The sequence below is a fragment of the Aedes aegypti genome, chromosome 2, assembly GCF_002204515.2.
Source record: "Aedes aegypti strain LVP_AGWG chromosome 2, AaegL5.0 Primary Assembly, whole genome shotgun sequence".
NCBI classification, from domain to species: domain Eukaryota; kingdom Metazoa; phylum Arthropoda; class Insecta; order Diptera; family Culicidae; genus Aedes; species Aedes aegypti.
In genome coordinates, this window is record NC_035108.1 from 380,077,929 (window position 1) to 381,231,361 (window position 1,153,433).

Consider the following 1,153,433-nt stretch of genomic DNA (forward strand, 5'->3'; position numbering starts at 1 on the left):
GAACATGAATGAAAGGGTTGACAATTACTAAATATTCAATAGATCGCTACTGATAATCAATAGTTTTCTTTAATATGAAGGTAAATTTCTGATCCATGGTGCCAAAATTATGAAAATTGTTCAATGGGAATTTCTTTTCAAAAGCATTCTAAACATGTCGCAATTTTGTTACATGTGATCATTTTCGTAATCGAAGTGTTCTCATAAAATATGGCAAATCAAAGACACTGTCGGAAATTCCACTCTAGTTTACAATCGTTATGAAATTTTGAGCACTCACCCCGACGGCACTGCAGCAGCGTCCACGAATAGTCTCAAATTGACGTGCCATCAATTATTCATAACAAATTAAATTTTGTACGAAGCTGCGAGATTGATTGAGGAATATAAGATGTAATAAGGTTGGAAATATTATTCCTTCAACTCTTTTCCACAAATGTTATGGCCCTGACAAGGGCCGATGGCTTTCTTAGCCTCGATTCGGTTACAGATAAATAGCACTACGGGATGTTATCAGTTGATTGCCATGGTCAAACGGGGAATTTGCTTATACGACGAACCAGCTGAATGGTTCGTGACGTGGATGGCGCACAATAGCAACGGGTATTGGATCCCCGGGCACAAGTCGAAATCAGGAAAGGATGCTCACTCTTGAAAGCTTGAGCGATTTCACCAGTCCGACGCTCGATTAGCAGCATCTCCTCGGATCAGCAACTCTGGGGGCTTCTGGTTTCTGGTTCCTAACGGGCTTGCTTCTGGACCACCGATCACGAGTCGAAATCTGGGAGCGCGGATAAATTTGCAGCGGCGATGACGATGGCTTGGACGCTTCTCTGAGCAGCAGTAGTTTGCCGCTCGGAGAAGCGCCCAAGCCATCGTCATCGCCGCCGCAAATCAATCTTGCGTCTTCCTCTTCTGACGACACAAATTGGACTGTGACGCGGGTGCAAAAGCAAAGCGAGAATGACTCGCCCGACCGTGTTCACAGTCCGACCGCAAGAAGAAGACTGAGGGAAGAAGAAGGGACCCATTTGCTTTTATAGTGGGAAGCGACACCGTCGAAAAGTGCTCGAACGTGATTGGTTGGATAAGAAAGAGGTCAACATTTATCAAATTTTCAATAGTTAAACAACAAAATTCACTTATCGGATATATTACTTACGATGCGTACATATATTTCTGATCGAATGATACTAAAATCGTAATAATTGGTTCATAAACAACGTTCAAAATCTCCCCTAATTTCGTTACATGTCTCATTCTCCGTACTTTTAAAGTGAAATTTTGAGCACTCACCCCGACGGCACTGCAGCAGCGTCCACGACTAGTCAATTATTCATAACAAATTAAATTTTGTATGAAGCTGCGAGATTGATTGAGAAATATAAGATCTAATAAGGTCGGAAATATTATTCCTTCAACTCTTTACCACAAATTTGATGGTCCTGACAAGGTCCGATTGCAGATGAATAGCACTGCGGGAAGTTATCACTTGATCGCCATGGTCAAACGGGAAATCCTCAACGCAAACAGCAACGGGTAGTGGATCCACGGGCACGTGTCGAAATCTGGAAACTCGAGCGCTTCCGACGCTCGATTAGCAGCAGCTCCTCGGATCAGCAATTCTGGGGGCTTCTGATATCTGGTTCCTATCGGGCTTGCTTCTTGACCGCCGATGCTGAATTAATCACGGGTCGAAATCTGGGAGCGCGGATAAATTTGCGGCGGCGACGACGATGGCTTGGACGCTTCTCCGAGCAGCAGTAGTTTGCCGCTCGGAGAAGCGCCCAAGCCATCGTCATCGCCGCCGCAAATCAATCTTGCGTCTTCCTCTTCCGACGACACAAATTGGACTGTGACGCGGGTGCAAAAGCAAAGCGAGAATGACTCGCTCGACCGTGTTCACAGTCCGACCGCAAAAAGAAGACTGAGGGAAGAAGCAGGGATCCATTTGCTTTTATAGTGGGAAGCGACACCGTCGAAAATTGCTCGAACGTGATTGGTTGGATAAGAAAGGGGTCAACATTTATCAAATTTTCAATAGTTAAACAACAAAATTCACTTATCGGATATAATACTAACGATGCGTAGATACATTTCTGATCGAATGATACTAAAATCGTAATAATTGGTTCATAAACAACTGAGTTATTAACGTTCAAAATCTCCCCTAATTTCGTTACATGTCTCATTTTCCGTACTTTTAAAGTGCACCCCAATATAGAAAACAAAGACGTAGTCCTACGTCAAAACTTCCTACCATTTGCAGATAGATCCAATGTGTACTTGTTCTTGAACGATATCATTAGCAACCGAGAAAAACTGAAAGCGTACAATATAGGGAACCTCGCAACATCGGATTGTGTTAAATGTGGAGAAATAGATTCTAATTTACATCGCATAAAATCATGCAAAGAAGCCAAACAAGTATGGGACTGGTGTAGCAATGTAATCCATAACAGATTAAAGTTAAATGTAAATGATTTAGAGGATATTCTGCAATTTAAAGTTCAAAATGCAAAGAAAGAACATAAAGCGGCATTATGGTTGACTATTCGAGCAATTTCATTCAATGTGGTAGGTCAAGGACAGTCTCTATTCGTTTTTAAGAAGGGAATACGGGATCTGAGATGGAACAACCGCCGTTTGTATGAAAAAGAATTTGTTGACCGTAAACGATAGAGTAGGACACTGATTTGAAGTAATTTGGTTGTTGTTGAAATAGTTATTAAGGAAGAACGAACTATGTATCCTTTATTTAATTTTCAATAAAAAAAAAAAAAAAAAAAAAAAAAAAAAAAAAAAAAAAAAAAAAAAAAAAAAAAAAAAAAAAAAAAAATTAAGTTAAAAGCATAATGAAGAAGCGGTCAAAACACCCTAGTGTCTTCGGCAAAGTGATAGACTATTGTGTTAGCAAAAGGCTAACGGTATTTTCGAATCATTTTCATTGATATTTCTGGGTTTCAGGAACGCATTTAGGAGAAAAAGTCCAAAAAACCACAAAATCGATTTGATACACCTCTAAAACTTTACCAAATCGGCTCATTTTTTGACAGATAACTTGTTTTGATAAATAAGTTCAGAATTTGATGTGGCAAGGGTACCTTAGAAAAAGTGAACAGGTCTAATGATCAGTCCCTTGAAAATAAATCATTATTATATTTATAAATTCTAGTGATTAAATTATGCTTTCTGTATTGCCTATTGCCTTACATATATATATTTCTTGAGGTATCTTGATAAAATTCACATTGAGATTACACTTGGATTCCTTTAGAATTTACCCTAGCAACACACATGTTATAATTGTGTATTTTCGACTGATATATGACCAAAACTAGTCATATTTAAGTTGATAATACACAATTATAACATGTGTGTTGCTCGGGTACTTCAGTATTTGTCTTTTCGCGCTACGGTTGATTATTGGGATCATTTACTTGTAGGTATTCCACTAATAGCTCGAATAGTTATTATTAGAATAACAATGTTATTTGAATGATCAATATCTAACAAAAAAATTTGAATACAGTAGATCATAAATAACGTCATGGGAGAGGAGATAAACAATTTTGAGTATTCATACAGTTTTTTCAGAGGTTTTATACAAAAAACTGTGTCAAAAGGGGGGTTGGGTGGTTGCTTAAGATGTTGAGCGCTATTGTCAACCGCACTATTTCTTAGCTCATGATTCGTTCAAATAAAACGTTATTAAATGTTGTACCGTCGTCGTGGAATTAGGCCGAGATGATGACATTAGTCTAAAGCATAATCAAAAATTGCTCAGCAAGTAGTTGGAATATAAATAAAACTGTTTAAGTAGTATTCTTTGTAGTAATCTACATAAAACGACTCGAAGTCGAGTCTAGTACACGACACTGAAGACGGCCTTACAGTTGAGGTCGAAATACGCGTATCTGTCAAAGGATAGAAACTCTAGTGGAATTAAGTGGTATAGTACTAAATTCAGTTTTTTCATCTACTTATAGGTATTCTACTGAACAGCTCGAAGATTTATTACTTACAAATAAGGCATTTTTAAATTGTTATTTCTAAGATTTCACAGAAAATGTCATCAATGTAAAAAAATACTATTTTGAAATTCCACAATTATGTCTATCATATCGATTATTTTTGGAAAACCCATTCTTTATATTTGTTCTTATTGCGTATCAATTTATGTATGTTTGTCTCAATATTACCCCCTCAAATGGATGAGATTGGGCAAATTTTCACACTTTTTCTATGCAAAGAGAAATAAACGAATTTCAATTATTGGCAATTCAAATATTCAGAATTGGCCTATACAATACCTATGAATGTATTCTCATATTTAGCAGAGAATTTCAAATCAAATTGCAAAAATTGTCCAAAAATATTTACGGATTTTTGTCATGTTTGGTCCAACTCTACCTTACGGTACTTGAGGATAAATTTTAAAATATAGTCATCACATTAAGACCAAAAGAATCTTTGGAATGACTTTATTTGAAAGATTCATCAGAAAAATTCGAGCACTTGTTCATTCACCCTATTCTTGAATCGTTACCACCTCACGTCTCTCCATTCGCCAACTCACTTATCACCGCACGGTCATGCGCCCTAGCAAAAGCGTCCTTTTCTCCGATGCAATCCTAACTGTCAACCAGTTTTCCTCGTTTTCCCGACGTTCGCTTCTCTCCTCTCAGGTTTTCTATGCTCTGATATTCAAAACAGAGAAAATTCCTGTGTAATCTTCACTACCGTGCTCAAAGCTCTCGCTCTTGTCGGTTGTCACACGAAAGCCGTGAGCACGTGAGCGCTTCTGGGATGCTGCAAATCTTCCCGTTCGGCTCCGGAACAACTCCTGCACGAAACAGTTAGTCTGTGGAGAAACGCCTCTTCGTGTGGTTCGGATTTGGTTACGCCGTTCCAGTAAGAAGGACGACAGAAGCCCTAGTTGTTCGCAGTGTGACCAGTCGAAGTTCGCGCGCGCCTTATTCTTGGTGTTGATTCAGTGTCTTGTTTTTCTTACCCCACTCTTCTGGTTTTTGGGGTTGGTCGGGTCGAGGCTAAGCAAAAGGTTTGTGGAGGGGTCGTACGTGTGTTTTGTTTCTTTGAAATTGAAAAAAAGTGGCGGAAGCTGTGTGTTCGCCTTCGAAGATTTCCGCAACAAGGTTGAGGTGTTTTCGTCGCACAGTGGGAGGTTTGCTTTCCCACGGTCTCCGGTCATCATCACCTGTGTGAATTGTGTGAAGTGAAAGTTCCTGTAGTGTAGTGGCCGTGTAGCGTGAGGCACTTGGATGAAGGCGCTGACGATTGCTTTTCGGCTGGATTTGACAGTGACAAAATCAACAAACATTTGCCTTGGAATATCGATGCTGTGTGGGAAATTGAGAAAAAAGAATCAACCGAAAGAATGTGGATGAAATGAAATTGGATGGAAGGCGTTTGGGATTGGATTGATGTGGGAGAAAAACGGAAGCACGTTTAGGCGTGGTTTGGCTCTCGATGTTCGCACTATAATACACACCAGGAGTGTGAAGTGCTTACGGGAGGTGATGAATTAAATATAATCCTTGTTGCCGATGTGCTTGACCGATTACGGTTGGGAAAGCAGCATAGTGAATTGAAAAACCGTTTCGTAACGTACATGACCTCATGGTCGTAGCAGGATTTCGAGGGAGAGCAATATCTTGTTTTCACAACAAAAAAATGATTATACATAGCCCACGCAGACTTTTTGTATGAAACTTTGAACAATAAACGGATATCCACTCTACTTTTTTAATGGTGAGCAAAGTGGATTCCGAAACGCTTTTTCATTAAACTTCTTGGAAAATTCCAGATGGGAAGTATTTTGGAGGTTGTTGTACCGGCATATCAGTCACATTCGTCATTTTTGACAATTTCGATTTAATACCGTGGAGAGTCTTAAAATGATATATACTTTCGATCAACTTAATAAAATCTGTGATTTTGTTTTAGAAAATTCTAAACAAATACCAAGTTGTTTTGTCACATTGGTAATTGTAACCGCATAACAGTCACATTGAGATTATACATGAGCCTCGTAATGTAGTAGCAAACAAATTTGTATCAGAATTATTTTCTGACAATTCACCCAAGATACGATATAAGCTGTACAAAATTTCAGCCTCAAATAAGCACTTTTGAGTTCCTGGTAATTTTTAGAAATTTTAGTTTCTTCCCATACTTGCACACTTGGAGTTTTATTTACTCAATGCCTACTTTTGTCGAATGTTACAAATACGCAGTTATGGGCAGTAAACATATTAACTGATATTTTACGATGAGCTTTTTAAGTGGCGCGAGAAGTGGGTAAGACATGTCTTACACACAAAATCACCTAGGTAGGACAGTCAAAATAATGTCCTACTCATTCCTATAGAGCTTTAACGGCCAGAAATAGATGTTTTTGGATTAATTTCTATGACATTCCTGGAAGTATTTCTTGGTAAGTATTTGGAATATGCATGGAGAACTATAGAGAGACTCCCAAGAAATCGTTAGAGCAATTCACGGATTAACCCGAGACCGGTAGCATAGTGTACTAATATACGCAACTTCTTCAAAGCTCTCTTGTTATTCACTGCACAACCCAGTCAACATTTTGGTTGGTATAACTTTTGTTATACATCATTCTATATGAACCAATTCAATCGTATAGAATGCATGAAAAGGCTATATACCTACCAAAGTGGAAGCTATATACGTACTTGGCACGACTTTTTCAGGCTTTCTGCGATCAGATATACGATGCCACAAAATTTGGATGAAAATAAAAAAAACTTCCAGCGAGTCTCTAACGCGTGACCTTTGATCAGGAATCGGGCACCTTACCACTGTCCCACTAAGGGTTACACATCAGATGGTGATTATTTGCCAATTTTTATACTTGTTTCACGTACAGCGACACATACTTTGTTGTTCTTTGAGACCCATCGTCAGCAGATAGACAAAGTTTGGGTGGCAATTTTTGCTAAGTTATTGCGACTTCATACAATGCTTTCTGGATTGATATATGATCTGTCAGTTTATATAACATGACGCGAATCTATGTTGCACTATTTACGACATGTTTTGTTGCCAGCACAGATTGTCGTTTATGAATCGTATTGGGGATTTATATACAACTTATAACTGATAACTGATAACGCTTTGTCTGGCATCTAGCGCGATTCTGATTTTAGATGCACATTCTTATACGATACGTGGTTCACTGGGAAGCGTAGTGCTGCTGGCGATTTCCGATGATGCTATTGATTTCACAAGGCATCCCTGAAAGAATCTGTTGACAATCTGTTAAGCAACTCCTACAGAACTCTTGAAGCACAGCCTGTAAGAGTTTTTGGCTGAATTTTAGTACATATTACGGCAAGGCTTTCCTTGATTAACTCGTGAAATATAATAAGGTCATGAAAGTAAAATATATTTTAGAGAATTACTACAAGAATTCTTGTCAAAAACAATAAAATTCCTTGCAGAATTGTTTAAGAAATTCCGGCTAAATATTTGAAGGAGTTCTTGCACGTTGAACCATCTACCAAGAATCTTCAGCTTCTTGAATGTAAACTTACATTAAGCCCGGAAGTTTATAGCCTTGGTGATATCCAGTTGGTGCCACTGCTATGAATCGTAAGTGAAATTGAAGTGATATCAGTTTTCATCATATCTTCCAACGATCTTTCAATTACACTAATAATATAGCACGACTTTTTCTGCGATATACGACAGTCCATAAATTATCAGTTCCTACAAGCAAACTGTGTTAAGCTACCTCGGGAATCTTTATTTCACAATTCTGCGAAAAATTCACAGTAAAAAATAATATACAGATTCTCAGCATTATAGTGCATTATGAATTCCAACATTGTCAAAAAATCGGTGGCAGTAGAAAAAGGGTCATTTGGAAAAATGGAATAATACATAAATTATTATAAACATGATGCTATCTTGTCCGTACAGGATCTGTAAGAATTGTGCTAGGATTCAATCAAAATCTTGCCCAAAATCCTTTTCTGATATCTTTGATAAAGCTACCGAAGAATATTTTGCGGATTTTTTGGTCATCATAAGATTCTGTACATTACGAATAACGATTCTGTCTTGATTTCAATGAAAGTATTAAGGATTCTGTGAAAACAAAAAAAAAACAATTTATTTAACAAAAAATAAAAATCCACCACAGGATTGTGCAAATTCAATGACAAAATTTGTTATATTATGATACAGTGAATTTCAGTTTGATCAATTTAGCCCTTCGGCAAAAACTTTTCTTCAAGTTTAAAAGAAACTCAGATTTGTCTATTATTTGTTGAAGTTATTCTTATAAATTCAAAGTTATTTTTGAAATATGTGTATAACAATACGAGTGATTTATTGAACTCTAAAAAAGTTTGCTAAAAATCAAGAAATTCTATAACACTGTTCGACAAAAAAAGTCGATCTGAATGCACAGAGACCGGACAACCCGGGCTTGACAGTTTAAAAATAAACAAAAATAATGGCGTTTTCAGAATGTTCGTGTCTGCCCCAGGTCATTTTTAAAATATTCTTGAACTTTTTGCATTTTTTATTTAAAAATCTAATCTGATCAATAAACCGACACAGTGTTTTATATTCAGGACAGCGGAATTCATGTGCCATATAATGTTTAAAACGTTAAGTCCAATATGAAGAGTTGTAATAAGATTTGCAGGAAGCCCTCCCCCTTTTTTTGCACCCTCCCCATTTTTAAAGTATCGCAAATGGTGGAATATGTGATATACAGGGGGTTGTCAAAATAACTGGAACAGGCAAAAATTGGGCCAACTTTGGAATGCTGTAACTTTGACAAAAATTGACCGATTTCAATTCTTTAAGAATTAATGGACGGGTCAACTAATCTAGTTTTGAGGTGAATCCACGGAGATGAACTATGACCACCGGATACCGGTGATAATCCGGATTTCCGGAAGCATGTCTTATGCAGTAAAATTATGACATGTTTTTAGCAAAGGTCTCGGCTACAAATTCAAAATTTTACTACACATGAAGATAGAAGACCAAATTCTGAAGCGATTGGTGCGCCAAGTATTAAGATCGATCCAGAAACAACCAAGATATGGCCATTTCCCCAGAATCGGTGCCGGTAGTGGATCCGAATTGGAATCAAACAATTTATTCACTCAAAATATGTCGCGCAATATTGTTTTCTCCCTAGCTTATCATAAAATACCCTATTATAAGTTGAAAATGAGTCTTGTACAGATTTGGCCACTCATGGCGCCGCCCAGTGCCCCGGGGGAACCTTGCATAGGGGACATTTCGATTTTGACACCAAAGCATATTATGCGATGGCTCATTCTTCATGTCTTGTCGTAAATAGGGCAACTGTAGACTCAAAACGGATAGTTGACTACAGTGACTACTTCCGGGACCACCGGATGTTCCAGAGGGAACCTGTAATTAGGGACAATTGAAATTGAACTCCAATACATATCGTGCGATGGTTCATTTTTCATGTCTTGTGCTAAATAGGGCTATTGTAGACCTTAAGTGGATATTTGACTACAGTGGCCACTTTTGTGACCACCGGATATCCCTGATGGAGGCTGTGATGTCCCCAATGACAGATTCCTCCGGGAAATTCCGGTGGTCTTAAATGTGGCCACTGTAGTCAAATATCCACTTAAGGTCTACAATAGCCCTATTTAGCACGAGACATAAAAAATGAACCGTCGCACGATATGTATTGGAGTTCAATTTCAATTTTCCCTAATTACAGGTTTCCTCTGGAACATCCGGTGGTCTCAAAAGTGGCCACAATATTTAAATATACACATTGAGTCTACAGTTGCCCTATTTACGACAAGACATGAAGAACGAACTGTCGCATGATATGTTTTGGTGTAAAAATCGAAATGTCCCCAATGATAGGTTCCTTAGGGAACTATAGGAGGTCCCCAAAGTGGCCATTCTAGTTAAATATCCATTTTGGTCTAAAGTTGATCTATTCATGACTAGACATGAAGAATGAGCCGTTGCACGATGAGTATTGGAGCTCAATTCCAATTGTCCCCGATCATAGGTTCCCTAGGAGACACCCGGTGGTTCCAAAAGTGGCCAATTCAAATAAATTCCCATTTTGAGTCTACAGTTACTTTATTTACGACAAGGCATGAAGAAAGAGCCGTCGCATGATATGTTTTGGTGTAAGAACAGAAGTGTCCCCAATGACAGGTTCCTCCGGGAAATTCCGGTGGTCCCAAAAGTGGCCACTGTAGTCAATTATCCATTTTAGGTCTACATTAGCCCTATTTAGCACGAGACATAAAAAATGAACCGTCGCACGATATGTATTGGAGTTCAATTTCAATTGTCCCTAATTACAGGTTCCCTCGGGGACATCCGGTGGTCCCGAAAGTAGTCACTGTAGTCAACTATCCGTTTTGAGTCTACAGTTGCCCTATTTACGACAAGACATGAAGAATGAGCCGTCGCATAATATGCTTTGGTGTCGAAATCGAAATGTCCCCTATGCAAGGTTCCCCCGGGGCACTTGGCGGCGCCATGAGTGGCCAAATCTGTACAAGACTCTTTCTCAATTTATAATAGGGTATTTTATGATAAGCTAGGGAGAAAACAATATTGCGCGACATATTTTGAGTGAATAAATTGTTTGATCCCAATTCGGATCCACTACCGGCACCGATTCCGGGGAAATAGCCATATCTTGGTTGTTTCTGGATCGATCTTAATACTTGGCGCACCAATCGCTTCAGAATTTGATCTTCTATCTTCATGTGTAGTAAAATTTTGAATTTTTAGCCGAGACCTTTGCTAAAAACATGTCATAATTTTACTGCATAAGACATGCTTCCGGAAATCCGGATTATCACCGGTATCCGGTGGTCATTGTTCATCTCCGTGGATTCACCTCAAAACTAGATTAGTTGACCCGTCTATTACTTCTTAAAGAATTGAAATCGGTCAATTTTTGTCAAAGTTACAGCATTCCAAAGTTGGCCCAATTTTTGCCTGTCCCAGTTATTTTGACAACCCCCTGTATATCAAATATTCCATCATTTGCGATACTTTAAAAATGGGGAGGGTGCAAAAAAAGGGGGGAGGGCTTCCTGCAAATCTTATTACAACTCTTCATATTGGACTTAACGTTTAAAACATTATATGGTACATGAATTCCGCTGTCCTGAATATAAAACACTGTGTCGGTTTATTGATCAGATTAGATTTTTAAATAAAAAATGCAAAAAGTTCAAGAATATTTTAAAAATGACCTGGGGCAGACACGAACATTCTGAAAACTCCATTATTTTTGTTTATTTTTATACTGTCAAGCCCGGGTTGTCCGGTCTCTGTGCATTCAGATCGACTTTTTTTGTCGAACAGTGTAATTTTGAGTTTGGGTCGGTGTTCCCTTAGTAGACAGTCCCCTATAGTCGCACTAGTGACTTTTCACGGTCGTTAGGCTATAAATCGTCGCAAAATATTTTTTGACATGAAGATCAGCAGTTGTTTATTTAAGTTACATTAATACACAGCTCGATTTTGTTCAAAAAACGATTGAAATAGAATTTAGAACTTTTATACATCAAACGAAAGCTTTTGATCTACACTTTAAAGGAAAAATATAAAAAATGTGTAAAAATACGGTTTAAATTTGAATTCTGTCCACGCCGTGAAGCTGGTGCTACTATAGGAACAGAAATTAGAAATAGTGCTACTATAGGCACATGTGTTCCTATAGTGGCACAAGCGATAATACATTCAGATGATGTTAAAGTTATGTTACTTGCTTTATTTTTCGATTTTATACGAATATTTATTCTTAGCTATGCGGCTATTGGAACATCGACCCTATTTATGCAGTAAACTTCGAAAAATCAAATATATCAGGTATCAGAAGGCCGGATCCAAAGGCACGTTCCTCACCAATTGGGAGATTTGTGCCGTACGTTGGACAGCCCTGATCTTAACAATGGTCTTGAAGCTTTCTCAGTCTTGTGTTAACGAACAAACAGTCACTCTCAATTGGCTGTCTAGAATTCCGTTAATTGAACTTTTTTTCTGGACTTCCGTTAATATAAAGATCCTTCCAACGTTTGTCCTACCCATTGTTTTGTATTTGTCTATAAACGCGCCTCTACTCCAAACATTTGGAATAAAACTGTTTTAGATTCCTTGATAATAGGAGATAACCAAGTATACTTAGTTCATATTCTTTCAAATTATTTGGTTCAAAACACACAAGCCATGAGCCTAAAAGTTTATTTTTATTAAAATTAATTTTACAAAACTTTCTCCTTGAACTACTCTAAAATCCCAAACACGATTTTCAAAGATTTCACTTTGTATTTCTCCAAGAGTTCCACTAATGAAACATTGGAACATAAATTTGCCAACAGATTCAAATATTATCATTGAAATTCTTTCAGTAAAACACTTTGGATTCTCTTGAGAATTTTTCAGGGACACACAAGTTTGTAACAACCAATTACCAAAAAACAATTACACATCGAAACAAAAATGACATTTTTGCGTGTCTCAAGAATCGAATTATGTGTCTCTAGTGGATTTGGGGTTGCTGAACTTGATGCCATTCTCAGAAATGTTCCAACACGTCACAATTTTTAGCTACAGGTCGCCAAAGTTGTATAAAACACTGGTTTCATTGATGTTTACATTAAATTAAACAATGATTTATCAAAAAATATTATGGTCTAATCTACCAAGCATGCATAAAAGGACTTTAACTTTTATTTCAGATATAGCTTGATTGAAATTGCACGATTAAATTGAGGTTAAATCGATTTTTTCAACATGCTTGCAGTCTCTATACGAAATTCTTCATTTCTCTTATATGGCAAAATACAATACTTTTCTAAACTAACAAAAAATAACTTTTGAGCATCGGAAATATCATGAACATCGATGATAAGTATTGTTATACACATGAAATTTGAGTTCTGAGGCAAACTAAGCAAATAAAATGCCATACAAGCTGGAAAACTTGCATGCAAGTTGATTGAAATAGTCTAATTTAACATTTTCAACAGCCAATATCTCAAAAACTAGACGTGCTATGATATTTCTGTAAATGGCAATGGATTCAGCAACCCTTATTTAAATAAATAGCGGTATTTTGGTGCTTGAGACAAAATCGTGTTCCGCAGTGTTATCAAATAAAGCCTGCTTTAAAAAAATGTGTGTTCCAAACTTCATCTCCATTTTATACTGAATATATTGCTTCAGTAATTATTCTTAATGATTTTTCTAGGACTTTCATAATAATCCTCAGTTCCATCGAAGATTGCTCCATTTGCTTCTAGTCAGTGGAAATGTTCTGGAAATTTAAAAAAAACGAATACAGTTTTTTTGGAAATTTCCACTAGAGATGTTTCTGGGAAAGTTTTCAACAATTCATTCAGAGAATTTTCTCTAAAATTCTTCTTCTTTTTCTTTCTGGCGTTACGTCACAACTGGGACAAAGCCTGAATCTCACATAAGTGTTCTTATGAGCACTTCCACTGAGAGCTTTCTTTGCCGATTGACCATTTTTTTGCATGTGTATATCGTGTGGCAGGTACGAAGATACTCTATGCCCTGGGAATCGAGAAAATTTCTTTTAAGAAAAGATCCTCGACCAGTGGGATTTGAATCCACGACCCTCAGCATGGTCATGCTGAATAGCTGCGCGTCTACCGCTACTGCTATCTGGGCCCCTTTCTCAAGAAGTCCTCCCGGGAATAACTTTTGACTTTCTTCCAGAATTACCAGTAAATATTTCTCAGCGAATCTGAGAATTTCTTTCAGATCAACAACATTTTGACAGAATACAGTAAAACCTCCATGAGTCAATGTCCCATTACTCGATATCGACTCATGAAACCAAACTGCATGATTGCTTTGATGATCTCTTCAAACAACTTGTCAAGGCTTACTCGTTCCATAAATGAATGTTTCCATGGTTCCTTCAATATCGACGGGTTTTTTCCCCAGGAATCTCTTTCATAAATCCTCCAAAATGACAACAGTGATTTCTTCGGGAGTTATTGAAATAACCTTAAACATAACCCAACGAATTTCTTGAGAAACTCATCCAGTGTCTCCAAAAATTTTCCTAAAAACTGATTGGAAATTTATTCTGAAGTTTCTGAAAATTTCTTCTGAAATTTATCTGGAACTTCACAAATGATTTGAACAAGAATTAGGTATTGTCAGGAGCGCGATCAGAAGAGGATTTATGGGTCAAACCAACCTCGCCTCTCCTCGAGAGCCAAAAAATGTAAGGATTACCAAATATATTTTTGAAACTCATGACATCACATTTCATGCAACAAAGCAGCAAAAACTTAGTTTGGCTCATATGAACGCTTGGAGTGCCACAGTTAAATCTTCAAAGTTGTGTTTTTTTTTTCAATTCTTAGACTCCTTAAGAGTTTAATAAAAAAGCTAATGAAGAACTAAATAGCCTTGTCTCTTTCTTATAATAAATTGCAGGCTTTGTGTGGGAAGTTTTTCAATATTTAGATAAATTGGGAGCTTTTCAACACTTCAGTAGTGGTTCTTTTGTATTTTGTTCAACACAGGTGGAAAAACCTCATGTTCTCACTCTGCATCAGCGCGGTGCTTGTGGCGGTGATCAACGAACAGAGTTGCTCGCTGTCACTATCAACGCTTAAAATTTGCTGATTTGTACAGGCCGACTGCGATACAATTCAGATCAATTTACATCATATCAATATCATGCTGTCTACTCCATCACAAGTGCATTGATGGCGATAGACTATGGATATCACTGATGGGTTAAGTTTAGCCTTAAATTAACCAGTTGAAATGGCAATTTATCAGTACAATATTTTAGACAGTGTTGCAGATAGGTTGAAACTATTTGTTGGTCACTGAAAAACAGCAATAGCATGGATAATTACCACGTGATCACTTATTCCGCAGTGATTATGATCTAGAGTGCGATGTCGCATCACTGCTGTTAGTTGTCAAATCAAAGTGATATTGATAGCTCGCAAGTGATAGCGATAGTTTTAGACCATCAGCCATGATTGATATTAAGCAACTCTGTCAACGAAGCATTAAGAATGTTTCAGTTAGCTCAGTATTTAATCAAAATTTTCAACTAATTTTTAGAGCATATTTATTTCCGCTTATAGGTTTTAAACATTACTGGAGAATTTGAGTGCTATCGAAGCTGCACTGTGAAAACAAATCTGTTCCATTGGGAATTAAGAGGTTTTAAGAATTTAAGAATTAAAGATATTTCGAAGACGTTGATCATGAGTTACAGTAGTTAATCAATTGGATTACAAAATCATCCAAAAACAAAATTTGTTGGTGTTTTAATTAAAAAAAAAATAGAATGCTCACATATATCATGAAATCATCACAGTGAAACAACAGTCGTTTTTGACTTTTGGACTCCATTTTATAACATGAGACAATTACCCAGTCAACATAACGGAATAACTTTTGTTATACATCATTCTATCCGAATCAATTCACTCGAATATACGCACTTGGCCACAAAATTTGGATGAAACTAAAAAAAATACACCGAATTTCGAACATGAGACCTGAATCCAGAGGTCTCCGACACCTTACCTCTACACCACCAAGTGATATATGAAAGAGGTATGATTATTTACCAATATGGATGCATGTTTTTTGTACAGCGATACTTGCTTTGTTATTCTTTGAGACCCAACGACAGCAGATACCAAGCTTGAGTGGAAGTTTTGGCCAAGTTTCTTTTGATGCTGTTCTGGATTGATATACGATCTGTCATTGTATACAACATGCGATTCCATGTTGTACGATTTACGACATGTTTCGTTGTCAACACAGGGTGTCGTAAAGGAATCGTAGTGGAGAATGATATACAAGTTGTGTTGTCATTCATTTCGTTTAATTTTTTAATATGATTTTGTATGCACATTCTTATACGTTACGTGGTTCACTGGGTATGTTCCCATTGAAAGTTAAATTTTGCAATGCTGGTTTGCTTTCGGCTGTCATATGAGTTGCAATGATTTCTACTGCAAAGTTTTGAGCTCAAATATCATTCTCGTCGTTGAAAACTTTAAAACATATTAGGGTAGATGTACCAATAGTGGAGGTACTAAGCACAATTGAACTTCATTTAACCGCCTAAATTCATGAAGCGCAATAAGTGTACATGTTAATGTTGTAACGGAAAGTAACGACCATTGACCTAATGAGAAAAATGATTTCATCGTAGTAAACCACGACATGTCAGTGAAAAATAATACCTCCACTATTGGTACACTGTTCCTTTAGTTGCGGTATATTTCTAATTTGTGTTCCTATAATTGCGGTATCCGTTGTTTTCTTATGGGATCCTCCACTATAGGAACACTTTACCGCAACTATTGGTACAAGCAAGAAAAGTTTCAGCAATTTGAGTGATATTTCGTCAGTTTTAAAGCAATTTGAAAGCTTTTTTCAGCTATTCCGTGTACAGCAAGCCAGTACGTCGATTGGCAGTGTCGGTTCTGTGGCTAATGTGATAAAATCAGTGAAAACGGCACTACCGCAACTATAGGAACACCCACAACTAAGGGAATTTTCGGATGGTTAATTAAAAAGATGTATGCATTAATTCATGGCAACATCGTTCCCAAGCAACTATCTGGAGCAGATTCAAGATGATTGTTTCGGGAGATTATTGAAAACAAAAATCAAGAGAAAAGAGCAGTCATAAAAAGACGATTATTGAAGTAAGGCTGATAATTTTATTATAACTTCCAAATTTTTAAGCCAAATTTGGCATTTTAAGGGCAAAGTTTTACATATACGTTTAGAAGATATGATGGTTTTAAGAAAACTTTTTGACAAATCCGAAGAGTTTTCATATTTTTCCCAATCGAATTTCTTATCTGTTATTATCCGCCCTTCGTCTGACTAAATGCCGTTGTGACAAAACATCAAAACAAGTTTAATCTTGTATTTATATTTCATTGAAATAATTTAAACTTCTCAGTACGTTCTTTGCTTTCTGGAACAATTCATGAAGCAATTACTTGTGGATTTAAAAAAAATGTTCCATCAAGATCCAACAAATTTATTGTTGGAGCACCCAGACAACGAAAAGCAATCATCCTTAGCGTTATGCGATGCTTATACGTGTGCTTATAATGTCCGAATAGTCCTTATACGTACAAAAGTAGAAGTGATTAATGAGCGTATGTTATTTAATGAAAAATAGTATGCATTGCGAGTGTGTAGATTTTATTGCAAACTAATGTGTACTCTAATACGACTCAATGTATGATATCGAAGTTGATTTGACAGCTTCTGCGGATTGAGCTAACCTACTTTGTACAAGTATAAGAGATGAAACGAAACGTACATATAAACCCATAAAACAGCGTTTCTATTCTTTTATCGGAAGAATTCTTGAGTTAACCTTTGGAAGAGTTCTAAGAGTCATTTAGCAAAAATATCTAAAAGTGTTGTTGAGGATACGCTGAAGCAACTCGAAGCACTCCCATATACGATTTATGAGATAATCCCCAAAAATCAGAGTAGTATTGAGATTCATTGAAGCGAAATTGCGATTAGTTTCCCCGTTTTTAATTTGTACAAAATGAGAGCTCAAAACTTAATAGTCAATAACGGCGCTGGCCACGTCCTAACAGTCATCGGGGAAGGGAAACATTGTAAATTAGACAACCACATTAGACACCTCTGCTTCTCCTCAGTTGTCATGGAAAGTATATTGGGTTAGTGGGATAAGTCTGGGATGTTGAAGTCACCTATTGTTAGTGATGCGATCCATGATATATTCACGCCTAATTGGATTCTCCATATTACTCTATGAACGCATTGTACGCCCAACACTCTTCATCTTTCGAATCGCAATCAAAGGATCAAGCAATACTCTGGAAACATTTCGATTGAACAATTATTGAAGCTCAATAATTGCCGTTCGTTTCAAACTTATAAAATGTATTTTCTTGCATTACATAATTGTGTACAGACATACAGTAATCAGCGATTTAGTATGAGTTCATTTGTGAACCCATCTTTATCTTGCATTGGACAAGAACTTGTTTTCAAACTATCTAACGGCTCGATTGAGGCAAACTCATTTGTTATCGAAAGGCTTTTAAAATCCACATTGTATGTAAAAGCGTTAATCTCTTTCTCGAAAACCATACAATCCGATTCACAATTCACCTCCTCTTGAAGCATCAAGCCCTTCACAACCAACAAAGGATACTGACGAGAGGGACGACGCCGTCGTAAATTTTCCTACTTGGAACCCAAGCGAATTTAAACCGATTTAGTCAACGAGGCACCAGTAGCGGCGGAGCTTTTGGAGCGTGTGATAAGGAGAAAGTTTCTGATTAAAACAACCGGATTAAAGTGATTGCCCCCTGGCAGCAGAAAAAAAAAACAAGTGGCGGATAACCATAGTGCTCTGTGCTTGTGACGGTGGTGGATCGTGTTTGCTCGTTCGTGTTCGTTTTTGGGGGTAAACGTTTGTGTAAGGATATTTGGAATTTCGTCGGAAAATCGTCGATTTCAGTCGGTTGATTGGGCAGTCAAAGGAAATTCAAACAAAAAACCATTGGAAACAGATCCGGTTCCGGTGCCTGTGCCTGTTTGCGACGAACAGAATTGTGTTTGGCTTGTTGAATGGTTAATGGGTATCAGCACAAGGACGAGGCATTGAAGCGGAACGAGAAATCAGGAATTATCGGCTAAGCCATTCGAAAGAACTGCCGAATGTATTATTGATGGTATTTAGATTGTGCTGTGTATTTAAAATTCTGGCGTTCGAACATAGTCGCAAAGCATCGTTCTTATTTATTCAATAAGGTAAGTGAAAACATAAAATTGGTTTCTATCCATTATCATACTCGTTTTATTTATACCTAAGTAATTTTGATTCTAACGAAAGGTCTTTGAGACATCAATAAAAAATACAGTTGTTTTATTTCACCGCTTTGTTTAGAAAGTAATTTCACGAGTTTGTTAAACTTAAAAAAAGCATAGTGCAGAATGCTTTTCGTCAATTAAAAAAATGGAATAATCTAGGAAAATCTAGGAATTTATGTTAAATATGTGTTTAGACAGAGCTTTACGTGCATTCACATCTAGCTTAAGCACGTTTGCTAGCCAATGACACTTTTACCGGTTGTAGTCATAACCGTCATATTGAATCCAAAATTGATAAAGTGCAATGATTTCCTATGAGAGTGACCGAATTAGGATCACTCTGGCCAAATGAGTCGCGAGGAAGTTGAAGTTTTAATAATGAAAACTTATCTTTTTTATTTTTTATCTATCGAGATCTCAACTTGTTAACGTTCAAAGATCCGACATCGTAATCATCGACATCATAGAAACTTTAACAGCAGTTTATCTGTTCAAAACCGAAAATTGTTCGATTCAGAAGGAAAATAGAATGCTGTGAACATATTATGCTGTAAATTTTCTTGATTTTGATTGAAAAAACTGCTTTTGAAAATTTCCAAAATCAATTACGGACCCTTCCTTAGAATGATAACAATACGAAGCCGAACATTGAATTTTCAAAAGCACTAGTTAAGAGAACCTAACAGCGCACTGAACTGAAAATTTGATTGATCGTCTCTAGTATGCAACAAATTGATCAAATTTTCAACGCGAACGAATGTCAGGTTTTCTAGCTCTGTGAACTAGAAAATTCGAAACATGGCTTCATTTCATAGTATCTAAACATGACAAATTGACCATTAAACGGCTTGTACTGGTACTTATTCTGTTCAAATATTGTAGTTTTTGTGAGAAGGTTCTTTTTTGCGCTAACGTCCCCACCTTTCTCTGTAATTTGCATCGGTACTACTCGATGTGTTGATGTGAAATTTGCGAAAAAGTTACACGTCTTCTCGGTGAGAATCGAACTCTCTACTCCCTGTTCACTAGATAGTGCGCGTTAGCCCTACACCACGAGAGGACTCATGGACGCAGGAGTTAACTTGAATTCGTGATTATATTCACGAGGCCCTGTTTCACAAAATGCACCTTTTCCGGAAGAATTAGGTGCTCATCCAAAATCAAAGCTTTCTCTTGTATATGCAAGGCCTGACCGAGAGCGCATTATTTATTAGAGTTCAATTTAAATCAATTGCAATGTATATGAAATGCTTAGTTTTACGGTAGTTGTTCATACTTACACACGGCTGGTTAGCCGTAAAACCGATATATGACAATTAAAAAGTATTTATCGAGAACGGACTCATGTTTCGTAATCGGTCGTTTGAGAACGTCGCGATTCATCTCGTCCAGCACGTTTTAAGCGAGGAGTGTGTGGTCTTTCAATACCTTCAATCCAATTCATATTCTCTAAACTAAACTAGGAAACTACCACTCTGTGACTTTTCGAACATCGGAATAATTACTGAAGGAACCCGTTAAGCAAAACAATATGTTGTTATTTTTTATCTCTATCAACGAGATTTTTTACCTTAGGCTAGTGACCAGTTCCACCCAGAATGAGTCGAAAAAATTGAAAATCGAACACGATGATCATCGATTTGGATTAAATTTCACACATGTTTTATATTAAATAAGGGTTGCCTAATCCATTGCCATTTTCAGAAATATCATAGCACGTCTAGTTTTTGAGATACTGGCTGTCGAAAATGTTAAATTTGACTATTTCAGCCAACTTGCATGCAAGTTTGTCAGCTTGTATGGCAATTTATTTGATTAATTTGGCTCAGATTTCAAACTTCATGTGTATAAAAATACTTATCAACAAAATTCATAATACTTCCGATACTCAAAATTTATTTTTTGTTAGTTTAGAAAAGCATTGCATTTTGCAAACATTGCAAAAACATTGCAAGAGAAACGAAGAATTTCATATGGAGACTGCAAGAATGTTGAAAAAATCGATTAAACCTCAATTTAATCGTACAATTTTAGCCAAATAATATCCGAAATGAAAATTAAAGTCCTATTGGCATGTTTGGTAGATTAGATCATACTATTTTTTATAAATCATTGTTCAAATTTGGTGTAAACATCAATGAAACCAGTGTTTTATACAACTTCCTGTGGCTAAAAGTTGCTACAACGACCAGTAACTAAAACTTGTGACGTGCTGGAAGAACTCGGAGAATGACATCAGATTCAGCAGACCCAAATCTACTAGAGGCACATAATTTGAATCTTGAGACACACAAAAATGTCATTTTTGTTACGCTGTGTATCAATGCTCTAAAATTAGATATTTTCAAATTATTTCAAGTAAATAATATATACATATATATAAAATATGCCATTTCCATAAGTTGCTCAAGGTTCTTCATGAAAAAAGCCATTCAAAAAATATGGTCTGTACTCGCAAACACGTTTTTTTTCTTGATATGGAATCGCGAATAACTAATAACAGTGGCTTATTGTATTATATTATGAAAATATATTATAAGTTTTGTATTGAGTTATTTCAAAACACGAAAATGAGAAGTGATCGTGATAATAATTAGGGTTCAAATGCTTGTGGTATCATCAAAAATACGAAATTTTGAAATCCGATCACAAGATGTTCTAAGAAATTTTGCCACCAGACGGCGCTAGTGAGCATGAAACTTTTGTTTTGCGGTTATCTCAGGATCCTGACCACTAAGAAAGATGGTATCTTTAGTAAACTTGTCGAGTAGCTCAATTTTGCCCAAGATGCCATGTGTTGTCAGGATCCTGAGCTATCCGTAAAACAAAAGTTGCATGCTCACTAGCGCCGTCTGGTGGCAAAATTTTGAATCTTAAAGCTTTTACAATGATAACGCTTGAGCTACTGAACAACTTTTCCGAAGGCGGCATCTTTCTAAGTGGTCAAGATCCTGAGATATCCGCAAAACAAAAGTTATATGCTCACTAGCGCCGCCTGGTGGCAAAATCTTGAATCTCATAGCTTTTATAACAATAGTCCTTGAGCTACTGAACAACTTTGCCGAAGACGCCACCTTTCTAAGTGGTCAGGTTCCTGAGCTATCCGCAAAACAAAATTTCGATGCTCACTAGCGCCACCTAGTGGCAGAATTCCGCAATTCAATGACCACCATATGTTAGCCCTTGAACTACTGAACAATTTGATGACCCTCTATTTTAAATACTTTTCAATAGCGCTGCCTGGTGGAAAAACCTTGTATCTCTTGGCTCCTTCAATATTCCCCATTAAGGGAGTTGGTCGGTTACCTGTCCACTGTATCAACTTTGTCATTTCCCTCGCCATTTTCCTTGGCACTATTCAGATGTTTGGTGTAGTGCTACCTTCATCTTTGGGTCACTTCACGTTTACCCGACAAAAATAGTTCCTTATCTATAACTCACCGAACTGAACCTATGCAAAATGCGTTGAGATTTAGCAGCTAAGAATTCCATTCCATTTAGTTAACAATTATGTAATCCTTGAACCGAAGACTTACTACTCTTTCGACACAATTTCTCGGATCAGACAGGCTTACAACAAAATCTATCATTTGTGATAAAATACTATTCATATAAAATGTGATAGTCATGGTTGTAGAACATTTTTTATAAAGTAATTATGGGAACACCAACCTTTTTCTTCTGTATAATCTTATTTCACTACTCCCACTGAGTCTTACTTTGGAATATGTTTTACATTTCATTGTACGAATTTTTGTTTTGAGTATCAAAAAAGGCGATAAAACTATCCACTTGAAAAGTTCCGACTCCAAATTGACAACCCAAATCCTTGAAGGCTCGATGACCCAACCCTTTCCTCCTGGCTAAACGTAAATTGATTAGCCACCATAATCAAGTGTCAATCCGGCAATGAACCCTCGGCAATAAATCTCCCGTCAGCCAACTCCGGAGAGACGACGACCTGCGATACAACCCACTCTTCCGAAGAAAGCATCATCATCGTTCGACAAGTCACTTTCCCGTCATTATTCCGCCCTTCATCAAACCACTTCCGCCACTGCCGCCGCCGTCGCTAACGAAGAATGAAATCCCTCGCCAAACCAAGTGTGAGTGACAAATAATTGAAAGTTTATGATAAATTAAACCGTAAACTCATAAAATTATCTACCGTCCTACCGGGACAAAACACGCTGTATCATCATTAGCATCATCATCATCGTCGTCTACTTGCCAGGGTGTGAAACATATCTCTGCTCATCGTCAGCAAGCTCACTTGGGAGGACGGGGACAGGGCTCCAGGTTCGTCATCTTCCGTTCGACTAAGAAGTCCGAAGAACGAAACGACAAAAAGTTGAAGATTATATGTGACATTGTTGAGACCGCTACGGTGCGGGGGAGGGAAACACTGAGGACCTGGGCTGGGTTGACGTGTCTGGAAGGTACTCGCTCTGTATGACAAGCAAAATTTTCCTTTCATAAATCAAACCCCTTTCGGCTGTGTGCAGGATATACAACATAGAGGTACGGTGTCGAGTGACAACGAACGTTTCTTCGAGATACGCTTTGGAGTGAACAATTACCTTCCTGTTGTCCCCATCATGGCTGGCACCATGGGAATGCTGGAATGTTGTCGGTGGTTGGAGGAGATGGTAGACTTTGATTGAGGGAGTTGAGGGGGGATTGTGGTTTAGGGAATGGCATTCTTCCTAACGTCGAACGCTCGGATCGGGGGTGTACACTGAAACTTTCATTTACGTAAAATAGAGTTGCATTTGTGGCTACGCAACATTCGTTTATTATATGATTTAAGATGTGTCCTCTTAAATTCACGAATTTCTCGGAGCATAGATATTTAGATTTGTAAAGGTAACCCAGTACTGATTAGAATTTACTACCTCATGTTTACACGCGTAGGGAAACTTCCTTGGCCGTGTGGTAGAGTTCGCGGCTACAAAGCAAAGCCTGTCTGGGTTCGGTTCCCGGTCGGTCCAGGATCTCTTCGTAATGGAAATTTCCTTGACTTCACTGGACCTAGAGTATCACACGATATACGAATGCGAAAATAGCAACTTGGACATAGAAAGCTCTCAGTTAATAACTGTGGAAGAGCTCATTTAATACTAAGCTATGAAGTAGGCTCTGTTCCAGTGAGGACGTAATGAATGTAAAGTAACACACTTTGTCAAATAAGTCTTATTTGTAGTATGTATTTGATATCCGTCTACGAAATTTCACACAAAATAAATTCAGAGAGTCAGATTTCCAATTACGTAAACGGAGGTTCCAGTGTAGTTTCCCATGGAAGAACACCGATTGCGGAGTGTATTAAGAAGAGGAGCCACTCGTTCCCCATTCTTCATCGTCAACCGTTTTTGGGACTTGGTAGGGTGACATACCGAGCTTAAACCCACAAGCGGAGGGAAAATCGGTTATTATTCAAATCCGTTCTAATCTGTGCACGCTTAGGCACCGTTGGTTCAACTAACACATGTGCCACAATGGGCTCGGACGATTGAATCTGTGCGGTTGTTTAGACCGGATTCAGTGTATGCGATATTTAACCAAGTGCGAAACTATGTAGTTGTGTGTCAGTGCACTGCACAGGATCCTGTGAAAATCTGCTCGAATTCAATAAATCATCCGAAGGCGTGTATGCTTGGCCGCAGAATTTACTCCATCCCCGGAAAGGTTCACCAGGCACACCGGATGGGAACCTATGCAAATACAAGCCCGACCGAGCTTGTTTGGAAGAATTTCCGATTGAGTAGATCGTGTTGCTTTAGGATTATGACGAAAGTGGTGACGACGGGTGGACGGACAGTGATGTATCACGGTGAGAGAATGTTTACCCAGGAGAATGAAATATTTATGCCTGCCAGGCTGACATCAAAAAGCGGGTTCTCCGAATAAACCAACATTAGATTACTGAGAAGTGAGAAAGCTGCGAAGCCTTTGGGCATAATGAATTTGTGTGAGATATTTAGTATGAGCTTCACACCGTAGGTGTAATATTGGAAGAGTGGGATAGTGAAGAGTAAGGTAAAGTTTGATCTAAGATGAATAATAAGCATTCCAATAAATAATGTTATAGTTTAAAAGAAATCAATATCATACAATTGACTTGCCATAAATAGAGGGTGCCTTGATGTATTTTCGGTAACTTTGTTCTCTTAGCGGTGGTTTTCAAAAACCTATTGAGACTCATAATTGCATCAATACTTTTAGCATAAAAGCAGATAATTTGAGGACATTTTCCAGACAAAACACCACATGACAAGGTTTTAGTTAAAACTTTTGTAGGATGAGTTTGAACATGCGACCAAATATTATTCAGGTAAATGGCATTCATCGAAACGATCCTTCAGATGCTTTTCGCTTATTGTAGGTAATGATACCAATGGTCATCGCATCATATGGAGCATCTGAGATATGAGTATTAAAAGATCCATTCTGATGAAAATCTTAAGCACTACAGATCCTAATCCAACTCGAATGTAGTACACGACACTGAAGACGACCTTACAGTTGAGGTCGAAATGCGCGTATCTGTCAAAGGATACAAACTCTAGTGAAACTAAATGGTATAGTACTAAATTCGGCTTTTTAGTTACGTGAATTTGATGATTCAGCATGATGTGGTTATAGAAGTAAAAATCCTGATTTTATCACTAGAGCAACTACAAACGAACATTTCTGCAAGGAAAAGTGTCTTGAGAATAGAATACACCCAATCATTGAACCGCAAAATGTCCAATGATTTAAAAAATATTCTAGGAAAAAATGTCAGATAAAGTATACAATGGTACTTACAAAATGTTGGAAAACTAAAGCAAAAAAAAAAAACAATAAATATTTGTTCGTATACATTTACCCTAATAATTAATAAAAATACTTCAAAATGATCTGCTTAGCATGGATGCACGTTTTCTCCGCTTGAAAAAATAACTCTTTTTATGCGACCAAATTATAAGTGGATCGGTCTTTGTATCAGCACCCTGGAAAAATATGACGTTATCTTAAAAAAGACACCGACACGTCTTATGTAGATCTTTGCGAAATCAAGTGGATAAGGTTTAATCACTCTAGGGCGTTGATTCAGCATCATATTTACAATTGATATCTTACAGGGCGTTAAGATGCACCTGGTCTATGAATAATATAATAAGATTATTTAGGAGAGTTTCTACGGCTTATGATTTTCAATTGATGGCCTAAGAGCGTCAAAATATAGTGTCAAATTACTGCAATGCGTTCTCACAGCACGGAAATTTCTGCTGATAACATACAGGGAGTTTAGATGCATCTGTCCTATATGGGATGACGTCAAATAACTACAGGGCGTTGATACAAATTATAACATTGACCTAATGTCCTACAAAACATCAAGATGCATCTGATCTACGGATGATAAAGTCAAATTACTCCAGGGTGCTGACACAGCTTGATTTTTTTTCCAATTTATGTCTTACAAGACGTTACTCCAAGGCATTGAAATAGTTAGGAATTTTCAACGGATGTCCTACAGGGCGTCAAGATGTAGAATGCCGTCAAAATACAGAGAGGCATTTATGCACTTCGAAAATTGTGATTGGTATCATAAGGTGTGTTAAGATGCATCTGGTTCACGTTGGATAAGATCAAGTAACTTTAGGGCATTGATACAGTTTAGAATTATCAATTATTATTTATTTATTTATTTATTTATTCGATTTTATTTCAACTGACATGTGATTGTCTTATTGAAAATTTGAATTAGAAACCAAAAAATACATTCATCAATACACTTAAAGAACATCTATACATCGAAACGATAACAATTGTTAAAAGCTGACAAAAACATGAACATTAATTATTGCTCGCATAAAAAATAATTGAATAATCTATCAACTAGCAGGTCTCCATGTAATGTTTGGAATGTCTATGAACTCCCGACATTTGATTTCCTTTGGTCATCTCGAAGAATCCAGTGCGTCCAATCAATGGCAGTCCGAAATTACAACTTTGAATGAGATGAAATTAATAGTAGTTACATCCTTCCATGCTGGCTTCAAGCATTTTATACTAATGATCTCTCTTACTCCGATGGCATCGACAATCATCTGTTTAACTTCATTCTCAGTTAGATCATTGGCGATGTTCGATAAATGCAATTTGAGTGTAGTGGCACTCGAACAAGCGGACGATGAAGATGCTATTCTTGTAGACGTTAACGGTGGTGAAGAGCCAGAGGATAATTGTCGAGGAACACTCGTAGGACCTTTAAAATTGGTAGCAGAACGATCTACACTTGGCATTACCGGAACTTTTGCAACCAAACAATCGAGGGTTTCGCTCATTTTCTTCACTTCAGTTTTCAGGTTGTCGACTTCCTCCCTAACTGGGCAACTAATCGAACGAAAAATATTTTTTTCTAAGGGCAACTTTTGGTGTATTTCTCAAAATTCAATTTCTGGTTATGGAAAAGGCGTTTTGATGCTGCAATATGATTTTTTATCCAAAAACAATTCAAAATTCTAATATCAATGATCTTCCTATAAGTTACCGCTTCAAGATATTCGGGATTGAATTATATTAATATCATAAAACTTAAGAAAAAACGCCCGTTTCTTACATTATTCCAGATGCTCCATCAACAATGTTACGTTAATCTCTTCCCACATTAATATCCCATTTACTTTTTATTTGACATTTAGACGGTTGGATGAACTGTTCGAAAGATACAGGATGATTGTTGGAATATTGTTGAGAATTAATATAAGTATTACCACAGACAAACAGACGTAACACTGGATAAATTTCCATCGCCCACGAATTTAACGATCAGTTTAAAATACAACAGTTGTCAAGTTCATAACCAGAGGCGCGCGCGTCGCTTTCCTTCGTGTTTGACATTTCACACTACCGCCACCTGTTGGACATGTGGCACAAAAAGTTATTTCGTTCAATAAGCTCACTAGATGGTGGTAGTATTTGTGGTCGAGAGAATTTTGTGAAAAATGTTCTAGGTGTTACTTCTGTTTGTCTGTGGTATTACGATGGAAGATGCTAATATGAATAATGTTAAGGAGGGGAAGAAGGAAAAACGCCTTTAAACTTCTTAACCTTATTTATTTATTCTCACGATTATTGTATATAATTTTAATATTTTTATTTGTTTCAATATATATTGGTATAGAACAGATATTAAATGTCAACTTGTTTGATTATGTTTTTACTTTTCTATAAACATTATAATAGCTTACTGCCTCATCACTTGAATACAGTTTTGCTGCGATTTTGTTTTCGGAAATGGGTGCAAAGCAATGGAATTTCTGTGTTCCTGGAATTATCTTTGCTTGTTGATGTATGTTACTTAGTTCTTCTGATCCTTGTTCGTAATCTTCCTGTGACACAAAACAAAATGACAATTTTGTCAGGTATTCTTCTCTCCGCTTACTAGCCCACTCATACAAAGCTTTTGCATTAGTGATTAGATGCTCATGCTGTCTTGCCAGACTAGCTCTAGTAGCCATCCTTTTCAATGTACCACCAATGGGTAATGATCGGCTGACATCATCGTCGTTAAAGTATTGAAGAACTTTATGTTTGACTTCATTATTAAAACTTTGTCCACATTTACTATCTGGTTTAGACAATACTCCTTTTTGTTCAGCCAATTTTTTGGCTTCCATCGCCATGTACTTGTTGATGCCAAACTCTGTAACCATTTTTTGGATAGACCACGACTTCGGCAAAACTGTCAAAATACGGAACTTCTCGGGCCTTGTTGTCTCAGCGTCGGAAAATTTTTCCTTCAGTTGGTTGATCATCTCGTCATAATCCTTGGATTTTTGTTCGCGGACTGCTGCCTCATCCAGGAAAGTTGAAAATGCTTCTTCGCATACCGTTTGTGATTTCCTTGAATTTTTGTTGGGGGTAACTGATCTGTTCGAGTTTTCTCAACGAATCCGGTGACACGCTGATACCAGAAATTCCCATGTTGAAGAGCTTGATGTTATGTATTCTGGAGTAGTCTGGTACATCACTGTTTTTCAATGATGCTGACACTATCGAGCTTGCTGATGGTATCTCCTCTAAACCTTTTTCATTATAAATCGTAGAATAAGTACGCTGAAGACACCAACAAGATTTGCTGCAGGATCGCACTTTTATTTACATTCTAGCACTTATGAAAACTGACTGCGCAGTCCAGTGGTGAACGAAATATACAATAATGTGGGAAGACTTTTCTACGGCCAGAAATTGAATTTTGAGAAATGCACCAAAAGTTGCTCTTAGAATTTTTTTTTATTTTAGATTGTACCATGTTGAAACTGTGCTTAAAACATCTAGTTTTACATTGAAATTTTACAGAAAAAAATTTGAAAAAAATCGAAGATACCTATTTTTTGCAATTTGTGTTTTTAGGTTTAATTTCGATTTTTTCATGAAAATAAGAGTATTTTTTTTTCAGTGTATATTTTTTTACAAAGCCTATTTGATTGTCTACCATCCCTCCTCAGACATTTTTTTCTCTATACCATACGGTTTCCGAGGTACATTTTTTTTAAATGGTGATGCTAAAAATACTTACGCCTTTATCAGAAGTTACTCTTGATTTTAAATGGTCTCTCCACCAGTGAAAAAACTTATTCCATTATATCGAAACTATGTGCAAAATTCCATTTGAATCCAAGGTAGTCGAGTTTCATCGTTTACCGATTTGGCGTGGAACCGCTCATTTGCAACAATTTCGTTCCATATTTTAAATCTTCCTATTTTTCCTTGCAGTTTTTAGTTGAGTCCGTCAGATAGAGATGTCGTGTGGATCTAGGTGTGGATAAATTTCAATGACACTGACAGCGTGCAAATTTAGTTGAATGGTAACCAGACGTTCTTCGGTGTTTTTTTTTTGGCGTTTGATCAATTAATTCCGTGATACATGCATGCTAGTGAGTTCAAATCATATGAATGGATCAACTGAGCACAATTATAATTAAGGGCGTCCGAATGCTTGTGATATACGTAGAATAAGGTCAATTAACTCCAGGGCGTTATTTAACTGGACTTATCATTTGCACCTTTCAAGATGATCCACGTGGAATAGGTTAAAGTACTACATGAAATTGATACAGCCCGTTAATTTCTATTGATGTCATACGGGTTCTACGTACAATTACTAAAAATTACTCCAGGGCGTTGATACTGCGAACAATTTTCTAAACGTATTCTTTAGGGCGTCGAGATACACCTGATCTATAAAGGATGTAGGATATAGTCAAATTACTCCAGTTGATACAGCTCGAAAATTTCAAATAATGCCATACAGGGCATAAAGATGCATCTATAACATTTTCTAAAGTTATCAGAAATGATCCAATCATTAAACTTATCGGAACCTAACGCAACCTAATATTATTTTTACATCAGAAAAATTGGATATAATCTTATTGAACAAAAGAAAAAAAATATTGGTCCGAGAAAACTTTTAAAATAGCAGACTAAACTTGTGAAAAGAATGACAAAAGATGAGGTTTCCAATCAATGATGTGTTAACTGTATACTAACATAAGTGCCAACTCTCATATGGGAAATCTCATGAGAATAGGAATTAGAAAATTTTAATGAGATATGAAAATTTCATGTAGTTTGAAATTGGGAACCTGTGACACTTTCACTGCAAGCCTGTGACCTGTGACCTGTGACACTGCAAGCCCATATAATCCTACGAGGAAAAGTTGAGAACCCTTGAAAATAAAAACAATCTCTAATGATCTAAAAATTTCAAAAACATAAATTCAAACCAAAAAGAATCACAAGAAAGAGAACCTTCCAAGTTTGAGCCAAAAATTGAGATAAAGAAGTGAGGAAAGTGACTTGAAGTTGAAAGTTTTGCTCTTTTTGGTTCAAGAAATTCAATCGAAATATTTGATGATTTTTTCTGCTCAATGAAGCATTTTTTAAGCATCAGTTTCTCCTAAAAACTTTTCCGAATAACCCGGTCTCTTCTGTGCAAAGAAAAAAAAACTACTGAAATTCACAGAATTTTTGCTTTTATTAATTTTTAGTCTAGAAATAAATGAGAAAGTAAGAACAACCACACTGGTAGTAAAGGCAAGAAGTCTCTACTTTTAACGGAAGGTCTTTAGTGTATACATGTCAACCACAATGGTCTCTAAAGTATCTCTTTTTTCTTATTCTGCTGACATTGCAGAATTGTACAGACATAAAAAATAAGAGACTATAATGGATTCAACAATTTCCAAGGGAAATTTGAATTATCATAGTGATTTTAGTTAAAATTCCTTCAGGGTCTTCCTCAGGGTTTTCATCAGAAGTTTTTCTAGAGATTTCTCTAACCTTTCTTCCGAAAATTCTTTCAGCTATTTTTCAAAGGATGCATTAAGAATCATTCAGAACTCCAAAGCTACAACCAGTAATTTCCTCAGGTATTACTTTGATTTTTTTTTCCAAAACTATCCTGGGGTATCCTCCAAAAAAATCCTTGAGGGGTTCTTCGAATAAATCATTTTTTTTTCTAGGATTTTTTCCGGTATTTCATCCAAGTATTACACCTATAGTTCAACCAAACATTTCTTTAAAAACTTCCTCAAAAAATTCCCATTCAATCTGCAAAAGTTTATTTAAGTCTCCACACCAGTTTATACAACAGCAATTTCCACAATAATTGCTCTGATTTTTCCACAATTTCTTTTGAATTTCTGTCCAATGTTTTCAGAATACCATCCCGAGGTTTGTTTGATTTTTATATTATCTAACTAAATTATCTGAGAAATCTTTCAAAATTTGTTTAGGAGTCCAGGAGCTATTTCAGAGATCCTTGTTTATTAAAGGTGACTTCAAAACTTACCAAAGTTTTGGCACAGATTACTATATAAGTTTTTTTTTTCTAGAAATACCTCACCGATTTATTTTTCAGGATATATTTTTGCGTTTCCCTGGAGACATTCCTGGAAGAATTCCTGAAAAAAAAAAAACTTTCGGGAATCCTGGAGGATGCCCCAGGAAAATCGATGGATGAATCAATAAATCTTGGAGAAATGATGACTTTCTTGAAAATTTTTTGAAGATTTTTGGGAAATTCTGATGATTTCTGAAATGTTTTTTAGACAAATCCTGGTAACGCGAAATATATTTGTGCATCTAACGTATTATTTCTCAAAATACTATCCCGCCTACCAAATATGTTTTCGATTAATGCTTCCATTTACGACCCAGACAACCAGAAGTCGCAAGAAAGTTTACGTTAAAACTCGTTAATTCTTACAAAATACATCAAACCCGCAAAACACAGTGGATAAAATCGTCAGATTAATTAATTTTCTCGCATGAAACGCTTTTATTCTGACTTCATTTGTACATTTTGTTTCGTCCCGTAAATTCGTAAAAAGTAAGTCGGATCAATCCATAGCTGCTGTCAAATCAACATTTGTTATCATAAGTTAAGTCGCATAAGATCACAAGTTAGTCCGGTAGACAATTTATACACTCGCAAGTCGTAGTGTATGCTATTGTTCATCACATAGTATACGCACGTATATCGCCTCCACTTTTATACGTAGAAGGACTTTTCGCGACATCTTAGAAGTGAAATTTTGCACAAACAATGCGTCCAGATGATTTCGTTATACGTACATTTTGGTTGTCTGGGGAGAAATTTAAGTTAGATGCCTTTTTCCATACAAAACAAAACGAGAAAACTTTTGCTGATCAACTGTGAACAAGAGCAAAGAAGGTAATCCATTATTGTATCATGTCAATTTGGAGTCTAAAATAATTCTATTCTATAATAATTAGTCACAACCCCACAAACATTTAGAAGTGCTGAACAAATTTGCTGAAGTCATTCCTTATGTAAGTCTCTTATGTTCCGGAATAAATCGATTATTCATGGTGTGTATGAGAGATTAAATAAAAGCTGGGACGCACCCCAGTGAACCACGTATCGTATAAGAATGTGCTTCCAAAATCACATATTCGTACGTCAAAAATCGAAATTGCACAAGATGCCAAATTAAGCGTTATCAATGTTCTTCTTCTTCTGTCGGGTGTGGGATCACTGCGTCCATTTTTTAGGACTATTGTGATATACCCTATTACTCTATGTACACAATGTTTTCCAGTAGCAAATGTGCCTCCGGAATACTTTGCGCATTTGACTGAACTTTGAACCATCTGCCATTGATGGGCAGAAGTCCTAGGTTGCAGTGTTGTAGTTCCCCCAATCTGGCGTGATCAGCCTAATAAAGCTAACCACCTCCCTGGGGGATGCGTTCCAAATATCAGCTGGCTGTAAGTAGTGCTTGCCAAATATTTTGAACCTACGATGGATGTGTGCACTGCAAGAGCAGAGAAGGTGTTGTGAGGTTTCGTCCGTCTCGTCACAGAAACGGCAATTTGTGTTTTGGACGACACCGATCTTGTATAAGTGGTATCTGCTTGGGCAGTGACCAGTTATTAGACCGATGTATGTTCTGAGATCCCTTTTGTTGAGACCTATAAGTTTTTGTGTTTGTGTCGTGTTTATTGTTACGAACCTTTTGGACTGATTCGCATTGGAAACTGTATTCCAATTTGATTGAATTTGATCGAACAACCAGTTGTTCAATTCCGTGTTTAGTGCAGAGTTTGAAATGCCAAGGAATGGCTCTGGACCAATGAACATATTGGTTGATCCATTCCTTGCTAGCTGATCGGCAATTTCGTTACCCTCTAGACCCGTATGTCCTGGGATCCAATATAGTTTAACTCGATTGCGTTCAGCTAGGGATTTCAGTGCAAGAATGCATTCCCACACAAGTTTTGAGTTGCAAGTGAAAGCCTTCAAAGATTGAAGCGCTGCTTGACTATCAGAGAAAATACATATGGTGGCATGTCTGTAATTTCTTTTCAGACACAGCTGCGCACATTCCTTGATTGCATAGACTTCTGCTTGAAATACTGTAGGCCACTGTCCAAGAGAGACAGAGATTTTGGTTTTCGGTCCGTATACTCCAGACCCTGTCAAATTATTCATTTTTGAACCATCTGTGTAGAATTTAATAGATCCCGGTGAAATGGTGGGTCCACCTCCTTCCCATTCCTCACGAGAAGGAAAGACCACCGTGAATGGCGAGTCATAGTTTACCACTTTTTCCATCCAGTCACTACATTTTTCAACAATAGGATTTATCGAAAATTCGTTTAATATACTGAGGTGACCTGTTAAGTCCCCTGACAGTAGGACTGTTGATCGTTTTAGCCGAAGAGCACTTTTCTCAGCATCCAGCTTTATGAATTGATCCAGCCGGGGCAGATTGAGTATAGCATCTAGGGCAAACGAGGGGGTACTACGAACTGCACCGGTTATGGCAATACAGGCAGTACGTTGAATTTTGTTCAGCTTAGCTCTAGCCGTAGCTTCCTTTGTCTTAGGCCACCAAACAAGGGACGCATAGGTTATTCTAGGCCGAACGATTGTTTTATAGATCCACATGATCATACTGGGTTTTAGACCCCATGTTTTACCACAGGTCTTTGAGCAAACCCAGAGTGAATTGAGACCTTTATTTATGATTGTTTGAAGATGGGTGTTCCAATTTAGTTTTGCGTCAAGTGTGATGCCAAGATACTTGACCTCATTTGAGTAAACTAATTGTATTTGGTTCAAGAAAAGAGGGTGGAGTTGTACCTTTCGTCTTTTTGTGAACGGTACAATTGTTGTTTTTGAAGGGTTTATTCCTAGTTTCTCTTTTTGACACCAGGAGAGTGTGTGATTGAGAGCAATTTGCATCCTTGATGAAATAACGCTGTCAAATTTGCCTCGTACAATAATGACTACGTCATCTGCGTATCCAACAACTTCAAAACCCCTTCTTTCTAAGCAATCTAGCAGTTCGTCCACCACTAATGACCACAATAAGGGAGATAGTACTCCCCCTTGAGGGCATCCCCTTGTAGCCATTACAGTAATGCGCGAATCACTCAGCTCAGATGAGATCTGTCGATTTGCTAGCATAGCATGTACCCAGGTTGCAATGCATGGGTCGAAGTTTCTCCTCAACATTGCCGAACCTATAGACGAATAAGAAGCGTTATCGAACGCGCCCTCAATATCAAGAAATGCTATAAGAGCGATTTCTTTTGCATTAAAGGTTTTCTCGATCTTGTTCACTAGCGTGTGCAGTGCTGAGACCGTTGATTTTCCGCTTTGATAAGCAAATTGGGATTTAGAAAGAGGCATAGTTTTCATAAATTTAGAATCTATATACTCGCATAATACCTTCTCCATGATTTTAAGCATTACCGAGGATAGGCTTATCGGTCGGAATGCTTTAGGGTTGGTTTTGTCCTTTTTTCCTGCTTTTGGAATAAAGACAACTCGAACTTGACGCCAATCATTTGGAATGTGTCCCAGAACTAAACTTGCCTTAAAAATCTCTACCATGTGTGGAATCAGTGTCTCTTCCTCTTTTTGGATAAGCGCTGGGAAGATTCCATCCATGCCAGCAGATTTGAATGGCTCGAAAGATCTCACTGCCCTAACAACCCTATCGCGAGTAAAAGCTTCTTTGGCAACCTTTATTGCGTCCCTTTTTGCTCCTGAGTCCCCTGATAGGAACCCGTGTGGAACTGAGACGTCAAGTCTGGCACCTTCAACATTTAGACTCGTTTGTGGGATTGAATCAGGAAAGTGAACTCTTAGCATTTCACTCAGTGTTTCACGAGGTTCCACAGTGAGTGAACCGTCAGTCCTTTGAAGACTTCCCAAACCATTGGAGTGATCCTTCGAAAGAGTTTTATGAAGTCGAGCAGCTACGGGAGTTTTCTCAATGCTTTCACACATGAGAACCCATGATTTCCGTTTTGCTCGTCTCATTTCTTTGTTATACTCTGTCAGAGCCTTTCGGTATAGACTCCAATCAGAAGTGCGTTTGGCTCGGTTGAATTCCTTCCGAGCAGTTTTCCTGAGTTTATCAAGGTTGAAGTTCCACCATGGAACATCTCTGTTCGAACTAACTGTTTTGATCGGACAGCTCTCTTGATAAGCATTTAGAATTTTGTTTTTAATAGAATCCGAAGCTGCTTCTAACTGTATAATTGTCTGAATATTCGGCTCTATTATATAGTCTTCAGAACGGAGAATAGCTGAGTAGGTTTCCCAATCAGTTTTCTTGGGATCTTTAAACGACTTTTGAATCATTAGACCCCCTTCCCACTCGAAGACTATATGTTTATGGTCTGACATAGATATTTCATTAGAAACATGCCAGTTTTTTATTTTATCCGAGATGGATTGACTGCATAAAGTCAGATCAAGGACTTCTTGTCGTAAGATGTTTTCAAATGTAGGCTTATCACCGACATTGCATATGTCAATATTTTTGGAGGAAAGAAACTGCAAAAGATGCTCACCTCTGATATTTGTGTTTGTGCTTCCCCATACAAGGTGATGAGCATTGGCGTCACAACCGATGACGAAGGGGATGTTGTGTTTTTGACTGTAAGAGACAAGAGCAGCCATCTCTGGAGGAGGAATGTCTTCTGCGTCGCCAGGGAAATACGCCGAAACCATAATGATCTCAGTACTGCCCCTAGCAGTAGAAACCTCCATCCTGACCGCTACGATGTCCCTTTTGATGAATTCTGTAATTGGAAAACATTTAGTATCATTGCGTATTAGAATAGCTGCTCTGGGAGAGAGCTGGCTGTCATCATATACCAACCTACACGAGTTTAGTTGAATACCTTGTATTCGAGTTTTGTTGACCCATGGCTCTTGAATCAGTGCCACGGAAAGGTGTTCTTTTGTGAATCTCCTGCAAAGCACATCTGTTGCGCACTGAGCATGATGGAGATTCACTTGGAGGATTTTAATCATTGCTGAGGCGTTCCGCATTTTCCGGACGTTTGCCGTCCTTCTTTGGATGTTGCGGATCATCAACTTTTGATTTTGGGGGATGTCTTAGAATTTGGTTTTTGTCCTTTCCCTTACCTAGGCCTGCTGGCTTATCCCCTGTGGTCAATTTTACACTTTTGACATTTCCACTGCCCTTATTGGGAGCCATTGAGGTGACACCGCTTGGGCCAGGAAGTGAGGTCAAATATGCATCTTTTCCATCAGAGGAAGACAAGCTAGCCTGTATGGTGGGAGTTGGTTGTGGGATGCTTCTAGAGGCCTCCTCAGATTTCTCTTGGGTCGGCTGTCCAGTTGGATTGTCATTGGAGTTTGGGGTTGTGCTCTTTACTTTCCTCAACTGTATTTCTCCAAAGCGGAAGTTGAGGATGAACTTGGATTGAATGAGTTTTTCCATGGACGGTCCATCTACATTAAAGACCCACACCACATGCTTGTTGTTAGGAGTGAGCCGTTGCATGACACGCCAGTTGTTGGTTATCAGATCGTTCTGACTCTCGATGAGAGCTTTGATACGATCATCGGTGTATTGTGCGCTTTGAGGGAAGAAGGCTCGAATCAGTTCTGGACGTTGAATCTTATCCTCATCCATTGCAACCACCTCAACGCCTTCCAGGGGATTTAATGCAGGTGTTATCTCCTTTACCCATTCCGCAGTCTCCTGATCCTTACAAATAAGAACCATATGGCCAGACTTGTAGATAAGGTTAGAGAACTTGGGCTTCATTGTCGCGTTCCGTTGTTGTTCAACCCGAAGCAGCAGTGCCTCCTGGAGAACGTCCAGCTGAGTCGTTGAAAGTTGGGTCGTGGGGAAGTCTTTTGGGATTATTCCGACTCTCCTGCGACTGGTAATTTCACCGTAGCTTAGACTAGTCTGTTTTTTATCTTCTGGTGGGGGTTTGTTGATCGTCGAGGCTGTTGAGCTGTTGGTTTCCTGTTGCCCAACGCGCTTTCTCGGATTCAGGTGTTGTTTCATCCGTTTCTGCTTATGTTCTTCTTCAGCATTTGTAGACTTGTCAAGGTCCTGCCGAGTGCGTTTCGAAGGAGTTGACACCATAGTCTCACCCCCCGTGATTCTGGATAGGGCCTCAGGGCGGCTTAAGCCACTTTGTCGGAGTGCTTTTAGCTGCTTCCTTTGGCTCCGAGTGATCTTTTTGGTGCCAGTAGGTTTTTGTTTGTTCGCGTCATCTGTTGGATGTTGATCGGTCTTCCCATCAATAGGACCCGAGGTGACGTTCGATCCTGTGATTGATGGCTGCGATCCTGACAAGTTTATTGTGACTGTAATTCCATCCTCTTCGTCGTCCATTGGTTCAACCGAAGGATGGAGTCCTGGGTCGTTCGGGAGTGTCAGAGGGAGGTCGGTTTCCATGTTTTCATGCGAACTACTGAGAAGCTCATCTTCGGTCAGTCCAAGCTTACCAAAAGCATTCTCTGTTTCCGTTTCGTCCGACTGGGAGAGGCAGTCGTCACCTTTTTCGAACTGAGGGAGGCAGTCGACACCTTTTATTTTGGTTTGATTATTTGCACTCATTTTTTGGTCCCACGAGTCGCTGGGGAAAGACGGTCCGCTGCATCATTGCCCCGCCCTAATGCAGTAAGAGCTACATACTGGAGAGTTCGCCCTGGTGCTCTCCAGGCTCCGTTAGCGATTGAGCATATTTTAAACCCCCTCAACCATTCATCCATCAGCACGGGTCGCATCACACCTTGGGATTGGGGTTACCTGATTAGTAGATTTTTACTACAGGATCAGGCAATCCGTAGTGTTATTCTTAGCCAGTTGAGACAACCACTACCGACACTACACGGCTATCTAGGCTGCTTGGAAAAGAAGATAACATTGAATATTAACTTCTATGAACGACCAAGCAGCCATCAGGAAATCAATGTTAACACAAGTTTTATATAAATTTCGCGTTCAGTATCATAAGGGCGTAACTGCAATGATCGATTTTCTCTTTAGCTAATAACTTGACCTGGCGACTATTTTTAACTGATATTTTGGATTCAGTATAAACTACTCATCGTCCTTTCTCATGCTGCATCGTAAAATGTTATGATAAACGATTGGATTTTGTGTACTAATCCAAAGAGAAAATCGACGAAGAGAAATCGATCACTGCAGATACGCCTGTATGATACTAAACGTGAGAAATCTCCAATACGATTCATAAACGACAATATGTGTTGACAGAGAAACATGTCGTAAATATTGCCCTTGGTGGTACTGTGGTAGGGTGCCCGATACCTAATCCAGAAGTACCGCGTTCGAGGCATAATGGAAATCCTTTTTTTTTTCATCCAAATTTTGCGGCATCATATATCTGATCACAGAGAGTCTGAAAAAGTCGTGCCAAGCAGGGACGAAAAAAAAACATGCTCACTATACTCAATTCACTGACTTTTATGCCACCATCAAAGAAACCACACCACCACCAATATGATTGTTCCACTGAAGATGGCACAATAGTAGATGAAAAAAAAACAACGATACCCGTATGTCGTTGGTGTTTTTGAGTATCAGAAGCAGAAGAGTGCCAGTTTTAGTAAATTGATTATCAATGAGGTTCATAGTAATTAAAAAAATATGCTGCTTCACGGAATCGATGGTATTCACACGTCTCTAGTGTGCTTTGTGCGAAAATTACATTTTCCCGAAACGGAATGTGAAAAATTCAAACTGGTTAGAACGAATATCATTTTTTGTTTCCGATTATCACAAAGCGATTGACTATCAGCAGGTTAAAAGGAAACTGACAATGTTGCCAATGTGTTGTCAAGGCGAGGATAAAAACAAATACAAATCAACGAAGACCCTACCCGGCAAGTATCAATATAGGCAAGGGTAGATTGAGATTTTCGCCCCTGGTGCCAAGTACGTATATAGCCTCCACATTGGTAGATTCAAACTTTCATATTGTGGGTTTCTTGGAGATACTTTTTTTTCTTAGATAATGTTCTTCTGACATATACACTGCGTTTAATTTTAAAATTCAATTCAGTCATATTGCTTTAATTGTCGTTGCCGTAGATGATAAAATTACTCAAAAATATATGTTGAAATTCAAATTATTGTATTTTGTATAAATATCAGTATCTATGGCTTTGAGAAAATGTCAGTCAAAGTTTGAAGTTTGTTTTTTTCTTACACAAATGTTCGCAATTTTGTAGTAGATCGTTCAGTAGCACTGCAGAGACATCTCATTCTAGCTGTGCTGTTGAACAGAAAATAGAAACATAATCATATTCACGTTCTGTAATTATTATAGGGGTTGTAAGACTGATATGCCTTTTTTTTATATCTGCACGAACTTCATACAATTCCGCAAACTTTTCAAATAATATGTGAAAATTTGTGAATGCATAGTATAGCAAGCATAGAAACAAGAGTTTTGCGTTGAAAAAATGTGTTGCCTCGGAAATCCATATGGGCAGCCCTGTCGTCGTAAAATATGAGCTTCTTAGTCATCCCCTTTTGATAAGGGCGTTACTATAGCGTTACTATAGGCGGTTGTACTCCCAGGCGTTAATTAGGGAGTCTCACAAGAAAATTGTATCAAATTAATATATATTCCAAATTCATGAGAACTAATATGCATTTGCACGTATTAAGTTTATGTTCAATGTTCATTCAAATTAAAATGTGAAACGGAGAAACACCTATAAATTTGAAAAAATATATGGATAATGTCGAGCCCTCTTGATACATCGGAATATCTTCAGAACCAGGAACAAACGATCAAAATTCACACAGATTCTCAAAATGGAAAGTATTTGCTTAAACTCAATGTTTATTTCATTTCAACATGATAAGTATCATTATACTAAATAACTAATACTTTTGCTTAAAATCAGGATGGCGACATAATACAATATAGACACCCAATTTTTTACCCAAAATTTAATCCCACTTTACAGTTTACTCAAGGACAGAACCTGCAATTGAACACTTATTACTTTGTTGTACGAAATATGTTGTTTTCATAAATTTAGAAAATCGTTCATTTCAAACGGCTAATACTATTGCTCACCTAGTTTTTGCAGCTGTTCTAACTCAGTTTTTTCTTAGGGAAGTTTCAAATATGACGTCCATCATATATCCGGATTTCTAGACCTCCAACCCCCCCCCCCGTCTGTCATGCTTACCACAAAATTTATAACGAATGGTGCACTAATGGTGAAATTCATGATTTTTCTGATAAAATTCAAGATGGCCAAATTAAAAAAGGGCCAAATTAATTGCATATGAAAGCTACATACTTTCTCAGTTCGATCTGTGTTTCAGGATAAGAAAGATACGTGAAGAAATACCTGATATGTATCAAAATATGAGCTTCTCTTTAAACTGCTAACTAGCGTTAGAGGGATCCACTAATATGCTTACTTCCCCCTGACGAGATTTCCGAACAAACAATTTCGCCAGAGATGTCATTGATTGAAACAAACATGCCTCAAAATGCGGCTTATGTGGAATTGCCGAACAGATTCACGAACAAATGCTCAAGGTTTCTTAAAGCAGGAAGTCTAGAAAGTTTGAATTTTGTGTTTGGCTTAAACAAGAGGTTCGAACTTCAGCCAAATACATCACTTAATTTAAAAAAAATGTCGCTATAAAGTGATATCAAAGTGCAAAAAAATTGACAATTGCTCTGGATTTCAAAATATTGTTTATTATAGTAGTGGATCTGTTAGTAGATTTGAGAATTGTTGATTATTCATTACAGCAGGTTTTCAAACTCATTTCAGCAAATACCGTTTTTGATGCGTACTTGCAGGGCCGCATTTACGGGGGGGCCGAGGGGGCCATGGCCCCCGAGCCCCCACAAATCTCGACTTCATGAGAAACAAGTAGATTAAAAAACTATTTCGATAAACAAGTAGAGTGCAATTTTTTTTGTTTAAATTCCAAACGATTTTCTAACGTGACTTTTACAACTGTTAAGGAAGCTTTCTCAAAGAAGTTTGAGAAAGGGTTCGAATGTAATTTAAAGAACTGCAGATCAAGTAACAAAACTTAATTATTTAAATATAAATTTTGACTGCAGGGCTGATATTGTTTAAGTGCCTTGAATATAGGAACTTTAGAGACATCTAGCTTGCAGAAAGAGACCTAGAAGAGACCAGACAGGAGACAAAAAGAGACCTGAAATTCACCAAACAGGAAACAGGAAAACTAAACGTAACCCGATAGGAATCAAAAGATACGAGTTTGTTCATAGAATCAGGTCAGACATATCTCTTTTTTTTTTGTAATTTCTCGTGACATTACAATAGTATTACTGCTCGTATTGCTGTTTGTATATTTTCATGATTTTCTCCAGAAATTTTGTTAGAATTTAGGTGTTTTGTCAAAGATTCAGAGATTATTCCGAAAATTTCTCCAGAAGTTCATTAAGTGATTATTACCTATGTATTACGGTTGTTAAGAAAATTTTCCAGTTTGCGGAAGCCGCAGAGTTCTACCGCAGCTGTCAAAGTTCTACCGCAGCTGTCAAAGTTCTACCGCAGGCTTTGAAATCATTCCATCATTGAAGCAAACAATTTAATCATAGTATGCTTGAAAGAGAAAACGCTATGAAAAATAGCAACAAACAACGATCATCAAGACGGTATCCAAGGTATCATTGAAGCCTACTGATGATTTACCAGTGCAAATCAGTGATGTGACAGCTGCGGTAGCTTTTCGTTGAACCGTAAAACGGAAAGTTTTCCCTAAAATTGCAATAATTCCACCAATAATGTTGTTTCGGATATCTCAAGAATATAACCTTTTTTCCAAGGATAATCATAGAAATTACATAGAAATTCTATCTGGAATTTGTACAAACATTCTGTTTGATATTTTTCAAGAAAGTCTAAGTCAAGAAAGTCAAGAATTTTCCAGCGATTGTTCCATCGATTTCTTCAGTATGTCCTCCAAGACTTACGTTTAGAACATCTGCAAATTATCTCTGTGAGATCTGGAGTAACAACTGAAGAATGGATTGATGAAAAAAATATCTATAGGAACTCCTTGTATAGCTTTGGAAAAAAAAATCAGGGTGTCTCTGAGGAAATTACTGAAGGTAATATCGTTAGAGTGCTCAAGGATTTCCTAGAGAAAATTCTAGAGAAAATCTAAGCATCCTTTGAAAAATCGCTGGAAGATTTTCTGGGAGAATCGGTAAAGGAATCTCTAGAAAGATCCCTGAATTAGTCCCTAAAAATAATCCAGATAAAATCTTTGGACAAACCACTAGAAGATTTCTTGAAATTTTTCTTCGAGTAAGCCGCAATTTTTCTCTTGAGCCTGCAGAATTTTGCATCACTTTAACCAGAACAAGTAAAAAAGAAATTTTAGATACCATTTTGATTAAATTAGAGATCTTAGGTGTCGTCCATTACTCACGTGATCATTTATGGGGGGAAGGGGGGTCTGGCCAAAGACGATGGTCCAAACAATTTTTTGTATGAACAATAAACCACAAGGGGGGTAGGGGGTGTCGCGTGATTAATGGACAACCACTTGGAATTCCATTAAGAATAGAGATTTTTAGAGACTTGCATTTAAAGAAGAATCATAATTTTCTAGAAAACGATCTGCTACCAGCCCTATATCAATTTCTTCAACTCAAAACTGTTAAAAAACTTTATGTTCAACAACATGAACATTAAAACAGGAATAGAATGAGCAAAATTTGAATTAAAATACCAATAAGAAAAGATTTTTATTGTTGACGAGTAAGCCCTTAAAATATTGAATTTAGCCTATAAACATATAAACTTGTCTTATAATGAAATCCTTACAAATAATATTAAAATTAACTAATCTATTCTAATCGAACAAAATGTATTTCTTAGTAAAGGGCCCCCGCATTTGTAAATCTGGCCCTGCGTACTTGATAATGAATTTTCGTCACTATCACTTGAATACTATTGGCCCAAAATGAACAAGAATACGAACTGATTGTTTTTAGATATGAAATGATTTTTTTCTGCTTCAAAATTTCATGTAATCTCATAAAACTTCAAGAGCAACTTGAGATGATTCGATCGATATTATTTCATGCTGAAGTTATGTCGCAATTTCAACATAATTTTTCTTTTCACACGAAAAAGTGATTTATATACCAAAGAAATATCAGAATTTCAGAAATCAGTGGTGACAAAGGGGTCGCATAGCTCGGAAATTTCAATTGATTCTCTACAGGGCGTTAATTTGCTCCTGATTACTCCAGGGTGTTTATACAGCTTGACAATTTCGATTGGTGTCCTACAGAGCGTAGATATGTACCTGAACTATGTGAATTAAGGTCTAATTTCTCCAGGGCGTTGATAAAGTTTTGAATTTTAAATAATTTTTCTACAGAGAATTAAGATGAGCTATCTGAGACAATATCAAATTAATCAAATTACAGCTAAACAATTTTCATTAATACCATACAGGGCGTTGATATGCATATGATCTACGTGGAATTAGTTCAATATACTTCAGAGCGTTGATAAAGTTTGAAATTTTTTATTGATGCCCTACAGGACTATGAGATGCAGCCGATTTACATATAATAAAGTCAAAACACTCCAGAACGTTGATACTGGTTGGAATTTTCAGCTTATGTCCTACAGGTCTGACCTAAATGAAACATGGTCAAACTCCATGACGTGAATGAAGCTTAATCATTTTGATTGATGCCACAAAGGGCGTTAATATGCAGCTGAACTATGTACGATAAGGTTACATTACTCCAGGGCCTTGATACAGCTTGAAATTTTCAAATGATACAGAGTGTTAAGATGCAAATGATCTACATAAGACAATGTCAGATCATTCAAAAATGCATGAGCGTATAAGAAGCTTGTATTTTACAATTGATATCCTTCAGGGCGTTAAGATGCACTTTATCTTCTTGAAATAAGGTCAAATTACTCCAGGGCGTCGATACAACTTGGAATTTTTAATTCATTTAGGGCATTAAGGCGCACTTTATCTTCATAGAATAAGCTCATTTTTTTCGCAAGTAACGCTTAGAATTTGCAATTGATATTAATCAGGGAATTAAGATGCAGCTGATCCACATAACACAAGGTCAAATAATTTCAGTGCGTTGAAGCAGCTTGGAAATTTCGATTTATTTTCCAAAGGGGTTTTAAGATCCTCCAGATCTTGCAAAGATACAGGTGAAATAAAGTCAAATTACTCCAGAGCGTTGATATAGCTAACTAATTATAATTGATATAGGACCAATTTTAATCTGATACAGGACGTTCGAAGACACCTGATCTATTTGGAATACTGTCAAATTCCTCCTGGATGTTGATACATCCTGTAATTTACAATAGACGTTCTACAGGGCGTTAAGATGCACCTAATCGGCAAAGGATAAGAACAAATTACTCCAGGGCGTTGAAACAGCAATGAATTTATTAAATGATTTCCTACAGGGCGTTAAGATACAGCTCATCTATTTGAGGAAAAATCAAATTACTCCAGAGCGTTGTTGCAGCTTGGCAATCTCGATTGATAGGGGCTATGAAGTGCGCATGATCTACATAGGATAACGTCAAATGACCGTAGGGGTTTGATACAGCAAGAAAAAATCGATTGATTTGCTATAGGGCTTAAAGATGCTTCAGATCTCGCCAAGATCTTTGTGGACTCTTACTCCAGGGCGTTGATACAGCTTGGAATTATCAAATTAAGTCCTAAAGGGCGGTCACATGCACCTGATCTACATGGAAAAAGGACAACTTATTCCAGGGCGTTGATCCAGCTCAGAGTATACAATTAATGTCCTACAAGGCGTTAAGTTGTATCTGATATCCATGGAATATGCTCAAATTACTCCAAGGTGTATCAACGCCCTGGAACACGTTGGTTTTGATTGATTTTCTACAGAGCGTTCAGATGCTCTAGATCTCGCAAAGGTCTGTGTGGAATAAAGCCATTTTTCCAGGGCGTTGACAGAGCTAGGAAGTTTTAATTGATGTCCTACAGAGCGTCAAAATGCACCTGATCTACATGGAATAAAGTCTTATTACTCTAGTTAATAGAGCATGAAAATTTCTATTGACTTTCTTCAGGGCGTTGAGATGTTCCAGATCTCACAAAGATCTATGTGGAATAAAGTCAAGCCATTCCAGACCGTCGACACAGATGGATCGATTTATGTCATACAGGGAGTTAAGATGCATCTGATCTACGTGAAGCAATATCAAATTACTGCATAGCGTTGATAAAACTTAGAATTTTCAATTGATGTCCTACAGAGCATTGAGATGAACCTGATCTACATTGGGCAAAGTCAAAACACTCCAGGGCGTTTATACAGCTCGGGAATGTTGATGGGTTTTCTACAAGGCGTAAAGATGCTCCAGATCTCGCAAAGATATGTGTGGAATGTAGTCAAATTTGTCTAGGGTGTTGAAACAATTTGAAAATTTCGATTGATGTCTTACAGAGCGTCAAGATGCGCCGAATACACATAATAAAGTCAAATAACTACAGGGCGTTGATACAGATAAGACAATTTGATTGATTTTCTACAGGGCATAGAGATGCTCCCGATCTCGCAAAGATCTGTGGGGAATAACGTCAAACGATTCTAGGGCGTTGATACAGCTTGATCTATTGATGTCATACAGGGCGTTGAGTTGCACCTGATCTACATAGAGCAAAGTCACAATACTCCAGGGCGTTGATACAACTAGGAATTGATGTCTTTAGACCATTAATACACACTCGATCTACATAGAATAAAGTCAAACTACTCCAGGGCGTTAATATAGCTTGTTATTATTAACTGATATCCTACAGGGCGTTAAATGCAACTGATCCAATTAATACAAGGTCAAATTACCCCAGGGCGTTGATACAGCTTGACAATTTCGATTGATGTTACACAGGGCGTTTAGTTGCACCTGATCTACATGCAACAAAGTTAAATTTATTCAGGTCGATGATACAGCTTGAATTTCCCAAAGGGCGTTAAAATATCTGAGAAAAGCTTCTTAGTCGTCGACTAAGCGCGACTAAGCAGGACGACAGGGCTGCATATGGGATGTTATGCTTTTATGGACAGTACTGTACACATGGTCATTTACTTCGAAGCACCGGGAATTGATTCCAAATCATGTGTCTGTAATGTGATTCGAGTCCAAAAATTTGTTCAGACGCGATTTGATTTGACGCATGATAGGATTTGGCCACTTTCTGAATCGGCTGTGGATCACAGTGATAGAATTTTTTTGTGGCCACGGTCCTCTTAGACTTTTTTTTACTAATTCGTTTATATGAGGCACAAACGCGTTTAGCGCTTTTCGAAACCAAATGCATTTTTCGTATTATCTACAACTTATTCACTTTTGAAATGCCAAAATTAGTACGGGAGCGAGGATACTCGTTATATATAAATTGGAGAAACATTTTTTGGAAGGTGAGGATTGGGTTTAGGGTTCTCTGCAGCTCATCCGGGAGGTATATCGTGGTATCTCGAATATCGTGGCTTCGCGTCGGTTTTTTTTTATTCGTCTGTTGGATGGCCAGGATTTGCAACTTAGCCCAAAGGGGCAAAATACAAAAAAAAAACTGGAGAAGAAAACACAAGAAAATTAAGCTTTACACAAGGTCAGCCAGCCAAGTTTTTGCAATCTGTTGACTATAAAATTGAATATTTGCTGAGAAAACAATTCAATATGCTCAAATTGTAATACCAGACGCATTTTCGGATGTTAGGGTCATTTTTTTTCTAAGTAGTTCTAAGATGACCCCTAAAATAGAATAGTATCATGATTGTTCTTGAAAATCGGATTTCTATTGCACATATTTGGTTACCGTTTTGATTCATATTCCGAACACTTAAGGCAAACAGTGACTTCAAATGCATTTCATGGGCATACATTACATGATATTTATGAAAATTTCGATTTCTTTGCAAAGTCTGGCTGTTAGCTGTTGGATGTGCCGATAAAAATGCTTATTTAAACTTATTTAGTAATATTCGAAACAACATTTTGGATCAAATGCCGAATACTCTGTTCATTCTGTTCCATTTTCCGAACACCTTGATTCAAATTCCGAGCAGCACGAGTTAATCGTATTCAAATGAATGTTTTCGCAAACACATTTATCTAAACTAGTTTTGTTGCCCTTGCACTGGAGAATCATCACTATTTCCGAGGTCTAAAATAAATTCGAATACCGTTTCGACTCATATTCCGAACACTTAAGGACAACAGTGATTTCAAATGATTCTAATAACCATAAATTAGCTTATTTATGATTTTTTTAATTTCTTCACAAAGTCTTATTGTTAGCTGTGTGATGTGCCGATAAAATTGTTAATTTGAACATGATTACTATTGTTTTTAAGTCAAAGTATGGAACACCATTTTGATTCAAATGCCGAACACTGGGTTCATTCTGTCTCATATTCCGAACACCTTGATTCAAATTCTAAACAGCTCAAATTAACTATATTCAAATGAACAATTTTGTAAATAAATTTATCTGAGCTTGTTTTACTGGTCTTAAACAAGAGAATCATCACTACTCCCAAGGTATAAAAAAGGTTGGAAAACGTTAAAATTGAATTGCAATTGACTGCCATTTACTGTTAATTTGGTGACATATTTCAGCGAAACATTTCAACCAAATCGCCATACAAAAACCGAGTGTCCGGAATATGAGTCGGTTCGGAACTTGAGACAAAACGGTATAATTATAAAATATCCGTAAAAAGTCCTTATCGTAAAATAATGGGACAAAAACTTCTCCGAAAGAGCTAACGTTATAAAAATAACAAAATTTGCATAATTATGCATTCTAGAACTTGATGCTAGTAGTGCTTGTTTAAACAGCGTGACCTACAAGCACATCTCCCGTATCCCTCTGACCTTGTCGCCAAGCCTGCTGGCAGTGGCTGATTAAATGGGAAAAGAATTGATTTCACAGCAACAGCACCAGCCAGCACAAGTGCGGAACATTCCGGGTTTATGCGGAATAATTTATTCCCCACACGTAGCGATACGACGGATTATTGTCATTTTTTTATTGCCATTGCTGACTTTGCCGAAGTGCAGCGGCACTCTCCTCCTCATTCTCCCAAACGAACACCACACAATGGCCCGACTATGGGTTTCCTGGAATCTCGTTTCATCATAACTGTGAACGTGTAGTCGTCCATCAAGCCAGAAGCAACTGACGACGACCGAGTCACAGAGGATTTGTATGAAGCAATTCGTGGTCAAAGTTTCAAATTTGACAAACTCCATTGTTGAAGCCAGGAGCATTGCAATTCCAAAATTTGAATCCGTGATTATAGACGTTGATCTTGAACTCTTGATCCGTCTTAAAAACGTGAGAAGGCAATTTCAACGCACTCGCGATCCTGCTATGAAAATTATATGGCAGGATTTGCAGAAAGAAATCAAGGAACGTTTTTCACAATTAAGAAACAAAAATTTAGATAATAAAATTCCTTAATTGAACTCTGGCTCGAAGCCCTTTTGGAAATTATCTTAAATAAAAAAAACTCAGAATCAAATACCTGCATCGAAAGAGAAAAACAAATTATTACTAACTAATTGCGAAAAAGCTCAAAAACTTGCTATGCAGTTTGAAAGCGCGCACAATTTTAATTTAGGTCTAATCAATTGAAAATCAAGTTACTCAGGACTTCAAAAATATTCTCAATCAAGAGAACGTTTTCGAAAATTACTGGGAGACTGATTTGGAAGAAGTAAGAACTATTATTAAAAAATTCAAAAATATGAAAGTTCCTGGTGATGATTTATTTTTTTACATCCTCATCAAGAAACTTCCATAGGGTAACTTATCACTCGTGGATGATATTTTTAACAAATGGTTTCAGTGGAGATATTTTCCTGACAAATGGAAAAATGCCAAGGTTCGACCACTCACCAACTTTTAAGTCTAACAAATTTGTTCCGTTCCAACAATTCTAACGTTTCATAAGAAGATCATAGCGGGCAGACAATAATGTTGGCCATGATTAACCTAAATTACTCCAGTGTGCAACGGTGTCGCTCTCTTTCCCATAAACAGAGGAATAAAAGTTGGCGCAAAGTTCTGTAAACCTACGCTGAAGCAGGGAATATTTATTCTGCTCGGATTTCGTGCCAGCCATCATTCCTTTGCCAGTACGCGACCATTCTTCATCGACGCAAATACCTACCGATCGCCCACAACGAGAACGACGACCATTGGCTGACGACGTCGACCAAGACGAGATGGAACGTTGTTGTTTGGAGCGAGAAAAAACGTCGTTATTATTAGCCTGTCAAGGGGTGGGCGCCATCAGTGAATGGCGTCCAACGAGAACCGGGGATGGGTTGTAGTTACTGTTAGGATTTGGACGGTAATTTTGCTGGGTTTTTGCTTGATCGACGAACTAATAAAGGCTACGTGATTGTCACTGATGATGAATCAGAGAATTTTGGCATGTATGTATGAATTGGCCTTGAGAAGTGACGGATATATTTTCGTACAAACCCGGGCAATAGGAAAATTTCTGAAAAAAAGGTTCAACGAAGATTTCCATGACTGTGCAATGGAGACGCATGGTAATCTGTTGTTTCTGTCAAACACGATGCTCTTTTCTTGATTCATTTACTAGTATCATTTCAAACATTTCATTCATTTCTTATATCAATGTGTCCTGTGCTAGGCAACACTATCATCCTAATTTGGTTAAACAAAATTAAGCTTCTATAGACATTTTACTTACAACATATTACATTTAATTTCCCCAATGTTTCACCATTGGATATTCAATGTAACTCGTTTGTACTATACCAGAGAGGAAGCTTCAGAATAATTTTCAAAATTGTATTTTGAATCCTCTGCAGAACTTTCTTACTGGTATTTCAACAGTATAGCATACAACGATTGTACCCCGTTTGGCATAAAGTCGTTTGACATAATGGTCGTTTGGCATAATGATTGACTTAACACAAATATCGGAATTTTTAAAGCTTTTACCGAGATCAACACCACCGAGCCCAAAGCAAAAAAAAATTGGTAGGTTCTAAACAAGCGTGGTGTTTGTTCAGAGATTTTCCAAGCTAAGAATTTCAAAAAATGTTGTGACATTAGAGAGCATTACTAAATAAAACTTTTGACGGGTCTCTAGATCTCAGAACATAGAGTATCTTTGAGCTTGTTGCGACATACATATTTGAAAACAGTAAATTAGCAAAGAAAGTTCGCAGTTATTCATCAAGGGAACGCTCATAGAATATTTCGCTGCAGATCAAGCTCTGTCCCAGTTTAGACGTAACACTTGATGAAAATTACTTGATCAAAGAAAGTTTGTTTTTTTTTGCAAACTATCAAAAGCTCTAATCCAAAGATCTATCAATGCTAAATGCAAAAATAGCCTTTATACGCGAGCAGATTATGTTTCGTTTAAAATGTTTAATGCTCTAACGTAAAAAAAAACTTTTCACAGCATAGCTTAAATGCACAACACATCTTTGAAAGAAAATACTTGTGGCAAAACTTTTTAAATGATCAATATAAATTCTAATCATCAAAAACAATATAAATCACATCAAAAACACCGTCCAATATCGAGAGAAGGGAAAATTCATGATTGAAATAATATTTTTTTTCCAGCATGTCTCGGAAGGAGATCACTCGTTTGCCCCAAAAAAAGTATATGTGGATTGGCATTGGCAGGTTCTAAAGTAATTTTCATTCTAACAATACATCTGGCAAGAATTGATAAAACAGCAAAATATAAAAATGGTTAACATTTAGCTTTACTAAATAATAAATAAAGTTTAAAATAGTATAAATATAAAGAATGGCCTATTTTTAAAAGAAGGCAAAATTTATAATTAAACCAATAGAAGAATGGCCGCAAAAATTATTGCGGCATAATAAATCGAAAAGACATAAAAAAGTGCGTTCAGTATCATCGAAGTGATTGTGCTACTTTTCCCCGAATGCCATTTCCTCGAAAAGTGGTGACGAGAAAGAACGATAAACAGTCAAAAGAAAGAAGTATTCTGCCATTATCGGCTATACACATGTTGGCAAAAATGCTGAGGACGGTAAAACTCGAAAGAACTACCAATTAAATAAAGAAGGGTGCATATTAGATTGTCAGTTCGTTCACCACCCTGAAATGAATAAAGTTACGACAATTATGAGTGCTAAAAACTTTTCGGGGAAGTGGGCTAGTCGGGGAAACGGGATATTCGGGGAACTGGCGTTTGGGGAAATGACATTCGGGGAAAAGTAGCCCAACCCATCGAAGTAACAGCAGTAATCGATTTCTCTTTTCGCTGATAATTTGAGCAGATCAATGTTATCGATTGCTGCCCTTTTGTCAGTTGGACACAAAAAATACTTTAAAAACATAGCTCCAAAAAACAGCCTATGCATAAAAGAAGGCGAAATTTATTGAAATTTTAAATCATCAGTTTTCATACCTATAATTATGGTAACATCATGTTTAAACAAAAGAGTAATTAATATTTGAAGGAAGGGTAACTAATTATTATAAATTGGATTAATTATTGGATAAATAATAAAATAATATTGGCAATAATGGCTGATAACCTTCCTTATATGCTTAAAGTTATTCAAGAGCGAATGATTGTTGATTGAAGTGTCATTTTGTATCAATTGACTCCAAACCAAGCCTAATGTCATCATAAAGATTCGAAAGAAACGTAAAAAGGAAAAATTGAGAAATTATTGGTTTCAGACTTATTATGCCAAACGACTATTATGTCAAACGACCATTATGTCAAATGACCATTATGCCAAATGACTTTATGCCAAATGACCATTATGCCAGACGATTTTATGCCAAATTACCTACCACCGCATTCAACATGGCTGGCCTGAAAACTTTTTTGAATGTCAAAAGCTAAGATAAAATTTCGATTTTCCGTTAAAAAGTGTATACAGACATTTTATACACTTGTCACATTTGTCTCAAATGCCCTTAATGTGATTTTTAAAAGTTAAATTTATATCTAACATAAGCCCTAGATACTTAACTTTATCTGACCAATTTATTGGAACCCCTCTCATCGTAACAATATGTCTACTTGAAGGTTTCAAATAAAGAGCATTTGGTTTATGTGGGAATTTTATATGTTTCGCTTTGGAAACATTAGGAGAAATTTTCCGTTTTTGCAAGTGCGCAGAAAGAATATCCAAATATTTTGCAATCTACTACAATAATTGCACCTCACATACGATATTATTGGTTTATGGACAAAAGGTCGAAAGACAAAAGGTCGAAAGGACAAAAAGTCGAAAGTGATTTGCTTGGTGAGAAATTTTTCCTTCCTTGAAAAAAGATTTTCGATTTTTTGTCCCTTCTTTTTTGTTCTTCGACCTTTTTGTCTTTCGACCTTCTGTCCTTTCAACCTTTTTTCTTTCGACCTTTTGTCATAGATGCGATATTATTACATTAGTTCTGTTCAAAAACACTCACAGGTGAATTAATCAGAAACAGCACTGATCGAATCCTCATACATGTAGATATAGAAATCGAGCAACTGCTGGCGGAACCTGCCGCAAGCATTCTTTAGTCAGAGATGGTTTCTGACGTATCAATGTCATCGCGAGTCATAAAACCATCATGGCAAGATTGAACATGGTCATTATCGTCATCCTCTTCATCGAAGCCGATGTCATAGCCGTTGGCAGTGCTCGTTCCACATTCAGTCAATCACCAACCAGTGCTAATGCTTTTCAACTAGGAGGTCTAGTCTGGGATGAGCTGGAGAAAACTATTCAATACTTGCATCTGTATTTCTAGGTACAATTCGGAAGACAAGGTTCCTTAAATGAAGTTACTTAAATGATTTTCTCAAAATCCATTTTCTGAGATCAATTCAAAGATATTGAAAAAAATATAAAACACGTTATATTATGAACTTGATAATAAAGAAGATTGAATGAGGAAATTTTACAATGCAGACGAATGGAAACTCCTAGTTGAAGTTGCCTAACTTCTGTAATTTCCATCAATGCAAATCGACAAATTCATACTTTCATTAACTACATCGCTGTTCTAGTAAATTAAAAGTACAATTACTCAAAAAAATACGCAAATAAATCTACTAGAAACCGCAGCCAACTTGAGCACTTTGAACCTCATTCCCTAGTATTCTGCAACGAGCTCGTCAAAGCAGCAACGCAATATGCGTGTGTGATCCAACGTGCTGTGTAGGTACTGAGACGGCACCGACAGCTTGACATTATCTTAGCGGCACTGCACTGGAAGGACTTCATCAGCACTCTCTCGCTCAATAAATGATGTATGATTGTGGAAGTTGAAGCTATCCCTGAGTGCATCCGCCACACATTTATGATTATTCCGGGGGTATCCGGATTTGTGCTCCTCTTCGAAGCATTCGGATTGGAAATGCTGAAATCTTGGGTCAGGCGAGGGTTCGACGAGTTCATCCCTCTATACCGAAAAATAGGAAGCGAAAGCTATTATATAAATACTGCGCAGGATATGTCTCAGTTGGAATGTAATACTATTGAAAAGAAAAAAATGACAGAGTGTGTTTTTTCCACTCCAATCAAAAGCGCAGCCTACGACAAGTTGTTTTGACACACATGGCGAGGCATATTTATACAACTGAGGTTTGAAGAAGTAGTTGGAGAAGTGTGTTTATCCTTCATGAGTATTTAGAACTAAACAACGCATCGCCTTGTCAAACAACGTTTTCAGTACTGTAGCATGCCATCGTGCTTGAATTATTTCATAGATGACAGTTTGCGACGCAAATTTTGCGTTTTTTGTTTTGGAATGTTTTTTGATTATCCTGGATATAACATACTGTGCCATATTTTGATCAATAATACTGTGGAACAAACTTTTGTCTTAAGCACCAAAATACTAATACTTACTTAATTAAGGATTGCTAAATCCGTAGCCTTTAATATATCATAACACGTCTAGTTTTTGAAATACTGACTGTTGAAAATGCAAAATTTGACTATTTTAGTTGCATGAAAGTTTCCGAGCTTGTATGGCAATTTATTTGCTTAATTTGTCACATAATTCGAACTTCATGTGTACAACAATACTTGATTATGATTATTCGTTGCTTGATTTTTTTTACGGCTGGCTTGCAGGGCCTAACACCCCTAGATTTCCGGAGGACCATTCCCCCTAAATGTTCGGAGGACCATACTGCACAGTTTAGCTTAGAGTCCTTCTCTGGCACTTGGACGATGATCAGCCGCCTCTGACATGGGGAACAGACGCTGTTGGGAGCTGCTCTAACATGGAGTAAAGACGCTCCAGGTTTGCTGAAGCAAAAGCAAAAGTAAACCCCCGCTTCCCTGTCAGCATATCTTCCCTAAAGTTACTCGTACTCCGGCCAGTACCGCGAGGAGATAGGGATAGGATTTGCTGAGCAAGAGGCTAAGGACCGCACAGAGGGGTCTATTTTATTCCTTCAGGTACGCGATGTACCAATGGTACGCCATGCCCAGCCATTTACCATTGTTGATTCAGTGTTATCTGTTTATATGTTAACTTAATAAATGAAATGAATATAACAATACTTATTAACAAAGTTTATTATACTTCCGATGCTCAAAAGTTATTTTTTGGTAGTTCAGAAATGTATTGTGTTTTGCTTTTTAAGAGAAACGAATAATTTGAATCGCGCAATTTCAACCAAATTATATCTGAAATGAAAGTTGACGTCCTCTTTACTATGTTTGGTGGGTCAGATCAATAAATGAAATTTCATGTAAATATCAATGGAACCAGTGTTTCATACAAATTTGGCGATCAATGGCTAAAAATAGTGAAATGCTGGAACATTTCTGAGAACGGCATCACATTCAGCGACCCCATATCTCTTAGAAAAACATAATTTGATCCTTGAGACACGCAAACATTTCATTTTTGTTGCGCTGTGCAATTTATCAGTTATTAGAATTGGAAGTTCTTTAAAAGCTCTATTATGAATAGAAGGTTATTCATCAGTGGGGATGAAAAAAAAAACACCGTTACAATTAATTTTCACAATTTAATTTTACAGAACCAATCATCCATAACCAAAAGAAGACTGCAACGTAAATCATTGAATGATTGATTAACTTTTCGTTTTACTTCTCACTTGGTGAAATTAATGAGCGCTGCCACTTATCTGGAATCGAGCAATTCGGTGGTTGCAAATTCCAGCGAATCTCATTTGGAGAAGCTATAGCTGCAAAAAATGAATGTTTACCTTGATCTGTTGACGTGGTCTTTTTCAATATTGTTTGTTTTATTCTTAATTGTGGAGAATTTTTCATCACAACCATATGCAAAAGTCAATTCAGACCAATACAAGCAACAAGGGTGAAGGTACAGAGCAAACGAGTTATATGGGGTAAATAGACAGAAAATATCAACTCAATTGAAAGTCTCTGAGCTCTGGTTTGTAAGGAAGATTAGACCTTAACATACAACCTTCAGAACGTATTTCTATTTTTTTATAAAGATTCGTTCGTACTTTAAGAAATTTAATATTTACTACATGTTAAAAACCAAATGCTTAATTTTTCTCCATAGTGGTTAACATATATTATTCACAGTTCTGATACTCTAATTTCAGTAGGTTGGTAAAGGAAACTAACATGACATTTGTTCATAATTATGAGGATTTTTGTTTTACGGAAAGTAATGTACAACTTATGCGCCAACGAACGAGTCAAGTATGGGAAAATTCACTCAGTGACCCGAACGCCACCGATAAATAATAGCAAAACATAATTGCAACCGAATGAAGTCAATCTTGAACGCTACGGAAAACAATTACCAACATTTCAATCACATTTCACAGATAGCTCCAGATGGCTTAAACGTGAATCGCTGAATGGTTGATTTATTTTTCATTTATTTCTCGCTTGGCGAAATTAACAAGTGCAATCAATTTTCTGAAACCGAACAATTCGGTGGCCAAAAATTCCAACGAAATACATACGGGAAAGCTGTGGCTGTAATAAATGAAAACTTTTCTTTGATCCCCTGACAAGTTCATTTCAATGATGGATGTTTTTCTATCTATCAAGGAGTTTGTTCTCATTTACAAATTTCCAATCAAGTTTGTCTGAATCTGTTTGGCCTTTCAACGTTTTGTTCTTCGTTCTTTTGCCAGTAAGCCATTAATTACCGATGTCAACATAATGTCCCTGGGCCTTCCTTAGCCGAGTAGTTAGAGTTTGCGGCTACAAAGCAAAGCTGAAGATGTCTGGGTTCGATTCCCGGTCGGTCCAGGATCCTTTCGTGATGGAAATTTCCTTGTCTTTCCTGGCCATAGAGTATCATCTTACCTGCCACACGGTTTAAGAATGCGAAAATGACAACTTATGCAAAGAAAGCTCTCTGTTAATAACTGTGGAAGTGCTCTTAGAACACTACGTTGAGTAGCCGGCTCTGTCAGAGTGGGGACCTTAATTCCAAGAAGAAGAACATAATGTCCAAAACCTTTTTTGAAAGTAAGAGCGTGATAATAAAAAGGAGCCAAAAGACACGAGTTTCAGTAATTGCAAATTGAGGAAAATAAATCAAATAAAACGACAATTTCGTAAATAAAAGTGTTTAGCCATTGAAAATCAAGACATTACTATGAAAATCCACATTTGCTGTCGAAAAAATATTTGCAGACAAACATCCAATGGCGTCAAAAAAACGCTAAAGAAAACAGGCTGAAATTAAGGATGTTCGAAAAATTTGACGAAAAGGTATTATGACATATATACTGCCGTGAATCGCAAGTCAGTCCTATCTGTAAAAAGTTGGCATTGGCGAAATAAGCTGTGAAGTTTTCAAACTCATTTTCCATACGAATAGTCAAAAAATTCCAGAAGATTGTATCATGTTCCAACAGAGGCGCGTCCATGTTTGAAACCATGGGTAGGACAAACGTTGGCAAATATTTTGTGCATAGTGAATCTAAGAAATTTATTAAACCTAGGATGGAAATTTAAAGTTATTATATTTGAGAGACTCAAACTCAGTGACATATTGATTGCTTTCGAGTGTAGTTGAGTTGAGCAATTTCAATTGTTTCCAAGTGTTCTAACCATATTATCAGTTGATTTTTCCGCTCAACAGAAAAATAAAATAATTGTTGGAAGACTGACTTTTTTGTTATATGAGTTTGTTTCTTCATAGCATCAGAGCAGGCATTTCTCTGAGATCTAAGATTTTTTTTGATAATTTCTTGTATCATTGTGACAATAAGAAATTTCATACAAATTTATTCAGGTATTTGCCCAAATGTTCGGAAATTTATAAAATAGTTCTTTTATTGATTATTTCCCAAGGAATTGCGCCACGAATTTTGCATAGGGTACTTCAAGAATTCAGCCAGGATTTTTTCCAAGGAGAACCACAGAAAAGAATTTCCTCATAGATTATTTAAGAAGTCATCTGAATTCCACCAAAAATTCTGTGAAATTTTTTCAAGAATGCCCTATTTCTCCAAGATTTTTTTCAGTAATTCATTCATCGATTTCCCTGGAACATACTACAAGATTCCTGGTGAAAACACCTTCCAAAATTCAATCAATAACTTCTCCAGAAATTTCTAGGAATTGCCTTTGAAATTGTCTTTAAGGATTTTTATAAGATTTCAACCAGGGATTTCTCTAAAAATGCATTCAGCAAATGCTCCAGAGATTCTTTCTGTAATTTCTACAGACATTCATCCAGAAATTCTTTGAAATTTTCTCAAGTAAGTCATGAAAGTTTTTTTAGGATTTCTTCCAAGACTGTCTCCAGGGAAATGTCAAGGATTTTTTTGAAAAATAATTCAGGGTGATATTTCTAAAGCAAATTCTAAACAAACATCTGATAAAACTTGTATAAGTTTCTAAGCCACCCTTAATGAACAAGGATCTCTGAAATAACTCGTGGAATCTTGAAGAAGTTTTAGGAAGATTTCCTAGATTATTGAAAATAATTTGTAAATAATAATTAGTATCCCGCAAGATTTTCTGAAGAAATTTTTCAAAAAACTTCGGGCTAAATCTCTATAGAAATTTAAGTAGGAATGTGTTCAGAATTAGATCAAACAGCAATACTGGCAACCCAAACATGTTCCACACGATCGGAACTATATCACTCTCGCTCATCCTTATCATTATTATCATTACCATCTCGCATTTCCTATCAGCATAGGTAGCTTATATACCGGTGAGACCGAATCGACCGCGATCGGTTATATTCGCGCGTATACTCACCACACTGACCCTAGAGTATCGTTCTATATACTCAGGGCAGTAAGTTAGCTATCGATCGTGCGCGCATGAGCATCCAATAAATTTGAAGTCGTTACAAACCTATCGAGCTCAGAATAAAAGTTGTAGTTTTCTCTCATATTCAATAAAGTGTTTCGTTCAATCAGTACATCGCGTGTGCAGTTTAGAGTGGACAGAAACGAATTCCAACAAGTCAGAACTAGGGTTTTCTCCGACGGTACCGGTAGGAACAGAATGATCGGAAGATTACTGGAAAAATTGCTGTAGTATGAACTGGTGTGAAAACTTAAATAAACTTTTGATGATTGCATAATAGTTTTTTTGAGAAACCTTTTCAGAAATGTATGGTTAAACTGCAGGAGTAAAACTCAAAGGAAATGCTGGAAAAAATCATGAGCATGAGCATGAGCATGAGCATAAATGACCGTACAATTCGTAGTTGCTACTCCATGATTGACCGGAGCAATCGAAGTTGCACAGGGATTTAGTGAATGGGGCTTACCATTCTTCAATGTGCACAAATCGAGAGCTCAAACTTTAGAAGTCAATAATGGCGCCGGCCACGTCCTTACGGTCATCGGGGAAGGGATGGAATGTTAGTTAGACAACCATTGGTTTTAGAGACCGAAGAATCTTCTGCATCTCCATAGTTGTCATGGTAAGGATATTGGGTTAGTGGGATAAGGTAAGGATCTGGGAGTCATCTTTAGTTGATGATGCGATCCTTGATATATTCACGCCTGACCGGATTCGCGATATTATTCGATAAATGAATTGTATGCCGAACAAGTGTTCATCGTTCGCCTTCGCAAGAGCAAGCAACATGACCAAAGGATCAAACACTACTAACACTAATCACGCGATCCACGACTCATACATACTGTCGTGCCGCGCGAGCGACGCGCAACACGATTGATCCTGCCCGCATCAACCGCCCCCGCAGGAGCAAGCAACGCGACCAAAGGATCAAACACTACTCTCAAAGGAAATGCTGTAAAAAATCCTAGAAAAACAAATAGATTTGTTCGAAGAACTCCTAAAGAAACTTTGAATTTCTGGAAAAAAGGGGATAATTTATTAAAGAAATACACATGAACAGGCGGAGAATTTTTTCAATGTTTCTTGAAAAACCCCTTAAGATTTTTTTTTCGAACAAGTTGGAATAAACCTTTGTGGATTTCCTCGGAAGAAATTCTGTACAAATCTTTGGAAGAACTCCTAGAGTAGCAACTACCGAATTCGGTTAAAGGATAAGTGAAAAAATATCTAGTGGAAATTGTAGGATAATTAAAAAATAATCAAAATAATACCTGAGGTTGTAGCTTCAGAATTCTCAAGAATTTCCTGAAAAAAAAAACCTGGGGAAATTTGTTTAGGCATCTTTTGAAAAATTGCTGGTTGATAAATGTTTAGAAGAATTCCTGGAGAATCCCTGTAGGAGACCCTGAAAGTATTCTAAATAAAATAACTATGATAAATCCTGAAGCTTTTCCTCTGAGAATCTCAGACGAAATTCTTGGAGAGCCTGTTGAACCCGTTACAGTCTGTACAATTTTGCATCAGGATTCATAGCAAGCCATTTTGGTTAAAAAGATATTTTTTTAAAACTTGCATTAAAATAAAGATCAAGTCTCTAAAACAACCGACTACCAGTCCTGTCTTTAGGATCATTCATCGGATCAACTTTTGTAATCGTTCATAATGAATATTATATTTAAATCATTTTTTAAACAAGTTTGATAAAAATAGACCAAACTGCCTGCTTTTACTACCATATAGGATGTTCTCAATTTCTCATCTTTTCCTAGATAACAAATGGATAAATCGTGGGTAGGACAATCCTTTGACTGTCCTACCCAGATGTTTTTGTGCGTAGTACATGTCCTATCTGTCCTACCCACTTCCCGCGCCACTGTGTTCCAATCTTAATGAAACTTTCACAATTTGCTTTTCACTACGATATCTTTCCGAGAAAAATATAAATATGATCAAAACAAATTACATTTTTGTGTTTCACGGTGCGAAAGTCTGAAGTGGGACTGATATGCGGCTACTTTTCATTATGGGACAATTTGACTCTCTGTTTTTTTCCTAATTTTTCCGAACAAACCATATTATTTTATTTTTGCAGCTGAAATAGCATTGGAAGAGATGTTGAAAACTGAACTCAACTCAATTGTGACGAAAATGCAGATTGACTTGCGATTCACGGCAGTGAAGACGTCTGAAGAATTCCAGAAATCCATCAAACAAATCTGGCAAATTTCATATGATTCTAATTGAATTCATAGCTTTGCACTACCCCCTTCTCGATAATCTAAACCACTGTGTGTAAATAAACCTAAAAGTATTTATTGATACATAAAATGCTTTTTGTTCTCTTTGCAGGTAAAAATCTTTTTGGATGAAGTTTGGAATATAAAAGCTATAAAAACACGTGAGAATAATAATATGCCATTATAATCATGATATCCTTACTATTGTAGTTAGAACTAAATAGGAATCTAATATTTGAGGAACGTTCATCGGCAGGTATTTATTTTTAATTCTTTTATTAGTATATTTTCAAACAGAACATTAATGTCTTATACTTAGGCGTTCTGTGTTAGGTAACACTATCATCATTTTTAGTCAAACTAAATCAAGCTGCTATTACCGTTTTGTTAACAACATTTTACATTTAGTCTGCCGTTGCAGTTAAGAATTTTTACAGGTGGGTTGAGCTCACTTGCTTATAAGAGCAATTACACTGCGGAACACGTTTTTGTCTCAAGCACCAAAATACCGCTATGCACTCAATTAAGGGTTGTTGAATCCATTGTCGTTTCCAGAAATATCATAGCACGTCTAGTTTTTGAGATATTGGCTGTTCAAAATGCAAAAAAATACTATTTTAGCCAACTTGCATGCAAGTTTGCCAGCTTGTATGGCAATTTATTTGCTTAATTTTCCATAGAATTTAAACTTTATCTTTATAACAATACTTATCGGCAAACTTTATAATACTTTCGATGCGGAAACATTATTTTTTGATGGTTTTAAAAAGTATTGTATTTTCCCATATAAGAAAAACGAAGAATTTTATATAGAGACAGAAAGCATGTCGAAAAAATCGGTTTAATTTAAATTTAATCGCGCAATTTAAACCAAATTTATTCCAAAATGAAAGTTTAAGTGCAAAATAGCATGCTCAGTGGATTTGATCACAAAAATTTACGATAAATTATAATTCAAATTTCATATAAACATCAATAAAATCAATGTTTTATACAACTTTGGCGACCTGTAGTTAAAAATTGTGACGTGCTGGAACATTTCTGAAAATGGCATCAGATTCAGCAACCTCAAATTTACTCGAGACACATATTTTGATCCTTGAGACACGCAAAAATGTCATTTTTGTTACGCAGTGTTATCGCTGAAACAAGGCTGCCATCGGCACAAATCGTTAGAATTCCAATTTTATGTCACTGATCAGTATATGGTAAAACTGAAGGGTGGTCTTTTCGGTTCTCTCAAATCGGAGGACCCTTCGTACGCCAGCAAACTAAACAGTTTGCAAAAAAAAACATTTTTTGTTAAATCTTAGGTATTTCTTCGCATGATATGTCTCATATTTCCCTGAAACACATAGTAAACTTAGTGCCATCCTAAGGAACGATATAGCTTTCGTTTGTCCAACAAATTTTGGCGACCATTTTGAATTTTTCCGCCATCTTGAATTTTATCAGAAAACCCGTTTTTTCACCATCAGCGCACCGTTCGTTTTGGATGCTGAGATCGTAATCAGAAAGTTGAGAAGAAACTGAGTTAGATAGGCTACCAAAACTAAGTAAGCAATAGTATTTACCCTACGATATGAATGATTTTACATTTAATCAAACTTTATGAAACAACTTTTCGCGTACACAATTAAATTTCAATCAACTTGAAAGGAAAACAATACTACCATATCATAAAACTTTTCTATTCTTTCGAAATCCATCACAAACTTCTAAATCCCTTCAAAGCATCAGCTCAAAGAAAGTTGATGAATGTGTAGCACTCCACTCAGTGAACATATCATCGTTCTTTGTCTGACGGTTGAAAGTCAAATCGAACCAAGTCCCAGGCTGAAAATCTATCTGTTCAAGTTTGCTTGAAAATCGGTGTCTTCATTTTGGGAATGAACCAATTTTCAATTTTAATTGTTCCTAAAAAAATAACACGAAATAATACATGGTTTTAACATTTTGTTCGTCACACGATTGAGCTTCCACCATCGCGTTTATTCTAAGCACGAATAGCGAGATTTTTTGTGTAAAATAATTGGAAAAGGGATTGATTCAGTTTGGTTTGGCACTGGTACGTTCTTCTCAAGCCTCAACACTAGTAGAGTGCTGCATCGATGCGACAAGGCGGATTTCCCGTCGAAGACAAGTGTGAAAATACTATCTCCGGTATCGAGCAATCTACGTACCTGTGTGCCTCACACTGTTCCTCCGACAAGCCGGAAGGTGCGGTTCGAAGAGTGGTAATATCATCACCAGGCCCTCGTTGGGGAATAACGGAAGCGAAGCGATAAAAAGTCACTCCGCGTGAAACTCAACTCTTCCGTCGGCGGCTTTGGCGGCGGCGATGGTCGCTGGAAGCGATAGAATAGAATGTGCCTTTCCTCAAGGCAAGGAAATAGATAAGCCACGGGGAGTTTTGTCGCTTCGCACCCATTGATGGACTTATGGGAGCAGCACTAGGATCAGCTCTCCACGTTGAGGTTTATCTGGTATATATTTTTTTGCTCTCTACAGTTTAGATTCGATTCATATCCCTTGCTTTCACAGGCGTTCCGGTGTAGCACTAAGGGTTATTTGGCGGATCTTGCTGCCCAAAATTCGTTTTAAAATTTGGTTTAGATTTTTAAACATATTCTCCCACATATGATACATAAGCAGTTGTGGACAAATGCTTTACATTAAGATCTTCTTCATTCAAGTCCATAGTTTAGCGCTGCATTAAATCAAAATCATAATTAAAAAATAAATTTCAGGATTTTTTTTAGGTTTTACAGGTTTAGGTTGCATATCATGTGGCAGATACGATAATTCTCTATGCCCCGGTAAGGCAAGAAAATTTCCATTACGAGAAGATCTGGGACCGACCGAGAATCGTACCCAGACACCTTCAGTATGGCATCTATTTTTCTAGCTGCTGACCTTGAGAGGACTCCTAAGAATACTCGAGAACTGTTTTTTAGAATTACGTTGAAGCTTTTAGAGTGTTAAAAAGTTTTTACTTTTGGCCAGCTAGATACGTCAAACATCCCCTAGTGCATCTTCGGGGGAGATTTTTCTCGCCAGCTCAAAGCTAAGCCCCAACCAAATTGAACTGATACGCCAACGCTCAACTGCAAGCTAGTTCACTGGGTGCTCTTCGGTATCTGCGAGCTTCACTCGCGTGACAGATGGTGAATGAAAGCGGATTTCTTCTCCTTTGGCAGAGGACGTTCTCCATATGGATGATGGTGTAGTAAGATGGAGCAGACTGACGACGACGACGACTGCCCAACACAAAGCACCAAAGCAACGCACGGCGGTGAGGTCGACCGACAGATGAAAGCCTTCCCTGACAGACGGACAGACAGAGGGCTGATAGTGAGAAAGCCAGGGGATCAGCCGTTTGGGAATATTTTTTCTTCCCGAACACAATCGACCGCGCCAAACAACGAGCAGGGCGTGGATCAAGTTCAAGCTTACGCAAGGTTTTGTGTCGGACAGGGCATGCGATACGATGATAGCGGGGCGGCAAGTATTTGTGCTGTTGCGTGTGGGGGCGTAAATGTTTGCACGAGGATGTGGATGTTGATTTCGCTTTCAGCAGGGGATTTAAAAAGGAGCATTATTGGGAGATACTTTGCTGAAAAAGCAGATTTACAGCTGGAACGAGATAACACGGGAGGGAATTTGAGTTTAATGGAATGGGATGGATTTAGTGGAAGTGTGTAAGTCCAAGCGTTCACTCCATTGTATGCTGCGTGCTGCTTGAACTATAGAGATGATAGCATTTTGAAGTATTTTATAGTACGAAAACGTAAATGAAATCGCTAGAACCGACTTAATAGAGGTTTGAAGACACGGACTCCGCCTTCAGTTATTAAACTGCATAGACTGTAACCTAGCATTCGACTACGGAAAAGCGTGCTTTTGTGGCACTGCCGAGAATCATTTCTGATGATAAGTTTCAATGACTGAGCAGGAATCGAACCCACATCCTCTATGGCAAGATGTGCTTGATTGCCTGATGACACAAACCAAACGGCTACACAATTTATAGAAGGAAGGTGGATCCTTGCGGGATGATTTTTCTTTCTAGTATTGAGATACTATTGGGGTGTATATTTTCAGTTGCATTCTATGGGCCCTTCAATGTTTATCTATTTATTTTATCTGCGAATTTGCCTTGCCTTGAATATGTTCTAAACCTATGCCCAAGGAAGCCATTACAGCTTCCATGTGTTGAAGCATGGTGTGCTTGATATCGTTATTAGTAAAAAATCACACGTTTGGCACCCTTGCATTTGCTTCGAGAAATTTAAAATATTTTAGGAAGAGAAAACGGAAGTTTTTGTGATTTGAAAATTGAGGGGTAACAATAATTTGACCATTTATCTGCTTAGCTGTAAAGTTGTACAATACATACTGCTGTTCAAAATCGGTTGGTTACTTATCAGCACTTAAACTGTACGAAGTGTTTAGAGTAACAAGCGAATAAATGCTACTTTGTTGCTTTTCTTCAATTTAATAAGGTATTCCTTCGCTCTCAAACACCTACTACACCGCTTGGCTGGCATCGACAATAAATTATTAAATTTAGATGAAATTGTTTCTTCCTTTTTCCATCCTCTTGCCAGTATTGGAAAGTGATGTTCATGTCTGCTTCAACAAAAACAAGGCAAAATGCTCACGAACATCAGAATGCTGGTTTACTCACATCTGTTGTGCTCGCGAGTAAACGAAGCTAAAGTGATTCGTGAACGTGTTCGGAGTCGTTCAGAGTCAATTGCTCTTTTGGAAAAACAAATCTATTTGCTATCCAACGTTTCTGGTTTTCAAGGGCTTTGATTACAAACTGGTAGTTTACTGTTGATTTTTTGAGGGTAGTCATAAGTTACATTGGTTTGTACATTCAATATAATGGATCATTGATGATAACAAATTCGGCACTCACAGCTTCAAAACAAAGGCGCCACCATATATGAGATTTACAAGATTACGGGGTGGTGCTATCTAAGCTTTTGAAAGCGGTCGTTTTGATTATTTTCATGATCCATTTCCATTAGATTCATTTTAGCACTCATTAAAAAACAGCATCAGGAACAAGTTGGAATCATATTTAAGAGCTAGTTCACGAGAATCGAATTCCTCTTTCAAAGGGAAGTTTTATCGATGTTTTCATATCGCACTGAAATTTTCAGAATTTGTTCTCCAATATACAAAAATTGTTTCGCATAATTTCAGTTTTTTATATTATGGGGGAAGTGGGGCTAAAGAACCCCTAATGATTTCATGTTCCGAAACACGCAAAATCGCAAAACCTGCTCTAACTATGGAACAAATTGATGAATTTAGTGGAAATTTAGCATGCTTACTCTACGTTATTTGAACTTAATAATGAACATGACATTTGAATTTCAAAAATGCCTGACATTTAGAAAAACTTGTTTTGTAAAAAAAATGTTTCTCAAAAATACTTTTCTCTTGCCTACTGAACTAGGTCATAAATCTATATATAACATTTTGTAATCCAACTCAAGAGCTTTCATTTGAGGAGTAATCCAGAAACGCCATTTCAAATAAAAATAAAGTTCTGGAAAAACCATACAAATTTGTTGAGTTGTTCCCAATAAATCTTAAAATAACAATATGATGGTTTATGAAGTTTTCTGGATCCTCCTATGACCAGAGTTGTACCACAAACATAAAAACTTATATCTCAAAAACTGTTTCATTTTTTCACAACTGACCCTTATCAAATCATTGTTTCTGTGGCCTAAGGGATCAAAGTGGGTTATGGAATTTTGAAATATCTTGGATTCCAGATGACCAACGATTAAAATTGACACAGATTCAAAAGAGATTTTGCAAAAAAAAATGATGCAAAAATATATAAAAAAAGCAAAAACAAAAAAGCTATTATGAGGTGAACTTTTTTGTTGTTGTTAAAAAAAATGCTGCTAGGCTGTCCTTTCAGCAAATTAAGACTTTGGTAGTTGTAATGAAGATAATCAAGTCAATATATTGTTTCATACTCTAACGCAGGGCTGTCCAAGGTACGGCCATCGCCTTCTTTTTGTGCGGCCCGCAGAGGGTTTGAATATTCTGCTAATGTTTTGCCCGTTGACTATTCTAAAAAATGTTTTCTTGACTTGACAAAAAACGTAAACTTACAAGTTATAGCTAAGCATAAATGAACGAATTATAAAATTACCAAGTTGAAGCTGGAATCTACAAAGGCAAACTGTTTAAGTTAGCTAATATTATTAACTGTTTTTCGAATATTCATAAATACTTAATTTTATGATTTTTATATTATTCACAGTCTGGATTCCAAATTTAAAAGTTTTTTAAGTGTTAAACAGGAAGATTTGAGCACTATCGATTAGAGTTTAAATAACGGGTAAAATTGTTCTACACCTAAATCTGACTTAAAAAGGTCAAAAAGGTCCCCCCTAAGGAAAAACTGCTCTATCGCAGTGCCACGTGCATCACTTCTATAGTTTTTGCTGTCAAAGTGTTATTTACATTGTTGGTTATGCTCTGCATGCAACTTTCTCTTGCCATGTAGCTTCTACAAAGAGTACAAGACGTTTTCTGCAAACGGTCCAAATCTTGACGTTTAAAAACAAACCGAGCATGTCGCTCCCGTAGAAAAAAAAATGCAGCGTTGTAGTAATGGTTCCAAGGAGAATTCTACCACTTGCTTAGCTTAAAAGGGTTCATTAGCAGTCGTCTTCCGGTAAAAGTTTTAATGTTTGTAATAAGAACAATAGTAAAGAAAGGGCTTCATTTACAACGAGGATTGCCTATCGCACCCAGAATTTTACGCTTGAATGCTGATTTTTGATATTTTTTTTTTCTATTAATTGTTTATACTTCTCAATTTACCCTAATTTTAGATTTACCTAATTATACTTATACAGATTTACCCTAATAAGGTTTATCTTTATGAATTTGAAACACAATTTTTCCACAAGGACTTCATCTAACATTCGATAAATCAAGCCGCAACAAAATTTATTGTCAAATGAGACCACGGGGCCCCACAAAACTTTTTTGATAAACGTTAATGTGAAGAAATAGAAAATGGGTCACAAAATTTCCCACAGAGAGCCCTATTTGAAATGTGATTTTTCTCAATTTTGTAGTTCGATAAAAGAAACGTGATTTTCTTAACTATTTCTGGGCACAAATTTTCCATGCATCTAGATAGGCGGTTACTTTCCGTGTCGACAGCAAACCAGCAATAAGATTCTAAATACCTAAAGTTAGTATTCAACTGATTTACAGCCCTCACACACAACTCAGGAATCAGAATACTTCTAGTTAAGGGAAGCTATTGAATAATAGAAAAAAATGAAACTTCGACACCAAACCATAATTCGACGCAACATTTTTATTTTTAACTAGTGGTCCCGGCAAACTTCGTCTTGCCATCAAGTAGGCTGTTGAAAATCGCTTTTGATCGTCCCATATAAAATGACAGTTTCGTTCGCGATCGTTTTTTCAACTTTCCCGGTGAATATCCTGGGATTTTTATACACACGAACACGTCGGAACCCCTGACGAACAAAACTGAGAAAGAATCTTTCAAATCCGTTGACCCGTTCGTAAGCCATATCGTGACATACAAACACCATTCCATTTTTATTTATATAGATTTTGAAATACACTGGTCCCACAGTTATGAATCATTTAAGGCTCTGCTTAAATTTTAAAAATTATAGAGAGCAAAATAAACAATATTTTTTGATGAAATCAATGCCCAATGGTAAAGTGAGGTATAAACTTATAGTTCATGCACAATGTTGTCATTAAAATTGTTGAAAACATTTGAAATTTTCAATTATTTTAAGATCGTCTAAAACCACAATTTATGAATCGGCAAAAAAGTTGTCCACAAATATGAATCAATGTGAACACGATTTATGAATCAGTTGTTTACTTTCAATTATTTTGCAGTTAAATGCTGTATAGTTCATATGTTTATTAAAACACTGCCTCGGACAACGTTAATTATATCCGGGGGTGAACCGGAACCAAGTATTTCAAGAATCTGCATGACATTCCTTGATTTTTAATTTTGCTACTGAGTGGGCCTAGTGAGCATTGAATTTGTGGATTAATATGCTTCTGGAGCATGTTTATTTGGAGGATGATGGCAGGAACAGGCCAAGATGTAGGGGGGGGGGGGGGGTGCCAAGGGGGCAAACGCCCTAGATCTACATGAACTAGTAAATGCTTGACTCATCGACTGCCTTTACTGCACTGATAAAAATCCACACGTTTGATCTGTGTATTTAAAATTATGGATCGATTCATGAAAGTCTAAATCGATTTGCTGTGATTTTCTTGCAAATTTCTTGTGTGTTACACAATAAATTCTTTTGTTTTGTTCCATGTATTGATGCATCATCCGATAACAGGGATTCCATATTTTTTCCACATAAGTTCCCGAAGATTTTCCTTCAGATTCGTATGCGTCAACCTATGGACACATAGATCATCACCCAACACGGATTCTGTATGGTTTGCTTATGATTAGCTTGTGTCATGATTATCATGTTCAAGTTGGTCAATTCATCGATTTGCGCAATTAGTATGTGATGATGAAATCTATGAGCTTTGCTATCGATTTCCATGTTCAAAACTTCTAAATTGTTTGTGATCAACCCATAGTGAACTAAATTGCGGTTAGACCTTGTGTACAACGACAGTCATCATCATGCTTCCAAAGAGAAGAAGCAAATTTTGAAGCTGGAAGTGTTAGATGGAAATTTGTGTATTTGATTTTTCTTTTATTGGTAAAGTTGCCCGATATATGAGGATTCTACCTTTCTATAATAACATGGAACATAATGTATGATTAAAAAAAATCGGATTCCACCAACAGATTTTCCTGGTTTTCTATTTCTAATCAAATGGAATATGCTAATCCCGGGCTTCCTAAATCATGGTTTGGCGCCGCCTGCTTGTTGCTGGCTCACTCGTTTGAAAAAATAAATTCAAGTGAGCTTGCAACACGCAGTGGAGCCTTAGATCCATATTTTGGGGAACAAGAGTTCTTCTTCCAAATTTCTTCTTTCCTCATTCCGCAAATTCATAAGTAAAACACACGACCTTGTCTTGCATTTTTTCTCAGTGTGAGGAAACCAATATTATATGGTGATTATATGGTGACACATAACGCACGTGAAAAAATCGTACGATACCTCGTGACCTCTGATTTTCAATTTTTTTAAATGTGAATACCTTTTACTTCGTAAAAAAAATCGTAGTTTATGATCGGTGCCAAACCACTTTAGCTCTCCCGTAACAAAATTTTACATTGGAAATTATATGAAATGTAAAATCATTTTTTATAATACTAAGTACTACTAATTTGAACGCTGATTCATAAATTGTGACAAATGTGTATATTTCCCGCAATTTATTAATCAAGTATTTTACTCAAAAATCTTATCCAAATCCGTATAAATACGCATTTACCTCCCATAGCTATGTTTATTGAATCTGTAAATATTGTCTGGGGCTCGATCTCTCACAAAAAATCTTTGAAACAAACTTTAAAACGTCGTTTCCAGCTAAGCGTCAATAGGCACACGGCTTCCAAATTGGCCAAAAATACAGCCCAAATAGCTACAAAAAGAATTTAGTAGTATTGTTGGTTCATACCGTGATCAAGAGCTATTTTATTTAGATAAAAAGCCTTGAAATGGCTGAACACTATGTGTTGCTTGTCAGTAAAAATGTTTCTGTGATGTTTTGTGATAAGTATGATAAAAATTTTGTCTTTTGAAATCAGCTGATTCATAAATTGTGGGTGATTCACCTGCGTGGGGTAACTGTATATCATGTTAATGTATGGGCATCATGGCCGGTTAGCGGCGTCAGTCGTTTGAGCGTTTTGCGAATACCACGAAGCTTAGGTTCGATTCCCTCTCCAGTCGGTGCAAACTTTTCGTGAAACGAAAATCATCATAAAACTACTGGGTGTTTTGTGTTGCCCTTTGCCTAATGTTTGTGATTTTTCAGTATGCCACGGTATTAGTTTCTATTAAAGGCACAAAAATAATGGTACAAATACACTTGACAGACATATTTGGAAATCATTCAGATTCCAAGCAGCACTCTAATTTTTGAGACATTTTGAATCTACTTATTTGTTTTCCATTCATCACAATTTTAGTATTTAGTTTTGACATTCTGCTTTGAGTTTGTTTTGTGTAGATATCGACTATTGTGTAGAATCACTTTCAATAATTGAACTTCTGAAATTACCTTGAATTTTACAAATTATTCTATGAGATTTGATAAAATTTCCATCGATTTCTAATATTTCTTCAATAAAAAATAAATTTGGTCGAAATTTGTGAGGTCCACTAAATTGTGGGGCACCGGGGGTCATTGACCTCCCCCCCCTCCCCTCAACCCATTAATGAGGCCCGCAAAAGGCTAACATTATTTCACGGAATCAGAATCAATCATTCTGACAGAGTCATGCAAATAAGTTTATCACCTCATTTGCGCAGATTCCTTGACATAATTATTAAAAAAATACAGAATTTCTATGAAATTGTTGACTCGACAGCAATTTTTCAGCCGTTGTTCAATACATTGACGTAAAATTTAGTAGGCAATGGTTCCGGGTCATTTGACCGAATGCCATTTGGCCAAAAACCATCTGGCCGAAAGGGTAATTTGGCCGAATGCCGTTTGGCCGAAATTGAAGACAATAGTGAACTACAGGGGGGCAGATAGCAGTAGCGGTAAACGCGCAGCTATTCAGCAAGACCAAGCTGAGGGTCGTGGGTTCGAATCCCACCGGTCGGGGATCTTTTCGGGTTGGAAATTTTGCCGCAACCACTGTGCAGTAAGGCCGATATTAATGTGTTAAGCAACTTATCAATTTCCTCGCTAGCAGACTACCCATGAGATTATCTACACACATGCAAACATCTAAAAACCAACGTAGCTTATCATATGGATAAGTGTGTGATTTGAACTATTGTTTTATCGCTCATACCTATCAGTTCACGGTTTGCAGTAGAAACCCATAAAACTATTGGATTTGGAGACACGTTGAATTAAGAAATTATACAGAAATGTAAGCATACAAATATGTATTGAATTAGATTTAAGCTAACAACAAATATATTTCAGCTTAGAAGTTGTTCAGTCAAACAGCTCCTGGACTCTGTCACTTCAACATCCAAAATTACTCCAACACCAGGGCATAGAGTATCCTCGTACCTGCCACACGATATACGCATGCAAAAATGGTCATTGGCACAGCAAGCTCTCAGTTAATAACTGTGGAAGTGCTCATAAGAACACTAAGCTGAGAAGCAGGCTCTGTCCCAGTGGGGACGTAATGCCAGAAAGAAGAAGAAGTCAACTACAGCTAGCATTAATTTGTAATGAATTTCAAAGCTGAATCTCAAAGAACACTTTATTCTAAAAGAAAGACCATTGATATACATCTCTCAAGTGTTAGTTGAAGGAACAGTCAATGCTGAAAGAAGAACATCCTATTTGTAAGCAATCATTTACTTTTCTGCTAGCGGTAATAGCTACCAGATTTTCGCATCTAGTTTGTAGTCACCTTTTGCTAGTTACTAAAAAGGGGTTTACGACTTATTCGTTTTTCTGTAGCATAGATTTGCTTCAATCGTTCTCATAGTACTTAGTAAATAATTAATTTCTAGCAACCACAAGTTTTGCTTCTTCGTTTAACAACGGAAGAACAGTGAACTACTTTAACGTAAGTGTTGACCGCGTCGTTCGTTTTAATTTTTACTAGTACTCTCTATAAGACTTAATTCCAATAACTATGAAAAGTATTCAAATATTGAAGAACAGCCTATGATCAAACAAGGGAAAAATCTTTCATAAAAATTTAAGCAAGCGTTATTCAAATAATTGTTATATCAGTATGAATACAAAAAACTGCCGATGATTTAAAGAAGGTGCAATCCCCAATTAAATTATAAGCTAAATTATAGCCAATAGTAATGAAACCAGTAAAAGTTGAGACAATAGCCTGTGTTTAAAAGAAGGAAACATATCTGATGAAACTATTAAAAACATTTCAAACCCTATCACACCGTTGGTAGCACAGAGACGAAACGATCATGAGCTCAGAGTCTTGACGCGAGTTCATAACTTCGTCTTGAATGAACGGATAGTTTTAATTATTCTTTTGGAACTCTTATATAGCCACAAACATGACTTACCGCCACATCATATATATCAACAAATCAATTAGTAGATCAGTTATTGATAATTTTTTGTTTGAAACTCCACCAAACGACATTCGGCCAAGCGATCCATTCGGCCAAATGGCGTTCGGCCATATGGCCAGGCACCTTTTAAATTATGCCCATCAACAAAAAAATTCAAGTTCAACCCATTTGAAACGGCGTAGAAATTGACGTGGGTGGCAGCATCTAGTAGGAGACCTGGCTGTAGTTTATTTTGAAAACCTGGATAGCATTCTCAGAAATTTCAAGGTAGGATTTATAACTGAAAATTGAGCAAGTTTCGGAAGAAATCCTATGCTCGATTATTATGAAATCCTGGACAATATTCTAGCTTATTTCATACAACATTTCCGCAAAAACTGTATCAGGATGTTCACACAACCCGAGTCGTGATCTTAAAATCATATGCTGGATTTCAAATAATGCAAGGTTAGATTTTGAGTATGATTCTTATAACATTCTGGGCATTATTCTCACAGAATCCAAAAATTCTGGGGTAGGTTTATCAACATGACAAGAGCAATTTTAGTGTATGATTTCGAAAGAAACTGAAACAATATCCAGCAGGATGGTTAGCAGCGGCTTTTTATTTGTCTTTAAAAGACACTCTGATATTTATCAGATTTCATGGCAATATATGTGCATTAAAATAAATGGCCCAACATGCATTTTTTTGTTTTTGCAATTTGGCCCGCGGTTCAAAAAGGTTGAGCAGGCATGCTCTAACGCGATAACGAAATTAACCAATTGGAATCTATATTATATAGCGCACTACACAGCTTATAGGTGAGTTTTGCGGAGAAATTAAAATTTTCACATAAATCAGTTGTCACTGTCGGCTGGAGGTGTTTGGAATATGAGGCAAAATGGTATCTATTTTTTTTAAATAGTTCGCTTAACATTTGTAAATCACTATATGATACATGAAAAACATTTTTTTTTCTTTGAATTGAAGAATTTTTAAAAACAAACTTTCATGCTCAGTTACAAGTCTTTATCACAAGCAAGCATGGGAAAATTCACTCACTCACCCGAACGCTACCGATAAAATATCTGCAAAGTATCTGCTGCCACCGATTGTTCAATGACTGCCGAACGCTACTAGAGTGAGCGCAATCCCGACGAATCGTAAACGATTGAGATAAACCGAAAATGAAAAGATATACGGAGCGGAGAGAACACCTATCCTCTCTTAATTTGGAGACACGAAAGAACGCGTTCGCCATTCGATCACTGAAAGCTTCCTGCGAAATGTACAGATTTTGCGTTCACTGAAACATTTCGCCTTGTGTATTACCAGTCAGTGAACGCTCTTCAGCTCTCAAATACGAATGCCACTCGTGCGGAATCGGAATGTAAAGAATCATTCGCTACAGCAATCGAATGCCTTCGGCACAAGGAGTCGGTAGTGAATCATTCTGTTGCCGTTTTTGTCTAACTTGTCGCTCGGCAAACAAGAAGAAAGCGCATTGGAAATTGAAACACTCAGCTTGGTCGGAGAAACGGCAATCTCGCTCTTGACCGCTTGTGGATGTGAGCGAGAGAAATGCAATATTCGAGTGAATGTTTCCCATGCTTGATCACAAGAAGTAATCATGCCAAATTTCAACTGATTCCGTGCATTTTTATTGTAGTTATAGCAGTTTTTTGCGACTTTGCATATTTTGTGACATGATTTCATTAGAATGTATTTCACCCAATATGAAAATATGAAATTTTGCAATATATCTTCTTTTATGTATGGATGAATCACTGATTCTCTAAATCTAATTAGCAACTGTCTTAATCACAAAATATTAAAAAACAATAAATGGAAAGATCTCTGCAGTGACTTTTCAGAAATGGATGTTATATTATTGATGATTTTAATTCTCTACCTTCAGTAGAATAGTTAAGGATACCAACATACAATTTGTTCATAATAATGCGTATTTTCGTTTTGCGAAAATTTAAGCAAAATATTTTTATCGATGGTTCTACTTCTTTCTGGCGTAACATCCCAGCTTACTTCTCAGCTTAGTGTTCTTAAGCACACTTAGCAATAGTATCCGCTCTAACGAAGGTACGAAGCTGCCATCTGGAAAAAGTTTACTCTATGCGTGAAGCGTCGAAAATTTAACCCGGCAAGGTATAGGAAGTGAAATTTCAAATGCTTATATAAAATTAATTACAATAGCTATTTAAATTCTTTTCAGTACATGTTGATAGACTATTGATGGGCTACATTATAGACACATTATTATGATTTTTATATTTTTTCCTCAATATTCTGCGGAATCTATAGCTAATCATATATCTAACCCCGTACACTTAACAGTATTTAATTAAATTTAGTTTTGATTTTTTTAGGAGCATTTGAAAATTGACTTCCTATGCTTTGCGATGTAAAGAAATCGGAGCTTCACGCATAGGGTCAACTGTGGTTATTGCCTCCGTCATCGCGAATTAAGCATTCCGCACAAATTCGCATGTGGTACAGTCTAAGACCATTGTATATGAGGGTTGCCTCCTTCCCGTCCGTTACCAAAGTCAGAAATTAGGGACTAACCTCTAACTATTAGATAAGATTGACTCATCCTCCAGCAATCGAGAGCTGTCCTGGCCACGTCAATGTGAAAGCAGGGGAATGGGAGAGGATGATTGATTGAACACCTGCTTAAGAAAGATGCAGAGCACTCTACGACCTCTCATTGGTGTTACGGGATGTTGTGGAATGTTGATGGAAAGGGTAGTGCCATAGGATACGTTCAGTAGACGTTCTGACCGAAACTTCTCTGAAATCCGTCGCTCCTCTAATAATGAACAATAGCGTTAGCCGTGACTTAGCACTGCCCATTGAAATGCACGCACCGCATGAAAAATCGACAAAACAACTGCAGTTCATAATGCATCCCGAACCGAGCATCTACGAATCACATTCAATTTTTAAATCAACACGCTTGACAGGGAGAAAAAAAAATAGTCGCGTGAAACAAATTTAATTGCTGGAGCTATCACAAAACACTCTCAAGAAAAACGCAATTAATTCAAATAGAAGTAAAAAAAAAACTCCACAAATCATCTTTAGATACAATCTCCTAAAAAAATAACAATATTATCATTTTGAAAAACCTGTTTCCTCAGAAAATTTGCACGTCGCATAGCACCATCCGCCGAATCTAATTTCCACCAGCTGAATTAAAAAAAAAGCGGAATTTGTTCTTAAGCACACTCCCACAGTTATTAACTGAGAGCTTCCTTTGCCAATTGACCATTCTGGCATTTGTAAATCGTGTTGCAAGCACGTTGATGCTGTATGCCCTAGGAAGTCAAGAAATGTCGCTTCACAAAAAGATCTTCGACCAGGTTTTGAACCCACGGCCCTCATAATGGTTATGCTGAATGGCTGCGCGTTTACCGCTACGGCTATCTGGACCCCTTCGTGATAGTTGTAATACTTCATTAGATATGAGACATATTTTGCTAGAATGGTAGTACGATGACATAAGAAAACGAATAGGAATCAATACAAATAATGCTAACAGGAAGTACTAACAAATACTGGACTTAATATACAAATTAGTAGTTTAAATAAACCTCTTGGTATATTTCGCTCCATTCTAATGGTGTTTGATACGTTTGAAGACAAGAAATGAAACGTTCTTCTCAGTATCCTTCAAAGACTCATCGCCCGTACTCGAGTATCGAGTGCTTATCCACGTACCCACTTAAGGCAAATCAATTTGCAGTCATTAGAAATTCATTATTCAACTGGCGTCGCGGTTTTTGCTACAAAATTACCACTCTCCTGTTCCGCAGAAAGCCATCCATCGCTTCCCTGTATGTGTTCAGTTTCTTTTTCAAACCACGTACCACAACGCATCAAGCTTTCAAGAGAGCACCAGCACAAGACAGGGGACACTCCCTCGGAAGTCAGTGTTGGTAAATTTGTTTCTCGATCTTTGAGCATAGCCGTGTAGGTTACTTATTTGTGATGTTAGCTAGAAATATCCAACAAAATATTTGTATGTTAATGAACATGATCCATGTAAGAAATTCTGTTCAAATTGAATAAGGTTTCAAGAATGTATCATGCAATCATTAGCAGCCACCAAAAATTTAAAAACTAGTTTTTCTTTCAAATTCAAAGAAACCAATACGAAAATCATATTACTGCATTTTGGAAAGTAGGTACAACGCAATTATGGAATTTCATGAAAATTGCTTCAATTTCAAGCAAAAATAAACTGATTTTGCAAATTTTATAACGATGGTTGTCATTTTCCTCTAAATTTGCCTACTCTGAAATATTTTTCCAACACTGCCAGAATCCGCGGTTCTGCGAAGTGTGGAATCTGCGTGAGGAAAGTTTCGCATTTTTTTACCGCTTCCATGAAGCAATTTGGCGAAATATGTTGGGCTCGTTCCTCTAATTCTCGAGCTCCGGGAAGCCGGCTATATATGGCAACAATCGAATCCTTTACGACCGGGAAACTCATCGTTGTGGTAGAAATGCGTCGACCGCCATCGTCATCATTATCTTCTAACGTCGCTATCATCGTGTGCTTCTGGCGGCATGCTATTTGGTATTCGAGACCTTCCATGTTGGGAACACGTTACTGTCGGGATCGTGTGTGGGATTGGCTTCCAGGCTGTTTCGCTTGGGGGAAACTGTATAAAACCCGGAGAAAGACCCGAGCCGGAGATAGGTCCCTCATGTGACATTAGCACAAATATTCAATTAAAATTGTTTTGTGACAACAGTTTGCTCTGTGCTCATGTGCTGGTTTTTCCTGCAGTGGATGATGACATTACGTATAGAGTGGTGTTCATTAGTTAGGTTCGTAGATGGAAAATTCATACATAGTTATATCTCTGCTTATCGTAAAAAAAGTAATTCCAGAAATGACACTGAGTAGAAATTGTTCAAAAAAAAAAACAATATGTTGCTACAATTTATAATTCAAATTGAAACAATATTTTCTCAAAGTTTGTCAGATGCACAACCAATTTACAATTTCTCTAATACTTAGTCTTTGTTGATGCATTACATTAAATTCGTACACGGAGACGGAATTCAACTCAATTTTGGGTTGTTTCAACGCAATTCCGTAGTTGAGCCCAATAACTCAATTTTGGCTAAATTTCCAAGGTCCGCACTAGGTAGTTTGGCTTTAATTCCATTAAAAAAATGTACTCAATTTTGGGTTGATTTAACGCAAAATTGAGTTCTTTCGACCCAAACATAAGAAAAGTTGCATTTACCCAAATTTGGCTTATTGGACCAAAGTACCCCCATTGGGTAGATGCAGCTCTCTCTATTTTTGAGAACATTTGTGTGAGAGAAAGAGAAAACCGAGAGATTTTGGATTGAAACTATAATCGATATACTTAATTTTGGGTAAAGTAAACTCAAAATTAGGTAAAAATATTTCTCCGTGTACATCTATCTGTTCTTTGTTTGGCAACACTGTTATCCTAATTTGGTAATTATTCGTTATTTGTTAACTATGCGCTGATGGCGGGGCAACCATAAGTCTAGCTTTAGGGATTGCCCTTCGCGCAAACGAATCGTTGAGGCTCGTACCACGCAGATGAACGACAACGTTTTTCGTAGCCGCAGTAACCCAGACAGAAGCTCTTCAAAAATTCTCTGTTTCCATATCACCAGGTATAATTGTAATAACTGTTCCAAAAGTTTTTATTTTAATACAAATACCCATAATTATGACTTCACAGGTATTTTAAATTATGTATCTTCACCAAAGAAAAATCCCAATAGAAAATTATTAGAAAATTTATCTACTTAAATTATTAGAAAATGTATCTACTTCTTATATCTTAATGATTGACGCAATGTACAAAACCACCAATACCTGATCTTACTCGAACACCATCTTTGCAGGGTTGTTGTCCGGCATTTTTGCAACATGCCCTGCCCATCGTTTTTTCCAGCTTTGACCACCTTCTGGATATTGGGACCGCCGTAGAGTTGGGCGAGCTCGTGGTTAATTCTTTGCCGCAACACACCGTTCTCCTGCACACCGCCAAAGATCGCCCTGAGCACCCGACGTTCGAAGACTCCAAATGGTTACAAGTCCTCCTCGAGCATCGTCCACGTTTCATGCCCGTAGAGGACTACCGGACTTATAAGCGTTTTGTACATGGTACATTTGGTGTAATTGTGAATCTTTTTTGACCGCAGCTTGTTGTGGAGGCCATAGCAGGCTCGACTTGCACTGATAATTCGCCTCCGTATTTCACGGCTAACGTTATTGTCAGCCGTCAGCAAGGATCCTTCGACCACCTCGAACGTTTCCCCGTCTATCGTAACACTGCCACCTAGGCGAGCCCTGTCACGCTTGGCTTCACCAGCTAGCATGTACTTCGTCTTCGAGGCATTCACCACCAGTACAACTTTTGCTGCCTCGCGTTTCAGGCGGGTGTACAGGTGCCATCTTTTCAAATGTTCGGCCGACAATGTCCATATCATCCGCGAAGCAAACAAATTGATTGGATGTAGTAAAAATCGTACCCCGGCTGTTAAGCCCGGCTCTCCGAATAACACCTTCTAGCGCAATATTAATCAACAGGCACGAGAGTCGTAGTCCCCGGCGGGATCCAAACGAACTGGAGTGTTTGCATGAAACCTTAACACAATTTTGCACATCTTCCATCGTCGCTTGTATCAGTCTCGTGAGCTTCCCATGAAAACTTTTCTCGTTCATGATTTTTCATAGCTCTACGCGGTTGACACTATCGTATGCCGCCTTGAAATCGATAAAAAGGGGATGCGTTGGGACTTGGTATTCACGACATTTTTGTAAGATTTGCCGTACAGTAAAGATCTGGTCCGTTGTCGATCGGCCGTCAACGAAACTGGCTTGATAATTTCTCAAGAACTCGTTTACTACAAGTGACAGACGACGGAAGATTATCTGGGATAATATTTTGAAGGCCGCATTTAGAATGGTGATCGCTCGTAAGTTTTCACAATCTAACTTGTCACTTTTGTGTCCACTCCTCCTAGATGTTTAGTTTCCCGGATTGTGCCTATCAGCCGATGCAGACAAATGGTCAGCCTCTCCGGGTCCATCTTTATAAGTTCAGCTCCAATACCATCCTTACCAGCAGCTTTATTGTTCTTGAGCTGGTGAATGGCATTCTTAACCTGCCTCAAAGTGGGGGCTGGTTGGTTTCCATCGTTCGCAGTACTGACGTAGGCATTTCCTCCATTGTCCCGTCCTTCATCGCCTGTGCTTTCAGCGCCAATCAGGTGTTCGTCGAAGTGCTGCTTCCACCTTTCGATCACCTCTCGCTCGTCCGGCAAGATGCTCCCATCCTTATTCCTGCACATCTCGGCTCGCGGCACAAAGCCGTTGCGGGATGCGTTGAGCTTCTGATAGATCTTACGTGTTTCTTGAGACCGGAACAGCTGTTCCATCTCCTCGCACTCCGTCTCATCCGAGTAGCGTTTTTTGTCCCGAAAGAGGCGGGTCTGCTGCTGAGGGATTCCACGGAGGCATGCAAGTCGATTCTGATCGACCATTTCAAAAATATCTGAAACTTTGCAGAGTTTTTCAGTTCCATCTAAATCGTCATTTTCCGATATCAAATCTTCAAGTTGAGTCACGACTAACTTTTCAAAAGGGTGTATGTGAAAATGGTTCAAAAATATTCAAAAAGCTGCACAGCAAAAACGGTTCGTTCGATTGTTAGACAACTAAAGAAACAAAGTTAGACAACTAAATAAATATTCCAAAAAAAATACACACAGTAAAAAAAAAATTTTTTTTGCATTAAAAAACATCATTTTTGTCACAAAAACTCAAATATCTCAAAACCCTATTGAAATACCAACGTAATTTTTTGAGGGAGAACGGTCCATTATATTAGCTATCTACCATAAAAATTTGGTGATGGTAAGCCAATAAACAAAAAAGTTATGACATTTCAAATATTTCACAAATTTGACACAGTGAAATTTTTTTTTTTTCATTGTTAATTTTTTTAGGACCGCAGTATGTTGCTGAATTTTTTGTTAAGGGTACCACATGAGGTTAACAAGTTGTTTTCATGATATTTTATTTAAATATTCATAACTATTATAGCATCTATTAGAAAGTTAGACGCGATCCAGTGTTGTGATCTAAAGTCTTGATAGTGTCATATTTTGTATTGTACGTAACTGAAGAAAAATTCTCTCAATAGTGTTAAAACCTTTTGATAAAAGAAACCTATAAGAAATCTAATATTGAAGACAAAAGCTACAAAAAAAGTTTTCTATACAGGTATACGACTAGTTTACCTGCAAAAAGTTTACCTCGTAGAGAACAAGGCGGGTCTATACCCAGGTGATCTAGTATACGTAAAGCAGGTCGGTTTTCTCGGCGCTGGTTTTCTCCACAAAGTTAAAATCTGATTACACCTGGGTATAGACCCGCCTTGATAGAGAATAGACTTTGTTAATCATATTTGGGAGAAAGCGAGTAACTTCAACAACATCAAAAACATGATAGGTACATACCATGAACATACTCACGAAAAAGCTAAAAATATACAACAACTATGGTTATAAAAGATTTAATTGTAAAATTTTTCTTCAGTCAAGCAAACGACACCAAACTAGTCAGTAAAAACTTAAAAGTGATTTTGTTTATTAAAATCTAACGATCAATATGAGTAGTCGCTTTCTCAACTGTTGCAGGCCGTTTGCAGAAAAAAAGTGTTCGAAAGAGCTACGAAATCTCACCGAAAGCACCATAGATAAACTGAAAGCGGCTGGTTATGCTCCAATGTCTACATTGAATACAAATTTACGCATTTGTACGTCCTGCCGTTTAAACGTTGACAAACGGGCAATCTGTACATCATCGGTGGATCAGGTTGCAGGAAGTTCGAAAACAACAACAACTGAGGAATTACTAGATGCACCGACAACAACTGAGGAGTTACCAGAAGTACCAAGTGCAGATAGTCTTGCCACGGTACCATCAGCGACATCTGTTTCAACAAATCAATCATCAGATGAGTGCATCCAGAAGGTCAACATCGAACGCTTCAACGAAGGGATAGCTGGAATAAAAGTGACTCCGATTAACTGGACGAAGATGGGTTACGTCAATTATCCCGAGAAAAAATACCGTGAAATCAACGAAGCTGTACGAAGAAACCTCTTCAAATTAGGACCTGAGGATGTGGAAAATACAGACTACGATGAGGTAATTATGAATATGAAGGAAAGGTTCTCGAATCTAGCCACGACAGAAAAGAAAAATTATTGATTTTGTCGATGCTGCCAAGCTCGTGGTCTATTGAAGACGCCATTGATGAGTTCAAAACCAATAGAAATACAGCAAAAGAGGCAAAACAATTCAAAAATAACTGTCTTGCAACCAAAAATGCTAGGTCGAGTACTTCATTAACAGATGAGACAAAAGAAAAAATAATTCAATATTTTGAAGACGATGAAGTAAGTAGAGCTATGCCTGGCCAAAAAGATTATGTATCTGTAAAAAAAGATGGAAAGCGTCAAGCAATCCAAAAACGATTAATGATGACTACTTTGAAAGAAGCGTATACACGCTTCAAGGAAATTAACGAAAATATTAAGGTAGGTTTTTCCTCATTTGCAAGCCTTCGTCCAAGGCAATGCAAGCTTCTATCCAATTCAGGAACACATAATGTTTGTGTGTGCACAACACACGAAAATATTAACCTAATCTTACATAGTTTGAAAAGAATCAATTTATCAAAGGATATTAAAATGTTAACTGGTAGTCTTTTGTGTGAAAATACAACATCAAATTGCTATCTACGATCTTGTTCGGATTGTCCAGATTCTTCATCATTGGAAAATACTTTATTCGCTGAGTTTGAAGAAAATTATATTGATCAGTTATCATTTGAGCAATGGGTGACCACGGATAGGTGTGACCTAGAAACTATTGTAAAACCTGTAGATGAGTTTGTGTCATTTTTTTGCTTGAAATTAGAAAGTTTAATTCCTCACGACTTTATTAAAACAGAGCAATCCCGCTTTTAAAAAATACGAAAAATACATTACAAGATGGTGAATTTTTAGTCATTTGTGATTTTTCTGAAAACTATAGCTTTGTATTGCAAGATGAAGTGCAGTCCCATCACTGGAACGTACAACAAGCTACAATTCATCCATTCGTTATTTATTTCAATGGAAGTACGCAAATTGAACATTTTAGTTTTATTGTAATTTTCGAAGATTTAAGACACGACTCAGTATCAGTAATTTGTTCATTGCCAAAATGATTAACTTTTTACGCGTTGATAAGGATAAAGAAATCAGAAAGATTTATTTCATGTCTGATGGAGCAGCATCGCAGTACAAAAACCGTAAGAATTTTTCGAGCCTATGTCAATTTAAATCAAAGTACGGAATTGATGCAGAATGGCATTTCTTTGCTACGTCACATGGCAAAGGTCCTTGTGATGCTATTGGAGGAACCATAAAGCGCATGGCCACAAGAGCAAGTTTAGCCAAAGAACGTGAGCATCCAATTAAAACTGCAAAAGAACTATTTGATTGGGCGAATCGCAGAAAAGAAGAAGATTTAACAAAATTATCATTTTGTTTTACTACTACTGAAGAGTACGAATTAACGGCATCAGAGCTCAGCGAGCAATATAATAACGCGAAAACGATCCAAGGAACCCAAAAATTTCACTGTTTCATTCCATTGTCAGAAAATAAAATTAAAGCAAAACTATACTCGAACTGTACTGATAATGATGCAAAAGTGTTCGATATTGTAAAAAAATTGAATAACAATAAATAAATAACTAAGTATTAATAAAAATTTTTCATGATCTCATAACGCATACCCAAATCCAAAACTTTTAAAGTTTATATATAACATTTAGAAACTCATCGATCATACTCTAAAAAAAATATCCTGGTTAAAAAATTTTTTATTTTCGTGTAATCTGTTAATTCATTTTAATTTATACATATATACATATACATATAATATTTATACATATACATAATATTTATACATATAATATACATAATACTAATGAATACATGAAAACGACTTGTTTAATTCACGCAAGGCCCTTAACAATAAAATCAGCAACAAACTGCGGTTCCCGTAATAATTTACACCGAAAAAAAAAAATTTTTTTTCTACTAAATGTGAAAATTGTGACATGTTTGAAATGTCATAACTTTTTTGTTTATTGATTTACTATCACCAAATTTTTATGGTAGATAGCTAATATAATAGACCGTTTTTCCTCAAAAAATTACGTTGGTGTTCTGATAGGGTTTTGAGATATTTGAATTTTTGTGTCAAAAATTATGTTTTTTAATGCAAAAAAAAAATGTTTTTTACTGTGTGTATTTTTTTTGGAATCTTTATTTAGTTGTCTAACTTTGTTTCCTTAGTTGTCTAACAATCGAACGAACCGTTTTTGCTGTGCAGCTTTTTGAATATTTTTGAACCATTTTCACATACACCCTTTTGAAAAGTTAGTCGTGACTCAACTTGAAGATTTGATATCGGAAAATGACGATTTAGATGGAACTGGAAAACTGTGCAAAGTTTCAGCTCAATAGAAAAAAATGAATTAAAAAATTTACCAAATTTTGGTGCTGTTGCTTGGAATCACTCTGCTGCAGCATGACCGCCTGTGCTGCATTCTTCTTCTCCTCCAGACTCTATCGACTCCATCCCACGTCATACCGAAGTGGCCGTCCGTACCGTACGTTGTTGACGACGGAGAGTTTTGGGCGCAGCTTAACCATCACCAGATAGTGGTCAGAGTCGATGTTAGCGCCAGGATAGGTCCTGACGTCGATAATGTCGGAGAAGTGCCGTCTATCAATCAGAATGTGGTCGATTTGTGATTCCGGGTGCTGTGGTGATCTCCAGGTGTATCGGTATGGAAGGCTGTGCTGGAAGTAGGTGCTACGAATGGCCATATTCGTGGAATGGTCATCACATGGGATCTTCCTTGATAGTGGTGGGCTGTTACGACCGATGTCAGCGGGTGTGTCAGCTCGCTCATTGCCGAGGATGCTGCAGTGACCGGGGACCTACATGAATTTGGCTCTAGTGGATGGGATATCCAAGGCTGCCTGGATTCCCCGTATGTAAAGGTGTCGATTGCTCGGGTTTGCAATTGCAGACATGATACTGTTCGAGTCACTGGCGACCAGGACCAAGTAGTCGCGTCGTGATGGCTACAAATATGGCCGCTGCTTCAGCTGAGACTGACCTCTCTGAAAGTGGTCTATACTTCCGTGGGGTTGCACTGTCTCTGGAAATGGGTCTCAATGCTTTGAGCTTCTGGGTCCGATTCGGTGAAGCCCGGCCATCGCAGGAAGCCGGATGTTGGCCACAGCGGTAGGGGCAGAGTTTGCATTCTCTTCGTGGATGCAAGTCTGCCCATCTTCCTTGGTCCTTTCAAGATTGCTGACGGTGCGGTTTCCAGGTCAGAGCAGCTTTATACCGGAAAGCCGCAAGATGAGTCAGCAGGAATGGAAGGTAGCAGTCCAGAGATCGCCCGGATGGTGTTCTTGTATGTCGGCTGTTTTTACTAAATTATCCTGTGTGCGGCTGGTAATCCAGATTCCATAAAAGAGGCGGCTACAAATTACGGCGTTGGCAACCCGGTGTCACATGGCATGGTCGCTGCACGCCCGTTTGGAGAATATGCTACGGAACAAGTTGACACGGTTTATACAACTCTCCTTGACCGTGAGAAAGTGACTGTGGAAATAATGTTGATGTCGATCAACCATCACTACCAGCACCTAAATAGTCTTCTTCAAGGCAACCGTCTTTCCATTGGCCGTATTCGATGTTTTTGGTGGGCGGTGATTTGAGTTGCAGATGTGAAGTTTTGAGCACTTTTCGAGGGCGATGTCGAAGCCCGTGTTTCCAGCCCATTTTGTGACGGCATTCACTGCAACTTACATGTTCCGGCGGATTGAACGGAGTGACCGGAATCACAGAGCCTTGAGGCACTTCGGTCTCCTCCTTCGTGACCTTTGATTTTCCAATCAGGATCTTGCAGGTTCGGTTTGTGAGGAAATTCGTAATAAAATTCAACAGGTCACTGGATACTCCTCATTCTACTAGCTGCTTGAGAATACTGGGGGCCCAGGCCCGGTTTTATGCCTTGGCAAGGTCGAGGGATACGATTTCTACGTGTTCCTGCGCCTTCATTGCATCGTCGAGGATGCTTTCGAGGTTTGTTAGGTAAGTCCCGGTACCATACCCTGGCCGGAATGCATGTTGGCAATAACCTAGTAAGCCAAGGTGCTCCATCAACCGAAGATTTACCATCCGTTCTGTAGTTTTGCATGCACAGCTGGTGAGTGCTATCGGGCAGTAGCTGGATATACTGTCAGCCGGTCCGGAACTCTTGGGTATGGGGATCACAAGGCTGTGCTTCCACTCTTCTTGTAGCGTGCTAGCAGTCCATTCTTGATTTATTAACTCTAGCGGCTTGATTTTTCCGATGTAACTAAGGTGTTTTAGCATTAAGTACCCTAGTTCGTCTGACTTTTTCTTGACCCTGTCCTGGGCGTAATTGAGCTCTGTCATGGAGAAGGGTTGGTTGAGAAGTTGACCTTGGTCAGAAGGAATCGGGAAATTAACTACAATAACTGTGGGTTGGGATAATGATTTAAAAAGGTCGGCGGGTATTTATCGATGGCGAATATCCCATGAAAGTATTTTGCAAGGGCACCGCGTTCGTCTGTGGGTCCCGGGTCTCCATCCGCAGTCAGTGTCATATTGGAACTGGGCCCAGTCGGCCCGGTCATGATCCAGCGAGGTCGCCGAGAGTTTTGCGGGCTAATTGATTTGTCGAGTCTAAGCGTTATCGGGTAGTGATCACTTTCCCGGGTTTCAGTTTCCACGGACCAAAGGAGCTGCCTAGTGATGGAGGTAGATGCATTCAGATTCGCCAAGTTGTTGTTGCATGCGACGTCGACGACACATTTTCCTCTGGTATTATCGGTTCGACTGCCCCATGCACGGTGGTGGAGCTGTGGATCTTGAGTAGGATTGCTCCCAGTTGATTTCTTAGATCCGGAAGCTCTCCATTCGGGAGGTAGATAGAAATAACCGAAACGGGAAACGGGACCGCGACAATTGGGAGGTTGGGGATATCGAGATCAATCTCTTCAGCCGTAATGTCCGTAGACACGCCGACTGCTATGGACTGGTATATAAGCGCCGGTTTTAGTGAACCACCTATATCTCATGCTTTGATATATTTCCTGGATGGCCAGGGCAACCCGTTGAAAATCATGAAGATCAGAACTTCCAAATCGAGGTTTTGGTGGAAACCGTTTGTGTTTCACTGGACAGCGAGGGTGGTAGGGCCTTGATGAATAGGATTTATTTATTTATTTATTCATTTATTTATTTATTTATTTATTTGGTGGTGTATTCATCTGACAATATTGTGTGTCTTAATGAATCTATAGTTAGAGTATAAACGTCATTATTAAATAAAATCTATGTTATGATACATTTGATTGAAAATGTTCATCATTGATCGAATTGGCTCGTTCGAATCGTAGGCGTGGAGTCGTCGTGGTAAGCGAAAGAAATCATTGGAGCGGAGCGTATATGCTGGCACGTTTATATCTAACGATCCCAGTAAGTTAGGAGCATCAAGTTCCCCAGTCAGGACCTTCGAGATGAGCACAGCCTTGGCATTTTCTCTGCGTAGTTGTAATGGTTCGATTTGCAGAAGCTGGCATCTAGCTTCGTACGGGGGCAGGTTCACAGCATCATTCCAAGGGAGCAACCGTAAAGCAAATCTTAAGAATTTGCGCTGCACAGCTTCAATTCGGTCAATCATTGTTGCATGATAGGGATCCCAAAGAATAGAGGATGATTCCAGTATAGGACGCACCAGACCTACATACAATGATTAAAGAGTGTATGGGTCGCGAAATTCCTTCGTTATTTAGGACATAAATCCTAGTTGACGACGAGCTTTTTTCACGATTTCCTCGTAATGATACTTAAAGGTGAATTCGGTGTCAAGAATAACGCCCAGGTCACGTATAAAGTCAACTCGTGAAAGAAATTCTTCACCGAACGCATACCTGAACATGATCGGTTGTTTCTTACGATGGAAACTAATGATAGAGCATTTAGGAACACTGAGTGTCATTTTGTTTGCCCCACACCACTCAATAAGCCGGTCAAGAAGCGATTGTAACTCGTAACAGTCAGAAATGTGCTCAATAATCTTGTAAATCTTCATATCATCGGCGTAAAGTATGCAGAAGCCTTCACCGAGAACTAAGACGACATCATTGATGAAAAGGGAAAACAAAAATGGGCTAAGGTTACTCCCTTGAGGTACACCTGAACCGTTCGAGAACCAGCTGGAGACAGATGAGCCAATTTTGACCGCGAGTTTCCTGTCACACAGGTATGATTTGAACCAAGCTACGAGCTGAACAGAAACACCAAGCTTCTCTAGCTTTTCCAGTAAAATCGAATGGCTAACACGATCGAAAGCTGCTTTCAAATCAGTGTAAACAGTGTCTATCAGTTTGCCACGTCCGATATTTTTCACACAAAGTGACGAAAATTCTACTAAGTTAGTAGTAACACTTCGTCCCGGGAAAAAGCCATGCTGTTGTACTGCTTTACACGAGAAAACATGTAGCTGGACACTACTATTTCCAACAGTTTTGAGCAAGCACATAAAGAAGTGATTCCTCGGTAGTTTCGGACATTATTTTTGTCATTATTTTTGTGCACCGGAAACATGAACGATGACTTCCACAGTGTTGGAAAACGACATTGCTGCATTGACATGTTGTAGATGTGCAGAAGAGGTACAATTAGTCCCGTGAAACATTTCTTCAGGATGCAGGCAGGAACTCCATCAGGACCAGGCTGATAGGAAAGCTTGAGCTTGCATAACGCTCTGGTGAGATCCTCCGCAGTAATGTGGAAAGTGTTAGCGTCTATGGCATCTCTCGGTACGTGCGTTAGGGCACGTTCATTACTCACATTAGTGTCCGAGTTTTCAAAAACTGATTCGAAGAACTCAGCAAACAAGAAGCATTTTTCGTCAGAAGTGTTAGCCATGCGGTCATCCATATGCATAACTGAGGGCAAACCATTATCCTTCCGTTTGGAATTCACAAAGTTCCAAAACTGCTTAGGGTTACGTTTCATGTTGCGTTCGACTTTTTTAGCATAACGTCGATAAAGACGGTTGTTCAGAACCTTGTATCTCTGGCTGCAAGCTTTAAAAGTGGCGGTGATCGATCAGTGCGGTATTTTCGATGAGCAGCATTCCGTTCCTTTTAACGTATCCGAAGTTCACGACAAGACCATGGTGGCTTCGAAGGGGGGCGTAGCAAAGGCACACACTCCGTGAAAGTGTTATGAAGAATCTGCGTGAATTTGTCAACACAACCATCGATGTCAGGACAACGGTATACAGTGGACCAATCGATTCCTATCAGCCGATGTGTCAATGTCTCATCCGCTGTACTAATAAGAGCCCCGGTTGCGCCGTGAATGGTGAGAACACCAGGATGCTTGTAGGTGGAGCTTGTTGAACGCAGATGGGGCTTATCGCTCGGACGAGGTTATCTGGGGTGCCCAAGAAGACCCTGATCGGGGTCTTGGCCGTGTTTTGGGTGGGACTTACCACCTGGACTAGACGATCCAGGGTACCCAGGCCGACCCGTTTGGTCTGATACCGACGACCGATAGCATGGGCCGTCAGTTGGCATTGATTGTAGGTCGCGTTTGCTGGTCTTTCGGTCGTAGTGACCCGCGTTCGTGACTTCTTGCTCCGTGAGACAGGGAGGGAAGGGATTATTAGTTTTCAATGAAGTTATACTGGCCTTGTATCTTACCGGTTTGTTCCTACATGTTCTACATGTTGGGGCCTAAATGACAGATCCGGTGGAAGTGAATCAGCCACACTGCCACGGCCCCGGCTGATCGTATTGGTTTCTTTTTCACCGCCTGTTATCTTGCTCTTGATGGAGTAGTTGAATCCGAAGAGGTTGTACTAGGGGAAGTTGGACACGAAGAAGTTAAACTCGTAGACAGCATGGAAGTTGTACTCGAAGTCAGCTTACCGATTTCAAATCCTTCAATATCCATAGGGGGACGGGTTTTTAAACCTTTGTTCGTCCCTCTTCCAGACTGGAGGGTATGACGAGGGTAGTCCATCGGTTCCGGTACAGAAATGGCTTCCGGTTTGTCAGGGCCTTGTCTGTCTCGACCGTCCTCTGGGTATTGCGAGGTACTGGTTTTTACACCCTTGTGCATCTCGTCAGCTACAGAGACACTCGGGTGTTGAAGATTATCCGTCAGTACCGGTTAGGGTGTAGCTTTCCGCACTGACGGGGCCCAGACTACCCAACCACCCGAGGCTAGTTGAGTGGTTGTTCGTGGATGGATTGTGCTCAGTTGACTAATTTGAGCAAGTGTCGGGTTTGCTGTTTTCAGTGAATGTCTACTGATACTGGGGGTCGTGGGTGGGAGGACAAAGCGGGCGACTTGTCTAGATTGTGGGGAAGGAGATATCCCGTGGCTATTACGGTGTTTCCGTTTAGAGCTGCTGGGTCCCTTCGTAAAGGAGTCACTGCCATCGGGGCTGTTTTGGCCCCGTTTGGATGGGTCCAAGGTGGATGCGGTGTTAGCGCCGAAAGTGATACTAGCCTCGCCGTCGCTTCTGCTGCTGTCTAGCTCGCTACTGTAGTCCATGATTTCGACGTTCTTCTGTGTTTGTTGTTCCTTCGGGGTGGATTGGTCGTTTGCAATGTGGGTACTGTTTCTGATCCATTCCTGGACCTGGAAGAACGGTTGCAGGGTTACGTTGCCTACTACTATTTCCTCGGTTGAGGAATGGGAGTGTGTTATGTTGGAGCTGGTGAAGTTATGAAGTAGAATTTATCATAGTTGACAAAAATGTGTAGTTTTACCTTGCCTTGACCTATTTAATCCAACATTTGGTTTATATGGAAGATAACCAATAGTTGCTTATGCTATAACCTCTCTTAACCTACGAATGCGGATCAATTATAGTTGAGTACCGATACAGATGTAGTATCCTTACCCAAATCTCTGCTATTCAGTGTGTTATGTTTGAGATGGTGGAGTTATTTGGCGATGCTACAGGGTGGCTTCTCTTGATAAGGAGTGTTTTGATGAAGACGTTTTTCTTCGTCGGATTGTCCTGCAGTTGTCTGACTGTGGCGGTTAGCTCAGCCACCTGCCATACTATTCCCGCCGTTAAACCGTGATCTTATGCGCTTTCTAGCTGGGCGTTGACGCTGCGTGTTTCTAGCGCACTTTCAAGTTCGGCGATGCGCTCGTCCTTGCTTTTGGAGTCTTCCAACAGATTCTTCACCATCGACCTCAATTCGTCCATCTATGTTTCGTTTGATAATCTCATCCAGACAGCTTTCAGGAACATGGCTGGGGAAAAACCTTGACCCAATCTTGAACAATATTACGAAGCGCATGAATATTGCTATTCCTGGCCACGCCCATCTTTACCGTAACTTGGGATAGGGGTAGGATTTGTTGATGTAGCACTTACTTAATGAGAGGCCACCGACTCAGCGACGCCCTCATAAGTGCTACGGAGGAGAAAGCTGGGAGAGGTATTTATTAGGTCATGATTCGCCTTGAAAGCTGGAAATCCTTGCTAGCGTTGACAATGCCTGCAAAGGATTTGTCTGTTTGGGGATTTTCTTTTTCGGCCATGACCGCTTCTCTGGCCTTGTACTCCTGGCGGGCTGCGGGGTATGAAATGCCGAGGTCGACCCGTAGATGTTGAATTGCATAAGTCAGATTAAGTGAAAAAACAGCGTTTTTTCGCTTATGCGCGTGAAATCAACTCACCTGTAATAATATTGAACTGCTAAGGCAAATGAAATGTAATGTGTTGTTAACGAAATGTTAATAAGAGCTTTATTAAATTTGACCAAATAAGGATAACAGTGTTGCCAAACACAGATCATCTAGATAAAAGAAATGGTTGTAATGTTTGTAATGGTACTAGTAAAGCAATCAAAAAAAAACATTTAAAATGCATGACAATTTATTTGGACCTATCGGATAAACGTATTTCAATTTTGAAACATTCACATCAACTAGTGTTTTCCTAAAGTTTGTTTGCATAAGCAACTCGAAGTCAGTTAGCTCCACCGACATTTCACTTAACTGCCACACAACCAGTCACCACCAAGTCACGAACTACATCAAAGGCAGCTTTAGGTGCCCTAAGTAACGTCCCGAAGGGATGTCTCTCCCGTCGTTGTCACCACCAAGCGATAAGAATTTCACAGATTGTCATAAGCATAAAAATCTGTGCTCTTTCGCATTTTTAATGCCAACATTAGCTTGCCTCGTCGTCGTCGTCGTCAACGTCGTAATCGCTGTCATCTGGTCTTGTTGCTTTTCCGCAGCCTCGCTTCACTGGCGGTGACAACAACGCCGGCGGTATGATGCTTCTTAACTAAGCACTAATCTATATGCCCGTGGAATGCCAAGTGTATATCGTTTTCCGTGAAGCCCGGACCAGTTCGGGTCTCATTCATTTTCTAAACACACGGCGCTCATCCGGAATATTTTTGGCTGATGTCTCCGTTTGTCGTTCTCATCTTGTACTTTTCGTCACCAACAGGCTGACGCGGTTTTATTGAGCATTAGGGTGGGTCATTATGGTCGTTTTCAAGATGAAGCCTTATTACTATAGTGCTTATTCCAATTTTTCATCAAACATTGTCAGTGGTGAGGACTCGATATTATTCTTAATGAGTAAATTAAAGTCAGCCATTGATTTGAAGTGAATTAACACTGATCGATTAATTACATCAATTGAATAAAATAATCCAGCAAATCGATGTGATGATTTTTAAAGAAAACATTCATCATGTTATAATCTACCATAGAGCTTTTAGAATTCTTAAAACAAGTGTCCTACACTAGTAAAGCTCACACTCAGGCTCTCATCTCCGTACGCACATGTATGTTTTCACCATCTGAAAGCTACGTTCGAAGAAACAGATACGACCAACCTTCTTTCATGAGTATTTTTCGGAAATGAGACCATTAGAATATATTCCATGTCGTTAGTGGAACGGGAGCTGACAACGACGTCGTAAGAAACATGCGATGATTAATAAAGGCCGGTGATGGTGCTGGAAGAGAGGAAGGGAGATATACGAGATGTGTATGATACCAGATGAGTTTTAAAGATGAAACGAAACATGACAGAATGGATACATGTATGTTTCCATAAGTGGAAATTTGTCGGGTCCTTAAATTACATCTACTTCATATTGCTGGTGGATGGGCTGAATATCGGAAAATTTATGTATGTTACCAGCAGGCGATCAGTAGACGAAGTTGGGAATGACGTAATGCTGTTCTCCTTTCGAATTAGAAACATCTCTATTTTGACTATTCATCAAAATGCGTATAATAATTTATTCAAATTAGCTTTATATCCAAGTCAAAAACTGACAGTAACATATATCATTACATTTCCATCACCAAAAAATTAAATTTGACTTGACATAATAATTTAGGAGTGTATACATGGTACGATTTAACTCTAGGTACGCATCGAGTAGACCCATCATGTCGATCGCCTATATTAAATGATCCAAGATCTGTACTACCTAAGCATTCCAAACTAGGCAGGATTAAGCTTTTTATAACATTATGTATCAGTACGGAAAAAACAGCGACGAGAGAATTAGACCGTTATCTATCAAAAGTCGCCAAAGGCAAACAAGCATGAAGTACACTTTATAAAACGTATAAAGCGAATTCATATAGGTGATAGTTTAAACTAAATAACACCATATTCATTAGCCAATACATATACAGCTTCAGGCTTGAAACTGAAGAAGAGCAGCCGGTTATCTCGGAGAAACACAAGGTCACCTGCACCATTGCTCCAGGATGTGTATTGAAAGACTTTCAAACTTCTACTAATATAACAAAAGAGAATACTTTGCACAGGAGAAATTTAATGTTGTAAATTTTGTCTAGTTTCAACGAACAAGTTTGTTGATATATTAAACAAAAACTACTATTTCTTAAAATGTATATTGTGATTAACTATGAATTATAAATTTTAGTAATATCAGCGTTATAAGCTGAAATATTTCATAAATCATATTTTTCCGTTTTGATCCAATCTCACCCCCCAGACCCATTGTCACCCCCATCGACGGTATATTAGGCCGATTTAAACCGTGTCAAGCCATTTTAAGTCTATTTAAACTATTTTGAACCATGTAAGTCATTTAAGCCATCAAAAGTTATTTAAAGTCATTTTGAACCATTTAAGCCATTTAGGCCATTTTTAGCCGTTTAAAGCCATTTTAAGTAATTTTAAGCTATTGTTAGCTATTTTAAGCCGTTTTGTAAAAAGACACCGACACGTTAATGCTTCAAGTGGACGATTATGTCCTTTGAAGGAAGCACCACACTAGTCAACGGACTAGCATGCAACGCCCAGTCGCACAGTCGAAATACATTCCTGACGAAAAGTTTTCCGGACTGAAGCCGGAATCGAACCCACACTCCTTGACTCGATGCGGCTAAATGCTTGGTAACACTAACCGCACGGCCACGAAACCCACTAGCCATGTTAAGCCATTTAACGCTATTTAAGTGATTTTAAGCCATTATAAAACGCAGGTTTGGGTCATTATAAGCCATTTTAAGCCACTTCAGGTCGGATTGAAGATTTTAGGTCATTTTGAAACTTTTTCAAGCTTCTTTAACTGCCATGAATCACAGCTTAGTCCTATCTATATACTAGACTGAGAAGTTTATAAACTCGTTTTCCATACGCATATTAAAAAATCCAAAAGATAGAAACAGGTTTGAATCTGAAGGAAACTTCTATATTTGCTTCTCACACCGATATCCTTCCATGAAAATTATAAAGGTGACAAAAAAAATGGTTCATTTTTGTCTTACACACCGCAGAAATTTATAATGGAACTTGCGGTTACTTTTCATTATGGGACAATCTGACTAAGTGTTTTATTTCTTAATTTTTAGGACGTTTTGAGCCGCAAAATTAAAAACTAGCCCGATTATTCACTTTTTGTTGCCTTATATAGCTATTACACGGCTAATATAAAAAAGGGCCTTCCTTACCTGAGTGGTTAGCGTCCGCGGCTACAAAACAAAGCCATGCTGAAGGTGTCTGGGTTCGATTCCCGATCGGTCCAGGATCTTTTCGTAATTTACTTGACTTCTCTGGGCATAGAGTCTCTTCATACCTGTCAAACGTTATACGAATGCAAAAATGGCAGGCTCTGTCCCAGTGGGAACGTTATGCCAAGAAGAAAAACGGCTAATATAGGGTAGCATGTTAGTTTTAAACCATTATATGAAGTTTCGATCCATTTCAAGCCATTTTAAGCCAATTTAGCCATTTTTAATTTCTTTTAAAACATTTTTTAGTCATTTTAACCATTGTTTGCCAGTTTTAGCCATTTTAAGTAGTGTAAAACCATATTATGTCCTTTTAAGCTGTTTTAAGCCATGTCAAGCCCTGTTTAGCAATTTTATGCTATTTTAAGCCATTTTAAGCTACTTTGAGCTATTTCCAGCTATCATAAGCCATTTTAAGCTATTTGAATACAATTTAAGACAATATGTTAAATAATATCTTAATATGTTAAGCCTTGAGGGGCCCAGATAGCCGTAGCGGTAAAGGCGCAGCTATTCAGCAAGACCAAGCTGAGGGTCGTGGGTTCGAATCCCACCGGTCGAGGATCTTTTGGGGTTGGAAAGCTTTCTCAACTTCCCAGGGCATAGAGTATCTTCGTACCTGCCACACGATATACACATGTAAAAATGGTCATTGGCACAGTCAGCTCTCAGTTAATAATTGTGGAAGTGCTCATAAGAACACTAAGCTGAGAAGCAGGCTCTGTCCCAGTGGGGACGTAACGCCAGAAAGAAGAAGAAGATATTAAGCCTTGCTTAAAATCCATTCAAATCAATGTAAAGCCATTTTTGGCCGTTTTAAGACACCTAAAGCAATCACAAGCCATTTTAGACCATTTTAAACCGTTTAAAGCCATCTTGATCCTTATTAGACCATTTGAAGTCATTTTACACCATTTTACATCACATCGTATAAGGTCGATTGCCACGCTTTTAAAGCCATTTAAAGCCGTTTTACACCGTTTAAAGACATTTTAGGCCATTTGAAGCTAATTTCTGAAGTCATTTCAGGCCGTTTTAAGCCATTTTAGGACATTTTAAGCCGCCCAATCAATCACTAGCCCACTTATTCGTTGGATAATTGGATTTTGCTTGAAAGGGCTATTTTACGGCTAAAATAGGGGGTGCACGACGTTGGGCATAAATACGATAGGCATAATGGACGTTTGTCATTTATTTATTTATTTAGGGTAGGTGTACCAGTTTTGGCCACCCTAAGGAAAAATATTGTTTATACATAAATCAAACGACCTTTGGTTACTGTCAATACATCAAACGAAAGCTTTCAATCCATGCTCAGCAGGGAAAATATAAAAACTAATCAGAAACTTTGTTTTTGTATTAAAAATAGTGGTGGCGAATACTGGACCACTTGCACCAGTATTCGCCCCAATTTTAATTTTCGGTTCCTGAATTCGCCACTTACGTTGATTTCTTATGGAGGGTGGCGAATCAGGAACAGGTGGTGAAAAATAGGTGCAAAGGAGCAAAAATTTTAGGAAAAATAATTTTTCCAAATATTTTCTGAGAAAATTTTGCGGTTTCCAAGAATGTTTCCGTATCATTTTAAATCAATTTAGCGAATACTAAACAATTTGCAACCATATATGTCGTAAAACGGTATATAATCTGGGGTGACAAATAACTGGTACATGGCGAATACCGGTACACCTTCCCTGTTTATTCATTTATTTGATTAATTCATCGGACAGTTGTCTATAAGAACATATTTGATGGTTATTGTAGCATCCATGAACTAGTCACCCTCCTTTTAAAGCAAAGTCTTAAAGTCTCTCCAAAGTCAAATCGCTCTTCAACTAATGAAATGGTTCGCAAACATTTGGTCAGTGGTTCGTAACAGCCATAAGAAGTGTGGTGAAATCTGGTTGTCAACATAGTTGAAGATCTCAATTGCCTGCCCATTGTACGGAAGTTGACACGAGTTAGAAGCGCAGGTGCATCGATCTCTCCATTCAGCAGTTTAGCAACGAAAATAGATTGCTGGATACTTCACCGTCACTGCAGTGAATCAAGTCCTAGAAGCCGGCATCGCTCATTATACGGTGGTAGGTTTTGTGGATCTCGCCAAGGCAGACTTCGTAGCGGTCCATATAATCGATGCCATTTTTTTGTCATTTTAAGTCATTTTAAGCCGTTTAAAGGCCCCTTTTAAGCCATAGTTATCCATTTAAATTTGAAGCATTTAGGACATTTTTATGTGGTTTAAGCCGTTATAATTCATCAAAAGCCGTTGGAAGCCATTAAAAGTCATTTAAAGCCTTTGAAAGCCTTTTAAAGCCTTTTCAAGCAATTTTAAGCCAATTCGAACTGTTTTAATAATTTGTTTACCAGCCACGGGCTGAAAATCACCCTAATAAAGCTAATAATAATAATAATAATAAGTTCAAATCCGCTCTTTTTTGTTTTAAGCCATTTTAAGCAAGAACCAATTAAGCCCGATTTGAGTGGTGTTAAACAATTTTAAGTCGTTTTAAGCCATTTTGAGCCATTTGACACCGTTTTTAGTCATGGGTGAAGCCTCCCTGGCCAACGAAAAAGAAATAAATTCTCTGATACAAAGTTTAGTATATAGCTTAAATTTCTCTTAAGATTGTTTTCAGCTTTCATATTTATATATAACAGCTTCATGATAAACTTTTTGGATTAATCTTTAAGTTCAAAAGTTCAAGATTTTTCCAGGAATCAATTAAAGAATTTGCCGTCGCCATGTTGATTCCTGGCCTTTGAGTTTCACGAAGGATTTTAGGAACCCATCAATGCGCAGTGGCCGCACTCCATACAAAAGTTGGCCAAAAGTACAAATTTTGCTGAAATCGCTTAAAAACCCTAGTTCATTAACAAAACATGCTTTGCTCAAAATTATAGCTGAAATAAAAATTCGACATTTCCGGTACATTTGGCAGATTGGACTACATACAGAAGTATGTTTCGTTCATGTGTCAATAGCAATTACACATTTTACTAAAATTTAATTATTAGCACACTAATTTGAAAGTAAACATCAAGCGCAATCTTTTGATGATTTCTGAGTTCATTCGAAAGGTTTGAATGACGAAAAACGAGTTGATGTAATCAAGTTAGGCAGTTTGGAAGCCTGATAAGCTCTGTAACAGAACATTTAATTATCATATCTTGGCGCAAACATGCGCAAGCAACGACATAGCACATCGAATATCATACAAAATTTGTGACACAATAAGGTGTGAATGATCATTTTAGAGTGTTTCCTAGATAACTTACAACAGTTTTGAAGAAATGCAAAATTTTGGATGAAGTTCCATGCTATACACTTATTGACATTATCAAATGTTAAATATTTCAAAAACAATTCAAAACACCTTCAAAACATGGAATAAAGTCTGAGCTGGATTTGATTGAGATTGAGCAGTTTTAAAGGAACAACACCGCAAAATTTGAGAAACCAGAGAAGGTAATTATAATTACATGATTTGAAAATTTGCAATGTACACCAATCGATCTGAAACTTTGAAAAGTTACTATTCAATTCTTGAGTAATCAAGAAAAAATATCAACGGGAGGATTTGTAAACATATTTTTTTTTACTTTTGGCTAGCCTTGGGCCGCTGTGCAATGGTATAACGAGAAATCATTCAATGATTTTGTCAACATTCCGCTGTACATCTGCCAAAAATCTATAATGAAACTCGAAACAAATTGATGTAGTGGAGTCGTCAGACATCCAATTGCATCGTTTCATGGGGTGTGGGTTCGATTCCCGCTTCAGCCACTGAGACTTTTCGTCAGAAAAGTTTCTTGGCTATGCCTTTGTCTAGTGTTAAGTTGCAGTCTGTGCAGCTAAATGGCAAAAGATTATGTCCGTGTCTTTATTTTAAATTTAATTCGGAATTGCACTAGAAACATCTCGTAGTATTTTACCTTAGGAAGGGTTTATTCACACATAAATATCTTTCGAGCTTCAAAAAAAAAGCTCACAGAATATCTCGGATAATTTTAATTTAAGATATTTCCCTTGTCGTTTTTTGAGAATTTGTTCCTGGATTGATCTAAACTAGAAATTACTCTATAATATTAGTATTGCATTAAAATAACATATGGCAATTCATGCACAAATTTCTCCAAGCAATTCTTTGGGATTCTTTCAGAGATTAAGTATTTAATCTACAAAATCACTTCAAGATTTCTCCTTCCACATCTTAAGAAATTCTGAAAAAGTTGCCCGAAAAATGTTATATAAAATTCAGGAACATCCTAGGGTTCTTCCGCAATAAATAGTTTTAGAATTCAATCTGAAGTAGTGATAGAAATTCTTGAAAAATATTAGACAATTTGTGAAAATACATTGGCAGTATTCTGGAATCGATTCTTAGAAAAATTCCGGGTTTAATTCCTGCACGAATTCAAAAATATTCAAAGCATCTGTTGATGCAGAGCAAATTGAGGGGCTCAAATGCAAACGTGTTTATGTGAGATTTTGGTCAGTATTGAGTAAGGAATACAAAAATATTCTACAGAAAAAATAACATAATTTGCAAAACATTGGCTTGCTTTTTCGGCTCCCATACAATTTGCATGAAATAGAAAGTTGCTGAAAAAACTTCAAATTAGATTTTCTCAAAACAAGGTTTTTGTCACTTATACCTTTTTTTTACTAATTAACAAGTGGGTAAACTGCTAGTGAAATCAATCGTAGGCTTGGATAAACTGTATGAAATCATTGTATTCCGTTTAAATACCTGACATGACTGAAATTTAAGGTCAATAAGAATTAACCAATCCAATTTTCTAATTTTTTTTTCTATCTGGAATTTTCCGAGGCGTTGATTGCTCAACAATTTGAACCAGGACATGTTTTGAACTCCACTTGGCTGACTTTGAAAGCAAAAAGAGGGTAGATGTCTTCCATAATTTAACGTTTCGTAAAGAAAAGAAGGCAGAGATTGTGTTTTATGAAAAAAAAAAAAAAAAAAAAAACAGAATGTCGTTTGCCCTCTATTGATTTAAATCTTGGCCACGTCCATGTTTCTAGCCGTTCAAAGCCGTTTTTAATAATTTATAACTGTTATATTGCGTTTCAAGCCGTTTTTCTGCTATGTTTGATAATTTTATCCGTTTTGAGCCATTTTCGGCAGTTTTAGGCCATTAAAATCAATTTGAAGCCATTTTAAGCAATTTCAGGCCATGCAACTCATGGTTATTAACTATGGAACTTCCATTATGAAAGCGCTCGTGAAGCTTATATAATATACTCAAAAATTTGAACATAGCATACATAATTCATCTGTGAAGTTGGATGGTCTTATTGAAATGGCTTTTTGCAAAATATTGATTATATGTATCACTATTTTTTTGGCTTTATATGTTTATTGTGCTTCATTACTCAGTTTTGCATTACTCACACTGTGTTAGCGGATTCAGCTTCAAAATCCGTCTATATTTTTGTATTTTTTTAATCCACCGTCCATTATCAACAAACGAAACTGATAACATGAAGCTTGAGTTTGTACATTCGAACCGTACACCGCAAACAACTGCTCAGTGGCGAGCATCACCTCCGTGGAATTTCTCTCTGTAAAAATGATCGCAATAATAGCATTTACCGCAATTTTCGTGCTATTCGTTTATGTCTGGCAATGGCGTCGTCGGCTAAATCGTCCATTTCTCTCCATTCCGGGTCCTCCCGGACTACCCGTAATTGGAAACTGTCACCAGTTTATCGGAAAATCCTCCACCAACATCTTCCATATGCTGATAGAACTTGAGCGTCTATACGGGAGTGTATTCAAGGTGGACGTGGCGACTGGCATCTGGTTGTTCTACATGTCCCCAGGGGACATTGAGCGTATCATGACCGGGCCGGAGTTCGACTGCAAGAGCGACGACTACGATATGCTACTTGAGTGGCTTGGAACAGGGCTGCTGATAAGCAACGGGAATAAGTGGTTCACGCATCGGAAGGCACTGACACCGGCCTTCCATTTCAAAATCTTGGACAACTTCGTGCAGGTGTTCGATGTGAAGAGTACGATACTGGCTCGGAAGTTTTTGAGTTATTCGGGGAAGGAGGTATGGATCTTTCCGCTGGTGAAGTTATGCACTCTGGATGTAATCGTTGAAACGGCTATGGGGACAGAGTCCAATGCACAGTCAGATGAGTCCGGTTATACGATGGCTGTGGAAGACATTTCCGAGATCGTGTTTTGGAGGATGTTCAACAATGTGTACAATACGGAGTTCATGTTCAAGTTGAGCAGCAAATACGGGACGTATAAAAAGTGTTTGGAGACAATTCGTGAGTTCACATTGTCCATTATTGAGAAACGTAGAAGCACTTTGAATGTTTTCGATAAGAATGAAGGGAAATCGGAGGATTGCAATGATTCTACTGGATTGAAGAAAAAGATGGCTCTTTTGGATATTCTACTGCAAACAGAAATTGATGGACGACCATTGACTAATGAAGAAGTACGAGAAGAAGTGGACACTTTTATGTTTGCGGTGAGATATAGGAAAAGAGTAGAATCTAGTACTTAGAACTCATTTAAATGTATTCATTCATTAGGGACACGATACAACAGCGTCTGCCATCACTTTCCTACTTTATGCAATGGCAAAGTACCCAGACGTCCAACAGAAGGTCTATGAAGAAGCTGTAAGCATACTCGGAGATTCAATCGATACACCAATAACCCTTAGGTTCGTTTTAAAGAGATTTTGATGCAGAATCCTTCCAATAACTCAATAACTTTTATTTCAGCGCATTGAACGACCTCAAATACCTCGATTTGGTCATCAAAGAGTCACTTCGCATGTTCCCTCCGGTACCGTACATTTCGCGCAGCACAATAAAAGAAGTTGAACTTTCTGGATGTACCATTCCGACTGGCACCAACATCACTGTTGGAATCTTCAATATGCATCATAATCCAAAGTATTTCCCGGATCCGGAAGAGTTCATTCCCGAACGATTCGAAGTTGAACGTGGAGTTGAAAAGCAGCATCCCTACGCATACGTTCCCTTCAGTGCCGGAGGTCGCAATTGCATTGGCCAAAAGTTCGCTCAATATGAAATCAAATCGACAATTTCGAAAGTCATTCGACTTTGCCGCATCGAGCTCATTCGTCCAAACTACGAACCACCTCTTAAGGCCGAAATGATCCTCAAGCCGCAGGACGAAATGCCACTAAGATTCTTCCCACGGTGATTAAGACTGATTATTCCGGTGAAATATAAACGCGTTTATTCCAACGGTTATGAGTTTCAAATTGCCTCATTTCTCGGGTGCACCTAATTTCGTTCTACCGCACAATCAACCGCCCGAAACTAAAACTTCTTGATTATCGCTTGGCGTCTTGCGCGTTAACTGCCGCTGTTGCCTAACGAGCTTCAAAAATGACACACTCGCGGCAATAAAGTTCTGATTATTTCTGCCCCAAAAGCCCCCTGTAAACATATACATATCGCCGAAACTTGGGAATCAGCGCTAAATTGCCCCTGTCAAAGTCCCGCCAGATGTGTCATAAAATTTGTACGCGGAACTTTCGCCTCCCACCTTGGGATCCGTCAGGGCTCGTGCAAAAGTTTATCACAATTAAAGACATTCCACTCTGCCGCCGCCCTACGCTTTTCCAGCTGTGATCACGTTAAGCCCCAATCTTACTGGCCGTGGAAGTAGCCAGGATTTTCGTCAAGAGGGACATGTAAAGTTTATTCGCAAATTTAACGGAAAGACGATCGTTATACACCATATTAATTCATATTATTATTCTTATGGGAAGCATTTCACATGAAATGTTTCAATATTAACCGTTCAAAAGTTATCACTCTCGAGGCTTGTCTAAACAATTGAAGATTGAAACGTTTCATGTGAAAGGTTTCCCATAAAACTTGGAGTGTCCGGAATTTAATGCTGCCCGGATTTTTTTATCAGAACGACACATAACCTCTGCAAGTTTGGAGACAAAAGGCCGTAAAACAAAATGTCGAAAAGACAAAGGTGGAATATTAGGGCAGTTCAAAATTTAGAAATGATTGAAAATCCAATCTCCCATATCTATCCTTACCATAAAAATAGTGTTCTGTGAAACTAGTGAAACTTTTAGCTTTCTAGGTGGTGGTTTAAAGGTGGCCCAAAGACAATGTAGGTTTATATGGAAATAACTATGGAGAAATTTTGAGAAATGTTCCGAACACGTTATTACTTGAATGTAAGTACAAACAGATCATCCCATAGTGAAAACTAATTCTTCAAATCATAATAAAGAAACTTGCTGAAGAGAGCAAATGAGTCCGACGGACAGAAGAAGACCCGACCAGAAGGAAGAAACAAGATTATAACAGAATGTGTTCCCGTGATATGATTTTTTTATATCACCAGTTGTTATAAAACATGTACCGTTAGTAGTTAAAATAACAAAAATTCTAACAAAATTTGCACCATACTAAACTAAAATATAACAAACCCTGTTATAATAATAACAAAATTATTACAGAATGTGTTGCAAGGATGTTACAAAATAACAAAATATTGCAAACTATGTTACTGTTTATGACATCGGATGTCATTTGCAACAAACTTATAAATGCGATGTCAAAAATATAACAAATGTTGTTATAAATGTGTTACAAAAAATGTAACAAGATGAGAACAAAGTCATCTTGATAACAAAATTATACCAATTTCTGTTATTTTTAACTGCTGCTGATAGGAATGTGTTATAATCTTGTTACGTGGTTCTGATCGGGGAGGTATTCATGAGTTTGTTTGTTATTATTCCGCTTCATAAGGGATTACAGCCCTGAAACCATCTACAAAAATCCCAAATAAAATAAGCTCAAAAGGGATTTGTTTCTTTAGCAACATTCTTCATTAAGGTTTGAAGAATGAGTTCTCACTATGGGATGATAAGTTTTCTATTACATTTCAATACTAATGTGTTTGGAACATTTTTCAAAATTTCTCCATAGTAATTTCCATGTAAACCTACATTGTCTTTGGGCCACCTTTAAATCACCACCAAGAAAGCTGAAAATTTCACAGAACGCTATTTTTATGGTAAAGACAGTTGAGAGCATATGAGAGATTGGATTTTCAATTATTTTTTAAATTTTGAACTACCCTAGAGGAATGGTCGTTAATGGTTTGCTTGATCGGAAATTATCTTTGTTAAAAAAATCGACCCTTGTGTGGTGCAGCTAAATTTAGTGCAAATGGTAATCAATTTTGTGTGACTCCGTTTAAGCGTGTATTATTATAACAAACAATAACGGTGCCGGCTGCGTTTGAATGCAGGTCTATTTGGGGATGGGAAGGAAATGTGTCGTGTTACTTGCGTTGAGAAAGTCATTCCCTTCCGTCGCTCACCCCACAGGAGCATGCAACAGAATTCTTCCTGAATTTATTCAAATACTTTTCTATAAGAATTTTTTATTAAAAAAAAGTTTTATTGTTGCGTTGCTTTACGTAATAACGGAGTATTTCGTAGATTGCATACTGAAAATTGTCATGTTAGTTACTTTTTGCAATTTCTCATCGTAATAGGCTGTTTTGCATCATGCCAATCTGTCATGATACAGCCTACTTTCCTGCACTGAATTAGGCAGTACAGTAATGGTCGTTACGCAACTGAAATCAGTTGCGTTATGAATATCACGCAACGCTTTTTCAAAACGTAACTATTTTGAGTTAAATCACACAATTTTTCTCAGAAATTTAAAAATTATGGGGAAAGCATCTCGATTTTTACTTTACTTCAAGAATTTTACTACTATTTTATGAAATAGCTATCCAATCGGATGTCAGAGATGTAATGACATAGCAATTTCCATTACTGGTCACGTACTTGAAGAGAGGCCAGTGACTCACCGACGTCCTCATAGATGTCAAGGAGTTGGATGATGGGCGGGGTAATGGTCTAGGGTTCACTATAAGCGACTGATGCGACCGGATTGTATATTTCTAAAAGTTTTAATTTTAGATTTAATTTTAATTTTCTTAATAGATTCCTTCGAAAATTTCCCCTTAATTTCCTACAAGAATGACAAACAGAATTCATCTACGGATTGTTTCCGGGATACTGCCAACGTTAATTTCAAGATCAGTTAAAAATTATTTCAAAGATTTATTCTTAATTTTTCTTGTTTCTTGGGAAATTGTCATGACATTTTTTTCTTTATATTTTCTTCTGGGACACCGCAAAACAAGTTCCATAATTTTAACAACGATCTTTTTATGTGGAATTTCTTCACAGATTCTTCATGAAATACTTCTAAGGATTTCTTAAAAACTTCTTTTATAGAATATTAATATAAGATATATTTTTTTGAAAAAAAAACTGTAAAAAATAACTTAGTACTTTCTTTTAGAATTTATTGTGGCATATTTTCAAATGTTTTAGAAATAACACCACTTACAAAATGATAAAAAAAAATCACCACAAATCCTACAGAGATTCGTTCTTGTGGGAATTTCAAACTTTTTTTCAAAGCGGCTTTTTTTAGACTAAATTGAGTCTTATTTTGATTTTTTTTTAATTTTCATTTTATTTTAGTTTCTTGAGATATCGTCAAGTATTTCTTCATATTATCCTTGTATTTTTTTTTTCTGGGACTCCACACAAACAGAACAGGAGAACAGAATTCAAACAAGGATTCCTCATTCGATATCTCTGGAATTTCTTTACAGATTCTTAATGAAATACATCTAAGGACTTCTCCAAAATTTCTTTAAGAGAATCTTCCAATAAGATCTGATATCTTAGAGAAAAACTCTGAAAGATAAATTCATACTACTTAGCTTAGCTTAGACTGACTACACATATCAATGGTTGCAATTCCGTGATTGACCGAAGTCAGTGAAAATGCACAAAGAATCAACTAGAAGTTCGGCTGGGATTGGCCATAATCTTCTTCAGTGTGCATAATTCAGTGCCTCTATTTATACAGGGTCAATAACGGCGCCGGCCACGTCCTTGCAGTCAGGTGGGATTGGGGGAAGGAATGTTAGTGTGTAACCTTTGCTATTTGGAGACCGTGTTTGCCTCTGCATCTCCACAAAGGTTACTGGAAAGGATGTTTGTTAATGGGGAGGATCGTTGGGTCAAAGGATTCACTTTGATAAGTGATTAGACCATGATAAATAGTTTTTTGTCAAATGTAAATATGCTTTTATGAAAATATAATATTTTCATTTAATATGAACAATTTCTATGTAGAGGAAAATTATGCCGACATTTGAGGTGACGAACCATTCAAAGTTTGTTGAACAAATATCTAAATGTAACATTCCTACAGCTGTCAGGACGAAAGCATGTGTTTTACTTATTTGAAAAGAAACAAAAACTCGATTGGCTGGAACAACATAGAACACTCTTATTCTTATGCCGATACTTACAGAGCCATCCAAAGTTTGTTGAATAAAGTGAACCTTTCGCAAGTCTACACTTGTAGTGTCGAACCATTCAAAGTTTTTTTTATAATTACACAAATAAAGATAAAAAGAAAGGGGTGTTTTGAAAACAAAAAAAATGTTAAACATAAATAATTCATGAATTAGAGTTTATGTCGACACTCACAGTGACGAACCATTCATAGTTTGTTGTAAAATCATATTTACGTCCTACCGTTGTATCGATTAAATGTGCAGTCATACATATTTTATAGATTAGAAATAGTAGCATGAAACGAGCTCACCAATTGATCCGTCATCCTTGACTGAGCAGCAACAATCACATTCAGCTTAACTCGTTTGCTCGGCTATATAAAAGCACTCAGAGAAAATAGGCGCACGACCCGAGAGGGAAAACAACTGACGACTGCTCGGGCTTTCTAGACGCACTGCCAAGGAGCAATCGTCAAGGTCGAAAGATTAAACAGAACTCTCTGAAAGATAAATTCATACTACTTTTTAAAAACTACTTGTGAAATACATTTTAGGATTTTTTTTTAAATCACACCATCCAGAACACTAGGAATCAAAAAATCACCAAGGATCCTGCAGAGGTACATATGAAAGCATTTCTGTGGATGTTTTTAAAAATCCCAACAGTTTTTTTAGTGGTTCTTCTAAGCAGTATATTGCGCGTTAATAAAAATATTCCTACAAATTTTATACAATGGGTCCTACAAACATTTTTCTAACAAATCGCAAAATACCTCTCTAGAGGTTCTTTAACATTTTTAAACATTCTTAATAAATGCTTTAAAGAAATTCGCCAAGGGTTCATCCAGGAATTTTTTGTAACAATATCCCTAGCAAAAATTTATAAAATCTGAGCACATTATCTTTGGAAATTTGTTTGGAAATTTGATAATTATAAAGATAAAGCTCTAAGCATAAGGATGCAGCTTATTTTACGAAAAGTCTCAAATCCAAAAATCCGTGTGCTCTTCTGAATTTAAATTAAAACTAGTCTTAGTTGAAAGTAGTTTTCTCCAAAACTTTCCTCTTTTTACTAAAAAAAACATTTTTGTTTGACCATAACTTTATGAAAACTTAACCGATTCTTTGTATTTTTACATGATTTTAAAGCAAATTTAGTAGGTTCTTTATTGTGGGTACAACAAATTGACTTAAAAATTGTTTTGATATACTTATTCCACTCAAACTGCCCGAAAACATGATTTTTAACGTAAAATATGTTATTTCAATTGTTTGTCATGCTTAAGCTGAAACTGGTTTTTCTCGTTTGTTAAACCTTTAAAAAGGTTTAGGAAGCAATTTTTCATATATTTTTTTCAACAAATACATATTGAAATTTTTAAAAATATATGCCTTTTTAACTTAAAACTATAACAAGATGCTTTATTAACTTCAGTAAAACAGTAAAAATATAATTTGCGGCTAAAATAGTCAATAATTCAAAGAAATTTGATATTTTTTTTATTTAAAATCATGTTTTTGGGTAGTTTTTGTTAAATAGCATAGTCAAACGTTTTTTTTTTAGTTAATTCCATGATATACACAATATAAGAACAACTAAATAAGCTTCAAAGGCATGTGAAAAGATCTGGAATTGAATAAGTATTCATAAAGTTATGGTCAAACAAAAACGCTTTTTTTTTTTGTTAAATGAGACTACTTTTGTTTTGTTAAATCAAACTACATCTAACTAAGACTAGTATTGAATTTATGAGATATTTGATAATCCACAAACTTTTCACAAATTTAATTTTAAAGAGAATGATGCTAAGAGCTTTAAAATGGGTTGGAAAATTCACTGAAGGTCATATTTCATAACTTTAAAATTCACCTTCAAGCAGCTTGTGCCACCTCTAAATCTTAATATTTTTGGCTCAAAATTTGAGGTTTTCCTTTTAATGTGATTTGAATTCAGAAGAGCACCCTACTTAGCATGCATTGTACTGAAAAATATCAGAACTATTCTCTCATGCGTCTTTGATAGAATTTATGTTTTAATATATGCAGGAATTCTAAGAAAGAAATATTTTTAAAGCAGTTACATGAATAATTCTTTGAATAAAATTATGTTGGAAGAAAATAAATACATAACACTTCAGATACTTCTGGTAAAATACATCTAGTTCTTGAAATTTCCCATGTTTCCGAAGTTTCTTTACGAACTGCTTCAGAAAACCCTTAAAATAACTCTAGGAAAAATTTGTAGATGAAATTCTTAGAGAAATCTCTTATTGAACCACAGATTTATATTAAGAGAAAATATTGGAGGATTTGTTATGAGAACATTTTTCATGTGGCAGAGGAAGGACACAGAAGGAATACATGGGAAAAAACAAAAGAAAATTTCCTAAACAAATTCCAATTGTCTGAAGAATTCTGCAGACATCCTTGAAGAAGCCCAATAATCATTCCTGAAGAAATAGGCCGTCCAATAATTACGTAAGGTTTTATTGGGGGAGGGAGATTTCTTACGGAAGGTTGAGAACCGGCAAAATTATCTTACGCAATTAATGAACAGCCCAAAGCTACTATGATAAAACCTTAAAGCAACTAAAGCTATTAGAAAATCCTTAAAGTAATTTCCAGAGGAATCCTTGCCGAAAGCACTGGTTGCAGATGTTGTTAGCGAAATGTCTGGTTTGGTGTACATTCTGTTTTGATTCCAGTAAGAAAATTTAATTTCTGGAAAAGGTGTTTAAAAAGGTTCAAGTCGTATCAATTCAGCATTTGAACTTTGATTCGAATAAGCCGATCGAACCATATTCAGAGAGTGTAATAAGGCGATATTCAAAACTGAAAATAAACAGGCAATAGTTGGCTCTTTTTCAATGGTAGTTGTAGTAAAGTTTTCAAATACATTCAGCGTTTGGCAACACTACAGAGATGGAGAGCAAAAGAGAGTTTGAAAGAGCGAGCTTTTGCACGTGCACTTGAATGACTGGCAGAGTGCAATTGATACGCTATTCCGCAAGGGCGAGAAACAGCAAGAAAGAAAGCTTTGCGCAATGAGATGAATGCGGCTATTGGTGGCTGATTGAAATCAGTTTAGAAAAGAGTTTTGTGTAGCACGGATGTGGGCGAAAAGCGTTAAAAAAATGGAGTTGGAACCGTTTTGTAGCTAAATCCTACAATGGCGTAACAATTTATGCTATGCAACACTTATTCGTTGGAAAAAACTTTTTTTTATTTCATTTTTTAACACTTCTCATGCACATCCGTGTTACACAAAACTTTCATTTAGTCACCAATAGCCGCAATCATCTCTTTGCGCAAAGCTTTCTCTCTTGCTGTTTCTCGCCATTGCGGGATAGCGTGAACAATCGCACTCTGATCAGTGCCAGTCATTCAAGTGCACGTGTGAAAGCTCGCTCTTTCAAACTCTCTTCTGCTCTCCATCTCTGTAGTGTTTCCGAACGCTAACATGAAAACTTTACTTTCGCCTAACTAAGCGTCCAAATCAGGAGAGGAACAACATGCTCAGCACAATGCAAGCAAATATGGTTTCTTCGACTCAATTTTTCCCTGTGAACAGGATGGAGGTGAGTCGATTTTATCGATGGGTGCTTTTAAATTGGTGTACATGTGATATTTTTGTTCCGATAGAAAAAAAATGTTTTTCAAAGAGGAAAAATTTTATAGAACATTATTTTTACGTTCCATCTTTCCTTATTACAGCGAAGCGAGTCGTTACGTGGCGCAAAGAAAGCTCCTTGGAAGATGAACTAAACACATATAGCAATATATTCACATTGTGCTTGATATCTAAACACTACATTTTCTATCCAGTTTCCTAATTGCTAATTGCAAGTAATTTACGTTTTTAATTACTTTCCATACGTTTTGACAGTTCTCGACTGCCATTCTTCCACACTCTTGTGTTAGGTGCAGGACTGGAGGAAAGCGTCAGTGTAAATAGAGAGTGTCGTGCGACTTTTACATAGATGCTTCCCTCACTGTCATCGGACGGCAAGACAATTGTAGGTTTTTTTTTCCTTTTTTCTTTGCTACGGCTTGTGACGGAATCGTAAACTTGATAATTTTTAGTTCATTATCTAGTATGATTGTTTTTCATATCGCTGGAATCATGAAAGGATATCCATTTAACATATCAAACACATTTAATTCCAGAAATTCTCCAAAATTAGATAGGAATTTTAATAGCAAAACTACATTTAAATTGCTCTCGTGAGAGCTCCGTCATTGCGACGTGACGAAGTGAGCACAAGAAATATAGCTTCGACTTGTGACAGTAAGAAGACACGTTTCGTCAGTGTCGCAAGTTGGTCATGGTACTTAATAGCCCTGGTTGGATGTTTGAGAACTTTGAGAACCGAACGTAGCGCGATCAGTGAGTGGTTTATATTTTTCATTTGCTTCTAACTTCTACTCTTTATCTATCAAATATCAACTATTCGTTCATAGCAATTGCTAGAACCTGGGAGGGAGGCACCGATACTACACACGAAATATAAGACAACGTTAATTTGAGCTGCAAGATAACTCCAGCTTGCCAACAACAGGCAGGCTTCGAGAAAATCGGTAGTTTCCTTTTGTTGTGCACCTTCGATCTTTACTGACAAACACGAAAAAAGGGCCACAGTTTTCTATGCATTAAATATTCATTTTCATTGGAAAAAGTAGAACGATGCGGTTTTCAATGCTTTATGTTCAATCAGATTGAATGGTGCTCACGTGACATTACTTGCATTATGTGCATGAATTGATTTTCATTCGATTTTTATCACTTTTGAAGAAAATGTGTTTTAATCAGTTACGCGCTTTTTTCATGTTAGTCCAATGTTTGAGATCTGGGCTCACAGTGACAGTTCGTGACAGCGGAATCTCGGCTCACTATTTGTATTGGTTTCTCCCTCCCAGGCTAGAACCAGAGAGGGCCAAAAAAATATTTCCCTACACTTCCAATACTCCATCAGTATAGCACGGTTTTTCTTAAGTCTGATACATAAGCAGTCTGTTAAACAAAAAGCAATCCTCTTTGTCATCAAATAACCTTTCCTTTATACTTCTCCGCACGAAACTGGCATAGATTCTGAGGTATATCCGATATACTGTGGACCAGGTTGAAATGCATCATCAGTTCCTCCCCATTCTCCTCATTGGTCAGCATTCTGACGTGGCAGGTGCCATTGTAGCCTAAAAATAGGAGATCACCAGCACTTTAACATTACGGGTGTCTGTTAGTCACACGCAATCATCTGGTTGATTCCTTGTGTAAGCGCAGCTGATCTGGCGATACTGGAGTAGCAACCAAGGGTGGTCAATATCAAGCATGAGCTCAAACTCATGAATAACTGAAACAAGTCATGATGCAATACAAGAAACAAGACCTTGTACAAATTTTTAAGAAAAAAAAAAGAATTGCCAGCATTCTATAGAAGAATTATTAAGGACGGTTTAATTGAAATTCTTTTTGAAATTTGTGTAAAAATTGCATAGGAATTGTTGAATGGAGCAAGTATAAACATCTGTAGAAATTTGTAGAGCCAGGAAAATATCTTGCGATATTATTTGATCTCTCTGGAGAAATAAGAGCTGCTCCCAGGAACGATTTATGGAATAAAATATTATTATAGTTATTGAAAAAATCCATAGATGATTTCAAGAAAAATATATGATGGAAAATACTGAGTAATCCTAGAAGAAATACCTAACGATTACCTATATGAATTAATCCTTTATCGGATATCTGGAAAAATGCTTAGAATAATTCCTAGATTGTTTTGATTTTAAGATAACTTAACATATTATGGTAAAAATCAGTTTCATAATATTAATTTTCATAACAGTGTTTTGGCAGTTTCCTCACAATTTCCACCCGCTGTATTACCCGTAACGAGTTGCGTTACGGGGTAAGATCTACCATATTATTCTCTTGTTATATCTGTTCCTTTTAATACTCAAAAGTTACGGTCGGAAGAGTATAAAAAAGTAACAAGCCACTAAGACCCAACTATTTGTCCTAGATGATGAGGAGGTCGAAGTAAAAAAATGACTCAATCAGCATCTGAGGCTGGTTTCAAGTCATGATACAAGTTCTTTCCGAGTTCAAGTGCTTATTTTTTGATATCTAGGATGTAATGATTCCAAATCAGTTGAGTAGCAGACCTCAATAATCTTCCTGCTTCAGGGAATCTAAATGTCAAATGCGATGAAACCTGTTCACAGTTGCAAAACACCACTTTGAACCTTATAAGTAGAACCAATAATTTGATACGCTAGAGCATGGTCAAAATCAGTATCATTCAACGAGATCAGTGGCCGAACCGCTTTTGAGAGTTTAATGGTGACAAACTGTTTTCTCCAAAATGTATAAATAGCGGTATATTTTTCTGAGAAGGCTCTATGCAAAATGGTAAAGAATGATAATTGTGTAAAAAAACGACTACTTCATTATTTCTCAATAGTAATGAAGTAGAATGACAAGCACCTATACCCCAAAATATCAAAGAAAACTAATCACAGTGGTTTATCCCAAACAGCAACAAAAAAATCCATTGCGGACTGTTGAAAAGAACCTTCGAATGATGTCATGGTAAGATCTTCAGCAGAAGACTGATTTTAAGTTGAACTCTAAGAATTATTCAAAATGAGCTTCCCCTGGCTACACCCATACAACCGCCCTCACATGAAGTAAACTTTCCGGCAGAAGTTACTGACTGCCTGCCTGCCTGGCTGCTTGTCTGACGGACTGATTGCACAAGAAGCTATCCAAAGTGCCCTAATAAACGTATATATGTATGTAATCATAAGGCATCGCTCCCTCCTACAAAGGGCCTACACACCGTTGCGCGCTCGTCTTTGAGAATCTGTACTTGCGTGGCCTGAGAAGGTGCTTTCCGATGTCGGAGAAGAAAATGGTTTGAATATTGCCAAGGTACCTAGGCGTGAAATTTGTTATTAATGTATGCGCACATAGTCATAAACGTGTTTGCAAACTTGGTTCGTACGTGAAGCGCGCTCTTCATGATTGTGTCTATGTTTGCTTTTCACGTGAGGTTATGGTGGATTACAAGGTTCGGATGTTTTTTCGATATCTACGAAGATTATGAAAAGTTGTGAAGCCCCCAAAAATGTAACAATCATGTGGATATTTACTTAAACAAGAAACTTAACGATTATGGAAAAAGTTTAACACTCCAAACTAAATGGCCTTTTACAATTTAGATCATCATTTTTATTAAGTCTACTGATTAAGATCAAAAAAAAAAAAAATCCCGGGGATTCCAATTTTAAAACAAATTTATTTTAACAATCCTTGTTTAGAACCGTGACTTCGATTTTTCGTTGGGCCCGTTAGTGCTAGCGATGGTAATCCTTCTTGGACACCGTCTTGGAAAAGAAACCCTCTTAGAGGGCCGCTTCTTCTATCATTTATTAACCCTCTAATACCCAACCCCGCCTTTAGACGGGGTACACTTTGGAATTTTGTGTATTTTTTCGTAGCTCGGAAATCAAAATGATTTTATTTTTGGCTAAAACCTTGACTCATAACACGCATATAAGAAAAGTTTTTTATGACTTTTGAAACTTTTTTGTATTTTTGAAAATTGTTTGAAAAATTGTATTCTTATATAACCTACAAATACCCGGGGTTCATTTAACGTGTGATATAAAAAATCGTACCTTTTATATTTTTCTACGAGCAACCTATCACAAAAGAAGAGCTTGGTGGTATTCAAATAATTTTAAACCTGTTTTTCCGTTAAGTACACGGAAAATAAAAATATTTCCAGAAAAATATTAAAAATTTAATAATTTTAAATTAGCTTAAAAATTTGATTTTTTTTTTATTGCCAAAAATCAGTAACTAGAAGAGGCTTCAAGAAAAAATGACAAAGGGTAGGGATGTTCAAAAATAAAAATTATAAAAATCAAAAACTGAAATCCATAGATTTGCGAATAAAAATAAATCATTGCCCAAAACGTGTTTAGAACGATTTTAAATAACTAAAAATGATATTTAGATCGAAAATAAAAATTTGGGTATTAGAGGGTTAACTAAACATGGTTGCAACCTCAAAAGGAAGGGTGAATCTCCAAATTCACAACTTTTTCCAAAAAAGTGGGTTTTAAAACTTTTACTAAACGTGGCAATAAATGAAAGGGAGGACGTTTCTCCGGAATGCGCCGGAATTGCTAATGATGATAATTGCATCGAAATGAGTAATCGATACTTTAGACAAATTTTGTGAATATCAAATCGAAGCACCTTCAGTCCAGGCTCTTTGATTCAAGTGAGGAAGCAAAGAGTGCTGCCTATCCACTCTATGCTCCGAATTTGAAGGATTTGAGCAGGAGATCTTGAACTCAATTTGGGGAATCAAAGTTTCCTTCCAAATAGCAAAGAAAGTAGTTCAGCATTCAATGAATATTTCTGCTCAATAGGATCCGATTTAGCTTCTAGAATTGATACCGACAGAGATATCACTAAATTCAATTCTATCAAAGTTAATAATGCATCATTTTTTTTTGAGACCAGCCAGTTCGCAAGAGGTTACAATCCTAATAAACAATCTCAATTCAAAAAAAAGCACGAGGCCCAGATGACTTTCCAGCTGATTTAGTAAAATGCCACCATCTATTCTTTGCCCAACTACTACGTGATGTGTTTAATTACTCTGTTGAGACAGGCGTTTATCCTGATTCCTTGAAGATCGCCAGAGTGGTTCCAGTGTTTAAAAAAGGAGACAGAAAAAATATCGAGAACTATCGTCCGATTGCAGTATTGTCAGTTTTCAACAAAATAATAGAGCAGCTATTGGCTTCCCGCTTAAATGATTTTTTTGATCGGCACGATATTTTGTATCATATGCAATATGGATTTAGGTCTGGGTCCAGTACGTCAAATGTGCTATGTGAGTTAGTCGATTCTCTGTACGCATCGTTTGAAAAACGGAATATGGTTGGTGCTGTTTTCATCGATCTTAAAAAGGCTTTCGACACTCTGGACCACGAAGTTTTACTAGCCAAGCTAGCTGCTTACGGTGTACGTGGTCAAGCAAATAATCTTCTTCGAAGCTATTTATCGGAAAGGAAGCAGTTCGTAGTTGTTAATCAAATATCCAGCAGTTCAAAATGCATTCCAGTCGGTGTACCACAGGGCAGCAACTTGGGGCCACTGTTGTTTTTAATATACATGAACGACCTTCCCCACATCAACCTTAGAGGAGTTGTCAGACTATTTGCGGATGATACATCTATCTTTTATGAAGGTAAAACTCAAGCAGAGATTAAATCAGATGCTGAAGAAGACTTGCGTACCCTCAAAAGCTATTTTCAGACAAACATGCTTTCATTAAACATTTCAAAAACCAAATTCATGTTATGTATTTAGATCAACTCACAAAATGATATCAAACCCTACAGGACTGACTATAGACGATGAAACAGTGCCATATGTTGATAGTTTCAAGTACCTTGGACTTATAATGGATTCTTCCTTAACGTAGCAACACCATATTGATCAGCTATCAATTACACTTTCAAGAATGTGTGGATTGATACGAAAACTAACTGATTTCTTGCCTTTCAAAGCACTAGAAAAACTATATTTTGCATTCTTCCACTCTCACCTTCAGCATCTCGCAATAATTTGGGGCTCTGCTAGTAACGAACGGCTAAAGCGGATCCAAGTCCTACAGAATCGCTGTCTAAAATTGATACATAAGCTTCCTCAGTTGTATTCGTCTGCTCTTCTTTTTACAGATAGTAAAATAAAAACTTTACCGATTCGTGCTCTATACCACCAACAGTTGATGATCCATACGTACAGTGTAGTAAATCGACAAGATTTACTCACGAACATGCGTTTTTCAAGAAGAACACACAGCCATTCAACCCGGCGAGCCAATCACCTACCGATTCCAAGAGTGCGGACTAACTACGGAAAACGAAGTTTTGGTTACCTAGGACCTGTTTTGTTCAACAGACTACCTCAGACGCTAAAAAATTATATACCGTCATCAAAATTTAAAAAAGAATTAAAAATGTACTTAAAATCTAATGTAACTCTATACTTAAGATAAAGCCATCAATGTTTCACATCAGTGTAAAATAATCCCCCTTCAAAGAGCTTAAAGCTCACTGGGGGTTACAAATCACTGTAATTAACCAGTTGAATGCTTGTTATTTCAATTATGTGTAAAATTTATATGTTAATAAATGTTAATAAACTTTTGAAAAAAAGAAAAAAAAAAGAAAAAAAAGTAGACTGTCGCATTTTACCGAAAACTCTCAGACATCTTGAAGAGAAGATGCACAATTTTTTTGCTTATGACGACAAAACTGGACGTTTGTTCAAAGTCATCTTGAAAGGTCTTTCAAGTAACTATAAGTCACCTGAAGAGATCAAAAATGGAATAAATGATTTACTTGGATTTTCCTCAGTCCAAGTAATCATTATTAAAAAGAGAACCCAATCTGGCATTCTTCGGAAAGGGCTTTCTCAAGAATATTATTTAGTTCATATCAACAGAAGTGATCTAAATAATACTAAAGTTTAAGCAAGCAAAATTTATGTTCGATGTTTGTTTAACATGGGAACATTTTCAGAAACCATAAGGAAAATTTCAGAATCAAAAGTGCGGTCATGGTACCAAGCATTACCGCAAGGATGCTAAATGCATGATTTGCGGAGGTTCTCTCCATGATAAGGATGTTTGTCCTGTGAAGGAAGATTCCAATAAGTTTGTATGCACAAATTGCGGGGGCAACCATAAGTCGAATTTTTGCGATTGCCTTTCTCGCAAACGAATCGTTGAGGCATGTACCAGGCAGATGAACGGTAGTGTTTTTCGTTCCCGGAATACTCCATGCAGGATTTCCAACAATGCTCATTTTTCAGATAACGTTTTTTTTATGGAATCCAATTTTTTTTGTTTAATATTCTAACAGTCAGTAACATACATATATCAGTTTTTACAGCAACTTCTTCGAAACCTGAATCCAAGCTCAAAAGAGATCCAAACTTTTGTGTTTATCGTAATGATCGACATGTGAAGCATGGAGCATGTGAAGGAGTTGCAATCATCATTCAGAGTTTTATAAAACATCAACTTTTTTCGTCATTTGAAACCTTGATATTTATACTTTCTGAGTTGCCTATTTGCTTTTAAATGCACTGGGCAGCAAGTTAATTTGCTTCAAACTGAGTTGAGTAAATTGTCTTGGTGACTTTGATGCCAAATATCACTCATGGAATAATTCGCAAAATAATTCTAATGGGAGAATTTTATATGATGAGTGCTCTTCAGGACATTTATCAATTCAATTCCCTGATAGCCCTACTTGGTTTTTTCCGTTTTGAACATTAACACGGTAGAAACAAACTGACATTTATCATCTGCTTTTAAAATTGAAATATTTTAAAACCACTAACATTGAATTCGCCATTGCACTGCGAAAGCAAACACGGCCTTAAAGTTGTCTGCAGTTCAGGAACAGAACCATTACTCATCGCTTTGCCCCGAGAACTTGGCAACGTTTTCCGGGCTTCCGAGAAACGCTTGGAAGAGCATGACATACTGCATGTCGTCGCACCCAAAAGCCGGTCGAATATTGGACCATTCGAATCGAGAAGAGAAGCATACTTTAATTTTTTGTTTCATCGCTTCTGCCTAGAAACGGGAAAATGCTTCATAACTTTTGCAACCCTCGTGAAAAAACAACGAAAGAATTTAGGTCCCGAATCCGAACCAAGGCCCGGGTAGGGAAAACACATTAATTTTATTTAAAAGCATTTCCAGCTCATTATTAAAATATCATCGACAGATAGAGACGGACGCCGGGATGGGGAGTGTTTTCCACGAGGAAAAGCTTCACAAATTGAATATTGCCTCAGTTGGCTTTTGCCTTCCAGAGCCAAGCGGAAAGGAAACAAAAATCAGCTTTATCATGTTTTTATTTTCCCCCGTCGTCAGTGCTGACACCTTCCACGAAAATAGCGAAACGGGTGGCCCTTCAGTTTCCCGTACCCGTTTGAATCTAGGCTGAGGCCTGTAATATTGTGCTTTCGGATTCTGATAGCCCAAAGCTATATGAATAAAAAAAAATGGTCAGAAAAGTCGAAAAACACAACAGACTCCAGAAAGCAACTGCTCATCGGACGTGCAGCGACTCAGAAGGGTGCAGTAATCAACGAAGATTAGGGTTGTATAAATAATTAATTCCAGTTTGCTTTTGCTTCTGCTGGCTGTAAGGATGAGCGATATTTCGAATGATTCTGTCAAATACTGAGATAATGGTGCAATCATCTGTAAAAATGCTGGTTTTTAGGAATAATTCTTTTCAGTTTTTACCATGTACTTTTTATACAAAATTTGACTGGAATCTATTGAAATTTAAGTAGATGAAAAACGAATTTAGTACTACACCATTTAATTCCACTAGAGTTTGTATCCTTTGACAGATTTCGACCTCAACTGTAAGTCCGTCTTCCTTATCGTGTACAAGACTTAACTCGACTCTACAAAACTAAACAATGCTACAAAATTCGTGTTTTGTTTCCTTTCACATCGAGATGAGAAAAATACCTATCGCATACCCTTAGCTGACCGGCATGTCGAATTCGGTGGGTAGCTTTTCTTCGACGCCGAGGGATACCACCAAGAACGGCTATCCGGAATATGAACGTTAAATATCTGATGAAGGTTATTTTTAATTTAGAAATAACTGTTCCATCCCGTTTGTTGCGTAAAAAGGCGAATCTCAGTTGAAATTATGTTCAAGATATTCAACAGTTTGAGCACCACTGACTTACAAAGATCCCTAAGATTGGCGAAGACGCAACGATCGCTTGTCTGGCCTCGAAAAGATTTTGGTTTGTTGTTGTTTTTCATCCGCTGACCCACAAGACGAGATTAATGAAGTGAACAGTTTGGTATTAATGCGCGACAAGTGCCCTCAGTACTCAACCCATATCAGGGCGGGTATCTGGCGGCTGGTGTTGGCGTTTGCAAGACCCAGAAAAGAGTGCGAAGGCAAAGCGCTGATAAGAGCAATAATTTACCTCCCTAATTCTTCGCTCGAGCAGGCAGAGAGCGACTTTGTTGGAAAGAACGACAACGACGACGACGACCGCCAGGATCAGAACGAGAGCTCAAGCCGGGTGAGAAAAATTAGTTCCATCTAATTGGGGTTGAATTTTCTGGCCTCAGGACGCCGTTGAATTGCAGACAAATGATAACACCGGCTGTGAATTATTGCCCGCTGTGAAGCAAAGCGGAGTTGAAAACATACCTTTAAACTCATTTCCATCTAAATACAATTTAATCCGTACGGGATTTTTCTTCCAAAGACATTTAATGTACGAACTTTTTTTGGTTCTAATGTAACATTAACATCATGAAAGAGGAAAATGATCTAGCATGACGATGTTTGGTACAGCTTAGCTTAGCTTAGCTTAGACTGACTACACATATCAATGGTTGCTATTCCGTGATTGACCGAAGTCAGTGAAAATGCACAAAGAATCAACTAGAAGTTCGGCTGGGATTGGCCATAATCTTCTTCAGTGTGCATAATTCAGTGCCTCTATTTATTCAAGGTCAATAACGGCGCCGGCCACGTCCTTGCAGTCAGGTGGGATTGAGGGAAGGAATGTTAGTGAGTAACCTTTGCTATTTGGAGACCGTGTTTGCCTCTGCATCTCCACAAAGGTTACTGGGAGGGATGTTTGTTAATGGGGAGGATCGTTGGGTCAAAGGATTCACTTTGATAAGCGATTAGACCATGATAAACAATGATTTGTGAGATATATACATGCTTATACGTAAATATAATTGTTCATATAATTTCTATGTAGAGGACACTTGAGGTGACGAACCATTCAAAGTTTGTTGAACAAATACCTAAATGTAACATTCCTACAGCTGTCAGTACGAAAGCATGTGTTATTATATTTTACTCATTTGAAAAGAAACAAAAGACTCAATTGGTTGGGACATCATAGAACACTCTTATTCTTATGCCGACACTTACAGTGGCGAACCATCCAAAGTTTGTTGAATAAAGTGAACCTTTCGCAAGTCTACACTTGTAGTGTCGAACCATTCAAAGTTTTTTAATTACAAAAATAAAGGTATATAAGGGGTGTCCTGAAAAAAAAATGTTAAACATAAATAAATCATGAATCACAGTTTGTGTCGACACTCACAGTGACGAACCATCCATAGTTTGTTGAAACATCATATTTACATCCCACCATTGTAACGATTAAATGTGCAGTCATACATATTTTATAGATTAGAAATAGTAGCATGAAACGAGCTCACCAATTGATCCATTATCCTTGACTGAGCAGCCACAATCCACTTTCGGCTTCACTCGTTTGCTCGGCTAGCACACAGAAAAAAAAAAATAGGCGCGCGACCCGAAAAAAAACACGGACGACAGCTCGGGCTTTCTTGACGCACTGCCCAGGAGCAAAGGTCAAGGTCGTCGAAAGATCAAAAAGAACGAACCGATCGCGGCACTTTTTAACTTACTCCAACCGAACTCCCCGATCACGCCACTTTTTCACTTACGAGATCGACGCGCGACATGTTTGATCCTGCCCTCGTCGCTCGCTCCGGCAAAAGCAAGCGTCAAGGTCGAAAGATCAAACAGAACTCTGAAGAAACCCGATTCACATTTTCAACATAAACCCGATTCCCTAGCATGACGATGTTTGGTACAATAAATAAAGTATAGGTAACTTCCTTTCTGGTTGGTAAATGCTGGACATGGCGTACCATTGGTACCTCGCGTACCTGAAGAATGAAATAGACCTTTGTTTGGTCCTTCGCCTCCTGCCCAGCAGCTTCTATCCCTACCTCCTCGTAGTACTGGCCGGGGTGCGAGCAATGTCAGGGAAGATCAGGTAATCAACTCCGGTGGTAACTTTGGTTGACGACTGCTACACACCGGCAGACAGACATGCGGTCTCGTCGAATGCAGGATCCGTAACATGTTAGCACTCTGCTCCACGGGGTCTTCGGGCTGCGATCTAGCTCTGTGGAACCTTGTGGGGTGAGGTTGGTGGAAACCCCTCGTGCTCGCGGACGGGATAGTACCACATTGGATGTTGGGCACAAGAAAGCGGGGACTAACCCATCAGTCGTCCCTAGGCCCTCACCTCCATAGCGGTCGGTACTATTCGCTCTCTCTCTCTCTCTCTCTCTCTCTCTCTCTCTCTCTCTCTCTCTCTCTCTCTCTCTCTCTCTCTCTCTCTCTCTCTCTCTCTCTCTCTCTCTCTCTCTCTCTCTCTCTCTCTCTCTCTCTCTCTCTCTCTCTCTCTCTCTCTCTCTCTCTCTCTCTCTCTCTCTCTCTCTCTCTCTCTCTCTCTCTCTCTCTCTCTCTCTCTCTCTCTCTCTCTCTCTCTCTCTCTCTCTCTCTCTCTCTCTCTCTCTCTCTCTCTCTCTCTCTCTCTCTCTCTCTCTCTCTCTCTCTCTCTCTCTCTCTCTCTCTCTCTCTCTCTCTCTCTCTCTCTCTCTCTCTCTCTCTCTCTCTCTCTCTCTCTCTCTCTCTCTCTCTCTCTCTCTCTCTCTCTCTCTCTCTCTCTCTCTCTCTCTCTCTCTCTCTCTCTCTCTCTCTCTCTCTCTCTCTCTCTCTCTCTCTCTCTCTCTCTCTCTCTCTCTCTCTCTCTCTCTCTCTCTCTCTCTCTCTCTCTCTCTCTCTCTCTCTCTCTCTCTCTCTCTCTCTCTCTCTCTCTCTCTCTCTCTCTCTCTCTCTCTCTCTCTCTCTCTCTCTCTCTCTCTCTCTCTCTCTCTCTCTCTCTCTCTCTCTCTCTCTCTCTCTCTCTCTTCTCTCTCTCTCTCTCTCTCTCTTCTCTCTCTCTCTCTCTCTCTTCTCTCTCTCTCTCTCTCTCTCTCTCTCTCTCTCTCTCTCTCTCTCTCTCTCTCTCTCTCTCTCTCTCTCTCTCTCTCTCTCTCTCTCTCTCTCTCTCTCTCTCTCTCTCTCTCTCTCTCTCTCTCTCTCTCTCTCTCTCTCTCTCTCTCTCTCTCTCTCTCTCTCTCTCTCTCTCTTCTCTCTCTCTCTCTCTCTCTCTCTCTCTCTCTCTCTCTCTTCTCTCTCTCTCTCTCTCTCTCTCTCTCTCTCTCTCTCTCTCTCTCTCTCTCTCTCTCTCTCTCTCTCTCTCTCTCTCTCCAACCTCTTCCGGAATTAGTAATACCACCTGCTTCGAATAGCAGATGCGCTACTCCGACAATCCTCCAGACGAGGGGTATTGAAGACTAAGGGTATAGTTTTTTTTTTTTAATAATCTTATTTAAAGAGATTTACCAAGGCATCTAATTAATCAAAACTCAAAAAACAACTCATAGTCCTGGCAGATTATTCTACTTCCCAGGGATGGTTACTACTATTGTTTCTACTAAGTTGGTAACGAGCTTCTAATTGGTACATAATACACAAAACAGGGATGATGTTTATGCTAATTATACAGTACAAAAATATATTACAGTGAAACCTCCATGAGTCGATATTGAAGGGACCATCGACTCATGGAAATATCGAGTCATGGAACAGCAATCATTTGGAAAGCTGCTTCTAGGAACCATCATAGTAACCATGAAATTTTGTTTTTAGTATGCTTCCATGAGTCGATATCGAGTCATGGAACATCGACTCATGGAGGTATCACTGTACAACTAAAAATAATGTTCGTTGTTGGTTCATATTTGACTTAAGTTATTTTATTTGAAATATCGAATAACAAGACAGACTAGACAGTTCAGTAAATTAACCTGAATAAAGATTTAAAGATTTGATGTCATACTTATGCCACGAGTTGCCTCTACAATTTACTAGTAGGCTTCTTCTAGATATTCCTATGTGATCCTTCTGAACATATCTTTGGGTGTATCTTCTCGGGATTTCTTTGAAAATCCTGGGAATTGAAATCTTAGATCTTTTTTCGGAAATATTACGGAACTTTCTGACAAAAATCCAGATATTTTTTCTACTGGATATTTTTAAAGGAGTCTTTCAAAGATTCCCTAGGTCTCTAATAGAAATTATTTTGGAATTCCTCCGAACTCTGAGGTTTTTTTGAACAATTTTCTAATATTATTCCGGTAATATTCCTGGGATTCTTACGAGAATGCCTCTAGATTCTAACGAAAAGCATCTTAGACGTTTTCGGAAATCCTTTTGGAATACTTTCGGATATCTTTCGAGGAAAATCCTTCTGGAGCTCTTCTAAAATGCCTCTGTATTTTTTTCGTCAATATCCTTATAATACTTCTGGAACTCTTCCGAAAATGTTGTTAGAACTCTGCCGGATATCTTTGGATGAAACTTTATGAAAACCTTATTGTTATGTTTTTGAGGATCCATTGAACACTCAATAGCAGTGAATCAATTGTCACCCAACACGCGGCAACAAAGACATTGTCATCTCCTATTCCTGTTGCAACTATTTTATTCCACAACATCAGTTTATCATCACTTGAACAGAATATGACAAAGATCGATCACCACGTGCACAGCGATTTTGTGGGCTTCGCATTGCAATTTTCGAGAACTTTCTTCATGTTGGTAAACATTGACACACTATCGAACAGCATCCATAAAAGAAATTTGGTTTTGTGTTTAAAATAACTGATTAATCGCGAGTTGGAAAGGTTGCAACAATGTTGCGCCCTGTGATTGTCATGACAATTTTGCTTTGGATTGTGTCCTTATCCGCAACAGTTGCAACAAACGGTTGTGAGTGAACTTGCTTTGTTGTTTACTTTTCGTCTATTTTGATGACAATTTGATTCACTGCTCAATACTAGTGATCCTATATAGAGAGATACGCGGAAGTAAAATGGAAATATTTGGCAACAGATCAGCAGTGCTGATTTTGCTCGGCGTCGAGAACAATATTGTAACACGGACATGACTTCATCATCGCTAAAAATATTATTTTGTTTCGTTATAGATCTTTGAGCTACACATTCAAACTAATAAACAGCCCAAAAAATCAACAACTAAAAATCGCATTGAAAAATATTAAAAAAAGAAAAATATTTCATTTATTTTGCTTCATGCAAAATTACTTTTACCGAAATAATTTCAAGTGGATAACATTACTCCTCAAGAAAAGTTCAAAACAAACATAACGCATGTTCGTTTGGCTCACACTTTGACAGCTCTCGCTGCTCGATTGGCTCACACTTTGACAGAAATGTCAGCTTCCGCGAATCTCTCTTATAAAGGATTTCTACTCAATACTAGTTTTGTTTTTTCGAAAATTCTTTCATTAGTTCTTCCGGAATTACTTCTAGAATGCATTCCTCTTGGATTTTTCAAGACATCTTCGTGGGATTATTATATAGAGTATGTCCATATAATTCTTTCGGAAATAGTTCTGGAATACTTCTGTCTTCCATTCAGAAATTTTGCTGGAAGACTTCATCATATATTTCAAAGATTTTTCGTTTTTATTCGAGAATTATTCCTGCTCTACCGTAAAGCTTCTGAGATTCATCCAGAAATACCATTCAAGGATGCTAACAGTCGTTTTCCTGTGATTCTACCGTGAATCGTTCTGGTATTCTTCCGGGATACCATTGGGATTTCTCAGACAATAATTCTAGGACTTTTCCGAACATCTCTCTGGGATTCTTCTGAAAATCCTTCTGGGAATTTTTCTGGACTTGTAGAAGAATTTTCAAGAGAATCCTGGGATAATTTGCAAAAGAATCTCTCTGTGATTGGATCTGAATGAATTTTGGAAGTATTTCTAGAAAAACTGCTTAAAAATTTCCTTAAAAATCTTAAAAAAGTGCTATGAGGATTTATGGAATACTTCCAAATAGATTTTTGGATGTATTTCAAAGTATTATCCAAAAGAATCCCAGAAGTTATTTCGGAAGAATCTCGGTAAGATTTTCAGAAAATTCTCAGGGTTTTGGAAGAATTCACTAAGACATCCGGAAGAATTCCTGAAAATTTTCCGGAATAATTCCAGAGCGTTGTCCGGAACAAATCCAGACAGATTTACGGAAGAATTTCAAACGGAATTTCCGGAACTATTTCAGAGTAACTTTTATTAGAGTATAGGAGGGGGATGGACCTGGTGTAGTGGTTAGAACACACGCCTCTCACGCCGAGGACCTGGGATCGAATCCCATCCCCGAGAGAGTCACTAAAAATTTTAGTGACGTCTTCCTTCGGAAGGGAAGTAATGCCGTTGGTCCCGAGATGAACTAGCCCAGGGCTAAAAATCTCGTTAATAAAGATAGAAAAAAAAGAGTATAGGAAAGATTTACGTAAAAATCTCAGTGGTATTTTTTAAGTGTCCCAGAGGGCTGTCCGAAACTTTTCTTAAGGACGGATTCCATGTCAAATCGGTCAGTCACAGAACCCGACCATCTTCGATTTGGATTAAATTTTGCACATGTTTTTGGTATGGTGTGTTTTCCATAGAAAAATTGATCATTTTGACTCAAGTATAACTTTTGAAAATGGCCTATAAATTTTTGCATGCAACTTTTTTGAAAAAATCTAAATTCAAAACTGTTGATTTGAGAGAAAAAATTCTATGAAGAAGTTGTAATGAACCGTTTGGACTATAAGAAAAAAATATGCACTGAAAAAATATTTTATTTATTTTCATAGAAAAATCAATAATAAAACTTGAATTTTAAATTACACAAAAACCTCATTTTTATTATTTTTTAAATTTCCACCATAAAATCTTGATAGTAAAGAAACACAAATAACTTATAAATCCTCAGGAGGATTTTCAGAAGAATCCCAGAGAGCTGTGGAATTTCTTGAAGAATCCTTAAGTGTTTCAATTTAAAATCTTATATGAACTTCTGAATGAATACCAGAATTTATTGAAGAAGAATAGATCATTAATGCACAAACTTTGGTTATTCTGTAACTTTTTCCTCAGTGTTCAATCACAATTGTTTTTTTTTTTTTTGTGCATGCGTGCACGCAATGTATGGAAGTGGTAGAACGAAGCTCACAAGACTAATAAGAACAACGAAGAAGGGGGTGTGCAAAATTGTATGAAAGTTTAAGGCGAACATTCCAGTTTGCTTGGATTCCGCCGGGGACTACGACAAGGTGATGGGCTTTCGTGTCTGTTGTTGAATGATGCGCTAGAAAGTGTTATGCGGAGAGTCGGGCTCAACAGCCGGGGTACGATTTTCACGAGATCCAGTCAATTAGTTTGCTTCGCGAATGATATGAACAATGTTGGCCGAACATTTGACAAGGTGCCAGACTTGTGCACCCGCCTGAAACGAGAGACAGCAAATGGTGGACTGGTGGAGAGCGCGTCCAAGCTAAAGTACATGCTAGAAGGCGGAGCCGAGCGTGACAGTGCTCGCCTAGGAAGCAATATTACAATAGACGGAAATGCGTTGGAGGTGGTCGACGAGTTCGTCAACCTAGGATCCTTGCTGACGGCTGAAGATAACGTTATCCGTGAAATACGAAGACATATCATAAGTGCAAGAAGCTGCGGTCAAAATAGATTAACCCTCGCACCAAATGTACCATGTACAAAACTTTCATAAGTCCGGTAGTCATGTACGGGCGTGAAACGTGGACGATGCTCGAGAAGGACCTGCAAGCGCTTGGAATTTTCGAACGTCGGATGCTTAGGACGATTTTTGGCGGTGTGCAGGAAAACGGTGTGTGGCGGTTAGAGTTTTCAATCCCGGGAACATTTCCCGGGAAATGAGATTTCCCGGGATTCCCGTTTCCCGGGAAATGATTTCCTGTTTCCCGGGATTCCCGTATTTCCCGGGATTTCTGTATTTCCCGGGTAGTTCTATTGAAAAAGGATTGACCATCCATTTTCAAACCTTAACTATCGTATAATTTACTTTTCATATCAGTCTTACCAATGCAATTATCTTGCTAGATAGCTAGTGATCTATTGATTTGTTGTTTTTTTTTAATCAAATAGTTGTTGATAAAATTGATAGCTCTTTGACGATATGGTTTTTTTTTTTTAATAGATTATATGCTATACAAAATACAGGATTTTTCGAGGGATCATCCATTAATTGAGTACGCTCAAATAGTTTTCATGGATTTAACCGTCACATTTTCCATCTTTAGACTCTAGTTGGTCTTTATTCTAGTGTTTGGAAGGTTCAATTTAATGTTGGTACAGGTCGGACTCAGATAGCCGTAGCGGTAAACGCGCAGCTATTCAGCAAGACCAAGCTGAGGGTCGTGGGTTCGAATCCCACCGGTCGAGGATCTTTTCGGGTTGGAAAGTTTCTCGACTTCCCAGGGCATAGAGTATGTTCGTACCTGCCACACGATATACACATGCAAAAATGGTCATTGGCAAAGTATAAGCTCTCAGTTAATAACTGTGGAAGTGCTCATAAGAACACTAAGCTGAGTAGCAGGCTCTGTCCCAGTAGGGACGTTACGCCAGAAAGAAGAAGAACAGGTCGGACTCGATTATCCGTTGTATCATTTTTTTTCACTCCGGATAATCGAATCTTCCTAATAATCGAATCACTAAAAGAAAAAATTAAATCTGCATTTAAAGAACTTAAATATTATATTTTTTCGTTGTTTTGATTTTATAATGCAGTGGCGTAGCCAGAAGTTATTTTAAGAAACAGTAGGGGTCTTGGGAAGAAATTATTTTGACCGGCATACAAAAAACCTCTTTTTCAAACCCCCTCTTTTACCTACATCCAAAGCTGCAAAACCATTCATATTGTATATTGCAATACCAAATTAAATATATGCAAAAAATCTCAAAATCAAGAATATCAAAGAACAAACTCCGGATAATCGAGTCCATCCTGTACATATTATTTGAACTTCATACGATGTGTCAAGAATAATCTCCACATGGACTCAATAGTAAAATTTGTGTTGTTCTGAAACCTAACGTACACAACGAAATCGATAGATTTTTTTGAGAAACATCAATAAATTATTTAAAAATAGGATGTAGGTACCATACAAGTTTACTGGTATAAACAAATATAACATAAATACGAATAATTAAAAAAATAATCAAATTTGCTTAATTTTCACATTTTTGAAAATTTCCCGGGATCCCGGGATTTCCCGGGAAATGGCAAATTTATTTCCCGTTTCCCGGGAAATCAAATCCCGGGAAATTTGAAAACCCTAGTGGCGGTGAAGGATGAACCACGAGCGCGCCCAACTCTACGGCGATTCCAGTATCCAGGAGGTGGCCAAATCTAGAAGGATACGATGGGCATAGTATGAAGTGCGTATCGATTTGGAGAGCGTGGGGCAAAACCGAGGATGGAGAGATGCGGCCACGAACCGAGTATAGTAGCGTGATTTCTGATTCAGTGTTATCTGTTTAGATGTTAACCAAGCAAATGAAATTAATGTTTTGTGGGTGTAATCCCAACGTTCGTATCACATTTCTCACGCATTTCACCGGCTTCCACTTGTATCTACTGGGTCAAACCAATTGATTACCCATTACTCATAATTTTAGCGCTTCACCTCATTCCAGTGCTACTGTAACAAACTGCCGCAGCGATAAAATCATCGCCATTGGAGCCCATCTCCGACCCCTTACCTGGCCCATTACCGTTGATGGACGACCTGGCGAACGCATCCGCCTCGATGGATGGCACCCCGACCGGATGGAAGAAAAATAATTGTTACAAAATACCACTATTATTTCAAATAACGTTACCATTCAAAATTATTATTTAAGCGAACGTACTGATGCAATGCCAAAAGTGTAACAAATTTTTTATAATATTTGTAACAAAATTTAACATAAAAAAATAAAAACAAAGTTACCATAAATTATATCAACTTCTGTTATTTTTAACTACTGTTGTAGAAATGTGATATAATCTTGTTATATTATTCTGATCGGCATCCCCATAGCCTACAAGAAGGATGTGGAAAAATTACCCTGAATCGTGTGTAACTATGTGTGTTCATGTGTGTTCCGCTAGTAGCGCAAGAACACATCTGGCCGTGAGCATCACCAAAGACAGGTGATTTCTTAAGCACAGCAGATTCGTACGTTACCAGCCTCCTAGCAGAAAGGAGAAAAACGTCTTGCAGGAGACCGACAACCGACTGCGCTGGATTCATAAATATAGATGATATCCCATTTGCTGTATTTACAGAACCCGTGCAGAGGCGAAATGGTTTGCACGTCAATTTGGAAGGAAAACATGCACAGGGTTACCAATTTTGTTGAACCATCTTTTATCCAAATTTTTGTTGTTAGATCGACATCGCTTTTCGATATCTAAAATTGTTATTAGCACGTTTTGGTTAATGACTTATTTTTATTCCTTAATTTATGAATTTTGGTTTTTGATATTTTCAATATTTTAGTTTTTTAGAGGGTTTATTTTTCTGGTAATCAATTTTTGGTACAATTATTTCGGGTTGTTACGGGTTTTATATTCCTAAAACATGAAACCCCAACACTGGCAACTCTAAATCGTAACCGAACCACCTACTGGTCTTGATAGAAAACACATTCATCTCATCGTGCCATGTAGCATGTCGTAACTTATTTTTCTTCTCTCATTTCGTTCTTTGTTCCAGGACTCCGACGACTCGAACGAGACGTACACGATCCCCATCTGGTTCTGCCACCGGTGCTGCCAAGTGCCGTTACTGTTGCTTCGACTGGAAAGATCTCCTCGGACTTCTTGGGCCCTAGTAAAAAAATAAGATGAAACACGTGATATCCCTAGCACCAACTCTGCCACCTTCTCCAACATTGAACGAGAAGAAATAGAACCGTGTCGACGTAAGGCGGTCCCTAAGGCACTACAAAAAAGGTTTGAGCGAGAGGCACAAAAAAGTCTTTCCCCAAGCAGAAGGCAAAAGCGCTTCAAAGTTAAATGTTAGATACCGAGGGCAACAGCAGTCGTCGAGCCGCCTAAAGTAACACCCAGCAGCCCCTCAAGACTTCGGCGAAGGCGACGACGACGACGCCGGGCACAAAAACCGACCTCCTGTTATAAAGCGAAAATATACGCTGTAAGATGCGTTGGGGTCGCGGCGCCATCGTTCGGAATGAGACAGTGAATAAAACATAAAATTAAAATAATCCACAAGGAACGGCACGAGGCAATACATTTATTTGCGCTCGTTCAACGTTGTTGGGTGTCCTTTTGCCTACCCGCCCCCGGGAAGGGATGACTGTTTCAAATTGCACCATTTATTGGGGTATTTTCCCCGATTTATTCCAAATTATTGATAGCAAACTAATTGAAATTGAAAATGAAGTTATTAAACTTCCACTCGGTTGGTTAGCCGTAAACTACGAATCATAATTAATTAAAACAAGTGATTAGAATGATTTAGAAAAACTGCTCAATATAAAAAAAAACAAGTTAGCCCTAAAACACTTAGTGATCAATGAGCACTTCCACAGTTATTAACTAAGAGCTTTCTTTGCCAAAGTTGCCATTTTTTGCATTCGTATATCATGTGACAGGTACGATGATACTCTATGTACAGGAAAGCCAAGGAAATTTCCTTCACGAAAAGATCCTGGACCGACCGGGAATCGAACCCAGACTTTCAGCATGGCTTTGTTTTGTAACCGTGGACTTTAACCACTTGGCTAAGGGAGGAACTACATAGAATAAGTAGTGTTTTTAAAAGAGGCATTTCATTTTCATTATGTCAAACATGCCAAACTTAATATTCAAACCTTGAAGCCTCTTACCCTCTGGTTCTCTTTGTACTGTCCTCCCCTATACCGTTGGCTCTGGTGTCGGCAGCAACGAGAACGTTCTTTGTTTTCATCTCAGAAAAAGCATTTTCCCTCACTCATTCAACGTGGAAAGCGGACCGACTGGCTTTTACCTACGCACACACACAGACAAACATAGCAAATGAGGAAGACATTGTTCGAGTTTTACAATGGGCATGGGACGCTTCGGGGTCGACGCGACGGCTGACGGCAGTGAGGGTCTTTTTCGGTTTTTTATTGAGATAATTGTGTTTACAATCGGGAAATGGGGTCATTTTAAAGAATGGTTCGATTGGGGAGAGGAAGGTTTCCGACTGAACGGGGGGACCCGATGGTCTTAAGTGATTTTTAAAGAGACTTTAGTTTGACAAATTGTTTGTGAATGCTGAAGCTTTTGCGTTTCTCGTTGCTCACAATGAAGGGGTGTTATGTCATATAACCGTTCAAAATGGGTCCATTGACTGATAAGTTTTCTAATAAAATAAGTGAATTAGTTTAGTCTCTCAGACAACCTGTCTGAATTGGCTATTGGATAACTCAAGGCTTTCCTTATCCGAATGGTAAGAGTCCGCGGTAAAGCCAATGCAAAGCCATGCTGAAGATAATGTAAATTTCTTTGACTTCCTATATAAGAAAACAACGCTTTCAATTAATTCAACCTTGATATATAACTCAGTTATCGTGGCAATAGAAGATTGCAACGATTTTTGTCTAAGAATATGAATAATTTTATTCGACATTTGTTCCAAAGTTTCAACATTGGATATTCTATGTAACTCATTGGTACTCTACCAGGGAGGGAGTTAACATGCGGTGGAGATACTGCTATTAGACGCATTAAATATGCATTTCTTTTGGCGATCTGGGGCTACTTATTGTGGCTTTTTGAGCTAAATATCTGGCACATAACTCGACCTTACCTTGACTGCTCATATACATTGAGTATCGCATCACCATTTATGGTCAACGCCTTCATTATACTCTTACCATCATTGCGTAGCTGGAAATTGAATATTATACTCTACTGTACGCCCCAAAAATGCCAAGTGTACCAAGTGTACTTGCAAATTTAGCAAAATTTACATCTCAACCTCATCCCATTTGGGTTCACACCTCACAACACGTAGTTCCCAAGCCTTGCACCAAATCCTACCACCTGTGATCTTTTTTTCTATGTGTTACTAACGTCGCCTTCAGTGCCCCGATAAAAGTGCAAAGTAGAAATAAGCTTACAAAAAGCATTGCCACTACCCTCACTTTACCAGCATCAAAGAGTACCGTCAAACGGGGTGACTAACAACACAATGTGATTTTTAAAAGTTCAATTTTTAGCAAGCCTGTGCCCTACATACTTAACCTTATCAAACCAATTTGTTGAAACCTCTATCATCGTGACAACATGTCTACTTGAAGGTTTCAAATAAAGAGCTTTTGGATTATGTGGGAATATTATTAGTTAAGTTTTGGAAACATTAGGAGAAACCTTCCTTTTTTGCAAGTATGAAGAAAAAAATATCCATACTTTTTTACAATCTACTACAGATGACACGCAGTCGTCGTCCTTTGGTGGAAAGACCTGTGTCGTTCGAGAACAGTTTTTTTTTTTGACATCCCTGAGGTAACTCATGTAAGTCAGATGTGAATATCTATCTTCTATATATATTAATAAAAATTGAATGGTGCTTGTATGTCACGAAACCGCTTGCCAATGGGTGAACGGATCTGAATGATTCTTTCTCCGTTTTTTTCGTTAAGAGTTTCGACGTGTTTGTGTGTATAAAAATCCCAGAACAAAATGCTTTTCTGAGGAACACCAGCTCTTACAGGAAGTTTTTCAGACTTGAAGTTCTGATAACTAACCTGAAGTGTACGATTTGACAGATTACTTTAGATCAGTGATTCCCAAAGTGGGCGAATTCGCACCCCTGGGGGCGATTTTCAAGCTCAAGGGGGCGAAAATTTGTAAAACAGAATTTGGGGGGCGAAAAATCCGGAAAGGGGGCGAAAAAGCTAACATGGGAGCATTTGAAAATAATTATTCATAACCTTAGGAGGACACACATCTGAAGGCTAATCAATTCCAAACTTAAATATTCCCAGGACTATTTTACCTTAGATCTCTAATCATTGTAATTTTAAAATTATTATAGACAACATTACATGATTGTCAAACACAAAATATTTGTGTTATTCATTGAGTTTTTTTAAATATCATGTGAGCTTTAAGAATGGTCAGCATTTGAGATTTCCACGAGATTTTGCAGATGCCCAATATATATAAGGACCTTTTTTTGTATGAGAACTTAAAGGTTTGGAAGTTAATATTTCTGGTTTCCAGTTTTTACAAAAAAATCTACAATACCATTTGTGATGTTTTTAATCATTTTATAAAAAAAATTTGGAAAATTGAGCCTACAAAAATCGCGTTCCAGCGATGCTAAGGACAAAAAAAAACTCTGTTTATAAATAGATTTTAAGAAATTTCAGAGATGCGTTGGTATTATACCTCCAGAACGTACGAAAAATTCGAGTTTTTCTTGGTGTTAGAAAAATACCCTTTTGATAAATTGAATTGATAAATGAGTTAAAAAACTTTTTAGATTTTCATATAATTTTCAGGATTTTTGGATTGGATAAAGAAAAGCGTAAGAAACGTCAGGCATTTATCACTCACAATTTTTGAAAATTATACTAGTAATTTTAGAAATAGCAGATAAATCATAATTCTCGGGGTAAGATCTTTCAAAAACGAACAATTGCGAACAGAATAATTGCAGTTCACCCAAATATGACATATTCATGTATAAATAAATGCGTTTGCTTGGAAAACATTGCAATTGGTTCAGTTTTGGAGAACTTTGCCCCCAACTACGTCACAAGGTGCCTATGAATACATTACATTTGTTAAGTTTAAACTAGACCAAACTTTTACCGACTAAATCAGTAGCTTGTAATGCACGCAAGATATTTTTAAAATTGATATTATAATTTACAGCCCAGGTTACCGATATTTAAGAAAATATTTTTAAATGTACATAATTATTAGTTCATTAGTTATTGTATTATGATTCTTTGGATATGCGAGTCGAAGACATTTTTTGTCCTAATTAAAATATTTGAATCACGTATCAGGGGGGCGATTCCAGATTAATATTGGCCTCAAGGGGGCGAAAGTTGAAAAAGTTTGGGAAGCACTGCTTTAGATTATTCTATAAATGTATGTTGGAAAATTAGAGTTTTTTTTTTAAGTTTACGATCAAGCCTTCATGCCAAACACTGTCAAATGCTTTTTCTATGTCTAAAAGAACAAGACCAGTAGAATAGCCTTCAGCCATGGAACGAATCAAATTTGTTACACGTAAAAATTGATGAGTGGTCGAATGTCCATGGCGGAATCCGAAATGTTCATTGGCTAAATTAGAGTTTTCGTTGATGTGGACCATCATTCTGTTCAAAATGACCTTTTCAGTTTTGATGGAGGAAAGCAAACTGATTGGACGATAGCTGGAAGCTTCTGCAGGATTTTTGTCTAGTTCTAAAATTGGTACAACCTTAGCATTTTTCCATTTGTCAGGAATTAAATATATCAACTTAGAATAATAAGTTACTTTCTGGAATTTTTTCGATGAGGATTTTGAAAATTCCATCATCGCCAGGAGCTTTCATACTATTGAATTTTTAAATTATAGTTCTCACTTCTTCCAAATCAGTCTCCCAGGCATGTTCGAAAACGTTCTCTTGATTGAGAATATTTTCGAAGTCTTGAGTAACTTGATTTTAAATTGGACTAGTAAGTCCTAAATTAAAATTGTGCGCGCTTTCAAACTGCATAGCAAGTTTTCGAGCTTTTTCGCAATTAGTAAGTAATAATTTGTTTTCCTCTTTCAATGCCGGTTTTGGCTCCTGAGGTTTTTTCAAAATTTTAGATAATTTTCAAAAGGGCTTAGAGTACGATTGAGAAATTCTATTTTCAAAATTTTTGTTTCTTAATTGTGAAAAAAGTTTCTCGATCTTCCTGCAAATCCTGTCATATAATTTTCATAGCAGGATCGCGAGTGCTTTGAAATTGCCTTCTCCTAACGTCTTTAAGACGGATCAAGTGTTTAAGATCATTATCTATAATCACGGATTCAAATTTTACTTCACATTTTGGAATTGCAATGCTCCTGGCTTCAATAATGGAATTTGTTAAAGTTTCAAGAGCATTGTCAATATCAAGTTTTGTGTGTAAAGAGATGTTAACATCAAGTTAAGAGTCAATATATGTTTCATATATATCCCAGTCGGCTCGAAATTAATGAAAGTGGAGCTGATAGGATTGAGAATTGCTTCATGTGATATTTGAAATATAACAGAGACATGATCAGAATAGAAATCAGCATGAGTAACTAATTGGCTACAAAGACGACTAGAAGAGGAAAAACATGTAGAGCTATCAGGGTATTGAATTGAGAAATATCCTGAAGAGCACTTATCAAATAAAATACTGCCGTTGGAATTACTTTGAGAATTATTCCATGACCGATGTTTGGCATTAAAGTCACCAATGACAACGAAATGTGACTTATTGTGAGTAAATTATCGCAAGGCAGTTTGGAGCATATTAACTTGCTGTCCAAAGAATTGAAAAGGCAAATAGGCAGCTATGAAAGTATATTTACCAAGCTGTTTTTTTTTTCAGAAATACCTCAAGTATCAAAAATATTAGTTTCAAGTGACGAAAACAGTTGATGTTTTATAGTCCTGATAATGATTGCAACTCCCCCACATGCCCCATCAAGTCGATCATTACGATAAACTAAAAAGTTAGGATCTTTTTTTAGTTTTGATCCAGGTTTCAAATATGTTTCAACTGCTACATGCACGTTATTAGCTGTAAGAAAATTAAACATTTCGTCCTCTTTACCATTCACAGATCGAGCATTCCAGTTTAAAATATTTAAATTGTTATTTATTGGATCCATTAGAAAAACGTAATCCAATAAAAATTTTGTTAGTAAATTTTACACCTACTTGGACTGCTTTAGTCATAGTGGTGGCTTTGAACATTGCAATTGTTCGGTTAGAAAACTAAAATCAGATGCAGACATATCGCTTGAAAGGGGTACATTATCTGATGATTTTTCGTTAGAATTTTCGGTAGACGAAGAGGTGGAGTAGAAGTTTCCTATGGCGGCAGGATTTTTTTTTAACAATTTCAAACAATTAGAATGGGTACTCACAGTATTAATAGGGAGGAGTTCAAATTACCTGCTACGATCGGCAAAGGATTTTCCTTGGGTAGATACATTCGAAATTGAAAGATTCGAACGGCTACCCGACGGTTTAAAATTAGTTTGTGAATGAGCATGATCTTCCTGATGGGTATGATTCCTAATCAAGCGATCGTTAACTGAAAAATGAGCACCGTTCGAAACTCTACCAGGGCAATCCCGGAAACGTCCATTATCGTAACGGATATTATTTTTCATCTGCCTGGCATGAGCCTGGCACGAGCCTTCGCGAAGGGCAAGCCCAAAAATTAAACGTATAATTGCCCCCGCAATTTGCGCATACGAACTTATTGGTATCTTGCTTCACTGGACAAATGTCTTTGGCGTGAGAAAAACCTCCGCAAATCATGCATTTAGCATCCATGCGGCAATTTTTTGTACCATGATCCCACTTTTGGCACCGACGGCACTGAGTGGGGTTTTGGTAATTTCCTCCAGGTTCCTGGAAATGTTCCCATGTCACACGGACATCGAACATAAGTCTAGCTTTTTCTAAAGCTTTAATATTATTTAGATATTTTTGATTGAAGCGAATTAAATGATATTCTTGAGAAAGCCCTTCCCGAACAATGCCAGATTGGGTCCTTTTTTTCATAATGATTTCTTGAACTGGGGAAAATCCAAGTAAATCATTTATTCCATTTTTGATCTCTTCAGTTGACTTATAGTCACTTGAGAGACTTTTCAAGATGACTTTGAATAAACGTTCAGTTTTGTCGTCATAAGCTAAAAAATTGTGCATCTTCTCTTCAAGATGTTTGAGAAAATGTTCGCAATCTTCATGAGTTTCTGGCAAAGCGCGACAGTCTCCTTTCTTTGCGATTTGGAAGGAGACCTTCATTCCCCTAATGGAGTTCAAGATATTCTGCCTAAATCCTTCAAATGCGGAACAACTGACCACAATAGGCGGCTCTCTTTGTTTCCTCACTTGAATCGAAGAGCCTGGGCTAGAAGCTGCTTCGATTTAATGCTCGGAAAATTTGTCAAAAGCATCGTACATGTAGGGTAGATGTACCAATAGTGGAGGTACTAAGCACTATTGAACTTCATTTAACCGCCTAAATTCAAGAAGCGCAATTAATGTACATGTTAATGTTGTAACGGGTAGTAACGACCATTGACTTAATGAGAAAAAAATATTCCATCGCAGTAATCCACGGCATGTCAGTAAAAAATAATACCTCCATTATTGGTACACTGTTCCTTTAGTTGCGGTATATTTTTAATTTGTGTTCCTATAGTTGCGGTATCCGTTGTTTCCTTATGGGATCCTCCACTATAGGAACACTTTACCGCAACTATTGGAACAGGTATTGAAAGTTTTAGTAATTTTAGTGATATTTCATCAGTTTTAAAGCAATTTGAACGCTCTTTTCAACTATTCCGTGTATCAACAGGCCAATACGTCGATTGGCAGTGTCGGTTCTGCGGCTAATGTAATAAAATCAGTGCAAACGGCACTATCGCAACTATAGGAACACCCACAACTAAGGTAACGCTTACCCTAGCATGAAAATGTACGTCTCTCCTAATCCAAGGAAGTCAAACTTCGGTAAAATAAATACCCGATGGTATTTATTACGTAGCGATTAGGGCATCAAATTGCTCTGGGCTAATCTAAATCCTTCCATTTTCATCCTTATAGTGTTAGGGTTAAAAAGTTTTTGAAGTCACCCCATTTGACGGTACAAGCACCAACGAACAAGCATTCCAGCGAGAAAATTGAAGCAGCGCAGCGGAAGAAATAAAAAAAGTTAGCTAACCCCCGAAAAAAATACAGACACGAGGAAAAATAAAATAAAGTGAGTGTGTTTCGGTGGGAAAGAAGCGCGCTTAACCGAAAGTGGGAAATAACAATAATAATAGCACGAAAAAACGGCGGCTCCGTGACCCGTAAGCGTTCTTGTGTGTGAGTGTGGGAAGCAGATTATCCCTTTGTGCGGCCTCTACCGAAAGGGAGAAGGAGAATCCGGGCGTGGTTTTCCAGAGAGAGTGAATGAGGTGCCAGCGGCAGCACCTTTTGTGAACTTAACAGCGCCACAGCAGTGCGTGGGTGCCGTGCTATTCCAGCTCTACCCGTAGTGCAACGTTTTCCCGACTACGGGAGGGTGGAAGAAACACCGTCAAGTGGGCAGCAGATATAACAGCAAGCAACCGCAAAGTGTACCGTTTTCGTATGCATACGCCAGGGAACGGCACCACAACAGCCATCATCGTATGATAAAGGAGTGAAACCAGGGAAGCACCACTTCCTACTCCCCGTGCTCGGTTTTGGAACCGGAACCGAATATGTGGCTCCCAGCGGTTATGGATTTACGGCTCCCGATACTCTGTTTGCTGATAGTAGCAGGTACGTACCCAACCATTGCAGTTTTCTGCTTCTTTTTTCACCCATTCTTGTGCACCGAATTTACAGCCAAGCACTTCGAATGTGCGAAACCGTGCAAACTGACACACTTTGAATGTATCTACTTGGAAAATATGCGGCTGCTGGGAAGAGGGCTCTATCCGAATCATTCTCACTTTGGCTAGTGATTTTTTCGTCGTCTTACTGTTCGGTGTGCTGAATTGTGGTAAAGTCAAGTTGAGAATGGGTCCTTCAGCTATGAGGTTCGATTTATTCCATAAACATACAATCGTTTTTTTTATAAATTTGGAGTAGGTAAAAAGAATTTTACGTTGAATGAATCATAACGTAGGGTTTCAATGCTAGTAATGGACCCATTAGTAGCTGAAATTCATTCTAGACGCTTTTCCGCAACGATATCTCAGACGCATATATGTTTTGTGGAGTCTGACGACAAATTCAATGTCTTTACTTCATAGTACGTCTATGAAACATACAAAATCATTCGATTATTCCAGCGAAATATGCTTTTGAAAAACTGTTGTCCGAATGCCTATTATGGACCCTCCCGGGGTCCATAATAGGATTGTTTACAAATTTGACGTTGCGTATTATGGACCCTCCATTTGATTCCCATGTAATCCGGCTCGCTGCCGACGAGCCTATTATGGACCCACCTGGAAATGCGTATTATGGACCCTATTGTGTGGTTTCATTTACAAAACTGTTCAAATATCTGTATTTATGTGTCTCAAACCAAATATTTTGCCTGAAACTGCTGACTAACAATGTAATCGAAGTTCCCCCGGTGGATTTTCATAGGAATAAAGTTGCTTTGAGTGTTAATTTTATGTTTTTTTTTATAGGGGGTCCATAATACGCAAAGGGTCCATAACCGGCATCGACTCCCTAAATTGACTTTTGCTATGTAAATGAAATTCAAGAACGGGGCCAGCCCCGTGCAGTCAGAATGATACAAAGCTTTCTTTGCTACAAATCTCTTAGAATTTAGTCAAATTATATTTAAAGATTCGTGCATACTTTCATCGTGAATCCCTCCTGGAGGATAATATTTTATCCACAAATTGATTCTGGAATGTGTTCCCGGATAGAGCTGAAAATAAATACCTTATATTTTAAAAAATTCAAAGATTTTCCTCGTATATCCCCCAAAACCATTAATTATGTCTAACCTTATAATATATTTCGTTGAAAGTTCTACTAGAAATTCCTTTGTAAATTTGTTCAAATAGTTTTCCCAAAACTTTCATCAAAAATTTTTCTGCGCAGTTCATCAAATGTGTCCTTCGAAAACAATTCCAAAATATATCACTAATTGCTTCAGAAATTCTTCACTGAAATCTCTGGATTATTAATTTTTAATATAAATATTAACTAAAGAGGATCTTCCTTGAATCATTTCTTTGTACAAAGTTTTATCAATTATTGTCAGATTTCATATTCTGTAATTGAATTCTAGTACAACGCAAGACTGGAGTCTCTTAAAACTTTCTGAAAGAATTCGGGAGAAAAGTTTTTGACTACTTAGGAAATTATTTTGTCCGTAATTTATTAGAGAGGTGTTAATAATCCTGTAATCATTCAACTCTAGAGAAAATATTATAAATAGTCACTAATCTTTCGATCTTCCGTTCTCCACCTATTGTTTCCATCTGCTGCAAACTTCTACAGTTCTACTGGTTACAAATAGTTAATAATAGTCCCTCCAAAAAAAATTGTTCGGAATTTCTGCAAGTAGGAAAAACTTCATTCGCCACAGTATCTTCGGAGTTCATGCAAAATATTACTTAATATGTTAGATACAATTACCCATATTTAAAGTAATGTCCGTTTTAAAGCCTAATGATGTCAATTACTAAAAAAAAAAAAAAGAACAATGATTTTTTCAGTTGTTAGTATACCAAATCAACTTAAGCTTTTCTGTAAGGAATTTAGCAAACTTTTCCAAATTTAGTTCAAGCTGAAATTATCCAACAAGTTTCTCTAGGAAAGTTTATTCAAAAATTTGTTGTGTGTATTACTCTTACAATCGGATGTAAATTGGATATGGATATGGCTTGATTCGTGAAGTACTTTGAAAAGAAATCCTTAAAAAAATTATGGTGCTTCTGAAATGATTTTTGAATGAAACATGGAAAGTGGAATTATCTCTTAATGTTATTTTTGGATGAATCACGAATATTCGGAAATTATGGAGTAATATCTAGACCCTATTGGTAAAATCGTTGGAGAAGTTCTAGAATCAATTGCAATTTTTCTAGTAAATCTGCCTTTTTTCCTAAGTTCTAACATTAATCTTTTCTAAATTCTAGTGCAGTTTAAAAATCCCTGGAAAATACTTGGATGAATCTCTGGTTTATTTTTCGGGAGAATCCTTGGACGACATCTCAGAGGACACCAAAATCTAGTTCTCTAAAGAAATCTTTAAACAAATTGCCAGGAAGATTTTTGAAAGAACAGTTGAACGTATTCCACTAGAAACTTTATAGAAATATTTGGATGTTAAACAATTTTCTTACGTAGGCATTTTTGAAAAAGTTTTCATTAATTTCGATTAAAACAAATTTTAGGTAAACTTAAGAAACACTTTCCTGAGACATTGCTAAGAATATTTTCCCACTTGAATTCTGTCTAATTGCTTTTAAAACTCATGTGCAATTTTATTCCAATCTCTTAGAATCCTTCAAACAATTATTGTATTATAGGAAGTCCTGGATAATTTATGCTGCAAATTTTTCAAGCAATTCTTGTAGAATTTTCGAGAGATTTTCTGGAAGATTTATTGAATCCAGATTCAATCAATAAATCTTTCACTAAATCTTTAAGATACATCTCAAAGGCAAGGATTTTTCTAGGCTCTTCGATAGGCATACTCTGAACTTTTTTTTTTTGGTAAGATCAGAAAGCCTGAATAATCCACACTAGATTCCCAATTTCCAAACAGGAATTCCAGGAATCTAGTATCCACACTGAAATCCCAATATCTAAACTGGAATCTCAGGATCCGCAGTGCAATACCGGAATCCACACTGGAATCTCGGAAACTACACTAGAATCCCAATATCCACTCAGGAAACCAAGGATCGACAGTTAAATCTCAAAATGTACAAGGGAATCTCAGGATACACATTGCAATTCCAGGATCCACACTGGAGTCCCAGGATCCAACCTGGAATCCCATTATCCACACTGGAATCCCAAGATCCACGCTGGAGTACCAAAATCTTCACTAGAGTCCCAGTGTCCAACCTGGAATCTCATCATCCACACTGGAATCCCACACTAGTTACCCAGGATCAATAATGGAATCCTAGAATACTCACTAAAATTCCAGGATCGATACTGGAATCCAAAGATTACACACATTGCCATCCAATGATCTATGCTTGAATTCTATGATTTACTCTGTAATCTTAGTATACACACGTTATCCCTACTTCCACACTGATAACCTAGGGTTCCGATTGAAATATTAGAATCTACACTGGAATCTCAGGTTCTACAGCATCCATACTGGAATCCCAGGTTCCACACTAGAATAACAGGATTCACCCTGGAACACGAAGATCCGAACCTAAATCGCAGATCCCACTCTGGAATCCACACTAAAATACAAGGATTCATAATGGAATCTTTGGACCCATTCTGAAATCTTCGTGGGATGCCACCGACCAATTTATCTGGAAGGTAGACGATGATTTACACGGTAGTGACCACTTGGGGCCCAGATAGCCGTAGCGGTAAACGCGCAGCTATTCAGCATTACCATGCCGAGGGTCGTGGGTTCGAATCCCGTTGGTCGAGGATTTTTTCGTTAAGGAAATTTTCTTGATTCCCAGGGCATAGAGTATCTTCGTACCTGCCACACGATATACACATGCAAAAATTAAGCGTTTTCTTGAATAAGGGCGTAAGTCGCAAGATCGATTTCTCTTCATCTATCCTCTCTTATGTGAATAAAGGTGACAAGATGCAAGTTTGTCAGCATTTTTACACTTTAGGTCACAAGATTGCATCGTCGTGCTCAACAGGAGATGCCTACCGTGTCATACTGTGACGCTACCCGCACGATGAAGCAAATGTCTCGAAGCGTATGGAACGCCGAGTGGTTAAACAACCGAGAGGTGTTCCTACGCAGAAACAAGAACACACCAGATGAGTGGCGAGACAATCCTAATATAGATATTGATCATCTCTAGATGGAGTGCCCGGAGTGTTGGACTGTTTGGATCAGTACGGGAAGTGCTATTCAGTGATCGAAGCACAGAAGCGTCGGTGTTGAAGCTCATCAGAGCTCTGGGTTACTACGACACTATTGGCTCTCCAAGCTAGCGGTACTATTAGAAGTTAGGTATCAAGTCGGCATGCTCGATAAAGTGTTGTGAGCTTCAATATAACTTGATTTTGGAGGTGCTGCTCCAAGAACGAGGTCGATGCTCCAAGTTAGCGGTACGTAGAGGGTGTAGATAGCAATGCTTAGCTTGGAGGCTCTCCTAGCATTTGAAGTTGGACTTGAAAGGAAATGACAATTGGGTTATGTCATAAGTCCAAAGCTTGACGGGCCATTTCACTAGTAGAAGTTCACTGAATTGGTTGTCTCGTCGGTCCTTCGGAAGTGAAAACCCAGTTTGCCAGTCCAGGAGATTATCGAAATCATAATGCATCAGGTATAGGAACAGTTAGAATTTAAAAGATATAAGAGGCCGGTGTATAACCCAAAATGTTTTGTCATGAATGAACTTCCCTTGCTACGGCAATCAGGTTAAAGCGACATTAGTGGAATGAAGCATTCTGAAATCTGAGGCTCCACACTGGAATCCCACAATAAACACTACACTTTATTCCTAAGATTCATTTCTTTACCAAAAGATCTACGCTAAAATACCAAAATCCAGGCAGAAAACTTAGGATCCACACTGGTAATCCCAAGATGCACAATAAAACCCCAGGATCTACACAGGGATCTCAAAATCCAGATTGAAAGACTAGAATCTCTAAACCCACACTGGAATTCAAGGATACACACTGTAATACGAAAATCCACACTGTCACCACGATCCACAGCACAGACCCACGATCCACCATGAAATCCTTTGATCTACACTACAATCCCAGGTTTCACACTGGAATAAAGGCACCCACACTGAAATAACAAAATTCACATAATAGTTCTGGGATCCACACTAGGATTCTAAGATCACCATTTAAATCCCGCGATCCACACTGCAATTCCAGGTTCTTCACTGTAATTCTACGCTACAATTCCGGGATCCCCATTGTAATCAAAGGATCCACACTGCAATACTACACAGCAAAAAATCTTAAATTTACGTGACACGTAAACTTTTATGATAATCATGTAAAAAACGAGTTATAACTGAATATTCAACGATAAATAATGTAAACTGTCTCATTGCATTCGAAAATGCTTGCAATCTTGAGTGAAACTGAAACATTTCATGATTTTCTATCAACATTCGCCAATATTGCATGCTCTCTTGCATCTAGAAAATGAAGTTGCAAACAAGAATGCTCGGTTTAAATGATTCTACGCTGAATATTCTGTCATGTATAATGCACATGGATGAATCGACGGCTTGTCATTTGATGTGCATTATTAATGATTGAATTTCTACGTGAAAATAAACCGAGCCGTTTCGCATGCAACATTCTTCAAGAGAAGACATTTCGTGTTCAACATTAAGAATTTTGCTAGCAATGTTAGACATAATAAATGTGTTTGTAGGTTTAATCATTGAATAATACATGAGAAATGGCTTTGCATGATTAAAGCTAAAATTACGTTACGTGTAAATCTAAGATTTTTTTGGTGTGCAAGCATCCACATTGAAATCTCAGGATCCACATTAGAATCTCATGATCTGCACGGAAAAACATGATACATCCTGAAATCTCAGAATTCACATTGGAATCTCCATCTTTCTCCATTTGATTTGGAAACCACGCTTAATGCAACATAAGACGAGCGTGGTGATGTCGACAAGAGCTGCTGACAAAAGTTTATGAACAAAAGGTCGACATTTGCATGATGTGAAATTTGACATTTGCTTGATGTGAAATTTTTCCTTCTTTGAAAATGCTTTTTCGACCTTTTGTCCCTTCTCTTTTGTTATTCGACCATTTATCCTTTCGACCTTTTGTCTTTCAACCTTCTGTCCCTTCGACCTTTTGACCTTTTGTCATAGATTCGCTGACAAAACAGCTAAAAAATTCGAATATTTCATGCTTACAGCTTAGCTTAGCTTAGCTTAGCTTAGCTTAGACTGACTACACATATCAATGGTTGCTATTCCGTGATTGACCGAAGTCAGTGAAAATGCACAAAGAATCAACTAGAAGTTCGGCAGGGATTGGCCATAATCTTCTTCAATGTGCATAATTCAGTGCCTCTATTTATACAAGGTCAATAACGACGCCAGCCACGTCCTTGCAGTCAGGTGGGATTGGAGGAAGGAATGTTAGTGTGTAACCTTTGCTATTTGGAGACCGTGTTTGCCTCTGCATCTCCACAAAGGTTACTGGGAGGGATGTTTGTTAATGGGAAGGATCGTTGGGTCACAGGATTCACTTTGATAAGCGATTAGACCATGATAAATAATGATTTGTGAGATATATACATGCTTATTTGTAAATATAATATTTTCATTTGATATGAACAATTTCTATGTAGTGGAAAATTATGCCGACACTTGATGTGACGAACCATTCAAAGTTTGTTGAACAAATACCTAAATGTAACATTCCTACAGCTGTCAGGACGAAAGCATGTGTTATTATATTTTACTTATTTGAAAAGAAACATAAAACTCGATTGGTTGGAACATCATAGAACACTCTTATTCTTATGCCGACACTTACAGTGGCGAACCATCCAAAGTTTGTTAAATAAAGTGAACCTTTCGCAAGTCTACACTTAAAGTGTCGAACCATTCAAAGTTTTTTTTTTAATTACAAAAATAAAGGTAAAAAGGGGTGTTCTGTTCTGAAACGAGCTCACCAATTGATCCTTTATCCTTCACTGTGCAGCCACAATCCACTCTCAGCCTCACTCGTTTGCTCGGCTATATAAAAGCACTCGGAAAAAAATAGGCGCGCGACCCGAAAAGGAAAAAAAAAACTTGGCTTTCTTGACGCACTGCCCAGCAGCAAGCGTCAAGGTCAAAGGATCAAAAAGAACTAACCGATCACGCCACTTTTTCACTTACTAGACCGACGCGCGACATGTTTGACCCTGCCTTCGTCGCTCGCCCCGTAGGAGCAAGCGTCAAGTTCGAAAGATCGAACAGAACTCTTAATCCGTAAAATCGTCGCACAACAATCGGATAACAGAAATCAATTATCGAAGCGATGACAACGCGTTTTTTTCGAATATTTCATGCTTACAGCACAGACAAACAGACGTAACAGCTAGAACAATTATCTGTTTAGGATCATTGTTGCTTGAACATTTACGCCCAATGCTAAAAATACTTCATTAGGCCAACTGCGAACAAGGTGGCGGTAGTGAGCAAACGTCAGACTCGAACAAAAGTTATGCAAGCGCCACGAGTGGCCCGTCGGCCAACTACCAAATACTAGAATTGGACGTTATTCTGCTGTGCGATGAAAATAATTAGAGTGTTACGTCTGTTTGTCTGTGCTTACAGCGCAATCTAGTGGAAGAAATCTGAATAAAAAATCCTCTGAGTCGAAGATACCATCTATCCTTTTTCTCTAAAAACATAACTGTATTCATAAGAGTTATGATCTCGAAATAGATTACTGATCGTTAATGATAAAATTTGGTTCTTCATAATTGTATAAGCCCACATTAGTGTAAACCTTGTTGATTTATCTTCAAGAGAATATTGTCTACGTTTGTTGAAGTGAAGACCTAATCTCAACGGAGTGGTTGGATAACCTTAAAAAGCCGTAGAACTCAAAACTTTATAAAATACGTTTAATTGAACCTCATTAAATAACTATCGAAAGATGCCTGGTTACGTTCGTACATACGAAAGCCTCACTTACAAAAGTTTTTGGATAACCGTGAACAATTGTCGATTTCGAAACTTGGTGTTTATAATATTCAGCTTGTTTTGCTGTAAACTTAATTCATTAACGTTTAAAAAGTTAAAAATTACGGTCTTTAGATCTAAAGGGCTTTGCTAAAAGAGGAGAAGACAATGTTGTTGCGTGATGGTTGACAATTGATTCACTATTCTAGATTAATATTTTGAACCATTTTTTTTTGAGTTTTTTTTTTGTTATTTGCTTTAATTTTACTTGATTTTTAATAATATATACTTGATTTAATATTGAAAAATTATGAACTAACGCAAATACCTAATTGTATTTATTCAACACTTAAAGAATACTTCCTTGCAACGCTTCACTTGACCCAGAAGTGGATCAATCAGAACATTTCCGCGTCTGTATGAATCGCACAGTTGGATGGGTCCTTCAATTTGCTTACTCGGTGCGATACGATTACCGGCAAGCGAAAGGTGGTAGCCAGCAGCCACCTGCCAGTCTTCCTGTGCGAATTGCAAACAATGCCAGAAGCACTAGACTAGTGGCGCGGAGAATGCCTTTTCTGCGAAACGACTAACAAGTGAGCAGTTTTCCACTCATCGTTGCGGTGTCAGAAAGAGGAAAATGCGTTTTTGTTTTTTTCTGGTTCTGGGATTTTTTTCCTAAACGAGATGCACTTTATGAGTTTGGTAGTTTACCGTGCTTTCGTGGAAAAAATCTGCAAACTAGGTGTGGTTCTAGTCGCTTAACAAAGTGAAAGCACGACGATGATCGTTGGGGTTGGCAAAATTGTCGCCTCAAATTTGGGACTATTTAATGAAGACTTCTTTCGTGCGGATAAAAGAGTGATGCTCTGATGTGGCTGTAAAGTTATATTTGAGATTTCATCATGGTTCTATAGCAGCTTTAAAGAATATAATCAGTCTATAAAAGCATGAGCATGGATGACCGCTTCGTTACTGCACTCCTTGATTGACCAGAACAATCAAACCTACTACTTTTAATGTGTACAAATCGAGAGTCTAAAGTTTTAAAGTCAATAACGGTGCCGGCGTTTCTTAAAAAGTTAATTGTCACTCCATCGGTGCTGAGCTCTATGAGATGCGACAAAGATATTGTCCGGGCTCATTAACCTAGACTTAAGCGCCATTGCATACTCAAAACCAAAAAGCTCCATGGTCTTGTATGAAACGTCTCAATGCAATTTGAAACATGACTTGCTTCAATTGAAAATATTTCAATGTCAACAGTTTGATAGAATTTCTCCGAAAGACACGACGATACCGAGCGGTTTCATTTACCCACTCAGAAAGCGTATACCCAAACAAAGCATATTTTTATATTGCATCCAGATGTGCCGCTCTTCCGGGGATTCATGTTTCCAACTCAGGTCATTTTCCACAGCATCATTGCCGTTGTCATCTCGGTCCGGCATCGTCGTCATCATCTTTTGGTCGTTCCGGTAGTGATGCGTTCATTCTTTACGACGGAAAAGTTTACCTTACGACAGCAGCAACGGCAACTTTCCAGCGCCACACTGCAATGTCGGTCGTCAATCTCCACTCCAGCGGAGGTCCAGTTTTTCGGAATGGTGACAAAACCCAAAGTATAAACACAGTTTTAGGTTGAAAAATAATGTCAAAGTTGTCAAGACTAAATATAAGTTTATAGAAGGTTAAAAAAAATTTCTATTGTCTATGGATGCACCTCAAAAAAGAAGGATGAATAACGTAAACTAGTATCGAAGTTTCAATACGTTAGTGTCTGATTCTGAAAATGCCGACCACAGTGCCATCGTTTTCATGTGCTTCAACTTGTAAAGTTGATTTTTTTGTTCAATACATCAATACAAACACGTTTTTGTGTCATTCCATCACTTACATCATGTGTCATTCAATCATAACGTCAATTACGTCGAAATTAATTATCATTATTTTTATGAGTGTATGTCCAAAATAAAACCTTCGGCCCTGAATCATTTTCCAAGATACTTCATGGAGAATGCGAAAGTTTCGTCAAGATTTTTCAAATCTACGCCACCGTGCGGATGCCGGGACCGAGGTCGACTGGACCAGCAGCTTGCAGGATACTTTATTGTCATTTGATAGCTTTTGTTTTCGAAGTGAGATGTGACTAAAATAAACAACTTTGGTGCTCTGGTGCAGGTCCTGTCCCACCACAGAGTGCAATGTTTTCCTGTTGTCCTGAAGAGGGCATCCAAACGAATGGCTTAAGTTGAGATTTTTGCTCTTGTTACTGCGATAAAGTCAAATTTAATTTTTCCTGTTGCTGCTCTGCAACGATCAATCTTCATCTCGGCCGCATCGTTTCGGAACCATTTCTTGTGCAATTGTAATAGGACCATAAAGTTAAGATCAAGCAGTCGAATTATTATTATTATTATGCTTTATTAGAGACACTTTACCACATATCTGAGTGGAAGCAATCGAATGTGCAGAATAATCAACACTTGTTCCATCAACATGCCCAATGTATGGGTACTTCATATTGTGGTATAGGCAGAAGAAGTAGTCTAAGTGTCATAAAATTGAAGTGTGCCCTCCGAAGCTTGACGGCAATAAAAAGCTTATTGTTCTTGGTGGCAGTTCATAATTTTCATACATCTACGGCTTCAAGTTTATCGGTTTGAAATAGGAAATATTGGAACAGCTATATAGCTGGTGCAATCAAGTCTGTTTGAATCAGAAGTTTAAGAAATTTGATTCAACTTAAACAAATTATAATCCCAATACAGAAAATATTGCTCAGAAAGTTCAATTTCATCTAGACAAATGTCAAATGAATATTGTTTTTATAACGGCATGCCAATTCGCATACCAAGCTTGATTATTTACGTCGAATTTGAGTTGGCAATAATAATAGATTTATTGATTTTTTTTTTGTTTCTACGAAATCCTTGAAAAATTCTTGGCTTATTTTAGAGTTGATCCTTATTATAAATCGCCCAAGATCGTTGACGGTTATGTTGATGATAAAATCGTTACTGTTTAACAAAACGGTATGATAATTATTCAATCACTAGTGGTCCCGGCAAACTTCGTCTTGCTATCAAGTAGGCTGTTGAAAAAGGACATGGATCATCCCATACAAAATGACAGTTCCGTTCACGCTCGTTTTTTCGACTTTCCCAGTAAATATCCTGGGATTTTTATACACACAAACACGTCGGAACCCTTGACGAACAAAACGAAGGAAGAATCATTTAAATCCGTTGACCCGTTCTGAAGCCTTTTCGTGACATACAAACACCATTCCATTTTTATTTATATAGATAACAGGCGAAAACACATTTTATTAACAAAATATCATGCGTGCTCTCAGTCCTTTCAGACAAGAAAAATTAAAAGACTTGACTTGAGAAAAAAAAACATATGAAAAAAGTCTTCTCATTTTTTTTCTAGATTTTTTTTTTTAATTTCTTTATTAATATCAAAAAAAAAAAAAAAAGAAAAAAGTATCATTCCAAACATTACATTCATTTCTTATATCTAAGTGTTCTGTGTTATAAGACAACACTATCATCTTAATTTGGTAAAACAAATTTAAGATTCTAGATTTATTATTGTATTTGAACGTGTAGCCATATATGAAGCAAACTTGAAAAAGTATAAAAAAGTATTAAAAGAGAATCAAAAAATTTAGTTTACGTTATTTGTATGATTCTGAAAGCAGGACATCTTAACCGTTTGAAGGTTTTTGGGTTTAAAAAAGTGAAAAGAAGATTGGTGAAAGAAGTGAGTTCAAGAGAAGATTGACGACTGCTTTAGCTTTCAATATATTTCGCTATGGTTCTCTATTGTAGTTTTGCGTTAGATGTGATTGTAGGTCTAGGTATTACCAAATATTCGTTACTAAAGGTTTTCAAACCAATCGTATTAAGTTTACAAATAACTAAAATGCTGCTCAGACACAAACATGGTAATGAATTTGTCACTATCGCAGTAAAACAATAGTGGGTTCCTGAAAAAATGTTGATGACAAAATAAATAGAATAAGAAATTTTCGGTTTTCATAAATTCTTTTTTTGTCAAATCCTCAAACTCAATTGGAAAAAAAACATAAAACGAGGTTATTATAGATTCCGCCAAAATCTAATATAACGTAAACTCGTATTTCCGCACACCTGCTTACGTTCTTACAACTGCCTTTATATCGTTATTGTTCTCCATTTACAAAGGAAACTCTCAGAACTGAAACTACTTCCAAAAGTCAAGGAAATGTAAGAAATGGCGAAATAATTATCTCAATTTCATGTCACTAATCGCTAGTACACGACTGTTTTTTTACCAACGGTTCTTTTAATGACCACATTTTTACGACCGAAATTCAGATCGACTGTTTTTATAAATGATCAATATCTTAAAAAGTATTCAAAATAGAGGGTCTTGATGTTCAGCAAAATTGTTCAGTAGTTCAAAGGCTAACATATGGTGATCTTTGAAATGTGGAATTCTGCCACTAGGTGGCGCTAGTGAGCATCGAAATTTTGTTTTGCGGATAGCTCAGGATCCTGACCACTTAGAAAGATGACGTCTTCAGCAAAGTTGTTCAGCTCAAGCGCTATCATTATAAAAGCTATGAGATTCAAAATTTTGTCACCAGGTGACGCTAATGAGCGTAGAACATTTATTTTGCGGATATCTCAGGATCCTGGCCACTTAAAAAAATTGCGTCTTCGGCAAATTTGTTCAGCAGCTCAAGGACAATCATTATAAAAGCTATGAGATTCAAAATTTTGCCACCACGCGGCGCTAGTGAGCATGAAACATTTGTTTTGTGGATAGCTCAGGATCCTGACCACTTAGAAAGTTGGTGCCTTCGGCAAAGTTGTTCAGTAGCTCATGCGCTATTATCACAAAAGTTATGAGATTCAAAATTTTTTCACCAGGCGGCGCTAGTCAGCATGAAACTTTTGTTTTGCGGATAGCTCAGGATCGTGGCCACTAAGAAAGATGACGTCTTCGGCAAAGTTTTTCAAATTTTGCACTCGGTTCATGGACAAAAGGTTGAAAGACTAAACGTCGGAAAAGTTTTGCTTGGTCGGACATTTTCCTTTTTTGGAAAACAAAAATTTGTCGACCTTGTCCCTTCTTTTTTTGTTCTTCTACGCTTTGTCTTTTCGACCTTCGATCGTATGTCCTTTCGACCTTTTGTCTTAGATTGAAACAACACATAGATATTAGAAAATAAATATAAAGCACACTCTATGGCGAACTCGCCAAGGGTGAAAGCCACTCAAATAAAGACAAATAATTATAGAGCACACTTCAAGCAAAATGAACTCACCATCATGATACATCGGTAAACCACAATACGCTTATCATAATTGATGGTTGTATCGCTCGACCCCACGAGGTAATGCGACGTAATCAAAGTAAAAAAAAAAAAATTGGTTTTCTACAGGGCGTAAAAATACAACTTAATCTACATAGGCAAAGGTCAAATTACTCCGAGGTGTTGATACAGCTTGGGATTTTCGATTGATGTAAAGCGGTAAGGCTAGGTAGCCCGTCATTCGTTTTGGCAGCCATGTTGATTTTGTACCTCGTAAGTTCAAAGTGATAAAACTCAGTCATTATAAGCAATATTAACTCAGAAAAGTATCACTACTTGCGCTTACATGCAGAAAGTATGCTGATACTTTTTCAGCAATGTCAGTGTTTCCTTTAATTTGCAATCGAAACACGAATTAGCCACAATCATCAATTTACAGTATAAATTTATAACTTGATCTACGTTAGATAACGTCAAATAACTCGATGGCGTTGAAACGTTTTGACAATTACTGTTGATACTATACAGGGCGTTTATATGCATCTTTTATACATAGGATAACGTTAAATTATTCCATGCAATTTATGCAGCTTGGAATTTTCAGTTGTTGTCAGATGTCGTTAAGATGCAGTTAATCTAAAAGTAAGACTAGGTCAAATTACTCCAATGCGTCGATACAACTTGATAATTTCAATTGATGTCATATAGGGCGTTTAACGCCCTGCATCTAGTTTTCATAGGATAAGGATAAGGGAAAATTGATGATGTAATGATATGATATATCATGATGTATGATGTAATTTGATCAGGGCGTTATAATATACAGCTCGACAATTCTGATTTTAGTCATAAAGGGCGTTAAGATATACTAAATCTACGTAAGGCAAAGTCAAGTTACTTCAGGGCGTTGATACGGCTTGTCAATTTCGATTAATGTCACACCGTTTTGATGTATGTATAGGACAGCTTCAGATTCCAGAAGCTTTACTTTGTATGGGAAACATTTCACACGAAATGTTTCAAGTTTTGACGTTTAAGAGCTCTCGCTTTTGAGTTACGTTTTAGTAAGCATTTTACAAAGATATCTATGAATATTCATACTGTCCTAACTGCCTTAGATGTCTCTTTACTTGTTTGACGATTTCAATCAATGATTTCCTTTTCTTATTTATGATTTACTTGAGCTGTCCGGAATTTAAATCAAAGTGTATGCAACGATCTAAAAATGAGAAAACGTAATAAAAAACGGAATAAAAATCCTGAAATATCCACACATTTTTGTTCATTTAACATCGAGTTCGGGATACTATACCTAGCTTCACTTGTGTCGCGATCGCTCGTATTATTTTGCAAAAACTCGTCGGTTTTTCGACTAATTTAATATAATAAATTAGTTCAACTAGAGACTCCAAAATACGGAACAATTATCGGTAACCAGCACTTGTGATAAGGGCAATATAGTGCGTAAAAACCACAAAATACTACTGCCAAATAGCGTCGCCAATAAGCAAACGAATGTGACTTCGCGTTATTGCTTTGCGTTCTATTGTGTTGTGAACTGAACAATCGTAGTCTGCTTCAACCCGAGTGCAAGTTGATAATAAAACGGTGCCTATCGGGGTTGTGAAATAAAAGAAGTGGGACGTATAAAAGTGTGAAAAAAAAAAAACGTCATCGTGGCCTCATGGCCGGGGTCCAATCGGGCCCCCATGGGGGGCCACAAAATGACCCGGGGGGGTCAGTTTTAGTGAGAAGGCAACCAGACTGGATGTTAAGCGAAGATGAGCTAGGACAAACTATGGTACTTCTGATGCGTCGTAAGCCAGAAGATGCTGTCTCGCAAACTCAAGCCTCAAGCAGTGATCACCATAAAGCACTACCAAATCCGTTCATTGTTAGTGCATCGATTGATGTAGCGGTAGGTTTAAGAGAATCATCGAAAGTCACGATTACCAAGGAGGGTAGAGGAACCCGTTATCTGCTCCGTACCAGCTCGAAGGCAGCAATGAAAAAATTGTGCCAAATTTCACAACTCACTGACGGTACTTTGGTTGAAGTAATTTCCCATCCCACGCTGAATGCTGTGCAAGGAGTGGTTTATGAAGCGGATTCCACAGATGTTGATGATGATACTCTTTTGAAATATCTCGAACCCCAAGGTGTGAAATCGGTTCGCCGTATCATTAAGCGGGTTAATGGAGTTATTCGTAACACACCGCTGATAGTGATGACATTTCACGGAACCATCCTTCCTGAAATCGTACTATTTGGCAAACTTCGTGTTCAAGTGAGACCCTACTATCCAACACCGATGATTTGTTTTAATTGCGGCTCCTACGGACACTCTAAAAAATTCTGTGGCCAGGCAGGTGTGTGTTTTCAATGCTCTCAAGTTCACAGCCTAGAGGATGGAGAAAAGTGCAGCAATGCTCCTTATTGCAAGAATTGTGAGGGCTCTCATCCGGTTACCTCACGCACATGCCAAAAGTACAAGGACGAGCAAAACATCATTCGCATTAAAATCGACCGCAATATTTCATCTGCTGAGGCCCGGAAAATCTATTTTGCAGAGACCACGAAGGAAACATTAGCAAGTGAGGTTCAAAAGAGATTAAACCAATCTGAATCTGCCAAGGATAAAATCATTGCTGAACTGCGTGCTGAAATTGAATCATTGAAAACAAAACTCACTACTATTTTGAATAAAGAAAAAGCCAAAAATAATACCGAATCACGGAAGGAACCGGGAATGGCCCAAACTTCAACGAAACCATCATCTTCAGAATCTTGCCAAAGCCTACAACGATTGTCACGAAAGGATCAAAGCTTCAAATCCCCACTCTCCATGGCCCGCGACAGCGCAAGGAGAAACGAAAGTAAAAATTGGCAAATTGATAACGAAAGACGAACGCGAAGCAAAAGCAGGAAACATGCCATGGAAATCTCCCCTACTGATATGAACTTTAAAAACATCAAACGCCCATCCCTTCCGCCAGATGCTAATGGAAGCACCGTTGAAGTAGATGAGTAACCAGTAGCACAAGTTTCGCAAAATCAACCCTCATATAACGGACCTCGCAATACATATGGACAAGACAACGGATACCCAACGGAATATCTTCCATATTGAAATAAACGAAAATCGCTTTTCAATGGATAATAAATCGGATTACGCTTTCGAACTTCATCAACACACAAGAAAACCCCTACCGGAAGCTGCCTTATCAAATTCCTGTATCTATGACCAGCTGCACAATTTCCAAGTAGAACCCAGTACCTCGTCGAAATTATTAGTCATCGAAACTTCTGATTCGCCAAGCGCGAGGCCTTCCACGCCGACCCTGACCAGGGATGTTCCGAGTTTACTCGATGAGCCTCTGGCGGCAGTCGGCGTGGACTGGCCCTCATCAAGGGCAAGTATCCTTCATTCGATTGCTAGTTATTACCCAACGCACCATACTTCAAAACGTTACGTTTCAGCAACCCAAACTATTGCCGATGTAGGCTGCAACTCCTCCATGCATAACAAACTGCAAAATCTACACAACCCCCAGAAGATGTCTTCAGAAGCAGATACCGCCGTAACCTCTGATTCGCCAAGCGCGAGGCCTTCCACGCCGACCCTGACCAGGGATGTTCCGAGCTCGCTCGATGAGCCTCTGGCGGCAGTCGGCGTGGACTGCCCTCCATCAAGGGCAAGTATTTCTCAATTACCCACTAAGACTCTCCCAACGCATCGTGCTTCTAAAAACGTTTCAGAAAACACCCTACAACAACGAGAGAACCCTCTAGAGTACACCCTCTGGATCCCTAACAGGCAGCATGTGCAAGAAGCGCCACCATCTCCAACAAGTACACACAGTAGCCTAACCGAAACACCAAGTAACCGCCGCCGTTTAGCTATCCAGTGGAATATTAACGGCTTATACCGAAACCTAAGCGACCTGGATGTCTTGATCAAAGGAGAAAACCTACCAACAGTCTTGGCTATACAAGAACATCATCTGCGCTCCAACGCTACACGTGATCTGGCTTCCTTGCTCCGGGGCCGATATACGTGGCGTACACTGACCGGTAGCAACATTTTCCAAGGATCCGCCCTTGCTGTACGTATAGACGAACCTCACTCGAATATACCTGTGGACACACCAATGCTCGCTCTGGCAACAAAGCTTGAGGGTCGCTTTCACTGTACCGTGGTAAGCATCTATATTCCAGTTCAACCGTACCCTACATTTGAACACGACTTCGACCATCTACTGTCTAATTTGGAGCCCCCTTTTTTGATTCTGGGAGACTTTAATGCACATCATAGGGCATGGGGTTCTTCACGGGATGACCCCAGAGGTAGAGCGATAATGCGGATTTGCGAAAAATACGATTTAATCGTTTTGAACGATGGTAGCGATACCTACATCAGCGGACAAAGGAGAACCGCTATTGATTTATCGTTGTGTTCCAGCAGTATTATTGGTCATCTCCGCTGGCATGTTCACCGTGACCCAGCAGGCAGCGATCACTGCCCTATAGAAATCCTTGGGAATGACAGCCCCCCATGCACTGGAAGAAGACGACGTTGGATATTTGATCGAGCGAACTGGGAAGCCTTTGAGTCAAACATCGACAGTCAAATCGAAATGAATCGGGAATATTCAGCAGTAGAATTAGGCAAAATAATCGTTGGCGCAGCCAAGCAACACATCCCACGGACTTCGAAAACGCCAGGAAGACAAGCCGTCCCATGGTGGAGTGACGAGGTCAAAAACGCGATCAAATTGCGTAGGAAGGCCCTACGTGTCTGGAAGCGCACAAAATCAGATGATCCATTTCACGACGCGAAGAAGGAACGTTGGCTGGAGGCAAGAAGAGTATGTAGATCAATAATTAAGCAAGCTAAAGAATCTTCGTGGCAACATTTTATCGATGGTATCAGCCCAAAATCATCCACTCAGGAAATATGGCAGCGACTGAATGCCTTAAGAGGAAAAAGACGCTTTTCTGGTTTTCAACTAAAAGTTGATGGACATTATACTGATAATCCAAAGGATATCGCGGATGAGTTAGGCAAATATTTTAGCTCTATCTCTTCATCTGCTTTGTACTCCGAATCATTTTTGGCCAAGAAAACAAAAATCGAAGTCAACCCAACAAGCTTCTCCCTCGACACACTCACCTCTGACGAATCATACAACAAAGCGTTCACTATGGCAGAACTACTTTGGGCGCTAGATCATGCCAAGGGAAAATCATGCGGGCCTGACTTAATAGCATATCCACTTCTCAAAAGGCTCCCTATCCACGTAAAGCAAAAACTTCTCGATAGCTATAATCTGTTATGGGTCAATGGATGCTTTCCAGATGAGTGGAAAAATAGTACCGTCGTTCCAATTCCCAAAGTAGGAGCAAGGTCGAAAGATGTGCAAGATTTTCGTCCCATCAGCTTAACTAGTTGCAACGGGAAAATTATGGAGCGCATGGTGAATCATCGCTTGATGACATGTCTCAGAGAAAGGAAGCTACTCGACCCTCGTCAACATGCCTTCTGTCAAGGTCGTGGCACTTCAACATATATGACGGACTTAGGTAGTACACTGAACCAAGCGATAAACGAAAATCTGCACATCGACATAGCTACCCTAGACCTTTCGAAAGCTTACAATCGAGTGTGGCGTGAAGGTGTTCTTCGTCAGCTTCAGGAATGGGGATTGAACGGCAATTTACCCCTGTTTATTCAATCCTTCTTATCAAAACGTTGCTTCCAAGTAGCAATAGGACATCAGTTATCACGCACCTGTATAGAAGAAAACGGAGTTCCTCAAGGCTCGGTCTTGGCAGTATCTTTGTTTTTGATCGCTATGGAGTCTCTCTTCAAAGTTCTCCCGAAAGATGTGCTAATATTCGTATATGCAGATGACATAGTCTTAGTCGTTGTGGGAAACAACGCAACTCGAGTTCGCATCAAGCTTCAAGCAGCTATTAGAGCAGTTGCAAGGTGGGCAAACTCAACTGGATTTCAAATGGCGGCAGAGAAATGTTCTATCTCTCACATATGTAACCACCGGCATAATCCATGGTCTAGGGAAGTAACAGTGGACAATATTCGCATTCCATATAGAAAGGTGACAAAAATACTAGGAGTGTACTTCGACAGACATCTTTCGTTTAACCATCACTTCGAACAACTAAAAACCAATCTGAAACAGAGAAGCTGTTTAGTTCGGACAATTAGTCGGTGTCAATCCACCAGTAACCGGAAAACAATCATGAACATTGGCAATAGTCTGATTTTGTCAAAAATCTTCTACGGTGTAGAAGCAACATGCCGCAATACTGAACAATTAAAAAAATCGCTTTCACCATTTTATAACAAAATAGTACGAGAAGCCTCAGGATTACTCCCGTCGTCACCAACGAAATCATCGTGCGTAGAAGCTGGACTTCTCCCATTTGATTCTTTGTTAGCAAAAGTTGTTGCCACACGTGCAACATCATATGCCGAAAAAGCGAAGCATAAATCTCCCCAATGTCTTTTATCAACGGTTGCTAATAATTTGTTCAAAAATCTAACAAGAAGTCGACTACCAAAGTTCTACAGCTGATCCGAATAACCGATCGCATATGGAATATGCCCAGCCCTAGAATCGACTGGGGACTGAAACATAAACTCTCAACAAAAGATTCTCCACTGAAAGTACAAGCCGAGTTCCGCTCAACAGTAGAAACAAATTACAAATCCCACATTAAACTTTATACAGATGGTTCGAAGCTCGGAAACAATGTAGGTTTTGGGGTATATGGTCCGGGTATCAACAAATCGCTTCGGTTACCCAATTATTGCTCCGTTTTCTCCCCTGAGGCAGCCGCCTTGAAGCTAGCCGTTGAAGAAATGTATCCATCAGATGCTCCTGTAGTGATTTTTACTGACTCTGCCAGTGTCCTAAAGTCAATCGAGAGTGGGAAATCACGACATCCATGGGTACAGCTCATTGAAAATAAGTATAAAAGCAACATATCATTCTGCTGGATTCCTGGACACAAGGGAATTGCTGGCAATGAATTGGCTGATAGACTCGCAGCTGTCGGTAGAACCAGCCAGCGTCAAAGCACCAAGGTACCAGGTGACGACATTCGAAAATATATTGCGTCATCTATAGAAATTGCCTGGAAAGTTACGTGGTCGAAGGAAACTGACCTGTTTTTGAGGAAGGTGAAAGGAACTACAGAAAAGTGGAACGACAGAGAGAAGCGCAAGGAGCAAAGGATTTTATCCCGTCTGAGAGTTGGACATACAAAAATAACACACGCCCACTATTTAGGAAGCGCTCGTGATGCTCCTGAATGTGAAGTATGCCTGTGTCGCCTGACAGTGGAGCACTTGCTTGTATCCTGCCCAATCTACGACAACTATCGGAACGATGTTAACCTACCTGCATCAGTACGAGATATTCTAAGTAACGATTCTAACACTGAAGAACAACTGTTGCTGTTTCTTAAAAATAGTCAACTTATTGATAAGATTTGATTGTATAGGCTAATGCAAAACCAATTTGTTTCCTTTTTCTTCTCATTAGAGGTGAATGAATTTATAAAATTTAAAACCTCTTAAATATAATAATAATAATAATAATTGTTCATTTAAAGTTATTCATGATGCAGTATCAAAATCTTCACCCAGTATTTTGAAGGATCGATGGAGGATTCATACACAATGATTTAGTTTATATGTTTTTTTTTATAAAATACACTATACTGAGTCCTTAAATGTCCGCAGTATGAATCAAAATAGTACAGGACGTTAAGCTTTACCTGACCTAGAAGGAATGTGGTCAATTACTCAAGGGCGTTGATACAGCTTGGAATGATTTATTGATAACAGACCTTAAGATGCACCTTATCTACGATATATAACGTCGATTTACTCCAGAGCGTTGATACATTTTGGCAATTTCTATTGAAAGCATACAAGGTGTTAAGATGCATCTCATCTATATAGGATAAGGTCAAATTACTCCAGGGCGTTATTGCAGCTTGGAATTTTCAATTGATGTCATATAGGACGTAAAGATGTACTTCATCTACATAGAATGGGGTCAAATTCTTCCAGGGTGTTGATAGAACTTGAATTTTCTATTGATTAAGATGATATGTTAGGATGAGTCAAAATACTCCAGGGCGTTGATACAGCTTGGAATTTTAAATTGATGTGCTACAGTGCTTTAGTATACACTGATATATGTAAAACAAGGGCAAATAACTTCAGGGCTATAATACAGTTCGACAATGTTGAATAATGTTATATAGGGCATTAACATTCACCTAACCTCCATTGGATAAGGTCAAATAACTTCAGAGCGTTGATGCAGCCCGGAATTTTTGACAAATTTTTTTCAGGGCTATAAATAACCCCTGATCTGGCAAAGATCTAAGTGAAATATATTAAAATTAGTGAAGGGCATTTATACAGCTTTACAGTTTAAATTTTAGTCATGAAGGGCAATACTAGATCTACGTGAGACAAGGTCAAATGACTCCAGGACGTTGATTCAGCTTGTCAATAAGGGCGTTTAATTGAAGCTGATTACGCAAAGCTGTATCACATATTTTTTTTTTAATTCGGGTTATTGAAAAAAAATATCTGAAAACTTTCTCAGTCGTCGGCTATGCAGGACTACAGGTATGTTCTATTTTTGTCACGCTCTGATTGCTTCAACCAAATTGCTCCGTTCTCATCAACATAAAAATAAGAGAAAAAAAAAACATTTTAAAAAGTTAAGAAATTAATTAGATTTAAACGTTAGGCACAATGCCAATTTGGCATAATATATTTTTTTTCCTTGACATTTCAAAACGTATAGGCATTGAATTTTTAGTGATTAGAATAACATTAATGTTTGTCTAAGAAAAATAATGTTCACTGAAAGAAGAAGCAAATAGTATAACAGATTTTAAGTACAACAAATTTGAAACTTGTGCTTCAAGGGAAAAATTTCTGAGAGACACATCGCTTCTTTTAAGTATATTACGGGTCATATTGGTGCGCAGTGTTTAAATAATTAATTCCACATTCTTTCTAACATTAGCTGTTCTTTAGAGCTTCGATAATTTGCATCGAATCAAAACTTTTATACCAAGGCAATCTAATGTGAATGTGATCTATGGCTCGATGCGCTGCAAACTCCAAAACAGCTTATATTCAAACGGCAAAATATCTAAAATTGAATAATTAATCGTGTTTCCGTTGATTTTGGTAGCCTATATGGCAGAGCATCTCTCAAGAGATGTTTCTACCTACGTACGGGCGTATTGTAGAGCTCCATCTTGGATCTGGGGCGAAACTTCTCCACTTGCCCCGAATGTTTAGGGTCGCCAGGTCCTCTTCAACTGCGTACAGCCAGCGTATTTGTGGTCTTCCCTGCTGAATATTATTTTCGCAATTCGTTCTTCCAACATTCGCACTAAGTGACCAGCCCACTAAAGTCTGCCGTATTTTACACGCTTGATAATATTCGCATCTTTGTACACTTGATAATACTCGTGATTCATGCGTCTGCGCCACTCACCATTTTCGAGCTTCCCACCGAGTATTGTCCGCAGCACTTTACGCACTTTACACCAAGAGCTTTCCAGTCTGCCTTTTTCAACGTCCACGCTTCGTGCCCGTAGAGAGCCATCGAAAGAATCAATGTTTTATACAGGACGAATTTGGTTTCCGTTTACAAGCTGCGGGACCTAAGCTGGTTGTGTAGTCCGTGGAAGACTCTATTCGCAGCCGAAACACGTCTTTTCACTTCGCGGGAAACGTCATTGTCACATGTCACAAGTGTTCCAAGGTAAACAAATTCTTCAACAACTTCAAACACATCCCCATCAAACGTCAGCACCTACACCACCATGCCTGACTTTATCTTTACCTGCAATCATGTACTTCGTTTTGGTAGAATTTATGGTCATGCCTATCCTCTCTCCCTCTTTGGAGGCACGAAGGCCTCTTCCACTGACCTGCGATTGATTCCAATTAGGTCTATATCGTCCGCAAAGCCAAGGTGCATGTGCGATCTTGTGATAAAAGTGACATTTCTCTGCACGCCAGATCTCCTAATAGTACCCTCGAGTGCAATGTTGAACAGTAAATTCGAAAGTGCGCCTCCCAGCTTCAATCCGTCTAACGTCACGAAAGAGGTTGACACCTCGTCTGCGATCCGAACATTTGATTTCGAACCATCCAGCGTAGCACGTATCAGCCTAATTAGTTTCGCCGGAAAACCATGCAAGTTATACTCCCGGAATTTGTCTAGGATCATTCGCAAGCTAAACATCTGGTCCGTTGTCGAACGGCGCTCACGAAAACCAGCTTGGTATTCGCGAAGGACTCCTCGAGCGGTCTCAGTCTGTTAAACAAGATGCGCGACAGAATTTTGTACGCCGAATCCAGCACAGTAATTCCTCTGTAATTGGCACACTCCAGTCTGTGCCCTTTCTTGTAGATAGACACCGCTAGCGCATGACGGCTCACCATAGTAGCATGTCCGAAAGAACTTGAAACTATTGAGAACCAGAGCTACAGGTCTAAAGCCCTGATAAAGGTGGATGGTTATGATGGCTATTTCCGTAATCATCATGTAAAGAACAAACGGATAATGCTGTATCGTATCAGCAGCGAGGAGGCAGTCCCTCTAGCACGATGTAGGTAGCGCAACCCTGGTTAGGTGGCCTATCGAAGACTCTTCACCAACCAAGAAAGGCAAAAGTAGAGCAAACAGATTGATTTTACGGCAACAGACCCCCTACACGAAATTTTTCTACTTCTTTTAAATAAAGATTGTTCCTGCATTTTTGCTTATAGGTGACGCAAAGTTTGAACTTGTTTCCTCCCGTTTCTCCCGAATTGATTGGACGACAGCTGAGAAATTGCGGTGGGCGTAAAGTGGGTGGCAGCATCTATTGGGAGACCTGCCTGTATATGGAAATGTGTTCTTCATATTATGCCACACAGCCGTTATGACAAATGGCCATTATTCCAAATGGGAATCATGCCAAATAACGCTACACCAAACGTAATTATGCCTAATAGCATTATGCTAGATGGGGTAAAGCCGTTTTCGACACTCGCTCACCCCTTTATAAAGCTTTATGTACATTTCACGAATTTTGTATGAACTGTAACAAGTTGAGGACACCCACCCACCCCCTCCAGCGTTATGAAATTTGTGAATGGGTCCCGTGTGTGCCAAGTCCTATATATATATGTGAAGGTTGCGTTCTTCCCGTTCATCCGCTATTCAATCAATCAATTCAATCGCTTTTTCGTCAACTTTCATGACGCATGCTTAGGCAATCGAAACTTGCTCTGGCCACGTCCTAGCGTTCACTGGAATGTGATTAGTTGAATAGGTTCTGAATAGTTCAGAGACCTCTGTATATTTTTATGTAACATGGCATCATGGAATGTTTGATATTCAATTTGATCAATTATCTATCACCTACACATACTTATTTAGTCATTATTTAGTTCATTGTTATGATAGGTGGGCGTGGAACTGAACTCAAGATGTTCTGCCGCGAAAGTAGGATTGGTAATTTAAGACGAAATAAAGACCCTATAGCCAATACTCCCACACTCGTGTTGCATATCTCGATATCGAGTTAAAGAGCAAAAGTAAAAGTTGGTTTTCATGGCTGATTCGATGGTCCCTTGGATCGCATATGCACTGGTTTTGTGCTCCATTACTCGATACTTCCCTAACTCGATGGTCCCTTCAATATCGAGTAATGGAGACTTGACTGTAGGCTACAGTCTGTAGCACTAAATTGCATCCCCCTTTGAGCAAGTTTGACGTAATACAGTAAGCAGCGTCATGCGATGAATTAGGCCTCACGCATCAACTTGCGATCTTACTTTTCCTCTCGCATAGACTTTTTGACTCGCCACCCTAGGCGCCGGCTTTGCCACAGCGAGAAGTTGATTTTAATTTATCCACTCGTCAATCCATCGATCGCAATGGAATCACTGCAGCAGCAATCGCAGACCATTCCATTGGTCGTTCCATTTGGGTTGTCAAGACCCTGAGGCGCCTTCAATCGTCCACCGTGCACGAGACGATAACGCTTCGGTCGGTCGGTGGGAGCTTTTTCATCCAATGGCCGGAAGCTTTCATCATCTCTCATCCATCCTCGACCAACTACATCGCGATGCGATGGTCGGAGGAGACGAATTCCATCCGGAATGAGTCGAACTTATTGGTAATCTTTGATTTGGATTGAATTCTACGCACACTTTTGGTATGATTCAAATTGAGTCAAAATCTTCGGAAAATACTTAATCCAAAGATTTTGACTCAATTTGAATTGAGTTTTTAAAATTTTTCTTACAGTTAAGATCGAAATACGCGTCAAATCTAGTGAAATCAAATGGTAAAGTCCTAAATTCGGGATTTCATTTATTTCATTTTCAAGTTTTTTTTTGGGTCAACATTATTGATTTATCTATGGAAAATACTCATTCTCCATATTGTTAACATGTGTTATAGTTACTGCAGGTCCAATTCTGTGACTGACCGATTTGACATGGAATTCTTAGGGAGCCTCCTCGTGGAAATGGACACGCTCGATATACAACCCATCTCCAATGGTCTCCCAGAGCTTCGGTGAATGATGATAAAACATCGTTGTCGTGGGCAAAAGCCAACACAAACAGAGAGATACAGCGCCCTCTGGAAGGAAGAAAGAAAAAAAGACCAATGAATCAGAAAACAATTTAATGATTGATTGATTTTGTGATCACCGACGGCAGGAAATGTCCTCAAATGTTAGGAGGAACATCTCGCCGGAACGTGAGTCCAGCGGTTGGCACGTACTCATATTCAATGATGGCGTTCGGTTTCGGTACGTTAGCATGGATGGTGTCTATCCCTAGGGGAGCATAAACGATTTTCACGGTGCGCGCAACTTGGGAGCTCCTGGCACGGTGCTCTCCAGACCGGTGTTATTAGAAAAAAATATCCTTCCAGTATGTACTCAATAGTCGATTTCTACAGCTCTACTGCAAACCTGGAACAAAAAGCAGATTCGATCCCTCTAGGGTCATCGCTCCGAAAAACCAAACGCCGCCAGGACAAAAATAAAACATCGTGTTGCATCACTGAAAATTCAAAACAGAACGCGTACAATGATCAAAAGTTGTTCTCATACCATAGAATGCGTGCAAAATTGAATTTTCGATTTTTTTTACACGGAGGATGATAGCGAGAAAAAAAACATGAGTCTATCAACCGTGGATTAGAAAAAGAGAAGCGAGAACACAAGGTGCGGAAATCTAAACAAAACTTTGAAACTCAACACTTCCTCAGTGTAACAAACCTAAGAATGTTAATATCTGAAAAATGGTTGTTTTCCAGCAGATTCTTGATGGTCATTGGATCACAATAAAAAAATACAATTGACTATTAAGCTTTCCAACTGGAACACACTCACAAGTTTCAGCATTTTACATTGGAATTGACTTCAGCTGTTCAGATACCATTTTCTGATTCCGTTCTTAATGAACTTTAGTTTGTCCTCTTGAAGTGTTTCACTAATCCATACACTTTCACGGTTGCACTAAGCTACCAGATCAAATAAATGGTCGCAGTGGTAATATGTCCCCAACACTGAAAAAAAAGCTACCAACAGTTATAGTTAAACAATTTCTTCCTAAATATTTATACACTATACTGCCGTGAATCGCAAGTCAGTCCCATCTGTAAAAAGTAGGCATTGAGAAAATGGGGTGTAAAGTTTCCAAACTCGTTTTCCATACGAATATTCAAAAAATTCCAGAGGATTCAAACAAGTTCAAATCTCAATGAAACTTTCACAGTTCACTTTTCACCACGATATCTTTCTGAGAAAAATATAAAAAATGTGAGAACACGGTTCATTTTTGTGTTGCAAGGTGTCGAAATCTGTAGTGGGACTGATATGCGGTTACTTTTCATTGTGGGACAATTTGACTTGCTGTTTTTCCTACTTTTTTCCGAACAAATCCTATTATCTCATTAGATCAGCTGAAAGAGTGTTGGAAGATATGTTGAAAACTGAACTCAACTCAATTTTGACGAAAATTCAGATGGGACTGACTTGCGATTCACGGCAGTATACCGGACGCGTGGTAAACTTTTACCGTCGGAGGACACAGTACCAATAAAACACAATTTGGTAAACCAGCTGAAATCCTTGGCCGCCATCAGCCGTAATTTATGAAAACGCTGTTTGGTTAATTCTTCAAGAAAAAAACATTCAGTTATCAACAATAAAACTACTTTATGTTTATATTCAGTGAATCAATTGTCAACAAATACGCACCAACAAAGCCATTGACATCTCCTATTTTTGTTGCAACTAGCGATGGGCGATTTTAAATCGATGTTCCGAAAATCGATTTTTTCGTTCCGATTAATCGATTTTTTGAATCGATGTCAGGAGCACTCAAAATCGAGTGAATCGGTTTTCTTCATTCAATTTTTTGTTTCGTTTCAAAAGAATGAAATTTATTAGATTTTTTTATTGAGTTGAAGAACTATAAATCTAATTTTGAATCAGACTTGAAGTGTTGAATATATAATTTTTAATCCCCAACGTAATTCAATTGAAGGAATTTAAAAAATACATGCAATTGCTTTTGGTCTTATTTTGAGATCAGGTTTTTGTAAATTTTCATAGCAGCTAGCAAATCGAATCGATTCAAATGATTCGATTAAATCGGTGAATCGATTCAACATATCCATTTTGAATCGATTCAGTAACATCGATGTTCAGGTCAAATTTGCCCAACGCTAGTTGCAACAAATCTATCCTGCTACAACAGTTTATCACCACTTGAACAGAATATGACAATGATCGCTCACGGGGTGCGCAGCGATTTTATAGGTAATTTTTGAGAACTCTCTCCGTGTTTGTAAACATTGTAACATTATTGAACGGCATCCTTAAAACAAATTCTGATTTTTATTTATGTTTGCGCGCGTGGGAAACGGATCGTTTCGGACACCATAGAAACAAGTCTTTCTCACTCCGTATAACCACGATAAAAAGAAACAAGCTATTGGATTCAGAAAAATGACATTTGATAGTGACGTCATTACTATCGCAATCTCGAACGAGTACAAGAGAAAGCAAAGCCTGCTCTCTTTTACTATCCTTCTAGCCCCATGCTTGGTGAAAGGAATGACGACACATGTTTTTATTGAAAATCGTTGTTTACACGTGGGAATAGCCTACATTGTTGTGTATACCGTGTGTACAACCAAACTTTATTCCGGCAATAAATTAACACTACGCGAATTGCGGTAATTGAAACAACTGTATTGAGCGGACTAAAAACGAAAGAGGACTATATTTCCCGGCGGTCTGAATGTAACTGAATTTATTTGCCTATTTACATGATCAGCTGGCTACTGAGTGATCAACTGCTCCCAAAAGGTCTCCTCACGCATCTCATATTATGCGCTGTCTTGTAACAAAAGAGATAGCTTAAAAGCATACGATACACAGGGATAAACAGTATTATTACATGTGGAACATGTTTGCTACTTCTCATAGCTCTCAATAAACCCCTTTAAAATAACTAATAAATCACGGAATGAAAAGATTGGAACAATGTTGCCTCCGGTGATTATCATGACAATTTTGCTTTAGAATATACCCCAATCTGCAAAACTTGAGACAAACGGTTGTGAGCGCGCTTGCTTTGTTGCTTGTTTTTCGTCTGTTTTGATGACAATTAGATTCAATGGTATAAATCATTATATTTAAGCAACTTAAATTAACTGTATATAAACTTAAGTTTGGATAATTACCTAAAAAGTGAGCTGCTCAAGCCAAAACATACCCTTTTATCGGAACTGTATTCTTCTGCAAAATATATCAATTGACTAATAAAGCTTTCATTTAATAACACTGCGGAACACATTTTTGTCTCAAGCACCGAAATATCGCTATTTACTAAATTAAAAGTTGATGAATCCATTGCCGTTTTCAAAAATATCATAGCACGTTTATTTTTTTTGAGATATTGACTGTTGAAAATGCGAAATTTGATTATTTCAGCCAAATTGTATGCAAGTTTGCCATCTTGTATGGTAATTTATTTGCTAAATTTGCCACAGAATTCAAACTTCATGTTCATAACAATACTTATGAACTAAGTCAAATCTATTTTTGATGCTCAAAAATACGTTTTAATGGTGCCAACAGTATTGTATTTTGCCATATAAAAGAAACAACAAATATTGTAATGAGACTGCAAGTATATTGAAAAAATCGATTTAATCGTATAATTCAAACCAAATTATATCTGAAACTAAAGTAAACTCCATGTTTCGTCCAGGATGCGATGGCCCTACGTTGTGATTTTTGATTAATCGACGGGACTCCGAACAACGAAGAAACAACACGTTCAAATACTGGTTGACTTCACTGTTTATTGCCCATTACCGAGTGGCAGTGATCCTGCTCGGTGAAGGATACTAAAGATTTGTACTTCCCTTTTATATGGAAGCAAAACGGATGGATATAAAAGAGCAAAGTGCATGGGTAGGGTAACTCGGTATAATATGCCCCCCCTTAAGCAAAAATGGATATATCTCGGTCAAAAGCACTATCTCTAATGAAAAAAGCACTTCAATAGGACCATTATCTTACTAGTTGTTAAAAAAATGTAAGCTTTTCCGCAACATCTATTTAATTATCTGAAAATAAAATCTTTTTTACAATCATCTGAATCACGCACTTCAAAAAGAGCCTGGGCAATATGCCCCAGTATCAGTATAATATGCCCCACAACAAACGGATAGTACGCCCCATGACAAATGGACAGTATGCCCCACAACACAGGGGTTATATGCCCCAGGACTGTCAGCTGCTTATGCACGCTGAAAAACTGCTAAAGAGCTTGCTCGGGAAAATATGGCATCAAGAGTAGGGCATATCATCCGGCCCGTGATGGGGCATATAGCCCAGGGATGAGAAGTTGTTGGAAAACGAATATTTCAGTGAATTTCCACTCGTTTTGGTCATTCTAACTAATGATATTCGTTCATTAGTTCAAGAGTAATCGTTTTACAATTGGTTGCTTTAATGTTGTGGTATTTGACTCAAAAAATGCTTAAAAACACTGCGTGAAAAATTACATCGATATTAGACTTTTGATACTTTTTACATTATTTCTGTTTTGCTGCGCGTTATAACTGTCAAATTTTCATAGTGAGACAGTCTCATGAATTGTAAGGATTCTCAGTTATTTTCAATTTCATATTGAATCTGGTTCGTTAAATATCGAGGAGGGGCGTATTGCCCGGGTGGGGCGTATAACACCGAGTTACCCTACTGGCTTCACCATGCCTATCGCTGCTCTGGGCCTTTTGCTACATGAGTAACAATCAGTTGAATGGCAGTAGGCTGATGCTGTGATGTACGCTATTGCGCTGCCATTCGAGAAGCCTACTGCGTTCGAGAAGCCTACTGCGAGATCGAACACTCATATTTTGTATGCTTGGTGGACTAGATTACAAAAATGTTTTATAAATCATTGTTTAAATTCCATGTAAACATCAACGAAAACAATGTTTTATATAACTTTGGCGACTTGTAGCTAATAATTGTAACGTGCTGGAACATTTATGAGAACGGCGTCAGATTCAGCAATTCCAAATCTACTAGAGCTACATAGTTTGATTTTTGAGACACGATGTTACGCTGTGTAATTGAGTTAATGCTCGTAAGAGCACTACGCTGAGAAAAAAAAACTCTATCCCAGTTGGGATGTATCGCCAGAAAGAAGAACTAATAAAAAACTAAATACCATGAGCAGGAGTTTTATTTTTAACAATAATCAATAACTAAAGCTTGGATAAACATTGAAAAAGTAAAAAAAAAATAACTTGCGTCTTAAATACTCATACGATGTCTACATGGACATTTCAGTAACCCCCATACCATGGACTAGAGCAAACATCTTCATACCCCTTCCTTTAGTCAGAGCTGCCCAACGTGGGCCGTGTCTCATATCGGGCCCATTAGTTGTTCTACAAAGTTAGAGCACAGCAAGTCTAATTATTTTATTTTCAAGCTTATAACTTAGACTTTGAAATAAGTCAATATTCAGCTGGGAGTTTCCTGTTCAGCTGGGAGTTTCCTCTTTTAATTCAGATTTTGAATAACTGTTGGAACTGTTCAACATTGGTTCAACATAAAAAATAGTTTTACATTAAACTTCACAGCGTGAAATATTATTTTTCACTAGGTACCTAATGAAAAATAAGCTGAATTTCCATCAAACTTTAACAAAGGGTATGGGATTACTTGATCAAGAAAACAACCCACTGGATTTTTATCAAATCCTGGGCGTTAATTTCACACAATTCGCAAATTCCTGGGTAGTATCATCTTATTCACGAGACAAGACATAACACTTATCGTTCTTACAAATCGTCAAAAAGTTTTAAAAATTAACAACTACCGAAAAGCTAAACATTACATATAATTTGCAATTGGATTAGATGGACAAATTGATGTGAAGATTTGCGAAAAAGTTACACGTCTTCTCAGTGAGAATCGAACTCACGACTCCCCGATCTCTAGTTGGGGCGCGTTAACCACTACGCCATGAGAGGACTCATGAACGCAGAAGTTAACCTGAATTCGATTTCAGCTCAATAATCACGTGGTCCTCTTTCGCAAAGTGCACCTCTTTCGGAAGAATTAGATGCCCATCCAAACACAACGCTTTCTATATATATCCAATGCCTAGCCCGAGAGCGCATTGTTTTTTAGATATAGGAATAGCACACTACACTAGCCAGCAACTGCGCTGGCTGAGGTTTCTATTGTGTGGGCTTCCAATGGGTCGCGACGTTCTCAAACGACCGGTTACGGAACATGAGTCCGTTGCTCGATAAATACTTGTTTTAATTATGAATCGTGGTTTTACGGCCAACCAGCCGAGTGGAAGTTTAACAACTACCGAAAAGCTAAACATTACATATAATTTGCAATTGGATTAGATGGACAAATTGATGTGAAGATTTGCGAAAAAGTTACACGTCTTCTCAGTGAGAATCGAACTCACGACTCCCCGATCTCTAGTTGGGGCGCGTTAACCACTACGCCATGAGAGGACTCATGAACGCAGAAGTTAACCTGAATTCGATTTCAGCTCAATAATCACGTGGTCCTCTTTCGCAAAGTGCACCTCTTTCGGAAGAATTAGATGCCCATCCAAACACAACGCTTTCTATATATATCCAATGCCTAGCCCGAGAGCGCATTGTTTTTTAGATATAGGAATAGCACACTACACTAGCCAGCAACTGCGCTGGCTGAGGTTTCTATTGTGTGGGCTTCCAATGGGTCGCGACGTTCTCAAACGACCGGTTACGGAACATGAGTCCGTTGCTCGATAAATACTTGTTTTAATTATGAATCGTGGTTTTACGGCCAACCAGCCGAGTGGAAGTTTAACAACTACCGAAAAGCTAAACATTACATATAATTTGCAATTGGATTAGATGGACAAATTGATGTGAAGATTTGCGAAAAAGTTACACGTCTTCTCAGTGAGAATCGAACTCACGACTTCACATCAATTTGTCCATCTAATCCAATTGCAAATTATATGTAATGTTTAGCTTTTCGGTAGTTGTTAAACTTCCACTCGGCTGGTTGGCCGTAAAACCACGATTCATAATTAAAACAAGTATTTATCGAGCAACGGACTCATGTTCCGTAACCGGTCGTTTGAGAACGTCGCGACCCATTGGAAGCCCACACAATAGAAACCTCAGCCAGCGCAGTTGCTGGCTAGTGTAGTGTGCTATTCCTATATCTAAAAAACAATGCGCTCTCGGGCTAGGCATTGGATATATATAGAAAGCGTTGTGTTTGGATGGGCATCTAATTCTTCCGAAAGAGGTGCACTTTGCGAAAGAGGACCACGTGATTATTGAGCTGAAATCGAATTCAGGTTAACTTCTGCGTTCATGAGTCCTCTCATGGCGTAGTGGTTAACGCGCCCCAACTAGAGATCGGGGAGTCGTGAGTTCGATTCTCACTGAGAAGACGTGTAACTTTTTCGCAAATCTTCACATCAATTTGTCCATCTAATCCAATTGCAAATTATATGTAATGTTTAGCTTTTCGGTAGTTGTTAAACTTCCACTCGGCTGGTTGGCCGTAAAACCACGATTCATAATTAAAACAAGTATTTATCGAGCAACGGACTCATGTTCCGTAACCGGTCGTTTGAGAACGTCGCGACCCATTGGAAGCCCACACAATAGAAACCTCAGCCAGCGCAGTTGCTGGCTAGTGTAGTGTGCTATTCCTATATCTAAAAAACAATGCGCTCTCGGGCTAGGCATTGGATATATATAGAAAGCGTTGTGTTTGGATGGGCATCTAATTCTTCCGAAAGAGGTGCACTTTGCGAAAGAGGACCACGTGATTATTGAGCTGAAATCGAATTCAGGTTAACTTCTGCGTTCATGAGTCCTCTCATGGCGTAGTGGTTAACGCGCCCCAACTAGAGATCGGGGAGTCGTGAGTTCGATTCTCACTGAGAAGACGTGTAACTTTTTCGCAAATCTTCACATCAATTTGTCCATCTAATCCAATTGCAAATTATATGTAATGTTTAGCTTTTCGGTAGTTGTTAAACTTCCACTCGGCTGGTTGGCCGTAAAACCACGATTCATAATTAAAACAAGTATTTATCGAGCAACGGACTCATGTTCCGTAACCGGTCGTTTGAGAACGTCGCGACCCATTGGAAGCCCACACAATAGAAACCTCAGCCAGCGCAGTTGCTGGCTAGTGTAGTGTGCTATTCCTATATCTAAAAAACAATGCGCTCTCGGGCTAGGCATTGGATATATATAGAAAGCGTTGTGTTTGGATGGGCATCTAATTCTTCCGAAAGAGGTGCACTTTGCGAAAGAGGACCACGTGATTATTGAGCTGAAATCGAATTCAGGTTAACTTCTGCGTTCATGAGTCCTCTCATGGCGTAGTGGTTAACGCGCCCCAACTAGAGATCGGGGAGTCGTGAGTTCGATTCTCACTGAGAAGACGTGTAACTTTTTCGCAAATCTTCACATCAATTTGTCCATCTAATCCAATTGCAAATTATATGTAATGTTTAGCTTTTCGGTAGTTGTTAAACTTCCACTCGGCTGGTTGGCCGTAAAACCACGATTCATAATTAAAACAAGTATTTATCGAGCAACGGACTCATGTTCCGTAACCGGTCGTTTGAGAACGTCGCGACCCATTGGAAGCCCACACAATAGAAACCTCAGCCAGCGCAGTTGCTGGCTAGTGTAGTGTGCTATTCCTATATCTAAAAAACAATGCGCTCTCGGGCTAGGCATTGGATATATATAGAAAGCGTTGTGTTTGGATGGGCATCTAATTCTTCCGAAAGAGGTGCACTTTGCGAAAGAGGACCACGTGATTATTGAGCTGAAATCGAATTCAGGTTAACTTCTGCGTTCATGAGTCCTCTCATGGCGTAGTGGTTAACGCGCCCCAACTAGAGATCGGGGAGTCGTGAGTTCGATTCTCACTGAGAAGACGTGTAACTTTTTCGCAAATCTTCACATCAATTTGTCCATCTAATCCAATTGCAAATTATATGTAATGTTTAGCTTTTCGGTAGTTGTTAAACTTCCACTCGGCTGGTTGGCCGTAAAACCACGATTCATAATTAAAACAAGTATTTAAAAATTACCTTTTCGTCGCGATATAGCCCATCTTCGGGACAATGTCCGACTGGTTACGCTGTATTTTCGTACGGTGTTTGTACTCGTCCAGGTCGAAGAGATTTTACGTAATACTACGATGAAACAATTTTTCTCATTAAGTCAATGGTCGTTACTTCCCGATACAACATTAACATGTACATTAATTGCGCTTCTTGAATGAAGTTCAATCGTGCTTAGTACCTCCACTATTGGTACATCTATCCTATATACTGGAGAGCACAGAGCAGATGGAGTATATTTATGATAATAACGGTCTTGGACGCACCGTGTCATCATAAAGGAAGCACCCTGGCGATGATGTGGTGGCGAAAGCAATGATTTGACTTTTATAGTGTTTGCTTCAGGTTTTTGCACGGGGTAAGACTGGAGCGATTGCTGGCGTAAGATTTATTGAACCGAGTGTCAGTCATTTGACCTGGGAGAGTTATATCGAAGATGGGATGGATGGTGCGAAACGAACAGCGTTGGGTGAAGAATCATCGAGAGCTACATTATTCTGTGAAAGGTTGAATCATTTGTAGTTGGTATTAAATAGCCATAAAGTTGCTCGGAAGGAATCGTATGTCACATGAATGCAGTTGACGTTCGATTTTTATGGGATTGGGAAGTACTGACTAACATCGAACAATTTCCATATTTATGTACAGGAAGATTCTTTAACCTTGTGGAAACGTGCACTGCTTTGAAGAACATCCATGAAAAAATGTTTGGGGTCGATTCAGGCTCAAGATTACAGTTTAATTTGCAGCACATATTGGGCACCAAGCTGAAAAGAAGTCTCTGTTCACTGGGGATATAATGCCGCAAAGAAGGTTTATGTACGTTTGTAGCGGAAGCTATATAAGTTGATGTATATTTGAGGCAAAAACATGAAACAGAAACCCTGCATTCCTTGGGGCAGCAATGTCCGCGCATTATCCGCAGAATAGTGCTCCTGACAAACTCAAAGCCCACACTACTGATGATCATAGCTTCGTGGTAGTTGGTCCAGTAAGTTTTGACTGGATGAGCTTCTCTGAATATGAATTTCCGGACGACAATCAAATGTACCCCTGAAGCAAATCTAGAGACGAAACATGGGACTGTTTTGCTGCTTCTGCTTACTCAGAACCCACGACAATAAAGGCAACGGGCAACCGTAGTCAACAACCCACTGGCTGCTTTTAACAAGGCACCAGTAATGGAAAGATTATGATGCTACATACATAAATCTGCTAAAAGCTAATTGCTACCCATTTGCACGTTGAGGGCTGTGGAAAACATATACTAGTGCATTTTAAGCTCAACTCGATAATTAGGATGGCATTTCCAGTCTGACATTTTTCAATTTAATTGTATATAATTGCTGCTCACCGATGCATTACAAACTTTGCAAGTTTTCCAAAAAAAATGGCCCATGAAATCTCTTTTTACTACGGTCCTTTTCATAACTACTTTTTTACCACCGAAATTCAGATTATCGGCCGATTTTATAAATGATCAATAGGCCGTGTGAAAGAAAACTAAACTCTCACCGTTTAGCGAATACTTAACGAATTAAAATTATTTTTTGTCTGTTTACTTGTAAACATATCTAGTTTCTAAAAGTGGCCTTGGGGATGTTCATGTGGCCAATTTGTATCTAAAAATCTATGTTAAGCTTAGGGGAACGGAGTTTTGTGAACTTTTTTGTTTGAATTTAACTTTTAAGTCTAATATCCTATAAATCTAGAGTCAGTTCTTCAGTACATTTTGTCTGAGTGGTCACATCCAATACATTCTACACGGTGCAAAACTATTCATTAATGATGTTGAGTATTAGATCATAATGATTTATGCAAATTAAAATGATTGCCATTGGAAAAAAATTTATGATAACTTGTCATGTCCCAAAAAAATTCACTTTTTTACCCGACATGACCCAGTGACCCACCGGAATAACTCCGGCTACAAAAAGATTCCCGCTTTTCCCTGGCCACTTCTAGAAACTAGATATGTGTATCAGTAGAACTAAAAAAAAATGAATCCTTCAAGTAATAGCTGAGCGGTGAGGGTTTCAGTATTTTTGCTTTCACTCAGGTCTATACGGGTTAAAAAGTAATCAAAATAAAGTGTCGCGATGTTCAGCAAAATTGTTCAATGTATTAGGGGCTAACATGCGGTGGTCATTGAAAAGCGGAATTCTGTCACCAGGCGGCGCTAGTGAGCATCAAAATTTTGATTTTCTGATATCTCGGGATCCTGACCATTAAGAAACTTGGCGTCTTCGGCAAAGTTGTTCAGTAGCTCAACGGCTATCAAGGGTGGCACTAGTGCCAAGATTCATACTCACCATTCCACCTGGTGGAAAAAGCTCGAATCTCTTGACTAAGGACTGTTCATTTTTTTTTATGAAGTGGACACCTTGTTTATGCTACATCTTTGTTTTATTGATAAAGTCGTAATCGGTTTTCTGTGCATCGTTCAACTATTATTCTTCAATGCTATGAAAATATAAAATCTTACAAAATGCTTTTGGTTGAAGAACTAAGTAGTATTACCGAAAACTCCTAAGAAAAACTTCATCAGAGTTGAAAACTGTTCTTCACATAACAAAAATCCTTATTTTTATGAACAAAATGTGTGTTGGTACCCTTTTCTATTCTAATATAGGTAGAGCTTTATAAAAATCAACAATATTCCACCATTCTCTAACACTAGATCACTCAAAGGATTTATCCTTTATGGCAATATTTGCTGATATACCATTCTTTTACTCCAAGAAAACAAGTAAAGTAGAAAACGTGTTGAAAATTGGTTAAGATTACTGAGGAAAAATTTGTATAAATGAGAGCTAACTGAACGATTATAAACTTTTTTTGGAATTTCGACTTCAAGATGAATGAACCATTTTCATATGTTAACCCGTTAACGCCCGAGGTATCTCACAATTGGAATTCAGCTCCGTTTTTGTTATTCATAGTCATATTCCCATATATTAAACCTTATTTCACCAAAAAAATTCAAGTCTATGGTGGGGATCCAAAAAAATTCTTGAAAGTGTGTCGTCCATATCTAGTTGTTCTAAAAGATTATTTTCAAAAATAATCAAAAATATTTTCATGCTCTTCGACCCATTACAATGTAAACAAGTTGAAAAAACTGCGTGTGAGGGGTAATTCATAAATTACGTCCCGTACAGAAGAGGAAGGAGGGGGTTACAAAAAAACGTGACTACCCATATAAAAATTGAAATCCATACAAAAAGTGTGATATATAAGAAAATTGAGGAGGATGAATATGTCAAAACTTTGCGTGACGTAATTTATGGACGTACCCTGATAAAGAAACAACATAAAGAATAACAATTTCAGAGGCGAAAGATGCATGCCAGAACTAAATCATTTAGTGACTTCAATTCAATTTTCTGCTCTACCACGTAAGTAAGATACAGCCATACATACATTTCCATACATGTACATGTACAATTATGCATACATACACCCTTTATACCAAAAACAAAATAAAATCTTACGTCAAATATATTGATTATAAAAAAAACAACAGATTTATCACAATAGTCTTCAAAAAAATTCTATAAAACTTGCCAGCTGATAATGAAAACATAACTATCAACATATTTTTGCTGGGTCAAGTTATTAGTATACAATGTGGCTCGGATCTGACAGCTATCGAAATTTATTTTTGGCAATAACAGAATTTCGTTAGTGCTAATCAAAAGTTAGTCCTTCAGTCCATTGACAGTCAAATATTGCACTCCAACTATTACATGCTTTACAGACGTGAATATTTGAAGTCAACATTATTCGTCTATAACGTTGAAGTTACTGCATCACTGATGAATATGGTCTTATCCACCGATAGAACCGAATGCACGTGGTCCAAGATTTTTGACACTAGAACGGGCCAGAATACCTGGGGAGCATACGGAAGCGTGCCCGCTCGAATGTCAAAATTCTTGGACCGAGTGAGTTCAGCAAGGGAGACTCTGTACTGCTACCTCAACATGCCGCTGGTTCTAAAAAGCGAACAACCAAACAAAAATACGACCAAACAAAGGTGAAGGCGTAATCAATTTTCTCGAACATTCATTTTAGGAATTTAGTAGAATTTTCTGATTAAATTGGCAACAACGCATTGCAGTAGCGCGTAGTAAAAAACTGCTTGCAAACGATATCTGTCAAGCGCATTTATTACCTGTAATTTTGCGAATAATCATTTTTACTTTTCCACGTTAAGCCATAAAACTGGTTCTGGACTAAGGTTGGCGGCAATTCCATTTAACTCTCATTTGACAGCCGCCCTTCACCCTTGGAGTTCAGTTCATGGATGGATAAGTCAATTTGTCGGTTTTTTCGTTCTTCAAAAGATCATCTTTTTCATTCGACGGCAAGAAAACATGTGTTTTCTTCTTTTAGTCATCAACAAATGGTGTCAAGGTTCATCTAAAAACGTAAGGAGCATTGCATCCGAAATAAGCGATTGTTGCTCGACTCGATAGTAAGTATCGATTGTTTTGATCTAGGCAGGCCAATTATTGATTGTTTCCTTGATATTTCGCAAGAAAAGCAAATCCCAGCTAATAAGTTTTTTTTTGCGAAAATATCTTCTTTAGTTGATCATTGTTTTCGAAGATACCAAATTTTTCATCACTGGACTTCAATGTAGGCGAATAAAATATTTGCCGACTAGCGCCATCATGAGAATGACTTCCGAAATAAGAAGGATTTAGGCGCATAGCTTTCTTTGGATTAAATCAGTGGATTGATAAATTTGTACCAAGTAGTGCCATTTAGGTGATTTCCGAAGTAATAAGTCTCCAGGCGAATAGGTCTCATTTAGTTCTTCAACTTTGTCAAAGACACTAACTTTGTATCCAATCACTGGGATTGAAATATAAGCAAATAAAATGTTTGTCTCTTAGCGCCACCTTGGAAGAGTTTTTCAAACTACTATGTTTCTGGGCGAATAGATCCAATTTAGTTGAACACTTTTGTCGAAGACACCAATTTCGAATCTCATCGCTGGACTGAGATATAAAAAAATTGACCACTAGAGCCTTGTGAGTGTTTTCCGAATTAATAAGATTCTAGGCGAATAGGATTCATTTAGTTGTTCAACATTGCCCAAGATACAAACTTTGTATCTAATAACTTGACTGAGATATTAGCAACACAAAATCTTTGCCCACTAGCGCCATCTAGTGAATGTTTTCCAAACTATTAAGCTTTCGGGTGAATAGATCTCATTCAGTTGAACACATTTTGTATTTTGTATCTCATCACTGAACTGAGATATGAACAATCAAAATGTTCGACCACTAGCGCCATCTTTTGAGTGTTTTCCGAGCTAATAAGGTTTTAGACGAAGAGGTCTCATTTAGTTGATCAACTTTGTCGAAGACACCAATTTTGTATCTCATAACTGGACTAAGATATAAGCAAATAAAGTTTTGGCTCACTAGCGCCATCTTGGGAGCGTTTTCCGAGTTTATAAGGTTCTATGCGAATAGATATTATTGAGTTTTTCAACTTTGTCGAAGACACCATTTTTGTATCTCATAACTGGACTAAGATATAAGCAAATAATTTTTTGGCTCACTAGCGGCATCTTGGGAGTATTTTCAGAATTTATAAGGTTCTATGCAAATAGGTATCATTTAGTTGTTCAACTTTGTCGAAGACACCAGTTTTGTATCTCATAACCAGCGTTGCCAACCTTCCAGATTTGTCTGGAATATTCCAGATTTTTAAGGGCTTATTTTACAAAAATCTGGAAGATCCAGATAAAATTTTTAAAGAATTTGCAAGGTTTTGTAAATAATTTGTAAGGTTCTCCATGTGTGACATAAGCGATCCAGACTTTTCCAGACAAATTTTCAAAATCTGCCAGATTTTTGAAAAATTGACTTGGCATCCCTGCTCATAACTGGACTAAGATATAAGCAAATAAAGTTTTGGCTCACTAGCGCCATCTTGGGAGTGTTTTCCGAATTTATAAGGTTCTATGCGAATAGGTATTATCTAGTCGTTCAACTTTGCCGAAGACACCAATTTTGTATCTCATAACTGGACTAAGATATAAGCAAATATAGTTTTGGCTCACTAGCGCCATCTTGGGAGTGTTTTCCGAATTTATAATGTTCTATGCAAATAGGTATTATTTAGTTGTTCAACTTTGTCGAAGACACCAATTTTGTATCTCATCGCTGGACTGAGATATAAACGAAGCAAATATTTGTACGTCGGAAAGTTGTTTCATATGTTGCTTATGTATGCAACATTTGTTGGCGTCTGTGCGCCACCTGGTGAGTTAATTCTGAATTAAAATAGTTACCAAGTGGAAGTCAGCAGTCCTGTGATCAACTTTGCAGAAGACAGTTTTCTCGTAAACCTTTTTATTTTCAAGATATTTGCACTACAAGTACTGTCCTATTTATAGGACGCTGGGCGTTCGGGGCTTCTGTCCTATTTTTAGGACGCTGGGCGGATATGGGTTAAAGTTGAAATTTTCTGTGATTTCCATATAAATTTTCCAATTTCAATTTATTTTGCGAAATTTCGCAGGATTTCCGAAATTTCGTGGCGGAGGCCAAATTTCACGGATTTCGCGGCTTTCGCGAAATCGCGAATTTCCATTGGAAACAAATTCGATTTCATGACAGCAGTGTTTCCAATTTCGATGATTGCCATTGCTCTGAAAATAAAACATTTGTTCTTCTATTATACTTTAAATGTGACGTAAGAACGAAATATCCATCTATATGAAGGCGTAGGTTATTTTCCATAGTTTTTCTATATTTGTACTTCCGTCTTGACGAACTTTAAACCTAAAAATTATACTCCTTTCAGTTACTTTACAATTTGAAATGTTTTTCTTCGAAAATATCTGATGATTTTATGATATCTGGTAAATTGTTGCTCGAAAAATAATTTGATATTTTGCAACAGGCTTTTGATTGACGATGCTTTTGAAGAACAAGCCTTTTTTTAATGTAAAAATAAAGATCGTTCAATTTTCCAGGAAATTTCTAATAATCATATATTTTGATAACCTCCAAAAATCGACTTTTCTAAACTTTGTGCGTTATTCATGAAAAATTGATTATTTTAGTGGCTTTTTTATTATCACAATATTGTAAACCGCTTACGATTTCATTAATAAATTAAAAAGATATTGCATGTACAAGGTGTTCACTTTATAAAATGAACAGTGCTTAAAATAATGGTAGCCCTTGAATACTGAACAACTTTCCGAAGATGCCATCTTTCGTGAACCTTATTGTTATATAAAATAATGCGACCTTCTCTTAAAAATGACTGAAATTAGGAAATTTTAATGTTTTATAACCTATGTTTACATCATCATAAGAAATTATCAGCAGTATCATAAATTCATATATTTCAATCAACTTTGTTGATGGTGTCATACGAATTGTTAAGTTTGTTTTCAAGCATGGCCGCGGTGAGCCGTTCATGTGTTTTATTTTCGAAACAGTTGTTTTTCAAGAACACTTAACAAAAAAAAAAATTTTTTTTTCCTACCAGTGCACGGAAACGCAGGTGATGGCCAAGAATATCAGGAATGGGAATGAAACTTTTTTTTCTCTTTGATTTCGATTTGTGTGGCACTTAAGGCTGCTTCCCATGATGCTGTAGTCAATGTCTTGTAATGATAATATTTGAGGAAATATTGAAACGAAATATTTTACAGAGAAATAGTGCAGTTAATCCCGAAGCTAGTTTTCAAAGATCTGTTCTATTATTGGAAATATTTGTACGGTTTTGCAAGTGCAATGAATTTGTTTGTGTCGGATAAATGATACATTTATGAAAAGGATACGTTTAGTGACAATTATTAGATGGTATTTTTTTCTTTTATTTATGTATGCATTATGCTTTACTCATGCCGCATTATACACTATACATAAATGTGACAACAGAACATCTAGAGAGACTACACGTCATGATGTAAAAGTAAATCTTTCGTCGTAGTTTTATGTCATGGCGTGTATGTATGTAAAAAAGCGTCAATTGTTCCCCCTTTTTTTAATTAACCTAATTTTACATGAAATTTTTTAAGAGTGTAGTGGAAGTTCTCAACTAAATGGATAATATTTAGCTCCTTAATGTAGATTGTACTGATTACTGAAACTTCGCCGAAGACAGTTCTGTGATATTTATCTATATGCAAACGAAATATTCAACCCCAAAATAATGAAATCCCACACTCTTAAAAATAATGAAAATCACTGCGGATGTAATTCACATTATGACTGAATGACACATGATGTAAGTGATGAAATGACGCAAAAATGTGTTCTGAAAGATGTATTGAACGAAAAATGTAATTTTACATGATGAAAATGTGTCACAAATTCACGTAATTTGGCTCGCTTCTTGTATGTGCATCCAAAAGACGTAAAATTACATGATTTTTCGGAGTGTGCAAAACCCTGGTAGCGTATAACGCCCCTCAAAATAAAGAAAATGTTCGGCAGAATAACGTGTCAAACATCGTTCTTGGTAGTCGATACAACTACAAAAATAACTTGGTTCAATCCGCTATTCAATTCAATTGCAGAAAAAAAACTGTCAAAAATCCTCGCAGTATTTTGTATCAAATAACATTTAATGATTTTGATTTTCGAGAGAAACCCCATCGAAAGCAAATGCAATGACACCATCTCATTTGAAAAAAAAAAAAAAAAAAAAAAAACATTCAAAGTTCGATACCCGAACGGAGCCACTTGAGACAATTTTCAGTTGTATCGTTCCAATTCACTTGCAGGAATTCTAAATCAGTGTTGCTCCCCCAGCATTCGCAATCACTTGATACCGCGCTGCTGCAGCAGCAGCCATCCTCCCATTCTTTGTTTATGTCATGTAACGGAGATTTTTACGGAGAGGTCTTAATTTCATTCCAAATGTGAAATGAAGAAGACTAATCAAATCAAATTTGTATGTTGGTTTGTATTTCTCCTAATGCTTCCAAAACTCAACTAATAATGGGCCGACATAAACCAAAAGCTCTTTATTGGAAACCTTTTAGTAGATATGTTGTCCTGAACTAGCTGTTGTAATACCAGTAAGGAGCTTTGCAGAGGATTCAATTAAAATTTTGGAAATCATGCCAGACTCGACAAAAAATTCAAGCCATATAGCGTGCATTTATTTGAATTATTTTTGCCATGCATTATTCCGACTGTTATATATCAGAAATCTTGGTGTGCTGTAAGAAAACATCACTAGGTGAATTGTCCACATTATACCATCCTCCACCCGCATGCTTTACGCTCTAATAGAATTTCGTATTCGCATCGACAATCAATGAGCGCTCGGATTTGGAGTGGTGGCATTCAAGAACCCACGGCTCTGGTTGACTGACGCGCGACGGGGGACAGCGATGCCGACGTTCGATAACTTCTGGGAACACTAGTGTTTCCTTTGTCGTCGTCGTCGCTGTCGTCTTTCCGGGGCCGGCATCCTGTGATTTGGAGGGAGTATTTGTATGTCTAGGTGGCAATGCTCGTTCGCTAATAGAATTAACGCTATCGAGAAGAAATTCAATTTTCCATTTCCATGTTAATCCCCACCGCACTTTCGCTTCGAACCGCACCGACGTCGATTGGAGATACAATGGATTCTCAGCTTACGAACTACGCGGAGTCTATTTGTAAGTGTAGACACATAGCAAACATACATTTATATTGTCCGTATTTTTATGGCAATGTATCAATAATCGGACTCTGGGTTCGATTCCCGGTCGGTCCAGGATCTTTTCGTGAGGAAAACTTTCTTGACTTTCTTGGGCAAAGAGTATCATTGTATTTTTCACACGATATACGAATGCGAAAATGGTAAAGAAAGCTCTCCGTTAATAATTGTGTTGAACACTAAGCTAAGAAGCAGGCTCTCTATCCCAGTGAGGACGTAATGCCAAGAAGAGAAGAAGAAGCAGGATGAGAAGTAAAAGAAGAAGAATTGTGGAATTAAGGGTTGGTATGACCAACAATATGCATCACTATTTTAAATATTGAACTTTTCTGAAATAAATTATAAAACAGTCAAAACAAATAAACCACATTATCTCCCAACAAATATCATTCTAATACACATCTCTCCATTTAATCACCTCAACTCAATTTACGAACGAAGCGATTAAAGTGATCATACGTAAAAAAAAACTTCCTAAAACAAGGTTCAAGTGTCCCGCCCGTGGCAGAAGTTCCCATCATTTGCCATTATGCTGAACCAAAGTGCAGTGGGGAGCGCGTTTTCCGCAACAGCAAATGCTTACAAATGATAGTGTGTCTGTTTAGTCAACGTTGCGGCGGCGGAGGTTTGCAAATCGAGGCAGGAGGTGTAAGTATCGGAACCGAGACGGAATCGAAAATCAGCAGTGGCACGATTTCCCGAGAAGCGTAGATTTAATCTTTGATTAAAATTTAGCCCGCTTGAAAATGAGATGGCTCTTTGTCATCGTCATCGTCGTCGTCGTTGTCGTCGTCAAACAGTTTGCATTCGTTGATGGGCCTTTGTTTAAGAAGTGGCTGTTTTTATAAGTAGTCGCTTCGCATTATCTGCGAAGTTGGGGAGATATACGACTTTAAATAGAATTAATGGTGTTCCATTTGCACAATTGTAAAACTGTTAATGATCATTGAATAACTTTTTCAACGTTTAGATTGGTATTATAGGTGTGGACGATTATCTCAATCGGATGCAGAAATAGCGTCTTCTTTTGAAATTTACAAGTTCACTTTGCTAAAACGACGATTTAGTGTAAACTTGTTCAATGATTACTGTATTCAATTGGAGATTTTAAGTCTTGAATAATATTTTGAAATATTTTTATTTTAGTGTCATAATATATTTAAAGCGAAGAAATCATGCGGACGCTTGATAGGGGAACTGGGGGTAATATGCCCATAGGGGGCAAAACGCGCCACCATCGATTTGGGCGAACGATGAGTTTTACAATGCTTTTTTTCACCCTAGATCATAGAAAATGGATGAAAATGCTTTTCCTAATATGTTTTTATGTGTTTTTCTCAACCAAATCGATAAAATCGTATAAAAACGTTTTTCGCTGTTTTCGTTGCAATTTTGTGCGATTTTCAATGTCATTTTTTAGGTCGATAAATAACCAAATTACTGAAACTATTGCCAAGAGCCAACTTGTGCGCTGTCATAGTTTGTATTACGTGCAAAATATATGTTAAATTTTCCCTCAAAAAGCTTATTGAAGGACCTAAACTTTAATCAACTTTGGGGGCAAAACGCCCACCCCTATATCATAACACCAAAACAGCCGTTTGAATTCAAATTCTACCAAACGTAATGCCACGTTGAAGTTACACAAAAATTGGAACCTTACAAATGTACATTTTTCGCATCAGCATGTATACTATTACTGAACAATAACATCTGAACAAACGCCCAGATGTATGCAACAGATATACATGCATGATTGTGTGCGTTCGTTTACAGCATGGCTAACGCCGAACTCAAGCGGGGCGTTTTACCCCGCAAAACAATACATATGCACTTAAGCAAGCATTTTTCTAAAATTAATTTATAAACCCCAGAAAAGTTAGAATGGATAGCTGTTTCCACTATTTGGTAGAAAACATGTTTGTCTATCCGACCATAATAAAAAAAGAGCATAAAATAATGTTTTTCACATCTAAAATTGCTGTTCTCCTTAACGTGGGCAAACTACCCCCAGTACCCCTACTCCGATGAAAATCCACATGTTAGATCTGTGAGTTTAAAACTGTTGATCGATTCATGAACGTCAATACCGCTTTATTGTGGTTTGTGGCTCTGTCGATGTGTGTGTGTGTGATATATGTGCAATTGATGTGTTATGATGAAATCGATGAGCTTTGTTGTCGATTTCCATTTAGGGGGACTGGGGGTAGTTTGCCCACGTTAAGGAGAACAGCGATTTTAGATGTGAAAAACATTATTTTATGCACTTTTTTAACTATGGTCGGATAGATAAATATGTTTTCTACCAAATAGTAGAAACGGCTATCCATTTTAACTTTTCTGGGGTTTATAAATTAATTTTTAAAAATTGCTTGCTTAACTGCATATGTATTGTTTTGCGGGGTAAAACGCCCCGCTTGACTTCGGCGTTAGCCATGCTGTAAACGAACGCACACAATCATGCTTGTTTATGTGCTGCATACATCCGGGCGTTTGTTCAGATGTTATTGTTCAATAATAGTATACATGCTGAAGCGAAAAATGTACATTTGTAAGGCTCCAATTTTTGCGTAACTTCAACGTGGCATTACGTTGAGTAGTGTGTGATCCTTTGACCGTGACGCTTGCTCCTGCCGGGGCAGGTGATGCGGTCAGAATCGGTCATGTTGCGTGTGTAGTGTAGTGAAAGTGTGTAGTATTTTGCGGTAAGCACAGTGCTGCGACGGGAGAAACAGCGTTACATCCTGGTAAATTCATTCTTTATTATTATTTACTCACCTATTATCCTATGAAACTAAATACGTGCCAGGGTCGAAAATTTAATTTTCGATTTGGGAAGTGTAAAAACATTTCAGATATCCATTTGATATCTGGGTGTTTTTATGCGGGGCTTACTGTATATGAAAATGACCTCAGAATGTGTGTGTATTTACTGCCATTCTTGAAATGGGTCGTTGGAATTTCAGTAGAGCTATCACCTTTCATCTCCTGGGCTAAAATTGTCTGCAGATATAAAGATATCGAAGGGTATCAATAAATACATGCATACAATTTTCTTCCATAAAAGCACTGCCGGTCAGTGGGAGGTGGATTGTATACACACACACACACACACACACACACACACACTTCAACGTGGCATTACGTTTGGTAGAATTTGAATTCCAACGGCTGTTTTGGTGTTATGAAATAGGGGTGGGCGTTTTGCCCCCAGAGTTGATTAAAGTTTAGGTCCTTCAATAAGCTTTTTGAGGGCAAATTTAACATATGTTTTGGGCGTAATACAAACTACGACAGTGCACAAGTTGGCTCTCAGCAATAGTTTCAGAAATTTGGTTATTTATCGACCTAAAAAATGAAATTGAAAATCGCACAAAATTGCAACGAAAACAGCGAAAAACGTTTTTATACGATTTTATCGATTTGGTTGCGAAAAACACATAAACACATATTAGAAGAAGCATTTTTATCCATTTTCTATGATCTAGGGTGAAAAAAAGCATTCTAAAATACATCGTTCGTCCAAATCGATGGTGGCGCGTTTTGCCCCCTATGGGCATATTACCCCCAGTTCCCCTACAACAATTCTAAATCAAATCACATATGCGCTGAAAATGTTTGATGAACATATGCATGATGTCTGTAATAAGAGGAGTGCATTGTACCTTTCTATTACAACAATGCATTACTTCCGGCATTGAATAATTGAATAATGTTTGGTTTAAGAGAATAATCGCATATGACTAACAGAACTTTATAGTTTCAGCTTCGAATAAAAATAAATATATGTACTAATTTCGAGCATCCCAAGCTTTTGCACGATGACTTGAAAGACAAGTATAATGATTTTGGATTGTTTTCAATTTTTTCCAAATTTTTCAAAGCGGTTAACGAAAATCGATGTCCAACGCCATTTTGAAATCCAAGAACCATCCAAGAACATCGGCACAACTCGAAACAATACTTTGTTTACTAATATGGATAATTAGGGGCCTTCGCAATATTAATGAACTATGTATTGATAACTGAAGGGCCCAAACGTGTAAGTGACATTTTGGTCGGTTTTGAGCTAAGTATTCCGACAAATTTAACTGTTTCAAGCTTCCCTACGATATTTTTAGGTGATTTTTCCGTCCAACAGATAAAATCACATAATTCGTACATAATTGTCTTATTTTTTGGCTCCCATACAATTTGTACGGAATGGAAAATTGCTGCAAAAACTTCAAAGTCGATTTTCTCAAAACTAGATTTTTGTCACCCCCCTTTGCTTATAACTCCCTCAATAGGGCGATATTCAAAACTGAAAAGGCAATAGATGGTTCTTTTTCAGTGGTAGTAAAAACGAAATCCTGAAGCAAAGAAAGCTCTACGGAAGATGAATCAAATACAAAAAGTTATGTATTCACTTTACACTTGATTTTTAATCACTACTTTTTTGATCCAGTTTCCAAATTGCAAGTAATTAACGTTTTTCATTATTTTCCATACGTTTTGACAGTTCTCCGACTACCATTCTTCCATGCGCTTGTGTTGAAAGTTTGAGAAATTTGAGAATCCAGCGTAGCGCGATCAGTGAGGGGAATACAAACATCAGTGTCGCCGCTCGGCGGCCGGTAAGAGAAACTGAATGTTCGAAAGGTTGTTGTCTGTAATTTTTGCCGCTGGCGCCAACTGTTAGCGTTTGAGAACAAAATAAACAGTCGTTACCCTATTGATTACGTTTGTAGATTAGGGTGCGGCTTATTTATCAAAAGTTCTCAAAACCGAAAATTCGTATGCTCTTCTGAATTCAAATCACATAAAATTGGAAACATCAAATTTTGAGCCAAACATATTAAGATTTAGAGGTGTCGCAAGCGATATGAAGACGAATTTTCAAGTTATGAAATATCACCTTCAATGAAGTCTTCATAACTTTGTTGTTTTGCAACCAGTTTTGAAGCTCTTAACTTCAAAATTAAATTAAATTTAAACAAATGAAAAGATTGAGGAATAACAAATTTGGCTTATAAGTTATAAGAAGTTTTCTTATAAGAAGTTTTCTTCAAATTTTTTCTCTTTTTACTAAAAAAAATCACCTACACACTTTGATTTTTTTCACGAGCTCGGCTGTGCGAATCTCGGTTTCCCGATTTTAACCAAGAATCAGCTAACAAATTTTCCGGTTGCTTAGCAACGAAGAACGATTTACTGACAGTCGGTTTTATTTGCTGAGATTCCAGGAAATTTGTTGCCGACTTCTCGTCTGTGCGGATCTCGGTTAATATTAACCGAGACTCAGCGTTCTGAATTAAGTGTGTATGTTTGACCATAACTTCATAAATAATGAATCAATTATTTTTTCTCAATTTTAGTTGTTTTTAAGCTAAAATAAGCCGCATCATATTTAGATCCAAAGGCCTATATTCAATAGAGATCATGGAGGACCAAGAACATCCGTACAAATCAATACAATGACGCGTTTATTCACATGAATGGTTAGGGACCTTTGGAGTATTTAATATTAATCTCTTATCACTTATTACGGTCGTAAATCCCAAGGCCTATATTCAATGGAGTCCTTGGAGGAACAAAAGCATCCGTACAAACCAACAATATATTCCGATGACTTAAATGAATAATTAAGAGACTGTGCCATATTAAAAAACTATCGATAGACCATTAATCACGCGTGTAGATTCTAAGGCCTATATTTGATAAAGTCCTTAGAAAACCTAGGGTCTGTGCCATATAAAAAAACATCGAGATAGTGAATTCAAAATTTCGTCAGCAACCGGCAAAAGTGAGCAAGAAACTTTGCATGAAAATGCTCACTTGCGCCATCTTTCTAAGCGATTTTGCGATATCTACAAAACAATGGTTTCACGCTCATTAGCACCACCTGGCGGCAAAATATTATATTTCAAGGCTCAAATATTCAAAAATGCGTTCGAGGCCTCCAAAAAATCAACGGGGATTCCTCCTAGAATTCCTCTAGAAATTCTCATAGAGATTCGCCCATTAATTCCTGCAGGGATATCATAAAACAAATAGGAATTTCTCCAGGGTTCCCTCCATTTTTTTTTAGAGATTTCTCCACAAAGTGTGAGAAATACCTGGATAAGTTTCTGGAGATATCTCTAGAAATAAATCTAGAGTACTCCCTAGAGGAGTCTCCGGTCAAATTCCTGGTTAAATTCTCCAGTTAAATTCAACGGCTTTTTCATAATAAAGACTACATAGACAAGAAGCAATTTTATTACAATATACAGTCGATTCGCTACCTCATCCCTGGAACAATTTGTAGAGGAAACCATGTAGAAATTTTTGTTGAGCAATCCTTGGAGAAATTCCTGAAGTAAAACTAAAGAAGTCTTTGCAGGAATCTCTGGAGAAATTTTATAGAGAAATCCCTGGAGGAGTCTCTGGAGAAACTCCTGTACGAATCTATGAAGCACTGTCTAAGTTAATGGTGTCCGGCCATTTGGCCGAATGCCGTTTAGTCGAATACCGTATGGCCGAACGAAATTTGGCTGTACGGGTCGTTTGGCCGAATTACGAACAAAAACATTATCAAATTTCTGCAACGCTGATGTGTAAGATTCTGAGATTGTCACTATAAAAGTGCTCCAAGAGAATAATAAAACTGACCCGGTAATTAAGGATGAAGTTGTGAACTCCATGCATCGCGTCAAGATTCAAAGCTCATGGTTGTTTCATCTGGGGTTAACAAAGACGTGTTGGAGTTCCAGTTTTTTTAATGATTTCATAAGACGTTTTTCCTTCTTTGAAACATAGGCTATTCTTCCGAGTTACACTGGTTTCGTTACTGTTGGCAATAATTCAGCTTACATTTTCATTGGGAATTATACCTTCTTTAAATCATCGGCAGTTCTGTGCAGTTCTACGAATATAACTATTATTTGCATTGCATTTGCTTAAATTTTCATAAGAGATTCTTCATGGGGCAGGACACAAGATCCAGTACTAAAATATTAATATTTATTAATGATATTAATATTGATATTGAGAAGATTATCAAGTATGCATGGAGTTTTGCTGTTTGCCTGTTGCCGGAGTTGCCAAGGCAAATGGATTATTTATATGAAAAAACAAGTTGTGTTTATCGTCAGATCGTCTGAGCAAAATATATGAGAAATTCGTCCGATGCAATATAGACCACACTGTTTGCTGCCAACATCCATCTGGTAGTCTGGCTTGAAGGAGACTGGCACCTGTACGATGCATCACATTCAGTGAAGCTCCATTGTCATCAATGCCCCACATCTTTCTACGATTTTCGGGCCATTCCGCAACTCGATTCCGATGCAATTTGTCTCCTATGGTATGTCAGATCGGCAAGCCTCTTGTTTATAAACCCCCACCATTGACTTAAATTCAAGATACTTCTGTCAGATTTCTTTAGGAAAATCGTAGGTAACTCGATGATATCATAAAAATAAAATATATTAATCCGTATTAACGGATATGAATACCAATATTAATGAGTGTCTTACCCCATGAAATTCTTCCTTCTTTTGATCATAGGCTGTTCTTTTTATTCCTCCTCCAATATTAAAACTGCAACGTGTAAACTGAGTTCTGCACCGTTGCTTGCGTATAGCAGCAAACCGATTGAACAATTACGAAAGAAGAAGCCAAAATTTGTGATTACTAGAACTATGAAATAATTTACTAACGATTCGAGGGATCGAAGCAATCCGGATCTGCAGTAGGACTAGTGAGTCGTGAATCATTTTAGTTGCTGTCAAAAGCTGACCACAAACACAATGCGAAAACCTCTGTTGGCAGCTATTATCGCTAGCAGAGAAGTGAATAATTAGAATTTAGGATATTCTTCTTTCAGCACTGACTGATTGTTTAACTAACATCAAAGAGCCAATTATGTGTATGTCAATGATGATTAACTTTCTTTAAGAATAAGCTGAATAAGTTCTTTGAAATTCAGCTTTGAAACTCATAACAATAACATGTAAACTGTAGTTCACTATCGTTTTCTATTTCGGTCAAACGGTATTCGGCCAAATTACCCTTTCGGCCAAACGGCATTCGGCCAAATGACCCGAAACCAAGTTAATTACTTCTGGAGGCATCTCTGGAATCTAGAGAATCTTTTTTGGAGGTATCTCAGAAAGAATCACTGTAGATCCCTGAAAAAGAGCATATGTAGAGATTTTTATAGAGGAATAATCTTTGGAGGAATCTATGGAGAAATTTATGGTGTAATCCCAGAAGAAATCTCTGGAGGCATCCATGAAGATATTTGCCAAAAGTAATTCATGTAGAGATTTCCCTCATCCCTGGAGAAATTCTTAGGATAGTTTCTGGTGAAATTAATGCAGGAATTCATGGAAAAATCTCTGGAGGAATTTTTAGAAGAATTCTTGGAGGAATCCCTAGACGAGATTTGGAGGCCAAGAACGAACCCATGGAGAAATTCCTTGAAAATCCCTGGAGAATAATGTGGAGAAAACTCTGGAGTAAGTCATGTAGCGATTTTCCTTGGGAGGATTTCTGAATTCCTGGGAGGATTTCTAAAAATCACTTGCGAAATTGCTGGTAGAATTTCTGGAGCGATCCGTGGAGGAACCCTAGAAGAAATCTCCGGAATAATTCCTGGATAAATCTAGGGAGGACTACTTTGGGGATATTTTTGTATGTTTCCGTGGAGGTATCCTCGGAGGAAATTCTGTAGAAATCACTAGAGAAATATCATGAGTAATCTTTGAAGAGATTGTCCAAGTGTAACTTTCGGAGGAATTCCTGGAGATAGCCTTCAAGAATCTTTGTAGAGATTTTCCAAGAGAAATCCTCGGAGAAGTAGGTATCTGGAAGATTTTCCAGTTGAATCTCTGAAGGAATACCATAAAAAATCGTTTGGAAAATCCCTGAAGAAATGTTCGGAGAAATTCCAGAGCATTTCTGGAAGAATTTATGGAACAGATCCTGGAAAAATGTTTGAAATAATTCCTGAAAGAATTCCAGTAAAGATTTTACTGGAGAATTTACGAAGGAATCACTAGAGACATGCCTACTAGAACTCCTTGGGACACCATAACAGGAATCCCTGTAGATATGTTCTTGAAGGAATTCTTGGAATCTTTGGAGAAACTCTTGGGGGAATTTTTGAAAGTATTTCTGGAGCCCTATTGGAATGGCGAACAAAAACTCTAGTAGAGAAATCGTTGTAGAGAAAACGATGGAGATAATCATGGAGGGTTTTTGGTAAAATCTCCGGAGGAATCTTCGAAAATATTTCCGGGAGAAATCTCTGGAAGAGTCTCTGGAGATATTTCGAGAGCCATCAATTTCCTGAAGTTTTTCCTGAAGGAACTCCTGGAGTCCAATCTGAACAGGTCTCAAAATTGAGATTGCTGTCAAAAATTATAATTCATCAGCGATAAAATGTAATATAGGGTAATTAACTTCTTCGGCACCGTTCGACTGTTATCGCCAATCAAAATTAAAACGCCAAATTCATAGTATCTTTCTATCAAAACGCACCTATGAAAACATTCAGATAATTCCTTTATTGTCGGCTTCCCCCTGACGAGGTTATCAAGAGGATTGACCAGCGCATAAATGTAAACAGACAGACACATAATTTGTGTGCGTATGACAAAAGAGGAGCGGAGTTTGCTTCTACGGTTCCATATCTTTCATATAAAGCTAAAACAACGTCATGGGTCGGTTTTGACCCTTAAGGTCTGAGGTCACGCTTCTCGCGCGAGAGAGGATTTTGAAATTTTCAGTGATTAGAATGAATTTCTCGAATCCTACTCAGAATATCGTAATTTCCGACCGAGGAGCTCTTCGAAATCTTCCTTAGAATATTTTGTGAAGATTTCATAATTCAGGCTTCAACCAAATTTGAATACTAACCTAAAGAGCATAACTTTTTACTGTCAATTTTTGGGGACTAACCACCGTTGTTTGGTTTTTTAAAATATTTAAAGTCAATTTATCGAAAAACCGGCTCGAGTAAGCCTGCGTTTTGTATTTATGTTCATTTTGGTTTAATAAAAAGTGGTGTACATGCTTTTAATTTTGAGTAGTCTCGATTTAAAACCAGGGAAATTTTCAAAATTTTCAGGATATTCTCCGAACTTGAGAGACAACATTCTCTCATTTTCTCCGAGCCTGAAAAAATGCGAGAGCACCAATGATCGCATTTGGGCGTAGGGTAACCAGCACAAGATCACTTATTATTCAGCAGCATTTCTGTTGGTATGATCTTGTTATGAACAATGATATAAAAGCACAGCTTACACACTGAATATGTTCAAATAAATTATAAAATATTACCATATTCATATTTTGCATTGTGTCAATCTGTTTTATTTTAATTTGATTATGGTAAACATGAATTGAACCAATAGTATTTTGGAAACCCAATGCGGTTAGGAATCACTCTGTCCCTTTGGCTCTCTGTTTACTGTTGCGGTGCGTTTAGCAGTAGGTACACGTTATGAAGTGCTCGAATCAAAACTTATCAAAAAGTTATCATGTTATAATGCGATGATTACCACATTGGTTATTATTTGGCAACATGTGCTTGAACTATGAATGTCAAAATGTTGAATAACAAAAAAAACAATCAGAAACAATAGTGATGGATCAGGCGAATATTTCTATTTGTTGAGAACATTGTTGTGAATAGGCAGATCATCTGGAAGAATATTCAAACTAATAAGGCTGATACAAATATTAATTTTCTTTTATGTCACCCCCCCCCCTTCAAAAATCCGAAAATTTTGAGGGGGAGAAAAAAAAAGATTCATCATTTTTAAGACATCAGTTAGGTTTTTTTTAATTTTTAAAACGAAAAACAGGTAAAATAATGATGCAGATGACAATTGAAAAAAGTTTAACAACTACCGTTAAAAATAAAAATTTGAAAAAATAACTTTTTTTTCATTTTTATTTTTTTGTTCCTTATACGGGGGGGATCCCCCTCGTACCTTCCAAGTGATCTCGGACATAAAAGAAAATTAATATTTGTATCAGCCTAAAGCTCTTTTTGAAAATCTTCAATTTTGTATGAAATGTTATGACGTTTCGGGGTAGTTTTCAGTTTATTGGTGCTTTTCGGTGAATCACCGAAATCACCGAAAAGCACCAATAAACTGAAAACCATTAAGTAAACGGTGATCAAAGCTAAAGCAAGGTTATGACGTTTCCTACTGAAAAACTACCGTCAATGAGAGTGACAATGGATCAGACGGTGTAGTTATAATCTTCATAGTGTATTCTTTCCAGATTCTGAGATTTTTCTTCTTCTTCTTATATCTGAGGTAATTTCATAGTTATTTGCAAATATATTAAATTTTTACTGGAATATTTGTGCTCATTTATTTATTAATACGCAATTGGTTTGGAAGAATATATGGGTGCATTGGGCCGATTTGAAATGATTTGCCAATAAAAAATATTTTTGGAACAATAATTGTGTGAAATAAAATTGTTTAAAAATGCGATAAATTTAGAGATTGTCGGTAAGGATTAAAAAATTGTTTGAATTATGAGATTATTTTTCAATACTCAGAAAAAAAATATCGGTAAATTCTGATATTGATTATGTATACAATTTTCTGATACTTGGCAGATCAAATGCATATATTTGAAAAATGTTGCAAACTTTGGTTTTTTTTTAATATATATTTTTTTATACGTAGGAAAGTTGGAGGAATAATTTTTTTATCTATAAATGTTTGAAAAATATGAGATAATATTTGAGTTAGTAATAAGCGGTTTTTTGGTGCTTGAGACAAAAACGTTTTCCGCAATGTTATATTTTTATGCGAGGGACCTTTGGAAGAATTCTGAAATTATTGGTGAAAGCAATTTTTTTTTGAGAATTTATTTGTTATAAAGGAATGTTTACAACATTTTCAGAAATTCTTAGAATTATTTCTGATATATTTTCTGTTTACATGAGAGTCTTGGAATAATATTTGTATTGTATCGAAGTGCTTGTAAATAAGGTAACATTTTCTCAACATTTTTAAATTTCAAAATTGTTTTTCACTACGTTATACTATTCGTGATAATCTGATTTGTTTTGTAACTAATATGAGTAGATTATTTTAGAGATTTCGATATTTTTTCCATAAATGCCTCTAAAATTTGGATTTGGTCCCTTTGAGAATTTCCCCCAAGAATTCCTGCGACGATGTCGGCTAGGAATTCCTCTGGGGATATTGTCCACATAATCTTTCGGGGATTTCCTCTGGGAATTTCATTAAAAAATCCTCCAAGGATTTCGTCCAGGAATTCTCCTGGGGATTTTTTCAAAGAATTCATCCAGGAATATATCTGGAAATTTCACGTGGAATTTCTCAGGGAATTTCCTCCAGGAACTCTTTAGGAAATTTCCTCAAGAAATTGGTTCGAGAATTTCCTCCAGGAACTCCTCCGGGAACTTCAAGGAAGTCTCCGGGGATATCAAGAACTACTTTTTTCCAAGAATTCCTTCGGGGATTTCAATGATTGTTCCGGAGATTTTCCTTCAAAAACTTCTCCGGGGATTTTCTGTAGAAATGGTTCCTGGGCTTTCCTCCAGGAATTCCTCCATAAATTCCTCCGTAAATTACCTCCAAAAAAACTTCCAGGGATTTGTTCCTTTTAAAAATTTCCCGCGAGAATTCCTGCGCGGATTTCATCCAGGAATTCCTCTGGGGATTTTGTCCAGATATTCTCTCGAGGATTTCCTTTTGGGATTTCATAAAAAAAATCCTCCGAGGATTTCGTCCAGGAATTCTCTTGGGGATTTTTTTCAGAGAATTCATCCAGGAATTTATTTGGAAATTGCACGTGGAATTCCTCCGGGAATTTCCTGCAAGAATTCCTTAGGAGATTTCCTCAAGGAATTGCTCCTAAAATTTCCTTCAGGAATTCCTCCGGGAACTTCAAGGATTCCTCCGGGGATATCAAGAACTACTTTTTTACACGAACTCCTTCGGGGATTTCGATGATTCTTCCGGAGATATCCCCCAAAAACTTCTCCGGGGATTTTCTGAAGAAATTATTCCGGGGCTTTCCTCCAGGAATTTCTTCAAAAAATGCTCCGTAAATTACCTACAAAAAATCTTCCGGGGATTTGTTCCTTTTGAGAATTTCCCTCGACAATTCCTGTGAGGATTTCATCCAGGAATTCCTCTGGGGATTTTGTCCAGATATTCTTACGGGGATTTCCTCTTGGGATTTCATAAGAAAAAACTCCTTTGAGGATTTTATCAGAGAATTCATCCAGGAATGTATCTGGAAATTGCACGTGGAATTTCTCCGGAAATTTCCTGCAAGAATTCCTTAGAAGATTTCCTCAAGGAATTGCTCCAAAACTTTCTTTCCAGGGATATCAAGAACTACTTTTTACATGAATTCCTTCGGGGATTTCGATGATTCTCCCGGAGATATCCCCCAAAAACTTCTCCGGGGATTTTCTGTAGAAATTGTTCCTGGGTTATCCTCCAGGAATTCCTCCAAAAATTGCTCCGTAGAATACCTCCAAAAAATCTTCCGGGGATTTGTTCCCTTTGAGAATTTCCCTCGACAATTCCTGCGAGGATTTCATCCAGGAATTCCTCTGGGGATTTTGTCCAGACATTTTCTCGAGGATTCCTTCTTGGGATTCTTAAAAAAAATCCTCCGAGGATTTCGTCCAGGAATTCTCATGGGGATTTTTTCAGAGACTTAATCCAGGAATTTATTTGGAAATTGCACGCGGAATTTCTCCGGGAATTTCCTCCAGGATTTCCTCAGGAGATTTCCTCAAGGAATTGGTCCGAGAATTTTCTCCAGGAATTCCTCCGGGTACTTCAAGGATTCCTCCGGAGATATCAAGAACTACTTTTTTACACAAATTCCTTCGGGGATTTCGATGATTCTTCCGGAGATATCCCCCAAAAACTTCTCCGGGTATTTTCTGCAAAAATTATTCCGGGGCTATCCTCCAGGAATTCCTTCAAAAATTGCTCCGTAAATTACCTCCAAAAAATCTTCCAGGGATTTGTTCCCTTTGAAAATTTCCCTCGACAATTCCTGCGAAGATTGTATGCAAGAATTCCTCTGGGGATTTTGTCCAGATATTCTTACGGGGATTTCCTCTTGGGATTTCATAAGAAAAACTCCTATGAGGATTTTTTTCAGAGAATTCATCCAGGAATTTATCTGGGAATTGCACGTGGAATTTCTCCGGGAATTTTCTCCAGAAATTTCTTAGAAAAAATTTACTCAAGGAATTCGTCCGAGAATTTTCTCCATGAATTCCTCCGGGAACTTCAAGGATTCCTCCGAAAACTTCAAGGATTCCTTCGAGTATATCAAGAACTACTTTTATACACGAATTCCTTCGGGGATTTCGATGATTCTTCCGGAGATATCCCCCAAAAACTTCTCCGGGGATTTTCTGCAGAAATTGTTCCTGGGCTATCCTCGAGGAATTCCTTCAAAAATTGCTCCGTATAATACCTCCAAAAAATCTTCCGGGGATTTGTTCATTTTGAGAATTCCCCTCGAGAATTCCTGCGAGGATTTCATCCAGGAATTCCTCTGGGGATTTTGTCCAGACATTCTCTCAGGGATTCCCTCTTGGGATTCTTAAAAAAAAATCCTCCGAGGATTTCGTCCAGGAATTCTCATGGGAATTTTTTCAGAGACTTCATCCAAGAATTTATCTGGAAATTGCACGTGGAATTTCTCCGGAAATTTCCTGCAAGAATTGCTTAGGAGATTTCTTCAAAGAATTGCTCCTAAAATTTCCTTCAGGAATTCTTCCGGGAACTTCAAGGATTCCTCCGAGGATATCAAGAACTACTTTTTACATGAATTCATTCGGGGATTTCGATGATTCTTCCGGAGATATCCCCCAAAAACTTCTCCGGGGATTTTCTGAAGAAATTATTCCGGGGCTTTCCTCCAGGAATTCTTTCAAAAATTGCTCCGTAAATTACATCAAAAAAAAACTTCCGGGGATTTGTTCCCTTTGAGAATATCCCTCGACAATTCCTGCGAGGATTTTATCCAGGAATTCCTCTGGGGATTTTGTCCAGATATTCTTTCGGGGATTTCCTCTTGGGATTTCATAAAAAAACTCCTTTGAGGATTTTTTCAGAGAATTCATCCAGGAATTTATCTGGAAATTGCACGTGGAATTTCTCCGGGAATATCCTCCAGGAATTCCTTAGGAGATTTCCTCAAGAAATTGCTCCTAAAATTTCCTCCAGCAATTCCTCCGCGAACTTCAAGGATTCCTCCGAGGAGATCAAGAACTACTTTTATACACGAATTCCTTCGGAGATTTCTATGATTCTTCCGGAGATATCCCCCAAAAACTTCTCCGGGGATTTTCTGCAGAAATTGTTCCTGGGCTATCCTCCAAAAATTTCTTCAAAAAATGCTGCCTAGAATAACTCCAAAAAATCTTCCGGGGATTTTCCTCGAGAATTCCTGCGAGGATTTAAACCAGAAATTCCTCTGGAGATTTTGTCCAGATATTCTTTCGGAGATTTCCTCTTGGGGTTTCATAATAAAAAAATTCCTCCGAGGATTTTTTCAGAGACTTCATCCAGGAGTTTATCTGGAAATTGCACGTGGATTTTCTCCGAGAATTTCCTCCAGTAATTCCTTAGAAGTTTTCCTCGTGGAATTGTTTCGAGAATTTCCTCCAGCAATTCCTCCGGAAACTTCAATGATTCTTCCGGGGATATCAAGAATTATTTTTTTACACGAATTCCTTCGGGAATTTCAATGATTCTTCCGGAGGTTTTCCCTCAAAAACTTCTCCGGGGATTTTCTGCAGAAATGGTACCTGGCCTTTCCTTAAGAAATTTCTCCAAACATTCCTCCGTAAGAAAGCTCCAAAATATTTTCCGGAGATTTGTTCCCTTTGAGAATTTCCCTCGACAATTCCTGCAAGGATTTTATCCAGGAATTTCTCTGGGGCGTTTGTCCAGATATTCTTTCGGGGATTTCCTCTTTTGATTTCATAAAAAAAACTCCTTTGAAGATTTTTTCAGAGAATTCATCCAGGAATTTATCTGGGAATTGCACGTGGAATTTCTCCGGGAATTTCCTCCAGAAATTCCTCAGAAAAAATTTCCTCAAGGAATTCGTTTGAGAAATTCCTCCATGAATTCCACCGGGAACTTCAAAGATTCCTCCGAGAACTTCAAGGATTCCTCCGAGGATATCAAGAACTACTTTTATACACGAATTCCTTCGGGGATTTCGATTATTCTTCCGGAGATATCCCACAAAACCTTCTCCGGGGATTTTCTGCAGAAATTATTTCTGGCTTTTCCATCAGGAATTCCTTCAAAAATTGCTCCGTAAATTACCTCCAAAAAATCTTCCGAGGATTTGTTCCTTTTGAGAATTTCCCTCGAGAATTCCTGCGAGGATTTCATCCAGGAATTCCTCTGGAGATTTTGTCAGATATTCTTTCGAGGATTTCCTCTTGGGATTTCATAAAAAAAAACTCCTCCGAGGATTTTTTCAACGAATTCACCCAGGAATTTATCTGGAAGTTGCACGCGGAATTTCTCCAGGAATTTTCTCCAGGAATTCCTTAGGAGATTTCCTCAAGGAATTGGTCCGAGAATTTCCTCCAGGAATGCCTCCGGGAACTTCAAGGATTCCTTCGGAGATATCAAGAACTACTTTTTACACGAATACCTTCGGGGATTTCGATGATTCTTCCGGAGATATCCCCCAAAACCTTCTCCGGGGATTTTCTGCAGAAATTATTTCTGGGTTTTCCTCCAGGAATTCCTTCAAAACTTGCTCCGTAAATTACCTCCAAAAAATCTTCCGGGGATTTGTTCATTTTGAGAATTTCCCTCGAGAATTCCTGCGAGGATTTCATCCAGGAATTCCTCTGGAGATTTTGTCAGATATTCTTTCGAGGATTTCCTCTTGGGATTTCATAAAAGAAACTCCTCCGAGGATTTTTTCACCGAATTCATCCAGGAATTTATCTGGAAATTGCACGCGGAATTTCTCCAGGAATTCCTTAGGAGATTTCCTCAAGGAATTGGTCCGAGAATTTCCTCCATGAATGCCTCCGGGAACATCAAGGATTCCTTCGGGGATATCAAGAACTACTTCTTAGCACGAACTTCTTCGGGGATTTCTATGATTCTTCCGGAGATACCCCTTAAAACCTTCTCCGGGGATTTTCTGCAGAAATTGTTCCTGGGTTTTCCTCCAGGAATTCCTTCAAAAATTGCTCCGTAAATTACCTCCAAGAAATCCTTAGGGGATTTGTTCCTTTTGAGAATTTCCCTCGAGAATTCTTGCGAGGATTTCATCCAGGAATTCCTCTGGAGATTTTGTCCAGATATTCTTTCGAGGATTTCCTCTTGGGATTTCATAAAAGAAACTCCTCCGAGGATTTTTTCACCGAATTCATCCAGGAATTTATCTGGAAATTGCACGCGGAATTTCTCCAGGAATTCCTTAGGAGATTTCCTCAAGGAATTGGTCCGAGAATTTTCTCCAGGAATTCCTCCGGGAACTTCAAGGATTCCTCCGAGGATATCAAGAACTACTTTTATACACGTACTCCTTCGGGGATTTCTATGATTCTTCCGGAGATATCCCCCAAAACCTTCTCCGGGGATTTTCTGCAGAAATTGTTCCTGGGTTTTCCTCCAGGAATTCCTTCAAAAATTGCTCCGTAAATTACCTCCAAAAAACCTTCCGGGGATTTGATCCCTTTGAGAATTTTCCTCGACAATTCCTGCGATGATTTCATCCAGGAATTCCTCTGGAGATTTTGTCCAGATATTCTTTCGAGGATTCCCTCTTGGGATTCCTTAAAAAATCCTCCGTGGATTTCGTCCAGGAATTCTCATGGGGATTTTTTCAGAGACTTAATCCAGGAATTCCTTAGGAGATTTCTTCAAGGAATTGGTCATATAATGTCCTCCAAAACTTCCTCCGGGAACTTCAAGGATTCCTCCGGGGATATCAAGAACTACTTTTTTACACGAATTCCTTTGGGGATTTCAATGATTCTTCCGGAAATTTTCCCTCAAAAACTTCTCCGGGGATTTTCTGCAGAAATTATTCCTGGGTTTTCATCCAGGAATTCTTTCAAAAATTGCTCCGTAGAATACCTCCAACAAATCTTCTGGGGATTTGTTCCTTTTGAGAATTTTCCTTGAGAATTCTTGCGAGGATTTCATCCAGGAATTCCTCTGGGGATTTTTTTAGATAATTCATCCAGGAATTTATCTGGAAATTGCTCGTGAAATTTCTCCGGAAATTTGATCCAGGAATTGGTCCGAGAATTTCCTCCAAGTTTTTCAAGTATTTCTCCGGGGATATCAAGAACTTTTTCTTCCAAGAATTCCTTCGGGGATTTCAATGATTTTTCCGGAGATATCCCCCAAGAACTCTTTCAGGGATTTTCTGAAGGAATTATTCCGAGGCTATCCTTCAGGAATTCCTCTGAAAATTCATCCGAGCATTTACTTCCTTTGAGAATTTCTCCCAAGAATTCCTGCGGGGATTTCCTCCAGGAAATCATCTGAGGATTTTGTCCAGAAATTCTTTCGGGTATTTCTATAAACAAATTCCTCAGGGGATTTCGTCCATGAATTCTCCCGAGGGTTTTTTTAGATAATTCATTCAGGAATTTTTCTGGAAATTACACCTGGAATTTCTTCGGGATTTTCCTCCAGGAATTCCTCCGGGAACTTCAAGGATTCCTTCGGGGATATCAATGATTCTTCTGTTGATATCCCCCAAGAACTTCTCCTGGGGATTTTGTCGTGAAATTATTCGTGAAATTCCTCCAGGAATTCCTCCAAAAATTGCTCCATAGATTACCTCCAAAAAATCTTCCGGTGAATTGATCCATTTGAGAATTTATCCAATAATTCCTGCGGGGATGTCGCCTAGGAATTCCTCTTGGGATTTTGTACATAAATTCTTTCGGGGATTTTTTCTATGGAGAGAATTCATTCAAGAAATTCTTTGAAAATTGAACCTAAAATTTCTCCTGGTATTTTTTCCAGAAATTCCTTCTTAAAATTCTCCATAGATTACCTATAAAAATTCTTTTGAGGATTTGATCCCTTTGCTTCGAATATTCTTCTTAGTTTCTCCAGAAATTTCTTTGGTGTTTGTCAAGCAATTACCCCGAAGTTCCTCCAGAAACACATCCGGAGTTTCTCCAGCAACTTCTTCTGAGTTCCTCCAGGAATTGCTTTGTTGTTCCTCCCTGATTTCCTTTGGATATTCTCTAGGATTTTGTCCAGAGTTCCTACAAGAATTCCTTAAGAGTTTCTTCGGAGATCCGGAGTTCTTTTATCAATTCTTTTGGATTCTATCCATCATATCCTTCGAAGTTCCTCCCAATCTTCAGGAGGAACTTCGAAGAAATTGCTGAAGGAACTCCGGAAGAATTGCTGAAGGACCTACATAGGAATTCTGGACAATATCCTAGTTAATCTCCAATAGGTAATCCTAGAGGAATAACGGAATAATTCATGGAGGAACTCCGGGGTAATTGCTTGACGATATCTAGAGAAATTTATGGAGAAATTTAAAGGGAAATTTAAAGAAATTTCTGGTAGAGCTCCAGAAGAATTCCCGAATGAATTCTTGGAGAAAATCTTCGGAAATCGTTGAAGAAAATCTTTGGCCCATGAGGAAATCCTTGTGAAAACATGAAGAGGAACTCAGGGGAGAAATCCCCGGATTAATTCCTGGAGAAATCCCTGGATTAATTCCTGGAGAAATCCAATAAACAAATTTCTAGGCGAAATTCCCAAAGAAAATCCTGGAAGAAATCCCCTGAGTAATTCGGAAGAAAATTCCCGGAGAAATTCGTGGAGCAAAGCGCCTGAGCGGTTTCTAGAGGAAATCCAGGGATGAATTCCGGGACCAATCTCCGGAGGTGCTTCTGGAGGAAATTCCTGGAACAATTTCTAGAGTAAAGTCCGGAAGAATTTCTGTTCGAATCATCGGATGAATTACTATTAGAAATCCCCTGGGGAATTCCTGGAGAAATTTCCCTTCCTTGGGGACTATCCCGAGAAATCCTTGAATTTCCCGGATAAATTGCTATTTGAAATTCTCGGAGAAATGTCAGGAGTAAATCCCCGGAAGAATTCTTGGGGGAAATCCCCAGAGGAATTTTATGAAAAAATCTCCGGAGGAATTTCTTGATAACATCATCGGAGGAATCTCTTGAGGAAATCCCTGGAGGAATTTCTGGAGCAAATCTTCGGAGGAATTGCTATTGGAGAACTCCTGCGGGATTTCTAAAAAAATCCCTGGAAGAGTTCTCGGGGAAAATCCCTGGAGGAATACTTTGAAAAAAAAAAATCGTGGAGTTCTTGGGGGAAATCCCCAGGAAAATTCATGGAAAAAATCTCCGGAGAAATTTCTGGAGAAAATGCCTGGAGGAATACGTGAAGTAGATCGAAAGAGAAGTTTATGGACGAAATCCCCAGAAAAATTCCTGGAGGAAATCCTCGGAGGAGTTGCGGGAGAAAATCCTCAGTGGTGCTTCTTGAGAAAATCACCGAAACAATTCCTGGATGAAATTCACGGAAGAATTTCTCGACAAAATTCGCCGAGGAATTTTTGGACGAAACCTCCGGAGTGATTGCTATTGAAAAATGCCCTGAGAAATTTCTGGAAAGAATTCCTGGAGGAGTTTCTAAGGGCATTGCTGGAGGAATCCTTGAAATCCCTAGAGGAATTCCTGCATAAATTCTAGGAGAAATTCGTGTAAAAATCCCCGAAAGAATTCCTAGTTCAAATCCCTAGAAAAATTCCTGAAGGATGTCTCCGGAAAAATTCTCTGAAAAAATCCGCGAATGAATTAATGAAAAAAATCCTCAGACGAATTTCTTAATGAATTTCTGGACGGAATCCCTAGAGAAAATCTTGAACCAAATCCCCGGAGGAATTACTATTGGAAATCCTCTAAAGAATTCCTGGACGAAATCTCCGGAAAAAATTCTGGTACAAATCCCCAGAGATATTCGTGGTAAAAATATTCGGATAAATTCTCTGAAAAAGTCTCCAATGGAATTTCTGGAGAAAATCCTCGAAGGAATTTCTTTATGAATTTCTATAAGAAATCCTCAGAGGATATCCCCGAGTGATATCTTGGAAAAATCTCCGGAGGAGTTTCTGGACGAAATCCACGGAGAAATTCATAAAGGAAATACATACCGAAAGAATTCCTGGGGTGAATCCCCGGAGGTATTCCTGCAGTAAATCCCGGGATGAATTCTTGAAAGAAGTTCCTGGAGAAAATCCTAGGAATAAATGTTGGGAGATATCCCTGGAGGAATCCTTGAAGTTTACTTACTTACTTACTTATTTGGCTTTACATCAATTATCTTGATAAAGCCTCGCCAACAATATTTCGCCAATTCCCTCGGTTCATGGCCGCTTCTCTCCATCCTCGACTGTGACCCACGCTCTCCAGGTCCTGGTGTACCTGATCAATCCACCTAGCTCGCTGCGCCCCACGCCTTCTTGTTCCGACCGGATTCGTGGCGAACACCATCTTTACAGGGTTGTTGTCCGGCATTCTTGCAACATGCCCTGCCCAGCGTATCCTTCCAGCTTTAGCTACCTTCACGATACTGGGTTCGCCGTAGAGTTGAGCGAGCTCGTGGTTCATCCTTCGCCGCCACACGCCGTTCTCCTGCACGCCGCCGAAGATCGTCCTTAGCACTCGGCGTTCGAAAACCCCAAGAGCTTGCAAGTCCTCCTCGAGCATAGTCCACGCCTCATGCCCATAGAGGACTACCGGTCTTATGAGCGTTTTGTACATCGTGCATTTGGTGCGGGGGTGAATCTTTCGTGACCGCAGTTTCTTCTGGAGCCCATAGTAGGCACGACTTCCGCTGATGATGCGCCTTCGTATTTCCCGACTAACATTGATGTCAGCCGTCAACAAGGATCCGAGGTAGACGAACTCGTCCACCACCTCGAAGGTATCCCCGTCTATCGTAACACTGCTTCCTAGGCGGGTCCTGTCGCGCTCAGTTCCGCCAACCAGCATGTACTTTGTTTTCGACGCATTCACCATTAGCCCGACTCTTGTTGATTCGCGTTTCAGGCGGGTGAACAAATCTGCCACCGTTTCAAATTTTCTCCCAATAATATCCATGTCGTCCGCGAAGCAAACAAATTGTCCGGATCTCGTGAAAATCGTACCTCGACTGTTAAGTCCGGCTCTCCGCATGACACCTTCAAGCGCAATATTGAACAACAGGCACGAAAGTCCATCGCCCTGTCGTAGTCCCCGCCGAGACTCGAACGAACTGGAGTGTTCGCCCGAGATCTTCACGCAGTTTTGCACACCGTCCATCGTTGCTCTGATCAATCTTGTGAGCTTCCCGGGAAAGCTGTTCTCGTCCATGATTTTCCATAGCTCTATGCGGTCGATACTATCGTATGCCGCCTTGAAATCGATGAACAAATGGTGCGTAGGGACCTGGTACTCACGGCATTTCTGGAGGATTTGCCGCACGGAAAAGATCTGGTCCGTTGTCGAGCGGCCGTCGATGAAACCTGCCTGATAACTTCCCACGAACTCGTTTGCTATAGGTGATAGACGACGGAAGAGAATCTGGGATAGCACTTTATAGGCGGCGTTTAGGATGGTGATTGCACGATAATTTTCACACTCCAGTTTGTCGCCCTTTTTGTAGATAGGGCATATAACGCCTTGCTTCCACTCCTCCGGTAGCTGTTCCGTTTCCCAGATTCTGACTATCAGCCGATGCAGACAAGCGGCCAACCTGTCCGGGCCCATCTTGATGAGTTCGGCTCCGATACCATCCTTGCCAGCGGCTTTGTTGTTCTTGAGCTGTTGAATGGCATCCTTAACTTCCCCCATCGTGGGAGCTGGTTGATTTCCGCTATCCGCTGTGCTGACGTAGCCATCGCCTTCGCTGTCCTGACCATCTGTGCCTGTGTTCTCTGCGCCATTCAGGTGTTCATCGTAGTGCTGCTTCCACCTTTCGATCACCTCGCGTCCGTCCGTCAAGATGCTCCCATCCTTATCCCGGCACATCTCAGCTCGCGGCACGAAGCCTTTGCGGGATGTGTTGAGCTTCTGATAGAACTTCCGCGTTTCTTGAGAACGGTACAGCAACTCCATCTCTTGGCACTCCACCTCTTCCAGGCGGCGCTTTTTGTCCCGGAATAGGCGGGTTTGCTGTTTCCGCTTCAGTCTGTATCGTTCCACGTTTTGCCGCGTACCATGCTGCAGCATTGCAGCCCGCGCTGCATTCTTCTCCTCTAAAACCTCTTGGCACTCCTCGTCGAACTAATCGTTTCTTGAGCTCCGTTCCACATATCCGACAACGCTTTCGGCAGCGTCGTTAATGGCTGCTTTGACTGTCCTCCAGCAGTCCTCAAGAGGGGCCCTATCGAGCTCGCCCTCATCCGGCAACGCTGCCTCAAGATGCTGTGCGTACGCATTGGCGACATCCGGTTGTTTCAGCCGCTCGAGATTGTACCGGGGCGGGCGTCGGTACCGTACATTGTTGATGACGGATAGTTTTGGGCGCAGTTTCACCATCACCAGGTAGTGGTCGGAGTCAATGTTGGCGCCACGATAGGTTCTGACGTCGGTTATGTCGGAGAAGTGCCGTCCATCGATCAAAACGTGGTCGATTTGCGATTCTGTCTGCTGAGGTGATCTCCAGGTGTACCGATACGGGAGGCTGTGCTGGAAATAGGTGCTACGAATGGCCATGTTCTTGGAGGCGGCAAAATCTATCAGTCGTAGGCCGTTCTCGTTCGTCAGCCGGTGGGCGCTGAACTTTCCAATCGTCGGTCTGAACTCCTCCTCCTGGCCAACCTGAGCATTCAAATCTCCTATGATGATCTTGACGTCGTGGCTTGGGCAGCGGTCGTACTCGCGTTCGAGCTGCGCGTAAAATGCGTCCTTGTCATCATCAGTGCTTCCGGAGTGTGGGCTATGCACGTTGATTATGCTGAAGTTAAAGAATCGGCCTTTGATTCTTAACTTGCACATTCGTTCATTGATCGGCCACCACCCGATCACGCGCCTTTGCATATCACCCATCACTATAAAAGCTGTTCCCAGCTCGCGTGTGTTGCCGCAGCTCTGGTAGATGGTATGATTACCTCTAAACGTTCGCACCAATGCTCCTGTCCAGCATACCTCCTGCAGCGCTACGATGTCGAAACCGCGGGTCTTCAGTACATCGGAGAGTATGCGAGTACTTCCAATGAAGTTGAGAGATTTGCAGTTCCACGTACCGAGTTTCCAATCGCTAGTCCATTTTCGTCGCTGTGGTCTTTGCCGATTGTTCCGGTCCGTATTCTCTCGTTGACGTTCCTGTGCTGATGTGTTTTTACGGCTGGCTCGCAGGGCCTGACACCAACCCCCTAGATTTCCGGAGGACCATTCCCCCTAAATGTTCGGAGGGCCATAGTGCGCAGTTTAGCTTAGAGTCCTTCTCTGGCACTCGGACGATGATCAGCCGCCCCTGACATGGGGAACAGACGCTGTTGTGAGCCGCTCCTAACGTGGAGTACAGACGCTCAAGGTTTGCAAAAGCAAACCCCCCCTTCCCTGTCAGCATACGACCAAAGTTCCCACCGGGGGTTGGTTACCCGATCTTCCCCAAGGTTACTCGTACCCCGGCCAGTACCACGAGGAGGTAGGGATAGGAGTTGCTGGGCAAGAGGCTAAGGACCGCACAAAGGGGTCTATTTTATTCCTGCAGGTACGCGAGGTACCAATGGTACGCCATGCCCAGCCATTTACCGCGCCATCCTTGAAGTTTCTGGAGGAAATTTCTGGTTTCTGGAGGATATTCTCGGAGGAATTCCTGGATGATACTCCCGGAGAAATTGCTGGACGAAATTCCCTATAAGTGTTTCTGATGTAAATCCTCGGAAGAACTGCTGTTGGAAATTCCTTTGAAATCCTGGAAATCTTGAAGAACATCAAGGAGGACTTTTTTGGGGAAATCTCCGAAAGAATTCTTGGAAAAAAATCTCCGGAAAAATGTCTGGAGAAAATCTACGGAGAAATATCTGGAGCAGCTCGCCAGAGGAGTTTCTGGACGAAATCCCCAGATGAATTCCCAATAGAAGTTGAGGGCGAAAAACCTCATAAGTGCTTCTTGAGGAAATCCCCGGGACAATTCGTGAAGAAAATCGTGAAGAAATTCCTAGAGAAGATCCCCTGAGAATTTCTGGACAAAATTCCCCGAGGAATTTATAGAAAAAATAGCTATTGACAATCCCCTGAGTAATTTCTGGAGAAAATGCCCGGAGGAGTTTCTGGGGTTATCGTTGAAGGAATCCTTGAAATTCCTGGGGATTCCTGCAGAAATTTCTGAAACAAATTCATGGAGAATAAATGTTGGAGGAATCCTAGAAATCTCCAGAGGACTTCCTGGAAAAAATCTTCGGAGAAATTCCTGGTACAATCTCAAAAGAGCTTCTCGGAGAAATTCCTGTTTTTAATTTTCTAAGAAATCCCCTAAAAATTGCTGGAGAAGATCCACGGTTGAATTTGTTAATTGAATCCTTGGAGGTATTTATTGATGAGATCTTTAAAGATGTGTCTAGAGTAAATCTCCGGACGAATTTCTAGACGAAATATCCGAAGGAATTGCTTTTGGAAATTCCCTTTAAAATTCCTGGAGAAAAGCTCCACACGGAATACCTTCGGAGTTCTGTCGGATTTTTTTCCAAGCTCCTTAGCTCCTACCAAAACTCCTTAGTGTTCACTATTTCACAATTATTCAGAAACAATGATCAGAATTTAATGTTAACTTCAAACATTCAGGCACAACTCATCATTCACCGAAAATTTCAATACCGATGGGGAGCACAACACCTAGAGTGAGATTGGGTCAAAACGATAAAATTTATTTTTTGATATATCCAAGCCAATAACACTGATATTACTAGCATTAGTAATGCATATGCTAGGAATATGTTCCCTGCACACCATTAACCAAAATAAATAATTGTTTTCGTTTAATATATCAATTAACTTGTATGTTGAAAGTAGTGAAAAATTACAGCATTAATATTATCCTGTGCACTTTGCACAGCATGCGCTATAACCTCTATTGTAATAATAGTAGTTGCTTAAAAGTATTTTAAATTCACTTCACTCCTAATTTCTGAAATCCATTATATTTTTCAAAATAAAATATGTAAAATATTCAGTGTCTTAATTATTAAAAATTGGGGCATGATTGGGTCATGCAAGAATGATAGTGAATGTAATCCCTTTTTTTACGTTTTACAGTGCCGTATGTAAACTTTCCTCATTTAGATGTGTTTATTATTTCTTAACATTTATCACTAAAACATCAAACAACTACTTTTGGATTCCGTGCATTGAAGGGACGAATGACCCTCTGATTAAAAAATTGCATCTGGAGTTCCTCCAGGAATTCCTCCGGGAACTTAAAGGATTCCTCCGGGGATATCAAGAACTACTTTTTTTCTAGAATTCCTTCAGGGATTTCAATGTATCTTCCGGAGATATCCCCCAAGAACTCCTCCGGGGATTTTTTCTAGAAATTATTCCGTGACTTTCCTCCATGAGCTCCTTCATAATATACTTCGTGAGAGGCCCAGATAGCCGTAGCGGTAAACGCGCAGCTATTCAGCATGACCATGCTGAGGGTCGTGGGTTCGAATCCCACTGGATCTTTTCGTAATGGAAATTTTCTCGATTCCCAGGGCATAGAATATCTTCGTACCTGCCACACGATATACACATGCAAAAATGGTCAATCGGCAAAGAAAGCTCTCAGTTAATAACTTTGGAAGTGCTCATAAGAACACTAATCAGAGAAGCAGGCTTTGCCCCAGTTGGGACGTACCACCAGAAAGAAGAAGATACTCCGTAGATTACCTCCAAAAATTCTTTCGGGGATTTGCTTCTTTTGAGAATTTCTCCCAAGAATTCCTGCGGGGATTTTCTCAAGGAAATCCTCTGGAGATTTTGTCCAGAAATTCTTTCGGGGTTTTCATTAAAAAAAATCCTCGGGGGATTTCGTCCATGAATTATCCCGAGGACTTTTTAAAGTATTCATCTAGACATTTGTCTGGAAATTGCATCTGGAATTTCTCCGGGAACTTCAAGTATTCTCCTGTGGTTATCAAGAACTTTTTTTTCAAGAATTCATTCGGAAATTTCAATGATTCTTTGTTCCCTATGAGAATTTCTCCCAAGAATTCCTGCGGGGATGTCGTCCAGGAATTCTTCTGGGGATTTCGTCCAGGAAGTGGTCCGAGAATTTCCTCCGGGAACTTCAATGATTCCCCCGGGGATATCAAGAACTTTTTTTTGTTTTCCAAGAATTCCTTCGGGGATTTCAATGATTCTTTCGGAGATATCCCCCAAGAACTCCTCCAAGGATTTTGTCTAGAAATTATTCCGGGACTTTCCTCCAGAAATTAAGGAGGGAATGTCTGGCAGATCTCCAAAAGAAATCCCGGATGAATTCTTGGAGAATATCTCCACAAGAAATCTTTGAAGAAAACCCTCGGCCCCAGAGAAAATCCTTGCGAAAACCTGAAGTGGAACTCTGGGAAGAAATTCCCGGATTAATTGCTGGAGAAATCCAATGAATGAATCCCCAGAGAAAATCCTGAACGAAATCCCCGGAAGAATTTCTGAATGTAAATCTCGTATAAATTTCTGAATGAAATTCTCGGAAGAATTTTTGAATGAAATTCCCGGAGGAATTTCTGAACGAAATCCCCTTAGGAATTTGTGTAGAAAATCCCTGGAGAAATTCGTGGAATCCCACGGAAGAATCTCTGGACCAATCTTCGGAGTTGCTTCTGGAGGAAACTCCCGGAACAATTCCTAGAGGAAAGCCCGGTAGAATTTCTTTATGAAATCCTCGGATGAAATGCTATTAAAAATCCCCTGGAGAATTCCTGGAGAAAATTCCCGAGGGAGTCTTGGGAGAGAAATTGTTGTTTGAAATTCTCGGAGAAATTTCAGAAGTTAATCCCCGGAAGAATTCATGGGGGAAATCCCCTGAGGAATTCTACAAACAAATCCCCGGAGGAATTTCTGGATCAAATCTCCGGAGGAATAGCTATTGGAGAACTCCTGAGGGATTTCTGAAGAAAATCCCAAGAAGAGATCTTGGAGAAATCCTCGGAGGAATTTTTTGAAAACAAAAAACCTTAGGATATTTTGGAGAAAATCGCCAGAGGAGTTTCTGAAGGATATATTCGGAGAAATTCCTGGTGCAATCTCCAAAAAGCTTCTCGGAGAAATTCCTGTTTTAAATTCTCTGAGAAACCCCCTAAAGAATTTCTGGAGAATATCCACAAATTAATTTGTTAATTGGATCCTTGGAGGTATTTATTGATGAAATCTTTGGAAATGCGTTCTGAAGAAAATCCCCGAAAGAGTTCTTGGGGAAAATCCCAGAAAGAATACTTTGAAAAAAAAAAACCTCAGAGGATTTTTTGAAGCAAATCGCCAGAGGAGTTTCTGGAGGATATACTCAGAGGAATTTCTGGATGATATTGCCGGAGAAATTGCTGGACGAAATTCCCAGGAGTATTTCTAATGATAATTCTCGGAAGAATTGCTGTTGAAAATCCCCTTAAAAATTCATGAAAAACATCCCGGAGGAGTTCTTGAGGGAAATCCCGGTAGAAATCTGGAAAAAAAAAACCTCCGGAGAAATTACTGGAGAAAATCTACGGAGGAATACGTGGAGCAGATCGCCAGTGGAGTTTCTAGACGAAATCCCTGGGGGAATTTCTGGACAAATTTCCCAGAAGAATTCCTGGAGGAAATCCCAGGGAGAGTTGCGGGAGAAAATCCTCAGTGATGCTCCTTGAGAAAATCCCCGAAACAATTCCTGGAGTAAATCCCTGTAAGAATTTCTGGACAAAATTCCCCGTGGAATTTATGGACAAAATCTTCGGAGTGATAGCTCCCAAGTAGCACACATGTTATAATAGATGCAGAATAACTATTATATGACCAGATCTGGTCATATATCAGTTGATATGCATAAATTATAACATGTGGGTTACTCGGGCTATTGATAATCCCTTGAGAATTTTTTGGAAAGAATTCCCGGAGGAATTTCTAAAGATATCGCCGGAGGAACCCTTGAAATCGCTAGAGGAATTCCTGCTGAAATTCTAGGAGAAATTCCTGCAAAAAATCCCCCGAGGAATTCCTGGTTCAAATCCCTCGAGAAATTCCTGAAAGATGTCTCCGGAAAAATACTCTGGAAAAATCCCCGAAAGAGTTTCTGGAAAAAATTCTCAGAGGAATTTCTTAATGAATTTCTGTACGGAATCCCTAGAGAAAATCCTGGACCAAATCTCCGGAGGAAATCCTCAGAGGAATTCTTGAAGAAAATCTCCGGAAAAATTTCTGGTGCAAATCCCTAGAGATATTCCTGGAAGAAATAATCGGATAAATACTCTGAAAAAGTCTTCGAAGGAGTTTCTGGAGAAAATCCTCGAAGGAATTTCTTAATTAATTTTTTTTACGAAATCCTCCGAGGAAATCCCCGGAGAAGCTCTTGGAAAAATCCCAGAGGAATTTCTGGACGAAATCCAGGGAGAAATTTCTAAAGAAAATACATATCGAAGGAATTCTTGGGGAAAATCGCCGGATAAATTCCTGCAACAAATCCCCGGAGGTATTCCTGCAGTAAATCCCCGGATGAATGCCTGAAAGAAGTTCCTGGAGAAAATACTCGGAATAAATGTTGAAGGATATCCCTGGAGGAATCCTTGAAATTCCCAGAGGACTTTCTGGAGGAAATCTCCGAAGAAATTTCTGGTGCAATCTTCACAGAGTTCCAAAGAGAGATCTCCTGGGGAATTCCTGGAGAAAATTACCATGGGGGCCTAGGGGAATATCCCGAAAAATCCTTGAAATTCCCGGAGGAATTTCTATTTGAAATTATTGGAGAAATTTCAGGAGTTAATCCCCGAAAGAATTCTTGGGGGAGGAATTCTATGAGAAAATATCCGGAGAAATTTCTAGATAATATCCTCGGAGGAATTCCTTGAGGAAATCCCCGGAGTAATTTCTGGAGCAAATCACCGGAGGAATTACTATTGGAGAACTCCTGAGGGATTTGTGAAGAAAATCCCTGGAAGAGTTCTGGTAGAAAATCCCCGGAGGATTTTTATAGCAAATCGCCAGAGGAATTTCCGGAGGATATACTCAAAATACTATACTACAAAAAGCTTCTCGGAGAAATTCCTGTTTTAAATTCTCTGAGAAACCCCCTAAAGAATTTTTGGAGAAAACCCACAAATTAATTCGATAATTGAATCCTTGGAGGTATTTATTGATCAAATCTTTGGAGATGCGTCTAGAGTTAATTTCCGATAAAATTTCTAGATGAAATACCCAAGGGAATTGCTGTTAGAAATTCACTTTGAAATTCTTGGAGAAAAGCTTCGGAGCTCTACCGGTTGTTTTTTCAAGCTCCGCCGTGAATTCTGTCGAGATTCATACAGGAATTCCTTTGCAGTTCATCCGTGTACTCCTTCAGAGTTCCTTAGGAATTTTCAGGTTTAATAAATTCTGCTGCAGGGTTGCCAGTAGATTTTGGGAAATGTCTGGCGAGTTCAAAATAAAAAGTCTTGCAAAATCTGGCAGACACCTTTGTGCAGGCATGCTACTAGATCCAAATTTCGACAGGAACCAAAAATATATACATCATACAAAAATTGGCCATTTTTAAATGGGCTGTATTGAAAAACATTCTAATATTTCAGTTCCGGTATTTATTACTTCGCACTTTATGCACTTCGATTCTTACGATTGTAGAAAATTTAAGCCAAAACGATGAATCCGTGAGAAAGTTTCGTCATGCCATAGTCTGTTTATAAAATTATATTTCAACTCTATAAATAAGAATAAGCTGGACACAGTTTAAACTACTTCCGACAATTTGTCAATGAACAGAAGTGTTTAGGAAAATGAAATTTAAATGCTAAAATACCATTGCATAGCAATCAAAGTCACAAGGATACCCCTTTAATGGCAGCATCAGTTTTTTTGTCAAAAAAAAAATTGAATCGCATGATTTCTTTGCTTATCGATAGTTTTGAACCATTTTTTTTCACCAGTTCTAAAACAAACTCTTATATTTTTGAAATCTGTATCGATTTTGATCATTGGTTACATGGTTTTGAAAATATTCCGACATTCCCTATATAAAACTTTTTTGGACACCATGTTTTGTTTACTCAATTTATCAAAAAAATAAAATATGTGCTAGACAATGGCAGGTTTATGGAGTTTCTTTTAAAAAATCATGAATTCGGCTGAGTTATTTTCAAGAAAACTGAACATTACAAAATGATGATTTCAGAAATTTTCAAGAACTTTAAACGTCCAAAGCAGAACTAAATACAATGGTGATTCGATCATTGGGGCTCCGCTACATAAAATGACTCAATGGTTGGGTGTTCACTGGTTAGAAAAAAAAATCCAAATCAAAAGCAATAGAATGTCAAAAGTGGAAGTCAAATCAACTTTGACGTCTGAGAGCTATCGCATTGAAGTCTCCATATATGCGTGAGTGTGGAGTATATTCACCAACTGATAGTTGTTGCAACTAACTGATAGGATTCGCCAGTTGTGATCCCACAAGCGAATGCCCGCTGTACACAACTCATTACTCAACAACGGTTTCTCCAAAAGCTTCATTTCTTTCAAAACAGGCTTGATTCAAACTATTGTTTTGAACAGCGTAAACAAAAATGGCTGCGCGACGGTCTGTAAAGTCTGGCTGAATTTGGAAAAGTCTTGCAAAATGAGTAGTTTGTCTTTTAGTCTTTTCCTTGATAAAAAGTCTTGCAGTGCCAGATTAATCTGGCATAATGGCAACCCTGTTCTGCTGGATAAAAAAAAAAATACAACAACCGGTGCATGCGCGTGAAGTTTGGTCTATTTTTACTGGTGTATGAATTTTTGACTGGTCCATTTTTGGTATAAATTTAGACCTAAAATAAGGACCACCGCTGAATTTGCCCTAAGAAATCGTTATCTTCAAACATACTGATTATTCACAGTATTCTCCCAAAACTTCAAAGTATTTTAACAAAATTTAGAAAAAATCTAAGATTTTATTTTCGTTATCAGATTTGACAAAAATAATTTCCAAAAACTTGTTTAAATTCGCAAACTGAAAATTAATCAGAATTTCACGTTATCTTAAAACACTCAGATTCAACTCAACATTCTTTCAAAACTCCAATGTGTTCAAAAATCATTCAGAAATAATCTCAGAGTGTTCCGTGAACTTAAAGCATTTTTATTTGACACACATATACTTTCAAAACTAATATGTATTCAAATGTAATTTATAAAAAATCTAAGAAAATCCTTCAAGCGATTAGATTTAATACAACTATTCTCTCAAAGCTTCTTTTTTTCGCAAATTATTCATCAGAGTATATCAGAATATTTCGTTATCTTTAAACATTTCCTGTTGAGATGTGAATATTCACTATTTTTTTTGTATTCACGATTAGTGAAAATTAGACTTTAAACAAAAGTTAAAAAAAACTTAGGTGTTTACAAATTATATACAGATTCAGAAATAGTTATGAGTATTTCTCGTTATCTCTAAACATTCATATTCGACAGATTAGTCTTCCAAAACCTTAATGTATTCACAAATTATTCTGAAATATTCTCAGAATTTTACAAGTGTTTGTAATAAGTTAAACCGATGTATCGCCTTTAATTTGAAAATAATTATGAATGCATCTGGATATAATGGGGCCTTCCTTAGCCGAGTAGTTAGACTCCGCGGCTACAAAGCAAAGCCATGCTGAAGGTGTCTGGGTTCGATTCCCGGCCGATCCAGGATCTTTTCGTAATGGAAATTTCCTTAACTTCCCTGGACATTGAGTATCATCGTATCTGTCACACGATATATGAATGCGAAAAATGGCACTTTGGCAATGAAAGCTCTCAGTTAATAACTGTGGAAGTGCTGAGGCAAGCTTTGTCCCAGTGGGGACGTAGTGCCAAGAAGAAGAAGAAGATCTGGATATGATTTATTAATATAGAACACACGAGAATGATCAAAACCAATCATTATTTCAAAGTATGAAATCATTTTGAATCATATTGAATAAAAAATATAATCTTGGTCTAGCATCTCTAGTCGCTCGGTTACGAACAAATAAAATTTCAAAATGTTTACTTTTTATGTTTACTGTTTTTGATGATCACGGTAGAGTAACAATTTTTGACTTGCCTTGTATGAAATCCGAAATTTGGCACATATTTCTTGTAGATCGAAAAGAAGTGCCTTTCGGCTATAAAATTTCAATAAGGTGTAGAGAATATTGATGTTCAAAACAACATCGTAACTCCAAAAAAAAAAACAAAATATCCATTACAATGTTGATGTAAAAAGACCCTCTCATCTACGAATAGCTGCCTCAACTAATCATTTCGCTGTTATTTTGCGAAAACTTGTCCCCAATCATTACAAAAAAAGTAATCAGACTTTCTCATCATCTTCAAACATTAATATTCGACAAAATGCTCATCCAAACCTTCAATATAATATTCAAAAATGTTCTTTAAATTTCCCGTTATCTTAACATATTCCTAATCAACAAGACAGCACGAATCTTCAATGTATTGATAAATAATTAAGAATCAAACTCCGTTATCTTCGAATATTCAGAATCAGGCATTGCGGAATTCGTTCTCAATTGATTTCAAAGCACGATCAAAGCAAGCTTAGCTTAATTGAGACTGACTACACATATCTATGGTTCCGTGACTAACCGAAGTCAGTGAAGACGCATAAAGATTCAACTTAGGGGGTTAGAAGCAAAGAGGTGTAAGTAACAATAACCAAGTTTTGAGAAAATTGACTTTGAAGTTTTTTTCCAGCAATTTTGCATGCCATACATATTGTATGGAAACCACAAAACCAAGCTAATCTTCTGCGAATCATGACATTTTTTCTATTGGACGGAAAAATCATCGAACAGTACCGTTGGAAAGCTTGAAAAGTGTAGATTTTTTTGTTGTTATACTTAACTCAAAACCGCGTTTGGGCACCGCAACCAGAAGGTCGGCTGGGATTGGCCAGAATTTTCTTCAGTGAGTATAATTCAGTGCCTCTATTTATACAGAATCAATAACGGCGCCAGCCACGTCCTTGCATTCAGATGATAAGTATTGGGGGAAGAAATATTAGTGTTTAATCTTTGCTATTTGGAGACCGTGTTCACCTCTGCATCTCCACAAAGGTTACTGGAAGGAATGTTTAAATTAGGAGGATCGTTGGGTCACTTTGATAAGCGATAGTACCATAATAAACAATTATTTGAGAGATATAAACTACTAATAAATATCATATTTGAACTTTGTATAAAAAAAACAAGTGAAAAAAAACAACTCAATTGATTTGACTATCACAAATAACTTTTATGCCGACACCCACAAATCATTAATAGTTTGTTGAAAATGCGATCGTTTAGCAGATCTACGTAGCAGATTATAGTGTCGAACCATTGAAAGTTTTTCTTATTGCAAAAATAAAATTATGGTAATCATATTATTTACGAATAAGAGTACATGCCGACACTCACACTGACGAATCATTCATAGTTTGTTCTTCCAAAACATCAATAATTTACAAAAATAAATTATCTCAGAATTTTTGGTAATCAGATTTAAATTTATCCGAATTTGAATTTTATTCCGATTTGACACAACAGTCTCCCAAACCCCTTTGTATGAAGAAATTTACAATTAATCAGACATAATGTTCAGAATTTCACGCTATCTACAAATATTCAGATTCAACACTATTTTTTCAATTTTAGACGAATGAATTTCAATATTTTCACGACGTTCTTATGGTTATCCTTATATTTCATAAATACCCTCAACATTTTTTGTAATCTTCAAACATTCCCAATCGACATATATATTTTTCCAAAATTTCACCGTATTAACAAATAATTTAGATATATTGTAATAATTTTCCGTTATCTTCAAACATACAAGTAAAGATGAATCAAAGTCGAACTTCAATTTTCAGTTGAATGTGTTTATGTAGAGTTGTGCTTTTAAAAAGTATAAATTTGGCTTCGATTAATTTTCACTTTCAGATTTATCACAAACATCTTCTCAAAATACCTTTCACACTCAAACAGACACTCTGAGTTCGGTAATTTTTTTTACCGTTTTCAATCGGTGATCTAATAAAATACAAATTTTTCGGTAATCAGCTGCCTGTTTGCCGAAAACTGTAAAGAATATTGCTGATTTTCGGTGATTTTATCCAGATTTACCGAGTACGGTGATTAATTTCACCGATGAATCAGCAAATAAGCCTAATCACTGATTTCGGTAAAACAGAAAGCTGAAATTTCGGTAAACAATGCCGTCGATTACCGAATTTCGGTAATGTAGCAGCAAGAGACGTCAAATTCGCCATGATAGTTTTCTTCCGACCGGCTTTGTTGATTGAAGTGAGGTTTTCGATTTCGGGTGTTTAGTATTATTAGAGTATGGAACAAGTGCAAGAATTACACGAGGTAAGGTTGTGGAGATTTTCCGTAAGAAACACAAATTTCTTGTATTGCAATTCATACATCTACAGTGCTGCTTTCGTTATGTTTTCGTCGCAGGTTATGTTACTGGACTTGTTCATAGCGATGATCACGCCGAAATCAGAACACCAGAAACATGAAACAAATACACTGCATGATCCAGATCTGCTCTTGGAAGTTGCTGTTGAGAACCATCCCTTTGGAAGCTTCAAACCAACCGGCAATGCAACGACTGCGATGAGCCACCGTGCAGTGTTTTTTGCGTCGATCGGGAAATGAAGCATGAACAGAATCTGAATTTGTATCTGATTAATATCATGGCGTTCCAAGTGAAAAATAAATATTCCACTTTCAAAATTTCTATTATGTGTTTAGTTCATAATATCAAAACAGTGCATGATACTGTAAATATAAACATCACATATTTTTCAGTGGCCAGGCGTCGAGTTTCAATTTACAGATCTCCGGTAAACTGAATTACAATGCAGGCTTATTTTCTTCGGTAAACTTTACCGATCGATTGGTAATTTTGACAGTTATTTTTGCTCATCCAAAATACCGATTGGTTGGTAAAATTCTAGTTTACCGAACGCATTACCGACCGTTCAGCTGTTGAGATTTCGGTAAATAAATTACCGAAGTCGGTAATTTCTTTTAAGTGTGTTGTAATCACAAGTTATCCTGAAAAAAAAAACGGAATGTTATCCTCAAAAATTTAGATCCGGTACAATATTCTACTTTAGATCTAATCACAATTATAGTATATAAATCTTAAAATTTTCCATTATCATCAATCATTTAGATTCTCCACAAATATTTTCCCAAAACTACTTTTATTGAAATAATTTCAGAATATTCAGATCCAACCTCATAAGTTTCTATACGCCTTAAACATTCTTATTTGCTGTATATTTGCTGCTTTACAATATTTAAATCATAATGTAAGAGATTTCCATAATTCAAAAATATTCCTATTTTCCGAATTGGTTTTCCAAGATTCACGAATTGTTTAATAATATTTTTTCCATCAATCACACTTCTCAAACGTTCTTATGTGATGCAAATTATGTTATAGAAGTCCTACTTTTTTCTGTTGTAACTTCTAAATTTTTCATTATTTTAGAATCTGTAAATTTTAGAAAATTTTGAAAATCCCACCATTTTTCATACTTTTAAAATTCCATAGCTAGGAATAGGTATGACTTTCAAATTTTTGTTATTCTGACACTTTCATTTATTCTCTCAGAAGTTCTTAGCATGTTTAAATAACTCATGAATAATCTCAATTTATTCATTATTCCCAAATATTGCCAACTGTGCCAATATTACCCCAGATGTTCTAAGCATTCACGTACAATTTTGAAATAAGCTTAGAAATTTACACAAAACAAATTCATTTGAAATTATGACAATTTAAAAAAATAATTTTCACCTTATTGTTGAACGCACAAAATTAATGTAAACATTAATTTAAATGTCATAATTAGAAAAAAATTTCTTCTGGTCGAAATATTCTGTTTGAAGTCATATTTTTCAAAAATAATTCAACAATTTGCAAAATTATCATACCATCTAATATGTTGCAGATATTTTCCCAAAATGTATTTGTATATAAACCTTGAATTTTCAAGACACTCGCAGTTTGTTGAAATTTCTTCTAAACGTCTCAAGTCCAAAATCATAAAAATATTCTTCGAAGACCTCACGTTTCCTATTCTCTCAATCCTACATAATGTCGCATTATTGCCATCGAGCAGATAGCTGATCGACAAAATCAATTTCTGAACATTCGAGCTATCCAACTCGAAATGACTGATCGAAATTATTTTCTCTGCGTTATTAGCAACTACTAAACGCAGCCCGCATGGACAGGATGATCGTTTGTTTATCTGCCTTGTACTCTTTCTCTCGCTACATGCAGCTGCTTGTGGGATTTTTTTTACCTTCTCCCGCTGCTGCGCGCTGTGCTGGCATGCAAAGAGAATAGAGAGTGAGATTGTTGACTGTTTTGTGGGTGCCAGAAGGTGTTATTTCACTGTATGGCGTTGTCCAAATATGATATGTATGCCTAACATTTATTGAATATAAAATCCGCATCAATGTTTACACTTCTTTTAACTTTATAAGCTTTATTTTTTATGTTCGATCACTGCGGTGTTTGAAAACTGTATTTCTTGGTTTCGGGGCAAGTGTACCGAATAGCACAATGATGGTGACCATGCAAGTTTATCAAGTATTTCAGAAGTGTTCTTATGCGTGAGTGTCTTATTTGATGCGAAAATATTAATAGTATGATATTATTTCCATGTCACATATGTTTTGCAGAAATTGTGCATGATTGACATCATCATAATTGTATTGATAATTTGGTTCAAATATAATTGAATACAACACAGATGATGAAACTCTAGCTAGAACTATAAAGCATAACCGTTTTATTTCTGACTATTGTTTCATAATTTATGCAGTATACTGAATATAATTTTGTTTATGGATTATACAGCTGATTGATGTATTGCTTACAGCGCTTTTTACATTAAATATCCCACAAATCTTTCATAAAATATGATGTACTACAATTATTGATTGATATGAAATCAAACTAGTTGAGTGTAGTACCGAAAAAATGACCTGGACAATTACACCGTCAACAATACAACCATTAGCGGTCGATGTATCTAGTTATTTTAGTAAATATGTATTTATTTTCCAGTTTACCAACGGATATTATAGTTCTCAAAATTTCAAGCTAAATATTTACGACTGAATTATATTTCCTGTAAACTGGACTTTATTCCTAATAATGATGATGACCGGAGAAACAATATACAAGGATATCATTTGAAATATTTTATGGCAACACTGTCATCCTCAATCTTCCGAGAAAATACTCTCTCTGAGAGAGCCAACACGTGCGTTTTTAACGGTAAAACGTGGTGATTTCAAATTTTTAACGGTCGAGCGTGACCTCAGACCTTAATGTATAATGTGAAACTTGTTCATGCATTCGGGATGTAACACAATGATAGCCTTGACTTACTGAACAACTATGCCGAAGACGCCATCTTAAAAGGCGGCATATATCACTATATTTCTATAATTTACAGCTTTATCGGTCTAATTAAACTCAAGATTCACTGTGGACGATAAAGATAAAAGTGAGACAAAAGATAGAGCAAATAGCTAAACCGCCCATACAACCTTAATCATACACGCTTAGATTTTTTTTCACGAGCTCGGCTATGCGAATCTCGGTTTCCCGATTTTAACCGACCCCATTTTACAAAATTCTGGAGGATACATACAAAATTTTTCACGAATTTGTAAGGTTTTAAAATGAATTTGTAAGGTTTTCCATGCACGACATAGGAGATTCAGAGCACTATAACAGTTTATTTAAATTATAGAAGGAGAGACGGCATCAGTTTTCGTTAGCATAATATTTCCTAATTCAAAGACTGTTTAGGAACTCACTAGATTTAATAGCAGAAGAAACACTACAACAGCATTTAAAGCTGAAATTTTTCGAGAAAAATCATTACAATAGCAATTAGATAGCTTGCACGCGCCATGCAAATTATTTTTAATTTTCATGCAAAAAATCTTACAATGGGGGGACGGGCGAGTTGAAAAATCGCCCCTAGTATGGTTTTAGATTATAAAATTTTCAGTCTTTAATACACGGGTTTAGGTGTCGATGAATATTAACAAAATTATAACCTGTCTTCAAATTCTTGACATAACATTTCCACTGCAACAGAATCGCACGGTGCACCGACAGACCGTTATTATGTAAAAAAAATTATCCATCAAATCTGAGCACCAGTAAGTGAATTCCGGCGAACAATTTCTTCGAAGAGAAGAAATTTTCATCCATTACGCACCAAAACTTTTTCTTCGAAGAAAATACGCGCCGGAATTCGCCTACAGGTATTGACTCCTGAGGTCATTCTGCACCTCTGGACCAATTTAAAAAAAAAATCTTAGGAGGAATCTCGAGAAATCTTGATTTGAAGTTTTTGACTTAAAATTTCAGTATAGGGGAAAAGCACTAATTTTCGACCTACAAGATATCTGTGCCAATTTTCGGATTTCCATACAAAGTAGGCCAAAATCGTATGAATGGGTCGAAAATTAGCACTAGGTCGAAAATTTGTGCTTTTCTCCTAATCCATATTAAAATTGTGCAATGGCACAGGAAAAAAAACTACAAAAACGCTCAAGAAGTTGGCCAAACAGATCTCAACTAGTATCAGTTATTATTATTATTACTAGTAAGCCATTACAAGCTTATCCTAGTTGTCCATCTCTAAAAAAGTAAAACCCTGCTTTACATTGCGATCGATTACAACAAAGTCATCGTCTGCAAAATCAAGGAGTACATGCGACAAAACGCAATATTGAATATTAAATTCGGGAACTCATCTCTTTTCATTCCATATAATTTAACAAAAAAATAGGCTTCTATTAGACTAAGCTTACTGGGTAAGTGTGATCATTTTTTTTCTTAAATTTTGAATCAAATAAACTATGTTACATTATTTCAGTTAACTCCCATTCGAACCGCTGAATTCAACTCAGCGGAAGAAAATTGAGCAGACGAGTCTAACCCCGTCGCTCTCGACGCAGAACAAATTCATTCGCTAATTAGACGCAGGTACATATAACAAATTTTAATCTGTATTATAGTGAATTATAAGACATGAAAGTGTGAATAAATTGAACTTTTTGAAAGCTACAGTCGTTTTTGTTCATTTCACAATAAAGGAAAATAAAGAGAGAGGGACTAGGAACAACAAAAAGGTTTTAAATAGATGAAAAAACCGAATTTAGTACCATACCATTTAATTCCACTAGAGTTTGTATCCTTTGACAGCTACGCTTATTTCGACCTCAACTGTAAGGCCGTCTTCAGTGTCGTGTACTAGACTCGACTTCTTCTACCTACTTATAGGTATTCTACTAAACAGCTCGAAGATTTATTATCATTATTCACTTGTTTGCCAGAACGTCTACTGAACGTATCCTATGGCCTTACCGTTCCCATTAACACTCCACAATATCCCGTAACACCTATGAAAGGTCGTAGAGTTCTCTGCATCTTTCTTAAGTAGGTGTTCATTTAACCATCCCTCCTCAATCCCCAGCATTCGCAAGGACGTGACCAGGACAGCTCTCGACTGTTGGAGGATATGTCTTTCTTGTCTAAGAAGCAGGGATTAGTCCCAAATCTCTGCCTTTGGTTACGGACGGGAAGGAGGCAACCCTCATACAACAACGGTCTAGGACTGTACCACCTACGAATTTGTGCGAATTGCTTAATGTTAATGCTAATTAAAACACGGGTCACCGTGACGGGTGACGGTGTCGCGGAATATTAACAAAATTAGAACCGTTATCTTCAATTTCTTAACATAACATCTCCACTGCAACAGAGTGTGATTCTCAGTTTAGTGTCCTAAGAGCACTTTCACTGTTGTCGGCAGAGAAATTTTTTACCAACGTTACCATTTTGCATTTGAACATAGACTTTATCAATCTTTGAAAGGTCTTAGTTACATATTATTTTCGTTGGAACGTGATAGTCACGTTGGGTAAGCTAGTATTTAAATAAACCATGAAAGAACTTCACGAAAACCATCAACAAACTAAAGGCAAAACTTTAAAGCTTCACGGGTTTCCACATTTTTTCACGCGGAAGAAAATATTATCGAAACTACATCTTTCTGCTCCGGTGAATAATTCATCCCAAGGATCCGGTCGTAAAACTAGTTTTACATCATTGCCGAGCACGAATGCTGAACGGAAACGAAATGCGAAGATCTCTATCTGGTTTATTGCAACTTTCCTTTTCCCGGAGTTTTATCCTTTTCTCCGCGGCATCGTCGCGTCTCTGACTGTTACTGCTGCAGCATTTCCCTCTGCAAGCTTGGAATGGAGCCCAAAACCCATTAAAGTTTATCTTAATCAGCAATCGCTTCTCACCTTTACATTTCGTATTCACACAGAGCAGAGTGTAATGCACCTTCAAGCACAATGTTTCCAACATCACCGAACCGAAGCAGTTATGCAGGTGGAGCATTCCTTTCCCTACAGCGTAACTTTTCATGGCTGTCTCGCTTTACAACTCGCAATTCGCCGCAATGCCAGCACTCGTAAAGTAGGACAAGAAAGCGTTTGAAAAGGTGGCCCCGATCCAGAGAATGTGTCAAGATTATCACCGATATGTTTAAAAAGTTAACGTGAGCAGAAGGGTTTTCCGTATCCGTTTAGTTCTGGTCGTAATACTGCAATGTAACACAATTTATAGGGCCGGGAAAGTTCGAACTGAACGGTATCATAACGGCGGCGCACAAGTTAGGAGAAAATAATCCCCCAAAGCCATTTGACGACAATTATCTGCCTTGTCTGTCGGCGGCAGATGGGCGAATTTGTCATCGAACCGCAACACCACAGGTGTCCAACTTCCAGCCCAACAACAGCGGGCAACTCAACAGAAGAAATTGGACCAACTTTCTTCGATAAACAATTCGCAACAAATTGCCGAATACCTTTCCTTTTTTGTTGGCCGTAGGCGGACAAAATGCGCTTCTTTTGGAGTCTTGTTTTGTCTTACCCGGGCACACGCACCGAGAGTGATAAACGGAAAAAAGTTTATTTTTTCCTTTGAAAGAAGAAATTGTAGCTTTGCTTTCTACGGAAAACCGTTGTTTCACATAGCTCAGATTATCACGACCGTCGTTCCGTTTTCATTCCGTCTTGAACGACGTATTTGCTGACTTCGTATCCTGTTCGGAAATCAATAACAAATACCCGAAAACCTTTTACCCGAACACCATTTATCAAATGGTAAATAATTACTCAGTCACTTCCATAGAACACTTTGGTACTCACATGGGGTTTACATGGTATTTGTCTAAAAATTTACGAGTATGGTCCAAGCAATCAAGTACGTTATTCGTGCGCATCGAAGAGTTTTGAATATAAGCTTGCGTATTTTTTGTTGAAGTTGAAAAGAGTTTGTGACTGCTCAGTCGAGAGTGGATAGGTAACTGGTGAGCTCGTTTCGTGTTTTTTTATTTGTTTTAAATGTGTAAAATATAATAACACACGCCACTGTCCTGATAACGGTTGAAAAGTTGCGTTTTTATATTTGTTCAATACACTTTGAATGGTTCGTCAATTCGAGGGTCGACTCTAATTTTCTTGCATTTGGAAATAAAATATCATTTATTACCTGGTTTAAATCTCACAAATACTTGTTTATCACGGTCTTATCGCTCGTCAAAGTGAATCCAGAGATACAAAGATTTTCCCCATTCACAAACATTCCAAATAAGCATTGTCTAGATGGAGAGGTAAACACGGTCTCCAAATAGCAAAGGTAACTCACTAACATTCCTTTCCTCAATCCCATCTGACTGCAAGGGCGAGACCGGCGCCGTTGTTGACCCCTGTATAAATAATGTCACTGAAATGTGCACACTGAAGTAGATTATGTCCAATCCCAGCCGAACTATCAACCATTGATATCCCGCGTTGAGTATCATACAGGCGTATCTGCAGTGATCGATTTCTCTTCGTCGATTTTCTCTTTGCCTTTGTATACGAAACTTAAACGATTTTCAGAACATTTTACGATGCTGCATGTCGGAGGACAATTAATATTATCTACTAAAACATAAATAGCAGTCGAAAACATTGACCCGGCTGAAATTACTCAGCAGAAGAGAAAATCGACGAAGAGAAATCGATCACTGCAAATACGCCCTTATGATACTAAAAGCGAGATATGTGTAGTCAGTCTTAGCTAAGCTTAGCTCTGCTAAGCGGATAAATGTATTTCGGATAAATGATTTTCGGATATTTGTTCTAGAATCCTGTTCCACTATTTCCTTCACCTCATCACATCCCAATCGCACGCAGTTAGGTTTGATTGCATATTGCTAATCTTTGGTCAGTTTCTTCCTACGCGTTTCCACCGCAATACGACGCACCATCTTCGGATGGATGCTGCTTGATGCTTGCTTACAGCAGCGTTTCGTTCAATATTGATTTTGTAATTTGAGCATGTACACATAAAAGATAAAACGTTCCTATGTGACTTCAATCCAGCTGCTGATGGTTGAATGGATGTTGTTGATTCGGTGACGACGATGACGACGACAATGACGTCGTCACCAACATCGAAGATTTCGTTTTGTGCCACTTTCCCATGGTATAGGAAGATGGAGTAATACGCGTTATTCTAATTGCAAACCAAAAGTCGCATAAATCAGCTCACAGCTACTTAAAACAATTATTGGATTGATTGATTGATTGGATTCTTCGAAAAAACTATCAAAGTTACCCCGTTCTACGGTACTCCAAATTGTTATTTATGCATCAGATACCATGCAATTCTATGTCTCGTTTGAGTTTAGGTGATATGTGGCATGAGTTGAATTTCACATATGGTTTCTGAGCATCCGTTGAGTATTTACGATTTGTTTTCAATCTCTTGATGTGGAAATTAGGAAATGTTTTTTTGATAGATGCGTTAAAATAGATTGAGTATTCGTATAAAATGATCAAGTTTGACTGAAATACCTTCCATCTTGGAGATATTGGAGTGACGCAATTTACTTCGATGACGCATTTCACACCCAGTTCCCCTACCTTCGTAGGTATGGGTAGCCCATCATCGGCTACTCAGCGACTGCCGTTTGGTAGGGACCATTACAAGGCTCTTCCCCCCGATCGATTCTGCCTTCATGTGTGCTTTCACTCGTTGCTAGATTGAATTATCTCTAATGATTGCTTCCCACGAAAACAGTTTGCCGACAGCGGCGACAGGGACGACAAACATGGTAGTCAGTCAGTAGTAGCAGTTGAGCGTTAGCAACAGTCGGGTCTCATATTAAACGTATTTCTATAACGCGCACTCCTATAAGGCACAGCTAAGCATTATATATCTTTCTAAGTGTTTAGCATCCTGAGAAATCCACAAAACAAAAGGCTACACACCCGTGCAGCCTGATGCCACAATTTTGAGTGAACTAGTCGCACAATGATAGCTTTTGGTTTATTGATAAAGTTTACTGAAGACATCATCTTTCTTTGTAGTAAGGATCCTGAGATATCTACAAAATATTTTTTTTGCTCACTAGTCAACTCTTCTGTTTCTGTTCGGGATGAACCACTTCGACCAGTTTTCTATGATCTTTTGTGGTATACCCGTGTCCTTTGTTCAGTGCATGTCGTTCTACTCCATTGCTATTGAGAAATAAAGAAGTACCGTAAAACGGGGTAACTTTGATAGTTTTTTCGAAGAAAACTTCAAAATCTATGCATTCTGACATCCTAGCTATTGCTATTGCGATTGCACTTGATAGATTGCCAAAATATTTATTCTGAATTAATATATTAGTTTTAATATAATCGAAAGTCGGTTTTCTGTTTTGGGGTAACTTTGATAATGGAGTATAATGCGAACAAAATTGAATCAATTCCGGAACATTTATAGGGCGTTGCATACCTTTAGGCGTTTAACGCTATATGGAAATTTCTGACTTAGATGACAAAAATGGTTCCAGTTTGTAAAAATGGTTTTCGCTAAGAGATTTAAGACCAAATTCATATTCTACTATAACTGGGCTGTCAAGGATAAGTGACGAACTCATTATGACTTCATCAAATAGTGATCGTAGAACAGATTGTTTGTAAGCGTTGCAAAAATGCTAAAATCTTATAAATTTTTAATATTTGTATATAAATCCTCAAATGCACTTGATTCCAACGAAAATAGCTTTGACATGAAGTGTCATAATAATAATCTTTACTTTTGCATCCGTTTTGCTAAACTGATTAACAGAAACTTCGTTATTTCGTTTATAATGTTGTGGGTCTCGCACCATCAAAGTTACCCGCATTATCAAAGTTACCCCGTTTTACGGTACACGACAAACACGTGTCAAATGTACAAAATGAAATTGAAACTGCTAAAAGAAACCACGAGCTCCGGTGGGGATCGAACCCCCGACCGACTCCCTATTCGGTAGATAGGCGCTTCAACCTACAAGAAGGCGAACTGAACTCGATTACCCCAAAGCACATGGGATCATCATTGCGCAGTCTAAGGTCGTTTTCACCGGTGCTCCATTTTTTGGTCCAATTGTATAACAGTTCCAAAAAAATAGACCACCAAAAATAGAACAAATTTCACCCGCTTCCACCGCAGTTTGGTCTAAATTCAATTAAAAAAAAAAATTCTCATGAAGGATTTGTAGGAAAATTCCACCACGAAATAGTTCAAAGATTTTTTTAACTCCTCCAATGATTTCAGTAGTTCCTTCAAAGTTTTCACCTAGACATAATTCTGACATTTACCAGATTTTTTTCTTCAAATTCCTCCAGGGATCTCTTCTAGAGCTCCACATGGATTTCATTCAGAGTTTCACTAGGGATTACTTATTAAAAGGATTCCACTATATTTTTTGTTTACCGATTCCCTCAGGAATTTCTCCAGAAGCTTCTTCGGGAATTTTTCAAGGATTTTCTTTATCGGCATATTGTCAGGAAATAATGCAGAAATATTTTTGAAAACTTCTTTGGGTACTCCAGTGTTTTCTTGATGGATTTATTTAGAGATTTCACCAAGAAATAATTCAGATACTTTCCACAAATTCTTCCAAGGATATATGCAAAGACATCTCCAGAAATTTCTCCACAGATTCCATCTGGAATTCTTCCGAGGATTCCCACAGAGATTCCTCTAGGGTTCTAAAAAGGATTCCTCCAGGAATTCCTCTAGAAAATCCTCAAAGGATTTTTTTTCAATGAGCTCGTGAAAAAAATTCTCTAGGAAAATTTCGCCGCCAAATAATTTAAAGATTCTTTCAAAAACCCCGCCAAGGATTTCAGCATTTTTTAAAAAGATTTCCAGAAATTTATCCAAGAATTCCTGCAGACTTCTTCCGGAATACTTCCACAGGTTTCTCTAGAATTTTTTCCAGGAAATTCTCCAGAATTCCATCAGGGAGTTCAGCAATTTCGCTTCACAAAATTGCTTCAGAAATTCGTCTAGAAATGCCTTCAGTGATTTCTCAAGGAATTTCTCTAGGGAAATTCCATCGCTTAATATATTGGAGATTTATTCGAAAACTCCTCTAAGGATTTCAATGATAACTTCATAGTTTTCACCTTGACAAAATTCAGATGTTTTTCCTAAATTGCACCGAGAATCTTCCCTGGAATTATTCCAAAGTTTCACCAGGGATTTTTACTCGATTTACTCGTTCAATTTATTCAGAGGATCTTCTTCTTCTTTCTGGCGTTACGTCCCCACTGGAACAGAGCCTGCTTCTTAGCTCAGTTTTCTTATGAGCACTTCCACAGTTATTAATTGAAAGCTTACTATGCCAATGACCATTTTTGCATGCGTATATCGTGTGGCAGGTACGAAGATACTCTATGCCCTGGGATGTCCAAATGAAAAAAATTCCAACCCGAAATGGATGAAAATTTCCAACCCGAAAAGATCCTCGACTGAAGGGACTCACGACCCTCAGCTTGGTCTTGCTGAATAGCTGCGCGTTTACCGCTACGGCTATCTGGGCCCCAATTATTCAGAGGATCTTCCAAGGATTTCTCCTGGAATTTTCCCAGGGTAGACAAAAGATATGTTTTCTGGGTATTCCAGTAATTCAAGGATTTTTTGAATGATTGAAGAAATAATTCCGATATTTTCCAGGAAAACCACGCGGAATTCCTCCAGAAATTCTGGCACAGATTGATCCCAGGATTCTTCGGAAAATTCCCACGAAGATTTATCTAGGGATTCACTAAGGCATCCTACAAGAATTCCTCATGCAACTGCCTTCATGAATTCCTCCACAGTATTCCCTAAGAAAATACTTCAGGGATTTCTCAAGAAACTTCCTTAGAGAAATTTTTCAGAGATTGTTTCAAAAACTCGTTCAAGGATTTCAGTAATTCTTTCAAAGATTTCACCTGGACATAATTCAGATATTTATCAGCAATTTCTCCAATGATTCTTCCAGACTTCATGGATTTCTTTAAAAAATCCTCAAGAGTTCCTGCAAAGGTTCCTTCAAGAATTCCATCTACAATTTCTTCAGAGATTGCTTAAAAGAATTTCTCAAAAGGACTTCTCCAGGAGTTTGTCCAAGGATTCCTCCAAGAGCTCGCTCTGGGATTTCTAAACGAATTTCTCTTATATCATTACCACAGGTAATAATTCAGAGATATTCTAGAAAACTTTTCCAGGGATTACACTTATTTTTCCAAGGATTTCCTTACAAGTTTCTTCCAAGAAATATTTCAGATGTTTCCCAGAAACTCCTCTAAAGAAACCTCCAGTAATTCTTTAAAAGATTTCTTCATAGAATTCTCAAAAATATTCCTCCGCAGATTTACTTCAGAAACTCGTACAGATTTCTCAAAATAATGGCAGGTATTGCAGTAATTCCTACGAAAATTTCACCTGGACAGATTCCTCCAAAAATTCTTCGAGAATTCTCCATGAGATGCCTCAATAATTCTTTCCTTAATTTTTCTTGGAACCCCTCCAGAAATTCTTTCAGCAATTTGTTCCGGGAATTGCTCAAGAATTACTCCAGAAGCTTCTTCAGAGAGTTCTCAGCGAATTTCTTTAGGAGCATTTCAACAGGAATTATTTCGATGATTTTTTCGAAACTCGTCTAGAGAATGCAAAAATCCTTCACAGAATTTCTTCAAAAAATTCACCATGGAATAGTTCAGATATTTTAAAATAAGGACACCCCCAGAGACTTTTCTAGAAATTTTTCCACATATTTATTCAGGGATTTTTCCAAGAAATCTCAAAGGTGTACCCCAAGGGTTCGATAAGGGATTGTTTAGCATTTTTTTCAAGATTCCTTCACGGAATTCTTGTAAAAACTCCTTCAGGATTTTTCAACGGATTGCTCTAGCAAAATTTCATCGCTGAATGACTTGGAGTTTTTTTTTTTTCAAAATATTCTGCAGGGATTTCAGTTCAGTTCAGTTCAGTCGCTCCATAGGTTTCACATTGACATTTCTCGGAAATTTCCTCATTGATTTCACCAGAAATTCTTCCTGGGATTCTCTGAAAATTTTCTGGAATTCTTAATGTAGGTTCTTATGGAATTCCTTTAAGATTTTTTCGACAAGAAATAAAAAAAAATTGTAGAACTTTTAAGTTTTTTTTAGAAGATTTCAGAATTTTTCTTTAAGGATTTGTTCAAAGATTTCACCAAGTAATAAATTCAGATATTTTCAAGAAATTCATCCAAGAATACCTGCGGAAAATCCTCCAAGAATTTTCCCAGGGATTTCTCCAAGAGTTTCACCAATAATTCAATGATTCCTTATGAGAACGGTATTTTTTTTTCAGAATTTCTTTTAGAACTCCATTCAAAAATTTCTTGAAGGATTGCATTAGATATTATTCCCGGACCTCCACTTGAATCTTGTCTAAGAATTCCTCTTGGAATTTAAGTTTTTGGTTTCTGATATATTATAATAATACCTTAAAAACTACTGGGCGAGAAAATTGCTGAAGATTTTTTTGAAGGAATTCTTGAGGGCGTCGCTGTAGGTATATTTTGAGGAATTACTGTAGAAATTCGAAAATATTCCAGGTAAATTTTCTAAACAATTCCTTAAAGAAATGTTTTAAGATCAAGCACCTAAGAAATTTGTGGAGAAATCTCTTGTGAAATTTCTTGATAAAACTGGAGGGATCCATAGTGAAAATCTTCTTGTAGGAAACCAATGATAAATTCATGAATGTATCCCTGTATGAGTGCCTGGAGAAATCCCATGAGGAATTTCTGAGAAAAATCACTGAATAAATATTTGGAGGAGTCCTTGAAGATGCCTTGAGGAATAGTAAGAGGAATCCCTTGAGAAATTTTGGGAGGAATCTTTTGACAAGTTTCTGGAGGAATCTCTGCAGGAATTCCCGATGAAAGTTCTGGAGGAATTACTAGTGGAATTCCGGGAGAAATCTCCGGAGGAATCCTTGAAAGAATTTCTGGAGGAAATTCATGGAAGAATGTAGAAGTTGAATAATTACATGAGCTCTCGAAGAAAGTTCTGGAAAAATAACTGTTTGAAACCCTGAAGAAATCTCTGAAGGAATACATAGGGGAATTTCTGAAAAATTTCCTGGAGAAATTTAAAGAGGAATACTTGGGAATTTTCTGGAGAAATCTCTGAACAAATTCTTATAGAAATACCTGGAGAAATCACTGAAAGGATTCCTATGGGAATTTTTGGAAGAATTCATGGAGTAATCTTTGTAGAAATTCTCGAAGAAATCCTTGAAGGAAGATCAGGAGCAATATCAAGAGAAACATTTGGAGGAAGGACTGGGAAATCTGTGAAATGGTTTAAAACTTTGAAGTTATTTTTTAATTTTTCCAGCAATCCCTGGATAAAGTTGAAATTCCAGGTGGATTTCCTATGAAAAATCCCCTAAAAATATCCTGGAGCGAACCTTCAAGGAATTTCTTGAGAAATTCTCGAAAGAAGTTATGCAATAATTTCTGGAGAAATCCCTTAAAGAATTTCTGAGGAAATCTTTGTGGTAATCACTGCAGGAGTTCCTGGAGGACGCATGGAAGACTACCTGGGGAATTGTAAGAGGAATCTCTTTTTGAAAGAATCTTTCACGACGTTCTTGGAGGAATATCTACAGGAATTTCTAATGAATTCAATTACTTGTTGGAATCCTTGGAGAAATCCTAGGAGGAATTCTTCGAAGAATATAAAAATTATTTCTGGAGGAATTTTTCGAGAAACTCCTGCAAAAAAAAAACCCTGGATAAATTCTTGGAGCAACCCTGAGAAACGCTCTTTTCAAATCCCTTTTTTAGCAGGATACATAGACGAGTCTCTGAAGGAATTTTAGGGGTCCCTTAGGAAATATTTGAAGGAGAAGTTTTTGGATGAATCCCTGCAGGTGTTACTGAAGCAAGTTCTAGAGAATGAAGAATTCCTGGAGGAATTGTAAGAGGAATCCCTTGGGAAATTTTTGAAGGAATACCTTGAGACGTCCATGGAGGATTCTTTGTCAAAATCCCTGATCAAAGTTCTGGAGACAATACTGTTGTGATAGTGATAGCTGTGATAGTGAAAAGTGATATAATGGAAAGTATATTTGAAGAGTATTACGAAGGTTGTTGAGTGATATACGATTATCGGTGATATACGTGATAGTGATGTATAAAAGTGTCGATAGTGAGTGATGAAATGAAATGGGGAATGAGGAACTTTCAATAAAACTATTTTGTTCTTCACTTTAACCACTCTAGTAGCATTTCAGGCCAAATCATAGTTTGAAAGTAGTCTGAACTACTAGACTGCAAAACTACGGTAAGGGCTGATTGCTGCTAGGGTACACAGTGACCATTTGAGCAACATTGCTTAGGAACTTCTGTGTGATGAACGCAATAGAGGCTTATAAAAGCAAATGCTGGGAAGGAGCTTAGGGAAGATTAAAAGTGCCAGTACTACCCCTATCGCTACTGACAAAAACAAATAGGAAAATATTTCTGAAAGACTACCTAGAGGAATTCCTGAACCTTGGGAGGAATCCCTAGACGAGCATGTGGAGGAATTTTTGGAAAAATTGTAAATCGTCTTTAAATTTTGAAGTTATTTCTGGAAGAATTTTTCTAGGAATTCCTGAGTAAAAGCTTTTGAAAAACACGAGTTTTTGAAGAAATCCTTTTAAGAATTCCTGAGAAAATCCATGTTTTGATTTCTGGAAAAGTTTCTGCAGGATACCTACATAGAAGAATTCCTGCAGGAATTGTAAACGGGATCCCTTGAAAAAAAAAATAACGAAAAATTCTTGGAAGTGTTTCTGCAGAAATTCCTTAAGAAATTGCTGGTGAAATAACTGTTGGAATCTTTGAAGGTATTAATGAAAGTAAACTTCAATGAATCCTTTGAGAATTATCTGTATAAGTTCCACTAGTTACACCTGAAAAAACTCTGAACAGATTTCTGGCGAAATTCCTGGACGAACTCATGGTGCGTGAAGGAGTTCCTGCAGGATACATTAAAGAATACCTGGAGGAATTTCAAGAGGAACCTATTGCGAAATTTATGAAGTAATCATTCAACAAGTTCCTGGATAAACCACTACAAGAATTCCTTAAGAAAACCCTGAATGAATTTCTGTTAGAACGCCTGGAAAAACGTCTAGAGAAATCCTTGGAGTAATTTATGGAGAAATCTTCGTAGAAGTTCTTGAAGAGAAATTTGTTGTGAAATTTATGAAAGAAACCGCTTGAGAAATTCTTGGAGAAACCCTGAATACATTGTTAAATCTTGGAAAAATCCCTGGAGAAATCCCCTAAGGGATTCTTGAAGAAACTCTTGGAAGAATTTTTTGGGTAAATTACTTTAGGACATCTGCCGAAATTTCATTAAGAGATAATTTTAAAGGTTAGTGGGAAAGAGAGAATTATGTCTGCTATATGTTAAGTGCAATATGCACTGGCCCCTCCCCGAAGAAATGCCGTAAGGTGGTTCCGGGGAGAAATAATCTGAGGCCAAGGGTAATGTAACTGATAATAGCAGTACCTACCTTCAGGAGGCATTTTTCACTAGCCAATGATGGCCACAATCAAAAATCAAGTCACCAGAAATTTGTTACCGTTTCGGTTCCCGAACTAGCTGCAACTTGAAGTCAGTGGTTCAGTGGGTAATTGGATGGCATCGACATTGTAACCCAATCTCTCATCACTTCGCGAATCTCCTTTTGCTATTGAATAGCAGCTTGGTATGATGCACCACCGTTGTTCTGATGTAATCCGATACATGAGAAGCTACTTCCATTCCGATGTTTGCGATCTTTTTTCGGTTGAAATTATTACCAGCTCACGCGAACCGTCACAATACCCGTGACACTATCGATACGGAATTGAAGGAAGCTTTCCTGATCACTCTGTAGGTATTCCGGTGGACAATATAATCCGATCAAACAAAAACCACATCCAGGAGAACTTTTTTTTTGCAAGAATTAATGCAAAATGAAAAAAAAAACACTGCTGTCAAGCAATTTGGAACAGACGGGCTCCCGTTCCAAACTTTGCATGAAATGAAACAAAGCGTATGACAGTTTTATATTATTTGGAACGGAACTGTTCTAAAATGAAATTTAGAACGCTCCGGTGGAAATGTAAAATTTGGGTTTGGTCTATTTAACTGTCAGAATTTGGAATAGACCGCGACCGGTGAAACCGACCTAAGGGTTCATTCAGATATTACTTAACGCAAAATTTGCCAATTTTAGACCCCCTCCCTCCCCACGTAACAGCTTTTGTATGGAAAATTTTAAATTTTTGTATGGACCGTAACACTATGTAAGACCCCCTCCCCCTCCCTGTTGTGTTACGTAATATTTGAACGGTCCCTAAACTTCGTCCGGATATATTAAAAAATTAAATTCTCTCAATCACATTTGTTCTTATTTTCCAAACCATTCTAAACCCCACGGCCAAGTATGCACTTTAGCCAATGAGTTTCTTGATCAAACACGTCAAGATCTAGCTTTAAACACAAGTTCATCCTTAACCCTTTAGTCGTCGCGCGGTTTGCTAATGATAGAACCACCACGCTGAAGCTGTGTACGATAAGCGAGGTTTTTTTCACCACTGTTGTACAAAATACAACAGCGTGGCGACTGAAGTGTTAAATCAAAACAACTTTACCTATCTCTACCCCGACATGACTCACAATCAGCTGAATCGCCAGACGAAAAACAAAATTCTACAAAATCAATAAATAGAACATGTGGTTCTTCAGTAGCCACCCACTGCCCAAATACACAACATAAAATTTGCACAATCCAGTCGTCCGCCAAAGGAAGTCAAAAATTACCCACTGCCCGGAGCAATGTCAGCTAGCCGGCGCATCGGCTGAGGTCATACTAGTCAGATGCCTGCTCTGCTAACTTTTCTCGCTTGCCACTAGTCCACATCAAAGTTTTCGCTTCCTGGCTATTTCAGCTGGACTTTACGCCATCAAAATTTTAACCGCACCACGGTTTCTCCGTCGTCCATCCGGATGACCATCGCTGGTGCAAACCCTGGAAAAGTTGAATATTGTCCCGTACAAAACCAACGTGGTGAAGGCGGCCAGAAGCAACGGCAAAGGAGAAACTCATAAAAGTTTACCTCGGTTGCTGCCTTTTTTCGGGTACGAACCGGTGGTGCATTCATTCGGACTGTCGGCATTAAACTCTGAACCATTTAATATGGTGGGCGCTGTGTGTAGAGAGACTCCAGTTGGCCTAGAGGGTGAGGAGTATGTTTTTGTTTCAATGGTTTGGTTTAGAATATATGATAAAATGTAGAAAAACAAAACGTCAATTGGTCAAAAGAGAAAAGGTTTAAAGAACAATATTTTGGTTGGAAAACTCCGTCGGAATGCCATGAGGGGGTAGAAGTTTACATAGGGAGCGGTCCATTTGCAGTTGACAAAAATAATGGAAACGAAAAATACGGTAGCTTCTCTCGAGCAAATAGAAGGACACAAAAAGTTAATCCACAATTTAAATATTTGCAAATAACACCTAGTGCGGGCAGGTGCATGGCGAGGGTTGTGAGCGGTGAAATGTAAGGATTGTGAAACTAAATCTAGAGTTAGCGGCCGGGATACAGGTAGGTGGAATATTAAAGGTTACATTTTTACAGAGTGTACTCAACAGTCAAGTTGGTAAATGGCTGGGCATGGTGTACCACTGGTACCTCGCGAACCTGAAGGAATAAAAAATACCCCTCTGTGCGGTCCTTAGCCTCATGCCCAGCAACTCCTATCCCTACCTCCTCGCGGTACTGGCCGGGGTACGAGTAACTTTAAAGAAGATCGGGTAGCCAACCCCGGTGGGAACTCTGGTCGTATGCTGACAGGGAAGGGGGAGTTTGCTTTTGCTTTTGCTTCTGCAAACCTTGAGCGTCTGTACTCTATGTTAGGAGTGGCTCACAACAGCGTCTGTTCCCCATGACAGGGGCGGCTGATCATCGTCCGAGTACCAGAGAAGGACTCTAAACTAAACTGCGCACTATGGTCCTCCGAACATTTAGGGGGAATGGTCCTCCGGAAATCTAGGGGGTTGGTGTCAGGCCCTGCATCCAGCCGTAAAAAATCAAGCAACGAATAATCAACGAGAGAATATGAAACGGGACAATCGGCGAAGACCACAGCAACGTAAAGGGACTAGCGATTGGTAGCTCGGTACGTGGAACTGTAAATCTCTAAACTTCATCGGGAGCACACGCATACTCGCCGACGTGCTGAAGGACCGCGGATTCAGCCTCGAAGCGTTGCAGGACGTGTGTTGGAAGGGATCAATGGTGGCATCCATACCATCTACCAGAGCTGCGGCAACACACACGAGCTGGGAACAGCTTTTATAGTGATGGGCGGTATGCAGAGGCGCGTGATCGGGTGGTGGCCGATCAATGAGAGAATGTGCAAGTTGACGCTCATAGGCCGTTTCTTCAACTTCAACATAATAAACGTGCACAGCCCTCACTCCGGAAGCACTGATGATGATAAAGACGCTTTCTATGCGCAGCTCGAACGCGAGTAAGGCAGCTGCCCAAGCCATGACGTCAAAATCATCATAGGAGATCTAAACGCTCAGGTTAGCCAGGAGGAGGAATTCAGACCGACGATTGGAAAGTTCAGCGCCCACCGGCTGATGAACGAAAACGGCTTACGACTAATTGATTTCGCCGCCTCCAAGAATATGGCCATTCGTAGCACCTACTTCCTACCTTCTATACCGATACACCTGGAGATCACCGCAGCAGACTGAATCATAAATCGACCACGTTCTGATTTATGGAAGGCACTTCTCCGACATTATCGACGTCAGGACCTATCGTGGCGCCAACATCGACTCTGACTACCTGGTGATGGTCAAACAACGTTCGGTACCGACGGCCGCCCCGGTATGACCTAGAGCGGCTCAAGCAACCGGATGTCGCAGCTGCATATGCGCAGCACCTCGAGGCTGCATTACCGAAAGAGGGTGAGCTGGATGAAGCCCTTCTTGAGGACTGCTGAAGAACAGTGAAAGCAGTCATCAACGATGCAGCTGAGAGCAACTTCGGGGATGTGGGGCGGTGTCGACCGAACGATTGGTTCGACATTGACTGTAGGTAGTTTCTGGAGGAGCAGAAGAATGCAGCGCGGGTGGCCATGCTGCAGCAAGGAACCGGACAGAACGGGGAACGTTGTAGACGGAAATGACAACACCAGACTCGCCTCTGTCGAGAGAAAAAACGCCGACTGGAGAAGATGGAGTGCGAGGAGATGGAGCAGCTGTGCCAGTCTCAAGAAACACGGAAGTTCTATCAGAAGCTCAACGCATCCCGCAATGGCTTCGTGCCGTGAGCCGAGATGTGCAGTGATAAGGATGGAAGCATCTTCGACGATTATCTGAATGGGTCTGAGAGCACAGACAATAAAATTCGAGACAACGAAGGAAATGCCTTCGCCAGTACTACGGACGAAGGAAACCAACCAGTCCCCAATTTGAGGGAGGTTAAGGATGCCATTCACCAGCTCAAGAACAATAAAGCTGCTAGTAAGGATGGTATCGGAGCTTAACTTATAAGGATGGACCCGGAGAGGCTGGTCAATTGAACGCACCGGCTACCAGAGTAGTGGATGAAAGAGGCATTATGCCCCATCTACAGGAAGGGCGACAAGTTACATTGTGAAAACTTTCGAGCGATTACCATTCTAAATTCGGCCTACAAAGTATTAACCCAAATCATCTTCCGTCGTCTGTCACCTGTAGTGAACGAGCTCGTGGGAAGTTATCTAGCTGGCTTCGTTGACGGCCGTTCTACAACGGACCAGATCTTCGCTGTTCGATAAATCCTCCAACAATGTCGTGAATACCAGGTCCCAACGTATCACCTTTTCATCGATTTCAAGACGACATACGATAGTATCGACCGCGTAGAACTATGGAAAATCATGGACGAGAACAGTTCTCCCGGGAAGCTCACGAGACTGATAAGAGCGACGTTGGAAGGTGTGCAAAATTGTGCGAAGGTTTCAGGCGAGTATTCCAATTCGGTTGGTCTGTGATGGACTTTCTTGTCTGTTGTTCAATATTGCGTTAGAAGGTGTTATGCGGAGAGTCGGGCTTAACTGCCGGGGTACGATTTTTACGAGATCCAGCCAATTTGTTTGCTTCGCGGATGATATGGACATTGTCGGCCGAACATTTCAAAAGGTGGTAGACCTGTACACTCGCCTAAAACGCGAGGCAACAAAAGTTGGACTGGCGGTGAATGCGACCAAGACGAAGTACATGCTAGCTGATGGGGCCAAACGCGATAGGCTAGCCTAGGTAGCAGTGTTATGATAGCGGAACTTCATTTGAGGTGGTCGACGAGTTCGTCTACCATGGATCCTTGCTGACGGCTGATAATAACGTTAGCCGTGAAATACGGAGGCGCATCATCAGTGGAAGTCGAGCGTACTATGGCATCCACAAAAAGCTGAGGTCAAAAAAGATTCACACCCGCTCCAAATGTAACATGTACAAAACACTTATAAGGCCGGTAGTCTGCTACGAGCATGAAACGTGGACGATGATCGAGGCAAGCACTTGGGCTCTTCGAACGTCGGGTGTTGTGGCGAAGGATGAACAACGAGCTCACCCAACTCTACGTCGAACCAAGTATCCAGAAGGTGGCCAAAGCTGGAAGGATACGATGGGCAGGGCATGTTGTAAGAATGCCGGAAGCAACCCTTCAAAGATGGTGTTTGCTTCGGATCCGGTTGGTACAAGAAGGCGTGGAGCGCAACGAGCTAGGTGGGCGGATCAAGTGCGTATCGATTTGGCGACCGTGAGGCAGAACCGAGGATGGAGAGATGCGGCCACGAACCGAGTATTGTGGCGTGAAATTGTTGATTCAATGTTTTTTGTTTAGATGTTAACTAAATAAGTTAAAATGTTAATCAAATTGTTATCTTTGCCTTTTATAGTTTTGCTGAGAATATAGATTATTCCACTAAGATCAAACGGTCGATCCTTCTTTACTCCGAATCGAGATAAAATGTCCAAACCAGTGATTACGGTTATCATAAAATATTATTATAAAATGAGTCCGTGTGGTTCTATTAAATTCGCATTAAAAAAATAATAACGCCTTCATGGTACTAACATTCCATAATGCCGAATGTACCTACCGATAAAAAAAGAGTACACCATCAGCATGAAAATGCAATTTTTGCCGTCCACCAGCATTCCACCTAGTATCTAATAACTCGCGGATAAAAACTCACGTAAAATATTTTACCACTGGCCTCGTAACTACTGTATGATATTGAATATTTGAATAAAATTACCGTACCAGCGTCGTCACCATCACCGTCATCATGCCCCATATCGCTAGCCACAGTCAAATTCCATTTTAGCCATTCACAATCATCGCTCCCTCGGGAGCAAACGGGCGGGCGCCCATCAAACTGTAAGCGCGCGCTCGTTCGGAACGACTTTCAATACCTTGGACGCGGTGACGACGCGACAACCACGCCGCGGCGCTGGCTGTCCAGGGCTCTAAAACCGGACATTTTGTCGGATAAAAACCGAAGAATCATGAAATTGTATAATAACGTACGGTCGTATTTTCAACCAGAGGAAAAAAATCTGCACTATAAAAGCACCCTCAAGGGAGCGCTGAGTGCGACCGTCATCCGCGTATTGCGCTTCGTCATGGCCCGGGAACCGGATGGATGGGGGGCGGTTATAGCCGGCTTCTGAGAAAAAGCTCGCTGCCTTTCGAGAACGATTAGGTTTTCTTTCTGATGTAAGTACTATAATTTCAACGATGATTTTCGCCACGTTTTTTTTCAATATAATTTATAATTAGGATTTCAAATAAAAAAGAAAAATAATAAATTCTTAACTCCACCGTACAACCATGATTCTAAAATGTTTAAAAAAATAATTACAAGTTCAAACTTTTTGTTTTGATTTCTTTAATCTCTTTATTAGTATCATTCCAACCATTACATTAATTTCTTATATCTACAGTACTGGACAGAATAAAGTACGCATTGGCCGTTTTTCCATACAAAATGGTCATGTTTGGAGATCTGAATCTCAGCTTTTAGTGGTCCGATTGATCCGAAATTTTCACCACAGCCTAGATATAACATTGATTTTACTCAATTAAAATATCACTGCATTTGAAACACAATCTTTTAAATTATTGAAAAACTCTCAATTTGCAAAAAATTGCAAAATTTTATTTTGAAAATATTTTGAAAACAATCAGTTTTACCGAAAAATTATCTTCTGCAAATTTGTGTGCCTTATCAAATTGTACATTTTTGCAGAAGGACATATTGCTCTAAGTATTTTCATTTAAAAATTATTTTTACTTTAAAATTTTGTCATTTTTATCAAAATTTGAGATTTGCGATAACTTAAAAGTTCGTTAAAGAAAAACTATAAATTTCTAGCCTAGCAAATTTGAGGTAACTTTCAAACTGCGATGAAAATTTCAGGCCAATCGGACAACTAGAAACCGAGATATAAGACTCCAAACTTGATCATTTTGTATGAAAAAACGGCCAATGCGTACTTTTTTCTGTCCAGTACTGTAGGTGTTCTGTGTTATTAGACAACACTATCATCCTAATTTAAGATTTTATTAACATTTTGTTATCAACATACTACATTTCATTTGCCGTAGCAGTTCAGCATTTTTACGGGTAGGTTGATTTCATCTGCTTATGAAAGAAAAACGACGCTTTCAATTAATTTGACCTAACTTAACCTAGTTTTATGTTGCATTAATCGTGGCAATAGAAGAATGGAACAATTTTGTCTAAAATTATTATTGTTCAACATTTGTTCCAATGATTCAACATTGGATATTCTATGAAACTCTTTAGTACTATACAAGGGTGGGAGCTTTTTTTTTTCTCTCTTGATTTGTGGCTCAGACCTCTTTGGTCCATAAAGCCAAAAAGGTGGGAGCTTTCTATGTAAAAATATCCTTCTTGACTGTCACTGTAAATCAGTTTGACAGAGAGGAACCTACATTCACTAATAAGCACTGAAAAGTTTGACTTGGATCTATTTGTCAATAGATACACTATTCAATATCAAGAGCCGTGAAATTGTTGTTTGGGATATTCCTCTTCAACTGTCTCTTACAAAACTGAACAAAATCATAAGTAGCATTCTATCGGTGTAGAGATGTGTCAAACAGAAACTGTTCAAACCTTATTCCCAAAAAGACTACATTATATGTGACGTTAAACAACCATGTCCAACAATCCGTTTAATGTCTTGATGGTGATAGTTCAGCAATTACAGAAAAAGGCACCATAGCTGTTAAGTGGATTTAATACAGTTTTTTTTCTTCAATTGGACATTTCACCTTCCACTCCCAACACTTCCGGTAGGTGGGTTGAGATATACGAAACAGGTTGAAATTATTATGGCCTTGAGAGAAGTTTTTTGGCGACATGCTTTCATTTCGGGCCATTCGGACTGTTGGGTTGAGCCGCCGGCGGATAAAGTTGACATGAGCAATTGCACTGGATTTAATTTCGCTAATGAATTGGCGTTCGGGGTAACAGCTTAAGACAAAATTGATTGATTATTGGAATTAAAATGCGGCAACAGTATTTCGCACCAAATTGGAACAAATTCGAATGATAAATTCGTTGAAAATGAAGTAATATAATTTCTGGTGAATATACAAATACGATAGAAAATAACGGCAGCGTTGCGCTTGTGTTTACCGATATATCTTTTCATTTGATGATAGATAACGAGATGATCTAATTGTACACATGACGAAATCGATCATCCGAAATCCTCGTGTTTTATATCATTTAACTTTATGTGTAAAATGAAACTTTCGACATGGCTGATCTGATTGTCATTATATAGGCAGAAAAAAAACTGAACACTCGTCGCGTAACAATGGATACTTCGTAACGCGATGTCGATCTGGGTAGGATGTATATTATTCACTTTAAATGAAAGTTGAAGTAAAAAAATACTTCTGTTTGTCGTTTAATCCATGATTTTTTAAAACTTCACTATTTTACTGAGGTCGGTCCGCTCTTCAAGATCAAGACGACGAACTTAAAGCGAACATAGTCCAACTGCACTACGGCACAGATCAAACTGGCAAATTATGATTCGAGTTAACGAAGGTACGGTGCTGACATCTGGAAAAAGATTACTTGATGCGTGAAGCGTCGAAAAATATACCCTGCAAGGTATAGGAAGTGAAATTTCAAATGCGTATATAAAATTAATTTCAATAGCTATTTAAATCTTTCCAGTACATGTTGATAGGCTTTTAATTGGCTACAATATACACAGATTATTTTGATTTTTATATTTTTTCCTCAATACATATTCCGTGGATTCTATGCTTATCATATACCTAATCCCGTACACTTAGCAGAATTTCATTAAATTGAGTTTTGAATTTCTTTAGAAGCATTTGACTTCCTATGCTTTGTTATGTAAAGAGCTTCACGCATGGAGCCAAATGTGGTAATTGGCTTCGTGATTGCAAATTGTTACAGCGATAAGTGAGAAATTTATTCAATTTTCTCAGGATTCATACCCTGACGCTAGTAAAAAGGGAGAGAAGAGAACGAGGTGTCAAGACAGGTGCCATCCATTCGTTTAAATATACAAATTGGATATCGGAAGTAAATAAAACTCGTAGTGTAAAAATGAACTTGGGTACTTGAATAATTTAACTTTGCATTGGGGGTTTTCTCGGATGGATATTCTTAGAACCGTAATCCGGGGGAAAATTGATAACTATTTTACAACTTTATGTTGTGTTATCCTTCAGAACTCAATTATTGTCAAATAAATTTCGGCAAAACCAGTACTACATTGATCTTTATCAGTTCATGGAATTGATTTTTCACGAAATAATATTTAACATATCATAACAATAGTTTTAATTTCAAAAAAATACCCGACCAGACGGAAGAAACAAGATTATAATAGAATGTGTTCCCCTGATATGTTTTTTTTTATATCACCAGTTGTTATAAAACATGTACCGTTAGTAGTTAAAAAAACAAAAATTCTAACAAAATTAGCACCAAATTAAACTAAAACATAACAAACACTGTTATAAGTATATCAAAATTATTAGAGAATGTGTTACAAGGATGTTACAAAATAACAAAATTATTGCAAACTATGTTACTGTTTATGACATCGGATGTTATGGGCAACAAACTTATAAATGCGATGTCAAAAATATAACAAATGTTGTTATAAATGTGTTATTTTAAATATAACAAGTTTAGAACAAAGCCCTCTTGATAACATAATTCTATCAACTTCTGTTAATTATAACTGCTGCTGATATGAATGTGTTATAATCTTGTTATGTGGTTCTGGTCGGGTAAAATGACACATTGGGGCGAAATTGATCACCATATCACAAAGCATATTTTAGAAATCAAAATTTCCCTGTCTACTAAATTTGGGTCTCCTGAAGGGCTGAAAATGATGTCAAACTTCTTATAACTCGAGTATTTGATCAGTTTATTGCAAAATTGAACTTTGAAAATCTGCCTAATACGCCGAAATGTAGGCAATTTTGCTTGAAATTAGCACATTATTCGAGATTAAACGGTTTTATTAGCAAAATACTACATTTTCTAAGCTGTATGATATCATATTGCTCATATTGCTGTATTGCTTACATCTTCAAAATCTGCGAATATTTCTATGCAAAACTGGTCCTAATAAAAATGCCCTGTCCACGATCACAGGGTTTGACGGTGCCAAAGTAGAAGGTGCACCATAATAATACCCGTCTGTGAAACATATCACCTTCCCAATACTTTGGCACACCTCTAACGGTTCATGATTTATTATGAAACGGCTGCATTCAGGCGGAGGATCTGTTAATATGTTTCGGCATAGGGTTTTGTTTTACTTCGTCGTAAGCGCTACTATTCGTCGTATCAAACTTTAAATTTTCCACTACGGCGGATATTCAAACTTACCTGCAACATAGATTCATTATCCAAGTGTAATTTTGTGAAAGCTGTTATGGTTTGTACACTTGTACACCAAAAATGCAATAAAACTACTGTATTTTAGTAAATAACTTCAGTTCAATTATCCACTTTGCACTTTTTCACCGAAATCGCATGGACGAACACGATTTGAGTGAAATGCTTAGCGATCGACTGAGCCACACCACTTTCCAACCCAAACTTCTTCCCGCCCCCGTGGGTGACTTACTTCGCCGGGCACTTATTTTCACTATGGAAAACCTTCGTACTTCTTCACTGAAGGATTTCATTCCAATCACACGCCGTAAAACTTCGATAAATCACCAAATTTTACGAAATTTCCTCAACCGCCGCGTATAATTGAGAATGTAAACAAAGTTCAATCCGTCGTACTGAGAAAAAAAAGCTTGTGCGCATCTATGTGTGCGCGACGCTTGACGTAAAAATACGGCTCCTTTGATTGTGTTGTTTTCGCTGTACTGTGAGCAAATGCCATAATTGTACGGTCAAAAGGAATTGTATTCATATGTTCGGGCGGAATTTTGATGACGAACAATTAATTTTAAAGAAAATTAGTATATTCCATCATGCTGAAGGAATGGAGGGAGATGCCCGTAGATCTACATATTCTAGTAAAACATTTTATTATAGCGTTGATATGTTGTGTTTTAACCACTCAATACACACAGTGAGCCGTAAGTTGTGAGACGAATCTGGAAACTGATTGCGACGGAGTTGAAAACGATACGACGGAGGGAGAATACGGTAAGATGCTTTTATTTTGTATTATTTCCAAAAAGAGATCAAGATTTATCAATATGTTATTGTACAATGGTAAAGCCGTTTTGAGAAAGAATTGTTTGGCATCGGTTTGTATCAGCATCATTCACTGCAATACTGGGAAAATTGCAGTTCTTACTGACCAATGCTTAATACGATGGATACTAACACATCACCCTATTATCAGGTCCTCTTCAAACGGAGGGACCGCCAGGGCTCATTAGTTACTTATAAACCAGTGCTGGTTGTTGATGGTTCAGTTCGTTTACCACGAGCTGAAGCATCCTTTGTACTAATCAGTAATGGTTGTTAAGTTTCGAAGCTAACGTGTGATCAATCGTTTTATAATGCAACATAAGAATGGGTGTTTGGTGGAACTGCGCGTAACACTTGTTGTTATTAAATTTAGTGATTGTGTTGGTGCTAATAGTGTGTTTATAATAAAATCTATGGTGATGAAAATTTGAAAATGACATTGGAAGTGATTCTGATAGTTTTGTTAGAAATATGATAATGATGATGTATAATGATGTGAACTCTACCAATTTAATAAAAGCCATAATACATTTTGCAATCATTTCTCTGAATATAAACATTATTGCCTAGTTTTACAAACATGCATGATAAAAGTGTTAATAATGACAGCGAGTGCAGAAAAATGGATCGAAGTGATTTTGTTTTACTGTAATTTTGTTGATAGTGCTAAATTGTAGTTTGAATAGTAATGACTCTACAGCAACAAAAATAATGAAACATTCAAATTGAATATCTTTTAATTACTTAGTAATGCTAACAGATGGTAAATGCTAATAACAATGAATTTATATGAAAATGGTGTGATGTGAAAAGTGATACAATGGAAAGTATATCTGAAGTGTATTACGAAAGTTGATGAGTGATAATCGGTGATAAACGTGATACTATCATGAAAATAAAAGTGACGATAGTGAGTGATGAAATGAAATGGGGAATGAGGACCTTTTAATAAAACTATTTCGTTCTTCACTTAAACCACTCTAGTAGCATTTCAGGCCTTATCATAGTTTGATAGTAGTCTAAAGTACTAGACTGCAAAACTACGGTAAGGGCTGATTGCTGCTAGGGTACACAGTGACCATTTGAGCAACATTGCTTAGGAACGTCTGTGTGATGAACGCAATAGAGGCTTATAAAAGCAAATGCTGGGAAGGAGCTTAGGGCAGATTAAGAGTGCCAGTACTACCCCTAACGCTACCAAAAAAAAAAAAACTGGTCCTAATAAAAATTGAAAAGTTCAAAATCATCATAAGACATCTATAAACTAGAAAACATGGAATGTCTATTGTTTCAATGGAACCTCCAGAATCCTTGGAAGGAAATGTTGTTTGGTACCGACCTGATCAAATTCGCCCCAGTGATCAATTTGCCCCTGGATTACGGAACTTGCAATTCAATGACTTTGATAAGACGCAAATTTGGCCAAATATGAGTTTAATAGCTTTTAAAACTACTCCTGCCCAAGTGAATCTGAAGTGTCAAGAAATTAATTCAGCTAGCCAATATGTTGTTCTCAGTTCTGATACTTCTGAATAAAAAAATCATCTATGTAATTCCCATGTACTAGCTCGTAAATCATAAGCCACTTGCGTCTTTTCGCTTTCTCATAAATTTGAGATTTACAATCCTTAATAACCGTGCAAAATTTGAGCGTGATCGGTTAAGTCTAGAGTGTGCGCATAGCGATTGAAATTTGTATGGGCGAGAACAAGTATTTTTGCATATGAGCAATTCTCACTAAAATCAAGCCGCCATCGGCACAAATCGTTCGACCACCAATTTCTACACACTTAGATTAAATTACTGGGGTCGGTAAAATTTTACTGGGTTTTGGAACTACCGAAAAAGTCAGTAAAATGAAAACTGTCGCCACGCGTAATCGAAAAGCAAATTTCACCATTTTTTTATCAATACCGTGGTGAATCAAAATCCGGAAGGTATCAATATCCGGACACTCTAGTTATACAGTGCCCGAAATTCCTATAAGCGCATGACCATTTTTCACCGGCACATGTAGTATGAAAGTCCAATACTTCAATATGCTTCAAATGCTTTTAGGTATTCGGATAATATGATATTTCTACCAACTACTAAGACTTTTCTTTCAAACAGTTTGGAATGAAGAGGAAAAAACGGGATTTGAGTATGGAAATTCTTATAAGCGCACCTTTATTTTCAGATCATAAAAAATCATATCACAAGAACACAACAACTTTAGTACTTGGTTTGCTTACCATTTTTCAGAATTGTTTCATAAATTCGTTTCGGCATTGAATCGATGAGGTTCTGCAGCATTGTCAAAGGAATTTTACGCCACTCCTCTCTAACAGCTGCTTCCAGCTCTCGAACTGATCCGAACTGCCGTCCTCCACTGTAAACCCGTCTTGCGAGGATTCCCCAAAGATTTCCGATTGGGTTTAGGTCCGGACTCCGCGCTGGCCAATCCATAACTGGGATGTCCCGCTCCAAAAACCATTGTTTGGAGGCCTTGCTGACATGGATCGCAGCGTTATCTTGTTGAAAAACAAATTCATTTTCCATCACATCCTCCGTAAATGGGATCAAAACACTGTCCAGAAGCTCAACATAGTTTTCGGACTTCATTCTGGTAGTAATTGTTGCAATCGGGGTTTTACTTCTACGTGAAAATGCAGCCCAGACCATCAAACTTCCTCCACCGAAATTTCTGCTCAGCTTCACTTGCGGATCCTTCCGAAGATCGTGCCAATAATACGCGCAGCAGTCAGGACCATCAAGATTAAACTTCTTCTCGTCGGAAAAAAATCACGTTGTTCCATTCCCGGTTCCAAGACATATGGTTTCTGGCAAAATCCAGTCTTGCCTGAACATGCCTCGGAGTAAGGTTGGATTTTTTGGCCTTTTTCGTGTACACCATGTGTCCAGATCCACGTAGTATTTGAGATACTCGCCTTGTTGTGATGGAAAGACCCAATTCCTTTTTAATACCGGATGAATCCAGCTCCCCGGCTTCACCAAGCTGGATAATTCGGTTCCTCTCACGATTGGTGATCTTGGAGTTGCCCTTGTTTTTCTTCCGGATGCCGTAATTCTCACCTTTCTTCAGGAAATTTCGCACGACCGTCTCTCCTCTACCGATCCTCTTGGCGATTGCACGGTTACTTTGGCCAACATCCTTCAATTCAAGGATTAATCTTCGCTCCGTTTCGTCCAAGAACTTTCCTTTCGGCATCTTGAAAACTGTCAACAAACAACACTGTGCACGAATCGCAAAACTTTCCGCACGCATCCGTTTACATCGGCAGCAAAAGAAAATGACAAGTTTTTGTAGTGTGAGTGAAGCAAACACAAATGGCGTTAGCTTGGACACTGTGCGCTTATAGGAATTTCCTGGCCAAAAAATGATATTTTTATTTCACAAAATCGAAAAATTATTAATTTTGACTGTCTTTCATACAACCAAGTGGAAATATAGTAAATATCATTTTAGTAACAGATCGTCAATGTTTTATGTAATAACTAGTCGCAAATGTTGAAAAATGCGTGTGCGCTTATAGGAATTTCGGCCACTGTATTAGTCAATTAGAGTTAAATTAAATGACAATATGTTTGGTTTTTATTCACTCCGTTAATTATTAACAATGCTTATAACTTTACATTTATTTTTAATCTAGTAACCAACGTCTAATAATTGATAAAAATAAAAACAAATAATTTGTTCGTGTTGAACGTCATTTCGCCGCGGTCTGACACCAACTCAAGTTTTTACGATCGATGACCGCGTGAACATCGTTTGATTGAAAGAAAAGTTTGTGATCTATATTTTATAGCAAGTTTTAACCAGAAGTGTTTAAGAAAAGATATTTTTAAAGTTTGCTGACTCCTTTGTGTGTGAATAAGTTAGAAATACATATTTATCGGTGCTTCTAGAGACTGTCCGGTATTACGAGCCAGTGTTTTAAGATCCGGACATCTTCTAAAAGACCCTGGTTTAATTAGTGTAAGTGAGTTTTGTGCAAGAAAAAATAAGAGAAAATTCAAAAAAATAGCTCTTTGTAGCTTTGTGAGTATTCAAAATTTAACTCGATGTGAAATAAATAGTGTTAACTTTCATAATAACAGTTCGAGCCGCAACGATTGCAGTTCAAGCTACACGCTCCTCGGTACAGGTAATCAAAGCACTTATATTACAAACGTGCTATTCTTTTTGACATTATAGGGCAAACGCAGACATCAAGCTTTTTAAATATCTATATTTTATTGTGTATTGATGTTCATTAAAATTAAAAGAATATTATGTGCTATTACACAGATGTCCGGATTTTGATTCATAAGTGTCCGGATTTTGATTCATAAGTGTCCGGATTTAAAGACATCGTTTGCATCAGTTGTCCGGATTTATGGACAAGACATGCTCAAGTATTTGAATGGTTTTCATGTTAAAATCATGGTTTTTACGAAAAAGCTCATCAGTAGCGTGAAGATCTTGAGTGAAACATGGTTTGAAACAATATTACTTTAAAGGTATACTAAAACAACACCTTGATATTAGCATTTGAACATTTGTGTCGACTTAAGCGTTCGCACCACGGTATATGATATAAAAAGAAAGCTCTCTGCAAAATTTCAGTGAAAAATCTCTGTTTTTCGATTTTTGACATTTATTTTTAGTTTACTGACTTTTTCGGTAGTCCAAAAACCCAGTTATTTTTACCGAACAGATTGAGTGTGTATCACTTGAAATTCAACATGTTAAGGGCTAACAAGATGGTAACCTCGTTCTACTACTTTAAAACCAAGATGACATCAAAATCCAAAATTGCCACCAGATTTTTTACTCAAAATAATACTCTTATTCTTTACTTGACTCTAAGAAACAAACAACGATTGAAAACTTGTTCCTTTGTTGTACAAAAAATGATGTTTGCATTTAGGTTTGTATTGATTGCACTCGCCATATACGTCAAAATCGTAGAACATGATTTAGAAAATCGTTCATTTCATAAAGTAAACACCATTATTCACCTAGTTTTTGGAGCCTACCTTATTCAGTTTTTTTCTCATGACGGGGTTAGTGGTCTAATGGCTATGGCTTCCGCTTCATAAGCAGAAGGTCATGGGTTGCAATCCCATGCCCGTCCCTTACTCGTACTTTGTAGTTGTATCTTTCACTTGCTTATATCTATCAAAGTTGATCTAACACAGTTCATAGCATTTGCTAGAACCTGAGACGGACAAAACAAAAACCGTTTCCATTCTAGTTGGGTTGTAATATCACAAACATGTTGCAAATCATTTTCATAGTTTCAAGAATGATTGTTCTACCCCGCATGTTGTGAAACAGAATCTATAAGATGAATTCAATAATTAGTGCAAAAGGTTCCACCAAACTCACCGTGACTGGTCAAAACATTAAATTCCAAAACATTGACTATTCACGCCTCACGCCTCGTTATCAGATTTCTTACACCAGCCTGCGATAAGCTGCATTGGGGCTACATCGATATGCGCCATAGATAAGATAGCCAATTACGGAATAAAATCCAACCGGCTTGCATCACACTCGATTCACTCACGGTTCGTCAGTTAAACGATAAACATCACCGGCTATATTCAAGCACTCGATTGCATTCACAATGAGTAATTTTTTCGATACCATTGATCCGACCATTTTCCGGTCGTACATCTTCTGGTGCTCGGTGCTGGGCCTGAAGATGTTGGTCATGTCCGTTCTGACGGGTATGAAGCGACACGCCAAAAAGGTAAGTATCTGAAGATGCCTCACACTACTGCGTCATGACGCGTCAAGCTAATCATCTTCCCCACCCATTCGTAGGCCTTCGCCAATCCGGAAGACGCGCCCAAGGGCGTTAAGGTAGTCACAAACGATCCGGACGTGGAGCGTGTCCGCCGTGCACATTTGAACGATCTGGAGAACATCCTGCCCTTCTTCATCATCGCTTTCCTGTACATGTTCACCAATCCGAGCGTATTCGTGGCCACCAATCTGTTCCGGGCGGTTGCCCTAGCGCGAATTGTACACACCCTGGTCTACGCGGTGTTCGTCATTCCTCAACCAGCCCGCGGACTTTCTTGGATGGTGGGCTTCTTCAGCACGGGCTACATGGCCGTCAAAACGATTCTGGCGTTCCTCTAGATTAGTGGTGCTCAACCTGTGGGCCGTGGCTAAAGTATGCGGTCCGCGGACATTTTTAGATATATGAAAATGGATAATCAATTTTTAAAAATGAATACGTGGTTTTCTTCTCATCTTGACGTAACGTCCCTGCTGGAACAGAGTCTGCTTCTCAGCTTAGTCTTCTTTCTAAGCACTTGCACAGTTATTGAGGGAGAGCTTTCTTTGCCGATTGACCATTTTTGCATGTGTATATTATGTGGCAGATACGATGGAACTCTATGATAAATTTGAACAATTTTCAGATATAAATTCTGACTCTTCTTCCATTCTATATGTTCAACCATGTTGTCTCCAATTCTGATCAAGACTCACATTAAATTGATATTCTCACAACTCGAATTCTTGAAAATCACTATAAAAAGTCGATTGTTCGGAAGTTCATGAATTAGGGACAAAACATCTTATTTCTTATTTATTTGGAAAGTATGGAAAAGTATTGTAAAATATTGAAAATTCAGTGAAATTAAAACCAGTGAACACAGGATATTTTACCATAATGTTTTTCTCTAGTGAGTAGCTAAAACCATAAACTTGGTGGATAGGTGAGTCGTGCTTCTGCAATGTTTGGGAACCTATACTTTAGACAGAGAGTGAACCTTCGTATAGAAAATAAAAATTAAACGATTTCAAGCGCGAAACGGACCTGAGTAAAATCGTAAACATTTTCATACCGTGACGACAGCCATGAATAACTAATAACATCGAATGACGAAGCTCCAGCAGGACCCACTGCTGGATGTGTGCGTTGTCCATTCTGAGCACGTTTTGCAAATCACTTTGAAATGTATAATGGTTTTCTTTTGGATTTGGAGCGACACATCGTTGAAAATTGTTTAAAGATGGAGGCTTTTGTCCTGCATGTTTTGAAAGTTACAGTTGGCGTGACGCTAATTGGTTGGAAGCGTGGCTGGTGAACGAAATTGGGGAGGTGTGGTTAGCTGTAAAAATAGAGAGGCAGATAACAGCTATCTCTCCATGCAGGGGGCTGATAGGTACCACTCACACGAAGAGCCACGTTATATCGGATGTATATGCTGATTCGTTTCAACTCGGTAGCATATAGTAATTGGGCGGTTATAATTTCTAAAAAAAATTAAAATCCAATCGCCCGTATCACACTCTATTTAGCTTTATATACATGCATTTGTATACCAAGAGTTGGAGGACTTATGAGTTTTGCAGAAAACGTGTGTAAGCTGGTGGGATTTGAATTCAAAACTAGTAAGTTTCTGAGCTATTTGATTATCAAAATACTCAGTAGCTTAGTTGGTCTTAGTACTCGTCTAGCATCCAAGAATCGGGGGTTCAAGTCCCGCCAGGTAGTGGCCAGGTTTAAGTTAAATTTTAGTGGATTTTTGTTATCCAAACTTTTTTCAAGACTGCCTATAAATAATGCATTCTTTTATATCTCTCATTCTTCCAGGTACGAACTCATTTCCATGGAAACTAGATCTCGGTTAACCTAGGTTGGTATATATTTCGAAATCTGAGATAATATGATAATTTGCTGCTTACAACAGCAGCTCAATCCCATCGAACCTCAAACCTTCTTGGAAATATTCACAAAACAAACCTCTTTTTCTTCAACAGCTTAGGTTGCTTAGAAAGCTAATTTTCCTAATCCCGAAAATTCTTCTTTCACGCTCCATTGTGGAGCAGTATCAGTTCGTCCCGAAACTTTGGTGATGCGATGCCAGTAAATAAACCCAATAACTTCATTCCACTAAGTAGATAATCTCCGCTTCAATCCACCGGAATCTCTCCCTGGGTGCCGTTTTTCATCCGTTACTACGGAGACGAAAGCATTCTTCTTACGAGGACGACGACGACGGTGTTACCGATCTAGGGCAGCTTGCAGCAGCAGCAGCATCAGCAGCCATAACCCTAATAAATCTCTTTCATCGCACCCCACGGCTGAAATCGGATCCGAAGGTCACACGAGCGCCGAACGACAGCAACGGAGCCCGGAGCCTCGTCGGTCACATCCATTTCGATTTCGTGCCCCAACCGGTTGCTGGCTCAAAATGTAGCTAACGATCAACACGGAAAAACTCGGCGAAAATTTCTAATAGCTCCGCGTCGTCGTTCGTCCGACAAGTGAGTGCGGAGAAGATAAATTTTTATCTCAGCGCGTCGAATGTATGGCACTTTGAGTGTGAGTTGTGTGGTTGGTTGGCGCTAAGGGTATGTGGTATTTCGAATGGTTCCGACAAAACGAAATATTGTCAAAATCCTCGAAATTTTTCGTTTCGCGGCCTTGCGGTTAGTGTTGCACTATTGATTATTGGCAACAAACTTTGAAAAAATCATAAAATGTTGACCCTTTTCTTATCTAACCAATCACGTTCAAGCACATTTTTGGGTTCCGCTTTCCAATATAAAAGCACACCGGTCCCTGCTTCTTCCCTCAGATCATCTTCAGTATCGATCATTCTGCGTCCGACAGTCAATCTGATCGAAAGTGTTAGTTGCGCGATTTAAATCGTTTTTGGCTTCTGCGTTTTGCGCAGTAGTGCCAAGCCATCCCGCGTCCCTGCGGTCTGTCCCCCGCAGTTTGTCAACCTCATCGGTTTGGCAAATCATCGGGCGTTGTTGCACCAACCGACAGCCAGCTACCAGCGGCCCATGACAGTTGCTGCGATGGGTCTCAACCACCAACAGAAGTAGGCTGACCATACGTACCGTATTTAACGGTACAGTACCGTTTTTCCTACCCGAACTAACTGCTCCGTCGTATTATCAAAAATGCTTAAATTGTCCCGTATTTTAGGAAGTGGATGATAGGGCAACATATTGAATAACAATTGAATAAAAAATATCAGCAATCTAGCAAATTGCTCTTAATTAATTTTGAAAATATTATACCTTAATCATCTGTCTTCTACTAGTTATCAGTTTCTCATTCACAATTAAACTTGATGCGTAGAGAGCATATGCTCGTGATCATTTTTTTGAGTTTGTGCTCAAAATTATGAAAATTTTTGACTGATTTTCCAAAATTTGGGCCTTATTAAATATTTGTTTTAGAGAGATGGTGATTGAAACAATACCTCTCACGACAAGGACCTAGGATCGAATACCAAAACCGTTTATTCCGAGATAAATTAGCCCAGGGTTATGAAGGATTATGATTTTTTAAATATTAACCCTATCTTTTCCATAATTCCGCCTATTTCCAACGAACACTAGCTGAATCGAACTAGTACGATTTCCTCAATAGAGATTGGAATGAATATATACACTCATTTGTCTCACTAGACATAAAAAAGTGACCCAACGAAAAAAACTATTGATAAAAAATCAACTAACTATTTGTTTTCAATGAAAATAAAAAAAAGATTTTGAATAATGTTGATTTGATAGATTTAATTCGTTTTTCCAATCTATCTTCTAAAACCTATAGATCTTGTCAGATACATTATCTAACAATCATTTTGAATTACATAAAAGGACGATTTAACTATTGCTTTTGACAGTGTTGTTCAGACTCATTTCCCCGAAAATAACATTTTCCGAACTACGAAGCCACGAACTACTACAACCATGCTCTATCCTCCTAAGATAGAAAAGCAGATGGTTAAGCTTGAGTACTGCACACAAAATTGATCAATTTTGATCCCAGAGAGCTACAATTCAAGTTTCGGTGAAATGAGATGAGTGAGTGAGTGAGTGCGAATCATTTCACCGAAACTTGAATTGCGGCCCACCGAGATCGAAACTGACGGATCCCATGTGCAACACTCAAGCCCAACCACCTCCCCCTCCATCTCAGGAATACAACGCACAGTTATAACTGTTCATGGCTTCACAATTCGAATTTCGGGGAAATGAGTCTGGTCAACACTGGCTTTTGATTATTTAGACTGACTTTTGAAAAGAGTGGATTGTTTCAAAGAATAAGAACAATCTACGTATGGTATGGTCGTTATAATGAAAACAGGTCCATCTTATTTGCCCAAGGGGTAAATTTCTTTAACCTAGAATGAGAAAAAATCGCATTAAAAGTTATAAATAATTTTCTTGGAAATGGAATTTCTTCAGAACGCTATTTTTCAGAAATCATCATGTGAATTTCTAGTTTCTGAACTATTTTTAAATGAAACATAAAAAGATGTAGTCTTAATGTTTTTTCTTTTTCGTGGGCATTACGTCCCCAATGGCACAGAGCCTTTACAGCTATTAACTGAGAGCTTGTCATTTTTGCATTCGTATGTCCTGTGGCAAGTATGAAGATACTATGCCCTCGGAAAACTCCATTACGATAAGATTTTGGATTGACTGAGAATCGAATCCGGATAATCTCAACATGGCTTTACTTTGCAGCCGTGAACTTTACCGCTGGGCTAAGGAAGGGCTATGTAGGTATTCTTTGAGAGCATTATTTACATTTTTAAGAATGTCCCGTATTTGTTCCTCATTTGTCCCGTTTTTATTTGGTAAGCTTATGGTCAGCCTAGACAGAAGGCGCCGTCCGTCTCCAACCAACATTGCCAACCAGCAGCCCAGTAGCTCCCAACGGCCGCGTAAGGACAAATCGGATTTAACCGATTCGAATGCCAGATTATTGGAGCGAAACAGGATTGCTGCGAAGCTAGTAGACCCGAACCCTCCTTGAGCACACGCTTTGAAGGCTCCGCCAATTTTGGCAGTGGGGAAGGATGTTGCAGTGCTTCGAAACGAGCTTGCAGCCAAGCATATCTTCCCGCTGTTCAAGCTATGTAGCACCGGCATGAAGATTATCTGCACCACCAGCGCTGCTATCAGGAGGTAAGCCAGCACCTATCGGAAAGGCGTCGGGAGTAGCACACCCACGAGGTGCTCCTCCGCGGCTTGCCGGAACACCCCCCAAATCATCAGCGAGCTGAGGCTGGTCAAGCTAAAGGCCCCAGAAGGTGTTCCCTATCATCTCGGCGAGATCAGTTGTACCTGGTGCTTTTTGCAAAAGGCTCCGTTTCAATGGCGGGCGTTGCGAAGGTCCGGCACCTCTTCCAGATGGTGGTAGCGTGGGAGAAATACCGGTCAAAGAAGAAGGATGTCACGCAATGTGGCAAGTGCCTTGTGTTCGGCCAGGGGGCAAAGAACTGCCACATGGTCCTACGATGCGGCAAGTGCGCTGGCGCGCACCTGACAGGTGATGGTCCGCAAACCATCCTCGCGAAATATGGACCGGAAAGCTTGCTCGTTAAAGAGCAAAAACCGGGAATCACCCGTCTTCCTAGCCCCTAGCCCAAGAAGGTATCGATGTAGCTATAATTGCGGAGGCGCAAGTCAAGGATGTTAACGTCTTTCTTCCCGACTTCCGGCTCGTAAGGTTTGACCAGTGTGGGTCTGAACGAGGAGGCGTTGGTTTTCTGGTGCCGTTGGTTTTCTGGTGGAAATCTCCATCACCCCAATCAAATTCATTGCGGCCTGCCCGAAGCAAACTGCCATCATCGACGGGACATCGGTGGCCCTAAAACAAGACCGCATCAAGCTGACTCGGCGGCAGGGGCAGTTCATCCTGGCTGGCGACCTGAATGCAAGGCACGAGGCATAGGAAAACACCAGGTGAAAGGAAATGGCCTCACCCTACAATAGGACCTGGAGGAAGGCCGCCACACCATCCTGAGCCCAGATTCGTCCACCCGCCTGAGCCGGACCTTGGACCTCTTTGACCAACATGGACGGCAACATCTCCCAGCCGGTCGCTCATCAGGATCTCAGCTCGGACCACTACCCGGTGGCGGTCGAAGATGGTTCCCTGGTCAACCGGCATCGAGACACCCGGCGCAACTATCATCGTCGACGCCAATATCAGATACGAGTATTCCCTGGCGTCCATTGAAGACGTCGATCGGCAGCTGCAGAGCATTGAAGTGGCCATCTCCGTGGCCCGAGAGCAGCACGTACCAAAATCTGGTTAGGTGAGCAACACCCTTTCTATTGATTGAGTTACGGAAGATCTTTAAAAACCAAACCCAGGCTAATTCCACCATTGATCCCACTAGACAACGCCGACTCTAAGGATCGCCTGATAACCCCTGCTGAGATAGGTCGGCATTTCGTCAGCTCACACAGCATCCATCGAAAAACTCTCACATGCCCCAGGCGTGTGGTCGGCCCCAAAATGAGAGTGACGTTGAAGAGACTAATTGCAGCCAGATCGAATAGATCAAAAGGTGACGCGAAGGCGTAGAGGCATCAACAAGCCATCTGCCTCCTGAAGTAATACCATGAGGTAGTTCCAGGAGGACATCGGACTTGTAGGCCAAGCCAAAGAAAAGTGGCGTGGTACAGAGTTGTTTTCCGCTTTTTTTTCTCTGTTACCGCACTCGAGACGTGCATCCGCAGTAGACCGTTGAGTAATAGACCGTTAAGTGAGAAACACAGAGCCTAAACCTCATGTGCTCCCCAGATAGCCGGGTTAGGTGAAAGTTTCTAGCTTTGCTAGAAGTGCGAAAATTCTATACAAAAAAAAATCGAGGGCTAAACATTTCTAGCCCACATGAAGCTGCTGTCTCTGAACATGCAGCTAGCTTACATTACGATCTACCAACGACTTCTCGGAGGAGTTGGAAATCACTGCTGAAGAATGGCTGGCCTATGTCAAAACATCTAAAAACATGCAGGCCCCAGGTTTCGACACTCTGAACTTGGAGTCTCCAGTTCTATCGACATCTGGTTCCGACTTAGCTACTTCCCTTCGCCATGAGAGTCAGCAAAAGTCATCCCAATCAGGAAACCAGGAAAGGATCCGTCTTCCTCCAAAAACTATCGCCCCATCAGCCTTTTTTCAGGGTTATCAAGGCTTTTTGGAAAAGCGATCAACAAACGGCTGCTTAAACGGGCTTAAACGGCTAAGAACGGATTAAAATGGCTTAAAACGGCTTGAAACGTCTTAAAATGGTCTCAAATTGTTGCAAATGGCCCAAAATCTAATTGCTCAATACGGCTTAACATGGTTTTAAACTGCTTGAAATGGCTCAAAACGGCTTAAAATGGCTTAAAACGGCGTTAAACGGTAAACGGCCTAAACGGCGTTGAACGGTAAACGGCCTGAAACGGCTTAAAGGGCCCAAAATCACTTGAAATGGCTTAAAACGGCTTAAATCGATTTAATATGTTTGAACGGCTTAAAATTGCTATAAACGGCTTAAAATGGCTTTAAATGGCAAAACGTCTTTAAACGTCTAAAACGGTATAAAATGGCTTAAAATGGCCCCAAATTACTTAAAATGGCCCAAAATCACTTGAAATGGCTAAAAACAGCTTGAAACGGCTTAAAACGGCTAAAAATGGCTAAAAACGGCTTAAAATGGTTTTAAATGGCTTAAAACGCCTATATACGTCTAATACGGCATAAAATGGCTTAAAATGGCCCCAAATTACTTAAAATGGCTAAAAACAGCTTGAAACGGTTTAAAATGGCTCGAAACGTCATAAAATATCTCGAATCGGCTTAAACGGCTTAAAATGGCTTAACACGACTTGAAACGGCTTTAAAAGGTTAAAAACGGCTTAAGATAGCTTAAATCGGCTTATAACGGCTAGAAACGACTAAAAACGACTTAAAACAACTAATAACGGCTTTTTCATCTTGGCATCGACGTCCTCACGAAGACAGAGCTTGCTTCTCAGCGTAGTGTTCTTATGAACATTTCCACAGTTATTAACCTAGAGCTTTCTTCGCCAAAGTTGCCATTTTCGCATTCATATATCGTGGTGTCGGATTCATAGTGATCGGGAAGCAGATGAAGCGTGTTATGAGGTGGAAACCGATTAATGAACGAATCTGCGTATTGAGAATACGGGGCAAATTCTTTAACTACAGTCTGATCAACATCTATGCGCCGACAAACGATAAACCCGACGACACGAAGGATGCGTTTTACGATTGTCTCGACAAGACCTACGGAGAGTGCCAAAAACATGACGTGAAAGTTGTTATCGGGGATGCCAACGCTCAGGTCGGAAGAGAGGATTTTTCCGCCCAATAATTAGTACGGAGAGCCTTCACTCCGCCACCAATGACAACGGCCTAAGGCTAATAACTTTTGCTGCAGCTAGAGGGATGGCCATCAGCAGCACCTACTTTGCACGCAAAGACATCCGAAAGCACACCTGGATGCATCCAAATGGTGAGCTCTGCAACCAAATAGATTACGTTTTGGTGGAAGGTCGGCATTTCTCGGATGTCATCGATGTGAGGACCTTTAGAGGCCCAAACATCGACTCTGATCACTATCTCGTTGTTAGTAAAATTCGTGCACGGTTGTCTACCGTGGCGAACACAAGAACACAGCGACCGTTGCGTTTCAATATCCAGCGCTTATCAACAGAAGGTGTAGCAGACGAGTACCGCAGGAAGCTTGATGAGCGGATAAGGCGACAACCTCAACATCCACGGTGCGATGAGCACAGCAGCGCGAGAGGTGATAGGTACTGCTCAGAGACGACCCAGAAATGGTTGGTTTGATGAGGAGTGCCAGAATGTGACGGATGAGAAGAATGTTGCCAGAAGCCAGATGTTAGTGTCTGGTACCCGGCAGAATAGAGAGCGGTACAAGGAAACTAGAGCAGCCGAGAAACGAATTCACCGCAGGAAGAAAAGGCAGAATGAAGAAGACATCATTACTGAGGCGCAAAACAGCATCGAACAAAACGATATGCGGAGATTTTACGAAACTGTCAATAGCGTACGGAGAAAAACTGCGCCGTCTCCCGTCATGTGCAATGACCGCGAAGGTAACTTGCTGACAGAAAAAATCTTGGTGGCTGCCAGGTGGAAAGAACACTTCGAGCAATTGTTGAATGGAGAGAACACGAGCGAGTCTGAGAACAGAATAATCATCAGCAACGATGGACAAGCTGTGGAGCCCCCGACGCTAGATGAGGTTAGAAGAGCGATTAAGGAGTTGAAGATCTGTAAGGCTGCTGGAAAAGACGAGCTCCCGGCCGAACTTTTCAAGCACGGTAGTGAGCAGCTGTACGAAATACTGCACCGTACTCTGTTAAGGATATGGGAGGAAAAAGAATTGCCTGCTAGCTGGCTGGAGGGCCTCATCAGCCCTCTGTATAAGAAGGGCCACAGATTGGAGTGCGCCAATTACCGAGGAATAACGCTCCTCAATTCGGCGTACAAAATAATGTTGCGTGTTCTGTTCAACAGATTGAGACCGCTGGAGGAGTCCTTCGTCGGCGAATACCAAGCTGGTTTTCGTGAGGGCCGAGCAACGACGGATCAAATGTTTACCTTGCGACAAATCCTTGATAAGTTCCGGGAATACAACTTGAAGACTCACCATCTGTTCATTGATTTCAAGGCGGCGTACAATTCAGCAAATAGAAATGAGTTATGGCAGATAATGGTAGAAAACGGTTTTCCGGCGAAACTGATTAGACTGATTCGTGCAACGTTGGATGGATCGAAATCAAGTGTGCGGGTTGCGGATGAGACTTCAACCTCCTTCGTAACCTTAAATGGATTGAAGCAAGGAGATGCGCTTTCGAACCTTTTGTTCAACATTGCTCTCGAAGGAGCTATAAGGAGAGCGGGCGTGCAAAGAAGCGGTACCATCGTCACCCGGTCGCATATGCTTCTGGTTTTGCGGACGATATCGATATAATCGGAATTGATCGTCGAGCAGTAGAAGAGGCATTCGTGCCTTTTCAAAGGGAGACAGCGAGGATTGGACTTACCGTCAACACCAGCAAAACGATGTACATGATCGCTGGTAGACAGCGTGGTTCCAATCGTGACGTTGGAAGTGAAGTGGTGCTGGGTGGTGAAAAATTTCAAGTAGTGGAAGAATTTGTGTATCTTGGTACTTTAGTGACTTGCGATAATGATGTTACCCGCGAGGTGAAAAGACATCTTGCAGCTGCGAATAGGGCTTTTTACGGGCTCCGTAACCAGCTTAAGTCCCGTAGCCTGCAGACGAAAACAAAATTCGCGCTATATAGGACACTTATCCTTCCGGTTGCTCTATACGGCCATGAATCCTGGACGTTAAAAGAGGTCGACCGGAAAGCGTTTGGAGTGTTTGAGCGTAAAGTTCTGCGAACAATACACGGTGGTAAACAAGAAAATGGCATCTGGCGGCTTCGCATGAATCATGAGTTGTACCAAGTATATAAAGAAGTGGATATTATCAAGCTCATAAAACACGGCAGGCTGCGTTGGGCTGGTCACGTGGTACGAATACCGGAAGAACGACAGGCAAAAATATTATTCAGTAGAGAACCCGGACGAGGCCGTCGGCTTCGTGGTAGGCCGCGCACACGTTGGCTTTTTGTTGTTGAAGAGGACTTAAGGGCACTTAACGTTCAGGGCGACTGGAAGCGATTGGCTCAGGACCGAGCCCAGTGGAGAAGAATTATCCATTCGGCGTAGATTCAACGTAGCGAATTGTAGCCCATCAAGTAAGTAAGTATATCGTGTGGCAGGTACGATGATACTCTATGCCCAGGGAAGTCAAGGAAATTTCCTTTACGAAAAGATCCTGGACCGACCAGGATTCTAACCCAGACACCTTCAGCATGGCTTTACTTTGTAGCCGCGGCCTCTAATCACTTGGCTAAGGAAAGCTCTTAATAACGGCTTAAAACTGCTAAAAACGGCATAAAACTGCTTAAAACAGCTTAAATTGGCTTAAAACGGCTAAAAACTGCTTAAAACAGCCAATTAGGTTGGTTTATAACGGCATAAAACGGCCTTAAACGGCTTAAAATGGCTTAAAAAGCTTGAATTGGCTTAAAACGGCATTCATTCGGCGGTTATTCAATCGTGCACCAATTGACTCGAGTAACCGATATTCTCAAGCGAAACAAGCCCCTCGCCAAATCCTCTGCCATGGCGTTGCTGGATGTTGAAAAAACATTCGACAACGTTAGATGGCCTAACTGCACCGATACAATCTTCCCACTTATTTGGTGAAATCATCAAAAACTATCTATTTGAGAGGTCGTTAAGGTTTTCCATCAATGGAGTCACCAAGTCAACAAATGTAGGGGTATATCTGGTCAATTGTGGGCCAGTTTTAAATGCAACATCAATACATATCCTTTCACCTCATTGGTCGGCAATCTGAAGTGGCAGGCGCTATTGTTGTGAGCTGTGGAGCAAGATCGGTACCAGTGAGGACGTAATGTCAATAAGAAGAAGAAGAAGAAGAAGAAGAAGAAGAAGAAGACGAAAGAGTAGCAACCACGGCGGCCAACCAAGCTCAAGTATTGTATGAAATACCTACTACAGTGCGACTACAACAATGTTAAAATTTTCATATACCGGTTTGTTTCAAATCGACTTTGAAAATGCACATCGCATACCCTTATTTGGAGCCACGCGCGGCAAGGCATGCCCGAAAGGCAATTTAGTGGTTCCATTTGGTTCGGTGCGTTTGTCGGTGTCGAACAAGAAGGCAAAGTTTTTTTTTTGTCTGGGAGCCTTTTTCCCCTCAGTACATAGCTAGATGGTCCTCGTATCCTTTCGACCTCAGTTGAAAGCCATACCAGTGGTAACAGGGAGCAGAGTAGCAACAACATGAGGGCAACTTTGCTTAATGCTTTCAGCGGGTATAGACAGTAAACATTTATTATCTATTCATCTTCATCTTTGGCAGTCAGACGAGCGTGGCAGAGAGCAACCCTTTTTATGGGAAAAGCTGTAAAAATAAATTTTCCATTAGTCGGAATCTGGGGTTGGGATGTGTTTGGCGATTTCGGAGATATGGGAGCAGTCGAGGAGGAAAAACAGTGCTGTGTGTGTTGAGTTTGTGTTCCTGGAGTGGAATATTTGGGACAGGTCAGAGGTCATGTGATGCTTTCAGATATGGAGTGGTATAGTGGCCGGTGAAATAAAAGTCTCTTTGGTGGTATATATATATATATATATATATATATATATATATATATATATATATATATATATATATATATATATATATATATATATATATATATATATATATATATATATATATATATATATATATATATATATATATATATATATATATATATATATATATATATATATATATATATATATATATATATATATATATATATATATATATATATATATATATATATATATATATATATATATATATATATATATATATATATATATATATATATATATATATATATATATATATATATATATATATATATATATATATATATATATATATATATATATATATATATAGAATTGATTTATATTACTCTGGTCATACGCAACTATAAAAATTGTTTTAGCTAAAATGTGCTTTGAATTGGGAGAAATTAAAGTAAAGAAGTGTGCAGTGCATAGAACTGCATAGAAACAGCCTCAGTACCGTAAATTCGGGTGAAATTGATCAGTTTTCACCGTTTTTCTGATCTGTTTTCTATAATGTTGTCAATTTCAATCAACTGAATGCAGGAAAACAAGTACGGCGGTGAGCCTTATTGGCTCATATAACGAAATTGTCTATTAAATGTGATTTTGGTGCTAAAAATTATCTCTAAAATAAAAAATCAGGGGATCCCATTTCGGGGTGAAATTGATCACTTATCAAAGTGATTGTTGTTAGTGTTGAAAACAACTCTACTTATCAAATTTGGGCTCCCTGAATCCGAATATGCTTACCAAATTCTTAACAATGCAATATTAACGGAGATAATTCATAATTAAATTTCAAAAGTACCGCGTAAAACGCCTAAATGTAGGCAATTTCTAAACGAATTTAGAACTAACTAACAGAAATCCTATTATTTTAACCAAATGAGCGAATTGGTACGAATTTCGATTATAAAATCTGTTTTGGGGAAATATTTTAAATATCCTCAAAAACTTTCACGCTGACACCATGTTCATATCCTTGTTTAGAACTAGAAGTTTATGGAAGTCTGCCAATGCCTCATCTTACATCGTCCCCTTGATGCTACAACTAGATAACTTGATATTTGAAATTTTTGACTTCAATATGTCAAAACATTAGTATCAATTAGATCTGCAAAATATCCACAGCTCATAAGTGTGTGATTGAAAATACATAAGTTGATATTTACTTTCCAATCAAATTCTCTGCGATAAGCCATCACCTTGTACAACGAGCATATTTTCAAAGTTGCACATCTCAAAATTTTGATTTTCGAGTTATCTAGTTGTAGCATTAAGGGGACGACATGATTCTGCATTTTCACAATATTTTCATAGAAATAAGCATTCTTCAACTCCTAAAACTTCATAACACACTATTTGACCATTGCTAAGACTAACAACGTTCGTTTACTACAGTTAACATTGATATCGGTGCTCTATTAGTAAGAAATAAAATCGTATGACACGGTGATCAATTTCACCCTACCGATCAATTTCACCCGAATTTACGGTACGTCATCGTACATCGCATTTCGTAAATTCGGATCTAGGATTGAACCTTGAGGTACACCCGTGGATATTAGAACGCTTTTCTGTCCCTTGTCTGTGCCATTTAGTAGAATCTTATCATCAAAATACTGTGCATTTATTGCATTTATTTTTCGCGACGGCGATCTTGAAAACTTCATAAAATGCTTGTAGATCACCGCAGGTACTTCAAATCGTTTTGGTGTCTTCTGCGCGATTATTCCTGACTGTCCAAGGCATGATCGCGTAGAAGACACCAAAACATTTTGAAGTACCTGCAGCAATCTAGAAGCGTTTTTTAAGATAGTCGGCACGATAATTTTTCGCGCCACGCATAATTGCTTTCTAGAAGCTTACACACCGGTACCTTGAGGAGGTGAAGTGCGTGGGCTATCGATTTGAACGTATTCTTCACATCCAGAGTGACAACCCCGTAGTAACGGATGCCGCTCCTTTTATGCTCGGATGCCACCTCAGCTGTCTGAACGACTAACTGGATAGTGACCAAAGTAGATTTACCTTTCCTGAATCCAAATAGGCTGTTGGACAGGCCGTCCACACCTTCCGTATACAGTACTAGTCCGTTGAGGATCAACCTCTCCTCAACTTGCTCGTTGTATCTAGTAGACAGATAGGTCTATACGCCAACCTGCGGTTCGATTCCTAGTTGGTCCAGGATCTTTTAGTAATGGAAATTTCCTTGACTTCCCGGAGCATAGAGTACCATCGTACCTGCCACACGATATACGAATGCGAAAATGGCAAGTTTGGCAGTTAATTGCTGTGGAAGTGCTCATAGAACACTATGATGAGAAGCAGGCTCTGTCCCAGTGAGGACGTAATGCCAAGAAGAGTGATTTTCCCAAACCGCTCTTGCTTCCATAAAATGTGATAACTAAATAAATTAGTACCGTAAAACGGGGTAACTTTGATAATACGGGTAACTTTGATAATGCGAGACTCTCAACATACTAAACGAAATAACAAAGTTCCTGTTAATCTGTTAAGTAAAACGAATGCAAAAGTAAAGAGTATTAGTATGATACTTCATGTTAAAGCTATTTTCGTTGGAATCAAGTGCATTTGAGGATTTATATGCATATATGGAAAATTTATAAGATTTTAATAATTTTGAAATGCTCTCAAACAATCTGTTCTACGATCACTATTTGATGAAGTCATAATGAATTCGTCACTTATTCTTGATAGCCTAGTTATATTAGAACTCAAATTCAGTCTAAAAACTCTTAGCGAATACTATTTTTACAAACTGGGACCATTTTTGTAATCTAAGTCAGAAATTTCCATATAGCGTTAAACGCCTAAATATATGCAACGCCCTACAAATGTTCTGTAATTCATTCAATTTTGTTCGAGTGATGCTCCATTATCAAAGTTACCCCAAAACAGAAAACCGACTTTCGATTATGTGAAAAATTATATATTCATTATAAATAAATCTTTTGGAAATCTATCAACTGGAATCGATAGTTAGGATACCAGTACTTGTTTTAAAAATATGAATTAAAATTCTTTGAAACAGCATGCATAAATATTCAAGTTTTCTTCGAAAAAACTATCAAAGTTACCCCGTTTTACGGTATACGAATTTGTAATATTATCAAAAATAGTCAAAATAAACTATACCCTTGCTCAAACACGCCTATGCTCGGAACCGTGCCATCGCCGTCACAAAGTCGAAATTTTCAGCAGGAAGTAAATCCTGAGCGTTCAGAGAAGCGGTCCTTCCACTTCATTCTTCCTGGCTTCATAAAGCTTACGTACGAACCAGTTGGGATGTCCGCGTTGAACCGGGTACTTTTCCCGGTCCCACCGTCGTCATCGTCCTTAAAAACAACACTGTACTGCCAATTTTCAAATTCGTACCAGGAGAGAAAGATGGCAGCGAATTCTGCAGATGAGGAAGAGCATCATCAATTGCCAAACGCAATTTAGGCAGATAGGTAGGTGCTGGATGATGATGGTACAAGCGTTTGAGCTGAATATTTCACGTGGGTTACGAGGAAGACGTGGATTTGAACGCAAATTGCTTACCGGTTTCGTGAGGAATATTAAGTTATTTTCGGGGCGATAATTGGTATTTGATGGAAAGTTTAGCGTGAATATGAAGGTGAATTTTATGGTGACGGATATGCAGTAAATTACGTCTTTGCGCGATTATTGAGGAAAGGACATCTATGGAAACCCACAGTATTTTAAGGCACATGCCTATTGCTTAGTACACGTCAAGAGTAAAGTTTTCCTGGTTCCCTATTTCAATATATAGGGTTCCGATACCAGAAGTGGATAATCTTAAAAACAAAAATGCTTTACGAAATTGCTACAAGTCATATAAAAGCATTCTCTATGTCAATTACCAGATTACAACGAGAAAAGGTTAGAGATTGTTTCCGAGATATGACCGCCAAGTTGACGTTGGATAACGTTAGCTTCTTTTATTTCCTGGTGTGAGACCGTCACGAACTTATGAAAGATTTGTACTGCTAAAAATCTAATCAATTTTCACACTATTTGTTGCATGTCAATTTCGACGTATGTATTATGAACAGGTTTGATAATACTCCTCAACATCATCAGAGTTCGGTGACATACTCTAGTGCAGCGTGCTGCGTTTGCCTCTTTGTGAGGGAGCGAGAAAATGCTAAGCAGAGAGGCATCACGCTTAGCCTGCTCAACGCAACGCATGTGTAAAAACTACACAGAATGAGGCAACCAATGCAGGACTCTCTGGCTGAGTGAAAATTCTGTGTAAGTCGCACTCATGCTGTGTGTAGCCGATGTGTTATCCTTCGGCTGTGCGGGGATCGATAGAAATGGAACTGTCAATCTCTCCCGCGCGGCAGCAAACAGTTGGGCGTTGGTAAGATGGGGAGTTTTCTGTGTTTTTTTCAGGCGAAAAGCCGGAAGATGGTCGCAAATGTGGAAGTTTTTTCCCCATTTGCTTCCACTTCGGCTATTCGAATGAAAAAATATCTGAAAACTTGAAAATTTGAATGTTTTTTTTATGTTTTCAGAAGCAAAACAAAAATGGAAGCGAATTCCGCATTCCAAGCGTTCCTCCTCTGTGCGCATTTCACTCATTCGGTTTGTTTAACACCGTTTGCTCAAAACTGTGTACAGCTCCTTTTGCACAGAATCTGTGCTGCATGAAGAGAGGCTGATTTTGTGTACTCGGCACTCATTTCTGAGCGTGACGGTGGTAAACAAACCGAATGAGTGAAATGCGCACAGAGGAGGAACGCTTGGAATGCGGAATTCGCTTCCATTTTTGGTTTGCTTCTAAAAACATAAAAAAAAACATTCAAATTTTCAAATTTTCAGATATTTTTTCATTCGAATAGCCGAAGCGGAAGCAAATGGGGAAAAAAACTTCCACATTTGCGACCATCTTCCGGCTTTTCGCCTGAAAAAAACACAGAAAACTCCCCATCTTACCAACGGCCAACTGTTTGCTGCCGCGCGGGAGAGATTGACAGTTCCATTTCTATCGATCCCCGCACAGCCGAAGGATAACACATCGGCTACACACAGCATGAGTGCGACTTACACAGAATTTTCACTCAGCCAGAGAGTCCTGCATTGGTTGCCTCATTCTGTGTAGTTTTTACACATGCGTTGCGTTGAGCAGGCTAAGCGTGTCGCATTTTTTTGCACTCTCATTCGAATCCTTCGAAGATCTGTGTTGAAAATTTCGAGTTCATTTTTTTCTCTGCAGAATAGTCTGCTCTGTGTATCGGAAAGGAGTTTCTTTAAAGCCTGATTATGGAAATTGTGTGTTATTATTTGCTTGGTTCAGTTAACACTTCAACACCGATAGAATTAGTCGGTGCAAGAAGAAGCATGAGCGGAAACTCTTGTTCTCCAAACAAACATTCCAGTTGAACGTTAGGTCCACGAATGATTCACTAAGATTGGATGCTTTAGTGGGTTCCGATGTCAGTTTGAGGTTGAGGTACTTCTCCATGAAGTCCGCGAACTCCATGTTCTTTTGTTTGCTCATATCGATGTTGAAGTTGCCTGTCACGATGATAGGCATGGTCTCCTTTTGATACTCGAAGAAGTTCCACGCCATAAAAAACTTCTTCTGCTTCGTCGTGGTATCCGGGAAAATGTGCCTCTCCATTTAGCAGTAGTGCCCGACATTTCATTATAGTGATCTCAGCAGCGCAGATAACACCATAATCATCTGACAATCCCAGCTATACATTATTATAGGTGCAGAGTTTGCGACTCGTGCGCGCCACAGCCATCGTTGTTGCGTAGCCGCAAGTTGTCATTCCAGCGCCTGGCCGTGAAATCGCTCAGTATTTTTTGATTAAGACCGATCTGCGATTCCAGAGCTCGGCCGCCATGGCCCTGCCGGAAGCACAAATATTAATGCAACCTACAGTGAATCAACGGTGTTTGTCGTAACTATTGTCAAATTGTGTGTTATGAAGTTTTTTTTGTGTTAAATAATGTTTATTGCTATGATAATAATGGAACTACAGGAATCTCGTAGGGGCCCAGATAGCCGTAGCGGTAAACGCGCAGCTATTCAGCAAGACCAAGCTGAGGGTCGTGGGTTCGAATCCCACCGGTCGAGGATCTTTTCGGGTTGGAAATTTTCTCGACTTCCCAGGGCATAGAGTATCTTCGTACCTGCCACACGATATACGCATGCAAAAATGGTCATTGGCATAGTAAGCTCTCAGTTAATAACTGTGGAAGTGCTCATAAGAACACTAAGCTGAGAAGCAGGCTCTGTCCCAGTAGGGACGTAACGCCAGAAAGAAGAAGAAGAAGAAGGAATCTCGTACTTTCAAGCCTCGATTTTTTTCGATTGAAGAAAGTATCAGAACTAGAAGATGGAACTTAACACCGGAGCCGATTATGCACGTGTGCGGCCTATGTTGGAGCTGGCCCGTAGCTTTGTTGAACCTATGAGTAATCAGATCAAATATTTAGTCACAGGAGGGTTGACCGAGGCTCAGTCGATCGACGCAGATGGAGAAAACAATGAAGATGTGGTTGTGCGAGGGATCGGATCGAACCCAATCCAGGAGATGCGCCTCGAAAAGGGAATCCCTCCGACGTATCCCCTACAGTGGTTCTCCGCTAACAAATGGAATAAGCCACCGATAACTCTCCCCGGACCCATAGCAGGAGCAAACTTGAACGACTATTACCATATCATTGCTAGCACATACCGCAGGGAATCCGTGTCTATTACATCATCTTTAACTTTCCTTCAGATGCTCTGTCGTCAAATGACCGGTATATTGAGATTTGACTGGGTGTCTTTAGGGGTTCTAATTGGGTACAAGGATTCTACTATCACTCCCTTGGATGTCTTTACGGTGCGCTTAACGGAGATAAATACTAATATTGGATCGAGTCAAGACGACGTTTCGGATGATATGTTATATGACCTCGCCCTTCTCATTCTTGGGGGATTCCGGATCCACATGGCGTCGAATCAGACTTATATCGATCGCCTCCAAACAGCGCTGAAGACCCAGTTAATGAACTCTGATTTCTCAGATGGCGTTGAAGTTGCGATCACTAATTTCGCGCAACTCTATTCGGATCCAGAATTCGTCAAATTGACATGCGGAATAGACATGTTTTTTGCAGTCTTTCCTCAGCATAACCGGGCAAAACTACGATTCGGGACACTAATCATGGCGCACAAAGACTGCACTGGTCTTTCTGCGATCACCGCCGGGTGTGAGCTAATGCACCATACAACACGTGTGTTCTCTCGGTGGTTAATGACACTGTGAGCGCTCTTTGTAAATATGTTGTAGAGTATATAGATGTGTTTATTTATTTATTTATAAAAAAAAAAAAAAAAAAAAAAAAAAAATATGTAGCGGTATTCCGAAATTAATTAAATTAATTAGTATTATTGCATAATATAATAACGAATAGTAATATGATTCAGTCACTGTTGAAAAAGAACAATCCAATAAGTTGATAATCTTGCATACAAAAATGAATCCATATAGCTTGTAAGTAAATCCTGCATAAAAGTTCACTCATTTTAAGGTCGGTTCACTCACTTGGTGCGCAAATTACTCATCTCACGAAACATGCGTTCGGATCCGTTGGTTTGAGATTTATCTCCCAACTGGAGCACTTGTCGTTGTAAGAATAAGAAATTACATAATCGAAAAATGATTTGAACGGGCTAGCTAGATGCGAAAAGTTTGGAAGGGAAAAGGACAAAACAACTGATCGGCTCATAAGGTAATCGGGACTCGTCTTTGATAAGATCGGTCCATGATTTCCGGAACGAAGACCAAAACCCATCTTGCGACCTATCTGAGGATCTACCAAAGTCTATCTCGTCCACTTTAATCTGACCCGTGGAAGAGGCAGCAGCGTGAAGTTTTTCTTTTAGTTTCGCGGTGTGTGTTCTAAGGTTTGTAAAACGTGAGAAGTGTCCCAAGTCAGTGTAATGAGTGTTAGTTTCTTCCTTTCCGATAGGTATAGTGCTAATTTAGCTAATTAGTAATTAGCCAGTGCGGTACTGTGCGTGATCTGAAGAATTCGATAAAAGGTAAAATTCAGTGCTATCGATTTATAATATGTAGCTAACCGATCCGAACAGCCGTTCGACGGCTTTTATTGTCAGCTTTTGTTCGTCCGCTTTACCTCACGCTCCACACCCCGCGCCTATCGACCAGCCTTCCACGTCATTCTACCACACTGCTGACCCCACGCGCCAGCATTAAAGGTCCCAACTACCGGCCGGAGTTGGAAGGGAGTTGCTCCGTCAACCAAGCACTCCGGAAAGAGCTAATTTCCCGCCAAAGCTTATTACGCACCGACGGCGGATTTGCCAATTCAGCAGCAAAGCGAGTGAGATATTCATCGTGTTCACTTGGGTGAATCAGCACCGGCGACGCGACGCAGCAGACAGGGGGACGTCGGTAAAGCAGAAGACAAAGTGAGTAGAAGCCTGATAATTGTTTGCATGCATGCAGAGCTTTAGAAAGTGGAAAGTTTGATAGCATGAAGGAAAAGTAGGTAGAATAGAAATCCGCACAGTTGAGTTCAGGAGAGAAGAGAAGAAAGCTTGATGAAACAGGAAAGGAAGTAGGGTACCCGAGTAAAATGTGATGGCAATATATGTATGTGTAAAATTGAAGAATTTGTTGTTAGTTTTCATGTAGTTGAATGTGGTCTCCATAAGTTCTCCCGTTGGTTGTTACACTGGTCTGAAGAGTCTTCTCACGTTTCGGTCGTTTTGTTGTAAGGTCTAGTAGTGTTGTACTCCAAGTGTGGACTGCTTGGGAATCTCAGTCCCTCGTTGTTGCTTGTGAAACGTGTAGATTGATGTTTTCGAGATAGTTTGGCCTGTGATGAGAACTAGTCGCCCTTGTGTCATCGTTCGGTAGGAAGTCGGGTTCTTGATTACCTCTGCGTTGGTTACGAGTAGCGTTCTGATTACTTGAAGAGCTTTGAGCATCTACTAGAACGTTCGGGTAGTTGAGGAAAATTGAACTCGCCCTGGGGTTTGAGTTTTGCCGGGCAATTAAACGACAAGTGGTCCTCTTAGGAGGTGGCGCGTAAGCCATTTGTTAATCAATATTTCGAACGCCCTAGTAGATCGGCTGCTCGGCCTCTTTGGCCGGCTACATTTGGCGCCCAACTGCAGGTTTCAAATTCGTTTTTTTTGTTATTTGTTCCAATTTTATGCAAGTATTTATTCGTTGTTATTTCATGCAAGTATTTATTCGTTAGATTAAAGTTCAGTAAGGAGTAAAGCCGCTTTTTGCATTTAAACATATATAATTGTGGTTGTTAAGTTTGTTGTGGTTTTGTGGAGTATTAGTTCAAGATAATAGTTATATTAAAATGGCTGCCAAATTTCCTCGTGCAGACCACCTTACCAATGAAGAAGTAGACTATGAACTAATCATTCGGGGTAGAAGAGATGAGACTAAAGATGATTTGAATGTGAAACATCGACTACTCAGAAACTTATTTTTCGAGGATGTGAGAGAAAATAGAACTTACAACTCACGGTATACGATGGACCAAGAGTACGATTATATCGCAAGTAAACTGGACATTCTAAACAAAAGGTTACAGAAAGGCCATGATGATAAAAGCATCTCAAGGCTTAAGCATTACTTGATGAGAGTTGAACGTTGTGTAGCAGATGATCCTCGGTCATTACAGTTGAGAGATGAACTATGTCAGGAGATTCACTCGATTTTGAGTCGATTTTCGGCTAAGGATCTACCTACCAAAGAAACAGTAGAGTTGGAGCAAGAATCAGGAGCAATAGGAGGTCAGGGTATAGATAGTCCGATCAGAGAACACGATAATAGCGATAAGATGCAAGGTAAAACAAACGAGCAGGATGAAGAAAATGCTGTTCAGCACAGAACTTCAAAAGGTTCTTTGGGAGCATTGCCCAAGGCCAATTCTGTTGCAAATAATGAACCATCACAGACGCTTTTAGAACAGGAAAATGAAGAACTTCGAAACAAAATTTATTTGCTTGAAAAACAGTTAACGGAAATGGCTTCCAGGGTACAGAACTCCACGGATAATATGCATATTCAGACTGTGCATGTTCAAAGAGAATATCCTTTGCGTCAAACAGAAGCGTTTCGTCGAGACCAAGACGTAATAAGGCACTCAGATAGACGAAGCACTCTAGGGAAAGAATTTTCAACGGGAGAAAACTATAGAAACTTAGAAACAGTTAGGAGAGATTTTCAAAATTGTGAACCAAATGATGGACCAGCTCAAGGGAATAGGCATAGTTTTTCGGCGTCAAATTTAGCAGTATTCAATGAACAACAGGAGGGTCAATTCAGCAATAGACGAAATCTGGATTATTCTATGGACGATAATAGGAATCGATGGAGAAATGAACCATCGGAGCACAGCGATAGGGGATATCCAGGAATAAGTCTAGACCATACACGGGGAAACAATGTGAGAATGGTAGGAGGTAGCCCTAGTCAACCACAACGGAACAGTCGAATTTTCAATAGAAGAAATGACGCTAGAACTAATTGGGATTATCTCGATGAAGAAGGACATAGCGAATACCCAAGAATGCTTGCAAGACGTCCAATTAATGAATTTGAAATTATCAACGCCGACAGGCGAATGGAGAAATGGCACTTAACATTTAGTGGTGATTCTCGTCAAAGATCTTTAGAAGATTTTCTCCATAAAGTGCGAAGACTAGCTCGAATGGATCGAATTGAAGAGCATGTATTACTCCAACGAATTCACACCATTTTGAGAGGAGAAGCATACGACTGGTATTTATGTTATTCGGATGAATTTCTAAATTGGGGAGATTTTGAGGAAAGAATTAGGTACATGTACGGAAACCCAAATAAGGACCAAGGCAATCGACAAAAAATTTATGAACGGAAGCAGCAACGCAATGAGACGTTTTTGGCTTTCAAAATGGAACTTGAACGATTGAATAAACTTCTCTCCACTCCTCTGGATCAGGGTAGGCTTTTTGAGATTATTTGGGATAACATGCGCCCCCATTACAGATCAAAATTAGCCTGCATAACCGTTAGGGACCTGAATATGTTAGAATATTACGCCTATCGTATAGATGCTAATGATTCGTCTCTGCGTCAACGAGAAGGCCCATTAAAAGCAAATAATGCGGTGCATAACATTCAAGTCGCTACTGAATCAGAAGATTCCTATTCGGCTGAATCAGAAACGGAGGAAGTCTATGAAATCGGAAAAAAATTTGACAAAACCAAACGAGTTACGAACAGAACCCCAATCAGCTCACAATCTAGAGCTAATCGGGAGAATGTAGAGGATACAAGCATACCAGTATGCTGGAATTGCAACAAGAGTGGACATCTTTGGAGATATTGCAAGGATCCAAAGAGAATCTTTTGCTATGCATGCGGAAATCCAGGTAAAACTACGGTTTCATGCCCAAACCATTCTCGAGAAACGCAGCAACCGGTTCAGCATTCGGGAAACTAGATTTGGGGTGTATTACGGGGAACCAGATCACTCCAAATGAAGAAAGTGTTCCCATGCTCAAACCCTTTGAAGACCCTTTCGCGCAAATTTGCGAAGTCAAAGTACATACTGGCAGTTGTCCCCACGTGACTGTTAAAATCTTCGACAAAGAATACGAGGCATTACTGGATTCGGGTGCAAGTGTCAGCGTAACAAACATTGCTGATATTGCACATAAACATGGTTTAAAGTTACACCAAAGTCCGTTCCGTATTGTTACAGCTGACAAAACAGCTCATGAATGTCTTGGGTATGTACATCTTCCAATAGTTTTCCGTGGTGTAACCAAAATCATACCTACTTTAATAGTTCCCCAAATCGCTAGGAACTTAATTTTAGGATGTAATTTCTGGGACGTTTTTGGGATTAAACCAATGATGAAAGGAGAAAATGGTTTTGAACAGGTGGCAACTATTACGGTTGAACCTCATTCGACTGAAACAATTGAGTTTTCTTTGTTACCCATTGAAACTTTACCAATTCTCGAAAAAGTTGAACCAGACACGACGCTAGACATTCCAGCTTTAGAGCTTCCAGAAGCCTCCAAAACAACGCCTGAAACAATCGAGACGGAACATGCCCTGTCCGATGAACAAAGAATGGAACTTGCCAAGGCTATCAAAACATTTCCTTGCACTACAGAAAATCGTCTAGGTAGAACGTCGTTATTAGAACATGAAATTATTTTAAAGGAGGGGGCAAAACCTAGGCGGCAACCTTTGTACAGGTGCTCGCCGACGGTACAAGCCGAAATGGAAGCGGAACTGGACAGATACCGGAGAATGGATGCCATCGAAGAGTGTTCAAGCGAGTGGGCCAGCGCTCTAGTGCCAGTTCGCAAGTCGAATGGTAAGCTACGAGTTTGCTTGGACTCCCGAGGTGTCAATGCTTGGACAAAAAAAGATTCGTACCCTATGCGTAACATGGGAGAGATTTTCCATAGATTAGGTAGTGCGAAGTTCTTTTCGGTGGTGGATCTTAAGGACGCATATTTTCAGATTCCTCTAAAAGAGGAGTCTCGAGACTATACAGCCTTCAGAACACCACAAGGATTATTCCGTTTTAAGGTTTGTCCATTCGGCCTTACCAACGCCCCTTTTACAATGTGCCGATTAATGGACCGGGTTATCGGCTTCGATTTAGAACCCAACGTTTTTGTATATCTAGATGATATAGTAATAGCCACGAATACATTCGAAGACCACATCAGGCTGTTGAAAATAGTTGCTGAACGTTTGAAAGCTGCAAATTTAACTATTTCGCTCGATAAAAGCCGATTTTGCCGAAAACAGGTATCTTACCTTGGGTACCTGTTGACGGAAGACGGTGTTTCAATCGACAATTCTAGGATCTCGCCTATTCTCGACTATGCTCGTCCTAGGAGCGTAAAAGACATCCGAAGATTACTCGGTCTCGCAGGGTTTTACCAGCGGTTTATACGCAATTATAGTTCGATAGTGGCACCAATTTCAGATCTGCTCAAAAAAACGAAAAGTAAGTTCATATGGACAGAAGCGGCAGAGAAAGCCTTTGGTGATCTAAAAGCGGCTTTGGTGTCAGCACCCATTCTCAGTAATCCCGACTTCAACTGTCCATTTGTGATTGAATCAGATGCCTCAGATAACGCGGTAGGGGCAGCCTTAATTCAACTCCAAGACGGTCAACCAAAAGTCGTAGCATATTTTAGCAAAAAGCTCAGCAATACACAGAAAAAGTATGCAAGTGTTGAGAAGGAATGTCTCGGTGTTCTCCTAGCAATTGAGCATTTTCGGCATTACGTTGAGGGAACACGTTTCAAGGTTGTCACCGACGCAAGAAGTCTGTTATGGTTATTTACCATAGGGGTTGAATCTGGAAACTCTAAATTGCTTCGATGGGCATTGAAGATTCAATCATACGATATTGAACTAGAGTACAGAAAGGGAAAGAACAATATTCTGGCAGATTGCCTCTCGAGATCGCTAGAAACGATTGGAACGTTAGCGATAGACCCAGAATATCAGGAACTGCAAAACAAGATTAAGCAAGATCCTATGAAGTTCCCTGACTTTAGAATCGTTGATAATCAAATATATAAATTTGTTAAAATGGCCAACAAACTAGAGGACGGCAGATTTCAGTGGAAAATGTACCCACCGAAATCAAGACGATCAGAAATTATCAAGAATGTTCACGACCAGGCTCATCTGGGCGCTGACAAAACGATTTCGGCAATTAAAGAACGTTATTTCTGGCCCTCAATGGGGGTAGAAATCAAGAAGTTCTGTAGAAGTTGCCTGTTGTGTCAAACCAGTAAGGCCACAAACAAAAATACAACACCACCGATGTCAGAGCAGAAGAAAATGGTACAATACCCCTGGCAGTTTTTGGCCATGGATTATGTAGGCCCACTCCCAGCATCTGGCCGAAACAGAAACACATGTCTGTTGGTAGTCACCGATTTATTTTCAAAATTTGTCGTTGTTCAACCTTTTCGGCAGGCCACAGCCGAATCCTTGACACAATTCGTCGAAAATTCGCTGTTCCTTTTGTTCGGTGTGCCAGAAGTAATCCTTTCGGATAATGGTACCCAGTTCACCTCTAAACAGTTCCAATCTCTATTGGCTAAATACCATGTCAATCATTGGCGAACACCCAATTATCATCCCCAGATAAATGACACGGAGCGAGTGAACCGGGTTATCACTACCGCAATCCGAGCATCTATTAAAAAAGAACACGCAGAATGGTCCAACAACATACAATATATAGCGAATGCTGTTCGTAATTCGGTGCATGAAGCAACAAACTATACGCCATACTTCGTGCTGTTCGGACGTAACATAGTGTCAGATGGAAGGGAATATAGAAAACTGCGAGATGTTGACTCAACTAATAATCATCAACTAAATACAGAAGAAAAGGAAAAACTACTAGAAGAAGTCAGGGAAAATCTTAAAAAGGCATACGAAAAGCACGCTTCATACTACAATTTACGCTCCAATAAGAATTGCCCAACATACGTGGTAGGAGAAAAAGTCCTCAAAAAGAGCATGGAGCAATCAGACAAAGGGCAAAAGTTCTGCTCAAAACTGGCACCGAAATACGTCCAGGCAGTGGTTAGGAAAGTAGTGGGCAGCCACTGTTATGATCTGGAAGACCTAAATGGAAAAAGGCTAGGAATTTTCAATTGCAAATTCTTGAAGAAATTGGTTCAGTAGAGCTGATTTCTTACTTGGTCAAGCTATGTAGCTCTCAACTAGTTGAGTAGTGACAATTGCACCATGATGCATTAGCTCTGGTTGCAGCGAACACGCTATGCCACCAATTGTGAAGTTTAGCATCAGACGTAGTCTGATGCAGCCCCCACAACAACTCTATTTACTGGGGGAATCCTTGGTGCGAGGACACCGTTCAAGCCCAAGAAGAAACTTCACAAGTGAGTTGGTCAATGTTATCTATCGACCGCCTTAGGATAGTAAATTCTATTTACAATCAGGCTTGTTCTGGAATTGCCTATCCCCTCGACAAGAAGATAGAGCGAGTCCTCGATGAGTGCATCAGGACGATGACCTAATTAAACAAAAACTCTGAGCTTAGAAAGCGCTGACGAGGAGTACCTTAAAGGGAAGATCAAGCGGGAGTCTGAGATCGGGGATGCTCAGACGTTGATCGCATTAAAGACTCGGATGTCGTCCAAAGAGAACCGACCGTGAAGAGCAATCTAAGTCAATCGAGCTTACAGAACAGTCAAAGTTGCAAAAAGAATTTAGATACTAAGGAACTGTGTTTTAAAATCTATTCAGAGTCTTCTAGATCGTGAAACCAATCAAACATGACGTTTTTCAAATTTAATTCATATACGTGACCAATCAAGGGTATTTCTTTCATTTGATGAATGTTAGCAAGTAGTGCACATCGAGTCTTATGACTAATTTAGTACTTAAGGCTAAATGATTTATTACTCTCATTGTAAATATTTGTGAAAGTCTATAAATATAATTTTATTTATTATTTATTGGATTGTTTATTTATTAATAATATATATAGATTATTTATTTGATGCTATATTTACATTAATAGATGGAATATTTATAGCTTTAAGAGATGTACTTTTTATTTTTGTTTTTCTTTTTTTTTGCTTATTTATTTATTTATTTTCTTTATTTATTTGTTAGATGATTTATATATTTATTAGATGTTTGTGTATTTATTTATTGCCCATGTATATCGAGGTGAAAATACGCTTGGAAGCTTCATTCCGTTTCGTCATCAAAGTGCCCATGAGCTTTTCCACATATGCATCGCTAGAACCGTTTTGTAGTAACGCCACTGTCTGATTGCACCTAAAAGAAAGCAAAATAATTAATGCATGCTCAATTATCAATCTGCAACTGGAATCCAACTTATCTGTCCAATGTAAAGCTCTCATCCAGAAACTACAATTCCCGTCCAGTCGTAGATCCAAAAAACAGGCTATTTGTCCAGCGTTTCTTCAGCAATAGGCCGTTTCTCCACCAAAATAAAACCAAAATCGATGTCTGGTTCTGTACCGCATCCATCTCATCCATTCCATCGTCTACCTGAAGACAAACCAATCAATATACATTAATTCTTACCGTTCAAAATCCAAATGGTAACGTTATTACTTTTCTAAATTCACAATTAAAAATATAGTCTACTTCACTAATAACTAAAACTGAATCCACTGTTAAAACCACAACAACTTCGTAGCAGCTCATAATGTTTTGACGTTTCGGCGGTTCATTGCGAGTGATCGATGAACATGTTCATAGTTCATTAGCTGGGGTTATGTCGTTCATTTCTCACAAGTTTCATTTAGTCGAGTTAGTGTCTCGACGTGAGAAACATGAGAGAAGTGGTATGTAGAAAGAATGAATTCAGCATATGTCGTATGTTGGGTTAAGTTATAATATGAAAGTGCTCTCTTCCTAGCCAATGCATTTGGTATAGAAGTTGATGCACGATCATATGTATGATAAATTGTAGGTATTTAAGTTTGTACCTTAGAAAGATGGTGTACCGAGGTTCAGCCTCGATGTTCGATCTGAGGGCAAACAGTGAGGTGAATTTAGTTTGAAGTATGTTACTCATCATCAGGTATGGGGTAGCTTCATTCATAGATGAGCCGGTTACGTTGCGTATTGCAGCCTATGTGGGAGATTGGATAAGATTCGATCTCTAATCGATGTTGAGTTCGTTGTCGTCATTTTAGAGCATGGCTGAGCAAGTTTATTGATTACTTCAATGAACCAAAGAACCGTACTATATTGAAGATTTTGAGACAACCATTGTAAACATAAATTATATAGCTCATTTTCATATTTATTTATTTACATGGTTATTATTTAATTACATATTTATTTATCTTGTATGTAGTTAATTAATTTATTTATTCATGTATTCATTATTTATGTATTTATTTATTTATCTATTTTGTTATTTATTTATTCAGTCATTTTTTTTATTTATTTATTTATTAATTTATTTATTTATTTATTTATCTATTTATTTATTTATTTATTTATTTATCTATTTATTTATTTATTTATTTATTTATTTATTTATTTATTTATTTATTTTTTATTTATTTATTTATTTATTTATTTATGAACGTATTTGTTTATTCGTTCATACAATTGCTTGTTTATTTATTTATTTGTTATCCGTTAAATTCATACATTAATCGGATGTTGCGTTTTGATTGAAACTGTGTTTATATTGATGGAAATTTATGTATGAGAATAATTTATTTACAATGTGTTTTTTGTTTCTAGTTAAGTAATCTGTTAAGTTGAAGTTACGAAAATTTGGTTGTACTCCTACAACCAAATTTTCGTAAAAGAAGTCCGGTGTTATGTAGCGGTATTCCGAAATTAATTAAATTAATTAGTATTATTGCATAATATAATAACGAATAGTAATATGATTCAGTCACTGTTGAAAAAGAACAATCCAATAAGTTGATAATCTTGCATACAAAAATGAATCCATATAGCTTGTAAGTAAATCCTGCATAAAAGTTCACTCATTTTAAGGTCGGTTCACTCACTTGGTGCGCAAATTACTCATCTCACGAAACATGCGTTCGGATCCGTTGGTTTGAGATTTATCTCCCAACTGGAGCACTTGTCGTTGTAAGAATAAGAAATTACATAATCGAAAAATGATTTGAACGGGCTAGCTAGATGCGAAAAGTTTGGAAGGGAAAAGGACAAAACAACTGATCGGCTCATAAGGTAATCGGGACTCGTCTTTGATAAGATCGGTCCATGATTTCCGGAACGAAGACCAAAACCCATCTTGCGACCTATCTGAGGATCTACCAAAGTCTATCTCGTCCACTTTAATCTGACCCGTGGAAGAGGCAGCAGCGTGAAGTTTTTCTTTTAGTTTCGCGGTGTGTGTTCTAAGGTTTGTAAAACGTGAGAAGTGTCCCAAGTCAGTGTAATGAGTGTTAGTTTCTTCCTTTCCGATAGGTATAGTGCTAATTTAGCTAATTAGTAATTAGCCAGTGCGGTACTGTGCGTGATCTGAAGAATTCGATAAAAGGTAAAATTCAGTGCTATCGATTTATAATATGTAGCTAACCGATCCGAACAGCCGTTCGACGGCTTTTATTGTCAGCTTTTGTTCGTCCGCTTTACCTCACGCTCCACACCCCGCGCCTATCGACCAGCCTTCCACGTCATTCTACCACACTGCTGACCCCACGCGCCAGCATTAAAGGTCCCAACTACCGGCCGGAGTTGGAAGGGAGTTGCTCCGTCAACCAAGCACTCCGGAAAGAGCTAATTTCCCGCCAAAGCTTATTACGCACCGACGGCGGATTTGCCAATTCAGCAGCAAAGCGAGTGAGATATTCATCGTGTTCACTTGGGTGAATCAGCACCGGCGACGCGACGCAGCAGACAGGGGGACGTCGGTAAAGCAGAAGACAAAGTGAGTAGAAGCCTGATAATTGTTTGCATGCATGCAGAGCTTTAGAAAGTGGAAAGTTTGATAGCATGAAGGAAAAGTAGGTAGAATAGAAATCCGCACAGTTGAGTTCAGGAGAGAAGAGAAGAAAGCTTGATGAAACAGGAAAGGAAGTAGGGTACCCGAGTAAAATGTGATGGCAATATATGTATGTGTAAAATTGAAGAATTTGTTGTTAGTTTTCATGTAGTTGAATGTGGTCTCCATAAGTTCTCCCGTTGGTTGTTACACTGGTCTGAAGAGTCTTCTCACGTTTCGCAAACCTTAGAACACACACCGCGAAACTAAAAGAAAAACTTCACGCTGCTGCCTCTTCCACGGGTCAGATTAAAGTGGACGAGATAGACTTTGGTAGATCCTCAGATAGGTCGCAAGATGGGTTTTGGTCTTCGTTCCGGAAATCATGGACCGATCTTATCAAAGACGAGTCCCGATTACCTTATGAGCCGATCAGTTGTTTTGTCCTTTTCCCTTCCAAACTTTTCGCATCTAGCTAGCCCGTTCAAATCATTTTTCGATTATGTAATTTCTTATTCTTACAACGACAAGTGCTCCAGTTGGGAGATAAATCTCAAACCAACGGATCCGAACGCATGTTTCGTGAGATGAGTAATTTGCGCACCAAGTGAGTGAACCGACCTTAAAATGAGTGAACTTTTATGCAGGATTTACTTACAAGCTATATGGATTCATTTTTGTATGCAAGATTATCAACTTATTGGATTGTTCTTTTTCAACAGTGACTGAATCATATTACTATTCGTTATTATATTATGCAATAATACTAATTAATTTAATTAATTTCGGAATACCGCTACAACACCGGTCCTGAGATCCGACATGAATCGGATGACGATCCCAGGACAAGAGATCTGCATTCCCTATTCGTACAGTCCCTACTTGTCAGGACTGGGCATAGTGGACAAGAGCCCATATTCAGCGGCTCTCAATTGCGGGCTCCACATGTTCACCCATATGATAGGGTGCGCCGTGCCGATGGCTCGATCCGTAAATTCCATTTACTTCCAGCCATCAGGGCTCCAGGCAATAATTGACAATGCTATACTTTTTATTTATGCACACTCCTGCACTGGTTCTCTCCAGATGCAGTTCTTCCGGGCATCGGAGGTGGGGACTGTAAAGAAAGTGGAGGAAGAGTCGAGACAGTATATGGAAGAAATGCGGAAAAGGCTACAAGACTTCAAAGAGGACGAAGAACAAAATACAGAGTCCGTCGACGAGGAAGAAGCACCATCCAGACCAGGTACAGTCACCCCACAGTTATGGATAGCACACAGATATGGATCAAAGTTGGATTAAAACGGGAATATCTCATCAACTATAGTTGCAATTACGCAGAACACATTTTACTAACGTGAAACATAAATCGGTACAGCATCGCAATCAATTATAATATGCTTAAGCATATTTTTTCCGTTCGTAGGAAATAAAATGTCATCCGTATTCCTAGAAGCGTTGATTCATAACTGTGGGGCATTGAAACCCATACCACAGTTATGAATCAAAGATAAGACTATTCCGAAACAAACGCCAAAACTTATGCTTTCACTAGCACACCATTCGTTTACCTCACAGATAAATTGCTGTTATAGTGTTTTGATCCATAATATGAGTCGATTTGATTCATAATACGGATCCTCCTCTCCCACTGATCCACATCTGTGGGGTGGACATCGTTTGCAATTTCCATCGAAATCGACAATTTTCCATAAATAACCGGGTATTTTGAGGTGTATTCTCAATAACAAGTATATTTTGCAGTGCCAGGGAAGTAATTTTGTTTTGTACAGCGTCACCATATTTTTAAATCATATTTTGTTCTGAAAAATTACCCATAACTGTGGGGTAACTGTACTCCAAATTCTTCTCTCAGCGAAGGAGGCGGAGGTGATCTGGAAGATTTAGAAAATGTATCGGAGTTGGGAGGGGTTGTTGAAGGTGAGCCAACCAGTAGAGATGCTCTCGACTGGTACATGTATATATCACGCTATTATCATGGATCCCTCCCCTCTAGGATGCGAGCTGTTGCCTATGACCGTTGGTCCAAGTTAACAGATGTCCGACCTAATACCGTCGGGGAGTTTGTGAAGCGGATGAGCAAGAATGTTCAGCCGTGAGGGGGGAGCAGAAGCAGAGGAGTTGTCTTTAATTTTACACCATATTTACCCACACCACTTATTTCTATACAATTATGACATGAAAAAAAAAATTAAAAATCATGTACGGTGTAGTATTGACAAACATTCATAAACTTCTAGTTCTCAGCAAAGATTTGATCATGGTATCAACCTGAAAGTTTGTAAGGATGCTTAAAATATATCCCGAGCCCGATGTTCTAAAAAAAAAACTCGTACCAATTAGATCATACGGTTGAAATAATTAAATTTCTGTTAGATATCAGGGATTGCCCTAGGAAATTGCCTACATTTAGGCGTTTTCATTGCCATTCTTGAAATTAACTATTCATTATTTCTTGAAATACAGTAATATCTCGATTATATCACGGATCCAAAAGTTTTTGGCGTGATATACCGAAGCGTGATATAATGAAAATGCATTTTCTGCCACATAATTTCCATCAAAATTTGAACTTTATGATGCGGAAATAGATCGAATGAAACGAAAAGCAGGTAAGAAATGGGTCAAATAGATATATGTTGGTTGTTTGAGATGTAATATGTATGAACTTCAAAAAATTATTATATATTGAAGCGATATTAAAACGAGCAGTGATAAAATCGAGAAACTACTGTACTGCATTATTAAGAATTTAGCTAGCATACTCGGATTCAGGAAGCTCATATTCATAACGTAGAGTCGTTTCAAAAAATAACAAAAATCGAATTGACAAGTGATCAATTTCACCCGAAATGGCATTCCCCGATTTTTTATTTAAGGGTGATTTTTAGCACTAAAAACACATTTGTTAGAAAATTTTGGCACATGAGCCAAATAGGCTAACCGTCGTACTTGTTTTTCTGCAATCAGTTGTTTGTCATTTTCAACATTGTTGAAAACAGACAAGAAAAACCATGAAAAATGATCAATTTTAACCGAAATTACGGTGCCGTAAAACGGGGTAACTTTGATAATGCGGGTAACTTTGATAGTGCGAGACCCACAACATATTGAACGAAATAACGAAGTTTCTGTCAATCAGTTAAGAAAAACGAATGCAAAAGTAAAGAGTAGACACTTCATGTCAAAGCTGTTTTCGTTGGAATTAAGTGCATTTGAGTATTTATATGCAAATATTAAAAATTTACAAGATTTTTTAATTTTTGGAATGCTTACAAACAATCTGTTCTACGATCACTATTTGATTAAGTCATAATTAGTTCGTCACATATTCATGACAGCCTAGTTATATTAGAACATGAATACAGTCTCAAATCTCTAAGCGAAACCCATTTTTACAAACTGGGACAATTTTTGTAATTCAAGTCAGAAATTTCCATATAGCGTTAAACGCCTAGAGGTATGCAACGCCCTATAAATGTCCGTAATTCATTCAATTTTGTTCGATTTCAAATCCATTATCAATCCATTATCAAAACTACCCCAAAACAGAAAACCGACTTTCGATTACATGAAAAATAATATATCCATTTAGAATAAATCATTTGGCAGTCTATCAAGTGCAATCGATGCCTAGGATGCCAGTACTTGTTTCAAAAATATAGTAGTAGTTCTTGAAACAGCACGCATAAATATTGAAGTTTTCTTCGAAAAAACTATCAAAGCTACCCCGTTTTACGGTACATGTAAACTTTAAAACGTCAAAACCTTATAACAGCAAGGAAAATGTGCTTTTCTATGGAAATTAAGACATGCCTCGATATTTACCCATTCATCAATAGTTTTGTCATGAAAATCAATAGTTTTCATTATTGGAGTCGATTCGTAGAGAGATTTCCAATCGATTGGTGCAATAATCTCGAAAATCTATCCGGGCGTTAGTATGTCAAAATCAGTCAAAATCTAATCACTTTTCGTGACGCTAGCGATTTTCGTTTTTCGAAATTGTACCCCAGTATGTTGGCGTAAAACGTTATCCAACGTCAAAAACAAGAAAACAAGTTCCAAGTGGTAGTTAAAATACACGTATCGATCAAGGGATAGTTTAGGGCGGAACTAAGCTTGAGCTTGAGCTTGGCCGCCCGTGGATGCACTCCAGTATCGCCAGATCAGCTGCACTTACACAAGGAACCAACCGAATGACTGCTTGGGACTAACAGGCATCCTCAGTGTATAAGTGCTGGTGATCTTCTCTATTTTTAGGCAACAATGGCACCTGCCACGTCAGAATGCAGACCAATGAGGGGAAGGGGGAGGAATTGATGATGCATTGAACTGGCTCCCACGTAGACCGTATATTCCACAGCATAGGTTCCCAAACTTTTCGAGTGCACGACCCACCTAGCCGTCAGGCATATTCCTCGCGACCCACCAGGTGCAAACTGTTGTGAAAAAAGTTTTCCGCTAAAACTTTCGAAGTCTATGGTTGATTTGTCGGATACGGTATGCATCAAGAACATTTAAATTACAGAGTTTACTATGTTGCTCACTTTCCCATGTCACTAATTCTAATGTAATTCACCGTAATGGAAAATATCAATGAACTTTATAAAGAAATTCAAAAAAATAGGTTTTTAGACTTCTTAACTGGAAAGTTATTAATTCTGTGATATGTCTTCCAGTAATAGTGATAACATTTTTTTAAACAAATATTTCCAATTCCACTTTTGGCTAAATTAAGTGTATGTTTCATAAGTTTGACACAGAAATGTAGTATGTAAATCTCGATTTCAATCAAAACTGCTTGTGCAGTAGCGTTGATGTGAAATACTTCACAGTATACGCACAAAACTTTTCTTCATGAAAAATAAGGTTTGTATTTAACAAAATATTTTGACAGCTGGGTGTTATATCGAGAGAATTTCTATTTTTTAACATCTTTCAAAAAAAAATTAAATGCCACATCAAGTGTTTTGATCATCAGTACTTAACGATAGTCAGGCACTCTAACAGAAATGCTGAAATGAATAAATGAGAATAATTTCAAACTGTTTAAATCAGTTCCAAGAGACATTTTAAAATGTAGTAAAAATTTCTAACAAAATTAATACACATTGAGATTTTTTCGCGACCCACCAGAAAGCAGCTCACGACCCCCCTGGGGGTCGCGACCCACAGTTTGGGAAACTATGTTCCACAGCATCCACGCCAGTTCATGCGGGAGTGTATGGATTGGGGGAAAGGCATGGCAGAGAGGTTTGCTATTGTGGTTAGCAGACTGCCTATGTATCAGGCGTAAGAAAGGCGTCCGCGTGGAAGTAGGAAGCGTTAGGGAAACGGTTTCTTGTCCGTCTCTGGTTCTAGCGTTTGCTATGAACGAATAGTTTGAGTGTGATATATTTAGAATGGAAGATAGAAGCAAGTGAGAGATATACAACTACAAAGTACGAGGAAAGGGACGGGCCTGGGATTGAACCCATGACCTTCTGCATATGAAACAGAAGCGGTAGCCATCAGACCACCAACCCCGTCACAGTTTAGGGCGGAACTAAGGTAAACAAACAAGGTAGCTAGTAAGTAGTAAAAAAGTATTTATAATGAATGGATAACTTCTGCGCAGTCCTTCTTTGCAATACTATCCTCAAGCAAGTGAGTAACAATCAAAATTATCAAATGGCATTGACATTCAAATCTTTGAGCGAAGACTGTTTTATCGTTACTTCCTCCGTCCGTCAGGCTCACTGAAGTTAACATTACCAGGTCATTTTGCGGAGAGCTTTCGAGAAATTCTTTAAGCTAAATCCTTATTTTGCTGCGAATGTTTTCACTGTTTGTTTCCTAAAACAAAACCACCGGCAATGATTATGGCTAGATTTTGGCGATACGATACGAACACTTTTTAACATTTGTGATTTGTGGTGATTCTCATTGGTAGAACAATTGTGCAAAAAGTTAAAGCGTTCCGTATATTGTATTGGGACCACATTGTGAGACGGGATGGCAACCATTTACTGCAAGCGGCCTATAAGTCAAACCTAATTGCACCTCTTAGAAAATGCAGGCCATGTGACACATGGCTCACAACGCTGGACAAAGAATTGTACTCAGTTGGAAAAAATAGGCAACATCTGAAAAAGATAGGGAAAAGCTTAAGACGGATGTAAAAATGTTAAATAAATTGAGATACCACTCGAATAGTGAAGAATCCATCGGAATATAGATCGAGATAAAGTAGCCAGAACATCCGACCAATAAAGGAATATTATTAGAATTACAATAAACAGAAACATACCAACAAGGAACAGGCATTGCAGAATTCGCTCTCATTTGAGTATGAAGCACGATCAAAGCAAGCAAAGAAAAACATCCCATCTGTTGCGGTCCACGATCGTCATTGTATCGCAAGGTGTAACAAGTCTGATAAATGGAAGCAGCGAGCGAGAGCCCCAAAGAGAGAGCGATGAATCCATTTTTCTCGCTTGTTTACCGTTGGGGATAGGTGTTTTTCTTTACTGGCACGATAAACAATCCATGAACATCCAATAGCAATAGTGCCACCCAGGTTTGGAGCATGTTTAGAAGGGGTTTTATCATGCACTACTATCCCCCCCAATCTGATCAAAGTTGTAGCAGTATACGATAAACAGTCTCTCATAATATGCAGCATGTTATGATAGTTACAGAGAGCGATACGTGAGTGATTCTCTCAATTTTCTCAGGATTCAATCCCTGACAAGGAATCATTTTTTTTATTATATATGTTGAAAGGAAACGAAAAAACGACCTTGATGATGCGTATCGTGAATCGAAACTCAATGATTAATATCCACTACGGCCCTGTTCCAAATAAAAAACTGCATTATTATCGCAAATCTTAACTGAAATCCCAGCTCGATAACAACACTTATACAATCATGACCGTCGATATATTGCCTTTTATTTTCTCTAAACTATTCTAAAGGTTGGAATAAATAAAAACTTGTATATCTTTCTATATTTTTCTCCTTTTCTTTTCTTTTCTTATTATTTCATTATAGAGAGCGAGTAATGGCGCTTAAGCCTAGGCTTTAGAGCCCGGATACAAGGAAGAAATACCTGTATCCCATCCCAAGAGACAAGACATGCGGGCCCATTGGAGTAGGTGAAGGCACACTTAGCTTAGCCACTCCCAGCAACTTCCTACACAAAATTCCCATTTCCTAACAATGAAACGGTTGGTACGGTTGTCCCCGTTTCTTCTGCCACCAAATTCAAAAATTTTCGTCATGCATGTTATTCATGACTGAATAATCTGATTGCAGTTAACTTTTGAATTATCTTCAACTCCATTGGCTGTGCTAGCACTAGAATAGAATAGAATTATTATGATACACAAATATTTGTGGTTTGGGCGATCGAATGAAACAGGTGTTGAAAAAGAATTCATTTGAGAAGGATCTTTCTTATCTTGGTTTGATCCATTTAAAGTGAATAGTAGAAGAAGAGAGAAGAAATAGTGTTGGGCATGAACGTGACACTCATGTAGGCCACTGGCACACATTGGTCCAGATTTTCAAATAGCTGGCAAAAAACTCATTTCCAAGCTTAGCTTTTAGTTGAAAACCAAAGTCAAACATTCATCTACTTCATTAGATAGTTAATGCATACGAGAATTTAAAAATAAAAATGTTTTTCTACATGTTCAGATGTAAAATAGCTGCACATGTCCAAAAACTTAAATTTTTGCTTCAAAATTTAACTAATCAATTTTCACCAAAACCCGATAGAAAGTCGATAACTCATTCTCATACAGATGCAATATCTTCGGATGCAAATTTATATTCAAGTGTCGTTAACCTCATTAAATTAATAGTTTTTGTTGTTGATTGGATCGATTAGTAGATTGCGGAAATTGGTGTTCAACGCCATTTTGAAATTTATGAAATGGAACCAATGAGATGATTCCGGAAACCGATATTTGATGCTGTTTTGAAATTCAAGATAACCATTTTTGGCTTATGGAAATCACATTAAGTACGGGTTTATTGGACATCTTCTACTCATTAATCCCATTATAAGAATTCCTATATTGCTTAGGTTTCAAGTGAACTTCACAAACCGGAAGTCGCCATCTCGATTCCCGTCATGGACTCATCGGTCCCGTTCCAAGAATACCTATTTAACATCCCAGACAACCAAAATGTACGTATAACGAAATCACCTGGAGGCTTTGTATGTGCATAATTTCACTTATAAGATGTCGCGAAAAGGCCTTCTACGTACAAAAGTGGAGGCTATATGCGTGTATATATTATGTGATGAATAATAACATACAATGCGAGTGTATAAATATTCTACCGAACTAACCTGTGATCTTATGCGACTTAACGTATGATAACAAATGTTGATTTGACAGCTGCTACGGATTGATTCAATTTGCTTTGTACGAGTGTACGAGACGAAACAAAATGTACAAATGAACTCAGAAAAGAAGTGTTTTATGCGAAGAAATTCATCAATCTGACGAATTTATCCACAGTGTTTTGCGGGTTTGATGTAATTAGTATGAATAAATATGTAACGTGAACTTTCATGCGATTTCTGATTGTCTGGGATGGGTTTAAAGTGATTTGCACAAACCGGAAGTCGCCATCTTGGATTGCAAAATGGCGTCAGAATAGAGATGGCGGACACTATTGATACTCTCGCTGCTAATTCTTTTTACGTTCAAAATTCGAACTTACGCTCCCTCTTTTTACACTTCAATTCGTTTTCCGCTCACTCAGTTTGGGGCGTAAAAAGAGGTTTGGCTGTACGAAATTGAGGGCTGCTAAATCCATTGCCGTTTATGAAAATATCATTGTACGTCCAGCTTTTTAAATATTGACTGTTGAAAGTGCAAGTTTTGACTATTTCAGTCAACTTGCATGCAAGTTTTTCAGCTTGTATTGCAATTTATTCGCTCAATTTGCCACAGAATTCAATCTTCATGTGTAAAACAATTATTATCAACAAAGTTCATCATACTTTCGATTCCATTATATTGTCGTACTAGCTTACCCGACGTGGCTAGCCACGTTCCAACGAAATTTTAAGGGGATGAGTTGTTTCACCGATTCGTTTAACTTTTATTTGAAATTTGACAGCTCGATAGCAACCCTGCTCTGAAGCATGATTAAACTTGACAGTTCAAAAGTTATTTTCCGCTTCCGAGAATTTGAGAATAACTAACCCTCTGTCAACTTTGTTCAGAAATAACTACTCGAGTTCAATTTAACCATTTGAAGGAAAATAAATATCGAAATGTCAAATTTTAACTAATAGTTAAACGAATTGGTGAAACGGTTCACAGCCTAAAGCGATAAGGTACCTATAATCTTTCAAATTGCACGATACTCATGACCTCAGAATCGCCTTTATGCTCAGGCAATACTCCATCGAGCACGTGGCCTCAATACTGCTGTAGTGTTCTAATCTGAAATAATTATAGCCTTATATGCTGTTGTAGTGTTTTTTATGTTGTGAAATATTTCAAAAGTTCCATAAGATTCTATGAATTGGAGAGTAGAATCGTACCAAAAAATCAAGCATATCCTCCCAAATAGCTGCTGTAGTGTAGTATGATTCATTGTCATTTTTCAAAATTACAGTTGTGAAAAGACCAACGACTCAGAGAAATAGGGAGTCGATGCCGGTTATGGACCCTTTGCGTATTATGGACCCCCTACAGAAAAACATAAAATTAACACTCAAAGCAACTTTATTCCTATGAAAATCCACCGGGGGAACTTCGATTACATTGTTAGTCAGCAGTTTCAGGCAAAATATTTGGTTTGAGACGCATAAATACAGATATTTGAACAGTTTTGTAAATGAAACCACACAAGAGGGTCCATAATACGCATTTCCAGGTGGGTCCATAATAGGCTCGTCGGCAGCGAGCCGGATTATATGGGAATCAAATGGAGGGTCCATAATACGCAACGTCAAATTTGTAAACATCGGGAGGGTTCATAATAGGCATTCGGACAACAGTTTTTCAAATGCATGTTTCGCTGGAAAAATCGAATGATTTTATATGTTTCATAGACGTACTATGGAGTAAAGACATTGAATTTGTTGTTAGACTCCACAAAACGTGAATGCGTCTGAGATATCATTGCGAAAAAGCGTCTAGAATGAATTTCAGCTAATAAGGGGTCCATTACTAGCATTGAAACCCTACCATGTCATGAAACAGGAATGTTTTAAGTAATCATCATAGTAAGCTTAAAATTTTGTATTAGGTTTGCATCCATGAGTCGATATCGTCATTGAGCATTGACTCATGGAGGTTTCAACGTAGATTAATAAAACTCGAATATTTGGCGCACATTCATCGCATTTATATTTATCCTGCTTTTACATATGTCGAACTCGTTTTTGAAGCTGAGATGGAACTGGAGAAACCGTTTCACATTTTCAACTCACACCCGATTCAAGTTCGACTGAACTGCAATTTGCTTGAAGTTGATTTATTGACGTTTTGATCACCAACCAAATTTCAAATCAGACGACAATGATGAAATGTTCGAGAATATTCTACGAATTGGAATGAACAAAGCTCCTGAAAACTCCAGAATATTCTGCCAAAGAGCTATTGTAGTACTCCACAATTTGCAATTGTAATGTTCTAATATTAAAATGTACCGTTGTAGTGCTCTTAAATTGCTGTTGTAGCGCTCATTGAAACTTTTCGGTGAAATATTTTAAAGCGTTACTGACAGACAGACAACTCTGGGATTTTATATATACGATGATAAGAGAAACGAAGAATTTTGTATGGCGACAACAAGCATGTTCGATTTAATCCAAATTTATTCACGCAATTTCAACCAAATTATATATTAAATTTAAGTTGAAGTCCTATTTTACATGCTGGTATGGTATAAACCACTTAAAAAGTTGAAAAATCATGCTTAAAATTTCATGTGAACATCAATGAAAACAGTGTTTTATACAACTTTGGCGATATATGAGTGTTGAAATAGCTATAAATTAATAAACACTAAAATGAAGGCAAAAAGCTTTGGTGACCTGTAGCGACGTGCTGGAACATATCTGCTGTGTATCCGAATACCATAAACATTCTGAAGTCTGAGAACTTTGTCGTGAACTTTTGAAAAAGTTGTGCTGAAATATTGAACATCAAAAAAGTTATTGCGAATTATATATTTTTTCACTGTAAAAAATACATGCTGCTAGTAGAGGGGTTAATCTGAATTTCGGTCGTTAAAACAAACCGGCCGTTCAACAATCCGTCTTTGAAGAACGAAAGGTTGAAGATTGATAACTGTGGTAGTGGTTATATAACACGATGATGAGAAAAAGGCTCAGCAGGAAGCCAGATTGAAACAAATGGATCAACTTATCAAGCCTATTTATAAAATGAATTGTTCAGTCAATCTATTTTCAATTTAGACATCCCATTCAGTAGTGTCAGTTAATCCATTCATTTCTGAAAAATGACTCCATTTGAAATCCAAAGTTGATTAACAGCAAAGCACTTGAAACTATTTAACTTGTAATGAGCTCAACTCAAAACTAGACAAGCTTCGAACATCAGGCATCTTCCAATCGTTCCAACGATCATCAATATCAATCAACCTATCGCGTAACACTTCATTAAAGACACCGATAAATCAATCAACTGTGTTCGCAACGGAGACTCTCATCATCCTCTGCCGGTGGGGGGCTAATCACTGAGCAATGCTAATTTTCTTCTCTCGAGGATTCCCCCTTTTGTGCCATGATTTTTGCTTACAGTGTGGACTTTCATTGCCCTGCCCTTCAACCCACAGCATTTTTAGTTATATTGACAGGTACTTAGGTACTTTTGGAGTTCCACAAAGAATTAAACACTGTAGCAATTATAAAGTGCCGTATCTCAAGAAGATGCAAGATCTCTGAAACGTGGTGGGTGACATCGCATTGAATGAGTCCCAACTGTACTTCTTGTTCCTCCGTCGAGGCAACACGAGCGGACAAAGAATAATGACTCCATTTTCTTCAGCTTTATTGCACCTTCCAGTTAATCCAGCCCTTGGCGTTCATTCGGAGGCCCATCCCTGTGCTATCCGTGTCGCAAAGGTGCGGAAAACAATGGGCAGGGTTGAAGATTAACGATCTCAGCTAAAAATTAATGATCTAAATTAAAACCAATCTCTTTGTGTTCAACAGGGTAAGCTTAATTCCTGTCAGTGCCTTCACATGCTCGTATATAAAAGATATAAAAACTTGTACATTTTATAGCATTTGAATTACATACCCGTTTTATTTCAGTGCAGGGATTGCTTCTTTCAGTAATTTCAATTTCAAAGCATGAATGAAAATACAACCCCAAATCCCATACTTTATTGTTGACTAATTTGTTTTAATTCGCTGCCTAGTGGAGTCCATCTCCAGTAAGTTAATTTCTAACTCGGGTTCATAGTAGAGCACAGTTTTTCGCAAGGCAAAATCCCTAAGATTGAATGGTCTATTCTCCTTCCCTACTAGTTCTAACCCGCAAACTCCTGAGATGCAAAAATGTCTATTCCTTACCACAAACCTCTTTCGCTTCATAATGGGATGGAATCTCGGAGCGAGAATTTGGGTTGCGGTTTCCATCACGTCGATGAAGAGATTCCAGATGAACTCGGGAATACTCATGTAGCTGGAGTTATTGCGGTGGGCTACTGGGTCAAGTCGAGTAAAAAATGCATTTTTTTTTGGAACTTGCCAAGTTATCTTTATTTTTTTCCAATGGCAACCATTTTAATTTGCATAAATCACTAAGATCTGATATTCAACATTATTAATTAATAGTTTTGCACCGTTTAGAGTGTACCAGATTAGACCTGTGCGCCGAAATATTTTTGGTCGGCGGCGGCGTCAGAGCATTTTTGTACCGGCGGCGGCGGCGTCATCGGCGTCACGCCGTTGACTATTTTCGGCGGCGGCGGCGGCGGCGGCGGCGGCGGCGGCGTACATCGGCGTGGACAAAAATTGAACATTAAAAAAAAATCGAACGTATAACTTATGAAACCGTATGCGTACAAATGCAATCGAAACCGAACTTGAAATTCCATTCCCCATTTTGTCTTACAATCTTTTGATTGAAATAGAGTGCATGAATACTTTCAGTCATTTTGGTAAGAATTCAAAGTTTGGAAGTTTATATAAAAAATCCTAGTTTCAACACTAGTAAAACTAGCTACTAAGATATATTATCTGACCTGATTATTCGAACTTTGTATTTAAGAAAATTGAAGAAAAGTAATTTATTTTGTGCAAAATTTTGTTTGTATTTTTGTAGAAGTTTACTTCGCGTTACTTTTTGAATAAACTTATCTGATATCCATATCTATATAATCTTTCATAATATTCCACAATAAATAATCACAGCTTTGGATATTGTCGGTACCGTAATCCGGGGTATCATTGATCAGCGGGGTAGCATTGATCGGAATGACTCATCTCATCAAAAGTTTGTATTATCATTTATTGATGAAACATTTCCAAATCGTGAATGGTGCTTCTCTTTCTTATATTTATGAGCTAATGAAAGTTAATATTTTTGCGAAAATTGCGTTTACCTTATGCGTAACTTTGTCGACTTTTCGAAATAATGATTTTAAATGTTAAGGATGACACTACCAAAGATTCATGTCTCACATAAGTTCTGCAAACGATATAAGCAAGGAAAATGTGGTTCTTACTAAAAATGACATCGCCGAAAACGATTCCGTTGTCAAAAGTATGCTCAACTAGGCAACATTACCGAATTACTGTTAAGGGGCGGTCCATTAATTACGTAAGGGTTTATGGGGGGAGGGGGGGTCTGAGATTTCTTACGCACCATACAAATTATTTTTAATTTTCATACAAAAAATCTTACCATGGGGGGAGGGGGGTTGAAAAACCCCGAAAAATGTCTTACATAATAAATGGACAGCCCCTAAGAATGTAAAATTCCCTTAGGAAATTGCCTACCTTTAGGCGTATTCCGTGATTCAAGGTGTTTTTAATTTTAAAATAACTCAAAAAGTAAATGATTTGTGAGCGATTAGCCTACATATTCGGCTTCAGGGGCCATGATTTAAGTAAGTAACGACATTTTAAGTATTACCGAACGTTGCTTACATAGATGATCAATGTTACCCCATATCAGCTAAATCAAAAAATCGCCTTTAACATGTTTTTAACATACTTAAATCTTTCAATAAACAAAATACTGTATATAGTCTCGAGCTATGGGTGGCCGTACCGTAATTCGGGGTGTAGTTGATCAGTGGGGAGAAGTTGATCATTCTTGTACCCACATGTATGAACATCCCAGGAGAGCTATTCTTCTTCTTCTTCTTTCTGGCATAACGTCCCAACTGGGACAGAGCCTGCTTCTCAGCTTAGTGTTCTTATGAGCACTTCCACAGTTATTAACTGAGAGCTTACTGTGCCAATGACCATTTTTGCATGCGTATATCGTGTGGCAGGTACGAAGATACTCTATGCCCTGGGAAGTCGAGAAAATTTCCAACCCGAAAAGATCCTCGACCGGTGGGATTCGAACCCACGACCCTCAGCTTGGTCTTGCTGAATAGCTGCGCGTTTACCACTACGGCTATCTGGGCCCCAAGGAGCTATTATCGGTTTTCAATTATCACAAGTTATGTCATATCGTATAACCTGATAGCTGCTCTGAATGTTTCTAAATTCGGTTCGTCGTTCAAGATAGTTATACCATGGAAAAACAGATTTTAAAGGAAATGTTCGATGAACTGTTGAAGGGTTCTACCCAAACATACGACTATTGCCAAGGCTATATAAAGACACCATTTAAATAAACTGTTTCGTACATTCCAGATATGTTCTATGAACCCAGTTTTATATTTGCATTGAGGATAAAAAATCATTTTCAGAGATAAAAATGTTCGTTTTGTAAGCGAGTTGCTAATTTCAAAGGAAATTGCATACCTTTAGGCGCTTTATTTGGTGTATCCTGGATTTCACAACATTCAATTCTAAAATTGACCGATTTATCAACAAGTTGTAAGATTTTCGAGACTTGATTCGGGATCAGTGATCCCCAATTTAGTAAATAGCATATCTCTTTATTTTAGAAAACCAGTCACAGTAATTGATCAACTTCAAATCAAATTCAAATCTTTTGTATAATTCGATAAACATCCAATCAGGCAAAATTTAAAAATATTTGGATGAGAATACATGCATCCTACTAGAAAATATAGAACAGAATCGTTCAAAAGTGATCAACTTCACCCCATTTGACGGTACTTGTTTTGAAAATAAAAAAATTGCAACATTTGCATTTTCAAACGAAATATTAGAGAAACATTAAAAAAAATGATCAATGTTACCCCGGATTACGGTATTTTATTTTCTCGGAACAGAAAAATATGTACAAATTTCTATCATAGTTTCTTGCGTGCTGTTTAGATTACTCGAGCAAAGTTCAACATCATGAAGAAAGCAAGTTGAAAACATATCTTGTTTTCAGCAGTAAGATGATATCTTTGTTTGGTATCAATTTATTATTATCTTAAGTTCGATATCATATTTTGTTCTTCTACCATTTTTTTTATTATTGTAACAATTTTACATAACTATAACTCAAAAGTGCTACATACTAATAAAAAATTAAGTCTTTATTTTGATGACTTCATTTCAATGCCAGTCAATAATATGTGTAACCTCAATGAGTTCTCAATGTCCTTAATGCGGAAAAAGTTTTCAAATTTTTAAATTGTTTTCACTGAGAGCTGTTAAATGTCGAAATTTCGGAAACATTGAAGTGCTTATAGCGTTTTTCTAAGCCAATATAAGGCCAACTGTAAGTACTTCAGATATGATTACCAGAGAAAAACATTTTCCAATGACTTTTTCCGCGGGGATGGAAGATATTCGCATTATTCAATTGTCAGAGTCACGTAATGTTCATGACATTTAACATCACTGTCACTTATGGCAAAAATCGTTTTTAATTTGATTTCTTAGGAACAGGTTTCTGCTTTCAGTTTTGATATTTTAACTGTTAAAATGATCAAAATAATAAGAAGCTGAGTAATCAAAATCTGCGGCATCACAGTATCAACATTAGTTTCCAATATAACTAATGTTTATTCTGGTATCATTTCACTCAGTTAAAATGTTGTCTACATTAGATGCCCAGATTTTGTTAGCCTCTTTTTCAAAACTTTATGAAGCTCTCCTTCAAAATGTAAACAATTGATCAATATTCTATATTTGCCTTGTTATGAATATTAATAGTAGCTTTAACATAACTAAAAATACTTGGTTGAAATTCATTAATCAAACAGTGAGAACAACAAGATTTCTGAAAAAGGGACTAACAAAATCGGGTTAGTACTGTATTCCAAAATTATATGATGAATAATTCTGTACTTCATCAAACATTGATCCAAAGCGGCGGGACGACCGTACTCAAGTGTCTGAAATTGTTATCCCGTATTTGTTCCTGTCATACTAACGGAAGATACCAAAGACACTTATTCGAAGAAAAATCCATGTCCATTAGGCCGTCTCTTATTTTTCGAAAATGCAAAATGTTAAAAGTTCGTCATTGTAAAGTGCTCGTTTTGGTAAGAAAAAATCAGGTAAAAATTTGAAGTCCGTACGAGGACGCCAAGTGGTCCCCCAACGGCCCTGAATTCATTAGGTGTAGATGACCCCTTGAGCGTAATCGTGCTCGCTGCTCTAGTGCACGCAGCATGAGTACGAAATACCACCAGCAGTGTCTGCATATTTCAATATACAGTCAACAACGCCGATCCTCAGTAGGCTCCGTCATCGTTGAATTCTTCTTTGTGTGAATGTTTGTTTGACAATACATGCACGAATCTGGTAGAACGTGCATTCAGTTTTTCAATTACTTTTGCTACACTAATTCTCATCCACTACTGACATTCAAATTCAATTTCACTAGTGAAAAAAATCATTTCCCTCAGAATACCCCACAAAACATCCGCAAATTGCAAAACTTGTATTTTTTTATTAAAAGACATTCATGATTCATCAACTGGAGGCATCACATTGCCGTTTTCTTACACCAGTAATATAAAATTCATTTGTAATTTTTTATATTCAATTTTCAATTTCAGTGCCTCTAGGTGAAACTGAATTTTGAAATGACACCAACAGTGGGTGAAACTGAATGTGTGCGTGTGTTGCACCCACTCTCTTTCTCGTCGCATTCGCATTCGAAGTCAGATTGGCTTCTTGCTAGCGGAGTTTGTTTTTGTTCGTTTTCGCACTGATCGGGTATCATTCGGCTGAATTTTTACGACACTGACCACCAGTAACAAATTGTTCTGCGCGCGTTGATAATCAGCATAGAAGTTTGTTTTCTTTGGTATAATTTAAATATTACGTAACACAAAATTTGTCAATTTTAGACCCCCTCCCTCTATCACATAACAACTTTTGTGAAATAAAAAATTGTAAGGATCGTAACACTACGGAAGACCCCCCTCCCCCTGTTGCGTTACGTAATATTTGAACGATCCCTTTGTAGTTTTGAATTTTATGTCAGCGTGCAGTGTTATGAAGATATCCACAATATAAAATATTATTTTACTTAAAAGTCCATGCTGATTATCAATTTGTTACTAGTGGCTTTTTGTACTCATGTTGCGTACACTAGAGCAGCGAGCTCGATTTGTCGCACAGGGTTCATCTCTACCTAATTCCTTTAGGGTCGTTTGAGGACCACTTAGCGTCCACGTACGGACTTCAAATTTTTACCTGATTTTTTTCTTGCCAAAACGAGCACTTTACAATGACGAACTTTCAACATTTTACATTTTCGAAAAATAAGGGACGGCCTAATGTCCATCCATTTTTTCAAGGTTTCCAATGAGAATGACAGAATAAATTACCGTCAAGCTACAATTCACCGTGCATTAAAAAAATATATGCATTTCAATAAATTATATTTTTTAACAAATCATTATAAGTGCAATTATACCATAATTCAGGGAAAAATAAAAAATCAGTGATGCACAACAAAAAAATACTCAAAAATTATGTTTACAAATATCATGTTAACGTCGCCTCGCACCATTCTATATCACCATTCACCGTGCGTATAGTTTTCGACATGATTTAATTTTGTACCTTGAAGAATCGTTGTTGATGGAGAAAATATGTTGCTAGTAGTATGCGCACTCACTTTTAAGGGTATTCAAATCTTATACTAAAATAAAAATCATAGAAAGTTGAAAAAATAACTTAATCACTAATTTTTCATCAAAATCGTTATAGGAGGTTTGACTGTTTTGTTCAAACCATTTCATATTTGCTCAAAAACTAAATATAAAGTAGTTAAATCGCGATATAACAATAAATTCAATATTACCCAATAATTTCAAGCCTTTTATACTAAGGCACGGTAAAAGGAACCATAAATATTGAAAAGGGTCCATTCACCATGCATTTGTGTTTCGACTGAATCGCAAGAAAAAAATCTGATTTGCATAAAACCTCATGGCTCACCTCATACGATGAAATACATTTTACTAGAAGTATCTGCAGCGAAAACTTGTTGAAATAATAAAAAATGTGATACTCTAACGTTGAAATGAAAAAATGTTAATTTTTGGCGTTTCTACTAAGAGTATTGAAAAATCACATTATTAAACGGAATTCACATGATTTTTACTGCATACACTAGGTTTTTCAAAATGTTTTGTGACAAGAACTACCTCATTTCATCAGTTTTATCTTATTTTGCTACCAAAAGAATAATTTGCGAATATTCTATAAAAATTCTGTGGGAATTTGCATATGTGCACGGTGAATGGAGGCCGCACGGTGACTGGTGACCAAACGGTACTATAGCAAACCCTGAAAAATATTTTTGAGAATTAATAGTAAAATATTTTTTTAGAGGAGTTTTCATGAATATTGATGGCATGACACCTTTTTAAAGAGAGAAGAGCAACTCACTGACTTATGGAAATATTCTTCAAAGATCAAAGAAACACTGAATTTCTTACGAGATCCCCTGGTGGAATATCTACAAATTTTATTAGAGGAATTCTTGCAAACTTTCTTTATAAACCTCTGAACATGCTCAAGAAATAGTTCCTTAAAAGACTCTGGAGAAATAATTCAAGGATTAGATAGAAAAATCTTTTCAAGCATTCGTGGAGCATTTAGTGAAAAAAAATTGTAAGGATATATTAAAAAAAATTTCAGAATGAAATTTTGGAAAATGAAGCTCTGCAGGAATTCGTGTAAGAATATTTAACAAAATTCTGACTGAACCACTGAAGTAATTCAAGCATAATCAAGAAAGATTACCGTGTAAGAACTTCTGGAGAATAGGATCCTAAAGCCCTGTCCCAATTCTAGTGCCAAACGCTTAAGTTTAGGCTAAAAACAAATGTTTGCTCAATTTTTAAATGTTTTTGGTTTGTTTAAGTCCAAAAAATATTTGTTATGTTTTTTTAGATTTTGTCACACCTCTGGGCTTAAACTTAAATCTTAGGTGTATTTTGTTTTCCGTGTTCATTCCGAAATGTCAGATAGGAACAACCCCAGTGTTAAAACTACAGCCCCTGTGGTGTTTTTATCGACTAAGCGAACGTCAAACATGATCAAAAATGTCAAGGTTCATTTATGGACCTAATTTTTAAATTAAATTTTAAATATGATATAGCCGTTATTTGAGCTCGAAAAATTGGTAAAGAGGTTGCAGTAACATGCTATTCCGTGTTATTGAATAAAAACAAGATTTCATTAAACATTTAAGGCCCCTATTCATCGGAGAAATCCCAGAAGAAACTCCAGGAATAATAAAGAAACATATTGAATAATTCCTGAGAAATTGCAATGCGGAATTACTGTTGGAATTCTTGAAGTGACTATTGTACGATTTATTAGAAAAACTCCAAAAATAATCAATGGTAGGATTCCTTAAAAACAACTTGGAGGAATAGTTGAACAAATTTTAAAGAAATTTCTAGAGGAAATCTCACAAGACTTTTTGACAGAATAAATATGCCGTAAGTTATTTATTCTCCTAGTTCATTGTAGTTTTTTTAAGGCGATATTTTTCTCATACACTGGTAAGGTGATTGAGATTTTTGAATTAGGGCTGTGCAAATATCGATATTATCGATAATATCGATATTATCGGCTTGATTTTATCGATACGATATCCAATATCTCTCGACACGATATTTTCCGATATCGATAAAACTATTGTCTGTCCGATAATCAGGACAACATTCATTGATTATGTTTAAACTAGTCAAACGGAATTTCAGATATCCGCTGAACATAACATACCATAACTTCAAAACTCAGATAATTGATTCCACAATGCAACAGTTGGTGTCAAATGAGCCCGAAATAGTCGATATTGTTTAAAAATCCCATCATTTAAAAATATCGGATATCGGTTCGATACCGATAATGTCAAATCCGATATATCGCCGATACCGATATTGAAACATTGTAATATCGCCGATACCGATAAATCGTCATTATGCACAGCCCTATTTTGAATAAATATATGCCGCATCGTTAGAACAGTTTTGAAGAAGTGCTAGAAACAACTCCTACAATAATTAGTTTTGCAATTCTTAGAAAAACTCCAGAAGAAATTTCTTTGAAAAAATCCTAAAGAAATTACTATGAGAATTTCAAGAACTAGGTGTCTCAGCGCCCTTTTTGAAAAAAAAAACAATAGAAAAATCCATTCAAAAATTCTGGACAATCCTTGAACGATTTTACTTGAATAAGGGTGAATTCATGATAAAAATTGAGGTGGAAATCTTTCGATGTATACATGAGCTCTTGGAAAGTAAGGTATTTTTGGAGAACAATTTTTTGAAGGAAACGCCGAAGAAAATCTTGGTAAAATCACTAGAATAATTTAAATAAAATTTCACGAAAGACTTAATCTTAAAAAATAAAATCCTGGTGGAATCTCAAGAATTATTCACTTCCAGAAGGTATTCTTAAAAGAAACTTTGAAAAGATTCTCCATGGGATCCGTAGAAAAAATTCTGAAGGATCCACTGGGCGATTTTCGGGACAACTTTTTGAAAAAAAAATCCCTTGAAACATTGATGTACGATTTTTTTATCCTTAGACGATACCTAAATAACCTGGGTTATTTTTAGTATTATAAATTATTTGAGTTAATGTATTTATCGGCGTGAAAACGCAAAATCGGCGGCGAGACGTTGATCGGCGTATGGCGCGCCGCCGATGTATCAATCGGCGTCGGCGTGACGTGAAATGGGTCGGCGGCGGCGGCGTGGCGCGGCGGCGCACAGGTCTATACCAGATGCGGCCACTCGGACCTGATGCCCTGAAGAACCGGCTCTAGATTTGTTAGGTACTAAACCGTTTCAAATCTCTCGAAGTATAGATCGAACATAATAGTTCACTAAAATGCGTTCCTATAAGCTTGACACAGATGTTAAGATACAAATTGTACACATTATCATAAATTTGAGGCATCTCGGGGACCCGAAAATGGTCACTTGTAGGATCAATCAAATGCAGTTGACAGAATTATTCAATTTAATCGATTATCAGAAGGTTTACGCTGATGCGTTTTTCTTAAAACTCCTTGATATAGTGGCCACATTATAGCCGATTCTGCAAATTATCTATGACTTGAAATTTGCCTACATCCAGGGATACAGAACCCAGAAATCTTGTCACCCGACCTGACCCAGTGATCCACCGCAATAACTCCAGCGACATGAACATTCCCAAGATCCTTTTACCACTTTTAGAAACTAGACAGGTGTACCAGTATACTGACAAAAAATAATTGAAATCCGTTGAGTATTCGCTGAGCGGTGAGAGTTTTAGTAATTTTTCTTTCACTCAGGCTTATACGGGTTAATTGATTGTCGATTCTTTCGAGTTTTACCGATCTCGGAATTTTTGATAATATGATTTAAGTCGTGAGTGATCAATATATCCCTGTTGCTAAAGTCTGCCCGACTAACGGTACAAAACAAAATTATATCAGCATATGTTATTATATTATGAGGTTTTTTCGAACATAGGTTGTTATAAACTTAATGCAGGATGTTGTTCAAATAAGTAAAAATATAACAAAAAGTGTATGAATAGTAACATAAACATAACATAATGTGTTTTAATTATATCGAAAACATATCAAACCAAGTTATAATGTTTGATACAAAGTATCAAAATTATAATATTGTTCGATATACGATAATACTGTATATTATTGAAATGCGTAAGTATTCATTTACTTTTTTTATAAAGTTGTAAAAAATGAGCAATAAAATATGTTAAAGGGAAATAAAACACACTATGTTATATTTTTGTTTTAATATGTTTTGTGGATAACGGAGCCTAACAAAATTATACCATGATATGATATGCACATCATATTCTGATAAAACTTTATTATATTTTCTCGGGTATTCTTGCCTATTTTGGAACTGCATCACTTTTTGGGGACACGGGTCATTGGTAAAACTGGCCGTCGGAAAAATGATATTCGGGGAAACGACATTCGGAGCAGAGTAGAAAAACATCCAGAACACGTGCAATATTCTCCCAACCATCTGATAGCGATATCGTTTTTACTGATCCCATTCTACCGCGTGACATGTAGTATATTTTCACCAAATAGGCTAAATTATCATAACAGCTCATTAAGTTTTCTGGTGAATTATTGGCATGCCATTTTATGGGATGGGACGGTACTCCACTACGAGCCACAATCCCTCGCATCTGAGAGGACTGTTGCTGCCTAGGCTCGGCAACCACCAACAATTAGCTTGTTAATTTTCATACACCTGCTGGTGGGAGATCCCTAATGATAACAAAGTGCAGACTTGTATGACCTAATTAGCAATTTGTTGTTGTTCTCGGTGCTATAAGTAGTGAAAGCAAAACTATTTGCGCCGTTGTGCGAGCTGTGGCCGATGTGGCCTGGTGATGGTTATTCTAATTTTCGAAAACACCGATATCTGGGAACAATATTATCAATATGGGGCCTATTTCCTCTACTAATACCTGTTTCTACATTCCTGTGATCCAATCCAGTCGAGGCAGCCATCGAACTATCACATATCCAAAGTTCTTTTGCATGCCTTCATGTGGTCTTGGTATGGTTTTGTAGCTGTTCTGCATAAGTAGGAATGTTCAGGGTTTAGACTAATTGACTTTCGATCCTTCTTTGGGCGATAAGAGCCTTTGATGTATCAATCAGATATATTCAAGGTTATCCAAATCAGTTTTTAATTTTAAATTAAGTTAATCTTAGTTATTTAGTCAATTCATCGTTTTTTTATAGTTAGAGTATTGAATTTTACTCCGGAGATAAGGTTTTATAATTTTCAGCATCTAGCATTTAGGCTCTCTAATCGTTAGTGTCAAGCACATCTTAGTTTCATATGGAAAAACATCTAAAAAGCTTTCATTGGATTTGAAAGAAAATTTATTGAATTTTAGGAATAATCCAAATCAACCTGATACCTTGAAAATCTACAGGTTTTATTGCATTGTTTATTCATTCTAACACCGACAGAGCACGACGGCTCACCATAGTAGTATGTCCGAAATAACTTCAAGCTATTGAGAACCAAAGCTACAGGTCCATAGCCCTGATAAAGGTGAATGGTTGTGATGGCTATGATCATGGTCATCAAGTGAAGAACAAGCGGACAATTCTGTATCGTTTCAGCACCGAGGAGGCAGCCCCTCTAGCACGATGTAGATAGTGCAACCCTTGTTAGGAGGCCTATCGAAGATTCTTCAACAACCGAAAAAGGCAAAAGTTGAGCAAGCGAATTCATTTTACAACAAAAGACCCGGCAACTATTCGAAAGTCGGATCTTAGATCATGAGAACTTTGAATGAACCCGCGCGTGTGAACTGCGGAATGTCGGCGTGAACGTGGCAGCTATCTAGGAACGCTGGCCCAAAACAGGAGAGCGATGGAACACATCGCCAACACTGTACTTGTTTTAAAAATATAAATTTTGCAGCATTCACATTTTCAAATGAAACATTAAAGAAACATTCAGAAAAATGATCAATGTTACCCCGGATTACGGTAGTTAACATTTGAATTGTACTATAATGTATCTTAACAGAAGATGTTTATGTCCATATCGGTCAAAGCACCAATAATCTTGAGTATTCAAAGATTTTTTTTCGAATCTTAGAAAACTAAACGGGAGCTCTCTAAGCGATTTAGGAATTTTGCTTTATATAGATATATCATATAATATTCCGATATATCGATATTTTGATTCAATGTATCGGTGGTATCGATACTTTGATTCAATAATCGTATCGAATCAAATTTCGATACTTTGCAATATCGGAACGTCCCTACATGAATGTGGTTAATTGATAAAAAAAAGCTAATTATAATAAACAAAGACATTCTATAGCACAAAACTACATTGAAAATAGTACATTACATTCTTCTTATTCTATTGCGGAACTTATATGAGGGCTCACCAAACTCAAACGCTGATTCCATCGAAGTAAACACTCTTATAATCGCCGTTAGAGGTTCGTGGTAGCCGTATGCCGTATGATGATTTCTTGGCTGTAGTAACGTGTAGCTCCTTAGAGTTCGTTGCGGAATGCGAAAGTTTAATTGCGATAATAATTCCGGGCAATCCATTTCACCATTTATAATCTTTGCGACCAACGTTGCTTGTTGAATTTTCTTTCTTTGTTCCAAAGTTTCCAAGCTAAGCAACAAACATCTGTTCGGGTAAGGCGGTAGGTTTACTGGGTCACGCCATGGAAGATTCCGTAATTCTGCACTCCTTCAAGGCGAAGGATCCAGGTAAAATCGTACGGACACCAGACCACAGAAGCATTTTCAATTATAAGTCTAACCAGTGAGCAGTACAATGCCTTAAAGCAGTGAGGATCCTTGAAGTCTCGAGCTATCTTAGAAATAAAGCCAAGCTGTCTGTTAGCCTTCGCGATGATTGATCAATAGTGTAGACGAAAATCGAGCTTCGGGTCCAGGAATACTCCAAGGTCATTTACTCTATCAACTCTACGAAGCAAATTGCCATCGATGTACAGTTAACTCTCCCTTACTTGATATTCCGTATCTCGATATCGAGTTAGAGAACCATAGTAAAAGTTGGTTTTCATGGCTAACTCGATGGTCCCTTGGATCGCAGTTGCATTGGTGTTGTGTTCTGTAACTCGATACCTCCCCAACTCGATGGTCCCTTCAATATCGAGTAAGGGAGAGTTGACTGTAGTAGTTATACAGTATTGGATCCTTTATACGATGGAACGTCATTACCACTCATTTTAGAATACTAACGGTCAATTTATTTCGACGACACCAATCAACGCACAAATTTTGTAAACATTGAAGACGACGACAATCTTCTACCGTACGGATGATAAGGTAGAGTTTTAAATCATCAGCATATACAAGTTTGACTTTAGCTCCCAGTAATGCCGCAACATCGTTGAAATATAGCGTAAACAGTAACGGTCCCAAATTACTACCCTGAGATACACCAGATGAACTTGTAAATGGCTTAGATACACGTGAATCCAATTGCACGCGTAATGTTCTACCTGTCAGGTTAGAATGCAGCCAAGATGTGAGTGTTTCCGACGCTCCGAGTCTAGCGAGTTTACATAGTAGTATCCTATGATCGATCTTGTCGAAGGCAGCTTTCAAGTCAGTGTATATGACATCGACCTAGGTGTTCTGTTCCATTGCCGTGATGCATGTACTTGTGAACTCCAGCAAGTTTGTTACCAGCGATCTACCAGGAATGAAACCATGCTGGTCTGTGGAGACATAACTTTTTTTTAACAATACAGCTTCGCTCAGAATGATCTCGAATAACTTCGATGCAGCAGATAAACTTGTGATTCCTCGATAATTTTTCACATCTCGACGATCGCCTGACTTGAACCCCGAGAACATGAATGATTGCTTCCACAAGGCTGGAAAAATGCCCAGACCAAAAGATCGAGTGAAGATAGCAGCGAGAGGTTTGGCTAAGACAACAGAGCAACGCCGGGAAATCACGGCAGGAATACCATCCGGACCGGGAGAGAATGAATTTTTCAACTTTCTGGACGCCGTTATAATCATTTCTTCTGTTACAACAAACGTAGACAAGTTCAACACATCTGACGGAAGATCACAAGCGGCAGACTCCATTTCAATATCGCTAGTTTCACACGTTTCAAACACAGATGCAAAGTGTTCAGCAAATAATTAGCTCGCTTCAGCTGCACCGGCAGCCTCCCGATCTTCGAGCAGTATATTGATCGGAATGCTGGGGTTTTTGCGCTTAGAGTTTACAAAACTCCAAAAGGCACGCGGATTTCGTCGCAAATTCCATTGGGCCCTAAGAACATGCGATTTATAGTTATAGCGCCGCATTTAACGTTGAATAGGCGGTACTCGTGCGCTTAAATTCCCGCTTTGCATCTACCTTCTTACATCTCCGTAATCTTCGTTGAGCTGCGTTCCGTTTTCGTTTAAGTTTCCGAAGAGAAAGAGTACTCCACGCAGGTGAAAAAGTCTTCTTTTGAATGGCACATTTGATTCCAACCAATGTTTTACAACATTACAAAATTGCACTGTCATTTCATCAACATTCGATGACTCAGTGATATCGTTCCAGTTGCGATCAGAAAAAAACTGTATAATCGAAGCGTAATCGATTTTCCAATAATCAAATAGTCTAATTTGGGCATCTACTGAGCGAGAAGAAGGAGCAACCAAGGAAGGTAGCGATAAAATCAGAAGAGGGTGGTGGGCGTCGGTTGGCAAAAGCGGTACCGTAAAACGGGTTAACTTTGATAGTTTTATCGAAGAAAACATGAATATTTATGCATGCTGTTTCCAAGAATTATAATTTATATTTTTAAAACAAGTACTGGCATCCTAGCTATCGATTGCAGTTGACAGATTTCCAAAAGATTTATTCTTAATGGATATATAATTTTTCATATAATCGAAAGTCGGTTTTCTGTTTTGGGGTAACTTTGATAATGGAGTACAAATCGAACAAAATTGAATGAATTACGGAACATTTATAGGGCGTTGCATACCTCTAGGCGTTTAACACTATATGGAAATTTCTTACTTACAAGGGAAGGTTACGATGGTGTTACACGGGGTTTTCAATTTCAAGAAATCGACCCTTTCTGAGCCCCTCCTGGCTACACCACTGGTCCATCACCCGAAAGGCTTTGGGGTTTTTCATATTTCGACATGTAGAATCTAACAAAAATAGTCCGGTTGAAAACCCCGTGTAACACCATCGTGACCTTCCCTTGTTAGATTACAAAAATGACCCCAGTTTGCAAAAATGATTTTCGCTAAGAGATTTGAGACCGAATTCATGTTCTACTATAACTAGGCTGTCAAGAATAAGTGACGAACTCATTATGAATTCATCAAATAGTGATCGTAGAACTGATTGTTTGTAAGCGTTTCAGAAATGTGAAAATCTTACAATTTTTTTTATATTTGCATAAAAATCTTCAAATGTACTTGATTCCAACGAAAACAGATTTGCCATGAAGTGTCATACTGATACTCTTGACATTTGCATTCGTTTTGCTTAACTTATTAACATAAACTTTGTTAAATCGTTTAGTATGTTGTGGGTCTCGTACTATCAAAGTTACCCCGTTTTACGGTACTGCAGCTTCATAGATTACAGCTTCGCTCTCTACTTTATAGAATACTAAATCAAGCGTACGTCCAAGCTCATTTTTGATAGTTAAGATTAAGATTAACCATCCAGTCGTCGCGCGGTGTGCTACCTTCAGAGCCACCGCGCTGCTATTGTGAACGAAAAGCGAGTTTTTCCAACAGTGTTTTACAAAATACAACAGCGCGACGACTGAAGTGTTAAGAAAATCCATCCCGTCTAGATGCGCAATGCTGGCAGCATTCAGTGATGATGTTTCAGCAAGGGAGACCTTATTATCTCTCTATCCATTGTAAACGAGGTTGATTATGATGAAATGACAGTGTTATTTTGAGATTTATTATCATGTCAGCAGTGTTTGCAGAATATTGTTTGACAATTAAGTTGTTCTTAAATTGTTATCTTATTAGTGGTTCTCAAATGGTTCCCAATAATCCGTTGAAACTATTTGGGAATCTCTGAAAACTCCTTTTATAGTCATCAAATGACTTTAAATGAATAAACTTCTGACAGCACTTAAGAACCTCTTAACTCCCATTGAGATTTAATGAAAACCACAAGATGTATCGTACGAACATCTTTATCCCCTCTACCGGCAGCTTCATTTTTTACCGCTAGAAAAAAATTCAAATCGCGATAACTTTTTTGTTTCTCGGTATTTTTGCACCATTTTTTCACAAGTTCTCAAAAAACTCTTCTAGTTTCAGAATATGTGTTGATATTGATCATTGGTCATCTGGATCCAGAGATATTCCGAAATTCCTTGGGGGACCGACGCTTAATCATAACCCACGTATGTATCTTAGGCTACAGATTTTTTAACGTATTCAGATGTTCACTCTTTGGAACAATACATTAATGAGAGTATGTTGTGAAAAAAAATAAGCAATTTGGAGCAGCCGTCTTTGAGCAATGAGCATTTATGTTGCTGGTACCAAGCTGATCAAATAAAGACCTTGAAAACTTCAAAAATCTCATATCGTAATATCAGATATCTCTAAGAATTCTTAACCAATTTGTATGATTTTTTCAGAGTAGCCCCTTTTTACATGACATTGTATAGCCCACATTTTACTTTTTCGATAAGTTGACGTAAAACAAAATGGCCGCCTAAGACATTTTGTATGGAAAATGTCGGTCCCCCAAGGAACATTGGAATATCTTTAAAACCAGATCACCAATCATCACTATCAACACGGATCCTCAAACTAGACGAGTTTTTTGAGAACTTGTGAAAAAATGGTGCAAAAATACCGAGAAACAAAAAAGTTATCGCGATTTGAATTTTTTTTCTTGCGGTAAAAAATGAAGCTGCCGGTAGAGGGGTTTAATAAAGTCAGAATTCTAGGATGTTCCCAGGCAACCATTGGAATCTCCTTAAAACCTACGATTATCAGTAGGTTCTTGAAATTCCAAAAAGAATTCCTGATAATTAATTGTCATCCCCGAGACACCTTGGAAATCCTGAAAATGCCTTGGATATCCCCTGAATGGACAATAGAAGTCTCCAAGTAACATTGGTAGCTAACATAAAAGCTTATTCAGCTAAACAAACTGTTAGTCAGAGCTACCAATGTTACCTGGATCACCTATGAACCTTGGGCAGTGCTTACAAAGGAAGCTCTCAGCCTTTTACTTTTGAAGTGCTTTATCATAAATGGACCAGCTCCAAAACTCCAACTCCTTACTCCAAAAATAGTAGAAAGGAACCATTTTATACGCGACTTATTATTAATGTAACAGGTGCACAGAAGCACGTCTTGTTCCTTCTTTGTAACCCTCATTAGCAGTCAGTTATTAGCACATGTCCCATGGTTTGAGGCTCATCCGTTGCTCCCAGATTCGCTCCTATCGCCATATTTACTTGCATAGGCAGTCCCATGTTCGACCTGCCAGGGAAAAAAAAATTCTATCCTGTTGCAGAAATATTTCAGACCGACATTAACATCAAAATCCAATTAGCATGGAAAACATATTTAATTACAACTAAATCCGTATCATAATTCCCATTTTCCGGAGGAAGGCAAGAGGGAGCGCTCGAGAGGTGCTGGAGGGTAAATTTAATTCGGGTGTATTGTTCCGAGCAATGAGAGTAGGCAGACAACACAAACAACAGCTTTGATTTGTTTTTTGGTACATAATGGAGGTGGCGTTGTGTGTTTTGGCTGTTTGTGTGGCACTAATCTATTTGTTGATTCTTTTCCGGGTGCTGCAAAGTGCATTGGTGCCTGAACAGGGAAAATATCATTTGTTTTTATTTATATCATCTAGGTCGCAGGTACCAATAGGAGATTACTGAAGCACAAAAAAAACTATACTATAATAACGATAAGTTCTACAAATGTTTTTTTTTTTTGCTGTCAATCGAAAGATTTCAATTTCTGCTACGAGAAAAGTATATAAAAAGAGCGATAATATTATTTTTGTGCTTGAAACCGCTTGAGCCACTATTGGCACACGTACTTTGACTTTGGCTTTGGCTCCAGCTTTGAATTGAAATTTAGATTTCAATAAAATTTGAAACTCTCATTTTTTAATTGGAAACTCATATAAAAAAAGTGTTCAACCACTGTATCAGGCTGGAAAGGTTCTTTTTCTTCTTTTTGGCATTACGTCCTCACTGGGACAAAGCTTACTTCTCAGATTAGTGTTCTTATGAGCATTTCCACAGTTAAGTACTTTCTCTGCCAAAGTTGCCATTTTCGTATTCGTATATCGTGTGGCAAATACGATGATACTTTATGCCCAGGGAAGTCAAGAAAATTTCCATTATGAAAAGTTCCTGGACCGAACGGGAATCGAACCCAGACACCTTCAGGATGGCTTTGCTTTGTAGTCGCGGACTCTAACCACTTGGCTGGAAAGGTACTGACCACGAAAGACTGCCCCACCGGATGTCAGCACATACACACAGGTCATAGATTTAGGGGAAAGAGCAAAAATATACAAGCCTACCTCCCCTATAACGAAAAGACCCTGTGTGATGATGATGGTGATAACGCTGGTGACATGTTTTTTCATGGCACGATAGGACTGTTCTGTACACATAAAATCTAAACCTACCAACCTCAATAGCCGGTCCCATACTCTTCGAATACCCTGCGTTTGAAAAATTGAAAGCGTGAATAAAGCCCCCCGGGATACGGCACTAGCTCAATGGGGTGGCGTCAGACATGCCAGGAAGGTACTCAGACGAGAGGCTGCAATGTGTGTACACAAATTCAGGAAACACAGACAGCGGGAGCAGACTTCCTCTCCGGAGGGATATGTACGACACCGAGTGAGAATGGGCATTCATAAACGTTTTGTCTTCGATGGAAACGAGCTGAAGAGTATTTGACTTGTTTTATTGCTATGGCCACAAGCAGGGGAGCTAATAAATTGCAGAAAGTTTTTGCGCACAAAGCATGTTTTTAGGAGGAACCGTTCAGGTCCAACACTCGGTGCAGTCGTTTGCTGACGAGAATGGAGATCGAGGCAGAGGTGTATGTGGGGTGTGACAACTTTATACAAATAAGGCAGAACATTCTCGTTTCGTTTGTCCGCAGTTTGTACAACAAAGCAACGACTGCAAGATAAGAGTATAACAGTTCCTTGTACGACTCTGGTTTTAGCGATTGCTAAGAACGAATAGTTTAAAAGTGATAGATTAAGAGTGGAAGATTAAAACAAGTGAAAGATATAACTACAAAGCACGAGGAGAGGGACAGGCCTGGGATTGAACCCATGAGCTTTTGCTCATGATGCAGAAGCGATGGCCATAAGTCTACCAATCCTGTCTCTCAGGTAAGTCAAAAACATTTCTAATTCAAAACAGATTCTCAATCGGTGGGATTCAAACCCGCTGACGAATTATAAATTTTGATGGCACTCGCAAATTTTAGACCAGTTCAAATGGAGCATCAGGAGATCCTTCAGAAAAACCTCCAGAGATTCATTCGAAAATTCTTCTAGATGCATCTAAAGATTTCTTCAGGAATTCTTTCGAAGATTCCTCCAGGGAGTTCACATTATTATGGATCGTAATCCTTGTAGCGATTTCTCCAGGGATTCCACTAGGGCTTTTGTCAGAGATTCCCCCAGGAAGAACTTTTGTTTGTCATCAGGTTTTGATTCTGAAATACCTCCATCAATTTCTCCGGGAGAGTTTAGAGGGATTGGACAACGGATTTCTTCAAGAATTTCTGCAAGAAAATATCTACAGGGATTCCTTTACAGATCTTGCAAGGAGTTCCTGCGGGAATGACTTCAGTGATTCCTTTATAGATTTCTCTAGAGTCTCGATTTTTCTGCTTGGATTCCTCCTTGTTCTGTTTCAGGAATTTTTCGAGGAATATCCTGGAATTTCGCGATGGACTTTTCTAGTGATTTCCAGAATCTTTCAAAGATTCCTCAAGAAAATCTTCCTGAGTTTTCTCCAAGGATTATCCCAAGAAAATCTCTACAATAATTCTTGCAGAGATATCATCAAAGCTTTTTCCAGAAGTTCCTCTAGAAGTTACACTAGTTTCGCCAGAACTTTCACCGAGGATTCTTCCACGAATACATACAAAGATATTCCCAAATAGTTCTTTCATTCCCCATTCGTCCAGGAATTATTTCATAGATTTTTCCCGGGATTGTTCCAAGGATCGCTCCAATGATTCTACCAAGAAATCCTCTAAGATTCCTCAAGAATTTTCCTAAAGTTACCACCAGAAAAATCGCTACATGCCTTACTCCAAGGATTTCACCAGCGATTCCCCAGGAATTTCTTCAGGAGTTAATTCTGGGCATCCAAAAAAGCCTTTGGGATTGCTCCAAGAGTTCTTCTTGAAATTTCTCCAGAGATTATCCAATGAATTCTTACAGAAATTAGTAGAAGAAAAAGTTCATTAGTAGAATCTCTACAAAAAATACTTAAATAAATTCTCAACATAAATTTCTCTTGGAAAATCTCCACATGGATTTCTTTGGAGATTTATCCTGCGACTTCTCCAGAAATTTCTCAATCGTTCCATCCATGGATCATACCAGGTATTTCTCCAGAAAAATCTGCAGGGATTTTCCAAGGCTTTCTCTAGAGATTCCACCAGCTACATCGATTCTTCTTGGACTACCTCCAAGGATTATCCAGGAATTTTTCCAGAGATGCCTCTAGGAGTCCTTCAGTAAATAACGTAGATAATTCTTTAGAGATTTCTTCAGGAGTTCCTCCAGAGGTTTCTCTAAGAATACCACTACAAGAATTCCTGCAGTGATTTATCCAGCAAGTTCTCCAAAGATCGGTCTAGAAAACCGCTGCATAGTTTCCTCTGGGAATTGTTCCAGTAATGAACTGATAGAGAATTGACTGCATATCTTAATGAAATATGCTGTTTGTCTACGCATTCTTTGTTATAAAAAATCCGTAAAAAAAAAATAAAGACCTTGTAGCATATTTGAGGGAATTTTTCAAAAAATTCTCTAGAGATCCCCTCGGGAATGTCTTCATAGGGGGTGGGGGGGAGGACCTGATGTTGAGGTTAGAACACACGCCTCTCACGCCGAGGACCTGGGATGCAAGAATTCCTTCAGTGATTTTCCAGAAATTTGACCAGGAATTTCTAGATTTTTCTACAGGTTCTTACAGGGATTGCTGCTGGAATCTCTTCAGAAAGTTCTCCAGCAATTTCTCAAAAAACATCATCAAAAAAGTTTCTTCAAAAATCTCTTAAAAAATCCGAGGCGGAAATTCATGGGTATAGTGTATTGTTGTACCAGCCACACGATCATCGAATTCAAAACTGGCACTAAGGCAAAGAAAAATCTCAGTTGAAAATATTGAAAGTGCTCAGTGTGAAAGTGAACTCTAAACTGAGAAGCGGGCTCTGTCCCAGTAAAGATGTCATGGTAACAAGAAGCAGAAGAAAAAGAAGATTTACTTGGAGATTGTATGAAATAGACAAATTGAAGTTATGTCTGCGAAAAGCTACACTCTCGTACACATCTCGTTGAGAATCGAACACACGACTGGCAATTCACTAAACAGGCGCATTTCCAACTATGCCACTGCGACTTGAATTCGATTTCACATTTTTTCTTTCTCAGGTACTATTTTTTAATTGATAAGTTATCCCGGCCAACGTTGCTTTGCCTAGTAAGCATTGAAGTAGGCTATATCAAATACCGAGGATAATTTGCCCATTATAGCGGTATTTTATATTATTGTGGTATAAGAATGGAAGCCTCGGTATACCGTACAATGTCATTAATATGGAAAGAGCATAATTTCAATGATCAAACATCAATTATAGGAATGCACTACCGCAATAAAGGACCGTCCATAAATGACGTAGCTTTTTAGGGGGAAAGAGGGGAGTCTACGATTTTGTGACGAGCCATGTATTAGGTATGGGAAAATAGGCTACGATGGGGGAGAGGTGTGTCAAAAATTGGTCAAAAAATGCTAAGTCATTTATGGACGCTGCCTAATAGGACAAATAGTCGGCGTTAAGTCAGAGGGGACCAGGTACAACACTTGGGAAAATTGGATTATTCTCTCATTAGATGCAAAATTACCTTACCTTCATTTCACTTTGATCAGATTTGATGAATGCTTTAAACTGCGAGAGATATGGAACAATTTTGTTTTGGATGATCAATAAAAATCCATAAAAGTATGCAGTCAGAGTGGACCAAGTGCTTATTACCATAACAGCGAAAATGATCAGTGCGCTGAGGAATGCGAGGAAATGAAAAACATTTCAAGAGATTTGTCAGATTTTTTGACATCGAATGATTCTTATACTTATCCATCAACAGAAATTTATAAATATTACTTAATTCGATGCTTTGGATATTGATTTTTGACCATTTACCATATTTGGATGGATGGTCAAAAATTGCAACAATTTTTGTGCAGACAGAGCGGAACAAATGTTGAAAAGCAATAAACTGATTGATTATTGCATTTTTTGAGTCAATTTCAGAGTCCGATAGAAGTTCATGGTAGTTATATGGTGTATGTATGGAATCTCCTAGAACCCGCTAATTAAACCAGTGTATTTTTGACGGTACTCAAGATTTGCACTTGGACCACTCTGATTGAACGCATATTTGAATATTTCTGACCTTCAATGCCCTAATCCTGTTAAACCTTAATTTTCAAGCTCTCGGAATGCCACTGATTTCGGTATTGACGACATGGATTATTGATTATTTACGATACTGGTGTCGAAGGGTCTTGATAATCTGTTTGTCTTAGAGATTTGCACCCAGTTTGACCATGCAAGCATTTAATGATTGTCATTTTCGTAGAAATTATTCAGTCAGAGTGAACCAACTCACTGAACGGTGGTCTTTAGTTCAGTTAGAGTGAAACAAGTACACATAGTCCATCAAAGAATCGTTCTATCAGAGGTTTGGATTATGATTTTTCATGATTATCACTTCACATTACATTGTTTGAAAGTAACACAAACATGTGTAGAAATATTGTTCCAAAATTACAAAGCGTTAGACTTTAAACCCATTTTTCTCAAAATATGAAAAATGTCACTTGGTCTACTCTGATTAAACACCGCTATAATAGGACATAGGAAGAGCTTCAAATTTATAAATTGATGCTTATATTGAGCTGGTCGGCAATCCGTTCGCATGGTTGTTAAATTGAATTAACTTTTTATGGATTTTTTTTCATAATTTCACTCAAAATTTATCCATCTTTACCTCGCTTAATGAGTTAATTTAATGCAAATTTATGTTAAAAAAGTTAGTTTGATTTCAAAATTACCTCTTTTACTTCTTTATCATCCATGAATGAAATTACATGACCTTGTTTCTGTAGCTGCCTTTACTCATTTTTTTTTCTTAGATTTTTTATGAATTCTGATTCAAAAAGACCGGTGCGCTCACTATGAAAAAACGACGGCCAAATTTAAAATGACAACAAAATTTACGATGCCGTTGTTTCATACAGTGTTGGACAAAACATCTGCAGCTTTTTCGATATTCCATACAAAATGACCAACTTAGGTAAGCTATATCTCGATTATTTATGGACCGATTTAAATGGTATTTTGGCAGAACATCAGACATAACTTGAATTTTCTAACATATATTTTTGAGTGATTTTTCCAAACACAAGTTCAAAAGCAGTAACGGTTTGACTAAAGTGAATTTTTGACGATTTTCTATAAATGACATAACTAAACATGTTGAAGGAATAGATTCATGGTATTTTCAGCAAAGTTGTAAATTTTAACGAGACGAACAAGTTTGTTGAAGACAGTAAGGCTAGCAGATTTTGAAATTATTAGATATTAATTTTTTGTACAAAATTACACTTTAGTCAAACCATTATAACTTGTAAACTCGTGTTTGGAAAAATCATTTAAAAATATATGTTCAAATTCTAGTTATATCTGATGTTTTGTGAAAATTTCATTCGAATCGGTCCATAAATAACATAGATCTAGCTTATCAAAGTTGGTCATTTTGTATGGAAAATCGAAAAAGTTGCAAATGTTTTGTCCAAAACTGCATATGTTTAATGGAAATATGAGACATATGACATTTAAAAATACCGATCGAGATTTATCGCAAACTGTTTGGCGTTCTGGCTAAAGTGCGGTTCACCAAATTAAGTAAACCAAAATGCTACTGTGGTGTGTTTAGCATATTCAAGTGAACGGCGACAAAACATATAAATTCTTTCGACGTGTGCCGATGGTGGCCTGGTTCAGGTGATCAAATGATTTCGTATTGAAAACTTTTCTGACTTTCAAGGACAAACCTACATATCTTATGTCTTGTTCGATGAAAGCCCGTTCACAAATTTCATAACGCTTAAGTAGATGGGAGAATGTGCTTAAATTGTTACAACTAAGGAGTAGATCAAAAAGTAGTCGCAAACATTTAAAACAATCTAAAAAATGTTGAGTTGTACCTTACAATGTATGACAATGTATTTGCAAATCATAAAATGGTGATGTTATGTCACTAACTACCATCAAACATGAAATAATGGTTTTCCATTCTAGCATATTGGCCATATTATGCTTTATGATTTGAGAGAATGTGAATAAAAGTAAATGTGAAGTCGATAAGTGCCCATGAGAACTCTAAGCTGAAAACAGGCCAGAAAGAAGAAGAATAAGAAGAAGAACGTAAGAATTACCGTTATAATTGCTGTAGTATTTGCTGAAGAATTAAATTAAATTTTAAATAATCCATGACTTATGCTTGATAAATCCATTATAAATTTATGAATTACATTTGATGAATCAATCGAGATAAATTTTGAAGAACTGCAAGAGTAATTAATTCCAGGAGGAACTTAACAAGAATTCCCTTATCGAGTTTAATTGGCTCCTTATACATATCCTGAAAAATTCCTGGAGAAAATGTGGATTAAATCTTGGAAAAATCACTCTATAAATTATGGGAGAATAAATAAAAAAAAAACGAGGGATGACATTTTTAAGAGTTTTTCATGTGGAAAACTATGGTGGTATTGCCGGTAGTTTTCTTGAGCTGGAGAAATGATCATATTCAAAAATCTGTGAAGTAATTTCTAGACAATTTCTGTGAAAATTGAGTTTTTGAGGAATTCTGAGATTATTTCATTCTAAGATTCTTGGTTTAAAATTATGGTAAAAAGTTCTGAACCTGGACAACATACCATTTAGATTGAAAAATTCATTCATATTCGTTCAGACAATCCGTCTTTCAATAAGCGAACTTATATAGAGTAAAGTGGGACAAAAGTTCGAGTGGGGTAAGAGTTTCTTTTTAGGATTTCAAACTTAATTCAAAACAAAACTTATAAATTTCATGGTGGTTCGAATGCTATTCAAGTAGAAGTCTTTCACTTCAAATATCATAAAAATCGGTTGAGATTTGGAAAAGTTGTGGCTATTTTTTTTTGTTTTTTGACGTGAATATTGTAATTTTTGGTCAATCTTTCGTTTCACGGAACTAAATTAAGATAAAATCTTTTTCAATATTTTATTTGAGGGCGTTTATAGGCCTACCATAAGGATGCTTTGAGGTGTATTGGTTTTTGCATAAATGCTTGGAAACAATTTGTGGCCCATAGTGGGGCAAAAGTTTGAATCAGCGGGGCAAAAGTTCGACCCATTTATAAAATCACGGAAAAAAATTCAAATTACCCAAAATCCGCATATTATCTTCAAATCTAGCGAAATTTGCCTGATCGTGCGAAAAATGTTACCAAAATTTTACATTTTCACTTAGTGTTGCGAAATTTTTTTGGGTATATTAAAATTAACCCTGTTTTGGGCAATTTTTTGATGAAAATTTAGAGTGTATTTTCCGGCTGGTATGAAGTACGCCTGTCATAAAAGTGTCAATATTTAGTGTTTTAGCCAGCGAACTTTTGCCCCACACTAGATTCGAACTCTCGAAAGTTCGTTTAACCCTTTGGGGCCTGATTTTTTCCAAGAACTATTATACAGTTTTTTGAACGCCTTTCAATAGTTTTGGTGCTCAAAATGCTAAACATAACAAGAAATGATGACAATTTTTTTTTTGAGAGGTGCTAGGTCTTCCAAACTGCTCTTGAGTTCATAACTTGAAGTCTATGCTTGAAATAACAACCTTGTTCATCATACAAGGTGATGAACTGTAATCTACCGTATATTCTGAACCTTCTGAGTGTTCAGCAAATATTATCAGATCATTTCGAATGTTCTAGATTATCTAACTTGTCGGGATGTTCAGTACATAAGATCTACAACGCGATGAGAGTCAGGATTTAGTGGTAATAAATTAATAACCACGAAACGAAGCACTTCCGAAACATGGTGTATTCGACAAAGTTTCCAGTCATAATTAGCGACATCTATTGTGAAGCATCCATAAATTATGTCACGTAAAAATATACTATTTTCAACCCCCCTGCTTTTCACCTTTTGTTTGAGAACAATTTGTGAAAACGTCAGTAGAGTCTAAATGCATAAACGAGTAGAAACACGTTTTGAATATATGTGTTTGTCGACGAATCTTCTTCTTTTTTCTTGGCATATCGTTCCTACTGGGAGGAAGCTGGCTTCTCAGCTTAGTGTTAGTTTAGCACTTCCACATTTATTACCTGAGATCTTTCTCAGCTAATGACCTTTTTGCATGGATATATCGTGTGGCAGGCATGCGCCCATACTTTGTGCCCAAGGAAGTCAAGACTCTTTCCTTTACGAAAAGATCCGGTAATCGTCATACAAATCTCGAGCTCTACTTCTTTTTTGCAATCGTGCAACATGACTATCCGTGTAGAGGCGTCACTACTGTACTGTCACAGACAAACAGACATACCACTCTAGAGAAGCTCATGGTACATCCGACCGGGAATCGAACCCGGAACCCTCAGCATGATCACGATGAATACCCGCGTCTTTACAGCTTCGGCTATGGGGGCCCTATATAACCTGGTAGATTATATAACTGAACTCTATTTAGCGAAAAAAACACTGCCACAAGGGCAGATTTGAAGTTCTGAGCTTCAGGATAGTTTGGAAAAGCTTTTGAGGTTCTCAGAGGTCAATAGATTCCGTTTGAGTTGAAAATATTATTATTTGCAGCGTTGCCAGATCTACGGAAATTTCCGTAGATCTACGCAATTGAGCACTTTCTACGGATCCGTAAGATAATTCCACGGAAAATGTATATTTTCTACAGAAAGCTACGGAAATTCTCATTATTCTACGGTAATTTACGGATTTTTCCAACGGAAATCTACGGATTTGCAATGCCGGGGTTCTCTCCCCCCGCTTATCACTTTTCGTCTACGGAATGATTTCCAAAGAATTCTGGCATCGCTGATTATTTCTAGCGCAAGCAACTACTGCTGTAAATTTTGAGAATTGAGCTTCGGGATAGTCTGAACGTCGTAGAATATCCCAGGACATGAAAAGGCAAGTGAAGCAGCGTTTTTCTTGACATAATAGGTATGTATTACCAAGTACGAACATCAGTTGTATTTACAAAAGGCATTTTAAGCTACATTTATACTAATTATTCTATTTTCAGACTTCTGCATGTTCAGGATGTTCTAGGTTGCCAAGTAGGACATTAAGGCATACAACTAAAATTTTTCCCTGACAGGGAAGTATATTTCCAAGGACTTTTCCGAAGACAGTAAATTTTATTCATTGGATCTTTTTATACAGCCATTTTCCGACTGCGGTCATAAATGACCGTGCCGGCCCCAAAGGGAAAACTTTGATCATTTTAGCGAGAAAAGTTACTGGAACAAGGGTAGACCTGAAGTTCTGAGCTCCAGAGTAAATTGGAGGCCTGGAATATCACCGACGTTCCTTGAAATAGCCAATTGGTCTGTGAGAAGGTTCAGTGAACATGGTAGATTATATAACTTCACTCAGTTAAGAAGGAAATATTACTGGAAAAATAGTAGACCTGAAGTTCTGAAGTCCTGGGGAAATTTTGAAGAATCTGCAATACCTCAATCGTTCCTTGAAACAGCATATTGATCCATGAGAAGGTTCAGTAACATAGTAGATTATATAACTTCACTCAGTTTAGAAAGAAAAATTACTGGAACAAGGGAAGACCTGTAGTTCTGAACTCCAGGGTAATTTGGAGGGCCTGGAATACTCCAAACGTTCCTTGAAATATCTATTTGATTCGTGAGAAAGGTCAGTGAACATTAAATAACTTCATCGTTTAGAAAGAAAAATTACTAGAACAATTGTAGATCTGAATTTCTGAACTCCGGGGTGATCTGGGTGGCCCGGAATACCCCAAACGTTCCTTGAAACAGCTAATTGATCCGTGAGAAAATTCAGTGAACATGTTAGATTTTATAACTTCACTCAGTTTAGCGAGATAAATTACTTGAACAAGTGCAGACCTGAAGTTCTGAACTCCAGGGTAATTTGGAGGGCCTGGAATATCCCAAACGTTCCTTGAAAGAGCTAATTGATCCATGAGATGGTTTAGTGAGCATATTAGATTATATAACTTCACTCAGTTTAGTGAGATAAATTACTGAAACAAATGTAAACCTGAAGTTACGAACACTAGGGTAATTTGGAGGGCCTAAAATACCCAAAACGTTCCTTGAATTAGCCTATTGATCCGTGACAAGGTTCAGTAAACTTGGTAAGTTATATATCTTTACTTAGTTTAGCAAGAAAAAATACTGGAATAAGTGTAGACCTGAAGTGCTGAACTCCAGGGTAATTCGGAGCACCTATAATATCCCAAACGTTCCTTGAAACAGCCTATCGATGCATGAGAAGGTTTAGTGGACAGGAAAGATTTTATAAATTCACTCAGTTTAGGCGAGATAAATTTCTGGAATAAGTGTAGCCCTGAAGTTCTGAACTCCAGGGTAATTTAGAAGGCCCGGAATACTCCAAACGTTCTTTAAAACATCCTATTGATACGTGCGAAAGTTCAGTGAACATGGTAGATTATATTACTTCACCCAGTTTAGCAAGAAATACTACTGGAATAAATGTAGACATGAAATTCAGATTTCCAGGGTAATTTGGAGGGCCTGGAATACCTCAAACGTTTCTTGAAGTAGCCTTTTGATCCGTGACAAGGTTCAGTAAACATTGTAGATTATATAACTTCACTCAGTTTAGCGAGAATAACTACTTGAACAAGTGTAGACCTGAAGTTCTGAACTCCAGGGTAATTTGGAGGGCCTGGAATATCCCAAACGTTCCTTAAAATAGCTCTTGAGATTCTCAGAGGTTGGTAAATTCTATTTGAATTTGTAATGTTATTGTTTTTAACCCAAACAATTACTGTTACGGTTGTAGATTTCAAAGAGTGTGCTTCAGGACAGTTTGGACGTCCTAGAACATCCCAGGACATAGCAAAGCTAGTGAAATAGTGTTTTCGTTAAAACAGTAATTCTGTATTATCTAGCCTGAACATCATTTATGTTCACAAACAGCATTTCACGCTTCGTTTGTACTTATAGTTCAATTTTCCAAACTTCAGGATGTTCAGGATGTTCTAGGTTGTCGATTAGATCATAAAGGCATATACTTCATATTTTTCTCTGATAAAAGAGTATATTTGGGACAACTTTGCCGAAGACAGTATATACATTTGTTCATTGGTTCTTTTTTTACAGCCTTTTTTGTACTGCGGTCATATATGACCGCGCCGGCCCCAAAGGGTTAAGACAATCAATTTTGAAACTGTTGTAACTAAAAAAGGGTAAATATTTCGACACAAGTATGTTCAACAAAATTATAGCCAATATGTTTAAGATTCACTGTATGGTATTTATTTTGTTTCAACTGCTATTGTTTTTCTGGAAACTTTGATTATACCACTAAGGTCGAACTTTTGCCCCACCTTACTCTATTTGCCTTATTTATTGATTTCTCTTCGTTCGGCGGTACGAATGATCGAAAAAAATACTGTTATGCTCTTCTGTTTCGAAATATCTTAGGTGCCTCAACGAATTTGGTGGAGATGCAGAGGTTTATTCGGTCTCTAGTAACAATGGTTGTCTACCCAACAATTATTCCCTTCCCGTGGTCGACGCCATTATTGACATTTAATAGTTAAGCTATCGATATGTGCACATTGAGAGTGATAAGCTCCATTCATTGAATCTCTGTGTAACTTCGATTGTTCTGGTCAATCAATTTTAGCAACTACCGTGCGGGATCGAAATCCATACAGCTACGACATGAATCAAAATCCGTCCACTTCATACAAAACTCATATTATTTGTATGAAGTGTGGATTATGTACCGTTAAGTCACCAGTCACCGTGCGGGCTCCATTCACCGTGCACATATACAAATTCCTACAAAATATTCATACAATTTTCACAAATTATTCTTTTGTCAGCAAAATAAGATAAAACTGATAAAATGAAGTAGTTTTTGTCACAAAGCATTTTGAAAAACCTAGTTTATGTAGTCAAAATCATGTGAATTCTGTTTGATAATGAGATTTTTCAACACTCTTAGTAGAAACGCCAAAAATTACCATTTTTCATCTTAACGTTAGAGTATGAAATTTTTCAAAATTTCAACAATTTTACACTGTGGATACTACTAGTTAGATGTATTTCATCGTATGAGCAATGAAATGATATGCAATTTATAATTTTTCATTGTGTTTCAGTCAAAACCCAAATGCACGGTAAATGGACCCTTTTCAATATGTATGGTTCCCATTGCCGTGCATTACTGTAAAAAGCTTGAAATTATTCGGTAATATTAGATTTATTGTTATGTCGTGATTAAAAAACTTCATATTGAGTGTTTGAGTGAATATGAAATAGTTTGTACAATACAGTCAAACCTCCTATAACGATTTTAATGAAAAATTATTTATTTAGTAAATTTTTAAACGTTTTATGGTTTTTATTATAAATGAAGATTTTAATATTTTTAAAAATGAGTGCGCACACTACTAGCAACATAGTTGCTCCATTATCAACGTTTCTTCAAGATACAAAATTAAATCATGACGAAAACTATATGCACGGTGAATGGTGCACTAGTGTGCACGGTAAATTGTGACATAGCACGGTACGAGGCGACCTTAAAATTACATTTTCAAACATATTTTTAGAGTATTTTTTGTTATACAACACTAGTTTTATATTTTTTTCCTGAATTATTATATAATTGCACGCTACGTAGTGATATTCTAGTACGCATCAAATTATTTGGCAAAGTTATACAATTTATTGAAGTGCAAATTTTTCTTAAATGCACGGTGAATGGTAGCTTGACGGTACGGATTTCGGTCCCCCACTGTGTGAATTGTACGGTCATCTGTGTCCATGCTCATGGACTCCTGCCCCGCGAAAATATTGCGAATAGGCTTTTTTACATATGTATGGGCTATATACTACATAGGAGTAGAAGCGTGACCTATGCCGTTTTTGTTCGAAATTCCGTCTTATTCCGTTTGTTTTCAATTTTCCGCAGAGATATTTTTTCAATTTGGCAAAACGAAACGACATCGTAAATGAAAATTCCGCTTGTATGAGTTCCGAAGCGTGTTTGACGGAATCATTCTGTACTTCGCATATTTTTACAGCAATAATATAGCATTATATTAATTTGGACATATTTTAAATAATTTGCAGGAACAATAATAAAAATCTGAGAAGCAATTTTCAAGTTTTTTTGAAGCTCCGTTAAAAATCAAGATCTGTTCAAAGCCGAAATGTAAACCTCCGAACATGACTAATTTGTATAGAAATAAAAGCCAATTTTCAGGCTCCAGTAAAATAATTGTTCAGTTTTTCATTTTTCAAAACAACCTCCTAACTCAACCCATGACCACTCGTTAACACACTCGGACCGGATGGTACCAGCAAGATGTGGCAAGATGAGCTTCTCGTCCAAACGGCGGCCACCATCAGTCCCCATCGGACGCGGACGAATAGGTTAGCAAATTCACGGTTTGGATTGAACATTTTTACGACAGTGGCACTTGCTGGGAGCTGAGCCGGAACCGCTGTGTTCACATGTACACGTGAAGGAAGGTGCTGCCGCCGCCGCCATTAGGGCTGTAAAAACGTGCACCGGGTGCAATTTGACGAGATTTCCACTGATTGGATTTTTTGTTTGTGTGACCGGATGTTGGACCGTTGGGCTCGGAGAGCTACGCGGCTTATGTCCACAAATCTATTTTAGTCAGTGGTTTGACTTTGTTTTTTTCTTTTTCTATTTGCAGGTGAGTTGCAAACACCTATGCTGGGTACAATGATGGGTCAACGATGTTGTTAAAGGTATAACTTCTGATGACGCTATTATTATTATTATTATTATTATTATTACTATTATTATTGTTATTTTCTTAATAAATCCTATTTCTATTCATTCCTTAATTCATATTTTTCAAAAACAAAAATAAGTTAACAGAAAATTAAAAAAAAATATATCGTTCCAATAAAAGATTGCAAAGAAAACATAAACTTATAAAAAATTTCATTCGACATTTACCCTAATTATTAGGGTCTAATGTGTTATCATAGGATAGTCTATGGATATTCTCAGCAGAAGTTTCTCTTGATATTTAAATAACTGATCCGTTTTGGTACAGCGTTAAATAGATTTTGAACAATTATAGATTCATTTGAAATTGGTTTGAAGATCGAAAACACGTTGTTAAGACTAGTTTAGATTTGTGGATACTGATTTTTTTATAATTATATCTGTTTTCGTGAATGCCTTCAATGTGATTTTTAAAGTTGAATAAAATCTTGCATGATTCCTATATTTTCAACTTCATCTTATCAATTTATCGAAACCACTCTTCAAACAAGAGCTTTGTAGTTCTTGTAGAGATATTAAGAAAAATGTTTATTTCAACTCTCATATTTTCTACAATATCCAAACCTTAACAGATCAAAAGTTACAGCTGTCTTTGCTTCTCCGCTGCTGATTCAAGGCTGCTGACCCCCGGCAGTCAGTCAAACCGACCGCAATTCGGACCATCTGAATTAATGGTATTTTTTCACCACTTCCGGCATTTGCCGGTGAAAAATGGATTATGATCGTTTTCCTGACAGCGAAAGGTCTATCACGCGTGAGTAGGGCTAAAAGGTTTGCTCATTTTTATTAATTTTTTCGTTCAAAGGTACGTTGATTGGGTTATGCAAAATAGGAACCCTCTCCCGTTCCGTAAAGTCGTGTTTCGAAACGATTGGCCCAAAAGTTACGGTTTATTCACGCCTGAACCTGAATCGGTTGCAACGAAAGTTGCTCATTTTTCAATTAGCCGAACCGACACTGGCGATGAAGTTCGATTTGCCTCAATTGTGGCGCTTTTCCGACGCTTCGCCTTCGCCTTTTCATCGAAAATGTATTTAATGGAAAATCAATCAAAAGTTTCTCGTTCACACGATCCATTTGGACCGGCGGTGGTGATGGGGGTGGTGGTGCTTTCGTTTGGTGGGTCTTGAGCTGTGAAGATGATGGATGGGATGTGTTTTGGCAGAAGTGAAAGCATTCTCGCCGCTTTGATTCATGTTTGTTTGGGAAATATAAGGAGATCATTTTAAATATACGGAATGAATGAAGTTACATGTGGAATAAAATCTAACAGCTAACTGATATTTCTTTTTTATAAATCATTACTATAACGTAACAGCAACTGATGTTTACAGACATTGTTTGAAGGTTGAACACTATTTGTTTAAGGAGCTTATCGTTGGCTACTTAACTAGCTTGTAAAGTAAACTTTGATTATACACCTGTCGCAACAGTGATTCGTGCAGCCTGTTCAGCCAACTCAACTTCCGATTCAATTACATCCTTCAGAATGGCTCTTAATAAGAAGGATGTTTTCGTGACTACAACTAAGATTCGTTAAATTAATTCGTAGTTTTTATCAGAGCGCATCGTACCCTCATATTATGCATTCATAAATTCTCTCTTCTCTCAGAAGTTTTTAAAACTACCTAAAGCAATAAAACAGTACAGCACAGTGCTTAGAGTAGTATTTTTCAGTGACACTAAAACAGTAGTTTTCAGTACTATTTTTTTCTACTATTGATCCCTTCACGATCCTTGTTTGGACCAGTGTGTTCGATTTTTCTTTCGACCCGTTGGCGAAAGCTAGCGGTGGTAATCCTTCTTGGACACCGTCTTGGGAAGAAACCTCTCTCGTCTTCTTTCGTTTATTCACTAATCATGGTTGCAACTACAAACAAAAGGAAGGGTGAATCTCTGAATTCACAACTTCCTTCCAAAAAAGTAGGATTTAAAACTGTCACTACACGTAATAAGAATGGAAGAAAGGGCGTTTCTCCGGAATGCGAACTTTCTTCCAAAGGTGAAATGTTGATAATTGCATCGAAATGAGCAATCAGTTCGATGCTCTAGACAAATTTTCCGAACATCAAATCGAAGCAGTCTCTAGCCCAGGCTCTTTGATTCAAGTGAGGTAGCAAAGAGTGCCGCCTATCGTGGTCAGTTTTTCCAAATTTGGGGGATTTAGGCAGGAGATCTTGAACTCCATTAGGGGAATCAAGGTTTCCTTCCAAATCGCAAAGAAAGGAGACTGTTGCGTTTTACCGAAAACTCTTGAAGATCACGAACTTCTTCTCAAACATCTTTAAGAGAGGAAGCACACTTTTTTACTTATGATGACAAAACTGAATGTTTATTCTAGGTCGTCTTGAAAGGTCTCTGAAGAGATAAATATGGAATAAATGATTTACTTGGATTTTCCCCAATCCAAGTAGTCATTATGAAAAAGAATAATAATGAAACCTTCAATATGAAGCTCTACAAAATCCAGACTTCTGTTCGATGCACGTTTGATATGGGAACATTTTCAGAAACCTGGTGGAAATTTCCAGAACCTCACTCAGCGCTGTCGGTGCCAAAAGTGGGGTCATGGTACAAAACATTGCCGCATAGATGCTTAATGCATGATTTACGGAGATTCTTCTCACGCTAACGACGTCTGTCCTGGGAAGAATGATACCAAGAAATACGCATGTGCAAATTGCAGGGGCAACCAATAGTCTAGCTTTTGTGATTGTCCTTCCCGCAAACGATTCGTTGGGGCTCGTAAACCATAGATATTTGTATAACTTTAGAACCACGCTCTCCGACTATTGGGAAATTTGTGCCAATTCACCTGAATAAACTTTTAATGAAATTTTATACAGTTTCATTGCGCAAAAGTTGCATTTCAACCATATGTCCTTTTGTATCAAATGATATCATTAACCATTTCAAATTAAGCATTTTCTGGCGACCAAATGTAATACAACGAAATGTTCTAAAGATTTTCGCCCAAATATCCCTTCGAATGAGTGTCCAAACGTCAATCGACCAAACGTCATTCGGGCTAATGTCATTTGACCATATGGTCAGCGTTAAGTCAGAGTGGACCAAGTGACATTTTTCATATTTTGAGAAAAATGGGCTTTAAGTCTAACGCTTTATAATTTTTGAACTCGTTCAAATTTTGATTCAATAATTCCACACATCTTTGTGTTACGTTCAAACAATATAACGTGAAGTGATAATCATGGAAAATCATAATCCAAACCTCTGATAGAACGATCTTTTGATGGACTATGTGTAATTGGTCCACTCTGACTGAACTAAAGATCACCGTTCAGTGAGTTGGTTCACTCTGACTGAACAGTTTCTGGGAAAATAACAATCATTTAATGCTTGCATGGCCCAACTGGGTGCATATCTCTAAGATAAACAAATTTCCAACATTCTTCGACATCATTACCGCAAATTCTTCAATAATCCATATCATCAATCCCGAAATCAGTGGCATTACGATTGCTTGTAATTTAAGGTTTTGCAGGGTCAGGGCATTGAAGACCAGAAATATTGAAATATGCGTTCAATCAGAGTGGACCAAGTGAAAATCTTGAGTACTGCCAAAAATATACTGGTCCAATAAGCGGGTTCTATTTTTTTTCTATCTTTACTTCCTTCCGAAGGAAGTCGTCACTGAAATTTTTAGTGACTATCTCGGGGTTGGGATTCGATCCCAGGTCCTCGGCGTGAGAGGTGTGTGTTCTAACCACTACACCAGGTCCATCCCCAAGCGGGTTCTATGGCATTTCATACATACACCATAGAAGTACCACAAACTTCTATCGGACTCTGAAATTGACTCGCAAAATTCAACAATCAAGCAGTTTATTCCTTTTCAACACTTGGTCCGCTCTCATTACGCAACACTTTCTCATTACGCAACTATTTTGAGTCACATAGGGCAAACGCTCCCTTAGTGGAGGTAGCTCCAATAGTGGAGGTAGTGTGTTTTGACATGTTTCGCACTAATTTATGGCTATGTGATATTTTTCTATAATGTACGATGCGAAAATGATATAAGTTATCGAAAAATATTCATGAAATTTAACCGTTAAAGTATTTAAAACAATTATTTTGCTTAACATTTTTGCTCCTTTGCACCTATAGTGGTGCATCAGTACCCATAGTGGAGGGTCCCATAAGAAATCAATGGATTGCGCCACTAAAGGAACCATTCTTAAAACATACCTCCACTAAAGGAACAGTGTTCCTATTATTGGTGCAAGGCTTTTTACAGGGAAATTTTAAATGAATCGTGATTTTTATACATTTGAATGATAGAAGGATTTGAAATCTATCGACTGATACGTTAAAATCATATATTTGATGATTTTAACACTGCGTTTTAGCAGTTTTTCCTTAGGTGCACCACTAATGGTACATTTACCCTAATGAATCATTACACACAAAAAATCAGAAATCGTAAAATAATGGTGAATGCATTCCAGTATGATTTCCGATACCCTGAAGTGGTCTTTACAAAATTGCAAAAAATGTTGTACGTAACTCGTTGCGGAACTCGATTCTTACATCACTCGCCGTAATTATTCAACTCGGCAAGCCTCAAATGTACGACTCGTGCTGTAAAAATCATCATTCTGCACTTGTTGCGTAAATTTCTATTCAACAATTCTTAAAAAAATACGCATTGTGATGTTATCTCAGAGAAATCTCGAAAACTTTTTCAAATAAGTCACTCTCAACTCTAATTAAAATAATAAACTTCGAAAATTTTTTATCTGATTTTAATTCTTATTTAAAGATCAAACAGGTTTATCCAGTATGAACACGCCTATACTACATCATGTGTGAAGGATTTGCTGCACTTTTGAACATATTTCAAAAAATATTTAAAAACGTAAAATAATTTTGTCTACGTTTTGCTCGCACAAACAAAAATACGTCCTTATCATGAGTCACGCTGACAGCATGTGCATTACTGTCGCCAAAGCGTTACGCTATCTGATCATCCAGTTGTGTACTTGCGTCGTTATGTTTAGTCAATTGGTAAACGTTAGCTGTACTTACAATAGAATAACATCGAACAAAAACGTTTTGTTTGTGTACTTCCTCTAGTGGTTTATCCACCAATTCTTCTAGCGGGATTCAAGGAGCAAATTCTTGACAACTTCGCAACTTCTACCTTCAGTTACATCCCAGAGACTCAGGATTTTCTCCAGCTATTTTTTGACTAATTCTTTCATCGATTTTGCCAGTTGTTATGATAGGATAGATTCTACCATAGATTCCTTCAATGGTTCTTCTAAGAAAATCCACAAAGGTTTATACCAGAATTTTTGAAAAAATTCTTTAAGGATTTTTCCAAGAAGACTCCCACGCCATTTTCAGCTATCCGTTGACAGCGTCCATTTGCTAAGGAATGCTAAAATTTAGAATTTTGTATGGTGCCATACAGGCATTGCCATATGAATTCGTACAAAAAATTATCCATATTTACTCCCAGGACTTGTTCCTAAAATAGCTCCGGAAAATATTCGACGAAATACTTTAAACACTCTACCAGGAATACCTCAATATTTCCGAGCCGAGATTCCTCTTGAAGTTCCTTCACAAATTGATTCAGGAATATCTCCTGCATTTCATTCAAGGATCGCTCCTTCATTTCTTCCAAAGAATTTCTCCAGTAATGTCTCAAGTAAGATCTTCATGGATTCTTAAAAGTTCATTTTAGGGTTCACACCATACTACAGTAATCATTCCAGTCATGCATCCTATAATTCCTATACAAATTTCTTCATGGAATTCGTCCGATAATTCTCAAGGAATTCTCCAACAAAAATTTTCAAATGGTTTTCACACATATTTCAGCTGAATCAGCTGAAGCTAAGGGGGCCTTCCTTAGAAGTGTGGGTAGAATCCACGGCTACAAAGCAAAGTCATGCTGAAGGTGTCCGGGCTTGATTCCTTGAACATTTTTGAAGAGGGTTTTGGTAAATTACTCAAAGAACTTCTGATAGAAATCTGAAAGACACCTGACCTGAAAGACAATCTAGTACAAAATCTCTGGACATAATACTTGATGAATTTTAAGAACCTTCTAGAATCTTGGAGAGAGTTCTAGAGAAAAATATGATAGAACCATTGGATAAATTCCTGTAGTCCTTCGGGCTTTCTTGAACAATTTGTGAAAGGATGTTTGGAGGAATTCCTGATGGAATCTCTGATTTATATTCTATGATTATCCCTAGAAAAAAATCTGAAGGTATCTTAAGCAAAACTTTTGGAAGGATTCCTTAAAAAGTCCGTAAAACCACTGAATAAACTCCTTTGAAGCATGGGCAATAGGATGGCTTATAATGATCAAACTTAAAAAATCTTGATTAACACCTCCCCCAAATTTATTCATTTGGAACCCTTAAGAGCTACTGTAAAAATGTGAGTGGAACTTGTCATCTAAACGACCTAGAAGTTTGTATATAAAAAAAGATGTATGGGAAAAACGATTTCAATTACTTACTGTTACTGTTGTCATTTTTTATTTGAAGATTCTTCAATCAGTTTGCTCTTTAAGCCTCATTTAGAGTTGAATAATTTCGTTCAAATTTTCACAGTAACTCTTGGAGGTACAAATGAGCAAATCAAGGAGGTATAACTAATTTTTTTGTAACGGTTTGATCTCAAAAATTGGCCACCTCTGGCAAATATCTGAATCAATAGAGTAGTAGAAAATAATAAAAACAAAATACTCCATATACAAATACGAGCAGCAATATTTGTGGTTATGTCATGACTTCTTATTCTTCTTTCTGGTGTTACTTCCCAACTCGGTTAGAGCCTGTTCTTAGCTTAGTGTTCATATAAGCACTTGCACATTTATTTGGGATTATTCTACGACTGGCGTGAAGTGAGAATTGTGGGTCTCGTATACTGTTGCTCTACGCATATTTGTCCCGCTGTCCATAAGGTAAGAACATGCGACAAGTAGGCGTAGAAGGGCAGTATAGCGAGGTGACAATTCTGGACTTGGAGAGTCACTTCACTCGAGCCAAGTATTGTAACCTCGCGATACGACACCGACAATTCTCACCTCACGCCACTCGTAGAATATGCCCAATTCACTGAGAGCTTTCTTCGCCAACTGACCACAAATTTGCATATGTATATCGTGTGGCAGGTAATGAAACATTCTATGCCCTGGGAGATCGAAATTTCCAATCAGAAAAGATCCTCGACCGGTAAGATTTGAATCCAGGACCCTCAATGTTCTTCCTGAATAGTTCTTTACCGCTAAGCCCTTCTTTCAAATTCAAATATGTAATGCTGTAAGAATCACTAATGAACGAATAAACATCTTATCTCCTAGTTCCGTTGTGTTTGTTTTGTTTTCTTGGTACCTCTGTTCGGTCTCAGGAAAAGGGTCTTTAGTGTTCCTATTTTCAAGACAATTAGTCGCTACCAGCCCTGCGATAGTTACAAACAAGTGCAATTTTCTGTTTCTCAATGCATATTGTGATCAAAATTTAGAATTCAATAGGATTGTTTCATATAATTTAGTGTTTTATTATTTGCCCTTTAAAGTCGTATTTGTTGTATTCAATACGATCTTTGTCCTGACACCTGCGTAGTTGCGAAAACGATCACCGTTGCTAGCTCTTTAGTAACACTGGTTCAGAGCAGAGAATTTGTTTCTGAAACCAAAGGTTCCAATTAAGGCCCAAGTAAAAATGGTGCAAAAGTCAAAACTGAAAAAGCAATTTCTCTTCTCAAATTAACAAATCGAATAAAATAAAAACATACAGCTCTTTTATTTGCCAAATAAATAGGCTGTGTGTTTTTATTTTTTATCAATTTGTTGTTTTAAAAGGAGAAAACTGCTTTTTCAATTCTGACTTTTGTGCCATTTTTTCTTGCGCCTTGACCGTCAAACGTGGTTCCAATCGAGAAAATTCAATGAGACTCAAAGAGATGTTACGTAAAAGAGACGATGGATGTGTGTTAGTGAAAAGCGATACGAAAGTGACGTAATTGATAAGCTTGGTTTCTTATGGCGACTGACAGGATGACACGCACACTAAAATTTTGTTTGAATGGCCTTAATTGTTGATAATCATTGCAAATATTGTTTATAAACAAAGTCAAAATCTTCTCCGCGTTTCTCTAGTATAATCATATTCTCTGGTTCAGAGTACTCCATTTACTCGAACACTACTCGCTCTTATATTTACAACAGCAAGAAGTTCATCTGCTAACTGGTAATTTACCGTAACAGTAAGTTCATAATTGATAATTGATCCCAAGCTGTAGGGAGTTAAAACAGGTAATGCATTATGTCCTTTCAAATAACCTGAGAAAGAGAATTGAACTTAAAAATGCTGTCGCAGCCTTAAAGACAGTTGGTGCTTTTGTTAGCAAAAATACAAATTATTGTTCTCCATGCCCAGAAAACCAAGATTGTTGTGTTTTGTCAGCATCTTCGACAAATCTTTCCACAACAATATTGCTGTGTGCGTTAAAAATGCAAATATCGAATGCGGGAACACTTAACGCGGTAAGATTTTTAACAAGGAAGCCGAAGTCAAAGATTGATTTTCTGTACTAGTTTGGCGTTGAGATAGATCATGGTTGCTTAGTATCCTATGATAATTTCGTGTTACCACATTTGAAACCCTGTAGGACAAGGTTTGCACGTCAAACGCAAACAGCAATACTATGTTTACTTACGTTTTGAGTCATATTCCGAACGCTTAAGGCCAACAGTAACTTCAAATGTATTTGGTGGGCAAAAATTAGCTCATATTTGTAAAAATTTCAATGTCTTCACAAAGTCTAACTGTCAGCTGTTGGCTGGGTCGATAAAAACTGTTTATTGAAGCTTGTGTAGCATTGTTTTTACGTAAAAGTATTGAACATCATTTTGATTCAAATGTCAAACAATGTGTTCATTTTGTATCATTCCGAACACCTTGATTCAAATTCCGAACAGCACGAATAAAACGTATTCAAATGATAAATTTCGCAAATAAATGTATCTGAGCTAGTTTCACTGATCTCGAACTAGAGAATAATCACTGCTCTCAAGGTATAAAATAAATTCGAAGATGATTAAATTGAATTGTAATTGACTGTCATTTTCTGGTAATTCGATGACATATTTAAGCGAAACATTTCAATCTCATCGTCATGCAAAAATCGAGTGTTTGGAATTTGAGACAATACGGTATCTAATGGAGGCCAGTGCTGGAAAAGTTCGCATCACGAAGCAGCTCACGAGTGTATACCAACACATAACAAACATCACAGACTCGGGAACTGGCTAGGTGTGAGTAAGTCCGCACCCGTCTGCTCGAGAATATATTTCAAAAGAAGTAGCAACAAGCTCGGGAGCGTTTACTCGCGAGTAACCGAGCAAAGTGTGATTTATGATGGTTTTGACCGACAAATTAATTGTATAACCATCATATCGACAGTAAACTACTAGTTTGTAGTCAAAAGCCCTTGAAAACCATTGGAGGCCTTGCAAATTTAGCTAAATTTGGGGTTATTGAGCTCAACTACGGTTTTGCGTTAAAACATTGAGTAGATTCACGATGCCGTGTATGCTGTCAGTTGGATCGACGGATTTGTCGATTTGAGAACAAAAGGGTGTATGAGCCATAAGCCATTTTATGAGCTTCATCCAGGTGAAAACATAAATGGAGAAAAATAATTAAAATATTTCTGATCACAAAAATGCCTGTTTATGTGCAATATGGGTAACAAAGAGGTAGCTGGTACAATAACTAGTGTAATGTTGCAGTAACGAACATTTTTGGATCATTTTCTCGATGTCCCCGTTTGGTAAAATGAGGCATTGTAAAAAATCACGCTGGATTTAATCCCAGGTCTCCTGTCAATTGACACCGTTGCGGCGATCAGCTGTTCCGAAACGTCTCGTAAATTGCTTATACACGAAATGGTAAAATAGGGATGTTCAATCGTTTTGCAAATATCATTTTTGTAAGGTTAAGTTACCAACTCGGTTTAGAAAACACTTTTATATAAAGGTGTGCTTTGAGAAATTTGGTGTTCCCACTCTGAAAGTGGTACTGGATTGCGGTGAATTCCCTCCTCGAATAACGTGGATAATAGTTATAGCTTATTCTCAAGTATTATAATTTGTTTGTAGGATTAGGTTGAGGACCTGTAAATAACGTAGGATAGATAATTAGATGTACCCAAGTAACACAACATGTCTCATATAAATCACAATGACTTCAATATGACTAATGAGAATGTTCTGTTTCATAGCGAAAAAACTGGAATTCATACTTATATATGACTGGAAAAGCGCAGAAGGTGGAGCTTGTGCAACATATTTTTGTTGTCAAAATTATGTATCATATGGGTTTTGGTATACATAATTATGTATTATACTTTGTCCAACAAACCATTAACGCAACAAAATACTGAGAACATTTGGTAGTGGAAATGCATTGGATGGTCGACAATGAAAAATGTAAAAGTGCAAACATTGACAAGCCTTCATTTTTGATTGCATAACTGATATTAACACTGAATTAATATGCGAATCAAAAATTATGGTGAAATATGCACTTTTACTTCGAAAAAATCAATTCGCCCTTATAAATCGTTCAATATACATTTTTCGACATCAATCCAAGTAAATATTCCCAAAAAGGAATCATCACATTTTGAAAATTAGTTCATTATTTTGTTTTCTAATACTACACTGAACTTTTACTGAACTATTATTACTTTTTTCAAAGCTTCAGAACAAAAATCTCATCGTTATGGTAAATATTCAAAATTAAATTCAAAAATTAAAGATGGTCCCCTTAGACACACTGCATGACGAGTGTTTTGGGAAAAGACAAAAATTCCATTGCCAATCATTTGCCATTGTTTCATTCAAGGCAGTGAAATGTTTTCAGGGACAACTAGTGTGATCATAAATTTACAGTGTGATATGAGTTTGATAAATCACTTCACTAAAACACATAAGCCCTGCATGAACACAACTGTAAGCGAGTTAGGTAATTCCATTGAACCTTTTTCGTACAAAACATTAGCAAACAAACAGCAAACTCTATTCATTCATATAAATTGATAAATCGGCATTTAGAGCATACTTAAAAAATAATAATTTACTCAAAACATTTGCTTAAAAGTATTCAGTGGACACCATATGGCGAATTTCTTAGCTGGCAGTGTATCATCCATGCTATCAAAAGTATTAAATGTCAGTTTTGTTGCATTTGTTTGACAGACAACTAGAAAAACTTATATTTGACTGAAAATAAACATAATTTGTTTATTCAGAACATGTTTGAAAAGAGTATATATTATGACATACATGTAACATGAATATGATATATTGAGACTGTTTATTTGTCGTACATGTCTAAACCAACCGAAATAAGACATATAACCAAACACATGTTTTGATAAACATAAGAAGACAAATATAAAACATAATATGGTTGAAACATAGTAAACATAATAAGAACATTCTCAGCAAAATGGTAGATTTGTATTGCAAAACACATTATATGCCATCTCCATTCAAGTTCAATATTGAAAGGTTTAACAAAACAAAATAGCGACTTACGTGAGACATGATATGTTTCAAAAACTTTCTAGCAATCATTGTAGGACAAACTGTGTATTTTTAAATTTGGATTTATGTTTTCGGTGTTACTTGGGTAGCGATAATCGGCTATGAATCACTGGCGACCGATTGTTGTGGTTGTCTGTTGTTCACGTCTGATGACGGTTCTCGGTTGTTCGCAATAGGATGAACTAAGTGTACGGACTCAGCAGTGTTACCTGGCTAAGGTTTGTCGTCGCAACAATTAAAAAAAAAAGAACTATTTCTTGAAAAAATCTTTAAATTCCATAATTTTTGCTTAATTGTCAGTCGGTTGTTATGAAAATCTGGTTCGTTTACATTTTGGGACTTACGCCCATTTGAAAAAGTATTCGAGAAACAAGAATAAACATAGTATCATTTTTTCAAGATTTTCTGTAGCTCCTTTTGAGGACTAACAGCATTTAATTCCTTTTTGCAATATCTTGTTCAAGTCGATTGAAGCACTTTTTCTTTTCGAATAGAGCCAACAATAAGCTTATCTCAAAAACAATTTGAAATATTTATCTTGTAACTTTTGCTGAATTAAATTCCTACCATAATTAACCACCCCAGCTCTAAAAATGCGATTTCTCAATGATGCTACACAACTTTCAGTCAGCCTAATTGATGACGAGAAACTCCTCAAACTGGCAGTGAACCGTACTCGGTGGTGGCCTTTGCCCAACACAAGAGCACACAACTCGGCAGTATTCCGTAGACAAATTAATGCAAATTGCACTCTGCTGAGTTTGGAATTTTACAAATTAGACTACCTTCATTGAGGTTTCTGGCAAGAAGATCGTTTGAAGTCAGCCTGATTGTGAAACGGCTGTGATGAAATAACTTCATTCCCGAAATAACTTTCATGCACCAGTCCGATGGAATTAAGGTGAAATTGTTCCTTGGAATTTAGAATCAATGATTTTATATGGCTTTGGTCCTGAAAATACAACCACAATAGTTGTTCAATCGCTTAGAACTCCTAAGCAAGTTATGTCATCCACTTATTTACATCCAAGTGTAGAACTAGCCCTCGTGCGTTAAAATACACTCAAATAAAGATTTAAAAAAAAAAAAAAATATTTACATCCGTTTTGTGTGATCCACCCAAGAATAGTATTAAATTACTACTAACAATATTCCATGACCGAGAAGGTTAGATATCGTGAAACGCTCCATTCCGGGAAGTTTCCATTGTAGGTACTTTTCGTCGTCCAACGTCGTTCCGTGAAGGCGCAACCAAGTCAATGCCACCGTCTTGGTGTCATAATTTACGGGGCGATAAATTTCAATTTAGAGCGGAGCTTGTGGGAGCAGTCTTTTGAACTGGAAACGCGCGGTCTTCCGGTCAGTGTCCGGTTCAACTCGCCTCCAACAGGAAGCGAAAAGAAAGCTGGTCGAGAAAGTGAAATAGGGGAAGATGGTACAAAATGTCTACTTAAGATCAATTTAATTAAACATAGAAATAATTAAATTTTACAAGAATCCTATAACGTATCACAGTCGTTGGCGCCTTTCTTAGCCGAGTGGTTAAAGTCAGCGGCTACAAAGCAAAGCCATGCTGAGGATGTCTGGGTTCGATTCCCGGTTGGTTCAGGATCTTTTCGTTTTGGAAATTTTCTTCACTTCCCTGGGCATAGAGTATCATCGTACCTGCCGCACGATATGCGAATGCGAAAATGGCAACTTTGGTAAAGAAAGCTCTCAGGTTATAACTGTGGATGTGCTTATTGAAGCTGTGAAGCAGGCTCTGTCCCAGTGAGGACGTTATGACATGGAGAAGAAGAAGTTAAATGTAAACTGGGCCATTTAAACCCGCGTGTGCATTTTGTTCCACTTTGCCCCATAGCTATAGTACTAAGTAGATTGTGCGATATTTGCCAGAAAACCATTCGCCAGAAAACTATTCGCCAGAATGAAATTCGCCAGAAAGTACCATATGCCAGAATACCATTTGCCAGAAAGTACCATTCGCCAGAAAACCATTCGCCAGAATGTACCATTCCCCAGAATGGACCATCCCCTGGATTTTTTTTTATTTTGTTTTTCTTCACATGGATCAAGTTTGCAATTTTGGGAGAAATAATCGAGCCAGTGCGTTAAAACGTTTTGTCGGATTATTTTTGTTAGTATACTCAAAAAATTAAGGGTCTCTTGGACACTAGTTGACTTAGCGAGCCAGTTTCGAATATACGTTTTGGGGATTGTGGTTCTAGTATTCTAATTGTTGGACTAGGTACATATTGCTTCCTCATGGTTAAAAAAATATCGATTTTTCGAGCATTCAAGGATCAACATCATCATTTGAAGCTTTATAAATTTAAATGGAAAAGACTGCACTTAACCTGAGGGACCATGAAACTAGAAAGCAGAAAACATACAATAGAATAACAGTTGCATTCATTAAAAACTGCTCCACTATGTATGCTTACTGATGTAACGATTTTATATTCAGCATAATGGATAATAAAGTAAGTATTTTTTAAATATATTGTCCCTGTAAAATGATATTATGGTTTGGAAGACTTCACAAGAGATTCGCCCTTCTTTTCAGCATAAGCTGTTCTTAAAAGTTGTGATTCTTTTTATCGACTAATTCATTGAATAATTACGAGATTTTAATATACGTTACAACTTTTGTTATTCCAATGTTATAGCATGAAATAATGTTATTTTATAATTAGTAAATTCCAAACAGTTTTCTTTCTGAATTTTTCAGTTTCAATTGAATGTTTTTTTATACTATTAATTTTTATAGGAAATTATGGCTTGGAATATTTGACAAGTAGTTTTCTCTTCTTTTCATCATAAGCTGTTCTGCAAAGTTTTGTTGTCTCTTAAGGGCTAGTTCATTGGAAATTAATAAGATATCGATATACGTTGGAACTACTTGTGCCGTCTGTTCGATGTAGTAATTAATGCCTCCACTCGCAAACCAAAGTTACATTTACTATAACAATTTTCAGGAGCTTATACACAAATGAAAACAATTTTAAGATTATTAAGAACATCCTATATATGAAGAATGAATAATTCTTATTTTCCCCAAATTATACCAAGTAGCGATAGGCAATGATTCTTTTTTGAATACTTTTTGGAGTACTGAAATTTAGGTGACCATTATCACTAAAAACCTTTTATTTTATTGTTACCCGAATGTTGTTCCCTCGAATATCATTTCTCCGATCGCCAGTTACCCGAATGACACTTTTCACCGCAAACCATTCTCTCGAATGACCCGAAATTTGTATGGATCGTGGTATTAGGTTAGAACCACCCCCTTTTACCCCCTTGAACGACCACGTGGTTTATGGGCGGCCCCAAAATAGATCCAGTTCAATATGAAGAAACAATCTTCAGAGACAGAGTGGCGAACTAGAAAGAATGCTGAGTTTGAAGAAACTTTAAAGAATCGCTGATCAAAAAAGAAGGATGCATATCATATGAACCGTTTAGCACCCTGAAATATACAATAAGTTATGATAATTATGAGTGCCAGAATATTTTCGAGAAAATAGGCTACTTGATCAAACGGGATATTCAGGGAACTGGCATTTGCGGAACTGGTGTTCGGCGAAACGACATTCGGGATATCGATATTCGGTAGAAAGTAGCACAATCCCAATAAACTGTCAATTGAAAAGCAAAAATTATCGAGAAATTCTGTACAATACAATATTCTGATGAAGAACAGCTCGCGGTGAAAGGAAGTGCAATTTTCTCGAAGTTAAAACTAGATAAAACAGCTTAGAAAATTGTATCAAAACCTCATAGGCAAAAATTTCGCAATATATGTAGAATAACAGTGTTATATTGTCTCTGCTCTGTGCACTAGTAGAAAGCTTAAAATGAGAAGAACGAGATTGTTACAATACTCTTGAAGATGTGAAAATAGCACAAGTCGAATATTGTGACGGCCATCTTTGGATTCCGAGGTATTTCACCATGCATTAATCGATCAAAATCGACAATAAAAATAATTCTGGGGAATGGTACTTTCTGGCGAATGGTACATTCTGGCAAATGGTTTTCTGGTAAATGGTACATTCTGGCGAATGGTTTTCTGGCAAATGTCATTCTGGCGAATAGTTTTCTGGCGAATGGTTTTCTGGCAAATATCGCACAATCTACTAAGTAGCATCGAGCTAGGAGCAGAGCTAGCAGTCTTCGTTAACTTGAAGCGGCACGATTACTGCTCGTTGTTGGGGTGGTTGAACGAAGCGACGAGGTACTGGCTCAGGACGGGGACAGTTTCCGGTTCACCACCGAGGGACTTGCTTTAATGGTTGGACATAATTTTCGCTTCTGTGAAAGTGAAAAAAGCACATTGAGCCACCCGAAAAGTGGCCAGCGTGGACATCGGACCAAAACCGGAAGTGTGGTTGTTTCTTTTTATTTTCCGAAATAGAAAGATGCCAATGCACACGGTGCGCGGTGGTGGTCGTGTCATCAAGAACGGGGATAAATGGAACGAATAACGAGCGAAGATCTGTTGGACCATTAGACATTAGGTCTTTATTGTGCCATCCATTAGGGGTGGTTATTAGCAGGAGCTCCGTGTGAGTGAACTTGTTCGGTGTTAACAAAGCTTTTCAATGAAATTACTTTTTATTCGTAATGGGAAAAAGTTTCGCCGAGAAGTGATGTCTTAGGAAGCTAACGAAACGTACGTACGTAATACTATAAACTAAATACTAGATATGGATTCATTATGTAAAAGTCCCAGAAAAAATGTTTGAGGCCTCAATGCATAATGAGTTATTCAAAATTGTTCTTAAACTTTCCAAACTGAATAACTGTATCGTTGGAGTTTTACCTTATTATTGAGGAGACGGACTTGGTGTAGTGGTTAGAACACTCGCATCTCACGCCGAAGACCTGGGATCAAAACCCATTCCCGATATAGTCACTTATGGCGTAAAGGTTATAATAGGGTAGGTGTACCAATTATGGATGCAATATGTCAACAGTAGTAATAAAAATCAAGTTGTAACCGCGTTTCTAAAACGCAAGCATGACTTGTTGGTGTCAATTACTAGTTTAAAGCCTTGCGAATCTATTGATTTAAACAGATTTAGTACTAAATTGACTTTAAGCTTCTAAAAATGGATTTTAAAAAGCGATGTCTTTGTACCAATTATGGCAATAGCGTTCCTAGCATTCGACATAAAAGTGTACCAATTATGAACTATCGAATATTTGCACGAAATGAACTCAAACGCCATAAAGAGCGAATGATAATGCAACGCTAATATGTAATGAAGATATCGCTCATAAAATTTTCCAAAAATTTTGGGTTAAATAGATGTTAAATCATTTTTTTACAATGGGTTCATGGGAGAAAATTAATTTTCGAAAAAAAAAAATGTAGTGTAAATGAAAATTATGATACAAAACTGCATTAATGATCTCACATTACCTTTCCAGTGCCAATTTTTAACGAAAAAAGAGGAAAAATTCAAAAATCGAGTGTCGCTGAAAACCCCTCTCTATCATGAAAATAGCATCTTCCGCTCGCGAACGTTTTGATTGAAAAATCTTAGTAATTGAGTTCAAAACATGAAGATAATGCCTTACAGAACCGTCCCGTCGTGGAAGTCACCTGTAAAATAGCTTTACTTCTTTTATTTTACTGATCAAAAAATGTAAACAAACCGCCTCCAGAGTATTGCCATAATTGGGCTCTCATACACTCTTTGTACCAGTTATCGACATAGTGGAAATAACACGATTTCCAACTTAAAACAGTAGAATTGATTGCATACCAGCTAAATTTTTTCATTTGTTCTCACTAGGTAACATACATTCATCGGTTGAAACAGTTTATCCGGATGAAAACATACATTTCGTAACGGAGGTCCCTTAGCCAACTGCTAAGAAGGTGACATATATGTGAGGCAAAATTTTCAAATGTTCATTTTTCGAAGCTTATTGCACGAATGTTCTTTTCAAGGTTTAGTTACCATCAAAAACAAATAGTTTAATCATTCCTGTGAATATAAGCCATTATAGTCTAGTGAAACAATAAGAAAAATCTCTTTTTGTTCCCACTATTGCCATAATTGGTACTATAGCCATAATTGGTACTTCTACCCTAACGACTTCATTCGGAAGAGAAGTAAAGCCGTTGGTCCCGAGATGAACTAGCCCAGGGCTAAAAATTTCGTTAATAAAGATAGAAAAAACATCTTCTTCTTCTTCTAGGCATAAACGTCCCCACTGGGACAGAGCCTGCTTCTCAGTTCTTCCACAGTTATTAACTGAGAGCTTTCTTTGCCAAAGTTGCCATTTTCGCATTCGTATATCGTGTGGCAGGTACTATGCCCAGGAAAGTCAAGGAAATTTCCATTACGAAAAGATCCTGGACCGACCGGCAATCGAACCCAGACACCTTCAGCATGGCTTTGCATTGTAGCCGCGGACGCTTATCAGCCCCTTGCACAATTCATCTATGATTCTAAAAATAATAAACTGGATCTTGAAAAAATTATATAGGGTGCCAGTACCAATGGTTGTAATGTAGCAGTAGATTGGACTATGGAATAAAACTTACATTTTTCGATAAATGCCAAATTTCAGCTTATATTTTATCAAAAAGTCATATAAATAATTAAGTTTATGCAAAAAATTTGCTCCCTTGCACCAGTAGTTGCCGTCGTGTTCCAGTAGAGGATCAACGGGTGGAAGAAGTTTTTAAAATGGATGTATAAAAATGAAAAAAAGTTCCAGAGATGATTTTTATGCTTCATTCGAATGATATTATATACCGTCCCAAGGGAAAAATGTTAAACCTGTGTAAAAATTTACCATTTTGTTTAAAATTCATTCCCAAACGTCTACTACTGGAGCACTAGCGCAACTACTGGAACACGTGTACCAATAGTGGCTCAATCGATTTTATGTAAAAAAAAAATAGTTTTATCATTCTTTTTATATTTTTCCCATATAGTAGAGGTTGAAATATTTCTGTTGACGCCAAAAGATCTCTGTTAAGACTTTTCGTTCTTTTGTTATGATTCTTATAGCTTAGGTAGTCCACTAATGGCACCGGCACCCTATTGGCTATTTAACGCTCCAAATGGCACTTTCGAGCGAATGCTAGTAAGGAATTTACCCAAATGTTGCTCTGGAATTGTTTTGGTAATTTATTTGTTTCTTTTATACATACTCTTAAAATCATCCAAAGTGAAAGAGAAGGAAAAATATTGATTGCTATCTTTTCGTTTTCAAAATGTTATAAATTGTTCAATATTTTCACATTGTCTAATAAAGCTACACATGCAATCATGATATATCATAATACCACTAAATGAACCTGTTTCTCAGCTTACTGCTGTATAAATCAGCGCTCCCACAGCTATGAATGTAGTGTTTTCTTTACCAATTGACCATGCTTCACTTCATTGAAACGATTAAACCGAATTTACGATTATAATCATGTGTCAAAAACCCAACATCCTCCTCTAACCACACACTGGCGGCATGTTCCATCGATAAAGTTAATCCCTAATGTGATTGAATTTCGGTTCCGTAGTCTTAATCAACGTTCGATTCCGATTCCAAAACACAGAATCCAATTTCGATAATCTCAAATCTTCCAATTCAAAGGGTTTACCGCTCTGCTTCTGCTTCACCATTTGCCCGTGAGGTACAACCGTCACATACACACGCACGCACATACCTACCTTCGCAGTCCCATTTATCCTAACCGGAGAATAAAGTGGCAAAGCTAGCAAATAACAAAATACGATGTAATTTATTTGTTTATATCCTGTAAACGGCAAGTGTGTGTTCGTTTACTGTTTCCACAACATGAGAGTTCACCATGGGAGTGGGCAAGGTTCTCGTCGGGGGAGGGTGAATGTCCTCAAAGTCATTAACTATTCTAAACTTTCTTATGAAAAGTTGCATATGAAGCACATGAACCCTTTTTTTCTGTATTGCAATTGATCATTGAAGGGCACTCACCGCAAAATACACAAGATAACGGTGGCGCTATCTGTGCTTTTCATAGCGACCGTTTCATGATCCACTGACAAAGGGATGTTCAAAAAAAGTTTTTTATTTTTAATTCTTAACTAGATTAAATTTCAGTTAATGATTTTGAACGCTTTGGAAAGAGCATGACAATTTTATCGCTAACGAAGGAAGCACGAAATCAAACTAAGAAGATCTCCTTACGTAGTTCCTACAGCGTTTTATTCCATGACAACTCCGCATTGTCCGCAGGCATCCTGGAACTATTAGTTTTTCTGAGCATTCGTCCAAGATCTGTCGGGAATTCCTCAGGATATTAGTTCATGATTCCCATAAAGATTCTAATGTAAATACTTGTATGAACAGAACATATATTCAAAACACTTGTTTGAATATTAGTTACGATAATTCTGAAGAGTGAGTAATAGCACTTAAGCCTAGGCTAATCAGTCCGGACTAAAGGTGGAAATACCTGTGATCCATCCCAGGTCATCATCAAAGATTTTTAAGCCGACAATTTTTAAACTGGCAAGAGAAATGAGATAAGTTGTCGATTCCATCATTTTCCAGGATGCCTTCAAGTACTGGCTGTGTATGAGTGGACCAAACAAGACTACACTAGATTTCTCATAATTATTTTGAGATTCATACATAAATGCTTCATCGGATCCATTCATAAAGAATTTTTCAAGCGATTCCTAATGAAAGGAGTACCTTTAAGAAAAATGTTGTTTATCTAGGGGTTTCCTCCTGAATTGTTCAAAAATGGACACTGGCAATCACTTCAGTAAACTAGATATACATCGCATATCACCAAAATTCTTTAAATAATTCATTTAAGATTTTCTCTACAGATAACTTCAAAAACTTCTTCAAAATACACACAGCGATTCCCTCAGAAGTTTCTGTTGTGATTTGTTAAAGCAAGGGAGATTTGGCAAAATTGTATGGAGTTTGGTTCCGGATTGCACACAAATGACCCATACATCATTTGGAAGATCTAGATGAGACAAGAAAAAGTTAGTATGGGGCCAAAAATATTCGTCGTGGTAGAACAAATTTATGTGTGCTGAAACAATACAAGGAAAGGCATTATTGGGCAGTTTTGTGTTTAATCAAGTTTTCTTGCGCACATTTTTTTGTATTCGTTGCCCGATGTATGTTTATATTTTGGTCATAATCTATTCAAATAAGTAGTTAACTGACACTGTTTTTCAGGACGTTTTTTATTCCTAATCAATTTGCAAAACAAATAATCAAATATATCAAATACCATGTGGAATAACTTTTTTCTCCCACGACGGATATTTTTGGCCCCATAACAACTTTTTCTCATCTCATTTAGATCTTTCAAATGATGTATGTGCCAGTGTACATTCCAGGCCCAGATTTTCCCAATCTCCTTTCCAGAAATTCCCTCTGAAGTTTTATTCACAGATTTCAACATAAACTTTCCAAAGAACTCTTCAATGGGAAATTCATCTCAGAACTACTCCAGAATCTATAATGATTTCTGAACTAACATTATTAAATTAAAAAACGAATGCTTTCAGGAATTGTCTTTTTTGTTCCAACAGTACCCTTGGAGGAATTAATAGCCTTATATTAAAAGTTTGGATGAAAAAAACTTTGGTGTAAACATCGGGCATCTCTTGGAGAAATTTCCACAGGAACATTCATAGGAACTCTTGTAATGTAATTCTTGAAAGAATCCGAAAAAGGTACGACTGGATAAAATATCCAAGAGACATCCCTTTAAGAATTCACCAACTTCCTGGAGATATGTCAGAAACGATTCATGAGAAATAGCTCAAATTATTATAGGCAAATTTTAGTATAAGTTCTTCGAAACATTCATCAAGAATACTTGATGAAATCTTTGATGTATCTTTGTAAATCCATATCTAGTAGGGTGCGGCTTATGTTTCGAAAGTTCTCAAAAGATATGATAAGGTTTAGAGGTGGAGCAAGCGACTTGAAGGTGAATTTTTAAGTTATGAAATATGACCTTCAGTCAAGTTTAGTTAAGAGCAGTTTCCTCTAAATGTTTCCTCTTTTTTATAAAAAAATATGTTTGTTTGACCATAACTTGAAAGATCTTGAATTGGATAAGTATTTATGAAGTTATGTATGGTCAAACAAAAATTATTTTTTTGTGAAAAGAGGAACAATTTAGAGAACACTACTTTTAACTAGTTTTACTTATAGACAAATTTGATACTGTACAAACTTTTCATAAATTTAATAACGGAGAGAATGATGCTTGGAGTTTATAAATTGGTTAGAAAATAACAAAGTTATTGAAACTTCACTGAACTTCATACTTCATAACCTGAAAATTCAACTTCAAGTCACTTGCGCCTCTAAATCTTAATATTTTTGGCTCAAAATTTGAGCTGTCCCATATTATGTGGTTTGAATTTAGAACAGCACACGAATTTTTGGTTTTAAGAACTTTCGGAAAACAAGCCGCACCTTACTGTCTAGTGAAAGGCTTTTGAGAAGTTCTTAGAAAAAATCATAATCGAAACCTTGAAAGTTTCCGTTACGAATATTGGGAAAATGAAAAATCCCTGAAACAAACGTATTTCTGAGATTTCTGAGTTGTCCTGAGAAATTGTAGGATAAGAATTCACTTTGTTATATGCTATGATTTTCCTCCTAGGCTAATACTGGAATTTCTTTTGGTATTCCTTTAAATATTCCTGATAACACAGGTCTGAAATAAATTGTTGAATCAATTTGTGACTTCTTCGGGAATATTTCTTGGAGATGCCTCTGAGTGAATATGTTGATGAGTCACAAGCTGCATTTCATCAATTTGGATTTATTTTTCAGGATAAACATTGTCGGAATTGCTGGAGGCATTTTGAGACAAATTTATAGTTCTTTGAAGAAAAATCCTAGGTGCAATACAGAAAGAATTTTGATAACATATTTTCAGGTTTCATCAAAGATATCGTTAGAAAAAATAAAGTTATTGGTTTCGGTTGTAATATAAATTAAGTAATATCCACGTGTTCAAAGAAAAATATACAGCATTTCCTAGGCTTATTGCAAGAAATCAGGTTTTGAATAATTTAGAAATTGATAAAGGTGTTCTGGCAGCACTGCCGCATTGGGAATCCGGTGAGAGGCTAGTATTAGTTGACAGGTGACAAGAGCATACACGGAGAAATCAGACTGCCCAAAAAATAAATTCTTCTTTAAATTCATGTGTGAGTAAACTGAATTTAGTTTGTTTGTTTTGCTTCTCTTGCAACGGCATTGTTATCAGAGAGAGTCGAACCGATCCAGCGTCGAATGTCCGTGGAATAGGCCAAATTTGGGGTCTTTCCAGTTTACCTAAATTTAAGTGGGCTTCGTGGCCGTGCGGATAGCGGCGTTAGTCGTTAAGGCGTATTGTGCTGCGAAGCGTGAGTTCGATTCCCACTCCGGTCGGTGGAAACTTTTTCGTTAAAGGATAAATTCATCACTGGGCTACTGAGTGTTCCGTGTTGTCCGTTGCGTAATGTTCGTGATTGTTCAGTATGTGCAGCCTTTGGCTGAAGACGGTGTTAATTGTCTTTTTTAAATTGTCTTTTCTAACCCTCTACGGGGACTTCGAAAGCTAACGCAGGGTAGACATTTTTTGAATTGAGTTGTTTTTTTGCTGCTGTTTAACGAAAACAACCTTCTGAGAGCTACATACCAGTTAAACAAACTGTGGGTTATTCCATGGAAGAAAAACCGAATTGAGTCAAAAGAAACCAAAGTTAAGTTGATTTGTGGCTCCGCGTTAATAGATGAGAATGCATGAAGACGAGAGAGAGAGAGACAGAAAGCCGTCAAAAATAGATGGGAAAGAAAACATAAACAGAATCGACAGGATCAGTGAGTTTTTTTTCTATCTTTATTAACGAGATTTTTAGCCCTGGGCTAGTTCATCTCGGGACCAACGGCTTTACTTCCCTTCCGAAGGAAGTCGTCACTGAAATTTTTAGTGACTATCTCGGGGATGGGATTCGATCCCAAGTCCTCGGCGTGAGAGGCTTGTGTTCTAACCACTACACCAGGTCCGTCCCCATCAGTGAGTTTATTTCATCCTAAAATCACTTACAAACCTTGCAATATGGGTATTTTTGGAACTGGAACAATTAGTAGGTTATGAAAATCGATGTCTGGCGCCTTTAAATTCAAGATGCGACTTTCGATTTGTGAAAATCATTTGAACCTCATGAAGTAGGGGGACACGGGGCAGTATGGACCCAAAGAAATTGACCGAATTTGTCTGGTAAGACATACATATTATACACGAAACAAGTAAGTCAAAATCATTTACGTGGAATCATCACATAACAGAATAGAAGTAATAAACCATAGAACAATAATGTCACTGGTGTTCCCTTTGTTCTCGCTCAGAAACATCAAGGGTACATAAGTGTCAAACTGCATACATTTTCGTGTTGACATTTGTAGCCCCACCTATCTCCGACAGTAAAAGATGTTCCGACAGCGACACCAGCGACATTCTTCTTCTAAGGTTTACTGCTTCTATTCATAGCAGCGTTTGTATTCAATAGGTTGACCGGTGAATAGGGTGTGCCTAAATTACGAACAAATATTTAAAGGACAAAATAGTCGAGCTGTGAGGCAGAATTTACCGGTGGTTTGGACAGGTAACAGAACAAAAAACTCTGCAAAAATAAATGGCACAAAACTGATAAAGTTTAATGCACAGCGATGGATCTATAAGCAGTTTATCCAAACGAAAATATTGTTGCAAGGTACCGCTTTGGAGCAATTGTAAGTGGAAAATATAAAGATAGGAATATATTATATGTAACATAATTTGGTCTGCTAGAAGATTGTTGGCATCGAGGCAGGAACGACAGAAGGATCAGATCAGGGGAAGACTCCCAAGAAGAAGGACAAACTAGAATGTAAGTGATGTCATAAAAATGGAAGAAAATTGTTACTAGTTCTAATAATTATAGTATGCAAATGTGCCCTTTTAATTACTCTCTTGATGTTTTGATCTTCCTACAAGATTTTGGTTCGGAGAAATTGGTTTTGTTTCTTCCTGATCCGAACAAAAGGATTTTTAAATAATTTTAATTTAAAATTAATGTAAGAATCTCCTTAAAAGGAATTTCATTAAGGATTTTATTTTCGAGGAATTGCTGAGAAAATATCCGGAGGAATCATTATATATAAAAATATTAAGAGAAACTATGGAGGAATGCTTAAAGAATACCCTTAATAGATGATTTGATGATTCCATCGTCTGTATTTGCTAAGCAGATTTATTTTGAAAAACAAAACTAGAAGTTTTGCTAGTAAGACCCTTGGCTGAAATAATTGTAATAATTATTGTCAGATTTCTCGCAATGTTCGTTATGGATTGTTAACGCAGTTTTTGAATAATCTTTGGGACTCCCAAAAATAAATATCGCGCATTTTCCAATAAATTAAACGCTGTAGGCTAATATTGAAGACTGCATCGAAAAGAAATAATCAACATTCAAAAAGCTTGTTCTCTAAACTCAATGCATTTTTTTGTACCAAAATGTAGGTTTGTGATGTTTGAAACATTTTCAGGCAAAATTTCATTGAAGATAGAATTTACACAAAAAAAACTTTTACAAAAATATCAATCACGCTAAAAATTATGTTTTCTTCATGAACCACTCAAGAAAGATTTCAAAATTGTGTTCTGTTTAATCTTTCGACCTTGACGCTTGCTTCTGCGAGAGCGGGTGACGAGGGCAGGATCAAACATGTCGCGCGTCGGTCGAGTGAAGTGAAAAAGTTCCGCGATCGGTTAGCTCTGTTTGATCTTCGACCTTGGCAGTGCGTCAAGAAAGCCCGAGCAGTCATCAGTTGTTTTCCCTCTCGGGTCTTGCGTCTATTTTCTCTGAGTGTTTTTATATAGCCGAGCAAACGAGGTAAGCTAAAAATGGATTGTTGCTGTTCAGTCAAGGATGACGGATCAATTGGTGAGCTCGTTCCGTGCTACTATTTTTAATCTATAAAATATGTATGACTGCACATTTAATCGATACAACGGTAGGACGTAAATATGATTTTTCAACAAACTATGAATGGTTCGTCACTGTGAGTGTCGACATAAACTCTAATTCATGAATTATTTATGTTTAACATTTTTGTTTTCAAAACATCCCTTTCTTTATATATTTATTTTTGTAATCAAAAAACTTTGAATGGTTCGACACTTCAAGTGTAGACTTGCGAAAGGTTCACTTTATTCAACATACTTTGGATGGTTCGCCACTGTAAGTGTCGGCATAAGAATAAGAGTGTTCTATGAGGTTCCAGCAAATCAAGTTTTTTGTTTCTTTTCAAAAAATTAAAATAAAATAACAGTTTTCGTGATTCTCTTAGTGTTAAACTTAGTGTTTTGAAATCCTTCCCAATATTATGCAAAACAGTAACACCGTGGTATTGTATTTATAGGATATAAATAACACATAAAGTCATAAAAAAGTGTATAAGATTGATTTAACTTATCTAGAACAGTTGCAGACCTTCCTTAGCCGAGTGGTTATAGTCTGGTGCTACCGAGCAAAGCCATGCTAAAGGTATCTAGGCTCGATTCCGGGTTGGTCCAGATCTTTTCGCAATGGAAAATTACCTTGACTTCTCTGCGCATAGAGTATCATAGTACCTGCAACACGATATACGAATGCGAAAGTGGCAAATTTGGCAAAGAAAGTTCTCAGTTAATAACTGTGGCCTCATAAGAACAAAAGCTAAGAAGCAGGCTGAGAAGAAGAAGAACAGTTGCAAATGTAGCTAATTACATCAGCGCGGCAAATAAATTCTTTTATTTTTCGCCTGCCTGAGGGAGGAGGCAACCACCTTCCCACATGCCCTCCTCTGACTACGCCCATGGAGTTCACCCCAGAGGATCCATCCGAACGCACGCATCTCCCCATATAGATCCAGGCCCGGAAATAAGTGATCAGTCAGCATTATGGGGCGAACGTGGAAGAAGGTGCGCTCTGATTTCGAACCACCCACCCGTGCGAGCTCCCACTGAAGGATATATTTCTGGAACGTGACGGTTTTTGCGGTTGGAGCTTTTAAGATGATTTCGGTTGCTGCCGGAAAGGGAAGGTCACACTACGAGATTTACCTTTCCCGTGCAAACAAACGACTGTGTTGGTCCTCGGTTCGCTCGCTGGCATAGAGCTCTTGCAGTAGGGAGAATACACGAAAAAGGATTTACTTACCTCATCAGTTTTAATTGGTTTTTCCGTTCCAGGAAAGTGCGCCAACGCTGTTGTAGGTATTTGAAAGGACGCAAGGGGGTTTGTTTTCTGTGACAAAGTACGCGATCATCTGTAAGATTCTAGTTTGTCTCAATTTTGTCACTTTAATTGAATGTTCCCGGGGAGTCATTCAGAGTGGTATCTGCAATTGGGGTTCTGGAGATAATCAAAAGATAATTCTCCTCACCGCTGGAAATATTCCTCGGCTTTCGACAGGATTTTGTTAGAAGAACGATTTGAGTTTAACCGGAAGCATTAAGCGTTGTCCCTCCTCACAACACGTGGTCCAACTCTCCGGTGGCTATGAGAGATGGCGACAGTAATGAGAAACATGTATCACTTTGCGGTGCACGAATGTGACAGTTTCTGCCTCAGCTACCTGCAGAGAGATCCGTGGATGTGTACTTCCGGCGGCAGGAATGTCTGCAGGTGCAAATTGGATACAAAAGATAAAATATTTGCAAATTTGTGCACGCGGCGGGGGTGCTTCGTGCTCGCTGATGCACACGGCAACCGATTTATCAACATCAACTGTTCGCTGCTGCACGTATCCTGCACGTATACGTGACGTATTCCGGGTTGTGCCGCATTCCGTCGGAGGAAATTCCTTGATGCTACTGGGCGGAAATGGTATACAGTTTCATATTTTATATCATGACCATGACTAATGGCTTTTGGCATATTGTGGGAGAGTCTCGTTCAAACTGGTCGTTTCTAAACAGCACCGACAGAGCATATCGTTCTTGTGTGTTAAACTTTGAATTTGCAATTGAAATAGGCTTATAGGTTAGCTTACCAACAAGAAATTGTTGGTTGCCATCAAGTATCAAGTAAGTAAGTTACCTGTTGGGAACCTTTGTATACATTTGGAGATGCCCAGAAAAAAAAAACAGACATGATAATTGCCAAATCTTTTGAGTTTTACGGCTACACAGTCTTTTACTAGAATAAAAGTAGATTTATGTGAAGTTACATGAGCGAATCAAAATTCTAATCAATAATCGCCTTCAAAGAACTTGTAAAGCTACTTCCTTCCAAAGCATACTCTTTTCATTCACAGCCATCAGCCGAAAGTCGGCTTTGCAAGAAATTCACCGTAGTCGACCTCTCTTCGGCAGGATGCCCTGGGGGCTATCACGAAATTAATTAATAGAGGGATTTTCTTCGGTCCGATCCCTTCTCACCGTTCCACTCCACCTTTGGGCACCCAATGATTAAAGCTGGTTTTCCAATTCAATTAAGTCGAAAAGCTGATGCCTGGTGTACTTTCAGAAGTGTGCACATGGCACACCTTCCGTTTCGAGCTTAGTAGTTTCGTTCATTCGAAAAGGTCACCTCCCTCTATCGCTATCATATCAGTTTCAATTTACCAACGTTCTGTCATCACCATCTTAAGCGTAAAAGTTTTTCCTGTTAATTCCGAAAAGATGGTTGTTCAGGAAGGAGCGAATTAAAAATTAACTTTCCTTGCACCAATGGAGAAAAACAAAAGACTGTTTTCTTCCCCGGACAATCGGAAGAAAAGTTCTGGTCCTGAGCGTTATCGCAGAACAGTGCTGCTGCAGTTTCAAAGTTCAATTCTCCCTCTTTTACTGGCCACTATTATAGCTACAACCAGTTTGTTCTTTGGCTGCTGGCTGCTGGTTCTCATTGAAAAGATGTTTTCCTCCGTATCTGCCCAGCAATGAAATAATAAAAATCCCATCAGCCGGGATTTATCTGAAAAATAGCTTCTGATGCAACTTTCTCGGCCATCACTCCTTCTGGTGGTGTTCTCCACATACCATGTTCCGGTAATGGGTTGTAGCTCGTTTTCGGTGCCAGCTCTGTACATTTACAGTATTGGACAATACATTTGTAACTTTCTAGATCTTCCATATAACATGGTCAATTTTAAAAAGTTCGATCTCAGTTATTTATGGACTAAGTTATTTTAACATATATTTTTAAGTTACGGTTAACAATGATGAGTTTACGGTTCATCAGGCTTGATTGTGTAATTTTCTAACATGCATTTTTAAGAGAATCCAAAGTCAAGTCTGTCAAATCGTACATTTAAGGTTAATTATCAGAACTCTAAGTCTGGAAGACTTCCTGTCAAAGCTGGTGTTCCTCAAGCCAGCATTTTAGGTTTAATGTTATGGAAAATTTTCACATCTGACTTACCTCAGCTATGTAGAAAATCTGCAGATGACACAGGCCTTTCCGCCTAAGGACGAAGCCTGCATGTGATATGTAGATTGCAAAAATATTCGGATATTTTTTCTTCATACTTGCAAAAATGGAAGATTTCTTCCGATGCTTTCAAAACTCAGCATATAATATTCCCACATAAACCAAAAGCACTTTATTTCGAACCTTAAAGTAGACATGTTGTCACGTTGAGAGAGGTTCAAATAAATTTTTCAGATGAAGTTTCTAGGGCTCATGCTAGATAAGAATTTAATTTTCAATAATCACATTGAGGGCATTCAAGCCAAATATAACAAATATATAATATGTCTGTATTCACTCTTCAACAGAAAACCAAAACTTTGTCTTAAGAACAAGCCCTTAATCTGCAAACAAATTTTAAGATCAGCCATGTTGTATGCCAACATGGACTAGCTGTTGTTATACTAGGAAGACAGCTCTGCAGAGCTCTTGTCCAACACTGTACATTCCTGCTCCAGAGTTCGTTTTTTTGTTTTTGTCACTCTGCGGTAAGTTTGATACGAACCCAGTTTTGCACCACTGAAGCTGGTGGTGAAAGTATGTAAGCACTGAAATATGGCATCGATGTTTTCATTCGGTTCGGAGCCGATGCCAATAAGAACGTGAGAAGGGGTTGCGCCAAGCAAGTGGATAAGAGGAAATAAATAAGCTTTTGTAGCTGGAAGCTAATAGAGGTGCTGCATGGTTGAAGAAGGGCAAATAAACACATTTACTCCACTAGTTTACGAAATTGGAAACAGAATAACCGATTTAGTGTTGGAAGAATGCTTTTGGTTTTTGTTCGGAATGAGCAAAATATTTCTTGTATTGAGTAAATAATGATGTCAATATTGATGCTTTGGTGTAAATGCTGATGCGTTGAATACGTTTTCTGCTTAAATTGAGTAGGGCAAGACAAGTTACCTAGCTAAAGGACTCCCATGTCTTCCTATATACAAATTGAATTGATGTGTTCTACTCCGTAATAGACGAATGAAAACTCATAAATTTTTATATCCACCTTTAAACGAGCAAGTGCCCATTGAATGTATAGACTGATTCGAATCTATTCTACGCAATAGAAATTACCCATAAGAATTGGCAGATTTCTTGCCACGTTCATAACCTATTTCCGAGTCCCAAAATCTCAATTCTGATGAGCTTCAATGTCAATGGATTCAAGCTTCCACCCTGGCAGCCTTGTGGAAGAATCGCAAATTAGCGCGGTCGCAAATGATGAAGGAACAAATTTTCGGTGATTTAATCTCAATGAAGCTGACACGCGATGTTGAAGTTCACTCGCTAGAGGGAAACTGATGGTGAGCCTAATTTAGGGCGAAGGCTTTCTGACGTTATCCCATTGTCATTTGAGCTTCGTGAAGGAGGCCAAGGGTGGAGGGCGGCTGTCAACTGGGAGTAAAATTGAAAAGCCGCCAACCTAAGTCCAGAACCAGTTTTAAGGCTTAACGCGGAGAAGTAAAAATCATTCTTCGCAAAATTTCAGGTAATCAATGCGCTTGAAATAAAATGTTTGCAAGCAGTTATTTGCTACGTGCTACTGCAGTGCGCTGTTGGCAATTTAATCAGAAAATTCTGCTAAATTCCCAAAAACGATGTTTGCGAGAAAACTGATTACGCCGTCACCATTGTTTGGTCGTTATTTTGTATGGTTGTTTACATTTTAGAACCAGCGACACGTCGGGGTAGCAATAAAGAGCCGCCAGTTCCACCCTTGAAGGAGGCTGCGAGAGTAACCGGACACGGTGGGCCTAAAACCGTTATTAACAAACATCAAATCTGGACTCACCATTCGGGAGATGTGTGTATTCTACCATCATCTCCGTGAATTTAACAATGTTTTAACTAAAGAAATAAAACAAACCATTTCCTCACAGTTACGAATAACACACGGTTATGGATCGCTTTGGCGTTCATCTCCGAACATTCACGTAAAACATAGTCTGGTCAAGTCAAACTTTTTGTCCCCTATCATTTTTTATGCTCAGCATAACACTCAACCCTAATAATAAATGTTTTTACAAATGTTGATTTAGTATAACAAAGCTATCAATATATAGACGTTTTTTGTAGCATTTATAAGCTCCCGCCGATGATAAAACTAATATATTATGGCATAAAATCTTTGGACATCATTTATCTTAATTTTAAGCACTGGATATTATAATATGGCCAGGAGCGGATTGTTTGCCATAATTATGGATCACTTACAGACAAAGCTAATTTTTTGCAAGTTCAGCATTGGAAATGATATATTCAAACAATATCACTACAGATAATACACCTACAACATCAAGAGTTGTCAATTTCACTTTAATACAAACATGAATGGTTGAAAAGATGGTGCTCTTCGAAGCCTTTTTAGGTGCTATTGTTAACTCGTGAGCTGTGAACAATCATTCAAATTTTGGAATATGTTTAGTTATGTTGATTTGCGCTCCTGAAACTTTGAATGGTAGTTTCATGTGATCTTCAGTTATTATCGATATCTATAATGGATGGTAGATCATAGATTATTACGATTTATAGACAAAATTTGAAAAATTTCGTGACAAAACACTCGCTTAGTTGTCCGAACCTAAAACAAAAATAACGACCATTCTAAGCGACAACTCCGTTTTTATTCATCTTATTGTGTGATATTTGGATGAAAATCAAATACAACTCCCTTTGGATGTCCAATTGTCACAATTTAAGCCTGAAATGAAGCGGTTTACTAGAAAACATATCTCGCGTTCAGTATCATGAGGACGTAGCTGAAGTGATCGACAGGCTTTATTTTGCTCATCTTGATCGGATAGATGGAGCAAACTCGTACGCTCCCAACAATTATGAGTCAGCATTCGATGTACATTGTATAATCCGTGGCTGAAACTCTCAGCCTGAGAGAGTGGAGAGGAAAGTTGGCTTTAGCCAAATGCACAACTTTCATTTGATAGCTCTTGCTTACTGCGAACCCATCATTATTGCTTTTGGGGTGCACTGAGGTTGGTTGCTCCATCAAAGCAAGAGCATGATTTCACTTTCTTCTTAACCCCTTTCGGCAAAGAGCTGCAAAGAGACAATTGAGCTGTCTGAAAATGCTCTTCCCCGAACTCTTTCTCTTTGAAGCACTGAGGTTGTCAAAACAAACTCTTCACAACTGAGGGAATGAGAATAAGCAAACACAAACGAGTAAACTTTTCATCTCGCAGAGTACGGATGCTCAATTTGTGTGTGGGTAAAATCGCTTCTCTTTTGTAGTTGATCGTTGAAAAGGGAAGGAAGACGGTAAATCAAGAGCAAAGAAGAAGCCACTGATCGATTTATGATTGGACAAACCATCGCCGTCGCATCCATCCATAAGCATATAGTCAAATAAGCCATCTTCATCTATTGTTACGGCATCACTTTGAGCTTTTAAGGAAAGATGCTTGAATGCTACATGATCGTGTAAATTTAAAGTGCATTGGATTGAAAAATAAGGAATAGATCGTTGAAATTTCAGTTTATTGTGATGCTCCAAATATGTGCATGAAAATAAACTTAAATTTACAACTTTTTCAGCAATGCGGGATTATTTATTGTTCAATTTTCAATTTTTTACCATTCCAACGCTGCTATACTGCCCTTCTACGCCTTCTTGTCCCATGTTCTATGTAAACCTTATGAACAGCGAGACAAATATACGTAGAACGGCAGTATACTTTGCTATAAAATATGACACTGCTAACTTCCGTCAAATCACAATTTAATTCATAATGTGAAAAATGATCCATAATATCACGCGTGCCTGGATATTATCAAACGTGAATGAACCTAAAATTTTCCTTCGCAGGGTTTTAGATAGGATCTTCACTTACAGAAAATCTTTGGCTCAAAATATTCTATCGATGAATAATTGTAAAATTCCAAGGTGTGCGATCCATCAGACAAAGTACACGAATATCTTTAGCGACTTTTAAGCTCTAAATTTGTTCAGAAGTCTGAAACAAAATAATGGAGACTAGAAGAAGAGCATTTTGACGTTGTATTATTCTGCATTTAAGGCCCTTATACGGTATTGCGGAAAAACGAATTAAGTGCTATACCATTAAATTTCACTAGAGAAAATGATTTATTATTTCAGCATTGTAGCTTATCCTTCTATGATAGTTTCGAATATCAATATTTGGAGTAGAGGAACTAGAAATAGTAGTAATTATATCCTTCTATTGCAAGTAGCCGTTTATTAGTATTCTGTTGAATTTATTGTGACTACTAATTAACATTGGCGTAGGAACAGGGGGGGCAGGAGGGCCTGGCCCCCTCCAGAATCATCCAGCTCCCCCCCCCCTGAATTGTTGATGATAATAAAGAAAAACAAAAAAAATTAACATAAAGCAACATCTTCTGAATCGTACATGACTCTTGTTATTGACAAAAATGTCTTCAGTAGTTTCTTTATTTTATGTTGTACAACACTATAGAGCCAAAACCTCGCTTGTCTTATACAGCATCAAAGTGGCTGTTCTGACTTTGGAGAATCGTGTGAAAAATGTGAAAAATGTAACAAAATCGATCACAGTGTTTTATTCCAGCTCTCTTTGTCTTTGATTAAACGTTTTAAGTATTTTCGCATGAATAAATTTATTGCTTAAACTATATTTTTCAATTAAAATTTATTAATCCATAAATTATTTGATTAATTTTCAACACATTGGTAGCAAAATTTTCCGAAAAACCTTTTCGATATTTTTCATAGAATTTTAGTTTAAACAAGTTCCTCAAGAAATATTCAAGGGTGGCTTCAGAACTTTTGCAAATCTTTTCTTTAAGTCAAATAATATAGTGGGACTTGTTCATACTTTCAAAGCGAATTCCTGGTGGACATCCAATGTCCACTTTAATATGCAAATTGATTCCGGTAAATATTTCCGGATTTACTTGAAAAATCTTACTTTATCTTTCAAAAGTTCAGTTTTCCCTCGCAATTCCTTCAAAAAATCATTACCTCTGTCAAATCTAATACAGAGATATTCACTGAGAAATCTATTAGAAATTCTTCTGTGAATTTCTTTTAATAGTTTCCCTAGAAATTTTATTACAAATTCTTCCGCGAAGTTCATCAAAAGTCCTTAAGAAGTATTTCCAAAATAATAAATTTGTAAAGAAGATTTTGATGGACCTTCTTGAGAAATTGAGTTTTATTTTTAAATTCATTAGAAAGGTTTTAACTATCCTGTAATTTACCTCTAGAGAAAAAACTATAAATTATCTTTCATTTTATCATTACCCATCTATTATCCATGCAAATATTTCCACTAAGATTTAAATTCATAAAAATCTTACATTTTCGCGTTAAACTTTTACAGTACTACAAAATAGTCGATAATAGACCCTTCGAAAAAGTTTGTTTGGGATTTCCAGAGGTAGAAAAAATGGGTTCAACATCATTATGTTCACCATTGTATTAGGGAACTTCGGAGTTTACACAAAATATTATGTAAGATTTTAGTAACGAATACCAAAAAAATTCCATCCGTTTTAACACCAATCATTTGCTATCATGAAAAACGTAGAAAAAAGAACAAGATTTTTTGTAGTAAATCCTACAAGAACTACTTCAGCTTTTCTGCGAAGTACACTGTCAACGAGTTTCAGAAATTCTGCGGTTTAATACGTGAGTTTTACGACAGGAATTTAGTAAATTTTTCCGAATTATTTAAGCTGCAATTATTCAAAAAATTACCAACAAAGAATCCTTGGATTACCATTTGCAAAAAATGGAGTTATTAGAACCTGAAAGAATACTTGATTGAACTTCTGGAGATTTCTTTTTTAGAAGTTCGAGGATACATTGCAAAATCTTAGTAAATTTGGTAAAAAAACTTCTTAAAAAAATCCAAAAAAATCGTTAGTGCGGTTTAAAGCAAAAAAAAAATCTGGTTAGTGTTTAGATGAATTTTTGGTTTTTTTTTTCGGAAGAATATTAGGGAAACAATAATTTAATTCTCTAAGAAATCCCTGAAAAAAAATGGAATCTTTGAGTATTTTCGTGGAAGAGCTTTTGAAAGAACAGTTTCCATCCGCTAGAAACTTTATAGAAATGTTGGAATTCTTAAAACATTTCTTAGTTTGCTATTTAAAAAATCGAGGGAGTTTTGAAGGAATGCGAGATGTTGCTTCTTGATTTAAGATAAATCTATAAAATAATTATCTGTGAAAAAATACAGATAGATTTGCGGAGAACTTCTCTGAGAAATCATGAATAACATTTTCCCAATTGATTTCTTTTTAATTGCTCATGAAATTCTTGTGGAATATTACGAGGAATCCTTAAAGTGACACCCCTGGAACAGCCATTTAATTTTTTGCTGCGATTTTTTCAAACAATTCCTGTAGAGAAACTTTAGAAAGAATTTCTAAAGCAAAGTTCAAAAAACTGTAGGTGAACTCTCTTTATTGGAGAAATTCTTAGAAATTCCTGAAAATCTAAAACAAATTATTAATGAACAAAGGAAGATACTTTAAACTAACAATTGGAATTTATATGCAATAAGTACCTAGAGAACCTTCCATGAGAAATAATTAAAAGAATTTCTAATGTGGTGGAATTCTTCATGAGATTTTTAAGCAATTCGATAGAGATTGCTCGAGAAATTTTCAGAAAATTTGTAAATAATTTTCCATGGGAATCTCAGGACGAACTCAGTGAAAACTAGTGAAAAGTATGAATATAATTAATGAAGAAATTCCCGTAGGAATTCTCAGAGGAATCTTTTCAAAGCACATGATTGAATAACTGGATAGATCTGGGAAGAAATACAAAGAACATTCCTTGTAAGCTTTTTGTTAGAATTCTTGAAAGATTTTTGAAATAAGAAATATATGAAAGGTTGATATTTGGCATAAAGTCGTTTGGCATAATGGTCGTTTGTCATAATAGGTATTGGAATAGATTTTTGTTCTGAAGATTTTGATATATTTAGCACAAATTTGCCTTTCTTTCAAATATTGGATGTTCTTTCTAAATATGAAGTTACTATAATAATAAGTATAAAAACTGTTAATTGAAAATTTAAATAAATTTCACCTGCTTTTATACATAGGCTGTTATTTGGAGCTATAGTTTTAGATATTTTTTTTTTGTTTCAAACTGATATGAGGGCGTCAATCGATAATATTGATCTGCTCAAATTACCAGTGAAAAGAGAAATCGATTACTGTAGTGACTTCGATAATTCTGAACGCAATTTTTGATATCTTTTCGTTTTAGTACGCCGCAATATTTTTTTTAAAATAGTTTTAGTAATAAATTTTGCCTTCTTTCAATAATAGGCTGTTCTTTATATTTATACTGTTATAAGATAAAGTTTAGTAAAGCTAACTGTTACCCATTTTTATATTTTGCAGTTTTATCAATTCTTGCAAGCCGTGCTGTTAGAATTATCATAACTTTAGAACCTGCTTATATTTTTACATATTATAAAAGCATACACACAATCTTGATGATTTCGAGATATGCTGGAAAAATATTATTTCAATCACATTTTTTTTTCTTTTTTTTTCGATAATAGACGGTGTTTTTGACGTACATTTCCAAAATTACAATTACTTTCGAATCGTTCGAAAGTTTTGCCACAAATATTTTCTTTTACAAATGTGTTGTATATTTGAGTTATGCTGTGAGAAGATTTTTTTTTTTGCGTTTAGACCTTAAACATTTTAAACGAAAAATAATCTGCTCTCGCACATAGGCTATTTTTGCATTATGCTGCAATAATAGAACCTTGGATTAGAGCTTTCAATTTTTGCAAATGAATTTTCCAAGTAAGTTCCATCATGTGTTACGTCCCAACTGGGACAGATCTTGCGATCAAGCGAAAATGTTCTATGAGCATCCCCTTTATTATTAACTGAGAACTTTCTGTGACAATTTACTATTTTCAAATATGTATATCGCAACAAGCTCAAAGATAATCTATGTTCTGGGAAGTAGATATAATTATTATTTCGAAAAGATCTTTCACCAGACCCGTCACGAGTTTTATTTAGTTATGCTCTCTAATGTCACAACAATGTTTGACATCCATAGCTTGGAAAATCTCTAAACGTTGTAGAGAACCTAACAATTCTAATTTGCTTTAAAATGCTGATAGTCATTCTAAGTCACTCATTATGCCAAACGGCCTAATGCCAAACTACTTTATGCCAGACGGGGTACAATCATATGAAATCAATACGAATACGATACGAAAACAAGTATTTGCTAGTCCCCCCCTAGGCCCCCTCCAGAAAAAAATCTTAGCTACGCCAATGCTAATTAAAGAAGATTGTACTTATCTATCAATTACATGGACACTAGACTGATGCAAATTGAAACGATTAAGATGAGGTTTGGTTATGCACACGCCATTTGAAGTACAGTTAACTCTCCCTTACTCGATATTCAGTATCTCGATATCGAGTTAGAGAACCATAGTAAAAGTTGGTTTTCATGGCTAACTCGATGGTCCCTTGGATCGCAGTTTCATTGGTTTTGTAATCTGTAACTCGATACCCCCTCCAATCAAAGTGCGATCTTCGGCAAAGTTGTAGCTGAAAGGATTTCACATAAGTAGAGTTTGAACACTATTCCATAAAACATTATCACGAAGAGATAGAGGGCTGAACTTGAAAGTTTGGCGTTTTCCAAAGTACTCTCCATGTAAATTTCAAATGGCGTGTGCACAGTCAAATTTCTTCCGAATCATTTCAAACTTTGGGAGAATGCTATTCACTATAATATAAATCGTTTTTTCTGAAAATTTGGTAAGATTTTAATGAAGGAAACCCAAACTACAAAGATTTGATGTTTTAAGCAGGTTATAAAGTTTTTTTTATCTTTGTTAACGAGGTTTTTAGTAATAGGCAAGTTCATTTAGAAAACAATGGCTTTACTTTCCTTTAGAGGGAAGTCGTTACTTTGACTTTTACGTCATAAGCGACTATCTCGGCAATGGCATTCGATCCCAGGTCCTCGGCGTGAGATTCGTGTGTTCTAAGCACTACACCAGGTCTGTTACCTTTTTTACAGTTGAATGTAGCACTTCTGATGTGCTTATCACAATTTCTTAGTAGCACAATTTTTACACCATTCTAGTATGGGGCAAAAGTTCGCTGGCTAAAACACAAAATATCTATACTTTTATGACAGGCATACTTTATACCAGCCGAAAACTTATGTTTTCCAAAAAATACACACTAAATTTTCATTAAAAAAATTGCCCAAAACAGGGTTAATTGTAATATACTCAAAAATAGCAGTTTTTCGCAACACTAAGCGGAAATGATAACTTTGGGGGACATTTTTCGCACGATCAGGCAAATTTGGCTAAATTTAAAGATAATATGTGTATTTTAGGCAATTTGAAAATTTTTCCGTGAGTTTATACATGGATCGAACTTTTGACCCGCTGTTTCGAACTTTTGCCCCAATATGGGCCAAAAATTGTTTTCAAGCATTTATGCAAAAACTAATACACCTTAAAGCATCCTTATTATAGGCCAAGAAACGTCCTTACATAAAATATTGAAAAAGATCTCCATCTCAATAAATTTTTATGATATTTGGAGTGATAGTCTCTTACTTGAAAAAAATTCGAGCCACCATGATATTTATAAGTTTTGTTTTGAATTGAGCTAGAAATTTCAAAAAGAAACTCTTGCCCCACTCGAGCTTTTGCCCCACTTTACCCTAACTCATTTTAAACTCGAGCACCTACAGAAGTTGAAGATCTTTCGCAAATAAAAATCGGATAAAAATCTGATTCCTATACCATGATTTACCAGTCATGGAATTTATAAATTGGTTAGGTCGTGATATCAGGATGACAAACCATGAACCCTGGGGTCATAATAATAACACTTCATAAGTGTAACATCCAGAGTGACAACACTAAGCGGTGCACTTTGGGCTGTTCTCAGTGAATGCGAAATTCAAGGTAGATGTAAGAAAATGACATTTAGGGTAGATGCACCTAAATTCATGAAGCACAATTAATGTACATGTAAATGTTGTAACGGGAAGAAACGACCATTGACTTTATGAGAAAATGATTTCATCGCAGTAACCCACGGTATGTCAGTGAAAAATAATACCTCCACTATTGGTACACTGTTTCTTTAGTTGCGGTATATTTTTAATTTGTGTTCCTATAGTTGCGGTATCCTTTGTTTTCTTATGGGATCCTCCACTATAGAAACACTTTACCGTTAAAGTTTCAGATAAGATTCATTGGTTTTAACCTAAGCTCTCAGTACACTTTGTTTGTTTTGCTTCTAAATATAACAAAACAGATTCTCAACGGTCTTTCTTGAAAAACTTATTCATTATGCAACCTTATCAAAACAATTGGAAAAGTATTGTGAATAATTTGTTGATTAATTTTCAAAATAATTAGTTGTATGACGCTTTGAAGAGAACTTTAGTTGATATTTTTCTATTTCGTTAAATGTACAGTCTATTATAAAACGCTCCGACTTTTTTTTCTTGGTCTACGTTTCAATCTTTCCATCGTCGAGGACAAAAGGAAAACTTACACATGCTCAAATAGACTACGTTGGTGAAACCAAGAGTTGTCGTTTAAAACAGTCATATCCATAATTTTTAACTTTTTTCAAACACCTTTTTTTGACCATCAGTTTTGTAACTCTTAGTGATGATTTAAAATAATGGTTTGAAAATTCTTGACGTTATGTCCTGCACTTTATGTCACGATGGTTTTGCTTTCCTTCATTAAATGTTTTCAAAGTTGCAAAGAAGATGCTTAAATGTTATATCATTTGAGTAACGACTGACAATCTTCTAGGTACACTTTCAGTTTTCATTGATTCCTCGACTTGACATATGTGTAAGAATAAGTTCAAAAATAAATCATATGGATATGAAATAAAAAACACAAACCACTGTAACTTGTGATTCCGTGTGCGAAATATTTTCAAATTCACAGATGCTTAGATATCACATTTTTTTAATGTTGAATTTGATGAACCTGATGATGATATTTTTGGATAGTTATTGAAGCAGCGTACTGGAATTATATCGATAATGAAAGTAACCCTTAAAAATGTTCCTTTATCTTCAAACCACTATTACTTTCTCGATGAAACATTTTCAAATTTACGAAGAGGATGTTGAAAATAAAGGTTTAAGACACACCGCGCAGAGAGACAGCCTAAATAAACGAGCAAACTTTTGCTCCGTTAAGCTCAAGGTGGCCACGGACCGAGGAATTGAAGGACAGGTGGCGGTCCCATCCGCTTAGTAAATTTCGTAAACCGATTTTATAAACAACATTTGCTTTGTGGCGAAAGGTGGAAACAGTTGGGTGTTGTTGCCCCGTTGTCGAATGAAGGACAAAAAGGTTTTCCATCGAGGTAAAAGATGTTCCGAACTAACTTTGTTCACTCTGATCAAATTGCGCCAAAGTTACCACAATCAACTTTGCGAAAGTTGAGCGAAGGTGGAGGAGAGGTGTGTGTGCTTTTGAGATTGGAATTCCAGCATTAGGTTCGGGCGAGGAAGAGAAATTGAAAAAATGGGAAACATCATTATCCCGTATGCTGGGACCCCCTCCCTGGTGAAGAGAATAGCGTTTCCAGCATGCAGCAGGACCTAGATGATGAGGCATTCGTGTAATATGATCTCTGACACTACGCGGTGATAAATGATGTCACATAAATTTGCTGTTTTTTTTATGTTATTCATGAAAGAGAATTGAATTATGTACGCTCCGCGTGAAAGATGGGACTCCATAAATCAGATCTACGCAATTTAGCGTTGGAGAATCAATTTTCCAAAAATGTGAAGTGTTCCGTTTATTAAACAAGGCACTAACAGTTGATAAGGGAAACACCACTATGTTTTTTTTTTCTTTTACTTGCGTTCTTTCGTGTATGGAAAATGGAGAGAATATGGTAATAAGATTGAAAAAATGGTTTGTGGTTTAGAAAATTAAAAAGTTATGCGATTGATACACATGCTTCGATAGAACTCTAAGTTTCGATAAAAATCGAATATATTTTATTCAGTGCAGCCCTCACATTTATCCAAACTAAAGTAAACTAAACTAAAGTTTCTCTACAATTTTGCGCAAATTTAGCTTATTATTGCACTTGGTCCACTCTAAAACAAACCTGTTTGTTTTCCTGAATACGCCGAAAATGAATAGAAAAGTTGTTGGACATTGAAGTTAAAAACATTATTCCACCATAACTATGTAATGGGAGTATAATTGTATTAATTATAATGTATTATAAATATTTTCATAAATAATTATTCTGAAACACTTTTGATTCGCCACTCAGCTTCGAAATCAATGAAAACTTCACAGATATTTTCGACAATAATTGTACAAGCCAATTAAAATAACTTCTCCTCTATGAATCCAAACAATACTGGTAGCAAGTGAAGTCCAATCGTTTGTATTGAAAATTCAAGAAATTTCATTGTCAGCCTTCGTCACACTTTGTTCATTCCATTTTCTCCGTCTTGCTTATTAATTAGCAATTGAAAGGAAAGAAAAAAAAGTTATGATAATTGAAGCAAATTTTCTCATTAAACTTCCTCTCATTTCCGGTTGATTGTGTTCCTTCGCTTGCAGCGCGCCGCATTCGGAAAAGTTTCCATGCTACCGCGAGCGACAAAATAGCAATGCAGAATTTCCACTTCAATTCACTTGGCAGTCGACAGCAGCAGTGAGGCCCGAGCAGGAAGCGATAAATTAGCTAGTTAGTGGTGCAGCTAACGGGCCTCCCCCACCGACCTTGAAGGAATAAATATTATCGGTTTGGACATTGTTGTTTTCATTTGACAACAATGAATCCAATGAAGATGCTTTCTTATGTGTTCAAATAAAATTTGATGCTTACAGATGTCTGAAATTAATTTCTGGAATGGGTTTTTACTGTTCTCCGGAGAGGTATGTGTGAATGCATTACCAACCTGATTGGTTGCTGTGCATCAGGTTGTTCAAATTTTGCAATTTTGCAACTGAAGTACCCTATAAGAATTCTATGGATTGTGCTAATCCAATAATCATACTAAAACAAACCTTCACTAAAAAATAGTGCTCCTATTATTGATGTTTGATTTTTTGCAGAAAAATTTCTAATGGATCACGATTTGTGTACATTTGAATGTAGGTACGGCTTGTTGCGTAGTCAAAAAAACTAAGATTATTATAGCAATTCATTTATGGAAAAGCTTCAAAGCTAAATGAATAATATGCTTCGATTGCTTGGTAAAAAGTTAACAAACACTCACAATTATGTGACTCCTAGTTAACTTTTTCAATGTCCTCACAACCGTCATTTTATATTTTCTATTCAATCTATCTGTTCTAAATATAGTTTCCTTAGTCAAACGTCACAGACTTAGGCAAGATCACAAGTTTACTCCGAGTCCATACTTGTTGAATGTAGTTCAGATTTAGGTTCAATTCATTAACTGGAGTATAACTGTGCATGGAATCTAACCTGACATTGTTTGTGTGGGTGTGATTTAGTTGTAATTCAGTTTTAAACTTTTACATCTTATATTCAATGCATAAATTTAACATTCCATGTGGAAGATTTTTATATTTAAACTACGAAATTCAGCGATTTTAACAACAAATTCAATCGCATGCCTTTCATAGATCACACTATACATTGTTGGCGCCAATGATAAACCACCAGTTGGCTTGACCAGGCCTTGGATCCGGTTTACCAATCAGCCCAAGGGGAGGTTTTTAAGGACGGTTTTTTATTTATATATACAGCCATTCCATGAAAAACCGATCCAGTGGGTCACTGAATTCCATAAAAATTTGCTATTTTGTTCCTAATCCGAAATAAGGATACACGTGTTTCTGGATTTTGTTTATTGACCATTTCCAAAATACGATGACCAGAAAAATCGAGATTTTGCAAAAGATTTATTTGTTAAAACATAATAACTTTTGAACCGCTTGACTGATTTTTAATTTTCTTCGACGGCAAGAAGCTAAAGATTTTGACTTTTCAAGAAAAATATAAAATTTCACAAAAAAAAATTTAACATTAAAAAAATCAATAATTTCCGTTTTTTGTGTTTAGAAGGCCTGGGACCGAAGGAGCTGTTGCTGTTCTAATTTTTTCTTGAAAAATCAGTAAATTTTACGTTTACTGGAAAAGTTTCAGCGATGTATGTTTTATTTTTTATTTTTTGGGACATATTTTTTGGAAATGAAAAAATCAGTCATTTTTTATCGGTTTTTCATGGAATGGCAGAAAAAACATATAAAACTCTGAATTTGTTTGACATGAAAAAATATAAAAATTTACTAAATAACTAGAATTTTTTTTTTCTTGCAAAAGAAACATTTTTTCAGGGTTTTAAATTTTTTATGAAAAGTTGAAATTTAAAGCTTTTATTCCATAAAAAAGGATTGGAAATCGGTTTAGTTATTCAAAGGTTATGATTTCTTTTTTAAAACAAAAAAAATATTCCGCTGAGACCTACAGTGTGTGCCGATGAAAAAAAAGGACTGATTTTTTATTTAAAAAAATATTCTCAAAAAACGTTAACGTAAAATTTATTGAACTTTCAAGAAAAATGATAACAACAATAGCCCCTTTGGTCTCGAGGCCTTCAAAACACGAAAAAACGGAAATTATTGTTTTTTTTTAATGTAAAAAACAATTTTTGTGAAATTTTATATTTTTCTTGAAAATTCAAAATTTTTCATGCCGTCCAAGAAAATTCAAAATCAGTCCAGCGGTTCAAAAGTTATGATTTTTTTAAAATAAAGATTTAGCACAATCGCGATTTTTCTGGTCACCCTATTTTTGAAATTTTCTTCTTTTTTCTGGCGTTACGTCCCAACTGGGACAAAGCCTGCTTCTCAGATTAGTGTTCTTATGAGCACTTTCACAGTTATTAGCTGAGAGCTTTCTTTGACGATTGACCATTTTTGCATGTGCATATCGTGTGGCATGGTCACCTTAACCCGTATAGGCCTGAGTGGAAGCAAAAATACTAAAACCTTTACCACTCAGCGAATACTTAACGCATTCAAATAATTTTTTGTCAGTATCTTGGCCCACATATCTAGTTTGTAGAAGTGGTCAGAGGAACTCGGGAATACTCCTGTAGCCGGAGTTACTGCGATGGGTTACTGGGTTAAGTCGGGTAGAAAAAGGCGATTTTTTGGGACATGCCAAGTTATCTTTAGTTATTTCCAATGGCAATCATTTTATTTGCATAAATCATTAAGATCTGATATTCAATATTATAAATTAATAGTTTTGTACCGTTTAGAGTGTACTAAATGCAGCCACTCGGACTTAATGCCCTGAAGATCCGGCTCAGGATTTGTGAGGTACTAAACCGTTTCAAATCTCTAAAAGTATAGATCGAACATAATAGTTTCATAAAATGTATTCCCATAAGCTTGTCACAGATGTTAAGATACAAATTGTGTACTTTATCATAAATTTGAGGCATCCCGGGGACCCGAAAATGGTCATTTGTAGGATCAATCAAATGTAGTTGACACAATTAATCAATTTAATCGGTTATCAGAAGGTTTACGCTGATGCGTTTTCCTTAAAACTCCTCGATATAGTGGCCACATTATAGCCGATTCTGAAAATTATCTGTGACTTGAAATTTGCCTACCTCCAGGGGCACAGGAGCACGGAACCCTTGTCACCCGACCTGACCCAGTGATCCACCGCAATAACCCCGGCCACATGAACATTCCCGAGATTCTTTGACCACTTTTAGAAACTAGATATGTATACAAGTATACTGACAAAAAATAATTGAAATCCGTTAAGTATTCGCTGAGCGGTGAGAGTTTTAGTGATTTTTCTTTCACTCAGGCCTATACGGGTTAATAAAAAAAATCCAAAAACACGTGCATCCTTATTTCGGATAAGGAACAAAATAGCAAATTTTCACGGAATTCAGTGACCAACTGGATCGGTTTTTCATGGAATGGCTGTATATGGGTTCATTTAAATATTACGTAACGCAAAATTTGCCATTTTTTTGACCCCCTCCCTCCCCAACGTAACAGCTTTTGTATTGAAAATTTTAAATTTTTGTATGGATCGTAACACTATGTAAGACCTCCTCCCTACCCCTATTGATTTACGTTATATTTGAACGATCCCTATATAGAATTTTCGCACTTCTAGCAAAGCTAGAAACTTTCAACTCACCCGGCTATCTGGTGATCACATGGTGTTTAGGCTCTGTGGTTCTCACTTAACGGTCCATTACGGTCCAATATTCAACGGTCTACTGCGGATGCACGTCTCGATTGCGGTAACAGAGAAAAAAGGGGAAATAACTCTGTACCACGCCACTTTTCTTTGGCTTGGGCTACAAGTCCGATGTTCTCCTGGAACTACCCTATGGTATTACTTCAGGAGGCAAAGGGCTTGTTGATGCTTTTACGTCTTTTCGTCACCTTTTGCTCTATTCGATCTGGCTGCAGATGGTCTTTCCAACGTCACTCACATTTTAGGGCCGATTACATGCCTGGGTAGTGTAAAACTTTTTAGATAAATGCTACTGTGTTAAGTTAGTGCGCTTGACTCCATTTTTCTGCTCGTCATGCTCTGCGGGCGGAACGGTTGGACTGAGGGGTGACTTCCGGTGCTGTTTGCTGTTTCGTGATCTACTCAGCTAGTCCCCGACGGAGGATCTAGCCTACTCCATTCGCACCCGATGGTTTCCTCTCATCAACAGACTGACTTGTCGAGTGCCGAGGTCGGTCAATAGAAATATTAGTAGTAGAACGCTAATGGCGCTGTTCTCAAAAAACTGAATTAGTTTATTATCACCTTTAACTGTATCTTTTCATTGTTTGTTCGATGCCATGTTGTAGTGGATGATTTAAACATTTATTTGACACTTTGAGGACCGGTACTCAAGCTGTCAGCGCGTGGCAAACTAGATGTTGGTAACACGAACAGTAGCGACATTAGCATTCTCAGGTTAATGCTTCTACTGGTCGGTCCGACAATTGCGGTGGGAGGTTGGCTTCCGGTTCATAAGCACCCCGACGACCTGACGTCAAGCGCTGCTCTCTGCGTTTCGTTTTGCTGCTCTGCTCGCCAGTTGCGCTGTAAGTCAGACATTATTTGCTTCACCATGTTGATATTCCAAAGATCGGGATCGCTTATCAATCCGTGTACCACACCTTCTACGCTGAAGTATTCACCAGAAGCAGCCGCCACCGTGTTTCGTACTGTGTTGAACCTCGGACAGTCGAAGACAACATGTTCTGGCATTTATTCAATCTTCATACACTCAGTACAGAGTGGTGAAGACGCATGGCCGAATCGATGCAGATACTGCAACAAGAACGGTGTCAGGTGGAAGTTCGCTTCTCCGTGCTCCCTGTTCACCCAGGTCGATAGATTCGGGATGAGCCTGTGCGTCCACCTTCATTTCTCGGATGCATCCCATTCTTGCTGCCACTTAGCCAGCGTTGCTAAGAACGTGATGGGGATTCAATGCAGGGCTAGCTCTGTTGAACTCCCATAAGCACATCTCTGTACAAGCGACCCGCACCGCTTTCAAAGTACTTTAGCCCATCATCAGGAGCGCCGCCCGTCACATTAGAATCCAGGCCAGCGAGATCCTGAATCTGGAAGACTGGCAGCTTAAGAACATTGACACGACTACGGACCAGGCATAGGAACTACGCTATAAAGCAGACGTCCGTGCTAATCGACACCCTTAGTAAGGATGGATGACACCTCCCTGAAACGGCGAGTGGGTTAATGGTACGGTTTCCCCGTCCAGTTAAAACCTTGGCAGTCATTCAAATACGTGCTAAACCTACCGCATTAGCCGGTGGAAATATGCTCAGTTGAACCTTTCCTGACCTCGCCGATCTGGCTCTGAACTTGACACCCTATAAGGGACGGCTTAACCCTAGCATGGCGTCAGTGCTTGCATTCATCACCATGGGATCACGAAGGCGACTACTTACGATGGGCTAGGATAGTGGCTTAGACGAGGGACCACTACAATGGAGAATTTCCAAAACAATGCCGATACAATGGATTTCAACACAGCAGGTGTCGAGGACGTGAGCATGTTCCAGAAAGCGGTAAGATGCCACGATCGCCGGTGCATCTACTGACGTATAGCAGCTATACTGACGTAAAGCAATAGCTCGAAGCAATGTGAGACACAAGGACAACAAGGAGGATTAGGGATTCAAAGTCCAGTGTACACACCGAAATCGTGCAACAACGCTGCTCAAGGAGGGCAACAACCTGAAAACTCGAGGTTGACAGAGGTGAAAAATAAGTTCGATGAACTCATCCAGTTCATCAAGGACCGGCATAATGTGCATACCGGGATCAAGAGCAAGCTGACGAGCATCAAATCCTCTGTCAACGTTGCCATGAACGAACAGAAAGTGCTGAGAATGAGAGCAGACCTTGCCAAAAAGGCACTGAATAAGATACAGAGCAAGCAGCGGCTGGTAAACTTAAGACCAAAAGACAAATGACCAAACGAGAAGAACTTCAAAAAAAAAGTAGTTAGAACGCGACGCATCAAGAAAGGAGAGATGCTGTTTGAGCTGAAGCGCGACCCAGCGATCAAGAGCTCGGCCATCTGGAGCTAGTCGCGAAATCTTTGGCGAACGAGGAGGACGTAAGAGCACTTACTCAGGGAGCAGTTGAGTGCAGATATCTGGACAAGATAACAATCGTGGACTGCGTAGGCTATGCAGCCTTGGAGGGGAGGCCATGGCAATCCGTCTGAGGAAGCCGTACGACGGCACACTGTCAGCGACGATTCTGCTACCAGTTGACACGGCGAACAAACTGGTGTAGAAAGGTCGATATGCCCATACGAGCAGATAAGCAACCGATGCGGTGCTTCAAGTGCATGGACTTCGGATACCCTGTGACTAGCCGTAAAGGTCCGGACAGAATCGAACTGTGTGGAGAAAGATATCACTTTGAGAAAGACTGCAAGAATCGATCAAGGTGCTTGCTCGGCTCACCGAAGGAAGGTAACACCCATTCAACGGGCTGCTTTAATTGCCGTGCGTACCAAAATGCGATCGCAGCCCAATAGTAACGGAGGTAATACAAATCAACCTGAATCACTGCGACACCGCACACCAACTGTTGTGGCAAACGCGAACAGAAAATAAGTGCGACGTTGCGATAATAGTTGAACCGTATCGAGTACCACTCAATAAAGTCAATTGGTTGACGGATAACCTGGGCACAGCGGCGATACAAATGATAGTTTCCTATCCAGGAAGTGATTGCCAACTCGAACGCGAGGTTCGTGATCGCCAAAACCAACGGAATCAACTTTTGCAGCTGCTATGCGCTTCCATGATAGACACTCGAAGAATTTAGTCTGATGTGTAGTTGGTCGAAAACTAGTGCTGATTGGAGGTGACTTCGATGCATGGACCGTGGAATGGGGTAGCAGGGTAACCAATGCCTGAGGTTGCAAACTACTGGAGGCTCTAGCGAAGTTAGACATACGATTGAGCGACGATGGCACCGTTGGCACATTTCGGAAAGACAGACGGGAGTCGATCATCGACCTAACATTTTGTAGCCCATCACTGGCGGGCAACATGAACTGGAAGGTAAGCGAAGAGTACACCCATAGCAATCACTAGGCGATTCGCTATAGGATTGGCCAGCGGAACACTATGGCAGTGCAGAGGAATCAAAGTGAAATGCACGCAAATAATCGGTGGTAGGCCATTTGGCATAAAGCCGTTTGGAATAAAGTCGTTTGGCATAATGGTCGTTTGGTATCAGAATTTCTCAATTTTTCGTTTTTACGTTTCTATTGAATCTTTCTGATGACATCAGGCTTGTTTTGAAGTCATTTGATACAAAATGACACTTTATTCAACAATCATTTGCTCTTGAATAAATTTAAGATTATTAGGAAAGTTATTGTATAGTAGTATTTTATTTTTTAACCAAAAATTATCCTTCTTTAAAATATTAATTCTTCTTTTGAGTGCCGCTATTAAAAAAAATTTCATTGAAGATTTTTATATATTTAGCATAATTTTACCCTTCTTTTAATTGTTCTTTTTCTTCTAAATATAATCTACCCATAATTGGTCAGTAGTGTTGGATCCGTTGAATCTGTTGCATGCTCCTTGTGGGCGAGCGACGGAATCCGGATCCATTGTGTCCAGTTTGCGCTGTGCGGAAGAAAAAACGAAGTGTGCCGTTGAAAAAAACAAACGCGTCAGTGGTGTTGGATCCGTTGAATCTGTTGCGTGTTCCTTTGTGGACGAGCGACGAAATCCGGATCCACAGAAAAAACGAAGTGTGCCGGTGAAAAACAAAAAAAAATACGCGTCAGTTGATACGTTGAACCTGTTGTATGCTACTGACGAGCGAGCAACGAAATCAATATCGTGTCCGGTTTGCGTAGTAACCGCACTATCAGTGTCGGTCATTCGTGTATATCCTCACGTATTCATTTCGAATTATATATTTATCGTTTACCAAAACGAATCCTATCCCATGTCCAAACTCCCAGTGTTTTCTTGTGGAAGTGCAGAGGACTCCTCGGCTTCTAGAAAGCAAGTAACACGTCAACATTGCCCTCCCATTCCCAAATTGACCTGCATTCGGACGCAGCCGGCGCCGGTATTGTTTATTATAATAATGAGAGCACCAGTACTTACACATTGAGGATGCTACTGATCTCGAGTAGTGCCTGTTGGTTCCCTGTGTAAGTACAGCTGTTCTTGCAATAACGGAGTAGCAACTGCGGGCGGTCAATCATGCTCATGCTCACGCTCATGCTTAATATGATCTAACCATAATTATAGGTATGAAAACTGTTGATTTATATTTTAGTAAATTTTTCCTTCTTTTATGCATATGCTGTCCTTTGGAGCTATATTTTTAAAGTATTGTTTTGTTTCCAACTGACAAAAGGGCGGCATTCGATAACATTGTTCTGCTCTAAATATCAGCAAAAAGAGAAATCGATTACTGCAGTTACTTCGATGGGTTGTGCTACTTTTCCCCAATTGTCGGTTACGCGAATGTCGTTTCCCCGAACGCCAGTTCTCCGAATGCCAGTTCCCCAAATATCCCTACCACTCATAATTGTCGTAACTCTATACATTTCAGGGTGGTGAACGAACTGACCATCTAATATGCACCCTTCTTTATTTAATGAGCCATTTTACGAAGCAGGTCAAATGACAGGAGACCTGGGATTTTTCAATCATCGTCGTCAGTTTTGGCGATGATGATGGTTGATGACTGTGCGCATTTATAGCGTAGCTTTTCATACAGGCGAAAACATAAATGGAGAAAAAATATTAAAATATTTCTTATCACAAAAATGCCTTTTTATGTGAAATATAGGTGAAAAGAGGTAGCTGATACAATAACTAGGTGTAAAGTTGCAGTAACAAACATTTTTAAATCTCTTTTTGTCATTTTCTTCATGTCCTCGTTTGGTAAGATGAGGCGTTGTTAAAAATCACGCTGGATTTAATCCCAGGTCACCTGTCAATTGACGCCGTTTCGGCGATCAGCTGTTCCGAAACGTCTCGTAAAATGGCTTATTGGCGGTTCTTTCGAGTTTTACCATCCTCAGCATTTTTGCCGACATCTGTATAGCCGAGAATGACAGATTACTTCCTTCTTCTGACTGTTCATCATTCTTTATCGTCACCACTTTTTGGGGAAACCAGTCATGGGGAAAAGTGGCACAATCACTTCGATTCTAAACACACTTTTTTATGTCTTTTCGTTTTACTACGCCGTAATAATTTTTGGCGTCCATTCTTCTATTGGTTTAATTATAAATTTTGCCCTCTTTTTAAAATAGGCTGTTCTCTATATCTATACTGGTTTTAATTTTATTATTTAGTAAAGCTAAATGTTAACCATTTTTATATTTTGCTGTTTTATCAATTCTTGCCAGATGTGTTGTTATAATGATAATTACATTAGAACCTGCCAATATTCAACATATACTTTTTTTGGGGCAAACGCGTGATCTCCTTCCGAGATATGCTGGAATATATTATTTCAATCGCAAATTTTCCCTTCTTTCGGTAATAAACGGTGTTTTTGATAAATATAAGAATTTATATTGAACCGTTGAAAAATTTTGTCACAAATATTTTCTTTTACAGATGTGTTGTACGTTTGAGCTATGCTGTGAAAAGATTTTTTTTGGGTTAGAGCCTTAAACATTCGAAAAATAATCTGCTCTTGTATATAGGCTATTTTTACATTAAGTCGCATTGATACATCTTTGGATTAGAGCATTTATTAATTTGGAAAAAATTTCCATTCTTTTATCAAGTAATTTTCATCGAGTGTTACTGGGACAGAGCTTGATTTGCAGCGAAATATTCTATGAGCGTTTCCTTGATGAATAACTGCAAACTTTCTTTGCCAGTTTACTGTTTCAAATATGTTTATCGCAACAAGTTAAGAGATATTCTATTTCTGAGATGTAGAGACCCTTCACGAGTTTCATTTAGTAATGCTCTATAATGTCACATCAATTTTTGAAATTCTTAGCTTGGAAAATCTCTGAACGAACACCACGCTTGTTTAGAACCCACCAAAATTCTGTTGCTATGGGTTCGGTGGTGTTGATCTCGGTAAAAGCTTTAAAAATGCCGATATTCATTTTAAGTCAATCATTATGCCAAACGGCCATTATGCCAAATGACCATTATGCCAAACGACTTTATGTCAAACGGCTTTATGCCAAACGACCTTATGCTAAACGACTTTATGCCAAATAGGATACAATCAAATAATCACCCAACCTTCGAGAACAGTGTTCTTTAAGAGGATTGTTTAGGGGTTCATTCACGGATTCTTCAAGAATTTACACTGGCAATCACCTCAATAATCTAGATGCATTTCAAAAATTCACCAAAACTCTTTCGAAAATGTGTTCAAAATTGTTTCATGGATACCTTCAAAACTTAGAAACTATAAGCTGATGTTGTAATTCTTCACTTCTAGAAATTCTATAGAAATTACTATCAAAAATAAGTTTTCCCAAGGAATTTTTCCAGATTTTTTTTGTTAAATTACTCTGGAGTTCGTAATTTTACCAGTAATTTAGAAACATTTGAATATAAAAAGCAAAATAATTGAAATTGAAGAGAAATTCTTTGAGAAAACCCTTTGGAAATATTAGGCGAAGTTACTGAAGACTGTATGAAGAAATTCAAAATATCACCTGAATAAAAAAAAGTAACTGGAAAAGGACTGTAGTACCTAAAACTTTGATAAATTTTGAGAAAAAAATGATCATTCACGACGTCATCCAAAATAAATGCATTTTTTCCTAATCTGAAAAACAATCACTGTATTAGCGTGCTGTCTCCACTATATACATCACACCCAAAGAATAACGATATTTCAAACATGTTAAAATTTCTCAGGTAACAAGCTGATGCATTGGTCCCAGTCCTCTGCCGGACTTCTAAATTTTATTCTCATCGTACCATTCTTCTTAGAAAAAACGTAACATCAGACCACTTAATAGACCTTTTGTCCGAGACCGTGGGTACAGAGAAAGGAACTTTTCCTTACCGATCTTCCTCCTTATTTGGGACCACTGTTGGAGCCATCGCCGATGACTGCAACCCACTAGACCGGGACGTTCAAGAATAACTGTATACGTAGTGAACCCATGTCTGAAAAGAGCCTGCGACCCAACAGCTCAGTGGGAGTGGGTTCTGTAAAATGGGGACTTTATCTGCGAACTTTCGATGTTTTTCCGGGGCTGTTTTCTCCTAGAGGGGAAGCCAACACAGCTGACTGGCAGGCAGGAAGGTCGATAAAGACGAAGTAGGGGACCGAAAGTTTTCGGTGACCTGCCCGGACTGATAAGGTGGAAGTAATCTGTGTTCACCTTTCCACAATGGAACAAGAGGTGTGTTGTTCCAGCAACACCAGTCAGTGGTGGTGGTGGTGCGACAGTATGTTTGCTTTGGTGGACGGGCGAGAGTTGAGGTGATGATATTGGAATTACAACTTTTAAGCTAGTGGAAATTATGTTTGTCTTTTGTGGAGTTTGACCATGTTACTGGTTTGAGAGGAATTGGCCTTATAAATACTTTTGTTTGTATTATGCTAAGTTGAAAGGAATCCCTGCTTACTAGAATTTACATTGCTTTCATTCAACACTCCATTTAAATTTATTTCTCAACTAGTTAGAGCAAGATACAAAAACAATGGCAAAAGTGCAAATCATAACACTATGCTTCGATTTTTTTTAACATTCACAATAGCAAAAGCTCACATGTCGAAACTTGAACCAAATTTTTACTGAAGGAGCTCAACATTGTATAGGTTTATAAACTACAAGTTTTTTATCTGAATGAAATAAATAAATATCAATTGAAAATCAATGAGCATAAACTACAAGGAACACAAAATATGGACTCACAATTCCAATATTGCTTGTTTTATTTTTAGTTAAAGTTCAACTGCGAAAACAAAAATGTTTGAGTAAAAGAGGTTTTTTTGTTAGTCCCATTTATTAGGGGCAATATAGGGCCATTTATATCCTATTTTTGCCATGATGTTGATTTTTCTTAAATTTTCGAGTCAATATAATTCATTAATGATTTTGAATTCATAAAATTTCATCTAATTGCAAAAAGGAGTCAATGCATTCGGTAGAAGTATCGAGCAATACAAAAACAGAATTGCAACGTCAGTTCGGGGTTGCCTCATTCCTCTCATGACTTTGTTTGCTTCTGTTATATTTTTATGAAAGAACAAATTTACGATGAAACAATACACGCTTCAGCTCTTTGTTTCCAATTAATATTATTATTTAGCGCGTAAAAAAGAGGATTTGAGGATTGCGGTAGGTTTCAATTGTTTAAATGATTGAAAGTATGCAACTATAGTATTTTTTTGTTCATGAATGCCGTCCGTCGAATGGGATTATATGACCCTAAACTTTATTGAAACAAACAATAGAATTTTTAACTGCACAATCTGACACACAGACACGCGCACGACCCAAACAAAATTGTTCGTCCGCCCTTTCAGGAGCACTTCATCTCATCCTCTCCCCCAAAACTGGGAAAACTCTGTGTAATCCGCAGCAATTGCAGTGGAACAAATCCGTGGACCCACTCCACTATGAAGTAGTAATCCTCGGAGAGTGAGACCCCGCTCGCTCCCTCAGTATACCAGCTGCTTCTACCCGCCCTCGCTAAAGCAGAGTGTGCAAATATGTGCAAAACCAAAATAATCAACGCTCGGAGGATTTATTTGAGAAACGTTCTCCCCGCCATGCGATGCAGGCTGTTTGGTTAGGTTTCGGTTTAGATTGTCCGAAGCGGGGGAAGTAGAAGAAGAAGACGAGCCTGAGGCAGGGGCAAGAGGCAATGTTGGCCGATTTCGTGGTGGACTCTGCGGAGAGTATCGCAATCAGGGTGGCCAAGTTGGTGTTTGCGTTATCGGTAGGCTCGATGAACAAAAATCGGTAGTTATCAATATACTCATCAAGCAATTTTACCTAATTTCATATAGATCTCTTCGAGATCAGGAGCATATTTCCGCCCTGTAGTAGATCAATCGAAATTCATGAGCTGTATCAACGCCCTGGAGTAATTTGACCTTATTCCACGTAGATCAGAATTGAAAATTCCAAGCTGTAACAACGCCCTGGAGTAATTTTACTTAGTCTCATGTAGATCCGTTACATCTTAAAGCTCTGTAGGACATCAATTGAAAATTCAAGCTTTATTAACACCCTGGAGTAAATTGAACTTATCGCATGTAGATCAGCTACACCTTAACGCCCTATGGGACAAATGTCAAAAGGTGTAAACACCCTTGACTAATTGGAACTTGTCTTTCGTAGACCAGGTGCATCTTAATGCCCTGTATCAATTGAAAATTTCAAGCTGTATCGACGTCTTTGAGTAATTTGATCTTGTTTCATATATATCAGCTGCATCTTAAGGCCCTTTAGGACATCATTCAAAATTGCAAGCTGTATAATCGCCCTGGATTAATTTGACCTCATCCCTTGTAAATTAAGTACATATCAGCGCCCTGTATGACATGAATAGAAACTCCAAGCTCTATGTACACAATACGAAAATTCTAAACTGAGACAGCAATTATGGAGAACGGTACGGCGAAGAAACGTTCCTCCAGATATAGAAACTATTCTTAAAAGAAGAAACATTAGTATAATGAAGTGTTTATGCGAATTTATAATTGCAAACGAAATCGATTTGCAGACATTATATTTAGATTAATTTAAAGTACAAAGTTTGGCTGTAAAGGTGAAAAACAGGGGCCAGATTTAGCAATAAAGAAACTTAAAAAAAAAACCCTCCAAGCTCTATGCACGCCCTGGAGTAATTTAACCTAATCCTTTATCGACAGCCTTTCACTAATTTGACCTTATCTTACGTAGACCAAGTGCATATTTAATTTTTTTCAATCCCTCGATTGTTTTGACCTTGTTCCATGTAAATCAGCTACATCTTAACGGCCTGTGGAACAAATGTCAAGATGTCCTGAGTCAAAATATAATAAATTATATGCTATGGCTTCGGTACAAAGGTATAATCCTGCTTCGGAGATGAACCAGCCAAGGGCTGAAAATCTCCCTAATAAAGATAACTAACTATAATCCTGCTTTTTGATTGGGTGTGGTATTCTTAATTTTTTGACAAATCAGTTCTTCTGGGTCTACTACATCTAGTTTCATCTTCTTTTGAATAATGTTTAGTTTGCTGTGATCGAGTTACATTATTTCTCAGCAATTTGAGATTTGTAATGCACGATTTTTCCGGATCGCAAGCAGCTTGACCAGGTCCAAGAAGTTTTTGCCATGAGTGGCTGAATACGATTCATAAGAATCTTGGAGTATAATTTATAATCGCAATTTAACATAGATATGGGACGCCGATTTGAAATTTCATTTATATCGCCTTTTTTAGGGATCAGGTATATTATACCTTCGGAAAACCCCGCGGGAGGAGGAATTCCCTCTGAAAGATACATATTGAATAATTGAACCAGTTCAGTTTTAATTTGATCCTTGTAAGAATTGTAAAACTCATATGTTAAGCCGTCAGGCCTTGGACTTTTTTTTCTTCGCGCTCTGCCTCAGTGCATTTTCGAGTTCTTCTATGATAATCGGCTTAATTAAATTTAATTGTTCTAATGCGCTAAGCGATTCATTAACGTGCTCCAAGATCGGTTCGATTCCCGTTCGGTCAAATTTTTTCTTTTCAAAAAGTTGTTGAAAGTGATATTCTAGAAATGTTTATAGTGTGGAACTATCAGAGGTTACTGACCCGTTAATCTTCAATTTTAGCGTATTTAAAGAACAAGTTTGATTCAACCTAGTTGATATCTGGTTGAATCCTAGTTTTTCTTCCTCGTGAATGGTATTCGGCAGGTATTTCAACCTTTAATTTTGTAGCCGTCTGTTCTCAATTTCCATTAGTTTGGTTTTCACAAAGGCCATTTCATCTGGGCATGATCCTCCAAGCATCATGGAGTCAGATATCTGTTTCAGGGAATTATAGAGAAACGATTTTTCCCTTCGTATTTCTTCGTTTATGGCAATGGATTCGGCTTTAAAGAAGCTGCTAATTTTTCTTTTACAGTCTATGTTCAACCACACATTGAAATTTTCATGGGAAAAAATTGCAGTTTTAAGCGGTCGTTCCCAGAATCCTCACGGGATTCTTAGGATTCTGCACTGGAAATCCTCGATCCACATTGGCATCCCAAAACATATTATGAAATCTGCACTCTGGAAACCCGGAATCCACACTGACTTCCGGCACAGGATCCATTCTATAATTGTTCAGGAATCTCTGATTTGCAAACCACGCTTATTACAGTATACGATGAGCGTGATGATGCCAATAAGAGCCGGTAACAAAACAGATATGTTTTATGCTGACAGCGCAACCTAGTGGAAGAAATCTGAATTGAAAAACTTGTCATTGGACTGCCCTTAAGGTCTTTCACAACTTTGCCAAAGATACCAAACATCTATTTTGTCTAAAAAATTAACTGTATTCAAAAATGTTACTGATCTCAAAATAGATCACTGGGCGTTAATGGGTTAATGCCCCGTAGGAACTCAATTGTACAATCTGAACAATATCAACGCCCTGGAATAATTTGACCTTATCCTATGTAGATCAATAAAATTCAAAGCTTTATCACCATTCTGCAGTAATTTGTTTGCTTTATGGCGTTTACCAATGTATATCAAGCGAAGAGTAGTGTTTGATACGTACTAGCGTCCCATCGTCACCAATGAATTTTGAAATTTGCCCCCGATTTTAATTTTGTTAGAAAAACGTGTTTTCCCCGTTACGGCACCGCTCGTTTTATATGTTGAGTTCACAAACCAAAAGCTTAGAAGAAAACTGAGTTAGAGCAGCTGCAAAAGCTGGCCAAAAATATTTACCTAATGAACGATTTTCTAAATATATGCAAACTTAATCACTTCATCATCTTCATGCACTCTATTCACAAAACATGTGTCCTAAACGTTGGATGTAAGCGAAAATCCGTTTTTGAGTTTTACTAAAAGTCATAACCTCAAACGTTATGAAGATCGCAGCAGGCTGTGGCGCGAATTGGCTGCTTTTGTTTTTTTCTGTCACGTTTTTCATCGTTCCGCGATTTTCGGCTCCATGATTCGGCTGGTACAGCTTGTGTTTTGCATTTTCTTAAACTTTACCACGAATCTTAGAATATTGTGACCGTTTTTCTGCTATTTGAAATTTCTATTTCATTCCATCCAAATTGAATTTGGTTTAGTTTTACGTTTAAAGTGTTTCGTGCTAAAAAGTGAAAATTGCATGCTTGTGCAGCTCGTGAAAACAGTGACATGATGAGAAGTTGAGAAGCATGTTGAGCATACGACACAAAGACAAAATGTAGCTTATGGATTAAGGAACAGATGCGGGTTTAGTTTTATAAAGAATAGACAGTGTAACTTAAAAATGCAGGCTGAACGAGAAGCAAGAAAACTGGGTGAGAACGTTCCTTTTAATTCTTTGTGGGTTATTATATTGTATTGCCATCGTATATCTAAATAATGGGGTGGGATGAATTGTAAAAATCAAATTTTTATTCCATTCCAGAGAGCGAGTAAAGGCGCTTAAGCCTTGGCTTTAGAGTCAGGACATACGGAAGAAAAACCTGTGTCCCATCCCAGGAAAAGGAGACCGGACAACAATGAAGTGTGCACCAACATTCTTAGCAACGCCACTTCTAACGATTTTACTTATCCCTTCAAATGAAACGGTTGGTACGGTTATCCCCGTTTCATCCTTTGTAAAATTGAAAAAAAAAATGCGTCTATCATGTTATTCATACGTGAATAATCTGATAGCCGTGAGTTTTTCAATTATCTTCAAATCCAAAGTCTGCACAGTCGGCCTGGCCATTTTAATATTTGTATCATATCTTTGATGTGCTGCAAATATTAATGCTGACAAGAAAATATCTGAAGAAATTTTGATATTTCCAGGATGCTTTTCAATATTGGCTGTGCAAGCACTTAGATTAGATTAGATTAGATTAGAAGTCATAACCTCAAACGTTATCAAGAGCTCAATAAGCTATTGAGATGGTATTTGATTTCAAATTTGGCCAAACGGCATTTGATGAGGTGATCCTTTCGATCAAATGTCGTTCGGCTAAACGACCTTCAGTCAAATTTCCAAATGACCCGAAGCCGTTTCAAAAATCATTTACATTATGTCTCAACGAAGAATCCTCCAAAATAAAAATGGAACGCTTTTGGAAGCATATTAAGATTTGAGGATAAATTCTAAGAGAATTCTTAGGTAAATGCTCCCTGGCACAAATCCCTCCAAAAGGATTAAGTCAACAATTTGGTTGGTATAACTTCTATTATACATTCTTCTACATGAAACCTATCAAAGTGGAGGCATTAAAAGCACTTGGCACATCCTCAAAAAAACCTTAGAACAATGACTAGAGAAATTCTAGGTAGAAACATGATAGAAATGCTAGAAGAAATATCTGAGATGATGATGTACGGATTTCAGCTGAAGCTACTAGAATAAATTATGTACACTTTTTTTTGGTAAGCTCTAGGAGAAAGTTTTGAAAGAATCCCTTATCGCATTATTGACAAGAACATCAATTAAATTCTTTAAACAATCTCTGGAGAGGAATTCATAGTCCTCTACTTAATCCACAGATATTACTTAAAATCCTAACTTCCTGGTCACTTACAGGACATTAATTATGCGGTCACATCTTACTTCTTCGAGACTACAAAATTTGGCAAATGTTTCAACCTTAACATCTTTATTTTAGTGTCAGTTTTGCTGGAACAAAATCCCGACTGTGAGTTAACATAAATTTCACGCCAAAACTTATTATCGAATTGTATTTAAAAATAGTTTTATGTTCACAATAAATCAATGCACGAGTTCACTTTTTTGACATTTGAGTGGTGCCGAATTCACTCGTTGCTATGGTCACGTAAATAACACGGCACCGCACAAAAGTCAAATAGCGAACTCGTGCATAGGTCCATACACCTTTACCCTAATTATGAGGTAATAAGTGTTTACCAATTACGCGAAAACTTGACAGTTACTTATCAGTTGATAAGAAGCTCCATAATCAGAATCACAACTATAACACACAAATGTATCAGCACGCTGAATATTTGCTATGCGATAGTTGAATCGGCAATGGCCTGTCAACGCTCTAACCAAGAGACTGCAATTGTGCTTTGACAGATTTGATTCGCCACCCTTGGAAATGGCTCAGTAATGTACAATTTTGTTTGACGACATGACTCAAAATTATTCCAGTATTGCTTGTGCTGAGTTGCCACCCAAGAATTTCTTCAGCACTTCGAAATTGGAATAGCTGCCTGAGGGCCAATGAAGTCATGCGATGCTTCGTTGCGAGCTAATTCATTAGCCAATTCATTCCCAACAATGGAAGGACAAGGTTTACAGAGTTGACTGAATGCAGTTCCCCAAATTGAGTTCGACATGCGAAAACAAGCTTAGACCCTGAGTTGGCCGAAGCATGATCTTCTAAAGCATCCAGACTATCTGACAACATAGATGTCTAATCTTCCCATGAAGGGAGCTGTGTAGTAAATTTGCTATAAGGAAAGTGACAAGTAATTGTGAGATCACTCCAAGCAAGGACAATTGTGTCCCAGTTCACCAGAAGTGGAAACATCCAAATCACTAGGATTTCCAATGGACTAAAACAAAAAATACACTGCGTAAAAACCCTACCGTTATTTAGCCTCAGGCTTGAGACTGAAGAAGAGCAGCCGATTATCTCGGAGAAACACAAGGTCACCTACACCATTGCTCCGGTTAGCACAGGAAGGACATAATACTGTAGAGGGCGCCCTGGTACTCCACAGGCTCCGTTTGCGGTTGGGTTTTATTTAGACCCCCCTAGCCATTCATTCTTAGGCACGGTTATCTTTAAGCCGTATGAATTAAGGGTCACCTGTGAGGTGGACTTTTACCACCGGAAAAGACAGTCCGTAGTGTTAATTCTTAGCCAATTGAAACAACCGCTACCGACACTACGCGGCTTTCTAGGCTGATCGGGAAAAGCAAATTAACATTTGGGCTCCTGACGTGCCCAAACAGCCCAGGCATTTCGAAACTCGCATGCAAATGGACCCGCCTGCTCTAGATACAAAAATGGGACGGCTAGATGTTCGAAGGTCTTTGTTCGCGCCACGACTCCAGAAAACTACCTAGGGGCTATATAAGTGCATCAGTGCCTCTAGTAAAGTGAAAGTGCCAACCAAAAGTGGAAGCCTAGATCTTCTAGTAGCGATTTTCTCACCCAGTGATATTTGAATTAATTCGCGTAGGACGACTGAAAGTGTGTTTTGTGGTCACATCGGCATCAGTCCACTGGTCAACGTCGAGACCAGTACCCTAAAGAAAAGGTTGTCTTTCGGTTTAGAGTGTGTGTAGTGAATCGAACGGTATCAGCGGAACGATACAACGGGCCCTGGCAAGGGTGAAGCAATCCAACAACGAAGCGATCATGTGGCGCCATAGATCGACGTCAAAGACATCAACTACCGCAGCAGTAAAGAGTAAGTCGTGAGAGCCCAATCGTCAAAAAGTGAGAATCGATAGCCCATTAGTTAGTAGCTTGAATAAAGTTCTTTGGTATGGTGTATAAATTTCAAATTTGCCGTAGTTTTGTGAGTGCACTGAAAGAAAGTTGTTTCAGGTTAAGAAAACAGGTCTGTTATGGTGAGTATCTCTGAGCAAGTGTACCGACTCTGAGAGGAAATTTACAATTGAGCTAGCTCGGGACGTGAGGACGTCCATGCCAATGACGCGTGGGCGTCATCTGTAATAACAAGACCTACGTGGAAACAATACAACGATCTGAAAAATGTCAAATTGTATTACTTAAAACTTTGATTACTTTTCGAAAATCGGGTTATTTTAGAAATATATGAAAATCGGTAGTAGAAAATGAGGAATATCGGTAGATTATTTTCTCAGGCATGTTAATTTGCTAGACCAGAAATCAGCACGACAATCGAGTTACCAGTAGACCTGGCCACCCTGATCCCAATGGCACCGCCAACCGGTGCACCGGAATGACGTTTTCCCGAGTCGCTACTGCCATGTCTGTATGTACGTACGTATGTTGTACAGATGGTGTTTTCTGCACCAGTGGTTTGCGACGACCCAACCTACCAAGAGCATACCATGAGGTCACGCGAGGGATGATCCTGCCTAGTGGGGACCGCAAATGGCAATTGAAAAGTGTGGACTCCCGTAGTCACCCTTTTGTGTTTGTTTTGAAGTTGGATTTGCTGGAAGCTTTTTTCTGCATTTGCTGGTGAGTTATTGTTTAGATAGAGACACAACAGGATGTTTGGTTGAGTGGGGTTTTATGTTTGCAATAAAGTGATAACTCCATTGGAAAGGGCACTCTATTTTTTCGAAAGCATTGGGTTTAATTGCGTTACATGGAAAGCCGGGTCACATTTGACAGAGTGTAAAACTGGGACAACATGTTTGTAAACCATCAATCTTGTGTGTTGTGTGTGAACTAACGAGTTTCTTTGAGTGTAGGAATCCGGATTTATAAAGATTATTATAAATATGCCTGCATGGGTATAAATCTTTTGAAAACTGGTTATACTTGTAGATCTGAAGTCCTATACTCCAATGAAGATTTTGTTTATTCTGAAGCAGTCATTGAACTCAAAATCATTCAAAATATTTTTTTATTATTTCATATGATTGAAAATGCTGTTCATATTACTTCTAGAGATCACTGGTTACGTTTAAAGAAGTCCTGTTCCCTACGGAGTTCATGGCTGATTAAGAATACCAAGACAAATTAGAATATAGCTGAATAAATAGAAAAAATAAGTATTGATTCCATCAACGTAAAATTGTATCTATGTATCTCCAACCTGTTATATTAATTGAGATTTCATTGTACTCATTTCCGCTCTCTTGTCAGAGCTGTTATCATACAACGCATTGCCCAAACAATGTTACCATTACCCAGCGGAGCGTGGTAATGGTTCTAGTATGAAACGTAGGTCGTGAACTAGCCCTTCCCCAAGCCCAACCCCAACATACAAATGAAAGAGAATTCATCCAACAGCAACACAGCGGCTGGCCATAACCTCATCCCTTCGTATGATTTATGCACCACTTTGATCAAACTGTGCTTAACTGAATAGGTGTGTGGAATAAAGTCCCTGTGAGCCTCTTAAATTAAGCCCAGTGTTGAATTGGAAATTTATCTACTTGTTCTAGTGGCCTTATTGTGTGACTCAACCGTATCGTTACGTCCGGGAAATAGATATCGTACCTACCTAGTGGATGATGATTGCCGTCGCTGCCGGCCAGTAGCTAATCAAGGCAATTTAAACCCGTACTGAGTGGCACCGGCACAAATGGGATTTATTGATACTATACGGGTTCAAGGGATGCACATTAGAGTGGGACAAAATTTAGATTCTCGCTTCTGTCCACTTTTTGGATTGCATTTAGGTCCCATAAAAACTGTGCAAAAATATACCTCGATCGATGAAACTATATGTTAGCGCCAGCCGTTCAAAGGTTGTATGGGATTTACTACGGAAAAACTTACTTTTGCAAAGAAAAATCGTCAGAGGTCGCCCATTGACCTCTATAAAAATTCTGAACACAGACCTCGATAGGTATTTCAACGATGAAGAATATTGAGCGGTTCCACGCCGTTTCGCAAACCCGATTATTTTTGTATATTTTGAACCGCCTGAAAATTCGCATACAGATTCTTTATGACCAAAAATGCCATTATGCACTTTCAGACCGCCATTTTGAACCTCGCCTTATTTTTGAGAAGGGCGTATCGGAAAATGCATGGCAAATCTTTAAAAAACTGTAACTTGAAAACGGTTTGTCTGATCGATTTGAGATCTTCTACAAAGTTGTAGGTATTGCTTAGGACTATATGGAGAAAAATATGCACGGTAAAAAAAAGTTACAGATTATTTTTTATTTCAAAAACAAAATTTTAAAATCGTTTTTCTCCAGAAACGCAGTTTCGATTTTTTTTATTTTTGGATATGTTTTAGGGGACAACTTATGTGATTTATTGCACAATGTTTCAAAATGGAAGAATTATCGACAAAAAAGTTATGATTTTTTTAAAAATTAAAGATTTTGAAAAAAATCGAAATAGAAGAAAACAATATTTTTTTATGTGATTATTTGAAAGTACAGTAAAATTGCAATCGAAAAGTACTTAGGTAAATTTTTTCTAGGTTGCATCAATTTCGAGATATACTCTTATTTATATAAAATTTTCAAATAAAAAAAGAAAAATAGGCCCTTTTCAAGCATATTTCATGTTTCTCCATTCCACAAAAAAAAAAAAATTTTGATTGAGCGAATCGTAGCTAAATTGTTTATCGTTTGATCAAAACATTTATGCTTAATTATTGAAAAAAGAGTGCACGGTAAAAAATATAAACGAAATTTTCAAATGAAAATTTCAAGCTAATAGTTCTTAAAAACCGCAACATTGATGTTTTTCATTTTTGGATATATTTTGCGGTTGTTGTAGGTATTGTTTAGGACTATTTGGAAAAAAATATGCACGGTAAAAAATAATGACAGATTTATTTAATAAAAAATAAATAAAATCGATTTTTTATGAAAATGCATCTGTGATTTTTATTATTTTTGGACATGTTTTAGGGGACAACTTATGTGATTTATTGCACAATGTTTCATAATGGAAGAATTACGGACAAAAAAGTTATAATTTTATAGAATATTACAAATTTTGAAAAAAAATCGAAATAGAGGAAAACAATATTTTTTATGTGTTTTTGTTTGATAGTACAGAAAATGCATTGGAAGAGTACTTAGGTAAAATTTTTCTAGGTTGCATCAATTTCGAGATATACTCATACTTATATAAAATTTTCAAATAAAAAAAGAAAAATAGGCCCTTTTCAAACATATTTCGTGTTTCTCCATTCCGGAAAATTTTATTTTGATTTCAACAACACAAACCAAGTCAAATCAAGTACACAACACTGAAGACGGCTTTACAGTTGAGGTTGAAATACGAATCTGTTGAAGGATACAATAGTAGAATTAAAAGAAACAGTTCTACTCATCTCTTTGTATATCTACAGGCATTATACTAAACAGGCTCCACAAGCTGCAAAGCATATCCAAAAATTTAAAACATCAATTTTGCGGTTTTTAAGAACAATGAACTTCAAATTTTCATTTGAAAATTTCGTTTATATATTTTTTACCGTGCATACTTTTTTAAATACTTTAGTATATAAGTTTTGATCAAACAATGAACAATTCAGCTACGATTCACTCAATCAAAATAAATTATTTCTGGAATGCAGAAACACGAAATATGTATGAAAAGGGCCTATTTTACTTTTTTATTTGAAAATTTTATATAAATATGAGTATATCTTGAAATTGATGCAACCTAGAAAAAATTTATCTAAGTACTTTTCGATTGTAATTTTTCTGTACTTTCAAATAATAACATAAAAAAATATTGTTTTCCTCTATTTCGATTTTTTTTTAAAATCTGTAATTTTAAAAAAAAATCATAACTTTTCTGTCCATAATTCTTCCATTTTGAAACATTGTGCAATAAATCACATCAGTTGTCCCCTAAAACATATCCAAAAATAAAAAATATCAAAACTGCGTGTCTGGAGAAAATCGATTTTAAAATTTTGTTTTTGAAATAAAAAATAATCTGTAACTTTTTTACCGTGCATATTTTTCTCCATATAGTCCTGAGCAATACCTACAACTTTGTAGAAGATCTCAAATCGATCGGACAAACCGTTTTCAAGTTACAGTTTTTTAAAGATTTGCCATGCATTTTCCGATACGCCCTTCTCAAAAATAAGGCGAGGTTCAAAATGGTGGTCTGAAGGTGCAAAATGGCATTTTTGGTCATAAAGAATCTATATGCAAATTTTCAGGCGATTCAAAAAATACAAAAATTAAAATTAAAAAAAAATTCGTCATGTTCGGTGGAATTGCTCTATTGCTAAAAAATGCAAAACAATCCGAATTGTGTCGTGGCCTTCGAAAACATTCTCAAGCATAAACATGAATCTATGACAAAAGGTCGAAAGACAAAAGGTCGAATGACAAAAGGTCGAATGACAGAAGGTCGAATGGACAAAAGGTCGAAGGGACAAAAGGTCGAATGGACAAAAGGTCGAATGACAAAAAAGGTCGAATGGACAAAAGGTCGAATGGACAAAAGGTCGAATGGACAAAAGGTCGAATGACAAAAAAGGTCGAATGGACAACAATTAAGGAAGAACAAAAGGTTATACTCTTTAGATAAAAAAGCAAGTTATCACAAGCGCTACAGCTAAAATAGATGCGAAGAATACGCGCATATTTTCAGAAAGACCATACTAAGGGAGGTTCAATTTCAGCTGGTCAACGATCTTTTCGGGGTGAAATTTTGTTAGACTTTTCAGGTCGTAGTGGATCCAGAGTTACTGTGTACGTTCTGTTGCCTTATGTGCAAGAGCCACATTCCTTTCATGCTCACCCGTGCGCTGTACATTTTGAGACCTATGTTGGTGTTCCTCACTTTTTTTGGGGTAATTTCTCAATGCGTCTCCGCTTCGTCACATGCGTTGTTCAAAAACAGCACGTGCTAGCACAATAATAGATGTGAAGACAAAATTTTAAAACGAGAATCGAAATTGAAGCTTCCGGATCGCGCGTCTTCGACCGTATCATGTAGACCATCTAGACACCTGCATAATAAGGTAGAAATGGCTGTAGAGACTCTTCGTTACTGAGCAGTTGTTTTACAACTTGGATACCGATGGCGAGGGTAGCACCGAGCAACGCATGTGTTGAATCTTCCCTAGCGTGCGCTTTCAGAATATTTGTTGGGATGCCAAGTGCTGGAATGCAGTAACTGCAGCTGTCATTCATATTATACTGGAATTTTCTTCTAACGGTTCGGGTTGCAAATCATCTCCTAATAAAAAGCATGATGCACAAATGCAAAAATGATCAAATTATCAGAAAAGCTCTCAGTAAATGCTAGTGTAGCTGAGAAGCAGACTCTACCCTAGTTGGGACCTAATTCCAGAAAAAGGATGATTATTTTTCCGTGATGCTAATTTAAATCAGTCAGATAAAACTCTAATACATAGCCCTAAAACAGCAAAACTTCAAAAGAGGGAAAATCCTTTGTTAGAAATTAAAGTGAAATGCTCATAAACACTGTAAAGCATAAAGAACAGCCGATATTTTAAAGAAGGCAACATATCAATTGAAAAAAAATACAGTCAAGATGTAAAAGTGAAATCTATAAAGAACAGTCAATGTATAAAAGAAAGAATAATCGTCGATACAAGTGTCTACAATAGTATTAAATCACTATAATGTCTAACTCAAAAAGAACAGCCAATGTTTTAAAGAAGGACAAATCTCTATTGAAAATGAATCAAATAAAAAGCTAATAATGATTACTTTGTGCTTTGGAGTACCAAAATAATAACAACCGACATTCAGAAAATTAATCTTTTGTTTGGAAAATAACAGCATTAATACAAATTATTGCTTCAAGCGATAGTTCTGAAGAACAGCTATCATTTAAAAGAAGGAAAAACTTCATATGAGAAGGGAGGAATTTGTGATTAAAATGTTAGTAATTGTGTGTACGATAATCCTTTCAACGGTACCATTTGAGCCTTTCGTCCATTCGACCTTTTGTCCATTCGACCTTGTTTTTTCATTCGATCTTTTGTCCATTCGACCTTTTGTCCATTCGACCTTTTGTCCATTCGACCTTTTGTCCCTTCGACCTTTTGTCCATTCGATCTTTTGTCCTTCGACCTTTTGTCATTCGACCTTCTGTCCTTCGACCTTTTGTCCTACAACCCATAAACATACCAATCGAGGTCTGTGTTCAGAATTTTCATAGAGCTCAATGGGTGACCTATGGCGATTTTTCTTTGCAAAAATAAGTTTTCCTGAAGTAAATCTCATACAAACTTCGAACGGCTGGCGCTAAAATAAAGTTTCCCCGATCGAGCTGAAAATTTTGCACAGTTGTTATGGGATCTAAATACAATTCAACAAGTGGACTGGAGCGAGAATCTTATTTTTTGATATAACCGTGTCCCAGTTTAGCATATATGAAAATAACTTAAATAGTTTATTCTGGTTATAATTGACTTGAGATTTTTTAAATATTTTCAAATAGGTGTTAATCAAAAGTACTTACATAGACATACAATCTGCGGTCTGTCACCTCAAATTATATTAAATGCACACACATTTAATTGCTTCAATAATAATGCAATTTAAAACATGAATGAAATATTTAAAAATGTAGTAACTTAGCTTATTTAATTTTATTTACAGGTGAGACTTATTCCATCCAGGGTCCAAAGTGATGTAGGAATCCATGCTTCAGAGGTAAAGTTTTTGTAATCAGCACTGATTCGCATCGTCTGAGTTCATGATGTTATTACGTGCAATTAATGAGAGTCGCTCGAAGGCCTTTTTATGTCCTCCATAAGCCTTAAAAATTATTACTAATGGGCTGAATCACAGCTAAAGCAGCAACCATTTATTATGTAACTCCTTTTTGTATAAAAGTTTAAAACAATGTATGAGTCGTACCATACCCCTCAAGCACTTCGTAGTTTGTGATTGCATACCCATAAAACCAGAATGTAAGTATAACGATACCATAAAACGTTACACGATGCTTATATGTGAAAAGATTCCGTATAGGATGTCGTCAAAATGCCTTGTATGTAAAAATGTGGAAACGGTATGTGTATATTTTATATGATGAAAATTGCCATACAATGAGAGTAACATGTATACCTTGTTGCGAAATAATCTGTAATCTTACACGACTTATCCTATTATAAAAAATTGATTTGACTAACTGATTGATTAACTACTTCCGTATACCCATAACGCAGGTAGATCACCTTTTCGTGGTGCGTTATAGGGTAAAGATCTACCAATGAACCCTAGTCCTGACTGCTTCAAATGATGAGAATAGGATTTTATAGTAATCAAAGGAACACTTATTAGTACTTGTTACATTTTCAACCTTGTTAAAAGTGGCAAGTCTCGGTTTTCCCAGTTGGCCGAGAATGATCATGAGGCAAGGAAAAAAATGGAGTCGGATTCCACAATTTGTTTTCTAATCTTTTATTTATTTTGTTATCTAGTTTGGAGAAGTGAGGACAAGGATTCCGATGCATGAACAATACCGGTATAATTTCTTGACTTTATCAAGGGATCCGATTTTGACTGATAGAGGGGCGGCGCGCCTGTGGAGAGTGTACCCACCACACTTTTCAAAGGGTATAAATAGCGGAACCTTTCAATTAGAATCCTCTGCTGCGAATAAGTTGGGAATTACAACTGTAAGAAAACCGAATACTTTATCACTTCTCGATAGTGATAAGGTAACACAACATGCACTTAACAAAGAACACGGGAGATCCAGCTGTTAACGCTCGCTATAAAAACAATATGCTATAAAATATTTGACAGATGCTGACTATCAGCACTGAACTGAAACTTGAAAATATATCCTCAGCATGCCTTGACGAACCTTCAAATTTCATTGTTTTTCTTTCTGTCAATCAAATGATTTTTTTTTTAATTTGCGGAAATAATCTTATTCGTTATTTTTGTATTTAATAATGAAGAACTGTTTATTTTATTTTAGGCCTAAATAAGTTGGTTGACCATACCTCCCAACATCTTGAAGGAGAAATATTTTAAAGACCCGGCTTAGCTCTTTGAATTTCGCAAGACCAACGCTTAACAAATTTACGAAAAAATAAAATAAAATGGATCAAACATTGCATAATAAATGGCTGGGCATGGCATACCATTGGTACCTCGCGTATCTGCAGGAATTAAATAGACCCCTTTTTGTGGTCCTTTGCCTCTTGCTCAGCAACTCCTATCCCTACCTCCTTGTGGTACTGACCGGGGTATGAGTAACCTTGAGAAAGATCGGGTAACAAACTCCGGTGGAAACTTTGATCGTATGTTCAGTCTAGAGAACCTTTGCGTTGATTATTATAGAATCTTCGCCAACGTTTCGGTCCTTGTTGGGACCTTCTTCAGGGCCTAAAATTTATTCATTTTGATTGAAAAATTACAAAAGATACTAATTTACATTTAACTTACTCGAAATCAAACAACAAGTTAAACAAGTTTTTTATAAACATGAAAACGTCGGTCTTGAAAGGGTCAATTCTGTTCCACTCGTAAACCTGTTCATTTAATACCGTTTGGCTGGATTTTTCTATTCGATAGAATTTTAGTTTTGGGGGTTTAAACTGTCATTTCTACGCTGGGATTTGGGTATGGCGCTCGGTGATAAGCCTACTACAGATAACTGCTTTGAGAACAGTTTTCTCTCGGTTAGCTCTGTTGTGTAGTCATTTGTGTTTGTAGACGTTGGATTGAGGAAAGAAGAAAACTGTAAACCGTACTAAGGCCGTCAGTGTCCGTACGACGATTAACTGTATGTGGGGTCGTTCTAATATGACACATCTCCAGTGTTGGTAGACATGCTGTTTTGTAGGTATGGCATGATCTGCGGATTAACAACATCAAACCAGTGATTGTTGGCGATGCAATGATCCATTAAAGCTGTTTTCTCTCTCAAATCTTGTATGGAGATATCCTCATACTCAACATCATTTTCGAGAAGTCTCTTAAGTTTGTTGATGTGGGTTTGGTGTCCATACATTCTAGTTTTTAGGGTGTTGGTCGTCATTCCCACATAACGATATCGCACTCCTTGCAGTTGATGTTGTTGACAATATTGCTTTTTTACTAGTGGTGAAACTGGATCTTTTGCAGTTTTATACAAAGATTTAACCATTTTATCATTTCTAGGTGTTATACCGATTGATGGTATCGTACTGTGCAAGAAACGTTTGATTTGTTGGCTCAATTCGTGGACATTCACAATGGATCGATACGTGGTTACAGACTCAATCTCTCTGCGCTGTGGTGATTGTCGAAGCATTCGGTTGACCAAGTGAAGGGGATAGTCGTTGCGCCTTAGTATTGTTGTTATTACAGGTATGTTCCGTTTTTATCAACACGATCGGCGATTTTCAGTTGACAAAAACGGAACCGTGACAAAAACGGAATAATTTTCTTAGACAAAATATTTTACAAATTTGAAATGAAAATTGCAGTTTTGTCAGGATAATACACATTTTCATCATATTAATGCACAGTATTGACGTTTGAGAGCTGTGATGACCATTAAGATTGTTTATTATTATAGGCTCGTAATGAAAGTTGATTGCAGATTCCTATCAATCAATATGATTTTGATATAAATCATTAATAGTTTCAGTTTTCTTAGTTAGAATTTCAATAAAAGTAATATAGAATATTGAAACGATAATCACATAAATGTCCTATGCATCACAAGGTACACCATATTTGTAAAAATATCTACAAGGAAGTGAGGCAAGCTGATCACTTTTTTAAAGAAAGATTAAACAAGAAACAACTTCTTTTTTATACTGTTCATCCTCATCCTTCTTCTTCTTCTTCTTCTTTTTTATGGCATTACATCCCAACTGAGAAAGAGCCTTCTTCTCATCTTAGAGTTCTAATATACACTACCGCAATTATCAACTGAGAGCTTTTTTGCCAAGGTACCGTAATTCGGGGTGTAGTTGATTCCCGTACCCTCATGTATAAACTGTCAAGAGAGCTATGATCCGATTTCAAATATCACAATTTATGTGATGTCGCTTTACCTGATAGCTGCGCTTGATGTTCCTAAATTCGGTTTGACATTCAAGATAATTATACCATGGAAAACATATTTTTAGGAAATGTTTTATGAACTGTATAAAGACACCATTTAAATAAACTGACCAAACATGCATTCCAGGTATGTCCAGTGAACCCAGTTTTTAATTAGCATGCATTCCAGATATGTCCAGTGAACCCAGTTTTTAATTAGCATTGAGGATTAAAATTGATTTCAGAGAAACACCATGTTCTTTTAGTGAGCGAGTTACTAATTTCGAAGAAAATTGCATATCTTTAGGCGTTTAATGTGATGTATTCTGCAATTAATAACATTTAATTCTAAATTTGACCTATTTATCAAAAAAAAAATTGGATTTTTCGAGTTTTGATTCGGATTTTGTGAACTCAAATTTAGTGAATAACACATCTCTTTAATTTATGAAACCTACGGCAGTAATTGATCAACATCACCCCGGAATCAAGAACTCCAATTCTGAAAAATGTTTCTTTTATTACGACAAGATTTTGTCAAAATTCCGTTTGTATAATTCGATACACATCCATTCAGTACAGGTTTAAAAATATTTGGATGATAATACATGCATCCTACTTGGAATTATAAAACAGAATCTCTCAAAAGTGATCAACTTCACCCCATTTTACGGTACATTTTTTGCATTTTTGGTCACAACCTGAGAGAGACTCGCGAAGAGGAAAAATATCAACGTCATATGCAGCCCAGATTCCCCTCTCACGAAACGTCAAATGCAGCCCACCGTTTTTATGGCTGAAAAAGTGAAAAGTATTGTGTTCAAAGTAAACTGTTATTAAAAACCTCAGTCGGTGGAGCAGTTTTTTCCAAAGTTGCTGATAAACCCAAGCAGAAGATTAATTATTTCTAATGTCTGCTACGTTTGCTGGCATGAAATTTCACTCAAACGGCTATTTATGATTCGCTGTGATGCAAACTCAATTATTTTTTGCTGAGAGGTTCATGTGAGGATTTGAACAGCATCCGCATAATTGGTATAAACACAAAGTGGAATAAGAAAAAAACTCAGCAATCACAGAAAAAGAAGACCGTCTTCGTGAGTCTCGTCTCAGGTCACTACCGATTGATGATTAAATGTGGAGTTATGTTGTGAAAGTTTTGCAATTGAAATGAATACTTACACAGAAAGAAAAATCCATGTAAATTTCAGCGTAAAATCATGCACATGAAGGGAATGCCAGAAATGTCGCAAATTTACACGTCACATCGTGTAAAATTACAATAACATCATGTAAGTTTCCGCTAGACATCGTGTAATCTAGCATGGGCTCTAACCGATTTCGCGACAATTGGCATAAATTTACATGATGTTGGTGTAATTTTACACGATGTGTCATGTAAATTTGCGACAAATCTGGCATTCCCTTTATATGCATTATTTTACGCTGAAATTTACATGGATTTTTCTATCTGTGTACGGTTTCCTGAGCTTTGAATTGCCAAATTTAACATTAAAATGATTGTGGTGATCTTTCTTCTAAAGTTATTACCACCAACTTCGACAAGGATGCACTAATCGCCAATCTAGAACAGCACCACCATCGCCTTTTAGCTTTAAGGATTCCCAAACGCAATGATAGCGGAACGGCAACGGAAAGCGGAACCAGTTCGCCAGCATGAACTGTAGCATGCTTGTCGACCCAGACTTGGTTCACTTTCGTTCGTTGAAAGCTTAGTTGAGATGGTGTGATTCATGGTGGTGAACCGGTTCCGCTATCATTGCGTTTAGAACTGTACGTAAGACCACAAATAGACTGGCAATAAACTAACTTAAGTTGTAGTTTTTTGTTGAGTACAAATAATATTAAATAACTGAGAGAGAGGAGATAGCTGGCTTAGATTGCGAGCTCCCAAAAGTTAAGGGAACTTGTCACCAACTGTCACTGGAAAACCAACACAGTTATTACAGATAATTTTACAAATCGTTTCCTTCACTCAAACACGTCAGAGCATTTGACCAATGCAAGAGTGAAATAATCATGTAAGTCTATCAGCCCGTTCTGGCAACAAAATCTTCTACAGATTGACAACTACTGAAAAACTAAACATTACACTTTGCACTTGGATTAAATGAACAAATGCAAAGCGTATGTAATGTTTAGTTTTTCGATAGTTGTCAAACTTCAACTCGGCTCATTAGCCGTAAACCACGAATCATAATTAATCAAAAACAAGTATTCTACAAATTGCTTAGTTTTGCTGGACCTCTTCTCCTACCCCTTGGAACAGGATCTAATCAATTGCTGATTGCTATAATTTGTGCAATGCTATCGAGTTTGAGTGATAGAAGTTAATGTCCAAACTATGACAAGGTCGAAGAATAAGGAGAGGTCTCTGCAACTCTTTTAAGTACGTTTTGTTAGGACATGGCCAGAGCAACTCTCGATTGTAGAAAGATGGACCAATCTTATCCAACAGAACATGGTACGTTTGAAAACTCAAATTGAATAATTGCATAAGAAGAAGTCAAACCTTATTTATTCGTATATGACTTGACATTTACCATGTATCGTAGATGCTCAATATTAATAAAATGACGAAAATTCAACTCTGTGGCTATTAAAAAGCATTTCAATTGCTTTAAAATAAGTATTTAGTTTATATTCGAAACATTTTGAGAATTTAAAAAAATCATTTTTTTTGTGTTGATAAAAACGAAATAATTTGTTGACGAAATCGGAACGTGACAAAATCGGAGCGTGACAAAATCGGAACGTGATAAAAACGGAACATACCTGTACTTTGTTCTTCTGCTCTTCAGTTTTGATGGTGCTAAGTGTCCTGACTCTATCGATGAAATTGGTTGCTACAGCAAGTTTTTGGTCCAGTGGGTGGGACGAAAAGAAGTTTAATAATCTTCCAGATGCCATGGGTTTAGAGTACCAGTCAGTTTTGATATCCCCATTTTCAGTCCTGATTACCAGCAGATCCAGATAGGGTAATTTACCGTCGTTTTCTGTTTCGCAGGTGAACGTTACGGAATCATTCTGTTCGTTGAATATTGCTAGTATCTCTTGTATGCGGTCTCGGTGGATGACTAAAAAGAGGTCTTCCACGTACTTTTTAATGAATTGTGGAGATATACCAGCTTTTGTGACTGCTCTAGAAACGATATTTTCCATCACAATGTCCGCTAGTATCGGTGACAGTAGGCTGCCCATAGCTGTTCCCGATTTCTGGCGGTAATACTTCCCGCGGAAACAGAAAAAACTAGCTTCCATACAAAATTCGATTATTTCAACGAAGCTTTTAGATTGATGTCCGAATGATTTTTAATCTGATCCCACATCATTATGATGTCGTGTACCACCGCCTGTTTGGTGACATTGGTGAATAAGGATCAGGGCCGTCCATTTTCAGTTCATAGAAAGCATTTTCAGGTCCCAACTGACTGACTCAAGCTTTCGTTTCAATTGAAACTCTACTGTTTCGTTTCAATCCGACGAACCTTTCCTTTCATCGCAGCAAGCGTAGTATTTCATTTCTTTCATGTTGCTTGTACATCGCGCGTCATAAATCAGAGCCTCACCGCCGAGAGCTGGTCTTTCAATCGGTAGTCTCTAACTTTAGAAGCTGATTGATTCAAATGAACGACGTGGTGGCCCGCATAGTTTCTTTAGGGATGGTACACAAATTATGTCACGGTAAATTCCAACTTTTTTGACCACCTCCCCCCCTTTGTCACGTTTTTTGTATGAGTCCTCCGAAAATTTTGTAAGGCTTGTCACGCTTGGCTTGACCCCCTTCCCCGCTTGGAGCGTGACGTAATTTGTGCATGACCCCTTTTCTTAATTTATTACCTAACAAGTTACATACATTACTATTGCAAAAATAGTTAAAATACAATTTGAAACATTTTGATAGATTTCAATTAAATCAAATGAAACGAAGTTCTTACTCTTTCATTTCACCTCTCTTGTTCGCTGCTTTCAATCAGGTTACGAAACGAATGATGTGGAAAGAAGAACGAAGCGACGCAGTTGTTCGTCACCATTGAGACGACACAACCAAGCCTTCGTGTTACACAAAATGTTTTCGAAAATGCACAGCCCTGATAAGGATACAGCGTCGAAAGACACAAGTACATGATCCTTCGGTACCTGTATAGCGTTTGCGTATTGGCAGAACTCTTTTGAATCCTTAACATTGAAAATACTGGTAAAGGAGCGTTTCAAGATATCAGCGAAATACTTTAAGATCTACTATGTCTTCATTAAAAGATGCTTTCAGAATCTCTGCAATTGTTCTTGAGAAATTGATTCAGGAAAATATCGTTCACTAGAAGAATTTTGAGTGTAAGTGCTTTTCTTCTTAAGTTTTAACAGGGGGTCTGCATATGGTTTTATGCAACAAAGCTTAACAAATTGCTCATTGCTATATGGTTCAATATCTTGACTTATTATAGTTTGCACTAGTGAGTCTTCGAACTCATTTGAAAATAAACGTATATATTTTTATATCTAACTAATATTGAAGCAAAGAACCTGAAGATCATCTCAAAGGACATTTGGCTACATCTCCTCTGCAATTTATTGGAAAAAGTTTCTAAAATAGCTACTGGCCTTCAAAAATAACGTTTTAGAAAATTTTGAAAGTTGCAATCAATTTGGAAATATTGAGTATTCTATTTCTTGTTAACATTAATTTCATTTATTTCAGCTAACACTGAATCAACAATTTCACGCCACAATACTCGGTTCGTGGCCGCATCGCTCAATCCTCGGTTTTGCCCCACGCTCGCCAAATCGACGCTCACTTGATCCGCCCACCTAGCTCGCTGTCCTCCACTTCTTATGCCAACTGGATCCGAAGCAAACATCATCTCTGCAGGGTTGCTGTCCGGCATTCTTGCAACATGCCCTGCCCGTCGTATCCTTCCAGCTTTGGCCACCTTCTGGATACTGGGTAGAGTTGGGCGAGCTCGTGGTCCATCCTTCGCCGCCACACACCGTTCTCCTACACACTGCCGAAGATCGTTCTAAGCACCCGACGTTCGAAGACTGGCAAGTCCCCGTAGAGGACTACCGGCTTTATTAGCGTTTTGTACATGACACATTTTGTGCGGGGGTGAATCTTTTTTGATCGCAGCTTCTTGTTGAGGCCATAGTAGACCCAACTTCCACAGATGTTGTGCCTCTATATTTCAAGGCTGACGTTATTGTCAGCCTGGGGACGAACCTGGTGTAGTGGTTAGAACACACGCCTCTCACGCCGAGGTCCTGGGATCGAATCCCATCCCCGAGATAGTCACTAAAAAATTCAGAGACGACTTCCTTCGGAAGGGAAGTAAAGCCGTTGGTCCCGAGATGAACTAGCCCAGGGCTGAAAATCTCGTTAATAAAGATAGAAAAAAAATATTGTCAGCCGTCAGCAAGGATCCAAGGTAGACGAAATCGTCGACCAGCTCGAAAGTATCCCCGTCTATCGTAACACTGCTACCTAGGCGAGCTAACTGAACTCCCGGCGTCCCGAAAACGAAGCGACTTGCTTGGGCTTTCCAAAACACTCTACGAGATAATGATCGATCATAGTAGACATTTACTCTTAATAGGTCACAAGCCGCAATCCATCATTATTAGTAACGGAATGAAAGTTATCCGGTCAAATAACGGGTCGAAAGAAGTTACCGGATAAGCGCGATTAAATATCATTCTCCACACACAAAAACTTATCGGATTCAACCGAACAACTCGCTTCATCTGCTTCTCAATCACTATAATACACAATTACACGTTTTGCTCTATCGTCACCGCTGGCTGCAGAGATGTGGTAATTGAATGAAGTATTGACAATAGGATCCACCGAAATTCAAGTTCTGCAATTTTGTGCCAGGATATTTCCAGCCACAATCAGCAGCAGTTGTTATCAGATCTGTTTCCATAAAATCGAACCGTTTGCTCAGCTTTTTACTTTTTCGGCTGATGTTAAATCTTCACAACCTAACCAGAGTTGTTATTGGCATAATACAGCATTGTACGCTTGCTATTTACGTGACGGCAACGATCATGGCTAAGACCATCCACCTTTATTTCTTCTTCTTCTTCTTCTTCTTCTTGGCATTAACGTCCTCACTGGGACAAAGCCTGCTTCTGAGCTTAGTGTTTAATGAGCACTTCCGCGGTTTTTAACTGAGAGCTTTCTATGCCAAAGTTGCCATTTTCGCATTCGTATATCATGTGGCAGGTACAATGATACTCTATGTCCAAGGAATTCAAGGAAATTTCCATTACGAAAAGATCCTGGACCGACTAGGAATCAAACCCAGACACCTTCAATATGGCTTTGCTTTGTACCATCGGACTATAACCACTAGGCTGAGGAAGGGTTTTAAACCTTTAAATTTGGCTTCCTTCAGTTTTGATTTCTTTCGGACATATTCTACTAGTGAGTTTTCATGCGTTAGCAGTGCTCGACAACCAGATAGGCCGATTTGAAATCACTTCACACGATATCACAGTCCAATTTACTAATGAGATAGGTGATGTTTAGATAGTATTCCCCTTTGAAAATTGATGAAACTATAGTTTTTCCCATTTAACGAATTCAACGCCCTATCTCCATGTTTGCAGGCTCGACGAAAATTCCGTTTCAAATTCATTCGCATGTTTGCTGACAAACAACTCCCGACCAAATGACAGTATCAAATATCTATTTTGACCGAAAGTGAATAGGTTGAACAGCTACATTTAGAGTTCGACTCCTTTGATTCAATCAACCCCCTGCTGATAACATCTGTTTGACATGGAAATAACGTTACAATCCGGTAGTGTAACGGCACCAAACAAAACTGGAAGCCTGAAATGTGGGACGGCACGCAATCTCTCATCCATTTCCTGGGCTGGACCCGAAGTCAGAGGATGGATGGATTTTGGAGCCGGGAACATTCTACCCATATTTTTTCGTCAGAACCAACCCATCTCATCCCGGTTTTCTAGGCCAGGCGGAGAAGAAACCGGATGATGTGATGACGGGCCAATTTGATCAGCGTGGAAGATAAATACGTACACGAGCTTGGCATGACGTATCATTTATATTCCGGGTGACTGTATTTTTCATACTTTTTCTGTTGTTTCTTTCGGTTGTTTTCGGCTGAGTAAACTAGTGTTGCACGCTGAAACAAAGTTGCACTAAATTGAGTGTCGTTTGTGCAAGAAAAAATATTTGAATGACAAATATTTTGAAATTCAAAACCTTTAAGGAATTAGCTCCTTTCATATTTCATTTTATTTTGACAGAAAGTAAATGTGTAGTTAAATAACTAAAATATCTCATTGTTCAATTCAAATAAAACAGATAATGAAATGAGGAGTAAGTTTCACAAATGTTCGGATTTTTTTAATCTTTCCATGCTTAAATGGCAAGCATGTAGATGCCTGAAATGGTAAACTATCGAGATTCGATCACTCGTTCAGCTATAGCTGAACCAATTTACTGTGAATAGTATTCAACGTAGTGTTACTTGCATTTAGTCTGTAGCGGAGAGGAAATTTCCGAGACTCAGGATGACTTTTCGGTTTCCATCACGCTGGGAAAATAACGCTTGTCATTGAACTTTCGCTACCCCATGTTGGGCTGGGTTGGGGGCGCAAGGAACGAAATATGCAAATTCCTTTGCTCATAATCGTTACCGTGTGGGTGTTTTTTTTTTCCTTTTTCTTTCGTTTGCGGTGAAGAACTGAAAGTGGGTAGAGATCAGCCAGACTGGAGCCGATGTGTGGAGCGATGTTGCGCAACGTAATAAAGTATCATTACATCATCGGTTGATCAATTTAAAGTTTATGTTCACGTGAGGATTGAGATTGAATTAGTTGGAAGCATTGTGTTATGAGAAACAATGTAGCTATCGAAGTGTTCTCGGTAAGTACTATTAGTAGTAAATTCGGAAAACTTTCGAACAAACGACTACTGTCAAGATACTACATGAAAACTGTTTATTATTTTACAAATTTTGATGTATTTTATCGAGGTCTCAACAACATCAGCAACAAACTTTGAAAGCCCTAGAAAGAAATACAAGGATTCGGAAAAAAAAATCATCGTAATATGTATTTTTTGAGGTCATGGTACCAAACATTGTTGTATGGATTCGAAATGTATGATTTGCGGAGGTTCTTGTCACCCTAAGGACGTCTGTTCTGTGAAGAAAGATACAAAAAAGTTTGTATGCGCAAATTGCGGGGGCAACCACAAGTCTAACTTTTGGGGATGCCCTACGTTCAAACGAATCGTTGAGGCTCGTACCAGGCAGATGAACGGCAACGTTTTTCGTAGCCGGACTTCCCTAGGCAGAATCTCCAAAAAATCCTATATTTTAGTCAACGCTTGCTTAACCCGTATAGGCCTGAGCGAAAGCAAAAATTCTAAAACCTTCATCGCTCAGCGAATTCCTAAAGGATTCAAGTTATATTTTGTCAGTGTACTGGCACACATATATAGTTTCTATAAATGAACAGAGGAACGCGGACATATTCCTGTGCTTGGAGTTATTCGGGTGGATCACAGGATCAGGTCGGGTGAGAAGGGTAATGTGCGTTTGCGCCCCTGGAGGTAGGCAAATTTCAAGTCACAGATAATTTCCGGATTCAGTTATAATGTGGCCATCACATGACGGAATTCCAAATGGCCACATCCGGTATATTTTAAACGATGCAAAACTCTTAATTTATAATGTTGAATATCAAATATTAAAATTAATGCAAATTAAAATGATTCTCATTACTAATGTTCTTCCGAGAGGCAACCGTTCGAAACTTATCAATTCGAATGGAAATACCCAAGAAAATACATATGCCAATGTTGTCGCAGGTAATTTCAATTCTCTTCTTCAAATTTTCTCTCTATATTTAGATTGAATCGATTTTTTCGACGCGCTTGCCGTCTCCATACAACATTCATCGTTACTCTTATATGGCAAAATACAACACTTTCCTAAATCATTAAAAAAATAGTTTTTAGCATTGAATGTATTATGAATTTTGTTGATAAGTATTGTTTAACACATGAAGTTTGAATTCTGTGGAAAATTTAGCAAATAAACTGCCATACACGCTGGTAAACTTGCATGAAAGTTGGCTAAAATAGTCAAATTTTGCATTTTCAACAGCCAATATCTAAAAAACTAGACGTGCTATGATATTTTTTAAAATGGCAATGAATTCAGCAACCCCCAATTAAGTCAATAGCGGTATTTTGGTGCTTGAGACAAAAACGTGTTCCGCAGTGTTATTGCAAATATGGCTGAAGCAGTCCAAGTTGGTGTAAAATTTACAAATAAAATTGATTTTGGATTACATTTATGTAATGAATTCAAATATTTGTTTATACATCTTCAATTGGAATGATAAAGGGAACGAGCTACTTAATTTTCTAACAACTAATCAATTTTTTTCGTAATTCGAAACTCAAGTTTTTGAGGCTGTATTAGGCAGTATCGATTTAGACAAATTTTCTTAATCGCAAAACCACATAGTCACATTGTGACTTAAAATCTTGATAAATTAGAAGCATGATTTTTTCTACAAGTTTGTCCAAGTTTAAAATAGCTTTCAATTGAACATTTTGGAAACCAAGATGGCGGACTAGAAAACAAGACGACGACTTCCGCTTCATTAAAATCATTGTTATTCAAGAAAATTCAAGAAACTTCAACAAAATTCAAGAAAATTGCTGTCAATTAATTGTTTTGGAATCCAAGATGGCGGACTATGTAACAAGATGGCGACTTCCGGTCCATGAAAATCATTGTATCTCAAAATTCTGATCATTTAGAAGAATGATTTTTTCTACAAGTTTGTCTAAGAACTGTTCATTTTATAAAGTGGACACTTTGTTTATGCTATATCTTTTTTATTTATTTATAAAATCGTAATCGGTTTTCTGTGTATCGTTGACCTATTATTCTAAAATGCTATGAAAATGCTTTTGGTTGAAGAGCTAAATAGTTTTTCCAAAAACTCTTCAAAAAGCTGTCCGTCAAAGTTTAACATTATTTTTCTCAAAACAAAAATCCTTATTTTTATGAACAAATTGTATGTTTGTATCCTTTACTATTCTACTAAAGGTAAAGCTTTAAAAATATCAATTATATTCCACCATTCTATGACATTGATGATTGTCAATGTACTTTGATAGGTCTTCTAAGAATAAAACAATTGTGTTTCTGTTGTGCTTTGAATGTGACGTGGGGACTTACTAAGTAACTCTATGAAGGCGTAAGTTATTTTTCATATTAATACTATATTAGGACTTCCGTCAGGACGTACTTTTACACAAAAAATTCTACTCATATCAATTCCCATCAAATTAAAAAAAAATCTTCAAAAATATACGGGAAAATTGATTTTATTATATATGTAAAATTGTTGCTCCAAAAATAACTTGATTTTTTCCATCAGGCTTCTGATTGATGATGCTTTCGAAGAACAAGCCTTTTTTGAAAATAGAAAATATAAATTATCGAATTTTCCAGCCAATTTCTTACAATCATCGATTTTGATAACCTCAAAAAATCGACCGATCTAATCGTTGTTCCATATTCGAGTGAAATTTAATTATTTTGGAGAATTTTTATTATCACAACATTGTACAATACTAGTCGAACGATGTGCAAAAAACCAATTGAAATTTCATTGATTAATAAGAAAGATACAGCATGCACAAAGTGTCCACTTTATAAAATGAACAGTCTTTAGGTTGAAAATTATTTTCAATTAAACGTTTTAAAATTTAATATGGCGGCCTAGAAAACAAGATGGCGACTCCTAGTTCATGAAAATCATTGTATCTCAAGATCCTGATCATTTAGAAGAATGATTTTTTCTACAAGTTTGTCCAGGTTGAAAATTGCTTTCAATTGAACATATCGAAATCCAAGATGGCAGCCTAGAAAATAAGATGGCAACTTCTGGTTCATAAAAATCATTGTATCTCAAGATCCTGATTATTTAGAAGGAAGATTTCTTCGACAAGTTGTCCAGGTTGAAAATTGCTGTCAATTAAACGTTTCGGAATCCAATATGGCGGCCTAGAAAACAATATGGCGACTTCTGGACCATGAAAATTATTGTATCTCAAGATGCTGATCATTTAGAAGAATGATTTTTTCTACAAGTTTGTCCAAGTTGAAAATTGCTTTCAATTGAACATTTTGGAATCCAAGATGGCGGACTAGAAAACAAGACGACGACTTCCGCTTCATTAAAATCATTGTTATTCAAGAAAATTCAACTTGATAGTCGTTCACAAAATGATAGTATGATGCATTATTTTTTGCCACTTATAAAACAGGAATCTGCAAGTTATAATTTAGCCGACAAATAATGTTGTTCTTAATAAAATATCATTGAATTAATTGAAAGCATTTTCGAAGTAAAGGATATGCTAGAGTTATAAGTAATTACAGTAATTTCTCGTTTGTATCTCAAATTCACAAAATGTTGGTGTCATATACTGAAGCGTGATACACCCCAACCTCTTTTTACGACCGTTATCGGGGGGTCGTAAAAAAAATCGGTCGTAAAAAAAAATCAGGGTTATAATTATGTTTTTGAAAAATGCCGTGTCTAGATGCGGAAATACTGATTTGAGATATTCGGTAAAGTTGAAGCATGGGTTGAGAACTTTCCAAAATGGCCGTTCAAGTTTTCATATTTTGGTAATAGATGGCAACACTGCTCGATTGTTATCAAAAGAGCCAATTTTATGGGGGTGTGATATGCAAATACCAAAAAAAATTAAAGATAACGATACCGAATGTTCACCAAAGTTGAAGGAAGTGTTGCGTGCTATACAGTCGGCCGAATCACAAATGTTCATGCGGCTGGCAACACTGTTTAAGAAGAATAAAGAATGGATCAAAACCACAAAACTTGAACGGAACAGAAATATAGAATGCTTAGCAACATAGCAACACTCTTCAACTGTAATCCAGTTTTTCATGAAAGGTTCAAAATTTCGTCGTAGCTGGCAACACTGCTTAAGTGAAATTGCATCAACAGGCAGTACAAGTGTGCATGCATCTTTTGTTTTGCGGATATCTCAGGATCCTGACCACTTAGATAGATGGCGTTTTCGGCAAAGTTGTTCAGTAGCTCAAGGACTATCATTATTCTAGCCAAGAGTTTCGAGATTTTGCCACCAGGCGGCGCTAGTGAGCATAGAAATTTTGTTTTGCGTATAGCTCAGGATCCTGACCACTTAGAAAGATGGCGTCTTCGGCAAAGTTGTTCAGTAGCTCACGGACTATCATTATTCTAGCCAAGAGTTTCGAGATTTTGCCACCAGGCGGCGCTAGTGAGCATAGAACATTTGTTTTGCGTATAGCTCAGGATCCTGACCACTTAGAAAGATGATGTCTTCGGCAAAGTTGTTCAGTAGCTCAAGGACTATCATTATTCTAGCCAAGAGTTTCGAAATTTTGCCACCAGGCGGCGCTAGTGAGCATAGAAATTTTGTTTTGCGGATAGCTCAGGACCCTGACCACTTAGAGAGATGGCGTCTTCGGCAAAGTTGTTCAGTAGCTCAAGGACTATCATTATTCTAGCCAAGAGATTCGAGATTTTGCCACCAGGCGGCGCTAGTGAGCATATAACTTTTGTTTTGCGGATAGCTCAGGATCCTGACCACTTAGATAGATGGCGCCTTCGGCAAAGTTGTTCAGTAGCTCAAGGACTATCATTATTCTAGCCTATATGCAAAACAAATGTTCTATGCTCACTAGCGCCGCCTGGTGGCAAATCTCGAATCTCTAGGCTAGAATAATGATAGTCCTTGAGCTAATGAGCAACTTTGCCGGAGGCGCCATCTTTCTAAGTAGTCAGGATCCTGAGCTATACGCAAAACAAATGTTCTATGCTCACTAGCGCCGCCTGGTGGCAAAATTTTGAACCTCATAGCTTTTATTATGGTAGCGCTTGAGCTACTGAACAACTTTGCCGAAGACGCCATCTATCTAAGTGGCCAGGATGCTGAGCTATACGCAAAACAAAAGTTGTATGCTCACTAGCGCCGCCTGGTGGCAACATTTTGAATCTCATAGCTTTTATTACGGTAGCGCTTGAGCTACTGAACAACTTTGCCGGAGGTGCCATCTTTCTAAATCGCCTGGATCCTGAGCTATACACAGAACAAAAGTTCTATGCTCTCTAGCGCCGCCTGGTGGCAAAATTTTGAATCTCATAGCTTTTATTATGGTAGCGCTTGAGCTACTGAACAACTTTGCCGAAGGCGCCATCTTTCTAAGTGGCCAGGATCCTGAGATATTCGTAAAACAAAAGTTTCATGCTCACTAGCGCCGCCTGGTGGCAAAATCCCGAATCTCATAGCTGTTATAATGATAGTCCTTGAGCTACTGAACAACTTTGCCGAAGACGCCATCTCTCTAAATGGTCAGGATCCTGAGATATCCGCAAAACAAAATTACGATGCTCACTAGCGGCACCTAGTGGCAGAATTCCGCAATTCAATGACCACCATTTGTTAGCCCATGTACTACTGAACAATGTTGCTGAACATCATGATCCTCTATTTTGAATACTTATTGAGATATTGATCATTTATAAAAACGGTCGTTAATCTGAATTTCGGTCGTAAAAAAGTGGTCGTAAAACGAACCGTCGGTAAAAAAACGGTCGTAAAAAGAGGTTGGAGTGTATAATGGAAAAGTATTTTTGGTACTCAATTTTCATTAAAATCAGACTAAATTATTGTAGAAATCAAGTGAATCAAATAAAAAGTGCATAAAAAATTTATCAATTGGGACAGTATTGGTAGTTTTAGGATTATTGTTTGATGTAAAATGGAAAAAAATCATGGCGTAATATAATCAAAAAGAAAACCGCTCTTGAACCGAGCGTAACAAAATGTAGCGCAATAAAACTTAATATAATCGAGGAATTACTGTATTTCCAATTTATTTAGAAATTCGAAAAACAACTAACGGATTTGGCTGCAGCTAATGTGTATGCATCCGCTTTTTCACTTTATTTATCGAAATAATGATATAATTTTTATTTATTTTTTTATAGCAATTGTAATGAGTTCTTATAACACAAACTGTTTTATAAACTTGATCATTGGATCAACAAAAATCTGGTGGTAACTATAAAACCACTAACTGCCGAAGAGGTGAATCATCACCCATATATCTTGCCCAGGCTGGGCTTTTAAGATACATTTTTTTTGTTTTCATCGAGATTTTACTAACAAAATACCCGGTTACGAAGCACGATCCACTGATGTAGTGATACTCGGCTTCTTGAAATAATATTTGAGAACCAAAAAACTTGATAATTTGACCAATGTTCGGTCCAATTATGATAAGATACGGATCAAAACTTCAACCCAGTATATCGGTTAATTCAAATATGTGAACTACGTATCAGGAGGGCAATTCTAAATTATATTGGTCTCAAGGGGGCGAAAGTCAAAAAAGTTTGGGAAACGCTGATTTAGAAGAACGATTTCTTCGACAAGTTTCTTCAGGTTGAAAATTGCTTTCAATTGAACATTTTGGAATCCAAGACGGCGGCCTAGAAAACAAGATGGTGACTTCTGGTTCATAAAAACTATTGTATCTCAAAATACTGATCATTTAGAAGAATTATTTTTTCTACAAGTTTGTCCAGGTTGAAAATTATTTTCAATTAAATGTTTTGGAATTCAACCCATGTAGCACACATGTTATAATTGATGCAGACTAACTATTATATGACCAGATCTGGTCATATATCAGTTGATTTGCCTTCATTATAACATGTGTTTTACTCGGGAAGATCGCGGTCTAGAAAACAAGATGGCGACTTCTAGTTCATCAAAACCATTGTATCTCAAGATCCTGATTATTTTAAAGGAAGATTTATTCGACATGTTTCTTCGGATTGAAAATTGCTGTTAATTAAACGTTTGAGAATCCAAGATGGCTACCTAGAGAACCAGATGGCGACTTCCGGTCCATAAAAATCGTTGGAAATCTATGCACAATTTGTATTTTGAGAACGTATTCTTTAAGTAGGGGCTGTTCAATTGAAAGCAATTTTCAACCTGGACAAACTTGTAGAAAAAATCATTTAGAACATCAGGATCTTGAGATACAATGATTTCCATAAATTGGATGTCGCCATCTTGATTTGTAGGCTGCCATGTTGGAATCATAAATTTTAAATTGCGGACAATTTTCAACTTGTTGAAGAAATCGTCCTTCTAAATGATCAGGATCTTGATATACCAGCATATATCTGTAGAGTTTGTGCATAGTTTGCATGCTCACTAGCGCCGCCTAGCGGTTGAATTCCTATAAAAAAGGGTCACCAAGGGGTAGTCCTTGAACTAGGTTAAACCTTTGCTGAAGACATCGTTCTTCTATCTAGTGAAAATCACAAGAATATTTAACAATGAAGTAAAACTAGTTTCAACAACTACTCGGTACCTTCATCCAGCGGGCGGTGATGCGGAAGACGGCTTTGCCATTCACTTTTCTTCCTAAAATTTATAACTCGTTTATCTGAAGAGCTACTAGAAACTTGTGTTCTATCGAAATGTTCACTGTTCTTCTTCTTCTTCTTCTTCTTCTTTTTGTCATTAACGTCCTCACTGGGACAGAGCTTGCTTCTCAGCTAAGTGTTCTAATGAGCACTTCCATAGTTATTGACTGAGAGCTTTATTAGCCAAAGTTGCCGCCATTTTCGCATTTGTATATCGTGTGGATGGTACGATGATATTCTATGCCCAGGGAAGTCAAGCTAATTTCCATTACGAAAAGATCCTGGACTGACCGGGAATTGACACCTTCAGCATGGCTCTGCTTTGTAGCCGCAATCTCTAACCACTCGGCTAAGGAAGGCCCTGTGCACTGTTCCATGCCCCAAATAATTAGCTAGGGAGAGAATTTTTAGGACGTCCTTAAAGTACTTTTTCCTATTTATTTTTGAAAGGGTCCGTTTCCCCAAACTAAATAAAATATTTCCCTTACTAAACTTCAAGTCGCTTGCCGAGTAGCTAAACAATTTTTTAGATTTTTTTTCTAATTTTGCAGGGTTTTGTTTAGGCCCATTTGCTATCATTTGTGATCATTCGGTTTTTCGATTTCGAAAATTTGTGAAAATCGACACGGCCTAGTGTTTCTATTGAAACACAACATGGTATATATATATATACCATGTCTGTTGTCGTTTCAATGCACTGGGCAGCAAGTAAATTTCCTCCAAACTGACTTGCGAAAATTGATTCGCAGTAAGTCAAAAAATTTTGTCATTGGTGACATTAACGCAAAACATCATTCATTTAATAACTAGCAAAGTAATTCCAACTGGAAATTTTATTTGCTTCTGAGGATATTTCTCACTGCAATACACCTAGATATAAGAAATAAATGTAATGTATGAAATGATGCTTACTAAAAAAAACTCCTCGACTGATCTTGCAATTTTTCGCCACCACCTTCAAAATTATTGAGTGTTAGAGAACTTGATTTCAAATATTGGATTCAAATCCTCTTCCAGCCGCCGTCTGATCATCAAATTCCGTCCCTCGGTTATTTACATTTACATTTTGTACGTGTTTTATTACCTTTTAAATCTTGCCCCCCAACCCGGCAGAAGCTGTCGACTGTTTACCTCTGCTTTATCTGCTTTGCAGCAAACGAACATCTTCCTGCCAATGCCAAGCGCAACTGGAATTTTCCTCTGCCGTTTTCATTTTCCAACGCCAGCCAGCATCATTTCCCAGGGAAAATTCCTATCATGCTTCCGCCCCTGCAAATTTGTTCTATTTTATATTTTCTTCTCCGAAACTTATTTACCTTGCTCCGTCGGCATCGGCAACAGCAAGTGCCCAATCGAGCTTCCATTCTCGGTGGAAGCTTGCTCAAACAGGGAAATACTTCCTTCAGGATTCTATCGAATCCCACCTCTCCATGGTGAGACTTCACAAACATACACCCTCGTAAGGTGTGCGGGGAGGTGGAGATGTGCAATTTGTTGCTCCGTTAAGCTCGATCTTCAATGCCGAACCGATTACGGGGAAACTTCGTCTTGAATATCGGGGGTACCATCTGCGGGGCTGATTTTGGGTCGATTTTTCCATGTGAGAATCAACTGAGATTGAAGCACCCCTAATGTTGTCTAACTGCATTTCTAATTAAGGCAAATATAACGTTCCTTTCTGAGCTTAATGATACAGTCCACGGCTATAAAGCAAAGCCATGCTAGAGGTGTCTGGGTTCGATTCCCGGTCGGTCCAGTATCTTATCGTAATAAAAATTTCCTTTACTTCCCTGGACAAAGAGTATCATTGTACTTGCCACACGATAAACGAATGCGAAATGGCAACTTTGGCAAAGAAAGCTCTCAGTTTATAACTGTGGAGGTGCTCATTGAGCACTCAGCTGCTAAGCAGGCTTTATCCCATTGAGGATTTGATATCAATAAGCAGAAGAATATAACTAACTGTCAAACGGGGCAACGTGTAAAACTTTTCAATTTCAAACTTCAACTTCACGAAATGCCAAGAAAATGAAGAAGAAGAGAATAAAAGAAGAAAAAGAAGAAGAAGAAGAGTGGATGATGTAGTAAATATATACGTAAACGAGAAATAAAAAACGTCTGTTCCAACTCCTTCTACATTGTTTCTTGAGTCTAGTCAGATCGGAATTCCATCATGGGGTCCCTCTTGTAGTCTTTACAGACCGCAGAGGACATGCTTCTTCAAAAGCTTCCATAATGTAGGATGTTGTAGTATCAACGGCATCATCCAAATCACTTGAATTTTCAATGGACGGAGAATATCCATGAAATTTGGTCGCAACCAATTCAATATAGAGTTCCCAGTTTGTTGACCGGGGATTCCTAAAACGCAAAATCTGCGCAGTTACATTTGAATGCTCAAAGAAGATGTAGCGATGATCAGATAATGATTCCTCATCTGATACATGCCAATCCGTCGACTCGTGACTAATTCTATTCGAGCAGAGCGTTATGTCTAACAGACGGGGTGGATGGTCTAATGGCTACCGCTTCTACTTCATAAGCAGAAGGTCATGGGTTCAATCCCAGGCCCGTCCCTTTCCTCGTACTTTGTAGTTGTATCTTTCAGTTGCTTCTATCTACCACTCTTAATATATCACAGTTGATGTATCTATCACAGTGCATAGCATTTGCTAGAACCCGAGACGGACAGTTTCCCTATGCCTTCCTTTACGCCTGATACATAGATAATCTGCTAACCAAACCAGCAAGCCTCTCTGCCATAAAAATTACCCACCCTTTCATCCTTCCCGCGTGAACTGGCGTTGACGCAGTGGTATATACAGTCAACCGTGGGAGCCAGATGTCTGCATTCTGACGTGGCAGGCACCATTGTTAGCATAGCATAGCATAGCATAGCATAGACTGACTATACATGTCAATGGTTGCTACTCCGTGATTGATCCGAACCGGTAAGAATTATCACTTCGATCCAAATGAATAAAGGATGGGATTTTCCGCATATTCTCTAAGTGCAAATTTATTAGCTCTCATATTATTAATCAATAACGGCGTCGGACAAGTCCTAACATGCAACCGAATCAAAAGACCACGCACTATTGTCGTTTTTTTCCGCACTCGAATGACGCGAACCGAACACGACTTGTTTTGATTCCGTCGCGCGTTCGATCAGAACACGCAACCAAATCAAAAAACCACGCACTCTGCTCTGGCCTTTGCAAAGCACTGGGCAAACGAACGAAGCCAGCGAAAATACACTCCGAGCGCGCGAAAATGAATCGGACTGCTTGGGTCTTCGCAAAGCACTCTCTGACGTGGCAGGCACCATTGTTGCCTAAAAATAGAAGATCACCAGCACTTACATACTGAGGGTGCCTGTTAATCCCAAGCAGTCATCTGGTTGGTTCCTTGTGTAAATGCAGATGATCTGGCGATACTGGAGTACCAACCACGAGCGGCCAATCAAGTTCTAGCTCAAGCTCAAGCTCGAGCAGAGCGTTATGTCTAACACTTCTTCTCTATTAGATACCATGAAGGTTGGGCGATTGTCTATGTTAAGTAATCCAAAGGTCTGTACTAATTAAGTATTCCATCAGACTGGAGCCTCTGCCAGTGCTGGAAACCATATTTCATCCCCGGCTAACGCATCGGGTGAGGTTATGGATGGAGCGTGGTTGATGAGGGCCAACAATAAAAGTAGAGATGGGCTCTCTGCGATGGAAGTGGCTGCACAGCAGCTCGACTCCATAATTGACTTTGCGTCCTCGAAGTCTAACATCAGCAAGGACCTCAAGCAGGCCTTGTTCAGACTTCGTAAGTCAATGTTGGCGGTCAAGCAGAACCATGCTGAACCCATGGTGACTGTGGCTGCGGCGGAACCCGTGGAATTGAAGGTGCCGAAGTCTACCCAGACGGAGCCCTTCGTCTTCGCGGGTAGCCCCAAAAGCGCGGAAGCGAATGCTTACAACAAGCAATCGCAGAAGCGCGCGAGGCAGCCGTCAGGGGAGGAGCTACCCGGCGGCGCTCACAAGGCCAGGCGGATATTGACCCCGAAAACCGGCAGAAGTGCCGGAAAATCGGACCCCAGCCAGGCGTCCCGGAAAGCCGAGAAGGGTGGACCCGAAAAGGCTGGCCCCTCACAGAGTGATGGGAACAGGGGGTTGCGACCTTTGAGAGGCCCTCAATCACCACAGGTTAGGGCGGATCAGGGGGGACGCCCCCTGGACAACCGTAGTGAAAAAGAAGAAGAAGAAGAAGCAGGAGGTTCTTCAGCAGGTTCAGGAGCGCAGGGATACCAGGCCTAAGAAAGGTAGGAGGGTAGGTGCCAAGCGCGAAAAGGGTGATGTGATCATCATCAAGACTGAAGAGTCCAAGTACTCGGAAGTCCTGAAGGCGATGCGCAGTGACGCGAAGCTTGCGGATCTAGGAGCCGACGTACGCAGTGTCAGACGCACTCGTACAGGTGAAATGATCCTCGAGCTTAAGCGCGACAAGGAGCGCAAGGGCGCCGCCTACAAAAGTTTGGCGGAAGAGGTCCTTGGCGAAGGTGTTGAAGTGAGGGCTCTGACGCAGTCAGTGACTCTGAAAGTGATGAACCTTGACGAGATCACCAACGCAGAAGAGCTCGTCACGGCACTGCAGCAACAGTGCGAAGTTCAGGTGCCCACCGCCGCCGTTCAGCTACGGAAAGGTCCGGCAGGTACTTAGGTGGCCTTAGTACACCTACCTGTGGCGGACGCAAATAGGTCCGCTAAGGTAGGTAAGATCAAGGTTGGTTGGTCAGTATGTTCAGTGTTCACTGAACATACATGAGCAACCGGTGATCTGCTTTAGGTGTAGGGAACCTGGACACAAGTCGTGGGGCTGTAAAGGCCCTAATAGGACCAAGTTGTGCAGGCGTTGTGGTGAGGAAGGTCATAAGGCACTAGGCTGCAAGAACCCTCCCAAGTGCTTGATTTGTTCTGGCAAGTCCGTGAACAACAATCACCCAACGGGAGGCTCAAGGTGCCCGACCTTCAAACGAGCCATAAACGAAAAGTCACAGTGCAGGTAACGCAGTTGAACCAGAACCACTGTGACGTAGCTCAGCAACTGCTGTATCAGTCAGTTGCTGAGTGGGGGAAGGACATCGCCATCATATCGGACCCATACCGAGTACCCACCGGCAACGGCAACTGGGTCGTGGATGGATCCGGAAAAATGGCGGCGATATGGACAACGGGTAAATACCCTGTCCAGCAGTTGGTGTCTACTACCTACGAGGGCTTCGTGATCGCCAAGGTAAACGGGGTCCTCTTCTGTAGCTGCTATGCGCCTCCGAATTGGTCGACCGAGCGGTTCATGCAGATGCTGAACTGTATGACGACCGCGCTGACAGGGCGAAGACCAGTAGTAATAGCGGGTGACTTCAATGCCTGGGCCGTGGAATGGGGAAGCCGTAACACGAACCAGCAAGGTCAAATCCTGCTAGAGGCACTGTCCGTGCTAGATGTCGATCTGGCTAATGTTGGTACCAAAAGTACCTTCAGCCGTAACGGAGTGGAGTCGATTATCGACGTTACTTTTTGTAGTCCTGGCCTAACGAGTAGTTCGAACTGGAGGGTAGACAATGCCTACACTCACAGCGACCACCTGGCGGTTCACTACAGTATCGACTACAGCAACAGCAGGCAGCGGGTTGAGGAAGCGGCTAAGTCAAGGCCAAACCCTCGTAGGTGGAAGACATCGTACTTCAACGATGAAGTACTTAGGAAGGCGCTCCGCTGTGAGCGTAACCTACTCGGCCTAAGCGGGGACGAACTGGTAGCGGTGCTTACGCGTGCATGCGATGCGACTATGCCTAGAAAAGTCCACCCTAGGAATGGGAGACCACCGACGTACTGGCCAGGAGGCAGATGCAGCGAGCACGTACCGAGCAGGAGCGTGAAGAACGACGGGCGGTGTTCACCGCTGCCAAAGTCGCGCTGAAGTCCGAGATAAGGGCAAGCAAAAAGGCCTGCTTTGAGAGACTCTGTCAGAGTGCCAACGCGAACCCGTGGGGTGATGCCTACAGGATCGTTATGGCGAAGACAAAAGGTGAAATTGCTCCTACGGAGTAATCTCCACAGATGCTGGAGGGGATCATCGCGCCACAACCCTAGCCCATGGCCTTCTTTTGTAGGACAGCCGGGGATTGGGGCTGGCGATGAGGATAGAGTAACCGATGAGGAACTTGTAGGGATTGTAAAATCCCTAAGCATGGGGAAGGCACCAGGTCCGGACGGAGTTCCAAACCTGGCCCTCAAAGTCGCAATCTTGGAGGCTCCCGGTATGTTCAGATCTGCTATGCAGATATGCCTGGACGAGGGAGTATTTCCAGATGCGTGGAAGAGGCAGAGCCTGGTACTATTGCCAAAGGCGGGGAAACCACCTGGTGACCCGTCGGCGTATAGACCAATATGCTTGATTGACACGGCGGGGAAGGTGCTCGAGAAGATCATCCTCAACAGACTGTTGAGGTACACTGAGAGTGAAAATGGTCTCTCAAGCAACCAGTTCGGCTTCCGGAAAGGGAAGTCCACCGTAGACGCTATTCTAAAGGTTAAGAAAACCGCTGAGATAGCACTCCAGCGTAAGAGGAGGGGGATTCGCTACTGCGGAGTAGTGACTCTGGATGTAAGGAACGCATTTAATAGTGCCAGTTGGGCGGCTATTGCCGATGCGCTCCTGCGTCTGGGGATACCCGAGTACCTGTACAATATTCTCGGAAGTTACTTCCAGAATCGGGTATTAGTCTATGACACAGAGGTGGGTCGGAAGTGCTTTCACATAACCTCAGGAGTCCCGCAAGGTTCCATCCTGGGCCCGGTGTTATGGAATGTCATGTACGACGAGGTGTTGAGATTAAAATTCCCGGCGGGTGTGGTCATCGTTGGCTTTGCCGACGATATTACGCTGGAGGTCTACGGTGAATCGATCGAAGAAGTGGAATTGACTGCAGCCCACTCGATCGCAATTGTGGAGGAGTGGATGAGCTCCAGGAAACTGGAATTGGCTCACCACAAAACTGAGGCGGTTGTTGTCAGCAAGCGAAAGCTTCTGGCCAGTGTCGCCTCGTCCATACTGAGGTATGGTGGCCCGGCTTGGGGCACGGCCTTAAGTACCAAGAGCTACCGTAGCAAGCTAGAGAGTACTTATAGGCTAATGTGCCTGAGGGTTGCGAGCGCGTACCGTACCGTGTCACACGATGCACTCTGCGTCATCACCGGTATGGTGCCTATTGGTATCCTTATCATGGAAGACATAGGGTGCTTCAAAATGCGCGGCACAAGAGGCATACGCAGGACTGCCAGACTGGCCTCCATGGTCAAATGGCAGCGTGCGTGGGACAGTTCCACCAAGGGAGTGTGGACTCACAGGTTGATTCCGAGGTTAGATATCTGGGTCAATAGGCGCCATGGGGAACTAACATTCCACATGACACAGGTCCTTTCGGGCCATGGTTGCTTTAGACAGTATCTACACCGTTTCGGTCATGCGGGTTCTCCCGAATGTCCAGTTTGTGCAGGTTTAGAGGAAACGGCGGAACATGTTTTGTTCGTGTGCCCGCGTTTCCGCACAATGCGTGACCGCATGTTAGCCACATGCGGTCGGGACACGACTCCGGACAATTTGGTCCAGAGGATGTGTGAAGACGAGTTTGGCTGGAATGCCGTTTCATCGGCTATCACCCACATCGTCTCGGAACTGCAAAGGAGGTGGCGAGTGGACTCGAGGAGTGGCTAGTGCAGACGCTAAACAACAGGTGGTCCAAGGGTTCGCAGTCGGCTACGTAGGTCATACCGGTGCCCTATGGTCGAAATCGACCCTTACAGCGATTAAGTGGCCGCGGGGAGAACATCCTGGTAGCGCTGCTGTCGTAGCGCCGGCCTACTGGGTTGGTACGAGCCTCTGGTTGTTCGGGGCAGGTGGAGGCCCCTTCGTCAGCAATCCCAGCTGGTGCTAGCTGATAGGGCCTGAGCCTTCAGTAGGTCAAATTGCGAAGCCCGCAGTATCAGTTCTTGATACCTGCGGTGCAGCTGGGCGCGGGCGTAGTGGTCGACCCTGCCCGCTTTCAGCGGACAACGGGAGGTGAGGACCACCTGGGAAGCTGGCAAAGCGCCAGCATGCTACCTTGGTGGACCCCCCTAAGCGTGTCATCGATGTTCGTTGCTGCATGGCTACGCAGCTAACCTGGAGGATGCGATGTGCAATAGCCCCTCTCCGAAGCAATGCCTTCTTGGTGGTCCCGGAGAGACGAAGGGTTTGGCGGCAATGGAAATGGTTTAGTGGGTCGGGGGTGTAGTCCTGTTTACTGCTTGCATGTAGTAAATGGTCCCTAACCCCATACTCCCGGACCTCGGTCCGGAGTCTGTTGAACAGATTATCCCCCCATTGCTTAGAAGAAAAAAAAAAAGACTGGAGCCTCTCAAATTGATATCTGAGCAGCCCCAGATGATTAGAAGAGCATTGGCATCACTGCTTACAATCAGTGGAAGGCCTTTTGTTACTCTGTGTACGACAACTCGTTTGAAGTCATCCGTTGGGGGTGGTTCATCATGTGGTAAATATACCGAACAATAGACGTATTTTCTGTTGAGGTCACCAACAGAAATTTTGATTGTGACAGCACATACATCTCTGGTAGTTACCTCAGAAATGAATGTAGCAACGTTGCTTTATTAACGAGCACACATGCGCGGGGCAGTTTGCCATTTCATGTTTGCTGAAAGTAGCAAAAACTGGGTCCACAAGGTTACCTAAATAGAAGTTTCCTCTACGAAAGTAGGGTCCGGAGAGGCTGCATCGGCTGATAGGCACAATCTAGGAAAGCGAGCAGCTATCGGAGGAGTGTATGGAAGGGGAAATATGCCCCATCTACAAGAAAGGCGACAAGTTAGATTGTGAGAACTTTCGAGCGATCACCATTCTAAATACGGTCTAAAAAGTATTATGCAAGATCATCTTCCGTCGTCTGTCACCTGCAGTACAGTAGTAGAGTTCGTGGGAATTATCAAGCCGACTCCTCTGAAATTGCTTTTCTAAATCAATTTAAGGTCACACTTCGGAATATAATTGATGATAAATTCATTGTATCAAATCCCCAAAGAACATAGAATTGAAATTTCATCCAACAGACGCGACTCTGTGAAAGCCCAGGAGAAAAATCGCTCTTGTTAATACACATCAATCAACTGTCGGATAATACAATAATGTGACCTTAGCAATCTTCCTTTATTGGATTATGCGAGAAGTGAAGGACGGCTACACCGCACCACCGTGATTTCGCGGTGGGGAAGCCTCGAACGAAAAAGAAATTCAAAACGGTATCAGCCAGCATGTGGTCTTCCTATGCTTGGATGGTAAGCGTGCAGCTACAGTATATGTTTAAAGTGGTGAAGTTTTAACCCAGGTCTGGTCAAGAGTTTGTAGAAAATAAAATGTTACCTGTTTGTGCTTGATCCACATTATAAACATTTCAAAAATCTTGACTCATAATGTTACCATCGACAGTGAGACTCTCAGATAAAGATTCATAGAACATCAATCTGAGAAAAGAATTGTGCCTCAGTTGCAATGCAATGACAGAAAAAACAAGAAGAACCCGCGAGCTTACATTTTTCATTCATTTTTCTCAATCCCCTTTGAGTCTGTCTATCACTGCCGCCCACTTCAGCTTCCAGCAAAACAATTGAGCAACAGCAGCGGTGTGCCAAAGTCCCGGCAAGAAACGAGCAATTTGTCATCTGTATTTCGCATTCGTTTTCTCTTTGGGCCATTTACATTCATGTTTTTCAAAGGGAATTGTTGCTTGTCTGCTTGTTCATTCGAGCCAGTTGAAACACCACATCAGCGATTTGTTTTTCCATTCATGTTTAGAAACTCCCGGATGTTTTCAAATATTTATCCTTTTCATCAAGAAATATTTGGTGGAAAAAATGTTCGAGCTCATCCACCTATCGAGATATAAGAATTTTCACAAGAAATAAATACGGCATCAAACTGGAGTACTTTTACTGGATTTTTTTGTAGTTTGTTTCCACATTATGCCAAGCGCTGCTAGAATCGAATGTTGTCAGGTCGATTGTCACTAGATGGAATATCATTGGGCTGAAAGGATTTTTGTGGATCACTGGAACGAAAAGAGTCTGTTCAGACATCTTTGTTGACTCACTTTTGATGAGACAATTGTTTTACGCTGAACTGATACCCATCATAAGAAAAAAATAAAACTGGATTTGGGAAAAGCGCGGCATTTGGATGGTGGAAATTTAATTTTCCAATTTGACGTCTGACTGCATACGCTCGGGTTAGAGCGCGAATGACATTTAGCCGTGCACTGCACCTTTCCTTTTTGGGGATCATGGATTGGTTTGGCGAGGAGGTGTATTGGAGATGAAAATTTATTGACGGCTTGTCAATTTTGCTCTCGAAAATGGGTGGCTTGGCTTTTGGCTGTATGAGTAGCAGGTATGTACCTAGCCTTGTTTACCGCGCGGAGCGTCAGTCGACGCTGAGTGATGGGTTCTCCGGGGGCCAATAACTTTTGCATTGCGATGATGATTGATCGGGGTTTTACACGCGGTTGAGCGATGATCGGCGCATTCATTCGATGCTTACAAATTGGTTTGATTGTTTGGATTTTGGAGTGAAGCAAATAAGCTCCCGCGTAAAGCAGATTAAATTGGAATAAAATACCGATGGATGAGCATTTTTTTGTTTGTTCCGATCATTTGATTATATCGAATTTATAAAATCCGCAATAGATTATAGCTTTTAAACCGTATCATTCGTATCAAGTAGCAAAAAGATCCCAAAACGTTCAACACCTAATAAAAAAGTTATTACAATTAATATAATCGTGGAACGGCCCATTTTAATAATATAAGCGGAAAGGGATTATTTCACCAGCTGACGCCACCCTCCAAAACTCGAAAAACGACTACCTCTTTGAAATCCTCTTTTTATTCACTCCCACTCACCTTCACATTTCGCAATTTAATGCTCCAACCGTTCCTCGCTCCATTATGTGTGCTTTAACATCATTATCGGTGCGCATGTGAACATAATTAAAAGGGATAAAACATTTGGGGGTTGCCGAAGCGGCAAACGAGTTCAACACATTTGACTGTCCTCTTGCCAGCCGTCACAAAAGCAAGATGTAGATTTTCAAGAAAGGCTTCCCTTACACAATTCGAAAATTGGAAATCTCATTGTTCGTATCTTCCTTACAATCTTTATGATGAAAAATTTTCATTTTCATTGAAAAAGGAGTACTTTCAAATTTCCCGCTGTTTATGTTTGGACTTTGCCATTGGGACAGAACATGCTTGTCAGCTTAGTATTCTTATGAGCACTTCCGCAGCTATTAACTGAGAACTTACTTAGCCAAAAATGCCTTTTTCGCATTCGTATATCGTGTGACAGGTACGATGATACTTTATGCCCAGGTGAGTCAGGGAAATTTCCATTGCGAAAAGATCCTGGAGCTTTGTAGCCGCGGACTCTAACCAGCTGCGTAGCTGGTTCTGTCCTAGTTGGAACGTGAAGGCCAAAAACAAGAACAATTGTGATTACTGATGGATTACATACATTTTCGAAAAGTGCATCAGCTCTTTGCATTTCATCACCTATTCAGCCAGAGGGGTGATATGTAGAGAATCAAAGGCATTTCAACAATCAAGCAAAACATCAACAAAACTGAATAATGAAAAAATGAATATTCATAAAATCTGTTTTTAGTGTCAGTTTGATTTCATGCACTCGTGCGCTACAGCGTGGGTTTGTGTCATCGAACACACTCTCTACTAGAGCTTGATGGCTGGGTTCAACATTGAGTTAATGTAGAATGAGCGACGAGAGCAGCATCCGGGATAATGGAAAACTTTTAAATTAAAAGGTGATGAATAACAAAAAAATGTCAGCTATTTCAGCATCGATGCACTCACTCCGCAAAGTGAGGTTTAATACACTTCTTCCTCTATTTTTCTGGCGTTACGTTTAAACTAAAACAGCTGAGAAGCAGACTAGCGTAGGGTTTTAGGAATACTTCCACAGTTACCTTTGATTAGCTAATTCGAGCTGCAAATCTCATTAACAAAGATAATAATGATATACACTGTGTCCACAATTATGAATCATGTAGGGCTTACGTCGACATTGAAAAATCAAAGAAAAATAAATAATCAGTATATTTAAGTGCAATCAAAATGATAAGGTTATATTAGGTATATGCTTCAAGCTACAACAACATTTCCCGTTAAAAACCATGATAAAATTCACATTTCTTACATATTTGAAAAATGCCCGAAACCACAATTTATGAATCAGCAAAAACCGGGTCCACAAATATGAATCAATTAGAACACAATTCATGAATCATCTGATGTTTTTTATTGTTTCATGTACCAAAATGCAATCGAGTCCAAAATAGCTCTCACTACTTGCATCCGATACCGATTCTGACCCCCAATACCATATACAGTGGAGGGTCAGTGTCAGGATTGGTATTGGGTGCCTCAAAGGAGCAGTCATAAAGAATACTAAAAAATAAACAAACAGATGTCACAGAGGGTCTCGTGTTCATATCTTAAATACATCTTCAAGGCAAAAATAATTCTGTAAATTGTGAAACATTACAAATATATTTCTATGTACTTATTTGGGGAGATTGGTTGGAGTTGGTATGACTAAGCATCAGATTATCGTCAGATTATACTTCTATTTATTTTTCAAGAACGTGCATTTGAACTTGTGGATTGTGTCTTGTGAATCATGTAATTTAAACATTATTGAAACTTCAATGTATGCGATCAACGTTTTTATTGAAATTCTACAATTCATGTACCATGTAACATACAATAATAGTTTACTCAGGAATAAAATGAAAAATATCAGATCAACAGACTCAAAACTTTCGAACAGTATAATTCAGCCTTTGAACTTTGCTGTTACCGTAACTATAGTTTCGGAATTGGCACAGAAAGTTCATTCTGTCAACCGATTTTAATTTTCAGGAATGGTTTAGTTTTATTCTTATCGGTTGGTCCCAGCTTGCATTCAAGTTTTCCACGCTTAAGCTGTTTCTTAGTTTTGGCTGTTTTAGCATTTTCTTTCTCCGCTTTCTTCATTTCATTCTGTTCAGCCTTCGGGATGGTACACAAATTATGTCACGCTAAATTTCAACTTTTTTGACCCCCTCCCCCCCTTTGTCACACTTTTTGTATGAGGCCTCCGAAAATTTTGTAAGGCTTGTCACGCTCGGCTTGACCCCCCCCCCTTGGAGCGTGACATAATTTGTGCATGATCCCTTCTGCCTGTTTTTCTCGATCTTGTCCAGTTTTTGTTCTTCCTTTTGCTTTTTTTTTTGTTGTTTTACCATCTTTCGTTTTTCAATTCGTGCCTTTTTTTTTCAAGTTCTTCTTGTCTTTTTTCCGAATCCTTCTGGTTATACCATTGTAGCCATCTGCCACTTGTGGCGACGGATGGTACATGTTCTTGCTTGCGTCTTTTGCTTCCGTTGATTTCATCGTCAACTCTTGGCCACACCAAAACGCCTTCGAACGGATCGTCAACACAAGATACCACTGGGATGGCATCTTCCCCACTAGAACCAGAGCATCCTTCAAAGTCTCTAGCATCCATCAGATCGTTTTTCAGTGCATCAATATTAACTGATACGTTTCCAACATCTTCAGTGACGTTTCCACCGCTTACTGGACTTACTGCAAGCATATCAGTCTTAGAAAACTCCACACTGTCAGCTTGCATAGTACCATGTATGGGTGTTTCAGGTGCGACGACTGCAAATGACGAATCGACCCAATAAGTTTTATAAGTCAGTTATTCTACGCGAAACATTTTCAATGTTTTGGATCGACTCAATAATACATTCACCACTTTGATCTAAAACAAGATCCATCGTTAGAGTTTGAAATGGATCAAATGGCTCCGTATGCATGAGGCCCTCCGATTTGTCCTTTATGTTCTTCCAAAAGTTAAACAGTGCCAGTTCCTCTAATGGCCCGTACCAAAAATCCTTGTCTCTGTTCGACGAAAACCTGATGAGTTGATCTGCCATGTGTCCAAGCTCAACGTGTTCTAACTGCTTCAGATAGACATTTTCCATTTGGACGCAGGTCATTGGAGACTCGGGGATTTGGATCGCAGGTTGAGTGGCATTAGTTGGTAATTCACTGAAGCCGATCTCGTAAACGTTCCAAGGAGAAATGCCGCTAATTTTGAAGGATTTCTTGAGACAATCCTTAGAATTCGTAAAGTTGTCGACAGTGGTTTTGATAAGTTTCCCGAAATTCACTTTTGTGACCCTTGCGTTGCTGCTACTTAGAAGATGATTTCTGAGGACCTTGAACCAAATTTTTTTGAGTGAACCAAAAAAAAGCCTGTCCAAGGGTTGCAAAATCCGTGTTGAATTCGGATACAAAGAGATGAGAATAATGCGATGCTTTACGTAAAACTCAGCTAACTCGATGCTGACATGGCTCATGTGACCATCTACGAATACTATGACCGGGAATTCGGTTCCTCTGTCAACCAGCCACTTATACAAGTCGTTGATAAGATATTCATAAAACGTTTTTGTGGTCTGCCATCCTTCGTCCGATATTCCAACCGACCATCCTTCTGGAATATTCTCAGCAATCTCCTTGCTCACTCTTTTCCCCGGATAAAGTATCATTGGTGGAGTTAAGTCATAAGCTGCAGTACTACCGAAAAGCACAGTAAAGGACTCTTTATCCGAATTGTTAATTATGGAATACGCATTATTTGCATCTTGTCCACAAAGTGCTTTATAATCGCTCGGGACTAATTGAAAGCCGGATTCATCGAGATTAAGGATTCTCTGGGGTTCGTTGAAAATAGTTAGGTCGATGTTCTCTTCCGCTAACGTTGCTTCAACTTCAGAGAACCAATTTCGAAGTTGGTGTTCAGTTACCTTGCCACCAGCTCTCGATAGCTTGGTAACATACTTTGACTGTATGTTCTTATGCCTGTTCAAGAATCGTTTGCACCAGTTCTTACCTGTAATGAACAATAGACCATTTCCGTCAGATCTAACCCCCAGTTTTTGTATTTTTCTTCGAAAGACAATCATTTTTAATGAATATTAACGCTTTCAGATTTTGTTTATATGCACTCCTGATTTTCTTACAAATTTTTGAAAACATGGATACTCACCACATTTTGAAAAATAATTCGAGATGCGGCACAGTTTGTTCAACCCTATGGGTATCAGCGTGGTGATTTTGCAACAGTTTTTCGATTCCATTCGATTCCAGCATTGGGATGCTTGTTTACATTTGGAAACTTCAAATCAGGTGCGCGCTCAAACTGACCGTGATCCCGGTCAGGGCGCCCCAAACAGGAGCGCCAACGAAACAAACGTTTTTGAACCAGGTTGGAACTTGCGCAACCCGTTCTGAATCACAGTTTCAACCCCAACACGATTCGGGTCTTCCTTTAGTAAAATATATTTTCCTCCACAGATTCAAAATTCAAAACCACACCATTACAACAAATCTCTCATCCACCCAACAGTTACGGTACCGCTAGTTCTATTAGAGGCTTTTTTTACTATTCATGCCGACAAATGCCTAAATCTATCTGTTGGCTGTTGATCCGGAAGATTTCCGCCTCGAGGCAGCAACAGCCGCCCAAGGAATTTTTGAGCGGCTGTTGCTGTCTCTAGGCGGGAATCTTCCAGCTTATTCAATCCTCGTTGGCACAAAACAGAAGATCAGGCATCTTGCGTTACAGGACCGTGTAGTGTTCGCTGGGTGCGGTCATAATCGGCCGAAGCGGTGAAGATGGTTTCTGCGGTGATTACGGAGACTTCAGGAGCCGTGAAGGACGGAGGGAGCGAAACCAGCGGAGCCCATTATGATGAAAAATCATCTGGTCATGCCAGCTGAACTTAAATTCACCACAACGTGGTGGCAAAATCATAGGGGAAAAGGGGTCTGCATTTTTTCGAGGTGAAACAAATTGTAGGGGACCGAGGGGTGAACTAACGTGCCGCAAGTTTTTCATTGTTTTCTAATAGTTAAAGGTTCCAAAACATATCGGTTCCTTCGGAAAGTTTGTTCAGTAAATTAACAGAAAGCATATAAGCCAATAAAAAAATTTCACGGAAATGGTCTATTAAGAAAAAAAAATAAGGCAATGCAATAAGTAAAGACAGCTGCCTTATTACTTGGGAATGACTGTGGAATTGGACGAGTTTTCCTGATCTTTTTGGCGAAGTCATCAACCGTGTTCATCAAAACTGTTGCACTAACGGGATAGCCGGCTTTAGCCATGTAAAGTATCCAGTTAGCAATACGTTCCTCTTCCTCTGGTTTTAGGACAGTCTTCGGTCCTGTTTTTTTCACATCATTATGTTTGATCCGGCGCAGTAGAGTTGAATTTGGCACATTGAAAGTTTTAGCCAGGGCCGTACATTTTCATTTCATTGAAAGCATTTTCAGTCCCCAACTGACTGACTCAAGCTTGCCTTTCAGTTGAAACTCTACTGTTTCGTTTCAATCCGAAGAACCTTTCCTTTCATCGCAGCAAGCGTAGTCTCTCATCTCTTTCGTGCTGCTTATGCGTCGCGCGTCATAAATCGGAGCCTCACCGCAACGAGCTGGTCTTTCAATCGGTAGTCTCTAACTTTAGGAGCTGATTAATTCAAATGAACGACGTGGTGGCCCGCATAGTATCTCTATCTTAATTAATTACTCATCAAGTTACATAATTACACTGCAAAAAATAGGTAAAATGCAATTTGAAACATTTTGATAGATTTCAATGAAATTAAATGAAACGAAATTCTTACTCTTTCATTTCACCTTTCTTGTTCGTTGCTTTCAATTCGGATAACGAAACGAATGAGTGTGGAACGAAGCGACGCAGATGTTCGTCACCATCGAGACGACACAACCAAGCCTTCGTGTTTCACAAAATGCTTTCGAAAATGCACAGCCCTGGTTTTAGCTGCACTCCGAACATTTTTCGTCTTGGTTGCCAAAACAACAGCACGCTCTAAAGCTCCCGGATCGAACTGTTTTCGGACAGGCTTCTTTTTAGCACCTTTTGGTTTCATCCTGTAAATGTTGTCAATGAAAACATCGATTAGTTATTATTTTTTGATCAAAGACATTCTTGATTCATAAATTGTGACGCAGGAACTTTTTACCCATATTTTATGGAGCATACATTTTACTTGTAAAATCAAGTTTTTTACGTTTTTCAACTGCGTTCCTTTTCCATAAACATGTAAATCATACCTATTAAAGTGAACTCCAACTATTTTTTCCTTAGTAACAGCTTCAGAACAATCGCTTTGATGTGTTTTTAACTTAGTGATCACGAAATCGCGTCTTACATTCATTTTCATTTATTTAGTTCACATCTACACAGATAACACTGAATCAACAATTTCACGCCACAATACTCGGTTCGTGGCCGCATCTCTCCATCCTCGGTTCTGCCCCACGCTCGCCAAATCGATACGCACTTGATCCGCCCACCTAGCTCGCTGCGCTCCACGCCTTCTTGTACCAACCGGATCCGAAGCGAATACCATCTTTGCAGGGTTGCTGTCCGGCATTCTTGCAACATGCCCTGCCCATCGTATCCTTCCAGCTTTGGCCACCTTCTGGATACTGGGTTCGCCGTAGAGTTGGGCGAGCTCGTGGTTCATCCTTCGCCGCCACACACCGTTCTCCTGCACACCGCCGAAGATCGTCCTAAGCACCCGACGTTCGAAGACTCCAAGTGCTTGCAAGTCCTCCTCGAGCATCGTCCACGTTTCATGCCCGTAGAGGACTACCGGCCTTATGAGAGTTTTGTACATGGTACATTTGGTGCGTGCGTGAATCTTTTTTGACCGCAGCTTCTTCTGGAGGCCATAGTAGGCCCGACTTCCACTGATGATGCGCCTCCGTATTTCACGGCTAACGTTATTGTCAGCCGTCAGCAAGGATCCAAGGTAGACGAACTCGTCGACCACCTCGAAAGTATCCCCGTCTATCGTAACACTGCTACCTAGGCGAGCCCTGTCGCGCTCGGCCCCACCAGCTAGCATGTACTTTGTCTTGGCCGCATTCACTACCAGTCCAACTTTTGCTGCCTCGCGTTTCAGGCGGGTGTACAGGTCTGCCACCTTTTCAAATGTTCGGCCGACGATGTCCATATCATCCGCGAAGCAAACAAATTGACTGGATCTCGTAAAAATCGTACCCCGGCTGTTAAGCCCGGCTCTCCACATAACACCTTCTAGCGCAATATTGAACAACAGGCACGAAAGTCCATCACCTTGTCGTAGTCCCCGGTGGGATCCAAACGAACTGGAGTGTTCGCCTGAAACTTTCACACAATTTTGCACACCTTCCATCGTCGCTCTTATCAGTCTCGTGAGCTTCCCGGGAAAGCTGTTCTCGTCCATGATTTTCCATAGCTCTACGCGGTCGATACTGTCGTATGCCGCCTTGAAATCGATGAAAAGGTGATGCGTTGGGACCTGGTATTCACGACATTTTTGGAGGATTTGCCGTACAGTAAAGATCTGGTCCGTTGTCGATCGGCCGTCAACGAAGCCGGCTTGATAACTTCCCACGAACTCGTTTACTACAGGTGACAGACGACGGAAGATGATCTGGGATAATACTTTGTAGGCCGCATTTAGAATGGTGATCGCTCGAAAGTTCTCACAATCTAACTTGTCGCCTTTCTTGTAGATAGGGCAGATTACCCCTTCCTTCCACTCCTCCGGTAGCTGTTCTGTTTCCCAGATTGTGCCTATCAGCCGGTACAGACAAATGGCCAGCCTTTCCGGACCCATCTTTATGAGTTCAGCTCCGATACCATCCTTACCAGCAGCTTTATTGTTCTTGAGCTGGTGAATGGCATCCTTAACCTCCCTCAAAGTGGGGGCTGGTTGGTTTCCATCTTCCGCAGTACTGACGAAGGCATTTCCTCCGTTGTCCGCGTCTTACGCGGGCAGCAAATAAAACAGCAACATCAACAACAGAAAAAAGGCACTGACTTATTTTGTTTACAACAGACACAAAAAAGCCTACACCGCAAATAATTGTCATGTGATCTCCGAAAGAATAGTTAAGCTCTATGAAAAAAATATTTTTTTTTGCATATAGTTACAATTTTATGTAATAATTTGTAGTTCAAAGCCCATTGATTCATAAATTGTGGGTGATTCAACAGCGTGGGGTGACTGTAATAATCAATAGACTATTTCCGTGAAATTTTATTATTGGCTAAATTGCTTTCTGTCAATTTACTGAACAATCTTTCCCAAGGAATTGATATGTTTTGAAGCCTCTAACTATTGGAAAACAATGAAAAACTGGCGGCACATTAGTTCGCCCCCCGGTCCCATACAATTTATTTCTCTCCGATTTTTATGCGACCCCCTTTTCCCCTATGAATTTTTCTCCACATCGTGGTGAATATTCGATCAGCTGATTAGGATCAATCATGACAGATAGAAGCGACCATGGGGACGTCACGAAAAATTCTCCATCTCTGTCCCTCTTTCATTAACCTCCATTGACTGTCCTGCTCTTGACGTTCCTTCCGGAATTATTTGTTTTTGTTTATATGGAGTTGACATTCACTGCGGTAAATGTTGATATTTTTATATGGAGTTCTGAGCGTGTGTCAGGCGTACAACGATACACGTTTATTTATGTTTTCATCTGCTTAAAATATGGGTTTTTGTAATAATTTGATCAAAAGCAGCAGCTTCACCAAGAGGAAAAAAGATGAGAAGCTGTTTCTGTGCAGTCACCACTTTGCTAATACTATTTTGATGCCGTTAGTGTTTGATGGTGGAATAGGGCTTTAGGACATTTCGTCGAATGACATTTGGTCGAATGACGTTTGGTCGAATGACATTTGGTCGAAAGTACATTTGGTCGAAGGGACACTTGATCGAATGGACATTTGGTCGAAAGCTTATTTTGAAATGGTTTTTGAAAGCTCATTTGGTAGAATTGATTTTTGTTTTCTAAGTTCTGCAAAGTTATAACGGATTCTTTTGAATAATCTGAATTAATACCTGTAGTTGAATGAAAAACGGGACATTATTGTAGTCATATTTTAAAATTCCATACATCTATGTATTTGTCAGTGATTTAAAGTTATGCCATTATCTAGCATTTTGATGATTCAAATGACCTTTTTAGAAGTAGTTTTTTGTACATTGATGAAATATTCAGATCTAGTAAATTTATTGTTCTTTTAAAATATCATCAGTCTGTGCAAAACTGCTCAACAATGTGTACATGATGATTTGTTGAATTTATTATTCTTTCTAAATGTCATCGTTCTTCGTAATGAACTGCTGATCTTCATCTGATGGAAGCATTCGACGAGAGTGCTCGGGATCTTTATTTCAATTTCGGGTCTTCTTTATGGAAAACCTTTATGGCGAAGTGAATGTTATATGTCAATTACTCTACTTATGACAAATTGGCTTATTGTGACTTCCTGATCAATGACATTCCTCAAACAAATACAGACTTTGCAGTCGGTGTTGATGACATTTGGTGCATTAGAGAGTTTGCGGTAGAAGCTTTGAATAATTGAACAAGAAAATTTACTCTATGTAACGGGTTGACTGAGGTGACAAAAGTTGGCTTTTCTCTATTTAAGATCAGCTTATCTCAACTCGCAGAACATGCCTACATAAATGAAAAAGCAGCATGTTGATCAGTATGATGGGAGAGTAGGGTTCATCAAAAAAAATAAAAAAAAAATTGCTAACCGTATATAGATTGTTGGTAAAATGGCTGATACTTGTTTCCTGGGAGGGAGGCACCGATATTACACACGAAATATAACACAAAGTTATTTTGAATTGCAAGAAAACTCCAGCTTGCCAACGACAATCAAGGCAGACTTGATGGAAATCGCTAGTTTTCTTTTGTTGTGTTCCTTCGATCGTTCTGGACAAACATGGAAAAAGGGCCAAAGTTTTCTGTGCATTTATTTTCGTTTTTATTGGAAAAAGTAAAATAATGCGTATTTGAACACTTTATATTCAATCAGGATAAAAGGTGCTATTGTGACATTACTTTTGAATAAGCATGACTAGCTTTTCAATCGATTTTTTGTCACATTTGATAAAATACAAAAATACGTTTTAATCAATTACGCGCTTTTATCATTTTTGTCCATTGTTTTAGATCTGGGCTCACAGTGACAGTTCGTGACAGCAGAATCTCGGCTCACCGTGACGTACATAAATTTCGTATTGGTTTCTCCCTCCCAGCTTGTTTCCATTGTTCAATCTCTCTGTGTATTAGCGACAAAATGCTACTCTCGACGATAATGAGACTAAACGAACAACTATGCTTCCATACTGTTTAGATTCTACCATATGTTCTATCCACAAAATGTCAGTTCGATCAAATGTCTTATGTTTTTTGTTGAAATAAAACCTTTTCGACCAAATGTCCATTCGACCAAATGTCCGTTCGACCAAATGTACTTTCGACCAAACGTCATTCGACTAAATGTCATTCGACCAAATGTCATAGATTCGATAAAATTAATACCACGTGGTATACTTTACGTGGCGATTAGGGTACCATATGGTTTTCGTCTCATCTAAATCCTCAAATTTTTCATCCACATAGCTTTGACATTAAAAACTGTTGCAAGTTACCCCGTTTGACGGTAATAAGTTTGTTCTTACATTCCAGTATCAATTTGCTTGGATCAGTTTTCAAAATTTATTATATATTTCTTTTTTTTTCAAAATTTACTCATAGTAATTTCCATCAAAACCAACATTGTCTTTGGGCCACGTTTAAATCACCACCCAAAAAGCTAAAAATATCACAGAACACTATTTTTATGGTATGAATGATAATGAAGATTGGATTTACAAACATTTTTAAATTTTGACCCGCCCTAATAGACACCAATCAGACATAACATTTAATTGTTAAAATCATCTAAATAGGGAGCCGGATCCTATTCTTGGCACTTTTGATTCACTTCGGCAGTGGGGTTTTTTGAAAGATACTAAAGTCACAATGTCAAAATGTGCGTCGTATCGAAGTAAAATGGAAGTGAATCATGGAAGTGCCCAAGTAGCTTTGCACTATATGTGCTAAGGTTTCACCAAAGTTTAGTTCTATTGGCCTTTTTTTCCTTTTGAATCCATCAATTTAAACGGCTCAATAATTAACCCCTCTACCGGCAGCTTCATTTTTTCACCACAAAATTATATTCAAACCGGTTGGAAAATGGCTAGGCATGGCGTACCATTGGCACCTCGCGTACCTGCAGGAATAAAATGCGGTCCTTAGCCTCTTGCCCAGCAACTCCTATCCCTAGCTCCTCGCGGTACTGGCCGGGGTACGAGTAACCCTAGGGAAGATCTGGTAGTCATCCCCCGGTGGGAACTTTGGTCGTATGCTGACAGGGAAGGGGGGGGGGGGGTTTACTTTTGCTTTTGCTTCTGCAAACCTTGAGCGTCTGTACTCCATGTTAGGAGCGGCTCGCAACAGCGTCTGTTCCCCATGTCAGGGCGTGCACTATGGTGCACTGTGCACTATGGTCCTCCGAACATTTAGGGGGAATGGTCCTCCGGAAATATAGGGGATTGGTGTCAGGCCCTGCAAGCCAGCCGTTAAAACATCAAGCAACGAATAATCAACACGAGAATACGAACCGGGACAATCGGCGAAGACCACAGCGACGGAAAGGGACTAGCGATTGGAAGCTCGGTACGTGGAAATGTAAATCTCTCAACTTCATCGGGAGCACACGCATATTCGCCGCTGTGCTGAAGGACCGCGGATTCGGCATCGTAGCGTTGCAGGAAGTGTGTTGGAAGGGATCAATGGTGCGAACGTTTAGAGGTAACCATACCATCTACCAGTGCTGCGGCAACACACATAAGCTGGGAACAGTTTTTATAGCGATGGGTGATATGCAGAGGCGCGTGATCGGGTGGTAGCCGATCAATGAGATAATGTGCAAGTTGAGGCTCAAGGACCGGTTCTTCAACTTCAGCATAATAAACGTGCACAGCCTTCACTCCGGAAGCACTGATGATGATAAAGACGCTTTTTACGCGCAGCTCGAACGTGAATACGACAGCGGCTTAAGCCACGACGTCAAAATCATCATAGGAGATCCAAACTCTCAAGTTGGCCAGGAGGAGGAATTCAGACCGACTATTGTAAAGTTCAGCGCCCACTGGCTGACGAACAAAAACGGCCTACGACTAATTGATATCGCCGCCTCCGAGAATATGGCCATTCGTAGCACCTACTTCCAGCACAGCCTTCCATACCGATATTCCTGGAGATCACCACAGCAGACAGAATCGCAAATCGACCACGTTCTGATTGATAGACGGCACTTCTTGGACATTATTGACGTCAGAACATATCGTGGCGCTAACATCGACTCTGACCACTATCTGGTGATGGTCAAACTGCGCCCGAAACTCTCCGTCGTTAACAACGTACGGTACCGATGGCCGCCCCGGTATGACCTAGAGCGGCTTAAGCAACCGGATGCCGCAGCTGGATACGCGCAGCACCTCGAGGCTGCATTACCGGAAGAGGGTGAGCTGGATGAAGCCCCTCTTGAGGTCTGCTGGAGAACAGTAAAAGCAGTCATCAACGATGCAGCTGAGAGTAACGTCGGGTACGTGGGATGGAGTGGACGGAACGATTGGTTCGACGAGGAGTGCCAGGAGGTTTTGGAGGAGAAGAATGCAGCGCGGGCGGTCATGCTGCAGCAAGGGACCCGGTAGAACGTGGAACATTATAGATGGAAACGGCAACAGCAGACCCGCCTCTTTCGGGAGAAAAAACGCCGCCTGTAGGAGACGGAGTGCAAGGAGATGGAACAGCTGTGCCGGTCTCAAGAAACGCGTAAGTTTTATCAGAAGATCAACGTATCCCGCAACGGCTTCGTGCCGCGAGCCGAGATGTGCAAGGATAAGAATGGGAGCATTTTGACGGACGAGTGTGAGGCAGAGATGCATTTGAACGCGTTCTGTTCATGTTCTGTTCAAAGCTTGTGCTCACGAGAGCCGTATTCAAGTTCAAACAATGTACGATGTTTGATCACAGTGCGCTGTTCAAATAGAAATATTAGTAGTAGAACGCTAGTAGCGCTGTTGTCACAAAACTGATTTTAATTATTCTTACCTTTAATTATGGTTTTTCATTGTTTGTTCAATGCCTTGTCGTTGTTTATGTTTTTATAACTAATTTGACACTTTGATGCCCGGTACTCAGGCTGTCAGTTCGTGGCAAACTAGATGTTGGTAACACGAACAGCAGCGACATTAGCATTCTTAGGTTAATGCTTCTACTGCTGTTCATCTCGTGGCAACCGTTGCCGTAATTATTTGTTTGCCTATTATGTGGGCAAACCACTTGCGGCAAACCAAACGTATCGATACAGATTTGAAAATTGCATTTATTACTGCCCATTAAGAATTTTACTCATCATATTTTGCGGAACAAATAATGTACATTATTCGAATGTTGATTTGTTCCATGAAAGAAATATATGTTCATCTCACTATTCATCCACACCGGTGCTGATCCTATTGCTGCCATCCAATTTTTAACAACGTTACGTCAAAGGGCACAAGCTCAGTTTATGTGCAGATTAGTACTTGAGTGTTCTGAGATTATTGTCACTTCATATGTGAGATTCCGGAGCATTTTTCCCAGTTGTAAGTTGCCCCTGATCGTACTAGCTAATACCATTCACCGGCCGTAACCCAAAAGTCGAATCCGTGCTGTACCAAAATCTTGGTAAATGGTACGATGAAGGTCTAAGGAGAAAACGCGTACCTAATAGTGCACTCGTTGAAAATTTTGGATATCACACCTCTATGATCAATCTAGTTATCATATGTGTGTTCACGAATACCATGAACACGAGAGCAATCAAAAGATCATTTTAGAACGCTCACAGAACATGAGCGTTCAAAATGCGTCTCTGGCGTGAGATGATCGAAAAGTGAAAGCAACGACGAGCACCTGAATGGCGCTAAAAGCACAGGTAATGAAGGACGAGACAACGGAGGAAATGCCTTCGTAAGTACTGTGGGGGATGGAAACCAACCAGCCCCTACTTTGAGGGAGGTTAAGGATGCCATTCACCAGCTCAAGAACAATAAAGCTGCTGGTAAAAATGGTATCGAAGCTGAACTAATAAAGATGGGCCCGGAGAGGCTGGCCATTTGTCTGCATCGGCTGATAGGCACAATCTGGGAAACAGAACAGCTACCGGAGGAGTGGAAGGAAGGGGTGATATGCCCATCTACAAGAAAGGCGACAACTTAGATTGTGAGAACTTTCGAGCGATCACCATTCTGAATGCGGCCTACAAAGTATTATCTCAGATCATCTTCCGTCGTCTGTCACCTGTAGTAAACGAGCTTGTGCGAAGTTATCAAGCTGGCTTCGTTGACGGCCGATCAACAATGGACCAGATCTTTACTGTACGGAAAATCCTCCAAAATCGTGAATACCAGGTCCCAACGCATCACCTTTTCATCGATTTCAAGGCGGCATACGACAGTATCGACCGCGTAGAGCTATGGAAAATCATGGACGAGCTCGGGAAGCTCACGAGACTGATAAGAGCGACGATGGAAGGTGTGCAAAACTGTGTGAAGGTTTCAGGCGAACACTCCAGTTCGTTTGGATCCCATCGGGGACTACGACAAGGTGATGGACTCTCGTGCCTGTTGTTCAATATTGCACTAGAAGGTGTTATGCGGAGAGCCGGGGTACGATTTTTACGAGATCCAGTCAATTTGTTTGCTTCGCGGATGATAAGGACATCGTCGGCCGAACATTTGAAAAGGTGGCAGTTCTGTGCTGTCCACTGGCAGACCTGTACACCCACCTGAAACGAGAGGCAGCAAGAGTTGGACTGATGGTGAATGCGACCAAGACAAAGTACATGCTAGCTGGTGGGGCCGAGCGCGACAGGGCTCGCCTAGGTAGCAGTGTTACGATAGACGGGGATACGTTCGAGGTGGCCGACGAGTTCGTCTACCTTGGATCCTTGCTGACGGCTGACAATAACGTTAGCCGTGAAATACGGAGGCGCATCATCAGTGGAAGTCGGGCCTACTATGGCCTCCAGAAGAAGCTGCGGTCATAAAAGATTCACACCCGCACCAAATGTACCATGTACAAAACGTTCATAAGGCCGGTAGTCCTCTACGTGTATGAAACATGGACGATGCTCGAGGAGGACTTGCAAGCACTTGGAGTCTTCGTACGTCGGGTGCTTAGGAAGATCTTCGGCAGTGTGCAGGAGAACGGTGTGTGACGGCGAAGGATGAACCACGAGCTCGACCAACTCCACGGCGAACCCAGTATCCAGAAGGTGGCCAAAGCTGGAAGGATACGATGGCCAGGGCATGTTGCAAGAATGCCGGACAGCAACCCTGCAAAGATAATGTTCGCTTCGGATCCGGTTGGTACAAGTAGGCATGGAGCGCAGCGTGCTAGATGGGCGGATCAAGTGCGTATCGATTTGGCGAGCGTGGGGCAGAACCGATGATGGAGAGATGTGGCCACGAACCGAGTATTGTGGCGTGAAATTGTTGATTCAGAGTTATCTGTCTAGATGTTAACTAAATAAATGAATTATATTTAAACCGCTGTATTTATTATTTTTTGTTTCTGATTGTTTTTACACCATATTTTCAAAAGTTCTTAAAAAACTCTTCTATTAGAATCTGTGTCAACTTTGATCATCAGTTATCTGGATCCGTAGATATTGCAAAATTCTTTAGGGGACTGACGCGTAGACATAACCCACGTAAATTTCTCAAGCTACAGAATTTTTATCGTATTCGGATGTTAATGAGACAGTATGTTGTGAAAAAATGAAGCGATTTGGTGCAGCTGTTTTTGAGTAATACTCATTTTGGTTTCTGGTACCACGCTAGAGATGTTGAAAACTTCAAAAAACATCATATTGTAATTTTCAGATATCTCCAAGAATACTTAACCGATGTGTATGATCATAATTCAGAGTAGCGTCTTATCAGCTAGCATTGTATAGCCGACATTTTTGTTTTCGGTAAATTGACCAAAACAAATTGGCCGCCAAAGACATTTTATTTAGAGAATGTCGGTCCCCCAAAGGAACATCGGAATATCGACACGGATTCATAAGCTAGAATCGTTTTTTGAGAACTTGTGAAAAAATGGTGCAAAGATGTTGAGAAACAAAAAAGTTATCGTGATTTGAATATTTTTTTCGCGGTAAAAATGAATGCTGCTGGTAGAGGAGTTAGTGTGGAACATTTTTTTGTTTTCTCTATTTTTAACAAGTTTCATCGCATGGCCGCGCTAACAGCAACTATGACGATGCCCTTAACGGATGCACAAATCGTGCAAATTGCAGTTGCATGTTAGCCATCTTTTCACGAAGAAACCGCGCCCTACTCTATCCCTTTGAAAGGCGTCTTGCTTTAGCCATATCTTTCGCATTGCCATTAGTTCACTCACAGATCCAAAAACGTGACCGAGAGCAGTACGGAACAAGAGCACACTGCACACCATCATCCTCCGTTGTTGGTTGAGGCCGGTTAACCCTTGTGGCCCTATGAATCAGATGATTTCCGTAAGTTCGAAGGACTCCAAGTTTAAGAGTAATGTTTGCTCCACTTTAAATTTGGCTGCTTCTTCTTAATTACTTACAAACTTAACATATTGATCCTCCTTTGAGCAATTCTAATTCATTTTCTCAAAAGTCTCTTATATCAACCCAGTGCTCGGAATTTGATACCAGGTCAAACGTGATACTTCTCATTTCATTTCATACAAAAACTTATGAGACTCGTTTTCAATTTTATTTTATTTCACATCTACGAACACTGATTTTAAAAGAATCCAGTAAGACTAAGAATCGATAGTCTTTGCCGGAAAGGGTTAAAAAAGCCCAACCCACGCAAACCAAGGATGCTTTTCTTACGAAGTGCAACAGTTGCATCCCGAGCTGGTTTACTTGCTCCTTTAGTTAGTCAGGAGGATTAAATTCGAATTTAATTAAGGGATTATACACATCTTGCCGCTGTTCTGTGCGCGTGAGTGCTTCTCCCACCCCGTTAGTGTGTGATGTCCAAAGTTAAAGGATATGAACCTAACAATGCGAGGCGAGAGGTCCTGAGAGGATGAGGAAATTGGTTTAGGCTTCCGGGTCTGATGGTGGTGGCGTCAGATTAATACACATGCACGTCCATGTTCTTCTTGATTGAATCGGAAATGAGGCACCACGAGCAGCATGGGCTGGGTCGGTGTTAGCGAGTGTCATTTACACAAAGGGAAAGTTCACTAATTGGAGAGTAATGTGGAGCACACGCGTGATGCATTTTATTTGATGAAAGGTTGGGCATCGTTATGGTAAAATGAAATTATCTCATGTGGTGCTTATGAAATATGGTGACCATGAATGATTGAAGATTGCTTTCAGTAAGTTGACATATGATTTAACCTTGCTTTCTTTTGAAACTTTGAAAATTGAGGAAAAAAACTTACTTGTAATTCTCCAAAATGAGGTATACATTTTAATAGCGTAAGATTGTTAAATTTGCTATCGCGAGCTCTCGTCAGAGTTTTTAAACTAAACTATAAAAAGTCGAATATTATGCTTTTGGGAAAATCAACCTTGTATATAATCTTATATGCATTCATTATTTCGAGTATACGTTTTTGAACTATGAATATTATTTCCTTTTATGTGTTTTTACTCTCTAGGAAATTCATCAAAATATAAAGGCAAATTGTCATATAAGATGGCCACCAGTACATGCGCAAAAAATCAGTAAATTCGAGAAAGGAAGCGTCCATGCGATTTGCGTTTTAGGCTGAAAATGTAAACAAATTCGATAGTCTTGGAGTCTGAACTTGAGTCCAGAAATTTTGGGACGCTATAGAACGTGTGTTAAGTTGACGTTAAAGTTTTACCATCAAGAAAAGGAATATCAACAAGAAAGGACTCATACAAACACAGTGCGATTTTTTTTTCAACCATCCCTGAAGCCCCCATAGGAGCCATCGCCAAGAGTTGAACGATGATGAATTATCGGCACTTGTAAACGACTCCAATTTTTCCTCAAACGCAAACTTTTGCACATTACCGCAATTCACCCCAACTGGGACTTTTCAATTTATAACGAGCACAATCCCAGCCATAAATCTCATCTCAGTGCACTCTGGTGCACAGTAAAGCTCATTAAAGTCCTCCCTCGTTGCGCCGAACATGCACTAATTAAGCTACTTGACGTTACATTTCGCTTCTGCTGGCTTTTGGGATGATGCTCCATTGAGAAATGTGCCTTCCCTCAGGAATTCCCCATCTTCAGCCCCACCACGAAGAGCAGAGGGAAGAAAAGTATTTCCGAAAACCCCGACCCATCCGAAGTGCTGCACTCTAAACAAAAACCGCATTTCTGAGCCGGGAACAGCTCGAGTGTGAAACGCCGAGCTTGCAATAGCAGCAGCACACAGTGTTTCATTTTGTCGATTTCGTGCGTTTTTAATAGAGTTCTAAACTAGGATTTTTTATTATTAACGAAATTTTTAATCCAGGGGAACTTACCAACCTTCCGAAGGAAACCATCACTGCCACATATACAGATATATCTGTTTTTTTTTTTTCGCAAACTTCTTCGAATACTTTGGGACCACGAAACTGTATATACCAGATTACAGATATTTTGGAAAAATACATACAGAAAATGTCTCCAAAATTAAACCGATTTATACAAATTTGTGGGCTTCGTAGCCGTGTGGTTAGTGTCACCGAGGCATTTAGCCGCATCGTGCTAAGGAGTGTGGGTTCGATTCCCACTTCAGGCCGAAAACTTTTCGAGAGGAATGTTTTCCGACTGTGCCACTGGGCGTTGCATGCTAGTCCGTTGTCTAGTGTGGTGCTTCCTTCAAAGGGCAAACAGCCCACTGGAAGCATTAACGTGTAGTGTCTTTTTTTTAAATTTCTGAGAAAAAAAGAAAACACATATGTTGGAAAACCTTGAAATTAATGCTGAGTTGATATTACTCTACATAGCAGTTACGAATTATTGGTCTTCTTCTTCTTCGTGGCGATACGTTCTCACTGGGAAAGAGCCTGCTTCTCAGCTTAGTGTTCTTATGAGCACTTCCACAGTTATTAACTGAGAGCTTTCTTTGCCAAAGCTGCAATTTTCGCATCCGTATATCGTGTCACAGGTACGATTATAATCTATGCCCAGAGAAGTCCAGGAAATTTCTATTTGAAAAAGATCCTGGACCGACCGGGAATCGAACCCAGACACCTTCAGCATGGGTTTGCTTTGTAGCCGCGGATTCTAACCCCTCGGCTAAGCAAGGCCCCAACAAATTATTGGTATTTCTTTTAATTTTTGTTAAATTGACAGGATACAGGAAAATAGATGTTTCAAAAATGCAGGGAGTGCAATATCCTTTCCTTGACAACTGTGAAGATGCAGAAGACTCTTCGGCCCACAGTAACAATGGTTGTCTACAGCGTAGCTAAGAGGGAGCGATCCTCACCAAGCACTAAGATCATAGGGCCCCGAATTAATGGTAAAAATTTGCACATTGCGGTCTAAATTGCTTAAAAAAAGCTATAATGTATATGTACTGATGAGTAAAAATTAGGTTTGGAAGGGTCCTGAATTGGTAATGTGTCAGAGAATCCAGTTATCGGTAGAGGTAGCATTTGTTTCAACGTTATAGAACACTACTTTTTAACAGAACAATGTGTTTTAGATTCAAAAATATATGGATCTGTTAATCATCAAATATCCGGAGACCTTTTATCACTTGAGAACACCGCTAGCGCATGACGGCTCACCATAGTAGCATGTCCGAAAGAACTTGAAACTATTGAGAACCAGAGCTACAGGTCCAAAGCCCTGATAAAGGTAGATGGTTGTGATGGCTTTGATCGTGGTCATCATGTAAAGAACAAACGGACAATGCTGTATCGTGTCAACACTTCATTCAAGTACCACATCTACTACAGCGGTGGCGACATAGCAGAACGTGGAGTTGGCTTCTTAGTGATTGGGAAGCAGATGAAGCGAATTATTCGGTGAAAACCGGTAAGCGACCGAATCCGTGTGTTGAGAATGAAGGGCAAGTTCTTCAACTGCAGCCTGATCAGCATATATGCGCCAACGAACGATAAGCCCGATGACATGAATGATGCGTTCTATGAGAGCCTAGATAAGGCCTACGGAGAGTGCCCAAAATATGATGTCAAGATAGTCATCGGTGACGCAAATGCGCAGATCGAGAAAGAAGATTTCTTTCGACCCGTCATTGGAACGGAGAGCCTTCATTCTGTTACCAATGATAACGGCCTGTGATTAGTAACCTTCGCTGCTGCCAGAGGGATGGCAATCAGCAGTCCCTACTTCGCACGAAAGAATATCCGCAAACATACCTGGCGACACCCGAGTGGCGATGCCTTCTCTCAAATAGACCACGTGCTGGTTGATGGGTGACATTTCTCAGATGTCATGGATGTCAGGACCTTCCGAGGCCCTAATATCGACTCGGATCATTATCTCGTTGTAGCTAAAATTCGGGCGCGGTTATCCAGCGTCACGAATTCCTGAACAAACAGAATGCTGCGCTTCAATATACAACGCTTGTCGACTGATGGGGTAGCTGCGCAGTACCGTCAGCAACTAGACGAGCAGTTGGGAAGAATCAACGTTGCTGCAGACGTCAACAGTCTGTGGGACCCTATCCTCGAAGCTGTGACAAAAACGGCACGGGTAGTGAACGGCACTGATCAACGACGAAGACGAAACGACTGGTTCGACGAAGAGTGCCAGAGAGTGACAGACATGAAGAATGTCGACAGAAGCCGTATGAACAGAGAGCGGTACAGGGCAACGAGAGCCGAATAAAAGCGAATCCACCGCAGAAAGAAAAGGCAGCACGAAGAAAGTAGCTGACGCTCAAGAAAGCATGAATCGGAATGATATGCGGAGATTCTATGCAACGGTCAATGGTGCGCGGCACAATACCGTAGCAGTGCCCGCCATATGCGTTGATCGAGAAGGGAATTTGCTGACCGATAAAACGGCGGTGGCTGCCAGGTGGAAGGAGCTCTTTCAGCAATTGTTGAACGGTGAAAATGGAACAGGATGAACATCCCAAGTAACCAGTAAGCACGATAATGCGGCACGGTAACAGCATTATATGCGCATATAGGGTAATCATTTGATGCATGTCAGTTTTATATACGCATATAATTCTATTATAATGCCAGAAAAGGCGAAATAGCGTGCCATTATAGTGCCAAGATATAACCGTGCATCTCTGCACCACTAATGCTGATATAAGACCACGTGTGAAACGTCAGTTGTTTTCGCCAGGTTTTTAGGGCGAATATTTTGTGCTTTCGCGTACGCAGCCAGAGAGCTTTCGCGTATGCGGCCAAGCAACTGATACACGAGGTAAATAAATGAATGAATGAAAACGGAAACCTCTAATAGTATGCAAAACATGTAATAAAATGATACAGATAGTACTTCTCCGTATCAGACATATTCGTTTTGGAAGTTTTCATCCTTTTGAGGACTTGCAATTGCCACATTTTGATCCTCGTTATGATGATGAAATTCCTCATTTTGCGTCTCGAACCTGCGACACCCGTATTGTTGAGTTGTTGTCCTGCTCCTGTGCTCCTACGGCCACATAAGATGAATAGTGTTGGGAAGAAAAGTGACCAATTTAAACCATCACTTTTCCCCGTCATAAAACCTGCAACTGTAGTAGTGAGAAGATTTATGTTTCACTCCCTCTTACCACTATATGCAAACACAAAGCACGTGGTATATCTGTCAAAACACTGGATGGAATTTAAACATGCCCTGTATTCGAATATAAAGCCAATATAGTGCTTATTTAATGCCTGTATGCATCAGGCTTAGAAGCATTAATGATGCTGTAATAGGGTTTCTATGCAGCGGGAGTGCTGTTATAAGGCGTGTAAGCATTTGTGGTGCTATTATAATGCATGTACGCATCTATGATGCTGATTAAGGGCTTATTATTAGTGCTTATGGTTACTTGGGATAGATGATGACGATCAAGCTGTGGACCCACCGACCATAGGAGAGGTTGAAAAGGCTATCAGCGAGCTGAAGAACTGTAAGGCTGATGGGAGGACGAGATCCCGGTCGAGCTTCTCAAGCACGGAAGTGAGTAGCTTTACCAGTCGAATACCAAGCTGGTTTCGGTGAGGTCCGTTCGACAACGGACCAGATGTTAGCTTGCGAATGATCCTAGACAAATTCCGGGAGTATAACTTACAGACTCACCATCTGTTCATTGATTTCAAGGAGGCGTACGACTTAGTGAAAAGAAATGATCTTTGGCAGATAATGTCTGAACATGGTTTTGCGGCGAAACAAATTAGGAATTTCCAGCGAAACTCGAGGGTGTTATTAGGAGATCTGGCATGCAGAGAAATGGCACTATTATCACAAGGTCGCACATGCAAGGTCGCAGGCTTTGCGGACGACATAGACCTAATTGGGATCGATCGCAGGTCAGTGGAAGAGGCCTCCGTGCCTCTGAAGAGGGAGACAGCGAGGATAGGCCTGACCATTAATTCTACCAAAACGAAGTACATGGTTGCAGGTAGAGATAGAGTCAGGCATGGTGGTGTAGGTGCTGAGGTAGTATTTGATGGGGATGTGTTTGAAGTTGTTGATGAATTTGTTTAGCTTGGAACACTTGTGACATGTGACAACGACGTTTCCCGCGAAGTGAAAAGACGTGTTGCGGCTGCGAATAGGGCCTTTTACGGGCTACGTAACCAGCTTGCAAATGGAAATAAAATTCGCCCTGTATAAAGCATTGATTCTTCCGGTTGCTCTCTACGGGCACAAAGCGTGGACGTTGAAAGAGTCAAACCGGAAAGGTTTCGGTGTTTTCGAGCGTAAAATGCTGCGGACAATACTCTGTGGGAAACTCGAAAATGGTGTGTGGCGCAGACGCATGAATCAGAAATGAAAGTTGTATCAAGTGTACAAAGATGCGAATACAGTCGCCTCTCCACATCTCGATATCGAGGGGACCATCGAGATAGGGAGAGATGGAGACATAGAACATTCATTAAATGAACACTAGATTGAAAATCACTCCGTTACTAGGAAAATAAAAAAACAAAGAAACTTTATTTCGAGTTTCCAAATTGTTTTGAATCGCTTAAATCTGGCCTAGTAACCTTTGATAATGTTCATATCGACATATAGAGAGACAGTTGGGAACAAAAATCAACTGGAATACATCGAGATATGGAGATATCGAGATAAGAAGGATATCAAGATATGGAGAGTGAAATCGTTTGCAGAATGAAGGGACCGAAGCAATCATCGAAATAGGGAGAGATATCGAGATGTAGAACATCGAGATGTGGAGAGTCGACTGTAACTGGTATTATCAAGCGTGTAAAATACGGCAGACTTCAGTGGGCTGGTCACTTAGTGCGAATGTCGGAAGAAAGGATTGCGAAAATAATATTCAGCAGGGAACTAGGTAGAGGTCGGCGGCTTCGGGGAAGACCACGAATACGCTGGCTTTACGCAGTGGAAGCGGACCTGAACCTAAACGTTCGGGGCAACTGGAGAAGTTTCGCCCAAGACCGACGAAGATGGAGCTCTACAATACGCCCGGCAATGGCGTGATGCTACGCTATAGCCATCAAGGTTTCAAGGTAGTTTGAGCTTTGCAGGCAACTAATCGGTGTAAATTGAATGACCGACCAAAAAAAAGGTCACAAAAACATCAGCGTGGTTCCGGCGATGAACAAAGATCCTTTAAATTATTAATAACACGCGCTTACCAACACGGCTAGCTCAACACCTTGAGAGTGTTTTTGACCAATCGCCAACACAAGATTTCTTGTTGCCTAGCAATTCATTGCTCAGACTCTTTTTATCTGCAATTTTGCGCTCGGTGACGATTAGAAGCTTAGAAATATGTTACTAGCGCCACCTAGTAGATAAATTCTACTGCCACCTGGCCCTCGATCTGCTAAACAACTTTGTCGAAGACATCAACCTTCCAGCTCATCAGGGTCTTAGGATATAGGAGACTGAAGGAAATTTGATACTATCGCCAAATAGCGGAAAAATTCCCTATGAAGTTTGTTACTGCTACTTAGCCCTTGATGTTCTTAGCAACTTTGCCAAACAAACCCACCTTCTAGATTATCAGGGACTTAAGATATTCGTTAAAAGGATGATTTGGCCAATAATGATACCTTAGACTCATTTCTTACCAATTACTAATTGAATTTTTTAAGTAGATTTGGAATTTTAAATTGATTTGAGAACAGAAAAATTAGCTAGGAAAATATTTTCCGCTTGTAGCCGCACAGTAGCTTCCAGTGATTTCTATTCAGATTTCTACAAATACCTGAAGACATTCGGCCAAACGGCATTCGGTCAAAAAGCATCCAGCCAAACGACATACGGCCAAATGGCCGGACACCGCTTTAATATATTAAGAAAATTCTCATAATCGTTCAATATAAAGGTTTAGACACTATTTCAGAGAACCAGAAATCGACGAACCAAAACATTGTGCATCACCAGTCTGAAAAATACATCAACTTTATAATCAATTTATCTTCCTTAATTCATTTCACTCGGCAACTGCCACCAGTCAAACCGGTTGGGGATAATTTTAAGCTTCGGTCTTTATTTTCCAAGTGCCGCTTGCTATACTAGCTACTGTGCGATGTTGTTGCCCTTCCCGAATCCGTGGGTAGGTGTGGGTGGCGCCAACATTCAAGCTTCTCTGACATTCTTCGGAGTGGAGTTCATTCTTGTGGTGTAGTCTCTCGATGCAATTAATCTTACATTTCCGTTTTTCCGAAAGCTTCTCTCGCTGTCAGAGCTCCCCGGCAGGGCTCAGACAGTTGATGCACTTTCTCCGTACTCAGTGTACACTCCCGTGCAAAAGTTTGGCGTCTCCTGCTAAAAACATAGAAAAGTGTTTTGTACATATCTCTTTGTTTAAATGTCTAATTGTAACTTTTAAAACTCATTGAAAAGTCGATGAGTTACTTGAAGTTGTGACATTCTTCATAAAACACACTGGAAAAATATATATTTTTTAGAATTAGATCAGCCAAAATTTGAATTAACGAGATTTCCCAGAATTTTCGTGGTTTAAGTAATAGACGAAAAAAATGTTTAAATGCATTTAGGGAATGACCCCAAACTTTTGTACCGGAGTGTAGGTACGTGCAGCGAGAGGGTCTCGGTACGTGCATGGCCAGACTTGCCGCTGTGAACCGGCAACGAGGCTTAGTGGTCGACCGTGCGGCAGATCACAAACCGAGGTCCCGTCCCCAGTGGAGTTTGAGTAAAGCTGCTTAGAATGCTCTTGTGTGTATTCTACAACTAGTTGCCGGTTGGACGCGTATAAAACAAATTGCACTTGTTTGTGAGCTTCAGACAAACATTGAGGAACTTTTTCGAACTACTGTTGAACTTTTTGCTGAGGGGAGTAGTTCTAACACTTGTGCTGCGAAATGTGAAATAAATAACTTTAATTTTGACATTGAGCATTACATCTCTGCTGAACTCATATGGCATAGCAATATATAATAATGATGTGTTGTGATTGAGATTTTTTATCTGCACCACGAATATCTCTAAGGTGGAATTCATATGATCAAATATATCAAACCCTTGAGGCATATGGCATTTCAGAATTCATTCTCATTTGATTTAGAAGCACGATCAAAGCAAGCGAAAAAAACCATCACATAGGGGAACTTACGTATTCTCGGCAGTCTAAGCCGATGCCGCACTTCTTTTGTAATTTTTTCGGACATCAGCAGGCAAATTACTTGTTTGTGTCTGCGCAGCACAATCCTTTATCGATTCACACCGACAGACATGTTAAAATCTTTCTGGAAACGTTTTCACAACGCTGCTAACATCTCTTGTCAGTGTGACTATTGTCGGCAGCCTCATTCTCTTCGGCAACTTTCCCATAAGAGCTGCAGACGAATCTGTTCGGCGAATGTTCTCATTGGTGTGTTTTGATAGAAGAATGCTGTGTATTTGGCGTTTGAAATCTGGTTGCCGATAATAGTCGAATGGTGTGTATGTATCGGTGGTATGTATCGGTCCATGATCGGCAATGTTTCGCAAGCTGCAACAAGTTTGGTAAATAAAAGTAGCAAACGAGTGCCCTAAGGAGATTAAATCCTTTTTTCTCTCTTGCTTGCCATTGGGGGTAGGTGTTTATTTTACTGGCGAGATTAACAATTCCCGAAAACATCCGAAAGCAAAAGTGTACCCCAGGTTTGGAGCTTGTTTAGATGGATTTTACAATGCCCGGCTATTCACCCGATCTGGTCGGAGTTAGTATGCGATAAGCATGCTCTCATGATGTTCTCCAAATCATAATTGTTACAGTGAGCGATAAGTGAGAGATTTTCTCAATTTTTTTCAGGATTCAATTCCTGGCCTCAAGATTTTTTACTCAATCTTGAAAAGTGAGTCTTTTAGAAAAGTTGTACTTTCGTTCGTCAATATCGTATTAAATCGAGTTATAATGTGGTTTATCCAAAATCTGGAATTACGAAAATATGGTGGAGCATTCTAATACCACAAGTTTTTAAAAGTGGAAACTCAAAATTTAATAGTTCGGCCAACAGAGCCGTTGTCTCGTGGTGTCCTTGGCAAACCTCTTTTTGAAAGCCCTCTAGTCAAAGTCAAAACAAAATTCTATTTTTTTTTTTCATAAAACAAAATTCTAATTTGGTTTCTTTTTTAAATTCTATAGTGACCTCAATGGAATCTCATCGCATAAGCTCTGAAGAGTTTCATGCTAAAGCTCAAGCAAAATTTATTTGAAATTAAACATAGGTTAATGTAAAAAGCTAAAAATATTGTTTAAAAATAAAATTGTCTGAGAATTCTGCGAGAAATAATTGAAAAAATAAATTCAAAATATATATGTTGTAATGGCAAGAAACTTTCAGAAACAACCGGATGCATTAGATGAACAATTTAGTTTTTTTAGATTGCATTTGTTTTTATAAGTATCATTCCAAACATTACATTCATTTCTTATATCTAGGTGTTCTGTCCTAATTTGGTAAAACAAATTTAAGATTTTATTAACATTTTGTTAACAACATATTAAGTACTTGTTTTTTAATTATGAATCGTGGTTTACGGCTAACCAGCCGAGTGGAAGTTTAACAACTACCGAAAAGCTAAACATTGCATATAATTTGCAAAAAACAAGTATTAATCGAGCAACGGACTCATGTTCCGTAACCGGCCGTTTGAGAACGTCGCGACCCATTGGAAGCCCACACAATAGATACCTCAGCCAGCGCAGTTGCTGGCTAGTGTAGTATGCTATTCCTATACCTAAAAAACAATGCGCTCTCGGGCTAGGCATTGGATATATATAGAATGCGTTGTGTTTGGATGGGCATCTAATTCATCCGAAAGAGGTGCACTTTGCGAAAAAGGACCACGTGATTATTGAGCTGAAATCGAATTCAGGTTAACTTCTGCGTTCATGAGTCCTCTCATGGCGTAGGGGTAACGCGCCCTAACTAGAGATCAGGGAGTCGTGAGTTCGATTCTCACTGAGAAGACGTGTAACTTTTTCACAAATCTTCACATCAATTTGTCCATCTAATCCAATTGCAAATTATATGTAATGTTTAGCTTTTCGGTAGTTGTTAACATATTAAGTTTCATTGGCCGTAGCAGTTCAGATTTTTTACAGGTGGGTTGATTTCACCTGCTTATAAGAATTAAAAAACATGTTTTTAATTTACTTAACTTAACTTAACCTAAATATTAGACAGTTTCACAAAAAAAAACAAAATGTCTGGGATTCAACCAGTCACCTCCTAGTCCTAGTTGCAATACTAAAACAAACTACCAGACAAATTTTCATCCAATTTGGAGAAACTTAGGAGGTGCCTCAAGTCGAATTTGTGTTTTATGCCTATTTTTTACATTCAAAAAATTCTTACGAGAATTTGACAAACAAAAATCAAAATAAATACAACTAGTTGATCGTATTATTATTACTTTACAACTTTTGAGAACACTGTATGCCGATTAGAGATGGTTTTGACCTCATAAAATTGATTTTTGTTCATTAAAGTACCTATAAAACATACATTTCTCTACAGTTTTTGTTCTACGAAATTCTTAATCTCATGCCCTATCATAAATGTTCAACCGTAGTATCATTCCTTTGCCATTTCTGAACATTATTGTAGTACGTCATTTTTGTATCCGAATTACAGATAAATTGTAAAAAATCATCGGAAATACGATATTCCTCATTCCCCTGCATTTAGAGCTGCTGCCATATGGCGCAATTGCTGACATGTTACAAAATCGAACATAGTAGCTTTGCTTTTTCAATGATGGATGATGATTGAAGAAAACAGCTATCAAATGTCATCAACGCAACCGTGTTTCAAACAACATTCGCATTTGATGCCAAGCAATTACATATGTTATATAGCCCCAAGGTCAAGCTTCTCGACTACTGATCTTGAGGATCACAGTTTGATTACGGGAGTTCATTTAGAGTGTTGTTTTTTGCCATGGACCAAATGACTTGAGGCCAAAAAATGTCATCACGATTCATTGTTCAAAAGTGCATCTTGTGGCTGAGTCTTAATCAATAGGACTCACAAAAATCCACACTTCTAAGTGAATGAAGAGAAATGCTCAAGTAGTGATTTGCGCCGTTAGTCCTTTTTCTATGCTGCATATAATAAACATTGGTTTCACTCGAAAAAACAAAAGAATCATAATTGAACTCCGATCCTCAAGATCGGCAGTCGATTAGCTTGACCTCGGTGCTATATCACATATGTAATTGTTTGGCATCAAATGCGAATGTTGTTTGAAACACGATTGCGTTGATGACATTTGATAGCTGTTTTCTTCAATCATCATCCATCATTGAAAAAGCAAAGCTTCTATGTTCAATTTTGTAACATGTCAGCAATTGCGCCATTTGGCAGCAGCTCTAAATACAGGGAAATGAGGAATGTCGTATTTCCGACGATTTTTTACAATTTATCTGTAATTCGGATACAAAAATGATGTACTACAATAATGTTCAGAAATGACAAAGGAATGATACTACGGTTGAACTTTTATGATTAGGCATGAGGTTAAGAATTTCTTAGAATAAAAACTGAAGAGAAATGTATGTTTTATAGGTACTTTAATGAACAGAAATCAATTTTATGAGGTCAAAACCATCTCTAATCGGCATACAGTGTTCTCAAAAGTTGTAAAGTACTAATAATATGTTCAATTAGTGGTATTTATTTTGGTTTTCGTTTTTCCAAATTCTCGTTAGAATATTTTGAATGTAAAAAATAGCCAAAAAACTCAAATTCGACTTGAGGCACCTCCTAATCTTCTCCAAATTGGATGAAAATTTGTCTGGTAGTTTGTTTTAGTATTGCAACTAGGACTAGGAGGTGACTGGTTGAATCCCAGAAATTTTGATTTTTGTGAAACTGTCTACTAAATATATAACGCATCAATCGTGGCAATAGAAGATTGCTACGATTTTTGCCTGAAATTATTAATTATTTTATTTGACATTTGTTCCAATGTTTCAACATTGGATATTCTATGTAACTCATTGGTACTATACCAGGGAGGAAGCTTCAGAATCATTATCAAAATTTTTTTTTTGAATTCTTTGCACAGCTTTCTTCCTGGTATTACATCAGCTAGTCCATATTGGTACAGCATACAACATGGCTGGCCTGAAAATTTGTTTGAATATCATAAGCTTGTTCTTAAGACAAGGTTTTGATTTTCTATGAATAAGGGGATAGAGAAATTTTACATATTTATAACATTTGACTTGAATGCCCTCAATGTGATTTTTGAAAGTTAAATTCTTATCTAGCATGGGTCCAAGATACTTAACTTCATCTCACCAATTTATTGGAACCCCTCTCATCGTGACAACATGTCTACTTGAAGGTTTCAAATAATGAGCTTTTGGTTTATGTGGGAATATTATTAGTTGAGTTTTGGAAGCATTAGGAGAAATCTTCCATGTTTGCAAGTATGAAGAAAAAATATCCAAACTTTTTTGCAATCGACTACAGATGACACGCAGGCTTCGTCTTTTGGCGGAGAAGCCTGTGTCATCCGCAAACAAAGATTTTTGACATCCCTGAGGTAACACAGGTAAGCAAGATGTGAAAATATTGTATAATATTGGTCCCAAAATGCTGCCTTGGGGAACACCAGCTCTTACAGGAAGTCTTTCAGATCTGTAGTTCTGATAATTAACCTGAAGTGTACGATTTTACAGATAACTTTGAATTATTCTAACAATGTATGTTGGAAAATTAAAGCTTTTAAATTTTACAATCAAACCTTCATGCCAAACACTGTCGAATGCTTTTTCTATGTCTAGAAGAGCAAGACCAGTAGAATAGCCTTCAGATTTGTTGGAACGGATCAAATTTGTTACACGTAAAAGTTGATGAGTGGTCGAATGTCCATGGCGGAATCCGAACTGTTCATTGGCAAAAAATGAATTTTAGTTGATGTGGGCCATCAATCTGTTAAAAATAACCTATTCAAAAAGTTTACTGATGGAGTAAAGCAAACTGATTGGACGATAGCTAGAAGCTTCTGCAGGATTTTTGTCTGGTTTTAAAATTGGAACAATCTTAGCATTTTTCCATTTGTCAGGAAAATATGATAATTGAAAACATTTGTTAAATATATCAACTAAAAATGATAAGCTACTTTCTGGAAGTTTCTTGATGAAGATGTAGAAAATTCCATCATCGCCAGGAGCTATCATATTTTTGAATTTTTCCCACAGACATTTTCAAAAAGATTCTCTTGATAGAGAATATTTTCGAAGTCCTGAGTAACTTGATTTTCAATTGGACTAGTAAGTCCTAAATTAAAATTGTGCGCACTTTCAAACTGCATAGCAAGTTTTTGAGCTTTTTCGCAATTAGTTAGTAATAATTTGTTTTCCTCTTTCAATGCCGGTATTGGCTTCTGAGGTTTTTTCAAAATTTTAGATAATTTCCAAAAGGGCTTAGAGCCAGGGTCCAAGTGAGAAATCTTATTTTCAAATGTTTTGTTTCTTAATTGTGCAAAACGTTTCTTGATTTCTTTCTGCAAACCCTGCCATATAATTTTCATAGCAGGATCGCGAGTGCGTTGAAATTGCCCTCTCCTCACGTTTTTAAGACGGGCCAATAGTTTAAGATCATCGTCTATAATCACGGATTCAAATTTTACTTCACATTTTGGAATTGCAATGCTCCTGGCTTCAACAAGGAATTTGTTAAAGCTTCAAGAGCATTGCCAATATCAAGTTTTGTTTGTAAAGGAATATTAACATTAAGATTAGAGTCAATAAAGGTTTCATATATATTCCAGTCGGCTCGAAAATAATTGAAAGTGGAACTGATAGGATTTAGAATCGCTTCATGGGATATTTGAAATGTAACAGGGACATGATCAGAATCAAAATCAGCATGAGTAATCAGTTGGCTACAAAGATGACTAGAGTCGGTTAAAACCAAATGAATCGTAAATGGATTTCTAGAAGAGGAAAAACATGTAGGGCTATCGGGGTATTGAATTGAGAAATATCCTGAAGAGCACTCATCAAATAAAATTCTGCCGTTGGAATTACTTTGAGAATTATTCCATGACCTATGTTTGGCATTGAAGTCACCAATGACAAAAAATTTTGACTTATTGCGAGTCAATTTTCGCAAGTCAGTTTGGAGCAAATTAACTTGCTGTCCAGAGCATTGAAAAGGCAAATAGGCAGCTATGAAAGTATATTTACCAAGTTGTGCCTACGCGAAGGGCAAGCCCAAAAATTGGACTTATGATTGCCCTTGCAATTGGCACATATGAGCTTATCGGTATCTTCCTTTACAGGACAGACGTCCTTGGCGTGAGAAGAACCTCCGCAAATCATGCATTTAGCATCCATGCGACAATTTTTTGTACCATGACCCCACTTTTGGAACCGACGGCACTGAGTGGGGTTCTAGTAATTTCCTCTAGGTTTCTGGAAATGTTCCCAAGTCACACGGACATCGAACATAAGTCTAGCTTTTTCTAAAGCTTTAATATTATTTAGTTCTTTTTTGTTAAAGTGAACTAAATAATATTCTTGAGAAAGCCCTTTCCGAACAATGCCAGATTGGGCTCTCTTTTTCATAATGATTACTTGGACTGGGGAAAATCCAAGTAAATCATTTATTCCATTTTTGATCTCTTCAGGTGACTTATAGTCACTTGAGAGACCTTTCAAGACAACTTTGAACAAATGTTCAGCTTTGTCGTCATAAGTAAAAAAAATGTGCTTCTTCTCTTCAAGATGTTTGAGAAGAAGTTCGCGATCTTTAAGAGTTTCCGGCAAAACGTGACAGTCTCCTTTCTTTGCGATTTGGAAGGAAACCTTGATTCCCCTAATGGAGTTCAAGATCTCCTGCATAAATCCCCCAAATTTGGAACAACTGACCACGATAGGCGGCACTCTTTGCTTCCTCACTTGAATCAAAGAGCCTGGGCTAGATGGTGTTCGGAAAATTTGATGAAATTTGAAAATTTGATGCTCTAGTCAAACTGATTGCTCATTGCGATGCAATTATCAACATTATTCATTTCACTCTTGGAAGAAAGTTCGCATTGCGGAGAAACGTCCTTTCTTCCATTCTTGCCACGTTAAGTGACAGTTTCAAATCAAGTGGGATTTTTTTGGAAGGAAGTTGTGAATTCAGAGATTCACCCTTCCTTTTGTTGGTAGTTGCAACCATGTTTAGTGAATAAACGAAAGAAGACGAGACCTCCTAAGAGGTTTTTTCTCAAGAAGGATTACCACCGCTAGCTTTCGCCAACGGGTCCAACGAAAAATCGAAGGCACGGTTTCCAAACAAGGATCGTAAAGAGATCAATAGTAGAAAAATTAGTACTGAAAAGTACTGTTTTAGTAGTTTCAAAAAGTACCGTTTTCAATTTTAGCTTTGAAAAGTACTGTTTTATTGCTTTAGGTAGTTTTTAAAGAAAAACTTCCAAGAGCAGAGTTCGTGAACGCACAGCACGAAGGTACGATGTGTAATGTGAAAGTTTCATTTATGGATAATGAGTTATCTAGATATATGCATGGAAATTGTGAGTTTAAATCGCTACGGCTACATGAGTTCATTACATAATGTAGCATAATGTTACCCCAATTACATTCAGTGTTGGCTAGCATGTTTCTAGCTGTCTAAATTGAACACTTTCCACTATTGTTTTTTTCGTTTCATATTCAATATTCTGAAAGAAATCTGGGGTGAAAGGGTGATCTCCCTGGCCCCCGTACGCCAGTGCCTGCTCCTCAGCTTAGTGTTCTAAGAGCACTTCCTTCATCATTCCGATTTATCGTACACTGCCCAAATTTGCATGGTCAACGGTACACCATCCCTATCTTTGATGGGTTTTTGTTTTGATCAAACAATTTATGCACTTGTTAAAGATTGAAATTTAAAAGTTGTCTGGGGAGACTTTTGATTAATTTCTTACTTTTGTCTTCTGCAAACGCATACGTCGTTTTATCGATACAATCAGTGAGTTAGATAAACGATTATATGGATTGGCGTAAACACCACGAAACAAGACATAGTCCAACTCTAAGTTGAACCCAACCCTTGTGAAATTTCTACGTTTCAGATATATCGTTAAAGCGTGATCAAAAGCTTTTATTTATTGCGCACTCTCGAATGTACCATCAGAGCAATTTAAAAATGATGCAACATTGAAATAAGTGTGGAATTATTATGAATCCATTGAAGTTTTGGGTCATAACTCCTTCTTTGTACTTAATCCAGAGGAAAAGTAAAACATGATGCAAATTGAAAATCACATTTTTGCTTTAAACATTCCAGCAACTTAAACTTGTACTTCAACATCATACCTTTGATGCTGTGTATAATAGTAGCGTTTTAGCTATCCACATAGATAAATGTAGCTTCCTGTCATCGATCTGTACACACGTTAATCCTCGAACAAGTAGCCTGAGGTGTAATTGATTCGCTCTTACCTCATTGTTTACCAAGCCATGAAGTACAAGCATCGAGAGCACCATCTCCAATCTCCATCCCTTCCGAGTATGCAATACATACCTACCTACCTAGAGCTACAAGAAGACATACAATCAATAATTTTCCCATCTCATCGAACATCATTCCATCGCCGATTGGACCCGATCTCGAACAACAATCGAGACTGACTCTTCCTCTTGTTTGCCTTGCAGAATCATCGCTCGGGTTACGTAACGTTCGTGTCACGGTACCGACGGCCATCCGGAAGGGCGAGCAGGCCAACCTGTACTGCAACTACGAGCTGGAGGACAAGGAGCGGCTCTACTCAATCAAGTGGTACAAGGGCAAACGGGAGTTCTATCGGTACACGCCGCAGGAGCAACCGTCGATGAAGGTGTTCAACACGGTCAGCGGCGTCGAAGTGGAGGTGAGTTTGCGAGGCGGGAATAATGGCGATTGATTTCATGATTGGAGTGCAGATGACAATAGGGTTGTCGGTTGGATCACATGGGACTGAGTTCAGAAGGGAGAAAAATGATAAAGTGCGAGATGCAAGCCGTTAGGGTTGATGTCCTGTTATTTGCCATACTACCATATATACTCCATTAGCTTGGGACACGGTTATACGAAAAATTTAGATTCTCGCTCCAGTCCACTTTTTGGATTGCATTTAGGTCCCATAACAACTGTGCAAAATTTCAGCTCGATCGGAGAAAGTATATTTTAGCGCCAGCCGTTCAAAGTTTGTATGGGATTTACTATGGGAAAACTTACTTTTGCAAAGAAAAATCGCCAGAGGCCGCCCATTGACCTCTATAAAAATTCTGAACACAGAACTCGATAGGTATTTCTACGATGAACAACAATGCCCAAGACCGCAAAGCAATCCGATGCTTGTGAAAAAAGTTATTAAACATAGACTATTCGGAAATTTTGCCCGATTTTGTTATTATTGTTATTCCTTCACGTGTTAATCGACGTTGCGTTGCCAATAGGTTTTCATTGAATAACTTTTTTCACAAGTTTCGGATTGTTTTGCGGTTTTCGGCAATATTCTTCATCGTAAAAATACCTATCGAGGTCTGTGTTCAGAATTTTTATAGAGATCAATTGGCGACCACTGGCGATTTTTCTTCGCAAAAGTAAGTTTTCCCATAGTAAATCCCACACAAACTTTGAACGGCTGGCGCTAAAATATAGTTTCTCCGATTGAGCTGAAATTTTGCACAGTTGTTATGGGACCTAAATTCAATCCAAAAAGTGGACTGGAGTGAGAATCTAAATTTTGTCCCACACTAATACTCCATATCCAGAGTACATTCCGTTTTACGATGCAGAAGGCATAAATCGTAAGTGTGCTTTACTGCCCATAACTGCATAACAGTCACATTCGACATTTTTGACAATTTCGAGTTAATACCGGGGAGAGTCATCAAATAACAAATACTTTCGATCCACTTACTAAAATCTGTGAGATTGTTCTAGAAAATTCGAAAAAAATACCAAGTTGTTTTGTCACATTGGCAATTGTAACCGCATAACAGTCACATTGAGATTATACATGAGCCTCATAATGCAGTGGCAACGAAATTTCTATCAGAATTTTTTTTTGACTATTCACCCAATAAGCGATATGAGTTGTACAAAATTTCAGCCTCAAATAAGCACTTTTGAATTCTTAGTGATTTTTTTAAATATCAGTTCCCTCCCATACTGCAATAAAATGCAAACTTGGTATCCCATTTACTCAATGCCTACTTTTGTCGAATGTTACAAATATGCAGTTATGGGCAGTTTAAGTCTGTATAAAATTAAGTGCCTACATCCCCTAAAACCTCAAAAAAGCTAAGCTGATATTAGAAACAAAAATCTCAAAATTCTAGCCTTCTTGCACCTTATTTTGCCATGGTGTTCCTAATTTCGTCGCATCCCATAAAATATCACGGTGAGCAGTGAATTTAGGAATCGAAATTGAAAACATGGCTGATACTGATGCAAGTGATCCAGTATACTCCAACGTTGTTTTAGATATGAATACAAAGCTTTTGTCCAACTATTGTGAGTTTTTTTTGTAGCTTTCGTTTAACATACGAACAGTATTGAATAGACATTTGACTAACACGAAAAAAAATCCTTAAGGGGTGAAAACTGGTACACCCACCCTAACTACAAATAACTTTATTGATACAGAGTAATCGTTCCTGGAATTCATTCCTATGCTTTCATGTTAATCCTTTTAAAAAATATTGGAGCACAATTGGGTTTGTTTTATTTTTTGTAAGCTTGCAAAATAACAAAAAGTAGCAGAATCGAATGGTGAACTAATTGTTAGTTTCCACAGCGGATGTGTGTTGGAGCGTGGAACAATGGAAAAGTTTCTGTATAAACAATAAAAATGGAGTTCACAGTTATTTCAAACAGAACATATTTATTTATTGCTTGGCTGCCAGTTCGCTGAAGCAAGGATTTGTGATTCAATACGAAAAAACACATCTAATATCCGATTGATACCTCTATGCCAATTGAAACAAGTACAAGTACCTCACATTGAATGCAGAATCAAGAAAGCTTGTATGACCTTCGGTCCATACCGACGAAACTTTTATATAACCTGGCATTTATTTCCTGATTGTCAGAGAACGTGCTTTCTGATACCTTAAACCTAATATATGGATTGTCAATGAATTCACAAAAAAACAAATACCGGAAAGCCTATCGTTAATATTAGTATTATTTATTCCTAAAATAAAAGAAAATCCACTTTTAATAATCTACAATAATTGGAAAAGATTGCCAGAAACCTAAATCTAATTATTTTTTTCATATGGCCTCACTGCTTAAATAAACCAGTAAATAAACAAGCATCCATTGTCAGTGGTTATGGCGCTAATCGTGCAATCGATATCGAACCGTTTTGTTTCTAAACCACACAGCTTCGCAAAAAGAGCAAGAGACGCGATAACAGACAAACGGTGCTTAGTAGAAAGTTTATCTGTGAATTATCGGCTTGTTGTTTACCCTCCTAAGCAGATTGTATGGAAGAGTACAGTTTGGATTAACAGAAGAGCAGTTTATCGGTACGTTGTTTGCTTTAATTCTGTTTTGGATTCCACCCAAGGCTTTAGAAATGCGTACGTCTGTGGAAGGGACAGGAAGATCTAGGGCAAAGATTGTTGCAGGAGAAAACTGGACCAAGCAGCTGATGGAGGAGACAGATAGACTAGAATGGTACCACTAGTGTCTGGCAGTGCAAACTGGGTCCAATTCGAACTATTTTCTAAGCTCGGCATATGAGAAAAAATATCTTCGACTTTCCCAATGCGTATACAATACAGATTGGGGAACCATGAAATCAATAAATAGAAATAGGTTTGATGTTTTCACATTCCTGAATCCTACCAGAAGTGGATAGAAAGGATCCTTTGACATCTGCTTGCTTGTTGGGCATTTTTAAACCTCTATGCAATATGCTGTAAAAAGTATATAGAATCCTTAGAACGAAAAAAAAACTAAAACACGAAATGCAAGACAAGAAAGACTAAAAGTATCCTATATACAAAGAGTTAGTTATTGTTGCAGAGATATCGTGACTAGCTTGTTACTTGAGAAAAAAAAAAACTTCGAAATTACTAGAAATTTGAAACTTTTCCTTTTTTCAGGCGCTACGGAGACAAAGGCTGCTTCTCAGCCTAATGTTTTTATGAGCACTTCCAGAATTGTAAACTGAGAGCTTCATTTGCCAAATGACATGTTTTGCATTTGTGTATCGTGTGGCAGATTCGAAAATATTCTTCACCCCAGGGAGTCGACCAAATTTCCAACCCGATCGGTGGGATTTGAACTCACGACCCTCAGCTTAGTGTTGCCGAATAGCTGCATTTTTAGCGCTACGTTCTCAAGCGCCCGTTCGTAGAAATTTAAAACATTTGAATGAGCGACTAACTGTACCTCAGGTGAAAAAACATCTGAAACATATTTTCGAACTACAATGATATTTGAAGGAAGTAAATTAAGTCATTGCAAGTTACCGTGCATTACATTTACCAAATTATTTTTGTCCTAGGACAGGACGTGACAGCTCAACTAAGACTGCCATGTTGTATTTCAGTCGTTAACATTGACGATGCAAAAGCCAGTGCTACCAGTACTTTTTTGAAAATCTTCTGAACAAGTTCAAACATCAAGGCTCATAATTTGGTGATGTTTGGAACGTTTCATTCAATAAATGCAATATCAGGTTTATTTTCAAAACCGGCGGTATTTCCTGACGAAATTGAAACAAATTTTATTATTTTGCTCTCAATTGAGTGTTTTGTATTTATTTTAGTAGTGCTAGAACCCATGCGGTAAACTTAACATCGAATTTATATTATTATTTAATTCATACATCCGAAAGAACCGAACGAAGTTTAGACTGCGAAATGATGATCCCTTGGAGCACGTGGTTTCTTTTCGCATTTTCAATTTCAATTTGTACATTTGACACGTGTTTCGTCGTGTACATGTAAACTTCAAAACGTCAAAACCTTATAACAGCTTACCTTTGTAGCTACGACTAAGCAAGTCAGCAACCACGTGAGCAACAGCCACGCGACAGATGGGCTCCGAAGTTTCTGGATGAAAGCAGGAGCAGTCTAAAAGGAGGGCACCCAGCTCGAGCGAGATTGTATCAATTCGGAAGCCAATAGTTGTAAGTCATTAGTAATAATGTCTTACATATTTAGTTTATCGGAAGGATACTCCATGCGAGTGTTCCACCTTCGCGATTGAAGCTTGAACGTGATCCGTGTTCCTGTTAAGAAAGTTAAAACTTGCGTGTGAAGGATGTCATTAAAACGTACCCCGCCCCGAAGGAATGAAAATTCGGATGATGTGAGGTTTCTGATAAAGAAGCGTGGCCAAACCTAGGCAAAGGTCACTCGGATCTCCAACTCCTTTGATACAGCGGCAGAAGAAGATAGAAGGCTTCCCCTTCCCGTCCTGCTAGTTCACGCTAAAAATCTTCAGGTGATTTACGAAGAATTCGACTACATACATGATGCCATCATCACCTCCGTCGACGAAGAAAATTTTGATTTACAATGGATCATTAAAATAACCATAGAGGCGAGTCTAGTACACGACACTGAAGACGGCCTTACAGTTGAGGTCGAAATACGCGTATCTGTCAAAGGATACAAACTCTAGTGGAATTAAATGGTATAGTACTAAATTCATTTTTTTTAATCTACTTATAGGTATTCCACTAAGCAGCTCAAAGATTCATTTTCTTCATTGATTTTCTTTTCAACAAATTTTTTGGTCGGATGAATGTTTTCGGCTGCTATTTTTGATTCAGCAGGAAGCAGTCAGTGGAAATATTCGCGTTACGAAGCACCTCACGAGTGTAAACAAACGCAAAATAAACATGACAGACTCGTGAACAGGCTTGGTGTGAGTAAGAATCACTTTAGCTTCGTTTACTCGCGAGCAAGATAGATGGGAGTAAATCTGCTCTCTGATGCTCGCGAGTCTTTTGTTTTCCTCTTTTCTTTTGTTCGTCAATTTAACGAAAATCGATCGAACTTCGTGTACTAATCCGAACATTAAATCGAAGGAAAGAAACCGATCATTGCAATTATGCCTGTATGATACTAGGTAAATGCAAGATATGAAATTTCAGAAAAACAAGATCGATAATTGGTTCGAAAACAAGACTGGTTAAAAGGTATCGGGGCAATATGAACACTTCCGTGTAATTTAGTGAATGTTTATTGTTTTTCTTTTAGGAATCACTTCCTTACAAACTGAGACAAAGCCTGTTCTTCTGTGCCAGCTTGTTCTTAGAGCACTTGCCACATTTCTTAACTAAGATCTTTCTATGCTAAACTTATTATTTTTTGTTTTTGTATTAGGGATAATTATAATTCTATGGCTTTCGCAGTCTTATAAATTAAAACGGCTTGTTTGGCTAAGCCCGACGTTTCGGTCCCGTGTATTTGACCTTTTCAAAGAATAAGCAGTCCCTTGAAAAAGGTCCAATACACAGAACCGAAACGTCGGGCTTAGCCAAACAAGCCGTTTTAATTTATAAGACTGAGAAAGCCATAACATTACAACTATCCTCCCAATCGCAACACCAACATTAATTAGGGATAATGTAAAATCTTTAAGGCATGGATACATTTATTTGAAAAAAGTATCATAGAAAAGAATCGATACCTACAAAATATCGAATAGATAGACGAGCTGATGTCAAATATACTTGGGAGCCGGCCTTTCGATATTGTTTAAACTATTTTTTGGTGCTTTTATAGTATTGAATAATTAGCTTCCATCGCAAACTCTGCTATTTACCTGAAGTCATCAACACCGGCAGCAAAGTCAAATCTTTACTTAAGGAATGTTTCGATACCTACTTGAATCATATGAGTAGTTTTCATTATAGAGAAAACATAGAACTGAAACTATTACAATAACTATTTTTAAAGAATGGCATTGAAGATTTATTCATAAAATAAAAATACTTTAGAATCAAAATTCTCGATAAATTTTCGTAAATAAAACAAGATTTCTCAAGGCTGCACCAGGCTCTGCAAAAACGTACATGAGAAAGGACTCATTCAATTCAAGTTATTTTATTCGATACCTATTTGGTAAAGAAAAAAGAAAAAAGAAAACGGTGAAATATAAAAATGTAACGTAAAATCCAAGTACTAGAGAATGTTTTGAGTAGTTGAAACAGTATTATTCACATTGAACAGATTTAAGTACAAATTGGACATTTTTCATACAACTCGGCTTCTAATGGTCCCATTGACATGAAATTGTCACCTTAGTTCAGATATAATATGAGTTTCACTGTGTTGGAAAATCACAATAATTAAAAAAAAAAACAAAATTTTGAAGTTTATGAAAATCTCCCATTTTGAAAACAATCAGTCATACTCAAAAATCTTATTCTACAAACTTGTGTGGTTCATCAAATATCTTTATTGTTTTTTTTGCAAAAAGGCATATAACTCTAAGTATTTTCATTTTACAAATTATTTTGAATTCAAGACTTTTATTGTTTTAGTCAAAATTGCAGATTTGTGATTACTCAAAAGTTTGATTGAAGCTGCGGTGAAAATTCCACTAGACTGTGCACTAGAAGCTAAGATCCATGTCTCCAAACTTGACCGTTTTGTATGGAACATTGGCCAATGTGTACTTTATTCCGTCCAGTTTTTTATATTCTTTTTCAATGTTAACATCGTGAAATTGTAATCCGTATCTGGTTTCGGAAGCAACTGTACCAGCCTAGCATCATGATATGGTACTTTCTACGTATCCGGGAAATGATGGTTTTCTTGCAATTAGCCTGACGAAGCAAAGTAACGGATGCTTCCTCGTTGCAGTGGTTTGTTGCGTAACTGCAAATAACCAGAAGTCAATTTGCTTTTGTTTGTTTTACCTTGGCCGACAGTGCCAAATTTAAAGTGACATAATTTTACCGCTATGGAGTAAAGCAAACAAACGTGCGCGAGAACTTTTTTACTTACGCAGCTTTCTGGTTTGCTTAGCCCTATAGGCGGCGGGTAATCGTATTGTTTTGCTTAAGTTTTTCATTTCAGCCACACCACAAACCGCGAAGAACGGTGACTCACATGCGGATTTTGTTACGCTCATCGCTCACGGATCGTTAGAACAAGACGACAAGTTCTACCAATTAAGAGAGTGAGTTCCTCGCCAGGGGGTGGAATCAACCCTTTAAAAACCGACCCGCCAAGATGGAAGAGCCTCGGTGTGAAGAAAGTGTACGACGTCCGCAGTTCTGACGGTCCCCCAGTTCGGACGAGGTGTGCCGTTCGTTTTTCGACATTTTCGTTAAAAGTTCAGTGGGCATTTTCTGCCAAATTGACGAGCGGGCCAATTCGGGTCGAGAGTGTTTGGTAGTGATATAAGGTGGATAAAGTATAGGTGGATAAAGTATATTTCGGGAATTTGGTGGAACCACCCACATACGCTATCAGAATCGAGGGTAAAGTGAAAGTGTCTCAATCGATTCCTTGAGAACGATTCTAAGGGTGGAAAGCTAGTGAATTGTGACGACTTGTTAGTAATAAATAAAATTTGTGAGAAGAAAACAGAGTGATCAATATTCCGAAAAAAAACCAGTGACCTAGCCGGGGGGGGCCCGCTACACAACAATAAAAAATAAATTTAAAATTTAGCTCGGAATTCATTAAGTTTATTAAGTATAGACTACTATACTCCAATAGAACATATTTAAAAACTTACTGGATATCCTGATGAAAGATTTCTGTTTCCGAAAAACGAAATTTAAATCGAGTCAACTATTCCTATTCGAGAGAAGAACGAGCAAATTTCTGAAGAATACATAATTTACTAATTCCTAAAAATCTAGTTGTTAATTTTATGAAGTTTGTGTCACTAATTTGTTAAAAGAATGAGTGTACTTTCAAAGAATAAGTAATACACTATTTATCAATAGATAGCTTAACCAGAAATCCAATTCACTTTAGAGGTGCTGCAAGGATTTTATAAAATTCATTTAATTGAAAAATATTCATAAAACAATAAAAAACATTAAAGCGTATTGAGATTAAAAACAAATTAAACTTAGGCTAAATGCTTAAGTGCTAATGTAGAAAACTGTTTGAGTTCCCACATTCTGATGCATCTGGTGGTAAAAAAGATTTTGTTTGCCCACGTAGAACAGAAAAAAGATAAATAATGAACTGCTCTCAAGATTCATTTCTTCTGCCGTTTTGTGAGTCTAGAGGTGAGGCAAAAAATGCTTAACAGCTTGGTCTTCTTCATACTTTTATGTAACAATGATAAAAGTATGAAAAAGACCTACCTCTGGCTTCATTTTCAGTCTTCCTCTTGAGGTGCTGCAGTGCTTCTTCTCTGGTCCGAACTGGTTGTAAGATTGACATTTTTCTTAAAATTTATCCCATGCTTACTTTGATGAACATTGCAAATTTTGCAGTACCCAAAGCCGTTCGCATCGCAACCATATTTTCCTTGGCAACGTAATAGTCATCTTTGATTCCAAAACCTTTGCATGAAAAATGATTGCTTTCGACGTTTTGGGATTCGACATTTTGGCATTCGACGTTATGGGTTTCGACGTTTTGTCTTTCGACATTTTGTCCCTAAACCGTATTTCTACAACGGAAAAATCATGGATCGACGGGAAATCGAACCCCGACACCTTAGCATGACTTCGCTTTGCAGCTGTGGACTTAACATAGACTAAGAAAGGCCCTTTATTTCTTGAATCTTGATAGTAGAATTCACTTTCGAGAAACTAAAACTAAATTCATAACAACACACAGCCAAATTTCTGACCCGAAAACTTACACAACTAGTTTATTAGGGCTAAAATTTCCACTTAAAAAAAGTGGTATCGCAAAGAAACGCATAATGCTTCAATTTTCCTTTGCTCTATGAAAATGGTGTGACAGTGAGAACTGGTATATATGTTATACATTGTATTGAAACCAAATAATGTTTGTATTAAACATATCATCATAGCTTTGTAAAGCTAGTAAAATACACCTAACAATTTAATTTCACTGAAGTTGTGCCTTAAGGTCTTAACTGTCAAGTATACTCACTTGCTCCGATGTATCATAACAAGAAAATTATAGTTAACAGGGAGAATTTGAAACTGGAAATTTTAAATTAACGATATATGATCTGTGAAAAACACTTGTTATAAGTTATTATCTGTATGCAAAAGAAGAAAGCTAGAAGGGGGACGGACCTGGTGTAGGGGTTAGAACACACGCCTCTCACGCCGAGGACCTGGGATCGAATCCCATCCCCGAGATAGTCACTAAAAATTTCAGTGACGACTTCCTTCGGAAGGGAAGTAAAGCCGTTGGTCCCGAGATGAACTAGCCCAGGGCTAAAAATCTCGTTAATGAAGATAGGAAAAAAAAGGAGGAAAGAAAGTTAGAACTTGAAGTTGCCATGAAACTAGCTGCGTCATTTTGCACAGAATAGAGATTTTTGATTTTGAAAGTGGACTAAAATTTAACATAAATTTGTTTATAACTTTTTAACTATAAGAGATAGAAGGTTTTCGTGTTCAGCAAAAATGTGTATTTTATCAATCCAAACAACTTTGTAGAAAGTTCGAAAAATCTTAAAATTTCTATTAAAAAGTTATGAACAAAACACAAGTTTTAAGAGGTGTTGGAGACAAAATGCTCCATATCTCATTACCGCGAATATATAGAAATTTTGCGTCTTCAGCAAAGTTGTTTGTAATTATATACTCTGCAACTTTGCCGAAAACTTGAAATCTCTAACTTAATTTTTAGAAAATATGTTTTTTTATCTCACTTTTAGGTGGATTGATCATCTAACCCCTAATACCAAAAGAAGCGCCTTTAAATATCAAGAAACTTCATCAAAGACACCAAACATCTAGAATCAATAGTTTTGAAGTTGTTCTATTTTGATCGTGAAATCGATGCAATAAATCACTGTGGCACTGCTATCTAGGCGAGCCCTGTCGCGCTCGGCCATCATTCACCACCAGTTCAACCTTTGCTGCCTCACGTTTCAGGCGGGTGTACAGGTCTGCCACCTTTACAAATGTTCAGCCGAATTTCCGCGTAGCAAACAAATTGACTGGATCTCGTAAAAATCGTACCCCGGCTCTCCGCATAACACCTTCAAGCGCAATATTGAACAACAGGCACGAAAGTCCATCTCCATGTCGTAGTCCCCGGCGGGATCCAAACGAACTGTAATGTTCGCCTGATACCTTCACACAATTTTGCACACCTTCCATCGTTGCTCTTATCGGTCTCGTGAGCTTCACGGGAAAGCTGTTCTCGTCCATGATTTTTCATAGCTCTACGTGGTCGATACTATCGTATGCCGCCTTGAAATCGATGAAAAGGTGATGCGTCACAATCCATCTTGTCGCCTTTCTTGTAGATGGGGCATAGCACCCCTTCCTTCCACTCCTCCCGTAGCTGTTCTATTTCCCAGAGTGTGCCTATCAGCCGGTGCAAACAAATGGCCAGCCTCTCCGGGCCCATCTTTATGAGTTCAGCTTCGATACCATCCTTACCAGCAGCTTTATTGTTCTTTAGCTGGTGAATGGCATCCTTAACCTCCCTCAAAGTGGGGTTGGTCGGTTTTCCTCCTCCGCAGTATCGACCGAGGCATTTCCTCCGTTGTTCCGACCTTCATTGCCTGTGCTCTCAGCGCCATTCAGATGTTCGTCGAAGTGCTGCTTCCACCTTTCAATCACCTCTCGCTCGTCCGTCAAAAAGCTCCCATCCTTATCCCTGCACATCTCGACTCGTTGCGGGATGCGTTGAGCTTCTGATAGAACTTGCGTGTTTCTTGAGACTGGCACAGCTGTTCCATCTCCTCACACTCCGTCTCCTCCAGGCGGCGTTCCGTCGACTCCGTTCCACGTACCCGACGTTGCTATCAGCTGCATTGTTGATGGCTGCCTTCACTGTTCTCCAGCAATTCTCAAGAGAGGCTTCATAAGAGATCCAGATCCATCCAGCGCACCCTCTTCCGGTAATGCAGCCTCGAGGTGCTGCACGTATGCCGCTGCGACATCCGGTTGCTTGAGCCGCTCTAGGTCGTACCGGTGCGGCCGTCGGTACCGTACGTTGTTAACAACGGAGAGTTTTGGGCGCAGTTTAACCATCACCAGATAGTGGTCAGAGTCGATGTTAGCGCCACGATAGGTCCTGACGTCGATAATGTCGGAGAAATACCGTTGATCAATCAGAACGTGTTCAATTTGTGATTCTGTCTGCTGTGGTGATCTCCAGGTGTATCGGTATGGAAGGCTGTGCTACGAATGGCCATATTCTTGGAGGCGGCGAAATCAATTAGTCGTATGCCGTTTTCTTTCGTTAGCCTGTGGGCGCTGAACTTTCCAATCGTCGGTTTGAACTCCTCCTCCTGGCCAACCTGAGCGTTTAGATCTCCTATGATGATTCTGACGTCATGGTTTCGGCAGCTGTCGTACTCGCGTTCGAGCTGCGCGTAAAAAGCATCTTTGTCATCATCAGTTCTTCCGGAGTGAGGGCTGTGCACGTTTATTATGCTGAAGTTGAAGAACCAGCCTTTGACCGGCCTTAAAACACCGAGCAACTGAACAGCTGGTCATGAAAATCTATGAAGCACGACTCCACGAAGGTCAATCTCAAACTCATTCAAACTCCTTTGGCAGCCATTCGACAGAATTTCTGGCTTGTCAACGCTCGTTCAGCCATTCGAAAGCCAATCCACAACTGCATGAAATGTTTCCGCACGATGCCAAGAATGATCCAACCTCCGATGGGAAAACTCCCTGAATATCGAGTTAACATCGCTGCACCATTCGAAATGTTTGGTGTCAACTATGCTGGACCAGTATCAGTAAAGGAAGGCAAGCAAAACTCCAAGATTGCTCTATTTGTGTGCCTAGTTACAAAGGCAGTTTATCTAGAACATGTATCGGATTTGACATCGGATGCGTTCCTGGCTGCATTTGATCGATTCGTCAACTTAGAAGGTAATGTGAGGAAGTTGTTCTCCGACAACGGAACAAACTTCGTTGGATCACTCAAGGAGCTGCGAGCCCTGTTTAACAACGAGATAAAAAAAAAACAAAATCAGCGATTCCCTAGTACGTCGTGATGTGCAATAGGAGTTCATCTGATCAGAACACTGGGAAACAACCTTTGAAGAGTTCAACAGTCAATAGTTAACTCTCAATCACCATTTTTGTTATTTGTCCATTAGTTATTATTTCAACCATTTGAATAAAAATTTCGTCTCAATTTGAATCTTCAGCAGCGGAAGATAAAAAAAATTATAAACCGTGTTTCGTGCAGGCATTCGAATACAAAAGTATTAACTGGCACCTCTGTCCATGATCAGAAAATCAAGTGTTCGTTCAGTTTAGTGATATGCAATGACATTTTGATGGAAAAATGTTCGCATCAAGTTAGCAATAGTGCATTCCTTATCCAAACAACTGGATACACCTACCGTTGAAAGCGTTGTTTTGCTATAGCTATCCCATCACGATATGAATAAATGTGTTGTCGTCGTTCAACCAGTATTATCGGCGAAAGCGAGAATAACGAAAACTCATTTCGATTTGTTCGCCCAACATCCAAAACGTTCGGAATGCTTTTCCTACAAAATCCAAACGCATGGTTCTGCTGCTGTTGCCAGCATATCGCCAGTCAGTGCGGCGTGAACGGAAAAACATGCTCGTAAATAATGCTTCTGACAGAACTCAATTCCCGCGTGGAAGTGAGAATACTTTTTTTTTTGGCCCTCCAACGCCGCCATGGAGAAAAGCGTAGGGTACAATGGACCAAAATGTCGAAGTGCTACAGATAGGAACAACCCCAGTGTTGAAACTAAAACCCATGTGGCGTTTTTGTGGACTAAGTGAACGTCAAACATAATCTAAAGTTTCAAGGTTTTAAGTTTATTAAAATATTTTGAGCCGTTTTTTTAATTTAACTTCAAATATGCCGTTATTTGAGCGGAGAAAAATGCTAAAGTAGTTGCAAAATCATGTTCTTCCGTATTATTTAATAAAAAACAAAAATTCATTCAAAAACTGTGGACCCTATTGGAGCATAATTTATGCTTATCTTGGGTTGAGCATTACAAAATTAATTTGAACTATGTGAAGAGGCACTCTTGCCCCACGTTCTCCTAAACCTATTTTGACATAGTTTTCTAAAGAATGCAAGTTTAATCCTTCTATAAGCGGTTAAATTGTTTGGACCATTTTACCCCACTAGTGCGTATTGGGCTATGTTCCCCTACTACAACGAGGTAGTCTAACGACGGCGACAGAAGACAGGAACGACGTCAACGTTGACGTCGGCACTGGCGATGGCATCAGATCTGGTCCGTTTGATTCTGACTCCACTGGCACTGCTTGCTGCCATCAGCAGTATTTATCAAGGGCATTCCGGTGAGGCTGGCGTGGGAAGCAAGATATCCTCTACCAGTGGATAACAGTGTGGTAACCGAGACCTCGCGGTTCGCTGATACGGCGAAAGTTGATTTGCAAACAGATTGGATATTTTAGATTGGGGTTAGATATTTCAAGTTCTGCAAGAGATCGATCTATGCCAGTGGGTTTCAACCGGTAGGGAGTTCTCTCCTTGGGGGTGAATCTGAGCGTCCCAGAGAGCAGAAGGAATACCGCCCAAGAAATTCACGTGAATTTTGGGCTATTGTAATGATATTAAAAAAAATATTATCACCGAATCATTTTAGTTAGAATTGACTATCGTATGATGATTCTGATTCTGACTCTGATTCTGATTCTGATTCTGATTCTGATTCTGATTCTGATTCTAATTCTGATTCTGATTCTGATTCTGATTCTGATTCTGATTCTGATTCTGATTCTGATTCTGATTCTGATTCTGATTCTGATTCTGATTCTGATTCTGATTCTGATTCTGATTCTGATTCTGATTCTGATTCTGATTCTGATTCTGATTCTGATTCTGATTCTGATTCTGATTCTGATTCTGATTCTGATTCTGATTCTGATTCTGATTCTGATTCTGATTCTGATTCTGATTCTGATTCTGATTCTGATTCTGATTCTGATTCTGATTCTGATTCTGATTCTGATTCTGATTCTGATTCTGATTCTGATTCTGATTCGATTCTGATTCTGATTCTGATTCTGATTCTGATTCTGATTCTGATTCTGATTCTGATTCTTTATTGTGAAGTTGTGCAAATACTCTGGGACACCCTGTCTTTATATATGATATTTAAAACGCATCATTAAAGGAAGCAAAAGTGATCATATTTTGTAGAAAAGGGTAGCAAGAGCCTCAAAAACATGCATGGTATAAAAAAAATTGAAAACCACTGAGCTCTGCTCATCATCTGAACTTCAGCTTTAATACGCAGAAATATAATGGTACCTCGACACAGTTTTCATTTCAAACTCTACCAGCATGCAGCAAAAGCGACCATCGCCGCCGAGAGAATGTCCTCGCGGAAACAGCGCAGCTGGTCCAAAAATTCGCTTGAATCGTTGCCATTTTCTCTTCCGCTGACTTGATTTCCTCTAACAGAGCACGCTGCCATCATGTGATGAACTTTACGTCATTGCAAGCTTGAAATGTTCCACAATTCTACCGTTCCGTCCCATTAGTAGTGTTCAGCCATCGTTTTTTTTTTGCGCTGCTGCTGTTTTCCGGGTTCAATCCGCGCCATTCGTTCTAGCAGATATTCGGTTCACTTTTTTTTTCCGAATCTGCGAGTTGGTCCACTAATGATGAGGTTGCTGCCATGTTGCAATCATACCATTCTCAGGAAAGAATGATGGGTAAGAAAAATCGAGCGTGTGCTCCATAAAGTGAAAACTGCACCCGGCTGAACGTCGTCAACCGAACCGAAAGGAAACGGAAGATGGGGCATCGTCAATAATGTCGGAATGAGAATCAAACTACATACAACCCCAACGACTTCCTTTTTTCTCTGCTCTCGACGAGAAATGGAACAGTTTCGACATCAGACTGCCAAAGCATTGCAATGTGCAATAACTGATGAGGGAATTGAATGTGTTTCCCATAGTGAGCAGCACAAAAAGTACTCCTTCGGAAATGTTGCTGACAATTTCAAAGAAAACCAATTAATTTTTTGTGTTTCGACTCGAAGACATGCTCTGTCGCCGTCTCTAATGGGAAATCGAACCAGGCAATAAAACACAGCACTGCAAATTAAACTTATCATCTGGACACTGCGGTGAACGTTTCGTTTGGTACAATAAATAATGTTCTACTTTTTGGACGTTTCGATGACATGGGGCAAATTAGGAATCAAAGATCTCATTTTTTATTGAAATATACGTTATTTTTCTTAAAGCTAAACTAGCTCTAGTAGTGTAATAGGGACAAGGTTCTATTAATATATTTTCACTTTGCAGCCTTCAACGTCATGTTGAACAGAAATCCTACTGATGTTTGGGTTATCTGCTGTTTCATCTTCTTCAGTAATGGTTTGCTGATTATAGATTTCTTGGTATTGTTCTAGAGCTTGCAGATTTCTGCTAATCTGCTGATGCTTTGTCTGGCAAGTACGATGTTCCGTTTATATGAAGCAATTATGGGAGAACTGATTTGATTTACTGTCTATTTGGCTTCTAGTAAAATGCTGAAAAATAACCGTGCAATGCTCTCCGGCGAGATTGAAACGAAATTACATTTTCATCTTGAATCTCCATAAAATTTTGCAGACCGATAATGAAGATCTAGTATATTGTCGATCTGACATTAACGATGCGTTATTGAGAATTTTTCAAGATTTCGTTTTCTACATATAATAGACGACATATAAGAGACGACACTTCATAGATTGCATTTAAGATGGTGATCGCTAGTAAGTCCTCACACGCCCCATTTGTTGCATCTCCTTTAAATAGGGTATAACCCATTCGTTCCAGATTATCTGGACCCATCTTTATGAGTTCAGCTTAACAACAGGTTCGGTGTTCAGCGAAGAGCTGCTTTTACTTTCGATCATCACGCATTCACCCGGCAAAATGCTCCCAACCTTATCCCAGCACATTTTGGATCGCAGCACGAAGCCATTGCTGGACGCGTGCTTCACTTATTATAACACCTATTTCAAGGGCCTTCCTAACCCTAGTGGTAACATCTGCGGGTTCAAGCAAAGCCAAGGTGAAGACACAGACAGACAGATGTAACACTGACGAAATTTTTCATCAACCACTTCCATTTAACGATCATTTAAAATTCGCTATGTTACAAATCTCACAACCAGAGGCGCGCATATCATTTTTCTTCGCGTTTGTCGTTTCACACTACCGCTATCTGCTGGTCTTGTTGCACGAAACACCTTTTCGTGCAACATGTTCACCAGATGATGATGGTGTAAACTGGGCGATGGATTTTGAAGAAATTTGTTCTAAGTGTTACGTCTGTTTGTCTATGGTGAAGATGTCCCACATGATAAACGAATACGACAAATGCAACTTCGGCAAGGAAAGCTCTGTGTTAATAACTGCGGAAGGAACACTAAGCTCAGAAGCTAACAAGCAGGGAGTGAATTTATATTTATATTTATATTTATATAATCGGTCACGGCGATAATCATAAGCCTATCGATCAAGACGATTTTCCGGAGGAAAGAGACGTGCGATAATATCCTACCCGTCCAGCACTGCGAGAGTATGATCTCACGAGATCTGCAGCAGCGAATTTATATTATCACCAGCAACGAGAAGTTGGCTTCCTTCTTTTCTACTCTTGTTTCGTCGTTTTGAGTGTCCTTCGCTTCCATATGTAGCTTTCATTTGCAACTTTTTCGATTTTCCATACAAAATGACCAACTTTGGTAAGCTATATCTCAGATATTTATGGACCGATTCGAATGAAACTTTCACAGATTATCATATATAACTTTTAACATAAATTTTTGAATAATTGTTACAACCACGAGTTTATAAGTAATAACGGTTAAGGTAAAGTGTAATTTTCGACAAATAATTCAAAACTATTTATCTCAAAATCTGATAGCCCTACACAAAAACTGTCTTCAGCAAACTTGTTCATCTCGTTAAAATCTACAACTTTGCTGAAGATACCAGGAAGCTATTTCTTCAATATGTTTAGTTATGTCAATTATAAAAAATCGTCAAAAAATCTAGATTATGTCTGATGTTCTGCCAAAATTTTATTCAAATCGGTCCATAAATTACTGAGATATAGCTTACCAAAGTTGGTCATTTTGTATGGAAAATCGAAAAAGTTTCAAATGTTTTGTCCAATACTGTATATACCAAATTTCTCTCCACCTTTGTTCAGTTGGCGTGGTCGAGTGGTTATGGTGCATGCGCGTTTTGAAAACGTTTTTGCTCGTGGACATGGGTTCGAAACCCGTTAACGGCAAACATTTGTGTTAATTCTCTTGTGATAATTATCGCGATAAGTTTGGAGCCGATGAATTTGGATCAGTGCATATGATCGGATTGATCTTGGCTTTTCGTCAGTACAATGATCAACAATTATAGCAGTTCACCAAATCTGTTTCTCGCAGATAAAGGCGGCAATCTGCAAGTTGACAACAAATTGCTGTCATGTGTTTTTTTTTTTCTAGTTTTGCGGTGTATCCTTTGAAAGTTGCATTTATTGTGTGACAAACATTTTACAATGAAGGTAAGCATGGTAATTTGTGAACGTTAGATAACGTAATAATCATAATTAATTGCAGGGTCTGCCATAAACTAGCAGCTATCAATTTTTCCGGCTCGTATAGGTGGTAACACGGCTAGCATTCTTTCCATACGGTACTTTCAACATCGATGGCCTTCATCTTCAGACGTGCTTGATTTTGGACGTGAAATAATACAACTGAAATGCAAATAAACCTTGTGCAATTGCACGGTACAATAAAAATGATTATGTGATAGTGTACTCACGTGTAGTTTTGCCTATTTTGTTGGTGTTAATGCAGGTTACCAAGGAAAAAACCCCGGGGGCAGGACTACGTTTCTTCGGTAACAGATTACCGAATAATCGGTAATTTTGACAGCTACGCTCAAAAAATCAAATTACCGAAATTTCGGTAATCTATTCGTTTACCGAATCGATTACCGAACGTTCAGCTGTTGAGATTTCGGTAAATAAATTACCGACTTCGTTGATTTGATCTAAGTGTGTACCTTCTAAAAAATCATCTTGTTTCTGGAATAAATTAAGAAATCAAAATGTTTGATGCGATGAAGCCTGCTTACAGTTAAAAAAACGCCTTCGGTCCTTTAAAGTAGAGGCAATAATTTGATATGCTAGAGTACCGTTGCATGGTCAAAATCAGTATCATTAACAAAAAAAGAATAGAAGAAGAAGGAGAAAATTATTTTGTATACTTAAGTTTTGAGACGAAACTCGTGAAGAAAATAAAATGTAACACCCGGATTCCACTGTCACGAAACGTCAGATGCAGCCCGTCTATTTTACGGTTGTGCTACTTTTCCACGAATGTCGGTTCCTCGAATGTCGTTTCCCCGAACGCCAGTTCCCCGAATATCCCGTTTCCCTGAATAGCCCATTTCCCCGAAAAGGTTTTGGCAATCATAATTATCGCAACTTTATACACCTCAGGGTGGTGAACGAACTGGTCATCTAATATGCACCCTTCTTTATTTGGTTGGCGGTTTTTTCCAGTTTAACCTTCCTCAGCATTTTTGCCAACATGTATGTACCGAGAATGACAAAACACCTTTTAATTGCTTATCATTCTTTCTAGTTCACCATTTAGCCGCTGAAGACTATTATAGCACCTATTTAAACTGCACCACTTTCCGGGAAAACGGGTCGTTCGGGGAACTGACATTCGGGAAACTGATATTGGAGGAAACGACTTTGGGGGAAAGTAGCATAATCCTATTTTACAGTTCAAATATGTAAGAATTGTTATTTTACTGTTTGCAAGAATAATTCCACAGAATTTTTACTTAGTTTGTGCTGGTAAAGCTAACAGAAAAAATAATGAAGTAGTTTTAGCTTAAGCAATTGCAGTAAAGAAATTTGGATATACATGACTGCCAAAAGTCATGCCTATTACTGGTAAAAATCTTCTATGTACTTAGTGTACCGCACACAAAACTATGATAATACCAGTAGACCTACGGGCACGAGACTGGAACAATTCTCCAGTATAACCTGCAAGCACAAGAATTATTTGAAAATACTGTATGTAGAAGAAAAAAAATTGTCACTAGCTGTCACAACTCCTTGGCGACTTCAGTATTCGGAAAGTCGCTAAGGCTGGAAGGAATGGTGCGAGGATGGTCTGAGAATGCTGGACAACAATCTTGCAAAAATGATGACAGGCGAACACAAGACATAGAGGAACTCTGCAAGCTAGGTGGATTAACCAAGTGGAGCAAAACCTAGAAAACAAGGGACGTTCGATCTGATCTAAGTTTAAATAATTTCTAAACACCAGAATACCAGAACACCAGAAGATCTAAACTCCAGAAAACACAAATCCAGAAGACCAGAACTGCCCATAACTGAATATTTGTAACATTCGACAAAAGTAGACATTGAGTAAATGGGATAACAAGTTTGCATTTTATTGCAGTATCAGAGGGAACTCATATTTCAAAAAATCACTAAGAATTCAAAAGTGCTTATTTGAGGCTGAAATTTTGTACAACTCATATCGCTTATTGGGTGAATAGTCAGAAAAAAAATCTTATAGAAATTTCGTTGCCACTGCATTATGAGGCTCATGTATAATCTCAATGTGACTGTTATGCGGTTACAATTGCCAATGTGACAAAACAACTCGGTATTTTTTTCGAATTTTCTAGAACAATCTCACAGATTTTAGTAAGTGGATCGAAAGTATTTGTCATTTGATGACTCTCCCCGATTTAACTCGAAATTGTCAAAAATGTCGAATGTGACTGTTATGCAGTTATGGGCAGAGAAGATCAGCAGACCAGAAGACCAGAAGACCAGAATATCAGGAGTCCAGATGACCAGAAGACCAGGAATCTATGACATTTGGTCGAATGAAATTTAGTCGAATGACGTTTGATCGAAAGTACATTTGGTCGAATGGACATTTCGTCGAATGGACATTTGGTCGAAATGGTTTAGTTGCAACAGAAAGCATATGATATTTGGTCGAACCGACATTTCGTGGAAAGAATAGTGGTCGAAACTAAATCGTATGGAAACAGAGTTTTACGTTTAGTCTGACTATATTCGAGAGTAGAATTTGGTCGCTAATACAAGAGAGATTGCATAATTGAAAAAGTATCAGCCATTTTACTAACAATCTCTATACAATTTGCAAAATTTTGTTATTCAATTTGATGGACGCTCTCCCAACATATTGATCAAACTCTTGCGATGTTAATGTTTCATTCTGCTTATTCATTTAGGCATGTTCTGCAATTCGAGATAAGTTGATCTTAAATGGAAGCAAGCCAACTTTTGTCTCCTTAGTTAGCTCGTCTTCCCTTACCTGATACATATAATTAGCACAATTTTAATTTTTAATAATTCAAAGCTTCTACTGCAAACTATTTTATTCTCGCGAGGTCATTAAAGCCATATATTTGCTTGAGAAATTTTATTAAGCTGGAAGTAACAATAAGCCAATTGGGCATAAGCATAGTTACCGAAACCTAACATTCACTTCACCATAAAGGTTTTCCTTAAAGCAATTTTTCCTGCCGTTTTAATTATGATTACCGTATTCAAAAAACTTACCCGCTTCCGTAAGCCCAGAATTCAAAGAAAGATCCCAAGCACTCCCTCGGAATTCTTCCATCATATGCAGATCAGCAGTTCATTACAAAGAAAGATGACATTTCAAAAGAATAATGAATAATGCAAGCATTATGTTCACAGCGTTGCGTAATAAAATATAAACTTGTTGAGCAGTTTTTCTTAGAATGATGATGTTTTCAAAGAATAATAAATTCACTAGAGCTAAATATTTCAGTCAATGTATAAAACAACTAATTCTAAAAATTTCATTTAATCAAAAGATGTAATAAGACTACATAAAATGTCCCATTTTTTATTCAACAACAGGTACGAATTCAGAATACTTAAAATAATATATTATTTCACCAACTTTGCAAAACTAAGAAAACAATAATTAATTTCACCAAGTGATATTTTAATAAACCATTTAAAAATAAGCTCTCAACCAAATTTCCGTTCAACTAAACGTCCAGCAAAAATTTTCAAAGCAATTCGACTAAATATCCATTCGACCAAATGTCCTTTCGACCAAATGTACTTTCGACCAAATGTCATTCGACGAAACGCCATTCGACCAAATGTCATTCGACGAAATGTCCTAAAGCCGACCAGGAATCTATGACTTCTATAACATTAAGACCTGAAGACCAGAAGTCCGGAAGACCAGAAGACAACAACACCAGAAGGAGACCGGAAGACCAGAAGATCAGAAGACCAGAAGTCCAGAAGTCCAGAAGACCAGAAAACCAGACAACAAGAAGACCAAGTGACCAGAAGACCAATGGACCAGAAGAGCAGAAGAGCAGAAGAAAAGAATACTGAAAGGTCAGAAGACCAGAAGACCAGAAGATTAGCAGAAGCCCCCTAGAATTGTTTGTAATCAAAATTGTACAGGGAACGAACAGATGTAGCTTGGGAATAGCTTACCATCTTCAACGTACAAACTCCATGCTATAAATCTATGCAAAACATAGCACCATCCTTAATATTCAGACTAAAAGACTATTTTGACAACTCAAACACGATCTAGAACGGTCAAAAGCTGGAAAAGTAAACAAAAACAAAGTACGCCTCTCCGTTTTTCTCATATGATTAAGGTTTTTATGACTAAAATCATCAAAAATCTGTTGAACTGCGTAGCACATCATATCTTCAAGGTTTTTATGATAAGTAGACGGAAATTGAAAATATTTTTATCGTTTAAATTCTGAGAACAAATGATTTGAATATGTTGATTTTTTGAGGGTAAAATCAACCACTCGAGATGAATAGTAATATGTGATATAATATAATATAATATAATATAATATAATAGTAATATGAACACCATGGCAGGGCGAATACTACCGGATTTTATTTCAGATGCCGAGAGTTTTCCGTAGAAAATACAAAGACAGACATCGGCAGCCATCCAAATGGTCGCAGCTAAACGTTCCATCGATTCCAGAATGTCTGTGGGACATGCATTGTTCATGTACCAGATACCGAGAATCATACCTCAACCAGTTCAATTTAAATGGTGTTCATTTTACCCCCACTGCATGTTCATTTTACCCCCAGCATGTGTTCATTTTACCCCCAGTATATGTTCATATTACCCCCATTGTATGTTCATTTTACCCCCAAGTATTTGTTCATATTACCCACATGTTTGGAACATTGACTCTATGGAAAGAAATTTTCAAAACTATAATAATGTTGATAACATTCTATTTCCATCACAGTATTTCAACTTGTTACATGGCATAAACATCCTTCTTCAATTTTGAGCTATTGAAAAAGAATCTGACAGCTTCATAAGCAAGAAAATATGAAAATTGCTTAGGGTGTTCATTTTACCCTCAGTTCCCCTATCGAAAACCTCAAACGCCTCAAGCTTGCACAGCCATTCTCCATCGAAAATTAAACGATCCAAATTCGAAGACTCTTGAAACCTTCATTAGAAAATATCGAGTAAGAGAGGTAAATTTGTATGTATAATATGAAACAGATATCATCAAGTTAGAGCTGTATCGAATTACAGAGGGTTCCAAGCAAGGATGGAAAAAAATCAGCTCTTACGACAAACAACACGGTATTTGAATGGTCCAAGAGGGCCATCGCTCTTGTAGCAACATGATTTCAGCACCTCACCACGCGCGCTAATCATAGATATATCGAGCATCCGATGAACTGTTTGTCGTAGGACAAAGGGTTTGTCGGATATTGTAACAAGTTGCGATTAATGCGAATCAATTTAAAATTCACGAATAAACTTTCTCACATACCATGCACGATTGACATTCATATTGTAAACGGAAAGCAAGGAGACAAATCGCGGAGTGCAATCAGAAAAATCTTCTAAAATTTAGACTTTGATTCGCGAACAATTGATCGTCAGCTTACAGGTCGAGCGATTCATTTTTCGCGGAGCGGAGTTTGTTATGATCAGTGCTGGGAATGGTAATAGTAGTAGGCTTGAATTTTCGCGAAAATCACGTGGTTCTCCCAGTACAGCAGTTCAAAAAGGTGAATCTCATCAAGTAGCCTATGTTGGGTGCATGAATTTTCTAAATCATGAGTGTCATTGAAGGCTCTAAATGCGGGAAATGCAGCGGGAAATAGAACATTTTTCTACAGTAGTTTTGGGTTGCCCTTAGCAACGGGTGTTTTGCTATTTTCAAGGCATTTTGCCTACAGCAGCGATGGGCATGAGTTTCACTGGCTTCGCTGACTGTGATTGGCTTTGCTTGGCTACTGTAGAGTGAATTTCAGATTTTTTCCCAACCCTGGTTATGATGGCTTGACGACTAAGGGTTTATCGTTGTTGCTATGATCGCATGATAAAGAACAACCACGATGATTTGTTTTATCATGATCACTAGATTTCCATCCTTGGTTCCAAGTATGCCAGATTGAAGGGACCACGCATTTCATCAAGTAAGGGGAAATCGAGATACAGAATATCGAATAAAAGAGTTTTTTTTTATTTTTTCTCAATTTTGCTAAAGAATTTTCCTAGTAACACTCCTGAGTTCAACAAACTTTCGAGTGCTCATCAAGCAATTTATTAAGTTCCAAAAAGTTCGTTCCGATAGATATTTAGCTTTGTATTGCTTCGAATAATTTTCTCGAATTATCGAGATATCTTATTTTTACAAATTTCGGAAAAAGTCCACTAAAAGACCGTATTCACTGAAAATCAGAAAATTTCACAAAAGTTGCTACTATTTTGTTATCAAATAATTGAAACTATATAAAAGTTTCATCACAAATGCCAACCAGTGTCGTGAAAATTTTTAAATTGAATCAAATTTATATCTCAATTATTCCAAAGAATTTACTTCAGAAGATGCTCCAGAAATTCCTCTTGAATTATGCTGAAAACTTATAGGAGTTGTGCCTCATGTTGGTTTCGTTTTTAAGAACTACGTTAAAAATATGATTGAAAAGTTTCGCTATAATACTATTACAAAAATAACATATCCAGCATTAGTTTTTCTATGTTTTATTTTTTTCAAGATTTTCAACTGATAACTTCTAATTAAATTACGACATAAATACATAAAAAAGTAAATCACTATTTTTTTTAGCTTACTTCCGAAAATTCAAAAATATTCAAAATTTCCTTAGGAGACTTCTTTGAAATTCTTCATAATATTTGTCAATGATTCTGGAATTTGCCAACGTTCAGCCTCTTCCTAAAATCCTTAGAATATCTACTTGAATCAGTGGCGCAACCAAGGGGGGGTTTTGGGGGTCAAAACCCCCCCAGAGCAGATTTTTTTAAAAGATTTTTTTTCCAAATATACCAATTAAATTTAACACTACAATCCAAAAACATCGGACCAGTACGTTGTATTTCATGGACAACAAATCTCGCCGAAAATTTTCAAACAGATCGACAAAATCGTCGCCAGCAACCAAATCAAAGGAGGTGATTTGCCGTTATGTTTGTAAGACTGTTGAAACGTCAAATTCACAGCTGCTGGTTGACTGGCGACGATTTTGGTGACGGTTTCACCGGCGACGATTACAAATCGTCGCGTTTGAAAGGTGCGAAATTTACAGTAACAGTAATGTTCTTCAAAATTGAGGCTTTTTAATAGTAAGACCCCCAAAGAGTTTTGCCTCAAAAATCTCAAAGTTGGCTCAACATTTTAGGCGAATTTCATAGCTTTTGGAGCACGTGAATCATAGGAAAAGAAATACCTTAGTTTTTAATGATTACAAATAAAAATCCTGAGAGAGATTAAAGGAGAGAGCGGTTCCGCTCCTAAGCTAAAAAATCACAAACATTCGTCTACAAGCTGGAAATGCTGATTTACCTTCGAAGAACTGCTAATAATAACTGCAATGGTTCATATTGCAACCTATTGCCTTTGAAGATCATAATGTTTGTTGAAAAACTTGGAAACGTATTTAGGGGGCGTAGAGTGATTGTGCGTGCATTCATGTAGCCTGGATAATCTTTCAAACATACTACGAAGGATGTAGATTGAATCGATACCAGAATATTGTAGTCTCGTTAAACCAATCATGCTTTAGGAGTAAAAGATACGCCAATTTTCATAGAGAACGAAATATTCTTTGGAATCCGAAAGTTCTTTTATCTTCCATCATCGTACTTAGGAAAACTTTTGGGAAATTTCGCCAGGTACAACATATTCCCTTTGGCTAACGGAATTAGTTTATATAGAAATGTATGTCTAGGGTGGACGAGAGAAGCTTAGGTTTGCAAATGTTGATTCGTTATTTATTAATTTCAATCCAGAAATAAACATCTGCCCAAATTTTTTACCCTGAATAACTTTTACAAAAAACTACTTTTAAGTTTGCAAAACCCCCCCTAAAGCCAAATTCTGGTTGCGCTACTGACTTGAATGATTTACTTGGATTTTGATAGTAATAAATCACTAGGGATTTCTGAAAAAAGTTGAAATCCATTCCTCCAAAAATTTTGTCACTGGTCCTGCAAAAAAAAAAACAAAAATAATGACAATTTCTTCGAAATGCTTCAGAAGTAATTCCTCAAGTAAAATTTGGGATACAAATAAGTTATGCCTAAAATTCCATTCCTTACTTTGTCATTTGTAATTAAGGCTTTTATATAACCAGAGGAATAGAATTTGGACATTCTGCCCAATAATTCGACTTAAACCTGCGTCAAACTCCATAAAAAGTGTTCTAGTTAAAATACTTCCTGAATTTCGTCAATAATTGCATCAAAATTATTACCAGGAGTTCAACTTTAAAATACTATAGATATAGCGCCATTAAAAATTGCGAGCAATATCTTCGACACTTGCTACAAGAGTTATGCAAAAACTTCTTAAATTATTACGCTAGGAATCTTTTCAAAGAAATCCTCTTAGAAGTTCTACGTTCATTTTTTTTGTAATACTGTAACACATTCAGCAACAGCTTCTCACCTCAAAATCCTTAAAAAATTGAGTTTGTTCCTGAAATTTCGTTTAAAGTTCTTTCAAACTCATACTAAGCATTCTAACCAAGGACCAAGGGGGCTATTGCTGTTCTAATTTTTTTCTCATTGAAAGTTCAGAAAATTTTACGGTTACTTTCAAATTTTCAGCGATTTATGTTTTTAAGTTTTTGATATATTTTTTTGAAAATAAAATATCAATCATTTTTATCGGCACACACTGTAGGTATCAGCGCATTTTATAAAAAAAAAAAAACATAACTTTTGAACAGCTCAACTGATTTCCAATATTTTTTTTTTTTTTGGAATGAAAGCTTAAGATTTCGACTTTTCAGAAAAAAAATATAATACTGAAAAATAAGAGTTCAATAGCTTTGAAAAAACCCCACTGCCGAAGTGAATCAAAAGTATCAAGAATAGGATCCGGCTCCCTATATGATGGAAAATAACACATTTCACTTTTTGTCCTGAATGTTGATTCTTCTTATTTTTATTGCATTTTTGATACCATGATCGATGATATCCATGAATGGACACTGATGAAAAATTACAAGAATATCAGGCAACATATCAAGCTGTCCAAAACTGTGGGACAGGAGGTGCTTGACCATATTTAGTTCAAATATGGTACAAAATACTTTCTTACTTTAAAATTATGATAGTTTTCTACTATGTTTGTAGGATTGAAATTATTTTTCCAAGTTCATTATTAATTAAGTTTAAGTTTAAGTCAACTTTTATAACGATTTTCAAACATCCCTGTTTTTTTTTTTCAAACGGCGTACATAGTTCATGTATGTGTTGATCTACGCGAATATTACTCTCTATAATAGTTTCCTTTTATTCTAATGATGTATTGATTGATTGATCTCCCCCTATAGTAATCCTTCTATACCATGGAAAATTGAGATTATGCTATTGAAAAACACTTTTGGAATGCGGTTTCATCGGGATCATTACGGAATGTCTCGTGATTCTGTCTTTTTAGAAGGTTTGTGTCTTTGTTATTTATTACATAGAGATCTCAGTATTGGTATTTTCAGTGCAACAAATATTCAAGATCTTCCTGGACAGCATTAAATCTTAACTCTACAACCTCCGAATTTATTTTGTTACAATTTCTGACCTATCTTTCGACCAATTTTACTGAATCCCGATAAATATTTGGTATCAACTACGCACAAAACAGATCTATTCGGCGAAGCAGATGAAAAATATGCAGTGGCAGAATCCCAAAGAAGATCTGTTTGACTCTGAAACTCTTTGCCATTATGGTTGACAATAATCGGACATCATTTTTCGGTAAAATGAACAAACTTCTGAAATTAGTATTACTTTTAACTGCTAATGCGATATTGTAACCGCCTCGTTCTACCGTAAAGCCACGTGACTTCTGTTCATGGTCTATTGCTACTAAATCTAAAAAGTCTCTCTATTTCAGTCAGTGTAATTCAGTATAATAATCGGTTTATTTTTTTTCCTATTCAATTCCAGCGCTCGCTGTCAAACGAAAGTGTCGTGGTCATCAAATCAGCAAATGTGTCCGGTAGGTTCAGCTGCGAGGTGTCGGCGGACGCACCTTCCTTTCACACCATCATCGTTTCCGGTGACATGGAAGTGATAGGTAAGACAATTTCAAACACATATCAAAGCACACAAACACAGACAAACTGACAGACAGTGTTGTTTCCGCGCGAATACAAATTGAGGCTTACTCCTACGCGCGTCTCGTCGACGACGGCACATAACCTTATGCCCAATTTGGAACATTTTCCGACAAACAACATGCGACAAACAAATTCGGTATTCATATCATAGACAGTCGGAGGGTCGGTGGGCGGAGGTTACACCCGGTTGGAGCGCAAATTTATTACGGTCTGCCCGGAAATTGTCTCCCAACCAATCTGAAGCTTGTTTTTCGGGGAGGATGATCAAACACCATTATTACCTTTACCGGAAGGGGCATGGGCGTAACTAGGATCAGAGGTTCCAAAGGGTCAAGTTCTAGAAGAAATTTTAGTTTATATTGAGTTTGTAGCTCAGCTTAGCTTAGCTTAGACTGACTACACATATCAATGGTTGCTATTCCGTGATTGACCGAAGTCAGTGAAGATGTACAAAGAATCAACTAGAAGTTTGGCTGGGATCGGCCATAATCTTCTTCAGTGTACATAATTCAGTGCTTCATGTATACAGGGTCAATAATGCCGCCGGCCACGTCCTTGCAGTCAGGTGGAATTGAGAGATGGAATGTTAGTATGTAACCTTTGCTATTTGGAGACCGTGTTTACCTCTGCTTCTCCACAAAGTTTACTAGGAGGATGTTTGTTAATGGGATAGATCGTTGGGTCACATGATTCACTTTGATAAGCGATATGGTGTAATCGTAATAATCGTATGTAATAAACAATTATTTGTGAGATATATAAATGCAAATTATAATAATTTCGTTTGATTTTACATTCCTAACACCAGAACACGCTGGGTCTCCCCCTTCACAAAAATCCTAATCACGCCAATGCGAAGGCGAGGCTGGCAATGATATGATATGGCAAAAGAAGATACGCCATTCAAGGAATTCGACTTTACGCATCATGTCAGACCAAATGATGCACACAACTATGTAACTGACTCACTCGGGAGCACCCGCGTGTACGTAAATCCTATTCGTAACAGGCCATTTGACAAGGCTAATAGAAAATCATTGGATCTTCTCCTGTTTCCTCGTCGATTGATTCGTTTTTTTTTCGACGTGTTCTGGAGAAGGTTTTATGGTTGAGGCTTTCCTTGTGAACTTTGATGAGTCTGATCAAATTTAAGTAGAAAATTGAATGAAGATTTAGAGATAATGAAATCATTGGAATCGCATTTCACTTCTTGTACTCCTATGTCGAAAGATTAAACGCTACACATGAATGTTTCATGCGACACATAACTCAAGGTGACAACTGCTATCCGTCCATTAATCTGAAATGTGCAAATAAATCAACGTTTCAAGTATTATTGGATCATATCTACCATGTCGTGACGAGACGACCAGAACACAATATAATCAGCCAATGCACATCAGCCACCAGGGAATAAGCCTACACGACGACATTCCAAGACCAAGTCCTTTCCGTAACGAGCACTTCCTTTCATCATTCTTCACGGAGATAACTGAGGTACGGAAAGTCCCAGTGAAGATTGAAATCCGTGTGCTCGAGTGAAAAATTCCGCTACACAGCATAAGCCTTCACATCAAAAGCACTTTCTTCCTTGAGTTTCCCGGACTGTGAGAAACCTGCTTTCGCACCACGCCATGCTTTGACTCGCAGAGAACTTTCTTCATCTTACGGTGAAGAAGGACGTCGTCGTCGTTGACGATGCCGGTATCACCAGGGGAATCCGATTCCTTTCCTTCATTTTTATCAGTAAACGAAAGAAGTTGGACGACGACGAAATGCATAGTACTGGCACAAAAAAAAAAGATACAATCTGACGAAGCGGTTTTTGGGTCGCAAAATTGGCAGGCAATTCTTCTTTTATTCTTGTGATCTGATGCAAATGTCTCTGTTAATGTTACACTCGATGTAATTCGATGATGGACGACTTCTGCTGACAAGTTCTGGTCTCGGGAATTGGAGGAGTTGGAGAACAAATGCTTGTTGGTGTGAACGTCGATTTTAATAGTTATGTTCACATTAAAGCTAAAGGCCATTGCACTCAAATCGGTTAAGTTTTATATCATTTCCTAACAAAAAAAGCAATAGATTTGCAAGGGTTTTTTTTTCTTGGATAAATTATTCATCAAAAAGACAATGATCAAGTTTTTTTCATCCATTATCATTCTTAAGGGAAACTAATGGGAATTTTATTGTTATTTTAAATAGTTGTAAACATTGCACAGTGGTCCAGGAATCAGTTTTACGCGGAAAGATGCATTTTGCGCTTTAGAATGAAACATTAGACGAAAACGGTCTTCTACAAAGTTGTTTGTATTAGTAAGGCCCTTTGTTTGGTGTTATTGAAAATAAGGGTGGTCCACGTTTTCATAGAAATGGTGTAACTATTTTTCTTATTTGTAGAAATTACATTATACATGCTTCAGCAAAGTTATAGACCATTCAAGCAACTTTGCTGAAAAAAGTTTTTTTTATCTCTTTAATTGACCGATTTAGAGCATTTTTCCTACGGTGACATAGGGTGGTCCGAACAAAATTGGTTTTCTGACTCTTGCGTTTTCAATTCTAATATCTCATCAAAGTAGTCTATGAAACACTTTTACAGCTTTAAAAAGTGCGTAATTTGGTGAGTGTTATTGTTGTTTTTCTCTCTAAAACATGCCTAATTTGATTGTGAATATCTCTGATTGGGGCAAACATAAAAAAATATATATTGACGGCATTCAAAAGACAAAACAAAATTATATATTATATCAAAAAATCACAGATGTGTTATTTTTGTAACTCTAATAAAATGCCTTGAAAAACAAATATTTTTTATCACCAAAACTTCAATAACTTTTGAAATAAAATAGATATCAACAATATTTTTAAATGAAAATTTACGTTTTGTTAAGTTTTAAAAGTCGTTCGAAAACCATTTTGACGAGAAATCTGAAATAAGAAAGAAAAGGCTCTAAAACTATTTTAAAGACTTTCATAGTATGTATTTCTTTATTGTTTTGCATTTTGAGCATAAAAACGAAATTTTAGACAAAAATGATCTTGTACAAAATTGTTTCTAAAAATGTAAGCTTTCATACTGTGTCATTTCAAACTAGGGTGGTCCACAATATCAAATAAATACTACAATCAACTTTTTTATTTGCAAAAAATCTGGTATATACTCTTGGACAAAAAAGTAGAATTTGAAATTTTGATCAACTTTGCCAAAAAAAAGTTTTTCTGTAGCATTTTTTGCTCATCGTCACAGTGTGGTCCAACAAAAATAAGTTTTTCAATTCTTGTTTTTTCAATATTGATTTCTCGTCAAAGTCGTCTATGAACGGCTTTTAGAACTTAACAAAACGCAAATTTTCATGTTTAAAGATTGTTGACATCTTTTTTATTGAAATTTTTGTGATAAAAAATATTTGTTTTTCAATGCATTTTATGAAAGTTACAAAAATAACTCATCTGTAATTGTTTGATATAATATACATTTTTTTGTATTTTGCATGCCGTCAAGAGATATGTTGAAAACGCTAGAGCTAGAAAATCAATTTTGTTTGGACCACCCTATGTCACCGTAGGAAAAATGCTCTAAATCGTTCAATTTAAGAGATACAAAAAAAAACTTTTTTCGGCAAAGTTGCTTGAAATTGAATGGTCTACAACTTTGCTGAAGCATGTATAATATAATTTCTACAAATAAGAAAGTTAGTTACACCATTTCTATGAAAACATGGACCACCCTAATTTTCAATAACACCAAATAAAGGCCCTCACTAATACAAACAACTTTGTAGAAGACCTCTAATGTTTCATTCTAAAGCGCAAAATGCATCTTTCCGCGTAAAACTGCTTTCTGGACCATAGTGCATTGACATTAACTTGCAGTATGGATTGTTCTACGTCTATGGTCTTTGCTAAGGTCTGTGTTGAAATGTTTGGTAGTTTGTAAATTTGCAAGGGTTTTTTTAGATAAGTTGATGTTGTAAAACTATTATCTGTTGACTTAAGTGTGAATTAGCTGAATCAAAGCTTGAAGCTTCGCGCTACACTAGTTGGCGTAAGTTAGGCAATACTTGGCGAATAATTATTATTCGTTCGATTTGTGTATTGGCTCCATTTGTTTATCTAGTAATTTCTATGAAGAAAGGCAACTCCGACTGCTTCATGGAAAATTTCATCAAAAAATTTTTCAACTGTTTCATCCTTCAATACCCTTTGTTTAGGGTATTGTTCTAGCATTCACTCAGGAAATTATTGAGGAGTTATTGTCCAGATTTTATTTTCCAAAAATTTCTAAAGATGTCAGTCACAGATATTTCTGAGAACTTTTTCAAGAGAAGTTCTTGAACGATTGATCCACGTTTTTTCAAGGATTTGTCTCAAGGATTAACCCTCAAAATCCCAGGACGAACCTTAACTTTTCAAATGGCCATAATTCGGAGACCAGCAGATCAATAGGGCGATATTCAAAACTGAAAAGGCAATAGATGGCTCTTTTTCAATGGTAGTAAAAACGGTATCCTGAAGCAAAGAAAGCACCACGGAAGATGAACTAAACACAAAAAGTTATGTATTCACTTTACACTTGATTTCTAATCACTACATTTTTGATCCAGTTTCCTAATTGCATGTTATTTACGTTTTTCATTTTCCATACGTTTTGACAGTTTTCCAACTACCATTCTTCCATGCGGTTGTGTTGAAAGTTTGAGAAATTTGAGAATCCAGCGTAGCGTGATCAGTGGATGAAATACAAACAACAGTGTCGTCACTCGGCGGTCAGTGAAAGAAACTGAATGTTCGAAAGGTTGTTGCCTGTACTTTTTGCCGCTGGCGCCAACTGTTAGCGTTTGAGAACAAAATAAACAGTCATTACCCTATTGATTTGAAATAAATATTGTAGTATCTACATGCGGTTAGTTGGTCTTATAATCCTTGGGTGAGACATCCACTCTGACTCCTCCCCTTTTTCTAGGTAACGAAAAAGTGGGGGCATGAGGGGTCCAAAATTGACAATACACAGAGATCTAAGGGCTTGTTGAGTTAGAAGGTAGGTGTTTTCGACAAAGTTGTTCAGTAAATCAAGGGCTACATGGCGATTAAAAACTTATTGTAATTTTATGCGCTATGTGGCGCTAGTAACTACTTTTATTCAATCATCTGTGTCTCAAGATCTTTCCTCTAGAAGGCCAAATATGTTCAGCAGATCGAGGCACGCTATGTGTAAACCAGCAGATTATACAAATCGAATGTACCTCGGATTTTTCCCCGCTAGATATCAGAATTTGGTCTATAATTTCATAATCGGAAGGTTACAAAATATTCTATCGGTAAAATTTTTCCCATGGGCTCAATTGTGTAAAAAAAAACGTGATTTTGATTAAATTCCATAGTCTATATATGAAAAAATAGTTGAAAAGTGAAAAATCAAAATTTAAACCTTCCAATTATGAAATAACCCAATTACTGAACTCTAGTGGAAAAAAATCCGAGGTACATTCGATTTGCATAATCTGCTGGTTTAGACATAACGTGCGAGGGGTATCTGGAGGTAAAAAAATCCAGTTGAGAATTTATCCGCAAGGTGGCGCTATTAACAAACATTTTTCAAGATCCTTATTACCTGTCTTCGGCAAAGTTTTTTTTTAGCAGATAAAGGGCTATCTGGAAGTGAAAAATCTATTTGAAAGTTTATCCGCTAGGTGGCTCTAGTAACAAATATTTTTCAATCATCTATATCTCAAGATCCTATCAGCTAGCTGCAGCTAGAGGGTTGGTATCTTTCAGCAGATCGAAGGCTATCTGGGGATGATGAATCTGATTGAGAATTGTGTTGCTAGGTTTTCTTCAATATTCGGGTTAGGTTTTCTTCTATGTTTAGGTTCACTAAAACATTTTCTTCATTATTCTATATCTCAAGATTCTCATGAGCTAGCAGGTGGGTGTCATGGGCAAATGTGTTTGCAGGTGAAGCGATATCTTATCGCCGGCAAGCCTTTGATCTGCTGAAAATCCTTGTCGAAGATATCAACTATTTAACTGATTAAGATCTCGAGATGCATTTGTTGATCAGTGATACTAATTAATTTCATTTTTCACTACGGAAAACATCGATTCTTTGTCTAATCCAGTGAAACTTCCTTTAAAAATTCTTCCAAAAAGCACACGAGGAATGTCCCTTTGTAATTATTGCACAAATTTTTCAGGTTCGGAGATTTCTTCCGGAATTTTCCAATGCATTCTTCAATTCCTTCAACAGTTTTCTCTGAGTTCCTCCTAGGATTCCCACTTAAAATAATTTCCAGGATAAGTTGTTGTTATTTAGCAATTTTTTTTAGGATTTCTGATTTTACCAGAATATTTCTCGAAGAATCGGTATTAATTGTTTAAAAGTATCTCTTAAAGAATTCCAAATTTTAAACACATAAAATCATATTATTAGTTTAAAATATCATCTAGTTGTTCATTAATAATTTAAAAATCACCAAAATCATTTCCAGCATCACCAAGCAATTATTTCCACAGATTCTTCAGACAGTGCACCTTTGCAGGCGAGAGACCCTTCCTAATGTTTCTCTACATATTACTTCAACAAATCTGTCAGCAAATCTCTTAGAAAGCCTTCAAGGATTGCTTGAAACACTTACAGCAAAAATTATCCAGGACTTTCTGCCTAAAAAAACATTAACTGATTCTTCCAGGATACTCTAAAGAGTCCTGCTAATATTCCAAAAGATTTTCATGAATAATCAAAAAAAAAAATAAATTTGGAAAATGTTAAATGTTCTTAGCGGTTTCTCAGAGAAATTCTCTAAAGACCTACCTGCATTTTTTCACGAAAAAATTCTGAATGTGTTTCCTCAGATTCATTTAAAAATCAATTTGATACTGCTCCTTGAGTTCTTTCAAAATTATTTCTCGGAAACAATATTTTATTTTTTATTCAACAATACCTACTGAAGATTTTTTTGGAAATTCAAATATTCTTATAAACTTTTTAGTGCGATAAGATCAACAGTTCGTTTTTAGCGCTAAAAAATATTCAAATCGCGATAACTTTTTTGTTTGGCGATAATGTCGCACCATTTTTTCACAAGATCTCAAAAAACTCTTCTAGTTGTAGATATAGATATTAATCATTGGTGATCTAGTATTGAAGATATTCCGATGTTCCTTGGGAGACCGACATTCTCTATATAAAATGTCTTTGGTGGTCATTATGTTTTTAGTAAATTTATTAAAAAAATAAAATGTGTTCTATACAATGCCAGCTAATAAGGAGTTACTTTGAAAAAATCATGGAAATCGGTTCAGTATTCTTGGAGAAATCTGAAAATTACGATATGAGGTGTTTTAGAATTTCCAAGATCTTCATTCGTCCAGTGTGGTACCAGAAATATAAATATTCAATTCTCAAAGACAGTTGCACCAAATTGCTTCATTTTTTCATAACATCCTCGCATTAATGTATCATTTCGCGGAGTGAATATCCGAATACGATAAAATATCTGTAGCCTGAAATATTTACATGGGTTATGGCTACGCGTCGGTCCCCCAAGGAATTTTGGAATATCTGCGGATTCAGATGACCAAATATCAATATAGACATATATTCTAAATCTAGAAGAGTTCCTGAGAGGTTGTGAAGAAATGGTACAAAAATATGGAGAAACAAAAAGGATATCGTGATTTGAATATCTTCAGCGGTAAAGAATGAAGCTGCCGGTAGATGGGTTAAATAACATTAGCGATTCTTTTGGTTTTTTTTTTAAACAATTTTTCAGTAGACTAACTTAAATAGTGGCAATTTATTCTCGAACTTCTCGATAAAAAATCTCTAGAAATTCCATTAAGTATTCTTGTTAATTTTAAAAATTACTTATGTACAACTACAAATGTAAATTCAGGGATTATTCCATAATCAATCCATAGAGATCTGATTTGTGGTTTTGAAAGGTATCATAAATGTTTGTAGTGAATCCTACATACTACAAAAAAAAATTGATATATTTTCATTCGTCTTTTATAATAGACAATGCGTTAAAACGGATGAAATTTTTACTGAAAGTATTTATATCTAACATATTAGAAAATGTTTGCATGAACGAAGTTTCATGATGCAATAGCGAACTGATTAGTCTAAAAACCATTTTCTTCCTATTTGCTGAAATTCCAAGCGATTTTTTTTCGGGGAAACGATTTTTAACTATGGTGGTAAAACTGCAGAAGTTTAACGAGAAGATATTGGTGGTATTTTTTGAGAACATTGCCAAAGATGTCTTATGCTATTATTCGTAATGTAAGATTTTTCCGAATTCAAAACATGGTAGAAACTTATGCATTACTTTGAAAATTTGTTGAGGACTGCCTGATGGACTTTCAGAAATCAGGAACCTTACGTATAGGAATCCTGCAACTTTTCAAAATTCCAAGAACTTATTTTTCTCTTCTCAAAAATGAAAAGCATAATGTGAAGGAAGAAGAAACAACACAATGTTGAAGCAGGTAGAAACTATTGGTGGAGATTCAGAGGTTAATAACTACAGTATAACTAAATCCACTCAAATAGAAAAAAATCTCAAGGAGCTCCATCAGAATTTTCTTCAGAAATAATTCCTTTAATCTAGCAGAATTTCTTCTTTGATTTCTGGATTCCCCAGAATTTTGCCAGAAAGACTCTAGAAATGCCAAATGAACAAGAATTCACTTCCAGATTATGGACTATTGGCGGAATTGTTGAAACTATTTTTAAAGTTATATGTTGAGGAAAAGCCTTACAATTTTCTTCATGAATTTCCTAATGAAGCCCTTCCTAGTTATTTTCTTCACAGATTCCTTTACCACTATGCTAGTTTTGGAAGAAAAACTGTGTCTGGGATTTTTCAACAAATTTCTTCTGAATATTTAAAGGCAAGAGGAATCCCAAAATTCCTTTTCGTAGATAATTTCTGTATAATCCAGGAATTTAAAGTTGAATGCAGTGTTGTTCAGACTCATTTCCCCGAAAATAACATTTTCCGAACTACGAAGCCACGAACTACTACAACCATGCTCTATCCTCCTAAGATAGAAAAGCAGATAGTTAAGCTTGAGTACTGAACACAAAATCGATCAATTTTGATCCCAGAGAGCCACAATTCAAGTTTCGGTGAAATGAAATGAGTGAGTGAGTGAGTGCGAATCATTTCACCGAAACTTGAATTGCGGCCCACCGAGATCGAAACTGTCGGATCCCATGTGCAACACTCAAGCCCAACCACCTCCCCCTCCATCTCAGGAATACAACGCACAGTTATAACAGTTCATGGCTTCACAATTCGAATTTCGGGGAAATGAGTCTGGTCAACACTGGTTGAATGTACAGAAAAAAAGAGAATTTGTGATGCAATTTGCAATAGGGTAAGTGTTCCCTTAGTATTGGGTGTTCCTGTAGTTGCGGTAGTGCCGTTTTCATTGATTTTTTTACATGAGCCACATAACTGACACTGCCAATCGACGTATTGGCTTGTTGATGCAAGGAATAGTTGAAAAGAGCGTTAAAATTGCTCAAAACGGATGAAATATCGCTAAAATTGCTAAAGCTTGTCTTACTTGTACCAATTGTTGCGGTAAAGTGTTCCTATCGTGGAGGATCCCATAAGAAAACAACAGAATACCGCAACTATAGGAACGCAAATTAAAAATTTATCGCAACTAAAGGAACAGTGTATCTATAGTGGAGGTATTATTTTTCACTGACATGCCGTGGATTACTGCGATGAAATCAATTTTCTCATTAAGTCAATGGTCGTTACTTCCCGTTACAACATTAACATGTACTTTAATTGCGCTTCTTGAATATAGGCGGTTAAATGAAGTTCAATCGTGCTTAGTACCTCCACTATTGGTACATCTACCCTATTTGTATTTTGAAAATATTTGAAGGACTTTTGACGAATTTCGTGAAAGAATTTGTAATATTTTTTTCTGGAAACTATGTGAAAGAATTTGAAATAATCAATCAATTTTTGGAGGAATTGCGAAGGAATAGTTTGAACTTTTGAAAGTGTCGTGCCCAAAGGTTATACCATCATATAATGTGATATCTGAATGTAACCTTAGATCGAATAGAGAAGCTGATCGCGATACGAATATGGACTAGGGTACGGCATATTTTTTGAAATTCGTGTGCTTTTTCAATTTCAAATGGTTTTAAATTAATTGTGTCCAAATATGCAGCAAATATATTGATATTCAGGATAAAATATTGAATTTGAATGGCTGTAGCTCAGCCGTCTTTCGTTTGAATTAAAATCTTTTGATAGAGATCGATAGGTCTTTTTGTTCCGATACTTATCCCAATCTATTTTCAATATCATATTTAAGATAAAAAAGCATCTATAGCGTTTTCAATGATGTTACGTTTCAATTCTTATTGTGTACTAGTGGTCCCGGCAAACTTCGTCTTGCCATCAAGTAGGCTGTTGAAAAACGCTGTGTATCGTCCCATACAAAATGACAGTACCATACACTCTCGTTTTTCCAACTTTCCCGGTGAATATCCTGGGATTTTTATACACACAAACACGTCGGAACCCTTGACGAACAAAACGGAGAAGAAATCATTCATTTCCGTTGACCCGTTCGTAAGCCATTACGTGACATACAAACATCATTCCATTTTTATTTATATAGATATATTTTAACCTAATTCTTGAACAAAACGTTTTATCATTCTTGAAAAAAATGTATTGAATTAGAATGGTATGAGACGGATTCCATGTCAAATCGGTCAGTCACAGAACTCGACCATCTTCGATTTGGATTTAATTTTGCACATGTTTTTGGTATGGTAGAATGAGTGTTTTCCATTTTTCAAAAATTGATCATTTTGACTCAAGTGTAACTTTTGAAAATGGCCTATGAGTTTTTGCATGCAACTTATTTGATAAATTCATACTCCAATACTGTTGATTTTAAAGAAAAATGTTCAATGAAGAAGTTGTAGTGAACCGTTTGGACTATGAGAAAAAAATATACACTGAAAAAATATTTTATTTATTTTCATAGAAAAAAACAGAAATAAAACTTGAATTTTAAATTACACAAAAACCCCATTTTAATTATTTTTTTTTAAATTCTCAACATAGAATCTTGATAGTAAACAGATGTTTGGGACAAAGTTTCATGATGGAGAAATTAAAAAAAAAAAAGTTTTTCTAAAAACAACTTTTGGTCGTATTTCAAAATTTTGATTATTTGTCAAAAAAAAATTCGTTCTGATGATACAGTAAGCATTTTGAAATGATTCTAAGCCGTAATGATTTTATGAAAAATTTCTCTAGAAGTAGCCATTTTCGAATTATATCGAGTTTAATGCAAAAATATTGTTTAAATATTAAAATAGGCCATTTTTATTAGTTATTCGCGTTTCTCCATTAATAATAATACATTTTTGAGATTAAAGACCATACTTCTTTCCACTTACTTATTTTGCTTGATGGAGAATCTGAATTTAGTACTATACCATTTGATTCCACTAGAGATTGTATCCTTTTGACAGATACGCGTACTTCGACCTCAACTGTAAGGCCGTCTTCAGTGTTTGTATTAGACTCGACTTCTAGATTAAATATTAAATAAATATTTTTTTAAATTCTAAAAGTATGAGCAAAAAATTCACGTGCTTTTGTGGGGATCACGATTCCCTTTTGATGAATAGGCGTTACACCTACAAACTGAGGAGCCCTTTAAAAGATCTTCCCATTCGAAAGCGAACTAAATTTGAAGCACCTTGTTATCTTACTAGTCGTGATGTTTTGGTGATTCGTAGTCAGTGGGTTGCATCTGGTGGTTATTATTTGTTGATATTGTATTTCTTAAGCTGGTGATTTTAAGCCTAATTCATTTAGGCAGCATTTTTGAGAGTGCTCCGGAAAGCTCAAGAAAACGGGATCGTTTTTTCGTGTGGCACCGGTGAACAAGTTTGTTTTTGTTTCGTTTTCCGCGTTTTGCTGGGCAGTGAAAGGTTTTAGTGCGATTTTTTGCATGAAAAGCAAAAGTGTTTTTTCTCGCGTCTCCAGAGTTATTTCTTCCTCAGATAGTCTGTACGCGTTAAATGAAGCTAAAAGTGAACTGTGGCTGCTCAGTCAAAGAACTACGATCAATTGGTGAGCCCGTTTAATGCTTTTATTTAAAATCTGTAAAATATGTACGACTGCACACATTGGAAAGACTTGGAAATGGTTCACTTCATTCAACAAACTTTGGATGATTCACCACTGTAAGTGTAAAAGTGTTCTGTGATGGTCCAGCCATTTTTTTTTGTTTTTTTATTAATTGGTGTAAAATAGGATAACATATGCTTTCATCCTGACCACTGTAGGAATGTTGGTAAATAGAATGTCTTCTACTTGGAAATTTTTCACATCATTTGAAAATAATATATTTTGTTAAGCATCAATATATTATTTATACAAATAATTGTTCATCATGGTCTAATCACTTTTCAAAATGAATCATGTGGGTCCTCGCATCAGCAAACATCCTTCCCAGTAACCTTTGTGGAGATGCAGAGGAAAACACGGTCTCCAAATAGCAATGGTTACACACTAACATTCATTCCTCAATCCCACCTGACTGCAAGAAGATGGCCGACGCCGTTATTGACCATGTATACATAGAAGCACTGAATTATGCACACTGAAGAAAATTATGGCCTATTCCAGCCGACTTCTAGTGATACTTTGTGCCACTTCACTGACTTCGGCAAATCACGGAATAGCAACCGTTGATATTTCTAGTCAGTCTAAGCTAAACTAAGCTTAGCTATTCATTTATGCAGCATTTATGATACATTGTTAATCTTCACTATATAAAAGTTTCTAGAAGAAACATGATTTTGTCGTCTATCATCGCATTTCGAGTTCTTATAATTCGTTACGAATTTTAAAGAAACCGTATATCCTCAATAAATTCCACAATGATTGACAAAGTAATGGACTCACCCCCCATTCATTTTTTTTTACTTCCATTGCAAACCCTGGGAATACACAGAACCGCCCGTGGACAAACCGTCGATTGTGGGGATGCAAACGCGGTACCGACCTGGAGACATCCTGCGTGCCAACTGTTCATCGCTCAACTCCAAACCGGCGGCCAATCTGACGTGGACGATTAACGATATGCAGGTGAGTTTTAGTGAAAGATTTGAGACTAAAGATTTTGGAGTATCGTATTCTATGTGGATTTTGACAGTGATTCTGAATTTTCTGATTGTTCTATCGATCACTATGTAGATCTGCGCCCAGCCTTTATGTAGGATGTAACTATACGCCGTATTTGTGTCGTATCGTAGGTCTAATGTTCCACCCTACCCACGATTCACTCCACTACTAAAAACCACACTCATTCAGAATTCTTTACATTTTCCGCTTGAAACTTATTTCAATCCCATTGCGGCAAACCAAAGTCCAAATTAAGTTTACCTCGCCGCAAAATGTCATCCAACCAACCGGATCTGCTCCGGTTGAAGTCAATGTGAATGTGTGTGTGTGTAAACCAGGCACGGAGAAATGAATTCAATTTCCCAACCAAGGGAGAGTGCGAATGCCTCCGGTTGATTCCCTTTTGATCGTACGCCGCCCGTTGCCCTTGAAGCCAGCGTCGTCATCGCCACCATCAGCGTTGTCAGCCGGTGTTCGATGTAGGGGAATGATAGTTAAAACGGACTGCAAGGCATTCATAAGTAACTTCTTGGGTTTATGAAATCGTTGACAGCTGTCCTTTTAAGCTAGAGAATTGGGAAAAAGGGAAAATTGGCATAGAAATAATCATGTAATCCAATGTGAAAATTGAATGGAATTGATATGAAAAAATATGGCAACTTCAAGATTTATGTGATGTCCTAGAAAGTTTGCGCACGAATTTGATAACAAAAATCATAATATTTTTCAAGCAAACAAATATTTTTTTATATTTTTTGTTTTGTTTTTTTTTATTGTTTTAAATGCGACCTGTAATAATTTGGCTTGGTCAATTCACAATTGATGGTAGTCTGCTTAATAATCGTAAAAATCAGAAATGGGAGTCTGATCAATTATCATATCGACACTGATATAGCAGTTTACGGAACAAGTTGCGGAATGATGATTTTTACAGCACGAGTCGTAAATATATCCTACGAGGCTTGCCGAGTAGGATAATTACGACGAATGCTGTGGAAATCGAGTTCTGCAACAAGTTCTGTACAACATTTTTTGCAATTTCGTTGAAAACCACTTGAGGGCATCAGAAATTATATCGGAATGCATTCACCATTATTTTACAATTTCTGAAAAATTGTTGTGTTATGATTCATTACGCAACTCAAAACAGTTGCGTAATGAGAAAGCGTCATTAATCATTACATCACTGGTTTCAGTTGCGTAGTGACTATTTCCACACTGCATAATTCAGTGCAGGAAAGTAGGCCGTTTCATGGCAGATTGGCGTGATTAAAAATAGCCTATTACGATGAGAAATTGCAAAAAATCATTACACAACTAAAACCAGTTGCGTAATGACTATTACCCAATGCTTTTTCATAACCCTCAAGCAGTCTTCTTCGAAAATTAATAAAATGTTGTATGCAACTCGTTGCAGAACTCGATTTTGCAGCTCTCGTCATAATCATAAATAGACAAATATAAGACTAGTTTTGAAAAAATCATCAATCTGCCACTTATTGCAATGAAACCAGTGATTTATACAACTTTGGTGACCTGTAGCTCAGAATTAGGAATTGCTGAAACATTTCTGGGTACGATATCAAATTCAGCAACACCAATCGTAGCTACTTTCCCTTATAACGGGAATGGATAGGTAGTGGCCTTTTCTCTTTTTTCTTTCTCGCCTGAATCGAGACATAAAGCTCAAACTGGATTCAAAACCTATTTCAAATATAATTGAATTTGCACTTCCCAATCAGGCACAATTTCACGGTTCAAGAGCGTTGGTTTCGTTGCTTCGCTGCTGAATCTTGCGTCTGTGTGTCGTTTGACTCTGTGTATATAGTAGACCCACGGATGCGGCTGGTTTGGGCTTCCAGCTCGATAGCTAGAATTTTTGTCGCGATTTTTTTTTTGTAGCAGATGAATTTTGCTCTCAGTGTTGAGTTTGGGATACATATCAGTGTGGATGATACTATAAGTATTATGGGCTACCCAGAGCAAACATTGAGCATAACATCACACGACGAGAAGGGCGAGAAAAATAGGAACTTTGTGTCACAATCCGGTAGAAATGCATGATTTCAGTAAATATAACTTCAAAACACTAATCGATTAATTTTGCTTTTAGGTATTACTGCAACAAACCAGACAATACAGACCGATCAAGGATGAAAGTACGGGATTGGAAACATCAATTCTGGGGATAAACGTGATGGTTTCTCACAGTCACTTCATAAAAGGAAAACTGAAGGTAAGTAAACAGACAATCCGATCATTCGTCAAATCTTTCAAACTGCGGTTCCTATAGAACTCTTCGCCACCAAAGAGATCCGATAATATTTACACCAACCACCTCGTTCGAGCATAGAAACCCTATCCTTTTTCCGCGCCCCAATGGACTAACTTTTCCTTAAGGTAACACTGCACTCGTTAAAACTTGCCAAGACCTGCTGTTGCGGCTGTCATCGACTTCATTGAAATGTTAATTCAGCAGGAGAGGGAAAGTTTAATTAATTAATTATAAATTTTAATTTCGAACCATTTCTTCTCGCTTAGCGGGCGAAAAGAAGGCCAAGTGAAGAAACAGGCAAAGAGCAGCATCCTTGCCAAGTTGTACCTATGCATTGTGAAGGCAAGTTATAGAAAAAAAAATCCGCGTAGGATTTTTTTATGAGTTGAGTTGTGTTTAATTTAATCACTCCGGTTATCTTGGAGGATGGCGCGTGAGGGAAAGCCGAAGACATGTTCTGCACTGTTGGTAGCGAAACAAAGGATCCGGACAGGCAAAAGTATACCCTTTGTTTCACCACACCGGCTGAGACAAGATTGTCGGAACTTGTCAACGGAAACGGCGCGAAAAGTGTCTTTTGGGACCGATTTTGGACTCCTGAGCACAAAAGATTCCATGCCAGGTGTCACCCGCCTGGGCGGTGTTAATTAAAAGTTAAATTGATTTGCGTAACCTTTTTTTACTTTGCTTAGTTCCGATTCGCACAAAGGCTTCGCAGGAATTGCGATTTACTCGAAGATTCTGCGTTGATTGAAATAATTGCTGATGTTGAAATATGACGGGTACGTGATGGGAATTTATTGAGGAGGGACTGGGAGTGGAATCGAGATCCCTTCGCTTATAGAATGATGATACTGCAGAACATACCGGTTTCTCTCAAATTCCGAACAGACTCATATTCCGAACACTCGGTTTTTGTATGGCGATTTGGTTGAAATGTTTCGCTGAAATATGTCACCAAATAACAAGGAAATGGCAGTCAATTGCAATTCAATTTTAACGTCTCCAATATCATTTATTCCGCGGGAGTAGTGATGATTCTCTAGTTTGTGACCAGTAGAACGAGCTCAGATAAATTAATTTGCAAAATTATTCATTTGAATACGATTTATACATGCTGTATGGAATTTGAATCAAGGTGTTCGGAATATGAGACAGAATGAACGCAGTGTTCGGCATTTGAATCAAAATGTTGTTTCATACTTTTACGTAAAAACAATACTGATACTAATTAAATCAACATTATTATTGGTACACCCAATAGCTAATAGTTAGACTTGGCGAGGAAATTAAAATTTACACTAATATCAGCCAATTTATGTCAATCAGATGCATTTTAAGTCTCTGTTGGCCTTAAGTGTTCGGAGAAAAAAGGAGTCAAAACAGTATCTCGTTTAGAAAAAATATGAACCATTATGGTTAGGTGTACCAATTATTGATGCAATATGTCAACCGTCAGTGAGATTTTCAGCTTTTGAACGCTCTCTCGTCACGTACCTAAAGAGAGAGTGAATATCAACATTCGTGGGGCACTCCGATTGCAATGTGCCACGAACTGTTATGGTTCACGAACTGTTACACTCTCTGGATTTGACTCGATCGGCTTATTCGGATCAAAATTCAAACACTGTTTCAGTGATTTCGCCTAGTTATTGTACTTTGGAGTTTTTCCTGGAATACATGGGATTCCATCAGCAATTCTACATGGGATTCTTTTAGGAATTTTATCACTAGAAATTTATTCACAGATTCATCCACAAACTTCTCCGGGGAAAATCCTTCAGGCGTACCATCAGGAGTTTATCCTGGCATTCTTCCAGAAATTCCTTCGAAGGTTACTCTTCAAATTATTCAGGATTACCTCCACTGATTCCTTCAAAGATCAATGCAAAAATTTTCACAAATGATTTCTTCAGTAGTTCTTCAGGGCTTTATTACAAGGCTTCCTCTAAGAATCCTCCAGAGATTGCTACAGAATTTTTTTTGAAGATTCCTTCATGGATTTCTCTAGAAGTTAGAGTCAAGGATTCCATTACGCATAACCCAGGAATCGCATCACGAGTTATTTTAGAAACTTTCTCAACGAACACATCATAAGAAATTCCCCAAGATTTTCACCAGGGCTTACTCCTAGGATTCCTTCTTAAACTAGAAGTTGTTTCAGAATTTCTACCAGGAATTTCTTCAGCGGTTCTTTCTAGTATTTTTTCTACAGATTTCTTCAGAAATGTATACCAAAACTTCCTGAGGTATTTCTTTAGTGATTCATCCAATGCTTCCTTTGAGAATACTACCGGAAATTCCTCAAAAAAATGATTTAAGAATTCTTCCAGGGAAACTTCAGGAATTTCTAAACAGTTTCTATCAAGATTTTTTCCTACGATTCCACCAGGAATTCTTCTACATTCCTGTTTTGAATCCCATGAGGAACTCCTGATATCGGTGAATTCTCAAATCATTGAAATGCTTATAAGAAATGTCTGGTGGAATCCTTATAAGAAATTTGTTGCAAAATTGCTGGAGGAATTCTTGAAAACCCACAAGAATCCCTGGAAACCAGGATTGATTCCTTAAGGAATTCCGAGTGGAATCCCTTGATGATTTTTGCTAGGATTGCTTAAAGAAATTCCAAACTAAAGCTATTGAGTTTATCCGTTGATGAAATCCTTTTAATAAATTTCTAATAAAATTCCTAGAGAAATTCCTGATAACCCTTGAAAATCCTTGGAGACATTCCGGAACGAATTCCTTAAGGATTTATTTATTGAGGAATTTCAGGAGGCATCCTTTGATTAATTCTGGGAGAAATCCCATCAGGAATTCCGGGAGGACTCTCTTGAAGATTTCTTAGAGGAATCTCCTGAACAATTTCCTAGAGAAACCCATGAAAGAAAATTCTGGTAGAATCTCTTAATAAATTCCGGGAGATAGCCGTAATAAATAGCCAGATGGAACCCAGAAAAACCCTAGAGGAATTCCTTTAAAGAAATTCCAGATAGAATCCCTGACCGAACTTATGATGGAATTCCAGAAGGTTCATTGGGGAATCTCAGGAGGATTTTATAATACAATCTTAGTATTTCCAAAGGAATCTATGAATGAATCCCTGCAGAAAATTCTAATGAATCTATTGAAGATGACTTGATGAAATCACTAGAGGAACTTCTGATGGAATCCTTGGAAGAACTTCTGGTGTTATCCCTGGAGGAACGTCTGATGAAATCATTAGAAAAATTTTCGATAGAATTTCTGTAGGAATTCCAGGAGCAATCTCCGAAGGAACTCAAAATGTAAACCTTGGAGGAACTCTCGATAAAATCCCTAGAAGAACTCTCGATGGAATCCCTGGAAGAGCTCCTGCTGTAATCCCTAGAAGAACTTCTAATTTAATCCCTGGAGGAACTCCTAATGGAATCTTTGAAGGAACTCCTGACGGGATCCCTATAGGAGGAATTCTTGATAATACGCCTGACGAATTCCTCATAAAATCCCAAGAAGATAACGTGATGGAATAATGAATTGCTGATGAATTCCTTGAGGAGCTCCTGATATACTCTCTAGAAGAATTCCAGGTGCAGTTTCCGAAGGAACTCTTAATGAAATTCCTTGAGAATCTTCTGAAAGAGCCCCTGTAGGAATTCCAGGAGGAATCTCTGAACGAACAGCTGATGGAATTGCTGGAGGAACTTGTGATGTAAACCTTAGAAGACCTTCTGTCGAATTCCCTGTAGGAAAGCCTAATAGAATCCCTGTAGGACTTCCCGAGAATCCCTGAAGATATTCCTAATTGAATCCCTATAGGGACTCCTGATGGAATCACTAGAGGAATTCCTTATAACATCCCTAGAAGAACTCCTGTTGAATGACTTATGGGAACTCCTGATGGAATCCCCAGAGAAACTTTTGATAGAATCTCTGGACGAAATTCCGAAGGAATGTTCGAAGGAACTGCTAATGAAATCCATGAAGGAACTACTGATGAAAACCCTAAAAAAAACTCTTGATGTAATCCCCAAAAGAACTTCCGATGTAATACCTCGAGGAGTTCCCGGTAGAATCTCTTAAGGAACTGCTGATGTAATGATGGAATCTAAAAATAAAATCTAATAAAGGAACTCCTGTTGATATTTTTGGATGAATTACTGATTAGATTCCTGAAGGAATTTCTTTTGGAGTCCCTGGAGGTACTCCATATGCAATCCCTAAAAAAAAATCCTGATGCATAAGAACTCCTAATATAATCTCTGGAAAAATTCCAGGTGACATATTTGAAAAACTCCTTGTAAAATTCCTTGAAGAACTCCTGATGGAATCCCTAGACATACTCCTGATAGAATCCCTGAAGCATTTCCAGGTTGAAGCTCTGAAGAAACTCCTGATAGAATCCCTGGAGGAACTTCCGATAGAATCCCTAGAAAAACTTCTGATGATTTCCTGTAGAGAAGCCCAAGACAATCCCTGGAGGAACTATTAATATAATTCCCGTAGGAACCTACAGAAACTTTTGGTAGAATTCTGGAGAAATACCAGATGGAATGTCTAAAGGAATTGCTAATGAATTCCGTGGAGGAATTCTTGATGAAATCCCTAAAAGCTCCTGATGAAAATCCCTGAAGAACTTCTGGTGTATTCCCTACCAGAACTGCTGATGGTATCCCTGTAGAAACTCCTGATATAATCACTAGAAAAACTTCTGATGAACTCCCTGTAAGAAAGCCTAATAGAAACCCTGAAGGAACTTCTACTAGAATTCCTGATGGAACTCCTGAAGAAATTACTAATTGAACCCCTACAGGAACTCCTGATGGAACCCCTACATAAACTTTTGATAGAATCCCTGGATGAATTCCAGGTGGAATGCCTAAAGGAACTGCTAATGAAATCCCTGGAGGAACTCCCGATAAAATCCCTAGAAGAACTCCTGATGTAAATTCTTGAAGAACTTCTGATGTAATCCCTGCCAGAACTCCTGATGTAATCCCTGGAGGAGTTCCAAGTGGAATCTCTGAAGGAACTTCTGATGTAATATTTAGAGGAATTCCTGATGGAATCTCTAAAGGAACTCCTGTTGAAATTTCTGGGGGAATTACTGATAAGATTCCTGAAGGGATTCCTGATGGAATCCCTGGAGGAACTCTTCATGCAATCTCTAATAGGAATCCAGATGCATTTCCTTGAAGAACTCCTGATATAATCTCTGGAGGAATCCCAGGTGGAATTCCTGACGGAAATCCAGATATTTCCTAGGAGAACTCCTGATGGAATCCCTAGAGAAACTCCTGATACAATCCCTGGAGGAATTCCAGGTTGAAGCTCTGAAGGAACTCCCGATGGAATCACTGGAGGAACTTCTGATAGGATCCCTAGAAGAACTTCCGTTGAAAGACTTAGGGAAACTTCTGATGGAGTCCCTAGAAAAATTCGAGGTGCAATGTCTATAGGAACTGATAATTAAATCCCTGAAAAAACTCCTGATGTAATCTTTTGAAAAATTTCTACCATAACTTCTGGTGTAATCCCTGGAGGAGTTCCAGGTGGAGTCTCTGAATGAACTTCTGATGTAATATCTAGATGAACTCCTGATGAAATCTCTATAGGAATTCTTGATGAATCCCTGGAGGAGTTTCTGGTTATATGCTTGGCAAAATTCCTTATTAAATCTCAAGAAGAAATCCTGGTGGAAATCCTTGACGAACCCATGATATAACCTTTAGAAAAATTCCAGGTGTAATCTCCGAAGAAACTCCTAATGGAATCCCTGGAGAAACTTTTGAAAGAACCCTTGTATGAGTTCCAGATGGAACTCCTGATGGAATCCCTGAACTTCTTGCGAATTCGCTGTAGGAAAGCCTAATAGAATCCCTGGAGGAACTCGTAATGGAATCCCTATAGGAACTCCTGATGGAATCCCTGGAGGAATTCTAGATGAATCCCTGTTGAAAGACTTAGGGGAGCTCCTGATGGAATCCCTAGAGAAACTTTTGAAAGAGTCCCTGGTGAAATGTCTAAAAAAAACGCCAAAGGATCCTAATGAAATCCCAAAAAAAAAACTCCTGATGTAATCCCCAGAAGAACTTTTGATGTAATTCCTGAAAGAGTTACAGGTAGAGTCTCTGAAGGAACTTCTGATGTAATATCTAAAGGAACTCCTGTTGAAATTTCTGGAGAAATTACGGATAAGATTACTGAAGGAATTCCTAATGGAATCTCTGGAGGTGCTCCTTATGCGGTCCCTAATAGAAATCCTGTTGCATTTCCTTAAAGAACTTCTGATTAAATCTCTGGAGAAATTTCAGGTTGAATCCCTGAAGAAACTCCTGATGAGATCCCTAGAGAAGCTTCTGATAGAATCCTCTGGAGGAATTTCTAGAGGAACTTAAAATGAAATCCCTAGAGGAGTTCCAAGTGGTATCCCTGTAAAAAATCCTGATGGAATTCCTGGAGGAATTCCAAATTAAATTCCTGACCCTAGAAGAATTTTTGGTTAAATTCCCAGAAAAATTCTTGATGGAATCCCTAGGGCACTTCTGATGGAATCTCATAAGGGACTCCTTACAGAAACCCAGAAAGAACTTCTGATAGAATCCTACGTGGAATTTATGATAGAATTTTTAGAATTACCCCTGATTGAATTTCTGTACGAACTCCAGTTTAAATCCTCAAAATAACTCCCGATCTCTAGAGGAACTGCTTATGGAATCCCTGGAGGAAAATTTGATTGAGATCCTGGTGGAATCTCTGAAGGAATTCCTGGTAAAATCCTTACAATAACTTCTGATGGAAACTTTTGAAATTCTCCTGATGGAATCCCTGATAACTTTTGAAGTTCTCCTGATATAATTCCTGGAGAAATTTCAGGTCGAATCTCTGAAGAAACTCCTGATGGAGTCCCTAGAGGAACTTTTGATAGAATCCCCTGGAGGAATTCCTAGAGGAACTTCTGATGAATGAATGATAAAATCCCCTGAAGAGCTCTTGATAAAATCCCTAGAGAAACTCCCAATCAAATCCCTAGAGAAACCTCTGAAAAAATCCCTCAGAGGTATTTCCGATGGAGCCCCTAGAGGGGCTCCTGATAGAAACTATGAAGAAACTCCTGATGGAATCCTTCTTGAAATTTATGATAGAATCTTTAAAAGTTAAACTGATTGAATTTCTGGACGGACTCGAGTTTAAATCCCTAGAACAACTCATGATTTTTAAAGGAACTACCGATGGAATCCCTGCAGGAACTCCTGATTGAATCTCTTTTGGAAAAGTTAAACATTTTGGGAAAACGCTAGTGAAATTTATAGAAGCAACACAAAAGCGCATATTTGCTAGATCACCAAGATGTCCATTCACGCATTTTTACTTGTCACCCGGCTTCATAATACTTCTCAATATACTCAGAGTTCGGTGACATACTCTAGAGCAGCGTACGGCCTTTTCCTCTTTGCGAGGAAGCGAAAAATGCTAAGCAAAGAGGCAACGAAAAATGAGCGAGGAAGATGCAGCACAAAGCGCAACAGAGTAAAACTCTTTCAAAAAAGAGTGCCATCACAACTCCCCGAGGACTGTCTTGTTCGGGCGAGACACTCAAGAGTTCTTTTGAAGCGTGAGTAAAGGTGAGCATCGCAACAAGAGAGAGAATTTCGGAATAATACTGATGAAGAAATTGAAATAAATTCTTTTATCCAGCACGCTGGCATGCTAAAAATTTGAATTGCCCCCTTCTGACATTTCTTGCCAGCACTATAATTTGTGTATGGCATGATCAAAGTAAGCTTCGTAATATAATGTATAATGCATTCAACGTCAGAAATGTTGGTTTTTTATTTTTTTAAATTGAAAACAACGTTCCGAAATTTATAATAGTACAATTTATATTAATAATAAATATTCGAGCTGTTTAGTAGAATACCTATAAGTTGATGAGAAAACAGAATTTAGTTCTATACCATTCAATTCCACTAGAGTTAACTCTAGTGGAATTAAATGGTATAACACTAAATTCGTTTTTTTTTTTCAATTTATATTGTTTTAGATTAATGAAAAGCGTTCAACAACAGCAACTTGAAGAATAAGATTCTATTTATTATGAAAATTTTACATGGTTATACGAACTGGGCTAAAACAAGATGCTGAAATGGTTTCTTCAGCGAAAACTTCAACTGGGAAACGGTTTTTTTAATACCACTGAACGTTCTGTAGTTTTGTGAAGAGTTTAGAGGAAATTGTTAGTGTTATAGGTATCTAGTGATTTCGACCTGAACATTGACAAAACAGTGACTCTTAGGGCGTAGGCATATCAGTAACTGGTTGAGTTTCCTCCATGCGATTGCTATCACGGTTTTTCTGCTGATGTTCGAACTAAGCCGAGTAGTGCGAAAATTCTAACCCTTTTCTCTCTCATTTTCACACATTAATCTTACATTTAACAATTTTATTTCCATAGACTTTCCTCTTCCAAATAATGCAGTAAACGTTTAAATATGCCTTCAATAATATTCCAATAAAGCATAATTTAAAGCCTCATCATAGCATAATCAGTCATGTACGGCTTAAGGAGTTAGTACAACTCAACGTAGATGCATACTCTAGAAATAATGAACAAAGTAACGTCTCTTTAAGGGGTCTTTTTCTTCTTATTTCTTAATTCTACAGTGTTATATTTGTTCCATTTGCAAATGCAGTTACTGAAGAGACAGTAAAATGTTTAAAATTCGGAAATTGATACTTCTTTAGCTGCGAAGGAACTTATAAACAGATGTAAATAGTGAAAGTTCTTGACAGCTCAATCAACAATCTTAGATCAGCCTACTAAGATCAAGCTTGTAGACAAGAAATGTCAAATTCAATCCACCCCTCGAAGTTTTATGGCTAGCGTAAAAAGCTGGATACATTTCACATTGGTTTTCTGAAGTCAATTTAGATATTACATTTAGGATAAAAATTCACGAACAAAAAACAATTGTTCTTTTGTGAACACTGAACAGGTCGTCACTTTTGAAGACAATTTTCTAACTTCAGACGTTTAATGTGGTAGAACTAACCCTTTTTTTCCATGAACTTCCCTCTTCTAAATGACGCAGTAAACGTTTGAATAACCATTCAATAATATGCCAATCAAGCCTCATCATAGCAAAACCAGTCATGTACGGCTTAAGGATTTAGGACAACTTAGCATTTATCCATTTTTGAACATTTTGAAACGCATTTCCTAGTGCTTCTTCTTATATATTCTGACGGTTTGTATGAAATATAGAGTTTTGTTGACCCCTTTTTTCCCAAAGCTCATGAAAAGCTTACGAACGGATATCTGAAACCAAAGACGAGTGGACCCATGTGCGGACTACAGTTGAACATCATGTACTGTAGTATCTACATCTGTATGTATCATACTCTGAAAATAATTAACAAAATAACATTTCTTTTGGAGGTCTTTTTCTTCTTTTTCCTTCATTCTACAGTTTCATAGTTGCTCCGTTAGTATTCCTAAAAATAAATGCAATTACTAAAGAGATAGAAAATTGTTTGAAATTCAGAAATTAATACTCCTTTAGCTGCGATGGAACGTATATAAAAATGTAAATAGTAAAAATTCTTGACAGTTCAAAACAATCTTAGATCAGCCTTGTAATCAAGAAAGGTCAAATTCAATCCACTTCTCGTAGTTTTGTGGCTAGCGTAAAAAGCTTGATACATTTCACATTCGTTTTCTGAACTCAATTTAGATATTACATTGAGGATAAAAATTCACTTACAGAAAAAATTGTTATTTTGTGAACAAGTCGTCACTTTTATAGGCAATTGTCTACCTTCAATTCCAAAATTGATCGATTTTACAATAAGTTGTAAATTTTTTGAGTCTAGATTGAGAATTAGTGGTTCTCCAGATTTGTGCTCTTAAAAATTTGAAGTTTGGCTTCGATTTATCTTCACCTTAAATCTATATCGAAGAAACACTCTGGCTTCAAATTGAAGTCTGTCAATTAATCACAGAATCATGCGACCAGAATGTGTCACAGCATCAATTTATTCTTTTTTAATCTCTTCCGGCTAATAAATCTCGATAATTGAGCAGTTGTGTCATCTTCATACGTGAACATACAAAGCGAGATACGTTTCTCTGTTCATTGCTCAGAGCCATGTGAATGAGCTTTAAAACATCTCCCAAGGCGTAAGAGGGTGCTCAAGAAGAAAAGAGGATTAATTTCAATTATCCTTTCAATTAGCACGTGGTATTTTCACAACCCCTCTTTTGTGGCGCTGAAAGACACTAGGCAGCCAAGTGAACCAAGTGAACAAAGCGACTCTAGTCTCGGTATCAAACATTCTGTCTGTCGGTGTGGCGGAGCTTTATTGTTCTAACGAATGGTTTTCGTGTCGTTTGTGTGTTTGCTTTCAGCTCAAATGTGAGGCTTCGATTCACCAGATCTACCACGAGAGCACCGAGCGGTTTCTGGAGGAAGATCGGCCGCGGATTATGGCCACCGGATCGTCCAGCGGGCATAATCCCAACATGTTCCAGAGCAGCGTGTACGACGGGGAGCTGACCGATCAAGGCGATCGATATCTGACGATGAACGGGTACAAAGGTGAGTTTCGAGGGCATAAGTATCAGCATAGTGTTAAAGTCCAAGTAAAATTGGGGAAAATGTCAAAACTGTTCAAATCAGTTTTCTCCGTAATAACCAACAACTCGAGAAAAATGGAACAAATAGATGTTTCATTTGCGAAACATGACAGCTGTGTGTGTTTTTTTATTTATTATATTTTCATTTGTCTGTACTTGAATGTTATGAAGAGATCTGCTTTTCAGTTGAAATATAAGCAGCCCTAGTAAGCTCTTATTTTTTCGTACGAAACCAATTATGGTGGAAGGCCATTATAGGGTGATTCCTTAAATTCAAAGTGATTCCAAACAATAGTAGATATTTACACAAAGCAAACTGAAAGCAAAATATCAATACAAAATATTCAAATTTTCCTAAATGCGATTCTAAATAAGTGTTTTTTTTTATTTTTTGCTTTAAATCTAAATGATTTTTTTTTAATTTTCTCGCGAAGACGAAAAATATCAACGTCATATGCAGCCCAGATTCCGCTGTCACGAAACGTCAAATGCAGCCCGTTGTTTCTATGGCTGAAAAAGTGAAAAGTATTGTATTCATAATAAACTATTATTTAAAACCTCAGTCAGCAGAGCAGTTATTCCAAAGATGCTGATAAATCCAAACACAAGACTAGTTATTTATAATGTCTGCTACGTTTGCTGTTATTAAATTTCACTCAAAATGCCGTTTATGCTTCGGTGTGATGCAAACGCAATAATTTTTTGCAGAGAAGGTCATGTGAAAGCTTGAACGGTTTGCGCAAAATTGATGTACACACTGAGTGAAATAAGAAACAAACTCAGCAATCGCAGAAAAAGAAGACCGTCTCCGCGAGTCTCGTCTCAGCTTGTACAATTACAGTTGTCCTAGAAAAAAAATACATATTTATAGAGAACTCAATAAAATCTCAAATTTATGTTAAACTAGTGGTCCCGGCAAACTTCGTCTTGCCATCAAGTAGGCTGTTGAAAAACGCCATGGAACGCTCAGTTCAAAATGGAAGTTCCGTTCACTCCTGTTTTTTCAACTTTCCCGTTAAATACCCTTTGCTTTTTATATACACAAACACGTCGGAACACTTCAGGAACATAACTATGGATGAATCATTCTAATCCGTCGATCCGTTCTCAAGCCATTTCGTGACATACAAACTCCACTCCATTTTTTTATATAGATTAGCACGATATTTTAAACCCTTATCTACTATTTGAGGTTAATCATTTAGGGAGTCCTATCTTCAAGCATTTATTATTGATTACCTCACCCATTACTGCACAGGAAAGGCAACGGACAGCACATAACCCAAACCGTAACAACTTGCTCATTTATTATTCCCCAGAATCGACTAAATCTTTTTCTATCCGGAACTGTTTTGAACTACACATTCATCATTTCCCGGCGGCAGAAGCAACAGAGTTAGAATAGTAAAACTTGCTGCATTCCATATCTCTTCATAAATCTCATTTTCTCACACAGTAGACTCGTAGCTCGTTCGACGAACTGTGTCTAGCGAAACGATAAGATGCAAAAGCGCCACCTCGGGCTGGGAAATGATGATATTTTTGTCCGCAGTCCTCCCCCACCTATCCGACTAACGAAAGTCACGTTCCAGTAAATCTCACCCAACTCTTGGACATGAGGTTAGCCAATACCAGGGCTGGTAGCAGTTTTTTTAGACTCGGTCACTATTTTAATGCAATTCTCTAAAATGCCTCCATTTTGTATGGAATTTCTCGTAAGTTTTTTTTTCAACCGAAATGGTCTTTGAAGTCACTTTCTTTACAGTCAATCCTGGTAAATAATTCTAAAGGCTTGAGAAAAACTTTTACGCGACTAATCCACAGGTGACTTAGAAATTTCACCTCAGGTTTCACAAAGAAAAGCTTTAGAATTTTTTGTTAGTTATTTCGCCAGTAATTTCTAATAAAATCATTTCAGCGACTGCTCCAGTATTGCTCCATAAAATTTTCTTAACATTCCTCCACAAACTAATCCAGAAATTCCTACATCAAGCTCTCATGATATGCGTAAAGGAAATTCTCCAGAATTTGCTCCAAGGAATCCTTAAGCACTCTTATGCTCCTATCTCTAAAAATTTCCTGGGAGATTGTTATGAAAATTTGCTCCAGAGATTTTCCCCCTGACAGTTTTACAGACTCATTCAGTTGTTTTACTAAGAGATCCTCTGAATCTTCCAACAGATGTTTCTGCAAAAAAAATCTTCTGAGGGTTATGATTTTAATAGAAATTTGTTTATGGTTTTTGCAGTAAACCTTGCAAGAACTACTTGCTACTAATTTTTCCTGCCTGAGGCGAGAATCGAACCCAGTGTGGGTTCGATTCTCGCCTCAGGCAGGAAAAATTGCCGCGATGCGGCTAAATGCCTGGTGACACTAACCGCACGGCCATGAAGCCCTTAAATTAATGAAATCCCATAAGCCCTGGGTTTCCTATTACGCCCCCATATATGTGTTTCATAGGAGACCTGACTGTGTTTAGCATATTCCAACCATTTTATCAGTGTTGCCAGCGTACAACAATGATTGTGTTTTGTTTTCCCGAACGCAATGTGTAACATTGTTTTTTATTCTTTTTTACTTTTGCTCAAGATGCGACTTAAATAACGTGCAGGAATTCGATTTTATCGATTCCACTTGAGCAGTGTTACCAGCTACGACAAAATTTTGAACAGTTATCATGAAAAGCCGGATTACAGTTGAAGAGTATTCCTAAGTTGCTAAGCATTCTATTTCTCTATTGGATTGTTTTCCTTTTCCTTCTTTTTCTCATCTCATTTTTCTTTCTGATGCTTTGCTCTTCCTCCTCCTGAATTCGAGCCAGTTTTCAATGTTCAATCCATGCTACTTTTGCTTCGTCTTCTTGTTTTCGATTCTCCATCCTTTCTATCAAACCTTTTTCGCCCTCTATTGCTAGTTGCAACTGATGGTACATGTTCTTTTATCCTCTGTCTGCCATTTCCATTTTGCTCATTGACCTTTGGCCTCATTGGGTTGCACGTGTGGAGATGTTTCTCGTCTTCCAGATTTTTTCAACATAATTGCTTATAGTGCTAAATATATCCGACTCAATCAATGGAAATCCAGCTTTTGACAAGGAGCTAGAGTACCCATGTCTTAAATCGAGCTTCTTCTTCCGCTTTCAAAAAGTTCCGGGACCAGGTTTTAAACCTTTCGGAGGGGTTCGAATGTAACGCTGGACGGTTGAAAACGGAACAGAAACCATCTTAGCAGCTCTTCGCATTGTTCAAGTCTTTTCTGCTTCCTCAATAGCTCGCTCCAAGTCATTCGGATGGTACTGGTTCCGAGGGGAATATTTGCACTTGAAACCACTAGAAACCACTAGAAACGAAAACTTAAATAGAATCCGATGCAAAACGTACTTTGCTGTGAATTTACGCGACATGTAAACTTTTATGATAATCTTATAAAACGAGTTATTACTGTATATTCAACGATAAATAATGTAAATTGTCTCATTGCGTTCGAAAATGCTGGCAATCTTCAGTGAAACTGAAACATTTCATGATCTTCTATCCACCATTCGTCAATATTGCATGCTTTCTTGCATCTAGAAAGTGAAATTGCAAACAAGAATGCTCGGTTTTAATGATTCTACGCTGAATATTCGTTCATATATAATGCACATGGATGAATCGATGGCTTGTTATTTGATGTGCATTATTTATGACTGAATTTTCAGCGTGAAAATCATGTAAACCAAGCCGTTTTGCATGCAACCTTCTTTACAAGATGACGTTTCGTGTTCCATATTAAAGATTTTGCTAGCAATGTTGGATATAATAGGTGTGTTTGTAGGTTTTACCATTGAATAATACATGAGAAACGGCTTTGCATGATTAAAGCTAAAATTACGTGATGTGTAGATCTAAGATTTTTTTGGTGTGTAGGATGAATCTTTGAATAAGTTCCCGAGAACTTACGACTACCTAAAGTTTCTTTTCTGAATGAATATTTAGAAAAATCTTGATAAATCTGTGTGGATAACTTGGAGTAATTCTGGGGTTATCCTAAAAACTCTGTATTAAATTTTTGAATGTATCTTGCTTGACACTTTTGGAGAATTTTTTTAAGAAGTCCGTGAAATAATCACCAAATATATTTCTTAATAAGTCTTCGGAATAATACCTTAAGGAAACTTTTGACATAACTGATATTTTTCCGATTATTTTACTGGAAAAACAGATGGAAAATTGTAGCAGTAAAACGCGTCGCAATTTTTCGTAGTAGTTACGTAGTGAAATGTCTGGTCGGATTATCTAAGAAATTCTAATGAAAACACTTATCTCCTGATTCCTGTTTGGTTTATTTTTTCGTTTTATGGGTTTGGTTTGATCTCTATTTTGGTTCCAGTTTGGTCTTTTTTTTTATGCTTGTCAAGAAAGTACCTAGAACACTCAGTCACTACCAGCCCTTCAATACTAGTACGGTCATCGGGACACCGACGCTAGAGAAAGGCACCCGGAGAAACGAGTCAAACAACATACTCAAAATCTCGTTCAAGTTTGTGTACCAGGCAGCCAACATCGTTCTCTGGTGGAATGTGAAGAACGGGCCCAAGCTTCCGCCGGAACACAGCATCTATAGCACCTATCAACCTTCCAGAGCAGAATAGAGCATAGAGGTCTAGGTTTTCAAAAAGCTTTTGGTTCATGTTGGAAAATTATTAGTTGAGCTTTGGAAGCATTACGAGAAATCTTCCATTTTTGAAAGTAGGGTGGAAAAATATTCAAACTTATTTGCAACCTACTACAGATGACATGCAGGCCTCGTCCTTTGGAGATAGAGGCCTGTGTCATCCGCAAACAAAGATTTTGACATCCCAATGGTAACTCAGGTAAGTCAAATGCGAAAGCCCCAAAATGAGAAGGCTTTCAGACTTGGAGGTTTGGTAATTAACCTGAAGTGTACAATTTGACAGATAACTTAGAATTCTTCCAACAATGTATGTTAGAAAATTCAAACTTTTTAATTTTACAATCAAGTCTTCATGCCAATCATTGTCGAATGCTTTTTCTATGTCAAGAAAAGCAAGATCAGTAGAATAGCCTTCAGATTTTTTGGAACGAATCAAATTTGTTACACTTAAAAGTTGATGGGTGGTCGAATGCCTATGTCGGAATCCGAACATTTCATCGGCAAAAATGAATTTTCATTGATGTGAACCAGCATTCTATTGAAAACGACCTGTTCAAAAAGAAAACAATTATGGGGGAGACCATGCTGATTGGACGATAGCTAGAAGCTTATGCAGGATTTTTGTCTGATTTTAAAATTGGTACAGCTTTGACATTATTCCAACTTTAAGGAAAACATGCCAACTGAAAAAAATGTTAAATATATCAACCAAGAATAATAAGCAACTTTCGAAATTTCTGCCGTGGGTTTTGAAAATCTGGACCAATGTGAAGCGATACGCATTCCTCTCATTCATTGGCATCGAGAGCACTTGGACGATAAAGTTTACTTTGTCCTTTAAACTTTTGCTTATTTAGAGGTAGTTACATCCCACTCATATGGGACCGATGTTTTCGTTCTGGAACTGCACGAATTTTTACCTCTCATCTATGGGTGCAAACCTGACTTCAGATGAAACATGTTTTATCGGATAGCGTTCGAAGCATATTTTCTGGTTGAATACACGTTTATCACAGGCATAATAATGTGAGTAAATACAAGTATCTAGCTCTACTATGGTATGGTTTAACAAAATGCAACTTAATTCGATTTCCCGGATGTTATATATCCGGATCCAGTTTTAAAATAGGTTTATCAGGATTGAGACAAGTTTTAAGTTTGTTAGAGATCTAAAACGATAATTGTTCCTTATTTTACACTACTGGCATATCTCTATGAAATCGCTTGTAGAGATTTCTACAATGTTTCTCTCAGTAATAACATAGGAATTACTGTAGTCGTTTTTGAAGACTTCTTAGGAATAATTCGTCACAAATTCTTAAGCATGGTAACTCTGGATTCCTGTAGAATTTCCTTGAAATTATTTCTAAAAAAAAGCTAATAAACCACCTTGCCGGCATAACCATATTGAAAAAAGTAAATTAAAACAAAAACTACCGAATTATGTATGAACAGAAGCTCATCACTCAAAACTAAATTCTTCACGGTGCAATTATTTGCCTCTTCAAACAGAAACAGTTTTGAATACTGACGACCCATCTTCTAGTCTGAAGCAACTTGAAACTGACATATACCATATCTAAAGAACAGCACTATCGTGTAATCCAGTCCATTCCGAGTAATACTCCACCTCAAGGACCATGTGTTATACACTAGATACTACATGCATTCGGAAAGCAAGAAGAAAGCAGTCTGGCTCGGTTCTGAGTTCAGTTCAACTTTGCACCGAGACCAGATCTATGCCATAAGTGCCATACTTCTAGACTGAAATGGCATTTTCTCATCCTTGTAAGCTCCCAGAATGCATATCATTCCTGCTCCGAAGACGGGAGGATTGCACCTCCGAATATGAGAAATGACCAAACCGCCGATCCACAACCCAACGGGCGGCTGGCAGTTGGTCCAATAGGGTGGTTCGGTTTAGAGAAATGTTTTGAAATTCGATCCCTATAACGCAGTTCTTTTTATGCCAACATCAGCCGCTGACATTAATCATCCTTCAAAATACTTTAAAATACAGGAATTTCTAACTTTGAGATTTGAGCCGCCCTACAGGCTTTCAACTTAGGCAAAAGTTCATGAGGGAGATGAATAAAGGCTCATAAATCGGGTTGCAAAATCTTAAGCCACTGAAATGTGAACTGCTCCGGAAATTTATGAGTCGAGAATGTTTGCCACTCGGTAAATCACACATGAGGCATTGGTGGCGAACGGAATGAAGTGATGAAATAATCGTTTTTCTTGTAGATACTTCTAATGGCCTAATTGAATTGATTTAACGCATAAGAATATATCAAGGATAATCTCTGGCTCTTCAACTTCATGTCAATGTGATTTTTTCATAGTTGTATGGTTGTATCAAGGTTTCCTTTTTTTTGACAAACACAAATATGCAGCTTGTCTAAAACAGTGGTTCCCAACCTTTTTGGAAATGCGACCCCCTGCAAATTTCTACAAAAACCCTAAAATGTATGTCTTAAAAATCAAAGTTTTTGGAAACAAATGATTGTTCATATTATAAACATTGAGTCAGATTAACCTAATTTTCAATATGGCTGACATCATAACTTGATACTTCCTCGCGTTTTAATGTCAGTAAATGTTGGTAAATGCCAGAAGACCATACTCTACTGGAAAATAAATAAAATCGAATCAAAAATTTCCACTTAGATGCATGAAACTTCCATTCAAAAGAAAAAAAGTACCCATAAAAACCGAACAACAGACACAAACAGCGCAAGGATATCGTAACGCAAATGTAAACCACGATCCAAATTGGTTACGGTTATTTGCAAACTGACTTTGAGGTCATTTAGCAGAAATCTGTTTTCCGTTGTGCGAGATGCGATAAAAAAAGTAAATCTTATTTTCGAAAGTCCCTGTCCCATGAGCGCTTCGAGCAACAACCAAACATCCAGTCGGAGTTTTTCTGGGTTCCATTCGAACACGACGACCAAGGAAGAAGCCCAATGTTTTTGCTGACGCGTTCCTAGAGCTGCTCCGGGAGGCAAAGGGGAACACCGAAATAAGATTTCCTTTTTTTCTGTTTTTCCCGGTTCCGTGGATGCCATGCATACAGAGACTATTTTGCTCGAGTTTCCTTGAACGTCTGCAGCGCCGGCAAAAAGGAAATCCCATTGAGAAATCGTCGTCATATAATTTTCCAATAGCTTTTCATTTCCGTGGAACGACCGATGACGATGGCAAAAGACACAGCCGTCATATGGAAATTATACGTTTGAATTTCTTCACTCTTTCTGGCGTTCTCTCCTGGGTGCAAGATTGCTTGGCCTCCCCTGAAGGAATGGAAATGATGCTTGAGCCGTGTGTGGAAGGTGCCGCTTTTTTGGGGGGTAATAAAAATAATCTGGTTTTCTTGCAAGAAGAAAGTCTTTTGGAAGGGTCACCAATTGAATTTTGGTTCCGATTCATTGAACTTGATCGTTTCAGTAAAACTAGATTATTTCAACAAGTGGTATTATGCATCATTGAAAATTGCACCCTTTTAGTGCCATTATTGCTGTACTTTATCTGACGATTGAATATGCACATCAATCATGTACTATTTAAGATTCATCCATACAAAATATACACAACAAGTGCAATACACCAGATTTTTTGTGCCACCCCACCGAAATGTACCTTTCAAGTTTAGTAAACCAATCTTCCTCAAATTCTATAAAACCGAAACCATTCTCTTGTAGACTTTCTTTTAACTGTTCAAAAAAGAGACAATTGAGTATTACTTCGAATGTCATTAGCTCGAATGATATGACCCCGAATTACATAACTCCGAATCACTTTAGCCCAGGGTAAAGTCATGCAGGGTAATTGTGCATTGCAATGTGCATTCAGTGTAACATCATTCGAGGTAATCGTACATTCGGGATCATTGCAATAGGGTGACGGCTTTCAGAGTAATGAGGTAGAACCGATTTTTGGTGGAATCGATTTAATAATTTCACAATTACTTTTTCAAAGGTTATGTTTTTTTTTTATTAAATTATTTGTATAATATTTTTAAATTGTACTGAAATTGAGTTTGTAAGAACAAAGTACAGTACAGTATATTTTTGCATATATTATGATACACTGCAATGTTTAACCCCTCAACCGCCAGTAAAACTTTTCGTTTGTTGGAAATTTTTGGACCGTTTTTCTAAAAATGTTCAAATAACTCATCTGTTTTTATAATCTGTTGATCATTGGTTACCTGGTTTCGAAATTATTCGAATGTTATGGGTTTTAGGTGTTCTTTCTATACAAATAATAAACGAATTGCCATTCTAAACCAGGCAGTTTGGTCACATAAATTCTATCTATTTCGAAGGAACTACAATTATTGGACAACTAGTACGAAACATATAAATTTTATCATAGATACAATCATACGGACGAAAATCACTCCGTTTACCCGTTTCAAGTATGTCTTAAACATAATTGCACCTAGGACTACAAGTGTTCCTACTACGCTCGTTTTCGAATCTACCGGTTGAATTTTAAGTACCTCCTACGATATGTCACTAACGTCACTTTCGCACCAGATATCAATTCAATGTGTGTGTGTCGTTGTGGTTTTAATACCATTAACCGTTTTCTTTCTGTAGTGTGCTGCTGTGGCTGACGTACTCTACAGCTCTAGTTTTCGGTATCCTTACGCTTGTTAACAATGTGCGGTGTGTTCAAGATTTGGCATGACTCTTATAAAGTTAAATTTTGATTTTTGTTAATGCCTACGAGAAGCTACTTATAACACTTTCACATGCGCGCGTTGATAGCCAACAAGGGTGTAAATTTTCTTTGTAGCTGTGAACGTCATTAGTGTGCACTGTTAAAAAGATTTCTATTGCATAAAACACGATATTAGTTAGGAATTGTGCATACTTTAGTGCAAACGGATGAAATGCTCCAAGCGGTTTCCGCTCTAAGAAAATTCAGAGTTCAAAATGTTGTCATTTTGACAATATTCGATTAATTGCCTTTGTTTTAGCTTCAATGGACTAGTATAGATATCAAGATTTACGAGGGTATTTGTAATTTGTTTTAAATATTCTCCTGTTGGCAGTTTCTTCGGTCATTGGAACACATCTAGTTAAAATTATCGGCAATATTTACCTAACTAAATGGTACTAGCCCGAACTAGTATCATGCTCTATGCATCGAAAATCTTCTAAGAAATTCTCGTTGACATAACAATCACTACTACAAAGAAAATAAACTTCTATGTTGACTGTCAACGATCGCAGGTCAATGCGTTACTAGTGGATTTTGTAGTTAGAGAAACATTGCCCTGTACGCACTGATGCACAGTGCGTTGCTCCATAGACAAAAATCAAATTTCAAGTTATTTTATCCGGCGATCATAAGTATCCATAATTGTTTATTGATGGCATCCGTTATTGAAACAAGTATTTATAAACTTTACAAAGCACTAAAACATTTACAAAAGGGTCGAAAGTGACAGTTGTCGGAGTAGCAGAAAAATCAAATTTTGTCGCATGTTTTCAGCATTCCTTTCCAACTAGCACGGATAGTATTGAAACCAATCTATTTAATCGAAATCTAAAAGAGAACAAGGCTGAAGGGTGGGTTGGTAATTATATTTGATGTGATTAGAACACAAATTTTAACTTCGAATATTGTTACGGATACACCCTTTGCATTTGCCGCAGATGGTAAGGACAATAGAAACGTCAACGGATAACGCAGAGAAGTGAGAATTACACAGAACAGAATTCAGTCACATGTAGAACGTGGATAATAAAACACATGAATTACACATATATGTAACGTTATCGCTATTTATTCGTAATTATTCCAAAGTCTCATTACTTTTAAACGCGCGGGGTAGTTTCGTTCGGTGCTTAGTCGGTGCTAAGAGTTTCGTGAGTGCTTAGTTAGCGAATTTCGTAACACTGGTGTCAGAAGTGGGGTTACGTCATGTCTACCGCACCGATTCCTACAGACTCCGGCTCACAGTCCGAATCCGGTCAGAAGGACATTACTGCTTTGCTCGCTGAGCTCACTTCATCGATTGCCGTTAAATTCGAACAGCTGAATGATAAAATCAGCAATAATTTGGATGAAATGCGGTCCGAAGTAAAGGAGTTCAGTGTAGAACTGGAACGCGTTAAAAATGATGTTAGCCACTTGAAGAATGTGCGAGATTTTAGTGCAGCGATAAACGCCTTGCAGTTTTCGGATAATCCTGTCTATCAGAGCTCACCGAACGCCTCGAAGGCAGATGCACCGACACCTTTTACAAACAACGAAGTATTTGGAGGGCCAAATTCGAGAGATGCATCGCCTCAGGGGTTAACGTCGCTTGCAGATAGGAATCAGTTAAACCAAGGGAACGTAAGCAGTGGTGAAACTAGAGCGATGAATGACTTATCGATTGTCAATACCGGACTCAAGGTAAAGTTAACTCCGGAAGTGTTTGATGGTACGAAGCGGTGGGCCGATTACGTATTGACTTTCGAACTAACAGCCGACATCAACCACTGGGATGAAGCACTGAAAGCAAAATATCTAGCAGCTATGCTTCGTGGCCCTGCTTTGGAGGTGTTGCGGTCACTGACGCCGGTCCAAAGAGCGAGTTATGTCTTTTTAAAGGCAGCTCTAGAAAAACGGTTCGGCGAGACGTTTCATCGAGCTCTGCATCATGCTCAACTGCGATCTCGTCAGCAACATAAAGGAGAAGATTTTATCACCTGAAGTTCGTCGACTTGTAGCTTCCGCTTACCATGATTGCTCGGCAGTCGCTCAAGACAAAATTGCAATGAATCACTTCCTCGACGGCCTCGGTGATCCAGTTGTGCAAGATCTCGTCAGATTTGGGCTGCCAGACACATTGGATAAAGCAGTGCAGCTTGCGCTACAATTTCACCTTTCACGTAGTGCCACTAGGTCCAACCATAAGCCTGTTCGACTTGTACGAGACACAGATGCACAAAACAGTAGTTCGGATTCAGAGACCACGTCTTTGTGCGAAGAAAATGTTTACGGGTTGCGATCGGCCGGCACACAAACCTACAGTAGACGACGAAACAAGTATCGCAGCAAAAGGAATTCGGGAAACGATCGGTCGCCAGCCTAAGGGGGCATGAGCTGGCCGAGAACAGTGGTCCCCCAAACATCTTATTTGTGCATTCACTGAATCGTCGACGTGGTAGTTATTTAGCCGATTTACGTATTGATGGTGTTCCTTGTGAAGCTGTCGTGGATTGTGGAGCTGCTGTGACAATCATAAGCCAGAAGTTTTGGAAGCTAATTGAGAAGAATATTACCCAGCAACAATCATCAAAATTCATCAAGACGGTGTCCGGAGAACTCGTTCCAGTGAATCTGGAAACCACAGTTGAGTTTAACTTCGGAAGGTACGCAGTAACACATCCGGTATGGATTGTTGATATATCGGAGGACTGCATCATCGGAAACGATTTCCTGAGAGAACATCAATGTATCATCGATTTTGTGAGGAACAAGCTAGAGATCTCTAAAATTACATCCATCCAATTGCGTCCAGCGTCAGGTTCAAGTAAAGAAACCAAGGTTTTCCATGTGACGACCGAAACAGAATTAGAAATTCCTGCATGGAGTGAAACCATTGTCCAAGGAAAATGCGAACATCGTTCGAGAATGCCTATGCTCTTGGAAGGTACTTTGGATCATCCAGATTTATTCATTGCCAAAATTCTAATCTGCGTGAAGAATGAAAAAGTGCCAATAAGAATAATGAACATCTCACAATTTCCTGTGAATAAATCGCTCGGAACCGTTATCGCCAACTGCTCAAGTGTCCAGGTAATTGATAAAACTAAACATGTTGTGGATTTACAAAATGACAGTTTACATTTACAGTCCGTGATAACGAAAAGTACAAAGCATCTTGACGCAAAACAAAAGGAGCGATTCGTTAAGCTGATTACGGAAAACCATGACGTTTTCAGCAAAGGATCTGATGATATGGGACGCACGAGTTTGACGCTACATCGTATAGACACGGGGAATCATTCGCCGATAAAAATACCACCTCGAAAAATTCCGCTGGCTAAAAGAGAATGTGCAAAACAGTTGGTGCACCAAATGCAGAAAGAGGGCATCATTGAACCGTCGCAAAGCCCATGGTGTTCACCTATTGTGCTGGTTAAGAAAAAGGATGGAAGTCAAAGGTTTTGTGTTGACTACAGGAAACTGAACGACATTACTAAAAAAGATTCCTTCCCTCTCCCCAGAATCGATTTGACACTTGAAGCTCTTGGCGGTTCGAGTTGGTTCTCCACCATTCATCTACAAAGCGGTTTCTGGCAGGTGGAGATGGACCAACACGACAAAGAGAAAACAGCTTTTTCGACCGGTAACGATCTTTGGCAATTTAAAATTATGCCGTTCGGTCTGTGTAACAGCCCTGCAACATTCCAGAGATTGATAGAGCTCGTTCTGCATGGGTTATCCTGGCATTTCTGTTTAATTTACATGGACGACATTATTGTGCATTCCAAGAGCTTCGAAGAGCATGTTGTCCACCTGAATGAAGTTTTTAGTCGCTTGCGTGCTGCTAATTTGAAGCTTAACCCAGCTAAATGTGCGTTTTTGCAACGGGAAGTAGCCTACCTTGGTCACGTAGTATCAGCGGACGGAGTGCACACCGATCCAGAGAAAATAAAGTCAGTATTAGAATGGGAAAGACCACTCAACAAGACGCAAGTACGAAGCTTCATTGGTCTGTGCGCTTATTACCGGAAATTCATAAAAGACTTTTCAACTATAGCCCGACCGATGCATAAGCTGATGGAGCATCATACACCATTTACATGGGACGAAGAATGCTTGTTCACAGCATTCGAGAGATTAAAGCAAAAACTGTTGGAGGCGCCAGTCTTGGCATATCCTTGGGATGATACTGAGTTCGTGTTAGATACGGACGCCAGCTATTGCGGCATTGGGGCTGTACTTTCGCAAGTCCAGGAAGGCAAGGAGCGGGTTGTAGCATACTACAGTAAGTCACTATCCAAGGCAGAGCGTAATTACTGTGTCACGAGGAAGGAATTGGTCGCTGTAAATAAAGCCGTGCAACATTTCCACCACTATCTGTATGGAAGACATTTTAAATTGCGAACGGATCATGCAGCTCTCACATGGCTTCGCAGTTTCCGTAATCCTGAAGGACAAGTTGCTCGATGGATTGAAAGATTGTCTCAGTATGATTTTACTAGTGAACATCGCCCTGGAACTCGACATGGAAATGCGGATGGGCTTTCAAGGAGACTTTGTTTTGACCTTGGATGTAAACATTGTAGTAGATTGGAACGCGATGTTACCGCCGAAGCCAAAGGTGACGCACAGCCTTGCAATCGAATAGGTGCGGTCGATGATGCGTTTAAATTAGGCCAGCAAAGTGACTTAGTCTTGCATTTGAAGACACATCTCAACTTGATTCAACAACTCGAAGTTATTGGACAATGTTCGACAGTTTGTTGGTGCATAACGGTGTTCTTTGTCGTAATTTTGTAGGCCCACATAACGAGTTCTTGCAAGTAATTGTCCCTAAGAAGATGGTGCACTATGTGATGGAACAAATTCACGGCGGTTTAACTGGTGGCCACTATGGTGTTGCAAAAACTCTTATAAAGGTCAAGGAACGGTTCTACTGGGTCGGACTCTCAAGAGATGTCAAGCTATGGTGTATGAATTGTACGGTGTGTGGTGCTCGAAAAGGACCAAGTACTAGATCTCGAGGAGAGTTAAAGCCTATACTTGTCGGGGAACCATTTCAGATGATTGGAGTCGATATCTTGGGACCATTTCCAATAACCGAGAGAGGAAATCGATGGATACTCGTGATTACTGATTACTTCACAAAATGGCCAGAGGCCGTTGCCCTACCATCACAAACGGCAGAAGTGGTAGCAGATGCTCTGCTTTCAACTGTTGTATTACTGTTGTATCAAGATTTGGAGTTCCTCAACAGATTCATTCTGATCAAGGCAGGGATTTCGAAAGTGAAGTATTTGGTTGTTTAATGGATTTACTTGGGGTCAAGAAAACTCGCACCACACCGTTGCATCCTCATTCTGATGGACAGACCGAAAGATTCAACCGTACTCTTCTTGATTACCTGTCCAAATTTATCGATAAGGATCAAAAGATATGAGACACATTACTGCCACTGGCACTGTTGAGTTACCGAGCATCAACACACGAATCAACGAAGTTTTCACCAGCTATGTTGAATTTGGGCTGTGAACTGGTACTGCCTATAGACTTATGGAGAAGCTCATCTCCTGACGCACTTCATTCAGGTCCATCCTATGTTCACAAGATTAGAGAAAACATGCAGCGTATTCATGAAGAAGTAAGGAATAACTTGAGCGTAGCCGCAGAGTCAATGAAGAGGCGCTATGATTACAAATCCAATGTTACAACATTCAACGTAGGGGACCTTGTTATTCAATCCACAACGTCGTATAGGAAAATCACCAAAACTCCAATGTGATTGAGAGGGCCCATACAAAATACTGCGACGAATCAGTGATTTAGTTTACGAAATCAAGAAGGATGCCATTGGTAGTAGAAAGAAGATAATCCATGTGGATCGATTGGCTTCCTTTAAAGGTAGCCGGGACGGCTAGGATCCAAGAAGGAGGCAGTGTTACGGATACACCCTTTGCATTTGCCGCAGATGGTAAGGACAATAGAAACGTCAACGGATAACGCAGAGAAGTGAGAATTACACAGAACAGAATTCAGTCACATGTAGAAGGTGGATAATAAAACACATGAATTACACATATATGTAACGTTATCGCTATTTATTCGTAATTATTCGAAAGTCTCATTACTTTTAAACGCGCGGGGTAGTTTCGTTCGGTACTTAGCCGGTGCTAAGAGTTTCATGAGTGCTTAGTCAGCGAATTTCGTAACAATATGATAAATCGGCACGTTGAGTTGACTCAACTGAAATCAAACTTATGAAATACTAACATGTAACATTGATTATCGATTCAGGAAAATTTCCACCGAGTTCCGCCCTATATCACACACAGACATGTTTCTTAGAGTGTCATCTAAGAGGTCTGAAAGATACAGCTGCATCTCCCTGCAACGCTTCGAGTTTTTTTTTTTTTTTTTAGGTATACTCCTTAACCAGCACAAGTATGAAAATGAGTTGATCGTGAAAAAAAAATGAAAATCTTGCAGCGGTATGTGGTCTCGGCTCAACCAGACATTATACCAGAGCAAGTTTATGCTTAAATAATATATTTTAGATTTGGTTTCCAAGATTTTATTCAAATTTTATATAACAAACTGAAAAATTAAAAAAATGAGATATTTTTGCACTTTTGAAGCTATGAGCGAGAAGAGACATATTTTCAAATAACTTCTTGTATCATTATAAGCAATAAAAGTACAAATTGCATGGAAAATGATGAAATAGCCGCTTGGAACAGTTATGCGACTAAGCGTATAGTATATGTCATTTGTGCAAATTGCAGCACTTCTGATCAGAAACAACTTTTTCTTCCATACCAAGGTGCTTAAATGGCTTGATCTTCAAGTTTTGATTTTATCCCGCATTTCCAAACATTCAACGTACTGTGTGATGGGGTGAAATGGCTCGACTCATTGGATCATTCCTAGAATGCTCCAATTTGTATTCTCTGCCAAATTATGCTGAAATATGTTCATCCAAGAGTTACCGTTACAACCCTTGGACATGAACTCAAAGATTGTCCTTCAATTTTCCGGTGAAAATTTATTCCCGATTTAAAACCATAAAAAAAACTCAAATTTGAAAAATGTTTTCATCATGATGGCTGGCAAATATTGTAAAGCTACTGTGAAGACTTCGGATGGTCTTAAAATGCGGACCTTATTACGAGAATACGACACAAATTCTTAATGTGTCATTTTGGACCATTTTACCCTAGGTTGCATGCACTAGAGCGATTTTGTGCACAGGGGTCCCTTGCACCTTATACCTTCCGGGCCGTTCAAGACCACTTAGCGTCAACTTACGGACCTCAAATGCTTACCTGATATTTTTCTTACCAAAACGAGCACTTTACAATGACGAACTTATAACATTTCGCATTTTCGAAATATATGAGACTCCCTCATACGCATGTATGGTACGACGCACAGTGGCGGGCCTTCATACAAAGATCGGACAAAACCTTGAATACGTCCCAAATCGCTTGATAATAGTAATCTATTGAGTATCTTGGCTACCTGATATCATCCCGTCGGAGTTAAGCGCCAAATTGAAAATTCGATTTTCTAGTGAAATTTGTGCAAACTAAGTTTTGTCATCCAATCGAATAGAAAGGTTATTTTAAAAAAATTGTATACAGATTTTAGTGGGCTTCGTGGCCGTGCGGTTATTGTTACCAAGCATTTAGCCGCATCGAGTCAAGGAGTGTGGGTTCGATTCCCGATTCAGTAAGACCTTTTCGTCAGAAACGTATTTTGACTGTGCCACTGGGCTTACTTACTTTTACTTTACTTTTGCTGGCTCTACGTCCTTCAAGACATGACCTGCGCCACAATGTTACGCCAATTAACTCGGTCCATGGCTGCTATCCTCCAATTTCTCGATCGCCCCACCACTGGGCGTTGCATGCTATTCCGTTGTCTAGTGTGGTGCTTACTTCAAAGGGCAAATAGCCCACTGAAAGCATTCAAGTGTCGGTGTCTTTTTTTTATGTTCCTTGTAGCAATTTCAGTTTAATTTCAAATGAGTTATTTTTCGCTCATTTTCTCTAAACACTTTAAATAAAACGGACGACGTTTTGAAAATTTATCAAAATTTTAGAGAAGGATTGCAAAAACATTGTTTGCTACAACTAATAACTTAACCTGTTAAAATTTATGTTATTTTAGCAAAATCAAAGGCTTGAGACGACGCTTTCAAATGAAGCCTATTGAGCTTAAATCGGTTATGATTTCGATGAGATACAGCTGTTTTAAATTCGCTAGGTGAACCATAGTTGATGAATTTGAAGCAGTCCAATTCGCCTGACTTTCCCGCACTAACGATGCTGCCGAAAACCGAAAACAAAACAGATCAATTTCAAATTTTGAGAAACCTTCACTCAATAGTATAGTAGTCTATAGAAAATATTAACAAGCGATTTTGAGACATGAATTTTTGAGGTTTGGTCCGGCCATGCGCCACTGTGCGACGCGTGAAACACGAACGAATAAAGCGCCCGAACGGTTGTTTGTGTTTATTCGCAGATTCTGTTTTGATGCCTACGAAAATTCATCGTGCCTCGCGTTTCCGATCGTTGTTCAGCAACATCGGTCTACCTTGGATCCTTGCTGACGGCTGACAATAACGTTAGCCGTGAAATACGGAGGCGCATCATCAGTGGAAGTCGGGCCTACTATGGCCTCCACAAGAAGCTGCGGTCAAAAAATATTCACATCCGCACCAAATGTAACAGAAAAGCCCCGCATGGCCTGGATTTACTCAGGTGGTGCAGATCATTGATGCGTGCCACTAGTTGTCTCTTTTATACTCCCGCTGTTCTTATGCAGCGCAAATAAGTACGTCACTATTTGCGCTGTATAGGAACAGTTTAACATACGGTGGATGTTCTTTACAATTAAACACATCCGTACGTTTTGAGGGTTTAAAACAATCTCTTTAGTCAAACTTCATTTGATTACATTGTAACTAAAAATCTACACGTTGAAGCTTAACTCTACACAGTATTAATTCTAGGGGACGAGTTTGGATTTACTTCGGAGTTTGACGATAGCTAATCGTCATCAAATAGGCTAACGTTCAGCATGTGTTTTGGTATGAACCACCAATACACGAAGCTTATATCTATTTAGCAGTTAGCATTTTGGTGCTTGTTTATAACATTAAAGGAGGGTCAGGCATTTGTCAACTGCCTTTTATATTATGGTTAAAAAGGAAAACATGTTTAAGCAAACATGTGTAAGCAATAAATTTTAATGAGGTCTATTGGGAAATTTGGTTGCGCATGCACTTGTGTGTTTCGACAAGTCACAAGTGTCTTATTGCAATTTATGATTTGGGATAAGAAAACGGAAACATGTCTCATGTAAGATAATTCTTTGAGAAACTAAATATTATAATGCTACAACAGCGGGAGAATAAAAAGAGAACTAGTGGTACGCATCAATGATCTGCACCACCTGAGTAAAATCCATAACATTGAGATCAACCAAGCGCTCGAGAAATCTCTTTCTCTTTCATACGCACGGTTCATAATTTCTTTCTCTCATATTTCTTTGAAACGCCAGCACGGATGTGGTGTATCGTCATAACCCAATGCATTACTCATACACACGGGAAAAAATTCTGTGGTAAAAATAACTATTTTAGCTGACTGCGCCCATTCTTAAAACTACCATGGAAATTCAGACCAATTTACTATGTTTACGGTACACCCCACCGCATTACTGGTACATTTGACAGAAATAATTTACAACAATCCGATACCAACTACAGCCATGGTAAAATCAAGCGCATTTCTGGTCTGCTGAAAATTGCCGGTGCGAGCGCTTAAGTTAACCCCCTAAAATGGTAATTTTTACCGCACAATTTTTTTTTGCGTGCATACAAGAAAGTGAAAGAATTATTCGTGGACTTCCACTTCTCTGGAAAGATGACCTCAGAACTACATTACTTCTTGAAAGTTCAGATACACAGCCAATTCAGATGATTGTACCCCGTTTGGCATAAAGTCGTTTGGTATAAGGTCGTTTGGCATAAAATCGTTTGGCATAATGATTGTTTGGCATAATAGCCGTTTGGCATAATGGTCATTTGGCATAATGGCCGTTTTGCATAATAATTGAATTAAAATAAATATTAGTATTTTCAAGCTTTTACCGAGATGAACGCCATTGAGCAGATAACAAAAAATGCTGGTAGGTTCTAAACAAGCGCGGTGTTCGTTCAGAGATTTTCCAAGCTAAGAATTTCAAAAATTGTTGTGACATTAGAGAGCATTACTAAATAAAACTCATGACGTGGTCTACATCTCAAAACATAGAGTATCTTTGAGCTCTTTGCGATACACATATTTGAAAACAGTAAATTGGCAAAGAAAATTTGCAGTTATTCATCAAGGGAACGCTCATAGAATATTTCCCTGCAGATCAAGCTCTGTTTCAGTATGGACGTAACACTCGGTAAAAATTACTTGATAAAAGAATGGATTTTTTTTTGCAAACTATCATAATTTAATCCAAAGATCTAGCAATGCGACTTAATGCAAAAATAGCCTATATGCGAGAGCAGATTATTTTTCGATTAAAATGTGTGAGGCTCTAACGCAATAATTTTTTTTCACAGCGTAGCTCAAATAAACAACACATCTTTGAAAGAAAATATTGGTGGCAAAACTTTTCAACGGTTCAATATAAATTCTAATTTTGGAAGTGTACATCAAAAATATCGAGGTACGGGAAAATTTGTGATTAAAATGATATTTATTCCAGCATATCTCGGAAGGAGATTACGCGTTTGCCCCAAAAAAGTATTGGCAGGTTGTAAAGTAATTATCATTCTAACAACACATCTGGGAAGAATTGATAAAACAGCAAAATATAAAAATGGTTAACATTTTGCTCTACTAAATAATAAATTTAAAACAGTATATGTAAATATAAAGAATAGCTTATTTTTAAAAGAAGGCAAAAATTATAACTGAACCATTAGAAGAATGGACGCCAAAAATTATTGCGGCATAATAAAAGGAAAAGACATAAAAAAGTGCGTTCAGAATCATCGAAGTGATTGTGCTACTTTTCCCAGAATGCCATTTTCCCGAATGACTGGTTTCCCCGAAAAGTGGTAACGAGAAAGAAAGATAAACAGTCAAAATAAGGAAGTATTCTGTCAATCTCGGCTATACACATGTTGGCAGAAATGCTGAGGACGGTAAAACTCGAAAGAACTGACAAATAAAGAAGGGTGCATATTAGATGATCAGTTCGTTTACCACCCTGAAAAGTATAAAGTTACGACAATTATGAGTGCAAACAACTTTTCGGGGAAGTGGGCTAGTCGGAGAAACGGGATATTCGGGGAACTGGTGCTCGGGAAAACGACATTCGTGGAACCGACATTCGGGGAAAAATAGCACAACCCATCTAAGTAACTATAGCTATCGATTTCTCTTTTCGCTGATAATTTGAGCAGATCAATGTTATCGATTGCTACCCTTTTGTCAGTTGGGAACAAAAAAATACTTAAAAATATAGCTCCAAAAACAGACTATGCATAAACAAGGAGAAATTTATTGACATTTCAAATCAACAGTTTTCATACCTATAATTATGGTTACATCATATTTAGAAATAGAAAAATAGAACAATTAAAAGAAGGGTAAATTTGTGCTAAATATATAAAAATATTCAGTGCAAAAATTTGTTCGAATAGCGAAACTCAAAAGAGGAATTAATATTTGAAAGAAGGGTAATTTCTGGATAAATAATAAAATACTATTGGCAATAATTTCCTAATACGCTAAAATTTATTCAAGAGTGAATGATTGTTGAATAAAGTGTCATTTTGTATCAATTGACTTCAAAATAAGCCAGATGTCATCAGAAAGATTCAATAGAAACTTAAAAATGAAAAATTGAGAAATTCTTGGTTTCAGACTCATTATGCCAAACGACTATTATGCCAAACGACTTTATGCCAAATGACCTACCACCAATTCAGATTACCGATCCCAGTAAAATTTTACTGGGTTTTGGAACTACGGATTTTTGGTAATTTTTACGATTACCGAAAAAAACCAGTAAACCAAATTATGTTTTGATTGATAAAATTACTGACTTAGTCAGTAAAATTGTAGAGCGTTTTTACTGGTTTGCCATGTTCACGCTTTGCTCTTTCGGATTCTGTTTTTTTTTTTCAAAAATCTGAACACATAAAAACCCAATCGACATGGACATGTCGCTTATTCAACGATAATGCGAATAAACACTCACGGTATGCTGCATTGCTCATATCTCAGTGGCAGTAATCGAAAAATGTGTGACAAAATCACTTTTATTTGGCAAAAAATCTTGCATTCTTCTATTGTCAAGGGCCCATTCACATATTTCATAACGCTGAAGGGGGTGGGTGTCTTCAAGTTGTTACAGGTCATACAAAATTCGGAAAATATTCTTACAAAATGCGTTTTGAGGGGGTGGGTGGGTGTTGAAAATGGCAATTTTTGGCGTTATGAAATTTGTGAATAAACCCTAAAATTATTCATTTGTATAATTCGTTCAAGTTTGGTTAATACAATGCTAATAGATTATAGTTTGTCTTGACGCTGCTCGATTCTTATTCATCGTTCAACATTTTTTGTTACAACTCAAAGAGATCTCACATCGGATCATAACCGCAGACGATACTACAATAATGGGAAAGGTTTCTCAATTTACTCTTCTCGTTTTGACGTTTAATGAACAGGTACACATTTAAATTGAAAATATCTAGCAAGACGAACCAATTTGCGCTTTCCTCTTTTATCTTTTTCAAGCGATGCTTTCAATCTTCAAAAACATGTATCCTTTTCAGCTCCAAGACGACACTGCCCGCTTGTTATAAGTTCTTTGATTGGAAAAATAGAATGTTGTTGGTCGATTGATGTCCAATCAATATAGAAGACCGAGGACCACTGATGGTTTTCTTCTCCTTTTCTGTTGTTCGACAACGGTCAAAAGGTAACACTTCAGCTTCAAAGAAACATCGGCAGTGAAAAGAGAAACCACTTGAAATTTTTGCCTCGCCTTCGAGTGGGAAAATGGTTATTCCTATTGTGTCAAGAAGATTGAAAACGGTCGATGCAGTGGTTGTGGTGGTTTTCCTATAGTATACGGAACCATGCCGGATTAAGTGGATCCTGTTGAAGGGTTTATTTGGATACCACTTTGGTATCGCATCTAATGGGTGTTTCAGAGGGAGGAGAGAAAAGATAAAAGGGGCACAACTTAATCAAGATGTTAAAGTTGATAAAATGATTTAGACTTAAGCGGAATTTGAAGTGGTAGAAGATTTTGAGTCTATTTAGGTAGAAGTGGTTTAATCACTGTAATAAATTATAGTTTTCCAAACTGTTGGTCGTGACCTCATAGGAAGATTGTAAGCTGATATTCGCACACAGCTTCAAATGCCATCGAGGAACATTAACTTTAGAAAATGTTCAATATTAATTATTATCATAATCTTTGTTCTAGATGACTTTTCTCTTAGGTGCTAACTTATTTTGAATGTCGATTAAATGTTAATCATCATATGGAAAAATCGCACTTTTCAACTTAAAAAGCATTTTTTCAAGATAGGCTAAAACCCTTATGTGTGAGAGTTTAGCGTCATCAAGTCAAGCGTCAAATCAAAAGTCATTGAATTTGAAAGATTCTGATAATTCTTTTTTTGTTCAAAAATGTAATAAATTAAAAATAAAAAAAAATCTTGAGAACATCTTTTCTATATTTGTTTTTTTTTTTTTAAATAATGAACTTTCAAGCAAAAGTCAAAACTTCTATCTTTTTTCCTGGTGGGTCGCAAAAAATAAGCCATGACGTTCTCTAACTTTGGGAAACCTTGCATTAAACCATTCGGAAAATCGCCAATCCTAGACTAATACCGGACTGTTTCTTCTCTTTTTCCTGTTTTCATTGCAGCAGACAAAGCTTCGCCGCCGTCATCGTCGTCGGCCGGAATGGTCGTGGGTTCCTACGTGAAGGTGTGCTGGATCACTTTTTACATCTGTACCATTTGTACCGTGCTGTTGTATTCGCTCCGGGTGGGAATCTCCTGATTGTACAACCTGAAAGAGATCATCAAAATATAAATCGAAACCGACAAATCGCCAACAAATCCAAAAGATTCAAAACCTCCAAACCCTTCCCCGCCGGGCGATGATGCAATGCGGAGAAATCAACAAGAAAACAACGCCATCACATCTAACACAAGCTTCCAGAGAACGAGAACGAGCGGACGATTGCTTCAACCTTCCAACTATACAGCCCCTAGAAACTAGATTGTTATTTTTTGCCTTCCACTTGAAGCTTCCCCTGGGCAAAACGACTCGAAGTAAGCGATAAAAGGAACATCGGACCGCCATAATTGGACTGTCCAGTTGACCAGAACCATATCCGGGAGCGACCGGGCCAATTCCCGTTTTTCAGCAGTAAAACTCGGTGTGCAGTGTGAAGCAAGAAAACCAGCGAATTACTGCACTCCTACCTACTAATGGACCTCAACTTCATGCAATGGGGAAGCATCGTTTAGCTTCACAGACGATTCTTGGAAGTTGGGTGCTGCTAGCTGAGGTTTTGTTTTCCAAAAATTGACTGTAATTAACCGGAGTATGTACTTTGAAGAGAACGAGAAAATTGGCGGCGTCATGATATGCGGGAAAAGAACACTTACCAGAGAGGCGTTCGCACGGGAGTCGATAGGTGGTTTCCAACTGGGGAAGAAGTGAGCCGTTAGCAGTAGGATTAAATTGAGGTTCTAGGATGTAATGAATAGGGAAAATCAAATGGATTCAGCATGAACAGGGATGATGATGTACAAAATTGAGAAGAATGATTCAATTAACTAGATTTGTCTTTAGAGCTTATTGATAGATTTTGGTAATAAGATACATGTTTGAAATGTTTTTTTTTTTATTGTCCATTGGAATTTTGTTTTGGTACAGTACGAATAATTCCAGTAATATTTTTTTAACAGCGCTTGATTAGTTTCTCACCAATAAAAAAACAAACAGTGTGCTGTCTAGGTGATGGACATTATCAGAGCAGACACACAAAGCAGAATCATAGTTAGTTGTTCTAAAGTGAGTTACTGACGATCATAATCAGATATTAGAAGATAGGAAATAGAAGATCAAAGATAATATCTGAAATTATTATGGAAAAGTATTGAACAATATCTATTAAGATATTATAAGATCAAAAGGCTGTTGTTCAAAAGATGATTGTGATCAAAAGATGTGGGCTTCTTGGCCGTGCGGTTAGTGTTACCAAGCATTCAGCCGCATCGTGTTAGGTAGTTTTCCCGCTTCAGTCCGGAAAACTTTTTGTCAGGAACGTATTTCGGCTGTGCCACTGGTCGTTGCATGCTAGTCCGTTGACACTTGCTTCCTTCAAAGAGCAAATCGTCCACTGGAAGCATAAACGTGTCGGTGTCTTATTTAAAACAATATCTGGCAAATTTATTGATTGACTAACAAATCCATTTCAAAATATGATCTGACAGGTGACAAAAAAAATGAGACAACACTGAGTTTACAATCAGAGAACCCAAGACCTCCAGTTTCATACACAAAGATACTTAACATTCAGCTATGCCTCACATCGGAAAAATGAAGGAAAGCATCATGTTTTTCTCTATACGAAACTGCTTGTTGCTTTTTCTATTTTTTATTACTCCACTAGGACTAGGAATTTCTCCAGAAATGACTCCAGATACCCCTCCAGTAATTCTATAATGAAAACTTCTGAGGATAACTTTTTTTTTCAAAAATCTTTCGATTAATACTTTAATGAATTTTTGAAGAGATTCCTATAATCATGTGTATATTGATTTCTTCAGTAGTCTCTCTGTGAAATCCTCGATCGATTCTTCCAGGAGTGTTGTAAGAAATTTGTCCACGGTATGTTTCAGAATTTTCTTCAGAAACTTCTTTTTGAAACTATTCAATTATTCGTTTCACTTATTCGTTCAAGAACTGTTATTTGAATTTGGTAAGCGATTTTTCCAATATTTGTTTCAGGTTTAATCCCAGTAACTTTACCTTGGATATTGTTAAGTGTTTACTTTGGGATTTTAAACCCGTATATGCCTGAGTGAAAGAAAAAAAAACTAAAACTCTCATCGCTAAGCGAATACTTCACGCATTTCAATTATTTTTTGTCAGTATACTGGTACACATATCCAGTTTCTTAAAGTGAACAAAGGATCTCGGTAATGTGGCCGGAGCTATGCCGTTAAGTCACTGGGTCAGGTCGAGTGACAAAGGTTCAGTTCAGTTGATCATGAATGTGAGTGCAGTGCGACAGCTACACTTTCTCACTGGTTTTTACCTTTTTGAGGCTTCTTTGTGTTTCTGCTCTCGCTGCAATGTGTCCTTCGACACAAAGTGTTGAACACAGTACTTTACAACTTTTGAGAACACTGTATGCCGATAAGAGATGGTTTTGACCTCATAAAATTGATTTCTGTTCATTAAAGTACCTGTAAAACATACATTTCTCTATAGTTTTTGTTCTACGAGATTGAGTAGTGTGTGATCCTTTGACCGTGACGCTTGCTCCTGCGGGGGCGGGTGAAGCGGTCAAGCAGGATAAATCGTGGTTCGCGCGCAGTGCAGTGAAAAAGTGCGTTGTATTTTGCGGTAAGCACAGTGCTGCGACGGAAGAAACAGCATTACATCCTGGTAAAATCATTCTTTATTATTTTTTACCTACCTATTTCCATATGAAACCAAATACGTGCCAGGGTCGAACATTTAATTTTCGATTCGGGAAGTGTAAAAATATTTCAGATATCCATTTGATATCTGGGTGTTTTTATGCGGGGCTTACTGTATATGAAAATGACCTCAGAATGTGTGTGTATTTACTGCCATTCTTGAAATGGGTCGTTGGAATTTCAGTAGAGCTATCACCTTTCATCTCCTGGGCTAAAATTGTCTGCAGATATGAAGATATCGAAGGGTATCAATAAATACATGCATACAATTTTCTTCCATAAAAGCACTGCCGGTCAGTGGGAGATGGATTGTATACACACACACACACACACACACACAGTTTTTGTTCTACGAGATTCTTAACCTCATGCCTAATCATAAAAGTTCAATCGTAGTATCATTCCTTTGTCATTTCTGAACATTATCGTAGTATATCATTTTTGTCTCCGAATTACAGATAAATTGTAAAAAATCGTCGGAAATACGACATTCCTCATTCCCCTGCATTTAGAGCTGCTGCCAAATGGCACAATTGCTGACATGTTACAAAATTGAACATTGTTTCAAGATTGCGTTGATGACATTTGCTAGATGTTTTCTTCAATCATCATCCATCATTGAAAAAGCAAAGCTACTATGTTCAATTTTGTAACATGTCAGCAATTGTGCCATTTAGCAGCAGCTCTAAATGCAGGGGAATGAGGAATGTCGTATTTCCGACGATTTTTTTTACAATTTATCTGTAATTCGGAGACAAAAATGATTTACTACAATAATGTTCAGAAATGAAAAAGGAATGATACTACGATTGAACTTTTATGATTAGGCATGAAGTTAAGAATCTCGTAGAACAAAAACTATAGAGAAATGTATGTTTTACAGGTACTTTAATGAACAGAAATCAATTTTATGAGGTCAAAACCATCTCTTATCGGCATACAGTGTTCTCAAAAGTTGTAAAGTACTAATAATAGGTTCAACCAGTGGTATTTATTTTGATTTTCATTTTTCCAAATTCTCGGTAGAATTTTTTGAATGCAAAAAATAGCCAAAAAACACAAATTCGACTTGAGGCACCTCCTAATCTTCTCCAAATTGGATGAAAATTTGTCTGGTAGTTTGTTTTAGTATTGCAACTAGGACTTGGGGGTGACTGGTTGAATCCCAGAAATTTTGATTTTTGTGAAACTGTCTATTGAGCATATTTTGCCAACACATTCCGTTAGCATCACTCTTTGCGTAATCGCTTACACACTCTTCCCTACTAAGCGCCCTCATTATGTTCGTGTTGTTATAATTTGCGCGCGTCTGTTTCCTCTTTATGCAGTGGTTAAATTCTGATCTTTGCGCGCATTGTGCGAGTTGATGCCTCGGAGGAACTCGGGAATATTCCTGTAGCCGGAGTAATTTCGGTAAGTCACTGGGTCAGGAACATTACCGAGATCTTTTGTTCACTTTTAGAAACTAGATATGTGTATCAGTATACTGACAAAAATAATTGAGATCCATCAAGTATTCGCTAAGCGGTGAGAGTTTTAGTTTTTTTTTTTCTTTCACTTTAGCCTATACGGGTTAATAATGATAAAAAAGTGATTTTTTCCCACATTCCTTCACAGATACATCTTTGAACTCTTCAAGGCATTCTTCATGAATTTCTCCAAGTTTCGAGTAATAGCCACAAACAATTATTCATGGATTACTCCAGGGATTCTTCTAGATGTTTTTCATATAGGGGGAGATCCCCCAGTGCCGGACAGCAGAGCCGTAGCGTGCCCTCATGGCGCCCTTGGCGAACCTTTATATGGGCGCCTCTTAGCCCTAAGACTTATTGCTCCTACAAGTTTGTAGGAGCAATAAGTCTTAGTGAAGTATTACCATACATATTCCATAAGACTTTTTGAATTCTAGAGTGATAAAATCTTCGAAAGATATCAAAGTTTATTTACTTATTTATCTTAGGTACATTAAATTACTACCAACTATTCAAGACTCATCCATTGCAATGTTTTGATTGTCAGGAATTGAAGCATATCCCTTGGATAAGGAAAAAAGCAGACCTTATTTTTGAGGAAAAAATATATGAATAAGGTCAAGATTTTTCTTAGGAAATATGTGAATTTTCGGAAGATTTGTTAAAAGCTTACATAAAAGAGAAAGAAAAATGAGGTCATTAGTAAAAACAAATCCCTTAAAATGTTTCGCAGAGTTCTTCATAAATTTTTAACCAACTTTCACTCTTAATAGTATAAAATGTGTTTGTAATGTGAGTAATTTACAGACGATTGAACTTGCATATGATGTTTCTCTAGAATGACTCAAATAAATTGATCATTGTCATGATAGGGGAGAAGATCCATCAATAATCATTCTGCAATTTAATGTTGGTGTAAACTTGTGTTTAAATTGTGACATCCTTGTTGGCATGCTTTTAAACTTGTTGTAGAACTCACACCTAAAATGTGCCAGAATTTTGTTATCATAGAAATAATATTCTAACCTAAAACTTGTTAGCGCACAATCATCTCGACTATTTTCAACATTTTTGTAAATACAATTGTCAGTTGCTGCGAAATATGCTGATCAAAACTTCTCATGTTGGAAACAATACCTAAATTTAGAGCTTATATCTCACGTATTCTGCCCAAACCCCTAATTTGAATTTAGAACCCCTAATTACCTTGGATTGTGTTGTAGGCCTACTCAGCATTTTCTTTGAGAATTATGTTTCGTATTCTATGACAATCTTGTAGAGGATTATGGGAATACCATGGCAAAAATTTTCCAAGAATTCATCCCAAAGTTATGTGAAAATCTGGCTAAAGTTTTCGGAAATCCTATTGCTCATTCAAATCTTGTTAAGCATTCTGTAGATTTATTTCTAGACTGTCTAAAATTTTTGATCAGTATTTTTTGAAAATTTCTTTCAGGATTTTGTAAAAATTGAAATTGTGATGCATTTTGGCGCCCCCTAAAGTCTGGCGCCCTTGGCGGGTGCCAACCTGGCCAACCGCACGCTACGGCACTGGCCGGACAGCACCCAATACCGGGCAAAGCCGAAAAATATAGAAATCATGATCCAATCAAGCTGGTGTATTAGAAGAAAACGAAGCTATTATGGAGAGTAATGTTTGCGTAGAATAACACATCCATGTAATATGCATGCCTTTTTAAAAAGTAAAGATGTTCGAAAATTGTTAAAAAAATTATGTATTGCCCTAAATTTGAGCCTAATTAGCAATTATTTTTAACATGAAAAAATAATTTAGATCACGCAAGCATGATCAAATACAATCAAAATTGAAAATTATGAATGTATTTTGTACCATATTTAAATTAAATATGGTCAAACTACAATTTTGGTCTAGCACCTCCTGTTCCCCAGTTGCGGACAGCTTGATTTGTTACATGATGTCTTTGTAATTTTCGCACCAGTGTTTCAAAATACATTCATTTTCCATGGATTTTATCGATCATGGTATCAAAGATGCAATAAAAATAAGAAGAATGAAAATTCTGAACAACATGTAAAATATGTTGTTTTTCATCATATATGAAAGAGGTTTTTTGATGACCAACTTGCAAATTAAGAAAAGCTCAAATTGTTCTTGTCAATGTTGCAAATGCATTTAATTGGCTATTTCTGGAGTAAAAACATTCAATTATACACAAATTTTTAGAATTCGAGACAATTCCAGATCGTGTCCGGTATTGGGAGCCACCTTTTATGAAAGGTCAATTTGGTACTAAAACACATAATCAAAAACAATGTCAAAATTTATTTTTATTTTTTTAAATTTATTTTTTTACGCTACAAGAATGGTATTATTTATCATAAATAGGCTCCAAGACCGCAAAAAAATAGTTTTTGAATAATGATTTTTGCGGCTTAGGTGCCCGGTACTGGGGGATCTCCCCCTATTTCTCTGTTCCACTTTAATTTATTGAAGATTTGAAAGAAATCATCCTTGGATTCCTTCAACTTTTTGATATGGTTATTCGAAATGAATTCTTCTTCGTATGTACAGAATGTTATTTCTTAACAGGTTAACAAATTTGTCAAATATTGGTCTATAGATTTCGGCAGAAATCAGTCAAAGAACATTTTCACGGGTCTTTCCTGAGAATTTTTTCATAGACAAGCTCAATGGTTTTCTTTCAGGATTTTTTTAATACTATGATCTTGGGTTTTTTATCGAAAATTTTATTACTGATTCTTCTTTGAATCCCATTTAGATTTAAAAAAAAAATATTGATTGGTGATTCAAAAAAAAATGCGTTGAAATCTGGTGAGATTTTTTTCTAGAGCACCTTTAGAATGATAACAGAATTCCTGTTGAAATTTATTTAGAATTCCCAAAGTTTCCAAACGAATTTGTCTAAGATATAAACCATAGACATCAAAGATTCCTGGTATTCTTCCAGACTCTTCCATGGGTGCCTCCAGGCAAATCTCTACAAGGATTCTTGTAGATATGTCTCCAAGGCTTTCTCCGGGAATTTCTCCAGGAAAATATTCTCAAGGTTTAATCAAGATAATTCTCTAGCGATTTCAAGGATTTCATCTGGAATTTCTTCAGATGATCTAAAATATACTACTTGATAAATTATTCAAGAAAATCCTCCAGGAATTCTTCCGGAGACACCACCGAGTAAATCGCAACATGAATAACTCTAAGGATTTATTCAGATAATCATCCAGGGATTACCCAGCAATTTCTGTAGAGGGCCTCCAAAAACTCCAAGAGGATTTCTCCAAGATTTCCTCTAGCAATTCCTCCATAGATTTTCCCATGTATTCTTCCGGGAATTTCTTCAGAAATTATCCTAAGAATTTCTATAGGGATTACATTAGGAAAATCATCTATAAACATTTTCCCCCAGTAAAATCTTTACTGTTTAGTTTTGCTTGGAAAATCTCTTCATGAACTTCTCTAAAGATTTCTCCAGTGGTTTCGTCAGAAACATTTCCGTGAATTTCTCCAGAAAAATCTCGACAGAAGTTGCTCCAGCAAAATCTCTACATTGATTCTCCCTGGAATACCTCCAAAGATTCTCCTAGGATTCCATCAGAGATGCCTCCATAGAGTTTTTTCAGTAATCAATTCAGATAATCCTTCAGAGAAGCCTTCATCAATTTACCCTGGTAACCATTCATTGACTCCGTTAGCAATTTACCAACATAACCACTCAGAGATTCCTACAGAGGTTTCTATAGAGTTTCTCTAGGAAAATCTCTATAGAGAATTCTTCATAAGTTTCAGAAATTACACTAGAAAAATCTTTTCATGGTTTCCTCTAAAAGTTGTTCGCCGGAATTGTTCGGGTATTCCTCTATACACGCTTGCAAGAATGTTCCAGGGATTCAACCGGGGATTCCTCTAGGGATCAGTCGATATTTTTTCTAGAGGGGCCTTCAGAGATTTCTCCAATAATTTCATTAGGAAAGGAGTTCCTGGAAAATTCATGAAGGAAGCCCTGGAGGACTTCTCATGGAAATCTATATAAATAAAAATGGAGTGGTGTTTGTATGTCACGAAATGGCTTGAGAACGGGACAACCGATTTGCACAATTCTTTCACTGTTGTCGTCTTGAAGGGTTCCGACGTGTTCGTGTGATAGGAAAGTTTAGGGAATTTGGTAAACGGGGGAAAATTTGGTAAAACGGGGGAGTACTTATATGTTATTTTGTATGGGAGGTTCCATGACATTTTTCAACAACCTAGTTGATGGCAAGACGAAGTTTTCCGGAACCACTAGTTTCTACTAAAATCTCTAGAAGAATACATGGGAAAATATTTGGAGGAACTTTTGGAGGCCCGGAATGAATTTTTAGAGACTGCAGGGAGAATCCTAAGAAGATTATTTAGGGTTATTTCTGATGAAATCCCTAGATGAAATCATGAATGTAGGAATTCTTAGAGGATATCTTGGAGAAAATCTCGAAGAGTTTTCTGTAGACCTAGAACAAATCTCTGGGAAAAAAAATCAATGGAAATCTCTAGAGAATTATCAGGAAAATCCTTGGAATAATGCATGTAGCAATTTTCTGGAGTGATCTTGGAGAATTCTTGAAGGAAACTTTTGAGGAATCTGTAAAGGAATCCGTGAAGTTATTTCTTGTTTAATCCGTGGACCAATTCTTTGTGGAATACATGAAGAAATTCCTCATTAAATCCCTGGAGCGATCCTTGTAAGAATCGCTGAAGAAATCTTAGGAATAATTCCTAGAGGAATCTTGAGAGAACTATTTGAAGAAATCCCTGCAAGTATTAATAGAGGAACTTCTAGAGAAATAACTGAAGTTATCCTTGAAGAAATAGCCATAGTGTAAGGAGCTTGAGCTTGAGCTTGATTGGTCGCCCGTGGTTGCTACTCCAGTATCGCCAGATCAGCTGCGCTTACACGAGGAATCGGATGAATGTTGGGGATTAACAGACACTCTCAATGTATGAGTGCTGATGATCTTCTATTTTTAGACGACAGTGGCGCCTGCCACGTCAGAATGCTGGTCTAGTGAGGGAAAGGGGAAGAAATTTATGATGCTTTCAACTGGCTCCCACAGTAGACCGTATATATCACTGCGTCTACGCTAGTTCATACGGGAAGGTGTAGAGGCGTGGTAAATTTATAATATGGAAAAGTTCACGAAAACAAACCCTTGTAGAAAATCATGGAGAAATGCGAGTTAGGAATCACTGAAGGCGGTCTGATAGGACCTTCTTAAAAATTTCCTCCTGTAATCGCTAGAGAAATCCCTGGATAAACATCCCTGCAGAAATTCCTGGAATAATCCTGGAGGATATCTTGACAAAAACCCTGAAGGAATTGCTGAATGTATTTCTATGGAAACCGGTCTAAAAAATCTGGTAGCGAACAAAAATTCTTTCTGGAAGAATCTTTGGCCAAATCCCTAGCGAAATCTCTGGTAAGGTTTGAAAACCGGATCCGGAATATTTCAACCAATTTTATTGGCGTTTCTCTTGATACTCTCATAAATCTGAATAAAAATAAAATGAAATTTGAACCGCCGCACAGTGGCGGGCCTTCAAACAAAGTCCCAAATCGCTTGATAATGGTAATCTATTGACTTTCTAGAAGCCTATATCATCCCGTTGGAAATAACTGACAAATTGAAAATTCGATTTTCTAGTGAAATTAGTCAAAATTGAGTATTGTCATCCAATCGAATAAAAAGGTTATTATTACCAAAAAAAAAATTGTTGTAATGCAGAAATTTGTGTATAAACCTAAACTAGAAATACCTATATAAGTTCCTTTTGCTTGGTGAACCATAGTTGATAAATCTAAAGCATTCTGATTTGGCTGAGTTTCACGCACTTACGATGCTGCCAAAAATCGAAAACAAAACAGATCAGTGTCAAATTTTGAGAAATCGTCACTCATTAGTATATAAGTCTATAGAAAATATTAACAAGCGATTTTGAGAACTGTGCGTCGCTGATTTTTTATCACAAACAATGCATTTTCATACTTGTGCTGGTAGGGGAAGGACCACTACACCAGGTTAGAACATACGCCTCTCACACCGAGACAGTCACTTCTAAATTAAAAGTTATAGTGACGACTTCCTTCGGATGGGAAGTAAAGCCGTTGGTCCCGAGATGAACTAGCCTTGGGCTAAAAATCTCGTTAATAATGATAGAAAAAAAAATAAAAAAAATTGTGCTGGTTAAGAAGTACAGTTAACTCTTCCTTACTCGATATTCCGTAAATCGGTATCGAGTAAGAGAACCATAGTAAAAGTTGGTTTTCATGGCTACCTCGATGGTCCCTTGGATCGCATTTGCACTGGTTTTGTGTTCTGCAACTCGATACCTCCCTAACTCGATGGTCCCTTCAATATCGAGTTATGAAGAGTTAACTGTACTTACCAAAAGTTAAAAATCTCGAAGAGTTGCAGGAAGTTGCAGCTGTATATTTCAGATTTCTTAGAGCACCATGGAGGAATCCTAGTTTCATATTTTAGGCATATCTGACAGAATTCTGAAAAAGTTTAAGGGGCAAAGATGCTTAGAATAACTTTTTTAAAGAGCCCCTGAAGAAGCAAAATTTATGAAAAGATGTAGAGGGAATTTTTTTTTTCGAAGAAATCATTGAATGAATAACTCTTGTGGAGTCCATGAAGAAATACCTTTGAGAATTATTTAAGAATCTTATTTTAATCGTTACAAAATACATAGAAGAAAAAGTGTGAAAATATCTGGATTAGTTGAAAAAATCCAAAGAATTTCCAAATGAAACAATTGAGTGAAAATCTAGCAAAATTGCTGGATTTATACTCTGTGGTATTCTTGAAGGATATTATGTAAATATTCCTAGAGAATACAAATGTGTTTTATGATTTGTTGATGGAGGTTTAGGTAGAAGCAATTATTTGCAAACGCAGAGAGCGCCGGATGTCCATTTTCTTAATAAAGTATAATGGCAGTTTCATTATCAACTGTCTTGTTACGAAAATGGTTTGCTTCCCTTTCAAAACTACTCTTAACATTTTCCCTGCTCACTTTTCACTCAATTCTTCTACAGTTCAGAGGCGAATGAACCGCGTAATTTAAAACCTCAATACTTAACCACTAGGCAGTGGTGAAAATATCTGTGGGTTTCTCGTTCAATAATCTCTAGTTAATCTCTCCTGCAATTATTACTGAAGAAATCAGTACAAAAATTCTTGGAGCAAGAATCTATAGAATAATTTGTAGAGAAATGACTGAAGAAGTTTCTGAAGAACGTAATTTCTATTGAAACTTATGCAGTAATTTCTGATTAAATTTATAACCTTTCAAAAGTAATAATACTGAGCCTGCTTATCAGCTAAATGTTCTATATGCATTCAGTCAGTTACTTTCTGAGAACTTTTGATGCCAATTTATCATTTTTTTTTGTTACTTTGCTGCTAGCACGAAGATACATTTATTCCTTAGAAGATGTCCACCACTTAAAGATCCACGACCGATGAGATCCGTACATGCACCCTTCAGCATGGTCTTGCTTCAAAGCTGCGCGTTTGCCGCTACGGCTATTTGGGCTCTAAACAAGCATACATACTAAGATTTGTTAAACATTTTTATTTTTAAGATAATCAAAAATAATAGTTTACGGAACAAGTTGCAGAATGATGATTTTTACAGCACGAGTCGTGAATTTAAAAAAAAGTATAATTATGACGAGTGCTGCAAAAATCGAGTTCTGCGCTGAGTTGCGCACAATATTTTTTTGCAATTTCGTAGAAGACCAGTTGAGGGTATCAAAAATTATATCGGAATGCATTCACTATCATTTTACAATTTCTGAAAAATTGTTGTGTAATGATTCATTGCGCAACCCAAAACAGTTGCGTAATCAAAAAGCGTTGCGTAATGAATCATTACAGCACTGGTTTCAGTTGCGTAATGACTACTCCCGCACTGCATTCTTCAGTGCAGGAAAGTAGGCCGTTGCATGACATATTGGCGTGATGAAAAACAGTCTATTACGATGAGTAATGAATCATTGAAGGTAGTTTTTGCCAGTGCTCACCGCATCAAAACAAAGGCGCCGCTGTACATGGGATTTAACATTATGACAGCATTGCTGTTCTGTCAAATACACAAAGCTACGGTGGCGGTATCTATGCTTTCCATAGCGAACGTTTTGGTTATTTTAATGATCCGTTGCAAAAAACTCATTTTCAAACCCTCAATTTAGTACATCACACCCATACATGTAGGATCTATAGTTGTTTGAGTTAACCAAACCCATGATTGTGTTAAACTGTGTAAATATTTGTAGTTTGGTAAAAAAAAGAATCGAATGTAATCGAATAGGTAACTGTTAAGAGCCAAGCCGGAGACGTAGAAGCGTTTGATTAAAGAAGGTTAAATATAATCAGCTTGATCGGAATGAATATGCTAGGGAAAAAAACGGCGTACAGTTATTTCTAGACTAATTACTACTGAGATTGAAGGGAAAGTGTATATAGTCGACCTAGTGCTGATACAGAAAAAACCGCTATCCGATGGTGTTGTGCATTGGACGGTGTAAATTTGATTGTGCGTTAATATAGTGTAAAGCAACATTTATTATTCATTCGCAAAAAAAAATGCAAGGCCATTATTCGAATGCAAAATGATGAGGTGTAATGTTGATGGCAGGGCATTATCATAATAATTATAGGTAATGAACGGTTCGTTGTAGTGAATGAGGCGATATTTATATTGTTTAAAATTGTGTTCATAGCCATGGTTGTTTATCAATAACGAATGTTTCGATTCGGCTATACAAAGACGAAGTGAAGAATCAAATGAAAATGTGATGGAACATCCTCGGTAACCACTAATTCCCAACCTGTCACTGTAAGATAAGCGATTTGTAGACAATGCGAAAGTTGCTGTATAAAAACCTGTTATTTAGGATTGTTTTTCTTTTCTGTTGAAAATTGTTTATAAAGCTAACATGTATATAAACTGGAACACTCCTTCAAAATAATCAGCTTAATAACCCCCGGGTGGCAGCTGATACATGGAAATCAAATCACAAAGCGAAATTGCAAAGTTCCGTAACAAATCAAAAATCAACACAACAATTCTGTATAAAGCTCAAACGAAACAGTACGCGTATGTAGAGTAAGAACACACAGTCTTGCCAATAGGACAAGCATCAGCGATACAATAAGTTGCGAAGAATTATTTAGAACAGTTTAAAACCAATGTAGGCTAAACCATAATCCTGTAAGAACACAAAACCAACAAAATGTCTATCAATGTTTACATAATGTTTTCATAAGGAAGTGTTTTTGTACGAAAGCGTGCTGAGAGAGTGTACTGATCTGAGGAGGATTCGAAGCAAAACTGAGCAAACGAGTAAAAAGAGAGCTAAAGGTTAACGAAGACGATGTACGGGCAGCCATCGATTTCTAGATCAATAGAGAAGTACTAACAAATGAGGCAAAAATAAAGTGTTACTGCTACTATTTCATAAAAGGGAGGTGTTTTATTGAATCGAACAAGCTTGAACTATTTCCCGCACCATCATCCCTTTAGACTTGTCATTTTGGACCATCTTTATTTGCGAAAAATCAACTCTTGAGTAAAACCCCCCAAATTTGTTAAATTGGGCCCCCAGAAGCTACAGTGAAAATTTGAGCGAAATCCGTCAACTCTAAATGACGGTTGAACGAGCTTGAAGTTTGTATGGAGCAAATCGACCAAATAAATGGGAAAATTATTCTAACTATATTTGCAACCATAGAGATATACTTTAATCGCTTCCGCTTCGGCTATTCGAATGAAAAAATCTCTAAAAACTTGAAAATTTGAATGTTTTTTTTTTCAATGTTTTCAGAAGCAAAACAAAAATGGAAGCGAATTCCGCATTCCAAGCGTTCCTCCTCTGTGCGCATTTCACTCATTCGGTTTGTTTACCACCGTTTGCACAAAACTGTGTACAGCCCCCTTTGCACAGAATCTGTGCTGCACGAAGAGAGGCCGATTTTGTGCGCTCGGCACTCATTTTTGAGTTTAGCAAGTTTAGTGTGTAGAGATCTGCTTCGCAAATCTCACGCTTGAGATTTTGATGCCAAATCAACTCAATCAACTCAAACCGTAAAAAATGATTCAGTTGCAAAATCCGGCAAAAACTCGCGAAACCCGAATGTTGTTGTTTACGTTAGAAAGGATTACCGGGTACCCCCGTTGGTTTGACCACGTTTAATCTGAACACTTTTTAATTTGTACCCCGCTAATTTGCACATCGTTCCGATTAAAAATGGTTCAAACGTCATTTAGCTCATGGAACGAAGTAAAGTTGAATAGAACCAGGATTGGAAACTGTGATAACAATTTGCCACAGTTCGTCAATTCTGCCAGTCAACCAAAACACAAAGCAGCAGCAGCATCAATACCATCAGGCGTTGCGCTGCCAACGGTTCACACACTGCTTGACTGTTTTTGTCTCTCCACTATGACCGTTTTCGGGCAGCCATCTCGAGGTGAATGATTGAAAAAAATGTTAAATAATTCAATCGCCAATATTTCGCTTGTGTTTTCAACTAATTGAAATCTATTAGCGCTAACAGCAAGAGCACAATCATTCCGCTGAGATACATATAAACAAGTTCAATTTCATGCTGCCTTTATCGAGCAAAAATGCAAAATCCCGAAAACCTGGAAAATCGTGTCACCACTGTGCTCGAGTCATTTCGCATTCGGATTTGAAAAAACGTTGCGAAGAAAAAGATTACAGTTTTGAAGAGCCGTGAAATTTTTTTTGGTTGTTTTTTAACGGTCATGGTTTGCTTTGGTATTTGATGGTCGTGTAGAAAAATGTGAATGTCGAGGTGGTAAATGTTTGCTACAGTACATTTCCCATCCCTGAATAGAACGCTGTGGAACGGAACGCAGAATCAAAACAAAACAGTGAAAGAGGTGACCAGAAAAACGTTTCTAGGGTGACTAGATGTTCAAATTAAAAATGGACCCCGATGGTTTGCATGAGGTATCGTTCAAATGAACGGGGGTGTATGGTACTATAGTTTTACCAGACTAACAAGAAATTATTGCCGTGTGTGAGTAAACTGTGGAAATACGAGACAAAATGTTCCTCTGGACAATGCGTCAAAAAAGTGAGCGAATTTGCGTCTACGAAGGTAATTACCACAGTTGACCCTATGCGTGAAGCTTCGATTATTTCACATGGCAAAGCATAGGAAGTCAATTTTCAAATGCTTCTAAAACATTCAAAACACTTTTTAATTATATTCTGTTAGACTATTGATCAACTGTAGAATCAGCAGCATATTGAGAAAAAAATATGAAACTCAAAATGAAATGCCTGTATTGTAGCCCATCAAAAGTATATCAACATATACTGAAAAGATATTAAATAACTATTGTAGTTAATTTTATATGAGCATTTGAAGTTTCGCTTCCTATACACAATTTCTTCAACAACTTCAAACACTTCCCTATTCACCACTACCTCAGCAACAATACCATTGAACAACCTTCTATCTCTCAATGTGACCACATATTTCGTTACGGTAAATTGAAGGTTGCCATCCATGTTTGATTACTCGCCAGATCTGCAAGGGCAATATTGGACGGTTAATTCGAAATTACATCTCTTTAAAACGGCTGCATTCGGCTTTACTTAAATCAGCTGCATCGTCCACAAAACCGTGAAAGTCCTAAGAGAAGCTTAACGCATCCCGAAAAGGCTTCGTAGATTAAAGGATATTGACGGACGGACATGAGGTGATTGAAAGGTCTGAGCAGCTCACGAATGCAGAACACGACAGCGCAGGAAGTGACTACGTTAGCACAGCGGATATAAGAATGAAAGATGAAAGAAATCAACCTGTTCCAAATTGAGGGAAGTTGAGGATACCATCACCCAGCTCAAGAACAACAAGATGGCTGGTGAGGATGGCATTGGAGCTGAACTCATCAAAATGGGCCCGAAGAGGTTGGCCGCCTGTCTGCACCGGCAGATAGTCAGAATCTGGAAAATGGAACAGCTCCCGGGGAAGTGAAAGTAAGGGGTCATATGCCTCATCTACAAGCATCGTCCGGAAGCCATAGAAGGACTCTAAGCTAAATTGTGCACTATGACCCTCCTAATATTTAGGGGGAATGTTTCTCTGGAAATCTAGGTTGTTGGTGTCAGGCCCTGCAAGCTAGCCGTAGAAAAATCGAGCAACGAATAATCAACGAGAGAATACGAACCGGGACAATCGGCGAAGACCAGTGCGACGTAAATGGACTAGCGATAAGAAGCTCGAAACTGTAAATCTCTCATCGAGAGCACACGCATACTTGCCGACGTGCCGAAGAACCTCGGATTCGGCATCGTAGCGCTGCAGTGTGTGGAGTATGCTGGGAGGGATCAATGATGCCAACGTTCAGAAGTAATCATAACATCTACCAGAGCTGCGGCAACACACACGAGCTGAGAACTGCTTTTATAGTGATGGGTGATATGCAGAGGCGCGTGATTGATTGGTGGCCGATCAATGAGAGAATGTGCAAGTTGGGGCTCAAAGGCCGGTTCTTCAACGTCAGCATAATACACGTGCACAGCCCTCACTCCGGAAGCACTGATGGTGATGAAGACGCTTTTTACGCGCAGCTCGAACGCGAGTACGACAGCTGCCCAATCCACAACGTCAAGATCATCATAGGAGATCTTAGTCGATTTTCACGAGATCCAGTCAATTTGTTTGCTTCGCGGATGATATGGACATTGTCGGTCGAACATTTGAAAAGGTGGCAGACCTGTACACCTGTCTGAAACGCGAGGCAGCAAAAGTTAGACTGGTGGTGAATGCGGCCAAGACAAAGTACATGTTATCTGGTAGGACCGAGCGCGACAGGGCTCGCCTAGGTAGCAGTGTTACGATAGACGGTGATACGTTCGAGTTTGTCTACCTTTGATCCTTGCTGACGGCTGACAATAACGTTAGCCGTGAAATACGGAGGCGCATCATCAGTGGAAGTCGGGCCTACTATGGCCCCACAAGAAGCTGCGGTCAAAAAAGATTCACACCCGCACCAAATGGGTTCCAGGTCATTTGGCCGAATGCCATTTGGCCGAATGCCGTTTGTCCGAACGCCATTTGGCCGAAAGGGTCATTTGGCCGAATGCCATTTGGCCGAAATAGGAAACAATAGTGAATTGCAGTTAGCATGTTATTGTAGTGAGTTTCGAAGCTGAATGTCAAAGAACTTATTCAACTTATTTTTAAATAAGGTTAATCATCATTGATATATACATATTTGGCTCTTTGATGTTAGTTCAACAAACAGTCAGTGCTGATAGAAGAACATCCTAAATGTAAGCAAATATTCACTTTTCTGCTAGCGGTAAAAGCTGCCAGCTGAAGTTTTTGCATTGTGCTTGTAGTCAGTGTTTTGTCGCTTGTAGATAAGGAACAATCAAAATATTTGAATTTTGATTTCTCTGTAAAACAGTTAGTTGAAACGGAGCTAAAATTAGAATTAACATTGAACATAGAGGGTAGCACAAGAGGGAATTATACAAAAACAAGCACACTCATATTTCATTGATAGACATTAAACGCTAAGAATCAAAACAAAACCAGAAAACGTAACAGCTGAAATAAAATCTGTAGCACAACAGAGTGTCTGTTTGAAATCAAACCTTTTCAATACAAAGAAACCCACTGGATCCGTCTAAAGTGTTGAATTTCATGAACAGTCAGCTTTTGACAGTAACTGAAACGGTTCACGACTTATTAGTCCTGCTGCAGGACTGAATTACTTCGATCCCTCAAATCGTATTAAGTAAATTATTTCATAATTCAAGTAATCGCAAATTTGGGCTTCTAATATTGGAGGAGAATCAGAAAGAACAGCCTATGATCAAAAGAAGAAAAAATCTCTTATGAAAATTTAAGCAAATGCGATGCAAACAATTTATGTATTAGTATAACAACAAAGAACTACCATTGATTTAAAGAAGGTAAAATTCCCAAATAAAATATAGGCTGCCCAGTATAACTCGAAAGAATAGCCTATGCTTAAAAGAAGGAAAAACTTCTAATGAAATCATTAAAAACTGGAACCCTATCATACCGTTGATAGCCACAGATGAAACAACTCTGAGCTTTGAGTATTGATGTAATGAGTGGAGTTCACAACTTAGTCCTAAATCACGGGCCAATTTTAACATTCTCTTGGAGCACTCATATAGTGACAAATATGACGTCCCATCACATCATTAAAGTCAATTAATTAGCTGATTAATTATTGGGTAACACCTAAGAATCTTACTTATAAGTAATGTAGTAATTTGATTTTTTTTTCGTAATTCGGCCAAACGGCATTCGGCCAAACGACCCGTTCGGCCAAACGACCCGTTCGGCCAAACGACCCGTTCGGCCAAATGGCACTTGGCCAAATGGCGTTCGGCTCAACGGCATTCGTCCAAACGGCATTCGGCCAAACGGCGTTCGGCCAAATGGCCGGACACCCACCAAATGTATCATGTACAAAACGCTCATAAGGCCGTTAGTCCTCTACGGACATGAAACACGTTTCTATCTGTAATGAAAAAGGAAGATTGATGTCCTAGTTTATTGTTTCATGAGAAAAGGGTGCTGAAGATGCGTTAATTATCGTTTTTGCGAAAAATTCATGACTTATTTTTTCAAAGTTGCAGAAGGTTATGGGTTCAATCCCAGGTCCATCTCTTTCATTGTACTTTTTAGTTGTAGCTTTCACTTGCTTCCCTTTCTTCCTCTCTTAATATATCACAGTTGATCTAATCAGTTCATAACATTTGCTAGCACCAAAGACGGAGAAAAAACCGTTTCCCTACGCTTCCTCTCTTCTTTTTATTCTTGGCATTACGTCCTCATTGGGAGCCTGCTTCTCATCTTAGTGTTCTAATGAGCACTTCAACAATTATTAACTGAGACCTTTCTTTGCCAAAGATGCCATTTTCGCATTCGTATATCGTATGGCAGGTACAATGATACTCTATGCCCAGGAAAGTCAAAGAAATTTCCATTACGAAATGATCCCGGACCTGGCTGTGATTTGTAGCAGTGGACTCTAGCCATTCGGCTAAGGAAGTCCCCTCTTGCATCATTTTAACAAGCCTTTCCTTACGCCTGATGCATAGGCAATCTGCTAACCATACAGCAGTCCTTTCTGTCATCAAATTGCATTATCCCCACACCTTCCTGCATGAACTGGTGTAGGTTTAGAGGTATATCCGGTGTACAGTGGGCCAGTTTTAATAGCATAATCAATTCCTCCCTCTTTCTCTCGTTGGTCTGCATTATAACGTGACAAGCGTCATTGTTCAATGAGAATATATAGAGTAAGGTGGGCCAAAAGTTCGACCTTAGTGGAATAATCAATATTTCCAGAAAAACTATGACAGTTGAAAAGAAATAAATACCATACAAGGAACCTTCAACATATTGGCTAGATTACGCTGAATAAGCTTTTGTCAAAAGAGATACCCATTTTTAATAATAACAGTTTTAAATTATATTTTTTTTAATCAAACGAACTTTTGCCACATCGGAAGAGCAAGAGCAAGAGAATCTAGTGAGGGGCAAAAGTTTGCAGGGTAAAACAAAAAATATAGATACTTTTATGATAGGCATATACCAGCCTACACTTTTTATATTAAATTTTAGGGGAGGGATTATTAGAGTACGTTTAAAACTACAAATTGAACTTTAACATTGCTCTTTTGCAAACAATAAAATACTAAAATCACTAGTAAGGCGAGCAAATACCTTTAAACTCTAATATGTGTTGCTTATCTTGACAGATAGGCCTATTTCGTCTGCGACTTACAGACTTCTTCAGTGTCGTGTGCTCGACTTTTACAAAAACGACGTTTCCTGCATCGTGAAGATCGTGAGACATTCACTCCAAAAATGGTAAAAGTTGAGAAACGGAAAAACAAGGTGCTAACCGTTGATGATTTTTTATTTTCGAAAATATATATCTCAAAAACTAAACGTAAAATTTTCTGGACTTTCTAGAAAACATGAGAACAGCAATAACCCCTTTTGTCCCGAGGCTTTCAAAACACGAAAAAATGGAAATTTTTGTTTATTATTTTCAACGTAAAAAAAAAAAATTTGTGAAATTTTATATTTTTCTTGGAAAGTTGTAATCTTTAACTTTCATATCGTTCAAAAAAATTTAAAATCGGTCAAGCGGTTCAAAAGTTATAATTTAAACAAAAAATAAAAATTAAGCAAAATAGCGATTTTTTTGTCACTTTATTTCGGAAATGGTCACCCCAATAAAATAACCCAAGAACACGTGTATCCTTATTTCGGATAAGGAACAAGATAGCAAATTTTCACCGAATTCGGTGACCCACTAGATCGGTTTTTCATGGAATGGCTGCAAACTTGTGTCCAAGGTATGGGGCGTCAAAGTTAAAGCAGAAATCATCCAGAACTGCTTCCGAAAGGCTGGTTTCGGCTTTGAAGACGAAGATGATATTCCATTAGCGGAACTTGCAGAAGACGAGCTGTTTCCTGTTGATCTTGTGGTATCGTTTTCTGACTATTGTGATATTGATATGAGTGTCATATGCAGCGAGATGATGACTGATGATGGCATTCTCGAATTTGTTACTGGAGGAGACCTCGCACACGATGAGCCCGAAGATGTTTTGTCAAACACTTATTCTTCTTCTTTCTAGCGTTACGACCCAACTGGGACAAAGCCTGCTTCTCATATTAGTGTTCTTATGAGCACTTCCACAGTTATTAACTGAGAGCTTTCTTTGCCGATTGACCATTTTTGCATGTGTATATCGTGTGGCAGGTACGAAGATACTTCTATGCCCTGGGAATCGAGAAAATTTCCTCTACGAAAAGATCCTCGACCAGTGGGATTCGAACCCACGACCCTCAGCATGGTCATGCTGAATAGCTGCGCGTTAAACACATTTGACAATATGAACTCATCAGAACTCGAGATTACTGCAGCAACTGTAGAATCAACTTCAAAAATAATGGAGTCACTATTACACTCAACAGATAATGTTCCAATCGAAATGTTTGAATATTGTTTTAAAGTTGAGCAGTTTCTTTCCAATCGATACATTTCGCATCGACAACTTTAATTTGTTATTTTCTTTGAATATCGATTAATTCATTAAGGGCCGATTTCTTCGCCTTCGCTTAAGTCATAAACTACGTTTACCCATACGATTGAACCAGGTTTAAGGTCTAAGCGGTGGAGAAGAAACCGCTTATAATAGTAATAAAATACATAAACCAAATGCTTTTAATTCACTCCAGTTTTAGTGCATTTTTGGTGATATCACATTGCAGATTGTGTGCTTCTATGGTTAAAAATGAAAAATATTAAATACTAGTGGTCCCGGCAAACTTCGTCTCGCCATCAAGTAGGCTGCTGAAAAACGCTATGGATCGTCCCTTACAAAATGACAGTTCCGTGCACTCTCGTTTTTCAACTTTCCCGGTGAATATCCTGGGATTTTAATACACACAAACACGTCGGAACCCTTGACGAACAAAACGAAGAAAAAATCATTCAAATCCGTTGACCCGTTCGTAAGCCATTTCGTGACATACAAACACCATTCCATTTTTATTTATATAGAAGATTAAAAATCAATCATATTAAATAATTGTGATTAACTAATACTTTTATTGATATAAAATGTTTCTTGCCTAATCTTTTAATAACGAACACAAAAATACATAATTTTGGCAATTGTTCTATGAGTCGATAGTCCCTTCCTTCAATATCGACTCATGGAGGTTTCACTCTATATGGGTCGAACTATTGCACCGCTGATTCGAACCTTTGACCCATAGTGGACAAATAGTTTCGATGCATTTAAACAAAAACTAATACACGTCAAAGCATCCTCAACACAGGCCTATCTACACCCTCACACAAAAAAGTATAATATTTTATCTTTTTTTTTTTTTGTTCCATGCTATGAAAGCTCGACTGGATACTTGACTGAATATTGCAATTTTCACATCAAAAATTGAAAAATGGCCATAACTTTTCCAAATCTTAATCGATTTTTATAATTTTCGGAGTGAAAGTTCCTTACTTGAATAGCATTTGAATGTCACAGTTATTGAGCAAGACGTTGCTGACGGGGGCAGATTCTCAGGGCCAGAGCATATTCTGACTTCATTTGTTATTGAAAACTTACGCAATGAACTCTGAACGCGATATCATGTTTCATGTACGCCAGAATTTTGAGTAATTTGTGATGGGTAAAGTTTGATTGTCATATCGCCAGGGTTATTAAATTCAACAAGCTGCAATTTTTCATAAGTTATTGTTTGGAATATTATGTCACACTTCAGACACTCACCCATAAAACACATTTCAAACTACATCTACGAATACCATAAGTAAACGCCGTAACCATAGGGGAAGATCGAACGATAAAAACTTGATTTATCTCAAACTGCGTGCAAATTGTTGTCATCAAACAAAATGCTTTGTAAACCGTTAGAGAAAATGACTCATGACTCAATAACTTACACTTAGCCCTTCTAGTTTAATGGCAACCAGTATTAAAATCTGAAAGGGTTCTTCAAACCGCAACCGTACGTACCATCTATGTTTCCGCATAAGGCAATCAATTTTTAATATTGTTTTTTCCTTGTATGGATAGTCTCAGCACAGAAACGACCACTGGTCATCGAAATACACGAATACATGACATCGTACATGGGCTCCCAACGAGATGTGCTTGTTGTGTGGGACAGCACCGGGCCAATAACAGTCAATAGATGTTGGGCTTTAGGTACTAGGAATGGTTTTTAGTGGAGGTGATGACCATTGTACGAAACTCTTTTCTGTTATTGTTGTGTTGGAATTTATTGCAACATTCAAATTTTTAACGAAATCTTCAAATGAGGGGCTTTGGAGTAAATTAATTGGAGCTATACATATTTTAAGCCATGTAATCTCTAATAAATTAAAGAAAACTCCATTCAACAAACTAAAGTGAAGATGAGTCGAAGCTACGCTCCGAATTTTGAAGGGCACCAATCTGAAAAAACTAAACATTCGACCACGCCAAAAATTTGGTCTATTGGTCATTTTTTGATGACGATTTACCGATTGCACCTTTTAGTACTGTAAATGTGTGCTCTCATTAGGTCTATGTTCAGTTTAATTTAATCTTCGTCTCGATGTTTTTTTACTCTAATTCGATGCTAATCGAGAACATATTTCAGCGGAATGCTATCTATGCTATATAAGAGGCCTTCCTTAGCCGAGTGGTTAGAGTCCGCGGCTACAAAGCAAAGCCATGCTGAAGGTGTCTGGATTCGATTCCCGGTCGGTCCAGGATCTTGTCGTTATGGAAATTTCGCTCCCTCATTGTCTCACCTGACTTGGTGCGAATTTCTGGGCGAAGAAGGTCACCGAAAGCAAGTGTGCAAAAACATTCTGTAATGAAAACTGTTGTAAGACTTTATGACAAATTACGATTTTATTCCGGCTCCCAGGATGGAACGAGGCAAAAGGTTCCTGTCTGTTTTATTTTGGATGACTTAAACCTTATCAGACAACAACGCTTTTACCGTTTTAGAACATTCTCGATTTAATACAGCTTGGTGGGCAAAATGGTTAAACCAGAAATGAGAGAGAGTAATGAATTTGGATTTGGATTGGGTAGGGATTCTTTCTCGATTCGCAGTTGAATTTTTGCGTTCATTTTTTATAGGATTGCAGTTTCCACTAATGGATAATTTACCTTTATCATCATGAACGCACCCCATGATGAGTGATCTTCGTTAAAATTGAAACAGGAAATGATCTCCGATCATCAGTTGACCTAATCGATAGCTGTCCTTTTTCATTACTCGTTGATCATCAATATCTGAGAGACATTCATACTCCCGCTCATTTCTCTCGAATTCGTCAGAACCTTCTCATGAAATTCGCACCGAATCCATGGTCCCACCCATGTGTTAGGTAGTTTCTTCGGAGAGGTTGATCGTGTTGATTGATGTGTCGTGGTTTTAACAAATTGATCGATTGATTTGCATGCTTAATTGAAGATTGTGTTCCCGAAGTGATCGTTAAAATGAGTGGTGCAGGAAAATGATTCGCTACAAGGCCATCAACCTCGAAAATTTCAGACCAACGATCGTGCAGCATAGCGACTAGGATTCCAGGGCAGAGCATTCCAGAAGGCGGCGGCTAAAAGTGGCGGCTCTTGTGCGAGGTAAGAACCACTACAAGGACTTTTACCGATTTCACAAATACATTTAAAATCGTTGTGAATTCCTAATAATCGATCGGTTTGTTATTGATATGGTGCGAGGTCAATAACCCCTGGTCGAAGGTCGATGACCCTGGCTGGCTTTGGATGTGTTTTGGTTTACGGTTATTGCTTCTTGCTAAAATTAGCCAGACAGACGTGGAAGGCGATTAGTCCGTTACTGAACATTGAGAAGGATCAAGTGCTGTGCTGAATTTCGTGATTCGAGAATTTATTCATTCTTGACCAGACTTGCAAAAAGTTGGTTAACTAAATGAGGGGGATTAGATCGTTGATTTTTGTGAACTTATGTGCAGTGCTGTTGAATATAAAGGAGTTTAAGGTAATGTGACTAAAATAAAGATTCTTCATGTGCATGTTTTGTCTTTGTGTGATTTTCGTGTTGGTGTCCGTTTTAGTATAAGAGGCAGACGAACAAAAGACAATCTTCTAGACTATTTAAGTATTTTCAAGTACAGCTTCAGGGAGAAAACTTGTGAATTTGGGAAAAGGAATTTCAAACAAATGAGCATTACGCAAGACAATTGTTCGGTGTTCAGACAGACTGAACTAAGTGCTTTTTAAAGGTTTCAGGAAACTGTATCCCAGGCATTCCAAATAACAATATATTCGCATTATTTGTTATAATAATAGAACTTATCTCTTTGATGATCCATCAGTATCAAAAAAGCATCGAAAATATTAAAATTGATGGAGTCCTTAACGTATCTTCAGAACGCCAAAAAATCATGTAGTCCACTCTGTCTGAATTGGTCGGTGAATTTATTCTAAAATAATACTGATTGTTCTGTTCAAGAAAATTTGTAATGCTTATTTAATAATTGATTACATTTCATTGAAGCGGTGTAAATTCAAATTATTTTCTTCAGTAATTTTACTGGATCATTTGGCCGTAGTATGTTAGGCTGAAATTCGTTAGGTCCAAGTACGTTAGGTCAAATAAGTCTGTAGGCCGAATGAGCAAAAAGCTAAGAAAGAATAGTCTATAATGAAAAAGGATAAGTTTTTGGATTCTGTTACGTTTTGACTGTTTCGGTCTAATGACTCATTCGGCCAAACAAACTTGATCCTAACGTACTTCGGCCTAACGACCTGTCATTTTTTTTTCATGTTATGTTTAGGCCTCCCTGAATTGCATTGTCTAAGTTCAATATCAGCCTGCTACATATTTGTATGCCAATAGGCCATGCTTTTAGGCCATTGTTCAATAGCCATCACACATTTGCCAATGAGTTCTATATATTAGACTCTGATTCAATTTCACCGCTACTTTTCAATATTATCGCAAACTTTCGAACTAATCTCCTGACCTTTACCAACCATTGATTCAACTTCCATTCATGCAAGGATTTCTCTTGGAATTTTTCTGGGTCCAAAAAAGTTCCTAGATAAACAAAGATTTTCTTTTACTTTTTTTTCGTTTTTGGAAAACTCTTTGGAGTTTGTTCAGTATTGCGCTCTCTGGAAATTTTATGTAAATATTAGTCTTTATTGATGCACATAAAAGAAGAAAATCTTTGGACATACATTTACATCCATTCCTTAAATTACATGACACCACTGAAACAAAAAAAAGGTCATGACGTATCTAAGAAGATTAACTTTTACGATATGACTTATAAATAAGCCTTTACTGTACTTGTGATTCTCATTGTTATTAAGAGAGTGTCGTATCACTAATAAAAGGTGACTCTCCGATCCTCACTAATCCCTTGTATCTGAATCGAGTTACAATGCACAGTAGTTCAAGCAACATAGGAGAGCGGTCATAAATGTGAATTTCGATAAATTAGTCGTAAAATGATGCAATTTTATACGTTTTCACGGTTCTACATGCAAAATAGATCATATGCTGAGAGAAGGAGGGACTAAGGTTTACAACCCCCTTCCCTTCTCGTATTGACTTACAGTGGTCACACTATTATGGGTCACCCACTATTATGGGTCACCCACTATTATGGGTCATTTCCATTTGAATTGCATGCAAAACAGAGTGACTAATAATTGTGACAAGGTGACCCATAATACTGTGACCACTGTAAATGACTTTTTCATGATTTCAGACTTATTCACCTACATGTACCAGAATAATGAACAATGTCGCAGAAACTCTACAACTAAGGCTCTCTAGTTGTATTATTGAGCAGCCTACTTTGATTGTATGCTGAAAACATAAACATGATTCTACTGTTCAGCAGCCATTTGTTATGGATCAAATAATGTTGTGATATATTGGATATACGTCACTAAGGTGGTTACCACCAATCTGGCCGCAAACGGTCGCAGCTGAATTTATGTGCAAAACGTAATGTAACTATATAGGCAACTTTCATAGAAGAACGCATTAAGTGATTTGGAGGGGAAGCATTTTTTCGGTTCAATGAAAGTTTTCAGAATTTCTAATCTATTGAATTATAGCTGTATATCAGTTTCCCAACAAAATATGCTCATTTTTAATTTTATGTTTCTTGGAGATCGATTAAATCCTTATTGATAACTAGTGCCATTGATAATGCACTTGTAAAACACCTGAAACATTTCTGACAGGGTTATAAAAGTGTTAAAAATATTTTGATTTTTAAGATTTGTTGAAGCCGATGTTTTGGATTTATGACTTATGGGGGAACCACTGTGCAATAGTTGGCTACCAAATATTTCTCTTCTTCACCAATGATCTTAAGTGCGTGGCCGGCGCCGTTTTTAATTTCATTTGAAAAGAATTGGTTATGAGATGAAAAGATATGCTATAGATGGCTTAGGAAGTTTTTTTTCCTGTTAAATTGTGGCGACTCGGCATAGTATTGTCGTAAACGGTAGAATTGCTCTCGTTTACACTTTTTTTTACTTGTGTCACCCTACAGTAATTGAACTAACAGTTTTTTAAACTGAGAATCATGTCAAATCATACCGAAAAAGTTATTATTCTAAGTTTCTTAGATCCGACTATATCTGAATATGCACATGGAAAAAAAAATTGTGAGCATCCCTAACGAGGCAAGTGCGGATAGGTCCTGATTTCGCATGCTAAAACCCCTAGTGGTTATCCATGCAAGATGTTTGAAGTTAGTTGCACTTCATTTTGATCGCTTTGGTTTTGATCTAGATAACTTGCAATTGATATAGATCAATTTTAACTTATCATATGGACGTTCTAATAAAAATGTCCCTTCTGCATTGTTCCTCAATAAGACTTTTTTCGACCCAATTTTGCTTTTATAAGTACAGTGAACATGTTTGAGCAGGAATCATTTTGTTTTTTGATTAATCCGTTAACGCCCAGTGTCCTATTTTGAGGACAGACGCGCCGAACGCCCAGCGTCCTCAAATCACTGTCCTCAGATTTGCGCAAATAACTTAAAAACGATACAAAATATAATCATGTTTGAAGCACTTGGTCATAGACCTGATATCTTCCAGTCAGTTGGCATTATATTTCGGAATTCACTCACCTGGTGGCTCTACAGCATTATCGAATATATTCTACCCCCTGAAAAACTTGGAAGTCAAATTATGACAATGCATATCTCTGTTGTTTTCTAAGCGATTTCGAAAAATTCTTTCAGCGATGGAACCAAGCAACATTCAAAATCATTGCCCATTTTAACACTCTCAAAATAAATGCGTCTACTCAACGTTATTTGACAATAGACACTTCCAAGCGTTTTGGAAAATACCTTTTACAATAAAAAGAAATTCAATGCGATGACATATACTTTTTTCGACATGAAAGTTATAGTAGAAGTGCAGGGAAATCGTTTTAGGTTGGTTGGTTTGACTTTATTAACGAGATTTTTAGCCCTGTGCTAGTTCATCTCGGGACCAACGGCTTTACTTCCCTTCCGAAGGAAGTCGTCACTATAACTTTTTACGTCATAAGTGACTATGTCGGGGATGGGATTCGATCCCAGGTCCTCGGCGTGAGAGGCGAGTGTTCTAACCACTACACCAGGTCCGTCCCCAAATCGTTTTAGCAGAAATCAGGTTTTTTGGTTACACACAAAATTTATTTTACTAAAACAATAATAATAAATATAGTAATATTCTTTATTTGAAATTGTTCGCTTATAAAACAAAATCAAAAGCGATGACATATAGTTTCATCGACATCAATTTGACTAAAGTAGTCCAGTGAACATTTTTGAAATATAAATTATTGATTACACTCAAAATTTGTTTTACTAGATAAACTACGAGACATATTAGGTTTCCAATATCTTTGCATGGCAATCAAAATACATAGCAATGATATCTAGGGTTTTCAGCATACATCTGCTTGTACATTTCCAGCGAACATATTTGAGAAGACATAGTTATTTTGCATTACACACAAAACAATTTTAATGACAAAACAAAACTTACGATAAACCCTAGATTTTCAACCTCTTTTTCTAAGAAATGGCATATACTTTTTTTTGACATGAACATACTTGTAGAATTTCTGCAGTGATGCATTTTAACGCGTTCAGTTCGCGTTCCAGTTAAATTTTTTGAACTCAGCGATCAAGTAGGCTTGAACATTGAGCAGTTCAAAAATATGAACCCGTGCGAGCCAAAAAATGAACCCAATTGACTTTGACTGATACACGACATAAATCTATGTCAATGTTATGTTTAGAAATTTAAAACAGCAAAAGCAGTATGATTTTTCTGTTCATGAAAATTTAAGACGATCAATTCATTCATTTCTCACGTAAGAGCTCCAATCTAAATTGTGAACTGAACGGGCCGTTCTTGAGCAGCGGCTGGCTCTTGCTCGGAAGTTCATTGTTTACTGCGTTCTCGTGCAAATTTGGCTCGGGCTCCGTTCACTTTTTGCTCGCGTTCAGTTCATAATGCATCACTGAATTTCAGTGAAAAAATAGTTAATTATGAAAACACTCATAATTTATTTTACCAAAAATAAATGTTGAAACATTTTATTTTGTATAACTGCATGCCCACAAATCGAGTTGAAAAGCAATGACATGTAGTTCTTAGTTATAAATTTGATTGCACAAGAACAGTAATTACATATGAACATAAAGAGAAATTTTTGATTACGCTCAAAATTTCTTTCGCTTAAAAACTACAAGATATCAAGATACAAGAAGTTTAATTAACATAAAAAAATCAGATGACATAAAAAAGTTTTTGTGTAAAAAATTAAGAAAACTCTCTTTGTTTTAAATTATTTGCTAGTAAATCCAAACTTGTAGCGAAGACATTCAACTTTTTCGACATAAATTTCATTCTAGATGTCCAAAAATATGTTTGAGCAGAAATAGAAAATAGCAGAAATGGAAAACACTCAAAATTAATTTTACCTTAAAACTACCTAAATCTTTTTCTCGACGATGCATTGATTATTGTGAATGTGTCAACGCGTTAGAGCAGAAATAAAGCTTTTTGTTTACACTTATTTTTTCACCTAAAGAGCTACTAAAACTCATGGTTTTAGCCTATTATTCTGTAGATCAAAATGCAAAGCAATGATATGTTGTTTTATTGACAATAATTTGCTTTTAAATGTCTGGTGTATATGTCTCAGCAGAAATTAAATTTTAGATAAGATTCAAAATTTATTTTACTTAAAAAACTAGAAAAAATCCTATTATTAAACCCTTTTTTTACTTTAAATTAAAACTCAAAGCGATGCAACATGCCATCGTTGTTAAAGCATTAGTGTTAAAACGTTAAATTTTGTTTTTTAAATTAAAATATATTTTGAGTGTAATCAAAAATGTATATTTCTGCCCAAAAATATTGACTGGGCTTTAATAATCAAAATCATGCAGAAAAACTACGTGTCAGTGGGTCGAATTTTGAAGCGTCTTCTGGTGGCTGGACGGGTTTTTTGTGGAGGGGCTGGGAATCAATCCATGACCTTCCGCTTATGAAGCGAAAGCGTAACCTTAAGGCTACAGACCCCCCTAATTTTAACATTTTGAATAATTTTGAATTATTTGACATCAAGATATAGGGAAAGTGTACCGGTTATGGTCATAGTGGATCCCTAATTGGCCATACGCATAATTTCTAATTTTTTTCATAAGTGTCGGATTGTTTCGCGATCTGCAGCAATATTCTTCATCGTGAAAATACCTATCGAGGTCTGTGTTCAGAATTTTTATAGAGGTCAATGGGCGATCTCTGGCGATTTTTCTTTGCAAAAGTAAGTTTGCCAATAATTAATCCCATGCAAACTCTGAACGGTTAGTGCTAAAATATAGTTTCTCCGATCAAGCTGAAATTTATCATAGTTGTTATGGAACTTAAAACCAAAAAGTGAACTGGAGCGAGAATCTAAATTTTGTCCCACTCTAATGGGCAGATCACTTACCAAACATCATTGACTCAAAGGGAGGCTTACTTTCTTATTTGTTGTTTAGAAGCTCGCATGAAAAAGCTTTTATATGTGGTTCTAGAAATGATTAAACATACCAAGCAAAAATAAACATTATTCGTCAATAAACTTGGTTTAAAACACTGTAATATGTATTATTCCTTTCATCAAAGACATGAAAACCACGATGCAAGATTACAAACATTATAATAGGAATAAGCTTACTTCAATTTCTTTGTATTTCACTAATGGAACTGTTAGCGGTTATCGTAAAACGGGGTATCTTTGATAATGCGAATAACTTTGATAGCGCGGGACCCACCATATACACACTTAAACAGATTTTATGAGTTCGGTAAACGAAATCACCGAAACCGATCAGTAATTCACAAAAATACTGATGTTTCGGTAATTGACCAGCTTTTGACAGTGCGTCACGAACAAAATAACTGAATTTTTAGTAAGCTGTGATTAAAAATTACCGAACATTTTGTAAATCTACGATATCACCGAAGTCTGTGAAATATTTCACTGACTATTCGGTAATCAATGAGTTAGACTACCGACAGCTCAGTAATTTGGCCCGTTCGAAACGTCAAAACGAACCTTTAGCTATTTACTTATGGAGTTCGAATTTTGATTTTTCCTACCATTTTAGTAGAACAATTATTTCAAAGATTTAGTGCGGATGATGAAACAACGTTACGGTAAATAAAGCAAATTATTTAGATTATATTGAATATACAATTTTAAATCGTTTACAGCTTATGTTCACGTCCGTCTGCAGCTTTTCCACTGCTCCTTTTCCAGCACCACACAGAAGGTTCTACGTTACAGTTGCATTTGGTTGAGCTCGACGCATGCATCATGGACATGTCCGCAATAATTGCCAAGCCTAGTGGCAATAGTTAGTTACTAGTAACTTACTACTGTTAATAAAGTGTAGTGAAAGAATCCTATATTTTTGTTATATTTTCATGCTAAAAACAATCTTCCGGGAAAAAAGCGCCAGTCCGAAGTTACAGATTTTCGGTAAATAGTTACCGATCGCTCAGTAATTTTGACAAATACCATCCGGAAAGCAAATTACGGACCGTTCGGTAATCTTTTCATTTACCGAACATATTACCGATCGTTCAGCTGTTGAGATTTCGGTAAATAAATTACCGACGTCGGTGATTTGTTCTAAGTGTGTACTAAATGAAATAAGATAATATCTGTTAATAAGTTAAGCAAGACGAATGCAAAAGTAAAGAATATTAGTATGACACTTCGTATCAAAGCTAATTTCATTTGAATCGAGAATATTTGAGACTTAATATAAGAATATGGAAAACTGCTTTTGCAATATCGAAACGTTTATGAACAATCTGTTCTACAATCACTATTTGATGTAGTTTTGAATAGTTCGTCACTTATGTTTGACAGCCTAGTTATCATAGACCATGAATATGGTCTCAAATCTCTTAGCGAAACCCACTTCTACAAACTGGGACCATTTTTGTAAATCTAAGTCAGAAGTTTCCATTTAACGTTTAAAGCCGAGAGGTATGCAATGCCTTATAAGTGTTACGCAATTATTTCAATTTGTTTAGTTTACACTCCTTTATCAAAGTAACCCCAAAACAGAACCAACTTGTCTTTTGGCATCTATCTATCAATCTATCAACGCACATGGTTTGGTATTTTTTCGCATTTTGTCCAAACAAAAACTAAAATTTAGGCGAGAATTTGCAAAGTACACCACAAATAAACACCATTCACGAAGCTAGCTCAAAAGTAGTGAAAATTGGGAGCGGGCCAGTTGGCATAAGGTCATTTGGAATAACGCCATTTGACATAACGGATATTTGGCACAACGGTCATTTGGTATAACGGACATTAGGCATAATTTTTAACTAAGTGAAAGATGAGGGTCATTTGGCTTAACGGACATTTGGCATAATTTCAATTTATTTTCTGTACATACTTAAATTAAAGATTTTAGTATTAACTTACCGTTTTATTTTAGCAACAACTGAATATATTTTATAATAATTAGCTATTTTCCATTTTAAACAAAACAATTTACACTTTTAGACAACATCAAAAACAGTTTAAAATGTTGTCTTTCTAATAACAATTATGAACTACGTATCTTCTATGTTATTCTAAATGGTTAATAATGTTTACATACATAATAAAAGATTTCTAAACAATTTTTGGATAGGGCGTAACTGCCTTTATAAACAAAGCCAGAAAAAAACTGAGATCTTTTCCCAAATTACAGAAGATTAGTAGCAACAGCTGTTGAATAATCATACATTCCATAGTTGTCAAAATCACTAACAATTTTCTGAATTTTTTTATGGTTTTTTCCGCATCGGTTTTGCGTTTCCGACTGGAATTGGATTAATTAGAGCCAGAATTTGTCCGCGGGTATGCTTTTTTCCAGCTGGAATTATTTCAACATTTTCAAGATTCCTACATGACTCCCAACTAGACCGTTCCAGCGCCTATACCAGGCATCGATCTGGTTGGTTGTCCTAGGAATCTCGTTGTTGATACTGTCATAGACAGACCATAGAGCTGGATGAAACATTGGATCTACTCTGATGACACGTCCCTTTCAGAATAACGGAATGATCCCGATCTTATAATATTTTTAATGTACAACGGCAAAGTGTACACCGGCACAACGAACAATATATCTTCACTCCAAAAATTTTCTCTAAAAATTCTAGACATAATTTCTAGAATATTGAGCATAACTTTAAAGCAGCAAAAAACTTGAAAAAAAACAATTAGGTCAGTAATTTGAACTCGGAAGAACCACGAAAAAAACTAAACCGCGCAGCTTAAAATTTTTGAGACTAACAAATCTTAGTATTGTCATCATAGGCGTTGAAAAACGGGATAAAGTATGCATGACTTGTTCGTATGAGATTTTGAAGTTCAAGTTCTTCTTTTTTCTGGCGTTACGTCCCAATTGGGACAAAGCCTGCTTCTCAGATTAGTGTTCTTATGAGCACTTCCACAGTTATTAACTGAGAGCTTTTTTGCCGTTTGACCATTTTTGCATGTGTATATCGTGTGGCAGGTACGAAGATACTCTTATGCCCTGGGAAATTTCCTTTACGAAAAGATCCTCGACCAGCGGGATTTGAACCCACGACCCTCAGCATGGTCAAGCTGAATAGCTGCGCGTTTACCGCTACGGCTATCTGGGCCCCTGTTCAAGTTCAAGTTTTATGATGTATGAATACTTCAATGCAAATCTATGCATTAGCTTATCATTTTGATAAGCAGATGTTTTTTTTTTTGTGAGCGTTAAACTGTCGTAGTTATTCTTATAGATTCATTCTTTTGTTTGAACACAAGATGCAATAAAAGATAATTGTAGCAGCAATGTTGTTGCATTTTTAACTTCTGTTTTCCAAAGTCAAAACCTTATTTTCAATCTGTGCGGCGCCTTTAAGAAATATTGCGTCAGTGATTGACACCCTATTTCATCTTCATAGTATTTATCTAGAGACTTACCCTTCTTCTAAACATTAGGTATTCTTTTGAGGGCTATTGCTATAGCGATGTGACGCGCTATTTTCTTATATAGGAATTTGCCCTTCTTTTAAACATGACCTATTCTTTTGCGTAATATCACAACAGTGCCATGTGAAAAAAGAGTATCAAATAACCCTTACTTTTTAGATGGTTTGATATTATGCCCAATGTCCGTTATGCCAAACGACCCTCTCTTCACATATGGTTTGATATACCAAATAATTCTTCATTTACACATGACTGGATATTATGCCAAATGACCCTTCATATTAACATAGTTCAAAATTATGCCAAATGACCGTTATGCCAAATGTCTGTTATGCCAAATGTCCTTTATGCCAAATGGCGTTATGCCAAATGACTTTATGCCAAATGACCCTGACCCGTGAAAATTCATATGTTATGCGAGTATGGGCAGTTCAGTATATTAGTAAAGAATACCATCCTACAAATTTTTCATAAAAATGATGATTCTTGTTGTGCGGAAAAGAGTATATAACTTTGAAAAACAGCTTTTTGCAGAAGTTTTTGGAAAAACTTTTTAGTTCTCCATCCAAAAGCGTTTTGTTAGATTTTATTTTATTATTTTCATAACACCGTAGAATAGTATTTAAACGATGCACAGAAAACCGATTACGATTTCATTGATAAATAAAAGGTATAGTATAAACAAAGTGTCCACTTTATATGATGATCAGTCCTCAAAAGGGGCTGTCCAATAATCACGTAGAGTAGATGTACCAATAGTGGAGGTACTAAGCACGATTGAACTTCATTCAACCGCCTAAATTCAAGAAGCGCAATTAATGTACATGGTAATGTTGTAACGGGAAGTAACGACCATTGACTTAACCCCTCTACCGGCAGCTTCATTTTTTACCGCAAGGAAAAAATTCAAATCGCGATAACTTTTTTGTGTCTCGGTATTTTTGTACCATTTTTTCACAAGTTCTTAAAAAACTCTTCTAGTTTGAGGATCCGTGTCGATATTGATGATTGGTGATCTGGTTTTAAAGATATTCCAATGTTCCTTGGGGGACCGACATTTTCCATACAAAATGTCTTAGGCGGCCATTTTGTTTTACGTCCATTTATCGAAAAAGTAAAATGTGGGCTATACAATGCCATGTAATAAGGAGCTACTCTGAAAAAATCATACAAATTGGTTAAGAATTCTAAGAGATATCTGAAAATTACGATATGAGGTTTTTTGAAGTTTTCAAGATCTTTATTTGGTCAGCTTGGTACTAGCAACATAAATGCTCATTACTCAAAGACGGCTGCTCCAAATTGCTTCATTTTTTCAAAACATACTCTCATTAATATATTGTTCCAAAGAGTGAATATCTGAATACGTTAAAAAATCTGTAGCCTAAGATATAAACGTGGGTTATGATTAAGCTTTGGTCCCCCAAGGAATTTCAGAATATCTCTGAATCTAGATGACCAATGATCAATATCGAAATGGATCCTCAAACAAAGAAGATTATTTTGAGAACTTGTGAAAAAATGGTGCAAAAATACCGAGAAACAAAAAAGTTATCGCGATTTGAATTTTTCTCCTGCGGTAAAAAATGAAGCTGCCGGTAGAGGGGTTAATGAGAAAAATGATTTCATCGCAGTAATCCACGGCATGTCATGAAAAATAATACCTCCATTATTGGTACACTGTTCCTTTAGTTGCGGTTTATTTATAATTTGTGTTCCTATAGTTGGGGTATCCGTTGTTTTCTTATGAGCTCCTCCACTATAGGAACACTATGCCGCAACTATTGGTACAAGCAAGAAAAGTTTTAGCAATTTTAGTGATACTTCATCAGTTTTAACGCTCTTTTCAACTATTCCTTGCATCAACAAGCCAATACGTCGATTGGCAGTGTCGGTTCTGTGGCCAATGTGATAAAATCAGTGAAAACGGCACTACCACAACTATAGGAACACCCACAACTAAAGGAACACTTACCCTAGTCATTTTTTTTGAGATTTCAGATTCCTCCATCCCCCTCGTGGTCATTTATCCATACAAAAAAATTAAAATTTGGGTGAATCGTGGTCATTAACCATACCCCTCCGCCGATAAATGACCACCTGATTAACATTTTAATTTAGGCTGACAAAAGAAGAATTTAAGATTTGTTCCTGCCTTATGGCCGCACGGGACATCATCATAATCACCCTATCCATTTCAAGAAGCAAATTCCAAGAACCACTCCATATATCAATGCGAAAATGTATCTGATTCTATATATGTAGTGCACAACCCAATACATTTTCAGCTTCATCGGTTTACTAAAACTCGAGATTTGCTTCCACCAAGTTTTGATGATAATTGTTAGAGTGAGACGAAAGATAGAAAAATTAACACGGTCTCCCGTGTCACCTTATATTGGACAATTTGTTTGAGCTAGCGTTGTTAGGTCCCACTTACCCCGCGCAGTAGTTTATAAAACCTTAATAGTTTTAAGATCTCTTATTTTAACAAAAAAAAACCGCAGTTTTCAAAATTTTCAAACCGACATCCATGTACACTGTATTGAATAGCCACCTCAGTTCCAATCCACTTTGTCACAACTTCCCATTATCAGTCCTGCTAGTACAAATTGCACTTAGTCCAACAACCTGCATCACCGTCACACATCGTCAACTAGTCGGACGTTATTTATGAGATACGATCAATTACGTGTAGAACAAAAAATCCAATTTATCCATTCTCTTCCAGCACAGGTACACTACCTACTGCTGCACGTAACATCCCAGGTTCTCTGCGTAGCTCATGTTTCGATTTTTAATTTCCGGAATGCATTCCATTGGTGGTTGATACGATTTTTTTTCCTCCCACTCAACAGGATTCATCCATCTCAACCCAATCGCTCACCGAATACACATTGTGGTAGATTTATTTCCGTACATGCGGACGACAAAGACCCATCAACATTGTCACCTGGCGTCACCGTAATCCCGTGTCAAAATCGAGATAGAACAGGATAGGAACCAGAAAAAAAACAGCAGCTGAAAAATGATGGCGGCATCTTGTCCACCTTTCAACAAGCACATCTTCATCGGTGGAGGCCCACCGAGTGAGACCACCGGCAGCGAGATTTCCTCGGTGGAAAGCGACTGGGGTGATTTGCGGTTGATTGCCGCCCAGCTGGGAGTGGCCAATCCGGACGATCTGCATGTCGAGCGGTTCAAAGTCGACCGTCAGAAGCTGGAGGAAATGATCAAAGGTTGGTGTGAAAAGGATAATGAAAACATTGAGGTTGAAAAAAAAAAGTGCTCCAAAGGCTCTTTCAGAGATTTCTCTTGGATTTTTTTGAAGATTCCTCTAGGGATTTTACCACAACTTTATTCAAGATAATCTCTAAAGTGATTAATAAGCGATTTCGACTTCACAAAGAAATTTCAATCGCAACTAGATTTTTTTTAAACAGAAAAAATAGGACTCCAGGAGCACCTTCAGCTATTCCTCCTGAAATTATACCTGAAATTTCTCCAGGGATTTCTTCAAGGAATATTTCAGAGTTTCCTCCAGAAAAATCTCTACAGGGATTCCTCTAGAGAGTTGGAAACGAGTTTCTTTAAGTCTTGTAACAGGAATACCTTCAGTAATTTCTTCATTGAATCCTTCGATAACATTTTTAATAAGATTCCTCCAGGATTATCTCCAAGAATTCCTCTATGAACTTTGTCAAGGGATTCCTCCAGAGATTCTTTCAGGTATTTTTCAAGCGATTCCTCATGAAGTTTCTTCAGAGATTTCTCCAGAAATTCTTCGAGAGACTTCTCCAAGCATTCTTCCAGAATGAAATCTATTGGGATTCTTGCAGATATGTCTAAAAGGATTTCTCCAGGGATTCCACCAAGGGTTACACTAAGACAACTTTTTTAAGAATTACTCCAGATATTTCTCGAGAAATTCCTTCGAGGATGCATTCAGTGTATTCCTTTCGAAATTCCTCCAGGAATTATTCCGGAGATTTCTTCAAGGGATTCTCAACGGATTGCTCCAGAGATTCTACCAAGAATTCTTGTAGGGATTCGACATGGAATTTTAAACTGGGTTCCTACAAGTAATTACTTCACGAATTCTTATAAGGATTCGTCAAGAGTTTTCTCTAGAAGTTCTCCTTGAGATAGCTTTAAAAAGCAAAATGGAGCGATGTAGGGATTTTTACAACTACGCAACTATTTTAGCAAGTCCTCCAGGGATTTACCTAGAAATTCATCCAGAGAATTGTTCTGAGCCTCAAAAAATACCTCAAAAAATCATTAGAAAATATTTCAAAGATTCCATCATGAATTCCTCCACAAATAATCACAATAGTTTTTGCAGAAACTCCTTCCATGAAGAAATTTTTTGAGAAAATTCGTAGATAAACTCCTGGAGAAATACTTGGAAGAAGAAATTCTAAGAGGAACCTATAAAAAAAACTAAAAAATCTCTGTTTTTGGAGGAAAACCAGGGATATTCTCTAAAGGAATTCCTGAAAAAAATCCTAGGACAACTTTTGGGGGAACCATTAAAGGGTTTTCTGGAGTAATCTCTGGAGAAATTCCTAGAAAAATTGCTAGAAAAATTTTAGAAGGATTACCGTGGCAAATTGCTGGAGAAATCCTTGGAGAAATCCCTAGAGACAAATCTTGCAGTATCCTCGGAAAAACAATCTGGAAGAACCACTGTAGATATTTTGCTGGAGAAAACTCTGACAATATATATTTTTCTGGAAAAATCCATTGAATAATCCGTGGAAGAATTGTCAGATTTATGGAAAATTACCTTGAGAAATTTCTGGAAATTTTTCTAAAGGAAACATCCGGTGAAGTCTCTGGAAGAACTATCTAGAGAAATCTCTTTACTAATGGAATTGAGCTTTACCGGAACTGATCTAAAAAATACAGTTGTGATTGAAAGTTCTTCCTAAGGGACTTCCTAGAGATTTTTTTGAAGAAATTTCTTGCATAATTATTTGAAGAATCACTGGAGAAATAGATACTATAGAGATTTGGAGAAAATTATGAATATTAAAATGACCTACTGAGTGGCAATACAACGTAAACCGAATCAATTAGTCAAAAATTAAATCATTGGAGGATTTTTGTGGAAGTCCTCAAAAAATTTCTAGAGAGACATTGGAAGGTGTAGGAAATCGCGCAGGTTTCCTTCATAATTAATAAAACAGATTACACCAACTTCTTTTTCAATTCAAGTTTTTTTTTTTATTCACCAGCATCAAGCACCTCAAGCACTACTTTATGTCACAACATCATCACTAAAACTAAAGCCAATCGTCATTCTCTGACTACAGAGTATCGTTTTTTCTCTTGTTTCATTCACAACTATGTTTTGTTTCTCTTGCTCTCCTTTCTCTTGCCGCCCGCGTTCCATAATGCCCAACCGATGTCGAGGCGTCGGTCTTTTGCAGAATCCTACTCTCAATACAACCTAAATCTACACTATAATAAATTTCCTCGTAAATTTTTCAAAATTGATTTATTTATATTTATATTTGACTACTCTTCCTACATCCTTCTCCTCCCCTACTCTGATATAACATCTTAATAAAAAATGATAGAGAGTGTGATCAATAATATATACTCTAAAACGAAAAATTATATGGTGAATGCCATCTCACAAAATGAACGTCGCACAAAACTCATGTTGATGATTCTATGTGATGTGACTTATATCTGAAAATAAATATGATTAATATCAAAGTTATAGAGGGATTCCACCGAGGCATGCAAGTCGATTCTGATCGACCATTTCAAAAATATCTGAAACTTTGCACAGTTTTTCAGTTCCATCTAAATCGTCATTTTCCGATATATCTGAAAATAAATATGATTAATATCAAAGTTATAGAGGGATTCCACCGAGGCATGCAAGTCGATTCTGATCGACCATTTCAAAAATATCTGAAACTTTGCACAGTTTTTCAGTTCCATCTAAATCGTCATTTTCCGATATCAAATCTTCAAGTTGAGTCACGACTAACTTTTCAAAAGGGTGTATGTGAAAATGGTTCAAAAATATTCAAAAAGCTGCACAGCAAAAACGGTTCGTTCGATTGTTAGACAACTTAAGAAACAAAGTTAGACAACTAAATAAAGATTCCAAAAAAAATACACACCTATACAAAAAAAGTTTTCTATACAGGTATACGACTAGTTTACCTGCAAAAAGTTTACCTCGTAGAGAACAAGGCGGGTTTATACCCAGGTGATCTAGTATACGTAAAGCAGGTCGGTTTTCTCGGCGCTGGTTTTCTCCACAAAGTTAAAATCTGATTACACCTGGGTATAGACCCGCCTTGGTAGAGAATAGATTTTGTTAATCATATTTGGGAGAAAGCGAGTAACTTCAACAACATCAAAAACATGATAGGTACATACCATGAACATACTCACGAAAAAGCTTTTCTTCAGTCAAGCAAACGACACCAAACTAGTCAGTAAAAACTTAAAAGTGATTTTGTTTATTAAAATCTAACGAGCAACATGAGTAGTCGCTTTCTCAACTGTTGCAGGCCGTTTGCAGAAAAAAAGTGTTCGAAAGAGCTACGAAATCTCACTGAAAGCACCATAGATAAACTGAAAGCGGCTGGTTATGCTCCAATGTCTACATTGAATACAAATTTACGCATTTGTACGTCCTGCCGTTTAAACGTTGACAAACGGGCAATCTGTACATCATCGGTGGATCAGGTTGCAGGAAGTTCGAAAACAATAACAACTGAGGAATTACTAGATGCACCGACAACAACTGAGGAGTTACCAGAAGTACCAAGTGCAGATAGTCTTGCCACGGTACCATCAGCGACATCTGTTTCAACAAATCAATCAGAAGGTGAGTGCATCCAGAAGGTCAACATCGAACGCTTCAACGAAGGGATAGCTGGAATAAAAGTGACTCCGATTAAATGGACGAAGATGGGTTACGTCAATTATCCCGAGAAAAAATACCGTGAAATCAACGAAGCTGTACGAAGAAACCTCTTCAAATTAGGACCTGAGGATGTGGAAAATACAGACTACGATGAAGTAATTATGAATATGAAGGAAAGGTTCTCGAATCTAGCCACGACAAGGAAAAAAAATAATTGATTTTGTCGATGCTGCCAAGCTCGTGGTCTATTCAAGACGCCATTGATGAGTTCAAAACCAATAGAAATACAGCAAAAGAGGCAAAACAATTCAAAAATAACTGTCTTGCAACCAAAAATGCTAGGTCGAGTACTTCATTAACAGATGAGACAAAAGAAAAAATAATTCAATATTTTGAAGACGATGAAGTAAGTAGAGCTATGCCTGGCCAAAAAGATTATGTATCTGTAAAAAAAGATGGAAAGCGTCAAGCAATCCAAAAACGATTAATGATGACTACTTTGAAAGAAGCGTATACACGCTTCAAGGAAATTAACGAAAATATTAAGGTAGGTTTTTCCTCATTTGCAAGCCTTCGTCCAAGGCAATGCAAGCTTCTATCTAATTCAGGAACACATAATGTTTGTGTGTGCACAACACACGAAAATATTAACCTAATCTTACATAGTTTGAAAAGAATCAATTTATCAAAGGATATTAAAATGTTAACTGGTAGTCTTTTGTGTGAAAATACAACATCAAATTGCTATCTACGATCTTGTTCGGATTGTCCAGATTCTTCATCATTGGAAAATACTTTATTCGCTGAGTTTGAAGAAAATTATATTGATCAGTTATCATTTGAGCAATGGGTGACCACGGATAGGTGTGACCTAGAAACTATTGTAAAACCTGTAGATGAGTTTGTGTCATTTTTTTTGCTTGAAATTAGAAAGTTTAATTCCTCACGACTTTATTAAAACAGAGCAATCCCGCTTTTTAAAAAATACGAAAAATACATTACAAGATGGTGCATTTTTAGTCATTTGTGATTTTTCTGAAAACTATAGCTTTGTATTGCAAGATGAAGTGCAGTCCCATCACTGGAACGTACAACAAGCTACAATTCATCCATTCGTTATTTATTTCAATGGAAGTACGCAAATTGAACATTTTAGTTTTATTGTCATTTCCGAAGATTTAAGACACGACTCAGTATCTGTAAATTTGTTCATTGCCAAACTGATTAACTTTTTACGCGTTGATAAGGATAAAGAAATCAGAAAGATATATTTCATGTCTGATGGAGCAGAATCGCAGTACAAAAACCGTAAGAATTTTTCGAGCCTATGTCAATTTAAATCAAAGTACGGAATTGATGCAGAATGGCATTTCTTTGCTACGTCACATGGCAAAGGTCCTTGTGATGCTATTGGAGGAACCATAAAGCGCATGGCCACAAGAGCAAGTTTAGCCAAAGAACGTGAGCATCCAATTAAAACTGCAAAAGAACTATTTGATTGGGCGAATCGCAGAAAAGAAGAAGATTTAACAAAATTATCATTTTGTTTTACTACTACTGAAGAGTACGAATTAACGGCATCAGAGCTCAGCGAGCAATATAATAACGCGAAAACGATCCAAGGAACCCAAAAATTTCACTGTTTCATTCCATTGTCAGAAAATAAAATTAAAGCAAAACTATACTCTAACTGTACTGATAATGATGCAAAAGTGTTCGATATTGTGAAAAATTGAATAACAATAAATAAATAAATAAGTATTAATGAAATGTTTTCATGATCTCATAACGCATACCCAAATCCAAAACTTATATACATATACATATAATATTTATACATATACATAATATTTATACATATAATATACATAATACTAATGAATACATGAAAACGACTTGTTTAATTCACGCAAGGCCCTTAACAATAAAATCAGCAACAAACTGCGGTTCCCGTAATAATTTACACCGAAAAAAAAATTTTTTTTTCTACTAAATGTGAAAATTGTGACATGTTTGAAATGTCATAACTTTTTTGTTTATTGGTTTACCATCACCAAATTTTTATGGTAGATAGCTAATATATTGGACCGTTTTCCCTCAAAAAATTACGTTGGTATTCCGATAGGGTTTTGAGATATTTGAGTTTTTGTGCCAATAATTATGTTTTTTAATGCAAAAAAAAATTTTTTTTACTGTGTGTATTTTTTTTTTGGAATCTTTATTTAGTTGTCTAACTTTGTTTCTTAAGTTGTCTAACAATCGAACGAACCGTTTTTGCTGGGCAGCTTTTTGAATATTTTGAACCATTTTCACATACACCCTTTTGAAAAGTTAGTCGTGACTCAACTTGAAGATTTGATATCGGAAAATGACGATTTAGATGGAACTGGAAAACTGTGCAAAGTTTCAGCTCAATAGAAAAAAATGAATTAAAAAATTTATCAAATTTTGGTGCTGTTGCTTGGAATCACTTTATAGGAAAAAAAGCCTGAAAAATGAAAAATAATTGAAATTAATGAAATGAATATAAAACATTAATTTTAAATTGTTTAATCAGCACTAACAAAATACTTACAATAATCGTTTTAAAAACAAACTCATTTTAAAGTAAACAAAATAAGGTAAATATAGTACACCACGCGCAACATTGGTAATGTGCTAGGTAAAGTAAAAAATTTCCCTTATAAACACCGTGAAAAAATACCATAAGTACCGGGTACTCCTACCGACTGCGAAAGAGACTCTGAAAGAGTTCCTGAGGAAATCCCTGCAGGAAGTGTTAACCTACGTTATGTATTAGGAATAAGTTACACATTATCAATAACTTAGAAACGCTCTCAAAAATCAATTTTTGAATCGATATTCGTTCATTTAGCTTTATTTGAAAGATATAGATCCCTATAATAGACAGTTTGTGTAGGTGTGGTAATTCTGGGCACATTGCACAAAGGTCACCTGGAACATGTTTCAGAAGGAATTGGACATATCATAGTTTGTAGTTTATACGCATGTATGGTACGACGGTTCAAATTAAATTGCATTTCATTACGATTTACAAGAGCATCAAGAGGAAATATCTTCCGAGACTCCTCCAAAGATGTCTCCAGGAATTCATTCAAAGAATCCTCAGAACATCTTGCAAGATAATCTCTTCCGTAATCTCTTTAGGGATTCCACCAGAGCTTTTGCCATGAGACATTATAGACCGTTTTGATAGGGCTCCAGGATTACCATCAGCATTTTCTCCAGGAATTTCGCCAAGCATTATTCCAGGTATTTTTGTAGGGATACCTTTATTTAAAGATTTCGTTAGGAGTTCCTCCAATAATGTCTCCTGTCATTACTTGGTAGATTTCTCCAGTAAAATCTTTAATGGGATTTGTCCAGGAATTTCTCCAAGGATTCCTCTAAGATATGTTTCAAAAATACTCCGGAATTTTTACGGAGATTTCTCCAAGGATTTCTCAAACGATTTATCCTTGTATTCTTACCTCTAGAAAATCTTTCAGAGACTTCTCCAACGTTTTCTCTAGGAAAATCTCTACAAAGATTCTTGTAAAAATATCTTCAAGGTATTCTCCGGGGATTGTTCCAGGAATTGCACTAGAATGATCTCTTTAAGCATTACTCAATACATTTCTCTAGTGATTTCTCCAGAGTTTCCTCCGAAGATTTCTCCAGGAATACATACAAAGATATCCCCAAGTAGTCATCTCGAGATTCGTCCAGGAATTATTCCGAAGATTTTTTCCGAGATTTTTCCATTACTTGCTCTAGAGATTTTACCAGGAATTCATCAAGGTGTTCTTCAACTCACGAATTCCGCAATGAATTCCTCAAGAATTTCATATAGGAATTCTTTTCTGTATATAAAAATTCGTCCAGTAAAATCTCTACATCAATTCCTTTTGAAAAATCTCCTCATAAACCCCTCCAAAGATTTCACCTGGGATTCGGTTGATCTCTTCTATCATCCATAGCATACTCTGATTAGGTGCCAAAGCAAAATGATGAAACTGGCATTTTTTATATTTATGTTTACTTTTTTCAGTTGAAGCGTATTCAGAAGGGATGAATAGTGCTGAGGTATTCTTCACTGACGTAAGCTCTTCAATGAAATTGTTTGATGAAGATGATCGACTAAGCTGACTTCACTATTATTGCAGATCATGAAGGACACCACCACGTACGTCAGCTGGCCGTGCCGGTTGAAAATCGGTGCGAAAACCAAAAAAGATCCGCACATTCGCATCGTTGGCAAGATGGCCGACGTTTTGAAGGCCAAGGATAAAGTGATGGCTCGATTGGATTCTCGGGTAACCCAAAATGTACTTTTCTTCCATTCTTGTCATCATCGGTCATTTCCTCTAACAGGGTAGCCGCGTCATTATGAAAATGGACGTATCCTACACGGATCACTCGTTCATAATTGGCCGCGGGGGAAACAACATCAAACGCATCATGGAGGAAACGGCGACCCACATCCACTTCCCGGACTCGAACCGTTCGAATCCAACGGAGAAGAGCAACCAGGTGTCGCTGTGCGGCAGCATGGAGGGCGTCGAGCGGGCACGTGCGCTGGTTCGCATCTCGACGCCACTGTTGATCTCGTTCGAGCTTCCGATCCTGGCACCGGGAAAAGCCCCACCAGACAACGAAACGCCATTCGTCAAGGAGGTGGAGAAAGAATTCAACGTGCAGGTCATATTTTCCACCCGACCCAAACTGCACTCGTCACTGGTGCTGGTCAAGGGGTCGGAAAAGGAAGAACTGAAGGTGAAGGAGGCCACCCGTCGGCTGATGGATTTCATGTGCGAGAACATTGCGGTAAATTATCAAACCTGATTGTCTGATTATGAGGGTGTACCAGAAATATCAATGTCTGAAAAGTCATGGCGCTCAATCCTAAAAAAAATAACATTGAACATAAGTTGGCTTTGAAATCATCTGTATAAATATCAAAATAAGACAAATTTAACCAAAAATATCCAATTTTCATAAATCGATCTGGTGGAACCATACAATATTTTTTTAGAAAGTTGGTGTTTTCAACAAACTTGCTATACATAATCATATCTTTCATTCAAAGGTTGAGCAACATGGCTTTTCAAACATTGATTTTTTTCTGGGACACCCTACTGATCATAAATATTGATGGCTAAACTGTAATTTCTTCAACAAATTGTTTTCTATATGTTCTATGTCCCCATGTAGAATCAGATACCGGTGCAAATGCAGCTGGAAATATCCACCCAGCATCATCCGATTGTGCTAGGACGAGCTTCGGGCAATCTGCGAGAAATTATGAGCCGAACAGGAACACAGGTAGGTCGTTCTAGTGAGATACATATTCAATGATAGTACGGACACCGTACCTCATTGGCGATGAAATAGGACAGGAAAATGAAGAAAATTCCATGGTTTCTTATCGCTTAAAAATATTAAATATTCTGTTAAGTCACCAGTCACCGTGCGGCCTCCATTCACCTTGCACATATACAAATTCTTACAGAATATTCATACAATTTTCACAAATAATTCTTTTGTCAGCAAAATACGATAAAACTGATGAAATGAAGTAGTTTTTGCCATAAAGCATTTTGAAAAACCTAGTTTATGTAGTCAAAATCATGTGATTTCTATTTGATAAAGAGATTTTTCAACACTCTTAGTAGAAACGCCAAAAATTCACATTTTTCATTTTAACGATACAGTATGAAATTTTTCAAAATTTCAACAAGTTTTCACTGTGGGTGTATTTCATCGTATGAGCAATGAAATTTTATGCAAATTAGAAATTTTTATTGTGTTTCAGTCGAAACCCAAATGCACTATGAATGGATTCTTTTCCATATATATGGTTCCTATTACCGTGCTAGACCTGTGCGCCGAAATTATTTCAATCGGCGGCGGCGTCAGTGTGTTTTTGCACCGGCGGCGGCGGCGTCATCGGCGTCACGCCGTTGACAGTTTTCGGCGGCGGCGGCGGCGGCGTACATCGGCGTGGGGATAATTTAACAGAAAAAAATCAATAATATAAATGATGAAATTTTGTGTATACGTATGGTTCAAATACCGTAAATTTTGTCATTTCCCATATCTTTCTTACAATCTTTATGGTTAATCTACCGGCAGCATTGTTTTTATACCACAATAAAAAAAAAATTGCTATAGTTTTTTTGTTTTACGGTTTTTTTTTGTGCACCGGTTATTCATCGGTTCTGAAAAGCTCTTCTGTTTTTAGAATCCATTTATTTTTAATTTCTTTATTAATATCATATCATCTCAATTGGGCAAAACTAAATTAAGCTACTATTACTAATATTCACATTTTGTTAACAACACATTACATTTTATTGGCAGCACCAGTTCAGAATTTTACAGGTGCATTCAATTCATCTGCTTATGAGATAAAACAAAACACTTAGAATCTCTCTTAATTTTGATCACTGGTCATTTGGTTCTAGAGATATTCCGGATTTGAGCGACTGACTCGTAGCCATTACCCACATAATTGAAAGTTATAGAATGTTCTCATTTTCGGTTATTTGTTTGTCTAAACAATATTTTGATAAAAGTCTGTTGTGAAAAAATGAAGCTAATCGGTTCAACCGATTTGAGCTTAATAAGCATTTTTAAAATAGAAGTGTTTTTTTTTAATTTGGAGTAAAAGTGTAAAAGTAACGAAAGCAAAAAATATATTGCGGTTAAAATATTTTTGTGGAGAAAATTGAAAAATTGAATCTGCTTATAGAGGAGTAAAATAGAGTTCTGCCAAGCTATTTTGGTAAGGATTCAATGGTGCCCCAAAGACGTTGATACTTAAAACACTTGTAAAACTATCATATCCACGTTTGTGCTTACATTTATTACCAAACCTTAATACTCAAGCTTTTATAAACTCAGTTTCGTAGAATTTTACTGAGTTTTTTTTAGAGAAAATATTTGTAGCCATTTTCTTTGATTAATTTCTATAAAATCTATACGAAAATTACAGCTTCGAGGAATATCCACATTTTATTTTCTTTGAACAGAAAACATGTACAAAATCTTACTATAATTGACTACGAAGCTGTATAGATCATAAATTCAAGTAAGTTTAAAGTTCAAACGTTAATAAAAATAAATAATGAGTACCTATTTATGTCACTCATTTTTAAGATTTTGTGCTAACGTAAGAACTATAAGTGTTGTGTCCAGTCTCGCGTCGCGTCTTGTGAGTGTACACACTCACAAGACGCGACGCGAGACTGGACACAACACTTATTGTTCTTACAAACATATAAATGATTTAAACATTTACCTTTTTCGTCGACCGGTTTCGGGCTCGATGTTGCCCATCTACAGGACGATGTCCAACTGATTACATAGAAGAGAACAAAACAGCTTCGTACTTTCTCCAGTACACGTCAGAAAGAGATAACACTATTTGAAGTCCAGTTTCGTCAAGTGAAAAAGCGGCGAACTTATCGGGGCATCGTCGTCATTCATCAACGGTTGTTCGGCATTGGAGATGAACATAGATTCCCAAGCATTTAAATGGGAAACTTTTCGGACGCTCTTTTTAAGCTTCGCCTTGTCCCAGTCTATGTTGTGTTTGAGTTCAACAGAATGTACTGCCACACTAGACTCATGGACTCGTTCGTTATCCACAGCGTTTCGGTGTTCCCTCAAACGGATTTTAAATTTCCTTCGCGTTTGGCCAATATAAACTGATGGGCAGTCTTTGCATGGAATCTCATAGATTCCAGACAGATCTTCCGCAGGGGTCTTGTCTTTGAGGGCACACAAATACTCCTTCAGTGTGTGGCCACTTTTGTAGGCTACCTGCATTCCGTACTGTTTCAGTATGCCTTGAATGGGGTTGGTTAATTTTGGATAAAACGGCAAGCTTATCCGTAGGGGTTCTTCCTTATGATCCTATAACATTTCCCCGAATACCATTACCCCGAAAACCATCACCCATCAAGTACCCCGAAAACCAATACCCCGAAAACCATTACCCCGAATAGTCCGTTACCCCGAATACCATTTCCCCGAATGGACCATAACCCCGAATTTTCTTGGCACGAAAAATTGAAGATCTGACAAATGAATCCCATATACCTATTTCATAGAATTTTGATTTTCATTTGAATTCACGTTCTTCATGTTATCAAAGATTTATCATTCTTTTAATTAACAGCTATTCTTCATGAGCCAAGTGAGAATTCAAATTTTACTTACAGGCGTGTACTTGATTTTGTGAGAATGATTGTGTTCACAGCAATAAATCATTTTTCGAACTGATGATAATGCTGACATGTTAATATTGGAGACCTTTCCCGCCCTCTTTCAAAAGCGTTTTATTATTTGGTAATGCATAATTATATTTTTTTATTTCTGGAGGCAATGCGAGTTCAACATATTCTAAAATGTCATTAGACTATGGTTTGACAAAATGTCAGATGAAAATGTTAACTAATATTAAACTGACCACTATTTCAAAAGTATATCGCTAAAGAACAACCTATGATAAAAGAAGAAGAAATCACTGTTGAAAGCGTCAATAATTATGATGCCAACAATCACTTTGCTAGTGCAACTTCCGAAAGAATAGACGATAACTAAAAGAAGGACAAATCTCTTGTTGGAAATTGTAATACTGACAAGATGTTATACAGACAAGTAGGGTGCAGAACCACTTCGGCACTCGCATGATTCAATTTGGCATGGGGTTTTTTTCTCGGTCGAATTGTCTGAAACTTTGCAGTAAGAAGCGCTTCATAATGACGCATATTGTGGCCAAATATAAGCTCTGTAGTTTTCAAAAAACCCCACTGCCCAAGTGAATCAAAAGTGCCAGGCTCCCTAATGCAGGGCTTTCATTTATTTTCATTCATTTATTTTTTGAAGTCACTGTCAACTTTGAATTTCGCTCAAGACTTGTCAGTCGATTTTTTTTACGGCTATCGCTCAAACTTCAACTCAAACGGTACAACTCGAAAGAACAGCCTATAACTCAATGAAGAGAAAATCATTGATTAAAATTTTTACACTGCCATTATACAACCTCGAAAGAACAGCCGATGGTTGAAAGAATAAAAAATCACTAATAGGAATAGTAGTAGTTACTAAGCCGAAAACTTTCAGGCTCAAATTCGAGAGCTTCCTTGAAGAATTTCTTGAAGCGCATCACTGATTTTCGGGGAAGTGTCGTATTAGGGGAACTGGTTTTCGGGGTAATTTACCATTCGGGGTAATGATTTTCGGGGTAATGTGTCATTCGGGGTAACGTTGCATTCGGGGTAATGGTTTTCGGGGTACTGGTTTTCGGGAAGATGGTTTTCGGGGTAATGGTATTCGGGGAAGTGTTATAGGACCCTTCCTTATGGGGTTGAAGTGTAGTAGCAATTTGGCGATGTTTTTTCCCGTTCGTGTTTTCTAAGTATTTTGTTGACAAATTCTTCATCATAACCATTTACCGCTGCAGCTTCATGAATCTTCATTCTCTCCTCAACGAATTCTTCTTTTTCCATGGGAATATTGAAAAGGCGGTGTGCCATTGAGTGGAACGCGGCTTGTTTTTGTGCTCCGTAGTGGTTAGAATCGGCCGTTATATACCGATCGGTGGATGTCGGTTTTCGGTAGATACCGAATCTCAAGGTGTTATCCTCTTTCTTGGTTATCATCAAATCCAAGAAAGGGAGTTTTCCATCCATCTCTTTCTCAACCGTGAATTTGATGGTGGTGTGTCGGGAGTTCAACATTTCGAGAATTTGTGACAAATAGCGTTCTTTCACTACTGCGAAAATATCGTCAACGTAGCGTCGCCAAATTCGAGGAAAAAGTTTTTCTTTTTGAAGGTCTGTTTCAAAATCGCTCATGAAAACGTCAGCCAATAGTGGCGAGAGCTTACTACCCATGCTGAGCCCAAAGGTTTGTTTGTAAAACTTACCCCTAAACATGAAGTAGTTTTGGTTCATGCACACTTCAGCCACGGTGAGATAGGCATTAATGTGGTTAGGTGGGGCACGATGTCGTTCCAAATGCCTCCGTAAACTGCAAAGCGCGTCTGGTACAGGTACGTTAGGAAACAGTGCGGCCACATCGAATGAAACCAAAATTTCTCCTCTACGAATTTCAACTTTTTCCAGTTTTTCCACTAATTCCACTGAATTTTTCACACTCTTTCCGTGGGTGACCGGATAGCCCTTCATTTCGTTTACTAACCACGCTGCCATTTTTTCCGTTGGAGTGCAAATATTGGAACAAATAGGCCTCATTGCTATAGGATTTTTGGGGATTTTTGGGAGGCAGTACAACGATGCTACTTTTGAGTTTGGGACATTCAGTCTCCTCTCAAGCTTATCCTCACCCATCAAACGTGCAATCTTTTGCCGTGTGCTGTTTGCTTCCTCGATCAACGCATTGAGAGGATCTTTGGGTTTACCATTCTTGAATTTACATTCATCGTATGGGCCGGAATTGATCATATCCAAAACCCTAGCGTCATAGTCCTCTTTATCCATCATCACCACAGCGTTCCCCTTGTCGGCTCGAGAGTAGATCACATCATGTGTTTTCAATTGTCGAACTACTCTCTCCGTATTGGAATCGTTCTGTGTTTCGTTGTTTTGTTTTCCTGCAGCGTCCAAAATACAACGTTGGATATCGTGACGTAATGCGGATTTAGTCGGGAAGCTGTTGTACTGAATGGGGCTTTCAATATTATAGTGGTTTTCACTCCCAATGGTATGGGTGCCCTAGTGTAGATGTAGTTGTGAACCTTAGAGGAAAACAATATGCACTCTGTCTCGAAAAACACCCATAACCCGGGTATAAATCTTTCAAATTGGGTTATATTTCCATATGCATTTTGATGAGTCTGGAAAGCGTGTGCAAGTTTCTTTGAGGAAAACAAAAACAAACTGTGTATGACGAGCGTATGCTAGTCTACGTGTGTTCAAATGTCACTAAGCTCTATTGACCATCTCAGCTACAGGGGCGCATTGGGGCGGTAGGGCAAAATTGAGACCCTTATTGAGAAGATCATGTTCCCATTTGGTTAATTGGGCAGATGATAGATTCACTACAAAGTTATCAATGATCTGCGGTAAACGACGTGCATTCCTAGTCGCCTGTGCATCGGCAAGCGAGAGCAATTTTTTACGATGCTTTTGCTTCTTCCTTTTCACACACACTGAGAGGTTACGGTTTACCGTATCTAACACAGATTGCCAACACGTTTTCTTCTCTTCGCTACATTTATGAACAATACACTCAGCTGCTGTGTGGTACTCCATTTGCTTTAACAGCTGTAAGTGGAGCGAATACAGCTGTTCTTCAACCATTGACAATTGCTGATGTTTGCACCTAATTTCTGTTGAACTCAAACACAACATAGACTGGGACAAGGCGAAGCTTAAAAAGAGCGTCCGAAAAGTTTCCCATTTAAATGCTTGGGAATCTATGTTCATCTCCAATGCCGAACAACCGTTGATGAATGACGACGATGCCCCGATAAGTTCGCCGCTTTTTCACTTGACGAAACTGGACTTCAAATAGTGTTATCTCTTTCTGACGTGTACTGGAGAAAGTACGAAGCTGTTTTGTTCTCTTCTATGTAATCAGTTGGACATCGTCCTGTAGATGGGCAACATCGAGCCCGAAACCGGTCGACGAAAAAGGTAAATGTTTAAATCCTTTATATGTTTGTAAGAACAATAAGTGTTGTGTCCAGTCTCGCGTCGCGACCTATTTATGTATCCCAGATTTTTTTTCTTGGGATTCCTAGAAAAATCTTAAAATGAAATCCTGAACCAAACTTGAAAAAGATGCTGGTAAAATACCTGTGAGGATTTCTACCCAAGAAATCAACGAAATCAACGGAGAACACTAGGAAATATCTGGGGGGAATTCTTGAAGTTTGCTCTGGAATAATATCCTCCGAATTTTTTTTGAGGAACTCTTGCATGAACTTGGAGGAACTCTTGGAGAAATTTGTTGAAATATTTTCTAGGTAAAACTGCTTCAATAATCTCTGAATAAAATTAAGAAATAGTTCCTTAAAAGATGGACGGAAGAACTTGGATACATATTTCTCAGGAACCCGTGCATCGATACATGGAGATTTTAAGTCATGGAACAGATATCCTTTGGAATAATGTTTTCAAGGATCATCATGTAATTAGTAAATTCTATGAATCGATAACTAGTCATGGAGCTTTTACTGTAGTTCATTATAGTCATTTTTGGGAAATTTTTCATGTGGGGACAAAGGCGACACGAATTTTAGAGCAGTAGTTCCCAACTTTCTTGAAGCTGCGACCCCCTTAGAAATTGAGCAAACATTTTGCGACCTCTGAGAGTGCATGATATCGAAACGAAAAATTATGAAAACTTTCAAACGATTCAATTGTTCAATCACTTTTTATAAAAACTTTTATTTCATAAAGAAATAATCGACGAAAAAGATCATGCACAAATTACAACACGCTCCAAGGGGAGGGAGGGGGTCAAGCCAAGCGTGACAAGCCTTACAAAAAAATTGAGTTCTCATACAAAAAGCGTGACAAGAGAGGAGGCCGAAAAAGTTGAAAATTAGCGTGACATAATTTGTGTACCATTCCAAAAAAGAGGGTTAATTATCAAACAACGGATATCCTTGGCAACATCAAAGATAATGCAAGAATTCTTCCGACTGTTCATTAAGTCCACTAAGAATATTTACGTTACTTTACTTCATCATTAAAAAGAACTAAAAATCAGTTAGTTGAGAAGATTGCTCAACGAAAAACAATCGCCATTATTTTGGTACACTTAAAATTTTCTCCAGTATCCCCGAACTTCTCAAGAAATTTTCCTTAGATAGCTGAGAAATCCATCAAGCTTTCCCGCTGAATGCTGCTTTGAATACTTTAAGAAACTTTTCTTATTAGCTTCTGAGGAGCTTGCTAACGGAGGTTGGGAGAAGATTAACAAATCTTGTCGAATATCTGTCGAAAATCTTATGAAAAAATCTGTTGGTTGAAGCATTGCAGAATCTTCCCCTCAAAAATGCTTCAAATAAATTCTTATGATTTTATCAGGAAACAAGCGTACTCTACCAATATTTAAGTCTAAAATATTCCAGAAATTTCCAAATGATTCAAAAAAAAATCACTATGAAAATCCGTTTAAAAATTCTGGATCATTGCTTGAGCGACTTAACAAAAAAAAGGGTAAATAAATGGTATGAGTCAATGAGGTATCCTCCGAAAAATTCCAAAGAAATGTGAACGAATACTTAAACTGTTTCTTGGAGAAATCCCTGACGAAATGTTTGTTAGAATCCGTGAAGAAACTTTTCGAATAATCTTTTGGGAAATTTATGAAGATTTCCAGACGAGGATTTCCTTCCACATACATTTCTTGAATAAATTCAAGTATCAAATATTGAAGTAAACGTTGAATGAATATTTCGAGAAATTTGAAAAAAAGGAAAATATCCTTTGCATAATCACTAAAAAAATCTCTGAAGGAATATCAAGATGAATTCTTTGACTTCTAGATGAACCTCTAGAGGCACGTATGAAATAATACATGAAGAAGTTCTCGGAGTGGTTATTGGATAATTGCATACAAAAAATCCTTCATTTCTGAAAAAAAAACACTGGAGAGTTTTTGGAGAAGTTAATGCATGTTTGTTTATTTTTTAAGGACTGCACAGGTCAATTCCAGGAATTATTTTGCAATGTTTCGTAGGAAATTGTTGCAAGAATTCACGAAGGAATATCAATAATCATCCATGAGTGCAGTGGAATACTTAAAAATCCTTAATTTTCTTGGGAAACGCTCTGAAACGCATTTCTTGGAAAAAGTTCCTGGATAGAAACTCGGGGGAATTCATAGAAGAATTTTTAACGTAGCTCCTGCAAAAATTCCTTTACAAATACTTACATTTTTTAGATACTGTAGGACAAAACATTTGCAACTTTTTCGATTTTCCATACAAAATGACCAACTTTGGTAAGTTATATCTCAGTTATTTATGGACCGATTCAAATGAAATTTTGGCAGAACATCAGACATAACTTGAATTTTTACATATATTTTTGAGTGATTTTTCCAATCACAAGTTCAAAAGCAGTAAAGGTTTGACTAAAGTGAATATTTTGTCGATTTTTTATAAATGATATAACTAAACATATTGAAGGAAAAGCTTCATGGTATTCTCAGCAAAGTTGAAGATTTCAACGAGATGAACAAGTTTGCTGAAGACAGTTTTTGTGTAGGGCTATCAGATTTTGAGTTAAATGGTTTTGAATTTTTCGTCGAAAATTACACTTTAGATAAATCGTTATAACGTATAAACTCGTGATTGGAGAAATTATTCCAAAATATATGGTAAAATTCAAGTTATACCATGGCCCCACAGTTATGGATCAAATAGTGTGGAGTCCAACCTATAAAATTCAATAAAACGACATGGAAAACGTAAAATTGTAATTTAAAAGCACGAATCGAATCGGTTCAAATTGGGACTTTGGTTAGTAAACAGTTTTGAGTATAATATTTACATAGGATTGCATAAAAACTAAAAATTCTATCGGTTTCCGAAAACCATATTACGGATCAATTTTCTTATTATGGATCAAATTGTGACATATTACGGATCAGTGCGCATAATCAAGTGATTGTCAACTCAATGCATCTGTATTGCATGATATGGCGAAAGTTGACAATGTGTCACACATTACTGCAAAAAAAAGCAGTGTTAGAGCTGGAAACAAGGGTAAAATTCCCTTTTTTGTGATACTGCATTGTAGTAACTGAGACATGAACTGTTTTTGCTCCACACCAAGTTTACCACCCATTTTTGTCTGCTATAAAATGAAATTTTTCAAACCTTGACGTTTTATTAGTTTTTTCCTTAGTGCTATTGTCTGAAAATGTCGAATCCAATGCTTAAAATGACAGAAATTTACATTCTTTGGAAGTGATCCATAACCGTGGTAAACAATCATTTCCTGGCCTATATTATGGATCACTAGTTAGTAGTGCTAATATTCGGTATTTAGAATCAACAATCAAGAAAAATGTTTTCCAAAGATGAATTCATACTAAATCGAAGCGAACGAGCATGTTTTATGCTATAACATTAGAGTTTTACCACTTGTGGGAGCTTATGAATGCTGACGGCACTTCTTACAGAAAACGACCATATAATGATAGCTGTATGGTACCAACTAAACATTTGTCAAATACACCGTTATTCAGCGGTTGAATGTTGTGCTTAACATTACAAATGGTAGAGTACAAATAGTTTAACATGGGAAAAATATGTTTTACGTCAACGTTTATGTTTTGAGCGAGTTATCCGATGTTGAACGCCAAACTGATCCGTCACTGTGGGTGATCCGTAACTGTGTGGGTATGGTATCTGATGTTCTGTGAAAATTTCATTCAAATCGTTCCTTAAATAACTGAGATATAGCTTACCAAAATTGATCATTTTGTATGGAAAATCGAAAAAGTTGCAAATGTTTTGTCCAATACTGTACGTTTAGGGAAATCTTGGGTGAACCGCCAAAAATAGAACCTTTTGAAATTCCTCGAGGAACCTTAGAAGAACTACATCTTTGGAAAAAGTCCTGATGGAATTCCTGGAATCAATATTGAATAAATCCACATGTACAGAACATTAATTCCTGAAGAAACTCTAGAAGGTAAGAATCTGAAAGGATTTTCGATGGAATCCGTCGAAGAATTCTTGTAGAGTTCACTTGATAATTTTGTGAAGAAATCTCTTGACGCATTTATGTATGATTTCCCGTAAGATGCTTACTTAGTTCTTAAGGTATTTCCAAAATATTTTTAATTTTTTGAGCTGATATATTTTATCGGCGTGAAAATACAAAATCAGCGGCGTAATGTTGATCGGCGTATGGCGCGCCGCCGATGCCTCAATCGGCGTCAGCGTGACGTATAATGAGTCGGCGGCGGCGGCGTGGCGCGGCGGCGCACAGGTCTATATACGCACGGTAAATGGTGACACAGAACGGTGCGAGGCGACCTTAACATGACATGTCCAAACATAATGTTTGAGTACTTTTTTGTTATGCATCACTAGTTTAAGATTTTTCCCTGAATTATTATTTAACTGATAGCGTGCAGTGGTATTCTAGTACGCTTCAAACTATTTGGAAAAATTATACAATTTTTTGAAGTGCAATTATTTTTTAAATGCACTGTGAATGGTAGCTTGACGGTAACGTAATTTCGGGTAAAATTTATCACTTTTCATAGTTTGTCTTTTCTGTTTTCTGTACCAAATCTTAAACCTCATTGACTCGTATATCAAAAGTTATAGCTAGGCTAAAAATATCTTTAACACAAAATTGGTAGTTTCCATTTCGGAGTGAAATTCATCATGTGTCAATACGTTGACTCCTTCTTTCAGAACAACTCTACATAATAAATATAGCGTCTCTGAATTTGAAAATGATATCTACCAACTATATTGAATCAATTCAATATTTATAGAAAAATTGAATGGAGTCATACAAAGAGACAATATGTTAAAAAATCGTTTACCATTGAGGTTGTTGAAGTGTGGTTGTATTGATCGATTTGTCGATATTCATCAATCGATAGAATCGGATTTGGAAGCTAATGAAATAGGGGTTCCTGGGGTAATATGCACTGCCGGGGCAAAACGCACCTTGTCAATTTCTCTGAAATAAATTAGTTTTGAGTGAAAAAAATTATGCAGATTGATAAAACGTTGCAAACTGTTGACACCCTGAGAATTTGATTCATTTTGAAAAACTTAACAGGGAAATAGAACAATTTATTCAAAAAGTACGATTCTGATGTAACTTTCCCGATCATTTCACTTGTTGTTTTGAAAGTGATGAAATTAGATTTTTACAACCTTCAACTATAAAACAGATGATTGGAGACTAGGTTGATTGTTGATGAGATGATTTGGCGAAATAATACAACTATTTCTATTTTCCATAACATTTTCTGTTAACCTCACAGCTGGGGCAGCATGCACTCTATTGATCGGGGCAGAACGATCCACTCCAAAATAAACTAAAATCATTAATTTTAGGTTATTTGAAGCCTTTACCAACGTATTTATGTACAATTTTATCATCTTCTAGGCGAAAATCATCAAAAACTCCTAGTTTTTCGATGAATAAAATTTTGTTTAAAACACGAAGGTGCATCATGCCCCTTTGTTTAGGTGCGTCTTGCCTCAATGTTGTGGTGCGTCATGCCCCAAAAAGCGGTGCATCATGCCCCGCATCAATAATAATTCACGCAAAAATAGAGTTTGGAAAAAGTTAAATTTTAAAGCGATCTAATGTAATTATGATGAAGATTCACTCGACATCATGTAAAGTGAACACAAACCAACTAGATTCGTGTATTAAAACACTACATACATGATGTTTAGTGTTCATTTCGGCACATTTTCCTTAAGTGGTGCATATTACCCCAGGAACCCCTAATGTAAAAGTTCGACCGAGATTGAAGCCTTGACCTAGTGAGTAAGGGTCATATCCGATTCTCGCCAAACTGTCGCTATCAATTGCTAGATCTCAATTTTCAACTGTCACCGGTTGGTTTGTACGTTTAAGACAGCGGTTTTCAGATCGTGCTTCGCGGAGCACTTAGTCCTCCGCGAAGCCTTGTCAGGTGCTCCGCGACAGTTTTGAACATATTGGTTTGAAATATCTTAACTTTTGCTTTAAAATACGTTTTTGACACTATTGGATTCGACTGTTTGTATAACGATAGCTTTTATTCTCGGATGTGTAGTCTTTTGAAATGCGTTGATTTTATTAAATCTTCACCGATTTTTCGGTCCTTATTTCGGACCTTATTATCAATACGAATTTATAAACGAACTCAAACCCAGTATTAAAACTGACAGTATTTAGATCAAGCTCAGACCGAAAGCTCATGTTTTCAATTGTATCCTAACTACCAATTTCCATGAACTAATATAAGGAATCAATTAGCTGTAAGGTACACCGGGGAAAGCTGAAACGGCTGGTGTAAGATGAAATGGCAAAATGATGAGAAATAAATTTACACAAACATTAAGTTAACAGATGGAACAAACTTTCAGGGAAAAAAATATCTGCTAACATCTATTGGATCCTATTAAAAACTTTTCATTTAATCCTGCCCCGCCCATTTCAAATTGTCCCGGTGTACCTTAACCCTTTGGCAACTGACACACCGAAACACGATTTTCAAAATTGACTTTATATATTGATATAATTTATTTGAGTTTGTGTCAAAATTCGTATTTAAAAAAAGGCCCTGACGAAGGTCTGATCCAAGGACTAAAACGTCGGCGAAAATTAAATAAAATAAAAGCATTTTTAAAGACTGCACTGTAGCAAGCCAAGCTGACTGATTGTAGCAAACCAAGCCATACCTAGAATTTTCAGGAGTACAAATATAGAGTATAAAACAGTCGATTGCACTGAAAACTTGCTAGATTGGTAAGTGGATAGTTGTGACGATTCGATCAAATTTTGATTTATACTACTGTTTTTGTTTCTCTAGATTTGTGCTCTTTATATTTTTGGGATTGCGACTGGAATTTGAAACATAAATTCTTGGTTTTCGGTAATCTCAGTCTTAATTTACGAACGTTATATTTTATTTTATCTGACGGATCGGCTACTTGTGGTGGCCTTTTACAAGGAGATAATTTTCATTTTATGATGCATTCTTAAAGTTTGATTGTTTTAAAGTTCTTAAAGTTATCGAAATACATTTCCCGACAGTATATTTTGAAGCTTCCAGGATGTGGAAAAAGTCTGAAGTACATGTAACTTTATTAATAATGAAAATTTTGACATCGTATTACAAAATTAGGAATATTTCACGAGTTTTTTCAAAATTTTCATATTTTAGTGAGCATTGAACTTGTGGTAAATCCATTCAACCGTATTAACTAAAACTTTAAAAAAATCCACCCAAACACACTCAATAGTTCGAAGTAAAAACAAAAGTCTAAAAAATTTCTAACCAAAACCATGGAAATTCGTTCAGTTTGAATTATTCTACGAAAACCGAATATAGTTCCAGCCAAAATTGCCGTTCAAGCTTGCAATAAAAAAGCTTGCTCAGTATAAAAACTAATCCTTCAGATTAGAAATAAAATTAAATTGAATATGAAAAATTAGCTAAAGATTGATAGAAAATATCTTACTTCACGAGGTAAGGTACTCCGTGAAACAGATTTTGTTCAAAAAGTGCTCCACGAGCTTAAAAGGCTAAAAACCCCTGGTTTAAGAGATATAATTATACATCACATTTGCGACGAAACTGATGTGCGCCTAAAATGACGAGATATTACTATTTTTTTAATGTACATTACAGATGCTCCTGTGAAATCTTTCCAAAAGTTTCCCATAAGGTTCTATTTTGGAATTCCTAAATTAATTCTACTCAAAAAACTTCTGCAAGTTCTGGTAATAATTAATAAGTTTAATAATTACGAAGCTTCTTGCCTTAGAATTCCAAAAGCTCCGTTAGGAATTTTATCATTGATTTTTCCATAGTTTTTTTTTTCACAAAAAAAGACCTAAAAATATGTACTAATAATTCTCGAGATTGTTCATTTTAAATTCATGAAAAAAACTACTTAGATGATAATTAGAAAATCCACATAGAATTTATAGGTCATCCAGGAGTTCCTCCGGGTATTCCTTCAAACATCCCTACAGCGAACACTACATGAATACATCGTGAAAGTCATAAATGAATTCTTCGAGAATATTCCCTATAAATTAGGAATCTCTTCTTTTTTCCAAATTATTACATCGAACATTATTATTATAATCGAAATTTTCGAGATTTCTAGCCCGCGGCTGGTTTGCTCCATTCCATCAAACAATACTAATAAACTTATAGACCCTCCCGGGGTCCATAATAGGAATGTTTACAAGTTTTACGTTTCGTTTTATGGACCCTTCATTTGATTCCCATGTAATCCGTCTCGCTGCAGACGTGCCTATTATGAACCCACCTGGAAATGATAATTATTGACCCTCTTGTGTGGTTTCATTTACAAAACTATTCAAATATCTGTATTTATACGCCTCAAATCAAATATTTTGCTTGAAACTGCTGACTAACAATGAAATCGAAGTTTCCACGGTGGATTTCCATAGGAATAAGGTTGCGTTGATTGTTAATTTTATGAATTTCTGTAGGGGGTCCACAATACGCAACGGGCCCATAACCGGTTTCGACTCCCTAGTTTTCCCTTGTAATGATCATTCATTTCGGTATCGGCCACACATACTTTGTTGATCGCTGTCTAGATACTTCATAGGGGTCAAACGCAAATCGTGTCCGCTCCAAGGGGTTGTGGAGGTCAGGCAGAACGTGAGAAGCGTTAAAATTCTTCGATGGTCTATGGCTTTCGAAGACTCAGTTGAGGAAGTGATAAAATTCGCTCAAGACCATAAGCTCGTGATATCAATTGAAGAAACGAGGATCTAATTAGTGATTGTTGAAAAGTGTGCAAAACTGCATTTGAGACGCCGAATTGCCGGACACTTGCCGAACAATTGCCTTTCTAACGGTATTTTTGGACTAAATTTCGTTTTTATTTTCTCGATTGGGATCTTCTATGTGCTACATTCAAAAAAAGTTTACTAAATAATTACTTTTAGGTGAGTTGAGATCGGTTTCCAGGATTCGCATTTATACGATTTATCAGTATGGAATAACAAACAATTCTGCACACTGCCCTCGGTGGTAATAAATTAGAAATATTCAAAAGTAGTGCGTTTGAGTCATTGTTCGTTCATACCCATCCTGGCCGCAACATTGGTGCCGTGACCATGATAACGGACACTCCGGAAGACCGATCGACGAGTGACGGACTGTTTCAACGGACAACTCACCCCGGGCCGAAGTGCCCAACTAGACCTCGCCGTCCATCTGTAGAACCCAGCCTCCACCCGCCGGGCCATTGCCGTTCATGCAACGGACCACCGTCGTCCATCGGGACCGTAGCGTTCATCCGCCGGACCACTGCGTCCACCTGCAAGGCCGAAGAGTCGACATGCGAAGCAAAATCCCCAGGACCCCAGCATCCATCATGTGCATAGCCGAAGTGTCGATTTGCCGAACCAGAGCGTAAATCCCCGGACTCCTGCGTCTACCCACTGGATCCCCGCATCGAATCATCCGTCAATCAATTCGTCATCAATGGACCCGAGTGTCATCAATTGATCAAGCAAATCATCCCGTCCAAGGCAACCGAATACTACCTACAGTTAACCGTCGCCGGGCCAAGCAAATTTGAATACATTCGTTTTCAGGCGGGAGTATGTTTGATCTCACATCAGCATCTTCGGGGTCGTCCATAAATGACGTAGCATTTTAGGGGGGAGGAGGGTCTTCGCGGATTTGTGACGAGGGGGAGGGAAAAAATCCCTGAAAACTTCCCATCTTACCAACGGCCAACTGTTTGCTGCCGCGCGGGAGATGACTGACAGTTCCATTTCCATCGATCCGCGCACAGCCAATGGCCAACACATCGGTTACACATAGCATGAGTGCGACTTACACAGAATTTTCACTCAGCCAGAGAGTCCTGCATTGGTTGCCTCATTCTGTGTAGTTTTTACACATGCGCTGCGTTGACCAGGCTTAGCGTGTGGGTAATATCGCTCCTCTTTTGTAGTTGATCATCAAAAGGGGGAGAAAGCGGCTAAGTCAAGAGCAAGGAAGAAGCCTGAGTGAATATCCATGCTTTATAGACATGGAAAAATATTTACCATTTGTTAACAAGACAGAGAATCAACCGTTTTGGTTTTATTCATATTTTCTGTTGAAGCATTAATTCTTCAAAAGAATACAACATGCTCATTTAGGCAAATATTAACGTTATTATAGTAAAACACGTACAAAAAAAAAAAATATTCAGTGCTTTAAATGTTGCAGGAGATCTCCACTCAGTCAAATAATCGTTTGATTTGATATATCTATGCTCATGATGGAACAGCCTGGATAATAATGAGGACATAAAATTCGAGTTTTATCAAAACTGTCCTATCGTTCAGATTTCTAAATCACTCGGTAATTCAGCGAAAGAGTATTTTGACTATTTCATTGTTTCATTACTAGTTGTGTTAGAATATTTCAGTGATGATGAATTTTAGCTGAAATATTGATAAAGGTGGTTGCATAAAAATCGATAATTTTTGAAACATTCCAAACAATTGTTAACAACTACCGAAAAGCTTAACATTACATATACTTTGCAATTGGATTAAATGGACAAATTGATGTGAAGTTTGGCGAAAAAGTTACACGTCTTCTCAGTGAGAATCGAACTCACGACTGATCTCTAGTTAGGGCGCGTTACCCCTACGCCATGAGAGGACTCATGGACGCAGTTTATTTGTTGTGCAGAAAATGATGTTTGTATTGATTGCACTCGCCATGTACATCAAAATCGTATAACATGATTTAGAAAATCGTTCATTTGATAGGGTAAATACCATTGCTCACCTAGTTTCAGTAGCCTATCTTACGCAATTTTTCCTCAGCTTGCTAATGGTGATCTCAGAATTCAAATCGAGCGGTGCGCTAATGGTGAAAAACCGATTTTTCTAACAAAATTCAAGATGGCCTCCAAAATTTTTTCAAGTTTAAATGAAAGCTATATCTTTTCTTTATACGATGCCACTAAGTTTGCTATGTGTTCCAAGCGAAATATGAAATATGTCACATGAAGAAACACCTTTTTCGTAAACTGTTCAGCTAGCTGGCGTTCGAGGGGTCCACCAATTTGAGAAAACCGAAAGGACCACCCTTAAGTTTTATCGAAAACTAGCGATCAGTGACATAAAATTGGAATTCTAACGATGGGTGCCGATGGCGGCCTGGTTTCAGCGTGAATTGCTCCTTGATAGCATTCAATCCGTACTGCCTCTACATTATACACTCTTCGAAAATATCATGTAAATTTAAATTCATTAAGATGCACATAAAAGAAGCGAACCAATTGACGCTATTTTACGTCCGTTCTTAAAATTACATGACACAGAAAAGCCAAAAAAAAAAGATACACGCCGAGACATAAAAGTAAGATTTAAGACTTACTTTTACATCATGACGTGTAATCCCTCTAGCTAGAGGCTTTTTTCGTGTCACATTTCTAAATAATGTACAAACAGAGAAGAGAAAAACTTACCAGCTAATAACCAGTAACGAGAATCCTGCCTCCCGTTAATATCCGCTACAAACTATCGAGTTGTATTAGCAAAACTGCCCCAGCATTTTCGACCACATAACAGATCTTTGAAACCATTTAAATTTCCATTCGAATCAAGATAGAACTGCAAGAGATCCTTCATTGATCTGGCTATTATGCACAAAATATCTGTCTTCGCGAAGAACACTGCACTTTTATTCTGTTGGTCTTGCATCCAAATGCTTCACTACAACACATTTTACAAACCAACATCACAGGGCAACATAGGAAGAAGCCTTCAGTGCCATACTAAGCGATTTGCATCTTTCTTTCTTCTTGTGAATCTTCTCAATTTAATCTCCAACGTATTCACTAACCACTCGCGCACCGGTAGCAAAAACAGCACAACAATCACCAGAAATGATTTTTTGCAAATATTTATCAAGTTATTACAAATAATGATGATGTTTTGATAAATAACTTCCGCTTAAAAAAATGATACACTCGAGAACATCTTACCGCGGCCATGTTCGAAAACAAACTTGACGGTTCGTAGGACGCTATCAACAAAGTCGATAGTCATGTTAATTCACGTTCAGATTTACTCAAATTTAAGTGTTACGACAAACTTTCATGGCTTTGAATATTTGTATTTAGTACCCTGACACTTTTTTAAATGGTAATGTAAAACTGGGTTATAAGACACTAAAATTTCCTAATACATCAATTGAAACGTGAAATTTAGTTATTTTTGAGTTTAAGTCGCATCATAATTAATTGCAATAAGTTTTACGTCATCTGTAAATCTCATTATTTTTAAGAGTGTATATAAGCCACACTCGTCTCAGCATCATCACTTGTAAATTTTTATCTACTCGTTGTACCTTATCATTCGTTAGAAATACAGTCATCTCTCCCTTACTCGATGTTGAAGGGACCATCGAGTAAGGGAGGTATCGAGTTACAGAACACAAATCCAGTGCAACTGCGATCCAAGGGGCCATCGAGTTAGCCATGAAAACCAACTTTTACTATGGTTCTCTAACTCGATATCGAGATACGGAATATCGAGTAAGGGAGAGTTAACTGTATTCAAAAGTAGTGCGTTCGAGTCGTTGTCAAAAGATATTTTTTATGTTTGCCCCAATCATATTCACAATCAAAGTAGACATGTTTTTATGAGAATAACAACAATAACTCCCAAACGGAAGGAGATAGCGAGTTTTTTAGGAGATAGCGAGTTTCTTCACTCGTCAACTTGAGGATTTTTCAAAGCTCTAAAAGAGTTTCATAGACTACTTCGATGAGATATTTCAATTGAAAATGATAGAGCCAGAAAATCTGTTTTGTCCCCGTAGGAAGAAAGCTCTAAATCGGTCAATTCAAGAGATAAAAAAAAAAATTTTTTGGAGAAGTTGTTTCAAATTGAATGGTCTACAACTTTGCTGTATAGTACAAATTCTATAAATAAGAAAGTTATATACACCATTTCTATGAAAACGTGGACCACTTCAATTTTCAAATACCTAACGAAGTGTCTAATTAATACAAACAACTTTGTGGAAGACCGTTTTCGTCTAATGTTTTATTCTAAAGCTCAAAATGCATCTTTCCGCGTAAAACTGATTCCTGAACCACTGTGTACAGTTTTGCATCCTTTTCAACTCACCGTTACCGTGTTGCATCAATATCAGGTCGCCTAAGGCGATACACATATTGAAATGCTTGTAAACAAATATATAATCATTATTCCATTATTCATTCCTTTGAGATAATAACTATTAGGTTAAATTTCGATAATTTTCACCAAATTAAAAATTGATTTAATAAAAATATAGTTAAAATTGAATTAAATCTGCACCATGTCGTGTCCACAAATCCGGACACGTGAATCGAAATCCGGACATCAATGCATCAAATTCCGGACATTCAAATAATCACAGCTCTTTTTTTTACAGAAAACCTAAAAAATATTCAACATACTTTGATATTATAATACAAAGATCCATGGATCCGGGGCCCAGATAGCCGTAGCGGTAAACGCGCAGCTATTCAGCAAGACCAAGCTGAGGGTTGTGGGTTCGAATCCCACCGGTCGAGGATCTTTTCGGGTTGGAAATTTTCTCGACTTCCCAGGGCATAGAGTATCTTCGTACCTGCCACACGATATACACATGCAAAAATGGTCATTGGCATAGTAAGCTCTCAGTTAATAACTGTGGAAGTGCTCATAAGAACACTAAGCTGAGAAGCAGGCTCTGTCCCAGTGGGGACGTAACGCCAGAAAGAAGAAGAAGAATCCATGGATTTGTTAAAACAATGTTGTTACTCTGTTGGATGATCCTGAAACATTATAGAACGGTGTTTTACAAGTCTTGAAAAGATACTGTGATGTTTGAATCATCCCGCCCGATAATTACACATTATTTACACTCATTTTCAGTTAATATTGTTAAAAATCACAACGATGTTATTTTCGATCTATATTCCAAGTTTTCGAACAATTATAACGTAATATTTATTGATTAATCTAGACAAATTTGATGCTAAAGCACTGCGTCTGGATTCAAAACTATAGTATAAGTATCCGTACAGTTTTTTCCAGTACAGAATTATTTGTATGTTTAGTCATTTCTTCAAAACTATTGAATTTACCAAGAACAAAATACGAACTAAACACTACAGAACATGTATCACATATGAACAAACACGTGACGAATCGTCGAATTACGATGCCGCATTGAGTAGATTTTCTTCAGGTTTCGTTAATTTAGAAAAAGCGTATCCGAGTGAAGCTGACATTTGTTTATGTCTTTACTAATGTTTTACAAGGCTAAATTGATATAAATTCACGTAACAATGGATCAATGCACGAGTTCACTATTTGACATTTTAGTGGTGCCGTGTTATTTATGTGGCCATGGAAACCAATGAATTCGGCACCGCTCAAACGTCAAATTAGTGAACTCGTGCATCGGTCCATGGAGCAATGCACGTGTTCACTAATTTGACATTTGAGCGGTGCCATATTCACTCGTTTCCATGGTCACATAAATAACACGGCACCGCTAAACCATCAAATAGTGATCCCGTGCATTGATCCATGGTGAACAGTAGTTAACATGAATCGTAGGAATAATGTTCTTATATTTGGAAGGATATTTAATATTGAAATAAATGAATTTCACCAGAGTGTCCGGATATTGGTCTCGTCTGAATTTTGATTCATCACGGTAATCAATTACTTTAAACACAAAACCAAATTTGGATGCTGTTCGATAATGTGTCAATGTTTACCAACACGGAGAAAGTCATCGAAATTTGCAATGCAATGCCCAGAAAATCGTTGCGCACGTGGTGATCGATTATTCTGTTCATGTGGTTACAATCTGATGTTGCGGAATTAAATTGTTTCAACAAGAATAGGAGATGCCAATGTCTTTGTTAGTGCGTGTTGGGTGACAATTGTTCCTTAGCCGTAATATTCTAGTGAAACAATAACATGTGAACCCAAACTTTTGCACGATTAGCATCAAACTAAGGGGTGAACCCAAACTTTTGGACGATGACTTGAATGACTGTTTCATTGATTTTGAATAGTTTTACGATTTTTCCGCAAACATTTTGTGAGCGCCCTTCAAAGATTTATAAGATCACGATTCTAATGACACCTTGTTCCAATATTTTGGTCGATCTAATGCTGAGGAAATTAGCTATGTTTTTTCAGTGTGTTTTTTGAAAAATGTCACAACTTCAAGTTATAATTTAGTATACAAAATTCATAAAAAGTTTTTGGAAAACTACATACGAAGTAAGAATAACTCTTTGCCTTTCGAATGCGGCACTGGACGTGTAATTTCAGAGATATGGACTGAACACTTTTGTATGTTTTTAGGAAGTGAACCCAAACTTATGCACGGGAGTGTATGCGATGTATTTGATCTTCAGGCATTACTCCAAATATTCATCAAATTAACAGCGGTTGATCATTGATTTTTTCTTTGAATTTGAAAAAAAAATCTTCTAGGTATCTAATCCTAACACATGTTCAGCAATTAATCTGGAAATTCTTTTAAATCACGATGAGTTTTTATGTATTCCTCCTAGCGTTTTCTGCAAAACTATTCAACCAAAAGTTTCAACAGGGATGCCTTCAAGCGCTGTGCTACGAAATCCTCATGAAATTTGTTTTTATTTCAATTTATTTCGGAATCCTTTCAAAATCAACCCAGGATTTTTCCTAAAATTCGGTTACTACTCTGCCGATTCTTGATAGGACTGTTGCACTACTTTCTTCAGAAGCATTTCAACAATTTCTCAGTCAAAAGATTTTTTGAGGTTTTCTTTCTTAAATTCTTCCCGACACATCATTTTTATCAAGAAAGTATATCAGAAGTAATACAATAAGCTCCTTTAGTGACTTCTGCAGGATATTCTTCTCCTGCTTTATCCATGATCTTAGAATGTTTGTCTTATAGTTTCCACTTTTTTTTTAGATAAATGCTTCTAGCATTGTTGTATTATCAAATGCTTGCAAAAATAATAATACATTTTCTCACCGGATATTACTGAATAAGCATCACAAAGATACCACACACAAACTATTTCAAGAATTCCCATTAGAGTTCTTGAAGTAATTTATTATGGAATCAGTTTTTCTTGAAATTTCATAGTGAAATTTCCAATATATTTTTAAGAACAATGATTATTCTAATTATTTTTTAATTAAAACTCAAAAACGTAAGGTGATTGATCGATATATACATTAGGGCGATTCGAAATTTAAATATATTTGAGAATCCAATCTCCCATGTGTTGCTTACCTTCCTTACCATAAAAATAGTGTTCTGTGACAACCGGTCGTCTGAAAACGTCGCGACCCACTGGAAGCCCACACAATAGAAACCTCAGCCAGTACAGTTGCTGGCTAGTGTTGTGTGCTATTTCATTACCTAAAAAATAATGCGCTCTCGGGCTAGGCATTGGATATACAATAGAAAGCGTTGTGTTTGGATGGGCATCTAATTCTTCCGAAAGAGGTGCACTTTGCGAAAAAGGACCACGTGATTATTGAGCTGAAATTTAATTCAGGTTAACTTCTGCGTTCATGAGTACTCTCATGGCGTAGTGGTAACGCGCCAGAACTAGAGATCGGGGAGTCGTGAGTTCGATTCTCACTGAGAAGACGTGTAACTTTTTCGCAAATCTTCACATCAATTTGTCCATCTAATCAAATTGCAAATTATATAGCTTTTCGGTAGTTGTTAAAATATTGTTGCCGGGCTCTTCGATCCCAAGTCATTATGAGGTATTAAAAAACGAATATAAAAAGTCGTCACAATACATAACACTGCGGAACACGTTTTTGTCTTAAGCACCAAAATAATGCCATTCACTAAATAAAGGGTTTGCTGAATCCAAACCATTTTCAAAAGTATCAGAGCACGTCTAGTTTTTGAGATATTAACTGTTGAAAATGCCAAATTTGACTATTTCAGCCAACTTGTTTACAAGTTTGCTAGCTGGTATGGCAATTGATTTGCGTAATATGCAACAGAATTCAAACTTCATGTCTAAAACAATAGTTATCAACAAAGTTCACAATATTTTCGATGCTCAAAAGTTATTTTTCGAGCGTTAAAAAAAAGTATTGTTTTTTGCAAGACAAGAGAAACGAAGAATTTTGTATGGAGCAGTTTCCATCAGCATGCTGAAAAAAACCGATTGTAATTAAAAACTGTGACGTTGTTGAACATTTCTGAGAACGGCTTAAGATACAGCAATCCCAAATCTACTATAGACTCATAATTTGATCCTTGAGACGCGCAAAAATGCAATTTTTGTTGCGCTGCTTAACTATACATATGCGCAAGTCTTGGAAAATGTGATAAAAAAACACATACCATTGCAGGTTGCAAAGACTTTATTATAAAATAATTCGATTATCATTTTCCTACCCTACACCACCAGACACTGAAAGCCATTTTATAATAACTGATCAAAAACCATCAATTGTTTTATTCATCGATGGGAGTTTTGCTTGTAACTATAGATACTGAACACCATAAGCCCACAATATGACCAATTTCTCTTTCTATCCCCCTGTACGCCCAGATAATGTTTCCAGATGCAAACGATGTGAACATCAAGCCAATCAAGCGCTCCCAGGTGACCATTACCGGCACGATAAATGGCGTCTACCTGGCCAGACAACAGCTAATAGTAAGCAATCTCTATTTCCGGAACAATTAAAATACATCATCTGAATCGTTTATCAGATTGTCTTGAAGCCAAGCATGAGTCCTAATTGCAATGTAAAATCTGTTTTCAATTAAACACAGGGAAATCTTCCGATTGCATTAATATTCGACTACCCGGAGAACACCGTCGACTCCGAAGAGATAGCCAAGCTGATGTATTCGCATGACGTTTTCATTTCGGTACGACAGAAATCTCGCCAGAGCACCCTTTGCATCGTCATCAAGGGAATCGAAAAGTTTATCTCCAATATTTACGAGGCACGCCATCAGCTGCTTAAATGCACCGGACCAAAGGTGGTGGCAGAGGTACCCCGATCGTATCTGGGGCCAAACGAGCAAGCACAGAATTCCCAAAATGTATCCCAACTGTTGGCCGGTCCGACTCCTCAACCCTTCTCTCCACTGTCGCCAATAAACCCAATGCCATTTGCGACAAATGCATGGCCATCGCCGACCCCACCTCAGGAATTCGCTTTAAATCAAATGCGCAATCAATTCCAAAACCTCCAGATGGGAACTTCTAAAATGCACCACCCTTTGGCAATGCCACCAGGTTTGGGAAAATCACAACTGCATGCTATGAACACATCACTCCGACAGACGCATTTGCAAGTTCCCGGAGCACAACAACAGCACCGTCTACAGTTAGGTGGGCGTAGTTCCGATGCGGGCATGTCATGCCAAAATACAAGTAACAGTAGCGCTGGAGGTGACCATTCCAGTGGCTACCATAGTCTCAATTGCAGTAATAGTTCGCTAGATCAACAACTCCAATCGATACCGAGCTCTTCAGGTTCAGCTTCCACGTCGCTCATCAACAGTTCTCCGGACACAAGCGGTATTAGTAGTGTAGCGGCTTTGAACCGGTGCCGCCATCTTAGCTACAGTGACAGTCCCCAGTACCAGACGGATCTTTCGGACCAGCGGACGCCGATGGCCTACGAGCAGAAGGTAAGTCATCTAAACCTTCGTACGTCCAAGAAGGTTAAAGCTAACCGGATCTTTTACGCAGAGCACTCTCAACGATACCTTCGTGTTCAACTTTGACCCACGTGTCGTTGCTGGCTACAAAGCGATGCATCTATCGCCGCAGCAGGGAGAAATTCGGACCCCGACACCGGCCTGGCAGGGATTGGGTCTTAGTCAGACATCGCCAGCCCCGCTGGAGGCTTGCGATCTCAGTTGGGTTAACAACAGCGGTAGCAGCAGCAGTAGCGGCAACGATTCACGCCTCAACATGACTACCACGATGATCGAGGTCACTCCGATGCGTCAACGTGAGCAGCTATCGCAGTACAATGACGTCACTTCCATTCTGACCAGCCTGGGCCTGGAGCATTACATCAGTGAGTCCTGAGGTCTGTTACCATAATTGCGATTTTAAACACACAATAAATTTCTCTTTATAGAAAACTTCATCAACGGTGAAATTGACATGACCGTGTTTCAGACGCTCACCGATCAGGACTTGCTGAATCTGGATATTAGACCGTTGGGCGCAAGGCGCCGCATATTGATGGCCATTCACGATCTGTATACTCGCCAGCATGGGAATCCGTTTGCCAATATGTCACCGGCGTCGTCTTCGTCGTCGATGTCACGTTTTTCTGGATCGGCCGCACCCGGAGCAGAACGGCGAACTTCCAGCGGGCAGTGATGGATTCGATAATAGTGGTAAGTAGAACACAGTGTGAAATGATTCAGAGTGTTGTCGAAGGACAAAAGGTCGAATGGACAAAAGGTCGAATGGACAAAAGGTCGAATGGACAAAAGGTCGAATGGAAAAAAAGTTCAAATGGAAACAAAAGAACGAAAGGTCCAAATTGTACCGTTGAAAAGATTATCGTACACTCAGTTGCTAACATTTTGACCACAAATTTCTCCCTTTTAATCTGAAGTTTTTCCTTCTTTTCAATAATAGCTGTTCTTTAGAACTACCGTTTGAAGCAATAATTTGTTTTAAGGCTATTATTTTCGAAACAAAAGATTCATTTTCTAAACGTTGGTAGTCATTATTTTGATACTCCAAAACATAGAGTAATTATTATTAGATTTTAATTTGATACATTTTCAATAGAGATTTGTCCTTCTTTTAAATATTGGCTTTTCTTTTGGAGTTATACATTCGACGATTGTTCCTTCTTTTAAACATTGGCTGTTCTTCATAGATGTCACATTTATTTATTTTTTCAATTGAAATGTTGTCTTCTTATAAATGTCGGCTGTTTTTCATACTTTAGAGTGTTTATGGACATTTTAATTGCATTCTTAACAAAGGGTTTTCCTTCTTTGGAAGTTTTGCATTCAAAATTTTTCTGACTGTTGGTTTCGACTGATTTCAATTAGCATCAGAGACTAACAATCATGCTTCTCAGCTACTCAAGCATTTGCTGAGAGCTATTCTGATAATCTGATCATTTTTGCAATTGTTCATCGTGCTTTTTATAAGAAGATGATCTGCAACCCGAACCGTGAGAAGATAATTCAAGGAAAGCAGATGTGATATCGAACCATGGGCAGATTATGCTCTGAATTGAGATTTACAGAAAACACATACATTACTCTTGAACTCAGACTCATTTCTTGACTTTTATAATGTATTTTTTTAGATATCCTTTAGGCTTTGCTCGTTCAGTACGAATTTCTTTAGGCTTTGAAAGGACATCTGCAGCCTCTCTCTTGAAAAGTTTCAGGAAATTTCAACGTAATTCCATCGGAGATTATTTTAAGCTTTCAAGAAGTCCTCTACTAAAAATACCCATTGAGATTTCTCAAGTAATTTCTCCAGGGATTCTAGAAATTCTTTCTCAGATATTTCAAAAGAGGTTTAAAGTGTCTCTCAGCAATATTTTACCAATACCTCCAACGCTGTTTTAGCTGGGAATTCTACCAACGATGTGTAGTTATCTGTTAAGGTTTTTTTATTCATTAAATTCCACATCAATTTTATCTGTGAATTGAACTGAATTTTATTTCATAACTTTTGAATAGCTCAAACGATTTCCAATCTTTTTTATCGAATGAAAGCTTAAGATTTCAACTTTTCAGAAAAATTAAAAAAAAAACCCTGAAAAAAAAGTTTGTCAGGAAATTTTTATGTTAATTCAAAGTTTTATATATTTTTCTGAATAGTTTAAATCCTAAGCTTTAATTCCATAAACGAAAAATTGGAAATCGGTTAAGCTGTTCAAAAGTTATTATTTTTTTTAATAAAAAAACCTAATGCGCTGAGACCTACAGTGTATGCCGATGAAAAATGAATGAGTTTTTATTATCAAAAAAATATATCTCAAAAACTAAAAACATACATCGCTGAAAATTTGACAGTAAACGTTAAATTTTTTGAACTTTCAAGAAAAATGAGAGCAGCAATAGCCGCTTTTGTCCCGAGCCCTTCAAAACACGAAAAAATGTTTTTTTATTTATGTTCATGTAAACAAAAAAACTAATTTTGTAAAATTTTATATTTTTCTTGTTAAGTCAAAATCTTTCGTTTGGTCCAAGAAAATTGAAAATCGGTCAAGCGGTTCAAAAGTTATAATTTGAAAAAAAAAAATATATTTCGCGAAATCGCGATTTTTTTGGTCACCCGATTTCGAAGATGGTCACCCTTATCAAAAAATCCAAAACACGTGTATCCTTGTTTCGGATAAGGAACAGAACAGCAAATTTTCACGGAATTCGGTGACCCACTAGATCGGTTTTTCATGGAATGGCTGAATGTGTACACGTCTTTGATGATTGTTGCTAATGTTTGTCACAATTTTGAACCCCAACCTCTTTTTACGACCGTTTTCGGGGGGTCGTAAAAAAATCAATCATAAAAAAAACAAGTTTATGATTATGTTTTTGAAAAATGCATCGTGTAGATGTGGAAATACTGATTCGAGATACAGTCAACTCTTCGTAACTCGATGTTGAAGGGACCATCGAGTTAGGGAGGTATCGAGTTATAGAACCCAAACCAGTGCAAATGCGATCCAAGGGACCATCGAGGTAGCCATGAAAACCAACTTTTAGTATGGTTCTCTAACTCGATATCGAGTTACGGAATATCGAGTAAGGGAGAATTAACTGTATTCGGCAAAGTTGAAGCACTTTCTAAAATGACTGTTCATGTTTTCATATTTTGGTAATAGATGGCAACACTGCTCGATTGTTATCAACAGAGTCATTTATATGGAGGTGTGATATACAAATATCAATAAGTTTTAACACTTCAGTCGTCGCGCTGTTGTATTTTGTACAACACTGGTAAAAAACCTCGCCTTTCGTTCACAGCTGCAGCGTGGTAGTTTTGCGAATCGCGCGACGACTGAAAGGTTAAAGGTAACGATACCGAATGTTCAACAAAGTGGAAGGAAGTGTTGCGTGCCATGCAGTCGGCCGAAGCACAAATGTTCATGTGGTTGGCACCATTGTTTAAGAAGAATAAAGAAAAGATCAAAACCATAAAACTTGAGCGCAATTGAAAAATAGAATGCTTAGCAACATAGCAATACTTTTCAACTGTAATCCAGGTTTTCATCAAGAGTTCAAAACTTTGTCACAGCTAGCAACACTGCTCAAGTAAAATTCCGCCACCAGGCAGTGCATGTGTGCATGAATCTTTTATTTTGCGGATATCTCAGAAGATGTTGGAGTTTAATAAAAATCATTTGGTTTTGCATTGACATAGCTGAAAAAGTATTAGCATACTTTTCGTATGTAAGCGTATAAAGTGATAATTTTTTAAACTCGATGTTTTTAATGAGGAATGAATATTATTACTTCGGAATGGAGTGCTGCAAAGTTAATATGGCTACCAAAACGAAGAACGGGATACTTAGCCTTGAACTAGGTATTACTACAGCATATTCATATCAAGATTTCTCTTAGTGACTGGTCAAGGAAGTTTCCCATCGATTATCCGAAAAATATTTTAGGAGCTTCTGTCGTACATTATATTGTTACACAAATTTCCCTGCAATTATGCTGAATTTTCAGAGTAGGTCGATAATAAACGTCGAAGCATTTCTGGATGTTATTCTAGAAATGTTCTTAAGGTGAAACAGTTTGGAATCCAACTGCTAAGATAGCATTGAATCTTCAAAAGCACTAATCTCGCGAAAAAAAAAGCTTCCAACAACAGGGCACGCTTTATTTTGGCTTTGTGCACTAGAAGAAAGCTTAAAAAAAGATATGGTTCGTTTGCCTACTATTTCTCCAATTTAGTGGATTTGAAAACGTAAGTAGGAACACAAGTCGGCCATTGTGATGGCCATCTTCGAATTTCGAGATGTTTTACCCTAAATGAATCACAATGCAAATTTCTAAATCATTTCGAACTTAGGACTTTTTTGAATAGGCTTTGAGAAATCCTAGCAATTCCAGGCTTAATCCCTCTGAAGTTTATTTCTACAGAGTGCTACGTAAAGCGTTCCTTAGAAGTTCCTTGGAAATTTTTAATTGTTGAAAATTGTTGACGATGTTTTTGGATAAATCAATAACAGAAAGCCCAGAAACATTTCAACAAAACTCTCAAAAAAAAAACTCCGGTTACGGAATATGAGTTCGTTGCTTGTTAATTATGATTCGTGGTTTTACGGCTAACCAGTTGAGTGGAAGTTTAATAACTACCGAAAAACTAAACATTACATATACTTTACAATTCAATTCTGAGTCCATGAGTCCTCTCGTGATGTAGGGGAACGCGCCCTATCTAGTGAACAGGGAGTCATGAGTTCGATTCTCATCGAGAAGACATGTAACTATTTGGCAAATTTCACATCAATTTGTCAATTCAATCTAATAGTTTCAAATGCTTGGGATGTTTTTGTTTGTCAAGTCCTATGCCTTACAATGAGGGCTGCCTCCTTGCCTTGTCTTGACATGTTCAGATGTTTGTAAAAAGGGATGGGCCTGTACTTAAATAAACTTAAGATTTTCTGTCACGTCACAAAATAAAGACGTAGTGAAGTTCAAACTTAATACCTGTTTCGTTACCCAATTTCAACAGATTACCGTACACTTTTGTCAGCATCATGCTTTTTCAACTCAAACACGATATCCTTTCACAGATTATTTAACATATCTTTCTAACCTTTGAAATATATGGAACATTTCGGAATCTGTACACTATAAATTAACACCGAGGAGGAAGGAATAAGACTGAAGATTTGAGAAACTGTTGATTTGAAAAACAAAAGTTTCATGCTTACTGCTGTTGCCCGGTGATAAAGTTTTGAATCATTTGACTCTAACAAGGATAGTCCTTACCTTACTGGATAAATTTGCCGAAGACGCCATCTCTTCAAGTGGTGAGTTTCATGCTCCACATATGGTTGACAGCATTACAGGACCGTAACACATCGATTACCAACACCTACTTAACGAGACCGTTCTGAAAATACCCATTGTTGGGGCAGGTTCGCGGTTTCCGTTGGAATTGCAGCGGTGGCTAAAACGCTCATATCCTGTAGGGTAGTCACAATACTCGGCGGGAGCGGCGCTACCGGCTACTTCACTATAAAAGCTCCCGAAGTTGTCGCTTACTTCCGCCAGGAGTCTTTCTTCTACTCGAATGGAAACTACTCGCACTTGGAATTTCACTTTATTCACTTCAAACTTAATTTGGATACAATTGGGGAATACCTTATGCTCTGGAAGCTCAATTTGGAATAATTTTATTTCATGATTCTTAATCTTATGAAACTTAGTTAGCTACTACAACTGATGAAATCAAAATCTATGCTATTCATTTCTAGCATTACTGCTATCGTCTGCTCAATTGCAGTACTAGAGCAGGTGGGTTCGACGCGAATCTATAAAACTGGTTGGGAACTTATTGAGTACAAACACCCATTATGCATTGATTCCTAACAATTTTCTTGGACTGAAAGTCGCCATTTTGTTTTCTAGGCCGCCATCTTGAATTCCAAAATGTTCAAATGAATGCAATTTTCAACCTGGACAAACTTGTAGAAAAAATCTTCCATCATCATTCTAATCATAAGATACAATGATCTTCATGGACCAGAAGTCGCCATTTTGATTCCAGGCCGCCATTTTGGATTCCAAAATGTTCAGTTGAAAGCAATTTTCAACCTGGACAAACTTGTCGAAAAATCAAGCCACCTGGGCAAATTTTTCGAAGAAATCATCCTTCTAAATGATCATGATCTTTTGAAACATGCATATAACTGTAGAGTTTGTGCATAGTTTGTATGCTCACTAGCCCCGTCTAGTGGATAAATTCCCGAAAAATAGGATCACCACGGGGTAGACCTTGAACTACGTAACAACTATGCTTAAGACACCGTTCTTCTATCTAGTGAAAACCACAAGAATATATGAACATTGAATTGAAACTAGTATCAACAACTACTTGGCACCTCCATCGAACGGGTGATGCTGAAGACGGCTTTGCCACCCACTTTCCTACCTAAAATGCACCATGTTGCCAAATTAAAAAGTAGCAAATCATGCGTATATAATTTTCGGTGCTTCCAAATTTTAAAACTCGTTTATTTGAAGAACTACAGTCAACCCTTCATGAGTCGATATTGAAGGGACCATCGACTTATGGAAATATCGAGTCATGGAACTGCAATGCTGAGGAAAGCTGTTTGAGGGGACCATCATGGTAACCATGAAATTTGATGTTTAGTATGGTTCCATGAGTCGATATTTATTTATTTATTTATTTATTTTAACAAAAAATTTGGAAGAGGGAAAAAACCCCCATGAGTCGATATCGAGTAATGGAACATCGACTCATGGAGGTTTAACTGTACTAAAAAGTTGTGTTCTAACGAAATGCTCTAAATTCTTCTTCTTTTCTGGCGTTACGTCTTTTTATAGTTTTGGAGATACAGTTATCTCTCCCTTACTCGATATTGAAGGGACCATCGAGTTAGGGAGGTATCGAATTACAGAACATAAAACCAATGCAACTGCGATCCAAGCGACCATCGAGTTAGCCATGAAAACCAATTTTTACTATGGTTCTCTAACTCGATATCGAGATACGGAATATCGAGTAAGGGAGAGTTAACTGTATATAATTTTTTGAAAATGATAAATCAGTCATTTTTCATCGGCACACACTGTTGGTCTCAGCGCATTATAACTTTTGAAAAAAAATATTAAACCCGGAAAAAAAAATTTAACATGAAAAACAAATAAATATAAAAATTTCCTAGAAAACTAGAAACTTTTATATATTGTTTTATGTAAAAAAAAGTTTTTTCCTGAGTTTTCAATTTAATTGAAAAGTTGAAATCTTAAGCATCCATTCCATAAAAAAAAAGATTGGGAATCGGGTGAGCTGTTCAAAAGTTATGATTTTTTTTTACATAAGAAGTCTAATGCGTTGAGACTTACAGTGTGTGCCGATGTAAAATGACTGATTTTTTATTTAAAAAAAAAAAATTACCTCAAAAACTAAAAAACATGCATCGCTGACAATTTGACAGTAAATGTTAAATTTTCTGAACTTTAAAAAAAATGAGAACAGAAATAGCCCCTTTTGTCCCGACGCCTTCAAAACACGAAAAAACGGTATTTTTTTTATTTTTTCATGTAAAAAAAACAATTTCATGTAAAAAAAAAAATCTTTAGCTTTCATTTCGTCCAAGAAAATTAAAAATCGGTCAAGCGGTTCAAAAGCTATATTTTTTTTTTTCAAAAATAAAAACAATGCAAGATCGCGATTTTTCTGGTCACTCTATTTCTGAAATGGTCACCCTAATCAAAAAATCCCAAAACACGTGTATCCTTATTTTCACGGAATCCGGTGACCCAATACACCGGTTTTTTATGGAACGGCTGCAAAAGCTTATAAAAATGATGTTTTATTGAAAATTTGGTTGCGTTTATGCGTATTTTTTAAACTTTTCCAAGCAGCGATTTCCAAGCGATTTCCATGATTACGGATGACACTACCAAAGATTCATGCCTCACATGAGTTCTGCAAATGATATTAGCGAAGAAAATGCTGTTTTTACTAGAAAAATGTATCGTCGAAAACAATTACGTTGTCAAAATGTTTAAAAGTTTGTTTGGTTTAGCAAAATTAACAATTTACTGTGAAGAATGCAACATTTCCTTAGTAAATTGCCTACATTTAGGCGTGTTGTGTAATTTATGGTAAACACACTCAAATAACTCAAAATGTAAAAGTCTTTAAAAAAAATAAAAAAAACACGGACACCGTCTTCACCCATTTAGCTGCACAGACTGTAACTTAACACTAGACAACGGACAAGCATGCTCCAGTGGCACAGCAGAGAAACATTCCTGACGAAAAGTTTCAATGGCTGCAGCGGGAATCGAACCCACACCCCATGACACGATGCGCTTAAATGCCTGGTGACACTAACCACACGGCCACGAGGCCCAAAATTTCAATAAATATCATAAAAACTGATCAATTTTACCCCGGATTACGGTACCGTGGTGAATCAAAATCCAGACGGTATCAATATCCGGACATTCTGATAACATTTATCAATTATGAGTAAAATTGAATGTTTATATGTTTGATTTTACACATAATTTATAATGATAACACCGTTGCTCATTTCACTATCATTTATAATCTAGTTACCATTGAAAAAAAATTGATAGGAATAAAAACAAAAATGTTCCTCCAGTTATCGTTTTGATTCATATTACGGACAGCTTCAAATTCCGGACACTCTACTTTGTTTGGGAAACATTTCACACGAAATCTTTCAATTTTCGCCGTTCAATAGTTCTCACTTTCAAGGCTTGTTTTAATGAGCATTTTTTATAGATATCTAGTGGTTTAATGATTTCATTTGATGATCTGACTTTTCTGTTTATGATTTTTTTTTGACTTGTCCGGAATTAAAATCGAAGTGTCTGGAATATGAGGTAAAGGTAAAGAAGCGTCCGGAATAAAAATCATGTAAAGTCGACACATTTCTATTTATTTAAAATTATTCATGTTTTGAAATCAAAATCTTCACCCACCATTCGAAAGTTAAGAGGTTTGAAGGTTCGGTACCGTAGAGGAATCATACGAAGTGATTTATTTTACATGCTTTTTTGTGAGTTATACTTCACTGAGGCCTTAAGTGTCCGTAATATGAATCAAAACGAAACGAAACGAAAACGAACTTATATTATATTGTTATATTTGTGATTGCAGCCTAAAAGTGAAAACGACGATTTTTTGAAGATTTTGTAACATGGTAGTCTCAAAATATGGTGTAAATAGCCATTTAAAGTTGTGAACAGAGACTGTCCGGAATTACAGGCAAGTGGTTCTAAAACCGGACATTATTTTAAAGTGGTGTGTTTTACGTGTTCGAGCGGGTAATTGAATAATATGAATACGACGTCGTTTTAAAAAGTGTCATTGATGAATAAATAAATGATAAATAATTTTAGGTATTCAAAAGACATTCCATTTTGAATACCTAAAATTATTTAATTTAAGGTGATATAAAACGAAGCCAAACTTTGAATTTTTAAATGCACAAGACAGGAGAATCTGACAACAGTTCGCGTTGAAAATCAATCAAATTGCATGCATGCTGGTAGTAACCAATGGGATAAATTTTCAACGTTGGGCGCTATTTGGTTCTAAGAACTTGTGGTCTTGAAAATTTGAGGTGTGGCTTCGTTCTATAACCACCTTATATTATCATAGCAGCATTTCGAACCCACTGCTCCGAATCGGATATCTCTGGCTTCAGGTGAGGTAGTCCAAGTTAAAATATAATTCTGTTCCATTCAATCATGTATGATGGAGCTCGTTCGTGCTTTATGTTGTTATGAATGAGGTATTTCATCGATTAAAGTTATTCTTATGAAATACTTCATAAAAAATGCATGTTACGAGCTGCTGTCCGAATTTTGATTCGAAATTGTCCGGATTTTGCTCAATATTGAATCTTAAGATTGCAATTGCTTGCTCTCTGTAATGCAATAATAGATTTTCATGTAGATTCATGAAAATTTGAACGAAAAATCTGGTACTTTTTTTTCAATATTGCTGATGATTGAATAATAGATTCTTGAATCTTAAGGACAAGGCATACTTTATGAAATCAGCGATTCTACATATTATAAATTTAATCTTAACATAAAATTTGTCAGTAATACCTAGTTCTAATGAAAAACTGTCCATAAAATATTTGAACTTATTCTTCATTTAAGGAAAACTTAACTGAAACTGAAATGGAAATTTTCCCGTGCTCAAGCGTCCGAATATTGATGCATCACGGTATCTCTAAAATTGCAATATTGAATTGAATATTTCTATTGTCATCCTTAAAAACTACATCAATAACATTCTCACAAACTCCTTTAAGCTTTTAAATGATTTCTTTGTTTCCTTTTCTCAGGTGCAGCGAAGAAATTGGAAAGAAGTTAAAACACAACCTCAGGCAATTCCGAACCAATGCTCCATCTACATCCAATAAGAACGAAATTAATTGCTCTGACATTTAATTAATCGTTCCTCGCAACAATAATTACCCACGTTATTCGCGTGGACAGCGAATGTCATCCCAGGCAGCAATTGGATATTGATTTAACGAGAAAACAACAACGGCTTACGGCGAACAAGAAATTGCATGTGTGAGCGTTTGTTCGCGCAATATCTGAAGGATTTCTCAGACGTTGAGCCGGACGCCAATCTGCCTCTACAATGTATTCAATTTGTGCTAAATCCTTTTGCGGATTCATCCCCCAGCAAACGGCCATCTGTGTGCAATTGATCCGGAAAAGATTGCCTCTACGACGACATTCGTCCAAAGAAGTGTTCAAGTGCAGCAAGGATGAAATATTTTTAATTAAATGCAACATTTCCCCCCGGCTGCCACCAATTGGACCACCACCGAACCCGGCAGAAAACATTTCCTCACCAGACCAGAATATTTCCGTCCACAAAATGGTGCACCATCGTCACCGCCACCATTCATCGTCACCATCTGCATTATATTTATTCATTTTCAACGAACGACTCGGCCCATTCACCACCTCCCGGGTGATGCATTTTCATACCCCATTCAACGAACACTGCAAAACTTCCCTCCCCATTTTTTTCTCACTCAAATTGCATGCATCTCATCAAACTCGCACACGCTCATAGATAAGCTCAGTTTTTAAAACGTTTCGCAAAAAATCCCTCTGTTTTCATTATCACAGCTTAAACCATTCTCGAGTGGAGGACACGTCTTGGCTTTCCTCTAATTATGTTTCCATACGGATTTCACAATGACCAGGGTAATTTAAATAAAAATTCAATTTCATCCGCCATTTGAAAGCCTGCTGCTGTGCCTATCAAACGAGAACGGGGCTGAATGAAAGCTGACGGGGGATTTTTTGTTGCTTTCTAAGTGAAACGAAGCTTTGATTGTTTTTTGTAAAGTCACAATTTTATATAGTTAGTTGTTTCTAGATCAAAGTTCCGTTTCGCTTGGTAAGGAATAGATTAGCATAATCCACACATACACGCTAGCATTTGAATCGATGCCACTTTGTAACACTGTTAGGCTGCCAATACAGTGAAATAGTAACTTGTAAGAGTAGATCTCTACAGATAGTGCGAAGGCCAACAACGATTACCAGAAGGCTCATTTCGGTTTCGCTCGGTTTCCATTTATTGTAAGCAATGAAGAATTTTTTAATATAAATTGCATGTTCATTCATCATTCAGCATTTAATCATGAGAGTATTTATTAGAAAGCAAGATACGAAAATTCGCTAATCCTTTCATAGGTATTGACTTCATTAGTTTTTTGCAAGGTTATTGACCACCGGTGGGTGTACTTGAAGGATGTTTCGAAGCCGTTTTGCTATGTAATCTGGTATTAAGTTAATAAACAGCATGAATCTCTAGAGACCACCATATTGTTATTAATACAGAGAGAAAAGAAATAATCATCCATTAATCAGTCATCTATTTTCATTTCATTTATTTAGTTAATATCTAAACAGATAACACTGAATCAACAATTTCACGCCACAATACTCGGTTCGTGGCCGCATCTCTCCATCCTCGGTTCTGCCCCACGCTCGCCAAATCGATACGCACTTGATCCGCCCACCTAGCTCGCTGCGCTCCACGCCTTATTGTACCAACCGGATCCGAAACGAACATCATTTTTGCAGGGTTGCTGTCCGGCATTACATATGCCCTGCCCATCGTATCCTTCCAGCTTTGGCCACCTTCTGGATACTGGGTTCGCCTTAGAGTTGGGCGAGCTCGTGGTTCATCCTTCGCAGCCACACACCGCTAAAGATCCTCCTAAGCACCCGACGTTCGAAGACTCCAAGTGCTTGCATGCCCTCCTCGAGCATCGTCCACATTCCATGTCCGTAGAGAACTACCGGCCATATGAGCGTTTTGTACATGATACATTTGGTGCGGGTGTGAATCTTTTTTGACCGAAGCTTCTTGAGACCAATACAAGGCCTGACTTCCACTGATGAAGTGCCTTCGTATTTCACGGCTAAAGTTATTGTCAGCCGTCAGCAAGGATCCAAGGTAGACGAACTCGTCGACCACTTCGAACGTATCCCCGTCTATCGTAACCAGAGTTGCTTAATATCAATCATATCAGCTGATGGCTGATGATCTAAAACTATCACTATCACTTGCGAACTATCAATATCACTTTGATTTGACAACCAACAGCAGTGATGCTACATTGCACTCTAGATCATAATCACTGCGGATTGAGTGATCACGTGGTAATTATCCATGCTCTTACTGTTTTTCAGTGACCAACAAAAAGTTTCAACCTATCTGCAACACTGTCAAAAATATCGTACTAATAAATGGCCATTTTAACTGCTTAATTTAAGGCTAAACTTAACCCATCAATGATATCCATAGTCTATCGCCATCAATGCACTTGTGATGGAGTAGACAGCGTGATGTTGATATGATGTAGATTGATTCGAATTGTATCGCAGTCGGCCTGTACAAATCAGCAAATTTTAGGCGTTGATAGTGACAGCGAGGAACTCTGATCGTAACACTGCTACCTAGGCGAGCCCTGTTGCGCTTGGCCCTACCAGCTAGCATGTACTTAGTCTTGGTCGCATTCACCGCCAGTTCAACTTTTGCTGCTTCGCGTTTCAGGCGGGTGTACAGGTCTGCCACCTTTTTTAATGTTCGGCCGACAATGTCCATATCATCCGCGAAGCAAACAAATTGACTGAATATCGTAATCGTACCCCAGTTCTCCGCATAACACCTTCTAGCGCAATATTGAACAACTGGCAAGAAAGTCCATCACCTTGTCGTAGTCCTCGGCGGAGTCCAAACGAACTGGAATGTTCGCCTGAAACCTTCACACAATTTTGCACACCTTCCATCGTCGCTCTTATCACACGGCGTGTCTGGTAGAACAATATTATCTCAAAAAAATAGGCATCGCTAAATCTTTCACCATTCGAAAATATAGGTTTTTAGCTTTCATTTGACGTGTTCCCCAAAAAAATCCACCGAGGGATCCCGAACATTTTTTTTTATTTTAAATTTTTGTTCATTATTTTCAAATATACCATGATTATATTATAAAAAGGCAGTTTTTGTTCTCTCAAGCTCGATGGTAGCCTTAATTTCAAATGGAAGTAGATAAATCAAAGCTATATAATGTCAACAGATTCTGTTGTAATGGACAAAACTGTCTTATGTGATTTTGTGATTTAATAAGCCATGAGACACTTATTCGTTCAGTGGAAGTACACACTCAGTTGAGTTCAACTAATTTTCATTCTTTCCGAGATCCGTACAGCCGAGCAGTCAGCAAATGAATTTGACCTAAGGGATCATGCACAAATTACGTCACGCTCCGAGGGGGGGGGAGGTTGTCAAGCCAAGCGTGACAAGCCTTACAAAAATTGCGGAGGACTCAAACAAAAAACGTGACAAAGGGGGGGAGGGGGTCAAAAAAGTTGAAATTTAACGTGACATAATTTGTGTACCATCCCTAATATGTGAGCAAAAAATCAAGTTTATTTAAAGCAGCACCTTTGGGTACCGCTGACATCGAACGTCACTTTTACTGTCACACAGATAAAAAATCTGAATATTAAACGGACTAGAATTGTGGAAATCTTAGAAAGTCGCTTCTCATAATCTTAAAACAAGCGTAAAAATACACGCTTTCTAATGCACATGCATTTTGATTCATAGACAATTGAAAGCAACAACATTTCCATTGAATTTCTTAGCAGGGCTTTGAGGATTCAGCAGAAAACGCTTAATTTCACACGAATCTGTGGCATTCCATTCATGTGCATTAGATATAGCTTAAATTTGCATGAATCTTTAATACTGTGCAGCAAACGAAATTTAACCTTGATCTGCACAGCTGATATTGGCATTTTGATTTAAGTGTGTAGTTGATTCTAGTGTAGGGTAAGTGTTCCCTTAGTTGTGGGTGTTCCTATAGTTGCGGTAGTGCCGTTTTCACTGATTGTATTGCCTTAGCCACAGAACCGACACTGCCAATCGACGTATTGGCTTGTTGATACACGAAATAATTGAAAACAGCGTTCAAATTGCTTTAAAACTGATGAAATATCACTAAAATTGCTAAAACTGTTCTTGCTTGTACCAATAGTTGCGGTAAAGTGTTCCTATAGTGGAGGATCCCATAAGAAAACAACGTATACCGCAACTATAGGAACACAAATTAAAAATATACCGCAACTAAAGGAACAGTGTACCAATAGTGGAGGTATTATTTTTCACTGACATGCCGTGGATTACTACGATGAAATCATTTTTCTCATTAAGTCAATGGTCGGTACTTCCCGTTACAACATCAACATGTGCATTAATTGTGCTTCTTGAATTATGGCGGTTAAATGAAGTTCAATCGTGCTTAGTACCTCCACTATTGGTACATCTACCCTATAACTGTTTCATTTCATGGATAGAATACACGAACTTTCTTTTTCTTCTGTCTAGAATTACACCCCTATTGAGATAAAGCCAACTTCTCAGCTTAGAGTTCTTCGGTTACTCATAAACTGAGAATTTGCTTCGTCAATCGTTCATTATTGTTTTTTTATGTTGTAAATAATAAAAATATTCTCGACCAATTAGATCGAGCCAACCATCCTAGAAAAAATCACGTTAATCATTACAATTTCACGTAGCTTTTCCTTCAATTATTACGTTTGGTAAGAAAATTTTCCGGTTTGCGGTAGCCGCAGAGTTCTACCGCAGCTGTCAAAGTTCTACCGCAGGCTTCGAAATCATTCCATCATTGAAGCAAACAATTCAATCATACACGGAGACGGAATTCAACTCAATTTTGGGTTGTTTCAACGCAATTCCGTAGTTGAGCCCAATAACTCAATTTTGGGTAAATTTCCAAGGTCCCCACTAGGTAGTTTGGCTTTAATTCCATTAGAAAAATATACTCAATTTTGGGTTGATTTAACGCAAAATTGAGTTCTTTCGACCCAAACATAAGAAAAGTTGCATTTACCCAAATTTGGCTTATTGGGCCAAAGTACCCCCATTGGGTAGATGCAGCTTTCTCTATTTTTGACAACATTCGTGTGGGAGAAAGAGAAAACCGAGAGATTTTGGGTTGAAACTATAATCGATATACTTAATTTTGGGTAAAGTAAACTCAAAAATTAGGTAAAAATATTTCTCCGTGTAGTATGCTTGAAAGAGAAAATGCTATGAAAAATAGTAACAAACAACGATCATCAAGACGGTATCCAAGGTATCATTGAAGCCTACACGGAGAAAACGAAGTACTCAAAAATGAGTTTTTTTAAACTCAAAATTAAGTAAAGACAGTGGAACTCAAGAAATGGGTGATTTCCATTCTGTCAAATACGTACATTTAACCCAACTTTTGAGTAGTTCGACTAAAACCCAAATTTGAGTAAAAAAATACTTGTTCATTTTATTGCATTTATACCATACAAGTTTAATACTTGAACTTGCGTACTTTCTGGCAAAACTAGTTACGGAATCAGTCGAAATATCACTTAACGTATTTATAATTGCTACGAAAACGCAGTATATATAGACTGGATATTCATTTAATCACTTAAAATAAGTCAATCGATCATTGAATTTGTCAAACACTCAGAAAACAAATAGTTGAGTAAAAACAACTCAACGTGAGGCATTTAAGCTGCGAACTACCCGTTGAGTAGTTTAAACTCAGTTTTGGATGAAAAAATGCGACAGCCATATTGAAAAGTCAACATTGCTCATTCCAGATTCCCGGAACCGTTTCCGACGAACTATTGCTGAAAGTGAGAGGCTGATTGCTGAACATAATGCGTGTCATTCGTTGCCTGCTTGCTGTTCCTGCCATTCCTAGCCTCCATGTGCCACCGTCGGGGTCGAGCTTTCTATTGGCGTTCCCAGTACATTGCTGCCGGTCCCGATCAGTTTGATGCTGCAGGTGTACTCACCCGATCCAAATTGTTTCCTGTGCTGATGTCGCCATTCCTGCCCTGCCACCCACGCGGTTGGGTTTTGAAGCAATTTTTTACTATTTTATTTTTTTATGAATTAAAATAAAACAAAATAAATGTTTGTATCATTCAAGTTGAGTTCAGTTTATTTTGATTAATCACATAAACATAGTTTATGCGAATTGCATTTTTGACTACTATTTCAGGTTGCATTTTAATCCGATTAAAATACCTATTTTTGAGTTTTTGCATCAAAGGTAACATTGGGTAAAAATCACCCACTGAGATAATTTTATGCGATAACTCAAATTTGAGTACTTGGCTATTTACTCAAATTTGGGGTAACGCACAAAGGTGCCAAGTTGGGTAGAAGGAACTCAAATTTGAGTACTTCGTTCTCTCCGTGTACTGATGATTCACCAGTGCAAATCAGTGATGTGACAGCTGCGGTAGCTTTTCGTTGCACCGTAAAACGGAAAGTTTTCCCTAAAATTGCAATACATATTTCAGTGTTAAATTCCGTACAAATTCAAGCTGAAAACAATTGCTACGAAATAGTCCCCTTTAGGGGTCATGCACAAAATACGTCACGCTCCAAGGGGGGGGGAGTAATTCAGTAAATTTTCCAATAAAATGTTCACTTCCAAATATTTTTAATATCTAATGGATCAGTCACCTCGTGATAGCATACTGGGCGCCATTTTTTATGTTGGTGTATGAACATTGAATAACTTCGACATATATTAACCGATCGATTTGGCTTGACATGTTTTGGAAACGTGAATTCAGTACAATTTTAACCATGAATAACTATACAACGAAACAGTATGCCCAAATGGTGACGCTTTAAATTTAAAAAAAAAATGGTTTGCAGTTGTGTTAACTTAACTTTTAAATCGTGGGAAACAGGAACCTTGAAAATATCGTGGTAAACAGGCACCATCTGGCTTCTTAAATAAGCAAAAATGACACATTTGAGGTACAGAAAATCTATTCGAGATTCAAGAAACGCCATTCCATGACCACAAGTGGTAACAGTTTGGACCAGCGTTCGCGTAAAAAAATCATTGAGGCTTGTTTTACAAAGTTATTTAATTTTCACATACCGACGTGAAAGATGGCGCACCCTGTATCTGCTGATATGCGCAAGAATGGGAAGCTATCTTTTCGAGATGTTGAAAACCTTAGAAGAAAATCTTAAAAATCTACTGTAAATTACAGTTACTCTCCTCTGCGGGGCAAGTGGGACACATAAAATTTAGCTTGATAATCTACCTCATAATACATACCGTTGCCATTAATCACATAATTATCTATATTGCATGTTGAAAACAGGTATTATTTGCATATGGTATCAATCTAAAAGGAGTGTAAAATGGAAAAACTTTCATGTTATAAGCTGCTTGCGTGTTTTAATTACTGCAGTTATTGTGAAAATTGTGTTATTGTTGTTATGCTTGTCAGAAAACCAGTTTCACGGTAGAATTATTTTTTAAGAGTTGATTGATCAGGAACTATTTTCCACTTTATTCTTATTACATAATGAAATTCTATGTTAAGAACAACAAAATAACTTCAATACTTGGATTGTCACTTACTCCGGGGTGCCTCATAAAAATGTTTAATGGGGATTTTTGAAGCTTGTTGCTGAAGCTTGGGATGTAGTGGATGTAATGCCAGACAGAAGAAGATAAATTTAATGTATTCTAACCATGAAAGGAAACAGTGCTCGGATCGAGATACTTCCACAATACGAATAAGTGTCCAACAGTCGAACTTCCGACATATCTAATCGATTAAGTGTCCTATGGCTCATTAAATCCTCAAAATCACATAGCTTGTTTTTTTTTTACAGAATTAAACTTTATATATATGAAACTTTCATTGAGCTTAAGACCAATGAAACTGTCTTTCTCAATGATTACATTTAAAAATAATGTACTCTAAAGAACATAAATTTAAAATAAAAAAAATGTTCAGGATCCTTCGGTGGATTTTTTTGGAGAACACGTCAAATGAAAGCTAAAAACCTATATTTTCGAATGGTGAAAGATTTAGCGATGCCTATTTTTTTGTGATAAACCTTTCCCATATACACGCCGTGATCAGTCTCGTGAGCTTCCCGGGAAAGCTGTTCTCATCCATGATTTTCCGCAGCTCTTCGCGGTCGATACTGTCGTATGCTGCCTTGAAATCGATGAAAAGGTGATGCGTTGGGACCTGATATTCACGACATTTTTTGGAGGATTTGCCGTACAGTAAAGATCTGGTCTGTTGTCGATCGACCGTCAACGAAGCCGGCATGATAACTTCCCACGAACTCGCTTTCTATAGGTGACAGACGACGGAAGATGATCTGGGATAATACTTTGTAGGCCGCATTTAGAATGGTGATCGCTCGAAAATTCGCACAATCTAACTTATCGCCTTTCTTGTAGATGGGGCATATTACCCCTTCCTTCCACTCCTCCGGTAGCTGTTCTATTTCCCAGATTGTGCCTATCAGCCGGTGCAGACAAATGGCCAGCCTCTCCGGGCCAATTTTTATGAGTTCAACTCCGACACCATCCTTACCAGCAACTCAATTGTTCTTGAGCTGGTGAATGTCATCCTTAACTTCCCTCAAAGTGGGGGCAGGTTGGTTTCCATCCTACGCAGTGCCGACGAAGGCATTTCCTCCGTTGTCCTGACCTCCATTGCCTCAGCGCCATTCAGATGTTCGTCGAAGTGATGCCTCCACCTTTCGATCACCTCACGCTCGTCCGTCAAAATGCTCCCATCCTTATCCCTGCACATCTCGGCTCGCGGCACGAAGCCGTTGCGGGGTTTCCTTTGAGCTTCTGATAGAACTTGCGTCTTTCTTGAGACCGGCGAGTCCTTTGCTGCATCATGACAGCCAGCGCTGCATTCTTCTCCTCCAGAATCTGCCTACATTCCGTCGAACCAATCGTTCCGTCGACTCCTACCCACGTATCCGACGTTGCTCTAAGCTGCATTGTTGATGACTGCTACATCCAAGGATCGGTGAAGCATGGAGGAGGAAATGTGATGGTCTGGGGGTGTTTTTCATGGGGTGGATTAGGAAGCTTTGTGAAAATCGACGGAATAATGACGGCAGATTCATCATTTCTTGCGGGAAAATCTGGAGGTTTCGCTGATCCAGTCGGGCCTTGAAGAGAAATTCATATTTCAGCAGAACAACGACCCGAAGCATTCTGCAAGAAGACCAAGTCTTTCTTCTGGTCTTGTCGGATTAAACCGCTGGAATGGCCTCCACACAGCCCAAACCTCAACCCCATCGATAATTTGTGGGCGATTCTCGATGCCAGGGTTGACAAAACTGGTGTTACCAACAAAAAATAATTATTTTGAAGCCTTGGAGCGCGCCTGGGAAGAGCTAGATCCCCAAAACCTACAAAACCTGGTGAAAAGCATGCCGAAGCGCCTCCAGCAAGTCCTTTAGGCCAAAGGAGGACACATTAACTATTAAATTGCTTTTTATTTTTCTTAAATCATCTTTTCTGGGACCAAGAAGGAAGTGATCACTTTTTTTTGTCACTTTTTTTTTCAATACAAATTTATTTCCTTTTACTTTGAGTAAAACTCTTTTTTTATCAAAATTTCGTAAGTGTAACTTTAAAAGAATATCAAAAATAAAATATCAAAAAAAATTTAAGTGTGTTAACTTTCGTGCTTATTCTGCGCGGCGTGTGAGTCGAGACGAGTCGCTATCACCGCGAGTGACGTGAAACGACTAATGTTAATCAAATGGGAGCGAGTCGACAATGGTCACCTCATTTGACTCGTGTCACCTCACACATCGCGCAGAATAGGCATGTTTAATTTGAACCAATTCAATCAGAGAAATTCGAAAACTAGTAAGGTTAGCACTTTATTTTGCCTATCAGTGTATATGTCGAATCATCTCTTGTTGTTTCTTAATCAATCGGGCGGCTCTTTATCGTAATGATCGACTTGATGGGGCATGTGGGGGAGTTGCTATCATCATTCATAGGCGTACAAAACATCAACTATTTTCGTCATTTGAAACTAAAGTTTTTGAAACTTTAGGTGTTTCTGTTGAAACACAGCTTGGTAAATATACTTTCATAGCTGCCTATTTTCCTTTTCAATGCTCTGGACAGCAAGTTAATTTGCTCCAAACTGACTTGCGAAAATTGACTCGAAAAAAGTCAATTTTTTTATCATTGGTGACTTTAATGCCAAACATCGGTCATGGAATAATTCTTAAAGTAATTCCAACGGCAGAATTTTATTTGATGAGTGCTCTTTAGTATATTTCTCAATTCAATACCCTTATAGCCCTACATGTTTTTCCTTTTCTAGAAATCCATCTACGATTGACTTGGTCTTAACCGACTCTAGTCATCTTTGTAGCCAATTAGTAACTCATGCTGATTTTGATTCTGATCATGTCCTTGTTACATTTCAAATATCCCATGAAGCGATTGTCAATCCTATCAGCTCCACTTTCAATTATTTTCGAGCCGAATGGAATATATATGAAACGTATATTGACTCTAATCTTGATGTTAATATTCCCTTATAAACAAAACTTGATATTGACGATGCTCTTGAAACTTTAACAAATTCCATTGTTGAAGCCAGGAGCATTGCAATTCCAAAATCTGAAATTTGAATCCGTGATTATAGACGATGATCGTAAACTTTTGATCCGCCTTAAAAACGTAAGGAGAAGACATTTTCAACGCACTCGTGATCTTGCTATGAAAATTATAGGGCAGGATTTACAGAATGAAATCAAGAAACGTTTTGCACAATTAGGAAACAAAAATTTTGATAATTAGATTTCTCAATTGGACCCTGGCTCTTAGCCCTTTTGGAAATTATCTAAAATTTTGAAAAAAAAAACCTCAGAAGCCAATACCAGCATTCAAAGAGGAAAACAAATTATTACTAACTCAGTGCGCATCGTACCTTCGTGCTGTGCGTACACGAATTCTCTCTGCTCTTGGAAGTTTTCTTAAAAACTACCTAAAGCAATAAAACAGTACTTTTCAGTGCTACAAAAACAGTACTTTTCAGTGCTAAAATTATTAACGGTACTTTTCAGTGCTACTAAAACAGTACTTTTCAGTACTATTTTTTCTACTATTGATCCCTTTACGATCCTTGTTTGGACCCGTGCCTTCGATTTTTCGTTGGACCCGTTGGCGAAAGCTAGCGGTGGTAATCCTTCTTGGACACCGTCTAGGGAAAAAACCTCTCGAAGGTCACGTCTTTCTCGTTTATTAACTAAACATGGTATCAACAACTAACAAAAGGAAGGGTGAATCTCTGAATTCACTACTTCCTTCCAAAAAAGTGGGTTTTAAAACTGTCACTACACGTGGCAAGAATGGAAGAAAGGACGCTTCCCCGGAATGCGAAGTTTCTTCCAAGGGTGAAATGAATAATTGTATTGAAATGAGCAATCAGTTCGATGCTCTAGACAAATTTTCCGAACACCAAATCGAAGCAGCCTCTAGCCCAGGCTCTTTGATTCAAGTGAGGAAGCAAAGAGTGCCGCCTATCGTGGTCAGTTGTTCCGAATTTGGGGGATTTAGGCAGGAGATCTTGAACTCCATTAGGGGAATCAAGGTTTCCTTCCAAATCGCAAAGAAAGGAGACTGTCGCGTTTTGCCGGAAACTCTTAAAGATCGCGAACTTCTTCTCAGATATCTTGAAGAGAAGAAGCACAAATTTTTTACTTATGACGACAAAACTGAACGTTTGTTCAAAGTCGTCTTGAAAGGTCTCTCAAGTGACTATAAGTCACCTGAAGAGATCAAAAATGGAATAAATGATTTACTTGGATTTTCCCCAGTCCAAGTAATCATTATGAAAAAGAGAACCCAATCTGGCATTGTTCGGAAAGGGCTTTCTCAAGAATATTATTTAGTTCACTTTAACAAAAAAGAACTAAATAATATTAAAGCTTTAGAAAAAGCTAAACTTATGTTCGATGTCCGTGTGACGTGGGAACATTTCCAGAAACCTGGAGGAAATTACCAGAACCCCACTCAGTGCCGTCGGTGCCAAAAGTGGGGTCATGGTACAAAAAATTGTCGCATGGATGCTAAATGCATGATTTGCGGAGGTTCTTCTCACGCCAAAGACGTCTGTCCAGTGAAGGAAGATACCACCAAATTCATATGTTGTAATTGTGGGGCTAACCATAAGTCCAATTTTTGGAATTGTCCTTCACGCAAAAAGGTCATTGAGGCTCGTGCCAGGCAGATGAAAGATAATATCCGTTACGATAACGGTCGTTTCCGGAAATTGCCTGGTAGAGTATCGAACAATGCTCATTTTTCAGTTAACGATCGCTTGATTAGGAATCATACCCACCAGGAAGATCATAATCATGCTCATTCACAAACAAATTTTAATCCGTCGGGTAGCCGTTCGAATCTTTCAATTTCGAATGTATCTACCCACGGTAAATCCTTTGCCGATATCGTAGCAGGTAATTTGAACTCTTCCCCTGTTCGTTCCATGAGTACCCATTCTACTTGTTTCAAATCAAATGGAAAAAACCCTACCGCCACAGGTAACTCCTACCCCGCTTCTTCGTCTACCGAAAATTCCAATGGGAAATCATCAGATGATATGTCTGCCTCTGATTTTAATTTTCTAACTGAACAATTGAATCTAATGATTGATGCAATGTTCAAAGCCACCACTATGACTGAAGCAGTCCAAGTAGGTGTAAAATTTACAAATAAAATTGTTATTGGATTACGTTTTTCTAATGGATCCAAATAATAATTTAAATATTTTAAATTGGAATGCTCGTTCTCTGAATGGTAAAAAGGACGAGCTGTTTAATTTTCTTACAGCTAATAAGGTGCATATAGCAGTTATTACCGAAACGTATTTGAAACCTGGATCTAAACTCAAAAGAGATCCTAACTTTTTTGTTTATCGTAATGATCGACTTGATGGGGCATGTGGGGGAGTTGCAATCATCATTCATAGGCGTATAAAACATCAACTGTTTTCGTCATTTGAAACTAAAGTTTTTGAAACTTTAGGTGTTTCTGTTGAAACACAGTTTGGTAAATATACTTTCATAGCTGCCTATTTGCCTTTTCAATGCTCTGGACAGCAAGTTAATTGGCTTCAAACTGACTTGCGAAAATTAACTCGCAATAAGTCAAAAATTTTTGTCATTGGTGACTTTAATGCCAAACATCGGTCATGGAATAATTCTCAAAGTAATTCCAACGGTAGAATTTTATTTGATGAGTGCTCTTCAGGATATTTCTCAATTCAATACCCTGATAGCCCTACATGTTTTTCCTCTTCTAGAAATCCATCTACGATTGACTTGGTCTTAACCGACTCTAGTCATCTTTGTAGCCAATTAGTTACTCATGCTGATTTTGATTCTGATCATGTCCCTGTTACATTTCAAATATCGCATGAAGCGATTCTCAATCCTATCAGCTCCACTTTCAATTATTTACGAGCCGACTGGAATATATATGAAACGTATGTTGACTCTAATCTTGATGTTAACATTTCTTTAGAAACTAAAATTGATATTGACAATGCTCTTGAAACTTTAACAAATTCCATTGTTGAAGCCAGAAACATTGCAATTCCAAAATGTGAAGTAAAATTTGAATCCGTGATTATAGACGATGATCTTAAACTCTTGATCCGTCTTAAAAACGTGAGGAGAAGGCAATTTCAACGCACTCGTGATCCTGCTATGAAAATTATATGGCAGGATTTGCAGAAAGAAATCAAGAAACGTTTTGCAGATTTAAGAAACAAAAATTTTGAAAATAAAATTTCTCAATTGGACCCCGGCTCTAAGCCCTTTTGGAAATTATCTAAAATCTTGAAAAAACCTCAGAAGCCTATACCGGCATTGAAAGAGGAAAACAAATTATTACTAACTAATTGCGAAAAAGCTCAAAAACTTGCTATGCAGTTTGAAAGTGCGCACAATTTTAATTTAGGACTTACTAGTCCAATTGAAAATGAAGTTACTCAGGAGTTCGAAAATATTCTCAATCAAGAGAACGTTTTCGAAAATGCCTGGGAGACTGATTTGGAAGAAGTGAGAACTTGTGTTAAAAAATTCAAAAATATGAAAGCTCCTGGCGATGATGGAATTTTCTACATCCTCATCAAGAAACTTCCAGAAAGTAGCTTATCATTTTTAGTTGATATATTTAACAAATGTTTTCAATTAACATATTTTCCTGACAAATGGAAAAATGCTAAGGTTGTCCCAATTTTGAAACCAGACAAAAATCCTGCAGAAGCTTCTAGCTATCGTCCAATCAGTTTGCTTTCCTCCATCAGTAAACTTTTTGAAAAGGTTATTTTGAACAGAATAATGGCCCACATCAACGAGAATTCAATTTTTGTAAATGAACAGTTCGGATTCCGCCATGGACATTCGACCACTCATCAACTTTTACGTGTAACAAATTTGATCCGTTCCAACAAATCTGAAGGCTACTCTACTGGTCTTGCTCTTCTAGACATAGAAAAAGCATTTGACAGTGTTTGGCATGAAGGTTTGATTGTAAAATTGAAAAATTTTAATTTTCCAACATACATTGTTAGAATAATTCAAAGTTATCTGTCAAATCGTACACTTCAGGTCAATCGTAATTCAGGTTAATCTGTCAAATCGTACACTTCAGGTAAATAATAATTCAGAACTCCAGATCTGAAAGACTCCCTGTTAGAGCTGGTGTTCCTCAAGGTAGCATTTTGGGACCAATACTTCAGAATATTTTCACATCTGACTTAAATATGTTACCTCAGGGATGTCAAAAATTCTTGTTTGTGAATGACACAGGCCTCCCCACCAAAGAACGAAGTCTGCTTGTCATCTGTAGTCGATTGCAAAAAAGTTTGGATATATTTTCTTCATACTTGCAAAAATGGAAGATTTCTCCAAATGCTTCCAAAACTCAACTAATAATATTCCCGCATAAACCAAAAGCTCTTTATTTGAAACCTTCAAGTAGACATGTTGTCACGATGAGAGGGGTTCCAATAATTTGGTCAGATGAAGTTAAGTATCTAGGGCTCATGCTAGATAAGAATTTAACTTTAAAAAATCACATTGAGGGCATTCAAGCCAAATGTTACAAATATGTAACATGTTTCTATTCCCTTATTAATAGAAAATCAAAACGTCTTAAAAACAAGCTTTTGATTTTCAAACAAATTTTCAGGCCAGCCATGTTGTATGCTGTACCAATATGGACTAGCTGTTGTAAAACCAGGAAAAAAGCTCTGCAGAGAATTCAAAATAAAATTTTGAAAATAATTCTGAGGCTTCCTCCCTGGTATAGTACTAATGTGTTTCATAGAATATCCAATGTTGAAACATTGGAACAAATGTCAAATAAAATCATTAATAATTTCAGGCAAAAATCGCTGCAATCTTCTATTGCCACGATTAATGCGTTACATGTTTAGGTTAAGTTAGGTCAAGTAAATTTTAAACGTTATTTTTTTTCTCTTATAAGCAGGGGAAATCAACTCACCTGTAAAAACTCAGAACTGCTACGGCAAATGAAATGTAATATGCTGTTAACAAAATGTTCGTAAAATCTTAAATTTGTTTTACCAAATTAGATTGATAGTGTTTTCTTATAACACAGAACACCTAGATATAAGAAATGAATGTAATGTTTGAAATGATACTAATAAATAAACAAAAAAATCGGGCGGCTCCTTTTAAGGTGGGTTTGTTATCAGTAATTAGTTATTGATATATATCCAGTCACAAATTCTTCAGCAGTGCTCATTTAACTTCTGAACAGGCAACATTGCTGCACCTGGCGCGAAAGATAGCACTCACAAATCATGGCTACTATGTTTTACTGCATATAGCAAGTGATGCCTGCAGATCAGCCCAATAATCATAGCCAAAGTTTTACAACTCATTCAAAAATCAATAACCAATTACTGGGGCGTCCGATTTAAAAATGGTCTTCGGCAAGGTTGAAGCTGATTATTGTATCTCACAGTATCAATATAGTTCTAATCCGCAAGAGCAAACACTATGACCGATTGAATGAATTGGTTCCTTTTCCCATAGTAATTCCCATATAAACTTTAAAGGGCATGTGCAGTCTCAGTTTTCATCCAAATGAGCTCAAATTTTGGGAGGACACTTATAATTTGATTTAGAATCGAATGAGCGGTGTGGAGCAAAAACGATTTTTTGAACCACTCTAATGATCATCCATATCGAGTTGCTGTGATTTTCTTGCAAACTACATGTGTTCATTGAATTCCTTTGTTTTGCTTTATGGATTGATTCATCAGCCGATAACAGGGATTCCATATTTCTTCCACATAAGTTTCCGAAGCTTTCCCTTCAGATTCGTATGCGTCAACCTATGGACGCATAGATCCTCAACCCAACACGGATTCAGTGTGTTTTGCTTATGGTTAGCTTGTGTCATGATCATCATGTTCAAGATAGTCAATTCACCGATGAGCTTTGCTATCGATGTCCATGTTCAAAACTTCTAAATTGTTTGTGATCAACCCATAGCGAACTTAATTACGGTTGAACCTCGTGTCGAACGACATTCATCATCATGCTTCCAAAATAAAAAAAAGCAAATTTTGAAGCTGAAAGTATTAGCTGAAAATTTGTGAATTCGATGTTTATATTATTAGTAAAGGTGTCCAATATATGAGGATTTTACCTTTTTATAAAAACATTTAATATAATGTATGGTTTGGATGAAATATCGGATTCCACTAACGATTTTCCTGGTTTTCAGTCTTAAAAAATGGAATATGGATTTGCGGTGCCCCGCTTGTTGCTGACTCACTAGCATGAAAAAAAAACCTTAAAGTAAGCATGCGACAAGCAGAGGAGCCATATTTTTGGGAAGCAAGAGTTCTTCTACCAAATTTCTCCTTTCAGTCTCATGACATTCATGTTCTGTCACACATGACTATCTAAAGCCACTCCATTTTAAATTCAATAAGCAAATCAGTCGGTTTTCATGATTTAATATTTATAATATTTATATCTATAGACATTCATGGTTGCTTCATATGACAACTTAATGTTGATACACATGTTATTATACTTTGAAGCCAATGACGAAATCCATATGGCAACACACCTGATCCTTGTAAATCTAGCATGAACTGCTTTCAAATCTGGTGAATTTTTTCGTATCAGCTATTCCCAGTTGAACAAATTTCTCCAGCTCTCAACCCGAGTAACACACTTGTTATAATTTAGGCATATTAACTCTTATTAGACCCGATCTTGTTATATAATAGTTAATCTACCTCAATTATAACATGTGTGCTACTTGGGAAATTGACAAACAATCTTCAATCAACAGCACAAGTTGAAACTTTCTTGAAATATCACTTTTCACTTCACTTTCTCTGATGAAACACTGCCAAAATATCAGATTTTTCTGAATATTGAAGAAATTTTCAATATGCATTATAAGCCAGACCTCTAACGAAACTTAGCTTTCTGTATACAACAAAATGACAGCTACCAAAAAACTAAAATTTTGAAAATCGGTCAAAAGTTGGTCTTAGAAAAACTTATTTATTTAAAATTTATTACCGTTTTGATTCATATTACGGACACTTAAGGCCTCAGTGAAGTATAACTCACAAAGAACATGTAAAATAAATGACTCCGTATGATTCCTGCACGTTATCGAACCTTCAAACCCCTTAATTTTCAAATGATGAGTGAAGATTTCGATTCAAAAACATGAATAATTTTAAATAAATAGAATTGTGTAGACTTTACATGATTCTTATTCCGGACGCTTCCTTACTTTTACCTCATATTCCGGACACTTCGATTCGAATTCCGGACAGGTCAAACGGAAAAGTCAAATCATAAAATTTAATCGGTAAACCACTAGAGAGTGCCTAAGGATGTTGGGCATTATACATTTTCAAAGATATCTATGGAAAATGCTTATTAAACGAGCTTCGGCAAAAATTGAAACATTTCGTGTGATATGTTTCCCATACAAAGTAGAGTGTCCGGAATTTGAAGCTGTCCGTAATATGAATCAAACGGTATTTTACTTTAAGTAATTTAGAAAAAATTTTGAATTTTTGAATTTTAAATGATGAAAAATTAGATACCTTTTCCAACGTATATATTTTTCTTATATGTAGTCCAAAAGCCTAAATACAACAACTCCGTAGAATATATTTCTAAAAAATCAGCAGTTTTGCAACAAGATTTTTTTTCAAATAAATTGTATACAAAAACTCACCTATGGAAAACGATTATTCTGCCATGCCGAAACCACGTGAAAAATTTACTGTAAATCAAAGATTATCGAGTCCAATTAGACTGATTTGACATGGAATTTGTCTATATCCCTAGCTAGGCCAGGGCCTTTCTAATTCGCCAACTCTCATAAACAATCAATTTGATTGGCCAATTTATGAACTTAGAAGTGTAGCTGAGCTTGTTCTGGTGTCATATATTAACCAACGCCATTCTCAGTGCAAAAATAAAGTTTATGCTTAGTTCCAATATTTGCGTTTTCGCAGTACATGTCGTTTATGGAATACAAATGGTCGATGTACAGACAGACTGAACCGAGGGTTTTTTAATACTTTCAGGGAAACGTACCCCAGGCATCGTAAAAATCAGAATTGATGGAGTTCTTCACATATTTTTAGAACGTTAAAATATCATCTAGTCCGGTCTGTCTGAACACGGTGTTGTGAAATGGAAATTCAAATCAGCACCAAATTTCGAGCTTTTACTATTTTTCATGACAAACACTCGTTCAAGCCCTGTGTTTAGGTCAGGAATGCTGCATGAATTAGATTTTATTCTAACCTTTGGGATTTCTATCAATGTCTCAGTGGTAACAAATTGCCCACAGAGTACAAGATTCAAAAATCACGTTCCGCATGTCGAATAACAACCGTATTGTTTATAGAGAAGGGATAGGGGCTGATACGACACATTCATAGAAATAGCCAAAATCGCCGAAGCAGATGAAATTGGAAAACTCGTATTGATTATTTGCATAAATGATGAGTATCAGATCGACCTTTGGTCCTTTTTCTGCCGGCTCCGGGCAACTCCGGAGGATGCCACAAAACATCAGTAGAACCAATTGTTTCTACTTGGGGGAACCGGCCTACCCTCTGTTCGTTTGTCTATTATTGGAAATCGAAGCTGAAATTTGTCACTGGAAATGTTGCATCCTCTGCAGTAATCGGTGTGGCAGAGGCATCTGTCTTGCTTTGTCTTGGTCATTCCCAGCGTTGACCAAAAGGCAAACCCGTTCGGCTCTGTCAGAATTCGGTGTTGACTCATGTGGAGAAGAAACGAGTAATAATCAAAGCCCATTAAGTGGTTTGCAGAACAAGCCATCCCCCCATAGGTGTGGAAGCTTTTCGACAGAACACCCGAAGGACATCTCTATTATCGTTATGGCTGATAGATTGCGTGTTGCACAGTTCGTTCCGATTATCAAATGCCGGTGATTTCAACGGAAATGCGAGTGTGATTCTCCAAAGGATAAGCCTATTTTGGTCCAGGGAATACCATCGGTCGATGAAGTGGATTCATATCAAAAACTGCTGGCCAGCAACGATTGAATGTATTGTGTATCATGCTGCGTTGCTTCAAGTCGACGAAGCCGACCAAACTTTGCATTCAGATTCGATGGGGGAAAAAAGTGCTAACAACTGCAATAGGGCGGTTCACATTACGAACAAACCAAATGCTATTTTCCATATAATATGCGCATGTTTGTGTCAATTTCAGGTGATCCAAATTGGCTGCAATTTGGATGACGAACTACAAAAAACCTAAAGTTTTGTCTATAGTGGATTCGTTACATTCCAGTAATTTTTCAAAGAGTTTCAGAGGATTTTTTAGGACAAAAGAAAGTAACCGAGAGATTTTGTGATCAATTTATAAAGTGGTAGGTTATAATTGATTGGTGTGTTATGCAAGTTTGCTTAACTTATTAAAATATACAACCTTGCCCAACTAATTAACCAATCCCAACTTATCGCTTTTAAATTTGAATTTAATTAAATTTAAGATGAGATTTGAAAACTTCTTTGTTATTTGAACCACCCCAACCTGCAGCCACCTTTGCATGTGGACATGACTGCCCTACGTTGCGGTTATTGCTAATGGCATGACGAGTATGATGACAATACTGTACAGTTTTTCGGCTTAGCAATGAATCTGTCTAGGATTGCCTTTCTACTGCACAGGTTGTGTCTGGCCTTCAACTGGGGGCGTTCGGTTTGTGGCGTCTCCACAATAGGATTGGCAAACCATAGCAAACCATAACGAACAATTTCTCCCCTATGATTGTAATGGTAACTGTAGATTCAGGGAGTATTATTATTCTCTCATGCAATACGATTCCAATTATTTTCTATGGCAGTTGTAGTGTTTTTTTTTTAAATCTTATTGGAAAAAATACTGCATTTACTGCAAAGTGCGTGTGAATGCATTGAAACTTAGTATTAATATGCAACAACCCATGAGTCGATATTGAAGGGACCATCGGCTCATGGAAACATCGAGTCATGAAACAGAATTTTTTTGGAAAGCTGTCTCAAGAGACCATCATAGAAATCACGAAACTTTGCTTTTAGTATGCTTCCATGAATCGATATCGAGTCATGGAACACCGACTCATGGAGGTTTAACTGTAGTAAAGTCTCCTATTGGACGCTGGTACTCACTTCCTTATTTAATATTTTTTTATGTCGGTCAAGCATTCATATCTTCTAAAAGATTTTTTGGTAATGGAATGGTAATGGAAGACATCGCCGCAAATATTGTTCTATGGAAACCGCTCAAACACCAACCTGAGAAACAATCTTTCCGCTGTGGAATAGAAATACTAACATATTTGTGTATATTAGAAAAACAATGGCCTCTGATCGCCGCTTCAGTTAAAACTTTCGTTAGTTTGAGGGATCATTCAGCTGAATTTCGATAAGATAAACACAAAAAAAATAGTTTTGTTTGATTCAAAACAATGAAGAAATAATGATGTCGAAAAAGTGGTGAGAAGTTCCATAAGAGACATGACTGCTTTAATATAAGAAGATAAAAGAAAGAAAATTTTCTGTTTAATACTAGGATCAACTTCAATGAATGCCTTAAGGATATCCTGCTTTCAAAATCCTTAGCTGTTGCATATGAGAATATCAGTGACTAGCTTATCCAACGAAAAGTTGAAAAAACAGCCTTTTTAGGAAAGCAGGGCAAAATGCTGATAAAATGCTTGCAGCTATGACGTGAATTATCACTTCAACAACGTGAAACTATGGTACAACTTATAAGGGAAATGTTTGTTAAAAAACAATATTGATATAGGGAAAGTGTTCCAGTTATGGCTATAGAGGAATTTGGCCATATGTGAAATTTCGATAACTTTCACATTGCTTATATTTTTAAATGTTTTAAAATTTAGATACATCCTTTATCTTACTGCTAAAACACACTTTTCAAAATATGAAGAAATTCATGTTAACACGTATGGCAAAATAGGGAACCACTATGGCCATAACTGGTACACCTACCCTACCTATAGGAACACCACCAAGGTGCCGAAATGCCGAAGAGCATGCAGCTGTTCAGCAAAACTATATTGAGGATCATTTGTTGGAATTTCGGTGGCGGAGGACATTAATTGCATTGACAATTTCCTTAACTTCCCTGGACAAAGAGGCACATGTAGCGGAATTTGGAGCAAGTGTGCCACCTTAAGCAAATTGTTCTATAACTTTGCCTAAAGCTTATAAAATCCACCAATTTAGCCTCATGATGTTAGCTTCACATATTTTCATAACCACTGTGCCATTTCAAAAGTAAATAACTTCAAAAAGTACAAGTTTTGAAGCTTCTCAAATTTCATCCAAAATAACCTATTTTTCGACACTATGGAGCAAGTGCGCCACCGAATGAGCATCACATGTAATTCAACTTGTAATGGAATCTTCTTTATTTACTATTTATTTTGCTTACAAAGCAGACGCTAATCGGAAATTTAAAAAATAATTTCCAGTTTACCGTAATAAGGGGATGCTTTATAACAAGGCACAAAACATGCGTAACTCTCTATTACTCAATTCGAATAACTAAAATGGTTATTTTTATCTCTATTCAATTCAATATATGTATTGCCCTTATATTATGGCGAATTTGTATAATGTTACACTAGATCAGCACTAAACAACGGTAAAATATTGATGTGGATATGTAAAACGGTACTTAATTAGCCGAAAAACTTGTTATTATTGAATATTTGGAGAAAAAATCACGTCGGGGGCAAAAATGTCAGTTATTCCCCTACTATGCTTCAGAAACCACTACTGGTGCCTCATTTTAATTTATTATTATGAATTTGTTGATGATGTTTGCATTTTAAAAATTTCACTCCAACAATTTGCGTTCACCAAATAGGTGGCACACTTGCCCCAATAAGTATAGATTTCAACCAAAAAGGATTGGGTAGGGTGCAGAGCTACTTGGGCACTTCCATGATTCACTTTGGCATGGGGGGTTTTTCTCGACTTTGTCTGAAACTTTGCAATAAGAAGCACTTCAATACGATGCTCATTGTGGCCAAATATGAGATCAGTAGCTTACAAAAAACCCCACTGCTGAAGTGAATCAAAAGTGCCAATAATAGGATCCGGCTCCCTATGTAAAACTAAATATTTTTTTTCTTTCAAATGCCACAATTACATACACATTTGAATAGTTTCACGATGTACAGTACGTTAAAAAATTTGTTAATAACTTACCTTTTACCTTTACCTACTTAGAAACAACGAAATCTTATAAAAATCCACTCAAATTTGGTTGTCTTTGCAAAAGTTGATGTGGAAAATAGAGCAATTTTTATCATATTTTGATCATTGTATTGTGAACTATAATGAAACATATTGTTAAGCTCTAAGACAGTGATCCTCAGCCTAACCGGTTATGCGGGCCACCACTTTGCTCTTAAAATACGTCGCGGGCCACAAATATCTGTTTTATATGTCTGATCAAAACGACTCGACTAGTTTATTGGGTATTTTTCCCTCCAATAAAGTTACACATAAACAATTTTAGTACCAAAATATTGTCACATCATATTTGACATACATTGGATCTAACAAAATCAACATGTAACGTACACTGTTAGATTGTACATTAAACGTAAGGTGCGTGCTTTTCCTGAACTGCCATTAAAATTGGCATGTGAGTATTTGTTTCCACACATTTAAGATTTGCACGAAAATCTATTCTATCTAACAATACTGTCGTCCAAAAAATTCGCTCGGCACGACTCTGTCAGTCAAGGTTTTCGACAGTTTGTTACTCGACTTCTGAAATATGCATGCCTATTGTAATCGACAGTTACTAACAGTTTTAATAATCTTTCCTAATGTCCCTGGATTCTTAAGAGTTTGTTCTTCGTACAAAGATACATGGTAAAAATTATAAGATTTCCGGAAGTGAAATATCGTGGTTACAAACAATTCAGCACCGATTTAAGAAATAAATACTTTTTCAAAAATTAAACAGGCTTTGACAAGCTTTCAATATTTTCAATATTTTTTAGTTGAAACATTAATATAATATCAACAATTAACTTAAGTGTCATATAAAATTCTTAGCCACAGCAAAACTAAAAGTTCTGCGTAATTTTGGAAGTAAAAGAGAAATACTTGAAAAAAAGAACTTTTTTAATTATATTCTGTTATCAAGAGATGAATAAACTTTGGGTTATCGGGCAAACTCTAGAAATAAGAAAATTCCTTTAGTTTCTCAATAGACATTTCACTGTTCAACACATGTGGAATAAGAAAATCTGAAGATTAATCCAATGGCCCTCTGTTGGAAAAAAGGTAGCCATATTTTACAGAAGATAAATTTTCAACTTTTGAAATTACAATTTGCGGGCCACACTACTCCAATATTCAAAATCACTCCGCGGGCCGCACAAACCCTTGCTGAGGGCCGCATGCGGCCCGCGGGCCGCAGTTTGGTGACCACTGCTCTAAGAGAAAATATATATTGTAGTTTTTATAAAAAGCAGGGGTGACACACTGGCTTAAAGTCCGCTACATGCAGGGCAGACAAACGTCAGACTAGTCACCGACCGGTTGACGTAATAAAAAAAAACATCGTCATCCAGTATAATAACTCTGACAGGTCGTCGTCTCGTCATTGACGAGCATATCATAGCACATCATAGACTGACTGACATGTACATGGTTGCTACTCCTTGATTGATCGGAACTGGTAAGAATTGCACTTCGATCCAAATTAATAAGGGATGGGAGTTTTCACTCACTCTCGAAGTGCAATGTTAGCAGATCCCATATTATTGTTCAATAACGGCGCCGGCCAAATCCTTACAGTCAGTTGGGATGAGGAAGGAATGTTAGGGTGTAATGATTGTTGCTTCTTGAGACCAAGAGTACCTCTGCATCTCCACAATCATCACGGGAAGGGTGTTTATAAGTGAAGAAGGAAAAAGATCTGGGAGTCACCTTTGGTCGGTGATGCGATCCATGGATAAGGAGGAAAAATACGACTTTTACTTAAAACTATTTTCGAATTTTGTCTCGCGGTGAAAAGATGTATTAATATAGAAAATTAAGAAAATACGTCGAAACTCAAAATTTTCCTTTTAAATTATTTTTTTTATTAGTATCATTCCAAACATTACATTCATTTCTTATATCTAGATGTTCTGTGTTATAAGACAACACTATCATCCTAATTTGGTAAAACAAATTTAAGATGTTATTAACATTTTGTTAACAACATATTACATTTCATTTGCCGTAGCAGTTCAAATTTTTTACAGGTTAGTTGATTTCATATGCTTATAAGAGAAAAAAAACATGTTTTCAATTTACTTAACCTAACTTAACCTAAATATTTAACGCATAAATCGTGGCAATAGAGGATTGTAAGAAAATTAAACAGCTCGTCCTTTTTACCATTCAAAGACCGAGCATTCCAATTTAAAATATTTAAATTATTATTTGGATCCATTAGAAAAACGTAATCCAATAAAAATTTGATTTGTAAATTTTAGTCTAGTACACGACACTGAAGACGGCCTTACAGTTGAGGTCGAAATACGCGTATCTGTCAAAGGATACAAACTCTAGTGGAATTAAATGGTATAGTACTAAATTCGGTTTTTTATCTACTTAAAGTTTTGATATTTTTCTTCATTCTTGCAAAAATAAAAGATTTGTCCTAATGCTAGTTCATCTCTGAATCAACTGCATTACTTTCCTTCCGAAGTCATAACCTTTAACGTCATGAATGGCTATCTCGCGGTTGGGATTTGACAACAGGTCCTCGGGGTTGGGATTTGATCCCAGGTCTGCCCTCAGCCTTTCGACACGTTATACATTATTTTTCTACTCTGTGCTTGGCAATTGTAATCCATCCTTCTAGATCTAGTAGCATACAAAATGCTTACGGTTGGCATAGTGTGAACCCTCCTGTTCACTGGCCAACAATCTAATTGAGTAGCCAACGATTCGACCAAATGATAAATCAGAAAAGAAAGTATTTTACTGACTACTTGTCCTGTACCTCCATTTACCAAAAATGAAAACTAAATGAATTCCAGAGAAAGCACTTCACTTCTGATACAAATGTTCATATAATCTGGAACCCCATGAGCTTCGGAGCGAGCACCGAGGTGGGAGTAATTGAAACTGAGTGTGAAATTTATCTGCTGAATAACTGGCGAAGCGGTCGGATGCGAGACGGCACTAACGAGGTAATAATTGGTTTTATGGTGACAAGAACCGGACACAATGCACTGCAGTTGAGCTGCTGGAATTCCCGGAACCGAATCAATAATATTTAGCTTTTTGCAATCACCACTCCGAGGCAATCGTCCGGATGGAAGCATTTGAGGTGAGTGTTTGCACGCCAATCGAAATAATCCCGCCGCCGCCACAGCGAAGAGTGTGAAAAGCGATGACACCAGAACAGAAGTCGATGAAGCCGGCCGGGAAATATTGATTCATTCATCATTCTATGGCTTGCCGGATTTGATGATTCAAATTTTATTGCAGTTCATAATTGAGACGACAAAAATACATTTGCATGGTTTGTGAATTTCTATAACACTCGATAGGTCTGCCCGCTGATGGTGGAATTGGCTTTGTTTTGCAAATTTAGAATTGAAGCTTTCGGGTTGGGTGGAAAAATACAATGACAAACATTCGGGCTTCAATTCTAAAGACAATATAATGTTTTTAGATGATTTCACAATTATTTTCATACAAAATAATTTACTTTGGTAAGCTATTTTCAGAAGCTTCCAGAATAAACTGAAGGGGCGACTAGATCTGTTTTACCTAATGCAGCTGTAGCTCTGCAAGTAAATCAAAATTTGATGTGATCTTCACATAGGAGTTATTTCTTAGAATTACGGAATTTGAAAATCTAAGAGTTTAAGTGATAACTTCTCCTGACTAGGTATATTGGGTTTCCAACTTTTTTGTGTATAATTCTCTCACATTTTTTGTGTTTTTACTTCGATATTTTTTTCAAATATGTATGAACCTTCTTGAAATTGATACCACTGGATAAACAATACTTTTGGATCGAAAGGCTGTGATAAGCTTCTCGCTTTGACAACTAGAGACGTTTCTTCTTCTTGGAATTAACGTCCTCACTGGGACAGAGCCTGCTTCCCAGCGTAGTGTTCTTATGAGCACTTCCACAGTTATTAACTGAGAGCTTTCTTTGCCAAAGTTGCTATTTTCGCATTCGTACATCCTGTGGCAGATACGATGATACTCTCACCCAGGGAAGTCAAGGAAATTTCCTTTACGAAAAGAGCCTGGACCGACCGGGATTCGAACCCAGACACCTTCAGAATGGCTTTGCTTTGTAGCCGCGGACTCTAACCACTCGGCTAAGGCCCTACAATAATTAAAAACAAGCGGTGAAATTATAAGTGGAAAAGACTTTAATGTCTAATCATTATAGATCTAAAGCTCAAATTAAGCGTATTGTTTGAATGGTACTAATCATTGTGAAATTGTAAATTTCTTAAATCCTTTATATAAATTCCTAAAATATATTGACTTCATTATCAAGCTAAATATACTACTTTTGACTTCAACAGTGAATTAATTGTTGAGCCACACATCAAAACCGTTTCCTCTAATTTTTCTCATACCACTACTTTAAACTGCATGACGTCACCAACAAGACCACTGAGCTGTTCATCACCATCACATCGGAACTATTTCACAAATCCAATGAGAATATAGAATTACAAAAGAAACATCCTAAGATGCATCCCAAACTCTAATCTTTTAACTTGTCGTGCAAATTGACATATGACGAGATGTAGAAGCTAAACGAAATCAATATGAAACAATACTTACCGGAGTTGGTAAAATTTTACTAAGTTTCTAACAGCAAAGTTGACTCGGTAATCCTTATTACTACCGAACATTCCGCAAATCTAGAAGCTGTTTTTCTATCTTATAGCTGTCAATTGTGTTAGACATATTGGTCCATGCAGCCTTTAGAAGCTCCTGTCAAAGTAAAAAATACGATTGAGTCACTTATTATTATTACCTACTGCTTTATTACTAACTTTTAATGTGTTCAATGTCTGTTTACTTTGAGTTTGCAGAACATTACAGCTAAAGTAGAATTTCAGTATCCCCCACATTGTAGTGCTGAAAGTCAGTAAACTACTGAACTTTCAACACGATTTGCAGAATTCCACCAAAACGTTATTTGTGGTCAGCAGAATTAGCTAAAAATATTAGCAAACTAAACTGAAATTTGAACAAAAAAATGCTGAAAATTTTAGTTCAAAAAAATTCAGCAAAATGACTGATTTCAGCAAAAAAAAAAAAATGATTTGTACAAGTATAGGGCAGGTGTACCAGTTTTGGACATAATGGTTCCCTATTTCGCCATACGTGATAATTTGATTATTTTAAAATTTTTAATCATTCTGTGTGTTGTACTAGTTTGATATCAAATGAATCATGATGTTTAAACATTCATAAATTTTCAAAATGTGAAAAATTTCGAGAAAACACATATGGCCAAATAGGTAACCACTATAACCATAACTGGTACAAAATTCCCCTAATTGCTTCCTGGTCCTTTCCCAATTTTTGTGATATGTATGTCCTGAAGAATCAATCATCGTCTGCTCTCAACTCACAGTATTGAATCGGCTTCCAACAGTCATTTTTGAGCATGCTGTCTATTCCTGCGAATTCGCAACATCACGTAAGCGTTGTAGGCTCGGTTAAAGGTACCGTAATCCGGGGTAACATTGATCAGCGGGGTAAAATTGATCGCAATGACCCTCTTCGTAAAAAGCTCGAATCAACATTTGTTGATGAAATATTTTCAATGCATGAATGGTGATTCTCTTTCTTCTAATCATGAGCTAATAAACAATAAGGTTTTTGCGAAAATAAAGTTGTGTTCATGCGTAAATTTTTCAACTTTTGTAAACAATGATTTTCATGATTATTGATGACACCATAAAAGAATCATGTCTCACATGAGTTCTGTAAACGATATGAGTAAGAGAAATGCGGTTGTTACTAAAAATGACATCGCCGAAAACGACTCCGTTGTCAAAATTTTCATGAATATGTTCAATAAAACATAATTCACAAATTATTATAAAGCGTGAAGAATTTCCTTAGGAAATTGCATACATTTAGGCGTATTCCACAATTCAAGGTGTTTTTAATTTTAAAATAACTCAAAAAGTAAATGACTCATAAGAGTTTGACCTTCATATTCGGCTTCAGGGACCATGATTTTAGTAAGTTATGATATTTTCAATATTACCGAACGATGTTTTCATGGTGTGATCAATGTTACCCCATATCATCTAAATCAAAAACTCACTTAAAACATTTTTTTATACATGCTTTAAACCAATGTTGCTGAACAACGATCGGAAACGCGAGGCACGATGAATTTCCGTAGGCATCAAAACAGAATCTGCGAATAAACACAAACATCCGTTCGGGCGCTTCATTCGTTCGTGTTTCATTTTCGGATCGCTGTTTCTCCCGACGCTATCATCGGGTGATTTTCCATCGCTTGGTAATGTGAACGGTACGATCCACGCCGCCTGCTCTTCGCGAAGAACAGAAAAATATTCATTTCGATCATCTTCATGTGGGCTTGCAACAATCACGCTAAACTTGCTCCGCTCAAAAATGAGTGCCGAGCGCACAAAATTGGCCTCTTTTCGTGCAGCACAGATTCTGTGCAAAGGGGCTGTACACAGTTTTGTGCAAACGGTGGTAAACAAAACTGAATGAGTGAATTGCGCACAGAGGAGGAACGCTTGGAATGCGGAATTCGTTTCCATTTTTGTTTTGCTTCTGAAAACATTAAAAAAAAAACATTCCAATTTTAAAGATTTTCAGAGATTTTTTCATTTTCAATAGCCGAAGCGGAAGCAAATGGGGAAAAAACTTTCGCATTTGCGACCACCTTCCGGCTTCTCGCTTGAAAACATCTCAGAAAACTCCTCATCTTACCAACGGCCAACTGTTTGCTGCCACGCGGGATATCATTGACAGTTCCCTTTCCATCGATCTCGGACAGCCGAAGGCGAAAACGTCGGCAACTCACAGAATTAGTGCGACCTACTCAGAATTTTCACTCAGTCAGCCAGTTCTGCATTGGTTGCCTCATTCTGTGTAGTTTTAACACATGCGCTGCGTGGAGCTGGCTTAGCGTGGAGTGTTTGCTTGACTTTACGAGAAGAAGCAACCTTGCAATGAATCACGAGAATGAACAGCACGTGGATAAATGAATCCTACGAGGGGAGAGGCTTCGCGAACCACTTATCGGTGTGTTCATTTTGCTTCTTCGACGTTGCATCCGTTCGCTTTTTGCGATGCTCTTCGTGACGCAAAAATGAAAAATGAATTTTGGCGAATGTTGGATCGCGAAGATGCGTCGATCATTGTTCACGAAGAAGATCCATCGCAACCCTGCTTTAAACTTTCAGAAAACAAAATACAGTACATAAATACGAACAATGGGTGGCAGTATTTGTTTTAAAAATATAAAATTTGCAACACATGCATTTTCAAATCAAATGTTTTAGAAATATTCAAAAAAATTATCAATGTTACCCCGGATTACGGTACCAAAACTCAACAGCACCGGCAGACCGATCCAACTCCACGACTTCTAAGCACTGGAATATTTACTCATCAGCAACTGAGCAAATCAGAAATCTATATAAATAAAAATTGGAATGGTGTTTATGTGACACGAGTTGGCTTGAGAACGGGTCATCGGGTTTACAAAATTCTTTCATTGTAGCATTCGTTCAGGACATCGACGTGCTCGTTAATTCCAGTTCATTACCATTTGATTTTGACGCCAAACCAGTACAAAACATTATCTGAAAAAGTGAATTGTGATTGAGTGTGTAAAATCATGGTTGTCAACCATTTTCTGAAATCATTTATTTTTTTTTTACTATTCATACTATTCTGACCATAACAAAATCTGTGTGTTATTTTGTTTTTCTGAATCAAAGTACCGTAAAACGGGGTAGCTTTGATAGTTTTTTCGAAGAAAACTTGAATATTTATGCATGATGTTTCCAAGAATTATAATTTATATTTTTAAAACAAGAACTGGCATCCAAGCTATCGATTGCAGTTGACAGATTGCCAAAAGATTTATTCTAAATGGATATATAATTTTTCATATAATCGAAAGTCGGCTTTCTGTTTTGGGGTAACTTTGATAATGGAGTACAAATTGAACAAAATTGAATCAATTACGGAACATTTATAGGGCGTTGCATACCTCTAGGCGTTTAACGCTATATGGAAATTTCTTACTTAGATTACAAAAATGGCTCCAGTTTGCAAAAATGGTTTTCGCTAAGAGATTTCAGACCGAATTCATGTTCTACTATAGCTAGGCTGCCAAGAATAAGTGACGAACTTATCATGACTTCATTAAATAGTGATTGTAGAATTGATTGTTTGTAAGCGTTTCAGAAATGCTAAAATCTTACAAATTTTTAATATTTGCATACAAATCCTCAAATGTACTTGATTCCAACGAAAATAGCTTTGACATGAAGCGTCATACTAATTCTCTTTACTCTTGCATTAATTTTGCTTAACTGATTAACAGAAACTTCGTTATTTCGTTTAATATGTTGTGGGTCTCGCACTATCAAAGTTACCCCGTTTTACGGTATATGAAAGCGAGACTGATAACTTCGTCAAAGAAAGCACAATTGGTAATTAGTATAGGCAGCCCATGGCTTCGTGCAGCTTCTAAAATGACTTCGAAAGACACGTTGTCAAAGACACTCTTAATATCCAAGAAACACTCAAGCAGGATTACTTCTGGGCAAATGCTTTCTTGATATTGTATAAAACTTTGTGTAAAAAAGTCACTGTGGATTTTCCAGATTCGTAAGCATGTTGATTCACATGAAGAGGCATGTTTTTCAAATAAACATCATGGATTTGATGATCGATAATGCTTTCCAAACGTTTCAGAAGAAAAGAGGTCAGACTGATTGGTCTAAAACTCTTCGCTTCTTCCTATGATGCACGTCCTCCTTTCGGGATGAACTTAAGAGGGTAAATCGGTTTGAAAGGAGCAAAACTAATGAGTGTCCATAGAATCGATTCAGTTATGATACTGTGTGCCGAAGCCAGAGACTCGTAACTACTTTGAACGACTCTGATCCAGCTGAACGGCATCTGTTCCACTCCTTCTACATAGTTCCCTGAGTCTAGTCATATCGGAATTCCACCATGGGGTACCTCTTGTAGTCTTCACAGACCGCGGAAGACATGCGTCTTCAAAAGCTTCTATAATGTAGTATCAATCGTATCACCTAAACCGCTTGGATTTTCAACGGATTTGGTCGAGTATCCATTGAGTTTGGTCGCAACCAATTCAGTATAGAGTACCCAGTTTGTTGACCTGGAGTTCCTAAAACGCAAAGTCTGCGAAGTTACATCCGAATGTTCAAAGAAGATGTAGGGACAATTCAATAATGATTCCTTATCTGATACATGCCAATTCGTCAAGTCGTGACTGATTCTGTTCTAGCAGATCGTTATACCAAACACTTATTCTCTAGTAGATACCATGAATGTTGGGCGATTTCCTATATTAAGTAATCCAAGTACCGTAAAACGGGGTAACTTTGATAATGCGGGTAACTTTGATAGTGCGAGACCCCCAACATATTAAACGAAATAACGAAGTTTCTGTCAATCAGTTAAGAAAAACAAATGCACAAGTAAAGAGTATTAGTATGACACTTAATGTAAAAGCTATTTTCGTTGGAATCAAGTGCATTTGAGGATTTTTATGCAAATATTAAAAATTTACCATATTTTAGCATTTTTGTAACGCTTACAAACAATCTGTTCTACGACCACTATTTGATAAAGTCATAATGAATTCGTCACATACCCATGACAGCCTGATTATAGTAGGACATGAATTTGGTCTCAAATCTCTTAGCAAATACCACTTTTACAAACTGGGACCATTTTTGTAATCTAAGTCAGAAATTTCCATATAGCGTTAAACGCCTAGAGGTATGCAACGCCCTATAAATGTTCCGTAATTCATTCAATCTTGTTCGATTTATACTCCATTATCAAAGTTACCCCAAAACAGAAAACCGACTTTCGATTATATGAAAAATTATACATCCATTCAGAATAAATCTTTTGGCAATCTATCAAGTGCAATTGATAGCTAGGATGTCAGTACTTGTTTTAAAAATATAAATTGTAATTCTTTGAAACAACATGCATAAATATTGAAGTTTTCTTCGAAAAAACTATCAAAGTTACCCCGTTTTACGGTAGTACATTAAGTATTCCATCAGACTGGAGCCTCTCAAATTAATATCGTAGATGCCCCAGATGATGTGATGATCATTTGCATTACTGCTCACAATCAGCGGAAGGGCTTTTGCTACACAGTGTACTACAACTCGTTTGAAATCATCCGTTGGGAATGTTGAATAGTTTGTAATTTGGATTTTCATGTTATCTAGTAGTAACATCAAGGAGACATATTATAACAGCACATACCTCTCTGATTGCTGATGCAGAAATGAGTGTAGCAATGATTGCCATTTCATGTTTACTGAAAGTAGCGAAAACTGGATCCACAAGATTATCTAGATTCCCCTTACGAAAGTAAAATTCATAAAGTACGCCACTTGGGCAGTACCATCTTAGATAGATAGATATCTTTATTTAAGAGATTTGCAGCCCGAGGCTGGCTCATCTCCCCAGTACCATCTTACATGAGTCTGCAAAGATTGATCGTTGCTGTTCTTTTAGGGATGGTACACAAATTATGTCACGCTAAATTTGAACTTTTTTGACCCCCTCCCCCCTTTATCACGTTTTTTGTATGAGTCCTTCGAAATTTTTGTAAGGCTTGTCACGCTTGGCTTGACCCCCTCCCCCCTCGGAGCGTGACGTAATTTGTGCATGACCCCTTATGCTAAAGATTGATCTGAGCTGTCCTAATCGTAGCCACTACTCAAACTAGGCAGGATTAAGCTTTTTGCAATCTCAGCACGTAAAAGACTAGCAATGAAAAAATCATATCGGTATCCATTGAAAGTCGCCAAAGGCGAAAAAGCATAGAATACACTGTGTCAACGCATAATCAATATAGGTGATAACTTAAACTTAATAACATACCTATTCATAATCCCACCCCTATTTAGCCTCAGTCTTAATACTGGAAAAGGGCAGCCGATTATCTCGGAGAAATACAAGATCACCTGCACCATTGATCCGGGTAGCACAGGAAGGGCATAATACTGTGGAGGGCGCCAAGGTACAGTCACCCCACAGTTATGGATAGCACACAGATATGGATCAGAGTTGGATTAAAACGGAAATATCTCATCAAATAGAGTTACAGAATACATTTTACCCACGTGAACCATAAATCTGTACAGCATGGCAATCAATTATAATATGCTTAATCATATTTCTTCCGTCCGTAGGAAATAAAATGTCTACCGTATTCTTAGAAGCGTTGATTCATATCTGTGGGGCATTGAAAACCATACCACAGTTATGAATCAACGATAAGATTATTCCGAAATAAACGCCAAAACGTATGCTTTCACTAGCACACCATTCGTTTATCTCGCAGATAAATTACTGTTATAGTGCTTTGATCCATAATATGAGTCGATTTGATCCTCGTCTCCCTCTAATCCACATCTGTGGGGTGTGTAGTGAATGAGCAGTATATTTGATTGAAACATATTGAGAGTGCTTGTGAGCTGCGCATAGGATTGTTGAAACAGTGCCAAAAGGGAATCAATGATGATGATGATAATGAATGGCGATAGTTGTATGTGTGAGTCTGTTCTGCACAACCAACCGATTCTCGTGAACGAGATGAGGTTGCCGGCAGATACATGGCAGAGAAAAAGAACTGGAAGCAGTGCGAAAGAGAAAACGGAATAGTGTCGAACGTTGGCATTCGTCATGGAGATGGGGAAGTAGTTCTTCAGTCTAGATTTTCAACAGTGGTAATTTTGCGCGAGATGGATTGAGTAGTCCGTAAGCGAAAAGTTTAGATTCTGCCTAAAAGTAAAAAAAGAGCACTGTTTACTACAGGGTGGACATCGTTTGAAATTTCTATCAAAATCGACACTTTTTCGCAAATAACCGGGAATTTTGAGATGTATTCTCAAAAACAACTATATTCTGCAGTGCCAGGGTGGTAATTTTCTTTTGTACAGCGTCACCATGTTTTTCAATCATATTTTGTTCTGAAAAATGATTCTTAGTTGATCCATAACTGTGGGGTGACTGTACTCCACAGACTCCGTTAGCGGTTAGGTTTTATTCAAACTCCCAAACTATTCGTTCCTAGGCACGGTACGCATCACACCATGAATTAGGGGTCCCCTGTGAGGTAAACTTTTATCACCGGAACAGACAGTCTGTAGTGTTAATTATTAGCCAATTAAAACAATCGTTAATAACATTACGCTATCTAGACTGAAAAAGTAGGTTAATATTGAAGATTAACTACTAGAGTTCAAACAACCAACCAACAAGTTTTTGGAATCGCTCGCAATAAGAATTTAAAAAAAGAGTTTTGCGCGAATGGTGAAAACAGATTTTTTGAATAAAGTGTAATACATCTAGTGGCCAAATTTAAAATGAGCACCAACATTTTTTTTCTTCAAATGTAAGCTACATTCCTGCTCTACACGATGCCACTAAGCACGTTTCCTGCCAGTTATGAAATTTTTGCCACTTTCTCTGGTATTGACCTGTCCTTAAGTGTTTTATTTTTCTCATTAATTTCGTGAAGGATTATTGACATTTCTGCTACAAAATTTTCAAATCGGTGGTGCATAATTCTAGAAATCTCAGTCCAACGCTCTTTTTACCCTAGCAAGTACAGTCTCCTTTTGACAGTTCAAACAGCACCGAAATCTTACCTCCAAGTAGAAGAAAAAAAAACGCTGAACTTTCACACCCCACTCGCAATCTGTCAGAGGGGAGTGATATTTATAAAGACAGTTCCTTGACTGCTTCGCGAGTCGTTCGGTGTAATAAAATAAATAAAACAGCCGAAAGTACGAACGGAAATATGCGCGCCTGCAAATATGAAGAATGTGCACTGACAAGGCGGGCGGAGGCCAACCAACCTAGAATTGCGAGAAGCTCGAGACGCCCGATCAGAAGGAGAAAAACAGATTTGAACAACTGGTGTTATTTTTTAATAACAGTCCGTGTTATAAAAAAGCGAGTATTAAGGGTGTTGATATAACATATATTTGAACAAAATATACACTGACTGTAACACAATTATAACATTAGTCATTTTTAAAAATTTGGTTGAAAATGTTGGCAAAACATACTCATGAAGCATATTTCAATAAACCAACCTATTTTTGTAAATAGCAATAGTTAATATAATTATGTTTCAATTTTGTTATACCTTCATGATCAGACGGCGCTAGCAAATGGCATCCACGGCTGCTGTGGAACCAGCGAGTATTCAAATCAAATTTATGGTGATTGAATTTGACTTCTTTTTTCTTGTGCCGTGAACCCGATTCGACTTCAGCTTTCCACCATTTTTTGATGACAGTTCGGCAGAAGGGATGAGTAGGGTGCCAGGGTTCGGTACTATTCCCCTAGGTTGACTTCGCTATTGCCACGTTTGAAAAAGAGCGCGGATCCGATGCTGCAAATCGTGGCTGGATGCCTTTTCGATGCTGTGTTTATTGCTTACTCCTTGATCTTAACACTTTATTCGTTCGTTTTGGGGTTTTGCAGAATTGGTCTATTCACTATTGCAATATTTCGTCGAGGATGAATATGAGAAAAAATAAATGTTCGTGGCTGATTCTATACATTCTTAAATCGTTAGGGAGGCAGCACGATGGAAAATAACTTTGCATTAAATATTGAAATCAGTGGAACTATACATTCAAGATATGTGCATCAGGTCATCAGATTGCAGTTCGGCAACTATAACGCTGTACATTTCCCATATGATAATTTTGTGGGCAATGACTATATTTTGACAAGTTTGTGAAATACTTTACTATCTGGCTGTGCTAGTGCACTTCGTCAATCTCTACCTCTAGCTGTTCTGTAAGTTCGCTTTTGGAGCTTACTGGACGCTCATGTATACTTCGATACTCTACGACGACTCGTTCTCCGCTGCTGCTTTTCTGGCTACACGTTTATTCATGCTTCGTAACTAACCGGTGGAGCGCCAAGGTCGGTCCAGCGATTCCGGTTGGGAGATGGCTCTGGTTGACTGGCGCTCCAAGGATTCTAGCCGTTGATACGTTACGTATTACTCAGAATAGTCCTCGGCGATGGATCTATCCTACTCCTCGGCGGCGGAAGATCTCCCGGACCGATGCTATCCGGGCAGATGGCGAGGTCGGTCCTGCGATTCCGGTAGAAGGAAGCTTTTGGTTCACAGGCGCCCTGACGATTATTGCGAATCTTTAAATTTGCAGACTGTCCAACAAGTTGCGCGCCGGTGGTCCAGGCGCCGAGTTGTGCACCAGCCAAAAAGTAAATAAAGAAATGTCAAAATATCTCGCCGAGGAAGTGAATCACTTTCAGGGCTCGAGTCCTAAACTAGAGAGCGATCATAATTGTTTTATCCATACAAAACATATTGAATAAAAATGTTCGTACCTTCTTGTATTCAAGTTGCAAGCGACTGAAATCGTTTTGACCGACTCACAACTCGGCGCATAATCGATCGGCGCGCAACTTATTTGGTGGTCTGCGGTTTTGAGAAAAGATTCGCAAAGTGCCCAACTAGTACCACACCATGGCGTGTAACATTCGAAGTAAAGAGGAAGTGATCAAAATGCTAAAAATGCTCGAGAATCTCAATATTTGCCAGTGCTCAACTCGATCTACTCGACTTGCCCCGACGGTGGACTTAGCCTTCTCTGAAGTTGGCCGGACAGATGCCGAGATCGGTAATGTGATTCCGGGGGAAGAAAACTTCCGGTTCACAGGCTCAAATATCTACTCAACTAGTACCCGACGATGAATCCGAAGTTGGCCGGGCAGATGCCGAGGTCGGTCCTGCGATTCCGGTGGAGGGAAACTTCCGGTTGACAGGAGCCTCGACGACCATTTGCCGGTGCTATTTCGCGAATTACTCAGCTATACCCTGGCGATGGACTCAGCCTCGATGGTGATCGGCATATCGCCAGGATCGGTTCTGCATTCCTGGTTGGAGGATAAATTCCGGTTTGCAAGCGCCCCAATGACTTATTACCGATACTATGCTACTCGGTCTAGCCCCCACGAAGGATCTAGCCTACTCCGATCGCGACCTGGAGCTCTCTGGTATTCACACCATCCCCTTTGCTGCGACGACATAATCTGCGTTATCCCTCTCTCTGTTCACCGCATTGCAATTGCTTTGACCCTCTCTTTCCCATGGTAGCACAGGTGATCCACCGATTTTCAACGAACGCGGGCTAAACCGAATTGGTACGAGTAGCTCAATAATAATTGGAATAAATTTATACGCTCATTTGTCTTATCAAACATCGAAATAAGTGACCTAATGGTCAAACTATTGAAAAACAATCAACTATCTATTGAAAAACAATCTTTTTTTTTATTGTGGTTTTGAATAATATAGCTTATTTGGAACAACTTTTGTTCAAGCACTTTTTTTTAGAAACGCCACACGGATAAAAATCTGATCCCCACACCATGATTTACAAATCATGAAATTCATAAATTGGTTAGGTCATAATATCAGGATCACAAATCATGATTCCTGGAGTCATAATCATGATTCCTCATAAGCGTAACATCCAGCGTGAAAACACTAAGCGGCGCACTTTGCTTCATCTTATTCGTATCGATCACTCTTGATCCAAGATGACGAAGCGGTTGAGTGGTAGAGTACGTGGCTTACAATCGGAAGGTTCTTGGCTCGTATCTCAATGTATGCTATTTTTAATTTTTTTTATTTTGTCGATCATAAACGGATGCGCGACTCAGCATTTTTGGCACTTGAATCATGATTCCGAGCAATCAGCTACCAAAACCTAACGTGTGTGTCGCGTTACGGCAATCTGACTCATGATATCATGAGTCCAAATCATGGTGTATTTTCATAAGACGAAAACACGCTGGAATCATGATATCATGAGCCATAATCTTGTTTTTGGATTCTGATTTCTACCCGTGCATTTCGATAGTTAAATTGTTGAACAAAGCTGTGGGAAGGAAAGGTTTAATGCTGGCACGTTTTCTGACATCATCTCGCTTCGTATATCCCTGAATTGAGGGTAGTCGAATTTAGCATGCTCGTGGTCTCCTCTATATTTCGACAGGCCAGACAATGTGGAGACTCTGCGTGTCCCAATCTGAACAGATTTCCGGAAGCATCCATGGCCTGACAAAAACTGCGTCAAGAAGAAGTTAACTTTTCCATGTTTTCTGGTCGTCCACACCGACACGTTAGGAATGAGCCTGTGGGTCCACATTTCTTTCTCCGAGTTATTCCACTCCTACTGCCACTTGGCCATTGTATCCATTCTGTTGGTATTCCTCACATTCCTTATGTCCCTTTGCTGATAGCATGCTATGTCCTCAGTCAAAATAATGCAGAAGGGGAGCATTCCGGTGATCACGTACACTGCATCCGACGAAAGGCACTCGCCACCCGTATAGCCATGAGCCGGAACGAACCTGTCAGTTTCTCTCGGTTACGTTTGGTTGTCACGCTGCAGCCCAAGCCGGGACTCCGTACCTCAGGATGGACGATGATACGGTCGCCAGAAGACGCCTTGTACTGCTTCTTGGCCCTCCAATGTTGGGCATGATCCTAGCTACATACAGTGTTAACTGCTTTAGCTGCCTTTTCGCATGCATAGTCTACGTGGCTGATGAAGTTTAGCCTATCGTGGACCATTACTCCAAGGTGCTTTAGAGAGCGCTTCGATGAGATTGCGTGTTCTCCGACCAAACTAAGGTATTCCATACCAGATGATTTCCAATACTTACGACCTGAATGAGGTACGAATGAGCCCTGCATAAGAGGTAAAATACCTCAAATAATACCTTCTGCATATTCTACAAATACCAAGCTGATAATTAGATCAGGTATTGTAATACCTAAATAATACGTGATGGATTTTCACATGAAAGTGTTTTTTTTTTCAATAATAGTTCAATACCTCCAGCAGTCCTTAATACCTATCGAATACCAAAATGAAGTATTTTGAATTGTTTTAAACATTTTTTGACGTTGGATAACGTCTTACGGCAACATATGGGGGTACAATTCAGAAAAACGAAAAATTGAGCATGTAACGAAAAATGGTCAGGTTTTGACCGCTAATAACTCAGTCATTTATCGATAGATTTTCAATATTTATGCATGAATCGATTGGAAATTTATCTACGCGTCGATTCAAATAGAGGACATTATTAGCAACAAACTATTGAAAAATCGTAAAACGTTGACCCCTTTCTTATCTGACCAATCACGTTCAAGCACATTTTTCTGTTCCGCTTCCCACTATAAAAGCGCACCGCACCCTGCTTCTTCCCTCATTCTTCTTTTTACGGTCAGACTGTGAACACGGTCGGCGTCTTCAGTTCAGTTTTCAATAGGACGCGAATACAACACGCATTAGAACCGAAGAACCACGCATTTCGGAGCCGCAGCAACTGAAGCCGCTCATTTGAGTGCACCAGCCAGCATAATCGTTTTCGGCCAGAAATCCGTCGCTACCAGCCAGTGCTCCGCTGTCATTGCCATGCGGGAGGCTAGCGCGGTCATTCTGGTTCATTAGATCGAGCGGCACAGCCGTCACCGTCCGTGTAATATTCCCTAATTTGTACGAGATGGCTGAAGAAAATCGACCAAAGCCGCTTGTTGAAGCGCACATCGTCATCCGCACCGCAAATCTCATCGGGCGAGGAGGATTGAAAATAGTTCGCCGTCAAAGTGTGTCTGTGTTACGCAAATTCAACAATTCAATCGGCACTTTTCAGAGCCAACAAATGTGTTTTAAAGAGTTGATTGTGTAATATTCTTTAATTTGTTCGAGATGGCTGAAGAAAATCGACCAAAGCCGCCAAAATGTGTCCGTGTTACGCAAATTCAACAATTCAATCGACCCTTTCCGGAGCCAACAAATGTGTTTTAAAGAGTTATTTGTATAATATTCCCTAATGTGTTTATCACATACTTGCTATAATCTCTTAATTCATCTCATAGCATCATACAATAATTGATTTATTACGAATAATTGACAATACGGCAATTTGGAGCTGTTTCCGAGGATGCTGCTGCAGTGCCGTCGGGTTGCAATAACAGCATAATGCTAATCTGTACATCCCTTACCCAGACATCAGTTTCATATAGCCTATTTCCCAGATAAGAAAACGAAGAATATGAAAGGAGGAGCATCATCTGCTATTCTAAGGGTATAAAGCATTCCTCCTTCGTTGAATTTGGTTTCATTCTGTTTTTGCTTTCGAGCTGGTAAGAGCTCCTCCAAACCTGCTCAGCTCCTCGCCACCGGAGGCAAGCTGCTGTACGAGATGGCTGAAGAAAATCGACCAAAGCCGCTTGTTGAAGCGCACATCGTCTTCCGCACCGCAAATCTCATCGGGCGAGGAGGATTGAAACCAGTGCGCCGTCAAAATGTGTCCGTGTTACGCAAATTCAACAATTCAATCGGCCCTTTTCAGAGCCAACAAATGTAAGTTTTAAAGAGTTATTTGTATAATATTCCCTAATGTGTTTACCACATACTTGCTAAAATCTCTTAATTCATCTCATTCCATCATACAATAATTGATTAATTACGAATAATTGACAATACGGCAATTTGAAGCTGTTTCCGAGGACGCAGCGTAGTTAACGTCATGCAATCGGGTCTTGTACACAGCCCCCTTTGATTTTTGTATAGAAATAAAAATAAATTAAAATATAAATTGTATGGCGCGTGAGAAATCTGAAACCCCCTCCCCCCATGAACCTTTATGTAATAAATGGATGGCCCCTAAGGATATTATTTCCATCTATTAAATGTAAGGACTTAAGAATATGATTATCTCTGGGATTATTCATAAGGAACGGTCGCATTTCCCAAGTGATCCATTTCATTCATAATTTTCTTGTCAATTATCGCAGTCATGATCATTGATTAGTTGCGAGTTTGGTGATGCATTCCCTATTACGGACATCATTTTCATACTACAAACAGATCACCCAAAACTCTTTCTCTGTTTATTTGGAGAGCAAAAGTTACCGCCCATGCTTCTTTTTCCATCGACCGGTTCTATCAGTGTTGAAGTGTTTACCGAACCAACCAAATAATAACACTCAATATCCATAATAGATCAGAATTGACATGCAACAAATAGTTTGAAAATTGATTAGATTTTTAGATTTCTAGGTAAATCTTTCATAAGTTCGTGACGGCCCTAAATCAGGAAATAGAAGAAGCTAACGTTATCCAACGTCAACTTGGCGGTCGTATCTCGGAAACAACCTCTTACTTTTTTTTTTCAAACACCATTATAATACCAAAATGAGGTATTGACAACTGAACAATACCTAATTTTGGTATGATACCAAAATATGGTATGCATAAGTTATTGGTGAGTTATTTGTTCCTCCTCGGGGTTACTGACCAGCATTACCTCCGTTTGCTGATGAGCCATCTGCAGCTTGACTCCAGTCATCCACGAATCAATGATGTCTAGCGATTCTGCCGTCAGCATCGCCTCCTCCTCCGTAGTATTGGATTGGATTGGGATTGGGATTGGGATTGGATTGGGATTGGGATTGTTGGGATTGGGATTGGGATTGGGATGATTGGGATTGGGATTGGGATTGGGATTGGGATTGGGATTGGGATTGGGATTGGGATTGGGATTGGGATTGGGATTGGGATTGGGATTGGGATTGGGATTGGGATTGGGGATTGGGATTGGGATTGGGATTGGGATTGGGATGGGATTGGGATTGGGATGGGATTGGGATTGGGATTGGGATTGGATTGGGATTGGGATTGGGATTGGGATTGGGATTGGGATTGGGATTGGGATTGGATTGGGATTGGGATTGGGATTGGGATTGGATTGGGATTGGGATTGGGATTGGGATTGGGATTGGGATTGGGATTGGGATTGGGATTGGATTGGGATTGGGATTGGGATTGGGATTGGGATTGGGATTGGGATTGGGATTGGGATTGGGATTGGGATTGGATTGGGATTGGGATTGGGATTGGGATTGGGATTGGGATTGGGATTGGGATTGGGATTGGGATTGGGATTGGGATTGGGATTGGGATTGGGATTGGATTGGGATTGGGATTGGGATTGGGATTGGGATTGGGATTGGGATTGGGATGGGATTGGGATTGGGATGGATTGGGATTGGGATTGGGATTGGGATTGGGATTGGGATTGGGATTGGGATTGGGATTGGGATTGGGATTGGGATTGGATTGGGATTGGGATTGGGATTGGGATTGGGATTGGGATGGGATTGGGATTGGGATTGGATTGGGATTGGGATTGGGATTGGGATTGGGATTGGGATTGGGATTGGGATTGGGATTGGGATTGGGATTGGGATTGGGATTGGGATTGGATTGGATGGGATTGGGATTGGGATTGGGATTGGGATTGGGATTGGGATTGGGATTGGGATTGGGATTGGGATTGGGATTGGGATTGGGATTGGGATTGGGATTGGGATTGGGATTGGGATTGGGATTGGGATTGGGATTGGGATTGGGATTGGGATTGGGATTGGGATTGGGATTGGGATTGGGATTGGGATTGGGATTGGGATTGGGATGGGATTGGGATTGGGATTGGGATTGGATTGATTGGGATTGGGATTGGGATTGGGATTGGATTGGGATTGGATTGGGATTGGGATTGGGATTGGGATTGGGATTGGGATTGGGATTGGGATTGGGATTGGGATTGGGATTGGGATTGGGATTGGGATTGGGATTGGGATTGGGATTGGGATTGGGATTTGGGATTGGGATTGGGATTGGGATTGGATTGGGATTGGGATTGGGATTGGGATTGGGATTGGGATTGGATTGGGATTGGGATTGGGATTGGATTGGGATGGGATTGGGATTGGGATTGGGATTGGGATTGGGATTGGGATTGGGATTGGGATTGGATTGGGATTGGGATTGGGATTGGGATGGATTGGGATTGGTGGATTGGGATTGGGATTGGGATTGGGATTGGGATTGGGGATTGGGATTGGGATTGGGATGGGATTGGGATTGGGATTGGGATTGGGATTGGGATTGGGATTGGGATTGGGATTGGGATTGGGATTGGGATTGGGATTGGGATTGGGATTGGGATTGGGATTGGGATTGGGATTGGGATTGGATTGGGATTGGGATTGGGATTGGGATTGGCATTTCTTTGCCGTTGAGACCGTTGAGAAAGCCGCTAAGAAAATCTGCGGTGCATTTGAAAACGCTTCCCACAGTTTTTGGATTTTGATCCGTAAAAGCCGATCGAACCACATTCAGAGAGTGTAACAGTTCGTGAACCATAACAGTTAGTGGCACATCTCAGTCGGAGAGCCCTTCTTCTTCTTGGAATTAACGTCCTCACTGAGACAGAGCCTGCTTCTCAGCTTATTGTCCTTATGAGCACATTCACAGTTATTATCTGAGAGCTTTCTTTGTCACAGTTGCCATTTTCACATTCGTATATCGTGTGACATGTACGATGATACTTTATACCCAAGAAAGTCTAGGAAATTTCCATTATGAAAAGATCCTGGACCGACTGGAAATCGATCCCAGACACCTTCAGCATGGCTTTGCTTTGTAGCCGCAGACTCTAACCACTCGGCTGAGGAAGGCCCCAATCGGAGAGCCCTATGAATGTCGATAATAACTCTCACGTTTAGTATGTGGCGAGAGAGCGTTCAAAAGCATCAACTATCACCGACTACAATGGTATGGAGCAATTCGGGAGATTTATGTTTTGCATAAAATTGTTAATAACTTTCATATTTTCTGGTAATGCAACCTTAAACAACTTAATTATAAGCTATTAGATCATCGAATGGGGTGGCAAACATAGCTTAGAAAATGGTGGCAAACATAGCTTAGAAAATGGAAAGTATTCGCCTCTGTTTCTTGATCAGAATGAGAGTGTGTCAGAGAATGTAACACATATTGACACACAGTGATCGTTGCCAAATAGTGAGTGGTGTGTGTCTCTCTTTATTTCTTTCGTAGCTCTTTATCTTCCACGAACGAAACACGTCATGCGTGTTGAGTGAATACAGGCGGATAAATGGAATGAAATTATGGCACGTGTGTCAATGGTTGTTAAATTTTCCAAAGTCGCTTCCCCGATCGAACTTTATTGTTCCATGTGTCCTAAAAATCAATGCAATTTTTTATTAACATTTTCGAATACAATTCAGAAGCATCCGTTAACTGAAATGTAATAATTCTTGCTATAATTTTATTGAATTCGCTAGGACTTTACTGAATTAAGAAAACTTTGTCGATATTATATTTGTATCGGGACAAAATTGAATTTATTTTTTATGATTGAGCCAAAGATTGGTGCCTACATTTCCCGACTTTAATTCGGTAAACATTGGATACACCCCAACTTGGAAATTGATCCACATCGACCAGATCCCACAGTGGAAAGTATTATTTCAACAGCAATTCACTAGTAAAAATTTATGAACTAAGAATGAAGCCAGCTTTATATTTTGTACCGCATCTATCCATGGCTGTGTGTAATTTTCGCTTTCCCTGGGCGAATTCAGATATGAAATTGGAGAAAATCTGGAAAATTTCACCTTTAACAATTTTCCATGAGAAATGTGAACGTTAATGGATTCTGTGCATCTTCTGGGGCACATCTTCCATCTTCCACGTATGTTGCGGATCTCCATCGAGCGCTCAAAATAATAGAGTCGAGAGGTTTTCCGTTTCAGTATCGAATTCAATTGCGACAACATCCATTTCGCTCCCTAATGTTTACACAATTACGTCGTCTATAATTTCTGCTACTAATCTGCGAGCTTACAAGCAGCTCACAAGATTGTTACTTGTACAACTACGTCGTAGCAACAAAATCTTCGCATTTCACTCGGTTACTAATGCCAGAGTACATTTCCCGTGCGTACCTCTTTCCGCCTCCGTTGTCTTCGAGATCATTAGCATCAGTAGGGGCTGGGGATTTGTGTGCCGCGTGCCATCCAATGCGGCCTTTGCTCTGGGCCGAATGAAGCGATTGCTGGAGCCGGTAGATTTAAAATAAATTACTTCTAAGGATGAGGTAATCTACCGTTTGCTGCTGATTGCTTACATTGAGATACGAGATGGAATGCTTCCTAGATGGTTGAGAAATACGTTACACATTCCATCGTTCGAGTTTCAAGGTGAACTGCCATAGAAGATGTCAGAACGAATCTGGGCCCAATTTCATGTGAAAAATTAATATGATTCTAGTGGGTTTTATTAAGGTTGTATTGTTGAAACACGACAGAAGCTCGTAAACTTGTTCTTTCATATCACATACAAAAGGCCCTCTCTGATACCGCCGATGGCTGTTGTCCTTAGGGAGCCCTCAGGAGAAAAGAGATGTTACCGAAAGGGACTGAGGTTATGTGACACCTTGGCATCGACGACGACCCGGATGAGATGTGACTTTCCTGGCCGTAGATGGGAAGTGACAGCAAGCAATTCTCCTTCTAGAAACACGACGGATGGAGATGGTTTCTGCGGAATGTGAGTTGTTGTGCGTGGGGATACTTGTAATGGGGGGCAATTGGCACCATAAATGAAATACTTAGGTGTGAAGAGATACCCTTGATATCCAAGAAAAAGAAGGTACGGGATAGAATAATTAGTATCATTCTGTTTTTAATTAGTATTTGGGCTAGGAAACAATTCTTTAATTACTTTCTCAGGGGCGGTCAAGGTTGCAATAGCAAGAAAAATCGTTTTCCAAGAATTGTTTCCCCGTGGGTGATCACAGCTAGCGTTGACTTGGATACAGGGATACTTGGTGTACATTAGGGTGGCCCAACGTTGATGGGGAAAGGTAAATTAAAAAAATATATATATTTTCTATATATACATCCCATTGTATAATTTTTCGCAATATCGATGAAGGCTGAACTTGTCTGTGACAAGCTTGATGTTTGTATAGTGAAAATGAAATAACGCAAGAATTAGGCCAATTGTAAGAACAATACACTATAGCCTTCCAGTTTAAGCCAATTTTTCATGAATGCTAAAAATATTTGTTATCTGGAAACACTGCTCATGTAAAATCAGTAAAGCTCAATACATCAAATTTTCTGCAAGAGTATCAAACAGAATTTTCAGCGAAGTTTAAGTTTACATTTCGTGTTGTTAATTGTTATCAGGAATGCGACACACATGTTTGTTGACGCTGGTATTATTGTAAGAACGAACGAATAGGGGGAGATCCCCCAGTACCGGACAGCACCCAATAAGCATAGCATAAGCATAAGCATAGATGACCGTACAATTCGTAGTTGCTACTCCGTGATTAACCAGAACAATCGAAGTTGCACAGGGAATTAATGAATGGGGCTTGGGATTAGCTTACCATTCTTCAATGTGCACAAATCGAGAGCTCAAATTTAAAAGTCAATAACGGCGCCGGCCACGTCCTTACGGTCATCGGGGAAGGGAAGGAATGTTAGTGTGACTACCGTTGTTACTAGAGACCGAGATCACCTCTGCATCTCCACGGTTGTCATGGAAAGGATATTGGGTTAGCGGGATAGGGTAGAGATCTGGGAGTCACCAATGTTTGGTGATGCGATCCATGATATAATCACGCCTAACCGGATTCGCGAAATAATCCGATAATCGTATTGTACGCCGAACAAGTGCTCGTCACTCGCCCACGCAGGAGCAAGCGACGCGATCAATAGATCAAACACTACTAACGATCTGCGACGCTTTTCCATTTCTCTGAACAAACGACGCGCGACAAATTTGATCCTACCCTCATCGCCCGCCCCCGCAGGAGCAAGCGTCAAGGTCGAAGGATCAAACACTACTAACGAACCGATCACTTTTTCACTGCCTCACTACCGACGCGCGACATGTTTGATCCTGCCCTCATCGCTCGCCCCCGCAGGAGCAAGCATCAAGGTCGAAGGATCAAACACTACTAACGAACCGATCACTTTTTCACTACTTCAATACCGACGCGCGAGCAATATAATAACGCGACTCAGTGAGCAATATAATAACGCGAAAACGATCCAAGGAACCCAAAAATTTCACTGTTTCATTCCATCGTCAGAAAATAAAATTAAAGCAAAACTATACTCGAACTGTACTGATAATGATGCAAAAGTGTTCGATATTGTAAAAAAATTGAATAACAATAAATAAATAAATAAGTATTAATAAAATGTTTTCATGATCTCATAACGCATACCCAAATCCAAAACTTTTAAAGTTTATATATAACATTTAGAAACTCATCGATCATACTCTAAAAAAATATCCTGGTAAAAAAAAAAATATTTTCGTGTAATCTGTTAATTCATTTTAATTTATACATATATACATATACATATAATATTTATACGTATACATAATATTTATACATATAATATACATAATACTAATGAATACATGAAAACGACTTGTTTAATTCACGCAACCCGAGCAGAAGCGAAGTTCTGACCATCAAATCGAGATATTGATTTGACTGACATAAGAGATAAAAGATCTGAAGATAATATCTAAATTTTATTCCTGGAACTTCTAAGCCATATCAAAATTTGATGTTTGCAGATCAAATGAATAACTTGCTGATATTGGTTAGATCTTACAAAAGCTAAATATGATATGCTAATGATATTCCAGGAGTAAATCTCAGATATCATTTTCAGATCCCTCATCTCTTATATCTATCAAGTTAATATCACTTTTAGATGTCCATATCAAAATTAGCTATTGCTGAGCTTTTTTCACCTGCTCGGGAAGGCCCTTAACAATAAAATCAGCAACAAACTGCGGTTCCCGTAATAATTTACACCGAAAAAAAAAAAATTCTACTAAATGTGAAAATTGTGACATGTTTGAAATGTCATAACTTTTTTGTTTATTGGTTTACCATCACCAAATTTTTATGGTAGATAGCTAATATAATGGACCGTTTTCCCTCAAAAAATTACGTTGGTATTCCGATAGGGTTTTGAGATATTTGAGTTTTTGTGTCAAAAATTATGTTTTTTAATGCAAAAAAAAATAATTTTTTTTTACTGTGTGTATTTTTTTTGGAATCTTTATTTAGTTGTCTAACTTTGTTTCTTTAGTTGTCTAACAATCGAACGAACCGTTTTTGCTGTGCAGCTTTTTGAATATTTTTGAACCATTTTCACATACACCCTTTTGAAAAGTTAGTCGTGACTCAACTTGAAGATTTGATATCGGAAAATGACGATTTAGATGGAACTGGAAAACTGTGCAAAGTTTCAGCTCAATAGAAAAAAATGAATTAAAAAATTTACCAAATTTTGGTGCTGTTGCTTGGAATCACTCTATAGTTTGTTCTACAAAGTTGAAGACTGAAAAATTTTAAGCAGATTTGACAAAAAAAAATTTGATAGCTTAAAAATTGACCGTTTTAGAGCATTTATTCTCCTCAATCTATACTTGGAAGTCAGCGTCATAATCAGAAATCGTACTCTAGTAATATACCGTTTCAGATACGATATATCTCCTACGGTGGACAAATTACTTATAAACGGATTTGCGGCAATTGAGCATTTGTTACTTCCAATCAGAATGTTTCCCAAAGAGCCTGACAAATCCCAAAACAGAAGTATTCGGAAGTTTGGGAGGAGCCATGCCAGGAAATTCAACCGTGAGGTAAATTTAGAATATATTTTCAAAAGACTTTTCTCCTTATTTTTATTGCTGAACTCCTTTGACGTTTGTTTTTTATGAAAAATGTTTATATCTATTCACCGACATAATTGTACAGGCCTCAAAATATGTGTCTCAATCGGCTCTAAAGATGACGGGGAGAAAACTTTGCTTAGAAATCTAAAATAAAAAAAAACAAAGACCTATTTTTGAAGGGCCACCCTACATCACTAGCGAAAAATGCTCTGAAGCGATGAATTTTTGAGCTACGAAAAAACTTTTTATGTCAAATCAGCTTAAAATTCAATCTTCAACTTTGTAGAACAAACTAAATTAATATTCTTTAAAACAAAAAAATGTGTTGATGGTTATCTTTTTTACAAAGGGCCACCCTATTTTTCGTACCGACCAAAACAAATAGTTTTTATAATAGAAACAACTTTGTAGAACATCTTTTTTACGTAAATTCGCAATTGAAGGCGTGAGTTCCATATTTGCTCCTAAAACCCCAATCCGCCCCACTGTGCAATGATCGCTAGACAGCCAAATTCTTTAAATTAGTTTTGACCCAGTACCGGACAGCACCCAATACCGGACAAAGTCGAAACATTGAGAAATCATGGTCCAATCAAGATGGTGTATTAGTAGTAAAGGAAGCTATTATGGAGACTAATGTTTGCGTAGAATAACACATCCTTGAAATATGCATGCCTTTTTTAAAAAGTACAAAAGATTGAAAATTTCAAAAAATTTGACGTATTGCCTTAATTTTGAGCCTATTTAGTAATTATTTTGAATATGAAAAAATACTTTCGATCACGCAAGCATATTCGAACATAATCCTAATTTGATAGTATGAATGAATTTTGTACCATAATTGGACTAAATATGGACAAATTACAATTTTGTTTAAGCACCTCCTGTCCCCCAGTTTCGGACAGCCTGATTTGTTATATGATATCTTTGTAATTATTACACGAGTGTCTCAAAATACATTCATTTTTCATTGATTCCGTCGATCATGGTATCAAACATGCAATAAAATTAGGAAGAATGAACATTCAGAACAACATCGTAAAATATGCTATTTTTCATCATATAAGAAAGAGGTTTTTGATGGACATCTTGCAAACTATGAAATACTCAAATTGTTCTTGTAAATGTTGCAAATGCATTGAATTGCCAATTATATACTATTCCTAAAGTAAACACATTCAATGATGTTCTAATTTACAGAATTCGAGGCATTTCCAGATTGTGTCCGGTATTGGGTGCCACCTTTCAAGATCGATCAATTTGGTACTAAAATACATAATCAAAATGCAATGTCAAAATTCATACTTATATTTTCAAATTTATTTTTGTACACTATAAAAATGATAATATTTATCATAAATGAGTAACAGGAGCACATAAAACCAATATTTTTCGAATTATGAATTTAGTGGCTTAAGTGTCTGGTACTGGGGGATCTCCCCCTACGCTTAATGTCTAATTCATTACAAAATAGTAAAAAAGCAAATTTCCAGGGAAATAGCAGTAGTCTCCAATCATTATCTTCTTCTTCTTGGCATTACATCTCCACTGGGACAAAGTCTACTTCTCAGCTTAGTGTTCTTATTAAGATTTTCACAGTTATTAACTGAGAGCTTTCTTTGCCAAAGTTGCCATATTCGCATCCGTATATCGTGTGGCAGCCACGATGATACTTAATGCTCAAGAAAATTTTCATTACGAAAAGATCCTGCTCCGACCGGAATCGAACACAGACAGACACCTTCAGCATGGCTTTGCTTTGTAGCCGTAGACTCTAACCACTAGGCTAAGGAAGACCTCATTATCTTATGTTTGCATTTTTTTCAATTTTTGTGGAGCTGGCAACACTGTTCAATTTGAATCAAAAGAAGTGCAACATCTCGAAACTTATACGGGATAATTCATTTGCATATTCAGTTAAGTTCAAATAAACAATAAATATCTTATTATTTTTAACAATAGCTTCTTGGGTTCCAACGCAACGATTGTTTCCTTTAATTTATACCATACAAGACTAGGCCACATTGCACAATGCACACCGTCACGTAGGCACCTCCCCTGCATCTTCCCGGTTCAACCCTGCCGACCAGGTGCAATCGAAGCACTGCAATTGCAACCATCTTATCTTTTCCATTCCGCACAAAGCCGGTCCGTCCGTGGTCCATTGTTCCAGTAATACCAAATTGAAGTGTATTGCTGTTGCAGAGGATCTCTGCACAAATCCGTTTATCTATCCAAGGAAAAATCTTCTAATTACAAAGGAAAAAGATTTGTTCGCTGCGGCGGTGTAGGAGTTTTTCGCAATGAGCATTTTATGGTGACAGGAAACCGAAGCAAAAGTTGCCGGTTAAGGGGAAGAGCATAGCAGGATTAAAACGGAAATGAGCTACAAAGCTGAACGGGAAGCAATTGTAGATTTCATCTGATCACGTGGAAAGCTAATGCTTGGTTTCAGTAAATGAAAAATACTTGTAAATAATCTAATTATTCAACCACGTGCAACAATTTCATCGAAACCAAAATCGAATCTTGAAAAACGCGAATTTAGAAAATTAAACTGCACTATACGCTTAAGGTTTGATGCATTGCTTATCATCAACAATACAATGCCATCAGCTAAATAATAAAACGATCAAAATTAGAAATCTAGGAAAAATGGTAAAAAAGCAGCACGGTTCATACTATTAAGATAAGAAAATTAAACATTCAAATTGTTTTATATCATTACTTCAAATAAAAATCATTTATTGAAAATTTTCATAAGCAATTGAACAGGATTCAATTGAGAAAATGTTCTAAGCGCTTTCTCAGAAAAGATCATCACAGTTCAATATTAATTTATTTTCATATAAAATCTTCTAGGTGTTAAGATGTCGTCCTATAATCTCCCGAAGATTCTTTCACGTTTTCTTTTGTTTCTCTAAACAGCACTGGGAATTTTTCTGAAGAAATTTTTCGAAAATTTTGCAATTAATGCTTCAAACTCTGAAAAAATGTTTAAAAAAATTCCATTGGGTATTCTTCCAGATTCTAGCCATAACTCCATATTTTTCTGAATTTTAATTCTCGTAGTCACCCATAAATCATATCTAGAAATCAATCCTCTCCATTTTTTGTTCGATAACTACTCCAAGAATACCTCAATAAATGTTTGAAGGTTTTCATTACACATAGCTCTACGAACCACTTCATACTCATGTCCAATTTATATAAGATTTCTAGAGCACCACCTACAAAAAAAGTTTTAGAAAAGCTTCTTAAGAAATTTGTTGAATAATTTCAGCTTCTACTAAATTTGGGAAAATCAACTACATTCCTTCGGAAAATTCAATAATTTTCCGTGGAATTTCTGAAACTTTTCGACAAAAAATTCTGATGATAATCTCACAGCAAAGCTTAAATGCTTTTTGTATGATTAATTGCAATAGTTATTGTTACTTTTCTTTTTCTTTTATAAAAGCCAACGGTTGTTGTAAAATGAATGGAGTTTTTACTGAAAGTATTAATACTCAATTTCTTAGAAAATGTGTTGATTGATGCAGCAATCATTTTTTTTCAATTCGCTCAATCTTTTCTAGAGGAACCATTTTTAATTATTGTGGTAGAAATGTAGAAGTTTAACGTTATAAAACTGATGTTATTTAAAGAACATTGTTTAAGTTTTTCATTACTAAGGAATTTTTCAAAACTTCTACTTCTTTTAAATTTGAAAGTATTACTTTTTGGAGTATAGAAAGATTTCTGTACGCAGTTCCTCCAGAAAGCGTCATGTCAATGAAAAAGAACAACAAATAGTAGATAAAAACAACTAATGTACAACGAATCAACAAAATATAGAGTAAGGTGGGGCAAAAGTTCGACCTTAGTGGTATAATCAAAGTTTCCAGAAAACAATAGCATTTAAAACAAAACAAATACCATACAGTGAACCTTCAACATATTGGCTTTCATTTTGCTGAACAAACTTGTGTCAAAATATTTACCCATTTTTATTTATAACTGTTTCAAAATTGATTGTCTTATTCGAACTTTTGCCCCACCGGTGGGGTCTGAATCTTGTGTGGGGCAAAAGTTCGCTGGCTAAAACACAAAATATCGATCCTTTTATGACAAACATACTTTACACCAGCCGTAAACTTAAGTTTGCCGAAAAATACACTAAATTTTCATCAAAAAATTGCCCAAAAACCGGGTTAATTGTAATATACTCAAAAATAGCAGTTTTTCGCAAAACTAAGTGTAAATGTGAAATTTTGGTGACTGTTTTCACACGATCAGACAAATTTGACTAAATTTGAAGATAATATGTGGATTTTGGGCAATTTGCAAATTTTTCCGTGATTTTATACATGGGTCGAACTTTTGCCCCGCTGATTGGAACTTTTGCCCCACTATGGGCCAAAAATTGTTTTCAAACATTTATGCAAAAACTAATACACCTCAAAGCAACCTTATAATAGGCCTAGAAACGCCCTTACATAAAATATTGAAAATGATTTTATCTTCAATTGGTTCCATGCAACGAAAGTTTGACCAAAAATTACAATATTCACGTCGAAAAACAACAAATAGCCATAACTTTTCCAAATCTTAATCGATTTTTATGATATTTGGATTGAAAGTCCCTTACTTGAATAGAATTTGAACCACCATGAAATTTATAAGATTTGTTTTGAATTGAACTAGAAATCTTAAAAAGAAACTCTTACCCCACACGAACTTTTGCTTTTGAAGTGATTATTTATAATCCTTTCGATCGAGATGAATAATTACAGTATATTTAAAACATGTTTAATTAATAATAAAATAAAAACAATTTCTCTCGAAATCTTGGAATGTTTTTTAATCATTGATATTCAACAGGATTCTCTTCTTGACTTGTGGATTCCACAAAATTCAATAAAAAGCCTCATGGAATTACACCCTGAAATTGCACAATAATTCAATCCCAGAATACAAATTTTGCCAATTATTAATATTACTATATCAAAAGCAATATTTTATGGAAAATCCTTCCTAATTTATTTGTAAATATCCTCAAAAATCCCTTCTCTTTTCTCAGTTATTATGTTGATCTAGAAAGAAAAAGTAGTCCTCCGTTTTTTGAACAAAATTTCCTCTGAAAAATATAAGACAATAGACATTTCAAAAATACTTTTCGTAGATAATTGTGTCCAATCCGTGGATTTGAGCAGAATTGAAAAAAAAACATAAAATAATTTTCGAAGCGATTTGTGATGTATTGTGGAAATATTTCCGAAAGACTTTTGATATACTTCGCGGAAGAATTTGTCATGAAATTTTTAAGGAAACTTTTTCGGAAAATCATAGAGGAACTTCTAGTAGAATTTTCAACTATTAAATTTGTTAGAATGAATTAATTTTTGAAGGAATCAAGAGGGTAAACTGTAAACTTCTGCTGGGTTACGTAATTTTTCAGTTTTGGATCTGAAATCTTGTTCCGGCATCATTTTGTTTATAAATAATATACAGAAACGGAATGATTGAACTCATCCAGCAGGAAAGCACGTTGAAAGTATGAGCAAATCTCATAATATTATTTGACTAATTTCCAATAAATTTGTAGCAAAAGTTTTGAAGCCCCCTTTCGATATTCCTTGAGGAATTTGACTGCACTGTCGGGGCAAAACTCACCTTGTCAATTTCCATTGTCGTAGGAACAGGGGGGGGGCATTATTTAGGTATTCAAGAAGTAGTTATGAAACATAAAATTGAATGTATACTTTTATAAATGCTATTTATGGAAGAATCCCGGGCAAAATTTACGGATTTATTTCTGGAACCTGAAATAATACCTGCTACTTGAACTCCTTTAGCAAATCTGCTGGAAATTTTAATAAATCATCAGAAGAATTGCTAGTAATGTTTAAAGAAACAATCTCTGGAAAATGTTTGGATGGAACTGAGGTGAATCCTAGGATGACAATTTCAGATAAAAAAATATTTTTTAATTCTCTGAAGTAATCCCTGAACAGATTGCTCGGGATATTTTGGCTTTCGATTTATTTAACAAGCCTAGTAGGAATTTTTGCAGGAATTGTTAAATAATATTTTCGAGAGAGTGTCGAAGTAATGCGGGGAGTGACATCAAATCGATTTTTAGAGTCATCTAAGGAACACTTATATAATTATCTGTGAAAACAAAAATGCAGAATCGCTGGAGAACTTCTCTGTGAAAACTGTGGAACATAAAATCCTTAAAGTGAAACTTGTAAAAATCATTTGATATTTTGTTGTCAGGAAGTCCTGGATTATTTTTGCTGCAACTTTTCCAAGCAATTCTTTAAGAATTTCCGAAAGATGTTCTGAAAGGTTTGTTAAACTTTATGAGGAACTTTAGGGAGATCCATAACTCCAACAGGAAAAGTTGGAAAAAACTGTTTTTTGAAACCTCAGTGAACTTGGTGATCTTGAAGAAAATTTTGATTAATGAGCAAATGGATTTTTTTAACTACAATTAGAACTGCAACAATTGGAACTTGTATGTAATAAATACGTAGAGTTCATGCATGGAGAATTGTTGAAAAGAATTTACAAAGCATTTTCTGGTGGACTTCTTCAGGAGATTTCTTAAGCGATTTGATAAAGATTCTTCGAGAGCCGAAGTAACGTACAGTAAAACGAACTTTAGGAAAATTCTATTGAATAATAACAACTGATCCAGGGAATGATTTTCCGTATGAAATTCAGTGAAAGTTGGTAAATGAGTTCTTGGAGAAAGCAATGAAAATATACGAAAATAATCAATGAATACCGTGGGACGACTAAAAACACAAAGTGGAATACCTGAAAGGTTCATGGAAGAATCATAAGGGTATATTCCTCATGAGTTCTTCTGAAGATTTTTTTAAAGATTTTTTACTTGATAAGACACCGAATGAATATTTTCCGGAATGAAAATTAAAATTTAAAAATATCACTGATGTGCAACGATATGAGACAAGATCACAAACAATTAAAATCATTACAAATCGATGGGAACTACGAAATTTGTGGAGATTGAGATTATTGCGACTTCTGTAATTTACTAGGCTCCCCTAGGCTCCCTTCAGAAAAAGATTCTAGCTAAGCCAATGTCAATTTCTCTGAAACAAACAAGTTTTGCGTGAAAAATACTATGCAGATTGATGAAACATTTCATCATTCATTTCATTCTTGACATTCTGAAAAATTGGTACATTAAAAAAAAAAACCTAACAGGAAGATTAAACAATAAATTCGAAAAGCACGATTCTGATGCAACTTTCACGATCATTCCACTTGTTGTTCTTAAAGGGCTCCATCTCATTACTCCGAACGCCATTACCCTGAATGCCAAAACCCCAAACGCCACTACCCCGAATGGGTCACTACCCCGAAAGCCATTACCCCGTTTGGGTCATTACCCCGAATGAGCCCTTACCCCGAATAGTATGAGATACAGTGCAGTATCTTGTTTTGCGGGCAAAAAAGCGTCGCTATAGAAAATTGGTAATTAATGGCACGTAAAATTCTTCGGTGAAATGTTCATCATATGTTTTCCCTTCTCTTATATGTCAGCTATTCTTTAGAAATATCTTATTGGCAACTATCTTCTTCTCATTCTTTCTGAGACAATGCCTGTTGATCAGCTCAGTGGACACTTTAGCAGTTCAAGGGTTCATTCATAAATTTCATAACGCCAAAAATTGCATTTTTGACACCTACCCACCCGCTCATACCATTTTTTGTATGGAAATTCGACATATTGTGTATGGACTGTAACATTTTGAGGACAATCACCCACAACATTGTTTGTCCCCTTCAGCGTTACGAAATTTTTGAATGGGCTTTTAATAAAATAAGCCTTTTATTGACTGAGAGCTTTCCTTGTTAGTTTACCATTATTGTGCATGTATTTCTATGCCCAGGGACGTCAAGGAAATGTTCAATGCATAAGATCCGCCGCCGGAGGAATTCGAACCCATAACCCTCAATATAGTTTTGCTGAACAGCTGCATGATCACCGGTATTTGGACTTCTTGGTGGCGTTCATCAATTTTGTTTTCAAATAAATATTTTCCTTTCTTATGAAGATAGGTTGTGCCATAGCATTACGTTGTTACAGCATTTTTTACGGCATTTTTTTAAATTATCGGACAGGTTTGGGCCGGAGGTTCTCCGATTTGCATGAAATTTTCACCAGAGGTAGAACTCGTGGATACATGACCAAAAGTGAAATTCAAAAAAATTATAGTGGCCTATTTTCCCGGAAAACTCTAGATGAATTTTCACAATTTCTCTATATACCTCAAACTTTGAAAATTCATATCTCCTGAACTATGCATCGTAGAACAAAAGTTTTTTAGTAAAATCGAAATTAAATTTTCTCAGCAATCTATTAAAAATATAAAAAGAAAAACATTTCTCGGAAAATTTTTCACCATGGAGAAAATTGTCGGAAAAATAGCGAAAAAACTATCGTCTGTATCATGAAAAATTTTCAAAAAAATATTTTTTGTTTCATCAATCTATACTCTAACTTTCGTCCATAGACGCCAAAGTGGTATCTTTTACCGTTTAGGCGACAGAACTGAAAAACCGATGACCACCCGCACGCTTCCCATAGGACCTCTTGGTCATTCACGACATAGTTGCAAACATCTCACCAGAAGTTTGCCCTTCTTTTTTAAATATGATGTTCTTTCAAGTTTTCGTCGCAAGCATATTATACAACCAGTGTCGTGGACTTTGTCGCCAAACGATAAAAAATGCCTGGGTCCAAAATATATACTTTGAGGGTCCAAAATGTATTGGTGTGTCCAAAAAAATGGAAAGCAGTGCTTCACAAGTCAATTATTTCCGACGTTTTTTGGATCCTACATGATTGTATGGGCATTTTTATCTCGTGGAGGAAGTTTTTCTCTACATTTGGGTATGTTCTTTGACTTGGTTACGCTGTGAAATTATTTAATTAGGACAAAAAACGAAAATTACTTTCTTAAGAGGTCCAAAACACGACCGTTACCATACCCCTCTGTTTGGATGCGTCTTGCCTCAATGTTTTGGTGCGTTTTCCCCAAAAAGCATCGTGTCCCGTATTAATCATCATTCACGCAAATGTAGTGTTTGAAAAAAAAAAATTATCAAACAATCTATAGGGTGTCCCAGAAAATATATTTTTTAAGTTTTTGATTTTTCTTTGGGGCATTTCAAATGCTGCCTGTAAAAATTTTGTTTGATAAAATAACATAACATTGAAATTTTTGATACTTTTGCGTTCTGCAGGAACTTGAGTGGTAATAAATGTTATTATATTCTTATTATTATGTTATTATGTTATTAATCCTCCTATGTGGTGAGTTCAAGTACATTGTATCTAAGATGTTCCTCAACAATGTTTGTGTGAAATTTTGTTTAGCTTGGCTACAATACATTTGACAAAATGGTAAAATTCTGGCAAATCCCTAGTTTTTCTATCCGAGTAAGATAAGTTCACGAAATCATAAATTTTTATGTATTTTCAATATCAACATTAATAAATTATTTGAGAATCCTTTATTTCAAATACCTTTACATTTCTACCGTTTTGAATCATATTACGGACAGCTTCATATTCCGGACACTCTACTTTGTATGGGAAACTTTTCACACGAAATATTTCAATTTTTGCTGTTCAAAAGTTCTCACTTTCGAGGTTCTTTTTAATAAGCTTTTTCCATTAAAATCTATGCAAAGTTTAAATGTCCAACTGCCTTAGACGTCTCTTTAGTAGCTTGACGACTTCAAATGATAGTTTGACTTTTCTAATAATGATTTCCATGAGATGTCCGGAATTCGAATAAAAGTGTCCGGAATATGAGGCAAAAGTGAAGAAGCGTCCGGAATAAGAATCATGAAAAGGCAACACATTTTGATTTATTTAAAATTATTCAAGCTGCGGAAGCGTATTATTTACCCACCATTCGAAAGTTAAGGGTTTCCGACGCTCGATAACGCTGAGAAATCATACATAATGATTTATTTTGTATGCTCTATGCTGAGTTAAACTTCACTAAGGCCTTAAGTGTCCGTAATATGAATCAAAACGGTATAGGCAACACAAATTTAAGAGTTTTAATTTTTTAATGTAAATATAAGGACATGGTTTTGACCCTTGTGTAAAGCGATGACAGCTGAAATCGGGTTATATGTCTCTATTCAAATTGACTTAAGTTCATATTTTTTTTATTAAAATAAGTGATAATCTGATTATTTATCATATCAACATTGATGAATATATTTTTTCAGGTTTTCATTGTACGTAATTTATAACCTTGTACAAATTTCGTACAACAAAGTTGCTCAGATATAACGCGATTTGTGCAAAATTTATAAGAGATGCTTCTAGAAATTTAGCATCATCAACAAACAGAGGAGAAAAAAATTTCTAAAACTCAAAATTAACTTTTGATAAGTACAAGAACAAAATGTGTGAAAATAATATTTTTATCAGCACTAGTTTTGAAATGGCAGTATGATAAAGTCATGACCATACTTTCTGGGACACTCAACACTATAATTAGGATAAAACTCATGGCGTTGAGCGAGTATTAAAACCCTACTAACACGTTGTTTAGTCTTCATTTCTGCACATCTTCCTTAAGTGGTGTATATTACCCCAGGACCCCATACTCTTCAAGAAGTATCGAAGAGTGGTTCAGGATTAATTTGAAGGCAGGCACCTCTGCCCCTCTCCTCTGTTCCTTCGTCAATGCCTGTGAATCAGGAGATTCAAAGTTCAAGTACAGTTGTCATTTTTTTTAATAATCAGTTACTTTTGTACTCTAAGTTTATAATTAGTGAAGGAACATTATTGCTGTGTGCATTTGAAATGCAAATATCAAATGCGGGAACACCAAATGCGGTAAGATTTTTCACAAGAAATGCGATGTCAAAGATAGATTTTTCTTGCTAGGGCGGCGGTGCTTCATTTAATCGTTGCTAGGTGTCCTTTGATTGTTTTGTGTTACCGCATTTGCAGGACATTTAGTCTAGATTTGCATCCCAAATGCAAACAGCAATACTAATGACCGTACCCTTAGGATAATGACATTATAATCAAATTAACCATAATTCGATATCAAAGAATTCTAGTACATTTTAAGTGATATTTGATGAAAACCAACGTTGTGTAAACGTTCCACAAACATTCAAATGATCCTAACGCCTTATCAAAAAGTAGCGTCAATTTGGTGAACAATGAGGTGCATGTCCTGTGTAACCGCGGTTGGAATGCCTTTTCTCGCAACCCAACAAACCCCCATCTATGAACAACCAATCAAAAGTCCGACTTCATTTCGGATCCGTCCCATTTGGACTGGTCCAAATCGCACAGCTGATCATCCGAACCCTACCGAACAACCCCGAATCCTATCAAAACAAATAGGGGAACCATTCGCCGAGTCTGCGCGGTGCGCTTCGCTTCTGCATTTCTTGCATCCTCTCTTACCGAATGGGTGTCCCGAATGCATCTCGCGTTCGCTGTGGAAGGACCGAATGCATCTCTCGTAACAGCAGAAGCAGCAGCAGGACCAAAGCAAGGATGCCGACGCCGCCTTGACGATTGTTGCAAATCGAGTGGGTGGGTGGCTTTTCAGGAATCTCGGCAGATGTGCAATCGATACACGACGGTATGGTAGGCAGCGATGCGTTGGGCGCCAACGGCCAGTTTCGCTCGGTGTATCGTTCGAATCGGACGCGCTTTTCCGGAGTAGCTCGGATTGATCCGTATGACCGCAGGGCACACGTTGTCTTGAGTAGGGTGGAAGTTTGACTTGTCAGGGTTGACTGTTTTTTGTGGTGACTGCGGGAAAATCATCAACGGATTACGCGGTTCGCGAGAGACCTCCGCTGATAATGTTTTATTGGTGATCGAGGGCACCATTTCTGGCGCGGGGTTTTTTTGCAGTTGGTCACGGTGCAACAGCTTTTCGAAGGGCTTAGACGTGTGCTTTTTATGTGACGATGTGAACCTGGAAAATGTGCTGTGCGTGGCTGTGTGTATGTGTCGTCGAAAGTTATGATTATTACATTGCAGTGCCATTGTAGATTTACACGGGCTTTCGGAGTTCAGATTTGGAAAGTTTTACGCGCCGTGATTTTCCAAAATTAACGACTGCTCGTTGATCGAACGACGTCGTCGGTGACCGGCTGCACCGAAGTGGGTCATCAAATGACCAGTGATGCGAAGAAGAAATCGACCGGCGAATTCAAAGGAAAATAATCGACATTCAGTGGGTTGGTCGGTTTGCCTCCGGTCAAGAGCTAACCAGGGAGAAAGTTTGGTGAACTGTGTATAATTAATCTTTATTATTATCGTTCTGAAAGCCATATTTCGAGAAGGGTTCTCCGTGCTTCTCGAATCCGACCTTAAGAACGTGGAAAAAGAAAATCCTATAGCAGAAGCGGAAAATCACCAGTAGCAGTAGCAGCACGTGGCAGAGCAACAATCAGACTCCATTCTCCATTGGGAGGGGCCAAAACAGCATAAAATTAGGAATATTGGATAATTGATGACTAAGGGGTGGTAACCAACCTGGCCTCTGGCCGTGAACGGAGAATAACAAAGGTGAATTGACAGTCCGTGAAATGAGCACGACGAAAGGTCGAGACGAGTCGAACGAAAGCTGAAGCGTGAAAACGGAACGGTTACGGATTTAAAATTTGCATTTTTGAAATTGTGTCGAGAAAGGGATGCAATTTTCAGGACGCGCCATCGTTGGAGACAAGCACGAACAGCCACAGAGCCGCAGATGGTGAGCATTATTATGACTGATGATAACTAGAAGATATTTTTCCAAGGCGCTTGCTAGGTGTGGGAAAAAAGAGGTGCAAAGATTTCTTGCATTGTCACTAGATGTAGATGAATTGAAATGGATGATTTAAATGTAGGTCAAATTTTTCACTGAAATATATCTCTATTTTATGTGAAACATTGTTTCGGGTAAATTTCGCTTGTAATCTGAATGCGTACGAACATGAAATAAAAAAAAATAAAAAGATGAATGTAATGGAAAAATGTAAAGAAGATTCTTCCTAATTAGTTCAAGAAGAAAGTAGTTATGTCTCCGTTAGTGTTAGTGTTATTGAATCAAATTGTTAATCCGTATAGGCCTGAGTGAAAGAAACATAAATACAAAAACTCCCATCGCTCAGCGAATATTTAACGGATTTTAACTATTTTTGGTCAGAATACTCGTACATATATCTTGTTTCTAAAAGTAGCCAAAGGATCTCGGGAATGTTCCTGTGGTCCGAATCATTCCGGTGGGTCACTGGATCAAGTCGGTGAAAGGATACTGTGCTTCCATGCCCCTGTATATAGGAAAATTTCAAGTCACAGACAATTTCCGAAATCGGCTATAATGTGAAACCATGGAATTTTACGAAAATCGCATCAGTGTAAACATTTTGAGAAATGATTGAGTTAGACGGCTATGCGACACATCTGTGCCAAGCTTAATGGAACGCATCTTAGTGAACTATTATGTTTGATCTCCAGTTTTCGAGGATTGGAACGGTTTAGTATCCATTAAAATTATAGCCGGTTTTTTAGAGCATGAATTCCGAGAGTCCACATCCGATACATTCTAAACGGTTCAAAACTCTTCATTTATATTGGTAAATATTAGACCTTAATGATTTATGCAAATTTAAATGACTGTCATTGGAAATAATTAAAGAATCCTTGACATGTAACAAAAAATAGCCCTTTCTTACCCTACTTTACCCAGTGACTCACCGAAATAACTCCGACCACATTAATATTCCCAAGTTCCTCTGGCCACTTCTAGAAACAAAATATGTCTACCAGTAAACTAGCTAAAAATATTTGAATCCGTTAAGTATTCCCCAGACAACCAGAAATCGCATAAAAGTTCATGTAATAACTCGTTAATTCATACAAATTGCATCAAACCCGCAAAACAGAGTGGACAAAATAGTCAGATTGATGAGTTTCCTCGCATTAAACTTTTTTTTCTGAGTTCATTTATACATTTGTTTCGTCCCGTACACTCGTACAAAGTAAGTCGCATCAATCCGTAGCAGCTGTCAAATCAACATTTATTATCATAAGTTACGTCGCATACGATCACAGGTTAATTCGGTATAAAATTTATACATTCGCATTGTATGCTGTTATTCATCACATCATATATGCACGTATATCGCCTCCACTTTTGTACGTAGAAGGCCTTTTCGCGACATCTTATTAGTGAAATTTTGCACATACAAAGCCTCCAGGTGATTTCTTTATACGTACATTTCGGTTGTCTGGGTCACTAAGCGGTGAGGATTTAAGCATTTTCACTTTCACACAGTCCCATACGGGTTAATGTTCGGAGCTAGGATTAAATTAATTTTAAATGTTGCAAATATTAAAATATGTATACTCGAGTGTTGAGTCGTGTTCAAACATTCTAAGTTCTAGATAAAACGATGTTCCTAATTATTTAAAAAAAAGTTCACCATACTTATACAGAAGTGGTTGCTGTTACAATATTGTTGCGTTTTGTCTCAGAATGTATGAGTAAATTATGGCAGGTGGTTTGATTATGATATTATGTTCACACTTCCACTTCCTTCTTAACTTATATCTTTATTAGAATCAGTTCAAACGTAAGGTTCATTCCTTACAACTAAACGTTCAGTGTGATAATCAATCCTATCGTCCTTACCTGGTAAAACTGAATTTAAGTATTATTAACATTTTTGGAAAATGTAACGTTTTAATTGTCTTAACAGGTGTTTTTGCACGAGAATTTGAATCACTTGCTGATAATAAAAACATTATTTGATAAACTTTGCCTAGGTTTCCCTTAATAAACAATGTACTTATCGTGACGCCCTGCCTGAAATCATTGATAATTTTAATCGATTTTTTTTTATTTCTTTATTAGTATCATTCCAAACATTACATTCATTTCTTATATCTAGGTGTTCTGTGTTATTAGACAACACTATCATCCTAATTTGGTAAAACAAATCTAAGATTTTATTAACATTTTGTTAACAACATATTACATTTCATTTGCCGTAGCAGTGCAGATTTTTTACAGATGAGTTGATTTCACCTGCTTATAAGAGAAAAAAAAAGTTTTTAATATACTTAACCTAACTTAACCTAAACATATAACGCATTAATCGTGGCAATAGAAGATTGTAACGATTTTTGCCTGAAATTATTAATTATTTTATTTGATATTTGTTCCAATGTTTCAACATTGGATATTCTATGTAACTCATTGGTACTATACCAGGGAAGAAGCTTCAGAATCATTTTCAAAATTTTATTTTGAATTCTCTGCAGAGCTTTCTTCCTGGTATTACAACAGCTAGTCCATATTGGTACAGCATACAACATGGCTGGCCTGAAAATTTGTTTGAATATCAAAAGCTTGTTCTTAAGACAAAGTTCTGATTTTTTATTAATAAGGGGATAGAGACATTTTACATATTTATAACATTTGGCTTGAATGCCTCCAATGTGGTTTTTGAAAGTTAAATTCTTATCTAGCATGAGACCTAGATACTTAACTTCATCTGACCAATTTATTGGAACCCCTCTCATCGTGACAACATGTCTACTTGAAGGTTTCAAATAAAGAGCTTTTGGTTTATAAGGGAATATTATTAGTTGAGTTTTGGAAGCACTAGGAGAAATCTTCCATTTTTGCAAGTATGAAGAAAAAATATCCAAACTTTTTTGCAATCGACTACAGATGACACGCAGGCTTCGTCCTTTGGCGGAGAGGCCTGTGTCATCCGCAAACAAAGATTTATGACATCCCTGAGGTAACTAAGGTAAGTCAGATGTGAAAATATTGTATAATATTGGTCCCAAAATGCTGCCTTGGGGAATACCAGCTCTTACAGGAAGTCTTTCAGATCTGGAGTTCTGATAATTAACCTGAAGTATACGATTTGACAAATAACTTTGAATTATTCTAACAATGAATGTTGGAAAATTAAAGTTTTTTAATTTTACAATCAAACCTTCGTGCCAAACACTGTCGAATGTTTTTTCTATGTCTAGAAGAGCAAGACCAGTAGAATAGCCTTCAGATTAGTTGGAACGGATCAAATTTGTTACACTAAAAGTTGATGAGTGGTCGAATGTCCATGGCGGAATCCGAACTGTTCATTAGCAAAAATTGAATTTTCGTTGATGTGGGACATCATTCTGTTCAAAATAACCTTTTCAAAAAGTTTACTGATGGAGGATAGCAAACTGATTGGACGATAGCTAGAAGCTTCTGCAGGATTTTTGTCTGGTTTTAAAATTGGAACAACCTTAGCATTTTTCCATTTGTCAGGAAAATATGCTAATTGAAAACATTTGTTAAATATATCAACTAAAAATGATAAGCTACTTTCTGGAAGTTTCTTGATGAGGATGTAGAAAATTCCATCATCGCCAGGAGCTTTCATATTTTTGATTTTTTTAATAATAGTTCTCACTTCTTCCAAATCAGTCTCCCAGGCATTTTCGAAAACGTTCTCTTGATTGAGAATATTTTCGAAGTCCTGAGTAACTTGATTTTCAATTGGACTAGTAAGTCCTAAATTGAAATTGTGCGCACTTTCAAACTGCATAGCAAGTTTTTGAGCTTTTTCGCAATTAGTTAGTAATAATTTGTTTTCCTCTTTCAATGCCGGTATTGGCTTCTGAGGTTTTTTCAAGATTTTTTATAATTTCCAAAAGGGCTTAGAGCCAGGGTCCAATTGCGAAATTTTATTTTCGATTGTTTTGTTTCTTAATTGAGCAAAACTTTTCTTGATTTCTTTCTGCAAATCTTGCCATATAATTTTCATAGCAGGATCACGAGTGCGTTGAAATTGCCTTTTCCTTACGTTTTTAAGACGGATCAAGAGTTTAAGATCATCGTCTATAATCACGGATTCAAATTTACTTCACATTTTGGAATTGCAATGCTCCTGGCTTCAACAATGGAATTTGTTAAAGTTTCAAGAGCATTGTCAATATCAAGTTTTGTTTGTTAGGGAATATTAACATCAAGATTAGAGTCAACATACGTTTTATAATAGATTGGCGTGATGAAAAACAGCCTATTACGATGAGAAATTGCAAAAAGTAATTTTTTGATGGTTTCGATAAGTATGGAGACTGCAAGCAAATTGAAAAATCGATTTTATCTAAATTTTATCGTGCAATTTCAATCAAATTATATCTGAAATGAAAGTTAAAGTGATATATTGCATGATTGGTAGATTGGATCACAAAATAATGACAAATCGCACTTTAAATTTCATGTAAACATGAATGAAAACAGTGTTTTATACAGCTTTAGCGACCTGTAGCTAAAAAATGTGACGTGCTGGAACATTTTTGAAAATGGTATCAGATACAAAAATCTCAAATCTGCTTAAGACACAGTGGATACGAGTAACTGACACTGAAGAAGACTGCAACTGGTAGTCGAAATACGCGTTTCTGTCAAGTGTTCGTCGCTCGCCCCGCAGGAGCAAGCGACAATATCAAAGAATCAAACACTACTAACGCGTTGCGCGACCCACGACACTATTCCACCGTGCTACGCGAACGTCCCAGTGAACCACGTATCGTATAAGGATGTGCGCCAAAAATCTCATATTCATACGTCAAAAATCAGAATCGCACAATATGTCAAATCAAAACGAATAAATGTTAACACAAATTGTATATAATTCTCCACTACGATTCATTGTCGACAAACTTTGTTGACAAGAAACCATGCCGTAAATAGTATAATCTAGAATCGCATCAAATTGTATAAACTGACAGATCATATATCATTGCAGATAAGCATCAAATGAAATCGCAATAACTTAGCAAAATTTGCCACCCGAGGTCGGTATCTTCTGGCGGTGGGCTTCAAAGAACAACAAAGCGTGTGTGCTGTATAGCAAACTCCCTTTCATGTTGGCAAATAATCACACTAAATTCATGTAGCGGTCTGTGGTGTAGTGGTATGGTACAGGTTTAGGGATCCAAAGGTCCGGTGTTCGAGTCTCACTGGAAACTTTTTTTTAATTTTTATCGGAATTTTGTGGTATCGTATTGCTGACTATGGAAAGTCTGAAAAAATCGTGCGAAGTGCGTATATGGCCTCCACTTTGGTGTGTATATAGCGTTTTCATGCATTTTATACGAGTGATTTGATTCATATATAATGATGTATAGCAAAAAATATACCAACCGAAATGTTGTCTGGGGTCGCGCGACATGTTTGATCCTGCCTTCGTCGCCCGCCCCCGCAGGAGCAAGCAACCAGGTCGAAGAATCATACAATCTATCTCGCAATCTAGTTTAAACATAGAAAAACCATATCCGACAAAGTTGTTGAGGAGATCAAGGGCTGACATGAGGTAATCATTGAGATACGGAATTCCGCCACCAGGCGGCGCCAAGTCACTGAAATTTTTAGTGGCAATCTCGGGGATGGGATTCGATCCCAGGTCCTCGGCGTGAGAGACGTGTGTTCTAACCACTACACCAGGTCCGTCCCCATAAACTCGGAACTATTTGTCGGCACATTTTAAAACATTTCGAGTGAAATCTTTCCCATACAAAGTAGAGTATCCGTAATTTGAAGCTGTCCGGGATTCTAATCAAAACGGTAATTGTTATATAATCTAGGACAGGATTTTTTTTTGGGGGCCCAGATAGCCGTAGCGGTAAACGCGCAGCTATTCAGCAAGACCAAGCTGAGGGTCGTGGGTTCGAATCCCACCGGTCGAGGATCTTTTCGGGTTGGAAATTTTCTCGACTTCCCAGGGCATAGAGTATCCTCGTACCTGCCACACGATATACGCATGCAAAAATGGTCATTGGCATAGTAAGCTCTCAGTTAATAACTGTGGAAGTGCTCATAAGAACACTAAGCTGAGAAGCAGGCTCTGTCCCAGTGGGGACGTAACGCCAGAAAGAAGAAGAAGAAGGACAGGATTTTTACATAATTATAAGTGGATGTCTAACAGAAATTGGAACCATTTTATTTACCCTGACCCACGAAAAATAAAATAAATAATGCAAGGTAGAACTTTGACTAAATATTTTATGGTTTTCCGCTGGAACTTGATTCTGACAAAACTCTGAGCATGTTTATCACATAATCCTCTGCAGGATGCACTGCAGAAGCTACTGCTTTGATTCATATTACGGACATTTAAGGCCTTAGTGAAGTTAAACTTAGTAAGAAGCATATAAAATAAATAATTCTGTATGATTCCTTAGCAGTATCAAGCTTCGGAAATCTTTAGTTTTAGAATAGTAAATAAAGATTACGCTTATGCAACTTGAATTATTTTTAATAAATTGAAAAGAGGGACATGATTCTTTTTTCGGACGTTTCCTCTCTTTTGCCTCATATTCTGGATACTTTGGTCAGATTTCCATAGTTAGAAAAATCAAATCATTCATTGAACTCACCTTACTATTAAAGAGACGTCTAAGGCAGTATATCTTTCTAAATTTTCGTAGACATCTATACAACATGCTTTTTAAAGCGAGTCTTCAAAGCAGGAACTTTTGACCGGCAAATTTTGCAACATTACGTACGAAATGTTTCCTATACAAATAAGAGTGTCCGGAATTTGAAGCTGTCTGGAATTTGAATCAGAATGGTATCATTGTTGCGGCCAGGATGTCTTTCCCTACGTTGTGATTTTTGATGATGAACGGACAACGAATCAAACGCACTACTTTCAATACTTCTAATTTATTACCACCGAGGGGCAGCGTGCCCGCTCGGTGGGGAACGAACGATAATGTACAGGGAATGGATACAAATTTACAAGTGAAGTGATGCAGTGTCGAGTGTGGCTTATATATTACAGAGGTAGTACGGATTGAATGCTATACTGCGTACAATGCATTGCAATGGCACAAAGCAATGCTACGCTTGCGGTGTGTCACCACGATGCCTAATTTCATGAAGATAATAAAATTAGGCTGCTCACTGGTGCTGGGCGCAAAAGAGATCAATTGAATAGGATCACACGCTAGGTGTGATCTACACAGCCAGGGAGATGGTGATGCGAGATCAAACATTTTTTTATCTCAGACATAAACTTAAAGGATAGTTTTAATATGGCTAGTGCATTTTTATCTCACCAATAAGTTATAGTTTATATTATCATTATAATATAGTTTTCTTTAAACAAATTAGGAATTTTTATTTTTCTATTTCTTTTGTTTGTTTTAAAGAAATAATAAAAAAGCATTTGCAAAGATTGAATTTTTCATAAAAAAGGTCTGTGTATGTTCTGTCTATTTATATCTAAACAATCTGTTTCGCAAATGAATTGCTCTCATGTCGAAAGAGCTATTTATCAGAAAAAGTATTTGTATGAACGCGATTCCCTGAAAAAGGACAAAATAAAGCCACAAGCATGATTAAATTTATTTAGTTTTGCAAATTCTTCAAAACTAAATCTCTACGTAGTTGATAAATGAAGAAGGTAAGGGAATTAAAGAACGAAGCCACATCTCGAATTTTCAAGAGCACAAGTGTTGAGAACCAATCAGCGCTTCGCGTTGAAAATTTGGTCAATTGGTCACGACCACCAAGCAAGCCATTTGATCGATTTTCAACGCGAACGGTTATCAGATTCTCCAGACTTGTGCACTTGAAAATTAAAAGTTTGGCTTCGTTTTATTATCACCTTAACAACAATCCAAGCCGGTTTAATTGTTGACGTTGAATTTGTTTTGCTGGTATCTCCTTTGTACGTTATTGCCACCGCCGAATGTGGATTTATAAAGCACGCCGCAATCCAAATAGTAAAATCCGGAAACCGCATCAGAAGTACCATTGATTGGTGAGAAAAAGAGTTTGTTCCCTCACTCAACATCCCTTCGAAACGGTGCGATGAGAATCATAGTACTTGCTTTTACCGTTTTTACCAGACGAGTTCAAGTAAAACATAATCGCAAGATAAAATGAAAAAAGTGGGTATCCAAAGCAAACGGAAAACCAGGAATGATAATCAAATTCAAATTGTTTTTGTTAGGTTTTCAACGGATTTTTTTTTCTCTGCGGAAAGGTGTGAAACCGAATACGACTGGGGTGTAAATGAAAGAAAGGTCCTTCCAGAAGAGAGGATAAAACTTTCTCCCTGAGAAACTTCGAACGAGGATTGAATTGTGTCGACAATCGGGTAGAAAGTTGTACACCGGCGCCGGTGTCCTTTCCAACATTAATAATTAATAAGGGCAATTTGGACATTGGCCTGTGGAGGTCAATCTTGTGTCAGTAATGTGCGGTGAAGCAAATTAGTTTTTAGGGCTACTCCAAAGAATTAACTATCTATGGCATTGGTTGTCATGGGCCTGGGCATTGGTTGACCGACAGCTTCGATGGACTTTTCCGGGAAGGAGTACAAGTCCATACACAATAAGACGGTAGTGGCAACGCAGTTTCAAGGCATTGCGCGTAATCACTTGCAGCTTCGGGTTGATTGAGTCTTTCTAGATTGTAAGATCGTAAGGTTTTCGTTCTTTCATGCGGTTCAAGTAATATTTTCTTTTAATGACGTATATAAGTGATAGCTTTTACAGTTGGGTAGTCATGATCTACCATTCATAAATCATGGAAAACATAAAAATCTGTATTCAAACTGTAGTTTTCAGTCAATTTCCACATGCACGAAAACTTAATTGCAATTACTGTATCGAATAAATGTGATCCATTGAGCGAAACCCATCGCTTCGACGAAACGAAGATAAGGGCTGCTTTTTTATCTACCACGCGGTTAGGTCAAACCATCAGGTACGAAATAGATTCTACAAAAGGTGCCACCAATTTCCATTAAAAAGATTATATCGCACTTTCCGGAAAAAGCCTCGCCGAGAGAGGATTCACTGAACCAGGTGCGTCTCTTCCCCCTTGGCACCGTTTGACGAGCGAAGCGGGGCAGAACATGGTAAATCTATTGGTTTTTGGTTGGATAAAGATGTCGATTCCGAGGCCGGGATTGGGCACAACGACGATGAAGGTGCGCTTGGGCCCTGCTGGCGGCAGGATTCGATGTAAATCTCCGGCTCTGGTGATTTTAATGTAATTACTCGTGCAACAACAACAGCAACGGGGTAGAGAGCTATCGTTAGACAGGTACTTGTAGCTCCTCTTCGCCGGAAATGGGATTGTTGAAAGCGAAAAGCGAAAGCGGATTCGTATTCACGATCGCATAGCTAGTCGTGCGCCAGACAAAGTGCTCCACGTAACTGTCTATGCTTTTGGCTGTGAGCGGTCGTCCTCCTGGTAAGGCAACAAGAAAGCGATATAAAAGCGCACTTTGTTGCCTTTGTGTTTGGGTATGCAGGATGGCTGTCGAAGATAGAATTAATTAACTAGATTGAGCTACCGGAATGGGATTACGAAGATTTAGGAATTTCAGATCAGGATTTTGTAAATTCACGAGAACAAGCATTGGGAATGATTGAGTGAGGTACCCATTATGGCACAGAGATAACAGCTTTCACATGCTAACAAGTAAGGTTTAGCACATAATAACAAAGTTTCCGAATTTAAACAGCTCTGGAATGTATCTAGTGTTTTTGAAATTATCTCTACACTGATTGCTTAGGTTAAGTAGGTGTTGAACCCTTCTTCTTCTTCTTCTTCTTCCTTTCGGCATTAACGTCCTCAGTGGGACAGTGTCTGCCTATCAGCTTTGTGTTCTTATAATCACTTCCATAGTTATTAACTGAGAGTGTGTTTTTGCCAAAGTTGCCATTTTCTAATTCGTATATCGTGTGGCAGTTACAATGATACTCTATGCCCAAGGAAGTCAAGGAAATTTCCATTACGAAAAGATCCTGTACCGACCGGGAATCGAACCCAGACACTTTCAGCAAGGCTTTGATTTGTAGCCGCGGACTCTAACTACTCGACTAAGGAAGGTTGTTTATATAAAATTCGATGGATCATTGTATTGTGAACTATCAGGGAACTTTTTTTAGGATCAAAGAGAAAATTTTTGATATTTTTCAAAAGCATGGGTGGCACACTAGCCCTTTAGTCCGCTAAGAGTCGTATTATTCCTCCTTATCCATGGATCGCATCACCGACCAAAGAGAACTCCCAGATCATTTTCCTCTCTCGCTAATTAACACCCTTAGCGTGATGATTGTAGAGATGTAGAGGTATTCTCGGTCTCTAGAAGCAACACTAACATTTCTGGCGATTCCAACTGGTTGTAAGGACTTGGCCGGCGCTATTATTGATCAACAATTTGAAATCTGCTAAAATGTGTACTTCGAGAATGAGAATCCCTTATGCATTTGATTCGAAGTGCAGTTCTTACCAGCTCCGATCAATCACGGAGTAGCAACCTTTGACATGTACATTGTACAGTCAGTCTATGCTCTGCTATGCTATGTCGCAAAAGGTCATAATGACGATTTTCTTCGGAAGGGAAGTAAAACCATTAGTCCCAAGATAAACTAGCCCAGGGCTGAAAACCTCGTTAACCTTTCGGTCGTCGCGCGTTGCACTTTGTACAACACCCTTGGTTTTGCGAATATCCCAGGAGTCTGACCACTTAGAAAGATGACGTCTTCGGCAAAATTGTTCAGTAGCTCAAGGGCTATCATTATTTTAGCCAAGAAATTCGGGATTTTGCCACTAGGCGGCGCATGTGTGTGAGCATGAAACTTGTATTTCGCAGATCTCAGGATCCTGGCTACTTAAAAATATGGCGTCTTTGGCAAAGTTGTTCGGTAACGCCTAGTGGAAAAATTTTGATTTTGAATCAACTAGCTCGAACAATGATAGTCCTTAACTTACTAAACAACTTTGCCGAAGATACCATCCTTCTAAATAGTCAGGCTCCTGAAATATCTGCCAAACAAGAGTAAAACTTCCATGCCCACTAGTGTCACCTAGCGGTCAAATTCCGAATTAAATAAGGTATCATCAGATAGCGCTTCACGTCCAGAACTTCACTAAAGACCACAACTTATATTATCTGGATTTTGAGATATACCGATTTCAAATCGGCGCAAATCTATAGAAAGTATTTGGAAACTAATTGAGAACAAACAGTGGAATTTCTTTACAAATTTGAGGTAAAATACTTTGACAAAAATTTACAGGAATTTCACTGCCAACACTGACTGTGGTACAACAAAATCACTTTCCAGTCATATTCCACGATTGTAATATAAAACTGGGTCAAGTGGAGTAAGAGTTTGCTTTCATATCTACATTTTGTCTCACTGACACAAACTCCGAATGCACACACGCACGTACATCACGTAGGCAACGGCAAAACCTTCGACAACGCAGGAAGCAACTTATCAAATTTTCCTCCGCCCAGTCAGATTTCATCGTCATCACATCCCGTCACAACTAGCAATATCAAGTCGTAAGGCAGTCGAGTCTTACTTACCCGGTTAGTGCATCGTGTGTCCTCGCCTTCAAGTTACGGAAGCGGCAAACCATACCGCCTCCGGAATCATGCATGTGGGACTTACATTGAAGGTACACTTCCGTGCGAAAAAATGGGGTTATCCCCTGAAAACATCAATTTGGAAGAAAACAAGGTAATCTTTCTTCGTACATATTTTAACACAAAGTAGTTTTGAACTTTATCTTCTACATTTGAAGTGTTGAAAGGTAGAGTAGTGTGTGGTCTTTCGATTCCATAGCATGCTCTTGCAGGGCGAGCGATGGAATCAAGACTAATTGTTTTCGGTCCGCGTGGCGCGAGTGCGAAAAGAGATTCGCGTTTGTAGTGTGTGGTCTTCCGATTCCATGGCATGGAGTTGTGTTTGATCTTCCGACCTTGACGCTTGCTCTTGCGGGGGCCGGCCATGAGGGCAGGATAAAACATGTCGCGCGTCGATCGAGTAAAGTGAAAAAGTGCCGCTTTCGATTAGTTCTTTTTGATCTTCCGACGTTGACGCTTGCTCCTGGGCAGTGCGTCAAGAAAGCCCGAGCAGTCGTCAGTTATTTTCCCTCACGGGTTGCACGCCTATTTTCTCTGAGTGCTTTTATATAGCCTATTAAACGAGTGAAGTTCAAAGAGGATTGTTGCTGCTCAAGGATGACGGATCAATTGGTGAGCTCGTTTTATGCTACTGTTTCTAATCTATAAAATATGTATGATTGCACCCTTAATCGTTACAACGGTGAGACGTAAATATGATTTTTCAAAAATATGAATGGTTCGTCACTGTGAGTGTCGACATAAACTCTGATTCATAAATTATTTATGTCTAATTTTTTTTTTTTTTCAAAACACTTTCTTCTTTTTACTTTTATTTTTGTAATAAAAAAAAAACTTTGAATGGTTCGACACTTCAAGTGTAGACTTCCAAAAGGTTCACTTTATTCAACAAACTTTGAAACGTTCGTCACATCAAGTGTCGGCATATTTTTTCTCTACATAGATGTTGTTCATATCAAATGAAAATATTATATTTACATATAAGCATGTTTATATCTCACAAATAATCATTTATCAATCGCTTATCAAAGTGAATCCTGTGACCCAACGATCCTTCCCATTAACAAACATCCCTCCCAGTAACCTTTGTGGAGATGCAGAGGCAAACACGGTCTCCAAATAGCAAAGATTACACAGTAACATTCCTTCCCTCAATCCCACCTGACTGCAAGGACGTGGCCGGCGCCGTTATTGACCATGTATAAATAGAGGCACTGAATTTTGCACACTGAAGAAGATTATGGCCAATCCCAGCCGAACTTCTAGTTGATTCTTTGTGCATTTTCACTGACTTCGGTCAATCACGGAATAGCAACCATTGATATGTGTAGTCAGTCTAAGCTAAGCTAAGCTAAGCTACATTTGAAGTGTTGAAAGGTAATTTTTTTTTCAAAAATTAAGCAGAAAAAACATGGTTGCATTCGGACACTGCCTGAGAGTGCAACGTATCCCAAGTAGCATCTGTTGATTCCCGTTTAATTGGGAATAAGATCAGAGTTAATTGAGAGCGAGTTGAGTGTTATTCGAAAATGAGTTAAGTGTAAATCAAGAGTAATGTGAGAGTTAGTCGAGAATGGATCGAGAGTTAATTGAGAATGAGTTGAAAGTTAACCAAGAAAGAGTTTTTAAATTATCGAAAATAAGCTGAAACTTCATCAAGAATGGATTAAAAGGTAATCAAAAAAGTGATTTTAAAGTTTATCGAAAATAAGCTAAGTATTAACCCTCTCTTTCTCATGGTAGCACAGGTGATCCACCGATTTTCGACGAACGCTAGCTAAACTGAATTGGTACGATAAGCTCAATAATGATTGCACTAAATTTGTGCGCTTATTTGTCTTATTAAACATCGAAGTAAATGACATTTGGGTCAAACTAATGGGGACCTTCTTGAGCTGAGTGGTTAGAATCCGCGGCTTCATAGCAAAGCCATGCTGAACGTGTCTGGGTTCGATTCCCGGTCGGTCCAGGATCTTTTCGTTATGGGAATTTCCTTCCCTGGGTATAAAATATCATCGTACCTGCCATACGATATATGAATGCGAAAATGGCAACTTTGACAAAGCAAGCTCTCAGTTAACTGTGGAAGTGCTCATAAGAACACCAAGCTGAGAAACAGGCTCTGTCCCAGTGAGGACGTTAATGCCAAGAAGAAGAAGAAGGGTCAAACTATTGAAACCCAACCAGCTATTGAAAAACAATCAAAAACAAATTTCAGTGATTTTGAATAATTTAGCTTATTTTCATCAACTTTTGTTCAAGCTCTTTTGTTAGAAACGCTATTTTGACAATTAATTTGTCGAACAAAGCTGTGGGAGATAAAGGGTTAAGCGAGAATGAGATAAGAGCCGATCATGAATAAGTTAATATTTCATGAATCGACTGTGTATCGATAATGAAGCCAGAATACATTGATAATCGGTGCGAGAGAGAGAAAAAAGAAAGAAAGAGATACTGAAAAATATGTCAACAATGATTGGAGATACATTGAAGTCGAAATTCATAGAAGAGCGAGATTTGAGAATACATGAGATACTAGAAGATGAGTAACGTTAACCCAGAGCAAGTCAACAATGAGTACTATAAAGTGTCCTTATTCAGCGCAATTGTTTTTAAATTCAACGATTTTTTTAAAGAAAATTTTGACTTGTCTGTTTTGGTACCTGTTTATTATTGAGCTTGAGCTTGAGCTTGATTGGCCGCCCATGGTTGCAGAATGAGTGAGTTAAGAACGAATGAATCGAGTTTGCGTCGATAAAGAGTCAGGAAATGATCGTAATGAGTCGAGAAAGCATCAATAATGAGTCAAAACTACATCGATGCTGAATCGAATGTGCATTATTTATGAATCGAGAGTGCATCGATAATGAGTCGAGAATGTGTCGATTTAAACGAAAGAGCATCGATACGAGATTGCATTGATATTGAATCGAGGTGTTTGTTAGAAAAACTTCAAAGTTTTTCAAGATGGATTAGAAAAAGTATCAAAGAATGAGTCGAATTTGATTGAAAAGAAATACTTGAGAATTTGTAGCAGAAAAAACATGGTTATTTTTCTCAGCATTGGATCGACTAAATGTTTTACTCTTTTTAATGTATTCGAATCCTCAATGGAGAAACAAAAAAGTAGATTGGACTACCTTGTACCTTTTAATTCCGCCCATATTGCTTATCCTTGACAGATACGCTTATTTCGACTACCACTTGTAGCCTTCTTCAGTGTCTAAAGTGCTTCAGCAAATACCCCCCCGTACCCCCAACTTCTAAGATTCCGCTTATTGTGATCGATCTTATATCAATACATGTATATTCTATTTTGAATTACTTTACATACTGTTATTTCGGTTGTTCTAGCAAATAACTCTTTTTTTCGCTTTCTTTACCATATAAATTTCGGTTTATGATGAACACATCTTAAAGCGTTGATTTTTTATGAATATTTTGTACGAAACTCTTTCAGAACTTCCAATTTTGCACATTTTTGCTGAAGGCGCCAAAGAGCTATCTCGATTATTTTTCAAGTTATGGGCGATTTTCGTATAAAAACATATTATTTTAAAAATTTTGTTTATCTTTTCAAACAAAAAACATCCTCACAATTTTGTTTACCTTGAACAGAGAAAAAGATACTCTCTCTAATGGTGACAAAATATTGTAACCATAAAAGATAGTAGTGTACTTCGGCAAAAAGTTACGCAATCAAAAGTGCTCGGAATAAAACTTTTGCGAGAAATTATCGTATGAAAAGTTATCAATAAAAAACTGTTTTTTTTAGTACCACCCTAACTTATTTGTTAAAAAAAAAACCATAACTCGCGAGCCATAAGAGATAGAAATTTGGGTTCTTCGGCAAAGTTGCTCGAAATCGCTTGATCTAAAACATTGTAGAACATTGTGTAGGCCTAAATTCTTATCTCGTAAACCATGTGGGTCACGCTAATATCACATAACTGAAAAAAAATGTCTGAAAAATATGGAGAAACTTTGCTGAAGATACCTTACATCGAAAATTGACGGTTTAGGCGCAATCATTTTTGTCTTCCTAGATATGGCTTTGGGACCAATGCACATTGGGGACGGACCTGGTGTTGTGGTTAGAACACTCGCCTCTCACGCCGAGGACCTGGGATCGAATCCCATCCCCGACATAGTCACTTATGACGTAAAAAGTTATATTGACGACTTCCTTCGGAAAGGAAGTAAAGCCGTTGGTCCCGAGATGAACTAGCCCAGGGCTAAAAATCTCGTTAATAAAGTCAAACCAACCAACCAACCAATGCACATTGGTCCCAAAGCCATATCTAGGAAGACAAAAATGATTGCGCCTAAACCGTCAATTTTAGATATATGGTGTCTTCGGCAAAGTTTCTCCATATTTTTCAGACATTTTTTTCAGAGATGTGAAATTAGGGTGGCCCACATGGTTTACGAGATCAGCACATAAACTTTTTTGCTGACGCATTTAGGACTACACAATGTTCTACAATGTTTTAGAACAACCGATTTGGAGCAACTTTGCTGAAGAACCCAAATTTCTATCTCTTAAGGTTCGCGAGTTATGATTTTTTTTTAACAAAAAAGTTAGGGTGGTACTGAAAAATCATTTTATTCTTGATAACTTTTTATACGATAATTTCTCGCAAAAACTTTGTTACAAACACTTTTAGAACTTTTGATTGCGCAACTTTTTGCCGAAGAAACTACTGTTCTATCTCTTGTGGTTACAGAGTTATCAGCAATTTTCTTCGAAAAAATGGTTGTTTCAAGTGCCGATATCTCCGAAAGGCGCAAACGGATTTCCAATCTTTTGTCGGCATTAGAAAGATTATTTTTTTCTCTATTTATGGTGAAAAATCTGTGAGGACGTTTTTTGTTTGAAAAAATTGGCAAAATTTTGAAAATGATATGTTTTTCATCCGAAAATTGTCTATAACTTGAAAAATATTCGAGATAGCTCTTTGGTGCCTTCAGCAAAAATGTGCAAAATTGAAAGTTCTGAAAGTGCTTCATACAAGGTATTCATAAAAAAATCATTGCTTTAAGATATATTCACCATAAACCGAATTTTGTATGGTAAAGAAAGCGAAAAAAAGAGATATTTGCTGGAACAACCGGAATAACTGTATGTAAAGTAATTTAAAATTGAAAATATATGTAATGAAATAAGATCGATCACAGTAAGCGAAATGTTTGGAGTTAGGGAAAGTTAGTTGCTGAAGCAGTTTTAACAGTGATCCATGGAACATTAATCCATAAACGGTGTCTTGTTATTTCACGCGACATAATGTTTGTCCAGCTAACCTATGCCGTGGTTGGTTATAAATTGCTACCGCTTCGGCTTACTTAGCAGAAGGTCATGCGTTCAATACCGGTTCCGTTTATTATATTATCAACCCCAAACGATAAAAAACGTATACTTTGAAGAATTCCTTCAAATTACCAAAACCTTACTTCCCGTGATATCCTCCTATAGAAATATAGAAGTATCTGCAATTATTCTATCTGAGCATCCAACTTATGCCATTCAATTCAATCAAATCCAATAAATCTGCCACAACGAAGTAGTCAGAGCAGCATTCGCCTGTTGAAGAATGCATGAATCTTGAACAAGAGCCAGATATAAATCCCAAATATCTGTCTAAGGCAGGCTTGCCCAACCTTTCCGAACCGCGGGCCAAATCACAGAAACAAATTTGTATCGCGGGCCATATTAAAAAAAGGTCAAATATTCGCTTGAAGTCTGACTAAAGTAAATAAATGAAGTTCATAAAATCTGACAAAATAAGTGAATGAAGTAAATTTAATTTGAAGAAATCAAGAAACAGATAATCGATGCTAACCATTCTGCTGGTTGTTGTGAGGGGTTCATTCAAAACTATATAATAATCTAGAGCAGAATATTTTCCAAATCTATTTCAAAAATGTTGGATTCCGTGTGAATAATGCCCAGGACTTTATAAAAATCATACTCCTAATTCTGTCAGAATCCGATTCGGAATATGCTGAAATCGTGATCAAGCTTTTACGAAAATCTTTGTAATCCAGGATTTTACAAGAATAGTGCCTAGGATTCCTTCAGAATCTCACTCAAAAAACATTTCGAAATGCAACCTTGAAATCTTTGAGAGTGCTTAAGAGTATTTCAAAAGTAAGTTGCTCAAAATTTTATTATTATTTCGCCTAAGGTTCTGGAAAAATGCTATATAGTGGTATATTTTAATCCTGCCCAGGATTTCAGAAAATTATGTATTGAATTCGTTGTAAATCCTGGCTAGAAGTCCATGGAATCCTGGAGAAAATTCTGTGAGAATCTTGCCAATGTTACCCGTGAAAGTCGTGTCCAGAATTTTTAAAAAATTCTATCCAAGATTTTGTAAAAATCGTGTCTTTTTATAATCCTGTCAATGAACCTGCGTGAATTACACATTGCACAGTGACGTCATCAGAAAATCGCTCACTTTCTCTCCTTAGTGAGATCTGAAAACAACGGTGCCAGTACCTGTCAAAGTAGACAAGTACTGGCACCATTGTTTTCAAGTTTTGTTGAAGAGCGAAAGAGAGAGAATTTCGCCGTGAAATGCCTAATGACGCCCAGGTATTGTTAAAATTTATTTCCAGGATTCTGTGAGAATAATAGCCTATGATTCAGTGAAATTATGTATGAAAACTTAGCCTCTTGTCCGTAAGTTTTGTTCAGGCTGCATTTCTTGAATGCCGAAGGAAGTCATGATAGAAACATTGTTGAAACACACAGAATTTGAGATTTAGAATTTGAATCATTCAAAAAAATAAGTATTAAGATTTAAAGGAAACAAAACAATTTAAAAAATATTAGGTTGAAACTAAATTAAAACTCAAATAGTTTCGGTATGCTCTAACTTTCGATTAGTAGGAAATATGATCAAATATGAGGAGAATCTTCGAGCCCTCCGCGGGCCGTACAAAATGAGTTCGCGGGCCGGATGCGGCCCGCGGGCCGTACGTTGGACAGCCCTGGTCTAAGGTAACGAACCAGGACCTTGATCACTTGAAAACTGCTTCAGCAAATAATTTTCCTTTTTTCAACTCCTTACTCCGCTTACTATGATCGATATCAAAACATGTGTAATCAATTTTAAATGACATACATACAGTTATTGTTCTAGCAAATATCTTTTTTTTCATTTTCTTTACCATATCAAATTCGGTTTATGGTGAATATATGTGTAAGCGTTGATTTTTTTATGAATACCTTGTATGAAGCACTATAAGAACTTTCAATTTTGCACATTTTTGCTGAAAGCACCGAAGAGCTATCTCGAATATTTTTCAAGTTATAGACAATTTTCGATTAAAAACATATTATTTTCAAAATTTTGTCAATCTTTTCAAACAAAATACGTCCTCACAGATTTTTCACCATGAACAAAGAAAGAAATAATCTTTCTAATGCCGACAAAAGATTGGAAATCCGTTTGCGCCTTTCGGAGATATCGGCACTTGAAAACAACCATTTTTTCGAAGAAAATTTCTGATAACTCTGTAACCATAAGAGGTAGAACAGTAGTTTCTTCGGCAAAAAGTTGCGCAATCAAAAGTTCTAAAAGTGCTTGGAACAAAATTTTTGCGAGAAATTATCGTATAAAAAGTTATCAAGAAAAAACTGATTTTTCAGTACCACCCTAACTTTTTTGTTAAAAAAAATCATAACTAGTGAACCTTAAGAGATAGAAATTTGGGTTCTTCAGCAAAAATGCTCCAAATCGGTTGTTCTAAAACATTGTAGAACATTGTGTAGTCCTAAATGCGTCAGCAAAAAAATTTATGTGCTGATCTCGTAAACCATGTGGGCCACCCTAATTTCACATCTCTGAAAAAAATGTCTGAAAAATATGGAGAAACTTTGCCGAAGACACCATATATCTAAAATTGACGGTTTAGGCGCAATCATTTTTGTCTTCCTACATATGGCTTTGGGACCAATGTGCAATGTGCATAGGGGGCAGGTGTTTTATTTCACTAACAGGGTATAGGGGGAAATCCCCCAGTACCGGACACTTTAGCCACTAAATTCATAATTCGAAAAATATTGATTTTATGGGCTCGTGTTTCCCATTTATGTGTACAAAAATAAATTTGAAAATATAAATATGAATTTTGACATTGTGTTTTGATGATGTATTTAAGTACCAAATTGATCGATCTTGAAAGGTGGCACCCAATACCGGACACGATCTGGAAATGCCTCGAATTCTGTAAATTTGAACATCATTGAATGTGTACACTATAGAAATAGTTTATAATTACCAATTCAATGCAATTGCAACATTTACAAAAATAATAATAAATAATTTTCTTAGTTTGCAAGATGCCTATCGAAAACCTCTTTCATATATGATGAAAAATAGCACATTTTACGATGTTGTTATGAATGTTCATTCTTCTTAATTTTATTGCATGTTCGATACCATGGTCGACGGAACCCATGAAAAATGAAAGTATTTTGAGACACTGATGCAATAATTACAAAGATATCATATAACAAACCAAGCTGTCCGAAACTGAGAAACAGGAGGTGCTTAACCAAAATTGTAATTTGTCCATATTTACTTCAATTATGGTACAAAATACATTCATACTATCAAATTAGGATTATGTTCAATCATGCTTGCGGGATCCAAAGTATTTTTTCATAATCCAAATATTTACTAAATAGGCTCAAAATTAAGAAGATACGTCGATTTTTTAAAGATTTTCAAACTTTTCTACTTTTTTAAAAAGGGATGCATATTTCAAGGATGTGTTATTCTACGCAAACATTAGTCTACATAATAGCTTTCTTTTCTACTAATACACCATCTTGATTGGACCATGATTTCTCAATGTTTCAACTTAGTCCGGTATTGGGTGCTGTCCGACACTGGGGGATCTCCCCCTACAATCCATGATTCCTATCGATAAAGGGCCCCAGATTTGAAGCATTTTTAGCTGGGTTTTATCATGAACTTTTACCACTCTCTTGATGTGTACCGGATCACGATTGAGAGAGCGATAAGTGACACATACTTTGTATTTTCTTCGAGCTTAATCTATGATTTTTATATTTTCCAATGTATATTTTCAAAAATGTCACTAGGCGGCGTCCATTTATTACGTAACGCTAAAATTGTAAATTTTTTACCCCCTCCCTCCCCTCCGTAACGCTTTTTGTATGAAAATTTTTAAATTTTTGTATGGGCCGTGACGCTTGAGCCTACTCCCCCCTCCCCCTAGAGCGTTACGTAATTTGTGGATGCCGCCCTACTTAAAGTAAAAATTCTGTAATCTAAAATACCAAAGACATTTTTGTAACAATATCTTTATACAGCCATTCCATGAAAAACCGATCTAGTGGGTCACCGAATTCCGTGACAATTTGCTTTTTTGTTCCTTATGCGAAATAAGGATACAGGTGTTTTTGGATTTTTTGATTAGGGTGATTTTGCAAAATTTTTATTTATTTTTTAAATATAACTTTTGAACCATTTGACCGATTTTCAATTTTCTTGGACGAAATGAAAGCTAAAAAGTTTGACTTTCCAAGAAAAATATAAAATTTCACAAAAAATATTTTTACAGGAAAAATAAAATTTTCCATTTTTTCGTGTTTTGAAGCCTTTGGGACAAAAGGGGCTATTGCTGTTCTCATTTTTCTTGAAAGTTCAGAAAATTTTACGTTTACTGTCAAATTTTCAGCAATGTATGTTTTTTGGTTTTTGAGATATTTGTTTTGAAAATAAAAAATCAGTCATTTTGTATCGGCACAAAGTGTAGGTCTCAGCGCATTAGATTTTTTTATTTAAAAAAAAGTCAACTTTTTTTTTTGTGAAAATTTTTTGAATTTTCAAGAAAAAGTCAGAACAGCAATAGCCCCTTTTTCCCTAGGCCTTGAAAACACGAAAAAAATGGATATTTTTAGGTTTTTCTTTCACGCAAAAAAAAATATTTTTTGTGATTTTTTTTTTAGAAAAGTCAAAATATTATAACACGTGTATCCTTATTTCGGATATGGAACAAAATAGCAAATTTCACGGAACTCGTAGACCCACTAGATCAGTTTTTCATGAAATGGCTGTTTAGTAAGATTAACTTTTTGCCTTTCCAATGGGCCACAGACAGAGGTGTATTCCCAGCGATATGGAAAAAACACGTTTGAATGTTTTTTAGCAGGTGGCACCAAACTTTTGCACGGGAGTGTACGTCAGAGACCCTAGACGGTGCAACTATGGTAAACCGCACACTCACAGGTCACAAATCATCAAAGAGGGAGCGGGCTCGATCAGAAACATGCTTCCCCGAGGAGGAAACGGGTGCGAAAGTAGTGTGCAAATATAAAAATGGGATTGATATTTGCCCTGTGGATCCTCGAGTGAGTGCCGGGGTTAGAAAAGTAGCTTCGAGTGAGAGATTTGCTCACGTATTTTGGTGGCGCTGAAGGGGAAGCTCCGAGGGGATTGAGGAAAGTGCTCAGTCTACACCGCACATAAATCCACTGTTTCCCCGGTTTTGGCAGTCGATGTTCGTGAACTTTGATGAGCGACGAGTTATGCGAGAAGTCACGAAATTGGAGCTTACAACAGTGATAATGGAATCGAACACTACCGCAAAGGGAGGATAGGAGGTGGCATTTGTCTGGTCTGGTTGTACCAAGAAAGGGATTTGGAAGTGCGATTGGAAGTGGCTTTCATATGAACCGTACGAGGAGAGATACCGAACTAGTTTGATCAACAGGAAACTACCCGAGGGATATTGGTAACCCGTAATTGATATGACAAAATGGAATCGAGACGGCTTGCGATGGGGCGCATTCTTTGAAGTGAAATGAAAAGATTGTTGAAGTTATATACATAATTATTAGGTATAGGGTTGAAAATTGAAAGACATGCAGAAGGGACAAAAGGTCAAAAAACAAAATGTCGAAAGCAAAAATGCCCAAAAAATATATTTGATGAATTCTCAATTCATCGAACAGTTTTTATTTGTTTTTTTTTTGTTTTCCTTTGCAAAAGGTTGCAGAAATTTTGTCCTTGCAAAAGTGAGTTTTCCCCTAGTAAATCCCATACAAACTTTAAATGACTGGCGCAAAATTATAGTTTCATTGATCGAACTGAAATTTTGAGTGTTGGAATCCAAATTCAATCCAAAAAAAAAAAAATGCACAGGAGCGAGAATCTGAATTTCGTCCCACATTACTAAACATACGAAATAGATTTGGTACAACTCGGATGAGCCGTTCTGAAGTTATGCGCGAACAAATGTTTGGCGTCTATTCATCCAAGGAATTTCGGAATATCTCCGGATATAAATGACCAATAATCTAAAATGACACAGATTCTAAATGCAAAAGAGGTTTTGAGAACTTGTGAGCAAAATATTGGAATGGCATTCCAGATTTAATGTTTGGAGCAATCTCTGGACAAAATCCAAATGGAATTCCGGGAAGGATTTGTAGACATTTTGGGTGACTCCCCCTGAGGACTTTATAAGGAAATTCTTAGAGACAGGTATATAAAAAAAACTTTTGGAGGAACTGATGTTGTATTTTCTTAACCAATACACTACGAAATAACTAATATTGCACATGACTTGAATTAAATTAGTCATTGCTTAAATGTGATAGTATTTGCACTTGGAAATGCGTCATTTATTGTTAAAAAGTTTATTAGAATTAATTGCACATTTTTCGAGATTAATAGCACACGTATTTTTTTTATTTAATTGCTCATCAATTTGATAAGAAATTTTGTATTTAATCAACAGATCAGGTATCTGTGGGTTATCCATAACTGTGTGATGACTGTTCCTTAAAGACGATTTTTTCAGTACTGCTATTTCTTCAAATAACATACCCTTCCTATTTGATCTCCTTCACTTTCAACCACATTCCTCCCTCGGGAGACATCGACGCATGCTTTGGGGATATTACCAATGGTACAGCGGTCTTGGAACACTTGGAAAATTGGAATCTCATCAACATCGATGCCACTCCGACTTTGGCCATTAGCATTCCGAATCGAGCAGCAATGCAGTTACGTGGACCCTCCCCGAAGGGCATAAAAGTAAACGGTAATCTCTTGGTCGATTCCTCCGCACTGAACCGCTCCGGATCAAATCGTTCGGGATCCGGATAGTACTCCGCATCGTGATGGATTCCATGCACAGGGATCACCACGTTCAATCCCTTCCTCAGCGTAATGTTTGTATTGGGAATGTTGTAGTCTTTGGTGACACAACGACCCAAATTTCCCGCCGGTGGATATTTTCTCATGGTTTCTGTGGAATCAAGCAAATATTACGATTACTACAATAACTATTCTGACGAAAGCTTACCGTTGACACACTGATCTAGATAACCCATATCCATCAAGGCATCATAATTCAAACCTCCGTGTCTTGCAACAGCTGATATCACGTTTTCCCTCGCACGCCGTTGGATATCTTCTTGCAGCGATAACTCGTACAAACAGAACATCATCACTGTGCTTGACGTTTCATAACCAGCTAAGAAAAATACAAACGATTGTGCTACCACTTCGTTCAGCGTTATCTTTCCCACGTCTTCATCCGATCCCTCTAACTTTCCATCCGCCATCAGCTGCATCGAAAGATTAATAAAATCGTTCCTCAGAACATGGTTCATCTCACGAAATGCGATCGTCTTGCGAATGACCTTGAAGAAGAACTCCGACACATCTTCAGGCACAGATTTAATATGTACCTTCTTGGCCAGGTTCTTAAACAACGATATGAAGAAAAATTTGATGATTCTGCTGTTGGCCACATGGAACATTTTCACTCCCATTTTTCGAAACTCTTCCTCGGGGTTGGTCAAACTGTTGCACTCGATTCCAAATGCACACGTTCCTATAACATCGACCGTGAATCGATTGAGCCACTCTTTCATCTCAGCCTCCTGTTGATTCTGGCTGATGCTTTTGGACAAACATTTTTGGAAACGTTCGGCAATGGTTATGACCATTGGACACATGAGCTTCAGCTTCCCAGATGAAAATATCGGGGACAGTTTCTTCCGTAAATTGGTCCAGTAGCTCCCTTCGATGTTAAACAAATGGCATGATATTGGATCATCCTTTTCGTTGTAATACAACCCTCGATCGTGGAAATGCTGAAAATCCTGAATTAAAACATTCCTCATCAGTTCTCGATCCAGCACAACAGCAAACGGGGTTGTGAAAAAGAATACTCCACCAATGGGATGCTTCTTGCCCTTGAGTTCATTGTAGTAATAAGTAGTCAACTGGGACGTATGGACCCGTTTTCCATTGACCAGTAAGTTTCCGAAAGGAAATTTTGGTTTAATAAAGGGTACACGTTGTCGTTCCCAAAACAAATACTTCCGACGAACAAACAGCACCAAACTGGTAATGATGCCTATCAAAAGATAGATCCACATCTTAATCCAAAGCCACAACTAAACACGCACCGAATGACTGTCTATCGCAGACTGAAACGAATTTCGTGAAGGGATTCCCTCGATGGGTCACCTAAAATTTAATAGCGCTGATAACATTAGGCGCATATAAACAGTTCAAAATTATGTGCGCAGGGAAACGAAGGGCAATCGGCTGCGGATGCTGAGCAACGTGTTTTACCGGTTCGAACCGCACGAGGCGGGTGCCAACGATGGGTTATTTTGATGCCCTTTCGAGAGGGTTTTAACGGTGTTTGCTAAACAGATGCTATTAGAGAACGCTTCTTATGGAAGTGGATGTTTTAACTATGATAAAATGCAATGCTATGAATTTACTTGTGTTGCTCACTAACAGCGTAGATGTCCTTTGGGCAAAAATGTGGTGTGAAGTATTGTTGATGTAGTGGATCCTTTCTATCATACAATTATGATCGTTGAACAGACAGGAAAAAAAATACGTCGGGTGAAATTTCATTAAAAAAATATCCAAAGTACCGTAACCCGGGGTAACTTTGATCAGTTTTTGGGATATTTTTTAAATTTTTCATTTGAAAATGCAAATGTCGCAGGTTTTATATTTTTAAAACAAGTACTGGCACCCACCGCTCGTGACCATATACTGCATTTTGATTTACAAAAGATTTAAGTATGTTTAAATAAATGTTTTAAGTGATATTTTGATTTAGCTGATATGGAGTAACATTGATCACCCATGTAAACAACGTTCGGTAATATTGAAAATGTCGTTGCTTACTTAAATCATGGCCCCTGAAGCCGAATATGAAGACCAAACTCTTACAAGTCTACTTTTTGAGTTATTTCAAAAATAAAATGAACCGTGCAATACGCCTAAAGGTAGGCAATTTCCTAAGGTAATTCTGAATTCCCATAGTAGTTCGTTAGTGTTGCTTAATTGACTAAAATTATGAAAGATTTGACAACGGAATCGTTTTCGGCGATGCCATTTCTAGTAACAATCACATTTTCCTTGTTCATACCATTTGCAGAACTTGTGTGAGACATGAATCTTTGGTAGTGTAATCCATAAAGATAAAAATCATTGATTCAAATGTTGATAAATTTACGCATGAATGAAAAGCAATTTTCACAAAAACCTCAATTTTTATTAGGTTATGAATGTAAGAAAGCGAGACATCATTCATGCTTTGAAAATATTTCATCAATAAATGATGATTTTAACTTTTTACGAGAAGGATCATACCGATCAATGTTACCCCGGATTACGGTATCGTAAAACGAAGTATTTTTGGTAAATTTTATATGTATTTTTATTTGAGTAGTGTTGGATCCGTTGAATCTGTTGCATGCTCCTTGTGGGCGAACGATGGAATCCGGATCCATTGTGTCCGGTTTGCGTTTCGCGGAAGAAACGAAGTGTGCCGGTGAAAAAAAAAAGAAAAACAAACGTGTCAGTTGTGTTGGATCCGTTGAATCTGTTGCATGCTCCTTGTGGGAGAGCGACGAAATCAGTATCGTGTCCGGTTTGCGTAACCGTACTATCAGTGTCGGTCATTCGTGTATATGCTCACGTATTCATTTCGAATTATATATTTATCGTTTACCAAAACGAATCCTTTCCCATATCCAAACTCCCAGTGTTTTCTTGTGGAAGTGCAGAGGACTCCTCGGCTTCTGTAAAGCAAGTAACACGTCAACATTTCCCTCCCATTCCCAAATTGACCTGCATTCGGACGCAGCCGGCGCCGGTATTGTTTATTATAATAATGAGAGCACCAGTACTTACACATTAAGGATGCTACTGATCCCGAGTAGTGTCTGTTGGTTCCCTGTGTAAGTACGGCTGTTCTTGCAATAACGGAGTAGCAACTGCGGGCGGTCAATCATGCTCATGCTCATGCTCATTTTATATGTATTTTTATTTAAAACTAGTGCATACTGGTCCAGGAAGCTAGTTTAGGAGGACATGAGGTTTTCGCCTCGATTTTTTGATTTTAGAGCTATAGTTTCTTCTGAGAATATGTTCAAAACTTTCAGTGTACGCATAAAGAAAAAAATTACGGTGATCGCAAGAGTGACGTATACGCCAACTTTTTTATTTTAACGAATCGTAAGTTGGTATGTTCAGCAAATGCGCAAAGAAACAACTTTTGCCGAACAAACTTTTTTTCGGATTTGCTTAAGAGCCGAGATAATTAAGTATTTTTTAATAAAAAATCGTTTTTTGTTCTTAATATAAAACATTTTAGTTTTATTGGCCTACTATGTTCTACAAAGTTTTTATACTTATCATTTGCTACAACTTTGCTGAACATATCAAAGTTGTATTTTTTATGGTTTTCATGTTATTTGAGTTTTTCATCTTAAAATTAACTATTTTGTATGCCTTGTATGAGGAAGGAATTATTGGAAGTATTGGAAGAGGTTCTTCCAATCTCAGTCCCAACCTTCCTTTGAGAGCTTTTCGTATGGAAACCTGGTGATACTTTAGAATGCTATTACACTTATTGCTGTGTGCGTTTGAAATGCAAATATCAAATGCGGGAACACCAAACGCGGTAAGATTTTTCACAAGGAAGGCGAAGTCAAAGATAGCTTTTCTTTGCAAGGTTGGCGGTGATATAGATCACAGTTGCTAGGTGTCCTTTGATTAGTTTGTGTTACCGCATTGGAACGCATTTGAACAAGATTTGCACGTCAAATGCAAACAGCAATACTGATATGCCTACAACTATTGCACGGAAGTGGTGTTGGCAGGCATGTCGCATTACCAAAGTAAAACATGAAACGTGAAATCCATCAGAAGATTCTGGGAAAATCATGCCACAGAATTCAACCGGACTGTATTTATTTTAGAAGTATTTTATATGGCTTATGTTGACTTCCAACCCGGTGATCTTGCTTACGAATAGATTAAATACTGGTAGAGGAAAAGACGATAAATGTCTTGAGAAGCTTTCAAGTTAAACGAAAACAACTGAAAAACGATGCACTTTATCTTTCTATATAAATACACGTGTTATCTTTGGTTTGATGTGCTTAGGTAGCCATGACTTTTGTGAATTGAACATGTTTGAATCTATCTATAAAAATAAAAATAGAGTGGTGTTTGTGTGTCACGAAATGGCTTGAGCACGAGACAACCGTTTTTCACAATTCTTTCAATGTTGTCTTCTTGAAGGGATCCGACGTGTTCATGTGACGAAAAAGATCCGGCAAATTTTAGGAAAATTTGGTAAAATGGGAGAGTACTAATATTTCATTTTGTATGGGAGGTTCAATGACAATATTCAACAGCCTACTTGATGGCAAGACTAAGTTTGCCGGGACCACAAAGTATTCAATAAATATGGATTTATCTCATATCGTCTATTAGTAAAATCGATTTGAAACGAGATAGAAAAATACTATCTTCTCCAAATTTTGCTCAAAGGTACTTGAAAGATTGCAAAATCATTTGGTGGAAAGATATATTTTTGAGGTGCTCATAGTTGAGACACAAGGCATACAAAATAGCTAATTTTAAGATGAAAAACTCAAATAACATGAAAACCATAAGAAATACATTTTTGGTATGTTGAGCAAAGATGTAGCAAACGACAAGTATAAAAACTTTGTAGAACATAGTAGACCAATAAAAATAAAACACAGAGCAAAAAAACAATTTTTATTAAAAATACTTAATTATCTCGGCTCTTAAGTAAAACCGAGAAAAATTTTGTTCGGCAAAGTTGTTTCTATGATCATTTGCTATAACATTGCTGAACATACCAACTTACGATTCGTTAAAATAAAAATTTGGCGTATACGTCATTCATGCGATGATCGTAAAAAAAAATTTGATCCGTACATTTTGTAGTAATGAAAATTCTGAACATATTCCCAGAAGAAACTATGGCTCTGAAATCAATAACTCTTGACGAAAACCTCATGTCCGCCAAAATTAACTTCCTGGACCAGTGTGCACTGTCGGAATAATGATCTTGACAGCTTCAAAAAATATCATATACTAATTTTCAGATATCTCCAAGAATACTTTACCGATTTGTATGATTTTTTCAGACTGGCGTCTTATATATGGCAATTTATAGCCCACATTTTTTTTATATACATAAATTTACGTAGAACAAAATGGCCGCCGAAGACATTTTATCTAACGAATGTCGGTCCCCAAACATCGGAATATCTTCAAAACCAGATCACCAATGAATAATATCAACACGGATTTTCCAACTAGATGAGTTTTTCGAGACCTTACTCAGCTTAAAGTCAAATCATTGTTATTAAGTTTACAATAATCTTCTTGGAGATTCACTGGGGAATTAAAGCTCATAAAGTTGCATTGCCGTTCCAATGAACATGTATTTCACTCCTTGTTTGACGTTCAACATTTAGGAAACGACAAAATTTGCTGCAAATATCCTTTGCAAATAGTAATCAAGTCAAGTTTATCAAGATGTTTTCAGCAACTCTCCAAACATACTCTCGAAACTTCTCCCAAAATCTCGGTTTTAATGTTATGTTTCAAATTTCTTTCATTAAAAGCATCCGTATGTTGTGAAAAAAGAAGCAATTTGGTGCAGCCGCCTTTGAGTAATGAGCATTTATGTTTCTGGTACCACGCTGTCTGAATAAAGATAATGAAAACTTCAAAAAACATATCGTAATTTTCAAGTATCTCCAAGAATACTACCGATTTTTTATTTTTTTAGACTAGCGCCTTGTTACATGGCATTTTATAGCCCACAATTTATGTTTTTGATAAGTTGGCGTAAATACAATGGCCGCCAAAGACATTTTATATGGAGAATGTCGGTCCCCCAAGGAACATCAATATATCTTCAAAAACAGATCACCAATGACACAGCGCAACAAAAATGACGAGTTTGCGTGTCTCAAGGATCAAATTATGTGTCTCTAGTAGATTTCGGGTTGCTGAATCTGATGCCATTCTCAGAAATGTTCCAGCACGTCACAATTTTTAGCTACAGTTGCATAAAACACTGGTTTTATGTATGTTTACATAAATTTTAAGGTATAATTTATCAAACTTTTTTATGATCTTATCAACCAAACATGCATAACAGGACTCAAATTTTAATTTTAGATGTGATTTGGTTGAAATTGCCCGATTAAATTTAGATTAAACCAATTTTTTCAACATGCTTGCTGTCTCCATACAAAATTCTTCGTTTCTCTTATATGAAAAAATACAATACTTTTTTAAACCATCAAAAAATAACTTTTCCCCATCGAAAGTATTGTAAACTTTGTTGATAAGTATTGTTATACACATAAACAACATGACATGACAAATTAAGCAAATAAATTTCCTTACAAGCTGGCAAACTTGCATGCAAGTTGGCTAAAATAGTCAATTTTGGCATTTTCAACTGCCAATATCTCAAAAACTAGACGTGCTATGATATTTTTGAAAACGGCAATGGATTCAACAACCCTTAATAAAGTGTGTAGCGGTATTTTGGTGCTTGAGACAAAAACGTGTTCCGCAGTGTGATTAATATCAACACGGACATTAGAAGAGTTTTTTGAGAACTTGTAAAAAAATAATGCAAAAATATCGGGAAACATAAAAAGCTATGGTGATTTGAATATTTGTTTTGCGGTAAAAACTGAAGGGTTAACTCGGTATTCAAGCGACCATCGACTTAAAGAATTATCGAGTTATAGAACATTCCGACACAAACAATCCAAAAATCAAAGGATCAAATTTCTGTATTTGCAATACTTTTATGCTAGCTTTTGCAAAAAAGGAATGTTTTTTGTTGCTAACATTTCGAAAAAATATGTTTGGAAACTTCTTTAAAATGCTCGAGAAATCTTTATTTTCTTACTGACATTAAACATTTTTTTTTCATTTTTTTTGGCTTTCATTACAACTTACAAGTCTTTAGTCACTTCCAAACCAAAAGTGGTCCGTGTTTCTCTGTAAAAAAAGGATTTTAAGATAGATATCGAGTTATGGTAGGAAATTTGCCTCACACGATATCAAATTTGAAGGGACGGAAAAATTTATCAAGTTAAAGAATATATCTATTTCTAGAATATTGAGTTGTAGAGAGTCTACTGTTGTCCAGAATATAGCACATTTTGTTTTGTGGGCATAAAATAGAACTGAGATTGGTTTAGCTATATCATATATTTTACTTTTTTTTTTGGCCGATCTACCATTTTTTTTGTAATGTTTATTGTCATTATTATTATAATCTTTATAAAAACCTTTTTAAAAGGTTCATTCCGGTGCTTTGTGTCATCATAGCTGCAAGCATTTCATCTGAAATTTTCCCTCCTTTCTAAAATAGGCTGTTCTTTCGAATTAGTTCTTACAAATACTAGCCAGTAACATTTTCTAATACTGATAGTTTTAGTAAAAAAACAGAGTATTTTTAATAAGTCATACCGCTCTTGTTTCCCTGTGATGCTTAAGGGTCTATACAGTCGCCTCTGCACATCTCGATATCGAAGGGACCACCGAGATAGGGAGAGATCGAGGCAAAGAACAAATTTTTGATGAATACTAGATTGAAAAACACTCTGTTGCCAAGAAAGTAATACACAAACAGACGTCATTTTGCGCTCCTTATTTGTTTTGAATCCTAAAACATTGGTCTAGTAACCTTCGATGTTGGTCAGATCGACATACGGAGAGAAAATTGAGAACAAAAAATCAACAGAAACACATCGAGATATGGAGATATCGAGATAAGGAGGATATCGAGATATGGAGAGTGAAAATGTATGCAGACTGGAGGGACTTATGAAATCATCGACATAAGGAGAGATATCGAGATGTGGAGAGTCGACTGTAATTTTGATTAAAATATTGAAAAAAAAAGTTATTTCTGTTAGGTGTAAGTTCAGATCTTTTATTCGTCTGCTAAACAGCTGTTATCGGAATTTAGTTGAAAACAAATAGTTTTTTTTTCGAAATTCTGCTAATTTCTGCATTACAAAAGCGGTTTTTTTTCGCCCTAACGGTGATGCAAACTTGTGATTTCATTGTTTTTTCCATGTAGGCTCAAGCTATCCAGTCTTTCTATACTACAGACCTGGGAGGGAGAAACCAATACAAAATTTCTCTATGTCACAGTGAGCCGAGATTTTGCTGTCACGAACTGTCACTGTGAGCCCGTGTCTTAAACAATGGACAAACATTAAAAAAGCGCGTAATTAGCCAAAGCATATTTTTGCATTTCATCAAAAGTAGCAAAAATCAAATAAGAATCAATTCATGTACATTCAAAAGTAACGTAACGAGAGCACCGTTTATTCTAATTGAATATAACGTATTGGAATGAGGCTATTTTTACTGTTTTCATTAAAACTGAAAATTAAACGCATACAAAACTGTGGCCCTTTTTCAATGTTTGTCCAGAAAGATCGAAGGTACACAACAAATGAAAACTAGCGATTTTCACTAAGCCTGCCTTGATTGTCGATGGCAAGCTGGAGTTATCTTGCAATTTGGAAAAATTTTGTATTTAATTTCGTGTGTAGTATCTGTACCTCCCTCCCAGCTACAGACCAGCGATTTTAGTCAGCTGTCAGTTGGCCAAGTAGAAGCATTAGACTAAGAATGCTAATGTCGCTACTGTTCGTGTTACCAACATCTAGTTTGCCACGCGTTGACAGCGTGAGTACCGGTCCTCAAAGTGTCAAATAAATTTTAAAATTACCCACTACAACATGGCATCGAACAAACAATGAAAAGATACCGTTGAAGGTAATATTAAACTAATTCAGTTTTGTGAGAACAGCGCCATTAGCGTTCTACTACTTATATTTCTATTGTTGGCCATCTGCATGGCTCAAGTGGCGATTCTTTGAAAAATTATTCTTATACATATTAAAATCATATTGCCGTAATTTGTTGTGCAAATTTTGGAACATACGCTTAAATCTCGACGAATAAAACTTGTTGTGCCAGCGGATCAATAAATAGATCAAATCAATCAATGAATAACCAATTTACCCCCACTTGTCGAGTGGCAAGCACAAACATACTCCAAGCCCTCGATCGTCGGATTTTAACCTGTGTTTTAACTGCGCGTTAATGGCAATGCCTAATTAGGTTCCATAGGAATAAACTAATGTTTTCACACGGTTTTTTATGCACGGTTTCTTTTTACACGGCTTCCTGAATTTACACGGTATTTATTTTTTGCATGGATTCCAGAATTAAAACGTTTTTTTTAACGCAAATGCCACATTAGCTCGGTTTTTTTTACCACGGTACGTATCCCCGTGTATAAAACCTTAGTGTATCATCCACAATTATCCAACTCAAAACATTATGCTTCCGGGTTAATGGCGATCGGGGTTGTGACCCATTCAAGGCAGTGACGTTAGGGGTAACGAATCATTCGGTATAACGACATTCGGGGTAGTTGCGTCGGAGCAGTGTCATAGAGTCAAATTAAATCGTCTATGGGTCACTGCACAAAAATCATCCTCTCTCTTTCACTCTTACATAACATTTGTAAACAACAAGGCAAGTAAACGTCAAAATCTCATACAAAATCAAAACAGTGCAGAGCCCCATTGATGTCAATCAACGTATCGATTTCAACAGGAGAATTCGAATAATTAAAATATTGAAATATTAGAGCTATGTTTCTTTTTCACCAAGCTTCAATACAATTGATATTACTTTCCTCCAAGGAAGAGTCTCTCAAAAATCCACGTTCGTGAAAAAAAAACAAGTTGTTGAAAGCAACCAACGCAAAGCTTTTTTTTACGTTGGATAACGTCTTACGGCAACATACTGGGGTACAATTTAGAAAAACGAAAATCGCTCGCGTCACGAAAAGTGGTTAGATTTTGACTGTTAATAACATACTAACGCCCGGATAGATTTTCAAGATTCTTGCACCAATCTATTGGGAATCTTTCTTCGAATCGACTCCAATAATGAAAACTATTGATTTTCATGACTAAACTATTGATTAATGGGTAAATATCGAGGCATGTCTTATTTTCCACAGAAGAGCACATTTTTCTTGCTGTTATAAGGTTTTGACGAATTGAAGTTTACATGTACCGTAATTTTGGGTGAAATTGATCATTGTTCATGATTTTCTTGTCTATTTTCAATAATGTTGAAAATGCCAAACAACTGTATGCAGGACAACAAGTAAGACAGTCAGTCTCTTTGACTAATGTGCCAAAATTTTCTAACAAATGTGTTTTGACGTTGGATAACGCCCTTCGGCAACATATAGGGGTACAATTCCAAAAAACGAAAAGTTGAGCATGTAACGAAAAATGGTCAGGTTTTGACTAGAGATGGTCGGGTTACACATTTTTCAAACCCGAACCCGACCCGTACCCGACTTATTTTATTTCTTCAAACCCGAACCCGAGACGATATTCGAACAGCAAACCCGGACCCGACCTAAACCCGAAAATATTTAGCTGTTTAAACCCGAACCCGACCCAAAACCCGAATCATTTTTGTAAGAAAAACCCGAGTTCTAAAAGATGATAAATTCATCGTTCCGGATGCATAGGGAAGCTTTCAAGTTGATACTCTGTTCACAATTCTCACCCAACCCGACACAAACCCGACTCAACCAGACTTTTTTCAAGCCCGAACCCGACCCGTACCCAATAATTTTGTAGTCTTCAAACCCGACCCGGGCCCGAACCCGAAAAATTTCAAACTTTCAAACCCGAACCCGACCATCTCTAGTTTTGACCGCAGTAACTCAGCCATTTATCGATAGATTTTTGATATTTATCCATCAATCGATCGGAAATTGATCTACGCGTTGATTCAAATGGAGAACACTTTTGATTATTACTACTACAACAAACTATTGAAAAATCGTATAATGTTGACCCCTTTCTTATCAAACCAATCACGTTCAAGCACATTTTTGGTTTCCGCTTCCCACTACACGGAGCCAAAAATTTCGTACGAATTCCATAAGAGAACGCTTGTGAATTGCTTTCTTGACTGGGTTTCCCTCTTTCATAAGATTCGTATGAAACACAAAACGTCCGATAATCACAAGAAAATCTTGTCGTTGTCATTAGAGATCTTATGAAAGTCTCTTTTTTCTTCAATTCAAAGAGCGATTCTCTAAATACATATGATCCTAAAGAATTCCATAATTGAAATCTATGATCCTTTATAAAAGTATCTTATGATATCATATTCATTTGTATTATGAACGCATTGATCGATGGAAGTTCACAAGTTTTTCTTATGAGTCTCATTAGTTGCTTCTTATATCTTTATTCCATTAGAATTTCGTATAAAATTCCTACGTGTTTTTTGATGAGAAGTTGATTCTTTTTCACAAGTGTTACTAATCATTGTCGTATGCACACTTGTGAATCCCTATCGATAATATTATGTTATTCACTGAGGAAATGGAATGTATGAGGTACATAAGATTTTCTTATGCAATAACGACACAAGAAGTATTTAGTTTTTCATTCGAGAATCTTATATTATTCCATAATAGGCTTATGAAATAATACTCATAACATAAACAGATATAATTTCATAAGAAACTCTTTTTGGTAATCATACGCATTGATCATTGGCTTTCATAGGACAATCTAATGGAGTACGATATTCGTTAAAATTTCATTCGAAAATCTTGTGAATTACGAGGAGCGATGTCAATAACATAATATTATCGAAAGAGATTCATAAGTGTGCGTATGACAATGATTAGAAATACTTGTGAAAAAGAGTCAACTTCCTATCATACGTAAGAATTTCATACGAATTTCTAATGGAATAAAGACATAAGAAGCACCTAATGAGACTCAAAAGAAATGCTTGTGTTCATAATACAAATGAGTATAACATCATAAGATACTCTTATGAAGGATCATAGATTTCAATTATGAAATTCTTTAGGACCATTATATATTTAGAGAATCGCTCTTTGAATTTAAGAAAAAAAGAGACTTTCATAAGATCTCTAATGACAACGACAAGAATTTCTTGTGATTATCGGATGTTTTATGTTTCATAAGAATCTTATGAAAGAGAGAAACCCAGTCAAGAAAGCAATTCACAAGCGTTCTCTTATGGAATTCGTACGAAATTTTTGGCTCCGTGTAGTGGAAAGCGGAAACCAAAAATGTGCGTGGATCTAACGTTCATCCGGAATATTTGTTTAACCCTTTGGGGCCTGATTTTTTCCAAGAACTATTATACAGTTTTTTGAACGTCTTTCAATAGTTTTGGTGCTCAAAATGCTAAACATAACAAGAAATGATGACAAATATTTTTTTGGGAGGTGCTAGGTCTTCCAAACTGCTTTTGAGTTCATAACTTGAAGTCTATGCTTGTAATAACAACCTTGTTCATCATACAAGGTGATGAACTGTAATCTACCGTATATTCTGAACCTTCTGAGTGTTCAGCAAATATTATCAGTTTATTTCGAATGTTCTAGATTATCTAACTTGTCGGGATGTTCAGTACATAAGATCTACAACGCGATGAGAGTCAGGATTTAGTGGTAATAAATTAATAACCACGAAACGAAGCACTTCCGAAACATGGTGTATTCGACAAAGTTTCCAGTCATAATGAGCGACATCTATTGGGAAGCATCCATAAATTATGTCACGTAAAAATATACTATTTTCAACCCCCCTGCTTTTCACCTTTTGTTTGAGAACAATTTGTGAAAACGTCAGAAGAGTCTAAATGCGTAAACGAGTAGAAACACGTTCTGAATATATGTGTTTGTCGACGAATCTTCTTCTTTTTTCTTGGCATATCGTTCCCACTGGGAGGAAGTTGGCTTCTCAGCTTAGTGTTAGTTTAGCACTTCCACATTTATTACCTGAGATCTTTCTCAGCTAATGTCCTTTTTGCATGGATATATCGTGTAGCAGGTATGCGCCCATACTCTGTGCCCAAGGAAGTCAAGACTCTTTCCTTTACAAAAAGATCCGGTAATCGTCATACAAATCTCGAGCTCTACTTCTTTTTTGCAATCGTGCAACACGACTATCCGTGTAGAGGCGTCACTACTGTACTGTCACAGACAAACAGATGTAACACTCTTGAGAAGCTCATGGTACATGCGTTTAACGATGAATTTGAATTTCATTTGACCGACACGATCGTTCCACCAGAGGCGCTAGTGTTCGACCGCTTTGACTTTTGATAGTGTATACGTTGCTGAATGATGCGAACAAAACTTACAGGCAATTTGTGTAGTAGTGTGCGTGTTAGGCAAACGTCAACTAAAAATCCATCATGGCAGACAGTGCTTCGCGCGGTTCTTGCAACAGATGGCAGTGTGGATTATAAGACTATCCATGAGGACACTTCGCGATTGGGTTGACAGCTCAAAGTGCAAGCACAGTGAACACTAAACTTACCGAAATTTCGTTAAGCGTCATCAGTGCTTACCAATCTCCTTTGTTCCCCAAGCGATGATTGTCAAAAATTCATGGTGAACAAAAAAATTTAGCTGATCACAGCTGTCTCATGGATTACCTTATTGTCAGTTAAGCACTTAGTACACTCTTTGCCAAAGGTGCAAATTTTTCCGCACGCATGAGCTAACACTTCGATGGAAGCTTGCGCAGTGACGACATTATTTATCTCCACCTCTTTCTCTCATTCGGCGTCGCTCCGTATAGCCGAGAGGCTTTAGAAGTTTCACGACACTCTCACCCAAATCTAGTTGAGAGTCTTCCATAGGGCACACATAGGGATTCGGTAAAATTTTAACGATATTTCGGTAAAAACTTTACCGAGATTCGGCAATTTTTTTACCGAAATCTCAGCTGTTGGATTCTCGGCAATCCGTTTGCTGAGGTCGGCAAAATAATTTAAGTGTGTAAGAAGGTGCTGCTTCATAATCGCCCAGTACTTCTCGATGGAGCGGAGCTCCGGAGTGTTGGAAGGGTTGAACATTTTCGGCACGAAATAGACCTTATTATCCGCATACCACTTCAGCACGTCCTTGGAGTAGTGGCATGAGACCAAATCCGGCCAGAAGATTGTTGGGACGTTGTGGGCCTTCAGGAGAGGGAGCAGCCGCTTCTGGAGGCACTCTTTCATGTACGAAAGGTGCACTCCGCTTCCCGCACGTGCAGATGGCTTGCCAAACCAGGAATTTCTTCGCAAATTTGGACCTCTTCTGAGTGCGGACATGCTCCGGAACGCTTAACTTATCCTTGGCCGTGAAAAACAGGTTGCCGGGGATCTGTTTGAAGTCGGCCTTCACATATGTTTCGTTGTCCATGAAAGTATGGGTTTACATGCAAAAAACGGTTGATTCACAGGTTGTGCAGAATCTCATGGCCAGGGTTGAGGCCAAGGTGCGGGCATTTACGTATGGACTGTAAATAAAATACGAGTAAAATGGTTAAATGAAGTTTAATAGTTATTTCTCAATCCCTGAAGTTTTGATGGCAATCGGATGAAAACTCGAATTTCGCGAATCAATTTTGTGTGTGGCAATTTCATCGTGGACACCCTTTACTCTATGCCCAAGGCAGTCAAGAATATTTTCATTACGAAAAGATCCTGGACCGACCGGGAATCGAACCCGGAACCCTTAGCATGGTCTTGATGAATACCCGCGTCTTTACAGCTTCGGCTATGGGGGACCTATATAACCTGGTAGATTATATTACTGAATTCTATTTAGCGAAAAAAACACTGCTACAAGGGCAGATTTGAAGTTCTGAGCTCCAGGATAGTTTGGAAAAGCTCAGAGGTCAAAAGATTCCGTTTGAGTTGAAAATATTATTATTTGCAGCGTTGCCAGATCTACGGAAATATCCGTAGATCTACGGAGTTTAGCGCTTTCTAAGGATCCGTAAGATGATTCTACGGAAAATGTATATTTTCTACAGAAAGCTACGGAAATTCTCATTATTCTACGGTAATTTACGGATTTTTCCAACGGAAATCTACGGAATTGCAATGCCGGGGATCTCTCCCCCCGCTTATCACTTTTCGTCTACGAAATGATTTCCAAAGAAATCTGGCATCGCTGATTATTTCTAGCGCAAGCAACTACTGCTGTAAATTTCGAGAATTGAGCTTCGGGATAGTCTGAACGCCGTAGAATATCCCAGGACATGAAAAGGCATGTGAAGCAGCGTTTTTCTTGACATAATAGGTATGTATTACCAAGTACGAACCTCAGTTGTATTTACAAAAGGCATTTTAAGCTACTTTCATACTAATTATTCTATTTGTCAGACTTCTGCATGTTCAGGATGTTCTAGGTTGCCAAGTAGGACATTAAGGCATACACCTAAAATTTTTCCCTGACAGGGAAGTATATTTGCAAGGACTTTTCCGAAGACAGTAAATTTTATTCATTGGTTCTTTTTATACAACCATTTTCCGACTGCGGTCATAAATGACCGTTCCGGCCCCAAAGGGAAAACTTTGATCATTTTAGCGAGAAAAGTTACTGGAACAAGGGTAGACCTGAAGTTCTGAACTCCAGGGTAAATTGAAGGGCCTGGAATATCACCAACGTTCCTTGAAATAGCCAATTGGTCTGTGAGAAGGTTCAGTGAACATGTTAGATTATATAACTTCACTCAGTTTAGAAGGAAATATTACTGGAAAAATAGTAAACCTGAAGTTCTGACGTCCTGGGGAAATTTTGAAGGATCTGCAATACCTGAATCGTTCCTTGAAACAGCATATTGATCCATGAGAAGGTTCAGTCAACATAGTAGATTATATAACTTCACTCAGTTTAGAAAGAAAAATTACTGGAACAAGGGAAGACCTGTAGTTCTTAACTCCAGGGTAATTTGGAGGGCCTGGAATACTCCAAACGTTCCTTGAAATATCTTTTTGATTCGTGAGAAAGCTCAGTGAACATTAAATAACTTCAACGTTTAGTAAGAAAAATTACTAGAACAATTGTAGATCTGAATTTCTGAACTCCGGGGTAATCTGGGTGGCTCGGAATACCCCAATCGTTCCTTGAAACAGCTAATTGATCCGTGAGAAAATTCAGTGAACATGTTAGATTTTATAACTTCACTCAGTTTAGCTAGATACATTACTTGAACAAGTGCAGACCTGAAGTTCTGAACTCCAGGGTAATTTGGAGGGCCTGGAATATCCTAAACGTTCCTTGAACGAGCTTATTGATCCATGAGATGGTTTAGTGAGCATATTAGATTATATAACTTCACTCAGTTTAGTGAGATAAATTACTAAAACAAATGTAAACCTGAAGTAACGAACACTAGGGTAATTTGGAGGGCCTAGAATACCCCAAACGTTCCTTGAATTAGCCTATTGATCCGTGACAAGGTTCAGTAAACATGGTAAGTTATATATCTTTACTCAGTTTAGCAAGAAAAAATACTGGAATAAGTGTAGACCTGAAGTTCTGAACTCCAGGGTAATTTGGAGCACCTATAAAATCCCAAACGTTCCTTGAAACAGCGTATTGATGCATGAGAAGGTTTAGTGAACAGGAAAGATTTTATAAATTCACTCAGTTTAGCGGGATAAATTTCTGGAATAATTGTAGCCCTGAAGTTCTGAACTCCAGGGTAATTTGGAGGGCCCGGAATACTCCAAACGTTCATTAAAACATCCTATTGATACGTGCGAAAGTTCAGTGAACATGGTAGATTATATATCTTCACCCAGTTTAGCAAGAAATACTACTGGAATAAATGTAGACATGAAATTCAGATTTCCAGGATAATTTGGAGGGCCTCAAATACTTCAAACGTTTCTTGAAGTAGCCTTTTGATCCGTGACAAGGTTCAGTAAACATTGTAGATTATATAACTTCACTCAGTTTAGCGAGAATAACTACTGGAACAAGTGTAGACCTGAAGTTCTAAACTCCAGGGTAATTTGGAGGGCCTGGAATATCCCAAACGTTCCTTGAAATAGCTCTTGAGATTCTCAGAGGTTTAAAGATTCTATTTGAATTTGTAATGTTATTGTTTTTAACCCAAACAATTACTGTTACGGTTGTAGATATCAAAGAGTGTGCTTCAGGACAGTTTGGACGTCCTAGAACATCCCAGGACATAGCAAAGCAAGTGAAATAGTGTTTTCGTTAAAAGAGTAATTCTGTATTATCTAGCCTGAACATCATTCATGTTCACAAACAGCATTTCACGCTTCGTATGTACTTATAGTTCAATTTTCCAAACTTCAGGATGTTCAGGATGTTCTAGGTTGTCAATTAGGTCATAAAGGCATACACTTCATATTTTTCTCTGATAAAAGAGTATATTTGGGACAACTTTGCCGAAGACAGTATATACATTTGTTCATTGGTTTTTTTACAGCCTTTTTTGTACTGCGGTCATATATGACCGCGCCGGCCCCAAAGGGTTAAATTACCGCTCATGCTTCTTCTTCCATCAACCAGTTCTATTGTTGTAGTGTTAACCGAACCAAACAATAACACAAAACGTCCATAATAGGTCAGAATTGACATACAGTGTGAAAATTGATTTGATTTTTAGCAATAGAAATCTTTCATAGTTTCGTGACGATTTCTATCCAGGAAATAGAAGAAACTAAAGTTATCCAACGTGAATTTGGCGGTCGTATGTCGGAAAAAACCTCTTACTTTTTCATAACATTTTAGAAGTTGTAGGTATAAATTTTTTATCACACAATAATATGTCATATTGTTTATAATAACCATGCTCACTCCGAACATATACCGATATGTTTACCGTATTTCTCACCGTTTTACTTCCCATCTCTAGGCAGATCAGTTCAGTCCAATCCGACTCCGGAAGCATACATGTTGCTGTGGATATGAGCAGTGACTAAACTAACCCGCAAGAACTTCAGCAGGGAAAGTGACTGAGCAAATAAGACTGCATGGCTTATTTGCATACTTGTGCGAGAGGTGAAATGGATGGACGGGTCTCGGAGCGATATGCTCAAAGGAAGGCAAGTGGCTTCTGCAAACGTAGAGTGGGAGACTTGCGAGCGGAAAGCGGAAATGTGTTTACAATGCTTAAAGCACCACTCCGGAATGGGATTGTGGATTAGGATTTACGGCGATGCTTTCTTCGCTCTCGGATTCTGTGAAGCAGTGACATATATACGCTCGCGTTGACGACGGTGTTTCGGATGTCAATTGGGTAGGATGTCGTACCGAAGAAAGCAATGAAAGTTTATCATCACAGAAGCAACAGAAGCTGCAAGACGGACTGTGTATCGAGTTGTCGTCTTCGGTTCACATAGCTTCAGGCGCAAGAGAAAATCTGTCGTCGTTTGTTTGTCGAAATTTTGCCACAATGATAGAATGAATAGTTAACAGTTACTGTGAAATTGCAATTGACTTGTACGCTAAGATTGGCTGTTTGTTGTTCAGTGGAGTTGGGCATGGGCGTAGCTAGGATTTTTATCAAGGGAGATGGGCAAGCGACCTCGACAGTTTATTCACGATTTTCACGCAAAAAATCATTATACACACTTTTTACATGAAACTTTTAATTATGAAGGACATCGACCCCTCTTTTTAATTCGCTGGGAGAAAATTAGAGTCCGAAGCGCATCTTGTTTCAATTGGTTGGTCGAGCAACGAGTCCATTTAACTGTTTGGAAAATTCCAGATTGGAATGAGTGAAAATTTAATTGGTAGAAATTGAATTCCCTTAAATGCGTCCCACCTGCATTTCTTCCAGATATTAGCCCCAATTTCTACAAGCATCCTTCATATAATTTCCCGCAGTAATCCTCCAAGCATGGTATCTTATTATCTTGTAAAGGTGACTTGACAGTATTTTTTCGTGATTCTGTAAAACTTTAGGCAAAATTATTAGAGACATTCCCAAAAAATAATTCGAGATATTGCTGAAGACTCAATGGAGAAAGTTGTGCTACTCCTAGTAACAACTTCTAGAATATACATTGGAGTGCTTGTTGAACCAACCTTGTTAAACCTAAGCAAAGCTATCTATCATGCCTAAGACAAAATATTAACTTTCATAGCAAATCAGGCTACGCCAATGGAGTTTATTGTCGAAAATGTCTGCTTGTATTTTTTGTTGATAAAATTGCCATTGTTAAAAACTGATGTGCATTAAAGCTCCCTCTAACATATTTGGAGTGCTGTGTTTTCTCATCACTTAAAAACGCCTCGTGATTCAAGTGGGTTGTACAAGCGAGAATCCCCGTTGTGTCTAATAAAGTGGAACCTCCATCCATTACGCGTACATCCGCCCACCAAAGAGGCCGATCCGGGCAACAACAGCCATAGTCGAAATTAAAAGACCTGATAAAAAACGAAAGTAAAATCACTTCCCTTTCCCGGTGGCTGGCCGGCATCTGGTGGTAATTAAAACATAAGCATAAATTAATTATTCAGTCCTTGAACTTTACACACCAACGGCGAAGAACAATTGGCTCGACCTGCGAGGGGCTGCGGAAGGCTGGGGACGACGTCAACGTGTAATCTCTCTGGTGCAACATTTTGACACAGTCATAGTCGGGCAAGCTGTGAAGGGAACCGATAGCTAGCGGAAATTGGGGCTAGTGTGCCATAGGAGTAAGTAAGGTACCCCCAATTTTTTACATCAAGGAGTAAACATTTTTTGCTTTTTGAGCTGAACAAGACATGGTCCCTTACGAGTCTGGATACAATGTAATCATGTAAATCTTTCAATTTTTAATTGGGTTATAACCGTCGATTGAAATGAATAATTAATGTTTGGAACCATATGTAGGCCTTGTGGTGATATATGTAGCTATAATATAAAGCATTGCCAAAAGTGCCAAAAAAAAAGCCAAAAAAAAATCCCTAATTTTCTGAACCAAAAAGAATAATCCTAGCTGCTGCCCGAAAAACATATTAAAAGTAGAGTAAGTAACTGCTGAGAAGCAGAATTGTTCTTTATGTGAGCGTTATGCCGAAACGAAAAAGATAAGAATAAAAGAACCTGATTGGCCTCCCTTATAATAAAGTTTTAAAATATGTTCTTAACTGCTATGAAGACTTTGTAAGTAACTCAATAAGATAATTGCTCAAATTGAATTAAATAGATGGCTGTATTGTCCCATTTGGATGACATACTTGCCCCATTGTGCAGATAAATACGTTGTTTTGGATGATATAAGAAAACGTCCGAAACTAACCCTTCAAGGTTTTTTATTAATAGCACAGTGCTTATGAGAAGGCGTAGAATTAACATCATGATATTTAATTAGTTGACTTGATAGTCTTAGGACAAAATAGGAAATCAAACTGCGTGAGGTGGCACACTTGCCCCAAATTCCGCTACGGAGGAATAAAGCCTAATACCATCAACCAAACACCCGAAGAAGGCGGTGCGGCGCCTCCGGTTAACAAGTTTTCGGCAAGAACAAGGGATCTGTGCCGGGTCGGTTGTAAACTTCTTAGCTTGGCCCGGAGGAAGTGTTTGCACTTTCACTCAGCCGCCTGCCAACTGGAAGGTGGTCGGTGAGGGGGTATTTGTGGAACGCAAACATTGGGGAGCCTTTTCTGGGAGCAAGGAGAAGGACTGCTTTTATGAATAATTAACTTATTTTGCCTACTTTCTTGCCGCTCTGTGATTCCAGTTTAGTGGTCTTATGCGTTTGGGGGATGTGGCGGGACAGAAGGTTAAACAGGGATTTACCTTTTTTTTTTTTTGGAAATTAGCAGATTTTTTTTGGGTATGGGCTTTTGAATAACCGAATGATAATTATTGGTATGATTACCATCAGAAACCGCCTTAAAGCTTGAAACGACACGTGGGCTTCCTTCATTTATTCAGAGCTTGTTGCGCTTCATACTTTTATCTTGCAATCAGATCCAAAGCGAACATCCTTTTTATAAGGTTCCTGTCAGGCATTCTTGCAAAATGTCTAGTCCATCGTACCCTTCATGCTTTCATCGCATATAGGTTTTTGACCGTGAAAATAAAAGTGGTAGTTCCGATGTCCGTCAAGAAAATACCGCAATAATTACGATCATAGTGTTAAATGGAAACAGGTTATTTCTTAAATCTGTATAACGCATGATCATATATAAGAATATATATCAACCATATTTGGTCCTACATACCATCCCAATGAAGGCTGAAATAGGTCACTTCCATGTGAGCACGTAGATTGAGCTATTGTGTAGTTTTTTTTAAAGAAGCAGGTTTCGTCATTTGTTGATACGGATTAGTTTACCTGAAGTTTTCGTAAAGCATGCAAGAGTTCCAGCTATTCCAGCTATTCTCTGACTATAAATATGTAAAATATGAAAATTTTGATTATTTTCCTCTTAACTTCAAAGCAAATAATTAATGAAACTCTTGGATAAGCTGACCATTAGTTGGAAATGATTATTAATCCTATCGTTCACCATCTTGTAGTGAGTTGTGTTTGATCTTGCGTCGCTTGCTTCTAAGGGGGCGCACGATGAACACTTGTTAGGCTTATTTTTTAAAAGTTCTCAAAACTGAAAATTCGTGTGCTCTACTGAATTCAAATCACATTAAAAGAGAAACCTCAAAATCTGAGCCAAAAATATTAACATTTAGAGGTGGCGCAAGCGTCTTGAAGTTGAATTTTCAGGTTATAAAAAATTACCTTCAGTGAAGTACACATAACTTTGTTATTTTTCTACCGATTTTGAAGCTTTTAGCATCAATACCTTCAAAATTAAATTTGTGAACACTTTGTTGAAGACCAAATTTGTCTAAAATCAAAATGAGTTTTAGTTAAAAGTAATTTATTCCAAATTTTTCCTCATTTTACCAAAAATTTCAACTTTGTTTGACCATAACTTCATGATTACTCAACCGATTACAAATCTTTTTACATGCTTTTGAAGCTAATTTAATTGCTTTTGAAGCTAATAGAATTTTTGGTTTTGAGAACTTTTGAACAATAAGTCGCACCCTATTGTACACCCATCAAATTCTTGGCCGACAATATCCATACCATCCACGAAGCAAACAAGTTGACTGGATATGTTGAAAATCGTCCCTTGGATGTTGCATTAGGCTCTCCGTATACAGTTTTTACATCAGGGAAGCATATTTTAAAAGATCAACACCAGCGGTGTTTAACCCTCTAACACCTAAATTTTTATTTTCGATCTAAATATCATTTTTAGTTTTCTTAAATTGTTCTAAACACGTTTTGAGCAATGATTTATTTTTATTCGCAAATCTATGAGTTTTAATTTTTGATTTTTTCTTGAAGCCTCTTCTAGTTACTGATTTTTTTTAATACCACCAAGCTCTTCTTCTGTGATAGGTTGATCGTAGTAAAATATAGAAGGAATGTTTTTTTTTTATATATTACACGTTAAATGAATCCCAGGCATTTGTAGACCATATAAGAAAATAATTTTTCAAACAATGTTTAAAGATACAAAAAAGTTTGAAAAATCATAAAAAAAAACTTTTCTTATATGCGTGTTATGAGTCAAGATTTAAACCTAACATAAAATAATTTTGATTTCTTAGCAACGAAAAACTACACAAAGTTCCAAAGTGTACCCCGTCTAAAGGCTGGGTTGGGTATTAGAGGGATAAAGTTCAGTTTGTTATGTCGTTTTAATCCGCGACGCAGTAATTAACCAAAGAATACCTTTATTGCTACGTTTGAGAATTATTTAAGGCGTCCCTCCAGACATTTCAGCAAGGAAATCTTTGAAAATACTTATCAAATCACTTCATCAATTCCTAAACATATTTTTTTCTAAAATTCTTCAAAATTTTCTTAAAAGACATTCTTTTTAAGTTTTTCAAACTATTACTTAGGAATTCAGACATTTCTTCAAAATTTTTCCAGGCTGGGTAGTGCTTCGTGAATCCCAAGCGGGACAGTTCGGTTTTGCGTCGTCCGATTGATTTTGGTGACGGATTCGCGCGTTTTTGTTGCCGGAGAATTTTTTTTTCCCCTGTTTTGGAGCGTCTTGCTGGGTAGTGCTTCGTGAAGCCCAAGCGGGACAGTTCGGTTTTGCGTCGTCCGATTGATTTTGCTGACGGATTCGCGCGTTTTTGTTGCCGGAGAATTTTTTTTTCCCCCTGTTTTGGAGCGTCTTGCTGGGTAGTGCTTCGTGAAGCCCAAGCGGGACAGTTCGGTTTTGCGTCGTCCGATTGATTTTGCTGACGGATTCGCGCGTTTTTGTTGCCGGAGAATTTTTTTTTTCCCCCTGTTTTGGAGCGTCTTGCTGGGTAGTGCTTCGTGAAGCCCAAGCAGGACAGTTCGGTTTTGCGTCGTCCGATTGATTTTGGTGACGGATTCGCGCGTTTTTGTTGCCGGAGAATTTTTTTCCCCCTGTTTTGGAGCGTCTTGCTGGGTAGTGCTTCGTGAAGCCCAAGCGGGACAGTTCGGTTTTGCGTCGTCCGATTGATTTTGGTGACGGATTCGCGCGTTTTTGTTGCCGGAGAATTTTTTTTTCCCCTGTTTTGGAGCGTCTTGCTGGGTAGTGCTTCGTGAAGCCCAAGCAGGACAGTTCGGTTTTGCGTCGTCCGATTGATTTTGCTGACGGATTCGCGCGTTTTCGTTGCCGGAGAGTTTTTTCCCCCTGTTTTGGAGCGTCTTGCTGGGTAGTGCTTCGTGAAGCCCAAGCAGGACAGTTCGGTTTTGCGTCGTCCGATTGATTTTGCTGACGGATTCGCGCGTGTTTTCGTCGCCGGAGATTTTTTTTTTTTCACCTGTTTTGGAGCGTCTTGCTGGGTACGTATTTGGGAAGGCCCAAGCAAGACGGTTTATTTTCGGGACGCCAAGAAGTTTTGCTGTCAGTGTCAGTTTTGTGTTCAGTCGAGAATGGATTACCAACTGGTGAGTTCGTTTCATGCTTATGATAACACATATTTTCTTGAAAGCGTAACTTTTATGTAATATTGAAACAAACTTTGTATGGTTCGTCACTATATGTGTCGGCATTATGCTTTTTTCTTATACAATTTAAATATACATATATTTTTCTCTTTTTGACATTATTAAAAATTATTTATTAAAAAAATCTTTTGAATTGTTCGACATTGTGAATGTTGACGTATTTTCTAAAACTTCTACCATATCGAGACAAAATGCACAGTAATACTCATATGTAATTTTCAAACAAACTATGTATGGTTCGTCACTACAAGTGTCGGCATTATTCCTGTTTCATATAAGTTCAAATATAAACATGTAATTTTCAGTTTTCGTCATTAATAAAAACGTCTTTTGAATTGTTCGACATTATAGATGTTGACGTATTTTTCCAAAAACTTCTCGAGACAAAAATACAAAACTAGCTTTAAATACAAGTCGTATTCTTCCCCCTTGTCCATGGATCGCATCACCGACCAGAGGTGACTCCCAGATCTTTTCCTCCCTCACTAATAAACACCCTTCCCGTGGTGATTGAGGAGATGCAGAGGTATTCTCGGTCTCTAGAAGCAACAATCATTACACCCTAACATTCCTTCCCCATCCCAACTGACTGTAAGGACTTGGCCGGCGCCGTTATTGATCAATAATATTAGATCTGCTAAAATTGCACTTCGAGAGTAAGCGGAAACTCCCATCCCTTATTCATTTGGATCGTAGTGCAATTCTTACCAGTTCCGATCAATCACGGAGTAGCAACCATTGACATGTACAGTCAGTCTATGCTATGCTATGCTATGCTATGCTATTACTTAGGAATTCAGACATTTCTTCAAAATTTTTCCAGAGTTAAACTCTTTATAGAACCTTTGGAGATAACAAATTACATAAATAAATCTCTAACAAGTTTCTACAAAACTTTTGCATGGATATCAGTAGGTTTTTCCACATATTTCTCAACAGTTGCTTAAGAAATTCACTAAGGAATCTTCGAAGGAATGTCTCGAGGAAGATTTGCAAACAAAAGTTCCTCTGAGTGGTCTTGTACCAAATCGTACAGAAATTATTCCAGGAAATATTCTAGTGATTGTTCCAGGAATTCCTACTATGTCCTCCTGGAATTACCCTCTAGATTTCATCACAAATTCTCCCAAGAATGCCTTTTAAACTTATTGTGATATGTTTTCCATCCACAGATTTCATCAGAAACACATCCAAAAACACGTTTGAATGTGTTACCCGTTTCAGGGATATCTGCAAGGGTTTTTATTAAGATTCCTTCGGTAATTCATTTTCGTAGTCTTCAGCGATTCCTCTAGCTGATTTGCGGCATAGCATGGGAGTTGCCAGAGGGGGACATAGCAGGGCCATTGCCACCCCTGACCCACGAAAAAAAATCGATATTTATTGACTTGATACAAAGGTAAATAGTTCTTGATTTGATTATAATGATCTTCATTATTCATGTGTGTGTAAAACTGCGTCATGATGGACTTCTTGAATAATTCTTGGAGTCCAACTAAAAGTCAGACGTCAGCCGAATATCTATCCGAACATCATTTGAAAGTTTTATCAACATTCCGCAGTGGATCTTGCGAGGAATCTGTCACAAACCTGCTATGAAACTCACAAGAAACGCTTTAGGAATTATATATTTTAAGAATCACTTCAAAACATTTCCTTCTATTCCTCTCTATGAGAACTCCTGCAAGAATTCTTTTTTCAATTTCTTCCAGAAATTCCATTCCGCTTTTTGAAATAACACAGAGATTTCACTGAAAACGTAAGTCTTAGACAGAGATTGCCTATAAAATAACTCCAAGTATTTTTCCATTAACTTACCTTGAGTAGTTTTAAAATTTTATCCTACCAATTTCTGTTAAAGATGGGCAAAAATAATCGGAGTCGTTAAAAAGATCCAGATCTCTCAAAAGAACGAGTGATCCGTGGCTCCTTTTCGTCGAGAGTCAGTTCATCTGATCAGCACGGATCAGTCCAAAAGTGGCCTGGAAAAAGTACGAAGCGACTCTTTTCCCCTATTCTCCTTCGTTCGTTTCTCGGATTTATTATAACGCTTGACACATGCATTGTTTTGCGCGCCTCGGCACACATGCAACTCCGCTCATACATGAGAATCATCACTACTCCCGCGGAATAAATTATATTGGAGACGCTAAAATTGAATTGCAATTGACTACCATATATCAGCGAAATATTTCAACCAAATCGCCATACAAAAACTGAGTGTTCGGAATATGAGTCTGTTCGGCACGGTGTCTTTGTGGAGTAACTTTATTACAAAAAAAAATAGGTAAGTCTGAAATTTCGAACTAAAAACAATTAGACTTTGCTCTTTCGTTTGCAAACAAAATCAAAATAATCGGTCGGGGGGTCCAGAACATTTTTTTTTATTTTGTAAGAAGTATTCATGGATATGTGTTTTTGTACCGACACACATTGCGTTGAACATAGATACGGGACAAACTGCAAGATCAAACCATTTGAGCACCTTGGCTTGGAAGGTAAAGTTGTTCTTGCTCAAAAGAGATGTAATAAGCATATATGACATATGATATACGCATAATTGCAAAACTGTCTCAAACGTCATTTTAGTTATTGTCCACGAAAGACCTTGAAAATCGTACTTAAATTGGTCATAATGATGTAACAAGTTATTAGGAAATCTTTTTAATAGGTGAAGATCATTCCTTGCTGTGCGCTTGAACAAGACAGTTCAGTCTTTGGCAGTCGGTAGTTTTTTTTTGGTTTTTTCTCCCACCGCCCGAGTGGGTTTTTACCAGTGCAGTTTACTTCTGTAGTGCTATAGACCGCGCACCGTGAAGGAAGCGAACCAGATTGGCAAAGGTCAACTGGTATCGTGCCACCATTTGATTGATATTATCACCATCATCCCCCGGTGATTGGTTCCCCGCATACATCAGTGTAGAAGACCAGCAGCGGTCATCGAACGGGAACGGATAAGTATCAATTTGTATACCTACTCCACATCTATTGAATTGCTTTCGCATCTCCGAACAAACAGTGTTGAGTTCAAGGTTGTTTGTTGTTTCTCCTCTGTCTCTCTCCCGGTGCAATTTCGGCCGTATAGGGGAGTTGGGTACAAAATAGCCCACTGATTGGTTAAGTTTTTTTTTTTCTCGATTTTTTTTTTGTTAATTTATTTTGCCTATTTAGGGGAGGTGTGTACAAAATAGTCCACTGATAGGTTAATTTTTTTCTGCATTTTTTTTTGTTTTTTTTTTATTATTATTTTTTTTATTATTATTTGGTTGCGGTTGAATTCTTTTCCGCATGGACGAATCGGATGGAGGCGATACGCCTCCTAAAGATCTCGTTGCTCGAACGCGGTTTTATCAACCGTCTTCGGCTGGGCCTTGGGTTGTCTATTTCCGGCGCAAAAATAAGATTTTGAATGTGCTCTCGATCTCTAGAGAGCTGACGCGTAAATATCCTGGGACCGTTATTCACCAAGTGAAGCAATCCAAGCTGCGTGTAACTGCACCTAGTTACAAAGCAGCGAATGAGATTGCTCAGCATGAGGCTTTTACTGTGGAGTACTTTATCTACATACCCGCCAGAGAGGTCGAGGTGGAAGGGAAAATTATCGACGCGAGTCTGACATGTGAAGACATTAAGACTGGCAAAGGCATTTTTGAAAACCGGTCCATTCCTGATGTGGCTATACTGGATTGTAAACAATTGCAATCAGTTTCCATGGAAGGAAATAAGAAAGTGTTTTCGCCGTCAGCCTCGTTTCGTGTAACTTTTCCTGGTTCCGTTCTCCCGAAATTTGTTTGCATCGATAGTGTTTTTTACCCAGTGCGCCTATACGTGCCGAAGGTATTTAATTGTACCAACTGCAAACAGCTTGGTCATAGTGCTAGCTTTTGCGACAACAAGCCCCGTTGTGGCAAATGCAACCAAGCTCACTTGGAAGATGCTTGCACACAGGAAGCTGTAAAATGCAGCTACTGTCGTGAGGATCTTCATGACTTGCAGAAGTGCCCGGCATACAAAAGGCGCATTCGAAATGAGAGTCGCTCCATTGTGAAGCGCTCCAAGAAGACATATGCGGAAATGGTAAAATCTTTAAAAAAGTCCGCAGAAGAGTCTTCATCAGCCATCCCAGTTGGTAACTCTTTTCAAGAGTTGTCTTCCGATGAAGCGAACGACGACGAAACCGATGGGGGAGATTCTTCGGAGGTACACGCACCCGGTAAAAGAAAGTCTCCATCTTCTCCGGGACTGCGCCGTAAGGTATTGAAATCTTCCCTCAGAAGTTTGCCTAATCCCAAAGGAGGTGGGGCAAATTTAAAAATCCCGAAGAAACAGGTCTTTGATGCTTCCGTTCCGTGTTGCAGCAAAGATCTGCCGCCCCCGCCTCCACCGACTAAATACACTTCGAAAAGAAGCTCTAGACAAGATAGCAAGAAAAAAGCTACTGAAGTCCCTCGCTCTTCCTCGAAAACCCCCCGGGCTAAGCGAGGACTGTTAACTTTTACGGCCCTTGTGGATCGCATATGTAATGCTCTCGGAGTTTCAGACTCATTCAGAGGCATACTCGACCTTTTCCTCCCCGCAATAGAAGAGTATCTCAGGGAATTAACTATTTCGTGGCCCCTCCTTGCTTCGATCATATCTTTCGATGGCTAATTCAACAAGTGAGGTACAAGATATGATAACTGTGCTACAGTGGAACTGTCATAGTCTAAAACCTAAATTAGACACATTTAAGTTTTTGCTTCACAATTCCGATTGTGATATATTTGCACTCTGTGAAACATGGCTTTCTTCTGAAGATGATCTTAACTTCTACGACTTTAACATTATACGCCAGGATCGAGATGATAATTACGGGGGTGTGCTTTTAGGGATCAAAAAGTGCCATTCATTCTACAGAATCCCCATCCCGACTCATCCAGGCATAGAAATCGTTGCTTGCCAAATAAACGTAAAGGGTAAAGATCTTTGCATAGCTTCTGTTTATATTCCTCCAAGAGTTTCAATAAACCGCCGTCATCTTTGGAATGCAGTCTCCATGCTCTCATCTCCAGTTTTAATACTGGGTGATATGAACTCACATGGTACTGGATGGGGCGAATCTTATGACGATTATAGAGCGGCTATTTTCTATGACTTATGCGACGATTTCAACTTGAACATTTTGAACACCGGTGAAGCGACACGTATTTCATCCGACGGCAAAGAAAGCCGCATTGACCTATCTTTGGGTTCAAGTTCATTATCATTCGATTGCATGTGGAAGGTGATTGATGACCCCCATGGTAGTGATCACTTGCCCATAATAACCTCTATCAGAAATAATCTTGAAAGGTCAGAACAGTCAATTCAGGTTCCTTTTGACCTCACTAGGAATATCGATTGGCAAAAATTTGCATCAGCGGTAACTTTCGGTATCGAATCATTCAACACTCTCCCACCGTTGGATGAGTATCGATTCCTAACAGAATTGATTTATAAAAGTGCATTAGAATCCCAAAAACAACGAGTTCCAAGTGCATCCTTCAAAAGACGACCAGCCACACCTGGTTGGGATGATGAATGCACTCAGTTGTATCGAGAAAAATCTAATGCCTTCAAAGCTTTTCGTAGATATGGTACCTCAGAACTTTATTTAGAGTACTCGAAGCTCGAAAAAAGACTGAAGAATCTTATTAAAGCGAAGAAGCGTAGCTATTGGCGACGTTTTATCGATGGCCTCTCACGAGAAACTTCAATGACGACGCTTTGGAGAGTGGCTCGCAACATGCGAAACCGCTCATCCTCAAATGAGAGTGACGAATACTCCAACCGATGGATATTTAACTTCGCAAAAAAGGTCTGTCCTGACTCAGTTCCAGCTCATCCGCCTTTTTGGGAAACTCCAAGAGACGATTCTTTGGACAGACCATTCACTATGCTGGAATTTTCTATGGCTCTTCTTTCATCAAACAACTCCTCTCCGGGACGCGATATGATTAAGTTCAATCTTCTTAAAAATCTCCCCGATATCGCTAAAAGACGGTTGCTTGACCTGTTCAACTCATTCATGGAGCACAACATTGTTCCACCTGAATGGAGACAGGTCAAAGTAATAGCAATTCAAAAGCCTGGGAAACCAGCGTCTGATCATAATTCATACCGCCCGATCGCTATGTTATCATGTTTAAGGAAATTGTTAGAAAAAATGATCCTATCGCGACTCGACCACTGGGTCGAATCAAACAACATGCTTTCCAGTACACAATTTGGCTTTCGCAAGGGCAAAGGAACAAACGATTGTCTAGCGTTGCTTTCATCAGATATTCAAATAGCCTTTGCGGACAAGGAGCAATTGGCTTCGGTTTTCTTGGATATTAAGGGCGCTTTTGATTCAGTTTCCATAGAAATATTGTCAGAAAATTTGCACAATAGTGGACTACCTGGAATATTGAATAATTTCTTGTACAATCTGTTGTCAGAAAAACACATGAGCTTCACTCTCGGTCAACTGACAACTTCCAGAATTAGCTATATGGGCCTTCCCCAAGGCTCATGTCTGAGTCCCTTGCTTTATAATTTTTATGTTAAAGATATTGACAACTGTTTGGAAGAACCATGCACGCTAAGACAACTTGCAGATGATGCTGTGGTTTCTATGAAGGGCCCACGACCGGAAATCTTGCAAAGACCATTGCAAAATTCCCTTGATAATCTATCCACTTGGGCTAGAAATTTAGGGATCGAGTTTGCTCCGCAAAAAACTCAACTGGTCGTATTTTCAAGGAAGCGGAATCCTGCCCAACTAAAGCTTAAGCTTTTGGGAACAGACATCGACCAGTCTTTGACTTCAAAATACCTTGGGGTCTGGTTTGATTCAAAAGGCACTTGGCGAACTCATATTAGGTATTTAACGGAAAAATGTCAACAAAGGATCAATTTTCTACGAACAATTACCGGAACATGGTGGGGTGCTCACCCGGAAGACCTCATAAAACTCTATAAAACAACCATTCTCTCTGTTCTAGAGTATGGCTCTTTCTGTTTTCTCTCAGCAGCAAACTGCCACTTGATTAAATTGGAACGAATTCAATATCGTTGTTTGCGTATCGCCTTAGGGTGTATGCACTCGACACATAATGCGAGCCTAGAGGTTCTGGCAGGGGTTTTACCGCTACAAAACCGATTCTGGGAGCTCTCGCTAAGAATACTTATTAAGTGTGGAGTGAGCAACACACTCGTCATCGAAAACTTCGAAGAATTGCTCAAACTAAACACTCAGTCAAAATTCATGAGAGTTTATCTCTACTACATGTCATCTGACATTAGCCTTCCATGTTATAACCCTCCACGTGTACGCTTCACCAATGACAGTTCCTCTGTTGAATATGATCTGTCCATGAAACAAGCTATTCATGGAATTCCAGATCAACTTCGATGTATTACTATCCCACGTATTTTCAACGCAAAGTTCCAGAATGTTGATTCCTACAGGAGATATTTCACTGACGGGTCACGTATAAATGGATCCACTGGTTTCGGTGTCTTCAATGAAAACTCTTCCGCCTTCCGAAAACTTCAAGAACCTTGCACGGTTTATATTGCTGAGCTGGCAGCAATCAACTTCGCTTTGGGGATGATCTCAAACATGCCCGCAGACCACTTCTTCATCTTCTCGGATAGTCTCAGTTCAATCGAGGCACTCCGATCGATGAAACCCGTAAAGCATGCATCTTACTTTCTTACAAAAATAAGAGAGCAGATGTGTGCACTGGTCGAAAGATCATACAAGATTACCTTTGTATGGGTCCCCTCACATTGCCTAATTTATGGCAATGAGAAGGCGGACTCTCTCGCAAAGGTGGGCGCTGAGGAAGGTGAGATTTATGATAGACGAATTTCACACGATGAATTTTTTCATTTAGTACGTCAAAGTTCTCTTCACGGTTGGCAAAGCGATTGGCTAAATGGCCAACTGGGACGGTGGTTACATTCCATAATTCCTAGAGTTTCCTTGCGAGCCTGGTGGAAAGGTTTGGACGTAAGTCGAGATTTCATTCGCGTGATGTCAAGACTTATGTCCAACCATTACTCGCTAGATGCACATCTACACAGGATTAACCTCGCGCTGAGCAATATTTGTAATAGGTGTGGTTCCGGTTATGACGACATCGATCACGTAGTTTGGCAGTGCCCGGATATGGACGCCTCCAGAACGCAACTTTTGGATACCCTTGCGGCCCGAGGTAGACAACCCTATGTTCCAGTTAGAGATGTGTTGGGCACCCGCGATCTTATTTATATGGTCGCAATTTACGATTTTCTTCGCTCGTCTTGTATAAAAGTTTAATTCTCTTGTGTTCTCTTCCCCAGTTTTTTTTTTATTGTGTTTTGTCCACTTTGTGTTGGATTGAGGATCCTGGCCATCCGGCAGTCGAATACCGGCAAGAAATCGCTACCAACGCCATGAAACAAGAATCAAGATGCCACGTTATACCTCCCGGATGAGCTGCTGAGAACCCTGATTCCAATCCCTACCATGTCCTTCCTTCAAAAATTGTGACCACTAACCTCGAGCTGCCACGAGTACCCTGGCTCCATCCCATATTAATGTTGAAAAAGCCAATTAATTGTATGTAATAAAAATACAAAAAATGAATTTCGGCTCCGTAAAGCGTTAAACGCATTTGAGCCTCAAATAAACGAACTAGATAAAAAAAAAAAAATAGGTGAAGATGCATTGATATCAAACCTCAAATTTACAAGAGCTTGTTAGTAGATTTGTATCTTGAGATCCTGACAACCTTTTGCGTTGAACATTTTATTGATTAGTCGCCACCAGCAATTGACCAGTGAGTTACCGGTTGTCTGCTTCTCTAGACTTGTGCTTTTGAAAATTCGAGGTTTTGCTTCTATGTATATTCACCCTTAAAATCATTGATAACCGAGTGCGTAGCTCGTTGTTATTAAGCAGATAAACGGACCAAAATAATAACTGTCACCGCTGGGAGACAGAGGAGGATCTTCTCTTCGTCGTAGCATTGTGAAATAAAGTGAAAATCCATTCGTTTGCTCAGTAATAACACGCTATGGCTTTTGGGACGAGATCATAAATTATGCGAGATTCCTCTTTTTACTCGTAGGGGATGGTACACAAATTATGTCACGCTAAATTTAATTTTTTTCGACTCCCTCCCTCCCTTTGTCACACTTTCTGTATGAGTCCTCCGATAATTGTGTAAGGCTTGTCACGCATGGCTTAACCACCTCCCCCCCTCCTTTGAGCGTGACGTAATTTGTGCATGACCCCTAGATACAAAAGTGACTTATCCGCCTTTCAAACAACACAACTTCAATTATTCGAATTAACTAGTAGAGGGCTTCGCATGTGATAAACCTTGTTATAAGGCATGTGCTGGTTATAAGGCATGTGCAGGTGCTGAAAAATACGCTAATTTGGATGGTATTTGAGAAGTTTCAAATCTTATATTTTTTATGTTATTTTCTTGATGGCTCAGTGCTTATGAAAAGATCAGAAACTAACAACATGAGGCAAAAATGGGTTCGGGATTTTTGTACTTGTTTGCAGTACTATAACCCCATATTAACCACTCTACCGGCAGCTTCATTTTTTTTAAATGTTCAAATCGCGATAACTTTTTTGTTTCTCAATATTTTTGAAAAACATTTCCACAACTTCTCAAAAACTCTCTTATTTTCAGAATCTATATCGGTTTTGAATATTGGTCATCTATATTCGAAGATATTCCAAAATTCCTTGGGGCACCGACACATAGCCATAACTCTCGTAATTACCTCTGGCTACAGATTTTTTCTCATATTCGGTTATTCGCTTTTCAAAACTAAACTTTGATGAAAGTCTATTGTGAAGAAATTAAACAAATAGGTGTAACTGTTTTTGAGCAATGAGCTTTTATGTTTTTGGTTCCCTTCTAGCCGTAACGAGATCTTGAAAACTTCTTAAAACATCATATTGAAATTTTATATGGGAAGTGTCGGTCCCCCAAAGAACACCGAAATATTTTTAAAACCAGTTGACCAATGGTCAATACCGACATAGATTTCCATAAGTAGAAGAGTTTTGAGAAGTTGTGAAAAAATGGTGGAAAAATATAGAGAAACAAAAAAGTTATCGCGATTCAAATATATTTTTGTGCTGAAAAAATGAATCTGCCGGTAGAGGGGTTAAGCTAAATAATAGCAAACAAACTCACGAATATCTCTTCTGCTATCTGTCGAATTGAATTTCTCTCTTCAGCAAATTTCTTCATTATGGTTTGAAGAATGAGCTTTTACAATGGGATAATAAGTTTGTACTTACATTACAGTACAAGCGTGTTTGGAACATACCTCAAAATTTCTTCATAGTAATTTCCATATAAACCTATATTTTCTTTGGGCCATCTTAAATCACCACCTAGAAAGCTGCGAATTTCACAAAACACTATTTTTATAGTAAGGATAGTAAGGAACATATGTGAGATTGAACTCTCAAACAATTTTTAATTTTGAACCGCCCTAATGTACATAAACACATAGATAGGCAAATTCAAACATATGTGCAAGTCTCTCGAAATCAAAAAAAAAAAAAATACTCTGGACCCCCCGACTGATTATTTTGGTTTTAACAGCAAATGAACGCGAGAAACCTAGACTTCATTGTGGAGAAGTTTCAGACTTACCTTGTTTTTTTGTAATAAACTTGTTCTACGAAACACAACGTGTTCGGAATTTGAGACAAAACGGTATAACGTGAGTTTCTGAGGAAGAATGTACGAAGAATGAGAGAGCGAAAGATACCGAAGCTACAATGCTTGTCGCGCAACAGAGAGTGAACCGCTCTTTTTCTCGTTTGCTCGCAGCGTTGCCAACCTTCCAGATTTGTCTGAAATATTCCAGATTTTTGAGGCTCCATTTTACAAAAATCTGGAAGATCAAGATACATTTTTTGTTGAATTTGTAAGGTTTTGTAAATAATTTGTAAGGTTCTCAATATACGACATAAGAGATCCAGACTTTTCCAGACATATTTTCAAAATCTTCCAGATTTTTGAAAAATTGACTTGACATCCCTGTTTGCTCGATTCAGTTCGCTCTTCCTTTGCGAGCCGCTGAGCCACTGAACCGTTCTAAAGATCCGGTTCACGAAAATTAGTGATTTTGATTGGATCCGTTCAATAAAATGAGCCGTTTTGCCCATCTCTAATTTCTAGAGAAATGCTGATTGGGCTTTTCAAGGATTTTGCAAATTTTTTCAGGTTTCCTTTCAAGCACTCTTGGCAAAGATAGCTCTCAGTCAATAACTGTGGAAGTGCTCATGAGAATACTAAGCTGTCAAGCAGTCTCTGTCCCAGTGAGGACGTTAATGACAAGAAGAAATATCAAGTATTTCTGCTTGGATTATTCTAGGAATTGTTTTTTTTTAAATCATCTAACGTTTCCTACGGGTTTCATTGTAATAATTATAATCTATCTATGAATATCCCTAAGAACACAACCAAAAATAAATTTAGAAAATCCAAAGGAAATTTATCAAGATATCCCGGATGTATACATATATTTGCTAAGTTGCTAAGTATCTTTTAATTACTTTGTGTTTCCGCATTTAAAGCTCACCCAGCCAAGATTTGCACGTCAAACGCAAACAGCAACACTGCTTTTTTGCTGTAGAACATAGTAGCATGAATTACTTTGATCTAAACTACCCGTCATGAGCACCACTATTGCCTGTTGAACAGTTGTTGAAGTATGCTTGATGCAAACCCACTTTATGATGATGAATAACAACTTATTCTGACGTCCAATCAAAACGGGTTGTTTGGCAAAGTTGTAGCTGAAAGGATTTTACATGAAAAGAGTTTGTTCACTTTTCCATAAAATATTATGACAAAGAAATAGAGAGCTGAACACAAAAGATTGGAGTTTTCCATAGTCATCTCCATATAAACTTTAAAGTGCACAGTCAAATTTCTTCTGGATAATTTCAAACTTTGGGAGAAAAATATTTCCCATATAAAAATTTGTTTAAACATAGGGTAGTCAAAATTTCAAAATTTGTTTCACATTAAGGTACATGCTACGTTAGACTAGCCCAGCTTAGTATGGGAGAAAATTAAAGTTGTATAATTCCACGGGGCACCCTCCAGGATTATTCCTTAGAGTTAGAAGAAGCCTTCCGGAAAGTTTCAGCTCATTAAGTCGTTCCATGAGCTGGCGCATTTGAATTGAAATTAATATGGGATTTCCAGCTCAAACATATGGGTTTCAGCACTCCATCTACTGTTTGGTTCAGGAAAATCGTTGATCGCGTTCAATTACACCCAGAATGTCAAAAACACTACTTGATACCATAGTGAACAATATTGTAGATGGTTGTATCATGATTAAAATTGATAAAGTTGGTGTTTTAACTATTTGAAGCAGATTTGCTAACCTCATGCTGTACTGCTTTGTATTTCTTCAACATAGCCATTAAGCGCATCATAGCCACCTATGACGCTGGGCGAGCTGCTACATAAGGCACAAGCATGTATGTAATTATACGGGAGGCTGATTCAGCCTAACTCTCAATAACTGAAAAGCTAATGAAAACGAGCTCAAATCCAGATACAACCTTCTGCAATTATGTTCATTAGGGTATTAACTAGTGTATTTATTATTCTGGGCTCAATTGAATGCGACCAACTAGCATACGGAACGAATCAGTGACATTGGGTCAATTCTTTATATATTTGAAACGAATATCCCATACAAACTACAAATTGAATGCGCCAACTGGTGGAGCAACCAATCGATTTGAAATTTTTTGAGAACTTTTTTATTACCCTAAGGTTTATATCTTGGGGGTGCCCCGTTGAGTTTTACAACATTTTTGTTTTAGGGCCAGTCTAATGCTACGTACTTTATTTTACACGGAAAGGCACCGAAAAATGTGTGAGAAGGAATAATATTTTTTTTTTTCCTAAAACAATATTGACTTTCAATAAACGATTTAGCTAGCTTAAAAATACCAGTACCAGTATGCACTGGCATTTAAGTTATTCAATACAAAATCAAGAAAAAAAAACCCAAATATTTCAAGAAGTTTGTCAATAGGGTGACGACTGATACAGTTCTTGAATGCTAAAATTTGACGCCAGCAACAAGAAGTACAGACAACAACCTTTCGCACATTCAGTTTATAACACTGAAAGCCCAGCTGCTCTGGTTTGAACTCCTCTCATTGACCGTGTTTCACTCGGTTCCAAATTTCTTCAAATTCAAAAGAATGATTGTAGAGAACTGTTAAGACGTTTGAAAAATCATTGATAATGCTAGTTACTCAAAATTTGCTAACTTTATCGAAAAAGTTAGGAATAGAAATGAAGTGTGATTTGTAACGTAATATTATGTGTTTAGTTAATCATCCGTGATGATAGTTTTTCACTTCATAATGTTGTTTTAAATAAACACTGAAAAAGAGCGATATGCTTTAATTTTGGTTTCTTATGTTCTGTTACAATCGGTTAGACACGAAAAGAATTGTTTGCCATTCTGTTTCCCTTTAATGAAGGATACTTTGTTATTAAAACTGCCATGCCGAGCATTAGGTTCTTCATGAATCTGGAATTTCCTTCCAAAGCTTTCATCCATCCAAATTTATACTGATCCTTTATTAATACTTCATTAACCACTTACAGTGGAAGCATTTAAAATATATTAATACTAATCATAAATAACTTCAAGATCAAGATTCTCACGCTCCTCACTACTGTTCAAGTTTCTCCACCTTTAACCACAATCCCCCGGCAGGGGTTAGCACAACATGCTTGTTGGAAATAACCAATGGCACAATGGATTTTGAGCATTTGGAAAATTTAAAATTCATCAGCAACGCCGCCAGGCCTATTTTCGATTCCATCATACCGAATCGAGCCGCTATACAAATACGGGGTCCCTCCCCGAATGGCATGAAAGTAAACGGTGGACGTTTGGCGAGCTCTTCCACCCCGAACCTCTCGGGGTCGTATCGTTCCGGGTCCGGATAGTATTCCGCGTCGTGATGGATGGCGTAAATAGGCACCATCACGCTCATCCCCTTCTTGAACACCACGCTGGAATTGCGCACTTGATAGTCTTTGGTGGCACATCGCACCAAGTTTGCACCCGGTGGGTATTTTCTTAAGGATTCTATGGAATAGATTAAAAATAGCGTGTAAACAACTTGGGTGCCATAACCGGTCGTTGGAAACCTACCGTTAATGCACTGCTCCAGATAGTTCATATCCATCACAGCGTCGTAATTGAAGCCTCCGTGCTTTGCGATAGCGCTCTGTACGCACTCTCGGGCACGTTCTTGAATGTCTTCGTGTAGCGATAGCTCGTACAAGCAGTACGACATCGTTGTGCTGGACGTTTCGAATCCGCCAAGGAAAAACACGAAAGCTTGCGCCACCACCTCGTTCATACTTAGCGTGCCCACCTTCTCGTCAGAACCCTCCAGCGCGCCCTTCTCCCTCAGTTGCATCAACAGGTTCATAAAATCGTTCCTCTGGATGTGGCTCTTCTCGCGATAATCGATCGTTTCGCGAACGACCCTGAAAAAGAATTCCGACACATCCTCGGGAACGGACTTGAGTCGTGCTTTTCTTGCGAGGTTTTTGAACGTTGATATGAAAAAGAACTTTAGTATTCTTCCGGTAGGGAGTTCAAACATTTTGTTGCCCATTTTGCGAAACTCCACTTCCGGGTCATTCAAACTGTTGCAATCGATTCCGAAGGCACAAGTTCCGATGACATCGGTGGTAAATCGAGCGAGGAGATCTTTCATTTCGATTTCTGTATCTACAGTTATGCACTTTTCCAGGCATTCTTGAAACCGTTCGGCAACGGATATAATCGTCGGACTCATCATTTTCAATTTGCCCGACGAGAATGTTGGCAGCAACTTCTTACGCAGATTGGTCCATTGAGTTCCCTCGATGTTGAACAAATGACCGGATATGGGATCATCCCGCTCGTTGTAGTACATTCCGCGATCGTGGAAGTACTGAAAGTCCCGCACCAGTACATCCTTTATGAATTCCAGATCCAGGGCCAAGGCAACCGGATTGGTGAAGAAAAAGATACCTCCGAACTGATGCTTACCTTTGAGCTCGTTGTAGTAACGGGTCATCAACTGGGAAGAATGAACTCGATTTCCAGCAGGGCGAATGTTTCCAAACGGAAACGTTGGCTTAATGTAGGGCACTCCATGGCGCTTCCAGTACGAATACTTTCTACGCACTAGAAGAACCGAGAGTGTGATTGCGGCAATTAGTAAGTAGATCCACATAGTTGTGTCTCTCTGCGGGAGCTGAACGCGTACTTGCCGATGGCCGGCACCGAAGTGAAGCCTTTACCATGCACATGAGAAAATAATCCCGCACCGTATGTCTTCTGTCTGAGAGCCACGCGAATTGCGCTGAACAGATGATAGCTACTCATACAAGCTTAATCTTTCGTATCATACGGCGCGTCAGCTTCGTGCAGTTCAAGCTGCTTGGTGTAATGTAGAACACCAGTTGATTGAGAACGTGGATAGAGAGAGAGTGCAAAATTGCGCCGCACAGTGCTTCGTCCCTTGGGCAAAAGTCAAAAAATCAACTTTCATATTCGATTGAATCAAGTAGGCCATGATGTTGACATATGTTTTGAGCGTGTAAAACAGATACTAGAAAGTTCGTGCGTTTATCAAAACAAACCAAAACACCACGTGTTGACAAGTTGTTTCATCGTTATATATAATTCATTGTTTTTGTGTCAATCAAATCCCTTTTTAATTCGCTTTATTCCCATACTAATCACATTTTCAAAGCAAAAGCCGTTAAGGATCGTGTTGAAACTAGTAAGTAGGAGTCATTCCGTTTAATTTTCTGTGATATATTTTAAAAATTGTAGAAGTAGATGCTTCTGAACAATAAGCTCTTGAATACAGAAGAAAATTAAAACTCCTATCTTTTTCTAGCCTGTACAAAAAAGTACCTCAAAGTACCTCTCTGAAATCCACTTTAAAATAAAATTTGAAGTATTTTTAAAATTCTGAAAGTGATTCCAGCTGCATATGTTTGCCGATTGTATGTCATTTTATGATTTTTAGGTTATGCTACCACAATCATCAATAAAGATTGTTTCAAGCAATGGTATTCTGCTAATCCACGTATTCGAAAAAATCATGTTGTGGATTTCATGTACGATTGTTATAGCACTGATTCTTTCTCCCAGATATTTGAAAACAAGCTAAATACGTTTAGTAAATTTTATTGCTGCAAAATACACCAAAAATGGGCTTAATATAGAAGATCATACGATATTTTTGTGAAGCAAAACTCCGACTGATTATCAAAGCCAGTTTTGCTTCCGCGCAAACAGAAAATTGACGACGCAGAGTTTTCCAATTCGGCTGTAAAGGCTGGCATGGGAAGGCCTTTCATACCGTTCAATGAATGTTCATGAAAAACCTATATATATCTTTTCAACGATAATGAACCGTTCGTAGCCTATGTACCAAATTGTTTCTAATAATCATCAAACAGAAACCCACGACATTTCAACTTTCTTTGTAGAAAAGAAGATAATGATTTGATTGATATGTTTTTGGATGATTAATAGCTGGTAAATGTATTGCTAATAAAAATAAATTTTATGTAACTTTTTTTATTGGGTTTGATTTAAGTCGTTGGAATGATCCGCGCTTTAATATGTTTATAAAAATATGGTTATTGAGACACTTTTACATTCACGCATACCACATGCATCGTTTATGCAAACGATTCAAGTACTTTTTCATGTGTTTTTATTTTAAACATTTATTCAAAATCAAGCACTCTTCTATGGTGTCAAATATAAAACGTGGCGTATAAGCCACTTATGCCATTACTGATGTTATATGTGTCATTCATGCCAAAAATGAGATTTTTTTGTGTATAACGACTTTCTCCTCAACTTCGTACGGCAAAACCGTATAAAACATCCAGTTCTGACTTTTGTCCCCAAGTGCCATACGTTCGAAGCACTGTGCGCCGTGGTACGTCATTCACCGGCTGTACGTTGTATCAAACCAACACACAATCCACTTATCAAGCATGAAACGCAGAAACTCAAACACATTCTCGACGTCGGTAGTTGAAGTAAATGATTAAGCTTCCAAGTAGGGAATAGTGATATAAAACCACAGACACATCGATGTGCCAGCTCATGTTTTATCAATTTTCGCATAATTGATGAGAGCGCCATAAGAACACGTTATTTAACGAAGCTTGGAAAAATGATCATCCCTATATTCGAGTGGCTTGGATTTTAAAATTTTCTTTAGTCTAACATCAACGAACTTTGTTGGCCAAAGCACAGTGGTCCAACAATCGGATTAATGCGGAAGGATGAATTTCGAGCTTTATGATTGGGTGATGAAATAACCCGAATAATCGTAGTGGAAAATGCTCATACACAGATAAAAATATTTAAATTGCAATGTAGTGTAAACAGAAGAATATAGTAAAAATAAACCAAATATTTTTACAGCATTACGTTGATTTTCAACTCAAGATGCTTGAATGCTACATAATTGTGTAAATTTGAAGTGCATTCGAGTGAAAAATAATATATTGATAGTTGACATTTCAGTTCATTTTGATGCTCCAAATATGTGCATGAAAATAAACTGAAATTTACAACATATTTTTAGCTGTGTAGAATAATAAACTGAGAAATATGATCTGTTCAAGACAGTGAAATGCATCTCATGTTTAGATTTGGTATCTCATATTTTAAAATATCAGAACGCAAAAGAGTACAACAAAAAACAAGTATATGTCGATTTGGAAAGTCCATCTGCAGATGTTAGAGAAATTCATAATATTTGATACAAGAATGTCAATAAATCGTTTCGATTTATGCTGCAAAAAATAGTAGCTTACATCTTGCATCGTTACATCTGGCAACATGAATGCAATTTGAACTACTCTACCCTAGGTCCTACGTGCATGTATACCATACATTTGATGTTGCATTGCACAGGTTTCAGCGAGCTTCTACAAGTTCAAGGTCCATGGCTGGGTTTGTTTACAAACAAAAGCTTACCAGCACGATTCGTACGGTGGAGTTCACCTTTTAAGTTTCTATTCTCAAAAACCGCGTTTGTTTCGATTGAAGTTTCATTCTCCATTATAACATAGCTTGCGGCCGATTTTGATTATCATAGAAACACCCACAAAGTATGAATTACATCATGTAACAAATTAGGACATTCGCTTTTTCAACTTTCCAAAGATTACCTCAATTACATAAGCAACATTCTTGTCACAAACTTTTAGTTCTTAATAAAACAAAAAGTTTCCCAGAAGAGAATCCCGTAGCATATTTTGCCGTTAAAGTTTGGTGAATTATTTTACCTAGGTTAGGTGTACCAATTATGGATGCAACAGGCTAACAGTATTAATAAAAATCAGATATTAACCGCATTTCTAAGACGTAAGCATGACTTGTTGATGTTAATTACTAGTTTCCAATTATGGGCTATCGAATATTTGTATGAAATACACTCAAACACCATCCAGAGTAAATTATTAGATATTGCAACGCTAATAAGCTTCATTACTTGCTCATAAAAATTTCCAAATTTTGTGTTTCATAGACATTTAATCAATTTATCGCACTGGGTTCATGGGAGCAAATAAATTTTCTAAAAGCAGTCGAAACATAGTGAAAATTCATTATATACAAAACAGCATTATTGAACTCACATTTCCTCTCCGGTGTCTAATTTTGGGGGAAAAAAGCGTAAACTCAAAAATCGAGTATCGCTGAAACAACCCTCTCTACCATGAATTAGCAGCTGCCAATTGTGAACTTTTCATAACGTGTGGTTGGAAAATCCTAGTAATTGAGCACAAAACATGACTAAACCTTACTAAACCGTCCCGTCGTGGAAGTCACACGTAAAACAGCTTTACTTCTCTTATTTCACTGATCAAACAATGTTAACAAACCGCATACAGAGTATTGCCATAAATGGACTCTCATACACTCTTTATACCAGTTGTCGACATAGTAGAATTAAAACGATTTCCAACTTCAAACGGTAAATTTGATTGCTCACCAGCTAAATTTTTTATTTGTTTTCACTAGGGAACATACATTTATCGGTTGAAGCAGTTTTACTGGCTGAAAATATAAGTTTCGTAACGGGTGTCCTTTAGCACATAGGTTCCCAAACTTTTTAGTTCCACGACCTACCTAGCCAACAAGTGCATTCCTTGCAACCCATCGGTGAAAAATTTTCCAGAGACAAGTTTTGTACTGAATCGTCTTATTACTTTGTTGGAAGCGGGATTTGATCGCAAGACGTAATTGACATTGGTATGCACTATACTCGACTAAAACTGCAGTAAATATTTTTAACTCGCAACTGCTTTTTACAAGATGAAAATATTAACATAGAAAACTATTATAACAACACTACACACTAAAAAAATCTCATTTTTGAAGGTGACGTAGTGTTCTATATTGACGTAATTGATCATGACACAAATTGAAATCTGAAACATTATTAAATCAACGATGACGTAAACATGAAAACACGAAAATTCAGTTCCATTTTGAGACATGCACTGCAGTATTTTATCACTTGACTTGATTTCACAGCATAATGATTTAAAATTACTCGAACGATGACATAATGCACCGCAGCACATTTGTTGAACGTCAAACGTAATCGGAGCAAAACAAAACATGTATGAGCCAAGTAATTTTTAGCTTTCGAGTCAAAACCTTGATATAAATATCAATTCAGTGCAATCAAAATGTTCTTTAACTTGGCAAGTGTTAAGTGAATTTAGTGCATAAGAAATATAAAAGAGTGTTTAGTGATTTGTATATATAATTGTGTCCGTGGTGGCATGCAGCTGCTGCTTGATCGATTTCATGGAAGATGTTCCTATTGCACCCGGCGATACAGCAATCAATTATTAGAATGGAATTTTTAGTGAAATACAGAATAAAATACGATGTGAAAATTTAACTTAAGTGTTCAAGTGTTCGCAATCAGTATCCGAAATAAATGAATAAAATTACTAGATTTGCTCACAAAACCACGAGTGTAAAATGAATTCTAACGTAATTTTGCGTCGTTTTACTTGCTTAAATATGTCGGTCTTATATGACACAAAATTACACGATTTTTTCGAAGTGTGTAAGCATTGTTTGAATGTGTCGGCATTCATCAAAATTCCATATAAAACTGATTATTCTCGCAAAACTTTCTATTTGAGTCGAACCACACAAAATCAATATTTCGATCATAATCGAAGCTACATGTACCTCAGATTTCTTTCGACCCTGAAAGTTTTATTTTCAAAGTTTTAAAATATTTTGTCGGAGAAAATTTGATATTTTCGAATTTAAGGGTTGCTTTACATACTTAATTGAAGGAACACCAATTTTGCAGCTTAAACTTTCCCACACAAAATGTATGGGATTTTGTATGACAGAATATTTTTTATCCTTCCAACCAAAAAAATCTTAGCCCAAATGCTAAAAGTTTTCGTAAAAGTATTGGAGGAGCATGAAGTTTCTCTAATAATTGAGATTTTTATACCGTGAACCATACCCACAGTTTGGGAAACTATATTTTTGCAGACTGCTAAGAAGGTGACATATGTGAGCAATTCTCGCTGAAACCAGGCCGCCATCGGCACCCATCTTTAGAATTCCAATTTTATGTCACTGATCGCTAGTTTTTGATAAAACTTAAAAGTGGTCCTTTCTGTTTTCTCAAATTGGTGGACCCCTCGTACGCCAGCTAGCTAAGGAGTTTGCGAAAAAGCCCATTTTTTGATAAATATAGGGTATTACTTCACGTAATATGTTTCATATTTCGCTTGGAACACATAGCAAACTTAGTGGCATCTTGAATTTTGTTAGAAAAATCGTTTTTTCACCATTAGCGCACCGCTCGTTTTGAGTTCTGAGATCACCATCAGAAAACTAAGGAAAAATTGCGTAAGATAGGCTACAGAAACTAGGTGAGCAATGGTATTTACCATATTAAATGAACGATTTTCTAAATCATGTTCTACGATTTTGACGTATATGGCGAGTACAATCAATGCAAACATTATTTTTTGAACAACAAAAAAACAAGTTTTCAATCGTTGGTGTTTTATTCGAGTCAAGTGAATAATAAGAGTATTATTTTGAGTGAAATAATCTGGCGGCCATCTTGGATTTCGACGCCATCTTGGTTTTAAGTAGTAAAATGAGTTTTCACCTACCGTTACACTTACCCTTCTTCTTGTTCTTCTTTTTCCTGACATTACGTCCCTACTGGAACAGATTCAAAATGGCCGCCAAAATTTGTTTAATTTCAAATGAAAGTTATATCCTTTCTCTATACGATGCCACTAAGTTTGCTATGTGTTCCAAGCGAAATATGAGACATATCACGTGAAGAAATACCCCATATTTATCAAAAAATGGGCTTTTTCGCAAACTGTTTAGCTAGCTGGCGTACGAGGGGTCCACCAATTTGAGAAAACAGAAAGGACCACCCTTAAATTTTATCGAAAACTAGCGATCAGTGACATAAAATTGGAATTCTAACGATGGGTGCCGATGGCGGCCTGGTTTCAGCGAGAATTGCTCATGTGTGAGGCAAAACTTTCAAATGTTCATTTTTCGAAACTCATTGCTCGAATGTTCTTATCAAGGTTTAGTTATCATCAAAAACAAATAGGTTTATCATTCATGTGAATACTAGCCGTTATAAAACTATAAGAAAAATCCCCTTTTGTTCCAAATATTGCCATAATTGGTACTTCTACCCTAGCTGAAATAGACATTTCTCTAATGCGATATTTCGAAGCTATATATGGAAAATGCTAAAGGTTATTGCCTACTTTTAAGCGTTTGACGTGGTGCTAATTCCAGTACCGTAAAACGGAGTGTCGTTGAAAATGCGGATAACTTTGATATTCCGGGACCTACAACTACCTAGATCAAATAAGTGTTAGCAGTATTGGCAGTAGAGTATTAGCATGACTCTTCATGACAGAGCTATTTCTGTTGGCATCGAGATCATTTGAGACCTTTGTACTCGAATATTGGAGATCGATGAGATTTTTGCATTTTTGAAACGTTTACGATCACTATTTGGTAATGTTTCAAAGAGTTTACAATTATCCTTGACAGCTTAGTTATAGTAAAACTTGAATTTAAACGCAAACCTCTTAACGAATTCCTGTTTTTAAAATTGATTGCGTTTTTGTAATCAAAACCAGAAGTTTTCATATAATCCTAAACGCCTACAGGTATGCAACGCCATTCACTTATTCGATTATTTTATGAACAATATATGCACTGAATTATTAAACAATTGCAATCAATAACTAAGATACCAGCTGTCGCTTAAAAAATATAAATTTAATATAAATTTCTGCTTCAAAACAGAATAAAGCAATGATCAGATTTTCTCCCAAAAAAAAAAAAACTTTCAAAGTTACTCCGTTTTACGGTATATACCATTACATATTAAATTTGTAAGAAATTAGCAAGCATATTTGGATGAGATGTCCTCAAATTAAGCGTATGAAACTATTATTCCTTATGGTTTTGTGCATGGCCCTAGCCAGAAGCGGCAATCGACCTCAAAAGCTCATTCACGAATTTCAAGCAAAACGATCACCACTATACACAACTTGCATGAAACGTTAAAGTATGATGGATACAACATAGGATAGGATGTGACAGCTCAACTGCAACTGCTCCGTAAATTTTTCACCCGCTTACCCTGATGGCATGGCATCCAAACTGCCAAAATTAAGCATAAGCATAGATGACCGTACAATTCGTAGTTGCTACTCCGTGCTTGACCAGACCAATCGAAGTTGCACAGGGAAATAATGAATTGGGCTTCGGATTAGCTTAGCATTCTTCAATGTGCACAAATCGAGAGCTCAAATTTAAAAGCCAATAACGGCGCCGGCCACGTCCTCACGGTCATCGGGGAAGGGAAGGAATGTTAGTGTGACTACCGTTGTTATTAGAGACTGAGATCACCTCTGCATCTCCACGGTTATTATGGAAAGGATATTGGGTTAGTGAGATAAGGTAGAGATCTGGGAGTCACCAATGTTTGGTGATACGATCCATGATATAATCACGCCTAACCGGATTCGCGAAATAATTCGATAATCGCATTGTACGCCGTACAAGTGTTCGTCACTCGCCCACGCAAGACCAAGCAACGCGATCAATAGATCAAACACTACTAGCGATCCGCAGTGCTTTTTCATTTCTCTGAGCGAACAACGCGCGACATGTTTGATACTGCCCTCATCGCCTGGCCCCGCAGGAGCAAGCATCAAGGTCGAAGGATCAAACACTACTCTGGCATCCAAACTGCCAATTTTTTTTTAATTCCAGTGAACTTTATATACATTTCGATGCTCTCCACATCTCGATGTTCTACATTTCGATTTCTCTCCCTATGTCGATGATTTTTCTGGTCCCTTCATTCTGCATACATTATCATTCTCCATATCTCGATATCCTTCTTATCTCGATATCTCCCTATTTCAATATGATTTTCTTTCCCGATTTTCTCTTCATATGTCGATATGTCGATTATCAAAGGTTACTAGACTAGATATTAGGGGTTTAAAATAATTTGCGACGATGATATGACGTCTGTTTGTTTTTAATTTTCCAGTTACGGAGTTATATTAAATCTAGTATTTATTATAAATCTGTTCTTTGTCTCTATTCCTCCCTAACTCGATGGTCCCTTCGATATCGAGATGTGGAGAGTCATGTTTGCATGTTTGCACTTTAACCTGACACCCCTTATTTGAGGATACAACCTTCCTTTTTTCATAGTAGGCAAGGTGGGATCCGTATCGCGTCTTGGTTCAATTTGTATTATTCTATATTAGAGAAAGTCAGAAGATTCGATTGGTTGAGTTCCTATTGACCATACATTTTTAATCCTAGCAAATCATTGAAGTGAGATACAGTCCTTCCAAGAGTTGCCTCAAATAGATTCCTTAAGTATTTCTCCCAGAAATAAATCTAGGATATCTCCACGTGTTTAGCAAATATTCCTCAAAAGAAACCGTCGGAAAATCCCCCAAAAAAATGTGTAGGGATATTTGTGAAGATTTTCCAGGATTTGTTTTTCGTTTTTTCTCTGGGTAATTTGGTTTATCGACAAAAGGTCGAAAGACAAAAGACCGAAAACGATTTGCCTGGTGAGAGATTTTCCTTCTTTAAAAATAGATTTTCGACCTTTTGCCCCTTCTTTTTTGTTTTTTGACTTTTTATCCATTCGACCTTTTTTCTCGCGACCTTCTGTCTTTCGCCCTTTTGTCTTTCGAACTTTTATCATAGTTTCGGGTAATTAACATTCTTCAAGGAGTTCAGAAACTCCTCAAAACTCTCAAATTTATTGCATGAGTCTATACGTTTTATACTATCATTTGCTGCCCCGTGAACAACTCCAAAGATTTTTTCTTGGATTGCACTTTCCAATGAGTTCAACTAATGATGAAGTTGCTTTCCAATATTTCCTTTTAAATTGCTTCAAGAATTACACTCGGATTTCTTGTAAGTATTTATTCAAGAATACTGTACATTTAACTGTATTCTGTATCACTGTGCATATAACTGTTCTGTATTCTTTCAATACTTTAAAGAGTGGTTCTTCATGGCATACCTTTTACGTAATCTAAGAATCATATCAATAAAATTCGTTGAAATTTTGACAATAAATTTCTCAGCATCCCATTTAAATGTAATTCAAATGAATTCCCACAAAATTTAATCAAGAAATTTCAACAGGAATTTTTACATAAATTTTCCCAATAGTGTTTCAAAGATTTCTCTTTAAAAATTCGTTTAAGATAACTTTTTGAATTTCTTTCAAGAACTCCTTCAAGAATTCATCAGAGATATTTTTACATCCCTTGTGATCGAAGAAGCAATATGCTGAGAAATGATAATAAAGCCTGATTTAAGCATTGAATGAAGCCTTGAAAAAATCTGAAACTGATTCTAACGCATCTTTGGAAGAATACTTGTTTGGATACTTCGAGATACCCTGAGAAAAATTATTAGGCTTGTTTCCTAAGGAAATCACAGAAATAATTCATAAACAATTGAATGTGATACATAGTGAATGTAATTCTTGAATGAAACCAAATTACATCACTTCAGGCACTTCTCTTGTATTATTTGTGTAAAGAAACTTTTATAAATATCTATGAAAGCTTTCGGGGAACTTTTTGAGAAGTCCTCGAGAGAACTGCAAAGAGGATTAAATAAAATTAGAATTTGTTTAGAGAAATTTCGGCAGAAAGCTTCAAAGAATATTTTTATGTTTTACCTGGAGTTATCCCTGAAAGAGGAAAGATGCTCGGATAAATATACAAAGGAAATTCCTGAAAAAAAAATATCTTAATGAACGGAGCAATTATTTATGTGCGGAGGAATTTTTGGAAAAATTCCAATCATGCAATCCACAATAACTTGAGGTTTTGCTGACGACTAGTTGAAGAAATACTAAGTATTCCAAGGCACAACCTTTGGAAATAAACCATGAAATAAACATTGAAGAAATTCATTTGATTTTTCTCTTAATCTAGAGGAATCCCAGATGGAATTTTTGGGCAATTTGTGAAGCTTTTGTTTTTATCAAATTTTGACAAATTATTTGAAAGCTTCTTGTGTGAATTCGTTTAAGATTACTTGAAAGATGAGTGAGAAAAAAGTTCTTGGCAGATGGAAAAGCGAAAAATCGTTAGGAAATAAATTAGACCGCACTCATTTTAGAAAAAAATCAATGCTGAAGATATTTATGAGGCTTTCAAAAACCAGAATAATTTCAGAGGCGAAAATATCTCCATCGTACAGAGAGGGAGGAGACAGAAGCCTGATTTTAATTAAGACATTAAATATAAATCTATATAAAAAAAAGTAATGAAAAAAAAAAACGATTAAAAAAATCGTTACCCGTTCTGTGGCGTAGTTGGTTAACGTGCCCAGTCTAGCGTATTGGGAGTCGTGGGATCGAAGCCCACCAGAACGATTCTATTATTTTTCGCAATTTTACATCTCCATTTGTCCAAATTGAGTTTTGTGTCCACGACCTTCAGGTTTTTTTAAAACCCTTTTTTCATGTTTCATTAATCTTTGAAACAATATTAGGGCATATTAAACCCATAAGAGCATGAGCATGAGCATGAGCATGATTGACCGCCCGCAGATGCTACTTCGTTATTGCAAGAACAGCTGTACTTACACAGAGAACCAACAGACACTGCTCGGGATCAGTAGCATCTTCAATGTGTAAGTACTGGTGCTCTCATTATTATAACAAACAATAACGGCGCCGGCTGCGTCCGAATGCAGGTCAATTAAGGGATGAGAGGGAAATGTTGACGTGCTACTTGTTTTATGGAAGCCGAGGAGTCCTCTGTACTTCCACAAGTAGACACTGGGAGTTTGGATATGGGAAAGGTTTGGGTAAAGGATTCGTTTTGGTAACGCACCAGAACGATTCTATTACTTTTCGCAATGTTACATCTCAATTTGTCCAAATGCTTCCAAAGTCTCTCTCGCAAGGGTTTATTGACAGATAGAAATCATTTCCGAAACAAACAAAAAACTAATTATAAACAGCCTAAAAAAATCGAATTCAAAATGCCATAAAACATGATGATTTTCGCATTTTTTTTATGGATCATAATATATTCAGCAACACCATACTGAGGGTCGTGGGTTCAATCTACCGGTTGAGAATCTTTTCTTGAAGAAAATTTTCTCGGTTGCAAACAAATGATTGATGTAGTTTTCAAATCCACAAATATGGTCAAAACAGTTTGAGTTGGCGTGAAATTTACAAATAAAATTGTTATTAGGGTGAAATAATTATTTCAATTATGTTGAATAGTTTTCAGTTTTTTCCGCCAACATTTTGTAAGTGGTCTGTGTCAAAATGCTGTAAGTTCAAATGGTTGCAAACTGTTGTCACACTTTCAAGTGCCATATTTCTACTCGTTTTTTGTTCATGGACGCCAAAGTGGTATTTCTTACCGTTATGGTGAAAACACTATAACACGTACCGAAAAGCTAAACATTACATATAATTTGCAATTGGATTAGATGGACAAATTGATGTGAAGATTTGCGAAAAAGTTACACGTCTTCTCAGTGAGAATCGAACTCACGACTCCCCGATCTCTAGTTGGGGCGCGTTAACCACTACGCCATGAGAGGACTCATGAACGCAGAAGTTAACCTGAATTCGATTTCAGCTCAATAATCACGTGGTCCTCTTTCGCAAAGTGCACCTCTTTCGGAAGAATTAGATGCCCATCCAAACACAACGCTTTCTATATATATCCAATGCCTAGCCCGAGAGCGCATTGTTTTTTTAGATATAGGAATAGCACACTACACTAGCCAGCAACTGCGCTGGCTGAGGTTTCTATTGTGTGGGCTTCCAATGGGTCGCGACGTTCTCAAACGACCGGTTACGGAACATGAGTCCGTTGCTCGATAAATACTTGTTTTTTAATTATGAATCGTGGTTTACGGCCAACCAGCCGAGTGGAAGTTTAACAACTACCGAAAAGCTAAACATTACATATAATTTGCAATTGGATTAGATGGACAAATTGATGTGAAGATTTGCGAAAAAGTTACACGTCTTCTCAGTGAGAATCGAACTCACGACTCCCCGATCTCTAGTTGGGGCGCGTTAACCACTACGCCATGAGAGGACTCATGAACGCAGAAGTTAACCTGAATTCGATTTCAGCTCAATAATCACGTGGTCCTCTTTCGCAAAGTGCACCTCTTTCGGAAGAATTAGATGCCCATCCAAACACAACGCTTTCTATATATATCCAATGCCTAGCCCGAGAGCGCATTGTTTTTTTAGATATAGGAATAGCACACTACACTAGCCAGCAACTGCGCTGGCTGAGGTTTCTATTGTGTGGGCTTCCAATGGGTCGCGACGTTCTCAAACGACCGGTTACGGAACATGAGTCCGTTGCTCGATAAATACTTGTTTTTTAATTATGAATCGTGGTTTACGGCCAACCAGCCGAGTGGAAGTTTAACAACTACCGAAAAGCTAAACATTACATATAATTTGCAATTGGATTAGATGGACAAATTGATGTGAAGATTTGCGAAAAAGTTACACGTCTTCTCAGTGAGAATCGAACTCACGACTCCCCGATCTCTAGTTGGGGCGCGTTAACCACTACGCCATGAGAGGACTCATGAACGCAGAAGTTAACCTGAATTCGATTTCAGCTCAATAATCACGTGGTCCTCTTTCGCAAAGTGCACCTCTTTCGGAAGAATTAGATGCCCATCCAAACACAACGCTTTCTATATATATCCAATGCCTAGCCCGAGAGCGCATTGTTTTTTTAGATATAGGAATAGCACACTACACTAGCCAGCAACTGCGCTGGCTGAGGTTTCTATTGTGTGGGCTTCCAATGGGTCGCGACGTTCTCAAACGACCGGTTACGGAACATGAGTCCGTTGCTCGATAAATACTTGTTTTTTAATTATGAATCGTGGTTTACGGCCAACCAGCCGAGTGGAAGTTTAACAACTACCGAAAAGCTAAACATTACATATAATTTGCAATTGGATTAGATGGACAAATTGATGTGAAGATTTGCGAAAAAGTTACACGTCTTCTCAGTGAGAATCGAACTCACGACTCCCCGATCTCTAGTTGGGGCGCGTTAACCACTACGCCATGAGAGGACTCATGAACGCAGAAGTTAACCTGAATTCGATTTCAGCTCAATAATCACGTGGTCCTCTTTCGCAAAGTGCACCTCTTTCGGAAGAATTAGATGCCCATCCAAACACAACGCTTTCTATATATATCCAATGCCTAGCCCGAGAGCGCATTGTTTTTTTAGATATAGGAATAGCACACTACACTAGCCAGCAACTGCGCTGGCTGAGGTTTCTATTGTGTGGGCTTCCAATGGGTCGCGACGTTCTCAAACGACCGGTTACGGAACATGAGTCCGTTGCTCGATAAATACTTGTTTTTTAATTATGAATCGTGGTTTACGGCCAACCAGCCGAGTGGAAGTTTAACAACTACCGAAAAGCTAAACATTACATATAATTTGCAATTGGATTAGATGGACAAATTGATGTGAAGATTTGCGAAAAAGTTACACGTCTTCTCAGTGAGAATCGAACTCACGACTCCCCGATCTCTAGTTGGGGCGCGTTAACCACTACGCCATGAGAGGACTCATGAACGCAGAAGTTAACCTGAATTCGATTTCAGCTCAATAATCACGTGGTCCTCTTTCGCAAAGTGCACCTCTTTCGGAAGAATTAGATGCCCATCCAAACACAACGCTTTCTATATATATCCAATGCCTAGCCCGAGAGCGCATTGTTTTTTTAGATATAGGAATAGCACACTACACTAGCCAGCAACTGCGCTGGCTGAGGTTTCTATTGTGTGGGCTTCCAATGGGTCGCGACGTTCTCAAACGACCGGTTACGGAACATGAGTCCGTTGCTCGATAAATACTTGTTTTTTAATTATGAATCGTGGTTTACGGCCAACCAGCCGAGTGGAAGTTTAACAACTACCGAAAAGCTAAACATTACATATAATTTGCAATTGGATTAGATGGACAAATTGATGTGAAGATTTGCGAAAAAGTTACACGTCTTCTCAGTGAGAATCGAACTCACGACTCCCCGATCTCTAGTTGGGGCGCGTTAACCACTACGCCATGAGAGGACTCATGAACGCAGAAGTTAACCTGAATTCGATTTCAGCTCAATAATCACGTGGTCCTCTTTCGCAAAGTGCACCTCTTTCGGAAGAATTAGATGCCCATCCAAACACAACGCTTTCTATATATATCCAATGCCTAGCCCGAGAGCGCATTGTTTTTTTAGATATAGGAATAGCACACTACACTAGCCAGCAACTGCGCTGGCTGAGGTTTCTATTGTGTGGGCTTCCAATGGGTCGCGACGTTCTCAAACGACCGGTTACGGAACATGAGTCCGTTGCTCGATAAATACTTGTTTTTTAATTATGAATCGTGGTTTACGGCCAACCAGCCGAGTGGAAGTTTAACAACTACCGAAAAGCTAAACATTACATATAATTTGCAATTGGATTAGATGGACAAATTGATGTGAAGATTTGCGAAAAAGTTACACGTCTTCTCAGTGAGAATCGAACTCACGACTCCCCGATCTCTAGTTGGGGCGCGTTAACCACTACGCCATGAGAGGACTCATGAACGCAGAAGTTAACCTGAATTCGATTTCAGCTCAATAATCACGTGGTCCTCTTTCGCAAAGTGCACCTCTTTCGGAAGAATTAGATGCCCATCCAAACACAACGCTTTCTATATATATCCAATGCCTAGCCCGAGAGCGCATTGTTTTTTTAGATATAGGAATAGCACACTACACTAGCCAGCAACTGCGCTGGCTGAGGTTTCTATTGTGTGGGCTTCCAATGGGTCGCGACGTTCTCAAACGACCGGTTACGGAACATGAGTCCGTTGCTCGATAAATACTTGTTTTTTAATTATGAATCGTGGTTTACGGCCAACCAGCCGAGTGGAAGTTTAACAACTACCGAAAAGCTAAACATTACATATAATTTGCAATTGGATTAGATGGACAAATTGATGTGAAGATTTGCGAAAAAGTTACACGTCTTCTCAGTGAGAATCGAACTCACGACTCCCCGATCTCTAGTTGGGGCGCGTTAACCACTACGCCATGAGAGGACTCATGAACGCAGAAGTTAACCTGAATTCGATTTCAGCTCAATAATCACGTGGTCCTCTTTCGCAAAGTGCACCTCTTTCGGAAGAATTAGATGCCCATCCAAACACAACGCTTTCTATATATATCCAATGCCTAGCCCGAGAGCGCATTGTTTTTTTAGATATAGGAATAGCACACTACACTAGCCAGCAACTGCGCTGGCTGAGGTTTCTATTGTGTGGGCTTCCAATGGGTCGCGACGTTCTCAAACGACCGGTTACGGAACATGAGTCCGTTGCTCGATAAATACTTGTTTTTTAATTATGAATCGTGGTTTACGGCCAACCAGCCGAGTGGAAGTTTAACAACTACCGAAAAGCTAAACATTACATATAATTTGCAATTGGATTAGATGGACAAATTGATGTGAAGATTTGCGAAAAAGTTACACGTCTTCTCAGTGAGAATCGAACTCACGACTCCCCGATCTCTAGTTGGGGCGCGTTAACCACTACGCCATGAGAGGACTCATGAACGCAGAAGTTAACCTGAATTCGATTTCAGCTCAATAATCACGTGGTCCTCTTTCGCAAAGTGCACCTCTTTCGGAAGAATTAGATGCCCATCCAAACACAACGCTTTCTATATATATCCAATGCCTAGCCCGAGAGCGCATTGTTTTTTTAGATATAGGAATAGCACACTACACTAGCCAGCAACTGCGCTGGCTGAGGTTTCTATTGTGTGGGCTTCCAATGGGTCGCGACGTTCTCAAACGACCGGTTACGGAACATGAGTCCGTTGCTCGATAAATACTTGTTTTTTAATTATGAATCGTGGTTTACGGCCAACCAGCCGAGTGGAAGTTTAACAACTACCGAAAAGCTAAACATTACATATAATTTGCAATTGGATTAGATGGACAAATTGATGTGAAGATTTGCGAAAAAGTTACACGTCTTCTCAGTGAGAATCGAACTCACGACTCCCCGATCTCTAGTTGGGGCGCGTTAACCACTACGCCATGAGAGGACTCATGAACGCAGAAGTTAACCTGAATTCGATTTCAGCTCAATAATCACGTGGTCCTCTTTCGCAAAGTGCACCTCTTTCGGAAGAATTAGATGCCCATCCAAACACAACGCTTTCTATATATATCCAATGCCTAGCCCGAGAGCGCATTGTTTTTATAGATATAGGAATAGCACACTACACTAGCCAGCAACTGCGCTGGCTGAGGTTTCTATTGTGTGGGCTTCCAATGGGTCGCGACGTTCTCAAACGACCGGTTACGGAACATGAGTCCGTTGCTCGATAAATACTTGTTTTTTAATTATGAATCGTGGTTTACGGCCAACCAGCCGAGTGGAAGTTTAACAACTACCGAAAAGCTAAACATTACATATAATTTGCAATTGGATTAGATGGACAAATTGATGTGAAGATTTGCGAAAAAGTTACACGTCTTCTCAGTGAGAATCGAACTCACGACTCCCCGATCTCTAGTTGGGGCGCGTTAACCACTACGCCATGAGAGGACTCATGAACGCAGAAGTTAACCTGAATTCGATTTCAGCTCAATAATCACGTGGTCCTCTTTCGCAAAGTGCACCTCTTTCGGAAGAATTAGATGCCCATCCAAACACAACGCTTTCTATATATATCCAATGCCTAGCCCGAGAGCGCATTGTTTTTTTAGATATAGGAATAGCACACTACACTAGCCAGCAACTGCGCTGGCTGAGGTTTCTATTGTGTGGGCTTCCAATGGGTCGCGACGTTCTCAAACGACCGGTTACGGAACATGAGTCCGTTGCTCGATAAATACTTGTTTTTTAATTATGAATCGTGGTTTACGGCCAACCAGCCGAGTGGAAGTTTAACAACTACCGAAAAGCTAAACATTACATATAATTTGCAATTGGATTAGATGGACAAATTGATGTGAAGATTTGCGAAAAAGTTACACGTCTTCTCAGTGAGAATCGAACTCACGACTCCCCGATCTCTAGTTGGGGCGCGTTAACCACTACGCCATGAGAGGACTCATGAACGCAGAAGTTAACCTGAATTCGATTTCAGCTCAATAATCACGTGGTCCTCTTTCGCAAAGTGCACCTCTTTCGGAAGAATTAGATGCCCATCCAAACACAACGCTTTCTATATATATCCAATGCCTAGCCCGAGAGCGCATTGTTTTTTTAGATATAGGAATAGCACACTACACTAGCCAGCAACTGCGCTGGCTGAGGTTTCTATTGTGTGGGCTTCCAATGGGTCGCGACGTTCTCAAACGACCGGTTACGGAACATGAGTCCACTCGGCTGGTTGGCCGTAAACCACGATTCATAATTAAAAAACAAGTATTTATCGAGCAACGGACTCATGTTCCGTAACCGGTCGTTTGAGAACGTCGCGACCCATTGGAAGCCCACACAATAGAAACCTCAGCCAGCGCAGTTGCTGGCTAGTGTAGTGTGCTATTCCTATATCTAAAAAAACAATGCGCTCTCGGGCTAGGCATTGGATATATATAGAAAGCGTTGTGTTTGGATGGGCATCTAATTCTTCCGAAAGAGGTGCACTTTGCGAAAGAGGACCACGTGATTATTGAGCTGAAATCGAATTCAGGTTAACTTCTGCGTTCATGAGTCCTCTCATGGCGTAGTGGTTAACGCGCCCCAACTAGAGATCGGGGAGTCGTGAGTTCGATTCTCACTGAGAAGACGTGTAACTTTTTCGCAAATCTTCACATCAATTTGTCCATCTAATCCAATTGCAAATTATATGTAATGTTTAGCTTTTCGGTAGTTGTTAAACTTCCACTCGGCTGGTTGGCCGTAAACCACGATTCATAATTAAAAAACAACTATAACACGGCTACAAAGCCAAGCCATGCTGAAAGTGTCTGGGTTCAATTCCCGGTTGGTCCAGGATCTTTTCGTAATGGAAATCTCCTAGACTACCCTGGGCATACAGTATCATCGTGCCTTCCACACGATATACAAATGCGAAAATGACAACATAGGCACAGAAAACTCTCAGTTAATAACTGTGGAAGTGCTCATTGAACACTAAACTGAGAAGCAGGCTCTGTCCCAGTAATACCAAGAGGAAGATGAAGATCTGTATTACAATGTTTCAAGACATTTAATGCTATGAAACATTGAGCATTGCAACGGTTCCATACTTTTGAATGGTAGTGTATCTTCCTATGTTTCCTATGTTTCATTTTCTTCATTACCATTCTTTGAGATGTTGCCTCAAGGCCAATGTAAACCCTTGAAGCTTAACTCAACCCAATTAAATTTCTTGTGCAATTTGGTACTTTGTCAGAGAAAAAGTACACATACGAGTTATGATATTACCCATTGCTTTAGAACAAATGATATCAAAATAAATCCCTCAATAGACCTCTTAGCTTTAAAACCCCCAGGTAATTGACTTCGTCTTTCAATTTACCTACCATTCACCGCATGAGACGTTCACAGCATCTTCACAGCACTGCATTCTCACTCATCCATATCCGTTAGCTTGTAAAACTCAATTATTCTCTCATTTCCCTAAAATAACTTAATCTCCATTTGCATATGATGATCCCCGTCCCACTCGCTCTGCTCAAGTACTACTTGCTCTATTAATCACAAACCTTCCGTCGTCGTCTTTTTCCACCCTATTCACTTTACCCCTATGACCCCCTCTTCAATCAGTGCAAATCCCTCCGGGCTGCAATTAGTCCCCCATTATGGTTCCCAGCTGGACTGCTTTCTATTCTCTCTATATGGTCCGAGATGCAATACTGAAGCTCCGGTGCTCGTTCTCCTGGTGTAATTCTTTAATTTCTTTATTATTTATTTATGAATGGAATTACTCCGGTATTGCGCTTTCCACCTTGCCGCAATCTAACCTCCAGTCAACCGATCCGGTCAGCCGCCGGAACAGAACACATTCCCTCTAAAATGTGCTACTTGGCTTTCTTTGACCGCTACTGCTGGTCGACGCCGTCCGGATTACGATTAGCCCCCAAATTGTTGCTTTTGCCTTTATGTTGCTCGGATGCTGAACGACAAAAGTGCCAATGGCGTAGCTGGGATTTTTTTTTTCTGGAGGGGGCGCTCAGAATATTCTTGTGCTATTATATTCTCCATCAAGGAAAATTAGCAAGTGGAAAGATATGTGGTCTTTACTCTCGAAACCGTATTACTATTAATGGAGAAAAGCGAATATTTTATGAATATGGCCTATTTTAATATTTAAACAATATTTTTTGCATTAAACTTGATATTATTCGAAAATGGCTACTTCCAGAGAAATTATTCATATAATCATTATGGCTTAGAATCATTTCAAGATACTTACTGTATCATCAAAACGTATTTATTTTGACAAAAAAAAATCAAAATTTTGAAAATCGACCGAAAGTTGTTCTTAGAAAAGCTGTTTTATTAAAAATTTCTCCATCATGAAACTTCGTCCCAAACATCTGTTTACTATCAAGATTCTATGGTGAAAATTTTAAAAATATTAAAAATGGTGTTTTTGTGTAGTTTAAAATTCAAGTTTGATTTTGATTTTTCCATGAAAATTAATAAAATATTTTTTCAGTGTATATTTTTTTTCTTATAGTCAAAACGGTTCACTACAACTTTTGCATGGAACATTTTTCTCTAAAATCAACAGTTTCGGAGTTAGAATTTTTCAAATAAAAAATTATAGGCCATTTTCAAAAGTTATTCTTGAGTCAAAATGATCAATTTTTCTATGTAAAACACTTATTCTACCACACCAAAAACATGTGCAAAATTTAATCCAAATCGAAGATGGTCGAGTTCTGTGACCGACCGGTTTGACATGGAATCCGTCGAGCTTTTGGTTTATGTTAATTTTCTGCAATAACTTCTAAAATCCAGGGAATGAAGAACATTAAAAAAAAAGATTTGTTTTTTAAATAATTAAGAAGGAATTGCTGATCTCCTTGAGATACTCGAAGTGGAAACGTTGTTAATAATTATTATACTCATATTTAGAAATCTTGAAAAATATCTGTGAGTTCCTGCAGGATTTTGGGGCGGATGGCTGGCCCCATGACTCCACATATCCCTACGTCACTGAAAAGCACTTTTCACATATCTGGAGAGACCGCATACCACCGTGGTCATCCCGTCCGGTGATTTCGTTCTTCAGCTCTCTTCTAACCAAACAACGATGAGGATGCTGATGGTGGTGATGACTACGAGTGCTTAGTACATTCCACAGAGCCCTCCCTTACACACATCCCCCACACACGTGGAAGGAAGCGAACCGAGAAGAAATTGTTATTCTAATTTCCTGCTTGTATGTCAGAGAGTCATGCATATTTTATTCCGCTTAAGGATCCGTAGGGTAGCAGCCCGATCTCCCACACGCCGGTAGTCCACTTGGGAAAGCACTTCGACTGGCGCCTCTTCAACGACGGCCGGCCCCAAAGTGGGTGGGAAAATCAACTTGTAAGGTGATGTACGACTTGCCGTAGCTCTTGTTCGCCACTGCTGGAAACTTACGCCCCACACAGTCGTCTGTGAAGAGAAAGGTTCCTTCCTTGATTGAGGTCATGTTCCGAATGAACATGTGAGACATGGAGATAATTTAAACCCATGAATTAGGGTAATTGTTTTTCGAATGCCATGGAGAATGGAAATGGAGCCTCAGGGTTCACCCCTGAAGGCCTGTCTGTGTTGCCGGTGGAACTTCGTCCATTCCCAGATTATTCGTTCATCTCACGCCATCCTTCGGGATAGGTTTTCCCCGTTGCAATGTAATTCTCATGCAATGGCACTTTTCATAGAACATACTACATGGCTACATGTGTGTGAGGTTACCTGTATGCTTATGCTGTTGCAGCACTTAGTCTAGGTCATGTGCTTATTTGTTTGAATATGTTGCACATCTTCATTTTCTTCTTTGGCGTTACGTGCCTACTGGGACACATCCTGCTCATCAGCTTAGTGTTCCATGAGCACAGCCACAATTATTAACTGAAGGCCAACTGACAAAGTTGCCATTTCGCAAATCGTCTGCCAGACACTTTATGGCCAGGGAACTCAAGGAAAATTCCGTTACTACTCTTCCGATATTGGACCGTCTGTTTATCGAACTCAGACCACTTCACCATGATTTTGATTTTTAAACGTGATAGGTACCACAAGCTTACGGAAGACCTAATGTTGCGCATATGCCAAGTGGATCCATGCAGTTGGAGAGGGTAGAAAGGATATTTTTTGCTGACCAAGGTCGCGTAGGTTCACTGGCAACCAGTTTAAACTATAGCACATTACTTAGAAATATTTTTCACCGTCACATTTGAACAGGATTATATTGTGTACACCGGCTGAAACCTTTAGCTAACATCGTAATTCTTCTTCTTCATGGCATTCACGTTCCCACTGGGACAGAGCCGGCTTCTCAGCTTAGTGCTCTTATGAGCACTTCCACAGTTATTCACTCCTATTCTTGTTTACGTTCGAATGCGTTTCGAACGAAAACCGTTTCACATTCTCGTTTACGCCAGCCATATCAAATGGGCCATGGATTCGAACAAATAGGATTCGATCGAAAATTGGATCCGCCGTAAACAAGAATGAGGGTGATTAACTGAGAGCTTTCTATGCCTAAACTGCCATTTTCGCATTCGTATATCGTGTGGCAGGTACGATGATACTCTATGCCCAGGGAAGTCAAGGAAATTTCCATTACGAAAAGATCCTGGACCGACCGGGAATCAACCCAGACACCTTCAGCATGGCTTTGCTTTGTAGCCGCGGACTCTAACCACTCGGCTAAGGAAGGCCCCGAACATCGTCATAGGAAATGTGTTTATCACAAGTTTCAGTGTTAGTCTTCAATCGTGGGTATACAAATTCCAATGGATGATGATAAAAGATACCGTTGGGAATCCAGACTATCTTCATAGACATTGCTATATGGAAATTTCTGACTTAGATTACAAAAATGATCCCAGTTTGTAAAAATAGTTTTCGCTAAGAGTTTTGAGACCGAATTCGAGTTCTACTTTAACTAGGCTATCAAGTATAAGTGACAAATTAATTATGATTTCATCAAATAGTGATCGTAGAACAGATTGTTTGAAAGCATTTCAAAATTGCTAAAATCTTATAAATTTTTAATATTTGCATATAAATCCTCAAATGTACTTGATTCCAACGAGAATAGCTTTAACATGAAGTGTTATACTAATACTCTTCACTGTTGCATTCGTTTTGCTTAACAGATTAACAGGAACTTTGGTATTTCGTTTAGTATGTTGAGAGTCTCGCACTATCAAAGTTACCCGCATTATCAAAGTTACCCCGTTTTACGGTACCAATGATTGTTACAATTTTTTTTGTTACAATAAATGTTAATTGCTGAATGTTGGTCCATTTACGTTAAATCACTAAATAATGTGTAAAAGGCCTTAAGCCAAGGTATAAAAAAATAAATGCTCCAAGAAAGCACATGATTTGTGACGAGTTCAAATAGCCCGAAAGAAGGCAAAATTAGGACTTGAGCAGCGTCCATTTATTACGCAACGCTAAAAATGAAAATTTTTGATGCCCTGCCCCCTCCGTAACGCTTTTTGTATGAAAATTTTTAATTTTTTGTATGAGTCATAGCGTTTGGGCCTACTCCCCCCCTCACCAAGAGCGTTACGTAATTTGTGGATGCTGCCTTGATTAATTTGTGCATATTATTGCTGCCCGACCCCAGACATCCACTTGTTAATGTCAAAGGGGTCGATTCATTATAAGGGTGCCTTGTAGGAGATGGAATCCTTGACAAAAATTCAGCTATGAGGTCAGAACTTGTACCACTGTCGACTAAAAGCAAAAAGCTTATTGAAAGACTTGTATTTACGGGAATGACTTGAGGACCCAAAAATTTAATAAGAAACCTCGTCATTCTATAGGGCTCAAATAGTAACGTTCTCCATATAAGTAGAATTGGGAACGTTACGAATGTAACTTGATGTTCTGTTATTTGTCTGCTCGTGAAATTGTCTTAATTTCTTATTTTTTGTAACATGATATATTGAGAATATCTCATTGTGTTGTGATTTGAAACAGATTTGTTTTGCATCAAATTACTTCCATTGAAAACTCATTGATAACATAGCTAGTTATAAAGATCCAATAATGATTACACACATTTGCCATCATCCACGATCGGACAGCCTCAAATTTGTTGATTCCAAGCGTGTTCCATTGATAATACAAAATTACAAAATAAATTCATGATAAAAAAATCTTGTTATTGACATGTTATGCGTTTGTGGTTTGATTTCGCTCGGGTGGGGTTATGAGGATCAATGGCGCTAGCAGTGGGTCAGACAGGTAGGAAATATCCTACGTACAAAAATACCTGGTTTGGACAGTCAAAGGATTGTCCTACCCATGATTCAGCATGAAGTGAAAGCATTACTACATAATTTCTACAGCCAGATGTTGATGTTCATGGTGTAATTGCCATGAACATTCCTGGCAGTATTTCTTGAGAAATAACCTGAATACGTATGGAGAACTATCAAAAGATTCTTAAAGAATCGTTGAAACAAGTTATGGATTAACCCAAGACTGCTGGCATCGTGTACTGAATATACGCATTTTTAACAAAGCTCGCACAAGCGTCGTGCTTCTGGCGATTGTCGAGATGCTCTTGGTTTCTCTAGACATTGCTGGATGAATCTGTTGACGTTCTGTTTAGTAACACCCGAAGCACACTCTGTAGAAGATCTCGACTGAATTGTCATGAACATTTTTGCAAGATGTTGCTTGAATTATTTCTAGAAAATTATTGGATCATATATCCCATGGTTCATAAAAATTGAGTATAATTTAGAGAATTTCTGAAAAAAAATTCTTGTCGGAAACATTAGGGGAATGCAATTCGGACCTAGTATTTTGAGTACAGCTGTGGAAATGATGAAGATACTTTTCAAGCAGTTGTTTTATTTATTCCTCTATTTTTTTTGTGGTACTTAGTTTTTTCGAAGACTTATTCTTGACCACAAAAAAAACAAAATCAATCAATACTGCACCTTCTATGATTCTCTACCGAGTCGATGACACTTTTACGAGGTCCGTATTGAACCACTTCGAAAGGTCCGAATTGGACCAACACACATTGTGTGATTTTTAAGCTAGTTGAGCACAAACAGTGCATAGACATATCCTATCCATATCGTCAGATAAGAGCTTAGGCTGAGCGGATTCGATTATAACATAACACAGAAGCATTGGAGAATTATTGTCGCTTACAGGTGCTTGGAAATAGTGCTAAGCGACAGCACACTAGAGCACTTCAAAACAGCAAACTAAAACAAAAACCAAACGGAATAACTGAAAGGCCTCAAATTCATTGTGTTAGCAACAAGTCAGGTGGTGGGTAAAAAAAACGGTACATATGTTTTGTACAGGAACGCCAGTATTGAGAAGTACTTGATAGCCGGATTATTACTGGTTCCAAATTGGACCAGGTTCCCCTACTTTTTAATTATGATTCCATCGTTTTACGGTGGAAGTTTGAACATTTACATGATTTACATGAATGTCATGTAAAATGAGTTAAAACTGATTATTCAACGATAAATTCTCGCGTTCAGTATCATAAGGGCGTAACTGCAGTGATCGATTTCTCTTCATTGATTTTCTCTTTAGCCAATTACTTGACCAGTAGGTGAATTCCGGCGAACAATTTCTTCGAAGAGAAGAAATTTTCTTCCATTACGCACCAGCAAGAAATTTTTCTTTTCTTCGAAGAAAAAACGCGCCGGAATTCGCCTACAGGAGACTGTTTTTGAGAGCTATTTTCAGGCTTTGGAAAATTTAACGATCATTGACACACGAGCCATAATGTCAGCCCATTTATCCGCCTACATTCATACCACACGCATGACACTTATCGTTCGTGGAAGATAATGAGCCATGAACGCAAACAAGACAGACATAGACACAGACAGACACCACCCACTGTTTGGCGCCGATCACTATGTATCAACACTTTTAACATTCGCTGAACAACTCTCATTCTGATCAAGAAACAGAGGCGAATATTTTTTATTTTCTGTGCTATGTTTGCACCAGAGGGGGCCCAATAGATTATAATTCGATTGTTAAAGGCTGCATTATTAGTTAATATGAAAGTTATTACCAATATTATGCAAAACAGAAATCACCCGAACGACTCGATACTGTTGCAGTCTGTGAGAGTTGCTGCTCGCAAACGCTCTCGTGCCACGTAACAAACGAGAGAGTGAATGTTTACATTCATAGGGCTCTTCGAATGCGATGTGCCACGAACTGTTATGGTTCGCGAACTGTACCACTCTCCGAATATGGTTCGATCGATATTCTGATCGAAATCCAAACACTGGCAATTTTTGATTCACTAAAAAGTACTTTTCGTCCTTCATCATGCTGTTTCAAAATTCATTAAATTGTAGTAATAATCAAGAGAGATGCTCGACGAAGAGAAATCGATCAATGCAGATACGCCTGTATGTTTCCTAAATCTATATGTTAGAATAAACTGTTTGATGACAGCACAGTCAAACTGCACAAAAGTAACATGGGACAATTATGCGTATAACGTCTACTTACTATTCGAAGTGTTATTTTTGTATAATATATTCTACTTCTGTCTAGATAAGTTATAATTGATCTAAACCAGTTTTATATTTTGAAAGGAGCGTTCTTGCAAAAAATATCTTCAACAAGGTATGAACAACAATGAACATGAGGCACTTTTGAGATTGCTTCCCAATTCATTTATGAATTATCATTGACGCGTTTGGCGCTGTTGAACACCTCATTAATAACATATTAAAAGATTGTGACCCTTCTTACTAGCAAAACAAATGTTAAAAAATATGTTGTCATCGAGTTTTTAAAACATAAAAAGTAAATTGATATAATTTTATGGCACAATTTTCAGATTTAATGATACTTTTGCTGAAGAAAGTCCTAAAACTGTATTTTATAAAATCCTGAATAACTCTTGAAGTCAAGAGCTTTTGCTTGACTGTCGCGAAGAAAGGAAAATTGGGCCATGTGGGGCTTTTTTGCTTGTTTGTTTTGAACAAGTTTGAAATTTTAAAGAAAATATGTGAAAATGAAAATACTTATATTTGATTGGATTTTCTAAATGCATGAAATTAATAAATAAATAATAAATTATATAACCTAGAACGGTGATGTGCATAACAAAAGCAACGTTATACGTTTCAAGTTAATCAAATAAGGCTAATGTTTTTAACTGCACATATATTTTTTCTATGTCTAATTTTTCTCTAGAACTCAAAGCAGATAAAATGGTAAATCTCCATTTCAAATCACATACCTACATTAAAATAGTTCCAGCAAAAAAGTTCCACTTTGCCCCAACTTTTTTCTTCGCTACAATGAAGGTATCATTCTTGATTAGCTGCCACCATCTTTTGCTTCATGAGTTATTCAGGATTTAGCAAAACACTGTTTCTGTTTATTTTCATTAAAATTACCATTTAATCTGAAAGTTTTGCTGGAAAACAGTATGAATTTACTTTGTTAATATTACGTTTTAATACTTGATGACAACATATGTTTTACAATGTTTTGCACGAAAAAGGTAAAAATAGTTTTTTTTATTTGCTTTTGATACAGGGTCATACAGGAGTGTGCTTCCGAAAGCCCAAGCAAGCAAGTTCGGTTTGTGCGTCGCCGGAATGATTTTCTTTTTCTCGGCTTTCTTATTTTCATGTTTTGCGCCATCAGGATCGTTTACACAAACCCGTGTGTAGACATTTTATATTTGGATGGTCAATCAATCGATGAATTGCAGAGATGTTTCAAATCCAATATGAACCAATGCTCAAATATTATTTATATGTGCCAGAACGTCTACCAAACTTATACTATCCCATCCCATTAACATTCCCATTCCCATTAATATCCCGTAACACCTATGAGAGGTCGTAGAATTCTCTGCATCTTTCTTAAGTAGGTGTTCAATTCATCATTCCTTCCCATTCCTCAGCATTCGCAAGGACGTGGCCAGGACAGCTCTCAACTGTTGGAGGATGCGTCAAGGTTTAATCCCAAATCTTTGACTTTGATAACGGACGGGGAGGAGGCAACCCTCATACAACGGTTTAGGACTGTACCAACTACGAATTTGTGCGAATTGCTTAATGCTAATGCTTTTGATACAGTGTCACACAGCGCCAAACGCGTTCGAAAGAAATCTCAAAAATGCTACAATGAACAACTTTGTATAAGCAAGTTTTTTGGCAGGACGATCCTGTCAAAAGAATCAATTGATCTATACTGGTTATAGTTTATCTAGGCCAAATCTGAAGGAATCAAAATATAGTACAAATTATTCCAAACTACTTCGTCGAAGACACCTAGAGGTTTTGGCCGTGCAAAACATCGATCTGTTCCAGTGTGCGACCTCTAATAAGAAAACAAAATATAGTTTTGAGTTGTTCAGTTTTTGAATATCCTTCAAGGCCTCCGTAAAAATGTTGATTTTATGTTCAGTAAGTTCAACCGATTGCCTATTTTTATGTTTCATACATCATTTTGGTCTCCACATAATTTTTCACTGAGGTAATGACAGAGACTGCCGCAGAGTTCTACATGAAGGTGTCCAAAGAGGTATCACAAATGTGATCCACTGAAATCTTCACAATGGTCTCTAATGGAACAATCACAAAGGTACCACAAGGAACTACAGGAAAATATCCAAAGTCACCAATTTTTTTTCCTCAGAAGTTTTCAAAGAGGTTTCCGAAGTAAATAACTCTATAAATAGTTTTACAAAACTCTACTGAACGGTCTCTCTGCACAGAGGACTATTTTCGAATCATCGTGGACCTTCGTGTATCTCTGGGGAACTTCACATATTTTCGATGCACAAATTACAAAGCTTCGCATCCTTGTCACCTATCATGAGCAGTGTTGACCAGACTCATTTCCCCGAAATTCGAATTGTGAAGCCATGAACTGTTATAACTGTGCGTTGTATTCCTGAGATGGAGGGGGAGGTGGTTGGGCTTGAGTGTTGCACATGGGATCCGACAGTTTCGATCTCGGTGGGCCGCAATTCAAGTTTCGGTGAAATGATTCGCACTCACTCACTCACTCATTTCATTTCACCGAAACTTGAATTGTGGCTCTCTGGGATCAAAATTGATCGATTTTGTGTGCAGTACTCAAGCCTAACCATCTGCTTTTCTATCTTAGGAGGATAGAGCATGGTTGTAGTAGTTCGTGGCTTCGTAGTTCGGAAAATGTTATTTTCGGGGAAATGAGTCTGAACAACACTGATCATGAGTGCTTCCGAAGTAAGGGCTGTGCTAGTTGATTGTGCTCAAGTTGACGAATCGGCTCATGATCCTAAAACCTGCACATTCGTTCACCCGCCACCCAATCAAGCACTTTTGCATGACACTCATCGACAGCTGCTCCTAACTCGCATGTGTTGGCGTTGCTCTGGTAGGTGAGAGGATTATTTCAATACGTTTGCAATATTAATCCTGCCCTGCTTTGGTATTAGGCCAAACCCGAGGATCTTCAATATATTGTAAAAAATTCGTGTGCTTCTAATGGAATTGAGGAATTTGCAGTTCCTCTTCAGGAGTTTCCAATCGTACGTCGTTTTACGTCGTTATGGTCTTGGTCGAATTTTACGATCCACATCGGTCCATTTATTGAAGAGTTTTCAAAATCGAAGACGGTCCTCCCTGTCAGCATACGACCAAAATACACACCGTGGTTGATTACCCGTTTCTATCCAACATAAATTTCAAACTATCGTTAAAAATCTTCTCATATTGTTGCCAAATTGTATATAAACGCAACTAGCGTTTACCCAAACCAATAAGTCGCTTGTAAAAGTTGGCCTTTCCTACAAGGTCAACGCCAAAATAACAGGTAGAACTTTCACTCGCTACAATAACCAGAGGAATCAAGCGTACTTCTGCGGACCTAAACAGACCAATTCAAGAAGTTCTCAACTCAAGACATTCATAGAACGAAACTGCTCGTAAAATCACAAACATGTAATTGTTTTTACGAGGACCTGAATGCCACCAAGAGGACCAACAGACGACGGCTCTTGCAGACCACCAGCCGTTAAGACGCGACCTTTCCTCATCATATCCCTCCAACCGACCAGGTAGGGCGTTGATGCGATTGCAGGTTGGCCATTTCTAGCAGAGAAAATAAAATCGTAAACAGCTTGAAAACCGTATAACCGTTACAGCTCTGCCTCTCATCCACTCGAGTACACGTTCCCTCCATGCCGGGGTCTCACCGGGAGGTGTGAGGCTAAATTTGCCAACCAGCACCCAGTTACCGCAATAATGTTTTCCAAATGAACAAGAATTGTTTTGCCCTTTGAAGTTTACGTGAATGCGTTCCCTGCCGCACCTTTGGTTATGTTGTACCACACTCAACAGGGTGTGCGCAACTTTGGGGCTACAGAAGAATGCAATCAGTTTACTATTCGGTAGGGGGTCTTCATTGTCTTTGAGTAGCTCGGGGTGGAAAAGATGGCAGGAGGTGGTTAAGAGAAGTCTGTACAAACAGCGAGCCTCCTTGCTCACTAGGGTGCGGCTTATTTTTCAAAAGTTCTCAAAACCAAAAATTCGTATGCTCTGCTGAATTCTAATCACATTAAAAGAGAAACCTCAAAATCTGAGCCAAAAATATTGAAATTTAGAGGTGACGCAAGCGTCTTGAAGGTAAATTTTCAGGTTATGAAAAATGACCTTCAGTGAAGTAAACATAACTTTGTTATTTTCCAACCGATTTTGAAACTTTTAGCATCAAAATAAAATTTAGCATCAAAATAAAATTTATGAAAACTCAATAGAGCATCAAATTTGTCTAAAATCAAAAATAGTTTTAGTTATAAGTAATTTATTCAAAAAATTTCCTCATTTTTCTAAAAATTTCAACTTTGTTTGACCATAACTTCATGATTACTCAACCGATTCCAAATCTTTTTATATAATTTTGAAGCTAATTCAATTGGTTTCAAACCTTTCATACATCACATTTCACTAAAAATATGTCTTGACCAAGTTTTTCAGCAAAAACTGAACAAAAACATAATTTTTTAACGAAAAATGCCAGTTTTTTTAATTATTTGCCAGTTAAATATTATCTCTAAAGCTGAAACTGGGTTTTCTCATTTGTTTAACCTTTGTGAGTGACTTTGCAACAATTTTGAAATAATTCTGCAACAAAAATATTTCTGCGTATGTAAAATTATATATGCACTATTCAACTCGTAATTAAAGCAAGATGCTTTATAAATTAAAGTTTAATAGAAAAAATGCAATTTCCGGCGAAAAAAACTTAAATAATCAATAAAAATTTGATTTTTTCATTCAAAAATCATGTTTTTGGGTAATTTTTGTTGAATTATCAAGTCAAAACCATTTTTAAGAAAAAAGTGTTGTATGAACAATTTAAAAACAAATAAATGTTCTTCAAAAACATGAAGAAAGATTCAAAATCGATTGAGTAATTATGAAGTTATGGTCAAACAAAAATGATTTTTTTAGTAAAATGAGGAAAAATTTGGATAAAAGTATTTTTAACTAAGACTAGTTTTGATTTTAGATAAATTCAATGTTCTACAAAGTTTTTATTTAATTTAATTTTAAAGGTATTTATGCTAAAAGTTTCAAAATCGGTTGAAAAATTACAAAGTTATGTTTATTTCACTGATGGTCATTTTTCATAACTTGAAAATTCACCTTCAAGACGCTTGCGTCACCTCTAAATGTTAATATTTTTGGCTCATATTTTGAAGTTTCTCTTTTAATGTGATGAGAATTCAGTAGAGCATACGAATTTTTGGTTTTGAGAACTTTTGAAAAATAAGCCGCACCCTATTGCTCACGTAAACAACAGTCAGTGCAGAGTAGTCGGCACGGGTCCGGTGTGGAGTAGTCAAGTCACGAGTCCGTTCCCAACAGCGATGCCAGATCCTTGGGAATTCCTGTAGATTTATGGAAGAGATAAAATCTACCGGTATCGGCTTTTTGCTGCAAAATCCATTTTTACGTTCAGCAAAATTTATGAAAGAAATCCGTTTACTAGAGTTTCCAGTCCTTCTGGTATTTGATTTCTCGAAAAACGTGAAATAAGATTCCCTTCCTTAGTCGAGCGGTTAGAGTTGGCGGCTATAAAGCAAAGTCATTGTGAAGGTGTCTGTGTTCGATTCTCGGTCGGTTCAGGATCTTTTCGTAATGGAAATTTCCTTGAATTTCCTAGGCATAGAGTATAATCGTACCTGCCACACGATATACGGATGCAAAAATAGCAACTTTGCCAAATGAGCTTTAAGTGAATAAATTTAGAAGTGCTCATAAGAACACTAAGCTGAGAAGCAGGCTCTGTCCCATTGAGATCGTAATGTCAAGAAAAAGAAGATTTCCCAGGAATTATCGGGAGCAAAGTAAAGAAAACTCGTACATTTGTATGATAATTTACCTTTTAACCTATTAATATATGTTTCCAAAAAAAATGACAAACCTACTGGCTTCGTTTTGAACAACATTAAAACCAGCAACAAATAATTTTATTGATCCTTTCTCTCCTACGATTTTAAAAGACTATTTATTTACTAATAATGGTTTTTAATATTAAGTGTTTGAACCAACAATTTTGTTATTGTTTTTTTTTTTTTGGAAATAATGTTAAAATTTCAAGTTGTTTTTAATGATTTCAGAAAGAAAAAGTAAGGCTTGTGATTTTAGGGATTTGCGAAGAGCAGATGTAGAGGAAAAGCATTAACTTTCGACCTACAAGAATTCTGTGCCAATTTTAGGATTTACATACAAAGTAGGCCAAAATCGTTCGAATGGGTCGAAAACTAGTGCTGGGTCGATAATTGGTTCTCTTCCCCTAATAAAAAAAATCAGAAGGAACATCTGGCTTATGGAAGGAAATTAAGGATTCTGTGCAAAAGATAGGGATTTCGAGAAACAAATCATCAAAAAAATCAAACAAAAAACAGAACACCAGTAGGAATTACAACGGCAGACTTTCTCCCCTTTTTATATGCAGCTGAATTTGTATAGGTAGATGAACATTGATAATTTTTCTGTACAGGGTTTTCTGGTAACATGTTTTGCAATGATAATAAATCATCGAGCTGTTTAGTGGAATACCTATAAGTAGATGAAAAAACCGAATTTAGTACTATACAATTTAATTCCACTAGAGTTTGTATCCTTTGACAGATACGCGTATTTCGAGCTCAACGTTATGGCCGATTTCAGTGTCGTGTACTAGACTCGACTGAGTAAGAACTAAATTCGTTTTCTTATCTACTTATGTTTTGCAATGATATAATTTAAATGTTGTTAAGGTATTCAAAACTTCGTTTTTATAATGCCATGTCATAAGAAGCATTAAAAAAAAATTGGCGCCACTGATTCCCAAAAAATGTGACAAATGAAGGATAATTGAATTTGGAAACATGCAGTATACAGCCAGTGACAAATTCTGTTTTTTCATACAAAATGTCCAATTTCAGGTATTTGTAGATTCTGGTAGTTGGAAGTGGCTGCAATTTGACTAACTTCAAATAACTTACAGTTTTGTGTATATTGTGCTCGTGAAATTTCAGTCAATTTTCAGAGAGTTTCCGAGGCTTGGTCGAAAAAGAGTAAGTAATAAAGAGATTATTAGATTTGATTAAAAAACGAAAAGTAGTGGTTGATGAGTTTGTGCGCAAAGTTGATTACTTTTAGAAGTTACACAAACCTACAGAATACACCACCTACTTCCAACTTATCGTTTTTTTATTAACCCTTTGTCTGTTTTCTGGGGTCACCCATTGCACTTCGAAGGACTGTAACTTGATCGTTAGGTTATCGATTTGTGATTTCGCACAAAGATACTTTTAAAATATGTTTCTATAATTATTGCAAATAGGGGTAGCAAAATAAAATATTTTCTTGCGCCCATCATGCGGTGGAATTCCCAATTTAACAATGTAGCCCTTCATCTGTTGCAAATCTTTATCGGAAAAAGTATAATTTTATGTAAACTGTTTCTGGGATATAAACGCTCAAAGTATCCAAATTTCAAGTTTGTTTAAACTTTTTCCTCAATCATTTCACCTTGCCATAAATCAACCTCTTATGATTTTTCTTTTGTTTTTCTTTCAAAAACAGCAGAAAAATCAAAAATTGATTGAAATTGCATGAAGCAATCACGATTTGAATTTGTCATAATGACGCCAAGGCAAATTCAGAAGGTTAAATCATAAAATTTCTCGGTTACTTACCTTTGACTTTGGACAACATTCTAAAACTCTTTGAAAAATGACTGGAATGTAATAAAATCACTACAGACAAAACTTAAGATTATTTTCGTCATCCAAATTACAGCTAATTGATCCAACATAAGCTGAGATGAAGATTACTAAACTTGCACATTTTGCTTGAAAAATAAATTGATTTCGGTTAGTAACTTTTGACTGTTATTTTGTGTCGATAGTATCCAGACCTCGAATGAAATTTCCAAATTAAAAATGAAAAATTGTTGGTAAGAAATACATTTTATTAGATTGGGGAAGCTTCATGTCACCTTTTTTGCTATATTCATTTTTTTTTTCTATCTTTATTAACGAAATTTTTAGCCCTTGGCTAGTTCATCTCAGGACCAACGGCTTTTACTTCCCTTCCGAAGGAAGTCGTCACTATAACTTTTACGTCATAAGTAACTATCTAGGGCAGTGGTTCTCAACCTTTTTTCAGTTGCGACCCCCTTTGAATTTCTGCAAACATCTCGCGGACCCCAAAATGGATGGTCTTAATGAAAGCTTATGGAAGCTTTCCAAAGATCTCATTATGAACCAGCAGATACTGTTGGCAGGCACACCCAAATCACGTCTGTACTTCTTTACAAATAACATTGAAACTAAGCAATTCGCATAAATTCGTTAGTGGTACATTTCAAGACTGAATTACCTTTCGCTACCTAAGTCCGCGATTTGGCACTAACCCCCTGGCTCTCACACAATATTGACATATCAACTGGCTACGTCCTTGCAAAAGCCGAGGATTAGGAAAGTGTGATTACCATGCCCACACAGTTACGGATCACCCACAGTGACGGATCACTTTGGCGTTCAACATCGGATAACTCGCTCAAAACATAAACGTTGACGTGACACATACTTTTCTCATGTTATACTATTTGTCTTCTACCATTTGCAATGTTAAGCACAACATTCAGCCGCTAAATAACGGTGTATTTGACAAATGTTTAGTTGGTAGCACACAGCTATCATTATATGGTCGTTTCCTGTAAGAAGTGCCGTCAGCATTCATAAGCTCCCACAGGTGGTAAAATTAAAATGTTATAGCATGTTTTATGCTCGTTCGCTTCGATTAAGTATAAATTCATCTTTGGAAAACATTTTACTTGAATTTTTATTCTAAATACCGAATATTAGCACTTCTAACTAGTGATCCATAATATGGACCAAGACATGATTGTTTACCACGGTTATGGATCACTTCCAAAGAATGTAGATTTCTGATATTTTATGCACTGAATTCGACATTTTCAGATAATAGCACTAAGGATTAAACTAATAAAACATCAAGGTTTGTAAATTTCATTTTTTAGCAGACAAAAATGGGTGGAAAACTTGGTGTGGAGCGCAAACAGTTCATGTCTCAGTTACTACAATGCAGTATCGCAATAAAAAGGGCATTTTACCCTTGTTTACAGCTCTAACACCACTATTTTTGGCAGTAATATATGACAGATTGTTAACATTCGCCATATCATGCAATACAGATGCATTGAGTTGAAAATCTCTTGATTTTGCGCACTGATCCGTAATATGTCACAATTTGATCCATAATATGAAAATTGATCCATAATATGGTTTTCAGGAACCGATACAATTTTTAATTTTTATGCAATTCTATGTAAATATTACACTCAAAACAGTTTACTAACCGAAGTTCCAATTTGAAACGATTCGATTCGTGCTTTTAAATTACAATTTTACGTTTTCCAAGGCGTTTTATTGAATTTTATAGGTTGGACTCCACACTATTTGATCCATAACTGTGGGGTCATGGTATGTGATCACTTACTTTAGATAGATGAAGAGAACTCTATAAATGTTCATATGTGTACAAACAGATAATGCAATACTTTTGCTAAAATCATCTGGATTCCACTAAATTTGCTAAGAATCTTGCCAAGAATTTACTTAGAATTTTTCCAAAAATCAGATAATAAATTTCTGACAAGGATCATGCCATAATCTATAGAACATCAAGTAGTTGAGGTTATTCCAATAAAAGTTCTTGCTGCATGTTCAAAACATTCACAATAAAACAATGAATATCTGTTCGTTCCAAAAGGTTTTCATCAGATTTGAATGATTTCTTCGATTATTTTTAAGCTTTCAATCATAATCTTCGGAATTTTTGACAAGAGATTTCATAAAGAAGAGTTACGTGCCCTTCATGCAAGCGGCTTGGAATAATATCATAAACTTCCAACAAACTTTTAAAAAACTAACTGAAGGTCGTTGCATTCATTAAAATTTCTCCAGGAATTCTTCAAAAGTCTTGTGAGATCAAGAAGCTTTTCAGTAATCTTTATAGGATCACTACGGCAGATATAAGTCAAACATCTCACTTGTTGTAAAATTGGGATTATAATTAATGGCAGAAAAACATTGCAAGTATCGATTAGTCTTTGAGTAGATAAAAATTGAACAAGTCCTTTTTATTATTTTGAATATAAAAAATATGAACCCTGCTACTAATGCTCTATGCAAAACAATCAATGCAGAGCATCCTTACATTTATTCATCAATCACGAAAAATGACACATCCCAGGTCCTCGGTGTGAGAGGCGAGTGTTCTAACCACTACAACAGGTCCGTCCCCATGCTTAGAATTCGCTCAAAGCTTCCTATGTAAATTACTTTAAGAATTACCCAAAAGATTTCTAAAAAAATTCTCTCAAGTATTATTTGTGAATTCCTCAAATATTTTTCCATTAAAAAGATTCTAAAAACTTTTCCAAGCAAGTGTTCTGCAACATACTTATGATTATCCTCATCTCCTTCTTCAAAAGCCTGCACAAATTTCTTCGCCAATTTTTTCTTACACTTTGTTACAGATATTTTCTTTAACCGATATTTGTAAAAAAAAAACACGATTTCCTCTGGATTACTTTGCGAATCTTCTAGGAAGTCCTTCCAAAATTCTTACACAAACTCTTCATAGGGTTTACTTGAATGTATAGAAATGGGACTTCATTCAGGGGTTTATCAAGAAGTTCCTCTAAGAATTCTTCTTGGAACTGCTTCTTAGAATTTTCATGACAGCCCCGTCATTGCGACGTGATGAAGTGAGCACATGAAATATAGTTTCGTCTAGTGACAGTGAGAAGACTCGTTTCGTCAGTGTCACAAGGCGGTCATGAAACTTCACAGCCCTGCTCTAAACTCCATTTCTCAGAGTTCCCCCATACAAAAGTTTGATTATTACATACTTAGCTACCATTTGGAGGTTGAACCCTCAAGTTTTCTGATAAACGTGAAAATTTGGGTCATCCTACTTATTAGATTCTTCCATCTATTTTACAGAAGTTTGTGAACATTTTTCTGGTGCAAAAGGTTACCCTAAGAATTCCACTGTAAATTATTTCTTAGATTTTTCCATACATTCTTACATAAGTTTGTTGATAGTTTTATAATTTACATGAATAAATAAAGATTTATTTTCTTCAAGAGTTGTTGTTGAAAATTCTCCAAGCGAGGATTTTTTTATTTCTTAAAGGCTTTTTGAGCGTGATAGTTGGTGATTTTGGCTTTCAGTCACGAATAAAGCGTAGATTATTTTAAGCCATTGCCATCGTTTCTATCCCGTTACTGGGATCTTCTTCAGGGCCTGTTGTTTATTGTGTAATTTATTAAAAGTGTCGTGTTACATGGTTTTGGGTTTCTTCTACTCACTCGATAGGAATCAACTTGTCGTTTATTCGTTTAGCGCACACGGTGTTTGTCTCATACGTATTCCTGCAGAAATTTCACAAGGAATTCTCATGACATTGTCTAGAGATTCGCCCCAAGGGTGTCTGGCCATTTGGCCGAATGGGTCCTTTGGCCGAATGCCGTTTGGCTGAATCAAGAAAAAAATCTAATTTTTTCAACGCTGATGTGTAGGATTCATAAGTGTGGACCAATAACTGATCTGCTATTTAACTTGTTGGTCTTTATGATGTGCCGGGAGGTCATGTTTTTCGCTATATAAATTCTCCAAGAGCATTCATAAAACTATCCATCCATTCAGGACGAAGTTGTGAACTTGCGTCAAGACTCTGAGCTTGGCTCTGAGCGTTTGTTCTTCTCCGGACTACCAACGGGGTGCTAGGGTTTGAAATATTTTTGATAATTTCATATGATTTTTTTTTCTTCTATTAAACATAAGTTATTCTTTCAACTTGTACTGGTTTCATTACTATTGGCAATAATTTAGCTTACACTTCAATTGGGATTTTTACCTTTTTTAAATCATCGGCAGTTCTTTATAGTTATACTGTTATAATAATTATTTGCATTACACTAACTTTAATTGTTATAAGATATTCTTCCTTCTGTTGATCACCTTTCATATTTTAATATTTTTCATAGTTAATGGAACTAAGGCTTATTATACATTCATAGAGTCTCATTAAAGATTAAACCGAACAACTCGGTGCACACTTACTTTAAAGAAGCTAACTGTTCCTCCGTTGTGAAAAAAAGAAGCCAAACTTGTGGTTGCTAGAAATTATTTTATTTATTAAGTACTATTAGAAGGATTGAAGTAAGTCGATGCTATAAAAAGACGAATAAGTCGTAAGCCGTTTTAGTAACTGCCAAAAGCTGACTACAAACACAATGCGAAAACCTATGCTGGCAGCTATTACTGCTAGCAGAAAAGTGAATAACTGCTTACATTTAGAATGTTCTTCTTACAGCATTGACTGTTCCTTGAACTAACACTAAAGAGCCTGTATATCAAGTATGATTTATCCTTCTTTAAGTATTCTTAAGTTATAAGTTTTCAATTTCCAAATGGCGTTCGGCCAAAACGGTATTCGGCCAAATGGCATTTGGCCAAATGACCCGGAACCACCCCAAGATATCCTGGAAGATCTTCCTTACACTTTACAGAAATTACTCCAAAAAAATCTTCAAAGTTCTATTTTACCAAGGCTACAAAAATATGTTTTTACAAAATTTCTCCAAGATATATTTCTAGAATTCTATCGGTAACTTCTACTGGGATCCTTATAATGTTTTCTTAAACTTATAGCCGCATTTAGGCAATTACCCCCGGCACCAACATTTGTAAATCCAGCCTTGCTTATACATCTAGGAATTCATCAAAGGAATATTCTTATAATGATTTTTCATATGAATATTTTAGAAATATCGCAACTCATTCTTTGATTTCGTTAATAGTTGAGCTTGAGCTTGAAGCTCGATTGGCCGCCCGTGGTTGCTGTGATCTTCAATTTTTAGGCAACAATGGCGCCTGCCAAGTCAGAATGCAGACCAATGGCTCCCACAGTAGACCGTCTATGCCAGTTCATGCGGGAAGGGAGAGGGCGGTAATGTTTATGCCAAAGAGGCTTGCTGTTTGGTAAGCAGACTGTAAGGCGTGCTATAATAATGGAAGAATGGAATCGTAGGGAAACGGTTTTTGTCCTTCTTGGGTTCGAGTAGGGTGCAGACCTACTTGGGCACTTCGATGATTCACTTTGGCATGGGGGGGGGGGGTTTCTCGGCCGAAATGTCTGAAACTTTGCAAAGAGAAGTACTTCAATACGTCGCATACTTTGGCCAAATAGGAGCTTAGTAGCTTTCAAAAACCTCATTGCCGAAGTGAATTAAATGTGCCAAGAATAGGATCCGGCTCCCTAAATGCTATGAACTGTGAGATATTTAGAGTGGAACTATTATCTTCCAGTGAAAGATAACATCAACAAAGTACGAGAAAAGGGACGGGCCTGGAATTGAACCCATTGGACCACCAACCCCGTCGTTCCATAGTTCGTCAATAGTTGAGAATATCTGAAAAAAAAATCTGTGAATTACTTGTAGTCGTTGAGCTATCCCCAGGAAAATGCTGGAAGAAACCCGAGCAAATGTTAAGTACTGACAATCAAAACGTTATATTGACTTGACTGGCGTAAGAAATAAAAGATCTAAAGATAATATAAAAATTTTACTCCTAGAACTTTCAAACAGTAGCAAAATTTAATGTTTGCAGATCTTAGAAATTGCTTATTGTTATTGATTAGATCTTACAAAAGCTAAGTATGATATGGTATTGCATATTGATATGGTATTGCAGGAGCAAATTTTAGATATCAATTCCAGATATTTTGCCTCTTAAAATATATCAAGTCAATATCACTTTTAGACATTTGTATAAAAATTTGGTATTATTATTCTTCTTCCACCTGCTAAGGAACCTGAAGAAATTTCGTTATGTCGGTAAAAGTATTCTTGAGAATTCTGTGTAAGAATTTGTGTATAAACATCTGAAAGATATTCTGAAATAAACTTTGGTGAAATATCTGAAGTAAAATTTGAAAAAGTTCTTAATAAATTTGTATAACAATTCCTAAAAGTATCTCCGTTAAAATTCTTTGAGAAATTGAGAAAAGAATAAATGGAGAAGTAACTGGAAAGTTTCCAAAGCTGTCTTTGAATAACGTGCTGGATTGTTCTTCTCATCAATGACTCTAACTTAAGTCGAAAATTCTCTGCGGATTTCTCAATCAATTTTTAATAACAAACTCGGAGATGTTTCTAGAGTAAATCTCTGAGGGTATTCTTACATGAATCCCTGAAGGAATCTCTTAAGAATTTTATAGAAAATCAGTGGAGACACTGGACTTCTTCTTGTTATCTCAAGCTTTTTTCCAATAATGTCCATCTGGCATCGCTGATTGCCACCAAGCATCATCGGACGTCAGCCCGGCTCACTCGTGTGGGTATATGGAACGGAAAAGTTCAAAAGCTAGCCTTTCAAGTCAAACAAACTACCTTTACCTAGAGGCACAACAAACAGCCAAACAAACAACGATGTGAAGTTGTAACAAGGCAAAATTGTATGGAAGCCTGCTGGAGAGTGGGAAGACGGAAGCCGTACGTGGAAGAGTTACGAGAATAAAAGGATAACGTCGTAATATTTTCGGTAAATAATTCATGAAGCATTTGCCGTTTTATTTGCTCGGGAAAATGAGATTAGTCGCTTCGTGATTTACGAGCATCGAATGGATTGAGGCGGGTTACGAGGTAAGGCGCCTTATTTGGGTCAGTGTAAGAAATTGCCAGACGGCGCGGCGGCGGTGGTGGTCTTGTTGTTGAAATTGCTTTATGTCTCAATGTAATTGATGGAAATGATTATGTTTGGAAAGTTGGCATTATACTAGGCTGGGTCGACTGGTATATGGAAACATATTTTTTAAAGATAGAGCTATACTTACGTTCAAAGTCCGTGTGACATGGGAACATTTCCAGAAACCTGGAGGAATTTACCAGAACCAGAAGTGTCGCCGGTGCCAAAATTGTGGTCATGGTACAAAAAAAATCCGCATGGATGCTAAATGCATGATTTGCGGAGGTTCTTGTCACGCTAAGGACATCTGTCCAGTAAAGGAAGAAACTGATAAGTTCATATGCGCCAATTGCGGGGGCAACCATAAGTCATTTATTTTGGGCTTGCCATTCGTGTATGCGATTATAATCATGCTCATTCACAAACTAATTTTAATCCGTCGGGTAGCCATTCGAATCTTTTAGTTTCGAAAGCATTTACCCAACAAAAATCCTTTGCCGATATCGTAGCAGGTAACCTGAGCTCCTCCCCTTTTCATACTACGCGCACCCATTCTAATTGTTTCAAATCAAATGAAAAAAAAAACCCTGCTGCCACAGGTAACATCTACTCCGCCTCTTCGTCTACCGAAAATTCAAACGGAAAATCATCAGATAATGTACCCACTTCAAGTGATATGTCTGTCTCTGATTTTAATTTTCTAACTGAACAATTGAATCTGCAATGCAATGCAATGTTCAAAGCCACCACTATGATTGAAGCAGTCCATATTGGTGTAAAATTTACTAATCAAATTCTCATTGGATTACGTTTTTCTAATGGATCCAATAAATAATAATTTAAATATTTTGAATTGGAATGCAAGGGGCCCAGATAGCCGTAGCGGTAAACGCGCAGCTATTTAGCAAGACCAAGCTGAGGGTCGTGGGTTCGAATCCCACTGGTCGAGGATCTTTTCGGGTTGGAAATTTTCTCGACTTCCCAGGGCATAAAGTATCATCGTACCTGCCACACGATATACGCATGCAAAAATGTTCATTGGCATAGTAAGCATAGTAAATAATTGTGGAAGTGCTCATAAGAACACTAAGCTGAGAAGCAGGCTCTGTCCCAGTGGGGACGTAACGTCAGAAAGAAGAAGAAGAAGAAGAATTGGAATGCTCGTTCTTTGAATGGAAAGAAGACGAGCTGTTAAATTTTCTTACAGCTAATAACGTGTATAAAGCAGTTATTACTGAATCATATTTAAAACCTGGATACAAACTAAAAAAAGATCCAAACTTTTGTTTATCGTAATGATCGACTTGATGGGACATGTGGGGGAGTTGCAATCATCATTCATAGGCGTATAAAATATCAACTGTACTATAAGAAAAGAAAATTTGAAACTGTATTTTAAGAAGAAAATATGGAACAGAATGTTAAAAGTTAAAAAATAATAAAATAACGAATATAAAGCAATCAATACGTGAAATGCATTTATATCGATTTAAGGTAATGAAATATTTCCTTTCGAAAACAAAAGCTTTATGAGTAGAGGAGTAACGTGCCCAGTTGTCTCACACAAATATACCTGATGTTTTCATAAAGTACAGCACGTTGGTATATTTTTGTGGTCGGACAGAAACGTACCTAATAGTTGATTCAAGTACCCATGTTGGTATAAAAAGAGCTGATGCAGCAAAGACACAAGCAAGTGATAATCAAGTGAAAAGTAAAAGATAGCTTAGAACAATGAAGTATAAAATGAACACCATCAACAAAGGTTGTGTAAATGTGTTTTCAAAAAAGTGTTCAAAAAGTTACCGAAATCTCACGGGAAGTAATATTGCCAAATTAGTTGAACTAGGATTTGCAGATGAAAATCAGCTTAATAAACAATTTAAAATTTGCGATTCGTGTCGTTTACAATTGGCCAAAAGAACAGCATTATCAAGCAGTGATGACTTATCAAGTAGTGAAGAGGAAGATGTTTGCATGGAAGAGGAAACAATCGAAGCATCAGCATCTGCAAATTCAATACAGTCAACGGATTCCAATATGAATATTCCTAGTCAGGAGTCATTGGAAGCAACGTCAGCAACTTCAATAGAATCACGAATAGAAGCAACGTCAGCAACATCGATTGAGACAACGGATTCCAACGTTCCTGAATACATCCAAAAAGTGAATATCGATATTTTCAATGAGTCAATATCAAGTATACTCGTAGCGCCGATCGATAAGACAAAAATTAGTTTTACTAAATATGTCACGAAAAAATATGACGAGATAGTCAACAGCATTAGACAAAACATCTTTGCGCTAAATAAGGAAGCTAAATTTGATGAAAATAGAACCGGCGAATTCTATGAAATAATTGAGCAGCTCAAAGAAAAGTTTACAAGTGAAGGGACGACAAGGGCAGAGCAATTTCAACTCTTAACTGTATTGCCTAAATCATGGACAGCCGAGACAATTAAGAACACATTTGATACAACTTTATACATGGCAACGGAAGCAAAACAATTACTGAACAAAAGCGGCGTGCATTCTACTATTGGTCCGAGGGCAACCACTGGACTGGATGAAAATATCAAGCACGCGGTTATGCAATTTTACGAGGATGATGTAACCAATCGAGCAATGCCTGGTCAGCGTGATTGTGTAACAATTAGGAAGGACGGAAAACGCCAAGCTATTCAGAAAAGGCTCATGACTACCACATTGCGAGAGGCCTACAATCGATTCCAGGAATTGAACACTGAAGTACAAATCGTATTTTCATCCTTTGCTAAACTTCGGCCTAAAAACTGTAAACTCTTAACTAGCTCGGGAACTCACAACGTTTGTGTATGTACCATTCACGAAAATGTGAATCTCATAACCCACAGCTTAAAAAAATACGGTTTATCTAATGAATTAAAAGTGTTTACAGATAGTTTGACATGTGAAAATGCAACAGTAGATTGTTTTTTACGCCGATGTGAAAATTGCATTGACACAACTTTCTTAGAAAAAAAGTTATTAGAAGAAATGGATGGCAAATTTGTTGATGAAATTATTTTTGAGCAATGGGTCACAACTGATCGATGCGATATAGAGACGTTCACAAAACAGAAGAAGGAGTTTGTTTCCTATTTCATTCAAAAGTTAGAAAAATTGATACCACATGATTTAATTAAAAAAGAGCAGTCTACATTTTTGAAAAATAAAAAAAATAACTTGCAGGAAGGAGAATTTGTAGCTATATGTGATTTTTCAGAAAATTACACTTTTGTACTTCAGGATGAAATTCAAAGTCATCACTGGAATGCGCAGCAAGCAACTATTCATCCATTTGCGATTTATTTTAAGGAAAATGACATGCTCAATCATTTGAGCTTTGTAGTAATTTCCGAAGATTTGCGGCATGATTCTATATCCGTTAACTTATTTATCTCAAAAATGATTAATTTTATACGCCAAGCAAAGCACTTAAATTTGAACAAAATTTATTTCATGCCCGATGGAGCTGCATCACAATATAAAAATAGAAAGAACTTTTCTAGTCTTTGCCAATTTAAGAAAAACGATAGATGTTGAATGGCATTTTTTCGCAATATCGCATGGCAAAGGGCCCTGCGATGCATTAGGGGGAACAATAAAACGCATGGCTACAAGGGCTAGTCTAGCTAAAGAACGTGAACATCCCATCAAAAATGCCAAGGAATTATTTGATTGGGCTCAAAAGCGAAAGGAGGAGCAACTAACACAAATTTTCTTTTCTTATGCAACTGTAACAGAGTATGAACATATCAAAGAGCAGCTTAATGAACAATATTAGAAAGCAATAACTATTCAGGGAACACAAAAAAAAACCATTTATTTATTCCAGTTACCGTAGATAAAATAGAAGTTAGGCTATTTCCAAACTGTAATGATAGTAAAAAAATTCTTGACATTATGAAAAAGTAAGAAATCTGTATCAAAATAGGACGCTCCATCATTGCACACTGGGCCAGGAGCAGAATTTAGCCAGACAAAACCTCTAGCGCTTTAGGAGTGCATTTTTTCGAGTTGGTGTCAAAGGAGACTTGTCTTGAATTTGTTTGTTCTTCAATTGGATGATAAAAGTTAGTTGGAAATTTCGCCGCATAGGTGGCGCTGCGATGCAAACTTTTTTGTTTTGCGTCCTAGAGCTTTCGCGTCTTCGGCAATGTTTTAGAACGTGTAAAAATACGACAAGTTGTCGAAGACACCAAAGTTCTAGGACTTCAAATAACAAAGTTATGGTAAAAAATGTGTAAATCACTTAAATTTTACGTTTTTTTTACTTTTTACCTCAAAATCGTAAAATATTTTATTTTAACAACCGTGCGTCGTTTAATTTCGATGACATGCATGTACTGTATGAAAAAAATCTTATTATTTATAATTGAATTTTTGAACAAATTATTGTAAAAACATCATAATTTTTAACATAATTTTACTAAAAAAGTTGCATGTTTTTGCAAAAACTTATCAATGTACCGAAAAACGCTATATTTCATCTACCAAATGTTAAAGTTTGCCAGATGTATATTTTGATATATTTGAGATATCTTAATTCAAAATAGCCATCTCTTCATATAAATAGAATGGACTTATTATTAATTTTATCATTATTCTACAAGATTTTTGACACATTGCGTCAGTTAAGATTTGTTAATCAAATACTTTTATTTTGATACTAGTGATTTGTGAATTGTGATTTATGTCAGAGAGAACTGTCTCGACGCGGTCATAACAGGATGTAAAAAATGAATTATAGCAGGCCATAGCGAAGTTCTAATTAGACAGTTGCTGGGAATGACATAAGAGCCACACAACAATATGAAAATATCTAGATACTGTAACACCTGACTAATAAAAAGTATTTGATTTATAAAACTTGACTGACGCAATGTGTCTAACAATCTTGTAGTACAATGATTAAATGATAATAAGTCTATTCTCTTTATATGAAAACGGTGGTTATTTTGAATTCAGATATCTCAAATATACCAAAATATACATCCGGCAAACTTTGACATTTGGTAGATGAAATATAGCGTATTTGGGATCATTGATAAGTTTATGCAAAAATTTGCAACTTTTTGAGTTAAGTTATGTTAAAAATTATCATATTTTTACAATAATTTGTTCAAAAATTCAAATATTCACATAAAAATAAGATTTTTTTTTCATAAAGTATATGCATGTTATCGAAATTAAGCGAAGCATGGTTGTTAAAATGAAACATTTTACGATTTTGAGGTAAAAAGTATAAAAAACGTAAAATTTATTATTTGAAGTCCTAGAACTTTGGTGTCTTCGACAACTTGTCGTATTTTTACACGTTGTAAATCATTGCCGAAGACGCCAAGGCTCTAGGACGCAAAACAAAAAAGTTTGCATCGCAGCGCCACCTATGCGGCGAAATTTCCAACTAACTTTTATCATCAAATTGAAGAACAAACTAATTCAAGATAAGTCTCCTTTGACACCAACCCGAAAAAATGCACTCCTGAAGCGCTAGAGGTTTTGTCTGGCTAAATTCTGCTCCTGGCCCAGTGTGCATTGTATAAGAACATGAAATAAAATGCTCTCAGAAAAAAAATTCTTTATTTTATCATCTCGAAAAACATCCGAAAACAACCAAAAGTTGTGAATTTTCAGTAAATTTAATACTTAAAACGCTGTATCTCGGAAACGGTAGCAATTAGCAAAATTTTCTCGTAAACCTTTTTTGTTGCAAATTTTGCGTACTTTCATGAAATCGGGTCGAAAAGCATTTAAAAAGTTTATTTAGACTATATTGAAAAATCAACCTTTTAAAAAAAAAAATCATAACTTTTTTGTCCATGATTTCTCCATCTTGACCCACTGTGCAAAAAACTCCATTCAAATCAAATCAAAAAAACGATTTTTAAGAAAATGGATTTATAAGCTTTATTTTCAAAAAAAAAAAAATTACAACATATTTTTTAACAGTGTATATTTTTTCCAGATAGTTCCAACAATAACCTAAAACTTTGCGGAAGACACCAAACCGATCGGACAAATAGTTTCTGAGTTTTAATTTTTTTTAAATTGTTAAGGCTTATTTTCTTAGGCCCTTCTCAAAAGTAACGCTAGGGTAAAAATGGCGAACCGATGATGCAAATAGGCATTTTTGGGTATAAAGAAAGCATGTGTCAAATTTCAGCCAAATCAAAATTTACAAAAGTAAACCGACATTCGAATTCAAATGGAACCGCTCCATACTAATCACTGATGAATGAGTTATATATTCATTAGAACAGATTTGATTAAAGCATTATCATTAACACCTCTCCATTCATTTTTTTTTTCCGTTTCAGAAAAACCCAATTTAAATCCGATGCACTCGATCTGTCAAGCTAAATTTGATTTATCGACACATCCACGACGTCAAACAGTGGATTAATTCAGAGCCCGAAAACGACATAATTGTTATTTGATTATCCAGGATTGATCCCTAAAGACTACCGTTTTCCCATCTGGATGTAACTCGTTTAGCCTATTGAATCGCTGCAAAGTTTGAACATTGCTTTTTTGTATTGCAGCTGTTGTCGATTGTTAAAAACTGCTGATACGTCGATTGGCAACGACTGATTGTTGGTTCAACAGTATCGTTTTTCTGTGAATACACCTCACAGAACTCATTATGCGTCTGTAAACCGTGATGATACCAGTACACGACATAAACAATAACATGAAACAAGTCTCAAATCGAAGTCAAACTATCATCACACCAAAATCGCCATCGCTAGATGGCATCGAGGAACAGTGAAATTATTTAAAACAGTGCTTTCGACGATTCATCAACCAGTCATCACAAAACTCAACAACACACGTAGAGCAGGAAGGACCTTTTCATACGAGTACTCTTGTCGTCTGGGCTGTAGGTGACCAATTCCATGTCAAATCGGTCAGTCACAGTACTCGACCATCTTCGATTTTATACCTATATGTTTTCGATACGGTGGAATCAGTGTTTCCCATACATAAATCGATCAATTCGACTCAAGCGAATAACTTCTGAAAACGGTCTATGGTTTTTAAAGTTCAAGCTGATTTTAGAGAATTTATTGAAAAACGTTTCATGAAAAAGTTTTAGTGAAACGATTGGGCTGCAGGAAAAACCATACACTGAAAAATATTCAATTTTACCATGCAAAATTTAAATTTTAAGTTACAAAATTTGAATTCTCGTAAAAAACATTGGTTGTGGACCATTTGACCATTTGAAAAACAATCATTATTTAAAAAACAGCATACAAAAACTCAAAGGCTCAGAAGTTATTCTAGAGCCAAAATGATCGATTGATCAATAGAAAACACTGATTCTACCATACCAAAAACATGTGTTAATTTAATCCCAACTCGAAGGCTATCCGTCACGATTTCTAATAATTTCGACTCATTCTGGATGGAATTCGTCAGGTGAACACAGTGAACAAGCGGTTCGACAGGAGATAAAAGTTAATTAAAAGTGATGTGTTCGAAAGCGAAGAGAGCATCCAACGGCGTTGAATCCGGTGACGATCATTACGAGCACCATCTTCGCCCCCACCACAACACTCTCCATCACCAGCAGCGGCATCAGCAATCATCGGCAAGCAACATGCAGCGAAGCACCCGTCCATCATCGAAAGCAACACGCTCGGTATGGCGAACCAGCAGCGGCGAAAGTCAACGACTCAGCGTGGTGTCGTGGGTGCTGATTGGGCTGTGCGTCGTTCTACCAGGTGAGTGAAAGCTTAATGCGGTGGAAAATCAATCGCCACCGAAAGCCAAAGGTTGACAAAAAGGCGGGGGGCTTTCGAGTATATTGTTCATTAATGGCGATTGCGGTTCGGTTGAGCTGTCTGCGAAGTGTCGTTCAATGAAATTTTAAAGGGGTTGTCCAATGATTCAGATTTTAAAAATGTGCCCCGAATAAGGTTCAAAGACAATCTATTCGTGTCAAGTATCATATACGACGACACTTTGATTTTCAAGCTGGATTGGAAGCTTGAACAAAACCAAAAACTTTGGAATATATTTTATTCAACTGTCCTTTATCTTTGATATTTTCAAAGACTTATTAAGTATAAAATGCCTTTCTATTTACAATGAGTTCACATTTTTGTTGTGTCTTGTAACAATGCTCGTACAGAATAATGAATAAAGGTTTTCAATAATTATCTAGATATCTTCCATATCCATAGCATGATAGAAAACTCGAATGTTAAAAAAATACAATAATACAAATATCATTCAACAGTTTGATTCAAATTTAGGGAAGTTTAGGAAAAGTTTAATAAATGGAAATAAAATTAAAATAAGGCAGAAACTCCATCGTATCGGGCACCTAAGCCGATAAATTCATAATTCCAAAATAATTGGTTACTCATTTATGAGCAATTCTCGCTGAAACCAGGCCGCCATCGGCACCTATCGTTAGAATTCCAATTTTGTATCACTGATCGCTAGTTTTCGATAAAACTTAAGGGTGATCCTTTCGGTTTTCTCAAATTGGTGGACCCCCCGTACGCCAGCTGGCTAAACAGTTTGCGAAGTAGCTCATTTTTTTATGAATCTTGGGTATTTCTTCACGTGATATGTCTCATATTTCCCTTGGAACACATAGCAAACTTAGTGGCATCATATAGAGAAAGGATATAGCTTTCATTTGAAGTTAAAAAAAAAATGGTGGCCATTTTGAATTTAGCCACCATCTTGAATTTTGTAAGAAAAATCGATGTTTCACCATTAGCGCACTGCTCGTTTAAAATTCTGAGTTCACCAACAGAAAGCTGAGAAAAAAAATGCGTGAGAAAGGCTACAAACTAGGTGAGCAATGGTATTTACCCTATGAAATGAACGATTTACTAAATCATGTTCTACGATTGTGACGTATATGGCTAGTGCAATTAATGCAAACATCATTTTTTGTACAACAAAGAAACAAGTTTTCAATCGTTGGTTTATTCGAGTCGAGTAAAGAATTAGAGTATTATTTCGAGTGATAAAATCTAGCGGTCTTCTTTGATTTGACGCCATCTTGGTTTTAAGTAGTAGAATTAATTTTTCACCTTGATAGCACTCAACATGTTGAATTTAGAAGCTACCAAGAAAAACAAGGTCACGTATACTCTTTTTCTTATTATCGCTAAAGTTTTTTTTTTTTGACTTCAAATGAAAACTATATCCTTTCTTTATACGATGCCACTAAGTTTGCTATGTGTTCCAAGGGAAATATGAGACATATCACGTGGAGAAATACCCAAGATTTATAAAAAAATGAGCTTTTTCGCAAACTGTTTAGCCAGCTGGCGTACAAGGGGTCCACCAATTAGAGAAAACCGAAAGGACCACCCTTAAATTTTATCGAAAACTAGCGATCAATGACATAAAATTGGAATTCTAACGATGGGTGCCGATGGCGGCCTGGTTTCAACGAGAATTGCTCTAATGATAAATAATTTTATTTTTGTAACGTGAAAAACTCAGTTTAAACATATAATTGAAAAATATGTTTAACATATAATAAAACTTCTATTAACATATGATTTCGAATATGTGTTTTAGTATTAAAATAACCTATCTTAACAGGTAATTTCTAGTACCTATTACAATCTTAATACGTCTTAAAATCTTTAAATGTGTATGTACATCATTCACACTCAGAATAAATCGCAGTATCCTGTGAAATAAATCATTCAAATTGGACTTCAAGAAAACAAAAATACGAATTTCCTTGTGGATTCTACTACCATTTTGATTCATATTACGGACACTTAAGGCCTTAGTGAAGTATAACTCATGAAAAAGCATATACAATAAATCATTCGGTATAATTCCTCCACGTTAACGAGCCTCCAAAACACTTAAGTTTTGAATGGCGAGTGAAGATTTTGATTCCGCAACATGAATAATTTAAAATAAATAGAAATGTATGAACTTTTCACGATTCTTATTCCGGACACTTGCTCACTTTTGCCTCATATTCCGGACACTTTGATTCGAACTCCGGACAGATCATGAAAATCCTAAATGGAAAAGATAAATTATCAATTGGAATCGTTAAACCACTAAATAGACGTCTAAGGCAGCTGGGCATTATACATTTTCATGGATTTTCTTGGAAAATGCTTATTAAAACGAGCCACGAAAATAAGACTTTTTAAACGGCAAAATTTGAAACATTTCATGTGAAATGTTTCCCATACAAACTAGAGTGTCCGGAATTTGAGGCTGTCCGTAATATGAATCAAAACGGTATTTTACCGACAATATCCGCAAACCATTTTATTTGATTTGCAAAATCCATGGGAGCAAACAAACTTATTGCTGTTCTGTAAAATACGCCTCTACCCCATTTGGCATAAAGCCATCTGGCAAAATGCCGTTTGGCAGAATGCCATTTGGTATAAAGGGCACTTGACATAATTAAAGGATTTTTTTGCTAAACCAAAACGTTGAAACATTGAAATTTTAGTGCTTGAAGTTAAAATATGTTGGCCTAAGCTTGTTAAAGTTGATTAAAAGTGGCCAATATTGATCATGATTTTACATTTTTTTTTTGATTTTTCTATTACAAACAAGTTAACGTAAAGAACAAGAATACATAACAAAAGCTTTGCGTTTTAAAAAAAATATTGGGCATATCACAAATGTCACAAAGTGTGCGTTGAAAGCTGATTCAGAAAGAACATCAGCAACCTGAACAACCTAAAGTAGGCATATCCAACCTTATTGAACCACGGGGCAAATCTTAGCAACAAAATTTAGAGGCGGGCCAAAATTTGTGTAGTATACATTCTCATAAAATCTTACAAAAATCAGTGAATACAGCGTTTTTTTTAAATAAAAAAAAAGATGCTTGCTGCTGACAACTTTTTTTCGACGAATTTGAGAGAACTGTGTTCTAAATTATGTATCCACCAATTTTTTTTTGTAATTCTGCCCACAAATCTGTTTAACTTCGGTCTAGTTTTTTATATAAATCATACTCAGAAGTCTATAAGAATCCCAACTAGGATAGAATGACCCTATTATTATGTGAAAACTTTGTTCCAGACTCTGTGCTTATTCTATCGAAGTTACTGATAAAGATTCTGTAAGAATCCTACCAAAGGTTTCCATAGAATTCATGTCAATGATTATGCCACAATCATGCCCAAGATTTTGCGAGAAATCTCCCGTAATATTAGATTATCCTGTCCAGGATTTTCCTTATATAATCCTCAAAATTATGCGAAATTATTGTTCAGGATTTTGTGCGTTCCCAGTGAAATTATGATTAACTTTTTTTGAAGTTTGATAAAAAGTCAGTTTATTTTTGTGCAGCGTAATATAGTCTCTCTCATTAGGATCTTCAAAACTTTGACAGCCGACATGCTTCCATTAAGAAAATTTAATTTGTCTAGCAATGCGTACTAAATTTGTCTTGCAATAGTGCACAACTAATTCAGATTAGTAAATTTCACCTTCTTGTAACAACTTCTTTTTGATTTTTTCATGAACTCTTATGATTAATGAATAGAACTTTGCAGGAGTTCTCGTAGGAGTATTTTGATTAATTTCTTCATAAATTTAATGTAAATGTGTGAATGCTAGTGAATGATACCGAAGAATACTGCAAGTACTGCAAAGGGCAGTAAGTGACATTTTGGTCGGTTTTGATATGAGTACACTTTAAAATATTTGTTTTTAATTATGAATCGTGGTTTACGGCTAACCAGCCGAGTGGAATTTTAACAACTACCGAAAAGCTAAACATTACATATAATTTGCAATTGGATTAGATGGACAAATTGATGTGAAAATTTGCGAAAAAGTTACACGTCTTCTCAGTGAGAATAGAATTCAGGTTAACTTCTGCGTTCATGAGCCCTCTCATGGCGTAGTGGTAACGCGCCCTAACTAGAGATCGGGGAGTCGTGAGTTCGATTCTCACTGAGAAGACGTGTAACTTTTTCGCAAATCTTCACATCAATTTTTCCATCTAATCCAATTGCAAATTATATGTAATGTTTAGCTTTTCGGTAGTTGTTACACTTTAAAAAATTTACGCATTCCAAGTTTTTAGTGGTATTTTCAGGTGATTTTTCCGTTCAATATCAAATATTACATAATGTGTAGAATATTGTCTTGTTTTTTTTTGCATCCCCTATAATTTGTATGGAAATTGCTTGAAAAACTTCAAACTCGTTTCTCTAAAAAACTAAACTTTTGTAACACCCCTTTGTTTCTAACCCCCTCATTTTTCATTATTACGATTATGTTCTGAAGGTTCGAACACGAACAATAGTTAGGAGGACAAGGCCTCAATTTGCATTTAGCAGCATTAATCGTTCAAGCTCATTATAGGTGCTATGAAGCGTGGGTTCGATTCCCGCTCTAATCAGAAGAAACTTTTTGCATAACGAAAAATGTATCACTCATCACTGGGCTTCTAAGAGTTTTGTATTATCCGTTACCTAATGCTAGTGATGGTTTGGTCTGTGTAGCTTTGGGCTGAAGACGTTATTATTTTTCATAATTTTATGTAGGTATAAGCGTGGAAAATGAGAAATTGTTCCTATGAAAAAGTTTAAATAAGGTAGAAAAATATTGACAAAGATACTTCCTAGATGTGGTTAAAGATTCCTACCCTGAAGAAATATAAAATATATGGACTTATTTCAAGAACTAGTTTCAAATTAAAATTTCGGCACTGGAATTTAAATGGTATTTTCTACGTTGATTCGAACACCATACACACTTAAAAAAATTACGGATTACGGTGAAATTTCACCGTAATCTCAACAGCTTAAGCTTCGGTGAAAAATCACCGAACAATCTGTAAAATCTTTGAACGAAATCGTAAAGAAAAATAAGAAAATGGCTCAGACCGGGGGTCGAACTCCCGACCTACCGATCAGGAAGTAGGCTTGCTACCATTAGGCTAGCTTACACTGCTTGTTAGTTTCCCCGATGAAGTTGCCTGATGTAGTTCCGGGGGAGATCGAGGCACAGGAGCAGTAGGGAAAGTTTTTTTAGTGGTTAAGCACGCCTAACGTGAGTCCCACACCGTGCCAACACACAACAGGCCAGGCTTTTGAAGCTTTTTTGAACCCTACTATAAAAAAAAATAAAAAAAAAACACTACTTGTTAGTGGTGTGCAAAAACTGCAACAAAAGGAAGCTCATGCCTGCTAGAGCGACTGTCACACGATTTCACAGAAGTTCGATGAAAATAATGCTATTACCGAACTGTTCTTTAGTATTTCACAGGGTTACAGTAAAATTGTTTGTTTCACGGATTTTTTCCGGTAAAATAATAGATTTCACGGATTTTCTCCGGTAAAATAGTTTATTTCACGGATTTTGTCGGTAAAATAGTGGATTTCACAGGAAAATCTGTAATTTTGTTGTTTACAGTTCAATTTCGGTGATTTATTTCACAGGATACTGCGATTTATTTTAAGTGTGTACAAACAAATTTTCCAAAAATCTTGCAACAGCATGTGTTAGATAGTAGATACACTTTGTCCAGCAAAAAGTTCACTTTTCAGCAGGACAATGCTGCTATCCACACAAGCAAGGAAACCAAACAGTGGATAAAGGACCACAAAATCGATCTGCTGGACTGGCCAGCGCGCTCCCCAGACCTAAATCCTGTGGAAAACCTCTGGGGAATCCTTGTACGCAGGATTTATGCTGAAGGTAAGCAGTACGCCACTGTTGATGAGCTCAAATCAGCCTAGCTATTTTGGAGGCATGGGGAAATATTGAGAAGACTGTACTGGAAAACTTGGTTAACAGTATGCCGAACCGAATGTTCCAGGTTATTAACAGGAATGGTAAGGTGACCGATTATTGACACATTAATTTCACTGTTTACATAGCTTTTACTGTGTAAAAGCGAACAATATATGAAATGGTCCTAAATGAAATGGACAGCAGAAATCAATAAAGTTGCTCTAAAAAATTAGATTTATTCATTAGTCGTAAGTTAATCATTACAAAATACTGTACAACTGAAGTTCTCAATAAAACATTCACAACTACTTTGAAGTTCAACAAAATTTGTTTCATTTGTTCTAAAATGTAGGTGGTCTTAAGCTAAATGGACACAGTGTATGTGCATAGACCGCATAGCTCAGCTGGGCAACACCGGTAATGGTAATCAAACAAAAAGTTTTGTGTTATCTTGTTTGTGAGGCCGGTATTCGATTCAGCTGCAAATTGTTTCATCACCTGTGCGTAACATTCGTTGAAATGAATATGGTAGAAATATTACTGGAGAGGGTTTTCAGGCGGAAAGGTTCCATTTGTGAGATTTTATGGGTGGTAAAACGAATATTTTGTTTCTGCTTGAATGTTCTTGGTTTTGTTTTGTTTTTTTTTTTTATACATAGATTGATTACTAGATGCATTTGGTTGACTCCTCGAATCACACATAGAGACGTCTGTTTCTCTGATTGGGATCTGTAAGGTAGTCAGCATGTTGGATTTAAAGGTAGTCAGCATGTTGGTCTTAACCAATATAATCATTCTGTTGCTCTCATATCAATATTTTCTCTATTTCTAATAGCTTGAGTTGCAAAGCGACGAAAGCTCTAAAAATGTGCTGGTCTATTTTTACAATACTGAAGATAAACTTCACTGCTATTCTAGTATACTGCACCAGCGTGGCGATTCTGAAGGTGGGAAATCGCGTGACAACTGGATGGTTGAAATAAAGTCAAGTATGGATGCTTGAGACTAATTATGGATCTGTTCTTCTATTTCTGGGTTAATGAATACCTAGTTAAAATTAGAAACATAACCTATTGTTACATGGACTAAATTTATACTCTCTAATAGCGTAGCATAGCATGTTAAATTCGTAGATAGAGTTGCAAAAATAAGAACATTCATTTCGATTAAGAAAGTCTTTTTCTTTTTCTCTTCGATCCTTTGTCCTTGAAACGTTTTGTTTTTCGACCTTTTGTCATAGATTAGACATAGCCATAGACATATTTTTTAATAATCTGCATTTTAATTTACCAAACACAAAAACAATTATTATTGTATTTTGCAAGTGAAAATCTATAGAAAAAATCCTTAGTTCAATAAAGCCGTAGATTTCGTTGGCAACAATACAAAATTAAAGTGAAAACATCAAATTCCCCTATCACTATCCAAACTCAAATAGCGAACCCTGACATTGATACACTAGCTGTGTACTTTGTGTGAACTGGTTGCCTAAGCCAGTCGATTCCGCAAGGCAGCAGTAGACAGTACCCTTCCTCCCTTGTAACCGGTTTGGTGCAAGTCGCCGGAAGTGGTGGAATGACCGTAGGGAAAACTTTCCAAGAAAAGCCGATTGCTTCCACTACTATCTAGACCTGGAGCATTTCCTATGGCCCAACAATTTGACCGTTTTCCATTCGCGTGACGGGACGGTGTGTTGCTGTGAATCCTTGGTTGCTTCTTCTTTTTGGCATTACGTCCTCACTGAGACAGAGCCTGATTTTCAGCTTAGTGTTATTATGAGCACTTCCATAGTTATTAACTGAGAGCTACTTAACATTGTTAAGAAACTTTCGAAAAATATGCCACTCACTAGTAAACAGTCGGTAACAAAAGTTAGTAATCAAATGCTGTCTATCCATACAAATGTACAAGTTTGGTGATTTGTGTCTCAGCTTCTGTTAGTCGAAATTGGCTGAAATTTAGATGATAATAAATTTTCGAGCTGTTTAGTGGAATACCTATAAAAAGATGAAAAAAAAAACGAATTTAGTACTATACCGTTTAATTCCACTAGAGTTTGTATCCTCTGACAGATACGCGTATTTTGACCTAAGGCCGTAAGGCCGTTTTCGGTGTCGTGTACAAGACTCGACTTAAAGTCTAGTACACGACACTGAAGACGGCCTTACAGTTGAGGTCGAAAAACGCGTATCTGTCAGAGGATACAAACTCTAGTGGAGTTAAATGGTATAGTACTACATTCGGTTTTTCATTTACTTACATTCTAGTTGTCTGGGTCTATCCGTTATTTCAATTAACATTATAAAAACTGCCCATGTACTTCACCACCATATTTTAAGTAGGGTAAGTGTTCCCTTAGTTGTGGGTGTTCCTATAGTTGCGGTAGTGCCGTTTTCACTGATTTTATTACATTAGCCACAGAACCGACACTGCCAAACGACGTATTGGCTTGTTGATACACGGAATAGTTGAAGAGAGCGTTCAAATTGCTTTAAAACTGATGAAATATCACTAAATTTGCTTAAACTGTTCTTGCTTGTACCAATAGTTGCGGTAAAGTGTTCCTATAGTGGAGGATCCCATAAGAAAACCACGGATACCGCAACTATAGGAACACAAATTAAAAATATACTGCAACTAAAGGAACAGTGTACCAATAGTGGAGGTATTATTTTTCACTGACATGCCTTGGATTACTGCGATGAAATATTTTTTCTCATTAAGTAAATGATCGTTACTTCCCGTTACAACATTAACATGTACATTAATTGCGCTTCTTGAATTCAGGCGGGTCAATGAAGTCCAACAGTGCTTAGTACCTCCACTATTGGTACATCTACCCTATTTCTCAGCACAAAACACCTAGTTCTGATAAATAAAATATAATGCCCTTTGTAACCATCATACAAGTCATTTGAAAAACAGATTATTCAATTGATTGCCGTATTGATTAACACGGAACTCGTTCAAATAGTGTATATTTACCCAACGTTCAATATGCATGAATTCTATTCAGGATCTCTCAAATTATTGTGAAATCCAGCAGTTTCCGTATGAACAACATTGATAATTAATTTATAAAACGTTTCCATTCACATTCCCCGAAACAATGTAGGGGAACTGTGGGTAAAATGAACAGGTTTGTGTTTTACGGTAATTATGCTATAAATCTATGCAAAACATAGCACTATCCTTAGTCCTCAGACAAAAAAGCTATTTCGACAACTCTAGCGCGATCTGGAACTGTCAAAAGCTGGATAAGTAAACAAAAACAAAGTACGCCTCTCCGTTTTCTCATGTGATGTAAATTTTTACTCGTGGAATTTAAGGTTTTTATGACTGAAATCATAAAAAATCTGTTGAACTGCGTAGCACATCATATCTTTAAAGTATTTATGATAAGTAGATGGAATTTGAAAGTATTTTTATCTTCTAAATCCTTAAAACAAATGATTTGAGTACATTGATTTTTTGGGGGTAAAATGAACCACTCGAGATGGGGGTAATATGAACACCATGGCAGGACGAATACTACCGGATTTTATTTCAGATGCCGAGAGTTTTCCGGAGGAAATACAAAGACAGTCATGGACTGCCATCCAAATGGTCGCGGTTAAACGTTCCATGGATTCCGGAATGGCTGTGAGATGTGTATTGATTATGTACCAGATGCTGAGAATCATGCCACAACCCGTTCAATTTGAATGGTGTTCATTTTACCCCCACTACATGTTAATTTTACCCCCAGCATGTGTTCATATTACCCCCATTGTATGTTCATTTTACGCCTAAGTATATGTTCATATTACCCTCGTTACATGTTCATTTTACCCACATGTTTGGAACATTGACTGTATGGAAAGAAATTTTCAAAATTATAATAATGTTGATAAAATTCAATTTCCATCATAATATTTTAACTTGTTACATTGCATAAACATCTTTCTTCAATTCTGAGCAATTGAAAAGTATCTGATAGCTTCATTAGCAAAAAAACATGGAAATTGCTTAGGGTGTTCATTTTACCCCCAGTTCCCCTAATAATTTTAACGGCATTCAATCTAGCCATAGGCAGCTCAACTAGATGGCAACTGTTTTGTTTAGGTTCACACTGACTTCCAGGAACCAGCCCAATCAGTTACATCACGTTAGCAAATGAACTTCGCCGGAAATCATTAGTCAACATATTTTCATACATCAAACAGAACGTGTATGATAATTAGGCAAAACGTTTCCCGTTTCGATGTTCATTCTCAGCGGACTTTTTGCCACGCACTCATCAGACGAGGTGTAGAGTTTCCTTCCAAGAATGCCAACCCCAGCTCAGTGTGTGGCACCGTTTCGTTTCCAAATCAATAGATTTCTCTATCTGGTTTCCGATCTAAAATTCAACATTGACATTCATTTTGATCTGTCGGCCGTCCTTCGGCACCAACTTTGCAACCAAGAAAAACCCTATAAAGAGTAATGTTTAAACAGCGTGGTATACTTTCCTGCCGTGTGGATCGTAAAGCTTCGACACCGTATTTTATCTGATAGGTACTTGCATTGTCGAATCCCATGACAACTAACGCACAGAGGAGTAACTCGAACTAATTCGTGACCATAATTTCTATTTTTTTAACATTGCTAGGGAGTTGGCTCCTATTGTTAGCACTTATCTATATAAATAAAAATGAATAGTGTTTGCATGTCACGAAATGACTTGATAATTGATCAACGGATTTATCTGATTTTCATACAGTTAGTTTCTTGAACTGTTCCGACGTGTTTGTTTGTACAAAAAGTCGAAGAATTTCATAGGAAAAAAAATGAGAAAACAGGAGATGAAACTGATACAATTTTGTTTCGTATTATCAACCAGAAATTTTTCTTCATTACAATGGATTTTTTCAGATACCTCATTTCATCTTCATCTATTGAGTTAACATCTAAACAGATAATACTGAATCAACAATTTCATGGTACAATACTCGGTTTGTGGCCGCATCTCTCCATCCGCGGTTCTGCCCCACGCTCGCCAAATCGATGCGCACTTGATCCGCCCACCAAGCTCGCTGCGCACCACGCCTTCTTGTATCTACCGGATCCAAAGCGAACACCATCTTTGCAGGGTTGCTGTCCGGAATTCTTGCAACATACCCTGCCCATCGCATTCTCTCAGCATTGGCCACCTTCTGGATACTGGGTTCGCCGTAGAGTTGGACGAGCTCGTGGTTCATCCTTCGCCGCCACACACCGTTTTCCTGCATACCACCGAAGATCGTCCTATGCACCCGACGTTCGAAGACTCCAAGTGCTTGTAGGTCCTCCTCGAGCATAATCCACGTTTGATGCCCGTAGAGGACTACCGGCCTTATAAGCGTTTTGTACATGGTACATTTGGCGCGGGCGTGAATATTTTTTTACCGCAGCTTCTTGTGGAGGCCATAGTAGGCCCAACTTACCTGATGATGCGCCTCCGTATTTCACGGCTAACGTTATTGTTAGCCGTCATCAAGGATCCAAGGTAGACGAACTCGTCGACCACCTCGAACGTATCCCTGTCTATCGTAACACTGCTACCTAGGCGAGCCTTGTCAGGCGGATGTACAGGTCTGCCACCTTTTTAAATGTTTGGCCGACAATGTCCATATCATCCACGAATCAAACAAATTGACTGGATCTTGCGAAAATCGTACCCCAGTTGTTGAGCCCGGCTCTCCACATAACACCTTCTAGCGCAATATTGAACAACAGGCACGAAATTCCATTACCTTGTCGTAGTCCCCGGCAGGATCCAAACGAACTGGAATGGTCGCCTGAAACCTTCACACAATTTTGCACACCTTCCATCGACGCTCTTATAAGTCATGTGAGCTTCCCGGAAAAGATGTTCTCGTCCATGATTTTACATAGCTCTACGCGGTCGATACTATCTAGAGTTTCCATTTCCCGGCCATTTTGCTCGTCCCGGGATTCGGGACAAAAATCAAAGCTTATCCCGGGAATTCCCGAGATTTCTCCAATTTTCAATAAAACTAGTATTTTGGTTAAAATAAAAGTACAAATTCAACAATACAATATTTTTCCAATGAAATAAAAAGATAATGTTGGTTTTGGTTGGTTTGACTTTATTAACGAGATTTTTAGCCCTAGGCTAGTTCATCTCGGGACCAACGGCTTTACTTCCCTTCCGAAGGAAGTCGTCACTATAACTTTTTACGTCATAAGTGACTATGTCGGGGATGGAATTCGATCCCAGGTCCTCGGCGTGAGAGGCGAGTGTTCTAACCACTACACCAGGTCCGTCCCCCAAAAAGATAATGTAACTTACCAACATAATATGTTAATTATAATAATTCAGATTTCATGTATGACTTTCTTATTCTGATGAAGTAACTTAACAAAAACCAAAACTTAGCTTAACTAATTACGGGTTCACTAGGTATTTGTCAAATTCTATATATCACTTATGAATGGAAGTATGGTAATAAATGAAGTCAATCAATTTGTTTCAAACATTAAAAAAATCAAAAAAACTGTTCTAAAATAAACGATTCAAGATTATTGAAGGTATTGTGGAATATCATGTAAAAAGATAGATACCCAAAAATATAGACTTAGTTTAGGCATACTTTCAAATTTACTTTCTCATCCTATAGTAATCAAACCGGCTAATGCTGTGTGCTAATAGTGCTTGATGGTGTGGAAAAATTTCAATGAAAAATAAATTGAATGGTTTTCATCAAATTCTATGAACATTTCGGGAATCCCGGGATTCCCGGATGTCAGAATTAAAATCCCGGGAAATGGGAAATCCCGATTTTTTTTTTGCAATTCCCGGGATGGACACTAGGGCGCGGCTTATTTTTCTAAAGTTCTCAAAACCAAAAATTCGTGTGCTCTACTGAATTCAAATCACATTAAAAGAGAAACCTCAAAATCTGAGCCAAAAATATTAACATTTAGAGGTGGCGCAAGCGTGTTGAAGTTGAATTTCCAGGTTATAAAAAATGACTTTCAGTGAAGTACACATAACTTTGTTATTTTTCAACCGATTTTAAAACTTTTAGCATCAATACCTTCAAAATTAAATTTGTTAAAACTTTGTTGAACACCAAATTTGTCTAAAATCAAAACAAGTTTTAGTTAAAAGTAATTTATTCCAATTTTTTCCTCATTTTACTAAAAATTTCAACTTTGTTTGACCATAACTTCATGATTACTCAACCGATTCCAAATCTTTTTACATGCTTTTGAAGCTAATTTAATTCGTTTCAAACCTTCCATATATCACATTTCACTAAAAAAATGTCTTGACCAAGTTATTCAGCAAAAACTGCACAAAAACATTATTTTTTAACGAAAAACGCCAGTTTTGTCAAATCTTTGGCAGTTAAATATTGTCTCTTAGGCTGAAACTAATTTTTCTCTTTGTTAAACCTTTGGGAAGGACTTTGCAACAATTTCAAAATAATTTTGAAACAAAATTATGTTTGCATATGTTAAAAAATATATGCACTATTCAACTCGTAATTAAGGCAAGATGCTTTATATATATAAGTTTAATAGAAAAAAAATGCTATTTCCGGCAAAAAAAAACTCAAATAATCCAAAGAAATTTAATGTTTTCATTGAAAAATCATGTTTTTAGGTAGTTTTTGTTGAATACCTAAGTCAAAACTATTTTTTAGAAAAAAAAAGTTGTATGTACAGTTTGAAAACAAATAAATTTGCTTCAAAAGTATGTTAAAAGATTCGGAATCGATTGAGTTTTAATTAAGTTATGGTCGAACAAAAATTATTTTTTTAGCAAAATGAGGAAAAATTTGGATAAAAATATTTTTAAATAAGACAAGTTTTGATTTTAGACAAATTCGATGTTCTACAAATTTTTTATAAATTTAATTTGAAAGAAAATGGTGTCAAAAGTTTTGAAATCGGTTCACCTTCAACACGCTTGCGCCACCTCTAAATGTTACTATTTTTGGCTCAGATTTTGAGGTTTCTGTTTTAATGTGATTTGAATTCAGTAGAGCACACGAATTTTTGGTTTTGAGAACTTTTGAAAAATAAGCCGCACCCTAATGGACACTCTAATACTATCGTATGCCGCCTTGAAATCGATTAAAAAGGTGATGCGTTGGAACCTGGTATTCACGACATTTTTGGATGATTTGCCGTACAGTAAAGATCTGGTCCGTTGTCTATCGGCCGTCAACGAAGCCGGCTTTATAACTTCCTACGAACCCGCTTACTATATGTGACAGACGACGGAAGATGATCTGGGATAATACTTTGTAGGCCGCATTTAGAATGTAGACTGTAGATCAATCGGAACAAAAAATAGAGTGACCCAAAAAATCGCGACCTTGCAAAATTTTTACTTTTAGAAAATTATAACTTTTGAGCAGCTTGACCGATTTTCAATTTTCTTGGATGAAATGAAAGCTAAAAATTTTGACTTGTTAAAAATAATTATTATTTTTTTTTTTACATGAACAACTAAATTAAAAATTTCCGTTATTTCGTGTTTTGAAGGCCTTGGGACCAAAGAGGCTATTGCTGTTCTCATTTTTTCTTGAAAGTTCAGAAAATTTTACATCCACTGTCAAATTTTCAGCGATGTATGTTCTTTAGTTTTGGAGATATATATGTTTAAAATAAAAAATCAGTCATTTATTATCGGCACACGCTGTAGATCTCAACACATTATTTTTTTGTTTTGTTTTTTTTTTTTTTTAATTTTAACTGTTTAACAGCTCAACCGATATCCAATATTTTTAATGGAATGAAAACTTAAGGTTTCAGAGAAAATATATACTTCTGAAAACATTTTTTTTTACATTAAAAATATGAAAATTTCTTGTTTTATAGGCTTTTTTTAGTTTTTTGGGGGTTTTCCGGTTCTGGGACCAAATGGGGTATTACTCCTTTTTTCTAGAAACTTGAGAAAATTCAACGTTTACTCTCATTTTTTTGCGATGTATGTTCTTTAGTTTTTGAGATATATTTTTTGAAATTTAAAAATCAGGTATTCCGCAATCAGACACCCAACATTGAGGGTTTTTCCTCAATACCTGGTACCTCATGCAGCTTTGTTTTCATATTTTTAGTACAATCATTTAAGAATTTAATTGTTCAGGTATATGTTAACGGCACTATGCCTTGTAATAGGTACATTGCTATACGAAATATGGGTATGGTTCAAGATAACATATAGTTTTGAAGTTGTTGAAAGAAATATCATTTACAAAGCAATAGTGTTAAGTTGAATATTCTACATAATGAAATATAAGTGTGGCAAGTGTGAATTGCGGTTCAAACGGGACTTTGTAAGGGTTTTAAATCATAGCTTACAAGGCTATGCCGTAATTTAAAAAAAATAAGCTCAATGACAAAACTTCTAACATATATAAAACTTGCTTCATGGAGCTGTTTAATCCTAAGCAAACTTGTATTGCTGGAGCATCCTAAAATTATATTACCACTAATGGAGAGAGTGAAATCGAAGGAGATTGCTCGAAATTCCCTGAAATAGTTGCATGTAGTAGCCAAAGTAAGAATTGTGTAGTCATATTGAGATATATTTTATAACTGTAGGCCTAAAATTTGGAAAAGAACTTTGCTTTTTTATTCTTACTGATTTGCAGAGACGTTATTTACATTGGAATCAAAAAGTGACGGGTATACATAAAATTTTCTTAAGTTTCTAGGAAAAATGAGAACAGTAATACCCTCTTTGGTGCCAGAACTGAAAAAAAAACCAAAAAAAGCCTAAATATATATAAATTTTTATATATTTTCATTAAACTTTTTTTCTGAGTTTCAAATTTTTAAAAAAGTTGAGATTTAAAGCTTCTTGTTTATAAAAAAGATTGGAAATCGGTTGAGTTGTTCAAAAGATATAATTTTTTCAAAATAAAATCTAATGCGCTAAGACCTACAGTGTGTGTCAATAAAAAAGACTGATTTTTTGTTTTCAAAATTTTTTTTGAACTTTCAAGAAAAAAAAAAAATGTGAGCAGCAATAGCCTTTTTGGTCCCGAGGCCTTCAAAACAGAAAAAACGGAAATTTTTGTTGTATTTTTTGCATTTAAAACAATTTTTTGAGAAATTTTATATTTTTCTTGAAAAGTCAAAATCTTTAGCTTTCATTCGTCCAAGAAAATTAAAAATCGGTCAAGCGGTCTAAAATTTATGATTTTTTTATAAATTTTTTTTTCCAAGTTGCTATTTTTCTGATCACTCGATTTCGGAAATGGTCACCCTAATAAAAAAATCCAAGAACACGTGTATCCTTATTTCGGATAAGGAACAAAATATCAAAATTTCACGGAATTCAGTGACCCACTAGATCGGTTTTTCATGGAATGGCTGCAACTTTGATGACAGGCAGAAATATGTTTTGATCAATTACGCGCTTTCATGATGTTTGCCCATTGTTTAAGATCCCAGCTCAAAGTGACAGTTCGTGGCAGCAGAATCTCGGCTCTCATTGACGTACAGAGATTTGGTATCGGTTTCTCCCTCCCAAGTTTTGACCACAGCTTAAATTGATTTTCATGGCTACCTCGACGGTCCCTTGGATCGCATTTGCACTGGTTCTGTATTCTATATCTCGATAACTCCAAAAGTTGATGGTACCTTTGATTTTGAGTTGTGGTTGACTGTACTAATCTGTAAGAATATTCAAACAATTAATCATCGAAAATGAACTTCAAAAGAGGATGAGTGTTCAGCAACAGCTTAAAGTTGATTCTTATTAAGCAGTAATCGTTGTATAGTCAATTTAAGAACTTAGGAAGAACAATGAATACAGAGCACAATTTTGACCATGATTGACCCAAATTACTCTTGTGTGCCGAAAACCGGGTGCCAGAGACTGGCGTTAATAGATGCCGAAAAGTTTGGCCATCTCCGCTGTCACATCGCATTGCATCGGCGATTTTTGCTACGGTTGAATGGGCGAGATAGAAACGTGAAACTTTCGATAAGGCTTTTTTTTACGGGTTGGCATCGACCGACGACGGCTTGGGAGGTATGGAGAGTAGGCAATACCGTTACGGTGTCCTGTTCACCTGGACTTAAATTTCACCGAATGGTTTTAATCGACCCCAATTTTTTTTCGGTTTGGGTGGTTTCCTTAGAGAGCATCAATTTTATCGAGTAGTAGATTGTGCCAGGAACATTTAAATTTTCTGTGATAAAAGGCTTTATTTTTCCTTACAGTTCTAAAAAGAACCAAGCAAGAGTATCAGGAGTATTTTACCTCAAGTGCCTGCATGTAATATTGAAAAATATGAACAGTAGTTTAGGATGATGTTTAGTCAAATTTTTGAACGAAATTAGAACTGAAGAACTGAACGGGATATATCTTCTGATTCTTTCGCAGTAAATATGAAAATAAAAACGTGCAGAACTGAAAAATATTACAAGTATTTGCTGAAATTTTTTGACACGACTTATCTCTGCTATTAAAATAAATTATATCATGATGTCTCTAAATGGAATGAGTATTTCTTTATGAAAATCATCATGAATTCATGTTTATTTTTTCATAAAAGTGTGAGGCCTTAGAACCCTACATTCTTCATATATTTTTTCATGTCCGGATTCCATTGTCTGAAAACATATCCTTCTGATACAATCTTTGATTTCCAGGTCGATTTAATAACTCATCTTATTCAAACAACTTGTCATACCGTCAAACGGGGCTTCTTTTGAAATTATTTATGCATTCTTCAACTTTGATGATTTTTAGATCTTACAATTATGGATAAATTCAGATAATTCTTGCATATATCTGCGAAACATGCTATTCTAAAGTTTTAGTTTGCAAGTTCAAGTATCCTCCCTTCAAATGAAACTGTCAGTATCAAATTCTTGGCTGTTTAAGTTGATACAAACGAATGGATTCTACCCCATTACCCCATTATGACTATAACTAGTTTAAATATATAATATATGCTAGTACTAAATTCGGTTTTTTCAGGTACTTTCCAGTGCTACTAAAACAGTACTTTTCAGTACTTTTTTTTACTAGTGATTCCTTTACAATCCTTGTTTGGACCCGTGCCTTCGATTATTCGTTGAACCCGTTGGCGAAAGCTAGCGGTGGATATCCTTCTTGAATACTGTATTGGGAAAAAACCTCTTAGGAGGTCACGTTTTCTTTCGTTTATTCATTAAACATGGTTGCAACTACAAACAAAAGGAAGGGTGAATCTCTGAATTCACAACTTCCTTCCAAAAATTGGGATTCAAAACTGTCACTAAACGTGGCAAGAATGGAAGAAAGGACGTTTCTCCGGAATGCGAACTCTCTTCAAAGGGTGAAATGGATAATGTTGATAATTGCATCAAAATGAGCAATCAGTTCGATGCTATAGACAAATTTTACGAACACCAAACCAAAACAGTCTCTAGCCCAGGCTCTATGATTCAAGTGAGGAAGCAAAGAGTGCCGCCTATCGTGGTCAGTTGTTCCGAATTTGGGGGATTTAGGCAGGAGATCTTGAACTCCATTAGGGGAATCAAGGTCTCCTTCCAAATCGCAAAGAAAGGAGACTGTCGCGTTTGGCCGGAAACTCTTAAAGATCGCGAACTTCTTCTCAAACACCTTGAAGAGAAGAAGCACACATTTTTAACTTATGACGACAAAAATGAACATTTGTTTGTTTGTTGAATGGTCTCTCAAGCGGCTATAAGTCACCTGAAGAGAACAAAAATGCAATTAATGATTTGCTTGGACTTTCGTCATAAAAAAAGAACCCAATCTGGCATTATTCGGAAAGGGTTTTCTCAAGAATATTATTTAGTACACTTCAACAAAAACGATATAAATAATATTAAAGCTTTAGAAAAAGCTAGACTTATGTTCGATGTCCGTGTGACATGGCAACATTTCTAGAAACCTGGTGGAAATTACCAGAACCCCACTCAGTGCCGTCGGTGCCAAAAGTGGGGTCATGGTACAAAAAATTGTCGCATGGATGCTAAATGCATGATTTGCGGAGGTTCCTCTCACGCTAAGGACGTCTGTCCAGTGAAGGAAGATACCGATAAGTTCTTATGTGCCAATTGCGGGGGCAATCATAAGTCAATTTTAGTAGAATACCTATAAGTAAATGAAAAAACCGAATTTAGTACTAAATTCGGTTTTTTCATTTACTTATAGTTATTCTACTAAACAGCTCGAAGATTTATTATTATTATCAATTTATCAAGTTTAACTACATTATAATCATAAGTGTGGAGAAGAGGGCGAATGTGGCGAATAGAGTTGTTATAGATTGAAATATTAAAGAAATAAAGTAAATTGTTTTCGATTCTACTTGTATTATGCTAAGCGTGTACAAGAGATGTCAAACAACGAGCGAAAATGAACGAAAAGCAGATTAGGCGAAACGGGCGAAACGAGAACTGTGCGGGAAAGAAGCCAGTTTTTAAAACAACTCGATCCAGTTTGGTGACAACTTTTGTAGCGAACGGACGGTGTTTGCTATAGTGTGTTTATTTGTTGATTCGGCTCAAGTTTGGCCAATCAGTTATGTTTCGGCTACTACAAGTAGCTTATCATTCTTATAGCTCATATTTAACACATGTTTTCAATTAGCATATTTCCCTGACAAATGGAAAAATGCTAAGGTTGTACCAATTATAAAACCAGGCAAAAATCCTGCAGAAGCTTCTAGCTATCGTCCAATCAGTTTGCTTTCCTCCATCAGTAAACTTTTTGAAAAGGTTATTTTGAACAGAATGATGGCCCACATCAACGAAAATTCAATTTTTGCCGATGAACAGTTCGGATTCCGCCATGGACATTCGACCACTCATCAACTTTTAGGTGTAACAAATTTGATTCGTTCCAACAAATCTACTGGTGTTGCTCTTCTAGACATAGAAAAAGCATTCGACAGTGTTTGGCATGAAGGCTTGATTGTAAAATTAAAAAAAAACTTGAGTTTTCCTACATACATTGTTAGAATAATCCAAAGTTATCTGTCAGGTTAATCATCAGAACTCTAGTTCTGAAAGACTTCCTGTAAGAGCTGATGTTCCTCAAGGCAGTATTTTGGGACCTAAATTATATAATATTTTCACATCTGACTTATCTGAGTTACCTCAAAGATGTCAAAAATGTTTGTTTGCGGATGACACATGCCTCTCCGCCAAAGGACGAAGCCTGCGTGTCATCTGTAGTAGATTGCAAAAGAGTTTGGATATTTTTTCTTCATACTTGCAAAAATGTAAGGTTTCTCCTAACACGTTTTTCAACAGGGGGTACGCGGACCCCCAACCATGTAAAAAGCACGCTGAAACGAACACCTCATAGCTTCTGAAACTCAACTAATAATACTCTCACGTAAACCAAAAGCCGTTTATTTGAAACCTTTAAGTAGATATGTTGTCACGATGAGAAGGATTTCAATAAATTTCAGGCCAGCCATGTTGTATGCTATACTAATGTGGACTAGCTGTTGTTATTGCAGAAAGAAAACTCTGCAGAGGATTCGAAATTAAATTTGGAAAATTGTTCTGAACCTTACTTCCTGGTATAGTATCATTGGTATGAATATCCAATGTTGAAACATGTCAAATAATAATAAATCTTCTAGCTGTTTAGTAGAATACCTTAAAGTAGATGAAAAAAACGAATTTAGTACTATACCAGTTAATTCCACTAGAGTTTATATCCCTTGACAGATACGCGTATTTCGACCACAACTGAAAGGCCGTCTTCAGTGTCGTGTACTAAACTCAACTAGTACACGACACTGAAGGCGGCCTTACAGTTGAGGTCGAAATGCGCGTATCTGTCAAAGGATATAAACTCTAGTGGCAATAAATGGTATGGTACTAAATTCGGTTTCTCATCTACTTATGTCAAATAAATTATTTCAGTCAGTCGGAGGGCATCAAATCTACTCGCCGAAACTAACATTGAATTTCGAAGTTTCACCAATACTGTACTTCCATCCCAGAAATCTCCAAATTGAGTTGCAGAATAGTGCTTGTAATTGACTTAATACTATTTCACATTTTCCCTTCTCTGCCCTGAGGCCAATCCAAAGTTCAAGCTGTTCATTGCACATGAATACCATACACACCAGCCTGGCCTTGATAGTGCCCTCTGGCTCTGGAGAAAACAGCTTTCCACCGCTGGACGCAGCCGACATTCCTTCGACCGCAACCAATTATTCCGCATCCTAAGAGCTCCCATCTTAGCCTAATGAAATCAGAGAGCGGAAAATGAAACAAACGCATAAACCATTATTAATACAAACTGAGTAATACGTATGGGAAACACACATGTATGTATCTACAGACGCTTAATGGTCTGTTGCAGCTGCCTCTGGTATTTTGTCGGTCCTATTCCGGGTGCCTTTGAGCTTCCTAGAGGTACTCTAAGCAACGCTGGCAATGTCTGGCATGGGAATAGTCCTAAAACACAGGATAGCATAGAAGAACGGACGTAACACTTGGAACAAATTTCTTGATCAGTATACAATGCTTCACACCTTCACCATCTGGTGAGCATGTTGTTAAAAATACTATTATATGCACGACTTGAAGATGACTATTGTGTGTTAGTCAAAAACGAAGAAAAGCGATGCGGGCGCCTCTGATTGTGAGGTTTGAAACACAGGGAATGATTCTCAAATGCGTTGTAAATGAAAAAATCGTCAACGTTACGTCTGTTTGCCTGTGGTATGGTGTTGCCTATGACACTAGACACTCTCGGACTGGGAATGTGTTACAGAAATATGTGTCGGATGCCTTATTTGTTGCTTGGTTGCTTCCCGAGTCTTGCCACGTTTCAACACCTTGGTGCGGACGATGACGTCGGCGACGAAGGCTCGACTAGACCCAAACCCATCGCCCATGTATAATGGTTTCGGCAAAACGAGCTGCTGCTGTGTACCTTCCGTGAAACATTACAGCGGCTTCAAAATGGGTAATTATGTTTCTCGTGTGAAGCTGTCTTCTGGAAGCGGCCACTGTATGTAGCGAATTACCCGAACTGCTCCTTAATGGGTATAAAATATGAGGCCTCATTGCAGACGGTCATTACACCAGGAATATGAGATGTGCAAACTGATCCGATAGAGGTTGCATTCTGAAGATGTTGTAATCATTCCATCTGCATTCTAGGATGATGCAAATATTGGGATGCATTCAATAATTATACTCCACTTGATGCGTTGAACTTTGTAAATTTAAATAAAATTCATTTTTGAAAGATATTCCTACAAACATTATTTGAAGACGTGGAAAGTAGTGGAGTGGTAGCTCTTGGTGTTTTTGTTTAGGTTGAGAATGATATTATACATAACTAAAAATAATTATCTGTAATTTTTGTATTATCATACTGCTCAATATAACTTATTAGTCAAGATATGACTTTTCTTTTAAGGTTGGTTTGCTACTGACATGAAAAAAATCACCTATTTAGATGCGTGGAAATTTTCTTCCCAGAAATTGCCCAGAAAATATTTTATTCAGTTGAGGAGAGATACCATTTAAAATGGATCTATCTGTAGAAAATTTCCCATTCGGTCAAGAAATATCTTTACTTTTCTTGAGCGAAACAGCAAACTTAGCTTGAATCAGTAAATTTCAAAACTTTAAAATTGTTTAAGATGCTCACGCAGAACATATAGTGAACATAAAAGAGGCTCATAGCGAACTTTTAAGGATCATATCCTCGAAAATATGAACACAGAAAAACTCTTATTAGGCTTGAAAGCTGTCTAAGGTGCTCTATGGAACATGAAAGGAACTTTAAAGTTCCGAAGAGTTCCGTATGTTACTTTCTGTAGCCTAAAGTTCCGAATGAGTATAATTAAGCATCTAAGGCTAAGTAGCCCGTCATTCGTTTTGGTAGCCATAATGGAATTGTCGCTCGTAATTTCAAAGCCTTAAAAGTCAGTCCTCATAGTTCATATTGATTCGAAAAAGTATCACTAAATGCGCTTACATGCCGAGAGTGTGCTGATACTTTTTCAGCAAAGTCAGTGAAAAATCATCTTATTTCATTAATTTGAAACTGTATGGTGAATCATCAATGACGCATACAAATTCCAATGATGGCCTTAAGTAGCTGAAAAAATTCTCTCGGAACATTTCCCCGAACTTATGTGGAACTTTAAGTGTTGATTATCATGAAAAGACAAACTCTGAGATAAAAAAAATCCTGAAAAGTTCTTGGGAATGATTTGGAAATGAATACTAACCTTCCTAAACTGAATTTTGTACCTCGAAGTTCCAACAAAGTTCACAATGGATCTCCTATAAGGTTTGAAAGCTGTTGAACCCGTTAACGTCCAAAGTATCCCACAAAAGTTCTTAAGCCCCGAAAGTCTTATCAATAGTTATGTTCCCATAAAATAAAAACAGTTTCACCAAAATAAACAAAAAAAATCTGTGGTGCTGGCCCAAACAAAAAATCTAAAAATTATGTCGTCAATACCTGACAGTTCCATAGAATAAATTTTGAATTTTATTGAGAAACAAAATTACCTTTGGAAACTATATGCGTAGTAAAAAAAATCGGTAGCAAAAGTTTAACTCAAAAACTACCAAAGGTGAGAACATCTATGCTTACTACAATGAACCCAGAAAAAAAATGAAAAGCTCAACTTTGACAATGCCCTTTTCCGTCGTTTTCTAAGCGATATTAGATTGTTTTAAATCAATGGAATCAGTACACTATTCGAGGTCAATATCCTTTAAAGTGTTTCAAATAGGTAGTGAACCCAAAGTTATTTAGCAAACGTTACTTCCTAGTTTTAACTGGTACGTATTTATGGCACAAATTGAACAACGTACAATGTTAAAGGTGATAAATTACGGTATTCATGGTAAAAAATAAGTTACAGACACCACGAAAAACACTATTTTAAAACATGTTCTTCTAAGAAACAAAATTTGACCCGGTGACATGTAGTTTTTTTTCTCAATTAATTTGATCGTAGAAGCCCAGCGAACATGCTTCGGTAAGAAAAGGAATTTTTGATTACACACAAAACAAATTTTGAGTCAAAATCTCTAAAAAAATTTCATTATTTAAAACTGTTTGCCTGTAAAGCCATACTCAGAGTTATAACTGGTGGTTTTCTTGACTGAATCATGACTGCTGAAGACTAGTGAATATGCTTGTGCGGAACAATATTTTTTTTATTACACTCTAAATTTATTTCAATTTGAAATCTACGAAAAGCTTTTTTTAACTTTTTGCCTGTGAATCGAAAATCAAAACAAAGCCTTTTTACTTTATCAGCAGAAATCAGCTAACAGAAGACCAGTGAACATTTCTGGGTAGAAATATATAGTTTTATTATACTCAAATTATTTTACTAGAAATATGAAAGTTTTAAGCAATATAAATGTTGAATGTTATCTAAAATTTCTTTTTCTGTTAAAACATGTTCACTGACTTTCTAGAAGTTAGTTCATGTCAACTATATATGCTATTCCTACATTTATTCATTAACAGGGAGAAAGGTTTAGTACAGATTTATTTACCCAAATCGTAAAAGTAGTTTCAGAGAATTTTAACATTTTCAAATATAATGGCAAAGTTTTTTAATTTTTATTATAACTAATGTTTTTCAGTATTTATTACTCTAATGCTAAATTTGACATGATTGTTTATTTTGTTATTAATTAGTTATTTAACGATTTTAAAGGATAACATACATAAGAGTAATGTCGGTGCACTGTACACTACTTGAGCCTTTAAGCAAGAATTGCCCAAGTACAGTGCATAGGCTGGTTTTAGTGGGTCGTCGTAGGTGCGGCATCCCCACACTCCCTGAGTTATCTTCTCAGGGGGTCTGTTTGAAAATTTCCCCCTTGTGAAAAAAAAAAAACAAAAAAAACATATCGACAACAAATGTTGCTAAAAATGCATGTTTTGTACTTAATTTGATATTGAATCCCATATATTTAGAACCACAATAATGGTAAGACTAGATATTTTTACGGCACGAGTCATACATTTATCCAACGAGGTTTACCGGGTTTGAAAATTACAGCAAGTCACATTGGATCAGGTTCAATTCATGGCAAAAATTTCGCGTTCTCAATATTTGACCAGTTTTGATCATGAAAAGTGTTGTTGAAGATGTTTTAGGGCTGGCACCCTATTTTGAGCATATTCGATTTTTTTTTGGTTTTTATAAAACAAAATTTTAACAAAAAATTTGCTATTTTCCATACACTTTGAGGCTCTCAACCTCAACTATTTCACAAAACTAATGTTAAAGAAATCTAAGGCAATACCATTCTTCTTTATTCGTTTCCTTAGACTTAAGAGAAAAATAACCATGATTGTTTAACAAATTTTCAAAACCATTTTTTTGCTCAAATTTTAAGCGATGTTCTAGAAAATCTATCATTTCATTTAACTTGCACTACTAGTTTTTCGTTTGTAATGATTGCTGATGATTGAATGATGAATTCTTGAACCTGTAAAGAAATCCCGAGGAGCGATTTGTAGGATTTGAAGAAGCTGTCATCTTATTTTTTTACGTACTTACAGGAATAGCTGTTAATTCAATGGCCCGACAGACCATTATTATGCAAAAAAAAATTGTTCATCAAATCTGAGTACAGAGCTCGATTCCTTATATTCCCGAGCAGAAGAAAATAACTACTGAATACCAAATTGAGGTATTCCATACCAGATAATTTCCAATACTTACAACCTGAATGAGGTATGAATGAGCCCTGCATAAGAGGTAAAATACCTCAAATAATACCTTCAGCGCATTCTACAAATACCAAGCTGATAATTAGATCAGGTATTGCAATACCTAAATAATACTTGATGGATTTTCATATAAAAGTGAAATTTTTCAATAATAGTTCAATACCTCCAGCAGTCCTCGATACCTATCGAATACCAAAATGAAGTATTTTTAATTGTTTTAATCACTTTTTTCAAATACCATTATAATACCAAAATGAGGTATTGATAACTATACAATACTTAATTGGGGTATGATACCAAAATATGGTATGCATAAGTTATTGCCGAGTTATTCTTTCCTCCTCGGGTTATTCTGCACATTTGGGCCAATTTAAAAAAAAAATCCTTAGGAGGAATCTTGAGAAATTTTGACTTGATGTTTTGACTCAAAATTCCAATATACACCATATTAAAATAACAAAGAAGCACTGGGAAGGAAAGAAAGGATCTAGGAATAAATGTAGCGCAATAACGGTTAGAAGGTAAGGCATGTGATTACGTTATAGTCGATTAGAGCAATTATGGAACGTTTGTTTCCGATCTGGAATGATTTAGTTGCTCTGGTGCGCTCACGTTATTATCAGCATAAACTTACACGGATGTCTTCCACGGGGCCGCTGACCTCCACCTAATTGATGCAACTTTTTATGCCGGCATTCGCACTAAATGGCCGGCTCACTGAAGTTTGCCGTTGTTAAATAAGTGTGTTTAGAGAGCCAAGAATCAGCGTTTTATACAGGGAAAATAGACAATCATGTTTCATTTGGGCATGCTTGCATTCATCGTTGCTCTTTTTGCATTATTATTGAAAACACTTGTTGTATGATAAAGGATTGTAAAGTGTTTTGGCGAAGTTATTAACGAAAGACTGGACCTATGAGGTCAGATAAGCTTTTATCAAGCAACAGTGTAGAAATATCGTTTCCCTTTGCAAGTTGCAGGCCCCTAAGCTGGTTACGTAACCCGTGAAAGGAGATGTTCGTAGCCAGAAAACGTGTTTTTACTTAACGAGAAACATCATTATCACCCGTCATAAGTGTTTTATGGATCTTCAACAACTTCAACTACATCCCCACCAAGTACTGTCTCATCAAAAACACAACTGAGACTGTTTATTTCTCTACATGCAACCATATACGTTTGAATAGAGTAAATGGCAGCTTATCCTAGTTGTACCTTTTTAAAATAGTGAAACCCTGTGATACTTCACTGCGTTCGAGTCCAATAAAGTCATAAAGGAGTATATGCTACAAAACACAATATTACACAGTAAATTTGGAAACACATATCCTTTTTATTCCATGTAATTTAACAAAAAAGAAGGCACTCGTCATCAATTCTCACACTTGATTGTACAGTACTGGACCGAATAAAGTACGCATTGGCCGTTTTCCCATACAAAATGGTCAAGTTTGGAGATCTGAGTCTCAGCTTTTAGTGTTCCGATTGATCTGAAATTTTCACCACAGCCTAGATATAACATAGATTTTACTCAATTAAAATATCACTGCATTTAAAACACAATCTTTTAAATAATTGAAAATCTCCCAATTTGCAAAAAATTACAAAATTTAATTTTGAAAATATTTTGAAAACAATTAATTTTACCGAAAAATGATGTTCTGCAAATTTGTGTGTCTTATCAAATTGTACATTTTTGCAGAAGGACATATTGCTCTAAATATTTTCATTTAAAAATTATTTTTACTTTAAAATTTTGTCATTTTTATCAAAATTTGAGATTTGCGATAACTTGAAAGTTCGTTAATGAAAAACTATGAATTTCTAGCCTAGCAAATTTGAGGTAACTTTCAAGCTGCGGTGAAAATTTCAGGTCAATCGGACAACTAGAAACCGAGATATGAGACTCCAAACTTGATCATTTTGTATGGAAAAACGGCCAATGCGTACTTTATTCTGTCCAGTACTGTATGTATTAGCTTAATCAGCTTTCCCTGTTCCTTTTAAGATATTAACATATTTTTTTGAGTCTATGATATAACTTGCCACTTCTAGATTTTCGTAACTGAGTCGAACGCGACCTAGTAATCAATAAACAAATAGACGATGGGTTCTATTGAAACGAAGTAAACGGTTGCAGGTTTAGAGATCGGAAGTCCTAGTGATATTGACTGTTAAGTAGTACTTATTAAGAATTTCTTTGAAGTTGAAATCCTGTTGTGACTGGGAATGTAGAACAGGATATTGTTTACGTAGAATGCTGAGGGCAATACTCGATAGATAACTAGACCTTATCATCAAAAGTAGTACTAGATATACAGAGTAGCAAATTTTATTAAGATAAATAAATACGGCAGACTTTAGTGGGCTAGTCACTTAGTGGGAAAATCGAAAAACAAGCTGTAAATAAGTGATGTTCAGTATTTAAATATTCACGTTTCTCCAACATAACATGAATATCTTATCAAAACTTATGTCTTAGATTTCATTCTATTATTCTGTTTACTGGTTTAAGCCATGTAAAAACATACTTAAGCCACTCTGGTAGGTTGAACCAGATGTAAACATTTTTAAATGTAAAAACGGTATCTATTTAATACTTATTATGAACAGTGTGATCAACTTTTTGAGCGTTTTTTTCAGTTTTTTCAGTGGTTTATATTGGAATTTGGAGTCGAAAACTTCAAATCAAGATTTTCCGAGATTCCTCCTAGGGATTTTTTTTGAAAATTGGCCCAGAGGTGCAGAATAATATAAGGAATCGAGCCGTGTACTCAGATTTGATGGACAATTTGTTTGCCTAATAACGGTCTTTCGGGGCACTGTAAATGGGGGGGGGGTTGGGTGGGGGTTTATCGACACAGTAAAAAAAAATTGCATCCGATAAAGTTAAATCAAAGTATATATGAGTTTTTATTCTTCTTCTTGGCATTACGTCCTCACTGGGAAAGAGCCTGCTTCTCAGTTTAGTGTTCAATAAGCACTTCTACAGTTATGAACTGAGAGCTCTCTGCCAAAGTTTCCATTGTTTTTATTCGTGTATCGTTTAGCAGGTACAATGATACTCTATGTCCAGGAAAGACAAGGAGATTTTTATTACGAAAAGCTCCTGGACCGACCGGGGTATCGAGCCCAGACACCTTCAGCATGGCTTTGCTTTGTAGCTGCGGACTCTAACCATTCGGCTAAGGAAGGCCCCCGTATATATAAGTTACCAGCCAGAAAAAATATGCTGAAAACTAATATTGCGCAAGTTTTGATGAAGACGAAAAACTTGTGATTTAAAGCAAGAATTAATGTTTTTGGACAGGTATACTTATTAAGTATCGGAACAAGAAGAAAAACAATTTTCTTTTGAATTTTTGTATGTGTTCTTAACTATTTGATATTGTAGATGAATGTTTGACACTGTTCTTAAACTGTTCTGCAACGAGCCGTGTGCATTTTTTTTTGCAATTTTGTAAGACATCTTGAGGATCTCATCCATCACAACGGAATGCATTTACCATTGTTTTGAAATCTCTGACATTTTCTGTTCAATTATTTATTGCTCAATTCAAAACAGTTACCTGACGAAAAAGTAGAGCGTAGAGTTACTGTGCACGTGCTGTCGCCTTAGGTGCAGGAGCCTCTTTGCTTGCCAGCGCACGGGAGTGCAGTACATCGTGAGACCTTTTTTAGTGCGCCTCATTTTGCTTGAAATGTGTCTCACTGCGGTCTCATGCGCTCCGTCACATGTGCTGTTTAAAATTCAGCGCAATAATTGAAGTGATTATAAAAGAGTTCAACGAGGATTTAAATTGTAACACTTGGATCGCGAGTCTTCGACCATATCATGTAGGCCATCTAAACACCTGCATAACGAGGCGAAGATAGTTGTAGAGGTTCTTCGTTACTAAGCAGTTGTTTCACGACTTGGATACCGATGGCGAGCCATAGCGCCGAGCAGCGCATGAGACGAGTCTCCCCGAGAGCACATCACCTAGCGCGCGCTTTTAGAATTTTCGTGAGCCTCAGTCTAGCGCTGCACACTAGGATTCCGATGAGCTGAGAGACGGTTTGGTTGGAGGCTCGTCAGTACATTTATGTGCTCCTGAGAAATATGTAACTCTAGTAGAGCGTATTGGTTGTGTAATGACTACAGTGCTTTCCCGATTTTAGCAACACCCGTTTTTGGCAACATTTTCTTCCCAAGTTTGGCAACACATTGAAAATATTTGATTATTAGGTTTAAAATTATTAGGTTTAAAACCTAACATTTTGAGTTAAAGCGAAGTGAAAATAAGTCAAAATGAATATTATGCTGATAATTGCGAGCTAAGAAACGTAATGTGGAACGTACTTATGAGTGTATCTCGCATATTTAAAAGTTATTGTTTAACGTATACGAGAAATCTTATGAAGCAGGCAAACTATTGATACATAATTAATAGGCATCCTAAATTCCTGGCATACGATGGTAATCAACAGTAAAAGCAAAAGTAATAAGAGCAGAAAATTGTGAGATGATAACCTATACTGTGTGATCGCAAATTTTTTTTATTGATGTGCTTGTATTCTTTAAACATAAAGGTTCATATATGGCGGTCTGTTGAGCCTAAAAATGTTTTCAAATTATCTCGTGATTATTGATTAGTGAATCCATCAAAAATATTTAATTATTGATGAGTTCTTTTAGGTATTTTCGTCGGCAATTCAATAACAGTTGTTGATGAATTTATTTAGAAACTTTGTCGATAAATCTAGACGACAATGTGGGAAAAATGTTTAGAATGGGTTTTGACTTAGTCATTTAATAACGTTTATCGAGGAATTCTTAGAGCAAATAAAAGAAGAGCCCAAAAAATTGTTACTATTATAAAATTTTACATATTATTCTGCAAGAAGAAGAAAAAATAATAATGATTTCATTTTTTTTCCACTGATTCCGCAAAATCTAAGCTTAATTTTTTTGCCATCCGTCTTCATTCTTACGGATGTTACGGAAAATCTTGCAGATACAATATCAGAAATTGTATCCCTATTGTAATGGTGTCATTTTCATCAGAAGCATCAATATGTAGAATCTTTGACAAAATTGAAATATGCCAACGAGTTTTCGCAAACATTTTCTTCAAGAATTCTTAAAAACATCTATCGGTATTCTTGTAAAAAAATAAAATCAATGGAATTACTGAAATTTAAAAGTTAAACAGCTAAACTTTCAAAATCTTCTTTAACATTTAAATTGAAAGAAACTCTTAATGTTGCTTTAACAATTCCATCAAAAACTGCTTCTTTAACATCATTTTCATGGAATACTAGTATGAAAACCACTTCGTTATCAGGAAAATAATAAAGAAGCAAATGTCATTTCATTTTTTTAAACTGTTTTGAAGCAATTAAATCTGGTCTAGTAACCTTCAATAATGAGCATATTGACATACGGAGAGATAGGGAGCTATCTAGATAAGGAGGATATCGAGATGTGGAGAAAAAAATGTATGCAAAATGAAGGGATCGAAGAAATCACCGACAAAGGGAGAGATACCGAGATGTGGAAAGTCGACTGTACGATGAGAAATTCCAAAAACAACTATTTTCAGCTTTTGCAGCCAGATTCTTCTTCTTCTTCTTGGCATTAACGTCCCCACTGGGACAGAGCCGGCTACTCAGCCTAGTGTTCTAAGAGCATTTCCACAGTTATTAACTGAGAGTTTCTTTGCCTTAGTTACACAGTTCGAACGAAACGTGTAAATTTCTGAGACATATAATGCACATAATTGGAGCGTGGAATATCATGGATATTTACATGATACGTCATGTAAACTTCAATTATATGTCATGTAATCTAGCAGGATCCTGAGTGATTACATGACATATAACACATTTTTACATGATTTCAAACTGAAATTTACATGACGTCATGTTTACATCGCATAAATTAAGTTTACATGACGTGTAATCTTCATTATTTTTAACTCTGTACCATTTTCGCATTCGTATATCATGTGGCAGGTAACAATGATACTCTGTGCCCATGGAAGTCAAGGAAATTTCCATTACGAAAAGATCCTGGACCGACCGGGATTCGAAGCCAGACACCTTCAGCATGGCTTTGCTTTGTAGCCGCGGACTCTAACCACTCGGCTAAGGAAGGTCCCCTCAGCCAGATATGAACTCCAGATTATTTATGAAAATAAGGGATTCTTAATGAAACCTATTAAGCTTTTGATCAAAATTTATATCAAAACTGACAAAAAAGAACACAGTAAAGACGGCCTTACAGTTGAGGTCGGAATACGCGTATATGTCAAATGATACAAACTTTAGTGAAATTGAATGGTGAAGTACTGATTTCGATTTTTGATTTTTTATGTGTATTTCACAAAACAGCTCGAACATTTATTATCAAAAATACCGTTTTGACTCATATTCCGAACACTTAAGGCCAACAGTGACTTCAAATGCATCTGATTGGCATGAATTGGCTGATAATTGTGTAAATTTAAATTTCTTTGCAATGCCTAACTGTTAGCTGTTGGGTGTACCAATAATAATGTTGATTTAATTAGTTTTAGTATTGTTTTTACGTAAAAGTATGGAAAAACATTTTGATTCAAATGTCGAACACTGTGCTTATTCTGTCTTATATTCCGAACACCTTGATTCAAATTCCGAATAAATCGTATTCAAAAGAATAATTTCGCAAATAAATTTATCTGAGCTTGTTCTACTGGTCTCAAACTCGAGAGTCATCACTATTCCTGTGGTAAAAACTATATTGGAAAGGTTTAAATTAAATTGCAATTGACAGCCTTTTCCTTGTTATTTGGTGACATCTCTTAGCGAAACATTTCAACTAAATCGCCATACAAAAACCGTGTGTTCGGAATATGAGTCTGTTCGGAATTTAAGACAAAACGGTATCACTTTGTGAACAATTTAACCAAGAAAAACATCAATTTTCCCTACCTATTTGATAAAAATATCGGTCACTAATCAAAGCTTCCTCTCATTCATCAGTATCAATTCATTCGAATTACACCCCGACTCACACAGAATTCCAAACAAAACTCATTTTAAGCATTTATTTAACCATTCCGATAAAGGGTTACCGTAGCTCAGTCCATAAACATTAAATTTTACGACTTAAACAGTAAGCGAGTGAGAACCACTCATGGGAAAAGTGGGTGGGCGTTATCGTACTCCTAAAGATTGTCTTGATCGCATCCTTTCGTAGGAAACAAAAACATCCCAGATTCTGAACCATCTTTTTGGTTTTCTTATTTTTTTATGCTCCAAAAGTAGGATCAGGGTTATCTGGAGCAGCAGAAACGGGTGAATACCTCGCAGCCATGTAGGATCTTTTTCTCTCATCAACTTTTTTTTTCTGTCGGAATACATTTGAAAGTTTTTTTTTCACGAAAGAACGCCCGCAAGGTTTTGCTCTCGCATTTTGTATTTTTTGCTTCTTTTCGGTTCCCGCTTCCGGAATTACTGCCTCAAAGTGGTGGAGGGGAATAATACGACCGTAATTTGGGCCTCACTCTCTCCATTTCGGCTGTCGGCACGGTTGGACTGAGGATTGGAGTCATTCCATGCTATGAAGAGCAATTAAATGCTGGATCGGATTTCATATTTGGTGGTGACTGTCTATGAATTTGAATTGAATTAGATTTGTGATACTACTTGATTTTCATTGCAGAGTAGAAAGACGGAAGTTACTTAGGAGAATTTTATTGGAATCAGCGCTTAGTATAGTCAAAACTCTATCACACGTTGCAAATGGTCGTTTAAGAGAGCATGGCGATACATGCAAAGCTTATCAAGGTAACAGGTAACGAGTTTTCGTGTGGGCCTTCGTTAGCCGAGTGGTTAGAGTCCGCGACTATAAAGCAAAATCATGCTGAAGGTGTCTGGGTTTGAATCCCGGTCGATCCAGAGTCTTTTCGTAATGGAATTTTCCTTGACTTCCCTGGACATAGAGTATCATCGTACTTGCCAGACGATATACAATTCCCCCAAACTTGCCTGTTTTTTCTGGTTACGTTTTTACGTCCACTCTCATTCGACTTGGAATCACCGAAAAAAACATTTCTCCTAATCTGGGTTCATATGGTGGTGAGTGAATGGGGTAGATAGAGAAGTCCGTGATTGCGAGCGTTAAGATTTACGGTGGTGTAAGTGGGTCTGTGTTTGCGCCAAAGAAAGCGCGGTGGGTGCTCTCCCGAAGGCTAGGTTTAATTAATTTTTTATTGTACGGGCAATCACAATTATCCGTGATTATGGCTTTGTCGCACGCTGCCGCCTTCCAGCGATGATGGTGTTTCCACTCTGTCGTTGTAGAGACATTCGTTCCTCGTTGTCGCGTGCTTTGCGCTCCATAGTCGGCTGCACGGATGGTGGTAATCGTGATAATGACAGTCTGCCCTGTGTGGGATTGGGAAGACAAGTCCTCGATTGGATTCATTTCACAGGAAGGATAATCGCCTTCTTGTGGGCTTTGTGAGAAATGGAGATCCCCGAGGAGTGACACCGAGACCGGGATGATTGTTCCGTTAATGATTCTGGCTACTGTACATGCTGATGGACTGAATTGTTTTTTGCTATTCACCTGATTCGAAAAAGATGACATCGTTGTCACTTAATCGAGCCAAGAAAGATTAAATGGATAAAAGGGGCATCATAAGAAGCTCTATAGATACACAATACACTATAAACAAGCATCTTTTTTCTCTGATTAGTAAATATCATTTGACAATAAATTTAAAAAAATAATCCCTGTTTTTCAACGAACAAAATTTTCAGTTGCCAAAAAACAGAACCGTGCCAAAATCAGAACCCTTTTTTCTGATATTGTTTCGTAATAATTAGCAATAAAAATGTCCTAAGATTATTGTTACGTTATCCTGAATAATGTGAATTTTGTGGAGGAAAAACTAAGGAATGATTTAACAATATTCATTTGAAAATTAATGTGATCATATTTTGATATGTTTCTGAGCAAATCCGATTGAGAAATCTTGGAACAAAATCTCGCAGATACACTGAGAGGCAAAATAAAGTGCCCACCTTACCAGTTTTCGAATTTCTCTCATTGATTTGGTTCAAATTAAAGTTAACACACCTAAATCTTTTGTGATATTTTATTTTTGATGTTCTTTTAAAGTTGCACTTACGAAATTTTGATAAAAAAAAGAATTTTACTCAAAGAAAAAGAAAATCAATTTGTATTGAAAAAAAAAGTAGTGACAAAAATAAGTGCCCACTTCCTTCTTGGCCCCAGAAAAGATGATTTGAGAAAAATAAAAAGCAATTTAATAGTTAATGTGTCCTCCTTTGGCCTTAAGGACTTGCTGGAGGCGCTTCGGCATGCTTTTCACCAGGTTTTGTAGGTGTTATGGATCTAGTTCTTCCCAGGCGCGCTCCAAGGCTTCAAAATAATTATTTTTGTTGGTAAAACCAGTTTTTTCAACCCTGGCATCGAGAATCGCCCACAAATTCTCGATGGGGTTCAGGTCTGGGCTTTGTGGAGGCCATTCCAGCGGTTTAATCCGACAAGACCGGAAGAAAGACTTGGTCTTCTTTCCAGTATGCTTCGGGTCGTTGTTCTAAAGAAATATGAATTTCTCTTCAAGGCCCGTCTGGATCAGCGAAACCCCAAGATTTTCCCACAAGATGTTAATGTAGGAATCTGCCGTCATTATTCCGTCGATTTTCACGAGGCTTCCTACTCCACTCCATGAAAAACACCCCCAGACCATCACATTTCATCACATCACACCTCCATGCGTCACCGTTCCTTGGATGTGGCGCTCCTGAAGCTCGAGCTGTCTAACCGAGAGCGGCGGGCTCGTGTGTGGTGCAGAGCGCCACATCCAAGGAACGGTGAAGCATGGAGGAGGGAATGTGATGGTCTGGGGGTGTTTTTCATGGGGTGGAGTAGGAAGCCTCGTGAAAATCGACGGAATAATGACGGCAGATTCCTACATTAACATCTTGCGGGAAAATCTGGAGGTTTCGCTGATCCAGATGGGCCTTGAAGAGAAATTCGTATTTCTTTAGAACAACGACCCGAAGCATACTGGAAAGAAGACCAAGTCTTTCTTCCGGTCTTGTCGGATTAAACCGCTGGAATGGCCTCCACAAAGCCCAGACCTGAACCCCATCGAGAATTTGTGGGCGATTCTCGATGCCAGGGTTGAAAAAACTGGTGTTACCAACAAAAATAATTATTTTGAAGCCTTGGAGCGCGCCTGGGAAGAACTAGATCCACAACACCTACAAAACCTGGTGAAAAGCATGCCGAAGCGCCTCCAGCAAGTCCTTAAGGCCAAAGGAGGACACATTAACTATCAAATTGCTTTTTATTTTTCTCAAATCATCTTTTCTGGGGCCAAGAAGGAAGTGGGCATTTTTTTTTGTCACTACTTTTTTTTCAATACAAATTGATTTTCTTTTTCTTTGAGTAAAATTCCTTTTTTTATCAAAATTTCGTAAGTGCAACTTTAAAAGAACATCAAAAATAAAATATCACAAAAGATTTAGGTGTGTTAACTTTAATTTGAACCAAATCAATGAGAGAAATTCGAAAACTGGTAAGGTGGGCACTTTATTTTGCCTCTCAGTGTATGTGTAACGTTATTTATGGAAAAGTTCTTGTGTATTTCCTGTAGGAGTCATTGCTGCAATATTTGAAGAAAAAATGGTTATAATTATCAAAACAATTTTTAAAGGAGTCGCCGAAATATTTCCCAAAGAACTATTTGGATAAGTAGATGATTTCCTCAACAAAAATCGGTAGGAAAAATGAGACGCACTGGTAAATTACTGAGAAGTAGCAGCAAGTCCTGATAGAACGCCAGAGTAATCATTCATCTCTGGAACATGGAAAAATTCCAGTAAAGATACATGGAGAAATTTGTACCTCGAAGATTTTTCAGAATTTTTTTAGGGAATTCCCCAAACAATTTTAAAATTGTACCTAAAAAAATAAATGTAGAAATTTCTAATTTTGTTTTAGATATTATAGTTTTTTTTTGTATGTCAGCTTCCTTAAGGTCTGAGGTCACGCTCGACCGTTAAAAATTTAAATTCACCACGTTTTACCGTTAAAAACGCACGTGTTGGCTGTCTGAGAGAGAGTATTTTCCCGGAAGATTGAGGATGACAGTGTTGCCATAAAATATTTCAAATTATATTCTCCGGTCATAATCATTATTAGGAATGAAGTTCAGTTTACAGGAAATATAATTCAGTCGTAAATATTAAGCTTGAAACTTTGAGAACTGTAATATCCGTCGGTAAACTGAAAAATAAATACATATTTACTAAATGAACTTGAGACATCGACCGCTAATGGTTGTATTGTTGACGGTGTATTTGTCCAGGTCATATTTTCGGTACTACACTCAACTTGTTTGATTTCATATCAGTCAATAATTGTAGTACATCATATTTTATGAAAGATTTGTGGGATATTTAATGTAAAAAGCCCTGAAAGCAAAACATCAATCAGTTGTATAATCCATAAACAAAATTATATTCAGTATGCTGCATAAATTATGAAACAATAGTCAGAAATAAAACGGTTATGCTTTATAGTTCTAGCTAGAGTTTCATCATCTGTGTTGTATTCAATTATATTTGAACCAAATTATCGATACAATTATAATGATGTCAATCCTGCACAATTTTTGCAAAAATATGTCACATGGATATATTATCATACTATTAATATTTTCGCATCAAATAAGACACTCACGCATAAGCACACTTCTGAAATACTTGATAAACTTGCATGGTCACCATCATTGTGCTATTCGGTACACCTGTCCCGAAACCAAGAAATACAGTTTTCCAATACCGCAGTGATCGAACATAAAAAATAAAGCCTATAAAGTTAAAAGAAGTGTGAAAAAAAAGAAGTTAATTTCACACAAATATTCTTCCAAAACTATTTTTTATTGGAAAATTATTTCAAACCTGCCCAATACACACATAAATTCTACCAAACCAATTGCGTATTAATAAATAAATGTGCACAAATATTCTCCTAAAAATATAATATTTTTGCAAATAACTATGAAATTACCTCCGAAATAAGAAGAAGAAGAAAGAATCTCAGAATCTGGAAAGAATACACTATGAAGATTATAACTACACCGTCTGATCCATTGTCACTCTCATCGACGGTAGTTTTTCAGTAGGAAACATCATAATATTTCATACAAAATTGAAGAATTTCAAAAAGAGCTTTATTAGTTTGATATTCTTCCAGATGATCTGCCTATTCACAACATTGTTCTCAACAAATAGAAATATTCGCCTGATCCATCGCTATTGTTTCTGATTGTTTTTTTTTTATTTATTATTTAATAAATAATAAAATATATATAATAAATAATAATAATAACCAATGTGGTAATAATCGCATTATAATATGATAACATTTTGATAAGTTTTGATTCGAGCAAGTGCTTCATAACGTGTACTGCACCGTAAAAGTAAACAGAGAGCCAAAGGGACAGAGTGATTTCTAACCGCATAGGGTTTTCAAAATACTATTGGTTCAATTCATGTTTACCATAATCAAATGAAAATAAAACAGATTGATACAATGCAAAATATGAATATGGCAATATTTTATAATTTCTTTGAACATATACAGTGTGTATGCTGTGCCTTTGTATCATTGTTCATAACCAAGATCATACCAACAGAAATGCTGCTGAATACTAAAAGATCTTGTGCTGGTTACCCTACACCCAACTGCAATCATTGGTGCTCTCGTATTTTTTTCAGGCTCGGAGAAAATGAGAGAATGTTGTCTCCCAAGTTTGGAGTACATCCTGAAAATTTTGAAAATTTCCCTGGTTTTAAATCGAGACTACTCAAAATTAAAAGCATGTACACCACTTTTTACTATACCAAAAGGAACATAAATACCAAAAGCAGGCTTCCTCGAGCCGGTTTTTCAAAACATTGACTATAAATATTTTAAAAAATCAAACAACGGTGGTAAGTCCTCAAAAATTTTCAGTAAAAAGTTATGCTCTTTAGGTTAGTATTCAAATTTGGTTGAAGCCTGAACTATGAAATCTTCACAAAATATTCTAAGAAAGATTTCGAAGAGCTCCTCGGTCGGAAATTACGATATTCTGAGTAGGATTCGAGAAATTCTATTCCAATCGCTGAAAATTTCAAAATCCTTTCTCGCGCGAGAAGCGTGACCTCAGACCTTAATGACTCGTTCAAGAGCAAAATTATGAGGTTCGAATGCGCAAGAAATAAACTCTTGACACGGTGCCCCGACAGACCGTTATTATGTAAAAAAATTGTCCATCAAATCTGAGTACACGGCTCGATTCCTGAGGTCATTCTGCACCTCTGGGCCAATTTTTAAAAAAATCCCTAGGCGGAATCTCGAGAAATCATGATTTGAAGTTTTTGAATTAAAATTTCAATATAATTTATATACAAATTACACAATAGCGCCGGGAAAACCTAAAAAATATCGCTCAAAAAGACGACCAAACTGTTCTTAACTAATATATAATTGTTATAGTGGTTATATTCATAAATATGTTTAACTAACTTATATATGGCTTAAACCAGTAAGTTTAGTTCAATTGAATGAAATCTAAAAAACTAAATTTCAATATAATGTTGTTGTTATGGTCGATAAAAGTAAAACTTTCAATGGTTAATATTATTTATTAACAGTCCATTCCATAATATTATTTATTAACGGTCGATTCGGTCTGTCGAGGCACCGTGCTTGAGATAATTTCCAGAGGAATGAGATCCATATTGTTGGGGTTGTACTGATAAGTTTTTAGTGAAACATAGGACCCTGAAATACTGTTCTAGAATAATCAATCCGAGATCAGCACATCAAATGAAACCATGACAATGATATTCAAAACCTGGGTGTGCCAAAAACGGAGCATGCCAAAAATGAAATCTCAATGTATTCGACAAAATTTGATTTTTTTTTCGTTTCATTATAAATTTAGCCCTAATGGTTTGTTCAAAATTCCCTGAATGGTTCAAGAATTATGAAATTTAAATGAGCATTAAAAAAAAGATTTGATTACGGTGGTAATTAATGCGTAGCAGACCACCTTGGTCACTTTTTAAAGCCTTGAGCCAGGTTTTAAAGAATAATAAATAATATCATGCGATACTACAAACTGCACGATTTCGAGAACTATTTTATTCTATAACTAAATCGCACAGTTAGATGGGGCTTATTGTTCTATATCTTTCAAAACCAAAAATTCGTGAGCTCTTCCAAATTCAAATCACGGAGAAAAAGAAACCTCAAAGTTTGAGCAAAAATAAATTAAGAATTAGTGGTGGCGCAAGCGACTTGCAGGTGAACTTTCAAAATTTCGAAATAGAACCAACCTTTAGTGAAATTTTCTTTACTCTGTTATTTTTCAAACAACTTTAGAGCTTTAAGCACATTTTTTTTAAATCAACTATATAAAAAATTTGTTCAAAATCGAATTTGTTTCAAAACAAATGAAATCCTTAATTTCTAATTTTCCCTCAGAGTACTTTTGTGAGACCAGACCTGCATGCACATTCAACCAATTCAACATGATTTTGAAGTCAATTCAGTTGTCTTTATATAGGTATACAACACATATGATTAGAAAATGGTTTGGCTTAGTAATTCAACAAAAACTACCCAAAAAACAAGATTTTTTTCATTTAAAAACATTTTTTTCCGATTTTATTATTTTTTTTTTGCCGAATATTTCATTTTTACTATTACACTGAAGTCGACGACCTAGTACTCACACAGAAGATAATGGAAGAACATAACGCACGTTACGAAGTGGAAACATACGGGATGAAACACAAGCTTCGAATAGTTATCGAGGATGGAAGTGGCGAAGAGAAAAACCGGGAACTTCCCTAAGCTGTGACTGTGATGAAAAAGAAGTTCATCGAGTTTTTACATGCATTTGGTGCTCATGGTCAGCAGAAGGTTGTGCTGGGAATCCTGAAAAAACGGCAAGAGTGAAAATATCTGTGAAAATCTTAAAATATCATACTTTAGTAATAGAAGTGGTTTTTCTATTCTAATTTGGTGTTAAATTGTTGTAATTTATGGAAACAATTCATCATTGTGTATGAGCGGGTGGAGTTTTAATGAAAACAATATTTTGCGCAAAAAAATAAGTGAATTTTCATGCGTAACATGCAAAAGAGCTGTACAGCAAAAAATCAGGAATTGAAAAGATCGGAGAAAAACAGACTGGATTACCTGCTTTGCTCTTGCCCACAGTTGATCAGCAGAAGTTTTCTTGTTTCATTTTGTATGGGGAAAAGCATTTAGCTTCAAATTTTTCGAAAATGAAAGCATTAATCAAAAAAATATTTGGTAGGCGTGATAGTCATTATCATAACGTACAACCAGTTGACAACCGCTGTTCGTGCGCGACACACGTCTTTTCGAGCAGTCTCCCGTTCATCAAGTTCTTTTCTCATCAATTCCTGTACAGACAATTTTGCACTGGCTGCAAGATGTCTACGTACAGAAAAAACACACTTGTCGTGGATTTTAGCGATCAGGTGGAACAATTTCTTAAGAAATTCATCAAGCTCGACATGGCCGACGTGAAGAGCATTCAGTTACATAATCTGAAAAAGTGCGTGTACATTGAATTGCTTGACGCAGGCGTAGCTCCCCGGCTGCACAAACAGCATCATTTGCAGCACTCTTTCGTATATGATGGAGTGGACTACTACGTTCCTATCTACGTGGATGGTCCCACTACAACAGTGAGGATACTTGATCTTCCACCACATCTGTCTAACGCCGTTATCACTAAGCATATGCAGCAGTACGGTAAGGTAATCTCGATCCAGAACGAAGTGTGGAAAAACTTCTTCCCGGGCGTGCCGAATGGTGTTCGAATTGTTCGAATACGGATGGAGAAAACAGTGCCGTCATGCATTGTTATCGAGAACCATAGCACTGTAGTAAACTATCCAAACGAGCAGTCGGCTCGTGCCGATCCAAAGCAGCGAACATCAACAGCTTCCAGCGATGTCAATGCTGAAAACAAAATTGATAATCAATGCGAGGCCACTGAACCATTCGAGTGTACGAAGGTACGGTGCTGCCATCTGGGAAAAGTTTGCTCGATGCGTGAAGCGTCGAAAATTTTACCCGGCAAGGTATAGGAAGCGAAATTTCAAATGCTTATATAAAATTAGCTACAATAGTTATTTAAAATCTTTTCAGTATATGTTGATATACTTTTGATGGGCTACATTATAGGCATATAATTTTGAGTTTTATATTTTTTTCTCAATATGCTGCTGATTCTATAGTTGATCAATAGTCTAACCCCGTACACTTAACAGAATTTAATTAAAAAGTGTTTTGAATTTTCTAGGAGCATTTGAAAATTGACTTCCTATGCTTTGCCATGTAAAATAATCGGAGCTTCACGCATAGGGTCAACTGTGGTAATTACCTTCGTAGACGCGAATCGTCGACAGATTCCGACGGCACAAGCGAAGCAGAATCTGATGACAAACACGCAAAGACCGAGAACAACAACGGCAATGGGGATGATCAGCAGGGAAACGAAATCACAACGGAGCTCGAATCTGGGAAGCGGCGGTTGTCAACCGAAGCGGATGGAATGCTAGAAAACGAATCGAAACGGACATGCAGCAAAAGTGAGACTGGCTCAGAGTGGAGAGTTCATAACACGAGATCCAGAAAAAATAAAAAGTGTGATGTTTAATTTACACTGTAATTGTAAGAATGTGAACTATTGCATAAATAAACACGAATTTCAATTGACACGAATGCACCATGCGGTGTAAAGTGTCATTAATAAAAAAAAAAAAAAAAAAAAAAATAACGTACAACCGGTACCAAATATTTTTTCTAAAATAGTTCCCATTTTTGATAAATAATTCGTTCGCATTTCGCCATACAAATATTTTTCGTGTAACCTTTTAGCGAAAGGAAAACAATATTAAAAAGTAGGTAGGTACTTATCTTAAAATCAGGAAGTAATGGGTTACATGCTTGCCCTGATTCGTTACTCACCACATAGTAACGCACTTGCGCTAGTGTCTATGCACGTAAACTCGCTAAAAGGTAACGCGAAAAATTTTTGTATGGCGAAATGCATCTAACGATTTATTTCTCAAAATTGAGAACTTTTTTCGAAAAAATATTTGGTACCGGTTACACGTAAAGATAATGACTATTACGCCTACCAAATATTTTTCCGATTGATGCTTTCATTCACAAGAAATTTGAAGTTAGATGCCTTTCCCCATACAAAATTAAACGAGAAAACTTCTGCTGATCAACTGTGGACAAGAGCGAAGCAGGTAATCCATTATTTCTCAAAACTGGGAACTATTTTCGAAAAAAATATTTGGTGCCGGTTGTACGTAATGATAATGACTACCACGCCTACCAAATATTTTTTCGATTAATGCATTCATTTACGAGAATTTTGAAGTTAGATGCCTTTGCCCATACAAAATAAAACGAGAAAACTCCTGCTTATCAACTGTGGGCAAGAGCAAAGCAGGTAATCCATTAATAAAGCATAACCATAAAACAAACACTACGATCAAACGGTTCGTATTCCGAAATTATTCCACAGCAATAAAATGCTACTTCCACAGCAATAAAATGCTACTTATTACTAATGTTACTTTTACTGAGAAAGTAACTGAAATCTATCAATGGGTTATATGCCTGGCCTGATTTGCTACTCGCCACATAGTAACGCACATGCGCTAGTTTCTGTACACGAAAAATCGCTAAAAGGTAACGTGAAAAATATATGTATGGCGAAATGCATCTGACGAATTATTAACGCCTATCAAATATTTTTTTCGATTCATGCTTTCATTTATGAGAAATTTGAAGTTAGATGCCTTTCCGCATACAAAATAAAACCGAGAAAGCTTCTGCTGATCTACTGTGGACAAGAGCAAAGCAGGTAATCCGTTGTTTACCTTCTAATTTGATTTTTTTTTAACTGGTCCACATTTAGAACACGTTCCGCGTGATATTTTATACAATTGAAAATGTGGATTAAATATGGTCATACGGAATGGCTGTCTATGATTAAATCGACTATATATAAAACGAAAGCGTATGGAGATATGTGCAGGATGGGTAATTTTTTAACGTGCATGAAATGGTTTCGCGAAGGGTTCATCAGAAGAAAGGTGAATGGCATTTTTATGGGTTTATTCACAAACTTCATAACGCTAATGGGGGTAGGTGGGTATTCAGGTGTTACAGCTTATACAAAATTCGAAAAATATTCATCCAAAATGCATAACGAGGGGGTGAATGGGTGCCAAAAATAGTCATTTTTGGCGTTATGAAATTTGGAATTTACCCTATGTGCGTGAAAGAGACTAGAATGGATATTTTTTCTTTTTAGTTGGATCCCATTCTTGGCACTTTTGATTCACTTCGGCAGTGTTTTTTAAAAGCTATTTAGCTCATAATTGGCTACAAAATGCATCGCATTGAAGTGCTTCTTGTTGAAAAGTTTCAGACAATTAGACCAAGAAAACCCTCCATGCCAAAGTGAATCATGGAAGTGCCCAAGTAGCTCTATACCCTACAGCCTACACGCTAACTTGAGGGTACCCGTTAATGAGCGGAATAGTACAAATTTTGCACTAGGGAGATTTTGTTCATGACGTGTGTGACTGTTTATCCCTTAAGGAACAACCGGTACCCATGATGAGTAATTGTTATGCAATAATGAGTAACATACTCCCCACTAAAATATTCAACCTCCCGTGATACATATGAGAGGATGTAGAGTTCTCTACAACTCTTAAACACCCTGTCAGAGAATGCCAAATTGTAAAACAATTTCTGCACACGCATATTTTGTGTAACAATCAGACGAGTTTTCGGCTGGGTGTAAGTAGGAGTCCAGTAAATTATCTTTTCCTTTCCCTCAGCATTCGTTAGGACGTGGCCAGGACAGTTCGTCTGAGAGACAGATATTCATCCCAAATCTCTGTCTATAGTAACGGACGGGAAGAGGGCAACCCACTAATAGCGGTATAGGGCTGTACCTAGGGACGATCCGATACTTCCGATATATCGGAGTATCGATATTTTGCTTTCGATATTCGATATTTTGGTATCGATATTTCCTATTCAATATATCGGTGGTATCGATATTTTCTTCCGATATATCGTACATTAATATAAGGAAAACAATTGTAGGGTTTTCTTCATTCATAATTCATTTTATGTACCGTAAAACGGGGTAACTTTGATAATTTTTTCGAAGAAAACTTGAATATTTATGCATGCTTTTTCAAAGAATTATAATTTGTATTTTTAAAACAAGTACTGGTATCCCTACTATCGATTGCAGTTGATAGATTGCCAAAAGATTTATTCTGAATGGGTGTATAATTTTTCATATAATCGTAAGTCGTTTTTCTGTTTTGGGGTAACTTTGATAATGGAGTATAAATCGAAAAAAATAGAACGGATTACGGAACATTTATAAGGCGTTGCATACCCCTAGTCGTCCCAGTTTTTAGAAATGGGTTTCGCTAAGAGATTTGAGACTGAATTCATGTTCTACTACAACTAGGCTGTCAAGGATAAGTGACGAACTCATTATGACTTCATCAGATAGTGATCGTAGAACAGATTTTTTGTGAGCGTTTTAAAAATGCTAAAATCTTATAAATTTTTAATATTTGCATATAAATCTTCCAATGTACTTGATTCCAACGAAAATAGCTTTGACATAAAGTGTCATACTAATACTCTTTACTATTGCATTCGTTTTGCTTAATTGATTAATAGATACTTTGTTGTTTCGTTTAGTATTTTGTGGGTATTGCACTATCAAAGTTACCTGCATTATCAAAGTTACCCCGTTTTACGGTACCGTAAATTCAGATGAAATTGATCGGTAGGGTGAAATTGACCATCATGTCACACAATTTTATTCTCACAAATAGAGCATCAAAATCAATCAAACTTGTAGTGAATGAACGTTGTTTGTCTTAACTATTGTCGAATTGTGTGTTGTGAAGTTTTTTCTGTTAAAGAATATTTATTTCTATGGAAATAATGTAAAAATGCAAAATTATGTTCGGGCGGGAATTCGAAAACTTCCATAAACTTCTAGTTCTAAAAAAGGATTTGAACATGGTACCATTCTCAAAGCTTGTGAGTTTATATATCCCTAAAACAGATTTTATCATCAAAATTTGTACCAAATTGCTCATTTTGTTGTAATAATTGAATTTCTGTTAGATGTTTGAAAATTCCATTGAAAATTGCCTACATTGAGGCGTTTTCTGCTGTATGTTGAATATGTAATATTCATTTGTTAAGAATTATAAAGCATATTCGGATTCAGTGAGCTCAAATTAAGTAAGTTGAGTAGTTTTCGAAACTAACAATTATTGTATTGATAAGTGATCAAGTTCACCCCAAAATGGGATTATCCCGATTTTTTATTTTAGAGATAATTTTAAACACTAAAATCACATTTGTTAAAAAATTTCGGTGCATGAGCCAATAAGACTCACCATCGTACTCGTTTTCCTGAATAAAGATGTTGGCCATAGACAACAGTTTAGAAAACAGATCAGAAAAACCGTAAAAAAATTATCAATTTTACCCGAAATTGCGGTATTTAAAAAAGTAGTTACCATTTGAATTGTACTATAATGTATCTTAACAGAAAATGTTTTTGTACATATCGGTCAAATTATCAATAATATTGAGTATTCAAAGCTTTTTTTTCGAATCTTAGAAAACTAAACGGCAGGTCTCTAAGCGATTTAGGAATTTTGCTTTATTCAGATATATCATATGATATTCCGTTATATCGATATTTTGATTCAATATATCGGTGGTATCGATACTTTGATTCGATAATCGTATCGAATTAAATATCAATACTTTGCAATATCGGAACGTCCCTAGCTGTACCACCTACGAATTTGTGCGAATTGCTAAATGCTGATGCTTATGCTTATATTTTTGTTCGACCAAGATTTTTTTCGTAATTAAATTTATTGAAAATTTTAGCTTATTTTTTAATAGTGGCTTTAAAATTTTAAAAATCAGTTTCATGCTTGGAAGGCTGGCAAAAAACAGAAAAAATGTTTTTTTTTCTAAAATTATGTTATTGGGCGTTGCTTGCCAAATAACTAAGTGAAAACACTTATTGATTAAATGAAATGTATACAAAGTTCAAAAACAACTAAATTAGTTAATAAAGCAAGTAAAAAGATTTGAAAATGGTTGAGTATTCATGAAATTGTGGTTAAAAAAAGGTGATATTTCAAGTAAAATGAGGAAAAAAAAAATTGGAGAATCTTGTCCTTACTAACATAAGCTTCTACTTTATGCAATTTTGATATTCCTCAAACTTTCCAGAAGTCAAATTTTAAAATAAATGCTTAAGGTCATATTTTTTTATTTTAAAATTCACCATTGAGCCACTTGCGCCACCTCTAAATCTTAATAATGTTGGTTCAAATTTTGAGGTTTCCTATCTGATTAGATATTAGAAGAGCACACGAATTTTTGGTTTCAATAACTTTTGAAAAATCACTCACACCCTAATGCACAGTTAAGAACCCCTTTGGACATTTCGAAGCCAGTATGTGGGTTCTCTAGGAATCGGTTCCATGGTCAATTTGTGAAGGGAAGTTTATGTTTATATTTTATAATTAAGTAACTCTCGAATAGAGGGAGGGGGAGCTAAAGCGCTATGTCTCATTTTTTTATACAGCCGAAACAAACCACTGTGGATCCATTGTGGATAAGAGTAACTAACACTGAAGAAGGCTACGATTAGTAGCCGAAATACGCGTATCTATCAAAGATAGGCAAAAAGGACGAAATTAAAAGGTACAAGGCACCCCGATCTACTTGTTTGTTTCTCCATTGAGATTCTGCTCAGAGGATTCGAATACATTGAAAAGAGTTAAAGTAAGAATTTATTCAATTATTAGAGTTTGAGACAATTCAATTCACTCGTAACATCTACATGGATTTTTCTAAGATTGTTACTTTTAGGTTATAATATTACATTTCAATTACTTTGAATAACTTACTGTGATAACTGCTGTGATATTTAGGTTGCTGTAGTGCATTTCAATTAAGTCTCCTATTTCTTTTTTCCTTTCATTTTTCAGTCGCTACGGCCTGTGACGGAATCGCAAACTTGACTATTTTTAGTTCATTATTTGGTATAATTCTTTTTCTATATCGCTAAAATCATGGAAGGATGTCCACTTAACGTATCAAACACATTTACTTTCCAATATTCTCCAAAATGAGATAGAAATTTTAATAGCGAAACACCATCTAAATTGTTCTCGAGAGAGCTTCGTCATTGCGACTGAACGAAGTGAGTACATGAGTTATAGCTTTGACTAACGACAGGGAAAATGCTCGTTCCGTCAGTGTCGCAAGCCCGTATTGATACTTAACAGCCCTGGCTGTAAGTGGATGTTTAGATACCAATCAATTAGTTTAACTATTAAATCACACTTTCTCAAAAAACACTGTCATGTCTTTATACCTAACTATTATTATCCTAGTATTTTTTCACTATTATTCCTCAGAATATTTCTCTCTTACTGTTTCCATGTCATATGTCTCCGTCAAATTGATCACTGGGCTGAATTGGCAGCATCACTCGTCTTGTGTCAAAATTAGGGGTGAATTATCAGACAACTTTGAGGAGGATTGGTAACGAAGAATGAATGTAAATATCGATCATTTCAAGTAAATCGATTATTATTTTTGTTTCTCTGCAAAACTTCTAATATTCGCTCCAATTTTGCTCGTTGACCCCTTAAAAATCAATTAGGTCTTTGGTTTTGAAATATCGTGGAAGAAATTAATTTGGCCAAATGGTTCCAGAGTTAATTACGAGCGTCATGGGGAAGGTAACTATACAACAATTTTGTAGAGGATTCATAGAGGTGCTTAGACGTTTCAAAGGCCTACAAAATTGCAAGAGTTTCTAGAGTTTTTTACAGGTTTGAAAAGGTTTCCCTCATAAAGAGGCGATGTGTTTGTTTTGTTTTGCAAATATGTTTCATTAATTTCCGGCGGATTTTTAGAATTTGCCAAGCGATTCTATATATAATTAGCGAACAGAGGTCCATCATGATTATACCTAGATGTTTTGAGGTGCATCTAAACAGTTTTCAAAAGACTCAGACAGAAAGTATAGATTTACGTGAAACTTTTTCTGACATATAAGCATCCAAATTTCCAAAATTTCACGTTTTTTACTTTTTTCCTTAATAACCCTTCCGTGCCAAACACCCCTCTCCCTTTTTTGTATTTTTCTTATATATTTGAATGAAGCTGAATTAAATGATCTTTCCAAAACAGCAGAAAAATTTAACTTCGCTTGAAATTGCGTTCTGTTATTACGATTTGAATTTGGGGTCAGTTTTTTTTGTTTGTTTTTTTTTCTTTATTAAGGTGAATTTTAGCACATTGACGAATGGCTAGTTCTTCACCTAAATTTGAATTTGGGGTCAATTTTACCCTATCGCACAGGAAGAGGGTTAACTGAGAGTTTTTTTTTGCCGATTGATCATATTTTCATGTGTATATAGTGTGGCACGTACTCAGATACTCTATGCCCTGGAAAGTTGAGAAACTTTCCTTTGCAAAAGATCCTGGACCGGCGGGATTCGAACTCACGACGCTCAGTTTAGTTTTGCTGATTAGCTGTGCATTTACCGCTACGTTTTGCTGCTATTTACGTCTGAAAGACTTAAAAGGTCGTTCCATATAATATGGTAAAATTTGGAGGCCTTTTTTAACTTCTGTTACTCCGATTAACCTAAATGTTTAACTTGTTTTGACAATACTGTTTTTTTTTTCGATAGAAACATTTCAGATGCTACTGCAAATTTTTATTATAGGTTTCAAATGTATGAAAAACGGTGGTAAGCTTTACTTAAAATTATCAAAGTTCACTCTAATTCAACAAATTTTAAACTCTTTTTGAAACTTATCATATGGCAATACAAATGAAAACTTCCAAAAATTTCTTTGAACTTCATTTGCCAAATATTCCTCACCACATTGCATAGTGGGATCAGGTTTCTATTAATCGATTTGATTACTAGGTTCGATTATCGGTCCAGGATTATTTCTTTCACATCCAAGGGTTTGAAAAATTATCGTGCGTGATACACAAAACGTTATACAAAAGCGAAAATGGCAATTTGACAAGGAAAACTCTCATTTCATAACCATAGAAGTGCAATTTAGCTAAGATGCAGGCTTTGTAACAGTTGGAAATAGTGTCAGGAAGAAGAAGATTCCAGAAATTAGTTCATGAATCAAATGGAAATTTAATCCAGGAATCTTGCTGAAAAATCATTTAGTCACAAACCATTTTATATGATGGAGCTAGCTTTTACAGAAAAAAAAAAATCAATATATGAAAATATTGCATTAAGATTCATTTCACTGTAATGGATCGTTCGGATACTGCTCCTTTTCTTGTTCATTTAGATTCTTTCATCCATTTCTTCCTCGTCGACCATTTGTTAGCGTTGAACAATAGATGCACAAATGGCAGCATCCAACATACAAGACTGAACACTGAACGTCAACCAACGGCCCGCTATTCATAGTCCGAGATTTGTCTCTCCTTCTCCGGAAATGACATCGACAAGCATCGACAACGGAAGCAGCCATCGCAGGAAAAAGATTTCAGTCTGCTTTCTTCCGGTTTATCCAACTCGTATGGTTGCTATCCGGACTAGATACAAGAACCGTTTAGTTTCGCTTAGATGGGACGGGAAAGTAGCTTCCATTTGTGATCACCATTATTTCTTAAGCCATGCCAGGATGATGAGGCTTACGTTCTTTAATCAGCCAAGTTATGTTGAAATGGTATAATTTCAGTTGAAAATTCATTGAGGTTACTCTTTCCGAGTATTTGGTTTAGGAGCCGGATTCTATTCGTGGCAAGTTTAGTTAACTTCGTAAGGAGTTTTACGCTATTGGGCTAATATTTGCCACAAAAAGCTTCATATTGAAGAGCTTCCTAATGTAATGTTTCGGCCAAGGTATAAACCCCCATTATGTGAATTATCCGTTACATAATAGCAAACTAACTCATGAACAACTCTTCTCCTTTCCATTGGATTGAATTGCTCTCTTCAGCATATTACAATTTTCAAAATTTCTCTATGGTAAATCCCATATAAACCTACATCATTTTTGAGCCATCTTTAGATCACCAATGCGAAAATTTCACAGAACACTTTTTTTTTCATGGTAAGGATTGTAAGAAAGAATGGTAGATTGGATCTTCTTTTTTTAATTTTGAATCGCCCTAATCCCTCAAGCCGAAGTGAATCATAGAGTGTCCAAGCAGTTCATCTTACTTTCTCCACATCAGCAGTACACCAAGATGAAGTTGTCTATTGATTTTCATGTATCCACTCACCCCGTCATACCTTATCATACATCTAATGATTTTGGAGTTTAACATTTACCGGCTAAGGTGACCCTTCACCTACAAGTATCGGTCTTATCTTTATACTAAAGAGCTTTCATACTAGTTAATCTACGCCAAATTAAAACAAAAATCTTCGAGCTTTTTAGTAGTATAACGAGAAAAAAAAATGAATACCACATTTAGTACTATACCATTTAATTTTACTAGAGTTTGTATCTTATGGCAAATACGCGTATATTGACCTCAACTTTAAGGCCGTCTTCAGCGTCGTCTACTAGACTTTAAGACAACATATAAGCTGTATGCATATTCATTCACAAAGAAAGACTATTGGTGTCTGTGGGTGAATTGGCTCACTTATTCTATATGGCGTTCTCTTTTCTTGGCTGCAATTAGTTGAAACTTTAAAAGCCATTCCACAGTACCGGACGTGAATCACAAGAGAAGACCTAAATTGAAATAAAAAGTCAATTATTGAAAGATAAGGATCCAAGCGCAAAGGGGTGTAAGTAACATTTTGATCGGTTTTGAGTTGAGTATACTAAAAACTTTTACTGTTTCCAAGTGTTTTAACGGTATTTGTAGGGGTTTTTGTATCCTATACGAAAAAAACGTACATAATATGTAGAAGATTGGTTTGCTTCTTTGGCTTCCATACAATTTTTATTGAAAGAAAAATTGTCTTCGAAGCCGATTTTCTCAAAATAAGTCCTTTGACACTTACACACTTCTGTTTCTAATTGTCTACAATTATTATGCATTTTCTTATGTGATAGCTGAGATTTTTCGTGAACTGAGGAGCAACTTTCCTCTAAAAAGTAAAAATAGCTGACTACAAAAGTCGTAATGGAAAAAGAGAAGACTAAAGAACAAATGTTATTTTTAGCAAAGAAAAAACTCTAATGCACAACAACATTTCAATCAGAAAAAAAATGTCTCACTACCACCAATTCAAAAGACAGTATCTCCGATGAGCTCAATTAAAGCAAACATTATCGGTTCCCGATCGTCAACTTTTCCGAAGCAATTATTCACTCAGGAAACCTTACGGAAGTATCCCACCCCCCGATTCGTGTCATCTGATAGCCGTGGCACGTGAACGGACAAGTCACACCACAGTTCCGACAGGCGACAAACGACGACCAGCCAGTAGAAGTCAGGCACAATATGTCTCACGTCCTCCACACCAAAAGGCCACTCACTCGCTCTCGGTTCACCGATGAAATATGAATAAATCTCGTTATACACTTGGGTTAAATCAATCAATCGGCCACGACAGGATGTGCCTGGTCCGGACGGCCCTCACCCTCGTCAAAAATCCGCCGAAGCATCAAGTGACCGAGTGAAGGCATTCAACAGCCACTAGGAAAGCACTAGGGTGGTGGAAGTTTGTTGCTTTAGGTGAGTGAGAATTAAGGGTATGCGATATTTTTGAGGATTCCGTCTAATACCGTTCAAAACGGAAAATTGCGGTTTTTCACGGAATCTAATGAGACTAAATTAATGATATCCAATTTATTTTGTTTCGTCAAATTAGAAAAAAAAATCGATGAGGTTTTTCTGTTACGACCGTAATTTCACGAAACATGTAACTAATTTTACGACAGATTAGGGTTAGAAGCAAGGGTGTAAATGACGAAAACCTAGTTCTCAGAAAATCGACTTTGAAGTTTTTCAGCTATTTTCATGCCATACAACTTGTATGGAAGGATACGATGGATTTCTTCAAGTCGAGTTTAGTACACGACATAGAAGAAGACTTTACAATTGAGGTCAAAATACGCGTATCTGTCAAAGGATGCAAACTCTAGTGGAATTAAATGGTATAGCACTGAATTCGGATTTTCATTTACTTATCGCAAACCCCTACTGAAAATCGCTCTCGAGCGTAGTCCGAAGAAAGGATGACTTTGCCTTGTTCGGTCAGGTTGTAGGCAAATGGCAGCGGAAGGATGTGAAAAGTTATATGTGAAAGTGGGAGAAAGTTTACTCCCCAGGCACCAATAATGGGACGGGAAGGGAGGGTAAATCTTCGCCGTCGATGGGAAGTTCCATGCTGAAATGTGGTATTCAAGGGGATGGGGAACGTTTCGGGCGATAACCCACGGTTTGCTCTCTCATTCGGTCTGTGTTTATCCTACATGAATATTCAATAAAATGGAATTCGGTGCTAATGGGTGCCCAATATAAAGTGCCATTCTGTTTTGTTTGGAATGTTAACAGCACAAAAGGACGACGACGAGGGACGATCTTGGAGAGGGACATTAGGGTGGAAAGAAGTTCTTGAGGATTGTGGGAGGAATATGGCTGTAAATAAGACATTAACAGTACTTTTAAAGCCACAATTGGTTCGAATTGGAATGAAGCAATATTTGGGTTTTGTGGCCTTAAAATGGAACACATTCATATTCTTCTCACATTCATACACTCCTACTGGGATAGAGTTTGATTATCAGTTTAGTGAGTCAAGGGGACATACGCAGTATGAAGACAGATCCTGAACAATAACAAAAAATCATTAAAACTACATACGTGCAGCTATTCACCAAGACCAAGCTGAGGATCGAAGATTCGAATCCAGTCGAGGATGTTTTCGTAAAGGAAATTTTCTCGACTTACCAGGGCATAGAGTATCATCGTACCTGCCACACCATATACACATGCAAAAAGGGTCAATTGTCAAAAAAGCTCTCAGCATCAACATGAACTGAATTTATAGACAATTGCAAATTTTAAGCCGAAGAAGCAGAAATCATATAACGTATCAGGATTAGAGCAAAGTGCACTTAATCGCTATCGTTCAATTTTCTTATCGCAGTCCTGTAAGCTGCAAAGCCCTAAGACTTCCCTTAGCGTTAACAATGCTGCCTTGCAAGTACTATACTGTGCCCAGTGGATCGCACTCACCCTTGGACCATTTTTCTGCCGGCTTCAATGGTTGAACCGGCTGCTGTAAAGAGCCATAAATCATGTCTCTATTCAGGCGTAAAAAGAGAATTTAAACCCCTCAACCCGACTGAAACTAAGGCGCCAGCAACCGTTCAACGATACCAGACCGAGCGAGAAACCTTTCAACACTACCAATCACCATTGATTTGGCACCGAGACCCGTCTGAATGTAAAAATATAACATTTCCAGACACACAATCGGTTGAAAATTCAATTGAACTTATTGATTTTCGATCTTGGTACGTCATCAACACTTCCAATGATGTACGTGGGTTTCAATGGCTTATGATTTTGCTGGTTTATGCAACCGTATAGATAATGTTTCCAAGAAAACACATGTTTCATAGCACACGAAACAGAAGTTACTAGAGCGCAGAGACATAGACGAAGGGCTTACACATAATAACGAACCAAACGTTTCCAAAGAAGTACTATTATCAATACGAACAACATAAAATCTTACAGCATATATCAAACCCTTAAGAACTTTGGTGTTCGGTCAGTAAGCGGAATTACCTTTTAAACTTCATAGGAGCAGTTCTTTCAATGCTTTGATTGTTTTTTTTTAATTTTTATCTAAACGATCCTTTTTTATAAGAGAGTTCATTTGAATATAGAACATAGTCTTTCTCGAGCAGAAAATTTCTCCTGTTGAAATTGTGAAGATTTTCGATTTAAAATTCATTAACACGCTAAGTACCGACATGGGCAAAAAATGTGAACGGTAACCTTCGCACGACGATATCTCAGCTGATAATCAATCAATTTTCATATTTTTTTCACCATTGCAACCGTTTACTCTCCTGGATGCGTTTAGTGAAGACCGATTGAAAATTTATGCCACCATGGCTGAGAATTGGCCGGATCAAGACCGTCCACATTTTTTGCCAACCTTACAAGCTGGTTGCTGGTTGTATACAAGCGTTGCATGCAAGTTCGTTATTCCGGAACTAGGTTTGCGGCCGGATATTTCAAAATTTTGACCAGCTAGAAGGGTTCTATCTTTGGGAGAGTTGTACAGGGCAGTGCTCGCTTCCTTATGGTTTATGTAATGATACAAAATTCCACCACTACGTGGTGCTAGTGTACATACACACTTCCGGTTTACTGCTATTGAAGGATACCTCGGAACCTAAACGAGATAGAAAATTCCTGTCTTCGAGAAAGTTATTCAGAGTATGCAGAGCTTCCCGAGCAAAGTCGGATAACTGGATGATATCAAAATAATAACAACATGTATTATCGCTGTTATCATTTTGAGATTATGTTATCAATGGTAACTGAATGATAACAATATTTGTTATCATTGTATCCGTGACAGAAACTTTTGACAACAGTTTGATAACAAAATATGTTTTCACACATTTTTTCCCATTACATTTTTAAAGCATATATTATTAAACAAAGTTGACTTTTCATCATATAACATTTTGTAAAATTATTTGAAGTGTAAGTTCAACCCAAAACACTCACCTCACAAAATTTTCTCTTGTTATATGAATATAAAATTCAAAAATATATGATGATGCAAATTTAGTTATCAACTCAGTGATAACATAACTTTTTATTACTTTGTTATTCGACAAACAAATTTGAGTTCTCATTTTTGTTATGTTGGCTGTTTATTCATAAAAAGTGATAACAAAATCAGTTATCAAATGATGATAACCAGGAAACAAGATTTGTTATCATTTTGCTGTTCAACTTTGCTCGGGTTGCTTGCAAAATTTTAATTATTATTTTATTTTATTTAATTATTCATCCTTTATTAACAATTATTTTAAGTTCATCCACTTTGTGGTTCCGGTATCATTTCATTTAGAGATATTTCGCAATCTATAGTGGAGATATAAGATATATATCTTTGAATAAAGTTGTTAAGATTGAGCAGAGCTTATTCAAGGGAGCATGCAAGGCTCTAATATTTTCCACTTCGTGACGGTAGTATACGTATATACTGGTAAGTTATAGATGAGAAATTTCCTTAAATCTAAACGGGATATAAATTTTCTATTTCCGGGTATTTCTTTCAGAAAAAGCAGAACTTCTCTACACTTTTTATATTACTGGAGAAGTAATTTGATTTTGTTTAAGAAAACCTTTAATTGGACACTTCACTTAACTTTTGTAAAAGAAAAATAATACTAAAAATCACTCGTAAGGGATGCAAATATATTTAAACTCTTATATGTTGCTTATCTTGACAGATAGGTTTATTTCGTCTGTGACTTACAGACTTATTCAGTGTCGAGTGCTCGACATGAAGCAGAACTTGCAAGACGGAATCTTCAAAGCAGTGGTTTCGTATAGTACATGAAAGCTAATATTATTTAACTTCACCCTGAGAAAGTAACCCCGATTTACGTTGAGGCAACCATTTGACCAACAAAGCCTTCGCACCATAATTACATTTATTCACATACTCTGTATGATCTTAGCAAATAGATTATAGATTTGATTAACAATTAAATTATGTGGGCCCACTTAAATTCGGAAATCGAACTCGGCAAACGAATTGCAGAGAAACGAACAACTGAGGTCTCGGTGACCATTTGTCTGATCTCAGTAAAACTCAGTAAAGTTCGCTAAATGTTTACAGAATCTTGGTAACGTTCGCCGAGATTTCGATTAAAAATTTGATTCGTCAACATTCTTCTTCTTGGCATTATGTCTGCACTGGGACAGAGCCTGCTTATCAGTTTAGTGTTCAATGAGCACTTCCATAGGGATTGACTGAGGGCAGGTACGATGATAATCTATATGCCCAGGGAAGTCAAGGAAATTTCCATTACGAAAAGATCGTGGACCGACTGGGAATCGAACCCTGACGCCTTTAGCATGGCTTTGCTTTGTAGCTACGGGCTCTAACCACACGGCTAAGAAAGGCCGTTTGCAAACATCTTGATTCATCTGCACGGATTTAAATCTGATTCTTAAATCATGATTTACAAGTCATGCAACTCAGAAATAAGTAAGGTCATGATATCAAGATCATGAATCATAGTTTCTGGATAATCATGATTCTTCAGAAGCGTAACATCTAAAGTGACAACAGTTCCGTCAAGACAAGAATTCTGTCAGGATTTTCCCAAAAGGATTTCTTCATGGCTCATGGATTTCTTCAGGAATTTCCAAAGCGATTCCTTCAGGTTCCCCGAAATTCCATACGAATTCACCCAGAGATTCCTTTAGGAATTGCCTCAGGAATTCCTTTAGGGATGTTCCCAGAGATTTCTCAGGAAATTTCGATTCCCAAAATCATTCCTGCTAAAATTCATAGAGAATTCTTTAAAGAATTTCCTCAAAGGTCCCTAAGGAGTTTCAACAGAGATCCCTTCAGAAATTCCCCCAAGAGTCCTTTCAAGAAATCATCCTGGGATTTCTTGAGGAATTCTCCCTACGATATCTTAAGGAATTCCTCCTTGTATTCATTCAGTAGTTCATCCAATGATTTTTACAGAATTCCCAAAAGAAGTTCTCTAGGGATTCCTTCAAGAATTTTTCCAGGGATTCCTTTTGGAATTCATCCAAGTATCTTTTCGGGAAATCCTTCGGTGATTGCTTCCAAAATTTTTCCGAGAGATCCACAAAGAATATTTTTAAGGTACCTGCAGGAATTCTAATTGTACCTTTTTGTTGTCACACTTGAATTGTAAACGAATACCAGCGCCACGTAGTGGATGAATTTTGAACTATGCTAGGTCTCTCGGGGAAAATAGGCTCACTTTGAACAACTTTTTCGAAGACAGGAATTTTCTATCTCGTTTAGGTTCCGAGATATCCTTCAAAAGCAGTAAACCGGAAGTGTTTGTGTACACTAGCGCCACGTAGTGGTGGAATTTTGTATCATTACATATACCATGAGGAAGCGAGCACTGCCCTGTACAACTCTCCCGAAGACAGAACCCTTGAAGCTGGTCAAAATTTTGAAACTTCCGGCCACAAACCTAGTTCCGGAATGACCAACTTGCACGCAACGCTTGTATACAAGCAGCGGGAGGTGGGCAAAAAATGTGGACGGTCTTGATTCGGCCAATTCTCAGCCATGGTGGCATAAAATTTCAATCGGTCTTCACTAAACGCATCCAGGAGAGTAAACGGTTGCAATGGTGAAAAAATTATGGAAATTGATTGATTATCAGCTGAGATATCGTCGTGCGAAGGTTACCGTTCCACATTTTTTGACCCGTCGGTACTTTACGTTACAAAAATCGTCGGTATAAGCAGTGTTAATACTTGCCTTCATACCAATCGACTCAGTGACACATTCTTCTTTAAAATGCCTGTTCTTTCGATTTCTGCTGTCATTGTGGTTTACACAATTTGCATTAACCCTCACATTTTGTTTTAGGAGGCTTTCACCTGACATCTATAACTCTCACATTTATTAGTATTTTTTTTTGTACACACCAAATGGTTTTCTCTGAAATCTGAAATATTTTGCTGAAATTTGCCGAGCTTATATTATCAGCAAACCAAATTGCTGATTTTCAGTAGTTATCCGCTGATTTTTTCAGCGTTCTGAATCAGCAATTCGGTTTACTAAAAATGTCAGCTTGGCAATTAGCAAGAAAAAAGCTACCGAAGTCCCTCGCTCTTCCTCGAAAACCACCCGTGCCAAGCGAGGACTGATAATTTTTACGGCCCTAGTGGATCGCATATTTGATGCCCTCAGAGTTTCAGACTCATTCAGAGGCATCCTCGACCTTTTTCTCCCCGCAATAGAAGAGTATCTTAGGGAATTGACTACCTCGTGGCCCCTCCTTGCTTCGATTATATCTTTCGATGGATAATTCAACGAGCGAGGTACAAGATATGATCACTAAGCTACAGTGGAACTGTCATAGTCTAAAACCTAAATAAGACACATTTAAGTTTTTATTTCACAACTCCGATTGTGATATTTTTGCACTCTGTGAAACATGACTTTCTTCTGAAGATGACCTTAACTTGTATGATTTTAACATCATACGCCAGGATCGAGATGATAAGTACTCCTTAAGGGATCAAAAAGTGCCATTCATTCTACAGAATGCCAATCCCGACCCATCCAGGCATAGAAATCGTTGCTTACCAAATAAACGTAAAAGGTAAAGATCTTTGCGTAGCTTCTGTTTATATTCCTCCAAGAGTTCAATAAACCGCCGTCATCTCTGAAATTCAGTTTCCATGCTCTCATCTCCAGTTTTAATGCTGGGTGATATGAATTCACATGGTACTGGATGGGGCGAATCTTATGACGATTATAGAGCGGCTATTTTCTATGACTTATGCGACGATTTCAACTTGAACATTTTGAACACAGATGAAGTGACACGTATTTCATCCGACGGCAACGAAAGCCGTCTTGACTTGTCTTTGGGATCAAGTTCACTATCACTCGATTGCATGTGGAAGGTGATCGATGATTCCCATGATAGTTACCACTTGCCCATAATAACCTCCATCAGAAATAATTGTGTAAGATCAAAACAGCCAATTCAGGTTCCTTTTGACCTTACAAGGAATATTGATTGGCAAAAATTTACTCGCGCTAACTTTTGGTATCGAATCATTTAACTCTCTCCCACCTTTGGATGAGTATCGATTTCTAACAGAATTGATTTTTAAAATTGCATTAGAATCTCAAAAACAACGAGTTCCTAGTGTATCCTTCAAAAGAAGACCAGCCACACCTGTTTGGGATGATGAATGCACTCAGTTGTATCGAAACAAATCTTATGCCTTTAAAGCTTTTCGAAGATATGGTACCTCAGAACTTTATTTAGAGTACTCGAAGCTCGAAAAAAGCTGAAGAATCTAATCAAAGCGAAGATGTAAAGCTATTTGCGGCGTTTCATTGATGGTCTCTTGCGAGTAACTTCAATGTCGACGCTTTGGAGAGTGGCTCGCAACATATGAAACCGCTCATCTTCAAATGAGAGTGATGAATACTCCAACCGTTGGATATTCAACTTTGCATAAAAGGTCTGCTCAGACTCAGTTCCAGCTGAACCGCCATTCTGGGAAACCCCAAGAGACGATTCTTTGGACATACCATTTGCTGGAATTTTCAATGGCTCTTCTTTCATCAAATAACTCCTCTCCGAGACGCGTTATTATTAAGTTCAATTTTCTTAAAAACCTCCCTGATATCGCTAAATGACGGTTGCTTGACCTGTTAAACTCATACATGGAGCATAATATTGTTCCACTTGAATGGAAACAGATCAAAGTAATAGCTATTCAAAAGCCTGGGAAACCAGCGTCCGATCACAATTCATACCGCCCGATTGCTATGTTATCATGTTAAAGAAAATTGTTAGAGAAAATGTTCCTATCCCGACTCGATCACTGGGTCGAATCAAACAATATGCTATCCGGTACTCTTTCGCAAGTGCAAAGAATCAAACGATTGTCTAAAGCAACATCAGATATTCTACTAGCCTTTGCGGACAAGGAGCAATTGGCTTCGGTTTTCTTGGATATTAAGGGTGCTTTTGATTCAGTATCCATAGAAATATTGTCAGAAAACTTGCACAATAGTAGACTACCAGGAATATTGAATAATTTCTTGTACAATCTTGTACAACAGGCAACTTCCAGATGCTATATGGGCCTTTCCCAAGGCTCATGTCTAAGTCCTTTGCTATATAATTTTAATGGTAAAGATATTGACAACTGTTTGGAAGAACCATGCACGCTTAGACAACTTGCAGATGATGTTGTGGTCTTTATGAATGGTCCACGAGCGGAAATCTTGCAAAGACCATTGCGAAATTCCCATGATAATCTATACAATTGGGCTAGAAAATCCGGGATCGAATTTGCGCCGCAAAAACTGGTTGTATTTGCTAGGAAGCGGAATCCAGCCCAACTGAAGCTTAAGCTTTTGGGAATAGACATCTATCAGGTTTGACTTCAAAATATATTTATTAAAATATGTTTATTTGAGCCTGCTTGCAGGGAAATCTTATTTAATAATCTTCGCGAGAGCGTTAGTTACCCCTGTATATCCTAACTCCTGGTCTCGGTGGAGCTATTGGTTCACCTTTCACAGTTGTTGCACTCGAATATCAATAGAAGATTCTATGACACTACCCCGAACGCCACTACCCCGAATGCCACTACCCCGAACGCCATTACCCCGAATGGATCACTACCCCGAACGCCATTACCCCGAATGGATAACATTTTGAGACATATTCTAGTTAGAGAGTGGGGAGATAATTGAACGATTCCTTTTGAGTATTTCACGAGTTTGGGTCAAAAATGTATTTTTCAAATATTAAAAGATAAAAAAGCAGCTAGTTGTTCAGCAAATAAATTTTACACACTAAGTTTTGTCCTCCTGTCCTTTTGTCCTTTTGGGAAGATTCACACAGCCACATTGCAATGCTCTGAAGAACAGCCTATTTCGAAAAGAAGGGGGAATTTATTATGAGATGGATAGCTATAATATGCACAAAATTAGGATGTAGTAAAGTCTCTTATTGGACGTCGGTAGCCACTTCTTTTACTCATTTTTATAGGTGTCGGGCATTAAGATTAAGATCTTCTTAAAGATTTTGTTTCGTAAACGATGGTAATGGAAGTTCACCCTGAGATAGTCGCTGCAAGTGTTGTTCTATGGAACCCGCCTAAAAACCAACCTAACAGACGACCGTTCCGCTATCGCACTTGTACACTTGTACATGTTAGAAAAATCAGCGGCCTCTGATTGACGCTACAGTAAGAACTTTTGTTGATATGTGGGATCATTAATTTGAATTTCTGTGAGATAACCAGAAAAAAATATTTTTTTTATTCAAGATAATGAAGAAATGATGATGGCAGAAAAGTGGTGAGTAAATCCATAAGAGACATGTCTTTTTTAATACAAGAAGATAAAAGAAAGGGAAAATTTCCGATTAGAATTATAGCAGGAATCACTTTAGTGAATGCCTTCAAGATATATTCGTTTATAAAAAGCTGTTCTATATGGAAATATTAGTGACTAGCTTATCCAACAAAATCGTGAAAGAACAGCCTATTTAAAAAATATATAGGGCAAATTTCTGGTGAAATGTTTGCAGCTATGACGTGAATGATCACTGTAACAACGTGATGCTATTACACAACCTTTATTCATAAGAAAGAAAAATATTTGCTTAAAAACAAAATTGAAATGTGAACACCACCAACAACAAGTCCAAATACCGGTGATTACGCATCTGTCAAGCAACACCATATTGAGGGTTATTGATTCGAATTCCTTTCAGTCAATAAAAGGCTAATATTATTAAAGCCCATTCACAAATTTCGTAACGCTGAAGGGAGCAAAAAAGTTTGTGGGTGGTTGTCCTCAAAATGTTACAGCCCATTCACAATATGTAAAATTTCCATACAAAAAAAAAGTACGAGGGGGTGAGTAGGTGTTAAAAATGGCAATTTTCGGCGAAATGAAGTTTGTGAATGAACCCTTGAATTGCGAAGGTGCCCAATGAGCTGATAAACAGGCACTGTCTCAGAAAGAATGAGAAGAATACAGTTGCCATCAAGATATTTCGAAAGAATAGCTGGCATATAAAAGAAGGGAAAATATATGATGAACATTTTACCGACGAATTTTACGTGCCAATAATTACCATCCTTCATTAGAGACGCATATTTGCACGCAAAACAAGATACTGTACTGTATCTCATACTATTCGGGGTAATGGCTCATTCGGGGTAGTGGCGTTCGGGGTAATGACCCATTCGGGGTAATGGCTTTCGGGGTAGTGACCCATTCAGGGTAGTGGTGTTCGGGGTAGTGGCGTTCGGGGTAATGGCGTTCGGGGTAATGGGATGGAGCCCAATAGAACATATTTCATTTTGTCTCTTTCGGTATAATTACTACTCGTTTACCTTCAAGAGACAATTGGTTATGCTTTTGGATTAGCCTCTATTCAAAGGAGTCCATATATAACCGGAAATCTGTGTCATAACCAAAACTTGTTTCATGATGAGTACACATGGGTGTAAATCTTATTAATAAATTCAATAGGTAGCCAGACGTTCGTTTCTTAAGTGTTCTGTATTCACTTAAGTGTTCTGTATTCAGGGACGGACCTGGTGTAGTGATTAGAACACACGCCTCTCACGCACCTCGAATCCCATCCCCGAGATAGTCGCTTAAAATTTCAGTGACGACTTCCTTCGGAAGGGAAGTAAAGCCGTTGGTTCCGAGATGAACTAGCCCAGGGCTAAAAATCTCGTTAATAATGATAGGAAAAATAAAAGTGTTCTGTATTGGACGGACCTCTACGCTAACCCTAGTCAGTCGATGGGGTCATAACTAGAGATGGACAAAACGGCTCTTTTTAGTGAAAGGATCCGGTCCGAATCACCCTCTTTAGTGAATCGGCCTATTTTGAACGGTTCGGTGGCCCAGCAGCGCATAAAAGAAGAGCGATCCGAACCGAGCGAACGGAACATTCCGTATCACGCGACTTGCGCGCCATGTGTTGTACGATTTTTTGCATCCTTATTCTTCATACATTCCAACCCAGATACTCACGAATCGACCGCACACGAATACGATATTCGGCCGATTCTTCATACCCACGCCAAACATAAGATGCAAAACTATGCGCTTTGCCATTGAGGTGGATACTTTCTCTCTCGTTTGCCTGTTATGCAAGTAGGCGGGCTAATTAGTATGTCTTTGTATGCAGAGAGCACGGAGCACATATGGCGCGCAATGCAAGGCACGTGTCAAGTGGTATAATAAAGCCGAAATACGAACAAAAGAGAATAGGAGAAATGAATCAGTTCCTTCTTTTTACGGATCACTTTTAATCAAATGAGCCGGCTCTCTCTCAAAAAAAAAAAAAAAAAAAGAATCACGGAAGAAGGCATACATTCGATCATCATATATGAAACAGTTACCTTTAAGATGTTCCTTTGGATTTGCACAAGCGTAAATGTCCCGAATTTTGGAAACATTTATAAGTTTGTGCTAAACGAATACCACGTAGCTTCAAATGCACACAAATGAATTCATTGAGAGATATGAAAGTTGAACCATACAGTAAATGGTTAAAACCTCACAAAACCTCGTTACTCCAGTTTATAACTATTAGCCGAACAAATTAACTCATTTTGTACATTTCGGTACAATCATACCAGGTGGTCTTTGAGCCACCTTTAAATTCACACCAAAATTGCTTAAAATTTGAATGTACCGTTTTGGTTCATATTACGGACACTTAAGGACTCAGGGAAATATAACCCAGCATAGAGCATACAAAATAAATCATTTTGTATGATTCCTTAGCGCTATCGAGCGTCGAAAGCCCTTTACTTTCGAACGGTGGGTGAAGAATACGCTTCCGCAACTTCAATAATTTTAAATAAATCGAAATGTGTGGACTTTTCATGATTCTTATTCCGGACGCTTCCTCACTTTTGCCTCATATTCCGGACACTTTGAATCGAATTCCGGACAGCTCATGATAATCATTAATGGAATAGTCAAATCATCAATCGAAATCGTTAAACCACCAAATAGGCATCTAAGGTAATTGGGCTTCATAAATTTTCAAAGATATTTATGGAAAAAGTTTACTAAAACGAGCCTTCAAATCGAGAACTTTTGAACAGCAAAAATTGAAACATTTCGCGTGAAATGTTTCCCATACAAAGTAGAGTGTCCGGAATTTGAAGCTGTCCGTAATATGAATCAAAACGGTACGCAATTTTCATCATTGTGACAGTAGTGAAGACGTGAAAGAAATGATTTCTAAACTGTTCTTGTTATATGAACCATCCTGATATGCACTCATGAACTCGAAAACTATTTAATTCTACTGTGAAATTTCAGAGCTCAGCAATATGTGAGACAAAAGCTGAAATTGATTTTCAGCTACGAAACCATCACATTCGTCCAGATTGGTCCATAAAATAATCAATTAAGTTTTTATTGAACCCATCGATATCCATTTGTTTATACAATCTGGCAAAACTTTTATTGTTTCATGCGTTTGGCGTGCTTTAGCAATCGGTCGATAAACATTTGAATTACGTTTCGTTACGCTTTTCTCTGCTACTCTGTGGGGTGCAATTTTTCCCAACTCGTCGAACCGGATGATAGCGAGTCCATTTCGTTTGCCATTTTCCATCCCCTACTCAAATCCTGCGGGAAAGCATCGAATCATTCGTCATTCCAAATGCCGAATTCCAGGGGGAGCTCTTCAATGAAAAGCCAGTGGCAGTAAAAACTATCAATTAGCTTAAAACGTGTCCGGATCACGTATCTTCAGAGCCTGATAAAATGTATCTTTCAGCAAGAGTAGCTTGTAAATTGCTGACTCTGTTATCGCTTCAGGCGTGGCAAATTTTATCCAGGCAGTCCGTCGGGGATGCATTCTATCTTAAAACCTCCAGGCATTGCTATAGGGAACTACACGCTGAAATTGTTTTGTACAAATTCGAACGATAAGCAAAACTCAATCTTCTGTAAACGAAAAAATTGGTAACTATAAAGTTAAAAAAAAGAATTTGACATGGAGTTTTAAACTGTATAAAATTTAACGCGTATGGCTTTTAAGCCAATTTCGCTTGTCAGGTAATTTCTCTATCCTGAATTGTATTGGTTTTAAAATCCACTCATTTTTCATCGCAATACATATTTTTAATTCCTTCATTACTATCCTTTAAAACATTGTATTCATTTCATACAACTAGGTGTTCTGTGTTGAAGGATACAATCATTCTAATATCAAAAAGGAGGATAAGAAAAATCAAAAGAAGAAGAAAAAACAATCTGTGCAACAGTGCTAAATGTATTAAAAATGTATGATAATTTGTACAAGAAGACGAACTTCATACTTTGAGTGTCGTGTTCTCAGAATTTCAACAATCTCATAATAGTGTCTATGCGCAGTTTGATAACTTCTATGGAGCTATGGGTTGTATAATCATCGGTTATCTTTAATAGAAAAAAAAAAAAATTTTTTGTATCTTGGGTAGAGCATTGATAGTACATTTTTTGTCCTGGACTAGTTTGGAAAATACTGCTCTAACTTGTACATAACAGATTTTCCAAAATTGGTCAAAAAGGATGTTCATGACAAAGCACTAGCTTGATTTGTGAATGAACATTCGAGATAAATAAACCTGTAATTTAATTTATTTCAGCGTGAAGAAAAGAAATCGAACAACGACATCATGACAACGAGGAGGGTCAATGTTTTCAAACAAATCAATTCCTGTTTATCGATTTGGCTCCGGGCAAATTTTGTACGAAAACAAGCAAACGCCAAGGGAGGACACGGGATCAAAAAGGAAGACGTCAAAAAGGACACGACATCCCGTGAGGACAGATTCAGGAGGGTGAAATGCCGCGTCAGTTGACCAATAAGTCAAACAAGGGTGACTGCAGCGAGCGATGACTCATAGGAGACTCAGAAGCTGTGAGTGAATGTTGATGGGAATCTTTAATTTAATTTCAACAATTTCTGCCATCTGGAATGAATGTGCAGTTTCAGCGATTGAATTTAAATTTGAGTGGTAATAAGATGAAATAAAAATGTGCGTATTTCAATGAAAAACGAAAACTACGTGGTAGTTGGAATGCGCTTCTATGAAACGATCAAATTATTTAGCATACTTGATAAATGAAACTCTTTTAACAGTACGTTGATGGAAATAAATTATGTTTATTTTATGTAGGCAAGGGTAAGGAGTTTTTGACCGAGGTTTGTTTTCTGCAAAAAACTACACAGATTTTTGAATTTTAACTGGTGTTTTCTATCAAATTGAGCAACTAGCATACAAGTTTTAGAGTTCTCATCTCCATGTTGGTAATATTGCGTTTGAAGTTAGTTCGAAAATTCAGCATTTTAAATTTTGGTGGGAGTTGTAGATCACTAGCATAGCATAGCATAGCATAGACTGACTGTACATGTCAATGGTTGCTACTCCGTGATTGATCGGAACTGGTAATAATTGCACTGCGATCCAAATGAATAAGGGATGGGAGTTTCCGCTTACTCTCGGAGTGCAATTTTAGCAGATCTAATATTATTGATCAATAACGGCGCCGGCCAAGTCCTTACAGTCACTTGGGATAGCGAAGGAATGTTAGGGTGTAATGATTGTTGCTTCTAGAAACCGAGAATACCTCTGCATCTCCACAATCACCACAGGAAGGGTGTTTATTAGTAGGGAAGGAAAAGATCTGGGAGTCACCTTTGGTCGGTGATGCGATCCATGGATAAGGAGGAAAAATACAATTTATACTTAAAGCTAGTTTTTAGTTTTGTCTCAAAAAGTTTTTGATAGAAGATTTAAAATAAACGTCAACATCTATCATGTCGAACCATTCAAAAGAAGTTTTTATTAATGTCACCATTAAGAAAAATATATACAGTTGTGTTCAGAATAATAGTAGTGAAAGCCGTTTTTCATACAAAATGCTCAGCTTTCGCATGCTGTAACTTTGCCTCCATAAGAGCAATCAGCACGAAACTTCGGCAGTGAACCATAAATACACTCAATCCCATTAGCACAAGATCTGAAAACTTTCACACCACCGGCCAAAAAATCAAGCACCAGGTGAAATCGCTCAAAATAATAGTAGTTTTAATAATTTAAATATCTGCTGCATTTTGAGTTTTTAATTTATTTTTTATTCGTCGTTTCAATCATTTCGACCCAAGCTATAAATATATCAACAAGCCAATTTTTTACAAAATTGTTGCTGAACAAAAATTTACAAAAGAAAAACTACTATTAATTTGAGCGACTTCACCTGGTGCTCAACTTTCTAGCCGGTAGCGTGAAAACCTTCAAACTTTGTGATAACGAAATTGAGTACACCTGCAGTTCACTGCCAAAATTTCATGGCGACCGCTCATATGGAAACAAAGTTACAGCATGCCAAAGTAGAGCATTTTGTATGAAAATAGGCTCTCACTACTATTATTCTGAACACAACTGTACGTATATTTTAAATTATATGAAACAGGAATAATGCCGACACTTGAAGTGACGAACCATACATAGTTTGTTTGAAAATTACATAAAAGTATTATTGAACATTATGCCTCAAGAAGAAAAGTATTTGGTAGAAGTTTTAAAATAAACGTCGACATTCATAATGTCGAATTATTCAAAAAATATTTTAAGTAATGTCAAAAATTTTATAAGTGTATTATAATTGTATAAAACAGGCATAATGCCGACACTTGTAGTGACGAACCATACAAAGTTTGATTGAATATTACAAAAAAGTAACGCTTTCATGAAAAAATGTGTTATCATAAGCATGAAACGAGCTCACCAGTTGGTAATCCATCCTTGACTGGACACGAATATCTTTTCGCATTCACACAGCGCGAACAGCAAAACTTCTCGGCGCCCCGAAAACAAACCGTCTTGCTTGGGCTTTCCAAAAAAACACTGCCCAGCAAAACCCGTGAACCGAAAACCAAACTCCCGGCGTCCCGAAAACGAAGGGTCTTGTTTGGGCTTTCCAAAACACTGCCCAGCACAACACGCGAACCTAAAATCAAACTCTTTAAATTTTGGTGGGAGTTGTAGATCACTAGAACAAAAAGTAAACAACGCAAAAGAAGATTGTTTTAGAGAAAGGATTCAATTAGATAAGTCAAGAACTACCCAATAATAAATCAAAAATGGAAGATTTTTTTCAAACAAGGCATTACACACCCAATGTAACAAGTTTTTTTCTCAATTAAATTTTAAATAATTGCTTTCGTAAATAAATAAATTCTTATTTTTATCTGAAATGATTAACCAAAAATCAATCCAAATTAAGTGAGTGTGTGGATAGTTGTGTTAGCGTAAGTTTGATACCTTAGTCCGGGATAACATTGATCACAATAGCTCACATGAGTTCCTTAGACAATATTAGCAAAAGAAATAAGTACACTTTTTTATTAAATTTACGGGAGAAATTATTAGAGTTTGTTTAAGAGAAAAAATACCAATTAAACTTAAACAATTCAACTATTGCAAAAAAAAAAAATCACTAGTAAGGTCAGCAAATACCTTCAAACTCCAATATGTTCTTGTTTTAATTATGAATCGTGGTTTACGGCCAACCAGCCGAGTGGAAGTTTAACAACTACCGAAAAGCTAAACATTACATATAATTTGCAATTGGATTAGATGGACAAATTGATGTGAAGATTTGCGAAAAAGTTACACGTCTTCTCAGTGAGAATCGAACTCACGACTCCCCGATCTCTAGTTGGGGCGCGTTAACCACTACGCCATGAGAGGACTCATGAACGCAGAAGTTAACCTGAATTCGATTTCAGCTCAATAATCACGTGGTCCTCTTTCGCAAAGTGCACCTCTTTCGGAAGAATTAGATGCCCATCCAAACACAACGCTTTCTATATATATCCAATGCTTAGCCCGAGAGCGCATTGTTTTTTAGGTATAGGAATAGCACACTACACTAGCCAGCAACTGCGCTGGCTGAGGTTTCTATTGTGTGGGCTTCCAATGGGTCGCGACGTTCTCAAACGACCGGTTACGGAACATGAGTCCGTTGCTCGATAAATACTTGTTTTAATTATGAATCGTGGTTTACGGCCAACCAGCCGAGTGGAAGTTTAACAACTACCGAAAAGCTAAACATTACATATAATTTGCAATTGGATTAGATGGACAAATTGATGTGAAGATTTGCGAAAAAGTTACACGTCTTCTCAGTGGCGTAGTGGTTAACGCGCCCCAACTAGAGATCGGGGAGTCGTGAGTTCGATTCTCACTGAGAAGACGTGTAACTTTTTCGCAAATCTTCACATCAATTTGTCCATCTAATCCAATTGCAAATTATATGTAATGTTTAGCTTTTCGGTAGTTGTTAAACTTCCACTCGGCTGGTTGGCCGTAAACCACGATTCATAATTAAAACAAGTATTTATCGAGCAACGGACTCATGTTCCGTAACCGGTCGTTTGAGAACGTCGCGACCCATTGGAAGCCCACACAATAGAAACCTCAGCCAGCGCAGTTGCTGGCTAGTGTAGTGTGCTATTCCTATACCTAAAAAACAATGCGCTCTCGGGCTAAGCATTGGATATATATAGAAAGCGTTGTGTTTGGATGGGCATCTAATTCTTCCGAAAGAGGTGCACTTTGCGAAAGAGGACCACGTGATTATTGAGCTGAAATCGAATTCAGGTTAACTTCTGCGTTCATGAGTCCTCTCATGGCGTAGTGGTTAACGCGCCCCAACTAGAGATCGGGGAGTCGTGAGTTCGATTCTCACTGAGAAGACGTGTAACTTTTTCGCAAATCTTCACATCAATTTGTCCATCTAATCCAATTGCAAATTATATGTAATTGTAGCGGTATTCCGAAATTAATTAAATTAATTAGTATTATTGCATAATATAATAACGAATAGTAATATGATTCAGTCACTGTCGAAAAAGAACAATCCAATAAGTTGATAATCTTGCATACAAAAATGAATCCATATAGCTTGTAAGTAAATCCTGCATAAAAGTTCACTCATTTTAAGGTCGGTTCACTCACTTGGTGCGCAAATTACTCATCTCACGAAACATGCGTTCGGATCCGTTGGTTTGAGATTTATCTCCCAACTGGAGCACTTGTCGTTGTAAGAATAAGAAATTACATAATCGAAAAATGATTTGAACGGGCTAGCTAGATGCGAAAAGTTTGGAAGGGAAAAGGACAAAACAACTGATCGGCTCATAAGGTAATCGGGACTCGTCTTTGATAAGATCGGTCCATGATTTCCGGAACGAAGACCAAAACCCATCTTGCGACCTATCTGAGGATCTACCAAAGTCTATCTCGTCCACTTTAATCTGACCCGTGGAAGAGGCAGCAGCGTGAAGTCTTTCTTTTAGTTTCGCGGTGTGTGTTCTAAGGTTTGTAAAACGTGAGAAGTGTCCCAAGTCAGTGTAATAAGTGTTAGTTTCTTCCTTTCCGATAGGTATAGTGCTAATTTAGCTAATTAGTAATTAGCCAGTGCGGTACTGTGCGTGATCTGGAGAATTCGATAAAAGGTAAAATTCAGTGCTATCGATTTATAATATGTAGCTAACCGATCCGAACAGCCGTTCGACGGCTTTTATTGTCAGCTTTTGTTCGTCCGCTTTACCTCACGCTCCACACCCCGCGCCTATCGACCAGCCTTCCACGTCATTCTACCACACTGCTGACCCCACGCGCCAGCATTAAAGGTCCCAACTACCGGCCGGAGTTGGAAGGGAGTTGCTCCGTCAACCAAGCACTCCGGAAAGAGCTAATTTCCCGCCAAAGCTTATTACGCACCGACGGCGGATTTGCCAATTCAGCAGCAAAGCGAGTGAGATATTCATCGTGTTCACTTGGGTGAATCAGCACCGGCGACGCGACGCAGCAGACAGGGGGTCGTCGGTAAAGCAGAAGACAAAGTGAGTAGAAGCCTGATAATTGTTTGCATGCATGCAGAGCTTTAGAGAGTGGAAAGTTTGATAGCATGAAGGAAAAGTAGGTAGAACAGAAATCCGCACAGTTGAGTTCAGGAGAGAAGAGAAGAAAGCTTGGTGAAACAGGAAAGGAAGTAGGGTACCCGAGTAAAATGTGATGGCAATATATGTATGTTTAAAATTGAAGAATTTGTTGTTAGTTTTCATGTAGTTGAATGTGGTCTCAATTAGTTCTCCCGTTGGTTGTTACACTGGTCTGAAGAGTCTTCTCACGTTTCGGTCGTTTTGTTGTAAGGTCTAGTAGTGTGGTACTCCAAGTGTGGACTGCTTGGGAATCTCAGTCCCTCGTTGTTGCTTGTGAAACGTGTAGATTGATGTTTTCGAGATAGTTTGGCCTGTGATGAGAACTAGTCGCCCTTGTGTCATCGTTCGGTAGGAAGTCGGGTTCTTGATTACCTTTGCGTTGGTTACGAGTAGCGTTCTGATTACTTGAAGAACTTTGAGCATCTACTAGAACGTTCGGGTAGTTGAGGAAAATTGAACTCGCCCTGGGGTTTGAGTTTTGCCGGGCAATTAAACGACAAGTGGTCCTCTTAGGAGGTGGCGCGTAAGCCATTTGTTAATCAATATTTCGAACGCCCTAGTAGATCGGATGCTCAGCCTCTCTGGCCGGCTACATTTGGCGCCCAACTGCAGGTTTCAAATTCGTTTTTTTTTTGTTATTTGTTCCAATTTTATGCAAGTATTTATTCGTTGTTATTTTATGCAAGTATTTATTCGTTAGATTAAAGTTCAGTAAGGAGTAAAGCCGCTTTTTGCATTTAAACATATATAATTGTGGTTGTTAAGTTTGTTGTGGTTTTGTGGAATATTAGTTAAAGATAATAGTTATATTAAAATGGCTGCCAAATTTCCTCGTGCAGACCACCTTACCAATGAAGAGGTAGACTATGAACTAATCATTCGGGGTAGAAGAGATGAGACTAAAGATGATTTGCATGTGAAACATCGACTACTCAGAAACTTATTTTTCGAGGATGTGAGAGAAAATAGAACTTACAACTCACGGTATACGATGGACCAAGAGTACGATTATATCGCAAGTAAACTGGACATTCTAAACAAAAGGTTACAGAAAGGCCATGATGATAAAAGCATCTCAAGGCTTAAGCATTACTTGATGAGAGTTGAACGTTGTGTAGCAGATGATCCTCGGTCATTACAGTTGAGAGATGAACTATGTCAGGAGATTCACTCGATTTTGAGTCGATTTTCGGCTAAGGATCTACCTACCAAAGAAACAGTAGAGTTGGAGCAAGAATCAGGAGCAATAGGAGGTCAGGGTATAGATAGTCCGATCAGAGAACACGATAATAGCGATAAGATGCAAGGTAAAACAAACGAGCAGGATGAAGAAAATGCTGTTCAGCACAGAACTTCAAAAGGTTCTTTGGGAGCATTGCCCAAGGCCAATTCTGTTGCAAATAATGAACCATCACAGACGCTTTTAGAACAGGAAAATGAAGAACTTCGAAACAAAATTTATTTGCTTGAAAAACAGTTAATGGAAATGGCTTCCAGGGTACAGAACTCCACGGATAATATGCATATTCAGACTGTGCATGTTCAAAGAGAATATCCTTTGCGTCAAACAGAAGCGTTTCGTCGAGTCCAAGACGTAATAAGGCACTCAGATAGACGAAGCACTCTAGGGAAAGAATTTTCAACGGGAGAAAACTATAGAAACTTAGAAACAGTTAGGAGAGATTTTCAAAATTGTGAACCAAATGATGGACCAGCTCAAGGGAATAGGCATAGTTTTTCGGCGTCAAATTTAGCAGTATTCAATGAACAACAGGAGAGTCAATTCAGCAATAGACGAAATCTGGATTATTCTATGGACGATAATAGGAATCGATGGAGAAATGAACCATCGGAGCACAGCGATAGGGGATATCCAGGAATAGGTCTAGATCATACACGGGGAAACAATGTGAGAATGGTAGGAGGTAGCCCTAGTCAACCACAACGGAACAGTCGAATTTTCAATAGAAGAAATGACGCTAGAACTAATTGGGATTATCTCGATGAAGAAGGACATAGCGAATACCCAAGAATGCTTGCAAGACGTCCAATTAATGAATTTGAAATTATCAACGCCGACAGGCGAATGGAGAAATGGCACTTAACATTTAGTGGTGATTCTCGTCAAAGATCTTTAGAAGATTTTCTCCATAAAGTGCGAAGACTCGCTCGAATGGATCGAATTGAAGAGCATGTATTACTCCAACGAATTCACACCATTTTGAGAGGAGAAGCATACGACTGGTATTTATGTTATTCGGATGAATTTCTAAATTGGGGAGATTTTGAGGAAAGAATTAGGTACATGTACGGAAACCCAAATAAAGACCAAGGCAATCGACAAAAAATTTATGAACGGAAGCAGCAACGCAATGAGACGTTTTTGGCTTTCAAAATGGAACTTGAACGATTGAATAAACTTCTCTCCACTCCTCTGGATCAGGGTAGGCTTTTTGAGATTATTTGGGATAACATGCGCCCCCATTACAGATCAAAATTAGCCTGCATAACCGTTAGGGACCTGAATATGTTAGAATATTACGCCTATCGTATAGATGCTAATGATTCGTCTCTGCGTCAACGAGAAGGCCCATTAAAAGCAAATAATGCGGTGCATAACATTCAAGTCGCTACTGAATCAGAAGATTCCTATTCGGCTGAATCAGAAACGGAGGAAGTCTATGAAATCGGAAAAAAATTTGACAAAACCAAACGAGTTACGAACAGAACCCCAATCAGCTCACAATCTAGGGCTAATCGGGAGAATGTAGAGGGTACAAGCATACCAGTATGCTGGAATTGCAACAAGAGTGGACATCTTTGGAGATATTGCAAGGATCCAAAGAGAATCTTTTGCTATGCATGCGGAAACCCAGGTAAAACTACGGTTTCATGCCCGAACCATTCTCGAGAAACGCAGCAACCGGTTCAGCATTCGGGAAACTAGATTTGGGGTGTATTACGGGGAACCAGATCACTCCAAATGAAGAAAGTGTTCCCATGCTCAAACCCTTTGAAGACCCGTTCGCGCAAATTTGCGAAGTCAAAGTACATACTGGCAGTTGTCCCCACGTGACTGTTAAAATCTTCGACAAAGAATACGAGGCATTACTGGATTCGGGTGCAAGTGTCAGCGTAACAAACATTGCTGATATTGCACATAAACATGGTTTAAAGTTACACCAAAGTCCGTTCCGTATTGTTACAGCTGACAAAACAGCTCATGAATGTCTTGGGTATGTACATCTTCCAATAGTTTTCCGTGGTGTAACCAAAATCATACCTACTTTAATAGTTCCCCAAATCGCTAGGAACTTAATTTTAGGATGTAATTTCTGGGACGTTTTTGGGATTAAACCAATGATGAAAGGAGAAAATGGTTTTGAACAGGTGGCAACTATTACGGTTGAATCTCATTCGACTGAAACAATTGAGTTTTCTTTATTACCCATTGAAACTTTACCAATTCTCGAAAAAGTTGAACCAGACACGACGCTAGACATTCCAGCTTTAGAGCTTCCAGAAGCCTCCAAAACAACGCCTGAAACAATCGAGACGGAACATGCCCTGTCCGATGAACAAAGAATGGAACTTGCCAAGGCTATCAAAACATTTCCTTGCACTACAGAAAATCGTCTAGGTAGAACGTCGTTATTAGAACATGAAATTATTTTAAAGGAGGGGGCAAAACCTAGGCGGCAACCTTTGTACAGGTGCTCGCCGACGGTACAAGCCGAAATGGAAGCGGAACTGGACAGATACCGGAGAATGGATGCCATCGAAGAGTGTTCAAGCGAGTGGGCCAGCGCTCTAGTGCCAGTTCGCAAGTCGAATGGTAAGCTACGAGTTTGCTTGGACTCCCGAGGTGTCAATGCTTGGACAAAAAAAGATTCGTACCCTATGCGTAACATGGGAGAGATTTTCCATAGATTAGGTAGTGCGAAGTTCTTTTCGGTGGTGGATCTTAAGGACGCATATTTTCAGATTCCTCTAAAAGAGGAGTCTCGAGACTATACAGCCTTCAGAACACCACAAGGATTATTCCGTTTTAAGGTTTGTCCATTCGGCCTTACCAACGCCCCTTTTACAATGTGCCGATTAATGGACCGGGTTATCGGCTTCGATTTAGAACCCAACGTTTTTGTATATCTAGATGATATAGTAATAGCCACGAATACATTCGAAGACCACATCAGGCTGTTGAAAATAGTTGCTGAACGTTTGAAAGCTGCAAATTTAACTATTTCGCTCGATAAAAGCCGATTTTGCCGAAAACAGGTATCTTACCTTGGGTACCTGTTGACGGAAGACGGTGTTTCAATCGACAATTCTAGGATCTCGCCTATTCTCGACTATGCTCGTCCTAGGAGCGTAAAAGACATCCGAAGATTACTCGGTCTCGCAGGGTTTTACCAGCGGTTTATACGCAATTATAGTTCGATAGTGGCACCAATTTCAGATCTGCTCAAAAAAACGAAAAGTAAGTTCATATGGACAGAAGCGGCAGAGAAAGCCTTTGGGGATCTAAAAGCGGCTTTGGTGTCAGCACCCATTCTCAGTAATCCCGACTTCAACTGTCCATTTGTGATTGAATCAGATGCCTCAGATAACGCGGTAGGGGCAGCCTTAATTCAACTCCAAGACGGTCAACCAAAAGTCATAGCATATTTTAGCAAAAAGCTCAGCAATACACAGAAAAAGTATGCTAGTGTTGAGAAGGAATGTCTCGGTGTTCTCCTAGCAATTGAGCATTTTCGGCATTACGTTGAGGGAACACGCTTCAAGGTTGTCACCGACGCAAGAAGTCTGTTATGGTTATTTACCATAGGGGTTGAATCTGGAAACTCTAAATTGCTTCGATGGGCATTGAAGATTCAATCATACGATATTGAACTAGAGTACAGAAAGGGAAAGAACAATATTCTGGCAGATTGTCTCTCGAGATCGCTAGAAACGATTGAAACGTTAGCGATAGACCCAGAATATCAGGAACTGCAAAACAAGATTAAGCAAGATCCTATGAAGTTCCCTGACTTTAGAATCGTTGATAATCAAATATATAAATTTGTTAAAATGGCCAACAAACTAGAGGACGGCAGATTTCAGTGGAAAATGTACCCACCGAAATCAAGACGATCAGAAATTATCAAGAATGTTCACGACCAGGCTCATCTGGGCGCTGACAAAACGATTTCGGCAATTAAAGAACGTTATTTCTGGCCTTCAATGGGGGTAGAAATCAAGAAGTTCTGTAGAAGTTGCCTGTTGTGTCAAACCAGTAAGGCCACAAACAAAAATACAACACCACCGATGTCAGAGCAGAAGAAAATGGTAAAATACCCCTGGCAGTTTTTGGCCATGGATTATGTAGGCCCACTCCCAGCATCTGGCCGAAACAGAAACACATGTCTGTTGGTAGTCACCGATTTATTTTCAAAATTTGTCGTTGTTCAACCTTTTCGGCAGGCCACAGCCGAATCCTTGACACAATTCGTCGAAAATTCGCTGTTCCTTTTGTTCGGTGTGCCAGAAGTAATCCTTTCGGATAATGGTACTCAGTTCACCTCTAAACAGTTCCAATCTCTATTGGCTAAATACCATGTCAATCATTGGCGAACACCCAATTATCATCCCCAGATAAATGATACGGAGCGAGTGAACCGGGTTATCACTACCGCAATCCGAGCATCTATTAAAAAAGAACATGCAGAGTGGTCCAACAACATACAATATATAGCGAATGCTGTTCGTAATTCGGTGCATGAAGCAACAAACTATACGCCATACTTCGTGCTGTTCGGACGTAACATAGTGTCAGATGGAAGGGAATATAGAAAACTGCGAGATGTTGACTCAACTAATAATCATCAACTAAATATAGAAGAAAAAGAAAAACTACTAGAAGAAGTCAGGGAAAATCTTAAAAAGGCATACGAAAAGCACGCTTCATACTACAATTTACGCTCCAATAAGAATTGCCCAACATACGTGGTAGGAGAAAAAGTCCTCAAAAAGAGCATGGAGCAATCAGACAAAGGGCAAAAGTTCTGCTCAAAACTGGCACCGAAATACATCCAGGCAGTGGTTAGGAAAGTAGTGGGCAGCCACTGTTATGATCTGGAAGACCTAAATGGAAAAAGGCTAGGAATTTTCAATTGCAAATTCTTGAAGAAATTGGTTCAGTAGAGCTGATTTCTAACTTGGTCAAGCTATGTAGCTCTCAACTAGTTGAGTAGTGACAATTGCACCATGATGCATTAGCTCTGGTTGCAGCGAACACGCTATGCCACCAATTGTGAAGTTTAGCATCAGACGTAGTCTGATGCAGCCCCCACAACAACTCTATTTACTGGGGGAATCCTTGGTGCGAGGACACCGTTCAAGCCCAAGAAGAAACTTCACAAGTGAGTTGGTCAATGTTATCTATCGACCGCCTTAGGATAGTAAATTCTATTTACAATCAGGCTTGTTCTGGAATTGCCTATCCCCTCGACAAGAAGATAGAGCGAGTCCTCGATGAGTGCATCAGGACGATGACCTAATTAAACAAAAACTCTGAGCTTAGAAAGCGCTGACGAGGAGTACCTTAAAGGGAAGTTCAAGCGGGAGTCTGAGATCGGGGATGCTCAGACGTTGATCGCATTAAAGACTCGGATGTCGTCCAGAGAGAACCGACCGTGAAGAGCAATCTAAGTCAATCGAGCTTACAGAACAGTCAAAGTTGCAAAAAGAATTTAGATACTAAGGAACTGTGTTTTAAAATCTATTCAAAGTCTTCTAGATCGTGAAACCAATCAAACATGACGTTTTTCAAATTTAATTCATATACGTGACCAATCAAGGGTATTTCTTTCATTTGATGAATGTTAGCAAGTAGTGCACATCGAGTCTTATGACTAATTTAGTACTTAAGGCTAAATGATTTATTACTCTCATTGTAAATATTTGTGAAAGTCTATAAATATAATTTTATTTATTATTTATTGGATTGTTTATTTATTAATAATATATATAGATTATTTATTTGATGCTTTATTTACATTAATAGATGGAATATTTATAGCTTTAAGAGATGTACTTTTTATTTTTGTTTTTCTTTTTTTTTTTGCTTATTTATTTATTTATTTTCTTTATTTATTTGTTAGATGATTTATATATTTATTAGATGTTTGTGTATTTATTTATTGCCCATGTATATCGAGGTGAAAATACGCTTGGAAGCTTCATTCCGTTTCGTCATCAAAGTGCCCATGAGCTTTTCCACATATGCATCGCTAGAACCGTTTTGTAGTAACGCCACTGTCTGATTGCACCTAAAAGAAAGCAAAATAATTAATGCATGCTCAATTATCAATCTGCAACTGGAATCCAACTTATCTGTCCAATGTAAAGCTCTCATCCAGAAACTACAATTCCCGTCCAGTCGTAGATCCAAAAAACAGGCTATTTGTCCAGCGTTTCTTCAGCAATAGGCCGTTTCTCCACCAAAATAAAACCAAAATCGATGTCTGGTTCTGTACCGCATCCATCTCATCCATTCCATCGTCTACCTGAAGACAAACCAATCAATATACATTAATTCTTACCGTTCAAAATCCAAATGGTAACGTTATTACTTTTCTAAATTCACAATTAAAAATATAGTCTACTTCACTAATAACTAAAACTGAATCCACTGTTAAAACCACAACAACTTCGTAGCAGCTCATAATGTTTTGACGTTTCGGCGGTTCATTGCGAGTGATCGATGAACATGTTCATAGTTCATTAGCTGGGGTTATGTCGTTCATTTCTCACAAGTTTCATTTAGTCGAGTTAATGTCTCGACGTGAGAAACATGAGAGAAGTGGTATGTAGAAAGAATGAATTCAGCATATGTCGTATGTTGGGTTAAGTTATAATATGAAAGTGCTCTCTTCCTAGCCAATGCATTTGGTATAGAAGTTGATGCACGATCATATGTATGATAAATTGTAGGTATTTAAGTTTGTACCTTAGAAAGATGGTGTACCGAGGTTCAGCCTCGATGTTCGATCTGAGGGCAAACAGTGAGGTGAATTTAGTTTGAAGTATGTTACTCATCATCAGGTATGGGGTAGCTTCATTCATAGATGAGCCGGTTACGTTGCGTATTGCAGCCTATGTAGGAGATTGGATAAGATTCGATCTCTAATCGATGTTGAGTTCGTTGTCGTCATTTTAGAGCATGGCTGAGCAAGTTTATTGATTACTTCAATGAACCAAAGAACCGTACTATATTGAAGATTTTGAGACAACCATTGTAAACATAAATTATATAGCTCATTTTCATATTTATTTATTTACATGGTTATTATTTAATTACATATTTATTTCTTGTATGTAGTTAATTAATTTATTTATTCATGTATTTATTATTTATGTATTTATTTATTTATCTATTTTGTTATTTATTTATTCAGTCATTTTTTTTAATTTTTTTTTATTTTTTTATGTATTAATTTATTTATTTATTTATTTATCTATCTATTTATTTATTTATTTATTTATTTATTTATCTATTTATTTATTTATTTATTTATTTATTTTTTATTTATTTATTTATTTATTTATGAACGTATTTGTTTATTCGTTCATACAATTGCTTGTTTATTTATTTATTTGTTATCCGTTAAATTCATATATCGATCGGATGTTGCGTTTTGATTGAAACTGTGTTTATATTGATGGAAATTTATGTATGAGAATAATTTATTTACAATGTGTTTTTTGTCTTTAGTTAAGTAATCTGTTAAGTTTGAAGTTACGAAAATTTGGTTGTACTCCTACAACCAAATTTTCGTAAAAGAAGTCCGGTGTTATGTAGCGGTATTCCGAAATTAATTAAATTAATTAGTATTATTGCATAATATAATAACGAATAGTAATATGATTCAGTCACTGTCGAAAAAGAACAATCCAATAAGTTGATAATCTTGCATACAAAAATGAATCCATATAGCTTGTAAGTAAATCCTGCATAAAAGTTCACTCATTTTAAGGTCGGTTCACTCACTTGGTGCGCAAATTACTCATCTCACGAAACATGCGTTCGGATCCGTTGGTTTGAGATTTATCTCCCAACTGGAGCACTTGTCGTTGTAAGAATAAGAAATTACATAATCGAAAAATGATTTGAACGGGCTAGCTAGATGCGAAAAGTTTGGAAGGGAAAAGGACAAAACAACTGATCGGCTCATAAGGTAATCGGGACTCGTCTTTGATAAGATCGGTCCATGATTTCCGGAACGAAGACCAAAACCCATCTTGCGACCTATCTGAGGATCTACCAAAGTCTATCTCGTCCACTTTAATCTGACCCGTGGAAGAGGCAGCAGCGTGAAGTCTTTCTTTTAGTTTCGCGGTGTGTGTTCTAAGGTTTGTAAAACGTGAGAAGTGTCCCAAGTCAGTGTAATAAGTGTTAGTTTCTTCCTTTCCGATAGGTATAGTGCTAATTTAGCTAATTAGTAATTAGCCAGTGCGGTACTGTGCGTGATCTGGAGAATTCGATAAAAGGTAAAATTCAGTGCTATCGATTTATAATATGTAGCTAACCGATCCGAACAGCCGTTCGACGGCTTTTATTGTCAGCTTTTGTTCGTCCGCTTTACCTCACGCTCCACACCCCGCGCCTATCGACCAGCCTTCCACGTCATTCTACCACACTGCTGACCCCACGCGCCAGCATTAAAGGTCCCAACTACCGGCCGGAGTTGGAAGGGAGTTGCTCCGTCAACCAAGCACTCCGGAAAGAGCTAATTTCCCGCCAAAGCTTATTACGCACCGACGGCGGATTTGCCAATTCAGCAGCAAAGCGAGTGAGATATTCATCGTGTTCACTTGGGTGAATCAGCACCGGCGACGCGACGCAGCAGACAGGGGGTCGTCGGTAAAGCAGAAGACAAAGTGAGTAGAAGCCTGATAATTGTTTGCATGCATGCAGAGCTTTAGAGAGTGGAAAGTTTGATAGCATGAAGGAAAAGTAGGTAGAACAGAAATCCGCACAGTTGAGTTCAGGAGAGAAGAGAAGAAAGCTTGGTGAAACAGGAAAGGAAGTAGGGTACCCGAGTAAAATGTGATGGCAATATATGTATGTTTAAAATTGAAGAATTTGTTGTTAGTTTTCATGTAGTTGAATGTGGTCTCAATTAGTTCTCCCGTTGGTTGTTACACTGGTCTGAAGAGTCTTCTCACGTTTCGGTCGTTTTGTTGTAAGGTCTAGTAGTGTGGTACTCCAAGTGTGGACTGCTTGGGAATCTCAGTCCCTCGTTGTTGCTTGTGAAACGTGTAGATTGATGTTTTCGAGATAGTTTGGCCTGTGATGAGAACTAGTCGCCCTTGTGTCATCGTTCGGTAGGAAGTCGGGTTCTTGATTACCTTTGCGTTGGTTACGAGTAGCGTTCTGATTACTTGAAGAACTTTGAGCATCTACTAGAACGTTCGGGTAGTTGAGGAAAATTGAACTCGCCCTGGGGTTTGAGTTTTGCCGGGCAATTAAACGACAAGTGGTCCTCTTAGGAGGTGGCGCGTAAGCCATTTGTTAATCAATATTTCGAACGCCCTAGTAGATCGGATGCTCAGCCTCTCTGGCCGGCTTTTCGGTAGTTGTTAAACTTCCAATATGTTGCTTATCTCGACAGATAGGCCTATTTCATTTGCGACTTACACATTTCTTCAGTGTCGAGTGCTACGGTAATTAAGGCGCTAGGGTAATGAAGCATCATTGAAGCAACGCAACTCTTTCTCCAATTTTGTTTCCACTCGGTGATATGTGCTCGATTCTTTGGTATTCCGTGGAAACAAAAACTTCGAGCTTCATAATACTTGAATGGCAAACACGAAATTGAAAACCTTATCATGGACAGATATTCAAGAAACAAAATAAGATCAGTGCGCATCGTATCTTCGTGCTGTGCGTACACGAATTCTCTCTGCTCTTGGATGTTTTTTTTTAAACTACCTGAAGCAATAAAACAGTACCAGCAACAACAGCAGATAACGAGACGAAACGATCGTGTAAACAGAAAGTCGATACTAGGAATGATTAGAAAGTGTATGAAACTCGTTCAAGAAAAAAAAAAGAATGCGTTATTTACCCCTCTACCGGCAGCTTCATTTTTTCACCACTGAAAATTTCCAAACAGCGATAACTTTCTTGTTTTTCGATATTTTTGTCCCAATTTTTTCACAAATTGATGGCTTGTGAACTCTTCTATTTTAAGAGTCTGCGTCAATATTGACTATTGGTCATATGGTTTTGAAGATATACAGATGTTCCTTGGGGGACCGACATTCCCCTTACAAAAGCGCCATTTTGCTTCAAGTCAATCTATCAAAAAACTAAAATATGGGCTATACAATGTCAGGTTATAAGGAGCTTCTCTGAAAAAATCATACAAATCGGTTGAGTTGTCTTCGAGAAATCCTAAAATTACAAAACGATGTTTTTTGAAGTTTCTAAGATCTTCATACGGCCAGATTGGTACCTGACACATAAATGTTCTTTACTCCAAGACGCTTGCACCAATTTGCTTCATTTTTTTCACAATGAACTCTCATTGGAGTATTGTTTTGAACAGCGAATGACCGTACATGACAAAAAATCTGTAGCCTGATAAATTTACGTAGTCTATAGAAAAACGTCGGTCCCCCAAGCAATTCTCGAATACCTCCGGATCTAGATGACTCATGATCAATATCGACACAGATTTTTCAAATAGAAGAATTTTTTGAGGGTTTGTGAAAAACTGGTGGAAAAATATCAAAAAACGAAAAAGTTATCGCTGTTTGAATATTTTTTGTGGTGAAAAAATGAAGTTGCCGGTAGAGGGGTTAATTTTAAAGCCATTCCATGATAAACCGATCTAGTGGGTTTCGTGGATTTCAGAATTTCGTGAAAATTTGCTCCATTAGGGGAATCAAGGACCAAGTAATCATTATGAAAAGGAGAACCCAATCTGGCATTGTTCGGAAAGGGCTTTCTGAAGAATATTATTTAGTTCACTTTAACAAAAAAATATCTAAATAATCTTGAAGCCTTAGAAAAAGCAAAACTTATGTTCGATGTCCGTGTGACATGGGAACATTACCAGAAACCTAGGGGAAATTTCCAGAATTCCACTCAGTACCGTCTGTGCCAAAAATGGGATCATGGAACAAGAAATTGTCGCATGGATGCTAAATTTTGCGATTTGCGGAGGTTCTTCTCATGCTAAGGGCGTCTGCCGGTGATGGAAGACACCGATAAGCTCATATGCGCAAATTGCGGGAGCAATCATAAGTTTCATTTTTGGGCTTGCCCTTCGCGTGGGCGAGTCGTCGAGGCTCGTGCCGGTCGTTTCCGAAATTTGCCTGGTAGAGTATCGAAAAATTCTAATCTTTCAGTTAACGATCACTTGATCAAGAATCATACCCATCAGGAAGATAATAAACATGCTTACTCACAAACTAATTTTAATCCGTCGGGTAGCCTTTCGAATCTTTTAATTTCGAATGAAATCCTTTGCCGATATTCTAGCAGGTAATTTGAACTCGTCCCCTTCTCATACTACGAGTATCCGTTCTAATTGTTTCAAATCAATTGAAAAAAAAACCCTGCCGCTACAGGAAACTTTTACTCCACCTCTTCGTCTACTGAAAATTCTCACGGAAAATCATCAGATAATGTACCCACTTCAAGTGATATGTCTCCCTCTGATTTTATTTTAAAGGTCATTTTGAACAGAAATATGGTCTACACGAACAAAAATTAAATTTTTACTAATGAACAGTTCGGATTGATTGTGCTACTTTTCCCCGAATGTCGTTTCCCCGAATGTCGGTTCCCCGAACGCCAGTTTCCCGAATGACCCTTTTCCCCGAATGCTATTTCCCCGAATGACCCAGTTCCCCGAAAACTGGTACTGTTCGAATAGGATTTTTTAGTAGCAAGATGGTGAACTAGAAAGAACGATAGGCAATCAAAAGAAGGAGGTATTTGGTCTTTCTCGACTATACACATGTTGCCAAAAATGCTGAGGACGGTAAAACTCCTAAGAACCGCCAATCAAATAAAGAAGGGTGCATATCAGATGACCAGTACATTCACTTACCTGAAATGTAAAAAGTTTGCCAAAAACTGTTCGGGGAAGTGGGTTATTCGGGGAAACGGGATATTCGGGGAACAGGCATTCGGGGAACTGGCGTTCGGGGAAACGACATTCGGGGAACCGACATTCGGGGAACCGACATTCGGGGAACCGACATTCGGGGAAAAGTAGCACAACGGTTCGGATTCAGTCATGGACAATCGACCACTCATCAACTTTTACGTGTAACAAATTTGATTCGTTCCAGCAAATCTGAAGGCTATTCTACTGGTCTTGCTCTTCTAGACATAGAAAAAACATTCGCCAGTGTTTGTCATGAAGGCTTGATCATAAAATTAAAAAATGGTAATTTTCCAACATACCAATATTGTTAGAATAATTCAAAGCAATCTGTCAAATCGTAAACTTCAGGTTAATTACCAGAACTCCAGGTCTGGAAGACTTCCTGTAAGAGCTGGTGTTTCCCAAGGCAGCATTTTGGGACCAACATTATGTAATGTTTTCACATCTGACTTACTCGGGTTACCTCAGAGATTTCGAAAAGTTTGGATATTTTTACTTCATACATGCAAACATGAATGATTTTTCCTAATGCTTCCAAAACACAACTTACGAACGATCCTCTATTAATTACAAACATTAGGGAAACCTTAAAACAATCAGGTTTAAGCCCACCATATCTTCATTGCCCCTAAAATGTCAATTGAAGTAATCAAATTTGCATCTCCCGAACCGATATGTCTCTACCGTAAGCAAACCAATATACTTTGCATTCATCTCACAAAAATTCAACAGACAACGGTTCCGAAATTGTCCCCTTCCCAGAACCGATTCGATTACATGACGCGTGTCGTCGAAACACATCGTTCTCCCCCCTGCGAAGCCGCTCAGCTCATCGATCACTATCCAATTCCGTATTCCGTGGGATGTGAACGTTCTCCGGAGAGCTCCACTCTCCCTCTCGATGTTTCAACCCGTTCGAGTTCGTTGTTGAATTTCGTAGGACTTCCTACCGACATATAGGGTAGATGTACCGGTTTATGGCATAGCGCCAATTGTAGCCAAAGTGGATTACTTATACTCCGTTTTACATTGAAACTTAGCATAAAACGTTTTGTGATTAGTATAAACACATTGACATTTGAAAGCTATATTCATTTATTCGTCCAAATTCATTAAAGAGTGAAAGAATTTTTCCTTCGTTTCACCCGATGTTCAACGTTTATATTAAAGTTAACATAACAAAGTACAAATTTATCTCTTTTCAGTGACTTTTCGCCCTTGGCAAGTTCGACACTAAGATATGTATGATTTTCCTTACATTTTTTAACTTGTATTCACATAATTTAGCAAGGGTATTTCTAATTTAAAAACACTTAAAAGAAATCAATGTGATTGGCTAATTTAGTGACCGAAGTTAAGAATGTAATCGAAACTGGTACTGGTGGCCTATATTAAGCAATGTAAAAATAATGGTTATGCTCAGTTCCGATATGTTTCCTATGTAATTTAAATTGAAAGTTTCCATTTGGCGTATTTGCAGACTGGCAATAATTGATACTGTTACCCTACCGGAACGCTTTGCTTCGAATGCAAAATTGAGGGCGCACGACTGGCAAAAATTGTTTGACCTTCGGGCGAAAGTAAAAATCACCGGAAAAGCCCCAAAACGATCCTTCCCGGTAATTCGGTCAGCGTCATCGTAACTGCTGCTGGCCTCGTAAATAAGATTTTGGTTTGAATTCTTCCTGGGAGTTGTCAGCACGAGTCAATCGTGTGGAAATTTTTTTTTCCACATATTCGCGGTAGACAGTGATGCTTTCTTTACAGAGAATGATTGATTTTAGAAAGTGAAACATCCATCGAATTAAACACATTGTATGGGCTAAGGTGTCCAAAAAACTACTTTGGCAGAAAACTTGAGGGCTCATCCATCCAAGGTTATAATAAATTTTCGAACTGTATAGTGGAATACCTATAAGTAGACAAAAAACTGAATTTAGTAGTATACCATTTAATTCCACTAGAGTTTTTATCCTTTGCCAGATACGTGTATTTCGACCTCAACTGTAAGGCCGTCTTCAGTGTCGTGTACAAGACTCGACTTCACTCGAGTCGAGTCTAGTACACGACACTGAAGACGGCCTTACAGTTTTGGTCGAATTACGCCTATTTGTCTAGTGGAATTAAATGGTATAGTACTAAATTCGGGTTTTTTATCTACTACAAAGGTGAGCTAATCATGCTGCAAATAAACTTTTCTTCATGTTATTATTTACTACTTAAGAAATGGCGCTTAGAAATTTCCCCGTTGAGAGTTTTGAAAAATTGTTCGATTTTCTTGACAAAAATGGCGTCTCTGCCAGCAAATGAGGCAAAAGTAAAGGCTTGTGGAATAAATATCGCCAAAAAATAACGGGTATTCGATTTTCATTCAGTCATCTAAGTCATCGTCACTCAAAAGCTTTTCAAATCTATTTCACGTAAAAAACGATCTGGGAATCTGATAATAAATTGATTGCAACTTTCAAAAAAGCACTTTTCCACTCAAATTTGATTATAACTTCAAAATAAAAAAAATCCAATGTTGAGCAAAAATGTGTCTCATTACTACCTCTACAACTCTTCTGAAGAGCACATTCAAGTTAAACTGAAAACAAAAAAATTGAGACCAAAAAACTGAATTTACAGAATCAATCAACTTAGAGCTAGAGCTAGATCAATAGTGTCCTCGACAAAATTGTTCATAAAAACATTTTCTAAAAGTTCGCAGAAGAGCGTAGCCATAAATTTCCTCAAACAAAAATTTTGAGCCAAAATTTAATCTTAAATAAGGTCCACTCTATTCAACTTTCGTATTAATAGATGCAAAACTCAAATACGAACAACTTCTCTGAAAACATTATACAGTGCTGTTCTGAATAATAGCAGCGCATGACGATTTTCACACAAAATGTTCATTTTTGGCATGCTGTAGTTTTGTTCCCTTTCAAGCAATCGAGATGAAACTTTGTCCACAGAACTACAAATATGATCAATTTTGTAACTACATATTTTCAGTTTTTTCTGAGTCCCTGCCGAAAATGAGACAAAAGATGATTTTTTTTTCGAAAAAATAGCAGTTTTTCATTTTAAAACTTTTTTTCTACAAATATTTAAAACATTTTTGGTTTAAGTGTACGTTTGATAAGTAGGTGGAGATTGTTTACATGATAAGTTATATAAAATTTAAAACTTTAATGTCAAGCAGAAATTCAAATTTTTAAAACTGCTAGTTTTTTGAACATTTTCACCTAGTCTCTAACTCTCCGGCAGGGGCTCAGAAAATTTTGAAATTTTGTGTTTATAAAATTGAACATATTTGTAGTTCTGTGGAGAAAAATTAATCTCGATTGCTTGAAAGGAAATAAAACTAGAGCAGGCCATAGTTGAGCATATTGAATGAAAATCGATATGCGCTGCTATTATTCAGAACAGCAATGTACGTCTAAAATCGATGAGAGCATAGAAAACACTTTTTTTCGGGTAATTTGTCGATTCGGTCCTATGTGCTTCTTTATTTCTCATCCGATTCTGAAACACTTGGCATCATCATCTTTAAAATTAAATGTGTGCAAAATTCGTAAAGCATTCAACTTGTCTTAAATCAAAACAAAATTCAGTTAAAAGTAGTTTTCTCCAAATTTTTCCTCATTTTATTAAAAAATCCAACTCTGATTGATTTTAACTTCATGAATGTTCAACACTTATTGTTACATGTTCGTAGATATTTTTATCGTTTTTTTCAAAGTGTAAATGAAACAAATAGTCAAAGAATCTTTGTACTTTAAAAAATAGAAAAAATGTCCAACGTGATTATCTTTTTTTTTTTAAAAGATGCCATATATTTCATTTTTATTTTTCAGTTTAACTTTGAAACTAAAGCTTTAACTGTTTTAAATCATGAGCTAATTTTTTTAGAAGGCTTGGCCATAATTTTAAATTTATTTCATAACAACAATATATATACTATTCAACTTGTTGTTACAACAAGGTGGTTTTATTGACTTCAGTTAAATAGTAGACATGTAATTTACGTAAAAAAAAAACTTCAACATCTCAAAGATATTTGATATTTTTATTCAAAATATATGCTTCTAATAGCTAGTTACATGACACTAACAACTTTTAAATTAAATGTGTTATACCCACGGTTTGCCTGTCTTGATAGTGTTATTCGAACAACACGCCAAGCCGTTCCCATAGGGGACGTTAGCCACAAGGAAGGACGTTTCAAGTAATACTGTTTCAAATGATATGCCTTCTTCAACACCTAATCCAATTTCTCTCGCCGTTCCCTTACGGTACCTATCCATCTAGTATTCATTGCTTTTTCTTAATGCTCTTTCTTACTTTGAGCAAAATAGACCAACGGTGCTCTGAAGTTACACCCTTTTGATTGTAGGAGTCCACAAACTCAAAGGAAATATGAGATATTAAAACGTATTTTATTGGCCGTGATTATCAGAAGAAATAAACCATCAAAATTTGGTTCAAAGTAGGTTTTTCTTAGTTATTTGTAACCTCTGGGTGGAGTTTTGAATGAGATGATCGTCGAAGTTTTGAGTTACGCCCTTTTTGAAGTGTAACCACAGACATACAGACGTAACACTTAGAACAAATCTCGATCAAAATCATAGTCACGAGTACATGTACGCCCAAAGCTAAAATCGGAGTGTTTGGCTGACAGGCCTACAGATGGCGGTAGTGTGTAAACGTCAAACACGAATTATGCGAGCGGGTGGCGGATTGGCCACCTAACATATTTTTGAATTGCCTGTTAAAAAGGTGGTCGATGGTAAGAGATGAGAGTGTGACGTCTGTTTGTCTGTGGTATAACTATTGAAAGCACTTATTTTACATATAATTAGGCATTCTAATACCGGTAAGCAGGTTCAAATGTTTGCAATGACACATTGCATTAACATGCTGTCAAAGTTTTTCACAATTGACTGATTTTCCATAGGCTCAAGTGATATAAGGCATTACGAAGCCAATTTTGTAATGTTATTAGTAGTTATAAAATACTGTTATAACCCAACCAACTGCCCCTCTGCTGTTCTGGCTAACTTTATACTGCCCCAGAAGTTGAACCACAATTGCTGAGTAATGCATTTTTGGTCAAACTATGGCACTCTAGACCACTATCAACACTTTTGTGATCATTTATAGCATCTACTTTCAAACGGTGCTCTAAAGTCTTAGGTCATTCCAGCCTTTAAACTTTGGATTGATCCTAAAAGAATCCAAAAGGATAATTTCTGCTGTTTTAAAGATTTGTTGGATCACCTCTGTTGAATTGTAATTTTAAGAAATATGCAAAAGATCAGGGTTCCCCAACCGGTGGTTTGCGGACCCTTATAGGACCGTGACGACATCCCTGGGGGGTCGCGAAGCTATCTTATACAAACGTTTTTCTTGATAGAAGAACAAATGTGAGAAAATTGTCACCTCGCTAGTTTTTCACATGAGCTTCATAATTGAGTAGCAGTTTTTCCATTACAAATATTTGAAAAATGTAACTTAATTAGTTCAAGTTTTAAACGCAAAGTGATAAATAACTTTCAATGTAATTTTGTTGATTAGCTTTGCTTGATTTTATACATCTTAATGAACGAGATTTGTAGGCCGGGGCTAGTTCATCGCTATAACTCTTACTCTTACGTCTCAGGTGACTATCTCTGGGGATTCGATCCCAGGTCCTCGAGGAAACGGGTTTTTCGGGGTGCTGGCATTTGGGAAAATTACATTCTTGCTTTGATTGAAAATGGACCTAGGATCGTTCAAAGAGGTTCACCAGCTTTCTGGCGATCCTGAAGATTCTTTGAAATTTAGTAAATTATTAGAAGTATTAGAAGGCACTCAAAACATTTGCCAAATTCACTCGAATCTATCAGCAGAACTTTTTAAAAAATAATTTGATGATATCTTTGAAGTATTCTTTGTGAAGATTCCTGAAGGATATCTGTGATTTAGGGTTTCTGACAATCGTTGTAACGGGTTCTTTCCATGCCTAAAGCTGGCTCTGTGCTTCTGAAGTGTAATTATCTAGAAACATTCATAGAATCCTCTAGAAATGGATACTCAAAAATATGCTTAAAAAATTTCTTGATGAGATCTTTCCAGATTTCTAGTGAACTCCATGAATATACATTAGAAAAAAAACTGCTTATCGTGGGATTTTTCAACGAACTTGTGTTCACCTAACATTTTTGCTAAATTAATGTTAAATAAGTTAATTAAATTGCGGTCTTCCTTAGCCGAGTGGTTAGAGCCCGCGGCTAGCAAAGCCATGCTTAAGGTGTCTGGGTTCGATTCCCGGTCGGTCCAGGATCTCTTCGTAATGGAAATTTCCTTGACTTCCCTGGGAATAGAGTATAATCGTATCTGCCACACGATATACGAATGCGCAAATGGCAACTTTGGCAAAGAAAGCTCTCAGTTAATAAATGCGGAAGTGCTCATTGAACACTGCTGAGAAGCAAGCTTTGTCCCAGTGAAGACGTCATGCCAAGAAGAAGAAGAAGTTACTTAAAATTGGGATGGGAATATCTTTGTAAAGTTGCGGGATTTTTGATTGGGATAACCCACGAATTTTTTTCCTAGGATTTTGACAAGAGCTTTGTAAGAGCATTGTTAGACTCCTGATTATAAACTACTGTAGATCCCTTCTAAGGATGATAACAGAATATTTTAAACATCTTACATGTTTTTAGGGTTCTACCCCATTATCTCGAATGCCATCATTTCGAATGCCTTTACTCCGAACGATCCATTACCCCGAATGCTATTTCCCCAAATGAGCAATCATATTGAATGACAATGCCCCATGTTATTGGAACATTGGGGTAGAATTGTTTTGAGTTTTCCTGCCGAGTACCAATATCTATCAATTTAAAGAATATCCATTTTCAGGGGTCCACGCGATGTTTGTATAATTTGAAAGGGAGTTGTGGCTTCCAAATGGTTGGGAACCACTGCATTAGATCAACCCCAGTGGAATTATCAATATTTTCATGAAATACTATAACAGGCGAGAAAAAATAAATGACCACAGTAGAATTCCAACTTATAGTCACTGTAGGCTGACCATAACCTTAAAGGATAAAAACGGGACAATTTTTAACAAGGTGGAAACAGCGTTCTGAAAGTTTTAGGAAAATTTATTACAACTTTAAGCTATTTGAAACTTACAAAAAAAAATATTTGGAGTTAGTAAAATTATTTAGTGCTCTTGTTATGGTAATCAATCATGAGTTAAAGTTGTTTTTTTGAGGGTGTTGAGATTTTTTAGCTCTGAAACTATTTTGAAATTGATTTCAGAATCCTCATTACAAGTAAATCTATATAAATAAAAATGGAGTGGTGTTTGTATATGTCAAGAAATGGCTTACGAACGGGTCAACGGATTTGTATAATTCTTTCTCCATTTTGTTCGTCAAGGGTTCCGACGTGTTTGTGTGTATTAAAGTTCTAGGATATTCACCGGAAAAGTCGGAAAAACTAGAGTGAACGGAACTGTCATTTTGTATGGGACGATTCATAGCGGTTTTCAACAGCTTACTTGATGGTAAAACGAAGTTTGCCGGGACCACTAGTTTTGAATAAATATGAAAAGTTCATCCAGGCTGGTTCAGAAAACTTCGTGTTCAACCTCGCAATTCGTTACAAGCTATGCAAACTAATTGCGATGTCAATCTTCCTAAATCTTTGGATTTAGGTGGAACCTTGGACAAAACAAACGGAACCTTTGGGATTCTTGAATGAACCTTTGAATATCTGTAGCAGTCTTCGGAATTTGTAAAAGTTATCCCAAAGACTCCCATAGGAGTTCTGGGATTTGGAATCCCATAAATGCAAGCTTCTTTTTCTTCAACAAGCTAAACAAAAATCTGATTGAAATCTTGAAATTTGTATCAAAATTCCACAAACTATCTTTGAATTTATAAAGTAGCCAGCCACTGCCGTATAATATTCATTCCTGGAAAAATTCCAGAGATATTATAAGAATTGCAATAATCCTATCAGAAAATCGAGAATACAACCTTAATATCCAGACTCCCAAATATATTGTTGATTAGTGGTCCCAACAAACTTTGTCTTCTCATCAAGTAGATTTTAAAAATTGGCATTCAATCTCCCTTACAAAATGATGACCATTCCGTAGACTTTCATAAACTTCTTCTACGCACGAACACGTCGGAATCCTGAACAAATGCAACAGTGGAAATAATACGCAAATCTAATGACTAGTTCTCAAGCTAACTCGTGATTTAAAAACACCATTCCATTTTAATTTATATAGATAGATATCCAAGAAAGTGTTATAAATCTCACAAAAAATTTTAAAATCCCAAAATTCCACTGTAATATAACCGGGATCTTAGTAATCCAAACTGAACACAAAAACCAAAAAAATCGTTAAATTCATGTGATAGCAAAAATGAAAATCCTACAGCAGTTGAAGCTTTTCTGTTATATGTTTATAGTAAAAGCTTGTGTTCGTGAGAAGTGGAAAAATTGGATGAAGATTGAAAATAGATTTCATCGCTGGACTTACGTAAAACATAAATCTTCCAAAGTTTTAGAAGTCAGCCTTGAATTAAGGCCAGATTTCAGAATATTTACAATTTTCATTAAAATATTTCAAATTTATTTCTTTGTATTTTGTTTATTTTAGGTCTGAGGTATATGAAAACTGATCAAATAAGATCCATGTATTGGAAAGTTAGTCAAAAATTTGCATTGATGTGAGAGTGAAATAGTTTTCGTAGTATAATTAATACTTATTTTGACTCAATTGGTAAGTTCTTCACTGGAGCATTAAAAAAGTTAAACATTAATCAAGGCATTTGTTGACTACAAATCAAGTTTTACTCTGTCAGAGAAACTGTAAACCACAAGAATAATTGATGGATATGATAAAAACTCGCAAAAATAATTTGAAACTGTTTAGCTTACTGCTGTTTTATTATATTGTGGGAAATATCCTCATTTCCGAAAATATGGGACAATTTAAGCATTTTCAATTAAACGACGGGACAGCTCGTCAAGGTGGTGAAAACGGTACTGTCCCGTGAAATACGGTACGTATGGTCAGCCTAAGTCTACTCCAGAGGTTTAACTCTGAGAAAATTGAGAGTATCTCTCACATCATGAGAGTCTGTATATCGTCTAATTCTACAGTCAGGTATGGCAAAATCGATTCAGTTTACATTCAATTTGTATTAATGCATTAACGTGTGTTACCTATGAATCCCGACCACAGCAATACTACATAGAAAGTGTCGCGCGTTCTTTCCAAAGAAAGAGATAAAAAGCAGACAATAAAATTAACCAACAATCTCGGATGTGTGTATTCATTTGTTGATTCATTCACATCAATATGAGTAGCACTGCGAATATATCTCAACACAATCACAATAGTCAATGCAATCTTCTCCGTGATTCTTACGGAAACGTTTGTAAGATTGTTTCCCGCGAACGTTTGTTGGTCTGTGCTGTCATCTGACCGATGCAAACTAAATAAAATAAAATGGCTCTTCGTATGGAATATATCCTGCTTCTGAATGTGTGTGGACAATTAACCTTTCGGTCGTTGCGCGAATTTTTGTAACGCGAGTAACACCCTTGGTTTTGCGAATATCTCAGGAGTCTGACCACTTAGAAAGATGACGTCTTCGCCAATATATTCAGTAGCTCAAGGGCTATCATTATTTGAGCCAATAAATTCGAAATTTTGCCACTAGGCGGCGCTAGTGAGCATGAAACTTTTGTATCGTAGATCTCAGGATCCTGACCACTTAGAAAGATGGCGTCTTCGGCAAAGTTGCTCGGTAACTTATGGACTATCATTGTTTGAGCTAGTTGATTCAAAATTTTGCCACCAGGCAGTGCTAGTGAGCATAAAACATTGTTTTCTCAAATATCTCAGGAGCCTGAACACTTAGAAAGATGGCGTCTTCGGCAGAGTTGTTCAGTAGTTCAAATTATTTCTTTATATAATCCTTAAAGTTCGAGATTTTGTAAAATAATGATAGTTCCTGACCTTCTGAACAACTTTGCTGAAGGTGCCTGTCTAAAAAGTCAAGATCCTGCAGTATCCGAAAAACAAAAATTTTATGCTCACTAGCGCCGCCTGGTGGCAAAATATTTTATTTCTTCCATCAATTAATGATAGTCCTTGAGCTACTGAACTACTTTTCCGAAGACGCAATCTTTATAAGTGGTCAGGCTCCTGAGATATCTGCAAACAAAAGTTTCATGCACACTAGCGCCGCCTAGTGGTAAAATTTTGAATCAACTAGCTCGAACAATGATAGTCCTTAACTTACTAAACAACTTTGCTGAAGATGCCATCCTTCTAAATGATCAGGATCATGATATATTTGCAAAACAAAAGAAAAACTTCCATGCTCACTAGTGCCACCTAGCGGTCAAATTCTGAATTAAATGTGGTACCATCAGATAGCGCTTCACACCCAGAACTACTTTTCTAAAGACCTCAAGTTTCTATATTATCTGGATTTTGAGATATACCGATTTCAAACTGTGGTTTACTCGAACCGTATATAGTGCGTTCATTACTCTGCGACTTTGATGTACATTTGTTGATTTTACCGCATTATAAAGGATCATACTGTAAATAAAAACCGTCGAGTATAATTCTTAAGAAGATTCTTGAGGAATACATTTTGGTTTGGTGTCGATAGATATCTTTGTCGCAAAATGATAGCATATAAATCACAACTGTTGTACAAAGTACAACAGCGCGACAGCCCGAAGGTTAACAAGGCACAAATTACGTTACGTATGAAAGAAGGAGAGGTGGTCAATTTTCCGATACTGCTGTTACAAGAAGTGCGACGAATGCTGTAAAAATCGAATTCTGCAACGCAATTTACATTTTAAGCAACAACATTTTTAGCAACTTCTAGAAAACCACTTGAGGATTTAAGAAACTATATCTGGATCACGGCGTGTATATGGGAAAGGTTTATCACAAAAAAATAGGCATCGCTAAATCTTTCACCATTTGAAAAAATAGGTTTTTAGCTTTCATTTGACGCTTTCCCCAAAAAAATCCACCGAGGGATCCCGAACATTTTTTTTTATTTAAAATTTTTGTTCTTTAGAGTACATTATTTTTAAAAGTAATCATTGCAAAAGACAGCTTCGTTGGATAAGTTCTATTTCCATATAAAAGTTCATAAAATAAATATATACATATCTATTGAGTTTCATTTGGTAAAAAACAAATCTGTCCTATGTGATTTTGAGGATTTATTAAGCTATAAGACACTTATTCGATTAGATATGTTGTAAGTTCGACTGTTCACTTATTCATACTGTGGAAGTATATCTAACCGAGCACTGTTTCTTTTCATGGTTAGAATACATTAAATTTATTCTTCTTCTGTCTGGCATTACATCTCTGCTGGGACATAGCCTGCTTCCCAGCTTAGAGTTCGTTCAGTACTTAGATATTGATTGAGAATTTTCTTTGCCAATCAACCGTTAAAGATTAAAAGTAGAATGGTTCAACATTACAACGGCCTACGAAAGTAAATGGAATATGCTTAAATGCCCTGTTACCCAAGCCTTAGCAAAAAGCTTAAAAAATCCTCATTAAGAATATTATCCGGAGTAAGTGACACTACACAGACTTTTTTAATAGTATTGAAGTTATTTTGATGTTTTTGGCTTGGAATTTCAAAATTTAATAATAATATAGTGGAAGATATTTCCTGTTAAATCAAATCATAAAATTAATTCCACCGCGAAAGTGGTTTTCTGACAAGCAGAACAACAATAATACAATTTTCACAATTACTGCAGTAATTAAAACACGTAAGTAGCTTACAAACAAGAAAGTTTTACCATTTTATACTCCTTTTAGATTGATATTCATATAATATATGATATTCATAAAATATATGTTTTCAACATGAGATATGGTTAATTATGTGATTATTGGCAACGGTAAGTGTTATGAGGAAGAATAAAAAGTTAAATTTCATGTGCCCACTTGCCCCGTAGAGTTGAGTAACTGCAATTTACAGTAGATTTTTATGACTTTATTCTAAGGGTTTCAATATCTCGAAAAGATACCTTCCCATTCGTGCGGACATCAGCGAATACAGGGTGAAACTTTTGCAATTTTTTGGGCTATTTCATGAAAGCAACATCAATCAAGTTGGCTGCATTTATTGGTCGTAGCAAAATGAGCTCCATACAGCATGTATTTTACATTACCTTTTGGAGCTTTTTGGGGGGTTTTGCGATGATAGCGACTCAAAAGTCTGCCTTGAGCTCTGCCTCTGTTTTTACAGTAGCTCCATAAACTTAAGTCAGGAGGAGTCAAATTAGGATCTCCAAATTCAAATCATGTGTCCCTTTTTTATGTCAGATGTCCATGGAATTTCCGTCGCAGAGACATAATGAACAAACTTCCAAAGATATCGAATTTATCGACTGTTTCGTACTGATTGAAAAAACAAATTGACTCAATGATTCTTTTGGTCTGGTCCAAACTGTTAGTACTTACTTGGTCATGGAATGAAGTTTCTTGAATCTTGAATAGATTTTCTGTTCCTCAAATGTGGCATTTTTGCTTATTTATGAAGCCAGATTGTGCCTGTTGACCACGGTATTTTCTAGGATTTAACAGTTGAGTTAACACAACTGCAAGACTATTTTCAATTCAAAGAGTCACTATTTTGGCATGTTGTTTTTTTATTTCATATTAATTGTGGAAAACATGACAATATTAACCCAGCAGCAAGTGATATTGATTTGTAAAAATGGTTCAAAAGAGCTCTATTTCGTATCAATCGTTTGGCAGCATCCATTTATTACGTAACGCTAAAACCGGAAATTTTTGAACACCTCACCCCAACCCCCTCCGTAACGCTTTTGGTATGGAAAAATTAAACGCTATCTCTCCCTCCCCCTAGAGCGTTACGTAGTTTGTGGAATTTTCAGGATGGTTGATTAGATCTCATCGGTCGAGTATATTTTTCATACACACAATATAAAAAAAATAAAACAATCATGATAGGCGAATCGAATTCTCAGTTAATGAGTAACCGAAGAACTCTTATTTGAGAACTTGGCTTTGTCTCAACAGGGGTGTAATTCCAGAAAGAAGGAAAATAAAATTAATCTTTTCTAAATATGAACAGAAACAGTTATACACTAGAATCAAATACACACTTAAATCCGAATGCCGATCTCAGCTGTGCAAATCTCGGTAAAAGGTCGTTTGTTGACATCTTAGTAAAAGTGACGTTTGGTAACGGCACCCAAAAGTGCTATTTTAAGTAAACTTGATGTAAGGCTGGCATATCAGTTAAAATTAATTTGCTTACCGCTCAGCTGTGCGGATCTTGGTAAAAGAATGAAAATTAGTTGAACTCAACTGAGTGTGTGCTCCACTGTACGAGTAAGTGTCGTATCCCCAAGATCACATAGGACAGTTATGTCTATTACAATATGTAATCTTATATATATATATATATATATATATATATATATATGTTATATCAACTTTCATTTGAAATTTGGGCTACCATCGAGCTTGAGAGAAAAAAAAACTGTCTTTTACCATGATTATATTTGAAAATATTGTACATCAAGGAACAAAAATTTAAAATAAAAAAAATGTTCGGGATCCCTCGGTGGATTTTTTTGGTGAACCCGTCAAATGTAAGCTTAAAACCTATATTTTCGAATGCTGAAAGATTTAGCGATGCCTATTTTTTTGTGATAATATTGTTCTACCAGACACTTTTTCTGAAATTGTTGTGTAATGATTCATTTTGTAACTGAAACCAGTTGCGTAATAAAAAAGTGTTGCGTTATATTCGTTACGCAACTGATTTTAGTTGAGTATTCATTATTACGACATCGCATAATCCAGTGCAGGAAAAAAGGCTGTTTCATGATGGACAGGAGTGATGAAAAACAGTTTTTCACGATCAGCAATGACAAACAATCTTCTTATGCACGCCCAACCAAATCCAATCTTTCAATACACTTAAACCTATATTTACGTAATAATAAAGTGTATAAGAAATTGGATTTTCGAACTTTATTGTGATTTGAATGACCCTAATGCGTGTTTTGAGAGTTTTTCATTTCACTATAAAAATCTCATCTTTCAACTTCAGAAAACACAAACCTTTCACATCAATTTCCCCACTCCCAACCCGGATGATATGCAACTTTTTTCCGTTTGGCTTTCGATCCACCTCTAAAGGCAGTCGATTAACAGCTCGTAAACGACATAATCAAGCATTCACTTTAGATCAGCGATCAGATTAAATTTCCTGTGGCACCGCCCCCGTCCGTAACAAGCACCGACAACCGACGGGGTGAGGGTGACACACCTTGGTCTCCTTTTCCGGCACCCCGAAGCCTCTTTGCGGCAACCATCGCCGTTGCTATATTGCAGCCGCATAATTAGCACCGAAAATAAACATCCACCCATTTGCTTCTGGCACACGTTCCGATGTTTGCTTGGCAGAGAGTCCACACACCGTGCTGCCCGGGGCCAAAGTTTGTTTTTCCGTTGTCGTCATTTGTTTTCCCGGCTTCTTTTTTTTTGTTCAATATAGGAAATGCTTTCTCGCTCAATCGCGTTTCCCATTCCCAATCGAAAATTGATTGCCAAATCGACAGAATTGTTTATGAAGGCTCATTTAGATTCGGTGTGGAGTTTATGCTGATGAAAGGGTAGGTTTATGCTATTTGTATATTTATTTTTACTCGAAAATGTAACATTTGACTATTAATCAATTGGATCAAAAATGACGAATAAATGTATTTGCTTGTAGTTATTTACGAAACTATCTCCGAATGCGATTTTGTTTTGTGATTTCTGATCGTAATGAGCTGTTTTTGAACACACTAATCTGTCTTGGAATGGCCCACTAACTGTACGGAACTATGAAGTATCGTAAGAATCATTACGCGACTGATTTCAGTTTTTCAATGAATTATTACGCGACAATTTTCCATTGAAGTGGACTAATCACAAAATACACAAAGTTTTTTTTTTCTTTCTTGATATGTTTGAATCTTTTTTTCACGAGCTCTCAAAAACTTCTATTTTTGAAATCTGCTCCGATATTGACTATTTGTCATCTGGGTTCAAGACATTCCAATATTCTTTGGAGGACCAACGCATTCTGCATAGAATTTCTTTAGCCACCATTTTTTTTGTAACCGGACATGAGAAAAATTGTGTAGCCTGAGATATTTACGTGGGCTATGACTGTGCGTCGATCCTCCAAGGAATTTCGAAATATTTCCGGATCTTGATGATCAATGATCGAAATCGGCACAGAACGGATTCCCCAAAACGAAGATTTTTTTGAGAACTTGTTGAACAAATATCAAAAAAGAAAATATAATTGCTGCTTGTAGAGGGTTTAACTACCATGAATCTTCTCTAAACAAGATATATTGCTAAAATCAACTACTTGAACGCTATTCAAAAAAGCACAAAACTGTTATAATAAAAAAAAAACTGCGCAGGATCACTTAACATTTCAGTTTTCGTACTTTTGTATATGGTACAACACAGGTCGAAAACCCTCGCTATCTGTTCACACCATCAGCGTGGTGCTTTCGGTGGTGGTCAACAGCGCGACAACCAGAATGTCAAAGTTATTTAATCCCATGAAGCAAAAAGCATATTGAAAAACTGTAACGCTTATGATAAGCCCACAAAATCCTATTTACTATTGGTTTAGTGCCAGTTATTGTAGTCACCTCACTATTATTATGAAATTTTTATCCATACTAACAACAGATAATTTAATATTTATGAATAGCTTTCACTCCCATGCATAAACAGTGACCAAAAGCCATTTATACTACAAGCTAGTCGTCGCCGCCGAGTCAAATCAGGAAACGGACCTTTCATCGGGTGTGTGATGTTATGCAAAAGGGGCGTGTCGCCGCCCGTCGCTGTATACCATGAGGACTTTGTTTGCGCTGTCGATTTGCTGATTTCATTCCTTATTCATGCGGCTAATCTATGCTGGAAATCGCCAAATTAGATCGTCCACTTTGTTTCGACACCTCCACCCCGAATCGGAAAGGCATTGTATGAATGGGAGGGAAATTGGAATTAATCCACCATTCGCTAGGAAACAGAGCTTCCATGCTGAAGAATAGTAATTGCAATACCTTTCTTTTGATCAAGACATCCAACGAACAAAAAACGTACCGTAAAACGAGGTAACTTTGAAAGTTATTTTTTTTAGTTAAATCTGATTTTTTATATGCAATTGACGTTGAAAGATTACACAACAATTCTTTTTTAATGAAACTAGTGATGCATTTTAAACTGAACGCGAGCCAAAAGTGAACTGAACGCGTTCAAATTTTACACGAGAACCTAGTAGACATTGAACTCTCGTGCATAGTTCCGCACCTGCTCTTGAACGGCCCGTTCACATCAAAATGCACATTGAAGTTAAAAGCACGAAAAACACTGCATCATAACATATTGAATTCCAATCATTACAAATATATGGCACCTTAAATGTTTCCTAACATCTTTGCAAAACTTTGCAACATTGAAATAAGTCGTGTGTCTGCCATGACGACAGTTTTGATTCCGCGTTCAATTTTCAGCTCGCACGGGTTCAAATTTTTGAACTGCTCAATGTTCAAGTTTACTTGAAGATTTGAACTGGAACGCAAACTGAGCGCGTTCAAATGCAACACTGAATGAAACTATAATTTTTCATGTAATCAAAAATCGGTGTTAGGTCAGTAGGCAACATGTCATTAGGCCGAATGAGTAAGAAACGAAGAAAGAATAGCCTATAAGAAAAGAAGGAAAAATTCTCAATTTAGCAAACATACCCCGTTTTACGGTACCCAACATTATTTGTGTTTCCGGTGGTGTATACTTGTATGGAAAGAGGTCGCGTCCATTGCATTTTCGGAACAGATGGCGTGTGGCCCTTCTTCCACCATTCGTCGCCAACCACTGCCCAGAACAATCTGATGAAACAAGGCGATGACTGCTCCTTGATCCTGACGCCTACGCCTAGAAGAGGTGACCGAATCAGGCAAAAAAAAAAAACAAATTTATTAATTTGTTGTACAAATGCCTTTCAATTTTGGTCTTGGGAATTTTCTGATTCCGATGAGTGGCACCGAGAAAGACGGGGAGGGGGAATATTTGGACTCCCGAATCGAATATTAGTGCTTCTGGCCAAGGGTGTTGGACGATTCATTAGCGAGATGGATTTGGAGAAATGAGGGACTGGAATTTGTGAATAAATCAATTCCGATATAAATCAATGCCCGTGAATGTGATGATTGAATTAGGTTGATGATTATAATGGAACTGTGTTTGCTCTGGAGTGAGAGCACTTCATTTCAGTGATGAAATAACGATGTGATAAATGTTATAGTTTCTCATTGAGTTCTAAGGGTTTTGAAGTTTTTCTCATATTGCATTTGTTTTGTGAAACTGGGTTTAAGTAAGTATAATATATAATTTTTCAGAGTACTCAATCGAAAATTAACAAAATGACTGAAGACTGTGTATCTGGCGTTATGCCCCAACTCGGACAGAGCCTGTAACTCATGATAGTGTTCTTATGACCACTTTAACAGTTATTAACTGAAAGCTTTCATTGTCGATTTTCGATTTTTACATATGTATATGTGTGGCAGGTGCGAGGATACTCTATGTTCTGGGAAGTCGAGAACATTTTCTTTTCCATAAAGATCCTCGACCAATGGGAATCGGATCCACGACCCTCAGCTTGATCTCTATGAATAGCTGCGCGGTTACTGCTAAAGCTATCTCGGCCATCTTGTGTGATTGTGTATCATTCACAGGGTGTCTACTACCAGGAAAAACAAGAAATTATCAGGGAATTTGATTCAACCTGGAATCCTCAAGGAATTTCGGTTGCAATCAGGGAAATTATTTTAAATTAGTAATACATGGTAGAATATGTCCTTTTTGTGACACAAAAATTTCGAAACTACTAAAACGATGTTCTGTACTTTAATGGTCCCGGCAAACTTCGTCTTGCCAACAAGTAGGCTGTTGGAAAATGTCGTGAAATCTCCCATACAAAATTGCAGATTAGTTTTTTCCGGTTTTCCTGACTATTCCGAAAATTTTCCTAGACATTTTCCACGCACGAACACGTTGCATCCCATGTCAAATGCAACAGTTACAGAATTGTCCGAATCCGCTGACCTGTTCTCAAGCCATTTCGTGACATACAAACACCATTCCATTTTTATTTATATAGATGAACATTTTTTAAACAATGAAGTAAACCTGAATATTTCCAAGTTGGTAGATGCAAGTACGGTTCCCAGCTGAAATACAGTAAAGTACAGTCCATGATAAAGGCTTGTCTGATTTCATGGATCCATTATTTCGTTAATAACTTCGCTAAAACACCTCGCCATCCTTACTCGCACAACACTGAACAGTGTTTCGAAAACTAAATCAGTTTTCAATAATCATGCAAAGAGAGCAACAATGATTGCAAGAATGCCTAAATGAAACACCATTGTCAATTTTACGTTTATAAAACGCTACAGGGAAGCTTGCGTTTATACAGGACACTATAAGCAGCCTATAAGCACATTTATTGTGAGAACAATAAATGTGCTTAGAGGCTTTATAAGCACATTTATTGTTCTCACAGGAGTGAAAACTGTTGAGCGAGTAAAATAGGCAAACTCCATTGAACTGGTCATTTAGTGAGAGTGCCGGAAGAAAAAGTTGCATCATGCAATTGGAGGTCAGCAGCTCCGTGGAAGACATCCGCGTATGTTCATTCTGAAATTGACGTGAGCGTACCAGAGCTACCAAATCGTTCCAGATTTGAAACAAACGGTTGATACTAGCTTTAATCGGCTATAAAAGTATTCACATGGCTTATCTTCTTACTATTACTGTGCTACATTTATTCTCAGATTCTTTTTCTGCTACAAAAAAATTGCATTGTGAATAGTTTATTTATTTGTTTCACATTTCAATCGGTTCGACATAGAAAACAACAATCAATTAAATTAAAACTAGCTTTGAGTCAGTTGTAAATATCTAATTATAACAACGGTAACTGTTATATAATAATTGAGAATAGTTTGGCCAACTTTTTGAGCGTTTTTATAGGTTTTTTCAGTGCTATTGCAAAATTTTAATAAGGATTAAATTTTTAGTAAAAAAATTCATATCAAAATTTTTCGAGATAATCATTCCAAATCCAATAACTTCTTTAGGGGCCCAGATAGCCGTAGCGGTAAACGCGCAGCTATTCAGCAAGACCAAGCTGAGGGTCGTGGTTCGAATCCCACTGGTCGAGGATCTTTTCAGGTTGGAAATTTCCTCAACTTCCCTGGGCATAGAGTATCTTCGTACCTGCCACACGATATACGAATGCAAAAATAGTCAATTGGCAGAGAAAGCTCTCAGTTAATAACTGTGGAAGTGCTCATAAGAACACTAAGCTGAGAAGCAGGCTCTGTCCCAGTTGGGACGTAACGCCAGAAAGAAGAAGAAGAACTTCTTTGGTAATTTCCCAATACTTTTGCCATTTATTTCTTCAAACCATTTCAACCATTGTCCATCCAAAGTACCAGGTTTCCTAAGGAATGAGGTACTTCTGGAGATCGAGGAAGACATATCTCTTGATACATTTATGAAACAGTCTTCAAATCTGGAGTAGAGCATAAATGAAACTTTGGACACCTATGTTGCTCAATTTCTTGAGGAGATTAACAGAATTTATTGAGGAATATTCTGGAATCATTATTTACGAATCAGATCACGGGTAAGCTATAATTTAATTTATTCGGAAATTAAATTCTATTATCTAATGAGGGACTTCAGTTTGTAACACGAACAAAGGTCGTAGGAGCCATAGACATTATCAACAAGTAGTTTCCAAGGGAAATTTCAAAGAGGCCTCCATAGAGTTCTCCACAAAAATCTCAACGACAATCTCAATACAGGTTTTCAAAAAAAAAAATTTCACAGAGTTTATCAGATATCTTTACAGAGATCGCCCCAGAAGTCTATACGAAGATCTCTAAACATGTCTATAATAGTCTTCATTTTCCACGCATAAGCATCCACAGAGGATTTAAAAATCATCTTCACACATGTTTAAACGGGATTTTTCATATTTTCACAGTCTTTTTCGTATTCCTCTATGATTTTTAAAAGATATCTTTCTAGAAATATTCCTATGGATCAATTCAGGGAATCTTAAAAAAACCTTTCAGATTTAATATATAACTCTGTTCGACAAAAAAAGTCGATCTGAATGCACAGAGACCGGACAACCCGGGCTTGAAAGTATAAAAATAAACAAAAATAATGGCGTTTTCAGAATGTTCGTGTCTGCCCCAGGTCATTTTTAAAATATACTTGAACTTTTTGCATTTTTTATTTAAAAAACTAATCTAATCAATAAACCGACACAGTGTTTTATATTCAGGACAGCGGAATTCATGTGCCATATAATGTTTAAAACGTTAAGTCCAATATGAAGAGTTGTAATAAGATTTGCAGGAAGCCATCCCCCTTTTTTTGCACCCTCCCCATTTTTAAAGTATCGCAAATGATGGAATATTTGATATACAGGGGGTTGTCAAAATAACTGGGACAGGCAAAAATTGGGCCAACTTTGGAATGCTGTAACTTTGACAAAAATTGACCGATTTCAATTCTTTAAGAAGTAATGGACGGGTCAACTAATCTAGTTTTGAGGTGCATCCACGGAGATGAACTATGACCACCGGATACCGGTGATAATCCGGATTTCCGGAAGCATGTCTTATGCAGTAAAATTATGACATGTTTTTAGTAAAGGTCTCGGCTAAAAATTCAAAATTTTACTACACATGGAGATAGAAGATCAAATTCTGAAGCAATTGGTGCGCCAAGTATTAGGATCGATCCAGAAACAACCAAGATATGGCCATTTCCCCGGAATCGGTGCCGGTAGTGGATCCGAATTGGGATCAAACAATTTATTCACTCAAAATATGTCGCGCAATATTGTTTTCTCCCTAGCTTATCATAAAATATCCTATTATAAATTAAAAAAGAGTCTTGTACAGATTTGGCCACTCATGGCGCCGTCAAGTGCCCCGAGGGAACCTTGCATAGGGGACATTTCGATTTTGACACCAAAGCATATTATGCGACGGCTCATTCTTCATGTCTTGTCGTAAATAGGGCAACTGTAGACTCAAAACGGATAGTTGACTACAGTGACTACTTCCGGGACCACCGGATGTTCCAGAGGGAACCTGTAATTAGGGACAATTGAAATTGAACTCCAATACATATCGTGCGACGGTTCATTTTTCATGTCTTGTGCTAAATAGGGCTATTGTAGACCTTAAGTGGATAATTGACTACAGTGGCCACTTTTGTGACCACCGGATATCCCTGAGGGAGGCTGTGATGTCCCCAATGACAGATTCCTCCGGGAAATTCCGGTGGTCTTAAAAGTGGCCACTGTAGTCAAATATCCACTTAACGTCTACAATAGCCCTATTTAGCACGAGACATAAAAAATGAACCGTCGCACGATATGTATTGGAGTTCAATTTCAATTTTCCCTAATTACAGGTTCCCTCTGGAACATCCGGTGGTCTCAAAAGTGGCCACAATATTTAAATATACACATTGAGTCTACAGTTGCCCTATTTACGACAAGACATGAAGAACGAGCTGTCGCATGATATGTTTTGGTGTAAAAATCGAAATGTCCCCAACGATAGGTTCCTTAGGGAACTATAGGAGGTCCCCAAAGTGGCCATTCTAGTTAAATATCCATTTCGGTCTAAAGTTGATCTATTCATGACTAGACATGAAGAATGAGCCGTTGCACGATGAGTATTGGAGCTCAATTCCAATTGTCCCCGATCATAGGTTCCCTAGGAGACACCCGGTGGTCCCAAAAGTGGCCAATTCAAATAAATTCCCATTTTGAGTCTACAGTTACTTTATTTACGACAAGGCATGAAGAAAGAGCCGTCGCATGATATGTTTTGGTGTAAGAACAGAAATGTCCCCAATGACAGGTTCCTCCGGGAAATTCCGGTGGTTCCAAAAGTGGCCACTGTAGTCAATTATCCATTTTAGGTCTACATTAGCCCTATTTAGCACGAGACATGAAAAATGAACCGTCGCACGATATGTATTGGAGTTCAATTTCAATTGTCCCTAATTACAGGTTCCCTCGGGGACATCCGGTGGTCCCGGAAGTAGTCACTGTAGTCAACTATCCGTTTTGAGTCTACAGTTGCCCTATTTACGACAAGACATGAAGAATGAGCCGTCGCATGATATGCTTTGGTGTCGAAATCGAAATGTCCCCTATGCAAGGTTCCCCCGGGGCACTTGGCGGCGCCATGAGTGGCCAAATCTGTACAAGACTCTTTCTCAATTCATAATAGGGTATTTTATGATAAGCTAGGGAAAAAAAAATATTGCGCTACATATTTGGAGTGAATAAATTGTTTGATCCCAATTCGGATCCACTACCGGCAACGATTCCGGGGAAATGGCCATATCTTGGTTGTTTCTGGATCGATCTTAATACTTGGCGCACCAATTGCTTCAGAATTTGATCTTCTATCTTCATGTGTAATAAAATTTTGAATTTTTAGCCGAGACCTTTGCTAAAAACATGTCATAATTTTACTGCATAAGACATGCTTCCGGAAATCCAGATTATCACCGGTATCCGGTGGTCATAGTTCATCTCCGTGGATGCACCTCAAAACTAGATTAGTTGACCCGTCCATTACTTCTTAAAGAATTGAAATTGGTCAATTTTTGTCAAAGTTACAGCATTCCAAAGTTGGCCCAATTTTTGCCTGTCCCAGTTATTTTGACAACCCCCTGTATATCAAATATTCCATCATTTGCGATACTTTAAAAATGGGGAGGGTGCAAAAAAAGGGGGAGGGATTCCTGCAAATCTTATTACAACTCTTCATATTGGACTTAATTTTTAAAACATTATACGGTACATGAATTCCGCTGTCCTGAATATAAAACACTGTGTCGGTTTATTGATCAGATTAGATTTTTAAATAAAAAATGCAAAAAGTTCAAGTATATTTTAAAAATGACCTGGGGCAGACACGAACATTCTGAAAACGCCATTATTTTTGTTTATTTTTTTACTGTCAAGCCCGGGTTGTCCGGTCTCTGTGCATTCAGATCGACTTTTTTTGTCGAACAGTGTAATTCATCCAGGAATTTGTGCATAACATTTCCAAAAAAAATTATGGCATTGCATCTGCCACCATTAGAATACATTCCTTACGAAATGTTTTTTTTCGATTGAATTAGATTCCTCATTTTTTGGCACAATGCTCGAAAACAATAATCGCATGACCATGCAACCCTATTTTGTTGACAATCATTTTGAATATATCTAAGTGATTTCCAGAGAATTAAGACAATAATATTTTCACAGATCACTCTACGATTTCTCATGGAGTTCGTGCAAAAAAGAAGTTTTACCAGGGATCCTCCATTTTTTTTCTAGACATTGCGATATGATTTCATCTAGAAATCACTCCAGCGGTTCTTTCTTGAGACTTCAAGGTAATTGCTCTAGAGGCTCTTCCAAAGCTCATTTGGGATTGGTAGCAGATAATGCAAATGAAATACCACCAGAAATAGCTACAAAAATCTTCTAATTAATTATTTCTAAATACTATTAACCATATTCTTAAATAAAAAAGAAAAGTAAAACACTAGGTGATAAATAATAAGTCTAAGAATATTTAAGTTCGTAAATTCAAGAATTCGCATCTTAGACCATCATGGAGGTCATTCGATACCACATATCAACAAAAAATAGGGAATAGGAGGATATTCTCTTCACCATACACACCAAAAAAAATCTTAGATTTATACGTAACGTAATTTTTTGGCCTCAATCATGCAAAGCCATTTCTCATGTACTATTCAATGATGAAACCTATAAACACATCTATTATAAACAACATTATTACCAAAATCCTTAATATTGAACGCGAAACGTCTTCTCTCGAAGAATGTTGCATGCATGATTTACATGATTTTTACGCTGAAAATTCAATTATAAATAATGCACATGACATGACAAGCCGTCGATCCATCCATGTGCATTATTTTTAACAGAATATTCAGCGTAGTGTCATGTAAACCGAGCATTCTTGTTTGCAATTTCATTTGCAAGAAAGCATGCAATATTGGCGAATGTTGGATGTAAGATCATGAAATGTTTCAGTTCCACTCAAGATTGCATGTATTTTTGAATGCAATGAGACAGTTTACATCAATTATCGTTGAATATTTAGTTGCAACTCCTTTTACATGATTATCATAAAAAATTACGTGCCATATAAATTTGAGAATTTTTTGCTGTGTAGCATTATTAACCCGTACAGCCTGCTCTCGCTCAGGCTTAAAATACTAAAAGTACGAATACTTAAAGGATTCAAAAATGTTTTTGTCAGTATACTGGTACACATATCTAGTTACTAAAAGAGTTCTCTCTAAAAACATTCAAACTGATGCATTTTTCTTGAAACTGTTTAATATAGTGGCCACATTATAGCCAAATCCGAATACTATATGTGACTTAAAATTTGCCAAAAAGGTGCGCAAAAGCACAGCACCCTTTTTATCCGATCTGAACCAGTGATCCATCAGAACAACTCCGGCCACAGGAATATTCCCGAGATCCTTTGGCCACTTTTAGAAACTAGATATATTTACCAAAAACTTTCCCATATATGAAGTACCTACCCACCCCCCAATTTTCAAGAGCACAAATGTAGAGAATAAAACAGTAGTCTTAAATGAAAATTCGATCGATTTGTCGCAACCAACGATTTTTCAATAGATATGAAGCATGATATGAAAACCGCTGGCCTATTGAGTCGAACCTGAGTGATAACCTATATTCAATTTCATTTCATTTGAAAAATTTGCATTAACTTGCTTTCTTCATATGTTCAAGTTTCAATCACCGTTGACACGCCATCTGGATGCTGATCCTGATTGGTTATACGTACTCTATTGATGATTATTATTCCATATTTCTTTTGCAATATGCAGAAAATCCACACCGCAAAACGCAACTCCAGCTCTCGGCAAGTAGCACAATCGCTATACCTACTCTGTCATCCTGTTAAGGTATGAATCCCGCCGCGGCCTCGTACGACTGTAGTGAATGTGGCGCGTATTCACCTGCACGCCGCCAATCGAGGACTAAATTTGCATTCAAATCACTTCATCGGCACTTGCTGGATTAGAATCCAGGTCTTGCTGCTGAAGGCTGGCAGGAAGGTACCTACCGAAACCGAATGCTCCCGTAGCACGTGCACTGAGCGACTGTAGAGTATGCAGCATCAACACCCACACCGACAACTGTCATCGTTATCGTCGCCCCGAATGCATAGAAAGGGGAGGGGGAGCAGTGGCGGTCTCCCAGTTGAATCAGAATTCATGGGAAAGTGTAGGATAGGAAAGGGTATCGCGTGCATCCCGAATGTGAACCTGTATGTCTGAATTTTATTTATAAATAGAGTGTTCCGCTCAGAGGCGTGGGTGAATCCAGGGTTGGAGAAAGGGGCCCACTGCTCCTACCTCCTGGCCAACAAGAGAAAGAAAATATAACAATTTGCTTTTAAGGCCTCCGAATATTCTCCAAATTTTCGATGGTTGTTTTCAGCATTCATATTTATATATAATATTATATAATGTATAGTTGTAAAACTTTGTATATCTTGCCATCTATGCACACTTTCGGATAAACATTGAAGCTTCATGAATAAATTGAAATTTGCGATTTTTTCATGGAACAGCGCACTGCGGGAAGTTTTTAATCCTGTACACCGGCCTTGATTAATCCGGTAAATCCCATTTCAATGACTTTCCCAGTCATTTTTTTTTTCCAAACTGGACCAAAACGCCGGACAATACTGTGAAAGAAAAGCGATGTGGATATCCTTCTTAGTTTAACATTTCATGCAAAAAGGGGTGCAGAGGGTTATCTTTTAATAAAAAAATGATTAATGAAGTTTTGAGGTCGTTCGTCCCACTGATGGAAATCCTGGCTACGCCCATGCTCACCGGTATTCGAGTCTACTGCAATGCACATGAATTCTAGACTATTTCACGGGATTTGAAATTTCGCTGTGAGGATGCTTTTATGCACTGGTCTAACCGCTCTCGTGCACAGTTCAAAACTCAACCCGCATGACTTTGAATGGAGAACTTCCATTCTGTGGAATAAAGTTTTTCACAAGTGGCCCGGAGGTAGCATTGCTGCAGCTGCTGACGGTAGCTATTGGAGGTGGTATTTGTGTTGTTGCGATTGCTGTCAACATTAGTTAGCGCGAAGTGGTGTGCTGCCGGTGTTAGTTGTTTTGGCGAAAACTAATTAGCAGAAAATACGATCGATGATTTGATTCTCAATTAGATTTTCGATCGTTTGCCGTTTGCCGAAACGGTCGGTGATTGAACCTGCTGCCGCCGGCCGGGTGTGTGGGAGGGAAACCGAGTTAAAACGTCGCCAATGGTATAGAAAATGAAACGACGCTGATGCATCGGAATTGGATGCTTTGTGAGTTTGTGCAGAGTAAATTAACGTTTTATTGCTTGAATATGAATCGTAGAGTGGTTGTCTAATGCATATCTTTTTTTTTCTCTATTTTCAGGTAAATAAATTCATTCATCGTCATACCTATTTTTTGGGATTCACCGGTAAGTAAGTTATTATCATTGTAGTAAAAGTGATTGAGTATTGTATATTTCGTGATTTTTTCTAATGATTCATATGTTACATTTCAAACATTACATGTTAGACATAGATGTTAAAATTAATAATAGACTGCGTATGTGCTTATAGAAAATAGCAGTCTTATAAGACTAAGCAGCCCGTCATTCATTTTGGCAGCCATGTTGATTTTGCTTCACGAGATTTCAAAATGACAAAACTCAGTCATCATAAGTAATATTGATTCAGAAAAGTATCACTACTTGCGCTTACTTGGAGAAAGTATGCTGATACTTTTTGATCTATTTCAATGTAAAACCAAGTGATTTTCTTTAATTTGCAATCGTCAGACAAATTAGCCATAATCATCGTGTCCAGTACAAATTTCAATGACGGCGTACTTCGCCATATAGGGCTTCCGAATTAATTTTCATTGCTTCAACGTTTCGATTCCTATTTGAATCTTCTTCAGGGATCTATTTGATGATAAAAATAAAAAAAAAAATACAATTTTCTTTCAAAAGTACTTCTTTTTTGAGAAAAAAAAACTTCTTTCTTGAAAAAATACAACTTCTGCAACTTTCACCATACCTTACAGGAAGGCTAGCCTTGGATTTCTGATAACTAACCTTGAGTTACGGCTTACAGATATCTTTGAATTATTTTAACAATGTGTGTTGGAAAATTGGATTTTTTTAAGCAATCTGTTCGGAGATCTTGGCAAGGACAAAAAGCCACCTAAATAAAAATGAATACCAATAAGTTTACAATCAAACCCCCATGCCAAACACTGTTAAATGTTTATTCTGTGTCCAGTTGAATAGCCTTCAAATTTGCTGGAACAAAACCAATTCGTTACACTGACCTAGATAACCATAGTGGTAAACGTTCAGCTATTCAGCAAGACCAAACTGAGGGTCGTGGGTTCATATCCCACCAGTCGAGGATTTTTTTTAAGTATTATTTTGAATTTCCCAGGGCATCTTCGTGCTATCCCCAATAAAAGAAATTATCACAGAAATGAAACGAAAATAGGCACTTTTCAAGCAACCCGACAATTCATTGCCGCCTTCATCTGCGAGAAACAGATTTCATTAGCTGCTATAATACCGTTGATCATAGTACTTGACGATAAGTCTAGATCAATTCGATCATTTACACTTATTCAACTTGACCGGCTCTAAACTTATCGCGATAATTATCACAAAGTAAATAACAAAAATTGTTGGCACTGACGGGATTCCAACCTATGTCCATGGACAAGAACGTTTTAGAACACGCGCACCATAACTAAAAGACCACCTTGCAGAACTAAAGGAGAGAAATTGATATACAAATGCAACATGCAGAAGCGAAGGACACTCAAAAAGACGAAACAAAGAGCAGAAATGGAGGAAGCAAACTTCTCGATGCTGGTGATAATCTGGGTGCTGCAGACAGACTCAATATGCTTGACAAGCGGGAGCCTGATTGCCGGAGCCAAACATTTGAAATTGAGGTTATGTTTCTTAAGGATGAAGTACTAAGGAATATTGTTTTCTATAAAAATTAAATAACAAAAAAAAAATGATTTTTTTGTTTTCATTTTATTACAGGTTTAGTTTAGGAATAGTTATTTTTACATTTATGATTCTCGGATTGATTTGTCTTTATAATTCAAATTTATCAAGTTCGTAATTATACAACCATACTTCGGCTGTCGATTTTTGATTTGTGTATTTTAATCGAATCGTAATGCTCCAAAGATTCATATTAAATGGTATCATTACTCCGAACAAAAGAAGATGAACATAAACTCCGATTCAATATCTTCGTTTTTGTTCAATCGTTTGAGGCTCTTTGAGCGGAGAATAAAATCCGTCGGGAAACGAAAAAAATTACACGATCATTGCTGTTGTTCCTTCGATGACCTTTAACCGAGCATTGAATTGTAATCCACATGTTAGTTACAGGAAAAATACAATAAATAGACGACAATCAAATTCCCGAAGATGTGCATATGAAGCAAAAGCCGATCGAGTCGAAATATGAACAAACTTTGAGAAAGTCATGAGTGTTTGAACACCTTCAAGCTCTCCAGTGAGAGATTGGAGAGCAAAATTTAAGAGCATGGAACTTTGAGTGACATTAGATGACAAACACAATTCGTCACAAGAAACATATTTCATGATATGCTTGAAAATAAAAGGGGGTTCAGTTCGCAATATCCAGGTGATAATATAAAATCGCTGCTGCAGATCTCGTGAAAACACACTCTCTCAGTGCTGGGCCGATTAGAAATTGTCGGTTTGAGCGATAGGCTTATGATTATCGTCGTGACCGATAATTTCACTCCCTGATTGAAAGTTCATATAGAGACGTTAATACCTTCATTTCTCAATACATATATGATTGCATACAACATTTTCAAACAAAGTGTGTTAATTTTCCTATGAATAGTAAAGTATACATTAAACCATGAATGTTGCGATGAAAAAACGTGTTGGATCGAAAATCCATATGGGACAGTCATGCTTTTATGGGACGTACACACTCAGGTTTCGTCTGGTCAGCGATGTAATGGATTTATAAGGTTTTGTAAATAATTTGTAAGATTAACCATGTACAACATAGGAAATCCAGACTTTTCCAGGCAAATTTTCAAAATCTTCCAGATATTTGAAAAATTGACTTGGCATCCCTGCAACTGATTTAGTTTTTTGGAAATTTTTCATTTTAGCAGGTGATTTTAATTTTCTTGTAATAAATTTTAACTGCGGTGGCAAAAACAAAATTCGCTGAAATTTATTAAACGTTACATATTACAGGGTGGTTAATATTTCCTGCCAGTAAATTTAGTTATCATGGAGAAAATAGAAATAGATGCTGGCAAATATAAAAAAAAAAACAATTTACATGATACTAACATGAGCATGAGCATGGGCATGAGCATGATTGACCGCCCGCAGTTGCTACTCCGTTATTGCAAGAACAGCTGTACTTACACAGGGAACCAACAGATGCTACTCAGGATCAGTAACATCTTCAATGTGTAAGTACATGTGTGGTACTCTTATTATTATAACAAACAATACCGGCGCCGGCTGCGTCCGAATGCAGGTCAATTTGGAATGGGAGGGAAATGTTTACGTGTTACTTGCTCTTTGGAAGCCGAGGAGTCCTCTGCACTTCCACAAGAAAACACTGGGAGTTTGGGTATGGGAAAGGATTCGTTTTGGTAAACGATAAAGATATATTTTTAAATGAATACGTGAACATATACACGAATGATCGATACCGATAGTGTGGTTACTTTGCGAACCGGACACGATCCGAATTCCGTCGCTCGCCCTGAAAGGAGCATGCAACAGATTCAACGGATCAAACACTAATGACGCGTCGATACTTTTTTTTCACCCGCACACTTTGTTTTCGTTTTTTTTCTTCCGAAAAACGCGAATAGGACACAATTGATCCGGATTTCGTCGCTCGCCCTCAGAGGAGCATGCAACTGATTCAACGGATCAAACACAACTCAATTTACACGATACTAACGTGCAGAAACATCTTCTGAATCAATTTACATGACTTTTATTATTGACAAACAACTCTTTGGTAGTTACGTTTATTTTTAATTTTAACTTTTTGGACCTCCCCCCTTTGTTTCGTTTTTTATGAGTCCTCCGACAATTTTTTTAAGGCTTGTCACGCTTGGTTTGACCCCTCCCCCTTGGAGTGTGACGTAATTTGAGCACAGCGCAGTATTCCGACATATCCGTTGCAAAAAATACTGTGGTACGAAATTGCGTCATTATTCGAAATTCGGTTCCCGAAACTCGGATTTTCTGAGTAATTCAATGCTTTTCCAACGTTTCAGCATAAAACAGCATATTCACTGCATTGTGATTTCCCATGGTCCTGGAGGATATCCAGCTCAAGGTGTCCGGCAATGTAGAGTCCTTTCCTTATGCGCATGATGTCCGATTTTGCTTAAAAAATAAGCAAATTTAATTGGGGTTTGTGTACAAATTATATCATGCTCCAGGGGGGGCGGGGGTAGTGTGACAAGAATTACAAAATATTTTGAGGGCTCATAAAAAAAACGTGACAAAGAGGGGAGAGGTGGTCGGAAAAGTTGTAATTTAGCGTGACATAATTTGTGTACCATCCCTTAAAGAATTTCTTAAACTTTTTAGTTAAAAATTAGGGCTTATTTCAAAACAAATCTTTTCGAAGAATTTCAACCTGGCTAAGTTTATCTCAGATGGATAGCAAACAAAGTGTAAAAAAATCAAACAAAATCGACAACTGTTTTTATCCTAGTTAATGAATTATTTGTTTGATTTTGCTTCATTCGCATTAAAGAACTTAAACTTAAATGATAATAAATCTTCGAGCTGTTTAGTAGAATACCTATAAGTAGATGAAAAAACCGAATTTAGTACTATACCATTTAATTCCACTAGAGTTTGTATCCTTTGACAGATACGCGTATTTCGACCTCAACTGTAAGGCCGTCTTCAGTGTCGTGTCGTGTAAGTCGAGTCTAGTACACGACACTGAAGACGGCCTTACAGTTGAGGTCGAAATAGGCGTATCACGGTGCCTTTTTCATGTAACTTTATAACAAAAAAATCGGCATGTCTCAAATTTGGACCGATGAAAGGCAAGACCTTCCTTTTTCATTTGCTGCTAAAATCAAAATAATCCATCTAGTGCAACTTTTTTTTTGAAGTTTTGTTGATTGTTATATCATTTAACATGCACCGTAAATTAATAAATTTTGATGAGGTGAATTCTAGACAGCTCTACACCTAAACATTTACAGGCATGGGTCCGAAATTTTCAAGGGATGTGGGCCGGTAATTAATTCCTTATTGCAGAGAAATTTTATGCCAAAATGTCCATCAACCGAATAGTAACGATATGAATTACATATACAAAACTGAGATGGAAGCTTACTTTTCGGATGTTCCGGGTTTCCAGAACCGGGTATGAATAAGTAAATGATTTGAGAATCTTTAATCATAGTTCACGTGAATATCTATTCAACAATATGGGGCGGTTCAGATTACTTCTTTAGTTACGAAACTACAGGTCGTCAAAGTAAGGGTCTCTTAAGGGACTTTTTTCAGATGTATCAGGTTTCCGGTGGCCAAAGCGACCCAATTCCGGATCTCCGGAAGGGTTTCTGAAACTAGACATGTGTACCATTCATATAAGCTCAACAGAACTAAATTCGGTCAACACACTGATTTTTTCAAGCTGTTTAAATTTCTGTGTCGAAAATGACCCTAAGTCACAGTTTGTACTTTTTTTTTATAGAAGCTCCCCTAGGGGTCATTCAAAACTTTTGTTTCCGCAAAAATAAAATCCCACAAAAAATAATAAGTTGTTTCAATCAAAAGTTGCAATGATTTGATTTTTTAAATGGGTCGTAAAAGACCCTAGGTGCTTACTAAGGTAAAGTTATAACCCAAACTCCGTAAAAATATTGAAAAAAAAAAATTACTCCAGACCCCCCGACCGATTATTTTTGTTTTAGTTGCAAATGAAAGGGGACAATCGTGGCTTTCTTGTGTCAAAATTTCAGACATGCCGAATTTTTTGTTTTGAAAAGGCTCTACGAAACACACCGTGGTATCTGTCAAAGGATACAAACTCTAGTGGAATTAAATGGTAAAGTACTAAATTCGGTTTTTTCATCTACTTAAACTTAAACTTAAACTTAAATTTAAATTCTTAAGACATTCCAAAGAAAATTGTAATTAAATGGTTAAAGAATTTAAGTGGGCTTCGTAGCCGTGCGGTTAGTGTCACCGAGGCATTTAGCCGCATCGTGCTAAGGAGTGTGGGTTCGATTCCCGCCTCAGGCCGGAAAATTTTTCGACAGGAATGTCTTCCGACTGTGCCACTGGGCGTTGCATGCTAGTCCGTTGTCTAGTGTGGTGCTTCCTTCAAAGGGCAAATAGCCCACTGGAAGCATTAACGTGTAGTGTCTCTTTTTTAAAAAAAAAAATTCCTCTACTGTCTACTTTCTATATACAAATTGATTTCGGAACATGTTTCCCGAAGATCTATTAGAAACATCTCAATGAATTCCTTTAAAAAGTTAAAAAAAATACAAATTCTTTCACGAAATTCATCAAAAGTCATTTAGAATTATTACCAAAATACATCACAAATTGCGGCAGGAATTATTCTATCAAATCCCTTGATTATATAATAATTATCTACGAAAAGTGTTTTCAAAATGTCTCTTGCCTTCCAATCTACAAAGGAACCCCAGCAATACTTTTGCTTCCTAAAATAGCATAGCGGAATCTGTGGATAAACTTCTAGCAAAATAATTGAGAAGGGCAAAGGGATTTATTATGATATACATATATAAAGTAATTTGTAAGGAGCTTTCTTAAAACATTTCTTTATTTGAAAAGTTTTATCAATTATTTGCAGAATCCATATGAGATTGAATTCTGGTATAATTACAGGGCGGAATTCCTAGAGACTCTATGGTAGAATTCTGGAAAATATAGAGGTCAAGGGCAGAAATTTCAAGGATAATATCTAAAGAAGATTCTTATGGAATTTTCTTGTGCAATTTGTTTTTTTTTTCGATTCGTTAGAGAAGTTTATCCTGTTATCATTCACTACTAGAGAAAAGATTTTTCACTTAGTTTTCACGATTCCTTAGTATGTGTTTTGTTTCTTCCCGCTTCAAAATTTTGTAGTTTCTGCTTCTTCTGCATGACGCTCCTTAGGAACATCGTTTAAAAATCTTTCCGTATTCCGAAAAGCAACACTTCAACGAAAAAAATATAGATAAATGGCTAATTCTAGTAGTGTTCTAAATAAGGACAATTGAAAGTCCATCACCGTCCATCAAGAATTCCCCAACAAATTTTCAAAGCTATTCAAATTTCCCTCCAAGATTAAAATTCAGTGCAATCTTATATTACGAGTTTTACCATGATATATTTTTGGTCTTCTTCTTTCTGGCGTTACGTCCCAACTGGGACAAAGCCTGCTTCTCAGATTAGTGTTCTTATGAGCACTTCCACAGTTATTAACTGAGAGTTTTCTTTGACGATTGACCATTTTTGCATGTGTATATTGTGTGGCAGGTACGAAGATACTCTATGCCCTGGGAATCAAGAAAATTTCCTTTACGAAAATATCCTCGATCAGCGGGATTCGAACCCACGACCTACGTTAGTGGGTCGTTTACCGCGACGGATATCTGAGCCCCATTATTTTTGGTAATGCTCTCAAAAATACCGCTTTTATTATCTCGTTTTACTTCTACAGTTTCACCCCAATGACTAAAAACAGTTTTTTCAAAAAAGTTTGTTAAGAGTTCCTTCAAGTAAAAAAAATGGTTTCTTTGCAATGATACTGTGATTAAACTTCGGATTTTATGCAAAACATTTTCAAAGATGTTTGATACAAATACCTTCAGTACAAAAAATAAGTAAAAAACGATGAAAAGGAAACAAGATTTTTTGTAGTGAATCCTAAAAGAAACATCTGTTAAAATTATATTGAGATATTCCTGGAGTAGTTTTTGAACCAGAAATAGAGAGTGGATAGATTTCTAGATGTTATTTATGGTAGTATCACGGGATAAACATTTGGAATAATTTAGCGGGTAATTTCTAGAATCTACATGAATACCTGATGGAATTTTTGAATAATTTATCGAAAAGTTCAATAATAAATTGTAAAATGCTTTGGAAAATCTGTAGATTTTTTTTAAAAAAGGGGCGATCCATTAATTACGTAAGACAATTTGGGCGGTTTTTAGACCCCCCTCCCCCCATAGTAAGATTTTTTGTATGAAAATTGAAAATAATTTGTATGGCGCGTAAGAAATCTCAAACCCCCCTCCCCCCATAAACCCTTACCTAATTAATGGACGACCCCAAACCCTCTAGAGAATCACTAGTGCTGCTTTAAGAAATAAATCTTTGGAAAACAATTAGATTGATATCTGGTGATTTTTTCGGAAGAATTCTAGGACGACATCCGGAAGGAAACAATATGAAGAAATCACTGAACAAATTACTCGAGTATTTATACGGATGAGTTTTTTAAAAATGTATTCTGCTAGAAACTGTTTATAAATGTTGGGAATTCTTAATATTATCAAGCTTACGTTTTTGAATAAAAAAAAAAAATCAAGAAAGTTTTGAAGAAATACAAAGAAGCAACTTAAAATTGTTTTAAGAAACACTTAAAGAGTTTTCTGCGGAAAAATGCAGATAGATCTGAGAGAACAATTCTAAGAAATCTCTAAGATTTTTTCCCGATTGAATCCTGTTTAATTGCTAATAATTTTGTAAAACATTGGGAGGAATCCGTAGAGTAACACCTGAAAGATAAAGTTGGGAAAACTGATGGTGAACTTTTTGGAGAGTTTGCGAAAAAAATTCCCTTGATTGGTGACCTTCAAAATTATTGTGGTGGGACTACTAGAATTTCTTGGATGTATCATAAGTTATTCCAGAAAATGCTAAACGAATTATTATTGAACAACTGGATGATATGTTCAACTGACAATTGCAATTCATATGGAATAAGTGCATAGAAAACCTTCCTGGAGTTTGATAGACTTTACGGTCCAATAGAAAATCAAGTCCAATCAGTATGCTTTCCTTCATCAGTTATCTTTTTGAAATGGTCATTTTGATGGTCCACATCAATGAAAATTCGATTTTTGCCAATGAACAATTCGGATACTAACATGGGCATTCAACCACTCATCAACTTTTACGTAAAACGAATTTAATACGTTCCAACAAATCTGAAGGCTAATCTACCATTATGAATCATATTACAGACAGCTTCATTAGCTGTCCGGAATTCGAATCAATGTGTCCGGAATATGAGGCAAAAGTGAAGAAGCGTCCGGTATAAGAATCATGAAAAGGCCACATATTTCGATTGATTTAACATTATTCAAGTGTCGGAAACGTATTCTTTACCTACCATTCGAAAGTTAAGGGTCTCCGACGCTCGATAACGTGAGAAATCATACGGAATGAATTATTGTGTATGCTCTATGCTGTTTTATACTTCACTAAGGCCTTAAGTGTCCGTAATATAAATCAAAACGGTACTGGTCTTGCTCTTCTAGATATAGAAAAAGCATTCCACAGTGTTTGGCATGAAGGTTTGATTGTAAAATTAAAAAACTTAATTTTTTCAACAAACATTGTTAGAATAATTCAAAGTTATCTGTCAAATCGTACACTTCAGGTTAATTAGCAGAACTCCAGGTCTGAAAGATTTCATGTAAGAGCTGATGTGCCTCAAGGCAGCATTTTGGGACCAATATTATACAATATTTTCACATCTGACTAACCTGAGTTACCTCATCCTTGTTTGCGGATGACACAGGCCTCTCCGCCAAATGACGAAGTTTGCGTGTCATCTGTAGTCGATTGCAAAAAGTTTGGATATTTTTTCATCATACTTGCAAAAATGGAAGATTTCTCCTCCTTCCAAAACTCAACTATAAATATTCCCACATAAATCAAAATCTCTTTATTTGAAACCTTCAAGTAGACATGTTGTCACGATGAGAGGGGTTCCAATAAATTGGTCAGATGAAGTTAAGTATCTAGGGCTCATCCCGAGCAGAAGAAAAGTGCTACTGAATACCAAACTGAGGTATTCCATACCAGACAATTTCCAATTCTGACAACCTGAATGAGGTATGAATGAGCCCTGCATAAGAGATAAAATATCTCAAATAATATCTCAAGCATGTTCTACTGATACCAAACTGATAATTTGATCAGGTATTGTAATACCCAAATAATACGTGATGGATTTTCATATAAACGTGAAATTTTTCAATAATAGTTCAATACCTCAAGCAATCCTCAATAGCTGCCGAATACCTCAATGAAGGGTTGTAGGACAAAAGGTCGAAGGACAGAAGGTCGAATGACAAAAGGTCGAAGAACAAAAGGTCGAATGGACAAAAGGTCGAATGGACAAAAGGTCGAAGGGACAAAAGGTCGAATGGACAAAAGGTCGAATGAAAAAAAAGGTCGAATGGACAAAAGGTCGAATGGACAAAAGGTCGAATGGACAAAAGGTCAAATGGACAAAAGGACGAATAGAAAAAAGGTCGAATGGACAAAAGGTTGAATGGACAAAAAGACGAATAGAAAAAAGGTCGAATGGACGAAAGGTCCAAATTGTGCCGTTGAAAAGATTGTCATGCACTCAATTGGCTTACATTTTGAACACAAACTTGTACTCTCTTATCTGAAGTTTTTCCTTCTTTTTAATGATAGCTGTTCTTTACAATTACAATTACAATTTAAAGCAAAAATTTGTATTAAGGCTATTATTTTCCAAACAATAGAATCTTCTTCTGAACGACGATTGCTATTATTTTGATACTCCATAGCATAGTGTAATTATTATTAGCTTTTTATGTGATACATTTTTAATAGAGATTTGTCCTTCTTTTAAACATTGGCTGTTCTTTTGAAGTCATACATTATAGTGATTTTATACTGTTGTAGATACTTGTACCGACAATTATTTATTCTTTTAAACATCGGCTGTTCTTCATAGATTTCACAATAAAATCCTGCCTGTATTTCTTTTTTCAATTGAAGTGTAACCTTTTTTATACATTGGCTGTTTTTCGTGCTTTAGAGTGTCTTTGAGCATTCCAATTGTATTTTTAACAAAGAATTTTCCTTCTTTTGAAGTTTTGCTGTTTTTAAGATTATGCATTAGAGTTTTATCTGACTGTTGGTTTCGACTGCTATCAATCAGCATCAGCGACTAATAATCATCCTTTTTCTGGAATTACGTACCAACTAGCGTAGGGTCTGCTTCTCAGGTACTCAAGCATTTACTTAGAGTTTTCCTGATAATTTGATCATTCTTGCATTTGTGCATCATGCTTTTTATTAGGAGATGATCTGCAACTCAAACCGTGACAAAATAATTCACGGAATGCGGGTGTGATGTCGCACCCATCCTCTGAATTGAGGTTTACACAAAACACATACATTACTGTTGGGCTCAGACTCATTTCTCTTCGGAACCACCTGATGGTTTTACTTCGAGGAGAGGCAATTGTAAATAACACTTTAACACGTGCCGCAGAAAAAGCCTAGGCTAACTGCTTCTCCTAGCCGCCTTGAACATTGTTACAGAGAACTAGCCTCGACAGTGTAAATCTATCGAGTGGCATGCACCTCGATGCGCTTAGAGTTACAAAATTCTCAGGAGAACATAAATGAATTAACGAGTTGTAGCGGTAATAATACTAATTAATTCACAGATTTTCAACTAAACCGCCTTTAAACGCATCAGAATCGTAGTGTGCTGCGCTAGCCGAAAGTTCACGAAAATTATGAAAGCGCGCGCTTGGGAAGATTCGTTACATGTGCTGCTCGGTGCCATCGGTATCTAAGTTGTAAAACAACTGCTTTGTAACGAAGAGTCTCTACAACTATTTTTACCTCATTCTGCAGGTGTCTAGATGGTCTACATGATACGGTCGAAGACGCGCGATACGGGAGTTACAATTTCAATTCTCGTTTCAAAATGTTGTACTTACATCAATTGTTGCGCTGTTTTTGAACAGCGCATGCGACGGAGCACATGAGACGCATTGAGAAATATCTCAAGAAAAACGAGGAACACCAACATAGGTCTCAAAATGTACAGTGCACGGGTGAGCCTGAAAGGAATGTGGCTCTTGCACATAAGGCTACAGCACGTACACAGTAACTCTGAAAGCACTACGACCTGAAAAGTCTATCAAAATTCCATCCCGAAAAGATCATTGACCAGCTGAATTTGAACCTCCATCAGCACGGTCTTTCTGAAAATATGCGCGTTTTCGTCACGTTTGTTTTAACTGTAGCGCTTGGGCTTGGTTTAGTGATAACTTGTTTTTATGCACAAAGTAAAGGAAGAACAAAATTCCTATATTTTTGTCCATTCGACCTTTTTTGCCATTCGACCTTTTGTACATTCGACCTTTTGTCCATTCGACCTTTTGTTCATTCGACTTTCTGTCCATTCGACCTTCTGTCCATTCGACCTTTTGTCCATTCGACCTTTTGTCCCTTCGACGTTTTGTCCATTCGACCTTTTGTCATTTGACCTTATGTCCTTCGACCTTTTGTCATAGATTCCAATGAAGTATTATTGATTTTTTAAAATATGGTATGCAAGTTATTGGGGAGTTATTTGTTCCTTCTCGGGATGCTAGATAAGAATTTAACATTCAAAAATCACATTCAGGGCATTCAAGCCAAATGTAACAAATATGTAAAATGTCTCTATCCCCTTTTTAATAGAAAATCAAAACTTTGTCTTAAGAACAAGCTTTTGTTCAACCATGTTGTATGCTGTACCAATATGGACTAGCTGTTGTAATACCAGGAAAAAAGCTCTGCAGAGAATTCAAAATAAAATTTGTGAAAATGATTCTGAGGCTTCCTCCTTAGTATAGTACCAATGAGTTACATAGAATATCCAATGTTGAAATGTCAATTTGGAACAAATGTCAAATAAAATAATTAATAGATTCAAGCAAAAATCGTTACAATCTTCTATTGCCACGATAAATGCGTTGCATGTTTAGGTTAAGTTAGGTTAAGTAAATTGAAAACGTGTTTTTTCCTCTTATAATCAGGTGAAATCTCTATCTTTATTAACGAGATTTTTAGCCTTGGGCTAGTTCATCTCGGGACCAACTGCTTTACTTCCCTTCCAAAGGAAGTCGTCACTGAAATTTTTAGTGACTATCTCGGGGATAGGATTCGATCCCAGGTCCTCGGCATGAGAGGCGTGTGTTCTAAACCCTACACCAGGTCCGTCCCCAGGTGAAATCAACTCACCTGTAAAAAATCTGAATTGCTACGACAAATAAAATGTAATATGTTGTTAATAAAATCTTAAATTTGTTTTACCAACACCTAGATAGAAGAAATGAATGTAATGTTTGAAATGATACTAATAAAGAAATAAAAAAAAAACTTATTTCAAAAAAGCTTGCTAATCAATTTGAAAGCGCGCAAAATTTTAATTTGGGACTTACTAGTCCAATAGAAAATCAAGTTACTCAGGATTTCGAAAACATTCTCAATCAAGAGAACGTTTTCCAAAATTCCTGGCAGTCTGATTTGGAGGAAGTGAGAATTATTATTGGAAAAATCAGAAATATGAAAGCCCCTTGCAATGATGAGGCCAACCATGTTGTATGCTGTACCAATATGGAATTGCTGTTATAATACAAGAAAGAATGCTCTGCAAAGGATTCAAAATAAAATTTCGAAAATGATTCTGAAGCACTCTCCCTGGTATAGTATTAATGAGTTACATAGAATATCCAATGTTCGATGATTGCTGATGATTGAATGATGAATTGTTGAGCCTTAGGATACCCTCTCCTTCAGAGAATGAAATGCCGATTTAAACATACCATCTCGACGACATATTATCATCAGCTCCATTTTTTAGACGGACGGTTCGGACCCTTCCGACGAAATTTGTTTGCATTTTGCAAAGGGCAAAGTTTTTTGCTTTATTGTTGACAAAGCGACAGCACGTCTTTCGTAGTTAAAAGTCTCTTTTCAGTGGGGTGACAAAACCCCTACTAACAACTCACCCTGTCGCATTTTTTACGCTCCAAAGAATGATGAAAACCGACACAACAGAATTTTTTGTTGGGTTTGTGACGGCGATGTCGTGAATCCAAAAAGTTGGTGTTTTATTGTTTATTTCCAGGAAGTCGGTGGTAAATCGTAGCGACGGTATAAACGATGACTGAAGCAAATTTGTAGAAATGTACAGAGTGTTAAAAAATTGTACACATCAACACTTAGTAGCGACAATTGAGAAGATTGTTTGGACACCCGACGATGGTTTTAATATCAAAATAAAAAGGAATTTCAATTGAAATTTCAATCACGCGTAACACGATCTCTGCCAGACCCCCAAACTGACAATAATGTATTCATTTCTTCGCATCCCAACAAGTGATGGCTGAAGCTGATTCGAAACCGTGGCTTTCTGTCCTATTAAAATCGGATTGCAACCATACGCTGGTATCACCAAAATGCCTTTTCAGTATTCATAAGAAAGCTTTCGTCGACGACGAAAAAGGATCAACATTTTCCACAACCGATAGCTCATGCGAGACTGGCAGATTCCAGAGTCTAAAGCGTGTCTACCCAAGAAACGAGCAAAAGCATCAGCTGTTGATCCTTGTTCCACCCCTTTGGCCCCATGAATGTAATCAGTTCAAATACACTTCCCCCCTCTGAACGGGTTCCCATTGCCACCACACCGCACAAAGTCTGGCTGTAATCATGGTTTTGAACCTACAAATCTACGCTTTGTATACAATCATGGATCCCCCGTTCCGGAGCAAGACTCCACAACAAGAAGAGGCGCATTGATTGCCCCTGTGGCACGTGACGCGTGTTTCGCTTTCTACAAGAGATCGGTCTCCCGCTACCGAAAGGAGATAACTTTATTTGGCTTCGATTTTTCCGCTTATCAGAAATTCAGATACACACGTCTCCGAGCGGCGGCGGCGGCAGTGATGTCCCTGTTGTGCTCTCACGTCCTCATCATTCAACGATAGCTACCCAACCCAGCAGGAAGGCAATCACAGTGTGCACGCGGTGTGTTGGTGGATGGGTAGAACGGGACCCCCGGATTGAAAACATGCGTAGCACACGGACCGTGAACCGTATTGAAGACGCACGTTTAAAGCGGAAGGAGAAGCCTTATTTCAGATCCAATCGAAGCCTGCAGAAATAGGTATGGCAATGGTTGTCTGGAGATTGTAGGAAATTGCTGTTCTTGATTTTCAATTGGCTGAAAACAACAACCAGAACGGCGGTGGCGGTGGTTACGGAGAAAGGAAACAGTTTCGGAACTGGGCTGATGGGGAAGCCACACAAGGCATAAGAAACGCGAGATAACATGAAATATACTGTTTTACAGTGGCAAAGGAACACATTGGTTATTTTTTATCGGAGATTTTTGCTGGAGTGTATCTTCACGGTATCAGCATATTGGAGCTTTATTTATAATTTTACTGTGTGGTTCCATTTGTATTCCATTGAAGGGTGAAATACGAGGAACTACGTTGAGGGCGGTTGGAACTTTTGATTTTCTTCGAATTGTTGCTACACTGAAGAATATCTATGATAGTCTTCGTGTGTTAACCTTTATTGCATCACAAAAAGGGTATGATTTTTTATTCAATTTAAGTTTTTATGTATTTTCTGGTTTCATGTTACTCTTGGAACTAAATCTAAACTCTTCTTCTGCAAATACTTGTTTTACAGAAGTAACGTCGATCGCAATAATCAAGATTTTTCCAAATTTCGACAGTTTAACAGATGTGTATTAATTTAATTTATTTCATATCGCGGCACATCAGTGATGTTTACAAAATCACGGAAGAGATGTATTCTTTTTGTAATCCAGTCAAAAATATTTAAAAAATTTCTAGCAAAAAAAAAACTCGCGAGGCATGTCCTTCGTGTTTTTTTCCACGATTTTTTCAGGTATTCAGCAATGTGCTTTGAAAAGATTCCTTTGAGATTTCCTACGGGAAAATTCTTCATGAATTATTTTCATACTTTTCAGTGCTTTCTTTAAGTACTCTTTTAACAGTTTTCATTGAGTTCGTCCTGGGATTCTAACGGAAAATCATACCCAGACTTTCTGATCTCACCTGAAAGGGATTTCTTGTTGTCAATTTTATACGCGCCATACAATTATTTTTAATTATCATACAACAAAACTTACCATGGGGTGAGGTGAGAAATCAATGGACCGTCTCATAATTAGAACCTTTCTAATGAATTTACAAATAAAACATATTTCTCAAGAAGTTCCATCAGAATCTTTTTTGAAAATTATCTTTGAAATCTATTTTTCTGCCAGAAAGCCTCTAGAAATTTGCCCCCGTACCTACCTTGATACCTTGATGGGCTCCATTTTCGTCAGTCTTGGTAAATACTTCTCCAGTTGCCCCGAACTTTTAGGGTCACCAGGTCCTCTTCCACTGCGTACAGCCAGCGTATTCGTGGTCTTCCCCGAAACCGCCGACATCTACCTGGTTCCCTGCTGAATATTATTTCCGCAAATCTTTCTTCCGACATTCGCATTAAGTGACAAACCCACTGAAGTCTGCCGTATTTTACACGCTTGATAATATTCGCATCTTTGCACACTTGATACAACTCGTGATTTATGCGTCTGCGCCACACACCATTTTCCAGTTTCCTACCGAGTATTGTCTGCAGCACTTTACGCTCGAAAACACCGAGAGCTTTCCGGTCTGACTCTCTTAACGTCCACGCTTTGTGCCCGTAGAGAGCCACTGGAAGAATCAATGTTTTATACAGTGCGAATTTTGTTTCCGTTTGCAAGTTGCGGAACCTAAGCTGGTTACGTAGTCCGTAAAAGGCCCTATTCGCAGCCGCTACACGTCTTTTTACTTCGCGGGAAACGTCGTTGTCACAAGTCACAAGCAGTGCTGTTAAATATCACGAATATCACGTGACTTTGAAAATTGAATATTGCTAATATCATCCTTACTCGTGCTAAAAGTCATCGGAAAATGTTTTTCCCGGCGACCTTTTCCAAATTACTATCGGTTGGTAAAACTTGCTGAAGCGATATTTCGCAATGGGAAAGTGCTATAAGCATTTTAAACTTTCCAAAATTTTGACATTTAATAGCACTGGTCACAAGTGTTCCAAGGTAAACATATTCTTCAACAACTTCAAACACTTCCTCAGCACCTACACCACCAAGCCTGACCCTATCTCTACCTGCAACCATGTACTTCGTTTTGGTAGAATCAATGGTCAGGCCTATCCTCGCTGTCTCCCTTTTCAGAGGCACGAAGGCCTCTTCCACTGACCTGCGATCGATTCCAATTAGGTCTATATCATCCGCAAAGCCAAGGAGCATGTGCGACCTTGTGACAATAGTGCCATTTCTCTGCACGCCAGATCTCCTAATAGCACCCTCGAGTGCAATGTTGAACAGTAAATTCAAAAATGCGTTTCCCTGCTTCAACCCGTCTAACATCACGAACGAGGTTGACACCTCGTTTGCGATCCGAACACATGATTTCGAACCATCCAGCGTAGCACGTATCAGCTTAATTAGTTTCGCCGGAAAACCATGTTCAGACATTATCTGCCACAGCTCAATTATTTTCACTGAGTCGTACGCCGACTTGAAATCAATAAACAGATGGTAAGTCTGCAAGTCATACTCCCGGAGTTTATCTAGGGTCATTCGCAAGCTAAACATCTAGTCCGTTGTCGAACGGCCCAGACAGGTTGAATGCGCGACAGAATTTTGTACGCCGAATTCAGCAGGGTAATTCCTCTGTAATTGGCACACTCCAGTCTGTGCCCGTATGTGGGCTTATGAGGCCATCCAAGCAGCCGGTGGGCAATTCTTTGTACTTCCATACCTTCAGAAGTACTCGGTGGATCGACTGATAATGCAGCTCACTTCAGTGCTTGAGAAGCTCGACCGGGATCTCCTCCTTCCCGGCAGCCTTACAGGTCTTCAGCTCGCTGACAACCTTTTTAACCTCTCCTATGGTTGGTAGGTCCACAGTTTGATCGTCATCATCAATGCTCATCCTGTTCCTTGCTACATTTCCATTTTCGCCGTTCAACAGTTGCTGGAAATGCTCCTTCCACCTGGCAGCCTCTGCTGTTTTATCGGTCAGTAAATTCCCTCCTCGATCATTGCACATGGCGTACACTTGTACGGTATTGTGCCGCGCGCCCTTAACTGTTGCATAAAATCTGCGCATATCATTCCGGTCCATGCTATCTTGAGCTTCAGTTATCACACTGTATTCGTGCACGCCTTTTCTTTCTCCAATGGATCCGCTTTTCTTCAGCTCTCCATGACCTATACCGCTCTCTGTTCTTTCGGGTACCGGTCACAAGCATACGGCTTCTGGCGACATTCTTCAAGCCTATCACTCTCTGGCACTCTTCATCGAACCAGTCGCTTCGTCTTCGTTGTTCAGCAGTGCCAATCACTTCCCGCGCCGTTGTTGTCACCCGGTGATGGGTATAATTGTTTATCAAGCAATCGGTAATTCAAAAACGAAAACGTAAGTGTCCCCATACAGCTGCCTAGTGAGTGCTACTATGTATAAATGCAAATGATCAATAAACAAAGATAGCTTATCAAAGACTAAGCTAAGAAGCATGCTCTTTCCTAGCTGAGTTGAAAAGTCAGAATGAAAACGAATGATCCCGGTAGAGCGATAAATCGCTTGTCACTCATTCGGTCTCCAAACCGATTACCGCTCTTTGGTTTCTTAAATTTACCGGAAAACCTCCGTCATCAGCAAATTCAAATCACGTCCTCGTCCCCCATCTGCTGCAGCATACGGTGACCATTTGTTCAGCAGATTAAACATTTATCTTGAACCTGGAATTAAATTTCATGTGCGGTCCCACCACAAATGACAGCTACGCAATTTAGGTCCAGATCTCTCGTAAACAAATTTCCCCTCATTCGCGCCCAACTGATGCCGCGTCGCTCCGTATAGGAAAGTACGTACCGTAGTAAGTTAGTAGTTTGTGATAGAATGAAATTTTAAAATAAAAGACCCTATTCAATAATGTTTATAAAATAACAATTTTTAACATGAAACTACAAAAGATGTTGGTGCAACATAACGATTCGATAGTTTAGTTATGCTTCCAACAGATTTTCATTATTTTAGACAAACTAAAATATTGTTTTCATACTGAATGCTTTTGAAGCTTGTGGATATTTGTGCGACTTTTTTAAATACTTTAATGATAATAAATCTTCCAGCTGTTTAATGGAATATCTATAAGTAAATGAAAAACCGAATTTAGTACTATGCCATTTAATTCCACTAGAGTTTGTATCCTTTGACCTCAAAAGTAAGGCCGTCTTCAGTGTCGTATACTAGACTCGACTTTATACTTTAATGTTTATCCCATAAAATTATCCATAAAATTTATCAATGTCACCCCGGGTTACGGTACCCGGATTCTGTCACATACATACGGATAAACATCCAATCCACACACACAGCATGGTGCAAACATAGCCACGAAACCAGAAAAAAGGACACAGTGTCTGATGTTCACGTCCGACCATAATTAACAAAACTGTTGCATTGTTGCTGCCACGAGTTTTCGGGACCATTTAGGCCGGAGAGGTGGCCAGCCGTTGTTGTCGCCTAACTTTTCCCTGGCGTCGAGCAGTCGGTCGGTCGGTCGGTTGGATGGAGGCTCGTTTGCTCGGTCGAGTCACATTAATCATAGCTGCTGACTGGTTGGCTGGTGGTCGACACTCGAGGCCCACCGTTCCACAATGGACCCGACGGCTTGACTAACAAATAGGGTCGATGTACCAATTGCCGATCAGCTAAGAACACATATTTAGCGGTATCAGCTTACGTTACATGAAAGCTTTTTATCTCGGTTTTGTAGGACAAATATGGAAACCACGAAAAATTATAGTTTTGTATTTTATATTGCTTGAGCACATGTGTCTGTATTAGCACTACTTCTAATTTCTGGGCCTATAGTGGGACTAGCTGCACTATAGTGAAGCTGGGCCTATAGTGGGCCTATAGTGGGCCTATAGTGGGACTAGCTTCACGGCGCAGACAAAGCACGAATCATAATCGTAGGTTAACAAAACTTCAATGTTGTTCCTATGAAAAGTTCAAAAACGATTGATGGAATTAAATCTTCCTTTTTATAGGTTATTAAAAATCTCTTATGAGTGCTACTTTTTGTGCAAAAAAGCTTAAATTTAAATCAAAACCTTTTATTTCAATAATTTTTGAGACAAAATCAAGCACTGGATGGTTTTTTTTTTTTTTTTACTAGTTCGTTTATTTGGGGCTCAAATGCGTGTAACGCTTTACGGAGCCGAAGTTCATTTTTGTACTATTTACAATTTATTTACATTTTCATTACCAAAGTTAGTATGGGATGGAGCCAGGGTACTCGTGGCAACTCGAGGTTAATGGTCACAATTTTGAAAGGGAAGGACATGGTAAGGATTGGGTTTAGGGTTCTCTGCAGCTCATCCGGGAGGTATAGCGTGGTAGCTCTATTATCGTGTCATGGCGTTGGTACCAATTTCTTGCCGGTATTCGTCTGCCGGATGGCCAGGATCCTCAATCCAACACAAAAGGGACAACACAGAGAAAAAAAACTGGAGAAGAGAACACAAGAGAATTAAACTTTTATACAAGACAAGCGAAGGAAATCGTAAATTGCGACCATATAAGTGAAATCGCGGGTGCCCAACACATCTCTAACTGGAACATAGGGTTGTCTACCTCGGGCCGCAAGGGTATCCAAAAGTTGCGCTCTGGAGGCGTCCATATCCGGGCACTGCCAAACTACGTGATCGATGTCATCATAACCGGAACCACACCTACTACAAATATTGCTCAGCGCGAGGTTAATCCTATGTAGATGTGCATCTAGCGAGTAATGGTTGGCCATAAGTCTTGACATCACGCGAATGAAATCTCGACTTATGTCCAAACCTTTCCACCAGGCTCGCAAGGAAACTCTAGGAATTATGGAATGTAACCACCGTCCCAGTTGGTCATTTAGCCAATCGCTTTGCCAACCGTGAAGAGAATTTTGACGTACTAAATGAAAAAATTCATCGTGTGAAATTCGTCTATCATAAATCTCACCTTCCTCAGCGCCCACCTTTGCGAGAGAGTCCGCCTTCTCATTGCCATAAATTAAGCAATGTGAGGGGACCCATACAAAGGTAATCTTATATGATCTTTCGACCAGTGCACACATCTGCTCTCTTATTTTTGTAAGAAAGTAAGATGCATGCTTTACAGGTTTCATCGATCGGAGAGCCTCAATAGAACTGAGACTATCCGAGAAGATGAAGAAGTGGTCTGCGGGCATGTTTGAGATCATCCCCAAAGCGAAGTTGATTGCTGCCAGCTCAGCAACATAAACCGTGCAAGGTTCCTGAAGTTTTCGGAAGGCGGAAGAGTTTTCATTGAAGACACCGAAGCCAGTGGATCCATTTATACGGGACCCGTCAGTGAAATATCTCCTGTAGGAATCGACATTCTGGTACTTTGCGTTAAAAATACGTGGGATAGTAATACATCGAAGTTGATCTGGAATTCCATGAATAGCTTGTTTCATGGATAGATCATATTCAACAGAGGAACTGTCATTGGTGAAGCGTACACGTGGGGGGTTGTAACATGGAAGGCTAATGTCAGATGACATGTAGTAGAGATAAACTCTCATGAATTTTGACTGAGCATTCAGTTTGAGCAATTCTTCAAAATTTTCGATAACGAGTGTGTTGCTCACTCCACACTTAATCAGTATTCTTAGCGAGAGCTCCCAGAATCGGTTCTGTAGCGGTAAAACCCCTGCCAGAACCTCTAGGCTCGCATTATGTGTTGAGTGCATACACCCTAAGGCGATACGCAAACAACGATATTGAATTCGTTCCAATTTAATCAGGTGGCAGTTTGCTGCTGAGAGAAAACAGAAAGAGCCATACTCTAGAACAGAGAGAATGGTTGTTTTATAGAGTTTTATGAGGTCTTCCGGGTGAGCACCCCACCATGTTCCGGTAATTGTTCGTAGAAAATTGATCCTTTGTTGGCATTTTTCCGTTAAATGCCTAATATGGGTTCGCCAAGTGCCTTTTGAATCAAACCAGACCCCAAGGTATTTTGAAGTCAAAGACTGGTCGATGTCTGTTCCCAAAAGCTTAAGCTTCAGTTGGGCAGGATTCCGCTTCCTAGAAAATACAACCAGTTGAGTTTTTTGCGGAGCAAACTCGATCCCTAAGTTTCTAGCCCAAGTGGATAGATTATCAAGGGAATTTTGCAATGGTCTTTGCAGGATTTCCGCTCGTGGACCCTTCATAGAGACCACAGCATCATCTGCAAGTTGTCTAAGCGTGCATGGTTCTTCCAAACAGTTGTCAATATCTTTAACATAAAAATTATAAAGCAAGGGACTCAGACATGAGCCTTGGGGAAGGCCCATATAGCTAATTCTGGAAGTTGTCAGTTGACCGAGAGTGAAGCTCATGTGTTTTTCTGACAACAGATTGTACAAGAAATTATTCAATATTCCAGGTAATCCACTATTGTGCAGGCTTTCTGACAATATTTCTATGGAAACTGAATCAAAAGCGCCCTTAATATCCAAGAAAACCGAAGCCAATTGCTCCTTGTCCGCAAAGGCTAGTTGAATATCTGATGAAAGCAACGCTAGACAATCGTTTGTTCCTTTGCCCTTGCGAAAGCCAAATTGTGTACTGGAAAGCATGTTGTTTGATTCGACCCAGTGATCGAGTCGGGATAGGATCATTTTTTCTAACAATTTCCTTAAACATGATAACATAGCGATCGGGCGGTACGAATTATGATCAGACGCTGGTTTCCCAGGCTTTTGAATAGCTATTACTTTGACCTGTCTCCATTCAGGTGGAACAATGTTGTGTTCCATGAATGAGTTGAACAGGTCAAGCAACCGTCTTTTAGCGATATCAGGGAGATTTTTAAGAAGATTGAACTTAATCATATCGCTTCCCGGAGAGGAGTTGTTTGATGAAAGAAGAGCCATAGAAAATTCCAGCATAGTGAATGGTCTATCCAAAGCATCGTCTCTTGGAGTTTCCCAAAAAGGCGGATGAGCTGGAACTGAGTCTGGACAGACCTTTTTTGCGAAGTTGAATATCCAACGATTGGAGTATTCGTCACTCTCATTTGAGGATGAGCGGTTTCGCATGTTGCGAGCCACTCTCCAAAGCGTCGTCATTGAAGTTTCTCGTGAGAGGCCATCGATGAAACGCCGCCAATAGCTACGCTTCTTCGCTTTAATAAGATTCTTCAGTCTTTTTTCGAGCTTCGAGTACTCTAAATAAAGTTCTGAGGTACCATATCTACGAAAAGCTTTAAAGGCATTAGATTTTTCTCGATACAACTGAGTGCATTCATCATCCCAACCAGGTGTGGCTGGTCGTCTTTTGAAGGATGCACTTGGAACTCGTTGCTTTTGGGATTCTAATGCACTTTTATAAATCAATTCTGTTAGGAATCGATACTCATCCAACGGTGGGAGAGTGTTGAATGATTCGATACCAAAAGTTACCGCTGATGCAAATTTTTGCCAATCGATATTCCTAGTGAGGTCAAAAGGAACCTGAATTGACTGTTCTGACCTTTCACAATTAGTTCTGATAGAGGTTATTATGGGCAAGTGATCACTACCATGGGGGTCATCGATCACCTTCCACATGCAATCGAATGATAGTGAACTTGATCCTAAAGACAGGTCAAGACGGCTTTCTTTGCCGTCGGATGAAATACGTGTCACTTCACCTGTGTTCAAAATGTTCAAGTTGAAATCGTCGCATAAGTCATAGAAAATAGCCGCTCTATAATCGTCATAAGATTCGCCCCATCCAGTACCATGTGAGTTCATATCACCCAGTATTAAAACTGGAGATGAAAGCATAGAGACTGCATTCCAAAGATGACGGCGGTTTATTGAAACTCTTGGAGGAATATAAACAGAAGCTACGCAAAGATCTTTACCCTTTACGTTTATTTGGCAAGCAACGATTTCTATGCCTGGATGAGTCGGGATGGGGATTCTGTAGAATGAATGGCACTTTTTGATCCCTAAAAGCACACCCCCGTAATTATCATCTCGATCCTGGCGTATAATGTTAAAATCGTAGAAGTTAAGATCATCTTCAGAAGAAAGCCATGTTTCACAAAGTGCAAATATATCACAATCTGAATTGTGAAGCAAAAACTTAAATGTGTCTAATTTAGGTTTTAGACTATGACAGTTCCACTGTAACACAGTGATCATATCTTGTACCTCACTCGATGAATTATCCATCGAAAGATATGATCGAAGCAAGGAGGGGCCACGAGATAGTCAATTCCCTGAGATACTCTTCTATTGCGGGGAGAAAAAGGTCGAGTATGCCTCTGAATGAGTCTGAAACTCCGAGGGCATCACATATGCGATCCACAAGGGCCGTAAAAGTTATCAGTCCTCGCTTGGCCCGGGGGGTTTTCGAGGAAGAGCGAGGAACTTCAGTAGCTTTTTTCTTGCTATCTTGTCTAGAGCATCTTTTCGAAGTATATTTAATCGGCGGAGGCGGGGGCGGCAGATCTTTGCTGCAACACGGAACGGAAGCATCAAAGACCTGTTTCTTCGGGATTTTCAAATTTGCCCCACCTCCTTTAGAATTCGGCAAACTTTTGAGGGAAGATTTCATTACCTTACGGCGCAGTCCCGGAGAAGATGGAGACTTTCGTTTTCCGGGTGCGTGTACCTCCGAAGAATCTCCCCCATCGGTTTCGTCGTCGTTCGCTTCGTCGGAAGACAACTCTTGAAAAGAGTTACCAACTGGGATGGCTGATGAAGACTCTTTTGCAGGCGGATTTAAAGCTTTCACCATTTCCGCATACGTCTTCTTGGAGCGCTTCACAATGGAGCGACTCTCATTTCGAATGCGCCTTTTGTATGCCGGGCACTTCTGCAAATCATGAAGATCCTCACGACAGTAGCTGCATTTTTCAGCTTCCTGTGTGCAATCATCTTCCAAGTGAGCTTGGTTGCATTTGCCACAACGGGGCTTGTTGTCGCAAAAGCTAGCACTATGACCAAGCTGTTTGCAGTTGGTACAATTGAATACCTTCGGCACGTAAAGGCGCACTGGGTAAAAAACACTATCAATGCAAACAAATTTCGGGAGAACGGAACCAGGAAAAGTTACACGAAACGAGGCTGACGGCGAAAACACTTTTTTATTTCCTTCCATGGAAACTGATTGTAATTGTTTACAATCCAGTATAGCCACATCAGGAATGGACCGGTTCTCAAAAACACCTTTGCCAGTCTTAATGTCTTCGCATGTCAGACTCGCGTCGATAATTTTCCCTTCCACCTCGACCTCTCTGGCAGGTATGTAGATAAAATACTCCACAGTAAAAGCCTCATGCTGAGCAATCTCATTCGCTGCTTTGTAACTAGGTGCAGTTACACGCAGCTTGGATTGCTTCACTTGGTGAATAACGGTCCCAGGATATTTACGCGTCAGCTCTCTAGAGATCGAGAGCACATTCAAAATCTTATTTTTGCGCCGGAAATAGACAACCCAAGGCCCAGCCGAAGACGGTTGATAAAACCGCGTTCGAGCAACGAGATCTTTAGGAGGCGTATCGCCTCCATCCGATTCGTCCATGCGGGATAAAAATCAACCGCAACCAAATAATTATAAAAAAAAAAACAATAAAGTAAAAAAAAAAAAAAAAAGAAAAATAATAATAATAAAGTACAAAAAAAAAAAACAAAAAATGCTTAAAGTTAACTTATCAGTGGGCTATTTTGTACACACCTCCCCTATACGGGCAAAAAAAAAATAATACCAAAAAAAAAAAAATATATCGAGAAAAAAAAACTTAACCGATTAGGGCTGTTTTGTACAAGCCTCCCCTATTCGGGCAAAACTGGCACCGGGAGAGAGACAGAAGTGAACCGAAAAACAACCTTGAACTCAACCTTGTTTGTTCGGAGATGCGAAAGCAATTCAAAAGGATGTGGAGTAGGTATACAATTGATACTTATCCGTTCCCGTTCGATGACCGCAGCTGGTCTTCTACACCGTAGGTAGGCAGAAAAAACGTGTCGTCGTTTTGCTGCTGATGCAAACGGGGAATCCAATCACCAGGGGATGATGGTGACAATATCTTCTCGTGGCACGATACCAGTTGACCCTTGCCAATCTGGTTCGCTTCCTTCACGATGCGCGGTTTAAAGCACTACGGTACAATACTGCACTGGTAAAAACCACACGGGCGGTGGAAGAAAAAACCAAAAAACTACCGACTGCCAAAAACTGAACTGGCTTGTTCAAGCGCACAGCAAGGAATGAAGCACTGGATGGTACTTAGGTAGATGAATAGCTCCTGACCATTATAGCAAAATATATTCTGCAATGATTTATAGCAAACGGTCGACTATCTACTATGGGGACACCCACCCTGCTATAGTTTAGTGTGGTCGAATATGAAACAGATATCACGGTGATACTGTAGGATGTGGTCCAGGACGGGGAGGCTGCCTACACAGTGACGATCCCCGCACACAATATTAATAATCTCAATTCCGCTGTGGTTTCCACTTGGCACTCAAAAGTTCCAAAAAGGGAACAGACCACGGACGGGTGGGACACGGTTTTCTGTGAAGTTCCCGATGAAGACTTTGTCACACCAATGTGCTGTTTAGGGGTGATCAAGAAACAGAAGCGGTAGTTCATCTTCTGTATTCAAAGTTTTCAGAAGCCTTTTCAGTTTAGTGAGTGTGCCTGGTTTCGAGTCTAGATCTTTTCAAGATGTTACCGGTTTTCTAAATATCCCTTTGCATGAAACCACATATCGTTCAGCCTACATGACTCATAATTTGAGCACTTTACTTCAAATCGTTCATACTTTTCCAAATGGTGCTCAATTGGGCTGCGAAATACAAATTTTGTCATATTTATCAGTATTCTGAATCAACCATTATATCAACCAGTCATACAGCCGTTCCGATCTAGTGGGTCACCGAATTGTTTGTTTTTTACCCTCAAATTTTTAGCATTGTATGTTCTTTAGTTTTTGACATAATTTTTTTTGAAATTTTAAAATCAAGACATTTTTGACAGCGAACGTAAACTTTTCTGAACTTTCAAGAAAAATGAGAACAGCAATACCCTCTTTGGTCCCCAGGCCTTCAAAACACGAAAAAAGGGAAATTTTTGATTTGTTCTTTCATGTAAAAAACATTTTTTGTGAAATTCTATATTTTTCTTGAAAAGTCAAAATCATAAGATTTCATTTTGTCCAGGAAAATTTAAAATCAGTCAAGCGGTTCAAAATTTATGATTAAAAAAAAAAAACTTTACTGGTCACCCTATTTTGGAAATGGTCACCCTAATCAGAAAATCCAAAACGTGTATCCTTATTTCGGATAAGGAACAAAATAGCAAATTTTCACGGAATTCGGTGACCCACTAGATCGGTTTTTCATGGAATGGCTGCATATGTAAATAATCCTTTAAAGTTATTTCGTACATTTTAAACATGTATTCAGATTTCAGAGGAAATGATCAGATATGGACAAAACACTTTTCGATGTTTTTTTTTGAGTAACCGCTAACTTTTACACGGGAGTGCAGATGTAAATAAGATGTTTCATCAATTTTAGAGTAAATCACTGAAGATTCTAAAAATTACATATGTAAATATTTACATCTGCACAACCTTGCAAAAGTTTGCGGTCACCCAAAAAGAAGCATAGTTCTTCTAAGTATTCTGATTCGGGCTAACATTAAAAAATACATTTTTCATCGTCAGTTATAACTGGTCAAAATGTTCAGTTTTTTATGCACTATGTGGATTTAATGAACATTTGTTGAACATACGAGCGACCTTTAAAGCTCATCATCAAAATTCTCACCAACCTTTTTAAATATTAAACTATGAATGACATCAATCCTCGATTTTCATTCACATCAAGAAAACTGGAGTCAAACACACGTCTTGGTACAATTTGTTTTCTGTGTAATATTTCCGTTAAAGGTTTGGTAAATTCAATATTGGATAATTTCCTGGAAAAGATCCTACCAACATTTCATCCAAAACTAAATTACGAATTTCTGCGGTTAAGCAATCCATCAGAAAATTACTAAGAAAATGTTTCGGGATTTTATTACAATGTTTTAGACAACAATAAATGCAAAATCTGCATTTGCAAGAGATGAGTTCATGAAATTTGTACTAATACTTATCATTAACAGTCCTCTGTAAGCTACTGCAATCATTTTTTAAATATTTTTTCCAGGATTTCTCCTAAGGATATTCTTGATTTATTCTAAGGATATTCTTGAGAAACATATTTTTTTTGAAAACTCAATCGATTTGTTTCAGAATGAATAACAATAACTACTTAAAAATCAAGTTTTACTTCAAGATCTCCAACATTTCTATAGAGATTCATGTAAGCGCTACGCTGTGGATTTTGTTTTTTTTTTGTACATCTTAACATATATTTTCTTAGAAACTCATCCTAACATTTCTTTAAACATAATTTAAAAGATTCCTCCAGATTTTTATCAATAGATAACATTATTTCTCCCAAGAATTTCTGAGAGATGCATAGAGATGCTTCTTAAAGAATTTATTCTGAAAATTCTTCAGAAAATTCTCTAATATTATACCCTAATTGTTTGATTATGTTCAAAGAGATATTTATGGATATTTTTTATATTTTCGTTCAGAAATCATAAAACTTTGAATATTTGTAGACAAATCCTTCTGGCACTTGGAAAATTCAAAGTGTCGCCATAGATGCTTTATTAAATACTTAATAGAAAATTGAAAGAAATTTTGATCAATAATTGGACAATGTCTCAAAATTTGATCAAATACAATTCCTTTTCAATACATTTCTACAATGTTAGCATATAAGCAACATGAAGGTATTCAAAACATATTACAATTCCAATTTCTTAATGATTTTTGTTGTCCTTAAGTTTTTTGTTTGTCCTTGAATCTGCTCTAAATATCTTAACTTTGCTTTTTCGCATTGATGTGCCAACATTATTCACTGTTGCTTGCAATTTTATATGAAAAACATATTTTTTTTTATTAAATCGATATGTTTTTACGTTGATTTAAAAGAGTTCAATCGAAGATGGCGTCGAAATAGCAAGCACTCCACGAGCGCGTTGTACGGAACCAGACCAGCTTGCCTCAGTGCCGTCCCATTGAAAATTTGTTCGGTGCCCTAGTGTATAAAAATAATTGGCGGCCCAAGGATATGAAGCAGTTGACCGCGAGGATCTGGAATTGTATCTGGTAGATAGACGCCACACATTGGCCTTAATTCGATAGTTCATGGAAAAATTACACATTCTCGATATTTGACCTATATTGATCATGAGTGTGATGGAAAATGAGAGAAAATTTTCAGAGTACGACTATAACTGGATGCGTGTTTAACGGTGGACGATTGTGTTTGGATGTGTTTCAACTGAGGAAAACTGATCAAGATTCGAATAACGTTCGTAGTTTGGACAGTGGAGTTGAAGATTTTGGCGTTTTTTTTCCTGAATTTTGTAGTGCGATTGAAGTGCAAGCTCACATTTTTGGCTTTAGCAAGTCTACAAACTTAAAGTGGATCCTTTCAATAAAGAGTTTGTCAATTATTTTTTGTTGAATGTGATGAGTATGGTTTGATTGATTTCCATGTTTTCTTAGTTTAGGTTTTGATTATTTTTCTAATGTTGATTATTTATTTATATTCTTCCTTTTTTTCTAATATGGGAACTGACGGGGAATCAATTGGTGAAATCATCTCATGCTTGTAGTAACACAAATTTGTATTGTGGCAATGTTCAATTACTCCAATCGTTGAACAAACTATGGATGGTTTGTCACTGTGAGTGTCGGCATTACCACTAATTTCAGTTGTATGAAATGTTGAGCTACGCCTACATATTATTTTACATTTATATTATATTGTGTTATATCGCAGTGCGTCGACAATTTCAATGTCGAACTGTTAAAGGGCTATTTTAAGTAATTGCGACAATTGATAACTTTTTCAGATTGAAGCTACATGAATTGCATCACTTACCAAGGTGAATCCTGACCATGTAGCTTTGGAACCCTCCCAAACAACTCCCAAAACTCCTTCCTGTGACAACTATGGAGATTCGAAGGTGACCTAGTAGCAATGGATGTCACACTAACATTCCTTCACTTCCCCGATGGTTGTAAGGACGTGGCCGGCCCGCTAGTGTCGGTAGCGGTTGTTTCAACTAGCTAAGAATTAACACTACGGACTGCCTGTTACGGTGGTAAAAGTCTACTTAACAGGTGATCCCTAATTTATGGTGTAATGCGTACCGTGCCTAGAAATGAATGGTTAGGGGGTCTAAATAAAACCTAACCGCTAACGGAGCCTGTGGAGTACCAGAGCGCCCTCTGCAGTATTGTGTTCTTCCTGTGCTAGTCTGAGGCTAAATGAGGGTGGGATTATAAATATGATGCTATTTAATTTAAGTTATCACCTATATGGTTTCGCATAATGAGTTTAACACAGTGTTTTCTGTGCTGACTTGCCTTTGGCGACTTTTAATTGATACTAATCTGTTTTTTTCACTGCTGGTCTTTTTCGTGCTGAGGTTGCAAAAAGGTAAATTCTGCCTAGTTTGGGTAGTGGCTACTGTTAGGATAGCTCAGATCAATCTTGAACAAAAAAGAACAGTAACGATCAATCTTTGCAGACTCATGCAAAATGGTGCAGCCCAGGTGGCGCTAGTTCAAGAACCCTACTTTCGTAGAGGGAACTTCTATCTAGGTAACCTTGTGGACCCAGTTTTTGACTTCTTTCAGCAAACTTGAAATGGCAAACTCTCTCTCCATACTCTGCGCATGCGTGCTCGTTAATAAAGCAATCGTGGCTACACTCATTTCTGAGTTAACAGCCAGAGATGTATGTGCTGTCACAATCTTTGTTTCTGTTGGTGACCTCAACAAATACGGCTATTGTTTGGTATATTTATCACATGATGAACCATCTCCAACGGATGATTTCAAACGAGTTTTCGTGCACTGCGTAACAAAGGGCCATCCGTTGATTGTGGGTAGTGATGCCAATGCTCATCAAATCATCTAGGGCTGCTCAGATATCAATTTGTGAGGCTCCAATCTGATGGAATACTTAAGTAGTACAGATCTTGGATTACTTAACATAGGCAATCGCCGAGCCTTCATGGTATCTACTAGAAAAGAAGTGTCAGATATAACGCTCTGCACGAATATAATCAGTCACGAGTTGACGAATTGGCATGTATTAGATGAGGAATCTTTATCTGATCATCGCTACATCTTCTTTGAACATTCAAATGTAACTGCGCAGTCTTTGCATTTTAGGAATCCCCGGTCGACAAACGAGGAACTCTACACTGAATTTGTTGCGACCAAATAAATAATCCGGTAGGTACAAGAAGCCGTGGAGCGCAGGGAGTTAGGTGGGCGGATTAAGTGCGTATTGATTTGATGAACGTAGGGCAGAACCGAAGATGGAGAGTTTATTTACTAACAGAATATTTAATGTATTTTGAATCTGATTAAGATAAAATTGAAGTTTACTTTTATTTTTGCTCAAAGTAAGAGAATGCTTGTTAATAGTCAAATTTTGATTTTGATTTTCTTTAAAGCAACGCTCCATGCGCCGTTAAATTTTTGATTTTTTTTATCATCCCTTAACATAACTTCAAACCTGTACCAAGAATTAACCGACAAAAAATGTCCCAAAATTCATATGTTCGTAGCAGCAGAAGTCCCTGGCCATCCTCCTGACTCAGTTCGGTAGTGTATAATCCCTCACCCGAGTCTAGTGCACAACTATAATTTATAACTTCCAGTGAAAAACTTGGGCAACCGAGGCATCCTTCTCGAAAAATCTCATGCCAGCTGAAGAGTGCGACAAGAGTCTCCCATGAATTCCATGTGTCGATGTGGGACTCAACATAACACAACCCAGCAGAGGCGTCGTCGGCCGAAGGAAACAAAAAATGTGCTTCGTTTTAATTTTCACTTGTGGCTCTCTTGAGCGCGCGCTGTTCCCCATTCATATATTGTAACCAAAAGGCATTTTTTGGGGCGGGGGAGCCCAAAAGGGTAATGAAGATGGCTGGCTTACGGGGATTCGGAGGACGCACTGAAGTACGTCTGTTGTGTGGCCTGTGTTTGTATACTCTCATGAATTATTGCACAAGCCGAGGCACGATGGCCTAATGAAAGGCGGAAGGATCTTGAAACTTGAGCACTGGTGGCTGGTACTGATCATCATCATCATCATCCCTCTGTAGAGCCATGCTGAACTACTGGTCTAGAAATCAGATTTACGCCGAAAAACTGTATTCATCAAAGTTGTTGTATTAGTTCGGTCTTTTAGTTGGTTTGTATGAAAATGTATTTGGAGAAAATGAAATAATAATGTTCTATTAAAAAGGGCGTAAAAGTGGATCTCACGTTTTTTTTTATTCAGACAATATATAATCATAAATAATGGATGATTAGCATAGATTGAATATCTTTAGGGACATAACGGTTTGAGGAGCACCGTAAGGGCAAAAGACAGTTTTTATCTTAAGCTCCAACCTTCAGCTCTAAAAGCATCTTCCCACATAAATCTCCTTACCGAACCACTGTGCACTGGCAGATAGTAGCATCGTTATCCATCTCACTCGTGACGGTTGATTTGCGCCGGGTAACATCACGACGACGAGTCTACGACGGACCTCAACAACGAACCGAGCCGCACCCACAACAGTCAGAAGGGATGACGAAAATTAAAATTCTTCGCCCTGGCAGACTTTTCGTCCTGACACGAGAGCTGAGCTGAGTTGATGAGAAAAGTGAAAGAGAATGGATATGACGGCCAAGTTGTGGGTGGAGGGTTTGAACAAGGAAACGATGACAGTGTGACAATGTTCGTAACATGCATTCGCTTGGAGATGGAAGAACAACCAGTGTGTATCACAAAATATGGCAGCAGTGGTAGTCCCATGATGAACATTTATGAACGATGTAATGACGCTCTGATAATGTTGATGAGCAGCAGTTTTGATACGCCTCGTTTGGGACAAGGGTTGTGTGCTGATGATTAGTCTTTTTAAATCTGGTCTCGGGTTTTGTGGCTTTCGGCGAAGTGGAGTGAACCGCAAAGCGATGGACGAAAGGGCTGTGACAGCGACAGGAGCACAGTACAGGCATGCTATGGGATGCTGGATGCAGGACATGTAGAGATTTGTTTAATGGTCCAAGCAGAGCAACAAAAAATGCTTTGAACTTCTTTGTTTGACCTTTGACGGAGTCGGTTGAAATTACAAACAAACATGTTTTGAGAAGAAGAAGAAGAAGAAATGTTTTGAGAACTTATGCTATGAGTTTCCGACAAGAAATTCAAAGAAGAGTACATAAACTGTTTAGTAATATTTTTTTTTAATTTTCAGTGGATCTAATCAGCAAGGATTAGGTTTTCAAGACTCAAATGCTTGTCTGTTCGAACATCTTTTTGCAAAGGAAAGTTTCTAGATTCACAGAGCATTTATTGTTCTTCTTTCTAGCGATACGTCTCAACTGGGACATATCTTGCCGCTCACCCAAATGCTCTTTTTTTTTTGATACTCTATAACCAAGGAAGTCGATTGAATTTCCAACCCTAAAAGATTCTCGACCGGTGTGACTCGAACCTACGACACTCGGCGTTATTTTGATGAAAACATAACTACATTCAAAACCTCAATTAAATTGCTTTTAAATACCGAATTGCAAGAGAGACTGCTGAGACTTTCTTGATGCGGCTATAACTTTGCACGAAAACCATAATTTGACTAGATTTCTACACAGGCTCTCAATTGAACATGTTTTTCTATGATCTTGCAAAACATGTTCAATTGAGAGCCATTACGAAATGGTTCATAACTGCTTAGAAAATACAAAAAAATCGTTCTTCTAGTGACTTTTCTTATGAAATGTTTAAGTTTTTTGAAAACGTTTAAGAGTAAAGTAAAACTTCATCCAGTATTGATCACTTGTGCTGCACAGCAAAAAATCTGGGTAATATCACGTCGTATTTGGTGCACATCATCCGCGTCTCAATTGTGGTGTAATGTCACCTCTCATTAACATATGAAAACGAAGTTAAACAGTTGATGTATGTATTGAGAATGAGCAACTTGAAAATTTGCGCCAAATGATTCACTTCCCGACCATAGTGGGGTAAGTGGATCATCAATTTAAAAAAAATCTATTCTCAAATCAAATGTGATGTAATTTTGTATAGTAAAAACTCCCATTCTTGTTATAAGTTCTATGATACAAATTTAGACAGTTTTAAACTGAGAAAAGGCTTAATTTAATCAAAATATTATGAGAAACATGTATTCATTCGTTCACATTAATTCAAATAAAAAAAAAACATTGTGGGTAACTACAATTTTTGGAGAGATTCCGTCCATTTTATACACACTAGTTATAAAGCCAATAAGTGTTGTAGGTTTATTCCTAATGATGTTTTCGAAAGTCATTCGTAGTTTAGAAATAATAATTACATTTCCTTTAGTTTGAAAAACTGAAATCTTTTTATTCTATTTGTGAATAAATCTGTCTAGAACTTGATATGGTCAAATAATGTACACAGTCAACATTTCGGTTGGTATATTTTTTGCTATACATCATTATATATGAATCAAATCACTCGTATAAAATGCATGAAAACGCTATACACACACCAAAGTGGAGGCCATATACGCACTTCCCACGACTTTTTCAGACTTTCCATGGTCAGCAATACGATGCCACAAAATTCCGATAAAAATAAAAAAAAAGTTTCCGGTGAGACTCGAACACCGGACCTTTGGGTCCCTAAACCAGTACCATACCACTACACCATAGACCGCTGCATGAATAAGAAGTGATTATTTGCCAACATGAAAGGAAGTTTGCTATACAGCACACAAGCTTTGTTGTTCTTTGAAGCCCACCGCCAGAAGATACCAACCTCCGGTGGCAAATTTTGCTAAGTTATTGCGATTTCATTTGATGCTAATCTGCATTGATATATGATCTGTCAGTTTATACATCTTGATGCGATTCTAGATTATACTATTTACGGCATAGTTTGTTGTCAACAAAGTTTGTCGACAATGAATCATAGTGGAGAATTATGTACAATTTGTGTTAACATTTATTCGTTTTGATTTGACATATTGTGCGATTCTGATTTTGGACGTATGAATATGAGATTTTTGGCGCATATCCTTATACGATACGTGGTTCACTGGGTACAATTATGAGCTTTAAATTGGGGAAGTTGTAGTTTTCGCACTTGTGCAATTCAGCTTAGATAACCCTTGAACAGTATATTTATATTTCATACCAGCAAGACTGTTAAAACCTCTTAGGCGTATTGATTTAAATTTTATCTGGTCAATTTGACAAATTTAAGCTAGGAATTGTTAAAGGGAAACAACATTTGAGGATATGAAAACTTATTCAAATTCGCGTTAGCGAACTAGCTTACCCCATATAGTTTACTTTCGTTATGCATTGGGGTCATTTTAAGCAAATCGGCACGGTAAATGAGCTGTTACTTGGTAGAGAAAAGAAAAAGAAATCTGAAATTTTCTTACTTTTCTTAACTTTTGTAAACGAACATTTTCGTTCTAAAAGGAGCTTTCAGCGATCTCTAGGACCGGCGCTACAAAATATGTGACATATTATGCATTAAGGGTTAAAAATGACCCGTAACTTTGAAACACTTTCAAATATCAATTTATGAATCGATTTACATTCTTTTACCTATATATGAAAGATATGTAACTCTAGAATGTAACCCTGGAGATTTTTGTGAGCATTATGGACACAAGGGCTTAAGGGAACATGGAATCTTTTTCAGAAGGAACTAGCGTATATCATATTCAGCAGTTCATACACATGTATACAACGAAGGTTCAAATTTCATGGTTTTTCATTCCGATTTCCAAAAGCACCAAGAAGACCAACATTTAGATTGGGCCGGATTTGATCGGAGTATTCACGGTTCCACTTGTGTGTAATATGGACATTTTCAGACCATCATATAGTTCCATCATGCGACGGCTCAAAATACACGATTTTTTATCCATATGTAAATGGACACCATGCTGAATGCACCATTACGCCTGATGCTTTTGCCCATAGTATGTAACTATCTTCAATAAAAACGGGCCCTACGAATTTTTTGAAATTTTTCCCAGACATGCAGCATAGCTATAGAAAACGACTGGTGAGCACAGATTCGATGGAGATTTTTTTTTACAATAACGGTCAGGAGAGCACTGTGGCAACAGAACGTAACTGTATACCACCCTTACTCAATAGTTCCTTCAATATCGAGTTATGGAGAGCTTAATGTGAAATCTTTTTTTTTTTCTTCTAATTTGGCCTTAACAGAAATGACATATAAATAGAATAATTTAATGTTTGAGAGGCCCAGCGGTGAACGCGCAGCTTTTCAGCAAGATCAAGCATGGTGTCCATTTACATATGGATAAAAATTCGTGTATTTTGAGCCGTCGCATGATGGAACTATATGATGGTCTGAAAATGAAAGTCCGATGGAGATTTTTTTGTCTGATAATAACGGTCAGGGGAGCACCGTGTTTACCTTATGTGTAGGAGCCGCAACATCCAAGATAATCTCTACTGTAATCCTTACAGCAATTTCTCCAGGAATTACACAAGCGTTTTCCCTGAGATTCCTCCAGGAACAAAATTTTGTTCGCTACCAGACCGGTTCCGCGCCGGCCTTCAGAAATACCTACAGCAAATCGTTCAGGATTTTTCCACGTTCCTCCTTCAAGGATTATGCCTTCAAGGATTATGCCAAGAGTTTTTGCAGAGATATTTCTACTGGGATTTCGCCAAGAGTTTGTGAAGAAGTTTCTTTTGGAATGTCTCCAGTGATTCCTCTGGTGGTAGGTCATTTGACATTTAGTCGTTTGGCATTAGGTCGTTTGGCACAATGAGTTTTAAATCAAGGATTTCTTAAGATGACATTCGTTTTTACGTTCCTATTAAAAAAAAAGACACGGACACCGTCTTCAGCCATTTAGCTACACAGACTGTAACTTAACACTAGACAATGGACAAGCATGCTCCAGTGGCACAGCCAAGAAACAATGCTGACGAAAAGTTTCAATGGCTGAAGTGGGAATCGAACCCACTCCCCATGACACGATATTTACGCTTAAATGCCTCACGACACTAACCACACGGCCACAAGGCCCACAATTGGAAGTTCTTTATAAACGTGATGTGACCATAGTTATAGGTTTGAAAACCGTTTATTTAAAAGTTAAATAAACACCTCTTTCGTTTATACATAGCCTGTTCTTTGGAGCTATATTTTTTGTCTAGACATTTTTCAATTAACTCATTACGCGTAAAAAAGATGGATAAATTATGGGTGAAATTATGAAAAAAAACATGTGCTTGACTGGGGTTCGAACCCAGAACTCTGGTATGCTAGACGAACGCTATACCAACCAAGCTACCGAACCACTTGGTGACCCAATAACAGATGGTTAGTAGTTTTGCGTTCAAATCCCCAAAAATCGAACAGATCCCTTTGATAATCCAAATTGGGCGATTATCACAACCCAGTTATTGGGTCATCAAGTGGCTCGGTAGCTTAGTTGGTAAAGCGCTCGTCTAGCATACAAGAGTCCTGGGTTCGAATCCCAGCCAACCAAGTGAATTTTTTTCATAATTTCACCCATAATATATCAATTTTTACCACGCTTAGTGAGTTAATCAATTAAAAAACCAATTTAATGGATTCTGCCAAAAGTTGTTTTAATTTTAAAAAGTGTTGTTCATTCGAGTTACGCTGTGAGAAGATTTTTTTTAATAATCTACACTCACACAAAGGCTTTTTTGCATTATGCTGCAATAATAGATCTTTGGGAATAACCTTCCTATATTTTGCAAATAAATTTTCCCTTCTTTTACAAAGTAATTTTCATCAAGTTTGACGTCCCAACTGGGACAGAGCTTAATCCGCTGCGAAATTTTCTATAAGAGTTCCCTTTATTATTAATTGTGGAGATGGGCAAAACGGTTCATTTTAGTGAACGGATTCGATCCGAATCACTCATTTTAGTGAATCGGATCTTTTGAACGGTTGAGTGACTCAGCAGCTCGCAAAAGAAGAGCAAACTGAACCGAGCAAGCGAGAAAAAGAGCTGTTCATTCTCTGTTGTGAGACATGTGTCGTAACTTTGGTACCTTTCGTTCTCTCATTCTTCGTACATTCTCCCCCAGAAACTGACGTTATACTCGTTACAACGAGTATACAAAGCAAGGCACTTGTCAAAAGTTATAATAAAGCCGAGAAACGAACGAAAGAGAAAAGGGGGAAAGAATCGGTTCGTACTTTTACGGGTCACTTTTTGCATGATCTGTGCTGTTCAAATAATCGGACTCTCGCTATAAAAGAGCCACGGATCTGTAATAATCTTGTTTCTTCTATCTGGTTGGGGACTCTTCTAAGGATTCCTTTAGGAATATTTTTGCAGAGATGTCTTTAAGGCACTCTCCACGTTACAGTACGACGATTTTTTCAAGGAATACTCCAGATATTTCTCCAGATTTTCCTGTGGTAGTCTTCACGAGATTCTCTTGAAATTATTCTTTAGATTTCCTCCGGAATCGCTCCAGAAATTCTCCTGGATAAATTCATCTAGGGATTTCAATAACTTCATGAATTCCTATAGGGGCTCCTCAAGGGTTTCCTTTAGGAATTCTCTCAGACATGCATCCAGCAAAATCGCTGCATGAATTATTGTAAGAATTTTTTAATGTAATCTTTCAAGGATTCCCTTCAAAATTTCTCCAGAGATTCGTTCTGGGTCTCCAAAAACTCCTCCTCCTCCTCCTCCTCTAGAAAATACTAGAGATTACCCAATGAACTCTTGCAGGGATTTTACCATAATGAATAAGTCATCATCATAACTTCAACTGCGATTTTTTAGAGATTCCTCTAGAAACTCCTTTCTTTAAGAGGTTTTTTGAAAAAAAAACCCTGGATAAGTTCCTGAAGAGATTCCTAAAGCAATCCTGGAAGAAACCTTTTTTTTAAGCCAGCACGTAGAAGCTTCCAGTGGACGATTTGTCTTTTGAATGAAGCACCACACCAGACAACGGAATAGCATGCAACGCCCAGTTTCACTGTCGAAACACGCACCTGACCAAGTTTTCCGGACTGAAGCGGGAATCGATCCCGCACTGCTTGGTTGATGCGGCTAAATGCTTTGTAACTGTAATCTCTGGAGAAATGCTTGCAGGAGCCTATCGAGGGACCCCTGAGGAAACCTCTGGAGGAATTCCTGAAAAAATCCCTGGAACATCGAGTATGATTTTTGGCTACGCAGTGTTTATTTTTTTTAATGGCTGTTTTATGATAAAGACTGCAAAGGCATTTCGTCTTCATTTACTTCATTATAACATGCTGTTGATTGTCTAGCTCATCCCTGGAACAATTTCTAGAGGAAATCATTTATATAGAAATTTTCTGTAGCAGTCCTTTGTGAAATTCCTTATGAAAAAGTTTAAGAAATCTCTGCAGGAATCGCTGAAGAGATTTTACTGAAAAAAAATTCTAAATTGTTCACTTGAAAAACTGCTGTGGGAATCTCTGGAGGGCTACTGAAAGAATTTCTTGAAGAATTCCTAGAGAATCGTGGGTGGTATCCTACGAAGAATCACTGTAGATATTTTTTTCTGCAGAAATCCCTGAAAAAATTCTTGTAGAAATCCCAGGAGAAATTTCAGAAGGATGCCATGAAGAGATTTTCTAAAAGGAATTAAATAGAGCATTTACTGAAGGAATATTTATAGAGATTTCCCTAAAACAATCCCTAAAGTTATTCTTAGGATAATTTCTGATTAAATTCTTGTATAAAATTTCTTGAATCTCTGAAAGAATTTCAAAAACTCTTGGAGGAATCAGCGATGGATTTTTTGGAGGCCCAGAACGAGGCCCTGGAAAAATTTCTAGGGAATCCTTGGAGGATCTGGATAAATCATTAGAATAATTCATGCCACGAATTTTCTCGTGGTTACTCTGGGAGAATCCTGCAAGAAATTCTTGAGGAATTTGGTAGTTGTGGAGCACCTGCAGGAATTCCTTGTACAATTCATGGAGTGATCCGGGAAGGGTTCCTGTAAAAAACATCCGGATTAATTCCTGGAAAAATCTTGAGAAGACTACTTGGGAATATCTTTGTGTTTCCGTGTAGGAATCAACTTTAACACACTCTAATAATCCTGTAAAAAAGTGTATCCTTGAAAATATCTCTGCAAGAATCCTTGATTTTCAGAGGAATCTATGAAGGAATACCAGAAGAAATCGCTTGAAAAATATCTGGAGAAAGTCCGGAGCGTTTCTGAAACAGATCTTCGAAGATTTCTGGGAAAAATCCTTTAAAAATTTCAGTAAAAACTTTACTGGAGGAATCTAGAAAGTAATAACGAGAGACACTCCTGCAGGAATTCCTTGCGAAATTTCTAAAGAAACACCTGTAAATATATTTTTTTTGCAGGAATCCTTGGACGAATTCTTTATTAAATCATTGGAGAAACTCATGAAGGAATTGCTTAGATATTCCTGGAGACCTATCAGAACCGTCTTAAAATGTATCATTTCTATATTACGGTAGAGATTATCTCTGAAGAAAGCTTCGAAATAATTCCTGGAGAATCCTCTGGAAGAGTCTCTGGAGATATTTATAGAGGATTTTTTGAAGAAGGAGGTATTTGGAGGTTTTCTTAAAAGAACGTCTGGTGCCCTATTTGAACAGGTCTCAAAATTGCGTTTTACTTATCCAAAACATGAATTATGACTTGTCGAATGATTTCGATTCCTTATATTATTTTTTTCCCTTGTTTGGTAATAATGGAAATGGAATTCGAGTATGATAACTTTATGTTAAGAGGCCCATATACTGCCCATAAAAACATAACTGTCTCATTTGGAAAAAGTAGGCTTGTTCATTGTAGTGTTCATAATTTTTATAGTACATTTCTGCACTATCACAGATAACTCATTTTGTTCCTATTCATCCATAAAAAGATATAAAATAGAACACAACTCACGTTTTACTGTTGCTGTTTGGATGGAAAGTTCATATAGAGATTGTTATGCCTCTATTTTTCAATATGGGATTGCACCAGCTTCATATTTTTCCGTAATATTTTTGAACGAAGTATTTTTTTTAATTTTTTCCCCGAATGTCTGTTTCCAGAATGTTGTTTCTCCAAACGCCAGTTCCCGCAATGCCAGTTCCCCGAATACTCCGTTTCCTCGAATAACCTATTTCCCCGAAAAGTGCACTCACAATTGTCATAACTTCATCCATTTCATCCATTTCTGTAACAAACTGTTGCTGATTCTAACGAAACAAAATGGCACATTCATGGAGAAAGTTTTTGGAAGGAAACCTTGGAATTGTCGGTAAAATCCTTGGAAATGTTCCTGGAACAATTGCAAGAAGAATCTCTATATTATTCAATGGAAAACCTAAACATTCAGAATATGAGGATTGGAAAAAAATCTAGATAGATTTTTTGGAAGAGACACCAAAGGCATAAATTGAAGACATTGAAAAACCCATTTCAAGAGAAATGTTTGTAAGAGTTTCTGGTTCGACTTTTAAAAGTATTTTTGAATCAATCCTTGAAAATGAATGCTGCAAATTCTCAAAAAGATAACTGGCAACATTTAAGTGGGAAATTTTTCTCTTCAACGATTTCAATTTTTCGTATTAAATTTAATGAAATTTGCATAAACTTTTCCGAATAACCTGCTCAAAATCAGTACAGTACAGTCAGAGTACCCAAGAGGACTGCGTTGGATGTTGCTTGCTAGAATGATTTGTGTGGAAAAGTATAACAATCGTTCCTGAGAGGTTTATTTTAGAAGGTTTTTAGTAAGTCAACGGTGGAGGAAATTCAAGCTTCGAAACATCTACATTACGAACTAATGATACCACAGACTCACAGAAATAGACAACTAAAGTTAGCAAACCGAGAAGAAAACCACCAACAAAGAAACTCATGATTGCCAGGAATGCCAGCCTCCTATCCGTATCGGTTACGATAAGTGAAGATGTTCCGGGGGGAAATCTAGTCGTTTCGTAAATGTTTGAAAAGCTTTCATAATTAGAAGCAATCTGAAAAACACGCTTACCAACTCTACCGCGATAGTGCCAGTCAGTAGAAGATGCCTTCCACTACAGAAAGCGAGAGGATAACGTAGACCGCCCAGCAACGACTACCACGATGACGACGACGACGAGCTTCGGTACCAGGGGTGCAAAATGAAGAAAAATGATCTCATTTTTAATTACTAGTACTTCACTGCCGTTGTTGGTTGGTTGCCTGGTTGGTTGGAGAAAGAACATAGCAGCAGTACTTGATATCTACTACTGCTGCCGCTGCTATGCTAGGCGTTGACGCCGAAGCACCGAAGAACAGAGCATGGAAGGTAGGTGTACACGGTTTAGTGTCATAAGCGTGGCAGCTAACGATGCGCGGTTCGACGGGAGGAACGTGTTGCGGCGGGCTTTGGGTCTCCGGAGCCATCAGGATAGTTGATGAGGGTGATGATGGGGATGTTGATGGGGCTACTGATGCTGTCTTTCTCTGGTCCTGCGGTGATGATGTTGTTTCCAGACGCTAATCTAGTGGAAAGGTTCATTCCGGATTTAACAGCTTGTTTGTAGTAATTTGCGCGGATTTTTTTTCCTTTGCTCTTCTGTCTTTTTTTGAAGAGGAAGAAATGCTCCGCGTACTTACGAGTGATGCTATTCAATTTCATTCATAGCGTTATGTTTTTTGTGGCATATGCTTTGTGAAGGTTTTGTGCTTTCTGACGAATTAACTTAGTATTGTTTGAAGGGGAATAAAGGTGCATGTTCCTTTTTCGTTGGAAAGTTGGTTTATTCCGAAACATTGTATTATATTGCGTTGACTTTGTATGAAAGAATCCAATTTTGAAGATATTCGTATCATTGGATGACTCATCAACTTTTTATTATTTCAGAACAAATCCATTTGAAACTGGATATTCTGCCGGAAGCTTTTTTTCAGATTTCTAAATACTTGTTCAATGACATTTTAAATTCACAGGACAAAAATCCGAGTTATGACTTAAGAACTTCAGATGCTTCATTATATCTTATCAAAATTTGGGAAATCCCAACCGAAACTTAGATATCGTATACAGTTTTGGGAATCCGTCGAACCGCATGGAATTTGCACAATGGATGCACACCAGATATATTTTAGGCGTCCTTTTTATCAGAATTAAATAACGATATTTTCTAAGTGATAATTATTTATTATTCCAAGCCCAGTCGCTTGCGTGACCGCTCTTGGGTTAACTACGTTTTCGAAAATTGAATGCATGACCTTGACTAAGTTTACAAAGAGATTAGTATATGTATTACTTTCTATGTAGGGTAAATTATTCTTGTCAATAGTTTTATCCTTCAACTCATGCTGGATAGAAAGATGGGTCCTTTTATTTCACCAGATTTTCCAAATTCACCAATGTTGATTTGTTTTGTAAAACTCATTATTCTTTCATAATATATTATTCTTTGGAATAATACCTTCCAATAATTTCGGTTATTATTGATTCGTTATAATTGTAATACTAGAATATCAAGTTATGTTGAATTTATTATTCTTTCACAATTCCATCGTTTTAATAGTAGTAGTTAGTAATATGGAATGCGGGGAACAGACTCAAACACGCAAGTAAAACAATCACTGTTACTCTGTAAAACAATCTCTAAATTCCCTATTCAAATGCCTTTTAACTAAATGCAATATGCTTCTCAAAGCAACTGGAAAGTTTTCGACGGAATGTCCATTTGACGAAATTTCCGTTCGACCAAATTTAATTTCAATTAAACGTCATACACTTCTCGAAACATTTTTTTTTCGATCAGATGCCCATTCTACCATGGTTCGAATCGACATTTTGGCAATAACACACATTTTAGCAGGAAACACGTTTTGTTTTCTCTGCTCTCGTCGATTTTAGACGTTTGATGTCTTTAGAGAAGTTATTCGTAATTGAGTTTTGGATTTTCTTAGAGATAAGCTGAATAAGGTGGCCTTTATTTAGGAATAAATTTTGACTCAAACTTTTTGTGTGATGAAATTTGTGGCTGCGCTCTTCTTCAAACTATTTGAAAATGTTATTGTTTAAAACTTTGTCGAAGGCTCTTTTGATGTAACTCTTCATTTGAACTAAGTAAATAAATTCAGAGAGTTTTATCTTAGGGTGGGTCTGAAAAATCAGTTTTCTTGTCTATTTTTTTGTTTTTAGTTTTACATGAATTTGGTCTCAGAATAGTTGTAGGATTTTCATTTTTGCTGAACGTTGCAAGTTTGTATATTTAGTAATTTTGAATTTATAAGCAAAATAAAGTGAAAAACTATGAAATCTTTAGATGCCCATAACTGCTCTGAACTCCCTATTCTTATGCCTTTTCAACTTAATGTCATATGCTTCTCAAAACAACTGAAATGTTTTCATCGAAACTTTATTCGACTAAATGTCATTCGACCAAATGTCATATGCTTCTTGACGCATTGTTTTTTTCGACCCAATTTCCTTTCTAAAATGGTCTGAATCGACATTTCAGCAGAAAAAAGTGTTTGCGCTGCTCTTGTCGATTTAAGACGCCCGATGTCTTTAGAGAAGTTATTCGTAATTGAGTTTTGCATCTTCTAACATTTGAGCTGTGTGAATTGATTCTAAAATTTTTAACTTAGGGTGGACACGAAAAATCTGTTATTTTCGTCTATCTTTTTGGTTTTCATTATTTTTACATACAAAGGTATCGACCGTGACAATTTTATTTTGAATTTTTTTATCGGCATATCGGTCGGCTGTCTTGGTAGTGTCATTCTCAAAACACACCCAAGCCGTTCCCATAGGGGACGTTAGCCACAAGGAAGTGACGTTTCAAGTAATACTGTTTCACATGGTATGCCCTCTTCAACATCTAATCCAATTTCTCTCGCCGTTCCCTTAGTATTCATTGCTTTCTTCTCCATGCTCCCTCTTACTTCGAGCAAAATAGACCGATATGCCGATAAATAAATTCAAAATTTTTGGTTTTCAGTTTTACGTGAATGTGGTCTTCAGAAGAGTTGTAGAAAACTTGTCTTCTTGTCTTCTTGTTGAGAGGCAGGGATCCACTTTTGATTCATTTCGACAGTGGAGTTTTTTTTTAAAGCTACATAGTTTCTATTTGACCACAAGCACTTCTTACTGTTTCAGACAATTCGGCCGAGAAAAACCTTCCCTGCCAAAGTGAATCATTGAAGTGTCCAAGTAATTCTGCACTCTATGTAAGATGGTGCAACAAGACATCCCATTCCGTCATCCTCACATTGAACTGATTTTACAAATACGAATACCATTACCTTCACTTACAAAACCAGTTGCTCTCAATTTTTCCGTTATTCCCGTTGACACTAACTTGTTCGTTAAATGGTCTAACTATTATCCCAAGATAGACGGTGAAAAACCAACAACAATTCACGCCTCATCCCTTCGTCTAGGCGTCCATCCATTTCTACCTACCGTCAATGGGCCATTGTGTTAACGTCAATTGATTGCAGAGATTTCCTGCAATCGTTGCTATTTTGATAAAATATTTAATCCGACATGATTGAGCTCCATACTGAAGTCTGCCCGCTTGCCTCACAGTTGCTGCTGGCTGGTCAATGTGGCGTGGCTAGCAAAAGACCATTCGGATCCCTTTGTCCTATTCCGTGTCCGTTCACGGTACACCGTAAAAAACTACAGCATATCGCACTCAAAACATAATCATATGTAATCGATGAAAATGCGAAGAAACTAAGATTTTTTAAACCTTTAACATTACATTATTTTTTTCCATCCAAATGTTTTGTATAAGGCAACACAAGCATTCTAATTTGACAAAACTTTATAAGGTTTTAATAAAAATTTTGTTATCAACATATTACATTTCATTTGCTACAGCAGTTCAGAATTTTTACAAGTGACTTGAATTCACCTGCTTATAAAAGAAAATAAAAATAAATAAGAAATTAATTTTGAATAACAACACTAAAATTGAACACGGGTAATAATCAGGATCTCAAAATCATGATTATATACCCTGATATCATGTTCCAAGTCTGCGCGAGATATTATAATTATTTTTTCACTGTGTATTTCAGCTTAGCCAGCCGCCAAAGTAGTTATCCATAGCAAAAGATATCTCTGTCTGTCTGTCTGTCGCGATGTTGGTTTCGATTGTTGCCTTTTGGTTGGTTCAAGTTGAACAATTTTCCACCGCGCCCACCCACGGACAGTATCGCAGGGGCTGAAAATGCCGACGGTCGAACAGTAGTGGAAGAATAATGGAAAATAATGACGATAATGATGATAATAACGGTGGAGCGTTCCAATTTGGGTCCCGTCAAAGTCAATTCATTTAACGATTTTTTTCCCAAGTTGGTTTTCGGGCTCGATTTGGTCTCGGACCTCGTTCCAACGCAATGAGGGTGATCTAGAAAGATGGAAAAGTTTTTCCTTGAATGTCCAAAGTTGGCCAAGTTGTGGAATAGCCTCGATTCGACTCGACTCGACGGTGAGGGCCAATTGTCGGCGATGATGCAGGTTAGCTACGGGACCGTTACGATAAGGATTGGGGAAAAGTTATGTATAATTTTCAATTGTTTTTTATTCGAATCATTTATTGTGGATTCAATTTACAGCGCAATACCTATGGCTGGTGTGACAATTTCTGGGAAGAGAGCGGAACGCAAGAGTGTTGACATTGGAGTAGCTATGATTTTTCTGAAGGGGGTGAGAGGTGGGTCTACAGTTTTCTGGTGTAAATGATGTTTTGTCCATAACAATTCCAGGATTTTTTCAAGTAGTCGAGGTTCCCTTAAGAATACTTTTATGGATTCCTTCTTGAAATAGTAAAGGAGTTTTCAGGTGACTTATCAAAAACTACTTCTACATTTTTTTCAAAACATCCCGATGATTTTTCGTTATTTCTCTACAATTTCCGTTCTAAATTTTTTCCACAGATTCCAAAAAGATCTGTTCAACAATTTTGCGATGATTTCTTGCACGGTTTATGTTGCTGAACCGGCAGCAATCAACTTCGCTTTGGGGAAGATCTCCAACATGCCCGCAGACCACCTCTTCATTTTCTTTTATAGCCTCAGTTCTATTAAGGATTTCGATCGATGAGACCTGTTGAGCATGCTCTTACTTGCTTACAAAAATAAGGGAGCAGGTATGTGCACTGGTCGAAAGATCATTCAAAATTACTTTGTATGTGTCCTCATCACATTGCTTAATTCATGGCAATGAGAAGGCGGACTCATATTTCGCACGATGAATTTTCTCATTTAGTACGTCAAAGTTCTCTTCACGGTTGGCAAAGCGATTAGCTAAATAGCCAACTGGCACGGTGGTTAAATTCCATAATCCCTAGAGTTTCCTTGCGAGCGTGGTGGAAAGGTTGGGTTGTGAGTCGAGATTTCATTTGCGTGATGTCAAGACTTATGTCCAACCATTACCGTATACCATCGTTGGTTTGACCACATTTAATCTGAACACCCGCTAATTTGTACATCGTTCAGATTAAACATGGTTCAAACGTCATTTCGCTCTTGGAACGGAGTAAAGTGAAATGGAACGCAGTGGAACGGAGCGCAGAATCCAGACGAAACAACGAAAGAGGTAACCAAAAACACGGTTCTAGGGTGACTAGAAGTTCAATTTAAGGCGAAGTAGGCCGTCATTGAAATTTATACGCGTCATTGATGATTGTTACTAATTCATCTCAGGATTTTGAATCAAATAAAATCAGTTAGTTTTGCACTGACACAACTGAAAAAGTATCAGCATACTTTATGCATGTAAGCGCGAACGGTAATACTTTTTCAAGCCAATATAAACTAACAAGACTGAGTTTTATCACTTTGAAATTGCATGCAGTAAAGTCATCATTGCTGCTAAAATGAATGACGGGCTACTTAGCCTTAAAAATGGAACCCGATGGCTTGCATGAGGTACCGTTCAAATTAACGGGGGTGCACGGTACTCGCTAGACGCACATTTGTACAGGATTAACCTCGAGGCTCATTTGTAATAGGTGTGGTTCCGGTTATGATGACATTGATCACGTAGTTTGTCAATGCCCAGAGCGCATCTTTTGGATACACATGAGGTCCAAGGTAGACAACCGTATGTTTTAGTTAGAGATGTGCTGGGCACCCGAAATTTTATTTATATGGTCGCATTTAAAGAAATCGTTGCTTGTCTTTTATAAAAGTTCAATACCCTTTTATTCTCTTTCCTTTTTTTTTCCGGTGTGTTATCTCTAATGTGACATGAGGATACTGGCCATCTGGTTGACGAATTCCGGCAAGAAATTGGTATTAACGCCATGATACGATACTTGAGATACCACGATATACCTTCCGGATAAGCGACAGAGAAACCTCCTTCCAACCCCTACCATTTCCTTCATTCAAAAATCGTGCCCACTAACCTCGAGTTGCCATGGGTATACTGGCTCCATTCCATATCAATATTAAACAGAAAAAGCCAATGAATTGTATACAAAAATTAATTTCGAGTCCGTATAGCGTTAAACGCGATTGAGCTTCAAATAAACGAAATAGTTAAAAAATAAATAAAAAACTCACCGATTTTTCAAAAGCTATGGTTGTGGTATTGCTTTATTATATTTTCTATCATCCAGAAATTTGCCCACAGAACAACAGTAAAAAAATCTTTTTGGATATTTTTTAAATTTTCTACTTATATTTCCATAAGAATTGTGTTTGAAAAAAAAATGACAAATGTGCAAAAAAGTTTTTATTCAAAAATATGTTGGATGCATTGGAAACATTGAATTGTCTAAATCCGGCAAAATGCTCTACATAACTTTTCTACGAACCTATGAAAATCGTTGCATATTCATAGAAGTTCATAGCAATATATTGCTTTAATTTTGATCTTGTAATGTAATGTTATATTCAAAAGATGTGTTTGGTTATTCACGAATTTCCTGGAATATAGGTATTCTTCTGGGGCTTTCCTTAGTCTACTGGTTAGTGTCCGCGGCTACAAAACAAAGCCATGCTGAAGATGTCTAGGTTCGATTCCCGGTCGGTCCAGGATCTTTTCATAATAGAAATTTCCTTGACTTCCCTGAGCATAGAGTATCATCGTACCTATCACACGGTATACGATGCAAAAATGACAACTTTGGCAAATAATCTACCCATAACTGCATATTAGTAACATTTGACAATAGAAGGCAATGAGTAAAATAATACCAAGTGTGCATTTTATGGCAGTATGGAAGGAAACTCATGGGGCCCAGAAAGCCGTAGTGGTAAACGCGCAGCTATTCAGCATGACCATGCTGAGGGTCGTGGGTTCGAATCCCGCTGGTCGAGGATCTTTTCGTTTAGGAAATTTTCTCGATTCCCAGGGCATAGAGTATCTTCGTACCTGCCACACGATAAACACATGCAAAAATGATCAATCGGCAAAGAAAGCTCTCAGTTAATAACTGTGGAAGTGCTCATAACACTGATCTGAAAAGCAGGCTTTGTCCCAGTTGGGACGTAACGCCAGAAAGAAGAAGGGAGGAAACTAAAAGTATGACCAGGAACTTAAAAGTGCTTAAGTGCAAAAGTGATATTTTGTACAATTCATGTCGCATACTAAATAAAAGTCAGAAATTAATTGTGATGGAAATTTCTTTGCTATTACTTTACAAGGCTCATTAATAAACTCAGTGTGACTGTTATGCGGTTATAATTACCAATGTGACAAAACAACTTGGTATTTTTTCGAATTTTCTAGAACAAAATCACAGATTTCAGGAAGTTGATCGAAAGTATTTATCATTTGATGACTCTCCATGGTATTAACTCCAATTTGTCAAATATGTCAAATATGACTGTTATGCATTTATGAGCAGTAGTTAATAACTGTGGAAGTGCTTATTGAATACTAAGCTGAGAAGCAGGCTCTGTCTCAGTGAGGATGTAATGCCAAGAAGAAGAAGAAGGTTTTCTCATCTCCATACGTAATAAGTGACATATTGGAACATTATTAAAAGATACAATTTGATGGAAACAATTTTTCGTGCCTAATCTGGGTCGTCCAAGAATTTCCTGGAAATCTTTGACAGTATTTTGTTATCTATTTAAGCATTGTATATTAAATACACGGTTAGAATATTTTGAAAAAATAAACTGAATATCCTTACATATAAAACAAAAGTCTTTAGTCTCAGTCTAATAACTTCTGGAACATTATTAATATGCTTCGATAGCAGTATACTTTTATAAAAATCGTGCTGGATCATTTTTTCAATTCAAGGGGCGTTTTTATCAAATAACTTGCCGGAATAATGTCCTGTAGATAAGTAACCGAACAACCCAGGTTGAGTCCGACCTGTACGTACTTTTTGGTTGTCTGGGTAATAAGTGATTATTGTTTATGATTTTTCTATCATATCGGAATCTAATTGCAAAAACGCTCTTGAGAAATCTCGGTTATTCAAAACATTCTAAAAGGTAGTAGGGTCGATGTACCAATAGCCGCATAGCTAAGAACAAACATTCGTATAATATCTAAAAATCCATGGATTGCAACTCTCAGATCTTTTTCCTTTTTCACCAATAAACACCCTTCTCGTGGTGATTGTGGAGATTCAGAAGTATTCTCGGTCTCTAGAAGGAACAATCATTACACCCTAACATTCCTTCCCCATGCCAAATGACTATAAGGACTTGGCCTATGCTGATGCTAAAATTGCACTTCGAGAGTAAGCAGAAACACCCATCCCTTACTCATTTGGATTCTTACCAGTTCTGATCAATCACGAAGTAGCAAATATTGACATGTACAGAGTCAGTCTATGCTATGATTTTTCGGTGGTGATTTAAAGGTGGCTCAAAGACAATGTAGGTAGAAGAGTAGGTGGAAAATATTCCAAACACGTTAGTACTGTATCGTAAGTACAAACTTATCATCCCATAGTGAAAACTAATTCTTCAAACCTAGAAATATAATTCTCGAAGAAAACATTACCTATCATATTTGTTCACTAATATTAAATTCTCTCTGAATTTTCCTGTGTATGTTGACAATAATTTAAAGAAGTAAACTTTATGAAATCCTGATTGCAACTGACAGAAGTATTGTTCCGTTACAAATATTTTAAAAATAAATCTTCAAATCTACGAACAAAATTTCGATTTAGGTACATGCTCAGAAAATTAGAAAAAAATTACTCGTTTTATGAATATTTTTGAGGAGTGGCAGGAGTTGTTTGTATGATGCTGAAAGGGGCTTCGCCTCCTTTCTCCACTTGTACCTACGCTAATGAGTGTGGCCCAGAAACACATTGCAATGATGCTGCTATTCGCCACGGAAGGAAGTGAACCCACCAAACGTGATAATGATATTTTGTTATTGTTTGGGACACGTTGTCGAGTCGAGTAGCACTTCGGAAGAAAGGAAAAACTGTAATGGCTCTTAAACCTTTTCCAGCACTTTTCATCGCAGCGCCACACGGTTGTCTACGGTGGTGACGAAGCCGGCACTGGTGTAACGAGCATTTTTCCGGACATAGCTCTGAACAAGGCACTATCTTCCTGCACTCTTCCTTCTCTCGCCCAGTAACAGGAGCTCTACAGGAGGGTTGAATGCAGAAGTGGAAGCTGTTATTCTTGGCGGTCTCTTTAATGCACCCATAAAATACATGAAATGCGCCATACATAACCAAATCGTTCACCAACAAAGTGAGAAATTTACCAAATAAAATATAAAAAAGCAATGATGCTCTATGAATAGTTTGATCTTTAGCGATAAAACAAGCAACGTTCTGATTAAAAGTAGCAAAATGTACCGATGAAAAAGGTATCAATCAGCATCGACTCAAGGAAATATTGAATCGTTGAACAGTAATCAGTAAACAGTAACAGTGAAAAAGTTATAGTTCCATAAGTCGATAACGAGTCATCTGATCAACAATGTATCGCAAGTTGTAATCTAGGGGGTGCAAACTGGATATCAACAAGCAGCCAGGCTGCTGTCAAGCAAAAATTTTCATCAAAATGACCATTATATGTAAAACATCAATGCAGTTGAATCCCATTCGTACTCTAGCGCCCAACCGAGTATATTCCTACATCATAATAAACTGCAAATTGAAATAATTATATTTTAAGGCAGCTTCCATTTATAATTTACGCCAAAATCGACAATTCCAAATTGCCTCCCTGTTCCCCATAATTTAATTTGCATGAAATTCTTTTAATTTTTGTTTGAGCAATAACGCTGAAGCCATCATCCTTTTTGAATTTCAATACATCAATGTTGAGTAGATATGGAAATGGAATTTGTGCGCTGTTAAACATTTCTATTAAAAGTCAATACAACGAATCGAATTATCACGAAAAACTGCCATATGGAGAAAAACGAACTTGTTACCTTAATCCATTACAGCACTGAAAGTCCCTGTATCCATAAAAACTGTATAAATAGCTTCAATCGATTTTTATGCTCAGTTTTTTTTAAGACACCGACACGTTAATGCTTCCAGTGGACGATTTGCCCTTTGAAGGAAGCATCACACTTGACAACGGTCTAGCATGCAACGCCCAGTGGCACAGTCGAAAAAATTTCCTGACGAAAAATTTTCCGAACTGAAGCGGGAATCGAACCCACACCCCTTGACTCGATGCGGCTAAATGCTTGGTAACACTAACCGCACGGCCACGAAGCCTACAGTTGGTTTTTATTGCTGAACTGCGCTGATCAAGCAGAAAGGTGTTGATGATCGTCAAAGATCAACGAACTCGATAACTCATGACCTACTCATTAGCTGAGCATCAAGTTATGCTAAAATCAACTGATCTCTACTCATGAACTGAACAATTTCAATGCCTGAACTGCAGAAGCTTGTGTGAAGTCTTTTATGTGTGCACCTTGAAAATGGTTGCCCGCGAGACAAGCAAACAAACAACGGTTAGCACTGGTAGAAAAATGTGTGTTCAAATTGAATGACCTACATGTTGGAGACCGCACCCCTGTAATAAGCTTGATAAATAGCAGCTGCGAAGAAGGAGAGCCCCAAAGAGAGATCGATGATAAATCCCATTTTTCTTGTTCATTCACCATTGGTGGTACGTGTTTAACTTTACTGGCATGATAAACTAACCGCGAACGATAGTGCCCTTGGGTTTGGAGCTTCTTTAGATGGGGTTTATCATGCACTGTAATTCCTCCGATACAATCAGAACTGTGGCATCAGACGATAGACAGACTCTCATGCTGTGTAGCGGATAATGATTGTTACAGAGAGTGGTAAGTGAGAGATACTCTAAATTTCTCAGAATTCAACTCCTGATCATGAAACAACGACTTATAAAGGTTTCACAGTTGCTATATTTTGGTCCTGAGACAGAACCTTGTTCTGCAGTGTTCTTAAACAGTAAAACTAACAATTGAAGAAAAAATATCAGAGAACCATTTCATACATCACAAAACCTTTTGTCATTTTTATTTTTTGTCCCACCGTTGGCACTTCATACCCTCTCGCAACCGTAGCGAAACATTTTTGTCGTAAAACACTTGAACGAATGGATTATGATATTGTTGCACCCACGGACCCAAAACTGTCGTTGCCGCGCCGTCCCAGCTCGCAAAGGACCTTAGCTATTTCCATCTACTTGCGAATCTTCCGAGGGGAATCTTCGTTCCTTGAGTGGAGGGAGCCAGTGGAGACGGTGTCCAATGCAACACTTGAAGTCGACCGAGTAAGAAGAGGTGTTTCCTTTTACATTCCCCCATACCAGACCAACCTCTTCGAAGATGAGGGTTGTGCTGTAAGGCGGATGCTGCAAAGAGATCAAGTCTTGTAGCAGATTTTCCACACTGTTGTCAGCCAGAGTATCGTTCTGAGCCGAAGCAAACTTTATAAGAAGCGTGTCTCGAGAGCTTTCGGGCTTTCGACGATGCAGCAAGGATTGCTCTCGTTTTGCTTTTGTTTTATTTTTGAACGCCAGCTCAGAGGTGCTGAATATTCCAAATTACTTATGGTTATCGCCCATCGGTTGTTTGACAGTCAGTGAAATAATATTTTTATTGGAAGGGAAATCATGACGAAAAACGGAAACGTATTTATCGTGGCAATAAAAGACTCCAACAATTTTTGTCTAAAACTATTAATATTTTTGTTCGTCATTTGTTCCAATGTTTCAACATTGGATATTTTATGTAAGTCATAAGTACTATAACCAGGAAAAGAGCTTCAAAATCGTTTTCAAAATTTTCGAAAAACCTTCTGCAGAGCTTTCTTTCTGCTAGTCCAATTGGTACAGCATGACTGGCTTGAAAATAAGTTTTATGATCAAAGGCTTGTTCTTAAGACACAGTTCTGATTTTCTGTCAATGAGTGGATAAAAGCATTGTATATGTATATAAAAAAAAATATGAAAGACTTTCATTCAACATTTGTCATGATATTATTATTGTTGGCGAAACTTGCCTTGCCGATCTTCTTCGCTTGTCCTAGACTAGCACCGAGAAGATCTAACTCGCGATCACAAAAACAATCAATCACGAAATTTTACAAGTTCCTTTTTACACGCGCCGAAAGTTCAAATGATGTTATATACCGACCACAGAGATGAAGACCGAACTTACTGTCTACTTCAACGTTTCTTTTGGAACTAATTCTATTTACAATTTTGCTGCACATCCTCTAGCATACAGCGTTGCTGACAATGTGCTATAATAGAGGTGAGGAGATGATTCTGTGTAATACACAACTGTTTGCATGTATTAGTGCACCGCTTGTGTTTTTACACAGCAATCCATGAACTGACCAAAGATGACGTTACGCTGCAACTTTCAGCGGGAAGACAACCTTTACTGCGGGCCGTGTTGACTAAAAATTAACAATTTCGCTGCACATTCATCCACTCAATGTTCATCCGGTGAACATTCATTCACTGGATGTTGGTCCGGATGTCATTTGCCTGTCCAACGTACGGCCCACGACCCCATTTTATGCGGCCCGCGAAGAGTTTGAAGATTCCTCTCATATCCGGCCTGTTTATTGTTCTACCAACTTGAATTAGAATATACCAAGTCTGATGGTTTCCTTTTTTTATTAAAGCAAAATTTTTAAAGTTTGAGAATTGAAGAATAGCTGAATTTTAGTACTTTTCTAATAATTTTTAGAGTTGTAAAAGACAATTTTGAAGTACGTAATGTAATGATATAAAAAAGTGAATTACCATCAATGTTTAACAAATGTTGTGTCAAATAAAATCACACTTAATCAAAGGCAGAACTCTTCCTGAATTCTGGGCGTTAATTTTGCACAGTTCTGAGAACGGTTATTTAGAATATTAGGAACATTTTTAATGAAATTTTGGACAGGATTCTCAAACTATCAAACAAAATAAAACACTGAAGCCGAATTTGATGTTGAAAAGGAATCGCCAAAGAAATTCATCGCCGATTCGTAACAGAAGTTTTCTACAGTGACTCCCATTTGAACTGACTTTTTTTTAACTGCATACTGCGAACAGAAAAAAGCGCTTTCTTGATCTATTGTCTGCAGGAATTTCCCATGCATCAAGATAGGCCAAGAAATTACTTTTCAACAGCGAAACAGGCTTGCATCTGGAACATACCTATCACAAAATCCTGGACAGAACATTCACACAATCCTAGATGGGATTCTGAAAGAATTCCGAACAAAATTCATACAAATTTCACACTAAAATTTCCCAGATTCTTGGACAGGATTATAGAATCGAGCACGATTCTGAATTCGAAGAATCCAGTACCTTATTTACTCCTAGGCGAAATTATCACAAAATCTCATACTGCATTCTCAAAACAATCAGGACATTCTATTTGAATTCTTAGCAGGGCTTTCATGGATAGGTAAGATTCTGACAGAATTCCGATTTGGTTTCTAATATAACATTGGACTCTATTCTGATATACTTAATGGCAATATTGATACAAGAGAACTCAATTCGATTATATAATCCGAAGCACAGTTCTCACCTGATCTTCGGTAAGATGCTCAAATTTTTGTATGACCTCCAATAAAAAAATCTTTTAGCAACTTAATTTTGTTCGATTTTGTGAAAATGAAATTTGCCCCGCCTTTTCATGTTGCTGAGATATGGCCCGCGGTTCAAAAAGGTTGGGCAGGCCTGTTTTATGTAAACACGGCCCACATTTACAGCGGAAAAGAAAAACAAAGTCGACAATAAAAGAAGACCGTGGATAAGTCCATTGCATTGTGACTATGTGTGACGTCATGGTAAAAAGAAACAAGGTATTATACTCCGAAAAATGACATTTGGCAAGCTCGAACGAGTGCAAAAAAAAGCAAGACTTGCTCTCTTTTACTATCCTGTAACCCTCATGCTTAACGATAGGAATGACGACACATTGAAAACCGTTATTTACACGTGGGAATAGCCTACCTTGTTGTGTCTACCGTGGTGTGACGTCATACAGTTTGTTACTGAATGTATCTGGTTCTTCATTGCTAGCAACCCTTTCGTAACCAAGGTTGTTGTGTGAGTTGTTATTCAAACAAGAACATGAAAAATCTTCTCGGGAAGATGGCACTGGAGGTGATTCTAACTTTTGTTTTATTTTAGGATGAAATCTACGCCGCAGGAGATAGAACCATGAAAGATACAATAGAATGGACCAATGCACGAGTTCACTATTTGACGCTTTGGCGGTGTCGTGTTATTTACGTGCCCATGGCAACGAGTGAATTCGGCTCAAACGTCAGATTAGTGAACTCGTGCACTGGTCCATACTGAACTACAATTGGTAGTTCATGGATGCACATGGATTTTACCAATATTTCGCGTCATACATGGATGCATCTTGAATGTAGTGCTGGAATCTAATGTGGCTAAGAATAGTGGAAAAAGTGGTTTCATTCGCGAATTCATTGCCTAAAAACGTTTTTCATGGAATCTACTTAAACGATTTTTACTTTTAAGTGTTAACTGTAGTTTTTTTCGGTCTAATTTTTGTCTCGTTCCACGATATGAAGCGTTTTGTTACTTTTGTACCCTCTCACAGAATATCATTGAAACGGTATGACGTCAACCCTCTTCCCCTCCATGTTTGTTTTGATTTTATACTACACTAATTCAATCAAACACCCTGTTTCTCCTCACCTTACCACGCAATTTGATATATTGCGTTGCTGAATGACCTTCGGCTACCTAGGTTCGGCCAGTGTAAATCAATGTGATATATCTGGACAAACATTTCAAAAGGGCACATCGACATTTGTAAACATTGGCTTTGCAAGTCGTTGTTGAGCCCAATTCAACTCGATCACGCTCACTAATGGGGCTCTGCATTGTTTTGATTTTGTATGGGATTTTGACTTTTACTGGCCTTGTTGGTTACAAATTTAATGCAAGAGTGAAGGAGAGATGAAGATTTTTGTGCAGATCCCCATACCACTATCAGACAGAGCTAACAAGCTAAAAAGGGCTCAACAGCAACGTTTCTAAAAAAAGGCTTAAGACCTCTTGGGCACTTTTCAAATGTTTGTCCAAATGTTTGTATTATATTACAGCACATTGAGTGTAAATCTCTCACTCTCCCTAAGTGCTCAAGGCGAGATGAGGAAATTGTTGGTTTCGTTTAAATATCATGAATTCATTGATAAAAATTATAAACAATTCATGACCATCTCCAGCATTTCAGCTATCTTGAAACAGTTCTGCATTTCCTCTGCTTTTCATCTAAGTAGCTCACGTGGCCGTTGACAGAGACTCCACGACGTTGACACAGAACTTCAGTTATCCAGGTCCGTGCCTCAGATGCAATATTGGTGATCGTAGTTTCATCATCGTCGACCGGGAACAAAGAAAAAGACCAAGCAAATCTAACGGGGAAACTTAAGTTATTGGACCTGCAATTACCTTTGCAGAAACGCAGGTGAGCATCGAGCAAGTTCTCCCAGTAAGGGTTGCTCTACCTGGTTTCTATTTAGACGATTTCGGCAACGGAAGAAGTGCAATGCGGGCCATGGGACGCACCACTTCGTTGGCGTTCGATGTTTTGAGGGTCAGCATACGGACGACACCGTCTTTCCCGGGATGGAGCTTCACAAGTTTTCCCAGTGGCCAGTTTTCTGGGGGAACGTGCTCCTTTTTCACGATGATGGCACCGACCTCGATGGCGACTGGTGGGTTGCAACCTTCAGTTGCACGAGATTGTAGTTGCTGCAGATACTTGGGATACCAACGGAACCCGATCTGCTGCAGACGTTTCTGGGTTAAATCCCAGTGATCCAGTCGGTTTTCGGCGATCTCCTTCCAATTTGGCTCAGGAACCGCTTGTAGATTACTTTCGTCAAGGAAGTGTCCTGGCGTTAGACCGTCCAACTTCGTAGGGTCGTCAGGTATCCGCGTCAGAGGCCGAGAGTTGAGGCACATCTCGACTTGCGCCAACAGGTTCAACAGATCCTCGTAGGCAAGATTGACGTTGTCAACGACCTTTAGCAGATGCGTTTTCGCCGACTTGACGGCGGCATCCCAGAGGCCGCCAAAATGTGGTGCCCTAGGTGGAATAAATTTCCACACTGTGTCGTTTCCGGAACACCATTCGAAGATTTGCTGACGATCGGCGGCTTCAATCTTCAGCATGCGAAAGACTCCATTGAGCGCATGTGAAGCACCTTTGAAGGTAGTGGAGTTCAACAATCCTTCCACGGCGAGCGACGAAAGTACGGAGTGCAGCAAGGAACGCAGGAGTAGACAATCCGCTCACTAATTCAATGTGGGCATCCTTAGTTGAGAAGCAGACGAATATGGCCAAATAGACCTTTGTTGGGCCACGATTTCGAACTGCTGATTTCACATAGAATTGTCCACAGTAGTCGACCCCGTACACGGAAAACGGACGCGTCGGCGAATCGGCTGTGCTCTGCTGGACTAGAGTGTGCTTGGATCGGAAACAAGTGTGGCATTGATAGAAGATGGACTTTACAAGATTTCTGCCGCCAAGGATCCAGAACTTCTGGCGGAAAGCGGTTAGCAGGAGTTCGGGCCCCGCGTGCAGTAGAATTACGTGATAACTGCTAGCCAGCAGAGCAGACTGCGGATATTTGGCGAACAGAACGATTGGGTGCTTATTGTCGACGGATAGTGCGGCGTTAGGCAGACGGCCGCCGACGCGAAGAGTGTCGTCTTCATCGACGTACGGTTTCAGCCATTTGAGTGTTGACAACTTGGCGACACGTTTGCCATTTGATAGGTGATAGGTGATATCTCCTCAATGAATGTTTCATGTTGTGCTGAACGGCAGAATAGGTGTTCAGCGTGTTGGAGCTCGGTGGTTGTAAGTGGTGGTACTGGTGATGATTTTGATCGGATGCTAACGACCAATGAAGCGATGTCCGACTTGGACTAGCGCAGCTGTGCGCGCTCCTTCAAACAATGCAGATAACTACTACGGAATGACAACTCGGCGTAACTTGTTGAAGCGGGAGTATCGAGAGAACAAATCAGCACAAAAACTAGTTTGTCAATGTCACAATTGGGTTTTTGCGTCCTTATTTGGACACGGTAGGATAATTTGGTTGGTCGATAATGGCCAGCGACCGGATGAGACCGCGGGAATGTTATCAGCAGGATTATCAGAGCCAGCGATATGCCTCCATTGCACAAACAAAAAAAAAACTTAAAAAAAGGTAATGCAACTGCATTGGCATTGTCCAAACTAGTGAAAGCTTCAGCTTATATTGGCAGGACTTCATTTAAATTCGTCGAGTTTTCCTTCCATTGACGGTTTTTTTATGGCAAAGAACGAAAATCTCTGTAATTATTAACGATATGAATAAAAATATGCATGATAAACATCTACAATCTTCTTGTTCATGCTAAGAATGATTCAGTATATTTAAATGTATTACAAAATGTTCGACTGTAATTGAATAAGAATCTCAAGAAGTTGAAAAAATCTGTTTTTTAAGTAAAATTAAGGGATAATTCAGAACACATTTATTAGAGAAAATAAAAAATCACTATCACCAAATTTTCTTAAAATGCACTTTAAGATATGCTTATTCAAGTAACGGGAAAAGTTTTTGATTTCACTTGCGCCATTTTGAAATGTTACGCTTGGAAAAGTGGGTGAAAAAACTACAAAAACGCTTATATCTTTTCATATGAAAATTTTAGAGGTATGACGTCTTCAGAGAAAATGTGTATTTTGCTCATATCTAAAACTTTTCAGAACATAGTAGGCCTGAAAAATTGACATTTTCGTTAGTACTGAGGAATACCTGATTTTTGACCATAAAGTCTTAGAGTGACTTATATCTCTAAAACTATCAGATATAGAAAAAAATGATGTTCTACAAAGTTTCCATATTTTCTATAATCTTCAATATTGTAGAACATTTTGTTGCGCTATCTTTTGAAATAAAAAAGTTTGAGAGCGAATTTCGAAAGCTAGGAAATTTGGCGCTTAGGACACTTTTGCATATAACGCGCCTCGACCAGACAAACAAATGTTCAGAAGACACCAAAACCGTATCTCTTATATTTTTCAAGTTATTAATTTATTCCACTTAATTTCGTTCCGTGAACCAATGTGCATTGGTCGATGCACGTAGTGTTCTGGATCTTAGACACCCGATTAGCGACAAATGTCTTCCAACGGGTTGGTGATGAGCGCAGCCACTGTAGCACGGTACTGGAGTCCGACCAAAAATAGGCGATGGAGTTGATTTTCAACAATGCACAGTGGTCCAGGAATCAGTTTTACGCGGAAAGATGCATTTTGAGCTTTAGAATGAAACATTAGACAAAAACGGTCTTCTACAAAGTTGTTTGTATTAGTTGAGCCCTTTGTTTGGTGTTATTGAAAATTAGGGTGGACCACATTTTCATAGAAATTGTGTAACTAACTTTCTTATTTGTAGAAATTATATTATACATGCTTCAGCAAAGTTATAGACCATGCAATTTCAAGCAACTTTGCTGAAATTTTTTTTTATCTTCTAAAGTGACCGATTTAGAGCATTTTTCCTACGGTCTGTGATTTTTTGATAAAATATACAATTTTGTTTTGTCTTTTGTCTTGCCGTCAAAAGATATGTTTTATGTTTGCCCCAATCAGAGATATTAACAATCAAATTAGGCATGTTTTAGAGAGAAAAACAACAATAACACCCAAACGGAAGAAGATAGCGAGTTTCTTCACTCACCAAATGACGCACTTTTTAAAGCTGTAAAAGTGTTTCATAGAGTACTTGGTAGTAGGAAGAACACGCACAATGGTTCGAATCGAAAATTTAGCAGGAAAAATCTTTATTCTCTGTTTCAGTTGATTCTGTATTATGATCAAAGGCATAATAAAGACAAAGTAGTCGGGCTCAGGGCACGGTTAATGCTGGGCATGACGTATCATTGCACAGTGGTCCAGGAATCAGTTTTACGTGGAAAGATGCATTTTGAGCTTTAGAATGAAACATTAGACAAAAACGGTCTTCTACAAAGTTGTTTGTATTAGTTAAGCCCTTTGTTTGGTGTTATTGAAAATAAGGGTGGACCACGTTTTCATAGAAATTGTGTAACTAACTTTCTTATTTGTAGAAATTATATTATACATGCTTCAGCAAAGTAATAGACCATTCAATTTCAAGCAACTTTGCCAAAAAAAGTTTTTTTGTATCTCTTAAATTGGCCGATTTAGAGCTTTTTTCCTGCAGTGACAATGGGTGGTCCGAACAAAACTGGTTTTCTGGCTCTAGTGTTTTCAATTCAAATTTGTCATCAAAGTATTCTATGAAACACTTTTAGAGCTTTGAAAAATGCGTAATTTGGTGAGTGAAGAAACTCGCCATCTCCTTCCGTTTAGGAGTTATTGTTGTTTTTCTTTTAAAAACATGCCTACTATTATTGTAAATATCTCTGATTGGGCAAACATAAAAAATATCTTTTGACGGCATTCAAAAAACAAAATAAAATTGTATGTTATATCAAAAAATTACAGATGTGTTATTTGTGTAACTCTAATGCACTGTTTTGATTTTGTATTGGATTTTGACGTTTACTGGCCTTGTTGTTTACAAATTTCATGGAGGAATGAAAGAGACGGCATGGTTTTTGTGCAGAGCCCCATAAAATGCCTTGAAAAACAAAGGATTTTATACAGAAAAACTTTAATAACTTTTGAACTAAAATAGATATCATCAATGTTTTTGCATGAAAATTTGCGTTTTGTTAAGTTCTAAAAGTCGTTCATAGACCGCTTTGACGAGAAATCTGAAATAAGAATGATACACAGCTAAAAATATGTTGTAAATTTAAGTTTATTTTCATGCACATATTTGGAGCATCAAAATAAACGTTAATTTCAACGACCAATCCATTATTTTTCAATTGAATTCACTTTAAATTTACACGATCATGTAATATTCAACTATCTTTAGATGAAAATTAAATGTATAATAATTTAAATTTACATGATACTGTAATAACACACGAATTTGATTTATTTTTACAGTAGACTTCAGTTTACATAACATTGAAAATTAAATATTTTTTTCTGTGTAGGGCTCTAAAACTTTTTTTTAAGATTTCCATAGTATGTCTTTCTTAATTATTTTGTATTTTGAGCATGAAAATGAAATTTTAGACAAAAATGATCTTCTACAAAATTGTTTCTTAAAATGTAAGCTTTCATACTGTGTTATTTGAAACTAGGGTGGTCCACAATATCACACATATCATATAATCAACTTTTTTATTTGCAAAAATACTGGTATATGCTCTTAGGCAAAGCGGTAGAACTTGAAATTTTGATCAACTTTGCCAAAAAAGTTTTTCTGTAGCTCAAAATTTGACCAATCTAGAGCATTTTTTCTTAATCATCGCTGGGTGGTCCAACAAAAATAAGTTTTTCAACTCTAGTTTTTATTAATATTACTTTCTCGTCGACTATGAACGACTTTTAGAACTTAACAAAACGCAAATTTTCATGCAAAAATATTGATGATATCTATTTTAGTTCAAAAGTTTTTATGATAAAAATATTTGACTTTCAAAACGTTTTATTAGAGTTACAAAAATAACACTGCGGAACACGTTTTTGTCTCCAGCACCAAAATACTGCTATTCACTTAATTAAGAGTTGCTGAATCCATTACCGTTTCCAGAAATATCATAGCACGTCCAGTTTTTGAGATATTGACTGTTGAAAATGCAAAAAATGACTATTTCAGCCAACTTGCATGCAAGTTTCCCAGCTTGTAAGGTAATATTTTGGCTTAATTTGCCACTGAATTCAAACTTTATGTGTATAACAATACTTATCATCAAAGTTTGTATTATTTTCGATACAGAAAAGTTATTTTTTGATGGTTTAGAAAATTGTTGTATTTTTCCATATAGAAGAAACGAAGAATTTTGTATGGAGACTGCAAGCATGTTGAAAAAATCGGTTTAATCGAAATTTAATCGCGCAATTTCAATCAAATTATGTCTGAAATGAAAGTTCAAGTTCTATTTTGCATGTTTGGTGGATAAGATTACAAAAAAGTATGATAAATTGTACTTTAAATTTCATGTAAACATTAATAAAAGCATTGTTTTGTACAACTTTGGCGACCTGTAGCTAAAAATTGTGACGTGCTGGAACAATTCTGAGAACGGCATCAGATTCAGCAGCCCCAAATCTACTAGAGACATATAATTTGGTTCTTGAGACACGCAAACATGTCATTTTTGTTACGCTGTGTAACACATATGTAATTTTTTGATATAATATACAATTTTATTTTGTCTTTTGAACGCCGTCAAAAGATATTGTTTTATGTTTGCCCCAATCAGAGATATTCACAATCAAAGTAGGAATATTTTTGAGAGAAAAACAACAATAACTCCTAAACGGAAGGAGATAGCGAGTTTCTTCACTCACCAAATTACGCATTTTTCAAAGCTCTAAAAGTGTTTGACAGAATACTTTGATGACAAATTTGAATTGAAAACTCTAGAGCCAGAAAACAAGTTTTCTTCGGACTACCCTATGTCACCGTAGGAAAAAAGCTTTAAATCGGTTAATTTAAGAGATACAAACAAACTTTTTTTGGCAAAGTTGCTTGAAATTGCATGGTCTACAACTTTGCTGGAGCATGTATAATATAATTTCTACAAATTTTTGTTTAATGTTTCATTCTAAAGCTCAAAATGCAACTTTCCGCGTAAAACTGATGCCTGGACCATAGTGCAATGGTTCAACCTTCTTGAAGAGTTGCGTTGCCAGATGCGCGGAGCAGAGTTCTAATCTGACAATGGAATGGTGTGTAGACAGTGGGACTACCTTTGACTTTGACGTCAATAGGCGAACTTGAATTCCTTCCGCCACAACTGTGCGGACAAAACAACAGGCTCCGTACGCAACAGATGACGCGTCGGCGAAGAAATGAAGCTGGATACTGTTGTTGAAGTTTCTCTGGCAATGGAGAATCCCACTCGCAGGAAACACCGTCTTTGGCCCAGCTTCAACGCCCACACACGCTGCTTAAACAATTTTGCCTTTGCGATGACTGGACCTAGAAAGCCCAAAGAGTCGAAAATCTGAGCGATGTACGACATCACTTTCCGCTTGGTAAGAATGGCAGCAGTGAGAGGTATTTCAACCTTAAATCTGAGATTGTCGGCCTTCGGGTCCCATAGAAGACCGAGCGTGGAGATTGTCTGCTCATCCTGTAAATCTTGGTGCGGCTGGATGGCCAGATCTTCCGGCGGTACATCCTGCAACACTTCCTAGACGTTGGACGCCCACTTTTTGAGGATAAACCCGGTGAAGCCAAGCATAGCGGTGACTTGCTGCCGAAGAGTTACAGCAGAATCGACGGCCGGTGCGCCGAACAGTAGATCGTCGACGTAGAAATCTTCTACAACTGGGTCGACAGCAGCAGGATACAATTCTGCTTGATCATTGGCGATTTGCTGGAGGGTTTTCGTGGCTAAACGTACCGTTTGTGACGCTCGGTGACGTACGTAGCGGTGGGATCGGATGGACTGCTGCGATGACGAATACGGAAAAATTGACGATCATCGGGATTTTGCAACACTTGCCTATACCTACATCTTTTCGACGTCTGCTACACTTTGTCCAGCTAGCTTAAGACCACCTGATTTTTTTCAGATCCAATAGGAAAACAGTTTATATTTATGACCCACCCTATGACACTTTGCTTGTATTTGTGTAAGCAGTCGAATGTACGAGTAGTGGTGGATGATGATGAAGGATCAGTGTTTATTCGTCCTTTGCATACTTTTGCGGTGTCCATTTAAGTTAAGACCACAAGTGTTTTACGTGTGTTTTGAAATTTTTAAGAAGAAAAAGTTCATTATGTCGAAGGGAAAAGCACTGACGGATAAGGAAAAAGGCAAAATAGAAGCATTTCACCGGGATAAAGTTGGACTCAGAGAAATTGCTCGTCGGTTTGGCCGGTCACATCAAGTGGTCCTAACTTATCTGAAAAATCCTTCCGGATATGGCAAAAATCGGAAGAAACGAAAATCGGAAGAAACGTGAAATCGTTAGAACCACTTCGAACTCCCAAAAATCGCTGAAGCAGATTAAGCAGGAGCTGAATTTGAACGTTTGCCGGGAGACTATTCGTCAAGTTTTGGTCCAAAGTCCGTACATAAAAAGGGCCAAAAAGGCAAAAGTTCCAAACCTTACTCCATCCCACATCGAGAGACGCTTGAACTTTGCAAAAGCCAACATGAATCGACAGTGGACCATGGTAAGTTGTGAAAAGGGCGTATTATTTTAAAGCAATTTTCAGCGTGATTAAGGAATGTTTATTAAAAAGTATGTTTTCTTTTTTGTTTACTTCCAGCTGATCTTCAGTGATGAAAAGAAGTTCAATCTGGATGGTCCCGACGGATTTAATGGATACTGGAGAGATTTGCGGAAAGAAGAACAATATTTCACCACAAGAAATTTTGGTGGCGGTTCATGCATGGTTTGGGCAGGATTCTGTGCATCTGGAAAGCTGGACCTTGCGTTCACGTCGTTCAAAATGAACAGCAAGGACTACATCCAGGTGCTAGAAACGCGTCTTCTACCATTCCTGCGCAGATTTCGACGCAAAAAGTTCACTTTTCAGCAGGACAATGCTGCTATCCACACAAGCAAGGAAACCAAACAGTGGATAAAGGACCACAAAATCTATCTGCTGGACTGGCCAGCGCGCTCCCCAGACCTAAATCCTGTGGAAAACCTCTGGGGAATCCTTGTACGCAGGATTTATGCTGAAGGTAAGCAGTACGCCACTGTTGATGAGCTCAAATCAGCTATTTTGGAGGCATGGGGAAATATTGAGAAGACTGTACTGGAAAACTTGGTTGACAGTATGCCGAACCGAATGTTCCAGGTTATTAACAGGAATGGTAAGGTGACCGATTATTGACACATTAATTTCACTGTTTACATAGCTTTTACTGTGTAAAAGCGAACAATATATGAAATGGTCCTAAATTAAATGGACAGCAGAAATCAATAAAGTTGCTCTAAAAAATTAGATTTATTCATTAGTCGTAAGTTAATCATTACAAAATACTGTACAACTGAAGTACTCAATAAAACATTCACAACTACTTTGAAGTTCAACAAAATTTGTTTCATTTGTTCTAAAATGTAGGTGGTCTTAAGCTAAATGGACACAGTGTACAACAGCGAAGACTTGCCTCCGGTACCTCAGGTAGATGGAGTAGAGGCCTTGCGGGACAACAGGTCCAACGACGCGTCAAAGACTACCCGGACCTTCGTGATCGTGTTGGACTACTTGGAAACGACGTGATGAGGAATGTAGCAGTGTGGAATAGCATCGCGCGCCGTTGTTGCAGCATACAGCTCTTCACAACGGCTTTCTACGGTGAATAGAAATGGACCCAATGGAATTTGCGTAGATCGGATTCCAGTCGATCATCGGCAGTAGAAAGACAGCAGAACCGTGTAATGCAGGTAGCCAGGAGAGAAGCGGGACCAGATACCGCTCAACTAAATGGAGTTTCGACTACTCACGAAAGACCTTTGCCCAGATAAATCTTCCGTCCTGTATGTAATCCCCGGTATGTTTCACTACCGATATAGATGAACACATCCGGGAACACTGAACTGGGGATCTGCTAACTTGACGTTGGAAAATTTCCACGCCAAAATGTCTATCAGCGTTGTTGGTAGCTCCGACGATGGTTGCTGATATGGCAAAACCTACTAATCTTCTGTGTAGATGATCCAATGCCTGCGACGACCGACAGCTGTAGAGATTCTTCGCCAGCGGTTTCGAAATGGAATTCGACATCGATGCCAAATCGAGGAGAGCACGGGCCTTGTGCGTGTTACCGTGGTCATCGTCGATGTTGAGAACAACCGTTTCCAGAAGAGTCATGGTGCATGCGGTTGACCTGACGGGAACCAGAAGCTTCCACATGTTGAGACGTGGATGGTAGCGGTTGTTGAGCCAATGGATTCCCTGAAACAGCGGGCATTGATGACACGGATAAACCTTTACTGGAGCGGGATCGTGCAGAAGCTTCTCGTGGCACGTACGACACGAATATTTGGAACCACACTTCTTGAATCGATGACCGAACCTAAAGCAGTTCCTACACAGTCGTTTTTGGGAAACCAATTCTCGGCGTTGGCTAACGATTTTCCCGAGAAATACCGGACAAGTCCGGAGCGAATGGCTGTCCGAAAAGGAAAACGGACGCGTATAGCTTGGAGGTGAAGCGGTTGCTGCGTTGGCTGACACTTTTTGCTTGAAATTCTTCTGTGGATAGCATGCTACCTTCGACGAGGCTGGATGATGACTCTCTGGTCCCACTGAATAGAGAGTCCGTACGCGCTGACACAGAAATTCGACCAGTTCATCGTACTTCACGTCGTCCTTTTGGCTGGTTTTCTCCTCCCACGCGCGCAGTGTAACTCGATCTAACTTGTAACAGAGCAGATAGATGAGCGGCAAATCCCAACACGCTAAGCCTGCTCATCGATGTGTACATTTAGCCTGGGACACGGTTATATGAAAAGTTTAGATTCTTACTCCAGTCCACTTTTTGGATTGCATTTAGGTCCCATAACAACTGTGCAAATTTTCAGCTCGATCGGAGAAATTATATTTTAGCGCCAGCCGTTCAAAGTTTGTATGGGATTTACTATGGGAAAACTTACTTTTGCAAAGAAAAATCGCCAGAGGTCGCCCATTGACCTCTATAAAAAATCTGAACACAGATCTCGATAGGTATTTCTACGATGAACAACATTGCCGAAGACCGCAAAGTAATCCGATGCTTGTGAAAAATGTTTTTAAGCATAGACTATTCGGAAATTTTGCCCGATTTTGTTATTATTGTTATTCCTTTACATGTTAATCAACGTCACTTTGTGAATAGGTTTTCATTGAATAACTATTTTCACAAGTGTCGGATTGTTTCGTGGTCTTCGGCAATATTCTTCATCGTAGAAATACCTATCGATTTCTGTGTTTAGAATTTTTATAGAGGTCAATGGGCGACCTCTGGCGATTTTTCTTTGTAAAAGTAAGTTTTCCCATAGTAAATCCCATACAAACTTTGAACGGCTGGTGCTAAAATATAGTTTCTCCGATCAAACTGAAATTTTGCACAATTGGTATGGGGCCTAAATGCAATCCAAAAAGTGGACTGGAGCGAGAATCTAAATTTTGTCCCACACTAGTGTACATCCAGCGCTTCTGTATCGTCGTATCTCTCCACTGCAGACTGACAATCCGCAAAATCTGCATTCAGCTTATCCAGAGAATCAATCCGCACACACAATTGATGATTTTCACGATCATGATCGTAATCACTGGTAAACCGTTCCAGCGCATCCAGCATTTTGAACAAGCATTTGCGTTGGATTCTACCCCATTATCCCGAATGCCATTTCCCCGATTGCCATCACCCCGAATTTCATTACCCCGGATGTATCATTACCCCGAATTCCATTACCCGGAATGCAATTTCCCCGAATTTATAATTTTCATGACAGGACGATATTGATGACATTTCCCCACGATATTGGAATTCGGGGTAATGCCATTCGGGGTGATGGGTCGTTCGGTGTTTTGGAATTCCGGGTAATGGCGTTCGTGTTAATGGCATTCGGGGTAATGGGATTCGGGGTAATGGGGTAGAATCTTTGCGTTAATGCATGCTCAGTGCCAGCTTCTTTTCCTCTTTGACAGGCACAAACGGAAACGGTAGTTTTAATCGAACGAAAAAAAAACCGTTTTTACGCGAAACCGTACCGGCGAGGGTGATACACAATCGATCGAATATGCTCGACTACAATAGTTCTAAATATTGGACGCAGTAGTTTCAACCCCAACAAAAAAATGCTCGACGTTTGAAATCGACGGAAGTGGATCGTTTAATAATCTAATCGTTCTCTCCTCCCCGTCGCGGACGAAGCTACTTCTACGCGATATCGCAAATCGAGGGGGCGAACGGATTTCCACAATTCATCAAAAGTTCTGACTGGAATTTCACTAGAAATGTTTCTATGTTTTCTCCCATTAAAATTCCAGGTTTCCTTTTTAAAATCCATAAATTATGAAGTTTGCTTATGTTATTCACTCTACAAATCATTAACGAAATAGTTTATTTCGTACTCCAGTATACTATTTTGCCCCTTCTACGTTAATAAGGAATTGTGTAAGAATCTGTAGTGGAATTCAACAAATTGTGAAGCTTGTTGGATTTCCTTCTTATCTGAAAGAATTGATGAAAAAGTTTCTGTAGTATTTAATTGATCAATGCCAAAACCCTTTCGTTAGTAAATAGATGACCAACATCCTGATACAAGCAGATTTTGTTCTCCTGATAAAGCATCCATCGCAGTCCTTAAATGGTGTAGATTCATTTTCTTGAGTCAGTTTCCACACTACCAGTGACTCACATTTTTCACCCGGATGTCACACACCGTATATACATTAGAGTGGTTCAAAAAATCGTTTTTGCTCCACACCGCTCATTCGATTTTAGACCAAATTCTGAGTGTCCTCCCAAAATTTGAGCTCATTTGGATGAAAACTGAGACTGCACAAGCCTTTTGAAGTTTGTATGAGAATTACTATAGGAAAAGCAAGCAATTCAATCAATCGGTCATAGTGTTTGTCCATGTGCTCTTGGGGATTAGACTTATGTTCATTCTGTGAGATACAATAATCAGCTACAACTTTGCCGAAGACCGTTTTTAAATCGGACGCCCCGGTAATTAGTTATTGATTTTTGAATGAGTTGTAAAACTCTGGCTATAATTGTTGGGCTGTTCTGCAGGCATCACTGGATATATGCAGTAAAACATAGTAGCCATGATTTGTGCGTGCTATCTTTCGCACCAGGTGCACCAATGTTGCCTGTTCAGAAGTTAAATGAGCACTGCTGAAGAATTTGTTACTGGATATAAATCAATAACTAATTACTGAGGCGTCCGATTTGAAAACTGTCTTCGGCAAAGTTGTAGCTGATGAATGTATCTCACAGTATCAACGTAGCTCTAATCTCCAAGAGCACATTGGCAAACACTATTACCGATTGAATGAATTGGTTGCTTTTCTCATAGTAATTCCCATATAAACTTTAAAGGGCTTGTGCAGTCTCAGTTTTCATCCAAATGAGCTCATATTTTGGGAGGACAATCAGAATTTGGTCTAAAATCGAATGAGCGGTGTGGAGCAAAAACGATTTTTTGAACCACTCTAATATACATACTCATAGAATTCACTACTGGCTGCAATCACTTCACCGAGCACTCTTTGCTGGCACACAATTGATCTCGCAATCTTCGTTCGGTCGTCGTTATCAGACTGACTCCAAAAGGACAGCCAGCGATGGATGGAAATGGAGCTGGCAGGGCGAGATTCGATTCACCTTTTCACTGTTGCTTCATCAGCACCTGTCTCTCCGGAGGCACGGAGGTCCAGTTTTCTTAAAAGCTGCTATGCCTAAAATATAGTTAACAACCCTTGATTATGTTCCAAAAGTTCAATGACAGGATCAACACTTGTAAAATATTAGGTATGAGAAATTTTGTAAGGATTTTAATAAATCTGAACCACTGTGTGGTGCACAGTTCGCTCTGGAAAGGATCGCTTTATCTCGGCAGCTTGGAGCAGAATCCCCCTTGTCATGCCTTGGAGCAGGAAACGAAAAAAGTCCATCACTTCAAACTTCAACTGCAACCGGTTGTCGGTTCGCTTACTACAGTCGTTTGTTCGATTCGATGGCACACAGTTGATTTATCGATAATAGCAAAAAATTGATAACGAGCCAGCAGCAGCACTTCAGCTGCTAAGGTAGAAGGTGTTGGAAAATTGAATGTCTCGTTGTCAGAGAAGAAAAAGCACATTGACTGGGTGGAAAACGAGTGGTGGCAAAAAAAAGAATCCAGCGCAGAGAGCTAATCGCTTTTCTCGGAAAGCTTTTTATTCGACGATAATGTTTAAAGGTGACATTTATCAGGGAATGTTAATGACCAAAGGTTTGGTATTTCAATACGGCTTCAATACAATCCTTTTATTTCAATCTTTCTAATGGTTCACATACAATTTGTTAGAAAACCAATATTCAAGTATTTATTATAAATAGCACAACGGGGCGAAATTATCATTTTTGAGTGTCCCAAAGATTATATTATGTGCATTCTTTTACATGAGAAAATACAATACACCAAGTAGTACTTTATGTAGTCTTTGGCACAGAAAAACTGATTTATATAGTAAACAATGAGTTTTTTACATTTCAAATAAAAAAAAAATCGATATCAGACGACATGCATCACAATTCACTACTTCTTAGCAGTAAAGCCGAAGGACTCACGATCAAATGAATGTGAATTCAGTCAACATCAAGATAAAAGTAAGAGGAAATGATTGAGATAACAACTTCCGATTGACCGAGCAAAAAAGGCCGAGGTCAAAGCCACAGCTGTACTTAATCCCCGACTACCTCTATCAGCACTTTTTGAGCTTGTGAACTTGGATGGAATGTTCCATTGACATCACATACACACACAAACACACGCACGACCTGGATCCTGGATGTGGATGTAGATGCAGTGGAATCGATTCATTTCATGAGGCCACTGAGCATACACATTCGTCCCATTCAGGCAATGGATACCTATGGATTGTGTGGGTGGGAGGAATGCATAGCACTAAGTAAATGGGGGTCAGCTTTTCAAAGTCATATCCTTCAATGATGGCCAAGTTTTATCTTACAGTCCAATCCGCTCGAATCGAGAGGTACTACAACATCACTTTTCTGTTTGCTCCGGATACACACGAGGAAGAAAAACAACTACGCGTCGGGAATCTCCTTAATAAAGCTAGTAATAATTGTGAAATAAGTGAAACTTATTTGAAACCAAGTTCCAAACTCTAAAGAGATCTATTGTTTTTATTTTTAAATGATCACCTGGATGGAGTTAGTGGTGGAGTTGTTATCATCATTAATAGACGTATAAAACATCAACTTTTTTCGTCATTTGAAACTAAAATTTTCGAAACATTAAGTAGGGGAGCTTACGCATTGTCGGCAGCCTAAGCAGCTGAACTTTTAAGAGGGCAATTTTACGCAACAATAGAGCACAACAATTAGCAGCAGACACCTTAACTACACTTGAGCACTCTTCATTTGTTGATTATTATACACAAAACACTATTTTATTCTCTTAATCTTCTATTTTTCCTCACCAAAGTCACGAGGCACTTGTTCTTTTATCGGCAATGCAATTACTATTGTCGGCAACAAAAATGTTCACTTCGGCAATCCAAAACTGCGCAAAAACTAGTTTATGTATTGGTAACATTTCGTATTTGATGCCAATCCTGAAATTAAACGTCACTCATTATGTTCTACTCGTTGAAAGGGCCAATGCAGAAAAATACAGACTACACTGAGAACAGAATTACAGTTATAAATAGAAAACCAGAAAGTCAAATTAAACACACAACACCACTAAATTTATGCAGACTAAGGCACCGTCCACAAATTATGTAACGCTCTAGGGGTAGGGGGAGTAGGCTCAAAATTTATTTTTTTCATGCAAAGACTCCACAACGGTCGAATGGTCGAAAATAGTACATTTTAACGTAATGTCATAAATGGACGCTGCCTTATTTCGTTTTCATTTATTTTATCGAATATGTTTTGTATTCAATCTCACCATGACAGCATTTCGGCTGTAAAAATTGCCATGTCATGGTCTTGCAGCAAGTGCGAATCCAGCCTAGAAGTTGCAGCGTGACGTCATGGTTAATTGATTTATAATATTGTGCTCTGCAAGAAAAATCCACGGAACACGGTTATCGGATTACTTGAATTTAAGAGTTTACTTTTAACAAAGATTTGTTTCAATTTATGACAAATTTGATGTTCTACAAAGTTTTCATAAAATTAATTTTGAAAATAATGATGCAAAAACTTTTGAAATTGGTGAGAAATAACCGTACGGTGACTTCACTGAAGGCCATTTTTTATAACTTGAAAATTCACCTTCAAGATGCATGCGCCACCCCTAAATTGTTAAAAGGATAAGAGATAGATTTAAGTAAAGTACATAATATTAAAATTTCAGTTTTTTAAGGGGGTCTGTAGCCCAATGTGATATAAAGGAGGTGAGGAGAAAGTCGATGTGTGCTTGTATTAGTGCAGTGTAAAATCAAAATAAACATTGAGGGGAAATGGGTGACGTCATACGGGTTCATTCAAATGCTGTGAGTAGGCAATGTGCATATTGGTGAGAGGGTACAAAACGTTCTATATTGTAGAACTTGTCAAGGGTAGACGAGAAAACCTCTGCAGCCAACTCCTAAATTTACAAGTGTATCAGATTGCAGGAGTCTTGTATTCCAGCAATAAATTCGCGGATAAATTTGCTCTTTTCTGTTCTAATGATTATTAGCACTACATTCATTGACGAGATGTCGATAAAATTTCATGCGCACCCATTATTATCCTGTACTTTCCGGCTCAGTATTTTACGGATTAATATTTTACGGGTACCTTCAATGGTTTTAATTCCTGCGTTATAGAATTCGTCCTAAAATAAAAGAAAAATTAGAACTAAATTACGTAAATCACCTGCAGCTCCATCATCCCGTACTGATTTTTTTCCATGTTTTTGTTTGAGTAACAACTCACATAACAACCTTGGTAACGACAGGGTGGCTAGCAACAAAGCCTCCGAAACTTTCGATAACAAACGGTATGACGTCCACATAGTCACGAATCAATGGGTTGCTGTGTGAAAATGCAAACGGTGCACTAATACATACAAACGGTTGTGTATTACACAGAAGCATCTCCTCACCTGTATCCAGCTTTTTACGCTAGCTATAAACCAACGGGGGGTGATTTGACTTTGACATTTCTTGCCTATCAATTCTATAGTTTAGTCTTAGTAGGCAATAATTAAAGATTGTTGATTGAAATGTCAATAGTTTTCACTGGTTTTGTTTTGCTGCTGCGGGTTTTTGTGCATATTGCAATGTCTACTCCATTTTACACAAAACTTTATTCCTTTCATTTTAGGCATCAGTAGACCACAATTTCTCATGAAAAGCGTTACTGAACCAAAAAAATAGGGATGAAAAACTGAAAAGGAGAGTATTCTGTATTCCAGCATTGAACTTTTGGACAAACGCAGTGACCAATAATAACGAAACCCTGACGATTTTCAATAACCTCCCGTAACCCTTATAGAGAATGGGAAGAAATAAAAAGACATGCACATTTTCAAATATATAAAAGGTTTTCAAAGATGATCAAACATTGATCTCCGTCCAGACCTTGACGTGCATGTACAGTGAAATACACACTTTTACATGACTTTAGGCATTCTCGATCTGCGGGGTTACCGTGGAATGGGTCTAGTCACTGCATACAAAATTAACATAATATTGTACACCGTGGGATTTACAGTCCATGTGTGGGATGAAGCAAACATGACACAGGGTTGTAAAGAGTTTTTTTTCCAAATATTATTTTACTTCCTCCGTAGTTTACTCCAACATAACAAGCAATAATGTGAAAAAGGGTCAGGAAACGAAATTATCTTCTGAAATAGTAATCACAGGCCTTTCAAGGCCTAAAGCCATCACTTTGGCATCGTCGTTTTTCTTGTAACACTCATTTGCATAGTTCAGTCAGTATCTCATCTCGAGAATTAACAGGAATCAATCCCAATGATGTCTGCAAATCGTAGACCTAAAATGGCAAAAACATTAGTATTGAATAGAAAATTAGGAAAATAGTTTTTTAGATTTCCATTTCCTCCAACCAAGAGATTTTATGACGTTTCTCTAAATTCAACAAGAAAAATTTTCAACATCGCAAGGTTTGCTTTGATCAAACCATAAAAATATTATAGTGTTGACAAGAAAAGTCAAAAAGGGGTGATTGAAAGTTTATAGCGAGCTAGCGTAAAAAGCTGGATTATATCACATTGATCTGTAGCCTTGAGGTTACGCTTCCGCTTCATATGTGGAAGGTCATGGGTTCAATTCCCAGCCCCTCCACAAAAAAAACCCGTCCAGCCACCAGAAGACGCCTCACGGAGGATCGTGCTTTGGGGAGCACATCCATCCTCCGTCAGTATCAGATGGTGACTTGAGACAAACTGACCCTCTTCGCAGGCAGCTAGCCTCACTAACAGCAGAGCTTTCTCCTACCTGCTCCGTGTGAGAGTAAAAGAGTAGGAGAGAGTGAAAAGCAGATGTAAATATAGATAAGTTAAAAATAGATCTGTATCGGTAAAAGAAGTTACAGATCAAATGATTCCGGCAGAGTAGTGATCCTTTATAGAGAGATAAGCGGAAGTAAAATGGAATGATTTGGCAACAGACCAGCAGTGCTGATTTTCCTCGGCGTCGAGAATAATATTGTAACACGGACATGACTTTCTTATTGCTAAAAAGTGTATTTTGTTTCGTTATAGATCTTCGAGCTACATATCTAAACTAACAAACAGCCGAAAAAAATAACAACTAAAAATCGCATTGACAAAAATTCAAAAAATAAAAATATTTCATTTTTTTGCTTAATGCAAAATTATTTTTACCGAAATAATTTCAAGCGGATTATATTAGTCCTCAAGAGAAGTTCAAAACAAACATAACGCATGTTCGTTTGGCTCACACTTTGACAGCTCTCGTTGCTCGATTGGCTCACACTTTGACAGAAATATCAGCTTCCGCGAATCTCTCTTATAAAGGATTACTACGGCAGAGTAGTGGCCACGAGCACAGAGTGCCTTGAAAAAAAAAAAAAAAAAAACAAAAATCAGTCTGTGTGATCTGTAGTCAAAGACGGTGAATAAATAAAATCTTAATATTTTTGGCTCAAACTTTGCGGTTTCTCTTCTAATATGATTTGAATTCATAAGAGCACACGAATTTTTGGTTTTGAGAACTTTTGGAAAATAAGCCGCACCCTAGTGTCTATGCGTGAAAAATCGCTAAAAGGTAACGCGAAACTGAAAACTCTACAGGCTATTTTTACATTTTTTTACGTTCATATTGCCAAAATAGTTTACCTATTGCCAAAATAGTTTACCTATTGAAAGACGTATATTTTATATGTTTCTCAGTATATTGAAATTTATGCGCTACAATCTTTACATAAGGAAAGTATTGAAAGGCTCAATTATTACCAAGGCATGCTTTGTTGCCAATGCATTAATTAGTTGTGTTCGATTTTTTCAATGAATTTAAATTGTGAATAAAAAATACACCGCAATTGATAATGGTTTTCTGGCAACCTATTCCCGTTATAAAAAGTGATTGCCGAGGAAAGCAAAGTGCATTAATTTTAATTTGTGATTAAAAGCATAAAATTCTGTATTTTCGGGTGCTTTATAGACAAATCAAAAAATTAATAGTGCATGAGTGATCGGTGCGTTGCTTTTGTGACAAATTGATATTGGAGCGGAGAATTGGATTTTTCAAAGTGGTGAGTTTTTCTTAAGCTGTTGTTGTGTTGTTTTATTCGGCAGCTCACGAATGACGATAATTTCGTCAGCATTTATTTCATTCAATGATAAAACCCATGTTATATCATATTTTTGTGAAAGATGAGGTTTACATGGAAGATTATAGTTCAAGGAATATATTGAGTACATTGAAGGTAACTCTTGTTCCGTAGATACATTTTAACAAGGACGATAAGTTAGTGCTGCCGAAAATACCCTCAGGGTGCCGAAGCCATCATTTACCCTATATCTGTTGAAGCCCAGCTTGTCAGATTTATTCTCATAGCTGCCTATTTGCCGTTTCGATACACTGGGCAGCAAGTTAGTTTGCCTCAAACTGACTTGCGAAAATTGAATAACAGTAAGGCAAAAAAAAAATAATTGATGACTTTAATACCAAACATCGCTCATGAAATAATTCACAAATCAATTCCAACGGCAGAACTTTATTTGATGAGTTCTATTCAGGAAATTTCTCAATTCAATACCCTGATATCTCTACTTGTTTTGCCTCTTCTAGAAACGCTTCTAGGACTGATTTGGTCTTAAACGACTCCAGACACCTTTGTTGCCAACTAGTTACTAAATAATGCTGTCTTTGATTGTGATCATGAACCTGCTACTTTTCAATTATTCCATAAAGCGGTTCCTAATCCTTTCAGCTCCAGTTTCAATTACTTACCAGTCAACTAGAATACATATAAAACAAACATCGATAATAGTCTTGATGTTAATATTCCCTTGCAAACAAAACTTGATATTGACAATGCTCTCGAAACTATAGCTTATTCCATTGTTTAAGCAAGAGACATTGCAAAACCAAAATGTGAAATTAAATTCGAATCCATGATTTCCATGATCTGAAACTCTTGATCTGCTTTTAAAACGTGAGAAGAAGGGCATTCCAATGTACTTTTGATTCTGCTACGGAAATTATTGAGAAACAATCATTTTGAAAATAAAATTTCTCGATTGGACCCTGAATCTGAACTATTTTTGAAATTTTCCAAAATTTTGAAAAAAAAAAATCAGAAGCTATTCCCAGTATTGAAAGAGGTAGCTTGAAAGCGCCCACAATTATAATTTAGGACTTACCAGCTCAAATGAGAATCAAATTACTCAGGATTTTGAAAGCATTCGCGATCAAGAGAACGTTTTCAACAATTCTTGGGGAGCTGATTTGGAAGAAGTGAGAACTATCATTATAAAAATAAAAAATATGAAACCCACTGATGATGAAGGATTTTTTACATCCTTATCAAAAACTTCTAGAGAATAGCTGAATAATAAGCTTGATTGTTGATATAGGGTGCCGGTGCCATTAGTGGACTACCTAAGCTATAAAAAATCATAACAAAATAACGAAAAGCCTTGGCGTCAACAGAAAGATTTCAACCTCTACTATATGGGAAAAATATAGAAAGAATGATAAAACTATTTTTTTTAACATAAAATCGCTTGAGCCACTATTGGTACACGTGTTCCAGTAGTTGCGCTAGTGCTCCAGTAGTAGACGTTTGGGAATTATACAAGGAATTTTAAACAAAAAGGCAAATTTTTACACAGGTTTAACATTTTTCCCTTCGAACAGCAACTAATATCTTTCGAATGAAGTATTAAGAACATCTCTGGGACTTTTCTTCATTTTTATACATCCATTTTAAAAACTGCTTCCATCCGTTGATCTACTACTGGAATACGACGGCAACTATTGGTGCAAGGGAGCAAATTTTTTGCGTAAACTTAATTATTTATATGACTTTTTGGTCAAATAAAAAGCTGAAATTTGGCAAATCGACTAAACTACAGGCGATATATCCACCAAAAATAGCACATGTCGTTTTTATCAAAAAATGTACGTTTTATTCCATAATCTTATCTACTGGTACATTACAACCATTGGTACCGGTACCCTATTATAAAAATGTTTTCTGATGGCATATTTCGTTTTGTCACCCAACCGTGGTATATAATTCAAATTCACTTCGATTTGGAGAACCTAACATCTGCTAATGAACTGGTATTCAATGGTGAACAGAGAAGTAAGCTTCTCCTCAATCTACGAGTGCTTATAGTACAACTAGCCTACTCGAGCTGAAAAGCACTCCACAGTCAAACCCCGAATCGATTTCCAAAATTCTACTCATTTCTCGTACCAGTAGCGGTAAATATTCTCAATGAATTTCCTACGAAAATATTTGATTAGCTGTCCAGCATGTGCTCCTTCACGCTGAGAGCATTTCGGTCCTTCATATGAAACAAACTCGTTGCTTTTAACTAACGAAACTACTACCGCCTTGGCACTGCCAGTAGTGAGTGATGGAAGCTTCACATCGCCAGCTAGGTTGATTCTCGAGGCACTCGAAGGTTCGTTATTGCTCCTGGTGCCCGGTCCGGGTGATAACGACACGAACGGTCAGCTAGTAGAACACCTTTCTTCATGCGGACTGTATCGAAAAAACAAACTAAAACACATTTAATAGTCAACAACTACCAAAAAACTTGACGTTAAAGACTGTTCATTTTATAAAGTGGACACCTTGTGCATGCTGTATCTTTCTTATTAATCAATGAAATTTCAATCGGTTTTATGCACATCGTTCGACTAGTATTGTACAATGTTGTGATAATAAAAATTCTCCAAAATAATTAAATTTCACACGAATATGGAACAACGATTAGATCGGTCGATTTTTTTGAGGTTATCAAAATCAATGATTGTAAGAAACTGGCTGGAAAATTCGATAATTTATATTTTCTATTTTCAAAAAAGGCTTGTTCTTCGAAAGCATCATCAATCAGAAGCCTGATGGAAAAAATCAAGTTATTTTTGGAGCAACAATTTTACAGATATAATAAAATCAATTTTCCCGTATATTTTTAAAGAATTTTTTTTTTAATTTGATGGGAGTTGATATGAGTAGAATTTTTTGTGTAAAAGTACGTCCTGACGGAAGTCCTAGTATAGTATTAATATGAAAAATAACTTACGCCTTCATAGAGTTACTTAGTAAGTCCCCACGCCACATTCAAAGCACAACAGAAACACAATTGCTTTATTCTTAGAGGACCTATCAAAGTACACTGACAATCATCAAAATTGGCAACACTGCTGTAATAAAATCGATTTTATTTTCCACATATTATTTTCATAATATGTTATTCTGAGATTACCAATTGAAAAATTCGGGAAAATTGTTTACAATTTGCTGTAGATCGATAAATATGCGTACATGATTTTAAAAGTATGAGACTTTTTAGTAAAACTACCATAAACAGTAAAATTTATACTTAAGACTGTGGTTTAATCTCACGATTTAGCTTTCGTTTATACTAATATAATTTCTTTAGTAATCCAAACTAGTTTTGAACACGCTATTTATTGTTCTCTTTTAGAGAAACTTTAAAGTAGATGGAGTACCGTGTACCTTTTATTGAGGATTTTGCCCTCTAATAGACTCACACCTAAATAATTTTGTCACACCAAAATATTCTCCCACCATGTTTGCCATATATTGGATCGCGTCGTAGCTAACAAAACCAACAAGTAACACACATGTAACGCATTATGTTGGATTGTACATTGAATGCAAGATGCGTGCTTCTATGAAAGTGCCATATAAACTGACGTGTGAGTATTTATTTTTCCACGTTGAAAATGTGCACGAGAATCTATTCCTCAACTAAACGAACAATAATTCCGCTCCTAAATGCTTATCTTTGACAGATACGCGTATTTCGACTACCACTTGCAGTCTTCTTCAGTGTCAGTTACTCGTATCCACTATGACACTGAAGAAGACTGCAAGTGGTAGTCGAAATACGCGTATCTGTCAAAGATAAGCATTTAGGAGCGGAATTAAAAGGTACACGGTACTCCATCTACTTTAAAGTTTCTCTATTTGAGATTCTGCTCAGAGGATTCGAACATTCATTAAAGAGGTGTTCTCTTTTGCTGGGAGTGAAAGGATGGTGTATCAGCAAATTTGGCCATAAATGGGTAAATCACTAATGTTACCTAATGTCATAGAATGGTGGAATATAATTGATATTTTTAAAGCTTTACCTTTAGTAGAATAGTAAAGGATACAAACATACACTTTGTTCATAAAAATAAGGATTTTTGTTTTGCGAAAAATAATGTGAAACTTTGACGGACAGCTTTTTTTAAGAGTTTTTGGAAAAACTATTTAGCTCTTCAACCAAAAGCATTTTCAAAGATTTTATATTTTTATAGCAGAATAATAGGTCAACGATACACAGAAAACCGATAACGATTTTATCAATAAATAAAAAAGATATAGCATAAACAAAGTGTCCACTTTATAAAATGAACAGTCCTTAGACACACAAAAATTATCACAAAAAAATCGTTTAAATCGGATACTTCCCAAATTTTCAGGGATTGAATAACTTTATATTAGCTATGTTTTGGTAAAATTTTTAATTGAATTTCCTCCCCCAAGCTGAATGCTCATACATTTCTCTTAACCCTGCTCATGAGATCTAAGGTGAGGCTTTGCCTATGTTTCTTGATGATGATGATGATGATTTGGTTCTACCATCTATTGTAGCAAGGCATCTGTCTATAGCACTGGAATAATCTGAAAAGCGATTTGATCAAGATTGTATTGTTGTTCGTGATCAGTCAGTCTCCTGTATGAAGGGCCAAAAACGGTTGTGCGGACCCGCAAGCAGAGACACTTGCACGAAACCCGCGTCAGGGGAAGAGAATCTCCTTCCAGAAGACAGTTTTCACGAACAACTGTACTATCAAGCCCTCGATTGACGGAATATTCCCAATAGATGGGGTCGAAGAGCCCGCCCTCAATCCACGAAATGTTAACAACAGGGAGGAGGCAGTCCCAAGCTCCCTGTCCAAATCGTTTCAATCGGGTGCCCTGATGGTCCCAACCCAACCCAAAATACATACAATAATAGAAGTACATGAAATATATATATATGAAATGAAACATAATCCAACATGAAAAGATCTCACCGGTTTTTTTCCTTGTGTGCTATATTGGAGCTCTCGTCAAAACTTTTGTCTGCTTGGGCAATCAATGATGTGCAAACCAGATAAGTTAATCCGTCAATTCGTAAAAAAGTCTCACTTGTATTCGGGTCACTCTAGTTTTTCCTCTTCTTCATATATCACAATCCCAATGTGCACGTATACTCTAGTAGTTTCCTGGCTGCTGAAATAAGGTATTGGGATTTTTGAAGAGGAAAACAACACGCCATTGCCAATCATAATACCTGGAAAGTAAGTAGAACTATTCCGAAAAACCACAGTTAGCTAGGGGTTAATCTTGTGTGACGGAAAGTTTCTTGATCGGCCATAATTGAGATTCGACGCCGATCGGACATACAGGGTCCCTAGCAGATCGGTCCGGAAGAGGCGCAGTGAGATGATGCGAAAAATAGTCGAGCAAGAGTCGGAAGATGCAACAACTTCTGGTGTAGAAGAGGAAGAGTCCTCAGAGGAAGATGTAAGAATCTGTGAGGATGAAGGAGAAAGCTCCAACGAGAACGTAGAGAGCTCCGACGAGAAGGACAATAACATTGGAAGTGAAGTAGAGAGTTCGAAGACGTCCAAAGAAGAAAAGAAGATGGAGCACCGACGTCGGAAGCATCGAGAAGCCGAACGAAGTCGATAAAACCGACATCGCGAGCCGACAAAGGCGCAGTTATCTGCTCGGCAGCTTCTGTCCAGATAAATGTCAACGTTTTCTGGCAAATTAGAGGAATGGCTGATATTTATCAGCAGCTATGAGACGTCAACGAAGGCGTGCGGCTTTTCCGACGTGAAGAGCTTTGCGCGGCTGCAAGAATACCTGGAATAAGAGCCGCTAGAGGCATTTGGGAACACTGAATCAACAATTTCGCGCACAATACCTACTCGATTCGTGGCCGCATCTTTCCATCTTCGGTTCTTCCCACGCTCCACAGTGCGTTGAACGTATGGAGATGCGGGACAAAAATCATAACTAGAAGATTAAGCCATTTGAGCATCTTGGTATGGAAGGGAAACTTGGTTCTGGTCAAAAGAGCTACAATTTGCATAAATGACATATGCTTAACGCATAATCGCAAAACTGTCCCAAGGGCCAGCTTCATTATTTGCCCAGATAAGTCTTACAATTTGGGCTCCCGGCAAACTTCGTTTTGCCAATCAAGTAGGCTATTGAAAAACGTTATGGATCGTCTCATACAAAATGACAGTTTCGTTCACTCTCGTTTTTCCAACTTTCACGTTGAATAGCTCCGGATTTTTATACACACAAACACGTCGGATCCCTTAACGAACAAAACGAAGAAAGAACCATCCAAATCCGTTAGTGACATACAAACACCATTCCATTTTTATTTATATAGAAGATAATGATGTAAGAAGTTATTTGCAATATGCCTCTTCTCACTCGTAGCTGCAAAAGTGACTTATACGTCCTTATGCAACAAAACCAAATGCAAATTTTGTAATTTTTAGTTTTTTAATATAAAATTTAAATAAATTCCTGTTAACCACATTGAAAATATATTATACTTGCTCTGTTGTAATATCTGGTTGTTCCAAGACCACATAGCGTTGCAAGATTTTCGGAATTTTTATCACAAACAACTCATTTTCATACATGTGCTGGTTAAGGAGTATACCTAAAAATAGTAAAAAATCTCGAAGAGTTGTAGGGAGTTGCAGCTGTATCTTTCAGACCTCTTAGAGGACACTCTAAGAAACATGTCAACTCAACTTGCCGATTACTCAAAGTTAAAACTGGTGTTCTTATCACATAAACTATACTTTACCAGCCTTCAGCCATGTTTTATTTTGGATTTTGATTGAATAGTTTGATTTCAACACTCTCCGTGCTAGTTGAAAGGTATGCAGAAAACATACGACATAATTTGTTTTTTTTTTCTGCTACTCTGACAACTGTCTCTTTCGACGCTTGTAAGAGATGTTTTAGTGCTTTGTAAAGCTTATAAATACTTGTTTGCATAACGAATGTTATCTAACACTTGTGGATACTTATCATCGCCGGAAAAAATTACTAGAAATTTGATTTTTGTCTAACGCACTGTGCGCTCGTCAAATGATCCACCCACCTAGCTCGCTGCGCTCCACGCCTTCTTGTACCAACAGTGTCCAAGGCGAACACCATCTTTGCAGGGTTGCTGTGCGGCATTCTTGCAACATGACCTGCCCATCGTATCCTTTCAGCTTTGGCCACCTTTTGGACACTGGGTTCACTGTAGAGTTGGGCGTTTCCGCCTATAGCGTTCCACGTTCTGCCGGGTCCTTTGTTGTAGCATGACCGCCAGCGCTGCATTCTTCTCCTCCAGAATCTGTCTATATTCCTAGTCAAACCAATCGTTCCGTCGACTCCGTCCCGACGTTGCTCTCAGCTGCATTGTTGATGGCTGCTTTCACTGTTATCCAGCAGTCCTCAAGTCCTCATCCAGCTCACCCTCTTCCGGTAATGCAGTTTCGTGGTGCTGTGCGTATTCAGGTCTGACCATCGATACAAGCAGTACTAGGCGTTCAGGATCGATGGAATCCATAGGCTGGCGGAACCACCAATTCTCGAAGCGGAAGCAATGCGGGGCCGTTACATGTGGTCAGAGTGACTGACAGGCAAACTGGGGGCTCGATGGATATTCAAGCGTCTGCCATTGATCAACCAGCGAGTAAAGTGGCACTCCAAGTCGTCAGAGAAGGAAGTCTACATGATTCTACCCCATTACCCCGAATGCCATTTCCCCGATTGCCATCACCCCGAATTCCATTACCCCGAATGTACCATTACCCCGAATTCCATCACCCCGAATGCAATTTCCCCGAATTTACAATTATCATGACATGATGATATTGATGACATTTCCCCGCGATTTTGGAATTCGGGGTAATGTCATTCGGGGTGATGGGACGTTTGGGGTTTTGGAATACGGGGTAATGGCATTCGGGGTAATGGGATTCGGGGTAATGGGGTAGAATCAGTCTACATACATCTACATAGAAATATTTCCAAAATATATTACAAATTGAGTCAGAAATTCTTCAATTGTTTTGTTTCCCGAAAACTCTACTCTAAACCTCCGGATGATATAAGAATTATACTCGAAAAATGATTTCAAAATGTTTTTTGCTATCGATTGATTAGAAGAAATTTTGACAAAAAACAGGAAAATTTTTGTTTCTGAAATTAGAATAGCAGTAAAAAAAATGTAAAGCATTGAGCAAAATAACTGGGAAGATATAGAAATTAATTGAGATGTTCATGTTACAGAAGTTTGTAAGAACCTTCCTTAAAATAATTCTTTATATAGAATTCTTGGAAATCCAAAGGTCAAGATCCCTTTTGCTAGATTTCAAAGATAATTTCTAGAGAAGATTATGATACAATTTCTCTAAAATTGTCTTGTGAAGAAAGAAGTTATAGAAGCTTTAGCTTAAGATCTTTAAAAACTTTTATTTGTATCTGTTACTCGTGAAATATGTTATAAATTGGATATGCAGCGATTCGTAGAGTAATTTGTTAATAAATGCCTAGAAAAAATATTGTTGTATTCCATGAGTAGCTTTTGAACCAGATGTTATTTATGAAATAAACCCGAAGAATTAGAATTCAGAAACATTTTTTGTGTAATATCTGTAGCCTTAAACCATTGGACATTTTTTTAGAAGTTCCAGAATGAATTGCAAAATCCTTAAGTAAAACTGTTGATGCAATAATAAAACTCTCTGAAGAAATTCATGAACAAATCACTTGGAAAAATCGTGAGTATTTTTGTTGCAGAGTTTTTGAAAATAGTTGAACGTATTCTGATAGAACTTAATAGGAATGTTTGAATATGTTAAATTTCCTAGGGATGCATTTTTGAAGAATTTTAAAATATTGTATTTGAGAAAACTTTGATTTATAGAGTAATCCTAGCTTTAATAGAGTTTATCTGAAAAAAAAAATCGGATAGATCTACGGGAAACTTCTATAAGCCATCGCTAATATCATATTCCTAATTGAAACTTGTTTAATCACTTGTGAATATCTTTTGGAATATTAGGAGGAATCCTTCGAATAACACTCTAGGTGTCATCTAATGCTTTTTTTGTAGGAAGCCCTGGATAATTTTAACTCCATATTCTTCAAGCAATCTTTGAAAAAACTTCCAAGAGATTTTCTGAAGAAAATTTTTAGGAAGAACCTCATAGGAAGTTGTGGCCCTTACCAAGTGTTCCACCAGAGTTTCCGTTGATCGTCTTGATTTTGGTTTCCTGCTAGGTTTAGGGTTTCCGGAAGTCCGTTATGTACCAGGAAGCCTGTAGTCCACAGGTAAGTATGTAGGGGTTCCAGATAGTGGTAAGTATTTCTCAAGCACAGATAAGCAACGCGTTCGGAATACTAAACACTTTATTACACCGAATAATAAATGAACGATATTGTTCTTCTATGATCCACTTTAGCATGGGGGGGGGGGGGCTTTTCTCGGGCCAATTGTCTGGAACTTTGGATAAGATAAAGTGCTTCTTATTGTACGCATATTGTAACCAGATATAAGCGTAGTTTGCAGGCTACTATAACTGTTTTTTACAGAAACGAATCAAGAATAGGATCCGGTCTTCAGTTTGTTTTTCAGTAATAGAAGAACAATATCGCTTTATTAAAGTTGCAACACGCAGAAAACTTTTCTTCAGAAGACTAAGACTTCAAAAGAACAAATTAAGTTACTGATCCGCAGTTTGGGTGCGTTATGTAGCGATAAATTTCAAAAATATACTTAGTAAATTTTTCCGGCTCTGGGGGGGATTTGATCTCCCCCCTTGGTTGCGCCACTGCAAAGTGTTATACCCGAATAGCTGACATATGAAGAAAGATTGACAAGCATGGTGAGCAAACATTAGCACCAACATAGGCAAATTTAGTAAAACTGTTGATGTGCTCTCCGAAGGATTTGTGGATAAAATCCTTGCTTGGTATTCTGTTCTCTATAAAAAAAATGAATCGCTAGAATATTTAAATACCGCGTTTTGGACAAATTTTGTTTGGATGGTGATTACATCTGGATAGGCCCTAAGCAAAACTTAACAGTTTGAAGCTTATTTACATATCTTGAACTTTATTTGTAACAAATCATACAGAGAGATTTACTCAGTCTTCAACGCATCCAACTTATTTCCGACACAGTCCTCATGATCATCATTCGATATCGTGGGTGCTAGAAACAGCGTGAAACATTGTCGGACAAAACTCCGAGTCCGGCGAAAACGAGAACGAGAACGACTCATCAGAGTCAGTCCCCATGACGATGAGTGTTTTCCAGAATAAATGAAGAGGGATTATAATTCAAACAGAAAACAATGTGGGCCTTCCCTGCCGGATCCCGGTCCGATGTGAGCTAAGCGCGGTTGACGACTTGACTCCAAGTTGATGGTCGTCCACCAACGTCGTCATTGTCTTGGGTCGGGTTCGGTTCGTCCAAGTGTTCAAGTGCACTTCCGAAAAGCGAAGAAAAATATAACACATTCGGTGCTAGGGTTGGTTCTTTGGTTCGTTGGCTGGGCTCCCCAGAGTGTGAGAACGGTTGCGGTAAAGATAATAAAGTCTCTTATTCAACAACTGAAGTCGGGCCTCAAGAAGACACCCGCAGAGTGTTTGCCAAGTACTCCGGGCGGTCAACTGCTGGGAAAGTGAATCTAGAGAGTGTAAGTGTGTTCACTGGTCCCATGCCGGGGAAGGATCCCACAGTCATTTCGGTAGAGTCGGGCAAAAGCAAGCAGTGGGGTGGATTGATGATGGAAAGAAAACAAAGGTGCGATGATGGTTGAAAGAATTATTCTTTTTCAGAAGGAGCAAGCTAAACGATGGGGACCAAAAAGTCAAAGTTGTGTGTGTACCTTAGGAGAGGTCTATTTTATTCTGGTTCTTCACTTGGATGACGAATTCTGCACTCAGTTTGCTTCGGTTGTATGATAGGGTCGATGTACCAATAGCCGCATAGCTAAGAACAAATATTCGTATAAAATCGAAAAATAACACTAGCGTCATTATTTTTATATCATCTGAAAGCTTTTTATCTTGGTTTTGTGGGAAAAATATGAAAACTACGAAAACTCATATGTTTGTATTTATTACCGCTTGTGCCACTATAGGAATACATGTGCCTATAGTAGCACTATTTCTAATTTCTGTTCCTATAGTAGCACTAGCATCACGGCGTTGGCAAAATACTAATCAAACTCATATTTTTACAAAGCTTTCATATTTTTCCTTCAAAGTGTGGATCAAAAGCTTTCGTTTGATGTAAAAAAAGTTCGTAATTCATTAATTATTTCGTATAATAAAAAACAGTTTCTCTCAGTAGTTTACAATAGGTTTACTATAGGCGCAAGGGAGCTCAAATTTTAAGCAAAACTAATTATTTCGACCATTTTTCTAACAAAATCAAGCTGTGTATCAATGGTACTTAGATGAATAGCTCCTGACCTTCATGTCAAAAAATATTTTGAAGAGATTTATAGAAAAACGGCCGTAAAAAGCCACTAGTGCGACTATAGGGGACTGTCCACTAAGGGAACACTGACCCTATATAAAAAAATCATCATGAATCGTTACCCTCTAATGCGCAAATGTATGTTTTTGATCCAAATATCATTTTCACTCTATCCAAAATAGGTCTAAGAACGTGCTGCGCATTTTTAATTCATGATTTTTGTTTACTTTCGTTTTATATTTCACTATTGAATTCTTAGTTTAAGCTTAGATAAAAAATCTTTACGTTCAAAACAATATTTTTCATGGAAATCAAAAACATATATTCAGAATTGAAATAACTCATTCAGAACCTTAATTCCATGATTCCTGGTTTTGTTCTCCAACATCACCCGGAAAACCATCACCCAAAATGCAATTTACCGGATGAAGATCATTTGACGGAATGAACCATTAACCGGAAAACCATTTACCGGAATTTTGTTATTCTACAATATTGACTGGAATGAAACGATTTGGTGCGATCGTTTTTGTGATATGAGCATTTATGTTTGTAGTACCGTAAAACGGGGTAACTTTGATAGTTTTTTCGAAGAAAACTTGAATATTTATGCATGCTGTTTCAAAGAATAATAATTTATATTTTTAAAACAAGTACTGGCATCCTAGCTATCGATTGCAGTCGATATATTTTCAAAAGATTTATTATGAATGGATATATAATTTTTCATATAATCGAAAGTTGGTTTTCTGTTTTGGGGTAACTTTGATAATGGAGTATGAATCAAACAAAATTGAATGAATAACGAACATTTGTAGGGCATTGCATACCTCTAGGCGTTTAACGTTATATGGAAATTTCTGACTTAGATTACAAAAATGGTCCCAGTTTGTGAAAATGCTATTCGCTAAGAGATTTGAGACCGTATTCAAGTTCTATGATAACTAGGCTGTCAAGGATAAGTGGCCAACTATTCAAAACTACATCAAATAGTGATCGTAGAGCAGATTGTTTGCAAGCGTTTCGAAAATACTAAAATTGTGTTAATTTTTAATATTCGTATAAAAAGCCTCAAATGCACTTGATTCCAATGAAATTAGCTTTGACATGAAGTGTCATACTAATACTCTTTACTTTTGCATTCGTTTTGCTTAACTGATTAGCAGAAACTTCGTTATTTAGTTTAATATGTTGTAGGTCTTGCACTATCAAAGTTACCCGCATTATCAATGTTACCCCGTTTTACGGTACCACTATGGCCGTAGGAAGATCTTGAAAACTAAAAAAAAACATTATATTGTAAGTATAAGATTTCTTGGAGACCACACAACCGATTGGCATGATTTTTTCAGAGAAGCTCCTTATTACGTAACATTTTATAGCCCATATGTTATCTACCTAAAACAGAATGGCGGCTAAAAAAATGTTTATAGGGGGAACATCGGTCCTCCAAGGAACATCGAAATATCTTCAAAACTAGATGGCTTGTGATCAATATCGTAGTGGAAGAGTTTTTGAGAACTTGTGAAAAAATGGTGCAACAAGCGATGCACTATCATTCACATTCCAAATTTGTATCTTATAACACCTTACAGATACAAATACGATTCACGACGCTCGTCATTAGCAATGTCTTAAAATAGTTCACAGCTCTGGCAATATTTCGCCCGTTAGGTACATATTGTGTTGATTTATTGAAGAAAAATTGAACAAAATATTCGCAATCATCTGTCTACCGATCTCGCATCTCTCGTGCTCGCGAGTATACGAAGCATAGGTGATTCGTGAACGTGTTTGGGGCTTTTCAGAGTCAATTGCGCAATTGAGAAAACAGCTATTTTTCCTCCGAGATTTCTGGATTTCAAGAGTTTTTGACTACAATCTGCTAGTTTACTGTAGATCAAATCTTAATGGATATACAATTCATTTGTCTGTCAAAACCATAGTGAGTCACATCTTCTACGGTTAATCGCGAGAAAATGTTCGCGAACTCTTCACTGTTTTTTTTTATTTATTTTATTTTGATACATTCTCCCGAGCAGGCGGGAGCCAGGCTTAACAGAAATTCCTCTGAGATAAAAAATGGAGCGATTTCGAGGGTTTTCTAAGGAGAAAAATTTGAATTAAAAATTCACCACACAAATCTTCAAACGATTCGAGTGAAAGTGCATCGGAATGCGAAGTTTTTTTTTCCGGTGCTCATTTTTCCTTGCTGCTATGCTCGCCGTTTCTCACACTTTAAAAGAACTCTTGAGTCACCCAACCAAACATAACAGGCCTCGCGGATTTGGGATGACACTTATTTTTGAAGGAATTTTCTTTGGTTCTGTTTTGGGCCGCATCTTCCTCTCTCATTTTTCATTGCCTGTCTGCTTGGCATTATTTCGCTCCTTCACAATGAGACAAAGACATCACGCTGTTCATGTTGATGTCGAGGAGTAATGGCAAGCCTGGCGGATGCACACTTACACCAAGCCTGATCGCGAATCTGTTATATTTGTTTTGCGTCGCTTTACATTCATGAGGTGCTACGTGATGCGAACATTTCCATCACTGTGCTTCTTGAAGTTTAATAAAATTTCATTTATCGTGAGTTCCAGTTATTACTAAACAAATCATGCAAGTTTGGATTATTTGAAATTATCTGATTTGGATTTCAGAAAATCCCTGCTGGTCGAACTTTCTACTACCTTGAGGTAAGGTCAACAATTATTAAGCAAACCCATGTCGAATTCTATGTAATCAGCTGCTTTCCTCCTTCAGTGAACTTAAAAAAAAGTAGTTTTGAACAGAATGATGGTCCACATAAACGGAAATTCAGTTTTTGCCAATGAACAGTTCGCATTTTAGCATGGACATTCGATCACTCACCAACTTTTAAGTGAAACGAATTTGGTTCGTTCCAACAAATTTGAAGGATATTTAACTAATCTTGGCATTCTAGGCATAGAAAAAGCATTCGACAGGGTTTGACATGAAGGTTTCATTATAAAATAAATATAAACTTTAATTTTCCAACATACACTGTTAGAAAAATCAAAAGTTATCTATCAAATCGTAAGCTTCAGGTTAATTATCAGAACTTCAAGTCCAATATTATACATTTTTTAATCTGACATACCTAAGTTACCTAAAGGATGTCAAAAATAGATGTCGAAGGACGAAGCTTGCGTGTCATCTGTTTTAGATTGCAAAAAAGTTTGAATATTTTTTCACCATACTTGCGAAATTGAAAATTTCTACTAATGCTTTCAGAATTCAACTTATGATATACCCATACAAACCAAACGCTATTTATTTGAAACTTTAAAGTAGACATGTTGTCACGATGAGACAGGTTCCAATTATTTAAACAGATTAAGTTAAGTTTCTAGGTCCCTTGCTTTCGAAAATCACATTGAGGGCAATCAAGCCAATATATAAAATGTCAGATCATCTTATCACTAGAATATCAAAAACTTGTCTTAAGAACAAGCTTTTGATCTTCAAACAATTTTTCAGACCGTTTATTTTGTGTGCTGCACCAATATAATTTGCTTCAATACTAAAAAGAAATTTCTGCAAAAAAAAACTAAAAAAAATGAAAAAGATTCTTGTTAAAGTACTAATAAATTACATAGTATATACAGTGTTGAAACATTGAATCACATGTCTAATAAATTTTACAAGAACTTTAGACAATAATCGTTGCAGTCTCCTATTTTCACGAATTAAAACGTTTTGTTCTTTTCTTAGGAGGTTATTGGAAGCTTAATTTAGTTTTGCCATATTAGGATGGTAGCATTGCCTAACATAGTAAACCTAGACATAAGAAAAGGATGTGATGTTTGAAGAGATATTGATTAAAATTATTCACGAAAATCACCATGTGCCACACAGCTTAATTGTTACAAAGTTTCTCTATCTTTTTGAATCTAAATAACTACGTATCTCAAACCACATTGAAGTATTCCAGTATCGATTCAGTCACCATTTAAAGTTTTTTCAAGCTAATTTCCAGCAACACTCCAATTAATCTCACCCCAATCCACAAGTCCATCAAGGTTAATGTTTAACCTAGACTGATCTTGTTTCAAACAGCAAATCTCCGACTGGAAGACAAAGTAGCTCTTAGGTACACGAAACCCCTTTTTGATTCTATTAAAGCTAGGATATAGTTCTGTACCCAACCATCCAGAGTCCACTGGTCTTGATCCGACAGCGTATCTCCGAGAGCCATAATTAAATTAATAAAAGTGGTTGAGCACTTCCTCTGCTTTCTTATCAAGAAATAGTACGAAAACCCCGCCTTGAATCAGAAGGATAAGTCGGGAGAAAATTCTGTTGGTTTTGGCTCTTGTTTGTGTTTCTTGCTTCATTGTACGGTGAGTGAAAGATCAAGAACAGACTTTTGGTCCGAACAAAAAATAAAATGATGCACTTTGCCGGATGGACTTGTAACTAGGGTATAGAATGAGAGTGAACCTGTCTTCGTGGATATGAACTGCAGTAGTTGAAATACCTTTGAAACTGAAACAAATTTTAACGAATTTCCTTTCTCTTTTTTTTCAGGTAATGTCCGTTCTGATGAGGAAACAACAATCCATCATTTTCGTAAGCACGACATTTTGAATAGGAAAATTTGATCGATTTAGGCAAATCACGGTCGTTTACCCGGTCCAACGCAAAACGCTGCTGCTATGGCAGTCAATATTATTTATTACGATAAATTTACGACCGTACGGTGCTTCCGAAAGCGTAATGCTAATTTTGTTATTGGGTTCCCTTGAATAGCAGCCAAGCAGAGGGAGAAGACCGAAACCGTCAATTGATCGGAGAATTTCGTTGGAAACGCAAGAATAAATCTCTACCGGGAAGGAAGCAAACGACAGAAGCTTGACGATTTGATTCGATTTGTTCACTCGGAGCAGGAGAAGAACATTCGTAAACAGTCAATAAAAGTCGAATGGTGCCCCGATTGGGGATATGCAGATATGCGAGCAAAAGGTTGGCAGAATAAATCAATAACCACGCTTGTAAAGTGCGATATGACTACTTATTTCAGCCAATTGGAATTTTAATATCTTGGATAATTATATTAAATAACAATATATTACAAACTAACAAAACGAAAAATATGTATACTTTAGAGAATAATGGCAAAACCGCTAACAACGTCGAAAAGAAAATTTGATTAGTTAAAATTACTCATCTGAACATGGTTCCCTATAAGGGACCTTGTCAACTCTAGCATGGCTTCACTGCTTGCATAGATAACCATGGGATCACGAGTGTGCCTCATTATCACGGGTAGAGATAGCGGTTTGGAGGGGGGACCCTACACCATGACAGGAGATAACAACAACAAAGCAGTGAATGTGGCAAATCCGTTCGCAAGAAGTGGTTTACTGAGGTCACCTCTAACGATGACAGCAGTAGTACAACCAGTCGCAACAGTTACAACAGTAGCAACAGGAGTAATTACAGTAACAGCTGTAGTAGCAACTACAGAAGACGCAGTATCACAGAATCCAGGCTGCAGTGGGTTGAGCGTAGTTCCATAAAAACCAAAGGTAGTCGCGACGAAGTGCCTTGCGGAGGATCTCTAAAATTACGTGGACAATAAGAACAACGTCCACTAGGAGATAAAGCTCATGATCGTACGGATTCGAAAGGCCCTAAAATCGGCGGTAAAAGAGTACGATATGGCAGTGGTGAGCAGGCTTTATTTTGTTCAACTTGATCGGATAGATGGAGCAAACTCATATGCTCACAATAACTATGAGTTCAATCTTATAGAACAAGAAAAAAAAAAAAAGAGAGAAAACAAGAACTCCTGGAGTTTTGAGGAAGTTTTCAAAGCTTTTCTTGGTAATTTGCTAAGATAATAAAAAAAAATAATCGATCAAATCTCGGGAATACAAATTTTGCAGAATTTTCTAAAGACTTTTTTTAATATTGGGCAGAATCTCTAGGAAAATTTGTGTGAACTTTGTTGATTTTCTCGGAAGAAATTTTGTATAAAACCTTGGAAGATTTCCTTGAGTTATAACTGGAGAATTCGTTTGAAGGATTAGTGAAAAAATAGTTTATAGTTTTGGAAAAAAATATCAAAGTAATATCTGAGGAAATTACCGGAGGTAGTAGCTTTGGCGTTCTCGCAAATTTAGTGGAGCAAATTCTGGAGGAATTCTTCTAAGCATCCTTTGAAAATATGTTGGAAGAATTTCTGGAAGAATTGGTATAGAAATCTCTAGAAAAATTTCTGGAGAGATCCCTGTAGGAGACCTTGTAAGTATTCTAAATTAAATCACTATGATAATTCTTGAAGCTTTTTTCAGGGAATCCGAAACTTGAAATTCTAGAAAGAGCCTGTTGGACCCCTTATAGTCTCTGAAGGTTTTATTAGAGTCTGTAAAATTTTCATCAGGATTCAAAGCAAGTAGAATGAGTAAAAAAGATACTTCTGAGACCATTTGGTTAAAAAAGATACTTTAAAAACCTTCCAAAAAAATTGAGCCATCTTAGAGACTTGCCTTAGGGGCCTTCCTTAGCCGAGTGGTTAGAGTCCGCGGCTACAAAGCAACGCCATGCTTAAGGTGTCTGGGTTCGATTCCCGGTCGGTCCAAGATCTTTTCGTAAAGGAAATTTTCGTGACTTCCCTGGGCATGGAGTATCATCGTACCTGCCACACGATATACGAATGCAAAAATGGCACCTTTGGCAAAAAATCTCTCAGTTAATAACTGTGGAAGTGCTCATAAGAACACTAAGCTGAGAAACCGGCTCAGTCCCAGTAGGGACGTTAATGCCAAGAAGAAGAAGTAGAAGAAGAAGAAGAGACTTGCATTAAAATAGAGACCAAGTATCTAAAAAGAAAACTGCTACCAGCCTTATCTTTAGGATCATTCATTGGACCAACTTTTAAAAGCATTCATATAAAAAAATATATGGGTATCCTGTATATTCATATTCTTTTTAAATGAATTTATTGAAACAAATTTGACAAAAATAGGCAAGCATTTACAACCAGTGAGTTGTAATTTCCTCATTTATTTCTAGATAACAATGGATGAACAGCAAAAATTCTGTGAATTTGTGAAGTTCTTTGTCTTTGCACTAAAGTGACCCGGCTTATCGCAAAAGTTTTCAGGAGAAACCTAAGATGCTTAAAAAAAGTTTCATCGTGCAGAAACTCCATCAAATATTAACAAGATTTTCTTCAAAAATTTTGCAAACAAAAATCTTTCAATTTACGCTAAATATTTTTATGAATGATGCCACAAAATATCAGTCGGAATTTTATCAAATATTTTTTTAGGAATTGACCAAGAACTATTTTCAGAAATGTCTACGTTAATTCTGAATAGGTCAGTAACTTCTAGCGAGTGTGTTGTGAGAGTTCTAAAAATTGCTCTGAAAATAATCCAAGAGATTCAGCAATGCTTTGATAGACTATGTCAAGAGTGATCATACAGTATTGGACAAAACATTTGCATTTTTTCCGATTTTCCATACAAAATTACCAACTTTGGTAAGCTAGATCTCAGTTATTTATGGACCAATTCGAATGAAACTTTAACAGAACGTCAGATATAACTTGAATTTTAACATATATTATTGAATGATTTTTCCAATCACGAGTTTATAAGTGAGTATTAACGGTTTGACTAAAGTGTCTTTTTCGACGAATAATTGAACACTTTTTATCTCAAAATCTGTTAGCCCTACACAAAAACTGTCTTCAGCAAACTTATTCATCTCGTCAAAATCTACAACTTTGCTGAAGATACCATGAAGCTATTCCTTCAATATGTTTAGTTATGTCAATTATAAAAAATCATCATCACTTTAGTCAAACCGTTACTGCTTTTCAACTTATGATTGTTCATAAATTGCTAGCACCATCGCACTTGTACCATGTATAACACGATACGACTAATATTAGATCAATCCAATACATTATCCAAAAATTCTTCAATAATCTTCTGATAATTCTCTGTGGATGTTCCAGAAACTTCTCAAGAATTACTTCCAAGCTATCCGCAGATTTTTTGTTGTTTAATCATGGGTAGGGCAATCCTTTGACTGTCCTACACAGGTGTTTTTGTTCGTAGCACATCTTTCACTCTGTTGCATACTGCGAAGCTCTGCAAACACATCATCATTGCTCTTGGGATGAACTAAAGTTGGTTGCTATGTCAACGCAAGAGCATGATTTCGCTTTCCTCTTTGCCCAAAAGGACAAAGGCCCAAAGCTACAAAGAGACAACGAAGAGCTGTCTGGAAATGCTCTTTCCCAAACCGAGAAATGGGAAAAACTGCTCTCCTTCTGACTGAGAAAGGGAAAAAACAACCTCTTTCTCTTTGGAGCACTGAGGTTGTCAAAACAAACTGTTCACAACTGGGGGAATGAAAATAAGCAAACACAAACGTGTAAAGTCTTCATCCCGCAGAGTACGGACGCTAACGTCAAGGCTAACGATGCTACGACGTACGCAGCGCTTCTCAAAAGCGTCAGAGAAGACCCGATGTTACGGGATCTAGGTGAAAATGTGGTCAAAGCCAGACGTACCCATGATGATCTTTGAGTTGAAGGAGATTCCTGCAATTAACAGTTCGGCTATTCAGGAGCGCATGGCTCAATCGCCGGGTTATAAGGCGGAGATTGTACTTGTCTACAAGCAAAAGTATCGACCGTGATGATTATATTTTGAATTTGTTTATCGGCATATTGGTCTATTTTGCTCGAAGTAAGAGGGAGCATGGAGAAGAAAGTAATGAATACTAGATGGATAGGTAACGTAAGGGAACGGCGAGAGAAATTGGATTAGATGTTGAAGAGGGCATACCATATGAAACAGTATTACTTGAAACGTCACTTCCTTGTGGCTAACGTCCCCTATGGGAACGGCTTGGGTGTGTTTTGAGAATGACACTACCAAGACAGCCTGACAGGATGGATGTCAGTCCGGAATCACCGGACTGACATCGGCACCATACCGATCACCACCGAGTCGGAGTGGGCTAGATCATCCGCCGGAGACTAGCTGAGTAGATTGCGAAACAGCACCGGCAAGTGATCGTCAGGGCGCCTCTGTACCGGAAGTTTCCCTCCACCGGAATCGCAGGACCGATCACGGCATCTGCCCTGATAGCATCGGTTCGAGAAATCTTCCGCCGTCGAAGAAATATTTTAAAGTCTATTCAGGTGGTAAATATCTGAGAGAGAGGAGACAGCTCACTGACAACTGGCTTGTTTTCTTGGCTTCTTTGATTTCTTCTTCCCATGTTTGGGTTGTGCACAATAGTTCGGAGAGCACAAGCTGGGTCAAAACTATTTTCACATCCCATTTGCTATCGAAAAGATCACACAATTAAAAAAATGCAATAGCAATTTGAGTTCAATCGACAATAATTAAATAATCAACGATTTTATATCCGAGAGCACAGGAAAACAACCTGAATTTTCAATCACATCCAATTTTAGTTTGGACAAATCTTGACGGTTTTTCACGCTCTTCCTTTCGAATGTGTGGTTTTTCAGTGACAGTTGAAGACAGGTTCCCTTGACTTTTGGGAACTTGCAATCTAAGCCAGCTGTCTCCTCTCTCTCAGGTTTATATGATTAGTTTGGTATTCTACAGCAATTTTCTTCTGTTCGGGAATGGTTACATTGGAAAAGCGTCCGTGTGCTAAAAGGAAGTTATGGGTTCAATTCCTATTGCCTGTATGATCTTGAAGTATAATTATACAGTAAATCCACTTTATGTTCGCTTACATATTTTTATCTGATTGATTTAATTATATGTTTTGCTTTGCATGACCTTAACGACCATGCTTGTACATGAAAACCATATTTTCGTAAATTCGTCCACCAAAGGTAACTCCCAAAGTACGTGCTTCTCTTAACCAGTCCATATGACATATTTATTGATGGCATGTGGGAATCGATATATGTCTCTCGATTTTCTACGCATACTCCTGCTTTTCTGTTTGGATTCCGGTTTTATTGTCGGCACATGATTTATTCCTAAATAAATAGGAGCTTTATTGGCTGAATATTGAGCATTTTTATGGAGATGAGATTTTGCCGACGGTCGACGATGGTTTACCTTTCCGGATCCGTTCCCATAAAATGAATAATGTGCACAGGATTCTACATGGACTTGTGTACATTGGGGGGTCCTTCAATAACCAAATCCAAAATCATACGACGTTCCTCCATTGGTTGTTGGTTGCCGGAGCTGGGTAAACCAGGGACAATGAAATATTATTCATGTTCAACAGCAAAAGTCGTTCGGAATAATCTACTTTAAAGAGCTTTTAATAGCCCGACGTCGTTTGAGCGTATGTATGATTTAGGGCTTCATATCCTGAGGCTCTTCTCGCGGAACCTTTGCTGCTTCGCAGTCGTCACACAAGTAGGGGAAGATGACTCAAAATGCCAACTTAATCTCTATTCGACAGAGATACATGCATAGCATAGCATAGCATAGACTGACTGTACATGTCAATGGTTGCTACTCCGTGATTGATCGGAACTGGTAAGAATTGCACTACGATCCAAATGAATAAGGGATGGGAGTTTCCGGTTACTCTCGAAATGCAATTTTAGCAGATCTAATATTATTGATCAATAACGGCGCCGGCCAAGTCCTTACAGTCAGTTGGTATAGGGAAGGAATGTTAGGGTGTAAGGGATTGTTTTTAATAATGTCAAAAAGAGAAAAATATATGTACAGAATTGGTCAAAACATCCGCAACCCCTTCGATCCTCCATACAAAATGACCAACCCCGGCAAGCTACATCTCAGCTATTTATGGACCGATTTGAATGAAATTTTGGCAGAACATCAGACATAACTTGAATTTTAACATATACCTTTGAGTGATCTTTCCAATCACAAGGTCAGAGGCAGTAACGGTTCGACTAAAGTGAATTTTTTGACGATTTTTTATAAATGACATAACTAAACATTTTGAAGGAATAGATTCATGGTATCTTCAGCAAAGTTGTAGGTATTGAGTTACAGAACACAAAACCAGTGCAACTGCGATCTATGGTCCGAGTTAGCCATGAAAACCAACTTTTACTATGGTTCTCTAACTTGATATCGAGATACGGAATATCGAGTAAGGGAGAGTTGACTGTATTAGATTTTGAGATAAATTGTTTTGAATTTTTCGTCGAAAATTACACCTTAGTCAAACCGTTACAACTTATAAACTCGTGATTGGAAAAATTATATAAAAGTGTATGTTAAAATTCAAGTTATATCTGATGTTCTGTGACAATTTCATTCAAATCGGTCCATTAACAACTGAGACCCAGCCTACCAAAGTTTGTCACCCCGTATGGAAAATCGAAAAAGTTGCAAATGTTTTGTCCAATACTGTATATTGAAATTGTATAAGAAAAAAGCATAATGCCGACACTCATAGTGACGAACCATACAAAGTTTGTTTCAATAATACTTAAAAGTTACGCTTTCAAGAAAATATGTGTTATCACAAGCATGAAACGAACTCACCAGTTGGTAATCCATCCTCGACTGAACACAAAACTGACACTGACATCAAAACTTCTTGGCGTCCTGAAAACAAACCGTCTTGCTTGTGCCTTCCTAAATACCTAGCCAGCAAGACGCTCCAAAACAGAAAAAAAAAATTGGAGACGAAAACACGCGCGAAACCGTGAGCAAAATCTTTCCGACGACGCAAAAGCGAACTGTCCTGCTTGGGCTTCACGAAGCACTCCTCTCTATTCGACAGAGATACATGAGATAGGAAATAGTTTGCACAAATTCAAATGCTTATAGATTTTTAAAAATATTATTCTTCTTCTCCTTGGAATTAACGTCCTCACTGAGACAAAGCTTGCTTCTCAGCTCAGCATTCGTATATTGATTTGTACCCACGAACTCTAACCACTCGGCTAAGGAAGACCCCAAAAAATATTATTAATTTAATTAAAATTTGAACTGGTACGTTTCACCCATTGAGTGCATTTATAATCACTGCGCCCTACAGTGGAGCTTCGATATGGCGCACAGCTTAAGGCTCACGATATTCTCCTCAGGGGGGAAATAGCAAACAACTTTCGCTGCTCCATCGTCATCGACACCGTCGTCAGTAACTGGCAATAAAGAACCGTACCAACATTACACTCATCTTCGCATCCAGCGGGCTCGTAAAATTCGTGAAGGTGTCGAAGGTTCAGATTTAAATGGGTGTTTCATTGCCATCGTTGACATCGACTGCCGACGCGTGCCCTCCCTGCCAGAGTGCTAATTTGGGATTGTTTTATTGCAGGGAAATGTATTTTACTGCTTTTCTCCGCTTTGAATGCACTTGGTATAGCGAGGATCTGTCCCTGAGGGAGGTTTGCACAGCTTTACGGATTCATGGTGGAGCTCAGATTTATGCCTCTTGGTGGGACACTTGAACGTGTGAAATTGCAGCAAGGATCATTGCAGGCATGCTGATTGCTAAGATTTACCACGGATGCGATGCTTCTTGCATCATAATTAGGGAGCTATTGGTCGTTTAGGCATGAATTTCATAAAATCGTGTTTTAAAAGCAAACCGCATGAGTAGTAGTCGTTATAAATGTTTTGTCTTAACCGGAACCGATCACTGTGCACATCTTTATTGAGATTTACTTTCAAATCAATACTTTTTGTTAGTACGTAATAAGCTTTCCCATTTAAAATTTCAAACTCAGAATGGCAACCATACCCAATGCTAGACAACCTTGGTTAAACGCAACTTCATTCATCACATAGAAAAAAAAATATCTTCAACTTTTCGAATTCAATTCGCCAGTTTAATCTTCCAGCACCGACCCCATCACCCGACCAATTAACTTTCAGCCACTGTTTATGAATTAATTACTCCTGGCACGAACTTTCCTCCTACATTTGTGCCAATTAGACTCACATGTGGAATAAAAACTTCCGACAAGTTTTTCCTCCACTTTCACGATGCTTCTTTTTTTCGTTCCGTTGCTTCGCTGTCACGATTGAATTGGATGAAATATTTTTCTCACTCGACCGGTGACGACGGTTTCCACAAGTGGTGGAGAAAAAAAAAGTTACCAACAAACAAAAATAACTTGACCTAAGCTGGTGGCTGCCACAAGTCGCGCCATGTGAAATCGCACGGTTTGAGCTTTTCATTCGAGTGGAAGAACTCCCACAAAACTCCCGCTCAACAGTTATTATGTATTTCCGCAAAAGGTTACGCTGTGCTCATTCGAGTGGTTCTGGTACTTAGTTTGCTCACTCGGAAACACAACAAGCGCCCTTCAGTCAGCTCGTCCAATTGAGGAAACCAGGTGTGAGATGAAAAATGCTTCCCCATTTGGTCGCACCACCAAAGATCGTGCACCATGAAGGATGTTGAAGGCCAAGGAGGAAGGTATACATTACGTGTGCGAGAGGAAATGGGGGACCGAGATAGGGTCATCTTTCGGAATCGTTGTCTCTTCTGCTGAAGATTGTGAGGTGGTTTGTGGACGAGAAAACAGGAACTAGCATTCCACTTGATAGTAGGAAGAACACGCACAATGGTTCGAATCGAAAATTTAGCAGGAAAAATCTTTATTCTCTGTTTCAGTTGATTCTGTATTATGATCAAAGGCATAATAAAGACAAAGTAGTCAGGCTCAGGGCACGGTTAATGCTGGGCATGGCGTATCATTGGTACCTCGCGTATCTGTAGGAATAAAATAAACCCCTTTGTGTGGTCCTTAGCCTTCTGCCTAGCAACTCCTATCCCTACCTCCTCGCGGTACGGGTACCCTTAGAGAAGATAGGGTTACCAATCCTGGTGGGAAGAACGCATCATCTGTTCATCGATTTTAAAGCAGCCTATGATAGCATCGACCGCAAAGAGCTATGGAAAATCATGGACGAGTACAGCTTTCCCGGGAAAATCACAAGACTAATAGGGGCAACAATGGACGGTGTGCAGAATAGCGTGAAGATTTCGTGCGAACGTTCCAGTTTATTCGAATCCCGCCTTCGTAAGGGTGAAGGACTTTCGTGCCTGCTGTTCAACATCGCGCTAGAAGGTGTCATGCGGAAAGCCGGGTTTAATAACCGAGGAACGATTTTCACAAAATCCAGCCAGTTTGTTTGCTTCACGGATGATATGGATATTGTCGGCAGAACATTTGGAACGGTGACAAACCTGTACATCCGCCTGAAACGTGACGCGACAAAATTCGGCTTGATGGTGAATGCGTCAAAAACAAAGTACATGCTGATAGGCGGAACCGAGCGCGATAGAGCCCGCCTACGCGCATCGTACCTTCGTGCTGTGCGTACACGAATTCTCTCTGCTCTTGGAAGTTTTCTTAAAAACTACCTAAAGCAATAAAACAGTACTTTTCAGTGCTACACAAGCAGTACTTTTCAGTGCTAAAATTAAAAACGGTACTTTTCAGTGCTACTTAAACAGTACTTTTCAGTACTATTTTCTACTATTGATCCCTATACGATCCTTGTTAGGACCCGTGCCTTCGATTTTTCGTTGGACCCGTTGGCGAAAGCTAGCGGTGGTAATCCTTCTTGGACACCGTCTAGGGAAAAAACCTCTCGAAGGTCACGTCTTTCTCGTTTATTAACTAAACATGGTATCAACAACTAACAAAAGGATGGGTGAATCTCTGAATTCACTACTTCCTTCCAAAAAAGTGGGTTTTAAAACTGTCACTACACGTGGCAAGAATGGAAGAAAGGACGCTTCCCCGGAATGCGAGCTTTCTTCCAAGGGTGAAATGAATAATTGTATCGAAATGAGCAATCAGTTTGATGCTCTAGACAAATTTTCCGAACACCAAATCGAAGCAGCCTCTAGCCCAGGCTCTTTGATTCAAGTGAGGAAGCACTAATGACGACAAAACTGAACGTTTGTTCAAAGTTGTCTTGAAAGATCTCTCAAGTGACTATAAATCACCTGAAGAGATCAAAAATGGAATTAATGATTTACTTGGATTTTCTCCAGTCCAAGTAATCATTATGAAAAAGAGAACCCAATCTCACGCTAAGGACGACTGTCCTGTGAAAGAAGATACCAGAAAGTTTGAATGCGCCAATTGCAAAGGCCCTCACAAAGCTAACTTTTGGGAATGCCCTTCACGCAAAAGAGTCGTTGAGGCTCGTGCCAGGCAGATGAAGGATAATATCCGTTACGATAACGGTCGTTTCCGGAATTTGCCTGGTAGAGTATCGAACAATCCTCATTTTTCAGTTAACGATCGCTTGATTAGGAATCAAACCCACCAGGAAGATCATAATCATGCCCATTCACTAACAAATTTTAATCCGTCGGGTAGCCGTTCGAATCTTTCAATTTCGAATATATCTACCCACGGTAAATCCTTTGCCGATATCGTAGCAGGTAATTTGGACTCTTCCCCTATTCGTTCCATGAGTACCCATTCTACTTGTTTCAAATCAAATGGAAAAAAACCTTCCGCCACAGGTTACTCCTACCCCGCTTCTTCATCTACAGAAAATTCTAATGGGAAATCATCAGATGATATGTCTGCCTCTGTTTTTAATTTTCTAACTGAACAATTGAATCTAATGATTGATGCAATGTTCAAAGCCACTACTATGACTGAAGCAGTCCAAGTAGGTGTAAAATTTACAAATCAAATTGTTATTGGATTACGTTTTTCTAATGGATCCAAATAATAATTTAAATATTTTAAATTGGAATACTCGTTTTCTGAATGGTAAAGAGGACGAGCTGTTTAATTTTCTTACGGTTAATAACGTGCATATAGCAGTTATTACCGAAACGTATTTAAAACCTGGATCTAAACTCAAAAGAGATCCTAACTTTTTTGTTTATCGTAATGATCGACTTGATGGGGCATGTGTGGGAGTTGCAATCATCATTCATGGGCGTATAAAACATCAATTGTTTTCGTCATTTGAAACTAAAGTTTTTGAAACTTTAGGTGTTTCTGTTGAAACACAGTTTGGTAAATATACTTTCATAGCTGCCTATTTGCCTTTTCAATGCTCTGGACAGCAAGTTAATTTGCTCCAAACTGACTTGCGAAAATTGACTCGCAATAAGTCAAATTTTTTTGTCATTGGTGACTTTAATGCCAAACATCGGTCATGGAATAATTCTCAAAGTAATTCAAACGGCAGAATTTTATTTGATGAGTGCTCTTCAGGATATTTCTCAATTCAATACCCTGATAGCCCTACATATTTTCCTCTTCTAGAAATCCATCTACGATTGACTTGGTCTTAACCGACTCTAGTCATCTTTGTAGCCAATTAGTTACTCATGCTGATTTTGATTCTGATCATGTCCCTGTTACATTTCAAATATCGCATGAAGCGATTCTCAATCCTATCAGCTCCACTTTCAATTATTTACGAAACGTATATGAAACGTATGTTGACTCTAATCTTGATGTTAACATTTCTTTAGAAACTAAAATTGATATTGACAATGCTCTTGAAACTTTAACAAATTCCATTGTTGAAGCCAGGAACATTGCAATTCCAAAATGTGAAGTAAAATTTGAATCCGTGATTATAGACGATGATCTTAAACTCTTGATCCGTCTTAAAAACGTGAGGAGAAGGCAATTTCAACGCACTCGTGATCCTGCTATGAAAATTATATGGCAGGATTTGCAGAAAGAAATCAAGAAACGTTTTGCAGATTTAAGAAACAAAAATTTTGAAAATAAAATTTCTCAATTGGACCCTGGCTCTAAGCCCTTTTGGAAATTATTTAAAATCTTGAAAAAACCTCAGAAGCCAATACCGGCATTGAAAGAGGAAAACAAATTATTACTAACTAATTGCGAAAAAGCTCAAAAACTTGCTATGCAGTTTGAAAGTGCGCACAATTTTAATTTAGGACTTACTAGTCCAATTGAAAATGAAGTTACTCAGGAGTTCGAAAATATTCTCAATCAAGAGAACGTTTTCGAAAATGCCTGGGAGACTGATTTGGAAGAAGTGAGAACTATTATTAAAAAATTCAAAAATATGAAAGCTCCTGGCGATGATGGAATTTTCTACATCCTCATCAAGAAACTTCCAGAAAGTAGCTTATCATTTCTAGTTGATATATTTAACAAATGTTTTCAATTAGCATATTTTCCTGACAAATGGAAAAATGCTAAGGTTGTTCCAATTTTAAAACCAGACGAAAATCCTGCAGAAGCTTCTAGCTATCGTCCAATCAGTTTGCTTTCCTCCATCAGTAAACTTTTTGAAAAGGTTATTTTGAACAAAATGATGGCCCACATCAACGAAAATTCAATTTTTGCCAATGAAGAGTTCGGATTCCGCCATGGACATTCGACCACTCATCGATTGTACCCCGTTTGGCATAAAGTGGTTTGGCATAAGGTCGTTTGGCATAAAGCCGTTTGGCATAAAGTCGTTTGGCATAATGGTCGTTTGGCATAATGGCCGTTTGGCATAATGGTCGTTTGGCATAATGATTGAGTTAGAATGAATATCGGCATTTTCGAAGCTTTTACCGAGATCAGCACCACTGAGCCCATAGCAAAAAGAACATAAAGTGAGTTGTTGAGTTGTTGCGATATACATATTTGAAAATGGTATATTGGCAAAGAAAGTTCGCAGTTATTTATAAAGGGAGCGCACATATTTTGCTGCAGATCAAGCTCTGTCTTAGTTTGGACGTAACACTTGATGAAAATTACATGGTAGAAGAAGGAAACATTTATTTGCAAAATATTAAAAGCTCTTATCCAAAGATCTATCATTGCAGCGTAATGCAAAAATAGTCCATGTACGAGAGCAGATTATTTTTCGTTTAAAATGTGAAAGGCGCTAACTCTACATATCTTCTCACAACATAACTTAAATGAACAACACATTTATGAAAGAAAATATATGTGGCAAAACTTTTGAACGATTCAATATAAATTTTAATTTTGAAAATGTACATCAAAAACACTGTCTATTATCTAAATGAGAGAAAATTTGTGATTGAAATAATATTTTTCCAGCATATGTTGAAAGGAGATCTTGGGTTTGCAAAAACAAATATGTTGAATATTTACAGGTCCTAAAGAAATTATAATTCTTACAGCACATCTTGCAAGAATTGCGAAATATATAAATGGTAAATAGAGTTTTCAATCCCGGGAACATTTCCCGGGAAATGAGATTTCCCGGGATTCCCGTTTCCCGGGAAATTATTTTCGGCTTCCCGGGATTCCCGTATTTCCCGGGAAGCTCTATTTCAATGGTGAATTGATCATCTATATTCAAATAAAAAACATTGTTCAATTTACTCTTCTTTTTGGCATCACGTTCCCACTGGGACAGAGCTGGTTTCTCAGCTAAGTGTTATGTGTTAAGTGTTGCTTAGCTTCTGAGCACTTCCACAGTTATTAACTGAGAGCTTTCTTTACCACATTTGCAATTTTCGCATACGTATATCGTGTGGCAGGTACAATGATACTTTATGCCCAGGGAAGTCAAGGAAATTTCCATTACGAAAAGATCCTGGACCGAATCGAACCCAGACACCTTCAGCATGGCTTTGCTTTGTAGCCGCGGACTCTAACCACTCGGCTAAGGAAGGCCTCGCAATCGTAATCTTCTCGTAATGGTTATCGAAAAATGCATATGCTTCTAACATTTTTTTTTGTCAAGAATGTTTATATACTACACAACTTAAAGAATATTTACTTAGTTAAGGGTTTGTGAATCCATTGCCGTTTTCAAAAATATAATATCACGTCTAGTTTTTGAAATATTGGCTGTTGAAAATGCAAAATTTGATTTTATCAGCCAACTTGCATGCAAGAAAAGTATTGTATTTTACCATATAAGAGAAATGAAGAGTTTTGTAGAGACTCCAAGCATGTTGAAAAAATCGATTTAATCTTAATTTTATCGCGCAGTTTCAATATAATTATATCTGAAATGAAATATGAAATATGCATGCTTGCTAGACTAGATCACAAAAAAGTTTGATGCATCATATCTTTAATTTCACGGAAACATCAACTAAATCAGTGTTTTATACAACTTTGGCGAAGTGTAGTTAAAATGTGTGACGTGCAGGGAAATATATAAGAACGGCATTAGATTCAGCGACCCCTAATCTACTAGAGACACAAAATTTGATGTTTGAGACACGCAAAAATGTCATTTTTGTTAAGCTGTGTAACAGTCTCAATTTTCAACGAAAGACTAGTTGGTTTTTTATTTATTGTTCGAAAAGACTGATTTAATGTTTACAAATATTATTTGAACTTTTAACGATTTGTCTAGAATGACATCCACATGGATTTTTGCTTAAATTTATATATTTTTTTGTTTTGAATCCTAGCATAAAACGAAGACAAAGATTTTTTTTTTGGGAAATGTAAACATATACTTATAAAAAAATAAATAACCGTATACATTTACTGGTCTAAATTATAATATATAACTCAAAAACACTCCATCGAAGCTTGATTTTCATGGTTTTCATGAATTTCCCGGGATCCCGGGAATTCCCGGGAAATGAAAATTTTCATTCCCGTTTCCCGGGAAGTCAAATCCCGGGAAAATTGAAAACTCTAATGGTAAACATTCAGCTTGACTGAATAATATAGTTTATAACAGTATAAATATAAAGAACAGCCTATTTTTAGAAGAAGGCAAAATTTATGATTACATCTATAGAAGATTGGACGCCAAAAACTATTGCGGAATAGTAAAACGAAAAGACATCAAAAATTGCGTTCAGAATCATAGCTCTTGTCCTACTTTTCCCCGAATGTCGTTTCTCTGAATGTCGGTTCCCCGAATGCCAGTTCCTAGAATGACTCGTTTCCCCGTGCATATGAGATGGTCAGTTCGCTCACCACCCTGAAATGTTTAAAGTTACGATAAGTATGAGTGCCACAAACTTTTCGGGGAAGTGGACTTTTTGTTGAAGCGGGATATTCGGGGAACTGGTATTCGGAATACTGGCCTTCGGGGTAATGACATTCGGGGAACCGACATTACGGGAAAAGTAGCAAAATCCATCAAAGTAACTGCAGTAATCGATTTCTCTTTTCGCTGATAACTTGAGCAGATCAATGTTATCAATTGCCGCCATTTTGTCAGTTCGGAGCAACAAAATATCTAAAACATAAAGAAATCTTAAAAGAACAGTCTATGTATAAAACAAGGTGAAATTTGTTTCAATTTCAAATGAACAGTTTTCATGCCTTTAATTGGTTACATCATATTCAAAAAAAAATCCAATGTTTGAAAGAAGGGTAAATTAGTGCTAAATATATCAAAATCTTCAGTGCAAAAAAATATTCCAATAGCGGAACTAAAAAGAAAAAATAATATTTGAAAGAAGGGTAATTTCTGCATAAATTATAAAATATTATTGACAATAACTTTCCTAATATGCTTTAGTTTATTCAAGAGCATATGTGTGTAGAATAAAGTGACATTTTGTATCAATTATTGAGCCCGAATCTCATCTTAAGAAATTCTTGGTTTCAGACTCATTATGCCAAACGACCATTATTCCAAACGACCGTTATGCCAAACGACTTTATGCCAAATGACCATTATGCCAAACGACTTTATGCCAAACGGCTTTATGCCAAACGACTTTATGCCAAATGACCTACCACCCACTCATCAACTAATACGTGTAACAAATTTGATCCGTTCCAACAAATCTGAAGACTATTCTATTGGTCTTGCTCTTCTAGACATAGAAAAAGCATTCGACAGTGTTTGGCATGAAGGTTTGATTGTAAAATTAAAAAATTTCAATTTTCCAACATACATTGTTAGAATAATTCAAAGTTATCTGTCAAATCGTACACTTCAGGTTAATTATCAGAACTCCAGATCTGAAAGACTTCCTGTAAGAGCTGGTGTTCCTCAAGGCAGCATTTTGGGACCAGTATTATACAATATTTTCACATCTGACTTACCTGAGTTACCTCAGGGATGCTAAAAATCCTTGTTTGCGGATGACACAGGCCTCTCCGCCAAAGGACGAAGCTTGCGTGTCATCTGTAGTCGATTGCAAAATAGTTTGGATATTTTTTCTTCATACTTGCAAAAATGGAAGATTTACCCTAATGCTTCCAAAACTCAACTAATAATATTCCCACATAAACCAAAAGCTCTTTATTTGAAACCTTCAAGTAGACATGTTGTCACGATGAGAGGGATTCCAATAAATTGGTCAGATGAAGTTAAGTATCTAGGGCTCATGCTTGATAAGAATTTAACTTTCAAAAATCACATTGAGGGCATTCAAGCCAAATGTAATAAATATGTAAAATGTCTTTATCCCCTTATTAACAGAAAATCAAAACTTTGTCTTAAGAACAAGCTTTTGATTTTCAAACAAATTTTCAGGCCAGCCATGTTGTATGCTGTACCAATATGGACTAGCTGTTGTAATACCAGGAAGAAAGCATTGCATAGTGATTTTTTTTGCCGATTTTGTGATCGAAATAGAATAGCGTCTAAACCGTTGGTTTTAGTGAAAAAGTTTGTTCAGAGAAGTTTCTTGATTTGTAAAAGCGCTTCTCTTGATACTAGCGGCCAGGTGAATAAATCACCTAAAAGTGAGATAAAAGATTATATATTTTTACCCGTTCGAGATAGACGGTCGGTGTCTTCAGCAAAGTTGTAGCACATGTTAATTCAAGACACTTTGTCTAAGACACCAAATTTCTATCTCTTATACATTTCAAGATATGTAATTTTATCTTAAAATGATTCTTAAACATCAAAATTTTAGTATAACTTTTTTCTACAATTTTTGACATTTTTTGTGTCTTCTACAAAATTGTTCAACTACCAAATCTACATATTTTTGCTGAACATTGCAACTTGCTATCTCTTATGGTAAAATAGTAATTTTTTTTTTATTTTTGTTTACCGGAAAAACAGACCGATGCTCCGAGTAGGAGCTATAAAATGCATTTTTATGGTTTAACTAGTTTAAACATAAAAATCAATAGACCGCTTCTGGCCAAAAGTTCTTAGTGTAATTTGAAAGTGAAAAAATAGTCCTTTCAGATACGCAAATCGCTATGTGCGTCAATCTGCGCCCAAACTAATGGTATTAGTCCAAAAAAGCCCCATAAAAATCGATTATTTGAAAATAACTATTTTACCATAAGAGATAGCAAGTTGCAATGTTCAGCAAAAAAATGTAGTTTTTGTAGTTGAACAATTTTGTATAAGACACTAAAAATGTCAAAAATTTTAGAAAAAAGTTATACTAAAATTTTGATTTTTAGGGGTCATTTTAAGATAAAATTACATATCTTGTAATGTATAAGAGATAGAAATTTGGTGTCTTAGACAAAGTGTCTTAAATAAACACGTGCTACAACTTTGCTGAAGACACCGACCGTCTATTGCGAACAGGTAAAAAAAATATTTTTTTATCTCACTTTCAGGCCAGGTGCGCTAGTATCAAAAGAAGCGCTTTTACAAATCAAGTAACTTCTCTGAACAAACTTGTTCACTAAAACCAACGGTTTAGACGCTATTCTATTTCGATCACAAAATTGGCAAAAAAAATCACTGTGCACTGCAGAGAATTCAAAATAAAATTTTGAAAATGATTCTGAGGCTTCCTCCCTGGTATAGTACCAATGAGTTACATAGAATATCCAATGTTGAAACATTGGAACAAACGTCAAATAAAATAAAAAATAATTTCAGGCAAAAATCGTTACAATCTTCTATTGCCACGATTAATGCGTTATATGTTTAGGTTAAGTTAGGTTAAGTATATTTAAAGCGTTTTTTTCTCTTATAAGCAGGTGAAATCAACTCACCTGTAAAAAATCTGAACTGCTACGGCAAATGAAATGTTATATGTTGTTAACAAAATGTTAATAAAATCTTAAATTTGTTTTACCAAATTAGGATGATAGTGTTATCTAATAACACAGAACACCTAGATATAAGAAATGAATGTAATATTTGGAATGATACTAATAAAAAAAATTAAAAATAAAAAAAAAAAAGCAGAAAGGTGTAATGATTTTTTCATTGAATGCTAGGAACTGACGCTGAAAAAGACAACTTGTAATCGGAAAACGCGTATTTGTCAAAAGATAAGTAATCAGTATGGATTTAAATGGTACTATAATCATATCAACTTTTTTGATCCTTTTCGTAGCAATTAGTAAATACTGAGTGCAGGAGTCTAACTATGCAAGTGTCACTATCGTTTTGCTCATGGAAAAAAATCTTTCTATTGCGGTGAAAATTTCGATTTTATTCCAGCGCAAACCAAAGATATTAATTTACGAATATATTATTCCATTCCATATTTTTCTATTATTCCATTTAATAAAAGGTAAAATTACTTTTAATAGATCAAAACCTTACGAAACAGTACCGTACTGTGAAAGCTTTTCTCATTATCGTTTTGCCCATGAAAAACATTTTCTTTTGTGGTAAAAATATTGATTTTATTGCAGCGAAATCCAGAGATATTGAATTATGAATATGTCATTTCCATTTAAAATAGGATAAAATGACCTTTAATAGGTCAAACTCGTACGAAAAAATAACGTGCAGTAAACACTTACCTCACTGTAGTTTTGCCCATGGAAAAGTCCTTCTTTTGTCGTAAAAAGATCGATTTTATTCCAACGGAATCCAGAGATATTGAATTATAAATATATCACTTCCAATGAAAATAGGGTAAAATGACCTTTAATAGTTCAAAACCGTATGGAAAAATAACGTGCAGGGAACTCTCACCTCACTTTCGTTTTTCCCATGAAAAAATCTTTCTTTTGCAGTAAAAAGATCGATTTCATTCTAGCGGAATTCAGAGATATTGAATTATGAATGTATCACTTCCATTGAAAACAGAGTAAAATGACCTTTAATAGGCCAACCCCTTACGAAAAATGACGTGGAGTGGATTATCACCTCACTATCGTTTAGCCCAGTGATTCCCAAAGTGGGCGAATTCGCCCCCCGGGGGGCGATTTTCAGGTGCAAGGGGGCGAAAATTTATGAAACTGAATTTTAGGGGCGAAAATGTTAGAAAGGGGGCGAAAATTATGGTATGACAGAAATTGAAAAACAATAATTAATTCAAAGTTTGTAAGAAACACTCATATTTCAATGAAAGCATCTACATCTGAAAAAAAAATTTAACTCCTAACTATTTCATCTGTTCTTGTGTGTACCTCTAAACGCGCTTGATTTTTAGTTATGATAGACAAATTTGACAATTTTAATTGAGATCTGAATGGTTTTTGACTAATATAACATTTAATGTATTTTGGTAGAAGAAAATATGTGAGAACTTCCAGCGATATTTTAAATTTACTTCCAAGTTTAATGTAATGTTTGGTAGCTTTTTGGCGATCTTTGGAATAGGGCAGATTAAGTTTTATTGCTTCTCACGCATTTGTTTCACTACTCATTTTGATATTTTGTATTTAAAAATAGGACTTGGTGTCATAAAAGTGCATGGATCAAAGCCTGAAAAATAAAATTTGCGCTGAACGTTATATGACAGTAAATGGAAATTTGAAGAATAGTCTGAGTTTACTTATATTTTTCTATAAATTGTATTATTTTTATATTTGCGATAATTTTTGCAAATTTGTACAAATCTTTTCGAAATTAATGAATTTTAAATCAGAACAGACTTTAGATTGGGCTGTTTCCAGAACTGCCGACAATGTATTAAAAAAATTCTTAAATGTATTTCTACAACTTAATAAACTTTTAAAAGAAGACAAAAAGCAAAGTGAACTACAATTGTTTCGTTGATCGAACAGTAGCCAAAAAAATAGATTTCTTGATACGATAACAAATGATGCATAACATAGATATTGCACAACTCTTTTATGGATATACAATTAGAAGACATTCTCTTTGGGGTATTTTAAATGAAGTATAATGATTGACTACTACACCCTTTAAATTTGACCAATTTTTGGTACACTTATGATGAGATTTTGATCAATACTCCAACGTAAGTTTACTCCTTAATACAAATGATTAAATTTCGTATCAGGGGGGCGATTTCAAAAAATATTGGTCTCAAGGGGGCGAAAATCAAAAAAGTTTGGGAAACACTGGTTTAGCCTATGAAAAAAATTTTCTTTTGCGGTAAAAAGATCGATTTTATTCCAGCGGAATCCAGAGATATTGAATTATGAATAAATCATTTCCAATGAAAATAGGGTAAAAGGACCTTTAATAGGTCAAAACCGTACGAAAAAATAACGTGCAGTAAATTCTCACCTCACTATCGTTTAGCCTATGAAAAAAATCTTTCTTTTGCGGTAAAAAGATCGATTTTATTCCAGCGGCATTCAGAGATATTGAATTTAAAGACATTTTTTTGCATTGCTCCGGATAGCACATATCTGTAACATTTTTTGGTATGATTGCAGATTTTTCTATTGTAATGATATTTTTAGCTTTTCATTAAATTCTAAAAAATACCGTCAAACGGGGCTTTTTCTGACATTATTTCCACGTTCTTCAACTTTGAGGATTTGTAGCTCTAAGAATTATGGATGGATTTCGATAATTCTTGCATATATCTTAGTTGTATGGGTACGTAACAAATGTGCAAAATATGAAGCAAATCCATCAAGAAATAAAAAAATGCTTGAATAGCGAAAAAAATGTGTCCTTCAAGACAAAAATGGGGCTACTTTGGACACATTTAGAAAGCAATACGATTTGATAATAAAATGATTATTTTCGCATAAATTTTGAACTGGTTCTATAGATTAACGTCTATTTTGACGTTGTTGAACGTTTTTCGTTGATAAACATAATTATGAAAATTGTAAAGCGCGAAAAAATACACATACCTAAATAACACTTTTCAGCAAAATATGGTTTTGTAGTGTTTAATTTCTAGTATGAAATTTCAGTTTTACTTTTTTTTAAGTAAAAGTGTCAGCTACGACTGCTTGATTGTTTAAGTTGACACAATCGAATGATGCAATTACCAAGTACTGCGACGATTAATAAGGTCTGATTAATAATGGTTAACATCTGGTAAAATTCTTAATGTTATATTAATGATATGTAGAAGGATCTCATCAATTCCTGTAACTAAAAGTAATTTTTATTTAAAGTGTAATGCATGAAGTACAAGAATAATGTTTCGCAAGATCGTAGGCAATTCAAATTTTACATTTGTAATTGTTTTGGTTCTCAATAGTTTAGATATGGCTTAATGGTAGTCTATTTATAGCAGATGAAGAATGAAATTGTTTTGTACTACGGGTTCATGTAAAAATGACCGAGAGTAATTTTTTCAAGGAATATGGTTTGAGTTTACTACCAATACGTAATAATATATATATATTTGATGACTATTAACTTTCCTGAATCCTTGGTTAATTTTTTAGTTGTTGTAAAATATAAAAACCAACGGTTTTACAATAAATTAAATTTAGTGAAATAAAGACCTTTGATCAATTTTTTTTGTAACACAACCATTTTTAACATAAAATTATCACAAATTTTTATGAAACATGACGATTCGATAGTTTTGTGACGCTCCCAATAACTTTCCTTGATATGTGAAAAATTCGAACAATGTTTACATAGCAAATGTTTTGTGCCTTGTGAATATTTGTTCGGAATTTTTAAATATATTTTCCTGTTTATCCTGTTATTGTTGATATTGTTCCGAAAAATGTTCATGTCTGGTTGTAGAGCATGTTTTGGTCAATGAAAGTGCTGAAGACACAAAATAGGTCAGATCAATATTTATGCTGCAAATAAATCAAAAACACGAATGTCCAAAGTAGCCCCCGGAATCAAAAGTAGCCCCGTTGGACGGTATCTGAATTATTTCTGGGGGAAAAAAATTATCCTACTTTGTTTTTGACTTGACATTCAGCCTTACTTGGGTATGAGTACAGAACTGTGACTGCTGTGGGATAATCTCACATCTTAAAAAAGTCAGGTTACAAAAAAACAATTTATAAAATAAATGAGTGAATTAACGTTGAATTACTGAAAATATTAAAGCAGAACACTGCAATCCCTTCATTCATGGACTTAACACTCAATAAACTTGGGTTTTTTGTTTTCAGTTGTATTGGATCCGAGTGATTCCAATAATTACATACTTGAAAGCTATAAGTATGACGCTTGTTGCGCTAGAACAATAGATTCATTTGATTAGATGACAGCTGAGATACGGCAGAGGGAGGCGAGTGGATGGTAACGTCCTACCTGAAGCGAGGATAGTATTGAAATTGTAGATCTAGTTGAAACTTTAACAATTCAGGAAAATGACGTTCGTACAGGTATTTTTTTAGTTGCTTCATGTACCATGCAAAACTGAATTACGAACATTTTTTTTTTTGTTGACATCATGGTCTAAAACCAACGACAACAGAGAAAAATGTTTTTTCCAAACTGTCGATTCGGCCCATGGTGCAACGGGATAGGTCAAAGTAAATTATATCACGTTCGAAAGCTGAAACGAACCGGGTGAATGTGAGTGAATGATGGGGAAGCGGGGGGGGGGGGGGGGGGGTGTGCGGTGTTTGTGGGTAAGAATGTGCAGGCCATGTAACGAAACACGATACTAATTAGAAATAACAATAACGGAGCTAATGAAAATAATAAGAAGTGATGCTGATTCTATCTGCCGGGGCCTGTCTGGTCATTATTATTCCTTGTCGTTGGAATGGCAAGGATGCCGCTTTGGAATGGGTAAACAGACAGCCCTTGAATTGGATTAGCACAAGTGGAAGACGAATAAATCACAGGATGAGCCCTTGATACGCTAAGTTATTGGAAGTGGCATGGAATGCTAATGTCGTGGGCAGTCTCTTTGATTGTTTTAAGTGGTAAATTTTACGCCCAGTTTGTTGAACGATTTCCGGAATGTTGCGTATAGAGTAATTGGTAAAGAGGCAATTGTGTTTTAGTGCTGTTCTGATGTGAAATTCCAATATGGATCAACAATTCTGCTATGTGCCAGGGTCATTGAAGTAGATTCCTCATTTAGTTCAAAAGCATATTTTGTCATTACAATCTTTACAACGAACATGGCGAATCGTTAGATTGTTTTTTTTTTTTCATTTCTATAAAAGCATGTCAAAATTTAATTTTAAATCCACATAAAAGACAATAGTTAGAAAGAAGTGTAGGGCAAAAGGTAAATTTATCTGAATCTGTGCGGTAAATGAAATGTAGCATGTTGATAACTTCTTTCTGGTTTTATCGGCTCTACCAGTTTTTGAGCAGCTAAAACGAGTTTTACTTCAACTTTCCGACGTTTTGGCGTATATTTCACCATGTTGTTAATAAAATGTGATGATGAGAGTAGTATTTATGGAGCAGAAAGTCTAGCTGCAAAAGAGGCAATAATGTTGGTAGCAAATGAAGAAGGGGCGGGTGCATATTTAATTTGCACTGATTCACTAAGTGTTGTAACATGTTTGGAGAGTAGAAAAGTTAAAAGTCTATGGAAAGATCAAATGCTTGAGATTTACACTCAATGTTTACAAAATAGAAAAGAGGTCACATTCTTTTGGGTACCGAGTCATATAGGTATTGAAGGTAACGAGAAAGCGGACCGAGAAGCGAAGTTAGCCTTAGAACAAAGAATAGACACCAGCATAGCATTGGACTATAAAGAAATGAAGAAAATTTTAAACAATAATATAATAATTAAATGGCAATACGAATGGGGAAAGATTAGAGAAAACAAATTAAGAGAAGTAAAAGACTCGGTCATCCCGTACAAAACTAGAGGCAAGACTCGGAGAGAAAATGTAGTCCTTACTAGAATACGTATCGGTCATACGGTCCTAACTCACAAACATCTATTCGAACAAATGGCAGCACCAATGTGCCAGTGGTGTAACGAATTGCTCACTGTTGAACACTTATTAGTTGAATGTACAAGTTTAGACGAAGAAAGGAAAAAAGTAGGATTGCCGATAAGTTTGAGGGAGATTTTAGCAGATGACGAAGAAAGAATTGAAACAGTTATATATTATCTGAAAAATATCAATGTATACAATAGTTTATAGAAGGTTCCACCATACACAAGGCCTGAATGACAATAAAGTTAAAGGGTCTATAATACAAAAAAAATAAATAAATAAATAAAATGTGATTGATGGCTGGGTAAAGTTTAATTAAATTCAGATGATAGTGTTGCCAAACACAGAACACCTGGTAATAAGAAAAGGATGTGATTATTTCAAATCATACTGATAAAGAAATTACAAAAAGTTGGCTATATCAATAAAAAATAGCATGTAAAGATATATATATGTTTGAAATTATTTCACGTTTGAATTACTACTTTGAATGAAATTAATCTTGTGTATGAAAATGTTACACGGCGTGTCTAGTAGAACAATATTATCACAAAAAAATTAGGTATCGCTAAATCTTTCATCTTTCAAAAATATAGGTTTTTAGCTTTCATTTGACGTGTTCCCCAAAAAAATCCACCGAGGGATCCCGAACATTTTTTTTTTATTTTTAATTTTTGTTCCTTGAAGTACATTATTTTGAAATATAATCATGATAATAGGCAATTTTTTTTTCTCTCAAGCTCGATGGTAGCCCAAATTTCAAATGAAAGTTGATATAACAAAGACATATTAGATTACATGTTGCAATGGACATAACTGTCCTATGTGATCTTGTGGATTTAATATGCCATAGGACACTTATTCGTACAGTGAAGGACACACTCAGTTGAGTTCAAATGATTTTCATTCTTTTACCGAGATCCACACAGCTGAGCGGTCAGCAAATTAATTTTAACTGATATGTCATCAAAACATCAAGTTTACTTGAAACAGTACCTTTGGGCGCCGTCACCAAACGTCACTTTTACTAAGATGTCAGCAAACGACCTTTAACCGAGATTTGCAATAGCTGAGATCGGCATTCTGATTTAAGTGTGTATTTGAGTGCATAACTGTTTCTTTTCATTTTTAGAATAGATGAATTTTCTATTTCTTTTGTCTGGAATTACACCCCTATCGAGACAAAGCCAGCTTCTCAGATAAGAGTTCTTCGGTTACTCATTAACTGAGAATTTGATTCACCAATCGTTAATTAATGTTTTTTTATATTGTACGTAAGAAAAATATTCACGACCGATGAGATCGAATCAACCATCCTGAAAAAAAATAACGTAATTCATAACAGTTTCACGTAGCTTTTCTTAGAATTACATATTTCAGTGTTCAATTCCGTACAAATTCAAACTGAAAACGATTGATACGAAATATAGCTTTTTTAAACCATTTTTACAAAACAATAACTCTTGCTGCTTTGTTAATTTTTTATCTTTTTCACAATTAATATGATATACAAAGATGCTTGATTTACTAGTTTGATAGTGAGAAAATAAGGGAGAGGAGAAAAATCCTTCAGTCTGTTGAAAACTGTATTTTTTTATTTAGTATAATGGTTGACTGTCGTTCGCATATTTGTCCCGCGGTCTATAAGATTTACAAAAAACATGGTACAAGTAAGCGTAGAAGGGCAGTTGATGTGCTAGTAAATGGACGGGGCAAGTAATTCAGCAAATTTTCCAAAAATACATAGCATACAGGATGCATCGTCTTCTATGTCGGTGTGTGAATATTGAATAACTTTACATTTATTAACCGATTGATTTGGTTTGACATGTTTCTGAAAAGTCAATTCATTACACTTTTTATTATGAATAATTTAACACAGAAGCAACATGCCAAAATAGTGACTCTTAGAGTTGAAAAAAATAGTCTTGCAGTTGTGTGAACTCAACTGTTACATCCTTGAAAATATCGTGGTCAACAGGAACCATCTGGCTTCGTAAATAAGCAAAAATGCCACATTCGAGGAACAAAAAATCTATTTGAGATTCAAGAAACGCCATTCCTTGACCAAGTCCTAACAGTTTTTACCAGCGTTCGCGCCAAAAGAATCATAGAGTCATTTTTTTTTATCAGTACGGAACAGTCGATGGAATTCGATATTTTTGGAAGTTTGTTCATTATGTCTCTGCAACGGAAATTCCATGGACATCTGATATAAAAAGGGGACATATGAATTGATTTTGGAGATCCTAATTTAACTCCTCCTGACTTAAGTTTATGGAGCTACTTGAAAAGCAAAGTGTGTGATAGAAAATTTTGGACTGTCAGAAAAACCACTTTCACGGTGGAATTATTTGTTATGGTTTGATTTAACAAGAAAATTTTGAAGTCTATGTAAAAAAACATCAAAATAGTTTTAATACTATTAAAAAAGTCTTTTAATTGTCACTTACTCCGGGTGTCTCAATAATAAGCTTAATGAGGTTTTTTTTAAGCTTTGTGCTAAGGCTTGCGGTATAAGGGCGTATAAGCATATTCCATTTACTTTCGTAGGTGGTTGAAATGTTGATCCATTCTACTTTTTTTTTGAACCTCATAATAATTACGGTTGATTGGCAAAGAATACTCTCAATTGATAACTAAGTGCTCAACGAACTCTAAGCTGGGAAGTAAGCTAAATTCCAGCAGAGATGTAATGCCAGACAGATGAAGAAGAAATTAAATGTATTCTAACCATGAAAAGAAAGAGTGCTCGGTTCGATATACTTTCACAGTACGGATAAGTGAACAGTCGAACTTCCAACATATCTTATCGAATAAGTGTCCTATAGCTCATTAAATCCTCAAAATCTCATAGGACAGTTCTGTTTTGTACTAAATGAAATGTATGTATATTTATTTTATGAACTCATATATGGAAATGAAACTTTCATCAAGCTGACCAACGAAGCTGTTTTTACAACGATTATATTTAAAAATAATGTAGAACAAAAATTTTGAATGAAAAAAAAATGTTCGGGATCCCTCGGTGGATTTTTTTGGGGAACACGTCAAATGGAAGCTAAAAACCTATATTTTCGAATAGTGAAAAATTTAGCGATGCCTATTTTTTTGTGATAAACCTTTCCCATATACACGCCGTGGTTAGGATGTGAAAACTATTTGTTTTGTATCTCATTACCTACCTTTGTCTATAGCATCATCAAACTTGAGTAAGAGGTAATTGACTGTCATTCTCAATTTGTAGTTGAATTTCAAATGTATCTGCAGTAAACATTTCATCAGACATTGACTTTGAATCTTAAATCCGCATACCCTTCCGTAACAAAAATCATTTCACTCAGCTACTATCGTTAGCTTTGTGCAATAGTCCATCAAAAAGCTCCTAACGACATCGAAATTGAAAACTTCCAAAGCTGTGCAAAATTACTACCTGGAAGCGGAATTTACAGGACCCTTTCCACAGTGATATCCTCGCAATCAGATGTAATCCCGCAGGGACTCAGATAAACACCCGCAATGACAACGACTATATGACTACGATGGTGCCATTCGGAACGACTACCCACTAGGGTGACACAAAAGTAATCAATGATCGAAATGTTCTATAGAACAAATCATCTTTCCAAAAAAAATTTTAGAGGCTCTACCAGATAGATTAATGAAAAATGGTCATTTTGACTGAATTTTGTCATATTTTGACTGAATTTTGTACTATAACATTTAATTCCACTAGAGTTTGTGTCCTTTGACAGATACGCGTATTTTGACCTCAAATGTAAGGCCGTCTTTGTGTCATGCACTAGACTTGACTTCGAGTTGCACAAATTCAAGTAAATATTAACCTTCCAGTCGTCGCGCGGTTTGCCACCGTAAGAACCATCGCGCTGCTGTTGTGAACGAAAAGCGAGGTTTTATCAGCGCGGTGTTGTACAAAATACAACGGCGCGACGACTGAAGTGTTAAGTAACCAAATTGTTCAGCATACCTACCGAATAAGAAAAACTTTTGTATGTTTTTTTAAGATAAACTCAAACTTTTGCACGGGAGTGTACGAGAGTTTTCATCATATATAACAATTTTTCATGAATTAATCTGGTGGCACCTCTGAACGATCATTTCTACATGATCATTTGTTTTACAAAAATGCTAGGAATAAGCATATATTTTTTCAAGGGTAGAGTACCATGACATTTCGAACATTACCTCTTCTGGAACACCCTAATACCAACCGACTTGCGTACCTTTCTTGGTTCGCGTCCTAGAAAGCCGCATTTTCACGTCCTCGAACATCAAAGGCTGAGTGTGGCTGATGCTGGTAAATTAAATTATGCAAATTAAGGATTTCCCTTTTTCGGAGGCGGATACCGAGGGGGGTTTGCGAAGAAAAGAATGTTCCGTGCTCGCGTTTCCGCATTCGCCACATTAAGCAGCACGTTTCGCAAACCGAACTGTAATTTACTGGTTGTGTTCGCACACGTTTTCGTTTGTTGGCGCTGCCTTCGTTTCCTCTTTTTTTTGCGGTATCTTTTTCTTTTCCAACTCGACCCTCGGCAGAGATCTGTTCACGGACTTCGTGGATTCCGTGTTGCTTCCGATCCGAGGCAAATTATGTAGCTCTGCTTTATTTGATTTTCCTCTGGATTTAACTTAATCAGTGAGATGGGATTATGGGAAGGATGCATTGTAGATTAATAGGTAGCGGGAAATTGTAGAGTACATAAAAATGTCAGTTACACGATAAGCAACACAATTCTTTGAATTTAGGTTGAACTCCTCAGGATGTTTGGGAATACGACTTGAATTTGAGTAAATCTTGAATAAAAAGTATCTGGTCAGTATGTGAGATGTTTTTTCAGCGCATTCTTTTCGTTAGCACGATCTTAATTTAATTTTTCTAGCAGGTTTTGAACCGAATTCAGGCTGCTTGGGCACGTCAGGAGTTAATCATCAATATTAACCTCCTTTTCCCGAGCAGCCTAGATAGCCGCGTAGTGTCGGTAGCGGTTGTTTCAACTGGCTAAGAATTAACACTACGGACTGCCTGTTCCGGTGGTAAAAGTCCACCTCACAGGTGACCCCTAATTTATGGTGTAGTGCGTACCGTGCCTAGAAATGAATGGTTAGGGAGGTCTAAACAAAACCTAACCGCTAACGGAGTCTGTGGAGTACCAGGGTGCCCTCTGCAGTATTTTGCCCTTTCTGTGCTACCCGGAGCATTGGCGCAGGTGACTTTGTGTTTCTCCGAGATAATCGGCTGCTCTTCTTCAGTCTCTATCTTGAGGCTAAATAAGGGTGGGATTATAAATATGTTGCTATTTAAGAGCCAGTTCGCGAGAGCCGCAACCCCTTCTTGTATTGATGTTCTCCGATCAGGCTGAAATTTTCAGGGATTGTCCTACTATATAAAAGATAATGTTTTGCAAAATATTAGGTTTTTATATTAGGGGGAAGTGGGACAAAATGACCCCCAATGATTCCATGTCACTAAACATGCAAAATCACAAAAACTGATATAACTATAGTAAAACTGCACGGATTACGTTGAAATTTGGCATGATTACTCTACGTTATATGGTCGGGGTTCTGCTAAACCGCACCAAGTGCCAAAATCTTTATTCCGAGATATTTTACTTTAAAGTTTTTTTCCTGTACTAGTTTACCGCGCACAATAATTTTAATTTTTTTATCGCTCACATGCGATGAACAGTGTTCAATAAGTACGCCGAGATTAAATATACTAGTAAATTGTTAAAAATTAACGATGTAATTGGATTTCATTAAACAATATGAAGCACTTAGTTCGCTCTGGCTGAACAAAAATTGAAAATTATGGTTCTTGGTTCGGTATGGTTGGATGTGTTTCACAGTTTTCAACAACACAAGTAAAATTGGAGACAAATGATGTTTATCATCACCGTGCATGTTGGAAGCCATGTCACAAATGTTTATGAGAAGGATTCGTATGTATTGAATCAAGGTTCTCGCGTGTTCATACATAGATCCTAATGATCGAAGAAAACCATGAATTCGCTCTGCCAAAGCGCACCAAGTTGCTCCCATTTGGTGCACCTTTGCTGATCAAGTTCTTGAATCAAGTAATGTGCACTTTGTCTGACGGGGTTTGATGGCGATAATGCCATTTTATGAACAACTAAAGCGCACCAAGTCCACCTGAGTTGTTCACACAGTATCAGATTAAATTAATTCATTTTTTCATTACGGCTACTGTGTGGATTGATAAACAAATTCTATAACAAGCAAATGCAAGTATTTATTGCTTGTAAATGCCTCTACTTCATGTCTTAATGTGATTTTCAGATAAATAGTACTTAGAGCGGTGTGGCTGGATAAAATTTCAATGAAAATAGATCAACGCCACCAAAACAATATTTAATTTTAATGAATCAATTGTTGCCCAATTTCACTGGCCTCTCTTTCTATGAGTTGCTTGGAATGGATAAATTGTAAGAATATAGAAGGAAATGGGAAAAATATAGCTTCATATCTGAAAAATGAATTCCCTCTGATGACGTGCGTTGGTTTATGGTTCACTCTGGCTGAACAAAATTACAGTTTTACGTGTCCTTCCAAACAAAATTTGTAAACTAAGATTACAAGAGATTGTTCAAATCACTCGATATTTTTATGGTAGAGAGATTATGATTATTTAAGTCCTTTGGTGTAAAAAACTCAATTTGTGAAAAAATGGCACTTGGTGCGGTTTAGCAGAACCCCGACCATATAAACTTTGAGATTGGCATGGTATATGAACTTTAAGAGTACTTCAAATCGAGAAAAACAAGTTTTTCATAAAAAATTAAGTGATTTTCAAAACGATTTTTTTCTTACCAACCGAGCTAGGTCAAAAAACTAAATATGGCGTTTTGTAGGGCAACTTATAGGCTTTCATTTTAGGTATAATCCAAATATGCCGTTTTAAAAATTTTCGAAAAAAATTTTTTTTCCGGGGTAGTGTTTGAACTTGAGCCATTTTGCGAGTACCGCAACCGCCTTGTCTAGAGAGGTTGTATTGATGTTCTCTGATCGAGCTGAAATTTACAGGAGTTGTTTTCATATATAAAAGAATACTTTCCGCAAAATTTCAGATTTTAATATTAGGGAGAAGTGGTACAAAATAACCACTAATGATTTAATATATAAAAACATACAAAATCAGTTAAAGTGCTATAATAGCGATAGTAAAAATGCACGAATTTGCATGAAATTTGGCATGTTTACTTAACATTAGATGAACTTCAAAATGAACATGGTATTTGGATTAGAAAAATGTTTCAAATTGATAAAAACAAATCTATTTTATTTTTTTTAATAATTTTTTTTTTTTTTTCAAATTGACTTATATTTTTGTCAACCGAACTAGGTCAAGAAGCTAAAATCGTGGTGTTCGTGGCCGTGTGGTTAGCGGCGTCAGCCGTTTAGGCATATTGCGCCACGAAACGTGGGTTCGATTCCCACTCCAGTCGGTGGAAACTTTTCGTCCAACGAAAAATTCATGACTGGACTACTGGGTGTTCTGTGTTGTCCGTTGCCTAATGTTCGTGATTGTTCAGTCTGTGCTTCCTTTGGCTGAAGACGGTGTAAATTGTCTTCTTTAAATATGAAGTTTTGTAGGGAAACTCAGGAGCTTTCATTCGCGGTGTACCGTAGTGAATCGAAATTCGGACGGTACCGGTATCCGGACACTCTGATAATGTTTACCAATAAAATGCTAAATTGACAACATTTATACAACTATATTGAATGAAAAAATAGCTGTTATTGTAGTTATTACGACGTATTGGCCTCTCGGAGGTCTGTTCAACAAACTCATCAATATCCCCGATGAGATCAGCTCAAAGGTATAAATATATTGGTTAGAGATAATCGTATAGCATATTTTTATAACTTGCATTTGGTCTCTTACTAGACAAACAAATTCAAATTTTTAAATTTAATATAGGGTAATTCAGGGCGCTATCTGTAATAATTCAATTTTAATAAGCATATAGTAATAATATATAAATTATAACTCACCTAATAAACGATTTTGCATTCACATCGATCAATCAACAATGAGAAGGTATTTTTTTCAATTCTCATTTCCCCACTTGACATTTCCCCCACTCATTCGCATGGATGGTATCTATGCGATCGAGGGGTGCTTAGATGGAGGCAATCGTCGCAGCAGTAGTGATTGTAACATAATAATACACAAGTTATAGTTTGAAAGTTTAATGGATCCACATTGAAAAAATATGCTGTAAATATAGTTTAAAATAGTAAAAAGAGGCTGTCCGGAATTGGGCCCAATGTTTTTGAATCCGGACATTGTATTGGAATTGTATGTTTCGATGCCGTAAGTACACAATTTTCAAATAAAACTGGAATAATACATTGAACACCATCAATACATGAGTAATATGTAATAAGAACAATACTGTGCGTCGTTCATTGAACCAATCAGTGATGATTGCAGTTTAAACCACTAACATGTCTGTCCAAACAACTAAATCACGAACATTTCTTACACAATATGTGTGCATTACTATTCAAAACGAAACCCATTTGGCAGAACTACACTTTTTATAAAGGAAAAGTGGGTCAAAATGACCCCCAATATTTTTGTGTCGGAAAACACACAAAATCACATGAACTACTGTAACGTTGAAAGGGATTGTACTGAAAAATATATTTTTTTGTTTGTAAAAACACACAATTTTCCCTGAAAAAATGCAATTTTTAACAATCTTCGTCTCTCTTTTACTCTTTTGAGAAATTAGCAAACATCAAAGCTAGTAAAAGTCAAAAATCCATTCAAGATATAAACAGTGCAGTGCCTCATAGCAGCCATATGTGCAGTCAGTCTAAACTAAGCTAAACTCAATTATTTACAAATTGATCTCTAGCAAACATACCATCATACACACATACATGTGACGCTCCTAATCAAACGCATCAAGCATTATCCAAATTAAAAAAATGCGGTAGTTGATTCCCATTCAAACAGCGTGAGAAGAAACAACGCTTACTACTGAACCGCCGAAGCTGCAAACGAAAACATTGGTGCAATGACTTATTGTTATCCACATCATCACTTTTGCAAGAAAGTGACATTTCTTTCAGATATGGCAGCGGCAACACGGTATGATATAATCGGTATTACAACTACCAACAAGAGGCCTCCATACGCTGCTTATACCGCCCGGATTTTGATTCACCACGGTACACCGAATGAAAGCCCTTGAGTTGTCCTACAAAACTTCAACCTAGTTCGGTTGACCAAAAATAAGTCGATTTGAAAATAAAACTAATTTTACTAATACTACTAATTTTCTCGATTTGAAACATTTTTTTTACCCAAAATGATCATTTTATAGTTTATATAACGTAAAGTAAACATGCCAAATTTTATATAAATTCGTGCATTTTTATTATCGCTATTCTTCTTCTTCTTTCTGGCGTTACGTCTCAACTGGAACAAAACCTGCTTCTCAGCTTAGTGTTCTTATGAGCACTTCCACAGTTATTAATGGAGAGCTTTCTATGCCAATTGACCATTTTTGCATATGTATATCGTGTGGCAGGTACGAAGATACTCTATGCCCTGGGATGTCGAGAAAATTTCCAACCCGAAAAGATCCTTGACCGGTGGGATTCGAACCCACGACCCTCAGCTTGGTCTTGCTGAATAGCTGCGCGTTTACCGCTACGGCTATCTGGGCCCCTACTATCGCTATTATAGCAGTTTAAAAAATTTTGTATTTTTTTATATATTGAATCAATAGTGGTTATTTTGTACCACTTCTCCCTAACATAAAAATTTGAAATTTTGCGAAATATCTTCTTTTATATAGGAAAACAACTCCTGTAAATTTAAGCTCGATCGAGGAACATCAATACAACCTCTCTAATCAAGGCGGTTGCGGTACTCGCAAAATGGCTCAAGTTCAAACACTACCCCGGAAATTTTTTTTTTTCCAAAATTTTTGAAACGGCATATTTGGATTACACCTTAAACGAAAGCTCATGAGTTACTCTACAAAACGTCATATTTAGTTTTTTGACCTAGTTCGGTTGGTAAGAAAAAAAAATGATTTGAAAATCACTATTTTTTTATGAAAAACTCATTTTTCTCGATTTGAAGTACTTTCAAAATCCATGTACCATGCCAATCTCAAAGTTTATATAACGTTGAGCATTCGTGCCAAATTTCAACATAATCCGTGCAGTTTTACTATAGTTATATCAGTTTTTGTGATTTTGCATGTTTAGTGACATGAAATCATTGGGGGTCATTTTGTCCCACTTCCCCCTAATATAAAAACCTAATATTTTGCCAAACATCATCTTTTATATAGAAGAACAATCCCTGAAAATTTCAGCCTGATCGGAGAACATCAATACAACTTCCCTTGGAAAGGGGGTTGCGGTTCTCGCGAACTGGCTCTTAATTTAAATTATCACCTATATGGTTTCGCATTATGCGTTTTACACAGTGTATTCTGTGATTTTTTGCCTTTCAATAGATACCGATCTGGTCTTTTCGCTGCTGGTCTTTTTAGTGTTGAGATTGCAAAAAGCTTAATCCTGCCTAGTTTGGGTAGTGGCTACGGTTAGGTGAGCTCAGATCAATCTTTAGCATAAAAGAACAGCAACGATCAATCTTTGCAGACTCATGCAAAAAGGTACAGCCTAAGTGGCGCTAGTTCAAGAACCTTTCTTTCGTAGAGGGAACTTCTAACTAGGTAACCTTGCTACTTTCAGCAAACTTGAAATGGCAAACTCGCACTCCATGCCCCGCGCATGCGTGCTCGTGAATAAAGCAATCGTTGCTACACTAATTTCTTAGTTAACGACCAGAGATGTATGTGATGTCACAATCGATGTTTCTGTTGGTGACCTCAACAGGAAATACGTCTATTGTTCGGTATATCTATCACATGATGAACCAATGTTAAAGGTGACAAAATGACAATGTTCCGTTTGACACCTATCAAAGTGGAGGCTATTCGCACTTCGCACGACTTTTCCACACTTTAACAATTAAAAATACAACGCTACAAAATTTTGATAAAAATTAAAAAAAAAGATTACAAAAAAAGTTGTATGTAAAAACTAATTTCTTCAAGATTTTTCCCTGGTGGCTCGCGAAGAATATGCTGAAGGTGTCTGAGTTCGAATCCCGGTCCAGGATCTTTTTGTAAAGGAAATTTCCTTGACTTCCTTGGGCATAGAGTATCATCGTACCTGCCACACGATATACGAATGCGAAAATAGCAAGTTTGCCAAAGAAAGCTCTCAGACAATAACTGTGGAAGTACTCATAAGAACACTAAGCTGAAAAGCAGGCTCTGTCCCAGTGAGGACGTAATGCCAATAAGAAGGAAGAAGTAATAACTGTTTGATTACGAAAAAGAACAAATATACAGTCGAAACTCGTTATTACGATAACTTTTATAGCGACAAAAGCTTTCTATAGCGACATTTTTCAGTCCCTTAAAAATATGTTGATGTTATAACTATTCTCTATAGTAACAATTCTCCATTACGACGGTCCCTTGCGATGTCGTTATAACAAACTTCGACTGTACATTGAAATGCTATTAGGTATCTAAGAATGACATTGAAAATTGTGCCATAGTTTTGTTTCAGTAAAGATGATGAATTCTTTAATTAAATGATCTCAAACTCATTTCCCGAGAAATCTTTCACGGCAAGGAAACTTTATAATTATTGTTAACCTTTTCTAGCGCCCTACAATATTGTATTCAGGGTTTTGTTTTTAAATGTCTCTAAAGATTCGTCCAATGTTCACTCCAGGGGTTTCTTGAGTTAATCATTAAGAACTTTTCCAAAGATACAATATAAACTTATAAAGGGGTTTTCACTCGATTTTTTCAAGAGCTTACCTAATGCATTTCTCGATGAATTTAGTATTCCAGATGTTTCAACTTTACTTCCATATTGATGAGTAATATGAGTCCTATCAACCACCACAAGTTTGAAGGAAGACAGACATTACGTCAAGATCAATTATTTATCAACCTTTAATGGTATCAAAAATTTGATTCTTCTAAAAATAATTTAAAACAGAATCTAAAAATCAAACATGGGCAGCCTTGGATGCCTAGAAAGATACCGTGACCGAATTGAGCTTGATTGATTACTTTTGCCAAACTTCACGTAAACCTACTGACTTTGATTGGTTATATCTATCTGCATTTCCAGCAAACTACCGGCTTTACCTGCCTACCTATAATTTCTTCCCAACCCCAACAGTGGTTCACCAATCGAGCGCAGTCAAATCACTGATATCTGTCCCGACTGCAGTACACCGGTAATATACGAATCTTCATAGATATATACCATTCCGGGATTCGTTCAACCAACAACGATGTGACAGTCATTCAGACTGTAGAGAGGAAGGGACCTTCATGCTCACGGCTGTGTGGCGTTGCAACGGATACAGAAATTGATATGAATTACAAGTATGTGTACGAAATGGATTGCAGGCAACTTCCCGCTCCTCGTTTGCCCGGAATGGATGATGGCTGTTCATCACGAGGGCGGAATATCCCAAACTATTTCTCATCAACCAAATGTACTGTATTTTCCCTCTTGCCTTGTCTCGTCTCGCCCGCTCAGTTTATCTTCCGCCCGGCGCGGCGGCTGTAGAGTATAGTGGGGCATTTTTTTTTATTTTTAGATTTCTAGCTCCATTTGAAACAAACGTAATAAATTGTTACAATAGAAATCCGCGGCAAAATTCTTGAAACGTCGCAGGTGATTAAGGCAATGAACCAACATTCCGCGGCTTTATTGTGGTCAAATTTTACACTTAAATACATGTTTCAATGTGTAAACTTTGAAACTAAATTATAGGAAAATTATTGGTGAAACTGATTTTGAAATTGTTATAATTAAAAGAAGGTTATTATGTTGACATAAGTTTGTTCAGCAATATTGTAGTCAAAATGTTGAAGGTTCCCTTTGCAGAATTTATCGCTTTCTAACTGTAAAAGTTTTTCCGCAAATATTGATTACCTCACTAAGGACGAACTGTTTCCCCACCTTACCCTACAGTGTAGTTGTTAGCCAAACTCGGAAGCCCGAAGCGGCAGACTGTAACTATCGAAACATGGCTCGTTTCCGATAGAGGAAATCAAAATTGGAAAACCCAATAAATTTAATGACTCGAAGAGCATTTGCTGCCATTGGTTGCCGGGAAATATACCATCATGACTATTGCATCGAACTTCCCAGGGCCAGGATGCGGTGCACTCAGGCGAAATGGTGAGTCTGGCACGATTCATCACAAAAGCGGATTTGTACAGAGCAAATTTGCTACTTCCGGTTGCTTCTGCTTGTTTCCGTACCCGGAGTCGTAAAGGTGAAGTGGCTTGCAGTGGTACAAGCAATGGTACAGGACCGTCGGAGGGATGCAGGTCGATAATAATGTTGATGTGCACGTGCTCTTTGAGAAGATGTACAGCTCCTTGAAAGTAAGTCAAGACAGTCAATCGGACGTTGCAACGGAATATGTATAGCTTACCGAGAATCTAAGTAATTACTATGGCTAACATTGATTGTTTGGTCGTGAGGGCATGAGCAAAGTTTAAACTCTGCAACATGGTGTAATCCAACTATGCATGTGCTGTAACAATGTTATCGTTAGCTTCTCACTTACAGTTATCACTCCATGTACGACGCTTTTAAGATATGAGATTTTCTATCAAAGGGGACTTGCACAAATTATGTCAAGCTCCAAGGAGGGAGGGGGTCAAGCCAAGCGTGACAAGCCTTACACAATTTCCGAAGGACTCGTGACAAAGAGGGGGAGAGGGGGTCGACATTTAGTGTGACATAATTTGTGTACTATCCCAACATAATTATTAAAGGCAGTTTACAGTGGCCCAATTTTATATTCGTACACCCATATGCAGAATTGTTTCTCTTAATTTTGATGGTATTCGAACAAGTTTCGAAAAATTAAATATATGCACGATCATAGTACTAAAACTAACTTATCAATCACTCATTTGAACTTTAGTTAAATTGCTTTTATTTCTCTGAAATTTACGAAAAACGAAAGATAACTCTCAAATTCACCCAATTCCATGTTCGTACACTTTCAATACTTTTACTCTTATTTAGATAAAGGTGTTTAAATCTGAAATGTTAGCCGTCAAACGGGGTAAATTTGATAGTTTTTTCGAAGAAAATTTGAATATATATGCATGCTGTTTCAAAGATTTTTTATTTATTTTTCTATTTTTTTTAAACAAGTTCTGGCATCCTAGCTATCTATTGCAGTTGATAGATTGCCGAAAGATTTATTTTGAATTGATATATAATTTTTCATATAATCGAGAGTCGGTTTTCTGTTTTGGGGTAACTTTGATAATGGAGCATAAATAAAACAAAATTTAATGAATTACGAACATTTATAGGGCTTTGCATACCTCAAGGCGTTTAACATTCGAAACTACATCAAATAGTGATTGTAGAACAGGTTGTTCGTAAACGTTTCGAAATTGCCAAAGTTGCATCAATTTTTAATATTCGTATATTAAGTCTCAAATGTTCTCGATTCAAATGAAAAAGGCTCTGACAAGAAGTGGCATAATAATATTCTTTACTTTTGCATTCGTTTTGCTTAATTGATTAAAAAGGTACAACTCTTATTTCGTTTTTTATGTGGTGGGTCCTGCACTATCAAAGTTACTCGCATTATCAAAGTTACCTCGTTTTACGGTATTTAGTGTGATACCCATTACTCATTAGCACAGCTTTCAAACGTTTAGGAATACTGTTCACCAGTGTTTGCATGTACTGGGTAAGAATTTTTATCCAATCTTCTAGTAAGCGATTATTGAGGTCATTTTTATTAGAAATCTTGTGATTTCTAACTTTTTTATCCAGATAATCCCATAGATTTTCTATGGGATTGATGTTCGGAGATTGTGGTGGTGTTTCGATAACTTTAGTGCAATTGTAAAGTAGCCACAAGCGCACTTTCTGTGCCTTGTGCTTAGGGTCATTATCTTGGTAAAACTTTAATCCGTCGTTTAATCCTATTTTACGAGCACTTTCCTTCAAATTTTCTTTAAATATGCTCAAGTAAACATTCTGGTCCATTAAACCGTCGATAAAAACTAAGTTTCCTACACCTTTAGCAAACATACACCCCCAAACCATCACCCCACCCTCACCATGCTTAACTATTGCTTTAAGATTTTTTACGTTCAGTTCATCATTTGGCCTTCTCCAAACAAAACGACGTCCATCTGAGCCAAAGATGTTAAACTTAGACTCCTCCACAAATATTACGTATTTCCAGTAAAATGATGGGGTATTCTGATGCTGTTTGGCGAAGTCAAACCGAAGTTTTCGATTCTTCTGATTAATGAACGGTTTCTTCCTAGGTACGCGAGCGTTAAAGTTGATCTTTTTGAGTACCTTACGAACCGTTTCCGGCAGGGCTGCCAGATGTACAGATTTCTCTGTATTACACAGATATTTTTATTCTGACACAGATTCAATTTGTATGGAACACAGATTTTCTTTCAACAATTTTTGTATGGACACAGATTTTCTTGTATGGGACACAGATTTTTTAACCTCGTGGATACAGATTTTCTATCAAATCATCTGGCAGCTCTGGTTTCCGGTCACACTTGCACAGTATTCCGCTGATTCAGTTCTTTGGTGATGTCTACTGCTGTAGTTTTGGGATTTTCTCTTATTTTTCTCAAAACAAATCGTTCATCGTAGGATAACAACTTCTTCCTGTTCGCGTTTTTAGGTAAATCTTCGATCCTTTTCTCTTCTTTGAATCGTTAGATGATGTATTGGACAGTTGATGTAGGATTTTCCATTATATTCGTTATTTCCCTCAGTGTTTTCTCCTGTTTGTGGTAAGGAGTGATCTGCTCACGTTCCAAAATCGTTGAAATTTTGCCCTTTTTGGTTATGGCAGAAATGTTGTGCCAATACCTAGGAAAACCAATAAAAATATTTTGTAGATCATTACCTTTGAATACTTACAGCGTAGATTTACTCAATAAGTGCAAAAGAAAAGTAATATTTTTCCAATAAACCACAACTCGCTTGAGAAAATCCAGGTGTACGAATACGAGATTGAGCGGTTTCTACTTGTTCAGTTCTTTTCGTTGCATAGAAAAACAAAATAATGTTTACCGGTTTGAACTACCGTCAAACGGGGTAACTTGCAACACTTTTCAACTTCAAAGCTATGTAGAAAAAAAAATTTAAGGATTCAGATGAAACAAAAACCATGTGGTATCCTAATCGCCACGTAAAGAATACCACGCGGTATAAAATTTATCAGCATTTGGTTTTCTGGGATAAGGAGAGACGAAAAATATACATTTTTCAAGCTCCCCCTGATGTGGGGTAACATGCAACACATAGTGCTACCAAAAGTTCACTATCAAAAAGTTAACCTATATCGTGTTATTATGAATATATAATAATTTTATGCAGTAAAAGCATGACAATAATCAAAAACAGAGTAATCTACTCTTAGTAAACTAATTATTATTGTTTGAATTAGGAGTATTAAACCAATTCGATTGAAAACTCTATTGGATGTTTACACGGGGAAATTCTAGCACATCATAAGTCTCTAAAGTTGGAAAGCCAACTTTTCTACAAATATAATGGAATTTTAAATTATACTTCGCATAACTTATATTTTTATACATATTTCAATCAACGCAACATATCACATATTGATATGTATGCCTTGAAATAGTCTCTGTTGGTGTTTTGACATAATTATCACCATATTTCATGCAAAAAGTTCCTAATGGCAGATCCACTAATTAAAATTAACTTATAATACAGATTAATACAGATTTTCAAAATTATTCACAATTTTCATGAAGAGAATAAAAATAATTATAATTATAATGAACCGTATTGTAAACTTTGAAATATTTTGTACCAAACGTGTATTGAATTGATTGAGGTACACAAATTTGAATGCTATTGAACAAATTTATGTTAAACTTTGCTATTTCATGTGTTTTTGATGACGTGCGGCAAGAAATATCGAACAATTGAGATTAAAATTGCTGTTGCAAGTTACCCCACAAGGGTAGTCAAAAACGTTTTTGAATTTTTATAGTGTTTAAGCATCAAATTATCAAAACTTTTATATTGTCAATTTGTACACTACTAAGTACTGTAACTGATAGCAAATGCCTCGAATGACATATTTCTACCGTTTGTGTGGCACGAGGAACGATTTTCAGCATTATTTTCATACAATCCAACGTGAAATATGATTTTCACCTCAAGCAAACCAACCATAAAAGAAACAATACCCAAACACTCGCCAAAATCTTCTGTTTTATACCTTAGGTCAATAAACGGCGAAATAAATTACAATAATTTAACTTAATGCTAAACCAAACGTTAATTCGGTTACATGTCAAAGTGTTGCAAGTTTCACCCCTGTTGCAAGTTACCCCGTTTGACGGTACACAACAATGACAGGTAGGGATTACACTACTACATGCACATAATTTCATTCATATGTGATAATGAATATAACCATGCCAACGCAATGGCTTAATTCATTGAAGGTGTACGAATATGAAATTGAGCCACTGTATAAGGGCTAGACAAACTTAATGAAGTTTCATTCTATTGCATATACTGGTTTATGAACATTTATCCGTAGCCCTGACAAAATTTGTGTCGCCCTGCGGTCAGTGCTTTATTAACTTTAATGATGTAAATTTAATTTAGCAGTCAATTCTGGCAGCTACGTCTGAGTGAAGCAGTGTCGGCTCAGAAGTGCTTTCGAAACAATTGTATGTGATTCCAGTGAGTGTCTTTGATGAAGAAATAACTGTAATTTGTTGTGGGGACATCGAGTGAGTGTTTATATTTGAATTGGATCACGGATGCATTTAAATATCAAAGGGAGTTTAATTGAAAGCCGGTGGCAGAACTAAATTTAACAGATGTGATTGAAGCAGCATGGCTAGAAGTTTGTCGAAAAATAGTATCTTTGAAGTATTAGACAAATCTAGTGTTTTTTTTTTCTTGGTAGATATGTAGGGTAAATTATCTAAATTACTTTCCTTCAATTCACTTTAATCCATGGTTCTACTGAGAAAGTTTTAAACATTTTATCTAACTACTTTAGTTGGATACCAGAATGGCACTTTTGCAGTTAATCAATGTTAGAAAAATGAACATATTGCTAATTCAATGATTTTAGCAATTGTACATAGCACTTTTTTTTAATTTATTTATTAGTATTATTCCAAACATTACATTCATTGCTTATATCTAGGTATTCTGTGTTATTTTACAACAGTATCATCCTAACTTGGTAAAACAAATTTAAGATTTCATCGACATTTTTTTAACAACATATTACATTTCATTTGCCGTAGCAGTTCAGATTTTTTACAGGTGAGTTGATTTTACCTACTTATAAGAGAAAAAAACACGTTTTCAATTTACTTTAAAACCTAAATATATAACGCATTAATCGTGGCAATAAGAGATTGTAACGATTTTTGCCTGAAATTTTTAATTATTTTTTTACATTTGTTCCAATGTTTCAACATTGGATATTATATGTCTCATTGGTACTATACCATGGAGGAGGCTCCAGAATCATTTTCAAAATTTTATTTTGAATTCTCTGCAGAGCTTTCTTCCTGGTATTACAACAGCTAGTCCATATTGGTACAGCATACAACATGGCTGACCTGAAAATTTGTTTGAATATGAAAAGCGAGACCTGTGCGCCGCCGCGCCATGCCGCCGCCGATCCATTTCACGTCACGCCGACGCTGATTGATACATCGGCGGCGCGCCATATGCCCATCAACGTCACGCCGCTGATTTTCCGTTTTCACGCCGATCAATAATTAAGCTCAAAACAATTTATGATGTTAAAAAAAATGCCCCAGGTAATATTTAGGTATTGCCTTAGGATACAAAAACTAATAATCGTACATCAATGTTTCAAGGGATTTCTCCAAGAAATTGTCCCGGACATCATCCAGTGGATCCTCCACGAATTTTTCTGCGGATCCCATCGAGAATCATTTCAAAGTTTATTTTAAGGATACCTTCTGGAGTTAAATTGAGAAATTATACTAGAGATTCCTCCAAGAAGATGAATGTTCCAAGGAATATGTTCTGGATACTTGAATATCTTCGATGATTCAAGATATGTGGAAGTAAATCTGTGGATACCCCTCTAGGAATTATCAGAAAATAGCCATCAGATTCTTCCAGGAGTTTCTTGGTAGATCCTGATAACTATTGGTTTAGGCATACCTCCAAGAAATTGTTCTGGTATACATCGATTTATTTATTCCATAATTCTACCTAGAATTCCTTCTCAATTTTAATCATGAATTCATCCTTATTCATGTCAAATCGTTTTTTGAATGGATTCATAATTATTTTTTCGAAAACAATCTCTGAGATATTTTATTCTTGGAATTTTCATAGTTATATCTTTAGGATTTTTCTTATGAAATTTCTTAAGGAGTTTTTCTAAGAATTTCACAATTAATTCTTGTGAGAAATGTTTCTAGCGCTTCTTCAAAACTGCTCTCACGACACGGCATAAATTTTTTTCAAAAATCTCATTCACCTTACTGGTGTGTGAGAAAAATGTCGCCTCAAAATAACCGCAATGAACTAGGAGAATTTATACTCTCAGAGTCCTGTGAGATCTCCTCTAGATATTTCTTCAAAATTGCTTCAATTATTCCTCCAGATTATTTTTTAAGAAATCCTGCCATAGATTGTGTTTTAAGTTTTTTTTTTCAAAACTCGTTCAAAGCCACTTCAAAAAATCCTTCTGCATTTCTCCTTTGCATTTTCTCAGGGATTATTCAATATATTTCCTCGTTGTTTCTGGAGTTTCTCCAGGGATTTCTCCGATGAATTCTCCAGAAGTTCCTACACGGTTATTTTGATATGTTTTCTACATAAGTTTCTTGCTAGAATTATTCAAGAATTTACTTGAATTACTTCAGTGGTCCAGGTAGAATTTTGTTAAATATTCGTACAACAATTCCTACAGAGCCTCATGCAATTTTATTTTTTCCAAAATTGAGTTCCAAAAATTCTTTTATTATTTCATTACATAATTTTTTCACGAATGCCTGAGAAAATTTTTCTATATAATCCTTGGTTTATTTCTCCGGAAACTAGTTGCTCTAGTTGGTCGTCCCACCGCTATGGATCAATGTTTGATGAAGTACAGATTTATATCATATAATTTTGGAATACAGTATTAACCCGATTTTGTTACTCCCTTTTTCGGAAATCTTGTTTTTCTCACTGTTTATTAATGAAATTTATCCCAATATTTTTAGTAAGGTTAAAGCTACTATGAATATTCCTAACAAGACAAATAAAAAACATTGATTAATTGCTTACACTTTGAAAGAGAGCTTAACAAAGTTTTGATAAGTGACTGACAAAATCTGGGAATGTAAGCAACATTTGAACTATGTGAAATGATACCCGATTATGCAGATAAGTTATATTGAAAACTAGATTTGATGCTGCGATGTCACAGATTTTGATAACTCAGCTTGTTATCATTTTGGTCGTTTTAACGGTTAAAATATCAAAACTGAGAGCAGAAAACTGTTTTTAGGAAATCAAATTAAAAACAATTTTTGCAATCAGTGACAGTGATGTTGAATGTCATGAACAGGGTTGTCACATTGAAATCTGTATTTTTTCCGTCAATTATCTGTATTTCTGTTTTTTAGAACATAATATCTGTATTTTATATCTGTATGCTTAAAAAATGAGATTGAATTCAAAATTATAAAAGGAATTCATAAAAATACCCATCATTTGTAACTACATTGCGGAATTGTCACATCAAAGGTTAAAATTTAAAGTTTTCATAAATACAAATTTCCATATTTTTTTAATCTGTAGGAATTTGTACAATTTTGGCCAAATACTGTATACAGAAACTGTATATCTGTATTTTCACAAAAAAAAAACCTGTAATCTGTATATACAGATTCTTGGTCACAAAATATTCGAGAAAATCTGTAAAGAACAGATAAAACTATATATGTGGCAACCCTGGTCATGAACATCACGTGGCTTTGAAAATCGAATATCATCCATCCCCATGGAAAAAGTCATTGGAAAATGTTTGTCTTATTTCTGAACTACTAGCAGTTGCGCTTGGAAAACCACTATAAGCATGTCAATGTTTCCGAAATTTCGACATTTGACAGCTTTCAGTGAAAGCAATTTTAAGATTTTAATTTTTTTCAGCCTTAATGACATTGAGAACTCACTAAGGATACACATATTTTTGACTGGCATTGACATAATGTACGATTCTACCCCATTTCCCCGAATCCCATTACCCTGAACGCCATTACCCCGAATTCCAAATCCCCGAATGACCCATCACTCCGAATGTCATTACCCCGAATTCCAATATCATAGGGAAATGTCATCAATATCATCATATCAAGATAATTGTAAATTCGGGGAAATAGCATTCGGGGTGATGGAATTCGGGGTATTGCTACGCTCGGGGTAATGCAATTCTGGGTGAAGGCATTCGGGGTAATGGGGTAGAACCTCAAACCGCCTTAAACGTACAACAGCGGAGGCGATACAGTGCATATTTCATATGATCAAAATTGGCATCAAAGTTAATTTGACAGCTGCTACGGAAGGGATCGACTTATTTTGTACGTCAATACGGAACGAAACAAAATGCACTAATGAATTCAAAAAATTGTTCTCTGCGAGGAAACACGTCAATACAACAATTCTATACATCGTGTTGTGCGGGTGTGATGCAACTCGTACAGGTAAATGACATTTTACGTAAATTCTTATGCGTCTTCTGGTTGTCTGGGATGTTTTCGACGTGTTTTCTTGATGATGTTAAACTTCACTCGAGTGATCTGAACATCTCGCAAGAAATTGTGATAGAAATTCGTACATTTTTTCTGTTCCGAGAAAATAAAATACCGACAATATCCGAATCTGTGATTATTAATTGTGGGAACTATGGATATCAGATTAGTTAATTCAAAAGGGAAGCCAAAAAGTGTAGTAAACTTCTACAAAAACGCAAACAAAAATTTGCACAATTTAAATAATTTTTCTGCAACTTTCTTAAAAAGAGTTTGAATAATCAAAAAATGTATCTTACAAGAGTAGGTCACGATGGTGTTACACGGGGTTTTCAACCGGACTATGTTAGATAGGGGCCCAGATAGCCGTAGCGGTAAACGCGCAGCTATTCAGCAAGACCAAGCTGAGGGTCGTGGGTTCGAATCCCACCGGTCGAGGGTCTTTTCGGGTTGGAAATTTTCTCGACTTCCCAGGGCATAGAGTATCTTCGTACCTGCCACACGATATACGCATGCAAAAATAGTCATTGGCATAGTAAGCTCTCAGTTAATAACTGTGGAAGTGCTCATAAGAACACTAAGCTGAGAAGCAGGCTCTGTCCCAGTGGGGACGTAACGCCAGAAAGAAGAAAGAAGAAGAAGATGTTAGATTCTACATGTCGAAATATGAAAAACCCCAAAGCCTTTCGGGTGATGGACCAGTGGTGTAGCCAGGAGGGGCTCTGAAAGGATCTATTTTGTACGAATATAATTTTATTGAGTCAATTGAATATTTGTCAAAACAGATTTTTCTCAGTATTTATTACGAAAGTAATGAACATAATTGACATTTATATATGTTTATAATGTATTTTTATGTCATTGGCATAACTAACATGGAATATGAACACCAAAACAAATTTGGTTTTATTAGAATTGTAAACCAAGAAGAAACCCATCCTGATTGCGCCTATGGCATGGAAAAAAATCATTTTAAACATAGATTAATGTCAATGCTGTTCTCTACCATCACAATAAACATTAAAAAAATATTTTTGTCAAATTTACAATTAGCTTAATAACATAATGTACACACGAAATTGCCCCTTTGAGAGCCTCTCCTGGGTACACCACTGTCCCATCACCCGAAAGGATTTGGGGTTTTTCATGTTTCGACATGTAGAATCTAACGAAAACAGTCTCGTTTAAAACCCCGTGTAACACCATCGTGACCTTCCCTTGTTAGTAGGATTAACGTGGATATAATATATGATATGATAGTTTTACTTGTGTTGAAACTAGAATATTTTTGTATACACTCCCAATCTTTTAATTCTTACCTAAATGGCTGGAAAAAATTCCTGATCTCTATTTTAATCATAAGATTGTAAGACAGATATGAAAAATGGAATTTCAAACTTGTTTGTCATTGTATTTTTACGCATATGGTTTCATAATTTATAAATTTTCGATTTTTTTATGTTCAATTTTATTTTACGCCGATGTACGCCGCCGTCACCACCGCCGAAAATTGTCAACGGCGTGATGCCGATGACGCCGCCACCTCCGGCACAAAATTGCTCTGACGCCGCCGCCGACCACAAATATTTCGGCGCACAGGTCTATGAAAAGCTTGATCTTAAGACAAAGTTTTGATTTTCTATTGATAATGGGATGGAGGCGTTTTACACATTTGTTGTATTTGGCTTGAATGCCCTCAATGTTGAAAGTTAAATTCTTTTCTAGCATGAGCCCTAGATACCGTAAAACGGGGTAACTTTGATAGTTTTTTCGAAGAAAACTTGAAAATTTATGCATGCTGTTTCAAAGAATTATAATTTAGATATTTAAAATAAGTATCCTAGCTATCGATTGCAGTTGATAGATTGTCATTATTTGCTCATATAATCGAAAGTCGGTTTTCTGTTTTGGGGTAACTTTGATAATGGAGTATCAATAGAACAAAATTTAATGAATAACGGTACATTTACAGGGCGTTGCCTACCTCTAGGCGTTTGTCGTAGTATGGAAATTTGTGACTTAGATTACAAAAATGGTCCCACTTTGTTAAAATGGTTTTCGCTAAGATATTTGAAACCGAATTCATGTTCTAATACAACTAGGCTGCAAAGATAAGTGGCGAACTCATTATGACTTCATGAAATAGTGATCGTAGAACAGATTGTTTGTAAGCGTTTCAAAATTGAAAAAATCTTATTTTTTTTATATTTGCATATCTATCCTCAAATGTACTTGATTCCAACAAAAATAGCTGTTATACTAAATACTGGGGGCCCAGATAGCCGTAGCGGTAAACGCGCAACTATTCAGCATGACCATGCTGAGGGTCGTGGTTTCGAATCCCGCTGATCGAGGATCTTTTCGTAAAGGAAATTTCCTCGATTCCCAGGGCATAGAGTATTTTTGTACCTGCCACACGATATACACATGCAAAAATGGTCAATCGGCAAAGAAAGCTCTCAGTTAATAACTGTGGAAGTGCTCATAAGAACACTAATCTGAGAAGCAGGCTTTGTCCCAGTTGGGACGTAACGCCACAAAAAAGAACTAAATACTGAAGTGTTATACTAATACTCTTTACTTCTGCATTCGTTTTGTTTAACTGATTTACAGGAACTTTGTTATTTCGTTTAGTATGTTGTGGCTCTCGCACTATCAAAGCTACCCGCATTATCAAAGTTATTCCGCTTTACGGTACTTAACTTCATCTGACCAATTTATTGGAACCTCTCTCATCGTGACAACATGTCTACTTGAAAGTTTCAAATAAAGTGCTTTTGGTTTATGTGGGAATATTATTAGTTGAATATGCTTCCACTAGGAGAAATCTTCCATTTTTGTAAGTATGAAGAAAAAATATCCAAACTTTTTTGCAATCGACTACAGATGACACGCAGGCTTCGTCCTTTGATGGAGAGGACTGTGCCATCTGCAAACAAGGATTTTTGACATCGCGCATCGTACCTTCGTGCCGTGCGTACATGATATTTATCTCTGCTCTTGGAAGTTTTTTTTTGACTACCTAAAACAATATGTTTTATTGCTTTCAGGGCTACAAAAAAACAGTGTTTTTCAGTACTGTTATTTCTTCTATTGATCTCTTAACGATCATTGTTTGGACCTGTGCCTTCGATTTTTTGTTGGACCCGTTGGTGGTAATTCTTCTTGGACACCGTCTTGGGAAAAACCTCTGAGGAGGTCTCGTCTTTTCTCGTATATTCACTAAACATGGTTGTAACTACAATTAAAAGGAAGGGTGAATCTCTGAATTCACAACTTCCTTCCAGAAAAGTGGGATTTGAAACTGTCACTAAACGAGGCAAGAATGGAAGAAAGGACGTTTCTCCGGAATGCGAACTTTCTTCCAAGGGTGAAATGGATAATGTTGACAAATGAGCAAACAGTTCGATGCTCTAGACAAATTTTCCGAACACCAAATGAAGCGTAGGTTCACGCTCAGGCTCTTTGATTAAAGTGAGGAAACAAAGAGTGCCGCCTATCGTGGTCAGTTGCTCCGAATTTGCGGGATTTAGGCAGGAGAACTTGAACTCCATTAGGGGAATCAAGGTCTCCTTCCAAATCGCAGAGAAAGGAGACTGTCGCGTTTTGCCGGAAACCCTTAAAGATCGCCTTCTTCTTCTCAAAAATCTTGAAGAAAAGAAGCACACATTTTTTACTTACGACGAAAAAACTGAACGTTTGTTCAAAGTCATCTTGAAAAGTCTCTCAAGTGACTATAAGTCACCTTAAGAGATCAAAAATGGAAATAATGATTGTTCGGTAAGGGCTTCCTCAAGAATATTATTTAGTTCACTTTAACAAAAAAAGAACTAACTAATCTTAAAGCTTTAGAAAAAGTTTGACTTATGTTATCCATACGACATTGGAAAATTCCCAGAAACCTGGAGGAACCAGAACCCCCCTCAGTGCCGTCGGTGCCAAAAGTGGGGTCATGGTACAAAAAATTGTCGCATGGATGCTAAATGCATGATTTGCGGAGGTTCTTCTCACGCCAAGGACGTCTGTCCAGTGAAGGAAGATACCGATAAGTTCATATACGCAAATTGCGGGGCAATCATTAGTCACATTTTTGGCGTCGAGGCTCGTGCCAGGCAGATGAACGGTAATGTCCGTTACGATAACGGTCGTTTCCGGAATTTCCCTGGTAGAGTATCGAACAATGTTCATTTTTCAGTTAACGATCGCTTGATCAAGAATCATACCCATCATGAAGATAATAAACGTGCTCATTCACAAACTAATTCAAATCCGTCGGGTAGCCGTTCGAATCTTTTAACTTAGAATGTATCTACCCACGAAAAATCCTTTGCCGATATCGTAGCACGTAATTTGAACTCCTCCTCTATTCATACTATGAGTACCCATTCTTCTTCTTCTTCTCCTTTGCATGACGTCCTCACTGGGACAGAGCCTGCTTCTAAGCTTAGTGTTTAATGACCTCTTCCACAGTTATTAACTAAGAGCTTTCTTTGCAAAAGTTGCCATTTTTGCATTCGTATAGCGTGTGGCAGGTACGATGATACTTGTTTGCCCAGGTAAGTAAAGTAAATTTTCATTACGAACCGGGAATCTAGACACCTTCAGCATGACTTTGCTTTGTAGCAGCGGACTCTGACCACTCAGCTAAGGAAGGTCCCTATCTGTTGTCCTGATATGGATATATTCCAGAACTGATAATTCAGAGAGAAACACAAATGATTCTACCAAATTTAAGGTCTCTCTTCCAGCTCGTCAACAAACTCTTTGCTTATCATACTCATCTACGAGTCGGATCAATTTCACACCTATTGAATAATCGGCTCTTGAGTAGGTAGGACACGAAACTCAATCACCTTTTGTTAGACACCTTCCTAGTTAACCTTTTCAACGACCTGTCGCATCCCGACACACTAAACATCCCAAACAAGCACAACAAATCCGGCAAACAGACACCCAACCAAAACCGGCGCCATTACTTCGCATCCCTCCGACATAACCCACTAGTGGCAGCCTTTCCCAAAATGATACTATCGTCGAAAGGATAAATAAATCTATTATCCCATCATCACCACCGGGCGGGGAGATCCTTGCTCCTTCTTCCACCATTTGCCACTGCTTCGTGAGTGATTGTGTGTGTTTGAGTGTAAGCATAACTTCGACAGCACATGTCACGGTAATGTGATCATCGTCTCAATCGCACCCATCTACGCGCCCGCGCCAACAAAACCACACAAACGACATCAACACTTTAATGGAATAAAGCCGAAAATCTGCTGCTCCAACTCCGTTGAAGAACAGTGCAACAGTTGCCGAAAGAAGGTCGTCATAACATATAATTAGCACATTGTTGACGAATCATGGCAACACATTTCGGTGGCACTGACTTAGAAATCCTGCAGATTTTTTTTAACATCCATGCAGACAATCAATACTCTAAAATTGTTAAAGTTTAATTCAAAAGGTGCTATCGACTCAATATTGGATGCAAAAAAAAATTGGAAACTGCAATTAGTGGCAAAATGACCTAACCTAGCAACAATTTTAGTTTTATCACGGTTTTACAGATCAATTTGTGGCTTAAGTTAGTTTTAAAATCATTATAAAACCAGAAATGTTTTTGGGTACATTTCCATTTAAGCAACAACTCTTGAGAAATGTTTTATTGGAAATGACTCGATTGCATTGCCCTAGCAACTATTTTAGTTTTAGTACGGTTTTACAGAATAATATTGCATAAGTTTTAAAACCACGAAATAATCATTTTTTGTGTACATAAAAAATTGAGCAATAATAGTGAATTGTATCAACTGGAAAATTAGTATAAAAGAAGTGTGTGGAACAATGGCCAATAAGTAGAAATTGAAACGAAATTTTAACCACTTTTTGGTCATGATAACCTCAGTGCGCATTGACAAGAGTTGTGTTTGATCTTCCGACCTTGACGCTTGCTCTTGCGGGGGCCGGCGATGAGGGCAGGATCAAACATGTCGCGCGTCGATCGAGTAAAGTGAAAAAGTGCCGCTTTCGATTAGTTCTTTTTGATCTTCCGACGTTGACGCTTGCTCCTGGGCAGTGCGTCAAGAAAGCCCGAGCTGTCGTCAGTTGTTTTCCCTCACGGGTTGCACGCCTATTTTATCTGAGTGCTTTTATATAGCCTATTAAACGAGTGAAGTTCAAAGAGGATTGTTGCTGCTCAAGGATGACGGATCAATTGGTGAGCTCGTTTTATGCTACTGTTTCTAATCTATAAAATATGTATGATTGCACCCTTAATCGTTACAATGGTGAGACGTAAATATGATTTTTCAAAAAATATGAATGGTTCGTCACTGTGAGTGTCGACATAAACTCTGATTCATAAATTATTTATGTCTAATTTTTTTTTTTTTTTTTTTTTTTAATTCAAAACACTTTCTTCTTTTTACCTTTATTTTTGTAATTAAAAAAAACTTTGAATGGTTCGACACTTCAAGTGTAGACTTCCAAAAGGTTCACTTTATTCAACAAACTTTGAAATGTTCGTCACATCAAGTGTCGGCATATTTTTTTCTCTACATAGATGTTGTTCATATCAAATGAAAATATTATATTTACATATAAGCATGTTTATATCTCACAAATAATTATTTATCATGGTCTAATCGCTTATCAAAGTGAATCCTGTGACCCAACGATCCTTCCCATTAACAAACATCCCTCCCAGTAACCTTTGTGGAGATGCAGAGGCAAACACGGTCTTCAAATAGCAAAGATTACACACTAACATTCCTTCCCTCAATCCCACCTGACTGCAAGGACGTGGCCGGCGCCGTTATTGACCATGTATAAATAGAGGCACTGAATTATGCACACTGAAGAAGATTATGGCCAATCCCAGCCGAACTTCTAGTTGATTCTTTGTGCATTTTCACTGACTTCGGTCAATCACGGAATAGCAACCATTGATATGTGTAGTCAGTCTAAGCTAAGCTAGCTAAGCTAATGATAACCTCAGTGCGCATTGACAAGCAACCTCACCCAAAAGAGCTCTCTATCCAGTTCTAAGCCCCAAGGGAAAACCTTCACGGCTCCAGTCTGATGGAGGCTGTTGCTCCGTGCATAAATGTGTTTCTATATCTGAACGTAAGTTTATTGGTTCGCATGGATCTGGGAAGACTAGCGAAGGAACATCACCTAACTGGTGAGCAGACTAGTTGTTATTGCTAGGGTAGGGAAGCGAAGCTGAAAAGACATCATGATCCACAAAGAAAGTGATTTTCCGGGAAAATTGGGCATCATACAAAGCGACCACATCGCACAAAGTGCCGGGTATTGCCTGAGCAACATGATATCACTCCGGTTGAAACGAGATTTAATTGGCGTTGTCTAGCTGTTTGCGGTGTCTTCGAAAAAACTTATGTCTGATGATTGACATGAAGATATTGTAGTTCTGCTCAAATGTACAAAACTATGTTGAAATGCAGAAATGAGGCTCCAATGAATTATTATTGTGTTTGCCTAAATTTAAGTAAAGGATACATAGTTCGTTCTCCCCAATTTCTATTTGAACAACCAGATTCCTTTGCATGCATTTAAAACTGGCCCATAGTAGACCGGATATACCCCTGCATCAACGCCAGTTCATGTGGGAAGGTATATGAGTGGTAACTTTATAGCACAGAGTCTTGCCTTCTGGTTAGCAGACTGCCTATATATCAGGCGTAAGGTAAGGCGTGTGATGAAAGAATGGAAATGTAGGGAAACGGTTTTTTGCACGTCTCTGGCAAAATACTATGGACGAATAACTGTGATAGATTAAGAGAAGCAAGTGATAGATACAATTACATAGTACAAGGAAAGGGACGGACCTGGGATTGAACCCATGACCATCTGCTTATGAAGCAGAAGGGGTAGTCATTAGACCAATCCTCAAAGTTGTTGAAATAATTTCTCCGGATTACAGTATCACTATACACGTGTGTACAGATCTCTGTATCTTAAATTAAAATCAATTGTGTATCTCTATCTCTATCTCTAAATCTAGAATTGAAAATCAAACGATATTGTGTTTCCCGGTACGACACAATTCTAAGAATTTGACATATCAAACGTTCGATGATTTCTCATTCAATATAACAAATTGAGCATCGATTCCAACCCTCTCAATTAGTGCCGTCACGTCACATCACAATTACTGTCATGTACAGAGTCATGTCCAATTCAATCATCCGCCACACGATGATGTCTCATTTGTCGTCGCAGTCTGCCCAGATTCGATAGGTAGCCAACAGCCGTTCTTGTTGGCAACTAACTTTAACAACCCGCCATTTTCAGCCTTTCCCACATTTTCCTTCATGCATGCATAGATTGAGCATGGAGCACTCGTACTTGGGCATATGTTTGCATGTGCATGATTTCCACAACCCGCCGACAAAAACGTGTTTGTAAAGCGATACGGCTCGTTGTGCATGTAAACACCAGATTGAAGCACGAAACTGATTACAATGCAAACGATAGATGATGGCAGCTAACCATCCAGAGGGCTCCCACCTTACCCGGTGAACAACACATGGCTACAAGCCGAACCAAAACTTGTTATAATATGAATACCCGATCGGGAAGAAATAATCGATGCATTTGTTTAGGGTACAGGATAACCCTTTCGGGACGAACCAGCACAATTGTGCTGTTCGGCACCCTTGACATCGAATGACTATTTCAGCCAATAAATCATTGTTTTACTAAACTTTTTCGATTTCGATTATTGAATTATCATTGATACTTGTAATCAAGCACAACAGCTTTTGTTTACATCGTGTTTAGAAAACACCAGCTCAGGGTAAACAAAAAATAAACAAACACCGTAAGAATTGAAAAAGTTTTATCTGTCGCAACTTTTCAACTATTCGTTATTTCTAGGTATGCACAGATACGAATCGAGAGTGGAAGAGTCATTCTTTGAAATGGTGAAGACCAAATGAGAATTGATTCACTCAGCAAATATTTCTGGAGGGACAAAGTGGGACCAGCACAATTGTGCTGGTGCCGGCACTTACCCGGTCGATGTTCGTTGTAGACTACCAATTTTCATTTTCAGTATTTTGATCGAATTGAGTGGTTGAATCTGGTTCGAATGTCCACAATAGTGCATAATATTGCAATAAAACATAAATGAGTGATTTCATACGAATCATAAGGATGATGTACCGTTCGAAAAATATGTAACAGAAACTCATAGCTTTGGTTTAAAAACTTTTATTTGAAATAGATTGGGAATCACATTTAATGTTTGTAATCTCCTTTAGCAAAGTTTAAGGCAAAGTAAAAGTTTAGGGGAACGTTCATAAATTACGTCAATCATTTAGGGGAGTAGAGGTGTATGAAAGTGCGACAGTGCATGTGGGCAAAAGCGTGATAGTGGACATGGGGAGGATTTAGATTGACTTAAAACAATGGACGTAATTTTTGAATTTCCCCTTGCATTGATAATCGATCAATACCATGTTGACGCAATAATCCATTTTGGTGTTCTACAATGTATGCCGATTCAATATCTGCCATAATATTTATGAAATTTGACAACTGAAGCTGAAAACCTTTACTTACTATTTGCTTCCGAATTACAGAGTCCTTTAAATGGCAAACTATTGATGTATGCAGCCCATACTAGTCTTCTTCTTCTTCTTTTTCTTTGCATTATATCCTCACTGGGACAGAGCCTGCTTCTCAGCTTAGTGTTCAATGAGCACTTCCATAGTTATTAACTGAGAGCTTCCATTGCCACATTCGTATATTATGTGGCAAGTACGATAAAACTCTATGCCCAGGGAAGTCAAAGAAATTTCCATTACGAAAAGATCCTGGACTGACCGGGAATCGAACCCAGACACCTTCAGCATGGCTTTGCTTTTTAGTCGTGGACTCTAACCACTCGGCTAAGGAAGGCCCCTGCTGGTATTACTCGCAAATATGTTGTTTATGATGTATGAAATGCGTTTGAAATAGTCTACTTAACTATTAAACAATGTATGAAGTTATGGAGTCTAGATTTTCCGCTCATATAAAAAATATCGTTTCATTCCTTTTACGTTTAAAAATGTATTGTCTTAATCTGGAATTTTGAGACTTAGATAAGCTGATATATTAAAAATAAAAATCTGTACTTTATTGCCGTGCGTATAGTGTTGCAAAGTAACTAGCAGTATCGATCAAAGAAGTTTAGGTTCAATTCCCGCTGCAGTATTTTTTTTCGTCAGATACGTATTACGATTGTGCCATTTGGCGTTGCATGCTAGTCCGTTGATTCGTGTGATGCTTCCTTTAAAGGCCATAATCGCACATAATGCTTTCCAGGATTGACAGCTAAAAATGTACATGCAACCGAAACGAAAGGGAAAACAAAACTTACGAGTATGGTCGAGCTTTACATTTTCCTTAGTAATCTAACGGTCACACCGATTGCGAAACTTTAAAAGCTCATGGAAAATCAAAAAGTCTACTGTTTGCAGCTGTCTTCTGTTTTGTCTTATTAGAATCATTGTCAGTGTCTTTATTTTCAAATCTTTAAATACATTAAAAAATTGATTGTTGTATGTAATTTTTAAATTTGCTGGAATATATGTATGCAACAATTTCAGAAATCAAATTCATTTTTTAATATGGTTATTGACCTGATTTTTTTAATCCTTTTTAAATGGGTTTTTTAATTCCCTGCTGCACTACTAAAAACTAATACAGTACTGACCCGATTTTGTCTGCTCCCGATTTTGTCAGCCTATCTTGAATATATCCAAAAATTCTCTTCGTCATGTAGTACTCGTTTACATTCCCGTTTAATCCTGTGTTTGAATTCTTCCAGCACTCGTATTTATGCAGTAGTTACGTCATGGTAGATTATAAAACTTAAAAAGTCTACCGAACATCAGACTTTTTGAAAACATCTTCCCAGACATTGTTCGAAGGTTTTATCAACAGTCCGCAATGGAGATATGCACAGCTGAGTAGTCGACAAACGAATTACATACATTCTCGAGTATCAGTAAATCGTGCTTCGTTACTTGGCAACCTGGCAATTATTTGTTAAAAATGAAAAACCAAAAAACACAGCCGAGTTCATGAAAAAAAAAATTTGGTTTGTATGAATTCCTCTAAAAATTTCTTTAAAGGTTAAGATGCATCGAAGCCAAACCTCGAATTTTCAAGAGCACATATTTAGACAACCAGGTAACCGTTTGTACTGGAAATTTAACTCATTGGTCACATTTTGTTGCACTCTTTCAGGTTTTTTTTAAGTAATATCTCGAAGATTTCCTTTAAAATTTGCTCCTAATGTTTTATTGGTTTTCTGCCTTGAATAACTCTATAAACTCTTCTTCAAAACTACATTTTGATGGAATTTGCTCACAGTATTCTTAATGTAGTTTGGCCTAGGACTCATCAATAGTTTCAAAAACTCCTCTTAAAACTGTCTTAGAGATTCCTTCAGAAATTCCTCTAATTTCACTTCTTTTTTTTTGCAAAATTGCTAAAATTATGAAGGATTCTTACTGGAATCATCTCACGAGATTTTTCATTAATTCGACCAGGAATTTCACGAAGATCTTTTTCAAGCATTTAATCATCCCATAGGTATGGAAATAATTTCAGATATTTGTTCACGAAATCTCCAGTTGAAATATTCTATGAATTATACTTAAAGGAATTTCAAGAAGAGCTTCGAGGCAATTACTGATGCCATTTTAAAAGAAATTCTGGAAAAAAAACCTAAAGAAATTTTCGATTGATTTTTTCTAGGAATTGCGGTGTCCTTAGAAAAATGCTTAGATAATTCAACGGTTAGGTAGAACTAAGATTCAGATTGATGCCGGTTGTCTTACAGGCCAGAGCAAAATTGCCGATCAAAGGGATCCTTTTTCGTGAAATTTGAGAATGAAATTGTTAGGGCCGCTTTTCTCCCTGATAAACAAAAAAAACCTGACTACCCAGTAAACACAAAGTCGTATACGATAGCGCATAAGAGTACAAATGTGGAGGCGATATACGTACATGCGCCATAAGGCTGCATGCAAAATGTACGTATATCGCCTCCACATTTGTACTCTTATATCCCTTCATATACGATGGTGTGTTTACTGGGTACGCCCATGTCCCTCGCCCCCCCCCCCCCCCCCCCCCTTTAAAAGCTATGTAGGTCGTAAACGTAGTTCATAAGCAAATATTAACACGTTAAAATTTGAAAAACAGAAACAAAATATATGTACCGATTTTGTCAGGTTCCCCATTTTGTAGACCTAACATTCATCGGGGGGCTGACAAAATCGGGTCTCTACTGTATTACAATGACTTAAATTCCATTTTAAGCAAATAGACTCGGTGTAATAAATAAAATAAAGTAAATTTGATATTGGGAGCCAGATAGCCATAACGGTATACACGCAGATACTAAGCAAGATCATGCTGAGGGTCGTAGGTTAGAGTCCAGCCTGTCGAGCATCTTTTCGTAAAGGGAATTTTCTCGACTTCCATGAGCGTAGAGTATGATCGTACCTGTCACACGATATACACATGCAACATTGGCCGATTGACAAAAAGAGATGTTAGTTAATATCTGTGGAAGTGCTCATGAGAAATTGAGAAGCAGGCTTTTTTAGCGTCAGAGAGAAGAAGAAGAAATTTTATGGTAATTATTTGCACTTAAAAACGTCCAAGCTGTCGGGCATATATGACGTAAATTTACATGATTTTTTAGGAAAGCTGCTTACGCAGCCTGAATATTTTGACGTTTCCATTTTAGCTCTAGGAATAAAATGAATGTTTCCAGTTATTTAAAATGAATTAGTTCCATGTTACCAACCTTAACAAAAACATCGTTCAAGCATCATTTGAAGGAGGGCTATGTGATGTCAAAAGTGATAGTGTATATGTTAGGTAAAGTGAGTGAAAGAGGTTGGAGGGAGTCTCTAAAAAAATAATTTAATTTTCGAGTCTAGTACACGACTCTGACAACGGCCTGTCAAAGGATACAAACTGTAGTGGGATAAAATGATATAGTTCTCAATTCGGTTTTCATTTATTTATAGGTATTCCACTAAACAATTCGAAGGTTTATTATTATTTTCAATTTTAATTTTTATTGCATAATTATTTTTGAGGAAAAATCCCACATAATTTAGGAGGATATAAACAAACATAGCAAAACAAAGACGATTTGATTGAGCCAATTAGTTTTCAAGTTATTCACAAATGTATGTTTACCCATTTTTATATGACGTAGACTAGTTCTTGAATAATCTCGATAAACGTCATCGTCACGTGATGCTTTGAATCTTAGAGAGAATATGAAGTATTTTTATCTCTCGTACATTGTTCTCGTTCCATTTATAAAAAAGTCATATTAATTAAAGTACATTATTTTTTCAAATTTCAATGTGCATTAAAAACATAATTATTTCTGAATTTTTGGGTCACCCTATCTCACGAAAGAGCACCCTAATGACTGAATAAAAAAATACGGGTTCAAAATTTTTTAAAAAGGTCAAGTCATGCCTTTTTAAAAAAATAAAAAAAAATATTTTATTTTTTCGAACATCGACCGCCTTGGGGACGGACCAGCACAATTGTGCTGGTCTGAATTTGACCCTAAAAAGTTCATGAAGTGATAGAATAGCCAAAATAGAGAATGTTTTGTTCTACGAGATGATGAGTTTATAAGGTAAATTTTTAAATAATCACTCAAATATGGTCCGTCCCGAAAGGGATAATATACAGTCGCCTCTCCACATCTCGATATCAAAGGGACCATCGAGATATGGAGAGATCGAGACAAAGAACAAATTTTTGATGAACACTACATTGAAAAACACTCCGTTGCCAAGAAAGTAATACAGAAGCAGACGTCATTTTGCGTTCCTAATTTGTTTTGAATCCTTAAACTTTGGTCTAGTAACCTCTAGTCTAGTCACATCAACATACGGAGAAAAAATTGGGAACGAAAAATCAATAGAATCACATCGAGATATAGAGATATCGAGATAAAGAGGATATCGAGATATGGAGAGTGAAAATGTATGCAGAGTGCAGACTGAAGGGACTTCTGAAATCATCGACATAGGGAGAGATATCGAGATGTAGAACATCGAGATGTGGAGAGTCGACTGTAATACATAAATACATATGGGCTGTGCTCTAAATTCCATCAGAAATATGTCTATAAATCTGCCAAAAATGCTAATCTATATTCCTCTTCAAGTTCTTCTATGAATTATGCAAAAGTACTACAAATAGTTCGCTGCAAACAACTCAAAATAATCTGACTGAAATTTCCCTTAGAGCAATTTTTAAAATTTCTTCGGGATTTATAGTTTCATTACGAATTTCATCGACAATTACTCAGGAATTAACAATATTTTCTACAGGTATTACTCTACAGTCTGCTTCAGGAATTCATCCAAATATTCTTTCAGGACTTCACATAAGAATTCGTCCCAGATATTCACTTAAGAAATCATCAGCCCAAATAGCCGTGACGGTAAACTCGCAACTATCAAGCAAGGCCGAGCCAGAAATTTTTCCCATTGTTTGCATATATTTTCCTATAATTTTCTTCAAGAATATAGTTCAGGCCATCTTCAAGAATTCAAACTGCAGTTTTCTAAGGATATTGCAATACATGAGTGGAACCAGGGTAGCAAAATCCGGGGCAGAATGAAGATCCCCTGCACATGCGGATAATTTTACAATTTAGATGCAAACAATATTTCAGTTGACTGTCAAAAGAGTGAGCTATTGACTAACATTTCAGAAAAAATGTTTTTCACATTGATTTTGAACCGAAAAATTTAACTTGATTTTATTGGGATTTAAAATTATAACTTTCATGTCTCACTAAATAAGTTTTGAGAAGCGAATGACTGCAAGTTGTCCGAAAAATAAGCTATTAATTTAATCTTCAATTGATTACGCTGTATTAAAATAGGGCGTTGGATCCTATTCTTGGCACTTTTGATTCACTTCGGCAGTGTTCGGCCTCAGAATCATTTTCAAAATTTTATTTTGAATTCTCTGCAGAGCTTTCTTCCTGGTATTACAACAGCTAGTCCATATTGGTACAGCATACAACATGGCTGGCCTGAAAATTTGTTTGAATATCAAAAGCTTGTTCTTAAGACAAAGTTTTGATTTTCTATTAATAAGAGGATAGAGACATTTTACATATTTATTACATTTGGCTTGAATGCCCTCAATGATAAAGAGCTTTTAGTTTATGTGGGAATATTATTAGTTGAGTATTGGAAGCATTAGGATAATTCTTCCATTTTTGCAAGTATGAAGAAAAAATATCCAAACTTTTTTACAATCGACTACAGATGACACGTAGGCTTCGTCCTTTGGCGGAGAGGCCTGTGTCATCCGCAAACAAAGATTTTTGACATCCCTGAGGTAACATAGGTAAGTCAGATGTGAAAATATTGTATAATATTGGTCCCAAAATGCTGCCTTGAGGAACACCAGCTCTCACAGGAAGTCTTTCGGATCTGGAATTCTGATAATTAACCTGAAGTGTACTATTTGACAGATAACTTTGAATTATTCTAACAATGTATGTTGGAAAATTAAAGTTTTTTAATTTTACGATCAAACCTTCATGCCAAACACTGTCGAATGCTTTTTCTATGTCTAGAAGAGCAAGACCAGAAGAATAGCCTTCAGATTTGTTGGAACGGATCAAATTTGTTACACGTAAAAGTTGATGAGTGGTCGAATGTCCATGGCGGAATAGGAACTGTTCATTGGCAAAAAATGAATTTTCGTTGATGTGGGCCATCATTCTGTTCAAAATAACCTTTTCAAAAAGTTTACTGATGGAGGAAAGCAAACTGATTGGACGATAGCTAGAAGCTTCTGCAGGATTTTTGTCTGGTTTTAAATTTGGAACAACCTTAGCATTTTTCCATTTGTTAGGAAAATATGTTAATTGAAAACATTTGTTAAATATATCAGTTTAAAATGATAAGCTACTTTCTGGAAGTTTCTTGATGAGGATGTAGAAAATTCCATCATCGCCAGGAGCATTCATATTTTTGAATTTTTTAATAATAGTTCTCACTTCTTCCAAATCAGTCTCCCAGGCATTTTCGAAAAAGTTCTCTTGATTGAGAATATTTTCGAACTCCTGAGTAACTTCATTTTCAATTGGACTAGTAAGTCCTAAATTAAAATTGTGCGCACTTTCAAACTGCATAGCAAGTTTTTGAGCTTTTTCGCAATTAGTTAGTAGTGTTTTCCTCTTTCAATGCCGGTATTGGCTTCTGAGGTTTTTTCAAGATTTTAGATAATTTACAAAAGGGCTTAGAGCCAGGGTCCAATTGAGCAAAACGTTTCTTGATTTCTTTCTGCAAATCCTGCCATATAATTTTCATAGCAGGAACGCGAGTGCGGATCAAGAGTTTAAGATCATCGTCTATAATCACGGATTCAAATTTTACTTCACATTTTGGAATAGCAATGCTCCGAGCTTCAACAATGGAATTTGTTAAAGTTTCAAGAGCATTGTCAATATCAAGTTTAGTTTCTAAAGAAATGTTAACATCAAGATTAGAGTCAACATACGTTTTATGTATATTCCAGTCGGCTCGTAAATAATTGAAAGTGGAGCTGATAGGATTGAGAATCGCTTCTTGGGATATTTGAAATGTAACAGGGACATGATCAGAATCAAAATCAGCATGAGTAATCAGTTGGCTACAAAGATGACTAGAGTTGGTTAAGACCAAATCAATCGTAGATGGATTTCTAGAAGAGGAAAAACATGCAGGGCTATCAGGGTATTGAATTGAGAAATATCCTGAAGAGCACTCATCAAATAAAATTCTGCCGTTGGAATTACTTTGAGAATTATTCCATGACCGATGTTTGGCATTAAAGTCACCAATGACAAAAAAAATTGACTTATTGCGAGTCAATTTTCGCAAGTCAGTTTGGAGCAAATGCTGTCCAGAGCATTGAAAAGGCAAATAGGCAGCTATGAAAGTATATTTACCAGACTGTGTTTCAACAGAAACACCTAAAGTTTCAAAAACTTTAGTTTCAAATGACGAAAACAGTTGATGTTTTATACGCCTATGAATGATGATTGCAACTCCCCCACATGCCCCATCAAGTCGATCATTACGATAAACAGAAAAGTTAGGATCTCTTTTGAGTTAAGATCCAGGTTTTAAATATGTTTCGGTAATAACTGCTATATGCACGTTTTAAACCGTAAGAAAATTAAACAGTTCGTCCTCCTTACCATTCAGAGAACGAGCATTCCAATTTAAAATATTTAAATTCCATTAGAAATCCATCCATTAGAAAAACGTAATCCAATAACAATTTGATTTGTAAATTTTACACCTACTTGGACTGCTTCAGTCATAGTGGTGGCTTTGAACATTGCATCAATCATTAGATTCAATTGTTCAGTTAGAAAATTAAAATCAGAGGCAGACATGTCGTCTGCTTTTTCTTCCATTAGAATTTCCGGTAGACGAAGAAGCGGAGTTACCTGTGGCGGTAGGGTTTTTTTTCCATTTGATTTGAAACAAGTAGAATGGGTACCCATGGATCGAACAGGGGAGGAGTTCGAATTTCCTGCTACGATATCGGCAAAGGATTTACCGTGGGTAGATACATTCGAAATAGAAAGATTCGAACGGCTACCCGACGGATTAAAATTAGTTTGTGAATGAGCATGATTATGATCTTCCTGATGGGTATGATTCATGATCAAGCGATCGTTAACTGAAAAATGAGCATTGTTCGATACCAGGCAAATTCCGAAAACGACCGTTATCGTAACGGATATTATCTTTCATCTGCCTGGCACGAGCCTCAATGACCCTTTTGCGTGAAGGGCATTCCCAAAAATTGGACTTATGGTTAGCCCCGCAATTAGAGCATATGAACTTATCGGTATCTTCCTTCACTGGACAGACGTCTTTGGCGTGAGAAGAACCTCTGCAAATCATGCATTTAGCATCCATGCGACAATTTTTTGTACCATGACCCCACTTTTGGCACCGACGGCACTGAGTGGGGTTCTGGTAATTTCCTCCAGGTTTCTGGAAATGTTCCCATGTCACACGGACATCAAACAAAAGTTTTGCCTTTTCTAAAGCTTTAATATTATTTAGTTCTTTTTTTGTTAAAGTGAACTAAAGAAAATTCATGAGAAAGCCCTTTCCGAACAATGCCAGATTGGGTTCTCTTTTTCATAATGATTACTTGGACTGAGGAAAATCCAAGTAAATCATTTATTCTATTTTTGATCTCTTCAGGTAATTTATAGTCACTTGAGAGACCTTTCAAGACAACTTTGAACAAACGTTCATGTGCTTCTTCTCTTCAAGATGTTTGAGAAGAAGTTCGCGATCTTTAAGAGTTTCCAGCAAAACGCGACAGTCTCCTTTCTTTGCGATTTGGAAGGAAACCTTGATTCCCCTAATGGAGTTCAAGATCTCCTGCCTAAATCCCCCGAATTCGGAACAACTGACCACGATAGGCGGCACTCTTTGCTTCCTCACTTGAATCAAAGAGCCTGGGCTAGAGGCTGCTTCGATTTGGTGTTCGAAAAATTTGTCTAGAGCATCGAACTGATTGCTCATTTCGATACAATTATTCATTTCACCCTTGGAAGAAAGTTCGCATTCCGGGGAAACGCCCTTTCTTCCATTCTTACCACGTGTAGTGACAGTTTTAAAACCCACTTTTTTGGAAGGAAGTAGTGAATTCAGAGATTCACCCTTCCTTTTGTTTGTTGTGCATACCATGTTTAATTAATAAACGAAAGAAGACGTGACATTCGAGAGGTTTTTTTTCCCAAGACGGTGTCCAAGAAGGATAACCACCGCTCGTTTTCGCCAACGGGTCCAACGAAAAATCGAAGGCACGGGTCCTAACAAGGATCGTAAAGGGATCAATAGTAGAAAATAGTACTGAAAAGTACTGTTTTAGTAGCACTGAAAAGACCCGTTTTTAATTTTAGCACTGAAAAGTACTGTGTATGTAGCACTGAAAAGGTCTGTTTTATTGCTTTAGGTAGAAAACTTCCAAGAGCAGAGAGCATTCGTGTACGCACAGCACGAAGGTACGATGTAAAATGTGTTGTAAATTTCAGTTTATTTTCGTGCACATTTTTGGAGCATCAAAATTAACTGAAATCTCAACGAACAATATCTTATTTTTCAATCGAATTCACTTTAAATTTACACGATCATGTAACATTCAAGCATCTTTAGTTGAAATTTAAACGTGATGCTGTAACAATAGATAAATTTGCTTTATTTTTACTATGTTCTTCAGTTTACAGTACATTGACATTTAAATATTTTTATCTGTGTACTGCCCAATAGGGGTGTCCACTTCGCCCCGCTAGCTTAATAGTTACTACCAAATACATACATACGATATACTTTGCACAGCAGAAATTTAATGTTGAAAATTTTGTCTAGTTTCAACATACAAGTTTGTTGACATATTAAACAAAAACTAATTTTTCTTAAAATGTATTTGTGATTAATTATGTGTAATAATATGTTCCCTAACTTATAAATTATAAATTTAAGTAATATCTGTGTTATGAGCTGAAATATTTCATGAATCATATATTTCCGTTTTGACCCAATCTCTCCCCCTAGACCCATTGTCACCCCCATCGACGGTACTAAAAACATGATTCTGAAATGGGTTTTCAGAATTACAGCATTGAAGTTTGCTTATTTTGTTACCAACACGATATTTTCTCCTAGTCGGGCGCATTAGTCCCTACTTGGTCTATACATGGGATGCATTTTCATTGAAAACCTTCCCCCAAAATGGTAACCTCCGGAATGTTCACTTGCCGGCCACGCCATGACTGCACCACCATTGTCGGTTGGATCGTTTGTGGTGCTTACAACAAGTCTGTTGAGAACTCTCCTGTGGTTTGCTCCCTGGACGCGTCGCTACATTGGAACGAAGGGGAGATTGGAAATGTGAGGTCAGGCTGCGAGGCTTGCATAAAGTAATGTTTGATTCTAAATGGGAAACCAATGGGTGATCAATACGCAGTAATTATCTCGAGCAAGATGGTCGGAACAATTTTTGAATTAAGTTAGTCAAACCTATCACGGTTTTCTGATGGATTAATATTCAAATTTGGGGGATTGTGCGATATTTACCAGAAAACCATTTGCCAGAATGTACCATTCGCCAGAAAGTACCATTTCCCAGAATTATTTTTCTTGTCGATTTTGATCATGAAATATCTTGGAATCCAAACATTGCCGTAACAATATTCGACTTGTGCCACTTTTCACATGTTCAAAAGCACTAAATTGAACAAATAGTATGGTAACTATTTCGTTCTTATCATTTTAAAATTTTCTGCTAGTGCACAAAGCGAAGACAATATAACACTGCACAGTGGTCCAGGAATCAATTTTACGCGGAAAGATGCATTTTGAGCTTTAGAATGAAACATTAGACAAAAACGGTCTTCTACAAAGTTTTTGTATTAGTTAAGCCCTTTGTTTGATGTAATTGAAAATTAGGGTGGACCACATTTTCATAGAAATTGTGTAACTAACTTTCTTATTTGTAGAAATTATATTATACATGCTTCTGCAAAGTTGTAGACCATTCAATTTCAAGCAACTTTGCCAAAAAAGTTTTTTTTGTATCTCTTAAATTGACCGATTTAGAGCTTTTTTCCTACGGTGACATAGGGTGGTCCGAACAAAACTGGTTTTCTGGCTCTAGAGTTTTTAATTCAAATTTCTCATCAAAGTAGTCTATGAAACACTTTTAGAGCTTTGAAAAATGCGTAATTTGGTGAATGAAGAAACTCGCTATCTCCTTCCGTTTAGGAGTTATTGTTGTTTTTCTCTCAAAAACATGCCTACTTTGATTGTGAATATCTCTGATTGGGGCAATCATAAAAAATATCTTTTGACGGCATTCAAAATACAAAACAAAATTGTATATTATGTTAAAAAATTACAGATGTGTTATTTTTGTAACTCTAATAAAACGTCTTGAAAGTCAAATATTTTTTATCACAAAAACTTTAATAACTTTTGAACTAAAATAGATATCAACAATCTTTTTGCATGAAAATTTGCGTTTTGTTAAGTTCTAAAAGTCGTTCATAGACGACTTTGACGAGAGAATAATATTAAAATAGCATAATCTCATGCTATAACATCTGTAGAATGATAGTTGCAACGTATATCGAAAAGAAGCAACAAAACTTTGAAGAACAGCTTATGCTGAAAAAAAGGGCGAACCGCTTATGAAGCCTTTCAAACCATAATACCATTTTACAGGGACAACGTATATTAAAAAAAAAAAACTTACTTTACTATTCGTCATGCTAAATATCCATTCTTTACATCAGTAGTTTCTAAGAGAATTGAAGCTTATCTTTCATACATAGTGAAGCAGCTTTTAATGAATGCAATCGTTATTCTACTGTATATTTCTTTCTTTCTAGTTCCACGGTCCCCCAGTATTAAGTGTTGCTTTTTCAATTCATATTCATATAACTTCAAATATTGCTGTTGATCGTTGAATGCTCGAGAAATCGATATTTTTTTATTATATGTAGTCCAACAATTAGAATATATAATATATAAGGGTATTCGAAGCTGGCTCACTAAGTCAACGGTAGGCTATGTCCAAGAGACCCTGTACTTTTTTTGAGTATATTAACCAAAATAATCTCACACATTTTTTTAATGCTCTACAATTGGAAACTTGATTCACCTGAAAAAATAAAAATAAAAAAAAATCTAGGGGATGGTCAATTCTGGGGAATGGTACATTCTGGCGAATGGTTTTCTGGCGAATGGTACTTTCTGGCAAATGGTTTTCTGGCATATGGTACTTTCTGGCGAATGTCATTCTGGCGAATAGTTTTCTGGCGAATGGTTTTCTGGCAAATATCGCACAATCATTTGGGGCCTTCCTTAGCCAAGTGGTTCCACGGTTACAAAGCAAAGCCATGCTGAAGGAGTCTGGGTTCGATTCCCGGTTGGCCAGGATCATTTCGTAACGGAAATTTCCTTAACTTCCCTGGGAATATAGTTTAATTGTACCTGTCACACGAAATACGAGTGTGAAAATGGCATCTTTGGAAAAGAAAGCTATCAGTTAATAACTGAGGAAGTACTCATTGAACACTAAGCTGAGAAGAAGTCTTAGTCCCAGTGAGCACGTAATTCCAAGAGGAAGAAAAAGAAGAAGTAATATTCAAATCGACCCATCCTATTGAGTTAATGTCCATATCAATTGAGTTAATGTCACCGCAATCGCCACAAAAGCAGAAATTCTGATTCTTGTTTTCAAAAAAAAAAGCTCATTCCTTATAAATGGAAACAGGCATGCCTGTAATTACCAGCAAATTTCATTTACGCCAAACTTGATTCCATGACGAGGTGAAGACGTTGCCATCATCTTCCACCCTTGGTCGTTGTTATCCTCAAAATTATCCCACCGTTGAGTCGCGTCGTCGTTGGCTGGTTCCCTCTGCAAGTAACAGAGCAAACTCTTCCGGTGTTTTTTTTTGCGTACTTTGCAGAGAAGAAGGCGAAAATGGGAACCGCCGACGCTTGTTATGTCATTATTCAGAACCAGAGATGTTATTTGCTTCAACTGGCGTACCGTGTTTATTACTTGTCGTTGTCGTCGCTGTCACTTTCCCCACTGGCATAGCGACATCTTCTACAGCTCGCTCGTGAGAAGAAGCATCGTCATGTCAAGCTGTAGTCAACAGCGGCAGTATCGTCGTCGCTTGCAAGGAACGGTTCAAACCTACAAGCCGGGAAAACACCTCAACTCATCTCAACTGGATGTCGACGGTGGTTGCTGACGGTGGTGTTAACGTTAACTAAGTACTATAATTTGCCGTTTGATGATCAGAATTGATTAGAATGGGGTGCCAGCGCGAGCGAGCTAGTGTCGTTTTACGAGTCCATTAAAGATGATGGAATATTTAATCAGTACTCGTAGGTTGGTTGTTCAATCAAACGATTTTAATTATTGAGTAAAAATTAATGTAGGTTTGATAAGTTTCGATATACATTTAATCAATAACGAGCATTTTAAACATTTTTTTTTTATCAAATTACCCCACATAGGTCTAACGTGCAGAGGTCAATACCCTAAACCTAAGATTTATGAAGCCTTTGTGTTACATACCTAATTTAAGTTACGAAACCTGTAAGTATAATTAAGACGATTAAATTAGTGGCGTGGGAGCTCCCTACTGGACAGGTAAATGTCCTGCGTACAAAAATACCTGGGTGGGACAGTCAAAGAAGTATCCTACCCATAACTCAACAAGAAGTGACATCATTCCTACACTATTTCGACAGCCAACTCCGTAGATGTTTATGGATAAAATTCCGTGAGCATTCCTGTAAATATTTATTAACAAATTATGGTAATATCCATAGAGAACTCTCACCTGATTCCTGCAGAATCCTTGAAATAATTCACGGATCAACCCAAGACCGGTCGCATCGTACACTGTACGCATATTGAAAAATGCTCGCTTGTCATACATAGCACGAACGTGAAGCTGCTGGCAATAGAAAAAAAAACAAAAATTTACTAATTAATACAAATGTTTTGTTTGAATTTTTAAAATATTGTTTTCTGTTTCCAGATTTATAAATAAATATTTGCGTCATGATAAACTTTTAAAAAAGTTCTTTAAGTCCAAGAGAAAATCAAACTTTTCAAGATTTTTCCAGGAATTAATCAAATAATTTGGCTTTGTAATATTCTTTTCTGGCTGATAAGTTTCTTGAAAAATTGTAGCAGTCCACCTAGAAATCATTTAAAGATATATATCTTGAGAGGAATCTGCCCTAAATCTGTTATGTCAAACATCTGCCAAGTCATCATAAAACGAATTCATCCAGGAATTCTTTTAAGAATACATCAATGAATTTGGTAAGGTCCCCTGGGATTTCTCTAGATGATTTGTTTCAGCTCTTTAATGAATAATGAGTTTTTATAACAACCACTTCAGAATTTATATCCAAAAATCGGTCATGGAAATATTTTCAGTTTAATCCATGAAATACTCAAGGTAGTTTTTGAATGCATATTTAGAACCTTGTCAAAAAAAATCATCAAAGCAAAAGAAATTCCTGAGAAATTATAGGAATTCCTTTATGTATTTGTTTAAGATGAATTCTTTTGTGTGTGTGTTTTTTTATTAATCTCTTTTATTCATTCTTTTCAGAGATAAGGCAGAGGTTGTACAAATTCCGTTTCTGATGTTTATAAAGATTTAACGCCAATCCGAACAATTCCACCAGAAACTGCTTAGATTATCAAAGAATTTGTGAGATTTTTTCAAGCATTCGATGTAGTGTCTCAAGCATTGACTCAGGAAGGGTTTCCCTAAAAAAAATTCTCCAGGGATTCTTTGAAGTTTTTTGCCTAAAATAGATTTTTGGTCTGACCCATCTTATCTTAAATCGTGATATTCATAATTTTTATTTTTGAACGTCCCTATATTTTTTTATTTTTTTCTTGAAGCCTCTGATTATTGATTTTTGGCAAAAAAGGAAAATTCAAGCATTAACGGTACTTTTGAGAATATTTAATTTTACTTTTTTCTAGGTATATTTTATTTTCCGTGTATTAATATTTTCAAAAAACTTCCTTTATATGCGTGTTATGAGCTGTGGTTTAAGCCAACAATAAAAACAATTTGATTTCCGAGCTACGAAAAAATACACAGAATTGCAAAGTGTGTATTTATTTCAAATATTTTGTGCATTCAATTTTACCATGGTACCATTTCGACGGTAAAAATGACTATATCATGGTTAAAACTTGCAGCAAGCCAGAATCGAACCGAGGATCTTGCGATTGTCAAGCACGAACGCTTACCGCTCGGCTATGGATGCGGTTGGATCGAGAGGGACCAAAACGCAAATAAAAAGCTTTCTTGATAGCTCAATCGTGATTGGACTAGTAAATTTAAAAACATGTTCATGGTTCTCATTACTTCAACGCTTGTTTCAGTGTAGGTGCTCAACACCGACACATAGTGGCCGCACTCCATACAAAAGTTGGCCAAAAATACAAATTTTGCTCAAATCATTTAAAAACCCTAGTTCGTCAACAAAATATGCTCTTTTAAAGTATAAAGTAATTGTTGCTGAAATAAAAAATCGACATTTCTGGTACATTTGACAGATTGGGTTAAAAAGCATGAATCGTTCATATGTCAGTAAAAACATCAAGTATCACTAAAATATAATTATTAGTGCACTAATTTGAAAGTAAACATCGAGCGCGATTTTTTGATGATTTCTGAGTTCGTTCGAAATCTTATAATGACAAAAAGTGAGTTGATGAAATCAATTCAGACGGTTTGATGGCCTGATTAGCTCTGTAACTTTAAATTTTCATATCTTGGCACAAAAAATGCGCAAGTAATGACATAGCACATCGAATACCATACAGAATTTGTAACACAGTTAGGGGTGAATGATCATTTTAGAGTGTTTCCTAGATATCTTAAAAAAAACCCTTGAAAAACTGCATAGTTTTTGATAACGTTCCATGTTATACACTTATCGACATTCTCAATTGTTAAATAATTCAAATACGATTCGAAATACCTTCAAAACAAAGAATAAGGTCTACGCTTTTGAATGAGACCAGTTGAGCTAGATTTGATAGAGATTTAGTATAGAAACAGCATTCCCAAGTAACAATTCTACGCCAATTTGGCATTCGTGTGGATTTATTAATGTTTTATGACAGTTACGTGAATGCTAGGATAGCTAGAGGCGCTATTTAACGTTGCTAGAAGATTATATTTTGTGAGGCAGCTCTTAGTTGTTATCAAAATCTTTTAGAGACAAACTATAAAGTTAAAATTTTGTGGCTACAAAACCAGCTTTATTGCAGCATATAATACCTCATATAAACTGCTCGTGGTGGCTGATTGACACTTGTTTGTGACGGCTATGATAAAAGATTGATATAATACACCTTGTTGTCATAAAAGCTGCTTTTAAACTGATTGACTTGCACTTAAATATTGATAACTTACCTTATTTATATTTCTGAAATAAGTATTTGGGCTCTTCAGATGTATTGCGAATGCAATGCGATGCATTGCAAATACTTATTCCTGATGGAAAAACGACAAACTAATGTCCATTTCATAGTTTTTGCGAATATTCTTCATAGTAACATATCGAAACTGTCATGCTTTGTTGAATGCTGCTGCTTTGTTACCATAAAAAAACGAAAAAAACTGAATCATCTTCAATCAGCATTTATAAAGGCAATTTCACATCCACAAATGCCGAATGCTAACTATGTGCCCTTATTTGTGTATTTATGATGATAAAACAGCATTTGTCGATGGCAATTTATCAATTATGGTTCCGCCATATTAATTTCACTCCGGTTGCCACAATTTCATTTTTTTTAATCATATTATTTCCATGAATTCGCTCATAAGATGCTATGGTGTGATGATTAAACTGACTGAATATAATTTGTTCCGTACGGAACGTGCGGAAACTCCTACAAAAATAAAAACCCAATGGAGCACAACCCGCATCAGTAAAAGAACCAACAACAATCGGAAACATAGCCGAAATGCAGAACTCACACAGTTTAAGCCCCCGATGAGTCCCACCCTAACGACGCCGCTGAGAGTGTGAGTTACATCCATGACTGTGAGTGTCATCCGCGAGTGCCGTTGAGCGATTCCCGCCGTCATCATCGTCATCATCATGGCTCTCACCACTGCAGCAGCGTGCGCATCGCGAACATTCTGGAACACGTGTCGCGTTTGCGTGAGAACGTTCTGGAAGTACCGTAAAATCGGGTGTAATTGATCAGAAGGGTGAAATTGATCATCGTATCACACGATTTTATTTATTCGTAATGGAGCACAAATATCAATGTAAGTTGCAGTAAATGAACGTTGCTTTTCGTAACTATTGTCAAATTGTGTGTTGTGAAGTTTTTTTGCGTTAAAGAATGTTTCTTTCTATAAAAATAATGTAAAATTTCAAAATCGTGCACGGTGCAGTATTGACAAACACCTATGAACTTCTATTTCTAAGCAAGGATTTGAACATGGTATAAACCTGAAAGTTTGTGAGAATACTTGAGATATATCCTCAAACCAGATTTCATCTTCTAAACTCGTACCAATTAGCTCATATGGTTGAAATAATTGAATTTCTGTTACATATCATTGAATTCCTTAGGAAATTGCATACATTTAGGCGTTTTCCGCGTAATTCTTAAAATTTAACTATTCGTTATTTATATAAATATTGCATTGTTAAGAATTTTACAAGCATATTCTGATTCAGGGAGCTCCAATTTATCATATAGAGTTGTTTCGAAAACCAACAATAATGGCATTGACAAGTGATCAATTTCACCCCGAAATGAGATCCTCTGATTTTTTATTTTAGAGGTATTTGTTAACACAAAAATTACATTTGTTAGAAAATTTCGGTACATAAGTCGATGAGGCTCACCTTCGTACTTGTTTTCCTGCATTTAGTTTTTTGGCATTGTGAACATCATAGAAAAGAGACTAGAAGAACCGTGAAAAATGATCAATTTCACCCGAAATTACGGTACTCAAGATGAGTATAAATACACGGAGGGAATCGCTTGCGAATCAGTTTTATTTCAACCGTCGCGGAATACATATCGAAAAGAACAGTGAAAGTGAAAGTAAAGTGAAGTGAAAGTAGTGTAAATAGTAATAGTGCAGAGAATAAAGTAGTAGTGCAAAGTGACTGAATGAAAAGTGGTGCTATCCTTTCATTCCGAAATCCCGACCCGAGTGATACAGTCCACCCGACCCGACCAGAGTTGGCCACGGTGAACAGCGCCAACATAGTGGTCCTTCGAGCCGGATCCAGCGCCGCCCGCCGTAGGAAAGGAAACGACACATCCGCCGCTCGTCGAGAGCTATTCCGGCACGCTTGCGTGGTGACCGAACCAGAGCGTGCAATCCAAGGAGGATTCTGCTAGTCATCGCCGCCGACACGTCTGCCTGGTGGTCTTACCAAGACGTGTACCACCGACCCAAGGAAGTGATCATCTACCAACACCGCTGCTCAACGCGAGTAGGCACGTTTGCCTGGTTGTGGACCCAAACGTGCATTCCGAGAGGAGAGGATCACTATCGTCGCCCCATCCGACACGGTTCAGTGGTGCGTGTACCACACCGTGTTCCAGCTGTTCACTGAATCCGACCGTTTAGCCGACACGTCTGCTGGTGCCACCGCTCATCGCGAGAATTTCCGGCACGTTTGCCTGGTTGTGCGCCCAAACTATTGCCGCCAAATCCGACACGTTCCCGTGGGTTCCAAACCACAACGTGTAGCTGTTCACTATCGTCGCCGCTAATCCGATACGTCTGCGCGGTACCCATACCGGGACGTGTTCAACCGAGTATAGTGGTATCCGTTTCGCCGTCCAATCCGACACGTTCTCGTGGTGCTTTGACCACAACGTGTACTGCAAGAGGAGCCAGCTATTCAATCAAGCCGCCCATTTATCCGACACGTTTGCGCGGTACCCATACCGGGACGTGTTTCGGCGAGCAGAGTAGATTTGTCTCGCAGCCGCCAATAATCCGACACGTCTGCACGGTACTCATACCGAGACGTGTGTCGCCCAGGAGGGAGACATTCGTTCCGCTGCCCAATACGAATCACCGACACGTTTTGTGACACTTTCCCAAAGCGTGTAGCAATAGGAGGAACCGTAACCCGACTATTCAACACGTCTGCGTGGTGCTTGGACCAGGACGTGTATCCGTCACCGTGTTTGTTCGACACCCGCCAAACGCCGAAGAATCCCAGTGCAGAGTGATTATTTTGACACGAAATGAATCCCAACGCAATGGAGTTTCGAATTCCATCAGAAAGCGCTATGCAGCAGAGTTTCACGCCGAAAATGAGATCCACTAAGCCGAACAACCAGGACGCCGCTTTGATCGACCCAAACGCCGATTGGAAGACAACCGTTAATCCGACCATGTTGAACGAGCTTTCGTCGCTATCACGCATCCGAACCCACGTGAGCCTGAAACTAGACCGAGTACAAAGCGCACTTGCTGCCGCCACGAATCAGGTGAGCCTACCTCGACTTAGGACATATTTGAAGAATGTTGAGGACGCCTTTGCCGAGTTCACCGCCGTACACAGCAAGGTGATTGCCATTGTTCCAGACACCGCTCTACGACGACACGAGGAAGTGTTCATCGACTTCAAAGACCGATATAATGTTGTACGCACGACGATCGAAGACCTGATAGTCGCCCAAGGAAAAAGTCCCGCCAGAGGTCCGAAGCCACAACAACAACCGTTCAACGACCCGATCCGTGCTGTCGATGAATATCGCGCCGACTGGACGAAGCTTTACTTCCTAGCGCCCGTAGTACAGGAGAAGCCAAAGAAGATGAATTGTGAAAACCTGCAGGACAACCACGAACTAGCGAACCACGTACAACCGAGGAGCCATTTGATTGAGCACACAATTCGAAAGTCATCCGATACACACCCGAAGCACTTCCAAACAACAACAGAGGATTGTAATCGATACCAGGTTCCAGATCAAAGTCCACCAATTAAGGAAAAGCACGAAACTCAATCCAACCCAACCGACCAACAGATACTGAAGCCAGCAAACACACTGCAGTCATCGAGCAAGAGTCCAGAACAGCAACAGTTACAATCCGAGACTATCCAGCTAGACTTCTGCCAATACGACCGACAGGAAGATGCACCACCTTCGAGCCATCAAGTTTCCGACAAATCGCCGTACACCATAGATCGTCCGACCATGAAGAAAATACCGATCGACTCCAAGAAACCGAGACCCAGTCGACAAGATGTCCACTCAGCTGACAACCTCTCCGAACGAAAATTCCGCTCACCGAATCCCGTCCAATATCCAACTAGTAAAAGCGATGCGAAAGAGTTCCGACTTATCCGACCCAGATTCCACCCGCCGAAGAGAATTACCATGGAGAACCACAAATTCGAAATCATATTGTTGAAACTTCGTGTCAACCGGGGGGAGTATGTTCCGTACGGAACGAGCCGTAAACATGTGTGACTCAAGGTGTATCCGAATGTGGCCCCTTCTCGACCCACCCTGACTACGCCACTGAGTGTACGAGTATCAACAATAAGCGTGAGTACCATGTGAGTTACCAACAGGAACTCAAATGCCGTGAGTTCCCTATGAGTGTATCCCCGACGAGAGTTCCAGTGAGTTACGCCAGTGAGTGCTGTTCCAGAAGCTTCGAGAATGAGCATCTTCGAGAATGAGAACCGTCGAAACTTCTAGAATACGAACGCACTGGTATAAATATGCGACCGCTCCACCATGTGAGTCAGTATTGTTTTAACCTGCCGCGAATATAACCCGATCCGAGTAAGTGAAAGTGAAGTGAACAGTAATAGTAAAGTGTAAAAAGTGAACAGTGTAAAGTAGTGAAATAAAGAGTACTGTGGACTAGCAGAATCAGTGGTGTTGTCAGGGTGGGTCGAGAAGGGGCCACATTCGGATACACCTTGAGTCGCACAAGTTTACGGCTCGTTCCGTACGGAACATAATTAAAAGCACAATAACTGTCCAATCAAACCAAAAAATGTTGAATCCTTCATCTGCTGATTTATTTTAACAATTGCTAAATTTCTAGAAATATGCCACGTTCAGAGGCGACACAGGCAAATTTTCTTCTCTCTCAGTACATTTCACAGTAAATCTTACCCGGCACTAAAGATTTGAGCGCTATATCCAAAGAAATCACTTCAAATAAAAAGCACTACGCAATAAACTATCACAGACGTTCTCATTCGTATTTTGTTTTGTTTACGTTGTAAGATCGACGTTATGATAAAATCATTTTCAAGATGAAGCGACATTCATCTAGAACAGGTGGCCTCAAAATTGCTACCATAAATGCTATTTTGCTTTATTTGTGTGACATAATATGCACTTCAGAGCCTCTTTCAAAGTGGGCCAACTAGTCACGTTCTAATCTACAAGAGGTTTTGGGGGATGCGATGAAGGCAACAGTGCCTTGACCGTGGTTTTATGAGCGTTTATTTATAGCACCCTGGAAGTAATTCGTAAAACTAAAATTGTTACTTGGGTTGTCAATGGAACAATATTCGCAAAATTTGAAAAAAAAAATCAAGAGGCTCAACACACATGAAATGAAAAATTGCAATGTACATCAATCGATCTCAAGCTTTGGAAAGTTTTTATTCAATACTAGAGTAACAGAGAAAAAACATCAATGGAAAGATTTGCAAACTTCATTATTAAGACTTAAGTCAGCCACACAGCCAAAAATATATTGTAAATTTATGTTTATTTCAATTCACATATGGTCGGCGTTAATTCAAAGTGGACCAAGTGACATTTTTCATATTTTGAGAAAAATGGGCTTAAAGTCTAATGCTTTGTAATTTTTTACCTCGTTAAAATTTTGGTTCAATATTTCTACCCATCTTTGTGTTACTTTCAAGTGATAATCATGAAAAATCATAATCCAAACCTCCGGTAGAACGATTGTTTGATGAACAATGTGCACTTGGTCCACTCTGACTGAACTAAAGACCACCGTTCGGTGAGTTGATTCAATTTGACTGAACAATTTCTAGGAAAATAACAATCATGTTTAAGATAAACAGATTATCAAAACCTTTCGACATCAGTATAGTAAATTTTTCAATAATCCATATCGTCAATCCCGAAATCAGTGGCATTACGACAGCTTCAAAATTAAGATTTTGCAGGGTCAGCGCATTGAAGAACAAAAATGTTCAAATATGCGTTCAGTCAGAGTGGACCAAGTGAAAATCTTGAGTACCGACCAATATATACTGGTCCAATAAGCGGGTTCTAGGACATTCCATACATACACCATAGAACTACCATAAACTTCTATCGGGCTCTGAAATCGACTCGAAAAATGCAATAATCAATCAGTTTATTGCTTTTCATTACTTGGTCCGCTCTGTCTGCACAGAAATTGTTGCAATTTCTGACCACCTATCCAAATATAGTAAATGGTCAAAAATCAAAAATAAATGCATCGGATTAAGTAATATTTGTGAATTTCTGTTAATAAATGAGCAGAAGAACCATTCGATGTTGAAAAATCTGACAAATCTCTTAAAATGTTTAGCATTTCCTCACATTCCTCAGCGCGCTGATCATTTTTGCTGTTTTGGTAATAAGCACTTGGTCCACTCTATATATTTTGATAGATTTTAATTGATCATCCAAAGTAAATTTATTACAAATCTCTCGTAGTTTAAAGCATTAATCAAATCTGATCCAAGTGAAATGGAGGTAAGGTATTTTCGCATCAAATGAAAGCATAATCCAATTTTTCCATGTTTTTTACTTGGTCCCCTCTGAATTAACACCGACCATATTTGGAGCACCAAAATAAACCTAAATTTTAAGGACTGAACCATTATTTCTCAATCGAATTCACTTTAAATTTACACGACCATGTAATGTTCAAGCATTTTTAGTTGAAATTTGAACGTATGTTTATTGGAGTTTACATGATGCTGTAGCAACGCACGTTTTTTTTTTAAATTTTTACAGTAGACTTCAAGTTACACTTCATTGAAATTCAAATATTTTTTTTTCTGTGCAGCCTTTGGCCACTGTGCGATATAAAGTGGAAAAATCAACCCTAAGGTTATTGAAAATCATTTTAAATTGTTCAAAATAAGTCTTCACATTTGAAAACAAAAAAAAAACAATTTTCTGCTATTGATAAAAACGGAATAATTTGTTGAAGAAATCGGAACATGACAAAAACGAAACATATCTGTATATTTCATTTTCAAATAGGCGTAAAGTTTTCTACGTACCGTAAATTCGGGTGAAATTGATCAGTAGGGTGAAATTGATCACCACGTCATGCGATTTTAAATCTTACTAATAGTGCACAAAAATCGATGCAATCTATCGGAAATGAACGTTGTTTGTCTTAGATATTGTCAAAATGTGTGTAGTGAAGGGTTTGCGTCAAATAATGCTTATTTCTATGAAAATAATGTAAAATTCCAGAATCATGTTTTGTGTGATATTGATAGACAACCATAAACTTCTAGTTCTAGACGAGGATTTGAACATGGTGTCAGCCTGAAAGTTGGTGAGGATGCTTAACATATATCCCCAAACCCAATTTTACCATCAAAATACGTACCAATTTGCTAATTTTGTTAAAATAATTGAATTTCGGCTGCATGTTAGAAAATTCCTTTGGAAATTGCCTACATTTAGGCGTTTTCCGTGGTATTATTGAAATTTAATTGACGATTATTTTCATGAATATTGTCTTGTTAAGAATTTGGCAGGCATATTCGTATTTGGGGCCCAGATAGCCGTAGCGGTAAACGCGCAGCTATTCAGCATTACCATGCTGAGGGTCGTGGGTTCGAATCCCACTGGTCGAGGATCTTTTCGTAAAGGAAATTTTCTCGATTCCCAGGGCATAGAGTATCTTCGTACCTGCCACACGATATACACATGCAAAAATGGTCAATTGGCATAGAAAGCTCTCAGTTAATAACTGTGGATGTGCTCATAAGAACACTAAGCTGAGAAGCAGGCTTTGTCCCAGTTGGGACGTAACTCCAGAAAGAAGAAGAAGATTCGTATTCAGGAGGCTCAAATTAAGTATGTAGAGTTTATTTCAAAACTAACAATATTCACATTGACAAGTGATCAATTTCACCCCGAAATTCATTTGAAAAGACTGTTATGAAAGTGGCTGCCACCGTTTCGTTTACTTCCCTCGATATTATCCCTTTTTCTGCTGTTGTGCATTGTGATTTGGCGTGAAACTTCTCCAGACGACAAATAGTGTTCCAGAAAACCCGGATTAATTGAAAGTGAATTCAATTTTGTTATTTGAATTGCCGCAAAATTCTTTCAAACTCGGTTGAAAACAACGGTCACAATCATCAAATGCTTCAACAACACAAAGTCCATCCCATTGTTATCACCTATTTGCTGCTAGTTGTGTTTGAGACCAACATCGTCAACTCCGTCATAGATAGGGTTCAAACTCGTTGCAATGGATAGAATATGCAAAACTTGCAAACTTGATTGTATTGTGAGCGAGAGCGTTGTTTGCGAAGGCTTCTGCGTGGAGATGAACCGTTTTCATGCCAAATGTGTTGGCTTATCCAATGATCATGGAAAGGCCTGTTCTCAACGGAATATATTTTGGATGTGTGACGAATGCACAGAGCTAATGGGAACCATAAAGTTTCGTGCTGTGGTGAATAGAATGCGATCTCATACTCAACCGCTTGAAAAAGAGATCGAAAAACTAAAATCAGATGTTGCCGAAATGCGGGAAAAAATGAACCCTTTACTTGGCAATGTGACAAATCAGTCGTCTGCATGTGTGATTGATTCCAGACATGAGGAAAGATCATGTTTTTCGGCTAGTACTAGCTATGTACCTCTTTCATCAACCAGAGTCAGCGATAATCAAGCGAATGAAGAACAGAGAAAAGATTCCCTTTTGAAATTGCATATATCCAACATTGCCAGCGACGTTACCGAGAAGGAAGTTCTGCAAATGATTACGAATGCTATCGGTGTTCAGCAAGTTCGTTATATTAAGTGTTTGGTGCCACCATGGAAGGATTTATCGTCCCTGGATTATATTTCTTTCAAAATTGAAATAGATGACCATTATCGTGATACAGCGCTGAAAACTTCAACTTGGCCGAGAGGAGTACGATGCAGAGAATTTGTCAACTTTGGAAATAGAACCTGGAGACCGATACGTGGATAGATTAGATTGCTCTGTGTTATATGTTTCATTTATATTGTACTGAATATTTGCTCTTGTGAACGATCTTGATTGTAGTCTTATTTGTTTGTTTAGTTTGCAAAATACTTGTTAATCGAGTTGATGTATATAATTTATGTTGCTTTGTGTTGGATTTCATAGTTATAAGTTACATCATTGGGGCAACAAATGCCTGTTGATGATTATCATTAAATAAATAAATAAATAAATAAATAAATAGAAACTACCGATTTATTATTTTAGTGATTATTTTAAGCACTAAAATCACGTTTGTTAGAAAATTTCGGTACATGAGCCAATGAGGTTCATCGTTGTACTTGTTTTCCTGCATTTAGTTGTATGGCATTGATAACATTTCAGAAATCAGACCAGAAAAACCGTGGAAAATGATCAATTTCACCCGAAATTACGGTACGCTACAACCGCGCTTCCCAATTCGGTTTTCTCGGTGCATCAGCTTTTTGCGAGCTCGCTTGAGATGAACGAGAACTCAATCCGACGGGCGGCTGGTACGCCGCGAAAACTAAGTTTGGGAGCTATGCGCTACAAGATCAGCAAAGTTGAGATTTTTGTATACATTAATTAAATTAACACTTGAGTGGAGAAATTCACTCGAAATCCATGATAGTCGAATAAACGTTTATACTTTTTAGTGCATACTTCGTATGTCCGTAGTTCGAGTCCGTAATATTCTAAAAAACAATACTAAGAAGGTCATATTTCTATACAGTTTAACCCTTTCCGGAAAATGTATCTGGAACATCCAGCTGCTTCAAACAACGTAGCAAAAAATTACCTAAACCTGCACCATGCAAATTTTCAACCAACAAAATGTCAACCATGGTTCAAAGCAACGATACGCCTCGAAGACAAACCGAGGCATGTCGTTTTCAGCATGATTAAAACATCCACTTCAGATTCGAGTTGACTTTTGAAGGAACAATAGGGTAAGCACACATACATACGACATCATGTGAGCCGATTTCACTTGGTTTCCTGTGGCGTCACGGTCGTTTGCCATCCATCGTCATGTATGGCCATTGTTGCATAAAATGAAAACAGAAGAAGGGATCCTTTTTTCTACATGAATGTCTTTAGATGTCGTACAACATTGTGGCTTTATGCCGGAGCTGACTTGTCATTTTACATCATTCATTTGTGAAGAACGAATTGTGGGTAGGTGGTGGGAAGGTTGACTCCTGGTTTTGCTCTAAATGCACAACCAACTAGTGAAGATATCACTGCCGTCACGTCGTAAAGACAAGTTTCCTTTTATCGCGAAGTTTTCGTTCGGATGCTATCTAATGACGATCCCGGTGCCTTCATCAGTAGGTTGTTGATGTGGCAGCAAATGGCTCACAGGAAAATCCTTTTATTCCTCTGCTACAATTCCATTGTCACCGGGCAAAAGAAAAGGAATGGAAAAGACCTCGCACGGAAGCCCAAGAAAAGAAGCGAAAATACCCTCCCCCGAAGCCTGCGACAAAAACTCATCAGGAGATAGATACCATGCCGAGGACTCTCGAACCGAATGCTCCTGCGGAACGCTGGCTGGTAACAAATCAACCAACCATACAATGGGGGAAGAAAAGTGCACGCGAGACCGCAAATTGTGGGCAGCTGCAAAGTGAGAAAATGGCATGAACCGACCCAACTACGACTTGTGGATCTAGGTAAGGACTGTGCTCGAAAAATTATCATCAGTAATTCGTTTTTAGTCGATTATTTCGTGAAACTCTCTGGGAATACCTAACTAAGTATTTATTAGTCCGCTAATTCGCCGTTTTGGGCTTATAGGGCTATTATACTACTAATGTACGGCATGTCAGCTGTATAATAGCATTATATTAGCACGCAGGGTGGCTAAAAGTGCTATTTGGTTACATGGGTATGCTTTTGCCGCCAACTCGCCGCTGGATAATCTGGGCCTCCTTGTACGTTTTCACCACACGGAATACGGTCAAATTGTCGATTCGTGATCCACTTGTGAGTCTGGAATTTTTACAACCGCGCTTTTTTGAAGCACTTCTTGCTAAGAAGCCATCTGAATAACAACTTGACATCTTCTTCTTGGCATTACGTCCTCACTGGGACAAAGCCTGCTTCTTAGCTTAGTGTTCTTATGAGCACTTCCATAGTTATTACTTAACTGAGAGCTTTCTTTGCCAAAGTTGCCATTTTTGCATTCGTATATCGTGAGCCAGGTACAATGATACTCCATGTCCAGGGAAGTCAAGGAAATTTCCATTACGAAAAAATCCTCGACAGACCGGGAATCGAACCCAGACACCTTCAGCATGGCTTTGTTTTGCGCCCAACCACTTGACATATTGTGACTATATTTTGCACGTGTAAACATTACACTATATTTTTTTTTTCAGAAGAACATTATTTCATTACCCATGCATTGAAAAGGTTTACACAAGAGAAATTGTTGCATTTTTTTCGAGCACAGTCCTTATCTAGAGTGCGAACCCAATGGTTTTGTGCTGCACAATTGTTGCTTCACTGAGCTGTCAGAGGGTGGATGGTGGTTTGATCTTTTTGCTGTCACACGGTGCTACCTTCAACCCTTCGGAGTGTTGATGACGGGACTGTAACGTGAATAGGGCCATGGAAGGAAGATTCTTTTGAACGTTGCTGCATTGACTTCACTGTTGATGTTCTTTGGAATCAGAAGCTCAGATATAATACCGAGATGGCTTTTATGATGTAAAAAATAAAAACATCTTTAGGAATAAAAATACGCAGATGATTAATAAAGTAAAAAAGTTGAATTTCTCAAATGTATGTTGAAAAACCAAAGTTTCAAAAATCAAAAAGCAAGGTCAAAATTAGCTCTCAGATTTGTTGAAACCAGGCATTGCAGAAGTCGTTCTCGTTTGATTTAGAAGCGCGATCAAAGCAAGCGAAGAAAAACATTGCATTTGTACGATCCATGATCGGTAACGTTTCGCAAGTTGTAACAAGCCTGCGTTTACCATTGGGGGTAAGTGTTTTATTTTACTGGCACAATAAACAATCCCCGAAAATCCGATAGCAGCTTTGGAACTCGTTGAGCTGGGTTTTATCATGCACTGCTGTCCCCCGATCTAATCAAAGCTGTAGCAGTATACGATAAACAGGCTCTCATGATGTGCTACAAATCACGAATGTTACAGAGAGCGATAAGTGAGAGATTCTCTCAATTTTCTCAGGATTTAATCCCTAGTTGAATTTAAACGAATAAAATTTGTTACATGAAAAATTCGGTGAATGGCCCAATGTTCATTGGAACTATTCTTCTTCAATAGTTGCATGTTTATTCATATGAACCATCAACCTGTTCAAGCAAAACTTTTCAATAATTTTACTGAAAGAGGAAAGCAGGATTGAACGATAGCTGAAGGTTTGACAGTATTTATATCCAGTTTTTATCCCTTTTTTTAAGGAAACATGCCAATCGAACATTTGTTTTACATATATCAACTATGAACGCTACCCTACCATCGGTAAGTTTCTTGACGAGGATTATAAAAAGTTCCATTATCGCCAGTGGTTCTAAAATTTTAGTTTAATGTAACTTTCCAGCTATTAGTTTATAATATTGTGTTTGCCAACGTGTTCTAAATGACAACAGTCTACAGACATTGAAACAGACAACAACTGATCGTTGTCATGCTTAATTTTCCCAAAATACTAAATTTATCAGTTTTTTGATAGAATTTTATAAAATACTAGTGGTCCCGGCAAACTTCGTCTTGCCATCAAGTAGGCTGTTGAAAAACGCTTTTGATCGTTCCATATAAAATGACAGTTTCATTCGCGCTCGTTTTTTCAACTTTCCCGGTGAATATCCTGGGATTTTTATACACACGAACACTTGACAAACAAAACTGAGGAAGAATCATTCAAATCTGTTGACCCGTTCGTAAGCCATTTCGTGACATACAAACACCATTCCATTTTAATTTATATAGATATACAGGGAAATAAGGTAAAGCGACAATACTCTGAGTAAAGCTACTACGCATGCTGCATGAACTGTACGTCCAGATATTACGCGTTTCGAGCAAAGACGGCTGATAGTCGTACGAATCTATCTAGGAGACTCTCATAAATATACATGCAGGAATGTTCAGAATTTTCTTCAGGAATGGCCTAATAAAAAAGTCGAGGATTTTTTTTTTGAATTTTCCTTGAAAACTCAAGATTTTTCATCAGGGTATCTTTCAAACAATGTTGCAGCAATTCCTCCCGAATTTTTCCAGTGTTTCCTTCAAGTTTACTTCCAAAAACTATAGCTGGGATTTTATATATTTTTCATATGAATCTACCCAACTAGATCGTCAGAAATTTTCTCGGTAAATCCTCAAGACTTAATAAAACAAAATTTCAAAGAGTCTACAATCTATGGCAGGGACCGCTTGGATGAATCATCATGATAATTATAAAGAATTTCATTCAAGGTTTCTTCCAAGAAGCAGAGACAATTGATTTTGAAGTTTTGATCATTACGATGATGGACTCTTGAACGTTAACGGATTACATAGTTCATAAAGACAATTTCCTGAAATCACTTCTTCACGTATTCTTAAAGTATTTCTTCTGGATCCAAAAAAATACTACATGAATTTCTCATCATATATTTCCACTAAATCTACCATTGTTCTTAGGAAGCCTAAATGTGTCGCTTATTAAATAAATACTTCCAGCAATTCCTTAACCAATTGTTCTATACATTTCTCAATGGATTTTTAATAGTTTCTCTAGATTCCAAAAGTTTTTTGGCGCACAATAAATGGGTTTTTGCCAAGGCTTTATCAATAAAATGTTGGTATTTAAAATCCCTGCATTTGCGTTTAATGAATTGCCGTAGGACATTTTTAATGGATTTTTTGAAGAATTTTACTGATGAGGTATTCGTACATCTGAAACAGATCTAGGAGATACGTATGATGATATACTACACAAAATTAGGCTTATAAGCGGACCCTATCCCAGCTAATATGTAATGAGTTTTGTAAATTTCGGAAAGTTTTGTAATACAATTTGTAACCGAAATAGGTGGTGGAAGAGATCTCGGAAGGACACATAATAAATGTCTGGAGTTATTCCAGTCGAAATTTGTTTAGGGAAAACGGAAAGAGATTTTGGTAAAACTTCTGACCACTTGGATGACTTAACAAAAAGAATTTAAAAAAAGTTCCTGGTGCGATTTAAAGTGAAGTTCCTAATGGAAAGCTAGAAAAAGCTTTATGAAATCCTTGAATGAAAATTTGAAATCATTGGGCTAATTTAAGTAGAAATATTTGAAATAATTTTTGAAAGTACCGTCAAACGAAATGACTTACAACGGTGGGGTGACTTGCAATGGTAATCTATCTTCATATTTCACAGTAAAACACAAATATCAAGATTTTTTTCCATAAATTGGTCCTACGATATTTGTGACCCACAATCCAAGTAGTGGATACAATTAAAGCTGTTATCGAAGTAAGTTATGCAGATCAAACATAACTCTTGATAATTTCATGCAAAATGGTGGCCAAGAAACATGAGATGGTTCAAATTTAAAAAATTACATGGTGTTTAATTTATTTTATTTAATCAATAATGCCCTGAATTTTATTTTACGAATTTGTAGCAAAAACTTTCTAATTAGCATAGTTGTTTTCTTCAATTATCCTACGTGGGCGACTTGCAACACTAAGCTTTCTCAAAAAAAGAAATTCTTTTGTTGCAGATCTACTTTCAAAACTTCTTTAAATTAAAAGAATCATGAAATTCCTTTATAAATTACTCCAGGGATTCATTCAAGAATTCATTCACGGTTTTATTCTGAAAATTTTCAGGGATGTCTCTGATAATGTGTATAGGGATTTTTGAAGGATTAATTCATGAGTTTTTCCTTAAATTCTTCCAAATCTATAAAGTTGCGATATCCCAGGGATTCCTCAAAGAATTTCCCCAGTAAGTGCTGCAAAAATTCCTTTAGGAAGAGCTTTTGATCATAACTGTATTTTTTAGACCAATTCCGATAGAACTCCATTCCATAATTTCAGGAATTTTTATAATGACTCATCAAGGGATTCCTTCAACGATTTCTCCAGGAATTCTTCAAGACTCTTTCCTACTTAAACATGGGTTCTTCTACAAATATTAGCATGTGTTTTTTTTCTGAAATTTGCAAATTTCTCCAACGATTTTCAGGGATTTTAACATAGTCTATTCTGTGAATGAATTTTCCGGGGATTGCTTCAAAGATGCCTCCAAGGATTCTTTCACAAATATACCCAGCTAATCCTTCAGAGATTCCATCCGAGAGACTCCTTTAGGAATCCCTCTAAGGAAATCCCTAAAAGGATTCCTTCTGCGTTTTCCTCTGAAATTTCTTCAGGAATTTCCACACGGATTACTCCAGGAAACTCTCCAAATGGGTTCCTTCAAAAATAATTCATGGATTTTTTTTTTTTTCAAGAATCTTCTAACAGATTTCCCAGGAATTTTACCAAAAACTCCATTTGTTTTTCAGTGCCTTGTTCAGACAATTAACCAAAAATTTTCCCAAAAATTCCTTCCTGGAAATATTTTTCTACGGATTCCTCCATGAAATCTAACAGAGATTTCTCCAAGTTTTTTTTTTGTAGAGGTTACTCTAGACAGCGATTTCCCCAGGCTCCCTTTCAGTTATTTTCCGAGGAATCCATCCAGGTATTTGTTTTCAGGAATTTATCCAGGTATCTCTCCGTAAAAAATCTTCAGAAAATGAGTGTTTGGAAAAAAAATTGGAGGAAGCCTTGGATGAGTGCATGAGGTTATTTCTTATGTGATTACTGGAGGAATTTTTGGAGAAATATCTTGAGGAATTCTAGGAGGAATTCTCTGAAAAAAAAAAAATAAACCTTTCTCAAGAAAAAAATCTGGGTAACTCCCTGGAGGATTACCAGGAAAATCCTTGGATTAATTCCTGTAGCGATCTCAGGGCTGGAGGTATGTCTGGAAGAATTCATGGTGGACACTCGTTGAAGTGCCGTGAATTAGTTATTTGTTTAATCCTAGGAGAAATACCTGCAGGAGTTCCTAGTAGAATGCCTGGAGTACTACCTGTAGAAATCTCTGTAAAAATGTTGCAATAATTCCAGGGACAAACTCTGCAAGCACTTTTGGAGGAATTCATAGAGAAATATATGTGGTAATTTTAGAAGAAAATGTCCCAGTGTAACCCATGTAGGAGTTTCTGGAAGAATCTCATTGAAAATATTGCCAGATCAATCTATGGAGGAATCATTGGAGGCAGGATCTCCTCCTCCCTTGATATGTTCCTGGAGAAATCTTTGAAATAATCCTTGGCGAAATACCTGGAGGAATTTCTTGTAGAATTCCTAGTTAAATTGCTTAAGATACTCTTGGTGCTCTATCTAAGTCTGTATGAAAGCATCTAAGCTCTTCCTGGAAGAAACTCTGACAAAATCCCCCTAAGAAAGTTAATTTTTATTAAAATTTTCCCATTTTTTTCAGATTTATATAATAATCATCATATTATATGTTGAAGGAACCGTTTATGAACCATTGGCCTTATGTTAAATACTATATGTTTAAGTTTTATTTTTGAATTTTTCATGAAAACAAATAAAATATTTTTTCTGTGCATATTTTTTTTTAGTCCAAACGGTTCACTACAATTTCTTCACAAAACATTTTTCTATATAATCAAAAGTTTCGGAGTAAGAATTTTTCAAATAAATTGCATGCACAACTTATAGGTCATTTTCAAAAGTTATTCTTGAGCCAAAATGATCGATTTTTCTATGGAGAACACTTATCATACCATACAAATAAACATGTGCAAAATTTAATCCAAACAGAAGATCATCGAGCACGATTTTTCGACGCATTCTGGATGGAATTCGTTCTAAACTATAGTTATTTTCATCAAGGTTTACTCGATGGGTTCGCAGGGTATAGAATTCTTGGTCCGTTTGCTATCTTTTGTACCTCTTCTTTTCAAAATGTTTGAGAAGTAGTTTGCGATTTTTAAGTGTGTTAGTTACACGCAGCAGTCTTCTTTCATTGCGATTTAGAAGGATAGCTCTCCCCTGCCTGAATCCGACAAACTCGAAAAAGCTGATTACGATTAGCGGCACTCTTTGCTTTTTCATTTGAGTTGGGACGCGTTTGTCGGAGGCTGTTTTCATTTTCGGCTCGAATAATTTATCTAAATCATCGAACTGATTGCTTATTTCGTTGCAATTTTCAACATTATACGTTTCACAATTAGTAGAAAAGGAGCATCCCTGAGAAAAGTCCTTCTCTCTATTTCCCCACGTTTTGCGCCAATAATCTTATTTATAATCCACTTATGATCCACTTTCTCGACATGAAATTGTGAATCAAGAGATGCATTTACTATTATTCGTGTATGAAAACATATCAGAGATATAACGTTATAAAAAGAGGGTTCAACGACAAACCCAAGATGTTTACATGAATCAAAAGTGTATTGAATATAAAAAGAGCTGTTTTGTTGTTAAACCATTCAAACATTTACATCACCCTCAAGAATTATGCATAGCATAACAAAGCATAGCCATAGACTGACATGTTAATGGTTGTTGATCAATAATGGCGCCGACCAGTTGGGATTGAGAATGAATGTTAGTGTGTAATGATGTTTGCTTCTAGAGAAATTACTAGGCTTATTTAGATTCCAGTACTGAGACTCTGATCTTCTTCTTCTTTCTGGCATTACGTCCCAACTGGGACAAAGCTTGCTTCTCAGATTAGTGTTCTTATGAGCACTTCCACAGTTATTAACTGAGAGCTTTCTTTGCCGATTGACCATTTTTGCATGTGTATATCGTGTGGCAGGTACGAAGATACTCTATGCCCTGGGAATCGAGAAAATTTCCTTTACTAAAAGAGCCTCGACCAGCGGGATTCGAACCCACGACCCTCAGCTTGGTCATGCTGAATAGCAGCGCGTTTACCGCTACGGCTATCTGGGCCCTCTGATGTAAAATCCAAAAATCTCAGAAATACCTTTTCAAAGATACCAACATAATTTCAAAAGACCAATAACCGAATCGAATGCTGGATTTTTAAAATTGCACGAGAATCCCAGAAAGGCTTACATAATCCTAGAATTATTATAAAATCTATCTAGAATGTCTATCGAACAGAATTTCCTCAGAAATTCTGGAATTGCAAAAGAAATCCGAGAATCTTGGATGTCGTTATTCTCACAAAAAGTTCAGTATTGTTTTATAAATACATGAGTTCTTACAGACATCCACGGATTCCTAAAAAACAACATAATTATCGCAACGCCAAAATTCTTGCTAAAATTCATAATTCCTACGGAAATCTTACCGGACTCCCAAAACTCTTTTTTAAACCTCACATTTTTTTTCGAAAATCTCAAAATACCTTTCGAAATATCAAAGCTTACATTATTTTCCTATGATTTTTACTCACATTTTAATTATTCCACTCAATTCAACAATATCAAAGCATGAGTAGCAACCTCTGAAGGTAACTAACAGTAGCTTTGTAGTAAATGCTACTTTTATTCATACCAGTATGTATAGCAGTAGTATGTTCGAAAGGTGTAGTGAAGTAAAATGACACAAACATGTTCCACTCGTGTTACACATGTAGCATTTACTACCGAGATTGTAGTAAACTCAACTCAAAAAATGATTTGATACCATTTTAATACTTGTTTGCTATTGAATTCTCATTAAACTTCATAAGTGTATAGCATAGCGAAATGCGTTTCCATCCGATTCCATTGCGTTCTCAATTAAACAAATAAGGATATTTCAGGCTTTTCTGTTAGAAAAAAAAATCCCCAACAAAGAACTCGTATTGCAACGTCACACACGTAACACAGTACATCGCAATAGGAAAAACGCAGATGCAAATGAGGGTTGTCCACCGTAGGAGTGCATGTTGCTCATTGCACTCAATTCTACGTCCTTAATTTCCCTATGCACACGGTAGGTATTTCCATGCCTCAATGAATAGACTTCGGGTGAAGACAACACAGCACTGCAGGACGGACGGTTGCAACAGTTGCAAACAAATTAAGTTTAATTTTGCGGTGTGAATAGCAAGCATTGAAATGTAATAAGGATGGTACAACATCCGCGAGGTGCAATTATAATATTCACTACCGTGGGTAGCTTGTCGCAAGGAGGAGGTTTTATCATACCTGTGCTGGAAGTTGGGAAAAGGACAAGCAAATTGTGGCCGTGATTCAGTCTTCCTTTTGCTCGGCTGCACTTTCTACCTCACATACCTAAGATAAGTTGTGCAACCGGAGAGGAAGTTGCTTTTTTATTTGCAAATGAGCAAACGTAACAAAAGGGCTCGCATCGTTCAATGGATTGCTGAATGGAATGGAATGCCATTTGGAATAAATTACGCGATGGTGGAATAATTTGCTTTATAAAAATGATGGGGATAATTTGATGGTTGATAATATAGTGTCTTTTTAAATAAGGTCTTATTTTAAAAAAACAGAATCTCACACTAAATATTTAGGGGATATTTTTTTTTTTGAGCTTACCAAAAACTAATATGTAAATATATTCTGTGCTTGGAATTCGATAAGCATGTTTTCTCAAACAACTGTACTTGATATAAAAATTCTGACTCAGATTCGAAGTCACTGGGCTGAAATCTATTAAACCCTTTGCAAATGATCACAGTGCACCAGTGTTTCCTATAGGATAATCATCCCTTCAACAGCGCTCAAAATTTAAAACTTTTCCAAGAATACAAGTCTATAAAGTTAGAACCGCAGTTCATTATCATCCTCACGCAGCTGTGTAATCCTGTTGCGGGACAAGACCATCATCGTCAATCCATAAATCACGTAATTAACGCACTGCTAGAAACGTCTGCCGAGGACGTTAGCCTTTCGTCATCAGCGAAAAAATAACAAAAATACCAACCGAAACCCGATGAAAGACGGGCCGAAATGTTGTAAAACCAGACAAGATAATTTCATTAACTGTCGGTCTCTTTCCACCACCGCCGCGCGCGTTGGACCTTTATCAAAACTTCATCCATCACGAGAAGACGAGCATGTCCCAGAAAGAACCGAATCTCCAGTGGCGTTTTTTCTTTCTTTTCAAGAATCCGATTTTCATGGATCGCTCACAGACTGACAAGTTACTGAAAAGTATGCGAAATGAAAAATCCCCGCTCGACCCAACCGCAACCCAACTCCAAAAAATCCACAAACTTTTTGACGCCGCGGATCCCGCGTTCATTCGACAGGGACCGGCAAATTAACAAGCATTTAAAGAAGGGAAACATTCTAGGTTTTATCAAAAAGTTGACGATGAAATAATTATAATTATAAAGTAAGACTATAGTCAAAAGTTTGAATGTTTTGAGCAATGAAAAAACTTAAAAAAGCATTGAAATATATATATTTTACCGATAAAATGATTTAATTTAAACATTGATAAAAAAAACAGCAATAAACATCAATCGATATTCCTAAGAAAAACAAGTGATAGAAAATAAGAATTAGCATAAAAATAAAAATTGCAATAGAAAAATGAACCATGTTACTTTATAATTTGGGTTGCGCCAATGAAAAAATAAAAAAGAACACTGAATAATGCAAAAATTTACAAAAAAAATTTTTTCTTTGGACAATTTTTAATATTGTGCATATAGCATCTAATTTTAAAATGCTGATTTCAGTTTTTACATTGCTTTTTGTGTTTATTTAATACGCCAATATTGCTTGTTTCGAATTATTTCATTGGTAGTTCATGAATGAACAACTAACTGTTATCCTTTTCCTAGAGCACGATGATATTCTTCCCATTCGGCGAAGGGTATTTTCGCCATTGATTAATCGTTTCGCGGTTTTTACCCTCGTGGCGTTCGTTCATCATCCTGGTCTTCCCGGGGAGGCATGAAATATGCTTTTTTTCTCGCGTGACTGGGATTACTGTTGGTCGCTCCGGATGTCACATCGGTTCTTCGATATTGACGGGGCCTGTTTGTGCAATTGCGTTTTAATTAAAAATTTAATGAACATCCTGGCTTGAAGGGTTAATGGTTACTTTTTGATTTCCTAGCCTACGCCCGTGGTAATCGCCAATGGGAAGTGTTATGCCTTTGCGACAAAATTGTTTATAGTCTTTGCATTGCTGTTCTTGAAGAATGTATTTTAATTTCCGTTTCTTGTTTCCTCTTTCTTATTACAGTGATAGATGCCCTACTAGATGTTCAAGTCACAGTACCACGAGCAGTTCGAAGAGGAGACAGTGCTGTACTGTACTGCTACTACGACATGGGAGACGAAAAACTGTACTCGGTCAAGTGGTATAAAGGCCGACGAGAGTTCTACCGATACACTCCAAAAGAAACACCACCAATGAAGGTATTTTCCGTGCCAGGAGTGCAAGTTAAGGTAAGGAACATATTACATATGCTAAGACGAACAATTTCATCTTTGAATGGGTCTGTAGCTTTAGTGGGGCCCAGATAGCCGTAGCGGTAAACGCGCAGCTATTCAGCAAGACCAAGCTGAGGGTCGTGGGTTCGAATCCCACCGGTCGAGGATCTTTTCGGGTTGGAAATTTTCTCGACTTCCCAGGGCATAGAGTATCTTCGTACCTGCCACACGATATACGCATGCAAAAAAGGTCATTGGCATAGTAAGCTCTCAGTTAATAACTGTGGAAGTGCTCATAAGAACACTAAGCTGAGAAGCAGGCTCTGTCCCAGTGGGGACGTAACGCCAGAAAGAAGAAGAAGATGGGTCTGTAGCTTTCTTATTTCGCTGGATAAAAAGTAGTTGGATCTTAGTCGTCAAGTGTACTCTTTGCATGGCGTAACGTTAATCGATCCGAAAAGATTTATTTCGCTTATTAAACCACGGTAAAATTTTAAATTTGAGGTTAGGGGCATGTGGTTCTGAAGATATTCCTTGAAGATATGTTCCTTGTGGGATCGATAAATAAAATTTCTTTAGCCGCCATTTTGATTTTTATAAATTTATCAAAAAAAAATATGGGTAGTACAATGTTAGCTAATAAGTTTCTTTGAAAAAAAAAATACAAATTGATTGAGTTGTCTCTTAAAATTACAATCTGATGGCTTTTCACCTTTTCAAGGTCTTCCTAAGGCCAGAAGGGTACCACAAACATACATATATGCTCATATCTCAAAAATGGTTGCAACCGCTTCGTTTTTCACAACAAAATCCCATCAAAGTATTGTTCTGAAAAGTGAATAACAGAGCACGAGAAAAAAAAAATCTGTTACCTGAGACAATAAAGTGAGTTATGGCTACGCGTCGTAGCCCAAGGAATTTCGGAATATCTCCGGACTAGATGACATATGATTAAAATCGACACAAATTCTAAAACTAGGAGTTTTTTTTTTTGGAATTTTTGAAAAATATCATATTAATCCAACAGTTTATTCCGTGTCACGCATCATATGTTGTACGATCTTTTGCTTCCTCATTCTTTGTACATTCTTCGCCAGAAACTCGCGATTCGATCGGGCACGAACACGTTATTCGGTTAATTTCCTCTACCCGAACCAAACGGCACTTTCTCTCTTTATCTTTCGTTTACTTGTTATATAAGTGGACGGACCAAATTTGTCTGCTATGCTGGGAGAGCACCGAGCAGCAGCAAATAGTGCTTGCATGTGGGGCATGGCGCGCAAAGCACATCGATGTGGGGTATTTAGAGGTGCGGTGGAACATCAAATTAGCTTTTGTGATAGCATCAGTTTCAAAGTGGTAGTTGTGCAATGCCAACATCGACAAGCTGAAAGTTTACGAAGTAGCCGAAGATGAAGATGACGTCATGTTTGGAAAGCCGCGAACATTTTTTTTCGCAGGCTTGTCGTCACCATCAGCTGATCGTTTTGTTTACATCATTTTCGTGACTAATACATGCAAACACATACTAAGAGCTGAACCTGTTATATACGACATTGAAGGCACGTATCAAGCGTTACAATAAAGAGGAGATACAAACTGAAGAGAATAGGAGAAAATAATTGGTAATTCGTTTATTTCCGGGACATTTTTAGGGGCAATCTATTAATTACGTAAGACAATTTTCGCGAGTTTTTAGCACCACTGTGATAAAGGATCTAATCTAGTTGATAATACATCTGTATCATAATACCATCGGAAAGATCAGATTAAAAAAAATACTCCCAGAGTATTCCAGTAACTTGGCTTAATTGGTATTTTGACGTTGAATAACGTCTTAGGGCAACATACTGGGGTACAATTCCGAAAAACGAAAACGTCACGAAATGTGGTTAGATTTTGACTGTTAATAACTTACTAACGCCCTGATAGATTTTCAAGATTCTTGCACCAATCGATTGGAAATCTTTCTACGAATCGACTTCAATAATGGAAGGTAATGATTTTCATGACTAAACTATTGAAAAATTGGTAAATATCGAGGCATGTCTTATTTTCCATAGAAAAGCACATTTTTCTTATATATTCCTAACACAGACATCATTGCGCGATATCTTTGCCACTTTCGTCATTCAAAGGGAAACGCCCCTTTCGGTCTTCTTCTTACTCCTCTTTATTCTATCGTGATCAGTCGAAGCAGGCCAAACTCTAATCAGCCACGCGCGCATCAGTCAATCGTCGACCAGCAAGCGGAGCAGGACTTCTATCGGAATATATTTTACACGTTCGCTGCTGTTTATTCCGAAGCTAAAAGCTGTGGGTACCGTGAAATCGCTCATCATGGCCATGGATTTGATAATAACCGTCGAAGGTGTGAGCAAACCAACGAAAAAAAGGATTGACAAGGAAACTAGGAAGCACAAAATTACCGACTGCATTTTACGTCAATCATTTCCGGTGATCATTTCGTGTGTTTTGTCTAACAATGGAATGAAAACCCAGTTCGATCGAGGGTGATTACCCCCAACCGTCCTTTTCAGGACGACCATTTCATTTTGAAAGAATTATAAGAATTTGCATGCAATCACTCATCATGGCTAAATACTGCTTTTCGAGAATCTTTGTGCCAAGAAATTTCTCCATTGTGCGCGCGCGGGGCAATCGTCGACAGTGTGTGCATGAGTCGGATGAATTGCGGACGGCACTTGCATGAAGACTCCATCATGGTTTGTCTCGCATTTAGCGATGATTGAGTAATGCCGTTGTCGTCGTTGCTACGTACATGCGTATGGATGCTAGAGCGATCAGTATCAACTTGTCGAACAAAGAGTTAAAGCTAATCAGCAACAACTTTGTTGCTATTTTGAGTTGATAATAAATTGTCGATTGAATCGAAATACGCACACAGAGACTGCAAAAATGCCCGACCGACCCGAGCGACGGAAACCTAGGTAAAACTTTGTTTGTCATTTCGCTCCGTTCAAAACTAATGAACCGAAATTATACAGTGATACCTCCATGAGTCGATGTTCCATGACTCGATATCGACTCATGGAACCATACTAGAAATAAAATTTCATGGTTACTATGATGGTCCCTAGAAACAGCTTTCCAAAGGATTGCTGTTCCATGACTCGATATTTCCATGAGTCGATGGTCCCTTCAATATCGACTCATGGAGGTTTCACTGTAATTGATAATTAAATAAATTAATTTATCAATTAATAGTAATAGAAGAAATGTGTCTGGTTGTAACTCTTTAACGTCGAATGCAGTGCAGTGGCCGTTTTGTTTGAAACTGTTCTGCAATTGAATTTGTGCGCGTTCGCTGCGAATAAGTCGAGCCAGCCTTGACCTTCGGCATGATGGTAACACACTTGGCGTGGATCGCGCACAGGTTGGTATCCTCAAACAAACCGACCAGTTAGTCCACGCTCGCTTCCTGCAGGGCAATGACGGTCTTGATCAAGAAGTGCTAAGCGATTTCACAGCCTGGCGCAGGAATGGCAACTTGCGGATCAGCAGATCTGCAACAACGTTGGCTGTGTCGCACACGATTCGCAAACGCTGCACCTGTTGTGATGTTGACCTGGGCTTGTCAGATGATTATGGTGATATCTGCGCTGCCGAGATCACTATAGTGAATTGTCGGGCACTACTGGTTTGCCTCTACATTCCCCCGGAAACCACGATGAAGCAAAAGAAGTTCTTCATGGCGCGGAACTTCTTCGAGTATCGAAAGGAGACCATGCCAATCATCGTGCCCAAGCCTTGACCTTGAGAAAGATGGCATAGACCATTGAAACGTCGGGCATAGAACAAATTTTGTCGTTTTAATTGCTCCTAAGACTGCATTGCCGAAAAAATCCTCCAGTGCGAACGAAGCATCGTAGAAACAAAGTTTTTTTTTCTGAAAATGAAAGAAAATTTTCTCAGGAATAAAAAAAATCAACTGGAAAAAGTTTTCCACAAAATTTTCCACCGTTGAGAAAATTCGTAAAGAAAAGCCGGAAAAACTATGCTCCAACTCGTGGAAAATTTCAAACAAATATTTTTGAGAAGATAATTTCATAAGCTTTTATCGCTGAAATTTTTGAAATGTACTTTTTTTTCGTTTTTGAGTTATGGCCAATTATGTAAAAAATGTGCAAATGTGCCATTTTGAGCCTTTTCATTGAAAAATCATAACTCAAGAACGAAGCATCATGGAAACAAAGTTTTTTTATGCCCTGTCGTTATTGTTCTTACTTCCGTTATCATTGTTGCTTTCTTCGTTGTCGTTGTCGGTCTCGGTTGGAGACGCTTGCGATGGAGTGTCCATAATATCACATTGCTTGTCGTTATTCCTTTTCTGTTTGATCTAGTTGGGTGATGCTTTTTGTTCAGCTTTTCGGCGTCACTAGCTGTCGACTGATTGCTTTTGTTGGGATAGCTAACATATGTACCATGACATTTCACAACAATGCACGATGTTATATTTTTATCAATTTTAATTTGAACAACTTTTACACCATTCGGTATGCCAGAGAAGTAATTCTTCCATACCACATTTTGTATGAAAATGGCCTTCCCATATACAGATAATTGGAGATGACATTGTTACACATTTTATGTGGAAGATTGTGGATTCTCACGGTAATTGTAGGACCATCGAAGTACACTGGTTTAAAGTATCTTACTTCTTGATACTCAAAAAAGTGTCGTAGGTGGTGTTGCTGTTGTAACCGGGGTGCTACACATCTTCTTCTTTCTGGCGGTACGTCCCAACTGGGACAAAGCCTGCTTCTCTGATTAGTGTTCTTATGAGCACTTCCACAGTTATTAACTGAGAGCTTTCTTTGCCGATTGACCATTTTTGCATGTGTATATCGTGTGGCAGGTACGAGGATACTCTATGCCCTGGGAATCGAGAAAATTTCCATTACGAAAACATTCTCGACCAGCGGGATTCGGTTTACCGCTACGGCTATCTGCACACTACACTAGCCAGCAACTGCGCTGGCTGAGGTTTCTATTGTGTGCTATTCCTATACCTAAAAAACAATGCGCTCTCGGGCTAGGCATTGGATATATATAGAAAGCGTTGTGTTTGGATGGGCATCTAATTCTTCCGAAAGAGGTGCCCTTGCGAAAAAGGACCACGTGATTATTGAGCTGAAATCGAATTCAGGTTAACTTCTGCGTTCATGAGTCCTCTCATGGCGTAGTGGTAACGCGCCCCAACTAGAGATCGGGGAGTCGTGAGTTCGATTCTCACTGAGAAGACGTGTAACTTTTTCGCAAATCTTCACATCAATTTGTCCATCTAATCCAATTGCAAATTAAATGTAATGTTTAGCTTTTCAGTAGTTGACTCAAGACTTGATTTTTAACCTTATTACAAAACAAATAATATGTAACTGTAGGACTACTTTTACTAGATGTCAATGTGCATTAAGGATTCCAAATAATCCTTTTTTTATCATTGAGCATGTAATTACTCCCTTACAGCACAAAACAAGTACAACACTCGGCCCTTGCCAATCCATCTTTCGGACTCCCATCCTCCACATACCGGAACATAATCACATCCCTTCAAATTGTCCGGCTTTTCTATGTTCATTTAACGAAAACCACCGGTTCCTGAGAGCTTTTCATAACTCTACTTTGTTTGGGGTCAATCCCTAAGCATGTATATACTGTACATATATGTATGCAAAACTGGTCCTTTTCGTAGTCAACCGGAGAGGGCACACAATAAGCCGGCATCAAAAGACAATGAAAATGAGTATCATAAAGCAATTATAACATCAACTCAGCTCCAATGCCTTCGGGATGCTGCCGGGCTTGTGATGGTGATGGCCGCTCGGCTTCGGTTTCGAAGCGACTCCTGCATTGGCGTAGGAAATGGGCGGCTAGAGGGACCAGCCTTCCCTTTCAGAAATTATTCAAGATGTTTAATATGAAATTTATGAAATGACAATAAATTTAGAGGAAACTATTCAATATGGATCACACTTCAATTATTGTACGGATTCCTGTGAAATCTTAACAGCTGAAAATTCCGACGAAATTACGGTGTTTTATTTAACCGAACTGTTCAGCTGTTGAGATTACGGTGAAATTCACCGTAGAAGCTCAGGGTGTATGTTTGCCAAAACGAGGAGTAATTACGGTAATATTATTTCAAATGATTATGTAGCCAGCGGGAGTTAAACCCTCGGGATATTTCTAGAAAGATTACTTTCAAGAATCCCATAAACACTTTACAAATTCTGTAGAAAAACGTGGAATACGTTAAGAATGAATTAATAGAAATTGTGAAAGATATGTTGAAAAAACACTTCGCGGCATTTCATAAAGACTGTTGAATGGAGAACGCAATTTATAACAAAGCTCCTTCATAAAAAATCATAGCTACACCATTGAATTCCAGCAACATGTACAAAACGAGCGCTCATTTAAGCTCAACCATCTTTTCTAGACGGTTGATGGAGGAGGAGCCGAGGCTATCCAGCATTGCCTCGGGAAAATCTCTGCCAACATGGGATGGTCTGAACTGGGTTGCGAGAGACAACATTAAGCGCACGAACGCAGAAAAATGTATAATAACACAAACCTCAATCTGGTTAAGGAATTTCAAATATTCCTACAAGTTCATGTATGAAGGAAGATGAAAGCTTGTGTACATATGATTTTATGTTAATGCGAAGGATCAAGGGGTCTAAAAGGGTAGAGGAAACATCAGTAGATATATGCTAACGTAACATTGACCTCTGTTCTTGAAAACTTCCACGACCTTAAAAAATAGTATGCAGACTACATCAGCGATTCCTAAGTCAAAAAGAATCAGACGATTTAATGCCCGACCACTTCTTGTGAGCATACAAATGCTCCAGAGGTGTAACGCCGCACATAGAAGTTTCTGGATCAAATCCTGGTCAAAAGAGTATAACAGAATAAAACTAAGCTTTCACATCTCAAGAATATGAAACAAGCCTTTAGAACGTCAAGATATTGATCCTGTTACTCCTATGTGCATCGTTTACCAAACAACCAAAAACGATCCAATCTTTCTTCAAATATGTCTCATCACTTGCACCCTGGCTGGTAATATCCGCCATCAGAGAATATTCCATCAGCTCACACTAGATGAACATGTGAAACAGAAAAAAAAAAACTGCTCAAACATGAAAAAAAAAGAATTCACTCATCCTTTTCCTTCGCTCAAACAAAACCACAACCAGCTTCACAAACCCATATGGCTTGTTCGACGGAACATTATTGTACATTCGAACATGTACAAATTGTAGCGCCGAGATGGGGATGTGATGGCAGCAGCAGCAGGAGCCCCAACAAGTGAGGAACAACTTTGAAACATAAATGCATTGTGGTTTTTCTGGCACTCTTCAGCTCTTCGCCTCCCCACCCTTTTACCACACAGCCAACCGTCGGTGAGGATAAATGTGAAGCCGTTTTTTGCCGAAAGTTTTAGGAAAATCTTTTCACCCCACTCGGATGCTAGACGCCGGAGGTGGAAGCAGACACGAGTAGAGTCCAAAATTAGATTAATAAGCGAGTGAGATTGAATTTTTTTTTTTGGTGAGCGAGCAGTGGATGCATCCTCCCATCTAGTGAGTTCGAAGCGGATAAAATTTAGCAAAACCAGCACCCGGCTGGGAGGCACATAAAGAAAGCAGGCATTTTTCGCATACGTAGGAGATTTATGGCAAGAGGAATTTATCGCATGGAGCATTTTGGTCGTATTTATTACTCAGAGGTCTCATTGCCATTGTCTTGAATTAGTTGAATTTGAGTTTGAAGGTAGTTGTAATCTGAATAGCAATTGGATTTGGATTGGATTTGGATTGGATTTGGATTGGATTTGGATTGGATTTGGATTGGATTTGGATTTGGATTGGATTTTGATTGGATTTGGATTGGATTGGATTGGATTTGGATTGGATTTGGATTGGATTTGGATTGGATTTGGATTGGATTTGGATTGGATTTGGATTGGATTTGGATTGGATTTGGATTGGATTGGATTGGATTGGATTGGATTTGGATTGGATTTGGATTGGATTTGGATTGGATTTGGATTGGATTTGGATTGGATTTGGATTGGATTTGGATTGGATTTGGATTGGATTTGGATTGGATTTGGATTGGATTTGGATTGGATTTTTGGATTGGATTTGGATTGGATTTGGATTGGATTTGGATTGGATTTGGATTGGATTTGGATTGGATTTGGATTGGATTTGGATTGGATTTGGATTGGATTTGGATTGGATTTGGATTGGATTTGGATTGGATTTGGATTGGATTTGGATTGGATTTGGATTGGATTTGGATTGGATTTGGATTGGATTTGGATTGGATTTGGATTGGATTTGGATTGGATTTGGATTGGATTTGGATTGGATTTGGATTGGATTTGGATTGGATTTGGATGGTTGGATTGGATTTGGATTGGATTTGGATTGGATTTGGATTGGATTTGGATTGGATTTGGATTGGATTTGGATTGGATTTGGATTGGATTTGGATTGGATTTGGATTGGATTTGGATTGGATTTGGATTGGATTTGGATTGGATTTGGATTGGATTTGGATTGGATTTGGATTGGATTTGGATTGGATTTGGATTGGATTTGGATTGGATTTGGATTGGATTTGGATTGGATTTGGATTGGATTTGGATTGGATTTGGATTGGATTTGGATTGGATTTGGATTGATTGGATTTGGATTGGATTTGGATTGGATTTGGATTGGATTTGGATTGGATTTGGATTGGATTTGGATTGGATTTGGATTGGATTTGGATTGGATTTGGATTGGATTTGGATTGGATTTGGATTGGATTTGGATTGGATTTGGATTGGATTTGGATTGGATTTGGATTGGATTTGGATTGGATTTGGATTGGATTTGGATTGGATTTGGATTGGATTTGGATTGGATTTGGATTGGATTTGGATTGGATTTGGATTGGATTTGGATTGGATTTGGATTGGATTTGGATTGGATTTGGATTGGATTTGGATTGGATTTGGATTGGATTTGGATTGGATTTGGATTGGATTTGGATTGGATTTGGATTGGATTTGGATTGGATTTGGATTGGATTTGGATTGGATTTGGATTGGATTTGGATTGGATTTGGATTGGATTTGGATTGGATTTGGATTGGATTTGATTGGATTTGGATTTGGATTGGATTTGGATTGGATTTGGATTGGATTTGGATTGGATTGGATTTGGATTGGATTTGGATTGGATTTGGATTGGATTTGGATTTGGATTTGGATTGGATTTGGATTGGATTTGGATTGGATTTGGATTGGATTTGGATTGGATTTGGATTGGATTTGGATTGGATTTGGATTGGATTTGGATTGGATTTGGATTGGATTTGGATTGGATTTGGATTGGATTTGGATTGGATTTGGATTGGATTTGGATTGGATTTGGATTGGATTTGGATTGGATTTGGATTGGATTTGATTGGATTTGGATTGGATTTGGATTGGATTTGGATTGGATTTGGATTGGATTTGGATTGGATTTGGATTGGATTTGGATTGGATTTGGATTGGATTTGGATTGGATTTGGATTGGATTTGGATTGGATTTGGATTGGATTTGGATTGGATTTGGATTGGATTTGGATTGGATTTGGATTGGATTTGGATTGGATTTGGATTGGATTTGGATTGGATTTGGATTGGATTTGGATTGGATTTGGATTGGATTTGGATTGGATTTGGATTGGATTTGGATTGGATTTGGATTGGATTGGATTTGATTGGATTTGGATTGGGATTTTGGATTGGATTTGGATTGGATTTGGATTGGATTTGGATTGGATTTGGATTGGATTTGGATTGGATTTGGATTGGATTTGGATTGGATTTGGATTGGATTTGGATTGGATTTGGATTGGATTTGGATTGGATTTGGATTGGATTTGGATTGGATTTGGATTGGATTTGGATTGGATTTGGATTGGATTTGGATTGGATTTGGATTGGATTTGGATTGGATTGGATTGGATTTGGATTGGATTTGGATTGGATTTGGATTGGATTTGGATTGGATTTGGATTGGATTTGGATTGGATTTGGATTGGATTTGGATTGGATTTGGATTGGATTTGGATTGGATTTGGATTGGATTTGGATTGGATTTGGATTGGATTTGGATTGGATTGGATTGGATTTGGATTGGATTTGGATTGGATTTGGATTGGATTTGGATTGGATTTGGATTGGATTTGGATTGGATTTGGATTGGATTTGGATTGGATTTGGATTGGATTTGGATTGGATTTGGATTGGATTTGGATTGGATTTGGATTGGATTTGGATTGGATTTGGATTGGATTTGGATTGGATTTGGATTGGATTTGGATTGGATTTGGATTGGATTTGGATTGGATTTGGATTGGATTTGGATTGGATTTGGATTTGGATTTGGATTGGATTTGGATTGGATTGGATTTGGATTGGATTTGGATTGGATTTGGATTGGATTTGGATTGGATTTGGATTGGATTTGGATTGGATTTGGATTGGATTTGGATTTGGATTGGATTTGGATTGGATTTGGATTGGATTTGGATTGGATTTGGATTGGATTTGGATTGGATTTGGATTGGATTTGGATTGGATTTGGATTGGATTTGGATTGGATTTGGATTGGATTTGGATTGGATTGGATTGATTGGATTGGATTGGATTGGATTGGATTTGGATTGGATTTGGATTGGATTTGGATTGGATTTGGATTGGATTTGGATTGGATTTGGATTGGATTTGGATTGGATTTGGATTGGATTTGGATTGGATTTGGATTGGATTTGGATTGGATTTGGATTGGATTTGGATTGGATTTGAAATGTCGAAAAACGCTTGAGCACTAAAGGAAAACAAAACGCTGAAAAGAAAAAAGGTTAAAATTAATGCTCTTCAACATAAATTCTCCCTTCTACAAAAAGTAATTTCAACCTACAGCCTTTGGTTTTGCCTCTTCGATAACCTTTTGTCCTTACGAAGTTTTGTCTTTCGATCTATGTTCATATAGGATACTCAAAAAACATGATTTATAACAGATATTTGTCGACCTTTTGTCAATTTAACTTCTGTTTGTCGATCTTTTTCCATAAAACCCACCCTACTGATTTTTCCCCCGTACGACTGTTCATCCGGTTTATCCATCCTCACCATTCATAATTTCGTTGGTAAAATCCACTTCACGCCACGTCAAGCCACACCGCGGTTCACCACAGCAGCCACCAAAGCCACCGGAAAAGTTTCCCAATTATGTAGCACGCTACTCGACGACGAAATCCACTGCCAAACAATTAATAAGACTAGTTTAAGTAATTTCGTGAAATAGTTCTCTGCTATTGAAGTTTCCACTGAAGCACAGCATCCAACGAGAGAGGACAACAACGTCCTAAACCAGCAAAACTATGTTCCTTTCCTTCAGTAGCAATAGCAACAAGAGCTCGATGTGGCTTAAATTTGATTTTGTGACGCCACTTCACGAATGAAGCTGCAATTTGTGGAAAATACACAGTAAGACAGCAGAAAAGTTGTTCTCAAAATGAAAGACCTCTTCGCACTTTGGGCCAGAATTTGGAATTTTGTAACGAAAATTAAAACATCTCTTTCTTTAATGTATTTTTTTGTATGGTAACGAGAGCACGCTGTTTAATTTCTCAAAAGCTAATAACAGGGCTGTTGTTAATCCAACCTATTGTTTTCTGGTGAGTTGCACTCTTCGTTGCAATGATGATGTAGCACTACACGATAAGTGCTGATCTGCAACAACCAGACAACTCACCAATCCATCCCGAGCTGGATCGTGCTGAGTTGTGAAGGAGAGCAAAAGAAAGAAAGCGCACAAAAGTCTGTTTTGACGGCTCCGCAGAAAGCGCGAGAGAATTGAGCGAGACTGTTACTCGATTTAAAATGACTTGTTATTATTATAATTATTCTGCTTTTGTTTTAGAAGCAGCTTCATTTATTTTGCAACATGTTGCTGTGTCTAATAGTAGACAACAAAACTAATTTAATTGAAATGATTTGAAATACTAATCAGTATAAAGAGCGAACACGAAATTATTGCGACACATTCAACAGGGCATAACTTTTCTACCATTGGGTAAAAATCAACCAAATTTTGCACACTTTCTTATTGATGTGTATTGTTTACATGCTGTCAAACTCGAAGTCGTGTATTTCGATTCCAACGCGAGTCGAGAGAACAAATTCTTTCCAAACACCTGGAATTTCCTGACCTGTCGCATCGGCAGTTGGGAGTTGGAGTTTTTCACCGGCAAGAGCAAGTTCGATATGGACGACAAATTTAAGAAGAATAAAATGTCGAAGATCGCCTCCAAATATCTCATTTGGCAGGCCATCTGCTCTTGCGGACTGAGGAGTGAGCCTTTCGTGACAAAGGGCACAGTAAATGCCAAGATCTACAAATCTGAGTGCCTTGAGAAGTGCCTTTTGCCATTCTTGCCGCAGCACGACGAAGCTCCGCTATTTTGGCCAGATTTGGCATCATGTCACTATTCTAAAAGTGTCCTGTAGGGGTATGAGGCCAATTCTGTCCATTTTGTTCCAAAGGACATGACATGACATGACAAACTGTCCGGAGCTGTGCCCGGTGTAGCAGTGCTGGGCAATAATGAAGCGGGAACTTCGGAAGAGCAAGAAGACATGTTAAGAAAATGAAAAAAAAAACTGAGATGACACTGTAAAGACTTTGATGGAGGGCATCAACCGAAAATGCCTTCAATTTTACACTTAAGGCTTCATCGATTAAATTTTCTTTTGATTTTTGAAGTAAATATATGTATAAAACTACCCCAAAATTTTGGTTTGATTCTTATAATAATTATAATAAAATTGGCATGACATTTTTGGTGTCGCAATAATTTCGTGTTCGCTTTTTATATACATTGTGGAGAAGGCTCATTCTATTTAAAATTGTTATCCCATTATGGGGAGAAATTAAAATTGTTAATGTTTCAAACATACATATTTTTATAATTATTTTTTTTTTAAATTTTAATTGGGAGTTTTTGATACAATATAATTCAAGTATTTATCATCAAATAAAAAATAAATATGCTTGATGAGAATAAGATTTTATTCTATGAAATGTTATTTAATAAGGATTTACAAATTTCACCTGAATAAAGATGCAACAGCGATGTAACGAAATGCCTCTACAGTGAAATCCAATGCTACACAAGAAATTGATTTGAATCATATTATTGTTATACATATTATTAGAATACAACCTTAACTATCCTTGAGGAAATTGCTTTAGAATCCTTTGGGAAATTGCCCTGGAATTATTCTTAAATCCCTTGAATTTCACCTTTTGGGATTGTTATAGAAATCTCGGGATTATTGCTAATATCTTTTTACGTTCTTCTGGAAACCCCAGTATTCTTGAAGATATCACTCTGAGACAATTTAAAGAACCCTTCTGGTATTACTTTTAGGATTCTTCTAGATTTCTCTCTGTGATTCTTTTGAACATATTTTTGGGATTTTTCTATCTCAGAATCCAGATAATTTAGAACTATGGGGTCTCCAGTTAAGTTGTTCTGGAGGTGGAGCGCTATCTGATGGTCCCTCATTTATTTCGGAATTTTACCGCTAGGTGGCACTAGTGGGCATGGAGCTTTTACTTTTGCTGTGCAGATATTTCAGGATCCTGACCATTAAAAAGGATGGCATCTTCGACAAAGTTGTTCAGTGAATTAAGGACTATCATTGTTCGAGCTAGTTGGTTCAAAATGTTTCCACCAGCCGGTGTAGTGAGCATGAAACTTTTGTTTTGCGGATACTTCAGGATCCTGACCTTTTAGAAAGATGGCATCTTCGACAAAGTTGATACGTAGCTCAAGGACCAACATTATTTAAGCTAATCTCGAACTTCAAGGATTAAACAATGAAAGCATTTGAGCTACTGGTCAACTTTGCCGGAGATGCCATCTTTTTAAGTGGTCAAGATCATAAGATCTGCAAAACAATTGTTTCATGCTCACTAGCGTCACCTGTTGGGAAAATTAAGAATCAACTAACTCGATCAATTATAGCCCTTGAACAACTGAACAACTTTGCCATATACACCATCTTTCTTAGTAGTCAGACTTCTGGGATATTCGAAAACCAAGCGTATTGTACAAACTACAACGTGCGACTACTCGCTTTACAAAAATTCGCGCGACAACCGCAAGGTTAAAATCCTGGAAATTAAATTCTTAAAAAAAAAACGGAAACATCACGAAAGTTTCTAACCAAAATCCTGATGCAATTTTACCGGATATGTTTAAAAGATGGCCCAGCTGAAGCAGCAGCGGATCTGGAGGCGTATCGTCGGTACCTATCGAGCGAACGTACTAAACGACTTCAACAATTGCGGGAGAATTCGCACAAATTCTTCTCTCCCTATCCAGGACCGTCAAATTTTCGCAAGTAAGGACGCCCACTTCTACGGAAGAACACAGTATAATTTTATCAAACGACGTGCCTATAAACACTTCTTTGCAATGTAGACAGAGTGTGACTGAAATCTTGATATACTGTCAAAATTTCAATCGCATGAAAAGCCCAGCAAAAATGAAGGAAATTTATAAAAACATTTTAAGCTCATCCTTTTCGGTTATTCTGGCAACTGAAACAAGCTGGGATGAAAGCGTAAAAAGCGAAGAAGTCTTTGGAAGCGGCTTCAACGTATTCAGAGGCGACCGGAATTTTTCAGAGTCCGGAAGAAAATCAGGCGGGGGAGTACTCGTTGCTCTTTCAACTGATTTTAATTCTGAAGTAATCAACACACAACATTTTAAAGAATTCGAACATGTCTGGGTAAAGTCACACATAGCAGGTGAAACACACTTGTTTGCCTCAGTGTATTTTCCACCTGACCATGCGCATAAAGGCACGTATGAAAATTTCTTACAATGTGCCGAACAAATTTTATCACAACTCCCCCCAGAGGTTAAAGTTCACATCTATGGTGATTTTAACCAACGCAATGCTGATTTCATTCGGGACTCTGAAAATGAAAGTATTTTACTCCCAGTCGTTGGGGACAATGAAACATTGCAGTTTATTTTCGATAAAACCACAAATTTAGGACTAAATCAAATTAATCATGTTAAAAACAGACAAAACTGTTATTTGGATTTCTTATTGACAAACATTAACGAAGATTTCTGTGTAACTGAGTCATTGAATCCATTATGGAAAAATGAAGCGTTTCACACAGCAATCGAATATTCCCTATTCATCCATAAGAATGCAAGACCCAACGACTATGAATACGAGGAAGCCTTTGAATACAAATCAGCAGACTATGAAAAAATTAAATGTAGATTAAATAGTGTTAATTGGCAAGAAATAATCAGAAATGAAAAACTTCAAACTAAAAAAAATTGGAATCGAGCCAAGACTGCTGAAATGGCTTGAATCGTATTTAACTGACCGCCAACAAATAATAAAATTCAAAGGAAACAAATCAAAACCAATTCAAGTCACTTCGGGTGTCCCTCAAGGCTCTCATTTGGGACCTCTTCTTTTTATTATCTATGTAAACGACATTTCCTTCATTTTCAATAAACTCAAAGTGTTAATTTATGCCGATGACATGAAGCTCTACCTGGAAATAAGAAATGAAGAAGACATCAATGTATTCCGCAATGAAATAGAAAAACTCTACATATGGTGCAAAAAAAGCCTATTAGAACTGAATGTAAAAAAATGCAACCTAATATCATTTAGCAGAAAAAGAACGACACCACGAATTTCAATTTCATTAGGAAATCATAATGTAGAAAAATGTGAAAGAGTAAGGGACTTAGGAGTAATCTTAGACTCTAAGCTTTCTTTCGTAGACCACTACAATACACAGGGCTAATAACATGCTAGGGTTCATAAAACGCTTCTGCTACAACTTTCATGACCCATACACAATTAAAACTCTATATATTGCATATGTAAGATCAATCATGGAATACTGCAGCATTGTATGGTCTCCTTTCTCAATCACACACGAGGAAAGATTAGAATCTGTACAGAAACAATTTCTACTATATGCTCTTCGTAAATTAGGTTGGACATCATTTCCACTTCCACCCTACAAAGCACGCTGCATGCTTATTGACATACAAACTTTGAAAGAGCGACGTGAAATCACAAGAGTTTCATTTGTAAATGATATCGTTTCGCAACGTATTGATTCTACAGAAATCTTATCAAAATTAAATTTCTACGCTCCTTCTAGGCAACTACGAAATCGTAACTTATTCTTGACAAATCATCATCGAACAAATTATGCCAAAAACGGGCCTCTAAATCAAATGATGGCCATTTACAATCAACATTGCGAAACTATTGACTTTACCATGTCTCGGCAAAATCTAAAAACATACTTCAAATCCATAAGAAATCGCAACGCATAAAATAAAACAAAATGAAATTAACATTACTTACACTACACTTTCTTTTTCAATATTTTTTATAAATTTTAGTATTAAGAAATGAAACAAAAATATGTATATGTAAAATGTACTAGTCTACGTCGGTTGACGAAATAAATAAATAAATAAATAGATTCTTCCAAAGATACCAATGCTCTAATAGAAATTCTTCTGGAATTCCTCCAAACTCCGAGATTCTTCCGAAAAAATTTCTAAGATTATTCCGGTAATACTCCAGGGATTCTAACGAGAATGGGTTCTAACGAAAATCATCTGGGACGTTTTCGTAATTTTTTTGGCATACTTTCGGATATCTTTCGAGGATACTTTCGATAATCCTTTTTTGAATCTTCTAAAATGCCTGTGTATTTTTTCGTCAGTATCCATATAATACCTACCTTCGAATTCTTCCGCGTATCTTTGGATGAATCTTTCGCAAAATGTCATGGTATTCTTTCGAAAAAATTTCTGTAGATCCTCTGAATTCTTCCTACTAGATTTTTCTCTAAGATTCTTTCATAAGTTTTTCCGGAATCACTTCTAGGAGGCTTCTAGGCATTCCTCTTGGATTTTTCAAGAAATCTTCGTGTGGTTATTTTATAGAGTATCTCCCTAGGATTCTTTCGAAAATCCATCTGGAATACTCCCGGATTTCTTCCGGAAATCTTGCTGGAAGATTTCATAATAACTTTAAAGATTCTTCCCAATTTTTTTTTCTGTAATTATTCCTGCTTATCCGGAATTACCATATCATCCAGATATCATTCAAGGATGCTCACGGCATTTTTCTTGGGATTCTAACGTGAATCGTTCTGGTGTCTTTCTGAAAATACCATTGAGATTTCTCACTGGATAATTTTAGGACTTTTCCAATATCTTTCTGGAGTTTTTCTGACGATCCTTTGGGAACTTTTTTGGGATTGTAGAAGGATTTCCGGGAGAATCCTAGGATAATTTGCGAAAAAATCACAGAAGGAATGAATTTTTGGGGGAATTCTGTAAAAATAACTTAAGGATTTCTGTAAAATCTTTCCATGAGGATTCATGGAAGAATTACAAATGGATTTTTGGATGTATTTCATTGTAATATCTAAACATCCGGAATTCTTGAAACTTTCACTGAATAATTCCAGAGCGGTGATCGGAACAAGTCCAGTAAGGTTTATGAAAGAATTTCAAGAAATTTTGAAGATTTTCGGGAACTATTTTAGAGTAACTTTTTAAAAGAGTATTAGAAAGACCCAGTGGTATTTTTTAAGAGTCCAAGAGGGCTGTCCGGATTTCCATTCGAATTCAAAAGTGATTTTCCAAATATTCCACCAAGAATTTTAGAAAATTTTCACAGAAACTATCTCATGAACAAAATTAAGAACATTTCCCGAAGAATCATGGACAGATTATATAAGAATATCGGAATTCCCAACGGATATTTGAAATTTTCTCAGAAAGATTCTCAACTTTAGAGTTGAGGAAGGATTTCTAGAAAAGGGCCAGGAGCTCCAAAAAATTCCAAGGAGTTTTTAGAAGAATTTCTGAGAAAATTCTTTATAAATATTAGATAGATTTCCATAGAAAAAAAAATTGTCAAATAAATCTTTGAGATATCTAGAAGGATTTCAACAGGATTTCCGGAAGCATTCCATAGGAATTCCCGAAAGAAGCACAAGAATTTGAACAGAATAATTTGTGAGAGAATAGATTTTATACTATAGTGTCAGACGGATTTCCAGGTGAATCTCTGAAGAATCGAAATAATCCTGAAAGAATCTAAGAAGGATATCAAAAAAATAAAAGTCCCAGATACCTACACGAAAGAATTACTGATGGATTTGTAGAAAATTTCAGCGTGTTTAACAAAACCATTTTCATTTTAGACAGAGGCGGAAGATTTCTGGGAAAATGGTTAAAAAGCATTCAGAAGAATCTCTGATTTTTTAAAAGAATTCCAACCCTCTAGAAAGCAATCATAGAAATATTTTTGGCAGAATAACAGGGATATTAACGAAAAAACTCGGAAGGATTTCCATAAAACCCAGGAGGAATTTTCAGGATAATCCAAAAGTAAGTCCCAGGAATATTTTCGGATAAATCACAGAGCGATCAGAGAGACAATCATTCATTTGATCATTCAGAAGGATTTCCGCAAGGATCCAAGAAGAATTTTCGAGAGATTTTTTTTAAGAATCCCAGGAAGGATTTTCTAAAAAAATCCCACGAAATTCTTGGAGGATTCTCTGGAAGATTTTCTGCAACATTATAAAGAAATTGCAGGAGTCATCCCAGAAGCATTTCCGGAATAATCCGAAAAGGATTTTTGGACGAAACAGCTCGAGATAGGTTTATGAAACAACTACAGAGGGATTTGATGATATATTTCAGAAGGATTTTGTATAAAAGGTTCCATGAGAATTACCGGAAGAACTTCAGAGAAATTTTTGAGATAATGTCCCAGAGATACAGATAAACTTACGAAAGAATTGATGAGAGATTCCAGGAAGAATCTCAGTGAGATTTTCCGAAGAATACCAGGAGGATTTTCAGAAGACTTCCAGAGAGCTGTGGAATTTGTTAAAGAATCGTATAGTGATTTTATAATTTTAGACGAACTTCCGAAAGAATCCCAGAATAAATGAAAGAAGACTTGTGAAACTTGAGTTACGTGGTGACTTTGTTTTTCTTAGTGTTCAATCACAATGGTTATTTTTTCCGTGCACGAGCTCGGGATATGAATCTGGCCATAGTGCAACAACCAACCTACATTCGATGAATCCTATGCAACAAAAATTGTCGCCATTTTGGTGAATATAACAACACAGCTATACATATAGCAGTTATTACTGAAACTTATTCGAAACCTGGATCCAAACTCAAAAGAGATCCAAATGTTTTTGTTTGTTCCAATGATCGCCTGGATGAAGCATGTGATGGAAATGCTCATCATTCATAGGCGTATAAAACATCAACTTTTTTCGTCATATGAAGCCAAAGTTTTTGAAACTGTAGGCGTATCTGTTGAAATACTGCTTGGTAAATACACTTTCATTGTTCCCTATTTGCCTTTTCAATGCATTGGGAAGCAAGTTAATTAGCTTCAAACTGACTTGCGGAAATTTGTCATTGTTGACTTTAATGCCAAACATAGCTCATGGAATAATTCGCAAAGCAATTCGAAAGGCTGTTTTTTTTTGACGAGTGCTGTACAGAATATTTCTCAATTCAATATCCTGTAAGCTCTGCTTGTTTTTCCTCTTCTAGAAACCCTTCTACGATTGATTTGATCTTAACCGACTCTAGTCACCTTTGTAGCCAACTGGTTACTCACGCTGATTTTGATTCTGATCATGTCCCTGTTACATTTCAAATATCCCATGAAGCAATTCCAAATTTTATCAGCTCTACAATCAATTATTTTCGAACCGACTGGAATACATTTGAATCATATATCGATAATAATCTTGATGTTATTATTTCTTCACAAACAAAACTTAATATTGACAATGCTACATTGTTGAAGCAATACCCCTTGCAATACTGAAATTTGAAGTAAAATTCGAATTCATAATTATAGACAATGATCTTATACTCTTGATCCGTCTTAAAAACGTGAGGAGAAGGCATATTATCCTTCTATGAAAATGATATGGGAGGATCTGCCAAAAGGGGAAAAAATTCCCTAAAATTGGAACTTTTCTGACCGATAAAACATCTGCATGAAAACAGCATCGGAAGGATCAGAGTTTATGGAATCCTTGACTTATTTTTTTACTAGGTTATAAATGCATCTAGTTCGGTCTTTCGGAACGCCGACTATTTCAGTTTGTATGATAATTTTTGTTCTTTATTAAGTGCTTACAATTTGCCATGAAATTAAGATTTCTGGCCCATAGTGCACCCAAACAAAACACAACAGGACAGGACAAGGACAGACCATTCCGGTGAAAGTGCTTGAGAGAAGCTCGAGAAGCCGAACAGGAAGGCGTGCCAAAGTAATTCATGTGCTGCTCATTTCCACTTGACAGCATCGTCTTCGTCGTCGTTGGCTTTTGGGTGGGTAAGAACAAAATTGCTCTCGGTTGAAAATTGAAAACAGCTAATAATCGAACGTCGTCGAGTCCGAGCTTTTGGGGAATGGGGCAAGAGATTTCTCTTTGTGCCGTGCAAGTGGCCCTGGCAGAAATGATGATCAAAGTTTATGCTGTTTATGCCTTGCAAGGATGATGTCAGCAAGCGTTCGACGATGATTATGACGATGATGATGATGATGAGCACTGCGATTGCGATGAAATGACGACGATTGAGTGGGTGCGTGGGTGGAAAACGCCTTCCATTTTCTGGCGGAACAAGTTAAATGAAGCTGTTCGTGCCTCAATTAGGAATCAAATCGAGAACGATTTGGAGCAGGAAATTGTTTGTCAAATTGTGACTGCTCCAGGTCGATTGAGATTTGCACGCTTTTTCGGTTCATCGCGATGAATAAGCGAAAATATTTTCATTTGGTTCAGAAGAAATGATTTGCATATTTTACATAACTGAGTTTTGGTAATACACTTTTTCATGTAACTTCATCCAAAAAAAGCAAAATAAATAATCGCGTTTAATATTATTTTAATGGTAAAACTTCAAACATTATTGTTCTACCAAGATTTTACCATTCTACCAAGTTCTGTGTATAACGTGTTTACATTCAGCTCCAATATCATTTTTTGAAGCTGATACAGTCAATTCTCCATAACTGACCATCGAGTTAGGGAGGTATTTTATAATCTTCAAAAAAATCGTGCAGTAAATTTTCAAGAAGTTGTTTCAGATATTTTCTGGTGATTTTTTCCAGGAATTGCTATTGTTCTTCTACTGATTATTTAAGTGATTCCTCAAAAACGTTCAAGAATTCCTCGGAAACTCTTATGAAAATTCTTCCAGGAATCCTGCTAGTAATTCCAACAGATTTTTTTTTCTGGTATCTCCTTTAAGAATTATACCGGGCATTTCTTTGGGAATTCCTCGGCAATTCCCAACAGAAAATTCTACAGGATTTTTTTCCATAAAACCCTCCAAATATTACCAAAATTCATCCAGAATGTTCTCATGGAATTGCGAGAAAAAATTCGTCTGGAGAACTCACAATGACTCAAGGAATATTTCAGGGAGAAATTCCCTGAAATATTCCTTGAGTCATTGTGAGTTCTCCAGACGAATTTTTTCTTGCAATTCCATGAGAACATTCTGGATGAATTTTGGTAATATTTGGAGGTTTTTCATCATCAATCAAGGGATCAAGGATTCTTTAGGAAATTTTACCAAGAATAGGCCGGAGTCTGACCGTATGGGTACTGATAAATATGATTTACAGATGTTTATTGTTCGTAACTTATGATCCGTTACAAATTTAGTTGAACGAATTTCCTTTGCAATATCTTTTTAAATTTCCTTCGGAATTTCTTTTGGAATTTCCTTCAAATATTCCTTCCGAATTTCCTTTGGAATTTCCTTAGGATATTACTTTGGGATTTTCATCGGACTTTCCTTCGGAATTCCCTACGGAATTTCCTTATAAATTTTATTCATAAATTCCTTAGGAATTACCTTAACAAATTCGTACGGAATTTCCTTACAAATTTCCTTCTGAATTTGCTTTGATTTTTTTTATTTACTTTGAAATTTCCTTTGGAATATACATCGGAATTTGCTTTAGATTCTTCTTTGGATTTTCTTTTCTTTCATTCGAAATTTCTTTCTGAATTTGTTTCGGAATTTCCTTAGAATTCGCTTCGGAATTTCCTTTGGATTTGCCTAATATTTCTTAGATTGAAATTTACTAAGGATTTAATTTAAAAATTTCCTACAAAATTTGCTTTGAAATTTCTTTCACAATTTGCTATAGAATTTCATTTGGCTTTCATTCGGAATTTCCTTCAGGAAGTTACTCCAGGAAGTTCCTCCAGGAAGTTCATCCAGGAAGTTCCTCCAGGAAGTTCTTCCAGGAAATTCCACCAGGAAGTTCCTCCAGGAAGTTCCTCCAGGAAGTTCCTCCAGGATGTTCCTCCAGGAAGTTCCTCCAAGAAGTTTCTCCAGGAAGTTCCTCCAGGAAGTTCCTTCAGGAAGTTCCTTCAGGAAGTTCTTCCAGGAAGTTGCTCCAGGAAGTTCCTTCTGAAAGTTCTTCCAGGAAGTTCCTCAAAGAAGTTCCTCCAGGAAGTTCCTTCATGAAGTTCCTCCAGGAAGTTCCTCCAGGAAGTTCCTCCAGGAAGTTCCTCCAGGAAGTTCCTCCAGGAAGTTCCTCCAGGAAGTTCCTCCAGGAAGTTCCTCCAGGAAGTTCCTCCAGGAAGTTCCTCCAAACGAATTTTCCGAAGAAACTTCTCAATGGATCTCTCTGAAGCAACTTCCGGAAATTCCAGTAGAAATTTGAAAGGAAATTCTGAAGGAAATAACAAAGGAAATTTAAAAAAAAACCCTGAAGAAGGTTAAGACAAGAAGAATACAATAACAAAGGAAATCTAAATGAAAATTCCAAGGAAGATTCTGAAGAAATTCAAAAAAGGAAATTCCGAAAGAACTAGAAAAATTCTAAAGGAAGTACAAAAACAAGTTTCTAAGGAAATTTAAAGAAAACTCCGAAGGAAACTCCGAGAGAAATTGCGGAGAAACTTTCAAATGTAATTCCAAATGAAATTCCAAAGGTGATTCCAAAGGAATTCAGAAAAAAACTCCAAAAGAAAAATCGAAAGAATTCCAAAAGAAATTTCAAACAAAATTGCCAATAAAAATCCGATGGAAGCTTACTTCAAGTATTTTCCGAAAGAACTTCCTGAAATAATTTCCCAAAGAAACTTCCCAATGGAAATAACAAAGGAAATTCCAAAGAAAATTATGAAGATAGTTTCAAAGGAAATTCTGAAATGAATTACAAAGGAAATTCCGAAGGAACAAGAAACATTCTAAAAGAAGTTCCAAAGGAAATTAAAATAAACTACGAAAGAATTTCTCAAGGAAACTCCTAAGGAAGTTCCAAATGAAATTGTGAAGAAACTTTTTATTGTAATTCCAAATGAAATTCCGAAGTAAACTCCAAGCTCCAAAATAATGGCCAATGAAAATTCCGAAGGTGGCTCCAAAGGAAATTCAGAAAAAAAAAACTCCAAAGGAAATTCCGAAAAGAATTCCATAGGGAATTCAAAAATAAATTTCAAAGGAAATTGCGAATAAAATTCCGAAGGAAGCTTACCTAAAGAATTTCCCGAGAGAACTTCACGAAGAAACTTCCTGAAGCAACCTTCGAAATTTTGGAAGAAACTCCAAAAAATTCTAAAAAATTTCTCCGGGGGGATTCAGAAGAAAGCTCCATAGGAAATTCCAAAGGAAATCTCTAAGGAATTTCCAAAGGAAATTTCAAAGGAAATTCCTAATAAAGTTTCGAAGGAAGATTATCGAAAGAATTTCCCTAAGAAACTTCCCGAATGAACTTCCTCAATCATGAAAAAAATCATGAAATTTGAGCCGTCGCAGTTTCAGAAAATTTCTCCTTTGGATACCTTCAAGAACCGGTGCTTGGTTATCCGAATCGGTCGGAATCAGTGAGAAGTAATATCATTTGACCTTCTGACAGCTTTTCGCTTATAGAAAGTTCACAATGAATAATTATCTTACTGCTAATATTGAAAACTCTATGTGAATCATCACTTCCGGAACGCATATACCCCGTTTTAATTTAGAATAACTCTTAGACCAAGTAGACAATCCAATTTCTGAAACATAATAAATCTTGAGGAATTTGCGGTTTGTTTGAGATCAAAAGATACAAAATCAGTCCATAACTGACAAAGTTGTGTTTGCATTTAAAGCTAAATTTTAAGGAGAAGTCTAACGTTGGAGGTTTGAGTGTTAAACAGTACCATCTAAATCAGTGTTTCCCAAACTTTTTTGACTTTCGCCCCCTTGAGACCAATATTTTTTGGAATCGCCCCCCTGATATCAAATGTAGACATTCAGCATTTTTTTTTTCAAATGGGCTTATCTGCATTAATCGATTTCTCTTCAACTTTGCTTTTTTGTGTTATTGCAGAAAACTGAATCTCTTTTCGTAGCATATTTTTATGCTGTAGGATGAAGAATCACTATATCTTGCTTCATTAACAAGAAATATTACAGATTTATCTAATTTAATGAAGTTATTAATGAAAGAGAGGATCGATGAAGGGAAATCGCTCATATCAGTTAGTCCCTATTGAAGTAACAGTGTCGGTTTATATTAAACGTTAAACTTATGTTGAAGTATGGATAAATATCTGAACATAAGTATACCGAAAATTGATCAAATTTAAAGGGTGTGGCAGTCAATCTTAATGCTTCAATAAAGATACACCAAAAAGTGTGTCTTCAACTTGTATATCCATAAAAGAGTCATGCATCATCTATCATATGCATCAATTGTTTTTGTAACAATGAATGTATTATCCTGGCTAATGTGCGAACATCAAAAAAGTTTCAGCTCACGTTCTGATTTTTTTTCTTCTTTTTTAATGTTTCTTAAGTTGTTGAAACAAGTATACGAAGTTGTGGGTACATTTTCGACTGTTCTGGAAATAGTCTAATATAGATTTTAAATTTAAAAAATATCAGTAAATCCAGACTTTAGTTATGGGGAGTTCTGTTTGATCTTTCGACCTTGACGCTTGCTCCTACGGGGGCACTGCACTGAATGTAACGTTCAATTTTTTTTTTTTTTTTTTTGAAGCTTTGATCTAATTTTATGTCGTTCTGGCTTATTTTTAATTGGGTGATTTTATTAGGTAATTTTATCATTGAAATCCGATGTTTGTCCACCAAAGTCGAATAAATTTATTTATAAAATAATTTGTACTATCAATACTGATTAGTATGCGTGTTAACAAAATATTAAAATGAGTAATTTAACAAATGCGTGAGAAATAATAGTAACTTAAAGTGTCTTATTCTAAAGACCTCTATCTAATTTCAAACATCACCATAAGTTCTTACATATTTTTTGCTTTCAAAATGCATTCAATATTATATTTTGGCAGACACCATTCAGATCTCAATGACAATCGTTAAATTTGTCTATCATAATTAAAAAACGAGCGTATTTAGAGGAAAAGAACCGATGAAATAGTTAAGTGATAAATAAATTCTTCCTCGGATGTATATGCTATCATTAAAATATGTTTGTCTCTTTCAATGTTTGAATCTATTCTTGTTTTTCATTTGATCCCACTTTCGCCCCCTTCCTAGCGTTTTCGCCCCCCAAATTCAGTTTTACAAATTTTCGCCCCCCTGGACGTGAAAATCGCCCCCAGGGGGGCGAATTCGCCCACTTTGGGAATCACTGATCTAAATGGTTTGTTTTCGATCACTACAGGTACGGTTTGTGATTTAAAATGTGAGAAAAGTCAAATTATGTTGGTTTTGAATGACACAGTTTTTAAAATACTGTTATGTAAAACATGAAACGACCTTCATGTCAAATAAAAACGATCTATATATCTTACCTCAAGTATTTTGAAGCAACGTAACGGAATGCTCACAAAGTTACTGAAGTGCCACGGAAAGGTGTAATATTTCATTTGTTTTTTCCAGAACCTCCATAAAACCCTATAATTTAACTCCGTTCACTAACCAGATCCTTTTTCATTCTTCTTTTTCTCACCGAACAGCGCGTATCCTCCAACGAGAGCCAGGTGATGCTGAACTCGCTGAACAATTTGTCATCGGGCAGGTACAGCTGTGAGGTGTCAGCGGAAGCTCCATCCTTTCACACGATGATCGTCACGGGCGATTTGGAGGTTTGCGGTAAGTGCAAAAACCACATATATGTACACATGTTTTTTTGCTGTGCTTTGAACCCCGGCCCAGAAGGGTCAGCAACCAGTTCTCGCTCGGATGTAGGTGTGATTTTGATTACGGTGCATCCGGACCGTGATGACCTTTCCCGCGTGTTTGTGCCAAAATGACACACACACATACTTGCACCAGCTGACCAGTCCAACGAGAGTGCAAACGACAATTATGTTAAATTTTAACCGAATAATTAACCCCGGAAAATGGTTTCATTATTTATCAATTTTGCATACCCTGAAACTGCATCGTTGGACTGGCGTTGCAGAAATGGCGTAGGACGGGAATCCAGCGCCAGTTTGCAAGTGCGGTTTTATCATCTGCGGTCACACGGCGTCAACTATATCCGAGAGGGAAAGTGTGAATCACAGCGACCCACATCACAACTCGCACCTCTCTGGTTGGAACATATAAAAAGCATTAAGGTGAAGATGAATCGAAGCCAAACTTCAAATTTTCAAGAGCACAAATCTGGAGAACTGAACACCCATTTGAGCTGAAAACTTAATCGATTGGTCACCACCAGCTAGTGACCAATCGATTAGGTTTTCAGCTTAAACGGATGTTTGGTTCTCTAGATTTGTGCTCTTGAAAATTTGAGGTTTGGCTTCGATTCATCTTCACCTTAAAGGGACAGTAATTGCGATGTGGTTGTGTACAGAGTTGTAAGAGCTTTAACGAAAAAACAGCACATTGGCATTAGAAATATTCATTTGACTTGAACGTGGTTTAAAATGTATCTGTATCCCAGATCCTGGCTATCAATCGGTGCAGACAAGTGGCCAACCTGTCCGGGCCCATCTTTAGTAAGCTCCGCTCCAATACAATCCTTTCCAGCTGCTTAGTTGTTCTTGAGCTGTTTGATAGCATCCTTAACTTAACTTATTGTAGGAGTTGACACGTCTCCCCCATCTGCCGTACTGATGAAGCCATTCCTCCTGCTGTCTTGGTCTTCCTCCTCTGCACCGTTTAGGTGTTCATCGCAGTGCTGCTTCAATCTTTCAATCACCTCACGTTCGTCCTAAAGCTACTTTGAATATTTCCTGCAGCAACTTCTAGAGGAATTCCTGCATAAGAAAATACTTGGAGATGTTCTTTGTTAAATCTCAAATGGAATCCTTCAAAATTTCTTTAGTGATTCCTGTAATAACCCTTTGATAATCTTAGCAGTTTCTTCAATTTCTCAAAAAGATCAAAGATTTGTTCAAAGTTGTCTTGAAAGGTCTCTCAAGTGACTATAAGTCACCTGAAGAGATCAAAAATGGAATAAACGATTTACTTGGATTTTCCCCAGTCCAAGTAATCATTATGAAAAAGAGAACCCAATCTGGCATTGTTCGGAAAGGGCTTTCTCAAGAATATTATTTAGTTCACTTTAACAAAAAAGAACTAAATAATATAAAAGCTTTAGAAAAAGCAAAACTTATGTTCGATGTCCGTGTGACATAGGAACATTTCCAGAAACCTGGAGGAAATTACCAGAACCCCACTCAGTGCCGTCGGTGCCAAAAGTGGGGTCATGGTACAAAAAATTGTCGCATGGATGCTAAATGCATGATTTGCGGAGGTTCTTCTCACGCTAAGGACGTCTGTCCTGTGAAAGAAGATACCAGAAAGGTTGAATGTGCCAATTGCAAGGGCCCTCATAAAGCTAACTTTTGGGAATGCCCTTCACGCAAAAGGGTCATTGAAGCTCGTGCCAGGCAGATGAAAGATAATATCCGTTACGATAACGGTCGTTTCCGCAATTTGCCTGGTAGAGTATCAAACAATGCTCATTTTTCAGTTAACGATCGCTTGATCATGAATCATACCCATCAGGAAAATCATAATCATGCTCATTCACAAACTAATTTTAATCCGTCGGGTAGCCGTTCGAATCTTTCAATTTCGAATGTATCTACCCACGGTAAATCCTTTGCCGATATCGTAGCAGGAAATTTGAACACCTCCCTTGTTCGATCCATGGGTACCCATTCTACTTGTTTCAAACCAAATGGAAAAAACCCTACCGCCACAGGTAACTCCGCTTCTTCGTCTACCGGAAATTCTAATGGGAAATCACATGACATGTCTGACTCTGATTTTAATTTTCTAACTGAACAATTGAATCTAATGATTGATGCAATGTTCAAAGCCACCACTATGACTGAAGCAGTCCAAGTAGGTGTAAAATTTACAAAGCAAATTGTTATTGGATTACGTTTTTCTAATGGATCCAAATAATAATTTAAATATTTTAAATTGGAATGCTCGTTCTCTGAATGGTAAAGAGGACGAGCTGTTTAATTTTCTTACGGTTAATAACGTGCATATAGCAGTTATTACCGAAAAGTATTTAAAACCTGGATCTAAACTCAAAAGAGATCCTAACTTTTTTGGTTATCGTAATGATCGACTTGATGGGGCATGTGAGGGAGTTGCAATCATCATTCATGGGCGTATAAAACATCAACTGTTTTCGTCATTTGAAACTCAAGTTTTTGAAACTTTAGGTGTTTCTGTTGAAACACAGCTTGGTAAATATACTTTCATAGCTGTCTATTTGCCTTTTCAATGCTCTGGACAGCAAGTTAATTTGCTCCAAACTGACTTACGAAAATTGACTCGCAATAAGTCAAATTTTTTTGTCATTGGTGACTTTAATGCCAAACATCGGTCATGGAATAATTCTCAAAGTAATTCCAACGGCAGAATTTTATTTGATGAGTGCACTTCAGGATATTTCTCAATTCAATACCCTGATAGCCCTACATGTTTTTCCTCTTCTTGAAATCCATCTACGATTGACTTGGTCTTAACCGACTCTAGTCACCTTTGTAGCCAACTGGTTACTCATGCTGATTTTGATTCTGATCATGTCCCTGTTACATTTCAAATATCCCAAGGAGCGATTCTAAATCCTATCAGCTCCACTTTCAATTATTTACGAGCCGACTGGAATATATATGAAACGTATGTTGACTCTAATCTTGATGTTAACATTTCTTTAGAAACTAAACTTGATATTGACAATGCTCTTGAAACTTTAACAAATTCCATTGTTGAAGCCAGAAGCATTGCAATTCCAAAATGTGAAGTAAAATTTGAGTCCGTGATTATAGACTATGATCTTAAACTCTTGATCCGTCTTAAAAACGTGAGGAGAAGGCAATTTCAACGCACTCGCGATCCTGCTATGAAAATTATATGGCAGGATTTGCAGAAAGAAATCAAAAAGCGTTTTGCTCAATTAAGAAACAAAAATTTTGAAAATAAAATTTCTCAATTGGACCCTGGCTCTAAGCCCTTTTGGAAATTATCTAAAATCTTGAAAAAACCTCAGTCAGACGGGGTTGGTGGTCTGATGGCTACCGCTTCTGCTTCATAAGCAGAAGGTCATGGGTTCAATCCCAGGCCCGTCCCTTTCCTCGTACTTTGTAGTTGAATATCTCTCACTTGCTTCTATCTTCCATTTCAAATCTATCACACTCAACACTATTCGTTCATAGCAAACGCTAGAACCCGAGACGGACAAGAAACCGTTTCCCTAACGCTTCAATTCTTCCACGCGCATGCCTTTACTTACGCTCGATACATAGGCAGTCTGCTAACCAGAAAAGCAAACCTCTCTGCCATACCTTTCCCCCAATCCATAGACTCCCGCATGTACTGGCTTAGATGCAGTGGTATATACGGTCTACGTGGGAGCCAGTATAATGCATCATCAATTCCTCCCCCTTCCCCAAATTGGTCTGCATTCGGACGTGGCAGGCACCATTGTCGCTAAAAATAGATCACCAGCATTTATACACTGAGGATGCCTGTTAGTCCCAAGCAGTCATTCGGTTGGTTCCTTGTGTAAGTGTAGCTGATCTGGCGATACTGGAGTGCATCCACGGGCGGCCAATCAAGCTCAAGCTCAAGCTCAAAACCTCAGAAGCCTATACCGGCATTGAAAGAGGAAAACAAATTATTACTAACTAATTGCGAAAAGCTCTAAAACTTGCTATGCAGTTTGAAAGTGCGCACAATTTTAATTTAGGACTTACTAGTCCAATTGAAAATGAAGTTACTCAGGAGTTTGAAAATATTCTCAATCAAGAGAACGTTTTCGAAAATGCCTGGGAGACTGATTTGGAAGAAGTGAGAACTATTATTAAAAAAATCAAAAATATGAAAGCTCCTGGCGATGATGGAATTTTCTACATCCTCATCAAGAAACTTCCAGAAAAAAGCTTATCATTTTTAGTTGATATATTTAACAAATGTTTTCAATTAGCATATTTTCCTGACAAATGGAAAAATGCTAAGGTTGTTCCAATTTTAAAACCAGACAAAAATCCTGCAGAAGCTTCTAGCTATCGTCCAATCAGTTTGCTTTCCTCCATCAGTAAACTTTTTGAAAAGGTTATTTTGAACAGAATGATGGCCCACATCAACGAAAATTCAATTTTTGCCAATGAACAGTTCGGATTCCGCCATGGACATTCGACCACTCATCAACTTTTACGTGTAACAAATTTGATCCGTTCCAACAAATCTGAAGGCTATTCTACTGGTCTTGCTCTTCTAGACATAGAAAAAGCATTCAACAGTGTGGGGACGGACCTGGTGTAGTGGTTAGAACACTCGCCTTTCACGCCGAGGACCTGGGATCGAATCCCATCCCCGACATAGTCACTTATGACGTAAAAAGTTATAGTGACGACTTCCTTCGGAAGGGAAGTAAAGCCGTTGGTCCCGAGATGAACTAGCCTAGGGCTAAAAATCTCGTTAATAAAGTCAAACCAACCAACCATTCAACAGTGTTTGGCATGAAGGTTTGATTATAAAATTAAAAAACTTTAATTTTCCAACATACATTGTTAGAATAATTCAAAGTTATCTGTCAAATCGTACACTTCAGGTTAATTATCAGAACTCCAGATCTGAAAGACTTCCTGTAAGAGCTGGTGTTCCTCAAGGCAGCATTTTGGGACCAATATTAAACAATATTTTCACATCTGACTTACCTGAGTTACCTCAGGGATGTCAAAAATCTTTGTTTGCGGATGACACAGGCCTCTCCGCCAAAGGTCGAAGCCTGCGTGTCATCTGTAGTCGATTGCAAAAAAGTTCGGATATTTTTTCTACATACTTGCAAAAATGGAAAATTTCTCCTAATGCTTCCATAACTCAACTAATAATATTCCCATATAAACCAAAAGCTCTTTATTTGAAACCTTCAAGTAGACATGTTGTCACGATGAGAGGGATTCCAATAAATTGGTCAGATGAAGTTGAATATCTAGGGCTCATGCTTGATAAGAATTTAACTTTCAAAAATCACATTGAGGGCATTCAAGCCAAATGTAATAAATATGTAAAATGTCTTTATCCCCTTATCAATAGAAAATCAGAACTTTGTCTTAAGAACAAGCTTTTGATATTCAAACAAATTTTCAGGCCAGCCATGTTGTATGCTGTACCAATATGGACTAGCTGTTGTAATACCAGGAAGAAAGCTCTGCAGAGAATTCAAAATAAAATTTTGAAAATGATTCTGAGGCTACCTCCCTGGTATAGTACCAATGAGTTACATAGAATATCCAATGTTGAAACATTGGAACAAATGTCAAATAAAATAATAAATAATTTCAGGCAAAAATCGTTACAATCTTCTATTGCCAAAATTAATGCGTTATATGTTTAGGTTAAGTTAGGTTAAATATATTTAAAGCGTTTTTTTTTCTTATAAGCAGGTGAAATCAACTCACCTGTAAAAAATCTTAACTGCTACGGCAAATGAAATGTTATATGTTGTTAACAAAATGTTAATAAAATCTTAAATTTGTTTTATCAAATTAGGATGATAGTGTTGTCTAATAACACAGAACACCTAGATATAAGAAATGAATGTAATGTTTGGAATGATACTAATAAAGAAATTATATAAAAATAAAAAAAAATGATGCAATGTTGCGCTATGACTGAGGCAGTCCACGTTGGTGTAAAATTTACAAATCAAATTGTCATTGGATTACGTTTTTCTAATGGATCCAATAGATAATAATTTCAATATTTTGAATTGAAATGCTCGTTCTTTGAATGGTAAAGAGGACGAGCTGTTAAATTTTCTTACAGCTAATAACGTGCATAAAGCAGTTAGGTTAAATATATTTAAAGCGTTATTATTAGTTATCATAAGCATGAAACAAACTCACTAGTTGACTGAACAAATATATCTTTTTGCAATTCCGCTGCATATCATCCTACTTTTCATCGACAAGATGAACGGCATTAGGCCTACTTTTCCTTCAGTAAAAACAAGTACTGAAAATTGCAAATTTCCAGCACTTAGCAATCTTTCTGGTGCTGAAAAGTAGCACTTTTCAGTACTGTTTCAAATATCTGAGTCTCTTCAAACGACATCCATATAGTATCTACGTATTTTTCAAAAACTTGCCAATCAACTACTAATTCTATACTGTTGGGTAGTCCGGATCCTTCTTGTTCGGATCGGATTCGTAGCGAACACCGACTTTACACGACTGTTGTCCAGCATTCTTGCAACATGCCCTGCCCAGCGTATCCTTCCAGTTTTAGCCACTTGCAGGATTCGCCGCCACACACCGTTCTCCTGTACGCCGCCGAAGAGCGTCCTTAGTACTCGGCGTTCAAAAACCTCAAGAGCTTGTAAGTCCTCCTCGAGCATAGTCCATATCTCATGCTCGTAGAGGACTACCAGTCTAATGAGCGTTTTGAACATCGTTCATTTGGTGCGGAAGTGAATCTTTCTCGACCGCAGTTTTCTTCTGGATCCTATAGTAGGCACGACTTCCACTGATGATGCGCCTTCGCATTTCCTGACTAACATTGTTGTCCTCCGTCAGCAAGGATCCGAGGTATACGAATTTGCCAACCACCTCGAAAGAATCCTCGTCTATCGTGACATTGCTTCCTAGGCGGGCCCTGTTTGCACAGTTCTGCCTACCAGCATGTACTTTGTCTTAGACGTATTCACCACCAGTCCGACTCTTGTTGCTTTGCTTTTCAGGTAAATGAACAATTTGCCACCATTTTAAATTTTCTACCAATAATATTCCGCGAAGCAGCGAAGCAAACAAATTGTCTAGATCTCGTGAAAATCGTGCCTCAACTGTTAAGTCTGGCTCTCCGCATGACACCTTATAGTGCGATATTCAACCACAGGCACGAAAATCCCTCACTTTGCCGTAGTCCCCGGCGATTTCATACGAGCTGGAATGTTCGCCTGAAACCTTCACACAATTTTGCACACCTTCCATCGTTGCTCTTATCAGTTATGTAAGCTTCCCGAAGAATCTGTTATCGTCCATGATGTTCCATAGCTCTCGATACTAACGTACGCCGCTTTGAAATCCGATAAAAAGGTGATGCGTTGGGACCTGGTATTCATGATATTTTTGGAGGATTTGCCATACAGTAAAGATGTGTTGTATTGTCGATCGACCGTCACTACAGGTGACAGATGACGAGAAATGATCTGGGATAATACTTTGTAGGCCATATTTAGAATGGTGATCGCTCGGAAGTTCTCACAATCTAACTTATCGGCTCCGATACCATCCTTACCAGCAGCTTTATTGTTTTTGAGCTGGTGAATGGCATCCTTAACCCTCCTTAAAATGGGGGGTGTTGGTTTCCATCGCTCGCAGTACTGACGAAGGCATTTCCTCCGTCCTTTCGATCACCTCACGCTCGTCCGTGTGGCATTCATGGCCATGCGGTTAGCTGCGTCAGTCATATAGGCGTATTGTGCCACGAGGTGTGGGTTCGATTCCCGCTCCGGTCGGTGGAAACTTTTCGTCAAACGAAAAAGTCATTGCTGTTCTACTGGGTGATTCGTTTCGTCCGTTGCCTAATGATTGTGAATGTTCAGTCTGTGCAGCCTTTGGCTGAAGACGATGTAAATTGTCTTTGAAATGCTCCCATCCTTATCCCTGCACATCTCGGCTCGCGGCACGAAGCCGTTGCGGGATGCGTTGAGCTTCTGATAGAACTTACGTGTTTCTTGAGACCGGCACAGCTGTTCCATCTCCTCAAATTCCGTCCCCTCCAAACGGCGTTTTTTCTCCCGAAAGAGGAGGGTCTGTTGTTGTCGTTTCCGTCTATAACGTTCCACGTACTTACGGGTCCTTTTCTGCAGCATGACTGCCCGCGCTGCATTCTTCTCCTCCAGAATTGGCTACATTCTTGGACGAACCAATCGTTCCATCGACTTCGTCCCACGTACCCGACGTTGCTCTTAGCTGCATTGTTGATGGCTGCTGTTCTCTACTGTTCTCCAGCAGTCCTCAAGAGGGGCTTCATCCTGCTCACCCTCTACCGGTAATGCAGCCTCGAGGTGCTGCGCGTAAGCAGTTGCGATATCCGGTTGTTTTAGCCGCTCTAGGTCATACCGGAGCGGCCGTCGGTACCGTACGTTGTTAACGATGGATTATCGCCCATAAAGGCTCCCCAAAATCAAAGCGATTTTTACGCCGACAGCGATAAACAAGCGCTGCGATTTCGCTGATGTTTCGCTGCATGCGCAGTTTTGTTTGCTTGTGTTAGTGTACGTGTAGTACCAGTTTTGCAATAGTATCAGTGTGGGCGTAAGAATATAACCTAAAACGAAGCAATGGTGCGAAAACATTTAACATATCCAAGTATTTAGGCTTTATATTGACAAATGATCCACTTACCCCACTGATACACTTCCCCCACTGTACCTTATACAAAGAGTGAGCATGTTTTTGAAATGAAATATGTCTCTAATGTGGATCTAAATTTAACTTTGACACATAATGCAGAAGATGAAGAATAATGTAAACTATGTCCAAAATACCCAACTCAAATAATGGGGGTCGGGTCGTCTATATTATTGCTTCGTTCATTGCAAAATGATTAAATATTTGGGAATGCCGGAATGAAATTTTATCAGAAACCCCCAGCAATTCATTCCTAGGAACGATAAACAAGCCCACACTATGAATTAGGGGTCACTTGTTTCGGTGGACTACTACCACCGAAACAGGCGGTTTATAGTTTAATTCAAAACAATTGTTACAACTGAAATCTATACTGCTTGGAAAACAAGTTAACACTGATAGCTCTTCATCGATTCCACTTACCAAACTGAACATAGTTCAAATGCACAAAAATATGAACAGTCTCACTCCCTTGTTCAATCTATCCCCGTGTAATCACATCGATCGGTTACCATATTGATTAATTAAACAATTAATTATCACAGCTATACGCGGTAGCATTATCACATCTCGATACGCTCAAGAGGCATATGCCGATGCACAATCATCGAATCGAACTGGCCGCGCCTGTGATTGTGTTTGGTGAGGTCTTGCTCCCCCATGATTTCCAAACTACACATTCGTATAATTTATAACGAGCATCATAAATTATTCGCCGATAATTGGTTTGCATCATTCAATTATGATATCAACGAATTCGGCTGAGATCCCAGTAGGGCTGGGTGGTGGATTATGGCGCTTCTAAGGCTCAGAGTGATTAAAAACATTTTTGTTTATAAAAAAATTAAGCATTCTAACCAGTATGTTAAAAAGAAAAGATTTCGGCTCTGTTATGCCCTACGGCGCCTGAGCCTGCCAAATAAACGAGATAAGTAAAACCAGTATGTTTGCTAAAAAAAGGATTATGGTTCATGATTAAAAATTTCAGTCCCATATTTCGACATACAGTCAACTATAGCTCTGTATTAAGTAAAGGGATCATAGAACTATGAAACACAAAATCAGTACAATTGCATTTCAAGAGATCTTTTCTGTAGCAGTGTCAGATCTACGTAAGTAGTTTTTGATTCCTAGTTTGTCTCACAACATAACGGAGCGATGTGAGTCGTGGTTAGATTTCGAAAGTTGAAAATTTTACTTACGTCCTTTTGCGAATTTTTAAAATAATGTTTAAACTTTAAAATTAAGTGAAAAAAACTCGAATTTAGTACTAAACCAATTCCACTAGAGTATGTATCTTTTGACTTGTACATGATACTTTATATCTGCCAAAGAATACAAACTCCAGTGGAATTAAATGGCTAAGTACTTTCTCTTACTTATAGGTATTGCACTCAACAATCGAAAGGGTTATTATCATAATTTGAAATTAAACTTTAAAAAATTAAAACTAGGTTACTTTTCAGAGAGTCTGTTTGAGTACTTTTTCAAGAACTTGTCAATATACCCTAAAATCTATAATCGAATTAACGCATCTCGAAAGTTCGTTTACTATTCTGTATACTGCCCATACTCGCAATACAGTCCCATTAGGAAAATCATCATGTCGAGAAAAACGCCTTTAAACATAATACAAAACGTTTTCATTTCACCGTTGCTGACAACAGTAAATCGTGGTGGCATTACTCAACACATTATCATTGTAGTATTATAAAACCATCAAGAACTAAAATATAGTTCAAGTGGTTGTTTTCAATATCTTAATATAAGATTCAATCCAATGGGACTCGTTATCCGAGTATTTTTCTTGCCAAACACAAATATACCCGCATACCAGTCCCATTACGGGGGACTGGCTTACTATGTTTTTACGCAACTTGACACAATCGTTTTCAAGTTTACAGGTGGCAGTCTCACGCTAAATCCCAAGGAATTTTTCTAACTGCAACTGTTAGTACTAGTGAATTTGGATTGAAAATGTCCTTCAAAGTTATTGTACTATTTGGTGGTAACAGTGACCATGTTGAGGACTCTCCTGGATTTTTTTTAACTGCAGAACATGTTCCGGTCGGCCAATCTAGCAAGTTAATTGAACCCACTACGAGGATGTTGGTTTCAAGCAATGCAACAAAGCAATTTTCGGTCAGCATGAAGACGGCAAAGCTATTGAAGATTCCTTAGATATATGTGGATTGTCATGCTGCATGCCTTGAACCACCTTACTTCTTGGTTTCAGAAGTCGCATGTCGCATGTACTTAGGGTGGCTGTGGAAACTCTGGCTGGCCAAAAAATCAACCCAATTTCATGTCATAACAAGTTAAGCTTACCGGAGAGTCCGGTGATCATTGCCCGGAGTACAATCAGGTCCGTCACACTCGGGCTCAGATTGGGTACCACTTCTAGTACTGCATTTGGTCCCTCGGTAGTGCAAAAGGTACCCAAGTTTGACAGATCGCAGTACACTTTGAACGGCATTCTAGATTACCTTATGAGCCATAAAATTTTGAGCAACTGCAAGGGACATGGGGGTCTTTAATTTGTCTTTGGTACAATAGTAGTGAGAGCAGCAGTATTGACTGAAAGGGAAGCTATTTTGACTATTTTTGGTTTAGAGGCTCACAAGCACACATTTTGTGTTGTGGTTCTAGAACATCACAGCAGAAGTCATTCTGGGAAAACTTAAATATCACGTAAGAATAGATACTTTACAAATGAATAAACATGGTTTGAGTCATTGAAATTTGTATTATTTCTCCTTTTAATAAACAAATACGATGCAAGATTACAAAACTTAGAACAGGGCCAGGTCTGCTTCATTTTCTTTGTAATTCACTAATGGGACTATTATGCGGGTACTTTCAATATGGGACGCACATGATTTGGTATTTTTTTCGCATTTTGTCCATACAAAAATACAATTTTAAGCATGATTTCATAAACTACACTAAAAATGAACACCATTCATGAAGTTAACTGAAAAATGGTATAAATCCATATGGGACTGTTATGCGAGTATGGGCAGTATATTGATCACAAAATAATGCAATATCATCATTGCAGCAGCAGCTCAGTCACTTGTACATTTCCGCAGAAGGGATGTTTGCGCGAATTTTGACAGGAATTCCGGCATGTGATTATGTGACAAATAGGATTGATTCACAGCACTGTTCAAACAATGCGCAGAGGGGAAGGCTAATTGAAAGGGGTCGGAAGGCACGTTGCCGAGAATTTTCAAATGATCAGCGCATTCGATGGGTCTAGAATAAATGAAGCCATTATTATAATTTTCCAGCTGATAAATTAATTAATTAGCAATTTTCATTCGGTTTGTCCACTCGAAACCCGAGGTTGGTTTTCCAACTGTGATTCCGATATAATCGATTTTTTCTTTCAACCAAATGAGGAGTAGTGGATGTTTTCGCTTCCAGATGTGATTCAGAATATTCATTAAAAGCCGTGTGAATAAAGCGAAAAACCCACGTCAACACTTTTCACACATTAAAATGCTACTGTTTGTTCTGGGCTTTCATTGCAGAGGTTCCGAAGCACGTGCCACTCATACATGGGATTCGACAACGGTATCGGTTGGGAGACATCCTCCGGGGAAATTGCTCCTCGGCTCACTCGCGACCAGCTGCCAATCTGACGTGGTTCATCAACGAGCAACCGGTAAGTATTATAAGTTTTAAGAGCTTTTTATTATTGTGGGACATTATTCAGGTGCATGGGTTTTCCTCTGGGCATGGGAATTAAATTATTTGTACTATAAAATCAACGAAGAAAATGAAGCCGCATCGCATTCTCGTGATATGCATGTACAAAACTTCTCTGCTGATGGGACTTTTGAGACTAATTAAAACAATGATGAAGGGTTGGTAAATTGCTGAGCATGGCGTACTATTGGTACTTCACATATCTGCAGGAATAAAATAGACCCCTTTGTGTAGTCCTTAGCCTTAATACATCAACTCCTTTCCCTACCTCCTCGTGGTACTGGCCGGGGTACGAGCAACCTTAGGGAAGTGGGAACTTTGATCGTGTGCTGACAGGGAAGGCAAGGGGGTTTTCTTCTGCAAACTTGGAGCGTCTAGACTCTATGTTAGATGCGGCTCACAAAAGCGTCTGTTCCCCAAGTTAGGGGCAGCTGATTATTGTCCGAGTGCCAGAGAAGGACTCTAAGCTAAACTGTGCACTATGGCCCTCTGAACAATTAGGGGGAATGGTGTTCTGGAAATCTGGGTTGGTGTCAGGCCCTGCAAGCCAACCGTAAAAAATAACAAGAACAGGAACGTCAACAGAATAATACGGACCGAAACAATGGGCATAGACCAATGTGAGGAAAAAGGATTAACGATTGGAGGCTCGGTACGTGGAACTATAAATCTGAAAAAAAAACTATACTATCAAATATTTGAAAGTAAAGTCACTTATAAGATGAAAAGTACATAAAGTTCTATTAGTCAAAGACTTCTTCCTGGCAACACCCGGATTCTTAACGTAATGCAAATCCTTGGCAGCAAAAATATCCAAATTTCCGAAAATAAAAGAAACATTGATCACCAAGGATGGAAAAAAATCAGCTCTAACGACAAACAACACGGTATTTGAACGGTCCAATAGGGCCATCGCTCTTGCAGCAACATGATTTCAACACCTCACCACGCGCGCTAATCATAGATATATCGAGCATCCGATAAACTGTTTGTCGTAGGACAAAGGGTTTGTCGGATATTGTAACAAGTTGCGATTAATGCGAAACAATTTAAAATTCACGGATAAACTTTCTCACATTCCATGCACGATTGACTTTAGGATCAAAAATGGTATGCTAGAAGCCATATCGCAGAGTGAAAGCGTGAAAATCTTCCAAAATGTATGAATTCGGTTTGCGAACAATTGATCGTTAGCACACATGCCGAGCGATTCATTTTTCGCGGAGTGAAGTTTGTTATGATGGCTTGACGACTAAGGGTTTATCATTGTTGCTATGATCGCATGATAAAGAACAACCACGATGCATCATTTGTTTTATCATGATCACTAGATTTCCATCCTTGTTGATCACAGATTTTCATGACGGATTTGCACACCAATTCCTGCATGAATTGCTCTAATAATTTTTACAAGAAGTCCACAAGAGATAGCTCCAGATATTTCGTCAATTATTATAGATTATTATACAAGGGATTAATTCACAGGAAGCAATAAAATGTACATGGAAAGATCCTAAATATTACAAAGAAAATCCTTAGAGAACGTCGACATATAAGTTTTTACAGGTATTCTGGGATTAAGTACTTAGGGAATGTTTGATTCCATGAAGAAAACTGAAAAACACATGGAGGCAAAAGTAAAACTACTATAACTTTGAAAGATTGTATTATTATCTGCCAAAGCTCATTTCTTTCCACTGAGTCGTACGCCGCCTTGAAATCAATAAACAGATGGTGAGTCTGCAAATTATACTCCCGGAATTTGTCTAGGATCATTCGCAAGCTGGTCCGTTGTCAAACGGCCCTCACAAAAACCAGCTTTGTATTCGCCGACGAAGGACTCCTCGAGCGGTCTCAGTCTGTTAAACACGATGCGCGACAGAATTTTGTACGCCGAATTCAGAAGGGTAATTCCTCTGTAATTGGTACACTCCAGTCTGTGCCCTTTCTTGTAGATTGGGCGTATGAGGCCATCCAACCAGCCGGTGGGCAATTCTTCGTCCTCCCATACCTTCAGAAGTACACCGGGGATCGACTGGTAAAGCTGCTCACTTCCGTGCTTGAGAAGCTCGACCTGGATCTCGTCCTTTAGAGGAGCCTTACAGTTCTTCAGCTTGCTGATAGCCTTTTTAACCTCTTCTATGGTCGGTGGGTCCACAGCTTGATCGTCATTGTAGGGACTAGTGCCTACGATTTTGATACCGATTCGAGACGTTCTTTCGGACGATAGCTAGACTATCGGGTTTGGTGGTCTGTACTGAACTAAAAGCTATATTTACATCATCGTGTGATAATTCTGTGGGATGTGTGTATGTATGGTTATTACGCAATAATTCAAGGAATATAGGGTAGTGGAATATAATTCGTGTGTACAATGGGTTGCTGTGTCGGATACGCCACACTACTCCCCCCTTAGTTTTACCAATATCGACGAGGGATCTTCACGCGGCGTCCAGAGCGTGTTTGGTAGGTAGTCTGGTCTGCTGTAGTTTCGTGTTCGGCGCATCGATGATCTGCCTGTATGTACGCTGCTTTCAAACGATCGATGGTAATAGCAGTTGGCTTGCCGTTCACGTCCACAATGAAGACTTTTTTCTTCCGACGAACCACACGATATGGTCCATCGTACGGCTGTGAGAGCGGTGGTTTAATCGCTCCTACCTTGACGAAGACGTGGCTGCATGTAGTTAGTTGTTTCTGCACGAAAACAGATTTCCTTGAATGGTTGCTGGTAGGTGTGGGGCTTAGCTTCGACATTGTTGATTTCAGGTCGAGATGAGACGAGTAGTGGCGCGAACTCCGGGATGGGATACACCGTGCATTTTCTCCATGATTGTTCGCCTAAATTCGTGTTGCACGAACGGACGAATGGTTTCTATAGAGATGTCGCAGAATATAGGTGTAGATGCTAATGGAGATTTCAATCGCTTCAGTTGGACGGTGGTGTTAGTTGGTGGGTTCTCCAAAAACTGCTTCAGCTCAGGATCAATCTTCTGCAACTCAGCCATTCGGTCGTAGTCGATCGCTTCAATTGTAGTGATGGTGTTGATGCGACTCAGCATGTCGGCGACTTTATTCGCTTCGCCCGATACATGCCGAATGTCGGTGGTATACTCACTGATGTAGCTGAGCCTGCGTTGTTGTGTTGGGGTTGCCTTCTCTGGTCGTTGTTGGAAGGCGGTGATAAGGGGCTTGTGATCTGTATAGATGCAAAACTCACGAGCCTGTAGAGTATCGTGAAAGTGCTTGACTGCTTCGTACATAGCGATCAGCTCTCTATCGTACGTGCTAGCCTTTTGTTGACTCTCGCTTAATTTTCTGGAGAAGAAAGCAAGGGGTTGAGGACCATTGGTTGTGATTTGGTGTAGGACGGCTCCGATACATGTGTTGGAGGCGTCGACATCGAGTGCAAGCTTCGCTTCGGGAGATGGGTGAGCAAGCAGAGTAGCGTTCGCTAAATCCTGCTTACATCGTTCGAAGGCATCGTTGGTGGTTTCGTTCCATTCGAGTGCTGTGGTATCGTTGCGGATATTTCCACCAATCATTCGCTGGTTTTCTGCAGCTCGTGGGATGAAACGTCGGTAGAAATTAATCGTTCCGAGAAACCTCTTCAGCTGCTTGGCGTTTGTTGGCCTCGGGACATCCAGGATGGCTTGAACTTTGCTGCGCTTCGGCTTGATTCCGTCGGAAGTGACTTCGTGGCCGAGAAAATCAACGGATTCCTGACCAATCTGGCATTTGGCGGCGTTGATTACGAGACCATTTTGTCTCAATCGTTCGAACACGATGCGGAGGTGTTCTTCGTGCTGCTCTACATTGTCTGACGCTATGCAGAGATCATCGATGTACGGATAAACAAAATCAAGGTCACCTAATATGGCATGTAGGTGCCTTTGGAGAGTTTGTCCCGCATTTCGCAGCCCGAAGGTCATAAATTTGAACTCGAAGAGTCCGAAAGGGGTTGTTATGGCCGTCTTTGGGACGTCTTCTGGGGCTACTGGAATCTGATGATATGCGCGCTGCAAATCAATACAAGTGAAAATTTTCTTACCATGCATGATGCTGGAGAAGTCTTGGATGTATGGCACGGGATACCGGTCTGGCACGGTGATGGCGTTCAGATTCCGGTAGTCACCACAGGGTCGCCACTTGTCATTCGACTTTTTGACAAGGTGAAGTGGGCTGGCCCAGCTACTTTTCGACGGTTGACATATGCCTTGATCCATTAGGAACTGGAACTCAGCTTTTGCTTCTTTTAGTTTGTCCACAGGTAACCGGCGTGGTCGGCAGAACACAGGAGGGCCGGTAGTGATGATCTGGTGGACGGTACTCGCCTTGGTCGATCTGTGCTTCATGTTGAGGACGGTGATGTCTTGATAGTCGGCGAGGATTTCAGCGAAAGGAGAATTGGCATCGAATGTGGTAATGACTGGTTCGGTCACTGCGTGAATGTTCTCGATTTCCAGCCGGGTGGTACTGTCGATCAACTTGTTTCTCCGCAGATCCACGAGAAGATCGTAATGCTTGAGGAAGTCAGCGCCGATGATGGGAGATTTCACATCTGCAATGACGAATATCCACACAAATGGTCTTCGCAGCCCAAGGTCGACGGTGATCCGCTTGGTACCGTATGTCTGGATTCGGGTACCGTTTGCGGCGAAGAGTTGCTGCGATGCTGTAGGCTTGAGGCGCTCTTTTGGAGAATGCGGAACGACTGAAATGTCCGCTCCGGTGTCGATGAGGAATCGATTTGATGACTTGAGATCGTGTATGTGGATTCGTTGGACGTCTAAGGTTTGGTTCAGGATTCTGGGGTTCTGGTCGGTTGATGGTTCGCTGCTTGATGTGGTGTGGTTGTTGACGCTGATTGTTTGATTTAATTCTCCCTCGGTCGAGTGTACACCTCGACATTCCCATCGAAAAAAATGCACTTGATGTTTGGGTTTTCGCTTCTGTTCTTCTCACATTTTCGAGCTTGGGCACCATGTCGGTAATGGAACCAACAGATCCAACGACGAGGTATTTTGCTTCTCGCTGGAGTTCCATCTCGCCGGCCAGATGAGCGTTGACGTGCACGGCTACTGTGTCGTTCACGCCCACGGAAATTACCTGATAGGGCTTCATCCAGGCGTCTGGATAGGGCTTCGATACGTTGCTCGAGGGATGATGTCGATGAGGTTTCGGGTTTCTGAACGGCTGCGATTTGCTCACGGGGTGCTTCCAAAATGTTGTCCGCTACTTTCGCTTGGTCATCCAACGAAGCAGTTGGCATAGCAGCAATAATGGAACGAGTGGTGTTTGGAAGGGCTCGCAGCCAGAGGTTAGATAGCACATTGTCGGTGCAACCTACTCCGCCCAAGCGACGCATCTCGGACAGGAGGACACTTGGCTTTTGATCTCCTAGGGACATACCAGAGAGTAGGCTGGTCAATCGCTGTGTTTCTGACGGTTGGAAATGCGCCAGTACCGCTGCTTTGAGGCGGTCGTACTTGTCGTTGACATTCGTCGCATTACAGTTGGCGATCACTGTGTGCACAAATTTCGCGCGCGAACAGAGGGCAACAATTACCGCATTGAATTTTAACTTGTCGTTCCGTATCGAATTGACACTGAATGCAGCTTCGAGACACATGAACCATGTTTCAATGTCGTCCGGATCGAAGTCCGGGAAACTAATTTTGGCGATAACCGTTGGTTCCTTGGAATCAACATCTTCCAGCTTCATATTGTTCGCAGTTCCAGAAACGCTTCCAGAAGCTTCTTCGATCGCCATTGTGAATTTTTACGGCAATGAAATTGGCACTTTTGTTCGGAGATTTCGCAATATTGAAACGGCGTTTTGACGATCGTGGGTCGATAACTATCGAACAATTCGTGATTCTGATACTTCCGCGACGTCGGGGTCACCAGTTGTAGGGACTAGTGCCTACGGTTTTGATACCGATTCGAGACGTTCTTTCGGACGATAGCTAGACTATCGGGTTTGGTGGTCTGTACTGAACTAAAAGCTATATTTACATCATCGTGTGATAATTCTGTGGGATGTGTGTATGTATGGTTATTACGCAATAATTCAAGGAATATAGGGTAGTGGTATATAATTCGTGTGTACAATGGGTTGCTGTGTCGGATACGCCACATCATCATCTATGTTCATCCTGTTCCTCGCTACATATCCACTTTCACCGTTCAACAATTGCTGAAAGTGCTCCTTCCACCTGGCAGCCACCGCCGTTATACCGGTCAGCAAATTCCCTGCTCGATCATTGCATATGACGGCACTGGCACGGCATTGTGCCGCGCACCATTGACCGTTGCATAGAATCTCCGCATGTCATTCCGGTTCATGCTTTCTTGAGCTTCAGCTACCACACTTTCTTCGTGGTGCCTTTTCTTTCTGCGGTGGATTCGCTTTTCTTCGGCTCTCGCTGCCTTGTACCTGTTCTGTCGGGTACCGGCCACAAGCATACGGCTTCTGGCGACATTCTTCATGTCATGTCACACTCTGGCACTCTTCATCGAACCAGTCGTTTCGTCTTCGTCGTTGACCAGTGCCAATCACTTCCCGCGCCGTTGTTGTCACAGCTTCGTGGATAGGGTCCCACAGGCTGTCGACGTCTCCAGCAACGTTGATTCTTCCCAACTGCTCGTCTAGTTGCTGACGGTACTGTGCAGCTACACTATCAGTCAACAAGCGTTGTATATTGAAGCGTAGCGTTCTGTTTGTTGTGGAACTCGTGACGCTGGATAACCGCGCCTGAATTTTAGCTACAACAAAATAATGATCCGAGTTGATATTAGGAAGGTCCTGACATCCGTGACATCTGAGAAATGTCGCCCATCAACCAGCACGTGGTCTATTTGGGAGCAGGCATCGCCACTCGGGTGTCGTGTCGCTAGGTGTGTTTGCAGATATTCTTTCGTGCGAAGTAGGTACTGCTGATTGCCATCCCTCTAGCAGCAGCGAAGGTTACTAGCCGCAGGCCATTATCATTGGTAACGGAATGAAGGCTTTCCGTTCCAATGACGGATCGGAAGAAATCTTCTTTCCCGATCTGCGCATTTGCGTCACCGATGACTATCTTGACGCCTTGTTTTGGGCACTCTCCGTAGGCCTTATTCAGGCTCTCATAGAACTCATTCTTCAAGTCATCGGGCTTATCGTTCGTTGGCGCATATATGCTGATAAGATTGTAGTTGAAGAACTTGCCCTTCATTATCAACACACAAATTCGGTCGCTTACCGGTTTCCACTGAATAATTCGCTTCATCTGCTTCCCAATCACTATGAAGCCCACTCCACGTTCTGCTCTGTCGCCACCGCTGTAGTAGATGTAGTACTTGTGTTGGCGATGGGGTCCATCGCTCGGAACTCGGGTTCACCGGTTCTCGGCTAGCGTATTTCCTGGATAGCTGTAACGTTCACGCCATGTCGCAGTTCACACGCCAGGAGCCCAACATGCGCGGGTTCATGCCTCCTCGGTGCTGACACGATATAGCATTGTCCGTTTGTTCTTTACATGATGACCACGGTCATAGCCATCACAACAATCCTCCTTTATCAAGGCTTTGGACCTGTAGCTCTGGTTCAAGTTCAAGTTTCAAGTTCTTTCGACATGGTACTATGGTGTGCCGTCATGCGCTAGCGGTGTTAAAAAGAAATTCCTTAGATATTTAATGAAAATATTACGAGAGTAGCTGAAGAATGCTTGGTGGGCTTCAATGAGGTCATCAGAGGAACTGTGCAACTAATATTCATGAAATCATTCAGAAAATATTTGGGACTGTGGAACTCTTAAATATCTTCGGAGAAGCAATGAGTAATTTTCGGGTGAATTGGATTGGAGAATTGCATGGGAAATCACGAACTGCACTTATAAAAAAAATCCTGTCTGATTCGATTCCGGGAGGAATCAACAATATAGTTCATGAACGTAAGATTTTTGTATGAGAAAAATCACCTGATGAAAACATGGAAGGATTTATGGAAAAACTTACAGGCTTTTAGGAAAGATTTCCTCTACGCACCAGACAAGGAAATCTATAAAAAAGTTGTCTATTATTTTTTAGAAAAACGGTTTTTTTTAATGCCAATGATTTGCATAACGTGAAGAATCTATGTGTTTCTCAGGAAGAAGCCTGAGTGTTAATAGAACTGTATGTACTTTTTTATATTATAAGTGCCTTTACCTTTAAATATTTGATGGTACGATAAATTTTCATTCAATTTTTGAACACACTGATCCCGTGCCCAGCTGAGATATTCTGTTTGGTTGCGTTTTGGATCGGAGAGGTACTCATTAAGATAAATCCGGGGAAGTTGTTCGCTTGTCTGCATCGGTTTATAAACAGAATCTGGGAGATAGGACTGCTACCGGAGGAGTGGAAGCATGGCGTTATATGTATTATCTACAGCAAGGGCGACAAGGTAGAAAGTGAGAATTGTTGAACGATCACTATTCTCAATGTCGCATGTCACAATGTCACAAAGTGCTATCCCAGACTATCTTTCGTCATTTATCATCAGTAGCAAATGAGTTTGTGGGAAGTTGTCAAGCTGGGTTCTTCAACGGCCGCTCGACGACGGACCAAATCTTAACTGTACGATAAATTCTCCAGACATGCCGTAAGTACCAGGTCCCAACGCATCGATTTTTAAGCGGCTGGTGATTCGGGATAATGGAGTTCGAGGTGATGGCATCGATCGAATCGATCTGGAGAGCGTGGGCCAAAACCTAAGTTGGAGGGACACAGTCATGGACCGAGTAAATTGGTGTAACATCGTTAACGTGGTTTTCTCAAACTAATTGATGTAACATAATGTAAATTAAAAATAAATAAGGTCTGTTGCTCCACTGATTAGGAATCATTTACCTCCTGTTTATAGAAAGATAAGCACGTGAACTCGAGAAGAACTTGTAACGCTTGCTTAACATACAACATACAGCAGCTTTAGCGCTACTCTCGGGTTAGAGAGACTGCTGACGCTTTTCAAAGGTCTGGCTAAGAGACTCTTAACACTGTCGAGTATTTCAAGTGGCTGAAACACGCAGTTTATTCCGACCAACCCTAATGGAAGCTCTAACGAATTAGAAAATGGAGAAAGAATCACCGAATAAAATTTAAAAATCTAATTTAGAAAAGCCTTAACAAATTAAGCGAGGAGAGCGATATATTAAGGTACAGTTGTTGCGCTTCACAATTTTAAAATAAGCGCTTTAAATGTAGTCTTACTTTGAGCGCAAAAGGGTGAAAAACTTACAGTACAAATTCTATTCTGACGTTGGGGCCCGATCGTCGTGTTGCTCCAATCGATGTCGCATGGCCTGCAAGCTGCAGCACGTGAGATCTGATAGTTGGCTGACGAGGTGTGGTGATCGGTTGGAGTACGACAAGTTGGTGTATCACGGTCGCTCTCTAGAGTGCCCGATCGTATGGCTGACTTCTCAGTGCGGAGCTGATTGAGAGCGAGCGACGGCCTTCACTGCTTCTCTGCAGTCTCGGCTAATTGGGATCCACTGAGTGCTCCACCCTGGCTACGGGTGTCGATGGTAAGTACTTGCACTGTGTGATCACTAGGTGGTTGAGGAACTCGAATCCACCATCGATGAACGGAAGGCGATGGGCTCGAGCGTCGTTTGTTGGCGGAACGGTAAGCTATCCCACAACGAAATTAGAATATGCTGTGGTGTTTTGGATCAAAAACTGCCTTACCTATGTTTTTTATGCTTCTAGCTTAACAGGGGAAATTCCTGCAATCTATATAATTTGCTTAAATTGGATTTTTTACTAGATCTTCAAATCTCACCTCAACTATTAGGATCACCACGCACAAAACACAGCGAAACAAAAATGACATTTTTGCGTGTCTCAAGAATCATGAATTTGTTATGGATTTAGTTGATAAGTTTTGTTTTACACGTGAAGTACGAATTCTGTGACAAATTAAGCAAATAAATTGCCATACAAGCTGGCAAACTTGCATGCAAGTTGGCTTAAACAGTCAAATTTTGCATTTTCAACAGTCAATATCTCAAAAACTAGACGTGCTAAGATATTTCTGAAAGCGGAAATGGATTCAGCAACCCTTAATTGAGTAACTAGCGGTATTTTGGTGCCTGAGACAAAAACGTGTTCCTAAGTGTAATTGGTCTATAGATACATTTTCTATTTTCACAAACTTTTACTGATCTTGGTTTACGTGTGTCTCAATCGCTTGCCATCACAAAAGTGATTTTGTGGCATTACCTTCTACATACCTCGACTCAGGCTTTACAATACAAATTCACAAATCTGGTAAACACCTATTGTTTGAAATTCGCAGTGCTAATATATCTGCATTGCAGGTATATCTCAGCCAATCCATATTTGCCGCGTAGTCCGATTCGATGATACTCTTTCATATTTCCTCAAATGGTATGCGCAGCGATTGCTATTGAAATAATCCTTATTGCTGGGGGCGTGAGCCATCTCCGCCATCTCACTCCGCATGAACTCATACTCTACACTTCGTTTAACTACCTGTATCTGGACAGTGGGAGAGAGATTAGGTGGACCATAGATTCCGTTACGCGAATGTCGCAATTCTTCTTTTTCTTAGGAGATGCCACTGCCACATAATGTCAGTTGTGCATTATTCGTATTGTGATGGGATTCATAAAGAATCATATAGCAATGTTTTAGAAAGTCGTTACAAACTTGTCCCATGAATTGAAACCAGCCTCAGATACTGATGGAGTCATTTCTCCACTTTGCCCTTATCGTCAAGAACAAACAGGTGGGGCTTTGGATATTTAGTAAAGCAATTGGTATACAGTACAAAAATGAGCCTATTGTATTTAGCATATCAATCTTAGAGAATCAATCCTCCATTCCTTTCGAAAAAGTTTCTCATTAGTTATATTATCAGATGGTCCCATATAATAACAAAAGCTCTTTGTCAGACATGTAACCACATAGAACCAAGCCTCCCACCGGAACTAAATAAAAATACATGAAACCCCCCTAGGAGCTTCCTTAATTTCGTACCAACCTTATGACGTTAGAAGTTTTCTCCGGTAGTATCCGAATTCCATCCTTTCGGTTTTACGGTTTGGAATGATAAGCAACGTGCACGCCAACCCTGAAAGGCTGCGGGCCGAATTTTTGTCGGTTCAGTTTAACTTTCGATCCCGTTTGAAGGGTTCGTAGTAATGGTATGCGATGATTGAACTGATCTAACTTGAATTCTTCAAAATAAAATCAATTCTGCATATTGAGTACACGCACCCTGGAAAATATTCGCTTGCCATACACAGCTCGAGCGGTGATGGCGATAGCTGAATGCGCGACCTCTTGAGATAAAAGATAGCTTGCATACAAGCTGCTAGATTGTATTGGAAAAATGAGTTGTATGATGTAGATGTATTTTGGATGACTAGGAGGTGAAGATAGGGAATGAGAAGAAGAAAAATAACAAAAAGATAAAAAGAAGAAGGAGAAGAAGAAACATAAATTACAAATACAGTGTTTACATGCAGAATTCACACTATTATGGTCATTTTCAGAATCCTCAACCCAAAACAAAGGGAACAAAACACATAGGAAAAAAAAACTGGGAAAAAGAGCACAAGAAAATTAAACTTTTATACTAGACAAGAGAAGAAAATCGAAAATCGACAACAATTACACGAGATCGCGGGAGCCCAATACATCTCTAGGTGAAACATAGGGTTGTCAACATCGGTTTGTAATGGTATCCAAAAGCTGCACTACGGAGGTGTCTATATCCGGGCAATAACAACCTACATGGTCGATGTCATCATAACCGGAGCCACGCTTATTACAAATCTTGTTCACCGCGAATTTAATCCTGTTCAAATATGCATCAAGCGAATGAGACTGAAAGTACTTATTGAAAAAAAAATCCAAGTGTAAAATTCTTACAATCATAAATCGCACCTTTCTGGAGGCCCTCCTTTGCGAGAGAGTCCGTCTTCACATTGCCATAAATTAAACAATGTAAGAGGGTCCATACGACGGTTTTCTTGTATGATCTGACATCTGCTCTCGTTTTGAAGCACTAACTTGCAATGTTTATATACTTTTACATAAATCCTTTTTCTATTTTCTCTTTAAATTCCAATCAAAGTGAAACTACTTTCACACGAAACCAAAATGTATATCTTAAGCTTAGGAATTAAAAAAATCTGCAATTTTTTGAAAGACTCTACTTTAATTGAAACCAAAAATTCTCATTTCGTTCCGCATACCCTTACTAAGCTGGAAATTACAAAACCGACAACTTTTCCAAGGGTCAGTGCAACCGGTCGGTCCATTCTTCCACAGGTACTTTGTAGGTATCACCGTTTTCTTCTTTGTGGATTTGTTTCCTCCCAAGTGGAGATCCGATAGATAACAATTTGCATTCGGGAGTCCCTTTTTTCTTAAAAGAAAATTCCTGGTCCGAGGGAATTTCTTTCCTAAGTGCTGGAGGGGCAGGGGGAATACTCCTAGTTGGATCAAGCGACGTAAAAGAGATTTTGCTGTCGGTTGGTGACCTCCGCCTGGGGATGGCTGACCAGCATCCCTTTTTGTGATTGTCGCCCTGTGGTGATGGGACAAGTTGTTTATCGGAAAGTTTCTTGTGGCCAGAAAGGCAAGTTTTCAACAATCTGTGTTAATTCGAACGAGGGTTAAGTTTTCAACGAGTTGTAGACAATGAGTTCATCGAACGAACTGAAGATGGGGGAGTGATAATTTCGCATTTATGGGTTGTTCGGATTGCTATTCAATGAAATTCTTGATGATAATGAAAATCTATGAAGAAAATAATGAAAATAAGAGGTCCCACACAGTATTCCAAAAGCTCATCATTCGATTCAACTTGACTTGTTATAATCCTCTTCACTACTAGCAACAGAATGCAGCTAAATTCGGAAAAATGTTTCAAGCTTTAAACACCTACCTCCGCACAGTAGAAGAAATAGATTTCCATTAATTTATGCCACAACAAAGCACACCACAGAGACCAATCAACAATCATTCATCCACCCAGTAGCAGTTCGGGCCCGCCTCTACACATTTTTCACCTCTTCGTTGTTATGCACTGTTTAGCCCCATTATTTTGCTGGGAACGGTTTTCCCTGGGTCTCAATGTATGTGTGTGAATGTCTGTAGAGCTACCACCGCCGGTCGGTGCAATTCCCAATTACACTGAAGACATAAAATAAGCATAAAGGCATCATCGCTTTACACCGCCCACTCCTCCGACGGGGTGCAAAGTTTTTCTTCATCCAGACGCTCCCAAAATGCGAATCGGGGAACTGGGGGTAGGATGGCGATTACTATTTTTACACTACAAATATTTGAATGGTTGAACAATATAAAAACATTTCGAACACAAAAAAATATAAGATATGACACATTCGTGGGCAAGGGTCATTAACGTTACTTGAGCTCAAAACTAGAGGTGGCTTGGCTCACTCGATCAAGAAATTTTCTAATCAAAAAGCATGTCTACCTTGAAACCTTGATGGGTGCAGCGTAGCGTCACGCCAATACCAGGCGTATTGTAGAGCTTCATCTTCGTTGATCTTGGGGCGATACTTCTCCAGTTGTCCCGATCGTTTAGGGTCACCAAGTCTTCTTCCACTGCGTACAGCCAGCGTATTCGTGGTCTTCCACGAAGTCATCCGCCTCTATTATGCACCTAATATTTTCGCAATTCTTTCTTCAGACATTAGTACTATGTGGCCAGCCCACTGAAGTCTGCCTTATTTCACACGCTCAATAATCGCATCTTTATAACTTGACACAACGCGTGATTCACCCCCCCCCCCCTGATTCAAAATATGCTCTTTGCTTGTTGGGCCGACCTTATTCAAACCGATTGTAGGGCAGTGCAGGACGCCTAAGTGTGTGAAATACGCCAGACTTCAGTGGGCTGCTCACTAAGTGCGAATGTCGGAAGAAAGATTTGCGAAAATGATATTCAGCAGGGAATCAGGTAGAGGTCGGCGACTTCGTGGAAGACCACGAGGGTTAAGCACCTTGGTATGAAAGAAAAAGTAGGTCTTAGTCAAAAGAACTGTTACTTGCAATAATGACATATATTATTCGTATGAAAGTAAAACTGTCTAAAACAACAATTTCATTGTTTTTCATGGAAAAACCATGCAAAATGCAAATTTCTTACAACGATGTTTGCAAATGTGTCACTTTGTAGTCATAGCTGAAAAAGTGGCTTAATAAATAAAAATCGAGTTTTTTCAATGTTTCTCGGTTTAAAATATTCAATTTGGATAAAATCTTGGAAACTTCATTTCAAATACATTACTTTGAACAACAAACATGCTCTGATTTAATGTCTGGTCGATACGAAACCACATAGCGTTACCAGATGTGTTGATTTTTTGATGCAAACAATCCATTTTCATGTGTAAAGGAGTGTACCTACAAAAGTTCATAAGGCTCGAAGAGTTGCAGGAAGTTGCAGCTTTATCCTTCAGACCTCTTAGAATAATGAACGAACAAGTCTGTGTATGAATTAGGGTAGAACTCGGTGAAACTTTTTCTTTAATCTATTTTAGTATCATGAGATTCTATGTTAGTATCATGAGATTAATTTTATAATCAATTCAATGTGCCGATTCCTCAGATTCAAAGTTACAGCTGGTGTCCTTTTTCCATCAAAAACACATTTAATAATCTTCAGCCATATTCTCCTTTGGAGTTTGATTGAATAGAATTGTTTTGACCCTCTCCGAACTAGTTAAAAAAATGTCAAAAGCATGCGATAAAATTTCGTTTTTAGCTACTCAGACAATTGTCACTTTGACGCTTGTAGTACACACCAGTGAATCAAATTGTCATCAAAACAGACGAAAAATAAAGAATAAAACAAGCTCACTCACAACCGTTTGTCCCAACTGTTGCGGATAAGGATACAATCAAGAGCAAAATTGTCATGACAATCACAGCAGGCAACGTTGTTGCAATCTTTTCAACTTGCGATTAATCAGTTATTTTAAACACAAAACCAAATCTGTTTTATGGATGCTGTTCGATAATGTGTCAATGTTTACCAACACAGAGAAAGTTCTCGAAAATTGAAATGCGAAGCCTAGTAAATCGCTGCCCACGTGGTGATCGATCTTTGTCATATTCTGTTCAAGTGCTGATAAACTGATGTTACGGAATAAAATTGTTGCAACAAGAATAGGAGATGACAATGTCTTTGTTGCTGCGTTTTGGGTGATTCACTGGTACACACTTAAATTCGGAAATCGACCTCGGTAAACGGATTCGCCGAGAACCCAACAGCTAGTAGTGAGTTACATACATGTGCGTATTACAAGAAAATAAGGCGCGAAGAAAGCTCGTTTTGGTCCATCCGGATGTTGCTCGAATTGTTGCACATGCATCGTGAAGGGTCAACACATATTTCGCTTTGAACAGATTAGTAAAACATAAATCATTCCGAACAATTAATATCAATCTTTGTGCCACAATTGAAGCACCTTCAAATGCCTGACACTTTTTTTATACTTGCGCTTAGTTGTCTAGAAGGCTTGATATTCACCATCAGCAGCTTCATTTGTATTCGATTATCCTGTTGGTAATCATAGGATCTGCTGAATCATTTCCATTCAATAACTTCACCCTCAGTTTTTTTTAATGATCCATAACATGTTTTTAACGCAAACAAGATGCACACAATGGGCGTTCTTCTAACATTTTTATAAGGAGATAAACCATCCTTTGTGTTGAAAAGATGATAATTAAGAGAAGCCTGTATGTAGCCTGTATGTAGCCTAAAAATTCATCATCAAAAAATTTTACCAACTTACGTACTATTTATTGTGGAGAAATTTATTGATTCAAATAATTATTTCATTTTTCATCAGTACCGAAAATACCGGTGCTCAATGCTTTTCAGTACCGGTATTTCGGGACCAAAAAATGATCGGTATTATAATCGGTATTATCGGTACCAAAACCCTAGTCTCTAGTAACAATGGTTGTCTAACTAACATTCCTTACCTTCCCCGATGACCATAAGAAATGATAGACTATTAAATTTTGAGCTCTCAATTTATGCATAACAGTAAGACTTCGCGGAGAAATAAAAACTTTCACGAATATCAGCTTATTTATGCCTTTCAGATGCATTTGATGTCACTGTTGGCCTTAACTGTTCGGAATATGAATCAAAACGGTATGCACCTGATACGTAAAGCGCTCAAGTAAAATTTCTCTTTTTTACCAAAGTAATTTTGACAGCTACTTGATCAGCGATGACACTATTGCTTGCGGTATAATTGAGCGGCACATTTTTCTGTACGCAGAAGTGACAGCTTCATTTGATTTGTACGGCAGGTGTTATTAACGTTATACAATCTGCTCTTCTTCTCATCAGCGTACAGCTCAAGTAATTTAGGTAGCGGAATCATTCCTTGACCATTTCTTGTCCTATCATTTTGCACATTACTTATGATCAGCGTATAATCACTTTTTAGCTGAAAATTGCAAAATATATTGACGTTTACAACGTTTACATATTCCATTGTTGAAGTTGCGCAGAATTTCTCTTTACGCGACTGTGTTTTGATTTTTTTTAATCATCAAATTTTGCTATAGATTCGGAGTTTAGAAACAAACTCTAGTGGAATTAAATGGTATAGTACTAAATTCGGTTTTTTCATCTACTTATAGGTATTCTACTAAACAGCTCGAAGATTTATTATCATATTTTTTTTTATATCTTCAGACATTTCATCTCTTATGTCAAAAAAGTCAATATCACATTTTGACTGTCAAAACTTCGTTTCTTCTCGGGTGGTTTATACGTTGAACTATCCGAAAAATACTATACAAACCATTATTGTTAGGAAAAGTTGGTGTTTGAACTTTTGTCAACCCATTTCCATCTTATAATTCAAATGTTCGCATGTCCAACGGTTGTATCTCAAAATTTAAAAAAATAGCAATGACAATTCAGTCTGATTGACGCTAAGGTGGACTAGACGAGTATGGGAGGGAGTTATATTTTATCTGGTGATGCTTCTAGAAGAAATAAGTAATTAATCATTCACAATAACTATTGAAAACGCAATTAAGATAGAAATTGCAAATATTCTAAAAAGATTTACACCTTGAAAAAAAAATTGAGAAAAAACAATGAGGATTATTGTATTAAGGTTTGGTCAACAGATAAATAATAAAAATATATGTAATAAGTTCAATTTTTCCGAGAAATATTCCATTTCAGTAGTTACTTAGCAACTAAGTATAAAACAGGTTTCGACTGAAATATGTAGCTCTAAGTATTTCTCGCGGAACATTACTAAAGGACCTGTCTAAAATTGAGAGGCTCTCTTTGTTTACTTTCTCTTTCATTAATAACTGAGTCACATTAACCTCTTCTGTTTCGTTTTTTGAGAGAGGAGAGAATCTCTCATTTGTACATAGGTCCTTTAGTAATGTTCCGCGAGATTTCTTCTGTTTTAGATTGATAATGTATCGATGTTTGCAAAACATTTTGAACAAGTCGTAGGCATTTATTGTTTTCTTTAGTTTCTGGATTTATTTTCGCAATAATCCTGTAGGAAGAAGTAGTTCATGTATGAATTTAAGCAATACATTTAGATGCCTTTCACAATCATGGAAACAATTGGGGAAATCCATGTACAGATACTTAAAGGATTTCCTGAAGATGAGACACAAAGAGTTTCTAGGAATGCTCTAGAATCCTAGAATTTTGATTGGATTGAATTGCACGATCATCTACGCTCATGCTGCTCATGCTCATGCACATGATAGATTCAACATATGTTTACAGATCTTTGATCTTTTCAAGTAAACATGAAAAAAGGCCATATTTGGCACATTCAGTTTACTTCGACAAGGCATTTTTCATTTGTCTTCAACTTCTCACACAAGATAGTTATTGTTTAATATTACAAAATATATCGTTTGTTGAAAAAAAAAATCATTCGTTGAAAAAGTTCACTCGTAGATGCAAGTAAACCTCTAAAAAATCGCACGTTTTTGACCGCCGTAAATTGTAAGTAGATGAAAAAAACGAATTTAGTACTGTACCATTTAATTCCACTAGAGATTGTACCCTTTGACAGATACGCGTATTTCGACCTCAACTGTAAGGCCGTCTTCAGTGTCGTGTACTAGACTCGACTTCCGACTTCGAGTCTAGTACACGACACTGAAGACGGCCTTACATTTGAGGTCGAAATACGCGTATCTGTCAAAGGATACAATCTCTAGTGGAATTAAATGGTACAGTACTAAATTCGGTTTTATCATCTACTTATAGGTATTCTACTAAAAAGCTCGAAGATTTATTATCATCATTTCGTAAATTGTGTTACAACGCTCGTTCCCAATATGAAGTAAACATATTTCGATAACAAAAAATGCTTGGTACAACATAACAGTATAACAGTGCGGTAAGGGTTAACAGATATTCGTGATAAGGAGTATTGGTTGGATTCCCGCTTCGACTGATTACACATAGCAATCGTTGCTATTCCGTGATTGACCGAAGTCAGTGAAAATGCACAAAGAATCAACTAAAAGTTCGGCTGGGATTGGCCATAATCTTCTTCAAGATGCACAATTCAGTGCCTCTATTTAAACATGGTCAATAACGGCGCCGGCCACGTCCTTGCAGTCAGGTGGGATTGGGGGAAGGAATGTTAGTGTGTAACATTTGCTATTTGGAGACCGTGTTTGCCTCTGCATCTCCACGAAGGTTACTGGGAGGGATGTTTCTTAATGGGGAGGATCGTTGGGTCACAGGATTCACTTTGATGAGCGATTAGACCATTATAAATAATTATTTGTGAGATATAAACATGCTTATGTGTAAATATAATATTTTTATTTGATATGAACAATATCTATGTAGAGAAAAAAATATGCCGACACTTGAGGTGACGAACCTTTCAAAGTATGTTGAATGAAGTGAACCTTTCGCAAGTCTACACTTGTAGTGTCGAACCATTCGACGTTTTTTTAATTACGAAATAAAGGTAAAAAGAAGAAGGTGTTGTTAATTGAAAAAGACATAAATAATTTATGAATCAGAGTTTATGTCGACACTCAAAGTGACGAACCATTCATAGTTTGTTGAAAAATGATATTTACGTCTCACTGTTGTAACGATTAAAGGTGCAGTCATACATATTTTATAGATTAGAAATAGTAGCATGAGGCCCAGATATCCGTAGCGGTAAACGCGCAGCTATTCAGCATGACCAAGCTGAGGGTCGTGGGTTAGATTCCCGCTGGTCGAGGATCTTTTCGTAAAGAAAATTTTCTCGATTCCCAGGGCAAAGAGTATCGTCGTACCTGCCACACGATATACAAATGCAAAAATGGTCAGTTGGCAAAGAAAGCTCTCAGTTAATAACTGTGGAAGTGCTCATAAGAACACTAAGCTGAGAAGCAGGCTTTGTCCCAGTTGGGACGTTACGCCAGAAAGAAGAAGAAATAGTAGCATGAAACGAGCTCACCAATTGATCCGTCATCCTTGAGCAGCAACAATTCACTTTCAGCTTCACTCGATTGCTCGGCTATTTAAAAGCACTCAGAGAAAATAGGCGCGCGACCCGAGAGGGACAACTGACGACTGCTCGGGCTTTCTTGACGCACTGCCCAGGAACAAGCGTCAACGTCGAAAGATCTCAAAAAGAACTAATCGAAAGTGACACATTTTCACTTTCACTCGACCGACGCGCGATATGTTTGATTCTGCCCTCATCGCCGGCCCCCGCAGGAGCAAGCGTCAAGGTCGAAGGATCAAACACAACTCAAAACAAAAACAGTTTAAAAAAGTAACAAAAAGTAGCGTTTTTGATTCCGGGGTGAAGTTGATCAATTGATTCGAAAAGATTTATAAAATAGAGGGATATCCCAAGTAGCACACATGTTATAATTGATGCAGAATAACTATTAAATGACCAAATGTGGTCATATATCAGTTGATATGCCTCAATTATAACATGTGTGTTACTAGGGATGCTATTAACTAAATTTTGGGTCACTGAATCTGAATCAAGTCTAAAAAATCTTACAACTTGTTGACAAAGCGGTCAATTTTAGAATTGGATGCTGTAAATTACAGAATACATCCCATTAAACGCATAAAGGTATGCAATTTTGTTTGAAATTGAAACTCGCTCATTATAATAACAGAGAGAATAATCTGAAAAATAATTTTTAATGCTCAATGCATATTTAAAATTAGGTTCACAGAAGATATCTGGAATGTTTGAAACAGTTTATTTTGATAGTTTTTTCAAAGAGCCTTGGCAATAGTCGATTTTTTGGGGAAGAACCCTTCAACAGTACATCAAACATTTATTAACAAATTTGTTTTTCCATGGTATAATTATCTTGAATGTGATACCTTTCTTAGGATCATCAAGAGCAGCCATCAGGTAATGCGACATCACATGAATTGTGATAATGGAAATCGGATCATAGCAAGCTTGACAGTTAATACTTAAGTGTACAGGATTGATCAATCACGGTAACTATCATTATATTTGTTGCACAAAAAAGATAATGATTTCGTAGTTCAAACAAATGATATTATTATACAAAACATAAAATATTTGTAGTATATCCATCGGAATATCCCCAAGGAAATATTTCAAATGATTAAGGGTGAGATATGAGAACTGCTACGTGAAATTCATTCTAAAATATTCTAAAAATAGGATAAATACAAACTGCTACGATAAATTTATTCTAAAATATTATAGAAATTTCAATGAAACTCAAGTTGTTGCTTAAGATATTATTCCAAGGATTTCTCAAAATAGAACTCAACAAGGATTCCACAAGTATTTGTTCTACGAAATTCCTAGAGAAATCACGGGAGAATTTTCGGGGATCTGCCTAAGCCTACCAATTAAATCCAAGGCAAAGACTTGCATAAGGTGTTTGGGTTCGCTTTCCAGTCGGTCCACGATCTTTTCGTAATATCAATTTCTTAATTTCCTTGGGCATAGAAAATCATCGTATTTGCCGTGCGTTATACTAATGCGAAAATGGTAACTTTGACAAGAAAGCTCTGCGGAAGTGCACTTAGAACCCAAATCTGAGAAGCAAACTGTGTCCAAGTGGAGACGTAATGGTAAAATAAGAAGAATAAGATGAGAAAATACTTGTGACGATTCATGTAGTAATGTTTAAATATGAATTCGATAAAAAAAATCTAGATTAAATGGGATTGAAGCAATCTTGTAAAGAATTTCTGTAGGAATTTTAATCAAAAATTTATTAAATAGGTAAAGCATTACCCAGAGGTTTTTTCTTAAACAAATCACGAACATTTCT

General features: G+C 37.7%; 7 protein-coding genes and 1 long non-coding RNA gene across 10 annotated transcripts in view; 6 read left to right on the forward strand and 2 right to left on the reverse strand.

Annotated features, from left to right (window-relative positions):
- Window positions 1–4,852: 4,852 nt before the first annotated feature.
- LOC5572937 lies at window positions 4,853–540,612 on the forward strand. 2 transcript variants are annotated; one of them, XM_021846848.1, is made up of 8 exons: window positions 4,853–5,062; window positions 138,849–139,553; window positions 461,327–461,541; window positions 489,297–489,426; window positions 502,496–502,629; window positions 504,779–504,901; window positions 515,331–515,520; window positions 538,890–540,612. In XM_021846848.1, the coding sequence occupies exons 2-8, from the start codon at window positions 139,493–139,495 to the stop codon at window positions 539,024–539,026; spliced, it is 990 nt and encodes a 329-aa protein (XP_021702540.1). In that variant the 5' UTR covers window positions 4,853–5,062; window positions 138,849–139,492; the 3' UTR covers window positions 539,027–540,612. The 2 variants fall into 2 exon arrangements, with proteins under 2 accessions (XP_021702540.1, XP_021702541.1); XM_021846849.1 differs by having other exon boundaries at window positions 538,893–540,612.
- On the forward strand, window positions 101,321–103,062 carry LOC5572942 (cytochrome P450 4d2). The gene is made up of 3 exons (XM_001660607.3): window positions 101,321–102,311; window positions 102,376–102,509; window positions 102,571–103,062. The coding sequence occupies exons 1-3, from the start codon at window positions 101,391–101,393 to the stop codon at window positions 103,016–103,018; spliced, it is 1,503 nt and encodes a 500-aa protein (XP_001660657.2). The 5' UTR covers window positions 101,321–101,390; the 3' UTR covers window positions 103,019–103,062.
- LOC110676938 lies at window positions 219,603–220,342 on the forward strand. The gene is made up of 2 exons (XR_002500835.1): window positions 219,603–219,966; window positions 220,060–220,342. It is a non-coding gene; the product is annotated as an uncharacterized LOC110676938 (long non-coding RNA).
- LOC5572935 (microsomal glutathione S-transferase 1) lies at window positions 253,400–254,103 on the forward strand. The gene is made up of 2 exons (XM_001660608.2): window positions 253,400–253,613; window positions 253,688–254,103. Exons 1-2 carry the CDS (start codon window positions 253,488–253,490, stop codon window positions 254,006–254,008), a joined length of 447 nt encoding a protein of 148 aa, XP_001660658.2. The 5' UTR covers window positions 253,400–253,487; the 3' UTR covers window positions 254,009–254,103.
- A 22,517-nt stretch (window positions 540,613–563,129) lies between the features above and the next one.
- LOC5572940 (protein bicaudal C) lies at window positions 563,130–622,370 on the forward strand. 2 transcript variants are annotated; one of them, XM_001660610.2, is made up of 11 exons: window positions 563,130–563,416; window positions 576,182–576,562; window positions 584,273–584,322; window positions 584,388–584,537; window positions 584,596–585,048; window positions 585,436–585,546; window positions 609,545–609,652; window positions 609,772–610,641; window positions 610,703–611,036; window positions 611,100–611,364; window positions 621,048–622,370. In XM_001660610.2, exons 2-10 carry the CDS (start codon window positions 576,352–576,354, stop codon window positions 611,345–611,347), a joined length of 2,535 nt encoding a protein of 844 aa, XP_001660660.2. In that variant the 5' UTR covers window positions 563,130–563,416; window positions 576,182–576,351; the 3' UTR covers window positions 611,348–611,364; window positions 621,048–622,370. The 2 variants fall into 2 exon arrangements, with proteins under 2 accessions (XP_001660660.2, XP_021702542.1); XM_021846850.1 differs by lacking the exon at window positions 563,130–563,416 and adding an exon at window positions 563,587–563,795.
- Window positions 622,371–682,205: 59,835 nt separating this feature from the next.
- Window positions 682,206–1,153,433, forward strand: part of LOC5566816 — a 491,365-nt gene continuing 20,137 nt past the window's right edge. The window contains exons 1-6 of the mRNA XM_021846853.1: window positions 682,206–683,449; window positions 793,967–794,529; window positions 795,072–795,376; window positions 1,093,151–1,093,356; window positions 1,119,501–1,119,636; window positions 1,131,911–1,132,044. Of these exons, the coding sequence (XP_021702545.1) occupies window positions 795,124–795,376; window positions 1,093,151–1,093,356; window positions 1,119,501–1,119,636; window positions 1,131,911–1,132,044 (729 nt within the window). The 5' untranslated portion in view covers window positions 682,206–683,449; window positions 793,967–794,529; window positions 795,072–795,123. The remainder of the gene's footprint in view (window positions 683,450–793,966; window positions 794,530–795,071; window positions 795,377–1,093,150; window positions 1,093,357–1,119,500; window positions 1,119,637–1,131,910; window positions 1,132,045–1,153,433) is intronic.
- On the reverse strand, window positions 706,781–708,616 carry LOC5572939 (probable cytochrome P450 6a14). The gene is made up of 2 exons (XM_021846851.1): window positions 707,499–708,616; window positions 706,781–707,441 (listed from the first exon to the last, which is right to left on the reverse strand). Exons 1-2 carry the CDS (start codon window positions 708,580–708,582, stop codon window positions 707,023–707,025), a joined length of 1,503 nt encoding a protein of 500 aa, XP_021702543.1. The 5' UTR covers window positions 708,583–708,616; the 3' UTR covers window positions 706,781–707,022.
- On the reverse strand, window positions 745,035–746,894 carry LOC5572936 (probable cytochrome P450 6a14). The gene is made up of 2 exons (XM_021846852.1): window positions 745,637–746,894; window positions 745,035–745,570 (listed from the first exon to the last, which is right to left on the reverse strand). Exons 1-2 carry the CDS (start codon window positions 746,712–746,714, stop codon window positions 745,149–745,151), a joined length of 1,500 nt encoding a protein of 499 aa, XP_021702544.1. The 5' UTR covers window positions 746,715–746,894; the 3' UTR covers window positions 745,035–745,148.

Excerpts from the sequence above, each read along its gene's own strand:
- LOC5572937 (XM_021846848.1), top strand. The coding sequence starts at position 139,493 with ATGTGGCTCCCAGCGGTTATGGATTTACGGCTCCCGATACTCTGTTTG. Across the intron at positions 502,630-504,778 it reads GGACGATTAACGATATGCAG|GTATTACTGCAACAAACCAG; the intron begins GTGAGTTTTAGT and ends TTTTGCTTTTAG. Across the intron at positions 504,902-515,330 it reads TCATAAAAGGAAAACTGAAG|CTCAAATGTGAGGCTTCGAT; the intron begins GTAAGTAAACAG and ends GTTTGCTTTCAG.
- LOC5572936 (XM_021846852.1), bottom strand. The coding sequence starts at position 746,714 with ATGTGGATCTACTTACTAATTGCCGCAATCACACTCTCGGTTCTTCTA. Across the intron at positions 745,571-745,636 it reads TCTGGAGCAGTGCATTAACG|AATCCTTAAGAAAATACCCA; the intron begins GTAGGTTTCCAA and ends TCTATTCCATAG.
- LOC5572942 (XM_001660607.3), top strand. The coding sequence starts at position 101,391 with ATGATCGCAATAATAGCATTTACCGCAATTTTCGTGCTATTCGTTTAT. Across the intron at positions 102,312-102,375 it reads TGGACACTTTTATGTTTGCG|GGACACGATACAACAGCGTC; the intron begins GTGAGATATAGG and ends TTCATTCATTAG. Across the intron at positions 102,510-102,570 it reads GATACACCAATAACCCTTAG|CGCATTGAACGACCTCAAAT; the intron begins GTTCGTTTTAAA and ends CTTTTATTTCAG.
- LOC5572935 (XM_001660608.2), top strand. The coding sequence starts at position 253,488 with ATGAGTAATTTTTTCGATACCATTGATCCGACCATTTTCCGGTCGTAC. Across the intron at positions 253,614-253,687 it reads TGAAGCGACACGCCAAAAAG|GCCTTCGCCAATCCGGAAGA; the intron begins GTAAGTATCTGA and ends ACCCATTCGTAG.
- LOC5572939 (XM_021846851.1), bottom strand. The coding sequence starts at position 708,582 with ATGTGGATCTATCTTTTGATAGGCATCATTACCAGTTTGGTGCTGTTT. Across the intron at positions 707,442-707,498 it reads TCTAGATCAGTGTGTCAACG|AAACCATGAGAAAATATCCA; the intron begins GTAAGCTTTCGT and ends TTGATTCCACAG.
- LOC5572940 (XM_001660610.2), top strand. The coding sequence starts at position 576,352 with ATGATGGCGGCATCTTGTCCACCTTTCAACAAGCACATCTTCATCGGT. Across the intron at positions 584,323-584,387 it reads CTGAGGTATTCTTCACTGAC|ATCATGAAGGACACCACCAC; the intron begins GTAAGCTCTTCA and ends CTATTATTGCAG. Across the intron at positions 611,037-611,099 it reads GGGCCTGGAGCATTACATCA|AAAACTTCATCAACGGTGAA; the intron begins GTGAGTCCTGAG and ends TTCTCTTTATAG.